Raw genomic sequence first — 1,082,320 nt, 5'->3', positions numbered from 1 at the left:
CAGGAAGCTGCCCACTGATGAGCCATGGAGCTGAAGGAAAAAGAAACAGCTTCCCTCCAGTGAGCCCTGGAAACTGAGAAGAAAAAAGAAAAGAGAAGCAGCTGCCCAAAAACAAGCCATGGAGCTGAATGAAAAAGAAAAAACAGCCCTCCAACAAGCCTGAGAAGCTGAAATAGAAACAGCTGCCCGCCTGGGAGCCATGGAGCTGAAAGAGCAAGAGGCCCAAGAAAAGGAGAAGGAGCAGAAATAAAATCTGGATTTGATGGGCAAAAACATGGACAGATCCCAGAGTCACCAGCCTCTCCCTCAATTTAAGGAACCCTCAGCTGAGACAAGTTTGTGTTCTTCGAGTGCTTACTCATATCGATTCCAATTAGGTGTGCTTGCACTGCGTGCACGTTTGGAAGATTTTTACCCTAGCAACACTCGGTGGGTCGGCTGGATCACCCCTAGAGTGGCGCCACCATGGCGCCGGATATATATCCCTGTCGACCCAACGGCCCTTCAGTTCCTTCTTACCGCCCGTGTTGGTCGTTGGAACAGTGGAGCGCGGCTTAGCTGATCTCCACTTCCCTAGCTACTCGTAGTTCTCTTACTAATTCTTGTGTATATAGTTATCATTTCTATAGTAGTAGTTAGTTTTACTCGTTCTATAATATAGTTAGTATTCATCATTGAGAGGGGTTTGGGGATTAGCCCCTTCCCTGCACCCGGTACCGAGGCCCATGCCCGGTTCACCGGGCTTCAAACCAAGCTCAGCCTGCTGCAAGCCGATGCCAACGGGAGATCCCCACGACTCCTGTCTTAAGTGCCTCGGGAAATCCTATCTCTCTGGTAAGTGCTGAATCTGTAAGGCCTTCAAGCCCTGGACGAAGAAGGAGCGAGACTTTCATCTCAAACAGCTCCTGATGGAGGCAGCTCTTACTCCTCCGCCCTCAGCACCGCGTGCCGGACAGTCCGCATCAGGCAGAAGCATCTCTTCGGCACCGGATCGCACTGGTACCGCTAAGGCCCCTCGGCACCGACCGTCACCGGCACAGATGTCTGCTCAGCACCATTCCCTCTCCCCGCGGGTTAAAAAACATAAGACTCCTGCTGCTTCCGTGCTGCCTGCACCACAGTTGGAGCACCCGCCTAAGTCGGACGGCCCGGCACCGACGCCTGCCGCGGCACGGCCAGCTTCGGCACCGTCGATTCCGGTCCCGCAAGGACCATCAAGTCCGGTGCCTAAAGGCTTCTCAATGCACGCCGTGGTTGAGCTCACTATTCTCTCTACACCGGAGGCCTTTTCCACAGCGAGGGAGCTGATCGCGCTGACGGAGTCTGCGCCACCTCAACCGCCGGCACGGTGCGGGTTATAGAATCGATCGGCAAGCCTGCCCTGCTGAGACCATCCTCTGTTGGCACCACTGAGAGGCACCAATCACAATCGCAGTCCCACCGGCGCTCCTGGTCCTGAACAGCTCGCTGTCCTGGCACCACTCGCCATCTCAGTAGCGGTCGCACTCGCGGCACTGTTCAACGTCCCGTTCGCCAGCCTGGTACTCCCGGCACCGATCTATCTCCTGGCACCGTTCCCAGCACTGCACCTCTCGCAGCCGCTCTAGACGTTGAGCTTCGAGATCCCGGTCGACCTCTCGGCACCGCTCCAGTCGCAGGTCCCGGTCTCATTCCCGGTGCCGGTATGGTGCCCGGTACCGCTCTCTGGTACCGCACAGAGAGAGAGCATCTAGAGATGGAGACCCTTCCCAGGGCTTTTCAGCTCCTCCATGACCGTCTCAACACACAGTGCTTCCTATGCACAGGACCGTGACTCAGATGTGCCCAGCCGAGTCTTCCCGTATCTCGACGATTGGGCTCATTCGAGGGGCCTCCAAGACCCAAGTCACATCCTTGATGATGCCCACATGATGGGTATTTGAGCGACTAGGCCTGATGATCAACACAGAGAAATCCACTCTGGTTCCCACACAAAGAGTAGAATTCATTGGGGCCATTCTGGACTGCAATCTCGCCAGGGCCTGCTTACCACAACCTCGGTTTCAGGCGATGGTATCAATCATACAAGGCCTACAAAACTTTCCGACAATTTTGGCTTGCACTTGTCTCAGCCTCCTGGGTCACATGGCTGCCTGTACGTTCGTGACCAAACACTCCAGACTACGTCTCCGTCCCCTTCAAACTTGGCTCTCTTCGGTTTACCACCCAGGCAGAGACAGTATAGACACGATCCTCGTGATCCCCCCGAGCATCCTAGGCTCTCTGGACGCCCTCCCTGGTCTGTGCGGAGATGCCATTTCATCCGCCTCAGCCCTCAATGACCCTGACAACGGATGCATCATCTCTCGGCTGGGGTGCCCACCTCGAACATCTCCACACTCAAGGCCTTTGGTCAACTCAGGAACTGGCCTTGCACATCAATGTCTGGGAACTGAGAGCAGTCCGCCTGGCATGCCAGGCGTTTCAAGGGCAGTTACAAGGCCGTTGTGTTGTCTGTGAACACCGAGACACAACGGCCATGTTCTACATAAACAAGCAGGGAGGAATGCTGTACCCAAGACAGGCTCTTTCAAAATTTTCCAAGAAGGCCTCGGTGTCATCCCCTGCCTTGTAGGTGGGAAATTTCCTGTGCTGTGGAGCAATAATTGGCGCCGGGTTGTTAGGGTTGGCTGGCACATGCAGCCCAGCTTTCGCCAAGTCCAGTTCATGTTTTCTCTGTTTTTCCTTCTCTTCATTTTCTTTTTGTTGTTTTTCCATTTCTCGGCGGTGGGCCAACTCTTCTTCTTCTTGTTTCCTTCGGTGGGCGAACTCTTCTTCTTCTAGTTTTCTTTTGTGTGCTGCCTGTTTGATTTGTTCTTCTCTTTCTTTCATCTCCATCTCTTTTTGTTTTATTTCCAGTTGTCGCCTGTGTTCAGCTTCTCTGAATTGTTCTTCGGCCTCAATTTTTGCCTTAGAAGTCATGGTTCTTGTTTTCTTGGGTTGGGGTGCCCTCCGGTGTTTATCTTCTGCACTGCAGGCTCTGTTGCCTCCTGAAGTCTGCCTAGCAACAGTGCCTTTAGCTAATCTTCAATGTTAAGTAAACCTGAAAAACCACTTTATTTGCATGCATATAGTGCTGGAACTTGCCTCCTAATGGGAGGGCTATTGCATGACAAAAGACCCTTAACAGTCTGGTAATGGCTTCTTGCTTAACATGCAAGCCACAAACTGCCAGAGAGAGCAGAAAAAAAAATTCTCTCTGGTTCCCTTTTAAAACCAACTGTTTCTCTCTGCTAAAAAGCCCTTAGCAGAGAAAAGAAAAATATAATATTCCTACTGGCTTCTGGATTCTGTCTATATCCCACCTGCTGCCACTCATATCATAACCTTAGTCCCAGATTTGGACCTTAGCGTCCAAAATATGGGGGTTAGCATGAAAACCTCCAAGCTTAGTTACCAGCTTGGACCTGGTACTTGCTGCCACCACCCAAAAAATTAGAGTGTTTTGGGGCACTCTGGTCCCCCTGAAAAACCTTCCCTGGGGACCCCAAGACCCAAATCCCTTGAGTTTCACAACAAAGGGAAATAATCCTTTTTCCCTTCTCCCCTCCAGGTGCTCCTGGAGAGATACACAGACACAAGCTCTGTGAAACTACACAGAGTGACTCCCCCTCTCTGTTTCCAGTCCTGGAAACAAAAAGTACTTTCCTATTCCCCCAGAGGGAATGCAAAATCAGGCTAGCAAATCCAACACACAGATCTCCCCGATTTCTTCCTCCCACCAATTCCCTGGTGAGTACAGACTCAATTTCCCTGAAGTAAAGAAAAACTCCAACAGGTCTTAAAAGAAAGCTTTATATAAAAAGAAAGAAAAATACATACCAATGGTCTCTCTGTATTAAGATGATACAATACAGGGTCAATTGCTTAAAAGAATATTGAATAAACAGCCTTATTCAAAAAGAATACAAATCAAAGCACTCCAGCACTTATATTCATGCAAATACCAAAGAAAAGAAACCATATAACTTACTATCTGATCTCTTTGTCCTTACACTTAGAAACAGAAGACTAGAAAGTAGAAACTACTTCTCCAAAGCTCAGAGAAAGCAGGCAGACAGACAAAAGACTCAGACACACTTCCCTCCACCCAGAGTTGAAAAAAATCCGGTTTTCTGATTGGTCCTCTGGTCAGGTGCTTCAGGTGAAAGAGACATTAACCCTTAGCTATCTGTTTATGACAGGAACACGTTCCTCCTCCCTTTTTCAGGAAGCTATTCAACTCTGGGACTTCTGCATAGCCCACTTGATAGACCTGGTAGCGTCTTTTCTCCCAGGGGTTCGGAACACTCTGGCGGATCGACTCAGCAGATCCTTCCTGTCTCACGAGTGGTCGATTGGTCCAGAAGTTATCCATTCTGTTTTCCGGAAGTGGGGCTTTCCCCGCATAGACCTCTTCGCCTGCCGCAAGAACAGGAAATGCCAGACATTCTGCTCCTTCCAGGGTCTCTCCCAGGGCTCAATATCAGATGCATTTCTGATACCGTGGACAGGCCATCTGCTTTATGCCTTCCCATCATTCCCGCTAGTTCACAAGGTCCTGCTCAAGCTCCGCAGAGATAGAGCCCACCTCATCATGATCTCTCCAGCCTGGCCGAGGCAACGCTGGTACACCATGTTGCTCGACCTCTCGATAGCCAACCCAATCCCTCTACCTCTTTGCCCGGACCTGATAACTCAAGACCACGGCAGACTTCACCACCCAGACCTGCAGTCTCTTCACCTCACAGCATGGTTACTGCATGGTTAAGCCAGTCTGAGTTACGTTGCTCTATCTCGGTGCAACAAGTGCTACTGGGTAGTAGGAAACTTTCCACTAAGTTAACATATCTGGCCAAGTGGAAGCACTTCTCCTGCTGGTGTGACCAATGTAATGTTATTCCCACCGAGGTTCGGTCCCTACCATCTTGGACTACCTCTGATCTCTCAAACAGCATGGCCTAGCGGTATCTTCATTGAAGGTGCACTTGGCGGCCATCTCTGCCTTCCACTCAGGGGGAAACGGCTGCTCGGTGTTCTCTCACCCCTTGGTTTCGAGATTCCTCAAGAGCTTGGAGCGATTATACCCACAAGTACGTCGCCCCGCCCCAACTTGGGACTTCAACCTAGTTCTAGCCAAACTTATGACTGCTCCCTTCGAGCCGCTAGCAACCTCTTGCTGCTATACCTGTCCTGGAAGACAGCCTTCCTCGTAGCCATTACATCAGCAAGACAAGTTTCCGAGCTTCGGGCTCTCACGGTGGACCCCTCGTATACAGTGTTTCATAAGGACAAGGTACAGTTGCGACCACATCCAGCCTTCCTCTCTAAAGTGGTATCGGCCTTTCATATCAACCAGGATATCTTCCTTCCAGTCTTCTTCCCGAAGCCAACTCATCACGCCGGGCGCAGCAACTGCATTCCCTAGACATCCGTAGGGCGCTCGCATTTTGTATCAAGAGAACAAAGCCCTTCCGTAAATCACCACAACTCTTCGTCACGGTGGGAAACTGGATGAAGGACCTACCTGTCTCCTCCCAGAGGATTTCATCTTGGGTGACATCGTGCATCCACACCTGCTATGACTTGGCTCATGTCTCAGTGAGCCACCTTACCGCCCATTCTACCAGGGCCCAGGCTTCATCTGCCACTTCCCTGGCTCATGTACCCATCCAGGAAATATGTCGTGCAGCTACCTGTTCACACCTTTGCGTCACATTACGTATTGGTTCAACAGTCCAGAGATGATGCGGCATTTGGATCAGCAGTTCTACATTCTGTGACATCTCACTCCGACCCCACCGCCTAAGTAAGCCTTAGGAGTCACCTAATTGGAATCGATATGAGCAAGAACTCGAAGAAGAAAAGACGGTTACTCACCTTTGTAACTTCGAGACATGTTGCTCATATCCATTCCAAACCCGCCCTCCTTCCCCTCTGTCGGAGTAGCCAGCAAGAAGGAACTGAAGGGCCATTGGGTCGGCAGGGGTATATATCCGGCACCACTCTAGAGGGCGACCCAGCCGACCCACCGAGTGTTGCTAGAGTAAAAATCTTCCGACGAACGTGGATGCGGTGCACACACACCTAATTGGAATGGATATGAGCAACACATCTCGAAGAACAACAGTTACAAAGGTGAGTAACCATCTTTTCTGCATACAAGGAATCGGACTGCATTGAAGAATACCTTACCACTTTTGAAAAGCATTGTAAAGCACCCAAGGTTGCAGGGCATGAGTAACACAGCTACTTATTCGGCTGGATACGTCACAATGGTGTTCTGTAAAAGGACAATTATCAGTGAATTTTGTATTGATGAAAGGTGTTAACCCAAAAATGAAGTCCTCTGTAACTAACCGAACAGGTACAACCCACAGTTGAAGTGTGAGTTTCCCCACATTGCCTTGCTGAGGTGGCTCAATGCCAACTTGGAAGGGTTTATCTTTATGGATGGAGCGGGGGATATTTCAGTTGTTGTTTTTTATTTTTTTGTTTTTTTTTTTATTTAATTTATCTGATCTGAAAGTCTGGCTAGCTGTAAGCCAGTCATGGAAATGGTATTGCTTGAAGACTATCAACTGTTTCACCACTGTGATAGGTTCAGCTGTACCAACTAACTGGAAATGTATGAGACACAATTGATGGTCACTGGACAACAGTTTGAAAACCAATGGCTTTGTATCTCTCTGGATGTGCCACTAAAGAAGGGCAGCCATCAAGGCAGGAACAGGTGCCACTGTTCATCAGCAAAGGGCCTAAGAAGATTCTTGGTGGATGCAGCTGTGTATTTCATTTAGCTGTGCGCACATCCATCGCACGGGAGCCAGAGAATTTTGCCTAGCAGTACCTGTACAGGGTTGGCACTTGCATCTCATGGCCATAGTCCCTCCCCTTACTATATGAGGTGGTGCCACCCTGACCCCTCCCTCAGTTCCTTCTTACCACCTGTTGGTGGAGTCTGAGCTCTGGGTGGTCTTAACCGCACAACCTCTCGCTATTTTAGTCTCTTTGTAGTTGTATATAGTTAGTAGTACCTTAGTGTTATATTAGTGTTAGTTGTATTTAATTAAGCATTCCTCTGTGGTGCCCTCACTGGGGTTTAAATATCGTCCATCATGTGGAAGCAATCCCCAACGATGCCCATACATGGTGCATGCTGTGCTTGGGCAAGGCCCATGTGAAGGAGCGATGTTCAATTTGTTGATCATTCATGAAACAAAGTCATGGCTAGGGACCTTTGCCTAAAGTAGCACCTATTCAAACAGACCATGCAGCCTGCTTCTGCACTGAGGCCACCTTTGTCTCTGTCTGTAGTCTTAACCTTCACAACAGTTTGCATGTTCCTGAGGCTCTTGGGCCACATGTCCACTTGCACACAGGTGGTTCATTTGCAAAGTTGCGCCTTTGTCTTCTTCAAATATAGTTCAGGACTGTTTAACATCCAACCCTCACACTCTGGACAGGTTGGTCTGCCTCCCTCCGTTGATCCTGGACTCCTTGAAATGGTGGAAGGTTCAGAGGACTGTATGTTGAGGCGTGCCCTTTGCATCAGCACTTACCAATCAGGATTGTTGTCATCAATACCTCCCTGGTAGGTTAGGGAGCACGTCTGGAGTCTCTGAATGTTCCCAGCATGTGACTGGAGCAGGATAAAAGGGAAGGTCCTTTCATGGATTGAGAACTGGTTAAAAGATAGGGAACAGAGGGTAGGAATAAATGGTAAATTCTCAGAGTGGAGAGGGGTAATTAGTGGTGGTCCCCAAGGGCCAGTCCGCAGACCAATCCTATTCAACTTACTCATAAATGATCTGGAGAAAGGGGTAAACAGTGAAGTGGCAAAGTTTGCAGATGATACTAAACTGCTCAAGATATTTAAGACCAAAGCAGACTGTGACGAACTTCAAAAAGATCTCACAAAACTAAGTGATTGGGCAACAAAATGGTAAATGATATTTAATTTGGATAAATGTAAAGTAGTGCACAATGGAAAAAATAACCCCAACTATGCATACAATATGATGGGGGCTAATGTAGCTACAACAAGTCAGGAAAAAGATCTTGGCATCATTGTGGATAGTTCTCGGAAGATGTCCACGCAGTGTGCAGAGGCGGTCAAAAAAGCAAACAGGATGTTAGGAATCATTAAAAAGGGAATAGAGAATAAGACTGAATATATTATTGCCCTATATAAATCGATGGTATGCCCACATCTCAAATACTACATACAGATGTGGTCTCATCATCTCAAAGATATAATGGCACTAAAAAAGGTTCAGAAAAGGGCAACTAAAATGATTAGGGGTTTGGAACGGCTCTCAGGAGAGATTAAAGAGGCTAGGACTCTTCAGCTTGAAAAAGAGGAGACTAAGGGGGGATATGATAGAGGTATATAAAATCATGAGTGATGTGAATAAAGAAAAGTTGTTCCCATAATGCAAGAACTAGGGGTCACCAAATGAAATTAATAGGCAGCAGGTTTAAAACAAATACAAGGAATTTCTTCATGCAGTGCACAGTCAATCTGTGGAACTCCTTACCTGAGGAGGTTGTGAAGGATAGGACTATAACAGTGTTTAAAAGAGAAATGGATAAATTCATGGTGGTTAAGTCCATTAATGTATATTAGCCAGGATGGGTAAGGAATGGTGTCCCTAGCCTCTGTCAGAGGATGGAGATGGATGGCAGAAGAGAGATCACTTGATCATTGCCTGTTAGGTCCACTCCCTCTGGGGCACCTGGCATTGGCCACTGTCAGTAGACAGGATACTGGGCTAGCTGGACCTTTGGTCTGACCCGGTACGGCCGTTCTTATGTTAAGTGCAACTGTATATCACTGACTTGGAGTTTCAGGCCATCTACAATGCCTGTCTCACTTTGCTAGACCTCATCAAGGGTTCGGTAGTTCACATACTTACATCATGGTGGTATTGATGGTGGTATGGGAACAGGCAAGGGAGAGCACACTTCAGCGCTCTGACAAGAGGTGATCAGGTTGTGGCAGTTCTGCATCAACAAGAGTATCACTCTGATAGCCAATCACTTGTCTTGGGTCCAGAATCATCTTGTGGACAATCTCAGGAATTTTGCCCTGGACCAAAAGTGGTCTCTGAAGCTCAGTGTTCTGAGAGTCAACTTTGCAGCGTGGGGCATCCTGACAATTGACCTGTTTGCTACAAGGGGCAATAGGAAATGCCATCTGTTCTGCTTTCAAGAGGGCCCTAGTCCAGGTTCCCTGACTGACTCCTTCCACGTCAGCTGGCAGTTGGTTCCCTGTGTGATTTTCTTCCAATCCTGATCATTCCACAGGTCATCTTGATCAAGCTGAAAGCAGATCAGGCCAAGCTCATCCTCGTTGCCCTGGCATGGCCATGGCAGTGCTGGTTTTCCAACCTTCTTGCACTAACGATTCAGCCTCTCGTATCCTTTCCTCTCCATCCTGACCTGCTTACTCAGAATCATGGTCAAACTTTATATCCTACACTCAGCTCTGTGCATCTCACAGCATGGCTGCTCTGTGGTTGAATGAGGAAGAAGAGTGATGTTCAGCAGCTGTTTGACCGGTACTACTCAGTAGGATAAAACTCTCCCTCAGGGTGGTCTATTAGGCAAAGTGGAAGTGTTTTTCAATATAATCATTGACCCGTGGAGTTCAGATGATGCTGGCTGGTATCCAAGATCTCTTGAAGTATTTGCTGCGTCTTCAGTCATCAGGCCTTACACTTAGCTCATTGAGGGTGCATCTAGCAGCGATCTGAGTCTTTCATCCACCCATTCATGGATCATCACTATTTTCCAATGCCCTGGTGACACTGACCTTAATGCTTGTCTAAGTGGCTTTCCTGGGACCTATTCGAGCCTCTGGCACCCTGCCTCTTTCCTCTCGTGTCAAACTGCATTCCTCATGAGGAGAGCGAGTGTTGCAGGTTTTGATGACAGAACCTCCTTTCTCCAAAGACAAAGTGACGTTGCATCGGCACCTGAACTGTGTTGAAAGTGGTTTCTCAGTTTCATTTAAACAAGGCAGCATATTTGCCTGTGAATCCTTCCCCCCCCACCACGCCGCATTCATCTCCAGAGAAGCAGCGTCCTCACATGCTGGATATTAGATAATGTCTGGCCTTTTATCTGGATGGGACTAAACTCTTTCAGGCTTCGCCTTGTTTGTTTGTATCATGTGCAGGTTATATGAAGGAACAAGCAATCTTCTCATAAATGATCTCTAAGTGGATCACTTCCTGTTTCAAGACGGCATACAAAACAGGAACTGGCCAGTGGGAGTGCGAAGCCGGTGCTTGGGGTAGGGGCAGCGCATGGAGCCCCATGGCCCACCGCCTAGGAGCCAGACCTGCTGCAGGCTGCTTCTAGGGCACAGCACGATGTCAGCACAGGTGGCGACTAGCCTGCCTTAACCGGGCAGCAGCGCTGACAGGACTTTTTAACGGTCCAGTTGGTGGTACTGGAGAGAGCCGCTGCAACCCAGTGCCTTACATTCTGTGACCCAGCACTCGGTCGTGACCTGCAGTTTGAAAATCACTAGTCGAAGGCACTGCTGAACATCAGTAGTCAGTCTCCTTTACTCTGTGCTGGGAGATGTGTGAAAAAACACTTTGGCTTGGGAACAAGCTGGCAAAATATCGGAGTGGAGGGAAACTGGCTTTTGAAAAGCAGTGTAAAACAGAATGTTGATGAAACTACAAGTGGCAGAGGGATAATTATGCATCATGGTTGTGGCTTTATTCTGAAACTCGACTGTTGCAACTTAGATGCATCAGAGAGCATTAGCAGCAAAGAATTTATAATTTATTTAGTTATTTATTTATTTGTATTACATAGGAACTCTAGCCATGAACCAGTACCCCATTGTACTAGGTGCTCTACAAACACAGAACAAAAAAGACTGTTCTGACCCAAACAGCTTACAGTCTTGTCAGCAGTTCTTGAATGATTTAGTTAAGTTTCAAATTAACATAGTTAATACAATCCACAAACTAACAAAATTGTCTGAATTGTAATGTTTTTAAAATTGTCCATTTTATGAGGTGCTAGAAGACCACTTAAGTGCTAAGAGAGATTTCTGTCATATCGTTTGTACCTTCCACTGCTTTTAACTAACAATTCTGGCCCAGTTAGACATGAGTATCTAAAGAGGCCATAGCATGTTTATATAACATGGTTATAGACCAGGTTTGGGATGGAAAAGTGATCTTGCGCAGTGATTCTCATACCATTTTCATTCCGCTTTTCATGGAAAACTTTAAAAATGAAACATTTTCAGAACAGAAAAATTGTGAAGGGGTATGGGTCCGTAATATCTCTCATACAAAGTGGGCCTCTGGATGAAGATTTATAGATTCCATAGCCAAAAGAGATCATCTAGTTTGACCTATATAACAAGCCTTAGAACATCCCCAAAATAATTCCTAGAGCATATCTTTTAGAAACATCCAATCTTGATTTTAAAATGGTCAGTAATGGAGACTCCACTATGACCGTTGGTAAATTATTCCAATGGTTAATTACTCTTCATTAAAATTTTACGCCTTATTTCTGGTCTGAATTTGTCTAACTTCACCTTCCAGCCGTTGGATTGTGTTGTACCTTTCTCTTCTAGATTGAAGAGACCACTATTAAATATTTATTTGATGAAGAAAACTGTTCTGCCCTACATTTCTATCTAGTCTAAAATAGGGACAAAGCTATGATCTTTCTTGTAGCTCCCTACTGGGCATGGCAGTTTTGGGTGACAAACTTGTTCCAGATGTCTGTTCAGTTTCTGATCCAGCTCCCAGACTGCCCCAACCTGATTTTCGCAGCACGACAGCCAAATGCTTCATCCAGACCCAAAGTCAAGTCACTGTATCTGAGGATGAGGCTGTTGTTAGCTTCCCTACAAGAAATCCAGGCAGGAAAACATCAGTCAGTAAACTATATTCTTCTTGTTCTTGGTATGGGCAGCCCAGCATAGTCTTGACTCTGATACCAAAGAATTTTGAGTACTTATTGCATTTGAAGCAGGCTGTCCTTTCACTCAGCTCAGTATAGATCCATTTTGTGACAATTTCAATTTGCCATCAGCCTGGGCAGTTCTGTTTGGTCTTTCTCATCCATCAGTATCAAAGTTTCACAGGAACTATTAGATATTTACCTGCTGTGATGGCGGAGAACCTACTCCTGCCTCGGACCTCAATTTACTATTCCTGATGCTGGTGGAGCCCCCATTTGAATCTGACAGTTCTTTACCCTACCTCATTCTGAAAACTATTTTTCTATTGGTTATTATTTTGGTCAGAAGCGTAAATGAGCTTCAGACTCTTTTATGGCTGAACTCATATATATGACATTCCATAGTGACAAGGTTTTTCTAAGACTTCCATCCAAATTTAATTCCTAACATGGGTCTCAGAATTTCATCTAAACCAGTCATTCAGCCTGTCTGTCTTCTTCCCGAAGCCACACTCGGCACTGGGAGAAAAGACATTAAATACACTAGATGTATCTAAGACTTTATTTTATTACATTGACAGGACTAAGCCATTCAGACTGTTGCTCATATAACATCTGTATCCCATATTGTAAAGTAATAAGTGAGATGCAGGCAGCAACTTACAAGTATTCAATAAAGTCTAAACACTAAGAACATTTCTATAATTTTAATACCTATTTTAATATTAACACTACGTATGTCTACACTACACAGTTTTGTTGACAAAAGTCAGGTTTCATCAACAAAACAGTTGAGGTACACACACAAAAGTGCTTCTCCTGCTGATTTAACTCTCCTGCTACACCAACAGAATAAAACCACCTCAATGAGCGGCATAGAGGTTTTTGTGAAAAAGAGCTACACAGTATCAGTGTAGACACTGTGTTTGCTTATGGTGCCCTAAGTGGCCTCAAGGAGGTGTTCCACAATGCCCATCATGACCACTCTGGTAAGCAGTTTCTTCTCTGCTGCCCTGCCACCAGGTACACAGGCATCCATCGCTCCCCCTTTAAAGCCTCAAGAATTTTTGCAATTCCATTTCCTGTTTGCTTGATGTGGACAGCTCACATCGTATTTTCCAAGCTGACTATGGTGGCTTTCTGCAGCAAATAGGCTTCCTTGTGGAGTATACCAGAGTTGCTGGATCTGTTCAGTCTGTGGGGAGAGGAGACTGTGCAGTCGCAGCTTTGAGCTATAGGATGGTTCAGATGGCTGAGAAGGGCACAATAGGGACATGCAGCAGTGCCGTGCTAAGATCAAGGAGCTGAGGCAGGTGTACCAGAAGGCAAAGGAGGCCAACTGTCACTCTGATGTGGCGCAGAAAACATGCAACTTCTAAAAGGAGCTGCACACCACTCTCAGTGGTGACCCCACCTCTGCTGCCAAAAGCCCTGTGGATACTTTGATGGGGACTGGAGGCAGTGCCTAGGAAGTCAACTCTGAGGGTTAAGTGGTGGACAAGGAAGTTGAGTTGGAGGAGGATGTGGGACAGGCGCCAGGCTTGTCTGGTGGTGTGGTGAGCCAGGACCTCTTTTATCTCTGGAGGGGTCTAGCCAGTCCCAGCAGTCTGGCTCTAGTATGTCTGAAGCGAGAGTGGAGATCTGGTAAGTATCTTTTTCTTTTTCCTGACAGTTACATAAGGTAGAGGCATCCTTTATTTTGTTACATGGTGCACGTGGGAGAAGGGATCAAAATTAACAACACTAGATACTGTTTGCATCTGCTTCATGCTCCCCTGTGGTGGAGAGGGATAGCTCAGTGGTTTGAGCATTGGCCTGCTAAACCCAGGGTTGTGAGTTCAGTCCTTGAGGGGGCGATTTGGGGATTGGTCCTGCTTTGAGCAGGGGATTGGACTAGATGATCTCTTGAGGTCCTTTCCAACCCTAATGATTCTATTCTATGATTCTAGGGGGGGCTCTGCAGAAAAGTTTTTGTTAATACACACTCAGATCTCCCAGGAATCCTCCATAGAGAACACTAGGAAACTTCCCTGCAGATGCTGTGCAATTCTCTGCCGAAGGTTCCTTGGCAGAGCTGCTTTGTTTCTTCTCCCATTACACGACACTTTGTGGCACCAATCGGCAGTTACTTCTGGAGGCACCAAAGTAACACACAGGCGAACATCAAACATCTTCAGTTACGCTCAGTAGTGCGATTTCAGTTTCAGTGCCAGTATTCAGAATAGTATCCCTAGGCGCTTGTACTGATCCCCTTCTGGAAACCCAGACCCTTTGTCCCATCTTGCACAAACACCACCCTTCCCCTCCCCCACCCCCACCCCCTATCCCTGGGCCGAACTCACCATGTTTAGTGCTCTGGCCATGCAGCATGTTTCCCAAGGGAAAGTGAGAAAGAGGTGTATGTAATTTTATGATTCAAGACTGTGCGTGCACCCACAATACTAACTTTGTGTATTGTTTCTTTTGCTTCTGGATGTGCCCTGGAGGGCCAGCTCGTACACGGAGATAGAAACTTGTGGGTTTTCAGGCCAATCTCAGTGTGTTTCAGTGGGACAAGCATGTGGCATTCACACACCAACAGTACGCTGCTCACCTCATTCTCCCAAAATGCCAAGACCTTAGAGTTGCTGCAGGAAAGATATAAAAATCCTGCATCTGCTGGCATATTAAGCGTCTGGGAAGCTATTCACAGAAGCCCCTACTGACACTGAGGAAAAGTAGGTTTCCCTTTCTCTGTAGAGGCCTCCGTCAGTAGAGAGATGCTACTGGGTTGGTTCCCACATAATTCCTTGCCTTATTATGGGGGGAACTTTCATTACTACTTATTATTCTGCTATATCACTTAAAACTCTGCTTATTTCATCCACTGCTGCTGTGTTTTCTCTGCTTTCCATTAGTGACAACTGAGGAGAGACGTTGTAATATTTCTTTTCTGATAATTTTCTGTTGCACGGCTTTTCTCCTCATTCAACCCCCCCAATAGTCTGGTAAATGACTAGAACACAAATTGAAATTTTATCTAAAGGAAAACAATTATATGTCTAAGGCTCAAGGTTAACTGATACATTATATCAAGTTATCTTAACACTAATAATCAGTTGCTGCAGTATTTCTACAGCTGTGGAAGAAATTTGGTGGTGGCCTAAGCTGCAGAGTGAGGGTTAGTCCTGGAGCCTCCAACAACAACATTAGGTTGCCTCTGAATTTCACAGAGGGGGCAATTAACCCATTATTAGTGAATGAAGAGAGAGCCTTCTAACAAAAAAATTATCAGGTAAGACATTTATCAGTAATGGACCCTAAGGCCCAACCCCCTTCTTTCTCTCTCACACACCTAATGCTGCTATGGATTTAGTTACTCGGTGGTGGACAGAAGATGTTAAAACTCTTCTGTTAGATCCCTGCATGATTGTGACATTTAGGACCTTCTGTGCTTATGGTTAAGAGGGGAACAATCTTTGGCCCTTTCAGAATGTACTCTAAGGAACAATCTGACAATGGCATGAAGTCATCTGAATAGTCTAACAAGTCTTTTCCATATCCGTTTATTTTTATAATCCCATTCAAAGGAGACTAAACTGAAACGAAACACTCTCAGTGAGGTAGTCTGTCTTGTCCCGAAATTCTTCAGTTGTCTTCAAGTAGAATCTGTCTGAGACTGCTCTACAATGGAAAGGAAAATGCTAGGTCAGAAAGCCCATAGAGGGTGTGCTAACTAGCTGCAGGGAGCCAGTCCCAGTGCCTAAACTTCCATAAACAATTCTGCTAGTGCACCTCCTCCCAATCCAACAACCTCCCCATATTGTACTATTCCTGGGCACCCTGAATGGAAACTGCCAGTTGTTAGGTAAATTGGTAACCCAGAAAAGCATCCACTAGGTCAGAATTTCCCCAGCTCTGGTCTGTGCATGCTGGTTGCACACAGCGGCGGCTCCAGGCATGCTGCCGAATCTGCAGGACCGGGGACCTCCCACAGGCAAGCTGCCAAAGCAGCCTGCCTGCTGTGCTTGGGGCAGCAAAAAAGCTAGAGCCACCCCTGGTTGCACAGAACTGGTTTCTCCTTATTTCTCGTTGTTAAATTATGTTAAACATGACGAAACATACATTGAAACTTCCCAAGTGTCACTTTTCCACTTAAGCAACTGCTGCCACTGCTCCAGGGGATATTCTGTGATTACAAGTGAGCGTGAAGTTGTGAATTGGAGCATGTGTATCTACCAACTAAAATATTATTCATGTGATGAAAGTTTGAAAATCCCTGTGCTAGACAACAATAAATGGAGAACAACAATTTCATTTGTGCCTAAAATCAGATTTAAAATTAGATTTCCAAAACCAAAAAGAATTAATCCCCTAGATTTTTGGGGGGGGAGGCGGGGGGGAGGGAGGGAACAGGAGTTGTCTTATAGGGCTGAGCCAGCAGACTTGCTGTACAAAGAGCTGTTTCAAGCTTGTAAAAAGATTAAAATACTGTAATAAAAGATTGCTGTAGACACTGGACAGCAAGATATGGGGAATCTCCTGTCAATGCTGCACTAGCAGCTCTTTTCACACTAGTTAATTTAAAATAAATTTTCTTCATTGCTAAGACTCTTAGTTGTGAACAAGAAAGTCATATTTACAAGCAAGTTTCTTAATGACACTCCTAGGCAGAGAGAAATAGAAAACCTACTTTCATTACCATCAATTTAGCTGTCCTGTATTGTAATCTTGTACATTCTGCTATTCCCATCACTCAGGGCCTTACACTTCAGACAACACATGAATGGTGTAGCTTTGTTGATGCTTATAGCTGTTGCCAGGGGACAGTTTGAGAGAGGTGAATTATGCTGCGTACAGTCAGCATAAAGGAACATTTGAAAATGCTTGGACTTAGAAATTTTCTTCTTCTGTAGTGTGTCTGTCTGTCACACAACTACAGCATGATGGTGGTGGGTGCTTTAGAAATGTGTGCAGTAATAATAAATACAGGCAATAATTATGGCCTCTATTTTTAATGGCTTGTATTCTCTTAGCTGCTTAAGGACATTGTTCTGGTGTGTTTTGGTGCTCTGGTAACTAAGTTTTTTGTTTAGAGGCTGAAGTTCAGCATTTGTAATGGAGAGAAATGAGCTCTTTGCCAAATCTTGACAAAAAGATTTAGAAATGAATGTTACAAACCACTAGAAAAATCACATAATACGAACATGCACACTATTTTCCTTACTGATCTAAGCGGAGAGTGCTGTTATCCATACAAATACTCATGCTGAGACCTAGCTCTGATCACATTCAGATAAACATTTATTTCACTGCCTTTTGGACAGCAGCAGCACCAGATCCTGTCTGGTTTGGACAGGGACAAGAACTTAATTCTTGATAGGTGGGTAGGTGTTGGAGAAGCCAACTGTTGCTTTGGTGAGACAGGATGGGGAAAGTGGGCCGATTATACTATGGTAAGGGAGACAATGAACAGGGAGTAAATATAGGAAAGCAGTGTGTGTATGGGTGAGGGCTGGGTCAAAAATGTGGGACAGATTCTGTAGCAGGGAGAAGATAAGGGGGGAAAAATCACATTGGACCAAGGACTCCGAAGGCAGGGGGAGCCTCCGTGTTCCCCAGAATACCTTTATGCACTGAGGATGGGATTTTCAGAAGCACTCAGGATTGACCTAATTTTTGCTCCCATTGAAGTCAATAGGAATTTTATCCTTGACTTTAATAGGAGCAGAGTTAAGCCAAAACTGAGTGCTCTGAAGGACCCCACCCTGAAAATCATGGCTCTGCTCCAGGATAGGAGGTAGAAGTTGGAAAGCAACAAACTTTCCTAGTCATGGGCCCAAAAAACTCATCCCAAAAAACTTTCTAGCCTTCATTTTTTAATTTTTTCATTTAGACTCTTTAGGCAGGCATCTTTCTTCTTAAGTAGTTTTAGAACACCTCATTCACTTTTGGGTACTAGAGTAATATATATATATTTTTTTAAAGTGTGTGTGTGAGTGGGGAGAAACAGTGGAAGAAAAGAATGGAAGCTCATGTTACAAAAATAAAAGGTATCACACTTTCAAAGTGCATCCATTTTTCAAAGCTTATATTTTAATTTGGTTTTTTATCTGAAATGTGCACTCCCCGCAGGTTTTTATCTTGAATTCAGCATAGCTATTTGGTTATTTGACATTTTCTTTTACCGATGCTGTACCTTTCTGCATCCACTAGAAAGCATGCTGTGCTTTCCTGTATCCACTAGATGGAACTCATCTCCTTACACAGAGAAGTGAAATCATGGGGTGAAATCCTGGGCCCATTGAACTCCCATTTATGGGAGTTTTGCTACTGATTTTACTGAAGCCAAGATTTCACCCACAGCATCTTCTGCTGTGAGGGGCCAAATACTGAATGCAATGGGAGCTGAGGTGCTCAGCACCTTTCAGGAGCAGGCTTTTATTCCCTTGGGGCCTTTAGATCAGCACACACTGATTTTATAATTTGTGATTTATAATGACTTTCTCCACAGCTCCTTTCAATTATCCCACATTCCTAATGCCCAAATCCTATGTTGAGAGACTGCTCTAGTTTAGGACTCTGTGAGAACAGACGAAAGTGCACTCAAGTCATGACAGGTAAGGATATGTTTACACTTTCAGATGAGGATCTCACACCACTTCACAAACCGGATAATTATCCCCATTTTATAGATGGGGAAGTTACAGCTTAAAGAGATTTCAATGACTTGCCCCAAAGTCACATAGCCAGTCAGTAGCAGAACTGAAAATAGAATCCAAGGTTCCAGACTCCTAGCCCTATGCTTTAGCCAGTTAGATCTTCTTGATCACTGGTCCCCTGCTCTAGCCACTAGAGAACAATCACAAATAAGTGGAGGAACAGACCAGTCAATAGTATGGAAGATCACAGGGTACAAGTTCAATTGTAACAGTCAACCCCTCTAAAACTTGTAGAAAAATTGTTAACCATTACTATTCTGCCTTTTTCTCCATTCTTTCTCAGGGTTAGCATCATAGGTCCCTGAGACACTTAGTAAGGCACACTGATGGGTGTGTGGCCCGCTGTTTTATGACTTCTTTGTTTATTGTTCAGATACCGCTGTTCACTTTTCTCAGGAAAGCTAGAGAGGAAGATATACAGGGATGTAGGCAAGTGACAATTCATGTAGACCAAGTCTGCCAAGCACCCAAAAGTTTAGGGGTGGTTGTAAAATTTGAACCACTGCTAAATTACAAATGTGTCTCTACTAACCAACCCCTTAGATAGGAATAGCCCTGAATTGTGCAGACATCCAAATGCAGATCTGAACTCTGAGGCATGAGCCTATCTTGATTTGCAATAAGATACTACACTTCTTACAGTGGGGAATGGTAGATAAATATGTTTTCCAGGTGGACTGATTTAATGAAGTAGACAGAGCACAGGTTGTTCAAACAGGAAGTGATTTTCCACTTAGTTTACCTAGTCTTTAAATGACAGATGAGTGACTGTGATCAATCCCATGTTGTCTCAGCAACTCTCTCCAACTTGGAGAGAATGTTTTCTTTCCTCCTGTCGTAGGGGGCCTAATCTTTTTCCCACTGATGTCAAGGAGATTTTTGCCATTGACTTTTACAAGAAACAGGCCCCTGGGGATCAAGGATCTACTTATCTACCTATAATTATGAGCCACTACAACCCAACTTAAATGATATGAACAAGACACTACAATTAACAGTGACTTCTATCACTTAGCAGTAGATGTTTTACAAACTGTACAGCTATATTGTTCAAACCAGCTGATATTTTCCTTGGACAAAGTGGGAAAAGTGAAGAAAATAATTTAAATGGTATCTTTATTGAGGTATTCTGTCCTATTTGCTTACCTCTGCTAATGTGCTTGACCCCTCTAAAATACCCAAAAATAAAAACAGTCTCTGACCTAGAGAGCTTAGTGTCTAAACAATAAAAAGATAGGCTGTACTAGAAAAGCCAGTGATGGAGAGGCTGATAAAGAGGTTAAATAAAATACTACATATGTGAAAAACAAATGTAGTAATCTCTATCTAGATGCTAAAATTTTGCATACAATGGTTTCATTTCAACTCTTGAGAACCAATGAGTGGAACAGATTTTATTGTAACTATCAAAATGCCTACTAGCAATTTGTTGAATTTGATAGGACCATCATGCAGCATGTTAAATTATCTGCATTTTTTTATAGCTCAAATAAGTTAAATTCTGTCTGAAAGAATATAAATTCCCAATTCCTTTTTCCAAGACTATATTTTGGCATCCATATCCCAATATACAAAATATTTACTACTGTCAAATGCTGCAAGTGTTGTTAAAGAATACAACTAGCAGAGTGTAACCAGAATTAACCACCTGATTTTGTATGTATTTAAAAAATAGACATGCTGTAATTTATGCTTCTCACTTGTCTGACTGTGCATCAAGATTTCTCCTTTTCTCTCTTCTGTTTCTTGCTTCGTTCAGTATCTTTGACACAAAGTAATACATTTTAAAACACCACTGGGTTTCCTTTGTTCTAGCCCACTTAAACACATCTCAGTAGCTTTGAGAGTCTTCATTTTGCTCCTTCAAAAGATATCCATTAATTTAACAATATGTTGCACTTATATTGCCTTCCACCTAAAGCACTTTATAAATGCTAATTAACTGCACAATTTTTTTGTCAGTAAGGAGTAGCAGCCCTAGTTAAGGTCTGATCCAAAGCCCCCTGGAGGCGATTAGTCTTTTCACTGACTTCAATGGGCTTTGGATCAGACTCACACGTGGAGAAATTAAAGCACAGAGAAATTAAGTAACTTTACTAAGGTTACCCAAAAAGTCTGCAGCAGCCTTTTGAACCTAGAGCTCTAGCGTCCCCTTTCAGTGTCTTAACTGCATGACTGTCTTGCCTCCCTTTCAACCTCTGTTACAATAGAAGAGAGGTTCATGCAATAGTGTACACTAATTTTGGGGACCATATAGAGAAACCACAATCCACCATTGAGTGTTTTTCTATGCCATTGCATTTTGGGGCAGAGAGGGACCTAATTTTATTTTTGTGGTTTATTTTTTTTCCCAAGGAATTTTATGTGAGTGGATGAATAAGAGTTATGGTCATTTACATGAGGACAAATAGAAGTGATGATCTCTATGATGATTGAGTTGTAGCTAATTTGGGTACTACTGAAAACAACACAAGAAGTCCCCACCCTACCTGTTGTATTTAGCAGTGCTGCTTGGAAACCTATCTTCAGAAATAACTAGTTTTGGAGGGCTGCAGAGGTTGAATGGCTCAGTTACTCATTCTAGGTGTCTTTCAGCCAATCGTGTATAGATCAACACGCACTGGCTTCAGCAACCTGCTGCTCTTCCTCTCAGACCGGACATGGTACAGACTTGGCAGCTGAGCTGATGAAAGAAGGGGAGGAGGGATGTATGCAGCTATCAGAGTTTAGAAGGAGAACTAACCCCGTGCATGGCTCATATAAATACCACAGCCTCCCCACTGCCATCCTTTGGCTAAGGGATGAGGGAAAGTCAGAGACAATAAGCAGAGCCCTCCGAAAACGAGAGAACGTGGAACTGAACGAAAGGGATCACTGAATCTAGTCATCCGCTCCCATTGAAGTTCAAAATTAGTAGAGCTCCGAGGTTAAACGGAAGGATTTGGGGTACTGTGTCTAAACGGTCACTTACCCAACCGCCTTCCCTCGGTTTTGGGAAGCCCTGGGCATGAGTTCATGTTTAAACACAAGCGGGCTAGTACTGGGGTCATGCTAGCAATGGCTATTAGCATAGACGAAAACATCCTGCAGGTCAAAGGAGGTTTCTCTCTCCATTCCTCCCCTCGCCCCCCTTCATTGTCTTTTAGTTTTACGCGTTTCTAGATCCGCCCTGTTCAATACTCGGAAAACAAGAATTGGTTTTCAATTCCGATCTCTGGGCACTGACTGATGCCTCTGCCTTCGGCACGGGTACTGCTCCCACACGCTGAGTTAAGGGAGCGTGGTGGGTTAGTGACACACTGGGAGCCATCTGCAGGCAGGTTCCCCCGCGGGCATCATCACCCCCCTCCCCAGGAGCAGCCCGGATTCTTCCCCCGGGCGCGCAGACGAGCCAGGCCACCACGCGCCACCCGTCCGCGTCCCAGCTAGCGCCAGCATGCACCTCCCCACCGCGCCGCAGTGACCAGCCTGCCGCCTCTCGCCCCACCACCTCAGCCGCCCCTCCTAGGGTTCGTTCAGCTCCAAAGTAACAGCAAGCTTAACTGACACCAAAAAAGAGCCAGCGGCAACTCCCATTGGTCAGGTTCAGTCCATTCTCCAGCCTCCCATTTGCAGCCGGCGATGCCTGTCAAAGCTCCTCCTTACCGTCCCCTCCCACCCCCTGTCTAATTGCGGGTGCGGGGACTTTCCTAGTTGCCACAGGTAGTCGTGAAGCGAGGGGCGCTGCATCGCTCGCTCTGCTACAAGGGGCTGCGCGTTGCCTGGCCTCTCTGGAGCGCAGGGGAGTTTCTAGGCCGTGCTCTTTTATTATTAATGCACCCAGCTTCCCCGCACGCCCCTTCCTCGCGCTGACAATGCTGCGGCGAGGCGCGTGATTCCTTTGACTCCCCCGAGCGCACGCTTCAGAACCCGCTGCTGCCGCGCCGACTAACCTGCCGCCGTGGAGTTGTGCGGAGTGGGAGCGTCTCGCCGGGACACCGCAGCCCGCTGGGGGAGTGACTAGCGAGCCCTTGCCAGGAGCGGGGGCGGAGGGACCGGCCTGCAGCCGAGGGGCTCTGATCCCTGGCGGGGCAGCCTGGCGAGCGGACTCGCAGCCAGAGGGGGCGGCCCCGCGCACCGCGTGCCCTCAGGGGAAGCGGGGATGGACCTCGCATTGTTCCTCTGCTAAGCAACTCCTGCGGGGCGCTGGCGCCGCGGAACATGGGCTCCTCGCCTTTGTCTCCCGAGTGAGCGAGCCCTTCGCACGCCGCCTTTGTGAGCCGAGCCCCGCGAACATGGATGTGACCATTTCCGAGCTCATGGAGCTCTTCCTGCAGAGCCCTTTGGTGACCTGGGTAAGTGGCGCCCCATTGTTACGGGTTCTGGGACGTGTGTTGGGGAGGGGCTGTCCGCTCCCCCGCGCCCCGGGGAGCACCTGGCCGCGTGCCCCGAGGGGCTGGGGACAGGTTGGCTTCCCGCTGCGCACACACCCCCAACGCTGCTTTTTGATTCTTAAAAACAACTTCATGCAGAGATCTCTTGGCCAGGCTGAATTATCCCCACCTTGGCGGCTGGCAGGGGAACAGGTTTATGGGTCCTGGTTATTTTAAATAATATCAGCTGTCTATTCCAGTTACAAAGTAGCTCTATTTTTCAACTTTAAATAAAGCTGCTGCAAATGTGTCTGCGACCAGTCCTGGGGTCTGCTAGCGATCTGCCTGCAAAACAAAAAGAAACTTTCCTCTCTGAGAGCTAGCGGGTTGTTAGGTGCTGCTCACAATAGGTCCATAGAAGAAAAGTGATTTTGACCTAGGAGGGTGGGGGGACCATCTTGAAAAGAGGAATTGAGTTATGCTGTTGCTACTTACCTGCTGTTCGGAGGCTTGAATGCTAGGCCCAAAGCAAAAGTACCTTCCAGGATATGATTGTCACATGAACTATAGATAAGTGTTGTGAGATCAGTAATTGGGATGAATCTTTTCCGAAATCTGAAAAAGAACTGTGTGACTCTGAAATGGGGAGTGTTAAACCCCACCTTTTGGAATGGAGAATGGGAATGGAGCCTGGATGGTGTAAATCTTGCCCTGGTACAATTAGAGCAAGGAGCTTTCTTTCTATGAATTTGACATCCACCACTGGTTGGGAATCTGTCTCAATCTTTTAATTTAAATGTGAACAATGTTGTCAAATAGGCCTGGGCACCCTCATCCAAAAATATTGGTCCCTGTTGGTGATCAGAGTCACTGAATAAGAACCACTGTCCTTTGCTTTTATGACACAGGTACACAGTTCTTGCTGGAGGAAGAAAAAAATGTGTAAGCAGCGAGAACAAGGTTGTGAAGAAGCTTGAGTCAAATTCATAGATTCCAAGGCCGGAAGGGACCCTTGTGATCATCTAGTCTGACCTCCTGTGTAACATAGGCCAGAGATTGTCTCCAGAATAATTTCTAGAGCAGATCTTTTAGAAAAACATCCAATCTTGATTTAAATTCAATGCTGGTGTAAACAAGTCTAGCACTGTTGAAATCAACGGTTTTACAGCAGGGCTGCTTCCCTCCCCTTATGTCAGAAAGCCTATTTGCAGATGAGTCTTTTATGTTTAGAAGATGTGCAGGGATTGTTTGGCTACTCAGTTTTAATTGCTTTGGCAGGAGTGGGGATGGAGGTGGTTTCTAGTGAGACTTGGGATGAGTGCAATTTTAAGTTGTTCTGTAAGAAAATTGTGATGGATTATTAAAATATCTGCTGTGTTTTCTGACAGGTGAAGACGTTTGGCCCGTTAGGGAATGAAAATGAAGACAAATTGACTATGTATATGGATCTGGTAGATGGTGTGTTTCTGAACAAAATCATGTTGCAAATGTAAGTAATCTTTTAAGGGATAATGAAAACTGCTTAGTGTTACATGATCCAACCTTAAATTACTGTAATTGAGTTGACTTGTATTTAAATATATACTGGAAATCAATACTTTTGAATAGACAGGTCAGTTTCCTGACATGCAGATTGCCTTATTATTGGTGAATGAATTGTGTCTTCCCATTGAAGGTGAAGTGTGTGTTACTGTTGTTTGACATGCATTAAAGCATTTCAGTCTTCTCTATAATTGATAGTGAGTTGGTTGGAAAACAGGTGCATGGCGAGAAGAAAATCTTTTGCAATATTTTCCCCTAGGTTGAGAGGGGGATTGGTGTTTTGTTTTTTTTGTTTGTTTTTTGTTTTTTTAATTTCCTGAATTTGAAATTGACCACACAGAAAAGTTGACTCAGGTTTAAAAATGGACTTAAAAATGCCCTGATCCATTCGTTAATTGTTTGTGTATCCCCCTGTGATGGCACATTTCATCATCTCTGGAGAAATGAAAAAGCCTTATCACGTGAAACTTTACTGTAGTTAGTGTGTCACACTTGCGTAGAAGGGCTGAAGTATCGATGTTCAAATATAAAGTTTCACTGTGCTCATGTAGTTCAGTAAAATACTTTTTCATTTGGGTGACGTGTTTGTCACGGACCACTGCAGATAGAACTAAGACATTTATAAATAGTTTAATCTGAAATAGAAAACAGTTACCTTAATCTAGCTGGTTTTTTTTTTTTCTTACATTTAAGTAAGCTCTTAGTAAAAAGTTTCTACGTTAATCTAGTTTTGACCACATCCTTTCCTGTCACTGAATTTATCATATACAGATTCTGCTTCATATGGATTTGCATTTGGCTTTAAACATAATGGACATATTTAAGATGAAGAATTTATGTGGAAAAGTTTTTTTGATTTAACTGTTAAAGGTGGAATTTTCAAAAGCACTTAATAAGGGTCTAATTCTGCTCCCATTGAATGAAGTTTATTGACATTTTACCATAGATTTCAATGTATTCAGATCTAGGCCAACCCTGAACACTCTTGAAAAGCCTGCTGTAGATGATTAACTTGTCACTGGGAGTTTACTGTGCAAGTATTTTCTGAAAAGTGACTTTGTAAAGATGGTATCTTGAGTCTGGCTTCTTACCCCCAAGATATCGAGTCCAGTACCCTGTCTCTGATGGTGGCCAGCTCCACGTGCAATCTGCAAAGTGAAACTGAATTCTTTCTGGTTTGTGCATTACCAGCAATAAAGATTCTGTAAATGGAATTTAGCTAACAATTAACACAAGCCAAGGTCAATTCCAGAGCACTCCGTCTGAGGTGTATTGTTTCTGCAGTGTTAACTGAAGTGATTTAAAAAAAAAAATGTGTGGGGAGGGTGGGGATAAGATTTTACATGACCTATGACTCTGGTTACAGAAAGGCCATGTTTCCTAGTCATTTTTCATGGTAGAACTCCTTTTTAAATAGCATTTCTAAAATCAGGGTTCCAAGCATCAATATTTAGATCCAAATCTAAACTTCCTCAGTGCATAGAAGTGGAAGGGGTTTTACATCATGTCCATCTTTCCTTAAAATACTTCTCCATGCCAGACAAAGTTACAGCTGTAGTGAGGCTGCTATGGAATTAACTAACTAGAATTAATTAATGTATGGACACTGTTGGGAGAAAAAAAATTTTAGAAGACCTCGTACATCCAAAGAGAGAGTACCTAACAAAAATGGTGCTATCTTGGTGTCTGTTTACAACAAAGAAATATGAGCAACTGAGTTTTTCTTTTAATGATAGAACTGTAGAAGATCACTGTGTCTCATAATAATGAATCCAAAAGTGCTTTGCTGACTAAAATTATATGTGCATATATATATATATAGAGAGAGAGAGAGAGAGAGTGTTTACATCACCTCATCAACCATTGAAATGCCACCACCTCTAGAGAGGAACATAACTGTTCTACAGTGTACAAAAATTTAACAGTGTTTTGGAGCAAGAAGTGAACAATAAAATCCAATTGAAATTGCAGTTGGGGAAGGAATCAGGTTAACTGTAATTATGCTATTGGAGTTTGGTCAGGATACCATACTCTGGCGAAAAATGCCATGGGATCTTCAATGACCAAAAGCATTCAAGAGCTTAGTCTTACATCTCGCCCAAAAGACAACTCTGCCAGCAGCACCATGGAAAATGCAGGGGGGCGGGAAGCACTAACACAGGAGTAGTGGAGTAAGAAACTCCCATTAGATTAAACACAAGCAGACAGGGCTTTACTTTTTCCTTTTTTTCAGATGGCTTTGGCAGTGCTTCTGGTGGTGTCTTGGGATCAAAGAAACCAAAACTTTTCTATTGAGAGCCCAAGATTATTTAACTAAGGAACCAGCACTACAGTATTTATGTACACCCAACCCAGCAAGGTGCTGAAGAGAGCTACTGTCCATGACCTTCACTCTTTGTTAGCCAATCTTTAGAATGTGCAATGCAATTACTGCTTGCCTGTAAATCAGGAGAGTCTTTCTAAATGTGTTTCTGCCCCACAAAGTTTTCAGAATAGAAAAACAAATGTGTCTCAGAAATGCTCGCTCAGCAGTTCCTCAGGTTCCATGTAAGGTTGACTTTAAATGCTTGTGTCTTACTGAAACTGTGCTTGTCAGGGTCCTTGATAAATCAGATAGTATATTATGTGCCATATTAAAATAATGTTGGCGCTCTGAAGGTGGAGTGTAGTAAAGAGCTCTTAGACAACTATCTGACCAATCAGGTGTTCTCTTCTTGTCAGTCCTACTTGAAATTGTTTCGCCTGAGGAATATCCTGTTGACAGAGTTGTTTGAACACACATAACACAGGCATATGACTTCACACCTAAATGACAGTTTGAGTTTTAGGTTTGGATTTTTTTATGGTCTCATGTGATTGAAACCCTTATTGTTTAGCTGCAGCAAAACAGATGTCTCTAAATGGGAATCAGTGAAGCTGGTATTTGTATTACCTCCCCTCCCCCCACCCCTGACCAAAACTTTGTTTTGAGTTGCGGGGGCTGGTGCTGTAGGTGTTTTGTTGTTAAAATACTTTATTTCTGTCCTGCTGTCAAGTGAGGTTTAATGTCCGATCATTGCTGAAAGGAATCCAGTGGCTCTATTAAGTGGCATGGTTAAACTTGGTGAGCTTTGCTTGCTGGCAAAACATAGGGCTTTGACTGTGTGCGGTGCTGAGCAGGCTTCATTCACACAAGCAGACCAATGATTTCTAAATACGGTAGGCTGGATTAGGCCCTACACACCATCTGGCATGCTGGTGTGGGTGCAGAAGGGCCGTGCTCCAGCCAGAACCCCCAGGAGGCATTTTGCATGGCTTAGTCAGATCAGCATGGCAACTGCACCACCCTCAGAGGGAGGTGCAGTGCAGGCTGCCATTCTTTTTGCCTGTCCAGGTCTGCTGGCTGTGCGAAATGGGGGAGGGAGAGTGAGGGCTGGCAAGTGGCCTGCTGCCACCCTGTCCTTTTTAGACAGCTAGAGTTCAGAGAGACTCAGAAATGAGCTGAGCCTCAGGCACGCTAAACTTTGCAAGGAGGGACAATAGGCCTCCTTACACACTCATGCAGGTGATAGTTACATATTGAGTCAGACTGTGGCCAACATCCAATGTTAATGTCTCTGCATTTTTAGATACTGCTAAACAGGATAAATCTTTTTGTTGTTGATGGTTTCTTCCTTCTGTATTCTGACACAGTTGACTCTGACCTAAGCATGGATATGGCACAGTTGCATATCTGTACATAATATCCCTTATGAGCAAATGATACAATATTTTTTAGTGGGGCACTAAAATAATACAGGTATCCATAGTGAAATTATGATAGTACTAGAACGTCTGGATTTCTTGTGGGTGCATTTGTATCAAATTAATACACTGTTCTACAGCACGTTTCAAAGTTTTTCAGACTCTGCTGCATACAGTTTTGTGTCACTCCTGGTATGAAAGTGACACAAATCTGACTGTCTTGAGCACAGTGATTACATTGGGGCAGGAATATCTGTTAGTGTAAGCAAATATTTACTGCTTAAACCCCTAGCTTTTTATGATGGAGTGTTTTTATTGGGAAATGGTGGATGTATATACACAAGGAGCCCTAAATATTTGTGTATTGGCTTATTAAACAATAAGTTACACTCCTAGACTGGAACATATCTGACTGGAATAAAGTGACAAAATAACTGACAGGAATAAATCTGACAAAACCAACATTTTTTTTGCAACTCCTAAATGAAAATATCTGTGAACTTTGCTTGGAATTGTCATGGTTTATAATAACAACCTGTCTTCTGTGATCTCAGTATATGTGATAGGAGTAACCAATACAATAATGGATGCAGCAAGCCACCTTGTATACATGAGGGTTACATTATTTGGAAGCATATTTTGTGTAGTATTTTTAAATCATATTTGAATATTTATTTTACAGGCAATTTAGGACCCAGCTCTACTCTCATTGGCTTTTAGTCTGTTAGATACGAAAGAAGAGGAAGCTGATATTCAGGTGGCAATTAGACTAAACAAAGTCCCCTTCTGTTGTTTGTTTTCCATTAGTGAATTACTTCCAGGAACAAAGTGCAGGCAAAATAATACAGGACATTGGGACTGTAGGATAGTTCTTCCCAAACCAACTTTTATCTCTGACAAAATCAGCCCAGAGGTAATAGAATACTAATAACCCTTTGTACCTTTGATTATCTATGATATTTGATAATTCGCTGGCCCTGTTTGAGGGCTTCCCACTGACTTGTAATGGTTTATCTGATGGCTAGCTCTCTGAGCTCTTCTCAAGCACAGTTACCCAGTATTAGCAGCGCAAAGCATTTGACTATCAAGACCCACCCGCGTCCTCCAAAAAAAAAAAAATTCGGATTTTTTTTAATTAATAATTTTGCGGTCCTTTTATTTGCCTTCTGTTGTTTTTTAAACTTCTGGGTTACACTCAACTCATGGTTTTTCTCTGCAGTCATGAGGGCTAAAAACATACCTTCTCTTTAGCAATGAAAGTTGAGATTCTCATGTACTCATATGGAGCAGGGGCTTTAAGGAAAATGTTGAATAGCGAGGTACTCATGAGATTTAGTTCTGGGGTCTCAAACTCATTCATAGTGGGGAGCATATTTTAATATGAAGATTCTTTTGAGCTGTCGCCTCCACTTGCATAATATCCCTTTTAGTTTTCTGTGTAATCCAAGTATGATATATTTCTAGTTTCTTTTAATACAATTCAATAATGTCTAACTCTTAGAGATCTTTTCATTGAGAGCTCTCAAAAGGCTTTACAAAGGGAGGTCAATATCATTATCCCCATTTTACAAATGGAGAAACTGAGACCAGTGAGTTGCCCAAAGTTGCCTAACAGGCCAGTGGCTGAGCTGAGAGTGCTTAGAATTTAGAAGCTGGAAACAAGGAGGAGAGCCAGTATCAGTCCATAGGCCATGGTTTGAGACTCTTTGTCTCAGTTTAATTAAAGGAAAAAGATATTCCTGTAAATTTGAAGCTTGCTTCTTATTGCACAGCTTACCCAGTGTCTCTTGATTTTGTTGAACCCTGTTCCCACTCCTTGACTTTGCTCCCCCTATTCTTTGCTATTACAGAGTGAGTTGTACCCTTTCTTGTGTTGTTTTGAGTAGCTTCCTCTCTCTTTCTCTACACTGAGTTCTGTTCTTTTGCTTCTCCCCTAGATTACTGGTATCTTCTTCTCTGTCACTCTGTGTTTTTGTCTTCATTTATCTTCTCCTTTCCCCAAACATCCTTCCTCTCACTTCCCAGACTCACATCTTCCAACATACCCACCTGTCCTGCATGTGCCCATATGCAACCACACATTCACAGGCTGATTTCTGGTTCCCCCAGTTAAAGAGAAGTGGGGAGATGCCACTCTGCTGAAGATACAGGCATGTCCCCTGGATCACAACGGTCCTGTCTTTCTAATGTCTAAAAGGAGCGGCTGCCCCCTGTGTTGCTGTGATTCCACAGTTGCTCCCTTCCCTTACCAGCCAGGCAGCCACTCCACCCCCTTCTCTGCTCCCCTACATCACTTAGCGCATTCATGCTTGCCCCATCCCTACTAGCCTGGGTCAAGTGGATTTTTAAATCCTGGTGAGTGAGATAGAGATAGCAGCAATCCAATCTGTTCCCTTTGCATTATGCTGCCCACTCACACTAGATAGAAAATCAAATATAGAAAACATATTGTAAACACTTATTTAAAAATATTATAATGAAGTATCAGTTTTTCTTGCAGAAAAGCTGAATGCCTGGAACACCTGGGATTCGTAGATGGGTTCTCATCCAAGTACTAACTGGGCCAAGATGCCTTTAAGTTACAGAATTGTGTAATACCAAGCAAACCAGGACCCGTAAAATAATCTGCTTTTCAGAAACCAGCCATTGTCTCAACGAGCAACTTGCCATGACTCCCATAACTTACTGATCTCCTGTTGCACATGTGCATCTCCAGTATCAGTATCTGAATTTGTTATACAGTGAGCATTAACATTTCATAAAGTGCTTCTGTGGTGACAAGTTGAAAAGCATTTCTGTTTCAGGGAAAGGAGCTGCTTACCTCACCTCATGCATAAGATCCTATGCTGCTTAGGAAGTTTATGAAGTTGCTGTATACATGGTCTCACTTATCCCAGTCTGTCCTATTGGGCAAAAAATTGTACATGATTGTGGTCTGTATACTGACTAGCAGCTGTGAGCTTTCAGGGCATTGCAGTGCCCCTTTCTGACATTAAACAAACTTTCCTACTTATGCAATTTCTTCAAACATCTGTAACGTAATGTTCAGACTATAGTTTATTTTCAAAAAGGCACTTGGCTTCCATCTCAGGTGGAGATGATGGAACCGCTTAAATAACACCATTTACTCCTGTCTGGCTCCACAGGCAGATCAACAAGCCTCGTGGTCAATGATATTAAAGGCTGCTCTGGGCAAACTCATTATTGTCATTAAAAGTCATAGTGGCAGTTGAGGAAGTTTTTTTTTCCTCACGCCCTGATCCTGCAAACACTTATGGATGTGAATAATCCCAATGATTTCAGTGGGGCTACTTGTTTGTGTAAAATTAAGTGGCTGTATGGGTGTGTGTTTTGCAATTTCTGGGCAGTAAAGGGGGTGTGATTTTTTTTCCCCAAAGATGTCTAAATGATTTAGGAGCAAAAGTCTCATTAAAAGTCAATCGACTTTGTGCTCCTGAGTCACTTAGGTGCTTTTGAAAATCTCACGCTGGGCCTAAAACTGCCCTATCTAGGAATATTCAAAAGAAACACCAGTTCTATGCCATGGCCAGTTATGTGCCTTCAGTGGGTTGGGTGTGTTTTCTTCTCATGGGTTTTTTTATTAATCAAACTTTTAAAGTCAGCATATTTTCCAGCCCCATCATCATTCCTAGTATGTTCCAGTGATAGATTTGTGAGATAAGCAACTATCAAAAATATTTCCTTTTGTTAAAGTATGGCAGCAGGTGCCAAATGGAACAACCAAAGACAACATCTCTTCTTTCTGGATCTAGACTTTGGGCTAATGGGCTGTAGTATTGGACAGCAACACCGCTATTTAGTGCATGAATGGATTGGTTCATGTGGAACCTGGAGGACTTTGGACTACCCCTTCTGTTTGGTCAACTTCTCTTTACTGTTTGTTCGCTTCTCTGTGTATTGTAATGACTTTAATCACAAACCTAAGTATCCAGCATCCATCAGAATCGGACTCTCTTCTAGTATTCTTTAAAGCATTCCCCATACAGGCAGCCCTACCAAGGACCTGGAGAGACCAAACCCAGGTTCCCCTTTCAAATCTTGCACATGTCTTGTGCTGTTGCACTGCTGGCTGATCTGTCTCACTAGTTACTTGTATAACCCCATCACCATAGTATTTGAGCACCGGTTTCAGTAACAATGGCAAGTTAATCTCATGGCTGCAAACTACAACAAAAATGAGACGGTTCAAGTAAAGGTGATAGTATGGCATTTGTGTTGAAGTCCTATGTTTTTCTTGTGCGTTAAAACTGCAGTCAGTGTGCCAAATATTACTGCTTCTGTAAGAGTGGATGAAGAGGAGTCTTGCCCATTTAGGCCAGTGGCAAATTTACCACTTTGTACCTCAGTGCATTTAAAATCACCAACTGCACATGCGTATAGGTATCAAGTCTAATAGTAAAGCAGGACTTTGGCCATCTCTTGAGTGGGAGAGACACTCTGTGATGTCTACACATATCACCCACGTTCAGTGCAAAGATGAATTGACGTGGTTATGCTTAAAAACACACACATACTCTTAACTGCTTACAGTACTTGTGTAAACTTTGACAAACAGTCACACCGTATGTCAGTTCCCCTTTAATTCACCTGTCAACACCAAAATTCAGTGTTTCCTCTGGAAGAGTTGTTAATGACTAGATTAACTGCCAAAGCAGAGTCCTGGATGCAGATGCCAGTGTTGGTTAGGTGTCAACTGATAACACTCTGAACTAGGGGATTGACTGATCACAAGTTTTTCAGATACCTTTTAAGGTACATTGATGTGTTTAACTTCCATACAGATTCTCTTAATCATTTGGGGCTTTTCTTTACCTGAGAAACAGTCATTTCAGCTCACCCTTGAGATTCAATTGTAGTCACTTCCTTTAAAACGAAGAAAACTTCTAGCCTCCTAATCTTCCCCCCCAAATCCCGATTAGTTGCTCTCTTGCACGTGCATGCACCTTTATATATATCTTCCAATAGTTCCTAGAAGCATGGGCGGCAAGTTGTATGGGCCTCTGGTGCCTGGGCTCCAGCAATATTCAGGCCCAGGGGGCCCAGCTCTACCAATGTTAGGGGCCGGGTCTCTCTCCCCAGCCACGCCTGCTGCCCCCACACTCCTCTCCCAAGTGTCCCCCAACCCTGCTTGCTGCCCCCACACACCTCCTCAGGCCCCGGAGCGTCCCTGCCTCTCCCCTACAACTCCACACTGACTCTGCTCTGCTGGCTTCCAGCATCAACTGCCACCACAGGGTCCTAGTTCCCCCACCCACTAGTAGCAGGGCAGGCTACTCTTCTGCCTTGGACCCTTCCCTTTTCCGGCGGGACCTATCACCAGCACAGGGCAAGGGGCAGCCCTATCTCCCACCCTCAGTGAGGCTACAGTGAGGGGCAGCAGCAGGGGAGGAGGTGCACATGTGATGGCAGCCTCCTCCTGGCACCCACCACAGGGGAGGCAAGGGGGCTTCCTGGACCTGAGGGGGTCCCTAGAAGCACGTGCAGTGACACTGGTGCAAGGTGAGTGCGCTGCTGTGGGGGGGGCTCCCCCAGAGCTCACTGCTGCCGGCGAGAAGAGGGCTGGGGGAGTCTTCCTCTCTGGCCCCAGCACCGGGGCAGCCTTCCTACACCCCAAACACATCCCCAGCCCTGCCCCACCCCAGAGCCCACACCCCCAGCCAGAGCCCTCACCCCCGCACATCCAACCCTCTGCCCTAGCCCTGAGCCTTTCCAACTCCCCCCCAGAGTCTGCATCCTGCACCCTAATACCCAACCCAGGGCCTGCACTCCAGACCTCCCCTGCCACCCAAACTCCCTCCCAGAGCCCAACCTCTCACCCCTTCTGCACCCAAATTCCCTCCCAGAGCCTGCACCCTGCCTGTACCCCAATCCCCTGCCCCAGCCTGGGCCTGCACCCCAGACCTCCTCCCGCTACCCAAACTTCCTCCGAGAGCCTTAGGCAGATGTGGGGGGAGAGTATGGCGGGGGGCAGGTTCTAGGCACCACCAAAATTTCTACAAACCTGCCACCCTTGCCTGGAAGCCCCAGTCAGGATCTGGGCCCCAGTGTGCTAGACACTGAACACTCTTAAAATATAAGACAGGGCTTAAATTTAATTAGGCAAGACAGAAAATGGCCTGTGTCTGAATGAGATTTCCTTGCAACAGGGACTGTCTAACTATATGTATGCTGCATACCCCTTGCTCTGGGAGTGCATAGTGGTTGTAGGATGCTGTTGCTTAGAAGTGAGGGAGTCTCTTGAATCGCCACATAGGGTCACCTAAAATGTGTTATGCAGAGTGGTATGTGGAGGAGTTCCAAACTCTCTTCCTCGCTTTCATTGCGTGGCTGCAAAGGGAAAATTAAGTTGTTAGTGTATTGTACTGTAAGTTTGTATTAATTGTACTGAAATATTCAAATGTTTAAGAGTCCTCCTTGTACTGCATTATTGTAGTGTGACAGGATAGAGCTGATGCATGCCCAGTCTTTAACATTGGGTTTTCCCTTTTTTTCTTCTAGAGATCCACGGCCGACAAACCAACGTGTCAACAAGCACGTCGATAATGATGTCAACCTCCGAATCCAAAACCTGACCATCTTAGTCAGAAACATCAAGATTTATTATCAGGTGTGCCTTCTGCTCTTACTGGTGTCTGCCAAGAGTTGTGGTCTTTCCGCTAGCACAGGAATTAGTAATCTGTTAAAGAAAACTGCCACAGGAAATGAAGAGGAAATTGTGTTCATGTAAAAGCATTTTCAGCCATCATTGCCAGCACTTTGAAATACAGATAGAGCTAACTTTTCTAGCCTTCATGGCCCATCAGCAGATTTTAAAAAGGAAGGAAAAAACTGAGTTTGAAGGATATGATAGCACTTTGATTAGCTGTGTCGATATTCAAGTCTTCTGCAGGATCTATGAAATAGGACTAATGTCTGAGGATTTAAAACGAGTAGCATTCCTTTCACCCCTAGAGACATCTTGAAATGCCAAGGAGTATTAAAATGTTCCTGTACATACATATTGTGTTTAAATAAGTCTCATGAAAGACTGACCACATCAACTCCCATTCCCAGGTTCTTCTCATCCACTTGCATCTCTTCTAGCCATATGCTGTACACTAGAGGCAGCTGGGTGGAGTGTTGCATCTCTTGAGAGTGTGGGAGAATAATGGTACTTCATTAACTTTAATTACAGTTCTGTGGCTTGATGCCACTAAAGTAGAGAGAGACCCCAAAATATTACTGCCACCAATTGCTATCTGTGCTACAGAGCTTGCTAAAGAAAGTCTGAGAGGGATTCATGCAGAAGAAAGTAAAATAGAACCGATGACTTTTAAATGCAAGTTGTGGCAGCATGTCAGGAGAATAGATTGTGTAGCTTTTTGATCTGAGGTGGTATGCTGGCATTTTATATATTTTTGAAGACAACAAACATATGGCTCAATCATTTAGCATTGTAGGTATTGCTGGAATGGGTCGTCATTCACTTAAAAAAAATAACTTTAATTGTCCCGTTGAGTTCTCTACCCGAGCAGGGAAATCCCATTTCCTCAATCTTTCAACATAACAGGATGAGATTTCCTTGTCTGTTTGTTATTGCTTACTCAGCACCATAGATCTGTATGAAGTTTTACAGACATCAGAAGACAGAGACAGACAAGGTGGATGAGGTACATTTATTTTTTTTATTTTTTTTCCCCCCCGTTTTATTGGACCAACTTTTGTTGGTGAGACAGACAAGCTTCTGAACCACCCAGATTCTTCTTCAACTTGTCTGTCTCACCAGCAGAAGTTGATCTTATAAAAGATATTACCTCACTCACCTTGTCTCTCTAATATCCCGGGACCGACATTTCTACAACTATGCTACATACAACATCAGATGACACAGTCCTTTCTCCACAAAGTTTGCAATCCAAGAGCCTGATCCTTCGTTCGCTGAGAACCCTAAGCATTTAGTCTCACTCATGGAAGTTCAGCACCTTGCAGCAGATGATCAGGCCCTTTGTTAGACAATGTATGAACAGGGGCTAGAGTATGAGAGAAAATAAATGTGATTCAAAAGTACGGGACCTGGCTTGTTTAGTGTCTTGTTGGTTCTGCGCTGTTGGGTTTTTTTAATATAATCTAATCCTGCCAGGCACTACAGTAATACCTTATAACACACTTTCTTATTATTTGTAACAGGGAGCAAGAGCTGTGGCTGGAGATGGGAGGCATAATAATAAGACTCTCTGGCCATATTCCAGAAAAATCATTCTAGACCATTACTTTGTCAGGCTAGTGCATCTCTCTGCCTCAGGAATGCATACCCTGCATGTAAATAGTATGATAGCAAAAATTAATTAGCTTGTTCTTGAAAATGTTAAATAGCAAATCTAACAAAAATTAAATTTTTGTATCTATACACTACATGTAAGGAGCTCATTTCTCCTTTTATCACATCAAGATTTTTAGGGCCAATCCAAGGCCTCTTGTTAATCTAAGAGAGATTCCCTTTTAAATGACGCTGCATAACCTTCAATTTCAAATAGCCTAGAAGGAGTTAAAGGCTGTCTGTGCAGCAACCCGCGCAGTTCTATATATGATTGATATGCAACGTCGCATTTCTACTAATGGTTGTTGTATTTTGGGGGATTTCTTGTGTGTGAGAAGCCCAGCTAGTGTATATCATTTGAATTAAATGATGGTTGGTTGTTACAAAGTATACCCAAGGCATCTAGAATGGATATTTCAGGATGTGCTAGAGAATTTTGCCATCTAAAACTTTTCATAGTAATTATTGTGAAACCTCTCCTCCTTTGAACCTTTTTGTTGTTTTTTTAAGTAGCCTGAAATTAGTTGTGTTTGTATAGTTGAGTAATCTAAGTCAATAGCTTGAGATGAGACTAGTGTGTTACTGACAGAAAACATCTAATCAGTTTCAGTGGCAGTCTGGAAGTGGGAGGGAAGGTTCCCGACAAACAAAAGAAGCACAAATTGCTGCTTCCTCAAGGGAAGCACAGGCTTAAAAAACAGCATGTTGGCCTTGGGGAATTCCCTTCACTTTCACCAAATGGATTCAAATCTCATTTACAGCTAATTCCTTGTGTTTGGTGGGGGGAGTGTATATGGAGGGAAGTGAGGGTGATTATTCTTTTGTGTATTATTAAACAAAGGGTCAAAGTGGGTGTGTCAAAACAAAAGCCTTTCCCCCCACCCAAAGACAAGGAAGAACAGAAACATAAGTTCATGGTCCCCTAGTCCCTGTGTTTTGTGGAATAAGATATCAGTAGCTACAAAAATCAAACTACTTTAAGATATCACTCAAAGGCTGGATAGTTTTTTGAGTCCATATAAATGTCTAACATAACTGTGCTCAGTATATTTGATCTCCTTGTTAAAACAAAATTTATTTCAGTATTTGGTGATATTCTTCTAAAAGTAGAGGTGGGAGTAAACCAGAACCCTGGACGCAAATGGCTCCCCACGATGTTAGGACATTCCAGATCTGGATCGGAACTTTGAAGCACTCTCTCTCTAACAGGTCTGAATGTAAACCCTGTATCTGAAGAGAGCTGGGTATCTGGGAAATTTGGATCTAGATCTGACCTTTGTAGCTTGGACTTATCTCTTTTTAAAATTTGCTTCATTGGGCATAAATGGGATGAGCAAGTGCACTAAAGAAACACGTTTTTACACTGGAATCAGAACAGTTTAGGTGGCTCTCATGTTCACCTGGTGTTTCAATCGCTGTTTTTGTTAACTCTGTCAAAAGCAATTAATCTATGAATTCAGTGAATTTATGCCAGCACTTACAGCAGCACAAAACCTTGATCACTTAGGACTGTAAAAAAACAACCACCAGTGCTTTATGTCATGATTGTTGCAGTAAAATGGGGAGAAACATTGACAACTTTTAAGATGAGAGAATTTTGAGCTGGCTAGTTCCAATTTTTTATTTTAATGGGAGTGTATAAAAAAGGGTTAGTCCTGGTGGCAAGCAAAGTCTCTACATTTCCCAGTGAGTATCCGCACTTTTACAGGCTCTGTAATCATGGCCTGTGAGAACTTCAGCTCCTGAAACGAAGCAAATTAGTCACTTTGTTGTGGGATTTCTTGAGCAGAAATCTGTTAAAGAGGATCTGCCACTAATTCCATTTAATGAACATTGTGCCACTGGCTAACAGCAAAAATGCTGGTAATTAATTTTTTGAACTTTTGTGACATTTTGGGAAGGCTTTTCTGAGGGAGAATGTGAAATGTCATTGTCAGCTCTGTGTGTGTGTGTGTGTGTGTGTGTGTGTGTACGTACATGTGTGTTGGAGGGTGCTTTTGCACTTTCTAGCTAGTGCTTTGATCAAGCTGACGGTTCAGAGCATTGGCAGCTTTCCACTGCCCTTGTTGATGTACGTAATTGTATGTCTTTAATGAACTGAAAATCAAAAAGGAATCCTAGAAAAAGTGGAAACATGGATGAAGTGCTTAGGAGGTGTACAAAAGAAGAACACAAGCATGTAGGGACAAAACCAGAAAGGCTAAGACACAAAGTGAGTTAAACCTTGTAATGCACATAAAAGGCAGTAAAAACGAGTTCTTTAAATACATTAGGAACAAGTGAAAGACAAAGGAAAGTGTTGGCCCACTACTTAGAGGAGAAGTTGATCTAATAACTGAGGACATCAGGAAGGCTGAAGTGTTTAATGCCCATTTTGCTTCAGTCTTCACTAAAAAGGTTAAAGTTAGCAGATACTCAACACAATTAATATGAGCAACAAGCGGGAAGGAAAATAGGGTAAGAACAGGTTAAAGAACATTTAGATAAGTTAGATGTATTCAAGTTGGCAGGACCTGATGAAATTCATATTAGGGTACTTAAGGAACTAGCTGAAGCAATCTCAGAACCATTAGTGATTATTTTTGAGAACACATGGAAGACAGGTGAGCTCCCAGAGGACTGGAGAAGGACAAACGCAATACCTATCTTTAAAAAGGGAAGAGATGTGGGGAATTGTAGACTGGTCGGCATAACTTTGATTCCTAGAAAAATACTGGAACAAATTTATTAAACAGTTTGTAAACAAGTAGAGGATAAAAGGGTTAAGATGCAGTCAGCATGGGTTTATCAAGAATAAATCATGTCAAACCTGCCTAACTTCCTTCTTTGACAGGGTTACTGGGGAAGCAGTATGGGATATATCTTGACTTTAAAAATGGATACTGTCCCATGTGATGGTCTCATAATTAAACCAGGGAAATGTGATCTGAAATTACTATAAGGTGGGTGCACATCTGGCTGAAAGACCAAGAGTAGTTATCAGTGGTTCACTGCCCAACTGGATGGTGTTTTTTAGTGGGGTCCCTCGGATCAGTCCTGGGTCTGGTACTATTCAATATTTTCATTAATGATTTGGATAATGGAGTGAAGAGTGTGCTTATAAAATTTGTAGATGACATCAAGTTGAGGGGTAAGTTGTAGCTAGGACAATGGCAGGAGAACTTGGGGAAAATCCTGAGTGTAGACACACCCTATTCTATTCTGTTTGGTTCTTATACTGAATTCATCCCCATAGCACCCTTTACCACACTGTAGGTAATGCTTTATTTAGCCTATAGTGCTCGCATTAAACCATTGTCAACACCAGTGCAACTGCATTCTTTACCAACAGTGGGTACAGAATGTGCTTGTGTGGACTAGGCTTTGGAGCGGTTATTTGCAACAAGCCTGGGCTGGGGCAGACTGGCAGGGTAGCCTGGGGAAGCTTGAAGTGTCATGCTTCCTCCATTCTGTGCTTCGGCCTCTGGATCTGACACCTTTTATGGGCAATGAACTTCATTTTAATTATAGTTTGAAAAAACTAGAAGGAACAAAAAGATCTGTTTCCATATCTGCTAGATTAACTTTCAGGCATGCCAATATTCACTCAAATGGCACATACTGCATCACAAAAACCCCTACAGTTTACATAAAAGCTTGTGGTTGTGGGAAGAAAAGAATTAACATTATCATCACTTGGCTAGTGTCTGTGTGGTTTTGAGGCATATCTTTCATTTGAAGAATGCAGATTGGGAGTGCCAGTGGAAGAAGCACTGTATGTGGTCACCGCTACATTTTATTGCCTGTAGTTCCCATAGTTGTGACCACTTAGTCCTTGGATAATTGCTTGACATTTCTAAATGGCTGGAAATAGTTTTGCATTTAAAAAAGAATTGCTGCTGAGACACAATTCTGAAACCAGTTATACTCTCAAAATGGCTCATGTGCAACTTCCACAAGTAACTCAGACCTTAGAAGTTCCATTAATAATGGTGGGAGGAGTAAATATGAAGTCATTTACTGAATGTGCAGAAAGAACATTATATATATCGTATTGCTGCAAATCCAAGTTCTGGTTTTGGTTCATAGCTTGTGCCCAATAGCTGTGTTGCCAGCTGTAAACAAGTTTTTATATACAGTGTGCCCCTTTGTTGAATTTACATCTCTCTTCTAATAGTAAGAAGACCCCCAGAGGTCTCTGATTTGTTGCTTAATTAATAGGCCTCTATAGATAAACTTTATTTCTTAGTACTACTACATATCTATATCTCAAGCTCTCTCTCAGTTCAGGAACTCAGGGGAGGAACTTTTTTCTTGAGTTTTAAAATCCAGGCTTGTAAACCACAATATTTGTCTCTTCTCAAGACCACAGTTTTAACAAATAATAGTCCCTTATAAATTCACCCAAACTAATTTGCTGACTATACGCTATGGGTTTGTCAGTTTCCTCTCCAAGGTGTATGCAACTGAGAGCACAATTTGTTTGTAATATATATTTAAGTGCCTGAATCAGTCTCACATGTAATTAATTTTGAACATTAATGTGCCTCTCAAAGATAACAGATTTTAAACTGTGATAACTTGTAGCAGGATATGAGCAAGGTAAGGTATAGAAGCTGAGATTCTTAGTTCCATAAACCTTGTTGCGTATACTGGGATAATTTAGTATCAAGTACTTGTACTTTTTACAAAGGGGTAATTTGGTCAAGTGGATTGGTGGGTAGGAGATGTTGGTTTTAGTCCTAGCTCTGGTGGTCACTTTGGGCAAGACCTTTCTGTTTTCTGTGCCTCCATTTCAGCTCCTACCCTTTGTCTATCTTTATTGAGATTGAACGTCCATGGGGCACTAACTGTCTTATTGTGTGTTTTAGGCAGTGCCAAGCACAGCAGGACCCCAATCTCAGTTGAGGCCTCTTGACACTACTGTGATGCAAATAAAATTTGTGGTCAGGTTTTCCATTATGGAATCACGGAATGTAGGGCTAGAAGGGACCTCAAGAGGTCATTGAGTCCACCCCCTACGCTGAGGCAGGACCAAGTAAACCTAGACCACCCCTCATGGGTATTTGTCCAACCTGTTCTTTAAACCTCCAGTGACAGGGATTCTACAACCTCCCTTGAAGTCTACTCCAGTGTTTAACTATCCTAAGAGTTAAAGTTTTTCCTGATATCTAACCTAAATTTCCCTTGCTGCAGATTAAGTCCATTACTACTTGTCCTACCTTCGCTGGAAATGGAGAACAATTGATCACCGTCTTCTTTATAACATAAACAGTACTACCACCGAGCCAGTTATTCCCTGTTCTGTAGTTATGCATTTAATTTTTTTTCCTTCCTGAGTGTAGTATTTTGCACTTTATTGAATTTCCTGTTGTTGAATTCAGAACAATTCTCCGATTTGTCAAGGTCGTTTTGAATTCTAATCCTATCTTCCAGAGTGCTTACGACCCCCCACCCTCCAGCTTGTTGTCATCTGCAAATTTTATAAGCATATTCTCCACTCCATTATCCAAGTCATTAATGAAAATGTTGAATAGTTCTGGATCCAGGACTGACCCCTGAGGGACTCACTAGTTACACCATCCCAGTTAGATAGCAATCCATTTATAACTATTCTTGGAGTACAGTCTTTCAACCAATTGGGCACCCACCTTATAGTAATTTCATCTAGACAATGTTTTCCTAGTTTGTTTGAGACTGTCACAAAGGATGGTATCCCTTTCTAAAGTCAAGATTTAGCCTGTCTTCTGCTTCCCATGTAGGCCAGTAACCCCATCAGAGAAGGAAATTAGGTTGGTTTGGCATGATTTGTTCTTGACAAACCCATGCTGGCTGTACTTTAACCCTTTTATCCTCTACTTACTTACAAACTGATTGTTTAATAATTTGTTCCAGTATCTTTCCAGTTATCAAAGTTAGGCCAATCAGTCTATAATTCCCCAGGTCTCCTTTGTTTGCCTTTCTCCAACCTCTGGGAGCTCGCCCATCTTCTGTGCGTTCTTGATAATCGCTAATGGTTCTGAGATTATGTCAGCTAGCTCTTTATGTACCTTAATATGAATTTCATCAGGCCCCACTGACTTGAATGCATCTAACTTATCTAAATATTCTTTAACCAGTGCACTAGCTACAGTATGAAATACGAAGTAGACAGTATGTTAAATGGATACTAAGAAGCCATTCATATACTGCAGTCAGGTGTGCCATGTAAGTGAATTCTTTGTTCTGGCATAGATTTCTTGAGTGAGCAGGCAATTACTTAATCTTCCAGTGCCTCAGTTCCCCATCAGTGAAATGGGGAACTAATGGTACTGCCCTACCTCACAAGTGTGTTTGTAGAGATAAGTATACTAAAGATTGTGAGATGGTCAGATAGTCCAATAATGGGGGCCATAGAAGTACCTTTTATAGGTAGGTCCCTAGACAGGTTACTCATCTGTACAAGAGAGAGGATCTGATACTGTGTAGTGAGATTTATGCCATCTATAACTCTGGTGGAAATAGACAAATTAGCCATTTGTCCCAGAGTGTGATGGCTAATTTGGAAAGATATCAATATTTTGGGAGCTACTATTTCAGATGGTACAGGGATCCCACCACATGTCATTGAGAACTCTGCTGTTAGTTTACTAGCTGTGATTCTAGGATGCATTGTAGCTGATATATTGGATTATGTCTGAAAGCTTAATACAGCACTGAGCTTTGAGAGGCACATTTTTCCCCCTTGAGGCTCTGCATATATTTTAATCCTGAATGAAATGGTAACCTCAAACAGATGGTAGGGAAAATAGCCCAGCTTTTAAACTTCTTTATGCCCCGTAATTTCCTGGAGCTGGAATATAGGAAGGACAGAATAGGCTGGCATGTGCCTGGGTTAGTTATGTCCTTGTTTTGGTAATAAGCTAGGAAGATGTGAATTCATTGTACAGACAAATGGGGAAACAAAGCTGAGATAGCAAGGGACTTCGTGTGTGCTCCTATAATATAAATACTAAAGGATGACAATGAAGATGACTCTGAATTTAGGCTCATAGCTTGAATGGAATGTACTTGGAGGAGACAAGCTGTGCTGCTGTCATCAGCTGCCTCTTTTGTTCCGATCCAAAGTTTCAGTGGGTTTGTTGTTCTAGCCTGTGGCAGCAGTTGGTTAAGGTTGCCACATGAGAAGTAGCATCAAAGGGGCATTATTCTGAAAGCACAGGTGGGGAGGTGGGATGATCATGGTGGGCTCCAGCACCCACTGGACCTGAGGGTCAAAAATCAGTATTGTACAGCTTGAAATATCTCTCTAGCTTTTATTAAGCACTTCTTGATTTAACCCACGACATTTTATCATCAACGGGGGCTGGGTGGGGCGGGCTAGACAGCTTAAAAAAAAGAGTTAATGTTTAATTTAGGTCTGTACTAATTTGAATTTTCCTGGTGTAAATCTTCTGTTTAAGAATTTAATTTATTCTAGTGTTAACCTAGTAAACTTTTGCACTACAACTTGCAAGAGTAAAACCCCAGGGCATTTTGCTACCTTCCACTACCATATCTATTGTGAGTTTTTTATTAGTTTTAAGGCATATATCACTGTATCTAGACAATCTCATCAGACTCAACATGCTTTTGACTCCATTCTGCTATCTAGATGTAGGCAAAATTCCCATTTACATCAGTTGGAGTATTGTTTAGGTAGATACTGCAGCCCTAGGTTCCCTATAGCCTGAGGAATCTACAGTTTCAGATATATTGGAAAATATTCTGTCTGCTCTGTGCAGTGTATAGTAGTAAAGGGATTTATTTTCGCTAAATTAATCGTTTATACAGGCAGTCCTCAACTTTACGATGTTTGACTTACCACGAATGGCACTTACGACGTTTCTGAATTGACACCCTGATTCAACTTACAACAGTTGGTTTCAACTTTACGACATTCGATCCCACAATGGAGTGGATTGCGGTTCTGAATTACGACATTTTGACTTACGAAGCAATTTTCAGGAACCAATTGTGTCAGAAGTCCAAGGACTGCCTGTAATGTCTGTTGCATAGCTATAATATTTGCAGCTCTAAAGGCCTGCTTTGGTCAGTTGTATTTCTGTAATGGGTTCCATTTAATTTAGCCTTTTGCATACAGATATTTTAAAGTGAAGTTTACATGAATTCCATAAATATATGGTAAATTAAAAAAAAATCTTCCAATTGCACAGCAGTTCCCTAAACAAAGGATTTCTGCTTTTTCTTGGCAGGTCACAAATGGAAATGATATTTCTTTAATTATATTCACATTCTATCAATGAATAATTTTATATTATGATCTCAGAAAACATAATCTGTATATATCGGCATATGTAAATGGTGTATATGACACCATATTAGATCCATTCTGTTTTAGGTGCTGGTTTCCCTATAAATCTAGATTAATCTCCTGTACAGAAGTGGTATATAAAGAGGGGAATTAAAACCTTAATCCTGCAATGTCATATGCACCCCATTGACTTTAATGGGGCACTGCATGAGCAAAGGGTTCTGCCTGTGTCTGTGAGTGTGCAGGATTGGGGCCTATGACTTCAGCTGGATCAGCACTTAATCTTAAAAGTAGCAGTTACTTGGCTGTCATTTTAACATAGGCTCCCCCACTCCCCAAAAAACAAAACAAGGAATTGGACCTGCAAACCATACCTCCAGGGTGTTTTTTAATTTTGGAAAAAAGCTTGGGCGATTTTGTTTAACTCGTAGGCATTCCAAAAAAGGAAGTTACTGTTTTTAGATTTGCTTTTGATACTATCATGTGTCTCATGCAGTTCATTGTTGTAACGGGCCGACAGTGTTTGCTTGAAACACCCAGTCCTCCTGGCAGGTGTAGATCCTGCTGGGGAAATGGGTCAGTGGGGTTTGCTGAATCGTGTGGCTGATTACCGCACTTGGATATAAAGGAATTGGGAGTGACTCTCTAGAGAGCAGATGTAGAGTGTGGGCTGAGCAGACCTGGTGTAGGAATGGAGCAGGTCGGGGAGAACGCTTGAGCTAAACTTCGTTGTTTTGTTAATAAAGGCAAGCCTTAGGAACAATGTGAAATTTTGACACTACAGAGCATGGACTTTGTGTCAGAATTGGTTGTGAAGGGCACCTGTTCACAAGTGTGTATTTTAACTGAAATTTTGTCATCCATTAATCCCTAATACGCAATAATGCTTCTGGGTTCATGGATTTGTTTTTTAATGGGGAAGACTTTTAAAGACACCTCTTACTTAAAAAAAACAAAAACAAAAAAAAAACCTAACTAACAGCTGTGCTAGCACAATGTCTGTTTCTTGTCTCTGAGATAATTTGAATGTGTGCACTGATGGTTACGCTGTCTAAACCACACAGCATGTAGCAATCTAGATAAATCTAGCAGCTAAAGAGTTAAGCTTTTAAATTCTATCAGGCCCTAATCTGGCCAATAAAAGTCCCTAAATAAGAATCTGTTCAACAGACTGAAATCACCCCTGTGGAGCTGTCACTGTCTGTCTGTTTAATAATTAGCATTATTAAAAGTCCCTAGATACTTACGTAATCTTGGGTTTTAGTATTTCTAAAGACTTAGAGGCCATTAATTCTGCTATTCCTTTTAAAAATCAAGTCCACCCCTTATCAAGTAAGATATCATGCACACTGCATCTAAATACCTCTCTCCATTAAAAATTGAGCTGTTGGAATTATTGAATATCTTTAAAACCTTTTAACTAATAAGCTTAGTCCTTCTCTCAGGAAAATGGATCCAATTTGTTGGATTTAGTCACCTCATGTTAAATGGCTAATTTAAAATATTTGCCAAATCTGTTTGCTTTGAAGTTTAAAAGCAAGAGAAAAAGTAAATGTCATTTTTTTCCATGGCATCTTAAATACATTTTTTTTTCAAAAGCTGGCCCAATAGACTAATGCATAAAAGATCCACCAATGTGGCCTTTGGAATGGAGTCGAATGTCCAAATGGTGTTTGCGAAGAGACCTACTTCTGTGAACCCCTTTGATGCACAGTGAGTTAGAGGAAGGAGAAGGTCTTATTGGGGTTAATGCCTAGTTTATTTGGAACAGCTGTGTTGCAGTAAGACTAAATGGCTGTAGTCCCATGAGAACGATAAGAATTACCACTAGAAAACAGTGGTGGGTAAAACTTCTCTTGCAAATGTTCAATCCAAAATTGTCAGTTTATGAATTATAATAGACCTTTTTTAGGATACTTGTTCAAGATTGATTCTGTAGAACATTAGCTACCATACTTTAACGCAGAGTAACATGGAATTCAATTTTTAAACTACCTTTTAAATTTACTAATTGCATGTTTTGCTTTAAAGTGAGATTATGATCCAAAAAATGAGCCTCCACACTTGCTCCTTGTGTGTATTTCAAGTCATACCAGCTTATTTTAGTGACAGAAGTATCATTCTGGGATTTTCTTTACTGGTGATCATCCCTGCTAGCCCTCCTGAGGCAAAGCAGCTAAGGCAGAGGAGGTGGGTTATTTTCTGGCTCACAGATCCTCAACAGAATTCTTAATTAAATTTCAGTTATAGCATCTTTGTTACTGGTAGTGACACTGAAAGCAAACAGCTTGACTTCCTGGTCCCAAGCTGAGTCCTGGTCTACACTACGAGTTAGGTCGAATTTAGCAGCGTTAGATCTATTTAACCCTGCACTTGTCCACACAGTGAAGCCATTTTTGTCAATTTAAAGGGCTCTTAAAATCGATTTCTGTACTCCTCCCCGACAAGGGGATTTGTGCTGAAATTAACCCTGCTGGGTCGAATTTGGGGTAGTGTGGGCACAATTTAATTGTATTGGCATCCAGAAGCTATCCCAGAGTGCTCCATTGTGACCGCTCTGGACAGCACTCTCAAGTCAGATGCACTGGCCAGGTAGACAGGAAAATCCCCCAAACTTTTGAATTTCATTTCCTGTTTGGCCAGCGTAGCGAGCTGATCAGCACAGGTGACCATGGAATCCTAGAATCACAAAAGAGCTCCAGCATGGACCGAACGGGAGGTACTGCATCTGATCATTATATAGGGAAATGAATCCGTGCTAGCTGAACTCCGTTCCAAAAGACAAAATGCTGGAATATTTGAAAAAAACCCAAGAGCATGAAGGACAGAGGTTATAACAGGGACCCGCAGCAGTGCCACATGAAGCCTACCAAAGAACCAGAGGCAAAAGGCCGCTCTGGGTCAGAGCCCCAGACATACCACTTTTATGATGAGCTGCATGCCATTCTAGGGGGTGCTTGTACAATTACCCCACCCCAAGCTTCCCTCCTTCCTCACCCTTCCCGGGCTACTTTGGCGGTTACTCCCTCATTTGTGTGACGAATTAATAAAGAATGCATGAATTTGAAACAGTGACTTTATTGCCTCTGCAAGCGGAAATCAAAGGGGAGAGGGGAGGGCGGCTGAGTTACAGGGAAGTAGAGTGAACCAAGGGGGTGAGTTTTCATCAAGGAGAAACAAACACAACTTTCACACCGTAGTCTGGCCAGTCATGAAACTGATTTTCAAAGCTTCTCTGATGCATAGTGCACCCTGCTGTGCTCTTCTGGGAGAGCAGCCTGAGGCAGAAGCCTCCGGCTGGCATGATATTCCAGGCAGGACTGAATCTCCATTAGACGAAACTTAAAGAAGAAAATGACCTGGAGTCATTCCCATTTTTGTCCAGGCGCCCCCGACCTCACTGAGGTCGGCCAGGAGCACCCACAGGACAATGACAGCAGCTAGCAGTTGTATTGTACCATCTGCCGTCCGCAAGGCAAGGCAAGGGGATGCTGCTGTGTAGCACTGCAGTACCGCATCTGCCAGCACCACCCAGGAGACATACAGTGACAGTGAGCTGAGCGGGCTCCATGCTTGCCGTGATATGTTGTCTGCATGGGTAACCCAGGAAAAAAGGCGAGAAACTATTTTTTGCCATTGTTTTCACGGGGGGGGGGGGGCGCTGACGACATGTACCCAGAACCACCCGCAACAATGTTTTTGCCCCATCAGGCATTGGGAGCTCAACTGAGAATTCCAGTGGGCAGCGGAGACTGCGGGAACTGTGGGATAACTACCACAGTGCAACGCTCCGAAAGTCGACGCTAGCCTCAGTACTGTGGACGCACATCGCCAACTTAATGTGCTTAGTGGGGACACGCACAATCGACTGAATCAAATCGATTTCTGAAAAAATCTACTTCTATTAAATCGACCTAATTTTGTAGTGTAGACATACCCTTAGTCTGCGGGGGTGATAATGAGAAGGTTTTATTAATATGGGCATGTTTTGTATGAGTAATTAAGAAACCATAAATGTGAGTTCTCTTAATAGTCATTTTTCAGAGCAGAACCATAGTGTACCTTAAAAAAAATAAGTTACCCTCTCATACAATTCATGTCTTCAAGTTGCTTGTTGGCTTTTGCCCCTTAAAAAAGAATGCATGTATTTTTTTAGGTTTTCATGAATGTGAAAAGCCCAGGGTGCAGCCAGCCTTTTGCCTTCAGTGTCATGATTTGTGGGTTTTGTCTTCAGCGTCATGATTTGTATTTATCTGAGTAGCACGTTGATATTTCTTTATGGTTTTATGTGCAGAAGGCATAAGCTGATACACAGTAACAAAAGCTGCCAGTTTTGTGAGAGTTGCTTACGTTTCAGTGCCTGAACACTTAATCTTGCCCTCCAATTCCAGTCCTACGGAGAAAATAAATCCAGTTTGTTCCTTTTCATTCTCTAACTTAGAGCCTGATCATGAGTGCTGCTGAACACCTTCAGTTCCTCAGCTGGCTTCAGGTGAGATGCTGAGCAGCTCCCATGACTGGGCCCTAGAACAGTTTTGTTTGATACACGTTTGTGTATGGTTAAAACAAAGCTGGATGCCAGGTCACGGTTTGCTTTGGCTCTTCTCCCTGACACCCTGTTGCAATCTTAAACACTTTTCAAGGTACTGGTCATAGCTTATTAAAACATTCTTTCAGTGTTTACAGCAACCAGTTGGATACCTGAAACCATCCTTATCAATTGTTTTCATCTTTGTGCACAAGTGGGTTTCTCAGATTTGCTCAAGTATGTTAGGTTGATAATGCATCTCTGCCCGTCTTACCAAAGAAAGAGCTTTTTTAGTCAGTCAGTGCTGTTGCCTATTTCTACAGTGATCTTAATACCGCTTTTCTATTTTCCAATGTCCAGAATTAAGGTCAAACCTATTTCTTCAGTCATTTCAGCAAGACTAGATAGAAGTACCCTTAAAGGGATCCTAGGTCATACTTTAATTCTGCAGCCATCTAGTTATGAAACATGAAGGAATAGTTACATGACTAGTGATTCTATTCTCCTGGGTCTCTGGTGATTATCTCCAATACCAAATTCAACAAAAGCAGAAGGATGAATCTAGTCAGTATTCATGGTGGAAGCCTCATATATTGGACTAACCTAATCCGTGTCCTAGTATATATAGCAAGATAACGTAACCATACATAATTGCCATCCTCAGTTTATTTATAGTTGGCTATCCGCTTTGCAGAATGATATGCAAATAGGCAAGGATCTGACTGCCCTGGTTTTGATAACTTGTAAAATATGATGCTTATCCAATAAATGTCATGTAATCTAGCATTTGGGGTGTTTATGTATTAAGTAATTAGAGAAAGTCTTTAAGTTGGTGACAGCCAGGTTACGCAGCTAAACAAAAAGCATATTTAAAATGAACTGCTGCGTTTTGCTACTCCGTGTACCTGAGCATTAGCATAAAAACAGGAGTCGTAGCACACCACTTGCCTGAATTATGCTACTTTACAGATGCACATAGAAAGTGACTGAGAATATGGAATGCTCACCACACTTGTGGGTTTTAAAGGCTTACGTAATATAAACAAATCCATATGCAAGATCTGTTTTCTAGTTTGAACTGTATGATTTTATTTTTTTTTAAGCAGAGGCAAATATAACCTATGAAAGCAAACATGACGGGATTACAGGTCTCCTTGCTTCCCTGTTTGTTTTCTCCTCCCAGGGCTGCCAAAGCTGCTGTGTGGCTGACTATCACAATAGTCTTTTTTTTTTTATGGTAGTAGCAACAGTTGTTTTTCTTTCACTATGGTCACAGGTGTCAATTCCATGCCTGTACAGTGCAAACAAATGGCAAAAAGGAGAACTGTGTAATATTAGAGACAGCTAAAACTTATAAGTAGTTTTCTCATCCAATTCATGATTGCTGGTTATACTGTCAGCAAATTAATATCTATGGGTATTAGAAAATGTACAAGAATGTAAAGGTCAGAAAATGCTGAAATTACAGTAAAATCAAGAAATGCTTTATAACCAGATGTTCACTTCAAACACTGCAAGAAAATAATTCAGAAGTATGTGATGTTTCAGACTTCAGTATAACTGACTTTTGAAAAATACATAAATATTAATATATTAGTACTTTAGTGAAAATACTTCAAGGTAACTTTTTTTATAGTAGGCTAGTTTTATGTTACTGTGTTCCTCCATCCCCACTTATTTAAGACTTTAGTTCCCAAACTGGTCCAGCAGAGAGCTAGTTTGTCCCATGGTGCTAACGACTCCTCCCCGATTCTAGCTGCTAAATTAATTAAAACGCAGCTAAAATATATTTAATACTTTCCTATTGCACTTCCTTGAAGACAACCATTGTAGTTGATACAAGCGTGTTACATGGTTACAAATAGGAGGGGTCTGTGTAATAGTTAGGGCCCCACCAAATTCACGGCTGTGGAAGAACACGTCACACACTGAAATCTGGTTGTCTCCCATGAAATCTGATCTTGTGTGCTTTTACCCTATACTATACAGATTTCACAGGGGAGACCAGCCTTTCTCAAATTGGGGGTCCTGACCCAAAAGGGAGTTGCACGGGGGGATTCACAATGTTATTTTAGGGAAGGAGTATATTGCCACTAATAGTTCTGCGTTGCTGGCTGGCCAGAAAGCAACAGATGCTGACTGAGGGCCCAGCTCTGTAGGCAGCAGCACAGAAGGGTGGCAATACCGTACCAGGCCATCCTTATTTCTGCGCTGCTGCTGGTGGCAGCTCTGCCTTCAGAGCTGGGCTCCCAGCCAGCAGCCACTGCTCTCCAGCTGCCCAGCTCTGAAAGCAGCACCGTCGCTATTAGCAGCACAGAAGTAAGGGTAACAGTACTGCAAACATCCCTAGAAAAAACCTTGTGACCCCCTGTCAATAACCTAGTCCCAGATTTGGACCTTAGCGTCCAAAATATGGGGGTTAGCATGAAAACCTCCAAGCTTAGTTACCAGCTTGGACCTGGTACTGCTGCCACCACCCAAAAAATTAGTGTTTTGGGGCACTCTGGTCCCCACAAAAACCGTCCCTGGGGACCCCAAGACCCAAATCCCTTGAGTCTCACAACAAAGGGAAATAATCCTTTTCCCTTCCCCCCTCTCCAGGTGCTCCTGGAGAGATACACAGAAGCAACCTCCGTGAATCTAAGCAGAGGGAGTCCACCCTCTCTAATTCCAGTCCTGGAACAAAAAGCACTTCCCTCTTCACCCAGAGGGAATGCAAAGTCAGGCTAGTAAATCTAACACACCCAGATTTCCCCCCTGACTTCTTCCTCCCACCAATTCCCTGGTGAGTACAGACTCAATTCCCTGGAGTTTCCCCACTAAAGAAAAACTCCAACAGGTCTTAAAAGAAAGAAAAATACATACAAATGGTCTCTCTGTATTAAGGTGACAAATACAGGGTCAATTGCTTAAAAGAAATATGAATAAACAGCCTTATTCAAAAAGAATACAAATCAAAGCACTCCAGCAACTATAGACATGTAAATACAAAAGAAAAAAAACCATATAACTCACTATTTGATCTCTTTGTATTTACAACTGGGAAACAGAAGATTAGAAAAGCAGGAAATAGAAAAATCCTTCTCTAGCTGAGAGAGATTCAGGCAGAAGACAAAGAACCCAGACACAAACTTCCCTCCACCCAGAGTTGAAAAAAATCCTGTTTCCTGATTGGTCCTCTGGTCAGGTGCTTCAGGTTACTTTTTTTTCAGGTGAAAGAGACATTAACCCTTAGCTATCTGTTTATGACACCCCCTCTCCCCCAACTCCTTTTTGGGTCAGGACCTCTACATTTACAACACCATGACATTTCAGATTTGTGTAGCTGAAATAATATTTGATTTTTAAAATCATATGTCCATGAAACTGACCAAAATGGACTGTGAATTTTGTAGGAATCTAGTAATAGTGCTTGGGAGGAAGGAAGACCCCAAGCTGTTTTCTATTATAATTCATATTGGAGGAAAGGTTAGACAACCTCTGTTTTTTAGAAGACCACCTTGAACTAAATGCAAGGCACACATCGGTGAGGCTAGAAATTCTTTTAGTAATCTAGTTCCTGCCACTGTCTGAGTGGTCAGAAGGTCCTGGATTCCAGGAGGTAGATTACTTCTTTATTGGGAGAGAGATGAGTTGAGATAGATACAGGATGCTATGTCTAATTGATTTACAACATGCAATCTGCTGAACAGAGATGAAATGACAAAAGCAAATTTAGGATGTAGTATACCACTTCCAGAACTCTAGAAACTTTATTCAGACCCTCAGCCGGCTGGATGGCTTTAGTCTTTGTTGCCTACACGTTGTGCCAGCACTTTTGTTAATGCACAGTGGGTGTAAAATGCTATGATGGTGATCTGGTACTGTTTTAGACTCACTCTGCTGGTGTGAGTGACTGCACAAGTTGCAGGGGCACACAGAATCACACCCCAGGTGCATTAACCCTCATCAGATACAATAAACCCTTCTTTGAGCATGTTCGCAGGCAGTTATTCAAACCTAAAGACCAAAGCATTGTGGTGTTGGGTATGTTGTTCCCCGTCCTTGTCTCTTGCTGTTTTACAACACAAAAGGAAGCTCACGTGAACTGAACAGTCTTTTCTTTTAAATCTAGTGACTCAAATAATTGCTGGTAATTGTCCCTTCCAGTGTAAAGTCTTCCCCTCCCCCCGAGTATTAAACTGAGTTCTTGGATGAGGAGGGTGTCTCTAGTCATGGTCAACCATCCTTGCACATCATCTACTCCCCATCTCAGATAAAACACATTTGCAGATTTTAGCATCTTGACATGTTCATCCATCATGGCCAACAAACAACTTGCCATTTATTCTGTTTACACAAAGGAGGGTTCAGAACACAGTGAGGCCCAGCTGAAATTACAGTGCAGTGCTTTTCACTGACTGCTCTGATAAGCTTATTAAATAGATGCTGTCAGCCTGTTTAGCATTAAAATATGGCTAGTCTTAAATATGGGGGACTAGAGTGGAGATTGTACCCTGCATTCTAAATATGTAGGACTAGAGAGAATTTCACGCACATACTGCTGGCAGTATTTGGCTCTTAAACATTTTTTAAAAATCCACCCACCAATTTTATTACTATGAGGTTTTTGGAGTCTAGTGCTTTGGATTCTAATGATTCCATGCTTCTCCCCACCCCAACATGTGGTAGGAGGAAGGCCCATCTCCCTGAGACACGCCGCTGTAGTATCAGAGAGAAATTAGGAATAGAATAAACTGGTTTCTTGGCATTCAGACACTGATGTTAGTGCTAATGCACAAACCTATAAAAGCAGCCATGCTGGCAAAATTAATATAGTACTAAATACACAGCATAAAATATTCACCCTGGTAGAGGGCCAAACCTGTGTTTTTGCTTTCAGAAAAGCATCTTCTATAGGATCATAAACAGATGACGTTTCTCTGTTTAATCTCATTGAAGGGCCAAGTACTAAAGGATAGATTTTTAACTGCTGCTGTTTGCCTCTTTTTTTTAAGGACAACCCATTCATTTTTCTTGGTTTGATTTGGAGCAAGTCTCTTCAGGTTCTCTTCCCAGAATGTATGATGTATGCCCTCAAGGGGGAAAGCAGTTAACAGTTATGAGATGTACTGTAGTTAGCTTACAAATAAACCTGCTGAAGCAATAGCCTGCTGGGTACTTGTGAAGTCATTCCCCCTCCCCTCCTCCGAAGCAGGGATTTAGAATGCTAGCTTAGGGTTTTGCAGAAGAGAGAGAAAGAGAGCTTGCTCGTGATTAACAAGAGAATCCCTCCTATATCAGAGCAAAAAGCAGAATTAATTTTGTTGCATGAAGGGTAACGTAAGGGGGCATGAAAAAATTTAAACATCAGTTTATGGAAGGGATGGTATGATGGGATAGCCTAATTTTGGCAATTGATCTTTGATTATCAGCAGATAAGTATGCCCAGTGGTCGGTGATGGGATGTTGGATGGGATGGGATCTGAGTTACTGCAGAGAATTCTTTTTGAGTGCTGGCTGGTGAGTCTTGCCCACATGCTCAGGATTTAGCTGATCGCCATATTTGGGGTCGGGAAGGAATTTTCCTCCGGGGCAGATTGGCAGAGGCCCTGGAGGTTTTTCACCTTCCTCTACAGTGTGGGGCATGGGTCACTTGCTGGTGGATTCTCTGCAGCTTGAGGTCTTCAAACCACAATTTGAAGACTTCAATAACTCAGACATAGGTTAGGCGTTTGTTATAGAAGTGGATGGGTAGGGTTCTGTGGCCTGCTTTGTGCAGTGGGTCGGACTAGATGATCACATTGGTCCCTTCTGACCCTAGAATCTATGAGTCACGGTTTAAATGGCTACCACAACCCTGAAGATGATAACATTTTGTGCTGAGCCAGGGCAGTTTTTAGCTTTGGCTACATGTAGTTTATCAGACTGTAGAGCTAGTGCAATAAAGTCCCATTTCCTGACTAAGTTAACTGTTTAAAACTCAGACTTCTTCCCTGCTGCACCACCCTGCCAAAGCAGCCTGACCTGCTAAACCCCCCAAATAACAGTTTTCTCATAATTCATTGCTCCTAATTTTCCCCTAATTTATGGGATACCAGCATTGGTGACCTGATTCTCTCTGGGCCCTCTAATGTCCTGTGGTATAAGGATCTCTGCCACTGCAGAGTTGTGTCTATGACACTTGGCCACAGGCTTTATGCCCAATAGATCCAGGAGGAGCTTGTGACCAGCTTTTACCCAAGTAGGAGGACACCGTGAATCTACATGGCTAGCCCTCCAGACCATGCAACTCCGAGAATCCATAGGCAGAATTTATTTCCAAACCATTTCTTAGCACATCCTTCAGTCAGCCTGTGTTCATAAACTAATTAATTTTTTTAAAATAAATTAGGTTTTATAAAGCACTTGCATGGAATGTCTTTAAGCACAGAATCCATGAACATTAGTACCTGTGAAGCTCACAGGGTCTTGGGTATTATACTTGTGTGTTCTCCCCATTATAGTCACGAATTATCCTTATTTTACAGGAGGAGTATCTCAGGCACAGAGAGGTTAAATGACTTGCATGAAATGTCACAGCTGGTCCGTGGCACAGCTGGAAACAAGCCAGGAGTCCTAATTCTGTCACCTGCTCTAACCACTGGTGTTCATTCCCTGAGCTTATTGAATTCATGTAAAGAGTAGCATGAGTTTTTGAACCCAAGGCAACTATACAGAATATAGAACGTTTTAGAGTATACAGTAATTGCAAACATAGCTGGGGGAGGGGGAAATATAGCTCTGATAAATAAATGGTTAGGAATTTAAAGTTCATATTGCTTGGTGGTTAAACATATTTTTTGCTAAAAAAATTCCTGTATAAAATAAGAACAACTCAAATATGTAGTTCCATATAACAAAGCCCTTTTTTCAGTCTATAACAAGGAGTGGTGTCAATTAGCCAGAGAAACCAAGGCTATATTGTATGTATTCATGAAGCAGGAGGCCCTCATTAAATATGTATTGTTAGTCACCACCTGCTATTTGTTTCATGTGATTCATTCTTTAATGTGGTGATGTGTTTTTTTCCCCATCATTATTCTTTTCTGAAGTACATTATTCAGTGCTTTGAACCATATGGGCTGAAATACATTCAGATTTCTGGTCTAGCCATCCCCAGGGAAAAGACTTCCAATGCCCCATCTTTATGATCAACTGGAAAAGCTGGTTGATGTTTTTTCATCCTGATTTGGTGGCCCTTGCATAATAACTAGAGCGCTAAATGTGTGACCCCAGCCAAGAGCAAGCAAGATGATCAAGCTGCATTTCTGAGTAGGTAGCAACTGCCTTATGGATAAAAAGAGGCTCCCCCAGGTTCCGTACAAGAACTGAATTTAGGCTTTATTCTTTGGGGTAGGGACCATATCTTTCCTAATCTTCTGTGAAGCACCTACACGAACAATAATAGTAGGACTGTGGCTACTAAACATACATATGGGGCTTGAGCGTCATCTTGCATCAGCTTTACACTGGTGAAACTCCACTGATTTCAGTGGAGTTGTTCCTGATTCCAACCAATACAAGTGCCATCTCTGATCTCTTAAATATTAAAAAAAAACCCAGTTCACATAACATACGTATAGAGCTGTACTCTCAAAAGGGTGAGTGTGCGTGTATCTATCTATAAACCCTTTTGTTTTATTGAGGAACAGGGAGAGGTAGCAAAATATCCTGATCTTGTCTTGGTTTCAAATCCTATCTTACATCACAAATGGACAAACTTAATTTCCTCCTGCTCCCTGTTATGCAAATCATAAAACTGCCACACAATTGGATGAAATGAGCATTCTGCTCTAGTGAGGCCTGGGGTTTGAAATACCAGGAATGCTGCAGCTCAGGGCGGAGTTGTATTGGCAGAGCTGTTTGAAAAAGCTTGCACAGCTCCTGTCTGCATTAGTTTTGGGTAAGATTAAAATGGCTGTTCTCTCTGTTTCATGGTGTCGCATTCAATCGTAATTCACAATGAATTGTTAATCTGCTGATCTGGAACACTAGCAGTACATTCTTACCTTCTGCGTCATTTGTACATGTATATATGTTAATGCTAGAGATCGACATGAGTCATCAAGTTTGGATCAAGGAGCAAGCTTCCTCATTATTTGTGGATATTGGGGATTCCTGTCTAATTAATACTTTATGTAGCCCCATTTGTTAGAGGATTTCAATATGCTCTACAAACATTCCTATGCACCCCGTAAGATAAGTGGCTATTATCATATTACGATTATCAGGTGCAGAAACTGAGCACCTAGATCACAAATTTCAACTTTAAATTTCTAACCTTCAACATCCATATTTAGATATGTCAATACGTGGCTGGACTTTTCAGAGGCACCAAACCTATGCCGCTTCCTTGAGTTCAAAGAGAGTGGTAGGACTTGGTCATATGTGAAAGTCAGGCTACTTCTGTGAAGGTACCTTGTCATCCAGATCTACATTCAGATCCCTACATAGAAACGGTCTGATTTTTTTCAGACATATGGAATATCTACTACTCCCTTTGAAGTTAATGGGAGCAGTGTGTGCTCAGTTCTGAAAAATCAGGTCGCTTATTTAGGCACTTAACTATAGATGGCTAACTTTAAGCATGCAATTTTGAAAATGTCGGCCCTCATACCTAACACACTTTAATTGTAGATTTTAAGAGTGCAAGACATATTTGTTTCCTTGCAGCACTTGGTTTGGTAAGCAACTGAGCTAATTCCCACCGCTCTCCAGTTTCAGATCAGCCATTCCCCAGAGTCAACTAATTCACGGTATTCTCAGCAAAGAACAGGTTTGACAAAGTAACCTGACACCTTAGTATAAATATATTTAAACAATGATTCAGGGAAGTTTTAATAAGTGATATGAAAAGCTGTTTGTAAACCAGAACAAAACTCTCCTCTCCCCTAACTCCACCACTTACCCTCAACTCTTTGAAGCTCATAATAAACACAGTGTTGCTCTAGTTACCCATGTGCTTTGTGTGCCACAAGAACGAAAGATGACACATTCCCCTTGCTGATTAAGTATTAACTGAACTACTTGCTCGGGCTGTGCTTTTCTGACTTGATTTGAAAGCCCTCTAAACAGTTGCAGTAGGAGAGACAAACTCTTGCCATTAGCTACAGTGTTGACTCAACACGGTATAGGAGAGGCAAGCCCGCCAAGAGCAATTCCAAGCCCTAGGGCAGGACAGTCAATGGGCCCTCTTCTGGCACAGCTGGGGCTTCCACGTGCCTGCCCAGCTGCCCTCGCTGCCGGCACCACCTCACGCACACCTAGGAGTCGTGCGGTCTGTCGCTACTGCGACCGTGTTAGCAGCTGGGAGTCCTGGGCCCTTTTAAATTGCCCAGGCCCCCGGGCAATTTCCTTTCCCCCTCCCCCCTGCCCCAGCAGGCCTGAGGAGAGGGTACTAGGTACAGAACCATTATAGCCTTTGCATCAATTGTTAGCAATTATGACAGAAATTTAAACTCGATTGTAATCAAGATATTTGTGAATATTACACTAGTATTTGTTAAACTTTTAAAAGAGATTTGAGCCCAAAATGCTCCAACTCCAGTGCCTAAAGGTAAGCCCTTATGTCTATATTTAGGTACCTAAATAAGTGACCTGCATTTCAAAGGCACTGAGGATCTGCAGTTCCCATTGAAGCTGTCGGTTGTTTAGCACTCCTGAAGATCAAGTCACTTGTTTAGGCACCTGAATATGGATTTTGCGGTTTAACTTTAGGCACCAAGGTTAGTAAATGTTGGCCTTATTTCCCTACAGCCTTTGCTACTTGTAAATCAGCATTTAAAACCCTCCTAGAGTGAGAGCATGGGAGGCACTATTATCCCTTCAGCGTTCTGAGGCTTGATTCTTTCCTTGCCTGAAGCATTCTTTCTGGGGATTTAACATTTAGTCCCCTTTCATATCCTCCCTCCCTCAGCTTCTAGCTAGCTGGGAGGTCAGCCCCATCGCAGCAGCACTCCTGTTTCATGATCTGGCTGAGAGAGAGTACAGATAATTTGATATACATCTTCTTGTGTTTCTTCCTTCGTTCCAAGTCTGACTGTTACTTTCACAGTAATCCTGATCTCCAGCAGCACAGGTAAAGGGTGTGGTGTGAGAAACACATTGCCTTAAAGCATCGTAGTCTTGCCAACCACCAGCACCTCTGCAAATGTTAACACACTAGGAAATGTCATTCTGAGTGTCACTCTCTCCCAGCTGTTAAATCCAAAGAAACCACGGATCGAGAAGCATAACTGAGAAATGGAAATTAGTAACACGGGAGCGCTTTCTGTAGCATGTGTGGTAAGTCCCAGCCTCTCTGTTTTCCTGACTTGTAGCAAGAATAACACCTTCCTTCTGGTTGACTGTCTCCTCAGTCTATGGGCTACCTTTGAGGAAAATGCTGTATTGCCAGTCCCACGTGTTCAAAAATCATAAGCCAGACCCCTCAATCATGAGATTTTAAATAATAATGCATTTACGGTTCTTTTTATTTGCCTTCCAGTTTTTGAACCTGTAGAGCAGTGGTGGTCAACCTGTGGTCAGCAGGCTGCATGCAGTCCATCAGGGTAATCTGATTGCGGGCCACGAGACATTTTGGTGATGTTGACCGTACGCAGGCACAGCCCCCTGCAGGTCCCGGTGGTTTGCCATTCCTGGACGATGGGAGGTTGGGGGGGGGGAGGGACCGTGCCTGTGGATGGTCAACGTCACCAAAATGTCTCATGGCCTGCAATCAGGTTACCCTGATGGGCCGCAGGTTGCCCACCACTGATGTTCGAGGGTCACATTTTTCAAGTTTTTTTCTCTTCAACCACGAGAGCTAGAATCTTAACCTTTCTTTCTGTCTGTCTGTCTCATGAAAGTAGAGGTTTGTCACATAATTACCCGACTCCAGGAGCTGGGACTTTACCAGATATCACAAGACTCGAGATTACAATGGTGAGAGCTAGCAATACTGAAAATACAATGCTTGGAAGCCTTAACACTGGAATAGCGGGTATTAGGTCCTTAATCTTTTGTGAATGTTAATAAATTACATAGTGACACAGCTTACCTTTGTCTCTGTGACAGATGGTGGAAGAAAGGAGTCCTAGAATGCAGCTGCACCCTCTAAATTTTTCTTGGGGTTTAATGGATATTCCCAGGATATTATGCGTATTAAACATGTCAGGACTACAGCAGGTATTAGAGAAGGCAAGTCAAAAAGGGGAGAGGAAATCCCTTTTAAAAATGTATGTAAATTATTTAATGGCTTTCCACCCTAGATCCACAAGGATGACACTTAATAAGTAGCTAAGTCATGCTCTAGTTCTGCTTTAAAAGAAAACCCTCAACTCAGGGACTCCGGGGAGAGCCTGGGAGTGGGAGGGTGGGGAGGAAGAGAAGGAGAGGTTAAAGCTCTGTTGAGTTAATTAATGTTAACAGTTACTAGTTATCTGTAAGATCCACAGTAGATTACACAGATTGTATTAAGCAGGGCTAATCAGTAGTTTCAGATCTTTAAAGGGACATTGCTATGGTTGGCAAGTCTGAAACAGTGTTCCTTAAAACTGTATGGACATTCTGTGTGTACGTGTACACACATGGGTGGGTTACAGTCAATAAATCAGCCTTTCCTAACAGCTACCACACAGAGACATCTTGGATATGCATTATTTTGTAGTCTAAGTATAAGCAAAAATGGGGGCAGCTGTTAAAATCATATTTCCTAATGACTGTATTTGTATTTAAAGAAATTGTTCTGCAATTTTTACAACAATAGTAGTACCGTTCTGTATTTAAAATAGGAGATAATATTACAGTACCACAATCACCATGGGGTGGCAAATTCTTTAATTTTTAATGGCATAATTTATGGGATGTGTGTGAAATGGAATATGCGAAGCTCACATGGCAGCATTCAGGTTTTATCATAAGGGTGAGATGGGTGCATTGTTCATGAGTAGCAAAGCCACAGGTGAACTATGCAGATCATCTCATGCCACACCACAGCAAAATATGTTCTGTACATGCCACATATGTTAAAAACATCTGAGAGTTTGAGAGTTTTTAAATAGCATTTGGACTATTTATTTTTATTTAATCCCTGAGCTTGTGAAGCCAGGTGCCTTAATAACTATGTTGCTAATGACTGTAGAGTTTATTTTATTTTGTGCATAAAAATGGGACATTAAGTGCTGTGTGTTTCACTGAAAAGCTGGTAATCTGTCCCTCCCATCAATATTATAACTATATATTATAGCCATGTGATTTCAGACATTAAAATTACCAAATATATTTATATGTATAGAAGATTTCAGTGCTCCAAGAATGAATCTTGCCCATCCTGGGCCTCAAGCAGGTGTAGTAATTGAAAGGGGAATCCACATTTAGAGGAGAAGGAGGAAATATTTCACTGGTAAGTTAATATGGGGGAAAAGAGAACTCAGGCACGTTAGATTAGGTGCTAGGGAAATTAATTAATAGACAAAGGGAAGATTAAGGTTAGAGGTGCTTGATAAGTACAGAACTATGAGATAAGTGAACTTATCACATAGCCATATGTAACAGATAGGCAACGTATATTTATACAAACACACACTACATATCACCTTTCTTGAAAAATTCTTAGCTCCACAAACTTACTCGTTTGCCAGGCCCGCTGATGGGGTGGGGACGGGACAAATGGGGCAATTGCCCAGGGGCCCGGGGACCTCTAGCCACCACCGCTGGCAGCAGCGCCGTGGTGCTAGAGGCAGGCTTTCTACCCGCCCTCACTCCACACCGCTCCTGGAAGCATCCGGCAGGTCCCTGCAGCCCCTGGGGAGGGGGTTTCCGTGTGTTGCCCCTGCCCCAAGCACCGACTCCGCAGCTCCCATTGGCTGGGAACTGCGGCCAATAGGAGCTGTGGGGGCAGTGCCCACAGGCAGTGATGCGCGGAGACCCCCTGGGCCCCCTGCCTAGGAGCTGCTGCCAGAGGGGTGTGCTGGTCACTTTCAGGAGCCCCCTGAGGTAAGCGCCAACCCCTTGGGCCCCTCCTGGACCCCAACCCCCTGCCCCAGCCTAGAGCCCACATCCAAACTCTCTCCCAGAGCCTGCACCCCACACCCCCTGCCCCAGCCTGTTGAAAGTGAGTGAGAATGGGGGCGAGTGAGCGATGGAGGGGCGGGGCGGGGGCATGGTCTCAGGGAAGGGGCGGGGCAGAGGGTGGGGCAAGGGTCTTTGGGTTTGCGCAATTAAACAGTTGGCAACCCAACCAGGTGGGCATGTGGAAGCCCTGGCTGTGCCAGAAGAGCGTGCCTAGCAGTGCAGCCGGCAGCTCATTGGCCACCAGCAGCGCCAGTGCAGCATCACCCAAGTGTCAGGCGGGCACGGGGGGCCCATTGACTGTTCTACCCTGGAGCCCAGAATTCCTGTCAGCAGGCCTGTTGTTTACTCTGTGATTATTTGTTCTGAGTGATACTAGGACTAAATGAAAAATAGTCTTTCCCAGTGATGGTTTAAGTGTAAGGTGTTTTGGCACTACTGGTATTGGGTGCATTGGAAATACTTCCATGGAAAGTGGTTCTTGAAGAGTGCTGCATGAGAGCTAATGATGATTATTTATTAAGTGATACAAATTCCAACTTATTTGCTCACCAGCACATTTCAGGGTGCTGCTGAGTTTCACTTCAGCCACACACATGCATGTTACAAACATTGCTAACACATGGGGCTGAGCTGAAAGATAATGTAACTGTTAAAGCCAGTGCAGTGCCTCCTGTTCACATCAAGTCAGAATTAGACTTCGGCTTTCAGTATCTGCAATGACTTGTTTTTGCTATTGCAATACAAAATTTCTAACCCTTGCAAAAGCTACTAGTCTGGTGTCAGGTTATACTCCGACATTGAATCTGAACTGTAATCTGCTAATGATTTAGCTTCTTACCCCTCCCCTTAGTAAACCAGGTGGAGATGGACAGGATGCAGTGCCATTAACAATGAGGCAAAGGGCACCATTTCCATTGGGAAGTATTAGCTTTGTCACCATTGCATAAACAAAGCTTCCAGAGAATGTCCCTGCTCATTCCACATTTTTCTTGGCCAGTTCCTGCATTCTTCATGTGCTGCACCCCTTAAGGAGCTGAAAGGGTTAAAGTAATGCAAAGCTGAGTCCTTCCTTAGCTCTCCAATAACCCTCTATCTTCCATTTGGACTTTGATGTAGTCACAGAACAAGTCAGTCTGTTCCATTAAGAGAGCAGTTGCTTTTTCTGACCAATAAAAGCTGCTTCCGTTGTCTATCTTGCTCTTGATTTTTTTTAAGCTTGGCTAGTTTTGTTGTGCTTTATGTTTATCATATAATAAAGCTAGGGCAGAGAATTAAAGAAGAGATAGTAAAAGCAGAGATCTCCATGCAGAGGCGGAAGCTGAGGCACTTCTCTGGTGCCGTTGGTTTCCTTCTGACTCTGCTTGCATTTAGTAGCTGCTGGGCGCTATTCACTGTGGAAATACTCCCTTTTTGTCATGGTGACTTCAAGCTGACAGTTAACAAAGTGAACAGATGTCAGTGAAAGGTCTCATTGGAATGAAAGGGGGGAGGCTTCTCTTTCAAGTGCCTTGATGGCAGCAAGTTGCAAAAAAACAGATTTTGTTCTGCTGGTGATATGATACAGTCGTCTCCGGGCCACACATGACCGTGGTTTGAAGAAACAAATCTGTGGCAGCAATCTACTTGATTAGTAGCTGAGTGTCAGTTGCAAATGCCTGTCTTCATCTTCACATGGCATTGCTCTGCTAAGGAGAACTGCTCCCTCCTCCAAAGGATGCATAGTGGTCAAGCCATCAGAAAGTATTAGCAAACTAAGGCCATGTCTACACTAGGAGCCCTTTCCTGAAATAGCTGTATCAGCGTGCTATATCAGCAGTGCTGTGCGGATGCAACTTATACTGGAAAAATGGCGCTTTTCCCGGCACGCGTATTCCAGACCTCCTTGAGCGAAAGAAGCCATGCCAGTAAAGTGCAAAACTGAATTTACACTAGGGGCTTCTGCCAGTTCTGCTTTGTCAATCAGAGATCACAACTCGTCACACCTCACCCTGACGAACATAGTTATCCTGGCAGAAATCTATAATGTAGATAGGATGACCGGATGTCCTGATTTTATAGGGACAGTCTTGATATTTGGGGCTTTTTCTTATATAGACTCCTATTACCTGCCCCCATGGCCACCTCCTGTCCCGATTTTTCACACTTGCTACCTGGTCACCCTAAGTGTAGATGTGACCTAAGGGGAAAAATCCAAAACGTGCAGCAGGGGGAGGGGGAGGTTTTGAGAGTGTGGAACCTTTTTCAGAAGTTTAGCTCCCTTTTGTGCCCCACACCCTTTTTTGTTAGGGCTACTGAACAGTTTCTGTCACTTGATCAAGTATTAAAATTGCAGCATGGCCTGGAGATCAGACTGGCATTGGTGTGAGGAGTTCTAAGATCTCTTCTCAGCTCTGTCGCAGGCTTCCCGTGTAACCTTGGGCAAATAACTTACTGCTTTTGTGCTTCATCTGCTCCAGCTGTACAAAGCCCTTGAATTCTGTGCAAATTACCAGCCTGTGACAATGCACTCCCCTACTAGCTTTTGCCAAGGTGAGGGACAGAGAGCACTCCTGTAGAGCAGTGCTTAGACGAATCACATGATCTTTGCCTCAAGATTCCTTATCAGCCACCTCAAGAAAAAAATTGTGCACACAGTTGTGGAATAGGATAAATCTTCTGGCTAATGACCTGCCGGTGGATGATTGTCAAGGTTTCCAAAAACTGATAAACTTGATAGGCACTGACTCTCGTAGTAGATCCTGGCAGTAATACTGTATGCAACTAATCCAAAGCACAAAGGGACACGCTAATCAACAGGCCCCAAAGTTAATCTACATTTTAAAAACAAGGCTCCATTTTGTCAGGTCATCATTCCCCTATTAAAACTTTCCAACAGCCTTCCTATGTTAGATGACAGCCAAACAGAACCAAGTAAAATCTTTCCTTCAAATACCTATTTTAAAGATTTTACACCATTTAATAAATACGCAGAAGCAGCAGTTCCCCTGTCACTGAAAGCCTAGAGAAATGGTGCTGAGTTGCTGCAGAGAAGCCTGGAAGCAAACTAATCTCATCTGTTTGGGTATCTTTTTTACACAGCCAAGGCAATTAGCAGTAAAAACATTTCATTTGCTCCCACCCCCAACTCACTCCCTGCACCTACCTGCTCCCTTTGTCTCCTTCTGACCCTCTTGGTTTCACACCTTCTTTCAATTTGGCTCTCTGAGCTCGGATCAGCTTCTGAATTCTCACGCACAGTGACCCTTCTTTCTTCCTTCCAGCCTCTTTAAAGCTTGTTTCATCTACAAATCCTACACTGATCTCTGTACTTTCTCATGGCTACACTGTTGTCCCATGTGTAGTATTGTCTGAGTAAAAAGATAAGGTCCTCTCCTCTTGGACTTTGTCTCTCTGCGCTTATGTGTAATGGTAGGTTCATTTTGCAATAATATATTAATAAAATAGGCTGCATGAACACAAAAAAATTTATACTCTAATGCAAACTGATGCCAGTTTTAAGCTCTACATATGTTTCAGAAATTAAGCATGTTTAAATTTATTTTTACCAGTTTCTATTTATTTTTGGGGAGAGGAAAGTAAGATGATCACCAATAGATTTTTATTCATTTTTATAGTTGTGATGGATAATATTGGTTTATTTCTGTTTTTATCTATTTAAATTTTAACAGTTATGGGGAAGGAACGCAGACTAATGACAGCATATGTTGAGATTCAAAAAGTTAAAACCCCTGCACCAGCTCTGCTATTGCCGGCATTACAGCATGTTTTATTTATATTAAGGTGGGAATCTAATAAGCATTTTTCTTTCTTTGCCTATCTGTTTAATTATTATCAATAGCAATATGCTTTCATCAGTTTTTGTGTATACAGTGAAATCAATGTTTACCAACAATTACCAACAAAAATCTAATCCTTCCAAACCTACCAATATAGACCAGTTGCTCACTTATTTCTAGAGCCCTGCAAATCTGCGTATATCCATGGACCATGTTTGCAGATCATGGCTTGGATGCAGATACAAATTTTGTGTCCATGCAGGGTTCAACTTATTTCTTTGGTGTTCCTAGACATCCCTCACAACCGTTTTAATCCAGGAGCTGATGGTTTTACCACTGGCAGAATTTATTGCAGATCTCCACCTTACATTAACCATAGGTTGGATCACTACATACCTTATTATTGATCTGAAGAACTCTGAGCTATACTTTAGACGTCACTTTGAAACCATTTATTTATCTGATTTATTCCATACATACAGTAAATCAGCAGTAACTATCTTATGTCCATATATCTACTGCTGCTTAGTTTATAGGTACCTGCTTATAATGTTTTGCATTTCCCTAATGCCATCCAGCCAAAGATCACAAAGCAATATACAAACATTAATGAATAGTCTCATGATTCTTGTATGGTAAATGAGTGTTAGCCTGGTACACTGAGGCCAGTAAATGATGCCTCTTTATAAAACATAACAACTTAGCAGCTGTATATCCAAGCAACCCTGAAGTCATTTTATGTACTTAAGACCACACTTCACATTGAGAAATGCGTACTCCACGAGTAGCCCCATTGAAATCAGTAGGGCTACTTGCTGAGTAAAAGCAGCAAAGAATCCTGTGGCACCTTATAGACTAACAGATGTTTTGGAGCATGAGTTTTCATGGGTGAATACCCACTTCGTCAGATGCACGAAACCCACGAAAGCTCATGCTCCAAAACGTCTGTTAGTCTATAAGGTGCCACAGGATTCTTAGCTGCTTTTACAGATCCAGACAAACACGGCTACCCCTCTGATACTTGCTGAGTAAGATACTACTCATTATGAGGAAGAGTGGCAGACTATAGCCCCTAGTCTCTTTTGGGGCTTAACTGGCAGACTTTCAATCTGAAACTAACACAGGGAAGTACCACACTTGCAATGACCGGTCTGTGTGGTCCTGGCTGAGTTTTGTACATTCTGTTTGGAGTCATTCGTGAAGCCTGATTCAGACAGCTGTTCTGAACTTGATATCTGCTAAGATTTTCATTTCTTACTGAAACATTAGTTGTGACAAGCCAGTCATTTCTAAAATCCCCCAAGGACCATCACTGCCCCCATCTCCAATATCCGGCTACGTTCCTGTTTTTGTCTGTCTTGCTCTCAGTTTAACATTTCAGGAGTTCAATCTTCTTTGAAAGCTGAAGTTGATATCTCAGTGTCTCTCTGGAGAAACTTGGAAATGGCTCCAGCCTGTGGCTGGCTTTGCTTCCTCCTGGTATTAGCCCTTGGATCAGCAGCTTGTGTTACAATATTTTCCCCAGTGCATGTGGTTCTTTTCAAAGCACAGCAAGAGTGAAATACAGTAGCTGGGTCAGAGTTTGGTAAAGGGGCTGTGTTTGAAGGGGGGCACTTTACACCTTTGGATATAGCTGTATTACTTTGTCTCATATTCTTTGTTCTAATTCTTTCCTACCTGTCAGATCTGTGTACTTCCCCACTCTCTAGTACAGTTTGTACAACATCCTCCTCTTCAGACCTTACCTAATGGCTGTCACCCGTATGGTCTAAAAGGACAGGATGGATTCCTCTTTGAAGCCCATGAATGATACTCTTAACTTGACACAGTAATAATTGGTGAGCAGCCTGAGACACTCCCTCTTCCTCACACCACCCAGGGGCTGAACCTTCTGCTTCCAAAGCAATCCCAGGCCTGGTGAGCATGAAACAAGACTCAAATCCAGATGTTTCATTTGCAGTGCAGAGCTCTAACACTAGGCTATTAGACCAGCCCCACCACTCAATACATGGTTGTCTCTTAGGCTGATCGTTTTGGCATGTCTTCATGACATTTAAGATGCCATCTTACAAATTGATCACTTCATGTTACCAAGTCCAGTGGCAGAATTTAACATCAAATGGTGTTCCATGCCATGAAGTGTCTGTTAGTAGCAATGGCTTCTCTCTGAACAGAGTTAGAAAACTATCACCTATTTAAGATCTATAATAAAAGCAGTTTTTGCAAGCACTTATAAGGGTGAGTGGTTTTTTGATAGGGAAGTAAAATGTTATTGTTACATTTGTCATTAACACTCGTCTCATTAACAAGCAGCCTGATATAATTTGTTGCTGCGCTAGTAAATGTTCATGGCAATTTTGCAAGGCTGCTGTAAGTAGGTAACAAATTTCAACCTAAAAATTTAAATATACTTAATGATTCAGTGTTAGAATTTGATGTACAATGTCAAGGCATGCACGTGCACACACACTGCTTAAACTGTGAATGATTTTTGTTTAAATGGGTATTTACTGCTGAGTTATACTGAATTTTAAACCACTTTAATTTTATTTCTTTTCAGCATGTGTTGGGTTAAACCATTATGGGCCCTTGAGACCACCACAGATTAACTGGATGTATGTTGAACAGATGGATTGCATTTTAGCTGGTTACATCTGTAATTTTAAGTCACAGCCCTTTAACACAACATGGTTTGTTATTCCCTGCTACTGCAAAAACCACTCCTGGACAATTTGGAGGTGGAATTAAATAGAAGTCTAGAGTAATTTGTGTGGATACTGTTATAAGCATGTGAAGTCACTTGCACGGGCTTTGAAGGGAGTTGAGCATAAATCAATAAGCTTTTTATTTTCTATGAGTGGTTAAATTAGTAAAACGTGCTGCTGGCAATAAAACCTGGAGGACACAGACCTCAACATTTGGATTTTCCCTTTCAGGGTCAAATCAATAGTGCCACTAGGACCCAATTGCAGTGCTGCATATTGCATGAAAATAAGTGATTGACATTTCTGAGTCAGGGAGGCGAGGGAATAAAGTTTGTATCATACTGAATTACTATATGGAAGTAATGTTAAAATGTGCCCCCTTTATTTTGTGAATCCTTGTTTTACACTGTTCGGCATGGCAGTTTTTGTATTTTGTTTGATAAAATAGCTTTTTCTGTGCTTATTACTTTGTGGTATGTAAATCGCAGGGAGTCGCTTTTTACATGGAATGAATTCAAATTTTAAGGAATGGAACAAACATCTTAAAATGCAATACATTGTGCCATATTTTAATAATATTTCAGTAGCCACTTATATATGCCAAGAAGTGCATCTTAATCAGAACTTCTGTTATATGACTTGCACATTATGAAATCATTGATCAGACCCCCCTGCCTTTCCTCATGTCCTCTTCAAGACCCACTTCTGCTGCAGTTTCTGCAAGACATCATCCTGTCAGCGGTGGTTTCGTTGTGTGCCTGACAGGAATAGCCAATGTGTTTATTTTAAAAATAATAATACTAAATTTGGTACCTTCAGGAATAATCTAGTTATGCAGTATCTCTCTTTATAACCAGAGGATCTTATTTTCAGTTTTTACCTCTTCTGTCCTCCTGGGTTGCCAAGTGTCCAGTTTTCGATCAGAACATGCAGTTGAAAAGGGAGCTTGGCGGCTCCAATCAGCACCACTGAGTGGGCCATTAAAAGTTCAGTTGGTGCAGGGCTGGCAGGCTCCCTACCTGGCTCCATGTGGCTCCCTGGAAGTGGCAGCGTCCCTTGGCTCCTAAGTGGAGGGACGGTCAGGGGGCTCCACAGGCTGCCCCCACCCCAAGTGCCGGCTCCGCAGCTCCCATTGGCTGGGAACTGCGGCTAATGGAAGTTACGGGGGTGGCACTTGCAGGTGCATGCAACAGGCAGAGCCCCCTAGTTGCCCCTTTGCCTAGGAGCCAAGGGACATGTCATGTCGCTACTTCCGGGAGACACCTTAGTGAGATAAATGCCGCCTGGAGCCCAGGCCCCCTCCTGCACCCAAACTCCTGGACCCCACATCCTAAACCCCCTCCCACACCCCAGTTCCTTGCCCCAGTTAGGAATCCCCTCCCACACTCTGAACCCCTTGGCCCTAGCCCAGAGCCCCGTCTTGCACCCCGAACCCCACATCTCCAGCCCCACCCCAGAGTCCACACTCCCAGTCAGAGCCATCACCCCTTCCCACACCCCAACCCCCTGCCCAAGCATGGGGAAAATGAGTGGGGGGAGGTGGAGGAGAGTGAGTGACAGAGGGAGGGGGGATGGAGTGAGCAAGGGGTGGGGGCCTCAGAGAAGGGGTGGGGCAGGGGCTGGGCCTCGGGTCAGTGGCGGGACAAGGGTATTCGGTTTTGTGCGATTAGAAAGTTGGCAACCCTGCTGTCCTCCCTTGCCTCCTGTTTGTCACATTTTCTTATTGCACTTGGTCTGTAGATGATAAGCTAACCAGGGCAAAGGTTATTTTGTAATGTGTTAGTACAGCATGTAGCATGTTAGGATCCGCTTCTGACTGGGACCTCTGTGCTCCCGTAGTACACATAACAATCATAACACTGATCATTAGTGATGGTACCTGACCAGTAATGTGTCGCTAGATTGGTGGAAGATGGCTTTATGGAAATTCTCTTTTTATAGTGCCAGTTGTCTATAGAATAACCCTCTGTATGCTGCCGTGACCCTATTAAACTTTTTAATAGAACATTGCTCATGCTGCACCTATGTTGGGTTTATTTTTCTCTCCTTTGGCTGCTACTGTAGTTACCTGCATCCCACATATGCTTTGTATAGTTACGATGAGATATGATTCCTTCGCTCTGCCCTCCTGCTGAAATTCCAGCCTATGATTGTCAGGGCTGATTATTCTCAGCAGATGAAGCCACAGCTATTTTATTGGCTTTTAGTTTCCACTTGATGGGGTTTTGGAATTGTGCTTTCTAAGTTGCTGGTTTTCAAAAATTGCCCTTGAAACACTTCTAATCCTATTGTCCATCAAATAATAAATAAAATTGTTGCAGAAGTAAGCAAAGTTCTTAATCAAATAGTTTGTCGTGTATATATAATGTGTTACCTGGGGAGCAAGTACCTCCTAGTTGTACAAGAACTGTGCTCAGGTATGTTCAAATTGTAAGTTGTGTATGTAGAGATTTTTGATAGATCTGTTTGTATTTAATTACACTGAAATTTCCCAGCAACAACTTGTTTTGTCTTGTCTAACCTTTAAAGGGGCACTGTCACATTGGTTTACAACATTGTACGTTTAATGTATTTACTTGTGTAACTAGTAACCCCCGGGCTCATTAAAACTGAAATATTTTTTAAAATCTTATTTTACTTGTCAGTTTTTAACCTTTATCCCAGTTGGGGCACTGAACATCAAATTTCCTTCCTGGTTTTTGTTTCTGCAGTCTGCAAGCAACAGATTATGTTATTGCTTTAAAAATAACTGTTTTCACTGATGTATAAAAACAAAACTGAAAACATTTAAATTTATCTTAGATTTAATATAATTAAATTAGTTTTGAAGAAAAGCCTATTTTTCTGTACGTTCTCTAGCAAATTAGAAATTGCTCTGAACCAAAAATACCTTGAATCCAATCACCTCTTTGACTTGGGGCCTTTCTCTAGTCAGTGCAATTTGAATTCCATGTGTACCCCTGGATTCTATGAGAGCCAGGTATAATGAGTGAAGCCGTCAGTTGCTATCATGATCCAGAACTGCCAACACTTAGCCTACGTCCACACTACAGCTTTAAATCAATATTAGTAAAATCGATTTTATAAAATAGGTTTTATAAAATCGATTTTACGCGTCCACACTAGGGCACATTACTTCGGTGGTGTGCGTCCATGGTCCCAGGGTACCATCGATTTCCGGAGTGGTGCACTCTGGGTAGCTCAGTAAGAGAATAGGACCAATAACTTCGATATCCGTCCACACTAACCCTAAATCGATTTAGTAATATCGATTTTAGGGTTACTCCTTTCGTTTAGCTGGAGTACAGAAATCGATTTTAAGACCCCTTAAAATCGATTTTAAGTGCCTTGTAGTGTGGACGGTTACAGCGTTAAATCGATTTAATGCTGTTTAAATCGATTTAACGCTGTAGTGTGGACCTGGCCTTACTGTTGTGGGAGCTGAGCTTCAACTGCCCTAGGGTGTGGTGCTTACTACAGTGAGTAGTCCCCCTCCAGGTGATATTTCCAGAATCAGGCTCATAGTTTTATTTTTCTGGTACACATATTAAGGTCATATGTATAGGGGGGTGAAACTATGATCATAATGTATAATTAAGAACTCAAAGAAACTCATGACAAGCCTTAATATTTCTGTTAGCCCCATCCACTCTATGGGGCCTGAGTTTATGTAGAAATTTAGACTAGCCGCTCTGGGTCAGTAGTGATGTCTTTGTGGTGAAGATAAAGCAGGTGATGATATTTCTCATGGTAATTATGAATAAGCAGGAAAGAGCCATTTGGCTTTCAATCATCTGGGCAATTAGCATTTTCTAGTTAAATAGTATTCTTAAGTGGACTTACCTGGCTTAGGCATTGAATTACAATGACCAAGAGACTGCAAATTTTAGATAATTTATGTAGTGCCTACATGTGTTTTTAGGATTCAGGGGAAGGTTAATTTAAATCTACAGGAGAAGCTAATGGTGAATGTAAGTTAACACTGTACTGTGATGTAGGGAGAAGTTTCTGTGTAAATCATGTAGTAGCCTTTGAAAAACCGTATACGTGGACAGTACAACTGGACTGAGGAGGTAGTGTTTGGATCCTGATTAGGCCAGGATTCTGGTTTGAGGCTGAATCAGGGCTGAGATTCAGTTTAGGGTTTGAATTTCCATGTCACCTAAATCTTTCAGGTTGTTCTTGTGAGTTTTCAGCTGCCCCGTAGCCTTAAAATGAGCCTCTTAAGGTTTTAGATCCTACTTGCAACAGAAGTCTTCTTTCCCACCCCCAATTCAGAAACACATCTTTGGGGTTCTGGGGTTGGCCCATCTCTGGTTAAGTGGGCGTTTTAAGTTCTGTTTCCCAGACCAGACAAGCAGAAAACCCCAAAGCCCAACTTTGGAACTGGTAAACAAAAAAACAGTTCTTCTCAGGACTTTATTTCAGTTCACTTAAAAGACAAAAATTCATCCACAGTTTGATTGGTTCAGACACTCATCAGAGGGGTATGCTATTATAAAGCAAAGGATTATACAAGCAAACAAAAGAAAGTTTGTTTTTATTTCCCCAAGAGAGACTCATTGACACAACCTGCATCCTTCCAGGTCTCTCTCAGCTGTGGAAAGGCCATTTTTACATACTTCCTAGCATGCTTTGTTTAGAGTGAGGGTCACAAAGTCATGGGCTTTGTTATAAACTTCTGAGCTGCTTCCCTGAAACCACTTGCTCCTCACTCTGGAGTTACTATGGCTGCCACGAGAAACTACGTTTTCCAGCAACCTTGCTTTCCTAATACAGAGAGATGCCAGTTAGGAACCAGTCTGAATCAGCTTTCGACATCACTGCAGAGGGGACAGAAGTCTAGCCTACCCTCCAACCCTGAGCTCCGTGGAGCCATCGGTGCACAAGCTGTTAGAAACTGCAGACTGATTGAACCGTTTCTCGCACTGCTGATTCACAGGTATTTTTAAGAGCCTAACCTGGAATAGGGTTGTGCTGCCCAGGAATGTTCCCTTCTAAACTTCAGAGGATCTATCTAACTAACCTGTTGCTGAATAAAAAATATTAACATATGACCATGCAGACTAAGAATGGGAAATGCTTTTACATCCCACCTGCCTACAAAGACAGACGAGCAAATATCCTGAGAGTAATCTTGGGTTAGTAAAAAAAAGAAAACTAGAGTTTTCCGCAACTCCTCAGGAATAAATTAGAGCACTTATCAGCCAAAGAGAATGAAGTAAAGGGGGACCTCATGACTCAGACTCCTAGTAATGCCATATTGCCGGCTATTGCGAGTCTTGTGCTATTTTCTGTTTATCTTAAATACCCAGCTGCTGCAATCAAAGAACTGCGGGAGAATCTCAACTTTCATTTTTTACAAGTAAGTTTTTCATTCCAGTTGTTGCAGAGAAGAGCTTAAAACGTGACGTGAAAGCACGCTGAAGGCTCAGAAACCAGAAGGCAAATAACAAGAAACCAACAAAATGTATTATTTTAGAAACATCTCATGATTCTTAATCCACTCTTATGATTTGTGGGTGCTTTACCAATTAATAGAAATAGGCTCGAGCTGCAGTTTAGATCTGAAGCTAAACATCCTTAAAGTTTGGGGTGTTTCACTGGGGGGAATAGGGCTTGGTTCTGCTAGCTATAGGACAGACTTGTTCTTTGAAGTTCAATATGGCACCTGCCAATTACATAAAAGGGTCCTAGATTTCAGAAAATACATCCAGCCTTCTGATATTCTGATCTTGGGAGAGGCTGGTTTCCGATATCACCTCGTTTGCACTGAAAACTGAGTAATGAGCTGTTTGAATTGGATCCCATAAGTGTGACTTCCTGTATCAAAATTATTTTTTTAATGGAAATTTCATTACGAAGTAACATGGAAAACCGTAATCTCTGTGAAATGATTTATGACTTGCAGTTAATGGTCACTTGGTTTGTTAATGGCCTCAGGTGTAAAGCTGACAGCATTACCATTAATTGTTCTAATAGCTTATAGTTAAGGGAAATTGGTACCATATGTTGTTGCTGTTGCCTTTATTGTTTTAATCAAGGGTTAGTTTGGCTGTTAAAATCATTAACTGGATCTCTCCTAGGAGAAAGGAGGATTTATTGTATACCAGCCCTCCCTGGTGCTCTGAAGAATGCCAGCCTTCCTGGACAGTGTAATTTCTTTATTCTGCTGTTCTTTTTAGTGCCTCTCCTCTCACATTGGCTACTATACACAGTGTAATGTCTTGGAGGGAGGGGAGGTGGAGGAGACTTGCAGATTCTTTCAAACTCCTCTGCTTCAAAAGCCATATCCAGCTCCAAGCATTTAACAAGTATTACAACTTCCTTGTTGTCTGAGGCTTTGTCTACACTTGCGATGACATGTACACGCGGCACTGGAAAGCAGGCTGCGTCCACACTGAGATGTATAGCTACATGTGGACGTGAATGGCTCTGATAGTGGGTAGGCAGCAGGACATTACCCTGCTAAAAACAGCAGTGTAGATGTAGGAGACACTGCTTGGGCGCATAGAGAACTGTGTAGGGAATATACTCTGAAGTTATAGCATGTCTGTACTCACCTAAGCAGTGCATCACCATCTACACTGCTATGCATATCCATGCTACGGCAATGTCTGTGCACTACACGCTGCCATAATTGTAGACATAGCCTAATACAAGTGCTTACTACACCTTTAGAAATAAGTTGCACTGTATTTACCATTTGCTTATTGTTAACTAAGTTCCAGTTGTAGGGCCAGATTTCGTTTTCGTGTTCTCCTGTTCATTTACTCATGTTGTAATACAGTTGGGCTTGTAACACTGAAAATAGAATTTGACCCACAGAATCTTTTTAGTACTGGTGATTCACAAGCCGTAAAGAACACAACTCCGTTGTTGGAGCCCAGGTTGAATCTGAAGGGCTTTCATTGGGGAAGGGGGGGGGGATCTGTCTTGTAGTTGATTTGCAAATCACTGGGACAGTAAACATTTCAGCTCATTTTTAGAGTCACATGTGAGTGCCCTCAAAGCTCAAAATTGCTCCATATTTATAAATCCTGATGTCTTCAAAACCCTCATCTAATAGAAATGTTTGTAATTTTTACAATTCCAATAGAAAACAGCTGCCTTTAAACAAACATTTTCCTTCGGTGTATGCAACTCAAATAATGCAGCATTGAGCATCTGAAAGTAAAACTGGCTGGATGGATTTTCGTTGTCCAAGCTGAGAGGAAATGCCAAAACTAAACAAATAAAAGAAATATTGATGCACATGCAGGATTTTAAGAATTCTATGATCTTGTTAGCGGGAGGCGGTGTGGCCTAATGGATAAAGTATTGGACTGGGACTCTGGTTCTATTCCCAGCTCTGTAATTGGCCAGTTGTGTGACTCAAGTAAATAATTTCACTTCTGTGCCTCAGTTTCCCCATCTGATACCAACCTCCTCAGATCTACTGATGAAAAGCTCCATATAAGAGCCTTACTATTTACTATATAAGAGTATTGCCATTATTAATATCTAAGATAATTCTAATAGCACAGGTAAAGATACTGCTCTTTAGGTCAGAGAGAAGTAGGTACAATCTCTTGCATCAGATGGAATCTTTTATTCTAAATTAGAAAATCGTGGTTTGATGTGATGTTCATAGTTTGGGCCCATTTCTTATACTAGTAACAATTAAACAAAGATTCTTGCATGCCACCTCACAGAGAATAAACTCACATCACTAGAAGGGAAGCTAGTTGTTTAAATACTGGGTGATGTAATCAAATAATAATTTGCAGAAGGAGTGTGTGGGAATGCTAACTACATAAAATTTAGCCCCAGTGCCTTTTGTCTGTGTTAGCTAAATAGCAAGAGATCTGATGATTAGACACAGACAACAAGAATTCTTTATGCATTCCTGCCTCAGTGCCGCTCCATGTGCTGGATGATTGAAAAAAAAATTTTCCTTTGCCAAGGAAATCAGTAGTAAGAGACAAGTTCATTAACTGAATTGTCAGAATTTGCATCTGGCAAAGGAGACAATGCATTGTGGAACTGATTAGCAGAGTATCATATTCCGGCCATGTGCTGTGAAATCTCATGTGTTTCGCACCTGTTGGCAACAAGTGGCAGCAAACTTTTGTTTAGCATGTCTTGAAAATACGTGTACTGTACAGCATTTGGATAATGACTCAGCAAACAGTCAGTCCAAGTCACAAATCTTGATGCAATGTAGTGCTTGGTTAAATTCGTGTTTCCTAACATCACCAAAGGTATCAGCTGTGGTATTAACACATTTCTTCTTTATGCAAACTAACCATTGCTTTAAACATGTGTTGTTTATTTAAATTGAGAGCAGAGAAAAGATGAAACGTATTGCACCCAAAATGGTTTTTAAAATCCCTTCCAATTCCTCCCTAGACACTGCTAGATCAGTGAATGATTTCCTTACCTATTCAGATTCAGTTTTCCTTTTGTGATGGTTCTCAAAGTGCAGAAATAACAATCCAGTAGTTTAAGGGGGGAGTGTGTTTGGATGAATTGGTGACACTTTGTAGAAGTGTATGTGTGTGTGGAGAGAGAGAGACACACACACTGTGTGCTTTATTTATAGTTTTTGCTATGGCTCTGGTTCTCATAATATCTGAGACACTAATGAATATATCTTCACAGCATCCTCTGAGGTAGAATGGGAAATGGAGACAGGCAGGTTAAGGCACTTACCAAAGGTCAGCGGGAGATGGGTAGAGAATCTGGATCTCCTGAGTCCCAGTCCAGTGCATGAAACACAAGACCATCTTTTTATTCGGGGGAGGGGAAAGAGAGAGAAATAATGATGTCATCCCAAATGAGTGCTAGTTACCTTCATGCCAGGTTGCAAAATATTCATGAATCACATGATTCTGCAATTTATCCCATGAATGTCATCTCTGTGGTGTACTTACCAGGCTTCTTTGACCACTGCACCTGTCCTCTGGCTGCCGATCCATCTCCTCAGGACCCATTCTGGGACTTCAAGGCCCTGCTCAGCTTCAAATAGCTGTCAGTTTTTGAAAAATGGAACCTGCCAAAATAATGTGACCTCCTGTTCTCCATCTATTGTGGGGATTTCCCCACACACCTCAAAATTAAAATGACACTTGTCCAAGACCTATGATGGGAAAACTTAGTATTTAGGCAGGGTGTCAGCTCTCCTGTACCAAAGAATCACAGCTTTTCAATCCAATTTCTCACAACAGTGCAGGAGACCATGTTAATAGCTTTCTTTCCTCGCCCCTCCCCCCCAATCCATCCTTAAAATGTCCAGACCCATGAAATAATTTGATGAATTATTTGAATTAACCAGGCATACCAGAGTGGCTTACATGGCTTTGGTCAACGTGCTGCAGCTGTAAATCCAGAAAAATGGCAGCAACTATGGGTTGAGTGCTATACGAACAAAGGTCTTGTCAGGAGGAAAGGTGTGATTGATGGCTATGCCCAGGCATCACTTTGCATTCATTTTTATTTGTATCGTGAGACCCTTAAGTCCTACATTAATCATCATTATAAGAGACCACTGGTGTATATCAGTTGTAGAGTCTGTAGCCATCTTCAAAGAGTGATTTATGTCTCATGTGAGCCTTCACCTTGTGACCTCTTTAACTGCCAGCATGCCGAAGCCTTGCAAATCAATAGAGCTGGGTATTTTGCATGATTCAATTGATCTGGATTCTTGACTGACTCTTGTTTACAATTGTCCATTTCATTTAGGAGGTCCTCCAGCAGCTGATCGTAATGCATTTACCAAACGTTTTAACGATTGGCAAAGATCCTCTTTCCGGTGAGTAATTTTGAGTAGTTTTTTCCTTCGAGTTGTACACAACATTGTTCCATAATTTTTTTTTCTTTTGATATTGTACACGCAGTTTCCCATACTAGGACTAATCTAGGGGATGGGGAGAAGAGAGGTTAATGGTAATTGGGACAAATTACAACATGGTTTTACTAAAGGTAGATCGTGCCAAACCAAGCTGATCTCCTTCTTTGAGAAGGTGACAGATTATTTAGACAAAGGAAATGCAGTAGACCTAATTTACCTCGATTTTAGTAAGGCATTTGACACGGTTCCACATGGGGAATTATTAGTTAAATTGGAAAAGATGGGGATCAATATGAAAATTGAAAGGTGGATAAGGAACTGGTTAAAGGGGAGACTACAACGGGTAGTGCTGAAGGGTGAACTGTCAGGCTGGAAGGAGGTTACTAGTGGAGTTCCTCAAGGATCGGTTTTGGGACCAATCTTATTTAACGTTTTTATTACTGACCGTGGCACAAAAAGCGGGAGTGTGCTAATAAAGTTTGCGGATGACACAAAGCTGGGGGGTATTGCTAACACAGAGAAGAACCGGGATATCATACAGGAAGATCTAGATGACCTTGTAAACTGGAGTAATAGTAATAGGATGCAATTTAATAGTGAAAAGTGCAAGGTCATGCACTTAGGGATTAATAATAAGAATTTTAGATATACATTGGGGACGCATCAGTTGGAAGCAACAGAGGAGGAGAAGGACCTTGGAGTATTGGTTGATCACAGGATGACTATGAGTCGCCAATGTGATATGGCCGTTAAAAAAGCTAATGCGGTTTTAGGATGCATCAGGCGAGGTATTTCCAGCAAAGATAAGGAGGTGTTAGTACCGTTATATAAGGCTCTGGTGACACCTCACCTGGAATACTGTGTGCAGTTCTGGTCTCCCATGTTTAAGAAGGATGAATTCAAACTGGAACAGGCTCACAGACGGGCTACTAGGATGATCCGAGGAATGGAAAACGTGTCATATGAAAGGAGACTCAAAGAGCTTGGCTTGTTTAGTCTAGCCAAAAGAAGGCTGAGGGGGGATATGCTTGCTCTTTATAAATATATCAGAGGGATTAATATTAGGGAGGGAGAGGAATTATTTAAGCTTAGTACCAATGTAGACACAAGAACAAATGGGTATAAACTGGACACTAGGAAGTTTAGACTTGAAATTAGACGAAGGTTTCTAACCATTAGAGTGAAGTTCTGGAACAGCCTTCCAAGGGGAGTAGTGGGGGCAAAAGACATATCTGGCTTTAAGACTAAGCTTCATAAGTTTATGGAAGGGATAGTATGATGGGATAGCTTAATTTTGGCAATTGATCTTTGATTATCAGCGGATAAGTAGGCCATGTGGGCGGTGATGGGATGTTGGACGGGATGGGATCTGAGTTACTGCAGAGAATTCTTTCCTGCTGGCTGATGAGTCTTGCCCACATGCTCAGGGTTTAGCTGATCGCCATATTTGGGGTCGGGAAGGAATTTTCCTCCGGGGCAGATTGGCAGAGGCCCTGGAGGTTTTTCATCTTCTCCTGCAGCGTGGGGCATGGGTCACTTGCTGGTGGATTCTCTGCAGCTTGAGGTCTTCAGACCACAATTTGAGGACTTCAATAACTCGGACATAGGTTAGGGGTTTGTTATAGAAGTGGATGGGTAGGGTTCTGTGGCCTGCTTTGTGCAGGAGGTCAGACTAGATGATCACATTGGTCCCTTCTGACCTTAAAGTCTATGAGTCTATGAGAGAAAAAGCTAATTCTTTCTATCTCAGGTACTTATGTGGCCCCTATTATCATAGTATATGAGTGCCTCGCAATTTTTTGTGTATGTATTTATCCAGACATTACCCTGTGAGATGAAGAAGGCTTATTACTTCTATTTCATAGATGGGAACTGAGATGCAGAGAGCCCTGTGTTATCTTGGGAAAGTCACTTGAAGTCTGTGGCAGAGCACAGAATTAACCCTGTCTCTTGAGTCCTATACTAGCACTCTAGCCACTGGCTCATCCTTCTTCTTGTGGAAGATTGGCTCTGGACCCACTCCCCATGTGCTCCCATAGCTGGTAGAAGAGCAGCGAGGGTTTTCTTGGAAGCTACCTTCCTTGGGTCTCTGCTCCAGTGCAGTCTGTGATGTAGGCTGACATGGGAATGTCTCTTGTCCTGCTGTGTTCCTGTCCTCTGCTCCTGCAGCACTCAGCTCAGTCGTGAGAGCACACATGGACGTGGCCCCATAAAGCCAGCTGTGGATGCTTGCACCAAGAGCAATGCTGTCTGAGTAGCCATTTGCTAAGTGGTGGCATGTGCTGTGATGAAAGGACTGCCACCAAGAAAGTGGGGGAAGAGGCAAAAATACACAAGACAACATGGAGAAAGGGAGACAATGAAAAGGAGGAGTATAGGGAACACGGAAAGGAGAGAATAGATGGGGGTGGGGGAACGGGACAACAGATGCTTAGCAATCATGCCAGGTGTTTTGGTAAGGGACACCAGGGCGGACACCCTGCCCTGCCACTCCATCGCATGGAGAATACCACCAAAAATAAGTTGGGAACCATTGAGCTAATATTTGACTTTCCCAGTTCATTGCTGGGGTTTAGCCAGAATATTGAAAATGATCTTTCCCAGCCTGCATGTCTCTAAAATTATGGGTTTGTTGTTAGGTTTTGACTTTATGCCAAATGCCTATTTCCTTCCCTCCTTGCAAAAGCCAAGGAAGAAATACCAGTTTTACCATAGAAGGAAAATTGGATAGCCAGCGTTGAGTGAGAGCCATGTGGTGTAACAAACATCTCACCAGAATAATAAGCCTCAGCATGAGGTTTCTTTTTGCTGTGCTTAGCAGCAGTGTTGGGGTGTTTTGTTTTATTTTTAGTCTGAAAATAAATCTACCCTCCAGTTCATGGACCACTACAGTTTGTACTCCTGGCACCTTTGCAGTTACGATTGCCACTTGCTCAGCATGCCCACAAAAAGGAGTGTAAGGTCTGCAAGCCCAGCCCCCTCACCCCCCTTACAGGCTACCTGAATGGCCAATCCCAGTACAATGGGGAGAATAGGCATGGGAGTGTGCCGTCTGCACAGAGAACAGGTGAGGGCAGAGCCTTGACTCCATCCATCCAATGCACCTGGCAGCAGAGTTGTCCAGGAGCAAAGGGGGAGTTAATCTGCTGCTGGCCAAGAGTAGGCTCGAATTACTTCTTCCTTCCCTTCAAAAGTGAGTTGTGAGTCAGAGGATTGTCCTTGGTCTGTCCCTGGGGCAGCTTAGCTACCCAACACCCCTCGCCCAGGGCAGATTATGAAGTTGCTGTCTACCTTTAATATATTGCCAGTATAGTCTGTGTGTTACATACTACAAAAACCTCCTCAAGTACTTCTGTTCTCTGGGCCACTGTTCTTCTGGAAGTAGATGTAGCTGTGTTGCTTTCTACCTTCAGAGTTCACCAGTCCTCATCCTTCTCCCCTCTCCTCCTGTCTCGTAACATCTCTCCCAGAGCAACTTTGAAATTCATCTTAGGAAAAGGCTGGCTGGCCTGTCGTCCTGGCCTGATGTGAGCATCAATTAACAAAAAGCTACCACAGTAGGTTTTCAAATCCCTTCACAGTGGAAGCTGCATTCAAAACATCCTAGAATGCGAACCTGATGGATATTTGCATTTAGATATCACTTAATATTAAACAGTCCTGCCACTGTGTTTGGTGAGGAGATCATTGCTGTGGGAGTCCGGTTCGTGTAAAACTCTCTTCCCCCACCTGAAATCAGTCTCAGTCCTTCTTTCCCCACATTTAACAAGCACTTGAAATCTTTCTTGGAGAAAAGTCTTGCTTTAAAATGGCCACTGTTGGCCCATGTTCATTACTTTCCAAACTTCTGTTACAACCACTCACTTGCTTAATCCCCTTGAAGTTTTTTAGAAGGTGGATTTCAATTAATTGTTACGCAAGTACAGGGACACTGTAAGTATTATTGCTAATATTATACGGGAGTGTACACTGCAGTAGAGGTTTGGTAATGCAGAAGTGGAACAACTTGAAGGCTGAAAGCGATGGGACTGATGGGAAAATTTGAAGTTATTATTTAATATTTATATTATCATAGCACGTAGGAGCCCTAGTCATGGACAGGACCCCACTGTGGTAGGTGCTGTACAGGAACACTGACCTTTAAATGTAAGACAAGAGCTAACAAATGGATACAGACAGGTATTCAAGGGGAGTACAAGGAAACAATGGTTTCAGCACACCAGTGGCCTAGCTGCTGTTAAGCTTTTTGGAGGCATCACAGCAAAGAAGTTTTATGGAGAGGAATTTGAAGGTGGATTATGAGGTAGTTTTGCAGATGTTTACAGGGAACTTTTCGCAACCATGAGTGGCAGCTTGGGAGAAAGCATGAAGGTGCTTGTTTGAAAATTTAACGAGTGGCCGATGGAGGCTCATATCATGGGCCAGTCAGAAGTGGCAGTCAACACTTTGGTAGTGAATGAGAGATTATAGGTAGGGTGGAGCTAGGCCTTTGACAGTGAAGACAATAAGTATGTTTGATACAATAAAGAGGGAGCCAGTGAAGGGATGCAAAGAGAAGGGTAGCATGGTCAAAGTGACATGGTACAAGAATTATCTTTGCAGCAGCATTCCGAATGGATATGAGTGAGGCAAGATTGCATTTGTCAAGGTCAGAGAGTAGGCTGTTGCAGTAATCAAGATGTAATATGATGAGAGACAAGTGCTTCAGCAGTGTGGAATGATAGGAAGGGTCATATCTTAGAGGTGTTGTGCAGAAATAATTTCAAAGATTTAGACATAGCCTAGAGAGAAGTCTGATTTGGAGGAAAATGAAACAAGGAGAGAATCAGTAACCATATCGGTGGAAGAAAATGGGAAGAGAGAGACGCAAGGAAAAGAGGGCTGAGAGCAGATAAGAAATCAGCCACACTGCTGCACTGGAAATCATAGAAGTGATAGGACAGTGTGACAGGTAATAGTTGGAAAGGGGGAACTCTGCAAGGAGAGATTAAAGAGAGAGAGCAGAGCTTGATGAAGACCAAGCTGAGTCCTTTTCATGAGTGGAAGAGTTGAACCAGGGCTCCATGTGCGATAAAGAAGTGAGGATGAGGAAACGTGAAGCTAAGGGGTCAGAGGAGTTACCAACGTAGAAGTAGTAGTTACTGAGGATGAGTGTGGGAGACTGTCAGAAGAGGAAGAGAGAGACGAGTTGAAATCAGAGAGGAAGGCTGATGTTTGGGGGAGTTGAGTGGATGGTAAACAGGATCAACATGGAAGGGGAGAGGAGAGAAGAGTCAGCTTCAGTGCTGTTCAAAAGAGGAGATAGAGTGGGAAGGGGGAGAAGGGAGGAGTTAGAAGTGACAGGAATGGAAGAGGAGAAGTCCAACACCCCCAGCAGGGCCTGATCCAGGGCAGGGAGTGTGAAATGAAGGAGGGGCCTCCATAAGAGAGTACAGCTGCTAAGGCTATGTCAGATGAAGGAATCCTGGTCTCTGTGAGACCCAAGAGCTGAAGGAAGCAAGATGTGAAGAGGTCATGGATGGATGTGATTATTTTTAGAGATGGAATGGGTATTCCAGAGACAGCAAGGGGAAAGAGGAGGATAGCTGTGGGGTTAAGAATGATGGCATAAGAGGGTGGGGATGGGTGTGGGAGATGGAGAGGAGGGGGATGGAGGGAGGACCCAGACTGGGGTAAATGTCACCAGAGGTGAGGAGGAGGAGGCAGAAGAGAGTGTAGATGTGGGATCTGGGTTTGTACTGATGGGAGCAGGGGGAAATCAGGAGTTAACTAACATGGATAAAGGGTCTGTATGCTTTCCTGGAAAAGGGAGAGGTTGAGACAGCCATATTAGTTGGGGAAATAAATCAGGTCCCATATTTAGATTCCTGAAATTTTGCTTAATTTAAAATGAGTAAATAAATAAAGGGATGATTTGTTTTGCTCAAACTGTGAAAGGTTTCTGAGTCCCTTCTGCCTTCATAGAGTCATTAATTCAAAGCCAAAAGGGACAGTCACTCTTGTATTGAACCCAACTTGTGTTTGCCTAAAACATACCTTCCAGAATTGCCTGTTTGACCATTCAAATTGTGAATTTTCCTTTGTCTTTGGTAAGATGTAGACCAAAGTGGTGTTATATGTGTTCAAATAGGGATCTTGGTAGTAAGCGAGGATACTTATATCCCTTAAATACTCATCCATGTATATATGTGAGTGTTTCAGGCCACTGGGACTGCTATATTGCTCATAGAAGTACAGTCACACCTCCTGGACTTAACACTTCAGAAAATGGCATTACAGTTTTCAGTGGGACAGTGCTTATGCAATGGCACATGCCCACCGGGTTTAGAAGATGTAACCCTTCCCCATGCCCTCTGAATATTTTTCCAGTCCATGCTAATTTCATCTGGTTCAATTCAGTTTAAGATAAGGATAAATATTTAAAAAATAAAAGCCTCTGAGCAAGCTGAATTGTTTCATTTAATAGTTAGTTCCTGAAAAGTAAGGAACTGAAAAAAATCTGTGAGTTCATGGCAGTGGAAAACTTCTGAGACACATTAGACAGTTCTGCTGGGAGATACAGGATTGGTTCTCTCTTTACTGCTTTGTACAATATACAATTGTTAAAGCATTGTATTCACACGTTGCCATCTTCTTCCCTTTGGAATATTTTTCCCCTCAGTGGTAATTCTCACTGTACAAACTCATCATTTCATTACCACTCCACATATCCCATGGCACATATGGGGGAGCTGTAATGAACATAATACACCATGGCTGTCTTTCGTAATTTCCTCTTTGCAGCATGTCTTACCCCACCCCCCACCCGATACACACAGAGTGAACTGCTAATGTATGATGATCCTGAACTTCTGAAACTGACTTTGTTTCTTTTTCTTGGTTGCCCGGCAACCTTCACTTAGACCCAAACACACACAGTACTGATTCTTCAGAAACTGATGGAAACAAACATTTTGAAATATGCACTTTTTTTTTTTTAAACTGAGTCTTTCAGGGTTTTTAGCTTCACTTCCTCCAAAAGATTAAAAAAGTGACTTAATTTACTAGACCTACAGCTCATTTCCGTCTTCTGGAAACACTTTGCAGGTTCAGTACGTTTTTCAAATTAAAGGCTGTTAAGTCCTTGCACTAGAGTGAGCCAAAAGTCCCTGCTAATAAATGTCGATAGAAAATGTTTTTCATTATAATCATAAAGGATTTAGTCTCCCACTGGTATATTTTTTTTCTTGCCTGATTTCCTTCCTTATTTTGTTTCATAACTGTCCAAGGAGACAAAGGCTTGTAAAATATGTTGTACAGTTTTTCCCTGTTAATAACAAAGCTCTGTCTCTAAAATGTTAACTATAGAGTTCAGGCTTATATAATTTGGGACTCTGTTCTGACTGGAAGAAATGAGTGCCGATGTGTTTCCCACGTTTCACCTGCTCCACCGTCTGCTGGATGTTAACCCCCGCCACACAAACACATTACAGTTCCCTGTTTTCTGCTGAGGAAATTTAATACACAGTAGGAATGTGAATAAATAAAATGTATCAACTCAGAATCTACCATTTCTTATGCACTCTCTCTTTCTCATCTCTCTCTCCGGCTTCCTCTCCACCTCCCCTCATTTATCTCTCTTATTTTCTCTTTACTTTTATCCTCCTTTTTGTTGTTGTCTCCTAATCTCCTTCCCCACCTTGCCCCCCATTCCTCCAATCCTGCCATCTGTTTCTCACCCTCTCTCTCCTGAGAGACCATGGAGGTGTTCTGGGCCCACAGCACAGAGAGAAAAATCCCAGAGAACAGGATTTTTTCCTAAAAACCCAAAGGCCTTTTCCCACTGTTGAGAGCAGATGGCCTTCCTGCAAATCCTCAGGTCACTGGCTGCCTCACTGGCTCAGAGACCTCGCATAGGAACAGCTGCCCTGGAATTTTCAGCAAGGTGGAAAATGCTGTTGTGTTGAATTTAAAGCCCTTCTCTTTGGTTACTGGTTCAAGTCCACTCTAGGTCCACCGTTGGTTGACCCACGCGATAAGTGTGTACATCTCAGTTCAGTTCCTTGTAGACATCGCAATGTGGCTCTCTTCTTGGCAATCTCAGCAGAGATCCCACGGGCTGGATTGAGCTGGGCACTATCTTCTCAACACATAAGACAGCGTTGAAACACTTTGGTGAAGCAGCCTAGGGACGCTTGCCTATGACTGCTCATGCTGTGCCTTTCCTATGGATGTAGGACTTCAATCTCCAGTTTTATCAGCATGGTGCCTTATGGCTTCACCACTTCATTATGATAATGCAAATCAATCCTTTAGAAAGCGCTGCAGGAGTGTGTGCTGTGGAGGAAGCATTATTAAATTGGGGATAAAGAATAGTTGTTTTTGTTCAATGTATATTGTATCCCAAATGTACATGATTCTGTACATAAGTCCCAGGTCTGTCACTGTGTTGTTTTAATCCCAAGTGTACACAATACTGTACTGTTTTAGTTCCAGCCAGTGACTTGCTCTGTAATCTGATATAAGCCACTTAACTTTTCTGTGCCTCAGTTTCCCCATTGAATTGAACTAAATATGGCTCTTAAAACTTTAACACATTATCTTTAAAACATGTTTGCAGCCTATGGAGTAAAACTATTAATATATCTCATGACCTTCAGAGTGTGTCTAGTGAGCCATAGAAACCAGCTTTCATTAGATGTGCATTACATACCCTCAAGCATTAAAAATGTTAATCAAAAAACTCTGCTTTGGAACACTTCAGACAGCAAAGGGTTATGTGAGTACTAGCTATTAAGCTGGAGTCTTCCTTTTGATTTCTCATTCCTTCCCCTAAACTCTGGCTTTGCCTTCACTACCAAAAAAACCAAACAAAAAAGTCATTTGTTTACTGCGAGATAATTTGAAGTGCTTTAGCTATTCTGCTGTAAAATCCTATTGGAGACAAGGCACTTTTAGTTTTCACTAGGAGGGAAATGAAGCAAGGTCTAGCACTGACCTCACCTAGCTACCCCACAGCAAAAACTAAAAGTACCTCACCACCCTCAGATCTTACAGCAGGATTTCTATATTGCTTTAGTTAGCCCATTGTCAAACAAATAAACAAATTGTTTTGCAGTGAAGACTTAGCCAGACTGGATTAAGTAACATCTACACCTTTTGGGTTAATTGGTTATACGCTTACTAGCAGGTCCGACTCCAGGCACTAGCCGAGCAAGTTCGTGCTTGGGGCGGCAGATTCCAAGGGGCGGCATTCTGACCGCCCTTTTTTTTTCTTTTTCTTTTTGGTTTGCTGCTCCGGCTGCCCTGTAGGGGTCGGCAGCACGGAGAAGGGGAGCGACCTGCAGCAAACTCGGCAGGGGAGCCCACGTCCTTCCCTCCCAGACAACTGGAGCTGCACAGAGCCCTCCCGGCAGGTGGCGCGGTGGGAGGGGCCGTGTGGCGAGTGCCCCGCTGAAGCCCGGGCTGCCCCCCTTCTCTCTCTGCCCCCCCTCCCGCTCCCTCCCCAACTCCCCCGCTAGACCGGGCACGCACTCCGCTGCACATCTGCAGCACAGGGAGTCCCCCTGCACCCTGGCTCCGACCGCCCTGCAGGGTTTTTGTTTTTTTTTCCCCTCTGCTTTGCCGCTCCAGCCACCCCGCAGGTGTTTTCTCTGTGTGTGTGTGCGCTTTGCCGCTCTGGCCGCCCTGCAGGTGTTGCATGTGTGTGCTTTGCCGCTCTGGCCGTCCCACAGGTGTTTTTTTGTTGGTTTTTTTTTTGCTTCGCAGTTCCACCTCCCCCCCGCCCACGCATACACAGGGGTTTATTTGTTTGTTTGCTTGGGGTGGCAAAAAAACCAGAGTTGGCCCTGCTTACTGGCCAAAATCAATCACATTATTTTTGGAAAACTTTGTTTCATTGAGGGTAATTACAGGTACCATCACAGCATTCCTAGTTAATTATTTGCCTCAATTACCATACCAATAGGCATACTGATAAATGTTAAACACAGATTTTTGATGAAGTATTGTACGTGAGCTAATACTGTAAGCTGTAGTAAGGCCTGCAGGTAGTTAAGTATGTATTTGATGTTACTCTATAGTGATTAGAGTGCAATGATCATAATTATTATCTCGATAGTTATCACTTATTGTCATCGAACCACTAACAGTATTCATGGCATTCCCCAGTCCTGTCTTCAGAGCAGTGCAATAGACAAAGTATTTTAATGGTGCCCTCTTTTCATAGGGATATAGCGATAACTTCCTAATGCAGGTAAGCACTTAGTCACACTCCTTCGACATACTTGAGAGTGTTTCATATGTAGATATGGTGGCAATGGCCAATTATTGTCGTAGGAGGCACCTGATTAATAGTGGAAGTAAGACTGGCCTGGTCTACACTACACGTTTAAACCGAATTTAGCAGCGTTAAACCGATTTAACCCTGCACCCATCCACACAACGAGGCCCTTTATATCAGTATAAAGGGATCTTTAAACTGATTTCTGTACTCCTCCCCGACGAGAAGAGTAGCTTTGAAATCGGTATTGCCATGTCGGATTAGGGTTAGTGTGGCCGAAAATCAACAGTATTGGCCTCCAGGCGGTATCCCACAGTGCACCATTGTGACCACTCTGGAAAGCAATCTGAACTCGGATGCACTGGCCAGTTAGACAGGAAAAGCCCCGCAAACTTTTGAATTTCATTTCCTGTTTGCCCAGTGTGGAGCTCTGATCAGCATGGGTGGCGATGCAGTCCCAAATTCAAAAAGAGCTCCGGCATGGATCGTACGGGAAATACTGGATCTGATAACTGTATCGGGAGACAAATCTGTTCTATCAGAGCTCCGTTACAGAAGACGAAATGACAAAGCATTTGAAAAAATCTCCAGGCTATGATAGACAAAGGCCACAGCACAGTGCTGTGTGACAAGCGTAACGGAAAGCCAAAGAATCAAATGGACGCTCATGGAGGGAGGGAAGGGGTACTGAGAATTCCAGCTATCCCACAGTCCCCACAGTCTCCAAAAAGCATTTGCATTCTTGGCTGAGCTCCCAATGCCTGAAGGGTCAAAAACATTTTCCCGGGTGTTTCAGGGTATATGTCGTCAATTTACACCCTTCCCCCTCCGAAAGAAAATGGGAAAAAAACGTTTCTCACCTTTTTTCAGCGTCACTCCTATGTCTACTGCATGCTGCTGGTAGACGGAGTGCTGCAGCGCTGAACACCAGCATCCCCTTCCCGGTGGCAGACGGTACATTATGACTGCTATCTAGCAGCAGCAGCAGCCCATGAGTGCTCCTAGCTGGCCTTGGTGAGGTCGGCTGGGGGCGCCTGCGTAAAAATGGGAATGACTCCTGGTCATTCCCGGCAGATGGTACAGAATGGCTGGTAACCGTCTTCATCATAGCAACTAGAGGCTGAGCTCCATCAGCCTCCCCCCTCCCCCCGCCGCATGTCTAAAGAAAAGATTCTGTACTGCCTGGACTATCATAGCAGCGGGAGGCTGGGCTCCTCTCCCCCGCCACCCTTTAATGTCCTGCCTGGACTATCATAGCAGCTGGAGGCTTCTTCCCCCTCATTTTATCTCACTAAAAAGTCAGTGTTTCTTATTCCTGCATTCTTTATTATTTCATCACACAAATGGGGGGACACCACCACGGAGCCCAGGAGGGTTGGGGGAGGAGGGAAGCAATGGGTGGGGTTGTTGCAGGGGTACCCCCTAGAATGGCATGCAGCTCATCATTTCTGTGGGATCTCCGGGGCTCTGACACGGAGAGGGTGTGCTCTCTGGTTCTCTAGAACACTTGTCCCATATTCTAGGCAGGACTGACTCTATTTTTAGACAAAACATAAAGAAGGGAATGACCCGAGGAGTCATTCCCATTGTTGTCCATGCGCCCCCGGCCGATCTCAGCGAGGCCAACCAGGAGCACCCATGACAGCAGCAGACGGCACAGAACGACTGATAACCATCATCTCATCGCCAATTTACAATGGCATGGCAGATGGTGCAATAGGAATGGTAACCGTCTCTGTTACCTTGCAAAGGCAAATGAATGCTGCTGTGTAGCACTGCAGTACCGTGTTTGTCAGCAGCATCCAGTAAACATACGGTGACAGTGACAAAAGGCAAAACGGCTCCATGATTGCCATGCTATGGCGTCTGCCAGGGCAATCCGGGGAAAAAGGGCGTGAAATGATTGTCTGCCATTGCTTTCACGGAGGAAGGAATGACTGACGACATTTACCCAGAATCACTCGCGACACTGTTTTTGCATTGGGATCTCAACCTAGAATTCCAATGGGTGGGGGAGACTGTGGGAACTATGGGATAGCTACGAGATAGCTACCCACAGTTCAATGCTCCGTAAATCGATGCTAGCCTCGGTACATGGACGCACACCACCGAATTAATGTGCTTAGTGTGGCCGCGTGCACTCGATTTTATACAATCTGTTTTACAAAACCAGTTTAAGTAAAATTGGGATAATCCTGTAGCGTAGACATACTCCGTGTTGAGTGTCTTCCATTTATATCATGCACAAGCGTGCAGAGAGATGAATATAGTTTTCAGTGAATAAAGCATGAGTCACACCTGCTCTATCTAGGCTTCACTGTGGATAGAACTCTCACATATCATGACCATTGTACAAAGTCAGCAACTAAGATCAAAACGCACACAACCTGCTCGGAAAACTGGCCGGAATGACATGGAGTGCCAACATCCAAATGTTACACACTTCAGTCTTGGCGCTGTGTTATTCAGCAGCAGAGTACTGCACTCCAGTATGGGTTCGCTCATCTCACACAAGGATGATTGACATAGAACTTCATTCCAACGTGCGTATTATTTCAGGCATACTTAAATCTACTCCTCTACCACGATTACTGGTTCTTTGCAATATTGCTCCACCCAGTGTTCGCAGAGGGGAAAACGCAGCAAAGCTCGTGATGAAATTGTGTGATATACCACATCTACTGTTAATTAAAGATTTGTTTAATCCACCACATGGTCGTCTGCCCTCACGGCGCTCGTTGTGGATAAGTTTACCAGGTGAGAGATTTACAGTAGAGGACATAGGGCAAGCTTCATGGTTCGCAGAGAAAGTGACAAATCATTATCTTATCTTGGACACCACACAATTTAAACCTGGGTTTGATTTATTATGATGGCAATGGAGCCTTCTCAACCAGTTTCATATCAGACATGGAATTTGTGCTGCCGCAGAATTTCGGTGGCATTTTAAAGACAGTACACTATGTCAGTGTGGACAGCCACAAATCATCACACACTTGGTTGAGGACTGCAAAATTACTCAGCTTCCTGGAGATTTTCATGCCTTGAACATTGTTGATAAGAATGCTGTGGTTTGACTTGACCTGATTGCATATGCCAAATAAATAATGCAGAAGCAAACAAGATTTCTAATTTAGATCCGTGTTCTGCTCTTCCTGGAATGTAAACTGTTCATTTCAAAATTGTCTTAGGATTGTCCTGTTAGATGTGTGAGATGCCTGGGCAATATCTGTAAAACTGCAGGAATATTTCAATGACACATTTTTTTTTCGTCAGAAAATACCGATATGCCAAAGCCATGTCCATTTTGATTAAAGTTTTGTCAGGAAGGTTTCTCAGGCCCAGGATGGGAATTTCTGGTCAGAGAGAATGACCCCAGAAGAACCCCAGTGACTAGGCCACTCACTTGGGATCTGGGAGACCAAGGTTCAAGTCCCTGCTCAGAGTCTGGTCTGAAACTGATGTGGAATGATGCCAGAACCTCCATTTTTTAAATTAAATTAAATTAAATTTTCTGGCCAGTGCTAAATATCTGCTTAGGGCAATAGTGACTGACTGGACCAAATAGTTATCAGACACTGGCTTCAAAATGTGTGGGGCCCCATTCCTGTAGAAGGAGTATTTTGTAAGCACAGGAAGAAAGCTTACTTTACACCCATGCAGGATCAGCTGATTCACCTGAGACAGCACTTGCTATATAGTAAGTTTCAGCTGCATTTGGTAGGAGGATGGAGAAAGGTATTGGAGGTTTTTTTTTTGTAAATAGTGTTTAAAAGGTTCATCAACTTTAAAAACACGTCTCTGAATTGTTTATGTTCCTGTTGTTAAAACACCTAATAACAAATCTTCCTATATAGTCAGTCAGTTTTACATAGGGTCTTTCATGGTGTAACAGGAGACACAGAAAAAAATTTAATTAGGAAAATTTGATTGTAATGCCAGAAGAATGGGCAAGCGTACGTAGAAGCAGAAATATTGTCTGAAACTACTTCTAACTCTGTTCATTTTTGGTACTGACTACATTTCACGTTGACTGTATCTCTCAGAATAATGTAGCATTATTTTATTTGTGCGAAACTGTGGATTCTATGTGTACACAAAAATTCAATTCTACAAAAGAGAGTGAGCCATGAATACTGTAACACTGTGTGTTTATGTAGGAAGGATGTTAACTCTTTTTGAAAAATAGGTTTCAAATAGCCTTAAGGGAAATAAAAATATACCTGTAATATAGCCTGGGATCTGGCAGGGTTTACAACTGTAGGTTTTCTTAGAAGACTAGAGCTCTACTAATGGAGCCCTACTGATAAATCAGCTCTTATACATATCAGGCACTGCGAATTTGTGTGAAGCACTCTTGAAAAACTATTTATGTCTTTTAAAATTGATACTTATAAAATTGTTGCTTTTTTCTTTAAGTAGACAAAGCATTCTGTCCTCAGGTTGTCCTGGAAAATTTAGCTAACAAAAATGGTTTATTTAGACGCTTCAGGGCACTTTTGTTAAAAGAAAATAGGGAGAAAAAAAAGCAAAATAATTCTTTTTTTAAGAGTAACTTTGGTTGGTCTATATTGCAAGAGTCTCAGGTTGAAACTCCACCCCTTTGCTAATTTAGGTCAGTGTGCCTTCTTTGTTAATCTGAAATGCTGGGTTAGCATAATTGATTAAACAATTTCATTCCAGTTCTCTACTGTCAGTCCTGCAGATGCATGTAACTTACAGCACAGCACAGCCTTACAAGGGCATGGTGGTGTGTTAATACAGTTACACACACAAACTTCTCAGTGAGCAGAGGGAATTTCCTTCCTCTGCCTGTATATAGATATGAACAATCGAACACCCAAGTAGAGAGGTGCAGAATGTGAAAGTGTTTATCTCACTATTATACAGTGTGTGAAGAGTGCATACATTTACAGATGGGTAAGGGAGAGAAAACTATGCATTGCCCATTTTTTTGGCATGGTGTGTATGATGTCAGGCGTTTCCTGGATGTTGAATTTTGAATCTAACTTGCCTCCAGTTTTTTACCAGCTGGAGATGCAATTTCAGTTATGCCTCAACCTTTTGTTCTTCTAATTTCTTCATCCTTTATTTTACTATTATATAACTTTCTTTACTTCCCAATGAGGAGGTAATAGCCATATTTTAATTTTGCTGAGACAAGATCTGAACTTGGCAATAAGCCAGAGCAAATTCCCTTCCATAGCACTCTTTTTCTTCACCTAAGAATGAGAATGATACTTGCTGGGTTCTTGGTCACAGCAAGATTCCCTGCAATAGCATCCTGCTTATGCCCCTTCTCCCCACCAGATCCACGAGCATGTGGTGGCTGAATATTCTCCATTCTACACAGCCCATTTTTTTTCTCTTAGCACATGGAGCATTCACTTCAAAGTGTGTACACTTGGTTGCAAAACAGAGACAATGCTCCTTGCTGAATCATACCACTCTGATGGACAATGAATTTAAGTACGCACTAGTAGTCTTCAGCATTCTGATTTTAACTCTGGGGGAAGCTGTGTGGTGATTACTTTTAAAATGTGTAATGTGGGGTGTCAGAGGGGTTTCCTTTTAAAAACAATCCCTCCCCCACTCCTGCTTTGTATTTTTACTTCATCAGAATTAAGGGATCAAGCATGGTGCCTGTACAGGCAAATGCATAAGTGCTTTGATGGATCTGTTAATTGAATCTATAACAACCATTTTGCTACATTGAAATCATGTTAAACAGATCTAGATGTGTGTGTATATATGCAGGCACTCAGTTAAATCAAAGGGTATTACTCCAGTCCGACAGGGCTTTGCTGTACGTTTTGAGATAATCACTTTATGCAAGTATTTTTCATGACTCGTGTTGTGCATGTGGACTGATTTGCCTCTTTTCTTTCAATGTAGGTAAAAGTATGGATGAAATTAAGAAGATGCTGTTGTTGGTGTTGGGCTGTGCTGTACAGGTGAACATGCCTTATGGAATTACAAAATATTTTAATATGTCATTTGAATCTGATTTTGGTGCTGGAACTGGAAGTGCCAATCAATGATCCAGTCCCATTATGCTAAGTGCTGTACTGCCCCAGACAGTTTGTGGTCTAGAATTGTAAGACACAATAGATGGATGAAACAGAAAAACCAGGGGAAAGGAGATGGGAGAAAAATTAGCACATTTTGCATAATAAGCTATAGCCTCAACTTGCCACCTGCCTTGCCACTGTTTGAACCAGCGCTTTGATACATGCTGTCACAATTAGGCAATCCAAATCATTGGCACACAGTAATTCCTGCAGGAGAGAATGGGAGTGTGAACAATCTCCTTAGTCTAAGGATTGTTGTGGGAGAGAGGGAATTGGTTTGTTTTTGTTCTGGGGTTGGTGTTTTTTGTTGTTATAATATACAGGAATGTAGTGGAGTACATTAGTGCAAAGAGAATAGATAAGCCAACATCTAACCACTGTCTTCTAACGCATACTACTCAGCCGCACCCTTTTTTTTTTTAATATGTGTAGCTAGAAAGTCCTAAATAGGAACTCTGTATGATCACGTGAGGGTTTTTATGCTGTGTTGTTAAACCAAGTGGACAGCCGATACATATGGTAAATTCCCCTGAAATACATGACAGTTAACCAAATAAAGGAATCAGTGTCCTGCAAACCAAAGCTCTGTGTTTGGAATTCCACTGTAAACTGTTGTAACAGACAATAGGAATGTTGTGGGCCAGTCTTTGCTTATAATTGACCTTGTTTGTGTGTCTGTCTAATGTTCTTGTCATGCCTTAGGACACTCTCCCTGCCCAGCTATGTCAAGTCAATTATGTCAGAGCAGTGCTCTCTTCATGTGACTGTTCGGAACTTTATACTTACTAACACATGTTAACACAAAGAATAAAAGACCTGATTCGGCAAGGGGCTGAATAGTCTCAATTCCTGTTTAAAGACCTGAAGTGAATGGTTGTACTCAGAATTGGGCCAAATTCGGCACTGTGTATCATGGAATCAACAGAAAACGGACTGTGGAAATGTTCAACTTCTCTGTTACTTCTGTCTAGAGATTCTGCCAACTTGGAGTCCCAAATTTTCAGACTCTCATTGTGTGGAGTATTTTTTTGTTTTCTAAGATTTACAAAACTAATTTGATAAAAATAGAGTTGTGAAGCTATGGAGTTAAAATGTCGTTTATTTTTCATTAAATATTTTACATACAAAGCAAACATTTAATTAGTGCCCAAGAACCAAAAAATGAAGCTGAAATGAGCAGAAGCAAAAGCAAAACCAACTGATCTGTTGTCATTGCCCAAGATGAGCAAAATGCAAAAAGTAAACAAATGGTTTAAATGATGTAAAGTAAAGTTAGGGCCAGATCCTCAGCTGCTATATGTTGGTGTAGCTCCTTTGAGATCAGTGGAGCTTTGCTGATTTACGCCAGCTATGGATCCAATCCTTGATTTTTAGCTTGGGTGGGGGGAGGTTGGATTTTGTTTGGGTTTCTTTCTTACATTTAACTTAGCCTTAAGTTTAAAAATTTTGGCAGGACTCAGTCACCCTTACTCAGACCGCATGTTCATTGACTCGTCAGTTAGTTCAGTGACCTCAAGGAGCATTGGAATAGTGCAATAAAGCGCTAGTTACTCAGTGTGAGTAAGCGTGACAGAGTCTGGCCCTTGGTGTTGCAAGTGTCCTTTTAGCTGTGCAGAGATGTTCAAAAAAAATAACACCATGGTAGAGTTTTGATCCATAGCTGTTTTCAAGTGACATGTGTATTTATTTCCTGTTTGTTTACAGTGTGAAAGAAAGGAAGAGTTTATCGAAAGAATAAAACAACTGGATATTGAGACCCAGGCTGCAATTGTTTCACACATTCAGGAGGTAGGGTTCTCAGCACTTGAAGCTTGCTTTCTTTTTTTCTTCTCCTGATGGTTCAGTGGTATTGTTTACTTTGCTGTGTAGTAGCACAGGTTAACCTTTCATAGTGGCACTAGTGTGTTTGACACAAAGAAAGATATATTCCATGAATGTATGGATATATCTATTTTGGGGCTTGCATGTATGATTCCCAGCTTGCATAGACATACTCACGTTAAAACTAGTAGTATAACCCAGTTAGTCTGGGTAGCAGCTTGGGCTACCTGCCAAATATGTGCCCACCCGGATGCACTAGGTACATACTTGGGTGGCTAGCCCGAGCCACATTCCCTTGCTACTCCAGCTATGCTGCTGTTTTTAGCATGCTAGTTTGTGTAGTGCTAGCACAGGTATGTCTACATGAGCTGGGAATCACTGCTTCTCTCTAAGTATAATCAAATTAAAAGGTAAAATTACTAGGTGGTTAGGAAATTAACTGGGCTAACTACTTCTCAAAGAATGCCAGTGATAAATGTCAGAACTGCCAAACGTCAGCTCAGACGGAAAGTAGTTTTATAAAGATACACAGAAAGAGTTTCAGGTAAAATTTTCAGAAGTGCTTTAGTGATTTAGTCTTATTTTCAAAAGTCACTTAGGAGCTTAAGTCCCATTAGAAGGCAGTGAGACTCCCAAGTGCCTGTGGCACTTTTGAAATTGGGACTTGAGCACCTAAATCACATAAGTGCTTTTGAAAATATTATCGATGGTCCAAAATTTGATATCAGTCTTTTAAAAATGGTATAATTTGGTGACATATGTCGCCTGGATTCTAAATGCTTCGTTAAAAGAAAAAGATTTTTTGCTCAAACAACAACTATCATCCCACCTTCTGGGAGTTCAGGTGAAGCCTTCTGTAAATGCCCTCTACTGGACAGGCCTCAAGTACAAAATGCACGTTCTCTCAGGATGTGCTGGCTTCATCTGATGCAGAAGCGAAAAACCAACTAACTTAGGGGGGTTAGGGAACACATACTGTTAGAAGATGTTGACAATAACCTTTTAATATATTTTAGAACCTGCTTTCTAAAAGCAGATGCTACAGACTAGCAATTTCATTTAAAGACTAAGGAATGTAAAGAATATGGTTCTGGTAAAAGCAGAAACATGCATAGCTCTAAATGTGGACATAGGAACTTGAAAAGAACCTTTCCAGTCCAGTGCACTTTTCAGCAACATCATTTGGGGAAAAAAAAGCAATTTTTAGAGAATTATAGTTTAAAAAAAATTTTTTTTCTCCATACCAGATTAGATCACTGCCACATCTGATCTGTTAAGTCAGATACTCCCTGTGGCAGTGATCAAATACCAGAGCGTCAGGGGATGCACAAACCTTGTCACTCCCACAATAATCCATCTAGCTAATTGTGCAATATAGGGCCAATACCTTCCTGACTCTTGCAGAGACTAGCTCACTCGCATGAAGATTGAGAGTTGAGTACAGTACTCTTAGTGTTCTTGAGCACAAAATTATCCAGCCACTTTTTCTAAATCTAGCTATCTCGTGAAAACTAGAAGCTTTGTTACATGATGTTGCAGTTGAACTGAGCATTTCTGCACCATTTCCTGGCTATATTTGCTGAAAAGTGACATTTATGATTAGGTTTGCCCACTCATTAATTCTTGAAAATTGGTGACAATTGGAAGAGGAACTGTACTGATTCCAACAGCTGAGTTATATAAGTAGCAAACTTGAAAGAAAATCCTTGCACAGAATGAATCAATTCAACAAGCAACATTTGAAAATTAAAAAAACAAAAACTGTATTTTGTTCTTGTTTGCAGGTGACTCAGAACCAGGAGAATGTGTTTGACTTGCAGTGGCTAGAGCTGCCAGATATGGCCCCAGAAGAACTGGAGTCTCTCTCAAGGAATATGGTTTTCCATCTCAAGAGGCTTATTGATGAGAGAGACGAGTGCACAGAAGTATGAATGAGATGTCTGTTTCTCATACAGTTCATTTGAGGGATCAGACACAGGCTCTGCTTTTCTATTGTCTTTTGCTTCTGTACTGATAGCCTCTATGTTTCATTTAAGGTTCAGTGTCTTGTCACTCTATTAAATCTCTGAAAATTCTAGCATTCGTTAGAGTGATGTTTAATCATGCCTTGCTGCTATCATAAATTGTATACTCGAGCTACAGAGAATTGATCTGTGAAGGAGAAGTGTGTGCAGGAAACACAATATGCTTTCTTTTGTGAATTTGCCATAAAGTTTTTGTCTCTTATTCTCTTCTCTGAGTGGATACTTTTCTGTCCGTCCCACAATATCTGCCATTGTTGGTTCAAGAGCCTTCTCTCTAGCTTATGCCACCAGTGACATCTTTTCTCGTTATCTGTGACTCATCAGTTAAACTTATTTCAGATCTCTGCTAGAAACTTCTCTTCTCCCGACTGAGATCTCTTAACTTCCTCCTCCTCCTACTGTTATTGATTTGACTCTGATTGTATTCGTTAAACCTGTAAATTGCTGCAGTTTTTATAAAAACTCAAAGCAAAATAAAGTCCTTATCTAAAACACTAGGAAGTAATGTATTCCCGTGGTCAGCAAAGGACTGGGAATCAAAATTGTGTTCTGTTCCCAACTCTGTCGCTGATTTGAGTGTGTGACATTAGGTACATCACCTGAACCTTCTGTGCTTGAGTTTCCACATCTGTCAGGTAGGCTAATAATTACCCACCTTTGCAAAGTACTTTGAGATGCTTGAGTGAAAGGAGCTATAAGTGCAATGTATTGTTATTTCTTGTTAATGCCACTGGCCTCTCTCTTTTTCCAGCTGATTGTGGATCTCACTCAAGAGAGAGATTATCTGCAGTCTCAGCAACCACCAAGTCCTCTGAAAACATCTAGTCCAGACTCTTCACCAAACCTAGCCAGTCGTCTCTCCAGTGAGGACAAGCAGCACCTGTCTGTTGAGCTGGCAGACACACGAGCAAAACTGAGAAGGGTCCGACAGGAATTGTAAGTCACTAAACGCCTGGGCTGCTGAAGAAATGCTCTCTATTTCAGGTTCTTTGCTAACAGTGTCAAGTAAACGTGTATTAAGCCTGAGTTTGCAGCATCGGGTTGCCCATTGGCTTCAACTTGACTTGTCTTGGAGTTCTGCGTGCAGACTTGCTCTAGATTTGGGTCTTGTATGTTGGGGGTAGGCGGTTGCTCAAGGAAAGGATGCTCGCAATGTAGCTGGCTTCGCCTTCTCCCATCTCCCCTCTTTCTTGTCACCAATCTCAAACATCCATTAGTTTGTCTTTCCCTTCCCTCTTTTCTTGCCTTCCCACATCCCTCACACTTTCTTCCCCTTTTCCTTCTTTCCCTGCCCACCTCTATGCCATCCGTACGTTTTCAAAGATTGTTGATTCCAGTTGGTATTTCCCCTTCCCCACATGCATACATATTACCCTTGCTTGTTGGCAGTGATTGTTGGGAAGAACTGATTACAAATGGCTGTTAGCTGTGGCAGTAGGAATGGCAGGTGAAATGATGATTTAAAAAAGAGAGAGAGTCCCAAATTTCCTGTGTCTCAGGGCCCCACACGAAAACATCTGCAGCTATTGGTAACTTTGAAACTGGAGCAGCACCAAGAAAATCTAGACGGTCTTGTGTTCAGATATTCCTGGTTGACTCCTGTGACTAATACCCCCTGCATCTTGCCATGATGTTAATGCCATAAGTATTGTTCCAGGAACCCTTGTTATAGTTTCTTATTAAGTTTTCCCTAATCATTTTCAGGGAAGAAAAATCTGAGCAACTTGTGGACACTAAACATGAAGCAGAACAGCTTGTACAAGAGCTGCAGAAAATAAAACAGGAGGTAAGTGGAGCTTCTTCAGTTGTAACACTGCCGTGACACACAACACTTTAAAAATTGCTTTCAATAGTAAGATAAAAATTCTTCTCATGAAATTTGAATGGTGGAACCAAGTTACTGCAGCATGTTGGTCTGATTGTAACAGAGTAATGCAGTGACATACTGGTGAGAGCAGGTCTCATCTGCTCAGTTCACTGGCTTGTCCAATAACGCCTGGAGCATATACAGTGCTGATCATTGAAAACTGAAGAATCCCTGTAGGCTGAGTTACCACTCAATCCTGCAATGAGTTTGATGGCTAATTGAAGGCTTCCCCACACTTGCACCTTGGGGTCACTCCTGGCTTTCCATTCACTTCCTCTCATTTGGACTTGGGGGCAGGGAAAGGGGTATGTCATGAGTTTTTACCAGCATGGGGGGGGTTAATTTTATTTTTTTCCATTTGTCTGTCCGTTTTTCCAGAACATCCACCTGGCAACTGATGCACGCTCTGCCCGAGCATACAGAGATGAACTGGATTCACTGAGAGAGAGAGCAAACAGAGTCGAGAGACTCGAGATGGAACTGGTCCGGTGTAAAGAGAAACTGCATGATGTGGATTTCTACAAGGCTCGTATGGAGGCAAGTGAAGATCAGGAAAAAAATCTGCTGTGCAGGGCCCATTTTCCCCACTACTGCTTACGAGTTCATGCTTCATTTGTAATCACTCTAGCAGCACATTAAAGCAAACTGAAGTTCCAGAAAATACCTGATGGATGGGATTTTTGAAAGCACTCAGCAATGGCCTAGCTCTGCTCCCCCATTGGAGTCAACGGTAAAGCTCTCAACAGTGAGAGATGGGCTAGGCCAGTGCTGAAAAGCCCCCTCGTTATAGATCTATTGGGTCTCCATTATGTGGCTGACTGTAACAGCTCTGTTCTTTGACACTACGGGTCAAGCTGTCTTTGTGCCAGAGTTGATTCTTTGGCCAAAATTTTCCATTTGTGAGTACCCTGTGCTAATAATCTAAATAAGTGGCCTGATTTTTTCAGAGGTTCTTAGCATCTGCGGCTCCAATTGAAGTGGCTAGAAATTTTTAAGTATAGTTTCGGATGGCAAACTTTAGGAATTGAAATCTGCAAATGTTGGCCTTAGTAAATAACAGAGAAACTGCTCTGAAGTGGAGTGTTTGTACCTATAAGTTTATGCTATTAGTAATACCAATATCTTCTGCTTAGCCACTTAGGCCACTGCTCATCCTATTTCAAGTATCAGAGGGGTAGCCATGTTAGTCTGGATCTGTAAAAGCAGCAAAGAATCCTGTGGCACCTTATAGACTAACAGACGTTTTGGAGCATGAGCTTTCGTGGGTGAATACCCACTTCCTCAGATGCATGTAGTGGAAATTTCAAGGGGCAGGTATATATATGCTAGCAAGCAAGCTAGAGATAACGAGGTCAGTTCAATCAGGGAGGATGAGGCCCTGTTCTAGCAGTTGAGGTGTGAAAACCAAGAGAGGAGAAACTGGTTCTGTAGTTGGCGAGCCATTCACAGTCTTTGTTCAATCCTGAGCTGATGGTGTCAAATTTGCAGATGAACTGAAGCTCAGCAGTTTCTCTTTGAAGTCTGGTCCTGAAGTTTTTTTGCTGCAGGATGGCCACCTTAAGGTCTGCTATAGTGTGGCCAGGGAGGTTGAAGTGCTCTCCTACAGGTTTTTGTATATTGCCATTCCTAATGTCTGATTTGTGTCCATTTATCCTTTTCCGTAGAGACTGTCCAGTTTGGCCGATGTACATAGCAGAGGGGCATTGCTGGCATATGATGGCGTATATTACATTGGTAGATCTGCAGGTGAATGAACCAGTGATGGTTCATTCACCTGCACCTTTCACTCTCTTTCTAGGCCTCTTGGCTAATCTCATCTTTAACTCTTGAGATCCCCTACATTTCCCTGATACAGAGGGATACCTGCCACCCCATTTCATCTGACCCACAGTACAAGCACCTAATTCTACCCTTCTTGAGTTTTTCTATGGCTCATTCTTACTAATTCTTTTCCATCTAAAACTAATAGAGAGGGAGAGCTGAGGATTCTATGCTAGCAACATGGATGGACCTGTTTCTGGTAATGTGGGAAGATAGCAGTGACCTGTGGCAGGAAGGGTTTCCTCAGTACCAGGGCTGTCCTTAAGGGGGTGCGGGGTCTGGAGCAGAAGTGATGAATCCGTCACTTCCGGGACTGACCACACCAGCCAATTGGTCTGGCCCACGGGGCCCCCCAAAGCACGGGGCCTGGAACAGTCACCCCAATTCACAGTACCCAAGGGACGGCTCTGCTCAGTGAATTTGCATTAGCCCTGCTTGCTTCTGTTAGGGTTCATGCTGAAGAAAATTGATAGACTCAACGTGTGACTAAGATTGTGGGAAACAGCTGTCAACAAATTCTTCACTGAATCTACTGTATATGGGCTCCAGAACTGAATCAGACTAATACTGAAGTCCTCTACCTTGCAGCATCCAATTCACTTGTGTATTTTACTGTGTATGAAACCTTTATGGTAAGCAAAAACAGACAAAATTCTTCTGCTTGTCCTATGGATAAATATTTGGATAGCCAAAGCAATCATGCCACTAGCAATAAAGAGAATGCTTTGGGCTGGTTGAGTAATTCTTTGCCTTTCCAATGGAAGAATGTGGCACTTCAGCCAGTCAGATGCAATCAAAAGCCCGTCTGAGATTGATTCTGGAGGCTGAATCTTAGAATCATGTAATCCCAGTTCTGCTTACATTGAAGCCAGAGGAAATTTTGCAATTGACTTCAAGATTGGGCCCAAACTGTAAGTAGATGAAGCTCCTGGCTCTGAGATAATGGAGTGTCAGTGTCACTACAACATATGCCCATAACACTGCCTGCTGAAAACATGGTCTTTATGGTTTGCAAACCTCACCTTGTAAATACATTTTTCTCTTTGCCAACCTAGGGGGCCAGCTGTCCGCTGCATCTTATGAATAGGTCTACTAAGCCTGCTGAGTATCAAATGTATAAACTGCAAACAGAGGCAGGCTCCTCTCTGCTGGCAATTTCCAGTTTACTGGAATCTCTTACTGTAAGTCGTGTCTCTCTCCTACTCCTTCAAGCTGGCAAGTCAGTTTTGCATTAACCCTATCATGCACTCTAGATAGCAGAGCCATGTCTTGACATTTTCCCTTCAGCTCTGTGCTGCTGTACTTTAGTCTGCTGCCCAAAGCATTCAGAAGAGTTGGTTCTGGTAGCATGGGAGAGGCTAGTGCTTCCTCTTATCTTCATCTGAGACAAGAGGGCAGCCATTCTATTGTACTGCACTTGAGTTCTCAGAACTGTGGCTTGCCCCGGAGCCAGTGATACCCTCAAACTAACCACTTCTGTTTCCTATGTACTAAGTTAGCTTGATCCATAATGTAAAATTTACAGAGCTCTCCTTCATGTCTTTTCTTCCATCCCTTATGCAGTCTCCCACCTCTATCTCTTCTGTGTTGAGTGTCGAGGTTCTGCATCATAGGTGAGATTCTGTGCTGCATCTCTAAGGGTACGTCTACACTACGGGATTATTCTGATTTTACAGAAACTGGTTTTTTAAAACAGATTGTATAAAGTCGAGTGCACGCGGCCACAGTAAGCACATTAATTCGGCGGTGTGCGTCCATGTACTGACCCTAGTGTTAATTTCCGGAGCGTTGCACTGTGGGTAGCTATCCCATAGTTCCTGCAGTCTCCTCAGTCCCTTGGAATTCTGGGTTGAGATCCCAGTGCCTGATGGGGCAAAAAACATTGTTGCGGGTGGTTCTGGGTACAGCCTCACCCCTCCCTCCGTGAAAGCAGCGGACAACCGTTTCACGCCTTTTTTCCTGGGTGAACTGTGCAAACGCCATAGCACAGCAAGCATGGACCCTGCTCAGATCAAGACTGCAATCGTGGACGTTGTAAACACCTCGCGCATTCTCGTGCAGTCTATGCTGAACCAGGACCTGCAAAACCAGGTGAGGAGGAGGCAGCTATGGCAGCGCGGTGACGAGAGTGATGAGGACATGGACACAGAATTCTCTCAAACCGCTGGCCCCTACGCTTTGGAGATCCTGCTGGTAATGGGGCAGGTTCTAGCCATTGAACGTCGATTTTGGGCCCGGGAAACAAGCACAGACTGGTGGGACCGCATAGTGTTTCAGGTGTCGGACGATTCCCACTGGCTGCGAAACTTTCACATGCATAAGGGCACTTTCATGGAACTTTGTGACTTGCTTTCCCCTGCCCTGAAACGCCATAATACCAAGATGAGAGCAGCCCTCACAGTTGAGAAGCAAGTGGCAATAACCCTCTGGAAACTTGCAACGCCAGACAACTACCGGTCAGTCGAGAATCAATTTGGAGTGGGCAAATCTACTGTGGGGGCTGCTGTGATGCAAGTAGCCAAAGCAATCATTAAGCTGCTGCTACGAAAGATTGTGACTCTGGGAAATGTGCAGGTCATAGTGGATGGCTTTGCTGCAATGAGATTCCCTAACTGTGGTGGGGCGATAGATGGAACCCATATACCTATCTTGGCACCGGAGCACCAGGGCACCCAGTACATAAACCGCAAGGGGTACTTTTCAATGGTGTTGCAAGCACTGGTGGATCACAAGGGACGTTTCACCAACATCCATGTGGGATGGCCAGGAAGGGTTCATGACGCTCGCGTCTTCAGGAACACTGCTCTGTTTAAACGGCTCCAGCACGGGAATTACTTCCCAGACCAGAAACTAACAGTTGGGGATGTTGAAATGCCTGTAGTTATCCTGGGTGACCCAGCCTACCCCTTGATGCCATGGCTCATGAAGCCATACACAGGCAGCCTGGACAGTAGTCAGGAGTTGTTCAACCAGAGGCTGAGCAAGTGCAGAATGGTGGTAGAATGTGCATTTGGCTGTTAAAAGGCACGCTGGCGCACATTACTGACTCGCTCAGACCTCAGCCAAATCAATGTCCCAATTGTTATTGCTGCTTGCTGTGTGCTCCACAATCTGTGTGAGAGTAAGGGGGAGACCTTTATGGCAGGGTGGGAGGCTGATTATGCGCAGCCAGACAAAAGGGCTATTAGAAGAGCACACCAGGAAGCGGTGCGCATTAGAGAAGCTTTGAAAACGAGTTTCATCACGGGACAGGTTACGGTCTGACTGCTGTGTTTGTTTCCCCTTGATGAACGCCCCCCCCCCCTTGATTGACTCATTTCCTGTAAGCAACACACCTTCCTGCTTCGATTACAGCTTGCTTTCTAAGGAAATAAAGTCACTATCATTTAAAAATCATGTATTCTTTATTAAAAAGTCATTATAAAAAGAGGGAGAGAACTGACAAGGTATCCCGGGTGTTGTTTGGAAGGAGGATAGGAGGGAAGGAAAAGACCACTAAAAAAATTTCAAAGTAATGACAGCCTTTTGGTTGGGCTGTCCACAGGGGTGGAGTGGGCGGATGCACGAAGCCTTCCCCCACACGTTCTTACACATCTGGGTGAGGTGGATATGGAACATGGTGAGGGTGGTTGCACAGTGGCTGCAGTGGAACTCTGTCATCCTGCTGCTGTTCCTGAAGGTCCACCAGACGTCAGAGGATGTCAGTTTGATCACACAGCAGCCCCAGCGTTGCATCCTGCCACCGCTGATCTTCCTGCCTGCACCACTGATCTTCCTGGCACCACCTCTCATCTCGAGCGTCCCTTCTGTCCTCACTTTGGTCCCTCCTGTCCTCACATTCACTGGCATCTTTCCTGTAATTTGATACCACATCCTTCCACTCATTCAGATGAGCTCTTTCATTGCGGGTCACTTCCATGATTTCCGAGAACATTTCATCTTGCGTCTTTTTTTTCCGCTGCCTTATCTGAGATAGCCTTTGGGATGGAGTAGGGAGGCTTGAAAAATTTGCAGCTGCATGAGGGAGGGGAAAAAGGGAGAGAAGTATTTTAAAAGATACATTTTACGGAACAATGGTTATACTCTTTCACGGTGAACAACACTATTCATCTTACATAGCCCATGTGATTTCAGTACAACGTCGCATTTTGCATCTTAATATTGAGTGCCTGCGGCTCTGGTGTTAGAGATCTCACAGACACAGGTCCTGGCAGCAGAATTCAGCTTGCATGCGTCCATGGTAAGCCATTGTCTTTTGGCTTCTGCAGCCTTCATATACATAGTGCCCTCCTTTCCCAAATACCAAGCAAATCCTGTTCAGTGCTGCTTCTTTCCTGTTAACATGCAGCAGCAGAAACCACTCCCCCCCATCCAATTCTCTGGAGCGCTTTACCCCTCCCCCCCACCGCGTGGCTGGTATCATGGAAGATCACTGCTAGCCAAACGTGAAAAAGCTCAGCGCCAATCCCCACCCCCTGCCCCTGCTTGGCTACCTGCAAGGAAGGATTTCATTTAAGCAACAGGCAAATAGCCCAGTAGGAATGGCCATCTCCCCTTAATTAAATTCCTGAATTTCAACTAGGTTACCATGAACAATATCACTCTCCTGAGTATAACACAGCGAGATAAAGAATGGATGTTGCTTGAATGCCAGCAATCACCGGGACCATACGGAGCTAGGCTTTGTCATGCAATGATACCCGATTACTTGCTACATGCATGGCGTTGTCAAGTGTCCTACCATGGAGGACGGAATAAGGCTGCCCTGCCCAGAAACCTTCTGCAAAGGCTTTTGGAGTACTTCCAGGAGCACTTCATGGAGATGTCCCTGGAGGATTTCCGCTCTATCCCCAGACATGTTAACAGACTTTTCCAATAACTATACTGGCCGTGAATGCATCCAAAGTCCTCAGGGCAAATTAATCATTTAAAACGCTTGCTTTTAAACCATGTTTTATATTTACAAAGGTACACTCACCAGAGGTCACTTCCATGGCTTCATTGTCTGGGCCAGTGGCTTGGGAGGGCTGGGAGAGTAATTCTGTCTGGGTGAGAAAAAGCTCCTGGCTGTTGGGGAGAACGGAGTGCTGTGTGCTGTCTGCAAGCTCATCCTCCTCTTCCTCCTCCTCATCTTCCCCTTCCACAGAATCCTCAGGCATGACTGAGATTACCACCCTCACCTCAGAATCCACTGACAGGGGTGGGGTAGTGGTGGCGGACCCCCCTAGAATTGCATGCAGCTCAGCGTAGAAGCGGCATGTTTTCGGCCATGCCCCGGACCTTCCATTTGCTTCTTTGGTTTTTGGGTGGGCTTGTCTGAGCTCCTTAACTTTCACACGGCACTGTACTGAGTCCCTGGTGTGGCCTCTCTGCATCATGACCTTGGAAATTTTTTCAAATGTTTTTTCATTTCGTCTTTTGGAACGGAGTTCTGTTAGCACAGAATCCTCTCCCCATATAGCAATCAGATCCAGTACCACCCGTGCGGTCCATGCTGGAGCTCTTTTTCGATTCTCAGGAGACTGCATTGTTACCTGTGCTGATGAGCTCTGCATGGTCACCTGTGCTGGTGAGCGCTCCACGCTGGCCAAACAGGAAATGAAATTCAAAAGTTCCCGGGGCTTTTCATGTCTACCTGGCCAGTGCATCCGAGTTCAGATGGCTTTCCAGAGCAGTCACAATGGTGCACTGTGGGATACCGCCCGGAGGCCAATACTGTTGATTTGCGACCACACTAACCCTCATCCGACATGGCAATACCGATTTCAGCACTACTCCTCTCGTAAAGATCTCGTTGTGTGGATGGGTGCAGGGTTAAATCGGTTTAACGCTGCTTGTGTAGACTAGGCCTAAGAGCTGCAATCTGGAGGCATGGGGATGGAGCAAAGGTCATTTTACATCTTCTTGGCACCTTTCTAACTCTGTTTGCTCTAGGGGGTCAGTGTGTCCTCTGGCATAAGTTAGGAACTGCTTCAGCTGCCTTTGGGCTGCTCCACAATGTAAAATTGCCAGTATTTTGCATTCCAGCCACTCCTTGTCCTAAATACCCCAGCACATCCCACGATGTGGAAGGGCAGCATAAGTCTGTCTCCTCTGACCTTGTGCTGCCCCTGCTGGCTGCATTCAGGAAATTCCCCAGGGGGGATTCTGGCCCTTTTATGTTGCTGTACCAATGTAAAGAGGCTTCAGTGAAGCCAGAATCTGACAATATATATGTCCTTCAGCCAATGTTATCCCTCAGTTTCCCTTCCATTCCCCCTGCCCCCCGCCTCAAGCAACTGTCCTTCAAAGTGATGTGTAATGAATAGGACTTAATTCACAGCTGTGCCTACTCACATTCCTCTCACCCCGTTGAAAAATAGCTGGATTTACAGTTTCCTCAGAACCACTCCCAGTGTCGAAGCAGGGGTCTAGTTCTAGTCTCTCACTTGACAGTGAGAGATTCCACTAGGCTATAAAGCTGATCCAACTCCCCTGATACTTATTGGTAGCTTCCTAAGTTCAGAGGGTCTGAGACTATGAAACAAATTTCACATAGATGGGGCCATTTTAACTGCATACACTTCAGTGAAGAAACATATGATGGGCACTTAACAAGCCTCTAGTTCTGGTACTTGAAGTACAGCCATGAAAACATGCCCCTATTGAATGTCATCTCCAGGCAGTGGTCATGAAAGTGCCATATGGAGGGCAGACCATGTGAGGCAGTTTACAAGAGGTAAGAGAAGAGAAATTGGAGTAAGACTTTAAATAGCTCCTTAAACCACAGGCTAAAAGTCCCTAATGGCAGGAGGGAGATTAGAGAAGCTGCCTTAGAACAAGTGCAAAAGGAGCAAGCCTCATTGCAGGCAAGCGAGACTTGACATGTCTGAGCAGGTGACTGTTTTCCTTCCACGTCTTTCATGACAAGAAGAAATTAGCAAACACTGTTTTAATTTGATTATAGCTCTAAGAAAACACAATACAAATGCAGTCTATGGACCAGGGCACCCTGGGGGGAGGAGGGGGGCAAGTGGGGCAATTTGCCCCAGGCCCCGGGCCCTGCAGGGGCCCCCACAAGACTATGGTGTTCTATAATATTGCAACTTTTTTTTATGAAAGGGGCCCCCGAATTGCTTTGCCCAGGGCCCCCCGAATCCTCTGGGCAGCCCTGCTATGGACTTGCCTGCTGTGGTGGCTTAATGAGGTCATAGCTATCAATGTGCAGGGGCAGGCCTAACGCAGTGCTTCCTCTGAGGAGTTGGTTCCCTCCAATGTAAAAACCCTGCTGCAGCATTCCTCTCCATTGAGTCTAGTGCTGCTCCAGGAGATCAGATTCTTTTTGGAGACCAGAGAGTCTTACTTGCATTTTTTCCTCCCCCAACTGCAATAAGTTTCCCCACAGGATAATGGGAAGAAATTCCTGTGAACATTTAAAAAAAAAAAGGCATTTCTTTTACATTTTCATTTAGTTTGATGGATGCAAAATGCAATTATTCCAGGGCATTTGTTAACATTTTTGCAGCTCAGCAGGAGCAACTTCCATAGCATCAGGTGTGTGTGTGGGAGAGAGAACACGAACGAACTCTCCAGTTTCAATTGAATAGTAAACACTCTGGCCCCAATCCTGCAAATACTTATGCCAAGGTTTAATTTTAAGTGGTCTACTCATAGATGCAAGTGTTTGCAGGATCAGGGCCTGTGCTGTTAAGGCTGCAGACCAAATTCTGTGGTTTAATTCAGTGAGAGATTTATGAAGGCAAGATCAGAAATTGTTGGATATTTTATAGTCAGTTTTAAGGTAAATTTCCTCTAATTGATTTTGGAATCTCTTATAAGTAAATGTATTATAAATCGTAAAAGACCATAGATAACTATTCTGTGCTGTTGATTTAAAAGTGTCCCACGGCTATAAAACCATTTTGAGAGTTTTATTAATTTAAAAGGAAAAAATATCTTCATTCCCACGAAGAATACACCCAACCATTCTGCTTATCTAATACAAAAATGATTTATAGCCAAACCAATTCTCAGGTCAGTTGTGCTACTCTAGGGTTATCTGTGGTGACATTAGTTATAATATGCTGTGCTAAGAACAATTCTACCTTCCAGGCTCTGAGATATAACTTTATAAAGCTATCCTGGAGTAATTACTTAAATTAAGTTTGCACTATAAAGATGACCTCAGAAAATGGGTGCAAGTAAATAATGTTGGCCCAACTTTAACAGGCTTCTGCAAAAGGTTCTTAATTGAAGATTTCATCAGAAACCTTCTGATCTGACAGGTCTTCCTCCCCCTTGCCCCTCAGGCACATGCATGGTGTGTACCTCCCATTTCTCAGATATTATGGTTCCCAACAATGTGTGATTTGCAAACAGAGATCAAATATGTGTATACCTTACTTGGCACGCAGTTAGACTCTTCATGAGACACTTAAATAATCAGTTCCTGCTTGGTAAGCAGTTTCAGAGATAGTTCTGAGGTGATGTTTATAAGGTGAAACACCATCTTACTTCTCACGGTTGTGGTCCAGACTCAGCAGGACAGTTTGTTAAATATATTCTGATTGACCCGTTGTTTCAGTATGAGTATTTTTGGTACTCGTTTTACACCCAGCGTGCTGCCTGTTTTTAACTCCACTCGTTCTCATCTGTTTTGGTATCAGACAGTCTAAGATATCCATCCTCTCTGGTCAAACCTGGCCCAAAATTTAGGTCTTAAAATATCAGAGTTTCAACATTTTCTCTTTATTCATTTACTCACAGACGTCTCTATTGCAGCCACCATCATAGTATCTCCTGTGAGCACAAAGTGCAATCATCCCTATTTTACAGATGGGGAACTGAGGCACACATCGATTAAGGGACGTCTCTAGGTCTAGGATATCACTGGAACTCTGTACCAGAGCCGGGAAACGGAATCCAGAGTTCCCGAGTCCCAGTCCAGCCTTAACCACAAGAACATCCTTTCTCTTTTTATAAAACCTAAAACTAATAGAAATGTTTTTCCATGGATTCTTACCACTAGTGGAATTGTTCTAAAAACATATTAATCTAAAGTTTTGCAGCAGCTTTGCACTAATCAGTTTCAGTGTGATGGGGACTTAAAAGCCATTCCACACAATAGGTGATGGACGTGTTGGTTCTAAGCAGTAGCAACAATAACCACGGATTTTTCTTTTCTATGGGCCAGGAGATTTTTTTTTCCTGCCAAAGTTTATTTCCAAGAAATTGCAGCACATCTCCACCCCACAGCACTCTCTATTTCTAAGGAGGGTAGCTGATGGCTAGAGTTTTGCATACTGCGGGAAAGTCCTATAGGAATGGCAAGAAATTCCTGAAGATTAGTTGGTCAACTGCTGACTCTTCCCACTGGCTTTAGGATAAATTAGGGTTAAATTGAAAGCCTTTATAGGCTTTCTCTTTAAGTCAGCATTAATAGACTGGTTATGGTTAAGGGTTATGTATATATTAGGTTGGTATGCATATTAGAGCATGAACACCATTTCATAACAGTCTCTGCAAACTATGTTCTGAAATGGGACAGTCAGACCTGGGAGTGAGTCTTACTGAGCTGCTGTGAGACTTTTGAGGCCACTGATTGTATCCTTCCAAAAATGGGAAGGCAGCTGTTGTCCAACGGATCACCACAACTTACTCATTCCTGATAATCTTTCAGTAGTCCATGTGTTTTGAAGGTTGGTTGTCCGAGAGAGCAGACTTATTCACTGATATCAGCAGAGGCTTTACAATTTGAAGGCTATAGTCCAGCAATAAACTGTCAACCCATAATTATTTCTCCATGGATGTGTGCATGTTCCATTTTTTCTGTATGTTGGAGGAAAAAATAAACTAATAAAAATCTTTTTAGCGGAAGAAGGTAAATTGCTGGGGGGAGGGGGGTTGTGCCCACTCCACCCTCGGTTCCCCTGTGTAACATCCTGCTCTTCCTCATCTTTCAAATGCCCATCACTTTCCTGAGTGAGAGAATTGTAGGCCTTACATGTATGTTTCTGATATCAAAAGCTTTTAAAGATAAAAGTAAGCAGTCTTTTTTTTTAACCTGAAATCAGACAATTTAAAGCTGTTCTGACATGGTCAAGAATGTCAACCAGATTTTATGCTGCGAACATGCATTATTTCTGGAGATAAGGTATATGAATACATGATGCTGCAATTTTTGCTTTGTTGTGGTTCAAACAACAAGGAGAGCACCATACAATTCACCAGACTTGTTCCTGGAGCTGTGCTAGAACTGCTGTAGCTGCAGAACCAGGTTGGTTTGTGTTCCACAAGACACAAACCAAAAATGCTGCTGGTCTAGAGGAAAAACAGAACTGTTCATACAGGTAATGTGTCAGGTGTTTAAGAGGTCATTGCAAACCAGTGCATTAAGTGAAATAAAGCCATGTACATGAGAGAGGGAAAGAGAATTCTTTTCTGATGTTATTGAAAGGACTTTTTCATGTAAATGTTCCCATAACCTCTAAAGGTCTAGGTCTGTTTGTTTAAATTTTGCACTCTCTGTCTTCCAAGTGCTTCACCAGCATTGATACTGGAACATTTTACAGTATATATCTTTGTCTTCATGGGTTCTTCATATGTAAAATTGTCATTTTAGAGGTAATGATTAAAAAGTGCTATTCATAGTTAAATATCCAGTATTTCAGTGCCCTTGTTCTAGGTGTGCTATATATCCTTTTTTTTCAAACTATAGTATATTAAAGTTGTCTGATGTTTGAAATGTAAAATTCTGAAACTAGGAGATTAACTTCATATGCTGTTTTTCTTTTTGCTTTATAGGAATTAAGAGAAGACAACATCATATTAATTGAAACAAAGGCTATGCTAGAAGAACAGTTAACAGTAGCAAGAACTCGTGGTGATAAATTGCATGAACTGGAGAAGGAAAACTTGCAATTGAAATCCAAACTTCATGATGTAGAGCTGGTACACACTCTTTATTTAACTATGACTTTTTTAAAAAATCATATTTCTAAACTAGATTGCATACTCTTTTTACATAATCTGTTGGAGTTGGTCAAATTCCATTTACAAAGTTTTCAAAATATCTCAGGCCATGTGATCTTTGTGTCAGTGCAGTGCATCGTGCATGCTTAAAATAGCATGACACTCAACTTACAATAAAAATATATTTATATTTTGTATTAAATATATAAAAAAAGTCTGCTTGGGAGAAGCAAACGGTTGGACAGATTTCAGGTTACATGAGCGTATATCACCAAGTTTCAAATACTGAACCTATGTACATGGATGTTAGAGGGTTTAGAACGTATTAGTTTAAAAAAAAGAAATCTCTTACACATGGGGAATGAAAATCTGCTGCAATGAACAACTGTTCTTGCTGAAAATAAAATATATAGTTATTGCAGCAGGTCTATCAGGCATTGACCATTGCAGAAAAAAAAATGTTCTCAATATTTAATACTACATAAATCAGAGAAAAGGGGCTTATTCATCTGAACACAAATGAGAGACTTAAGACCTGGCAGTTTATCACTCACAACTAAAAGGCTAATAAATTACATTGGACATTTATTATTGCATTAAACATAAGAAATGTTACTTCATGTGCCGTAATTTTAGTTACTAGTGTTCCTCATTCGTATGGGTTCGTTGTTCTGAATTCTTGCAAAGTGTGGTCATTTATTAACCTGAAAAAGATTTTGCTGGAATGGAGGTATTGGTCAGATCCACTAGTGTTATGCTAAATGCCCAGCTAAGAACACTGTAAATTAAGAAACGAATGATACCCAAGATTTTCAAAATTGGCTCATAATTTTGGGTGCCTCAAATTTTGGGTGCCCATCTTGAGATACCTTGAAGAGGCATGACATGCAGAGGGCTGGCACGCCTTTCAGGTGTCTCGAGTTGAGCAACCAAAAACGTATTTCTCCAAATCACTAACCTAGCTGATGCTTTTCATGTTGGGTGTGTTTTGCCTGTCTTAGTCTATTATGTCTTAGTGTATTATGTGACAGATAGAGATGGTTGTTCTCATTTCAATGCAAACAGCATGCATGTAAATATTATTTGGAGTGATGCAAGTGTTTATAAGGAGAAAGGAGTGAGGCGTGTGTGTGTGTGAGAGAGAGACAAAGAGAGAGAGAGAGGAGCATGCCTGCGCCTATATGCTATACCAGTACATTGACTGGGAACAGCTATTCATCACTCTCTAAAGTCTATCCCATTCAATACCAACTCACTTTAATGGACATTTTTCTATGCATATAAGCCTATTTTTCATCTGTTGATTAGAATAATTCCCATTTTGTCAATCAGCAGTAAAAAAACTGACTTCCATTGGGAAACATTGAACAATGTCTCATTGAGCCCATGAATATTTGGTGCATTTTGCATGTGAAAGGCAAGAATTAAGTCAAGAAGTTAATGTAAATTAGAAATTACTGATTTCCTACCCTAATCGCACTTAGTTCCAGTTACAGCATGTGGTATCACCTGGTATGGTAGTTTTTTGAAGTACATTATATTAATTTATTTTCCCTTTATTCACACAGTTTCTTTGTTAAAAAGCTGTGTGAAACTGACAATGATGTGACATGACGATTGCACTTCTTGGCATTTCAAGAAATGAAGAAAAAATACCTTTGATTCTGTGATGCTTATCTTCAGCTTTAGGAAGAGCAGAGAGCTTATTTTGAGCCCCGATAGTATAAAAAAGTTATGTCAAGTTAGTAGTGAAATTATGCAGGCTTGATTGTATTAAACATGTCTTGAATCGTCCATTTGATATTTCAGGTAAATAGAGATGGATCAAAACCCTGGATCTTTGTTTCATTTGAGATCTGGCCCATCCAGAGGGTGGCTTTAATCTTGGATCTGTGAGGTGTCTCTCTTAAAGAATAAATGGACACAGATCAGACGTCAAGAATTATAACATTCAAAAACCAGGCTGGAGAACACTTCGGTCTCCCTGGCCACTCAATTACAGACCTAAAATTCGCAGTATTACAACAAAAAAGCTTCAAAAACAGACTCTAACGAGAGACTGCTGAATTGGAATTAATTTGCAAATTGGACACCATTAAATTAGGCTTGAATAAAGATAGGGAGTAGATGGGCCATTACACAAAGTAAAACTATTTTCCCCATGCTTGTTTCCCCCCCACACACACACACACAGTTCCTTACATCTCCTTGTCAGTTGCTGGAAATGGGGCATTTTCATTACCACTACAAACAGTTCTTTTTCTCTTCTGCTGGTAATAGCTCACCTTAACTCATCACTCTCATTAGAGTGTGTATGGTAACACCCATTGTTTCATGTTCTCTGTGTGTGTGTGTGTATATATATCTTCCTACTGTATTTTCCACTTCATGCATCCGATGAAGTGGGCTGTTGTCCACGAAAGCTTATGCTCAAATAAATTTGTTAGTCTCTAAGGTGCCACAAGTACTCCGGTTCTTTTTGCAAATACAGACTAACACGGCTGCTACTCTGAAACCTCTCTTAATATTGTATGTTGTATAGAGGGGTCAATTCAATTCTTGATGCATTCATCACTCCTAGTAACGATAACTGTGCAAGCCTGATCAGGCTCCCTAGTTAATAAGCTCAGCATGACGTTCCATTTGCATGCTCTTTCCACAGGACCGGGACACAGACAAGAAGCGAATTGAAGAGCTGCTGGAAGAGAATATGGTACTGGAAATTGCGCAAAAACAGAGCATGAATGAGTCTGCACACTTGGGCTGGGAACTAGAACAGCTGTCAAAGAGCACGGACCTCGCAGATAGTAAGTAGCAGTCATGAGGCGACTCTTAATTATTATTGTGCTTGCACAAGGTTTCCTTGTAAAAGAAGAGGGGAACAAGTTACTGCATTGGGCCGGAGCAAAATCTCAAACTCCAAGCTCAATAGTTCACATGGCGAAATAAATTTCCGTATTTAACCACTTGACACAGTAAAGCTTCTAACAACACCACAGCTTCCAGCTTCTTTCCTTACATTATGTAACTATTAACAATGACTTCTTTATATTTAAACCTCCCTTGAGAAAGTGCCCAAAAATAAACAAACACCCTCGTATACTGCACAGTAATGTTCCAAGCACAAGGTATTTTTAACTAAATAGTGTCTGGGAGGAGTCGATGACCCTTCTCTACTCCCAGCTGATCTTTAAGTCCCAGGTAAAACCCTATGCTGTGAGATAACTATTTTTAATAGAAGGTGAAAAATGAGTGGGAGGGAGGGAAATAACTGGCTGGATATTTTTTAAGTGGGTGATTCACTTTCAGTAATTATATGCAAGACATAAAAAAAAAAATCAGTGCCCTGTATCATAGGCTTGATATTTGGTTTCTTTCATATGATTAATTCAGTTTATAATACTAGGATACAAAATCATATTTTTAAAGAATCGTGGGATATATAACAGGATGTTACTGAGAAGTTTTCAGTATCAGAACTTTACTGAGCACTTACCTAATCCCTCAAAGACTCATGCAAATACTTAGCTTTACACATGATGAGCAGGTTCGTTGATATCAGTGGGGCAAATCACGTCGTGTAAACCTTAGCACGTACACATGTCTTGGTAAAATCAGGGTCTTGTAAAGTGACTGTGTGTAAAAATGCACTACCACCTTGCTCCTCCGATTGGCTTGCTGTGTGTATTCTGACCTAAGTCTACTAACAGTAGTGACTAATTAGTTCTTATTACTTTGTTAGCCCTGCAGAGCAAGCTCAGCAAAGTTCAGAGAGGGTGAACTGTATTCTGATTCTTCTTGGGCAGCAAAAATACGGTTTCATCAACGTTGAAACATTTTGGGAAAACAGTGCAATTTTTCTATGACAAATTTGAGACAATGCAAAAATTTCTGCCTTGTTTCAAATTGCAATTTTTGTTTCATTTCTGGTTTTTCCCCTCCTTTGTTTGCTTTTTCCTGTATTTCTTTTTTGCTGCTTAATACATTAGAATGAATGATGTCTCGGTTCTTTCCCATTTTACATTTTTGTTTTTTGTTTGTCCATTTTTTAACCTTTCAAAACTTCCTCGACTTCAGAAAAGTTATCAAGGGGGAATAATAATTAATGATAAACTTTGTAACTCGATCAGTCTGTAACTCTTCAAAAGTTGTAGCTATTCAAAACTTCACCAGAGTAGCAAAAGAAAAGTGGAGGGGAGTCAATGACAGCATTTACTTTATTGCACTCGGTAGCAAAAGGAAAAAAGGGCGGGGGGGGGGAGACAAAATTTTGAAAATCTGAATAAAAAATCATTAAAATTTTGGGAAAAAACCAAAAAGTAATTTCATTTTTTTGAACTCTGTGAAACGAAAGCAACTTAAAAATTTCAAAATCTTTCACAAAATGTTTTCCTATTTTTCAGCCAGCTCCATTTATGAAGTTCCAATTAGTTACACTTTATCCCACTGAGGACAGCTGAATTGTGCAGATGTAACTGAGAGCACAGTTTGGTCTCCAGAACTTTTATTTTAGCTGTGGTGGTGATCAGGAAAGAACCCAGCTTGACTGTTGGATCTCAGGTTGAGTTTGGAAGGATGACACGTAGGAAACCTCCCCCCTCACCCCCCTTTTTTTTTTTTTTTACTTGTAAACTGCGCACTGTTGATACAGAAATCAATGGGTAACAATAAGCATGGAAACCAATAAAGCCACTTTTAAAGTCTTTATTTCAGAATAGAATTGAAATTGAACCATGCTGATGGTATTAGTGTTAAACGTCGATGCAACCAAAACTCACCAGCATATTGCTCATAAAGATCATGGATGTTGTAAACCATTCAACCTCCTAGGAGTTTCTGCCAGTTGTAAATGCTATTTAAGGGGCTGTAGCAGCACTAAATTTTGTCTTTCTTCTGGCAAGGATGAATATTTTCTAATACTAGAACACAGAGTTAATGTCACTTGCATGTTAAACATATGATTTTTATGTAGAGAGTAGATCTGTGACATTTGAAACAGGAATAGATTTTTAGTTACTCCAGTGCTGAGTTACTAAAATCAAGCACTGTGGAAAAGGTAAATGTGCAGTGGAGATGCTGGTATTGGGAAATGTCACATGAAATGTGATAAAACTTGTGAACTCTAAACACCTGGAGTGAAATCCTGGCTTTGTTGAAGTCAATGGCAAAACTCATACTCATAAAGAATTCTCTGTGATTGATGCTTAGTGCATGTGTATCCAGCCTTAAAATACACACACTGCTTCAGTGTGTGCCTGTTAAAGCAGTTGGGTAACCCAGAGCACTGGCACCCATTCACATGAGCAATTTCAGTGGTTAATATACAAGTTTTAATTGGCCATGTGCTGAAGCTGCAACTTCATGGTATAAATGATTGAAAATGGCGTTTTTCCTAGTGTCAGATATTGATTTTTTAAGAATTTCTATCTCAGCAAAAGTGTGTCACACCAAACGTTTCTAGTTGACCATTCAACTTAGTAACTAACCCGACTCTTAGATATGAGACTATAAAGATAAGCAGCTTTTGCTATATCATGTCTTTGGACACTTTCCTGTTCATGAAGGGGTGTAACTATTATTTATGGAAGTATGCTCCAATTTTTTAATGTAGGTGTTTTTACTTAGGGACCACTCTATCACCTAAGATCAGCTGAAGAGCTAGGGGTCTGGCCCTAATTATCTATGTTTTGTGATCCTAGAAATGATAACATGTTTATGAATGTGTATTAACTCCTGCATTCTGATTCTTATGTTTCAACAGCTAGAAAGTCCTTTGTGTTTGAGCTAAACGAGTGTGCATCGAGTCGCATTCTGAAGCTAGAAAAGGACAATCAGAGCCTGCAAAACACTATACAGGAGCTCAGAGATCTCTCTCTGACCACGGAAGAGAGCAGCCTAAAGTTTGTAGAGCTGGAAAAGGAGAATCAACAACTTAGCAAGAAGGTAAGTCTCACTAAGTTCATGCTGGCCTAGCTATCTGGGAGCTGATTCTGCTGTTTCTAACGGTGTGCTGGAACTAGACCTGTTACACTCTGCAGCTTACAGCATTCCTGAGTGATGCTTGATGGCAGTACTGTCAACTCTGGAGAGTTCATGCATGTTCTGCATGCGGTTCTCAACTCATTTTTTTTAGTGCTTGCCTAGATAATTATAGTCATCCTCTTCCTTGTATATGCACTTCACGGAGCTATTCTGCCACTGGCAGATTGTGCTCTTGTCTCACTTCCTGTTCCTGTCAGGGCCGGCTCCAGGCCACAGCGCGGCAAGCACATGCTTGGGGCAGCACGCCGCGGGGGGCTCTCTGCCGGTTGCTGGGAAGGCGGCAGACGGCTCCAGTGAACCTGCCGCAGGCATGGCTGCGGACGGTCCGCTGGTCTCGCGGCTCCAGTGGACCTCCCGCAGACACGCCTGCGGCAGCTCCATCAGAGCCGCGGGACCAGTGGACCGTCCGCAGAAACGCCTGTGGGAGGTCCACCGGAGCCGCGGGTCCGGCTAGCGGCAGAGCGCCCCCCGTGGCGTGCCGCCGTGCTTGGGGCGGCGAAATTGCTAGAGCCGGCCCTGGTTCCTGTGACAAGTATTTCCTCAGCTTGTTCTGTTACAGGGGAAAAAACAATGGGCTGCACTCATCCTTTGTGTAATTCCTTGTAAATCAGTGAAGTTACATGAATGGTGAGTTCGGACCAGTATATTTTTAAAGAAACGTCCTCTGCTATTCATGGTCCTTGACTGATTTTTCTGCCTTGTCTCCTTTTCTGGCTATCACAGCATTCTGCTGCATCTCCCCTTCCCACAAAGCCATGTGTTCTTTTCATTCCTGGTAATGAATGCGCTGCTCATCACATTTTTTGCTACACTCCCTTATCGACGGTTAGTACTTCTAGCTCATGTGCCAGCCCAGCTCTGCCTTTGGAAAGGAGTGTTCCATTCTGCCCCAGCCACCTGCTTTGGTTTTGTCTGGCTACAGCATGCATTCTGATGTCCAATTAACTGAACCCACTGCCAGTGGGGAAATAAGATGCTTATTAGTTTGATGCATCTGAAGAATTCCCATGTAAGGGACTTAGTTCTCCTCACCCCTCTGCATAACACTATGCGTGTTATGGGGCCTACTCCTGCCTTTTTCTTTGCTGCTGTAACTAATGTCTTTTGTGGTACTGATACAAGCTTATACAACACTTTGGCCCTGAAACATATTGGGCTTCTCTCTTTGCTCAGCTTCCCGTTAAAGATGTGCTGGACCATTAGGATGCCCTAAATGAGAGCGCCCATTTGCTGTTTTGTAGATCGTAGTCTAGATGTAGATTGACTGATTATAATTAGCACAGTACCTGCCTCTATGCCACTGAGAGGGGGTTGGCATCCCCTTACTACAGGGAGCACTTTGGATGCTTTTGCCAAGGTGAGAGAACAAAATCCACTTCTCTGAGTCCCTATCTGGGCAAGAGAGAGAGTCTGCAAAAATTCATCTCTCCCTATTCCCACTCCACTCCCTCACGGCCCCTTTGTGATAGTGATTCAAACTAGGTTCTCTAATTAAAACACTCAGAACTTGAGATATGAGGGTATAAAGTGCCAAACAAATGTCTCTGGTGCCCAGCAACTTAAGTCATTTGAACAGCTGCAGTTGACTTTGACTTACCACATACATATTTCTTTGATACCTCAAGTTGTGGCACTATATCAGTACCAGCACTTGTGGGCCCAGCATTAGTCTAATTTGCTCCTGTTTTGGCAGTCGGAGAGTGTTACCAAGCCTGGGTTACCTAAAGGTTTGATCCCCACCCTTAAATGAATAGGATTACCCAATAATAGAGAGTGCCAGTGCAGGGGCAGGGCAGAATGTGTGGGCATGAGACTGAGCAAAAATGCCAGTGGGTTTAAAGTGTTGTGATCAAGAACAGCTGAGATTCATGAAACAGAACTAAAATATTTTGCTAATGATGCATCACTTTCGGAACAGGGAGGTAGATTGTGGTGGGAGCTAACCTAGTCTGCGAGTGTTGAGTGAATATCACAGTCTGATCATATTGCTGGTGACTGTGTCACCTATTCAAGGAGATTTGAGAAGAAGTTACTGCACAGTCATTTGCCTATGTCAGTGGTACATGGTCTGTTGATACTAAGAGATATAAGGCTTGTGAAGTATCTTACATTGGTTTATTGGGTGTTTTTTTAACAAAATGTGTCTTCCTCACACATGCTGTGTGGAGACCTATAATGCTGAGATTCCTGATGCTGACAAAACTGCATGTCCAAGAATGATCAATGGATTTTTGTAGAGTGGGAAGGTTTTTTTGTTTTTAATGCAGCAGCAAAGCAAATATGAATGGTGAGGGAGACTCAGAACTTCTACACAAGTGGCCTGTGTGTCAGATACAGGGAATGTAGAAAAGGGGTGATGATAGAGGAGGATTTAATGGAGGAAGAGGTAATTTAAAAAACAACGGTAAACCAAACCATAGTTCCCTCAGATTTGCTCGATAGTTAATGCAAGCAGGAAGAAAAGGACACTGTAATGTTGAGTGTGAGGATTACTAAAGACAATAGGACAAAATATTGATGTAACTGGAGAGATCAAAGAACTAGCAACCACATTTTTAGAAGTGTTCTCTAATTTCATGTGCCTCCATTTTGGGTGTCATGCAGAACACTTGTTCAAATGCAAGTCAAGGTGGGTTTGAGCAAAAATAACTACATGTGATGGTGTCTGCTGCTCATCCACATTGCTCTTTGGGAACCTTGAGGTATCAGGTGTGAAATCCTGGCCTCATTGAAAACAATGAGAGTTTTACCATTGACTTAAATAGGGCCAGAGTTTCACCTCTAGTCCCTGACTAACTTTCAGATTTCTGAAAATTCTGATCTAAATTTGTATAGTTGGTTAAACAGTGGTTGGCAGCTTTCAGAAGGGAAGGGTTAGTTTGCTTAGTCTTGTTGGTTTGACATAACCCTTCAGGAACAGATAGCATCCTGGCCATCTATTTAATCTCTACTTTTCAAAATGCCCTGGAATAAAACAGTCATGGTTCAATTTGTTGTCTGATGTATTTTGTGGTGCTTTCTCCGTGCAGATTGAGAAGTTGCAAAATCAGATTGAAAAAGAGAAACAAAGCAACCAAGACTTGGAGACTTTAAGCGAGGAGCTGATAAAAGAGAAACAACAGCTACAGGGTGTCATGGAAACTGTAAAAGCTGACAAAGACAGACAGGTGCTGATTTCACACATGTGATCCAAAAGCTTATGCTCAGTAGTGGTCATATCACCATGGCCATTTAGAGGGTCTCAATGGCTCGGGACTTGGTAATAACCTGCAGAGTCTATTGCATGCAGAACACTTGTTCAAATACAAGTCAAGGTGGCTTTGAGCAAAAATAACTACATGTGATGGTGTCTGCTGCTCATCCCATTGCTCTTTGGGAACCTTCAGGTTGTTTGTAACATTGGTTCTTCCCTGCCCTTCAAAAAGCCTTGACTAGACAGATTAGGATGTACAATTCAAATCCCATATTGCTGAAGAAGATTGGATTGATACCAGCTATTTGTCATAGTAGTTTTCTTAGACTTCCTTGATCTAAGTAAAAAAATGCTGAGAAAGCTACAACACTCATAAGACTGATATTTTAAATACCCTGCAGCCTTTACTGCTGTGATGCAATTCAAGTACAATATCACTATTACAAGCTGTCATTCATACTTAGTAATTTAATAATGGGGATAGACGTGCAGGTCATTGGAGAATGGTGTGCTTGCTTTTAAATATATTAAATTGATTTGTATGACAAGTCTGAGGTGAGGTTAAATAATAGAAGTAAACCTTACATTGATATGTAGTGCCTTTTATCCCGAAGCATTCTTAAGTGCTTTACAGATTTATACTCCAGGAAAACTCCACCTCTGAAATACAGCTGTGGTGAAGCACAGCTGCTGTGTAAAAGCACAAAGGAATTCTTCATGACATGATAGGAAGTGGACGCTTCACATTTAGGACATGAAGTGAAGAAAACTAGGGTAAGCAGAAAGTAGGGTAGAGATGGCCTTTACTCAGGCCTAACGCCATTTGATTTCAGTAGGTGTTCTGCCTGAGTAAGAACTAGGTAAAAATCTGACTAAGGATTTGAGTATTTGGTCCAACGTAACTACCTCAGCTGGAATCTGGCCAAGAAATCGTGATGAACTCTCTTCCCTTACAAAGAATATTTTTTTAATGAACTCTTTAACAACTACTAGTGTTTAGCACATTAATTTTACATCTTATAAGAAAAAGGGCACTTGTGCTTTCAGTTTTCACAGAGATGAGTGGAGAATATGAACCTGAAAAGAGAGGGAACAGTGCCGCTGAGCACTGTGCTAGGACATTGGTTCAATCTGACTCAGAGACAGGAGTGGCTGCTCATAAATCATCAAGTCCAAGCTGTTCCATGGAGATCTCCCATCCATGGACTGACTCTGCCTAGACCTGCTTAGTTCAAGATTTGAAAAGAATAAAGCACAATGTTTAACTCACTAGTACCTTGAGATACCTCATGTATGGTATTAAAAGGGCTAGATAAAACCAAATTTTCTTCAAGAAGCCTCTTCCTTAGTTTGGATTGGTGAGGAGGGTTTGAATCAAGGATGACAGTGGCTAATGGTTGAAGAATTTGTGTTGTGTTAAAGGGGCATTGTTTTGTTAATACAGAGTTCTGACAGCTTCGAGGGTAAATTGCCAGACGGTACATTGCTCTAAAAAAACATACTCACTAGGAACACCTCAGGTACTGTCTACTCTACTATAGATAACTCTCTCCTTGTTTTATTTTTAATGTAGATTAATGACCTCAAACAAGAGAGTGACCACCTCAACCAAGTGGTTTTGTCCCTGAGACAGAGGGCTCAGGTTAGTAGCGAGGCCAGAGTAAAAGACATTGAAAAAGAGAACAAGATGCTCCATGAAACAGTTATAGAAACTAGTAGCAAACTCAGCAAGCTGGAGTTTGAGAAGAAACAATTGCATAAAGATTTTGAACAGGTTAAAGAAAAGGTAGAACGAGTGGAGGAAATGGAGAAAGAGCTCCATCGGCTAGAGAGGGAGAATGAACAGCTCACAAAGAAGGCAGCAGCCATGACAATTGTAACAGAAAAAGTTGAGGTTCTAGAGCAGGAAAATGGGAATCTGGAAGTGGAGAACAGGAAGTTGAGAAAGTCCCTGGATACCTTACAGAATGTTTCCATCCGTCTAGAGGACCTGCAGAGGGACAACAAGCAACTGGATGAAGAGAACCTGGAGCTCAGGAGGGTGGTAGAGACCATGAGATTCACCAGCACAAAAATGGCACAGATAGAGGAAGAAAATAAAGAGCTGGAGAAGGAGAAAGAGGAGCTAAGAAAAAATGTGGAGATGTTAAAAATACTGGGAAAGAAGTCGGAAAGGCTGGAGCTGAGCTATCAGAGTGTGAACTCTGAGAATCAGAGGCTTCAGCAGATCCTGGAGAACAGCAGCAAAAAAAACCAAGAGCTAGAAAAAGAGCTTCAGGGAATGGAAAGTGAAAATCAGGTCCTCCAGAGAAAACTCGAAGAGCTGAAGATTTCCAGCAAACGGCTGGAGAGGTTAGAAAAGGAGAACAAAGTGCTGGAGCAAGAAGTGTCCCAACTGGAGAAAGACAAAAAGATGCTGGAAAAGGAAACAAAAAGGCTTTGGCAGCAGATGGAGTTGAAAGATGCTATTTTGGATGATAACACAGTAAAGCTGGCGGCTGTGGAGAAGGAAAACAGAACACTTGAAAAAGAAATGGCTCGATTCAGAGATTCGTCTAATAAGATGAAAGAATTTGAAAAAGACAATAAAGACCTTATAAAGCAAGTTACCATTGATAAAAGAACACTAGCTACATTGAGAGAGGTAATCAAAATAATAATATTGCCTTCATCATGTGTATTTTATTTATTTAATTTATGGTATGTGGTGTAGACAGTGGTCCATTCAATGCCAGTTTGATCCAGACCATGAATTAGGGAGACCGAGAGACCCTGTGTTGTGACTCTAGGCATCACAGGTTGTGCTGCCCGAGGAAGAGGAATCCTAGAACTGCAGAGTTTGTCTTGTGTCCATAACTCTATAATCAGGCTTAGCTTTGCATTCACTATGCTGGAGTCCTGACCCTTTTCTGCTGTGGCACAAGGCAACACTACTTATTGTGCCTCATGTATTATACAGTAGTGGCTCTTTAAAAGCATACCTGTTGCACAAGGTTAATAAGCACCTGTTCCTGCAATTGTATCCATATGGCTGGAGCCTTCAGCCCAGGCAGAGCCCTGTTAAAACTAGTGGGGTTTGAATGGACACATTCAGATGTGGTTGCAGGATTGGTGTCCAAGGAAGTATTTCTAGTATTCAAAGAATTTTCTGTAGAAAGTATAAGGATATGTAAGGGAATATTGTAGATATTGAGATAACTTAGTTAAATGACCAAGTTTTTAAGGGATGCCACAGCATAAGCACAGAGCATATAATTATTATTATGTTGAAAGTTGGTTTTCTTTTAAAAGTCTTCAAGCCACCCATGTCTAGTTTATAAATTAGGCTAATGTTTTTCAGAATTACTTTAAACAAGATAAAGTGAAAAGCTGAGTGCTGTTATTATCTATACTTCTGCTTAGTCTTCTGTGGTCTAAACAAATGATTTCATATGTACAAATGGAGCTAAATTTCTTTGGGGAGATAACATTTGAATTTTTTAATTAAAAAAATCACACATTTGTTAATTCAATCTAGCTGCTGTTCAACATCCACTTTCTTTAGTTTCAGAAAATGTTTCTTGGGGAAAAGGTTGTAATCAGTTGTCTGCCCCTCTCCTCCCAAGGATGGTTTAAGAAAGGATCTCGGTGAGGAAGTAGTCTTAGTGCTTGTCTACAATTACAGCATCTTAGCACAGGGATAGGCAACTTACGGCACGTGTGCCAAAGGCGGCACGCAATCTGATTTTCAGTGGCACTCACACTGCCCAGGTCCTCGCCACCGGTCCGGGGGGTTCTGCATTTTAATTTAATTTTAAATGAAGCTTCTTAAACATTTTAAAAACCTTATTTACCTTACATACAACAATAGTTTAGTTATATATTATAGACTTATAGAAAGAGATCTTCTAAAAACGTTAAAATGTATTACTGGCACGCGAAACCTTAAATCAGAGTGACTAAATGAAGACTCAGCATTCTGAAAGGTTGCTGACCCCTGCCTTAGCACTTAGTGAAGACGCTACCTACGCCAACAGGAGAGCTTCTCCCATAGGCATAGGCACTCCACCTTCCCGAGAGGCGGTAGCTATCTCCACAGGAGATGCCCTCCCATCAACATAGCACTGTTTGCACTGGGAGTTAGGTCTATATAACTGTCACTTGGGGTGTGGATTTTCCATACCCCTAGGCAACATAGTTATATAGACATATGTTGGTAGTGGAGACCAAGCCTTCACATAAAGCCCTGAGATAGATTTAAGTTCAGGAATTTTGCCCAATATTTTACCCTATCTTAAATCCTTACATCAACTGACAGTGTCCTCTGGTTTTTAAATTTAAATTTTAAAACTACATAGATATAAAAGAAAATTTATGGCAGTCATATTGTCAGTAGGAAGAACATGCATAAACAGTTAAAGGAATCTGCACCTTCAATGTCAAAATAGGCTTTCACACCCATAATCTATATCCTATTGGAATATAATCATCTCAGAGGTCATGCAGAACCATTTAAGTAGCTCTGGGTCCTGTGTGCAAGCTTAAATTTGACACGTGTTATTTATAATACTGTTTTTCCAATAGCTTATTTGAATTACTGAAATACTGGGTGAAATCCTGGCTCCATGGAAGTCAATGACAAAACTCCATTGACTTCAGTGAGACCAGGATTTCACCCGTTGTTTAATGGGGGATGTATAATATGCCTAAATTTTCAAAAGCGTTCTGGGTGCTTAGGAAACTCAGGACCCTTTAAAGGTGTCTGCAGTTGGGCACCCAAAATCATTTGTTGCTTTTGGACATGGAGTCTGACAATGAAACCAAGAAGATTACCTTACGTGTCAGTATTTCCTTTTACATACACAGAGCTCATCTACACAGGGAAATTTACTTGCATAATTATATTGGTATAATTATGCCACTATATTTATACTAGTATAACTCCCTGGGTGGACACTTGTTTATTCTGGCATAATTAATATTGCTTTGAAAGCAACATAGCCTAAACCAGAAAAAGGCACTTGAATAAGAGAATAAGAGTGTCCGCACTGGGAGTTATACTGCTATAATTATACTGGTAAATTTCTACGTGTGGACTAGCCCTAGGTTTAGGAAATACCTTCAATACTGTAAATGCAGAGGTTAGTAAACTGAAAATCTTATTTAATTTTCACAGGAAATTGGCAAATTGAAGTCCCACCACTGTATAGGTATTTGGTTTTCATTAGTTAATTTTTGTGCTATTCAGAAGATTTTTTAAAAAATTACTTTTACATGTAATTCTAAAACTTTTTTTGTCTTCTTCTTTTGGTTGGATTCAGAAGACTGTTAGCTCCCTCTGCTGGCCTAATATCAATTCACTAACAAACCTGTGCTAATGAAAGCATAAAGAATTAAAAACAAATTAGGAAAGGCCAAAATCTGAAGGAAAAATCCTTCTATTTTATTTGAGAAAACTACAAATAGAGAATGAAAATAGATTGCTGTTTAAAAACAAAGCAGCTGATTCTCCTCTCACAGTGATGTACAGTGCAGCTGCTCGTAATTTACACCGGTCTGAGAGAAGAAACAGGCCCCAAAAAACAATGAGTGAGATCCTGACCCCATTGAAATCAATGGGAAAACTCCCTTTGACTTTAATGGGGCCAAGATTTCACCCAATGCCCTTATCATACCTCAGGGTTTTTAAAATCACTGGTACTGTGTAATTATCGCTGTCTTCTGTATGATGGTTAATGATGTTAGTGTTGTTACAGGATTTGGTCCTTGAAAAGTTAAAGAGCCAACAGTTGTCTAGTGAAATGGACAAACTCAGCCAAGAGCTGGAGAAGATTGGATTGAACAAAGAGCTGCTGCTGCAGGATGATAATGGCAATGACAAGTGAGGAAACTGAGTTCCTTTAACAGTGTAACTCCATAACTCCTTAAACCTGCTAACCACATCCTTTTGCTTTTTTCATTTTCACATTTTGTACCCCTCCCACTTCCACCCACTCCCATTGAAATCATGGTTTCATGTCCTAGACAAGAGAGACTACATGAAACCATTTGTCTTAGATTTTGTTTTCTAACAATAGCAAAGCCACTATAACAAGTATTAATGGAAATCATGCAGGCTGGCTACCACAGATGGGTGTTCTGTATCTACTTGAAGGAGAAGTGAATTCTAGTTCAATGTCCTGTACTGGTGACATTAACTTTGTAAAATCATTACATGTCTTCATACTGCAGTACATTTGGATTACAGCTGTTTTGTGTCCCCCTATAAAGGTATGCCATGGACATCCCTGATGGGCAAGTCCTATAGAATTTAACAAAAAAGATCTTCTTTCTATAGGCTTTTTTGAACTGTCCTATAGAATTTAATGGATGATTATATCCTTAATGCAGAATTTTGTTGGGTTGGGTTTCCCCCCAAACTATAGAAATCCACAGCAGGGATATAATTTTCTATTAAATTCTACAGTGTGCTTAGGAAAAAAATTAGAAGTGTTATTCTATATTGAATTCTGTAGTTTTTGTTTCTTCCATAGAACTGAATTGATTTTATCCCATTAAAATCTGTTGGACTTTCCCATAAGTAATTTTTTTCCTCCTTAGTAATCTTTCAATTTACTTTTGTCCAAATGCAAAAATATAGAGTAGTGATGGAAACCAGGTGTATATGAGAGTAAATACATGTAATTATGAGATATGTGATGTGGGAGAGAAATGTCTGCAAGCTAGATGGGTGCATGTTTTCCAGTGACAAATGTTGGAATGTTATTCTCATTGTCTTTCAGCAAATATAAGATTCTGGAAAGCAAAACTGACTCTGCATTAAAGACAACACTAGCCATTAAAGAAGAAAAGATTGTATTGTTAGAAGCTCAAGTGGAAGAGTCTCTTAACTTGAATCAGCAGTTGCAGAATGAGCTAAATACGGTAAGAGGAAACTCCATTTTAAGGTGTTAGGTTTAGCTATTCTGTAGGTTGGTACGGCACATGCATTTTTACTCCAGAGGAACAGATAGCCAAAAAAAACCCTACTTGACTTAAATGCCTTCTTCTATCATATCCTAGCCAATAATAATAATAATACCGGCATTATTGGGTTTTTGGAGTCCGGGATGAGGTTTTCAAGAGTGCTCAGGTTTTGGCTTAGTCCTGTTTCCTTTAGAAGTCATGGAGTTTTACCACCATCTGTTGTCTCTTGTCTTATGTTTAGATTGTAAGCTCTTTGGGGCAGATACCACCTTTTTGTTCTGTGTTTGTTCAGCACGTAGCTCAGTGGGTTCCTAGTCATGACTAGGGGCTCTTAGGTGCTACAGTAATACAAGTAAAAATAATAATCCTCAATGAGAGCAGAGTTCTGCCAATGTTGAATGCTTTTAAAAATCCCCACACCGGGTATCACGTTTATATTATTTTTATTTATTAGGAGGCGGGGAGTTCAAGTGGAGAGGCACCTGACTGGGAGTGAGGGATGTGCATTCTTTTCCTGATTTATAATTTCACCTCTGTGTCTCACTTTCCCTAGCCATAAAATGTGAATAATGATTCTACACCTCCCCATCTTTTATAAACTATCTTGAAATCATGAGAAAAAATTCTGCATAAGACCTAATTATTATTATTGTTTTATTTATTTGAGTGTGCTGCAATTACTTTCCAAAAAGCCAGTTTTACAAGCATATTTCTTGTCTACTTCACAGATAAAGAAGGACTTTGAAGTTCTTAAGCAAAGTCAAGAAGATGGGCAATGTATGAAGAACTCATTAAAATCTCCTGCAGAAAAACTCGTTTCCAACCACCAGATGAAAGAGAAATGGGAAACAGGACACCGAGAAACAACAATGGAGCTGTTGAAAGTGAAAGACAGGGCTATAGAGCTGGAAAGGAATGTAAGTCTTCTCCTTCAGGATGCGGGTATAAGGCATTTGGGGATGTTTGTGTCATTTTTTAAAGTAGGAAGGAACCCCGAGTTCTGTGTATTCAGAGAGGATCAATGGTCAGAGTGCTAGCCTGGGACTCAGGGGTTTGATTCCCTGCTCCACCACAGGCTTCTGGGGGACCTTTGGGAAGTCCATGCCTCAGTTCCCCATTTGCGAAATGGGGCTGATAGCCTCACAGGGGTGTTATGTGGATAAATACATTAAAGATTGTCAAGAGCTCAGATACTATGGTAATGGATCATACAAGTACTACAGCATGGAATAATTTTATCATTGCAGGGGAAATTTACCCATGTGCAGTGAACCAACACCAGGCCTATGTACCACGTAAACCCTCACCATAGGGACTATGTGGGACTTGCGTGACACATGGGTCTTGTGCTGGCCTCTGTCCAGGGATGAATCTTGCACCATAACATCTATCCGACCTTTGATTTAATGCTGTGAAGTATTTGCTACTAAAACTTCATGGCTTAAGGGGTATCAGAAGTTTGTTCTCACCTTTGATAGGGCTCTAAATAATCAGAACAGCTGTTTAATTTTTTTCTTCCCCAACACTTCCATTCTATTTCTCTGTTAGAATGCAGCTCTCCATGCTGAGAAGCAGCTGCTGAAAGAACAGCTGAAGCATTTGGAAATGCAGAATGTCTCTTTCAACAACCAGATCCTGACACTACAGAAGCAAAATAGCTTCCTTCAGGAGCACAACACTGCTCTGCAGACCCAAACAGCCAAGCTCCAGGTCAGAAGAACCAAATGCCAATGTCTCAGGAAACTTTGAATTTGATTTTAGTTGTGTAGAGAGGATGGAAGCTGAGAAGGAAGATTTCAGTGTTGACAATAATCAGATGGTGCTGAAGCAAGGGAATTGAGATTCAGATCTGAATTTCCTTCAAATTAAAAAGGGTTTGGATCCAAAATTTCAGCCTTGGCTCATCACTATTAAGAAATTGCTATTTATAGTACTTGGGAAGAAGTAATTACAGTATATACTCGTTCATAAGCCGAATATTTTTGGTAAAAAGATGACGCATCAAAGAGCCAGGGTTCGCTTATAAACGGATCTACACCAACATTAGAAGATTTTAAACTCTATGGAATCATTGAATTGAATATCTAATACAGGGACTGGCAACCTTTGACACGCAGCCCACCAGGGTAAGCACCCTGATGAGATGGGCCAGTTTGTTTACCTGCCACGTCCGCAGGTTCTTCCAATCGCAGCTCACGCTGGCCGTGGTTCGCCACTCCAGGCCAATGGGGGCGACAGGAAGTGGCGGCCAGCAAATCCCTCGGCCTGCACCACTTCCTGCCGCCCCATTGGCCTGAAGCGGCAAACCGCGGCCAGTGGGAGCCGCGATTGGCTGAACCTGCGGATGCAGCAGGTAAACAAACTGGCCCGGCCCACCAGGGTGCTTACCCTGGCGAGCCACGTGCCAAAGATTGCCGATCCCTGATCTAATACATTGTAGTTTTGTTTACCTGGAGCGTCTGCAGGCTCCTCAGCTCCCTGTGGCCGCAGTTCACCATTCCCAGCCAACGGGAACTTCCCACAGTTCCCATTGGCTGGGAACGATGAAGCGCGGCCACAGGGAACTGAGGGGCTCCACGCCTGCAGACGCTCTAAGTAAACAAAACGTCCCGACCCGCCAGCGGCTTACCCTGATGGGCCAGAAGCCAAAGTTTTCCAACCCCTGAAATCTAGGGTCGGCTTATTAAAGGGTCATACACTTTTTGCTATTTTTACCTATCCATTTTTGGGGGTCAGCTTATAAACAAACAGGCTAATGAACGAGTATATACGGTCGTTATCCAGATTTACTATTCCAGCTAGCCTGTTATATATATATTCCTTCTTTGTGTTAGTTCTTTTTTTCTTTTCCTATTGTGTCCCAGAAAGAACTTTCCCTGGGGAAGTGAGAATGAGGTGGCATATCCAAATCAATGTATTTCAGCTTTCAGTCATTTGATTTCTTGATGAAAAATAAGAATTTTCCATGAAAACCAGAAACCTTTGAAGAACGATTTCATTTAATTGAAAACCCAATTTTCTATCAAAGCAGTTGCAATGGAAACTTCCTTAACTAGCCCTACTCTGCCCTCTACTTCAACTTTACTTTCTTCCACCTTTTCAACACCACTTTAGATTCACTTAGACATACTCATAACCACATGGTCACCACAAACCCAATGCACCAGGTAACTACCAAAAGTGATCTGAATTGAAATATAGATTTCATACTGGCCCCCTGCACAGTGGAGAATTTCACCCCCACTTGCGTTAGATGAAATTAACAAGCTTCCATTCAGTTGTATACAAACATGGAGCAATTTCAGTTCTTGTAGACTCTTGTCAGTTATACATGGGACCCAAATGTTCCAGGTTACTTACCTTTCACAAATCTAGTCTTAATATTGCTGTACCAGCTTTGAGATTATCTTGTTACAGGACAAACATTGGTCTCACGTATGTCATGACTTCTTATCCTGTACATTACCAGTAATACTAAAAAGTTGCTCAAGTGTCCTTTCCAAATTTCTTCATGTTCTCAGTAACTGTATAAGCATCTTTTGTGTATGTTTACCTACGTCTGAGTGTATACTGCATAGCATGTCCTTGGTGTGTACCAACATTTGTATATAAATATAATTACTTTTTATTTGAGAAACTTTAGGTAGAAAATTCAACCCTGAGCTCCCAGAGCACTTCACTGATGGCCCAGAATACTTTACTCCAAAACCAGCAGACAGCTAAGGAAAATGAGAATGAAAATCTACTGAAACAGAAAGATCAGCTAAAAGCTGAATACGAGTCACTGCTGCAGGACCACGAACACTTTGCCTCACTGCATGAGCGACAGTCCACAGAATATGAAATGCTAATAAAGCAGCACAGCTACCTGAAAACATTGCACAAAAATCTGGAACTGGAGCACAAAGCTCTTGGGGAAAGGTATGAATTTTTAAAATGCATTACAATGTGCTGAATAGTCACTAATAAGGGAATTACAGTTCAGCAATACCCAAGGCAATTGCATATCTAGTGTGTGCTAAGTACTCATATTGCAGATTTCTATTTTCCTTTTTGTTCTCTGAGAGTATACATAACTAGCATTTCATTAGAGTAAGTCATTGCTTCTGGAGGCCTTCCTTCCTATTCTTACTTTCATCAAGGGGTTAAGATTGGAAACATAATCGCCTGCAAAGGAGTAGGTGTTGCAAGAGGGTAAATTTGGGAATTACCAAGCAGGTACCTTTCAATGAAATGTAGGATCCTAAGTGCTTAGACACTTAGGATCCTTGATCATTTAGGCACTTTTGAAAATTTTACCCTTAATGCCTTTAAAATGTAGACCCTTAAAAGATTTCCCTGGTCCTGTTTTGTGATGGTAGAGTCACAGGGTAAAACCTCTAAATCAGCTAATTAAATAGCAAAGTGAGAATGATGCGTATCTTGAGAACTGTGAAACAATATGAATCACTGAGAATTGTATGGAGGAAAGATACGGATTATTGTGATAAAAGAGGTTGTCTTAGAGCAGTGGTTTTCAACCTGTGGCCCGCAGACCCCTAGGGGTCTGCAGACTAATACCTAATATTTCCAAAGGAATCCACACCTCCATTTGAAATTTTTTTAGGGATCCATATATGAAAATAGGTTGAAAACCACTGTCATAGAAGCTATGTCTGCCCTGCAGTTAAACACCTGTGGCTGGCCCCTGTCAGGAGGTCACAGAACTCATGCTGTGGGACTGTAATTGCAGAGTAAACATTCAGGCTCAAGCTGGAGCCTGGGCTCTGAGATCCTCCCACCCCACAGGATCCTATAGCCTGTACCCTGTCTCTAGCCCAGACGTGTACACAGCAGTGAAACAGCCCCATGACCAGTGAGCCCGAGTCAGCTGGCATGGGCCAGCCGCAGGTTTTTCTTTGCTGTGTAGACATACCCTCAGAGGCCCTGTTGGGATAGATGTAAATTATGTTTTTTATATATTTTGTTTTGCTTCTACTTTTCACCATCTATGCCATCTTGGTGCTTCAGTTTGCACAATGAAATTAGACTGATCTGTTTCACTTTTAGTTGAGTCGTTTTCACTTTCTGGTGATCGTGTATTGATCTAATGCTCAAGAATGTGTTTTTCCCACTCCCTGCTCTAAAGAAAAAACACCAAAGAATTTTAATTTTAATGTTTTGATTATTTTCCCAACATATCTGTATTCACATTTAATTATTATATAAAAGCTGAACTGGAGGCTCAGATTAAGTTGACACTGTCCTAGGACGTGGATTAATAGAAACTTTTCTTTCCTAAACTTGAAGGATCTGGCCACACAGTGTGCAGCAGGATTTGATAGGGTACAGAAATAAACGTGCTGTGATGAAAATATCCATTAGAGGTGTATGACAGGACAGCTGCCTGACTGTCAGCTAAATGAGCTATAAATGATCACACAGGCACCATCCCTGCTTGCTGTGTCTTTCACAGACTGATTAATGGTTCCCACTGATGTGAGCCTTGCCTTAGCTTAAATGGTTGCAGCCTGAGGAGTCAGTAGTTTGCTGAAAAATACGTTGTCACTGATAAGCGCTCTGATCATCATTGCCTATGCCAGTGATAACGTTTCAAACTCTCTTGCCCCAACTATTGCTGGGACGTAACTACCAGTGAAAAATGCTGGCATGGAAACAGAAGGTGACCTTTTGTGTACTCAGAACAGATTGATTTAGGCAGTTTTAAGAGTACGATGCGCTTCTCCATAATCTCATCTCATCTCAGGTCAAGTTAGGAAGATATTAGTCAAGGTGATTTGTGTAAGGCCAGCCTGTATCTTTGTTCAGCTGTCAGAAAAAAATATGCATGTTACATTTTTTTTAATCTGTGTACAACATGGGGCACAACTGCGTGAGAGCAGTCCAGGGAGGAAGTTAGCAAAATAGCAGGCAGCAAAGTCATCTGTTTTCTTCTGCTACTCAGGAGATATTTAACTGATGACAGGAAATTTCTCACTTTCACCTTCAACTAGGATGCACCACCCAGGAAGTGCACCCAAAATTTGTAAGTGCTCCTCAGCATGACCAGTAGGCATGAAGTAATTGTCTACTCTATAATGTGTCTGAACAAGGTTTTTTTGTTCCAGGCTACAAGACAATAATTTTTTTCTCAAATGATGATCATGAATATAGATCCTAGTCCCACCACATAGATTGTATCTAAGCAGGGGTGAAAGTAACTTACAGGACTTACCGGTACTTCTGGAGTCCTGAGGGGGCCGTGGCCTCATCCTGAAAAGGCATGGCCTCTCAAGATTTAAAGGCCCTGGAGCACTAGCTGTGGCTCGGAGACCCAGAGCCTTTGAATCAACCAGGGGCTCCCAGCTGAAGAGGTGGCTGGGAGCCCTCAGGAGAAAATTAAAGGGCCCGTGGCTCCAGCGGCTGGGAGGAACCCGGAGCTTTTCGGAGCTGGAGCAGGGATTTAAAGGGCCCAGAGCTCCTGCCGCTGAGGGAAGCCCTGAGCCCTTTAAATCCTGGCCCCAGCCCAGCCACCAGAGCCGTGGCTGGGATTCAAAGTGCTCTGGGCTGCCCGCAGCTGCGGGGAGCTCTGAGCCCTTTCAATCCCCGCCGTGGAAGCCGGTGCGGTCCAGCATGGCGTACTGGCTCTTGCCAGTATGCCGTACCGAATCGGACTTACTTTCACCTCTGTATCTAAGTTCAGTGAAATAGTCTGCCAAAGCTTAACCATACACAGAAGCTGTGGGTTTGACTTGGCAGGGAAAGGAGTAGTTGACGTGTTACAGGGCGTCTATTAAAAACAACATTTTCTTTATGCTGTCGTGTGTTTGGCTAGCTTGTGCTGAGAGGAACTGGCTCCATCTTCTGCATTTTTGGAGTACTTTGGATACTACTTATTACTAAGGAATCATAATAACTAGCCACCACTGCTAGAGATTACACAGTTCTGTATGGCTTGCTGTGTAGAAACCTGTAGTCCATCACAGATATTGAAATAACTCTTCTCACTGGAGAAAATAGGTCCTGCCAGGCAAGGTTACATGCTGCAGGGACTTGCATTATCAACTTAACAATGCTGGTTGGTAATCCTGCTTGTGGGCTGTTTCTACATATGTTTCTCATCATGGCTGTGCATTTTAAAAATGTTCTCAGTCACAAATATCCACTCATAGTATCGGTACAAACACAGCAGCAGCAAGTGGAAGCCAAGTAATGTTATCAGAACAGGAGTGTAGAGGAATACGGCCATTCAAGTCCTTGATCAGTGTAGGCTGAATCAGTACTGGGATGCACTTGGTCTGCACCTAGAGTGAAATCTTCCCACCGTTGGACTGTCACCAGTGCTACACCAATGGTGGGGATACTAATGAAGACTAGCCATTGACTGATTTACCTCTTGATTATCTAACCCTGCTCAGAGTTGGACACGTGGTGTAAAGCTGCTGGTAGCAAATCTATACTAGTGTCAGTCAAGCTGCAGAAGCACGAGGGCAGTGATAAGAGAGTTTCTGAAAGGCTCCATACAGACAAGGCCTCGATGACCTCTGTCAGGATATTGACACAGAGCTGGTTTGGTCAAACTCTGGGATTGACATGGGCTGTCTTTCAAAAATAATGCTTGAAGCCGGACATGAAAGTCTCAACTAGAGCCAAGATCCAAAGGCAAAGGATGAGGTATAAAGAAAGGGGGTTGTAAAAAAATTTTTTTTTTAAAAAATCCATAAATGTTTTCACAGAAGAGAAAATAATTATAGAATCATAGGGTTAGAAGAGACTGCAATGGTCATCTAATCTAACCCCTAATACCTCAGGTTTACGTGAGAAACTATCCCCCACATTCAGGATCTTCCATTCACCATGTGGACGCTGAACACTCAGTATTTAAAATGTCCTGTAGCTGAAATAAACAAGGTTAATTCAACTCCATTACTGCCCCCGGTGATGAATAGTAAAGAGCAACTTTTTGTCTGGCAGACAGGTACTCCTCTGTGAGGCAGCTCACTGGGCTGGAATTTGGAACAGGCTGTAATGTGACCCCTGAGGGAGAGGGATGAGCCTGAAAGAGAAATAACTTGGCCAGAGTCAATACATTTGGTGCTGCTCTCTTTCATTTGTTTTGTTTTTACTGTTTGCTGTGGCTGCAAAGTAACTATCCTTGGTCTGCTTTCATCTCTCTTGAAATGAGAATTGCCAATGCCTGGTTGGATGAATGCAGTAGAAGTCTATTTGTTCGCTGTACTTTTTTAATGTAAAAGCAGCAAAGAATCCTGTGGCACCTTGTAGACTAACAGACGTTTTGGAACATGAGCTTTCGTGAGTGAATACCCAATTCGTCGGATACATGCTCTAAAACGTCTGTTAGTCTATAAGGTGCCACAGGATTCTTTGCTGCTTTTACAGATCCAGACTAACATGGCTACTCCTCTGATACTTTTTAATGTACTCCTCTATCCTCTGTTTGGCTACTTTTTTGACACTTCTTATAACAGAGTTCTTCCGTGAATCACAACAGATATACCTGCCCCAGCAAGAGCATGCTTTGGGAGTGAAAATCTGCTGTCCCACCTCCAGCAATGGTTGCATACCATTGTCACACAAAGCTGTGCTAAGTCAAGACACTGGTCATTTCCACTTCACTGAGCCAGATTCCTATATAGTCTACCCCAGTTTATGCAAACGTAAACCTTGACAGAGGATCCCAGTTGCAGAAAATCAACCTGAGAACAACTTATTACAGTGCAAAGTGGCCATAACCTACCTTATATCAGGGTGGCAGTATGGGACTAGTGTTATCTGAGAAATGGGCAGCCATGGCTTGGAAGGAGCACTCAACCCCCTCATCCATGCCTGTCTCCTTTAGACATTAGGGAAATTGTTCCACCATGCCAGCAGGGTCAGGAGAGGTGTCACTGTAAAGCTAGGTATACTCAGCACAGAGGAGACACCACTGTGCTTTCTCACTCCCTTTCCCACCGCCCTTGATGAACAAATCAGGAGGTGAAATAGAATGCTGCAGAGTGGAGGCCTCAGGGCAAATAAACCCCTGTGCTACCCTCTGGGATTTCTCATTAGCAAACGAGCAGAACCATTTGAGCAACCACTACAAAAGGCTACAACACTTCAACAATACTCCATTGGCACTCGCGTGTCATGATCACATTGTCTGCCTCCTATATCTAATATTTGAGGGTGGATATAAGTAGTTAATTTCACTCCTTTCTTGTTTTTGTCTGCCTCTTTATGCTCTGCTTTGGGACCTGCCCCTAGTAATTGATTCTGAATGGTGTGTTGGAGTAAATGGTGCAGCACTATCTGGGAACCCTTCCTTTAGGTTTCCTTCACCCCAGAGAAATCCTTGCTTTGTACCAGTTGATTAGGATGTACACAGTGATCACAGTTCTTACAACTTGCATTTCAATTCAGTCAAAAATATAATTGTGCAGCCTCCCTGTAGGCTTATAGACTAGCCTGCATTCACTCACTCACTATAGATTTCTTTTGAACTCAACTAAAAAAATATATATTGAAGAAGTCTTGTTTTCTGATGATGCATTTTTATCTACTGAGAAATCTTGTGCTAAAGGAATAACATTTTGTAGGCAAAGCCCAGAAGATGCTTATTCGTCTCTTGTAGGTACAACAGTTTAGTAAAACACAAGGCAGAACTGGAAGAATTGGAAATTGTTCTAAAAACCGAGAGAGAGGTTCTGCAGCAAGAAAGGAGAACAAATACAATAACCACTGGAGAAAATCAAAAGATGAGAGAAGAACTGGACAGGTATGGCTGCTTGGAACTATGTTTTGCATATAGTAGTAAAAATTCAATCCTATGCAATATAGACTTGCTCTAATCCACTGTTGTGGTAACATAAGGTTCCTGGAAGCCTTCATCAGTGTGTCTAGTCATAACAGAATTTCTGTTCCCTAACAGCTCTGTTTTGTTAATCTGCTCATGTTTGCTTAATCGCTGGTAGATAATCAGCTTTCTAATAATTGTAAATGGGCAGTTAGTCAGTGATTCAGATGTAGTCTGTTGCTGTGACTTGGACTCATTCCAGATAGCCTGGGGCTATGGTTTTTGTTTGCATGTGTATCTGTTTTATAAAGGGTCTACTGACCAAATTCTGTGCTGACTTCTGGCCATTGCAATCTCATGAAAATCCATGGGATTGCATGGGGCATAAATCAATGTGGAATTTGCCCCATGATGGGGAACAGGAGGAACATGCCTTCCAATTGTTGAGGATTCACTAGAAGGTGCTTTGTATTCAGTGTCAGCTGAAATTGCTACCCAAATACCCAATACTGTCTCCCTTACCTTTGTAACTATATTATTTCTGATTTGTTCAAGATGTGCTCTGGTGCCAGGAGTTAAAGCTCTGATGTTCCTTATTTTAAGTTGTAATAACCTGTCCAGACTAGCAACACTGTCAAGGCTAAAGTACAAGAACTAAACATGGTTTAAAAGTGGACTCAGTGGTTTGTATACTTACTGGGCACATTTTAAACAATGCTGGAACCAACTGAGCAAGGTTAGACAAGACAGTGGTAAAAATGTTTCAGGCTGGTAGCACTACAGTTGTTGCTACAACCAGTGAACCTGCAATGTTCAGGCAGGTTCATGGGGAAATTTTAAGAAGTAGCTTGGTGTAAGCAAGACCTGAGGCTTTATGTCTACATCATAATTTGAACCATGTTTAAAAATCAAACGTTCTTTGAGTTTGCTGAAGATATAACCTTATGCTGTTTTCATGGAATGCAGGTTATTGCACTACTGCTGTGCAAGCCAGGGTTCTCTGAGCTTGCTCTTTTCAACCATGGGTCATTTTCCTATGTGGACAGGGCTTGGGAACAGTGTCCCAAAATTGCAGAGGGTTTGCGGAGAAGTAGGTTTGTTTGCTTTATTTGTCCACAGAGTCAGAATTCATTTTTGGCATCCAGGAATAGTAGATATTTTTAGCATTACTAGTGACTTAAAAAACAAACAACAAGTTGTCTAATTTACTGAAGTATTGCAATGTCTATGACATACAGTGCACAATAACACTTACATTTCATGCATCAAGAAAATAAATTCCAATAGATAGTTTTTACTTGTGCCCAGTGGGGCTGTTTTTACATCAGAATGCTTTTAGATGTATTTTTATCGTGGAAACTTGTCCTATCCTAAATGGTTAAGTACCAAGGAAGAGTAGTAAGCATTATGCTCTGTATTCTTTTCCTTTCAATTATTTTGTAGAGATGGAACATTTTGTAACACTGTCAGTGCTGTAGCAAACATATAAGATACAATCAAGTAAAGATAGATTTAAAAATTGGCCTTGACAAATTCAGTTTAGATTTGACAACCGTGGCTCAGCATACTGGTATTGGGGCTTTCAGTTGTTGATTATTATTTGTAAGCTTCCTGATTTCTTCATTTTCAGGGTAAATTTCTTGCATAGCCAGCTAAAGGCAGAGTATGAGGGACTGCATGCACACACTAAGGAGCTGAAAACCTCATTGAATAATTCTCAGCTGGAGCTGAACCGCTGGCAGGCTCGTTATGATGAACTGAAGGAGCAGCACCAGTCCATGGATATCTCCCTGACCAAGCTTGATAACCACTGTGAGGTGAGCATCTAGCAGCTGGACATTTTCCCAGCCTTTCCAAAGGGCTCATCTCCCTCTATGTTAAAAGGTCGTCTGTGCCCCGGTCCTTTGGAAATTGTTGACCTTGAGCTCTAAGCAACAGAAGAAAATCACCTTCGGTTAAGTTTTCAGTTGAAATGGAAGCCGGACTTTCAGCTTAGCTGCCTCTCTTGCTGCGTATTTGCGTTATTACTTGCGAGGCAGGCACATCAAAGAGGTGATGTGCTGTCCGTAGGGAAGATGATTTGGTTACTCAACTCTTAGTATCAGGAAATTTGTGTTGTAGATGTTGCTCCTTGGGGAGTATGTGTGGTGTGGGCTGGGACAAGGCAGGAGAAAAAGGCTTTCAGAGGGAGTTAAACCCAGAGGCAGGAATTATTTGGAAGGTGAGGAATCATCTGACCTCCTGTACCAGCTACCCCTCTACCACCTTCCTGTGCTGCTTGCCCTTGCAATTGAGGACTGTGGCTTGAGGACTAGTGTTTTGTCCTTAACCTGATAACTGTATTGAATTCTTCCACATGATTGAAACAATGACAACCAGCATGAAGGAACAGATAAGACCAAGAGTATTTGCCTGTGGTAAAAGTTGTACATGGTTTATTTACCAAAATGTGAGGGAGAGGGAGAAATCCAGTTACCCCTTGGCCTTTTTGGATTTGAATGAGTTCTAAACCTACTGGCTAAAGATCCACTTCTGTTGAGTTGAATTTCCTACACATCTTTTTAGGGCACAGTCCTGAGCACCCTCAGCTCCCCTTGCTTAAGTGGGAGTTGAGGGTGTCCAGTGATGCTCAAGAGATACTCAGTACACTGCGGTGCTGGACTTTTGGGTAGCAGGAGGGCAATATTAGCAAGACACAGCTGGAGAGAGGGAAGTACAGGATATTGGGAAGCAGGATGATCTTGTAGGTAAGGCACTGAACTGAGATTTGGGACACTGGGTTCAGTTCCTGCTGTGGTATACAGTCCCTGTGTGACCTTGGCCATGTCACTTAATCTCTGTGCTTCGGTTCCCCATCTATAAAATGGGGATACACCACTCCCCTACTCCAAAGAGGACTTGTGAGGACAAATTACCACAAGATATGGGCTCAATTCAGGAATCATTGAAGGAAATTCTTTGCCCTGTGTTATGCAGGTCAGATTAAGTGATTATAATGGGCCCTTCTGGCCTTAAAAATCTCTGACTCTGTACCCAGGTAATTCTGTACTTGTGCTAGTGTATTATATTGCATTCAGAGTGAAGTCAAGTGCAAAAGGAAAATTCACCTCTTATTCTGTTGACTAGCTGCTTACCCGTCTGAAGGGAAATCTGGAAGAAGAGAACCATCATCTCCTGAGCCAGATTCAGATGCTGAGTCAGCAGAACCAAATGCTACTGGAGCAAAACATGGAGAACAAGGAACAGTACCATGAAGAGCAGAAGCAATACATGTAAGAGACTAGAAATACTGACCTTTGACAACTAGAAGTAAGCTGGTAGGCAAGAAAAAGAAATGGTGAGTGTAGAAAATGGAAAACGTTGCATATCAGAAGCAGAAAGACCAAATGAACTGATGGGCCCACTGGATTCCCCAGGTAAGTAAAGGACCATTTAAGGAGAATAAAGACTTTGCAGAGAAGCTATATCTTTCCATGCCTCTACCACAGAGGATTCTGAGGAGATACCTACCCTAGACCAGGGATAGTCAATAGTTGGGCCGCAGGCCAACTCCGGACAAGCAAACGCTTTTGAATGGACCGTAAAATCTTTTTATTTACATATTATTGTTATTACAGTGTGAAAAATGTTTCTGTGGAGTACGGACCTTGACTATACCTTGTCTGAGAAATTTGGACTTTGACAAAAAATAATTGACTACCCCTGCCCTAGACCAACTCTTTTCAAGTAATAAAGATGAGGCACTCTGAGATGTTGAGGGTAGAAAACAGGAGGTGCTGAAACCAGACGATAAAAGAGCAGCATCCAAGAGCTCTGAAGGAACTTAAGAATGAAGCGGCTGACCTGCTAACAAAAACCTGCAGTCTCTCATTAAAATAAGTACAGTACTGGAGGAGTGGCAGATAGCAGGTGTTCCAGGCACTAAACATGGGATGCCACCGATATTTAAGATCATTTTAGTGATTTTTGTTACCATAAATATTCAACACAATATTCTTTTAAAGGACACAGAGTCTCTAAGGGTCCAAGTTCTTCATCCGCTTTCACAATCTCATTTTTAAATAGGCTGATTCACTGAAGTATGGCACTGTTTCCTTCTTTTTTACATCTACAGACAATCTAATCTTCACACGGATATGTGGGCTCTCCCTGTACTACAGTGAGGATGAACAAAATACATGCTTGTTCCTATCTAGGGTAGATCCTTGGATTTACAGACCCAGGAGCTAGGAGTGATCTTGGGAATAACTGATTGAGTTTTACTTCAGTACCAGGAAAAACTATTGAAACTGTGTTTGTAAATGAAACACCTGGACGAACATATGGCAGAGACAAACCAGCCCCACTTCTGAAAAGAAAAATTGTGCCTGTAGATTTGCTAGCATGTCAATTAAATGGTAGCTAAAAGAACTGGGAGAAATAATTTTGCATTGTAGCATGACTCTCTGGAAACATTGGCGTTGTTCAAAATATAAGGCATTTTGGTTTCCTACTTCCTATCTTCTCTTTATTGAGACCATAACTGGTGAGCCTTCTATCTATGACAGCTGTATCAAACTGACGTGTCAGTAAGGTTAAGGTGTGTTTGCTTTTTGTTTTCCCAGATTGTTAATGAATAAGATCGCTAGGGTTAAATTACTTCTGCTGCTTGAATGCACTGGATAAGAAGGCTTTTTGATCTGTAAAGATCTAAGCTGTAGGATGACCTCTTTCTTCTCCTGGTGATTGTTGGCCTTGCCCTTCCATTTTGTAACTGTTGTGAGATCCAAGCAAATCCTTCAAGATCTACCTTTTTTATTTTTTTATTTTCACAGTGATAAATTAAATACATTAAGGAGACACAAAGAAAAACTGGAAGAGAAGATAATGGATCAGTACAAGTTTTATGATCCTGCTCCAAAAAAGTAAGTTCCCTTCCATTTCAGTGCCACTATTGCAATACAGAATTGAGAACAAAAGGGGCTCTTCATAGCCGGAGAGGACCAAAACCCTGTGACTCCCTGTCAGGAGATGTGACAAAGAGGGCAACTGGTATGTCTGGTCATCACTACGCTCTCCTCTCACCCCAGAAGCCTCTTGCTTTAATTGGAATTCTCCTTGATGAGAGCCTGTTTGTTGTCCCCCACACACTCCCATTGAACAGCCACACAAAAGTTAACTCACTCAAGCGGCAATCCTGCTTTAGCATGTGCTAACATAGACCCCTGTGCACGTGCGAAGTCCCAGTAACTTCATATCGGGATCTGAGTCACTATAAGCTTCTACAGGGAGCCATTTTGCCCTGAGGAGTACCACCTTCTTCCTCCTCCTCCAGGAGTGAGTTTCAAGCAGCAGAACTCATCACAGGGAGGGAGCCGGGGGGCAGGGACAGAACAATGCCTCCATTGATGTTTTAATGCTTTCCTGAATCAGGCCCTGCGTTGCTGTTTATTAAGTAAAATCTCAGATTCTTCTGTTTAAAAGACCAATCCCTAAACCTGCTTCCTGGTAGTAGAGGAGAGAGAGAGAGAAATTATCGTATTTTAGTAATGGGAGAGGCAGAGGTATTACAGTGATGAGGGCCATATAAGATCCTGGTATCCAAAGGATGCTGAATTGCTGCTCAGGTTGGGGTTGTTTAATCTGTTTGTGAAAGCCTCACAATATAATCTGTCAGCTTTTGTTTCAAATGCTGTGCTCATATTCGAGCTGGGGTGTCTGATCTGAGGAGCAGCTAGGCAATGAATGGCCACTAATCTGGGCTGTCAAACTAGTGGGATGGTTTAATCAACAAAGCCACCTCTGTCTGTCTTTGGAACTGCATCTTCCTGTTGACACTAAATTGGCATCACAGAGAATGTGACCCAGATAATGATTAAGCAGCAGTGCTGCTCCCAGAGCTGCTCTTTCAGTGGGGGATAAGCAATCCAAAAAGAGGAATAGGCCTTTAAAAAAATCATTTAAACAACAAAGCCATGTGAACCCCAACATAAATGTCTGACACATCCAGTGCAAAGGAGAATCCATACTAATGGTTAGAAGCCTTGATTTCACAACTTTACAGGCTGTTCATGTAGCAGGACCTCCCACCTTATTAAAATGTTTCATGTGGGTCCTCGTGTATGGTTTTGCTTCTAACAATAGGACAGTCCCCTTATTCAGATCACTAGCTCTGGAGAAATATTTCTCTAGACTGATGCTGACCTTGAAGGAGGAGAACCAGCCATTTTCATTTTGTGAAATCATTCCCCAGCCATGTGTTTAATGATAAGATCTCCGCATCTCACGTTCTGAGGATCCTGCACCATGCCTTCGTTTAAAAGTGCAGGAGAGGGGAAGCTGTGGCACAGTTCTAGATTTCAAGGGAAAAAATTTCAAGTATTTTATGATCTTCCGTTATCAAAATGTGCCTCTAACAGGAAAAACCACTGGATTGGAGCCAGAGCTTTAGTCAAACTGATCAAGCCAAAGAAAGAGGCTGCAAAGGAGCGATTGATATCATCGGTGGAGAGTCCTCCGTGGCATTCTGAATCCACAGAGACAGCATCCTCGCCATCTGCTTCCCAGATATTCAAGCATCAGCAGGAGAGTCTGGATAACACCTCTCTGGGGTCAAACTCTATGGAAGAGAAAGTGAGCCACAATGGAGCTTCAAACAAAGGTATATGTCTGACTTAGAGAGGTAGTTAATGAAACAAAAGTCACACACTAGGCATTTTATTTGTTGGGAAGGTTTAATAGGCATGATTCTTATGTAATATATTATGTCACCATGTGTTATGCACTTTTAATATTAAACCAGTATTTATATTTATTAGTTTTCCTTATCTGTGACTTGTTTTTCAGCTTCACATTTTCCTGCATATGTGGCATGTTAGTTAATAAGATGATGGGCAAAATTTAGTTAGCTTGCAAAACGAAAATAAAGTCCATCTATGAAACTATGCAATTCACTAGCCTTTTCTGTTGTTAAAGTTATTGATGTGGTATTGTCTGTCACCAGCAGAGGGCACTGTCAGAAAATAAATGCAAGAAGAATAAAATCATGTTAATTTCTAATAAATGCCTATTATTTGTGGAGACAATGGAGTGTTTCCATTTGTAGTCAATTTAAGAGTTTCCTAATGCAAAGTTGTAACAAGTGATTTCTGTGATGTTGCAAGAATGTGATATAAAAGGTATATAATTTTGTGCATGTATATGTAGTGTAGTGTGTTGGTTTTGTGTACAGTTGGGAGAATTATTTTCTACAATAATTGGATGTTCTCAATAATGCAGAATTTTAATGGAACCCCCACAAAATTAATGAATTATTAACTTTGAAAGAAAAAAAAAAACCTCCAGCCTTCACTGCTGCTACTGAGATTGCTCAGATCTGCCTCCCTTTAACTTTTTGTCCTCTAAGAATATTTTTCAAGGAACAACTTTAATGGTCTCAACATCTTACACTCATGGTTTCATGCTGGGTGTGAGGGAAGAATGGAGGGCTCCATTATTAGAAATGGCAGTTTAGAGAAGTCTTTAATTGTTTTCATTCCTCTTCTCTTCCCCCTACCCCCATTCTGCATGGTCTGTGATCAATATACAATGAAAAGGCATATTTAAAATCATCTGTATCTTAGCACTGTGTAATTCCAGAAAATGTGAAATGCAATCTGTGTGCATTCAAAGCTCCTGCTGACCTAAGGGAAAGTTTGAGATGAGCAAGAAATGTAGAGTCAGGCCCCTTCAGAGTGCCAGGGACTCCATGAAGTCCTCTAATCACTGTTACTACTTATTTTACATGGAAGGTGCTCAGATCCTGCAGTGGTGGACGTCTGTATAAAACCCTAAGTAATCTGTATACGGTACCACTAAGTAATGTTTCGATGTACATGAATTATATCAAGTATGTATATATAGTATGTTATAATACATTTTATATCACGGATGACATTATTGGCAGTTTTAGGTAGAGGTTGCTCATGTGCACTGTATTAACTAATCATGAATCTGATTCCCTAAACGTTATTCAGGGTTAGTTTAGTCTTTTTCATGTTTCACTGGATTGTGTTGTCACTTAGCTGTTTTAAGACATTTTAGTTATATTTCTATTTTTTGTTCACTATTTTTCTTCTTCTTCTTTTTCGAATTCCTGGGTGATAACAATTTAGCTGCTCAACGCAAAAAGATTCCCTTTTTGAGAAGCAAAAGCAAGGACAAAGAAAAGTCTCCTAAGTCTCCATCGAATCATCAGTCTCTCACTAATCGTCTGCGGTTCTGGTCTTCTTCCGACATCCCATCTTCTCCTAATGAACCTCTTTCTTTCTCGGAAATGGGAGATTTCTAACACCTTGTCTTTATTTTCATACATTTCTCAAGTTTATAACAAAAAACCCACATGCTTAAATGAACACACACATTGCTACAAACACTCAGCATGTCCTTAAAATAAACTAAATACAAGCACAGATTAGTGAATGTGGACTTAATGTTTTCAGTAGAAGATGAATCATTATTGCACACTATGGATCATTTCTTCAGTGCAGTACACTCTTAGGGGACCTCATGACATGCAGTATGCTTATGTATACTGGCTGTGGTGCACATTATAAGTAAGTGAAGTTGCTGTGCGCTTCATTGTCTTCTTGCAATCACAGACTTGCATCATGTCCAGTTGAAATGTGGAAATTGCTTTTGCTATGCTTCCTACAATGTATTATCACTACTAAAGTACGCAGCACGCTCAAATCTTGGAGATTTTTCCAGTGCTCTGTGCAGCTAAATTTAAGATGGCAACTTATTACAATTTCTCTGTGCTTCCAGGCAGTCTAAATCTGGAAATATAGTGGCACTCATTAGCAGTGCTACTCTCCAATTGTCTCAACATTTGAATTCTAAACAGCCATTTTTAGAAGGTTTATAAGTTGGAGGGTAAGATCTGAGCCTCTGAGAATTTGACTTTTGAGAATGTTTTTATGTCAGAAAAGGTGATTTGATCTCTTTTAGTTTCCCAAACTCCTTACCATCTAATAGTCATTGCTGTTTGGTAGCTTGTGAAACAAACTCATGGTCACAATCCACTTCCATATCACAGTTGGTGCCCTTGTGGTCATCCTCAGCAGAGAGGCCAAACTCCCCTTTCTCTCCTAGAGGTGATTCCTCCATATCAGAGCTGAGCACACTGGCATAGCAACATAGAGAAGTCTGCACTGTCACTACCTTTCTTTGTATTAATAGAGAGTCTCCAGGGCTATTAATTCAGCATCTTTGAAAGGCACTAAATTAATTTTTCAAAGGCAATTTGAAATATTGACTTGCATGGCAAGTTTTAGCCCATAACAATTTTTATGGCTGTGCTATAAGCGTATAAAATGTGGGAGAGAGTGAAAATGGTGCAGGCCCCATGCTGTAGTAGCACAGACAGACTACCTCTGCTATACAAGACATTTTTTGAGAGAGAAACTTTCAGAAACAGCATAACCCATTAGTACCCCGGTCCACCTTCTCTAATACATTTTTATTGCTGCCCTGTGCCTTTGAACTAACTGGTTTTGTTTTGTGCCTGCCAGCTGTTTATTTTGAAGGCCTTGCTCTGCTTTGTTTTCAGTATCTAATTACCTTTAATTAACCTCATTTTAGAAAAATGTAGGAAACCAGAATCTTGCTTCTCATCAAGGCTGTTTTCTAAAATGAAGGCTTTACATTTCACTCTATTTTATTTGAGCCTTGAAATGTGTATCAGTTGTGTTAATTTGGGGGTTTTAATACATTTCACCTCATCACTGGAAAAAAGCCTTTCTGTCCATCTAGGTGTGTTTAGTATTTTAGCAGGCAGTATTTGTTGTTATCCAAAAATCCTGTTTAAGAAATCAGTGCATTGAAGGAGGAGAGTTTAAACCCTCTGGAGAGTCTGAGCTCTTACCACAGCAGAATTCTGTATGGACAGAGATTATATCTTCTCGTGAATCCTGTTAGGTGATTTTAAAGTCAGGAATCTTTGTTTTGAATATGGCTTTGACTTGTCAATATATCAAAGCTTTATTCCCTTTTATTACTGAAGCAAGTGCTTATAAAATGTACCTTAAGGCATTTCATATCCCACTTATTTTTTCTGTTTCCATGTCTTTGCTCTCATGTCTATCCTCTTCCTTTCACAATACATGTTGCATGTATAAAAACAACCTTCCTACTGACACTAAATTAGCCCTTGTCACTCCTAACCTCCCTAGTGTGCAGACATATGATTGCAAAACTGGTTACAGAAATCTCTTCCCCAAGAGTGAACTGGTTCTTGAAAAGCTTGCAAAACTGGCGCCTCTGTTGTGCATTTTTGTGTGTGCCTGCTTATTGCGTCTCTGTGAAAGTGGATAGATACATGTTTGATTGTGTTGTCCTCTGTTGCCTCCTTTATTTACCTCTTTCTCCCCTACTCAGCATTAACGGATCTAAAACAAAACCGAATTTCCCAACGTGGAGGCAGCAAGGATAATGTTGAAAATTCAGCAGACTCTGCTACTAAGCACTGCATGGAGCTGGGTTTCCGAACTTACTCTACCTCAGCCATCCATGTGACCGCTTCAAGTTCTACTCCCACTTCCAGGCACCAAAGCAAACCCAAAGGTGTGTTGTGTAAGCTTGTATTTAGTGTATCTACAGCTAGTCCAACTCCCAGTACTTGGAGCCCCCACTTCACTGTAATATGACCCCCCATCATAACAGATACTGCAAGGTACATAATAGGCTTTCTGCAATTACAGAAGCTCAGCACATGCTATAACTAGAGCCTGCAAATCCATGAATATCCGCTTCATATCTGTGAATAGCCGCATCCCTGGATGCAGATATCCACGGACCATTTTTGTGGATAGTGGATCGTATGCGGATACAATTGTGCAGCGCTCTACTCCCTGGCGGCACCTGCCCCGCAGTATCCAAATTGGCCAGCCCGAGGGGCGGAGTGCGCTTGGGGCAAGCTGCCAGTGGCTGGGATTGGTTGGCAGTCCAGAGTCAGGGCGCTCTAGCACCTGCTTGCAACACCGCTTCCTGTCCAGCAGCTCAGGTCCCTCGGGCAGTACTAGCATCTCCACCATGACTCATCATGACAGCACTGGCTGTGCTCCTGGCCCGCTGGCTCCTGGGCAGCAGGGCCTGCTCCTGGCCACAGGGATTGGAGCAGGCAAGGCCCCAGCTCCTCACCCCTTCTCCCCACTGTGATGCAACATGGACTGCTGCTGCCATCACTTGGAAGCCCCCAGGAACAGCAAGCAATGTGATGCCCCTTCCCCCCAGCCCCCTCAGCATCCCTTCTCCTCAAGACCCCGGCCCTGCCCTGCCCCTTACCCCCAGTCCCCGTCCTTGTGCCGCTTCCACCCTGCAAGACCCCACCCCCTGCTCACTCATCTCCGCTCCCTCTCCCACCCTCCCCATCGCTAGCCCTTGCAAGACGGCTTGCTGCTGCGAGTGCAAATGCGGATACACATAGAAGATGGCTAGTGAATCATGGGTTGGATGCACGTTGATTCTGGTGGATGAGGATTGGATGCGGATCCACATTTTTGTATCCACACAGGGCTCTAGCTGTAACACAGTGGTCCCCTTGATAAGTTATAGGTAGGGCCCTACCAAATTCACAGCCATGGAAAATGCATTACGGACCATGAAATCTGGTCTTTTGTGTGCTTTTACCCTATACCAGGGGTAGGCAACCTATGGCACGCGTGCCGATTTTCAGTGGCACTCACACTGCCCGGGTCCTGGCCACTGGTCCAGGGTGCTCTGCATTTTAATTTAATTTTAAATGAAGCTTCTTAAACATTTTGAAAACTTTATTTACTTTACATACAACAATAGTTTAGTTCTATATTATAGACTTATAGAAAGAGACCTTCTAAAAACATTAAAATGTATTACTGGCATGCGAAACCTTAAATTCGAGTGAATAAATGAAGACTCAGCACACCACTTCTGAAAGGTTGCCGACCACTGCCCTGTACTATACAGATTCCACAGGAGAGACCAGCATTTCTCAAACTGGGGGTCCTCACCCAAAAGAGAATTGCAGGGTGATTACAAGATTATTTTAGGGGGGATCATGGTATTGCCACCCGTAAATTCTGGGCTGCCTTCAGAGGTGGACAGCCAGAGAGTGGCAACTGTTGGCCGAGTGCCCAGCTCTGAAGGCAGTGCCCTGCCAGCAGCAGTGCAGAAGTAATATCATACCATGCCACCCTTACTTCTGCACTGCTGCTGGTGGCCGTGCTGCCTTCAGAACTGGGGTCCTGGCCAGCAGCTGCCGCTCTCCAGCTGCCCAGCCTCTGAAGGCAGCACCACTGCCAGCTGCAGCACAGAAATAAGGGTAGCAGAAGCGCAACCCCCCAACAATAATCTTACAAACGCCCTCCCACACTCCTTTTTTGGTCAGGATCCCTACAGTTACAACACCATGAAATAACTGAAATCATGGAATCCTATGACTGAGAAATTGACCAAAACGGACTGTGAATTTGGTAGGGCCCTAGTTACAGGGCTTCTTTAGACTAGCAAAGCTACCATGTGGGAGGTTGCGTTACAATGCACTAGTCCTTCCCTCCAGCTCAGCTTGACTGTGGGCCCATTGATTCAAAATGGTAGCCAAAGAGATGGATACTTCTCCATGTAACCTTTATAACGTCACTCAACAGGCTCTACTACTTATACTGTAATGGTCTATTTGAGGCAAATCTGTAGGATTGACCTTCCTAAACTTAATGTTACCTACTAAATTTTATATTCTTTCCAGGATATAATTCAGAGGATAATCTTTGTGACCAATCCCCTGAGGTAGAGTTTTCAAGAAACAGACAAAATGGTAAGTTTATAGAATGTAAGATTACACTAACCCCGGATATTGGGGCCTGCTTCATAATGTCTAAACAAACCCTCATAGGCCATTATAGTTAAACTTGGATTATAAAATGATCTGAAATTATTTATTATTAATTTCTTGGGGATTTTGGATCCAAATGTTTTATTTTTATTTTAAGATTTTTAAAAAAAATTCATTATTTCCCAGTGAAACTGTGAAAAAAAAAAAAAAGAAGAAGAAGAAATTCCTAATCAAGACAAACAGATCTGCTTCAGCAGCAGCATGTTCAGTGTATGCAGTACAGGTGCATGCACTGATTTTTCAGATCAGTATTTACATATAAGAGGAAGGGAAGGAATCAGCCGGAGTAGATTTCTTCCGGAGTGGTAGCAGCAGCACTGCATAATAAGTGCCTTTCTGGAGGACTTTGAATTTGCAAGCTGGGACAGTCAGCACTAAAAATTCACTAGCTCACCTCTAAAAAGAACTTGAAAATAGAGGAGAAGTTTTAAATAAAACTGCATGTTTCATAGTTGGACCAATAAAAACTACCTTAGTATATCAAACATAACATCACATTAGCCCTTTTCATCATAAAAAATTCTCTTTCTGGCAAACCTAATTACTGTAGAAGCAAACTGAAGAATACATTTCTCTGCACAAAATGATAGTAAGAAAATGAGATGTTCTTAAACACCTGACAAAGGAAGAGCAGGGTTGATTTGTGTTGTGTCCAGGCTTTCTCACTTGATGTACATCACATTCTGGTAAAATTTTCAAAAGTGCCAAAGTCATATTTTCAAAAGTCAAATCCTAAGTCTCACTGAAAGTCAATGGAACTTAGGCTCTTAAGTCACATAGGCACTTTTGAAAATGTTACGTTTTGTCCAGACCTTGTTATGTGCTCATGAACTTAATATTCCTCTTTCTTTACAGTTTCCAAGCTAAATAGTTTAGAGAGCAGTCGAAATGCATCCAGCAGTAGTTCACCTCTCAACTTGAAAGGTAAGATATTTTCAGAGCTGAGATGCTTTCTGACGAACAGGAAATGAAATTGAATTGCATGCAAAGCATTTTCTTTTCTTTCCAGTTGGGCTTGAACAAACAACATGGTTTTGTAACCTGAGTAGGGGCCTGGCTACCACAGAGACTTGAAACAGTGTTAGCAAAAATGATTTTTTTAAAGCATGATCATGACTAACGGGGCATGAGTTCTAGGACAGAGAGAGAGACCGATTCTTCTGCCATATCAAAGGTATCATTTTGAGGTATTCTGATGGATGAAAGTCCAGACTTAAACTCTGTCTGTATATACAAGCAGTTCTCCAACATTCTCACTCTGTGTACAACTTTGTAAGATAAACATGCTTTTTGGGCCCCACAATACAAGAAGGATGTGAAAAGATTGGAAAGAGTCCAGCGGAGGGTAACAAAAATGATTAGGGGGCTGGAGCACATGATTTAGGAGGCAAGGCTGAGGGAACTGGGGTTATTTAGTCTGCAGAAGAGAAGAATGAGGGGGGGATTTGATAGCTGCTTTCAACTACCTGAAAGGGGTTCCAAAGAGGATGGATCTAGACTATTCTCAGTGGTACCAGATGACTGAACAAGGAGTAATGGTCTCAAGTTGCAGTTGGGGAGGTCTAAGTTGGATATTAGGAAAAACTTTTTCACTAGGAGGGTGGTGAAGCACTGGAATGGGTTACCTGGGGAGGTGGTGGCATCTCCTTCCTTAATGGTTTTTAAGATCGTGCTTGACAAAGCCCTGGCTGGGATGATTTTGTTGGGGATCGGTCCTGCTTTGAGCAGGGGGTTGGACTAGATGACCTCCTGAAGTCTCTTCCAACTCTGATATTCTATGATTCCATGCTGTCTAGATGCTAGAGTTCTGTCTATTAACAAGGATAAACCTATTAGGCTAAACCTGGTGAAACCACTTTGTGCTGCCTCACTGGCAAATTCTGGCTCTCAAGTTGGCACAATGCCAGGGCTAGGAGGCTCTTTTAGTGCCACAGAGCTGACACGGAGGCTCAATTGTTATCCCTGTTGCTAGCAAAGAGTGTGGCCATAGGAAGAGATGTGGCCAGGATGCTACCACCCTGTACTAACCCCCTGGCAGCTGTTTCAGCTCCTTAGGACCGTTAGCAACCAGCATAATTTAGAGGAGCTTCAAGGCTGCTGTACCTTGTACTTGAAGACTGGCCCTGTACACAACAGCCCCGAGATCAAGGTAGTGAACAGCTGACTTTTGTTGTGTGCTGTTATGGCTCAGAATCTGGCTCATGAAGTAGAACTTCTTACTCCTGTTCTGTGGACAAGTACCTCGGCTCATGTAACTGGATTCCTTTTTGAAGCTCTGGAATATGTACTGTTCCTGGTATTCTGAAGCTCTGATTTCATATGGGTTTGGGGAGGAGGAAATAGTGATTGTAAAGTCCAATTTTAGTTGATATATTCAGCATGGAAAAGGAACTGAATCATACATACCTACCTCAGTAGGGAGTTGACATTTTGCTAAAATAGAGGAAAATAAGTGTTTTTAATGTTACTTTTTTCCCTCCTCAGGTTCTTCAGATCGTATCTACGGCAGAGCTGAGAGCCTCAGCAGTGAAGATATGGTGCCAAGTAGAGACACACCTGCCTTGCCCAGAGACGGCTACATCTGTCATTCCACTTCTGCCATCTTAAGCTCTAACAACAGACAAGACCCCTCCCTTCACAGGAACGGCTCGACTTATGACATACCTCAGAGGAGTAACCCAACCCAATCCCATGCTGGCAGGCAGCGATCTGCTTCTCCTGGCAGTGACATGGTGACTTTGGAAGAGTTTCTGGAAGAGAGCAACAAGTTATCCCCACCAAGTGTACGTAAAATAATACTCTAGCTATCTCAGGTGACATGAAAATATTCCAAGCTGATCTGACGGGGAGGGGACAAATAAGAAATACAGTGAGATCGTCACTAATGACTGTGAGATTCATTAAAGTGGAAAGGTGGGTGAGGTAATATCTTTTGTTGGACCAACTTCTGGGTCAGAGATGCCTTCAAGCTACACAAAGCTCATTGTGAGCTATGAATTTTTCAAATCAGTATTTAAGGGAACAACCCCCGCAAAAAAACTCAGGATAATACATCACAAATATTCACCCACGAAAGCTCATGCTCTAAAAACGTCTGTTAGTCTATAAGGTGCCACAGGATTCTCTGCTGCTTTTACAGATCCAGACTAACACAGCTACCCCTCTGAAACTTGAAACAAATATCCTGTTAGTTTATTTTTATATTTGTAGCTAGAGTTAGTGAAATAATTCATTAAGTGTTATTTGTTGGAATATTGGTATTTTTTTCATCCGGTAATTCTTTGTGATTAAACTTTCCCATTATTCCACCAGCTCTAAGTTTAGGTGAGTTTTAATTATTTGTGAACTAGTAACTGTACTGTGCAGTATTCTGCAGAATTAAATTTTAATCATCTGAGCCTTTGATACAATTCTCAGCTGCTAAATCTCTGCCGAAAACTAAAGCTTGATGACCATCATTAATTATTATGAATTATAAAGTGTGCATCTTCAAAAAGGTCTGCTCTATTGAAAAAAATCTCATGATCCAGTTTTTTCAGGAGGATTTTATTAAGGATTTGAGGGAGGGAAGTCTCTGTTCCCCTGGATTGTGTTATCTGTTTCTGTGAACCATGTGGTACTGTTGTGCTGTTGGAGAAATCAATGCTACAATATTTCACTGTGCAGTTAAAGGTGTTTTGTAGGAAATAATATGCATTTGTTTGTAAATGTCTTGTATCACTGAGTGATGATGCATACCAGTCACATGAAATGTCGCAGTACAAAACATGTTGATGTCTTCAGACCAAATTCACTGCTGGCATAAGTGAGTGAAAGTTAATGGTACATCAACAGCCCAGTAGCATCACTGATGTCATCGGAGTCCCACCCTCTTATGACATCAGCGAATTTTGGTCCTCAATGTTTAAGACAAACCTTTTAAAATGTATTGTAGTCCCTTGTTCTGAGTCCCTAGGGGTAAATTAGTTGAATGCAAAACGCTTGTTGTCTGTGACCATGTGATCATGTCTCCATTTTCATTCTTTCTGTCATCCTTGTTCCTTTTCAGCAGCGACGCAGCTTAAATGAGACCGAAATTATCTCATTGCACCAATTTCTGTTAGAAGCTGACGCACTGTATCCCTCTTGCCATTTCCCATCTCATTCCCTCCATCAGGAACCTTCGTGTTCAGTCGAACCAGTCCTCAGTCATTCGTGTTGTGACAGTCTGAGGCACAGAACTGGCAGTGGGAGTAGGAGAGCAACTTCGCTGTCTATCCCCAGGGTATCCATCGATATCACTATGCAGTTAACAGCTCCCCCCTGACTCCAGCCTGCAAGCACGTTCATGCCTATGAAAGCTTGTTTTAATGTTTCATCGTTACTTTAGTTTAGTTAGTTTAAAAACTAAAGTAGCCAAATTACTCATATTAATGATCTCTAAAGTATTTCTAGTGTTGAGCATGAGCCCCTGTTTGCTGGGAGGATTGTAATGGCACAATATGGTGACCCTCTAAGTTTAATATGCACAACAGAGATTTAGACTAACAAAAAAAAATACCCCAGGCTCTTAGCATTTGATTGAACCTGGAATGCTTCTGACACAGTAAGGAATTATCATGAGCTGCCGTTTTATAACTATTACTATTTACTATGAGCAAAATGGGTTTTGCTACTGGAAGTAACCTTCTCTGTAAACTCTAGTGAAATGAAAAGATATATTAAACCATGACGTACTTCCCCAGAGAAGAGTAAAGAAATGAAGTACAGATGCTCCCTGACTTACACAAGCATTCTGTTCCGGAACCCCTTGCATATCTCAAATTTTGTGTAAGTTGGCAATGTATCTCCAGCCATTACGCAAAAAAAACCCTCCTGTTTCTAGCTTACAGAACTTTTTCCGTAAGTGCGGATTTGTGTAAGTCTGGTCTTGCGTAACCCGGGGAGCCTCTGTACGTCAGATTGTTTCAGCACATTCTTTTTATAACTAACATGTCCATTAACTATTCACAGCATGCCTTGTACTAATACCTCAACAGCAGTTGATAGTGTCATCCGTATGTTTTGCATGAGTCCATTTCCATTAAGCATTTATTGTATATTTTCTTTTGTGGCCAGGTTAATTATTTGCCTTCAGAATATTGCACATTAATTTCTGGATGCTCAGTCATTCATCTATTGTACATACAGCATTTAACACACGCAGTATGTTGGCCTTGGTTCAAAAAACCCCAAGCCCAATGAAATTGCCCTATAGTAGGCTGCTAGCACATCTCCACTTAGAGTAATCTTCTCTTGTTTCACTAATATTGAACAAGGTGTTGTCCAGAACAGCCTGCGTTCTAGAAACGACAAACACTCAATCACTGATGTGCACTAAATTGGACGATACTAAGTGAAGCAAAAGAGCTGCAGCCCAGGGTGCTATCAAGATGAATTTCTTTAACTGGTGACAATTAAACTGGCAAATAAGGCTGTCACAATCTAATTTTAATCATCGTGTAACTCATTGATCCACGTTTAGATACTCTTTCCCCCAGTGCTCTCAGCTATAGGCATGAAATAAGTGGTTTTATGTAAGATGTTGAGGGTCCCTCAGAAGTTGACACTGACGCACCAATTAGTGCGTAAAGCACTTTGAAGGTGAGGCATGTTGTACGTAGTGCCAAGTGCTCTCTCTCATACAGTTACTTTGTGTTGATCCCTGGGTTGCTTGATGTGTGGAATTATGTTGTGACATCCTTGAGAGGAAAAGTGCTCGCTGAACACATTTTTCTTATAACACTGTTGCCATTAATGTGCCATGTATGTATTTTCTCCCCGTAGGACACTTCCAGTAGCAGAGATGACTTGCTGAGTGATTATTTTAGAAAAGCAAATGAACCCCCTCCTGTTGGGAACCAGCTGGGTCAGCCAAGTAGAAAGGAGACAGCTAAGATGCCTACCAGCTATGTGTCACCAACCATAAAAATGACCATCGCCAGTGAAGAGGGGAGAGTGGCTAAACCTGGACACTATGTCAAACCTAACCTTAGGCCAGCTGAATCTGAGGCATTGGCCACAGGATCTCTTAAACTTCCTCCCACACCACCACATCAACCGCTCAGTGGGCTGAGGCCGATGGCACAACCGCAGCAGACCAGTACGATGAGCCAGAGGAATGCCTCACTGAGCAGAGCCTTTAGTTTGGCCTCTGCAGACCTCCTGAGAGCCACAGGTCCAGAGACATACAGACAGGAGAGCCCTCAGAAGCTAGGTGCAGATGTTAATACGGGCAAAGACTCTGGCAGTCAGACCTTGCGGCTCTCTGTGCCCCCAGGCTCTCACACTACCATACGAGACAGACCACAGTCCGCAAAGGCAGTGTGCACTTTGCAAGCTGTCGATTCCCGTTGTCGGCAGCTTGATGTGAGACGTCTTTCTCTGGCACCTCCAAAGGAGGAGAGGCCTCTTTCGTTTCATCAGTCTTCTGCCTCTGCCGGTGCCAACAGTTTACAGCAGCCTGAACAAGTGAGTGCAGTGCCTGGGCAGCACTATTCACCCACACAATACACACCGGCTAAAGTCAAATCCAAGCCAGCCGCACGCTCCGGGGAAGTGGCCACCGTGACTCCTGTCAGAGCTGCCTCTAGTAACAGTGAGGGCGATTTTACCCAAGGGCAAAGTCGGAGTGATGCCCTCATTACCAAGTGCCAGAGTAGGTCACCAGAAGGCCACGCTGGTGTAGGGGGAATAGAGGAATCCAACAGAGGGGGCAGCTCCAGGAGCACTCCTGGTTCTCCAGATCCCCAAGGGGACCAGCAGACTGTCTGGTATGAGTATGGATGTGTGTAATCTGTTGATTCTCTTGGTAACGTGTTTTAAGCTGGTGACATTTGGGTGGAATTTTCTAGTGGCATTTGTCTAAACACTGTGGCAGGTCTTAAAAGGCATTACCTGCATCTAATTTTCTAGTTTGTCTAAATGCCTTCCAGCCATTGGTTTTTAATGGAACAAAGGACATTTTCACGGTTAAAATGCAGAACTGAACAGCCGAACCAGGGCCTTTCCTTTCACACTATAGTGCCTAAAACAAAGTGGACCCCTTACAGACTCCCACAAAAGACTCTGGGCTAATTTTCAGAAGTGTTGAGCACCCACAAATCCAGCTGAAGACAAGGAGATCTGTGAGGGCTCACCACTCTCTGACAATTGGTCACTGCCTCTCCCTATCTTCATACTGCCCTCTCCCATGCTCCCCCAGATTCTGCATTAAAGAAACATTCATGGGTCAAATTTAACTGTGCTGAATTCAGCCCTCAGTTTGAAAAATGACTTAAGTTGCAGAAAAGATCATGTAAAAGCCAAACTCCTCCCTGGGGAAAAGAACCAGACGCTTGCAGCAGCTTAAAGAAAAGCTGAAGGGCAAAAGTGTATAGCTTTGCAATGGGTGTAAGTAAAAGCAATTATGTTTGTGACAGCTGTGTTTTATAAACAGGAGGAGTAGAATTAAAGGGTCCCATATTAACTTTTCACATTGGGAACTGTTTGAACCCAAAGAGGTCAGTGTATTTGCCTCGCTCCTCCACTACACGCACAATTCAGCGGATCCTTGATTCTGAAAGCCAAGTGATGCTGCCTTTTGACACTTGCTTTATCTTTTATACAAACACTGGAACTGATACAGCCTGTTCAGGGAGATGCCTGATTTCAATGGCATTGCAAAGATGGCATCCCATATACAAAGGTGACTTGGACACATGTAAATGAAAAGTTAAATCATTGTATAGGATTGCTGTGTAAACTGTATTAATAAATGTGCTATCACTTCTTCTTGCATCCCCATGTGCGTGATTGCCCATGTCCTAAGTAATATACAGGAATCTCTCTCATAGGATGAAGTCTTTGTTTCTGTCTTAAAGAACTTGTTCAGTGTAGAAACCAAAATAATGTTATATACATGAGAAAGAACTCTACTTTAAAAAATCTATTTATGTTCAAATAAAATTTCTCATGTGTCTGTCAAGTTTCATCAGCTGCTTATGTATATATGATGAAACATGTATCTTCAATTCTATTCATGTTTGTAAAGGTGTTTCCTTGTGATAGACTAAATCCCTAAAAAATTTTAAGGTTTTCCTTACACGGGCTCCGATTTAATATAGCAAAAGACATATGTAAACAATTTAAAACTGATATCTGGTCAGCTAGGAATGTTTTTGTTATAGTATGTAGCAATCACATTCTGAAAACTACAGGATTGTTTATAATAAAAGATTTTAAAAAAACAGATGCGATATATTTTTTCCTTTAGAAAATCCCAGATTCACAGAGATGGGGCTAGATCTGAGTCTAGGACATGTGTGTAAATTTATTTTAATACTGAAAAGTATTCACAAACAATATAGTTGCACTTCTCTGTACAATATTTCAATATTAGCTTTATCATAAATTGATATTGTTTAGATTGTAATCTCCTTAATGAGGGCTTCAGGGCAACAAATTGTGAATTAAATGACAGGCATGTCTTTGTAGGAGCAGGCACTTAGATTTAAGCATTTATGAGCAGAGATCATTTTAAAGAACACCAAGCACATTGCTGATATTTAACAAGTATGAATTTACATAACACTTTTCATGCATCAATCTCAAAGCATTTTACAAACGTGGATAAAAGTTATCTCCAAACTCAGGAACTGTAGTAAAGTGACTTGCAACATTCCCTATTATTTCAATCTAGAACCCCCAAAAGGCCTATGTCTTTATCTATTGCATTCTCCTCTCTTAAAAATCCTTCATCAAGGAGTTTGCTTGAATATATTCACTGACCTCCAGATTAAACTGCTAAAGAGTTAGAACCCTATCTGGGAGGTTACAGGCTTTGATTTGATGGAGACACATGAGATTCATCACAACCTTGAGCTCTTCAACTTGAAAAACAATGTTTCTAATTATTTATTAAACTGGCATGCGAGGTGTTTTTAATTATCCTCTGAATCCCTATTTGTCTTATTTAAACTTTTATTGCCTCTATCTCATATCTAAGTGCATCACATAACTTGAAAAAACACAAATTGTAACAGTGAATATATCTTAAAATGGTCTTAAAAACCAAAGTCACTGTGAGCCTAACATCCTGTGCTGTAGCACTCAAACTGTCAAGAGAATTAACATTAAAGAGTGAATAGGCAAAGGTGAGCACTCTGTTATAGGGACATTATACTGCAGTCTGTTTAATGTATATACATCATTATCATTTGACCTTTAATAGACTTGGTGGCTATAAAATCTTTCCTACGGAGTATATCAGTCCACTAATTTTCTATTCAGCGTGAGCAGTTGGATGATGTCCCTCCCTCTGAAAAGGCCTCTGAGACAGGGAATCCCCTGCCTCAATGCAATAGAACTCCCTCAGGAAGCAGTGTAATCCCCAACACTTGAGAAATTTAAAAATAGGCTACATAAGCTGATTTCCTAATACAAACTAATGGAAAAAGCACTGTGAAGAACAGTCTAGTGCTGACAGGGACGTGACCCAGGTGATTTAATAGATCTATTCTGGCTTGAATTTCCACAATACCACTATCTTCCTTATAGCTTTCATTCTATGTTCTGTGAAGTGGGTGGGTGTAAAATGGGATGTGAAGTTTAGAAAGATTTGCTTTTATTTTGCTTTTTTACCTCAAAAATTCAAAGTAAATATATAGCCCTCCTCCCACACACACCCACACCCCTTAAATAGCAGACTGCGAGAGGGCAATAGTCAAGGCTGTCCCCCCTCCCCCATGGTGATCACGTTTTGCAATAAGGGCCAGATTTTCCAAAGAAGTGCTGTTCATAGTTTGGCACCCAAATAAGTGGACAGATTTTTCCAAAGAGATCAGCCCCTTGACTGCTGAGCTCTGGAGAATCTGTCCATAAGTGCAACTAGATTTATACTCAAGGCTCGTGCCTGTGGAAATATGCTCACTATGCAATGTGCTCAGACGCAGAAATGGAGGAGGCTGTTAAATATAAGTGAGTAACTTTGATTTAAAAAATCACTACCACCCAAGTGACCTGGTTAATCTCTTGAATTTAAAAAGCAGCTCGTATGTACAGTACTTCTTGATAAACCCCTTTTGTTCATTGATGCTGTCTCATCTAGTGTGGCCTGGTTAGGAAATGTAAATCCCTGCTCCTCTAAGGAGCAACCTTGTGACAGGAGTGTTTGCTCTATTGGATATTCTGCCCTTGCGCCCTGAAGTTTGAAGTTGTCTTTCAAATATACAGACTGTTTATTCTGAGTTTAACTGGGACTAAAGTGTAGGAAATTGAAAAAGCAGAGTACCAAATGTAAATTAGTTTTTTTCCATAATAAAGGAGCGCAGAGTAGGAGTTTTTTTTTAAAATGGCTAAGGCATGTATGTTTAGATTATTGACAGACGCACACCACATAGCTGGAAATTATTTCTGATCAGCCAGATGGTTTGTGGGTGGGTGAGTTGGTTGGTTTGTTTTTTAAGTTTGGTTTAAGGTAAGTAATTTTAAACCAGGAAAATCTCTGAAACATACAGAGGGAATTTCCAATTAGTCATGGAATGATTTACAATCTATGAATTAGCTGAAGGTAAGGAGTGTATGGGAAAGAGGAGAAAATAGGACAATAATTATTATTTCTAGGGAAGGCCGTGAGAATTTTTAGCAGGATATTTCAGCTTGAGAACCAAATGAAAAACACTAAGGCATCTCCAGAGACTATTGAATTGAAAGCAGGAAAAAGATTTTTGCAATAAATAAGTAGAAAAAATGTTTGTAATGCACTGAAGCAAACTGTGCTGTTCCTAAATTAGGTTTAGTTTACCAATCTGCAGGGCATTTGGAAGGTTATGGGACTCACAAGATTGTCTTCCTGTATCTTTAAATATATTTTACAAACATTTCTCAAATTCCTCGTGAACCTGTGAAAAAAGCTGTAAGTGCTTGTGAATGATTAGAAATATTTTTTTTCTTTAGTTATCTGAACATTTGAATTTTTGTGTGTGGGCATTGTGGATTTAAGTAATGCCATTTAATTTGCAAAATTGGATGCTGAGGAGTGGAAAAACATTAAACCTTCGAGGATCAGGGAACACACATTGATATGGGAGGCTCTTGGAGATTTTAGGGGGTTTTAGCCTGACTGCAGGGCTTTGAAGCAAGAAGCTGTCTCATGGTAATACAAAATTAAATGGAGAAAAGCAAGCAGTATGCACCAAGTAAGCCTTGGATCAGCACAGTTTGTAAAGCTGTGATTGGGCCAGAGGCAAATATGATGCATAAGGTGGGTAACTTAAACTACCTTCTACTCAGATTCTTCTTCAGTCTGTTCACACTCACTTTGCCCATGTGTCAGGAAGTCTAAAGTGGGGGTAATTCATACCCTGAAGAGCTTGTATAACATGGTGTATATTAAAGAATCCAGCTGTTTAGGGTGTAAATTACACTCAGAATCCTTTACACCTGCAGAGAATAGATCTAGGGGAACCTGAATGTAAAGTGGTGTAAATTAGCATAAAGGGAGATCTAACTCTGACACCATTTTATAAACCATTTCTGAATTTGATCTATTGGCTGCACAGGTGCCTTTATAAATTTTGAGTAATCAATGATACATTGATAAGTTACATAACTTGTGTTTTTGCTTAATATTTCTTTGTGCAGGGTGAATAGTTGTTGTTTTAAAAGAACTGTGTAGTGGGGAAGAATCAGTTTCTAGTGTCAGTGTGCTCACTAAAATCACTTTCTCAAACTACTGCATAGCACATGCCTGTGTGTCATCAATATAGTTGCTCAGCTTAGAATAGAAACAAGAAGTTCTTCGGGTCCTTTGTTTATAGGTCTGCCTCAGATACAACTTCTGAATTAGGCCTTTGCATGGAGAATTATGTGTTTAAAAAAACTTCACTGTAATATTTCAGTAAATTTGTCTAATTTTGGTATGCAGCCTTCTTACCACTCCAGTTAACACACAAATTATCAGTGACACTGTAATTTCATCCCTATAATGGACAAGTTACTAGAAACTGACTGCACTGCTCTTCTCAAGGTTTTGATTACTTCTACCCTAGATTTCATCCTCTCCAGCCCATTGAAACAGCCTGAGAAAGGTCGCTAATGAGCTATTCCTAGCTAAATCCTGGGAGCACTTCTGCATGATTACTCTTCTTGATCTAGTGCTGCCTTCCACAGCACTGCTCCACGTGCTCACCTCTCTTGGCCTTATCAAATCACTGCTCTTCCAGCTCCCATCTTATCTTGCACAATTCTGATTAGCTCTAGCCTGTTGGCATCTGCCAGGGTTCCATTCCCAGCTTCTGGCTCCTCCTCTTCAATCTCAGCAACCTCATTTACTCCCAAGGGTTTCAACTACCACTTGTGTGGGGTGATTCCATATGTACCTTCCATCCCTAAATTCACCCACTCTGTTGTGTCCTACATCTCCAGCTGCCTTTCATACATCTCCCAAGGGATGTCCTGCCACCTCAGTCTGCTCATTTTTTCCTTCTTCAGCACCTACCTTCTCAGTCACCATTGAGAACTCCACTCTCCTTTTTTTGTCTCCCAGGCCCATCCCCACAGTGTTATCTTTGACTCGTCTCTGTCCTTCAATCTTCCCTGATAGCTAGTCTCTATTCAAATCCTGTTCCCTATTCATCATTTCATATCAACAGTCTGCCCTTTCATCATTACCCTACTGCTAAAAGCCTTCACTACACCTTAAACATTTCTTCTCTTTACTGTCACCTCTCTGGCCTCCCACCTCTTAGACCTGCAGTTGCCTTTTTCTGTCACACCATCTTCACTGGCCCCTTTGGTGGCATCCTCTTTCTCACAACATCAAATTCAAGCTTCACATCCTCTCCTACAAGGCAATGCTGATACACAGTCTTGTCCCTACCTATGTATCTGCTCTCTCTCAATTCCCTCTGTTGCTCCTTAGCACTTCCCCGTACAGTCACCTTGCTGCTTCCTAAGTCATCTTTCCCCACTCACAATCTGGCTTTCTGTCATGCTACCCTAACAAATAGAACAATCTTCCCTTTTTCTCATCCACCAAGAGCCCTCTTCTCCACATCTTGCCTTAAAACCCATTGCTACCAGCAATTCTTCCTGACAGCTCAACATAAATAATCCCCATGCCCTCCTTTAGCTCAGCTGTATTACCTTGTTTTGGCTCCTTTTCATGATGTTGGCTAGTTGAGACTGTAAACTCTTTAGGTCAGGTAATGTGTCACTGTATAGATGTGTTAATAATGTCCAAAGAAAGTATGTTGTTCAATCTAATTTCAAAACTTGTTTTCTATTTGTTACAGAGATTTACATCTTTTCTGTATTTCTGTATTAAAATTCCTAATACACATAGCAAGATTTGAATGGTGCCAGACTAAATAGCTATTTTTGGACAAGAAGCTTTGCAGTATTTTAGGTTTGTTGTATAGAAAACCCTGTTGGCTAAACCTTTTGGAAGAATTAATTGGTAGTATAAAATAACAATAGAAGTATATACACAATTAAAAGAGGACGTAACACTCTGTATATATTAGCCATGCCCATTCTACCACTTTGAATTTACGTTGTTTAAATAGATCAACTTTCCACTTTATTTCCATTGTTTTATAAGCTCAAAAGAACATTTCCTTCCTTGCTGATTTTGGGAACTACTGAATTCCTCCTGGAGCCCCAGTGAACAGGAGTCTGTTTCCTGGTTTATATAACAAATATATCAACAATTGCAGAAGTTAACAAGACTTTGTCAGATCATATTTGGCCCCACGTTTAAGTTTTGTTAGTAGAATAAATAGAAATGTTCCCACAGTATGTTGCATTCTAATGGATTTAATTGTTTATGCTAATGCAGTGTTTGCCATGTAAAAATTTCAGCCTTGGTGTGCTGGAGCCTCTGAAAGTCAAAGTTGACTAGAAACCCAACCGTAACCAAGAGTAAAATTGACTAGTTGTCCATCTTTCATTAGCCAAGCTGATAGCAATACAGTAAAATAGCTGGTTTAATGGTTACAAGCGAATTATATTTTGGAAACTCTAAAGAGATGAGGTGATGTGGTATAAGGGATTTTTCAGCATGAGTTTGTGATGAACAGGTTATTCACCAGAAACAAAATCATGAATGAATTATGCAGATCATTCCAAATTAATGCCAGTGAACACATTTATGTCACACCACACTATCATGTATTCTGCGTATGCCATGACCATTACAGAAAAACTATTTGTTAATTTTTTTATTATTATTTTTCAAACTATTATCCCTGGTGGTCATGATAAGAAGCGAAATTGTGGCCCCACTGAGAGTTTTTCCATTGGCTTCAATGGAGCCAGGATTTTACCCCAGGTGCTTTATCATGTTTCCCAAAGTACATACTCTTGTTCTTGGATTATAGTAAATTGAAACAGCCAATTTTCATTCTCTATATCATTTTTATGGCTCTATCATTTAACATCTTATTCCTCTCATCACTGATTTTTTTTCTATTGCATTTAACTTTATTAATATCCTGTCAATTTCTTTTTACAATACTGTCATAGCCACATGCTTCAATGAGCACCATTTACAGGCTGTTACAGCAGTCAGCTGGTTTGAGAGTTATTTCTCAGGGGTATGTTTTTTAAAAGTGGAAGATATTTGTCCCCACATTCTCAGAAGACTCACATGTCTGAAAGGATTTTACTCAACTTTTCATAACAAAATTTCCCCTTAGCCAGAGCTCGAGCAGAGATGAGTGTGTGCTGAAGGTACATTGTGTTGAAATTTTGGAGTAGATCCTCAGCTGGTGTAAATTGTCAAGGAGCTATGCTATTTTACAGCCATTGTAAAAGCTGCTCCTTTTGGTTATGTCCTGGATCATAAGTTAGTCATTGCGTGACTGGTCATCTGAGCCACTGGGCTGTTTGTTCTCTGATTTGGATGATTGAAACATAAACTGTAGGAAAAATGTAGATAAACACTTGTGGAGATATCCTTTGTGGAAAAGGAGAATGTCACCACATGAATAAGAATAATTAAAAAAACCCAAATCTCTCTCGCAAAAAAATTTTATGGAAAAAATTAATAGGTTCATGAATAGCATCCAAATTGTGTTTGCAACTTCCATTCAAATTTTGGATGTATTCTCCCACATCAAGTCTAAATTAATTGACAATGTCCCAGTAATTAGTAACTGGCATTAACAGTATCAGTTTAGCCCTGTTCCTTTTTAAGCACAACATTTTTTGGTTATGCCAAATGCCTACCAGAAGTTACCCTACCGAATGGGGCTAATTAATCATCACAAAAGTAAAACAGTCTCCCAGTGCAAAATGGAAAGAATGATTGTCACATGCACAGAATAGTTATTTCAGTTTTGAATAATTCATCAGAGAGAAAAGACTATAAGTACTTTCATTATATTTTCTTTTTAAGTGAGTCCCAACGTGCAATGAGGTGGGGAGGAGGGAGAGGGTATGTGCGTGTGTGTTAATGGCAGTAGAGTTTGTTCTAGACACTTGTGAATTAACTGTGCTCCTGAAAGGAATCGCCCTATATTTCAGCCAATCCTCTGTTTACACAATTCCCAAACTCTCCAGAATCCCCCATAGCTGAGCTGTGTGTTATACAGCAACTACATTCACATGTTTTGTTTTCTTCTTTTAAAAGCTTGTCGGGATATTTGCCAACAGACACAGTCAGAGGCAAGTTACTCTCAAGCTGTACAGCTTCCGCCTCAATGAACTGGACTGAGAAGAGTTGTATTTAATAGATGGACAGAACAAAAACCAACCACAACTATGCTGGGTTTGCTGGGTTTTATTGTGGTCTGTTTCTTTTTTTTCTTTTTTGGGGGGGGAGGGGAGAGGAGTCAAGAGGTGGAGATACAATTCCATCCAAGATGCCTGCTTTAGAGAATGAAGCATAAAAATAATTCCATTACAGTGGATTCTAATGGAGAATGATGTGTCCAGAGTCCAAGAGTCTGATTTCCAGAGACACTGATCAGCTCCTGTTGACTTCAGGTAGAGCTTCAGTGTTCAGCGCTCTGGAAATCAGGGGTTTAATCATCAGACTTGGGGGTGTGGAAAAGAGATTCTGTTCACCAATATTATTTTTGATCGTCTCTCTATTTTCAGTGGCAATTGGGATAATGCATCAGTGTTAACATGTCTCACTAACGGCTTACGTCTAGCATGCAGCTAATATGAATGTTTCCCTTTGCACCCTGGCGGCTGCTAAAGGTGGAGTGCCTGCCTTTTGATCTAGTGTCATTACCAGGGGATTGTGAGCAAGGTGGATTTTTCTCCAAACAGGAATTAATGAAACATAATTACCCCAAAACCATGCCTAGCGGCTCTTTATTTGAGAGTAATACCTCCCAGCCTTTGATAATATCCTGGAAGCAAATGCTATGGGTTTTTCTTTATATATATTTGAAGTAACAAATCCAACAAGAGAGGCATCATATGCTAACAACATGGGAAGATTTTGATTAAAAGGTGACGGAACTAGACAATTTTCATTTTGCTTCCTGAAAGATTTTTGTGATGGGGTTTACCTGGCCCTTTGTGGCCCCTCATTGGAGGCCCGGTGATCCTATTACACCTTGCCCCAGGAAAAGAACAGTGGAGGTGAGTTGCCCAGGGAGGACACATGGAAGCAGTTAATCAGAGCCCAGCAGGCTCAGATAAAAAGAGCTGCAGGGGCTTAGCAGCTCAGTTCCTGGCTGGGACCAGAAGGGTGAGGCAGGGGGCTCCTCTCTGGCCAAAGGAGCTTGACTGGCTGCACTTACTGGACGAAAGAGAGAGAGGACCTGAGAACTGTAACCGTACTGTAATGGGTGAAGACAAAGGGACCAGGTAGGAAGAGCCCAGGGAAAACAGCAGCAACTTATTAAAGGAGGCCATATGCAGCTGCTGTGGATAGGGTCCCTGGATTGGGACCCAGTGACATGTGCAGTTCTAGTTTCCTCCACCACCCACTGGTGAATCGGCCTAGTCTGTGAGAAGGAGACAAAGCTCCCTTAGAAGTCTAAGCAGAGGGCTGAATGTACAGGGCCCAGAGATGGAGCTGAAGACTCTGATGAGGGCAGACACTTAAGTGAACTCTTTATCACCCTGGAAGGAGTCCATTTGAATGTGTGACTTGGCTGGAGGGCTAAACCACTGAAGACCCACCTAGCAAGACTGGTGACCTATAGGGGTTGCCAGGAGCAGGGAAAAGATTGCAGTACCACGCCCAGCTGCAACGAGGCACCTCAAGTGCCCCCCATCACAACCTTATTTTTGGCTCTTGGCCCAAATCCATTAAATATTTTCTTTTAATTAAAAATGCAGGTAGTGTGCTTAATACTGATAAATTTGACATAGATCTTCTATAATAGTTTAAGTCTGCCAAAAATATCTGGGCTCTGAAACCTTTTGGGATATAGCAACATTCTCAAAAGCTCACACCTTCTCTTTTAATGGATGGATCCTATCTGCACCATGCTCCAAATTGGCATGGATTTTTATTTATTTATTTGATAGTGTGTGTGTCTACACCTGTGTTGTGCAGTGTTTAATATACAATGTGCAGTTTCTAATGTGCATCTCTCTGTCCTAGAGGAGAACAGATGGTCTTGTGGATAAGGCACTGGATTGCAACTCAGGTTCAGTTTCCAGTTCTGCTACAGACTTCCTATATGACCTTAGACAAATGATTTAATGCTGATACTGCCTCTCCAGCCCTTTTGTAAATTGTAAACTCTTCAAGGCAGGGACTGTCATGACTGGAGCTTTGGCAGTTAGTCCTAGTGGTCATAGCAATGACAGTCAAAAGCTAGGAACAGTGCCGAAGGTCAGAGCTGGAGTCTGAGAGCGAGCCGTCAGGCAGGTCCATTACTACGGCTGGCAGGGGAGTCCATCACCTTGCATGGACGCTTTCTGAAACAACTCCTGGGCTCAAACAGAGTGCCTGGCCCAATCAGCAGCCATGAGGGCAGTTATCACTCTGGCCTTCTGAGGGGAACTTCCTGTGGTGCTCATCTCCTCAAGGTCTATGTGATAAGGCATATGACCTCATCACAGCTGTGGGGTAGAAGCGTGGAAGCGTTAAGCAACCCACAGACCCAGGTTCCGGTCCCTGCAAAATCTCACATGGACTGTCTTTCATTATGTTTATATAAATAATGTTTCTGTATCTAGCACAGTCGTTCCCAAACTTTAACAACCTTGTGAACCCCTTTCACCATAATGTCAAGTCTCGTGAACCTCCTCCTAAAAATGAATATTGGCAGGGATTTTCTCTTTTACCTGAGTATAAATTATAAAAGCAGTGATCTTGGAAATATAAAATTTGTTTTTATGGCATGCTTATAACACACTATTATTAATTATTATTTATCATTATACTATTTTTATTACATTATAAAAACTGCAACAGTCTTCCAAAATCTCACTTTTGTAGCTTGTATCACTTTGAATAAGCCTGTTATAAGACAAGGCTCCTATGTTTCATCAAGAAGTATCAGATGTGAAACAGCATAAAGGTATCTAAGAAGCCAACTCAAAGAGTTCCTCTTATACAAGCATTCAGGTCTTGAGCAGTTCAGGTAAACAATACACGTTACAACAAAGCTTAAACTTGTTCTTCATAACAATTTTAAAAACAATTATAGCTGCCTATTTAATTGTAAAAACAGCAAAATATATCCACCTCCCTTTCCATTTCCTGTAAGGAGTCTTGAAGTTTAAATCTCCTCAGTGTGATAGAGATGCTTGCTTTGATCTGCTTAGTTCTTGGAAGTCCAGGGGCTCCGAGCTGCTGGTCCCATGCACCTGGAGTCCCTAGGAATAGCTCTGTCTGCCATTAGGGAATTTTTTTTCCTGAGAAGCCCCTGTAACATTTCGTGAACCCCCAGTTTGGGAACCACTGACCTAGCATGATGAGGCCCTGATCTCATATGAGGCCTCTAGGAGGCACTGCCATACAAAAAAACTCTGTATGCTTAGTGTGTGTCATGTAGGTGCACATTGTGTATCCAGACATACTACACACAGCGATATCTAGGCTGTGTGTTTGGTTCCTGTGTATAGGATTTGTGCATATATGCTAGACTTGCTTATGTCTGTGACCACCGATGTGTTTGTGTAGGTTTGAACAGTTGTGCATATTGTACAGTGTATATTGTATGGCTGTGTGGTTATTTTCTAGTTGTGATTTGTACACTTCAGTATGTGGTTTTGGTTTCGTGTCCTCTGAGCGAGTGAGGCAGGAGGGAACTGATAGTCTCACTCCTCTGCAGTGGTACCAGCAAGAGCAGCAGGAACTGAAGCACAATCTCCTCCCCCATCCTCCTCCAGACTCTCTCACTCACTGCCTTGCTCACAGTGGGGTGAAGGTCAGCTAAGCCAGCCAGCCGGAGTCAGGAGCTGGGAAGACAGAAGATCTGTGCTGCCACACCTCAGTGAATTTCCTTATATCTCAGCGCTCCCCAGGGATCTTCTGCTTTCAAGTGAGTCTCTGTTTTATTCTATTTTTTTTTAACACACATGAAGTTTTTCAGCATTGATCTGGACTGTTCAGGGTCAGAGACCTGGTGGACAGGCAATGGGGCATCAGTTTATGCTGAAGTCTTAAAAGCAGAAACAAAACAAAGAATCCAGGAACTTGAGCAAAGAAATGTGCATAAAAAAGCACAACTTTAAAATAACTTCCTTGATCTCCAAAGAGCCAGTTCCCCGTAGTGTAAGTGCTTTGGACAGCGATTCTTTGGCAGAACATAGATGAGTTCTGTTTAGATAAGGGGAACCTTAAATGTTGAAGATACAGTGGTGAAATGGAACGATTAGAATGGACTGGAAATGATTTCATGTTTGCAGATGGACTGGCACAGAGACAGGTAGACTGACTTTTTTTTAAGGCACTTCCAAAGCATGTCAATATGAAGGTACCAATGTAAGCAAGTTTGAACTGATTAACAAGTGATTTGTCGAGGGCAATCCAGAGGGAAACTGCCAAACCAAGCACCTGGCTATATATGTATTCTGTGTACTGCGGTAGGGTTTACCTGTGTAAATGATCACTCAGAAGGACCCAATCTAAATATTTTCCTCATCTGTAAACAATTTTTCTCCCTATTATTTACGGTGACCCTTGGGAAACTTGACATTGGAAGGCTTTGTACTGAAATTCTTCCACCAGAAAACATGCTGGTTTGCTACTGAACAGCATAAAGTTTCGTTGTTGTAGGTGCTTGTGCTGTTGAGAATTTCCTCAGATTTCTGACACTTCTTTTGAACAAATCACTGAGGGATTGGTTTTGTGGGGGCTGTAAATGCATATATCAAATTAAGAAGAAAATATTCAGCACTTACTCAGCAATTTCTATGTACAGCTATTAACTAGTAATCTAAAAAAAAAAGACTTTTCAACTGGGAGAAATGGCCAGACACCAGCTCACAACATAGTGTAATTCTAAGAATTTCACGACCATCTTAATTATGTATTCATAAGCGATCTCAGTGTCTTTTACCACATTTCACTAAAAATGTCCTTCCCAGCCTACTAGACCGCTTTCCTCGCCTCATTCAGATGTCTCCTTCAGGCCAATTTCTACCACAACACCCGCAAGAAGTGAGTCAGACACTTATTTATATAAAATGTATTGCTTGCTGTACACACACCTTTGCTGCACATGTAATTTTAATTTGTAACCAGCCCTTCCTTCGCCCCCATCTTCCTGATTGTGCTGTTGTCCCGCTCATTGTGTCACTGCCTGTAACTAATTTGTAAACTCTTCATGGAAGGCGGGGGATGAGAGTGGGAGGTGTCATGTCATCTTTTCTGTACTGTAAGGCATCTAACTGCTGTCAAATAGTAAATAAAGTGATATAGTATGAAGTATATTCCCTACGTTTCAGTCATTGCTTGAGAGTCTTTCCAGGGCCTGTGAATCATGTTGTGATGCAATGATGGAACATTCTTCACTGGAGTCTGACTGTGAGTTGACTGCATGTGGTGGTGAAGCATGGTGTTGGGACACAATAATATTATAACATGGTATTGCAGTGTTAAACATCCGTTTCAGGTGAAAAGAGAAGTGGTAGCCTGGCTATTTTAATGTAAACTGGTGCCTATGCTAGTGTTAGACCCTGCAGGACTAAAACCTGGGACCACAGAGGTTCTGGGCCATCAGTGCCTCTACATTGCCATTGGGAGCTCAGGCTGGGGTTCCACCGGAGGACCTCATGAAGCTAGACATTCAGGAAGTACTACCCAGTGGGGCCTGAGTGGTGTCCTCCCTGCAGCCCACTGATTAACTCATGCTGGTGTATATACCAAGAAGCCAGCATGGAGAGCTGTCTGAGCAACAATGCAGACCACCTGCTTGCTTCTGCTCCAGACCTTGCCTTACTGTGAACCCCAGATTCTAGCTCCTGCCCCTGATTTGTCCCTGACTCCACTACTTGCTTCCTGTCTGTCACCTGATGCATGACCCTGACTTCCTGGCATCCTGACCCAGGTAGATCCCAACTCCACTACACATCCCTTGACCACAACTTGGTAACTGACCAGTGCACACCAGCTGCCCATGGCTTGGCCCTCACCAGGGGTGGCTCCAGGCACCAGCATGCCAAGCATGTGCCTGGGGCGGCAAGCCATGGGGGGCACTCTGCCGGTTGCCACGAGGGCGACAGCAGGTTACCTTCGGCAGCATGTCTGCGGAGGGTCTGCTGGTCCCGCAGCTTCGGCAGACCTTCTGCAGGGGAGCCACCAAATCCATGGGACCAGGGACCTCCCGCAGGCAAGCCGCCGAAGGAAGGCTGCCTGCCGTGCTGGGGTGGCAAAATACCTAGAGCCGCCCCTGGCCCTAACAGATGGGGGCTGTATTGACCCCACCTTATAACTGGCTGTAAGAGCATTAAAGCCTTTTCTCTGAGCAGAGAAGCTAGCCCAGTTGACTGACAAAATTACCAGGAATCCTAGTTGTGGGGGGGGGGATGGTGCTCAGCTCAGTAAGGGGTGAATCTGTCCATCTGTTGGGAGTACATGAAGTAGAGTGGGCCAAGAGAGTAACGTACTTCCTACATTTGGGATGTGGGAATTGCTTATCCTTGTATAAGGAAAGACTCAAAGGCCTTTCACCTTTTTACTCATTGACTTCAAGCTACAAAAATCTTTTAAAAAATTATATTAATTTGGACCAGCCATTTGAACTAGGGTTGCAAACTTTCTAATCACAGAAAACAACATCCTTGCCTCAACCCCTTCCCCAATTCCCCACCCCTGCTCACTCCATCACCCTCCTCTTGTCTCCCTCTTTTTCCCCCACCCTCACTTGCTGATTTTCATTGGGCTGGGGCAGGGGGTTCAGGTATGGGAGGAGGTGAGGGCTCCAGCTGGGGAGTGCAGGATCTGGGGTGCAGCCAAGGATGAGGGATTTGTGTGTGGGAGGGGGCTCCAGGCTGGGGCAGAGTGTTGGGGTGAAGGCTTCAGGAGGGAGTTTGGGTGTGGGCTGGGGCTCAGGGTTGGGGCATAGGAGTAGGGTGTAGGAGGAGGGGTGGGCTCTGGGTGGCACTTACCTCAGGTGGCTCCCGGGAAGTGGTGTCACATCTCTTCAGCTCCTAGGCGGAGGGGCAGCCATGGAGGCTCTGCACACTGACCCTGCCTGCAGGCACTGTCCTCGCAGGTCCTATTGGCTGTGGTTCCTGGCCAATAGGAGCAGCGGAGCAGGCGCTCAGGGCAGGGGCAGCACGTGGAGCCCCCATGGCTGCCTCTGAGTCTGAGGGATATGCTGGGAGCTGTGCAGATCCAGGCAGGGAGCATGTCTTAGCCCCGCTGCACTGCTGACCAGACTTTTAGCAGCCCTGTCAATGATGCTGACCAGAGCCGCCAGGGTCTCTTTTCAACCAGGTGTTCCGGTTGAAAACCAGACAGCTGGCAACCCTAATTTGAACCCATAATCGTCAGTTGTTTCTTCAATTTCTGACCTTAGCTTATCTGACTTCTGTTGGCACCCTTCAGCACGGACAACCAGGACACACTGTGCTGTGGAGAGAAGGATTCTCTCATCACCAGTCACAAGCAATTTCTCTAGGTCACAGCTGAGGTGCATTCAAAGGGCAGGTGTATTGTGGGAAAGCTTCACTGACAGTGACTGCTGCTGGACCTGTGGCATGGCTGCTGGACCTGAAGAATTTCAGTCCTGGAACCTGTCAACTCAACATTTTACACATTTTTATTACCTTTTTTAAATGGAGAACTATTTAGACACAGAACTTTGGGCATAGCAGGAGTCCACCTAATTAGTCTGATTATCTTACAATTATCTTTATGTTTTCTCCAAGAAGTTTGCTTTTTTCTATAAAGCTCCCTTTGAGTGGTTATTACTGCAGCTTGTTTTCTCAGCCGAATCATTTGCAGAGCGTCTGTCAGACAGTCTGATGAGAATTGACCTTTGGGTTTGAAAAGATGCAGAGCAGCTGCACTGACTAAAGCAAAACTGGGCAGTCACCTACAAGTAATAGTATCGGTAATTAGCAGCTAAGAATCTGCTCTGTAGTTCATGCTCTTGGGGAGTGTGTCAAGCAAGGCTCGCTCCATCGTAATTTCCCATCAGAAGCTATGTTCTTGAGCTTTGTGAGTTAACATTTTGGCACTTCATCAGAAATCTGTAGATAATCTGCCTGAAGAACAAGACACAGTAATATTCTTTTACAAATTCTGTTCCTATCTTATTCCTGCAAGTAGGGGGAGTCTGATAAGAAGTTTACCTTGATGCATGCAGAATGTTCCCGCAGCCTGTCATGGCTAATGACATAATGTCCTCGGGAGTAGTGGCTGAGCCACTCAGGGACAGCAAATTTGTCCGTAAACTGGTTTGGATTGGAGGTTGAATCTGATATTGGTATGTGGAGAGCGCTAACCATACTAAGGGCTGGAAGAATGTCAGATCTGATCTAGTCTGTAAGTAACCGAGGATGCACTGTACTGTGCTTCTGTTACAGTCCCACCATGACAAATGCACTCATGACATTCTCCAACTCATCAGTTGCCACATATAGCTGTTGCTGCTGAGATAATTCCAATCTATTAATTTTAAACATCACTATTGTAGTTGCCTATCTACAAACCTTCGTGTTCCCTTGTTCTGGAGCTTGTTTATTGCTGGTTGAGCTCTAAAGTAGTGCTAATCTAGTTTTAAAGGTGTGGTTTTAGCTATCAGGAGAGAAGAAGAGAAGAAGCTGAAATGGGAGTGTTACAAAAATAAAAAATATTCTAACAGATGCATAGACTTTAAGGCCAGAAGGGGGACCATCGTGATCATCTAGTCTGACCTTCTGCATATTGCAGGTCACAGAACCTCACCCATCCACTCCTGTAGTAGGCCCGTAATTTCTGGCTGAGTTAATGAAGTCCTCAAATTTTAGATTCTCTGTAGTGTGAAGTCTTTAAATCATCTGCTACAATCACAGACTGTATTATGTAGCAAAAATGGACAACACCAGAAGGAGGGAAATATAAACATAATCATAGAGATGCAATTTATCAAGATTTTTGGCTTTGGTTTGGGATTTTTTGGCACAAGATTTTAAGATCTATAGTACTGTTTTAACCACATTAGTAACAAATAGAATTAGAATATGTTATTTCAGGGAAATAATTGGGAAGCGTTCCCATCATCCTTATGTCATGGAAAGAACCCATCTAGCAGAACTCACTCTGCCTGTGCAGGATAGTGATTTAGCTTCTATGCACATACCTAATTTGGGGATTTAACTGCTTTATGCTTCTGCGTGTCACAATCAGACATAACTATGGTATTACAAGGAAAGTTGCTTAAATTGACCCTTTATGACTATAGATGGGCCCAGACCAGAATCCCTCATCTGAATGCCCCAAAATAATGGGAGTTGGAATTCACACTGGTCTCCACATTTTACAGCTGGACCCTTATCCCAGTACATGAGCCACACCAAAACTCATGACCTGAACATCTCAAAACTTCTGAACACTGGGATCTTAAATCTTTTAATCCAAATATTCCACCTAATTAAAATAGAATTCAACTGTAAAGACTATTTGTGAACTCGTTGCTCTGATAATTCAAGGGACGTGCTTTTTGAATGCTGATTTAATGTCATGGTTCTTTAACTTGATGCTTGATTTATGGATTGAATTTCTTGCCTCTGAATGAATCGCAATATTGCTTGCTGGTTGGCTGATCCTAAGATAACTGGTTGAGGACTGGTTATACCTGACAGAGTACCTAACAGAGTTATTCTCCTTTTGACTCCCACTAACGTTACGTGTGCACACAGAATCACAGAGAGTGCAACATTTTGAATGACAATGACCTACAAATCCAGATCAGATTTATTTTTTATATTTTGGTATAAAGAAGTATTGGCATCAACCAGGAGCAAAGTATGAGCAGCAGATACAGCAGGAGCTGCCCAAGTGAGGCACACAGAAACCAAATGGCTGCAGATTGCATCTATCTTTGTATGTGATACAGAGAACTGACCCACAGCGACTATAGGTCTCATTCTACAGGGGCGGCAAGCTGTATGGGCCCGTGATGCCTGGGCTCCAGCAAATTCAGGGCCTGGGGGGGCCGGCTCCACCAATGTTTGGGGCCAAGCCCCTCCTCAGGCTCCACCTGCTGCCCCTGCATGCCTCCCCTGAGTGTCCCCCGGCCCTGCATGCCGCCTCCCTGTGCCTCCCCCAAGCATCCCTGCCTGCTCTGGGCAGCAGGCAGCTGCCCCCTGCAGCTCTGTGCTGCGCTCTGTTGCCAGCCACGGCTGGCTACAAGGGAGCGGCACTGGGGACAGGCTGAGGCAACTGCTGTGCCTGCAGAGGAAGGAGGTGCATGGCAGCCTCCCCCGGCAGGTGACTCCGAGTGGGGGGGGCTTATCTTGGTTGAACTGCCTGAGCAGAAGCCTGGGGGAGCTTGGGTGAATTTCAGGCTGGGGAAGGCCTCCCCCTCCCCTAGAGCTCGCTGCTGCTGGTGGGGAGAAGGCCAAGGGGAGTCCTCTCTGGCCCCCATCCCAGCACTGGGGCAGTCTGCCTACTGCACCCCAAACTCCTCATCCACGGCCCAGTCCCATACCCCGCACACCCTCTCGCACTGCAACCCTCTGTCCCAACCCAGAGCCCACACCCAAGCTCCCTCCTAGACCTTGCACCCCAAGCCTCCTCCCATACCCCATCTCACACCGCAACCCTCTGTCCCAGCCCAGAGCCCACAGCCAGCACCCCAATCCCCCTCCCCCACCCCAACCCCCTGTCCTAGCCTAGAGCCTGCACCCAGAACCCAAACCCCCTCTGAGCTCGCACCCAGCACCCAAACCCCCTCCTGCACCCAGCACCCCAAGCCCCTTCCCGCACTCCAACCCCCTGTCCCAGCCCAGAGCCTGCACCCAGCACCCAAGTGCCCTCCCAGAGCCCACACCCAAACTCCCTTACAGATCCTGCACCACGACCCCTTCCTGCACCCAATCCCCTCCCAGAGCCCGCACCCAGCACCCAAACCCCCTCCTGCACCCCTGTCTGCAGCCCAACTCCCTGTCCCAGCCCAGAGCCTGCACCCAGCACCCAAACTCTCTCCCAGAGCCTGCACCCCAAACCCCTCCTGCACCCAAACTACCTCCTAGAGCCCACACCCCCTCCTGCACCCTAAACCTCTGTCCTAGACAGACCCTGCACCCAGCACCCAAACTCCCTCCCAGAGCGCACACACCGTCCTGCATCCCAACCGCCTGCACGAGCCCAGAGCCTGCACCCAAACTCCATCACAGAGCCCACACCCTTCCCACACCCAAACTTCCTCCCAGAACCTGCACCCCAAACTCCCTCCCAGAGCCTTAGGTGTGTGTGTGGGGGGGACTTGGACCCATTCTGGGCACCACCAAAAATTATACAAACCTGCTGCCCCTGTCATCCTATAGTCTTTCCTCTTAACTTGAGTGGCCAGGCTACTTGGATTCAAAGAGAGCATTTCATGCTGGGCTCTGCACTTTCCACAATCCTCATTTCTGTATTAAATGTGAAGGTGATGGTGGGGTGTATGTTAGCCACCCCAGAAGTATATAAATTCACACTCAATGTACACTGTGCATACACACAGTCTATACAATAGTCCCATAAACTTACTGTGAATTAGCCTTTTGGAAGAAATTAAAAACACACTGTTGTTCATAATAAACAAAGTTTCGAGTATTTAAATAAGCAATATTAAGAGCTAAGATTAATGATGCAAATAAAACATAAGGCTACATTTGATGATAATCTTAGAATTATAAAATAATCCAACTCTCAGAGAGACAATAATAACACTTAACGATGAAGACGAACTCTTAAATAGACCACTTAGGGAACTCTTCAGAAAGGTATTTGTCATTTGAACTCCAGTGTTGACACTCCCATGGAAACCAACCAATACAAAGGTCTCTGGATGAGTTACTCCGTACTCCATGATGAGACAGCACTGTGTGAAGCCACCTTTGTGTGCTGATGCTAGAGGATCAACTTATAATGTTTTAATTAGGAGCCAATGCAAGGAGTATCAAAACAAAACAAAACATAGTAATTCAGTGTAAGCCAGAAACACAAAAGGTGCAAAAGAATGAGTAATTTTTTTAAATGTCTGAGGTGTGCTATCTGAGGCCCTCTAATTCAGCAGACCACTTTCCTGTGATGAACTGTGCCTTGTGAATTAAAATAAATGCAGTGATGTGAGGTAGTGTAAGCTGCCAGGGCATGGGCAACCTACCTAGCAGGTGGAGCAGGACATGGCCTGGTGATTTTGGAGGCAGTTCAGGTAATGACAAGTGTAGATCCAGAGATCAGGCACCAGTCCAAGGCAAAGCACTGGTCTCCAAGCAGAAGGTCAGAACCAGAGTCAGAAGCCAAAGCCTAAGCCAACAAGTAAACTGGAGTCATAGTCAGAGATGTAGCCAAGATGGAGAGCCAGCAGTCAGAAACCAGAATGAAGCAGGAAATAAGGCTTAGAGCAAGGATTGTAAACAGGCTGGAGCAGGACACAGAAGTTAGAGCAGGGTAAGTGCATCTGTGGGCATGATACACACTGACTAGCTGCTGTAAGGTCAAAGTTGCAGACTGAGCAGGGCAGCCAGCAATCAAGGAGATCAATTGTTTGGAAGGAGCTCATTGGGCCCAGCTGAGCTTACTAGGTTACCTAGTGACCAGGCTGGGACTGTGCCACTGACAGGTAAGGCCTGCAATATTTTGATATGTACCACTAGGCAGCGCTATTCCAAGTTCATTTTCTTATTGTGTGAACAAATGTTCTGTCTTAGGAAGCATGCTGTGTTGACTTTGGTTGTGGTAATGCAAGGTTCTGTGTAGAGTCAGTAGCCCATGGAGAGGGAGCTGTGTAAGCTTCGGGAGAGTTGCCTAGGGTGACCAGATGTCCCGATTTTATAGGGACAGTCCTGATATTTGGGGCTTTCTCTTATATAGGTGCCTATTACCCCGCATTCCCTGTCCCGATTTTTCACACTTGCTGTCTGGGCACCCTATCTGTGCCCTGGTCTATTTTTAGTCAATTCCTGAGCAGAGTTTCTTTCTGGAAACTAGGGAATTACTGTTGGGCTGAGATCCCTGAAAGTAGAGTGTTGCATGCTGTTTCAACCCTATCGCCCATTCCAGAGCTGGTGTATATGTGTAAATAAAGCAAGCTGCACTTAGAATATACCCAGACTCTATATCATTGATTTCCCCTTCACTGGAAGGCTGATCTACAAGGCCCAAACAGCTGCTTAGCAGGAGAACAGTGCTGGTATCTGACTGGGACAGAAGAAGGGACTACAATAATTCCCACTTTACAGCTGGGGAAAACCCCAGAGAGATTAGGTGATTTGCCCAGGGCTATAGAGAATATTCTATGTCAGAGTCAATTTAGAACACAGGCATTCCTGGTCCCCAATCTTGCCTACAGCACACCTTTACCAACACCATGTATATGGGCATGTGGAACACTTGTCCCTTAGCTGGGATGTTCTATGTCTCACTGTGTTCTACATGGCTTGTGACTGGTAATGCAAAAACAGACTCAGAATTTCTGATATTGTCATTTTAAATGGGGATTTTAGGCATTGTTTGATGATGGCAGGATAAGCGCATATTTGCCTGGCTTTCCGTTCATAGAGCATGGTGATTTGGTTTCCAGGGATTTTGTTCTTTTGAGGGGTGGAGGTGTTGGGATCTGGATTTTGGAGGTTAATAAGTATAATACCAGCTATAGGCTTGATCCCAAATCCCTAATTCATAGAGGTAGTTCTGCTCACATCAATCAGATGAATCACATGGGTGAGAACTAGTCAGGTGATGATATGAAGGCTCACACCCCTCTTTGTTCGATGCCAGACTGGTGGAGAACAAAGGCTTGCCCTGAATATTTATGTGATTTTGGGTACGTCTACACTACAGGATAATTTTTATTAACTTAAACCGGTTTTATTAAACAGATATTATAAAGTCGATTGCACGCGTCCAAACTAGGCACATTAATTCGGCAGTGTGCGTCCTGGTCCGAGGCTAGCATCGATTTCCGGAGCGTTGCACTGTGGGTAGCTATCACTATAACTATCCAGCCAATAACTTCGATTTGCGGCCACACTAACCCTAACTCGATATGTTAATATCGATTTTAGCGTTACTCCTCTCGGGGAGGAGTACAGAAATCGATTTTAAGAGCCCTTTAAATCAATTTTAAGTGCATTGTAGTGTGGACGGGTACAGCGTTAAATCGATTTAATGCTGTTAAAATCGGTTTAACAGCGTAGCATGGACCAGACCTTTAAGAGCAGCAAGCAGAAGAGACTGACGTGGGTTGTCTTTCACAAGGCTCTGGGCCAAACTCTTACGGAAATAAACACAAATTTAAAAAATAATTTTAAAAAGGTGTGTGAACTTTGCTGGGCCAGAAATAGGGAATTCCAGGAGGAACCTCTAGGCTCCTTTTCACACTGTCCCTGTGGTTAGCACTAGCATGAGGAACTCTCAACACCTTTGCAGTGCAAGTTGTTCAGTCCTCGCTACACAGTAAAAAGCAAAGCAGTGGTGTCACAGGATCGCTGGCCACAGTTAATGCCCCTGTTTCAGAACTGGTGCTCCCACTTTAGCCAATTGAGAGGGGGGGAAATATGGGGGAGGGGTGCTATAAAAGATCCATGAGGGACTTAATGAGAGTGAGGAGACTGGAGGAGAAGGTCTTTGGGGGAAAGCTGCAGATAGCTCTCTGCAGGCTCTCTCTGGAAAGAGGGAGGAATTACCATGAAGCCAGTGGATGGGACTTCCTGAGTCAGAGCTAGTGCCAGGAGGCTGGAAAGGGCTGAGGGCTAGGAAATCAGCTGCGGGAAGAACTTGCTTATCTTTCCTGAGCCAAATATCCTCAGCCATAGAAGGAAGGCGAGAGCTGAAGGTTTATAGCAATGGAGATGCCTGCTGGCTCTTGGTGATAGAGAGCTGAAGCCAGAGGGCTGGAGAGGGCTAAAAGCTGGGAAATGATGGAGGTTGTGAGCCTTCTGATATCTCCAGGCAAGAGCTAAAATGAAATCTGAGACTGAAACAGATTGAAGAAACTTGCTAGTTAGAGGGGCTATGGTGAGGCATGCTGAAAGGTACTGGAGAACTGGGGCATTGTGAGGGATGTCAGAACCATATGGATTATCGTTATGGGTCTTGGCTTACGATATATGTAAATAGGGCTTTCTTCTGTCATAAATAAACTCTACAAGGGCTATTTATACTCAGAAAGCCTGTTTGAACTACTGCTGGGGAGTGCAAAGGAAGGAGACTGAGGCAGGTGTGTCCGTCATGCCAAAGCCTGCCACAAGAGGGTGCTCCTGAGTAGTGACAATGGATAAAACTATGATGATCCTTCACACATGGGCTGAACTGTATTTATCTTCCTGCCCATCTTATTTACATGTGCTAGGACCCCTTATTGCTCATAAACAAGCTAGCCTAGATAGAGCTATTATAAGGTGGGTGCTGAACTGGTTGGAAAATCATTCCCAGAGAATAGTTATCAGTGGTTCATAGTCAAGCTGGAAGGGCATAATGAGTGGGGTCCTGCAGGAATCAGTTCTGGGTCCAGTTCTGTTCAAAATTAATGATTTAGATAATGGCATAGAGAGTACACTTATAAAGTTTGCAGATGATTCCAAGCTGGAACGAGTTGTAGGTGCTCTGGAAGATTAAAATTCAAAATGATCTGGAGAAATAGTCTGAAGTAAATAGAATGAAATTCAATGAGGACAAATGCAAAGTACTCTATTTAGGAAGGCAGAGTCAGCTGCACACATACAAAATGGGAAATGACTGCTTAGGAAGGAGTACTATGAATAGGGATCTGGGGATTATAATGGATCACAAGCTAAATATGAGTCAACAGTGTAACACTGTTGCAAAGAGAAGTGAACATAATTCTGGGATGTAATAGCAGGAGTGTTGTAAGCAAGACATTCTATTCTGCATTGATAAGGCCTCAGTTAGACTATTGTGTCCAGTTCTGGGTGCCACGTTTCAGGAAAGATTTGGACAAATTGGAGAAAGTCCAGAGGAGAGCAACAAAAATGATTAAATGTCTAGAAAACATGACCTATGAGGGAAGATTGAAAAAATTGGGTTTGTTTAGTCTGGAGAAGAGCAGACCAAGGTGGGACATAAGAGCAGACCAAGGTGGGATATGATTACAGTTTTCAAGTATGTAAAAGGCTGTCACAAGGAGGAGAGTAAAAAATTGTTCTTGTTAATCTCAGGATAGGACAAGAAGCAATGGGCTTAAATTGCAGCAAGGAAGTTTTAAGTTAGACGTTAGAAAAATTTCCTGTCAGGGTAATAAAGAACTGGAACAAATTGTCTAGGGAGGTTGTGGAGTCTCTGTCATTGTCTAACTTGTTCTTAAAAACCTCCAAACACTTGTCAGGAATTTTCTAGTTATTATTTAGTCTTGCCTTCAGTCCAAGAGACTGGACTAGATGATGTATTTAGGTTCCTTCCAGTCCTATACTTCTACGATTCTATTATATTGCTACCCGTGGGAAACCAGACAGCACTAGAACAAAACTTAGAATGACAAGGAATTATTTTTTATGTATTTTCTAATGTAATACATGCTGCCTGCTTTGTTCATATTTGGAATCAATATGTCAAGTGCTTTAACCCATGATGGGAGGGAAAATTGTCAAGTTCCCAGTCAAGCAAATGTTTGACCGAAACTATGAGCCTAGAGCAACATACGGAAAGCCAGCAAATTCAACTTCTGGTGGAGAAATAGAGGTGCCAACTCCACCGCTAGGGATTCTCAAACAAATAGCTCCTGGGCTTCATGGGATTGGTGGTGAAATAGATAATATTTTATTATCCTGTCACTGATTCCAGTCTGGTTAAGGTTTGAGTGAATGAAAGTGATGGGTAGACTCTGTGAAAGAAGTGGTGCTGCTCTGATGCTCCTCCCCAATCATTGTCATCCTCAATGGCATTTTCAGCAGTGAGGCCAAGGTATAACTGGCACCAGAAACAGAAATTATTAGGAATACCAATGGGGAAACTGGACTTTATTGCTGCCCTCCATACTGTACCTATGCTATGGATAAATAGAGAATATTAGTTTCCAGTGCTTATTAATCAAACAAATGAACAACATACCAGCAGTATTCTAGAGAGGGCATTGGATGGTACTAGGTGATGTGGTACTGAAAGATATCAAAGAGGACAGTATGATTAGGTGTTGGATAATAGTGGATTTGATGGAATAGGATGGGCATGTACGTTCTTGAGTGGATAGGCCTGGGACTGGATCAGATAGGATGGTAATATGTAGTTGTGACAGTTCTCAGGGCACCCACTGCTGCCAACAAGAGGGAGTCTTCCTTGTGGTAGCTGAGTGTTGGCTTCCTGACATTGTCAGTCTTTCAGCCATTCAATCACTTTCCTCTGGGTTATGCCAGGCCTAACATCACCTTGCAGGTTAACAGTAGATGCACCCAGTCCCTGAGTCCCTTTCAATCGTTCCCCTGTGATATCTATTCCCTGACACTAGCTACTCATAGGTTTCAGAGTGGTAGCCATGTTAGTCTGTATCAGCAAAAACAACGAGGAGTACTTGTGGCACCTTAGAGACTAACAAATTTATTTGGGCATAAGCTTTTGTGGGCTAAAACCCTTAGCCCATGAAAGCTTATGCCCAAATAAATTCGTTAGTCTCTAAGGTGCCGTAAGTACTCCTCATTGTTTTAGCTACTCAGAGAAATTTCAGATCCCCTGCGCCCAAAGGTGCAGTGTACCACAGAGCACAAGTTTTGCCTCACTCCACAGCTCATGTAAACCACACAGCACTTGTGAGCACTTCTGATAAAACAAAAGTAAGTTTATTGAAGAAAAAATAATGATTTAACTAAAAATCAGAGACTGATGGAAACAAGTGGCTACAATGCAAAACAAAATCATAAAACATAAACCTGGGTCTACATTTGTGAATGGTTACCTTTCCTATCTCATAAAGTAGATTTCCCTTCCTCCTCACCCCAAAGTTCAGTCTGTTGCAGAACTGGCTGGTTTCCCAAGAACCAAGATCCAAACGTTCATGAAAGCGGCCCCACTGCACAAGGGGTTTCCTCAGTGAATGGATAGACAGTGCTTCTCCCTCTGTGTTATACTGAAAACAGCCCTTTGTTTCTATTCATAGGGTGAACCTCTGTCTTGTTGTAAAGCTTTTTTTTGTTTTTTTAACCTTTGGGGTTTTGATTGTTTACAGTTGCCTCTGATGGTTTCCTGTTCAAAGTCTTAGTATTGTACAAACAATGTTAAACAACTGAGCCTTGCAGTGCATCATTGGCCAAAAAGGGCAAGGTTACAACTCCACCTTGCCTGAATGGGACATCATCAAGACACAAAATCTCTTGGTAACTAATTTCTACTCCAAGTCCATAAAGCATACTTTCAATATAAATACCTTATTCCTTAAATATTACACATACATACATCTCTCAATGTTATGAATCTCGACAAATTACAAGTTTTCGGTAGATACCTTGCATAAGAACATAACATAAGAACATAAGAACGGCTGTACCGGGTCAGACCAAAGGTCCATCTAGCCCAGTATCTGTCTACCGACAGTGGCCAATGCCAGGTGCCCCAGAGGGAGTGAAGCTAACAGGCAATGATCAAGCGATCTCTCTCCTGCCATCCATCTCCATCCTCTGATGAACAGAGGCTAGGGACACCATTCCTTACCCTTCCTGGCTAATAGCCATTTATGGACTTAGCCACCATGAATTTATCCAGTTCTCTTTTAAACGCTGTTATAGTCCCCACCTTCACAACCTCCTCAGGTAAGGAGTTCCACAAGTTGACTGTGCGCTGTGTGAAGAAGAACTTCCTTTTATTTGTTTTAAACCTGCTGCCTATTCATTTCATTTGGTGACCCCTAGTTCTTGTATTATGGGACTAAGTAAATAACTTTTCCTTATCCACTTTCTCCACATCACTCATGATTTTATATACCTCTATCATATCCCCCCTTAGTCTCCTCTTTTCCAAGCTGAAGAGACCTAGCCTCTTTAATCTTTCCTCGTATGGGACCCTCTCCAAACCCCTAATCATTTTAGTTGCCCTTTTCTGAACCTTTTCTAGTGCCAGTGTATCTTTTTTGAGGTGAGGAGACCACATCTGTACACAGTATTCGAGATGTGGGCGTACCGTGGATTTATATAAGGGCAATAATATATTCTCAGTCTTATTCTCTATCCCATTTTTAATGATTCCTAACATCCTGTTTGCTTTTTTGACCGCCTCTGCGCACTGCGTGAACATCTTCAGAGAACTATCCACGATGACTCCAAGATCTTTTTCCTGACTCGTTGTAGCTAAATTAGCCCCCATCATATTATATGCATAGTTGGGGTTATTTTTTCCAATGTGCATTACTTTACATTTGTCCACATTAAATTTTATTTGTCATTTTGTTGCCCATTCACTTAGTTCTGTGAGATCTTTTTGAAGTTCTTCACAGTCTGCTTTGGTCTTAACTATCTTGAGTAGTTTAGTATCATCTGCAAACTTTGCCACCTCACTGTTTACCCCTTTCTCCAGATCATTTATGAATAAATTGAATAGGATTGGTCCTAGGACTGACCCTTGGGGAACACCACTAGTTACCCCTCTCCATTCTGAGAATTTACCATTAATTCCTACCCTTTGTTCCCTGTCTTTTAACCAGTTCTCAATCCATGAAAGGACCTTCCCTTTTATCCCATGACAGCTTAATTTACATAAGAGCCTTTGGTGAGGGACCTTGTCAAAGGCATTCTGGAAATCTAAGTACACTATGTCCACTGGATCCCCCTTGTCCACATGTTTGTTGACCCCTTCAAAGAACTCTAATAGATTAGTAAGACACGATTTCCCTTTACAGAAACTATGTTGACTATTGCTCAACAGTTTATGCTTTTCTATGCATCTGACAATTTTATTCTTAACTATTGTTTCGACTAATTTGCCCGGTACCGATATGAGACTTACCGATCTGTAATTGCCGGGATCACCTCTAGAGCCCTTTTTAAATATTGGCGTTACATTAGCTAACTTCCAGTCATTGGGTACCGAAGCCGATTTAAAGGACAGGTTACAAACCTTAGTTAATAGTTTCACAACTTCATATTTGAGTTCTTTCAGAACTCTTGGGTGAATGCCATCTGGTCCCGGTGACTTGTTAATGTTGAGTTTATCAATTAATTTCAAAACCTCCTCTAGTGACACTTCAATCTGTGACAGTTCCTCAGATTTGTCACCTACAAAAGCCAGTTCAGGTTTGGGAATCTCCCTAACATCCTCAGCCATGAAGACTGAAGCAAAGAATCCATTTAGTTTCTCCACAATGACTTTATCATCTTTAAGCGCACCTTTTGTATTTTGATCATCAAGGGGCCCCACTGGTTGTTTAGCAGGCTTCCTGCTTCTGATGTACTTAAAAAACATTTTGTTATTACCTTTGGAGTTTTTGGCTAGCCGTTCTTCAAACTCCTCTTTGGCTTTTCTTATTACACTCTTGCGCTTAAGCTGGCAGTGTTTGTGCTCCTTTCTATTTGCCTCACTAGGATTTGACTTCCACTTTTTAAAGGAAGTCTTTTTCTCTCTCACTGCTTCTTTTACATATTACTCTTTATGAGTAAAGATCCTGTAAGACCTGTGTTTGGCATAGTGAGTTTGTCAGGTCTGAGGTGAGAGTTGTTTGCAAAGAACAGGGGACCCTTTGCGAAGGAGTTTCTGTGTCACAGTAGTATAATATTAGACTAAATTGTCTGTATTATTGGATAGGATGGGATGAAAGTCTATTGGATGGGATTCATTACCAAAAGAGAAATGAAGAAATGTTATGTCAGTTAATGTATTGCAGTATTCTAGAGTATTCACTTAAAGCACATCAGTAACTACAGTGGTGTAAACCATTTCCGTGGAATATTATAGCACTTTTTTCCATGTAGAAAACATGTCCAATCCAGCACAGTTAATAAACACTAAATTCCCTCTGAGAAAAAAAGGAAATTTCCTGTTAAAAACTGATATCCAAATCTATTTAACAGGTACTTGCCAACATATTTATGGTCATTAGTCCTGAATTTACAAAAAGTACAACACAGGTGACATCTGAAACTATCAATTTCAGTAATTAAATACTTAAAGACACAGACCTGTTTCAGACATTTGAAGGATTTAATTGAGAAAGTTTTTGCCACTTGTTGACTTCCTAACAGGAAATCAAGAGAGCGATGAGTGAAGAAGTTTAGCCAATGCAATGAGTAATTGTGTGTCTGTGTTCCAGGAAAATTGTACGTAGAATAATTCATCAATTGTTTATATGGGGTTTTAAAAAATATTGCTGGCTTCCTTTTTTACAATAGATTTTTATAAATGAAGCCAAGTAGGGATGACAAAAGTCAAGGAACGTATAATTTACAGAATAATTCAATGGTTCCCTCCCACTGAAAAAAATACGAGTCATTATTATTGTGTATAGGAATACAAGTCAGAGGGGCCCATTTACAAGTTAATAAAACAGACTAACATTGAGTGGGTAGGGATAGCTCTGGGGTTTGAGCATTGGCCTACTAAACCCAGGGTTGTGAGTTCAATCCCTGAGGGGGCCATTAAGGGAACTGGGGTAAAAATCTGGGGATTGGTCCTGCTTGGAGCAGGGGGGGGTTGGACTAGATGACCTCCTGAGGTCCCTTCCAACCCTAATAGTCTATGATTCTAAAATTCTATGATTCTAACTGATGACCATATGCGGGGCTGGGAAGGAATTTCCTCCCAGGTCAGATTGGCAGGTACCATGAGGGATTTTGCTTTCCTCCGCTGCATGGGATGGGGGTTGCTTGCCAGGATCATCTGGGTATATCTCATTTAATCAGTTCCCTGCCACTGCGGGGCCTGCTGGCACTTGTGTGCCTCATTCTGTCCTATTCTCTGCCTGTGGTCCACAGTAGCATAGTCTTCTGAGGGTTGTAATACTTTGGTCTAATTTCAGTTGCTGGGTGAAGTGTGCAGGTATTGAGTGGTGTTGGTGGCCTGTGATATGTGCAGGAGGTCAGACTAGATGATCTTGTTATGCTTAAATAAAGCACACGAGATCTTTTATAGAGGAGAAGGCAACACCGCATTTATTGAGAATACAGCAGTTAGCATATGCTTTTCAGTCTCACACACACACACACACACACACACACACACACACACACACACCATGCACACAGTCCCACCAGTCGATGTTTATAGTTACCATTCCAGAATCTGGATCGATCTAGTGGCCAGCCAGATTGGTCCTAGAGGGGCTCTGTCAGTCACGATCCGATGCTCCTGGAGTTGTGGCAAAACAAACTTAAAATCCGATGGTAAAGCACCCTGTTCTTATAGTCTTTTTTTTTTTCTCTCTTGAAGTCTATGGATTTTGCTGTGTCAGTTTATGACCGGTTACTCATTAATTGGTGTTATCTTTTGATGTAAACATTCCAAAACACCTCCGAGAGGGTCATCCTGTCCCGGATTTGATTTAATCAATTGTCTTTAGGGGTGCCAGCCTCCACTTCATAGTCATCAATCTGCCCTTCCTCACTTATGGATGCACGTTGATGGTTCTCTGGTGTCAATAAGTCTCGATAAGCGTCTTCGCTCCTCCTTTCTTGACCATCTGGTTAACTTTGGCCTTCATATCTTATCTTTTCCTGATGCATGCATTCCTCATTCACACAAACAGTCTTTTACAGAGACCTGTGAGAATACAAACAGCAGTATTTCATATCAAGCCAAAAAAATTGTAAATTAAACCTTGCTAAGTTTTATAACCAAAACAATTCACACTGAGGCCCAGGCCTTCAACGTTCCTTTAATCTACTTAACACAGACACAATACAGAATCCTATCTCTTACTAACTAAACCTTAAAACAAAGAACTAAAAAGGGCCCAATTGGTAATGCATATGGGAAACAGAATCCCATAGTTCCAGGGGGTCATTCCTTTCTGCTATTCAGAAAGGGTGGCTGGAAGATGAAATCGAATCATACCTTAATTCTCATAGTGCAATTATAATATCCTGCTCCTACAATCTGGTGGTCCCTTTTCACCTTAAACTTGGAAGTGAACTTCATGTCTTTTATCAAAACAATGGGCTGAACCAAAGTCCCAAATATAAACAACCTCAAGCATTGGGGAAGTTTTGATCTAAAACGTGCACCTTGGCCCATCTCCTGCTATAAAAGACAATGATTCAAGTCTGTCTTCATTGTGTGACAGGGGTAGAGGTAGAGGCAGATTAGACATCAAGAGATCCAGTGCCACAGAGTCAGCCCATTGTGTGCACAAAGGTACATCCTACTACTGAAGCTGTTCATGGAAATAAGTGTCTTGTGTGTGAGAAGGGCTGACTGCAAATTTCATACGTGCCTAAGGAAGGCTCTTTGGAATAGGGCCCTCTGGCCCTGCTACTGAAGATGTGGGCGAGAGTGTAGAGGGATTTCCTGTAATGCGTCATTCAAACCAAAGGACCCACCCTAGCTACACATTATTACTCAGTTTGAGTTTGCTAAGGCTTTTATGTTGTTTCCTAGACCATCGCCAGCAGACTGTACTTGGTGCAGACATGATGTTGCATAGTTTTGTATGGGTTTTTTTTACAGTTTAACTGCCTTGGGAAGGCACTACTTTTTTGGCTGCAGTTAGGATACGGAGAGATTGGTGAGGAAAGAACCTCCAGCAGATGTGAGAGTGAGTAGTGAATGTTTGTCTTTGTGTTGTGTTTAAACCAGGAACACGAGGAGTGATTGGAGCATCTTCAGATGTTGAGGAGAGTCTACTTCTGTCTTTCCCACCTTTGGAAAATTGGGCTCTAAGATGAGTCTATTAAAAGGAGACATAGTGCAATAGGGTGAGTAGAGATGGGAAAGGAAACCATCAGATGACCAGTGTGATAAGTAATTTGCCTGGATTGTGGCCACAGAGTAGCAGGGAGATGCTGCCACTGTTACAGATCATAGCAGCTGTGTCATTTTTCAGAGCTACTATTTTGTTTTTTAAAGCTATCTTAAGAAAAATGTGCTTGTCTGTTCCCATCCCTAATTGGTGTTGGTAGTAGACCAGTGACTATCTTCTGGTTAGTCATTGGGTTTAGTTGCACCACAAGCAGTTTTTACAGAGCAACTTATTCATTTCTCTCGTTTTTTAAAATTTCTTCAGCTGTCTGGGTTGGCTCAGATTCTCTTTGCCTTAACCTCTTATTGCTGTTCCCTTCAATTCCAGCTTTTCTGGTACATTTTACAGGGAAGTTATTTGTCAGTTTCATAACACCAGAGGAAGGAAGAGGGGAAATGGTGGATTTAAACAACATTTATATCGCCTCGATCCTTGAGTCATCGGCACTGGCCTTGGGGCTACTCTACTTTACGCTGGCTGCCAAGCACTGATAAATTAATTGCTGGAAACCAGTCTGTTTCATCCACGTTTTAGTACAGTTAAGGTAGTTATTGAATTTACAAATATTTCATAAAGTCTAAACACATTATCAGTTGCCGCATGTATTAATCTTGTAATATCTTTATCACATGCTATACGGTAATATTTAAGTTTTTGCTTTATAACTGTGAACCAGTGCTTAATCTGTAATTAAAGAGGTGCTGGAATTGAAGCAATTATTTTATTTTCATAACTAACATGGCAAGCTCAGAGGTGCTGGGTCTATGAATTGCCAAGCCTAGAAATGCCGGGATTCAGCCCTGAGACAAATTAAGCACTGCTGTGAACCCAGTCAGGAAGGATCATCTTCTGACCATTAAGAAGGCCTATCAAAACTAAATGGGCCATTGTGGGACATCACAATACGTAGACTTTAATTGCCCCCTTCACACCTATTAAGAGGCTACATGAAAAAGGGCCCGTCCTCTCAGCTTGAATTCTGGAAGAAAGAAATAAAAATAGCTGTGAAGAAATTTTTTTTCATCTCTTTTGTTGTTTAGATTCCCAGGGCGGGAGCTATGAAACAGAAGCAGAGATCCCTAGGGTCACCTCTAAAAGACATTCAGAGTGGACAGATTATTACAACTCTGTCATCTTTTGGGAACCATAGACTGTAACTTGTAAATTGTGTGTATTTGTTTGCTTGCTTTAACCTTATAATAACTCTCTCATTTCTTTTCTTAGTTAATAAATCCTTAGACAGTTTACTATAGGATTGGCTACAAGCATTATTTTTGGTGTGAAATCTGAGGTACAAATTGACCTGAGGTATGTGACTGGTCTCTTGTGACTGGAAGCAACCTGGGTGGCAAAATAGACTGGAATGCCCAAAGGGGCTGTCTGTAACTCCATGGTAAGATTGTTATAGTGCTTTAGGAGTTCACACTTGTTACCAGATCAGTGAAATCTAATTATAGACCGTACAACCAGTTTGGGGTCTCTGCCCTGCTTCTTGACAGTCTGCCCTAAGGTTGGCACTCATGGTCATCAGCCACTCCAGCCAGCATGACAGAAGTATTGGAGGAATCCTCCAGGCTCACTGCTACCTCACACAAGTAGACCAGTGCATAACAGTACCGTGCAGCCAAGAAGCTGGACTTCTGAGATTTTCCCCATATTTGAACCATGTGTTAAGTGATAAAGAGATCAAAACCTTAAAAGGAGCTCAAGTATATATTTTAACTGTAACAGGACAAAGAGTTTTATAGAAGCCAATTTCCTCTCCTTCCCCACTCAGATAACACACTCCAGCACTTCTGGGAGGCAGTGCACTTCATACAGTAGCAGGAAACCTTGTTGTCATCACGTGCAAGTTTAAATTGGATTAGAACAATATTGTTTCAAGAAAACTTTTGCTGTGGCCTTCACACTGCACTCCATTTTGAATTCTGGCAAAGGCTTACAGAAAACAAACCCAACTAACTTGAGGATTTCTCATATGTATGGGATTTGGTTTTCATACAAAGTAGTACTGATATTATAATAATAATATTTTGAGTTCCTTGAAGGAAAAGAACCATTTGCAAAGCACTTTACAAATATAGATTGCATCTGATTTTTGTCTCAGTGCAACCTAAATTCACCGTGGAGTTATTAATTGTTATCCAGTTTAAGACTTTGGTAGTACATTTCCACACTTTTTGTTCTATGGGAGAAGATTTATGGCCATAATGAAGAGCAAACTTCAAATCAAACCATTGATACTTGTGACTTGTTCCCTTCAAAGAGCCTTTCTTCTGCCACACTTGATTAATGCTAAAATAATTATGACACTGTCCACAGTGGAGGTGCACAGTTTTGTATGAGAACGACAAGCAGGAGACTAAACTCTCCACACTTCACTGGATTCTGCTTGTCTAACACCCAACTAGCTTCCGTCAATGAAATCAGTGGTATGAGAAAGGTAAACAGGATTCGGCCTACTGTCTCATGTTCCTGATTACTGAGTGGAATAGTGTGAAGGTGTTCCAGCCTGCTCACGGGGAGATCCAGGGTCCTCTTTCACCTCAGAGGTGATTCAAACCTTGTTGAATCTGTTACGTTACCTAAAGTTGCAGTCTTCAATGATCATCATTTAAATGAAAGTTGCATGAAAGATTATTTTACTTCCTGACAGTTATCCTTTAAAACATAAAATCAGCGATATAACTGCTTAAAAGTGAAAACCCAAGATTAGGCAAATAATTCAGGATGTGCTGTCCTAACGGTAAAATGTTATTATTGTGATTAAGGAAAATGGGACTGAGATTTCTAACCACCCATGTGAAATATGCACAAGAAGCCCTGTTTCTGTACTGAGCGTCACAGCCTCACACCCGCTGCAGTGCGTCCTAGTGATTCTCAGAGAAAGACTTACTCCTGACCCGTACTCCTGCACCACAATGTTGTTTAGGGGAGAAGTGTAAAAATAGCATCCCAAAATGTGTGTTCTTGCTGCCTTCCTGGTATGCAAGTCATCCAAACAAGCACTCAGACCGATTAGTTAGAATTTAAGGCCCAGTCTTGCAATCTTTAGTCACATAACTGAACCTTACTCAAGTAATTTGTTCCATTGGTTTTGGTCTTGTCTCCTGGGGAAAGCTATGTAATGACTGGATGCCTTTATTAAGCACTCAAGATGTCCTTCCCTTCACATAGGATGTAAGGGCTCACATTGAACATATCTAAGATCCCTAAGAAAGTCTCAAGCAAGACCAGGCCTGATATTCCTGATGGGAAGGGCAGGGAAGCAAAAAAAAAACCACAAGCACAATCTTTCAAAGACATGTTTATGCTTAACTTCACTGTGACTTCAGTGGGACTACTCCACAGTGAGTAAAGTGAAACATGCATGAATCTTTGCAGGACAAGGTTAATGTTTTTAGTCTGGGGGGAAAACCACTTCCAACCATCTTCATCACATATAGAAGTAACATTTTTAAAACTTCTTTTTAGGTCCCTGTTAAAGGACTGTAGCCCATTAGCTCCTTGAAAAAGACTACAATTCCTTTTATAAAAAGCATTAAAAAAATTCTACAATAACATTCTCAAACACTGCAGCACACAATACAACTACTGCAGTGTTTGGGGCAATTGCTGTAGGAAAGGATAGTTTTTGTTATTGTTTGTTGCATTACATTGGGAGGGTTCGTACAACCTGACACTGCACAGAGATGAAAGGAAACAAACAAAAATACAACTAGGTTGAAATCAAACAGGGACAGGAAACATGCAGAAGCTGTAAAGATAATTTCTACTCTCCTTTAGAATGCTGGCATTTTTTTGAACAGCCTAATATTAATTTGAGCTTTAAGAAATATACACCGTATAAAAAGGGTTATCTTCACAAGAGTAAGCAGGCCTTCACCCCTGAACATCTACACTGAAGCCTTTACGTTTGCTATGATTGAACACATCTGTGAACAATCATGTTAGATGACCAAATGCTGACCATGATTTAGTAGTTGGTGGAGATCAGGATTTAATCAGTTAGCTGCCTGATGCTGAGCACAATTTATTGTGGTCTGTACTGACTGCTAAACTGTAGTCAGCTCTTCACAAACATGTTCAAACACTGTAAAATTGTGTCGTGTAGACAAAGCTTGTATGGTTAGAGCTCTGGATTATAAAAGGGTTCCTTAGCTGAACATATTTATACCCATGTACAGTGGAGATGTACAAAGTGAAACTTGCAGCAGACTGGGTTTTTTGGGGGGGATCCATTGTAAGTAAGCAGATCTGCAACAGAATATCTTGCAGGGCAGAGACAAATGGATATGTTGTTGTTAGAGATTTATACAGGATTCTGGAAATCTTTCCTGGCAAGATTCTTTTGACAGGGAAAAGTAGCTTTGCAACTGTGTCTGTGCAGGAGAGACTGCTTGAAAAGTGCAATTTCCTTGCAGGAATTGCTGAGCCAGTACATTTTGTTCAGGAAATTAAATTGCCATAGCTGCAATGCCCTATAAGAAAGTCTGAATAGGACTCTATTCACTACTCTGCCTTGGGAAGCATGTTATCCTGAGCAACTAACTTAATATCTCTGTGCCTCATCTGTAAAATGGAGATATTTCCTTATCTGATAGCATGGTTGCGAGGCTAAACCGATGAATGTTTGTAAAGTGAAATGCTTTGGTGGAAGGTGCTATATTCATGTATTTACAATTCCAAAATTTCTGAGGCAGGTCTTGTGTTAGAGAACTTGAGAGAGCTCAGGGCTAGGACAATTCAGTTTATTGAAAATGATACTATTTTTCAGTGATATTCCTCATAAGAACTGTGACAGTCAGCAGTGACCCCCGAACAGCTAGTAGCCTTATAATAGTTGGCAACTATTAGAGAAAATTAGATACCTCACGGACACAGTAGCCTGAACTTTTGAACTGTCTTCCCTTATCGGTCTCAAGGCAGTTGAAGCTGGTCCTAAGCCGGTTTTTGCTGAGCAAATTGCAGAAGTGCAGGGTTTGCTAACCACCAATCAAATGCTAACATGACCAAAGCCTGAGTGTAAGTGTGTATAAAAAAAATCTTGGTTTTTGTATGAAGTAGAGTCTTTGTACCAAGGTACAAAACTCTCCTTTCTTCTGCAGAATAAAGCAACCTTTCCTTATCCCTGGCTGTCATTGGCTCTCAGCTAGGCAGACCCGACATTTCGGTAACAGTTTCTGGCGACCCAGATGGGACCCTCCTAGCTCGGACATCGGACTCTGGATGGTTGTGGCAAACTAGGAGTGGCGCCACCGGGGTGCTTAGCCCCTCTTCCTCACTTCACCGTGGCCCCTGGGGTTCGTGCTCCGATAAGGTGAGCCCTAACAGGATAAGGAAACACTTCCCGGGTTCTGGTTATATTCTGGTTACTGTATTTCTGTCATACCTTTGGGTGTTAAGTGTGTGGGTGGAACTGAGCTTCTTGTTCGTAATTCCTCAGGGTGGAAGCCATAGCGTGTTAGGAAGCCCTGAGGTCGTATTAAGATCCTTCTGTTCTGATCCCTATAGCAATCAGTGTAAGCAGAGATTGCTGGTTTGGATTTTTTGGATTAGACCATTATTCCCTCCTTCTTTCTGTTTAATTCTCTATTTGAGTGCCAGAAAAGAGGATGGGTGGGTCTCAGCGGAACCCCTCTAAGGATAGCCCTTTGAATTACATGTTAAATAAATAGCCTTTACCCGGTGTTCAGAAAGGAATGTCAAAGAGGCACTTATTGCAGCTTTGTACCCAGGATTGGCCAGCCCTGGGTACCGACTGGCCAGAGTTTTGGTCTTTTGACATTCCGACTTACTTAACTCCTCTGCACCTGGTGCTGGAAAACCAGGCACCGGGACAAATGAATTATTGGTTCTTGCGCGACGATGAAGCTCATCGTCGCTTAAAGAAAATATAGATTCAAGCCCCTCTATACCCAAAACCTTCTGCCCTTAAAGAGGCCGATTTTGGGGAAGAAAATCCCCCCATATACTGTCCTCGACCTCGGCCACCGGTAGCAGCAGCACTACCAAGTGGGACGGGCTTGATACCTTCCTCTGCAGCCATGAGTTCAGAGATAGCAGCCCTACCACAGAAACCTCCGCCCGGGAAAATTAAGAACACTACAGCTTGAGTAGACGAACCGGCTACTGGCGGGATGACGAGTAGTGGGTCAGAGTCTTTTAGCCTCTTGGGTAGTCCATCCCACACTAGATTGGGGTCAGTTTATGGGAAGAAACCCATGGGCAATTTAATTCAAACACTCCTCCAGGTCATCCCAGTTCCAACGACAGAAGGGAATGTTGTGGACCATCATGTTCATGTTCCATTTACCACAGCGGACCTTATGAATTGGCAAACCACTAAGCCTCGCCTCAGGGACTACCTGGATGTCGTCCATAGGCGATTCCATACTATTTTCCAGACTCGTAATCCCAATTGGCAAGATGTGGGCCAACTTTTGGATTGCTTGTTATGCACAGAGGAGAAGGAGTGGGTCCTTCGGGGTGCCTGGGCTGCCACGGAAGTCGGCGGCCATTCCCGTGACCTTATAACCCTTGCTAATCAGGCCCAATGGAACCTGAATGATCCGGCCCACCAGGCGAATTTAAAGAGATTCCAGGACTGCATTTTAATAGGTATCAAACAGGGAGGCAAAAAAACTCTGAATTGGTCAAAAGTTCATAATACTGTGCAAGGAAAAGAGGAGCACCCTTCCGATTTTTATAAAAGACTTTGTAAAGCATTTTGTACCTATACTAACCTAGACCCCAAGACAGCGGACGCACAGTCCACAGTCCGGCTTATCTTTATTTCTCAGTCAGCCCCGGACATCAAAAAGCGTTTACAGCAACTTGAGGAGGCTGAAGGGAAATCCCTGGAGGAACTGGTAAACGTTGCCACCCATGTATATAACACAAAAAAAAAGGTACAAAAAACAAAGCAGGTAAAAATGCTGGCGGCTCTTGTAAATGCTGAAAATAAAAAACAAGAAGGGAGGAGGGGACCCCCCAAAAAGCAACTTAAAATGGAAAGGGGGGGCCCCAGGACACGCCAAAAATATATGTGACTATTGTAAGCAGCTTGGTCATTGGAAGAGGGAGTGCCAATACTGACCCACTGGGCGGCAGCCCCGCCACCTAGACCCACCGCAACACCAGATGACTGTGGGAAAAACAGACGTTAACGACAGTAAGAAATGACGGCGATCAGGGGGTTCTTCTGTCACCTATTCAAATGATTTTACCACTTATGTTTGTTCCTCTAATGACCCCCAGGTCCGTCTAACTTTGTGAGGAACCGTTTATTCTTGTCTTCTGGACTCTGGGTCTGCCCTCTCCACTGTTACTGTCAAGCCAAAGAAGGGAAACCTCATAAATAAAAATATTCTGGCGGTCCATACCCTGATTGGGGTGACGGGCATGAGTGAGTGAGTGTGAATGGGTATAGGCAAAAAGCCATTTGACTGTTCTGTGTTGCAGGAGGCTACTGGGAAAATTTCTGGTGTCTCCGCCTCCCATGCCTTTTTGCTAGCTCCGAATTCCCCAGTTAACCTCCTGGGCAGAGACCTGTTGTGTAAATTGCATGCTCAAATCTTTTTTTCACATAACAGGATCGTCCTCCGGTTACCTCAAAACCAACTTCCCCAGCTGTGTGCTGTTCTGACCCAGGCTTCAGAGGACTCGATCCTGCCTGCGGACCCGATCCTACTCTAGCAACTCAAACAGAAGGTATGCAGCCCAATTTCAGTCCTTACCCGCTAATATACCTGCTCACCAAATCCAGCCAGGGGATTGGGTCTATGTAAAAAAGTAAAAAATTAAGCCTCTCCAACCCTGGTGGGCTGGCCCTTTTCAAGTCCTACTTACCTCCCACACTGCAATTCGAGTAAAAAAAACAAAATACCTAAATCCACCACACCGAAATCAAGCTAGCCCCTAGACCGGAGCCAAAAGCAAACAACATCAGACTTCAAGGAAGCACTGCCAGCTCTTCCCACCGCGACCCGGAAGAGCCAGAAGCAGACAATACCTGAAAAACTAAACCTCTTGAGAAACTAAAGCTTTTGTTCCGACGAACAAAATCCTAAGACTTTGTGACTGTGGGTTCTCAAATGGTGCTGCGGTGGCTATTATTTCTAAGCTTGCCCCTTGTACAAGGTAACCTGCACCCAGCGGCTAAACCTCTTCAGCGACTAGCCACGTTAGAACACTTGTCTGACTGTTGGTTGTGTCACCAAACTCATTCTGAGAAAAGAATAGGACTGTGGGTTGTACCTTTAAACCTCTCTAAAACTCTCTTCCTACAAGTGGTGCGGAAAACTAAATGGTGGTTAAAAAAAAATAGCAGTCCAATAAGTATAAAAAAAAGTCTAAGGTTTGGCATCATAGTTGGGAGGCTCAAGGGGTCCCTCTCTTCGATATCCTTGGGTTTGGGTATAAGCTGGCCCTATGTTTTAAGGCTGTCGATGGGACCAGGAAGGAACTGGGTTACATCCCCTTAGAAGCCTGCGATCAAATCCTTAGGTTTAGTGTTAAAAATGAAACCTTTTACCCCGTAAAAATTGGTGTAGACATCCAAAGACCTCCCTGCCAGTTTCAAAAGGCCTATATTGCAAAATTAACAGGCAAATGTTATAAAAAAAAAGTGGTTTCCTTCATTCCTTCCCTTGGGTCCCATAAATAAAACCCATGCATATTATATGAACATCTCCTCTAGCATTTTATCACCTCACTCATCCCTTGTAAAAATTTCTGAATGCCAGGCGGTGCTAGTAAGCTTTACATCACACTTGTTTGCTGTTACATACTGTGGAGGTATCTTAAACAACACCCACGCCATGGGACATTTGAATGCATCCTATTGGCGGTGCCAGGGCCGGGTATTTGGCAACTCCAAACATCGAGATGTTAGGGTAAATTGGCGCCACTGAGTAGCAGAAAGTGCCCTCACCCTTTATTTACAAAGCCCTGGTCTGTATTTTATTTGTGGCCATAATGCTTATAAAGCTCTCCCGCCAGGTTGGCATGGCCGGTGTGGTGTGGCCAGAGTATTACCAAACATTCAAGTAAACACCACACTGAACTCACGCCAAATCCTCAACCTGGGGACTTATTCTCACAAGCTCGTCACACCCTTGAAAGGGGCTCGGGTTAAACGTGCCAAAAACCCCCTAGTAATCATGCAAACGGGATTTCATTCCTTTATACGTGGACTTATTCCTGGACTATAAATAGCAAAGCTGAAAAAGGCAGTGGTAAACATTTCTGCAAAACTTAAAAAAGCAGCTAATGCCTCCTTAAATGCTTTCCAAAAGTTACAAAAAATCAATAACATAACAAAAGTAACACTGCAAAATAGGTGTGTGCTAAATGCCATAAATGCTAAAGTAGAGCGGGGCTTGTGCTCGCATTGGGAAAAAATGCTGTTTTTATATTAATCGCTCTGGTTTAATTAAAAAAAATTTGCAGGCCATCAAAAATGCAGCTGTTGTTTTCCACACTGTATCTCTTAATCATACCTTTAATTTTAAAAACCTCCTCCCAGACCTTGGGTCACAGTTTACTGGCCTTTTCCGTAAAATTGTTCTATAAATTATTTTCTTTCTTTTCTTTCTATGTGTTGTTTAAGTAATGTTGCAATGTGCAAAATGTTTGTACAGTGCTGTTACTAAGGGCTCTACTGTCTGTAGGAAAACACAATATCTCTCCCTCCAGCTTCATCGCAAATTGCGTATTGGGCATGACAATTTGGATTATCAGGCCCGAAGGGGGGATTGTGACAGTCGGCAGCGACCCCCGAACAGCTAGTAGCCTTATAATAGCTGGCAACCATTAAAAAAAATTAAACACCTCACGGACACAGTAGCCTGAACTTTTGAACTGTCTTCCCTTATCAGTCTTAAGGCAGTTAAAGCTAGTCCTAAGCCGGTTTTTGCTGAGCAAATTGCAGAAGTGCAGGGTTTGCTAATCACCAATCAAATGCTAACACGACTGAAGCCAGTGTGTATAAAAAAATCTTGGTTTTTGTATGAAGTAGAGTCTTTGTACCAAGGTACAAAACTCTCCTTTCTTCTGCAGAATAAAGCAACCTTTCCTTATCCTTGTCTGGCTGTCACTGGCTCTCAGCTAGGCGGACCCGACATTTCGGTAACAGAACTTTCATATGTTTTACTTCCAGGTTGCTAGGATCCTAAGGCAGACAGCCACTTCAGGAGGAAGAGAGTGCGGAAGAAATGAGTAACTTATGAAATGGGATGAAATTAAAATTTACATCTCCCTCTTTGGGACCCTGATGAGAGATGTATGGTCACTGCTAGAAGATGCAGGATTTCACACAGAATGCGACTGGGAATAGTTCTACTAACTGCACCATTAATCACAGCATACACCAGACTTTATCCCCCACTATATACATACTTGTATTTGGAGTAGGTCTCCCAGCTAACTGCCTCTCGCTGTACTATGGATACCTACAGATCAGGGCCAAAAATGAACTGGGGATCTATCTGTGCAATTTGACTATAGCAGACCTGTTCTACATCTTCTCTTTGCCTTTCTGGCTCCAGTACGTTTTGCAGCATGACAACTGGACCTATGACGCAAATCTGTGCAAAATCTGTGGCATACTCCTGTATGAAAACATCTACATCAGTGTGGGCTTCCTCTGCTGCATCTCCATTGACCGCTATCTAGCAGTGGTACATCCTTTTCGTTTCTATCAGTTTCGGACAATAAAGGCTGCTGTGGTAGTGAGCATCATAATCTGGGGCAAGGAAATTCTGATGAGCTGGTTTGTCTTTAAGCATGCTGATATTAGTATGGATGCAGAGAGTCATATAATATGCTTTGAACATTATCCCATCAAAGATTGGGAGCACAACATCAATTACTACCGCTTCTTTGGTGGCTTCCTTTTCCCCTTCTTCCTACTGCTCTTTTCTTACTGTGGCATTTTACAAGTTGTCCGCAAGAGCCATGGTACGCAAAAGAAGACAAAAATCCAAATTAAACGTCTAGTTTCAAGCACAGTTATAATTTTCTTGGTTTGCTTTGGACCATACCACATCCTGTTGGTAATTCGCAGCTTGTTTGAGAACAGCTGCATGTTTGCAGAGAAAATCTTTAACATTTACCACTTTTCTCTCTTGTTGACTAGTTTTAACTGTGTTGCTGACCCAGTATTGTACTGCTTTTCCAGTGAGAGCACCTACCAGAATTTTGTCAAAATGAGAGACTCTGGTTTAACATGCCTAAGATGTTTAAGGACTAAAACCCAGGTATCCTACCAGCTGAAAACTCTAGAAACCCTCAGAAAAAGCAACAGTGTACCAGCAGTTGAAGAGCCAGAGTTATTAAACAAACTACATACTGTCAATGAAATGAAAGACTCCTCCATGGTCAGTATAGACAGACTCTAGCACCCATTAGAAAGGCAGACTGATCTAAAGTTTCCAGGTCTAAGTTTGGGCTTCAGTCTTTGGTTTATAAATGTATTGCAACTGCTTTACATTCTAAAGCAGTTGCAATACATGGGGGGAGAGATAGCTCAGTGGTTTGAGCATTGGCTTGCTAAACACAGGGTTGTGAGCTCAACCATTGAGGGAGCCATTTGGGGATTTAGTTGGGGATTGGTCCTGCAGTGAGCAGGGGGTTGGACTAGATGACCTCCTGAGGTCCCTTCCAACCCTGATAGTCTATGATTCTAAAGAGCTTAATAATTCATCACTATTATAAGCAGAGCTGAATTGATACTCTTTCCACAGGGGGAATTCCTTAGTTCCCTTGAGTAACCTGGGCCTTGACATAGGGCAGGGAAAATATACACCAGGTCAGTTTAGCTCAGGTCACATGTATATATTACTGATTCAGTATAGCGCTAGTCATGGGGAAGCTGCTTTTCTGATGACTGGACTGGCTGAAATAAGATGTTAGTGGTGTGAATTTTCCATAATGGTCTTTAATTGCTGATTGTTTGTCCATGTATTGACTTTATGAGAAAGCTGTCAAACTCTGTGATCACCTTGCTGAAAAGGTGGAAGATGGAACAAAGTATGTAAAATGAAGTGATAAACATTTCCCAAAAGAACATTTTCTGTCTGTGTGTATGTTTTCTGTAACTTTGTACCAATCATCCTCAAGCCATGCAACAACCAGTGAGCAGTGAATGCAAAGACACAGCCAGACTAAAAAAGCAAAGGAATCAGCCAACAAAATCATGAGGGATATATTTGAAGAGAATTCACAATGAAGCTGTTTTCCATAACGGATAGTTAAGTTAATGTCTGTTGGGTCTTGAGCCACTGCTCTTTGGGCTTGATCCAGTGCCACTGATTCCCACTGACTTCAGTGGACACTTGATCTGAAACTTAGTGGGCAATTGATTTATTCCATGGACTTCAAAGGAAGCATTAGTTTGGGGGCACAGATAGAGTTGACACCACATGCCAGTGCACTGATTCACAGTATTTGAGGACACACATTCATTTAAATCCATACTCCACTAACCAGTTTAAAATTTGGATTGTTGTGTTTTTCCATGTTTCTGTGTTTTGTGCAGCACAGAGCATAAAGGCACTTAAATTATAATAAATTTTAGGGCAGATAGTGTGTTGAACAGGATGAGTTTAACTTCTATGTCCCCCAACAGATTTTTTTTTAATTCTCTAGTTTGATCTGTTATAAAGGGAACCACTTTTCCTGGAATGCAGTATCAAAATGCATTGTATGTAAAGTGATCCATAATGGCCTTTGGTTTACACAGAGGGAACAGAAAAAATATAGGGAGGTACTATTATAAAACAAAATGTATTGGCAATAAAAGAATGGAGAGTCGCATATGTTTATGCTCCCACCTCGCTTCCTACCCACATCTTCTTTCTTATACATCTTTGCTTTGCTAATCAATACTGCCTCACCTTTACTTCATCTCCTTTTTGAAGTCTAATTTTTGTGCCTTCTTGCCTTCTGCCCTTCACACCCTAAAACCCCACCTGCACTGCTGCTCCTGGCATCCACTTTCTGCTTTCAAAGCTCTCCTTAAAACACACTAATTCTGTGCAGTGCAACCCACAGACAGACAATAACACACAGCAATGTAAATACTCAATATATTTAAAGGCAGATCTTTTGCATCTTGAGTCTGATTTGTGTTGTCTGTATGCTTAACAAATAATACGTACCGAACACTGCACTGAAAATCACTGTGAAAGTATACACTAGAAATAATTAGGGAATATGTTTAAGAAATAATGCATTGATTATATTTTCCTCCTATATTGATTTGTTCTGTGATTGGAGAAACTATCTTTTGGCTTTGGCCCACAGAGGCCATTTGTGAGACTTCAGATCATTCTCTCTTCCCTCCTTGTGCCAAAAGAAATCATATCCCCACTCCCAAAAGAGGATTAGGTCCGTTTACATTATCACTCAGCTTGTTTAGTTCATTTAAGTTTCATTATGCTGAGAGCTCCCACAATGCTGGGTTGATTTCCTTATGCATGCACTTTTCTCCTGATCATTGTTATTTAACGTTTCTTCCTTCCAAACCTTTCCCATTCCATTCTGCCCTCCAGGTCACATGGCAGCAGTTCCAAATTACACTAAAGCAAATCTAGAATGTTGTTGGGAACGCAGCCTGCACAAACACATCTTTAACTATTCATCCTCCCTGATCTAAAATGGTGTTAGGCACACACTAGTTTTGGATTGAGAAGATTGAAGGCATTTGTTGCCTTGTTTATATTAAGTCGTTTATAGTCTTCCATGTCAATTAAAATATGGAGCTGGAATGAAGAGTATGGCATCTTACATGCAACTGTCATCTACTAGAATTAGGCTAATCTGAGTTGGTACATGCGTGGGGCAAAATTTCGTTGTCGGTGTAAAAGCAGATTGAAACCTGTGCAACTGAGTCAGAATTTGGCCCTTAAAATTTTAAAATTTCTTCTGTCCTACAGAAAGGGAAGTGTTTGTGGTTTTCTTTTTCTAAACATGAACTCAGTGTTACTTAATTAAATTCATCCTGCCAGACAGGTGCAATTTTAATGTCATGACTATACCAGTAGTTTAATTATCACAGATTTTCACTATGATGACCTTTTACTCTGCATATAACATGATATGCCACATTGCAGTTGTCAGGAAAATGCTATACATCGCCACCAGATTAAAGTCTCATTAATGAAAAAAAGCTGGGATTTTTATTGTCATTTAGAGAAAAACAACAAAGTGTTAAACTTAGTATTTCCCAGTAATAGCTATCTGACATATCCCCGTATTTGGACGGAAGATGGGAGCGGATAAAGACTTACTGATTCAAACATTCTTGACTAAATTTAGTGTTGTAAAATACATTTGTTACAGCTGCTAATTGGTGGTTATGGAGTTAAGTAAATGCAGTCTTACTGGAGTGCTTTCATCCGCACACTGGACTGTGTGTGGATGCAGATGTGAGAGAGAGACACACACACAAACCAGGCCTCTCTTTCACCAAAGGGAAATTTCTGCACAATGTCAGTTTCATTATTTCCCCATGCTTTACATAGGAGTCATGCAATGCTACTATTATTTCACTAATTCTGGTAAAGCTTCCCTTGTCTATTCACGATCAAAAGAATACACAGTCAGAGGGGCTGCAGGAACGGAAAATTGCTGAGGGTCTCGGCAGACCACTTGATCTTTCCAAATGTTGTTTGTACCATTAGCTAACTATTGTAAAGCACTTTGGATAAAAGCACTGTATTTAAAAAAACCCTTAATAATAATTAATGTTTTTGGGTTCTACACATAAAGGCACACAATTCATATTTTAATATCAGTAGTCTTACCTTTCTAATGCGATGGATGTGCCCTCTCTCACTTGCCAGGGCAGTGGGACGGGGGCGGGGAGGATGGGCTCTGCCCCTCCACAGAAGCCACAGAGCTGAGGCTGGGAAGGAGGGCCATCGCTCCCTGCCAGCCACAGCCCTGGAGTTGAGGAAAGTTGCCTCTTTCTCTGGCCGCCGCAGCCCTGCATGTCCCAAATTCACTCCGCCCCCTCTTCTCACCCCACTGCCCCCTCCCACATACCCCTTATTCCCCCCAAGGCCACCACCTCACCTTACACGTGTGTCTTCTCCAGGGTCCAGGCACCTAATTAGTGAAGCCTCGCCTACACAGCTCCACTAATTAGATGAGTGGCCCGCCATTCTTTTGTGCACGGCTGCCCAGGCACGCACCTTAGAGGGAACTATCCGTGGACGACCTGAATGGAGCTCATACACTACTGGTGGTGCGCAGACCACAGTTTGAGAACTTCTGGTATAGATGCTACATTTAGGACTTTCACTGCCATAAAGCCTCTTTTTTTTTTTTTTTTTAACCTGCACCTTTATTGGAGCTGCTTTCCGTACTGTCTTTTAAAAACCAAGTTGCTACAAGCACTACTTCCTGTTGCAGCTATGTGGCTTAGGAAAACAGGAACAAGCAATGGTTATAATACTTCTGCATTTAATGGCAAGAGACACTTGATTTTTTTCATGAAACACGGGTCACCTTTTACTATATAAGGCCATAGATTGTCTGAGTGAGTCATTATAACTAAGAGTTTTATGCTTATCAAACAGGAAAGATGGGCTTGTGGTGAAGGCAGGAGCCTGGGACTCTTGAGAGCTGCATTCAGGTCTGTGTCAGACTCTTTGTGTGATCTTGATGAAATAATTTAATCTCTCCATCTCTCATGCCTTCATCTGCCAAATGGGGCTAATGAAAGCTCCCTATTTCGCAGCAATATTAGAAGGATAATCATTAATGATTGTGAGGTGCTCAGACACTAGTGATGGAGGCCATATAAGTACCTACAAGCCTTTTCTGGTCTTCCATACCTTGTTGTTAGATTGGAGGTGGAGAGATACTCTAATAGAAACTTTAGAGTTTAGAAATGGTTAGGGAAAAGGCATCATGGTATCTGCTCCAGAAGTTTTACAATCATAACTGAGGGTATATTGTAGAAGGGCAGTCCATCCACTTCCATTTCGAGACTAGCAGTTACTCCACTACGGACTCCATGCTGTATAAGTGTCTTCAGCAACTTTTCTTCCTAAAACAAGGTATAATTAATATATTACTAATGTAACTAATAAGGCAAAGAATATTCCTCAAAATCTTTCAATTAAACATTAGAAGACTGTGACCACATCTGCCTAAGAATTTATTTTGGCTAGCAGTATCAAAAACATTACCACTCTCAGGGGGCCAAAGGGTACTTTTAGTAGCAGGAAATGCAAGTGCTAAGGAATTAACAAAAGGCAGTATTCATAGATATCCTTTAATTACTGTGCAATGTTAATGGTACCAAGCCAAAAACATATTAGGGTCTATTCAGAAATCTGAATCCACTGCACTGAGATTCTGGCTAGCTTCATGTCAGTAAATTTAAAAAAGTGAAACCAAATACATATTCACACAAAGCATCTTAAAGACTATCTGATTCCCCCAGAAAATAATGGCTTAAAGCAGCCTGGACGTGACATGTTCTTTTAGGGCTAATCCTAACTGACTGCTTTTACTGGCTAGGGCTGGCAGTGTGTGTGTATGTGTGTGTGGGGTGTCCTCCCATAAGTAGCATAAATTCACCTGTGGAAGGGCTTCTGCCATCCTTTGGGTTTCTCATCACTAACTTATTTCCTGATATATACAACAGTCAGAAACAGACAGATTTTAAAGAAAAGAAACAGGGGAAAAGAGAAAAGATGGGGAGAAAGAGAAATAGAAAATACTGGTGTCAAGTATCAGAGGGGTAGCCGTGTTAGTCTGGATCTGTAAAAGCAGCAAAGAATCCTCTGGCACCTTATAGACTAACAGACGTTTTGGAGCATGAGGTTTCGTAGGTGAATACTCACTTCGTCAGATGCATGTCTGACGAAGTGGGTATTCACCCACGAAAGCTCATGCTCCAAAACGTCTGTTAGTCTATAAGATGCCACAGGATTCTTTGCTGCTTTTACAGAAAATACTGGGATAGTCTGTGCAATCTATATTCAACTTTGCACAATGATCAGCACCCTTAGCTTCTACTGATTTCAGTGAGAATTGAGAGTGCTTAGCACCACACCTGATTGGATCCTAATACAATGAGAGAAGAAACAGGAAGGAAAGAAAAGAAACATTTTTAGTACTTGTAGTTCGCTTGATACAAGAATTCATAAACCAAAAATGTCAAGTATTCCCATTCATGCAATGTACACTATTTGTACAGAAATGTTTCAAACCCTACTGATTACAATAGTTTTACTACACTGTTTGGCTATATGAATGAAGTATACTGTAGCATTATTATACATATGTATAATGTACTTTTGTGTGTGATTACATTTGACATTTTTTTGGAAGCACTGGAATAGTCTCCCAAAGCCAGTTAACAATCGAAAATTTGTTAGCTGGTACTCTGTTTTTCTAACTGTACCCCATAATGATTGCTATCTTTCTTAAATTTCCTGATTCATGTGATATATTTCACAGCCAAAGCAGTCTTAAATAAGTCACAGCTTTTACAGGAAAGAACCAGAAAACACCTAGGTACATTATGTCAAACTGTGCACAGCAACCAGTTAGTTAACTTCTTACAGAAAGCATCTGGCTTCATCTTTTGCATATGTGCCAGTTTTCATAACACAGTGACATGATTCTGATCATAACTGTGCTTTAACATCTAAATATATCAAGTGCAGAATCCAGCTGTAAATTTACGTATGAGCCCTTTCCCCATGCAAAAATTGTCACTGAATACAAAATGATGTAAACTAAATTTCTCCTCTTGACTCATGAGGGAGAAACAAAGTAGATGAATTTATTCTCATCTTGTAGCTATAATTCTTTTACCTTTAGCAAGTACATTTTACTTGCTAAAGATCTCTGGCCTGACTACACTGAAAAAGCTTCTCCTGTTTAATACGATGAGATTGTCTCTGCTAAATTATATTCCACTGTCAGATATGTTACTCTTTGTGTCTGTAATGGGCAAACGCAATGTGTAACACCTTTCCTTAGCTGTGGAGTTCTTTGCAATTCACTCTCAAATCAATGTTTACAAAAGTACTTTAAACTGAGTGCAAAAATTAGGGCAGCAAGAAATCAAAATTCAATAGACGAAATAGCAAGTAATACAGTAGAAATACACTAATTTGCATTAGTAATGGGGAAAACCCATTTGTGAATTTAACAAGTGAATAAATAATAGTAAAACAAGGATAGTACATCTTTATTTGCTGCTCATTTATGCAGACAACTATAGTTCAGCTTGAATTTGTGATAGTACATAATGTGTGAGTGAATGATGTGTAGTATATTTTGTAATACTAATAATGAAATTTTAGCCATACAGCAACTCCCAAAAGAAATGGTTCTTTGAGATGCAGATCTACTGGAAGAAGAAACTTACTCTAGCGGTGGTTCTTCAAGATGTGATAAAGACGTGTATTCCACTTAGATGCATGAGTGGAGCTGGAGATTTTGCCTGACAGTACCTATAGAGGGGTGGCACCTCATGGCTGTGGCCCCTCCCCTGGCTATATGAGACAGCACTGCCCTGCTGAGTTCCTTCGTTCTGAATGCCCCTGAGAGAAGACTCCAAGCACAGGAGACGGAGGGTAGCCTGTGGAATACACATCTGCATAACATCTTGAAGAACCACAGTTACAGCAAGTAACTGTTTCTTCTTCCTCTTCTTCTTCAAGTAGATGTAGAAGTGTATTCCCCTTAGGTGATTCACAAGCAGTACGCTGTCCAGGAGAGGCGTGTTAAGGGTCTAGCGAAAGAGGGATCACAGGACTGTCCTTCTAAAGCTTGCATCCACTTTGGAAGATGCGATAATAGCATAATGGTCTGTAAACATGTGTATGAATGACCATGTGGCAAATATAAAATATGGAAAAGTCACCGAGGAACACTATCATCATTGCTTGCACTCTCATCAAATGAGATCATATCAACTGAGGAGGTACAGTTCAAGCTATCTTGATGCTATCCATCTAGAGATGGTCTGTGAAGAGACTGCTTGCCCCTTTGTGCGGTCTGTATACGCCATGAACAGGTGAGGCAAAGCACGAAACATTTCAGTCCTGTCCAGGTAAAAGGCTAGACATTGTTTGACATCCAAACTATGGAGGTACTCTTACTCCAGGGATGAATGCAGTTTAGGAAAAAATACAGGTAAATATACTGCCTGGTTCAAATGAAACTGAGACCTTGGGTGTGGTCATAAAGTTACCTTGTCTTTGAAGAACTGTGTGTAAGGAGGCCCACCCATCAGGGCCTGCAACTCTCACACCCTCCTTGTAGATGTAATGGCTACGAGGAATGTGGTTTTCTGAGACAAAAGGGGCAGTGGACAGAAAACAAGGGGTTCGAGTAGAATATCCATTAGAGCTGCCAGAACCATATTTAGGTCCCACAAGGGGACTGGCTCATAGACCAGAGCATTAAATGGAGAAGCCCTTTTTAGAAATCTTGTCATCAAGGCCTTGGAAAAGATTGAGTTTCTGTGAACATGAAAGACTGCTGCTAGATGCACTCTTAGTCAACTGACTGCAAGGCCCAGTTTCTGTAGATGTAGTACAGGGGCGGACAAACTTTTTGGCCTGAGGACCACATCGAGTTTCCAAAATTGCATGGAGGGCTGGTTAGCGGAGGCTGTGCCTCCACAAATAGCCAGGCATGGCCTGGCCCTGCTCTCTATTCTACCTCTCCTACTTCTCATCCCCTGACAGCCTCCCCGAGGACTCTTGCCCCATCCACCCCCACCCCCCGTTCCCTGTCTCCTGACAGCCCCTGGAACCCCTGCCCCTGACTGCCCCCACAATCCAACCCCTCCTCTCATTCCTGACTGCCTCCGCCCTGGGGACCTGTGTCCTATCCAACCGCCCCTTCTCCCTGTCCCCTGACCGCCCCCCACTGCCGAATCCAACCCCCCGTCTCCTTCCTGACTGCCCCCTGAGGACTCTTGCCCCCATTCAACCCCCCTGTTCCCTGCCCTCTGACTGCGCAAACCCTATCCACACCCCCACCCCCTGACCACTACCCCGAACTCCCCTGCCCTCTATCCAACCCTCCACCCCAGCTTCTTGCCCCCTTATCGCTCTGCCTGGAGTGCTGGTGGCGGGCGGCACTACAGCTGTGCTGTCCAGAGCACCAGGAAAGGCAGCTGCGCCGCCAGGCTGCAGCCAGCCATACTACGCCACTGCACAGCACAGAGCACCTGGTCAGGCCATGGTTTTGCAGCTGCGCAGCCCCAGGAGCTCGCAGCTCCGCCACCCAGAGCATTGTGCCAGTGGTGGCACGAGCTGAGGCGGGGGGGGGGGAACAGCAGGGGAGGGGCTGTGGGTGATCCACCCAGGGCAGGAGCTCAGGGGCTGGGCAGGAGGGTCCCGCGGACCGGATGTGGCCCGCAGGCCGTAGTTTGCCTGTCTCTGATATAGTAGGTACTCCAAGGTGTCTTGGATAGAAGATTACACAGGTTGTATCCCACATGAAAGACCTCTTCCACTTTGCTAAGTAAGCCATCCTAGTAGATGACTTCCTTCTAATGAGTAGGACTTGTTGGACACTGAGCACTGCTCTTTCTCTTCATTAAACCATGCAGCAGCCTCACTGTAAGGTATAGGAAGGTAGGTGCAGGATGGAGACTGATGCCATGGTTCTGAGTGAGCAGGCTGCAATGGGGAAGAAGTGGTATAGGAGGCTGAACCAATGGTACAAGACGGTCCAAGAACCAGTACTGCCTCAGCCATGATGGAGAAATGAGGATGAGCTTGTCCTGATCCACCTTGAGCTTGAGGATGCCCTGAGGAATGATCAGGATAGGGGAGAACATATACAGAAGAATCGACTGCCAGCTACAGTGGAAGACATCAGAGAGGGAGCTCGGGTTGAGACACCTCCACCAAGAGCTCAATAGGTGACACTTCCTGTTTTTGCTCATCATAAACAGGTTGACCATGGGAATGCCCCATGTTGCAAGGATGACCCAGAGGACCCTCACCTTCAAGGACCACTTGTGACTCAGGTAGAAAACCCCACTTAGATGGTCCATGAGATAATTCTGCATGCCAGGCAAGTGGACAGCTATCAGAGTGATGTCCTTTTAAATGCAGAATTGCCCAGGTAGATCATCTCTAGGCACAGTAACCTAGAGTGTGCTGCCCCTTGTTTGTTCACACAGTACAATGTGGTGGTATTGTTAGTGAGTATGTGAACCATGCATTGTGGATTGCCGAAAGTTCCAGTATGCTGCTATGGAGTGAGGCTTCCTGTTCCAACCACAGACACTGTACTCTCAGTGAGTCCAGATGTGCTCCCCAACCCTGAAGGGAAGCATTGTAATTACTGATTTATTTGGAGAGAGTCGACCGAAGGGGATGCCCTGCCATACGTTGTGTGGGCATGCCCATCACTGTAAGGAGTACAGGACTAGTGGAGAAAAGGTGAACCAAACTGTCCAGAGAATGCAGGGCAGGTAGACCATCTACCACATGTGAATGGGGTGAAAGTACAGCCTCGCAAATTTGACTACATGTGTACAAGTGGATATGTGGCCCAACAGGCTCAGACGCACCTGGACTGTTGTGGATGGCTGAGAATGTAGACTAAGGCAAGCTGTTCAACTGCATGGACGTGATCAGTCAGCAGGAACACACTTAACATCGTAGAACCTAACAGGGCCCCAATGAACTCGATTTTTGATGGGAGCGAAGGTTGACTTTATGTTGTTTAAAATGAGACCCAGACGGTTGAGCAAACACAACATGGTGTTGATGTAAGCAACAATTTCCTCTCTGGAGCTGCTTCTTAGTAGCCAGTCGTCAAAGTACAGGAAGATGTGGATTCCCTTCCTTCTGAGATATGCCATAACCATGGCCATGCATCTGGTGAAAACTCAGGGGACAGAAGAGGGGCCAAATGGGAAACCCATATACTAAAAGTAGAGTTCTCTTACAATGAAATTGAGAAACTTCCTGTGGCTTGGTAGAATCACCATATGAAAGTAGGTCCAGAGCAGCAAACCAGTCGCAGGGAGGCTAGTCAATAGAGTAAACATTTGGAACCTCATGTATTTGATAAACTTGTTGAGACCACAAAGATTGAGGACGGGCCTTATTCCACTCTTGGCTTTGGGTGTCAGGAAGTACTAGCAGTAGAAGTCTGGTGTTCTGGAAGAACTTCCTCCAGGCTCCACCACTCCCAAAGCTAGCTGAGAGTGGACCTGCTCAATGAGCAGTGTCTCACGAGAATGGTCCCTGAAAAGGGTTGGAGATGGAAGAGGAGGTGTAGAGAGCAACTGGATGGCATAATCGATCTGACAGTGTCTAGGACCCAGCTGTCGGAAGTAATTGATCCTCAAACATTATTAACATGGTCCAGCCTGTCCCCAAAAGAGTAGGGGGAAGAAGGCGGCATAGCAATTACTGGAACAGTGCTCTGGACCAAGGAGTCAAAATGAGCACATAGAGGGTACAGGGGGAAGACACATGGACTGGCCAAACCCCAAACTTGATTGTTTCCTCTTGTGGGAATGATCCCTTTTTATTGGGTAGTCCTGCTGTTTTGGGGGGAAGAAATGCACAAAGGAATGATGCAGACAGTACTACTGCTGCTGAGCACCATAGTGGTGCGTCTGTGTCAACAATGTGTACCTCCACAAGAACCTCAAGATAGCCCTGGAGTCCTTAAAGGAGCACTAGTGTGTCATTGATCTTTTCTGAGAACAAGGTCCATCCCTCAAAAGGCAAGTCCTCGATGGCTTGGTGGACATCATGCACAATTCCAGAGTTTTGCAGTCAGTAAGCCCTCCTCACAGTGATTACAGAATCCATCACCCTGGCCAAAGTGTCTACAACTTCAAGAGCAGACTGCAGGGATGTCTTGGTCACCAAGCAGCCTTCCATGACAAACACCCAAAACTCCTCACACAAGGTCTCAGGCCCACAAATTTGTACATAGCTGTCCAATTAAGGAAATTACATTTGGACACCAAGACTTGTTGATTGATGATCCACATCTGTAGGGACAAGGACGTGTAGACTTTCCAGCCCAGAAGGGCCAACAGCTTGGAGTCTCCGTCGTTAGCGGTGGACTTTCTGTGCTGTCGAGCTGTGTCACTCACCACCATTACAACCAGGGAATTCAGAGCTGAATGGGAATAGAACTCCTCAAATCCCTGCATAGGAGCAAAAAAGCACTTTTCCATGCACTTAGCCAGTGGCAATACCAAGGTGCGCTCCAGAGGGCTTTTGCTGGTTCAAGGAATGCATCATTGATTGGGAGGGCAACTCTCCTGAGACAGGTGGCTGCAGAATGTCCACCAATTTGTGGGTGTTCTCATGTAGGAACTCTGCCTGAATGTCAAGGGACATGGATACAGTGTAAAAGGTCTCAGTATGCCTTAAAGTCCTCCAGTATGGAAGGGGAGGATGAATCGGACAAGAGGAGATGAGGATGATGTTCTTGATTGAGTCAAAGCCGGATCTTGCTCCCTGGATAACTTACTCAGATGGGAGGACTCCGGAGGCTCTACAAGGAGACCCGCTGATACCTGGGCTTGCAGCTGATCTGCAACCATCACTGTTGATTTGGTGAATGATCTCGCCATTGAATCTAATGAGGAGTGGGATCTCTGCAAGCGAGGGACATCCCACTGAGTCCAAGGAGGCCACTGACATGAGTAGGACATCACTGGCCAGTAGGCACCAAGTCAGGGACCTCTGTCCTGACCACAGAGTGCATGCCAATCCTGAGAGCCATAACAGTCCATTAGCAGCCCACAGTGCTCATTGAGTGATGTGGAGCAGGAGGAGGATGACCCTGACTTGGATGCAGAAGAGTTCTGGGATCTTGGTGACGGGGTGGAGCAACAGCAGAGGAAGAGAGTAGGTGATCTGATTCATCCATCGCGTAGAATGAGGCAGGAAGTGGTGCCTCAGATGAGAGCACATGCCTGTGCCAAAGGCTGTGTCGGTCCTCATGCGAATACTGGTACCAGAGTGCCCATGTGTATAGATGTCGAGAGTGCCTTATTATCTTAACTCGGCACTTGGCCAGAGCACTAAAAGCAACTGTATTTGAGAGGTAACTGCCAGCAGAAAACACAAACAGTCTGGAATTTCTTGCTCAGTTTATATCTTTTTACACTAATGGAGTAAGGTGTGCTCAAGAAATTTGCTGCAGTGTTTAACTGTTCCAAGGTTTACAGTTAGAGCCATCATAGCCTCTTGACAGAGAATTTGTAATTTTCTCTCTCTCTACAGAGCTGTTTCCATTAGTTTTATCTGAATGAATGTTAGCATTGAACCTTCAAGGGTCCTTCCCATTATCAGATCATTATCGAGACTGCTAGCTGTAGAACTTGGTAATACAAATGCAAGACAGGATTTGCTCTGTGAGATACTGTGTTTAATTACAATACCTCTCAAAAATAACTAAAAAGTGCATGCACTGTTCTGAGAAACTTTTTTGTAATACCTGATGATTTAAGCACATGATGTGAAGAAACAGTCCTGAATATCCTGTTTTTGTTGTATTTGCCTAACCTGCAATATTAATTTAGTTTTTCTAGTGTTAAATAACAAACCTGTCACCGTGATTAGCATGAGATATTTTGATGGAATTCTAAGTGGAACCTATTGTTAGCTCAGTAGAAATACCACTGTGATGAATACAGGATGGATGGATAGACAGAAGTTGCCTAGGGCTTTGCTTATAGATCACACAAACAGTATTAGCAGCAAAGAATCCTGTGGCACCTTATAGACTAACAGACGTTTTGGAGCATGAGCTTTCGTGGGTGAATACCCACTTCCTCAGATGCATGCACCCACAAAAGCTCATGCTCCAAAACGTCTGTTAGTCTATAAGGTGCCACAGGATTCTTTGCTGCTTTTACAGATCCAGACTAACACGGCTACCCCTCTGATACTTGACAAACAGTATTGACTGTTTCCAAGCCCTTATGATGGTCATTCTGCCAATGAACATTTAGAAATCCAGACTGGTGTGTTATTGACACAGTATACCAGACCCTGCTCTCTTAATGATGCTCCTTTCTATCAAAGAAAAAGTATAACTATGACTCTTATCTGCCATTTTAATTCATTCTCATTTTGAAAACCTCCACATAATTACAGATTTACACCTAGTTCTGAGTTGTATTGGTGAAATATGTTTGAAACTTCAGAACTTCAATTATCTCTCCCTTCTTTAATTTAAAAATATCTGAAACAGTGGACATAAAATCTGGTAAATAAAGTTCATTCCTGGGCTTCAACCTGTGATAATCAATTTCAGCCAAGAACACTTTTACAGTTGGCTCCCTCAAATGGAAACCTTTATAGATTTCCAATTATAATCTTACAGTCAGGCATCAAATCAGTTTCTGCCAACATAAACATAATAAGGAGGGAAGAAAGGTTATAATTCAAGACAGAGAGTAGTGGTACTGTAAGTTGAAAAAACAATAAAACCCTGTTAGGGGATTGGAGAACCCCTTCCCTCCCAAAATGCACCTTTACATGCTCCTGTGTCCTGGGGATGTGACACCTTTGCCCTTGTTTTAATGTTTATCTTCTTACCACCTGTTTCATATTTTCTAGCAGTAAGGGGAGCCACGGTTGGGCATGTCTGGACATGCTAATTATGTGACATGTGACTATCACAAGATACATGAGTAACTTAGAATCTATACCGGGTGTTAAGAGCTTCTCTTTGTGGTATTATGGTGACAGACTTTGAACAGCCCACAACCAGTGTGCCTTGCTGGATCACCCAGCAGGGAGGGCGATTGTTTAATTTATTTGCTATAATATAGCCTAGGATCACGTAATCTATTGTAGTTTTCAACAAATGGTTAAAATCCACTTGGTCTCTCTCAAACTTGACTGAACTGCTTTAGGGGAAAGGCAGCTTGTAACATCCTAGAATTGTTTATATTGAACCTTCAAATTGTTTATACAATTATAATTTATACAATTATTTATAATTGTTTATACTGATTCTGTCGAAATACTCAAACTCCGCCCCCCCAGCAGCAGATGTATTCAGAGGACAAAGTCTACATATTTTTGAATATTTTTAAAATGATTTTCATGCCGGTGAAAGGAGTCTGTCAGCCACTCAGAGTGAAATCTCTTTTTTATCCAAGGAACAGGTACAATACAGATACTTTCAGTATACAAGATTTCTCATGTTGCTCCATTAATTTGTCTCAACCCCATTCTGGATGGCACATTTATAAGAATAACAAGGAGGTTCAGTTTTCCATTCTCACATAATCAGTGCACCCTTTCCTGAGAAAGTTGGTTGTGGTATGTGCTCTTGTCCACTGGGAATTGGACTGAGAGCCCAAACTCATTTCCTGTAGCCCATTAAATAGCCATGTGATAGCAGTGGTTTTGAACCAGTGACTAATAGCTGAAGGTGTCAACATCCCATTAGCAATCCTCTAACCTATCCACAGAGAATACCTTAGTAATGGATGGAAGTGCCGATGCCCAGTTTGCCTTCTTGGACAATCTGGGGAACCCGATAGCTTTCCTCAGATAGTGATCATGTATTTCACAGGTGTTGAGGATATACAGAGCACAAGCAACAGCATAGCCTCCCCAGTTAGAGACCCCTGCAAGAGAAAGTCATCATGAAACTGGACAGTAAAAATTAAATGTAAAAAGTTTTTAAAAAATTGTGAGTGAACCTAATCCACATAAGTCTCTAAGGGTGGGGAGAGAGGTAGGAATGTCCTAATAATATTCATTTGGAACAATAAGGTTTTTTTAATGAAATGTTTTAAGATAACACAAACATTTCACACAGTACATTGTACACACCCTACCAGTTTACTAAATTCTGAAAAGTTACTGTACTACTCAATCTAAAGCTATGCTTTGAAATTAACTATGTTGAAAAACTCAGCTGTAAGGGCTAAAGACTGGAGATGTCTCTAGCCTTCCACATTACTTTGATAGGTTAGTTGCCAGCGACAAAGTTAGCCACAATCAGAAACCAATTTATGGACCTGTGGTGGAATACACAATTTGATGGGGTTTATTAGCAAGATTTTCCTAGTGCCTGTTTTGGATTGAAATAGTCTATAAGAACAGGCATGTGCTGTTTCATTAACTGTTCCACAGAGATATTCTATTTTTAATATGCCTTACAGCTGTTTATTTTTATCCTTGCAGAAACATTTTACCAGGAAACATCTCATGGGGAATTCTACAGCATCAACAATTTTCCTGCAGTTATATCAGATGCATCATATAGCTTATTGACATGCCTCTGAAATCAGTCCTTCGAAGTACATATTCATATTTGGAGTGATACTTATTATCTAACAATAAATGAGAGAGCCAGGAATAGAATTCAAGATACAAATCTTGTCATTCACGTTCACATTCGGGTATCTTCTGTAATATAAAATTCCTAACTTTGCTATATGCTGTATTTGTGTGTCTAATTTAGAGTTGAGCAAAGTTTTTTAGCTGTTTGTGTGAACTTTTATTTCAGATCCAATAAGGGCAGGTTTGCAGCTACTAGTTTAGTTTGGGGGTTTGTGGTTCAAACAAGTGCAAAAACTCAAAAGGAAAATGGTCCAAACCAGAATTTCACTTGGCTTTGCCAAAGCCATAGATTCTGTGTGGCTTTGACTGAATCAAGTCTTGCCACCTTTTGCAAACTTAAGATGAGCTGAGTTACCAGCTTTTCCAAAACCAGGTGAGATTTGCATGGTGTCAGATTTTATAATGAAAGTTTTATAAAGTTCATCGCTTATTCCTTTTGTTTACAAAGAGCATAGGCCACGTAAAGAGTTCAGCCATTTTATGGGAAGAGCAGCTGTGATGAAAACAGCAAATGACTGTGGACTGCTGATGAAGTCTATAATTCTTCCCCCCAGCTACTTCCCATTTCTGTACCATTGGTGTTGGAAATCTAGCCTCCCTACTCCCTTCTATTAAAGTGACCTTCCATTATCATACATACATGGGCACCCATTGCACTGAGCTATAGCACAATATAGATCATACAATTTGTAAATCTGTCATTGCTGAATCTGTGTCCTTCACTATTAACTTCTCTCAAGTCTGTTTCTTGTTGGCCAAGTCAATAGGGTAGGAAAAGGTTCTAAACATGAAGTTGTATTTATGTTTTGTTACATGCAAAATTTAGAATGTACAGAAGCCCTGTAGACTTTATTTGATAGAGTTCGCATCACCTCATATGGAGTATATTGCAATTGATTTTATCCTGGTATGGTACACCCCCAAGGCACTAACAAATACATGAAAACTTATATGAATACAAAGTTCATTTAATTCCTGCATAGAAGATGGCTGTACAGTTCTCCTTGAGAGTCAAATGATTTTAATAGTTATTTAGGGTGGGAATTTTCATAAATACTCAGTGTTGGTCTAGTTCTGCTCCCATTGAAGTAATGCTGACTTTAATGAGAGCAGAGCTATGCCAATACTGAGCACTGACTTCAATGGGAGCAGACATAGGCTGAATGCTTTTGAACACAACACCTTTAATTGCTTAGTACAGTTTCTACATGAAATTAACAGCAGTCTAAAAGTTAAAAAGGCTTCAAAGTAACTCACAAACAGGATTCTAGAATCAAGTGATGATCTTTGATCTTTTATTTTGCAGGAACTCATTATGAAAAGTTCAATCCTGTGGCATGCTGAGCATTCTCCATTTTCAGTTATACCTGGGGAAGATGTGGATGATCAACACCTCATAGGACTGGGCACAAAACAGAGAAAGCTCACCGTACCTGAATGCTCAGTAGGTCATTTAGAGAAAGTGACAAACCAAAATTAATCTGCAACACATGTGCTTTGTTCTCAATATTTTAAAACTTACCGGCTACAATAGCGAAATCAGCTTCGATGTCACAAGCTATAACATCTCCATTTTTTATGTGCTTCCTTACAGCTTCTTTTACTTTTCCATTCCAAGTTCATTTCCTCCATCCCCAATGCCTTCATTAAAAAATAAAAAAGATACCATGAGTATCCAAACCACCTTACAAATACAAACCCATTTATAAGCTATCCAGTGCCTTTCACAAGGGTCTGTGTATAACAGGTTAGCTTTCTTGAACTGTTTCAAAAGTGTCACAAAACTGGAGACCACAAAAACAATAGGTGAAAACATTGTAGAGAGGGGGTGTGGTCTCCCTCCCTGACGGATGGGGAGAGAGTTGCGACCGTCCCCTGGTGGGCAGAGCCGAGACACCCGTGACTGCCCCGTTGGAAGCAGAGGGGTGGGACAGGAATCGGAAATAAAAAAGGCCCTCCAGCTCAGCTGGGGGAGAGCTGCCAGAGGAGTAGGACATCTCCCTCCCTGCCCACTCCTTCCCCCGCTGCTGAAGTTTGGACCCGATGGAGGCAGCTACAGTGCCAGAAACCCAGAGGGAATGCTGGAGCTGCCAAGAACTGGGAACATCGAGGTGTTGGTGGGGCTGCCATTAGCTATTTACTAGTAACTAGAAATTATGCTCTGTAAGCAACAGCTACAAGAAGGTGACATTATCCAATGTTCTTGAACAGCTCTGACACTGTGTTTAGGAAAGAAAGGTAGTAATCTTACACTTCATGGAAGGACTTAGACAAATGTAATATATTTTTGTATATACATGGAAAATATTGTGAAATATTTAAAGCAAAAGAGGTAAACTTTGTCTTGTTGCTAGTTTTGAGAAAACAAAACAAGTAACAATTTTTGCACAAATATATGCAAATAGTATGTGATGCCTTCGGAAGTAGCAGGAGTTCTTGCCCTAGAATTTAGGACTGTTTCCTACAGCATTTAATCCCCTTGTGCCATGGAGTAGAGGGAGCCCTAATTATACTCTCACTACTCTAATTTTCCCCACCAGTTTTCCTCTTAGAAAAATAGACCTAGTCTTTTAAAAAATGGTCACTGATTTGGAGTGTCTGTTTTTGGGTGCCCAACTTGAAACACTTTGTATCTGACTTTCAGATGTGCTGAGCATCTATAGTACCATTAAAGTCAGTGGGAGCTGTAGGGACCAATAAATGTCTGAATAATTGTTGGCTGTCCTAGGTGTCTTAAGTTGGACACCCAAAAATTGAGGACCTTCTGAAAAATTTGGCTGATAGCCAGAGATCTGGAGAGCAAGATATCAGATAAAGCATTAAATTGCATTAATACTGGTGAATTCACAAAATTAAGTGGATAAATAATTAGTTAAACAACTGCAAACAAAGAGTAGATATTAACGGAATTATGTCATCTTGGAAGAAAGTCTCAAGTGGGGTTTCAAAGGGATACGATCTGGGTCTGGTGTTATTTAACATCTTTATTTATGACCTGGATGTACGAATAGAGAGCCTACTGATCAAATCTGCAGATGACACAAAGCTAGAGGGAGTTGCCAACACTCTGGAAGATAGAGCTAAAATTCAAAGGGATCTTGATAAATGAGAGAACTGGGCTATAAACAACAAAAGGAAATTCAACAAATACAAATGTAAGGTTCTACACTTAGGGAAGGAAAACCAAATGCACAAATACAGAATGAGGAAACACTGGCTTGGCAGCAGCACTACTGAGAATGATCTGGGAGTTGTGGTGGATCACAACCTCAACACGGAGTCAACAATATGATGCTGTTGCAAAAAAAGCAAATGTAATTTTGGGTTGCATTAACAAAGGCATAGTATGCAGGTCATGGGAGGTGATAGTACTCTTTTACTTAGCTGGTTAGGCCTCAGCTGGAGTACTGTGTCCAGTTTTGGTCATCAATGTATAGAAAGGATGTAGAAAAACTGGAAAGGATCCAGAGCTGAGCAGCAGAGATGATCAAAAGGATGGAATGCAAGGCATATGAGCAAAGGCTGAAGGAAGTAGGTATGTTTAGTTTGGAAGAGAGGAGATTAAAGGGGGACATGATAGCAGTCTTCAACTACTTGAAAGGCTGCCATTAGAAAGATGGAGAAAAGTTGTTCTCTTTTGCCCCAGAGGGCAGGACAAGAGGCAATGAGTTTAAACTACAGTATAGTTGATTTAGATTAAATCTCAGGAAAAATTTCCTAACTGTAAGAACAGTAGAGCAATGGAACAAACTGCCTAGGGAGGTTGTGGAAGCTCCTTTATTAGAGGTTTTCAAAAGGAGGTTGGCTAGCCATCTGTCTTGGATGGTTTAGACACAACGAATTCTGCATCTTGGCACGGGGTTAGACTAGATGATCCTTGTGGTCCCTTTTAACCCTATGGTTTTATGATTCTAAGAGGAAGCCAAGACTGGTGAGGGCAGACCTTCTTCTATGGCTGTTGCTCTGGCTCTAGGACCTCTTCTTGATTCTCAGAGCCAGGCCCGGTACTGTACTCTGGAGCCAGAGCTGCCCAGACCATAGTTTCTGCCCTCATGGATGAGGGTACTGAGTATAGACAGTGAGAACAAAAACTGGAAGCTGGAGGAAAACTCCAAGGGTTCCAAAACAGCCACTGATATGGGGTTGGACCCCATTGACCTGGCCACAGTCCCATGGCAGTTCCCATTAAGGAGTCACAATGGTAGGCTGAAAGAGAGGATCTGGGAGGAGACTGGTAGGTCCTGCTTCAGAGTTGTGAGACTTAAGATCCCACTTATGAGTCCAACGACAAAGATTCCCCTTCCTCCGACCATGAAGAGGCTGATCCAATTACTGCCAGAGACCGATGACGAGAACCTGGTGACAGGCGGAGCATTGCCATCATATCAGGCTTCCCCTTAAGACAGTGCAGGAAGCAGGCAACTGAAGTACCAGAGGTTGAACTGCTGGTATGGGGATAGCACAATATTGCCAAGGAATCCAATCCCTGTAGTGATGGAGACATCAGCACTGAGAGGCAGAGCAGATATTTTTTGCTGCCGCAAATACTTACAAGGTAGTCAGCACCGAGATGGTATCTTATTGTAGTGTTGAAGAAGATGCCAGTGCCACTTCTAACACCGGACTTGATGGTGCTCTTGTGGTGTCAGAGCCAATTGTGCTGATTTAGGCACCAATCTGGAGGAGGAGTGCTTAGGTTTCAGGTGCGCTCTGCTCAACTCCTTCTCACTCCTCTTCCCAGAGTTAGAGGGTGGATCCCTTCCCCTGGCTGAGGCATCTCTGGAAGTCTTATATTTCTTCCTTTGCATGGGCAAGGGCACCAGGGTGCCAACTCCATGGGTGCTCTGGGGCTCAAGCACCCACCGAAAAGAATAGGGGATGCTTAGTACCCGCATTACCAGATTTATCTTTTGTGGGCTCTACCCCATGCTCTGCCTGCGCTCCTCCCCAAAGCCTCATCTCCGCTCAGCCTTTTCTGCCAAGGCCCTGCCCACCTCTCACATGGGGGAAGAGGGCAGAGAGGAGCAGCCACTAACAAAAATAAAAGTCAGCACCTGTCGAGACACGTGCCAGGAATTCACTAGAGCTGGAGGTGGGATTCCCACTGAAGTTGCAGACTCAGACCAGACTGGCTCTGATGGTGGCCTTAGCATTACCTCAATCAGCATGACTTTCAGCCTACCCTCCCTAGCCTTCTTCGTTCTAGGCTTGAACTCCATGCAAATTTGACACTGGTCTTTTACGTGTGTTTCACCCAAGCACTTCAGGAAGTTACTATGCTGGTTGCTCACTGTCATAGGCCTCTAGCAAGAAGCACACGGCTTGAAGCCTGGTGACTGGGTCCACCCAATGGGTATTGCTGAGGAAAAAAGTTTTTGCCGACCGTGCACAGACAGCAAGACTGGAATGCACACGAGCAATCACTTGAAGAATTCCAAGTTCAGATTTTGTGAAACAAAATATAATGTTCATGTTTACAGAACAGTTGAGAGTGCCAAATTCCTCTTTGCAATGCATCATTTTTGCATTTGAAATGTGTCTGGATTCTAATGCCTATCACATTCTACAACAGTAAGATTCCTGTACTCACAATTTATTCTTTAATAACTGAATTAATCACTGAAACGTGATACAGGTGGAATTTTTATTAAAATGTAGTTCACAGATTTCAAGTGCGTATATGTGTTTAATTTCTCTGCTAGTGACTTCAAAGCTATTCCTCAGCAGGAATTTGCTATTTAGCTCCCAACTAACAGCTACATTTTCAGAGTTGAACAGGCCTGAGCCCTGAAGTGTGACAGGGAGTTTAGTGGCTAAGTCTCATGCAGAGCTTTGAAAAGTAACAATAAATTGGTGAGTAGGTAATACTTGGGTCTTTTTAGCTTTCTTGCCAGTACATTTACTATGCTTTTTATCTCACACCTTTTGCTCCTGTAGCCTATTCAAGTTTATGGCAGTGAATGGACGCATACCACTGGAATATGATAGTGCATTCTGTTTTATTGATTTACTAAATAAGTTATTTAAAGCTTCGCTCTTTTTGTTGATACTTGATTTCAGCTGTGGACCCACTGGATAGTTATTCACATGATCTGGAGCTTAACCTTACTATCATATCAAGATACTTTGGTGATTGTTGCCCAGTAAGTACCTAAACTAGATACATTAATGACTCTTGTATCCAGGATTCCAGGATTAAGGCACATATTTTTAAAAAAATTCCTAAAATTTGCTCTTGGCCTTTCATAATAGTACATATTTTCTACAATAGTGCAGATATCAATGCCTTGGATTTTTCCATGTCACTCTTATTTTGCCTTTCTGGGACATTTGTTTCTGTACGTGTGTTTAGTTAGTGGCTGTGTTGTTTTGGATATATCCTATTGGGCACTACAGTAATCCACCATTGGGAAGGGAAGGATTTCACATCTCCCACTTAAAGCTTTTTCTTTTACTGATGGTTTTCTACCTTCCCCAACTCTTCTACATGACATCTTAGTACTTTAATAACTTCTGGTGAGTCCGGTCTTTAGAAAGTAGTTCTGAGCAGTAGATTTCTGATTTTTGTCCTGACTTTATAAATGAGCTTTGCTGTCTAATGTACTGTCTGAAGTCACGATAACTAAAATCCTGTCAAACTTCAGCCCTTAGTGCTAGACAACACTTGAACAAAAGGGGCAACAGGTGTGGCTATTTTTTTCTCTGCCAGATCTCGCAATAATATTCCATTAACTGATGCTAAAGACAGCATATGAAAGTGTCAAAAACAAGAGGCTGAGAAGATTAGTATGGTCTTTTTGGAACATCTTTTAATGTTCTATTCCAATGCTTTTGTTCTATATTCACTGAGCCCAGCAGTTGTTCATGCATTCTTACTTTGCCTAAGTCTGCTCCTGAGGGTCCACTCCAGCTCTACAACTTATGGTATTAGTATTCAAAGAAGCTGCAGATATTGTTTATGATTTGGCTGTGGACAAAGTTTCCAGGTCAGATGGCTATTTTACACAGTGGAATTTAAGACAACGTATTTGGATGTTGGTTTTTTTATCAAAAGCCTGACACAGTCAACCATGGCAAGTGCAGACAGCAAACACTCCAATTCGAGCAGTCTGTTGTGCTAAGAGTTCTGTAAGATTGACAACTTCTTCTTTTTCTTATACCTTTCTGTTCTACATAGTCCTGTCAAAGTGATCATTTTTCTCTCATGGGTGCTATAACATACTTGTTTCTAACCAAGCACTGTATGTTTAATCAATATAGCTTCAGTTTTCCTTGAATTTTTCCCTTCCTCAGAGTCAACCTCACCAAAACTCATTATTACTACCATCAGTTGTGACAGTGGCCAAAGGCCCCAATCAGGATTGGTGCCCCATTGTACTAGGTGTTGTACAAACAGTTAGAAAGACCTGGTCCCTGCCCAAAGCACTTTCAATCTACCAGTAATTAAAACTCAAGACACAGGAAGTGAATGTGACAAGCAGTAGTAGTAGTAGTGGAGGAGGAGGAGGAGAGTAACAGGAATAAGTTTAAATACTTTTTAAAAAGATGCCCAATTAGTTTTTTGGTACACTGTGGCAAAGTACCTGCTTCTCCTCTGTTGGCTCAGCCCCTTGCCACCTTGGATCCACAGGCTTGGGCAAAGCAAAAGCCCTTCCCAGTAGCACAGGGTCTGGCCAATCCCTTCTCAGCCAGTCCCCTGCTCAGTTTTTCTCTCCTTCTTTCTGGGGAGAGTGCAATCTGCCTTGCAGGAAGAGTTACAGAGTCCTGCTGCACCTACTTGCTGGCAGCTACTCTACTTCTCTCCTCCCACCTGCTTCCCTGTCAGGGAGGGTTTAAACAGGTCCCCAGCAATTGGGGCCAGCTGAAGCTAATTAGTTCCCTGGTAACCCCTGTTCCAGCTGAGCCTTGTTTCTCCATGGATATCTCCGCTCAATGGATAGGGAGAGGCCTTTTAACCCCTCTGGGACTAATTACTATCCCTCTCCTGGTAGCTAATTGTCCTGAGTTTCCCACACACACAACATCCATTTATACTACCTCACAGGAGATCTTGTCAGATACTGAGCACCTTCAACTTCCATTGACATCAATATCTGATCCAGATTCTAGAACAGTAATACAGAACAGCTCCTAGTTATTAAAATACAAACCTATATTAGAGGTAAATATAGCTGGAATGCTTGGTAATAGTGACCATAATATAATTAAATATAACACCACAGCAGCCCAACACTAGCATTTAATTTCAGAAAGGGGGATTACACAAAAATGAGGAAGTTAGTTAAACAAATTAAAAGGTACAGCGCCAAAAGTGAAATCCCTGCAAGCTATATGGAAACTTTTTAAAGACACCATAATAGAGGCTCAACTTAAATGTATACCCAATATTAAAAGAACATAGTAAGAGAACCAAAAAAGTGCCACCATGGCTAAACAACAAAGTAAAAGAAGCAGTGAGAGGCAAAAAGACATCCTTTAAAAAGTGGAAGTTTAATCCTAATGAGGAAAATAGAAAGAAGCATAAACTCTGGCAAATTAAATGTAAAAATACAATTAGGAAGGCCAAAAATTGGACGTGTTGGATGACAAAGGTCGATGAGGCCATGTGGCCCAGTAATTGCAAGCAAGTCCTGGCTGTTACCTGGGGACTGTTCAGTGATGTGGCAATCAGATTCGTTAGAGTTAGAAAGCATTGCCTTGGTAAAGATGCTGATGCCTTGGGTGTACTGAGGTGAGATTCCTGATGAATTCCAGGTCATTGTGTGTTTATTTGGAGACCTAATTGTGTAAAGAGATCTACTGTTTGTTGGATAGCCTCTATTGCAGCTGGTCGATTCGCTGCTTTCAAAAACCAGTCGTCCAGATATGGAAATATCATGATTCCTCTCTGGCGGAGGTGTGCAACAACTATCACGAGTAACTATGAGAAGACTAGGGAGCAATGAAGAGACCAAAGGGCAGGACCTTGTATTGGAAGTACTCTGGTTCGAGGGTGACTTGGAGAAATCTCCGATGTGATGGGTGAATCGTTATGTGGAAGTATGCATCCTGGAGGTCCAGGGCCAAGAGCCAGTCCCCTCTTTCTAAAGCTGCAATAATGGTGGTCAGGATCACCATCTTGAAGTGTTGGTTTCTGACAAATTTGTTGAGCCATCAGAGATGGAGAATGGACCTCCATCCTCCTGTTTTTTTATGTGAGGAAGTAGTTTGAGTAGAAACCCGTCCCTCTGTATTTTGTTGGTAATGGTTCTACTGCTCCTAGATGGATGAGGTGGGTTACCTCCTGACGCAGTAGATCTTTGTTAGAGGAGTCCCTGAAGAGGGACGGAGAGGGAGGGGAGTTGGAAGTAAAATGGATAGAGTATCCAACTTCAATTATCTCCAGCACCCATCCATCTGTACTGATGGACTGGCAGACTGGGTAGTAGGGAGTTAAATGGTCTCCGAATGGTTGGGAAATGGTAGGAGTTCTCAGTGCTGAAAGATGTGGGGGGTCTCAGGTCCTCAACCAATATCTCAAACTCACTGCCTGGCAGATGGTTGATGAGACATGGTAGATTGATTTGACAGTTGTCTCCTTGGGGGCTGTTGTTTCTGGGCTTGTGGCTCCAGTTGCCTGTGTATCTGTGCATATGATGTGAATGTTGTAATACGTTCCTTGTCTTCTCTTTGTCCTAGGAGTATAGATACCCACGGACTTCAGAGTCACCTGAGAGTCCTTGAGGGTGTGCAGAGACTTATCTGTTTTGGCTGCGAAGAGTATGGGCCCTTGGAAGGGCAGGTATTTCACTGTTGCTTGCACTTCTTTGGGGAAGCCAGAGAGATGCAACCAGGATGCCCTTCTTATTATGACTGCAGTGGCTGTGGATTGTGCAGCTGTATCTGCAGAATCTAGGGCAGCTTGCAGTTATGCCCTGGAGATCAGTTGGCTCTTGGAAATGAGTGCACCAAATTGCTCTTTTTATTCCCTGGGGAGAAATTCAACATAATCTGATAAGTTTCCCACAATTTGTGTGGTCATATTTTGCTAATAACACCTCGTAATTAGCAATTCTAAGATGAAACGTCAGTGAGGAACAAGCTTTTTGGCCAAAGAGGTCGAGCCTCTTCCAGTCTTTGCCATACGGTATGTTTTTGGGGTATGATTGTCTGTCTGCCCCTTTCAGTAACAGCATCCAGTACCAGGGAGTTTGGTGGGAGATGTGAAAAAATAAACTCTGTTCCCTTTGCAGGGACATAATATTTCCTTTCGGACCTCTTGCAGGTTGGAGTGATTGTTGCAGGCGTCTGCCAGATGTGTCTGACAGGTTCCATGATTGCATCATTCATGGGTACAGTGATTTTAGATTATGCTGTTTGCAGGATGTCAATGAGTTTATGTCATGTCTCCTGCACTTTCTCCGGTGAGATGTCAAGGGAATCTGCAACTCTTCTATAGAGATCCTGGAAATGTCTAAAGTCATCCCCCACATTGGGAGGAAGGAGCATGACGGTGTCATATGGGGACAATGAAGAAAAATGGGTTGTTGGTTTGACATCCTGGTCAGAGATTTCTTCCTGTTCCACCGTCATATCTTCAAGGGGCTCCGATGGTCCTGGTACCGACGGTCCCAGGCGAGTGCCATGTACCCTTCCAATGTGGTTAGGAGGTTTGAGGTGGTATGGGGGATATGCCATTCATGGGGTCCAATACTGCCACTGTGGATGCCATTGCAGGTGGGCCTGATAATGGAAGGAAGGGCATAGGTGGCATTCATGGGTGACTGTATCACTGCTATTCTTTGGCCCCGTATAGTATTCCTTGAGTGGCGGGGCCTGTTTGATCGTTTTGTGGGCGAGGGAAGAGCTTTGCAAGGGTATGACTTTCCCCTGTTCTCATCCTTGTCAAAAATGGCGGAGCAGATGGCAGTGGAGTAGTGGGGCAGCTCTCGGTACCGACAGTGCTCAGCGCCAAGAATGGGAGAGTCGGGTGTCAAGGACACCATGATGTCTCTGGGAAGGAAGAACTGTTGTGGTGCCGACAGCCTCGGTGCCGTTGATGTGGTAATGGTGGGTATCAGCTGCTGTGGAGCTGTTGTCTCTATTGGTGCACCTGTTAATTATACTATGCTGACAGTAGGTGGCAGCATAGGCTGCAGCTGTTCTGATGGGCTATCTCAGCTATGGAGCCTGTCAGTGCTGTCAGTATCAACAAGATCCCTTGGTTCGGGCAATGTCGTTTCTTGGTTGGTTCCCGAGCCGGGGGCGGGCGGGGAGACAGCGTATGCTTCTTAGCCACCATTTTAGCTTGGTGGTCTGTCACATGAGTCACAGACAAAGAAGAGACCCTGTGAGAGGCTGTAGTTGGTGAACTGCGTTCTGGGGGGTCCATGCTTCTGGTTCAGATGTCAGCTGGAGAGACTTCTCCATGAGCAGCAGTTTAAGCTGCAAGTCTCTGGCTTTCCTGGTCGGGGCTGTCAATTTGTGACAGTGAGGGTACTTTTGAGGCATGTGTGCTTTGCCTAAGCAGTGAACATACTGAGCAGGCCCGTTCAACACTGGGATTGATAGCCTACAGGTGAGGCAGTGTTTAAAGCCCAGAGAACCAGGCATGTCCCCGAGGGGAAAGTTTCGTCCTCCTCCAAGGGGGGAGGCGTGAGTAACGGTTCAACTAAAACTTATTTGTAGTTGGCATACAAATAAGGTGGTTTTTTTTTTAAATAAACAGGGACTAGAAAATGAAAGGAGTTAACTATCTCTAACAAAACTAGAACTAACTAAGGTATGCTACGCTAACTAAGCTCTTTGAGGCACTGCTGAATGCTCTGATTTGTAGCCACGGACAGTAGAGAAGGAACTGAGGGGGGGTTGGTTGCACAGTGGCAGTTAACTGCCTGAGGCAGCACAAGATGGGGACTGCGCATGTGCAATCTAACCAGGCACTACTACCACAAATCTCCAATTACAAGGGCAGGGGCACTCAACACCTTAAGTGGAGCACCCATAGGGACATCACTTTAAGAAGAAATATAATTATGATATATTTTGTACAAAGTATGCCTTGTGAGGTATCATTCTAAAAGTATTAATTTGTTAAACATTAATACTTTGTTGGATTGTATCTGTTATCATTGTACGTGAAGTTATGAAGTTCTGCTAAGCATGTGTTACTTGAAAGATGTTGTGAAGTTGGAAACACCCACAACTAGCCTTTCACGTACAACAATGAAGAAGTTGAACAGGCTAATGACCCATCAACAAAGACAATGGACCATGGAAAAGGCTTGTCCTCACCTGGGAACCCTTCATTCAGCCTGTGGATAGCTGCTATGACTCAATGAGGCATGCAAGGGCACGTGACCAGACCACATGATATTGAAATCCATTTTGGTACCTGTATTTTTCCACAAAGGAGGCTGGGAAATTGGCTTAGAACAAATTTGTTCCCACCCTATGGAGAAACTATAAATATGGGGAGTGACATCATTTCAGGGCCTCACTCCCCACACAAGAGAACACTTGAGGAACAAAGACTGAACCGGGGGAAGTGCTGGTCCCAGGCTAAAGGAATTTCTAGCCTGTGAATGGAAGCTTGATGAACTGCTTGTACTATCTAACAGGGTGAGACACTGTTTGATTAAAATCCTGTGTAATATGTTAGGCTTAGATTGCATTCTCGTTTATTTGCTAGGTAATCTGCTTTGATTTGTTTGCTATCACTTATAATCACTTAAAATCTATCTTTCTGCAGTTAATAAACTTATTTTATGTTTTATCTTAACCAGTTTATTTTTGAGTGAAGTGTTTGAGAAAATCTCAACTCAGTTAACAAAGGTGTTGTACATATTCCTCTCCACAACAAAGGACGGGTGTACTGGGTAATAAATTCATACAGGTTAGGTTTTGACCAGGGAAGGACAGTAGAGATCTGGAGTCCTAGGGCGGGGACCTGGGGGTATTCTGGCTGTAGCCTCTCTATTTTTGGTTCATGCAGTGGCTGGCCAGAGCCTATATGTAACTGCAGCTGGGTGTGTCCCAGCCTGTGTGAATGCTGGTGGGAGTGTAGGACTGGGAGTGGCCTGAAGCTTGTCACAGCAGCACAGTGTGAGAAGGAACCCAGGCTGGGGAGTCAGAGAACTCAGTGGTACCCCAGTTCTATGTTGCACCCTGAGGGGGGTTCGTCACAGTTTTGTCCTTAATCATTGGGAGAAAATGGGAACACCCATTGCGAACTGCCCATAGCTCCAATAGATTTATGTAAAGGAGAGATTCTGCTGAGGACCAGTGGCCTTGGAAAGCGTAGGTGTTCAAGTGTTCTCCCCAACCTAATAGGGAGGTGTCCGTGGTTATTACCATCACTGGAGAGTGTTGGACTAAGGAACCCCTGAGCAAACATTGGTTGGTCGTGTCCACCAATGTAAGAAGACCTTTACCTTTTTTGGCATGGTGAGGCATTTGTGCATATTGTATCTGTTTGGGATGTAGACAGTAGAAAGCCAGGCCTGCAGGCAGCACATGAGTAGCCTTATGTGTTTGATGACAAATGTTGTTGCTGATATTTGACCCAGTAATTGTAGGCAAGTCTGGGCCAAGATCTGGGGGCTGTTCACTGCTGTGAAGATGAGATTTCATAAGGCTGTGAAATGTTGCTGAGGCAGGGAGGCTGTAGCTTCCAGGGAATTGAGGTAGGCTCTGATGAATACCAGTTTTTGTACAGGTATCAGTGTTGATTTTTGTATGTTTATTTGTAGTCCCAGATGTCTAAAGAGCCCTACCATGTTTTGTGTAGCCTCTATTGTCTCTGGTTGGGTTGGCGCTATCAGTTAGCAATTGCAGAGATAAGGAAAAATTATAATTCCTTATCTTCTGAGATGAGCCACGACCACCACAAGGACTTTTGAGAAAACCCATGGGGACGTGGATAGTCTGAAGGGCAGGACTGTTCTGTTCTGAGGGCAAATCTGAGAAACTTCCTGTGTGAGGGTGTCATAAACAGATAGCTAAGGGTTAATGTCTCTTTTACCTGAAAAAAAAAAGTAACCTGAAGCACCTGACCAGAGGACCAATCAGGAAACAGGATTTTTTCAACTCTGGGTGGAGGGAAGTTTGTGTGTGAGTCCTTTGTTCTTGGTCTTCTGCCTGTATGCTCTCTCGGCTATGAGGGGATTTCTATTTCTTGCTTTCTAATCTTCTGTTTCCCAGTTGTAAGTACAAAGGATCAGCTAGTGATTTATATGGTTTTTTTTGTATTTACATGTCTATAGTTGCTGGAGTGCTTTGAATTGTATTCTTTTTGAATAAGGCTGTTTATTCAATATTCTTTTAAGCAATTGACCCTGTATTTGTCACCTTAATACAGAGAGACCATTTTTATGTATTTTTCTTTCTTTTTATATAAAGCTTTCTTTTAAGACCTGTTGGAGTTTTTTCTTTAGTGGAGAACTCCAGGGAATTGAGTCTGCAGCTCACCAGGGAATTGGTGGGAGGAAGAAGTCAGGGGGAAATCTGTGTGTGTTAGATTTACTAGCCTGACTTTGCATTCCCTCTGGGTGAAGAGGGAAGTGCTTGTGTTTCCAGGACTGGAAATAGAGAGGGTGGACTCCCTCTGTTTAGATTCATGGAGTTTGCTTCTGTGTATCTCTCCAGGAACACCTGGAAGGGGGAAGGGAAAAGGTTTATTTCCCTTTGTTGTGAGACTCAAGGGATTTGGGTCTTGGGGTCCCCAGGGAAGGTTTTTGTGGGAACAAAGAGGACTGTGGGGGTTATAGACCAGTCAGCCTAACTAAGATATCTGGACAGATATTGGAACAAATATTTAACATCAATCTGTGACCATTTCGAGGATAATAAGATTACAAGGAATCGGCAACAAGGATTTGTCAAGAAGAAATCATGCCAGATCAACATGATTTCCTTCTCTGATAGGGTTACTGGCTTAGTAACCAGGAGGAGACTGTAGACTTGACATAGCTTGATTTTAGTAAGCCTTTAGATAGAGTCCCACATTCTCATAAGCAACCTAGGGAAATTAGGTCTCTAAATGAAATTACTATAAAGTGGGTGCAAAACTGGTTGGAAGACCATACTCAGTGAGTAGTTACCAATGGTTCGCTGGCAAAATGGGAGGTCATATCTAGTGTGATCTTGCAGAGGTCAGTCCTATTTTTGTTAGTGGCTCAGATACGTGAGTACAGAGTATGCTTATCACATTTGTGGATGACACCAGGCAGGGAGAGGATACCAGCACTTGAGAGGACAGGATTAGAACTGAAAACAACTTTGACAAATTGGAGAATGTATCTGAAATCAGCAAGATGAAATTCAATAAAGACAAGTCAAAGTACTACTTAGGAAGAAAGAAATCAAATTAATAACTCAAAATGGGGAGTAACTGTTAGGCAGTAGTACTAATTAACAAAAGAGGGCTATAGTGTATCATAAACTGAAGATAAGCCAACAATATCATGCAACTGTGAAAAAGGCTAATATCGTTCTAGGGTGTATTACCAGGAGTACTGTACGTGAAACACAGGAGGTAATTGTCCTCCTCTACTCCAGAGGACTGTGTCCAGTCTTGGGTGCCACACTTTAAAAAAAAAAGATGTAGACAAACTGGAGAGAACGGAGAGGAGAGCAACAAAAATGATAAAAGATTTAGAAAACCTGACTTATGAGGAAAGGTTAAAATAACTGGGCATGTTTAATCTTGAGAAAACAAGAGTGGGGGGAGGGGCTGATAACACTTGTCAAATATCTTAAGGGCTATTACACAGAGGACTGTGATCAACTGTTCTCCATGTCCTCTTAAGGTAGGACAAGAAGTAATTGGCATAAACTGCCATAAGAGAGATTTAGGTTAGATAGGAGAAACTTTCTATCTATAAGGATAGCTAAGCAATACAATAGGCTTCCAAGGAAGTGTGTGGAATATCCCTTATTGGAAGTTTTTAAGAACAAGTTAGACAAGCAGCTGTCAGGGATGATCCACGTATATTGGTTCTGCCTCAGTGCAAGAGGCTGGACTGGAACTCTAGAGGTTCCTTCCAGCCCTACATTTCTCTGATTATATAAACCTTTCTAAGGATGTTTTTCTGCTAGCTGGTCCTTTCCATTTGGCAGAGACAAACAGTGGCAGTCCTGAAGTATTTTGGAAGCTGGCTGCTGCTTTATCCTCCCTTCCTTTTCTATGTTTTGCCTTTCTCTTATCATTGAGGAGATGCCACAGCCTCACACTTACCTGTTGTTGTGACTCCAGGGATGTTATATGCAGCTAGAAACAGTTCATATATGGGATCCACTAGATGCTTAATATTGACTTTCCTTGCATTGTAATAATTGCCATCAGCAGCCATCCCTGCACGTTCTATTGCTATCAGGTGATCAAATCTAGTCAGAGATAAGGTGATAAATTAGTTAATGGGGGGACTTGTGAAACTTACATCTTACATTTTCCTGTCAGTTGCTTTTCCTGCCACACGCTTCGCTTCTGTTTCCTTAGCTACAAGTTATACTCATTTTGCAAAGCCTCTGAATGCCAGATTGGACCATTTGCTGTACATCTATTTTCCCACCTACTTATATCTAACAGATAATTTATAGCACAGTTTAGCTCAGTCTTGAATTTGGGCCTTTACATTTTGTTTTCAATATTTGGTTTGTTTTCTTGGTAGCTTTAATGCAGCCCCTTCACACTGCCAGCAACAAATGGAGAGAGAGGTGAAATCTTTCTCTTCTGAGTGGAGCACTGGGTGAATCACTTTAGAGCCCAGATCCTCAGAGATATTTAGGTACCTAACTCCTATTGATATCAATGGGAGTTTGGCACCTATATACCTTTGAGGATCTGGGCCTTAGTCTCTCTGTGCCTCAGTTAAAAAGTAGGTAGCACCTCACATAAGGATACTGGTTTTAAAACATTAAAGTTTGCAACGCAGTTTAAGATCCTCAGAGGGATCCTCAAAATGCAGTTTACTGTTCATAATTTCCTATTTAAAGTACTGTACTGCTTGTAAGTTATCCATTTATTTGGTTTCTTTTATTTAATATTTTTGACAAATTTGGTGCTTGTAAATGTGGATGGGAAGCATGCAGGTAGGATCTGTTTTAGGCAGCCCATGTTTAGGATTCTCCCCCTTCCCCCTCCAAGCCCTGCCAATACACCTCAAGCGTAATGTGCAACATCCTACTATTCCAGTTCTACTGAATAGAGGCTACCAATTGTGCCAAGTTACTAAGTGGTTTTATGATATGGACTAATACACACTGTGACTGTAGTTGTACTTGTGCAATTGAATTTCCAACATGAAAAAATATTCAGTTTAGCCTCCTAGGATTATGGGATCTACTGAGGTACAAATCAGCTGTAGCTGAATTATGTTCAATTATAAAAGCATCCTCTTGAGTTTAGCGTATGAGAAATGAAAACAGGGTGTTACTGAAATTACAATTTTTATTAACTCATGGAAAGAAATAGAAATTGAATGAACTGAAGATGCATATATTTAGATAAGCTGTTATTAAAGAGAATTGGCTGCTAACTGAATATGGCTGTATATGCTCTAGACTTTACACACCTATACAAAGAGAAAGTTCAAGGAAAAATACCCAGTAATTCCATTATAAGGAAAGGTAAGTTGTTGGCCAGATATTCAATGTATGTACATATTAGTGCAAACTCCAGTGCATGTATACAAACCCTCAACATATGCACGTTCAAATTGGGGTTTTGGGGCAGATCAGAGTTTGCACTTGCATAGTTTCAATGAGTTTTCAGAACTACATCCACTCTTCAAAAATTCTGGCTGGGGTGTCTAAAGACAATGAGGATCTTTTTCAGACTATTAAAAACAGATAGGAGGATTTTGGATACTAGAATAAAATGGATTATCAAAGATCTGAGTGTGGATGAAAGTGGACTACCATCTTGGACTCCAGGATTCTATTCCTGACTCTGCCACTGGACTTTGTGTAGTCTTTGGAAAGACATTTAATCTCTCTGTGGCGTACTTTTACCATTGATAAGATGGGGATAATGATGGGGATAATGATGTACAGTATTTCACAGGTGTAGTGTAAGTTAATGAATGTTTGTAGAGGTCTGTAAAATTTTCATCTGAAAGGTGCCATATAAATGCAAAGTAATGTACTTCCTTCCCCACTTCCTGTGGGGAATTGGGAATGCAGAGGTCTCAGAATAATGTGGAATCCTGTATCTATAGCAGAGTGGAGCGCTTGTCTCAGAATTTTCTTCCTTTAATTTCAGACCTTCCACTGCTAATTTAATATTTACTTAATATATATTTTATAAAAACACAGTCATTTAAAAAGAGAAACAAAACAATTTGATTGGCAGATACTTCATACTTCAAAGGTTTGCTTGCAATCATTATATCTTCTGTGAACAGAGCTGTTCCTTTTACTGTGACTTTGCATAGTCTCCTTGCTACTCATTTTCAGTAACTTAGAACACATACCTGGGTCTTTCAAGATTCCCATTCTCACACAAAAACATCAAAGCTGACTCTGCAGCATCTCCTTGATAACTCAATAGAGGCACTGGTGTCTTCAGTACCCCTAGAGCAAACAAAAATACAAAATGGTTTCCATAGGTCATTTTTTGTGTGCTTAGCTTGGATTTTAAAAGAACAGAACAGTTAGAACTGTAAGGTGATTCTAGCAAACATACGATTGTGTAAGACAATATTACCCAATTGGAAATACTGGACGAGTTGCCCATCTTTAGCTTTTGCATAATTCAGAGCTACAAGCAAGAGTCTAGAGATGTTATTTGGACTGACAAAAATGAGAAGACGTGCAGGGATGAAGACACTAAAAATAAGCTCTCTTCTCAACTCCTTCTTTTTGATGATACACTAAATTTCAAAATACAATGGTAATAGGAAGAAAGATTCTAGATGGATTTCAAAAGATGAGACTAGATGCTCAGTTGGTATAACTCAGTGTAGTTCCAATGAAGTCAATGAAGCTATGCTGATTTAGCCAGGTGCGGATCTGGCCCTTAGAGATTGCACTGAAATAGAACTTGAACCAGATTAGCAAATTAAAACTGAAAAGCTAACTGTCTTTGTTGCCTAACTGCATGTTTTACCTTGCTGAACAGCATCCTCAATAATCTTTTTATTCAAACCCATGGCTCTCTGGTCTGTTACTATAACAACATCTTTCTCCAAGCTCTGCAACATGACTGCCATAGCAATGGCTCCTGGAGGTCCATCATTCTCTTCAGGTGGCTCATGGTTGAAGTGAGTAGGAAATCCAGTGGTTATCAGCACTGATTGGGCATGTGAAAGGGAGAGGCAAGTCTTTAGCACTAATCCTGGCAGCACAAATGTTTCAGGCCCCGGTCTCCTAAAAATCAAAAATAATTGTTTAAAAAGACGGTGCTAGATTTTTAGCATATTAATACCTCCAAGAGGCTCTGTCAGGACCAATCCCTGTCCATCACTGTTGGAGTTCCTGGCAGGGCCAACAAGAAGAGCAGCCAGGCTCTATCACTATTGATCCAGAGATAGTGACAGACCAGGGGAACGGAGACCATCAGCAAAGCACATCATCTCCCACTAGGTAAGTGCAGGGAGAGTCTCTTGAATGAACTTATAGAAGGTTGTGAAGACTATTGTCCATTCTGTAGCTCTACTGGGATCACTACCCATGTGTGTGCTTGTGAAGAATGTCATAAAGTGGTCATAATGGGGTAAATGAGTAACCCAAAATATTAGGGGATGAAGCCATGCTCTATCCCTGCCTACATCATGTTTGTCACTGGGAGTTCCATACCCTCCCAAAACTAAATTTGTTTGAGATGCATTTGAATAAAACAGCAGGTTTCCACTCTGTAATCCTGGGAGTAGAGTGTTATTTTTGTTGTTCCCAGTGGTCCCTTTACAAAAAGGAGAGGTTGGGAAGCCTCCCTCAGCCTGGACTGAACTGTGGATCATTAATTTGGAAATGAGGCTGAAGTGCAGAATTCAGATCTGAATTCAGATGTCTGAAACCCCAAACAGATGAAGGCTTCATTTCAATTTTTTATAGAGAAGAAGTCAATGGGGTATTGGTTCCGCTCATTGTAAATAATGAGCGAGTGGATAAATTCAGAACCAGATCCACTCTCATATTCAAAATCACTGCTAAATTCAGAAGTGTTGGGGGCAGGAGTTTTGGTAAGTGATGTGAGTGAAATGAGAAGAAAATAAGAGATGTGGGAAGGGAATGCAGAAGATAAACCTAGAAAACATGACAAAAAAGACTCTGGGGCAGAGATTTTGTTCATTGATCCTCCCATTTGGGAGCCACTTTTCTCTTTTAAATAATTCAAGTGTCTTGGCCCAAAGTTGTTCTGTAAAGAACAAAATCAGATTCAGAGAAGATCCAGACCCCAGTTATTTTATGCAAGCAAGCTCAAGCACATTCCTGTGTGCATGTCCAAATGCACAGATAAACATTTAAACTCAAGCTCATGCACATGCTCACATGTATACATAGGAAAACTGCACCAGGACAGGGAGAGGCAATCGATCTGTAAGTGGGCATTTCACACTGTGGCTAGGGACTGTCTCTGAAATGGGAAAGGGAAGATATCATTCAAACTTGTCCAAACCTGTTAGCTCTAGCCTGTTTCTTCATCATAGATTCTTGAATAATGGCCAAACCAGTAATTCTTTCTGAACTGGTTGAGGGATGAGGCTTGAGGGAGAGCGTAAAATTAACAGGCTGTGATTCCAGTGTAAGAAACTCAATTCCCTGGAATAAATTGGAATACCAGGTCTAGCCCACCAGGGATCAACCTGGCTATGGCCTTTAGACCATACTGCATGATGAACATTAAACAATAATAATAATAATATAGTCAGATTGAGCCCCATGTGGCTTAGAGCTATCTAGGAGGAAGGAGTGGGACTGGATCTGAGTGTGTCAGTGAAAATGCCATGATTTCTTTGGTCAGAAGCTCTTCAGAGCAGTTGGATGCAGTGGCTTGCCCTGCTCTGCCTAGTGCTCCTGCCAGGGAGCAGGGCAAGCCCCTGTGCCCTGACTCTGCTCCTCGGCAGGAGCACCAGGTGGGCAGGGGAAGCCCCTGTACCCCAACCCTGCTGCCCTGCAGGAGTGCTGAGTGAGTGGAATGGACAAGCGCCCGCGCCCTGACCCTGCTCCCCGGCAGGAGTGCTGGGTGGGGGAGTGAGGCAGGGCAAGCCCCCATGACCCAAACCCATTTTCCCACCAGGAATGTGGGGTGTGTGTGATTGTAGGAAGAAGGGATGGGGAGGGGCCCCCACTTGCTCTGGCCCAGGGCCACACAAATGCTTAATTCGCCTCTGGTTGGATGTCACAATGCAGATGACCTCATCTATCCAGTAGGTTGTGTTGGGACCAATCCCTGTTCTGCACTGTCAGTCTAGCTGAAGGAGAGGAGCAGCCAATAACCTTTTCCATAGCCCTAGAACTACTACAAATTGGAGGATTGGGCCAAAAGAAATCTGATGAGGTTTAACAAGGACAAGTGCAGAGTCCTGCAGTTAGGATGGAAGAATCCCATGCATCGCTACAGGCTGGGGACCGACTGGCTAAGCACCAGTTCTGCAGAAAATGACCTGGGGATTACAGTGGGCGAGAAGCTGGATATGAGTCAGCAGTGTGCTCTCGTTGCCAAAAAGGCCAACGGCATATTGGGCTGTATTAGTAGGAGCAATGCCAGCAGATTGAGGGAAGTGATTATTCTCCTCTATCCGATACTGGTGAGGCCACACCTGGAGTATTGTGTCCAGTTTTGGTCCCCCTCACTACAGAAGGGATGTGGACAAATTGGAGAGAGTCCAGTGAAGGGCAACGAAAATAATTAGAGGGCTGGGGCACATGAATTACAAGGAGAGGCTGAGGGAACTGGGGTTAGTTAATCTGCAGAAGAGAAGAGTGAGGGGGGATTTGATAGCAACCTTCAACTACCTGAAGAGGGGTTTCAAAGAGGATGGAGCTAGGCTGTTCTCAGTGGTGGCAGATGACAGAACAAGAAGCAATGGTCTCAAATTGCAGTGGGGCAGGTCTAGACTGGATATTAGGAAACACTATTTCACTAGGTGGTGGTGAAGCACTGGAATGGGTTACGTAGGGAGGTGATGGAATCTCTATCCTTAGAGGTTTTTAAGGTCTGGGTTGACAAAGCCTTGGCTGGGAGGATTTAGTTGGTGTTGGTCATGCTTTGAGCACGGGATTGGACTAGATGACCTCCTGAGGTCTCTTCCAACCCTAAATGTCTATGATTCTATGTGTGGTCCCTATCTGTATTCCACACATGGGTTTTCATGCATGCCACACGCTTGAGTCTGGACATTCTTCCAAGCACTGTCCGTTGGCCCACTCATACACCATAGGTCTCCTCATGCTCTCGACAAAGGGATAAGAAACAGTGCAGTCTGATGCCTCTCCACTTTCTCTTCTTACTGCAATCAAACAGGATCCGAAGTACAGGGAATGGAGGGCAGGTAGTGGAATCAGAGGGCACCACAAATCTTGAAGAACTTCCAGTTTCAGTAAGTAACCTCTATTTCTTCTTCAAGTGATGGTTCCTATGTGTATTCCATAATTGAGTGATTGACAAGCACTGTTGGAAGACAGGATACTGGGCTAGATGGACCATTGGTCTGACCCAGTATGGCTGTTCTTATGTTCAGTGCTCAGGCTGGAGATGGGTGTGAGGAAGCCAGTAGCAGAGATGCTTGCAGTACTGCAGATCCCACGACTGCATCCACAGCTGACTCATGAACCAAAGTGTAGTTTGTTGCAAACGTATGGATAGAACTTCAGGTGGCTGCCTTGCAAATATCTTGTAGCAGGACGTCATGTAGGGATGCCATTGGGGCAGCCTGTGCTCTTCTGAAATGACCTGTGAATCCTCAGGGAAGGGATTTTTGCTACCCTGTAGCACTATAGGATGCATCCCAGAACACACTTAGAAATCCTCTGGGAGGATATGGCTTGACCACGTGAACTTTCTGCTAGAGCAGTAAAAAGTCTCAATGATTTTCTAATGGGTTTGGTTCTTTGCAGGCAGAGTGGAAAGGCACTCTGGACATCGAGGGAGTGAAGTTCTTTGTCTTCAGCAGAAGCAAATGGTTTTAGGAAAGATGCAGGTAAATGAATCCTTTAGTTAATATGGAATTCAGAAACAACCTGGAGGAGAAACTTAGGGTATAGGGAAAGGGAAACCTTGTCTTTGTGAATACTTGTATAAGACAGTCTGTCATGATGACTCCAAGCTCACTGACCCTCCTGGCTGAAATGGTAGCCACTAAAAATGCCATCTTTATGGACAGGTGGATCATGACACCAGAGTTTGAAGGATAGACTGGTGAGAGTTGACAGGGTGAGATTAAGGTCCCATTGAGGTGCAGGTTTGATCACTGGTGGGAAGGTCCTGACAAGGCCTTTCATAAACCATACTGTAGTTGGATGAGTGAACACGGAATGTCAGTTTACTGGAGGGAGGAAGGCATTAATCACCGCAAGGCAGACTTGCAATGAACTAATAGAGAGGCCTGAGGTCTTCAAGGACAGGAGATCATGTAGAATGTTTGGAATATTTGTAGTGGTTGCAGAATATTGGTGGAGTTGTGCCCAGCTGAAAAGTGCCATTTGGCCAGGCAGCAATTTCTATTTGAATCCTTCTCCTTTGGGTAAGGATAGCCTGAACAGGAGCAGAGCATGAGCATGCTATGTACCTGCGGATCCAGGCTGAACTCATCCTCCTTGTACACCGATGGTTCCAGTTGCCAGGAGGGAGAGAAGCGGTACGATTCTTGAGAAGTGCCTGGACACCTGAGATAAGAATCCCATGGATCCCAATAAGGTCAGAAGGAGAGTCTATTGGTTGCAGAAGACCCAAAGTAAATCAGTACCTGTGGTCCGTGGGGAGGTTGTACCCCGAGGAACAGAGAGTCTGACTCTTTGAATGTCTGTGAGAGAGCGACTCTCTTCATGGAGATATTGGAGTGGTTAGCACATCCGACTTACCTGAGTCCAAAAACTGCTACATCATTATGGGAGCACTCCTGCCAGAGGGTTGGAGGTGAGATGGCTCCAGGGACACCGACGTAGGCTCCTCCTATGGTGTAACAATATCCCTCAAGAGAGCTGGGCTGGAGAGAAGTGGAGACTGTGGATAAGCGAGGAATATATTCTCTGATGTTATGTAAGTTTCTAAATGCCCAAGTGTCCGAGGTTTTCTGGCGGTCAGATCCAGTGGACCTGATGTGTCTATGGAAACATCAGTTCTTGGACAAATGAGGCAGTACTGATGGTGGGTCCGGACCAGTGCTCGTAGACAGAACTGGTGAAGGTTGGTTCTTATGCTTCAGTACCAGGGTGATCAACAGAATCAGCGTATCTTTCTTTTCGTGTGTTTGCTCTCCAATCTGGGACTTTTTAGAGGAATCAGTTCCTTAGGTTCTGTGTGCAAAGTCTCACCCAACCTGAAGAGGCTTGGGGAGGAAGCACATCTCTTATGGACAGTCCTCAATGGGGATTTGTCCTTCCATGAGAATAACCTCTACCCTTATGGTAAGCCTTAGAAGAAGGGTTTTGGGGCTTAGGTACTGGATGCTCTGCTCCTAGGCATGTGCTTGGAGGGGGGCTGCTTGTTATTTGAGGCTGATGTATGGGCTGGGGATCTCCCTGGCCCAGGTCAGAAAGGGGCCTCATAGCCTTTTTCATCAGGTGTTTTCTCAAGCAAAGCTCACAGGCTTCTTAGGTTCTGGGTGGGAATGAGAGACAAATACTGGACTTTGCAGAGATATGCACCTCACCCAGACAGTAGTGATGTTCGTCACTGATGGAGAAGGAGTGAGGGCAAGAGATGCAATTCTTGAAACCCAGGAGTCAGGGCATAGTCCCAGACACAGGGAAGGATTCCCCAACCAGGGGAAAAAAACCCACACTATACTAACTGAATGTTAATTAATTAGTAAGCTAAGAAAAATAAACTATTTACAAATGTCTTTACACATGGTACAAAGAGTTGAAGGATGAGAAGTCATAGGATTCTAACTCAGGTCATGCAGTGACAAGAAAGGACTGGAGAGGTGTTGACCTGCACTGTCTTATATGCTCAGTCAGGAAGATGAGGAGACCTACAGCATGTGCAGGCCAGCAGACACTGCTTGGAAGAATTTCTGGACTTGGGAGCATGGTATACATGTGTATCCCCATGTGGAATGCACATAGGTACATCACTTGAAGAGTAAACTCTGTTTTCTCCTTAATGTGCTTGTAACACCTGCAGCTAACCATTAAAACAATGGACGGATACATTCTTCCATTGCTTCAACAGATGAGTGTTCAGCTAGTTTTGACTTGAGTTCTGGTTTATTTGTTTTAATGGCTTCTCAAATGGAAAATGAGTCCAATCCTGGATTTGCAAATGTGGTTGCATGTCTTGCAAGTGTAGTTATTGGAGGGAGACCTTGAGGCACTGGACTTATGACATGCTCTCTTCTCCTGCAGAGACCTCACACATCACTCTTAAAAAGTAGACATGGCTGCATGACACAGACCTCTCCATCTGGGTCTCTCCAGTGCAACGAGTTCCCAGGTTTTAATGTCCGTCTTGCATGCACTGAGACCGGCCTTCAAAGAGTCTTTATAACTGAGGATAGGTCAACCCTTAGAGTTGTTTCCTGTGCTCAGCTGACTGTAAAGCACCACTTTTTGCATACAGGAAACCTCGATATAGACTGCATGTCCGACCCAACAAAGTTGAGCCCTGATGAGCTCTCAATACCAGGGACTTGGCAACTCTCAAGCACTTCCGTGTTGGGGATCCTATCCTGCCACTTAACACTGAAGGTTTAAGCTCTTCAGCTTTTTGATGTGGTATAAGAGCATTCATGTCTCACAGCTGTAGAAGAATAAGGTGAGTACAATAGTGCAGAGGATTTTTATCTTAGTTCTGAGGCAGACTTCATGCTCCCTTCAGGGCCCATGGGTGAGGCTGCCAAATGCCAAGCTGCCTTTGCCAGGCACTGAGTGATCTCATCATTCAACATGGTGTTCCTGGAAAGTATGCTATGCAGGTCGCAGAATTTTCTGACCTAGTTGAGGGGTGCGTTGTCAATTGTGATAATAGGATCATGGTGCTGGCGATACTGGTGGTCTGCTGCTGGCTGTCTTTTTTCAGGCTGATTGTGAAACTGAAGCACTTCGAGGCATAGGCAAAGTGGTCCACAATAAGCTGGATGTCCTCAAGCATGTGTGCAATGAAGACACAGTCATATTAAAACAATGACTATAATAAAATCTCATGTTTCTTGACTTCAGTTGGTCAACTGTAGGGGTCTGAAAGGAATTTATTCCCCTTCAATATACAATTCACCAAATCCATTCTGGATTTTTTTTGCCTTCCTCTGAAGCACCAGGAATTGACCACAGCTGGCGGCAGAACACCGGGTAAAATGGAACAATGTTCTAAAGTGGTACCTTGAATCCTTTGTTCTTAGATGCTTAGCTGTTGAATCTTGCTCATGTGCTCAGGGTCAAAATGATTGCCAGATTTGGGGAAGAAGAAGGCAACTAAAATTGCTGCAGGCTGTGCAAATTGCAGGCTGTTGTTTCAGAGACTCAAAGGGAGTTTGAAGGAGACTGTGGGACTATCACTTGTTTCCCAGACTTTAAAGAGCTTGCTTTCATGCTCTACAGAGGGTTTGGACACCATTCTACAGAGACTGAGAGGGGTAAAATTTCCCAGAAAAGAACCCTAGAGGAGTGTATGTATGTCTGTGTACATAATTATATTTTGCACTGAGACCTGCAAAAGTTATAAGTACTAAAACTTGGGGGGAAAACCCTTAAAAGAGTCGTTGTTGACATTGTTCACAGTTACTTCAAGAGTTGTAGGTAAACTGTTATGCATTCATAGATGGCTAGATATTTAGTTCATAAATTTTCCTTTAGAGATTGTGTCATTCTCCCTCTATCTGTTCAAACCCTGAAAAAAATAAACTTTGGTCCGTACTACAGCAGAAAGGTAAGCTGAAGTACTGAACAGGAAAGAAATACAATGTCTGATCTTAGTATGTTGCCTTCCCCAAACTTGTTATACATAAACATTTAATCTAAGTAAGATATTATTCCATTCAGAAGAAGTCAGTGTTTAAAAGTACATAGACAAATAAAATCCACAGCACACTTTATATATGAAGGAGTGAAATGGTACTGCAAAGTTGTTAAAAAAGTAGCCCTCGTCGACATCATCTCACATAGGGAATTATCCTTGAGCTGATGCCAGTATGTTTAAGAGCTCTGCAGTTCATGTACTAGCAATTGCTACTAGTATTCATTTATCTATAGATCCCTACCAAATTCACGGCCATGAAAAATGCATCATGGACCGTGAAATCCGGTCTCCCCCATGAAATCTGGCCATTGTAGAGGGGGTCATGGTATTGCCACCCTTACTTCTGCATTACTGCTAGCGGAGGCACTGCCTTCAGAACTGGGCAGCTGGAGAGCAGTGGCTGGGAGCCCAACTCTGGAGGCAGCACTGCCACCAGCAGCAGTACAAAAGCAAGAATGGCATGATATAGTATTGCCACCCTTACTTCTGTGCTACTGCCTTCAGAGTTGGATGCTGGAGAGTGGCAGCTGCTGTCTGGACACCCAGCTGTGAAGGCTGCAATGCTATCAGCAGCAGTGCAGAAGTAAGGGTGCCAGTACCGTGACCCCTCTACAAAGCCTTGCCAACCCTGCACCCCAACCCTTTTTTAGATTGGGACTCCCACGGTTATACCACCATGAAATTTCATTAAACCCTATGACCGTGAAATTTACCAAAAGGGACCATGAATTTGGTACGACCCAGTGCTTAATTTGTGCCAGGGCTTGCCAGGACTGAGCCCTGTCTCCTCTAAGCTTGCCACACCAGTTATGAAAGTAAATAATTGCTTGAGCCCTGGCACCTAATTGCTTGAGCCTCAGCACTTCTTTCATTACAAGTAGGGCCCTATTTATATACAGTAACTAGATTTCTTCCTGGTGAGAACTAGCTTGTGGGTCTCCAGTCACCTTGCAGCAGTCAGGTGCATCTGCCTAGGGTTTTCAGTGATGGTCAGAGTACATGATGTTAGCGTGAAAATGAGTGTAAGGCAAACCCTCAGCTGGACCAGGGCTGCTCACTCAGCTACGACTCACCCCTCCAGCAGAGCCTGCAGTGACTCATCTCTCAGGCATGCTGCAACAGCCTATCCAAGGTGACCCCCAGGCACAGATATTTCACACTCCTCACCACAGCCACAACTTGATCTGTGCAACAGCACCATTTGGCTAGGAATCTTCCTGCTGCTTCATGGTGTTACAGATTCCCTAGGCTTCCAGCCTGCCCTTGATCCTATCCCTGTTTCTGCTCCAGCCTTGCCTAAGCCTTGTTCTAGCCCACTTCAGCTGCTCCAGCCTTGGTCCTGACCAGCTCCAGCCCTGCACCCAGCTCCTGATCCCCAGACTCTTGGACTGACTCCAGCCCAGTTTCAACTTCATCCTCTTTCCAAATTCTGACTATGATCCTGAGTTGGCACATCTCTGGACTCTGACCCTGGTTCTTACCCACGGCTTGTCCCTGGACCTCAGTTTCAGTGCTGCCCTCGGCCTGGTCCCAACTCTACCTCAAGCTTCAACCCTTGATATCTGTTCTTGGACACTGCTTTAACCACCAGGCATGACTATCTAGAACTCAGAGTCTGAAAATGAGACCAGGAATGGGAACTGAATTGATGCCTGCCTTTATCCAGTGCAGACCAGTACCTTAGACTGGCCCAAAGTAGTCCATTTGGTAAGGTGGAAGGAGAGAAGTAACAATGTTCAATCAGAATAATCTAACATTGGAATTCTTTGTAATGTTTGGAATTAGCTTTCAATTTTTACTATTTAAGGTCAACTGCGCAATATCTAAATGAACGGAATGGATCATACTGATTTAGTATGACAAATCTTGTGTTTCCAGAATTATTAATTCTTCAATAACTCAAGAAAAAAATGTTTTTTTACCTGGATCTACTCCGATTAGGCTTTCTAGCTCTCTTATCTTTTGCACAGCTGTTTCTGATGCAATGCTATAATGCAAAGGATTTTGACAAATGCAGTGGACCTTGGGGATTTCTTTAGAGTTATGAACTGGAGCATCTTCATTCTTCAGATCAGTAATAAACATGCACCCAGGAGAATGTGTAAAAGCCAGCGGAGACTCTACAATAGATGGAAAAACTTAAACTCAATGAACTAATACAATATACTAATAACAAATAAAAATATTATTGATAAAGCACCAGAACGATAAGAAAAATAGAAAAGTTGCATCCTAAAACATATACATGTTCCCTACCCCAAAGAGCTTACAATATAAGATGACAAGTGACACGTGAAGGGAGCTAATCAAATATATACATAAGTAACATTGTAAGTTTGTTTGTGTATGTGTATATAGACACACACAAACATATCTGAAGGAAAGAATGGTGGGCTTATGGATCAGTTGAACGCATTTTCACTTAAGAAAAAGACTATATGAAAACCCATTTAGATGATCGGGCTTATATTTTCAGAAGTGTCCCCATTTTTGTTACCCAACTTGAATGATTTGGAACCTGATTTTGGAGGCACTGAGCACTTGTAGCTCCTAATGGAGTTAATCTGAAAATCAGATCTTAGATGTCTCAAGTTGGGCACCCTAAATCAGTGATAGTTTTGACAATTCAGGTACAAGTGACTTGCCTACAGTCATACAATGAGTCAGTGGTACAGCTGGGATTAAAAATATAATCAGTCACCCACTTCTGTAGTCCAAACACTAAACAACATTGCCTTTCTTCAGTATCTGTGAATTTGCTATATAGTAAATGTGTGTGAGAGGCAGCCTACCCACTGCAAGCACTACTCCAGTCCATGTAACGAAACTAACTTTGCAGAAGCACTAAAAAAATACAGTGGGCCTCATTCTCCATTGCTTTTGCTTTGTGTAATCATTTAGACCCAATGTAAAACACTGCCACTTTGATTTGCAAGCATTTCACATCCACTGTGCCCTCACTTTGCATTAAATATAAATGACTGCATAAGGTGCAGTGTAGAGCTGTGTGGAGAATGGAAATGCTGCTTCATAAAGAATCCTGAAGCTTGTTTTTGTTGTGATTTGGAACAAACCCCCAAATTTTTGAAATTATCTGTGAAAGAAAATTCAGGAAAAAAATTTTTTTGGATCAAAAAAAAATTTTTTTTTTTAAGAAAATCAAAATGTTTTGTTTCAGTTGACTTTATTTTATATTGTAAAATATAATTAGGCTTGGCAAAATTAGATTTTTAAAATAATTTTGACATGTAATATTGATGTTTATTTTTCAGCATATTGTTATTGAATTACATTTTTATAGCAGTGTAAAATTATGGTTTTAAAGAACAGTAAAAGCTGTGTTATCTGGCCCTGTACCAACCAGAGAGCTCTATAAACTGGCATTTCTAATCTTCATAGAAAGTCTGCTTTATAGTCTCGGTTGGTGCGAGGCTGGCAGGCTCCCTATGTGGCTTCCTGGAAGTGGCGACATGTTCCTGCTGCTCCTAGGCGGAGGAAAGGCCACGAGGGATTCAGAGTGCAGGAGGGGGGTGCAGGGCTGGGGCATGGCAGGGGGGGTGAGGGCCACAGGCTCTCAGAGTGAGTTTGGGTGTGCGGGGGGATTGGGGCATGGGCTCTGGGAGGGAGATTGGGTGTGGGAGGGGATGGGGGGTGCTGGATCCGGGCAGGGTGCTCACCTTGGAAGCAAGCAGCGACCAGTCCCTGTGGCCCTTAGATGGAAGCACAGCTAGGTGGCTCTGCGCATGCTGCCCCCGCCCCAGCGCTGGCCTGCAGATCCCATTGGCTGGTTACTTATCATCTTATACAGTAACTGGAGTTTAAGTTGTTTTATCCATGTGGGTGCTCCATTTGAGGATGTGCGTGAGCTTGTGCACTCTCGATCAGAGATTCTTCTGCTAGTATATCCCACCTGTATTGTATGCTGCCTTATGCTCTGGTAAGAGGGCATATAGATAGAAGCAGATCCACACCTCTCCTGCTCCTTCTCAACCTCAGAGCATAGTAAAAGTCCAAAGCAAAGGGGAAAGGAAGGTGAACAGTGGAGCACCCATACAGACAAAACATCTCAAAGAATTCCAGTTACTGTACAAGTTAAGTAACCTCTCCTTCTCTGAGTGTTGTCCATTTGGGTTGCTCAAGAGGAGACTTCCAAGCAGAATCTTAATGTGGACGAGGATGCTGAGGAGATGGATCCAGTACAGAGTGCAGACCAGCTTCACCAAGTATCATGTCCACTTTGGTGGCATGGAATAAGGGATAATGCTGCGAAAAATATGTGAATGCAGGACCAGGTGGTGGCCTTGCAAATGTCCTTGAGGCATACTTTCCTAAGGAGGGCACTGGAACTAGATTGAGCCTGCATGAAGCGAGTAGTGACTCTAGGAGGGTGGGTACAAACAGGGCTGGCTCCCCGTTTTCTCCTGCCCCGAGTGGCCAAAAAAAAAAAAAAAAGCAGCGGCAGCGCAATCGTGCCGCTCCACTCTTCGGCGGCAATTCGGTGGCAGGTCCTTCACTCCAAGAGGGACTGAGGGACCCGCCTCCGAATTGCCGCCGAAGACCCGGATGTGCCACCCCTTGGTATTGCTTCTTTAGCTGGTGCCTTGAGTCGGCCATGGGTCTCATAGCATGCCAAAATGCTTCCTGATACCTACTCACACAGTCTCTGAGAGGAGATTGAGTGACCCATCATCCTCTCTGCAAAGCAAACTAAGAGCCTGGGAAAAACCCTGAAGGGCTTAGTTATGCCTGCGTGAAGTTAAAATATGTTGATATGTAGTGACAACTTTTGAGGAGTCCATTTGCCTTGGGCTTTAGGATTTTGCAGTTGACCACTGGAGGCTATATGGGAGGCAACCGTGGTGATGATGCGTGTGGGAGATGGACATGAGAAGGGGGTTCCCATACAGACTTTTAAAGGGTCCTTCCAGCAATTGAAGGAGTCGAGTACCATCTGAGGGCCTGACACTTCCCTGGGAGTGTAGGTTGTCTTGGGCCTGCTGAGCATGTAGGCTGTCTTGAGCCAGGCTTGAAGACACAAGGAGCTCAGCCTTGCATGAGGGATTACAGACATTCAGACTGCTTTGTGTCCCAGAAGCTGAAGACAAGTTCTCCCTGTGGTTCATGGGCTCTGCTGTAAGAATGAAGATCATGTTGGACCTCTTGGCAAGCCTGTCCACAGGTAGGTATGTTTTGCCTGTCTCTGAGTCTATGCAGTGCATGGGTGTCAGGGTTCATATGTTGAGGTGAAGGCTTTGGGGGTGGAACAGAGCTAGGGCCTTCTTGGTGGCCAACTGGACTTCCAGGAAAGTATGGTCCTTGAGAAGCCAGTTATCCTGATATGCAACAATGACTATTCCTAACTATTGAAGGTGGGCTTCGAAGCCGGAGAGAAGCCATGGCCCGGCACCTGCTGAGGACAGAAAACACCAGCGCCCGCAGCCTGCAGCCCCGGAGAAGCTGGAGAGAAGCCGCAGCCCCGCATCTGCCAGGGACAGAGAACACCGGCACCTGCAGCCCCAGAGTACTCTGTCCCCAGCAGGTGCGGGGCCCTGGCTTCTCTCCCCTGCTGGGTATTAGGCAGGCCCCGCGCCTGCCAGGGACCGAAAACACCGGCGCCCGCAGCCTGCAGCCCCAGAGTTCTCTGTCCCCAGCAGGCGCGGGGCCACAGCTTCTCTCCAGCTTAAGCTGCGGCCCTGTGCCTGCGGGGACCGAGAACACCGGCGCCCGCAGCCTGTAGCCCTGGAGAAGCCGGAGAGAAGCAGCAGCCACACGCCTGCCAAGGACAGAGAATACTGGTGCCTGCAGCCTGCGGGCCCCAGAGTTCTCTGTCCCCGGCAGGCGCAGTGCCACGGCTTCTCTCCCCTGCTGGCCACTAGGCGGGCACACATAAATGCCCCGGCGGGCTCCATGACACTTGCAGGCACCATGTTGGGGACCACTGAGCTACGCTATTCACATAGCAGAAGTTGCATATCTTAGATCGACCCTGCGCAGTAGTGTAGACAAGCCCCAATACAGGAGAGGCAGCTGGAATGCCTATCACAGAAGAGAGAAAGACCTGTGTCAGGATTGGAAGGGCTTGAATCCTGGGATCTTGGGCATACCCTGCCAGGAAAGCTGCCAGTCAAGAAGGCCAGAGAGAAAAGGGGGCTCTCAAAGAAAGAAGGAACAGATGGGGGAACCCACCTTCAAAGAACATCTGTGCTATAAAATGTAAATTAACAACAGCAAAAACAAAACAAATATCAATAACTAAAAATTAATTATAAAACAAAAATAAAGAGTAAAAGGGTAGAAGAATAACTATGTCAACTAGATAGCTGATACCACAGAACTCCATCTCAAGCTGCAGGCAGTTAAGAATGAACTGGAGTAGCATGGGTCCACTCCTCCCTACATGTTTGCATACTGGAGCACAACGAGGTGTACAGTGCAGGTGCAGCCGTGAAGGCACTACTAGCCAAAAGGTCTCCGAGAGTGCATGGGCATGTGCACAACCTCATGTGGAGCACCCGTAGGGAAAATAACTCAATGAACTGTTCCAACAGAAAATGAGCACATCTAAGATTTTCCAACCTGCTTTGGTTCAGGGCAATGAAGATCAGACCCACTAACCACATCCTGCCAATAAGAACTCTCTCAGTGTACAGTGAGCAACATAAAAATGAAACCACGGTTATCTCAAACATAAAAAGTCCATCATACTGCAGTTGCTGACTGCTTCCACCCCTGTTACTCCACAGGCCCAAAACACTGGAACATCCTGAAGGTGAGGCTGAACTGGATCTCCATAGTCTGCGCTGGAAGGTTTTGGATTCCTAATAGGCCTATGATTGACAAACAGTAAAACAACATTAAATTCCAGCAAAGCAGTAGTGGTATAAAGCTGAGCTCACCCAGTGACACTGTTAAAATTGCAGCATGGAAAGCAGTAATGGCAAGGGCCACCTATGACTCTAATGGCCTCTTAGGTTCCCCTAGCATGCGTGTATGTGTTCTCGATTCCTGTCCTAATCTTACACGCCTTACATTTTTTTTGTATATTAGTAAAACACGGATGATGACATTTTATTACATATTATATCTGGCTATATCTGAGACAAATGAAAACCTGCTGAGCACTCTCTGAATTTTACAGTTCCAAGGAAATGTTCTTACAATATCTGATCTGTTCACTCAAGATATTTCCATAAGAATAGTGATGGGTTATTCCTATTTGCCCATGCAGGCATGTTCCTATCCAGTGCTTTGTCCAATTCATCTTCATTAACTAAAGATATGGGCCTTCACTACTTCCCTTTGGCAGTTATTCCACAGCCTATTAGATCTCACTATCAAACTTTTCCTATTCTTCAGCCTAAATCCTTTGCTTGATTTAATTCAATTATTTCTAGTTATACTGTCCTGGATCATCCTAAACAACTGCTTTCTCTCCTTTGTGTTTATATTCTTCAGACACTTGCAGCTGGTTTTCTTATCCCACCCCCACCCACCTGCCTTAGACTTCGAGTGAGCCACATGTGATTATTTAAAACACTCCTCAGAGATCAACAAAAATAGCCTCTTAATAATTTTTGTTGCTCTTCTCTGAACTCACTCCAATTTGTAGTTTGCCTTCTAGAAGTTAAATACCCAGACCGGTATGCATTATTCTAGGTGCAGGGTCACTAGTGCCATATAGACTTTCCTCCATGCTCTGTGATTTGATATAGCCAATAACTTCACTGTTTTTTTTATTACTGTCATATCATAATAAAAGGTCATTTCTAATATGTTTTCCACTGTTGCCCTTTGATATTTTGCTTTCCAAACATAATCTTCCTATTGAATAGATGTATTCCATTTTCCCCTACATGAATGAGCTTACATTTTTCTATGCTGAACTTCATTTTGCTTCTTCCTGCCTATATTTCTAAACTCTCCAATTCAGTTGTATTATTTTCTCTGTCCTCACAGTTGTTTTTAACACATCTTAGTTCAATATCATTTTAAAATGCAATGTGATGTTTACTTTCAAGTTCATTAATGAAGATGCTAGATAATACAAGACTTACAACTGATCCCGTCTTGAAATTGACATCTCCCAATACTGCCATTTATTGTTACCCTTTCCAATGATGGGACAGTGCACATATTCAAGCCAAATCACATATATTTTTCAGATAAGATTTAATCAAATACTTTACTAAATCCAAATAGACTACAATGAGGAGTCCTTGTGGCACCTTAGAGACTAACAAATTTATTTGGGCATAAGCTTTCACGGGATATAACCCACTTCATCAGATGTATGGAGTGGAAAATACAGTAAGCAGGCCATTTCAATTAGGGTGCATGTGTCTCATTGGCCTCATCAGCACCGAGCCCCCACTTGGTAAGGCAACTCCCATCTTTTCATGTGCTGTATATTTATACCTGCTTACTGTATTTTCCACTCTATGCATCTGATGAAGTGGGTTATATCTCACGAAATCTTATGCCCAAATAAATTTGTTAATCTCTAAGGTGCCACAAGGACTCCTCATTGTTTTTACTGATACAGACTAACATGGTTACCACTCTGAAACCTGTCACCAAATAGACTACATTACTTCTTTCCCTGTTGCACACATCCATCTTTTTATCCAACACATTTTCTCTGTTCAGTCACATCAAACTTCATCTCCAGCTAAACTAAACTGTAAACAAATCAGTACCTATGTACCTATAAAAAGGTTTAGATTTTTATGTAGCCACTTGAAATTTAGGCTGAAGTTTATTGTCCCCCATACTTTTTGTCAATTTTTCCCCTTAGCTTTATGGCCAGTGTAATACACTCCTAGAGTGAAATGTATGGAAAGTACACTGACCAGGGTTACCAATGTGAACTGGTGCTCCATGTGAGTCTTTCAATGGATAAGTAGCTTCCACAATTGCTTCTAACTTGTCTTCAGGAATTGGTCTCATTGTGACCACTAAATTGCAGCAAAAACTAGAAACTCTGCAGCAAGGCAAATCTGTCTGACAAAATTTAAAAAATAACCAAGGCATTAGCAGGAATTGAAAAACTATCAAGGCTTATTTTCAGTTCTGAAATGATTATGCACCCTTGAATTTACAAGGGGCACATTTTAACACACATTTTTAAAGAATTTTGAGTAATATTGTAACTAGTATCCAATGAAAATAATCCATTTCCTATAACAATCAATAGTGAATAAATCAGCCATTCTACCCTTTAGCTCTTGTAATTAAGATGTTTTACAGTGAATATCTTCTGCACCATTAATTATATTTTAAGAGCTAAATCCTCAATTTGGCATATGCAGCACAAATCTTGGTAAACCCAGATATATTATGGACCCCAGGTGTGTAGCCTAGCTGTTGGTTTTCTCTCCTTTTGGGGGTGGGGGGAGGGTAAAAAGCATAAAGAAACAGATCTATTGGCCACAACCCTCCATGCATGCTAAAATGCAGAGAAACTGAATATAGCAGAGTTTGCAAAGATCCTACAGATCCTTATCGCAGTACACCACAAAACTGGCAATCTTCCATTTCCATTGCAGAAATACTCAAGTTCCATTGGGCCGGGGCCTTTCCTGCCCATGGAAGAGGAGCCACAGATTGGTCCTAAGAAATTTTAATGTTGAGTCATTTCCACTTAGAAACACAAATCTAGGTTATAAAGATAAAACGTCATTCAAAGTTAATTTGTCATTTGAGATACGGTAAGCAAACCAACAAATAATAGTGTCTGCACATGAAATGTTTAATAAAAGGTATTAGATTTCAATTAAAGTGTAGAGAAATAATAGTTAAGGATCGTTCATAGGTCTACTTTCAAAAGGTAGCATTTATTTTATCTTGCTATTGCCATTATTGCAATAAATAATGATATTTTTAAATTCTAGAATGTAATAAACATAATTAAGACAAATTCTTCTTTGTAAACAACTTCACATATTTTCTCCAACCTGAAGACTAACATAGGCTCTCACTGTGAGAGTGATTTTTTTCTTCTCATTGAGACCAAGAAAACAGAAACAAACATGTTGAATGATAACCCAAGGTGAAAGAAAAATCCATTGCATAGTACAGTCAACCTTTTAACTAAACAGCAAATCCATGTGGAGATACTAAAAGTGGTTTAATAATAGCCAATATTGTGTGTATTGGAGATGGTCTGCAGTACAGGTTTCAGTGTACAAAAATGTGCTGATGTAACCCAATCTGAACCTCGATGTAATTTAACAATTATTGTGTTCTTACCTTGCACATGCTTACGTTGCATTTCTGCTCAACGTTCCTTAGAGGAACACCAACCTTGTGGGCTGCCTTTTCAAATAAGACCCTGCAGCCTAAGTAAAAAGTCACCATGTCTTTAAGCTGATCAAAATAATCCTTTAGACTTGTCAAAGTGCCAGTACAAGCTCCATACTCATATATCCTGTATTGCAGGCAATCAGTTCTAATGAAATACAGAAACAGCTATACTGTCACAATTATCACAATTTTTTTAAGCAAAATGAATTAGAAGAATTCAAGAAATGTTGGCTAAATTGACATTCATGAAGTGTTAAAGCTCAGGATTTTTCCAGTTCTGTCCATTTCTTTTTCTTCTTGGTGATAGTGTAACCAACACAAAAAAACTGGTTAATCTACCTTGCTGTAACTGTTCACCTTTAATATGGGTTGTACATGTCTGTTCCATTGTGGGTGTGAGTGCACCCTGTGCACAGATGTTAGAGATTTTTTCCCCCTGAGTGGCACCAGTTGGTGTGGCTTGACCAGAGCCAGCTCTGGCTTTTTTGCCGCCCCAAGCAAAAAAACCCAAAAAACAAAAAAACCACCTGTGGCATGCCTGGAGCAGCAAAGCAGGAAAAAAACAAAAACCTGCATGGCGGCCGGAGCCAGGGTGCAGGGGGACTCCCTGCACTGCAGACGTGCCTCGGCTAACGGGGGGGTGGGGGGGGAGGGAGGGTGAGGAAGTGGGGAGAGAGAGAGAGAAGGGGGGAGGCCAGGGCTTCAGCAGGGCACTCACCATGTGGCCCTGACCACCGCACTGCCTGCCAGGAGGGCTCTGTGCTGCTCCGGGCAGGAAAGGAAGCAGGCTGCCCTGTCAGGCTTGCTACAGACCTGGCATCAGCCTAGGCAGACGGAGCGCACAGCCCGCTCCTGGCAAGGCACTCCCCTCCTCCATGCCCCTGCCCCCAACAGGGCAGCTGGATCGGCAAACAAAACAAAACAAAACAAAAACGGCTGTGCTGTCCTAGGATTGGGCGGAATGCCGGCCTGTAGAATCTGCCGCCCCAAGCACGAGCTTGCTCAGCTGGTGCCTGGAGCCGACCATGGGCTTGAGAGCCCTCTGTCGCCATGCAACACTGCGTGCTGGTATAAGAGAGCAGAGCTGCCACTGACCCGCCATAGTTCCTTTGTACCAGACAAACTCCAATAGAGAGGGGATAGTGGGAGGGTTGTGGAATGGACATATGGAACACATCTTGAGGAATAACAATTAAAGAAAGGAAGGTAACTGGTTTTTATTCTTTGAGTGATTGCACATGTCCATGCCTCTGTAGGTGACTCAAAAGCAAACATGCAAGGAGGTGGATTTGGAGTCTACCTGAACAGTGATTTTAAGATAGCCTGTGCAAAACTGGCATTGTCTCTGGACCAGTGGTTCTCAACCTATTTACCATTGTGGGCCACATATGCAGCTCTCTCTATGTGTTATGTGGGCCGAATCCTCACAATATATATACTACCTCTATGGTCCTGAGGATGTCACACGGGCAACAGCCGTGGGTTTGAGAACAACTGCTCTTGACTGACAGAAATGGCATAATGAGATGCAAAACTGTGGACTGATGACCAAGTGGCTGCTTTACAAATGTCTATAATTGACACTTGCATTAAGAAAGCTGCAGAAACTGCCTGCGCACTAGTAGAATGCACCCAGTTCCCTAGTTGGTGGGATTATATTAACCAGTTGGTAGCATAAATGAATGCATGAAGAGATCCAGGAGGAGATTCTCTGACTGGAAACTGGTTGGCCCATAGTTCTGTCTGCAACTGCTACAAACAACTTCATAAAGGATCTAAAAGATTTAGTTTGTGTCAGATAGAAAGCTAAAGCCCTTCTTCTCACATACAAGAGTGAAGCTTTTCTTCATCCATATGTGCATTGTGTTTCAGATAGAACGTGGACAAATAGATTGCTTGATTAATATGAAAATTAGAGACTACTTTTGTGAGAAATTTTGGGTGAGGGTGAAGATAAACTTTATCCTTATGGAAAACTGTATGGGCGGCTCTGACATCAGAGTTTTCAACTCACCCACCCTTCCGACTGAGGTAACTGCCACCAGAAATGCTATCTTCATGGAAAGGTGAAGGAGGGAGAAAGTTGCAGGGGGCTCAAAGTGTGGTCCCATCAATTTTGCTAGGACTAAGTTCAAAAGATCCCAAGATGGGATGGGGTCTCATATGTGTGGGTGTAATCTGACCAAGCCCTCTAAGAATCAGGTGATGATGGGGTTAGAGAAAAGGGATCTATTATCCACCAAGACATGGAAGGCTGAAATAGATGCCAGATATACCCTTTTTAATTTTTTCTTTTTAATAATGGAGATACCTTATCTCCTAGAACTGGAAGGGACCCTGAAAGGTCATTGAGTCCAGCCCCCTGCCTTCACTAGCAGGACCTAGTACTGATTTTGCCCCAGATCCCTAAGTGGCCCCCTCAAGGATTAAACTCATAACCCTGGGTTTAGTAGGCTAATGCTCAAACCACTGAGCTAGCCCTGTCATAAACAGATAGCTAAGGGTTAATGTCTCTTTCACCTGAAAAAAAAGTAATCTGAAGCACCTGACCAGAAGACCAATCAGGAAACAGGATTTTTTTCAACTCTGGGTGGAGGGAAGTTTGTGTCTGGGTTCTTTGTCTTCTGCCTGAATCTCTCTCAGCTAGAGAAGGATTTTTCTATTTCCTGCTTTCTGATCTTCTGTTTCCCAGTTGTAAGTACCAAAGATCAGATAGGGGATTTTTATGTTCTTTTGTATTTACATGTCTATAGTTGCTGGAGTGCTTTGAATTGTATTCTTTTTGAATAAGGCTGTTTATTCATATTTCTTTTAAGCAATTGACCCTGTATTTGTCACCTTAATACAGAGAGACCATTTGTATGTATTTTTCTTTCTTTTTATATAAAGCTTTCTTTTAAGACCTGTTGGAGTTTTTCATAAGTGAGGAACTTCAGGGAAATTGAGTCTGTACTCACCAGGGAATTGGTGGGAGGAAGAAGTCAGAGGGAAATCTATGTGTGTTAGATTTACTAGCCTGACTTTGCATTCCCTCTGGGTGAAGAGAGAAGTGCTTTTTGTTCCAGGACTGGAATTAGAGAGGGTGGACTCCCTCTGCTTAGATTCACGGAGGTTGCTTCTGTGTAGCTCTCCAGGAGCACCTGGAGGGGGGAAGGGAAAAAGGATTATTTCCCTTTGTTGTGAGACTCAAGGGATTTGGGTCTTGGGGTCCCCAGGGAAGGTTTTTGTGGGGACCAGAGTGCCCCAAAACACTCTAATTTTTTGGGTGGTGGCAGCAGTACCAGGTCCAAGCTGGTAACTAAGCTTGGAGGTTTTCATGCTAACCCCCATATTTTGGACGCTAAGGTCCAAATTTGGGACTAGGTTACTGACAAGCCCTCCCCCCAGATCCCTCATAGAACTAATTGCAATACTTTGTTTTAAATCTAGAAGATAGTCCAGCATGAGGTTCAGGGGCCCGTCTCTGGAAATACACCTTTCCTATAAGATCAAAAGGAGAAGTGCTGCCATTTAGCCAGTAAATGTTCCTAGTTGAGGGTTTTCTGCTACTCTGAAGCACTTTCTGCATGTTCCTTGACCAGGACTTTTCAAAAGTTGTCAGCCATAAAGCATCCGTGCTGTCAGATGGAAAGTCTGGATGTTGGGATGGAGTAGGTGCCTATGGTCCTGGGAAATGATGTTTGGATCCAACAGGAGAGACAGAGGAGGCTTCACTGACAAGGATAGTAGGATTGAGTACCCAGTGTTGAGGAGGCTATGCTGGTGCTATGAGGATGAGGTGAGCATGGTCTTGTTTCTCTTTGAAGATGACTCTGGGAAGTAAAGGAATCAGAAGGAAAGCATATACAATGGATTCCTTCCAGGACAGGAGAAAAGCATCTGTCAGTGAGCCTGGGCTGAGCCTCCTCAGGAACAGAACTGGTGGCATTTTCTGTTGGTTCTTATTGCAAACAGGTCCACTTGGTGAGTCTCCCAGAGTTGGAAGATGGACCTGGCCATATCTGGACATAGTGATCACTAATGATGATCAGAGAAGGATCTGCTCAGCTGATTCGCTAACATGTTCTGTTTCCCTGGAAAGTAGACAGCTCTGAGATAAACTGAGGCTATACAGAAGTACAAAGGCAAATTGCCTCCTGGCACTGTTGGTTTGATCATGTTCCTCCTTGTCTGTTTATCTAAGGCATGGGCACCAAATTGTCTGTCAGAATTAATATTTTTTCCTCACTACATAGGAGAGGAAGGCCAAGCAGGCTAGACGTATAATTCTTAACTCTCTAACATTTATGAGAGTCTCTAGATCTTGGGATGACCAAAGACCTTGAATCTGCAGGAACCTCATATGAGCTCTTCAGACCACTGAAGACACATCTGTGACCAGACTGAGGACTGATAGCAGGGGAAGAAAGGGAATCCTCAGGCAAACTTTCAGAGGGTCCATCTATTAATCCAGAGATGACAAACTAAAGTAGAGACTTGAACCACTAGCCATGCCTGCAGCTTTCTGAGATGTAGCCTGGTGTGTCAAACTACACAGGTACATACTACCACGTGGCCTGGAAAACTGAGGCAGTTATGTTCTGTTACGACAAGGTATGTTCTCAGTTGCAGTACTAGGTCTTGTAAAGTTGTAAACTTGTGAAGTTTTGAACCTGGCTTGTGATAGAAAGGCCTTGGCCTTTGTGGAGTCTAAGACTGCCCCGATGAACTCTATTGTCTATACTGAGTTCAGGGTTGATTTGTCTCAAGTTAGTAGGAGCACAGTGCAAAGAATGTGGACAGGACAGTGTATATAGTGGGCAGGACTTGAGCCTTGGACCGACCTTTGATCAACCAGTCATCCAGATACAGGGACAAATAGGGGCACCCGATGTTCATAGATGAGCTGCTGCAACTGCCACGCACTTTATGAACACCCAAGGAGCAGCTGACAGCCCCAATGTAAGTACCGTGAACTGACAATTGCAATCATTCGCCACAAATCTGAGAAGCTTCTGATGGTCATGGCATATTGCAATATGGAAGCAAGCATCCTTTAAGTCAAGGGCAGATTACCAGTCCCGCTGTTCCAGGGAAGGAATAATGGAAGCTAGTGTCATGATAGAGAATTTCATTTTCTTCAGGAATTTGTTCAACCCTCCTAGATCTAAAATAGGCCTGAGTCCCCCCATTTCTCCTGGGGGATGATGAAGTAGCAGAAATAGACGCCCTTCCTCATGAGGTACAATGGGACTTCCTCTATGGCCTCTGCCTGAAGAAAACATTAGACTTCCTATTGAAGGGCAATTTTGAGAGAGTGGTCTCTGAAGAGGGATTGGGAAGGGGCCATGCTTAAGCACTAAAACTGTCTAAGTATAACTAACAAAATACTAATTTACAACAGTATCTATATGCAGAAAAGAGTGAGGGAAGCACTTGTTACTTTAAGTCTGGATCACTCTGAAAACCGTCACTGGCGGTAAGAAGAAACTGAACAGGTCAAGGAAGACTGCGCTCTCTTATACCAGCATGTAGTGGCACCTGGCAACAGAGGGCACTTGAGCCACGCTACTGGGTACCACTGAGGGAAAAAAAAATCTCTGACATCTGTGCATAGGGCATGTGCACAACCATAGTGGAATGTGGAATCACTTGAAGAAGAACAGTAAAAGCCTCCTTGTCCTACACAACTGCATATTAAGCCAGAAACCCCGTGCACACATTTAAGCCATCTACACATTTTATTCTTGCTAGGCAAATGCCCCTGAGACTGATCTCCTTCTCACGAGCATTACAAAATTATGTTCTTCAGAGTTCTGACTTTTGCTCTGACTGATTGCTCCAGAAGTCAGTCTCCTAACCACCTCTGAGCAATGTAGAGCAACCATGTCAGTGGTGCTATTGGATAAACCAGAAATGGGGAAAAATACTGTAGGCTACCTCTTAAGTCTACTATTAAGAGATCTTTGCAACTAAACATAACTTCATTTTTTGGATCACTGAAACAATTGAAATGTTCATAACAAGGATTGCAAAGGGGTGTTTTGTCAAAAACAAGGGCGAAATTCTATGCCACTGCATCATTCCATTTACTTCAGTTGCAAAGGTATAACAGAAAGCAAGTTGGGCTCGCTGTGCATAAAGCTATGGATGGTCTGCACTCTGGAAAATGTTATCTTCCAGTAATGTCCAGTATCAATATCAGACCTGTGTGACAGCTGGAAAGACTTCCACACTTACTTGATATCAGAATTGCTGCTTAGAGAAGGACATTTCCATTCACCTGGTTTACTTCTGTACAGCAGCGGGAGAGGTCCATCATTTGCATGGCAAAACTTTTCAAAGTCATCAGCAAGGGATTTGTGCAAAATCACAACATTTGCCTGTTTATAGCCTTAAAGTATTAAAGGGAACAATTATCAGCAACTCGTTTAATTGTTAATATATGTGACAGTAATATTTCTGTATGGATCTTATCTAGAGAAGAGATTCTTGTCCCTTGAAAAACAGAATTTTTAAATATACTACAGACTACAATAGTTAAATAAAATTTCAATGTTTTTGGAAAGACTGTTTATAAAATCTCTTCATAGTCAATGTCTACTGCAATCATTTTAGTAGTGAAAGTACTTGGCATTCACCGGTTTGAGGGGGTTGCTTTTCTCTAATAAGCTATTTTATGGGGAAACCAGAAGCCTACAATGACTTTGATTAAATAAAAGCAGCAAAGAATCCTATGGCACCTTATAGACTAACAGACGTTTTGGAGCATGAGCTTTCGTGGGTGAATACCCACTTCTTCAGATGCATGTGGTGGAAATTTCCAGGGGCAGGTATATATATGCTAGCAAGCAAGCTAGAGATAACGAGGTCAGTTCAATCAGGGAGGATGAGGCCCTGTTCTAGCAGTTGAGGTGTGAAAACCAAGAGAGGAGAAACTGGTTCTGTAGTTGGCAAGCCATTCATAGTCTTTATTCAATCCTGAGCTGATGGTGTCAAATTTGCAGATGAACTGAAGCTCAGCAGTTTCTCTTTGAAGTCTGGTCCTGAAGTTTTTTTGCTGCAGGATGGCCACCTTGAGGTCTGCAATAGTGTGGCCAGGGAGGTTGAAGTGCTCTCCTACAGGTTTTTGTATATTGCCATTCCTAATGTCTGATTTGTGTCCATTTATCCTTTTCCGTAGAGACTGTCCAGTTTGGCCAATGTACATAGCAGAGGGGCATTGCTGGCATATGATGGCGTATATTACATTGGTGGATGTGCAGGTAAATGAACCAGTGATGGTGTGGCTGATCTGGTTAGGTCCTGTGATGGTGTCGCTGGTGTAGATATGTGGGCAGAGTTGGCATCGAGGTTTGTTGCATGGATTGGTTCCTGAGCTAGAGTTATTATGGTGCGGTGTGCAGTTACTGGTGAGAATATGTTTCAGGTTGGCAGGTTGTCTGTGGGCAAGGACTGGCCTGCCACCCAAGGCCTGTGAAAGTGTGGGATCATTGTCCAGGATGGGTTGTAGATCCTTGATGATGCGTTGGAGGGGTTTTAGCTGGGGGCTGTATGTGATGGCCAGTGGAGTCCTGTTGGTTTCTTTCTTGGGTTTGTCTTGCAGTAGGAGGCTTCTGGGTACACGTCTGGCTCTGTTGATCTGTTTCCTTATTTCCTCGTGCGGGTATTGTAATTTTGAGAATGCTTGGTGGAGATTTTGTAGATGTTGGTCTCTGTCTGAGGGGTTAGAGCAGATGTGGTTGTACCTCAGTGCTTGGCTGTAGACAATGGATCGTGTGATGTGTCCGGGATGGAAGCTGGAGGCATGAAGGTAGGCATAGCGGTCGGTAGGTTTTCGATATAGGGTGGTGTTAATGTGACCATCACTTATTTGCACCGTGGTGTCAAGAAAGTGGACCTCCCGTGTAGATTGTTCCAGGCTGAGGTTGATGGAGGGGTGGAAGCTGTTGAAATAGTGGTGGAATTTTTCCAGAGTCTCCTTCCCATGGGTCCAGATGATGAAGATGTCATCAATGTAGCGTAGGTAGAGAAGGGGCGTGAGTGGACGAGAGCTGAGGAAGCGTTGTTCCAGGTCGGCCATAAAGATATTGGCGTATTGTGGGGCCATCCTAGCCACCATGGATGTAGAGGCTCTCTACACAAACATCCCACACACAGATGGAATACAAGCTGTCAGGGACACTATCCCTGATGATGCCACAGCACAACTGGCTGCTGAGCTCTGTGCCTTTATACTTACACACAACTATTTCAAATTTGATGACAATATATATTTCCAGATCAGTGGCATTGCTATGGGCACCCGCATGGCCCCACAATATGCCAATATCTTTATGGCCGACCTGGAACAACGCTTCCTCAGCTCTCGTCCACTCACGCCCCAGACATTAGGAATGGCAATATACAAAAACCTGTAGGAGAGCACTTCAACCTCTCTGGCCACACTATTGCAGACCTCAAGGTGGCCATCCTGCAGCAAAAAAACTTCAGGACCAGACTCAAAGAGAAACTGCTGAGCTTCAGTTCATCTGCAAATTTGACACCATCAGCTCAGGATTGAATAAAGACTGTGAATGGCTTGCCAACTACAGAACCAGTTTCTCTTCTCTTGGTTTTCACACCTCAACTGCTAGAACAGGGCCTCATCCTCCCTGATTGAACTGACCTCGTTATCTCTAGCTTGCTTGCTAGCATATATATACCTGCCCCTGGAAATTTCCACCACATGCATCTGAAGAAGTGGGTATTCACCCACGAAAGCTCATGCTCCAAAACGTCTGTTAGTCTATAAGGTGCCACAGGATTCTTTGCTGCTTTTACAGATCCAGACTAACACGCCTACCCCTCTGATATTTGATTAAATAGTCTGGCAAATTGATATGTTATAGAATAGATTATTTTATTTGATGTAAATATTGGCATGGAAATAAAAAGAGTACAATACTTTGTGCATACATCATTTTATTTTTCTTGTGTTAATGCAAAACTGCAACTCAAAACAAGTCTAATAAGTAAAGATCTTTCATTACACAGCCCATTTTTCAATGACATTTGAAACTTAGCCTTGGAAATGTACTTTGGGTTGCAATTTAGCACACAGGGTTTTCTCCTAGGAATGAAATTTTGTCTGTTAGGTTAGATTCAAGTCATTTCAACTATTTCTAAAACATAGGAGAGAAAATAATAAAATTGTTACAGATTCAGACACGTCTGCAATCGACTCAGAACCAGCTTTAATTTAAAATATGTCATTTTTGCAACCTGCTATTCTGTAATAGGCCTCTAGCATCTTTGAGATTTTTCAAAATGAGAACAAATGAAAAAAGCAGATATTCATCTTTAAGCAGCAACTACTAAAATCTACTAAACTACTATGTGATGCTCATTGACTACAACAGGGATGAAGTCAAAGGAGCTGGTCTGGTCTACAGTGTAAAATACACAGATTAATAGTCCCTAAAGCCCACATTTTAAAAGGTATTTAGGTGTTGCTGTACTCCAGGGGTCAGCAAACTTCGGCACGCAGCCCATCAGGGTAATCTGCTGGCAGGCCACGAGACAGTTTGTTTACGGCGACCATCCACAGGCATGACTCCTCACAGCTCCCAGTGGCCACAGTTTGCTGTTCCCGGCCAATGGGAGCTGCAGGAAGTGTACTAAGTGCTGCAACATCTAACTGATTAAAGGAGCCTGTGAAGGGATTGATTCACCACTAGTATCTCCTTGTGGCCAGCCAGGCCTGGTATAGCAGCTCTTTCCCCATCAGATATCTTCTGTGGTGGTCTGCCTCTTCCTGTGACTTGGCCCCAGGTCATTTTAAAGTCTCCCTCCCTTCCCCCTTCCAGGATAGTCAACAAACAGAAACAAGGGGAATTAACGCAAATGAATCATCCCAAAATTGGGTTAAGGCTCTCTTCCTTCAGAGGGCGCTTGTTATGCTGTGGCCCTAAATTGAGCTCACAAGTAATAGAAGGGAATGGCTATATCTCAAGATGAGTCAACATCTGACACTCCCTTCCTTCATGGAGGGTCCATCAGGCAGTGGTCATCTGGGGAGTTCCCGCCGTTAGTCAGCCCTTTCTACAGGAGCGGAGGACTGAAGCTCTGCTTTCCTTCCTGATCTGTCATCAGCTGAGATATACTTTTCCCTCTTAAGCTACTTACTCCAATCTTGACACCTCTCACAGATACAAGGGAGAACAGCTACCCTGAGCCCACATGAGCTTATTAACCCTGTGTTGCCCCATTATTGAGTCTAAATCTCAGTTTTAAAAAGTGACTTAGGCACTTCAGAGCTTAAATTCCATTGACAATCAATAGGCTCCTAAATCAGTCAGGCATTGCAATGTTGAACACAGCAATGCCTAAATACCTTTCAAAATCTGGGACCAACAGTGCCATTAGTACAGGTGATCTCTGACCTGAGGGTACACCCTTTCCAGGCCTTTGAGAAATCGGACAACCATCTTGTGGGAGAGGACTGATCAGTTGTCCACCTTGGGATAGAAGGCAGAAATGGCCATTAGGTGGACCTTGACTGATGAGAGGGCTAGGCCGTGTTGTTCCAGGAGCAGCAGGTACCCCAAGATAAGCTGTATAGATGAATGTAAAGACGAGATCTGTCATTGGGAGCACCAGATGGAGAATCGCTTCCATTTTACAAGGTAGGTGATTCAGGTGCAGGGCTTCCTATTATTCAGTAGGACCTCATGGACCTGCTCAGAGCATGCCTGCTCCTTCTGGTTCAACCAGGGAGCTTACAGGCTGTCAGATAGAGACAGACGAGATTTCGATGTAGCAGCTGACCATGGTCCTGGGAGATCAAGTCCGGGTGCAATGGAAGCTGAATTGGCACCTCCACAGACATGCTGAGGAAAGTGGTGAACCAATGCTGTCTGGGCCATGCCGGGTTTATGAGAATGACTCAAGCTTGCTCTTGCTTGATTTTCACCAGAACCTGTGAATCAATGGAATAGGAGGAAAGGCACAGAACAGGTGATTCATCCATTGCAACAGGAACGCGTCTGTCAGGGAGCCTGGGCTACGGCCTCGCAGAGAGCAGAACTGATTACATTTCCTGTTGATGTGGGTGGCAAACAGGTCTATAAATGGAAAACTCCACCATTGGAAGATGTTGACGGCATCGCAAACTGGCTGGTGCATTGTCTGCTCTGAGGTTGCTCCTCTGTAGGTGTCCAAGGAGCTTGCTGTGGCACCGGAGTTGCTGACACTTGATATTGTGATGCCAGGGGAGATGAGTGGTCCAGTGCGGATCTCGCTCTCTCTCTGTCTCCTTTGGTTTCAGCACCAGAGACCTGGACTTCTCTTGGTGCTTGTGGTGCTTCTACTTAGGGACCAGGGAGGGCAATCAGTGCCAAGACTCCTCGGTCGATGGATGAGTGTTTTGCACAGAAACTAAGGTGCTTGGTGCTGAGTTTGAGCGCGGTTCCAAAGCCTGTCTTAAGGCTGCTTCCATGAGGAGGACCTTCAGTCGAGCCTAAGGTGACCAGATCACCCAGGTCAAATATCGGGACACGGGGGGGCGGGGCGGGGGCAGAGGGGAAAAAAATGGCAGAAGAGCAAAAAAAAAAAAATCCCCCACCCTCGATTCCTCCTCTCTCTTCAAGCGCTGGAAGGAGGCCTGGGAGACTCACGGGAGCGCGGGGCCGCGGTGAGTGTGAGTCTGGCCTGGCCCCAAGCAGGCAGAACTCAGGCAGGGCGGTACCTGGAGGGAGAGTAGGGGGTGGCCTGCGGGGCCAGGTGGCGGCTGTTCTCCCCACCTGGGCAGCAGGACTCGGGAGCACCCGCTGCTGCAGCTCCCACTGCCACGGGGGGAGGAAACGGCCGCTCGCCAAGCTTGGCAGCTGCGGCTCTGGCACCCATGAACCCCCCAAGCCCAGGCCTGCTGCGGGGATCAGGGTAGTAATGCCTATTAAAGGCTCACGTCCTTCCTACAAGTGTTCAAACACATTTGGAGGGTGTGGCTATAAAAGGGGGCATGTTGCCAGGTGCCCTCTCAGTTCCTTCCACTGCTAGGGCAGAATATAACAGTATTACTTAATTAGGACTACAACAGAAGAGGGGAAAGTGGGCAGGGAGTGTGAATATGTTAAGTCCATCTTTGTCATAAACAGAGTGTTAAGGGTCAATGTCTCTTATACCTGTAAAGAGTTACAAGCAGGAAATTGGACACCTGACCAGAAGACCAAGCAGAAGACAAGATACTTTTAAATTCAGGTGGAGGGAAATTTGGGTGTGAGTTCTTTGTTCTTCTCTCGGAGGGTCTGAGAGAGACGTAAATTCGGGTGGAGGGAAATTTGGGTGTGAGTTCTTTGTTCTTCTCTCGGAGGGTCTGAGAGAGACCAGACATTACTACAGGCTCTCTAAGTTTCTTTTCATATAGTAAGTAAAACAGGTGGTTTAGGCTTTTTAATTGTTTTATTCTATTTGCATTTGTGGATCTGGCTGGTTAACTTTTATATGTGTAGTTGCTGGGAATATTTTGATTTGTATTGGTACTGGTGGGAAAGTCTCTTTCTGGTGTCTATAAGCTATAGCACCCTGTAATAGTTACATCTTGAAGTTACAGAGATAATTCTTTACTTTTTCCTTTCTTTTATTAAAAGATTTCTTTTTAGAGAACCTGATTGATTGTTTTTTCTCTGTTTCCCTTGTTTTATTCCAGGGGATTGGGATAACTCACCAGGACAGGTGGGGAGACGGGAGGGGGAGAGATAAAATCTCTCTCTGTTTTCCTTGAATCTGTTTGCCTCTTTGGGGAAGGGAAGGGAGATGCTTCTCTGTATGGTGATTTAAGAGGTTAGATCAGTATCTCAGGATAGCCCAGGGAGGGAAGTTCTGAGAGGGGGAAGGTGAGGGAATGGTTTATTTCTCCTTGTTCTAAGAACCCAAGGGATCTGAGTTCTTGGGGTCCCCAGGGAAGGTTGGGGAGGTCAGAGTGCCCCAAAACACTATATTTTTGGGTGGTGGCAGCCTATCAGATCTAAGCTGGTAATTAAGCTTAGGGAAATTCATGCTAGTATCTCATTCCTGGACTCTAAGGTTCAGATTTGAGAAAGAATGCTATGACAATCTTGAAGAACTCTGGTCACACGTAAGTAACCTTCATTTCTTCTTTGAGTGTCCTCTGCATATTTCCATTCTTGGGATAGCTTGGCAAGCAGTTATTTCAAGAATGGATAGAGGGTTGCAGAGTCCTAATTAACAAGGTGTAGTGAGGTGGCCTGGCTCCCAGCCGCCCCAGAGAGGGATAAGCCCCTCCGGATGCAAAAGTGGGCGGAGCCACTGGAGGCTGCGCCCACCCCCCAGAGGTCAAGGACCAGGATAGGAAGTATAAAAGCCCAACCCCAGGGCTCAGAAGCTGGCTGGAGAGGCTGGATGCTGGTGCCCTAGCTCCCGCTGGGGAGACTCCTGCCACCTGTGACCGTCCTGAAGACTGGCTATACCCATGGAGGCCGGACGCCGATCAGACACCTGAGAAGCCAGCAAGCCTACCAGTGAGAAGGGACCCAGATGAGCTGCCCAGCTTGCCGCTCGCTGAGTACCCTGAAAAGCCCATGGTGCTTGATGCCATGGATGACGCCGACCAGATGCAGGTACTGCTAGAGGGGGAGGTTGGAAGTAGCCCGGAGGCAGCTGACTCTTGTCTGGCTGTGGCACACCCAGAGCTGATGTCAGCCTGTTGCGGCCAGAATCCCCACTGACACAGCAGCAGATCACCTGCCACTGTCAGGGCCTCAAGCTGGGACGCAGTGGAGTAGGCAGCCTGCGTCCCCCCTGCCACCCTATTCACGGGTGGCAGTCTCCCCCTCACCCCGATGCTCAGGACCAGGAGCCTGGGTTTTGCTGCCCCGCCCTGACCCAGGGCCTGGGCTTACTATTTAACTCTGTGCTCAGCCCCTGCCTGAGGGTCTGAGCCCTGAACTGTTTGTTTGCTGCCCTGCCCTGACCGAGGGCCTGGGCTTGTTATTGAACTATTTGCTCAGCCCGTTTGAGGTCCTGAGCTCCCGACCAGGCACTTGCAGCCTGCCCTTATCCAGGGCCGGGCCAGTCACGAAACTATTTGCTCAGCCCCTGCCTGAGGGCCTGAGCCCTTGACTGTTTCCTGCCCCACCAAGCTAACCCCCTCTGACTCACCGGACTTGTGTAATGAGGTGGCCTTGCTCCCAGCCACCCCAGAGGGGCGACCCCAACAGCATGCGCCTGCACAAGGATCGAAGTACTGCTCTGCTAAATGGAGCATTAGGTCTGGCTGTCAAATCTAACACATCATGTTTAGTGAAAATGTGAACTGAATCCCAAGTGGCAGCTTTGCAACATTTTAATAAGGGGAACATGCCTAGCACATGTTGCAGATGTAGCAACCGCTCTTGTAAAGTGAGTCCTAATACCAGCAGAAGGAGAGAAGGAAGAAATGTTATAAGACTCATCTAGACATTGACTAATCCATCTAGTCTAGGACTGGGCAGAAATAGCTTGACCCTTACAGTGTCCAGCATGGGAAATAAACAATTTTGGAGACACACTAAAAGCCTTGGTCCTGCCCAGATAATATGATAAAACACTCCTTGTAGCTAAATAATGCAATCTGGATTCAACTTTATGTGCATGGGGTCTAGGCATGAAAACTGATAAATCAATATACTGAATAACATGAAAATCTGAACATATTTTAGGAAAAAATCTGAGGTGAGGTCTAAGAACCACAAAGTCTTTTTGAAAAACAATATAAGGAGGAAGATATTGCATTGCACATAATGCATTGCTGACCTTTTGTCCGTGGCAACTTGAATCACTAAGTTGTGCACTTGTGGAAGGAATGATTTGAGAGCTAGGCACGGTTCAAACATATTTATGTGTAAATTTGAGTCCTGGTGATTCCAAATGCCTCAAATAAATTATTGAGACATGGTACACAATCCATTTTGAAAAGTATCTGATGCAACTATTACAGTAGAAGATGGGAGTTCAACAAAACTCCTTTGAGAAGAACATTTTCTGGTCTCAGCCACCACATTAGAGATATTTGGATATTTCGTGGAAGAGTGACTACCTTGAACATACTGTCCATAATGGTATTGAAATTCCTTGATTCCCAGTATTGAAGTGCCTTCATTCTGAGCCTGGTGTATGGTGTCATATATATTATTGAAGCTACGAGGCCTAATAAAGTCAAGTATATCATTTTTTGAGAGCGCTCCTGAAGCAATCTCTGAGTACTGGAGTGCAACTGCATGATTGGAATGTTAAAATCAGTGGTTATAACCTATTTAGGAAGGATCCAGTGAGCAAAAGTGGAGAGAGAGTGGCACTCTGCATCAAAAATGGCATAACCTGTTTCCAAGTCACTGATAACTCAGACAAAAATGATCATGAATGCTTGTGGATCAATGTCCTAACAGACTAAGGACAAGATAGGTACAAATAAGGTATTAGCTGATGTCTGCAACAGGCCACAAAATCACACAAGGGAACAGGATGACCAGCTCCTTATGCACCTATCTATAATATGTGTGTGTGTGGTGGGAAGCTACATGATCATGGGGAAATTCAGATTGAATGACAGATGCTGGAGGTCTCATGTTGCCACTAATAAAACATCCTTGACTGTCTAAATATTATAGGTGACAATTTTCTAACTCAAAACATTTTCCACCCAACATGAGGAAATTCTATATTAGACCTCATCTTGACATAAAGAGGAATTGACCACAGACCTATAAATTAATGATAGCTTATGTTCAAGTGATCATGACTAGATCACATTTATAATGTGCAAACAGAATAAAGTCCAGACCAGTAATTAATATACACTTGGTGCTTTAAAAGAGCCAATTCCATTGACATTACAGGGAGCTTCTGGGTGCTCTGCAGTTTTAAAAATGAAGCCATTTAAGTGAGTTAAGATTAGGGTGACCATAGCATGACCAGATGTCCCGATTTTATAGGGACAGTCCCGATTTTTGGGTCTTCTTCTTATATAGGCTTCTATTACCCCACCCCCCACCCCCATTCCGATTTTTCGCATTTGCTGTCTGGTCACCCTAGTTAAGATGGATTTGGGAGCCTAACTTGAGACACCTAGAATTTAAAAAAGAACCCAAGTGAAATAGATACAAATGTCCAGTTGACTTTCCGTTGGACTTCTGTATCTATTTCACTTATATGCTTTTGAAAAATCCTGGCCATTTACTATCTAGGAATGGGACATATGTGTCTACCTACAGCTGTTGTGTTCACTTACCCTCAGCCATTCCAGAAGTATTACTTATATTGAGTTTGTTGAATTGAATTAGACTTCTGACTGCAAGAGGAAGAAGAGATCTCAAGCCTCCTGTAAAAACCATCTCTTCATCCTTGAACAGAAGAATGCTACAATTACTATATTATAAACTTAAAAATACAGCAAATGTATTTTACTATTGCTTTAAAATCTAATGTGTCAGTTTCAAGGTTTGTGTTTCTTCTTAATGTTCTGCTATGTTTCCTCTCTATTTGCAATTCTCTGTCTCAAAACAAAATACAAATCACAAACTCAAAGGGTTGATTCACTGATGGTTAGTGACTAAGCACAGGCTGAATCTCCTAATGAATTAGCTACTGAGGTTTAGTTTATCAGTCTGGCTGCAATGTAAAATCTAGTTAGCTATAGGGAGTCAATATATAGATTTTATTCATTTTGGTAAGTGTTTAACTTCTGAAGTTTTTGGTTCTCAAAACCTTTTTGAGACTCACAAATGCACAGCTAGATTAGTCCATCAGATTCTGATGTGTAGAACTGATTTACTAACTGAAAATGCCTTTGTAGATTAGAAATTTAACTCTTTGATAATCAAAGAATATATTTTCTGAATATAACTGTAACCTTAATACTTCCCATTCATATAGTACGATGGATACTCTTGGGTCAAGTTTTCTGTTGGGGAAATTTAGGCACAGGAATGTTTAAGTGACTCATCCAAGGTCACGCAGTGAGAGTATGTCTAGACTGGGAAATATGTCTGAAGTCACACGTTACCTAACCCTGACCTATCCCTGACCTTTTGTAGATGCAGGTTAACACCTTTTATCTTGATTTAGTTAATCAGAGTCTACCCTAACTTCCCCACTCAACCTCAACCTGCTAAGCAGACATAAAAGTTGTTAATTTGAATCTATATTAGGAAAACATTTAAGTATAGGTCAGGATAAGGTAATGTGTAAGCTAGCCTGACTTAATTTTGGACATTTGTCTTAATCCAGACAAACCCCAGAGCAGCAATGTTCACACTGCTATTTTTAGCATGCTAGCTTGAACCCTGCTAGTGAGAGTCTGTGTACCCAGGCTTGAAGGCTCACTCCCAGCTGCAGTGTAGATGTACCCAAAGAGAGAGGAAATTAGAAGCCAAGTCTCTTGGTTTCCAGCTCTCTGCTCTAACAACTAACCTATGCCACCTCAGGACTATGCTCAATTCTTTGTTAGTAAGAAAACACCCTCCAAGTAGTCAAATTACTTTACCATTGAAGTTATTTTTAATTCTGGAGAAGCCAGTATTGTTGATGTAATTCCTAAAGAAGCAATAATGGTTTTAAACATAGAAAATTCAGTGCTGTTCTTTTAAAAGTTCATGAGTTAACGTTCAACATGTTGTTATGGGTTTCTAGAAAATGGTAACATCTGTTAAAAATCTACAGTGTTTTGTGTTATTACCATGACAATGCAAGATTCCAGTCCTAAGAGGTCATACACGAACCACTTTACTTTAATAATTTATATTTCTGAGCAACTTTATTATTAATTAACTTGCACTAAGATAGCAGATGGGTTTTGATTGTGAAATTCTGATCTGATCTTCAGTCCAAATTTCAAAACCCCTCCCAAAGTTTGAGGCATTCTGAAGTGGGGTTTTGATTTGGTCCACTGTGAAATTCAAATCAAGTTTCTGTACCTCCAGAACTTTTCATATGTTTATAATAGGTTGGCAGTCCAAAGGAGGAAGGTCTGGATTTTTTTTCTTGTCTTTTAGGGATTCAGACAAACAAGAAATAACTCTGTCACATCTCCTTTGCAGTTTATTCTGTCTTCTCTGATTTTATATATCTGACTGTGAACTGAATGGAAGGACATCCCTCCATATGTATCTTTGTATAGCACTGTATCTTTGTATCTTTGTATAGCACTAAGCACATTGTCAAAAGGAACCCTCCCCAGCCTGATGAAAATGACCGAGTGAGGGCAGGAGGAGAGCAACAGAGGGCAGGGGGATGGAGTGAGTGGGCTGGGGCCTCAGAGAAGGGGTGGGGCAAAGGTGTTCTGTTTTGTGCAATTAGAAAATTGGAAACCTCAACTTGGGATTCACAGACATGAACTTAGGCACTCAAGTTAGGCCAGTCCTTTTTCAAGAAAAACTGAGGAGGTGGTGGTGATGTGACTTACATTTTTCCCATAATGTGGAAAACCCAGGTTCAGATCCCAACTATGCCTAATATGAAGCAAGGACTTAAACCCAAGTCTTCCCTTTCCCAGGTGAGTGCCCTAATCACTCAGCTCTGGGTGGATCAATATCTTCTGTTGAAGCTGTTCCACTTTGTATAAAATATTTAAATAGGCATTGGAGTAAGGGACTTGAACTCCTTCTAGATGTGTGCCCTAAATACTGGGCTATAGAGTCAATCTCTTGCTGGACCAGACAATAGGTAGGGGAACCCTATGTAGGAATATAAACTCACATTAGATTTGTGTGAACTATGGTTTTAAATTGAGTTTGGATATTGGCATGAGCAATAGGCCAAAGCATATGACCAAAAAGAATGAGGTGATCAGAAAGAAGAGTTGTGTTAAACTTGAAATGAGCTTTTGAAATACCAGTGTTATTTAAGGTTTGGATTGAAGTAATAGCTGTTAATAGGGTTCCAGGTGCAGTAAATTGATTATATAAGAAACTGCTTCTTCTGGCCTTAGTTAAGGTCACACAACTGGCAATGATGTCTTTTGTTTGTTAAAGGGTAAAAAGAGTAAACTCTTAAAAGAGTTCATTGCTAATACCTGCCTGACCAAGTTGGAACCAACTTCTTATGGGTCCCAACACCTCTGGGTCTAGCCCTTTTATAATATCTAGATCAAATGCTTATAAATGTATTACTATTTTGGATGTAGTAAATTGCTTAGTTAGGCTCTTTAGATATGTTTAGAGCAATTTGTATAAATACCATCTGGCCTCTGATCTTAATAAAAGAATTTACAGTTGAGATATACCTATCTCATAGAATTGGAAGGGACCCTGAAAGGTCATTGAGTCCTGCTTTCACTAGTGGGATCAAGTACTGATTTTGACCCAGATCCCCCTAAGTGGCCCCCTCAAGGGCTGAGCTCACAACCCTGGGTTTAGCGGGCCATTGTTCAAACCACTGAGCTATCCCCTACCACCCTGTGTGTAAGATCTTGCATAAATAATAATTCCAACTCCCACTGGGGCTAAAGTGTGTTAGGCATTCAGCTGCTTGGTGGTGCCAGGTCTGAGGAGGCTATGCATGTCTACAAGCAGAAATCTAGGTGCTACGGGGACTTTACCAGTGAAAACTTAAGTGCTTAGGAAATGTAGGTTAGGCAACAGTGAGCAGGGATTTTGAGAATCTAAATTAGGTCTTAAGTGCCTGAGGTCCTCCTTCTGAATCCAACCCCAATTGGATTCACAAAAGCACCTAAGCAGGTTAGGTGCCTAATTCCCATTAAAATATAAACAATCCTATGTATGAGATTGGGAGTGTTTTTAGCAGACAGGGTTCTTGATATTAGGAAGTAATGGGAGAGTATTCTTATCTGAAGGAAGATTGACTAGTGACCTTCTTGTTATAAGAAAGACAAGAAGGAGGTCAGAGGAATTTAATCAGATGAAAAGAAACATGTATGTGTATAGGCCTCTGGGGCTTGGTGCAGGGTTTAAATTTAAATCACTAGTCAAGATGACTCAATTTAATAATGGATTTCTACATAAAAGTGCATTTTTGTGGGTTGTAATAACCTTAATACATATTCTTCACAACTCATAGATGTAAGTCTCATTTTTAGAAGGTACATATTATACATTTGTAAATTGATTTATTTTGAAAACTTTTCAGATTAGTTTTACAGCTATATCAGAAAATGAATGATTGTTTGGTTATTTCATTTACCAAAGGTAATTGAAGCAGATATTTATGAAGTCATTGGGAGGTGAACTATCCCCAATTCAACAGATGAATCATTAATATTTGGAAGATTTTCTTACCAAGCTGTATTAGGAGGAGAACATCACCAGACAGGCATTTAAATTGTTTTATTTAACTAAAACAACAACGTTATGTATTCTGGATTTTTTTCTTCAACAGCAAATATATAATATTTTAACAAAACAAGCATATGAATTTTTGAACTTAAACATTCAAGTTTTTTAAAATTAGGTTTGTTTTTCTTAAAGTTGTTTTTAACTAAAATAGTTAAATGAAATATTCAAAAAAAACTAAATTGACTATGTCAGCCAGGTCAACATGAGAAACTTAAAATATTGGCTTCTGAAGCTAACTCAGTTGTCTTCACCTTCATTTTCCTGTTTTGTTCATAATCTGGAAAAGAAAAACAAGCTTTCCTGCTTTTTCAGGTCTCAAACGATTTCTCAATTTGGGACAAATTAGTCCAAAGGAAGAAAATATTTTTTCTACTCCAGCAGAAGAAGCTACTTCTGTTAAAAGTGAGATTATCACTTCAACAATCTCTGAATCCAAGTGCCTAAGTGGCTTCCACCAGTTCACTAGTGTGACTTTCTTTAAAACATCTCAGCAAACATATATTTCTTGAATGGTTTACCCTTAGTGCCGACGTTTATTATAGTTGGCATTATGGAGGGATGATTGCTGGATGTCCATATCATAGCCAACTCCTCTTCTTCAGCAGTTAAGGTTTGACTCTGGCACTGAGTACTGAGAATATTTACAAGAAAATGAGCTGGAGATAGTGCTTGTCCCATTCATTTTTTAATGCTTGTAATTTAACTCTGTCATTGCATATTTCTCTTTTTAAGATCTAAGTTCCTTCCAAATTTCAACAGCATTAGCAAAAAACCCACTATTTCCCGGCATTTTGTTCCAGCCTACAGAAATAGGCTTCAGGGTACTCAGCATGTGTTCAACATTTCTCTTAAGCCCAATGCTGAGAACTTTGGTGGTGACAGTACCATCTATTTTTTCACAATTTTGTTCACAAACTGTCATCAGATTTAATGCTCAAAACAGTCCACTACTGAGTTCCATCACATGTCTTGTGGGAGAATTAGCTTGGTTCCTCCCACTTTTTTCAAAGCAGCTGCTGCAAAATGGTTGTTACGGAAGTATTTTGCAATTTCAACAGCATTAGCCTTTATTTCTGGAACACTGAAGTCTTTGGCTAGGAGGTGCATCAAATGAGCACTACAACCATATATTATTAGCTTGGGACTCTCTTCTAAATAATTTCTTCTCATCTTGGATACATTTGCAGCATTGTCTGTGACCAAGCTGCATACTAGACATTTAATTTTTTCTTCACTTTGTTATAGCTTTTACTGCTACTTGTAAGTATTCTTCTGTGTGTGCATTTCCTGATGTATCAATTGTTTCTGTAAGTAAGACATTGCCTTCTTCTGTTGTCACATAAGCACATACAACAAGATCATTGTGGACACTGCTCCACCTATCAAGACCCAGGTTATCAATTTTAACCTCTAGACCTTTTGCACACTGCTCAATTTCTCTTTCCGACACTTTATCCAGCAATTTGCCTGCGACATCTGCTCTATTGGGTGGACTGTATCCTGGTCTCAATGACTGAATCATGTTAATGAAGCGTGGGTTCTCAATCATACGGAAAGGAGAGTTTGTTGCATAAACAAACCGGGCACTTTTTTCATCAATTACCTCTTTTTGTAATCAGGTTCTTATCACAAATTTATCTATGGTTGTTTCTGGATGATGGAGATTTTTTGTTCTTTTTGCTACAGGTGATATACTGTGGCTAAGTGACATATATGTGACCGAAACACTATCATTGGCAGATAACTCTGAAACTATAGAAAATCATGGTGATCTTGAAGGTGGATAGTCTTCAGAATCCTGTATGTTGAGGACGGATTCTCCTAAACAAAATAAGTCAATGCAGTTATATAATAATTATTACCATACTGCTCATTTAATATTACTCATTGCATTCACTGACACTCAGTACTACTTTAAAAAGTGAAATTGTAAACAGAAGATCTTCCTATTTCAGCTATTTATTTTTATCAGAACTGCATCTAAAACGATACTACCACAGAGTAATAACTATGTTTTTTGCTCAAACGTGAGAATTCAAGAATAATCCAGAAGGAAGATAGGCAGTCCTTAAGAAAGAAGTATGAAATAAAAAAAGATTACCAACCTGAATATCCTGCATGTTCAGACAGGTTCCTTTCATCATCTTCAATGCAGCTTCCTCCTCAGAAGGAACACTTCTCATGATGTTGTTTCATTCGGGCAATCAGGACTTGCATTTCTTTCTTGCACTCTTTGCATTTTGCACACGTGCCTGTCTTACTCACAGGTAGAGGAACTTCATTAAAATATTCCCAGACTGGGTCTCTTTTACGGCCTGCTGCCATTATAGGTTTTTCCTTCTAGTGAGAGAATGGGATGGTAGATCTTAAATCAATGCAGGCTACCCTCAGAAAGCCCTCAAGACTTCTGGAATATGCTTCTCAAACAATTTCCCTTTTGTTTCTACTGCCTGTACCTTCCTTCTCACACTTATCTCCAGATTTCTCCTTGTCCAGATCTAATCCGCCTCCAACAATCTTCTATTCATTGAACTTTCTGAAATTTGCACTTTTTGAGAGTGGTAAAGGATTGACTCTGTGTACACAAATTTACAGAGGGACAATAGAGTTGAGGTCTGATGTTTCTTACCTCTATATATTTATTTAAAACCATTTTTGCTGTTAAGGAGCATGTTATCTCTGGAGACACAAATCCACAGTTCGAGAACTGCAAAACTAAGCATCTCTGATGGTATCTTCTAGACTGAGCACTGAGTCCCATTGGATAGATAGAAAGATTAACCTAAATAAGCCCCTGGAACCCCATAAAATTGGGTCCCTAATCCATGAACTATGGGAACTCATTTAGAAAACTTTTCTTAAACATTACATGAATATATTGTCTTATACTATAGAATTAGAATTTATAATCCCTATTTCATGATGAGATATCTTTGAGCTATAATGTATCTTAATTAAAACTATCTTTAGATAGGTTTTTCCTCAAAGAGCATTTTATCAAAAAAATCCGATTTAAATTAAAAAAAATTCTGATTATATTTATTTAAAAAATAAATCATTGATTTTTATCCACTCTGGCTTGATGTGATTCTCAGGTCATCTGACTGGGAAATAGGAAGGGGAGGGTTTGTCGAAAGAAAGATACAACTTTTTTTATTATAAACCATTTTAAAAGTTCATAGTGACTAATGGCTTTCAAACTCAGTTCATACTATGTGTGGGGTGGTCAAATACTAATGTCTGGGTTTCAGTATAAAACCTGTAGAAATATACTCTTGCTGTTTATTTGGTTTTGCTTTCTAAATGTAGAACAGTAACACAGAACTTTGTTTTATAAGGTGAGTTTTGAACCTAGAAAATCCCTCAAACTACAGTCATAATGCACTATCATCAAACTCCAGATGGACCCAAAAAAGCAGCTGGGAACTCGTGAAGAGCAAGGCATTAGTTCTCTGTTAAAAATACATCTAGGTTCACTCAGGCAGATGTCAGAAAGTTTAGGTGTTTCTCTTCAAAGTTTTAGAAATATTTAAGCAAACATGTACCTTTTCCTCTCTAAGGACTAGAATGGACGCATGACGAGTTTCCTGAAGTTTGCTCACTAAACATAAAAATTGTTAGATTGGCAGGATGTATATAAAGAGATTAGCCTCTCTTTCTCTGTCCCTCTTCCAGCCAAATATAGTACTAGCTTTTTCAGGTATCAGGAAGATCAAATTAACTATAAGTATTTTGATGAAGCCAACTTCACTCTGGAAAATATTGTACAAAATGTTGCATTCACTCTGAAGAAGTAAACTGTACTATACCCAGTATTTCATTTTGGACTCTAGGAAAAATATTTCATATTCAGTGGCAGAGTGAGCTGTTCTCAGTTACAATGGAATTACTCCAGAATTATATTAGTATAACAGATCACAATTTTGCCCTAAATGAACAGCTTCTTATATTTCAAGATATAATATATACCATATGGAATAGATTAAAAATTTGACCTAAAGTATGATTTATATGTTTTTCTAATCTTATCTAGTATTCAAGGGGACATAAATCAGTATGCTGAAAAAATATGAATAGGGTTGTCTAGGGAGTAGTTTGTGTGCATATTTAAAATTAAACAGTGACTAGTTGAAAATACTAACAAGAAAATGCACTTACAGTTTATATACACTGTGCAAGAAGGACACGTCTGAAATGGTTTCCTTAAAAAAAGAGAGAAATTGGTGTACTTCAGTGCTTCATGTCCTGTTTCTAGTTGACATGCATTCCCAACAGAAACACCACCACAACTGGGGTTCCCACTGGCAGTCTCAGTAAGAAAGTCAAGCATGGATATGAAGACCATCCTATCCCTCCACTAGGGGAGAGATAGCTCAGTGGTTTGAGCATTGGCCTGTTAAACCTAGGGTTGTGAGTTCAATCATTGATAGGGATATGGGGCAAAAATCAGTACTTTGTCCTGCCTAGTGAAGGCAGGGGGAGTTGGACTTGACTCAAAGACCCTTCCCTTCCAGTTCCAGGAGATATGTATATCTCCATTTAACAAAAAAAAAAAAAAAACTCTTGCTCTTAGAGTTTGGGCCCTGCAGGTTTTCATCAAGGCATATTAATGAGAAGCTCTTTGAGGGCAGAGACCATCTTTCTGTTCTGTCTCTGTACACTAGAGAAGGGCAGGCCACATCCTGCCTGGCCTGGGAGGCTATCCCTAGCTCCTCCCCTGCAGCCTCAGCTTGCTTGCTTTGCCACTGGTGCAATGCTTTGGGCTGCAGAGCCTGGCCTGACCTGGTCTTCTGTGCTGCATGGTGGTAGTGGTGGTGTGGCCTGGCTGTAGCGCTGCCAGCCACTGGTGCTCCAGACAGTGTGGTTAGGGGGCAGGGAGAATAGGGTGGTGGTCAGGCAGCAGCAGGGGTGTGGATAGGGGTCAGGGTGGGAACAGGGGGTTGAATAGGGGTGGGGGTAGGGGTACCAGGGGGCAGTCAGGAAGGAGTGGGGGGTTGGATGGGGCAGTCAGGGGACAGGGAGAAGGGGTGGTTGGATGGGGCAGAGATTCTGGGGCAGCCATCAGGAATGACAGGAGGGGTTGGATGGGGTGGTGGGGGTCAGGGGCTGTCAGGGAATAGGGGGGGTTGGATGGGGCAGGAGTCCTGTGGGGACAGATAGGAGGTGGGGGCCATGCCACAACCCCCTTCCCTAACTGACCCTCCATACAATTTACAAAACCGGATGCAGCCCTCAGGCCAAAAAGTTTGCCCACCCCTGCTGCACAGTGTCTAGCACAATGGGGTCCTTGTCCATAACAGGGGCTCCTATGTGCTAATAATACAAATAGTGTGAAGAAACCGGTTAACTGTACTGTACACCTGTTCTGTGACTGAAGCCACAAGCATATGCTTTTACTGAACTGAGGACAACCTCCAATATGCAATTACATGTTTTATGTGATCATGTTAAAGTATCTCTCTATTCCTGATTATAACTGTGATGGACATGCAAAAGAAGACAAAGGCACTCTGGCTGGAAATAATGTTTCTCTCCCTTTCTAAGAAGGAAGCTGTTAAGATTGCTCTTGGGGAACTGTTCAGATAGACACAGGCACCTTGGTGTGTGTGTGTGTGTGTATATATATATATATATATATACACACACAGTGACAGACCCAGACCGATGGGGTACAGGAGTCTAGTAGAGGACAAATATACTGGTCACTGGATGAGTAGTTTTCTGTTCCCTGAGTGACCAGAGCAGGGGCTGCACTAGAGTAATCAGGAACCTGCTAGTACCAATTCAGGCAGACAAGCTGATCAGAACACCTGCAGCTAATCAAGGCACCTGGGTTTAAAAAGGAGCTCACTCCAGTCAGGGAGTGTGTGTGGGGAGGGATTGAGAAGGTGTGCTGCTGGAGGACTATGGAGTACAAGCATTATCAGACACCAGGAGGAAGATCCTGTGGGGAGGATAAAGAAGGTGTTTGGCGGAGGCCATGAGGAAGTAGCCTAGGGAGTTGTAGCTGTCGTGCAGCTGTTACAGGAGGTACTATAGACAGCTGCAATCCACAGGGCCCAGGGCCCTGTATGTTAGAGCTGCCTGGCCAATGTTAAGGAGTACTAAGCCTATGGGTAAGATAGACATCCATAGACATTTCTCTGCAAGCTTTAGTCCTACTGTTAAGATTAAACCATATTTTGGTTTAAGAAGGCTATCTTGTCACTATATTCCACCACAGGAAAAATAAAGGATGCATGAAAGGGTGTACTCAGAGACCAAAGAGGGGTCAAATGCAGCTAGCCCTGTAACCAAGACAATAAATTTCTTCAGTCTTTAAAGACCATCTCTGCTCATCTAAAAATTTGTAGCCTGACTTACAGAAAATGCTGATGCACCCTTCACCATTCACTGACCTCTGAAAATCAGGCCATTAGCATTTACAAGTTCCATAACTCAAGTTCATGTGAAGATCACTTCGAGCTGGCTCTTGCATTAAGCCTAAACTTTTTTTAAAAAAGGTAAACCATATTGGATGCTTTAAAATCTTCACATATTGCTTAGCTGTGGGGCTGCTATTTAGAGCATGATACAAAGCAATTGTTAGAGGTCTTATTCCTTCACCTGCTTACTTCCCTGGTCCTTCTTGCATGAACAGAGAGCAACAATACCTGAAGTCTAAAGGTGCAAACAATTTTTTGTTTATTGGGGTGAACTTCCAGCAAGCAATGATTCCAATTTCCTTCCTTAGTGTTCCCCTTCCCAGCTCGGACAGCACAGAGCCTTGCCTGTGTCCCTGTTCCCATTCTCCCCCTTAGCAAAACATGATTCCAATTCCCTCCCATCCCCCTCTTACCTCCTGATTACGGACTATATAGTAAAACTTGAGTTCTGCTTAGCTATACCTTAACCAATCATTTTACTGAAATGTAACTAACCAATCCTAACATATTGTAACATGATTATCTAACCAATTATATCTCACCACCTTAATTGGTTTATACCCAACAAAATTAATTATACAGCAGACAGAAACAATCACAAAACCAGACAAGGAATTATACAGACAAACAATAGGGAAGTGGAGACTACAATGAAAGAACAACAAAGAAATGAGGATTTCACACCCCTGCTATTGATAAGTGAGTTCTTGCCAGACAGGATGCTATCAAACTAAGTTTTCTTTAAATCTTCTAGGCTCTTCCCTTTCTCTGGAGGTGATAGGCATAATCAGGGCAAGACTGTATTCCTAACAGACAAATAGCACCTTATTTCGATGTGACCATACACTTCCCAGCTTATGGATGCCTCTGCTGCTTAGCCAGAGGCCTTAGCCTAAGAACAGGGCCTCAGAGTGTCACAGTAAGAGAAGGCCCTTACACCAGCAGATGGTGATTTTGATTCTTTCTTTTATACCTCTATAATTAGCTAAGTGATAAGAATACACCTAAATTCTTAAAGTATAGGCCTTTGCAGACAGGTCTGAATATCATATCCTAACAGCCATGATAGCAAACAAAGGCTTTTCATTTACTTCAGAGAGTTGGAACAGCTTCTCAACCAGGTGTCTTTAGTTGTATAGCCAGTTTTTTATAAGAGAGGCTAACCAATTGAAATCTGAATTTTGGCATGTAAGTGATGTAGCTAGTAACCTGACCCATAAGGAACAATTAACTTTCTGTGGAAAGGGAAAAGATATTACAGAATTAACTTCTGAAGGTTCTGTATAGTCCCAACCCCAATGGCAGAATTTTCTTCTTCATTCCATGCTGGTGGCTCTCTTACATCCTAAAGGATTACTTTCCCCCGCCCCATCTTCTATCACCATTCCTTCCTCTGACCCACAATGCAGCCATCCATTTAATGACTAGATGAAACATTGAAGATTGTTAGTGTTGCTGCTCAGATGGATTAAGAGGCCACATAGGTGATTAACAAATGTGTTTGCCCCATTCCTGTCCATGCAGAGATTGAATGCTTCCCCTCCACAGCAATCCTACACTCTACTGGCCAAGAGGATCAGAATCTTATTCAAATGTAATGTAAATATGAAGAAATATTTAAATAGTAAACTAATTTTAGGAACATAAAAACTGCCATACTAGATCAGACCAGAAATTTGTTCTCTGCAATATTGTTCTCTTCCTTCATTTTCTTTTAGCTCTTTGGGAGTTTAGCAGATGCAACAATTCCCCCACAGGTATCTCACTTTTGACATAATTAAGATCTTTGTCTGTCTCCCCACCCCCCCCCCGATTATTTGTTCTTCAAAACCTCCCCTTAGTTCTGTTTTCATCTTACAATTTATTACCACTTCTGTTGGCTTCACTATCATTGGATTTCCATTTTCTGAAGGATCTTGGTTTGTCTAGAATAACCTCTTGAACTCTACCATTTAATTAATTTTCTTTCTGATCTTTTTGCTCTCTTTTTTGTTTAGGGATATATGTGCCACCTGTGACTCTTAAGATGTGCTTAAGTGCCTCTCTGCTGAGTCAAAGGATTTTAATTTCCTCATTTTTTACTTTAGGATCACATTGACTAGCTTCCTCTTTTTTGGAAATCCCCTTTTCGGAGTTCAATGTCAAAATTGTGGCAGTTATAGGTATGATTCCTCTGAAAAGGGTGTTGAATTTAATTATGTTCACTGTTGCTCAGTAGCTCAACAGCAGTTACATTATGAACCCATTGCTGTCTATTTCTAAGCTGAGAATCGCTTCGCCTCAGGTACTCTAGAACTACTTGTTCCAAGACACAATTGTCTGTTATTGAGAAATTCCTTCTATAAACCTTGACTGGTAATAACATTTGAGTAAGTTATATGTGGATAGTTGAAATCATCCATTATTGCTTCTTTATGAGAATGAGTTGCCTCTCTGCTCTCCTTTAATATTGTTCACTTATAGTGACTACTTAGCCTGGGAGGCTGGTAGTATAACACTAGTAAAATATTTGTACTTTTATCACTTGGGATTAATAACTATACAGATTTTAAAAAGCTGTATTTTAAGATTTTGTCTTAAGGGAGAAGCAATGTGTAAAAAGGACAACAACAGTAAGACTAACGTAAGGTTGGGGTGTGAAGATATAACCCATAGTCAATAACAAATCTTTTATTACTTAGGTCATTTCTTGAAAAGATTAGTTTATTTCCTGACAGAGTCCTACCATTTCTGTTAGAATTATTCAGGTTTGGATTAATGTCTTAGTAGTAACCTCTGCTTTCACAGTATTACACTAAGTGGTTTTAGCAAGAAGAGAACTGTTGAGTGATAGGTCAGATCAGCAAAAAAAAAAATGCTTTAAACAGCAAATTTACATACCCAGTCTGCTTTTGTGACAATCATAATGCAGTTTGGCTACAGACTCAAGAAATATGCACGTACAAAGACTAGATAAGAATGGGAAAATGAATAGTATTAGGGAACTATTGTATAGTATTCACACCAACACACACAACTTCATTTATATGGAGCTAAGGTTGCAGGTTTTTGAGTCTGTTGTGTTGGAAATGTCACCTTAACTCTTAAAATCATGTTGTGGGAAACCAGGAAATTATCTTTTTCTTGCAGCAGTAATGTTTGCATCCGGAGTAAGGGGCCCTTAGCAATATTTTCTGGTCTTTCATCTTTTGAGCTTTGGGAATTAAATGCATGTTCTGGAAGAACACAATGAACAAGGCAATATAGAATTTGTGCAACTTTAAATTTTCATTAGTGTGGAGGTCTGTGTGGTGTGTGTCTGTTACAGCTATCCCCCTATTCCATTTTGTTTCTTACAGCTGTCCCCATACTCCATTTTGTTTTTGTTCTCCTCCTGTGTCTGCCCTTCCCTGGCTGTTAAGTTGTTTACCAGGGCCACTGCCCTTCTCAAAGGGAGGGCCCCTTAAGTTGTTTAACAAGAGCCATTGCCCTTCTCAAAGGGATGGCCACTTGTGCTGCGTGCTAAATGGGACCACTGCCCTGTTCAAAGGGGTTAGTCCTGTTATCACCTCGTTGAACCTGGGCTCGGTGTAGGGCAGGCAATGTCCAGAGCTGCAAGACCTATTGTGTTTTTAAGATCCTGGGCATGAGTCATAGGCCTCATGTGCTTTTGAGTCACCTATTGCACAGGACTCTGCCCAGACATGTTTCTGTGCTTAACCTGCAGTTTTTCCCTGTGACAGAGGGAGCCTATCAGGATTACTGGTGGGAAACTGCCTGAGTTTGCCTTTAAAAACAGACATTTTTGAAACAAACATCGGAAAGGTTCCTGCATTGCTGCCTGGTCTGATCAGCCAGGGGTTCTGGGGGGTCCTTTCTCCGCTCTCGTTTTATTTTTGAGCGTACCCCCGTTTTTTAAAACCCCCCCCCCAGAACGAATTGCTACCTGAGAGATCTCCTGTTTATTGAGACTGTACTGAGCCCTCCTTGCTTCTTCTGATGTTGCTGCTGCTTCTGCCTTTGCTGCTGCCTTGGGGACTGGTAAGAATCCCTCTGTGAAACTTTCCCTACTTTTATTTTATTATTTTAGCTGCTGGCTCTGTTTCCCCAGCACACAGACTCAAGCTAAACCTTGGTCTGTGTCTTAAAACCTCTCTTAAACTCCGCGGCGCTTTGCCGCTAAAAATAAGTTTGTGCCGCTGCTAAGCTCTGCTCCTGTGGGCTTTGCCTCAGGGCTCTCTGCTTTCAGCTGTATCCACTGCTGTAGCCACCTTTCCTTGGCTTCCTTGGGGGCTGCCTTGGGAACTGTATCCTGGGCACATACCACTCTGCCCTCTGTGACTTCCCCATAGCATAAGGTGCACCATAGGTTTTGTTTTTTTAGTTTAATAAGTCATAGTTTGTTAAGATTGTAGAGCTTGTAAGTTCACCTGCCTTGTTATAGTTTACTGTTTTGTTGCTCCGTATAGTTGCTTGTTATAGTTTTGCTTAGAATTGTGATATTTGTTGTTTTGCCTAGTCATTGGTTAAGATAGATAAGGTTTTTGCTGCTTAAATTCATCTTCCCGCTGTCCCGATCTCTCCCTGAACTTTCCCATGTCTGTTTTTCCCCCGCTCCAATCTCCCCCTCTGTGTGCTTCTCCATGTCTCCCTGTTATAACCCTTTGCTGCTTTTCCCCCGCATCTGCACTCTCTTCGAACTTCCCAACTCCTTGCTGCTTCCCCCCCCGCGTCTGCATCACCCTCCGAACTTCCCAAACCCCTTGCTGCTTCTCCCCCTGCATAACTTCCCAAACCCTTTGCCACTTTTTTTCCTTTGTTTTTGGTGTCCGCTTGTTGCTTAAACCTCTCTCTAGCCCTTCTTTACACTTCTCCACTGCCCCTCCCCTACCAAAGATCACCATCACACTGCTCCATTGTCCTTACTCGGCAGGGCTTCAGAGTCTCTTGCTGCTTCCAGCCACACTCTCCTCTCATCAGTTGCCACTAATCATTCACTCCCCTCCCCCCTCCTGTTCCTTGACCCAGAAGTCATTAATTTTCTTTTATAAATTACATTGCATAATTTCACTTATCACCCATATTGTATTATTGCACTGTGATTCACATTTTACTTGTAATTGTAACACTCCATTGGTTGCTTCCATTTTTCTGATATTCTTTGTATTTGCATTGATATCATTGTGTTACATTGTGTATAAGGCCACTAACCACTTAATACATTCTATCTAAGATTGTTGACCATTTTATATAGAAGCTACCATTCTATTTTGCATTTCTTTTGATACGCTTATTGACTGTACTATATCCCATTGTGCTGAACCCCACTTACTGTACCCCACTGTTAGAACTCCCTACACTGTTCAATAAGAACCCCCCCCATCATTGTCTATTGTAAACACCCTATACACCCCATCCCATCGTATTTCATTGTTAAATTCCCACCACTTCCTTTTTCCTTTAACAAATAAATTAATTGACACCCCACCTGTGTGGTAATCGCTCCCCAAGATCCCATATACCTGCAGGCAGGGACAGTGTGTTTCTGCCCCACTTCCCACCCCGCTTGAAGTAAACTTCTGCATTAGGAGCAAGGGGAGCCCTGGAACCCTCTTCCACCTTGCCCCCCTCAGGAACCTCAGGAGTTGTGCAGCTGTGAGCTGTCTGAGGTGTGCAGCTGCAGCTTTCTCTCTGATGTGTACCAGGTCTGGCAGGACTCTGTACGTAATGTTAATATTCCATGTGCTGACAGCAGCCTAGCATACCTCCCCTTAAAACCAAACATAGTTTAACAACTCTTTAATATCTGGGGTCTGGAACTGGTTCTTGGGATGGACGCTAGAAGTCCCGTGATAAGTTTCATGTGGATACTGCCCACAGTATTTTTTCCTACCACTGTGCAAACAAAACAAAGTAAAATAAAAATTCTAATGCCAGGTAATTATTGGGTGGGAAGGGGAGAATTTTATAGCTTCATAACCCATTTTACCCAGATTTGCAGCACACACTCAACACCAAGCCTTGCACTGCCATACCAATGTTCAGGATGATATAGCTATACATGTGACTATTAGAACAGGTTGAAAATTGTTTTAAGAAATCCTATTGCCACCCCATATTGTTGCATAGAAAAAGGCTATTTTTTTACCAAACCCACATTTCTTCTTTTGCAACATTGTTCTATTCGTTTGCATATGTGACCATGCCACATCTCATAGGAAATATTGTAGCCAGTTGGATTATTCCACTGACTAAATTAATGCAAGAGCATAGCTTCCATAGCAAAGGCTGGCTTTTCCTTTTCAATCCATAAAAGAGACCTCTTAAGGGTTATTCTGTTCACCCTACAGAGGTGGATTCCCTTCCTCTCTCCACCATCCATCCTTCCTGATTCTCAAAGGTAGGGTTGATTTCATGCATTAAGAGATAGCAGAGCAGCCTTGATTATAGCTATCTTTGGCTTGGAGGTGAGATTCTAGCTCAGGGGTCTCAAACTCAATTTACCTTAGGGCCAGTGCCAGTACTCAAATCCTCCCAGTGGGCCAATAATGTCACTGTAAAGAAAATGTTATAATTTTTAATTTTGAATTTCTTAGAAATAATAAAACTGTCATACAACTTTATACAATTCTTTGCCTGCCAGAGTGTTTTTAGTGTTTGCCAGACCTGTCAATTTGTTGATGTTTGGCCTCAATGACTGAGCAGCTGAAACCTTCAGGACTGCAGCAAGATGTGCATCAGATAGTTGTGTTCGGTATTTTGACTTGTTTATATTCATTGTGGGGAAAAAAGTAATGCTGCTTCATGGCTGACTCTGCCCAGTGACTCATGATGATATCTCTGTCCCTCTCCCCCAACCAATGGGAGCTGCGGGGGGCAGCGCCGCGCTGCAGGCTGTATGCGTCATTCCTCCACGGGCCGCAGTGGGGAGGTTTTGGGCTGCAGATGGCCTGTGGGCCGGGACTTTGAGACCCCTGTTCTAGCTCTAAACCTCCTGCTTTGTTAGTGTAGGGAAGTCTTTATTTCTAAAATAACTGAGCTGTTAGGCCACTTTTTCCAGGGTGTGATTGCTGCTTCCACTAATTGATCACACTGAATACTCACCTTATATAAAAATGTTTGTGTGAGAACTGTTGTAGACTGCCCCTGAATCTGTTACTTTTTAATCTAAACTCTCTGGGGCAGGGACTGTCTCTTGCTATATGCATGTACAACATCAGTCACAATAGGGTGCTGACCTTAGTTTGGGCCTCTACAGTTACTGCAATACAAATATGTAACTATATACAAAACAAAAAAATAACCCCCTACACTAGAGCAATATTAAGGTTGCAAAGTCAAGCATTCAAAAATTAGGAAATGTCAGAATTAAGGTTGCCTAAATAGCCTTAATCCAGTCCCCTTATGCATATGTATTATGATTAAGGTTGCATGTCTATCATGGAGGTCACAGAAGTCCATGAATTCCGTGACCTTCTGTGACTTCTGCAGTGGCCGGTGAATCTAGCTCAGGTGTTGTCTGAGCTGGGCAGCCCCTCAGCCAGCGGAGGCAGCAGTCTGGGTGTGTGGGTGGAGGCTCACGGCTAGGGCACAGCATGCGGGTGCGGAGTGGCACTTACCTGGGGGGTCCCTGGCTCACACTGGCATGTCCCTGCAGCTCCTAGGCGGAAGGGCCAGGGGGCTCCACATGGTGATGATTTCTATGATGATGCATCATTTCTACGAACCATGTGACTGCAAGCACTGCTCCATAGTTCCCATTGGCTGCAGTTCCTGGCTAATGGTGCTTGCAGTGGGAGCTGCATGTGGACATGCTGGTCAGAGCTGAGTGTAGGGAGCCTGCCAGCCCTCTCCTGCAGCAGGGGTCCCGGACCATGCCCCACCCCCACAAAGCACCAGCAGTGGTCCCAGGATGCATGCCACCGCCTGTCCCTCTCCCTCCATCCTGGGCTGTGCGCAGCTGCCTGCTCTCTACCCACCCACCCAGTGCCAGCAGGGGTCCTGGGCTGTGCACCGCCACCCACCTCCCCTCCCCCCAGCACCAGCAGGGGTCCCAGGTCACCACTCCTAAGACCCATGATGCCTGGGACCATCCCCCTAGAGCACCCCTGGCCCAAGTTTTAGTTAAGGGTGTATAGTAAAAGTCATGAGCCATGAATTTTTGTTTACAGCCTGTGATCTGTCCATGACTTTTGCTGAAAATACCCATGTCTAAAACTTAGCCTTAATTATTGATATGGTCTTTAATTGTACAATCAAATAACTTCCTTTTTTCTAGAGAACTCTTGTCTCATTCTCTGAAATGGCTGAACCACTTTAGCTGATACTTTTTGCAAACTTTAACTGTTCAGACTCAATTTTTTTTGAAATCTCTAAACATCTGAAAACACGATCTTGTAACTGAAAGTATTTTGCACCCATCACTGTAAGACAGGAGTAGGCAACCTATAGCACGGGTGCCGAAGTCAGCATGCGGGCTGATTTTCAGTGGCACTCACACTGCCCGGGTCCTGGCCACCAGTCTGGGGGCTCTGCATTTTAATTTAATTTTAAATGAAGCTTCTTAAACATACAACAATTGTTTAGTTATATATTATAGACTTATAGAAAGAGACCTTCTGAAAATGTTAAAATGTATTACTGGCACGCCAAACCTTACATTAGAGTGAATAAATGAAGACTTGGCACACCACTTCTGAAAGGTTGCCGACCCCTGCTATAAGAGGTGCCACTAGTTCTGACTATAATTTTGCCAGTGTAGGAACAGAGGGGAGGTGGCTTGCACCTTTTTTCTTTGGGGCTGCCAGGGACCAGTTTAGCCCACATGCAGGCTAGACCAGCCATCACATTGCCTTTCTTGTGCTCCTTTTACAAGGGCCAAATAGGCCATTGCAGGGCAAAATACAACCTGGTTGCAGTTATGCCACCACAATGCCTCCTGCAGCTGGGATTGCTGCAGAAGCACTACAGAGCAAGCAGTATTCACTGGTAGTGAAAAGGGGCCTACTAAAGTTACAGACTCAGAATTATAGATGGCTTCAATTTTAATGTAAAATATTTTCTAAGAAGATTAAAAAATATAGCTCTCTATACTGAATGTATGTATATAACAGATTTGCTGATACAAAACTCACTGTCTCTGCATCAGAAACTTCCTTGGTATTTTCCAAGCTGTTCATGCAAAGCCCTCTAATATTAAGGCACACCAACTTGAAAATGACATCTTTGTCAGAAAATTATATACTTTAAGATTTCGTGAAAGACAATCTCGTTTTTCAGTTTATAAACTGTGTATCTGACAGGACTTTGTATACTGTTTCACTCTTTCCAGTGTATAGCCAAATAAGGCACTCATACAATAGGTTGTTCTGTGTAGACAGACTCCTGCATCCACATGGAAACCCTCTGACATTACTGGGGCTCCATGTGGGTGTGCCAGGATGCATCCAAGCAGAATAACTTTCAGGATTGGAGGCCTGAGTTGCTCTCTCTCCCTTGCTGGAAAAACCCTTATAAATATCCCCAGAGGAGCACAGTAACCCTTCTGAATATTTTTCAGAAATTAAAAAAAAATCAAATGAGCGCATGCTATTTAAATAGCACTCCATTAGAAAACAGATTTAACTTGAACATTTTTTTTTAAAGTGACAGTCGCTGCCTGTGTGTATTCATGTAAACTGTAAAGCAGCAAAATGTAGAATAAGAGATGGAATACCAGAAGCAAGTTTATTTCATTGGAGTCTATCAGAACTGGGCTCTCTGCCTAAATTGAACAGAACTGTCAAATGTGATTAGTGCCACTGAAAGTAACAATGCAAATTAGCATTTTATTATACATTCAATCTCTAACAGAGAAAGCGTGAACATGAGCCAGCAGCAGTCTGCAGGAAGAAACCAGGGGAGACTATATACAAGATTCAGAAGAAGGAAAGAAGTAACTTTATACCTGGTTTTAACAGACAGGAAAGGAAAAGCAGGTAAGCAAGAGATATAATAATAATGGATAAGGGAAACCAGAAGATAGGAGTAAGGACAGCAAAAGGACTATGCCCAATCCAGCTAGGAAATGGATGAAGTCAAGAAGAAAACTCATATTTGTAAACTAACATGAGGGGCCTTGGCACCAAAATGGAGGAATTAGACCCACCAATGCAGGTTGTTAAAGGGATAACAGAAATATGGCAGAATAGCAGTCATGACTGGAATACAGGTATTAATGGGTACATACTGTTCAGGAGAGAAAGAAGTAAAGATACTGGGATAGCATTGTAAAGAAACGAGAAGAGATAACAAATAAAACAGAATCCATTTGGGCCAAAATCACTTTGGGGAAGGATTGTAAAAAGAGGTTCTATTGTGCTAGTGTTAGGGATTTGATATAGACCTCCAGGGTCAGTTTTGGACATGAATAGAAATCTCTTAATATTATTAGAGAGAGAACTTATGCAAATTGTCATTATGGGAGACTTTCTTCTCCAAGCTATAGCTTGGAAGTTAATCTCTACTAATAATGGTAAGGTCCAGTGAGGCACTAGACAACAGGTTTCTTCACCAAATAATCACTGAACAATTAGACGTGATGCTATATTAGACTTGGTATGGGTAAACAGTGATGAGACTATAGAAGAAAGCCTTGGACTAAGTGATCATGAGGTAATCCAGTTAAAGTTAAATGGAAAGAGACTCTAAAACAGGTTAGAAATAGGTATTCAATTTCAAAATGGCAGAATTTGGGAAACTAAGGGAACTAGTTAGTGAAGTCAAATGGATGGAAGAGCTCAAGGACTTAAATTTGTAGGAGGTTTGGAATTTCTTTAAGTCAGAGGAGCAAAAATTTATCTGGAAGTTGCATGCCAAATAAGGTGAAAAAACTTACAGGGAAAGGCTCCAGCTCTAACTTGCTGAATAACCACCTCAAAAAGGACATTAAGAGTAAAAAGAGAGTATACAAGGAACAGAAAAAAGGGACGCATCAGCAAAGAAAGCTACAGCTTGGAAGTCAAAGTATAGACATAAAGTGAGAATTGCCAAAAGTCAAGCTCAGTTTTGCTCAAACACAGTGCTCCAACTGCACAATCAGTACTCAATAAATAATTATTATAGTTAGGTCCACAATCTTGTCAAACTCTGATTAGGGAAATGAAGTAAAAAATGAGCAGACCTGTTATTCTAACCAGTAGATGGCATAGTAATACTCATACACAACAGCAAATCTTTCAAATGGAACAGCAAGGACATAAACAAAGGACAACAAACAGCGTGACTGAAAACAAATGTTGCAATACATAACTGTAAATCTAATGCAGCTGTACCTTATCACTAAGGCTGCATGTGTGTCATGGAAACCACAGATTCCGTGATTTTCTGTGACTTCTGCAGCAGCTGGTGTGGCTGGCTCAGCAGTTTGGGTGTGGGAGAGGGCTCGGGGTTGGGGCAGGGGATTGGAGTATTGGGCAGCACTTACCGGGGCTCCCACTGGCATGTCCCTGTAGCTCCTAGGTGGAGGGGCCAGTGGGCTCCGCACACTGCCTGCAACCGCCACCCCCCCTCAGCTCCCATTGGCTGCAGTTCTGGCCACTGGGAGCTATGGAGCTGGTGCTTGTGGTGGGAGCAGCATGCGGAGCCCCCTGGCCACCCCTCCCCCTAGGAGCTGCAGAGACATGCAGGTTGGAGCCAGGTAGGGAGCCTGCCAGCCCCACTGTCTGTCCCCCTCCCCCCAGGACCAGCAGGGGTCCCAGGGCTGTGCGCTGCCACCGTGCCCCCCAGCACCAGCAGGGGTCCCAGGCCACATGCCCCTGCCACTGGGACCTCTCCCCTGCAGCGCACTTCTGGCCCAAGTTTTAGTTAGGGGTATATAGTAAAAGTCATGGACAGGTCACAGGCTGTGAATTTTTGTTTACTGCCTGTGACCTTGTCATAACTTTCCTACTCAGATCTGAACCTTAGAGTTCAGAACATGAGAAGCTAGCATGAAACCTCCAAACTTAATTACCAGCTTGGATCTGATATCGCTGCCACCAGCCAGAAAATTCCAGTGTCTGGCTCACTCTGGTCTCCCCAAAAACCTTCCCTGGAGGACCCCAAGACTCAGATGCCCTCAGTCTCACCACAAAGGAAAATAACCCACTTCCATTCCCCCTCTTTACCTCCTCCCAGATTTCCCCGCCCTGGGTACTCTAGGATACTCCCTGCTTCAAGTCCTTGAAACACAAGTACCGAGAGATCAAATCTCTCTCTCCCCTCACCCAGAGAGTATGCAAAGTCAGGCTTAGTAAATCTAACACAAAGAGATTTTCCCCCTCCCATTGTTCCTTAGCCTTAACCAGTGAAAAAACTCAAACAGGTCTTAAAAAGAAAACTTTATATAAAAAGAAAGAAAAAGACACAAAAATGGTCTCTGTATAAAGGTGACAATATACAGGGTCAATTGCTTAAAAGAAAAAATGAATAAACAGCCTTATCCAAGAAGAATACAATTTAAAACATTCCAGCAACTACACACATGTAAATACAAAAAAACAATATAAACCTATTGTCTTACTATCCTTGTACTTACAACTTGGAAACAGAAGATTAGAAAGCCTGGAGATAGAGAGATCACTCTCAGAGCCAAGAGGGCCACCGAACCAAGACAAAGAACACTCACCCAAAAACTTCCCTCCCGCGACATTTGAAAAATCTTGTTTTCTGATTGGTTCTCTGGTCAGGTGTTTGGTTCCCTTTGTTAACCCTTTACAGGTAAAAGAACATTAACCCTTAGCTATCTGTTTATGACAGACCTGCCCATGACTTTTACTTAAAATACTTCTGACTAAAACTTAGCCTTACTTATCACTAACAGAATTATCTCTGGGTCAGAGGGAAACATAGGAATCTGCCTAACAAGTGCCATATTATTTCCACAGTGTAAAAGCTGTGGAGACCTAAGTGAGGGTGAAGGCCTAATGCTTCTAAACACATAACTCTTGTTTTCTTAGGAAACTGATTTTTGGTTAATTTTTATTAATATATCTCCCAGCCCACTTCATATGAAAATAAACCAAATTACATAACTCAAATACCTATTCATGAATTGATGTATTTCTATAATAGGTTCTCCTTTCCTCACACCACAAAATATTCAGTGTGTAATAACAGCACATAACACTCCCCATCACATTTAACAATTATCTGGTAACAATCTAACATAGTGTAAATAAGCAATCTTATTGTTAGTTTGGCCTTTCACCTATTGCAAAGGCTGTTTATCTTCAAGTAAACACAATCTTGGTCTTCCATATTACCCTGTCTCTTATTGCTCCCCAGAAAATAATCTAATGCTCTTTTGCATTTGCTGCAATTCTAAGGAAAGAAAACTTTGCTCTGACATCATGCAGCCCGAGTCTCTTCCTGTTTCCTCCTTCTACTTTGTTACATGCAAACAGGAACCACTAAGCCACACATGTATTTAAAGACATATACACACACTTTCCAAAACTATATCCATCACTATTCCCTTACCTCTCTGTCCGCTTTAACAGGGATATTCTAACAGCCTGTCCAATTAAAGCCTGCACTGACAATTTGCCAGGAGACTGAGCGCTGCACCTAATCTGTATGCAACTAAAAAGACTGAAGATACCATTGTGTTTAATATTAGGTGCATCTCACTGATACTACAGATCATAATACCATAGGCAACAAGAATGCCTGATTCAGCAGAAACGCCTCATGTTTTGAGCCCAAGTGTTTAAAAAAAAAAAAGTTAGACCCCAAAGTATCATGACTGGCTTAAAAATTGAGTTTTTTAAAATCATTTTTGGGTTCTCTTGATTTGCCTTTTAGTTTTCAAGACTTTAAGGTACATATGCTTCACATTTTCAAGCTTTTCTTCATAACCATGAGGACAAGAAACTATTTAAAAAAAATAAAGCTGACATCTTGATTCTTGTGGCATGATCTTTAAGAAAAGCACCACATTGTGTGAGACTCTCAGTAAAACCAGAAGAGGTGCCAACACTGTCTTAGTGCAAAGGCTGATTGTATTGAAACTGGATCTTAACCTGTTGCCAACATAAGACTGGGCCAGATGACTTTTTCTTGTGTCCCTGAGCCTGGAACCCAGGGCTGGCTTTAGGCCGATTCGCCCCATTTCCAGGAAACGGGCCCCACGCCCAAGAGGCCCCTGTGTCTTAGGCACCTTATTTATTTATTTATTTATTTATTTATTATACTTACCCTGGGTCCCTGGCTGCAATCTGCTCCGGGGTCTTCCATGGTCCTGCTCCCTTGACCAAAGCGCAGCTGGGAGCGCAGCAAGCCCCGTGGCCCCGGCTGGAGCTCCAGTCCGAGCGCGGCGCTCCAGGCCCTTTAAATAGCCTCCAGAGCCCTGGGGTAGTTAGGGGCTCCAAGGGGTATTTAAACAGCCAGGGCTCCAGCTGCTTCTGCCACCTCGGTCCTTTTAAATAGCCGCCGGAGCCCCGCCACCCCCATGCATTCCCCAGGGCTCCCACGGCTATTTAAAAGGTCCAGGGCGGGGTAGAAGCTGGGGAGCCCCGGGGCCTTTAAATAGCCCCCAAAGCCCTGGGATAGCAGGGAGCTTGGGGGCTATTTAAAGGGCTGGGGCTCCAGCTGCCTCTGCTGCACCCCCTGTCCTGCCCACACCAGCCCCGCTCCCTCTGCCTGCAGCCAGCTCTGCACCCCATGCCCACAGCCAGCCCGTCAAACTCCCTGCCCTGTCTCCAGTCAACCCCTGCCACACACCCCTGCGGCCCTGCCCAAAGCCAGCCAGCCCCACACACACTGCTGCCTGCACCAGCCCTGCACACCCTGCTGTCTCCAGCCAAACCCTGCTGCACCCCTCTGCCTGAAGCCAGCCAGTCTCACACTCCTCTGTCTCTACCCTGCCAACCCCTGCTGCATCCCCCTGCGGCCCTGCCTGAAGCCAGCCCGCCCCACACACCCACTATCTCCAGCCAGCCCCGCACCCCTTGCCCTGCCTGCAGCCAGACCCTACCTCCAGTCAGCCCCTGCCCTGCCTCCAACCGGCCCCATGTCCACTGCTGCCCTGCAGTTCCAGGGCAGTAACTCTGCACACATGCTTCAATGAGGGGGGCAGGGAGCAGCTGGGACCCACACATGTGCACACACCCAGGGAGTGGCAGGGACCCACACATATGAAACGGCAGTCATTAATAACCAATCAACAGCATATATGATGCAATGTACATAATATATAATTTTATTATTTATATAGTTATGGAAAGTAAATAATACATGAAAGGCTTTTTTTTCCATTTTTTTTTTAAGTCATCCCTGCCAGGGCCCCACCGAAAATGTTCAAATTGGGCCCCGCATTTCCTAAAGCTGGCCCTGCTGGTACCATACAGGAGTGCCTACTCTAGCTGCATCCTAGAAGCTGCATTCCCCAATCCTATGTACATCTCCGCTATTTTCAGTGGAAGGAGCAGCATCTGCTTCAGCTGACCTGCCAAAGATCTGGGAGAAGCAGTTTCAATTCATATGCTGTTTGGATTGGCTTATCTCCTGACTTCTGTGCTCTTCAGGAAAGACAAATGAGGTGAAGTGGAATATGTGCCACTTCTAAGCATACGTGCAATGTGCATTTGCTACCACAGCGGTTGGATCATTAGCTTCCCCAGCCTGGGCTGGGCACAGATGGGGAGCCGGACATGAATGCTGATCCATGCCTCCCATATGTGCCACTACTGTTGTCTCCAGTCACCATACTGCTCATGTGGCAAACTGTATACTGGGAGCTTGATGGCTCTTTGCCACAGTATATGCACCTAAATAAATAGATATGGGCTGTGCAGAGAGGATGCATTGCATGCTGAGGGACTTGGCTTTGCTATGGATTGTGTTATCAGGATCAAGATAGAGCACTGGGTTGTGCTGCATCGCTGGACTGGAGCTAGGATATCTAACACCTAACGTTGTTGCAGGATGTGTCGCTGGGACTGATACAGTACATTGCATATTGGAACTTCCCTTTTGCTGCAGGTCATGCTGCTGGGACTGAGTGGTCTCCTTAAAATTCACCTCTGCTGGAGAGCCTACAAAACACTTGCTTTTGAAAGGCTGGTCAGCTGGTGGGCTGTGACCACTGTTTATTACACTTACCGTTATCCTTAACTGTTACCAGGTGTTTCTCCAACCTCCTCGTTGCACCCAGCTTTTGGCTCTCGTTATGTAGATATTAAGGTCGCTGGGACATTGGGACGGGGCCCACCGTTTTGTTGCAGATGCACAGAAGTTACCTGGAGGGGTCCTCACTCCCTGAGGGGTAATGCTACTGAGTAGCTAGCGCACGGTGCTGTGCTCCTGGCACCCACTTCAATCCTTCCGTCTCGTTCTGTCTCTCTGAGCCGGGAACTTCTTCCCACTCAGCAACAAGGGGCGGGGCGACCCCTTCCCTTCTTTCTCCCGCTTCCCACATTAGGGGGTTGGCGGACCCGATGGCGCCAAGACCCATCTGCGCTTTTCGGGGATAGGCGAGTAAGGGACGCCTGGGGGGGTAACATCTTCTTCCCTTCCCCCGCTACCGCGCCCCTCTTTTTCCCAGAATTATGTGAGGTGCGAGCCGGAGGGAACACTCCTCCCTCTCTCAGTCTAGAATGACTAGCAGTCCCAAAGAGCCAGTCAGCGTCGTCCCTTCATCTCCTGGCGACCTAGCACCCGCCCACTTCAGGAGGCGGGAGGGAATGTTTACAAATAAAACGGCGGGTGGGCGGGGGAAAAGGCAGAAGGGAAGGGGGCGGAGCAAGCGATTAGCGCAACCTGTGAACCAATAGGGCAGTGCGCCACTCGGTGGCTAGGGGGTGCGGATCGAATGTCTAACGCTCTCTGACCAACCGTCTCCCGATGTGAGGGCGCGCGCGCCAATGAGCTCTCAGCTCTCCACCGTTCCTCTTTGAGGTCTGGAGAAATGAGGGGCGGGGGGATAGTGAGTAGAGTCTCCTCTTCCTCGTATAGCCTTCCCCCCCACCCCCCATCCCGCCGCCGTGGCTGGGTCCCCATCCCACTGCTGTTGGGTAGGGAGGGGAGCCGGAGCGAGGGGGGAGCTGCAGGGACTGGATCTTGGGGAGGCGGAATTTTAATGTTGTTTTCTTTTTGTTTAATGTTATGGCTTTTAACCCGCAAATACGTCTGTGAACAATAAAATCCTGCCAAACACGGTGACCCCACACGCACACCCCAGGCGGGAGGCAGAGGGGCGGGGGATGGCGAGCCTGTGAGAAAATGGAGGGACCCTCCGGCTCTGCAGAGGAAGGGGAGCTGCCCCTCCTCACTGTCAAGCACGAGCTGAAGAACGGTGAGTGACCGCACAGCGCCCCGGGGCGGAGAGGGGCTGACGGCCAGGCGGGAGTGCGGGTGCCTTGTAAGGGCCGAGGTGGGCGGGGGTGAGCCGTGGATGAGGCCGGTGGAAGCGGAGTGAGGAGAGGGCACGGGTGTCAGAGAACGGTTACGAGGGCAACGCGAGGTTGGGATGGGGGTCGTGGCGTGCGGGGGGTAGCAGGGCTGGGGACGTTAGCGTGGGGCAGAGTGAGCTGGGGTAAATGGAGCGGTAGGGTAGGGCCATCGATGGAGAGAAATGGGGACATCGGGCGAGAGGTGCGATGGGGGAGACGGAGGCTGAGCGGAGAAGGGAGTATGGAGGGCAGAGACACCGAGAAGACAGGTGGAAAGGGGAGCGCGGGGTGGCGACTCCAAGAAGAGGCCAGACTGGAGAGAAGCGCTGACCATGGACGGTGAGCGGGGAAGAGAAGGGAGATTCGAGGGAGCTGTGGTGCTTGGGAAAGAACTGGCAAAAGAGAAGGCGAAACGGCCTGGCATGGGGAGGTGAAACAGGGAAAGGGGCCTTTTAAAAAAATATGTATATATATTAGTATTGAGTTTTGGTGATCTATAATTTTCCCTAACGTGTAGTGTCTGAAGGGCATAAATGGCTGGAGACTGCCTGTTGCCTACCATAAATTCACCATATCTTCCCATGTGTGGACTTGAGTTCTAGTTCTCGTATGTGTATTTTAAAAGGTGTTTTTTAAGAAGCAATGGTCCAAAACATTGCAGCTTACTATAGTATTCACCAGTTTCCCTTCCGCCCACTCAAAATTCCATGCTTTCTTTTTCTAAAAAATCATTGAGTGTCCTTAGCTGTGGCAAGTACAGCTTTTTTTGGTGTGCTGTTAGATGTTCTGACTTTTCTGCCTTGGTCTTCAAACCTCCTCATAATTAGGTAGCTGTTTGAAAACGCTGCGTGGAAATATTTGCACAAACAAAACATACTGTATAATGTTAAAAAACAGTAGGAATGCTGTTGTAAGTTGTAGTTTTATGGATGATTTTGGTATCTTGTTTTTGACGTGGTCTTCAAGTAACTTGAATGCTACAGGAAGTTTTGGGCTTATTTTAAGTTTACAAAATGCACACAAGGACATAGACAAAATGCATGCACGATATTTTAAAACAATCCATGTCCTGTGACCTATGCCAACCAGAAAAACAACAGCCCTCTCTCCTTTCCCCTTCAGCCCCAAAATAACGTAAAATTAGCTGCACCACAAAACAGTAACATGGTACTTCTGTTAAGAAAAAGGGAGAGAGAGATCTTAGCCTACAAGACAAAGTGTAACAGATTCAGTCTTTAGACCACTTGTGAAAGCAAATTCAATAGTTAAGGACACACCACTGAGAGAGTGCAGATTCCCAGCCCCAGACATTCAGATCTACGGACTGTGTACAAAAGTTCCCCAGTTGACCTTAACTGTCACTGCAGCACAGAGAGAGAATTTTTTACAGCTAGATCCATACCACCTTATATAGGGGTTGCAGTTTTATTCTATCTTTTTTTTTTTTTTTTTTTTTAAGAGTGTAGATACAGAACAAATTCACCTTCAATTTTGAGATAGGGTGGTGTGTGAGGTCGTGTGGTAAGCGTAAACACAATACTACTTTATTTTATAGTTTTCAGACTGCTTTACAACACTGAAAAATAAGACTGTATCTGATCAACACAGTTGTACAAAGATGGTATAGGGAATAAAGAAATGTTTTGAAATGTGAGAGTGTGTTTTGAAATGTGAGAGTGTGGTTTCTTTAGCATCACCCTTGATTTTGGTCAACCCTTACTTTAAATTCTTTCTAGCCCTGAAAAGCCCACATATATATTTTTAACAGAAGGCTTTTATATAAACTTCTTTTTAGTGTCTTCAGTATAATGGAATTCAGTTGCGTGCTGCTTTTTCCGCGTGTGTATATATTTTTGAGTTTTACTCCCTACCAAGTATCCAGAGTTTTACTTCCTTTCATATGCTTTCTGGAAGGATTCAGGCTACTTTTGGAAATATTTGGAGTGCATGGGTGGGGGAAGAACTACATCTTATCTGCCTGGATTTAAGTGTCAACAATGTAATCACTATTCAGGGCACAGATTCAAAGACCCTACCTCTGAATTTACAATCTAGGTGAGGCATGGAAAGAGGAGACACATTGGAAGAACTAAAGAAGGGAATTGCGCTGATTTTTCTGTTTAAAAAAATGTTAATCCCTTGATCTTACTACTCCTTTTTGTGGATGGCTTTCTTGGGTGTCTTTGTTCCTTGTCACCCCTCCCAGTTATTTTTTTGAGTTTGCTGTCTGTGTGGTTCGCTGAATGACTTCCCAACTATACATTGAAAGTATCAGTAAGCAGAGGAAAAAGAGAGGGCAGTCTCAACAGCATTTTTTAAAAATCATATTATGATTACTAAAATAGGAGTTGCTTTGAGAAGGGCGTGATTTCTTATTTACACATTTTGGAAGATGCTGCTTGGATCTTTGTAAGGGTGTTTTGGTAATTGTGTTTCTATTGTCAAAAGCACTGTACCACATTCAGCGAACAGAGTGTTGTATTTAAATTGAGCAAGATACTGGCGGACATATGCTCATACTTGAGTTTATTTTTTCTGTTATCATAAGAACCTCAGATGGGATTGCTCTAAAAAATAGACACTGTTTACAGTATATGCTTGTTTACCTAATTTGTCAGATAAGAAAATGGTGAAATTACTGTTCAGGTTGAGAGTACATATCAGTAATTTAGAGTGAAGTACATTATGGGGGCTGTTATAGTTATTTCTCTAAAAATAAATTAAGGAAATACACTATTAAGGTGTATAAACAGTGTTTAATCTATCTTGTAGTAACCCCTTACAGTGCTCATATGATTATTGACTATACCTTAACATGTTCACATTTTCTTTCAAGTTTAACCATAACTCTGAATTTATAATACTTGTTTATGGGATAATTACAAGGACCTTAAAAGAATGGCTCAGGTGTGGGAATCTCCCTCATATCCGCTGCAGTGAAGACAGATGCAAATAATTCATATTGCTTCTCCTCAATGGCCTTTATCTTCCTTGAGTGCTCCTTTAACACCTCAATTATCCAGTGGTCCCACTTATTATGTGGCAGGCTTCCTGCTTCTTATGTCCTTAAAATTATTTTTGCTGTTAGTTTTTGAGTCTTTTAATAGTTGCTCTTCAAATTCTTTTTTGACCTGCCTAATTATACTTTTACACTTGACTTGCCAAAGTTTATGCTCCTTTCTATACTCCTCAGTAGGATATGACTTCCAGTTTTTAAAGGATGTCTTTTTGCCTGTAACCGCTTCTTTTACTTTATTATTTAGTCATGGTGGCACTGTTTTTGGTCCTGTGACTGCTTTTTTAATTTGGGGTGTACAATCAATTTGAACCTCTAGTACAGTGTTTTTAAAGAGCATCCAGGCACCTTTCAGGCATTTCACTTTTGTGACTATATCTTTTAATTTTTGTTTAACTAGCTTCCTCATTTTTGTGTGGTTCCCCTTTTTTGGAGGCCTTCTTTGGTGTTCCTCTCCATAGGATGTTAAATTTAATAATATTATTGTAGCTATTACCTAGCAGTTCAGATATATTCACCTCATAGAGAAGACCCGGTTTTCCACTTCGGGCTAAATCAAGAGTTGCCTCTCCCCTTATGTATTTCAGGACTGGCTGCTCTAAGGAGCAGTCATGTTAGGGTGTATAGAAACTTTATCTCTGCATCTTGTCCTGAGGTGACAAGTACCCAGTCTATGTGGGGATAGTTGAAATCTCCCATTATTACTGAGGTTTGTGTTTTTTAGTTTCTAATCTCAGAGCATTTCACAGTCACCATCAACATCCTGGTTAGGTGGTGGGTAGTATGGCCATATTCACTGGTATGATATGGTAGCTTTGTTCTGCCCTGGAGCAGCACTAAGCAGTCAGAACATACTAATTGGTTGGGCTAGTTTTACAACTGCTTTGAATCACCAAAACAATCATAGTATACACCTCAGATTTCCCTTCATCCTGTGCTTCATGTTCCCCTCAGTAGTTCCCTCCCATCTCTTGAATAGGTCTGCCACAGCTGGTAGAGCAGTAGACTGGGATTCTGCAAGGAGTGTTTTAAATCAGTTTTCCTAAATGCTTTGTTTCTTTTGGCAAATAATGTTATCATTTTTTTAAAAAAGAAGTTGTTTTTTAATCACTTTAAACACCCACGGTCACAAGCTCCTGATGGAAAAGAATAGAGGTGCCAAAGCCGGGCGTATTGGGTTAACACCATTGAGAAACAGAGTGCTGCAGCTTAGAGATCTGGTCTAAGAGTGGTTAGACTGCAGGGCTCCACCCAGACAGAGGGTACGTCTACACTATGGGATTATTCCGATTTTACATAAACCAGTTTTGTAAAACAGATTGTATAAAGTCAAGTGCATGCGGCCACACTAGGCACATTAATTCGGTGGTGTGCGTCTATGGTCCAAGGCTAGCATCGATTTCTGGAGCGTTGCACTGTGGGTAGATATCCCGTAGCTATCCCATAGTTCCCGCAGTCTCCCCCGCTGATTGGAATTCTGGGTTGAGACCCCAATGCATGATGGTGCAATGTCGTGGGTGATTCTGGGTAAAAGTCGTCACTCATTCCTTCCTCCGTGAAAACAGCACCGTTTCGCGCCCTTTTTGCCTGGGTGAACTGTGCAGATGCCATAACATGGCAAGCATGGACCCTGTTCAGATCAATACTGCAATTGTGGACGTTGTAAACACCTTGCGCATTCTCGTGCAGTCTATGCTGAACCGGGACCTGCAAAGCCAGGCGAGGAGGAGGCGGCGGCTACGGCAGCACAGCGACAAGAATGAGGAGGACATGGACACGGAATTCTCTCAAACCGTGGGCCCCTGCGCTTTGGAGATCCTGCTGGTAATGGGGCAGGTTCTAGCCATTGAATGCTGATTTTGGGCCCGGGAAACAAGCACAGCCTGGTGGGACCGCATAGTTTTGCATATGTGGGACGATTCCCAGTGGCTGCGAAACTTTTGCATGCGTAAGAGCACTTTCATGGAACTTTGTGACTTGCTTTGCCTTGCCTTGAAATGCCAGAATACCAAGATGAGAGCAGCCCTCACAGTTGAGAAGCGAGTGGCAATAGCCCTCTGGAAGCTTGCAACCCCAGACAGTTACCGGTCAGTTGGCAATCAATTTGGAGTGGGCAAATCTACTATGGGGACTGCTGTGTTGCAAGTAGCCAAAGCAATCATTAAGCTGTTGCTGCGAAAGGTTGTGACTCTGGGAAACGTGCAGGTCATAGTGGATGGCTTTGCTGCAATGGGATTCCCTAACTGTGGGGGGGCGATAGGGATATAGGTTCCATCTGTCTTGGCACCGGAGCACCAGGGCACCCAGTACGTAAACCGCAAGGGGTACTTTTCCATGGTGCTGCAAGCACTGGTGGATCACAAGGGACGTTTCACCAACATCCACGTGGGATGGCCAGGAAGGGTTCATGACGCTCACGTCTTCAGGAACACCACTGTGTTTCAACGGCTGCGGCACGGGAATTACTTCCCAGACCAGAAACTAACAGTTGGGGATGTTGAAATGCCTGTAGTTATCCTGGGTGACCCAGCCTACCCCTTGATGCCATGACTCATGAAGCCATACACAGGCAGCCTGGACAGTGGTCAGGAGCTGTTCAACTACAAAGCCTTCCCCCACGCGTTCTTACACATCTAAGTGAGGAAGATATGGAACATTGTGAGTGGTGAGGGTGGTTATACAGAGGCTGCAGCGGCACTCTGTGACCCTGCTGCTGTTCCTGAAACTCCACCAGAAGTTGGAGGATATCAGTTTGATCACGCAGCAGCCCCAGCGTTGCATCCCGCCACCGCACGTCTTCCTGCCGCCACCTCTCATCTTGAGCGTCCCTCCTATCCTCACGTTGGTCCCTCCTGTCCTCATGTTCACTGGCATCTTTCCTGTAACTTGATACCAGGTCCTTCCACTCATTCAGATGAGCTCGTTCATTGCGGGTCACTTCCATGATTTCCGAGAACATTTCATCTTGCATATTCTTTTTCCTCTGCCTTATCTGAGATAGCCTTCGGGATGGAGTAGGGAGACTTGAAGAATGTGCAGCTGCATGAGGGAGGGGAAAAAAGGGAGAGAAGTATTTAAAAAGATACATTTTACAGAGCAATGGTTATACTCTTTCACAGTGAACAACACTCTTCACCTTACATAGCACATGTGATTTCACTACAAGATCGCATTTTGCATCTTAATGGTGAGTGCCTGCGGCTCTGGTGTTACAGATCTCACAGACGCAGGCCTGGGCATCAGAATTCAGCTTGCATGGTGCCATGGTAAGCCATTGTCTTTCGGCTTCTGCAGCCTTCATATACACAGTGCCCTCCTTTCCCAAATACCAAGCAAATCCCGTTCAGTGCTGCTTCTTTCCTATTAACATGCAGCAGCAGAAACCACCCCCCGCCTCCAATTCTGTGGGATGATCGCTTTACGCCTTCCCCCACCGCATGGCTGGTATCATGGAAGATCACTGCTAATCACCGCCCTCTTCCCCCACCCCCCCAACCACCGTGTGGCTGGTAGCAGGGAAGATCCTTGATAGCCAAATGCGAAAAAGCTCAGCGCTCTTCCCCTCCCTCTGCTTGGCTACATGCAAGGAAGGATTTCTTTTAAGCAACAGGCAAACAGCCCAGTGGGAATGGCCATCTCTGTCCCCTTACTTAAATTCCTGAATTTCAACCAGGTTACCATGAACGATATCACTCTCCTGAGGATAACACAGCGAGATAAAGAATGGATGTTTCTTGAATGCCAGCAATCACCGGGACCATACGCAGCTATACTTTGTCATGCAATGATACCCGATTACTTGCTACATACATGCATGGCGTGGTCAAGTGTCCTACCATGGTTGACGGAATAAGGCTGCCTTGCCCAGAAACCTTCTGCAAAGGCTTTTGGAGTACCTCCAGGAGCGCTTCATGGAGATGTCCCTGGAGGATTTCCGCTCCATCCCCAGACATGTTAACAAACTTTTCCAATAAGTGTACAGGCCGCGAATGCATCCCAAGTCCTCATGGCAAATCAATCATTAAAAAACGCTTGCTTTTAAACCATGTTTTATATTTACAAAGGTACACTCACCAGAGGTCGCTTCCATGGCTTCACTGTGTGGGCTAGTGGCTTGGAGGGCTGTGAGGGTAATTCCATCTGGGTGAGAAAAAGCTCCTGGCTGTTGGGGCTAACGGAGTGCTGTGTGCTCTCTGCAAGCTCGTCCTCCTCTTCCTCCTCCTCATCTTCCCCGTCCACAGAATCCTCAGCCATGGCTGAGATTACCACCCCCACCTTGGAATCCACAGACAGGGGTGGGGTAGTGGTGGCGGACCCACGTAAAATTGCATGCAGCTCAGCGTAGAAGTGGCATGTTTTCGGCCCTGACCCGGACCTTCCGTTTGTTTCTTTGGTTTTCTGGTAGGCTTGTCTGAGCTCCTTAACTTTCACTCTGCACTGCACTGAGTCCCTGGTGTGGCCTTTCTCCATCATAGCCTTGGAAATTTTTTCAAATATTTTTTCATTTCTTCTTTTGGAACAGGGTTCTGTTAGCACAGAATCCTCTCCCCAGATAGCGATCAGATCCAATGCCTCCCATGTGGTCCATGTTGGAGCTCTTTTTCAATTCTCAGGAGACTGCATTGTTACCTGTGCTGATGAGCTCTGTGTGATCACCTGTGCTAGTGAGCTCTCCACGCTGGTCAAACAGGAAATGAAATTCAAAAGTTTGCTGGGCTTTTCCTGTCTACCCTGGCCAGTGAATCAGAGTTGAGATTGCTGTCCAGAGTGGTCAGAATGGTGCACTGTGGGATACCGCCCGGAGGCCAATACAGTCGATTTGCGGCCACACTAACCCTAATCTGATATGGTAATACCGATTTTAGCGCTACTCCTCTCGTCGGGGAGGAGTACAGAAACCGGTTTAAAGAGCCCTTTATATCAATATAAAGGACCTTGTTGTGTGGACGGGTACAGCGTTAAATCGGTTTAACGCTGCTAAAATCGGTTTAAACGCGTAGTGTAGACCAAGCCAGAGGTGGAGGAAGCCAGGCCTATCATTGTGAGAGATGCCCTTGAGAGTGACAAAAGAGGTCTAATTTGCAGCTTACCCTTTAACTCTGCCAATCTTAAATTAAAAAAAAAAAATATGTTCAAATGAAGCCTACTCGGAAGATATTACAAAAGTTTAGAGGTATTGAATTAAAAAAAAAAAGTGTTGTCCAGAATGCCTCAATCCCCGCTTAAGCCTTTCATTTCCATCCCACACCGATATTGGGTCAGCCTTTGGGCTAAGGAATGCTAGATATGGATCTCTTCAGGACCGGTTAGTATAACTTGAATTGGCTGAAAAAGTTGTGAAAGAACTTAGTATTCCCTGCCATCTTTCTGTCATGCTTATAACTACTTGTAATAGAGTTTTGAGTCCTCAGCTTCTGAACCCTTAGTGCAGTGCACTGCCTTCTCTTCTGGAGACTATAAGTGTTTTAAAGGAGATCAAACTTTGAACTTGAACTAGTTAGCAGTGTCTCTTTCAACAATGTTTTGTAGTCACAGTGATTCTCATGAACTAATGCTGAAATGAAGACTTTCAATTTGAATGAGAAATAGAAAGGGAAAAGGTTGATAAAAATTCATTCTCAAAATAAAATGAAAAGTAGAGATGACAGTAGAATTGAAAAAAAAAATTAGATTAGTGCCTTAGAAGGAATAAAGCATTGCTATACTTTTCATATCTAATTAAACCATAATGACTAGCAAACATCCAAATGCAGAAAATCTTTATCATAGGGTTTGCAGGTTTTTTTACAGTTCTAAAATAGATACAATTTTATAGCTCAACCCAGCATGGCTTGCAAATTTGAGAAATGTAGGTAAAGGTACCATACTGTTGACTTGTTCGTAATGTGCTTATTTGCCGTATCAACCCAGGATTGGCTTCAAAACTACATAGTAGTTATGTTTGAGTGCCTTCTGGGAGTTACAGAATGCCTTCATTTCCCACTGAAGTTAATAGGAGTTGAGGGTGCTCAGCACCTCACAAGGGGCTAGATTTGATCACCTCACCGTATGGACTGGAGAGTATAGTGTGTCCTGATTTACACCCCTCCTTGCTCCATCCGAGAGCTGTAAACTGTCTGTGGCACAGTCCCCAGACCTTCAGGAGGGAGCTCGGTAGGGTTGGGAACCATGTAGGGAATGGGGGAAAGAGTAGTAAATGGGTAGGTCAGGTGTGGGAAATGGAAAGCCCATGAATAGTTGGTACAGGGTTGGGGATGCGCATTTTTCTACCACTCTCAAACTGGTCTTGCAGCGAGTACTTGGGGAAATGCTGAGGTAGCTCCTGAGTAGACCCATGTTGCTAGCTTGGGTGGCCTTTTCCCTTTGTGGATGCTGAAAGATTTGCAAGGTTTAGGTCTAGTTTCACAGCCTATCTTTCCCTTCCAAAATGGAATGATTTGGAAGAAACTCAAGTAAGGAGATTCTTCTGGTATTTCTTCTGTAGCCTGTTCCCGCAGCCAAGATAAGACCCTTGAACATGTTGAAGGATTTCAGTGGTCTCCTATAAATCATCTCTTCTTAAATATTTAATTACCTATCTGGAAAAATTGTGTACAAGTAGTATTTAATTAGCGGGAAGGACAAGTGCTTTGGTTGACTTCAGCTTCCCATTTCTTAAAAGACAGACAGAAAATACCATGTCCCAGCACAAGGCTTTGTGCAATTCTTTATGCACTCAGTGCCTGTTTCCCTGGTTGTTACTGCAGCAAATGAGAGGTCCAAGTAGATCCCAATAAAGTCTGCTACTAAGGAGAAGGGCTTTAAATGACTAGATCTGTTTGCCAGAAAAGCCTTTTCCATAGTGAGCCTCCAAATGAGGATATCCATCTGTGAGGCATTGCTTGCAAAATATTCTTTTGTTAATTGGGACTCTGTCTTAGAATTCTCATCCAAACTGCCAGAAGACTATAGAGACCAGTTTGACATTTTGTCTCAAAAGGTCATCTCGTCAAAAAAGACACCCCTTCAGGCAGTCACTGATAAAGTGGATACAACTTCTTGCTTGGTGGCAAATGCCATAGTAATGTGACAGTCTGTGGCTGCAGTCCTCAAGCATTTATTAAGAATTTACAGACCATGTTTGAGGATGCCTTTGAAGGACTTAAGCTGTTCCTTTCCCTCCCTCCCCCCCGCAAAGTCTCCCCCTCCACAAGAAACAAAACCCTAATGGGTGAGGTCTCTTAAAGATTCCACAGCCATACTCTGCTCTTTAGGAACATATGTGCTACCTCCTAAATGGCATCAGTATAAACTTCAGCCAGCCTAGACAGTCTTTGTACTAGCACTAACAAGATGACATGTCTAGGAGGAAAGGGAAACCCTTCAAATACAGGCAGTCTGCATCAACAACTGGAGCTTCTGCCCACCAAGGTTCAGCTTCTACCAAGCAAACCATTAACAATCAAGGTGAGAGCGCTGTACCATGTTTATCATCTGTTCTGGAACCTTGACTAGCTTTTGGAAGTTTGGTATTCCTTTTTCTTTGTATCTGGAAAGCAATAGCAATGGACCAGTGGCTTCTCAAAGCATTGAGGACAGGATATTCTATCCAATTCCTTTCACACCTTTTCCCAGTCTCTCTTTATAGGCGCCCTCCCATGAGACTGTGTAGCTTTCACAAATGCAGTTTGTTAGATCGAGGAGCGGTATGGGAAGTTCCTCCACAACAAAGGCAAAATCTTTTCTATTCTCGTTACTTCCTCATCCCCGGGAAAAAAAGACGGTATGTGATTCATCTTGGACTTAAGAAAGCGGAATGCCTTCATAAAGAAGGTGAAGCTTGGGATGAATCCTTTTGCTCCGTTATCCCTGCTTTGAACCATGGAGATTGGTATATTGCCCTCAATTTGTAGGATGCATATTTCCATGTGGTGATCTGTCCAAGCCCCAGGAAGCATTTAAAATTCATGATAAACAATACTCATTTATCAGTACATTGTGTTTCCATTCAATCTCTCATCTTCCCCCAGAGTGTTCACAAAATGTATGGCAGTGATGGTGGGCTGTCTCAGAAAGACAGGCATACAGTTTCCCCCTATCTAGATGACTTGCTTCTCTGGGACCTGGACTTCTGACCTGCATCTCAGAACTTGTAGCAGATCCAGTCTCTGTTCAACAGTCTAGGTCTAAAAAGTTCTTGTCCAAAGGATCCAGTCAGTTGGAGTGGTTCTCAACTCCAGTTCCATGATGGTACGACTAACTTGAGACCACCTTCTGCCCATTAAATACATACCTGAGGATCTGAAGAATGATCCCAGGACCACAATGAGGTCTTGTCTTTGCCTTCTGAGGCACATAGTATTATGCATGTGTGTGTCAGCATGCCAGACTTCACCTCATGAATGTAGACCTGGCTTAGCTCAGTTTACAAACCAACCAACCATCATCTGATCATGCTGATTTATGTGAATGCTGTCATCCCCTGATTAGTGAATGGAGCTAGACAATGGATGTTCCATTCTCCTCTCCACAGCCATCTCTGACTTTGGTTATAGATATATCCGTGATTGTCTGGGGTGCCCACTTGAGGCACTTTCAGTCTCTAGCCCTTTGATTGTCAGAGGAGTCATCTCTCCACATAAACATACTGGAGTTAAACGCACATTCACTGGGTTTAAATCTTCCTGAAGTCCATCAAACTATGTCAGGAGGGGGTCCAATTGTGGAATTTCTGTATGTGCAACAAAATCACCCTGAAAACTTTTCATCTCCCTGGAGCAAAGAGTACATTAGTGGACTGGTTAAGCAGGAATTTCGCATTCCAGCCTGAATGGTGTCAGAAGGACACTGTAAGGTGCTGACTTGTCGCATACCTCTGAAGAACCCAGAGTCACACCCAGAGCCTCTTTCCAGGCAGGCTTATTTTTTAAACATAAGCAAAACTCAAAAACAATTACTCAGCTTATCCTGGACTACAGGTTTCAGGGGATTTCCCACTTTTCATTTCTCAGTACTGGTATGTGGATCTTCAAGAGCTGTTCGTCCAGCCACCAATAACTCTCCTGTACCAGAAGGTCTCCTGACACAGAACCAGGAACAATTCTTTGATCACAGTCCTCACATTCCGCATCTAACAGCATGGCTCATCAGTGGCTGAACCCGATTGAAAGAGCTTATTCTGAACTTTCTTATAGCATCTTGATATCCAGCAGAAAGGAGTCTACAAGATGCACTTTCCTTGCCATGCAGAAGAGGTTTTCAGTTTGTGCATTATCCTATTAATCATCTCTTAGTACAATTCACATTCAAGATATTCTATGATGCTTATTGCAGCTCAAACAATCAAATCTTTTGATTTGTACAGTTAAATACACTTCACTGTTATATCTGCCATACGTCCACCTACCGAGGCTCTTCAGTGTTCTCTTACACTACAACCTGCAGTTTTCTTAAAGCTCTTATCAGAACTTTATTTACTTATTAAGAGCCAAATTCCTCCTTGAGATCTGAATGTTGTCCTTTATTGTTTGACAGATCCTCCCTTTGAGTTAATGGCTGCATGTTCTTTGCCTACATGTTGTATAAGACTGTCTTCTTGATGGCGATCACTTCTGTTAAAAGTGTATTAGAGCTTCAAGCTTTAATGATCGACCCACTCTACACCATTTTTACAAGGCCAGTGTATCTTTAAGACCTCCCCCTAAGTTTATGTCCAAAGCTTTTAGGATTTTCATTTGAATCAAACAGTGCATCTGTGTTTATTTTTCCCCAGAACTCATTCTTACAAAGATGAGCAGAAACTTCATGCCCTACATGGTAGAAGGGCTTAGTCTTTTTACATTTGTAGAATTAAGTTTTAGATCTTGACCCAAACGCTTTATAGCATTTGCAAAGGACTTAAATAACAGTCACTTCAGCTCAACAAATGTCAACCTGGATTATTGCATGTATTTGGATTTTCTATTAAATGGTCAGTTTAGGCCCTTCGACTATAACACCACCACATTCAACCAGAGCACAAGTGAGTACCTGAGTCAGAAATATGCAGAGCAGCTGAATGGTTTTCAGTGCATACTGTCATTCAGGCATTTTGGGCTGACGCAGACTGAGACTGGAGGACAGATCTTCCAATGTTTTGCTAGACTCTGAAGCCCTACTGTCATCAGTGAATTCCTTGGAAATCACCTGTAATGGGATGGATATGTGCACGAGCATTCCAAAGAGAAAAAAATTACTTGTGTATCTTTAGAATAACTCTTTCCCCACTCTGGCACTTTGAGGCAGAAGGTGGGGCCCTGCAAGGATTCTAGAAGTTAATACTGGCCATTCCAGCCTGGTATTAAACTCCCAAGGTCACAGCTTCTGTCTGACGTTGGATGGGTAGATGCTGCCATCACCCAAATGCAAAATCCGTTGGACCCCAGGAAGGCGCACTTGGGAATTCCTTCCTGTGGGGTACCCTCAAGCCCTTTCACCATTCCTCCTCTCCCCCAGGGAAGAGCTGAGAAAGGAAAGCAAAGAAATCAGGTGTTGCCACCAGCTTACTATAAAAAACATGTGCACAAACCTCTTAAAGACACACAAACCTAAATCCTGTTCTTAAAAAAAGTAAATTTTATTAAAATCTATAAGAAAGAAAATACATCTGAAAACTCATACTATTGCTAGATTTTTTTTTTAAAAGAGCAATTCCAAAAATTAAGCACCCAAAATAGTTTTCTGGGGATTCAGCTTAAAGGGTACAAGCAACAAAAGCATCTGAGGTTGGCACAGAGGAGTCCACAAGTCAAAATAAACCTAATCGCATCTTCCTACATGTTTTCTGGTTTACTTACGTATCTGGGTTAAAATGAGGCGTTTTAGATATGATCTGATGATTTCCATACCTGACAAAAAGCTTTTTACAGCATAGTCTCAGCCCTGTCTCTGCTCTGTCCTCTCTCTCCAGAGAACAATAACAACAGACAAAGGGAAAGTTTTTTTTACCTATTTTAAAAAGTTCTAGCCCTCCCATTGGCTTTTTTGGTCAGGTGCCCACTCCTTTCCTTTTATCTATGGACTTGCTAACCCTTTACAGGTAAAGCAAGTAGAGAACTGCCACCAAGAGGGATTCTATAACTAATTAATTAGCCAGCTGGATGTCCACAAAAGGGAACTACCTCCCCCTTCATTTATCACATGCCCCCCAAATCACAGATGGTGCTGGCCAGCCTGGTTTAGGTTGGATCCAAACCGGCTGGGATTTCTTCCTGGAGGTTTAGGAAACAGAGTTAATAAGATACATGCACCTCTAATTTTGCTACTAATTACATGAAGAACTAAACAGTATTTTTCACATTTCAAGTGACTTAGAATACAGGGACATTTTCACCTGTCTGATTCTGGGAAATCTTCCCGGATTCTTCAAGATGTATTGTGTACATATACATTCTACACCCTCAGTTACCATCTTACTTTCTCTGGTGCAAAGAAACAGAGAGAAATGGGGCAACTGTGCTCTTGATGCCCTTGGCACGAGGATGTGCAGGCCACATTCTTTGCTATATCAGTACTGCTATCAAGTCTCCAACCTAAGTGCACTGGGTGGGCAGACACTTATAGTGAAAGTGTACTTGCACAACAAATCTCAAATAACAACAGTTACTGTACAAGTAAGTAATCATTTTTTATGCTTCACCAAGGCTGAATAATTTTCTCCTTCATAAAATTTTGAAAAGAATTGGCCTTTCAAAATAGCTGCCATATCCAATTTTTTTTTGCAATGCGATTGAGACCACTGCTTCCACTCACCTGCTTCTCGCATTGCTTTGCTCTTATTACTGTAATCATGGGGGGAGGGAGGAGGACTATGTTCTTTGGGGGCCAAAAAATAATGGTTGCCATTTTGAAACTAAACTGAGGGCAGTCTGTATCCTCCTTGCCATTGATAACAGTGGGAGAGGGCAGCCACTTTTGAAATGCACAGTTCTTTGAGTTTTTTCAAAGGAGACTATTTTGAGCCAGTTTCTGAAGCAGAAACTTCCAGTTATGAAAATTGTTGTTAAAAATGATCTGTGTTACTTATTATTTCTTTTAAAAAAATTTATCCATTGCACACAAGCTCTGTTTAACAGGAGTGAGTGAAACTAAAGGATGCGTACAAGAGAATGTAGAGTATCAGAACTAAGGAAAAAATGAGGTGTGCCCTCTGGTTGCTTTGCACTTTCTTAACTACGCAGAGAAGTTGTGAACAGCTTAACTGGCCATTAAACTGTGGCTGTATGGCACTTCTCCACAACAGCGTAAAGCAACCTGAGTGTACTTGCTGAATCTAGCCTAAAAGTTAAAATAAATATTGTTAAGGTTGATAGTACATATCTTAGAATCATTACAAGCATCACATTTTAATAGTCTCTTCAGGTTTCTTTTTAGTGTTGGCTTATGATTTTTTTTTTAATTAAAAAAAACCTAAGGAAATTACTAGGAAAAAAAACCCTGAAGATGTAATTATGGTTGAGGGAACAAGTCAGTAATTTAGGGTAAAAAAAAAACAGCTGGAATGTTGTAATCATCTCAGAAACAAGCATTATAAAATCAGGAAGTTTGGAGTTAAGGCTACATTTAAAATATAGCTAAACGTGTTAAGATGTGGAAATGCATATTTATGGCACAGCCTTGTGATGACACTTGTGATGACTCTATGAAAGGATGAGCGTTTCACTTAATCTGGGACTGCAGACATGTTAAAAGACCTTAACCGTATGGTTTTTGCCTAGGATCTGGGTTCAGTTCCCAGCTCTGCCACAGGCTTCCTGTGCGATCACGGGCTGGTCATTGGTCCAAGACCTGCTGAAGTTTATGAGAAAACTCTCCTTGACTGCAAAGGTTCAAAACCTTAATCTCTCTGTGCCTCTATAACTTCATCTGTAAAAATGGGACAATAATCCTTTGTTCCCCTCATCTATATTATATTGTAAACTCTTCTGGGCATAGGCATGTCCTGTTGTAGGTATGTAGACAGTCTTGATAGAATTCAATTATTTTTATAATTTTGATGGATAATATTAGTGTTTTATTTTTTAGCTTTCTCTATTTTTAATCTATTTAAATTTTCACAGTTATGGGAAATTAAGGGGGATGGCTTCAGTTTAATGACTGAGATTTAAAAAGTTAGATTTATAACCGCTCAAACACTTATTGTCAACATCACATGTCAAAATATACAAAGCAGATAATGCTTAAATCAAAGTAATTTCTCAAGCAGCATTTTTCTTTCTTTGCTAATTCATAAATTTCAGTTATTATCAATGGAAATATTCTTTTGTTGGTTTGTGTGTATGGTTTAATTGACATTTATCAACGTTTACAGATAAAAATCTAATCCTTCCAAGCCTACGTAAAAGGCATCTAGTATAATGGTGCCCTAATCTGTATTGGATCCTCTAGGCCAGGGATCAGCAACCTTTGGCACACGGCCCGCCAGGGTAAGCACCTTGGTGGGCCGGGCCTGTTTGTTTACCTGCCACGTCTGCAGATTCAGATGATCAAGTTCCCCTGCAGTTCACTGCTCCAGGCTAATGGGGGCTGCGGGAAGCAGCGTGGGCTGAGGGATATGCCAAACATTGCCGATCCCTGCTCTAGGCAGTACTGTAATACAAATAATGTCAGAATATTTCTTGAAGAGTCTTTCACTCTAATTCTGCCTCAGATGATATTTTTATTTGAATTATATGCTAATTCTTTCAAGAGGAATGCCTAGCTTTGCTCTACATGCTTGAAACATTTAAAAAAAGACTCCAGTAAGGCTCTTCTGCTAATAATGAACATATATAAATAACCTAGCACCTGAAAACACATTATATTCTTAGGTCTCCCTCTAAAGTCCTCCCAGTATCTTAAATCCATCTATGGGGAGGTGATCAGATAAGTAGGTCACAGACTGTTTAGAACTATGTAGCTCAAAACTGTCCCCTTAATTTCTGCGTGGTATATAATAGCGAACCAGAGCAGATCCAATAGCACTGTTATGTTCTACAAAGATATAACCTGTGGCTTTTCTTTTCTTTAAGGAAAGATGATGACTACTGTGCCAGCTTCAGTTTCTGCATAGATTTAAGATCTAGCGTCATGTGGAACATATTGTGGTAGTGTAATCTGGAGGTGATAAAGACATGGGTAGCAGTTGCAAGGTTATGATCTTAACCTTCTGGCTGTATGTAGATGTCAAAAAGTTGTCTGGCTGTAGCTGTTTCCACTGTCCTAGTGGTTCACCCAGATATCTAGATTTTGCACTTGCCATACAAACACATGATTGGTGAACCCTCTGAAAGGGGATAATTATTATAGGGTATGTCTACACTATGGGATTATTCCAATTTTACATAAACCAGTTTTGTAAAACAGATTGTATAAAGTCAAGTGCACGCGACCACACTAAGCACATTAAGTTGGCGGTGTGCGTCCATGTACCGAGGCTAGCGTCGATTTCCGGAGCGTTGCACTGTGGGTAGCTATCCCGTAGCTATCCCATAGTTCCCACAGTCTCCCCTGCCCCTTGGAATTCTGGTTTGAGATCCCAGTGCCTGATGGGGCAAAAAACATTGTCGCGGGTGTTTCTGGGTACAACCCCACCGCTCCCTCCGTGAAAGCAGCAGACAACCGTTTCACGCCTTTTTTCCTGGGTGAACTGTGCAGACGACATAGCACAGCAAGCGTGGACCCTGCTGAGCTCAAGACCGCAATCGTGGACGTTGTAAACACCTCACGCATTCTGGTGCAGTCTATGCTGACCCAGGACCTGCAAAGCCAGGCGAGGAGAAGGTGGCTACGGCAGAGTGGTGACGAGAGTGATGAGGACATGGACACAGAATTCTCTCAAACTGCAGGCCCCTGCGCTTTGGAGATTCTGCTGGTAATGGGGCAGGTTCTAGCCATTGAACGCCGATTTTGGGCCCGGGAATCAAGCACAGACTGGTGGGACTGCATAGTTTTGCTGGTTTGAGACGATTCCCAGTGGCTGCGAAACTTTTGCATGCGTAAGGGCACTTTCATGGAACTTTGTGACTTGCTTTGCCCTGCCCTGAAACGCCAGAATACCAAGATGAGAGCAGCCCTCACAGTTGAGAAGCGAGTGGCAATAGCTCTCTGGAAGCTTGCAACCCCAGACAGTTACTGGTCAGTTGGGAATCAATTTGGAGTGGGCAAATCTACTGTGGGGGCTGCTGTGATGCAAGAAGCCAAAGCAATCATTAAGCTGCTGCTAAGAAAGGTTGTGACTCTGGGAAACGTGCAGGTCATAGTGGATGGCTTTGCTGCAATGGGATTCCCTAACTGTGGAGGGAGAAATAGATGGAATCCATATCCCTATCTTGGCACCGGAGCACCAGGGCACCCAGTACGTAAACCGCAAGGGGTACTTTTCCATGGTGCTGCAAGCACTGGTGGATCACAAGGGACGTTTCACCAACATCCACGTGGGATGGCCAGGAAGGGTTCATGACGCTCGCATCTTCAGGAACACTACTGTGTTTCAACGGCTGCGGCACGGGAATTACTTCCCAGACCAGAAACTAACAGTTGGGGATGTTGAAATGCCTGTAGTTATCCTGGGTGACCCAGCCTACCCCTTGATGCCATGACTCATGAAGCCATATACAGGCAGCCTGGACAGTAGTCAGGAGCTGTTCAACTACAGGCTGAGCAAGTGCAGAATGGTGATAGAATGTGCATTTGGCCGTTTAAAGACGCGCTGGCGCACATTACTGACTCACTCAGATCTCAGCGAAACCAATGTCCCCATTGTTATTTCTGCTTGCTGTTTGCTCCACAATCTCTGTGAGAGTAAGGAGGAGACCTTAATGGCGGGGTGGGAGGCTGATGCAAATCAGCTGGCCGCTGATTACACGCAGCCAGACACCAGGGCGATTAGAAGAGCACACCAGGAAGCGGTGCGCATCAGAGAAGCTTTGAAAATTGAGTTTCATCACTGGCCAGGGTACGGTGTGACTGTTGTGTTTGTTTCCCTTTGATGAACGCTCCCCCTTGATTTACTCATTCCCTGTAAGCAGCCTACCCTCCCCCTTCGATTACAGCTTGCTTAAGGAAGTAAAGTCACTATCGTTTAAAAATCATGTATTCTTTATTATAAAAAGAGGGAGAGAACTGACAAGGTATCCCGGGTGTGGTTCGAGAGGAGAATAGGAGGGAAGGAAAAGGCCACTAAAAATATTTCAAAGTAATGACAGCCTTTTGATTGGGCTGTCCACGGGGGTGGAGTGAGCAGGTGCACAAAGCCTTCCCCTACGCGTTCTTACACATCTGGGTGAGGAAGATATGGAACATTGTGAGTGATGAGGGTGGTTACACAGGGGCTGCAGCGGCACTCTGTGACCCTGCTGCTGTTCCTGAAGCTCCACCAGACGTCGGAGGATATCAGTTTGATCACGCAGCAGCCCCAGCGTTGCATCCCGCCACCGCATATCTTCCTGCCTACACCTCTGATCTTCCTGCTGCCACCTCTCATGTTGAGCGTCCCTCCTGTCCTCATGTTCACTGGCATCTTTCCTGTAATTTGATACAACGTCCTTCCACTCTTTCAGATGAGCTCTTTCATTGCGGGTTACTTCCATGATTTCCGAGAACATTTCATCTCGCATCTTTTTTTTTTTCCTCCGCCTTATCTGAGATAGCCTTCGGGATGGAGTAGGGAGACTTGAAAAATTTGCAGCTGCATGAGGGAGGTAAAAAAGGGAGAGAAGTATTTAAAAAGATACATTTTACAAAACAATGGTTATACTCTTTCACAGTGAACAACACTCTTCACCTTACATAGCACATGTGATTTCACTACAAGGTCGCATTTTGCCTCTTAATATTGAGTGCCAGCGGCTCTGGTGTTACAGATCTCACAGACGCAGGTCCGGGCAGCAGAATTCAGCTTGCATGGCGCCATGGTAAGCCATTGTCTTTCGGCTTCTGCAGCCTTCATATACACAGTGCCCTCCTTTCCCAAATACCAAGCAAATCCCGTTCAGTGCTGCTTCTTTCCTATTAACATGCAGCAGCAGAAACCACCCCCCGCCTCCAATTCTGTGGGATGATCGCTTTACGCCTTCCCCCACCGCATGGCTGGTATCATGGAAGATCACTGCTAATCACCCCCCTTCCCTCCCCCCACCGCGTGGCTGGTAGCAGGGAAGATCCCTGCTAGCCAAATGCGAAAAAGCTCAGCGCCATTCCCCCCCTCCCCTTCCCCCGCTTGACTAGTTGCAAGGAAGGATTTCTTTTAACCAACAGCCCAGTAGGAATGGCCAACTCTGTCCCCTTACTTAAATTCCTGAATTTCAACCAGGTTACCATGAATGATATCACTCTCCTGAGGATAACAGAGCGAGGTAAAGAACGGATGTTGCTTGAATGTCAGCAATCACTGGGACCATACGCAGCTAGGCTTTGTCATGCAATGATACCTGATTACTTGCTACATGCATGGTGTGGTCAAGTGTCCTACCATGGTGGATGGAATAAGGCTGCCTTGCCCAGAAACCTTCTGCAAAGGCTTTTGGAGTACCTCCAGGAGCACTTCATGTAGATGTCCCTGGAGGATTTCCGCTCCATCCCCAGACATGTTAACAAACTTTTCCAATAAGTGTACAGGCCGCGAATGCATCCCAAGTCCTCATGGCAAATCAATCATTAAAAAACGCTTGCTTTTAAACCATGTTTTATATTTACAAAGGTACACTCACCAGAGGTCGCTTCCATGGCTTTACTGTCTGGGCTAGTGGCTTGGGAGGGCTGTGAGGGTAATTCCATCTGGGTGAGAAAAAGCTTCTATCTGTTGGGGAGAACGGAGTGCTGTTTGCTCTCTGCAAGCTCGTCCTCCTCTTCCTCCTCCTCATCTTCCCCGTCCACAGAATCCTCAGCCATGGCTGAGATTACCACCCCCACCTCGGAATCCACAGACAGGGGTGTGGTAGTGGTGGTGGACCCCCGTAGAATTGCATGCAGCTCAGCGTAGAAGCGGCATGTTTTCGGCCCTGCCCCGGACCTTCCGTTTGCTTCTTTGGTTTTCTGGTAAGCTTGTCTGAGCTCCTTAACTTTCACTCTGCACTGCACTGAGTCTCTGGTGTGGCCTTTCTCCATCATAGCCTTGGAAATTGTTTCAAATATTTTTTCATTTCGTCTTTTGGAACGGGGTTCTGTTAGCACAGAATCCTCTCCCCATATAGCGATCAGATTCAGTACTGTCCATGCTGGAGCTCTTTTTTGATTCTCAGGAGACTGCATTGTTACCTGTGCTGGTGAGCTCTGCATGGTCACCTGTTCTGTTGAGCTCTCCACGCTGGCCAAATAGGATATGAAATTCAAAAGTTCGCGGGGCTTTTCCTGTCTACCTGGCCACTGCATCCGAGTTCAGATTGCTGTCCAAAGCGGTCACAGTGGTGCACTGTGGGACACCGCCCGGAGGCCAATACCGGCCATTTGTGGCCACACTAACCCTAATCCGATATGATTTCAGCGCTACTCCTCTCGTCGGGGAGGAGTACAGAAGCCGGTTTAAAGAGCCCTTTATATCGATATAAAGGGCCTCGTGTGGACGGGTGCAGCGTTAAATCAGTTTAACTCTGCTAAAATCGGTACAAACAAGTAGTGTAGGCCAGGCCGTAGTAATGAAACTGAGTTATTTTGTTGTCGTCTTCCTCAAGACACTGAGATTCATCTAATCTAAGTAGATTTATCTCTGACAGTTCTGATAGTCTTTTACTGCATGAAAGATCATATAGGAATCTTAGTCATGCATATTAGTGCATGTGAATTCCATTAAGTAATAGCAGGTCATGCAAATACTTGACAGTAAAAACAGAAGTTGGGCTTCATAAGTATCCCTCCCAAAAGCTTTATTTCATTAGTCTGTGCCCTAAGATTCTATAGCTCCTTTGTATTCAAGCTAGTTTGGTAACACTTTTTTGTTTTCTTTGTCTCTTTATCTTTCATTTGTCTAATTCTTTCTGCTTCATTGTTTGGAATCCAGATACATTTGATATGCCATGGCACTTGAGAGAGACTTCAGTTAAAAAAAAAGAAAAGAAAGATTGGCAAGATTCCAGTCTGTTTAGATTGAGTTGCAACTTTCACTTCTTGCTGAGGATAAGGAACAGAAAGAAACTGTGTTACTGCTCAAGTGGAAGCAGAATCAGGTGAAGAATATCTTTCCTTGGAGACATAAGTATCTCACTTGAGAGGTAGTACGTTTTGATTCATGTTAAAAAACGTTATGGCTATAATTCCTGAATTTCAAAAATTAATTTAGGAACATCTGTGTGTCGTGTGCTGTTATCCTTCTACCGCTTTCTTCATAAGTACAACTGGTTGTTCTAATCTGCTGCTAATTTTGTTATCCTAAACAGGCTGTCCTGTGACTCTTCAGAGTTACATATTTCATTAGGTTTGGGTTTTTTAAATTTTGGTTCTTCCTCAAGAGCTTTTGTCTATCTCCATGTCTTGGGTATGGTGCCCCAGCCACTGAGCTGTGGAACTGCCTTGAAAATTGGAAAGTGCATTAGCGGTCTGGTGTGAGGGTAACACAGTTGTCCTACCTTATAAGGGGGTGCATCCCTGACTGCCTCAGTTCCTTTGCCATTGTCGCAAAAAGCTAACAAAACTCACTTTTCATGTCCTCTGGATATTCCTAGTATTCTAATTCTTTTCTTGTACATAGTTTAATTAGTTCAGTGAAGCGTTAGCATAGTTTTTTAAGTGGCTACTTGCCTTAGGTAGCCCCTACGGTCATATTGGTCCCTGAGTCCTTTAAGAAGTGTGTTCCTTACTCAGTGATGATTCCAGAAAACACCTGTGTTAGATATCTCATATGCCTGGGAGAGACCTACTTTCTGTCCCAGTGTGTGATGTGTCATGCTTCTACTTCCAGGACAGCTGTAAAAAAACATTCTGAGGCTTTGGATGTACGTGGCTTCTTGGTGCCTATAGATGGCTTCTTCAGCTATTCCTTTGGGAGTAGCAAGGCCAGCCTCTGTGTCAAGATCTTCCAATAAAGAGCTATGACGCACCTCATCATCCTAGCTTCAGCACCACCCTCCATATTATGCCCAAGGTCTGTGTTTCCAAGACCACATTCTGGGGTGGAATTTGCTGTCCCTGGCATTCTGGATATTTGACTGTCTACTATCTTTTCACCACCAATATGGAAGAGCATTTAATAGGATATACCCAGTACCTACTAAGGATTACAGTACCTACTAAGGATTATCAGTTTTTACTCCAGTGCTTTCTGAAAAATTTTGTGATGGTATCTGCAATACAGAAAATTTGTAGAGGTGGTAAGACATCTCAGTCTGCACCCTCAGATGCGGAAAGCCATAAATTGGATACTTTTGTCAGAAAGACATCCCCGGTTCTTGGGTTTTCATGTAGCCGCTGACTGTTTGTCACACTGCAAATAAAACTGATCAGCTTTATGGGAGAGACTTAAGGAGATCAGCACTCAACAAGTCTCTTCTCTCAGCCAAGGCTAACCAGAAATTGTTCTCTCCTGGATCTCATCCTATCAGTTGGGTAACAAGGAGCTATTTACCCACATGAAGTGCTTTGAATACCCCTCTGGTCCTGGGGCTGCTGCTACTGGCAGTGGGGGCTGGCAAGAGTGTAAGCTCTCCTGCTCCTGGGCACGAAGCAGCCAACACAGCCAGGGATGAGCTGGGAGGGGGAAGGAGAGGGGTGCTGCTGGTCTACCTCCTCAGGGACAGCCCTGCAGCAACTTCTCAGACCACAGCTAAGGGCGTCTAGTTCCTCCAGTGAGAGTGAAAGCAGCAGTTCTTTTTCTTGTTTGCACTCCACTGTGATGCGAAACTCAGAGGGATGGGCAGGTGCCCCCGCCCTGAATGGGGAATTGCTCAGCTGCAACTCCCAGTATGAAACTAACATTATGAGGAACTGAGTTCTCAGAAGCTGTTCTTAAATTCCAGATGCTAGCACTTCTCCACTAATCCTGCACTCTCCCATGGCTTTAGCCCTCTGCACCTCCCTCCTCATGCCCACTAGTGTCTTACCGCCAGTGGCTACACATAGCTCAGTCATGCAGCCTGCCTGCAGCTGCGGTTCTCTTGCAGTGGAGAACGCGGATTCCATGTTATTTCGATTCTGTAATTCCGTCTGTTTTTGTTAATGTGGATTTCATAGGGCGCTATGAAATATGAGAATTTGAAAGTAGAAGGAAGCTAGGGTGAAAGTGATCATGAAATCATAGAGTTTGCAATTCTGAGGAAGGGTAGAAGGGAGTACAGCAAAATAGAGACAATGGATTTCAGGAAGGCGGATTTTGGTAAGCTCAGAGAGCAGATAGGTAAGGTCCCATGGGAATCAAGACTGAGAGGAAAAACAACTGAGGAGAGTTGGCAGTTTTTCAAAGGGACGCTATTAAGGGCCCAAAAGCAAGCTATTCCGATGGTTAGGAAAGATAGAAAATGTGGCAAAAGACCACCTTGGCTTAACCATGAGATCTTGCGTGACCTACAAAATAAAAAGGCATCATATAAAAAATGGAAACTAGGTCAGATTACAAAGGATGAATATAGGCAAATAACAGGAATGCAGAGGCAAGATTAGAAAGGCAAAGGCACAAAATGAGCTCACTAGCTATGGGAATAAAGGGAAACAAGAAAACTTTTTTTTTATCAATACATTAGAAGCAAGAGGACGACCAAGGACAGGGTAGGCCCACTGCTCAGTGAGGAGGGGGAAACAGTAACGGGAGACTTGGAAATGGCAGAAATGCTTAATGACTTCTTTGTTTCGGTCTTCACTGAGAAGTCTGAAGGAATGTCCAATATAGTGAATGCTTACGGGAAGAGGATAGGTTTAGAAGATAAACTAAAAAAAGAGCAAGTAAAAAATCACTTAGAAAAGTTAGATGCCTGCAAGTCACCAGGGCCTGATGAAATGCATCCTAGAATACTCAAGGAGTTAACAGAGGAGGTATCTGAGCCTCTAGCTGTTATCTTTGGGAAATCATGGGAGACGGGGCAGATTCCAGAAGACTGGAAAAGGGCAAATATAGTGCCCATCTATTAAAAGGGAAATAAAAACAACCCAGGAAACTACAGACCAGTTAGTTTAATTTCTGTGCCAGGGAAGATAATGGAGCAAGTAATTAAAGAAATCATCTGCAAACACTTGGAAGGTGGTAAGGTGATAGGGAATAGCCAGCATGGATTTCTAAAGAACAAATCGTGTCAAACTAATCTGATAGCATTCTTTGATAGGATAACGAGCCTTGTGGATAAGGGAGAAGCGGTGGATGTGATATACCTAGACTTTAGTAAGGCATTTGATACGGTCTCGCATGATATCCTTATAGATAAACTAGGAAAGTACAATTTAGATGGGGCTACTATAAGGTGGGTGCATAACTGGCTGGATAACCGTACTCAGAGAGTAGTTATTAATGACTCCCAATCCTGCTGGAAACGTATAACAAGTGGGGTTCCGCAGGGGTCTGTTTTGGGACCAGCTCTGTTCAATATCTTCATCAACGATTTAGATGTTGGCATAGAAAGTACGCTTATTAAGTTTGCAGACGATACCAAACTGGGAGCGATTGCAACTGCTTTGGAGGACAGGGTCAAAATTCAAAATGATCTGGACAAATTGGAGAAATGGTCTGAGGTAAACAGGATGAAGTTCAATAAAGACAAATGCAAAGTGCTCCACTTAGGAAGGAACAATCAGTTTCACACATATAGAATGGGAAGAGGCTGTCTAGGAAGGAGTATGGCAGAAAGAGATCTAGGGGTCATAGTGGACCACAAGCTAAATATGAGTCAACAGTGTGATACTGTTGCAAAAAAAGCAAAACGTGATTCTGGGATGCATTAACAGGTGTGTTGTAAACAAGACACGAGAAGTCATTCTTCCGCTTTACTCTGCGCTGGTTAGGCCTCAACTGGAGTATTGTGTCCAGTTCTGGGCACCGCATTTCAAGAAAGATGTGGAGAAATTGGAGAGGGTCCAGAGAAGAGCAACAAGAATGATTAAAGGTCTTGAGAACATGACCTATGAAGGAAGGCTGAAGGAATTGGGTTTGTTTAGTTTGGAGAAGAGAAGACTGAGAGGGGACATGATAGCAGTTTTCAGGTATCTAAAAGGGTGTCATCAGGAGGAGGGAGAAAACTTGTTCACCTTAGCCTCCAATGATAGAACAAGAAGCAATGGGCTTAAACTGCAGCAAGGGAGATTTAGGTTGGACATTAGGAAAAAGTTCCTAACTGTCAGGGTAGTTAAACACTGGAATAGATTGCCTAGGGAAGTTGTGGAATCTTCATCTCTGGAGATATTTAAGAGTAGGTTAGATAAATGGCTATTAGGGATGGTCTAGACAGTATTTGGTCCTGCCATGAGGGCAGGGGACTGGACTTGATGACCTCTCGAAGTCCCTTCCAGTCCTAGAGTCTATGAGTCTATGCCACAGCCCAGATTGGGGACATCAGTGGCGATTGCAATAGTGAGGCAGAGAGGAACAAATGGTACTCCTTTGTATTTGTTCTCCTACAAACGGTGTTGCTGGTGTAATCAGGGAGTTATGGTTATGTAACTGTGGCCATTGAGCGTGGTGAGATGCTACCCTGTGTCGTAAGGATCTCCTTTGGATACAAACAAAAGGCGGGATTTGGGTTGATGAGGCCATCAGGTCTTAGAGTTTTAAGAAAAGCTGCATAGTTTGTCCTGGTTTGTATCATTAGAGTTCTCAGAAAGCATCACCTGAGAGAAAAGACCTGGCTTGACGACTGCCTGGGTCTGCTCTGATGAAGAAAATGATTCTCTGTGTAGGTGCAGCGAGGAACTCTCCTAGTTAATTAGCAGTCCCAGAGATTTCAGGAGGGTGCACATGTAGTGAATCACAACAGAGAAATCCTTTCTGAGAACTGTTCATATGAGTATCCTGTAGTTGAATAATCTGTTGAGATTTCTGTGGGCTAGAATGGTTTTAAAACAGTTGCTCTTCTTGGGGATTAGGAAGCAACGTGACCTAGAACTCCTTTCTCTGGTTTTCTTATGGAACTTCTTCTATGGCTCCCTTTTTAAAAGAGAGAATCTAGTTCCTCTAATACAGTGGTTCTCAAACTGGGGTTTGGCACCCCTCAGAGGGTTGCGAGGTTATTACATGGGGGTCGAGAACTGTCAGCCTCCACCCCAAATCCCGCTTTTTCTCCAGCATTTATAATTGTGTTAAATATATAAAAGTGTTTTTAATCTGTAAGGGGTGTCGCACTCAAAGGCTTGCTATGTGAAAGAGGTCACCCGTACGAAAGTTTGAGAACCACTTCTCTAATAGGATGCTCATGAGATGAGTCCCTGAAGCATGAGGGAGGAAAGCGAGGTGGCTTGGTGGAGAATTGGATGGAATAACTGTCCCGGATGGTTTCCAGTATCCTGCTATGGGAAGTAATTCTGCACCAAGAGACATGAGTGTGCAGTAATCCACCATCCTGTCAAAACTGTTGCTTGGAGGCCAAAGCTTTTGGCTGAAATGCACAACAGAGAATTCTGTTTCTGTATAGAGATCTCTTACTGGACACAGGCTTAGCTGAGGAAAAAGTGGTCCCATCTCTAAGGCTGCATCTTTTGTTGTAGACTCGAGAGACACTGTCTCTGGAAGTGGAATGTTAGATTAAAAGGGTTTTGTTCTGGTAGAGGATGTGGACTGAATAAGTCTTAAGGGTCAAATTCACCTTTTTGAGGTTTTGATATTATCCAAAGTCTGATCAGTCTTGACATTAAAAAGATCTATGCTTTCAAAAGGAAGGTCTTTGTTCTGTAGTGTTCTGAGGATTTTAACCATGAGTATTTTCTTAGGTCTATATCTGTGGCTGTAGCTCTCATGCTAGCGTCTGAGGCATCATAATGTCTTTTGTTCATAGATTCCATGCCCAGAAGGGATTGTTTAGTCTGACCTCCTGTATAACACAGGCCATAGAACCTTTCCAAAATAATTCCTGTAGTATATCATTTAGAAAAACATCCAGTCTGGCAGTTTTTAAAATCAAGTGATGGAGAATTCACTGTGACCAATTCTTCCAGTGGCTAATTGCTCACTGTTAACAATTTATACTTTATTTCCAGTCTGAATTTGTCTGGCTTCAGCTTCCAACCACTAGATCGTGTTATACCTTTCTCTGCTAGATTGAAGAGCCTGTTATTAAATATTTGTTCCCCAGGTAAGTACTTGTAAACTGTAATCAAGTCAATCCTTTAATCTCTGTTAAGATAGATTGAACGCCTTAAGTCTATTTATCACTATAAGGCTGGTTTTCTAATCATTTGATTTTTGTGGGTCTTCTCTGAACCCTCTCCAATTTATCAACATCCTTTTTGAACTGTGGGCACGAGAACTGGACACAGTATTCCAACAGTAGTGACACCAGTAAAAAATATAGAGGTAAAATAACTTCTCTGCTCCTACTCAAGATTGCCCTGTTTATTCATCTGAGGATTGCATTAACTCTTTTTGCCACAGTGTCACAGTGGGAGCTCATGTTCTGCTGAATGTCCACCATGACACCCAAATCTTTTTCAGAGTCACTGCTTCCTAGGGTAGAGTTCGCAATCTTGTAAGTATGGCCTATGTTCTTTGTTCCTAGGTGTATACATTTACATTTATCTGTATTAAATGCATGATGTTTGCTTGCACCCAGTTTAACAAGAGATCCAGATTGCTCTGAACATAAGAATGTCAATACTAGGTCAGACCAATAGTCCATCCAACCTGGTATCTTGTCTTCGGACAGTGGCCAATGCCAAGTGCTTCAGAGGGAATGAACAGAACAGATAATCATCAAGTGATCCATCCTGGTGCCCATTCCCAGCTTCTGGCAAACAGAGACTAGGGACACTTCTGAGGTTTTGTATCCCTGCCCATTCTGGCTAATAGTCATTAATGGACCTATCCTCCACGAATTTATCTAGGTTTTTATTTTTTTAAACCCTATTATGGTCTTGGCCTTCACAACATCCTCTGGCAAAGAGTTCCACAGGCTGACTGTGCATTGTGTGTCAAGAAATACGCCGTTTGTTTGTTAATCTTGATGCCTATGAATTTCACTTGGTGACCTCTAGTTCTTGTGTTATGTTACTTTCTCCATACCAGTCATGATTTTATAGACATCATTTCATATCCCCCATTAGTTACCTCTTTTTTCCAAGATGAGCAGTCCCAGTCTTTTTAATCTCTCCTCATATGGAAGCTGTTCCATACCCCTAATCATTTTTGTTGCCCTTTCCTGTATCGTTTCCAATTCCAATTTATCTTCTTTGAGATGTGTCATGCAGTATTCAAGATGTGGGCATACCATAGATTTATATGATATTTTCTGTCTTATTATCTATTCCTTTCATAATGATTGTTAGCTTTCTTGACTGCCACTGCACATTAAATGGGTGTTTTCAGAGAACTATCCCCAATGACTCCGAGAGCTCTTTCTTGAGCGGTAATAACTAATTTAGACTTCAACATTTTATATGTAGAGTTGGGACCTGTCTTCTCTAGTTACCAAACCAGTTTTTGTCAGCTTGTAGTCCATAGAGCTAACTTAAAGTTATTTTATGCAGCGGTTATGCAAGAAACTTATGAGCATACATCCTTAAGATATTAGCTGAAGTAGTTAGCATAAGGTTTTGAGGCCTGTGAGCTGTTGCATAAGTGTTATTGGGGAAACTGGGAATACTACATTTATTTGGGTTGGAACATTTGTGTTTTTACTAATTATGCTAATAAAAGTATTTGAAGAGTTCTTTTGCCCTGAATGTGAGTGTTGTGACTGTGCATGTTGGAGTTCCCATCTGCGTATTGAATTTACTTCTGTTGTGCCTAATTCTGGGACTGTAACCCTTTAAACCTCAGAAATTTTACTAAGTGGCTAATTGGTAATTCTTAATAATAAGTATCCACTCAACAAATCAGGCAACAATCTGCAAACTTTATCATTTACAATTTTGTTTTCTTCTGGTCATTGATTAAAAGTGTTAACTACCATAGGGCCAGGTACTGATCTCTATGGCATCCCAGTGGAAGCAGACCTGTTCAGTGATGATTCCCCATTTACAATTACATTTTGAGACCCATCAGTTAGCCAGGTTTTAATCCACTTAATATGTGGCATGTGTGACAGGTTGGATTACAGAACCCCCCTTGGGAGCTGCCAACTGATGTGCCAAGACTACTTCTGGCCCTGCTTTCTCTGCCAGCTTGGGACCTCACCACCCTGTCTTGCTGAGCCAGACACGCCTGTCTGCTTCAACACAGACCCAGGGTCCGTGGCCTGGTCTACACTACGCGTTTAAATTGATTTTAGCAACGTTAAACCGATTTAACAGTGCACCCGTCCACACTACGAGGCCCTTTATATTGATATAAAGGGCTCTTTAAATCGGTTTCTGTACTCCTCCCCAATGAGAGGAGTAGTGCTAAAATCGGTATTACCATATCGGATTAGGGTTAGTGTGGCCGCAAATCGACGGTTTTGGCCTCCGGGCGATATCCCACAGTGCACCACTGTGACTGCTCTGGACAGCAATCTGAACTCGGATGCAGTGGCCAGGTAGACAGGAAAAGCCCTGCGAACTTTTGAATTACATTTCCTGTTTGCCCAGCGTGGAGCTCTGATCAGCACGGGTGGCGATGCATTCCCAAATCCAAAGAGAGCTCCAGCATGGACCGTACGAGAGATACTGGATCTGATCTCTGTATGGGGAGACAAATCTGTTCTATCAGAGCTCCATTACAGAAGACGAAATGCCAAAGCGTTTGAAAAAAATCTCCAGGCTATGATACAGAGTCCGCAGCACAGTGCTTTGTGACAAGCGTAACGGAAAGCCAAAGAATCAAATGGACGCTCATGGAGGGAGGGGGTACCGAGGACTCCAGCTATCCCACAGTCCACAGCAGTCTCCGAAAAATATTTGCATTCTTGGCTGAGCTCCCAGTGCCTGTAGATTCAAACACTTGTCCGGCGTGGTTCAGGAAATAGCTCGTCAATTTACTCCCTCCCCCCACCACATGAAAGAAATCGTTTCTTGACTTTTTTCAATGTCACCCTATGTCTACTGAATGCTGGTGGTAGATGTGATGCTGCAGCAGTGAAGAGCAGTATCCGCTCTTCTCCCCTCCTCGGTGGCAGACGGTACAATATGACTGCTATCTGTCGTCACCATCAGCCCGTGAGTGCTCCTGGCTGGCCTCAGGTGAGGCTGGCCGGGGGCGCCTGGGTAAAAATAGGAAAGATTCCTGGTCATTCTCAGAAGATGGTACAGAACGGCTGGTAACCGACCTTATCATAGCAACTGAGGGCTGAGCTCCATCAGCCCCCTCCCTTTCATGTATAAAGAAAAGATTCTGTACTGCCTGGACTATCATAGCAGTGAGATGCTGGGCTCTTCTCCCCCGCACTGCTTAATGTCCTGCCTGGACTGTCATAGCAGCGACAGGCTGCCTCCCCCTCATTTAATCTCACTAACAAGTCAGTGTTTCTTACTGCTGCATTCTTTATTACTTCATGACACAAATGGGGGGGGGGACACTGCCACCGTAGCCCAGGAAGGTTGGGGGAGGAGGGAAGCAATGAGTGGGGCTGTTGCAGGGGCACCCCCCTAGAATGCCATGTAGCTCATCATTTCTGTGGGATCTGACACGGAACAGCTGTGCTCTCTGATACACTGGTTCTCTAGTACACTTGCCACATATTCTAGGCAGGACTAACTCTATTTTTAGAAACCATAAAGGAGGGATTGACTTGGGGAGTCATTCCCATTTTTGCCTTTGCGCCCCCGGCCGACCTCAGCCAGGGTCACCCATGATAGCAGCAGACAGTACAGAACGACAGATAACCGTCATCTTTTGGCAATTTACAATGGCAGCAGACGGTACAGAACAACTGATAACCTTTTCTGCTATCATGCAACAGCAAACGAATGCTGCTGTGTAGTGCTGCAGTAACGCCTCTGTCAGCAGCATCCAGTACACATACGGTGACAGTAAAAAAAAAAAAAAAAAAAAAAAGCTGAACGGGCTCCATGGTTGCCGTGCTATGGCGTCTGCCGGGGCAATCCAGGGAAAAAGGGCATGAAATGATTGTCTGCCGTTGTTTTCCCGGAGGAAGGAATGACTGACGACATTTACCCAGAACCACCCGCGACAATGATTTTTGCCCCATCAGGCACTGGGATCTCAACCCAGAATTCCAAGGGGCGGGGGAGACTTCGGGAGCTATGGGATAGCTATGGAATAGCTACCCACAGTGCAACGCTCCGGAAATCGACGCTAGCCTCGGAGCATGGACGCACACCGCCGAATTAATGTGCTTAGTGTACACTCGACTTTATACAATCTGTTTTACAAAACCGGTTTATGTAAAATTGGACTAATCCCGTAGTGTAGACGTACCCTGAATTACTTGCCCCAAAGCTGCAGACTTAACTGAAAGCAGCTTACAGAAGTGTTCTTGTCTTTAACATTTAGATGCCCAAATTCCAATGGGGTCTAAAACACAAATAAATTCCTTTTACCCTGTATAAAGCTTTATACAGGGTAAACTCATAAATTATTGGCCCTCTATAACACTGATAGAGAGGTATACTCAGCTGTTTGTGCTCCCCCCTCCCCCCTCCCAGTATTGATACATACTCTGGGTTAAATAATAAGTCAAAAGTGATTTTATTAAATACAGAAAGTACGATTCAAGTGGTTCCAAGTAGTAACAGACAGAACAGAGTGAATTACCAAGTGAAATAAAATAAAACACGCAAATCTAAGCACAATACAGTAATACAATTGAGTACAGATAAAATCTCACCCTGAGAGATGTTTCAATAAGTTTCACAGACTGGACGCCTTCCTTGTTTGGGCACAGTTTTTTCCCCTGGTACAGGCCTTGTTCCAGCTCAGGTGGTAGCTAGGGGATTCCTCGTGATGGCTGCTTTCTCTTGTTTTCTTCAACCCATTTACATCTGACTTCTAACCAGGAAAGATCTGAAGAAAGAGATTTAAAATCACACCAATCTTATTTCTAGAAAAACTGTTTTAGTTATAACACTGCTAAGAAATGTAGTAGTTTTAAATCTCCTCTCCAAGGTCTGTATTATTTAACTTGTGTTTATAGTGCCTAGCTTTACAAGGTAGAAGGATTCAAGAACACTTGCAGTACAGTTTTTAACAACCTTCCTAAAACATTTCTAATTTTTGTTCTGTAATATGTGGCATATTCAGAATGCATGATGATGTAATATGGAGTGAAGGTTTTATTAGCATCTATTTAGGATGAACTGCATGATTCACTTGTAGCTTTGCCACTCATGAGTAATGTGGGCATTCCAATACTCTATCCTTGCTTTGGCAAGCTCTCTGTGGTATTTTTTTTCTTATCTGTACATAGTTATTTGTAGTCAGTTTTAGCTAGTTTTAGTTAAGTTCTGTAATTTTGTGTGTTAATGGAGTTTTTGTCTGTTCTCTGGTGCCAAGGCATGCCTCAGTCACTGGACTTTAAGCTCTCCGCCTCTTGCAACAAAGCTATGCACCTGGGCAGCCCGCATTCAAGCTGCCTGAAGTGCCTGGAAGAAGCTCAGACTGGGGACTGTTGTCAGCAGTTTTTCTGTAGAGTAGTAGTTTTTAGGATTTTAAGGATTTGGGTATGCCTTTTTGCCGATCTCTCATCCCCCTTCCCCCAGCACCCATGCCTGGGTTCAAGATCTGCTCCTCTTGGCCTTGTTCATTCTCTGTCAGCAACGAGCATCAACACTGCCTTTAGTGCTTGAGGGGAGCCCATGTTGCATGCAAGTGCAGTATCTGCCTCCTTTTCCCAAGCTATACCTGGGAAGGGTCTCCACCCCAAGAAGCACCTCCATGGACATTGCCATGGGGCCACAGTCAGATCCAGACTGAAAAACACCCCCAGTTTGGGCCTGTGCATTCGGGGAGCACACCACCTACTGTGAAGCCCCAGTCCGGTTCCACTGGTACTAGTGCTACAGACCCCATGCTGGGGCCTAAATCGTGAGGCAAGGAAGCATGTGCATAAGCATGATAGTAAATCTTCCTCAAGGCCCAAGAAGAACGTACCCTTCATGAGCTCCATCCATTGAGAAGCAGCGCATTCCAAGGTGCTCACACACACAGCAAGAAGTCGCACAGGACCTACTAGTCCCTGTCACTGAGCCGTGTACCCCCTCCGGATTGACACCACCAAAATCAAGGGACTTTTTGGTTCTGAGACAGTCCTCTGCTCCGGTTCCGGCTCTGGTTCCAACTTTGGAACATGTACTGCTGATGCTGTGGAGGCTTGAGTTGGCTCCCGGGCCTCATAAACACTTTGCTCTGGAAAAGATGAGATCTCCACATCTCCTGGTGCACTCGGCTCCTAAAAGAGGCTGCTCTCCTACCTTGGACTTATCTCTTTCAGGTCATGTTCCTGATCATTTCTCTGTGGCTTACATGGTTCTGCCAGCACTGCTGTTCAAGCAGGGCTCTGACTTCTCAGCATAGGAGGACTCGGATGGAATGCAAAGTCCACCCCCTCATACCATTGGCACGACTTCCCAAAGATACTGCCAGTTCAGTGGCAATACCTTCTCTTTCTCGGCACAGGAGTTGTTAGTACCTAGCTCCGTGGGGCCCTCCAGAACACCTGCTGTTTTGGCCATACTGGGAGTCTTGGGCACAATGTCCACCTTTTCAACCTTCCTGATCCACCCAAGAGGAGTCTCCCATCACACCACTCCGCCTTTCATCAAGTAGATGTTCAAAACCAAGACTGGAGGATGCACCGAATAGCCTGTCTCTGATACTTCTCCCAGAACCAAAGTGTTTCCCCTCATAGTTTCTGTATGCAGCAGTGTCGTCTACTCCTTCCTCCCCTCTGGATGACTAGCACAAGTTTCTGGAACTGGTGGTCAAGAGTAGCTGATGCCCTCCACTGGAGAAAGTACAGGACAGCCTACATCAGTTACTTGATATCTTCCATTCATCGGTACTGGCCAGGGTGGTGCTACCAATGAGCAGTGCCATTTTCCAGCTGTCCCAAACTGTCTGTCATGCTCAGGCCACTTGCGTTCCCACCTCAAAGGGGGTGGACAAGAAGTATTGGCAAAGGGGATTGAGTTTCTGTTTTCTCACCCTCCACTGAATTCTCTGGTTATACAAGCAGCAACAGAACTGGCCAGGCAACAACATCCACATTTTGCTCCAGCAGACAAGGATAAGAGACTGGACTTCCTACGTAGTAAGGTCTCTTTTTTTGGCCAGCCTTCAGTTTTGGATCTCCAATTATCTGGCGTTATTAGCTAAATATGACTCTCTAAATTACAACCAGTTAGCAGACATTACAGACAAGCTTCCTCAGCAGGATTGTGCCAGCTTCCAGACTGTCTTAGAGGAGGGCAAGCTGGGCAGCAGGACAATGCTTCAGGCTGCTGTGGATTCAGCAGACACATCTTTATGCACTGTGGCCACCGGCATCATCTTGCAGAGGAAATCCTGGTTGTACTCTTCTGGTTCCCCAAGGGAGGTGCAGAATACCATTGAAGATCTCCCTTTCAGTGAATCTCACCTTTTCAGCTAGAACCCCGACAAGTCCCTACACTCCCTCAACGACTCCAGAGCCGCCCTGTGATCACTGGGTATCTGTACACCTGCACCCAAGCGCAAGTTCTACTGCCTGCCTCCTGCACAACAGTTCAGAGTTCCTCAGTTCTTTCATCAGCAATCATAGGAGCCTCCTCGTAAGCATCAGAAGACCAGTGGTCCTGTCCACCTGGTCAGTCTGTACAGTCTTTGATACCACACACTGAGTCTTTGCATAAGTGATTTAATTCTGAGTGTATTTAGAGAACCATCAGCTACCTTGTATCGGGGGTAGCCGTGTTAGTCTGGATCTGTAAAAGCAGCAAGGAGTCCTGTGGCACCTTATAGACTAACAGACATTTTGGAGCATGAGCTTTCGTGGGTGAATACCCACTTCGTCAGATGCATCAGCTACCTTGGATCCTACCATACTTATGACTCACCTCTTCTTTGGGGGACGCCTAGCACTCTTTCTGCCAGCTTGGAGTGTGATAATAAAGAACAGGTGGGTCTTGGATGTCACTCGACATGGCTATATGATTGAGCTCACGATGCTGCCTCATCCACATGTCTCATCCCAATCCTGCCTCTGAGACCACTCTCATGACGATATTCTTGCCCTAAAGGTGGACTCCCTACTGCAAAAGGGAGAAATAGAGGCTGTTCCTATGGCCTTGCAAGACACAGGGTTCTAGTCCATATATTTCCTGGTACTCAAGAAGAAGGGAGGATGGAGACCAATCTTACATCTCTGTTGTCTCAACCGCTTCATAAGTAAACCAAAGTTCTTCTTCGATTGCTTGCTCATATTGATTCCAGTTAGGTGTGCGCGTGCCGTGTGCACATTCGTCGGAAGATTTTTACCCTAACAACACTCCATGGATCAGCTGAGGGGCCCCCTGGAGGGGCGCCGCTATGGCGCCAGATATATATCCCTGCCGACCTATCGCCCCCTCAGTTCCTTCTTACCACCTGTGACGGTCGTTGGAACTGTGGAGTGCAGCATAGCTGATCTCCACCTCCCTGGCTTTCCTCGTGTTTTCTCTATAGATAGTTGTAGATAGTTCAATAGTTTTACAGTTATAGTTAGTTATTAGTGTTTTGTATATAGATGGTGTATATAGTATTTGGAGGGATCGGGGATCATCCCCCCTTCCTTCACCCTGGTACCGGGGCCCATGCCCGAGTCACTGGGTTTCAAACCGTGTGTCTCAAGCCGATGCCAGTAGGAGATCCCCATGACTCCTGTCTGAAGTGCCTCGGGAAATCCCATCTACCTGATAAGTGCCACATTTGCAAGGCTTTTAAGCCTAGAACGAAGAAGGAGCGGGACTTTCATTTGAAACAACTCCTAATGGAGGCGGCACTTAGCCCGGCGCCCTCAGTACCGAGCACGGAGCAGACTCCAGTTCGAAGCGCTCCTTTGGCACCGGAACAATCCGGCACCGCTGAAGAACCTCAGCACCGATACCATCATGGCACCGTTCGCTGTCTCCGCGGCCTAGGAAGGAGCACAAACCACCTGCTGCTTCGGCACCGCCCGTGCCGCCATGGAGCAACAGCCCAGATTGGATCGTCCTACCAAGGCATCTGCCGCGGCTACACAGGCTTCGGCACCGTTGATTCCGGCTCCACAAGGGCCATCAAGTCTGGTGCTCCAAAGCTCCCTGGTGTGCACCGTGGTTGAGCTTGGTCTCCCGTCCACTCCGGAGACCTTCTCCACCACCCGTGACCTGATCGTGCTGACGGAACCTGGACCACCTCAGCCCCCGGCACCGCCGGTGCGGGCAATTCAGTTGATAGGCAAGCTTGTCTTGATGAGGCCTGCCTCCATGGGAGTGACTGATAAACATCAGTCCCGCCGACGGTCCCGATCCCACCGATGGTCCCGGCGCCGCTCGCAGTCCCGCACCGCTCTGAATCACGGCACTGGTCGTACTCGCAGCACCGCTCTACCTCCCATACGCCCGCCCGGTACGGTCGGTACCGATCCAGGTCCCGGCACCGATCCTAGCACTGGTCTCTCAGAGCCGATCTTGACGCTGCAGATCATCGTCGAGATCCAGGTCGGTCTCCTGGCACCTCTATAGTCGTCGATCCCGGTCTCGATCGCAGTACCGCCCAAGATCCCGGCACTTGTCTCCTGCTCCAACCCACAACTTAACAGTTCGGGACGGCGCAACTTCTCAGAGATGCTCGGCCCCCCCTTGGCCTTCGAGGCACAATTTGTCATCGTCTCAGGCGGGGAGCGGCTACTATGTCCAAAGTCGTGACACAGAGGGCGCTAGTCAGACCTATGTTGAGAGTCAAGATCCGGATCAGGCACCACCACAATGGTCCTTCTGGACACCTTGGGCATACCATCAAGCCTAAGGTGCCCCTTCAGGTGCCTTCCGGTCAGCCCATTCTGACCATCGCATGCCTGAGGCCACCATGAGCTGTCCTCCTCCTATGGACACAGATGACACTGTTGTCCCACCAACTGACACTCAGGCCCTGGCTGTACCTGACCCCAAACACCAGGACCCACCACAACAGGAGCTTCCTCAGGATCCCCTGGTTCCTGTTCTTTCCTCCTCACCAGATGAGGCAGTGACAGGTACATCCTTCTCTGGTCCTCTGCCAATAGATCTGCGAGCTCACCAAGATCTCCTGCATAGGGTGGTGCAGAATATGAACCTCCAGGTGGAGGAGGTTCCAGAAATAGAGGACCTGGTGGTTGACATTTTGTCGGCAGATACACCTACCAGGGTCACCCTGCTATTTATCAGGACCATTCAGGCAAATGCGGATACGATCTGGCAGTCCCCAGCATCTATTCCTACCACGGCCAGAGGGGCGGAGAGGAAATATATGGGCTATAAGTATCTGTATGTACACCCTCACCCTTGGTCGTACATTCAGTTAATGAGAGAGAGCGGCATGGCCAGCAAGCTCTTACCCCCAAGTCCAAGGAAGCCAGGCGCCTGGACTTATTCGGTCGTAAGATCTACTCAGCGAGGGGCCTTCAACTTAGGGTAGCTAATCAATAAGCTCTCCTAAGCTGCTATTATAATAACACGTGGACCTCCATGGGGAATTTTAAAGAACTTGTTCACCAAGAGTGCCAACAGGAGTTTGTGGCCTTAGTAGAAGAAGGCAGAAAGGTGGCAAGGACTTCCCTTCAGGCGTCGTTGGATGCAGCGGACTCTGCGGCCAGAACTCTAGCCTCGGGAGTGGCCATGCGACGCATCTCCTGTCTTCAGGTGTCCGGCCTTCCGCCTGAGCTTCAGCAAACGATTCAAGACTTGCCCGTCGAAGGCCAGGCTTATTCTCGGTCAGAACTGATCCCAGGCTCCAAAGCCTAAAAGATAACCGAGTGATCATGTGCTCGCTGGGGATGCACACCCCAGTAACCCAGCGCAGACCCTTCCGACCCTTCAGTGCACCTATCCTAACCCTCGGCCACGGCAGGGTTCACTGGAAGACGTGGCTGGGGTAACCGTAGGAGGCAATCTGGTCCCCAAGGGGGTCAGAATCAGGGCCCCCCAAAACCACCGGCGGGGCCCAAACAAAACTTTGAAAGATGCGCTTGAGGACGGAACACCTCAAACCCGGATCCTTCTCCACCCTTCCACAACCGCCTTTCCTATTTCCTCCCTGTGTGGTCCCGCCTGACCTCAGATCATTGGGTTCTGCGCATGGTGGAATTGGGATACCAACTTCAGTTTGTTTCGCCCTCCCTTCCCCCCCCACGAGCAATTCCTCGTACAGGAGGTACAGACGCTCCTGGATATAGGAGCAATAGAAGAGGTCCCGAAGGACCTGAGGGGCAAGGGGTTTTACTCCCGCTACTTCCTAATTCCCAAGGCAAAGGGGGGTCTAAGGCCCATCCTGGACCTGCATGGACTCAACAAATTCATGGTAAAGTTGAAGTTCCGCATGGTATCCCTGGGAACCATTATCCCTTCCCTGGATCCGGGAGACTAGTATGCCGCCCTCGATATGAAGGATGCGTACTTCCACATTGTCTGTGCAGTGGGTAAATTGCTATACCTTCGCTTTGTGATCAATTAGCAGCACTTTCAATTTATGGTTCTTCCATTCGACCTCTCCACGGCCCCAAGAGTATTTACAAAATGTATGGCTGTCGTTGCGGCCTCACTCCATCGACGTCGCATACAAGTCTTCCCGTACCTCGACGATTGGCTCATTCGAGGCTCCTCCGAGACGCAAGTGCGACATCATGTGCATCTCGTCGGAGAACTGTTCAGGCAACTCAGCCTTATGCTCAACATCGAAAAGTCCACTCTGGTACCCGCACAGAGGATAGACTTTATGGAAGCAATCTTGGACTCCAGTCTCTCCAGGGCTTGCTTACCACAGCCCTGCTTTCAGGCAACAGTAGCCATAATTCAAGGCCTCCACAACTTTCCGACCTCGTCGGTTCGCACATGTCTTGGTCTCTTAGGTCACAAGGCCGCCTGCACTTTCGTGACCAGTCATACCAGACTATGCCTCCGCCCACTTCAGACCTGGCTTTCCTTGGTGTACCAGCCGGGCTGCGACAGCTTGGACACGATTCTCACTGTACCCAAGGACGTCTTAGCCTCCTTGACTTGGTGGCTGAACCCCTCCCTGGTCTGTGCAGGGATGCCTTTCCATGCCCCACAACCTTTGATGGCCCTGACCACAGATGCGTCATCGCTAGGTTGGGGTGTCCACCTTGTGGGACTCCGTACGCAAGGCCTCTGGTCCGCACAGGAAGTGACCTTGCACATCAATGTGAGGGAACTGAGGGCAGTACGTCTTGTGTGTCAAGTGTTTCGCGAACATCTCCAAGGCCGTTGTTGTGTTATACTATTCACAGACAACACAACGGCCATGTTTTACATCAACAAGCAACGCTCCTCCCTCCTTTGTCAGGAAGCCATAGACCTCTGGGAGTTTTGTATAGCCCATTCGACCGATATGGTGGCGTCCTTTCTCCCAGGAGTCCAGAACACCCTGGCAGATCACCTCAGCAGATCCTTCCTAGCTCATGAGTGGTCGATTCGTCCGGATGTCATCCATTCTATTTTCCAGAAGTGAAGATTTCCCCACATAGACCTCTTCACCTCTGGCAAGAATCAGAAGTGCCACGTGTTCTGCTCTTTCCATTGGTGCTCCCCGGGCTCCCTCTTGGACGCATTCCTGATAACTTGGAAAGACCATCTGCTCTACGCCTTTCCTCCCTTCCCACTGGTCCACAGGGTCCTGCTCAAGCTGCGCAGAGACAAGGCCCACTTAATCCTGATTGCTCCAGCGTGGCCAAGGCAGCACTGGTACACCATGTTGCTCAACCTGTCGGTGACCGACCCAATTCTCCTACCACTCTGGCCGGATCTCATAACTCAAGAACACGGCAGGCTACACCACCCATACCTGCAGTCCCTCCATCTCACAGCATGGATGCTGCATGGTTAAATCAATCCGAGCTGCATTGTTCTGCCTTGGTACAACAGGTGCTCCTGGGCAGCAGGAAACCTTCCACTAGGTCCACGTACCTGGCCAAGTGGAAGCATTTTTCTTGCTGGTGTGCCCAGAAAGATACTGCCCCCCATGCAGGCACCAGTCCCTACCATCCTGGAGTATCTCTGGTCCCTGAAGCAGCACGGCCTAACGGTCTTGTCCATCAAGGTACACCTGGCAGCCATCTCAGCCTTCCATCCAGGGGAGAACAGACATTCAGTCTTTTCTAACCCTATGGTTACCAGATTCCTTAAGGGCCTGGAGCGCTTGTACCCACAGGTCCGTCGTCCGACCCCTACGTGGGATCTGAATCTAGTTCTAACTAGGCTCATGGGTGCTCCCTTTGAGCTGATGGCCACCTGCTTGCTGCTGTACCTTTCCTGGAAGACAGCCTTCCTCGTCGCTATTACATTGGCGAGGCGAGTGTCGGAACTTCGGACCCTCACAGCGAACCTCCCGTATACAGTATTCCATAAGGATAAGGTACAGCTGCGACCACACCCCGCCTTCCTCCCTAAGGTGGTGTCTGCCTTTCACGTCAACCAGGACGTCTTCCTCCTAGTCTTCTTCCTGAAACCGCACTCCTCACATAGGGAGCAACAGCTGGCATTCCCTGGATATTCGTAGGGCTCTTTCCTTTTACGTCGAGAGAACAAAGCCCTTTAGAAAGACACCTCAACTCTTCGTAGCGGTGGCGGACTGGATGAATGGCCTACCGGCCTCCTCGCAGCAAATTTCATCTTGGGTGACGTCTTGCATCCGTGCCTGTTATGACTTGGCTCACGTTTCAACTAGCCATCTCACTGCCCATTCTACTCGGGCTCAAGCTTCATCTGCCGTCTTCCTGGCCCATATACCCATCCAGGAGATCTGTAGGTCAGCGACTTGGTCATCCGTGCACACCTTCGCTTTGTACTATGTGTTAGTGCAGCAGTCCAGAGATGATGCAGCATTTGGTTCAGAGGTACTTCAGTCCGCGATATCTCACTCCGACCCCACCGCCTAGGTAAGGCTTGAGAGTCACCTAATTGGAATTGATATGAGCAAGCACTCGAAGAAGAAAAGATAGTTACTCATCTTTGTAACTGTTGTTCTTCGAGATGTGTTGCTCATATCCATTCCAAACCTGTCCTCCTTCTCCTCTGTTGGAGTAGCCGGCAAGAAGGAACTGAGGAGACGATGGGTCTGCAGGAGTATATATCCGGCGCCACTCCAGGGGTCCCCTCAGCCGACCCACCGAGTGTTGCTAGGGTAAAAATCTTCCGATGAACATGCACGCGGTGCGCACACACCTAATTGGAATGGATATGAGCAACACATCTTGAAGAACAACAGTTACAAAGGTGAGTAACCGTCTTTTTTGTATGGTCAGCCTGGCAGCCATTATGTCCTCACTAGAAAAAAGGCATGTGGTTAATGACTTTCAATATGCAAGACGCTTATTTCCATGTAGACATTCACCCTACCCATAGGCAGTTCTTGAGATTCACTGTAGGCCCTCAACACTTCCAATACAAGATTCTACCATTGGGACTCACCACCGCTCTGTGGTTTTTCACTAAATATTTTTCTTTAGTGGCGGTCCATCTCCGGCATCAAGGAATCCTCATATTCCCTTAGCTTGATGACTGGCTGCTAGCAGTGCAATCCAGACAAGAAGCTCGAGCCTCAACCGCCCTGCTGCTCCTACTCCTTTCCTCTCTGGGGTTAAGCATAAACATCAAAAAATTGGTATTAGCTCCTACAATCCTAAGAGTTCATGGAGGCATGAATTAATGTAATCTCTGTGTGTGCCTATCTACCAGAGGACAGGTTCCAGATCCTGCAAGAACTGATTGCCATGGTGACTTCCAGTCATTCTGTTCCAGCCGGAACCAGCCTTTCCCTTCTTGGCCACATGACAGCATACACGTGCATCACTACCTTTGCTCATATCGCTTCTGCTATCTGCAGCTGTGGCTATAGAGAATCTATTCTCTTATGCACCATTCTGTGGACCTCTTCTTGACCATTCCCCTTGAGGTTCTCTCCTACCTTCTATGGTAGACAGACCCAGTTCAGGTTTACACTGGGATACCCTTTCTTCCATCCTCCCCATGCATGATGATCATCACAGATGCATCTCTCAACTGATGGCGTGCTGACATAGGCGAGCACGTGACATAGGGAACTTGGACTTCTCAGGAATCCAGGATGCACATCAACGTCCAAGAACTTAGGACGGTAAGAAAAGCATGTCATGCATTTCTCCCATCCATTCTCTCCCGTGATGGTCTCATCATGTCAGACAACACCACCACTGTTTATTACATAAACAAACAAGGGGGCACGAGGTCATCAGCATTTTGTGCAGAAGCGGTTCGTCTCTGAGACTAGTGCATCGCACAGAAGATACTGTTGTTGGCAGCCTATCTTCTGGGGAATCAGAATGTGATTGCAGACTCTCTCAGCAGGAAATTCATGGCTGATCACGAATGGGAGCTATGTGACTCTGTGATTGTTGACATTTTTGACCTCTGGGGACTCTGACCAGAGACCTTTTTGCCTCCTGCACCAACAGCAAATGCATCCAGTACTGCTTCATGGTGTGGGGGTGGGGGCGGCTCGGCACCCTTTCCCAAGGTGATGCCCTGGTCTTCCACTGACCGGACCAGATCAGTTTTTTCTTTCCTCCTCTACTGTTCCTGCCATGGTCCTCACAAGATGAGACGGGAAAGAGCTATGGTCATCCTGATCACCCTATTCTGGCCTCGCTAAATCTGGTTTCCTCTCCTTCTCTGTATGTTGGCGCATCCCCTTGCTTCCGTTGCCGGTTTCTCCAGAGCTGCTCACACAACACAGTGGCAGAATCAGACGTCCCAATCTGTGGAAACATCACCTAAGAGTTTGATTTTTTGGATGGGCATCTTCAGTAGAGCAGGAATGTTCATCAGCTGTGCAAGACATCATCTCAAGTAGCAGCAAAGAGTTCATGAGGCAGTCCTATAGGGGCAAGTAGAAACTTTTCATCTCCTGGTCCCAGCAGAAGGATCTTCCCCCTGAAGCTGTGGGTATTCCTCTTTTTGTGGACTATTTCCTATCCCTGAAGGCGTCAGAACTTGCTCTTAACTCCATCGAGGTGCACGTGGCAGGTATTAGTGCTTTCCACCCCCTTGTGAAGGGACACTATGTCTTTATGCACTCCTTGACTACAAGGTTTTGGAGAGGCCTCTTACAGACTTGTTCTCCCATTTAATCCATAGCTTCCCAGTGGGATCTTAGCCTCATCCTCATGGCGCTGATGAAATTGCCCTTTGAACTGCTAGCCTCCTGTGTCTTCTCTCCATGAAGATCACCTTCCTGGTAGCTATTATCTTCACAAGGAAGGTAGGCGAATTGGGGGCTATAATGGTGGATCCCCCCCCCCCTTTACCATGTTCCATAAGGACAAAGTTTCCCTGCGCTTGCACCCCAAGTTTTTGCCGAAGGTTGTTTCCCATTTTTCGTCTCAACCAACCCAACCACTTGCATGCGTTCTTTCCGAAAGAGCATACATTAGTGGAAGAATGACACTCTCACTCCCTCGGTGTCCATAGGGCCCTGGGCTCCTACCTGCAGAGGACAAGATCCTTCAGAAAGTCCCCTAGGTTGTTTATCACTGTAGCAGAAAGAATTTATGGGCAAGCAATCTCCACTTAGAAAATTTCCAAGTGGATTTTGGGGTGCATTATGCTCTCTTGTTGACTATTGGGACTGTCTCTGCCCTTTGGAGTATGAACACAAGCATTGACTTTGGCTGCACTTCACGACATACTGCTTACAGACATATGTTGGGCAGCCACCTGGAGATCTTTACATACTTTCTCTTCCCATTATGCCTTGGTGCGAGACTCTGCAACAGGTGTCTTTTTCAGAGCAGCTGTTTTCTGTTCCCATCATTCTTCCTCTCACCCTCCTCTTAACTAAGTACTCCTTGTCAATTGCCTTCAGTGGAATACAATAGGGAGCATCACTCGAAGAAGAGAAGGTTACTTACCTGTAACTGGAGGTTCTTCGAGAGATGTGTGGGCCCTATCTGTACTCCACTTCTCCTTCCCCTGGGGACTACTTGGATTGTGGTGGAGAAGGAACTGAAGGCACAGTCTGTCCGCCCTGCCCTTTTTCACCTGGGACAAAAGCGTGAGGTGAAGCAAAGGTGCATATGTGGATGAATGCACACTACTGCTTTCAAAATCTCCAGCTCTGGACACATGATGTATGCATATAACCCTCAATGATATACAGATAGGGTCCACACATCTCAAAGAACCTCCAGTTACAGGTAAGTGACCTCTTCTTCCCTTCACCTTGCTCCCACATACCATATCCATATAGGTTGCAATCCTTGTCATACTGGTTTCCTTGGAACTTGCAGACTGCTTAGAAGTTCTTATCAGCTGAGTAAGTTAACTCCATATCCTATCAAGGCGCAGTCTACTATAGCTCAAGCAGCCTCCTTTTGGCTTTTTAAGAGGCATCTCTATATTTGAAATCTGAAGAGCTGCTTCTTGGAGCTCCATACATGTTTACAAGCTATTATTCTCTAGTGTCAGCCTCTAGATCTGATACGCAGTTTTGCAGGGAAGTTTTACAGTACTTATTTAAATAGGACTCCTAGCACCAAGCACCTTAGAGAGAGAGAGAACAGGTAGTTGCCTTCAGTGGGATCTATGTGGATAAATACTTGAAGAAAAATTGTTACTTTACCTTATAGTAACTGTGGTTCTTCAAGATGTTTTGTCCACACTGATCCTATGATCTACCCCCCTTCTCTGCTAATCTGAAGTCCTTTTAGCCTTGGGGATTCTGTGTTGGTGAAGGAACTGAATAGCAGTTAGGACTGCCCTGCCCTTTGTGCCCTTAAGGGAAGGGCTTAAGGACATTCAGGGCCCCAATGTATACTGCTAGTCAAAAAGAATCCAGTCTCAGGTGCATGCACATACAGAGTGGTATCCATGTGGATAAAACATTTTGAAGATCCAAAGTCACTGTAAGGTAAATAACCATTTTTATTAGTTTTGGAAGGGGCTACATGTATTTACAGAAATTGATAGCTTTGTAACGTAGTAACTTATAAAATTCTTGGTAGTGCATCCAGTTAGAATGTATTCAAATTATATATCTGATACTCTTGCCATTTGAATGCACCTGTTTAATGAGTCTTCAAAAGACTTTTAATGTTATTTCTTCTAAAATGCCACTGGAAAACATATTGAATACAGAGTCCCAGATCCTGCAAATGTTCCCTCTGGATGGATCTCTTGTACCCATATGGAACAAGTTGCAGCATCAGGGCAAGAATTAGTGCAAAAATGCTTTCGCCTTTAGAGCACTTAAAATTTTTAGAATAATCAATAAGGCCCTGATAATGCAAACACTTATGTATTTGCTTGAGAAGATATTTCTCAGATGTAACTTATGGTGGACCACTTTGTACAAGAAATCCTGTTACAGACTGATCTTCTTTGGGTACTTAGTTCTCAAAACGTTTTGTTTTGTGTATGACCTGGAAGATCCCTGTGGACAACTGGTAGCCGAAAGACAATAGCTTGAGAGTTACTACCCTGGACTAATTTGATTTTATTTTAAATGTACAAAAATGTGGGTTTTTTTTTTTAAAAGTTTCAAATTGAAATGGTACAGTGTTCTTTTAGGGTTCCTTTTTTCCTCTTCTATCCATTAAAATGTTCTCAAAGTGCAGAAACGTGTCAGAATATCTGATATATCAATGCGTTACATCTCTGAAGATTTTGAGATGGAAATTTTTTTCTTTTTTCTCAGCAAATTTGACAGGCCATGCAGAGAAGGTGGGCATTGAAAACTTCGAACTTTTGAAAGTTCTTGGAACAGGAGGTAAGACTTTTCTTCTAAAGTGACCTTTGGAAGTAATGTTCCTTAGTGCAGTTCTGTTTCCTAGCTCAGTTTTTGGAAGAAATTATCTAGGGAGTAATTGGAACAAATTATTTAGAGGGATTTGTCTTATAAAATAAGGCAAAGAGAACCTGGGATATGTAAAGAACAAATATGCACAATTATATCATATCAATTTTTTTCACATAAAAGAAGCATCCTTTTGAAAAGATGGTCAAATAGAACAGCATTGACCGGTGACTCACATGACAATATAACAAAACATTTAAAATCTGGTACTAAGTTTTTAAGCCATACGCTTGAAGTTTTCATTAAATTCTTCAGACCTCTACAGTTGATGAAGATCATTGTTTGTGGAAAAACAGAAACGTCTGCCTCTTCATCAACTGGAGTCTTCATTCTTTTTAACTACACTTTTTCACAGAAGTATCATTGGTGGCTTTGTCTGTTTTGTCATGCAAGCAGAATAGCACTACTTTTTAAGAAGATAAGTGAAAGCACTAAGTATTGGATTTTGGATTTTATTATGGTAGGGAGAGCTTTGTGTGTGTGCGTGCATGCACTTTTTAAAGAACACTTAGAGCTAGAGAAAGATGGTGGGTTGATATTTCAGGAGACAAGATTCTCTCTCTGTACGTAGAAAATGTACAGTAAGAGTAACAGCAGTATATGCTTCCTCTCACTGTTTTTGCCACTGTTCTTCAGCACTAACTTGGAGGAACAAGGGTTGCAGTGGTAAGAAGGGATTTCATGTCTGTGGCTGTTCAGTGATTGTGCTCTGTGGGATTGCCAGAGAATTCCAATTGTGAGAATAGATTTTAATGTGGTGGGCACTTAACTGCTGAGATCACTGAGTTCTCAGTTTAACTGAGATCACCAATTCCTTTTATATAAGCCGTCAAATAATCCAGAGTAGGAGAGTGAGGACTCATGGTGACTATCAAATTTGAACTAATTAGCAAGAGATGCAATATGGAATTTTGCTATCAGGCAAGAGCAGTTGCCAGATTGCTTATTCTCCTCAGAGAAATCAAAATGTCTTACATCCATGTTTATGTCAAAATCAGAGGAGGAAGTGTAAATGGTAGAAAAATAAATTGGGGCAATGCCTTGTGCAGAAGTAGGGAAAGATCTTATGATGCTCCCTGCCCACATGGCGCGGGAAAACACCTCGCATACCAAGCATCTCAGAGCAGGTGGAAGAACGTTCTCCAGAGAAGATTAACGATCCTGGTATCCATGAGAAACATGGACAAATGCCAGAGGATACCGTTCCACATTCCACTTATCTTGCTATGGAGTTTCTGTAGCTAGATTTTCAAAGTTTCTAGGAAAAAAGAGGGGGGGAAATCCATTGAGATCTAAGCAGGTACTAGCTGACTTCTTTTCCAGTGAAGAAGGAGCCTTAGGAGGCTGTGATGCACAAATTTTATATTTTAAGGTAGATGGAATTAGTGTGATCATCTAGTGTCTGACCTGAATAAAACAGGTCATAGGACTTCCCTGAATTATTTCCTGTTTGAACTAAGGCATATCTTTTAGAAAAGTATCCAACCTTCATTTTAAAGTTGCCAGTGATGGAGAATCCTCCATAATCCTTGGTAATTTGTTCCAATGGATAATCACCCTCATTCTTAAAAATTTGTCCCTGATTCCTAGTCTGAACTTTTCTAGCTTTGAAGTCCAAATGTTGTATCTTGTTACATGTTTGCCTGCTAGATTGAAGAGCCCTTTCTTGTCACATTTCTTTTCCCATGTAGGTACTTAAAAACTGTGATGAAGTCACAGTTAACCTTCCCTTTGTTAAACTAAGCAGATTGAGCTCCTTATGTCTATTCCTGTAAGGGAGGGGTTCCCAAACTTTTTCTCCTGACGCTCACCTGTGCAGTTACAATAGGCATTATGGCCTGCTATTAACACTTCTTGAGGAAAAATATTAATTTTGTTACATATGTATAAACTAACACTAAATAAACAATGTACATGTTTACTTTTCATTTTAATGTAAATTATTGTAATAATAGAAAGCCTTAGCAATATGCAGTCAAAGAAATGCTTCAAGATGTGTGAAATCAAGCAGTTTTAGTAAAACTACACATTAAAAAAAATGTCCAAAATGTGTTCAAACAGGGAAAACAGAATTTGTTTAAAACTGAACATAAGCAACGCAACAAAATTGTTAAGAAAAAGTTATTTGATTTTAAAACAAAATAATTGTCCAACTTTGAACACTATATTGTTTTCAGTTTGTGTAAAATCTGAATTTCTGTGCTGGGGAAGTAAAGACCCAATTCTATTTTCTACTAATTAGAAAAGAGTCAAATACTTTGTATTTTTAGTTATAACAACTTACAGTCCAGGAGTCGTCTTAGTGGGATGGATTTGCCTGCTTCTCCTTGCACTGGTTTTCAGGCTGGTAACATCTGTTAGTGAGGCTCAACCTGATCTCATTTTCAATTTTCAGCCTTTCAGCCAGCTTAGGGTGCAGGCAGGAGGTAATTAGGAGCTTTATCCCTGGAGGAGTGTAACTCAGGGTGCATGAAGAGGTGGTGGCTACAGGCTGTGTTAAGGCAGGATGGTAGCTCAAAGTGCAGGCAGGGGCTGTGTCTGAAGAGGTGCTGGTGCTATGGGGCCCGGCCTTGCACTCAATCCCTCATTAGCACAGTGGGGGCAGCTCTGCTCCTTGTGGCTCTGTGAGTCCTGTGCTGTCCTGCACATTCACTGTGGCTGTGGACACTGAGGACTACAGTTACTTGAGCCTGGTGGGTGCGGCATCCATTATTCAGCCCACACGGGGAAGCTGATCTGGATGTGCAGAGCATTTAGTGTTGCTGTGCTCCCCCTCAGGGAGCTTGGGGCTGGAGGGCGAGTGTTGATGCCAGGTGCTCTGTGCGTCCAAGTCAGTTTCCCCATGAGGACTGTGCTTTGAGGCGTCAGAAGCTGTTCTCCCACCCTCCCCTTACCCAACTCAAGTGGGGAAACTGATCTGGATGCACAGAGCAGCTGGTATTGCTACTTGCCCCCACCCCCAAAATGCCACCCACGATGGCAGACCACACGGAACTGTGCACAGCCTACCTTGGGGCCTCGGCCCACAGTTTGGGAACCGTTGCTTATAAGGCATGCTTTCTCATCCTGTAATCTTTCTCATGGCTCCTTTCTGAACCTTCTTCAATATACCAACATCCTTCTTGAATTGTGGTCACGAGAACTGGGCATAATATTCCAGTAGCTGTCAGTCCAGTGAAAAATACAGAGGTAATATCACCTCCCTACTGCTACTCAAATTTCCCCTGTTTATGCATCCAAGGATCACATTGGTCCTTTTTGCCACAGTGTCATGCTAGCCACCAGAACTTCAGAATCATTGCTTCACAGGATAGAGTCCTCCACTCTGTAAATATGGGCTACGTTCGTTGTTCTTAAATGTATGGCTGTTACATTAGGCAATAGTAAACTGCTCCGTATCAATGACCTGTCCTCCTCATTATTTGACTCCCTCAGTCTTTTGTTATATGCGAACTTTATCAATTATGATTTTAAATTTTTTTTCCCAGGACACTGGTAAAAGTGTTAAATTGTGTTGGGCCGAGAATGAATCCCTGCAAAGGCACCACTAGAAATATGCCCACTTGATGATGATTCCCTGTTTACAGTTATAGTTTGAGACCCTTCAGTTGACCAGTTTGTACGCCATTTAACGAGTGCCATGCTGATTTTGTATCTTAATCAAATGTTGTACAACACCAATTTAAATGCCTTATAAAAGTGTAAGCATATTATATCAACACGACTATCTTTATCAACCAAACTTGCAACATAATACAAACATTATTGTTATTTTGACTAGATCTGTTTTCCGTAAACCCATTTTGATTGGCATATTATATTACTCTCCTTTAATTTTTTATTAATCAAGTCCTATATCAGCCACTCCGTTATTTTGCCTGGGATCAGTGTCGTGCTGACAGGACTTTAAGTACCTGGGTCATCTCATTTATTCTTTTTAAATATTGGCACAACATAACATCTTCCAGTTCTCTGAACTGCCCTGGTATTGCAACAGATTTTGGAAATCAACATCAACGGTTGAGTGTGCTCATTAGACAGCTCTTTTAAAACTCTTGGATGCAAGTTATCCAGTCCTGTCAGTTTAAAAATATCTCTCTTTAGTAGCTGCTGTTTAACATTTTCATGAGTTACCATTAGAATGGAAAGTATTTCCATCATCATCATCATCATCAATTCACTTTTTCCCAAGTACAGACCAGAATTACTTATTAAACATTTCTGCCCTTTCTCCATTATTACACAGTTCTACCATTTCCATCTAGTAATAGACTAATACTGTTGTTAGAATTCTTTTTGTTCCCAATGTAGTTAACAAAAGTTCCTTCTTATTGTCCTTAACTCTGCTGGCCATAGATTTCTTTTTGTCTTTTTGCATCTCTTATCAATTTTCTACAATTCCTAGCTTTTCATTTATATTCATGACTGTCAACTTCCATTGTCTTCCACATGTTATGTTTTTTTATAGTTACTTTCACTTCCCCTCTAAACCAGACTGCTTTTTGCTTTTTAAAAAACAGCATGGCCTTCTTTCTTGATTGTGGATTAAAAGTCCCCAATTATCATTCACATTTTTTCTGTTTACAGTCTTCCTCCCAACTGATTTGGCTTAGAATTGTTTTCAGCTTTGTGAAATTGCTGCTTTTAAAGCACCAAGTGTTTGTTACTGGTTTGGACTTTGATCAAGTCATAATTACATGTACCTATTCTACCACTAATTTTTAGTTCTTCAAGGGAATGTGCATGTCCGTTGCACTTCGAGGTATGTGTATTGTTGCCTGATTTTAGGAAGATAATATTAATTTGATAGTATTGATTATAGGCTCGCCAATTAATCTGATCAGAAAATAATAAAGTTCTTGTCGCAGAATCAGGCTATACAGAGTTTGCAAGGATCCTTGGGGTGTATGACAGGACACTCACACTGAGACAAATGTAGCCTTTAAGACTTTTATTGCGATAAATGGAATAATAATCAAATAGTAATCAAATGGTAAAATAGTTACAAATGCAATAATATTGTTCTAGAGATACATGTGATGATATAAACTATAAAGCTTTTGATTAATATACTCACACCCTTCCTTGATAACATGGTGGTAAGAGACAAAGGACCAGCCTCGCCTCTGGCATGCCAAGAGAGTTCAGGTCCAGGTTACTCAATTCTTGAGTGGGAGTGTAGAGCTTAGGAGAAGCTTAAGAGCTATCAAAGCTAATTTAGTATTTTATTTTACTTAACTAACTAACTGACTTAAAATGTAGAATTCAGAACTAACAGACTAATAAACAAAGAAGCCTGAAAACTTGAAATTTGAAGCTTAGAAACCCTGAAGCTTAGAAACTTAGAAGCTTCCTTGGCATGGTGGTCACCTCTCTAATAGAGCTAGAGTACTCGAGCCCTCCTTCTATGTCCAAACTTAGTTTCCTCCTCCACAAAATGTTAGGGTACACTTACTCCATAGGCTGACATATACATACAAATTAATGACATTAGATCATTCTCGGATTTATTTCTGTCCTACCCGGTTCTTTCGGTTCTTTCCATGTGGTACATTTACAGAGGCTATGAACTTAGGAACCCCCTTGTGTTAGTCTTATGCTTTAGCTCATCATCACCTATCTAGATGAAAGGTCCCAAACATATGTGTACTAACTTTGCCTTAGCTCAACATACAGGTATGACCTGTAGTAGGGATGTACATAACATGTAAAAACAATAACCGTGTAATGGATAAAATTTCTGTCGGTTACACAGTTAAATATTTGACCGGGGAATTAAGAGTGTGGGGGGTGCTGCACCACTCCCACCTTTTAGGGGGGATCCCTGCTGCCAGCCCTGCCCCCTCAACCCCATTCAGGCAAAAGCACTTTTCTGACACAGATTTCTTAGTTTCTCCTCATTGATTCAGTACAATCCAGTCCTCAGATTTCGGCCAAACGTTGTCTCCAGCTCCTGAGGCACAAGGCTGTGGACACATCAGTTCTTGCTCACGCCAGACTACGCATGAGGTGCCTCCCAAGCATGGTGTGGTTTGATTTATAGGCTGCACAGACACAACATAAGCAAAGTACTATCAGTGTTCACCAGGATCAAGCAATCCTTGGCAGGGTGGATATGATTTAAATCAAATTGATTTTAAATCATGATTTAAATCACTAGTCAGGAAGACTCGATGTAGTCTTGGATTTCTACATAAAAGTGCGTTTTTCTTGGTTGTTATAACCTTAATACATATTCTTCACAATTCAGAGTTAGATGTAGGTTTCATTTTTAGAAGGTACACGCTCTACATTTTTAAAGTGATTTATTTTGAAAACTTTTCAGATTAGTTTTACAGCTATATCAGAAAATGAATGATTGGTTATTTCATGTACTAAAGGTAATTGAAATAGATAGTTCACCTCCCAATGACTTCATAAATATCTCCAATTCAGAAGGTTAATGATTAATATTTGGACGATTTTCTTGCCATGTTGTATTAGGAGGAGAACATCACCAGACAGTCATTTAAATTGTTTTATTTAACTAAAACAACGTTATGTATTCTGGATTTTTTTCTTCAACAGCAAATATATAATATTTGAACAACACAAGCATATGAATTTTTGAATTTAGTTAAACATTCAAGTCTCTTAAAATCAGGTTTGTTTTTGTTAAAATTGTTTTTAACAGAAATAGTTAAATGAAATATATTTAAAAAAAAAACCCAAAATTAAATCGACTGTGTCAGCCAGGTCAGCTTAAGATATTGGCTTCTGAAGTTAACTCAGTCGTCCTCACCTTCATTTTCCTGTTTGTTCATAATCTGGAAAAGAAAAACAAGCTTTCTTGCTTTTTCAGTTTCCAAACCATTTCTCAATTTGGAACGAATTAGTCCAAAGGAAGAAAATAGTCTTTCTACACCGGCAGAAGGAGCTACTGCAGTTAAAAGTGAGACTATCACTTCAACAGTCTCTGAATCCAAGTACTTAAGAGACTTCCACCAGTTCACTGGTGTGATTTTCTTTAAAACATCGTCAGCAAACATATATTTCTTGAATGGTTCACCCTTAGCTCTGAAGTTTATTATAGTTGGCATTATTGAGGGATGATTGCTGGATGTCCATGTCATAGCCAACTCTTCTTCTTCAGCAGTTAAGGTGTGACCCTGGTACCGAGTATTGAGAATATTTGCAAGAAAATGAGCTGAAGACAGTGCTTGTCCCATTTGTTTTTTTTTAATGCTTGTAATTTAACTCTGTCATTGCATATTTCTCTTTTTAAGATCTAAGTTCCTTCCAAATTTCAGCGGCATTAGCAAAAAACCCGCTCTTTTTCTGCATTTTGTTCCAGGCTACAGAAATAGGCTTCAGGGTACTCAGCATGTGTTCAACATTTCTCTTAAGCCCAATGTTGAGAACTTTGGCTGTGACAGGGCCATCTATTTTTCCACAATTTTGTTCACAAACTATCATCTGATTAGACCAATTCTTGATACAGTGCTCAAAACAGTCCGAGTTCCATCGCATGTCTTGTGGGAGAGTTAGCTTGGTTCCTCCTACTTTTTTTCAAGCAGCTGCTGAGTGGTTGTTACGGAAGTGTTTTGCAATTTCAACAACATTAGCCTTTATTCTGGAACACTGAAGTCTTTGGCTCGGAGGTGCATCAAATGAGCACTGCAACCGTATGTTATTTGCTTGGGACTCTCTTCTCATCCTGGATACATTTGCAGCATTGTCTGTGACCAAGCTGCAGTCTAGACATTTGAATTTTTTTTTTTCAGTTTGTTATAGCTTTTATTGCTACTTCTTGTAAGTATTCTGCTGTGTGTGCATTTCCTGATATATCAGTTGTTCCACCCATCAAGGCACACGTTAACAATTTTACCCTCTAGACCATGGGTGGGCAAAATTTTTGGCCCAAGGGCCATATGGGGATTGTGAATCCGTATGGAAGGCCAGGTAGGGAAGGCTGTGCCTCCCCAAACAGCTTGGCCCCCACCTGCTATCCACCTCCTATCCGCCCCCTCCCACTCCTACCCCCTGACTGCCCCCCTCAGAACACCCCACCCATCCAACCCCCCCACTCCTTGTCCCCTGATTTCCCCAACCCCTATCCACACCTTGCCCCCTGACAGGGCCCCCGGTACTCCCACGCCTATCCAACCCCCCCCCCCCTCCGTTCCCCATCCCCTGACTGCCTCCTGCCATTACCACCGCTCCAGCCAACTGCCCCCTGCTCACTGTCCCCTGACTGCCCCCCGGAATCCCCTGCCCCTTATCCAACCCCCCCCGCTTCCCACCCCCTTAATATGCCACTCAGAGCAGCAAGAGCTTGCAGCCTGGCCCGAGCCAGCCACGCCGCTGTGCTGCCCGAGAGGAGCAGCCGGGCCTAAGCATGGGCGGAACAGCGAGCTGAGGCTGTGGGGGAGAGGGACAACAGGGGAGGGGCCAGGGGCTAGCTTCCCCAGCTGGGAGCTCAAGGGCTGGGCAGGACAGTCCTGCAGGCCAGATGTGGCCCATGGGCTGTAGTTTGCCCCCCTCCGCTTCAGAGCTTTTGCACACTGCTCAATTTCTCTTTCATACACTTTATCCAGCAATTTGCCTGTGACATCTGCTTTGTTGGTTGGACTGTACCCTGGTCTTAATGACTGAACCATGTTAATGAAGTGTGGGTTTTCAATCATACTGAAAAGAGAGTTCGTTGCGTAAACAAACCGGGCCAGTTTTTCATCAATTATCTGTTTGTAATCTGTTGGTTCTTATCACAAACTTATCTATGGTCATTTCTGGATGATGGAGATTTTTTTTTTTTTTTTTGCTACAGGTGATATACTGTGGCTAAGTGACATACATGATGTGACCAAAACACTGTCATTGGCAGATAACTCTGAAACTATAGAAAATGATGGTGATCTTGAGGGAAGACTGAAAAAGTTAGGTTGATTTAGCCTGGAGAAGAGAAGATGAGAGGAGACATAACAGTTTTCAAGTACATAAAAGGTTGTTACAAGTAGGAAGGAGAAAAAAATGTTCTCTTTGCTTCTTGTCCTAACCTCAGACGATAATCAACTTAAATTGCAGCAAGAGCAGTTTAGGTTGGACAGTAGGTGCAGATATTTCATGATAATCCATGTGTGTTTGTGCTTCTCTTACGTTGGTCGATCCCAAGCCAAATATTTCTGCCTCAGAAATAATTCCGTTAAGATCCGTATTGAGATTTACACAATAGACTCTAAGGACAGAATTTGGATCTTGATCATGAAATTGAACTTCAGAAAATATAGCTAAAATGTATTTCTGTATAATGAAAATAAGTTGGAGTAAAATCAGAAATTATTGAGTGGCGAGACTCTTAAACGGTGAGCTTCATCTTTGTCAGGAAAGGAATTATAGGTCTACAGGCCTGATTCAAGGTAGTAGTTCCAATGGATTTTAGGAACCTGTGGAGGTAGAGAAAGGATTCTAATTTTAGTCAGTCTGGTTTACATCAGGAATAACTTCATTGATTTAAATGGTGTTACTCTGGATTTACACTGCTGTAACTCATATCAGAATTCGGCCCAGTGTCTTCAATCTTATGTCTGCCTCTGTCTGGTTACTAAAGAATCAGGTTTATTCGTCAGTGAATCTTTATATTGATGTTAGTTTAACATGACATAAGTGCCATTTGGAAACCATTTCTAAAATTTATATTTACTTATCAGCTAACTTTTTTATAAGATACATTCATAACCATAATTGCTCCTATTCCTATTTTTACTGCAAGCGTTAGTTTTTAGGAAATGCATTAACATATCTTGTAATAAGGCGTGCTTCAGTTAAGTAGATTATAAAATATATAGGTTTTCAATCTTAACTTTCAATTTGAAATAACTTTTTATTAGTCTGTTTACAATGAATGTGGAGTATTAAATTAATTTCTATTTAATAGTTAGGATGCACTTTTGAAAAGGGTCTAATGTAGTTATGTTTCCTACTCTCACTGAAAATCAATAAGAGTTGGGAGCCTGACTCTTTTTGGACCTTTAGAAAATCTCATTCTTTATTCACACCTCACTTCTCAAAGCTCTGTTATTCTTATGTCTAAGGAGACTTTGATGGAACACTTTAACTGTGCATGACATTGATGGATTCTATATTGAGAAGACTATTCAGAAATTAACAGGCAGGAAGTCAATATGCCTCTGGCCTGGGAAGCAGGTCATATGTGTTTTTATTTATTACAAATACTTTCTTTATTGCCTCTTTAGTATCTTAAACAGCAGAGAGAGAGACCATATTGAAAAAAACATTTGTAATATTGAAAACACTGGTAAAATACATTACACATAAAATGGTGTTAAAATAAAATTGCTAGGGTTGCTAAGTCAAGCACTTAAGCTTTAGGAAATGCCAAAATTACGGTTGCCTGTGCAAACTTAATTCATCTCCATTGTGTGTATGCATTATGATGAAGTCTTTAATTTCCTGATCACATACTATTTTTTTTTCCACAGTACCGCTGCATCATTCAGTGCACAGGCCTATTTGTTCCCCTGGTTAGTGATTGATTCCCTTCCATCCATTACACCAGAAGGGCTGCCTTCTCTTCACATGGGAAGAGATAGAAAAAAACAGGGGAAGCACCTAAATTTAGGTGACCTAAATTCCCTGAAAGAGTCCAGGGAGATAGTGGACGCTGCCTACAGGTACTCTGCCTGGAGACGTGAATGGATGAGCGTTCAAAAATGAGCCCCACAGGTCACAAGGACCCTCTCTTCCCCATTTAACCCCCTTGCCTTGATTGATATTTGACTAGCACCAGAAAGAGGTTGATGAGGAGGTCTCATGACTTTGTGGGGTAGTGAAGGGAGAATGTATAAATGAAAAGATGCAGGGAAAACTGCATCCAGAGCCTCAACAAAAATTTCTGATGAGGAGGAAAAAGGGCTGCAGTCTGGTATACTGCAAATATGCATGTGCCAGGGTGTGTCTCTTACCATAGGAAAAACAAGGGTTGAGGCATCCAAAAACTGTCAGTGATACCTCTGTGCTCATGGCTCCATGAAAGAGCTGCCATCTTATAACTCTGGCGTGCCATGGACCCAAGGTGAAATACTGGCTGGCCCACTGGCGTTCCTTGCCCTCCCTGAAGTGTGAAAATATCCATGCTCCTGAGCGTCATTGTCAAGGTTCCTTCCCCATTCTGAATTTCAGGGTACAGATGTGGGGACCTGCATGGACACTTCTAAGCTTAATTATTAGCTTAGATCTGATATGCTGCCACCATCCAGAATTCCAGTGTCTGGAGCACTCTCTGTCCCCCCAAAACTTTCCCCTCCCTGGGTTGCCTTGAGGGACTTCACCAATTCCCTGGTGAACACAGATCCAAATCCCTTGGGTCTTAAAACAAGGAGAAATTAACCATCCCCCCACCAATCCCTAGTGAGTCCAGGTCCAATCCCCTTGGATCTTAAAACAAGGAAACATCAATCAGGTTCTTAAACAGAAAGCTTTTAATTAAAGAAAGAAAAGTAAAAATCATCTCTGTAAAATCAGGATGGAAAATACTTTACAGGGTACTCAGATTCATATAGCCCAGAGAAACCCCCTCTAGCCTTTAGGTTCAAAGTTACAGCAAATAGAGGTAAAATCCTCTCAGCAAAAAAGGAACATTTATAAGTTGAGAAAACAAAAATAAGACTAACACGCCTTGCCTGGCTATTACTTAGAAATTTGAAACATGAGAGACTGATTCTGAAAGATTTGGAGAGCCTGGATTGACGTCTGGTCCGTCTTAGTCCCAAGAGCGAACAACCCCCAAACAAAGAGCACAAACAAAAGACTTCCCTCTGGCAAGATTTGAAAGTATCTTGTCCCCCTATTGATACTCTGGTCAGGTGTCAGCCAGGTTTACTGAGCTTCTTAACCCTTTACAGGTAAAAGAGACATTAACCCTTAACTGTCTGTTTATGACAGTCATAGTTGATCGTGGTGTAGAGACAGGTAGGTTTACAGAAGAATGCTTCCATTGATATGGCTACTATTACTGAATGAGGTGGTGTTCCTACAATGATGGAAAAATCCCTTTTGTCACTCTAGGCTGCATCTAGACTGTTTAGTTATGCCAATATAGCTATGGTGCTGTAGCTATGCCATTAGAGTCCCCGTAGTGTGGACGTGGCCAAAACCAAATTTTTCAGAGGTGGTCACTAACTGTGTACAGCTCATTTTCTGCATACCTGTACCCTGTGGTTTTATTTACAGAAGTGCTGAGCTCACAGGATTCATAGTAATAAATGAGGCAGGGTCCTGTGGAAAAAAACAGCATGTGATCTTATAATTAAAGTTTGTATTATAATGCATATGCAGCCTTAATTCTGGTATTTCCTAAGTTGGAATCCTTGACTTTGCAATAGTAACAATGTTTTTTTAACATAGGTTTTGTGTGGGTATGTAATTTTCTAGGTTTTTAAAAAAGCAAACTGAACAAATACATTCTGTCGTGTGTCATCCAATTGATACTTTCCTGCTTCATCAGTTGTGTTGGAACCTTTAGGTCCACGACACAGACCTCTGTCACCTGAGATAAATAGAGTAACTGAAGGCAATAGCACTAGAGAGGGATGAGACCGACTTGCCAGTGAGCAAGACGGATAAAAAATCTATTTAAAAATACCAGATTTTTATATTTACATTAAATACACTTTCTTTCTTAAAAAATCTATTTAAATTTGAAATTATGACCTAAATTTAATATAATCTATTACAATTATTTAAATAATATTCTGATAATATTTGCTACCAAAGTTTTAGAGAGTTAAGCCACTGAACCTGGTGCAAGTCCCTAGCTGAGCACCTGGAGCCTGAGTTTGTGGAAGTGCTAAACCCACTTTTGACAACGGCAGCCTCTTGTGCAGGGGCAGAGTGAATTAGTCAAACTGAAATAAAGAAAATATTCAAAGTTGAGAAATCACTTGGGAGTTGAAAAAACAGGAAAGTTTGTTTTGCCCTACCAATCTATGAATAAAAAGAATAAATAATAAGATGGGTGAACTAGAGTGCCTTGTGATAAAGGAGGATATTGATATAATAGGCATCACAAAAACCTGGTCGACTGAGAGCAATCAATGGGACACAATCATTCTGGGGTACAAAATATATCAGAAGGACAGAACAGGTCGTGCTGTGGGGGTGGGGGGGAGTGGCACTATATGTGAAAGAAAATGTAGATTCAAATGAAGTAAAAATCTTAAGCAAATCCACATGTTCCATAGAATCTCTATGGATAGAAATTTCATGCGCTAATAAAAATATAACATTAGGGATCTATTATCGACCACCTGACCAGGACAGTAATAGTGATGATGAAATGCTAAGGGAAATGAGAGAGGCTATCAAAATTAAGAACCCAATAGTAGTGGGGGATTTCAATTATCCCCATATTGACTGGGAACATTTCACTTCAGGACGAAATGCAGAGATAACATTTCTCGATACTTAAATGACTGCTTCATGGAGCAGCTGGTACGGGAACCCACAAGGGGAGAGGCAACTCTAGATTTAATCCTGAATGGAGGGCATGAGCTGGTCCAAGAGGTAACTATAGCAGGACCGCTTGGAAATAATGACCATAATACAATAGCATTCAACATCCCTGTGGGGGGAAGAACATCTCAACAGCCCAACACTGTGGCATTTAATTTCAAAAGGAGTAACTATGCAAAAATGAGGCGGTTAGTTAAACAGAAGTTAAAAGGTACAGTGACTAAAGTGAAATCCCTGCAAGCTGCATGGGCGCTTTTTAAAGACACCATAATGGAGGCCTAACTTCAATGTATAGCCCAAATTAAGAAAAACAGTAAAAGAACTAAAAAAGAGCCACCGTGGCTTAACCACCATGTAAAAGAAGCAGTGAGAGATAAAAACTTCCTTTAAAAAGTGGAAGTCAAATCCTAGTGAGACCAATAGAAAGGAGCATAAACCCTGCCAAATTAAGTGCAAGAGTATAATAAGAAAAGCCAAAGAGGAGTTTGAAGAATGGCTAGCCAAAAACTCCAAAGGTAATAAAATGTTTTTTAAGTACGTCAGAAGCAGGAAGGCTGCTACACAGCCAGTGGGGACTCCTTGATGATCGAGATACAAAAGGAGCACTTAAAGATGATAAAGTCATTGCGGAGAAACTAAATGTATTCTTTGCTTCAGTCTTCACGGCTGAGGATGTTAGGGAGATTTCCAAACCTGAGCCGGCTTTTGTAGGTGACAAATCCGAGGAACTGTCACATATTGAAGTGTTACTAGAAGAGGTTTTGGAATTAATTGATAAACTCAACATTAACAAGTCACCGGGACCAGATGGCATTCACCCAAGAGTTCTAAAGGAACTCAAATGTGAAGTTGCGGAACTATTAACTAAGATTTGTAACCTGTCCTTTAAATTGGCTTCGGTACCCAATGACTGGAAGTTATCTTATGTAACACCAATATTTAAAAAGGGCTCTAGAGGTAATCCCAGCAATTACAGACCGGTAAGTCTAGCGTCGTTACCGGGCACATTAGTTGAAACAATAGTAAAGAATAAAATTGTCAGACACATAGAAAAACATAAACTGTTGAGCAATAGTCAACATGGTTTCTGTAAAGGGAAATCGTGTCTTACTAATCTATTAGAGTTCTTTGAAGGAGTCAACAAACATGTGGACAAGGGGGATCCAGTGGACATAGTATACGTAGATTTCCAGAAAGCCTTTGACAAGGTCCCTCACCAAAGGCTGGTACGTAAATTAAGCTGTCATGAGATAAAAGTGTAGGTCCTTTCATGGATTGCGAACTGGTTAAAAGACAGGGAACAAAGGGTAGGAATTAATGGTAAATTCTCTGAATGGAGAGGGGTAACTAGTGGTGTCCCCCAAAGGTCAGTCCTAGGACCAATCCTATTCAATTTATTCATAAATGATCTGGTGAAAGGGGTAAACAGTGAGGTGGCAAAGTTTGCAGACGATATTAAACTGCTCAAGATAGTTAAGACCAAAGCCAGACTGTGAAGAACTTCAAAAAGATCTCACAAAACTTAAGTGATTGAGCAACAAAATGGCAAATGAAATTTCCTGTGGATAAATGTAAAATAATGCACATTGGAAGAAATAACCCCAACTATACATACAATATGATGGAGGCTAATTTAGCTACAACGAATAAGGAGAAAGATCTTGGCGTCATCGTGGACAGTTCTCTTAAGATGTCCACGCAGTGTGCAGAGGCGGTCAAAAAAGCAAACAGGATGTTAGGAATCATTAAAAAGGGGATAGAGAATAAGACTGAGATTATATTATTGCCCTTCTATAAATCCATGGTACACCCACATCTCGAATACTGTGTACAGATGTGGTCTCCTCACCTCAAAAAAGATATACTGGCACTAGAAAAGGTTCAGAAAAGGGCAACTAAAATGATTAGGGGTTTGGAGAGGGTCCCATATGACAAAAGATTAAAGAGGCTAGGACTCTTCAGCTTGGGAAAGAGGAGACTAAGGGGGGATATGATAGAGGTATATAAAATCATGAGTGATGTAGAGAAAGTGGATAAGGAAAAGTTATTTACTTATTCCCATAATACGAGAACTAGGGGTCACCAAATAAAATTAATAGGCAGCAGATTTAAAACAAATAAAAAGAAGTTCTTCTTCACGCAGTGCACAGTCAACTTGTGGAACCCCTTACCTGAGGAGGTTGTGAAGGTTAGGACTATAACAGTGTTTAAAAGAGAACTGGATAAATTCATGGTGGTTCAGTCCGTAAATGGCTGTTAGCCAGGATGGTTAAGGAATGGTGTCCTTAGCCTCTGTTTGTCAGAGGATGGAGATAGATGGCAGGAGAGAGATCACTTGATCATTGCCTGTTAGCTTCACTCCCTCTGGGGCACCTGGCATTGGCCACTGTCGGTAGATAGATACTAGGCTAGATTGACCTTTGGTCTGACAAGGTACCGCCGTTCTTATGTTCATGTTCTTAAGAAGCATGAGAGAATGAGATCTAGTAGCTCTAAAATCTTGAAGGACATGGTGACCCAAAGCAATCAATTCAGTTCACTAACTATAGATCACACTTCCTTTGTTTAATAAATCAGTTTTAAATGCCAAACATGTTTTGATAAATTTATTTTTATTCCCCTTATGTATCCAGCGCATTCCAAGTAATTTTATTTAATTAATGAAAACATTTAAAATGTTTCTGTGCATTTTTAATGAATTCTAGTTTCTGTCCAGATGTAGCTTGACACAAATCACAAGCAAAAAACCCTTAGTCATCTAATACATGTCATTCACAGGTTTCTAACATAATGAAAAAGAGTAAAAGTTAAGAATCTGTATAACTATATGTTGAGCTATATACATTAAATGTATATAGATACAACATATCCTCTTGGTTAGCAAAAAGTACCAAAATTAGTGTAATGGATATAGTCTGTTGGAAATCAACATATTCAAATGTTGGTTGGCAATGAGAAACAACTTTTCCTTAGTAAAATAACTAAAAAACACAAATGCAAAACAAAATTAAAATCCATTTAGATGAAAATTGGAATTCAACTAAAATTGCACAAAAACATCATTTCAAATACGTTTTTCAGTAGTTACATAAAAATAACTGTTCCAAGAAAAGGCTGACAGACTCTTTTACTGTAGGAAGAACAATGTATTTATTCCCTAGCTGCATTCTCTGAAAAAACTGAAACATTTTGACTGAAATGTTCAGAAATATCTAGCCTGAGACAGGCACCTGACTTGGAAAATTTCGTCCCAAATGGTTAAAGTTTGGTATAGTTAGTAGCCAATGAAAACAAATGTTGTTATATGACGTGTGGGGCAGCCTTCCTAGTTTGTGTTACCCAGCCCCACCAGGAGAGAGGGGGTTTGACTATTCTCTCTGATATACTTGTTTTCTGCTGGTATAATTCCATTGATTTAAAAGGAATTATGTAAGAGAAGGCAGAATCTTGCTCAAAGCATTTTTGCATTTATACAGTTAATGTAGAAATGAAGAAATCTGTTAAAGTGCTTTGCAAGAAACAGCACTGAAAACTGTGTGCTTTTTTAAAAACATATTTTTGTAGAACATATATGACTATATGATCAGTTTAATCTCTTGCTATTTCTCTTTGATTAATTGTACATCTCAATTTCCCTTCTTCCTTTTTTTTTCTTTTTAAGCTTATGGAAAAGTATTTCTAGTGAGGAAAATAAGTGGCCATGATAATGGAAAGCTGTATGCTATGAAAGTATTGAAAAAAGCAACAATAATTCAAAAAGCCAAGACAGCAGAACACACAAGGACGGAACGACAAGTACTGGAACATATTAGGCAATCACCATTTTTGGTCACATTGCACTATGCTTTCCAGACAGACACAAGACTTCATCTCATTTTAGGTAAGTGGTTGTCATGATTGAAGTTGATTATTAATTTTTATTTGTTTCCCATTATTTAATATTCTGTATTCTCCCGACCCCCTTTGTTGAATTCACTAGTATGGCCTGATATGACGTCTGAACACACTTACCAGATTGGGTCCCAAAAGTGACTTAAGTAGAGGAATGCCTATCTTACCCTGGTTTGTGCATTGCAGTGGGACTTAGTCTGCATGCACACAGACAGAAACATGGGTGCCGAGGGAACGTTTACCACATTCAGGCACCAAATGAGTTTAGGTGCCTATAAGGTTTGGCCACAGCTAAATAGGGTTTTGTGAATCTCACAGGGCCCTGATTCTGGGATTTAGGTGCCTAAAAAGGCAGTTAGGCACCTAAAGCTTTTGTGAAGCTAGCACTTGTTTGTTGTGTTTCAGTGTCAGTACTCTGCTCATATATGGTTTTTGTTTGTGTGTTTTTATCAGTGAGTCCCTTGTGTCATAATTCTGTATGGCTATGAGAAAGCTGAGGAGATGGACAAATAATGGAAATACATTTTCTTGAACGTTTAGGGAATTTTCACTTCTTGATTTGACCATGATTGAATTTCATCTGTTTGCTGTTCTGAAAAATTTCAAGCAAACTGTTTTTGCTTCCCTGAATATTTGGGAAGGAACTCTTATTTATGTGAATATGGTATAATCATATGAATGAACATATTCACTTTGGAAATGTTCCTCACATCCTCACTCCCAAACATGCAAAGAGAGTACATCATATTTGAGTACTGTCTTTGCATATTTGGAATTAGAAAATTGTCTTTTTCAGAGCCAGCACAAAAAAAGAGGTCTTTCAGATCCAGACCTAAGACAAAACAGCCTGCTCCCTCCTTTTGAACACAAAATCTCAGACCTGATGTGAGGATTGAGAATCATGAGAGAAAAAGTGAGGATCTGTTCCTTCTTTTATGAACAATTGCAGGCTTATTATGTCGGACAAGTGGGCCATAGAAATTATTTAAAAAAAAAAAAGGCTATGCCATTCATTTTGAAAACTTACCTCCTTTCAGTTCCCTCTGTTCTTCCTTTTTTCAGGGGACATACAAGGCTGTTATACTTTCAGAAACACAGAAACTGCTCCTGATAGGGGCTCTGGAGGAGGTACCCAAACATCTGTAGAGTTGGAAATTTTATCCAGGGTATTTCTTGGCACAGAAAAAAGATGAAGGTTTTTGTACCATTCTAGATTTAAGAAAATTGACCAGATAAATTGTCTTTGTATGTGAATCGTAAGCACCCATAATTCTTCTTTGAGTGAATTGCTCATGTGTATTCCTAATAGGTGTGCGTGCTTGCCACGTGCACTGCTGCTGGAAGTTTATCCCCTAGCAGTACCCGTAGGGGAGCGCACCTAGTGACCGCTAGAGTGGCGCGTCCATGGCGAGGTATAAGGGGCGCTGCGCGCTCCCCCATCCTCAGTTCCTTCTTGCCACCAGTGTAGGTGCTTCGGCACTGCTCTGCACCAGCTTTGCTGCAGCTCTCCTCCAGAACTCTTGTTCATTCAGTGTACTAGTACCTGTAGTTAAGTAGTTTGATTAGTTTAGTTTAGTGAGCCTGGGCCAAGGTATGCCCTGTGCCCCAGTTTTTAAGTCATGTGACACTTGTAGGCAGCCGATGCCAGTGAGTGAGCTGCACACGGATTGTTTATGCTGTTTGGGTGAAACCCATCTCAACGATTGCTGCAAGATTTGAAAGTTGTTAAAGCGTCAGACCAAGAGAGGAGACATTCGTCTCGAGGCCTTCCTGATGGAGTCAGTGTTGACCTCGCTCCGGCACACTGCTCTGAGTCAGCACTGGGTACCACGGTGTCTGTGCACTGCGACCCTCCAGTGCCATCTACCAGTCGGCACTGCTCCCCATCCGCGGTGCACACCAAGAAGGCTAAGAAGAGGCCTTCTCCGCTGCGGCACTGAAGCAAGATTGGGGGAGAGACTAGACCCATGTTGTGCAGTCTCTGGTCCCCATTGGCCTCTAGGCCTCTGACTCAGGTTGAGTGGAATAGCCCGGCCCATTCGGAGCAGGCTTCCCCAGATGTCCAGATGCTCTCCATGCCAGAGGCCCTGCAAGCAGCCCAGGACGTTATGTCCATGCCAGTACCAGGGGCACTGCCAATGTTGGCTCCACGGTCCAGAAGCAAGCTGCCGTTGGGATCCACAGTTGCCCCCGACTCGGTACTGGTCACGGTCTAGGGAATGTTCCTGACGCCATTTGCTGCTCAGTGACCGTCCCACGTGTAGTCTTCGTGGGTCACTGTGGCCCCCCGCCAGGTTGTCTGGCTGGGTTCCGACTGACAGAGACTCCAAGCACTGCTCTGCCTCGAGGAGTGGCCACAGAAGAGACTGACGCAGATGCTGCCAAAGGTCCTTGTCTCTGAGGGGCTATTGTAGCCAGTTGCTACACGAATGTTGACGCCGTTCCCGTTTGTCGTCTCGCTCCAAGACCCTGCCACGGCACCACTCCTGCAGCCCTGGGTGTTGATCACCGCCATCATGGATCCACCCACCAGAGCTGATCGTGGAGCAGCTGCTACTGGCGGTACCGTTCCTCTACATTGGGATCACGGTCTCGTGGTCGGCACCGCTCCCAGCACCGCCGCTTCTACTGGTCCAGGGACAGCAGCAGATTGTATGTCAGCCTGGCCTCCCTTCATAGTCGTCAATCGATGGGACAGGCCAGTCAGGGCGAACAGCCTGCTCTGTCGGTGCCGCAGCAGGTGCGGTGGCACAGGCCCTGTGGCTGGCACAGTGGTACCAGTGGGCACCGTGGCCAGAGCCTTGGAACAACCGTTGGCCTCCCTCTCTCAGCCTCCGAGGAAGGAGTCAGTGGGATGTGCATCTTCGGGGCCATGCCTGGAGAATGACCAAGTGATGGATCCTCCGGTGCCAGTGGACTTGCAAAGTATTGTCCCCGTCTCCTCAACCTCCCCTGATGTGGCAATTACGGCCCTCTGTCCTGCAGGAGGACTCTAATGCCCACCAGGAACTATTGAAAAGGGTGGCATCAAACCTCAACCTTCAGGCAGAGGAGGTGGAGGAGCCCTCAGACTCCCTCTTTAACATCCTGTCTGCCTCGGTACCGGGCAGGGCGGTCTTGTCACTCCACGAAGGAGTGGCAAAAATTTCAAATGCCTTATGGCAAACCCCGGTCTCCTTGCCCGCCATCTCAAAGAGAGTGGAATGCAAGTATTTTGTGCCCGCCAAGGGACATGAGTACCTGTACACCCACCCTGCCCCTAACTCCCTGGTGGTCAAGTCGGTCAACCACAGGGAGCGGCAGGGCCAACGAGCCCCTACTCCGAAAAATAAAGACTTAGGGAGGCTGAATTCATTTGGGAGAAAAATGTATTCATCCTTGAGCTTCCAGTTACGAGTGGCAAACCATCAGGCTCTCCTGGGCCGGTATGAGTTCAATCTGTGGGACTCTCTGTCCAAATTCGAGGACTTCCTCCAGGAGCGTGACAGGAAGGAGTTCAGAGCTTTGGTGGAGGAGGGTACAGTGGCTGTCAAGGCAACCCTGCAGACAGCATTGAATGTGGTGGACACGACTGCGCAGTTCATGGCCTCCGCGGTATCCATGAGAAGAGCATTGTGGCTCCTGCTGTCAGGGCTGTTCAGTGAGGCGCAGAACTCCTTGCAGGACCTCCCGTTTGACGGCAAAGCTGTTTGCAGAACAGATGGACATAAAACTGCATGGCCTGAAAGACTCCCACACTACGCTTAAGACTCTTGGTCTCTATGTTCCGGCTCTGGCTAGACCTAAGTTTAAGCTGCAGCAGGCTCCCACCCAGGCCACCTACTCTAAATACGAGCCCCCTTATAAAAAGTTGTGGGACTATAAGAAATGCCCGCAGAGGCAGTCTCGGTCTGCCCCCCAGCCTGGGTCCTCCAAGGGCAAACAGTCAGGGAAATGACAGTTTTGACAGGATGCCTGGGGGTGACCTACCAGTTCATATCAAGGATACACCCACAATAAAGCTTACCTTCTCCAACCAGTTGTGTGCTTTTTCCTGGAGTGGTCACGGCTGACCTCGGAACGATGGGTCCTCAGCAACATCTCCCAGGGCTACACCCTCCAGTTTACCTCTACCCTGCCAATCACCCTCCGCCCCTGTCCTTCCTGAGGCACCCCTCTCACCTGAGGAGAAGGTGGTGTGGCTCCTGGGCCTAGGAGTGGTGGAAGTGGTGCCAGTGGAGTTCAAATGCAAGGGGTACCACTCCTGCTATTTCCTTATCCCGAAGGCCAAAGGGGAGCTCAGGCCCATCCTGGACCTGCAAGGCCTGAACCAGTACATGGTGAAGCTCAAGTTCTGCATGGTTTCCCTGACCTCCATCATTCCCTCCCCGGATCATGGAGACTGGTACACCGCCCTTGATCTGCAGGACACGTACTTCCACATCCACATATTCGAGGGGCACAGGCGTTTCCTCCATTTCACGGTTGGACAGGAACACTACCAATTTACGGTCCTCCCATTTGGCCTGTCCGCTGCTCCCAGGATATTTACAAAGTGTATGTCTGTGGTGGCACCTATCTCAGGTGTCATGGGGTCCAGATCTTCCTCTATCTGGACGACTGGCTGGTCAAGGACAGCTCCCGGTTGTAGGTGTGGCATCATGTGGCGCTCCTGTCCACATGCGCCACTCTGGGCCTGTTGGTGAATGACACCATGTCCACATTAGTCCCGGTACAGTGCATAGAGTTTATCGGTGCAGTCCTGGATGCCACGTTGGCCAGAGCATCCCTCCCACTGGACAGGTTCAAGACCCTGAAAGGGCTCATTGACACAGTCACAAGATTTCCAGTGACAACAGCCAGAACGTGTCTCCAGCTGTTGGGTCACATGTTGGCGTTAATTTCATATATGGTTCGCCACACCAGACTCAGGATGATAACTTCAGATGCACCACACAATGGATGAGGAGTGCATTTGGGTCATTTTACAATTCAGGGCCACTGGGCTTCTCAGGAAAAGAGCTTCCTTTTAAATGCACTGAAGTTAAGAGTCATGCGTTTGATCTTTCCTTCCTCAAGCAATGAACAATACAGTCACTATATGTTATATCAACAAGCAAAGGGGTGTTGACTGTTCGCAGTTTTGTGCTGAAGCAGTCATTATGGGACTCGTGCATTCGTCATGTCTGTTGAGCTGCCCTGCCTTTAGCAGGGGAGAGCAATGTGCTTGCAGAATGTCTCGGCAGGGACAGTTCTTAGATGCATAAAAAGAGTACTAACCTATTATTTAAATAAATGATTTCCTAAAATGTAGTTTTAAGTTGATTTCTTATGCTAAGAATCATATGGTCATAGTATGTTTGCTCACATATTTCCAGATAGGTTAAACAGTGTATCATTGAAAGTTACAAGTTAATGACAGTTTGTGTGCATTCTGTTGTAAGTTCTCATTCTGCTAGAGCAGTAGCAACATCTTTTGCTTGCTTTACACTAGGTCTGTCAAGCGATTAAAAAAATCGCGATTAATCGCTCAATTAAAAAAAATTAATCACGATTAATTGTGCGATTAATCACATTGTTAAACAATAATAGAATACCATTAATTTAAATATTTTTGGATGTTTTCTACATTTTCAAATATATTGAGTAATTAGAATACAGAATACAAAGTGTACAGTGCTCACTTTATATTTTTATTACAAATATTTGCACTGTAAAAAACCAAAAGAAACAGTATTTTCAATTCACCTAATACAAGAAGTATAGTGTAATCTCTTTATCATGAAAGTTGAACTTACAAAGGTACAATTATGTACAAAAAATAACTGCATTCAAAAATATAACACTGTAAAACTTTAGAGTCTAGAAGTCCACTCAGTCCTATTTCTTGATCAGACAGTCGCTCAGACAAACAAGTTTGTTTACATTTGCAGGAGATAAATGCTGCCTGCTTCTTGTTCGCAATGACACCTGAAAGTGAGACTAGTTGTTCTCATGGCATTGTTGTAGCTGGTGTGGCAAGATATTTACGTACCAGATGCACTAAAGATTCATATATCCCTTCATGCTTCAACCACCATTCCAGAGGACATGTGTCCATGCCGATGATGGGTTCTGCTCAATAACAATCCAAAGCCGTGCAGAGCAACTCATGTTCATTTTCATCATCTCAGTCAGATGCCACCAGCAGATTTTCTTTTTTTGGTAGTTCGGGTTCTGTAGTGTTTGATCCAGTAGCATTCTCAGAGCACACCTAAACCCATGAGGAGGTGATGGTTCCTCAGGGAGCCTTACACCTGTGGAGAACTCTGCTACTACACCTTTCCCTTCCCTTCCCTTCCTAGTTTTGGAACACTTCCTGCCCAAAATATCATCTTCCATGCCTGGGCAGTGCAAAAGGGAGGGGAGGGGTGATGACACATGAGGTAACAGTTCCTTTGATACTTCCTGCCAGCAGAGAGTTCTCCTGCATAGGGGGAATACTTCACTGGCTGTTTCCAGACTCTTTAAGCCCACTTTGTGCTACATAATTTTGCATTGCTTATGTTGTACAAAGTTAACTGAAGATTCTGCTTCCTTGCTGTTCATCTCTCTTTTATAAGTGTGCACAAATGTAATGTTTGTAGGTCTTATTCCTTTTCTAAGCATCTTGGTAAATAAATGAAAGACTGACTCTTTAAAAAGAAAATTCTTTGCAATTTGCCTTTCATACTTTTGAGATAAATGGGTTTTTGCTGTTACTGAGCTGCTGTGTGAAAAGTCTATCTAAGGGAAACTTTAATTTTGGGCCTTGGATTTGAAATTTTATAAAGATTCTCATATTCCTTCCTCAAGGGATTTCATGTGCTCTGTGTGTGTGTGTGTGTGTGTGTGTGTGTGTGTGTGTGTGTGTGTGTGTGTGTGTATATGTATAAAAAGCTGTATACATATGTAAAATATTATTAAAATACAACAAGCATCTAGTTCAGAACTTTTTCTCAAGAAATGGTAATATGTCAAAATTAATTTTTAAAAACTTTCAAAAGAAAGTGAAATTACTAGATTTTCTGTTTTAATTTATAGATTATATAAATGGAGGAGAACTTTTTACTCACCTTTCTCAAAGAGAGAGATTTACGGAAAATGAGGTGCAGATATACATTGGAGAAATTGTACTGGCTCTTGAACACCTGCACAAGGTAAGACAGTTTATTCCATCAATATTTTCTTGTGAGTTATATCTTGATGATTATATACAAAATAAAAAGGACTTAATTTTTTTGTTTAGAAATATAGCTTATGATTATATACACCAATTTTAAATATTTAATGAATTATAAATGTCCCTTTATTAGGTATTCATCTGTAGTATCTGTGCACAGATTAAGACTAGAATCTACACTTCGCCTCTGGAGTCAGTATTTGTTATTTTGCCAATTGGTTGTTACTTTCTGAATATCTCCATTTCCAAAAGTATCTTCTTTTCACACATGAAATGTCATTGTGACTCTTATTTTCTTTCAGCATAAAGAACAGAGATGTCTGCAGTCAGTTTTTATAACTGTGTCCTCATTAAAATTACAGTTAACATTTTCAAAGCTGAGGCATAAAATTAGACACCTAATTTTCTATTTAGACACCAAAGAGGCATAATTTACAAAGATATCCCATTGAATTTACTGGGATTTGAGAGTCATAGACTTTACGGCCAGAAGAGACCGGCAGATTGTTTAATCTGACCTTGTGTATATCACAGGACACCAACACTACTCAGCACCCGCACACTAAATCCAACAACTGAAATTAGTCTAAAGTATTACAGCCCACAGAAGACTAGACTGTTATGTGCCACAGGCAGAGAATAAAATGGAGAAAGGTGCACCAGTGCTTTAGGGCTCCGGAATGTCAGAGAAATGGTTAAGCAAGATATATCCAGATCATCCTGGCAAATAACCTGCACCCACATCCTGAAGAGGAAGGTGGGGAGAAAAAAAAACCAAGATCACTATCCATATGATCTGGGGGGAAAGTCCTTCCTCAACCTATATGTGACAATCAGTGAGACCCTGAACATAAGAGCAAGAACCAGCCAGCCACACACCTGAGAGAGAGAATGTTTGGTGTCACCACAGAGCCCTGTACCTCCCTATCTAATGTTCCATCTTCAGCTGTGTCCATCCTGATATTTCAGAAGAAGGAGATGATAAAAAAAAAACAACCACCAAAAACCATTGTGAGGGAGAGAAATCCCTTCCTGATCTCTCCAGGTGTCTGGCTGAAACACTGAAGCATAAGCTTTTAAGAACATATGGCATAAACCATAAGTGAGACCCAGGGCTGCTGAGCCCTGCCTCCTACCCATCGTAAGCTACCCCCTCATACAATCACACTCATAAATTTGTTTAGTTGTCTTAAAGTTAATTTAAGTTGTTCACCCCATGACTCCTATTGGTAAGCTATTCCAGAAACTCGCCCCTCTGATGGTTGGAAGCCTTCTAATTTCCCATCCTGAATTTGTTCATGACCAGTTTATATCCATTTGCTCTTGTGCCAACATTGTCCTTGAGCTTAAATAGTTTTTCACCCTCCCTTGTATTTACCATCTAATGTATTATAAAGAGCTGTCATATCCCCTCTCAGCCTTCTTTTTGATAAACTAAACAAGCCAAACTCTTCAATCTCCTATCAAAAGATAGGAGTACGTGTGGCACCTTAGAGACTAACAAATTTGTTCGTTTTTAAGGTGCCACAAGTACTCCTGTTCTTTTTGCGGATACAGACTAACACAGCTGCTACTCTGAAACCTATCAAAAGATAGGCCCTCCATTCCTTAGGTCATCTTAGCAGCTCTTCTCTGCACCTGTTTTGGTTTAAATTAATCTTTCTTGAACACGGGTGACCAGAACTGTACACAGTATTCCAAATGAGGTCTTACCAGTACCTTGTATGATGGCATTAATTCTTCTCTATCTCTACTAGAAATGCCTTGCGTGAAGCATACTAAGATCGCCTTTGCCTTTTTCACAGCTGCATTTCACAGCTGAACTATGAAGTGGCTCATAGTTATATTGTGACTGACACTCGTAGTTAGGTCTCATTTGTCACTTCAAGCTGATGAGGTGCCAGCAGAAATTCTTATTAGATCCTAAGCACAACAATTTTTCACTTTCTACTATTAAGTTTTATCCCATTTCTGCCACTCCAGTCTTCAAGAACATCCAGATCCCCGTGTATAATATTTCTGTTCTCCTCTGTATTGACAATGCCTCCCAACTTTGTATCATCAGCAAATTTCATTAGCACACTTCTACTTTTTGTGCCAAAGTCATGACTAAGATTGGTCTCAAGACTGATATTTGAGGAATTCCACAAGTAACCTCCTTTCAGTCTGGTAATTCATCTTTCAGGATAATCTGTTGCTTTCTCCCCTTTAGCCAGTTCCTTATCCACCTTACAATTCTTGTACTGATCCCCATTTTCCCTAATTTAGCTAATAATTTCCCATGTGATACCACATTAAATGATGTGTTGAAGTCCAGGTGTATTAGATCTACTGCATTTCCATTATCTAAAAAAATCAGTTATTTTTCTCAGAGTAGTAAATTGGGTTAGTTTGGCATGATCTATGTTTGGTAAACCCATGAGGTGTTATATTCCCTTTACCATTTATTTCTGTTAATTTAATTATTCTTTTCTTTACAATTTGTTTTAAAGCCTGACATACTCCTAAGGTTAATTTAACAGGTCTGTAATTGTCCAAATCACTTTTAAAAGAAATATAAGTATAACATTAACTATTCTTCAGTCAATATGGTACTCCCCGCAAATAGATAGATTTATGAAAAATCTTTGCTACTAGATTAGCAATCCCATGTGCCAGTTCTGTGTGTTCTGGGATGGAAATTATCCAGTCCCTTCTATTTGAGCGCATTAAGCTCTTCAAGGGTTTTTTTTTTTTTTTCCATCTCAGATGTGGTAATTTCCATCAGCCTTAATACCTTCATGCACATGTTTCATATGATCATCCTTATTGAAAACCAAGACAAAATATTCATTGTGGGGACTCAGCACTTCTAAAAATCAGGCCACTTTCATTTAGATTCTAAATATAAATTTAGGAGCCTCTGAATGAGCTTCCCCTTCAGCTCCTGGAAACCATGGCTGATCAGCCCTCTTTGTGAACTAAGCATCATGCTTAATTCCAGCAAGTACCTCAGCCAGGTGTCTTTATTGCTGTTTATGCTGCAAATACATCACAACATATAGCCACAGTGATGTAGAACCCCTTTCCTGCTCTTTGGCCCTAGCCTTTTATATGGCTGGCTTTCTTCTGAGAGCTATTAAGCTGGTGAGCTAATTACCTTCATAAGGCTCCCTACAGGTGCAAGTTGAATTTTCTTCTCTTCCCACCCAAACTACCTAAGTCCTTCCTACTCTTAATTACACCTGGTGACCTGGGTGTTCTAAGTGACCAGTTAGCTTACAGCTACTAACAGGACCCTGTCACAGAGCCTAGCTCTAGACAGCTAAGTTTGAAAATTTTGATATTAGTGAACAATATATATGTTCATGGTCTTCAGTAAAACAGCCCACCTGCTCTTCCCAGCAGAGAGGCTATAATGAAAATGTTTGCACTTTCAGCTCCTTATCTTGGCTATGTGGTAGAGAAGAGGCTAAGACTGTAGCTTTTTTGGACATGTAGAGTTTAGAGTCAGAGAGCTTGAGGCCAGAAGGGACCTCGAGATCATCTAGTCTGCCCTCCTGTACATCACAGTCTATCACCACCCAACAACTGAAATTAGATCACAGTGTTACAACCTAGAGAAGACTAGACTATTATGTGCCACAGGCAGAGGCTAGGAGAGACTGAGGTGCACCAGTGTTTTAGGCCCCTGCAATGGTTCATGCTCGTTGTGGACAGTCGGAAGTAATGGCCATTTTGAAACAAGGGATCTTTGCTAATGGTAACTTGTAGCTTCACACCCATTGAGAACAGTAAGAGATGGCAGCCATTTTGAGATGGAAGGTCTTCATGGAATTCTCTGTAAAAGAACATTAATTTTCAGCCTCCACTGAAGGAAAAAAATAAATAGCACTATTAATCCTAAACGCTTACTTTCAAAAATCTCTTCTTTGCACTGGATCACTGAACTTTTGTGAACTTTTCACAAGGGGGAAATGCTGGGGTGCTATGGAAGGGAATTTGTGGCACAGGATAGACAAAGGAAACTGGTGTGTGTAAGTAAAAGCAGGGGAATGTGGAGGTTAGGAGATGGTGGGGCGTGGGAGCTGGCCAATACACTCTGGATGCTTTGTGTTGCTCTTCAATGGATGAAGCACCCAGTGCATATTGGTCAATCTAAAAGCCAAAATCATTAGATTGCATGGTAATGTTTTCTCTACCTTTCTTGTTAGTGACCATGTACTAAAATTTTAATTGCAAAAATAAAAAAGGAAATTCCCAGGCTAAAAACTTAAACTGAAGCAAAGAGTGCATGGCAGTAATTTTAAGGGTAAAAACAAAAAGAATGCTGTAATGATCCCCAAAATAACTATTACAAATCAAGGAAATTCAGAGCTAAATTTTAAATTTAAAAGAAATCTAGAAGTGTTAAGCTATGGTAATGCACAGTTAAGCATCCAAATAATCATTACTCTGCCCTGTAATGATACCATGAACAAAACAAATAAATAAAATCTCTCTTAAAAATCAGTTTATTATAATCTGGGACTGCAACCCCTATTATGGTTTTATCATATTTGTATGTTATAATGTCACTACAGGGTGGAGCTTAGGTTTGAGTTCCATAACTGTGTATTTCCATACCTTAACATACTTGGATTCGTTTTAAATTTGACCATAACTCTGAATTTTACTGGGTTTGTGGTGATTATTTTTGGTATAATTAAAACATTTTTGTAACATATTTTACCCTTAAATTACTGATACATTTAGTGAAAGTTGAGAGAATTTAACATAGTTTTGGGATTTTTAATCACTTTTGCTAGATTCAGGTTTAGAAACATTTTTTTAACATATCTGTTAGTATTTCCAAATCAATGTTATATTACTGTTTTTATGTTTATTTGCAGTTGGGGATTATATATCGAGATATAAAACTTGAGAATATTCTACTTGATTCTAATGGCCACGTTGTGCTGACAGACTTTGGTCTGAGTAAGGAGTTTCTTACAGATGAAGTGAGTATTTGAATATTCAGTGATTGTGGACACAATCCAGAAAGAATTTGGTTAGAAGAAAGTAATTGTTTTCTATCCTATTGCTTTATTAAGGGGAACAGCGGAAACAATCTTAAGCAAATAACATTCCCAAAAAATTAGGCTTATATTTAACTATATTAAAATCAGAAATTTATCAGAAGCAAGACAGAATATACATTTTTAAATAAAATATAGTTTAATAATTTGGCATTATACTGATTAATTTACATCTCATGGAAGCACTGAACAAGAGGTTTTTTTAAAATTTATTTCAGAAGTTTCCTTTTTCTCGGCTCTCTGAGCTAAGAGGTGAAAACATTACCTAAAAGTTGTATCTGTTCTTGATTTCCTTGTATAGCACTTGTCTTGAACTCCAAATCTGAATCTACAAATGTAAACCTGACTTGTGATATATCTGCTTATTTAAACACACTTCTTTGAAGGACCTATCATGATCTCTCCAAAAAATTCTAGAACCTTGAAGGATAAGGGGTGAACAGTGTTGCTCGGCCTAATCACATGTGCTTTCATAATTATCAAGACACAGCATTACCTTGTTGCCCACAAAAGTAAGTGGCTATTAACAAAGAATGGTACAGTGACCTGAGAAAACAGCTCAGATTGAACATACCCAACACAAATACCTTGTGTGTAGTATAAAATGAAAACAATTTGCTCCCAAGAAGAGAGGGGGTTGTTTTTTGCACACTGTGTATTATGGAAGGAGATATTTTTTTTAAAAAGGTCAGTATAGCTTCATGAATATGGGAGCCAGAGGGTGTGATATAACATCAAGTTTAGCCAAATTGCAAAGACCTTTATAAAAATATATCATTGTATTTACCTACACATTTTATCATGTTATTTAGAGCATTAGTAATGCACCTGGCAGAGATCATATAAATCGTATATTGGAGAATGTCCTGTAGCATCTAATTGGTTATACTCGATTTTAAGTCTAGATGACATTTTTGTTTTAAATACCAAAGATTGTTTCATGTGCTTATGTTAAATCTGCCCCACAAATCCATAATATTGTAGTTCTTGCCTAGGAGGTAGTGAATAGTCTCAAGGGTTCTGGGTTAATTCTCTGTATGATGGAAGGTTATTTGTCTATGCAGTTCTGAATTGTTTGGATGATAGCTGTGGGTCACCAGCTGTTAGTTATATATAGCCCTTATTCACTGTAATCATTTAATACCAATATATGTGTCTTTTTTAGAATGAGAGAGCATATTCCTTTTGTGGAACTATAGAATACATGGCTCCAGATATTGTCAGAGGAGGAGACACCGGACATGACAAGGTGTGTTTCATCTCAGCTTTCTTTTGTCACTGCCTATTTACATTCCTGATTAAAATGAATCCTACTATGTAGTTTTTTATGTGATTATTTGCCTGCCCTCCAAAAATTCCTCACCTCATTTCACAGCTCAAGCTTTCTCAACTAAGGCCCAGAAAGAAGTGAGAATCAAACATGTTGAAAGTTTCTGGGTGAAGATAAAAGGAGGAAAAGGTGGGGAGGCAGTAGGATGTCTACTGTAGGCCACCAAATGAGGAGGAGGAGACGACATTTTTAGAACAAATAACAGAAGCAGCCAAAACACGAACCATGGTAGTAATGGGGGACTTTAACTTCCCAGATACTTGTTGGAAAAATAATTCAGGAAAAAATAATTCAGGAAAACAGACTGTCAACAAGTTCTTGGAATGTATTTGGGGCAACTTTTTATTTCAGAAGGTGGAGGAGGTAACAAGAGGAGCAGATATTTTAGATTTGATTCTGATTAATAGAGAGGAAGTAGTTGTTGTGAATCTGAAAGCAAAAGGCAACTTCAGTGAAGATGACAAAATGATAGAATTTATTATTCTAAGGAAAAGGAATGAGAGCAGCAGAATAAGGACAATGGACTTCACAAAAGCAGACTTTGACAAACTTAAAGAACTGTTATGTATGATACCTTTGAAAAGAGAGTATAAGGCAAATGGAAGTACTACAGGAGAGCTGGCAGTTTCTCTGAGACAATTTTAAAAGCAAAACAGCAAACTATATCCTGAGGCAGAAGAAAAATGGGAAGACTAATGAGAGGCCAATATGATTGTATCAGGAGTTCTTTAATAACGTGAAACTCAAAAAGGAATTGTACAAAATGGAAACAAGCACAAAATTGCTAAGGATGAGTGTGAAAGAATAGCACAAACAAGCAGGAACAAAATCAGAAAGACTAAGGCCTGGTCTACATGGGGGTGGGGGAGGAATTGATCTAAGTTACGCAACTTCAGCTATGTGAATAGCGTAGCTGAAGTCGACGTACTTAGATCTACTTACCGTGGTGTCTTTACTGCTGTAAGTCGACGGCTGATGCTTTCCCATCAACTCCATCTAGACTAGACACGATGGATCGAACCCTGCTGGATCAATCACTGCCTGTCGATCCAGCGGATAATGTAGATAAGCCCTAAGGCACCAAATGAAGTATACCTAACGAAAGACAAAAGGCAGTAAGAAGAGATTCTATAAATACATTGGGGCAAGAGAAAGATAAAGGAAAGTGTAGGTCCATTACTTACTAGGAAAGAAAAGCTTATAACAGATGACACAAAGAAGACACTGTTTAATGCCTATTTTGCTTCAGTTTCACTAAAACAATTTCACTAGATGCTTCACCCAATATTAACAACAAGGAAGAAGGAACACAGGACAGAATAGGGAATTAACAGAGTAAAGAATATTGAGGTAAATTAAATATTGTATTCAAGTTGACAGGGCCTGATGAAATTCATCCTAGAGTACTTAAGGAGCTAGCTAAAGCAATCGTTTTCAAGAACTCATGGAGGATGGGGAAGGTCCCAAAGGATTAGAGAAGGGGGAACATGATACCTGTCTTCAAAAAGGGGAACAAAGAGGACCCGGGAAGTTATAGACTAATCAGCCTAACGTAATAATAATAGGCAACATGGATTTTGCAAGAATAAATCATGCCAAACCAATTAATTTCCTTCTTTGACAGGGTAACTGGCCTAGTGGATAGTGGGGAAGCAGTAGACTTTAATAAGGTTTTTGACACAGTCCCACATGACATTCTCATAAGCAAACTAGGAAAATGTAGTCTACCATAAGGTGGATGCAGGACTGTTTTGAAAAAGTGTACTCAGAGTAGTTCTCACTAGTGATTCTTTGAGTGAAAGTCCCTATGTGTATTCCACAGGTGGGTTTGCATTGGCTGCATGTGCCCAAGTCAAGAAATTCTTCAAAGGAGTGTCCGTTGACCTGCACATGTGTGATAGATCCCCTCATGCTTCAGACCCAGGGTGTAAAAGGCAGTGTGGGTCAATGCCAATCTAGTTACTTCTTACCACCATATGGCCTGAGTTGCAATAGTGTCCTGTTTCACTCTGTGTATAAACTGTAACACGCAATATTTGTAAATAGTTTTTCTATATTTGTTTAAGAAGTTTGTTGTTATAGTATAGAATCATTTCTCAATCCACTCTCTGGTCTAAGACTATGCCCAGAGTCCCGAGCTTCAAGAATTGTGTCTTGTGCACTTCTTCTGCATCAGTGACAAGTATCAACGGTGCTTCTACTGTATGAGTGAAGCACATATCTCTGCACAGAGCAGTATCTGTAGATCCTTTTCCACCTAGAACTCGAGAGGCCCAGGAGCTCCAACTTAGCATCCTCTATCAGGAACTTTGTGTGAGGTCCTGCTCTGATCTGGGCCTGGAAGACCCCCCTGTACATTGGCCTCCACCAACCAGCAGTGCCTCTCCAAAATACGCCTTAGAGCAGAGTCATCAATCCCAAAGCCAAAGGACTCTTTTTCCAGGCCGCCTCTTGAGAGTAGAGAGCACTCTCAGGGTGCAAGGACAGAGGATGGTCCATAAGAAATGCATTCTGTTCCTGAGCTGGTCCAGTTCGGGTGACACACTGTGTTTGGAACCATGGAATCAGCTCCATTAAGACCCCTAGGAGGAGGGCAAGACATGCAAAAAGAAGGATCAGTCAGTTCCGACTGTGACTGTGGTACCAAAATGGAAGAACAGATGCTCACCAGTTCCATATACATGTGAGAGTCTGGACTCGTTGGTATCACCTTGTTCATCTAAAGACTGTTCAGCTGCAACAGATGAGCCAAGTTCTTCAGGCATATCTGCTGAAACTCCCTGGGCAGTACAGACTTATGTAACACCAGAGGATATTTTCCTCCCCTGCCTACAGTCTCCACTCCTTTCTGGCCCTGATCTTGTGAGGGATGTCCTGGTTCTGGAGGAAGAATCTTTACTAATGTCTCAGAATTCAGCAGTTCCATCTTCAACTATCGGGCAGGAGTGTTCCAGTACCAATGGCATTGCTGCTACCAACAGAACAGTCCTCAGAATTGGAAGAGGAGATAGCTGCATCAGTATTTCCACAGAAGGACAGGAGACCCAACAGACAGTTGAGAGGCTATACCAGGGGTCGGCAACCTTTCAGAAGTGGTGTGCCGAGTCTTCATTTATTCACTCTAATTTAAGGTTTTGCATGCCAGTAATACATTTTAATGTCTTTAGAAGGTCTCTTTCTATAAGTATGTAATAATATATAACTAAACTATTGTTGTATGTAAAGCAAATAAGGTTTTTAAAATGTTTAAGAAGCTTCATTTAAAATTAAATTAAAATGCAGAACCCCTCAGACTGGTGGCCAGGACCCGGGCAGCATGAGTGCCTCTGAAAATCAGCTCATATGCTGCCTTTGGCACGCGTGCCATAGATTGCCTATCCCTGGGCTATAATTATCATCCCTCCTGGTATGACCCCCTTCGCTCCCAGCACCACTGGTACCAATTCCTTGAGGAGCCATTGTGACTGATGGATCCCTCCTTCTGACCTTATTGGGGACCACAGGATTCCTATGGCAGGAGTCTGGACCCCTCTCATGAGTTGTACCACTTCTCCCCTTCTTGCCGGCCAGTTTCATTGGTGTATGAGGAGGAGGAGCCAGAACCAGTTCTGCTGATTTGATATGAGCTTTGTGATAGAACACTGAGCAACAACAGTTGAGCCAGCACTCTGGTCACTGCAGCTTCAGTTAAGCACTGCAGAAGAGACTTTATTAAGAACTGTGTCTAACTGATGGGTGGAGACGAACTGGAAGGCTAATTAAGCTATTAGGCGGAGGATATAAAAAGGCACAGGGCGGAAGTGGTGGGGAAGAGCAGACAGGAGCTGAGGGCTCCCTAAAACTGGAGGAGTTAAGATTGTATAGTGTACAAGGGTGGTGGGAACCAACATTGTAAATAAGCTGCACTGGCTGTTTTACTAGCATAAAGGTCTCTGTGCTGTTTTTTGACTTGAGCAGAGGCCCTGCCACAGGCTGCTGCTTGATCATCTCTGGACAATGCTGTCACTTAGTCATTGCCTTGTCCACCAGATGACAGTCAGTACTAGGAGTTGTTACATAGGGTTGCATACGATCTACAGATCCCAGTAAATTAGTTCAGGATCCCCAGTACTGGTGCCCGGACATTTTGCAACCAAAGGGACTGAGTAAAGTGGCCTTTCCAATTAACGAGGCTATACTAGAGCCAGCCAGAATGGTATGGCACACACCAGCATCTTGTGTCCCTACACCAAAAAAGGCTGAGCAAGAGGGCAGGGGGGGAGCTCAGAGGTTTGAGCGTTGGCCTGCTAAACCCAGGGTTGTGAGTTCAATCCTTGAGGGGGCCACCTAGGGATCTGGGGCAAAAATCAGTACTTGGTCCTGCTAGTGAAGGCAGGGGACTGGACTCGATGACCTTTCAGGGTCCCTTCCAGTTCTAGGAGATAGGTGTATCTCCAATAAAATAAAATGTGATTTTGTTTCTCCCAAAGAAACTGACTTTTTGTTTTCTCATGCTGCCCCCAACTCATTGATGGTACAGGCAGCTCTGGAACGAGTTAAGTCGCATTACCAGAAATCCATCCTGGCAGTCAGAGACTGGACTTCCTGGGAAGGAAGGTGTTCTCCACAGATCTGCCATTTCATATGGCTTAACTACCAAGCATTGTTAGTGAAATATGATTTTAACAGCTATGCCAGGCTTGCAGACCTTAAAGATAAACTCCCCACAGAGGACAGAACCCAGTTCCAGTCCCTTCTAGGTGAAGTAAAGTTAGTAGCAAAGCCCGCCAGGCTGCAGTAGCTACCGCAGACATGATGTCCAGGACTTTGGCCATGGAACTTGCTATGGTGAAGGACTTGTGGCTACAGTTGTCAGGATTTCTTAGGGAGGTCCAGAACACCTTGCAGGACCTTCCCTTCAGTGAGTCCAGCTTTTTTAATGAAGAGACATATAAATCCCTGTACTCTCTAAAGGACTCAAGATCTACTCTTTGGTCCCTGGGGATTTACACTTCAGTCCCCAAGAGGAAACAGCGTAGACATTCCTTTAGAGCAAAACCTTCTCTGCATGCTCTGTATTACCGGTGTCTACCTGAGTCTGTACGCAGATGTCAATTTCTCACCTCTCTCTGCTGCCACAGCTTCCACTCTCTGTCAACCGCAGGCCAAGGGCCACTTTTGACATACAGCTCGAGACCCGCATGCCACATAGATGCCAGCCACTTCTCCTGTCACCTTTGGCAGTTCTCATTCTGTTTGCCTACAGCTGGAACAAGATCACTATAGACAGTTGGGTCCTGGAGATTATCAGGGCTATTCCATCAAGTTTCTCTCCGTCCCTCATCACAAACCTCCTTCCCAATCACTCTTCAGGGACCACTCTCACCTCTGCTGTTGTGAACTCCTAGGGTATACGTAGCTTTATTGTGATATGGTTTCTGATACACCAGTTCCAAAGTCTGATTGCTTTATCAAGAGAATATTATGGGGGGCAATAGAACGCATCCTGCCTCAGTACCAAGGGAAGGGTTTTTTTCTCACCATATTTCCTAATCCCCCAAAAATATGCAGGATGGAGACCCATCCTGGACTTTCGGCAGCTTTATCAACATCTTTATCCAAAAGCTGAAATTTAGGATGATTAGCCTGGCATCTATAATTCCCTCCCTTCAGAAAGGGATGTAGTTTCTGGCTCTCAAAATGGATGATACATATTTCCACATGGACATTTACCCATCTGTAAGCGAGACTCGCCGGGGCTCGACCCGCCCGGATGAGGAGGGGAGCCCCACCGGCCTTGACTTGTCGTCTGCGGGTCTCAGTTCTCGGAACTGTCGCCCACCGCACGGGTAGTCAGTCCCTGTGGATAGGAGCGGGCAGTGGCACAGTCAATGGGGGCCCGGACCTTGGTTCGGGCGGGCACCAACACACAGTTAATTAGGAGCTCAGGCCGCCTGCTGCAAGGCTGAGCAATAATATGCAGTCAGTTATCCCAGCTCCGGCCCTTTGGTTCAGGACGGGCTGGCAGGAGTGCGAGTTGCTCGGGCCCTTTGGGGCAGGGCAGAGCAGTGGCAAAGTCAGAGGGGACCCAGCCCTTGGTTCGGGCGGGGCACCAAACACAGTTATAAGAGCTCTGGCCCTTTGGAGCAGAGCAGAGCAGTGGCAAACACACAGTAGGCCTAATGGCCTCCTCAGGCCAGGGGGAGGGGGATGCTGCCACCCAGCTACCGGTGGCAGGGGGAATGCAGGCCCACCCACTCCACTGCGTTCCAGCCCGGGGCCCTAGTAGTGGTGTTCATCGCTGCAGGTAGTCAGTGGGGATCCTGATCGCAACACATTGCCATGGGTATCGGGAGGTCTGCAGCCTGACTCGGGTCAGCTGCCCCCGGGCTACTTCCAGTATCCCCGTCTGAGCCTACCTGGTTCGTGGGATCAGCTTCAGGGACGTCCCATCACATCGGCTCCTCACGACCAGGGCTGGGCAGCAGGTCCGGCAGCTCTTCTGGGAAGTCTGGCCAGGCCTGTTCCGGGGGATCCTCGGGGCCGCAACAAGGGCGGGGCGGCTCCGGCCACTCCTCGTCGTAGCGGGCGCGGGGCAGCTCCGGCAGCTCCTCATCGTAGCGGGCGCGGGGCAGCTCCTCGTCGTAGCGGGGAGGTTCTGGCCAGTCCGGACACTGGCCTGCGGCCTCAGCAGCTTCCCAGTCAGGAGCTCCTGCGGACTGGTCTGCTCCTGACAGTGGCTGGGCTCCAACTGAGGGCTGAGGGCCGGCTTTTATTCTTCCGGGTCGCCACTTGACCCTCTGAAGGCGGGACTTCTGCTTTGAGGCCCCACCCCTATGGATGATTGACGGGGCTCGACCCTCCCGGATGAGGAGGGGAGCCAGACCACCTCGTTACACCCCCCTCCCACCCCCAAGTCCAGCTCCCGCTTGTCGGGGCTGGACGGTTCCATCTCCTCGAGGCGGGATAGGAAGTCTGCGTCGGCATGATCCTTGCCAACCTGATGCTGGATGGTGAATGCATAGGGCTGCAAGGCCAAATACCAGCGCATAATGCGGGCGTTATTGTCCTTCATATGCATGAGCCATTGAAGCGGGGCGTGGTCTGTGATGAGAGTGAAAGGGGCCCCCAGGAGGAAGAACCGAAGGGCCTCGCAGGCCCACTTTACTGCGAGGGCCTCCTTTTCCACCACGGCATAGTTCCGCTCTCGTGGGAACAGTTTTTGGCTCTGGTACAGTACGGGGTGGTCTCCTCCGTCCCCTTCCTGAGACAAGACCGCTCCTAGGCCGACATCAGATGCATCCATCTGGAGGATAAATGGTTTGTCAAAATCTGGACTATACAAGTCGGGTTCCTGGCACAAGCAGCTTCGGAGCATTTTAAAGGCTGCCTCACACTCGGGGGTCCACTGTACCTGTCGCGGGCTATTCTTAGTCAGCAGCCCGGTCAAGGGGGCGGCAATGGACGCAAATTGCGGGATAAACCGCCGGTAATACCCCACGAGTCCCAGGAAGCGTCGTACCTATCGTTTGGTTGTCGGGGGGGGGCATTCTGCAAGGGCTTGGACTTTCCCCACGAGGGGTTTGACTTGCCCCTGCCCGATGGTATAGCCGAGGTAGGTGGTCTCCTGCCAGGCTATCCGGCATTTCTTGGGGTTCGCTGTCAACCCCGCCTCCCGCAGGGTTCTGAGGACCGCCGCGACCTGGTTTAGATGATCCTCCCAGCGGCGGCTGTAGACCACGACGTCATCTAGGTATGCGGCCGCGTACTCTTGATGCGGCTGCAAGAGGTGGTCCATGAGCCGCTGAATGGTCGCGGGGGCCCCATGGAGGCCGAAGGGCATCCGTGTGAATTGATAGAGCCCCGACTGGGTGGCAAAGGCAGTCTTCTCCTTGGAGGTCTCCTCGAGCGGGATTTGCCAGTAGCCCTTGCTAAGGTCCAGCATGGTGATGAATTGGGCCTCCCCAAGGCAGCCCAGCAGCTCGTCGACCCGGGGCATCGGGTAGGCATCGAAGCGCGATATGGCGTTGACCTTCCGGAAGTCTATGCAGAACCGACGGGAGCCATCTGGCTTGGGCACCAAGACCACCGGACTGCGCCACTCGCTCCGAGACGGCTCGACGACCCACAGGGCCAACATGGCCTGGACCTCCTCCTCGACGTCCTGCCGCATTCGATATGGTACCGGCCGGGCGGTTTCTCGGATAACCTTCCCGGGCTCGGTTTGGATCGTGTGGCAGGTTAACGACGTATAGCCCGGTAGCGCCGTGAAGGTTTGCCGGAACGCCCGCAGGAGGCACTGTGCCTGTTTACGTTGCTTGTCCATCAGGGAACACCCCAACGGGGGCTCCGTCAGGTCCCTCGTTTGGACCACCTCCGGGCCTAGCTCCAAGTCTGGCGGGCATGGGTCGATCAAGAGGCCCTCCCGGTCACGCCATGGCTTCAGCAGGTTGACATGGTATATCTGTTTCTTCTTCCGGCAGCCCGGTTGGTAAATCTCATAATTAACGGGGCCCACCTTCCGAGTTACCTCATAGGGGCCCTGCCAACGGGCCAATAATTTCGACTCCTTGGAGGGTAGGAGCAGCAGAACCCAGTCTCCAGGGGCAAACTTTCGTACCTGCGCTTCTTGATTATAACTCCGCTCCTGTCTCTCTTGGGCTACCTTTAGGTTTTCCCGTGCCAGGGTCCCCGTCTGAGTAAGCTGTTCCCGCAGCCGGAGGACGTACTGGAGGAGGCCCTGGGTTGGGGAGGCCGACTGCTCCCACCTCTCCTTCATTAAATCCAGGAGGCCCCATGGCCTCCGCCTGTACAAGAGTTCGAACGGGGAAAACTTGGTCGACGCCTGGGGAACTTCCCGGATGGCTAGTAGCAGGAGTGGTAGGAGTTGGTCCCAGTGGCGTAGCTCGTCCAGTGGGAACTGTTTTAGTATGTCCTTAAGGGTCCGATTGAACGGTTCCACCAACCCATCCGTCTGGGGGTGATAGACGGAGGTGTGTAGTTGTTTCACCCTCAGGAGTTGGCAGACCTGTTTCAGTAACCGGGAGGTGAAGTTAGTACCCTGGTCGGTCAGGATTTCATTAGGCAATCCTACGCGGGAAAATACCTTCACCAGCTCGCCGGCAATGGTCCGGGCCGTGATGCTCCTCAGGGGAATAGCCTCCGGGAACCGGGAGGCATAGTCGACCAGTACCAGGATATACTGAAAACCAGCTGCACTCCGGGTCAGTGGGCCTACCAGGTCCATGGCAACGCGTTTGAACGGCATTTCGACCAATGGCATGGGGACCAAGGGGGCCTTGGACACTCGAGGCGGGGTGGCCAACTGACACCCTGTGATGTTATTGATATAAACAGGGACCATATAGAACATGGGTTGCAACCAAGGTCCTGTAGTGGCGCCAAATCCTAGGTAAAGGGGGTCATATAAGGTGTCTAAGACCAGGTTACAGATTACTGGTTATGATTATGCTGTCTGTATGTCCGTATCATTTTGGTAGTTGAAGTTATGAATATTGGCTGTATGCTGTCTGTATTTCAAACTTGTGTTGTGTTACTGGGAAAGATCCCAGACAGGTTGGTGTCAGCTCTGTTTAGCCTGCTTGATGGCCCATTGACCATCACCTACACAATTGTCCCATCGAGAGAAGGCCGTTACGCCCTGTGACTCAGCAGGGTGTGCAGAAACTGGCCCATGTGACTGCAAACTTCATTTTGCTGTAACTTTCCGCAGCAGAAACAAAGAAGTGTTCTTACACCTGGAAAAGCCTATATAAGGCGGAGGCCTCATCTCCATTTGGTCTTTAATCCTGCTTCTTACCTCTGGAGGGACTTTGCTACAAGCAGAAGCTCTGCACAAAGGACTGAATGACCCATCCCAGCGGGGGATGTTCTCCAGAGACTTGATTTGAACCTGCAGTTTACTCCATCACTGCTACAAGCCTGAACTAAGAACTTTGCCATTACTGTATGGAATTGATTCCATTTAACCAATTCTAGCTCTCATCTCTATCTTTTTCCCTTTATGAATAAACCTTTAGATTTTAGATTCTAAAGGATTGGCAACAGCGTGATTTGTGGGTAAGATCTAATGTGTATATTGACCTGGGTCTAGGGCTTGGTCCTTTGGGATCGAGAGAACCTTTTTCTTTTACTGGGGTGTTGGTTTTCATAACCATTCATCCCCAGGACGTGTGGCACTGGTGGTGATACTGGGAGACTGGAGTGTCTAAGGAAATTGCTTGTGGGACTTGTGGTTAGCCAGTGGGGTGAAACCAAAGTCCTTTTTGTCTAGCTGGTTTGGTTTGCCTTAGAGGTGGAAAAACCCCAGCCTAGGGCTGTGACTGCCCTGTTTGAGCAATTGGTCCTGAATTGGCACTCTCAGTTTTATCCCGCCAGAACCACTTCGTCACACACCCCGGGCAGGAATTACAGTACTACTTTACGTCCCCATCGAGCCCTGGCCAGTAGATCCGCGTCCGGATTCGGGCCAGGGTCTTCTCGTGCCCCAGGTGTCCTGCGGCCGGCACGTCGTGGGCCAGGCTCATCACGGCGTGTTGGTGGCAGCAGGGCACGAGAAGTTGCATCCGGGGCTCCCGTGTGCGGGGGTCCCGCTCGACCCGATAAAGTCTGTCGCGCCGGAGCTCAAAATGTGGCCACTGCGTGGCATGGTGAGGGTCGATAGCGGATCCATTGACTGCCGCCAGTTGCTCGTAGGCCCGGCTGAGTGTGGGGTCGGCCCGTTGGTCCTGACAGAAGTCTATGTCAAAGCGAGGTCTGGTGTGGGGGGGGGGTTCTTCCCCCTGGCCTTTGGTCTCCGCGTTTCCTGCCCCAACCTCCTCGGCGTCCCCTTCTGTCTCCACCGGGGGCTCCTGGGGCTCGGCCTCAAAGGCCGGTATGGACCGGAGGAGCCCCTCAAAGGTGAGCCAGTCGCGTCCCAGGATCACGGGGTAGGCTAGTCGGGGGGCCAAGCCGACTACCAACGACTGTGTGAGGCCATTGACCGTCAGACGAGCCCGGGCACTCGGGTAGGGTCGGACATCCCCGTGGATGTACTGCAAACGGATGGGCCCCAAACCGGGGTCGACCGGTGGTCCCAGAGACCAGTGGACCAGCGTTTGCCCACAGCCCGTGTCCACTAGGGCCGTTGTGGCACGGTCCCCTATGGCGACCGGGACTGTGTGTTTGGGGAGTTGGGGCCGTCGGGCTCGGCCTTCCCCTGCACAGACCTGCCCAAAATCACACTCCATCTTGGGACAGTCCTGTTGTAAGTGACCGGCCTTCCCACATCTGAAGCAGGGTCCAATTTCCGGGTGTCCGCCCCAGGGGCCGGCGTCTCGAGGGCTTCGGGGAGGGCTTCAGCGGGGCCCCGACAGACCCGCGGGGGAGGCCAGCGGGCCCGAGTGCGGGGCAGGATCCGGGCGTGGGGCTCGGAAGGCCGTTGCGGGGTCTGGCCCGGATGAGGCGGATGCCCTCGTCTCTCCACGGAGTTGGCCGGGCACCAGGGTGGGTGGCCGAACAGCGGACCCCATAGAAGCCTCCGCTGCCAGGAAGTCCTCCATCAGGGAGACCGCCGCCCGTAGCGTGGCTGTCCGGTGGTGGAGTACCCAAGCCCTTCCCCAGGCAGGTAGAATTTGCACAAATTGTTCTAAGACCACCTGCACGGTCACCTCCTTCGCCGTACGGGTCTCAGGTTGGAGCCAGCGGCGGCAGGCCTCCTTCAAGCCTTGGGCAATCAGCCGGGGCCAGGCGCCTGTTGGGTAGGTCTGGCCCCGAAACCGTTGCCTGAAGGTCTCGGGGCTGACATCCAAGGCGTCCAGGACTGCCGCCTTCACCCGATCGTAGTCCTTGGCCTCTTCTGTTGCCAGCCCACGATAGGCAAGCTGGGCTGGTCCGGTTATAGACTCATAGACTCTAGGACTGGAAGGGACCTCGAGAGGTCATCGAGTCCAGTCCCCTGCCCTCATGGCAGGACCAAATACTGTTTAGACCATCCCTAATAGACATTTATCTAACCTACTCTTAAATATCTCCAGAGATGGAGATTCCGCAACTTCCCTAGGCAATCTATTCCAGTGTTTAACTACCCTGACAGTTAGGAACTTTTTCCTAATGTCCAACCTAAATCTCCCTTGCTGCAGTTTAAGCCCATTGCTTCTTGTTCTATCATTGGAGGCTAAGGTGAACAAGTTTTCTCCCTCCTCCTGATGACACCCTTTTAGACACCTGAAGACTGCTATCATGTCCCCTCTCAGTCTTCTCTTTTCCAAACTAAACAAACCCAATTCCTTCAGCCTTCCTTCATAGGTCATGTTCTCAAGACATTCTTAATCATTCTTGTTGCTCTTCTCTGGACCCTCTCAAATTTCTCCACATCTTTCTTGAACTGCGGTGCCCATAACTGGACACAATACTCCAGTTGAGGCCTAACCAGCAGAAGAATGACTTCTCGTGTCTTGTTTACAACACACCTGTTAATGCATCCCAGAATCACGTTTGCTTTTTTTGCAACAGTATCACACTGTTGACTCATATTAAGCTTGTGGTCTACTATGACCCCTAGATCTCTTTCTGCCATACTCCTTCCTAGACAGTCTCTTCCCATTCTGTATGTGTGAAACTGATTGTTCCTTCCTAAATGCAAAGTGCTCCACTTATCTTTATTGAACTTCATCCTGTTTACCTCAGACCATTTCTCCAATTTGTCCAGATCATTTTGAATTTTGACCCTGTCCTCCAAAGCAGTTGCAATCGCTCCCAGTTTGGTATCGTCTGCAAACTTAATAAGCGTACTTTCTATGCCAACATCTAAATCGTTGATGAAGATATTGAACAGAGCTGGTCCCAAAACAGACCCCTGCGGAACCCCACTTGTTATACGTTTCCAGCAGGATTGGGAGCCATTAATAACTACTCTCTGAGTACGGTTATCCAGCCAGTTATGCACCCACCTTATAGTAGCCCCATCTAAATTGTACTTTCCTAGTTTATCTATAAGGATATCATGCGAGACCGTATCAAATGTCTTACTAAAGTCTACGTATATCACATCCACCGCTTCTCCCTTGTCCACAAGGCTCGTTATCCTATCAAAGAATGCTATCAGATTAGTTTGACACGATTTGTTCTTTACAAATCCATGCTGGCTATTCCCTATCACCTTACCACCTTCCAAGTGTTTGCAGATGATTTCTTTAATTACCTGCCCCATTATCTTCCCTGGCACAGAAGTTAAACTAACTGGTCTGTAGTTTCCTGGGTTGTTTTTATAGAAGGGCACTATATTTGCCCCCTTCCAGTTTTCTGGAATCTCCCCCGTCTCCCATGATTTCCCAAAGATAATAGCTAGAGGCTCAGATACCTCCTCTGTTAACTCCTTGAGTATTCTAGGATGCATTTCATCAGGCCCTGGTGACTTGCAGGCATCTAACTTTTCTAAGTGATTTTTTACTTGCTTTTTTTTTATTTTATCTTCTAAACCTACCGTCTTCCCGTAAGCATTCACTATATTAGACATTCCTTCAGACTTCTCAGTGAAGACCGAAACAAAGAAGTCATTAAGCATCTCTGCCATTTCCAAGTCTCCCGTTACTGTTTCCCCCTCCTCACTGAGCAGTGGACCTACCCTGTCCTTGGTCTTCCTCTTGCTTCTAATGTATTGATAAAAAGTCTTCTTGTTTCCCTTTATTCCCATAGCTAGTTTGAGCTCATTTTGTGCCTTTGCCTTTCTAATCTTGCCACTCCATTCCTGTGTTATTTGCCTATATTCGTCCTTTGTAATCTGACCTAGTTTCCATTTTTTATATGACGCCTTTTTATTTTGTAGGTCATGCAAGATCTCGTGGTTAAGCCAAGGTGATCTTTTGCCACATTTTCTATCTTTCCTAACCATCAGAATAGCTTGCTTTTGGGCCCTTAATAGCGTCCCTTTGAAAAACTGTCAACTCTCCTCAGTTGTTTTTCCCCTTAGTCTTGATTCCCATGGGACCTTACCTAGCAGCTCTCTGAGCTTACCAAAATCTGCCTTCCTGAAATCCATTGTCTCTATTTTGCTGTACTCCCTTCTACCCTTCCTTAGAATTGCAAACTCTATGATTTCATGATTAGGTACGGGGCCAAAAGAGTGGCCCATTGGTCCCTGGCCTACCCTGCGACAAGGGTCACGTGCTCGAACGTTACCAAGAAGGCCTCCGGGTCATCCCCCAGGCCCATCTTGATCAGGCGCAGGGAAACCGGCGGGCGGAAGCCCCCGGCGTCTTCTCCCGTGGCTCCATCGACGGGGCGGGATGCAGGCCCCAGGAGCAGCTGCAGCTGGCCTCCCAGTTGCTGTATCAGCTGCTGCTGGTGCTCCAGCTGAGCACCATGCTGCTGCTGTTGCTGCTGGAGGTGCGTGGCGTCTCGATGTGGCTGCTGTTCGAGATGGGCGGCCTGCAGCTGTTGCTGCTGCAGGAGTTGCGCCGCCTGCTGGCGCTCCTGGTTCTCCGCCAGCAGATGGAACAGCCGTTCGACATCCATGTCTCTGGCTACGGAGGGTTGGTCGCGCTACCGTCCTCCTACCAGCCCCTTCTCACAGGGGCTCGGGTTCAAGCAGGTCCCTGGTCAGGTGCCAGTTGTAAGCGAGACTCGCCGGGGCTCGACCCGCCCGGATGAGGAGGGGAGCCACACCGGCTTCGACTTGTCGTCTGCAGGTCTCGGTTCTCGGAACTGTCGCCCACCACGCGGGTAGTCGGTCCCTGTGGATAGGAGCGGGCAGTGGCACAGTCAACGGGGGCCCGGCCCTTGGTTCAGGCGGGCACCAACACACAGTTAATTAGGAGCTCAGGCCGCCTGCTGCAAGGCTGAGCAATAATATACAGTCAGTTATCCCAGCTCCGGCCCTTTGGTTCAGGGCGGGCTGGCAGGAGTGCGGGTTGCTCGGGCCCTTTGGGACAGGGCCGAGCAGTGGCCCAGTCAGAGGGGGCCCAGCCCTTGGTTCGGGCGGGGCACCAAACACAATTATAACAGCTCTGGCCCTTTGGAGCAGGGCAGAGCAGTGGCAAAGTCAGAGGGGGCCCAGCCCTTGGTTCGGGCGGGGCACCAAACACAGTTATAACAGCTCTGGCCTTTTGGAGCAGGGCTGAGCAGTGGCAAACATACAGTAGGCCTAATGGCCTCCTCAGGCCAGGGGGAGGGGGATGCTGCCACCCGGCTACGGGTGGCAGTGGGAACGCAGGCCCATCCACTCCACTGCGTTCCAGCCCGGGGCCCTAGTAGCGGTGATCAGTGGGGATCCTGACCGCAACACACTGCCATTGGTATCGGGAGGTCTGCAGCCTGACTCGGGTTGGCTGCCCCCGGGCTACTTCCAGTATCCCCGTCTGAGCCTACCTGGTTCGTGGGATCAGCTTCAGGGACGTCCCACCACATCGGCTCCTCACGGCCAGGGCTGGGCGGCAGGTCCGGCAGCTCTTCTGGGAAGTCTGGCCAGGCCTGTTCCGGGGGATCCTCGGGGCCGCAACAAGGGCGGGGCGGCTCCGGCCACTCCTCGTCGTAGCGGGCGCGGGGCAGCTCCGGCAGCGCCTCGTCATAGCGGGGAGGTTCTGGCCAGTCCGGACACTGGCCTGCGGCCTCAGCAGCTTCCCAGTCAGGAGCTCCCGCAGACTGGTCTGCTCCTGACGGTGGCTGGGCTCCAACTGAGGGCTGAGGGCCGGCTTTTATTCTTCCGGGTCGCCACTTGACCCTCTGAAGGCGGGACTTCTGCTTTGAGGCCCCACCCCTATGGATGATTGACGGGGCTCGACCCTCCCAGATGAGGAGGGAAGCCACACCGCCTCGTTACACCATCCCACAAGAAGTCCTTGCGTTTTATGGTATGACAGGAATGTTTCCAGTTTTGGGTACTCTCCTTTGGACCCACTACAGCACCCAGGGTATTCATGAAGGTTTTCTCTGTGGTACCAGCCCAGATCAGATGCTAGGGCTATACTCTTGTTTCCATACATGGACGACTGGCTCCTGGTAGCCTAGACTCATCAGGAAATCATGTCAGCAATAGGATCTCTTGCACAGCTTCTTGCTACCTTAGGCATTTGTATAAACAAAGAAAATTCCATTTTGTTATCCACGAGGACAACAAACTTTATAGGAGCACGGTTGGACGCCGTTTCTGTGAGAGCATTTCTCTCTCAAGTCAGATTTCATGTGATGAGCAACCTGATTTCCTGCATCACCCATAAACCGTGAACTATGGTACACCCATCTCTCTTGCGTCACGTGCCCTACATGTCTCTGTTCACCAGACTCCATATATGCTGTCTGCAAGCCTGGTTCCACTCAACTTACTGGCCAAACAGGGACCATATTGACTCCACGGTGACTGTTCCCACCAGAGTTCTTGACTCCTCACTTGGTGGTCAAACTCAAGTCATAGTGTGGATTTCTTTCAACCCTCCCGCACTAAGAGCCACCATTTTTGAGAGACACCTCCCTTACAGGGTGAGGTCCTCATGTGGACTACCACACTGCTCAGGGTACCTGGACCTCACAAGAGACTAGGCTGCAGGTAAATTATTGGAACTGAGGGCGGTTCACCTTGCATGCAAGTATCAGAAGGGTAGCCGTGTTAGTCTGGATCTGTAAAAGCAGCAAAGAATCCTGTGGCACCTTGTAGGCTGAGTCGTTTTGGAGCATGAGCTTTCGTGAGTGAATACCCACTTCATCAGATGCATGCACGGCCTTCTTTCCTCTCATAAGCTCACTCCATGTACAGATAATGTTGGACATTATCCTCACGGTGGTGTATGTAAGCAAAGAAGGAAGAGCGAGATCTCATCCCCTCTGCCTAGAAGCAGTCAGACTTTGGGACTGGTGTATCAGAAGCCACATCGTGGTATAAGCCGTGTACATCCTGGGATTTCACAACTCCCTGGCAGGCAAACTAAGTAGAAGTTTCTCTGCAGACCACGAATGGGAGAGCCACAGCAGTCCTAAGATATTTACACAATTATGGGACCTCTTTGTGTCCCAGACGAACAGAAAACTTCCCCTTTTATATTGTTCTAAGGGGGACATATATCACTATTCTGAAGGTGATGCTTTCCTGGACAGACAGCCTCAGATACTGCCTTTCTTCCTATCCACCTGCTACCTCAAATTGGAGGGAAGATCCATCACCACAGAGCCACCATCCTCCTCCTAGCACCCTGCTGATCCAGATAGTTCTGATTCACAGAACTTCCACTGATGTCCATATTTCCACCTATCAGGATCCGCCTATTTCCAGATCTCCTAACTCAGGATTGAGGTTGGGAAATCAAGTACCCAAACCCGGGCTCACAACGTCTCTCAACTATTTTCTGTGTGATCCTTATTAGAATGTACATATCAAGTTACTACCCAGAATGTGTCAATGATGTGAAGACAGATTTTAGAGTGCTAAGTTAAAATGTATATAGAAACTTTAATCTTAGGAAAACACTTACTAGTTTTTGCAAGCCATTATTCTAGCTTATTTTATAGAAATGAGATGTTCCCTAAAATTTTGTTACTATTAATTGTTTTTGAAAATCAAGTCACACTATTGCAAGCATCTCTTTTTCTTTTTTGAAGAAAGCCTCCTCTGCATAGAAAGATGTTTGCTTATATCAAGAGACATGAACCACCAAGACAGTCAGCTTCCACCTTTCCCCATTATGATCACTGGACTCTCCATGAATATCAGGAAGCCTAATTTCTTCAGTTTAACTTGGAAGGATCACAGCCATAACACCATCTTTCCGTTTCCTGGCCCTTATGACCTGTCATACTTCCCTCTTCTAGGATTTTATACAACCACTGCTGTTGATCAGCTACCCTCACCAAATAGTCCTGTAGGTATACCTTGGCCTCTCACAGTCTCTGCTGATTTTCCAGTATCTGTCCCTTTGTGGCATGGACCTGCTTCTGGTGCTTATCAGGTCCCCTCTGGAAGCAGCAACTCTGGCATCCACCCTGGTAGAGGATGACTTCTTTCAGCAAAATAAAAAGCCTGTACTGTTGACATCTCTATTTTTACTTTCTCATAGAGGTCCTTTCTCGGCTATGGCCCCTCACCCTCCCCTTTGTCGAGATTTGTCTGCCTTAGTTTCTCTCTAACCCCTCATCTCAGGGTACTCGTCATGCACAGTCTATCACTGACGCCTTATACCAGAGGTATCATCATGCCTACATTCTCCAACATGCTGTCATAGTGTCCTATACTGATTTCTTGGTGATGCTCCCTTCTGGAGATTCTGGGGATAGCTCTGCCTTGTTCAGTGCTCCCTTTTTTCTCTTCTGCCATTGCAGCTCTCCTCCATCTCAGAGTCACAGTACAACTGCTTTGTGACTCAGCCCTCCGGCCAGATCACACCATGGTAAGTCCCTCTGCAGCAGCAACATGAGGTAGTCCTCATACCCACTGCCCTGACTATGTCATTCCCACAGTGACTCAGGCAGTCTTCCCATTCACTACCCTAGCAATACCATTTTGCAGTGGATGGCAGGGGTATCCAGACCCGCCCCCAACTCTGGCTGTTTCAGTGCGGGGCATACAACCCATCACAATGACCTGTGAGGAAAGGTTGAAAAAAAATGAGTTTGATTAGTTTGGAGAAGAAAAGACTGAGGGGGGACATTATAGTCTTCATGTAAAAGGTTTTTTTAAAGAGGAGGGTGATAAATTGTTCTCCATAGCCACTAAGGACAGGACAAGAAGCAATGGGTTTACATTACAGCAAGGGAGATTTAGGTTAGACATTAGGAAAAACTTACTAACTGTAAGAGTAGTTAAGCACTGGAACAAATTACTTAAGAAGGTTGTGAAATCTTCATCATTAGAGGTTATTAAGAACAAGTGAGACAAAGACCTGTTGGGATGGTCTCGATAACATTTAGTTCTGCCTCAGTGTAGGGGATTGGAGCAGATGACCTATGATTTAGTATTTTCTCATAAATCCAACTAGGGAAATGTGCATATATGTTTTTTATTTTTATATATGTATATAAAATACAGTTAAACATTTTCTACGCTATCTCAACTTAATTATTCTAATATCTTAATTCTGTAATTTCACCATACCCTGCCTTTGTGTGTTAAACTGCAACATAGTTCTCTTTTGTTAGCTATTTCCTAGGATTTTGTTTTATTTTTATATGCTTTTTGAAGTACCATGTATATAATTTTTATTTTATAGGCTGTTGATTGGTGGAGTCTTGGTGTTCTTATGTATGAGTTATTAACTGGAGCATCACCTTTTACAGTTGATGGAGAGAAAAATTCCCAGGCTGAGATTTCTAGGTAAGTTATGAAACAATAACGTGTGTGTGTTTTCTCATAGAAAATTATTACAGTGCCACACTGTAAATTATTTTGATGACTTTTATCCTGATTTAGGAAAAAAATGCAACGTATTCTGTTTCAGTTCAGTTAAATTAGAGATGTTAGATTAAACACCTACCAAATCCTTATTATCAGAAATTCAGCATTTCTCACTGAGCCGTCAGGAAGCAGACTGGTTTCGTTAACTTCTGCAGGTAGACCATCAACAAGAATCTGCCTAGTATTTATAATATTTAATTGTAATAGCACCTGCAGCATGGTAGATGGTTTCCAAGCACAGATGAAGATGTATTCATTGCACCTAAATGCATACAACCTTGCTCCAAACAGAAAGAGGCAATGGATGGTCTGTGGCAAGGGTGTAATCTCCACCTGTACAACCTCCACTCCACATTTGAAATGCCATGGTAGAGATCTTTGAGCTAATTCAGAAGTCCTCATGTGCATAGACATTGAAGCTTTTGAGAACAATCAGTTGTAGCATTTTTAGTGCTGCTGCAAAGAGGAGCTCCATCAGCACAAATAGAAACTTTGTGTTGCAGCAATATCATCTTTACACAAGTGCTAGCTTCATATTAAAGCTTTCCAAAATACTCATGCAAAATGAGGTGTAATTGTAGAATGGAAGACTATCTACATTTGAAACCATATGCAAACAGAACAGCTGCCTGTCATATCTTGCGTCATCCAGTGATGAACTGCATACTTTGCAGAGGGATAGCTTTGCCAACATATGAGCCCTTTAAGGTCATCCAAGTGGATCATATATGCGGAATTGGGGATCTCGTTCTTAGTTTACATCATGGGTGTTAGGTACTTTATTAACTAACATACAACACAAATCAAAGAACATGGTCTCTTTCTGCCAACATGATGCACTTCTGAGAGGAGACAGTGAAAACAGTGTATACAGAACTGAACATCTCCTTTCAGATTGTTTAATATACAGTTTTTTCTTGTCTTATAAACCCTTACTCAAGAGATTTAAGAGGCCAGTCATCCTGAACTAAACCTTTGCGTGAGCACCCAGCATTATCTGTATTGTTACATCGGAGTGGTACCTAGGTATCGAAATCTAAATCTCTGAGCAGGCTGTAGAGGCAATTTGAAGAAAATAGGCCCGTTCCCAGATAAGATACCCCAAATGCATCCATACCCAAATGGATACTTCCCATTTCTAATTTGTTTCTTGACTTTGTGGGTCTTACATCCCACAAGTTAAAAGTCCTCATTAAACTTTGCTCAAAGAAGAGAGTATCTGGTTCCCATTGATCTTGCTCCCAATGGACAACGACAACTACAGTCCTCGCTCCCAGACACCAATGCTATAATAATTGTTAGAGTATACATAAGTGAGACAAAGAGGATCTTTGATGCTATAAATTCAGGAAATACATGTGTGTCTTTTCTGTTGATTCACGTTGTCTTCAAGAGCCTAGAAACTCCATGAGGCTTATCTTGAGTTTTTTAAAAAGAAACTTAGAACTCTTTCTTTTTGCAGTCTGTAGTGGAGTGGGCACTGCTATAACTAGCAATTTGTATGTGTTGCCACTAGAGATGTGTACGTATTAATTATATTGATTACTTAAGAATCCACAGGTATTACCTTAAGGGTTGACAGGTTCTTGTCCAAGATCAGACCCAGTATTATACAAATTATTATATAGTTAGGAACCCTGATGTGCAAAATTGCAACACTCACACTGTGGGAACTCTTCTATATTTAAAAATAGAATTTATTAATACATTTAGCACAGTCATAAACACCCCAACTCAGTAAGATAGAGATTCTACAGAATGCACATTTGCACATCCATATGCTCACACCATCCCTTGTAGAACAATCTGAAATGTTAGCCATCATCTTCCTCATCACCATCACTGTCGCCATCATCACCAGTGGCCATTCCAAGGACTACATCTCCTTCTTCTACTGCCCATAGACTGTGATGCAACTTTTATAATATGAAATATTAGTGACACTATATTTGATGCATATTCAGTAGGGGTATTTCCCTTTATCCTTATTTTTATGTCCTTACCTTACTAATTCTATAGGTTAGTATATCAGTGATCTCAACTTACTATCATATACATCAATTCATTACCATTGCCCTTTTGTGGTTAGGTATCTGCAGATGTAGCTTATATACCTGTTATATATGACAATTCATTGCCATGACACTTGTGGTTGGATCACGTACCTGTAGTCAGAACTTTCCTTTAAATACCCTGTTGTTAGCACCCCAACACAATAACTCCTCACTTAACGTCGTCCCGGTTAACATTGTTCTGTTGCTGGTCTATAAGAGAACATGCTCTTTTAAAGTTGCGCAATGCTCCATTATAATGTTGTTTGGCAGCCACCTGCTTTGTCCACCGCTTGCAGGAAGAGCAGCTTGTTGGAGCTAGCTGGTGGGGGCTTGGAACCAAGGTGGACTGGCAGCCCCCATCAGCTCCCCTAAGTTCCCTGTGAGGCATCTGCTCAGCGGGCTGTCAAGTAGCAGGCAGTTCAAGTGTCCCTCCCACCACTGCCGTGTGCTGCTCCTGCCCTCTACCTTGGAGCTGCTCCCGGGAGCCTCCTGCTTGCTGTGCAGGGGGTGTGGGGGGAAGAGAGGTGCTGATGTCAGGGTGTCCCTCTGCTCCTGTATCCCATCTCCACAGAGCAGGGTGTGGGACACCAGGAGGTTCAGGACGGAGGGAGCTTGCTGGCAGCGGCTGCTGTCTCAACTTGCCGATATACTTAAAAAGACAGTGTACTTAGAGTGGTGTCAACGTACTTAAAGGGGCAATGCGTCACACACACACACACACACACACACACACACACACACACACACACACACACACACACACACACACACACACACACACACACACACACAGTCTCTCTCTCTCTCTCTCTCTCTCTCTTTCTTTCTCTCTTTGAAAAGTGGAGGGAGTGGTTCACTCCAGTGAGATAATCATCACATTCAGTTTCCGCAGGGAATGTTTGCAGCCAGTGCTATGTATCTATTGTGTCTCCTCCCTTCATTCGTGCTGCCTTGTAGAGTGTGAGCTTGCATTAATAACAATGTATTAATCCTTGAGGGCTCAACTGAGTGCTAGTTCATCATTTAGCAGTAAGGCATTCCCTAGGAAATATCCCATCCTCTTCCACTCTCTGACTTCACCACCTCAACCAAGCTTTCACAATCATCATTGCTGTGTACAGTATGAAATTATTTATTTAAAACTTAGACAGTGTGTATATATAATGTCTTTTGTCTGGCAAAAAAAATTTCCCTGGAACCTAATCCCCCCGTTTACATTAATTCTTATGGGGAAATTGGATTCACTTAACACTTTCACTTAAAGTAGCATTTTTCAGGAACATAATGTACTTGTATCAGATACTGGCAGTGTATCTGTACAAAGTTTATCTGTTCCAAGTACATAGGCCTCAAGCCTTATGCCAACTTGCTGAAGATAAATGTCTTACAGGATACAGGCCTTTAGGTTCCTTGTATTGCTGCTGAATGTAATGCAGAGTAGAATATAATAAAGGCAAGCTAGCTCACTGGGCTACAGACTTGATTAAAGTGTTGGCCTAGATGATGGCAGGCAACATTGTGACTCATTTTCTACAGCTAAAACCATGAACAGGTGACTTAGAATCTAAGCTGCATCTTATTAACTTCTCCTGTTATGAAAAGAATAACGGTTTTGGGAATATCCTGGGCTAGACTTTGAAAAACATTGGTCCAAAGACTTTGCTTCTTTCAGACTTACCCAAAAACTCAGGACCATCTCAACTAAGTACTTTAAGGACTGACTGTCCTTTGGCAAGTCCACAGGTGGATTTTTTTCAGGTTCTTATTTTCCAGTTGCCCCAAGATCAACTTCAGAAATAATAAATCTCACAGACCTGTTAACCAACCCACATAGGCTATGCAGACCTCAAAGACCTGCTGCTGAGCCAGTTCCTCTTCTCTCTATCTATACTGACTAAAAGTTGAACTGCAGGTAACTTTCAGTCAACTGCAAACAGTGAATAGATTAAATAGTTATCGCTGGCATAGACGTGAATTGGCAGAAGCATAATTCTTCTTTGAGTAATGATCCATATGTGGATTCCAAACACGGGTGCGCATGCACGCCATGTGCCGGAGCCGAAACTTCATAATATTATCCCTTGACCGGCACATGCATCATGCGTTGGCCATGTGGCACGTCTGAGGTTTTAAGAGGCTGCTTTGATTGACAACTAGGAGTACTGCGTTTGCCTTTTACTGGACATAGTTGTCCATTGGTTCATAGTAGTTAGCTAGGTTCTCCCTTGGACTTTATTCCTCTACTGGGGAGTTCTCCTCCTCCCTGGCACCGGGACTATGCCCCTCAGGCCAGCTTCAAGAACTGTTCCTCGTGCTCTCACTCCTTTTCGGTGAGCAACGAACACGCTTATTGCCTTTACCACCTGGGTGATGCTCACATAGTTTTCCACTGCTCCATCTGCTTCTTGTTTCCACTGTGGACCCAAGCAGCTCGAGAATTTTGCCTATATAATTTTCTAATGGAGGAGGCAATGCGACCACGTGCACAACCTGATCCTGCTCTGACACAACCATTGGAGCAGCATCCATCACCAGCAGTGAGCACCTCACTGGATCCCTCACGTGCATTGCCTGCAGCACCGCCACACCCACCAGAGCCCCGCTGCAGGCACAAGAAGCATAGGCACAAGGGCGGCTTTCTGACAGGACTGTCTCGAAATGCAGCATTACCTCCCCAAGATGTGATAGGTTGGGTGAGAAGTTGCACATCGTGATGGAAGCTCCAGTTCCAAAGAGTGTGTGTATGGAGCACTGTTCTAAATGCTATTGCTCACTGCCAGCTCCATCTTCCATTCTGGCCCCAGAAACTCCTACTTCACTCCCAGCACCACCAACTCCCCCGGGACCCTCATGTTAATTGCACTGAGTCCCGCACACTCCGGGCCATTTATCACCCTTGACACCATCAGCAGAACTCATGTTGCTGTTTGTGGACACTTTGCCATGCGCTGGACCTCTGTCCGGCCCCAGACTCCCGTTTCCAGCCAATGAACCTCTTGTCCTCCACCATTCTCCACCAGCTCCGGTGGTGGACGAGCCACTTCTGCTCTTTCTCAATCCTCCCGCACCATGTCTGGCACCATTGGTCCCACCAGCGCTGACGCCTCCTTCTCTCTTCGGAGTTGACCTGGTTTTTCGACCTGGACACGGCCCTTTCCCTGGCCCGCTCCTACAGTCCAGACCCTTGACATTGGTCTTAGCCTCTGGACTACGGTCCTGCATCTGACCCATGTTTCCGTTACCTATGGGTGCTGTGGATGCATGGCGATCCCTAATCCTGACCTCACTGGCCCTCGTGGGCCCCCTAACACCATCACGGTATGTATTGCCTGCACTGCTCATCTCCTTGCCTACTGCAACCTTCGAACCCCTGGATGCTCCCACACCGTTGGCCCCAGCCCCACCATCAGAGCCACTGGTCCCTACAGGTGCTTCGTTGTCACTGGATGATGCCCTTATTCCACCTTCCCTCTCACCACCAGAGGACCACGCACAGTACCAGTCCCTGCTCCATCACATGGCTGCTGCTCTCAGTCTCCTGCTGGAGAATATTCAAGACTCCCCGCCAGGATCACTTCCTGGACATCTTTCAGCCTCCCGGATCCTCTTGTACGGCCTTACCAATACATGACACCATCTTACAACCAGCCCAAATGGTTTGGCACACACCAGCATCCTGCGTCCCAACACCAAAGAGTGCAGAACTCGGCTGCTTTGTCCCCTCTAAAGGCACTGACTTCCTTTTTACCCACTCACTACTCAACTCTCCGATTGTCCATGCCGCCACCGAATGTGCCAGTCAGCAGCACTTCAAATCTAGCCCCCTGACCATGCTGCCAAAAAACTAGATTTCCAGGCTGCAAAGTTTATTCTCAGCAGGGTTACAGTTCTGCAATGCCAGCTACCAGGCTGTTCTTGCTGAATACGATTTCCTGTCCTATTCCAAACTGGCAGACTTTCAGGACTCTCTTCCAGCAGACAGGCAGCAAGAGATCCAACACCTGTTAGACGAGGGCAAACTGGTAGCCAAAATGGCCCTCCAGGCTGTGGTTGATGCTATGAACACTGCATCTTGCTCCTCGGCATCCAGCGTGGTACTGTGCCTCAACTCTTGGGTCCAGTCTAGAGGTCCAGACAACCCTTGTGGACCTCCCCTGTGAGGTGACAAAATGGACGAGTCCCTTCACTCTCTTAAGGACTCCTGAGTAACCCTTCGTTTCCTGGACATTTATATTCTACCCCCCAACACACCAGCAACAACACCCATCCTTCCGCCCTTGCCCATGGGTCACTTATCAGCCATACCCCCAGTGGCTACTTGATCCACCTCATCACCACCCTGACTCCCAATGGTCTCGCCATTCTTTTTCTGCCGCCTCCTCCACCTCTCACTGACTGTCTAAACAACCCTTTTGACTCTTCCCTAGTGATCCATGAACCCTCCTTGTGCCTTCCAGCCACACCACAAATAATCTTCAGGGGCCGTCTTGCCTTCCTTGCCCACAACTGTGGCAGGATCCCTTCTGATTGTTGGGTGCTGGACATCATCCACCAGGGCTACATTGTCGAATTCCTTCCCTTTCCCTTCTCACCATCCACCTGGTGGCCGCCCTCCAGACCCTTCCCAAGACTCTGTTCTCCACTATGAAGGCACTGCCCTCCTCCAAAAGGGTACTCCTTCCCGTCGGTGATCCTGGTCTCCAGTGCCTCAGAGCTGGGGTGCGGAGCCCATCTGGGCAATCTCAGCATGCAAGGTTGTTGGTAGCGAGATGATCTCTCCCTCCATGTAAACGTCTGAGAGCTCAGAGTGGTTTGCTTTGCCTGCCAGGGTTCCCTGCTCATCTGAGGAGCAGGGTGGTAAAGATACTGATGGACAACAACAATGTGATGTTTTACATCAACAAACAAGGCGGAGCCTTGTCATCAGCCCTTTGCCAAGGAGCTCCCCGGGGGGTTGGGGGTGGAGTACTTCTCTGTGTAGTGTGCCATTCATCTTGTGACTTCACACCTCTCCAGGGCCAAGAATGTGTTGGCAGATCACCTCAGCAAGACTTTGTCTTGCAGCAAGTGGTCACTCTGTCTGGAGGTGGTCAGCGTGATCTTCTGGAGGTGGGGAACTCCCCAGATGGACTGTCTGCATCTGGTTTTGCTACAAAGGCGTGAAAGTGCCACTGCCGGTGATCGTAACTGCCCATTCAACCAAGGCGCAAGCCTCATTGGCAACCTTCCTGGCCCAGGTGCCGATTCAAGAGATCTGCAGGGCCGCTACCTGGTTGGCCATCCACATGTTTACGTCCCACTGTGCAATCACCCAGGACACCCAGAACAGTGCTGGCTTCTGTAGAGCAGTGTTGCAAGCTGCACGCCTGTGAACTGTGATCCTACCTCTAGGGTTACTGCTCGTAAGTCACCTAGAATGGAATTGATATGAGCAAGCACTTGAAGAAGAAAAAATGGTTACCTACCTTTTGTAACTGTTGCTCTTCGAGGTATTTTGCCCATGTCCATTCCATTACCTTCTCTCCTACACCTCTGTTGGAGTTGCTGGCAAGAAGGAACTGAGAGGATGTAGGGCCGGCAGCGCCTCATATACCAGTGCATGAGCATAGCACTCCAGAGGGCACCACAACCGACCCGACAAATACCACTAAGGCAAAAAATTCTGACAGCTGTGCACACGGGCACACACTCACTTAGAATGGAATGGACATGAGCAACACATCTCGAAGAACAAGTTACAAAAAATAGGTAACTATTTTTTTTTGTGCAGTAGTCCTTTCATGGAAAAATTTGAGCCTATAATTGTCATTCCCCAGACATCCTCTTTTGTTTTAAAAACAACTTTAATCATTGTTATTACTTTGGCCAGATGAGTTTTTGATTTGAAAGATGTCTTCACCAGTAATTTGTTCAGGTAGTCCAGCTGAGGAGTTTTATTGCATTCATTGGCTTTCATATTTCTTCCCAAGCTAATTACTCAGAAGGTCATATTGTCCAAGTTAGTATATTGCACAGAGAACAAATGCAATAAGCTCACATACAAGAATACTGTATGTGACAAGAGTGGCAAGAAACTGTACATTTCTTATTGTAGAACTATCCAATATATACACAGCAGTTGTCTTTTGTTTTAATACCATAATGAAATGTTATTAAGTAATTAACATTTTTTCTACAGGAGAATATTAAAAAGTGAACCTCCGTATCCCCAAGAAATGAGTGCTTTAGCTAAAGATGTAATTCAGCGTCTTTTGATGAAAGATCCCAAGAAAAGGCTGGGCTGTGGTCCAGGTGGTGCTGATGAAATCAGACAACATCCCTTCTTTCAGGTGAAAGAAATAAAATTCTTCATAAATTATTCTTCTCTCCCTTCACCTCCTTTGGAAATCTGAATCAAACCAGTTCCCATTTTTCTATTATGAGCCCTGATTTAGCAATATAGCGTAGCAAGTACATAACTTTAACTGTATGAATAGTTGCATTGCACATGCTGAAGTGCGTAATTGAATCAATACCTATACATTTACTTCAGTTTTTTAAATCTTATTGTTAAATAAAACAAAGGGACACAGCTTGCAGTGTTGTAAAATAATCAAATTTCTTTGCTCCTAATATCTTAAATTATTAAAAATGAAAGACTGTTTAAAATCATTTTACTTTTCACTATTTATGCTGTCTGTTTTCTACATCTTCCTTAGCTTGGATAATCAAAATGGAAACTGGATTAATACATTGTGTATATAGTCAGTTTCAGATTTCAGTGCATTTGTGTTTGGGTTCCAAATACTGAAATAGAATGTTCTTGTGTAAAAACAGCTATACAACTCTTTCCATTGGCATTAAAAAAAAACCAAAAACTTGGAAACGTTCCTTTTAGTCTTAAGCATAATCAAGAATTTTATTTTTAGAAAATTTCAATTTTAAACCAAATTTGAATGTCAGTTATTCCTTTAAAATTAACTATTCTTTTAAAATAAGGGTAAATTTTAGTGCTGAGGAAAATCAGGGACTAATGGCATAAGTTAGTTTGGGAAAATATTATTTAAATTTTCCTTGAAAGCTCTATCTTGACTTTCAAATATCCAATATTAGTCACTTAAAACATTCAGTTCCTTCTTATTCCTTTGAATTTCCTATTTAAATACTGACAAAGAGTCCTGTCGCACCTTATAGACTAACAGACGTATTGGAGCATAAGCTTTCATGGGTGAATACCGACTTCGTCAGACATCAGTTGCGTCTGACGAAGTGGGTATTCACCCACGAAAGCTTATGCTCCAATACATCTGTTAGTCTATAAGGTGCCACAGGACTCTGTCGTTTTTTACAGATCCAGACTAACCTCTCTGATGTTTAAATACTGTACAGAATAAATAAGCACTGACAAATAATTTTATGAAATCAACTTCTGTTTTTCATTCTTTGGTGTTCGTGTCTGAAGATACATTTTTCTGCAGTGAGTGTTGCATATTCCATTACACAAGTATTGAATGGAGCAGGAATTAACAGAGCAATTTTCTGTTAACAGCTGCGATCATGTCCTCTAGTTCTGACAATATATTTGCATACAAGAATCCTCAGGTATGAATCTGTCACAGAACGTGGTGTAAAGGTTAGTTGTTAAGTGTTTCCATAGGCAAGAAAAGACACAACATTGGTTGTTTTGTTTCTGATCTAACTTATAAAATTGTGACTATTGTCTAATTTTTTTTATTAGAAATGGAGAGAGAGATTTTAAAAAATTCTATGGCTTGTTTTCACTCATGTTCTAGGAAACAGTTTGTGCCTAAACAGTAGGTATGTTCTTTTAAGGAAATTAAGTATAAGTTTGAGCAACTCTTTTCTTCTTCAAGCGATTGTACACAGATTCCATTCTTGGTATGCATATGTTTCATGCACACAAGTTCCCATTCTTTTTTAATAGGAGTGTCCTTTAGGGCTGTGCCTGTGTCCTGAGAGCTGTGAGACCACCAGGAGAGCATAAGGGATGGATTAGCCTTAGCGACCTCAATCCCTTCTTGCCACCCATGGCTGTGAGACTAAAACCTATGGTGTCCATGTCTCTTCAACTTGCAAGAAATGTATTAGTTATGGTTGTTCTACTTCCTATTGAGCAGTTGTCAGTGCATCCATTCTTCTTTTTTTTTAAAAATGAATTTAGATAGAACTTCCCTGTAGAAACATTGATAGGGTTTCTGTCCCCTCCCCCTCAGTACAGGGTTAAACTCCCATCCCCACTGAGGCCAAAATGACCAAAGACTGACATCCAGGAATCAAGATCTGCCCCTCCTATGACACAGCAGTGCCCATCAGCTATGCTCATGCAAACTGCCCTCCATACTTAGTTGAGAGGCAACTGCCTGAATGCTGTTTGGCGTACAAGACTTTTTCATATTGCACCGTGAAAGCTAGATATGGCCGAAGAAGATACATCTCCTTGAGACCGTGATGCAAATGTTGTCATACCTAGGCAATCCTGCTGTGAGACCACATCCTCCTGGCCAGTCTCAGTTCTCCAATGCCCCGTGAGCATTGCTGGACCTAGGCAAACCTGCTGACAGACCACATCCTCCTGGCCAGTCTTACTCCTCCAGTGCCCCTGTGAGTCTCAATGTCACACTGAGCTTGAAGGACACTTACAAATCTTGCTTTTCAGCAGCTTCAGCTTTGACACAGTATGGGCAACAAGGAGCTCCATGCTAGAGACCAGGGAAGGTGCTGATCTCCCTCCTCATCTAAGAGGAAGAAGTCCTCTTATTAGGTTTCAACTCATCAGAGCCTTAAGAGTGAACCTTGCCTAAATGTGAAGGCAAAAACTGCACAAATGGTCGCTTCCCAGAATAAGCATTGCATTTTCCCCAGTATCGTTCAAACAGCTGACCCTGCACTGGCACTGCACACCAGTACTAGACAACCTGTCACCAAGGAAACTGATGCCAAACTTGTTAATACCAAGTAGGCCCATTGACATTGGGGGGAATTGGGGGGCAAAAGAGGCAATTGCCCAGGGACCCAGGTGATTTAAAAGAACCCAGGGGGCCCTGGCTGCTACCGCGAGACCTGGGCCCTTTTAAATTGCTTATGAGGGACTTAGGGCTCCTAGGTGCACACATGTGTGCCTGCTCCGAGTCCTGCAGGCCAGTGCGATTGGCCAGCGCGAGCAGTCCCGGAAGTGACAGATTCATCACTTTCACCCCAGGCCTCGCTCCCCCAGGGATGGCCCTGACCCTAGGGCCCGGAATTTCTGTTGGCAGGCCTAATACCAAGCATCACAATGCTGAAGAAATCATCAGCAGAGTGTTCTTTACCAGCACACTTGGGCTTATTAGCACTGATGTAATTCTTAGTACCGACAAACTTAGTGGCGAGACTAGTAGCAGGGTCCCTGATCTTAGACAGACTCACAGAGGCCAGGTTCATCTCACAGTCTGTCAAAACCAGCCATAGACCTAACCAGACAGGACTCTCTTGGAGGGCTATTCCTCATCCATTGAAGAAGACTTTGCCTTTTCATCTTTCTGAGGTGATTTCAGCAGACCATCCTTACCAGAATACAACCAACTCCTCCAAAGATGGCCCAATGGTACATGGACAGTCAGTCCAGGGAGGAGTCCATAAGAGGCAATCACATGTCACCAGGCTCCTCTAGAGAACCACCAAACTGGTGTCCATCCACGTGCCTACTTCTTCATCAGTACCCCACCAACCCAGGACCGACTGGGCCACTTGGGCGTAAACCTCTGCATCAGGAAAATGGCCACCTCACCTATCTCTAAACCAAAGTCGGCCTTGCTCAAACTACTGCTGCAGTTGGCACCAATGTCTCAACAACCCTTAGTAGAAGAGGAAAAAGTGCTCAGTGGGGATGACCACCAGCAGCCACTGGCTATCCCTCCTCCTTATCCCCAGACAAAGCGACTGATCTACTATCCATACACACACTGAACAAGTTGAATGTTTCACAGGATTTGCTGAGGAGGCTAGTGGATACTCTCAATATTTTGCTCGAGATCATGTAAGAGAAGCAGCACAAACTATTAAACATTCTTCTGCCCTCTCAATTGGTAGAATGGCCCTACTGATGAATGAGCTTAAGTTATATGGTACACACTTGCATCAATGCCCACTGCCTCCAAATGGTCAGGTTCTGGTGAAGAGATTAAGGGTATGTCTACACTATGGGATTATTCCGATTTTACATAAACTGGTTTTGTAAAACAGATTGTATAAAGTCGAGTGCATGCGGCTACACTAAGCACATTAATTCGGTGGTATGCGTCCATGGTCCGAAGCTAGCATCGATTTCTGGAGCGTTGCGCTGTGGGTAGCTATCCCGTAGCTTTCCCATAGTTCCCGCAGTCTCCCCCATCCATTGGAATTCTGAGTTGAGACCCCAATGCATGATGGTGCAAAAACAGTGTCGCGGGTGATTCTGGGTAAATGTTGTCACTCATTCCTTCCTCCAGGAAAACAACAGCAGACAATTATTTTGCGCCCTTTTTCCCTGGATTGCCCTGGCAGATGCCATAGCACAGCAACCATGGAGCCCGTTCAGCTTTTTTTTACTGTCACCGTATGTCTACTGGATGTTGCTAACAGATGCGATACTGCAGTGCTACACAGCAGCATTCATTTGCCTTTGCAAGGTAGCAGAGATGGTTACCAGTTGTTCTGAACTGTCTGCTGTGCCATTGTAAATTGGCGATGAGATGACGGTTATCAGTCATTCTGTACCGTCTGCTGCTGTCATGGGTGCCCCTGCTTGAGGTTGGCTGGGGGCGCAAAGACAAAAATGAGGATGACTCCCCGAGTCAATCCCTCCTTTATGGTATCTAAAAATAGTCAGTCCCGCCTAGAATATGGTGCAAGTGTACTAGAGAACCAATGTACCAGAGAACCAGAGAGCACAGCCACTCCATGTCAGATCCCGCAGAAATGATGAGCTACATCCCATTCTAGGGGGTGCCCCTGCAACAACCCCACCCGTTGCTTCCCTGCTCCCCCAACCCTCCTGGGCTACCGTTGCAGTGTCCCCCCCATTTGTGTGATGAAGTAATAAAGAATGCAGAAACAAGAAACACTGACTTGTTAGTGAGATAAAATGAGGGGGAGGCAGCCTCCAGCTGCTATGATAGTCCGACATTAAATGGTGCGGGGGAGAGGAGCCCAGCATCCCATTGCTATGATAGTCCAGGCAGTACAGAATCTTTTCTTTACACATGAAAGGGAGGGGGCTGATGGAGCTCAGCCCCCAGTTCCTGTGATGAGGACGGTTACCAGCCGTTCTGTGCCATCTACTGGGAATGACCGGGAGTCATTCCTATTTTTACCCAGGCACCCTCGGCTGACCTTACCTGAGGCCAGCCAGGAGCACTCACGGGCTGATGGTGACGACGGATAGCAGTCATATTGTACCATCTGCCACCGAGGAGGGGAGAAGAGCGGATACTGCTCTTCACTACTGCAGCATCGCATCTACCACCAGCATTCAGTAGACATAGGGTGACATTGAAAAATATCAAGAAACTATTTCTTTCCCTTTTCGTTCACGGGGGGGGAAGGGGGTAAATTAACGAGCTATACTCTGAACCACCCCGGACAATGTGTTTGACCCTGCGGGCATTGGGAGCTCAGCCAAGAATGCAAATACTTTTCGGAGACTGCTGTGGACTGTGGGATAGCTGGAGTCCTCAGTATCCCCTCCCTCCCTCCATTTGATTCTTTGGCTTTCCGTTACGCTTGTCATGCAGCACTGGGCTGTGGACTCTGTATCATAGCCTGGAGGTTTTTTTCAAACGCTTTGGCATTTCGTCTTCTGTAACAGAGCTCTGATAGAACAGATTTGTCTCCCCATACAGCAGTCAGATCCAGTCTCTCCCGCATGGTCCATGCTGGAGCTCTTTTTGGATTTGGGACTGCATCGCCACCCGTGCTGATCAGAGCTCCACGCTGGGCAAACAGGAAATGAAATTCAAAAGTTCGCGGGGCTTTTCCTGTCTACCTGGCCACTGCATCCGAGTTCAGATTGCTGTCCAGAGCAGTCACAGTGATGCACTGTGGGATACCGCCCGGAGGCCAATACCGTCGATTTGCGGCCACACTAACCCTAATCAAATATGGTAATACCGATTTCAGCGCTACTCCTCTCATCGGGGAGGAGTACAGAAACCGGTTTAAAGAGCCCTTTATATCGATATAAAGGGCCTCGTTGTGTGGACGGGTGCGGTGTTAAATTGGTTTAACGCTGCTAAAATCGGTTTAAAGGCGTAGTGTAGACCAGGCCTTAGAGTATGTCTTTCCAGCACCGCATCCTGGATTCCTGCAAGCTGCATGGGAGGCCATAATGACAAACTAGGGTCTCCCCCACCCTGAGAAAGGAATCGAAAGAAGCTGGACCTTGTGGGACAGAAGGTGTACTGCTCTGAGAATCTTCATCTCAGAGTTACTAGCTATCAGGTGCTCACAGCAAAGTATGACTTTTTTTTGCCACGAGCAGGCTCCCCAGTGGATATTAAGAGGAACTAAGATCCAACATAACAAAAGGACAATTCTCCAGACAGCCTTGGATGTGTCAGAAACTGCCACTAGAATGGTTCTGGCAATGAAGTGGTTCCCCCTAGCTGCAGCATCCCTTGCGAGGTCCAAATGACCAGAGAGGACTTGCCATTTCCAGGAAATGACCTCTTCAACAGCAGCATGGAAGAAGCTCTGTGCCCTTCTAACAAATTGGAGAGCAACCTCCATTCACTGGGGCTGTATGTTCCAGCTCCTAAGCGTAAGGAGCACCACAGCAGCCTCAGTCTTCATTCAGATACAGGCCCCAGCAGCAGTTCCAACAACATCCCTCAGAACCACTGAGGAAGCTCCAACATTTCCATCAATGGCATTTTTCAACTACCTCCTTGATAACCTTGCAGCAGGAGCCAGTGCCCCGCAAACGGTTTTGATGGGACAATCGAGAGCTCAGCTGGATCATCTTTGAATCCATCCCCTACTTTTCTGTTAGGCAGCTGCCTCTGTTATTTCAAAGAAGCTTGGTCTGGGATTACTGTGGACCAGTGGCTCCTTGAGATCATAAACAAGGAGTATCCCATCTAATTTCAAACTGTTCCAACCTCCTCTCCTCCCTCCCAGTCCGTCTTCAGGGACCCAGCTCATGAGTCACAAATACAAGAAGGAATCAACTTCCTATTGCATTTGAGAGCAGTAGAGGTGGTTTATTATGCTGTCTGGAGTGGCTCATGAGCATGACTACCAACCTCAGGGCAGAATGCAAAGAAGCAGGGCACAAGCCCTAACCAGTTTGAATTCTAAACTTAGATTTCACCAACCAGGTATCAAGTGTGAATTCCTCAAGCACTATAACAGCCTTAATATGGAGTCACAGACAGTCCCTTTGGGTACTCCAGTCTGTGTTACCACCCTGGCAAGCTTGCCTTTGTAATAGATAGTTCCTTACACCAAAGATCACAGCAATATTCAGATTACTCTCACTGCCAGAAGACCAGTCACTTACCCCCGATCAATTATACCTTAGATCTTTTACCTAAGACAATGCTTGTAGCCAGTCCTATAGTAAATTAACTACAGATGTATTATTTACAAGATTAAAGGTAAATATATACACACAAATGAGTTACAGTCTTAAGTTCCAAAAGGTAATAGAGACTTTGATAATAATCAAGCTCTATATGTCCTTTAGGGCTAACCCAGGCCAAGCACTAGGGAATTCTTACTTAAGCTTAGAAATCTTTGCCCTTCAGAGTTCAAGCAGCATTGACATAACAATTTCTTCTTGACAAGGAATTTTAATTCCCTCAGAGTTCAAGCTGATGGGATGAGTGCTTGTGAACATCTCTTCTTCTTGGGTGTGGGGAAAGCAATCAACAAAATATTTTGTCCACTGATGTTCCACAATGATGTCTGTGGTCCTTCTTTTGTTGGGCAGGAGATGACACTGTGACGTTATTGACATGAACTGTGACCATATAGATCATTGTGGCAACCAAGGTCTTATAGTTGCACCAAATCTTGTACAAAGGAGGTCAAGTAAGGGTGGGTGAGGGATAGCTCAGTGGTTTGAGCATTGGCCTGCTAAACCCAGGGTTGTCAGTTCAGTCCTTGAGGGGACCACTTAGGGATCTGGGGCAAAAATCAGTACTTGGTCCTGCTAGTGAAGGCAAGGGGCTGGACTCAATGACCTTTCCAGTTCTAGGAGATAGATTTATATATCTATGGAAAGGCTGTAATTTTCTGGTGAAGGTTATGCTATCTATATGTGTGTATCATTTTTGTATTTGAAGTTATAAATATTGGCTATGTATTTGTATCTCAATGTATTTGATTCTAAGTAGCATCAGTGAAGCATTTGGTCAGCTTCTTGAGAAAGGACTATTCTCAGTAAGTGCCCAGTCAAGAAACACTTAACTGACAGTTATCTTTGGGAGATGCCAATCCACATCTGAGCTTTCCTGGGAACGTTTAAACTAACAAGTAAACAATGGCATCGGCCTGCAAAAAGCTGAATCATATATGGACATGTGACTTGCCCAGGTGGCTACAAATCCCATCTTGTTGCTGTGACGTTGCACAGAAGAACAAAGGGGTTTCTCTGAGGATGAGATTTACCTATATTCAGTTTCGTATTGTATTAGGCTCAGACTTGCATGTTTTGTTTTATTTTGCTTGGTAACTTACTTTCTTCTGTCTGTCATTACTTGGAACCACTTAAATACTACTTTTTATATTTAATAAAATCACTTTTGCCTATTAATTAACCCAGAGTAAGCAATTAATACCTGGAGGACCAAACAGCTGTGCATATCTCTCTATCAGTGTTATAGAGGGCAGACAATTTATGAGTTTACCCTGTATAAGCTTTATACAGAGTAAAATGGATTCATTTGGGGTTTAGGCTCCGAGAAAGACTCAATCCTGGGTCCTGGGAAAGTCCCTGTTAACTGAGAAACCCTTGGGCTAAGTGAATGTTAGTTTCTGTGCACTGCAGGGGGGCATGGCCCAACCTCTTGGTCTGTGCTGTAGCTGACTGGAGTGTCTAACTGAGCAAGACAGGAGTGGAGGGAAGCCTTCTTTGGCAGTGGGGTTGGCTCTCAGTGATATCCCAGCACATCTAGTGACAGTCTTGAGGGAGTTTCTGTGACTGAACCCGTCACAGATACCTCTTGTGGAGAACTAGTATTTCACACTTGGTAATGCATCTCTCTTTACTGGGGAGGTTTAGAGTTTCAGAGCAAACGTTTGATACTACTTTTATAACATGGGCTGTTGGATTAGTGCATGCAGCAACTCACAAGCATTTCATAAAGTCTAAACACTAAACACATTTTTATAAATCTAATACCTATTTTAACAAGACTAACGCACAGGGTGAGCCAGACTGGTTTCCAGCTATATCATATCAGGGGGTAACATCTGAAGAAGTGAGGTTTTTTACCCATGAAAGTTTATGCCCAAATAAATCTGTTAGTCTTTAAGGTGCCACCGGACTCCTTGTTGTTTTTGCAGCTATATAGTGTCAGTGTACAGTTGAGCCCTAGGGGCCTTGGCATGAGCTGGTACCTGGTCTGCCAGTGTCACACCTCTAGGATTCAGAGGGAAGGCTTCTACTCCCACTATTACTTGATCACAATGAAGAGATGTGGGTGGAGACCCATTCTAGACCTTCGACATCTCAGTGCCTTCATTTGTCATTTCAAGTTCAGGATGGTCACCTAGTCTCTATCATCCCCTCACTGGATCCCATGGACTTGTTCATGGCTCTTCGACTGCATGATGCCTTCTTCCACAGCTCAATACTCCTAGCACACAGAAAATTTCTACAGTTATCAGTAGGGACACCCAGGATGGATTGATTTAAATCCAGATTGATTTAAATCACTAAGTAGAAAGCCTTGATTTAAATAACCTATTTTAATCAAATTTTTCATTTATTCTTTTTATTTCCTAAAGAAAGGTGCATTCTAATTAGTTGATATGGCCATTAAAATACATTGATTTACAACTAAATAGAACCTTTACACTAGGTTTGATGCATCTTTTTTCTGTCTAGGAAAGTACACTATAATGATATACAGTTATTTAAGGAATTGTATAGCTTAATATTTTCAGATTCTTATTAATTGTACATTTTAATATATTAGAAAATTGTGAATGATATATTGCTTATTGAATTAACTTTTTGCTTATGATTTGTGTCAAACTGCATTAGGATGGTAAGTGGAATTTAATTAAACACAAAACAGGACAGAATTTTTTTCATTAAACAAAACAATCTTAAATATTTGATAAGAGATGTTTATGTATCCAAAATTTATTTCACATTTGCAACTAAATGATTTATTAAACAGGGATTAACTGTAGTCAATAAATTAAACTGATTATTCAGGTCACCCTGAAAATATCTTCAAATATGCCTAGGTGAAAGTGACAGGAGCGGTAAGTTCCTAGTTTCACCTAAGTCTCTTGAAAATGAGAAAATTACTTAGGCTGACCTGATGGGTCATATTTTTATAAAGCTTGACCTCAAAAATAAGAATAGGGGGAAAATACCTTTCTTTTTATAGAAAAGCAATCTTTAACTCAAACACTTTGATAGAGGGCTGTGCGTTCAGCAGATTTATTTTTTTTATTTAAATGTTTTAAGAAATTTTAACTTTTGGCCTTAACATATGTTCTTATACATTCAGATTTCATTTTAAACAGGTTTATTTTTAAAAAGAAAAAAAAGTAGCTTAAATAACAAAATAAAAAGTAAGATTTAAATTTTAAAACATCTTTTTTTTTCTTCCAAAAAACCATATTTTTTTAATCCACCCTGGAGGCATCTCACTATCTGTACAGTAGTCCTACCTTTTGGTCTTTTCACTATCTCAAGGATATTACCAAGTTCCTCACGGTAGTGGCAGCACACCTAAGAAGACAAGGAGTCCAGGTTTATCTGTACGTAGACAAATGGCTGATATGAAGCTCTTCTCCATAGCAAGTCAAAGTGTCTAGTCAAGACCTCAAACCTCTTCATCTGTGTGGACCTGAAGGTCGGCAAAGACAAATCCACACTGACTCCAGCATAAAGCATCGAATTTCATAGGAGCAATGTTAGATACTAAATTGTTGAAGGCATACATTCTGCAACAGATTCTAATGACAGACACCATATGGCAGCTTCATGTGCAAACACTATTACAACCAATGAAAACTATCCATAGCTGCTTAGGCACATGTCAGTGTGTATGTACATGTCACAGCATGCCAGATTTCACCTTTGTTCGCTCCAGAAGTGGTTGAAATAAGTGTACACAAGAGATAGCATAACAAGATGATCTCCCTTCCCAAGAAAAACCTGGTATTAGACTGGTAGATGCAACTGGAGGATTATGGAGGATAGGTCTATCAATGGCTATAACCAAGATGGTCTGGGATGCAACCCTGCGTTCTAGGTGTCCCTAAATCCCAACAGCTGGAAGCTGAGACTGGATTACAGGGAAGGATCACTTAATGATTATCCTGTTCTGTTCGTTCCCTCTGAATCACCTGTAACTGTCAGAAGACAGAATACTGGGCTAGATGGACCATTGGTCTGCCCCAGTATGGACTATCCTTATGTTCTTATGGGGTATGAATTTGTGACTCTAGCCTGCCACAGACTAACTGTCCATATGGGCCCTGCTGATGCATATTAATAGTTAATGTACTTAGTTTAGCCCTGTTTCAAAGAGGTGCATTAAGACTCATACTGTATTAGTACAGCACTACTTAGACAGAAGTGCCAAAAATTGTCAGAAAAATTACTTCTAAAATTCTCATTTCTTTCCTTAATTTGGAGAGGGATGTTGCAGGGTATTCCTTATGCTTCTGCTGCTTCTTCCTTACCCCAAAGGCTTGTAGTATGCAGATACATACTTTCAGCTGAGGTCTGAGCACAGCTCCTTTTAATGTCTGTTAATGCTGCGCCTTGGTTGAATGGACTGTTACTCAAGAACCTCACATAAAATTCCCTGTCTTGGGGATCCAGACTTACAGAGCTCCTATCCCCTGCAAAACAGCTTGTTTTGTTGCCACTGTTTGTTTGTTTATTAATTTAATGTGTTATTTAATTTGTATTATAGTATCACCTAGTAGCCCCAACTGTCCACTTCCAGGGTGCAGCATTGTGTCAGAATAGGTAGGGACTAGCTTGTCTTAGAGGGGCAGCACCGCCAACGGGACTTTAATGGCCCATTTGGCAGTGCTGACCAGAGCCACAACAATCCAGTGCCTTATATTCCACAACCCAGAATTTGAAAACCACTGATCTAGGGTGAGGTTTGCTAAGTCACTTGTAAGGGTCTTGGTATTTGTGATGTTGCACAAATGAAAGCAAATCCTGTGTTGCTGAGTCCCTCATGGAGATCACAGTGTCATAACTCTCCATAAGACATGGAGCTCAACAAGTGTGGTGAAGAAGAGCAGTGGTTAGGAAGTTTTGTCAGAAATTATTTTGACCAGGAGAGAAGGGGGGAAACAGATCATGTATAAAACACAAATTATACATCCAGTAATGTTTAATCATTAATTCAAAGCAGAATGTTGTGAATGAACTAAAGTTGTTGCTATTTATTGGCTATTCACTGAAATGATTATGGTGAGTCTCATTATAGATTTTGGTGGGTAATCATCCACAGAACCACCTTTTCAGAAGGCACAAGTTACCCTGGTGTAATCTTTGACTATTATTTCCTTTTCTGCTGCATTTGCACCCACATATCTAGTATCTTGTAAAAGTGTATTGATTGTCTTTTTCATATACCTCAAATCTGCTCTTTTTTCACTATTCTCACCGTTAAAGTCTTTATCTATATGCTGCTCATCTCCAGTGTTAGTTACTATGCGTTTCTGTTGCCTGGTCTCTTATCCTCCCCAATCTGTCCAAACTGAAACTTTGAAAGTCATTGTCCTACTATCATTGCTTTGCACATATTATAGGAACATAGTAAATTATGTGTGGTTTCATTCTATAGCATTCCTTATCTGTGTATTTTATTATCTTTATTATTTATTGTGAACAAATCCTGTTCAGAATATAGTGTGAGTGCGCAAAGTTGATTTTTTTTTTCTGTTTCACAGCTTCTATCCTCATTCATTACTAATGGGCTATTTCCCTCCCTCTCTGGAATTTGGAGGCAGTCCATGGTTGTTGCTGGAGCCTCTATGACTAACTCCATCCTGCAGCGCATCAAGCCACCAGATTTTCTGCATCCAGCAGTAGAACAAGTTGGCGGTTCTGCTTTTCACAATCATTTTTGTTTTCAAACCTTTCGTTTTATTCATTTTCATGCAGTTGCAATTTATAATCATTCTCCTCATCATTTGAATTGGGTAAATAGCAACATCGTAGTTTCAACCATCTCGATCTGCAGCTGCAGTAGCTCCCTGCTGGACTCCTCTACCCTCACTCAGGCATAGTAGAGCTCTCCTGCAAATACCTAGCTTAAATATAAGCAGTGTTCCCTAAGTGAGGCAGCATTTACAGGGTCTACAGAGAGTGAATTATGCCTTATCTGTTCCTACCTAGCTGGGGCTCAGAAAAACACAACTAGGTCTGGTCCCCATCCTCCCACAAGGAACCAGGACTCCAATGCAGAAGAGCTCAATTGGAATTCCTGAGCTTTTGTGGAGAGAGTCTAAGGATGAGAAGGAAACTATCCAGCCAGATCTGGGGGGATAAGTCCTGCAACAGACCTGGACTGGCAAGGGAAAACCCCTGAAAGGATCCAAAGTCCTCCCCCTGCTGCCTCCTCACTGTCACAAGATACTGAAGTGGGTCTCTAGTTTCCTGTGGAAAGAAACATGGCTTATACACAACTCCCGTTCCTTCCACTATGAATCAGGGAATTCTCATGATACGTTGGGGGGGTGGGTGGAGGTGGGGGGTTGAGTCTTGCAAGTCCCAGAGACTCTGAATCCTAAAAAGGCAAAAGCAAGCATGTCCTTCAAAAAGTAGTGATTACTATTGTTAAAGAACAAGTGTGGTGAAAATCAGGGGTTAAACTTCTTGTCCTGTGCCTTTTCCCCCACAAGGGAGTGTTTGCTGTAGCTTTTCTCCCACACGGGGGCTCTCATAGTTGGCAGCAGGTATCAAGCAGAGTGCCCCAGGAGTCGGTCCTGGGGCCAGTTCTGTTCAACATCTTTGTTAATGATCCGGTTGATAGGATGGATTGCATCCTCAGTAAGTTCGTGGATGACAAGTTTGACTTACCTAGCTGTCCTCAGGGCGGCAAATCGCCACAGCTTCCCCGTTGAATCCGCTTACTCTTCCTGCCGAGGTGGAGTACGGGTGTTGATTCAGGGATTGATTTATCTCATCTAAATGAGACATGATCAATTGATCCCTGATAGATTGATTACTACCCTGATCTGGCGAGTCGTTTACAAGTGGCCTATTATGCCACATCTGGAGTATTGTGTCCAGTTTTGGTCCCCCCAGTACAGAAAGGATGTAACAAATTTGAGAGAGTCCAGTGGAGGGCAACAAAATTATTAGGGAGCTAGAGCACATGACTTATGAGGAGAGGCTGAGGGAACTGGGATTATTCAGTTAGAATGAGGGGAGATTTAATAGCAGCCTTCTGCTACCTGAAGGGGGGTTCCAAAGAGGATAGATCTAGTGTGTTCTCAATGGTGGCAGATGACAAAATAAGAAGCAATGGTCTCAAGTTGGGAGGAGGTCTGGGTTGGATATTAGGAAAAACTATTTCACTAGGAGTGTGGTGAAGCATTGGAATGGGTTATCTAGGGAGGTGGTAGAATCTTCATCCTTGGAGATTTTTAAGGCCTGGCTTGACAAAGCCCTGGCTGGGATGATTTGGTTGGTCCTGCTTTGAGTAGGGGGTTGGACTAGATGACCTCCTGAGGCCTCTTCCAACCCTAATCTTCTTTGAATCATAGTTAGGGCCCTACCAAATTCATGGCCATGAAAAATGCATCATGGACTGTGAAACCTGACCTCCCTCCTCCTGTGAAATCTGGTCTTTTGTGTGCCTTTACCCTACACTATACGGATTTCAGAGGGAGACCAGCATTTCTCAGATTGGGAATCCTGACCCAAAAGGGAGTTGCAGTGGGGGTATTGCCATCCTTCTGCGCTGTCTTCAGAGCTGGATGGGTGGAGAGCGGCAGCTGTTGGCCAAACGCCCAGCTCTGAAGGCAACTCCCAGCCAGGAGCAGTGCAGAAGTAAGGGTGGCAATACCATACCATGCCAGCAGCAGTGAAAAAGTAAGGGTAGCAGTACACAGCGCCCCCTACAATAACCTTGTAACCTCTTCTCTCCCCCCCAAACTCATTTTTGGGTCAGGACCCTTACACTTACAACATTGTGAAATCTCAGATGTAAATACCTGAAATCATGAAATTTATGATTTTTAAATTCCTATGACCATGACATTGACAAAAATGGAGTGTGACTTTGGTAGGGCCCTACTCATAGTGCTCTGTATCATGCACATGGCCCTTCCCCATCCTTTCCCCATCCCAGCATGTGTGGGCCTCCAGAAAAAGCCTGTGTCCTTCTGTGCAGCTCTGCCTCAGGCTGCAGCCTAATGGGTTTGGGAACCCTCCCCCTGCCAGGGAAAGGAGCTCAGGTTTCAGGCAACAGCAGGATGGGAATTGGGCCTTCTGATCATCAGCCATAAATCCTTGCTCTACTAGGGAAAGGAGTTCATAGTTTAAAAAGTTGACAAGGGTCTCTGTGTCCCTCCAGCCCCGCTCTACAGCCAGGGTCCACATTAAAACCCTAAGAGCACTTCAGGCATTCTGTGACCAGAACATGAGGATTCCACTCACTATGATACTGCACCATTGTGGGATTGCAGAGGGGTAAGTGAGAAATCCCTTTCCATGTTCAAAATGATCCTGATTTACCAAGCAAAGCCCTGAGTGGTGGTAGGTTGCTCCTACAATATTTATTTGGGTGCTAAGCAGCCTGCTGGAGCAGACAGGCAGCATTTGAGGCTTTTGGGGGCAATTTAGTGAGCCACTTCTACAATCAAGCTGTGTACACCAGTATCCCGCCGAAGTTGTGTGGGCCCCGTGCCAGGATGAATAATAGACTGCCTCCCCCTGTACACAGCCAAGGGAAAAAGTACTATACATGCAACATGAGGGAAAAAAGCCCAAACAAAATACAGGACCTTTTCCGGACAGAATGTCAGTCAGTGGCTTGAAAGGAACTAATTAATATTAGTGAACTATCTTCCATTTCAAGCATTATTAGATATATGGTTTCCTATTGATGCCTTCTTTGAGGGCATCATGAGATTCAAAAGAGCACATCTGATTAAATCAAATGTTAAAACGAAATTTGTATATAAAAACAAATTTTGTAAATATGGGGAGCCTAAAAGTGGTACAGCAGAAGTTCCCCCAGTGAAAGACAGAGTCAAATCTTCAGAAGGGGAATTCCTTCCAAAAGGCCCTAGACCATAAGAGTGATGATTCACTGCACAACAATTTCTAAGCCTCACTATAGCCATTCAGACCAAAGGTCTTTCATATATTTAGTGAGGAAATTCTGTTTTTTGAAAAACAAGTGACTCATTGTCTAGGAGTGTGAACCTTGCTGGGACCCAGGTTCTGTCTTGGTCAAACCCTTGATGTGATTTGTGACAAAGAAGGAATTCTAACTTGTTGGTTATAAGGAAGTGATGTTATTCCCATGAATGGCCATGATGCATCCTAAATGAATACCTTGTACATCTGGACTTAGACGTAAGGAGCTTTTTGGGGAAACATTAGAGAGATTAGTCGCTGAGATTATAGAGAGTCCTCAACTCTTGCAGTCAAAGCTATCGTAGCCATTCATTGGTTGTTGCCAACACCAAGGGTATCCTAGAAGGGCCTGTTCCCTGGCAGAGGGGGGGAAAGCTGGAGCAGAAGCTTCAAAGGGAAGCCAGATTAATTTTCCTCTAAACCAAAAAAATCCTCAGCATGCCAGATAAAAAGAACCTTTGTGTCTGGAACCTCACAATTCCTGTGCAAGAGTCTTCCTTCTGATCCTCTCTCTACACAGAGTCTTAAGTGTCTGGTGATAGTCACAGCAAGGCAAAGGTCTCATGTTACACTCTATACTCATGCATAAACAACATGCAAGCCCAAGTCAGCTATCTTGGACCAGCCTTGGGTTTATAATAGCAGTGTAGACATATCGCCAGAGGTGAAAACAGAGCTGGTTCTAGCTGTAATTGTAACAAAAATATAAAGATTTGCAAAGAACCAAAACTTTATTGCATCAGTCATTTCCTGAAGGTTCATCCAAAGGCTAGGATTGCTAGTGCCATACATCAACTTCATCCCCTGAGTGGGTTTCTCAAAATGCGCCTACTGAAATTCCTTCTGGGGACATAGAACCATGCACTTGATGCAATGCAAAATTAGGTATCATTTTCAGGTCCAAATTATCCTTTGTGGGCAGGTAAGTACAAACAACATGCTGAAAGCCAACCCTAATTTCATTGTAGACCCTTGCATACTCACTATGGAAGCAAGTATACCTGGAAGACAAATTTCTAAAATCTCATAATACACATCCTTTACGTTCATTACAACATCTTTATCAGTGTGTCTTAAAAACCAACAAACGTGGCAATATAGGATAGAACCAGTGGTCTGTTGAATCCAGTATCCAGTGATTGATAGCTGAATCAGCTGAAGATGCAAGATACCACATAGTGGGCAATTATGGTACTTGCAGAGGAAGCATCCCATCTCATTAGAGGTTGGCTTATGATTAAATGTTTGTATACCTTCCAAAACCACGGAATAACCAGAGGTCTGTGCCAATAGAAAAATGTCCTGGGCCAAAAAGAATCTATCTTTGAAGACAATTCACATAAAGGACACGGAAAAGGGAGAGTTATGGTGGTCTTCCTAGTGCTCCACTGACCCAGAAAGCACTTTAAACTTTCCAGATAGCCAAAGACTTCATGTTTTTCATGCAGAAAACACAAGACTTTTTTTGTAGCAGTGACTCCATTCATATTGCTCACAGTTAGCAGAATGAGCGTTGGAAGACAAGTGTAGATCACCATGAATTGTCCATTAACTTCTGATAGTTTGGTGTCTATACAGAACTCAGCCAGGATATTTCATCATTAATCTGGTCAAATTTATGTTTCTGGTGTTAGGGGAAATGGCAGGCTCTTTGGGGCAGTGCTCAGCACTACGTGGCCCTGATTTCTAGATGCTATTGTAATACAAATAATAAACACAACGTTCTGGTGATCTCAGTTACGCTAGTGTTTCTCCAGGAGGTTTGGTTGGAATCCAACAATCAAGCATCGTAAATGTGTGGTTACCAGCCATAGTGGTATTTTGTAGACAGGCACATCAGATTCTCTTTTTGAGTATCTGGTGCCCAGTTTAATCACAATGACAAATTAAAGAAGCCTGAGGCTGGCCTTTCTTGTTGCCATTACCTCTGAAAAGCAAGTTTTGAAATTAGTCCCCATATATGTACAAGAACCCCACTGCTTTTGTCATTAGGAAAAAGGTTATTCTTATAACTTGAGATACCTTTCTATTTAAAGTAAGTTCATCTTTTCACAATTCTGGGGAAATAGTTCTATCATTTTGTTCTAACCCTTGGAAGATTGTGGCATAAATGGGTATTCCACAGCTCTAAAGATATAGCTCAAGGATATGGCGTACATATGTCAATTGTATCCTGTCCATTTCATTCTTTCCAAAATGCCAAGGCCTTACATCCTCAAGGTTGCTGCAGGCAAGATATAAAATCCATGCAGTAATTGGTGTATTAGGCATTTGGTAAACTATTCACAGAAGCCCCTAGAGGAAGGCTGAAGAAGATTTGCAGAGTAAATTTTCATTTCTCTTCAGAGATGTCTTTTAATAGGAAGGTGCTACTTAGTTGGTTCCCACGTAACTCCTTAGTTTAATCTGGAGGCATGTCCATTCTTGCCTGTTGTTTAATTATTATAGTATATCTGCCCTCCTGAGCGCTAGCCCCTACACTTCTGAAATTTACTGATCACTGCTTCCTATAAGTAATGGATGAGGAGAAAAGCTGTGCAATAGAATGAGAAATTTCTTACTTAATTTTCTTTCTGTTAGCAGCTTCTCTCTGAATTCAACCCACCCTGGTAGTCTGGTAAATGTCCAGAGTATAAATTGAAATTTTCTCTAAAGGGAGACTTAGACATATATTGTATTGAGGCCAATTTAATGCATTATATCATGTTTTCTTAGTGCTAATAATGGGTTTCTGGACTGTTTCTGCAGCTGTGGAAGAAGCGTTCTGGTGGCCTGAGCTGAAGGGTGGAGCTTAATTTTGGGCCTTCTAGCAACAACATCGGACCATCTCCAAATTCCACAGGGGTGGGGGGTGGGGCATTAGTCCATTAGTAATGAATTCAGAGAGAAGCTGCTAACAGAAAATTATCAGGTAAGAAATTTCCGTTTCAATGTGTCATAACTGAGTGAAATCAGAACCATTTTCACTGGAAGACTCAGGTGCCTTTTCTCATTGTGCAGTATTTCCTTGCCATATTTCAATTTGCCATTTTTTGTATTAGGCTATAGATTTGTTCAAAACAATGATGCGAGAATTATTTTTATAACCGATGGATGTTTACTTTTTTCAAATATTGTGTGGACAGATCCCTGCTCTAAGTGAAGTATTCATTCTCAGCACACAATCAGACTTTTTTTTTTTTTGAGAGCAGTGTCCATATGACTATGCACAAATGCTGCTTATTTTTCTGCCTCCAATTTGAGGAATATATAAGGGGATGTAGCCTCAACAGATGTTCCTGACTTCTATAGGCAGTGAACAGGGGCTGTTTCAATTTGGAAATATTAATCTCTCCTTTTAATATGTCTGTCTTGTTAAATTTACATTTTGATTCAAAATTCATTTGTTATTTCTGGTTCAGAAAATAAACTGGGACGATTTAGCTGCCAAAAAAATACCAGCTCCGTTTAAACCAGTAATCCGGGATGAGTTGGATGTTAGTAATTTTGCAGAGGAGTTTACGGAAATGGATCCCACATACTCTCCTGCAGCCACACCACAGACTTCAGAGAAAATATTTCAGGTAGTTATAGACTATTACAACTCTCTTAAAATATATATTTCCCACATGTATGGCCAGATTTTGTCCTTGCCATGTGTGTTTGTGATTGCCATTGAAGTTATTGGGAGTTAAATACAGAATCAATGATCAGGATTGGATCATTAATGTAGTTTTAACATATAAATTATGCTATGTTACACCTTTTATAGAAATCTTTCTTGAGAATAGAAATTGTGACTTATTAGCAAAATTGATTGTTTAATAAACAGCCACTTATTTATTATTATATAATACATGTTTCTCACTTAACCACTGGGTTAGATTTGATTAGTATTCTTTTTGGGCCCAGTTCTACCCCTATGAAGTCAATGTCAAATCTCTTGTTGATTTCAGTGGGACAGGATCAGGTCTATTATATAAGAAAATATCTTTCCTACCAGATTCTTTTAACCAAATACAGAAGCAAATTAATGTATTTGATAATAGGAATGCTGGTTTTGTCTGATTATTCATATGTACAAATTAGGGCTGTCGATTAATAGCAGTTAATTCATGTGATTAGCTAAAAAAAAAGAATCACGAATAATCGCAGGTTTAATCGAGAATACCAATTGAAATGCATTAAATATTTTGGATGTTTTTCTGCATTTTCATATATATCTTGTATTCTGTGTTGTAATTGAAATAAAAGTATATATTTTGATTACAAATATTTGCACTGTAAAAATGATAAAAAGAAGAAATAGTATTTTTCAATTCATCTCAGACAAGTACTGTAGTGCAATCTCTTTGTCCTGAAAGTGCAACTTACAAATGGAATTTTTTTTGTTACATAACTGGACTCAAAAACAAAACAATGTAAGCTTCAGAGCCTACAAGTCCATTCAGCCCTACTTTTTCAGCCAGTCTCTACGAATTTGTTTACATTTACAGGAGATAATGCTGTCCTCCTCTTATTTATTATGTCATCAGAAAGTGAGAACAGATATTTGATTGGCCCTTGTGTAGCCAGCGTGGCAAGGTATTTATGTGCCAGATATGCTAACCATTCGTATGCCCCTTCATGCTTCAGCCACCATTCCAGAGGACATGCTTCCGTACTGATGATGCTCATTAAAAAAAGAATGAGTTAATTAAATTTCTGACTCCACTCCTTGGGGAGAATTGTACGTCCCCTGCTCTGGTTTCATGTTATGGCAGTCTTGGATGATGACCCAGTACATGTTGTTCGTTTTAAGAACGCTTTCACTGCAGATTTGACAAAATGCAAAGAAGGTACCAATGTGAGATTTGTAAAGATAGTTACAGCACTCCACCCAAGATTTAAGAATCTGAAGTGCCTTCCAAATCTGAGAGGGACAAAGTGTAGAGTATGCTTTCAGAAGTCTTAGAAGAGCAACACTCTGATGCGAAAACTATAGAACCCGAACCACCAAAAAAGAAAATCAATCTTCTGCTGCTGGCATCTGACTCATGATTAAAATGAACATGCGTCGGTTTGTACTGCTTTGAATGGTTTTTGAGCAGAACCCATCATCAGCATGGATGCATGTCCTCTGGAATAGTGGTTGAAGCATGAAGGGACATGTGAATCTTTAGCGCATCTGGCATGTAAATATCTTACAACGCCGGCTACAACAGTGCCATGAGAATGCCTATTCTCACTTTCAGGTGACATTGTAAACAAGAAGCGGGCAGCATTATCTCCTGTAAATGTAAACAAACTTGTTTGTCTGAGCGATTGGCTGAACAAGAAGTAGGACTGAGTGGACTTGCAAGCTCTAAAATTTTACATTGTTCTATTTTTGAATGCAGTTTTTTGTACATAATTCTATATTTGTATGTTCAACTTTCATGATAGAGATTGCACTACAGTACTTGTATTAGGTGAATTGAAAAATACTATTTCTTTTGTCTTTTTATAGTACAACTACTTGTAATAAAAATAAATTTAAAGTGAACACTGTACACTTTGTTTTCTGTGTTGAAATTGAAATCGATATATTTGAAAATGTAGAAAACATCAAAAAAGTTAAACAGTATTTGATTATTGTTTAAGTATGATTAATCACACAATTAATCTTTTTAACAGTGCAAATAATCACAATCATTTTTTTAAATTTCTTGATAGCCCTAGTACAAATTAGTCTTAATGATAATTGCTTTTGCCTTTCTGGGGATCTCCCATTTCCTCGGGGGAGGGGAAGAGACTACGGAGAAAGGGGATGTCAGCTATCTTCAAGACACTGTACCTCTACCTCAGGCCATATGCCTCTGTGGATGCAGTAAGGAGAAGGTCGAGGTATAATCTTGCAGATTTTTGTCCCTCTGGCCCTGGGCCTATAGATGTTTCCACAGAAATGGCAATCCACCAATACGCTGTCCACACAGGTGAAAAATACATTCAAAAATTTCTTATTGTGCTTCCTGCAGTTGGAATTTTTTCTGTATGTAATGATTTGGGCTCTTACAATATTTCAAGATGGGAATAATTTTCAGGATGACCTAAAATATGTTTTTAAAAATTCAATAAGATTTAGATGCATTTGAAAATTTTATCAGATACCCTGTAAACTCTTTTTGGTCACATATTGCATTTATATCTTTGAATTTACTTTAAGTTGTGTTCTTTAAACTATGTGTCTATTAGGAACATAAATTAATGCCATTTTCGACATGTAGTCCACTGGGGAAATTGAAAAAAAAATAGGTTATATTTGAATGGTTTGTGTGGTATTAAATAAATTTCAATTTTTGTAGACTTTAATATCTGTTTTCTAAAAGATTACCGTCACTTATTTTCCAAATACACAAAATAAAATTACTTAAGAAAAACAAGCACTTTAAATATGTACTGTGGGGAAATTAGACTTTTAAAAATCATAAATAGTTAGGTCACTCTTACACTTGTAGTCTTGGAATATACTATTATTTACAGGGAATTAACCTTTCCTGCTAATGAAAGTATCCATACTGTTTTATTTTAAGTGATTTTATTTGCTTAGTCACTTAGAGAAATCCAACTTATTTGGGTACACATCTATCAAAAATACATCAACATTATAATATTTCCGTGTGCTACAAATCACGTTCAAGATATTTACCTTAAATTTTAAATATTTTTTTGAATTTCGTGTGTGTGTGTGTGTGTATATATATATATTTATATATATAACATATTATCTGAAGATAATTACGCTAACAATGCAGCACACCATTTTTGTTTGGCCATTTAAGCAATTTTTAGGCATACGCCCCGTCATAATGTAAACTTATTTGATACCTTAACTATAGGTGTTTTGAGAAGCTAGCCAGTTTGAAGTATGAACCTTTGTCACCAGTGAAAAAGAACTGAATCTGTGAGTCAGATTTTTCTGAGCCTTTTTTGTACACAATCTCTTATTTTTATTTTTTAAAGAAAGAAGATTTTATAACCTCTTTTGGGAAGCCATTTTTCTGTTAATTTAAAATGAAGTTGCATCTTTACCTTGACTATAATGACATTTACTCATTTTTCAGTTGATTACTTTTTAATGTCTGCATTATGATATGTTATATAGACAACCTCAAGGCTTTATATTTATCTTCTGTCTTTGTTCTGTAGGGATATTCTTTTGTTGCTCCTTCTATCTTGTTTAAACGCAATGCAGCCACAGTAGATCCTGTTCAATTTCATACGGGATTTGAAAGACCTGGAGTTACAACTATTGCCAGAAGTGCTATGACGAAGGTAATGATAATCTCTAAATAAACATAACCCGTGATAATTTGAAGATGCTTATGATTTATGAGGTAATAATCTTATTCCAGGCTAAATAAATTCTGAACCCAGAGGCTGAAGTACTAATTAGTTGTTGAGAAGTAATTTACAGTAATTATGCAGTTATCTGCTCTTTGTCTGCTAATGGATCTTCTGCCAGGTAGAACGTTCAGTTTACATACCATATAGTTAAGAAATAACTTGAGTCCAGCCTTGAAAAACTGTTGTTAAAAATCACAACAGAGGCACCACCTTACCAGCAGAACAGCAATGAAAATATTAACAGTGCTTTTACTCAACTGTCAGAATGGTACTCTCCCTAGGTAAGTATACGTTTTCAAAGCTGCTGAGGTTATTAACTCACATCTCTCTTTCTATGATACATTCACCTATAATTTCATATATAGATACAGCTAGAAATAGATTCTGTATGATAACTGTCGTTGTGGTATCTCCAAATAACCACACAGTTAGTGAATCAATATCTGTAAATCATCCCTGGCACTGTCTGAATATTTTTGTAGCTAAAGCTATTCTGATAGTAAATTTATTTCAGAATTTTTGTTTAAAGTATCTTAAATGTGTGTACTCTCTGCACCATTAGAGAAGTTTATGTATATAATTGCACATTATTATTCTCAGACTCAATTTATACTATGTTGTTTACCAAAATGAGATCTCTTTTAAAACTGTATTTTTGGATCTTTAAACACAGATGAATAATTATCACCAAAATTTGTTATGTGTCTTTGATTACCAAAAGTATTTCACAGAACTAAATACTGTCAGTTTTATGACAGGACTCTCCATTTTATCATCACTATGAACTGGATCTGAAAGAGAAACCACTGGGAGAAGGAAGTTTTTCCATCTGTCGAAAGTGTTTACACAAGAAAACTAGCCAAGAATATGCAGTAAAAATAATTAGCAAAAGGTATAAATATTTACTAAGACAATAAAAACTTTTTTTTTGCTCAGTATCACCAATGAACTCGAATAATTTTCACTGAATTTTGCATGTGAAAAAAAAATGTTGGTTTAAAACATCAGTTTTCTTTTGAGAATTCAGAAGTCTTCATACGGTAATATGAATTTTTTTAATTGGAAGATTGTGAAGTTTGGGGCTAATTGTGCCTCTTGCAGAATGGGATAAAGAGGAAAGAAACCGCCGTAATACTTTTCTTCTGCAGATTTGTTCCTAGTTGTTTTGTGCCCCCATTACATTCCTCTCCCAGCAGAATAGTTTGTTGGGTCCTCTCACAGAGTCTCTGGATCCACTTGGGATCTTTAGACGGTCAGGGCCATCCGAATGGCAGTCCTTGGTAGCTTCCCCTGCACCCCAGCCAGTTTCCAGGTAGCATAAAGCCAGTAGCTGATCTGGGGATCCCCAGCATGGATTCAGAGACAAGTGCAAAGTTAATAGAATCTCAGGCTGTATTAACATTCTGTGAGAAGCTCAACTGGGCCAATGAGGGATGATGTGTATCCCTTTCCTGACTCACTGTGGGGCCCAGGACAAGGAAAACACTGCTGTGCAGGCAGCTGTCCTACTTTCTGTGATCGTCTGATTCCAGAATGCCAGTGGCAGATGAATTAGAATGAATAGAATTCTAATTTTTTTTTCAATATGTTGTTACCTTCCTTTCCTCAGCGTCACTGAAACAATTGTGCTTATCCGTTTGTAGACTGCTGGCAAAGAAGGAAAGGGTTGGGGAAGTGTGAATATTTAGTAACCAAATAGATAGATGATGACCACTTTGGGATCATGACTCCTCCAAGTCTAGGATATTTGGCTGTACCTCTTTCTGCAAATATTGGAGGCAGTTCAAACTTGTCCTTGAGGCTCTGGGATTTGACTACACCCCTTATGCCTTTATGCCAGATTCTCTGTATTGGTTGGTGCAAACTGAGCGTGAGTTCAGTGCTCCTTATCCATTAATTTACTAGCTTTTAAAGTTGACTCTGGTGATAGTGAGCAACATCTTTTTCTCTACTCTTTCCTTTCCCTTACAGGACCAAATTTTCAGGGGCTTTGTCCCTAGATAGGATCACATAACAAGTTCCTTCTTGTTATTTCTCCCCCTAGCCCCCGCCCCCCAAGTATGCCAGTGCAGGCTGGAGCAAGCTGAAGGTAAGAGTTGGTCCACCTGCAAAGATTACTGCCAGCTTTTTATGGAGCTCAGAAACTGGAGAGCTTTTTGGGACTTCTGTTTCTCCCATCACCACTTATGCGCACCACAACCCCCAACCACTCCCTCAGTCGAGACTCCCCTGAAATATGGGTCAGTCCTTTTCAGCTCTTGGGATTCAGCAAACTGCATTCCCCTCACAGGCTCATTATTCTTCAAGGGTAAGTCTAAAACTCCTGAACTTCTTGATTCAGTCTCCTATAAAGGGAAAAGCTCCAGGGTCCTATATTAAGTCGACATGTGAATAATTGAGTCACATAGTAAAGACTTTGGCATCTTTTCAGATTTTCTTCCTAAAATGAAGATCTAGGTTCCCTTAGGGATGTTCTCCCTATGCTTCTTCTAGTTACATTTCAGATGATGAGGTGCACCATCATACCCACTCTATCCCCCATCCCTCCCAAAAAGTCAGACCTTTTAATCCATCCCTCAGCTCCCGTTAGGGAGCGGGGTCGGGGGCTTGTTGTGCTTCAGCCAGGGAGTGGGGTCAGAGGCTCTTCCTGCTCTGCGTGGCTCCTGGGATGACCCCCCTCCGGCTCCTATGTAGTATGTGGAGGTGTGACCAGGTGGCTCTGCATGCTGCCCCGTCCACAGGCGCCGCCCCCTCTGCTCCCACTGGCCACAGTTCCCAGCCAGTGGGAGCTGCGGGGGTGGTGCCTGCAGACAGGGCAACATGCAGAACTGACTAGATGTACCTCTGCGTAGGAGCCAGAGGGGAGGACATGCTTCTGGGAGCTGCTTGAGGTAAGCACTGCCCAGAGCCTGCACCCTGATTTCCCCACTCCTGCCCCTGCGCCCCAATTCCTTGACCCAGCCCTGATCCCCCTCCCATCCTCTGAACTCCTCAATCCCAGCCCAGAGCCGCTTCTGGTACCCCAAACTCCTCATCCACGGCGCCACCCCAGAGCCAGCACCCCCAGCCAGAGCCCTCACACACCCTCGTACCCCAGCCCTCTGTCCCACCCTGCTGCACCCCAAACTCTTAATCCCAGTCCCACCCCAATGCCCGCAGCCCCAGCTGGAGCTCTCACCCCCACACACCCCAACTCTCTGCCCCAGCCCGGAGCCCCCTCCCACACCCTGAACTCCTCATTTCTGGTCCCACCCCAGAGCCCTCACTCCCTTTCTGCATGCTTACCCCGAATTTCATGAGCATTCATGCCCTGCCATACAATTTCCATACCCCGATGTGGCCCTCAGGCCAAAAAGTTTGTTTGCCCCTGCACTAGCACCTCTCCATAAAAAGGAGAAGTTTTGCCTTTAGTTCATAATAAACTGTAAAACCAGAGAAATGAAAGGTTCTTTCCCCCAGGCATGTATGCAACTAAGGGCAGGTCCAGACTAGAGCTTTAAATCGATTTTAAGAGCTCTAAATCGATTTAAAGCTGTAACCGTCCACACTACAGAGTGCATAAAATCGATTTTAAGGGTCCCTAAAATCGATTTTGGAACTCCATCTAAACGAGAGGAGTAACCCCAAAATCGATTTCTTAAAATCGATTTTATGATAGTGTGGACGGACACCGAAGTTAATGGCCTCCGGGACGTATCCCACAGTGCTCTAGTGGCCGCTCTACACAGGTAAAGGTACTCTTCTGCTGGCCAGGTAAACAGGAAAAGCCCCGGGAACTTTGAAATTCCATTTCCTGCTTGCACAGCGTGGTTTGCTCTCGCGTTCCCCCGACCACCCAGCAAACCGCAGGGAAGGAGACCTGCTTGTTCGGGGAACGCAGAGCAAACCGGGGAAGGAGACCAGCTTCGCCGCGGTTTGCTCTCGCGTTCCCCGAACCACCCAGCAAACCGCAGGGAAGGAGACCTGCTTGTTCGGGGAACGCAGAGCAAACCGGGGAAGGAGACCAGCTTCGCCGCGGTTTGCTCTCGCGTTCCCCGAACCACCCAGCAAACCGCAGGGAAGGAGACCTGCTTGTTCGGGGAACGCAGAGCAAACCGGGGAAGGAGACCAGCTTCGCCGCGGTTTGCTCTCGCGTTCCCCGAACCACCCTGCAAACAGCAGGGAAGGAGACCTGCTTGCTCGGGGTTCGGGGAACGCAGAGCAAACCGGGGAAGGAGACCAGCTTCGCTGCGGTTTGCTCTCGCGTTCCCCGAACCACCCAGCAAACCGCAGGGAAGGAGACCTGCTTGTTCGGGGAACGCAGAGCAAACCGGGGAAGGAGACCAGCTTCGCCGCGGTTTGCTCTCGCGTTCCCCGAACCACCCAGCAAACCGCAGGGAAGGAGACCTGCTTGTTCGGGGAACGCAGAGCAAACCGGGGAAGGAGACCAGCTTCGCCGCGGTTTGCTCTCGCGTTCCCCGGACCACCCAGCAAACTGCAGGGAAGGAGACCTGCTTGTTCGGGGAACGCAGAGCAAACCGGGGAAGGAGACCAGCTTCGCCGCGGTTTGCTCTCGCATTCCCCGAACCACCCTGCAAACGGCAGGGAAGGAGACCTTGCTCGGGGTTCGTGGAACGCGAAAGCAAACCGGGGAAGGAGACCAGCTTCGCCGCGGTTTGCTCTCGCGTTCCCCGAACCACCCAGCAAACCGCAGGGAAGGAGACCTGCTTGTTCGGGGAACGCGAGAGCAAACCGGGGAAGGAGACCAGCTTCGCCGCGGTTTGCTCTCGCGTTCCCCGGACCCCCCTGTAAACCGCAGGGAAGGAGACCTGCTTGTTCGGGGAACGCGAGAGCAAACCGGGGAAGGAGACCAGCTTCGCCGCGGTTTGCTCTCGCGTTCCCCGAACCACCCAGTGCGAACTGACTGTGTGCCGTTTACAGGAAGGGGGGGGGGTGAAGCTGTACCCAGAACCACCCAGGACGGGGACTTTGATCCCATCATGCACTGGGCTAGTAACCCATAATTCCAAAGGGCAGGGACCCGTGCAGGAACTGTGGGATAGGTACCCAGAGTGCAACGCTCAAGCAAAAGATGGACGCCAGGGAAAATGGACGCTCAACATCGATGTAAGTACCTCTAGTGTGGATGCACAAAATCGATTTTATAAAACCTGCTTTATAAAATCGATTTTAAGCACATCGATTTTAGGCTGTAGTCTGGACGTGGGCTTAGGGAAAGAAAGTGGTAGCTAAAGGGAAAGGATGAGCAGGTTAAAGCCAGTAGCAATTATCTCCCAGTCAGAACTAAAACAGAATTTGCTATTCCCTCCAACCTCCTCAGAAGAAATCGTTAGGATGGAATGGAAAACGCCTGACAAAAGGGAAAAGTCTCATTAGATAAGCCCAGGCTCTTAGAATCTATTTTTTTTCTTTTTATGCTTCCTGAAATTGATGTAGAAGTGGCATTCCTGGCAGTGGACATGGTCATTCCTGCTGAGGGTGATTTCTTCCCAAACAACGCCACTCACAAGAAGATAGAAACCACCCTTAGAAGGTGGCTTTTATCGCTTCACTGACTTTGTTAGAGCTGAAATCACAGACAGTCATGTACTTTGTTATTGTAAAGGCTTAAAAAGCCTTGAGCCTCAGAATCATGATGAATTCAATTCAGCACTAAAGAAAATATCTCTAGTTACTGCATTCATGATGGACAGATCCATACGCTAGATAAAGCAGGCAGCAAAAGTTGTGGCAGAATACTCAGAGGTCAGGTGCCAACTCTGGTTTAAACCCTACAGTAGATAAGTAAATCATCTATGACATACAATTTGAAAGGATTTTTATTCAGGGAGAAGATTGGTAAGGTGGTAGTTGCACACACATCAGTCCAGGCATTTACTCTCCACTCTGGTTAAGTCTGAGAAGGACTACAAGTGCTGATACAAAGGCAGACGCTCTTTTCTCTCCTACCCATAGCAAACGTACCAGAAAAGTGACTCCAATTGCTGGCTAAAATCTGGACCTGAAACACTAGATGAAAGCTCAGATCAGGAAAGTGGTTCAATCCCTGCCTTTAGCCCAAATAGCCAGTATGTCAACAACTGGCTCACCTCCATCCAATTGTTCTTTAAATGTATTATAAATCCAGGTATGAAGCACAGAGGGGGTTATCTGGGTTACTTCTTGCGACCTTCCCAATTCCTTATCACACTATTGTCTACCTAAGAGTCTAAGATAGGTGCAAAGGGAGCCAGAGTCTTCGTATTGCTGGAAAGGTTCAACAAAATCCAGACACTGATCTCTGAGGTGTCATGAAGCTGCATGTCATTGATCCATCTTTACTGTGACTCCTAAGTCTTCTCGTCTCATGCCTAGAGATTCCTCTAATGACAAGACAATATAAGACAACGTAAGGGATTCTTCTTAAGAGCCTGGAATCACTTTCAACATCAAATGAAAAGTAAAATGAAAAGACCATCCAAAGTGGTTCAGTTTGTCACTTTTGGTTACAGGACCATCCAAAGTGGTTCAGTTTGTCACTTTTGGTTACAGGAAATCCACATGATAATAGGGTCTTTCCTCCACAATTCATATCTCAAAATCCTGGCCATAAGTGACACCCTTTCATTTTGAGCACAACATGGGAACTGCAATATATAGGGGACATGTTCAAGGTCAAAAAGGATGCAACTGGTGATCCATCAGCTCCTTTATAAATCAGTACAGACCTGACCTTCCCTCTGCAGAAGCAACCTTTGGCGTGAATGTTCTTCAAGCAGTTGCCCCAAGATAGATTAACATTAATTTTGAGGAAAGAAGGAACACTGTTTTATCTTCTCTCCATCCCTACAAAATTTTTTTTTCATGCTGCTAGCTATGTCCCACATGTCTTGGATTCAGGGAGATGTCGATATAGAATGAAAAAAATTGTTACCTGATGATTCTTCTTCAAGAATGGGTGCTCCATTTCAGGTATCAGTGTGTTCAACCATGTCAGTGTGATCAACCACTGTTCATCAGAGATTTTCAGTAGCAATGTCCGTCTGGGATGCGTGTGTGCAGTAGTCGTCTCACAGTGCTGTTGGTACCTCATCTAGCACGCACACAGTCCACCCCCCTGTTCCTTCTCAATCGTCCCTGGCCTGAGGTAGAACTCCATGGTGATATGCCAGCGTCTCTCTCAAACCTAGAGAAATATAATTAGAAATAGTTTTAGCTTTTTCCTAGTATAGTTAGTTTAGTTTGTTTTAATCAGTTCAATTTTTTTTCTTTTTATTTTCCTCAGAGTGGGGAACACTTAACCTGATTCAAAATGCCTGGTTCCCAGGCTTTAAGAGATATGAGTCTTGCCACGAAACTACGCCCATCTCAGACAGCCATTCTCTCTGTGTTGACTGTCTCAGTGATTTGCACATTCCCCAGAAGTGCACTCACTGCAGCAATTTGAAAGCGAGGGCCAGGCATGATCGAGACCACCATCTAAAACTTATTCTGATGGGAAATTTCTCCAACTGGCCTCCAATCCAGGGTAACAGACTCCTTCCACAGGGGACTCCCCGGGCACATCCACTTCAACCAAGGACAACACTCAGTCCTCTAAAAGATCAAGGAAAAGAGACATGATCTCTCTGCAAAGGGAGCTGCATAAACAGAAACCGTCTTTTGCCAGATCGCTGTCCTCGGTGCCTGTCAACCCCTGGGTAAGCACCTTGAGGCACGGGGAACGTCCGGCACCATCCGCACTGGGACCTCTGCTGAGCCCCATCAGAAGGACAAGGAGTCGAGGCACAGATCTAAGACTGCCTCCTCCTCTATGGCGCTGACCACACAGATGAGAGACATAGTGCCAAGACCCTCACTAGTGGTTATGCCTCCACCACCAGCTCCAACAACCCTATCGGTACCAACGGACAGTGCAAAGACAGCACGGTCCACATCAAGTAAGTCGAGCTACAAGTCATCAGCACGGTCCATGGTACCTCCTAAAATAGCAACATGGGTACTGATGGCACTGAAACCAACACCACCACAGAAATTCCTGCAACAAAAAGACTTCATGGTCTTTTCAATACCGCAGTCCCCACTCTTCGGCACTGATGGCTTCCCTGAGCATACTGCATCAGACCAAGCAGTATCGCCTACCACCCCACTATTCTCAAGCAAAGATGATGACCACCAGAAAGAGAGGATGTCTTCTCCTCACACCATTCTTCACCTACAGAATACAGACCACCTTGGGAACCGATGAAATCAAAGGCCTCTTGCATGCAACCACGGTACACATAAACATGGATGTGCCCACCTGTGCACTTCTCCAAGCAATGGTCATCTTGGGATCCATGGGCAGCGTACAGGACTCGTTACAACAGACCCTCAACTCCACCCAGAGGTGAAATCAGATCACCATCCTCCATAATGAAGATCTTGGAAGCCCAGGAGGAAACGCAGGATGAGAGGGAAGAGGGCACCAAACAGGACATAACATCACCTGCGCATAACTCTTGTTCATCACCAGAGGAAGGATTAATGCCCCTACCTCCCACCACAGCAGATGAGTTCAGACAGTTCCAAAAACTGTTCAAAAGGGTAGCTCAGAGTCAGGAGATCCCAGTGTGTGAGACACTCATCACAAACTCCTCCATAGGACAGAGTTGACTTCTAAAATAGCGTTGTCATAAATGACACCATCGTGTAACTGGCAGAGACAGTCCGGCAAACACCAGCTACTGTCCCACTAGCATGCAAGAAGGTGGACAGGAAGTACTACATGCCCGCCAAGGGTATGAACTTCCTTTTTTCCTGCCCACAACCCAACTCCTTAGTAGCAGAGGCCGCAAATCATTGTGGCAAACAACCACAGTACAGGTCCACTCCACAGGACAAGGAATACAAGAGATTCGACCTCTTCAGTCAGAGGGTCTATTCCTCGGTGACACTACAATTCCGAGTGACAAATTACAGTGTGCTCCTAGCCAAGTATGACCACGATAATTATGGCAAGCTGAATGAATTTATTAATGACCTCCCAGAGGAGAGGCTTGCAAAATTCAAGGCCATACTAACTGAGGGACAGCTGGTTGCCAGAACGGCACTACAAGCATCCCTGGACATAGCAGTCACCGCAGTGAGAATAGCAGCGACAGCCATAGTAATGCACAGAGCATCATGGCTGCAATCTTGGGGGATTCCAAAAGATCTCCAAGTGAAAGTGGAGTATCTCCCATTTGACAGAGAAAAGCTTTTTTTTCTACCAAGGTCCTCCACTTGATGAAAGATTTCTGAATGACTCTCCATACTCTTGGTATATACACCTGCCACAAAATGGAGACGTTACCAGCAATACCAACGAAACAGACATCTCATTCCAACGTCAGCAACAACAAGAATATGAACCACAAAGTCAACATCCACTACCAATACAGAGTCCTACCTTTCGGCCTTTCCCTTGTGGTAGTAGTGGCACACTTCCTCAAACAAGGGATAATGGTTTTCCCATATCTAAACTGTTTACTAACAGAGCCTACCTGGTTAGAAGCAATAGACAACATTCAGAGGACTATCACTCTCTTCTGGAAGGTAGAGTTACAAATAAACAAAAAGCAACCCTAGTTCCTATACAGCAATTGGACTTCATCAGGGCTCGCCTCGACTGTAGAGGCCAGGGCATCATTACCGATGGACAGATTCATAACTCTGACCAATCTTATCTAGGTAGTCACGACTAGCCCACAAACATCAGCATGAGACTGCCTACAACTTTTAGGTCACATGGTGGCCATGATCTTTGTGGTAAGACATGCAAGACTACACATGTGCTGCCTACAAAGCTGGCTGAGTTCAGTGTACATATCAAGCAAACACAACCTGAACAGAAGCCTAACACTGCCATCAAAAGTACTGGAATCTCTACAGTCGTGGACAAGACTGGAGAATGTGTGCACTAAGATGCCCTTTCATCAGGATCCACCATCAGTAATAATCACAACAGATGCCTCGATAGGCTGGGACACCCACCTGAACTAGCATATAATCCAAGGGAGGTAGTCATCTACCAAGAGCCAACTACACATCAACCTAATAGAATTACGCACTGTGTACAATGCCTTTCTTCACTTCCTTCCACTGATAAATTACAAAACAGTATGCGTGATGACCGACAACATTGCCTGCATGTTCTATATAAATTGACAAGGAGGAGCCCACTCTCACTCACTATGCATCGAGACCATGAGGCTGTGGAACTAGTGCATAAATCACAATATAAATGTCACAGTCTCCTACCTCCCTGGGTGCCAGAACATGACAGTGGACACACTGAGCAGACAGTTTTCTCAGGACCAGGAATGGTAAATGAACAGCAAAGTCCTACTAGCCATATTTCAGTGATGGGGCTTCCCTCCCATCAATGTATTCGCAAAATCACAAATGCCCAATCTTTTTCTCGAGAGCAGGAATGGGACCCCAATTACTGGGGGATGCCTTTCTAATCACCTGGGACAAATCACTCTTTATGCATTCCCCCCGATACCACTGCTCTTGCAGGTAATACACAGGATGCATGTTGACAAAGCCAAGGTCATACTGATAGCCCTGACGTGGGCCAGACAGAACTGGTACCCTTACCTAATGCGCATGAACTCTCTCACTTTGGATGGACGTGCTGTCACTTATAGTTGAGTATAGTGCTATTATTTAAATCAATATTATTTTATCCAAAATGGATTTAATGTTTCCATACAGCTTTGGAAGTACTTCTCTGGCATGAGGGTGGAACAGGTAGTGCCAATGTTTCAAGCCTAATGGGCAAGTCTGAATTGCTTATGGTATTTGTAAAATAACACGGTTTTTATTCTTAGCATGCCAAGACATGACTGAATCATGAATGTGTTTTGTTTTATTTATTTACCCCCACTCTGCAGGACTCACTTGTTTGGTTGGTTCAGTTTGCTTGTTTGAAGGTGCTGACTTCTAATTGTGTATATCAAAAGGGCAACTGTTTTAATATTCCAAAATCTGGATTAGGAAGAATTTAAAAAAATAAATGTAACAATTTTGACTTGAAATTTGCTTTGTTAATCTTGGTAATTTTCCAGAATGGAAGCCAACACCCAGAGGGAAATAACAGCTTTGAAACTCTGTGAAGGACACCCCAATGTAGTGAAATTGCATGAAGTTTATCATGATCAGGTATTTTGAAGAAACTATAATAAGCATTTTCCAAACACATTTTGTTGTGCATAGCATTAACTCTTGTGATAAAGCTTACTGACACTCTGTATAGGCAGCTTTTTCCAACTAATTGAGTCTTGTCAACCTAGAAAAAATATAGCAAAAGCATTAAAACCAAAGGAGATTACATTTTTATTTATATACAACAAAAATGTATTTGTTGGAACTCAGGTATACTTACCTTCCTTCAGAGGTATTGTGAAGTTTAAATGATATTTGTAACACGCTTGGAAATCCTTGAATTAATGGTGCTACATAAGTACCAAAGATTCTTTCATAATTTTGTTTGATTTCAAATGAGGCAACCCAAATTATTTAATAAATTACCAGATTTAAAAGCAGTTCCTTTTAAAAAAAAATAGACTAGAATATGCTTGAGTTTTATTTAGTTATAGAAACCTCAGTTATCTGCTGTATCCTAGCATAGCTCAAATGTAATGGACACTGGTGGCCTCTGGGAAACCAGAGCAGCTGGGGGCCTACTCTGTCTTCCTCTGTTGGTGTAAACTCCCCAGCACAAGATCAGGTGTAATGAAGCCAAGCTCCTCTCCACCCCTGACATGCCCCCAGCCCCTTCCCAAAATGTTCCCTATGCCCTTATGAAAGGGTCTAAGGGAACAGCTGGTAGGCATATGCAGCACAAAAATGCGCTTAGCAAACTGAAGAATCTTAACCTACAATCTTTAAGGATGGAGGAGATTTACATTTTCACTATTTATACTTTATGTACTAGAACATGTTCAGAATGTATTATCAATATACTTTTTTGAGTCCTTAAGCAGAAGAATCTGTTTAAATTAGCTCTTCGTGGCAAGGTGCTATCTTTATTTTCTTCTTTTGAGCACAATCAATACTTAATAAACAAGATATAACAATAAATGTACTCTCAGATTACTGTGAATCTGATTAGCCTACCTCCAACCAGCCACTCATCCTGCTTTTCATCCTTCTGCAACATGTATATAGTCACCAACTCAAGGCTTCCGCAGATTAGAGCTGGTCAATTTTTTCCAAATTTTGAAATTCAAAAAAAAAATTACCATTTTTTTCTGAAATTTTTTCCTTATTTTTTACTAGCTCTACTACAAATCTAATCAGGGTCTCCATTGGGAATCCTACTCCAACTGGACCTGCCAATGTTTGTCAGGCCATGACTAAAGGATTTTGGCAAATCCTGGGACATTGCTATTGAGAGAATATTTTTTATCCTCTTTCCCTGCCCCTTCCACTGTGTTCAAGGATGGGGGAGAGAATTGCAGAAAAAGTAACCTGACAAGCCGTGTTTTTAGCTTAACTAATGAGATATAGTCTCTGTTCCAAAAAATGCCCACCCATCTTCACAATTCTGCTCCTCCTAATACTGCCCTCCACCATGGTTAGGGGACAGACAAAAGCTGATATCTCTGTTCCCCTCACATTTTTTCATACTTGTGTCACCTGCCCCAGATTATATCCTTAGAAATTTTTGTTGGGAGATAGGACTGTGTAATGAGGTTTACAAATCCCAAACTGAGCATCAGCAGAAGGGAGAGGAGAATCTTCCCTGCTTAAAGGCTATCAGGCTGATCACACCGCTGAGGGGGGAGGGAGAACTCAGTGATTTGAGCATTGGCCTGCTAAACCCAGGATTGTGAGTTCAGTCCTTGAGGGGGCCACTTAGGGATCTGGGGCAAAATCAGTACTTGGTCCTGGTAGTGAAGGCAGGGGGCTGGACTTGATGACCCTTCAGGGTCCCTTTCAGTTCTAGGGGATGCGTATATCTCCATTATTAAATTAAATTAAAAAACACCCCTTCGTAGCTACCAGAACTGCCAGTCTTGGACACATGCAGCCACAGTTGTGACCAATGCAGTAAATAAGACCAGCTATGAAAGAAGGAGAAGAGAGAGGGAAAGGGAGGCAAAAAGGCTTGGGATAGCAGAGAGCAACAGCCCATGCCATGCTGCTTCTGAGAAACTGACAAAGAGACAAAAGGAGACTGCAAGCCTTGGAGTTTAAGGGCTGATAGACTCAATTTAAGTTAAGAATTCATGGACTGGTCTAATTGTAGATGAAGAGAACCAGTTAAGACAAACCTAGGATCCCTAGACAGACTGAATCAAGAGCAGTTGACACAGTGACAATGGCCATCTCAGATACTCATACCCATTGTTTTTCAAGGCTGGCTGGCTAACCAGCCCCATCTTACTTAAGGCAACTACTGAGTTCTCAATTCCAAGGGACCAAAATCTTTGTGAGGAAGGGCTGGTGAGGTCACAGCCCATCTGACAAAGTGAAGAAAGTCTGGGCTATAATTCTCCCCCTTTTTATAGAAGCAAAGCCTATATAACAGTGTCCACAATGAGTGGGATTTCCCTGTGCTGGGGAGTTCCTATGTAAAGGTTCTCAACTGCGGAAACACCACCTACCCTTTATTTCTACAGTCTCTGGGCAGGATTCCGTTAGCACAGGGAAACCCTGATCCAAAACACCCTGCTGGCTTCCTGTCTGTGAGTCTTCTGCCCTTCTGCTACCCATAACAACCTCATGCCCTACATTACTTTTCCCACTGCTCTCCATAGCCTGTCTGTTTTTCCTAGATCCCCAGACCTGACTGCTGTCTTGTTGATTTTCCATAACTCATCCCACAGCCCCACCAGTCTCATATTTCCAGCTGTCTCCCACAAATCTTATGTCTCTCCATCCAGTATTCTTTATGCCTCCCTGTCCTGGTCTCCTTCCACCAGCCCTCTTCAGTCTCTTTGTACTCTTCCTCTACTCACAAGCCATGCTGTCTTTTCCTCCTCCCATTATGATCATCTGCCTTCAAAATGGCCGCATCCTCAAAACTCTTTAATGCTACCTCTTCCCCAGTACCACACTAACCCGCTGCTAACAGTTAACAGGTTTTTAAAAAACAAGGAAATTCCCACAAAAAATACTGTTGTTTCTCCCAATCACAAACGAACATATGACATTTACTCCAAATTCAGACTTTGTAACAGTACAAAAGAAAGACTTCTCAAAATTAGTTTTTAGGAGTTAATCTCGTTGAAGTTGTAATAAAGTTTGTGTATTTGAGCATAATTCCATATATTACAGATGGTTGTATGTTGGAAGAAAAAAGGAGTTTGTTGTGAAGTTGTGGAGTCTTGGGTGCATTGGTGATGAGGCATGTAAATTATGATTGGTCTTTATGTTAATGTTTGCCTTAAGTGGTGACTTCCTTGATATTAAAAAAAAATTTTGTCTTAAAGGAAATACACTGGCACAACCTTCACTTTTAGTAACAAAGTTTACTGTTGGGAATATTAAATATATATTGTGGTTCTAGTAATGGTACAGAGGCAGCATGTATCCTTCTGTGTGGGAGATGGGATATGAAGCAGTTGAGGATAATTAAAGACTTGGAAGTAAACTTTCAGGAGGCTGTGCAAGGAATTAGCAACTTTTTCTGCTATTAACTTGAACTCTGTGATTAATTCTTCATGCATAATGATAAAAATGTACTCTTATGTGGAAGCAGGCAATGTTCACCACTCTTTGAGCTAGATCCTACCCACTAATGTATATAAGTGAATCCCATAGATGTCACTGGTAGCCATGAGCACCAGACATCTCTAAGAGTAGAATTTGGTTCTTCATATTTTTGTACTCATAAAACAGCATTATAAATAGAAGCTTTACTCATCTTGACCTCTGGAAAGAGAGATCCTACTGCAGTATAGCATGTAGCTGGTGGAAGGAAAATGTGTTGTGATGCAGAACAAAGAACCAGACAAAAGAACTGATGAGAAAAAAGTGATGTTATGCTTTGCAGTTTAAAAGGCTATATTTTTCCACCGTTTTCTGTCTTAAATGATACAGGTTTTTTTTCCCCTAAATACAGTTGTGTAGTATTTTTAATAATAAACAGTAAAAAGTTAAGACTTAATTATTAATACTTAAATTCCACAAAGTGTTGGTATATAATCTAATTTTTCTAAGGTCTCAGATTAAACTGTTGTTTTGTTTTCTAGCTTCACACATTTCTAGTAATGGAACTGCTGAAGGGAGGAGAATTGCTTGAACGCATTCAGAAAAAGAAACATTTCAGTGAGACAGAAGCCAGTTATATCATGCGCAAACTTGTTTCAGCTGTGAGCCACATGCATGATGTAGGAGTCGTCCATAGAGATCTGAAACCTGAGGTATAGTGTGCTATGATTGTATATATTATTGTTCTAATACCTTACTTACACATTCTTTAACAAAGCAGTGTATCCCTTCATTAAAGTGCATGGTTACTTTAATGGAAAAAATACTGTAATTCGTGTGTTTTTCATGCTTTTTTGTTATTAGGAAATGAAAGTTTCACACATCTACCATCTAATTTTATTTTATTCCATTATGTTATGCGATCAATAGTAAAAACAATAAAATACTCAACTCAGATAAGTAATTTATAAACTTTGTTTATAAAATAAAAAATTCAGTCTTACTCCACCATGTAGTAATATGATGAGAAAAAAAAATCTATCAAAATTCAATTTTGTCTACTCAGAGACTAACATTCTATTCTATTCTGATCATAAATGTATGATTGTTGCATAGCATAGCGACAAAGTGGCATTAAGGTTGTTTCAGTGCCTTTACTGTGCATTTTCATGCCTCCTTTTACTTCACTGTGAATTCCTGGGTTTGAAGTGGTTGTTTTTGATGGAATTACAGTGTCCTTGTACTGTTTTTACTCTCAATCTCACTCTAGTTTAATACAGTTTTCACCTGAGAAATAAGGTAGGTGAGGAGGTAGTGGGTCTGTTAGTTAAAAAAGAGAGGGTTGTGGGGATCAGCAGTAGTCAGAACTAAAATGGCTGCCTGAAGCCAGAGCTCTGAGGGGATAAGAAAGTAATCTGCTTCCATCAACCTACTAAAGCTACTAAACTCCACCAAAAAACAAAGCACTGCATTGCAGATGATGGAGTCTCAAAAACAAAAAATAATTAAAAATACAGTGTGGAGAGGCCCCTGACAGAAATGTGAAGGCTGAAGAAAATCAGTCTCCAAGGCAGACATTTGGGAGTTGATCTCCAAGGCCATGAGAAATGATCTGATGACTGATTCTAGCAGTAAAGAAGGAAGTAACTGATTTGAAAGGTTGAGTCACTGTCTGTACTGGAGATTGGCCTAAAGGAAGCTAGTGACAGACAGACAGCCATTGCTGCAGAGCTGCATAACACTGCTGGAACACAGAAAGAAGCAGCTTAAATTGGATGATACAGAAAACAGAGTGTGAAGGAATAACATCAGAATTAAGTGACTGCCTGAAAATGCTGAAGCAAGAAATACAATCCGGTGTGTAAAAATTTTAATCGTAGATTTGTTAAATCTCAGTTCTTCAGAAGATGAGAGAATGCATATGGTGCTGTTCCCCACACTTGGAGCTTATAATAGATCCAGAGATTTGATTGTGAAATTTCATCAGTCTCAGCAGAAAGATTTAACTATGGAAAGAGCCAGAAAACATTCAGAGTTTGTACCTAAAGATGACAAGCTGTAATTTTTGCATGACCACTCTGTCCTAACTTTAAAAAAGAGACGAGACTTGGGGGAAGTTTCAGCAGCACTCGAGGGCAGATATGTTACTGATGGGGATTCTCATTTAAATTCTCATTCAGCTTTCAAAATCAGTTTTACCCAGTAAGATACTTTGCACAAGGAAAAACTACAGTCCACTCACTTCAGATAGAAATCAAAATCTCAGAAAGGTAAGAGGATACTCTGGAGGTGGAAACTAAGTATAAAATGCTGGAAATATCTTGACAGATGGTCAAATCCAAGAACATTAGGATAGGAAAAGAAAAAGACTCTAGAGAATGTTCTGTCAATGGCAAAAAATGAAGCTGTACAAGAGGACTCAGATCCATGAATAGTTCCCAAAAGATTACCCTGAAAGAACTTCTTGAGAGTCATTAAGAATGAACAGTTAAAAATAACTATGTTAATGTTATAAAGAAAATAGTATGAAGTTTGTTTTAATTGGGATGATTATAACTCTGTATTTTAGAGCGTAGAGCATATATAGGACAATAAGATGAGTGGCCCAGGGGTGGGGAGATTGGAGAAAATAGAAAGGGGTTGTTGAGGAGCACTTAGAGGTTCTGTGTAGATCCTCCCCATGTGACTCAAATAATCAGATGGCAATCTATCCCTAAGGTCTCATATGTGGAGAATGTAACTCTGTTGGTTACAAGAGAAACAGTTCATGGGGAAAGTACATGTGTTTAGGGTTCCAGAAAGCACAGTTGTTTGGGGGCTGAATTATATGCGATTCTGGTATTTTATTTTTAAAATAAGGGGAATAATGCAGGAGAGGGGGGGGAATCAGGGATGGGAGGGAGATTTAATACAAGACATAGCTATGGAAATTTACAAACCGAAATCATGCCATATTCAGACGCACAGTTCTGAATACAACATAATTTGCAACAAGAGACATTGGCCACTCAAGGGTTCATGCGATCAAACAGCTAAATAATCAGTTTCAAGTTTTTCAATAAGCTAAATAGTTATTCTCAATGGCTTTTCCTTTTAAAATAACACCTTTGAATTTTAAGGGGCTAAATAATGTTGTTAAGGAGGGAAAAAAGCCCTGGCTGAATTTTTTCAAAACCTCATTCTCAGATTACACTGCTCTACAGCCAAAATGCTTCTGAAATAAATGTAGTCCAACTTTACTAATTCTGGGTCACTGAGAACGAAAATGATGCTTAAAATTGTTGATTGGTTCTAGTTTTCAAGATATGCTATTGGGTCAATATATACGACCCGTGACTTGGGAATGGCGGAGGATAAGTGAGTTATAAAGGGAAGGGATCTCAATTTAAACCAGAAATGACTAAAATACATCTTTGACTGGATCTATGAATAAATCTATGACTGGGTTTGGACAGTACTTGCTTTTTAGGCAAAACAATGAATGATGCAATCTGAAGCTGGTATTGCGTCATACATGATATGAATTGCATCCTGTTATTCCTAGAAGTCGTGGATGATGCAATCATAAGCGAAATCACTCTGCTGAACAAATTGTCCTAGATCAGCTCTAGAAATCACACAGTGTCGTGCTCTCTTATTTGTCAGTGTTTGATTTTGCAAAGGGACACATTTCTGTTTAGCCAAAGTGAGCAGAGATGCCTTGTACTTGTGTGAACAGTGCAGATAACTTCTGCTATGTTTGTGGTGAAATGTCTTTTGCATCACAAAAGCACAGTCTAACCACTATGGTTAAGAAAGCCTATCACCTTTATTTTGGCTGCAAAATTGGAGATCAGGACAAGAGGTGGGCCCCACACATATGCTGCAACGCTTGTGCAACAAATCTTCGCCAGTGGTTGAACAGGAAAAGGAAATCTATGCCTTTTGCAGTGCCAATGATTTGGAGAGAGCCCACAGATCATACCAGCAATTGTTACTTCTGCGTGGTGCCTCCAGTTGGGAAAGGTGTGTCAAAGAAGAAAAAGGTGGACTGTGCATTATCCAAACATTCCATCAGCTATACGCCCAGTACCCCACGGAGAAGGACTGCCGGTTGTTGATGCACCAGAATCATTCTCACTTGAGTCAGATGAGGAAGAGGAAGAGGATGAAACTTCTGGTCCTGAACCATCAATGTCACAGGACCCACATTTTCTCCCATCCTCCTCCTCTGAACCACACCTCATAACACAAGGTGAACTGAATGACCTTGTCAGGGATTTGGAACTACCCAAGAGTAAGGCAGAGCTGTTGGGCTCCAGACTACAGCAGTGGAATCTCCTGGCAGGCTATCAGGGCAAATGGAGCCCATCAATGCTTGCAGACTATTGCTGGACAGTGACAAGAGATGCTCCATTTAATGAATACAAGAGACAAGCCAAGAAGCGCCGAGTAGACACTGAATAGAACTAAACTATGTACATAATAGTTTTTTGCCTTTTGCTTCATAATAAATTTTATTTATAGAATCCTTTTGCTGATTTTTAAAGTGTTACATAAACAGGACAGGTGAAATATTATCATGTAAAGCAACCATAAACACATGAAAAGACCTAGGTTTACAATTTATGATTAAAACTCTACTACCTACACAATATACATAGACATAAAATGTAAAAACTTAAATATCTTAGAAACCGTAGCCAATCAGTTGTTTTAATTGTCATATTTGAATTCACCACATCAAAATATATAATAAATATCACATTTTATCTCTGAAGCAGACGACTTCTTAAAAATTGTAGACCAGTGTTGTTTTACTTCAAGAAACTCATTTTCAGGAGTGGCATATTCTGGGCATGAAAGATGGTTGGTTTCAGTGAAATTTTTTGTTTCAGCCAAAGAAAAGAGGAATGGCCATAATATTTGCTAAACATGTAATATTTTAGATTGAAGATCCAGTTAAGGATATGGAGGGATGGTTTGTCTTATTGACAGGTACAGTTATTAGATTATTAGTAACAGTGGGCTGAGGATATGTTCCCAATCACAAGGGAAAAAAAAAAGACTTTAAAATACTGCAACACTTTGGGGAAGGGAAATTATACTTGGAGGAGACTTCAGTTGCACACCAGATTGGACAGATCAGATAAAGAAGATGAAGTGTGTAGGGAAGCAAGTGCAGCATTTACTTCTCTGTGCCAAAACTTCAGTCTCTCAGTTTGCTGGAGAGAAATGCATTTAGGGGATGAGATTACACATTTTATTCACACCCTCATCATTTACATGCTAGAATAGATTTCATGTTAATCTCGAAATCCTTAATGAAGTGAACAAGACCTCTTGTACAGAAGAAGAGGAACAATGGATTCTTCTTTGAGCTATTGCACATGTCCATTCCACTGTAGGTGTGTGTGTGCCTTATGCACAGATATCAGAGATATTTTTTCCCCTCGGTGCTACTCATCACAGCAGCTTGAATGTCCCCTTTTGCTGCACCATGGTGCTGGTGCTAGTGTAAGAGGGTGCTGGCGTAAGAGGGTGGAGCTGATCCCCCCAGTTCCTTCTTGCCACCAGTGATGGTTTTCAAAGTGATCTTGTACTTGTTTACTCAAGTGCATCCCTCATTCATTTTAAATAGTTGCAGTTAATTATTGTTTCTTATTAGATAGATAGTTTCTCAAGTTAGTTAGTGTTACATTTCTGTTTTTGGTGTCATTTGGTACTGTTTCTTTTCTTTTGGTACCAGGCTTGGTACCACAATGATGCCCTGCTCCTCAGTGTTTAAGTCCTGCAGGACATGTTCAAAGCCTGTGCTGGTCAGTGATCCTCATCCATCCTGCCTGAAGTGTTTGGGTGAGGCCCACATTAGTGACAAATACCACATTTGCAGGTGCTTCAATCCTTGCTTGAAACGGTGAGACTTATGTGCTTGATTATGGAAGCAACATTTTGACCCCCCAGTCAAGTCACTGCATGAGGAGAGCGCCCCAAGTACATCTCTATGGTTATGGAGTGCTCCACCAGATTTTTTTTGGCTTCTCCATCCTGATCCCTGGTATCGAAGAAGAGACCCAGGCCTCCCTCGGTCTCAGCAACTTGTTCATCAACCTTGGTACCCAGGCAAGATAGAGGCAAGGACTCTACTAAACATGTGGCAGAGAGAGATACCTCAGAAGCCTCACCTCCTGAGAGGTATTCGCTGCCTCCAAAGCTCGTGCCAGGTTCAGTGAGGTTGTCCTGAGACACATTTCAGGAGCCAACAGTTGATGGAACTCCCATCTCCCCCAGAGGCGCATGCAGCCACAGGAGACTTGGTTAGTGCCTCATTACAGGTTTCACCAGCATTGGAAACTGTCTAACTGGTTCTTGCTCCTGCAACTCATCCCTCACCACACCAAGAATCCTCAAGTACCACTACTTACACCTCCTCTCAAACCAGTCTTATCAAGAAGGAAACCTCTCATGATTTCACTGCTACCACCCTCCAAAGGTTCAAGATAACTCTCTCCGGTACCATCTGCATCAGCACCTCAATTATGGGAAGCCTCTGATTTGGAAGTGCAGTCCTTTGTATCCTGGACAGGACACAGCACTGTGGTAGGAATTTTGGGCATTTATCATGGATGGCTGCTTGATTGCCAAGACATTGCTACAATCTGTGCTAGACATTGCAGACACTCTGGCCAGAGAAATGGCCTCGACAGTGACCATGAGAAGGGCATCTTGGCGGTAGAGTTTGGGCACTGCTCCCGATGTGCAGCAGACCACAGAGTACTCCAGGGGGAATTCTATGCCAAAAATTAAAAAATTCTGTGTACAATATTTAAAAATTCTGTGAAATTTTGCTTATTTTATTTGTCGAAAATAAAATATGATCACGCCAGTTTCTATTGTTTTGGTAATTTATTTCAAAATCCCTGTCAGCAACGATGTCTGTAACAATACAGACAACAAAAAAATATTCAGGAAATGTTTTTTTGATAAACAGATTCCTTATTCGGCATATTAATACAGAACTTTACATAATAATTCATTTAAAATACAGAAACCTATTTCCCGCACTCTTGAGAAAGAATGCAAAGGCTTGAGGAGTCAGAGTAATGGAGGAGCTGAGGAGAAGGGAAGTAGTTGCTGGGCAGGAGTCTAGGTGTGAACCTGGACGATTGTTGGTTGTGGGTGGAAGAAGTAATATGGAACAGTTTTTCTTTTGAGAGGGAGGGATTATTAGGGAGCCTCCCCCATGCACACACTAGACCCCTAGCCTCTCCCATTCAGTCAGGCATATCTGCCACTGTTCTCATGTGTCCCTGCACACCCACTCTCATTTAGCCCCCACCCCAGTCTGTCCTCCCAACTAGCCCTTCTGAACGCCAGTCCATGAGCCAGCATCCCCGTGTTCCCTACTTTGTCCCCCACATGATGTGTCTCCTCACTTGGCTCTGCAGGAAGAGTGTTGTGAGGAACATAGCCTATCTACATCCCTCTTTGGGGCTGGCTGAGCCAGCTGCCCTCTGTTCTGGTGCCACAGCAGCTCCTGGTGGGTGAAAGGCATAATTGATGCACCTCTCTGGCAGAATGAATTTTCTGCAGAGAGAAAAAATTGCGGGTAACACGAATTATGCGCATGTACAGTGGAACAGAATTCTTCCAGAACTAAGAGAGGACTTGGCCTTTGATGGTCAGCTACTTTTTTCTGACACAACAGATGAAACTCTGCACTCCTTCAAGGATACTAGGGCTACCCTTTGTTCCTTGGGGGTGTATACACTGGCAGTGCAGAGGCATTCTCTCGACGGACAACAGCAGCAGCAACAATACCGGCCACAACACCCGTTTGGGCTGTCTGTCCCTCCCCCAAGAGAGCAGGACTACCCTAGCAATGGTCATAGGTCCCAAATGTGGAGGCATTCTGGTCTTGGATTTGGCCAGTCCATTCTCCCTCCTCTGGTGCCCCCAAGTGCTCATTTTGACTCGTTGGTCCAAAGCAGTGATCCAGTCATGACTTCTATTGGCCCTTCTACAGAACTTCGGGGACAGGATAGGCCATTTTCTCAGTGTTTGAGACGCAGTTACTACAGGCAGCTGAGGCCTAAGCAATGTCAGTTTAGGTTATCCAGTTGCTCTCCACACCATCTGTACCTGTCCCTCTTCAGGGCCCCTCTCGTGAGATACTGCTCCTCAAGCAGGTCTGGTTTTTTTAGGTTTTGGTAACAATGAAGGAGATTCCTTCGGAACACTGGGGTCAAAGTTTTATTCCCAATATTTTCTGGTTTCCAAATCCAAATGTTTGTTTATTGCCCTTGAGCTGTCCATGACTTTTACTAAAAATAACCATGACAAAGTCTTAGCTTTACCGATGTATTATATGAATAGGCAATGGGGAGCACACTCCAAGTGCTCTGCCAAGAGACTATTAGGCTGTGGAAGTTCTGCATTGAGGAAGGGGTCACTCCAATAGCTGGACACTTGCCCAGAGTCCAGAATCATCTCACAAATCATCACAGTGGGAATTTTTCCCCAGATCACAAGTGGTCCCTGGAGCCCAGTGTTCTGCAAGTCATCTTCGTCGCTTGGGGCATCCCGACGATCTTCCTGTTCACTACCACAGAATAGGAAACATAGACAATAGGAAACATAGACTTCTTCGAGTGCTGTCCCTGTGAGTGGTCCATTCTAGGGGACGGTGTGTCCCAGTTGGCCATAAGGTACTGTCTACCATTGTCACTCACAAAACTCCAAAATCCCACCAACCATAGTGGGTACTGTTCACATTCACCTAGAGTGGTGGACCCACAGGGACAGCACTCGAAGAAGAGAAAGTTACTCACCTTGCAATAACTGAGGTTCTTCGAGATCTGTGTCCCTGTGGGTGCTCCACTCCCCACCCACCTCCCCTCTACTTTGGAGTACTAGTATGATTTCTCCACGGTAGAGACGGAACTGACGAGGGTGCGGGACACATGCTCTCAGGAAGATTCCAGTGAAATGGGAGATATCAACTGAGCGCGTGCGTCCCAACGAGGCACTGCTACCGAAGATCTCCGATCAACGGTGCCGGGACGCACGGTCACCTAAAGTGGAGCACCCACTGGGACACACATTTTGAAGAACCTCAGTTACTTCAAGGTGAGTAACTTTCTCTTTTCTGCTCTCTAATGGGCATCAGTCCAGTTTCCAACACCTTCCACCTCAGTTGACAGTCAGCTCCCCTTTCTGCTTTCCCTCAGATCTCGATCATTTCACTGGGTGAGACAGTGTTGGTTTTCTAAGCTTGCAGTGTCGTTTTAGCCTCCCATATCCTTTCCTCTCCATCCCAACCTGGTCACACTTTGAATCCTGGTTTCAGCTCCCTGCATCTTATGGTGTGGTTGTTCCATAGTTGAATGAGGAGGAAGAGCAATGTTTGGTGGCTGTTCGACAGGTCCTGCTTAGTACTAGAAAACCCCCTCCACCAGGATGGCCTATTCAGCAAAGTGGAAGTGTTTTTCAATGTGGTAATTGGCCCGTGGAGTTCAGCCAATGCTGGGTAGTATCCAAGACATCTTGGAGTATTTACTGCATCTTCAGTCATTGGTGTTATACTTAGCTCATTGACAGTGTATCTAGTGCTAACAGTCTTTCATCCACCCATTCATGGAAGATCGGTGTTTTTCAACGATGGCGAGATTCTTAAAAGAAGTCCTTTGTCTCCATTCAATGGTCTGGGAACCGGTTTCCTTGTGGGACCTTAACACAGTCTTAGTTCTGATGGGACTTATGTACAAACATCTAGCATCCTGTCCCTTTCCTCTCTTGTGTCAAAAAACTGTATTCCTTGTGGCAATAACATCTGCAAGGAGAGTGTGAGAGCTGCAGGCTTTGATAGCAGAGCCTCCTTACATGCAATTATCCCAAGACAAAGTGACATTGTGGCTGCACCTGAAATTTGTATCTAAAGTGGTCTCTGTTTCATTTAAACCCGGCAGTTTCATTTTCCTGTGTTTTTGTCCTAAGCTGCTTATCTCTGGAGGAGCAGCATCTTCACACACTAGACCTCAAACTGTGTCTGGCTTTTTACCTGGACAGGACTAAATTATTTTGGGCTTCACCTTGTCTGTTGTGTTGTAAGCAAACTGTATGAAGGGACAGGCAACCTCCTCACTGACTATCTGTAAGTGGACAACTTTCTGCATCAAGACTGCATACAAAACCGCTTTGCCTACACCCCCTCTATTGTAGCAAGTTCATTCTATGAGAGCACAAACTATGTCAATAGTGTTTGTCCGTGATATCTCAATATTTTTGCAGGGCTGCCATGTGGTCATCAATATGTATTTTTATGAACCATTATGCCATTACGGCAGCATCCAGATCAGATGCAAACTTTGGGAAGGTGGTTTTGCAGTCATTGTTTAAATAGAATCCGAGCCACACCCCCAGGTATAGCTAGTGAGTCATCCAAGTGGAATACTATGCTGCATCTACTCGAAGAAGAAGAAACAGTTACTTAATCTAACTGTGGTTCTTGGAGATGTGATGCAGATGTGTATTCCACAACCCACCCTCTGACCCATCCGCATCAGAAACTAGTCTCTGGGCATTCACTGCAAAGGAACTGAGTGGGGTGCAGGTAGCGCTGCCTCATATAGACATGGGAGGGGGAATAGCCATGAGGTGCAAGCGCTGCCCCTCTACAGGTACTTCTAGGCAAATTTCTCCAGCTCCAGTGAACAGGGGTACGCACACCTAAATGGAATACATACTTGCATCACATTTCAAAGAATCACAGTTACAGTAAGTGACCATTTCTTTTCTACTAATAAAAGGTAATAGTAATATGATATGGATTAGTATCAAGTGGCTAGTGGTTACTGTCACATCTACCTATTAACTGTATTTGATTTAAAAATGAAAAATAATGAATCAGCTGCAAACTAATACAATAAAGACTCATTCTGAACCTTGATGCCTTTCTGATCATGCAACCACACCTTCCTTTCAAAACAGTTCTTCTGCAGTGGTTAAACAAACAAAAACCCAACCAACAACTCTACTTTGCAAAACAAGAGACTCTACTGTACAGCCTTCTCCTTGTGAGTAGCGGATGAGAGGACAAACAAAACATGACAGAGGTATAGACATATTGCTTAATGCACTATTGGAAGGTGTTCAGCTACTGTAGTGATAATGATGGCATAAAAACCTGAATAGAACAGAATTTCTCCAGTAGGACTGACCCTCAAGGGATGGTTATAATATATGACCTAAGTGCAGATGATATAGCTGTTATCTCAGAAGATTCCCAGCCACTTTCTGTCTGGAATTTAATATTCTCTCCCACTTACAACTGAGGCAACTGTTACTCTTTTTGCAGAATACTTTGTGTTATGGTTGCCTAGCATACAGTTGTTTATAACTGTTTCAAAGTTAAAGGCTAAAGAAGGCTGTGCGATAATGGTACTAAGGTGCTTTTGAAAATCTCACCCAAAAACCTAAGTGACTTTAGAGCAAAAGGATTTGTGCAAGTCCCCAGGAGATTTGCTTTTGAAAATCCTACCCTTTGCTTTTAGGTACTGTCTGTGAATTAGTGAACATAATAAATCATTGGGGATGTGTCATGAAATTTTAACAAGATAAGAAAATATATTGCCAAAATGCTTAATGTAGAACTTAGATTGCTGGTTCTCTGTCCATCAGAGAAAAAGTAGCATTTGAGGTAGGTTTTTATAAATACGGAACCATCTGGAACTGAGTCCCCCCATTTACTCTTGTTACCATCTTAATTTAAAGACTGGTTCAGATGTTTGGTTTGTAAGGGAGTACTTCATTCTCTTAATAAACTGGTCACATTCTTCAACTCATCTCAATAGTGCTAATCTGTCAGAACGGAAATCTGAGAAGTTGAAGTAATAAAGGGTTACTTGTTAGTGAACAGTTTGCAGAATTTACTGCCTCCACAGTCAGACTAGCCCTTCTTCTCTTTTTCCTGCTTGTTTTTAAAGTTACTATTTTAAGGCAGTCGGGAACTGAGGGTGGGATGCAGTTTTCTACATATAGATGTGGTCAGTGAACCTTTCTGTAAAACCATGAGACCCCATTTAGGCTCTAACTACTCTTTTAACAGTACCGGTCAGGGTTGCTTGGTGTGACTATGTAGATTTAGTGAAATACTGATAGATAAATTTTTTTTACATGGCAGTTACATATGTCATTAAAGTAGAAGAGGGAGTTCTTAATTATGCAGCACCCCTCCCTATCCATGCTACTATGCTATAGGCTTGAGATGTTTTGTTCTGCAAGGGACAGGAATCTATTGGATAGTAGCAAAATTTAGGGAAATCACTGTAGTAATGGAATAAGAAGAGGATGTGCATCTGCCCTTCTTGCCCTATAATCCTGATGTGCAGCCCCTTATCATGCTTGCCCTGGGCTCCTCCCCCCACAGCTGTGCTAGTGCTTCTCAGTACTGACCTGCACCCCTGTCAAGACTCCTTCTCACCCACAACTCTGTAAGACAAAGATGAAGGAAAGTGTATATCCATTACTTCATGGAGAAGGGGAGGGTAAGTAACAGGTAATGCAGAGAAGGCTGAAGTATTTATTGCCTTTTTTGCATCAGTCTTCACTAAAAAGTCTAATTGTGATGAGATGCTTAACACAATTAATATTAACAACAAGGGGGAAGGATCTCAGGCCAAAACAGGAAAGAACAGGCTAAATAATATTTAGATAAATTAGATGGATTTAATTCAGCCTATGAAAAACTAGAGTACCTATCCCGTGCTACCCCCGGTCCTTTCTTTTGTAAACTGAACAGTCCCAGTCCTTTTAATCTCTCCTCATATGGAAGTTGTTCAGTATCCCTAATCTTTTCTGTTGCCCTTCTCTGTACTTTTTCCAATTCTAACACACTTTTTTTTAGAAGGGGCAACCAGAACTGCACGCAATATTCCAGGTGTGGGACTACTGTGGATTTATATAGTGGTATGATGATATTGTTGGTTTTACAGGGAATCTTCAGACTTACGACACAATTTGTTCCTCAGAATTGCGTTGTAAGTTGAAATGTAGTCGAAAACACTTTTCCCATAGGAATCAGTGATATGAAGGGGGGATTGGTTCCTGAACCAAGGTTTGATACACTATTTTCACCACAATAACCCAGATTTTTGTACTAAATGAATTATAGACAGTTGCAACATCAATGTATTTTGTAAACAGCATTCAGATAAACATATAAACTCACATATGTTGCTCAGAATGCCGGCAACACAGGCTCATAAAGCCAGGGAGAACGGCACACGTGCTGAGCCTTAGCTAATCACTGTTCAAGCTTTCTGATTGGCTCACGGCCCCGGGCTCAGCCAATCAAAAACAAGTGGCAACCCTACCTGGCAACAAGCTACCTTGCCATCTCGAAGCCAATCAGAAGCGACCTCTTCCAGCTCTATACCAGTATAACACCACCAGGAAGTGATTTCAAGCAAACTTTATGCAAATCGAGTATCATAAGGACGAAACAAGCATCATGGGGAGGCATGAGACGTAAGTCGGGCGTCATAAGTCCAAGGACTCCCTGTATTAACTATGCCTTTCCAAATGGTTCCTAACATTCTGTTAGCTTTTTTGACTGCCACTGCAAATTGAGTAGACATTTTCAGAGAACTAGCTAAAATGACTCAAAATTCTCTTTCTTGTGTGGTAAGAGCTAATTTAGACCCTATCATTTTGTATGTATAGTTGGGATGATGTTTTCCAGTGTGCACTACTTTGCATTTATTATGAATATTGAATTTAATCTGCCATTTTGTTGTACAGTCATCCAGTTTTATGAGATCCTTTTGTAACTCTTTACAGTCTGCTTTGGACTTAACTATCCTTGAGTAATTTTGTGCCATCTGAAATTTTGCCACCTGAATGTTTACCCCTTTTTCCAGATCACTTATGAATATGTTGAATAGCACTGGTCCCCATACAGGTCCTTAGGGGGCCTCTCTATAATCTAAAAACTGACCATTTCTCCCTACCCTTTGTTTCCTGTCTTTAACTAGTTACTGATCCATGAGAGGACCTTCCCTCTTATCCCCTGGCTGCTTACTTTGCATAAGAGCCTGTGGTGAGGGATCTTGTCAAAGGCTTTTTGGAAGTCCAAGTTTACCATATCCACTGAATTACCCTTGTTCACATGCTTGTTGACCCCCTCAAAGAATGCTAATAGATTGGTGAGGCATGATTTCCCTTTACAAAACCCGTGTTGACTCTTCCCCAACATACTGAGTTCATCTGTTTGTCTGATAATTCTGTTCTTTACTATAGTGTCAACCAATTTGCCTGGTACTTAAGTTAGGCTTACCGGCCTGTAATTGCCAGGATTGCTTCTGGAGACTTTTTAAAAAATAAGCATTTGCATTAGCTATCCTCCACTCACTTGATAGAGGCTGATTTAAGCGATATGTTACATAACCTAAAAAAAATAGTGTGACAGGACCCAGTGTGTCAAGTTGGGGTGCCCACGTCGACCCAGTGCGAAGTTTGTACACCCCATCACACAGTCATTCGGATTCCCAGTTAAGCGAGTGATTCCAGTCAAGTAGGTCCTGGCCCCCTGCCAGGATCACTTAGACGAATAGTCCATGGGTTCCTGGGCAGGCAAAACAAACAAGCAGTCTGAAGCCCTGCAGCCTCCTGGCTGGGGCAGGCAATAGGACTTGGGTAATTAGCCCCCTGGCCAGGGCAAAACATCATTCAGTCTATGGCCCTTGGATGGGGAAAAAAAACAGTCTATAAGCCTTACTTCCCTCTGGGCTGGGACATAGAGCAGGCAGCAGCCTCCTCGGCAGGCGGTGGCTTGGCTTCCCTGGCAGTCTTCGCCATCAGTGAGACTCCTGGAGCATAGTCTGGGTGTTTGGGCTCTACCACCAAGACTATCGCAGGAATCAGCAGTGTACGTCCTTTCCCCTCTGTTATCCACTCCAACTGACCTGGGCTGCCTCCTTTTACCCAGCTTCTCCATCTGGAGCATGCGCAGCAGGGGAAAGGGGACGTGGTTGCCTGGGCCCACAATGATAGGTCTGCCCCCGGGGGCCCAGTGCAAGGTTGGTACATCCCGTCACAGGTGACTCAAGTGTGGGAATCTTCCTCACATCCTCTGCAGTGATGAGCAATGCAAAGAATTCATTTAGCTTTTCGGCAACTGCCTTGTCTTTGTCTTGATCATCCAGTGGTCCTGCTAATTGTTTGGCAGGCTTCCTGCTTCTGATGTATTACATTTTTTTTTTCTGCTCCATTAGCTATTTTTAAGGACCCATCGAGGACAAGTGAAGTTCCATAGGAATGGAAAAGGACAAACATCGTATCCAGCTTTAAAAAAGGGAGAAAAGGAAGGACCTGGAGAATAATAGGCAAGCTAGCCTAACTTCAGTACCTGGAAAGATACTGAAACAAATTATTAAACAATAAATTTAATAACAATAATAGAGGATAATAAGGTGATAAGCAGTAGCCAGTATGGATTTGTCAAGAACAAGTTATCCCAAACCAATCTTATATCCTTCTTTGACAGGGTAACCAGCCTAATAAATAGAAACAGTAGATGTGATATAGCTTTACTTTAGTAAGGCTTTTGACACAGTTCCATGTGATATTCTCATAAGCAAACTAGGGAAATATGGTCTACGTGCAATTACTATAAAGTGCTTATATAACTAGTTGAAAGACTACTCAAAAAGTAGTTATCAGTGGTTCACTGTCAAACTGGGAGGATGTACCAAGTAGTATCCTCCAAGGATCTGTTCTGGGTCTGATAGTATTCAATATTTTCATTAATAACTTGAATGATGGAATGGAAAGTATCCTTACAAAATTTGCATACCAAGCTGGGAAGGGGTTGCAAGGAAAGATTGAAAGAACTATGCATGTTTAGTGTAGAGAGGAAAAGGTTGAAGGGGGACCTGGTAAGTCTTCAAATAAGTAAATGGTTGTTATGAAGAGGACATTATTCAATTGTTTTTCATGTCCTCTGAGGATAAGACAAGAAGTAATTGTCTTAGTTTGCAATATGGGAGTTTTAAGTTGGTTATCTCTAAGTATAAGAATAATTAAGCAGTGGAACAGGGATTTTTCCCTGATGTCTTTAGCTTCCCTTATCAATTTTCTACACTTCATAGTTGGTAATTTATAATGTTCACAATCTACATCATATTTTTTTTCCATTTGTTGTATAGTGTGTGCTTGTTTCTAATTTCTGTCTTGACTTCCCTCTTAACTAGGATGGGCTTTTAACCCAGTTATCCTCTTCTGTGACTGAGGAATTGTGGCTTTTGGGCTGTCTTGTAAACTCTTCTTAAACAATTTCAATGTTAATTCATATTTTGCTCTCTAAATTCTTCCTTCCCATCAGTTCTGCTCATAATTCTAATTTTCTTCATCTCTGGAAAATTAGTTTCCAAGTATATCTGTTACTTGGCTGGGATTATCCTCTGTTTGTCCATAATTAATGTAATGAAGTCTTGGTCACTGGTTCATTGACAAACACAACTTCCAGTCCAGTGATCAATTCATGATAATGAGGGTCCACAATAGTTATCTTAGGTGTTTCGTCTTTTGTTTCAGAATATTATCACCTATGATAGAAACTCTGATGGTGTTTTACTACTGGCTACATGAGACCTGCAGCATATATTTCACATAACACAATTTTTCCTAACACAAATTGCAGACAGGTGCTTTAAGGAGCAACTTATCCTTTTGTCTAAACTGATTCAGTCATCTGTAACAGGCTGCTGTCAGTGTCCCCCTTGAGCTTTATTAGTTAGCAAATTGATCCAGGTGCATTCAAGATTCTGCTGTTCTGAACTATCAATAATTCTAAAACAGATAATGGTTTGCTTAATGTAGAGTGCCAGTCCCCATCTCCTTTTACTCACTATATCTCTCCTAAATAGATTGTAACCAGTGATGTTAACATTCCAGTAAAGGGAAGCATCCACCCAGAGGTCGGTAATACCAGTTGTGTCAAATTTCTTCTCACTAGTGAGAATTTCCAGTTCCTTCTACTTATTACCCAGACTCCTAACACCATTGTATAAGAAATTTAAAAAATTATTTTCTTTACGTTCTTTGCTACTTAGGTTCAATATATTCCTAGCACTTGGAGTCTGAGTTTGTAATGCTTTCAACCCTTTAACATTATTCCCTTGTGTTATATTTTTATATATATGAACCAAAGATGAGGCTAGGAATATGTTTGTGCGTGCGCACTCATGTGCACTGAGTGAAAATGCGTTATTTACTTAAATACGATGATTTTCATTCCTGAGGAAAAAGAATAAACTATGCATTAAAATTGAACAAGAAAAAATTCAAATGTACTTGGAAATATGCAGAGTATTTTGGGAGGGAAATGAAAAGATGCAGTAAAGGAGGAAGAAAAATTATTTAGGCTTAATACGTTTACATTCTTTGAGCATGCTATAAAAGTTTCGTTAATTACAAACTAAAAAAAAGTATATTTTTAAAGTAAAGAAATAGCTCTGGGTCAGAGGGAATGAAGAAGTGTTTTAAGAAGATGAAGTAGCCAAATGGAAATTTGATTCTAGCCATCATATGTGAGGGAAGACTCAAAATGAAGGCATTATTAGTAGAGTTTTGTGGGCAGACAAAGAAAGTAGATAAATTTGAGGTGTCAGAAACAGGTCATTTGAGCTCTATCAGATTTTCTTATCATTATCAGCACACCAGCTTGCTTTCTCCTCAAATTCTCACCAGGAACTTTTCTAAAAACTAAATCAAATTATTTCTGTAGCCTGTCAGAACTGTATTACCCATGTTGGTTGAATCTTAATGGTTTATAACCCATCTTTAATGTTGGAATCCAGTGATTATATGAATATTCCTTAAATTAGGGAAACTGGCACAGGAAAATACACATTCTTTCTCTCTCTGAATTTTCTCAGGTTTGGTTTTCCAAGTCTTTGTATTGGTAGCAAGAGACAGCTTTAAAGCTCAATCCTGCAAGATGCAGAGCACTCTGACTCATATGGCAGTCTAGGTTACTTAGCACATTACAGAATAGAGCTTTAAATGATTTAAAAGACTGATGCACATTTGGTTAGTGCACTTAAATTGGAATAAACCAATTTAATTCTTTTAAAGTAGTTAGTGTTAAATAATATTCTTCAGTTACAATAAGTACTCGTCCTGTAAAAATGAGGTTGCTAAGAAGTGTAATATTTGTACTAATTCAGTGTTTAAACATTTTCCATTTCCCTTTCTAAACATGCTAGTTTGTAATTTTTCTGTTTGTTAGTGATATAGAATTCGATCTGATATGCTTGGCCCTGTATCTTGGAAAAATCATCTCCTAAGCATGAGCATACTTAGCAGCTGATTTTACAAGTTGCATAGTGGTAAATGCATGCTTATCTCCAATCAGAGCTGATTTATAAATTTAACATTATTTAACTTCTCTTTCTAATTGAGCAGTATGAGGAAATATGATATATTCACAAATAAGAGAAAAGCATATTGGTTTACATATTTGTTCTTTGAGACTAAATTCTTTTTTAAATTGTTGGTTCGAATCAGTTTCATGTACGTTTTAAAACTGCATCCATTAAATTATCTTTAACTTAGTTATCTTTGCATTTGCTTTTCAGAATTTATTGTTCACAGATGAAAGTGATAATTCAGAAATAAAAATAATTGATTTTGGATTTGCTCGGTTAAAACCACCTGATAATCAGCCTCTTAAGACTCCATGTTTTACTCTTCATTATGCTGCTCCAGAGCTCTTGAATCACAATGGTTATGATGAATCCTGTGATCTCTGGAGTTTGGGGGTTATTTTGGTGAGTGTTCGGTTGTGTGTCTTATTTATTTTAATCATTCTATAACACAAGCAAAATTGATTCCTTGTTAAAACTAATGTCTGGAGAGGGCTTGACATTGTTCCAGATAAGCTAGAATTGGAGTGGAATGAGGATATCTTTTTCCTGCACATATAGTGGCAGCTGGGATGTGTATTGTAGGCATTTAAGAAGGTAGAGCTAGAGCCATCTTTCAGTTTTTTTCTGAGCAATTTGATTAAATTAATTTTTCTTGGAATGTTCACCTGTTAAAACAGCTTGGATGTGTGAAGGAAATAATAAGTCGATTATGAGACCTCTATAAATTTATATTATGATCTTAAAACGGCTCCGGTTCAGATAAAGATCCAACCTACGTTCTGTTTTACGGAAAAATTTATTTTGAAAAATAAGTAAATGGTATAGGCTTTCCCACTGCATAAAATCTGTATGTTTTCAACATTCCTGAGACTTGTTAGCCATTTTGCTTACAAGGTCTCTAAATAAAGACCTGTTGTGCTTTAGACCATGTACACCTTAAAGAGAAAATATAACTCTTGTTAAAGTACTATTTATAGGAATATATATACTGCTGCTAACTCTGCAAGTAACAATATCTGAATATTGAGTGAGTTAGGTTAATGTGTAATCAGTACTGTTGTAGTAAGGTTGGTAATAAATATATGGTATTAATTAGTGCTACTTTTGTTCTCCTGGTAGTATACAATGCTGTCAGGACAGGTACCCTTCCAGTCTCAAGACAAAGGTTTAACATGCATCAGTGGACTGGAAATTATGAAGAAAATTAAAAAAGGAGAATTCTCCTTTGAAAGAGAAGCCTGGAAGAATGTATCTCAAGAAGCCAAAGATTTGATACAAGGTAGGAATCCATAGATATTTCATATTTTTCTTTTAGCTGCAGTGACCAGAGTAAAGTACCATACTGTATACTTTTATGTTCTTCAGTTTTTGGTGTTTATTAATTTAAGTTTATAAGGAAACCAAAGTAGTGTTTTTGTTACAAGCAGTAATTATCAGCTCATCCAGAATAAATGTCTGTAATTTTTTAGGGATGTCAGTTATTGAACACGTGATTTATTATTGTTGATTTTTGAATATTTTATAACAAGTTCTTAGTTCATTACTCTGTTAAAAAGTGTTTTGTACAACCCTGTGTCAACATGGTATGAGTTATATCTAAAGTGATATATAATCATGACTCATCAAATGATTCAAGTTTTATGTTTTCAAATGATTACTTTATCCACAGTATTAAAAAGATAAATAATAGCTCCTGGATTAAGGATATATTTAATATATATAATATATTTCTGTTAGGACTTCTTACAGTGGATCCAAATAAAAGAATTAAAATGTCCAGCTTGAGATACAGTGAATGGCTTCAAGATGGGAGCCAGCTGTCATCCAATCCTCTAATGACTCCTGATAACTTAGGCTCTTCAGGAGCTGCTGTACATACATATGTCAAAGCAACCTTTCATGTAAGCTTGAAAACTCTTGTATTTTAATTATAAATATTAAACATTTGCTACATTATATCAGCCTAGAATTTGGATTTACATGAATTTGTTTATTTAAAAATGTATTTACATTTAGAGTTCTATGATAGGTGTATAGGAAGTTACAGAAATATAAAGCCTATAAAATATGTTGACTTATATCAGTGGCCAAAAACCTACATGAGAGAATATAATGAAACATGTCAAAATGGGAAGTTGAGAGAGGAATATAGATTTTGACAGCATATTTATATCACTGTGGAAAGTGATGATGGTGAAACACCTACCATAAATATAAAGTTTAGAGAAGGTCCTTAAACAAAGCTTTCTAAGATATGTGTAACGTTCTGGTTACACTTAGCACTTGCTTGACTTTCAGTTTAATTGCCGTTCTTGTGATTAGAAAGAAAGTAAACTACTGCTACAAAAATTTGAGGTAAAGCATTTAAAATATATTACGATTTTGAATGCTCTGTGGAAATACCTTAATTGTCTTAATGGACATTTTTGGATACCAACATTAATTCACTAAAAATGTTTGTTATACAAATGCAGGCAAAGAGGAAAATGTAAGATTGATTTTTTCAAAACTTTATATATGAAGAATGATCTCAAAACATAATATGTTAAATAGCAGTTTATGCTCAAAACACATTGCATTTTATGGCTTCATTGCAAACAGGGACTGTGTTGTCCAAGAAGAAGAAGTGGGGTAAATAGTTTTCCTTTATTTAGCAATTGCAGAGATCTAAGTTTTGAAAAAAAATATGAAATATTTAAAACTAAAATTTTTAATTTAAGTAAATATAAAATACTAAAATGTAATCTTGACTATATTTATGGCTTAGTAAAATAATTAAAAAACATGGAATATGTGGGGAGAAGGTTGCCAATTAGTGATTGTGTGTGTTTATATAGGTTTAAAGTAGGGCCATCGATTAATTGCAGTTAACTCGTGATTAACTCAAAAAAATTAATCACGATTAAAAAAATTAATCGTGATTAATTGCCATTTTAATTGCATTGTTAAATGACTACCACTTGAAATTTATTAAATATTTTTGATGTTTTTCTACATTTTCAAATATATTGATTTCAAATACAATACCGAATACAAAGTGTTCACTCCTCACTTTATATTACTATTTTTGATTACAAATATTTGCACTGTAAAAATGATAAACATAAGAAATAGTATTTTTCAATTCACCTCATACAAGTACTGTAGTGCAATCTCTTTATTGTGAAAGTGCAACTTATAAATGTAGATTTTTTTTTGTTACATAAGATCACTCAAAACCAAAACAATACAAAACTTCAGCACCTACAAGTTCAGACAATCCTACTTCTCATTCAGGCAATTGCAAAGATAAACAAGTTTGTTTACATTTATGGGAGATAATGCTGCCCACTTCTTATTTACAATGTCACCAGAAAGTGAGAACAGGCGTTCACATGGCACTGCTGTAGCCAGCATTGCAAGGTATATACGTGCCAGATATGCTAAACATCTGTATGCCTTTTCATGCTTCGGCCACCATTCCAGAGGACACGCGTCCATTCTGATGAAGCTCATTAAAAAAATAATGCATTAAATTAAATTTGTGACTGAACTCCTTGAGGGAGAATTGTATGTCTCCAGTTCTATTTTACCTGCCTTCTGCCATATATTTCATGTTACAGTTGTCTTGGATGATGACTCAGCACATGTTGTTCATTTTAAGAACACTTTCACTGAAGATTTGACAAAACGCAAAGAAGATACCAATGTGAGATTTCTAAAGATAGCTACAGCACTCAACCCCAGATTTAAGACTCTCAAGGGACTTCCAAAATCTGAGAGGGACAAGGTGTAGAGCATGCTTTCAGAAGTCTTAAAAGAGCAACACTTTGATGCGAAAACTGTAGAACACGAACCACCAAAAAAGAAAATTAGCCTTCTGCTGGTTGCATCTTACTCGGATGGTGAAAATGAAAATGCGTTGGTCTGCACTGCTTTGGATTGTTATCGAGCACAACCCGTCGTCAGCATGTCCTCTGGAATAGTGGTTGAAGCATGAAGGGACATGTGAATCTTCAGCGCATCTGGCATGTATATATCCTGCAACGCCAGCTACAACAGTGCCATGAAAACACCTGTTCTCACTTTCAGGTGACATTTTGAACAAGACGTGGGCAGCATTATCTTCTGCAAATGTAAACAAACTTGTTTGAGCAATTGACTGAACAAGAAATAGGACTGAGTGGACTTACAGGCGCTAAAGTTTTATATTTTATTTTTGAATGCAGTTTTTTTTGTATATAATTCTACATTTGTAAGTTCAACTTTCCTGATAAAGAGATTACACTACAGTACTTGTATTAGGTGAATTGAAAAATGCTATTTCTTTTGTTTTTTACAGTGCAAATATTTGTAACAAAAATAAATATAAAGTTAGAATTGCACACTTTGTATTCTGTTGTAATTGAAATCAATGTATTGAAAAATGTAGAAAACATCCAAAAATATTTAAATAAATGGTATTCTATTATTAACAGTGCGATTACTTGTGGGAGTAATATTTTTAATCGCTTTACAGCGCTAGTTTAAAGGCTTGTAAAATTGTCATAAACTGCATGAAGAATGTATAGACATGACTCTTGAGAAATAATAAAACATAGAACTCATACCTTATTATACGTGTTCTAACATTTCTTAAACCTTTTATAAATGCATAAATTGCCTTTTTATTTTGAAACAGGCATTTAACAAGTACAAAAGGGAAGGATTTTGCCTCCAGAATGTTGACAAGGCACCTCTTGCTAAAAGAAGGAAGATGAAAAAGACAAGTACAAGCACAGAGACACGTAGCAGTTCCAGTGAAAGTTCACATTCTTCCTCCTCTCATTCTCATGGTAAAACTACACCAACAAAAACCCTGCAGCCAACAAATCCTGCAGAGAGCAATAACCCAGAAACCATATTCCAGTTCTCTGATTGAAAAGCAGAGAAATATCCTCTCTTGAACAATTAAGAGGTGATAAGTCTGGTAGTACTTGTCCCTCCTTGGAACAGAGGGATTACAGGGATATGTTCATTGCTTTGAACAACTTGTTTCAGTTCTGCCTTTTTAGCTTTTTGTTTCAAGACATTTGGTTTTAGTCTTAGTTCAGAATCATTGGATGTGGTATAATATTGTGAATACAACCAACATTGAACTCTCTTAGGGCTGGATTGGTATGCAGTCTAGTCCTGAGTAAGGGGTAATCACATTGTTGTTTTGTCCCTGGAAGAAGAGTGTTACTGAGAGGCATAATCTCCTTTCAGTTTCCCCACTGTTCCAGGGAGGGAATATGCTGTAAAAGTCAATGTGTACTCCCTGAAATGCTGTGTAACTAGGCATGTTGTGTGGAGCAGAGTCAAGAGTCCTCCTGCCCATCTGCATAAGGAGGGTCATAGCAGCTCTGGTTCCCTCCGCACACAAGTAATGGCAGTACAGTGCACTAAAGCAAGAGGCCATCTTACATCACTTCTAACCAGGGCCGGCGCTTCCATTTAGGCGACCTAGGCGGTTGCCTAGGGCATCAGGATTTGGGAGGGCGGCATTTTGCCGACCTTGGCAGCAATTCGGTGGCGGGAGGTCCTTCCGCGCTCTGGGTCAGCGGTGGCAATTCTGCGACGGGTCCTTCACTCGCTCTGGGACCCGCTGCCGAAGTTCCCTGAAGACCAAGAGCGCGGAAGGACACCCCCCCCCCCGCCGCAGAATTGCTGCCAATGACCGGGAGCACGGAAGGACCCCCGCCTAGGGCGCCAAAAACCCTGGTGCCGCTCCTGCTTCTAACTCCCTTGTGTTGGTGCATAGGATGGGCTGGAACCTGGACCTTATTTTGGAATTTAAGAACAGAGATGAACATAAAAGGAGTACCATTATGCTGTTTTACAAATTTATTCCTTAAATTTGGTTTTACGCTACTCAGAATATAACAGTCTTATATTATCTAGATCAGGGGTAGGCAACCTATGGCACAGGTGCCGAAGGCGGCATGCGAGCTGATTTTCAGTGGCACTCACACTGCCCAGGTCCTGACCACCAGTCCAGGGTGCTCTGCATTTTAATTTAATTTTAAATGAAGCTTCTTAAACATTTTTAAAACCTTATTTACTTTACATACAACAATAGTTTAGTTATATATTATAGAAAGAGACCTTCTAAAAATGTTAAAATGTATTACTGGCACGCAGAACCTTAAGTTAGAGTGAATAAATGAAAACTCATCACAGCACTTCTGAAAGGTTGCCGACCCCTGATCTAGATGCAAAAGGAATCTATGGCTAGCAAGATGAGGTGACTTTGCACTGTAATGCTATTGTTTATTTATATTTCTAGAAAATATAATTTTTTAAAAAACTTTTCAAGCTCCAAAACTCATTTGAAGAAAAGAAGTTGAAATTTAGTACTGAACATTTTTTTAAAAATGGTCATGTGTTCAAATATCTATTTCAAGGAACAGCTATAATGTATTGTGTTTATCTTTTATATTTATATGATAACTTGAAGATACCAAGATGAATCTTTTTTTTAAAAGATGCAGAAACTCCAAATTCCATTTTTGTTATCATGGGGTCCATATTGAATGCATGCCAACCGATGTTTTTAATTTTTGCATTGCACAAACATGGCAGTTAGCTCAATACTGATTGTAAAATATTCAAATATATTTTTCTTATTTGTGCTTTATAAAACATCTGAATGATTTTGATGTTTTCTCATGGAGTGTATTTGGGATCCCACAAGGTGTTGCATGCCGCTCTGAGATGCTGAGTGTCCTTAAGTCTCACTGATTTCAGTGGGAGTTGTGGGCTCTTAGCATCTTTGGAGGAGTGCTCAGCACCTGGCAGGAATGAAACTCTGTATCTTTGCCATTATTTTTTTTATTCCTTATATTACATTTCCTTCCTCACATCTTGCTTCTATCTTGTACATAATAAATAACTAGACTTGGGCATGTTGTATAGTGTAGTTGTAAAGCACATATGCACTGGGAAAACTAAAGGGAAATTAAACTAAACACTGTGTTTCACAACTGTACGCTGTTGTACTACAGTGAGGTATTTCCTGCTGTGGTAGTATATTATGTACATAACCTGTTTGGAATCATAAATATGTGACTTTTACTGAAACATTTCCATTGATATACTTTTAAATTGAATAGCATATTTTGTAAACTTATGCAGAGCACTTCTACTCCTCACCTTCTGAATGACTATGGACAACTAACTATTAAGTGTTAAATAAGACCCCAATTCTGTAAACAGTTACACATGTGAGTCATGCCATTAAAGTCAATGAGACTACTGGTGTAAAGTACATGTGTAATTGTTAGCATGACTGGAACCTAGTTGACTAACAGATTTTATTAACAGCTTGCTGCATTTTGAAGTAAACTTAATCCAAACCCTATGCAAAAAGATATAGGAATTGTTTGTCAATTGTTTTATTTATTTAATTACATCAGATAACAGTGCTGAGAAATCTTATGCTGCCATGTTTACAAGGACTGTGTTTGACAAAACCAAGAGGTTTTGAGACCCAACATTTGTTCTGTGTTGCTTTAATATTATTAATGACAGCATTCTGAGGATTTGAGAATTACTGATGTGAATTACTTAATTTACTACTTTTTTTGACGTGAGTGTCAGTAGTAATTGCAGCATTAATTTTACGTTGATGTGAATATTGAGACATTTGCAATGTTTATGTAGAATTAGTATATTTAATCTTAAAAATCAGTATATATGCTGGTAACACAAACAATTTAAAGTGGCTGGTGTTAAAATATTTTAGACTAAATATATAATATTCAGATTTGCTTTTTGAATACTCTCTTGGGAGTAATCTCAGTAATAAATACAACTCATTTGTAAACAAATACATTCCCTCTCCCCAGTAAACCTACAGTAAATACAAAGAAACCATAGCAACAATTAATATTTATTATGCAAACAGCACTAACAAATTGCAGTGCTGATTGTTTGTAATGTTCCGTAAACCTCACTTTGAGATATTTTTGCTGTACAGTTTTTCAATTACTTTTTAAACAAAACCAAAAAGGTTTTTAAATGGAAAAAAATTGGAATTAAATGACCCTGCTGAATTTAACTTTTTAAAATTAAGGGGATAATAAAATGTGTTCCCTTGCTTTGGAAACTTGAAGAAATAACTTTTTATGGACTTTTTGGACAATTGCTAAAATTGACTAAAAGAGTGATCATTTCATTCTGAGGAAAGTGCAGTTGTATTTTCATTGTTTTATCGCACAGGCATTTATGAAATACTTCATTATGCCATTTTTAGACTATATTGGGACTCTGGAATTATTACAGCTCACTGTAATGGGTACACATCTCTTGCATAAAAGACATTTTCTTTTATGTAAGGATATTTGGATGCAAAGTCTGCTTTTCTTTTGTGCTATACTGGTATAGTGTTTTGCCTATCACCTATTTAATTTTTAATATGAGGACGAACGGTACTCAGTCACATATATATATCATGGACCTGATTCTTCATTGCCCTGTGCCTGTGCAGTCATTTATGCCTGTGCAATGTGGGTGTAAAATTTTGCCACACCATAATGTTAGGACTAGATTCTCATTTAAGCTAAGACTACTTTACACCACTCTATTAGTGTAAAAGGGCACTAAGTAGATGTAAATTACATTTATAGTTAGTTTAAGGTACTTTTAAACCACTGCACAAGGTGGAATCAAGCCCCATATTTCTAATTGTATGTATACTTCTAGATTTCTCTCTAATTAACACAAAATACTAAATTCAGCCACATTTATTAAGAGGAAATATGGGATATGTTACTGACAGATTCTAATTTAATTTGAATTTATATCTCTCCATTCTTTCCAGATTATTTGGTGCAGTCAACAGTACTAGGAAGAGTAGTAGATTAGTTTCTTGAAAACCCAGTTCTTTAACAGTATAGCTCTAAGTAACTATTTACTTTTATTTATATTAATGTATTTTTAAAAAAAATCAAAATATTTAGTTGTACAAAAACTATTTATTTGTTCTGAGAACTTACCGTTTTTAAAAATACAAACGGTAACAATTTAGGGTAGATATGAAAAAAGGGAAAGGCTTGGAGCAGGAAAAGCACAAAATCAGAGTTTTACTTGACTTTCTAATTAAATTCCTCCTTTCTCACACAAAGCGCAATCTGTCTTTAATTTAGAGGATTGTTACTTCATAGAAGGTCAGACAAAGTACTCAGTACACTTATCTCACGTACAGTATTATAAAAGAAGATTTTACTACAGTGGATAATTGTTACTGTTCTTCAGAAGAGCATAAAAATACAGTATACCATCAAGATGGCTGACATTTCCCATCTTCCAGATTAACATTACTGATGCACCTGTTTTCGCTGCCCTTCTAAACAAAATTTTATACCAGCACAGCCACATTCCCTTGCTGCTTCTTCCAGAATATACTTAAAGGAATAGATTCACACAACTGTCATGTATGTGTTTTATCAGTATTCTAAAGAATTGTTACTATATAAATATCATTCTCAATTTTTAACAAGTGTGTATATATTTTATTTTTTAATAGTTATTTGGTCTTCAATTATAATTTTTTGTTGTAGTATTATGCCTTAAGCATCATACCTAGGGCACTACCAAATTCATGGTCCATTTTGGTCAATTCCACGGTCATAGGATTTTAAAAACCATAAATTTCATTATTTCAGCTATTTAAATCTAAAATTTCACAGTGTTGTAATAGTAGGGGTCTTGACCCAAAAAGGAATTGAGGAGAGTCACAAGGTTATTGTAGGGGGAATTGCGGTAGTGCTACTCTTACTTCTAAGCTGCCTCTGGCAGCGACGCTGCCTTCAGAGCTGTGCAGCTGGAGAGTGGTGGCTGCTGGCCAGTGTCATAGCTCTGAAGGCAGCGTCACTGCCAGCAGCAGCGCAGAAGTAAGGATGGCAAAGTACAATATTGCCACCCTTATTTCTGCACTGCTGCCTGCAGAACCAGACCTTCAGTCAGCAGCCACCACTCTCTGGCCCCCCAGCTCTGAAGGCAGCAGCACAGAAGTAAGGATGGCATGGTATGGTATTGCCACCCTTACTTCTGCACTGCTGCTGGCGGGGCACTGCCTTCAGAGCTGGGCATCTGGTCAAAAGCTGCTGCTCTCCGGCTGCCCAGCTCTGAAGGCAGCACAGAAGTAAGGGTGGCAGTTCCTCCACCCAACTAGAATAACCTTGCAACCCCCCTGCAACTCCTTTTTGGGTCAGGACCCCCAATTTGAGAAACGCTGGGCTCCTCCATTAAATCTATATATTATAAGGTAAAAGCACACAAAAGACCAGATTTCACGGGCTGTGAATTTGATAGGGCCCTAATCATACCAGAGGCTTTGGCTCAGTCTTCCTGATCATGGCCCATATCTTTTCTTTGAATGCCCCCTGCACCCCAATACAGGTAACACACACCCCTCACTGTGTTTTACTGTGACCACCACTGTATTTCCTTTCTTCCTTCTGAGGAATCCTAATGTTTGAATCTCCTAGGTAGTGGAAACTGGAAATAGTAGGGCTGCTACTGTTCCAGAGACCAAAGTGCCTTGATCTTTCAGTCTTTGTCAACCTGTAAAAAATATCTTCAGTTTACTCCCGAGACATCAGTCTCTTGTAAGTTGGTAAAAATGACAACTGTAGAGCTCCAAGCCAGCTTTCCCCTACCACCTTCCATTTTTATAAGTCACTTATTTGTCTGTTGAGTTAAGAGTTCTGAATTGTTATTTAGCAACAAAAACTTAGGAGTGAGCCGATGCATCCTACGCTCCAGATGGGTGCACAAAACTAAGGGTCTACATTGCATAGACTGATGTGGGCAGTCTGATGTATTTACTGACTGTATATACTTGCATCCAAAAATAGTAAGAAAAAAATAAGAAAAGTGAAATGATTATTGAAGAAAAAAGTTAACAAGGTATAGCTTGAGAATATATATAAGCTACCAGTTGTTTTCCAGAGCTGTTCACTGAGCGAACTACAATAATTGATGGATGGAAGGTATGGGTCTCCTCTCCTTGTGCTTTGAGATAAACATTTTTCCTTCTTCTGTTCTATCTGGAAATTTATATAGCATTCATCAGTGTAGCATATGAGTGACTAGTATATTTGTTCAGGAAGGTTGTGAAATTGCATGACACAAGAATGAGAAAGCTTATTTTTATGTTAGCACTTTTTTTTAAAGTAGAAATTGGAATTTTTGAGTATTGAACAAGAGTTAACTATTTTCTGTTTTTTAAAAATTCTTTACAAACTACTAAAAATAAAGAAATATCTATGGTGACAGTGAAGTCCATTTTAGAAATCTATGCTTAAAAACTGCTTAAGAGTAAACAAAATACGCAACCTTGTCCTGACTTTTATACCATTAGTTTTAGGAAATATGATTCAAAGTAAAATGCATTATAGATAAGTTTTATATTTTAACCAAATATACTGTAAAGTCAGATACGTATTTTTGTTTTGGGGGTTTATTGAGGCCTGCTATATTAGACCTTATTCTTTTTTATAGCACCTCTACAGATATGCTTATTTTAGTTGTTTGTATAATTCTTCTTAAAAAAAAAAAAGTGTGTGTGTGATGTGTAACATTTAGTCATGTAGTTTGCTAAATTCATGATATAATATAGTTCTTAACTTCAGCGTCCTTTTTCAAAGGGTATTGCAAATGCTGTAGATATGTACACTTTACATGTAATATAGAGTAAAGCTGATAAAAATTGGATAAAAATATATAATTCTACACCCCTATCCTGGAAACATGTTTATGAGTAACTTGTGTATCTGCAAGTGTGAGGCTAGTTGAAAAATCAAGAGGAAAAAATACATGCTCTTTGCTATTCCAAGAAAGTAATGTTACCTTTTAAATAATACTATAATTAAGGCTAAGATTTTGTCATGGATATTTTTTGTAAAAGTCACGGACAGGTCATGGGCAATAAAGAAAAAATCACGGGAGCCCATGACTTGTCTTTGACTTTTACTAAAAATATCCATGATTAAATGGGAAGGGGCTGGGCAGCTGCGGGGTACCTGAAGTCCAGGGTCTCCACTGCCCTTGGGGGCTCAGAGCTTCAGGGATCCCCCTACTCTCCCATGGCAGCTGGTGGCTGTGTGGGTCCCTCTGCCCTCCTGCAGCAGCTGGAGTCTGTGGGGTTCCCTGTGCCCCCCAAAGTGATGGGGAGCTGTGGGGGTCTGTCTGCCCCACCATGGGGTGCTGCAGGGATTCCCCTCCCCTGCCACCATGGCGGGGCTCTGGGGGGGTCCCCTGCATCCCCTGTGGTGGCTGGGGAGCTGCCAGGGTCCCCTGCCTATCCGTGGTGGCCAGGGAGCTGCAGGGGTCCACCTGCCTTCCCCCCGCGGTGGCCAGAAGCAGCAGGGTACGCCCACTGCTCATGGTGGCTCGGGGCTTAGGGGCCTGCTGCCTCAGACAGTGAGGGGGTAACTCACAGCTCCCTGCCACTGTGGAAGTTGGCAGGATCCTGTAGTTCCCAGCCACCAGGGATGAAGTCACAGAGGTCTTTGGAAGTCACGGATTCTGTGACTTCCGTAATCTCTGTGACAAAATTGTAGCCTTAACTATAATACACACACAAAACTTGTTTGAACCATATATTCCAAAGTTCTTTACAAAAATAGATAATATTAAGTAAGGCTGGTTGGAAAACAAAAACATTTCCTGCAAGAAATTTTAAGCAAAAAATCTTTGTTCAAAATTGCAGTAAAATTATTTTTTAGTTTTTGCACATGTAGTTTTGAACAGATTAAAAATGAAAATTTTCATTTTGTTTTGACTTAAATTTTTATTTCATTTTTTAAATGAAGCAACTTTTTAATTGAAAATGAAAATTTGTGTCAGTGTCAATTTGAATTAAAATATTTTGTTTCTGGTTTTTAAACCAAAATAAAATTATAATTTAAGTCTAAATTAAATGTAAAATTTACTTTATTTTCAAAATGTCCATTTGAAATAATTCTCATTTTGAAATTTTCTACAGGGAAACTGATAATATTAATCAGAATTGGCATGTTCCATATTTTTCTCTAGAATTTCCCACACAAATTTTAAGCAACTCTAGAATTAGGCCCATTTTATAAAGGGGAACTGAAGCAAAGGAAGGCTGTGATTTGCCAAAGGCAACATGGTGGCAGAGACAGAAATAGAACCAGAATTTATGCCTCCTGAGTCTCTCCCTGTTAGTAGTCTCTTCACTGGTAAAAGTCACCTTTGTTTAAAATGCAGACGATCCCAGGTTACACAAACCTGACTTACGCAAATCCGCACTTACGGAAAAAGTTCTGTAAGCTAGAAATAGGAGGGTTGTTTTTTGTTTGGTTTTTTTGTGTGTGTAATAGTCGGGTATATGTGTCCAACTTATGCAAAATTCGAGTTACGCAAGGTGTTCCGGAGTGGAACGCTTGCGTAAGTCGGGGAGCGTCTGTATTGACATTAAGAACGAAAGAGAGCAATTGACATAAAAATTAACCAGACTAAAAGTATCAATTAAGTGTTAGAAAAGCTAATATGTGTTAGTTGCCCTAATTCAACTAGGAAAATAAATTAAATTAGTGGCTTAGTTTAGAAAGATTTTGGAATCTGATGTTTATTTGGAAGTAAAGTGGAGTTTAAAAATGAGCAAAGATAGAGAGGGTAAATACTATGGATTTTTTTTATAAAGTTAAGAGCCAAGCCTGTTAATAGCTGCACCCACAAAATTCTTATTGAAATCCCTTGACTTCTTCTTTAAATTTGTCTGAGATAAAGATGGAAAAACAGCTTTTCTTCCCCCTATCTCCCGCAAAGGCAAAGGAACCACTAAAAAAAAAATCACAGATTAAAGTGCAGACTGGATGCAAAGGTACAATGTATTATACTACTTAATAGAAAGTCATCTTTAATTTTTGGCAACACATTTGGGGCGTTTAGAATATTCTAAGCTTCGGTTCTCCCTAAAATATTTACTCTCATAAATACTCATTTTTGCTGGATTCTTGACCAATTGTTAATTATGTAATTAGTTCTCTTAATAGCAAGATGTTTGGATGTTTAATGAAGGGAAGAGGAGAAAATATAAGAATTTTGATTGTGACCTTGTCTATATTAGAAAGGGTTTGCGAATGTAGCTGCATTTCATAACCACAAAATAGTTCTTTTTGTCAGCATAGCTTATATCAGTTCCCCGAATGAAATAAGCTCTCTACAATAGCAAATGGTCTTTTTTTGTTTATATAACTGAGACTACATTTGGACTCTTGCCAGCATAGCTGTGTCAGTTAGGGGTTGGTTTTTTTCACATTGCTAACTAGCATAGTTATGCCAGCAAAACTTTTAAGTACAAACCAGGCCTTAGAATTAAGGAACAGGAACAAGAAGAGAAGAGGGAGAAAGGGTGGAGCACAGAATTAATGCTAAAGGCAGCAGAGGGTAAAGAAATCTCAGGGTTGATGTTTGTATTGTTTAAAGTTGTGCCTAAGGGATAGAGAGATGACTGGAGGATAAAGAAAACTATTATTTTGTTGAGAGCAGCTTGCCAGTCCTGTTTAAACAAAAATGACAAATCATTTCCCATTTTTTGTGAATGTAATGCAAGGGGAAAGAGCTACATGGACAACCAAGGTTAAGTTACAGAACAGATACAGAATGTACTGCTGTTCAGTACAAATGTCTGCTCGCTGACTGGCGGGGGAGCGGCGGCTGTCAATCCCACGCCACGAGGACGTGAGGTAAGTGATTCTAAGTCGATCTAAGATACACCAACTTCAGCAACGCTATTCTTGTAGCTGAAGTTGCGTATCTTAGATCGATACCCCTCCCTCCCCCAGTGTAGACCAGGCCCAAGTCTACTGTTGAAGCACCAGAGTAACCAGTGTAGATTTATACAACATCTTGTCAGTCATTTTGTTGTGAGAATAACATATATATCTAAGTTGCATGTTATTCATATGTTATTCTCACAGCAGAATGACTGACCAAGTATTATTATTTTATCAATTACAATTGGGTAATAACACAGTAAAAGCATCCTGATTTTGTTGTTTGTTAAATCACACACATAGGGTATGTCTGTACTGCCCATGTTACAGCGCGGCCATGGCAGTGCTATGACATGGGCAGGGTAGTCATGCTTTATCCCTGGAGGAGAGCTGTCCCGGCGATTAAAAACCCCCCACCACGAATGGGACATGATCGTTTTCTCGCCAGCAGTGTGGCTCTTGGCGATAAAGTGCTGTCTGTACTCGTGTTTTTCAGCACTAAAACTTTTGTCGCTCGGGTGTGTTTTTTCACACCCCTGAATGACTAAAGTTTTAGCACTGAAAGTGGCAGTGTGGACACAGCCTAGTATCATGTGTTGCAAAGAGCTACAGAAGACACTTTAAAGACACGTTGCGGCTCATGAGCCTCAGGATGAGTATCACTGTTCTAGATGTATAAATGTGCATTTGGTTATATTAAAATGTATTTAGTTTGAATGGGTCTAAATTATCCAGTGATCCATATCGCTCTGTATGAGTGCCCTGTCCTCCTCTTTATTTACCATTCCACACATCTTTGTGTCATCTGGAGATTTTATCAGTAGTGATTTTATATTTCCAGTTCATTGATGAAAATGTTGAATAGTGTCAGGCCTTGTATTGATGCCTGTGGAACTGCACTGAAAACAGATGCATTCAGTGAGGATTCCCCATTGACAACTACTTTTTGAGATCTGTTAATTAGCCTGTTCTTAGTCCATTTAACATGTTGTTTGTTGTATAGTTCTGTTTTTTAATAAGAATGCAGTATTAAGTCAAATGCCTTACAAAAGTCTAAGTATACAACATCTATGCATCAGAGGTGTAGCTGTGTTAGTTTGGATCTGTAAAAGCGGCAAAGAGTCCTGTGGCACCTTATGGACTAACAGACGTATTGGTACATGAGCTTTCGTGGGTGAATACCCACTTCGTCAGATGCATGTCAACATCTATGCAGTTATCTTTGTCAACCAACCTTGTAATCTCACCAAAAAATAAATTGGGCTAGTTTGAGAACTGTTTTCTATAAAGGCATGTTGACTGGTATTAATTATATTCCTATCCTTTAGTTCTTTATCAGTTGAATTAGTTTTTACTTAATTTTGCACAGAACTGATGTCAGGCTAACCTGCCTATAGTTACTCAGGTCATCCTGCTTGCTCTTTTTGAATATTGGCACAACTATAGCACTGTTTCTGTCTTCTGGAATTTCGTTGGTATTCTAAGATTTATTACAAATTAACATCAGCGAGCCAGAGATTTCCTTGTAGGAGTCTTGGGTTGCAAGTTATTGAGGCCTGCTGATTTAAAAATATTTATTCATAGTAGATGTTCTCTAACATCCTCCTCAGTTACCAATGTAATGGGAACTTACTTGATCAGTAGGTATGATACAAGTACATCATCCTGCTTCTTTCCAATTACAGAACAGAAATACTCACGGAACATTTTTGCATTTGTGCATCGTTATTAACAATGTTACTAACTCTGTCTAGTAAAGGGCCATTACCATTGCTAGGATTTCTTTTCTTCGTAATATATTTAAAAACTTAGAACTTAATATTACTGTTCACCTTGCAGTTGGGAACTTGGATTATGCAAATTATTAAAGGCAGGGACTCTCTGTATTTTGTCTTGTGCATTGCCAAGCACATTATCAATGCTCAAGAAGTAATAAAACTAATTATTATGGAGGTAGTCCTCTTAATTTTAAATATCTAGGTCATATAAAAGTGCTCTGCCACTTTGTTGCATATGGTTTTATTTTCTATGTGTGACAATATTAGTCTGTGTAATACAGGTTATTTTTCTAAAACAATAAAAATTCCCTCTTTCTGCATATTTTTATTAACAAAACCATTGAAAGAATTTCTGGGGGCTGTTAGATTAAATGAGATAAAAAATTAACAGGATGGCTTTCCAAGTTAGAACCAATGGTCTGTGTCAGTGGTGTCCAACCTGAGGGCTTCAGAGCACTAAATTGTGGCTTTCAAGGGTAATTGTGTAAAGAAGAAATATTATATTGATTATGAATTGAAAATATATTTACTGAGCCATGCTCTGCAATTTTTAAACCGAACTGCTTGAATCAGCCATGTTGCTATGGGGAGGCAATATGGAGCATCCTTCCCCAACTGCCTCATTATTTCTTCCGCAGCCCCATGAGCAGTTTCTGGCATGAACCAGGAGCGTTCTTGCTGTTCTTCCCCTGTTGCAGCTGCTCAGCAGCATCCCCAGTGGCAGTCTGTTTTATTGCAGGGGAGAGAAAAGACTGACTAGTTTCTCCACTGCCTGCTTCCTTGCCAGGCTGTGGGAGGCCCAGAGGCTTAGGTGGCTCTGCCTGAACCTAGGAAAATAAAGTATTGATTGTAATCCCTTGAAAGAGGTTGGACATCAACCTTATCCCTTGCTAGTGTTGACCTTGACGTGCTAACACGTGAAAACTATAAACTGCCTTGTGTTCATCGCATGTTACCTCATGTTATTTACCACACATTAGCTTATGTGGTAAGAAAATGGTTTGATGCTTCTGAATACAATTTTTTGGTAAGTTCATCTTTTTTCTTAAAAGGGTACAGTCATGTTTAAAACCTCTTTTATACTTTCATTTTAGAAGCTGAAAATAAAATATCTTTCTCTAGCAGTTCTGACCTTTTCCATTTAGAAAACTGCTTTTGCTTGTTCTTTGATGTTGAAATTAATGGCTCTTTTTATCTTGTTCTTTGATAGTGCAGCAACACGATTGATGATGTGACTATAGCTCTGGAATAGTATTTAACTGCTCTATAGAGCTAGCAGTGTCTGCAGAGATAGCAGAATCTGAAACATTTTTTATTGGCCCATTAGTAATAATGGCTATTTGGGTTTTTCTAAATGTCTTGAAGGTGTATTTTATATTTTTATATATATAATATGTATTTAGAATCTCCAGGGCATTTCCCACCATATTATGACAAGCTTAAGATACTGTAGGACAAATATTCTGCCTAAACTATGGAATGTTGACTTTTAATGTATGCTTTTTATTAACTGGTCATTGTTGTAGCCTAACCATTAGTACAGTCTTGTTCCCATTTGGTATGGTTGGCTATGAAAAGGATTTCAATATGATTGTCTTTTGTGTCTGCTACTCCAGTTTCAGAAAAATGACATGAGTACAGCGGGTAAGGTCCCACTTGAAATAGAATATTAAAGAATATATGCTATAGTTGAGATTTTACTGGATTATTGGGCAGTCGTTAAAGAGCTAATCATATTTTTCATTCTTTGGGACCTATTTCTAATGAGTTTTTCTTTGTCAACATCTGAGCTGTGCTTCCTACTTACATGAGCTATAACTAGCTGTTAAAAGAAGTGCACATTTTTTAAACATCAGAGAATTGGTATGGGGAAGGTAAGTCATGCAGCAGAACTGCAGTAGCGTAGGTAGAGGGGGAGTGGGGCAGCGGCCGCTCTCCCACTGAGCACAAGTGGCCCCTTTTAAATTTCTTGGCACCTTTTTAATTTTTACTTATCCAGCGGTGCTCCGGGTCCCCGGTGGCGCTCCGGGTCTTCGGCAGCACTTCAGCGGCAGGACCTTCGCTAGCTCCGGGTGTCTTCGGTGGCACTGAATGACCCGCTGCCGAAATGCTGCTGAAGACCCATGGAGCGAGTGAAGGTCCCGCTGCCGAGGTGCTGTCGAAGACCCAGAGTGCCGCCCCATCAGTAAAAGCACTGCTGGGTGAGTAAAAGCGCTGCAGTGGATGGTGCCTTTTTTTGAGATTGCTCCCCCTGTTCCCTCCACCTGGCTACGCCACTGAGCAGAAGTATTGGGTGAGCTAGAACCTACAGATTGAGGATTCTATTGTGAGCAGGTTTTTTACATTTTGAAGAGGAGGAAAGATTTTTATGTAAATGTTAATTGTTCAAATTCAAGAAAATCTTTATCTCCTTTTGCAAGGACTTCAGTTGCTTAGCCCATGTACTCAATATATGATGAGGTCTGTTACTAGTGTGTGACTTGTATTTCATTTGTATGTTATCTCTCTAGATCTGTGAAGATTTTTTTTTTAAAGAACATAAGATATTCTGGGAAATGAATAAAAGTTATCTGACCATCAAAGTTCACTTTCTTTTATATTCTAACCTCACAGGATGCCATTTTTAAAAAATATTTTAGTGATTATCAAAGGGGATTTAGATATTTTTAGGTAGCATTACAAAATTTAATATATTATAATAGCTTTTACTGAAATAATATCTTTGTGTAATATTATACAGTTTATATGCAAAGATTTAGTTAATGATAGTAAACAATACCTTGTTCAGCTTGTTTAATTCTAGCTGGGCTAGAACTTAAAAGTGTTAACTTATTGTGTAATGTGGAACTTTGGTTCCTTTGGAATTATTAAGACAGAAAAATGTCAGTGTGTTTTCCTTCTGTTGCTGTATATATGCTAAGCAATGTTAATTTCTCTTAAATGCTTTATTACGGTGCTGGTTAGCACTGCCATTCATTAAAGATGAAATATACAAATCAAGGGGGTTTATACTATGGATTATTTATTGAGAATTGTAAGAAATCATCAGATACTTGTCTAAAAGTTGTAAAGACGTATATTCTTTTCCAAGTCTTGAAGTTTGTTTTTCCTGTATTAGGCAAGGACTGAATGAGTTGTATCAACTTGACAGCAACAACAGAGTTGAACATTGATTGTGTAGGAACGTGCTATCTTGCTATTTGGATTTCTTTGAAGTGTTTTGTGTGTGAATTTAACTTTAAAAAAGCAGTAAGGGCTTACATTTACCTAATTGTGTGTATGTTCACAGATGTGTTTGTTTTACCTTTAAAAATAAACTTGTCTAAGTGCAAAATCTTGAATTCGAAAGTACGTCATTACAGTTCATTTCACTTCTGGTTTATTTGAACTGTGCTCATCATAATGATCTTCAAGGGTCTGGCTCTTTTAATATAATATGCACATTGCCAAAGTCTTGATTTTATAGTACTGCTAACTCTCACTATGATCTAAATTTCCTTTAAACTGTATTTTGACTCTAAAAAACCTGACTGTAAAAATGGTGTTGTGGCATCATGTTTGTCTGTCAGTAATTTCTATATCAGCTTTACTTAGTTTAGAGGAAAGATACTGCTTCAGTAGGAGTTGAGGGTGCCCAGAACATCACTGGATCACACGTCAACATTCAGTACCATGCTTACTAGAAAAATTAGTCTGACTTCAGTGAGACTTTTGCCTGCATGTAATGAGTGTGGGATTGGTGCCTGCACAGTAAAGGAGCTATTCAGCACTTCAGATGTTCTAGCTGGCCACAAAAAGAGCTTTTAAAATGATAGTCAAAAATTACGTACAATGTGGTAGATATTAGCAGAAATTTGACATAGAGTGGAAGGTAAGGAACTGGTTAGGGGCAGGATTTGTGCTGGAGTTGACGTACCTTAGGTTGAGTTACCGCAGGGTCTACACCACGGGAGGGCAACAGGAGAAACTCTTCCGTTGACTTACCTCCGACGAGAAGAGTAAGGTAAGAGTACAGGGGTCAACTGGAGAACAATCTCGTGTCGATTTGACGGGTCTTCACTAGACTCACTAAATCAACTGCTGGTGGATCGATCTCAGAGTGTCGATCCCAGCTGTAGTGTTGAGCCTGAGCCACAGAAGAGTTAAATAACTTGCCCAAGGCCACACAATGCCTCATTGACAGAACAAGGATTAAAATTCTGGAGTGCCTGGCTTCAGGTCCTGTGCTCAGTGCATTATAATTAGATCATGCTTTGTCTCATTATAAACTCCCAGCTGTATTGCTGATTTATTGCTGATGGGCCTTAGTTCTATTGTGGGGGGAGGAAGATGGCAGAGTGGGAGAAGAAAGGGGTTTCTGGCACATTCAGTACTTGGTTTTTCTGCTAAGACTAAATGGAGGTTACTGTTGACAGTGATGGTGATGTTTTTGTGTTATGGATGCATTTATGTGGAATTGGACTGAGACCACTGATTCACTTTGCATTGGCCACAGAGAGACCTAAGATATTGTATTGGGGCTCAAAAGATCTGGTGTGATTTCCAGCTCTTCCACAGACTTCCTGTGTCATCTCTGGAAAATCGCTTTAGATCAAATCACTTTAGATCAACTTTTCAGATGTATCAACTATGTTTAGATAACTCCATTTATGGGTTCACAGACCTTGTTCTCATTTTTAGAAGGCTGAGCACTTATAACTGACTTAATTAAGGGCTAGAAGTATTCTGCACCTCTGAAAATGAGGTCAGGATGTCCAAGTTGAGCCTCCTACAAAGGGAGTCACCTGACAGTCAGAGGCCATTTTTTAAAACTTAGCTGTCAATCTGTGTGTTAGAACTGGGCAAAATGTTTTGGACAAATTATTCCTGCCCCCTAATAGTAGTTTCAGGTTGAGAAACTATTCTCAAAATTGTCAAATAATTTTGACTGAATTGAATTTTGTTTTTAATGTTTTGACATGTAAACAACCCCCTCTTGACATTTAGTTTCAAAGTATAATCTTGTTTTAATTTATTTGAAGAACCAAAAAAAGTAAATACCTTGTTCTGACTTTAGGCTAAGGGCTAGGAAAGATTTGAAGTCCTGCCCACTCCTATTTCAGACCCCTCCAACAATTTACATAATTCCAAGACTCATTCCTCTAATTCATAAATTATTGGTCGCCTTTCTTATTAGCCCGTCTTCCCCAAGTAAGCCATAATTTCAAGACCAGCCCCATTTCCACTTGATCATCTGAGGCATTCCTCCCCCGTCCTCTCAGTCAGTTCACTTTGGTGGTTCGCCTCCCTTCCCCAGCCCTCAGTTCTTAGACCTCTTCCCTCCTCCTCCTCCGTGCTCGGGGCTGCCTGCTAAGCAAATCCCCGGCCCGATGGCTCCTCTGCAACGTTGCCCCGCGCCCCAACTCGTCTCTCCACGGCTGCTGCCCTGTACCTAAGGGCGCGCTCCGCCTTCCGGGGCCTCCTGCACCGTTGCGGTAACGAGAGGCAAAGCAGGAGCAGAGCCGGTTTGTGTGGGGGAGACACTTCAGCCTGGGCAACAAGCGCCTTCGGCACGTTCGGCGGGGAGGCTCGTTACTGCTGCTTGCACGGGGAAGAAGGGGGCACTAAGGACAGGGGCGGGCTCCCACACTCGGGGGGCGGGGCCCAGCAAAGGGTCGGGTTGCCTCTGCGGTGGGCGGCAGGAAGAGGCGTTAGCCGCGGCGCTGGCCGGGCTGGCGGGTGAGGGGGCTGTGGTGCAAGGACACGTTTCGAGCTTGCCCCTCAGTGGCCGCCCGGCCGCCATTTCCCTGGCCCGAGGGCCGCCGGGGCGGGCTGTAACGCTCTCTGCCCACCCCCCGCTTTCACCTCCCCGCAGCCCGCTGAGAGCTGAGTGCCCCCTCCCCCGCCTTCCTCCCCTGCAGTCCCGCGGCGGCCCGCCAGAGGGCGCTGCTCCTGGCGTTCGGCGCCCTGCGCTCGGGCCGCGCAGCCCTCAAGTTCCCCATCCCTCACTGCCGCTGCCGGCGCCGCCGCCCCTCGGGGACTCCGGCCATGGCCACGAAGAAGGCGGGCTCGCGGCTGGAGACGGAGATCGAGCGGTGCCGCTCCGAGTGCCAATGGGAGCGGATCCCCGAGCTCGTCAAGCAGCTGTCGGCCAAGCTCATCGCCAACGGTGCGGGGCCGCGCTGGGCCGAGGGGTCGGCATGGGACGGACTGAACGGGCGGGAGGAGAGGACGGGAAGCTGGTGGGCACCGGCGCGGCCTCGCCTGGGGGTGTGGCGGCTGGGGCCGGCAGGTGCAGCGGGAGGGGAACCGCTCTGGGGGCAGAGGGAATGAATGAGGGAAGGGGTCGGCGGTGCTTCGCTCGCGCGCTGTCGTGAGGTGGGGGGTCTCGCGCGCGCTCGCTGCCCTGGGTAGGGCGGGGGTCCTGCATTCGTTGACGCTGTTGTTTTCACGGGTGCTTGAGCCTTGGTTCCCGAAGAGAGATTGTTGCGCGTGCGTTTATAGCGCTAGAGCCGTGTAGATGTACAAGGAGCAGCACCCAGCCGCTGCAAGGATGCGTGTCTTCTATATGCTTGTGACTGTAGAGCCATGGAGGAATGGGGTTGGAATCATCCCAGCCAGGGCTTTGTCTAGCTGGGCCTTAAAAACCTGTAAGGATGGAGATTCCATCATATCCCTAGGTAACCCATTCCAGTGCTTCACTGCCCTCCTAGTGAAATAGTGTTTCCTAGTATCCAACCTTCCCCATTGCAATTTAAGGCCATTGGTTCTTGTTCTGTCATCTGCCACCACTGAGAACAGCCTAACTCCATCCTCTTTGAACCCCCGTTCAAATAGTTGAAGGCTGCTATCCGATCCCTCTCCCACCGCCCACTCTTATCCCTTGGGTGGAAGATGAGTTGTGGCCTCAGAGGAAGAAATGAAGTCTGTAGCTGTAATGAGGAGATTAGAATGGTGGGTAGAGGACTCAGTTTATGTTTATAAGGTGTAACTGACTTTTCGAGCAGATACTTCTCTGTGTATAAATTAGGCAAATACACTTTGTAGTGGGAGCACTTTGCCCAAAGTGGAGTTCACTTGTGCTGGAAATATTACAGGCTATCTTACATTTTGAACTGTTGGTGAGACCCATTATATTGAATCATGAATGTTGTATTTTAAGCTGGTGTTGCATCTTGTGGGATATGCAGGTTGATAATGTACATGGCATTATTAAAACACTTCAGTTTATAATTTCATGCAATAATTAGACAAGTTTGGGTTATTGGTAGAAATACAGTATTTTTAATTAACTTTTGTTAAAAATCAGCACTGATAAATGTAATATAGTATCTTGTATAAACTATCACTCTAATAAATGTGTTGGAGTTAAATGGTTACAAAATACAATTTAAAAATTAGAGATGAGAACTTAAGCGATGAAGGGAGAAATAATGTACATCTGATATGAAAATAGCCCATGAGAGATCAAGACCTAGGAAAGCTGTTTCAGTTTTCAAGAGATGTAGAGAGCAGGTTCCTGCACCAACAAAGACAAGATGTCTGTGTTTTAAAACAGGTGTGCATGTAGTGAACTTGGAGGGGATAGACAAATATGGTCTGTATGGTAGACTGGAACTGTTTTGTGGAGAACTTGATGAACAGTGATGTGGAACTTGGGGTAGCTATAGGGAAGGTAGTTAAAATAGCAAAGGTGAGCAGTGATAAAGGCATGGTTCTGAGGATTTCAGTTGCTCACATAGAGGGGAAAAAAAACCAACAACCTTTTTCCATCATCTGTAGGTGAACACTTTTTGCAAAACAATCACTCCATATCTAACCTCTCAGTCCTCATCCTTTAAGGAAAACTAAACAAAACCTTCAAAAAGATGAGCCTGGGAACTTAAATTCATAACTATGCTGGTCACTAAAAAGGATAGACTTCACAGACACTCTGGCTTTGTGGTCCATTAAGACAACTTGTAACACACCCAGCTACCCACTGACCCTCCATTGTCATGACTGAAGAAGTGTTAACTGTCCACTGCATTTTAAGTCCTACAATATGTGTGAACCCCTTATGCTTAATGGTCTGTCCCACACCACCTTGTATTTAGTCTGAATGTTCTTATTTCCCTCTTCAGACTTGAAAAAGAGTTCTGTAAGGGTCCACCAACAGAAGTTGGCCCAGTCAAAGATATTATCTCACTTCCCCCTTGTGTGTGTGTGTCATCCTGGGACCATCATGGCTACAACGACACTGCAGACAACAAATGTCTTGGGCAGTGTTGCAGAAGTGATGATAGGCAGCTTTGCACACCACAGGAAATATGGGAAGAGGGAGAAATTTCAGGATCAGGGATGACAGAAATACACATGGTGAAAGCACTCTGATTCAGAGGGAGAGAGAGAAGAAAGATGGAGTTGGATGTTGATTGTTGTTTCTCTTGTTCAAGAGAAGCAATTCATTTTGAAGATATTTAAGTGCATGAACCTGATACTAAGCCATAAATTGACGAGTTACAGGATAAACACAGGTGGAAAGTGGAGGAGTCATTAAAGGTGTTAGGTCAGTGGCTCTCAAACTTTTGTACTGGTGATGACTTTCACACAGCAAGCCTCTGAGTGTGACCCCCCCCCCTTATAAAGTAAAAACACTTTTTTATAGATTTAACACCATTATAAATACTGGATGCAAAGCGGGGGTTGGGGTGCAGGCTGACAGCTAGTGACCCCCCCCCCCATATAATAACCTCGTTATGACCTCCAGTTTGAGAAACCCCTGTGTTAGGTGATGGTGATGTTCTGTTGAGTATCTTTGCAATAAAAGCAAGTGTTAAAGATACAGTAAAAAGAAAGGATGGTGGGGAAAATAAAGCTTACAGGTGAACCTTATGGGACTCCATAGAGAAGGAATCATCATTAGGTATACAGAGAAAAGTTCAGTAGGAACCTTCACAGGAGAGAAGGTAACTTGTACATGCTGCTGGGCTTTGATTGAAGATACAAACACTTTTGGGACCTGGGTTTAGTAAACCCAGAATATAGGAGCTTTCTCTTAAGGGAGCCCTCCTGTTTTGTTAATTGCCCAGTCTTTAATAATGTTGTAAATGTATAGTCTATGTGCAGCTGTAACTCTGTTTTAATTAAGCTCTTGTTTTGGAATTTCTTTTGTTGCTTTAAACAACTTTTATGTGTGAAAAATTGATGTAGATAGTAGTTTGCTACTTTTTTATCTAGATTATATTTATATAAAACCATAGATGTGGGTGAGCGAGATGATTATAGGAGATGTGTTAGAGGACAAAGAATCGGTTCCCATCCCTATTGGCGTGGTGGAATCGATGGACACAGAGAAACCTGCAGGGCAAATTACTAGAAGTAGGGCGAAATAGTTCAGGCTAATACAGTACCTTTAGAAGCGAAGTTGGAGATTAAATCTCAGGAGCCATAGGAAGAGTGAAAAGAGGAAGTTAGCAGTGCAGAAGCTACTAGTAGTCTGCAGATAGGAAAAGGAAGACCCAGGATGGCATCACAGAAGGTGGAATTAAGTGTCATCATAGAGGAGGCAACTAGTGATGTAAAGAATAAAATGAGCAAAGGGGAAGGAGATATCCTCTCCTCTGTGTGCGCCCTTGATATTAAAGAGGAACTGTAATTGTTCAGGGACTAAAAAATGCGGTGTCACAAGTGACACAAGTAGCTAGTGCCTGGGATGTAGTAATCTCTAGGTTACAACAGAGAGCGATATAACAACCAATGAATGCAGTTCCTACTCCTCCACCCAATGTTACATTGGCACCGTATAAATCAGAAGACTCAGCCCCTTTGCCCAAAATGCCATAAAGTGTTCACTCAATCATCAACATTGCCCAGGTCCCTAGAATTTTGTGGACCCTCGACACGCCTTGGTATATGCTGGTATCACCTGGTGTACTGGTAAAACACCCTGTTGCACCAGATCTTAATGGACTGAAAAATGTCCGGCGTCAGTGTGGAAATGCTTTAAGTGTAAGACGTAAAGCATTTATGGAAAGTTACCCTGCTCATCCAGGATTATTTCGAGAGAGAAGTTCTAATAGCTCTAATAAGAAAAATGTAAATTTGGGTAGAAGAAGTCAAAACATAAAAATTATAAATTCAAGCTCAAACAAAAGCCCAGATCCCAATCTGAAAAGAGAATCCTCAGATTCTAATTCTAATTGCCTGTACCAGTTGTTACAAATATTAAGACCCTAGATCTGGTAGCTAAGCAAGTAGGAATGATGACGGATTCTTCGGTTGCAATGCATGCACAATGTGTACAAGAAACAGCAAAAGTGTTTGGCTTACCAAGGAAAGACTGGGTTAAAATCTTACAACTCACAGTGAATTGAGCATTATACAGTACTTTGCCACCTGAATTTAGGGTAGGAAAGAGATCTTTTAAAGACACAGTGGCCCTATTAAAACATAATCAGCATCTGGGGCAAGCTGGAGTGGCCATCCTTTCTAACCTAAAGCAGAAACTTAGTAAGTCCCCACGTCAATTTCACCTGCGGTTAAGTGCAGCATGGCACAGTCACATAAAAGAGAAAACAAATGAGCCATCATACGTTAGTTTGTTGATCAATAACTCTCTTCCCCATTTGCAGGAAAAGGTTAACATGCATATAAATAATAGAACTTCTTTAAAGGAGGCATTAGCCTTACTGGCCAAGGCATATTCTCAGGGAGGCCCTAAAATAGCTCGCTGTGAAGCCCCTGTTGCAATACTTCAGGAACCATGAGCTAATCCCACTGTAAGGATTAAGGGGCCCCCAGGGTTAGGCTGCAGTGTTCCTAAATTCCCTAGGTACCAGTGTTGGCAGAATGACCTTAACCCACATCATTATACTGGCCCTTCAAATGGGCGTGCCGCTTGACAGAGTTATGTGTTTGTACTCCATGTAGTGGCCCGGGATTGTGTTCCTTTCTTTTCAGATGTCGCCCAAAACAATTCACGCCTGCAGAGATCCAAGTCACCACCTCCCCACAGAAATGAGGACTCAGTTGTAATAAGCTTTAAGACACTGCAGCAAATGGTTGAGGCTCAGTAATGGAATATCTGGGAACTCCGAGCACGTGTGAATGAGCTAATAATGGAAGGCCAAGGCCCAGCACCCTCAAACCGTCCAGTGCTCGCCGTTGGCCCATTTCCTTCTCTCTGGTGGACAGCCTCTCCTCCTCCAGAGTTGGCTGTCTCTGAAGAGATAGAAGGAAAACCCATAGATTATTTGTCTGCATGCTCAACAGTTACTCAGTATAATGCCATCCAGCCCCAAGCGTAGTCATAGCCCCTTTAGGCTGGGATGCAAGCAGGAAACCCACAGTATCTGCAGTGATAGGGGGCCTCCACAGGAATTTTATTATAAATACTGGGGCAGCAATTAGGATTATACATGTCAAGGATCCTAGATCCTCTTCTCTGTTATCAGGGCATACAAAAACACTTTCAGCTTTTGCAAGCAATCAAGTTACCACCACACTTTCTAAACCTATTAAAGTACAGATAGGTCACCTAAGAAAGGTTCATACCTTTGCGTTAATGAACTTAGGAAACCCGGGAAATTGCCTATTAGGAACTAATTTCCTATACAAACAGGAATGTGTTCTTAATTTGGTTAACCAATTGTTGTGTCTTACTGTATAACAGGCAAAGGATAACTCACCAGTTATCATACCTGAGTATGGCATGGTGTCTCCAGTGGGGAACTCTGAACTTGAGGGAATAATTTGAACAAAATAGTAACTAATCATGCAGACCAACCTGAGTTACAGGCTTTACTTGGCAAGTATGTGGATGCCTTTGCTAAATGCAAACATAATTGTGGATATATGGCAGTCACTATTGTTGCGGAAGAAGGGGAGATATCAGCCCCAAAACAATATCCTTACCCAAACTATCCAAACCCATTCATAGGAAAGACTATCAAGTCTTTACTGACACAGGGAGTACTACGTAAATGTACTTCCACTGCCAGTTCCTCTATTTGACCTGTAAAAAACTCAAATGGTTCTTGACATCTCGCAATTAATTACAAATGCCTGAATCAGGTCACACCCACTTGTGCCTCTACAGTGGCCAAGATGCCAGATCTAATCAAGTCCTTTAATCCAGAGGCTGTATGGTTTACTGTCCTTAACATCAGTAACAGCTTTTGGACATTACCATTGGCCTGCATTTCACAGCACTGTTTTGCATTTAGTTTCCAGGGGGGTCCAATATTCCTGGACACGTTTAACCCAGGGGTATACAAATTCTCCAGCTTTATTCAATGCGCAAATAAGGTGGGTACTGTTGCAATTTTCTAAACCAACTGTTCTGTTTCAATACGTAAATAACCTTTGTTTGGCAGCATGGACCAAAAAGGAGCATTTGAAAAGCTCCTGTAGATCTTAAAGCAGGGCTAAAATGCAGTCCGGCCAAGGCACAGCTAATGGCCAACCGTGTCTCTTTCTTAGGCCTCACCCTGACAAAATGGAGTAGAACCCCAGCACAACAAAAAGTGAATGTAATCCAAACATTGCCTTTACCAAAGGATCCAGCGGCTTTAAAATCCTTTTAACTGGGTACCACAGGTTTTAACTGGGTACCACAGGGATTTCATTCCCAATTTTGTTTCCATTGCAGGTCCCTTGTATCAACTGTCTTAAAAAAAACATGTTCAGTGGAAATGGACTGAGCAACACATGGAAGCAGTATCCCAGCTAAAACAGGCCATTGTCAAGGCCCTGGTGTTGATCACTCTATATCCTAAGATACCCTATCATCTGAGCTAACAGTGAGTGTTAATGTGTTAGCGGCTGTGGCTTCACAAAAAAAAGAACATGGAAAAATCAAACCTGTGGTCTATACCTCATGTTTAATGTCATCCATTAAACTTAAGTATGACAATTGTAAAAAGTACGTATTGGCCACCAGTTGTGTCATACAACACTTTTCTTTTCTGATTGGCTTCAGTTCGATCATATGACACTCATCGCATACTCCCCTTCAGTTCTTACCGTCTAATAGGGTAAAAGATGGGCAAGTCTCAAATGCTCGCCTAGCCCACTGGGCATTGCTGCTGCAAGAAAAAAATATTGCAGTAAAACCTGTTAGAACACCATCTTTGTTACCAACTTCCCTACGGTACCAAGGGAAGCCGCATGTATATCCCAATCTTAAATCAATTAAAACTAAGGGGGGAGGGGAAAAAAAAGCTTTTCCAACCATTTAATCCAGGAAACAGATTCCGTTAAAGGTATCTTTTCTTTGCTAACAGTTCTAGTTATTACCATCAAGGCAACCTTATATCAGATTTGGAAGCTGTGCAGTTCCTCCTGAGAAAAAAGAAGAACCTTGGAAGAAGGCATAGTCATGCATTCCACATTTGGCTCAATATGCTAAATTAGCAGCGGTGGCTTGTGTGTTGGAATATTTGTGCAGTTCTCCAGCACCACCACATACCAAAGTATCTATCTGTTTTCAGACTCCACATGGGTATGCAGTTCTCTCACAAAGTTTCTGCCACGTTGGGAAACAAATGTGTTCACATCTTCTGATGGCTCACCTGTCAGGTATGCATCGCTGGTTAAATACATCCACTAGTTCGAAGGAACAATCATTGTTCTAGGGTGTCCAATTAAAGTAAATAAAAATAAAAGCTCACTAAAAATTAGAACCCTATGCTACAAAAAATGGAAAAAAAATGGAAAGACTAATAAATTAACCCCCAAAAAAGCCCAGTCAGGAAAATTCTAAAAAAAAAATAAAATCAGAAATATTCTGTTACTACCACTAGTCCCAAATGCCCTATTGCTGCTACTGAAGTTGTTTAGGCTAACATACCGGATTTAAAAAAATGCAAAAATCAAATATAAACATAGTGAAAGTAATCCAAAACAAAAGAAAAAGAGTCACTAACAGTAAATCCTTTGTACAAAAAAATATAAGCAGCATTTTCAGGTAGTAAATGAAGTTCTCATGTGTACAGGAGGTCCTTTTCCCTATATTGGTAGTTCCAGCTCACTTATGGAGGAAAATAATGTACATGGTTCATGACACTCCTGCAGAAGAACACCAGGTAGTGCAGAAAACTGTCCAGTGTCTTGCATCTGTGGAATGGTGGCCACTTCTTAAAATGAACGTGCAACAATATTGTAATAACTATCTGGCATGTACCCAGCCAATCCAACTCCATCCAAAAGAAATGCGCCATTAAAATCTCAGGTGTATGAAGTTCCTTGGATGGCTTTGCAGATTGACTTTATACGTCCTTTTTTCAAGGACTCAAAGAGGTAACCAGTACCTGTTAGTAGTTATCAGTCCTTTTTCAAAGTAGGTAGAGGCATTTCCTCTTAAGGCCAATACTGTAAAAGCCACCACCAAGATCCTAGTAGAGGAAGTCTTCTCTCAGTGTGGGATCCCTGTAAAAGTAAAATCAAATCAGGAATCACATTTCACTGGACAGTTCTTTAGGGACGGCCTTAAATTAATGGAAGTCCCACAAAAAATACACGTCCCATACAGACCACAGTCATTTGAGACGGTGAAACAAACCAATCAAACTATAAAAGTAATGTTAAGAAAGCTGGTTAATGCCAATGGGCATAACTGGGACACACTCATGCCTCTAATGCCTTTAATGACATTGAGAGCGACACTGGCTGCATCTACTAATAAGATACCCTTTGAAGTAATAACAGGCCAAACGATGCAATTACCAAAACATTTAATTTGGCACATTAGTGGCACTCAATTAAAAAAAATAAAAATGAATACCTACCTGCAGAATCTGCAGGAACGTTTAAATCAGGTCCACTTGCCAATGCTGGTATCTAGGGAGTTTAGGGAGCTGCTAAATTGGGAAAATCCAGACAAAAGGCAAAGGCCTACTTTAACAAAAAACAAAGAGAGAATACTTGGAAGGTTAAGGACCAAGTAATGCTGTTATCATTTAAAGCACCAAAGCATGGGCTGTGTAACCGATGAATCGGACCCTTCTGAGTCATCAATAAACTCAGTTCAGCAGTATATAAAATTAAGATAACAAAAGGCAAGTGTAATAGAAATAAATTCTACCATGCTAATCAGTTAAAGTTGTATCAGTCATTCAGGTTGCAAAAGCAACTTCCTCTTCAGAACTTAAGTGAACAACATCCAACAAAATCACAACAGCTAAAGTCCAGCAAACTGTAACCATAAAATGAACATTAATATTTCTAATGTACTACACCCTTATTATTGCTCTAAGGGTAAAACTAAGTCAAAATCACAAATTTGAAACTGAACTGTTACAACCTCGTAAAACCAGACCACACGGTTGTGCTTAATTGACTGAGCATGTAAAACAAAACATACCAACGCCAAAGAAAGGACTATTATACTCAACCTAAAACTTATCCACAGTCCTATCCACCAGGTTAAGGAAATTAAAGGGAAAGATGCCACCTTTAAATATCAGGTGGTTAAAGTAATCTTGTTGCCATCCAGTGGCTGGAAAAAAATTTGGCCCTTAAATAGTAACTCAAAGGAGGAAGGATGTAAAACCTATACCTCCTCACCAACAAATTCAACTTCTCTAAAACACGAAATGTCTTATAAAACCTAAAAAAACAAAGCCATTTGTAATAATCTGATAACAGGGGAGCGCGGAAGTTTAACCTTACATAAACTTAAATATACGAATAAAAAACAATATAAAGTGCTCATTATAGCTACTTTTCAAACCAAATCAAAAAGCAAAAAATATGTACTAAATGTAAAATTTATACATAAGGTTTGAAATCCAATTATTAACTATAATTATAACAATCCAATATTAAATAATATAACTTGTCCAATGAATAACTCAGAACCTGCTAGTGGTCTCACCACAACGCCAATAATAGGGAAAGTAATTAATCAGGTTTGGTTTATGCGTACTCCTGTAGTGTTAAATTTGTCTAATTAGTATCTAGAAAAATTTAGCTATTGTCAGCATACCAAAGTGGCTTCCTTTTTCTCAGTACATCTTGTGGATAGGATTGCAGTGTATTAACAGCAAGTGAAGAATATTGTTCTGTTGGGGATGGGTAATAAAATTCATAAACCATATACCTTGAGAAGAAAGCATAGCTTAAAACTTTTTGAAAGTTTAGGATCCCTCACAGAACTATTTGGTTCAGAAGTGTCAATTTGAAACCATGCGAATATGTAAAAAATTCACAAACATATAAATTATGTGTTACAAAAGGAAGCCAACCAAGTAGTCAATTCAGTGTTACAGGAAATAAAGGGATTGCCACAGAAAAAGCAATTTACTGTTTATAACATGCATGACATAGCCCAACTATTTAATAAGACCCAAAGTAAACTTAATCAGCTAATTGCTTTAAACAATAATCAGCACAGGAATCAAATTTAAAAAAAAAATGCTCAGCATATTGCAGATGCGTTGTAAATGTAACACTGGTCTACAATTTTTGAGAAGTCGTCTGCTTCAGAGATAAAATGTGATATTTATTATGTATTTTGATGTGAATTCACATGACAATTAAAACAACTGGCTACTGTTTCTAAGATATTTAAGTTTTTACATTTTATGTCTATGTAGATTGTGTAGGTAGTAGAGTTTTAATCATAAATTGTAAACCTAGGTCTTTTCATGTGTTTATGGTTGCTTTACATGATAATATTTCACCTGTCCTGTTTATGTAACACTTTAAAAATCAGCAAAAGGATTCTATAAATAAAATTTATTATGAAGCAAAAGGCAAAAAACTATTATGTACATAGTTTAGTCCTATTCAGTGTCTACTCGGCTCTTCTTGGCTTGTCTCTTGTATTCATTAAATGGAGCATCTCTTGTCACAGTCCAGCAATAGTCTGCAAGCATTGATGGGTTCCATTTGCCCTGATAGCCTGCCAGGAGATTCCACTGCTGTAGTCTGGAGCCCAACAGCTCTGCCTTACTCTTGAGTAGTTCCAAATCCCTGACAAGGTCATTCAGTTCACCTTCTGTTATGAGGTGTGGTTCAGAGGAGGAGAATGGGAGAAAAGTGAGTCCTGTGACATTGATGGTTCAGGACCAGAAGTTTCATCCTCTTCCTCCTCCTCCTCATCTGACTCAAGTGAGAATGATTCTGGTGCATCAGGAACCGGCAGTCCTTCTCCGTGGGGTACTGGGCGTATAGCTGATGGAATGTTTGGATAATGCACAGTCCACTTTTTCTTCTTTGACACACCTTTCCCAACTGGAGGCACCACGCAGAAGTAACAATTGCTGATATGATCTGTTGTCTCTCTCCAAATCATTGGCACTGCAAAAGGCATAGATTTCCTTTTCCTGTTCAGCCACTGGCGAAGATTAGTTGCACAAGTGTTGCAGCATATGTGTGGGACCTACCTCTTGTCCTGATCTCCAATTTTGCAGCCAAAATAAAGGTGATAGGCTTTCTTAACCATAGTGGTTATACTGCGCTTTTGTGATGCAAAAGTCACTTCACACAAACATAGCAGAAGTTATCTGCACTGTTCACACAAGTACAAGGCATCTCTGCTCACTTTGGCTAAACAGAAATGTGTCCCTTTGCAAAATCAAACACTGACAAATAAGAGAGCATGACACTGTGTGATTTCTAGAGCTGATCTAGGGCAATTTTTTCAGCAGAGTGATGTAAGCTTCGTTATGATTGCATCATCCACGACTTCTAGGAATAACAGGATGCAATTCATATCATGTATGATGCAATACCAGCTTCAGATTGCATCATTCATTGTTTTGCCTAAAAAGCAAGTACTGTCCAAACCCAGTCATAGATTTATTCATAAATCCAGTCAAAGATGTATTTTAGTCATTTCTGGTTTAAATTGAGATCCCTTCCCTTTATAACTCACTTATCCTCCGCCATTCCCAAGTCAAGGTCGTATATACTGACCCAATAGCATATCTTGAAAACTAGAGCCAATCAACAATTTTAAGCATCATTTTCGTTCTCAGTGACCCAGAATTAGTAAAGTTGGACTACATTTATTTTAGAAGCATTTTGGCTGTAGAGCAGTGTAATCACTAATACATTACAATCCTTAATATTGTAAAAGGTTCCTAACCTAATTAAAAATAAGTAACTGTTAAGTTGATACTGTCCCAAATGTTTTCAAAGGCCGAAAAAAAACCCAATCCAAATGTTTGAATTCATGCCAGCATTTATCAGAGGGTGTTATTAAAAAAAATGAAATATGACACCTCAGCCCTACCGAAACAGTTGTTCTCTTTCTAAAAATTGTATAATGGCATGATCCTTGTATGTCTCATTCACAGTCTCATTAAACCCAAACAAGAATGTGTACAGGGAATTGATAGCTGGCCATTCTACAGGTCACTTAAAAGGCGACATCTATAGGGAATGCATTAATGCACCTCCCTTGGTGGTCTATCACACTCCAACTCAGACCTGAAAAGTCTGAGCAAATGGCCTGTTGCTCTAAAAAAGGGCCTCAGTATATCTGTGGGTGTAATGTGTTTAAACAGACACTGTTTTGTGTGAACTGCAGGGAAAAAATTACAAAATTCATCATTGTCATGCTTGGTAAGGCTGACCAAGTGAAAAACTCCAATGAAAAGGGTCACCTATGTTGTAAATAGCCAGTTTTGCGTGGTTACCAGTCAAAAAACATACCAATATGGTCCCTTAGAGTGTCCTTTACACAGCCAAATTTTTGTTTTACTCCAAAGCAACCCACTTTAATAGGGAATCAAGCTATTTCCCCTGTTCCCACTTTCAAAAACATTACCATTATCCAGTCCGACTCAGCCTATCAGGATTTAACTATCGAAAGTACACCCACCTTTCTTGTCTATGTACCCCCAGGTAGAGTTCCAGTGAAAGTCATTATTGGCTCGTAAAACCCCCTCACCTCATACAAATTACTAACGATATGGACAAAGCCAAACAAACTATTACCTAGTTAATAAATAAGGGTAATAAGCCTGCAGCAACTGCTGGGAGAAATTTTGAATGAAAAGAATGGGTTATTATCCAAGGAATTGCAATTGAAATTTATTTCCTTGTTTTAGGATGCCTGTAGTATAAATCCAACAGGCCCAAGCAGAAACCTAAACCAGCACCAAACGTTAAGAAAAATAAATATGTATACATGGTGCCCACTCCAAAAAGTGCCAGGGTCCAAAATACCATCTTTATAATACCCTTCCTCCACCCTAACCGAGGGAAAATAGTGTTAACACTATCTCCACAGATACTTAACCACCTACATCTGTAGCTATGTGACGGGGTTCATTGTTGCAAACCATCCCCTCAAAGAGGGGCATGTCGCCTGTAGAATTAACCTGCTTGCTTGCATATATATATCTTTTCATATAGTTCAAGTATTTGGTTTATTTTTATAAATTTATATTAAAGTAAGTTTGGCTGTAATGCAAGCAACCTACACACCATATCCTGTATGTTAAGCTAAGGCAAAGTTAGTGCATCTGTTTCTGAAACCTTTCACCCAAATAGCAAAATCAACACCCATACATATGTCTGAGACCTTTCACCTAAATAAATAAATAATGATAGAATGGCATAGTGGGTTTCCAAGTCTGTACCCTCAAACTTAACAGGTACACCACAAGGAAAGAATCAAAATAACCAGGAAAACAAAAATAACATGTGTTTATAAGCTAATGTCATTAATATATATGTATATGTCATCAATATCTACAAGCATACTAGCCTATGGAGTAAGTGTTCCCCAACACTTTTGTGGGTAAAAAATGAGGTATGGGCATAGAAGAGAAAATTTCAGGCACCTGTGCCCTATTAAAAAAAAATAAAATAAAAAAAAAAAAAGTAACCCACCTTGCTAGGGGAAGCCTGTACTTATTTTTCTTAAACTTTCTAAGCTTGGTTTCCCTAAGCTTTTGTTCTTAGTTTTGTTTATTAGGTTTTAAGTTTAAGTTACTAAACTCTAAGTTAACTTCAATAGCTCTTAGCTCTAGCTTCTTCTAAGCTTTGCTGCTCTCACTCAAGAATTAAGGAACCTAAATGACCAAAGGCGAGGCTGGTTCTGTCTCTCTCACCACCAGGTTATCAAGAGAGGGTGTAAGTATATTAATCAATGCTTTGTAGCATATAATACCATATGTATCTTTTAAATAGCAGTAATACAATTGTAACTTTGTAACTCTAATTATTTTACCATTTAATTACTACTTCATTTATCTTAATAAAAAGTCTTTAAGTCTATATCTGTCTCAGTGTAAGCTTCCTCTCATACCCCCAAGGGTCCTTTGTAAATTCTGTAGAGCCTGATTCGGGACAAGAACTTTGATCTTCTGAGCAAACAGATTGGCAAGCCTAAACCTCATACTATCCAAATTGATATTATTTGCCTCCTAAATCAAGCAACATAAAGGACAGGGTCTCTATCCCATAGAGCAGTGGTCCCAAACCTTTTTCGTCTGGTGGGCGCCAGATGATGAGCCACGTAGGACCATGGCGACGGACGAGCATCTGCCGAAATTCCGCCGACAAGCAGCAACATCAGTAGGCGTCACTGCTGAAATTCTGCCGACAAGCTGCATCATCCAGAGGTGTTGCCGCTGAAATACCACCGAAAACCGGTGGCATTTCAGCGGCAACACCTCTGTATGACGCAGCTTGTCAGCGGCATTTCAGCAGATGCTTGTCCGCCGTCCAGTACGCGGACACACTTAGACGCCCCAGCAGGCGCCATGGCGTCCGTGGGCACCCTGTTGGGGACCCCTGCCATAGAGCTTACCACCTAAATTAATCAAGAACAGAGAGAGATGACTGATTGTGGGGGCGAAGCAGTGTGTGCAAGTGAGAGACAGTGGCAAATGCTTTGAGGAAAGAACTGCTCTTGAGAGAGTCTCGTTTTCTGTGATGAGCAAATGGATTAGCATGTTTTGTTCAGATTTGTTTATTTAATATTTAGTAGTGAACTCTGATTTTAAGGCTGGCTTTGCACATCTAAAACCTTCATAGAATTGGGGATTTGTAAAAAATGATTTTTGAACACTAGCTCAAATATGAACTACTGATAATAAAGAGATTTGAGTTCAAACTAGCACTTACCAGCATTTAATTTCTGTGTTTGGGAGATTGCATTTGTAAGGCTTCATAGAGAAATTGGACAGAAGAGAGACGATTTACTTGCCGTAGAATGGGAAGGAAACCATAGTTACAATTTGGAGCACAGAGTGTGTCTCAAGGCTCCGGCCCTTAGTATTATCTTTGAGTACAAGAGGTCATATGGGTGTAAGAAGATCTTTGTGTATAATGTAAGATCATTATGTGTCAGTACAGTCTGATTTAGACTTCTCTCCGAGACCCACAGATGATGGGTAGTGGAAAGAGGTGGCTGAGGTTTTACCAGGCCTTTTCTCTCGCCTCTCAAAGTCCTCACTTCATCAAGATTCCTCATGTTTTGACTCCATCTTGTACCAGAGTTTATGAACTTTGCAATGTTATCTGTTTCATTTTTCACAGAGAATCATCACACCAGTACATGCAACCTTGTGGAATTCTCAAAGGTTAACAGAAACTGTACTAAATAACTTACAAGCCAAGTGTCACAAATACTCAAAGGCACCAGTCATCGAAATGCTGTGGTTGTGAGTGTGTCTAAATTAAATAGAACAAAAATAATAAAACAAATTGGGAATTACTGGCCACGTCTTTGTATTCAAAAAAAGAAAGTTACCAAAATAAATATGCATGGTTTTGTAAAATTAAATACCTTTTGATTTCTCTAGCTGTGATATCTCAATTGCACTTTGGCTAACTGAAAAGAATATCTTCTCTGTCAGATAAATATATGAATATTTTCAGTACCATTAGTCTAGTTTTGGCTAACTAGAGAATGAACAGGGAGGTATGAGTCAAAATTTTTCTTGTGACAGAAAGCTGGCAAGATTCTTACCTGTGAAGATAAGTTCTGTTTGTACATAATATCCAGAGCCTTGAAACGTAGTGTGTTTAGATGCTAAATATTATTAAATGTTAAGAGTGAGATCATGCTTTTCTTCTGTACCACCTTGAAGTGGAAAAAAGTTGAATTTTCTTTTATTTTGAGCCAGTCTGAGTTGGCTGGCATTCTTAATTATTATTTGCAAATTGCCAGGAAACGTGCTCATAGCTTACAGAACTAGCGTGAAGCCTGTGTGGGCAAAAGTTAGTTTAAAAATAGGCTTCTACCCTCAGCAGCATGTATAAAAGTGACCTGTCAATGGCTGCAGAAGGATCTAGTTTGAAAGTTGGAATTAGAGGTTAGGATCTTCTCACTGCTAGTATTCTATTGGGACCTATAGATTTTGGATACTGTAGTAGCAACTACCAATGGCTGGAACACTGTTGATTAACAATTTCATGTAGCCTAAACTTGTCTCTGAAGTTATCTTTTTGATTGGAGAGTTGTTTTTAATGGTGACAGTCAACAGTGGTAAAAATTGTCAGACCCTCCAAAATTGTGAGATTTGTCTTTAAAATCATGATTTTTAAAATATTTTTTGGGTCCTTTTGATTTTACTTCTGTGAGTTTTGAGCCTCTAATATTCACACTTTCAAGCTTTTATCTGCAATTATGGGGGCTAGACATTTTTTTAAAAAGCTGAGATTCTCACGTCAGATGACTCCTGGAACTGGGGCTCTAACAAAAACACTGAATATCGTGATAGTCAAGGCCACTGGTAAGTTGCAAATTCATGATGTTATGTAGTGATGAAACAGGTGGTAGCTCAAAATAAATTGTTACAATGGAACTTTATATCATGATTGTAGTTGCTCGAAAAAATCAGACCACACTTCCTCCAAACAGCAGTTTTTACAATTCTTTTTTATTGTTAATATCTTGGAAGCATAAGATCCATATAGTGTCAGTTTGGGAATACAACTGAGTGGATGAAGTGGGTACAGCTCATGGATTTCCCTTCATTTGCAGACCTGCTTCCTGCCCCATGTCACTGCTACCAAGAATGTGATCCTCCTGAATTGCACTGGGATCTGTGGGTCTTGCTGAAAAACCAAAAAATGCCAAAGAGGCAACCCTCTGTAGTTCAGATGAGAGGAAATGACATGTTATCTATCCATTTTCTAGACACCTTAGTTGATGTGAAATGTCCACTATATACGAAAGAGAGAACACCTTCCACTGACCCCTCTCTAATGAAGTTGCATCCACATGCCACAGATGCAAAGTAAACATTTTGACACATTGGAGCGCAAAAGAAACATTGCTTGCAGTTCTGAAGTTTGCCATTGCAAATATACAAAACATTTAACACTTTTTAATTTTCTATTCTATTTCTGTTAAGTGTCTTGCCTCCTCTTCCTTTCCTCATTTTGGTTTTTATCTGTCTGCCTTATTTCTTAGTTTGTGTGTGTTTGGGTTTTTTGGGCTCCTTTCCCTCGCTGTCACCGCCACCTCCTCCTAATACTTTGTTTCATGTTAATCCTACTTTTCCTTATGTTTACCTTGCTTCATGTAGGAGCAGAGCAGTAAATTTGAAGAGAACAGGATATTTGTCATTTTCACTGTGTTGCTTCCATTGCACCTGGAGATTAGTAGTAAGTAAGGCTCTTGATTAATCGCAGTTAACTCATGCGATTTTAAAAAGTCGTGATTAAAAATTAATAGTGATTAATCACTGTTTTTATTGCATTGTTAAACAATAGACTGCCAATGGAAATTTATTAAATATTTTGGATGTTTCTACATTTTCATATTTATCATATTCTGTGCTGTAATTGAAATCAGTGTATTTGAAAATGTAGACAACATCCAAAATATATAAATAAATGGTATTCTGTTATTTAACAGTGTGATTATCGTGATTCAATTTTTTAATCGCTTAACAGCCCTAGTAGGAAGGAAGAACTGATCTTGTCAATTTCAGTTTGTTTTGCTCCCACGTGGAGTAAAAGCCAAGAGTGTCTGGGATTAGGGACTTCTTGTGTGTCATGCGCTGCCTACTCTGTTATAAACTGATTCTTTATTAGCTTTCCACACAAATGAGGTGCAAATCTTTTTTACTTATTTTGACTTTGTTTTGAAACATAACTGATATAATAAGATATGAAACAGAATTGCTGTTCACAATAAATATCTTCTGCCTAAGAGAGATGATGGTGGTACTATTCTGATTATGGCATCTTGATTTTAATAACTGGAGGGGACTATTGTGAGTTGTGACAAGATATCTGTGCTTCCAAACAAACTGTGGAAGTAGTGGATGACTTCATCTATCTAGGAACTAAACTGTTATCTAACTGGAGCAGCCAGTCAGACTCCTAAGGAGAAATGGTTTAGCAGCCTTATACATGAAGGACTTACATAAATGAGATCTGAAGTCAAAAGAGGTGAAACTATATACAAAAGTGTGGATTTATCAGACCAATTCTTGCAGTCCTCTTATATGGATCTGAAATATGTACATTGCCTAAACAAGCTATCAGGAGGCTGGAGGCATTTCATGTGCATTGCCAGTAGCAACTATTGGGTATAAGATGGATTGACTTTATCAGAAGTAGGGATGCATTGTTGAAAACTGGCCTCGAGATAACTGAAACTCTCATTGGCTAACACCAGCTGGCCCTTTTTCGTCATGTTGCCTGCTTCTGAAACAGTCCCAGCATATCAATCTTTGAAGATGGAACTAAAGGCCAGGAGATGAACCTGGCTGTAATAAACTTGTGGAGCAATTACATACCTGAAATAAAGATGTACAGTGTGATCATGGCTGCTCAGTGCTAGGGACCTCTGCTGTGTAAGCATGTTGTTGAGGAGGAGGATATTGTGGAGACCTTGTTTCTGAAGATTTCCCACTGTTGCATTTGCAGAAACTAGTCTCCCAACAAATATTCAATTTGTTTGTTACATTATGTGTTTTCCTCTTATAGACAGAAGTTTTAATGCCACATACAGTCGTTTGCCCCACATTTGCCTTTATAAAACCTCATTTTCAGTTGCTTGTAAACTTTAAACTTTACTTTAAACATTCAGGCTGAAACTTTCCATGCTTGGTGTCTGTCACAGATTGATTTTAATTTTTGATTTTTGTAACGTTTCTGCAAAAATGGTTCAGATGTTTCTGAGATTAAGATTAGGCAAAATACATTGTGGTGTTCATGTTTTAAAAAATTTCTGCCAACCTGTTCTTAGAAAAGTTGTACTGCCCCCAAGCTTTGGAGCAGGGACTTGAAATTTGGCAGAGGGTTGCCTCTCTGTCAAGGATGTGCCTTTTGGTATTCCCATGAAAAAGTACCCAAATTTGACCAAACTGTAAACCTTTGAAAAATCTTAATTTGCACCTGCTCAGTAGAGATTTGCTAGAATTTGGCAGCTAAATTCTCTGAAGACTGTGCATGCTGAGAATGCTCCAACCTGAAATTCAAGGAAATTGATTTTAAAAACACCTACATTAAAAGAACATTAAGGTTGACTGTTCAGTCTTACTTCAGCCTTCTTGTGTATTTGCGTTGTATTTGCAAATCATGATCGTATACTATGTTTCCCCACAGGACCCCTTCTTTATTCCATGCACAGGATGAACTGCTGGGGGATGAAATCATAAATTTTTAAGGCCAAAAGGAACAGTTGAATGATCTAATTCTGTGTAATTTCACTGGGTTACCCTTCTGTTGAGCCCAGTAACTTGTGTTTGACTAGAGAGACTTTAAAGACAGAAGGGACCATCATGATCATTTAGTCTGACCTTCTGCACATCACAGGCCACAGAACCTCATCCACTCACTCCTGTAAGAGGCCCATGATCTCTAGCTGTATTGATTTAAAGACTTCAAGAGCCCCCAGGATCTCTGCCAACCTGACCTGGAGGGAATAACATTCCGATTCCAAGTATGGTGACCTTCTAAAAAGGCATCCAGACTTAACTTGAAGACATCAAGAGATGGAGAATCCATCACTTCTCTCAGTAGTTTCTTCCAGTTGTTGGTTATCTTCACTTAAAAGTTTTTGCTTGTTTGTAATTTTGGATTTGTCTAGATTTAAATTCTAGCCATTGGTTCTTGTTATGCCTTTCTCAGCTCTAGGAGCTGCTCTTTTCTTCCCGTGAAGGTAGAGGTACACTGTAATCAAGTAATCTGTTGATCTTTTTCTGATTGCACTCTTTGTTTCCCACTGTAGGGTATTTTTTCCACCACTCCAATCATTTTTGTGGCTCTTCTCTGAATCTTCTCCAGTTTTTTAACATCCTTTATAAAATTTGGACAGCCGAACTGGATACAGTGTTCCACTATCAGTCTCACCAAAGCTGTATACAGGGAGAAAATCACCTCCCTCCTTTTCCTCCCCATTTATAGATCCAAGGATTGCATTAGCCTTTGTTGCCACAGCATGATAGTGGGAGCTTATGTTGAGTAGCTTGTCCACTGTGACCCTTAAATCCTTTTCAGAGTTGATGTTTGCCAGGATACAGTCTGCCTCCCCCAATTCTCCCCACGCACTTACTGTAGCTGTGGCCCACATTGTTAATTCCTAGATGACCATGCATATATGAAGCAAACTCACAGCCAAACCAGGGCTGCTCCCTCAGGTGCCGTGGTGAGTCAGCACTCAACAGAGCCCGCAGTGAGTCAGCCCTCAGGCATGCGGCAGCAACCTATCACTGAGCAGATCCTGGATCAGATGACCCCAGACTCAAGTATTTCCACAACCTCACCAGAGTCTGAGCAACAGAGCTATCTGGCCAGGAATCTTCCTGCTGCCTTGCAATGTGCATCAGACTCCAGCGACTCCCAACCTGCTCCTGCCCCAGCCTCGCCTGAGCCCCGTCCTTGCCCCCTGCACTAGCCTCACTCCAGCGTCATCACTGACCCACTCCAGCCTTTCCTCTGCCTCCTCTTCCCCCGTGACAGATCCCTGGGGTACAACCTGGAACAATGGGACCACTGTGCCCCCTTATCTCTTCAGCCTGAGACTATCTCTCACAATGCTTTGTTAGTGACAAGCAGCAAAGCTCTCCAGGTGCTGTGATCACTCAGTCAACAACATGCAGGGAGTCCTATGGCACCTTATAGACTAACAAACATATTGGAGCGTGCCCTTTTGTGGATGCATCTGACGAAGTGGGTATTCACCCATTAAGGCTCATGCTCCAATATGTCTGTTAGTCTATAAGGTGCCACAGAACTCTTTGCCGCTTTTACAGATCTAGACTAACACGGCTACCCCTCTGATACTTGCCAACATGCAGGGACACACCCAGCTAAGTTGCATGAATGCTCTCTAAGCCAGTGGTTCTCAAACTTTAGCAATGACCCCTGTTTTGATTTAAAAAAAATTTCAGAGACCCTCAAATCCCCCTTCTCAGCCCCAGGCCCAGTCCCTGCTCCATCCCTGCCCTACCTCTCCCCCCCAATCCCCTCCCCCCCACTCACTCCATCCACCCTCTCTCCATTGCTTGCTCTCCCCCACCTTCACTTTCACCAGGCTGGAGCAGGAGCTTGGGGTGCAGGGTGTGGGCTTTGGGAGGGAGTTGGGATGCGGGCTCTGGGCTGGGGCAGGCTGTTGGGGTGCATGATGGGGAGAGGGGTGCAGACTCCTTCCAGGTGGCGCTTACCTCAGGTGGCTCCCAAAAGTGACTGGCACATCTCTCTGGCAGTGGCTGCTAGGTTTGGGGAAGAGGGGTCGGGGTGTCAATGCGCTGCCCCTGCCCGCAGGCACTACCCCTGCAGGTCCCATTGTTCACAGTCCCTGGCTAATGGGAGCTGCAGAGTTGGCTCTGGGAGCGCGGGTAGCGCATGGAGACCCCTTGCCCCCCAATTCCCCAGGGACATGCCAGCTGCTTCCGGGAGCGGCAGGGGGCCGGGGAAGGCAGGGAGCCTGTCTTAGCCCAAAATCTCCCTGTTTGGCTTCAGTACCCTATGGGAAATGGAGGAGGAGGAGTTGATCAGCAGGGTCCATGGACCCCCGAAGTACCTTGGGGACCACCAGGGGTCCATGGACCCTAGTTTGAGAAACATTGCTCTAGGCAATTCATGAACCATACACAGGAGAACACCTGCAAATCCCCCTAGCTTTGCACCCCAGAAATGTACCACTTTATTCTACTCAAGACCCTGTTGAATAGGGTGGATTTGATTTAAATCCAAGTGATTTAAATCAGTAATCAGGAAGACTCAATTTAATCATGGATTTCTACATAAAAATGCATTCTTCTTCGAGTGCTTGTTCATGTCGATTCCAATCACATGTGTGCACGTCTGGAGCATCCGTCAGGTCGGTCTGGGTGCCCCCTGGAGTCATGCCCCTATGACACCTAATATATTGCCCTGCCGACCCGCCACCCCTTCGGTTCCTTCTTACTGCCAGTGATGGTGGATGGAACTTCCCTTGGCTCTTGCACAGCAAGTTCTCTTCATTATTCTGTGTATATAGTTTATCTGTTTGTAATACCAGTTAAAAGTTTAGTATAGTGTAGTAATTGGGCATGTCACCCCAACTCCAGCGTCAGTGCTGTGGCATGCTGCGGTCCCTGGGGTTTAAGAACTGCGTGGCTTGCGCTTAGCGCATGCGTAAGAGTGACCCGCACTCATCATGTCTTAGGTGCCTGTGATTGACCTGTCCTCCTCATTATTTACCTCTCCACCAGCGTTTGTGTCATCTGCAAATTTTATTAGCAGTAATTTTGTTTACTTCCAGATAATTGATAAAAAATAGCCTACCCCCTCACAGGGTCCCTGAGCTTCAGCTCCAGCTTGAGCCCCAAAGGTGTACATCAGAATTTTATAGCCTCGTAGCCTGAGCCCTTCATATGGGTCAGCCATGGGTGTTTAATTGCAGTATAGCCATACCCTCCGTAATCTTTCCTCTGAAAGGCAGGTGACAGAATCCTGGGGGTCAGTGAACATGTTTGAAGTGCAGTTTTATTGTAAGCTTGTGTCCAATTCTGTTACCTATTTTTCAGATTGATATTGGAACGGTTATTTGAATGAAATTTGAAATGAGGATGTATCCATGGGGGTGGAATATGACCTATAACGTTAGATACAGATCTCTTCTTTTTGTATCCCAAGTATTTTGTGAGTAGTGTCTTTCATTAGATTCAAAGTGTTTGCACTCATCTAGTCCGTTACAGTTTAAGCCATGTTTGAAGAAAAATAGAAAATACATAATTAGCTGCCTATAGCAAAGTAAAAAGGTACCATTTCATATCAAGTATTTTAAAAATATGCTTTCATTCTAGAGTTCTGGTACCTTTGAAAATGGTGCCTTATTGTATTGTAAATTTTATACATTTCAGTATATGTTCACTGTTATATCAGCACTTGGAGCAGGCCTATTGGTATTGATGCAAATTACTTTGTTGGAATGCCTATGGTATGAATCATTATCTGTAAAATATTTATTGGATCAATGATACAAGGTTACTTTCTTCCACTTGGTGTTGTTATATGGCTTGTCCTCTTTTTCAGCATTGAATCATCCCTTATGCCATTGTTTTCTATTCTTTCCTTCTGAGCAGACTGTTATAGTTAAATGATTTTGTTGCAGTGTCGCTTAAGTTGCTTCAAAATGTGAAGTGCTAGTGAAGTTAATCTTTCCTGAAAGAGGCAAGTGTCAGCACTACGTAATGTTTGGGAGCATATTGGTCTGCCATATCTTTATTTCTTCAGATAGTGTACAATAAAAATTTACCTGTAAAGTATTAGAATCTGCTTCAGACTTTGTAACTGATGTCCTAATTTTTAGAGTCTACCCTTAAAAAGCTGTAATGACCTTTTTGATTACAAATTGCAGCTATTAAAGTCACAGTTTAAAATATCTTGATAATTGCAGAAAAACATGCCACTGGGAAAGATTTCCTTGCTTTGTAAACACAAGGAGTACTTTGTAAGCATTATTTAGTCTTGTGAATTTCATAAAAATGCTCAGTCCTTATGAGTGATGAAGCAAATACTAAAAACCTCCTTAACCTGCTGTTTTCCTGCAGCAGTTAACAATGGGTTCCTTGTCTTTTACTAAATCAAAAGATCTTCTTTGCTATGAGACCCTTTCATTCGTGGTTTATTTAAGAGTTGAAACATTTAATTCAGGGTTATCAAATTCAGTGCATAAGGTGATTAGTTTGGTTGTAAGAGATTCAGTGAGTACATTGTATTGAAAGTCCTGTCTGGACTATTTTTCAAAATATGTAAGTGGAAAATATTGGCATTTATTTCACAACTCTAGTTAGACTAACAAGCCAAACTAAACCTAAACTAACTCTAGTGTCACTGACACTATGGGTATGTCTACACTGAAATTAGGTCGAATTTATAGAAGTTGGTCTTTTAGAAATTGTTTTTATACGGTTGATTGTGTGTGTCCCCACACAAAATGCTCTAAGTGCATCAAGTCGGCGGACTGCGTCCACAGTACCAAGGCTAGCATCAACTTCTGGAGCATTGCACTGTGGGTAGCTAGCCCACAATCTATGCTGCCCATTGGAATTCTGGGTTGAGATTCCAATGCCTGATGGGGCAAAAACAGCGTCGCGGGTGGTTCTGGGTACATGTTGTCAGGCCTCCCTCCTACCCACCCTCCGTGAAAGCAATGGCAGACAATCGTTTTGCACCTCTTTTCCTGGGTTACCTGAGCAGACGCCATACCATGGCAAGCATGGAGCCCGCTCAGCTCACTGTCACCATACGTCTCCTGGGTGCTGGCAGACGTGGCACTGCATTGCTACACAGCGGCAGCTCATTGCCTTTTGGCAGCAGATGGTGCATTATAATTGGTAGCCATCGTCGTCGTATTCCTGGGTGCTCTTTTAGTCAACTTCGGTGAGGTCGGTAAGGGGCACCTGGGCAGACATGGCAGTGACTCAGCCAGGTCATTCCCATCTTCTGCCGAGCACCCAGGAGATGACGATGCCTAGCAATCATACTGCACCACCTGCTGCCAGCCTCAGAGGTAAAAGATAGGTGGATCAAAACAAGAAATTGACCCAATTTGTTTTGTGAAATCAATGGCCTCCTAAACCCAGGGTTTTGAGTTCAATCCTTGAGGGGGCCATTCTGTGTGACAGTCGTTTGTGTTTCTCCTTGATGCAAAGCCACCCTTTTTGTTGATTTTAATTCCCTGTAAGCCGTGTTGTCAGTTGCCCCAGCAAATCAAAAATATAACAGTGAAGCCAACAACTGCTTCTCTTAGGTCCCCTCCCCTTCAAGATATGTTCCTCACATGCTGGCCAAACAAGAAATGAAATTCAGAAGTTTGTGGGCCTTTTCCTGTACCTGGCCAGTGCGTCTGAGTTGAGAGCGCTGCCCAGAGCGGTCACAATGGAGCACTCTGGGATAGCTCCTGGAGGCCAATACTGTCAAATTGCGTCCACACTATTTCAAATTCAACCTGGCAAGGCCAATTTCAGTGCTGATCCCTCGTCGGAGGTGGAGTAAAGAAATCGATTTAAAGAGCCCTTTAAGTCGAAAAAAAGGGCTTCATTGTGTGGACAGGTCCAGGCTTCAATTGAAGTAACGCTGCTAAATTCGACCTAAAGTCATAGCGTAGACCAGTCCTATGAAATAAAACACTTCTTCTGAGTACTTTGGGCTCATTGTTCTAGGAGTAAAATAATCAAATGTCAGTTTGCCTTTTGACAAAGGCATGTATAGGTTTCAACACAGGAATAGTTCTAACTCAAGCCATTTCCACATATTGCTGATGCCCAGAACAGTGACGCTTGCCTGCTAGTATATATAATTCAATACATTGGTGAATATTCAGGACAGGAGTTGATAAGAGCTGGCAACTCAGCACTGACTTATTTTAGAGAGGCTGGGTGCTCTACAAATCAGTAAGAGGAAGCTTTTTATCTTTGTATTATTTGGATACATACTGAGCAAAATTACTATTTTTTCTCTTTTGAAATGGGAAATGTACACCATTGATATGTGGATTGAAAGATTGTCCAGAGTTGTTGCTGCTTCTGTCAGGCCAAATGAAATGGTATCTGGCATCCTTTTGTCCTTTAGACATCTGCCTGTCACATTTAAGATCAGGATATGATACAGAAACAGCATTACTCACTCTGACTTCATAATTTCAGTGTACACAGGTCAGATGCGCTAATCCAGCTAGATCTTTTAGCAGTCTTAATAATGTCAAACATAAGGTGCTGATGATGTGTTTGTGAGACCTGACACAGTGGAAGGAAACTGCTTAGAATGGTATCAGAATCGCAAAGCCCAGTCTTATTACCTGTTTTGTTTAACGTGTAGGTGAAGGCACTTGGGAAGCTGATAAGGGTTACAGTTTTCTCAGCCTCCTGAGTTTCATAGCTTTGTCACCTTTTTATCAGACCAATATTGAGCCATTGTCTTGCTTTTTCCAAGGTCTGGAAAAATGGGAAACTGAATGACAGTTTTCCAAGATGAAAGTGCTAGTGTTGGCTGCTGGTTGACTTCCATATAAAATTCAAGTAGCTGGTCACCATCTGTAATGCCTTAATTGACCAGGAAATCCTGAGGGACATCTCCATCTCTGAGCTGCCACATAATCTGTATTCAGGTAGCAATCTTAATCTAGCTATTGCAAGTATGATGTTTGTGAGATGGGGTAGGGCTTTCTTGGTAGCACGTGCTTGCCTCTGGAATTTACTACTACCAGAAATTCATCAAATGCTGAGTTTATCCATATTCGGAAAGCCCTGAGAGCTGCACCTCTTGTCAATGGTTTTTGATTTAAAAAACCAAAAGGTCATAGAGTACTAGATCCCAATTAATGGGAAATAGATTAGCCTTAATCTCTGTGACTATAATGCTATAGTGTTCCTATAATGCTTTGATAAGTATTTAAATGATACATTGAAAAATCAAATAATAAACACCACTTTTATAACACTGAGTTAAATCTGGGTCAGTGGCCCTTAATGTGTCTAGTTCTGCATTTAAAGTCCAGACCTAAAAATAATTACCTCTCCTGCTATATGCTTCCATTGTAATCTGTGTGAAATATCAGCTGGATAGAATGGCTACTACTGTTGTGAAGACTTTCCCTTTGACGCTGTTTTTTCTCTTTATAGATGACATGGCAGAACTTCTCCTTGGGGAGTCCAAACTAGAACAGTTTTTGAAGGAAAATCCTTTTAAACAGGGCACTAGTCCGCGGGGTCCTCGGCCAAAGCTGACCGAAGTCAGGAAACATCTCACTGCAGCACTTGACAGAGGAAACCTAAAGGTATTCACATAAGTCTGGAGGAGGGGTTAGAAAATTAAGGATATAGTTGGAAGTTAATTGGGAAGAAAAGCTTTGAGATCTTCTGAGAGCTCAAATAATTCTCTGGTTACAGTGTTCTTGTTAAGCAATTTTATTGCTTCCAGAATATCTTCAGTATTTTGGGATTTGATCCCTTTAATTTGCTTAAGGAATTTTGTTCAGACCATTTTTTCATTCTAATATTGAAAGATAACATTTAAAAGAGAGCTGTTCACTCCAGGGATGTTTAAAAATTCAAAAGAATTTTCAAGTTGTCTTGTGAACAGCTTATTTACACAGTGACATGATACTTGACACAAATAATGCATTTCAAGGAATAACAACACTTTGCATTCCCATAGTATCTTGCATTTGGTTATGTCAAAGTGCGTCACAAACATTACTGAAATAGTCTCACAGCACTCCTACCCCAATAAAGATCCCCTTCTATTAAGAAAACAAAATCAATGTAAATATTCAGCACTGTAGTGAAACTGCAAATTTGTTCCATGTTTTGAGGATAACCATACAAGACATTTTTATCCTCGATTCTACTTGGAGCCCATTCTGGCCCACCTTTAGATATTCATCATCAAACTATGCTTGGTGTTGGATGTGAAATATATATGTTCTCCCCTTCAAGGCACTTCACAATGCTCTCATAGACTCATAGACTCTAGGACTGGAAGGGACCTCGAGAGGTCATCGAGTCCAGTCCCCTGCCATCATGGCAGGACCAAATACTGTCTAGACCATCCCTGATAGACATTTATCTAACCTACTCTTAAATATCTCCAGAGATGGAGATTCCACAACTTCCCTAGGCAATCTATTCCAGTGTTTAACTACCCTGACAGTTAGGAACTTTTTCCTAATGTCCAACCTAAATCTCCCTTGCTGCAGTTTAAGCCCATTGCTTCTTGTTCTATCATTGGAGGCTAAGGTGAACAAGTTTTCTCCCTCCTCCTGATGACACCCTTTTAGATACCTGAAAACTGCTATCATGTCCCCTCTCAGTCTTCTCTTTTCCAAACTAAACAAACCCAATTCCTTCAGCCTTCCTTCATAGGTCATGTTCTCAAGACCTTTAATCATTCTTGTTGCTCTTCTCTGGACCCTCTCCAATTTCTCCACATCTTTCTTGAAATGCGGTGCCCAGAACTGGACACAATACTCCAGTTGAGGCCTAACCAGCGCAGAGTAAAGCGGAAGAATGACTTCTCGTGTCTTGTTTACAACACACCTGTTAATGCATCCCAGAATCACGTTTGCTTTTTTTGCAACAGTATCACACTGTTGACTCATATTAAGCTTGTGGTCCACTACGACCCCTAGATCTCTTTCTGCCATACTCCTTCCTAGACAGTCTCTTCCCATTCTGTATGTGTGAAACTGATTGTTCCTTCCTAAGTGGAGCACTTTGCATTTATCTTTATTGAACTTCATCCTGTTTACCTCAGACCATTTCTCCAACTTGTCCAGATCATTTTGAATTTTGACCCTGTCCTCCAAAGCAGTTGCAATCCCTCCCAGTTTGGTATCGTCCGCAAACTTAATAAGCGTACTTTCTATGCCAACATCTAAATCGTTGATGAAGATATTGAACAGAACTGGTCCCAAAACAGAACCCTGCGGAACCCCACTTGTTATACCTTTCCAGCAGGATTGGGAGCCATTAACAACTACTCTCTGAGTACGGTTATCCAGCCAGTTATGCACCCACCTTATAGTAGCCCCATCTAAATTGTACTTTCCTAGCTTATCTATAAGAATATCATGCGAGACTGTATCAAATGCCTTACTGAAGTCTAGATATATCACATCCACCGCTTCTCCCTTATCCACAAGGCTCGTTATCCTATCAAAGAACGTTATCAGATTAGTTTGACACGATTTGTTCTTTACAAATCCATGCTGGCTATTCCCTATCACCTTACCACCTTCCAAGTGTTTGCAGATGATTTCTTTGATTACCTGCTCCATTATCTTCCCTGGCACAGAAGTTAAACTAACTGGTCTGTAGTTTCCTGGGTTGTTTTTATTTCCCTTTTTATAGATGGGCACTATATTTGCCCCCTTCCAGTCTTCTGGAATCTCCCCCGTCTCCCATGATTTCCCAAAGATAATAGCTAGAGGCTCAGATACCTCTTCTATTAACTCCTTGAGTATTCTAGGATGCATTTCATCAGGCCCTGGTGACTTGCAGGCATCTAACTTTTCTAAGTGATATTTAACTTGCTCTTTCCTTATTTTCTCTTCTAAATCTACCCTCTTCCCGTAAGGATTCACTATACTAGACATTCCTTCAGACTTCTCAGTGAAGACCGAAACAAAGAAGTCATTAAGCATCTCTGCCATTTCCAAGTCTCCCGTTACTGTTTACTCCTCCTCATTGAGCAGTGGGCCTACCCTGTCCTTAGTCTTCCTCTTGCTTCTAATGTATTGATAAAAAGTCTTCTTGTTTCCCTTTATTCCCATAGCTAGTTTGAGTTCATTTTGTGCCTTTGCTTTTCTAATCTTGCCTCTGCATTCCTGTGTTGTTTGCCTATATTCATCCTTCGTGATCTGACCTAGTTTCCATTTTTTATATGACGCCTTTTTATTTTGTAGGTCACGCAAGATCTCAAGGGTAAGCCAAGGTGGTCTTTTGCCACATTTTCTATCTTTCCTAACCATCGGAATAGCTTGCTTTTGGGCCCTTAATAGCGTCCCTTTGAAAAACTGCCAACTTTCCTCAGTTGTTTTTCCGCTCAGTCTTAATTCCCATGGGACCTTGCCTATCAGCTCTCTGAGCTTACCAAAATCCGCCTTCCTGAAATCCATTGTCTCTATTCTGCTGTACTCCCTTCTACCCTTCCTTAGAATTGCAAACTCTATGATTTCATGATCACTTTCACCCAAGCTTCCTTCTACTTTCAAATTCTCAACAAGTTCCTCCCTATTTGTTAAAATCAAGTCTAGAACAGCTTCCCCCCTAGTAGCTTTTTCAACTTTCTGAAACAAAAAGTTGTCTGCAATGCAGTCCAGGAACTTATTGGATAGTCTGTGCCCCGCGGTGTTATTGTCCCAACATATATCTGGATAGTTGAAGTCCCCCATCACCACCAAATCTTGGGCTTTGGATGATTTTGTTAGTTGTTTGAAAAAAGCCTCATCCACCTCTTCCGCCTGATTAGGTGGCCTGTAGTAGACTCCCAGCACGACATCACCTGTGTTTTTTACCCCTTTTAGCCTAACCCAGAGACTCTCCACCCTTCCGTCTCCTATGTCCATCTCCACCTCAGTCCAAGTGTGTACATTTTTAATATATAAGGCAACACCTCCTCCCTTTTTCCCCTGTCTATCCTTCCTGAGCAAACTATACCCATCCACACCAACATTCCAGTCGTGTGTATTATCCCACCAAGTTTCAGTAATGCCAATAATGTCATAGTTGTATTTATTTATTAGCACTTCCAGTTCTTCCTGCTTATTACCCATACTTCTTGCATTTGTATAAAGGCATCTAAGATACTGGTTTGATTTTGCCTCCCAGCTTTGCCCTGACCCTCCTTCCTCTCTGCCATTATAGCCCGTGCTCCCTCCTGTTTCCAACCCATCTCCCAGGTCTTGTTCCCCACTTACCTGTGGGCTTTGCTCACCTGTCCCCGTCGAACCTAGTTTAAAGCCCTCCTTACCAGGTTAGCCAGTCTGTGCGCAAATAAGGCCTTTCCCCTCTTCGAAAGGTGAACGCCATCTGTTCCTAGCAGTCCTTCCTCAAGTAGCATCCCGTGGTCAAGGAAGCCAAAGCCCTCCTGGTGACACCATCTTCGCAGCCAGGCATTCACCTCCACGATGCATCTGTCTCTGCCCGGACCCCTACCTTCAACAGGAAGAATCGAAGAGAATACCACCTGCGCTCCAAACTCCTTAACCCGTACTCCCAGAGCCCTGTAGTCACTCTTGATCTGCTCAGCGTCACACCTCGCAGTATCATTTGTGCCCACATGGATGAGTAGCATGGGATAGTAGTCAGAAGGCCGGATAATCCTCGACAAAGCCTCTGTAACATCTCGGATACGGGCCCCTGGCAGGCAGCATACCTCCCGGGATGAACGGTCAGGGCGACAGATGGGTGTCTCCGTCCCCCTCAGCAGAGAGTCTCCAACCACCACTACCCTACGTTTCTTATCAGTGGTGGCAGCAGACCTCCCAACCTTAGGGGTACGAGGCTTCACCCCCTTAACTGTTGGGGGTGATTTCTTCTCTCCTGTATCTTTTACCACAACAGGAGGGTTTGCAGCAGCGGTGGAGCACTGCCCGCTGCTAGTAGTAATCAGCTGGCTGTGTCCACCCTGAGCCTCCTCCTCCACTGATGTGTCAGGTACACCCTGAGGCATCTCCTCTTCCACTGGAGTGTCAGTAGTCCTGTCAACTGGGACAGCACCATCAGCTATCTCCACATGGATACTGTCCAGGAATTGCTCATGGACATGGATGTTCCTCAGCCTGGCCACCTCCTCCTGTAGCTCTCCCACCTGTTGCCTGAGAGATTCCACCAGTAGGCACCTTTCACATTGGATGCCACCCCCAGCCTGGATATCAGTAAGTGGAAATTGCAAATTACAGTCTTTGCAAGCCCACACCAGAATCTGGGTAAAAGCATCCATGCTTTGGTGCTCTGTCTGGCTACAGGCGCAGGTGGAGGAGACAGAAGCAGTGCTGGCACAGGTGTTGCGGGTCCTCCTCACCATTGTAAGCCTCCCTCTGTCAAACTCTCAAATTCCCGTCTACAGCTCTCTGTCCACTCCTCTTTGCTGTAAACAGAAAGGTTTTTGATGTGGCTCAGGTTATGAGTTCAGGGGACCAATGGGTCACAGATGAGACCGACAAGGGACGCCCCCTCCCTTCCTACTCCCCTTTCAAACTCCCTTGCAAAACTCCCTGTTAGCAGCTCCTGGTCGCTTGTGCGCAGCTTTATAAAGCCCTGGCCTGAGTGAATGCCCCGCCCACTGGTTAAGGCTCAGCCAATTACCAGAGGCTTCTAGCTTTCAAACCTTCCTAGTAGCTCCACCTCCAACTGCCAGCTACAGCACACAGTCCTTCAAACAAACAAACCACACAGACTGACAAACACAAGCTCAGCACACAGCAAGTAACCCCCAAACACACAAACCCAAACACTGCAGACAGTCACTTACCCCACAGATGCTGTATGTGCTCCTCCTTCACCTGGAGAACTCCCTTGCAAAACTCCCTGTTAGCAGCTCCTGGTCGCTTGTGCGCAGCTTTATAAAGCCCTGGCCTGAGTGAATGCCCCGCCCACTGGTTAAGGCTCAGCCAATTACCAGAGGCTTCTAGCTTTCAAACCTTCCTAGTAGCTCCACCTCCAACTGCCAGCTACAGCACACAGTCCTTCAAACAAACAAACCACACAGACTGACAAACACAAGCTCAGCACACAGCAAGTAACCCCCAAACACACACACAAACCCAAACACTGCAGACAGTCACTTATCCCACAGATGCTGTATGTGCTCCTCCTTCACCTGGAGAACTCCCTTGCAAAACTCCCTGTTAGCAGCTCCTGTTCGCTCCATACTTATCTGCTACTGCATATTACTATGTCTCCCTCTTCCCCTTTGCCCCACCAGTGATGCTATTTCAGCACTCTATTTGTCATCTTCCACAGCCATCTTTGAGATTTCTTCCATGCCCTCCTTAAACTGATCTGTGAGGGTACTGACCTCTCTTCATGCGATTTCTTTTTCAAGACCCTTCTCTCCACTTACAAGAAATCAACCAAATTAAAATGACTAGGCTGAGGAGCAGTTGGGGAAAGCCAGTGCATAATTACTAAACTTAAAATAACAGTGATGAATTTATAATTCATCATCGCCTACTCCTACCTTCATGTATTGGTTGTCATATTAAACTTTCTGGGTGGCAAGGGTGTGTCATCTTAAAAGTTTGTACACCACCTGGCGCGCTAAAATCCTAATACAGATTCAAGGATGCTTACATAATGCAGATATGAAATAATATATATTTCCAAGTGTAAAAATGACTGGTAGGAATAAAATCACTGTTCTGTAGCTTGGTGAGGGACTCTGTTTTTTTCTGTAGTAGCCTCCCAAATATTATCTGAAAATTTAACTACAGAATAAAAATAATAAACTGTAATCCGGGAATGAAATATCTGCTGGAAAGGCTTCCAGAATATTGTGGAAATTACTAGGGTGCAGATTAAAAAAATGACAAAAAGTTAAGTATTTTGCCTCAGAAGATATAGTTTAACTTATTCCTCTTTTTTCTAGCCAGAATTCTTACAAGAAGCCAACTTAATTATGGCCAAGTTAAACTATGTGGAAGGTGATTACAAAGAAGCTCTTAACACTTATGCCAGGGTTGAAGTTGATGACTTGCATCTTGTTGCTGTGCCTCCTTACAGGCTGAGGATGATTGCTGAAGCATATTCTACCAAAGGTAAGATTGCTCATATCTATTTATTAATTGTGGTTGATTCTTTCAAATAAAATATTTCTACTTTTATTATTTTTGACTGAAGGAAAATTTGTTCATACTATATCAGTTGACACTGAGTTTAGATACCAAAGTGATGGGTGCCTTAGAAATATCTGAAAGAAACGTTCATCCCTTTAGATTAATTTAAATATGTGCTAAATTGGTAGGACTGTTATTTCTGTCAACATTTCTGTTCTAGTCCTTCCCCCTCCATCCACCCATCCAAAACACATTTGTTAAGTGTTTACATCTTAACTGTTAAACCCCTTTCTGGCAAATGTATTAGTAGTTTTTCAGCACAGATTCAAATGTTAAAATTGCACCCTCAGCCTAAATGTTATGTTTGTCTGAAATTTTTATTTCTTGTAGTTAAAACGTAGCACCTGCTATTACTATAATTAAAAGGCATTAGAGAAAAGAATTTGTCTTTATTTCCCCCTCAGTTTACTTAGTGCATTTGACAACTTTTTGTGTATAGTTAGTTTCACTGTTTCCTTTGTGGAGTCAGTTGCTTTTATTTGCTTAGATCTTTCACACACAGCCTGCCTCCCTTAGATCAGTAATCAAGCTGGCTTTTTATCAACACTTGGCCAGGCGGTTCCATAATAATAATAGTAGTAATCATAGTAATTATTAAATAAAATAACTGGTATGAATGGGAGGGTTTTCTTCTGTGGGATTTTATTTTGGGTGTGTACTGATGTGGATTTTTTTTTTACAAATGTATCCAAAAATTCAAATGATTTATCTTAATTTTCCTATCTGAGTGGTATCATTATCAGTGAAAGTTGTAATGCTTGTGTTGTGTCTAAGGATGGCAGTGCCACTTCAATTTAGAGGCGTCTTTTATGAGCTACGTACACACAGCCTGTAGCTGTGTTAATGTTTTGAGAATGCGGCAGTTTTGGCATAGTTTATGGAATTCACTATGTCTGGATGTTTTTGCTTGACTGGTGTATTAAACCTGGGTTTTGGAATGCATTTAACATTTCTTGCTATGGCTCAATGAGTGCACAGTATCGTAAGTTATGTTTGCTGTCTTTCAAGAGATGGCTCAGTTGCATTTGCTGACAACTGATCAAAGAATTTTTCTAACGTTAGTCTCGGAAAAGGCTGACTGTTTTCCACCAGCTCAGTTCCCTGCTGAGTGCTGACGAGTATCAGGTGTACTGTAGACAAAGGTGCAGGAAATAGCAGCCTTGCTTCCTAGAAGAGAGAAAAATATACTTCCTAAATCATTGCAATATTTAGATTAAAGGAAGTGATAGGAAATTGAGGATATTCTTAATGTACTTTTTAAAAGAAATCTAGAAACATACGTTAGATACTCAGCAAATCAAAAATATAACTGTGAAGCCATTAACTGCTTCTCTTGGCTCCCCTCCCTTTTCTGCAGCCCAGCATCTCCCACAATTCTAGATGCCTGGGCTGCTCTCCTCCTCTCTCTCTCTGCAGCTCACAGAGGCAGATGACCTTTTTGGAGCCACAGGGTCTGGCCACCTCCCCTCTGCTCCTGCTTGCTGTCAGTTTTCTCTGCCTCTGAAGCAGCGAATAGTGGCAGTTTCTTTTACTCCTGTCCTTACTCTTTCCATTTTAACTTTTCTTCCCAGTTTTTTGGCAGTGCTTCTCCAGGTATACAGTTTCATCACCAGTGCCAAGAAAAGTTCTCTAGTTTCATCCAGGAATTTATTTTCATGCTTCAGAGCTGTAGGAAGCCTACCATAGCGCTATGCTTCCAACTGCTAAGATTCCTGGTGTCATGCTTAGGGATCATTCCATGGGCACAATCACACATCAGAAGTCTTCAGGCCATCATACAAAACGTGTGGGACCACTCCCTGGAACACATGAAAGATCAAGTATGGGTTCCAGTATAGGTTTTCAACTCTTTGCAGTGGTCATCAGCCCATGATAATGTCTGTAAAGCCTTGCTTATCTGCTTCCAGATCCTTTAGTTCTTGAAAGCAGGTCTGGGGAGCTCACTTGCAAAATCTCTGGAGCAAGAAGGAACAGGCTCGCAGCATAAATCTCCTCCTATAGCTGAGATTTGGTCAAGTTAGCTCCATGAAGGTTCCAGCCCACCCTGAGGGGAAACCACATCCTGATTAAATCAAACAATACAACTGTGATTGCATATTTAAACAGCTAAGGGGGAACAAGGAGTTGGGCACTACACGCAGAAGCAGTGGAAATAGTGAGGTGGGTGGGACCATTCCTCCTTTCTCTCAAAGTGATCCACATCAAAGGGGACATGAACCAAAAGGCAGACTGGCGCAGCAGGCTCAGGGTCAACCATTCTGAGTGGTACCTGAATCAGGAGTTTTTCTATCTCATTGTTCAGGTGCTTGGCCTCCCTTCAACCAACCCGTTTGTGAATCATATGAACACAGAGGCCAAAATACTTCACAAGGGAGGCAGATCCCAGATCCCTGGGGGGACAGTTGCCTTATTGCAGTTGGCTGCAGGGCCTACATGTTCTTCTTCAAGTGCATGCATATGTCTATTCCAGTTTAGGTGTATGTGTGCCCTGAGCACATCTGCAGTGTCCTATGATACCCACTCAAGACCATTGTACCTTGCAGTTTGTGGTCCTGTTGCTCCCCCCAAAACCTTTGTGGCTGCAAGGTATCTTCTAACCCTGCTGGTACCAAGCTCCCCAGAGGGTCAGGGCTCGGTGCTGCCAGTGCCCTCAAGCAATAGGAAATCAATGCCAGCACCTCATCCAGCACTGTGTCAGCTGTCCAAGGGGAAATCATCTCTGACAGTCTGAAGGTCCTCTAGGTGGCCTTCAGTGGCACCCAGTGGCACGGCATCCTCTGGTCTCCACAGTGCACTTCTTCCTCCTCATCAAACTCAGACACAAAAGTGTACTCACTCTGCCAAAGCAGCCGACCCTGCTGCTCTCCATGCTATTCCTACTCCATTACAGCACTGAGTTCATCGGGACCTCTGGGTGCCTGGCCACTGTACCTACCCAGCATGCAGTGTCCCTTTTGGAACCCTTGGGGGTTTCCCCAACCTCAAGGGACATTTTTGAGATGCTCTTATTTGGTCCTTTCGGACACTAGAGCACCCCCGGTACTGCACAGGGATACCCCGGAACCAGTTTCCTGTAACGAACAAGGCACTGAACTCCAAGAAGCCCTGTAGGCTCCTGCGGACACTGAGATACCAATTGAGGCTCCCCATCAGGCTTTAGCTGCCTCCTCATCCTTGCTGAATAAGACCACAGTGGCACCCGGGGTATCTCCACCTCCAGATGACCATAAGGCATATCGGGACCTACTAAAATGGGTAGCCTCAAATCTAGGGGTCCAAGCAGAAGTGGTTAAGGAGGTGACACATGGCCTCCTAGATATTCTGTCACCAGCGGAGTCCAGAGTGGTCCTGGTGCTGCACGATGCCATCATGGACCCTATTAAAGCCCTCTAGCATACCCTTGCCTCACTTCCACTGATGGTGAAATGCTCAGAGCATAAATACTTTGTTCCAGCCCAGGTACAAGTTCCTCCTTACACACACCTCCCGCCCTTCGGATCATGGGTGGTTGCGGTGGCCAATGAGGGAGCCCTCCAGGGACAGCCAAGCTCTATGCCCAAGTCAAAGGACCTTTAAAAGCTAAACCTCTTTGGGTGCAACACTTACTCTTCAGTGGGCCTGCAACTTTGTATAGCCACCCAGCAGGCCCTGCTGGAGTGCTACAACTTCAACATTTGGCAATTCTTAATTAAATGCAAGGATCTTCTTCCCCAGGACTCCAGAAAGGAGTTTTCAACCCTAACTGAGGAAGGGAAAACTGTATCTCGGGCCTCCTTGTAAGCAACCCTGGATGCCACTGTCTCTGCGGCTGGATCAATGGTGACTGCGGTGACGATGTATAGGAGTTCCTGGTTGCAATCCTCAGAGCTCCCTCAAGAGGTATAACAGACCATCCAGGACCTCCCATTTGAGGGATCTTCTTAGAGCAGATGGATCTTAGGCTGCATGACCTCCGAGACTCCTAAGTGACTTTGAAATTCCTGGGGCTCTGCATACCGGCAGGGGCAAAGAAGCAATACAGTCTGCAGCAGCCAAGCCATTACTTTTTTCAGACAACCAGGCAGGACCAACAGACGTGAAGGAACAGAAGTTTAGGCACAGGCCCCCTTCCCAGTCATCCTCAACAGGCCCTGCGCAGTCTGATGCCAGGCATCCCGGATTGTCAAAGCATTCATTTTGACAAGATAATTGAGGTTGATATATCAGTCCCTTCTACATTGGATCCAGCTACCCACTTGTTTTCCAATCACCTTTCCTATTTCTTGGATGCCTGGATCCAGATTACTTCAGACCGATGGGTCCTCAACACCATAGAACTGGGTTACGCCTTCCAATTCCTGTCCATTCCACCTTGTCCCACCCTCCCTCCCTCCGTCCCTCTTCAGGGACACTTCTCACAGGCTCCTGTTGGAACAAGAAGTCCAATCGCTCCTTCGGGTGAGAGATGTGGAGCAAGTGCCCTTCCATTTGAGAGGAAGGAGGTTCTAGTCCCACTACTTCCTGATCCTGAAAATCAAGAGGGGTGTGTGTGTGTGTGTGTGTGATCTCAGACCCATTTTAGACCTGCACAGTCTCAACTAATATCTCAAGAACCTGAAGTTCTGCATGTTCTCCTTGGCCTCCATCATCCCTTTGCTGGATCCCAGGAATTGGTATGCCACTCTCAATCTAAAGGACGCTTACTTCCACATTTTGATCTTCCTGGTCACAGACATTTCCTAAGGTTTGTAATGAACCAAAGTCACTAATAGTTCATGGTGCTCCTGTTTGGCTTGTCGGCTGCCACACAGGTTTTCACAAAATGTATGTCGGTAGTAGCAGCCTGACTAAGGAAAAGGGGCATCCACGTATTTCCATACCTCGATGACTGGCTGATAAAGGTCTGGTCCAGAGCTTGAGTTGAGGCTGACGTCTGTCTCATTCAATCAACCTTCAATGCATTGGGCCTTCTGTTAAATTTTCAGAAGTCCACCCTGATCCCAGTCCAGAAGATAGAGTTCATAGTGTCAGTACTTGACTTGGTGCAAGTGAGAGCTCTGCTTCCAAATGACTGGTTCCTTGCTATTGCATCCCTGATAACAATCTCTCTGAAGTCATCCGATCTCGACCACATGAAAGTGCCTGAGCCTCCTGGGCTACGTGGTATCATGCACACGTAGTGCAACATGCAAGGCTACAACTCAGACCTCCGCAAACCTGGCTAGCCATGGTCTACTCTCCCTCTCTCCATCACCTGGACTCAGTTCTCATGGTACTGGCCCATGTCCTAGACTCACTGCAATGGTGGCTGGACAGCCACATGGTATGTGTGGGAGTACCGTTTTCAAGATCTCACTTGTCCGTGTCCCGGGTATGCAACGCATCAGCCCTCGGTTGGAGAGCCCACTTAGGACCTATCCAAACCCAAGGCCTTTGAATCCAAGAGCTCTCCTTGCACATCAGGTCAGAGAACTCAGGTCTAGCATGCCGAGCGTTTTTACTTCACTTGGCAAATCTATTTCAGTCCTCACAGACAATACGACGGCTACGTTCTACATAAACAGTCAGGACAGTGCGCATTCTTCCCCCCATTCCAGGAAGCAATCCTACATTTGTTTACTGCTTCCTACTTCCCAGTCAACCAGAATTGTGGGAGATTCTGGGCTGCAGAACAGAAAATTCGTACTGATAATTGTCTTTCTTCTAGCAGCATCTCTAACAGTTCTACCCACTTGATGACTCATGAGTCTAGGGTCAGGTATTAAGTGGAATCATTATCAGATGGTGGTCTTCCTGATCTAATATACATATTTTTTCATTATCTCTGGAATATTTGTTAATGATGTTATGCAAGTTTTACAGCTTGGGAATAGCTCATCAGACAGCAAGCAGGAGCAGAAGAGGTGTGGCCGGACCACTAAAATGCTGATCCACCTCTGTGAGCTGCAGAGAGACAGGAAAGCAGCCCAGATGTCCAGCATTATGGGAGATGCTAACAGAAAGGAAATTATCAGTAAGAAATTTTCCATTCTTATAATGGTGGAGGAAATGGCCCAGAAGCCTTTATGAAGACTGTTCTTGCCCTGAGAGTTAGTAGAGTCTCCCTTCATCTAAAAAGATGTGCATGGAGATCTGTGGTCCCTAACCTTAGAAGAAAAGCTTTAGTTGATTGGTCTGTCAGATTGGTTGATGCCTGCTGGCTTTTGTGGGTTTATTAGAATGTGTGTTTCTGGTTGAACTGGAGGTTCAAGGATAATAGGAATGTAGGTTGGGGCAAGGATATTAAATACATTATTTTCTTAGTGCTTAGTAGGATAGTGATATCAGCTACAGAAAAGCCTAAGGAAATGATTAATGGCCATTTGGTGTTTGAATTAGAATTAAAATAGGACAAAAGAACTTGGAGCTGAGTTGTGCAGTTAGAATTTGATGTGTGATGGTTGAAAACTTGGTTGTATGGGGAAATGCAGTGGAAGCTTAGTGTTTCTGAGGGAGAATAGACTGATATTTGTGATGGAGCTTAAATAGCCAAGTTAATAATGGAAGAAATTCTGTTTTTCATATTTGCTTATGGAGCACCCAAAGTGTTCCTGGTGCTCTGTAGAACACCAAGGAAGACAATCCTTGCCCCAAGGAACCTAGGGTCTAAGCAATATGAAATATACCATAATGCGTCACTGTAAAATAAGACTTTACATTCCTTAAAAGAAAATGGAAGCTCCTGCATGAGTTTTCATAGAGCAGTTGTCTGAATGCAGTCTCTGCCAAGTTGGTTGTTATCAAAACACAGTGCAAAAGTTCATTAAAGAGTATTTAAATACAATAGCCTGTAGCAGAAAATCTTAGCATGCTCTCTCTCTCTCTCTCTCTCTCTCTCTCTCTCTCTCTCTCTCTCAAACTTGAAGATTCAGTGTCTTCACACCCCCACAATGCTCAATTTAGAATAATTCTGTCATCAAACTAGAGAACAAAATCATCTGCGGGCTGCATTGCATTTGCAAAGAATCTGAAAATCATTGTTATATAATGAAGGGATCTTCATTCCTTTTAACCCTCCAGTAAAAGTGCAGCTTAGATCATGGTACTGCTTTTATCTCTAGCTGAGGAGATACATGACTGTAAGAGGACTCAAATGAAAGACCATGCCTGTGTAGTATGGGATTTATTGATAGTAAATAAGTTAAGGTTAAAAGAAACATCTGTTCCATTTTATTATGTATGGGCTCTTATACTGCACTCATCACCGTAGTATCTGAGCACCTTCTAGTAGTGCATTAAACAACGTGACTAATATTTCTCGCATTTTTTTCTCTCATTCTCTCTCCAGGGGGAGAAATGTGTGCCGAGGAGTGTTTTGTTTTGGAATTAAAAAAATATATATAATACATATGTATTTTCCTCTAAGTTTGCTAGAGAAGGCATGGTCAAAGAAATACTACTTGAACTTACAGCAGAAGGTGAAGTTTGTGATGATCCTTAGTTCTTGTTGCGAGTTCATTCCACAGTCTTGGGTTGGTGCCCAAGGAAGCTTTGTCTCCTGCACGGATGAGTTTTACCCTGGGACAGAGAGTTCCATTGTGCCAGGGGAGTGAAATTGTCAATCAGTCTTTATCAAATGTAAGATTACTACTGTATATTACTGTTTTGTCTTGAATCTGTATTTTTTTACCCATGTATGAAAATATGGACAAAAATTAACAAGTAAACCTTGACCTTGACATAATACTTCCATTTCTAAAGCATCCTTCATAGGAGGTTCTCGGAGTGCCTTAGAGTCATAAGTGAAATTCTTCTTCGAGTGCTTGCTCATATCCATTCCAATTAGGTGTGCACGCGCCATGTGCACATTTGTCGGAAGATTTTTACCCTAGCAAAACCTGGCGGGTTGGCAGGGCGCCCTCTGGTGTGGCGCCGCTATGGCACTGGATATATACCCCTGCCGACCTGTCCGCTCCTCAGTTCCTTCTTACCGCCCGTGTTGGTCGTTGGAACAGTGGAGCGCGGCTTAGCTGATCTCCACTTTCCTAGCTATTCACCGTTCTAGTACTTATTGTATATATAGTTGTATAGATATAGTTGTAGTTTATACTTTTATTAACTTTTATTAACGTAGTTAGTGTATATACTTAGAGGGTTGGGAATTAGCCCCTTCCCCTCTCCCGGTGCCCAGGCCCATGCCTGGTTCACCGGGCTTCAAACCGTGCTCTGCTTGCCGTCGGCCGATGCCAATGGGAGACCCCCACGACTCCTGCCTAAAGTGCCTGGGGGAATCCCATCTCACAGATAAGTGCCGGATTTGTAAATCGTTTAAGCCGTGGACAAAAAAGGAGCGAGACTTTCGCCTTAAGCAGCTCCTAATGGAGGCGGCCCTCACTCCTCCAGCCTCAGCACCGAGTGCCGCACAGTCCGCGCCGGGGAGAAGTGCCTCGTCGGCACCGGAGACCGCCGGCACCGCCAAGACGCCCCGGCACCAGCCGGCACCGGCACAGAAGACAGCCCGGCACCGCTCCCTCTCCCCGCGTGCCGAGAAGGCCAAGGCTCCTGTGGCTCCAATACCCGCACCGCAGTCAGAGCATCAGCCAAGACCGAGTCGTCCGGCATCAACAACTGCCACGGCACCGGCTATCCTGGCACCGTTGATTCCGGCCATGCAAGAGCTGTCGAGTCCGGTGCGTTACAGCTCCCCGGCACATGCCGTGGTAGAGCTTCTCGTTCCCACCACGCCAGAGACCTTTTCAGTGGCGAGGGAACTCATTGCTGTAACGGAGCCCACCCTCCCTCAACCCCTGGCACCGCCGGTGCGGGTTGTTGCGTCAGCGGGGAAGCCGGCCCTGGTCAGGCCACCTTCCATCGACGCTGCAGGCAGGCACCACTCGAGGTCGAGGTCTCGCCAGCGTTCCCAATCTCGCCACCGGTCCCGGTCGTGCAGTCCCGGTATCGGTCCCCTTCTCGGTACCGGTCGTACTCGCGGCACTGCTCAAGATCCCGCTCCCCGGACCGGTACTCCAGATGGTGGTCCAGCTCCCAGCACCGTTCTCTCCGCAACCGCTCTCACCACCAAGCTTCACGATCCCTGTTGACCTCCCGGCACTGCGCTGGTCGCAGGTCCCAGTCAACCTCTCAGCACCGAAACGACTCCCGGTACCGCTCTCCGGCACGGCACGATGTACGGTACCCTGCGCATGGGGCCCCTCCTCATGTGCACTCTGCTCCGCCATGGCCATCATGGCACCCATCTGAGTCTTCGCACGCTGACAGCGCCATGTATGGGGACACAGACCCACAGAGCCGTCTCCTTCAGGAGGCTCAGGGCACGGAACAAGCACCTCAGTGGTCCTTCTGGACGCCTTGGGCATATCATCAGGCCCAAGGCGAGCCTACAATATCATCTCGTTCCGCCTCGTCGGAACACCGAGCACCAGAGGCCACTCTTAGCCACCCTCCTCCAGCGGGTACAGACGACTTGGCTCTGGCACCGGACCCTCAGGTGGTCCCGGACCCTGAAGTTCCTCAAGAACAGGAGTCACTGCATGATCCAGTCGTGCCAGGCCTGTCTTCCTCCTCATCACCAGACGAGGCAGTGGCTGGTACCACCTCATCGGGCCCGCCCCCGATTGACCTCCGAGCCGACCAGGACCTTCTAAGGCGAGTCGCCTTAAATATCAACCTCCAGGTGGAGGAGGTCCCGGAGGTGGAAGACCCGGTCATAGACATTGTCGGCAGATGCGCCAACTCGCGTGGCTTTGCCATTCATATGGTCCATCCAAGCCAAAGCAGACACCATTTGGCAATTTCCGGCGTCTATCCCTCCTATGGCCAGAGGCGTGGAGAGGAAGTACATGGTACCCTCTAAAGGGTACGAGTATTTATATACCCATCCTCCGCCATGCTCTCTGGTCGTTCAATCTGTGAATGAGAGACAGCGCCATGGCCAACAAGCTCCTACCTCAAAATCACGGGAGGCTAGAAGGATGGATCTATTGGGGCGTAACGTCTACTCCGCCAGAGGCCTCCAACTGCGAGTGGCCAACCAACAGGCCCTACTCAGCAGATACATTTATAACACCTGGCAGTCGGTGGGTAAATTCGTTGAACTACTCCCACAGGACTCCCACCCAGAATTCCAAGCCCTTCTGGAGGAGGGGAAGAAAGTGGCACGGACTTCCCTGCAGGCCTCGCTTGACGCTGCTGATTCGGTGGCCAGAACTGTGGCCTCGGGCATTACAGTGAGGAGAATATCGTGGTTGCAGGTCTCGAGTCTACCCCCCGAACTGCAACACACTATTCAGGACCTTCCATTTGATGGACAGGGCCTTTTTTCTCAGAAAACGGACCCTAGACTCCAGAGTCTCAAAGACAATCGAGTCATAATGCGTTCCCTCGGGATGCATACTCTGCAAACCCAAATACGGTCCTTCCGTACCCAACCTCAGCGCCCTTATCCCCCGCCCAGGCCATGACAAGACTTTAACAGGAGGCGTGGTCTCGGGAACCGCAGGAGACAATCAGGTTCCCAAGGGGGCCAGAATAATGCTCCCGCCAAACCATCAGCGGGACCAAAATCAAACTTCTGAAGGTGCGCCCGAGAGCAGAGCACCAGTCCTTTCCCAGGATCCTCTTCAGTTCTCCAACTGCCTTTCCTCCTTCCTCCCTGCGTGGGCCCAGTTAACCTCAGACCGTTGGGTCCTACGCACGGTGGAATTTGGATACCGCCTTCAATTTGTTTCTTCCCCTCCCTCCCACCTACGCTCCCCGTCCCTCTTCAGGGACCCCTCTCACGAGCAATTCCTCTGGCAGGAGGTTCGCACACTCCTCTCAATTGGAGCTATAGAGGAGGTGCCGGAGGAGTTCAGGGGCAAGAGATTTTACTCCCAATATTTCCTAATTCCCAAGGCAAAAGGAGGTCTCCGTCCCATTCTAGACCTGCACGGTCTCAACGTCTTTCTGAAGAAGTTGAAGTTCCGCATGGTGTCATTGGGGACCATCATCCCATCCTTGGATGCCGGAGACTGGTACGCTGCTCTCGACATGAAGGATGCATACTTTCACATCTCAATTTACCCTCCGCACAGACGGTACTTACGGTTTATGGTGCACCACCAGCATTTTCAATTTGCGGTCCTTCCGTTTGGCCTCTCCATCACCCCGCGCGTATTTACAAAGTGCATGGCAGTAGTGGCCTCCTTTCTCCGTTGTCGGCGCATAAGCATCTTTCCTTACCTAGATGACTGGCTGGTTCACGGGACATCCGAGGCCCAAGTCGCCAGGGATATGGCCGCCATCACGAGCCTATTCAAGCGGTTGGGCCTCATGATCAATCTAGAGAAGTCCACTCTAGTGCTCACCCAAAGAATAGAATTCATTGAGGCCATTCTAGACTCCAAGCTCACAACAGCCTCCCTTCCGTTACCCCGGTTTTGGACGCTAGTCTCGGCCATAGAAAGCCTTCAAACTTTCCCAACGACCTCGGCCCGTACCTGCCTCAGCCTTCTCAGTCACATGGCTGCTTGCATTTTTGTAACCAAGCACACCAAACTATGCCTGCGTCCCCTCCAAGCTTGGCTTGCCTCAGTTTACTGCCCAGGCAGGGACTCCATAGACATGGTCGTGACCGTTCCTCAAACCGTCTTAGGCTCCCTCAACTGGTGGCTAATGCCTTCCCTGGTGTTTGCAGGGATGCCGTTCCAACCGAGACAACCCTCAGTGTTGCTAACAACGGACGCCTCGTCTCTTGGCTGGGGGGCACATCTAGGTCTTCGCCACATGCAAGGCCTCTGGTCAGCTCAAGAGCTGTCCTTGCACATAAACGTCCGGGAGCTGAGAGCAGTCTGCCTCGCCTGCCAGACGTTCCAACAACATCTACAGGGCCGTTGTGTTCTAGTGCTTACGGACAACACAACAGCAATGTACTACATCAACAAGCAGGGCGGGACTCGATCCTCCCCCCTTAGTCAGGAGGCGATCCAACTGTGGGAATTTTGTATAGCCCACTCTATAGACCTTGTAGCGTCCTTCCTCCCAGGAGTCCGGAATACTCTGGCAGACCATCTCAGCAGATCCTTTCTCGCTCACGAGTGGTCGCTTCGCTCGGACATTGTTCACTCCATCTTCCAGAAGTGGGGCTTTCCCCACATAGACCTGTTCACTTCCCGCAACAATAGGAAGTGTCAGAGGTTCTGCTCCTTCCAGGGTCTCATCCCGGGCTCAATATCGGACGCCTTCCTAATCTCTTGGGGGAACCACCTGCTTTATGTCTTTCCACCCTTCCTGATGGTGCACAGGGTTCTCGTAAAGCTTTGCAGGGACAGGGCTTGACTGATTTTGATAGCCCCTGTTTGGCCCCGGCAACACTGGTACACCACGTTACTAGACCACTCGATAGCCGACCCCGATCCCCCTGCCCCTCCATCAGGACCTGATAACGCAGGACCGCAGCAGGCTTCTCCACCCAGACCTGCAATCCCTCCACTTGACGGCGTGGCTCCTGCATGGTTAACCCGATCGGAATTGCACTGCTCTGCCCCAGTACAAGAGATACTCCTGGGTAGCAGGAAACCCTCTACCCGGTCTACTTACATAGCCAAGTGGAAACGATTCTCTTGCTGGTGTCTCACGTGGGATGTTGCACCTACGGAGGTTTCCATCCCCACTATTTTGGATTACCTCTGGCATCTCAAACAACAGGGCCTCGCAATCTCATCCTTGCGAGTACACTTAGCAGCTATCTCTACTTTCCACCCTGGTGAAGGCGTTCACTCCGTCTTCTCCCACCCTATGGTTTCGAGATTCCTCAAAGGCCTGGAGCGTCTATTTCCTCTTGTGCGACGCCCCGCCCCTTCCTGGGACCTCAATTTAGTTCTAACGAAACTTACATCCCTCCCATTCGAGCCATTGGCAACCTGCTCGCTCTTATATTTGTCATGGAAGACTGCCTTCCTGGTAGCCATTACATCGGCTAGGAGAGTCTCTGAGCTTCAGGCTCTGATAGTGGACCCACCATATACGGTGTTCCACAAGGACAAGGTCCAGCTACACCCACATCCAGCATTCCTCCCTAAAGTAGTCTCGGCCTTTCATTTCAACCAGGACATTTTCCTCCCGGTCTTCTTCCCCAAACCGCGTGCATCACATATGGAGCAGAAGTTACATTCACTTGATGTCCGTAGGGCACTCGCCTTCTATATTGACCGTACGAGGCCCGTCCGCAAAACGCCCCAACTTTTTGTTGCAGTGGCGGACAGGATGAAAGGCCAGGCCATCTCTACCCAGAGGATTTCGTCCTGGATAACAGCGTGCATTCGGGCGTGCTACGATCTAGCTCACGCCTCTCTGGGTCGCATTACCGCACATTCGACCAGGGCTCAGGCCTCATCGGCCACCCTCTTAGCTCGAGTACCTATTCAGGAGATATGCCAAGCAGCTACATGGTCTTCAGTACACACCTTTACCTTCCATTATGCCCTGGTCCAACAATCCAGAGACGATGCAGCCTTCGGCTTAGCAGTCTTGCATTCTGCAGTTTCTCACTCTAGCCCCACCGCCTAGGTAAGGCTTGGGATTCACCTAACTGGAATGGATATGAGCAGGCACTCGAAGAAGAAAAGACGGTTACTCACCTTTGTAACTGTTGTTCTTCAAGATGTGTTGCTCATATCCATTCCATAACCTGCCCTCCTTCCCCACTGTCGGAGTAGCCGGCAAGAAGGAACTGAGGAGCGGATGGGTCGGCAGGGGTATATATCCGGTGCCATAGCGGTGCCACACCAGGGGACGCCCTGCCGACCCACCGGGTGTTGCTAGGGTAAAAATCTTCCGACGAACATGCACGCGGCGCGCACACACCTAATTGGAATGGATATGAGCCACACATCTCGAAGAACAACAGTTACAAAGGTGAGTAACCGTCTTTTAGCCTCACAACAGTAATGTGTGATAAATATTAACAACCCAATTTCACAGAGGGGGAAACTGGGCAATAGAGAGATTAAGTGACTTGTCTAAAGTGATGCTGGAAGTCTGAAGCAAAGCTGTGACTTGGCCATAGGTCTCCAGACTCCTGGTTATGTGCTCTGAACCACAAAATCAATCTTTTTTTCCTCTATGTAGAATCTTAATTGCACTAATATAAGCAAGTCTGTTTTAAATGAAGGCTTGAAATCAATTCAATAAAAGTGCTATTTGGATTATGCTGGACCCTCAGATGAATGAAAAAGTTTGAATAACACCTAACTTCCGTAATTAAATTGAAAATATTTCAAGTATCTGCAGAAAGTTTTAGTTAGTAAATGTCAAAGACAGAAAATCTGTTCATTACCAGTTTTGGTAACTACCGAGCAGCCAGTCTCTGGAGCTCCTTCATGTTAGTGGGTGGTGCCACTGTAAAGAGTGAGCTGTCGCAGCGAATGTGGAAACCCAAGGAGTAGCAATATTTGTGGCAGAGGTTTCTGTTACCTGGAGAAGCCATGGTATTTGCTGGTAGCTATTCGTCTCCATTTTAGGTCATGTGAAAGAGGGTTTAAAAGTTATTTATTCACTCCTTTACACAACATCATCTGGTGCCAGGAGTATAGTATTGCAAGCAAGGCAGCCCTGGTGCCATGGAAGACTGCCAAAAAATCTGTTACTTTAATCTACAGCTGGTTTGTTTTGGGTGTTGGGTGTTGGTGGCCCCTATTTCCTCTTGGCCAGAGAAAGTAAGGTGGAAAATGATTTAATATAAAAATACTAAGAACACACACACCTACCAAAAAGAGAGGAGAGAAGTCAAGGGATTGTAAAGCTGGTCTCCAGCTTCAGCAGGTCAGAGCAAGACTCAGTTTCTGGTTAGACCTCAGCTCAGAAGTTTGAGCCAGAGTGACTTTTTGCTCTTTTTGCAGGATTGGCTGCTTTATGACTTACTACTGGAACTTTTAAATGCAGATAAATGTACTTTTTAATGAGGCCTTAAACAAAAATTTCACTTTTGATATCTACAGTGGTATCTTTTGATGTCTTCTGCCTTTTTTCTCTTCACGGTTTCCATAGGTTTACAGAACATATCTTCCCCATTTCAAAAGGAGTGTGACTGCCATTTTTAAATGTGATGGTAGTGCATTTCTCTACCACACTTTACTTTTCTGTCCTTTTATCTTATGTTGTGCTGTTGCTTGCAGCCTGTGTTCCCTTTCCAGTCTCACTTATGGGTCATGACAAGACCAGGATGGGACCAGCAAGGGATTTTAGAGCCTGTAAAAATATTGAGTTAGTCATGAATGTTGTTGCTGTTATCCTGGAAAAATATAACATTGCTAACAGAATTCCACTTCAGATTAGAGCTGGTTGGAAAAATTCCAAAGAAATTTGTCAAAATTGAAATGGCTTGCAAAATGGTTTGAGTTTTCTGAAGCTTCAACAGAGCCCAGGCAGGATTCTGTTGGAAACCTGGCTGGTTTCCTGCCATCTCATCTGTTTGACGCCTTGCAGCCTGCGAGGCAGACTGCCTTGAAGTCAGGGATCCTAGGGCTTTCTGGGTTTATGGCTCTGGGACATTCCCTTTTTGTGGGGACTTTTGAAACGTTTGGTTTTCATTCCAAATCGGAACGAAACCAAATTTCAACATATCAGAATCATCTGCAAAATAGAATAATGTTTCTTTGCCCAGCTCTGCTTCAAATGTTGTTGGCGTGTGCATCACATATGCCAGAAACAGGGTGGATTTGATTTAATCATGGATTTCAGGAAGACTCAATTTAATCATGGATTTCTACACAAAAGTGCATTCTTGTTGGTTGTTGAAACTTGAATACATATTCTTCACAACTCAGAGACAGATGTAGGTTTCATTTTTAGAAGGTACACGCTATACATTTTTAAAGAGATTTATTTTGAAAACTTTTCAGATTAGTTTTACAGCTATATCAGAAAATCAATGATTGTTTGGTTATTTCATGTACCAAAGGTAATTGAAGCAGATATTTATGAAGTCATTGGGAACTGAACTATCTCCAATTCAACAGGTTAATCATTAATATTTGGAGGATTTTCTTGCCATGCTGTGTTAGGAGGAGAACATCACCAGACAGACATTTACATAGTTTTATTGAACTATTTCTCACATCTATATAATTATTGATTTTAAAACATTTTTGCTGTTAAACAAGCATGTTATCTCTGGAGACACAAATCCACAATTTGAGAACTCCAAAACTAAGCATCTCTGATGATATCTTCTAGACTGAGCACTGAGTCCTATTGGATGGATAGAAAGAGTAACCTAAATAATCTATACAGAAGCCCCTGCAGCCCCATAAAATTGGGTCCCTAATCCATGATCTATTAGAACTCATTTACAAAACTTTTCTTAGATGTTACATGAATATATTGTGTCATACTATAGAATTAGAATTTATAATCCCTATTCCATGATGAGATATCTTTGAGCTATAATGTATCTTAATTAATATTATCTTTTGGTAGGTTTTTTCCTTAAAAAGCATGTTATAAAAAAATCTGATTTAAACAAAAATCCAATCTTTTAAAATTTTTTTTAAAATCATTGATTTTTATCCACCCTGGCCAGAAATTTTGGTGTTCAAATGATTTAGGGAAGAAACATGCCTAGAGCTCCCTGAATTTTTGTATTCGGATGAGTAACTTTTTAATTTCTGTAAGAATTGAATTGTAAGAATCAGTGTTAAATTGGCACTTTTGTACTAGGTATTTTTATGAGGTTATTTAGAGTTATAGCTAAACAGTGAAAGCCTCTTTAATACCAGGTCATAGTTGCCATTACTAGCATTAATTTGCCATAGCAGTTAGTTTTTCTATTTTGTACTTCAAACTTTGGCAGTTCTGAGATGTTGTTGTGACACTGGGCATATTTATAGATCATACAGACTCCTACTTTATTCCTCCTTGTTTTACAGTGTTCATCTGTTCTATGCTTTCATTTGAGTGATGACTAGTAGTTACAGTAGTGATATATAGTAGTTAAAGCATTAGCAAACCACAGTTTTGATGATAAATGTAGGATTGTTTTGATTAAATGAATGAGTTGAGTATCAAGAAAGAGTTATTTGAGATGTTTTTTAAAATTCAGAAACAGATATGAACTTTGCCAACTTTTGTTAGGAGAAATTTTATATTATTCTTAATTGGAATAAGAAATGGGACCCTCATACTCCTCTCCTTGATAAACTGCTTCCGAGACTCACTTCTTGAAGATCTCAAACTTTAATTTCAAAATACTTTAAATACTGTTTATCATTTTAAAATTTGTTTTCCATTCAGTCCCTTTCATAGGTTTAAAATTACATTTATTTAAATACTGTTTTTTGTCATTTAGCAAACTATATATATCTGTTTTAAAACGTGCAATTTTATGTGGACTACCCGTCAACACAACTTGTACTTTCTTGATGTAGTTGCAATCATCAGTTACATTATCTCAGCTCTAGGAAAAACCTGTGTTTGATTAGTTTGTGCTCCCTCTGCTGGTTGGTCTTGAAAGTAGAAGTATTACACAGGGTCACTCATAAATACAATAGTGGCATATTTGCAGACAAAGGTGGATTTAAAATCAAATTGTACTTGGGAACAGTTGTGGTGGGTTCGTTGTGTCTTCAAAATTGCATTTGATGCTTAGCCATCAGGATGATAGGCATCTTTTAACAAAACCTTAACTTGTTGTTTACCATCCTGGAGACATGCCAGTCTAGTTCAGAAAGGACATGAGCAGAAAAGGGTGAGGGACAGTGAGGGGTGGGGACCTTCATGGCCCTGTATCTAATCTATTGTGGCAAACGTTTTGCTTTAAATATAGCAGTAGGTAGATCCTTGAAAATTGCCTTCTCATCCTGCAGCGAAGCAGTGCCCAATACAGCTAGGCACAGGAGCAGCTAATATGTATGCTCTAAAGGGTCAGGAAACAGTTCACCAGCTCAAATTTTGTGTGTGCTCTCACAACATGCAACTCAGCTGTAACAACATGTGTCCCTGGCCATATTACACAAGGGAGCAGAAGTATGTGTCACTGACCATATTATACAAGGGAGCAGAAGCAAGAAAATGCTCAAATTTAATACAAATATGAGAAGAAACAAAATGAGATGGAGGAAAAATGAGAGAAACAAAGTGAGGGAAGGTACCGTACAGAAAAAAAAATAGATCAGTTAACTGTGCCAGGGTATGGCTTGAGGAAATATAGGGAGGGGGCTCCGACCCCCCAGTCTATTGTAAGTAGGGAGGCCAGCAACAGAGATTGAGAACTGCCATCTTTGGCAGACCAGATCAATGTTTTAAGATGGGTTTAATTTTGGATCTTAAGTGTCCATTTAATTTGTTTATATTTAGTTTCTTGAGTAAATCCTTTTAATCAGAAATGTCTAGTATACTGGGGGGAGGAGATGTTGAGGGAACTTGGCACATTTTATAGTGTCTGAAATGAGGTAAATAAACATTATGAATCCATAACAGAGTAATTGAAGACCTTGAGAGGGTTTCATTATATGGTTTGTGCCTGATGTCTGCCCGGTTCTGAACTTCCCTTGTATCTTATTCACTGTAATTGTAAAGGAAATTGAGGTAGACAAGACTGGAAAATTAGGATGGAAAAAAGTGATGCTGTTACCCTACAGTAATTATTTTAGACGGATATATTAAGAGTCTGCTTTAATAAAGGTTGAAGCTGATATTTAGTCTCCAGTAATACAAGTTCTACAGGCTTCAACGATAAATAAATTTAGTGAAAAATAAATAAAAGTTGTAATGTGGACCATTTTGAAAATCTGTTTTCTGTTTTTCCTGGCAAATTTTTGTTTCTTTGTGAAAGAAGTGATGAGATTCTTGCAAGTAGTATATCTTATATCTTAAGTTAAGAGTAACACTTATCTGTAAGATGCTTAAATATCAAAAATTTAGTTAACTGACAAATAATTTTATTGAAACCTTATGTACCATAACTGATTCTGTTTCAGTAGTTCAGAAGACAGAGTAGGAATATGAATTTTTGGTGCTGCCCCTGGCCCTTGAATTAGTGAGTCTCCTGAAAAGGCTTGCAAATGACAATTAGGACGCAAGGTGGGTGAGGTAATATATTTTATTAGATCAACTACTGTTGGTGAGAGGCGCAAGTTTTTCAGCTACACAGAGTTCTTCAGGTCTGGGAAAGGTACTAAGAATGTCACAACTAAATATAAGTTTGAGCAGATAGCACATGTTCTAAGGGACCATTCAAGATGAAGTGGTTCATTAGTACCCCCATATTTATAGGACAAAAAAGGGGGTTAGTGGATTACAGATTGTAGTAAGCCATAATATTAGTTATAATATTGAATAATTATTAGTAGACACTGAATTATGGCTTATTACAACAATCTGTAATGCACTAGCCCCTCTTTTCCTCCTATGACTTACTGGGGCGTTAATTGGCCTCTTAACAGTGAATGGTCCATTAGAATATGTAACTACTTATGTTAAACTGTTCTATCTTAGTACTCTCTTAGTACTTTTTCCCAAACCTGAAGAAAAGCCCTGTGTAACTCAAAAGCTTGTCTCTCTCATTAGCAGCAGTTGGTCCAGTAAAAGATCCTACCTCACCCATCTAGTCTCTCTAATATCCTGGGACCAATATGGCTACAGCAACACTGCATGCAAATGAAAATTGCAGTTTAAAGGTAAATCTCTTCTGCAAAAACTGCAAAAGTCATACGTTTTCATTTTATTAGAGGAGACTATTTTTGTTAACATTACTTATTACATTATAGTAAATGAAAAGACAAATTGTGGCCACCTAACCAGAAGGTTGTGTGTTGTGTTATGGTGGCAAAATACTGTCATGAATGTGAGGGATGTCATATGCAGTGTTGTTGTAGCCATGTTGGTCCCAAGATATTAGAGAGACAAGATGAGTAAGGGTGGATGGTGTTTTATTGGACCAACTGCTGTTAGTGAAAGTGACAAGCTTTTGAGCTATACAGAGCTCTTCTTCAGGTCACTGATCAGGCTTTTGCTGGCTGGAGCCCAGGCTCTAGGATCCTGTGAGGTGGGAGGATTCCAGAGCTTGGGTTGCAGCTGGAACCAGAATGTTTACACCTCAGTTAAACAGCTCCTCAGCCCAAGCAACGTGAGCCCAACTCATCTGGCACGGGCCAGCTGCAGGTGTCTAATTGCATTGTAGACATAACCTCTCTCACCCACAGAAGTTGGTCCGATAAAAGATATTACCTCACCCTCCTTGTCTCTAGATCTGTCATATGTAAGTTAGACCCTTTCATTACACAGATTGCACCCATATTGCTGCAAACTGGTTCATGTCTCACATTGCCTGGTCAAATGTCTCTGTTTATGTTTAGAGGATGTAAGATGAGTAAGGTAAAACTCTTTTGACTGCTGCTGACCCCATATTCAAATTCAATGTTGTATTTGATGAGCTAAGTGATTGGCTATTAATTAGTTCTATTTGCAGAAACAGGCAAATGCTCATTAGGTTCAGTGAAAGTGTCAAGTGAAACAGTTGAGTTACTCCTTTTGCAGTTCCCAAAAGATGCTGCATTTAACTTTAAGCTCGCTGGATTGTAATCAGATCTGTTTGTTCAGCAGCAGTAAGAAAAGCCATGAGTAGCCTGTGGCAGAGGTCATCAAAGTAGATCTTCAGAGAAAAATGTTAAAGGAATATTTATTTACCTATACTTAGTTATCTTAGTTGCTAATAATGTCATAGATGTATAGTTCTCAACCTGTTCCATACCATGATCCTGTGTTACTACAGAAAACAGTTTCAAGATCATCCTCCTATTTAACCATAAAGAGAAGGTGGTTGCAGTTGCCTTGGATCTGTTTACAACCCCCAGGTTGAGTACCTATGTAGTATATTTTTAAAGGTGAAACTATTTTAAAAATCCATTTTTACCGGTAATGAAGCTCCTATTGGTTTTTTTCTTTGGACTTGAAAAAACAATGGAGTTAGTATCACTTTCAGGATCTTAGTAAGTCTGGCTGGAAAACAGGAATTCTGCTTTGTCAAAAAATTTGAGGTTTAGATATTTAGATTTGTTCTGCATTGGGATGAAAGTGAGACCTTTTGAATTTTTTTGTGCAAAAAGAGTGACCTACCCTGAAACAGCCAGTAGTCCAGTGGTTGGGAGAGACCCAAGTTCAAGTCCTTGCTCTGAATCAGGCAGAGCAGGGACTTGAAGCTGACTTTTCCATAACCCAGGTAAGTGTCCAAACCACTGGGCTGTTGGCTATTCTGCTCGCATCCCTCTCCTCAACTTCTATCCTGAGCCTGAGAAACCCTCTTGGCAAAAGTTTTGTCAGAACTCATATGCTTTTGTGAAAAGTTTTGGTTTCAACACAGTGGCGTTTTCCCACCCAAAAAAAAAAAATCTGTGAAAATTTCTCAACCAGCGTTAGTTCTTAGTGTTGCAGGGTTGGCGTATCAAATACTGCATGAAAATATCTAGTTGCTTAAAAACTAATTTCTTTGGGACTTTTGTTAAGTACTGAAACTCTAATTTTTTGGTTGCAAGCTTTATAGAAGATTGATTTTTACAAAAAAAAAATTTTTTTTGACCAAATTCTAATTGACTGTGTAACTGTTGAGCTGCTGGCCTTGTCTACCTAGCCCAGGAGTCAGCTCAGAGTTTGGATCTGGCCCTCTTTCCCGGGGATTCATTTATTGGTGTCACTGACAATCTTCAGCAACACTCCCAAATAAATAGTGCAACATAAATGCAGCAGCTAAACCAGGTCCTTTCCCCAGACGCAGGGGCTTCCTTCCTAGAAGTCTCCCTGTTTCTGGCAGCTCTTCCATTTGCCTGGGAGTCTCCCTGCTCCAGGGCCTGCCACAGGAGCCAACTTGCTTCCTGTAGCTCTCCTTCCTCAGCTAAGCTCTTTCAGCATTCTGAGGAGTCAGGCGCTCATCAGGCAATCACCTGACCCCTTGAAAACCATCAGACCCCAACCAGTTCTTAACAGGGCACTGCTGCAGAACCAGGTTGGCTGACTGTCCCCAAGTCTTGTAGCCCTTAAAAGGACGGACATGCTTGTTTTACAGTACAGTTAAACTAAGTAAACTTTTTTTTATGAGCACAATAGGAGCAGCTGAACATGATTATATTTAAAATAACATAGTATATGTTTGACACAGTCGTTTTATTACAGTTCTTAAAGATGATGTACGAAGGAACAAAAAAAGGGGGGTTGTGCCTTTATTCACAAATTCCAGTGCCAGAAGGGACCTTTATGATCATCTAATCTAGTTTTACCTCCTGTATAACACAGGCCATAGAACCTCCCCAAAATAATTCCTATAGTGTATGTTTTAGAGTGACATCCAATCTTGATTAATAATTGTCAGTAATGGAGACTCTCCCATGGCCCTTGGTAAATTGTTTCACTGGTTAATTACTCTCATTGTTAAAAATGTAAGCCTTATTTTCACTTTGAATTTGTCTAGCTTGATCTTTCAGACTTCGATTGGTGTTATACCTTTCTCTGCTAGATTGATGAGCCCATTATTAAATATTTCTTCCCTGTATAGATACTTATAAACTGTGATAAAGTCACCCCTTAACCTTCTATTAAGCTAAATAGACTCAAAGAGCTCGATTAACAGTTTTCTAATCTGTTAATCGCTCTCTTGGCTCTTCTCTGAACCATTGTTTTTTTTGCTGTGTTACCCTCTCTTGCTAGAAAGGTATTTTATAAATACCAGCAAGGAAACAGGAGTAGTCTTTATTTTTTAGAAGGCATTTTTAAAAAATAGCTAAGACAGAGTATTTGACGGTTGCACTATTAGAAACTGAATTTGTTGAAATAAGTTGTTTTAATAAAATCAGATTGGCAGTATCATTTTAAGTGTAAACACCTTCTGTAGAAGTTCTTGGGTAGCATAAATTCAGTGTAAAACTTTTAATTTTTTTTAACATGTTTGGTAACATATTGGCAGATGGAGATATTTCAGCCTAAATGTAGGTAGAATATTTAGCTTAGTTTTTACAAAAATTACTCTATGGGAACAATTACTATATAAGTCAGCTTGAACATTTGTCAGTATTCCCGTGCATATCTATTGAAAGTTTGTGTGTTGTGCATAGGAACACACTTACAAAGATGCACTTTTATAGTGCACTTAGATGCACTTTTATAGTGCACTTTTATGCACTTTTGGACAAAAAATTCCGAATATTAGAACTGAAAAACTTTTGAGAGATCAGGCATCTTTTTGATGCTTGTTAAATAATTCACCTTTTAAAAAATTGTCACACGTTCATATACTGATGTGTAAAATGGAGTATTTTTCTGTCCATTTCTTTGGGCTTATTAGATGAGTGTATTGCACTAATTCTCAAAGTGTGGTCCATGGAACATTTGATAGCAGTGCGTAGAGTGGACAGGCTGGTCGCGTGGTACTGGCTTTCCTAATTTGCTGCTGCTTCCATGTCTTCCATTACAAAAATTAAAGCCTGGAAAGGCAGCTGCAAACTAAGAGGAGAAACCAGTTTTGCTGACTCTGCTTGTGGCGACTGCTCATTGCAAGAGAAGAGGAAATGGAAGCTGCTGTCAGAAGCTAGAGCTGCCACTCATGTGCAGAGAGGAAGTTCCAGAGGAGAAGAGCAGGAGGTGTCAGGGCAGTATGTTTAGAGGAATAGAACGAAGTTACTGGGCAGTATATCTGGCTACAAAAAAATGGTGGCAGGGAAGCACGTGCAGAGGGAGCAGACGAAGTGGGCTAGGCATCAGAGACTGATAGTGTATAATTTAAAACATGCTAAACTGGCCAAGATTAAAGTATATACCTCCATCTACCCTAGTTATAAAATGTGCATATTGGAAGGCGTTAGCCTAGCAACTTCTAATGGCTTTTTAAATTCTAATATCTAGAAAACCTGTGTTAGCAATAGCTGAAAACTGGTTTTGGTTGAAGGATTTTTATTTTAGCTACTTGGATTGTTTAGCTAACAAACTGCAGTAGAAAGTGAGGGTTGTGTACTGATTAGAGCAGAGGTTCTCAAACGGGGAGTTGGAACCCCTGAGGGGGTCACAGGGTTATTACATAAGTGTTGCGAGTTGTTAGCCTCCACCTCAAACCCTGCTTTGCCTCCAGCATTTATAATGGTGTTAAATATATTAAAAAGTGTTTTTTTAATTTGTAAGGGGGTGGTCGCACTCAGAGGCTTGCTATATGAAAGGATTCACCAGTACAAAAGTTTGAGAACCACTGGATTAGAGTATTTCACTGAGAGATTAGAGTCCTGGACGTGTTCTCTGTCTCTGAACAGACGTACTCTTATAGTCTTGAATAAGTTACTTTATTCAATTTCCTCCTCTATAACCTAAGTGTAATGATACATGCCTCACAAGAGTGTTGGCTTAATACATGTTTGTAAAGCATTTTGAGCTCCTTAACTAAAAGGACATGCAAAGAATAACATTTTATGTATATTCATATTAAGTCAATATATGTGAATAAGCGTATTTTGGTAGGTATGGATATAACGCTCTGGTCTGTGTGTGTTATTAGTCCCCTTTGATGTTTGACCCATAGAGGATGCATGTCTGTTACAGTCTCCAGCTTGGCACGGTAGCTCAATCTGTAGAAACATGAACATTTTGTTGTAGAGGTCTTCAGTTCAATCCCAATGTGCTGACCAAGATGGCAGTTGTCAGATTGGCATTAATAAAATATCAAAAGCTGACTCTTGGCTATAGAGCAATATTTTTCCACGTATGCAGCTTTTTAAAAATGGTATTGATGATGATGGTGTAAGTGAGGCATCTAATTGCACTAAAAAGGACACTATTAGATAGTTGTTCATATAATGTAACAATGCCCATCTCTGGATACTGCAGGATTCAATCACTTCATCTAATCTGAATGATGTGGCTAGTGAATTAATAGAAACCCTATACTCTTATATGATGTAAATAGATGGTGGTAGCATTATTCAGCTCTAAACATGGCCCGAATAATACTTTAAAAGTGAAGCATAGCATTTAGATCTGTTATATCATGAAAATAATTATAATGGGTATTATTTGTCTAGCAAGTGGTATCTGATTATAACAGGCGGTATTCAGTTGCTCTCCCACATGTGGTGAGAGTTAGATATTAAAAAAAGCTTAATAAATCTCTCATGTACCTGGCATTGAGTACCAGATAACTGTTAAAATCCATTGTAGATCTGATATTCTTTGTGGAACAAGGCTTCTGTTTGCCTCTGTCAGTTTTTATATTTCTTAAAAGGAGAGATTCTGCAGTGTGCCTGTGAGGTGCAGGACAGAACTCCTAGCCACGGTGGAGGGAAGGGTTAAGGTGGCTTTAAACTACCTTTTCACCCTTCTCATCCTGCACTGCTCTGCAGGCCCTGTCATAATTTCAACAGTCCAGGGGTATGCCTGGTAGATCAGCCCAGGGAAACTGCCCTGTGGACCATGGCACTGACTAGAATCTCCACACTGAGGTTGCTGCCCTCAATGCCATGCCTTGTGAAAGGATGCTTGAAAAGTTGTTATGGCTGTCTTCCTCTGTTCCTGTGCTAAGGGAATCCTTCCCAGCTAGATCTGGGGTTTTTAGGGTCCCTTTATGTCTATCCTGCCCTCATACCCTATGTCAAGGAGTCAGAGCAGGGCTAAGGATCTTTCCCAAACTGTGCTATGCTACATAAGCTGTTATATTGATTTTCAATATGTTGTTCCTGAAGATGCTTAATTCAGTCCTGTGTATCATTAACAATATATTTCAATACATGGAACTATATAGTGAGACTAATAAAATTATTTAACAAGTTACTTGTTGCTCCACTGTGTGTGTGTATGTGTGTGTTGTTGGTATCTGTCCTTCTAGCACCTACCCATCAATGAACACTACTTTCTGTAGGATGGAATGTCATGATCAGATGTGCTCCAACTTGTTACTGGCTGCACACTATGATTACAGCTTCCAGAGCACATCTGCCCACATTTGTGATTAAAAATCAAAGGGAGAAACGTGTTGAACTATCTTACAACTTCCTAAACTCTCTTCTTCAAAATACTTTGCCACTTTCTTGTAACACATACTCCTGCCTTGCTCAGACATTTAAATCAAGGAACCATTAGCTTGAGCATTTCACCTTACCTTAGCTACTGTGGTGGCTTCTGGGCAGAAGATATATCTGTTGAATAACTTAAACACTGGAAAAAGATGCTTTTGCACTAGGCTGTCATGATACATCATATATTTGCAAAAATACTGCAACTTGCTTCCGCTGAATTAGTTACTGCAGTAGATGCTACAGTATACTTATAAAAGGGTGGTGTGTCCTTGGGTTGGAGAGCCTGGGGCTAATCCAGCCCTCATTACAAGATGAGCCCACCTGAGAGGAAGCAAGAGGTTCATGTATAAAAGGCAGCAGGAAGCTGCAAGGTGTGCAATAGAGAGAAGTAGCTAGGACTGCCAGAAGCACGAGTCCTGGCAATAATCAAAGGGAAGCCCAGAAAACAGGAGGCTATGGAGCTGGAACTGAGGGAAATCATTTGTTTGTTTTGAGACTTTTGAGTTGTTTTTGTGACAAACTGTATTGCCAGCTGGGTAAAGATTCAACTAAAGGATTTTGGTCTGAGAAGGGGACTGGAAACTGAGTTCTTGAAGGGGAAATAGAGGCAGGATGATAGTCATGGTGCTATACCAGATTGTCAGCGGGATCTCTGCACCCTCTGCTACCAAGGAGAGAAATAGTCCTAGAAGGAGCAACCCCAAAAAAGGGGAGATGGAAGAGTTTGTACTCCTATTAGCAAAGCAGCAATAGAAAACTCAGTTTCTCCTCCCGCACCTGTACAGAACCAACAGAAATAGCAGGAAGTACAGTTTGCCTTCCAACAACAGTGGCAGGAGATGCAGTGGCTCTGGCTGGGGATGTGGGCCCTGGGGGGTGGGGCCGGGGATGAGGGATATGGGAGGGGACTCTGGGCTAGGGCAGAGGGGTAGGGTGTTGGGGGTGAGGGCTCTTGCTGGGGGCGCTGGCACTGGGGTGGCGTTGGGGATGAGGGGTTTGAGATGCAGGCTGCAGCAGGGAGAGAGGACTCCCCCTTAACCCACTCTCTCCATGGAAGCCCGGTCCTGGGGGGAAGAGACGTTTCTCCCCAGCTGTGGCATCTCCTAGGCTGAGGCTGAGGGAGGAGGCACCTCTCTTCGGCTGCAGCAGCTCCAGAGCTGGGGCCAGAGGAGGAGGTTCCTCTCCTCAGCCGCGGCAGCTCCAGAGCTGGGGCCGGAGGAGGAGGTTCCTCTCCCTGGCCGCGGCAGCTCTGGGGCCGGGGGAGGAGGTGCCTCTCCCCTCCTGCATGACCTTTGATAGCCTGCTGCATGGCCGCGCAGCTTAGAGGGAACTTAGGTCTGGGGGATGATGTGGAAGGTTCTCTGCACTTTTTAGTGGGTTGCTGGTTGAGGGAGAATCCACCTAGGCTGCTAGACCACCCTTTTTTAATAGCGGCATCCCAAGTGTCTTATAGAGCCGTGAGTGATATCTTGTCAAGCTCATACCCTGATCTAAAAGCAGCCATCTTAGATCAGCTTGGGTTACCAATTGAAGTTGTGGATAGAGCTGTTTCTGCAAGAGGCCCAGCCCCATGCAGTAATCCAGACACTATGGGATGTAACTGGTCAATGGCAGAGCTTGGAAATGAATTTGTTAGTGGGAATAACGGGCTTAATTGTCTTAGAGCAGCTCCTGCATGTTCTGCATAGGGGGACACAATATAGTGGTGGAAATGGTAGAGAATGCAGAGGCCTATTTGGAGGCAGAGGGACTGGAGCACATAGGCATGCTGAGTCTAGCCCAGCATTCCGATATGATATTGACAGAAAGCCAGCACCCAGGATACCCCAAGGGCAGAGAAGTCAACAAAGGAAAGGAGAGGGGCTAACCTTTACCATCATACCATAAAAGAACAGCTACTAATCCCTTATTGTCACGAAGCAGCAAAGTTTCAGAGGGGTGATGATAGAGTTATCAGTGATGTGCTGCTGCTGTAGGCAAGTGGGACACATCCAGAAAAAAACTGCCCCCTCATGGAATGTGACTTTGTGGGCTGCTGTTTTAGTCAGGCAACGTAGTTTGAGGTCCCCTCCAAAAAGGCTATTTCTGCTAAGGGGAGGGACAAGACCTCCAGAGGTTTTTCAGTGTGGGAGAAAAGGGCCTAAGCAGAAGACTTATCCTCATATGGATTGATATGGGGGGCGAGGGGTTAGGGGGAAAGGGACGGGACGACCACAATTTGAGGACAGTAAGGAAGAACAGTTTTCACCAGGACTGGGAATTAGCAACTCAGGCAGTCCAGAGAGGGCCAGCATAGTACACAATTTGCCAGCAGGGATTGGTGAACTCTCCATATTGGGAGGAGGACCACTAGAGGAGGAGGTTCTGACCCACTCTGTAGAGCAGGGAGAAGCTTCAGGCCTCGTATCTGAAATCGTGAAACAAAGGAAGCCGAGGATGGACGAACCTCGGAGCTGCATTTGTTCCAGACAGAAAGGAATCTTGGGGGACAGGTGCTGGTCTGGGATGTAGGGGAAATTCAAGTAGGGTCCAGAATGGAGGAAGTAGGAATGCAGACCTTGTCATAGCACATAGGTGGTAACTGTCGGACTATACCCTTCTAAGAGGTGGTAGGCGCCCAAATGATGACCCGTGGGATAAGAAGGGAAACAGGGTAGCCCAAGCTCCTCCATAGGGTACATGGTAGCAGTTAATTAATAAACACCAGGTAGCCTTTGAGGAGCAAGATCGCCAGCATGTCATGGTTAGTGAACTCAGGATGGTGGAGGGAAATAGAGAGGGGGGGATTTTTTCAGGTTGAGCCTGGCCTGGGGAGTGCAGCCTGGTTCTGAGGGTGGTGGGGTGAGGGTGTGTAACAAGGTGGCTTGCCCTTGTGTGCCTGAGGCTTAACCAGTCCTGGTTACAAGATGACCCCACGTGAGAGGAATCAGGTGAGTCATATAAAAGGCAACAGAGAGTGTGGAGTTGAGAGATGTAGCTGGAGACTGCTGGAAGCATGAGTCCTGGCAGTAAGAAAAGAGAAGCCCAGGAAACCAGAATCTGTGGGGGAGCTGGAACCCAGGGGAATCTTTGTGTTTGTTTTGGGACTTCTGAGTTGTTTTTGTGACAAACTCTGGTGCCATCTTGGTGAAGAGTGAATTTTGGGGTGAGAAGGCAGCTAGAAGCTGAAAGAGTACTTAACGGGGCCATGGTAAATGGGAATAGGTGTGGGTTTTGGTCTCGATGCTATATACTGTTCAAGACCACCGCGCCTTATTCATTTTTGTTCTCCTCCTCCTCTAACGTTGCCAGAGGCTAGCTTAGCATGGGTCCCAAACAGGACTATTGTTTTAACCTAAGTGTCCCTTTTAAAACTGTGTTTTATTTTCAGGTCTTTGTCTAGAGAAGTTGCCAATTTCCTCGTCAACTAGTAACCTCCACATGGACCGTGAACAAGAAATCATTACGTGCTACGAGAAAGCTGGAGATATTGCCCTCCTGTACCTTCAGGAGATAGAAAGGGTAAGATGGGATAATTTGACCAGTTGAAACAACTGATCTTATTTATTACACAACAGCTTGCAGTCATCCTTAGAACAGCAGCACCTATAGTGTTTCCAAATGAAACATTTTGAGGACTGAGAGAGACTAGATTACACGGTTTAGCTTTCATTGATGTGATCAGATAACTTGGTATTTAACCACAACGGAATGTTCCAAGCTCTGTTTTCTCATAGACATGATGATGAAAAAGATACACAGAAAACCTTGTAGTCCATGATCCTACACATGGGTTTATTTGTTTAATTTAAAAAAAACAACAAAAATGAAATAAACCCATGCCTGTAAATATCAGAAGTGAAATCCTGGCTCAATGGAGGTCAATAGCAGACTTTCCATTGACTTTGATGGAGCCAGGATTTCACCACAGTTCATTTCCCTTCCAATCCATAAAGTATACTGGTGGAAAAGAACCTAAAATAGTGTTGCACCTATCAGCAAGATGCATGTCATGCCCGTGAGAACAGCCAGAAGAACATTTGAAGAATATATATTAATTTCATTTTATAGACATAATTCAGGGACAATAAAGACATACCTGTAACTTCTATTTTTCATCAATAATGTAGGACTGAAAAATTTTTCAAGCAAAATGAGGAACAAGTGAAAAAGTGTAAGGTTATTAAGGGCATGTCTACGCTTACAGTGCTGTAGAAGTGCAACTGTACTGATGCAGCTGCACCACTGCAGTGTGTCTGGTGAAGACGCTCCATGCTGATGGGAGAGGACTCTCCTGTCGGTATAATAAAACAGCATCTGCCATTCGTGGAGGTAATGTTGGCGGGAGAAGTTCTCCCACCAACTTAGCATTGTGCACACGAGCACTTATGTCGCTATAACTTATTTCACTCCGGGGCGGTGGTTTATTCACACCCCTGAGCGACATAAGTTATGCCACCATAGGCTGTAGCGTAGTTATGTAATTAGTTAACCAATGATAAATTAAGAGCGAACTGTGTTTCCGGTATATTGCAGGCTGTAGTGTATCAGCACTGATACACTACACTCACAGTGCTGAGATGTAATAAAAAAAAACTTGGGTCATTGCTAAAAATCTGTGATCCCAATATTAAGTTAAATCATAATTTATTTGCAGTAATTGCTGACATTTTCCTAATAAATGTATCTTGATTTGATTTCAATAAATTAGAGTAATTTGTTAAACATTTATAATTCTGTTTAAATAGCAGATTTCTTTTGTAATATAGTTCTACCAGTCCTTGAACTTGAGTGCAGTTATCGCTTTTAGCGAAGGAAAAATTAAACAGCTGGTGGAAATATTAAGAGTTAAAGTAAATTCATGTGTGTTTGACAGCAGAACATTTTGAGTAAATGTAATAGGCTTATATAGATACAGGACTGTTTAATTATAAGTGCATGTTCTTCAAGCATTGCCTGCATGGATCCCACAGTTTGTGATGCACATAGCTGAACCACTCAGTAATAGTGTCCATAATATAAATAAATTTAAAATCCTTGTGTGTGAGGGAATACCAAAGAAACCAACTACAGTAGCGGTAACTTCAGAAAGGGGAACTACACAAAAATGAGGAAGTGAGTTAAATGGAAATTTAAAAGGAACAGTCACAAAAGTAAAATGTTTCCAAGTTGCATGGAAACTTTTTAAAAACGCCTTAGTAGAGGCTCATATTAAATGTATACCCCAAATTAAAAAGCCTATTAAGAGGATCAAAAAAGTGCAACCATAACTAAACAGCAAAGTAAAAGAAGCAGTTAGAGGCCAAAAGGCATCCTTTAAAAATTGGAAGTCAGATCCTATTGAGGAAAATAGAGAGGAGCATAAACTCTGGCAAGTCAAATGTAGAAGTATAATTGGGCAGGCTCAAAGAGAATTTGAAGGGCTAGTAGCAAAAGAATCAAAAACAGACAGCAAAAAAATGTAAGTACACCAGAAGCAGGAAGCCTGCCAAACAGTCAGTGGGTTCACTGAACAGTCAAGGTGCTAAAGGAGCTATTGCAGAGAAGCTAAACAAATTATTTGCATTGGTCTTCACTGCAGAGGATGAGAGGGAGATTCTCACACTTGAGCCATTCTTTTTAGGTGGCAAATCTGAGGAACTGTCCCAGATTTAGGTGTCATTAGAGGAGGGTTTGGAACAAATTGGAAAATTAATCAATAATAAGTTACCAGGACCAGATGGTGTTCACCCAAGAGTTCTGAATGAATTCAAATATGAAATTGCAGAGCTACTAATTGATATGTAACCTATCAGTTAAATAAGCTTCTGTACTGATGTCTGTGAGATATTTAATGTGATGCCAATTTTTAAAAAAGGCTCCAGAACTGATGCTGGCAATTACAGGCCAGTAAACCTAACTTCAGTACCAGGCAAATTGGTTGAAACTATAGTAAAGAACAGAATTATCAGACACATAGATTAATGTGATTTGTTGGGGGAAGAGTCAACATGAGTTGACTAAACTAAGAGTCACTAAACTATTAGAATTCTTTGAGGGGGTCAACAGTCATGTGAACAAGGGTGATATAGTATACTTGGACTTTCAGAAAGCCTTTGACATGGTCTCTCACCAAAGACTCTTATCAAAGTAATCAGTCATGGGATAAGAGGGAAGGTCTGAAGTGTCCCCCAAGAATCTGTACCAGGGTCAATACTGTTCAACATATTCTTAAATGATCTGGCAAAAGTGGTAAACAGTCAAGTGGCAAAGTTTACAGACGATACAAAATTACTCAAGATAGTTAAGTCCAAAGCATATTGCGAAAAGTTCCAAAGGAATCTCACAAAACTGGGTGACTGGGCAACAAAATGGCAGATGAAATTCAGTGTTAATAAATTCAAAGTAATGCGCATTGGAAAACACAATCCCCACTATACATACAAAATGATGGGATCTAACTTAGTTGTTACTACTCAAGAAAGAGAACTTGGAGTTGTGAATAGTTCTCTAAAAATGTCCTCTGAATGTGCAGTGTGCAGTTCTGAGCTACCTGTCTCGGGGGCAGGGGGGGATTGTTTTGGAAAAGGTACAGAGAAGGGCAACAAAAATGATTGCAACAGCTTCCCTCTGACATTATAAAGACTGTGACTTTTCAGCCTGGAAAAGAGACGACTATGCAGGGATATGATAGAGGTCTGTAAAATCATGAATGTCATGGAAAAAGTGAATAAGGAAGAGTTACTCCTTCACATAACAGAAGAACCAGGGGCAATCCAATTAAATTAACAGGCAGCAAGTTTAAAAAAAAACAAAAGGAAGTACTTCTTCACAAAACGCACAGTCAACCTTTGGAACTCATTGCCAGGAGATGTTATGAAGGCCAAAATTATAATGGGGTTCAATAAAGAATTAGATAAGGTCATGGAGGATAAGTCCATCAATGACTGTTAGCCAAGATGGTCAGAGGTTCAACTTCACACTCTGGGTGTCCCTAGCCTATGATTGCCGGAAGCCGGGACTGGACGACAGGGTATGGATCACTTGATAATTACCTCTTCTTTTCATTCCCTCTGAAACATCTGGCATTGGCCACTGTTAGAAGACAGGATACTGGGTAGATGGACCATTGTTCTGACCCAGTATGACCATTCTTATGTTGTTATGAACTTTTGTGCAGAGTTCTCCGTTGGGGCCCTATGCACAACCTGCTTATGTCTTTGTGCTGTCCTACCTAAATGTTTATCTAAGGGTCGCAACCTCAACTGATTGTGAACCAACAGCATGCAATAGATATCAAGCTGGAAATTCTGGGAAGGCAGGGTCCCTGCCTCTCTTGGTTCACTTTTGCAAAAATTTTCTATAGTAAATTGGCCAAATTCCTAATCTCTGTTAGTTTCAAGCTGTGCCCCTCCTCCCCTCCTTCTGAACAACCATGATGTTTTGTTCAGAGTTGCGAATATTTCAGAGTTATGAACAACCTCCATTCCCAATGTGTTCATAACTGAGGTTCTACTGTAAGGTTAAAACGGTATAACTTATGTGTAGACAAGCCTTCAGAGTAACTGAGTGTCACTTTCTACAAAGATTACATAGCTATAGCCTCTCTGATGCTCCGTTTACAGATGAAGAGTGTTGTGGGTGATAGGCCAAAAATGTTACCAATAAAACTGATTTATTGAATTTCACAAGTTCCTGCTGCATTAACAGACGTTTTGTTTCTTCTTCCATTGCTCAAGCAAAACCATCAAGAAATTAGCACTGTACCAGACGTGATGTTACTGTTACCTTCTGTGATGATTTGGTGAATCTCTGTACTGTTCATGAATTCTGATTGATTTGGATTCATTATGCATCAATATTAAACTAGAAACTTCATGTTGATTGTAAGACTGGTTTGACTTTTCTGCTGTATGTTTTTTACCTCTATCTTAGTCTGAAATTCGAGAGATGTTGACAAAGAACTAATAGTGGAGGGTCATTAAACCTCGATGGCCTTTTGTGCAAATGGAGACATCCTATGTCAGTGAGCTGTCTACTGCCCAGAAGAACCTCCCAGATGTGCTGTAACCAGGCAACTGATCATCTGACTGGAGGGAGTTGAGGCTTTCATAGGGATCATGTGACGGGCTGGAAATTATAAAAGAAAGGTTCTCTGATTGGCCATTTTAGAGAGTAGAAAGTTGGTGACTGCAGAGGTCAGAGATCAAGATTCCAAGTTGCTGGGGAGAAGCCATGTGCCAGAGGAAAAGTGAGAAAAGGGATCCTAGACTCCCTTAGAATTTAGTCAGAGTATTCTGCTAAATGTATTCCAAACTGGTAAGGAAAGTAAGGCAAGGAGTAGCCTACAGATATTTTATTGTTTGCCTAGAACTGTATGTCTCTTTTGCTGTCTAAAGTAAAGCATGATGATGTTTAGAAATCCTTTTGCAAAATCTGTGTGCTTCAACTGTCAGATGTCGCTGAGGGAACAACTATAAACCAGAGTGCCTACAAAGTTGGTGTTATGAGAGAGTGTGTGTAAGCCACTGGGATGTCTTGGGGTGTGGGAAGTCAGCACTGGTTCTGGGGGCCTTAGGACAGCTTTACCAGCACATCCCACTTCCAGAAGGGGGAACAGAGGAGCTATGCCCAGAATGTATGCCAGAGAGGCTAAAGAAGAAACATTGCTGGAGCCTGCTCAGTCCAAGGGAATCTTAAGATTACACAGGTCCAGGATTGGGATCAAAACACAGTAGTCTGGTCAGTGTCCAGCCACATGACCGGGTCTGTAACATCTTCGTATATAATCAATAGGACATGAAGGAGGGCATTTAAAGGTGACCTATGAAGCTGAAATGAAAAATTCCAGAATATATATTAACTTGCATTTAAAAATTTTTTTTTCTTTTGTGCTAGACACTAAAGGCATCAGTGAAATACCACTGGTTAGTAAATGGGGACTGGTCACAGGATTTCACATACTGGGAAAGGTGAAAGAAAAAGAAAAGCTTAATCTTTTCTGTGCTGAATGTTTCCTGCAGTCTTGTTGATGAAGAACACAAAGCATGCAAGGTCCTGTGTAAATGTTACATTATTAATTTGGAATTAAAAGTGCCATATACTCTTTACCTAAACGTTTGTTTAATTTGCACCAGGAGTAGCTTCAGCATTTCAAGAGTAAATAGTTGTCTGACCCAGAAAGAGCTCATAGTATTGTAGTGCTATTGTATTACTATAAAATTAATTTATAGTTCTAAAATGTAACTCCCCATATGGTGCCTTTCTTTGTCACATGAAGCTATCCACTGTTTGTCCTCTGTGTGCAATAACTAACAAACCGTACCTTCTTTATGCTGCATAGGCAGTATCAGGATGTAAATTCTCATTATTTGCTTGAGCTGAATTCTGTTATTGACGACTCATCTATCTGGTCATTCCAATTGAAAAGTAATGTAAAATTTTATGTACTAATCAGCACTTTTTCATTTGATGTTTCGGGAGTGCTGAGTCTCTAGAAGTAACACTAGGTCAAGGTTAAAGCTATGTGATTTACATAATATACACTACAAATACACTTCCTAAAACTGGACAGGGACTGCACCAGTTTGTTTAGCAATTGCCTTCTCTTTCTTCCTAATAGAAATTTTGCTTTCTTGTTGACAAACCTTCAGATACAGTTAATTTTGTTTGTTTGCTGCATGGAGAGATGTCCTTTGCGCTTGACAGATGTGAATTGATTGGTTGTTTTGGTCCACTGCTATATTATATGATTTTTATGAAGTTAAAATGTTGCTTGGATTTTCACCCAAGAGACATCTGTACACAACTGAATTTAATCAAACCGCAACCTCAAAATTCATATGGTGAAAAGCACTTTTTCCTTGTTTGTGTAATAAAATGTGTTTGGAAATTTTTTAATCAAAGCTGGCATTTCAGGGCCTCATTAGTGGAAGAGAAAACATGAGCGAGCAGTTTGAAGCACAGGACCGAGAGTTCGGAAATCTGAGTTATATTCCCAGATTTCCTCAGTGACCTGGGGCAAGTCTCTGTGCCACAGTTTCCCAATTTTGAAATATGGGGAAAATCTGGAAGTTATAACCATTGTTTGTTTATTTGTGTAAAGATTTGAGCTTCTGAATTAAAAAATCTTCTCTTCATTTCAACCTACACCTGCCATTCATACCCTCCTCCTTCTCCCTATTCTCCCCTGCCCTGTCCCACTTCCTCCCTTCAGTGTCTCCGCTACCTTACTTTCTTTCTGTTTAGCAAATCCCCCTCCTAAGTAAACCCGCCCAAAGATTTTCTGTCTGTTAGCCTGTTTGTATAATGCTCTGTACCATGCCCCCCTCCCCGTCTCAGTTGGCCCCTACCATAATAAATCTAATGGACAATAATAATCAGATATCTACTTTAATTGCACTCATTTTCTGTAGACATTGTTGCAAGAGGGAAAAAGGCTACATGCTACCATAACAAGTTTTTTCTGCAGAGTCAAAGCAGCAATAATGAATGAAATATTCATATTTTAGTTAAAACATTATAAATTATGAAAATAGGGTTTGCTAGAGACGATGACCCCTTTTTGTAATTGGATTTTTCTCTGAAATGTTTAAATCCATTCTCAGTTGGTAGTGTCTGGACTTTATCACCATTTAATGTCTAACTGTTTTCACCAAGGTTTCCAATAGTCTCAGTCCAGTTCCTAGTGGACATAACTCCATATTGGAAGTGGCATTAACTGTCAGTCTTACAATGTGCCAGATTTTATCAGTGATCAAACTGGAATACCCTTTCCGCTCTAAAAGGTGACTCTTCTTGGTGAAAAATGAGGCATATTGGTGAGGCAGTACGTAAAGAATGTCTCCACAGCTACTGTCATGTGTTCCCTGTTTGGTGAAAAGAACATCTCTTCCCACAGTAGTCTGTCACTTTATAGGAATACTTAACACTTCACTGAAAATTTTAAAAAGAAAAGAGATCTATGAAATTACAACAGCCCCACAAAATGCTAAATAAAATGTATATATTGAGCCTGTTCTTTATAATTAACAAACGTATATTTGACTACTTACTTTTCCTTTTGACAGGTGCACAAACCACAATAGTCCCTAAACTAGGGGGCACATACGTTTTATGAATAAATTAATTGCATAATTCCCATTTACATATTTTAGTTTAGCACTTATCTTCTCTTTTCTTTGATTCCCATCCATCAGCTCAATAGCGATGATCAGACTGAATGAAATCTGACAACTCTTTCTATCTTGTACCAGCTTCACAGCTTTGTTCATCTTTAACCTTTTTGTTCTGTCATTCTTGACTGTGTCTGTCCAACACATCCTCGGTCTTCCTCCATTTCTAGTTGCTTGGAGTCTGGTATGTATCGCCATGTATGGTATCTTTTCCAAGTCCATTCTTGCCATGTGTCCAAACCATTGAAGTTGTCTTCCTTGAATCTTCTGGAACAGCATTATTTCTTGCCCTAACCATTTTCTTATCTCTTCATTTTTAATTTTCTGCAGTCTTGGAACTCTCAGTATTCCTATCAGCCAGTTCATTTCTGCAGTCAAAATCTTACATTCATCAGCTTTCCTCCTACTCCCTCATTCCGACCTACATAGCAGTACTTCCAAGACTGTTGTTTCATATACACTGATTTTTGTTTTTATCTAAATGTCTTGCACCTTTCAGGTATTTCAGAGTTTTCCAAATGCAGTAGCAGCAAGTCTGATTGATTGTTCTTTTTTTGTCTTCACAATTCCCATTCTTTAATACTAGTCCTCCAAGGGTAAACAATTTTTTCCCACTTGTTGTAGTTCTTTGTCTCTGAGTTTGATCGTTACCTCTTTCTTTTGTTTTCCAAGTGCCATAATTTGTCTTCTCCATGCTGATCTTCAATCCAAATTTTCTTCTTTCCTTAACTACCTTTTCAGTTATTCTCGGTAAATACTGCTTAGTCAGTGCAGTGAGGTCAATATAATCTGAGAATCTAAAAGTTATGCACTGTCATACCATGTAACATGACTCCTCCCATTTCATCTGTCTGCTACAGCCATTGCTTACAGCATCAAGTTGAAAAAGTCCGGTGATAGCATTTGTAGCTTTGCTTTAACGAGGCAAAAATGTTAACCTTTTTCTTAATAGCAGTATTAATTTAAACCAGTTTTCTTCAGCAGAATTAAAGAGACACTTAGCAAGGATGAAATAGAAGTATTATTATATTGCTTATATGAATCGCAGAAGTAATATGTCAAAATACCTACAGCATGTGTGTGAAAGGTTTCTTTCGGGCATTGAAGAAATTGTTCAGACCCATTTTGTGTTCAAAAGCACCCAAATGTTTTCTTTTTAAAACCTGAAACTGGTCATGGACTTAGACATCAATGATATCAAGTGCTATTAACATGTTTTAAAGAAAATTGGTTTAGAAATAATTGTTAAGTGTTTGAAGATCTTTGTGCTGCTCACATATAGTTCGGTACATGCTTTAAAAGTTTAGGGCTAAATTAAATACCAAGCTGCAAGTTCCAAGGTATATGTCTCTTTAGTTGCCCATGTTTTAATTTCATGTCCCATGTTGAAATGAAACTGGATTTTTCTCTTGTTTTTTTCCTGTTTATAAATAACAAATAAGAGAGCTCACTATAAAAAGTGTGTTCATGAACATTAATGGTTGAGATTTTAAATGCATAACATTCAGGAAATTAATTTATGGTTTACCAGGGAAGGTGGTGCACTCAATGTCACCTGGAGTCGTTCACACAAGATTAGATATCTTTCAAAAAGACATGGTTTAATCCAGTTTCTAGGGGAAAATCTATGGCCTCTGTATGGAGATGGTCAGACTATATGATTGTACTGGTCCGTTCTGGTCTTAGACCTAGAAAGTCATTACAAAATCACGCTGTAACTGAGCCAGCTCCTGCAAATGAAAGGTCTTGGAGGCCTGATTTGCAGCACCACTAAAGTCATTTGAGTTACATCAGTGCAAGACCAGAGAAAGTGAGATCAGAATCGTGCCCTTTATCCTATTGCCAATCTCCTTAGCAATTATCCTGTTATCAGTCCCATCAGAGACCTAGTTTTTCTTTCTCTCTGAAATATATTTTGATAAGGAACTTGGATTATATGTATTTCCCTTAATCTTTTCTTTGTCTCCCTGTGTTTTCTAAGATAAGAAACTACTTGTTCCTGTAAAATGTGTGTAATGAAGGAACCCTAGAGTGTGTGTTAAATCAGTTTAGTAGCCACAGGAAACCATACTTAAAAATTAGTCTTGTATTAATAATGTGATGGGTGTTTGCCAAATTTAATTTTGTAACTGGTTGCAATGTTCAGTAAAATAGATCACTTTCTCAGAAACCCTCTGAAGTAGCTGAGAAGCTGCTCTTCTATCATCAAGCTACATTATAGGCACTTAGATACAATAATGGTGGACACAGTAAAATGCTTAAGATAGTATTTCACTTGCACACAGTTGTTTTGTAGGATATATCAGTGTTGTCAGCTTGGTGCTGAAACTTGACACAGGTAAGGAAGGCCTTCTTACTAGCTTGTTAATAGATTGGCAGAAGGATGTACTTCTGGCATGTCTAAAGTGAACATTAGAGACACAAGGTGGGTGCATTAATATATTTTATTGGACCAACTTCTGTTGATGAAAGAGAAGCTTTCAAGCTGTACAGACCTCCTGAAGGAGAGCTCTGTGTTGCTCAAAAGCTTCTCTCTTACACCAACACAACTTGGTGCAATAACAGATATTACTTCACCTTGTCTCTCTACTATCCTGGGACCAACACTGTAAACAACAATAGAACATAAAGTGAATGTTCTCAGTTAAAAATTAGTGATATGAGTTAGATGTTGTCAAGTCAGAAGGGCCTGACAAAGTACATGCTAGAATATTTAAGGAACTGGCTGAAGAGTTATCTGAGCCATTTGAGATCATCTTTGAGAACTCATGGAGGACAGCAGTGATCCCAGAAGGCTGGAAAAGAGTAAATATAGTACCTATCTATAAAAAGGAGAATAAGAACAACCCAGGAAATTGTAAACCAGTCACCTTAACTTTGGTACCCAGAAAGCTAATGGAGCAAATAATTAATCAATCAATTTCTAAGGACCTAGGGGATAAGAAGATAAGTAACGGTCAGCATGGATTCTTCAAGTACAAGTCATGTCAAACCAACCTAATACCCTTCTTTGACAGGGTTATAAGCCTTATGGATGGAGGATGCAGTGCATGTGATACAGCTTGACTTTAGTACTGTCTCATGTGACCTTCTCATAAACAAACTAGAGAAATATAGTTTAGATGAACCTACTAAAAGATGGATGCACAGCTGGTTTGAAAAGCATACTCAGAGCAGTTATTAATGGTTCACAGTCAGCCTGGAAGGACAGATCCCACAGGGCCTAGGTTCTAGTCAGTATCTTCATAAATTATTTGGATAATGGCATAGAGAATGCAGTTCCAAAGATTGCAGATGATACCAAGCTGAGAGAGGTTGCAGGTGTTTTGGAGGACAGGATTAGAATTCATCATAATCTTGATAAATTGGAGAAATGGTCTGAAATAAATAGGATGAAATTCAGTAAGGACAAATACAAAGTATTACACTTAAGAAGGAATAATCAGTTACACAAATACAAAATGGGAAATGGCTTGCTAAGAAGGAGTACTGCAGAAGTAGTTCTGGGTGTTTATAGTGGATCCCAAACTTAATATGAGTCATCAATGTAATGCTGTGCAAAACAAAAACAACCAACCAACCAACCCCAACCCTGACTATCATTCTGGGATATATTGGTGGTGGGGCTCAGGCTTTGGCTTCGGCCCTAGGCAGCTGGGCTCAGGTTACAGCCCCGCCCGCGCCCAGTTCCTTCCCCCCAGGGTGGAGGGGCTCAGGTTTTGGGTTCACCTTTCCCCCTCCCCAAGGGGTCATGAAATATTTTTTGTTGTTAGAAGGGGGTCGTGGTGCAATGAAGTTTGAGAAACCCTGGTCTAGATAATACTTAGTCCTGCTTCAGTGTAAGGTTCTGGACTAGATGAGCTATCGAGGTCCCTTCCAGTCCTACATTTTTGTGATTTTCTTCTTAAAAGCCAGCTGACCATGGCTTGGGTAGGTCAGCACCTTTGGAGACAGCTCCTTTGTCACTGATAGTACCAGCATTGGAGATGAACAGCTTATCCCAAAGAGGTAGGAGACTTTGGAAACTCAAATACAAATTCCGTTCCTTGCCCTTCAATTTCTTAGGTCTTTGCTGAATATTGAAATGTTTTGTTTGGAGGTATCACACTTTAGATCTAATGTTGTGGCAACCAATCGTCAATTTAATACCATACCAACAAAAAAAGTTGAAAGGTGAAATTAGGGTTGCAGGCCCATGTCAATGTTGTGAGCATATATTGCCCTTCAAGCTGTTAGAATTAATAACATGTTAGAGATCTAGGAAATTCAGTGTATGATGAACTTGCAAGAAACTTGTATATTTAGAAATGTGGAAATTCATAGTTATGGTGCCCAAATTACTTTACCTCTGCCCCAGTAGTGATCCCACTCTCATCTTCCTTTTTTTGTTCCTTTTATAGCTATGTATGATTATTTACGTACATAGAAAACTCTCAAGTCTGGTTATGCTGGTCATGCCCATCAAATCAGAAAAGCAGCTGTCTCCTCAAGGTTTCTGATGTTTGAAACTCTTCCTTGTAAATCAGCCTGGAAGAGTGCCTCAAAACTCTTCTGTGCTTTCCCTGTGCATCTTTGCTTTGAGCTCCTAGGGAAGGCCACAGTCCTGTCCAGCTTTTCTTCTCTGGCTCCATCTCTCTGCTCTTTCAGCAGCTCCAAACCCAGGCCTCAGTGTAGGAGGATTTCTCTGTGATCAGTGCTGTTACCTCTGGAAGCTGGTGACTGTTACCTCAGGTTGGAGAGGCACTATTCCCAACCCCAAACTGTGGTCAGCACAAACTAAGAAGAGTCTCTCACCCAGGATAGATTTGATTTAAATCAAATTGATTTAAATAACTAGTCAGGAATACTGAATTTAATCATGGATTTCTACATAAAAGTGCATTCTTGTTGGTTGTTATAACCTTAATACATGTTCTTCATAACTCAGAGATAGATGTAGGTTTCATCTTTAGAAGGTACACCCTCTACATTTTTTAAATGATTTATTTTGAAAAATTTTCAGATTAGTTTCACAGCAATATCAGAAAATGAATGATTGGTTATTTCATTTACCAAAGGTAATTGAAGCAGATATTTATGAAGTCACTGGGAGGTCAACTATCTCCAATTCAACAGGTTTATCATTAATATTTGGAGGATTTTCTTGCCATGCTATATTAGGAGGAGAACATAATCAGACAGACATTTAAATTGTTTTATTTAACTAAAACAACGTTATGTATTCTGGATTTTTTTCTTCAACAGCAAATATATCCTATTTTAACAAAACAAGCATATGAAATTTTGAATTTAGTTAAACATTCAAGTCTCTTAAAATCAGGTTTGTTTTTGTTAAAATTGTTTTTAACTGAAATAGTTAAATGAAATATTTAAAAAACAAAATAAAAAATTAAATAGACTGTGTGAAACTTAAAATATTGGCTTCTGCAGCTAACTCAGTCATCTTCACCTTCATTTTCCTGTTTGTTCATAATCTGGAAAAGAAAAACAAGCTTTCCTGTTTTTTCAGGTCCCAAACGATTTCTCAATTTGGAATGAATTAATCCAAAGGAAGAAAATAGTCTTTTTACACCAGCAGAAGAAGCTACTGCCGTTAAGTGAGATTATCACTTCAACAGTCTCTGAATCCAAGTGTTTAAGTGACTTCCACCAGTTCACTGGTGTGACTTTCTTTAAAACATCATCAGCAAACATATATTTCTTGAATGGTTCACTCTTAGCTCTGAAGTTTATTATAGTTGGCATTATGGAGGGATTATTGCTGGACATCCATGTCATAGCCAACTCCTCTTCTTCAGCAGTACCCTGGTACTGAGTATTGAGAATATTTGCAAGAAAATGAGCTGGAGATAGTACTTATCCCATTTGTTTTTTTTAATGCTTGTAATTTAACTCTGTCATTGCATAGTCTCATTCAGTTCCTTCCATTTTTGCTGTTAACAAGCATATTATCTCTGGAGACACAAATCCACAGTTTGAGAACTGCAAAACTAAGCATCTCAGATGGTATCTTCTAGACTGAGTCCCATTGGGTAGGTAGAAAGATTAACCTAAGTAATCTATGCAGAAGCCCCTGGAAGCGCATAAAATTGAGTCCCTAATCCATGAATTATTGGAACTCATTTAGAAAACTTTTCTTAAACATTACATGAATATATTGTCCCATACTATAGAATTAGAATTTATAATCCCTATTCCATGATGAGGTATCTTTGAGCTATAGTGTATCTTAATTAAAACTATCTTTAGATAGTTTTTCTCAAATCCGATTTAAATAAACGATTTTTTAATTTTTTTTAAACCATTGATTTGTATCTACCCTGCTCACACCACGACTGAGCACATTGAAGGCAGTGCCTCCCCTGAGATTCTCTGTGCTAAGGGAGATGAGTGACCAGCTCGTCCACAGACCCTGGAGAAGAATAATTGAGGAAGTCATGGATAAAAGTAGGGCCTCTGGCCATGCAACAAGCAAAGGAGTTCCATCCTGCACCTATGAATTTGCTGGGCTATTGAACCCCACTGCACCAGTCATCCAAAACGTGTATTCCTCTCCTGACCCCATCTTATGAGTAGGGCCCTTCCAAATTCACAGTCCAGTTTGGTCAATTTCATGGTCACAATAATTTAGAAATTGTAAATTTTAGAATTTACATCTGAAATGTCACGGTGTTGTAATTGTACAGGTCCTGACCCGAAAAGGAGTTGTGGAGAGGTCACAAGGCTATTGTGTGTGTTGTGGGGGGGTTGCAGTCTGGCTACCCTTATTTCTGCCCTGCTACTGGCCAAGAGCCCAGCTCTGAAGACAACACCACTGCCAGCTGTAGTACAGAAGTAAGGATGGCATGGAATGGTATGGCCACCCTTACTTCTGCGCTGCTGCCTTCAGAGTTGGGCCCTTGGTCAGCTGCTGCTACTCAGCTCTGAAGGCAGCAGTACAGAAGTAAGGGTGGTATTCAGAGCTGGCAACTGGCCAACAGCAGCTGCTTTCCGGCAACCAGCTCTGAAGACAGTGCAGAAGTGAGGATGGCAATACCGCATCCCCCCTAAAATAACCTTGCAACCCCCCTGCAACTGCCTTTTGGGTCAGGACCCCCAATTTGAGAAATCTGATCTTCCACCATGAAATCTTTTATAGTATAGTGTAAAAGCACACAAAAGACCAGATATCACAGGTGGACAACAGATTTCATGATCCATTACTTATTTTTTTTATGGTCGTAAATTTGGTTAGGCCCTACTTATGAGATCTGGAATGTGTCTACCTGGCAACTTCCACATCCTTTTACCAGACATTACAAAGCACATGTGGGATCCTTATCAGATGCTGCCTTTAGTCTCTGGCTCTCATAGTATGTAGGTCTCTAAGTCTTCACTGCTTTTCCTCCCCTTCTTCTGGTTGGACTGCTTGTGATTTCTCAGCAGTCCTGTTTCCAGACTAGATGAATTTCTGTGAATGACAACAGATCATTGAAACATGCAATCTTTTCATAATAGGAAATCATCTCATCTAGATTCTTCCCCACTTTTGCACATATGTTTATAGTGTTTTATGGTTTAAGATTTTAAACAGCAGTTGTGATGGACTTGCCAAGATGGTATAGGGGGAACAGCAGGAGCTTCCAATACTTCAATCAGTCAGTTACCTCTGTGGTTCTATGGGTGAGATTAACCAAATAGTCCTGTTTATAGGCTAGAGGAATACCTTTTTGTAAGAAGACATATTTACAGTACGTTTTTAGAAGACATATTTACAGTACGTTTTTAAATGACCTATCTTTAAAGCAGTTTTTTATAATGGCTTTAGTCAGTCCATAGACCACATCTTAAATACTTGTGCAGTTAAACTGTTCATCACAGGGTATTGGTGTATAATTCGTTTCATATTGGCACATACATAAAGCCAGTACAACCAGTGGACATAATGGTACTGTCATTGAAATTAATAGTGAATTTGCCAGTGGCTTCAGTGAGAGAGGATTGAGTCCGGTATTTGTATTGTGAGGGATGGTGAGGTTTCTCTTCATCTGACTTTTTTCCTTGTCTGGATGTTGCAAACTGTTCCTGTTGATGAACAATTTTCTACCTTTTTGCAATGTACCAGATCTCATAGATGGCAGGTACATTAGAAAACATTTCCTTTACCCTGAACTTCCTGGTGAAGAGCACTCCCTGAAAATTATTAAATATGAACATGAGGGAAGAGGTAAGTTACCAGTCACATTCACAGTGCACTCTGAGTTAGAATCACAGCTGAAAATATTTTACTTTTAGACCGTTTCTGCTGTTTTATAAGCTCTAGTGTTTAGACTTCAGCATGCCTAATGAATTTATGATTGGATTAGACAAAGGCATTGAGTTTTTGTAGAAAGTTAGCATTCTCTCAGATACACCTTCTATAATGCTGTTAAGTAGAGTTATTGTAATGTAGATGGAAAAACTGTAGTAAATAGGGTTCATTGTGTTGGATAATATAGGGTATTTTCATTCAGATTCTATTAACATTTAAATGTTCATCCAATTTCATTATGATACATGAAATTGTAACCAGAGGACCAGTTAGTCAAACGAATGTTCTTTTGTGGATGTCTATAAAGAACTGTTCTGTTTTAAGAAAAGTCAATTCAGAATGCCAGAGAGAATATCTGCTTGAATGGCAAGTATTTTATGCAGACTGCATTAAAGGAAGACAATAGTTACACCACAAATCTACTTCTAAAAATATTTTAATCTTGCTATAAGTGAAGGAAAAAGGAAACAAACACATTGTTAGCCCCCCTTTCCCAATTACTGTATTTTGCCTATGATATTTTTAAAGCGAGCGCGCATATCAAATTGTCAGTGTTCATTTTCGTATAATGGATTTATTGAAATAGTTTCCTCTAGAATGTCTTTCATTATTGGGTTTTCGTGACTGATAAAATATAGAGTGTATAAATGAAAATCCAAGCCACACAGCAGTTTCAAGGAAGCTTTGGCTAAAAGGGCAATGTCAGCACAAATATTAACGGACTCAAGTGTTGTGTTTCATTCTTTCTGAACCACCTGGGGACACTACTTTTGAGTATCTCACTAATCTCCATGCTTTTTTACATTAGTTTGTAATTCTGTGGACTTGACTCACTTATTTTAACTGAGCTTGGTAGTGCCTATGTATTGGTTTTTGTAATTGGAACTAAACCATTTATGTGTAGGGGTTGATGCCAAGAGGAACTGAGCATTGCCATCTACTATTACTGAAGCATGTTTAACTATATATTTTTATAAGTTTTATACATTATTTTGCTTTGAGTACTCTTTTCATGTATTGCATTGTAAAATGCATTAGAAATTAAATAATACAATTGCAATCAGAATAATAGAAGAAGGAAGAATAAATTAAAAGTCGCAATGAAGGAAGGTATTGAGAAGAGATTTGAAGAGATGGAAAATCAGTGAGACAGATACAGAAATGCTCTCCTAGACAGCAGGAGAATGGAGTGAAGAAGGCTTTGTTAACAACATTGTCGAGCGCCAGCTTTTTTGTTCTACCCCACATGCTCTCAAATAATAAGAATAGAACGTTTCATCTGTATTTCATTTAATTTTATTTTACTTGTGTGTTTTCTTAGGTAATAATTACCAATATACAAAACAGAAGCCCTAAACCAGGGTCTGCAGTCCATGAACAGGAACTGGGATTTTTCCTAGAAACAGGACTTCAAAGAGCGCATGTCTTGTATTTCAAAAATGGGTAAGATTTGAATTTAGTTTTTTTTTGTTCTTGATCATAATGTCAAAAAAGTCAGAAAATGAAGCTAACGAGCATCTCATCTTTACTTTTTATTATTGTAGTAGAGATATTTTGGTTGAAGATGACAATTTTTCTGTCCAGATACTATTTATTTTAAGTTGCATTTAATTTTTTCCTCAAAATATATGTTTAGAATAAAATGAAATAGGGAATATTAAATAGAATGAGTGAAATATTTTCTTACAGCTCTTTATTAACTGTGAAATTTCTGTCTTTTGTGTTGAAACTTTAATAATGCAGATTACAAGAAAAAGAAATTGAAACATTTTGATTTTATAATTTTTTTTCAAATCTCTTCAGTTATCACTTATTTTAACATTATGCTGCAGGATAAATGTGCATGAAGATCAACAGTATGTATATGTATAATCTCCATTGTGTCTACTCTGTAGAACCTTTTAGATTGTGCGTGGGAGATCGTTCATAATTTTGTGAAGTAAAAATTCTACTGAATATAGGTGTACAAATATATCTCAAACATTACAGAAAATAAACAAAGAAATTCATTTTGTTAAGCTCTTGAAAACTTGGCACGCTAGGTTTAAAGTACGCTTCTGGTATTTGTTGTTGAATCCATAGTCATTTTAGACTATGTAGATTGGTTTGCTGGTTTTTGATTTTTCTGAGAAAATACTGTGTGAAATCCTACCCCCTAACTGGCAAAACTCCCATTGACTTCAGTAAGCCCAGAATATCACTTCATTTCATTAATACCTTTCAAATCAAAATAAATAACTAAAATCGGTGGAGTCAGGCAGTGTCTGTAAAGGTGTGAGATTTTGATGTAATTTGAATAGTGAGGGTTGATGAAGATTTTCAAATTTATTATTTTGCCACCTGTCTCTTGATCCCATCTGTTTTTCTGCTGTATCTTTTTTTAACTTGGACTGACCAGAACTGAATACTGAATTGTTAACTTTTAAAATAGTGACCAGTGTTTTACCTTGTGCCCTTTTAATATTTAACTCCAAAATTACTTGAATGTGTATTTTACTTTGCCCCAGCCTTGTCAAGTTTATAAGAATTCAGTCTAAGACCTTTTCACTTAAAAAGGTTTCAGTAGTCATTGTTTTCATGTTAGGGTTATATGAATATCGATGCTAGGCAATTAGGAAAATTGGATGAATGTGCCTGTTTATCTTACAACAAGGCTTTGTTACAGATAAAACTATAGATGACGACAGGTCTCAAATCGAGGTGATGCAGAATTTGCAAAATTCAAGTGTTGCTTTCTTTGTAACATTTGTTTTGTGTTTTGTGTTTTGTCTTTGCGTGTAGGCTTGGGCGAGAGTATGCTGATGTTGTAGTGTAATGGGGTCCTTTGCCTTCTGCTTCTTCATGAAGCAAAGGTAATTACAAAATTGTATGAAATCTTTAAATGTCGGTTGTGTCACTAGATTCTAATCTGGCATTGCTTCTAAGTTAGTTCCAATTAACATGTTATCAGAATTACCTGATGAAGCATATTCACTTAAAAACCTGAATAAATACATATGCATAAGCAGCAAAGAATCCTGTGGCACCTTAAAGACTAACAAACGTTTTAGAACATGAGCTTTCGTGGGAGAATACCCACTTCCTCATGCATCTGAGGAAGTGGGTATTCACCCACGAAAGCTCATGCTCCAAAACGTCTGTTAGTCTATAAGGTGCCACAGGATTCTTTGCTGCTTTTACAGATCCAGACTAACACGGCTACCCTCTGATACTGTACATATGCATAATATTTTTAAGAAATCACTCCAGCTCCAATAAATAATAATAATCCTGTAGCTCTGAAAAATCTATTGCATAAACAGAGAAACTTGTTGCTTGATTCAGTCCTCTGCTCTGGACTGTTTTTTCCTGCATATCTTGGAAACTCACGGTCAGGTTTTCTAATGTGCTGAACGTTACCGAGAATCAGGCTCTCACTTGTTTTTATCTTTATTTATGTATGTGTCAGTCACAAACAGTTGGCAAATATAAAAAGACTTTTACAGCTATTGAAGGAGCTAGACCCTGTCCTCTGATACCTGGTGTGCATTGTTGCTTACTTGGGCAAAACACTCTTATTTAAATTAGACCTATTGATCCAATTAACTGTCTCTTTCCTCAGCTGCTGTACCCAGATTTTCTTTTAAAAAGAAAAGTATACATTCTTGTACAGAAACCAGTGAAGATCTTATAGGCATGCATTTTCTTGTAAGAAAAAAGATAAAGTATTGCAACCTTAGAAGTCTAAATGCTAAGTGCTAGGATTTAGAAAATACATGGAAAAACCATTATCTATCAAAAATTTATGAAACCATATTTCATGAATGATTTTGCAATCTTTATTAAGACAGAAATTCCAAATTAATGTTTTCTTCCCAAAAGGTGTAGAAGAATTGAGTTAGGATGGGCAACCTATATTGACCAATGCAATCCTAGGATGCACCAGGCGAGATAATTCCACTACAGATAGAGAAGTGTAATTACCATTATACCAGGAACTTGTGAGACCTCATCCAGAATGCTATGTGCAGATATTTAAGAAAGATGAATTCAAAGTGGAACAGGCACAGAGAAGGGCTACTACGATGATCAGAGGAATGGAAAACTATGTCTTAGGAGAGGAGACTCAAGGAGCTTGACTTGTTTAGCCTAATCAAAGGAAGGCTGAGGGTCGATATGATTGCTCTCTATACATCAGAGGGATGAATACCAGGAATTGGGCGAAGAGTTATTTAAGTTAAGCATCAGTGTTGACATTGGAACAAATGGCTAGAAACTGGCCACACACAAATTTAGGTTTGAAATTACATGAAGATTTCTAATCATCAGAGGCATGAAGTTCTAGAACAGCCTTCCAAGGGGTGCAGTGGGGGCAAAAAACCTAACTGGCTTCAAAACTGAGCTTAATAATAAGTTTGTGGAGGGGATTCAGAGATTCATAGACTCTCTAGGACTGGAAGGGACCTCGAGAGGTCATCGAGTCCAGTCCCTTGCCCTCATGGCAGGACCAAATACTGTCTAGATCATCCCTGATAGACATTTATCTAACCTACTCTTAAATATCTCCAGAGATGGAGATTCCACAGTCTCCCTAGGCAATTTATTCCAGTGTTTAACTATCCTGACAGTTAGGAACTTTTTCCTAATGTCCAACCTAAATCTCCTTTGCTGCACTTTAAGCCCATTGCTTCTTGTTCTATCATTAGAGGCTAAGGTGAACAAGTTTTCTCCCTCCTCCTGATGACACCCTTTTAGATACCTGAAGACTGCTATCATGTCCCCTCTCAGTCTTCTCTTTTCCAAACTAAATAAACCCAATTCTTCAGCCTTCCTTCATAGGTCATGTTCTCAAGACCTTTAATCATTCTTGTTGCTCTTCTCTGGACCCTCTCCAATTTCTCCACATCTTTCTTGAACTGCGGTGCCCATAACTGGACACAATACTCCAGTTGAGGCCTAACCAGCACAGATTAGAGCGGAAGAATGACTTCTCGTGTCTTGTTTACAACACACCTGTTAATGCATCCCAGAATCACGTTTGCAGTTTTTTTCAACAGTATCACACTGTTGACTCATATTTAGCTTGTGGTCCACTATGACCCCTAGATCTCTTTCTGCCATACTCCTTCCTAGACATTCTCTTCCCATTCTGTATGTGTGAAACTGATTGTTCCTTCCTAAGTAGAGCACTTTGCATTTGTCTTTATTGAACTTCATCCGGTTTACCTCAGACCATTTCTCCAATTTGTCCAGATCATTTTTGAATTTTGACCATGGTATGATGAAATTGCCTACAATGGCATGTGACCCATTAGCAACTGTTGGTAGCAGATATCCCCAATAGCCGGAGAGGGGCATTAGATGAGAAGGGCTCTGAGTTACCTCGGAGAATTCTTTCCCGGGTGTCTGGCTGATAGGTCTTGCTGACATGCTGAGAGACCAACTGATTTGCCATATTTGAGATCAGGAAGGAATTTTCCCCCAGGTCAAATTGGCAGAGACCCTAGGGGGTTTTCATCTTCCTCTTCCTCATGGGGCATGCATGGGTCACTTGCAGGTTTAATCTAGAGTAAATCATGGATTCTCTGTAACTTGAAGTCTTTAAAACATGATTTGAGGACTACTCAGCCAGAAGTTATGGGAGTGGGAGGATGAAGTGGTGTGGTCTGCAGTATGCAGAAGGTCAGACTAGATGGTCACAATGGTCCCTTCTGGTCTTAAAATGTAAGTCTGTGTTTAAATCAGAGACAGTGAGGAGTTTCTACTGTGTGATAAAATGAGAAACAAGGAAGAAAGAAATAGTTCTGATTTTAAACAGAAATGTTGTGGGGGATTTTTAGTATTTACAAAAATACATTTAAAATAACTTTCTGTCTGGCTACACAACTTCCATTTGGTCTCCGGTTGCTCTGTTGTAGTCTCAAATTGGAGAAAAAATGTAGTTCAGAGTCCTTTGCTATGAAGACAACAAAAGCTATGAATGTAGGTACTTTATCTGAAATCTTTAATATTAGTATTTTAATAAAGCAGTTATTTTCAAGTGAAATGCTTTTGGAAAGAAAATGAATACATGAAAAACTTCAGGTTTTAATAGTTGTCTGACCAATGATTTGTTTTACTTTGCATTAATGTTTTGTGAGAAACTTGCTTTCAAAGTCTCATACTGTAATAAATGTTACTTGTGAAAGAGATCCAAAATACATAGAAAAATACTAGCAAGGCGCATGCACACCCCAACAGATGTTTGTGGTTGGACTCCTTCATCATTTGCATACCCCACAAACACAACTGGTGAAACTAGGCTCATCTAATCAGTTAGTAGCATTACCCAGAGTCCAGAGAAAAGTCTTGTTGCACTGTCCAGGAGTATTCCACATGGAAGGTTCAGACTCAATCAAAATCTCTGTCCCAGTTTCCCTGCTTCTTCAGGTAGTGAGTAAATTGTGCCAAGTCTGTATCCAGCACAGTATATGTTTCCTACTATGCTGATGCAACAACACTGATGGCACTGGAGGCTGGGAAGCCAAATTCCATCCAGTCCCCATCCATTCCTGCCCAAGTGATGGAAATAGCTGTCCAGAGCCTCCTGCAGTGTTACGTATGATGCACTCCCTTTTGCCACTGCACAAGCCAGGTAACAATTTGGCCCTTAGTTAGAACTATTGATTATGCTATGTAATGTATAATACAATAATAAAATCAAATTAACATGATCACTAACTAGTTGATTTTGGGAAGACGTTTCTTATTGCCTTATGCCGCAGTTCAGCCAAATGTTTAAATGTATGCTTATTAGGGCTGACAAACGATTTAAAAAATTATTGCGATTTATTGTGTGATTAAATAATAGAATACTATTTATTTAAATATTTTTCAATATTTTCTACATTTTCAAATATATTGATTTCAATTACAAAACAGAATACAAAGTGTACAGTGCTCACTTTATATTTATTGCAAATATTTGCACTGTAAAAAACAAAAAAAATAGTATTTTTCAATTCACCTAATGCAAGTACCGCAGTTCAATCTCTTTATCATGAAAGTTTAACTTACAAATGTAGAATTATGTACCAAAAAACCCTGCATTCAAAAATAAGTGTAAAACTTTAGAACCTACAAGTCCACTCAGTTCTTCTTCTTGTTCAGCCAATCGCTAAGACAAACAAGTTTGTTTACATTTCCAAAAGTAATGCTGCCTGCTTCTTGTTTACAGTGTCACGTGAAAGTGAAAATAGACATCTGCATGGCACTGTTGTAGCCAGAGTCACAAGATATATACATGCCGGTTAGTCTAAAGATTCATATGTCCCTTGATGCTTCATCCGCCATTCCAGAGAACATGTCCATGCTGATAACAGGTTCTGCTTGATAACAATCCAGAGCAGCCTGGACCAATGGATGTTCATTTTCATCATCTGAGTCAGATGTCACCAGCAGAAGACTGATTTTCTTTTTTGGTGGTTCGGGTTCTGTAGTTTCCGCATCAGAGTGTTGCTCCTTTAAGATGTCTGAAAGCATGCTCCACACCTCATCCCTCGCAGATTTTGAAACACGTTTCAGATTCTTAAATCTTGGGTTAAGTGCTGTAGCTATCATTAGAAATTTCACATTGGTATTTTCTTTACATTTTGTCAAATTTGCAGTGAAAATGTTCTTAAAATCAACAACATGCTGGGTCGTCATCCGAGACTGCTATAACATGAAATATATAGCAGAATATGGGTAAAATAGAGCAGGAGACAAACAGTTCTCCCCTAAGGAGTTCAGTCACAAATTTAATTAATGCATTATTATTTTAACGAGCTTCATCAGCATGGAAGCATGTCCTCTGGAATGATGACTGAAGCATGAAGAGGCTTATGGATCTTTAGCGCATCTGCCACGTAAATATCTTGCAACACCAGCTACCTCAGTGCCCTGTGAATGCCTGTTCTCTCTTTCAGGTGCATTGTAATTAAGAAGTGGGCAGCATTATCTCCTATAAATGTAAACAAACTTGTTTCTCTTAGCAATTGGCTGAACAGAAAGTAGGAATGAGTGGACTTGTAGGCTCTAAAATTTTACACTGTTTTGTTTTTGAGTGAAGTTATGTAACCAAAAATACCAATATTAGTATGTTGCACTTTCATGATAGAGATTGCACTACAGTACTTTTATGAAGTGAATTGAAAAATACTATTTCTTTTGTTTACAAATATTTGCTCTGTAAAAATAATCAAAAATAATACAAAGTGAGCACTGTACACTTTTTATTCTGTATTGTAACTGAAATAGATTATATTTGAAAATGTATAAAAAACATCCAAAAATATTTAATAAATTTCAATTGGTATTCTATTATTTAACAGTGCGATTAATTTTTTTTAGTTTAATCACATGAGTTAGCTGTGATTTGTTGACAGCCCTAATGCTTATGTTCCATTTAAGCATGTTCTTAAGTGTATTCCTGGATTGGGGCATGAATAGTACTTGAAAAGGGTTGGTGCTTAAAAAGTGTTAAATAGTGGATTTTTCTAGTAATCCCCCTGGACTTGCCACTGAGTGAGACCCTACAAGAAAAGATCAGTTCTCTTTGATTTTTGATTTCCTTACATTTCAGGATTAACTTTTGTTTTAATTCTAAGTAGACCAAGCATCAGCGATGGAAGATGGTGTGAATAATTCAAAATCCATGTCCTACAGTTTTATAAAATTCCAGTGATTTCAGTGGAAACTTTTCCTACAGTCTTTACTCTGGTACTTGCTCTGTGCTTTTAATTCCTTTCCTCATCCATGCATTATGGAATCATAGAAATGTAGGTCTTAGCAGGACTTCGAAAGATCATCTAACCCCACTGTTATGCTGGGTGGGGCAGGACCAAGTATACCTAACCATCGCTGGCAGGTGTTTGTCTGACCTGTTCTTAAAAACTTCAAATGATTTCACAAACTCCCTTGGTAACTTGTTCCATTGCTTAATTATCCATATAGTTAGAAGGAACAGGAATACTTGTGGCACCTTAGAGACTAATTCTAAGGTGCCGCAAGTACTCCTGTTCCTCTTTGCGGATACAGACTAACACGGCTGCTACTCTGAAACCTGTCATATAGTTAGAAGTGTTTTTAAATATCTAATCTAAGGGTATGTCTACACTGGCAAGGTTCTGCGCCACAAGTTATACCACTTTTATTAAAACACTGGAATTAAACTGCTGTTGTGTGTCCACACTGTGCTCCTTGTGACGCTGGAGTGCATCCACATTAGCAGCTCTTGCAACGGCAAAGACAGCAGTGCATTGTGGTATCTATCCAACTGTGCAACTGGCCGCAGGGTGCTTTGGGAAGGGATTTTAATGACTCATGGGGCATGCCCAGTGTCACATGATGCAGGTTTCCCAGTCCCATTGTTCCATGGGCATCCTTCTACATTGCCAGCAGCTTTTCAACTGAAGTGTGTGGGTATGGGGTTTGGGGAGAGAGACAGTGTGTTTTGGGTGACAGTGTGTGTCAGCATGCTGTCTTGTAAGTTCAGACAGCAGCAGAAGCAACCAGTCCTTGAGGGGAGGGGGAAACTCTGACATCAACTCCCATCTCCCTCCCTGGACAGCAATCACAGGACGCACGCACACACACCCACCCCTCTCTCTGTGTTCAACAACACGAGCATTCCACATTAATGGTTTGCTTTGTGTCCTGGAGCAGATCAGCAAGCATGCAAGGACTGTCAGAAAGGGTGCTTTGAAAGGGGAGAGGTGCATGTCTCCAGGGCAGCCGAGCTCAAAACAATGAGCAGAGTGGTCACTTGAGGTATTATGGGACCCCGCTCCAGAGACCAATTACAGCGCGGAAAGCAATCAAGTGTTCACACTGGGAATAGAGCGCTGGAGCCTCTGTGCAAATAGCCTTATGACTCTCATCGAGGTGTTTATTTGCAGACCCATAATGGAGCCCCCTCCTGAACCCCTCATTTCTGGTCTCATTCCAGATCCCGTACCCCCTCCTGCACCCCAGCTCCCTGCCTCAGCCAAGAGCCCACTCCCACACACTGAACCCCTCAGCACCATCCCCCGTCCTCCACCCCAAACTCCTCATCCCTGACTGCACCCCAGAGCCTGCACCCATAGCCAAAACCCCACACCCCTACCCCAGCCCAGTGAGAATGCGTGAGTGGGTGGTGGGGCCTCAGACAAGGGGCAGGCAGGGGCTTGGCTTTGGGGCAGGGGGCATGTGATAAATAAAGGGGGGGAGGGTAGCTCCCTTTGATGGACACCCAGCTAACCAGTTAGCTGTAAAATCCCTCTTGGTAGCTGTTCTTTACTTGCTTTACTTGTAAAGGGTTAAAAAGTCCCCCAGGTAAAGAAAAAAAAAAAGCAAGTACCTGAACAAAAAGGCCAATGGGAAGGCTAGAAGTTTTTAAAATGGGAAAAGAAACTTTCCCTTTTTATGTGGTTGCTGTCTCTGGGCTGCAGACACACGGAGCAGCAATGCTATGTAAGGCTTGAACCAGGTATGAAAATTCATCTTCCATACCTAGAAGAAATTATTTGGATAGGGAATGTTTAGTTAGACACAATCAGGTTTATATTTTATTTTGGCTTGTGGATCTCCTCTGTGCCTAAGTCCAGGTGCTTTTGTTTGCTTGTAACCTTTAAGCTGAACCCCCAAGAAAGCTATTTTGGGTGCTTAATTTTTGGAATTGTTCTTTTAAAATCTATCAAAAGCCTAAGTTCCAAATGTATTTTCTTTCTTTTTATTGTTAATAAAATTTACCTTTTTTAAGAACAGGGTTGGATTTTTGGTGTCCTAAGAGGTTTGTGCATAACATAGTGAAAGCATCCTGATTCATTAGTAACTTAGATTGGTTAATAACTAAATCATACAGAGTTTTAATATCATGCGCTACAAAGAGCCGCAAGAGACAGATTATAGAGCCACTTGTGGCTCGTGAGCCTTAGTCTAAGTATCACTGATCTAAACGATATTTCTCTAATTTGCTTATGAGAATGTTGTATGAAACTGTTAAAAACCTTACTAAAATCAAGATATATCATGTCTGCACCTTCCCCCCATCCGGTTGACCATTAACCCTGTCAAAGGAGGAAATGAGATTAGTTAGGCATGATTTGTTCTTGACAAATCTATACTACTTGTTCGAGAAAGGTCCCTGTGGGTGCTCCAATCCAGATGATGATGCGTCCCTATGCCTTTGGTTAGAGAGTTTTGCAGCAGTGTCCATATGGGTCAGGCGCACATGGTGCCTGCCTTGCTTGCTGTTGGTGCTTTATATAGCTCACATGTGACCTGGACGCCTCAGTTCCTTCTCAACTGTCCCCGGCCTGAGACCTCGCTCTGCAGTCCTGTTGAAAGCTTTTGTTTCTACTAGATAAGTTTAGATAAATTAGTGAGTTAGGATAGTTTAGATACATTGTTTCAGTTATTAGAGTTATGTCCCCTACTGGGGGGAGGACAGGAAGTGGGGAAAGATTTTATTTCTCCATCCCTTAGTACAGTTAATGTTAAGTTAGGAAAATGTCTGGTTCACCAGCATTTAAAATATGCACAACATGCAGAGAGGCGATGCCTGTGTCAGATGGACACACTCAATGTGTTCTGTTATGTAGGGGAAGCTCACATTCCTCAGAAATGTGACCACTATAACAAACTGAAAGCTAGGGCACGCATGGATAGAGATCTGAGACTGAAACTCATCTTGATGGAGAAGTCATTAAGACCAGCCTCTGACCTGGGGCAGAAGCCCTCTTCCTGGTACAAGTCACCAGTCTCTTCAAGGTCCTCGAAGACCAGAAAATCTGCAAAAAAAAAAAAAAAAAAAAAAAAAAATGGCCATCCTCTATGCTTCATAAAGAGCAGACCAAGACAAAATAGTCACCAACTAAATTGCTCTCACTTGTGCTGGCTGCACCACGGATCAGTACCTGTGACACTCTAGGCACCTCCTGCACCCTCTGCATGATGGCCACCGCCAGAATCCAGCGCTCCGATGCGATGTCTAACGGCTCTAAGTTGTCCGTCTCCACCACAGTACCGTCGACAGCACTAAAGGAGACAGCACTGACAGCCGCTCCTATTTCTGTGCCACAGCCCAATGCTGCTAGTGCAATGGCGCTGACACAAACTGCACTGGCACTGACTCAGTACACTGCACTCCCAGCGCAATTGGCACTTCACTCTTCAGCACTGAGGCTCTCGGCGCCACGTCACTTTATGCACCAAAGTATCGGTTGGTCTCCTTGACCCCTGAGTCCCCTCTCTTGGGCACTAATGTGTCACCGGGACCAGCGGTACCACAGCAAACAGTTATCTCCAATAGCATCACAGTTCTTGAGTGATGACGACAATGAGGAGGTTGAAGGGGTATTCTCCCCTCACCATTCCTCCTCGATCAGGATGCCTATGGCTACTGGACCACTACGATCACGGTGCAGATATGCACACCACATGCCACCATGGTACGGTCACCCATGGATGGGACTTCCCTTGTCACTAGCCATACTGGAATCCCTGGGGGCTTACAGAAAGCACTGCAGCAGGTGCCCCAGCCCATGTTGGGGAGACACCAGATCCCCACCTCCACCCTCGAAGACCGTAGTCACCAAAACAAGAGATGAATCCATGGCACAGCAGGAAGAGGACACTGCTCCTGACACCTCACCAATAAACAACAATTCATCCTCCTCACAGGTCAAGGCTATTATGCCTCCACCCCAACCACCGCTGATGACTTTACCCACTTTCAAGATTTATTCAGAAGAGTGACCAATGAGCTCAAAATTGCTCTGGAGGAAGTGCCAGAAACTCAGTGTGAGCTAACAGATATCTTACAGACATCTTCCTCCTCAAAGAGAGTATTGCCAATCAATGGCGCTATCATGGAATCTGCCAAGACAGTACGGCAAACTCCAGCTACCATATCTCCAACCTGCAAAAGGGAGACAGAAAATATTACATTCCCTCGAAGGGATTAGAATTTTTATTCACGCACCCACCACCCAACTCGCTGGTAGTGGAAGCAGCCAACCAGAGGGGCAAACAGCACTTTTGGTCCAGACCCTTCTATAAAGATAGTAAGAGGTTGGACCTGTTTGGCTGCAAAATATATTCTTCTTCGACACTTCAGTTCAGCATGATAAATTACCACGGCACTGCTTGCCAAATACGACCACAGAAACTATGGAAAGTTTATGGACTTTATTAATGAGATTCTGGAGGAAGAGACAACAATTTACATCATTGGTCTCCGAAGGACAAATGATTTCATGCATGGCTCTACAGGCCTGACTAGACATTACTGACACCACATCTACTGCTACAGCTGTGGTCATGCGACAAGTTTCTTGATTTAATTCTTCAGTATTCCCACGGAAATACAGAATATAGTCGAAGATCTCCCCTTCGAATGAGAAGAATTGTTTGCAGCCAAAATCAATGAGATACTGCACACTGTGAAGGACTCGCAGGCAACTGTCTAGTCCCTCTGCATTCATACTCCTGCCACAAAAAGGAGACAATACAGGTATCAACCATATCAGAGGAATAAATAGTATACAGACAGCAACACCAGAGGCCTTATGAATAACACCAACAATGACAAAGATCACAGTGGCACCAACCTCCACCACCACCAGCATCTCAACCTCCTTCCTCTAAGCAACAAATTTGAAGGCTTCGCCGAGGATCTGGAAGACCTCTCCCACATTCCAGTGCCTACCCTATCCATCCATCTATTTGGAAACCGTTTGCTCCCAGTCCCATGGACAAATGGGCCCTAGAAGTATCCCTATAGGCTACACCCTTCCTTTACTATCTATACGCCCCCCCATCCCTCTTCAGGGACCCCTCTCATGAACATTTGCTACACCAAGAGGTAGATCATCTACAATTAGGGACAGCGGAAATTGTTCCTGTGCAACATATGGGGAAGGGGTTTTATTTCCACTACTTTTTAATGTAAAAGAAAAATGAGGGATAGTGATCCATCCTTGAGCTCAGGCGACTGAGCCAGTTCATAAGAAAGCAGCTGTTCAAGATGGTCGCCTTAACAACAATAATACCAGCACTGGAGCAGGGGGACTGGCTTTCAGCCCTCAACCTGAGGGATGCTGATTTTTATGTTACAATACACCCTACCTACAGGTGTTTTCTGAGATTTACATTGGACACAGACCACTATCGATACAAGATTTTACCTTTCGGCCTGTGAACAGCCTCTCATGTTTTCTCAAAAATCCTCAGTGGTAATGGCACACGTGAGAGAACAAGGAATAATAATATTCCCTTACCTGGACAACTGTCTCTTGAAGTCACACACTCCATCAGATGCCATTTGCTCTACCCAAACGATTATAGATTGCTTTCAGAGTCTCAGTCTACAAGTAAATGAAAATAAATCAACAACAGAACCAGCTCAACCGTTAGAATTCTTCAGTGCTTACCTCGAGTCGGTGGCAGCGAAAGCATCACTTCCACAAGACAGATTCGACACGATAAAGACATTCATCCACAGTGTGGTACAGCCCATGCATACCTAAAACTTTTGGGCCACATGGCCTCATGCACATTTGTGGTCAAACAGGAGCGCCTGCACATGCGTTGCCTACAAGGAGGGCTAGCAACTGTCTACAGACCAAACAAACAAAGGTTAAACATACGATTAACGATGCCCCTCAAGGTTAAGGAACTACTAACTGGTGGACTTAACCATACAACCTGTGCTCGGGGATCCCATTTACACAAGATCCTCCATCACTTCTGATCACAACAAATGCCGCCCTCATAAAGTGGGGCGCACATGTGCAACATTGCACAATTCCTGGATTATGGTCCACAGCCGAGACAAGACTACACATAAACCTGGTAGACCTTCATTCCGTCTGCAATGCCTACCTCCACTTCCTACCATTCATAAGAGACCAAAACATAAGAGTAATGACCGACAACATCGCTTGCTTGTTTTACATAAACAGGCAAGGAAGAGTCCAATTGCACTTGCTATGTACCTGAGACTATGAGACTCTGAAATTGATGCATCCCAGCAGAATATCCACATCTTGGCTTCCTGCCTATCTGGATGCTAGAACACCACAGCAGATGAACTCAGCAGACATTTTCCCCATGACCATAAATGGGAATTAAACAATGAGATACTGGAATGTATATTCCGAAAATAAGGCCACCCACAAATAGATCTATTCATGACTGCCCGCAACACTAAGTGTCCGAAATTCTGCTCCAGAGCTTGTCTGGGAAGGTGATCAAAGGGGGACGTGTTCCGGACCGCGTGGAACACAGTCCTTCTCTATGCATTCCCCCCAATTCCATTACTACCTAGAATAATACAGAAAATAAGGACTGACAAAGCCAGAGTCATTCTAATAGCCCCCACATGGCCAAGACAAGCGTAGTATCTGCACATACCAAGGATGTCGACATGTGCCCCAATCACTCTTCTGCACCAAACGGACCTGTTAACACAACAAGAGGTTGAAATGCAACATCCGAACATAGAGATGCCACACCTGAAAGCATGGCTCCTCTACAGTTCTCTCATGGCAAACTAAGTTCTGAACAGGTCCAGTGTGTGCTACTCCACAATAGAAAACATACTACACGTAACACCTACCTACAAAAGTGGAAGAGATTTACAGCATGGTGCCCCACTGACGAACCACTGCAACATCTGCACCTCTTTCATTGATATTAGACTACCTACTGGAATTAAAATAATCCAGTCTCTCCATCCATAAAGGTACACTTCGCGGGTATCACTGCCTGGCACTAACAAATTAGCAACACTACAATATTTGCTCACTCAATCACCAAGTGATTCCTCAGGGACATTCAAACCATCTGTCCGGATGTGAGACCACCCACACAACTCTGAGACTTAAACCCTGAGCAAACTGCTCCCTACTATACCTGTCCATGAAAGTGGTGTTCCTAACAGCGATCACATTCACTAGACAAGTGGGAGAAATCAAGGCTCTCATGGCAGATCTTTTTTAAAGATAAAGTCACGTTAAGAACCTACCCTAACTTTCTCCCCAAGGTAAACTCTTCCTTCCACATTAACCAGCCTATATGCCTTCTAGCTTTTTTTCTCAAACCACACGAGAATGGATTTGAAGCTACGATGCGCACCCTAGACATTAGAAGAGCACTAGCTTTCTACTTGGACAGAACCAAGCGATTTAGGGCTTCACCGAAAGTATTTATATTCATCGCAGAACAGTCTTAAAGGTACTGCCATATCCACGCAGAGGCTCTCTAGGTGGATCTCGTAATGCATTCAACCGTGCTATCAATTAAAGGCGCACAACCTCCAGTGCAGACCAAGACGCACTCTGCTAGATCCATATCAGTGTCAATAGCATTTCTAATCAATGTTCCCCTTTATATATGACATATGCAAAGCTGCATCCTGAGCTTCCAAACACACCTTTGCCAAACATGATGCAATAACACAAGGCCCTAAGGAGGATACTTATCATCACTTATTCTACTAACTCTGAAGCCCCTCTCATCCTAAGAGGGCAATGCTCTATAGTAACGTGGAGTGGAGCACTCACAGGGATAGCTCTCGAAGAAGAGACAGTTACTCCCCTTGTGCAGTAACTGAGATTCTTTGAGTTGTGTCCCCCTGCGGGTGCTCCACTACCCACTCTCCTCCCCTCTATTTCAGAGTTTAAAACAGACTGTGGTAGAGAAGGAACTGAGGAGTTCAGGTTGCAGACGCGCACTAGATGAAGTGCCAGTGACGCACGAGGTAGGTACTGCACAAGTGTGACCCATACAGGCACTGCTGTAAAACTCTCCAAGAAAAGGTGCAGGGATGCACCATCACCTGGAGTGGACCACCCACTGGGGGACACATCTTGAAAGAACCTCAGTTACTGCACAAGGTGAGTAACCATCTCTTACTATTACTTATAACCAGGGATTCTAGAAATCTGTTTGACACAGAAAAACATGAAATTTGTGTTTTTGAAGAGAATATTTAGATTTTACATTCTGTGAAAATAAAAACATTTTAACAAACAACTAAATTTTACAAAAAATACCAGTGTCACTTATTCAGTGTGTGCAGCCTCCCATTCTTGTGGTTAATTTATTAATGCATTTAAAATTTACAATGGAACCCCATTTATCTGATCTAATTGGGACTGGGGCAAGACTGGAGAATCAGAAATTTGGATAATCAGGAGAATTGGTAGAGAGCTTTCTATCTGGAGCCCCTGGCCGCTGTCAGCCCAGACAGCTGGTGGTTTGGTTAATACAGAGACGGATAATGGAGGGTTGGATAGTCAGTGTTCTACTGTATATCGATAAAACATTGTGTTCAACTGATACCTATATATATTGTGGCTAGGGAAACTAAAGTTCAGTGTTTCAATTGCTGAAAAATGCGGATTTTTATGTTGTTTTATCATAGAATTTTGGGGATCCCTGCTTATAACCCTGTTATTTTTAGGTGCTTACAAATTGCATACTTAATAATTTGTTCCAGTTATCTTTCTAGATATCAAAGTTAGGATGAGTGGCCTGTAGTTCCCCGGATCCTCTTTGTTCCCCTTTTTAAAGATAGGTAGAATGCTTGCCCTTCTGCAGTTCTTTGTGACCTCACTTGTCTTCCATGAGTCCTCAAAGATAATCACTAATAGTTCTGAGATTGCTTCAGCTAGTTCCTTAAATACCCTGGGTGAATTTTCATCAGGCCTTGCCAACTTGAATACATCTAATTTAATTAAATATTCTTCCCCTATTTTGGCTTGTGTTCCTTCCCCCTTGGTGTTAATATTAATTGTGTTAAGCATCTGGTCACAATTAACCCTTTCAGTGAAAACTGAAGCAAAATAAGTATTAAATGCCTCAGACTTCTTGGTGTTGTCTGTTGTTAGCTCTCTTTCCTTGCTAAGTGGTGGACCCAGTCTTTCTCTTGCCCCTAATGTAATGTATATATTTAGCAACTTCTGGTGTTAAAAACTATGAAAGAGTTAGTGTAAACCAGGCATTGGTGTTTTTGTCACCAAGTCTGTTAGACCAGTGGTTTTCAAACTGTGGGTTGCGACCCAGTACTGGGTCACGGAATGTAAGGCACTGGGTTGCGGCGGCTCTGGTCAGCACTGCCAACTGGGCCGTTAAAAGACCCCTCAACATTGCTGCCTGGCTAAGGCAGTCTAGTTCCTACCTGTTCTGACACTGTGATGTGTCGCAGAAGCGGCCAGCAGCAGTTCCAACTTCTAGGCGGGGGGGGCCACAGAGCTCCACAAACTACCCAAGCACCGGCTCCGCACTCCCATTGGCTGGGAACTGGCCAATGGGAGCTGCTGGATGGTACCTCCGGGTGAGAGCCATGTGAGGCTGTTTGTGCACCTCCGCCTAGGAGCCGGACCTGCTGCTAGCCGCTTCTGGGCCAGGACTGGCAAGAAACCTTAGCATCCCCGCTGCACCGCTGACCGGGAGCCACCTGAGGTAAGCCCGTGCCCCAACCCCTGCCCCAATCCCCTGCTCCAGCCCTGAGCTCCCGCCCAAACCAAGAGCCCCATCCTGCATCTCCAAGCCCTGACCCCCTCCTGCACCTCAACTCCCTGCCCTAGCCTAGAGCCCCCTCCCACACTCTGAACCCTCGTTCCCGGCCCACTCTGCCCTAGCCCTAACCCCTCCCACACCCCAAACCCCTCATCTCCAGCTCCATTGTGTCGTGGGCATCAACAATTTTCTTCAACTGGGTCACCAGAAAAAAGTTTGAAAACCACTGATCTAGACCATCTCTGAACAAGATTAGACAATATGTTGATAAAATCACATGCGCCTATGTTCTGTAGTAAAACTGGCGGAGTTGTATGAGTGCTGTAGCTGTAGAGGGAGAATTTCTGAAAATGCTTGTTTTAAATAGTCCCTTGGAGATACTCTTTTAACATGCCAGACCCGTGAAGAATCCCGCTCTTCTTTAAGGGAAGGCCTCAGTGCCTCGGGCATTGAGCCTCTGGGCGCCAACATTCCTGCTTCTTGCTGTGAGCACTGTCTAGCAAGTGAAGCTGGGACAGATTCCTGTTCAGAGGCTTTGACTCTTGTCAGGACAAATGCACCTCAGCAAGAAAAGATACCAGGCCATCTTTTCAAAACAGAGTAGCGTTTATTAGTTAGCTTCCTGTTCAGAGACTTTCACCCTCATCAGTGACCAATGCACCTCAGCAAGTATTTGCAGTGACACCAGGCAGTCTTTTCAAATCAGAGTAGGGTTTATTAGTCAGCTGGAACACAGCATCAGGAAGTTCTTAGGTTGGCATATAGAGAAGCAAAGGTTAAGACATAGTCCATATGGCTAAAGCCAGGTCTTCACCCAGTCAAGTGCTGAGTTTACATGTTCTGCCTGCTGGAGTTTCCAATCGTTAGGGGTCAGTAGTTCAGTCCTTGGGGTTCCCATTGTCTTTCCCATTCTCCATTGATATGGCTTGGTTTCAGTCAGTCCTTAAGACCCATTCATATCACCCCAGACAGTTATGTGATCCAAACACCTCATGTCTCCTGCTCCTCCTGAGGAGCACCCTTCTGCACCCACTGCATAGCAATCCTTAGTCAAGAAAGTCACTGTCGTTCATATCGTTAATACAAATATAAGAGAAAACTCCCACTTTGTCACAACCCTCTTTAAGTTTAGTTACCTTGCCATTCCATCTATTGGACAGAACATGCTGTTAGACTATCACAGGTTTTTCTCAACCTGTGGGTTATGATCCAAAATTGGGTTGCCAGAATATGTCAAAAGATCACATAGGATGGCGGGGGGGAAATTGGGTCAATCTGTGGGGCTGGGGTGATTGCAGAGTGTGCTGTGCACAGACCCCACAATGGTGGCTCAGCCTACTGGTCTGGACCTTGCAACTTGTGCACTGGGTCACGGCACTACTCAGGTTTGGCCCAGCTTCCCCTCCATCGCAATGAGAATGGGGGCAACCAGGCCAAATTTGAGCGAGTGGCACTGCAACCCCATGTGCCAGGTCTCAATGCCACACACAGATTTGGCCCAGCTGGCTGCCAGGCTGAGCCTGAACAGTGTTCTGACCCCCAGGGTTATTACAGGAGCCAAGCCCAGCCAGCCCTGCAGACCAAGAACCACCACTATTGTACAGACAGAGTACTTATTTGGTACTTAAGTTAATGTGTATTTATCTGGAGTAAGTAATATTTAGTAAGTCAGATGTTTTTTGTACTAAAAGTATTTACTGGGTCGCAGCAGGTCATCAAAGTTTACAAATGTGTCATGAGCCCAGAAAGGACTATGATATGTCTCACTTGTGCATCTACACAGGTCCCAAACCAAGTAGGTCAGTAGATATGATGAGATGAGAAAGCAAAAAATTAATAATGTTACATATAGAATTCAGTGTTAAATGCTTATAAGTTAGCTCACTGTTGAAAGCCTCACATTTCTGATACATGAAACATTGATGTATTTAAACTAACAGTAATTTCCAGTTTGTAGTTTCAAGTTTCGTAAACAACTTTGTCATGGAGGTAACTGTCATGTTATGCTGAAGCTAACCCAGAAAAAAATTCTTGGTTGAAACAAAAAGTATTTTTGTGATGAGTAACAAAAAGTAGTTACAAAATCTGCTATAATATAATCTCTGTAAAATCAGCTTTTTCTGCCTTTTTATTTAAGATTCTGTTCTGATCAGGCAAGTCTTCAGTGAAAAACACAATGTGTCTGAATGTGAGGGGAGTTAACTGTTCATTCAGATAAGATAATCTGTCAAGAACTGTTTGTTTTGGTTGTCTGAGGCTCCCTATGCCATGTTACATATATTGAATTTTGTCTTAAGTTCAGACTTTCAAATGGAATACTAATGTGAAGTTTATATATTTAAAAGGTCATTCACTATAAAACTGTCACTAAACTGTATTTAAAACTGAACGAAGCTTTCCTGTTGAAATTAATTTTAGTAATAATTTTTTGTGATCTTTATAGTTGCATATAGTACAAAACTCTCCAAAAAGGTTGAAGATCAGTGTGTGGTGGCAGCTTTAAAAACAAACAAACAAAAAAAACCAACCCTAACACAATGTTAAGAACCATTAGGAAAAAGATGGATAATAAGACAGAAAATATCATAATGCCATTATATAAGTCCATGGAATGCCAACACTTTGAATATTGTGTGCAGTTCTGATCACCCTATCTTCAAAAAGAAAATTAGAATTAGAAAAGGTAGAGAGAAGGACAACAAAAATGATTAAGGGTGTGAAACAGCTTCCGTACGAGAGTGGGAGAGAGAAAAAAAAGACTGGGATTGTTCAGCTTAGAAAAGAGATAGTGAAGGGGTGACGATAGAGGTCTATAAAATCATGACTGGGGTGGAGAAGGTGAGTAGCTAAATGGGATTTACCCCTTCACAATACAGTGGAGTCGCATCATAGGCGCATTTAACTTACGCGATTTTAACTATACGCACTCGGCAAAACAAAACATAAAAGAGAAAAATAGCAATTTAAATACTGTACCTGTAGTGCAGGCGTTTCTGCCCACCATTCCACTCAGTGAGCATTTGACTATACGCGATTTTCGCCTTACGCGCTGACTTCAGAACCTAACCTCCGCCTCTCCTGTAACACAAGAACGAGCGGGTCACCCATTTAAATTAATAGGCAGCAAGTTTAAAACAAATATAAGGAATTACTTCTTCACACAATGCAGAGTTAACTTGTGGAACTCATTGATAGGGGATGTTGTGAAGGCCAAAACTATAACTGTGTTTCAAAAAGAATTAGATAAGCACATGGAGCAGAAGTCTGTCAATAGCTATTACACAAGATGGTCAGAGATGCCACCCCATCTTCCAGGTGTGTCTAAATCTCTTACTACCAGAAATTGGGACTGGACAACAGGGATGGATCATTCATCATTGCCCTGTTCTGTTCATTCCTCTAAAGCATTTGGCATTGGCTGCTGCCAGAAAACTGGATACTGGGCTAGATGGACAATTGGTCTGACCCAGTATGGCCATTCTCATGGTCAAAATTAATTAGATATTGAACACTCGTGTGTTTACTAGTTTGAAGCTGAAGTTCTGTCTTAACTCATCCTGTCATGAAGACTTCAGGTATATTTTTAGCTTCTGTACAGTATGTAGTCCGTTAACAGTAGCTAATGTAGGCCTTATTCTTATTTTTATCTGCACAAAGTGGGAAGTTTCAGGTCTTGCGTGTCCTGCAGTACAACACAGCAAGGCAAGCTAAAAGCACCGTGGTAGCATTAAGTCAGAGAAAGAACACTATTTAACAAAATTATTGTATTTAATTTTCTTTCACCTATCCAGAAATCAGGGGTCTCTCAGCTTTTGGGACAGTGATTCCAACTGGTTTGAACCCCCGTTACCCTCTGGTGGTTTTTTGGGTATTGTGTTGGACTGTGTTGAGTTAAGTATCTGAGATGCTACAACTGAGGTTGTAGCAGTCTTAGCATGCAATTAACTGAAAAGTCTCTTTAGCTATTACATTAGAGGTAGTTCCTCTAACATTAGTTTAGCTCCAGTTTAATTGGCACGTTTAGATGGTATTAAGTTCATATGTCAACAGAATAAATGTTTTGTTTTATAAATAAAATATTTTGGCTACCTCTATTTCAAAATATCCCAATACTCTGTTTTATATGCTGCTAGCAGAATTAGTTATTTACATTTAAATCTATAGTTCTAGTTGAAGAAAGCACCTGAAATTGGTTAAAATTGGTGGCATTAGCCAGTGTGTAACTGAAAACATTTCAATTCATTCACATCAGAGGTTTTTTAGGGGAAAGTAATTAGCGTGTGGGCTGACTAAATGGTGGTCCAGATTGCCTCACGGTAAGATTAGAAACTGTTGAATTAATAAACCTCCCCAGTCAGAGTTTGTCATGGAAACAGTGCAGTGTGTGTGATGTCAGTGTGTGTGATGTCAGTCATGAGCTGGTAACAAGGGACTGAATTTTGGAGAAACTAAGAGATTAATTAGGAGCCCAGGGCTGCAAAAAGGCAATGTTAAAACATCTTGCTCATCTTACTTTATATAGTAATACCATTCTCCTACAATTTCTGTTAACAAGTTATATCAGAATACATTCCATTTTCTACTTTTTAAAATTAAAACATTTTAAATTCTATTCCAAAGTGTTTGTAAATGTACAAACTGGAGGGAATGCCATAATAGTCAAGGCTTAAACGTAGGAATACATGGGTGTTCTGGATCCAGGAGTTTAAATCCTAAGAGTTAACTCAGTCCATCTTTATTCTAAATTAGATAAAGTAAATCCCACGCAGTTGGCTAACTGTAGGTCTTGTCTTGTCTTCTTGGTCACTGAAGTTAATTTGATATTTTTTTCAGAAGAGTAGGTATTTGTCCAGTCTGCATGGCCAAAATTCTGTCTTCTACCACTGCTGTACAATCACTTGGCTGGTTCCATCTATCCCATGGGACTGCATGTAAGGGATGTGCTGTATTTTCTTAAAATCTGAAGTGACATAAACTGCAAGAAGGAAAGATACAAAGTACTTGCTGAAAAAACCTTGGAAAAAGAATAGGCAGCAGAAACTCTTACAGTGATCTACTGAAAATGAAAGGGAGGCTCTCATTCTTTCCTGTGTGGACTTTATTTTTTTGATAGTGGTTAGCTGTGTAGTTGCGAACATCATTTTCAGAGCTCTTCAGCAGCCATGTATGAGTAATGTGAATTGCATTTTTATCAGGGTGGATTTGATTTAAATTATTAGTCAGGAAGACTTGATTTAATCATGGATTTCTACATAAAAGTGCATTCTTGTTGGTTGTTATAACTTTAATACATATTCTTCACAACTCAGAGATAGCTGTAGATTTCATTTTTAGAATGTACACATTATACATTTGTAAAGGGATTTATTTTGAAAACTTCTCAGATTAGTTTTACAGCTATATCAGAAAATAAATGATTGTTTGTTTGGTTATTTCATGTACCAAAGGTAATTGAAGCAGATATTTATGAAATCATTGTGAGTTGAACGATCTCCAATTCAACAGGTTAATCATTAATATTTGGAGAATTTTCTTGCCATGCTGTATTGGGAGGACATCACCAGACAGACATTTTAAATGTTTTGTTTAACTAAAGCAGCAACGTTATATATTCTGGATTTTTTTTTCTTCAACAGCAAACACATCATATTTAACAAAGCAAGCATATCAATTTTTGAATTTAGTTAAACATTCAAGTTTTTTTTAAATCGGTTTGTTTTTGTTAAAATTGTTTTTAACTAAAATAGTTAAATGAAATATTTAAAAAAACAAAATAAAAAATTAAATAGACTGTGTGAAACTTAAAATATTGGCTTCTGCAGCTAACTCAGTCGTCTTCACCTTCGTTTTTCTGTTTATTCATAATCTGGAAAAGAAAAACAAGCTTTCCAGCTTTTTCAGGTCCCAAACGATTTCTCAATTTGGAATGAATTAATCCAAAGGAAGAAAATAGTCTTTCTACATCAGCAAAAGAAGCTGCTGCTGCTAAGTGAGATTATCACTTCAACAGTCTCTGAATCCAAGTGCTTAAGTGACTTCCACCAGTTCACTGATGTGACTCTCTTTAAAACATCATCAGCAAACGTATCTTTCTTGAATGGGTCACCCTTAGCTCTGAAGTTTATTATAGTTGGCATTATGGTGGGATGATTGCTGGACATCCATGTCATAGCCAACTCCTCTTCTTCAGCAGTACCCTGGTACTGAGTATTGAGAATATTTGCAAGAAAATGAGCTGAAGATAGTGCTTGTCCCATTCGTTTTTTTAATGCTTGTAATTTAACTGTCATTGCATATTTCTCTTTTTAAGATCTCACTCAGTTCCTTCCAAATTTCAACAGTGTCAGCAATAAAACAGCTATTTCCCTGCATTTTGTTCAAGGCTACAGAAATAGGCTTCAGAGTACTCAGCATATGTTAAACATTTCTCTTAAGCCCAATGTTGAGAACTTTGGCTGTAACAGGGCCATCTATTTTTTCACAATTTTGTTCACAAGCTGTCATCAGATTAGGCCAGTTCTTGATATAGTGCTCAAAAAAGTCTACCACTGAGTTCCATCGCACATCTTGTGGGAGAGTTAGCTTAGTTCTTTTCATTTTTTTTTCAGAGCAGCTGCTGCAAAGTGGTTGTTGTGGAAATTGCAAAATATTTCCCTATTAGTGTTTATTTCTGGATCACTGACATGTTTGGCTAGGAGGTGCATCAAATAAGCACTACAACCGGATGTTATTAGCTTGGGACTCTCTTCTAAATAATTTCTTCTCCTCTTGGATACATTTGCAGCATTGTCTGTGACCAAGTTGCGTACTAGACATTTAATTTTTTTTTCACAGTTTGTTATTGGTTTTACTGCTACTTCTTGTAAGTATTCTGCTGTGTGTGCAATTCCTGATGTATCAATTGTTTCTGTAAGGAAGACATTGCCTTCTTCTGTTGTCACACAAGCACATAGAACAAGAACATTGTGGACATTGCTCCACCCATCAATACGCAGGTTAACAATTTTATCCTCTAGATCTTTTGCACACTGCTCAATTTCTCTTTCAAACACTTGATCCAGCAATTTGCCTGTGACATTTGCTCTTTTGGGTGGACTATATCCTGGTCTTAATGACTGAACAATGTTAATGAAATGTGGGTTCTCAATCATACAGAAAGGAAAGTTTGTTGCATAAACAAACTGGACAATTTTTTCGCCAATTACCTCTTTTTGTAATCTGCTGGTTCTTATCACAAACTTATCTATGGTTGTTTTTGGATAATGGAGTTTTTTTTCTTCTTTTTGCTACAGGTGATATACTGTGGCTATGTGACATACATGGTATGACTGAAACACTATCATTGGCAGATAACTCTGAAACTGTAGAGAATGATGGTGATCTTGAAGGTGGATAGTCTTCAGAATCTTGTATGTTCAGGATGGATTCTCCTAAACAAAATAAGTCAATACAGTTATTTAATTATTATTACCATACTGCCCCCTCCCTTCCTTTCCCAACTACATAAACGGGCTTGGGCTCATGGCCCCTTCTTCCCTTCCCTGCGAACTGCTGATTAAGGGAATTTGTGGCTGCAATTACTACAAAGAAATGTATCTTCAAAGTAAAAAGGTCTGTAGAATACGCTTAATGTTTTAAACAGTAAACAGGGGTGGGGATTATTATATTCAGTATATGGGCGTTCATATTACTAAATAAGGGTTTTGGGAGTGTGGTAGTAAATGTAGGTATTTACATATTAACTTAGATAAAAGTGTTATGTGCTTGCTCGACTGTTGGGTTGAGGGGAACAAGTACCGCAATAAAGAAGCCCATCTACTGAATCTGCCTGCTCATTCTCTAACATTCTCTAACTTTATTGACACTTATCCGACGAAGTGGGTATTCACCCACGAAAGCTCATGCTCCAATACGTCTGTTTAGTCTATAAGGTGCCACAGGACTCTTTGCTGCTATTATTAACACTCAGTACTACTTTTAAAGATGAAATTGTAAAAGGAAGATCTGCCTATTTCAGCCATTTATTTTTTATCACAACTGCATCTAAAATGAGTAACAACTATATTTTTTGCTCAAACATGAGAATTCAAGAATAGTCCAGAAGGAAGACAGGCAATCCTTGAGAAAGAAGTATGAAATAAAAAAGTTTACTAACCTGAAGATCCTGCATGTTCAGACATGTTCCTTTCATCATTTTCAGTGCAGCTTCCTCCTGAGAAGGAACACTTCTCATGATGTTATTTCATTTGGGCAACTGGGCCTTGCATTTCTTTGTTGCATGCATGCGTGTCTTATGCACAGGTAGAGGAACTTCATTAGAATATTCCCAAACTGGGTCTCTTTTATGGCCTGCTGGCATCATAGGTTTTCCCTTCTAGTGAGAGAATGGGGTGGTAGATCTCAAATCAATGAAGGCTACACTCAGAAAGACCTCAAGACTTCTGGAATATGCTGCTCAGACAGTTTCACTTTTGTTTCTACTGCCTGTCCCTCCCTTCTCACCTTTATCTCCAGACTTCTCCTTGTCCAGATCTTATTCCACCTCCAACAATCTTCTGTTCGTTGAACTTTTTAAAACTTTTTACTTTTAGAGAGAGGTAAGAGATTGACTCTGTACACAAATTTGCAGAGGGACAACAGGGTTGAGGTCTATTATTTCTCACCTCTATATGTTATTTATTTATTTAAAACCATTTATGCTGTTAACAAGCATGTTATTTCTGGAGACACAAATCCACAGTTTGAGAACTGCAAAACTGAGCATCACTGATGGTATCTTCTGGACCAAGGATTGGCTACCTATGGCACGCGTGCCGATTTTTAATGGCACAACATTTTAATTTGATTTTAAATGAAGCTTCTTAAACATTTTGAAAATCTTGTTTATTTTACAATACAACAATAGTTTAGTTTTATAATATATAGACTTATAGAGAGAGACCTTCTAAAAAACATTAACATATATTACCAGCATGCAAAACCTTAAATTAAAGTGAATAAATGAAAACTCGGCACACCGCTTCTGAAAGGTTGCCGACCCCAGTTCTAGACTGAGCCCAATTGAGTAGGTAGAAAGATTAACCTAAATAATCTATACAGAAGCCCCTGGAAGCCCATAGGATTGAGTCCCTAATCCATGAACTATTGCAACTCATTTAGAAAACTTCTCTTAAACTTTACATGAATATATTGTCTCATACTATAGAAATAGAATTTATAATCCCTATTCCATCGTGAGCTATCTTTGAGCTATAATGTATCTTAATTAAAACTAGATAGGTATTTCCTCAAAAAGCATTTTATCAAAAAAAATCCGATTTAATTTAAAAAATCCAATTTTTTTAAAATCATTAATTTGTATCCACCCTGATTTTTAGCCTTTTTGTGAAGAAGAGGTGGAAACACTAAGTTAATTTTAGGTTTTTAGTTGAGTTTGTGTTGTATTAAATGATTATTTTAATTGTCTACGCTCTAGTAGTTTGTGTATGGTAGACAGATAGGATCTGACATTGTTGGGCTTGTTTCTCCTGGTAACCTTTTTCTATTATGTTTTGATGCTGTTGTTTATTGAGGAGATGGGGGACTTTGAAGATACCTTCCTCTTCCCAAAGTGTATAATGGTTTGTTAGCTGAATCAGGATATGTAGTACTCCACTCATTCATTGTTCCTCCCACCCACCCGTATATATATGGTGGGTGGGGTTTGAACATTTTGTTCCATGTTTAGTGGTGTATTGTCCACATCATAGCCATATTCCTTAAGTTCCTCCTCTGCTGGTTTTGAAATCACATTTTCCTTTGAAATCAGACCACTGGGAAGTGGATACCTGTTTGGATGTACCTGGTGTACAAAGCAGCAATGAAATGATTCCTTTTACTCTGAAGTTTATATAAGATTGTGAATGCATGTTCTTCGCGGGCCTCTGTATGTTCCCATTCTGGGATAGAGTGCCACCTGGAGCCTCGAGGTACAAGGAGGCATTCTTTGCAGGAGTGGATATACAGAGGCACCGCTCAAGGATGTGCAGTTACTGATAAGTACTCTGCCTCTCTGGCATTTGGAGGGCTTACATAGTTAGCTCTTTCTTCTTGGTATAACTGCAACCATATTTCAGGTAATGTGTATGTAGTATGCTTACACTTATCTCTTATTTCCCCTGAAGTATTATACTGCTAGGAGGCAATGTACTTAATGTACATAATTATTTGAAGAATGTTAATGATATAAAGAGGATCTGGTAAACAATTTGAAAAATACTATGAGGCAAGGGGGAAAATGGAGTTTCCTCTTCCATTCTATTTTTTCCATATGATGGCCAGATAGTGTGTATAGGGGTTGCCAATAAAAGGCCAACATATGCTAATAGTTAACCACAGTTATTTTCTATTGTATTAGTTAATATTTCTAGTAAGAGAAAACTATGATATCTTTTGGCAAATATTGACTTTCTAATGTCCAAAGAACAGCTTCAGAATGGAACATGACTGCATTTACTCCAGCATTTGTGTGTGATGGTAATTTTTCCTTTCAAATATTTTTCTAAATCCATTCAGGAGAGTATCAAGCCTGATTCCTGTTCTTTTCCTCCTAGTCACCACAGTTAATGCCGTGTAGCTAACAATTTTCTATATCAAGAAATTCCACTCTTGCTCTTCTAAAGACCTCATCTTCAGTTTATGCTCCCTTGTTCTTGTATGAGCTGAAGTAAATACAATGCTTCCTTCTTTCTCTTTTACAATGAATGTGCTGCTTACCTCAGTGAATTTCCATATGCAGAGGGCAGGGACAAGCAACAACAGAGATCTATTTATATAAATTTCTGACTAAAAGATTGCAGCTTTGTTAAATAACTTAACAAGATAACATCTAAAGCAGTGTTAGTTGTAGTTTTGAAGACTGAGCTTGCACTTTAGGAAAATGAAAACACATGGTTCTCTCCTAATGTCTCCTGCCATTTGCTTTTAAATGTCTGCACATCTTAATTTATATATTTTTCTTTTCTCCTCTTCTCCCCCATCCTTCCAACTAGTCCTTTACTCACCCCTAGGGAGGTGTGCCCATGCCTTGGTACGTGCTAATTTATCATCTTGATAATCATAATATTACATGCTTTGATGAGCAGTAAAATGTTTTAAATGTCAACATTGAGCATGTTTCCATAGTGCACTAATGTGCAGCAGCTGAGGTATAAATTCTAGTGCACACCACCATGTCATGCACTAACTGTCCATGTGGACCCTGCTGGCATGTGCTAGAAGTACCTTGCACTAGATTCTTTGTAGGCAAGCTCACAGTTAACTACCATTATTAGCATCTGAGATAACAGGATAGGACAGTTCACACCACTCAAACTGTTATTTCAGGCTCTCTGCAGGTTTAGGCATATCTTTGTAACATGTTTCCAGGTTTTCTGTGCAACCACAACAGCTGGAGACTTTTTTTTGTGAAAGAGAACAATTGAGCGGGCTCTATTCCCCCCCACAGTGTAGTTGCCAAACTTTGTTCTGCTCCATTTGGGACATTTAATGCAAACTGATTGTGTTTATTTGCAAATAATTTGAATATAACTCTAAACATAAGATAATGATCAACACATCCTTCCACAAGCAGTGGCAAGAGTGGGATGTGGAGCTGAAAAAAACTTAATAGCTCTAGCTAGGCAAGGTACTTGGTGGATGGGGATTCTGAGTGAATAGCTTACAATTAGGAGGGGCATGGGGTTTCTCAGGATGTAGGTGGGTGCTGCAGCTGCTTGGGCATAGGGAACTCCTTGTGGGATAGAAATTGTTATGGGCTCTGAGCATAGATGGGTGTTGGGGCCAGGGGTTTCTGGGGAGCAGAGGGATTCTGGGTGAGTAGGTGGGTGTTGGGAGCTCCTGGAGGTACAGAGAGCTAGGGGAAGTAGGGGCAATGGGTCCTCTGTTAGGAGGATTAGCAGGTGTGTTTATACCTTCCTGTGTGTGGTGCCGTGTGCTTTGGGAAAATATTAATGTAAAGACAGCATGTTCTGGTAGCAGTGGTAATGTCAGCATATAAGGCATTGGGACTGTACAGTGCCAGTCCCCTCATGGGGATAGCCAGCTGCCAGTCTTCTTCAGGCGTGCTCTACAGTCCAGCTTCTATGCATGGTACACTTAGCTGCATTTTCTCCAAAGAATGACTGTTTGTTTTTCTCTTAGAGCGGCAATGTGAATTAGGTAATATCTTTTTTATTGGGTCACTTCTGTTGGTAAGCAAGAGACAAGATTTTGCGCTTACACAGAACTCCTCTTCCATTCTTTTTCCTCTTTTTCTCTTGTCTGTTCCTGTTGTCCCTCTGTACTGTCTCTCTCACTGCAATAAATATTGATCTTTCTAATGATATATTTCAAACTGGCATTTAGTGTGCTGCCAAGTCTACTCATTCATTAATATCTCCTAGCTATTTTTTTGTCCCTGGTCTGAATCTTGTATTTTGTTATGGTATATTCTCTCTTCCTATGTTTTGTCTTTTGCTTTTTAACTTTTCTTCACAGCGAGTTGTAAAACCACTCATTTGCTTATACTGCTAAGCCTGTTGAAATCCTTTTAAATTTTGTCATCCTTCATATTGGCTTGGCCCACCCAGTTTAATGTCCTCAAAATGTTATTCCTTGTATTGCATGGTCCTGCTTCTAGGTTCTTATTAATGTATAATATAAATAAAATCGGTTCTGCACCTGATGCTTTTATTATTCCAATAAATGTCCACCCCCCCCCCCAAGCTTCTTCTACACACAGGCATCTTCAGTTTCAGAATTCTCTTTAAGTAGCTCACCTCATGTATAACATTTACTGAACATGTAGATTAATCTCTGCACAGTACTGTATCATATCATTCCTAAAGTAAGTCATGCCCATGCCTTCCCCTTGCTAACTTATTATTTTCTCAGTAAAACAGTATGAGGCATGTTCAGTGTAATTTCCCTTTTGTGAATCCATGCTGACTCTGCTTGTCTTTCTTAGTGTCCTCTTAATCTGTCCCTGGTCAATGCTGTCTTTAACTAGTTTTCCTAGATTCCTTTCTAAAAGACAAAACTTTCAATCCATTCTGCTTCCTGGAACACTGATTATGTATGTGAATATATGCATGTTGGTAGCAACCCCTTTAGTTAGATTGCCTTACTTTTGTCGAGGCGATCTAACATCTCTATTGTTTGCTGTAGTGTTTGAACTTTGACGGGACACATTTTTAGTAATATACATATCTGTGTAAAAATTGAATCACCATTTGTGGTTACTGGGTCACTCTTGCTGTCTGTCCCTGTGGTTAACTTGTCTAAGACCAGCAATAAATGTTCTCTGGAAGGCCCCTTCTCTGGATCTTGTTCCCTGTGACTGTTCACCAGAGCTAAATTTTGAAAAGTTTGGGTTCAGTACATATTTGGTCAGGCTTTTAAATTAACTAACAGGGTTATTGTTGCAGAAGGGCATAGAGGTATTCTAGAGATTTTTAATTGGTAGTTATTTTTGTTAATTTTTATTATGAGGCATGCATGGGCAGATGGGAATGGAGTTGTTAAAGAAAATAGCTGTAAAACTTCACATTGGTTGTGTGTACTGTGAAAGTGATGAATCATAATCTGAATAATAACTGCACAATTTCTGCAGCATCGTCTCCCAATTAATCCTTGAAAAAGTTATGTTATGTGGTGAAGAAAACCAGTGATTGTGTTCTAAAGTGCCTTACACATTTATGGTGCTTTACAAGTGGGTAGTGGAAAAGTATGCTATCATAAATGCATCTTGAGTAAATGGGGTAAAATGAGCCAATGAACTCAGGAAAAGAGAGGTTATATTGGGTTTAATCAATTCAAAATATTTTTTTAAAATACACTAGGGATGTAAGTTATCTTTTTCTTGTAAATTTTGACTGCTGTAGAGTTTCCTGTTTTATGAATAATATTTTTACTTATCCAGAAAAAAAATACACCTATAGTAGGGCAGCTCTACTCCAGATAAAACTTAGTTAAAATGCAATTGTGGGTATTAAAGGTTGATGTTGATCTGACCAATTATAGTAGAGCCTTCTCAACCAGCAAAGTGTCTGTATAGGGCTTGCTTAGAAAAGGAGAAAGAACGGCTGTTTATAAACTTGTTCTAAACACCCTTGCTATCTTAGTCTTGGATTTCATGTCCTCACTGAGTGCTGGGCATGTATGAGTGTGTGTGGAGCTATGGGGAGGGTGTTGGCAAAGATGAAGTAAACATTCGGAACTGGAAAGAAAATGCTGCTGGAGTAAATTGTTTGACAAGCTAATTTCATTATTTACTTAATTTATTTAGTAATTTTACATTTTATCTCTTTTTAGTAAGGACATTTGAGACACCAAAATCTTAAAGGTTGGCATATTCAGCATTAGGAAGTTTGACAAAGCAATGTAGAAACGTTGCAAAAAAATCTAATCCAAGTCCTGACGTTGTGCTAGAGTGCTGTGTGTTGCAATTCTTTAAACTAGCTGGAGCGTTAAGGAACTTTTAATGCAGTTTAATCTTGCATCATCGAGCTCTCTGGGTCACAGATGCTGTAATGTGATATACATTATTATTTATACAGTAATAGAATTGACTGAGCCAGTCAGCATGTGAGGGTGCTACACCATTACTGATAAAGAGCTATGCACTTTTTTCACAGTTATGCAAGTCCCTGCACTGTCTGTGGCTGGCTGATTTGCATAATCAATATACAGTTATTTCTCAGCTTTATAGTATGTGGATCCCTCTACTCTTATTGGCTGACAGCCATTATCTAGTGTGGGGATTTGTTTGATCACTTTGTAGTTATTTCTCAGTAACTGCACAGTAAATATGCAAATATTTCTCCGGCTACTATAATTCTGGTACTCTGATTGGCTCATATATTCAGAAGTTTTAAGATGCTTGCCTGCAACATAGATGCTGCCTCAATCTCTTCTCTCACTTCACCTAATGCAGAAAACAACCCCTTCCCCACATACACACACACACATACCGCTCCAAAAGAAAACAGGACTTTTAAATTCTTCTCGTAAATCTTATTGTTTGTTTTTCGGTTAAAGTTTCTGAAACCATTTGGTTCCTTTCCCTGCTTGCTCTTGTCCCTTCCCCTCTTCCCATGGCAGCGAGGCTCTGTTCCCAGGACAATTAATATATTTGTATGTGTGTTTATATTTGGGTTTATCCTAGCCATGCCCTCTTAATTAAATTTTGAAACACAATCTAAACAAAATAGATTGTGGGTATTCTGGAGGACAGAGCCTTGCATACCTGTAATGAAGGAAGAAAAGTTGGGAAAGCAAAGATGGAGAGAATGAGGAAGGAGGGACCAAAAGGGGTTAACTTTTATTAAAGCAATTTGTCTTTCATAAATCTTTCATTTTATAGTTTCTGCTGCTTCTATGTAGAATATGAATATTTCATTTAATGTAGGTATAATGGTAACCTGTGGATGTGCCCTAGTAACTTGTTAATAGTAGGTAGGCACTCGGTTATAAGTGTTGAGTGGAATAGAAATACCTTGGTTACCTTGAATGTTGTGTATGACCATAGTTGTAAAATCATATCTATTGGATATGAAAAAGACCTACAATACTGAGTTAATCTAGTCCATACCTGGCCTTTGCAGGATTGTTTCCTACAGTATTATTTTCAAATGCTTTGTCTAGTTTAGTTTTAAATTTAATGCTTTCAGACTCCCACCACTTCTTTAGGGATACTGTTCCTAACATGTGGCTATTAAGGAGTGTTTCCTTATATCCAATCACATTTTTTTTCTTTTCTCAATGATAATAGATTACTCCTCTTTCTGTCTCTTATGACTGCTCAGAACAGTTTCTCTCTCACTCTTTGATGCTTACATTCTTAATACACTTGTAAATATTTCTCATCTCTTCTCTTTTTCCTACCCAAGTGTTGTTTAGCCTAGACACACATTTTTAGTTCTTTTAATAGTTCTTCAAAAGTTACTCTCTGGCCCCTTAATAATTTTCCTTTTCTTCAGTATACATAGAATCTTCATTGTATTGATCTCACCAAGACTGAACTGGTCTTTAGTCTTGTCAAATCTCACGAAGAACATAGAATCATAGAAGTATAGGACCGGAAGAGGCCACAAGAGGTCATTTAGTTCAGTCCCCTACCCTCAAACCAGGACTAAGTAAAAACTAGACCATTCCTGGTAGGTGTTTGTCTAACCTTTTCTTAAAAACCTCCAATGATGGAGATTCCACAACTCCAATACTTAACAACTCTGACAAAAAGTTTTTCCTAATGTCCAATCTAAATCTCCCTTGCTGCAATTTAAGCCCATTGCTCTGTGTTCTATCCTCAGCCATTAAGGAGAACCATTTTTCACTCTCCTCCTTGGAAACATCTTTTATGTACTTGAGAACTGTTATCATGTCCCCTCTCAGCCTCCTCTTCTCCAGACTAAACAAACCCTTTCTCTCATAGGTCATGTTTTTTAGACTTTTAATAATTTTTGTTGCTCTTCTCTGGACTTTCTCCAATTTATCCACATCTTTCCTGAAGTGTGGTGCCCAGAACTGTATACAGTACTCTAGCTGAGGCCTTTTCAGCACAGAGTAGAGTGCAAGAATTACGACTTGTGTCTTGTTTATAACACTCCTGCTAATACATCCCAGAGTGATGGCCTTTTTTTGCAACAGCACTACACTGTTGACTCATAATTAGCTTGTGGGTCACTATGATCCCCAGATCCCTTTCCGCAGTACTCCTTCCTAGGCAGTCATTTCCCATTTTATGCATGCAATTGATTGTTCCTTCCAAAGTGGAGTATTTTGCGTTTGTCCTTATTGAATTTCATCCTGTTTCCTTTAGACCATTTCTCCAGTTTGTCCAGATCATTTTGAATTTGAATCCTATCCTCCAAAACACTTTCAATCCTTCCCAGCTTGTTATCGTCCACAAACTTTGTAAATTTACTCTATGCCTTTATCAGAATCATTTATGAAGATCTTAAACAGAACTGGACCCAGGGCAGATCCATATGGGACCCCACTTGCTATGCTTTTTCAGCTTGACTATGTACATAGATAGCTACAGTGGAACTTCAGAGTTGTGAACATCAGAATTACAAGCTAATCAATCAACCACACACCTCATTTGGAACTGGAAGTATGCAATCAGACAGCCGCAGAGCGCCTCCGCCCCTACCCCCTCCCCCCCCCCCCAAAAAAAAACAAATGCAGTCCAGTCCAGTGTAGAGTAACTTAAAAAAAAATTGACGAGGTAAGGAAACTGTTTCTGAGCTTGTTTCATTTAAATTAAGATGGTTAAAAGCAGTGTTGTTCTTCTGAATTGTAAAGTTTCAAAGCTGTATTAAGTCAATGGTTAGTTGTAATCTTTTGAAAGAACAACAATAATGTTTTGTTCAGAGTTATGAACATTTCAGATTTACAAACAACCTCCTTTCCTGAGGTGTTCATAACTGAGCTTTTACTGTACTCTCTGGGAATGGTTTTATAATGGTTCCCACATTATAGTAGCTCCATCTAGGCTGTATTTCCCTAGTTTGTTTATGAGGGCGTCATGTAAGACAGTATCAGAAGCCTGACTAAAGTCAAGATATACCAGATCTATCGTTTACCCCCATCCACAAAGCTTGTTATGTATGGTAATATTGTGCTCTATTTGGAGACTCCTGCTATACGTAGGTGAAATTGACATGTACATGTAATTCTAAGGATTTGTCATTTTTGTATTTTTTACAGTAGTGCACAGAGTATCTTTTGATTTCTTAATTTTTAATTTTGTTTTGTGAACAGTAGAGGAATACTGCCTGGTGTTTTTAGAAGAACCTAGTACTGATCTGCACACTAACTTGCACTGCCCATGCACAGATTTGAACAAAAATAACTCAATTACTTGCATCTTTTCTTGTCTTGATGCGAATTTTTGTCTTGATCAACCCTCAGGGAGTTAGCTACCAATTCTGAGTTTCAGTGGGAGTCAGGTGCCTAATACCCTTAAGCTCATTTGAAAATACCAGTTCTCAGTCATTCACAAGTACCAGTCCAGATGGAAGAGTTGAGCTTCCTTTACCTTGCAGCTTGAAAACAGAAAATAAAATTTGGAGCTATATTTTAAAAATGAATCATGCACAATTGGAAAGGCCTGAATCTTGTTCCCACGTGTGCATATTGGGGTATGCATACATACACAACCAGAGACAGAACTGACTGACTGTGCGTGCCAATCCCCAAGTTGCCAATTCTTAAATTACTGGAAATCTCGATCTGTTGTGAGTGAATGTTAACAGTTGTGTTACTGCTCTGTATATTGAATGGTTGAATGGAATTTGCTTTTATAATGCATTTCATTCACACAGGATCTCAAAATTCTTTACAGACACTGTACAAATGTTACAATTAACTAGTAAATTGACCTTTGCCACTGCAACTCTACATCAGTAAGGGTGGGGCTATTAAAATTAAGCCACGTCTTTTTGAAGTTGCTGGTGAAAGTATGTACCTGTTAACGGAAAAAATCTCTCCCTTTGAGTACCCAAGCAACTAGTAAAAACTGTTAACAAATATATGAAATGTACTTTACTAAAGGTGAAAACCTAAAACATTGTTGACCATAAGTTTTGTTTCAAATTTTTTCCTCTCAAAGCATTTAGCTGAATTCTCGAGTTATTTATCCCTTTGGACTTTGTAATAGTTTGTGTGGAAGATGCTGTGCAAAGTTAAATTGTGTTGTATTCCTGTGTTTTTGTGCTGTGAAACTATGTTAAATGCTTTATGAAGCAAAGACTAGTTATATATTTTTTCAGTTTTCTTACATAACCTTATAGTGTTTTCCATGAGACAGTAGAATCTGACTATCTCACACTCCATTCTAGTCTTTTCCTAGTGGTTAGCAAAGATGCACTAGCAGGTAATTTAGTGAGGTCTCATGCCACTTCTACAGGATTCTTTTTACAGAATGTACTATAATATTATAACAATATAATAGAATTCATATATAAAGTTTTTATTAATGACATAAATGAACAAAGTTCATTTTGTGTTGTATTATCTGTTTTGTTTTTGTACACACATTTGCTAATTCTCAAAATTAACTAATTAGCAATGGGATTTTCAATTAGTGTGAATTAGCTGAGATTCTGCTGTTTCCATATTTCATTTGTTGTAACAAGTCAGTCTTCCAGAGAGTTATACGTTTTGGATCATTTCTGCTGCTCTGTTGACAGATTCATAGAGAATATTCCATTCTTAGGACTGTTTTCATCTTGATTTTTAGATTAACTAACGTGCCCCCTACAACTACATATCTCCCCCACATGCTCATTTAGAACAGAAGACTGGGAATCAGGACTCCTGCATTCTGTTCCTGGCTCTGCTACTGATTTGGTGTGTGATCTTGGCAAAAATCATTTATGTTCTGTTTTTCAAAAATTCTGAACAGCTGCAGTGCTTCCTGCTAGCATTCTGTGCCTCATTTTCTTCAGATGTAAAATCAGTATAGTGATGCCTATTTCACACAGGTATCTTATGTGTTAATATATGTGAAGAACATTGGGACCCTTGGATGGTCAAAGTACAAAGAGTATTTTTCTTAGAGGAGATGCTTTCTGAACCAAAAACTGTGTAAACCATGATAAATCTTGTTACCTGTTTACCTAAAACCAGGCTCCAGCAATGTCTGAAATTATTAATGCTCATAAATGGATCATTATTTCTCATATCATTGGTATATGGTTTTATCAGATCTTGAGCCACTTTGAGCAGCTGTTCATAGGTATGTATGGATATACTTGATATTAAACTTATTTTCCTTTTGTTAAGTCAATTTTTGCTGGTGAAGAATGTTATATTGGTTACCCTAGAGCAGGGGTCTCATAACAAGTTTTTTGGTGGCCACAGAGTGCAGCCACCAACTCTTGCTGGTGGCTGCTCTGACAATTTTTCCTAAAATACTTAATTGACTTTAGGAAAAACACATAAATATGCACACACACACACGTCCAAATCATTGTAATTTATTTATATAAGGGTGGTGGTTGTTTTTTTGCCAGACTTCAATAATAAAAATACTGTACAGTTGTCTCTATTATTTACTGGACCTAAACAGAATAGAAACACAAATAAGGTGCTTTGCATGTTTTGCTTTTTTGGTTGATTTTTTTTCAGACTTGCTAGCTAGTAAGTCTGCTACTATGAAAATTGATAGTTGTATATTTGTTAATATCACTTTTCACAGCAAACTTACTCAGCCTTGGCAAGCTGGGGGTCAAATTAAGCTCTGGGTGGAGGGGGGGCAGGGATGATGAGGGAACTGGGTGGAGGGACAGAGGAGGCAGTGGGGGTCAGGGTGATGGACGGAGGGGGAGGCGAGCCTGGGGTCCCACTGCACAGCTGGGAGGAGGAGGACGACGCAGTGGGGTCAGGGGCGGTGTAGGGGGGGAGAGCCTGGGGCTAAAGCCTAGTATCCCACTGCACCACTAGGGACTGGAGGAGGCAGTGGGGTCAGGGGCAACATGGGGAGGAGCAGTGAGTCCGGGGCCATAGTCTGAAGCCCGGAGGCTGGGGGATGGAGCCCACTGCTGCGCAGCTAGAGCCTGCTGCCCACCCCAGGGCTGAAGCCCGAGCCCCGCCACCCCAGAAAGATGTAGAACTCACACCGGTTACCTACTCCTACAGTGTGTGGGTCTCCAGAAGAGAGTAGGGACCAGCATCTGCTGGCGGCCCCGGGGGAGAGACCACTGCTTCTCCCCACCCCCAATGTAACCCAGGAGGCTGTGGCCTCAGGAAAAGCCCCTGATGGCCACAGGCAGACATGGTGGCTGCATTTGAAAGAAACTGCCCTAGAGACTGAAATCCTTGATGTACACAGAATGTGTGTGTTTGCTCATCCTTTTCCATACAGAGTCCAGGTAGAACAGATAAGTTTTACAATGTAACCTAAAAGTAAAAAAAAATTCAGGTTCTGATGAAAGCGAGTCCCACAGTTGAAGACCCCTTGCTGAAAAAACAGTCTGACTCCACTCACTGTGCAATTAAAATGCGGACTGCTTTGCACAAAATAAATTTCAGATTTCAATATATCCAAAGAAAATTGTCCTCGTTATCCTGATGGGCTTATATTTGCTATCCCAAATACATTTAAACACTGTAATTTTATGTACCTGTATGTAATATTGCAAAACTTTTGTTGTGATTGTAATAAATGTTTGTGAAACATGTATATGATGTCTTCATCTATAAACAATGTAGGTGATGCATAATTATCTGTTTTTCCTTTAAAGTTCCGTTAAGTGATGTGCACACTGTTATATTAGTTTAAGATTCAATTCCATATCAGATGACCATGGCTCTGAGTTAATGCAAAGCACTTTTTTGATTAAGTTTCAAATCAGATAAGATATTCAATCAGAGCAAATAACAAAATAATTTTAGTATAGTAGTATGTTTGCTAGAGACTGCAGAACTCAGCTGGCTGGGTCTGTAAATGCTGACCCAGTCTTTTACCAGCTCATTTGGAAGTCAAGCTGTTTTGTAATAAATGGATTGTTAATATCAAAAAAAGTCTTAATGTATTGAAAACAGGGAAAATAGTGGAGAGAACTGTCCAGATGATGAGAGAAGAGAAACATTTACAAGTTAGTTGGCATGAGTTCAGAATATTATGTTTCCAGACTGCTTGGGGGAAAAGTTTGGATTAAGAATACTGCTACTCTGCATGTATATAGTGCTTTTCATCTCACGTGTTCACGTCTCTTGTCAAAAATGATTTAAGTATTAAGTGAAAAGTTGAGACACGAAGAAATTAAACGAGTTGTGCAAGGTCACACAGGAATCCATTTGCAGAGTCAAAAATGGAACTCTGATTTCCTGCCTCCCAGTCGTCTGCTCTAACCGTACAGCTTGGTCTCCTATGTCTGTATTCTCTAGAAATATTTTTGTGTATAAAAGGAGTTGGAAAATTTTACTATTTTGTGGGTTAAGCAAAGGAAGAAAAGCTACTGAAATGGATTATTAGTGTTCAAAGATTTGTGTAGTATATCAGTTTTGCTTTTAAATGATTTAAATCAGTTTTCCCTCTCATGTCCCTTCTATTGTACAATATACTTAATTTTCTTATTCTCTCAAGCTAGCTATTATTTTTGCAAAGTTATGTTTTTTAATTTGGTTCTTTGCTGTGACCCACAGTGACAGGGCTACCTGCCAAATGTGATTCTTTTAGCTAATGAATGAAATATTACAGCAGGAAAAATTTTGCTTGTATGGGTTTGACTAACAAGTAAAACAGAAAAACTGTGTATAAAATACTGCTAAGCACTGGATGGGAATACTGTCAAATTCTGTGTGTGTGTGTGTGTACAGGAACTTGACAAGAGGAGTTGGTAGATTTAGAGAGATTCTAAGAGCTGTTGAAACAAGAACTACACAAAATCTGCGAATGGTAAGTTTTACAGACTTACATTGCTTAAAATCTAAATGTTGTATAAATGATAAACATACATTTATTACAGAGGGAAACAAATCAGATTACAGCACAGTAGTCTATTAGTTACTAAAACCTATCCAAATTTGGTTGCAAAATTTGGGGTTAAAATAATAAGTAAAACCAGAAGAGACTGTTTGATCAGCTGTCTTTCTTCCCCTCCCTCTATTCATCTGACTTACCTTCTTTCCTTCTTTATATGGTTGTTGTGTAAAATGAGTTAGGCTTGGAACCGTGATCAGTGTCTAATGAACATAACTGTATTTCAGTTCCCCAGAGACATTGTTTAATTACTCTTAGGGTTCTGTACTGTCTGTTTTTGTTTTTCCAGAATACTGACTTTGACTTCCATTGTCATGTAAATTACCTCTTTCTTCTCTCTCATAAAACTTTTTCAAAAAAGAGAAGCCATCAAGGAGATTCATATCCATATAAAGTAAACATTCACGAAACAAGTGTTAACAAGTATAAATCAAAAGTTTTCAGATAAGAATAAGGGATATGTAACATTCATTACAACACATTTTGTCTTTTGTTGTTCTAAACCATTTCTACGGACGTCCTAAACAAGAGTTCTAGTATAGTCTCTCCAAAACTTTCAAAACACCATTAGAAAATCAGTTGATCAGTTAGCTTTTTTTAATGAGATTCCAAAACCACATTTTTCATAAATGGTGAAATATTAGACATTTAAAGGAGGCCAGTAATATTCCATGTACAGAGTATAAATAGAACAATAAGAAATGGAAGGTAGGTTTCTTACATTACAAGGACCAAAAAATGATGTCACTTAGACACTGACACTTCTGGCTCAGTTGCTAACTATCTGTTGCTGGGAAATGCTGACAACTCTTGTACAGATGCTGAGGTTGTCCCATTTCTATAGCAGTCCACTTTACCACTTCTAAGACTCAGTCAGAATTTTTCAACACTGTCATCCAGGGGTCATATGTAGCTAACACACATATGTATAAAGCATTTAGAAAGGGATTAAGCTGATAGTTTTGGATCTAAGACAGTCTTTTTATTTTAAGCTGGAGAAATATAAATATACAGTACCCAGAACATTTTGGCCAAAAAGTAAACCATTTTTATGTTCTCTGTCTCTTATGAGCTGTTTCACTGATGTTCACTTGAACTTGTTTGGAGGTAGATTTTCATGTTAATATTTTATTTGTGAGTTTCTTTAAAGATCAGAGAGAACAGAATTTTTAACAAATTTTAATAGTTTAGTGATACGTAGGAAGACAAATGAGAATCTGTAGTTTGGGGGGGGTGTTAAACAAATTTATTCTTCAAATGTTTTATTTTCAGTCTACATAGACATTACCAGGGGAAGAAATTAGTCATCTTTTTTGAAGTAAAATATAAACAACATAATGAAAGCTATTGCAAAAAGAGTTCAATAAAGGGCATTTTGTTGAGCTCTTTTAAAATAACAATGGAATTAAAAATTTTTAGTCTACGTATTGTGGTGATGATGCAATTTGAGTTATATTTTTATAGATAGTAAAAACCCACTGAGATTTTGTTTGGGGAAGAATATAGGAAGTAATTTCCTTGCATGGTGATCATAATGTACTATCATATTCCTTCTTTTACTGAAGCTCTGTTATAGTGTTTAGGATTTCTGGAGTGGGGGAGATGGGGATAAACATCTGATTCAAAGCTTTTAGTGTTTGTTGCTAATGCTGCTGTCAAAATTCAAGGGTCATAACAGTATATTCCCTCTCCGTGGACCTTCAAGGGCACTCAGGTTTTCAGGATCCCAGCCATTGCTTCTGGGTGGAGACTCTCTTTCCCTCCTGACCATGGGTTATAAGGCTGCACCACCCCTTGCCTTACACTGTGATATCCCCAGCAAGTCAGTCTGCCTGAAGGCCAGCGCCTAGGCTCTGCTTTCTCTCCAAGGGCTCCGAGCAGTATATTGCCAGCAGTTAGACATTAGCACACTACTCCTTCTCAGCAGAGTGCATTTATTCTTAGGATAAAGCATCACAGAGGAAATACTTAAACAATACAATTGCTTTCACTCTACTAAATGTAGCAGAAACTGCTCATCTTCCACATGGGAAGTCTCATAGACCAATATCTCTTCAGTAAGGGTTGGGTCTCCCTTGGACAGTCTTGTACATTTTCTCACTCAAAATGAAGCCCCCAGTCAGTTTAAACTCAGGGTTTATGTATCCTAAATTCTGTTTTTGTCGCTTGATCTCAGAAAACCCAGCCTGAACTAGTATGAAATCACCCCAGCGGGTAATGCTTAATTGTTCACTATCCCAGAGATAATCTCAGAATTTTTAGTTCTTGTAGGAGCTGTAGTAACTGTCCCCCATAGAGCAGAATAGAATCATATGTAAACCATAAATTTAATACAGTGGTCCCCAAAGAAATTGCATGCGATATCTGTCACAGCTATTGTTTGTATTGTGGCAGCAACGAGAGAGGCTGCAGCCAGGGTTGAGGCTGCATTGTGGCAGGCACCGTTTGAGCTCATAGGGAGACACATTGTCCCATCACAAAGAATTTACAGTCTAAGACCCTGATACTCATACATATGAATAATCAAATGGAGTTTAATGGAATTATTTGCATATATAAAACTAAGTTGTGCATACACATTTGTAGACGAGGCCATAGAGAACAGAAAGAAAAGGGCAATGGTGGTAGCTAATCTGTGTAACCACTTGTTCCTATGTGCACAGCTTGATGGCAAAATTATTGATATCATACAAAGGAACTAAACTTTCAGGTCCTGTGAACCGAAACATGTAATTTTAATAGAAAATCGCATTTTTACTGTGTTTGAATTGATGACGTTAAGGATTCAAATTAAGCCTTTTTGGCAGTAATGACTGTAATGTAGAATAACAGAAAACACACACACCTGAATTTAAGTGATTTTTAGGTATGTAAACATATTTTGATATGTTTCTTCAAATATCTGTCAAACAGTTTTGAAATCTTTTTGTTGCAGTCTTGTACAGAAGCAAACTGGACATTGTGCCTTTCATTCTTGGAGTGCAGGGCATTCTGAGTTCTTCAGGCCAATGGAAACATATGTGGTGGTCACATCATCTTGTTTGTTCATTTTTTGCATGAAGTGAAAAAATAAAGGAAGATGGGAATTCTCTATAATGAATAGATTGAGAATAGAAACCTTTTTGAGCAAAATCATATTGAATATCCCAGTTTTTTGAAGTCTTCCTGTTCAGCATTTCTAGGAGAAAATATTTTTCTGTTTTTCTTTCACAGACAATAGCCAGGCAGCTAGCTGAAATTTTGTTACGAGGTATGTGTGAACAGAGTTATTGGAATCCACTGGAAGATCCTCCTCATCAGTCACCTCTTGATGATCCACTTCGGAAAGGCTCAAATACTAAAAATTACGCACTCAGCAGAAGACCCCGGGTGTACACTGGAGAAAAGTATGGAATGAGTTCATATCACTACTGGTTCTCTAATTATGATTGTTCTATCCATTAAATATCTTATTTATATTATTGATAAGGAAAGAGGCATTTCAAAAATGATAAGGGCACAGTCTTGTCTTATACTGTTGGGGAGAAAGATAGGGGATCCCCTTTCCTGAGAAAGCAGAAGAATAGAACCTTTTCCTAATGCAGCAGAGCCCACTATAGGAAGTGAGCCTGACTACCCAGCTAGCCAACATATCTGTCAGGTCCGGGCCATGGGCAGCGAGTGTGCACTGGTCAGTTACGAAGTTGCGGTCAGGTAATGGGTGGTGAAGTTGGGATTGAGCCGAGTCAGGATACCAGCAAGTCAGGATCAGGCACTGAGTTGCAAGCAGGAGGGAAGTAGTGGTGACAGGGTTGAGTGGGGTCTGGATACCAATGATAGAGGCTCGGGTTCCAGGTTACAGACAGGAAGTGAGTGCCTAAGTCTGAGTTGGAAGTTCACAGTAAGGTGAGGTCTGGAGCAGAAGCATCATTGCTCAGACAGCTCCCTGTGATGGGTTCTTGGTTTATATACCAGGATGGGCCAATCAGTGTACTACAGGAGTGAGGTGCCACTCAAGCCCCACTGGGCAGTACTTCCTGCAGTGTCTAGCTTCACAGGGTCCACCACCAGCAGCCTGGCCTGAGCTCTGATAGCAATACGGAAGTGACAGTGGCCAAGAACCTTCCTGGTTCTAGTCCTGTGGTGCTTACAACATCATTTATCAGAGGAGTGGAGGTTTATGGGTTCAGTTTAACTAGTGCACATGCTGTGGTCAGTAGCACACGTTAGCTGGGGAACATAGGTGATCACAGTGAGCCTGCCAATGTGTCTTCCCCCCTACCTTGAGCTATCTTGTCATGCACCACTCCACTGCTCTTGACATCCATAGTTTGAGCAGCTCCCTTGGGAAAGACAAGATTTCTCTCTGGATGATTTGAAACTACACAATTGCTATTTGCTCCTTTTTAGAAATTTTTTTTTGAAGATATGGAGGCAGGATTGTGTGTTTTTTGTCATTCAAACTGAATAACAAGTAAATCCCTTTAGGTATTAAAGCTGTACAATTTTTGTGCTGTTTCTAGACCTCTATGTTCTGTAGCACTAGAGAAAGCAATGATAGGGAAAGCAATAGGGAGATTCATTATGTCTGTGACAGATTTGAAAAACATTTGTAGCACTTTGCACAGGGAGTGTATTTCCCAAGGCAGCTGCCTCTTAATCCTCTTAAGCCAGCGCTAGCATTTCTCTGCTGTCAGCTCATTGTTGAGTTTGCTTTTCTTCCATTTAGTCAGGCAGGTGGTATGGTATTACATGGCTTTCTGTGCTGATTTGCATTTAGCTTTGATTTCTCCCCACCCCCCAAAACCCCCTACTTTCACTGGTTGAAGCACATGATTTCCACTTCCTCATGTCTCATTCCTTCTGTCCTGATCACAGCTAGTAATGTAATGAATGTGGGTAACTATTTTCTGGAACTTAGTTTTTCTCTTCAAAAGTAACAGTTCTTCAAGTAGCATCCCTGTGGGTGCTCCACTTCACTTCAGGAGTGCACATGCCCCAGGCACCTTTGATTGGAGATTTTAGGTAGCAACTCCAGTTCAGCCTGCTTATGCATTCCAGACCTCCTTGTGCTCTATACTTAGGACATATAGGTCTGCATGGGGGAGCCACCCTCAGTTCCTTCTCAACCACCCTATAGCCTGGCACAAAGCATTTGGTGTACCCCTTTTTAGCAGTACCTAGCCTTCAGCCCCTTGGGTCGTCTAGGTCTAGTTTAGTTTTAATTTAGTTTACTTTAGTTTTTTATTTAGCTTAGTTGTATAATTACTTTATTTATTTTTTGGGGTTCATTTGGTTACATACCCCTTTCCTCTGGCTTCCCTTCTTCAGGGGTTCTCCCTCGGAGATGTTTGGATAATAAGTAAATCCATTTGGGTATTAAAGCAGGGGTCAGCTACTTACCAGCATAGAGACACCTCTCCTGATGCCTTCACCAAGACTGAGGCTCTTAAGGTGAGGCAATCTCATGTTCCCTCTCATTCGATCTGTTATGCACAGCATTAGATACCGCTGCTTCTACTTTTGTGATTCCCCCTCATTGACCATACTGGAACCTGTGGGCTGACTGTAGTTAACAACTTTCTAGAGCTCCCAACTATTCACATGGGGATCATCCTAGAAGACAGTCTCCACCCCATCTCTCCCTCCTCAAGTGGGAATCTTTTGAGGAGCAGGAGGTTACAGCTGATAAGGAGGTAACACCACAAACTAATATCTCCTCACCTTCACCATGTGAGGCTCTGCTGCCCTTCTCACCTTCTTATGCAGATGATTTTAAATAGCTTCAAGAACTTAATAAATGGATTAACAATTCACTCCAAACCCCCCTGGAGGAGGTACAAGATGCTCACCACATGACAACTTTTGGTTGAGCAGCCTTGCTGGTGAACAAGGCTCTGCATGAATCCACCAGACAATCTGTCAAACTCCTGCCATGGTACTGCTTACATGCAGACTAGCTGACAAAGTGTTACATCCCAGCAAAACAATGAGTATTTATTTACACATCTTCTGCCTAATTCTTTGTATGTGGAAGCCATCAACAAGCATGGCAAACAGCACCTTACGATAAGGGCTAAAAATGCTTGGACCTCTTTGCTTGTAAGAGCTACTCCTTCGTGACACTTTTTTATTATTTAGGGGTTATGAATTGCCCAGCTCTGATGGTAAAGTATAATTACAAATATAATGCTTTTATTGAGCATCTCCCTCTCAAACCATGGGAAAAATTTCAGGCAATCACAGTCAGCTCCTAGCAAGGACAAGATGCAGCCAACACTGCAGCCTGCTCTATTTCCACTGCTGTTATCGTGTGTCAAGCATCTTGGCTGCAACTATCAGGATTTCCGAGGGGGATCCAACATACTGTAGAATACCTTCTTTTTGACAGATTTATGCTCTTCGGTGAGTCCACAGATGAATCCTTGCACACTTTGAAGAATTTAAGGGCTATACTCTGGTCTCTTGGGATCTACACATCTGTGAACAAAAGAAAATTGAGTGGATCACAGTTGGTTCAGAGATCTCTCCAGGCCCAACTTCCTGTTTTCCATAAGTCTGCCAAGCCACCCCAAAAGAGACCAAGAAATCAGAAAGAGAGGCCGCCTACCATATCCACTACTACCACCCAGCCCTACTCCTCATTGAAACAGCAATTTTGATGGTTCAATTGAGGGTGCCGAAGTTCCCCTTTATCAGCATCTTCAACTGCATCAGTCTACCCACCCTTTGGAGACGATCTCTTCTGCTTTTGACCTTCATGGGAGCAGATAGTAGCCAACAAATGGATTTTGGAAGGTATAACATTGAATTACTCCAGCCATTTTAGTTCTGTTCCTCCATCCCACCCTCCTTTCCCGTTCCTTCTCAGGGGCCCATCTCACATACAGGAATTGCTGAGACAGGAATTCCTCTCTGTCCTGTGCGCAAGAGCCATAGAATCAGTTCTGATCCAGCACAAAGGGAAGTGATTCTGTTCCAAGTATTTTCTGGTCCCCAAAAGAAATGGAGAATGGAGACCAATTTTACATCTCGGATACTAACCGTCACTTTTACAAAAATGCAAAAATTCAGGATAGTAACTCTTGTAGCTATAATTCCATCTTTAGATTCCAGGGACTGATTTGTGGCACTGAATATTTAGGCCGTTCCTTTTTAATTGCGATACATTCCTCTCAGAACAGGCACCTTCATTTTATGGTTGGCCAGGATGACTTCCAGTATCAAGTGCTCCTCTTCATTCTATTCTTTTCTTCAAGGGTATTCTTGAAAGTCCTTGTAGTGATGGCCACTCACCTAGGTTGAATGGGAATAATCATCTCCCCCCATCTTGATGATTGGCTCCTTAAGGGCTAGTCATACAATGGGATTTTCTTTGCAGTAAAGATAGCTATGTCCGTGTTCCACAAGTAGGGACTACAACTCAATAGTGAAAAGTCCCTTTTGACTTGAGTTCAGCGGAGAGATTTCATATGGGTTTCTTTGCATGCCATCATGTCCAGAACTTAGCTTCCAGCTCACTGGTTTATGGGACTGACGAACCTTATTTCCAAGATTCATAAAAGTCCTTGGATGTCTGCAATAAATCCTCTGTTAGGCCATATTGCAGCTTACACTTTTGTAACACGTGCCAGGTTACATCTTCATTGCTTCCAGGGATAGCTCAGAACAGGCTACATTTTGAACACACACAGTCTTGATAAACTGGTGTCTGGTCCTGTTCAGGAGCTAGACTCACTCAATTGGTGGAAGGACCCATACAAAGTTTATGAAGGAGTTCCCTTTCACTGCTATAACTAGAACTTCAGAAGCATCCCTTGTGGGATGGGGAGCACACCTCAGAGGACACACCAGTCAACACAAATGGTCCTCTCAGGAGTCTCTTCTCCACATCAACTTCCTGGAAATAAGGGAAGTCAGGAATGCCTGTATCCACTTCCTTCACTTAATCAAGGGTCAGTCCACCAAAGTCATGACAGACAATGTAGTCTGTATGTTCTACATAAATCTTCAAGATGGGGGGTAAGATCCCTTCCCCCCCCCATTTGTGCCAAAGCACTAAAGCGATGAAACTGATATATAGTCAATCACATCCTCATCTCAGCCTCTTGCATTCCAGGCACTCAAAACATGATAGCTGATGATTTAAGCAGGCACTGCTCCCAAGATTACAAGTGAGAGCTGAAATTACAGAAATATGGTTGCATACCTAGTTTGCAAACGCAGTTATTTTAATTCTCCATACAAACTAGATTATTAGGTGAATACGCAGTTGGTTAGTTATGCATGTAACTAGTAATTTGTAAATGCAAATGCAATTACCTTGGGTAACTCAGGCATTAATTGTACACACTTTTGCAAACTCAGTTATGTATATTCTTGAAAATTAGGTCTTTAAATGCATCTACCTCAGTTTCCCTATTTTAAAAATGAAGGTGAAACATGCTTCTTGGGGAATTCTGAGGATTGGTTAATATATAAATTGATGATTGTAATGTTCTTTGGAGATTATCAGTGCTGTGTAACTGCAAAATATTGCTACTGATTCCTCTTTGACTTTGGTATGCATGTGCTCCAAAACCAATTTTGAGGTTAGGAAAAGATGCAGGCTGCTTCAGTCAATGCCTTAGAGCAGTTTCCTGTACCAGTGCAATTATTTTCAGCTCTACCTTGATTTTTCACCATTTTTTAAAATTTGTTCAAACTTTGAGACTGCTGGTAAAGTAAGGTCTTTTTATGAATCCTGGGTATCACATTTGAACTGTCTATAATGGCATACAATTCAGTCAGTCAGTTTGGTGCCTTGCATGTCACAATAAACTTGCTTATTAAGCATTAAGAATAGCTTATATTCTAGAAAGGAAATGCCGAAGTAGGAGCTATGTGAAGACAAGGGTAACCATTTCTACAGAATGTGAATTCTGCTAATTTAAATATTTTTCCCTAATATTCTGCATGAGGAAGTTTTAAGAATATATCTTTGACACTGGTTTACTAACTCTCTCAAGTGATAATTCTGACTCCTTAGATTCACGCAATTGTTTCCTAGAAAGCGCCTCTGTTCCCTTCTTCACTGCTAAAACGTATTCATTAGGGGATTAATGTTTTCCATAATTTGTCTCCTTTTTAAGCATTGGGTTGAGAGTTATCTTCTACAGTAGACCATTTGTTGATGGACTCTGACTCAGCTCTACCCTCAAGTTTTGAGCCACAAGTGCAATTTTTTTCACAAATGTCAGACTTATTGACTGGTCTTCACAGTAGGCAACCTATGGCACGGGTGACGAAGGTGGCACGAGAGCTGATTTTCAGTGGCACTCTCACTGCCTGGGTCCTGGCTACTGGTCCGGAGGGCTCTGCATTTTATTTAATTTTAATTGAAGCTTCTTAAACACTTTAAAAATCTAATTTACTTTACATATAACAATAGTTTAATTATATATTATAGACTTATAGAAAGAGACCTTCTAGGAACGTTAACATGTATTACTGGCACGTGAAACCTTAAATTAGAGTGAATGAATGAAGACTTGGCACACCACTTCTGAAAGGTTGCCAACCCCGATACAGACTGTAATTTGAAGTACAGTCAACCTCCAACTGCTTATTCTAGACTTAAGATAGTGTTTTATGCTCTACCTAATATTCAGACATAATTTATTAACTTTACAAGTTAAAAGGATCTAAAGCATAACCAGATCTAAATCTGGTACCAGGCTTTGGTCTTCCAGCTTCTGTCCTAAAAGAGGTCTGCTGTTCCCATGAAGTATTAAGTTCCACACTACATAGATTCAGTATATCATGAAAATGCAATTTGCAACTTATTGTATTGTGAAAATGACTAGACTGTAAGGTCAGGTGGACAATTTAGACTATAAGGGAGTGTAAAAGGTTTTGCTGTGTTCTAGCAATATCAAAAATGAGTAACTTCTAACAAGGTTAGTGTGTGCTAGTATCTTTATATGTCATCTGGTGGCAGAAGACCAATTAAAATAGTCTTATTGCTTGCAATTTATTATCCATGAAGTGAAGTCTGAAATTTAGCTTGTTAAAAGGATATTTTTGTTCAGAAGAGAGGTAATCACACAAACTCTTCCAGAAACTATTAAAACATATATGAAAATTTTTCCTTTTAAGGTGACTGTCCACTTGCAAATAATGTCAGTTATCTGATAGACCCGTGAAAATTTCCTAGCCACAGTATGATAGAGACAAGGTGGATGAGAGAGAGAGAGAGCTTTTATTGGACCAGCTTCTGTTGGAGAGAGAGACAAGCTTTCAAGCCACACAGAGCTCTTCCTCAGGTCTGGGAAGGTACTGCCAATGTCACAGCAAAATGCAAAGTGGGACAGATTGTTTAGCATAAGTAGTGAGCACGTATTATAAGGGACCTTTCAAAGTAGAGTGACCCGTTAACACCTCATCAGTTATAGGACAAAAAGAGGGGTCAGTGGGTTACAGATAGTTTTAATAAGCCATAAATCCACTGTCTCTGTTCAGTCCATGATTTTTAGTGTCTGTTATAATAATGGATTTAAGTTCCCAGGCTTATCTTTCGAAAGTCTTTTGCAGGTTTCCTTTGAGGATGAGGACTGATAGGTCAGATACAATATGATCCCTTTGTGAAAAATGTTCAGTCACAGGTGACAAGGTGTTTTTGTCTCCCACGTGAGTTCATTTGAGAGCATAGTGATTGTCTGGTGTCACCCACATGATTGTTGTTGGGACAGTTAGTGCACTGGATGAGATACACCACATGCTGTAATAGACATGGGTAGAATCCAGGGATCTTGAAAAGTGTGTTGGTAGGGGGAGGGTGTTGATTGTTGTAGCAATGGAGATATGCCTGCAGGTTTTGCATCTGTTGTTTTGGTCTTGCTTTGAGTTGCTGTGTCCTGGTCTGTGGTGAACTTGCTTCTGATAGTGAGCCTGGAGAGATTAGGGAGTTGTTTAAAGGCCAGATCTGGGGATTCAGGAAAGATTTCTTTTAGGGTGGGGTCCCCATTGAGTATGAGTTGTAGTTTGAAGATGCCCACTATGGATTCCAGTGTGATATGGTAGCTGACAACTAGGGGTATGTGGTCAGACAGTTTTATTTCTGTACTGAAGCAAGTTCTCTTGGGATGTGTGGGTGGCCTATTCCATGATGTGATATACTTCTGTGGTGGAGTGTCCTTTTTTGGTGAAGGCAGTTTTGTGCGTGCTAAAGTGTATATCCCAGACTTTCTCCTTAGAGTAATTTCTGTGGTATCTGAGTGCCTGGCAGTAGATAACAGATTTCTTGGTGTGTGATTACTGTATCTCTGAAGGTATGCGTGGTGTTCTCTAGGTTTCTTGTATATAGTTGTCTGTCATGTTCCATTGTTGAAGCATGGTATCCAGGAAGTTGATGCTAGTGTGGGAGTGTTCCAGAGAGAGTTTAATGGAGAGTTGAAGTTGTGGTAGAAATCTATGAGGGAGTCTGGAAATTCTTCCAAACAGTGTTTGTTGGCCTGCATGTGCACAGTAGAGCTCTTTGTGCTCTTGACTGAGAATATATGAGACAGTGCAGGTCAACGCCTCTCCAGTTCCTTTTTACCACCACGTGGCCTGAGTCAGAATCCTGTGTCTTCCTTCAGCTCATTGTACAGTCTGTAAAGACATTTGTAAATAGTTCTATTTCCTAGCTTAATAGTCAATTAAAAGTCATATTATGCTTACTATAGTGTGTTTTCTTCTCCCCTGTTGGGGAACACCACCATGGATCCAGGACTATGCCCAGAGTCCCGGAATCGGAGCAACCAAAACCTAAGTTGGAGGTGCAGACTCGGGGGTGGATTTAGGGATGAGGGGTTTGGGGTGCAGGAAGGTGCCCTGTGCTGGGCTCCCAGCCAATGGGAGCTGCAGAGCCAGTGCTTGGGGCAGGGGCAGCGTGCGGAGCCCCCTGGCTGCCCGTGCTTCTGGGAGCTGTGCTGCTCAAGAGTGGAGCAAGGCAAGCCTCTGACCCCGCTCCCCAGCTGGAGCACTGGCACTGCCTCTTGACTTCACTCCTCTTCCATCAGCAGTGAACGTCAGTGCTACCTCTGATGTCTGGATGAGGTGGATATCTCTGCAAAATGCGGTATCTGTCACTCTTTCCCACCCAGAACTCAAGAAGCTCGGGGGCTTCCCATAGGGAACCACCTAATACAGAAAGCTATGAGGTCCCTGTCTGATCAGGGTCAGGGAGACTCCCCTGCACATTACTAGTGTCCCTCCAGGCATGTGCCTTAGAGTGGAGCAACCAAAACCTAAGTTGCAGGTGCAGACTCGGGGGTGGATTTAGAGATGAGGGTTTGGGGTGCAGGAAGGTGCCCTGTGCTGGGCTCCCAGCCAATGGGAGCTGCAGAGCCAGTGCTTGGTGCAGGGGCAGCGTGCAGAGCCCCCTGGCTGCCCGTGCTTCTGGGAGCCGTGCTGCTCAGAGTGGAGCAAGGCAAGCCTCTGAACCCGCTCCCCAGCTGGAGCACTGGAGCAGGGAAAGCTTCTAACCCCGATCCCCGGCGGGAGCTTGAGGGCCTGATTAAAAGGTCCAATGGGCTGGATGCGGCCCATGGGCCGTAGTTTTCCCACCCCTGTACTAGATGCTCTGGTATATCCGCAGAGACAGAGGAGCCCTGACAGATATTCAAGGAAATCCGAGATGGGCGAGGTAATATCTTTTATTGGACCAACTTTTTTTGGTGAGAGAAACAAGCTTTCAAGCCACACAGAGCTCTTCTTCAGTATCCTGGGACCAACGTGGCTACATGCACACTGCAGACAATCAAGGAGTCATGCTCCTTGTTCCTTAGGGTATTACCGCCCCCATACCCCAAGATTGCTGTATTGATTCCGTTAGAGTCCCCTCCAACCGGTTGGTACCTTTTTCTGGCTTTATTGGGGTCTGTGGGATCCTTATGGCAGGTGCCTGGACACTTCTCAAGAATTGTACTGCTCTTCTCCCTCCTGCCAACTGGGTCTGTCAGGGTACAAGGAGGAAGAGGTTGACCCGAATCCACAGATTCCGACAGGTGTCTCCTCATCATCGTTGTATGAAGTGATCAGTCCTTCCTTGCCATCTCTACTGGATTACCATTGGCAGTACCAGGAACTACTATAGAGAGTTGCCAGTGACCTCCAGATTCCACAAGAGGAGGTCCAGGACCCTCAGCGCTGGCTTCTGGATATCTTACAACCTAAGGGACCAAGTAAGGTGTGTCTTCCAGTTAATAAGGCCGTACTAGAACCAGCCAGAGCAGTATGGCACACTGCAGCATCCTGTGCCCCTATGCCAAAAATTGCTGAGAGGCAATATTTTGTTCCTGACAAAGGAACTGAATTTTTATTCTCTCACCCTGCTCCCCAGCTTACTAATGGTACAGTGCCTACAGAAGAGGCTCGGACATACTATCAAAGGGCTATCCCAGCAGATAAGGGCTTTAAAGGACTGGACCTCCTGGGGAGGAAAGTCTTACCTTCTCTTCCCCATGCTTGCAGTTTTGTGTCATAACTACCAGGTTCTGTTAGCGAAATATGACTCTAACAGCTTCCCACAAAGGACAGAACCCCGTTTCAGTCTCTTTTAGATGAGCGAACGGCCAGTAGCAAAAACAGCTCTCCAGGCCATGGTGGATATGACAGACACAGCTTCCACAAGTCTGGCCACTGGCTTGGTCAAGAGGAGTGACTCTTGTCTGCAATTATCATAACCTAGTCCCAGATTTGGACCTTAGCGTCCAAAATATGGGGGTTAGCAAGAAAACCTCCAAGCTTAGTTACCAGCTTGGACCTGGTAAAGCTGCCACCACCCAAAAAATTAGAGTGTTTTGGGGCACTCTGGTCCCCCCAAAAACCTTCCCTGGGGACCCCAAGACCCAAATCCCTTGAGTCTCACAACAAAGGGAAATAAACCTTTTCCCTTCCCCCCTCCAGGTGTTCCTGGAGAGATACACAGAAGCAAACTCCATGAATCTAAACAGAGGGAGTCCACCCTCTCTAATTCCAGTCCTGGAAACACAAGCACTTCCCTCTTCACCCAGAGGGAATGCAAAGTCAGGCTAGTAAATCTAACACACACAGATTTCCCCCTGACTTCTTCCTCCCACCAATTCCCTGGTGAGCTGCAGACTCAATTCCCTGGAGTTCCCCACTAAAGAAAAACTCCAACAGGTCTTAAAAGAAAGCTTTATATAAAAAGAAAGAAAAATACATAAAAATGGTCTCTCTGTATTAAGGTGACAAATACAGGGTTATTTGCTTAAAAGAATATTGAATAAACAGCCTTATTCAAAAAGAATACAATTCAAAGCCCTCCAGCAACTATATTCATGTAAATACAAAAGAACACATAAATCCCTATCTGATCTTTGGTACTTACAACTGGGAAACAGAAGATTAGAAAGCAGGAAACAGAAATCACTTCTCATAGCTGAGAGAGCAGAAGACCCTAGAACAAAGGACTTACACACAGAAAACCCTCCACCCAGATTTGAAAAAGTCTTGTTTCCTGATTGGTCCTCTGGTCAGGTGTTTCAAATTACTTCTTTCCAGGTGTAAGAGACATTAACCCTTAGCTATCTGTTTATGACAGCAATCATAAGGGTTTCCTCGTGCGGCCCTCCCCTTTGAGTCAAATCTCTTCAATGAAAGAAACAGAGAGTCCTTTTATTCTTTAAAGGACTGGAGATTGACTGTGCATTACTTGGTGATTTATACTCAACCCCCAGGAGGAAACACCAGAGACAATCTTATAGACTAAAATCACCCCCTCCTCATATATCTTATTACCAGTGCCCAGCCAAGCCTCTGTGGAAACAGCGTTCAGAAGCCTTGCTTCATAACGCCCTCCACTGCCACAGCCTTTTCTCACTCTCAGCCACCCACCAACGGCTATTTTTGACATACTAGTCGAGACCTGCCTACCTCCACTGAAGGCACCAACCTCTTCCTCCCATTATTTTTGGGTGCTGTCTCTCACTCTTTGCCCATAACTGGAGGTTAATCATAAAGGTCAGCTGGAGATTATCCATCAGGGATACTCTATGGAGTTCCTCTCCTTCCAGTCCCACTTGGGGGACTACTCTCACAAGGTGTTTTTTCAATGGGAGGCAAAATCCCTCTTACACTGAGAGGCAATAAAATGTGTTCCACCTCAGTATCAAGGGGAGGGAGTTCTACACCTTGTATTTCCTCATTCCCAAAAAAGAGAGAGGGTGTAGACCGATTCTGGACCTTTGGCAACTGAGCATCTTCATTCGAAAGCTGAAATTCCAGATGATTGTCATCAATAATCCATGCTCGTCAGGAAAGGATGTGGTTCATGGCTCCCAACATGAAGGATGTATATTTCCACTTGAACATTCACCCTGTGACGGGTTTGGTCACAGAGATCCCCCTTACCTGATGTGCTTAAATTATCTCTGAGCCCATTTTCCTTGCTAGCTTGGGACTTCAGAATCCTGCCTTGTTGAGCCAGACACACTAGCCAGCTTCAACACAGGCTCAGGGTCTGGGCCATGCCTCCAAGGCTGCAGACTTTAACTAAAACAGCTCAGCAGTTTACCTGTCTCCAGCACCCAGACACACAGCTCCCAATGGGATCCAAACCCCAAATAAATCCATTTTATTCTGTATAAAGCTTATACAGGGTAAATTTGTAAATTGTTTGCCCTGTATATCACTGACAGAGAGAGATGCACAGCTGTTTGCTCCCCCACGTATTAATCACTTACTCTGCATTTATCAATAAACAAAAGTGATTTTATTAAGTATTAAATGTAAGATTTAAGTGGTTTCAAGTAATAACAGCCAGAACAAAGTAAGTCACAAAGCAAAATAAAAATAAAACACACAAGTCTAAGCCTATTACATTAAGAAACTGAACAGGTAATATCTCACCCTCAAAGATGTTCCAATAAGCTTCTTTCACAGACTAGACTCCTTCCTAATCTGGGCCCAATCCTTTCGCCCAGTACAGTCTTTGTTAGATCCAGCAGACATCTTAAGTGTTAGGTTTTCTCATGAGTAGTATCCCCTTTTGTCCTGCGCTTTCCCTCCCCCCCCCCCCCCCCCCCCCGTTTTATAGCTTTGGCACAAGGCGGGAGTCTTTTGTCTCTCTCAGTCCCCACCTCTCCTTCTAAATGGATGAGAACCAGATTTAAGATGGATTTCATTATCAGGTGACATGTCACTGTAAAACCCCTTGTCTGCATTCCTCATGGGCTGGCCCACACATATTCAGGAAGGCTTTCAAGTAAGTAAGGCTATTTACAACTGATTGTTTCTGGAGCATCCTTGATGGTCTCCACTTAATATGTTTACATCAGAGATACACATTTATATTTTATTCTCCTAACTCCAGATATAGAAATAATACATGAAAACAAATAGGATAAACACACTGAGGGTACGTCTATACTACCCACCGGATTGGCGGGTAGTGTTCAGTGTATCGGGGATCAATTTATCGCGTCTCGTCTGGATTCATCACAATAAAACATGAGTCATTCTCAATGCACTCAACTGGTTCACAGAGTTCTGATTCTGGATCTCCTATGAAAGTTAACCAGTTATCCCATTAACATCCAGCATCTTCCAGCTCTGATAATGCAGGAGAATAGTGGTATCAGATATTCCAACCCAGACTCTTTTTGCCTCACATCTTGGCATTTGGATGGGTCTCAGACATAGAGCATGTTTGGAGACTGTTCTGACTGATCTTAAGAGAAGACTCCATCAGAAATTCCATCAAGCTAAATGGTGGCATTTCTCTACCTGGGTGCAACAAGACCAGTTATCTCCAGAGATAGCAGGTATTCCTGCTATTTTAGATAATCTCCTCACTCTCAAGACACTGGGCCTTTCTGTTAGCTGTCTTCAGGTCTACTTAGCAGCAATCAGTGCTCTCCACCCACTGTTCTATTTTTAGTCACCTGATAACCAGATTCCTAAAGTGCCTCACTAGAGCCTTCCCACCAGTAGTGAAGCCAGCACTTCAATGGTATTTCAGTCCTATACTCTGAATACTTACCAGGCCACCCTTTGAAGTGTTGGCCACGTGCTTGGTGTCCACTACTCTGTGAAAGATGCCCTCATCGCCATCACATCAGCCAGGGTGGTGTGTGAGATGGGAGCACTTGTGAATTAGTGAACTGGCCAACACTGCTTTTCATAAAGATAACACATCCCTTCACCTCTATCTGAAATTCAGCCTCAAGACTGTTTCTGAGTTCCACATAAATTTATCTGTTGTATTGATATTCATTCTGAAACCTCCTGCCTCCAGTGAGGACAGGGCATTTCTTTTCTTCAGTGTCCGATGAGCTTTGGGTTCCGCTTGCGAAGAAAGAAGCCATTTAGAAAAATACCTAGATTATTTGTAGTTATAGGAGAGTGAGCATGAGGGACAAGCAATATCTGTTCAGAGAGATTTCTAAGTGGATTTCTGGATGTATCCTCCTTTGCTATCGGTTAGCCCATCTCCCTCCCCTGGATGGAGTGAGAGACCATTCTTTAGGGCACAGGCAATTTCAGTAGCATTTCTCCAAGAAGTATCTATACTGGACACTTGTAATACTTCCACAAAGCATTATACTTTAGTCCAAACCTCTTCTACAGACTCAGTCTTTGGAATAACAATATTGCAAATATCTATACTGCCTGTGTCCTTGTACCCACATGTGTAATACACGTAGGTTCACACATCTCAAAGAACCTACAGTTACAGGTAAGTAACCATCATTTAGTTAAACTGGAGAGGGAATCAATAGATACACATTAACGTTGTGGGTGTAGCTTAAAATATTTGCCTTCAGACTCTAGCATCTCAAAACTCACCTTTTTATTTATTTTTTTATTGTCTAGTTGTTTCATTTAGCACTATGGACTTCTGTGAGTGGAGCCCATTTAGTTTTTCTGTCTGCTTTTTAAAGAAATACTAAAATATTTATAGGTTTGTATATCACCTCTCTGAAGTGTTTCTTTAAAGCAGTAAAGAAGCCAAGTTTCTTAACAGATGCGTTAATTCCATTTCTGGCAGCTTTTGGTAGTGCCAGCAGTCTTAACTATGTGTTGAAACTTCTTTATTACATAAAAAATAGTTAGTCTTGGAAATGATTTTGTACCATTACTTTACTGTCCAAAAAGACATGGAGATCAACTTGCATTGATAATAGCTCATTTATTTAAAAAAAGTAGGGGTAGAGGAGAGGCACTATTCTTGAGATCAAACCTGCTATTTGTCTAAAACGATTTCACGGTTTCATGGTAACTTTCCTGTTAAATTTGAGGCATCTTTAAGAAATAAAAATGTCTAAATCTTAGACAATCCTTAGTTCCCTCTCAGTAATTCAGTATAGTTTAGGCAAATTCCGTAATACCTCTAAGGCAGTGTCTAGTAGTGGTGAGAGAAATTTAGCTCATTAGTAAGAGCTTGATTGTAGAGTAACCACGAGCACTGAGTAAAGAGCAGAATATAGGTGTTCTACTCCAGGAACAGACCAGAGACCAAATTCTGACTGGGTCACAATTTGATGCCTGGTTTCCCTTTGCTTTGAGAGAGTGGGAGGGTCCTAGCTCTGTACCTGGTACAGATTTTACTTTTCTACCCTCACCCCCAACCCCTGCACCAGAGGGGAGTTGTGGCCTCGTAGAATGTGTCTGGATAACTGCTTTCTGCAATCTGTTGCATAGGCTGGCAGGGGCCTTCAGAATTAAGTAATTGGAAATAAACATTTAAAGTGCTTAGGAAGTGATGAGAGCGATGGTCCACAGAAAAGGCAGAAACTGGAGTGGCTTTTGGTTTTAATAGTGAGCTGTACAGTACAGCATCAGTAAGAGAAATCTTAAATATATCTAATGCAGAGATAATGCAAGTGGGGTCCAAACATTGCTAAAATGTAATCAATATCCTATTCTTGTAAGCTGAGGGAAAATCTATTTTAATATGCCCTTGTTGCTATTCATGAATGGTTGCAGTTCATGCACATTTACAAGTAGAATGAGAGGTTTGTTTAATTGTGAATACTGCCTTTTTTTTACAGCTGTCAAAATTACATGGTATTTGGGATATTTGGCCTGTTTGTTTTCAACTCTGATCGGTCTGGTGCTTCTGTTCATTCTGTTTTGCCAACTTATTTTTTTAAAGGCAAATCAAAGTGTTGAAATAAAACTAATCATTGAAACTAAAATTCTAATATGTATAGAGATTTTCATTTTTTCTGAATATTAAAAATATACTAATAATCAGAGGAACATTTGATGTTATGTACACCATTCTGAAGGGTAATATGCTCTACTTGTATTTTAATAAATATGAAAGTTTTTGTTTTTGACAGCATTTTTTGTCCTCAAGAAAACACAGAAGAAGCCCTATTGTTGTTGCTGATTAGTGAATCTATGGTAAGTTAAACAGCTGCTTTAAAAAAAAATTATGTCACTTCTGTCATTTGTCTTTAGAGCACATTTTGTCTCATTTCCTGTTACGAAACTACATGAGCAGTTCCTTCTGGAACTAAAGCTATTGCTACTCTGACAGGGAGCCAGCAGGAAGAGCTGTGAGTGTATTATGATTCTGAGTTCCTCTTTCCTTTTGAGACTAAGTGCATTGTCTCTGAGCTGAACCTGCCCTTCCTTTAGTTTTAGGAAGGAGAGATAGAGTCTGTTCCCAAAACCAGGCCATTCACTTGGCATCACATCAGTGTGGACAGCTGTTACAGCAGCTGCTGCCATTCAGACAAGCAAACTTGAAAATTCAAGTAGTTTTTGTTGTAATCATGAAAACCAAAAATTAGATACATATACCTATTCCAGGGGTGGGCAAACTTTTTGGCCTGAGGGCCACATCGGAGTTGTGCAATTGTATGGAGGGCCAGGTAGGGAAGGCTGTGCCTCCCCAAACAGCCTGGCTCCCGCCCCCTGACTCCCCCCCTTCAGAACCTCCAACCCATCCAACTGCCCTCTGCTCCTTGTCCCCTAACTACCCCCTCCCACGACCCCCTGCCCCTAACTGCCCCCCGGGAGACAGACAGCATGGGGCTACTGAGGGGTCAGATGATGCTCATAAGGCCTAGTGAGGGAGGACAGACTGGAGCAGGAACTGAATGGGAGTGGAGGCACAGGTCCACCTGAGTGGAGGGGGTGCAGAGCTACAGAAGGGAAAGGGTGTGGCTGAGTGAGTGCATGGACACATGGGGAGAGGAGTGTAGGACCACATGGGGCAGGGGGTAGCTAAGTGGGGATACAGTTACGGGGACGGGTTGGGGGTGCATGGACACATGGGGACGGGACAGGGATGTGGGGACACATGGGGATAGGGGGAGTGGGTGTCTGAGTTGGGGTTGAGGGACAGGGGGTGCAAGGACACATGAGGGAGCATGGGCACTGGGGCAGATGTGCCTGACTGAATGCGAGAGGCTAGACATCATCCAAGGTCTGCATGGGGGACATGCCCTAACAATCCCTCCCTACACCCCCAAAAGACCTGATCCATACTTTTCCTACCCATACCCAGCAAGCCTTCAAGTTCATACCCAGACTCCTTCCCAGCAATTACTTCCCTCTCCCTTGGCTCCTCCATTACCCCTGACTCCCCAAGTCTTTGCACTGCTTAGACAGTTCTGTACTGTAGTTTAAATGAATTATTATTCCGAGTTCTGTCTTAATATGCCAAGCAAGGAATCTATTTGTCAAAAAACATTTCCTGAATCTTTTATTGTCTGTATTGTGACAGACATACTTGCTGACAGGTATTTTGAAATAAATGGCCAAAAATAATTTAAACTGGTGTGATTACAGTAAAAGCTGTTTTATCAGACATTTCACCAACCGGAAAGCTCTATAAACCGGCATTTCTGATCTTAATTGAAATGTCAGCGTATAGTCCGGTTGACGTGGGGCTAGCAGGGGGTTGGGGCACAAGAAGGAGTGCGGAGTGCAGGCTCTAGGATGGAGTTTGGGTGTGGGAGGGGGCTTAGAATGCGGGAGGGGGTGTTTGGGGTGTTGGCTGGAGGGGCTGCTCACCTTGGGCAGATCGCCGCAAGCGGCAACCTGTCCCAGCTGCTCCTACACGAGGCATGGCAGACGGTTTTGTGTGCTGCCTCTGTCCGCAGGCGCCACCCCCAGCACTGTCTCTGCAGCTGCCCTTGGCTGGGAACCATGGCCAATGGGAGCTGCGGTGCAGTGCCTGCGGACAGAGGCAGCACACAGAGCCACCTGCCACGCCTCTGCTTACGAAAAGATGGGACAAGTTGATGCTTGCAGGGAGCCGCCCCCAGATCCAGCACCCCTTCCCATGCCCCAGCCCCCTCCCACAGCCAAAATCCCTCCCACAGCCCACATTCCGCACCCCCTCTCACTCCCCAGCACCACTCCCTCTTAGTTAACCATCATTTTTCACTTACTGGCACCCCTCATTCCCTCAACATGCTGGATAAAATAGCTTTTACTGTATGTTGTATTATTATGACAATAAAATAGGCAGAATTTTGCAGAATTGTAAAATATTGTGTACAGCATTTACAATTTTTGGTGCAGAATTCCCCCAGGAGTAATCATTTCACTTTGTGTAATGAATCTGAAACTTTTTCCGTACTTATATTGAATCAAAGGGTGAAATTTTCAAAAGCACTAAGTGCTTTAATGTATTGCAGTAAATTATAAAAATGGGTATTTTGGTCATTTATTTTTAAAACTCATGAAAATATTTTCACTACTTCTATTTAGCTGAAAAAACTTATTGATAATATGATAGCTCATAAATATTGGTATTGCTATCATCATTCTTCCTATTTGAAACAATCCTGATGCAGAACATTTCCAGAAATTGCATAGTCTCCTAAATAGATAATTTCCAGTAGTCAATTTTTTGCCACCTTGAATGTCCCCTCAATCTATCTGAGTCAGAAAGGACACTTTGATGGGTAAAGCTTAAATTGTAATCTTTAAGAAAAAGACAACTCTAGAAAGATATATAACTGTGATTTGTAAGTGCGATTGTCTTATAAAGTTCAGCTTGTCTTTTACATTTAAGAGTAGGAAGTGTCTCTTACTGTTTAACATTATGATAGTTGCACTGACTGCTGCTGCCACAGTACTCTCATTCATAGTGCAGAGAGCCAGCTGCAATATTATGATTGTTGCTGTTATAAGGTGCCCTTGTACTCTGGCTCCCATACAGGTAAAGTACATGCCTACCTTTGCTTTGCTTATCTAAGTAAGATCCTGTAGAGAGGTCAGACTCGTAAGCAGTTCTGAGTCACTGGACCTTTAAAGTAATTACACATATATATATGGAGGTTCTTTTCCTACTTCAAGCAATTTTAAATTTGTTTTTAATACTTAGGGTGGGAGAATTCTCCCTGCTCTCACACTGGTATAGCCTGCCATGGTACCAGCCACAGTGTTTTTGTCACAGCTGACTGCACCTGAGAGGCAGGAAGCAGTCAGTGCCACTAACATGATGTTACCATGATGACATATGCAACCATAAAAGTAAGAGATTTTGAAGCTGACTAAATATTTTTACAGTGGAGAATGTAAATGCCAACTACTTGTTGATCAAAATAAAACAAATTCTTCTACACATATGGGAGTACATTTTCAAAGGAAGATGTGGGCAGCTAAGTTCACAACTAATGGAATATTTGTGCATGTAACTCCCCATGTACCACTTTGAAAATTTACCACTTAATATTTGATTATCCTGATTTTATTGACTTTTTCATCCAGTGTTTTCAGAGCCTAAAACGTTAGCCAGTTAAAATAGCTAAAAAGTACTTCAGATTTTAATGTGTGTGATTTTTCATCTTCCTATAAGGGGGGAATGAAGGCTGTCCATTCTGACATCTAATGTGAATCTATAAACTATATAGAAATTAAACTTAAGTCGAAATGAAAACAAGTTGCTAGAAATAATGTTTAGTTTCTGGCTAGATGAGATTAATAGGTGCATAAATGCAGTTGTCAGCTTGTTCTTCAGTTCCCTAGAAGGTCCTCTGACTGTCATTAATATTTAAACACAACAAAACAAAACAAAAACCTTGGGCTCCTCTCACTTCAGATCTTTAATTTGTTTTACATTATAGTAACCCATAAAAATTCAAGTTTGTAGTCTACAACAATGAAATTTGAACTGAAATTCTAAATTTGAATGTAAAAGCATATAGAATTAGAGCTTTTACTGTAATTAGAGGACATCAGGACAAGACATATTCAAACTGGTGGTTTTGTGATAACAAGATGTGTTGGAGAATAGAAGAGGTTGGTTTTAGAGTAACCTTTTAAAGTTCTAGACAGTGGCATACAAGTGGTCTTCTCGTTAAGTCATAGCACTGGGCATAAGAAGACTTGAATTTTATCTCTGCTCTACAAAAGACTTCCTCTGTTATCCTGGGCAAATTGGTTTAATCTGCCTGTACCTCAGTATGCCTGGTTGTAAAAAGGTATATTGTAATTCATTATTCTTTGTAAAATATTTTGAAATCCATCAGATGAAAGGCACATAAGAAGTGCAGAGTGTTGTCAATATGCACACGTTTCTGTGCAACACTTGAGCCATAGGATTGAAGAGGCTGAGCTTCTTGTATAAGGCCCTTCTTATGGAGTTTACATTGAACTGTGTTGGTGTGGGTTATCTTTGGAAGAGATTGTTTATCCATTCCATAGAAAGGACACTGTCATGACTTTCAGAAGATGAAGTAAGTGGAACAAAAGAAGGATGGAAGACCCCAACAGCCTGTCAGCAGCCTCCAAGTTGTACATTATTTTGATGCAAAAGACAATACAGTAACTCCTCGCTTAATGTTGTAGTTATGTTCCTGAAAAATGTGACTTTAAACAAAACGATGTTAAGCGAATCCAATTTCCCCATAAGAATTAATGTAAATGGGAGGTTAGGTTCCAGAGAAATTTTTGTCACCAGACAAAAGACTATATTTTTATACATACACACACACACACACACACACACACACACACACACACACACACACACACACACACACACACACACACAGTATAAGTGTTTTAAACAAACAATTTAATACTGGTACACAGAGATAATGATTGTGAGGCTTGGCTGAGGTGGTGAAGTCAGAGGGTGGGATATTTCCCAGGGAATGCCTTACTGCTGAATGACGAACTAGCAATTGGCTGAGCCCTCAAGGGTTAACTTGTTGTTAAAGTAGCCTCACACTGTACAAGGCAGCACAAATGGAGGGAGGGAGATAGCATGGCAAACGGAGACACATACTGTGTGTGGCAGAGAGAGATGCTCCTTTAAGTATGCAGGCCCCACTCTAAGTACACTGCCTTTTTAAGTAGATCAGCAAGCTGAAATGGCAGCTACTGCCAGGAAGCTCCCTCCATCCTGAGCCCTATCGTGTCCCCCCCCCCTATGGAAGATGGGGTAAGCGAGATGCAGGAGTAGAGGGGAGGGGAGCACCCTGACATTAGCGCACACACATACCCCTGCACAGAAAGCAGGAGGCTCTGGGGAGCAGCTCCAAGGCAGAGGGCAGGAACATCATGTGGCAGTGAAGGGAGGGACAGCTGAACTGCTGCAATTGATAGCCTGCTGGGCGGCTGCCAAACAGGGAACTTAGGGGAGTGGGGAACTGATGGGGGGCTGCCAGTCCACCCTGGTTCCAAGCCCTTACCAGGTAGCTGCAATGGGCTGCTCTTCCTGCAAGCAGTGGACAAAGCAGGCGACTGCCAGATGACATTATAAGGGAGTATTGCTCAACTTTAAACGAGCATGTTCCCTAATTGATCAGCAACAAAACAGTGTTAACCGGGACGACTTTAAGTGTGAGGAGTTGCTGTAAAGCACTAATTATACCGGAGTCAAACTGCAAAGTATCGCTTCAGCTTAGATAATTTTTAACAAAATTATTTTCCTCTGTTTTATACAGTTAAAACATAACAATAAAAGTAAATCAGTTACAGAAACACTGGATTAGGGTTAATTTGTATATTAAATCCCTCACAAAAAGTAGTGTGAAAAAATGGCATCAAACAGTCTTTTGTTTAAATACAAGTAATCAAATGCAAAATGAGTAGCAGTTGCTATCTTGTTTGGTCACTTGCTTCCAGTGATGATTGATATGTTGAAACATATTAATGACCAGAATCAAAATGTGAGTCAGGTTAGACTGACACCCTAGGTTTCTTCTTGGTGTTGTCTTCCAGGCTAACCGTGATGCTGTACTGAGCAGAATACCAGAGCACAAAAATGATCGCATCATCAGTTTGCAAAGTGCATCTGTGGTCTACGATTTGCTTACAATTGCCTTAGGGAGAAGAGGTCAATATGAAATGCTATCAGAGGTACGTCTTTAATAGTAAATATTTCCAGTGCCATGTCTTCAATTTGTTTCCAGTTGTTAACATATATGAAATGTAGATGACAAAACTGACTATGGTCATCTGAAAACAAAAACTGCCATGAATTTACTACTCTGTTCAGTTATGTTGTAGTAAAAGGGTCTAAACAGTTTCATAAAAAATCTTCTACCATAACAATTGTATTATAAATACATCCTCATTAGTGAGTAGCTAGAAAAGGAATTTATGAAACTATTTCTTTTGAGGTAAGTATTTTATATAATTTCCCCGTTTGGTCTCATAGCATTGGGACTGCTCTAAAATGCTGTTCATAATAATAATAATACTTGGCTTTTACATAGCTGATAATGAGCTTCTCCCTCATTAATTGTCTCTTCACATCTCTGCCATAGAAATTGCATATGATGCCTGAAGAGTTTTATTTAATTATATAATATAAAAATCTGTTTTTTTTAGATATGCCTTTTTACATGTTTAGGGCATTTTAAAGTGTAATCTCCTATTTCTCAAATGCATAATGGCTAATCAGGCTCTTTGCAGAAAAGAAGGTTTTTTCTCCTGCTTAAAGCAATGCTTTGAATTCAGCAAAATGCTATTAGCTGAGATTCATGGTTAGCCGTCTGTATCCACGATGAGCCCTTAGTCACACCTGAATTCTATACATTTCGCTTGACAGGAAAAGCCCATCAAAGATTTGATTAGCTGGTTAGTAATATGCCTCAGAACATTCACTGAAGGATTCTTTACTTAAAATAAAAATTCAATAGTGTTATGTCTGTGAAGCATTTCATAGCAATATCTCCTCATGCTCAACTCTGAAATAGAAGTATTTCCTCCTGTAACCAGCGTTTTTCAGCATCAGGTGGTCTACACACAACTTTTATCAGAATGATAGTAGCCCTTCCATGAAACCAAACAGTATAAAAGCTTAGGTAGGGCTTTCATTTCTCAGCATAATCTTGGATTGTCAAATATTTTAAAATTCTTTCCAGTAAATGACTTTGTTTCCTAAATTGTATATCCACTATGTGGTGTTTACATAGAATTTGTTTGGAGCTTCATTTGCCAAGCATGTACCCCAATGTATTAATGTAGGCTCGTGCACTTTAGAAATTAATGGCCCAAGGTTTGTCCCAATGTCTTCCAGTGCATGTAGGCATGTCAATTATACTGATAAATCATGAAACTTCCTCTGATTTCATGGCTCTTGTGTAGGACTCCTCATATGGTTAAAATTAAGTCTTTGCCAAAATGGGGCCTAACCCTTCATAGGTACAGTCCGCTGCAGTACTATAGGGTTATTTTGTACATCAAGCCACTTTTTAGAAGCCTAACTTTAGTCATTTTGAAAATCTTGGCCAATACATAACGTTTAAAAATACTGATACTCTGGCCATGAAGCAGCTATCCTGTATGTGGAAAAACAACTTCTGTAAAGACATTCTCTATCAGAATAAAATATATGTCAAAATACAATGCCTGTTTTTGATGGAAAGATACAAATGTACTGTTCTGTCAGATGTTCTGTAAGATCTATTCTTCTCTCATATCGACAAAGCATTCAACTAGTTCTTAAATCCCATGCACTATTGTCCAAAATATTCCAGAACATCCGGGCCTTAAGGAGCTGATTTTTTCCAACCACCCGTGGCATTGTGCAGCTTATCTGCCTTCAAATTCTGTGGTCACCAACCAGGAACCTCTAGCTTAATTTTATTATTAATGTAAATATAATAGAATTTGAAAAGTCCTTGATCCATTAGTATTAATATACTTCAGCTTGGTCAAAAAGGAGTTGGTAATTCCCATTTATAATTAATCTATCTAAATATTAGTCCAGCAGAGGAAATTTCCTTCCAGATAGCCTGTCATCCTGTCTTGACCTGACCTTTCCTTTGGCTCCACCCTGGAGCTTTGTATCACCTTTTGTGTTCTGGAAACCAGATGATGATCTATAGGTGCTCCTAAGAGGCAGCCATCTTTTGGAGCCAATAACAGTTTTTGCTCATGCAGAAAGAAATGAAGTGCCTTCAGAAGAGTCAAGGAATAGATCTTTATATATATTTCCTGATTTCTTTAGTTTTTTTTTCCCCTGGCCACAGTAGTAAGGGTTTTATTTACATTTATAAAGATACTTCTGTGTATAACATTTCAAATATTCCCAAAATCATTGAGTGACTGGAACTCTATAATGTGTGCTCTCGGAATTAGCATAGAAATCTTTATTTATGTAGTTACTGTGATGAAGTGTATTTGGTCCTCCATGAATTCGGGGGAGATCTTTCTGGACCAACAGCATCTTTCCCCAGGCAGGTCACTAGAAAACAAACCCAGCTCTATCTAGATTAATAGATTTAAGATCATAACGGATTGTTATGCTTATCTATTGTAGTCATTGGCATACAAAGACCTTAAGATTTTGTACAGTAATTCTTGCATCACACCCATACCATCTGTCTGATCTGTAGCATATCTTTTAGAAAAATATCCAGTCTTGATTTAAAAATGTTAAGTGATGGAGGATCCACCACATCCCTTGTTAAGTTATTCCAATGGTTAATTACCCTCACTGTTAAATTGTGTGCTTTATTTCTAGTCTGAATTTATCTTGCTTCAGTTTCCAGCCATTGGATCTCATTATGCCTTTGTCTGCTAGATTAAAGAGTCCTCTACTGCCAGAAATCTTCTGTAAATTCAGGTACTTACAGACTGTGATAAAGTTACATCTTAACTTTCTTATTGATAAGATAGATAGATTGAGCCTCTTAAACTTTTCACTGCGAGACATGTTTTCTAGACTTCAAATCATTCTTAAAGTTCTTTGAACTCTTTTCCATTTTAAAACATTTTTGAAGTATGAACAGCAGAACTAGACAATAGTATTCCAGTCCTTTCCTCATCAGTGCTGTATACAGAGATAATACCCTCTCCCTACAGTTACCTGATATAGTCTCCTTATATATCCAAGAAATGTTATCCCTCTTAGCCACAGTATTGTACTGAAAGCTCATGTACAGTTGGTTATCCACCATGACCCCTAATCCTTTTCAGAATACAGCCCCACAACTCTAGCCAATACTGAAAGTGTGACACAGATTTTTTGTTCCTAGGTATATGACCTTGCATCTAGCTGTATTAAAATGCATATTGTTCAGAGGAACACGGTTTACCAAGTACTCCAGATCATTCTGTAGTAGTGACCTGTCATTATTATTTACTACTCTACCAATTTTTGTGAACTGCAAAATGTATCAGCAATGCTTTTGTATTTTCTTCCAGATTATTGGTAAAGATGCTGAATAGCATTGGGGCAAAAACAGATCCCTATTGGACCCCATTAGAAATAGCTCCCTTTGTTATTATGATGATTCTCTGTTTATAATTACTTTTTGAGATCTATCAGTTAGCCAGGTCTTAATACAATTAACATGCATTATACTGGTTTTTGTACAGTGTTTGGGTTTTTAATCAGAATGCCGGGTGGTACTAAGTCAAATGTTTTATGAATGTCTCAGAATATTACATCTACAGAGTTGTTTAGACATTATTATGCTTAAAGCAAACTTGTGATCTCTTCAAAAAAGATATTTATCTGACAGAACCTCTTTTTCATAAAAGAGTGCTGATTAGTACAGAGCTACTAACCTTTCATTGTTTTTTCTGATTGCATCCCATATTAGTCCTTCCATGATTTTGCCCAGGATTGATGTCAGGCTACCTGCCCTTTAGTTATCCCGATCATCTTGCTTACCCTTTTAAAAGTACTGGTATTCTCCTTTTTTCTCTTGAACTTTCCTAGATTCCAAGATTTGTTAAAAATCAACATCAGTGGTTCAGAATCCTCCTCAGCTAAATCTTTTAAAACTTACTTTCTCGCGTATGTGTATGGCATCTGCAGAGCAATGTTCTGTAGATGCAGTTGTAGGTCCATAAGCCATCTCAAGGCCTCCTCTGTGTCCTTGTCAGATAAACCATTGTCCATTTCACCTTTGAATCCATATTTGAAGCCCTGCATTATTATGTATTCAGTGGTTTGTTTGTTCTCACTGCAGTCGCATGAAAGGTGAGTCTTTAATTTTCCACTTGTGCATGAAGTAACTGTATGGTTTGTTCAGATGCGGTTCAGTGAGGTGTTGATTGTAAAGTTTCTGTCATAATGCACATGGTCTGATTCAGCTGCCTGTCCACAAGTTGACTATGGCAGCATCTTGTCCAAAACTAGTGTACAGTACAGTGCAACTAAGTATACCAGGGTTAAGGCTGATATTCGTAGCACCAGAGCAGTTGGTGCCCAGCTTGTTCCCACTAACTTTTGGATAATGTTGGCGCAAGCCTTTGCTTTAGAGGCTACTTTCTTGAGGTGGTCATGAAAGATCAGTGAGTGGTCAAGAATAATATCGAGATGTGTTGACTTTGGGTCATAACGCACAGTTTCACCATGAAACTAGACAGTGCCTTCTGCAATTCTATTTTCAAGTGGAAAGTAGAGATTGCCAATTGCTCGGATTTGGTCTCAGCCACCACTTTTGGAAGTACTCCTCCGTGATCTGAAGGTCAGATATAAGGGTTACTTCAAATTCTTTAAAGTTATGGAGCCTGAGTTGTGAGGGCCAAATCATCAGCATGCAGAAATTTATGTGCTATTGTTTCAGGGATATTGCTCTTGTATACATTGTAGAGTATTGGAGCAAGTACAGAGCCTTATGGTAGCCGATTATGGAAAGCACGTGGCTTGCAGGTTTGACTTCCGAGGTATACTCACATCTTTTGGCTGCTAAGCTGGTGTTCAGCAGCTGGGGAATGTGAACATGGGATCACTTTGGCCAGGTTCAGTAGTAGTCCATCCTTTCAGACTACGTCACATGCTGCTGACAGGTGGAAGAAAGCAGTACTGGGTCTTGAGTTTTTGTTGGAATCCAGCCTTGGTGTATGTAGTGAGGCCCAGGACCTGGGCACAGCAACTTCCGTGCAGTTGGAAACCAGCTTGCTCCTTGTGTAGGCTGGTATCTGCAGCGGGCCCTATTTGGTTCCGATTCATACACTTCATCACTTGTAGATGGTTCACAAACAGGAGATTGCCCTATAACTAGAAGGGTCATGTGCAGGTTTTCCAGGCTTTAGGATTTCAATGACTTTAGCTTCTCTCCACGCGGGGCGGATTTCACTGGTCTCTAGGATGCTGGTGACCATCCATTTCCATGTCAGTGGACCCAGGTTGTGTAGGAACTTGAGATAGATGCCATCTTCAGCTGCTGATTTTCCCAGTTTTGTGGCTACATTGGCTGCATCAATCTCCCTATTTGTGAATGGTGCAAACCACTGGGATAATGAAGAGGGTGTGGACCTCATCTGCTTGAGTTGATGCTGAACTGTCTGTGCTATTGTTTGTCCAGTTGCTGTTTTGATGTCCACAACAGTTTAGCAATGATGGCATTATCTTTCACCTGTATCCTAGTGGAATGCAAAGGATTTGTAGCCCCCAGGTGTCTCAACAGATTCCAGTAACATCTACTTATGTGTATGAAATTTAGACCTTCTGCTCATTCGGGCCACTGTTTCCATCTTATTGCATCCAGTGCTGCTAGGAGGGCTTTCTAATTTCTGGGTCTCTACACTCATCATATTTATGGAAGAGCTCTTGGCTCTCTGCAGTCCAGCAGGGAGTATATGGCGACTTGTGTCCCTGGTGGATGTTCTAATCTCCCCCACAAAGAAGGAGCTTAGTAAAATGGTGTGACTGAAAACATCCCCCATATTCACACCCTATACCCTGCTGTAATAATCTTTATACGAAATATGCCTTTTGAGGTATCATTTGAAAACTAGTAAATATGGTGAAATTTATGTAGCAAAATTATATGTAAAGTTATGAAATCCCCCAGTATGATATTAGCACATGCTGAAAACCACACAGCCCTGCCTAAGCAAAAGTTGTTAATTGGGGCTATCTTAAACAAATGAATGTGTGTTTACCCCAATTTACACATAAATAGTAAACAGGATTCATTAGACAACAGGGGCAGATGGCAGCAGACAAAGCAAATTAACAGTTCAACAAACGTGAGGGGAGAGAGCATGAAGTGTCCATCACTTGACTCCATGTCACCTACCTCATTGTTGGAAAACTTTGCTTTGAAGGGTAATCTTCAGAAGAATCCACTTTAAAAGTTCACTGAACTGTAAAAGAGAAAAGCAGGAAACCCCAAATTATCTCTTTCACCTAAGAAGACAAAGACACCAGCGCCTTTGGGCCTCCTGGAGAGACCCTGACCAGGGGGAAGGGTCAGTCACCATCTTGCTGAGAAACACTGGGTGAGAACGTGCATTTTAAACAAAGCTTTGAATCAAAACTTGCTTGATTAAGTTTAGACTTTTAGATGCATGTTCTCACTTCTATTTGTTTGTGACAACTTCTAACTTAATCTCTTATACTTGAATTCACTAAAAATACTATTTTCTTGTGTTAATAGACTTTTTTTAAAAATCTAAAGCAATACAATGCTGAGTTTAAACTGAACTGTTTGGTAACTCCAGTTAAAGTAGCAAACTGTTGAATATTGGCTTCATACAGGATCAACAAACCTTAATATCTGAATTGTCCAGAACAGGGCTGGAGAGTGCAGAACACACATTTTTGGGGAAATTTGGGACTGGGAATTTGTTGGAGTTACTCTGCAAGTAGTAACCAAGTGTGATGGAAGCCGAAGTGTGACTGGTGTGTTACTGACAGGCTGCTGGGTTAAGAGCTGCTGGACCAGGGCTACAGCAATACAGAAGTATTCAGGGTATGAACTTCATGCTGGTAGGCTGTTTCAGTATGACCGCATTGTGGGGTATGCGGTGACACAACCCCTCACTGGTCTGGATTGCACCTCAGAATGTGACAAATGGTCAAAAGTCTTCAGTGTTGGGACAGTGTGGAAGATTGTATTCTCCGCAGTTGTGAAAATGGCTCAGTCAACTCTTTTGAAGCTCCAGCATGGCGCTGGTTTTAAGTAGAGTACTGGAATTCGAATGCTAATATGGGTCAGTACTGATTTGTGCTGGCTGTTCGAGAAGTTATGGACAATCCATGATGCATGTATTGGTGTGCCTGTATCATCTTTAGAGGTGAACCTCAGGCCAGGCTGTACCCTGTCTTTCAGAATGGAAAGTGCCATGCTGTTTTGCATCAGAAAGGAGGAGTATATCATTTACTGATGCCCCTGTGTCAGTTCTTCACCTGTGGTATTGTTTGCTGCCTAGCTCCACTGTGTGTGGTGACAATTAAAGTCCCCCACTAATACAGCAGGGTCCTGTGCAGTTAGCAGAGGTGATTGAGGGAACTTCACACGGGGTGGTTTGTGTACATTAATGATGGTAAAATTGACAAGGCACACAGATTGTAGTTGTTTCTTTGTGCACTTTAGGAAGTAGGACCACATATCCTCCTTCGTGTATATTGGCAGTATTTTGAGTAGTAATTGCTGGCTATTGTATTGAAGCCGTTGTAGCAATAGGCTTTTTCTTCGTTTGTGCAATAGGTTTCCAGGGGGGCGAGGACGTGGATGGTGGTCATCTTCAGCATTTTCTCCTGTTAGTCACACTTGGAGCATAAGAGGCCTTCAACATTCAATTGGCAGACTTTTACCCCAGGTCCAGTCTGCCTAGTAAGTTGGCCCTGAAAAGTCTTATTTTGTTGCTCTTTTGACTGGGAGGTCGACTGTTAACGTTTGGTCTCTGGTTTAATGATGATAGCGATGGTTTCCCACTTAACAAAGTGGACCACATGAAAGTGGTCATTACCACCTTCCATCTTTAAAACTCTTTGTTGCTGAGTTGTCCAGTCCCGCAGGTTTAAAAATGTTGTTCTTTAGTAATTCCTCTTTAATGTCTAGTTAATCTACTCTTTAGTTACTGTTTGAATTTTAAAATTCCTTATTATCCTTCTGCTGACCTTAGATTTCCATTGGTTTTAGCATTTCATAGTTGGTTTTAGCATTTCATGGTTCTGCATTTCATAACTGCTGATGTATAGTCACTGCTATCAACCTCAACTATCTGCTGCAAGAATTTATCCAGGACCAGCAGCACCTAAAGAAGTTGGCTTTTTTGGCTAGCTCCTCTGCTAGTTAACTCAGCAGGAAACCTGTAATCATCTGATACTCACTGGGAAAGCCCTGGGAGGTCAGTGACCAGTCATCCACCCACAGAAGGACTCTAGCGTAGAGAACTGGGAGAATTATTTCTACTACACTTTTAGTTTCTTTTTTTTATTCTGTAACCAAAAGCTTGATATCAAAAGGATTGAAGTTGGAGATCTGAAGTTGGCTAAATGTGACATCCCCCAAGACAAATCCTAAAAAACAAGAATTACCAAGTTGTGGGTCAGCTCTTAACCATACTCTAATGCCTACCCAACATGCTTCCAGTGGCAAAGATACACTGCATAGTTGCAATGAATTTTCTTCTATCTCCAGCTGGTAAGGAAATGCCTTTCAAATAATATATTTATCTCCCTCGCTGTATAATGCAGAACCTTAATTGCAATGCCATGCTTTCCAACAGTCACATAACACATTCACATTTTGCAAATATTTGCACTTGTGAATTTGTTGACACATTTGCACATTCACATTTTGCATATGTGAATGTGCAAATGTGTCAACAAATTCACAAGTGCAGATATTTGCTGATGTCTCTGAACTTGTGTGTGCATATTCCATACTTCTACAATAATTACTATTAAAGGCAATGGCTCTGGAACTTGAGGTAAAGTGGTCCAGGATGGACTTCACAGATATTTTTGTTTGTTTGTTTGTTTTTTGTTCTGTTAGCCTAAAATAAATGAGTCTACAATTTTCTGGGAGTTGTGCTTGGTTGGGTGCGGGGGAGGGAATCAAAAAGTAGGTCAGGAGTCTGTACTGAGTATTGAAATTCCCCCAGAATTGTTTATTTAAAGCAGGGGTGGCCAGCCTGAGCCTGAGAAGGAGCCAGAATTTACCAATGTACATTGCCAAAGAGCCACAGTAATACGTCAGTAGCACTTCTCCATCAACTCCCCCCGCTCCTAGCATCTCCCACCCACCTACAGCCCTGCCAATCAGCACCTCCCTCTCCCTCCCCGTACCTCCCAATCAGCTGTTTTGTGGCATGCAGGAGCCTCTAGGGGAAAGGGGAAGGAGTGAGGGCATGGCAGGCTCAGGGGAGGGGACGGAAAGGGGTGGAGTGGGGGCAGAGCCAGGGGTTGAGCAGCGAGCACCCCCTGGCACATTGGAAAGTTTGCGCCTTTAGCTCCAGTCCCAGAGTCGGTGCCTATACAAGGAGCCACACCACATATTAACTTCTGAAGAGCCGCATGTGGCTCTGGAGCCACAGGTTGGCCACTCCTGATTTAAAGCATTGTACTTTAATAAATAGAGCAAATTACCCTGCTGTTTCCTGCATCATGTGAAAAGACGATAAATTAACAAGAAAAAAATAGGAAACCTAACCTCTGAATTCTATTTTAGCTAGTACAGCTCTCATCTCAATGAATACAACACCTATAAAAACAGTAACATTCAAATTTATTTCATCCTATGATAATGTTACTTTTAAAACTCAAGTCAATACGGTTTTGTGGAAAACACTTCCTAGTGTGTCAATGAGCTACCGAATTTTTTCTTAATGCATTTTGGGCACTACCAAAGTATAATTAGTAATACAGATTAATGTTTAATGGGCCAATTGTAAGCCTTGTTGAAATCTTTATGTAGTAAGGGAGCAAATTTATGGCTACTAGTTGCTGTTTTTGGCTTAACCTCTGGTTGGCGTGAGAATCATGGCTATGAAAAGGAAAGCAATTAATATTATATGCTTGAATCTGTAAATACTAAAGATATTAACATAGTTTATTGACGTTTTACAGTTCTCACAATGCATTATGGAGTCCAACATTATTTTGAAAGAAGAATATTTTTTGCTGATGCTGTGGACTTGGTTTAGGTGCCAATATATTTGAGTTCACACTTCTGTTTTTGTTCAAATCTCACATAGTAAATTCCTTTTTATATATCTAGTGCAGATTATGTTCTTACCACTGTAAAAGATACAAGGACTATCCCTGCCCTGAGGAGCTTACAGTCTAAAACACTTAGCATAGGTAAAATGCAAGTAAGATCCAAAGGAAGTATTGACTTAGAACACTACAAACATGTTAGTTGTTTTACTGTTTTAATAACGTGTTTAAATTGATAAGAACATAAAATGGCCATAATAGGTCAAAGCAACAGTCATTTAGGTCAGTATCCTGTCTTCAAACAGTGGCCAAAACCAGGTACTCAAAGGGAATGAACAGAACAGGGCAATTATTGAATGATCGCCCAGTCATTCACTTCCAGCTTCTCGCAGTCAAAGGCTAGAGACACCCAGAACGTGAGGTTGTGTCCCTCAACAGCTTGGCTAATAGCCATTGAAGGACCTCCATGAACGTATCTAATTCTTTTTTTAATCCAGTTATAGTTTTGGCCTTCACAACATCCCCGAAAACGAGTTCCACAAGTTGACTGAGTGCCATGTGAAGTAGTACTTCTTCTTTGAGTGATTGCTCATATGCATTCCAGTTAGGTGTGTGCGCACCGCGTGCACGTTCATCGGAGAAACTTTTACCCTAGCAACCCAGGCGGGTCGGCTGGGCGCCCCCTGGAGTGGCGCCGCTATGGCGCCTAATATATATCCCAGCCGACCCGGCCACCCTTCAGTTCCTTCTTACCACCCGTGTTAGTCGTTGGAACTGTGGAGCGCGGCTTAGCTGACCTCCACACTCCCTAGCAGCTCATTTTGCTATCGTTGTATATAGTAGTTATAGTTTATTGTTGTACATATATATATATATATATATATATATATATATATATATATATATATATAGTTATTAGTTAGTCAGTTATCTAGTGTTATTAGCGTCGTTATTAGTTGTAGTTTGAGGGGATCGGGGACACTCCCCCCCTTCCCCGCACCGGGAGCCGGAGCTCATGCCCAGCTCATCGGGCTTCAAGCAGTGCTCGGCTTGTCACAAGCCCATGCCAGTTGGAGATCCCCATGACTCCTGCTTGAAGTGCCTCGGGGAGTCGCACTTATTGACCAAGTGCTCAATCTGCAAGTCTTTCAAGCCGAGAACCAAGAAGGAGCGTGACATTAGATTAAGACAGCTCCTTATGGAAGCGGCCCTGACACCTCCGCCCTCGGCACCGAGCACAAGTCAGCCGGTAAGCAAGGGCACCGCCACGGCACCGAGTGCTGCCACCAAGAAGCCAGCACCGAAACCGACTCCGAGCCGCTCGCTCTCCCCGAGGCCGAAGGCCGCGAAGGCGCAGATCATCCCGCCACCAACTGCCTCGCAGTCAGAGCCTGCGCCAAAGACGGATCGCCCGGCACCGATACCTGCCGCGGCACCGTCTAAGCCGGTACCGTTGACTCCGACGCCGCGCGGGCCGTCGAGTCCGGCACCTGGCGGCTCCCCGGTGCACACCGTGGTAGAGCCTGCTTCGCCTTCTACCCTGGAGACGTTTGCCGCAGTGAGGGATTTGCTCGTGATCACCGAGGCACCATTGCCCTTACCCCCGGCACCGCCGGTGCGGGTACTACACTCCATGGGCAAACCGACCCTGACCAGACCAGCTTCGGTCAGCGTAGCAGACCGGCACTGCTCCAGATCGCGGTCCTGCGGACGCTCTGCATCGAGGCGTCGCTCATGCTCTCGACGTCGATCTCGGTCCCGGCACCGCTCAGGCTCCCGGCACCGGTCACCTTGGTACCGCTCAGGCTCCCGGCACCGCTCAGGCTCCCGGCACCGGTCGACGTCCCGAGCGTCAACCCGGTACTCCCGGCACCGCTCCAGCTCACGGCACCATGGTGGGCGCCGCGCCTCCAGGAGCAGATCAAGACAGAGGCACTCGGGATCCTGGTCGACCTCCCGGCACCGAGCCGGTCGCAGGTACCCGGTCTCGCTCTCAACACCATCACCAATACCGACACCGGTCACCACTACCCAGAGGTGTAAGGTCTGTTGGTACCTCGGCACCGACTTTCGCCGCTCCACCTTGGCCATCTAGAGGCACGTCGGCATCCTCCCAGGCGGGTAGCTACTACGAACGGGACCAGGATCCCGAAGTACCGCTGGGAGTGTTCCAGGACCCCCACCCGCAGGACGCGGGTGCCCAACAGTGGGGTTTTTGGACACCCTGGGCATATCATCAGACCCAGGGTGCCCCCATGCCCCAGACACGTTCTACCGCCTCAGATCATCGGGTGCCAGAGGCCACTGTTTCCCGCCCCCCCGTGGTTGAGTCGGACAAACAGCCGCCTCCAGACTCCCCGGGTCAACTCGAGCAGGAACCCGGCCAGGAACAGGAGACCGCACAGGATGCCCTCATCCCCGGAGTATCCTCCTCCTCCTCCTCACCAGATGAGTCAGTGGCTGGGTCTTCAGCGTCAGGACCCCCACCGATAGACCTCAGGGCCCACCAGGACCTCCTCCGTAGAGTGGCCCTTAATATCAACCTACCGGTGGAGGAGGTCCCAGAGGTTGAGGACCCGGTAGTGAGCATCCTCTCGGCCGATGCACCTACCCGGGTAGCCCTCCCATTCATAAAGACTATCCAGTCTACCGCCGATAACCTGTGGCAGTCACCAGCCTCCATCCCACCGACAGCTAAGGGAGTGGAAAGGAAGTACATGGTACCCTCTCGGCGGTATGAGTACCTATATGTCCACCCTCCTCCTTCCTCCCTAGTTGTCCAGTCTGTCAGTGACAGGGAACGACACGGCCAACAGGCTCCGGCCCCTAAGGCCAAGGAAGCTAGGCGAATGGACCTCATGGGGCGCAAGGTGTATTCGGCTGGGGCCTTGCAACTCCGTGTGGCCAACCAACAGGCCCTACTAGGACGTTATAACTATAATATATGGGCGGAGGTGGGTAAGTTCTCCGAACTTCTACCCCGGGACTCACGCCCGGAATTTAATGCGTTCCTGGAGGAGGGTAAGAAGGTGGCCAGGACCTCCCTCCAGGCCTCCCTCGACGTGGCTGACTCAGCAGCCAGAACCCTCGCTTCCGGAATAACCATGAGGCGCATTTCATGGCTTCAAGCCTCCACACTACCTCCGGAACTCCAATATACAGTCCAGGACTTACCCTTTGACGGGAAAGGGATATTCTCGGACAAGACGGACTCCAAATTACAAAACCTGAAGGACAATCGAGTCATCATACGCTCGCTGGGGATGCATACTCCTTCCACCCAGTGTAGACCCTTCAGGCCCCAAGCACGACGCCCATACTTCCCACCCCGTCAGAGGCAGGACCTCAATAGACGGCGTGGCCGGGGGGGCCGCAGACGCCAATCCGGCTCCCAGGGAGGCCAAAGCCAAGGGCCCTCCAAGGCACCACCGGGCTCCCAGTCTGGCTTTTGAAGGTGCGCCCGGGGACGGCATACCAGACGCAAGACAGGATCCTTCCCCTGCCTTCTCCAGCTGCCTCTCCCACTTCCTCCTGGCGTGGTCCCGGTTAACTTCAGACCATTGGGTGCTACGCACAGTGAAGCACGGATACCATCTGCAATTTGCTTCCTCAGCCCCTTCCCGCCCCCCTTCCCTGTCCCTCTTCAGGGACCCCTCTCACGAGCAAACCCTCCTGCAGGAGGTTCGTTCCCTCCTCGCGGCGGGAGCTATAGAGGAAGTACCTCTAGGCGAGAGAGGCAAGGGGTTCTACTCCCGATATTTTCTGATCCCCAAGTCCAAGAGAGGTCTCAGACCCATCCTAGACCTGCGGGGCCTCAACAAATGGATGCTCAAGTTGAAGTTCCGCATGATCTCCCTGGGAACCATTATCCCATCCCTGGATCCTGGAGACTGGTATGCCACCCTCGACATGAAGGACGCATACTTCCATATCGCCATCTTTCCACTGCACAGGAAGTACCTTCGCTTCACGGTCAGACATCAGCACTTCCAGTTCGCAGTCCTACCCTTCGGCCTCTCCATGGCCCCGAGGGTGTTTACCAAGTGCATGGCCGTTGTGGCCGCCCACCTCCGTCGGCAGAAAATTCACATCTTTCCGTACCTCGACGACTGGCTCCTGAAGGGGTCCTCCCAGTCGCAGGTGCGGCGACATGTCGAGGCCGTTACGGACCTCTTCTCCCAGCTAGGCCTGCTTCTCAATGCCGAGAAATCCAGCCTGGTCCCCACACAGAGGTTGGACTTCATAGGCGCGACCCTGGACTCTACTCAAGCCAGAGCTTACTTACCTCAACCCCGCTTCCAGACGATCGTCGTGATCATACGGAACTTGCAGGCCTCCCCAATCACCTCGGCTCGCACCTGCCTCACACTACTAGGGCATATGGCCGCATGCACTTACGTGACGAAGTATGCCAGGCTCCGAATGAGGCCCTTCCAAACGTGGCTTCATTCCGTATTCCGCCCGGGCAGGGACCACCTGGATGTGTTGGTGACGGTCCCCCCTGACCCTCTCCGCTCCCTCGACTGGTGGCTGACCCCATCCCTAGTATGCGCGGGGATGCCGTTCCATCCACAGCAACCGTTGATGACTAACAACCGACGCATCATCCCTGGGGTGGGGGGCCCACCTAGGACACCTGCGCACCCAGGGCCTCTGGTCGTCCCAAGAGCTGTCACTCCACATAAATGTCCGGGAGTTGAGGGCAGTCCGCCTCGCCTGCCAGCCGTTTCAACGACGCCTACACAGCCGTTGTGTTTCCGTACTCACGGACAACACAACAGCCATGTATTATATCAACAAACGGGGGAACCCGTTCGTCTCCCCTATGTCAGGAAGCCATTCGTCTCTGGGACTTCTGCATAGCCCAGTCGATAGATCTGGTGGCATCCTTCCTCCCAGGGGTCAAGAACACACTGGCGGACAGACTCAGCCGATCCTTCCTATGCCACGAATGGTCGATCAGACCGGATGACATCCATTCCATCGTCCAGAGGTGGGGATTTCCCCGCTTAGACCTCTTCGCGACCAAGTCCAACAGGAAGTGCCAGGAGTTTTGCTCCTTTCAGGGTCTCTCTCCCGAGTCGATCACGGACGCATTTCTCCTGCCATGGACCCGCCACCTACTGTATGCCTTCCCTCCGTTCCCTCTGGTGCACAAAGTCCTGTTGAAACTACGCAGGGACAAAGTGCATCTAATCCTGATCACACCTGCGTGGCCCAGACAGCACTGGTTCACCACCTTGCTGGACCTATCTGTGGACCCTCCAATTCCCCTTCCTCTCCACCCAGACCTGATTACGCAGGATCACGGCAGGCTCTGTCACCCGGACCTACGAGCCCTACACCTCACGGCGTGGCTCCTGCATGGCTGAACACGGCGGAGCTCAGCTGCTCCGCACCGGTCCAGCATATCCTCCTTAACAGCAGGAAGCCTTCCACTCGCTCAACATACAGGGCCAAGTGGAAGCGCTTCTCTTGCTGGTGCGCTACTCGGGGTGAACCCTACGCAGGCCCCGATTCCCACGGTCCTAGACTACCTCTGGTACCTTAAGCAGCAGGGCCTGGCGACATCCTCCTTAAAGGTACACTTAGCGGCCATATCCGCCTTTCGACCAGGAGAGGGTGGCCGCTCCATATTCTCCCACCCCTTAGTCGCCAGATTTGTTAAAGGCCTGGAGCATCTCTACCCCCCCGTACGCCGCCCTGCTCCTACCTGGGTCCTTAACTTTGTCCTGAACAGGCTCACGCTCCCGCCATTCGAGCCACTGGCGACTTGCTCGCTCACGTACCTGTCATGGAAGACGGCCTTCTTGGTGGCCATTACATCGGCCAGACGGGTCTCCGAGCTGAGAGCTCTCACAGTGGACCCACCCTACACCGTCTTCCATAAGGACAAAGTGCACCTGCGACCCCACCCGGCGTTCCTCCCTAAGGTTGTTTCTGCCTTCCATACCAACCAGGACATCTTCCTCCCAGTCTTCTTCCCGAAGCCACACTCTTCTCGGAGAGAGCAGCAGCTACACTCCTTAGATGTACGCAGAGCGCTCGCTTTCTACATTGAGCGAACAAAGCCATTCCGGAAGTCCCCTCAGCTGTTTGTGGCGATCGCAGAACAGATGAGGGGTCAACCAATCTCCTCTCAGAGGATTTCCTCCTGGGTGACTGCATGCATTCGCGCATGCTACGACCTAGCTCGTGTCCCCTCTAGCCACCTCACGGCACATTCCACGAGAGCCCAGGCGGCGTCGGCAGCCTTCCTGGCGCACGGGCCTATCCAGGAGATATGCCGTGCAGCGACCTGGGCATCGGTCCACACATTCACCGCACACTATGCGCTAGTCAGACAATCAAGAGATGATGCGGCCTTTGTCGTAGCAGTTTTAAATACCGCCACATCTCACTCCAACCCCACCGCCTAGGTAAGGCTTGGGAATCACCTAACTGGAATGGATATGAGCAATCACTCGAAGAAGAAAAGATGGTTACTCACCTTTGTAACTGTTCTTTGAGATGTGTTGCTCATATCCATTCCAAACCCACCCTCCTTCCCCACTGTCGGAGTAGTCGGCAAGAAGGAACTGAAGGGTGGCCGGGTTGGCTGGGATATATATTGGGTGCCATAACGGCGCCACTCCAAGGGGCACCCAGCCGACTCGCCTGGGTTGCTAGGGTAAAAGTTTCTCCGACGAACGTGCACGCGGCGCGCACACACCTAACTGGAATGGATATGAGCAACACATCTCGAAGAACAACAGTTACAAAGGTGAGTAACCGTCTTTTCTTTTTGTTTGCTTTTAACGTGTTGCCTATTAATATTATTGAGTGACCTCTGGTTTTTGTGTTTTGTGAAGAAGTAAATAATATTTCCTTATTCACTTTCTTTACACCATTCATGATTTTATAGATCTTTATCATATCCCCCCCCTTAGTTGTCTCTTTTCCAAACTAAAAAGTCCTAGTCTTTTTAATCTCTCCTTATACAGAAGTTGTTCTATTCACTTAATCATTTTTGTTGCCCTTCTTTGTACCTTTTTCCAATTCTTATCTCTCTTTTTGAGATGGGCTGACCAGAACTGCATGCAGTATTAAAGATATGGGCATTCCATGGATTTGTATAGTGGCATTATATTTACTGTCTTCTTATCTATACTTTTCCTAATGGCTGTTAACATTGTTAGCTTTTTTGACTGCTGTTTCACATTGAGCAAATGTTTTCAGAGAACTATCCACAATGATGCCAAGATCTGTTTCTTGAGTGGTAGTGGTAGTGGTTAATTTAGATCCCATCATTTTGTATGTATAGTTGGGATGATGTTTTCCAATGTGCTTTACTTTGCATTTATCAACATTGAATTTCATCTGCCATTTTGTTGCCCTGTCACCCAGTTTAGTGAGAGCCATTTGTAAGTCGTCTTAGTCAGCTTTGAACTTATCTTGAGTAATTTTGATTAGTGTTTGTAGGCCAGTTTGGGGCCTTTGATTGTAAATTTCTGGAATTTATTTGTGGGCTTTTTTTGTGTCTTGTATAGTGCTGAGCACATGGATGGCTTAACTAATGGAGAACGACAGAAATTTACATGTTTCAGAGTGGTAGCCATGTTAATCTGTATCAGCAAAAACAACGAGGAATCCTTGTGGCACCTTAGAGACTAACAGATTTATTTGGGCATAAGCTTTCGTGGGCTAAAACCCACTTCATCAGATGCACTCCACTCTATGCATCTGATGAAGTGTGTGTTAGCCCACGAAAGCTTATGCCCAAATAAATTTATAAATCTACATGTATTGGAAGGACCAATTGTGAGGTACTGAATTTTACGAAGTAGCAAATAAGTAAACAAACAAAATTTGGGGGAGTGATGTGCATCTCAATACGGACACTTAGAATTTAGTTTCAATTATTTGTACCGTTTCTTAGTATGCTAATAAATGCACTGCAGTATATTTTGTAAGGCTTAGGAGACCGTAGTACAAAAATTCCTCACTACAGTGTCCTAGTAAATCTTGTTTGAGCGGTGGGGAGAGACAAACAACTTTTTGTGCAAATTAGTCAGTTTTTAATGGGACTTTGCAGAGACTTGTAGTCTTTTTCCACTTCTGGCACAACTAACAGGATTTACTGTATTCCTTTATGTCCATCCCTATACCTGGCCGGTAAAACTTCTTCTGAAGCCGTTTAAATGTCCTTTCTACTCCTAAAGGTCCATTGAATGGACAGTCATGGGCTAAATGTAGTGATGCTGACCTGTGCTTTTTGAGCATTATCAATTCTTTGTAGTGCTCCCTGTGGCCCTTGTTCTTTCCCATTGGGGCTTCCCTAAATATCCTGCCTTCCTCCATTAAAAAAAAAAAAAAACAAACCTCCCCCATCATCTTTTGCAGGGGTATTGCTAATGGTCTCTAGGAAAACCTCTGTGTCCCAATCCCTAACAAGGGCTCCTTGCCTTTGGCTGATTTGGAGGGCTGCTCCAGTAAGAGGAGCTGATACCCACTCCCTGGCAGTGCTTCCCACTCTGCGGTGCAGGCAAAGTGTCTTTCCCTGTTCCTTCTGTCTCTTTCTCCCCTGGGTCAGGCAAAGGGGCTTTTGTGGTATACGCTTTCCCACTGCAGGTTACCACATTAGTAACTTTAGACACAAGAATAATAATTTCCAACCAAAATGTCTGCAGGGATACCATACTAAATTCCCACTTTCAGATCATATTTTGCTCCCCTTCTACTCCAGCTCTATGTGGGCTAAGGGTGCTGTGATTTCAAAATTTCCCAAAGCAAGGAATTGTACATTTTCTTCTGGGAGCATGTTAAGCTCTTTGACCATCTCCCTTTTAACCAGTGAAATCTGCAGACCCTTTCTCTGCCTGGCATACCCTACCATTAACCTTCGCATCTTTGATGGCTATCTTGTCCTCCACAACAGAAGATAAAAATAAACAAAAAGTGTATTTAATGGAAAAATCATAGTCAATGATGAAATAGTAAGGAAAAGCAAATACAAGTTATACAGAAAATAAACATAAACACAAATCTCAGGCTTTATAATTCTCTCCTTATTAAGTTCTCTTTTCTGATACAAGTTACCTATTGCCTCTGAACAGTTTCCCAGTGTGTTCTGTGTCCTAGAGGGGGTGCTTCATGGACAGCATACCCATGCTGGACCTCGGTTTCAGGACAGCCTTCACTTCAAGTTCCTTCCCTTTTAATGGCTTGTAGGTTTTTTGCTTCTGTTTTGGTTTGGTTTTTCCTTTTTCTCAGACTAATTCATGGTTACACAGAGTGGGGGGTTTCTTTTCAGTTTCAGTGTTTTCCCATTAACATTAGTGGTCCACCACTGTCTCTCTGGCTGGACAATGCTCAGTGATTGGAGCTGGTTCATGTAAATACCTGGCCCAGGTGGTGCCCTCTCTGCCTGACTGTTTCACCATACTGCTGTGAGGTGATGCTCTAGTTGCACTATAGTTACGGTTACAATTTTCTGCACCTATATACATTTGTGCATCTATAATCATAACTTTATGCAGATCTGCTAATGACCAATAAATTCAGGAGGTTACAAGCATTCATAAAAGACCTTACATGACATATATTTAATACACAACCAATTCATTCAATTGCTTATTCTTTGGCATTCAGACCTCCCGTTTTCCTCTTGGGGTGTCTGGACCACGATTTTCACATCGTGTCATAGCTAAATTAGTATATGTCATATCCATGCTCAGTAGAACAGAGCTACTTTTGTATATTATCAGCCTGTTTCCTGTTGTCTAGTAATCCTCTCAGAGAAGTAACCATATTTATCATCTCATGATTTGTGAATTCACTGTATATTCTCTTGCTGTGCGATATGAATTTTATATATCTGTCCCTAAATCTACTTGGAACTCTCTTGGTGGTGATAATGACATATTGGGCCTTTTATTAAAAAGCATTCCTCACCTCACTCAACTCGTGGAAGAACTAAGTAGCAAATATTTTCCCAACAGAGGCATGTTGCTCAGTAAGCTTTTGGTTCAGCTCTCTTGATTGCTGCAATTCTTGAAATGGAATTAATTGCTGATTTCAAAGGTAGTGCACTGCATGAGCCAGGGTAGCTGTATTTTGAGATTTACCTGTTTATGTGACTGTGCGTTCCAAATTCTATTTTTATATCTGGAATAAGAAATTTTCTCACAGTTAAACTAATAGGAAGAAAGGAAAGACTTGAACCTGCAAGGTGAGGATGCTTTGGCTCCATTTTGGTGGCTCAGATGCAGAATGACGAGCACCTTGCAGAATCAAGCCCTAGATGCAGGATAGAGTGGGCAAGAACAGATGCAGTGAGATCAATTATATTCATGAAGAGCACAGCATGTTTGAATTTAAATTCATGAACATTATGAAAACTACATAGCAGGGGTCAGCAACCTCTGGCATGCGGCTCGCCAGGGTAAGCACTCTGGCGGGCCGGGCCAGTTTGTTTACTGCTGAGTCAGCAGGTTCGGCGGACCGTGGCTCCCACTGGCCGCAGTCCGCCATCCCAGGCCGTTGGGGGCAGCAGGAATCGCCATGGGCCGAGGAATGTGCTGGCTGAGGCTTCCCGCCTCCCACATTGGCCTGGGGACGGCAAACCGTGGCCAGTGGGAGCCACGGTCCACTGAACCTGCCGACACAGCAGGTAAGTAAACTAGCCCAGCCCACCAGGGTGCTTACCCTGACGAACCACGTGCCAGAGGCTGCCGACCCCTGCTATATAGTGGTTGTAAAACATTTGTTTATTTATTGGCTCCTGTTCAGGAGAAGCGTTTTAAATGCAGAGATGTCAAAATCATAATGTATTTTCCAAATAAAGGGACATGTATGCATACACATCATTATATGTACCACTTTAGAACAGAGTTCTCAATGTCCATGACTAGGCCATGTGTTCATATCTCATGGCAATCCTGAGCACCAGAGAAACTTTCAGTTGAGACTTCACATCTTAAAAGGGGGGAAAAAATGGTCCATATGCAAGTGTTTTCAGTTGCACTGCAGACCAAAACGGAATTGCTTGTCTCCAGGTCAACAGCCTTAAGGACACCTAATAAGATAGGAAATTAAACTTGAAGACAGTTTGATGGAGGTCAAGGAAAACACATCATAGGTGGCAATTGCAAAACAATATATCTGCTATGAAAGCTACCAGAAAACCAGGGCTCACTGAAAATGTGTGGGATCGCAGTAAAACTGGTTAATATCAAAAGCAGCAGTTCATTGGCGCACTCATTGCTAACTGAATTGTGGAATATCCCACTTTACATATGAAAGAATTACAGTATTGTGGGCAAGAACAAGTAGGTAAATCCAAGCTAAAAAGAGAGACTCATCATTTTAATGGTGAATCTTTGAGATACGTTTTATTAGCAAGAAGAGATCATAAGGACAAACTTCTATATCAAGGGAATTAGATCTTTGTTTTTGGATTAGCGCTCCATCGAAATACCTCCCAACATTTCAAGAGGCTAACGTGGCCCAGGTTCTGCCCTGGGTGGTGGTGGGATAGGTGCTTCCCCCAGTTGGTGGGTAGCACTGGGGAGGGGTCAGCTGCTGCCCCAGAAATTGGGTGGCCGTGGGGGGAAGTTGCAGAGTGAACCTGCTTTGCATTCAGCCCACTGCAGCATCTCTAGTCCCTCAGGGCTGGCTGGGGTTGGCTTCTCACTCTGAGCATTGTGACCTGGCCCCTGGGGCTGCTGAGGATTGGGTAGGCATTCCTGATAGGGGTGGCCAGACAAAATTTGAGTGAGCGGTGCTGTGACCCAGTGCACCAGGTTGCAACGCCACCTGCAAATATCTTTTTGTAACAGTGCTGCAAAGGAATTACTGATTGTTTTAAAAAACCCAAAAAACAAAAGAAACCACTTACATTTCACCAATGTCCATATGGTACCATAATTTTTAAGGATAATAATTAATATTTCTGTATTCAGAAGAATTTCCTATAATAAGAAAAATTATAATATGTAAATGTTATTCCGTAAACAGAATGCCTAGTTAACACATTTCTGACCATTTTCATCTATTTCAGCCTCAGTATTGTATCATAGTTCACTTCAGCTCCTGTTATATGGAAACACAATAAATATTGTCTTTGTTTTCTTTCTGTGTTTTCCATAATACTGAAGGCTTATTTGAATACCAGAAATAGTGTTTGAGTTCTTAAAGGTTGGGGGTATTTATTGGACATCTGTCAGTGCAAAACACCTAGTTCGTATAATTGGACTTTGCATTCTAGGAAGATAATTGCTAAACCAGTTTGTTTAATTCAGAAGAGCATCCAATCTTTGGACTGCCTGGAGCTGGCCTCATTTATAAAACCAGAATAATAAGCATAAGAGGAAATGGTTTCTGAATGCCAACAGCAAATATGAAACTTTTGTCACTGATACACAACACTAATTAAAATGTATTAAATCTCCATATACTAATGATCAATCTACCTTATGGCATCCAGTTACTAAAGGGTTTAGCTGATTGCCATATTTGGGGTCGGGAAGGAATTTTCCTCCAGGGCAGATTGGCAGAGGCCCTGGAGGTTTTTCGCCTTCCTCTGCAGCGTGGGGCATGGGTCACTTGCTGGTGGATTCTCTGCAGCTTGAGGTCTTCAAACAACAATTTGAAGACTTCAGTAACTCGGACATAGGTTAGGGGTTTGTTATAGAAGTGGATGGGTAGGGTTCTGTGGCCTGCTTTGTGCAGGAAGTCAGACTAGATGATCACATTGGTCCCTTCTGACCCTAAAGTCTATGAGTCTATGAGTGAGAGGCTCAGCTGAATATTCAGTGTAATAAATGAGTACTCTGATTTCATACCCACTAGTAGTTTGAGTCCAGATGATTTCTATAAATTGAAAATAATACTACCGAATCAATTTTTCATTGTACCAGTGACCAGTTTTGAGGGTGCTAATGCTGCAACAAGTGTTCACTTTGAATGAGAAGATGGGTATGTAGTTTCCTTTGGCACCTGAGTCTTAAATAAGCATCCAGCAGCTGGAAGTCTCAGGTCCCGCATCCAACAGTCACATGGCAGATATGTATCACTCCTCCAGTCAGAACAAAAAGGAACTGCCAACATAGCAATATTTCAACATTCATGGTGTGAGGGAGAGAAATTTTCTCCTTGGCTCTTAAATTTTGTAAATTTCTGTTAGAATGATCCTGTAGGCTCTAACAGCTTCTGTTTGTTTTGTCTTGTTGAGTAGTAGTACTTATTATTGTAGCGCCTAGGACCCCAGCGCTAAATGCTGTACACAAACAACTGAAAGACAGTCCATTTCCCAAAGAGCTTACTATCTTGATATGCAGGTTATTTGAACTAAATTGGTTTTGATTTCATATACTTTAAGTGAGGATGTATATGACAAATCTACAGAAAAGCCTTAGGATTATTTTGATCTTCTTAGGCCATTAAGATAAGCATGTGCATAAATCTTTGAAAGCCCTTAATGAGTATTTTATAAATATATTAATCATTTTTATTTTAAAATTAGTGTTTAGAAAGAGCAATGAAGTTTGCATTTGAAGAGTTCCATCTTTGGTATCAGTTTGCATTGTCCCTAATGGCAGCAGGAAAAGTAAGTCTAATCTTTTCTGTATATAATTCTTCATATTGGTGGCTAGTAGTAATTTTTTTACTAATGTTTTCCATCTTCAAAGAACTTTGAAAACATTAACTAATCCTCACAGAAGCTCTGTGAATAGTGTACCAGTGAATTTGTGGTCAGTGTTGTACAAGGCACAAAAATACAGTTTCTGCCGCAAGAATTTACAATCTAGACAGAACCAATATTAAATATTTGGGGACTTTGCTGCTATACACACTAAACTAAGCAGTAAAGTGAATGCAAGCTGTATTATTTTGTTTATTTTAGATAAGTTAGACGTTACTCTGGAGAAAAATGCAGTAGAGTTTCTGTTGTTAACTGCCAGCGTGATCAATAGAGGTTTGATTTTTAGATACGATTCAAACTGATCTTGGAAGACAATCCAATGACTTCTAAATGTATTTAGTTTGAGACTTATGTTCACACCATTATTTGTCTAATATTCTTGTCCAGGATGCAAAATACCATATACAAGTAAAGATTGAGTTGGAATATGTCAACTCTCATCTTATACTTTTGGATACATTTTTTTCCTCTTACGTATGAATTAATATGGAGAACAAGCCATTTTTGTTATATTATGAATAGTTAATATCTCCTGCTTCCACCAAGCCCAGTCTGACTGTGCACATATCTTTACTATAGAGATAATTTACTGAGAAAATTTTTTTATTTAAAGGAATGTTTTTCTTCTGCCCCAATCCCAGTTTAGTTTAGAGTGGCCTCTAAATTATGCTGGGGACAGAAGCGGAATTAAAAAGGCTTCAGGCTCAAGGAGCCATAAAGGGCTGATCTATACTATACCAGTTCAGAAAGGTCCCTTACATGCGGTTATGCAAACTGGGCATCACTGGAGTACAGCTTGTTCTGGCTATATTCTTCCCATCCCTTCACTAGTCATGCCTAAGTCTCGGTTTTAGTCACAGGTGTTTTTAGTAAAAGTCATGGACAGGTCTCAGGCAGTAAACAAAAATTCACAGCCTGTGACCTGTCCATGACTTGTACTATATACCCCTGCCTAAAACTTGGGGGCTCTGAGGCAGAGGGCAGACTAGGGGTGCTGTGGGTTCTGGGAGCAGCATGGAACCCGGGACCCCCACTGGTATTGGGGAAGATGCCTGGCAGGGCTGGCAGACTGCCTACCCGGCTCTGTGCAGCTCCTAAAGGCAGCCAGCATGTCCCTGCAGCCCCTAGGCAGAGGTGCGGCCATTGGGCTCCATGCACTGCCCCGCCCCAAGCACCCGCTCTACAGCTCCCATTGGGTGGGAACCATGGCCAGTGGGAGCTGCGGGGGCGGTGCGCCTCCACCTAGGAACATATTGCCGCTTTCAGGGAGTTCCCCCAAGATAACCACCGCCCAGAGCCGTCACCTCCTCCTGCACCCCAACCCGCTGCCTCAGCCTTAGTCATGCCCCTATTCTGTGGGAGGGATCAGAAGTGGAATGCTATAGACCAAAGGTGAGCCCTTATCTCCCCTGGTAGGGCAGTTTTCTAGCTCTTCTGCACCACTGGAGTGATATGCAGAGCTGGCATTTACATCCAGCATGATTGACTATACAGTGTATAAAGTCTTATATCTGATCTGTACAGATGCTTATGGCGGATTGTTAAAATAAAAATAAATTAATAGTGGTTCCTTCAGCTAGTACAACAGAAACTAGAAAATGTAGCTTGGGGGTCTTGCAGTAGTGAGATGCTGGACTTGTGCTTTTAGAGTTTTACAGTGAAAAATACATTTTTATACAGTCTGCTCAAGCTGTCAAAGTCCTGAAGGAGTGTATACGTTTGAAACCAGATGATGCTACTATTCCACTTCTTGCCGCAAAGCTATGCATGGGATCTCTTCACTGGGTAAGTTTATATTAGCAGTCAGATCAGCAAGAACTGAGAATTTCAGAATGTGACAAATCCTTGGTTATGGACTTCTAAAATATGGTAAACACACTGACAGCATGCAGTAGAATATTGATTAAAATCCAGCACAGGAATATTTTCTATAGGATTGCAGTTGATCAGTACTGTTTATCAATGTCTTTATATCTCCATGGTTTAAAAATATTCAGGAACAGTTATTGTCATTAAAGTCAACATTTAACTAAAGTTAGCACACCTTGATATCTGGTGGTATAAGCAATTACTAATATGTTTCAGACACTAAGGGGTGGTAACTGTTAAATTCTGACTTTTTAATAAATGACAGCCACTTTAGCACAAAACTTATTCACTTATATAGGAGCAGAATTTTTTGCATACAGTTTTCAGAGAGAGGTAATTGTCCACACAGCACATGGCTTGCTTTAATGGTTATATGGTTCAGAGATTAGTCACTTATTTTAGCTTTAAGAGTAAATAATTGGAGGGAGGAGTTGACAGCATTTCATTTTATTAATTATTCAGACATCCCAAGATCAGAAGATAAAATTTCCTCTTGAAAGAATTTCATAGTAACATTTCTGTTGATGTTAGGTTTTGGAAAATCTCACTTTTTTTTTTTATACAACCTAAATTTGGGACCATATTTAACTTGAAAGTGTTATTTAATAGTAAAATACATTATTAGATCTCTTGAAATAGATATCTCTCTCCAGACATTGATTTAATAAAAAGAATAATTTGGCGTTCATGATGGTTATTGTATGAGTTGCAAGGTGGGCCTGTAGCTTCCAGAGGAAATGTTGGGAGGAAGATGTGCACTTTTTGTAATATTTATGATTATATTTAATTTGTTTTGAATGTATAGTGCCACAGAGGCAAGGCAGTGCTTTATAAATATTGCTTTTGTTTAGTTCAAGTAGAAATGAGAAAATGGTTTAGTAGCAGGGATATGACTTGTTAAGTTGCTGAAAACATAGTATTACTTGATTGCTAATAGTGGTCTGAGTTCTGTAAATTTTCCTGCATAGGTGAATCCTGCATGGAGCAGCTTGCTGTATTGGGCATGTAGGTTTCAGATTCATTTCTAGTAAATTCATGTTGTTTTTTCTTTGTAGTTTGTAGTCTAACTACTTGACAACGCAAAGTGTAGGAGAGGGAGGGATGTATGAATGTGTAGACAGGCCTGGATCTTAGAAGGAGCTCTGCATTAGCAAATGCAAATCAATGTGTGTGCGTGTGATGAAGAGATCTGCCATGCGGAATCAGGGTCTTAGTTTCTGCAGTTATTAGTGGGGTGTCTCACAGAGAAATAAGTCAGCAGGAAAACTAATTTTTTTTATTGGGAAGTGTGACTGTAAGGCAGTAGAGGTTGGCAGGTGGGGTTCAGGGACAGGTACTGGATCTGAAAATAGATTTTAAATCCTTTTTTTGTTTAACAGACTAAATTTCAAGTTCACTTGTATCCTTTCAGTGCTAGTTCCCATTTCACCATAGAAATGGGTGTCTCGGTCTTGTGTAAGAGCTATATTCTTTGTTGTGGAGTTAACAGGAAAACTAAATGTAGGCGGAAAAGGACAGGAGGGTGCTTAAAAGAAATGGTAATGGTTGACATTATTTGTTAAACTGACCTAATGTATATTGGATCCATGATCTGTACACTTCTTTCTAATTTTAGACTCACTATAACAGATTTTGGCTTGCTTTATATTTATGGTTTTGTGTCTGGAGTTTTCAAAAGCAAAAATCTTACAAAGACTTATGTTCATCTTTTGTAATATTTTCAGTTGGAAGAAGCGGAAAGATTTGCCAAGACAGTTGTTGATGTTGGTGACAAAACGTCGGAGTTCAAAGCAAAAGGCTATTTAGCATTGGGACTAACTTACAGCCTGCAAGCCACTGATGGTAAGAAAAGATTACACACATTGGGTATGTCTACACTGCAGCTGGAGTGTGTATCCCAGCATGGGTAAACAGATGTGTTTGCTTTGCTCAAGCTAGCACTCTAAAGATAGCAGTTTAGCAAAATAGCAGAGAAGGCAGCAGCTCAGGCTAGCTGCCCAAGCACAAACCTGCCCAGACACCCTTGCTACGCATTCAGACAGTTGGCCACCTATGCTACTCTGGTTACACTGCTAATTTTAGTGCACTAGCTCGAGCAAAGCTAATGTGTGTGTCTGTCTGCCCATGCTGGGGAGCATGCTCCCACCAGCAGTTTAGACATACCCATAGAGTTAGAAAATACCAGTCATATAATGGAAAAACCTCAGACACACCAGCCTCTAAAAGAAAATGTGTTGTACGTTTTTTGCATCATTTTTGTCATAATAGTCTGTGAAGGTATTAATCTTTGTTCAGTAAGCATGTGCAAGCAAATCTTTGACTCTTAAATATTGCTGATCAAATATATCCTTTTTTAGCATCTTTGCGAGGGATGCAAGAGGTCCTGCAGAGAAAGGCTCTTCTTGCATTTCAGAGGTGAGTGGGTGTTAATCTTTTCATTTCATTCAGCTGTACATAATGAAAAACCTTGTTATATGTGGTTTTAAAAAAAGATATCTATGAAGATTATATAATGAGGATTTTACCTCTGGGAGTCTGGTTTCATGGGTACAGAACATATTTCATTAACATTCACTTCATCAGTTTCTGCCAGGCAAATCTGAACAGATTCCGAAAAATTTCCTCTTATTTCATTATTAGAGATATTTTTGTTGCCATCTACCAGAGACTATTGTTCACCTAACAGCGCTTTAAAGAAATATTCTCTCTTTCTGATGTGTTAAAGAAAAAAAAGGGGGGAGAAATAGAGTCTTAAGGTCACTGTTGAATCAAGTAAAAACATTTTTGTAGTGATTGTCATTGATCAAAGTGTACACCAAGATTTTTGCAATCGTATATGCATACTTTTAGAGTGATATGCGATATAGTTTCTTTGTGCATTTGAGTGAACGGATTTTATCATTGCAAAAGATGCTGGATTGCTAGATCTGGAGAATGAAGTCCTCTGTAGCCACAGAACAGTCACAGCGCAGGCACTGACAGTGCAAATCACGCATGCACATATCCCCAAATCTTGACCCAGGAGCAGAACTGTTTGGAAGAGGAAAGGGGGAGCAAAAAGGTGTCAGTTTGTACATGAATCAAAGATTATAAATATAGAAAGAAGTTTAAATAGTAGAAGTGCCACAGTGTCTACACTTGATTCTTCCTAATGTATATACTCTTGCATAAGCCCACTTGGGTTATATAAAAGTCAAAAGGCTTTTGCAGGTTTTTTTCCTATTAAATACGGGGGTCATTGACTTATATCTGAGTCACTTTCACAAGAATATGTAGGGTTTTGTTTAATGTGGTGGCATTAGATTGGAGAGGAGTAGAGGAAAAATGAACATGTATGATACTGTGATGGTGTGACAGTTGTCATCTTGTCTGACATACTGGAATTGAACTGTGGACGTTCAGAGCAAAAGCATGAACGTCTATGGCTTGAGCTAAAGAGCCATGGCTCCCTATCTGAGGTCTGTAACAACTAATGTCCTACGTGGGTCAGCACAGAGGGGGACCTGTAGCACTCACTTATCAGTGAGTTACAATAGTTGTTGCAGTCTGTAACTGTCTTGAGACTTTTTTAAGTCCTTAGAACACTGAGGATTCATAAATTCCGAGGCCACAAGGGACCAATGTAATCATATAGTCTGACCTCCTGAATAACACAGGCCACAGATCTTCAGAATAATTTGTATGAACTAAAGCATATTTTTTAGGAAAACATCCAATCTTGATCTAAAAATTGCCAGTGAGGAAGATTCCACCACTATCCTTTGTAAACTGTTCCAATGATTAATTACCTCACTGTTGAATATGTATCCCTTATTTGCAGTCTGAATTTGTCTTGCAGCCACTAGGTCTTGTGATATCTTTGTCTGCTAGATTGAAGATCCCATTATCAAATATTTATTGTGCTTTGCACGATGGTCCCTATTATATTCCACAGAGGGTTACGTATGCGCCCAGAGTCGAAGAATTTGAAAGTAGTATCCATTGGCCTGCGTATGCGCCCTGACTCACCTTGGATGGCGGGGCGGGCTGACCGTATCTCCAGTTTCTTCTCACAGATGCATGGTCTGAGTCAGAACCTTCAGTATCCTTTCTGACGCACTTCTAAAAATATAGCAGTATACAGTTTTAGCAATTTTAACTGTAGTTTTATTAGTTTTGTTTCTTTCCTGGTTTTAGTAGTTGCTAGTTTTAACAGTTAATTTAGAGTAGACTTCAGGGATTTTCCCCATTCGAGCACCCCCTGGCACCATGCAAGTACCGGGCTATGCCCAGAACTCCAGGCTTCAAATTCTGCACCTCTTGCCATGATCTATCTCAGTCAGTGACAACCACCAATGCTGCTTCTGCTGCCTAGGAGAATCTCACATCGTGGCTAGATACAGTATTTGCCATGCCTTCCCCAGCTGCAACCAAGAAAGCTGAGGACTTCGTCTCCGGAAGTATCTCAGAGATGACTGAGAGACTGCATTCAGACCATGCTGGAGAACCTGGTGTATATCGACCTGATTCAATGAGGAGTGCGCCTCTCACTGCTTCATCCGACTCCGGTGCCAGCGGAACCACTCCCACAGACCCCATGATGAGGCCTAGTTGGGAGATTAGGAATTATTCCCATAAGCATGGGACTAAGTCTTCCTCCCAGTCCAAGAATCTGGACATTCCGTCCACCAGCTGAGCCCAAGGGGACAGAGCACATTCCAAGTCCCACAAGCATGGGAAGAAGACTCATGAACAGTGGGATACAGTGGTCCCAGGTGACGAACCCTTTCCCATACTGGAAAAGACCTCAGTGCCAGTACTGACAACTGGGAAAGAGAGAGTGTCCCTCACAACACAGAGATTTGGATCCACAGCTACATCCAAGACATTTTCATCTTGCCAGATCCAGAGTCTTCTCCATCAGGACCCTCTACTTCCGGAGAAATCATATTCCCACTATGGGATGTGCCTGTAGTATGGGGGGTCTCATCCTCCTTGCATGTGCTATACACCATTACATTGGCTCCAGCGATACCACCATTCGAACCAGAGTCCGCCTTTTTCTCTTCCAGTGATTCAGAACTGGGAGAAGAACTGCCTCTACCATACAGTTCTTATGCACCATCATGGAGACTAGCATGCTTTTGGGAACAACTACCTTCTTATCCTCCCCAGCACCACTGAGGATCCCTGCAAGCTTTTATTAATCCAGCCTATTGGCCATATTGGGAACCGTAGGCACAGTATCCTCCTTCAGACCCCACCCAATCTGCAAGAAAGTCGCCATCAAGCAGGCCCACAGATCCAACAGCAGAGGGAGAATTTTATACCCTGGTCATAGTGGTTCTGCCAGAACTGACTAGATTCCCATCCTCCAAACCTCCAGATAAGGCTTTGACTACATCATCCTCTTCCCTACCAGATAACTTCAGATGATTCCAATAGCTTTTACGGAGAGTTGCGGAGGAACTTCAAATCCCATTGGAAGAGTTCAAGGCTCCCAGAATAAGCTTCTGGACATTCTTCACATGTCAAGACTGGTGAGAACAGCACTACAAATCAATGAAGCCATACTGGAGTCAGCCAGGACAGTGTGGCACACCTCTGCCACATATATGGGCAGCCCCAAAGGAGCAGAGAGACGCTACTACATCCTGGCCAAAGGATCAGAATTCCTCTTTTCCCACCCAGCTCCTAACTCTTTGGTAGTTCATGCTGCTGGAGAGAGGGCTAAGCACCAACATCCTTGATCTACACCCGCAGACAAGAAAGGGAAGTGGCTAAATCTTTTGGGGAGGAAAGTCTTCTCTTACAATTATCAAGCATTATTGGCCAAGGATGATTTCCTGAATTACACTAGAGAAGAAGAATTTTCTAAGACCCTCCCACAAAAAGATCATGTCAGTTTTCAGGCACCCATCAAGGAATGGAAACTCATAGGCAGAACTGACCTTCAGTCTGCAATAGATGCAGCTGATACGGCTATGGCTATCATGATATGTAAGGAGTACTGGCTTCATGCTTTTGGGTTTTCCTAGGGAGGTCCAGAACACCATTGAGGACCTCCCTTTTGACGAATCCCATCTCTTCAACCAGAAGACAGTGAGTCACTGCATATACTGAAAGACCCCAGGCCTGTCCTTTGCTTGTTGGACACCTGCATTCCTGCCCTGAAATGAAAGTTCCATCATCTAACCAATGGTACAGGTCTTCTCAATTCTATCATCAGAGACCTTATGAACCCCCACATAAATTACAAAAGATTCAGCTGTCTTGCTTCCCTGGGTTCCTCCCCGGCTCCCTCCTCCCCCCAGGTTTCAGCCTCTCAGGCCCAACTGCAAGCCAAGAGGTATTTCTGATGCAAGTCTGAGTGCCACCAACCACTCAGCCTAACACTTTTCCATGCCTAGAGTGCGATAACAATGGACAGATGGGTGCTGAATGTCATCCATCATGGCTGTATGATTGAGTTTGTAACACTACCTCCTCCAAAACCCCCATCCCCCTTTGGGGACCACTCTCACAACAATATCCTTGCCCAAAAGGGAAACTCCTAATTATAATGGGGAACGATAGAATGTGTTCCTCTAGAATATCAAGGAACAGGATTCTACTCAACATAATCCATGAAAAAAGGGGATTGGAGACCGATTCTTGATCTCTGGCATCCCAGTTGCTTCATCTGCAAACTCAAGTTTTGCATGATCACGTTGGCAGCAATAATTCCATCCTTGGAGAATGGCATGTGGCTCACTGCTCTCATTATGAGGGATGCTTACTTTCCACATTGATATTCACCCGCCCACAGACTTTTTCTCAGATTTACAGTCGGCGCCAACCATTTCCAATACAGCGTGCTTCCCTTCGGGATAGCATTATGGTCTACTTGTTTTTCCATACCTCAGCGACTGGCTCCTAGCTACCAGGTCCCAATAGGAAGCCCATGCCTGGACTTTTGTGTTACACATCTCTCTATTAGCATCAACATTGAGAAGTGAATCCTCAACCCCATGCAATCACTGGACTTAATCAGGGATACCATAAACTCAATCATGGCATGAGCATGCCTTCCCACAGACAAGTTTCAGGCAATAAATGTTGTCATAGCTCATATCACAAATAATCCTTCTGTACCAGCCAGGACTTATCTGTCACTTCTTGGCCACATGGCTTCATGCACCTATGTGACCCCCTTCATGAGACTTCACCTCCACTGCCTTCAGGCATAGTCAGTCCTTGTACTCCCCAGTCCATCATTCCGTGGACCTCAGGCTGACAGTCCTGGCCATGGTACTGTCCACCCTGCTATGGTGGACAAACCCACATCACATACATATGGGAGTCCCCTTCCTTCCCTCCTCCCCAGACAGAAATGTCTTCACTGAAGCATCCTTGTTGGGCTGGGGAGCCCATATAGACAACTAAGACACAACGGTCATGGATACCTCAAGAATCCAGGATGCGCATCCATATCCTGGAACTTGGAGCAGTAAGGAAAACATGTGAATACTTTCTTTTGCTCATTCTCTCTGGAATCTCAATCTCTGGCATTGATGTATCATCCATCAGATCATTCTAACTGCAGCCTACCTTCCGGGGACACAGACTGTACTCATGGACTCACTCAGCAGATGCTTTGTGATCAACCATGAGTGGGAACTTCAAGAGACAGTGCTACACAACATCTTCACGCAGTGGGGAACCTCAGCTAGATAACTATTCAATTCTCAGACAAACAGAAAGTGCGCCTCAGCTTCCACTCCCAGGGCAACGTTCTCCTACTTTCCTGGTTGGACCAACTCAACTATGCCTTTTCTCGACTACTGCTCCTGCTTTGCATGCTGCACAAGATCCAACAAGACAAGATGACTGTCTTCTCATCGGCTCCTCTGGCCAAGACAGTTCTGGATCCCCAATCTCCTGCACATGTCATCCGGCCCACCAGTTTCCATCCTGAACTTTCCTGATCCTCTGACCCGGTACAGTGGCAAGATCAAGCATCACAATTCACATATACTCCACCTCAGGGTGTGGTATTTGGATGAGAATCTAGTCTAGAGCAGACATGTGCTTTGGCTGTACAAGACATTCCCTCTAATAGCAGAAAAGATTTCACTAGACAGTGTTATCGGACTAAGTGTTTTTTATCTTGGGCACAGCATAAAGAAGGGGTTTTACCAGAAGCAGCAGGAATTCCCCTCATCCTAGACTACAATTTATCCTTAAAGTCATTGGGTTGTGCCTTCAGTGCTTTTGCGAGTCCACCTGGTGGCAATCAGCCCATTCCTTCCTCCTGTGGAAGACCTCTGTTCTTTTTTGAGTAGTGTCCCTACTGTGGGTGCTCCACTGCAGGTGCACTTGCATCCTTGCATTGCTGATTGGAGAACTTTGGTAGCAGTGTCCATTCGACCTGCACATGTGCTGTGCCCACTTTTGTGTCCCACCACAAGGCTAACCAGCATGCTGGGATGAACCCCTCTCGATGGAGAGGGAGCTGCTAGTAGTCCATTTGTAATCATTATCTTTAGTCTTTATTAGTATTTTTAATAGCTAGTTCATCTCCTTCCTTCTTAGTTGTAGATTGTCTTTATTTTCACTTTTAAAAACAAAACAAAAACCCAAAAACCTTAATGTTCCCCCTTTGTTGGGGAACCCTTTCCGCAGCAGGGTATGCCCAGCTCACTGGGCTTCAAGAAGTGCCTCTCATGTAAAGAGGCCATCCCTGTGGCAGATTAACATTATTGCTGCATATTCTGCCTCAGGGAAGGCCATGTTCCTCAGAAGTGTGGTCTCTGTCAACAGCTTAAACCCAGGTCACGGAAGGATAGGGAGCTGTACAGGGTGCACTTTTCCCACATTAGTCAAGAAGGGGCTAACCCCACACTCTGGACAGAGGAAGCCCTGTCCCCTTGACCCTGCTGGACATGCTCCAACTGGAACACCAGTATAAAAGGAAGCAACTCAACTCAGTCTGGGCTGACTGCCGAGGAGGGATGACGGACCTTGCAGGCTCCAGCCTGGGAGACGTGTGTGGAAGGCCCAGGACACGAAAGCCCAAAGTGCTGAGACACAAGAGGATTCCCACGTACATACTGATGCCCATTGAAGGTTGGAGCTGTTGGGAGCTACACAGGCCAAGGAACCCAGAGACCCTGAAGACACCCAGACCACTGCATCAGGAGACAGGGTAGGAAGTAGCCCAGGGGACACTAGCCATTGTGCTTGGTGTTGTCAGCGTGTTTCGGTCAGATTCCTGCTGACTCTTTGATCAGATCTCTGTACTCGCCACTGCCAGGGCTTTGGGCTGGGATCTGGTGGAGTACAGATGGCCTGGGTCCCCTTACCTCAGCTGCTGCCCACCCCCTGAGCTGGTCACTATGTCTCTCAGCCATGCGGAGGAGGGCAACCATGTTAACTCTGGCTACTGGACCATTCTGCCCTAGGGAAAGGGCAGCCTTGTTGACTTGCTTCATGAGGCCCTACCGCCCCTAGGAAGAGGGCACGCATATTAACTTTGGCCACCAGTCCGCCTAGCCCTGTGAGGAAGGGTGACCAGATAGACTTTGGCCATTAGGCCATACTGACCTGAGGATAAGAATGGTCAAGCGGACTTAACCATGGGGCTACAACACCCTTGCCCTGCCCCAAAGGGGGACAGGGGGTGCACTTGTCCCCATGACAGGAACTGAGACAGAAAATCATACTGATGGAGGCAGCCCTTCAGCCTTCCCCAGATCTGCGCCAAGAATCACCGAGAAGGCACAGATCTTCCCTATGGCCCTCAACATACAGGGACTATGAATCGAAGAAAACAGCCGCGAACGTCTCAGGTAAAGCATCTAAAAGAAAGAGCTGAGAGTCCCCAGAAGGAACCCCGAGCTAGCAGAAGTTCACCAGCATACTTGGTATCATCGGTACTGAAACAGTCCGAGCATCATAAACATAGCTCACGAGGGTCTGGAATGGCAGGTACGATGATATGCCTAAAAACCTGATAGACCCAGGGACCGAGCCAACAATACCAGAGAATAAGGACAGGAGCAGGGAGCACTGTGTTAAGAAGGTGCTGGTGGTACAAGCTTTACGTTCAGCACCATCAACTGTGAGCCACCCAGGACCAGAGCGCTTGGTACAGGTGAAATCTGAGACTCCCTTTGTATTGGCATCAGCAGTGGGTTGGTCTGCACAACAGAAGTTGTAGCACTGAAGAGAACTTAAGTTATCTGATATACCAGAGTCTTCCCTTCTTGGCACTAGGGCTCTGGTACCAAGTCTTCTCCAGTCATGGGAGTCTTCTCTGGCGCCTTGCCATGCACTTTCATTTTCTAGTGGTGACTCAGACAGTGAGCCAGAGGAGGTCATCTCTCACCACTCCTCTCATGCTCCCTATGGTGCCTGTTTATCAAGGGGCTCCTCAGTCATACCCTCAACCTCCTCCAATACTATGGTACAGCCAGCCATTGGCACGATCATGCGGAACTATCCCACCACCCCAATGGCCCTGTTGGGATCCCTGGGTAACATATAGACCTCACACCTCTTGGGCTTCCAGCTTGACTCACCATGAAGTCCCTGAGACATTCTCCCTCAGCCACAGCATCCAGAACTGCCGAGCCCCCGGAGGAGATCTTTGGAGGAACGGGAGGGTGGATCTGAGGAGGAAGTTACACTGAGAACCAACATCTCTTCCTCCTCTTCAGGCAAGGGAGTGATGCCCCCTCCATCTTCCTTGCCCAACAATTTCCGGCTTTTCTAGCATTTGGCTAAGAGAGTAGCAAACACCCTACAGATACCCCTGAAGGAGGTAAAAGATCTTGCACTCTTTCTCATTCTCCAGAATAGTCTTCCCCATCAATGAGTCCTTCTGGGCCTGTTCAAGTTATGGCAAACCCCAGCATTGCTGATACCTACTTACAAATGGTCCAATTAAAAAATATTTACATCCCAGCTAGGAAGACGGAATTCCTTTTTCTCCCCCTCCTCTTAATTATGTTGTCATGGATGCAGGAAATTCCCATGGCCACCATCATCAAATGAGATCCTCTATGATATGGATTGGAAACACCTGGAGCTCTTTGGAAGAAAGTCCTACTCCTCAGCCACATTGTAATTTAGAATTGCCAGTTATCAAACATTAACAGCAAAATGTGACTATTTCAATTGTACAAAGCTCAACACTTTTACTGATCAGCTCCCAGAGTCATACCGTGACCAGTTCTGGGCTATTATCCAGGAGGGACTACTAGTTGTCAAAACAGCACTCCAGTCAGCGCTCATTGCAAATGATAAAGCAGCCCTGTCCATCTCCACTGCAGCCGTTATGCGAAGAGCCTTTTGGCTTCCCTAAGGAAGTGCAGATGACTGTAGAAGACCTTCCCTTCAAAGGCACCAAACTGTTTGCTAAAAAGCCTGACTCATTCTTCTGGACCATTAAAGATTCCAGGGCGACTCTCTGCTCATTAGGGATCTATACTCTTGGACAAAAGAGAAAGTTTAGTCCGCAACCTCAACATAAATACTGTACTTTGGAGTTCCCAACCCAGCGTTTCTACAGGCCTCAGAGAAAGAAATCCAGATTCTCCATACATAAGCCATCAGTTCCAGAGCCTTCCATGTTGCAACCATCTACCTCAAAACATCAGTTTTGATGTGTTGATTAAGGGGTCAACAGACCAATCCCCTCAACTGCTGCAGCTGACCAGCACATCGCATCCCTTTGATTACCAGCTTGCTCCATTCCGCAGCATCTGGGAACACATAACATCAAGACCAATGGGTCCTGGAAATCATCTGCAACGTGTACTCTATTCACTTTGCCCCTTCCCCAAACACCAATCTCTCTTCAGGAACCCTTTTCACAAGAGTTTACTACAACAGGAAATAGATCTCCTCTTCCAGTTAGGAGCTGTAGACCCAGTACCTCAACATCTGCAAGGGGGCAAATGTTTTTAGTCTCATCATTTCCTGGTACCCAAGAAGAAGGGAGATTGGAGACCCATGCTAGACCTCATGGCTCTGAACAAATTTGTCAAAGCTCAGAAATTCAGTATGGTCATACTAGCAGCGATTTCCACATATCTATCCTACCTTCACACAGACTATTTCTCAGATTTACCCTGGGCCAGGACCACTACCAATACAAAGTACTCTCCTTTGGTTTCTCATCAGCTCCAACAGTATTCTCCAAGGTCCTCTCCATAGTGGTGCCTTACCTGTGCTTACAGGAAATCATGATCTACCCCTACCTGGATGATTGTTTCTTCAGAGGCCACTCATTCAACGAGGCCCAGTGGGTTATCAAAACCACAGTAGACTTATTCACAGAACAGATCAACATCCAAAAATCAACCTTCACCCCTGTACAGCACCTAGAGTTCGGCCTGGTTACAGGCCAACGCGCTCTGCCTCAGCACAGGTTCTGCACCTTGGCCACACTCTAAGGGTATGTCTACACTACAGAATTACTCCGATTTTACAGAATTTGATTTTTGGCAACAGATTGTATAAAGTCGAGTGCATGCATCCACACTAAGCACATTAATCGGCAGTGTGCGTCCCTAGTGCCGAGGCTAGCGTCAACTTCCAGAGTGTTGCACTGTGAGTAGCTATCCCATAGTTCCTTCAGTCTCCACTGCCCATTGGAATTCTGGGTTGAGATCCCAATTCTAGATGGCGCAAAAAAACATTGTCGCAGGCGGTCCTGGGTACATGTCGTCAGGCGCCCCTCTTCCTCCCTCCATGAAAGAAACGACAGACAATTGTTTTGCTCCTTTTTTTCCTGGGTTACCTGTGGAGACACCATACCATGGCAAGCATGGAGCTCGCTCAGCTGATCGTCACCCTATGTCTCCTGGGTGCTGGCAGACTTGGGATTGCATTGCTACACAGCAGCAGTTCATTACCTTTTGGCAGCAGACGGTGTATTACGCCTGGTAGTCGTCATACTCCTGGGTGCTCTTTTAGCTGACCTCGCTGAGGTCGGTCAGGGGCACCTAGACACACACATGGGAGTGACTCAGCCAGGTTATTCCCATCTTCTGCCAAGCACCCAGAAGATGATGATGGCCAGCAGTCGTACTGCACCATCTCCTGGTGAGCACCCAGGAGATGACGAAGGCTAGCAGTCGTAATGCAGCATCTTCTGCCAAGCACCCAGGAGATGACGATGCCTAGCAGTCAATCTGCACTGTCTGCTGCCAGCCTAAGATGTAAAAGATAGATAGAGGATCAAAACAAGAAATAGACCGTATTTGTTTTGTATTCATTTGCCTTCCCGCCCCCCCGTGAAATCATCGGCTTGCAAAACCCAGGGTTTTGAGTTCAATCCTTGAGGGGGCCATTCTGTGTGACAGTTGTTTGTTTCTCCTTGAGGCAAAGCCACCCCTTTTGTTGATTTTAATTCCCTGTAAGCCATGTCGTCAGTCACCCCTCCCCAGAGCAATGGCAGACAATCATTTTGCTCCTTTTTTCAGTGCAAACGCCATACCACAGCAAGCATGGAGCCTGCTCATCTCAACGCAGCAGTCATGAACATTGTAAACACCTCACGCATTATCATACAGTTTATGCAGAACCTGAAAAATCAGGCGAGGGGGAGGTGACAGCAGCACGGTGACAAGAGTGATGAGGACATGGACACAAAATTATCTCAAAGCGCGGGCCCCGGTGCTTTGGAGATCATGGTGTTAATGGGGCAGGTTCATGCCATGGAACGCTGATTCTGGGCCCAGGAAACAAGCACAGACTGGTGGGACCACATAGTGTTGCAGGTGTGGGACAATTCCCAGTGGCTGCGAAACTTTCGCATGCGTAAGGGCACTTTCATGGAACTTTGTGACTTGCTTTCCCCTGCCCTGAAGCACCAGAATACCAAAATGAGAGCAGCCCTCACAGTTCACAAGCGAGTGGCAATAGCCCTGTGGAAGCTTGCAACGCCAGACAGCTACCGATCAGTCAGGAATCAATTTGGAGTGGGCAGATCTACTGTGGGGGCTGCTGTGATGCAAGTAGCCAAAGCAATCACTGAGCTGCTGCTACCAAAGGTAGTGACTCTGGGAAATGTGCAGATCATAGTAGATGGCTTTCCTGCAATGGGATTCCCTAACTGTGGTAGGGTGATAGATGGAACCCATCTCCCTATCTTGCCACCGGACCACCAGGGCAGCCTGTACATAAACTGCAAGGGGTACTTTTCAATGGTGCTGCAAGCAATGGTGGATCACAAGGGACATTTCACCAACATCAATGTGGGATGGCTGGGAAGGGTTCACGACGCTCGCGTCTTCAGGAACGCTAGTCTGTTTAAACAGCTGCAGCAAGGGATTTGCTTCCTAGACCAGAAAATAACCATTGGGAATGTTGACATGCCTATAGTTATCTTTGGGGACCCAGCCTACCCTTTAATGCCATGTCTCATGAAGCCATACACTGGCAGCCTGGACAGCAGTCAGGAGCTGTTCAACTGTAGTCTGAGCAAGTGCAGAATGGTGGTAGAATGTGCATTTGGATTTTTAAAAGGTTACTAGTGCACTTTATTGGCTCGCTCAAACCTCAGCAAAACCAATATTCCCATTGTTATTGCTGCTTGCTGTGTGCTCCACAATCTCTATGAGAGTAAAGGGGAGACGTTTATGGCGGGGTGGGAGGTTGAGGCAAATTACCTGGCCACTGATTACGCGCAGCTGGACACCGGGGCGATTAGAAGAGAACACCAGGAAGCACTGCGCATCAGAGCAGCTTTGAAAACCAGTTTCATGACTGGCCAGGCTACGATGTGACATTTCTGTTTGTTTCTCTTTGATGAAAACCCGCCCCCTTGATTGACTCATTCCCTGTAAGCCACCCACCCTCCCCCCTTCGATCACAGCTTGCTTGCAAAGGAAATAAAGTCTCTATTGTTTAAAAAAATGTATTCTTTATTAATTGATTATAAAAATAGGGAGATAACTGACAAGGTAGCCCGGGTGGAGTGTGGGAGTAGGGAAGGAAAAGGCCACTTCAAAACTTGTTGAATGCAAGCCTTCTGTTGCTTGGGCTGTCCACTGGGCTGGAGTGGTTGGGTGCCCGGAGCCTCCCCTCCCCACCATGTTCTTGGGCATCTGCGTGAGGAGGCTGTGGAACTTGGGGATGGGGGAGGGCGCTTAAACAGGAGCTGCGGCAGCGCTCTGTGATCCGCTGCCGTTCCTGACGCTCCACCAGACGCCGGAGCATGTCCATTTGATCCCACAGTAGCCCCAGCATTGCATCTTGCCTCCTCTGATCTTCCTGCCATCACCTCTCATCTCAGTTGTCCCTCCTGTCCTCACGTTCATCTCTCCTGTCCTCATGGTCATTGGCCGCTTTCCTGTACTGTGATACTGTGTCCTTCCACTCATTCAGATGAGCTCTTTCATTGCAGGTCAACTACATGATCTAAGAGAACATTTCATCATGCGTGTGGTTTTTTTCGCCACCTTATCTGAGAGAGCCCTCGGGACGGAGGAGAAAGGCTTGAAAAATTTGCAGCTACAGGAGGGAAAAAAGGGTGAACAACACTATTCACATTACATAGCACATGTGATTTCAGTACAAGGTCGCATTTTGCATCTTTTATATTGAGTGCGTGCAGCTTTGGTGTTAGAGATCACAGATGCAGGGCCGGGCAACAGAATTCAGCTTGCAGGCGGCCATGTTAAGCCATAGTCTTTTGGCTTCTGCAGCCTTCATAAAAGCAGCTGTTACCATGCAGCAGCAGAAGCCAAAGTAACCCCCCACCCCCAGTCCAATTCTCTGGGATCATCACTTTACCCCTTCCCCCACTGCGTGGCTGGTTCTCTACAGAAACCTTCTGCAAAGGCTGTACCTCCAGGAGAGCTCCATGGAGATGTCCCTGGAGGATTCTGCTCCATCCCCAGACACATTAACAGACTTTTCCATTAGCTGTACTGGCCGTGAATGCATCCCAAGTCCTCAGGGCAAATTAATCATTAAAAAACGCTTGCTTTTAAACCATGTATTATATATACAAAGGTACACTCACCAGAGGTCCCTTCTACGACTTCATGGCCTGGGATACCGCCTTGGGAGGGTTGGAAGAGTATTTCAGTCACAGTGAGAAAAAGATCCTGGCTGTTGGGGAGAACGCTGTGCTGTGTGCTCTCCTGAAGGTTGTCCTCGTCGTCGTCCTCATCTTCCCTGTCAGCAAAATCCTCAGGCATGGCTGAGAGTACCCCCTCCTCGGAATCCATGGTCAGGGGCGGGGTAGTGATGGCGGCCCCCCCTAGAATTGCATGCAGCTCAGCGTAGAAGTGGCATGTCTGCGGCTCTGCCCCGGAGTGTCCGTTTGATTCTTTGATTTTCTCGTACACTTGTCTGAGCTCCTTAACTTCCACGCGGCACTATATTGAGTCCCTGTTGTGGCCTCTCTCCGTAATGCCCTTGGAGATTTTTTCAAATGTTTTGGCATTTGGTCTTTTGGAACGTAGTTCTGATAGCATGGAATTGTCTCCCCATTCAGTGATCAGATCCAGTACCTCCTGTATGGTCCATGCTGGAGCTCTTTTTCAGTTCTTGGACTGCATAGTTACCTGTGCTGATGAGCTCAACTGGCCAAACAGGAAATGAGATTCAAAAGTTTGCGGGGCTTTTCCTGTACACCTGGCCAGTGCATCTGAGTTGAAAGTGCTGTCCAGAGTGGTCACAAAGGTGCACTGTGAGATAGCTCCTGGAGGCCAGTACCATTGAATTGTGTCCACGCTAACCCTAATTCGAACCGGCGATATTGATTTCATCACTAATCCCCTCGTCAGGGAGGAGTACAGTAATTGATTTTAAGAGTCCTTTATGTCGAAATAAGTGGCTTCGTTGTGTGGATGGGTGCAGAGTTAATTCGATTTAACGCTGCTAAATTCAACATAAACACGTAGTGTAGTCCAGGCCATAGAGACACTACAAAACTGCCCTCAAATATCAGCAAGACACTGCTGCCAAATCCTGGGGGATATGGCGGCAGGCACAGCAGTGATACCTCATGCTAGACTTCATATACAGTGCCTCCAGATATGGTTCAACAGAGACAGATTAGACAGATCTCTGTCACTATGAACCAAGGTCAAAAACTCCCTTGACTGGTGGAAAAGTCCAGCCAGTGTTTGCAAGGGGATTCTCTTTCTGCAAACTTCCCTGTCATTACTTCTCACCACCTACACATTCCTCGTAGGATGGGGTGCAAATATAAACAACTTTACAACACAAGGCAAATGGTCATCCATGGAAATATCCCTTCACATCAACCTCTTCGGGGCGATCAGGAATGCCTGGGTCCATTTCCTCCCACTGCTCGAGGGAACACAAGTGTCTTAACAGACAAAATACCATGTATATACTACATAAATTGGCAGGGAGGAGCCAGGTCCCTCTTCCTTTGCGCAGAACCACTAAAGTTGTGGAACTGGTGCATTTCCCACAACATCACATTATCAATGACCTACCTTCCTGGAGTACAAAACTTGATAGAGGACAGTCTCAGTCACAAATTCCCACATGACCACAAGTAAGAGATAAACCCAGCAGTGCTTCATGACCTACTCAGGCCATGGGAGACATCAACCACAGACCTGTTCGTCACTTACCTGAACAAGAAGGTCACACTAGATGATCATAATGGTCCCTTTTAACCTTAAAGTCTATGAGTCTATAAGAAATGTCCATGCTGCTGCTCCAGGCTATAGATAGGGCAACACTCCTTGGGCAACGTTTTCTATGCCTTTCCCCTGTTCCCCTACTGTCAAAAGTCCAGTTAAAGATAAAAAGAGAGAGAGCAAATGTCATACTGATTGCTCCCACATGGCTGAGACAGACTTGGTACTCTTACATGAAACAACTGGCGACATGCCTGCTGAGAAGATACAGGAAGTGTTAATTGCACAGTAGAAAATCCACTCCACTATTGCCCTGCAAAAGTGGTCCAGGTTTCAGGTTTGGTGTAATTCCCAACAAATCTCCCTGACATCCACTACTCTCCCAATGGCCCAAAACTATGTACTGACTCTTTTTAAAAAAATAAATAAATAAATAAAAAATCTGGGCTTTCACTCAAAGTTCACCCAGAAGTTATAGTGACGTTCCATCAACAAGAAGAGGGATAGTGCTCTCACATCCAACCACAAAATGATTCTTTGCTGGAATATTAAACTTTTTTTCCAAACCCAGACATCTAGTCCCAACATGGGACCTAAACCTCATGCTAAAAAACCCAGCTAGACCTCCCTTTGAACCCATGACCACTTGTTCGGTCATATACCTGTCGATGAAGACAACCTTCCTGGTGGCAATCACCTCAATAAGAGAGATCTAAGGGCTCAGTGATATTGGCCCAGAGACTCTCCAGATGGGTCTCGAACTGTATTAAACAATGCTGTCAGGTTCACAATAGAACACTTCCATTCAGTATTCAAACTCACTCCACGAGGTTGGTTTCCTCCTCTGTTGCCTTCCTCAACAATGTCCCTATCTGTGAAATCTGTAGAGTGGAAACCTGTGCATACCTTTGCAGCTCATTATGTGATTACCAGAAACTCCATTTCCAGTTCCATCTTCAGACACGCGGTCACTCTGCCCTAATTCTCTCACTCAGGCATATGGTGTGCATGCGTAACCCTCAGTGGAATACAGATAGGGGACCACACCTCTCAAAGAACCTTAAGTTACAGGTAAGTAACCTCCTTTTCCCCATACAGGTGCTTACAGACTGTGATCCAGTCACCTAGTAACCTTCTCTTTTGTAAGCTAAATAGATTGAGCTCCTTCAGTCTTTTTTGAGTACATCATTTCTCCTGTCACCCATTCTCAATGTGCACTTTCCACTTCCTGGTCACTCCCTGGGTTCCACAACGATTCCTGCCATCTCCGCAAAGTTCTAAAACTTGACGACCTCCATTTCATAGAATCATAGAAGATTAGGGTTGAAGAGACCCTAGTACGTCATCTAGTCCAACCCCTTGTTCAAAACAGGACCATCTACCAACTATCACCACCTAACTTGCCTCCACATCCCCTTGCCTTGCTCTGCTGTCAGCCTGACTCCATTTACTCAAATGCTGGTAGCTTGTATGTCATTTCATCCCTGGCTTGAATTCCTAACATGACTTGCCTGCCTCTGGTTGCCTTCCAAAAGCCAGTGACAGAGTGAGACTCTTGACTGAAGTCAGTCCTTCCCTGCCCACTACGTAGCTGCAACTATCTCTTCCTCATCTTCCAGCTTGCCATGGAGATCCAAAAGCCCTTAGGAAGCAAGTCTCTGCTAGTGATCTGTATGGTAACTTGCCATTTCCCCCAGGATTAAAGTGTACAGCATGCACCAAACCTTGGTGGCTCCCTTGGTCTGTATTTTACTGCAGTTGTAAATTAATAAAATGTGGGCTTCCTAATGGAAATGCTATGTGCCTTGATAAAGTAGAGACTGTACCCTTTGTCCGATTTTTGTTATTCTTACAGTATTTTGTCCTAGAAAAGGAGGTACTGTAAATGTTTGGGCTGAAACCCTGTGAAAAATACTGATTACTATATGGAGGGGTTACTAGAATTCTTTCTCTGCAATAACATATGAATTCAGACTTTATGAGAAGATATTTTTCCCCACACAACCATTATCATTCATTTTCTGTTTTTATTACTCCTAGGACCTTTGCAGCTTCTTTTCTTACAGCAGCTAACAAGATTCCTGATGGCTTCTTAACTATACTGTTTCTAAGACTTGTTAGCAGACAGTAACATCAGCTGATATCTGAAAACATATCTGGTGCCTGTTCAGTGAGCTTTTACAGATGCCCTTTAGCTGTAGAGTGTGGATGGAATTTTAATTTTTTAGTGATTTGAAGCTTTGAAATTTTTGTCCTAAATAGAGGCATATAAACATAGGGTGCCTTGGAAAATGGTGATTACATCTTTTCCTTTCTTAAAAGCTATGTATTTTGTATTTCTATATTACCAGTTCGTACTTGAAAACATACACTGTGGTGTTCTGTGCTTAGCAGTCTGAATGCACAGTTTCAATTTACTTAAAATCAAAATTACACTGGTCTACAATTTTTGAAAAGTCGTCTGCTTCAGAGATAAAATGTGCTATTTATTATGTATTTTGATGTGGTGAATTCAAATATGACAATTAAAACAACTGATTGGCTATTGTTTTTAAGTTATTTAAGTTTTTACATTTTATGTCTATGTAGATTGTGTAGATAGTAGAGTTTTAATCATAAATTGTAAACCTAGGTCTTTTCATGTGTTTATGGTTGCTTTACATGATAATATTTCACCTGTCCTGTTTATGTAACACTTTAAAAATCAGCAAAAGGGTTCTATAAATAAGATTATGAAACGAAAGGCAAAAAACTATTATGTACATAGTTTAGTCCTATTCAGTGTCTACTCGGCGCTTCTTGGCTTGTCTCTTGTATTCATTAAATGGAGCATCTCTTGTCACTGTCCAGCAATAGTCTGCAAGCATTGATGGGCTCCATTTGCCCTGATAGCCTGCCAGGAGATTCCATTGCTGTAGTCTGGAGCCCAACAGCTCTGTCTTACTCTTGGGTAGTTCCAAATCCCTGACAAGGTCATTCAGTTCACCTTGTGTTATGAGGTGTGGTTCAGAGGAGGAGGATGGGAGAAAATGTGGGTCCTGTGACATTGATGGTTCAGGACCAGAAGTTTCATCCTCTTCCTCTTCCTCATCTGACTCAAGTGAGAGTGATTCTGGTGCATCAGGAACCGGCAGTCCTTCTCCGTGGGGTACTAGGCATATAGCTGATGGAATGTTTGGATAATGCACAATCCACTTTTTCTTCTTTGACACACCTTTCCCAACTGGAGGCACCATGCAGAAGTAACAATTGCTGGTATGATCTGTTGGCTCTCTCCAAATCATTGGCACTGCAAAAGGCATAGATTTCCTTTTCCTGTTCAACCACTGGCGAAGATTTGTTGCACAAGCATTGCAGCAGGTGTGTGGGGCCCACCTCTTGTCCTGATCTCCAATTTTGCAGCCAAAATAAATATGATAGGCTTTCTTAACCATAGTGATTAGACTGCGCTTTTGTGATGCAAAAGTCACTTCACCACAAACATAGCAGAAGTTATCTGCACTGTTCACACAAGCACGAGGCATCTCTGCTCACTTTGGCTAAACAGAAATGTGTCCCTTTGCAAAATCAAACACTGACAAATAAGAGAGCACGACACTGTATGATTTCTAGAGCTGATCTAGGGCAATTTGTTCAGCAGAGTGATGTAAGCTTCGTTATGATTGCATCATCCATGACTTCTAGGAATAACATGATGCAATTCATATCATGTATGACGCAATACCAGCTTCAGATTGCATCATTCATTGTTTTGCCTAAAAAGCAAGTACTATCCAAACCCAGTCATAGATTTATTCATAGATCCAGTCAAAGATGTATTTTAGTCATTTCTGGTTTAAATTGAGATCCGTTCCCTTTATAACTCACTTATCCTCCGCCATTCCCAAGTTAAGGGTCGTATATACTGACCCAATAGCATATCTTGAAAACTAGAGCCAATCAACAATTTTAAGCATCATTTTCGTTCTCAGTGACCCAGAGTTAGTAAAATTGGGCTACATTTATTTCAGAAGCATTTTGGCTGTAGAGCAGTGTTATATCTCCATTCTGTCAACTGGTACTTCTTATCATTAATTTGTACCAAAGTTTTTAATTGAAGTATCTTTGGAGTTGTTAGTGAAACATGTGGGATAGGATTTCAAAATGACAGTAAACAGTTAAAGTAGACTTTAAAAAAACTCTTCCAGTATTGCGACCAGGACATGGTAACACTGCAGATGTGACTGGCTCAAACATACGTGTTTAAAATAGATTGACCATTTACAGTGGTTGGAGTTGCTGGACATTATCAGCATTATAATTTGCTTCAAAGAGGAGGAAAACAGTAATTTTAGAAAGTTTGGTATTGACTTGTAGCGTGAAGCGTCACTTAGAGCTGACAGTCATCAGCATCTAACCCTGCTGGAAATGTGTGTGTCTGTGGTTAATAACATTGCTAGCTCAGTTGTTTTTACGACTGAGGAGGGCAACTCCATTTTTAAATTGTCACTTCTAGGAGTGCTTATTTGCACTTTTTCCAGAGTGTCTTTGCTCTTTACTCCATCCCACTTCTTGAAAATAAATTTGGTCTTCGGGAATGGTAGAAGCTGAAATACTTGGTTCACCAACAATACAGGTTATTAGGGCAGCAACTGTGCAGGCTTCACCATATTGCTATGTCAGATTCTTACCCCTAACCTTTCAAGAAGGAGAGTAGTTACATATAAAGTGACCTTTGCCTCTGCCGAGGTTCAAGGAGGCCAGTCGTGATGCTGGTTGTGGCATTTTAGATTCCTGTCCACATCCTATTGTACCACGAGTTCTTTTCACAGGAGTCATGTTTGTGCAAACAGTACTTGTTTAGATGATTTCTGAAGTGTTTGCTGTGGAACAGATATAATCATTTCACATAAGTCACAGAACAGCTGGCAGATGGGAACAGTTTTAAGTCATGAACTCATACACTTTAGGGTCAGAAGGGACCAATATGATCATATAGTCTGACCTCCTGCACAAAGCAGGCCACAGAATCCTACCCATCCACTTCTATAACAAACCCCTAACCTATGTCTGAGTTATTGAAGTCTTCAAATTGTGGTTTGAAGACCTCAAGCTGCAGAGATTCTACCAGCAAGTGACCCATACCCCACGCTGCAGAGGAAGGCGAAAAACCTCCAGGGTCTCTGCCAATCTGCCCCGGAGGAAAATTCTTTCCCGACCCCAAATATTGCGATCAGCTAAACCCTGAGCATATGGGCAAGACTCACCAGCCAGCACTCAGGAAAGAATTCTCTACAGTAACCCAGATCCCATCCCATCACAGACCACTGGGCATACTTACATAAGTCACTGCTAGCTGGAGCTGAATTTTTGAACCAGTAACCTACAAACATAGGCATACTTTGACTTCTGTGTTTGAGGGGCAGCTTTTGGTTAATCAGGCTAACAGGGCCGTGTATAGTGAAGACAAATTCCTTGCCTGCCCAAGGCTTGCAATTTGGGGGCAGAGACAACCTGTACCTGCTGATATTGGGGGTACACAGTTTAAAGGTTGGGGGGTCATGGACTGCCCCACCCCATACATTGCCTTTGAGTGCAAGAACCTTCTAGCCCCACTTCACTGGGCCTGCCAATCCTACCAGCTCCTGGGGGCCTCGGGCTGCAGGAACAGGGAATATGTGCCTCTGGGCTGGGGCTGACCCTAGCCTAGTGGGGAAGGAGGTGAAAAAATGCACAGAAACTCCCCTCCCCAACTCGTGTGCCCTCACGGACACCTCAGTGGGAGGAGGTGCATGGGCACTGTCCCTGACTCAGGCTAAGCACAGGGAACCTGCTCCCAGTGCCTTCCCTAGCGACCCTACGCCCAGCCCGGGGCAGCTGTGCTCTCCACCATGCAGGCTGCTACTGCCTCCCCAGCCAGACTCTTTCTGGCAGTCGCCACGTTGCACAGAGGCAGTGACTGAGAGCAGCCACCCTCACCCAGCAGAAGAAGCGGCGCCGTACTACCCCCTCTCCTTCCCAGCCAGGCCTGGCTGCTGGGGAGAGGGCCCAAGCAAGCAAGAAACATGCTGAGGGGGAGGCATAGTGTGAGAAGGACAGACCTCTCCTCTTCCCATTTCCCACAGGCCCTGCAGGGGCTGCTCAGCGCTCTCAGAAATCAAGGGGGGCAGTGGCACATGACCCTCTGTGCCTCCCCCCATGTGTTGACTTTGTTGGGGTGGGGTGATTCCTCCCTTTCTCCTCAAACGACGCCTACACCTACAAGTGAAGATTTCTGTAGCTCATTACTTATTCAGTGAGCCATTCCTTCTATGTGGGTTTTGTATTTTTGTTTTCTACTTAAAATCTGGGTGAAATGAGAAATGTCCCCTGACCCTGTTAATGGTCTCCATCTCTGATATGTAACTCTGAGTAGTGTGCATCTGATAGTAAATTTGAAGCCCTCTCCAATTCCTCTCTTTACTAGAATTTCATTTTGCAGCGACTCGGGTGTGTTATGGGAAGCCGCCAAGCCACTGGAACTGTCTTTCTGCACATTCAGGATGACTGCTCTGATCAAGGCATATGTAGAAGGTTCCCTTCATGCTCATAAGGGATAGCAATGTTTTTTCTCTGAAAAAAGAATTCTGACTAGATTTTCTTGGCATCTTTATTTTATGTCCTACTTGTAATATAATATCCGTTAGAGAACACAATCAATTTGAAATCTAGTCTGTTTTAAAAGCAAAGGTTAGAAATTGTGTTAGGTTCTACCCCTAATGCCTTAGTTTTCACCAGACAGTATTTGTGTTTTTACAACTACTTATTTTTAACATCCTTTTTCTCTTTTGTTGCTATGTTTAAAAAAATAAAAATCCCAAACACACAAACTGCAGTGGAAACTGACTCTACAGGAGAAGGAGAAAAATGGTCTATACACAAAATTCTGTCAAATGCACAAAGTAAAAAACGGGAAATAATTGAGAGAAAAATGTTTTTTTCTCTGATTTCTTTGTTATAGTAACTGTCGTGTTACTTATGATAAATATAGATAAAAATGTTTCAAACAGAAGAGTGATATTTTCATTAACTGTGTGTCTAATCCTAAAGTGGTGGTATTATTGGGCCCCCTACTTTCTTTTTTGTGTGCTGCAGTATTGTTTGTTTTTAAAAGAAACATTGCTCTCTGTTTCTTCTCTCCTTTTAAATATGAGGTCTTATCCTGCCCTATGTTATGGCGGGAAAGAGATAGCTAGAAAGTTTCTGCATAGCAGTGAAGCAGGATACCCTCCTACTGAGTGCCTGTAGTTGGACAGGCTGACTCATCTGCCTGGTCCCCAGGCAGGTACAGAATACTGGGTTGTTGAGAGCGTGATCAGATTTCTGGATTCTGCAACACTCACTGGAGGGTGTGCAACAGTAAGATTCACTCCACTGTACATTCCCTTTCCTTGAGGTCTAGCCTTCAGCATAATCCTGCCCTGCATCAGTGGGATGGCTTGGGCGCCTGTCATGAAGCTGGTATCGTTCTTCTCATTGTCACTTTAAAGCACATCGAATTTTTAATGTAAAATAAGTTCCCCATTGTTAATTGTGAGAAATTGAGTTCTTAGTGCAAATAACTCTTCCATAGGTGTCTCTGGCATGGACCTGGGATTAGACATAATTAATGAGAGTTCTTAGTTTTCACTTCATTCACTTCTAAGATTGCACTGAAGGTACATAGTCTGCTTGCACTAAAAGGACTCTGTGCAAAACCAAAAGGTGTTTCTGTTTAACCCAGGGTTGTTATGAGCAATGACTTTATAACCAATCCAGTGTGGGAGGGACAGAAGACTGGCATGTCCTCCTATGTCAAAATATGAGCCAATGACAAGTCAAAAAGAGATCTGAATGTATAGTAGTTAACATGTCTTAATAGACTAAACTGTGTTTCAATTTTTTTCAGGGCCCACAGTTTGTCTCCAACAGATCATCTCGCAGCATTTTACCTGGCACTGCAGCTTGCCATATCTAGACAGGTTAGTTCTACTTGTCAAATATATTAAAACTCCACATCGTGATATGAAGATAGAAATTCTGACCTGTGTAAATGGGCACAGCAGTGGTAAACAGCAAACAAAAGAATTCATATGTTTTCATAGCCTAGTGCAAGCTGTGCTCACCAATGTATAATATACCATTAAGGAGCATCAGCCATTTTTAACAATGGAAAATGTTATTATCCTAAGGATCCAATTACTCTTTCTGTGTGCACTCATTATAAATTCTGATCATCTGTTACATTACTTATATCTGTCCTCGGAGTATTGAATTCTGTACCTAGACATGCTTAATTCCACTTCCTCATTTAATGAATAGATGGTTTCTGCTCTTTCAGGGCCGGCTTCAGCTTTTTTGCCACCCCAAGTGGTGAAGCCAAAAAGAAAAAGATAAAGCCGTGATCGGTGGCACTTCGGCAGCAGCTCTACCGCGATGCTTCATTATTTGGCAGCGGGTCCTTCGCTTCAAGAGGGACTGAGGGACCAGCTGCCAAATTGCCGCCGAAGACCCAGACCCCTTCCCATTAGCCGCCCCAAGCACCTGCTTCCTTCGCTGGTGCCTGGAGCCGGCCCTGTGCTCTTTTTAAAGACACCATAATAGAGGCCCAACTTCAATGTATATCCCAAATTAAGAAACACAGTAAAAGAACTAAAAAAAGAGCCACCATGGCTTAACAACCATGTAAAAGAAGCAGTGAGAGATAAAGACTTCCTTTAAAAAGTGGAAATCAAATCCTAGTGAGGCAAATAGAAAGGAGCACAAACACTGCCAACTTAAGTGCAAGAGTGTAATAAGAAAAGTCAAAGAGGAGTTTGAAGAACGGCTAGCCAAAAACTCCAAAGGTAATAACAAAATGTTTTTAAGTACATCAGAAGCAGGAAGCCTGCTAAACAACCAGTGGGGCCCCTTGACGATCGAAATACAAAAGGAATGCTTAAAGATGATAAAGTCATTGCGGAGAAACTAAATGGATTCTTTGCTTCAGTCTTCACGGCTGAGGATATTAGGGAGATTCCCAAACCTGAGCCGGCTTTTGTAGGTGACAAATCTGAGGAACTGTCACAGATTGAAGTGTCACTAGAGGAGGTTTTGGAATTAATTGATAAACTCAACATTAACAAGTCACTGGGACCAGATGGCATTCACCCAAGAGTTCTGAAAGAACTCAAATGTGAAGTTGCGGAACTATTAACTAAGGTTTGTAACCTGTCCTTTTAAATTGGCTTCGGTACTCAATGACTGGAAGTTATCTAATGTAATGCCAATATTTAAAAAGGGCTCTAGAGGTGATCCCGGCAATTACAGACCAGTAAGTCTAACGTCGGTACCGGGCAAATTAGTCAAAACAATAGTTAAGAATAAAATTTTCAGACACATAGAAACACACAAACTGTTGAGCAATAGTCAACATGGTTTCTGTAAAGGGAAATCATGTCTTACTAATCTATTAGAGTTCTTTGAAGGGGTCAACAAATGTGGACAAGGGGGATCCAGTGGACATAGTGTACTTAGATTTCCAGAAAGCCTTTGACAAGGTCCCTCACCAAAGGTTCTAACATAAATTAAGCTGTCATGGGACAAAAGGGAAGGTCCTTTGATGGACTGAGAACTGGTTAAAAGACAGGGAGCAAAAATTAATGGTAAATTCTCAGAATGGAGAGGGGTAACTAGTGGTATTCCCCAAGGGTCAGTCCTAGGACCAATCCTATTCAATTTATTCATAAATGATCTGGAGAAAGGGGTAAACAGTGAGGTGGCAAAGTTTGCAGATGATACTAAACTATTCAAGATAGTTAAGACCAAAGCAGATTGTGAAGAACTTCAAAAAGATCTCACAAACCTAAATGATTGGGCAACAAAATGGCAAATGGAATTTAATGTGGATAAATGCAAAGTAATGCACATTGGAAAAAATAACCCCAACTATATATACAATACGATAGGGGCTAATTTAGCTACAACGAGTCAGGAAAAAGATCTTGGCGTCATCGTGGATAGTTCTCTGAAGATGTTCACGCAGTGCTCTGAGGCGGTCAAAAAAGCAAACAGGATGTTAGGAATCATTAAAAAGGGGATAGAGAATAAGACTGAGAATATATTATTGCCCTTATATAAATCCATGGTACACCCACATCTCGAATACTGTGTACAGATGTGGTCTCCTCACCTCAAAAAAGATATTCTAGCACTAGAAAAGGTTCAGAAAAGGGCAACTAAAATGATTGGGGGTTGGAGAGGGTCCCATACGAGGAATGATTAAAGAGGCTAGGCCTCTTCAGCTTGGAAAAGAGGAGACTGAGGGGGGATATGATAGAGTTATATAAAATCACGAGTGATGTGGAGATAGTGGATAAGGAAAAGTTATTTACTTATTCCCATAATACAAGAACTAGGGGTCACCAAATGAAATTAATAGGTAGCAGATTTAAAACAAAAGGAAGTTCTTCTTCACACAGCGCACAGTCAACTTGTGGAACTCCTTACCTGAGGAGGTTGTGAAGGCTGGGACTATAACAATGTTTAAAAGGGAACTGGATAAATTCATGGTGGCTAAGCCCATAAATGGCTGTTAGCCAGGAAGAGTAAAGAATGGTGTCCCTAGCCTCTGTTCATCAGAGGATGGAGATGGATGGTAGGAGAGAGATCACTTGATCATTGCCTGTTAGCTTCACTCCCTCTGGGGTACCTGGCATTGGCCACTGTCAGTAGACAGATACTGGGCTAGATGGACCTTTTGTCTGACCCGATACGGCCGTTCCTATGTTCCCTACAGGCCCTGTACTGTGGCTAACATCAATACAGGGAGCATTTCCCTCAGAGTCTGTCAGTGTTGCCCTTTAATCCAGTGTTCTGCCACAGCATACCCAGCCCTAAGGGTCAGAAGTAGGAGACTAGGAATCAAATTCTTGTGGTGCCTCATAGCCATGTAAAAGCACATGTTCTCTGAATACTTGTGGATGGTTTGCTTGTTGTAAACAGTACTACAAATATTTGTTTCAAAAGAAAAGGAAAATCTTATAAATCTGCAGAAAGAGGTGAGAGTTAAGTTGTATACTTAAAACACAACCTGAATCATGTCCTTGTACAGCTGTTACATTTAAAGGAGCTAGAATTGTATCTTGCATTGCATTAATCTGGGTAATATATAGCTGCTTTCTATATGTCATTGTAGGCTTTTTCCTGTGTCAGGTTTATTTTAGGAGCTAGATTGGAGCAGAGTAGTTTACATACTCTAGGTGACTACTTTTCATTGCTAATGAACAGCAAAAATATCACATTGGAGAAGAATGGACTGTCTTATGATATCACAGGTTTCTGTAGCAAGTTATTGTAAGCCTGGCTCTTACACCCCAGAAATGTAGTAGGGAGAGACTAGAATCAGGTGGAAAAGAAACTCCAACAAATAGTGCTGGATAAATATGGAAAAAATAAAAGCAAAGAATTGCTTGATGTTGGACATTGGAGGCTTGGATCAGGAAGATAAAGGACTTAAAGATCCAGATCCACAAATTAGGAAAGGAAAAAATAGGCTGGAGAAGAAAAGAAGATACACAAGGTACATGCTGTGCAATCCAATGAGGCGTTTCTGGAGAAAAATAAAAGCTGTGAGGAACTGAGGGAGCAACACAACTAGCTTGTAGAACAAGTAGCAAATTTGCAGGATGAGTTGTGGAGATACCAGCATAATGAGAGGCAGGACCCAGGAGCATTTTCCTTAGTTTTCACTGTAGCCATGGGATATATCTGTGCATCAGGGCCTGTGCAAGTAGCTACTGCTCTCCTGCTTTTGACACTGCTAAAACAAGGTACCCGCAGGCTGAGTTGAATAATATATCCAGAGGATTTGGGCTTGCCCTGATCCCCCTGCCCCAATTATAGTTCAAGTACAAAGGGAAGGGAACAACGGTGGAAAGATTGTTACTGAAAAGAATAGTCTTGAAAAAGATGAACCACTTAAATAAGCAGGATTGAGATAAGTTATGGCAGAGATCTTTGAGGCATTTATGGTTGCAGGTTATAGGTCATACTATTGATGACTCAAATTTAGGGGCACAGTTGGCATGAGTACTATATAATTTAAGATCAACTCAAGCGGAAACATTGGATGTGAAGCTTCTCCTGGAGGAAGATCCACGTGAGCTAGCAGATCGCCTCCTTTGGAAGTGGAATTTCTGAGAGTATAATGTGCATAAGGAGAGCAAGCGCATATTGAAGTGGCATGTGTTCCCCAGAATGCAAGAAATTTCTTGCAGTTCAACCCTGATCCCAGTCATTTGGACAGTTTCTTAGCCAGACCTGAGTGCTGGTTGGGGTTAAATAAATCCGCAGTGTCAGTAGCTGAAGCTAACTTTTCCAAGTGGAATCTAGCCCCAAGGGCAAGGGATTCTGGGTGAGGGACAAGGAGATAGGAACATGGAAGACTATGGGTGCCATTTTGGCAGCTTGAAAAAGAGAAGCAGCAACTGGAGGAGGAAGTAAAAATATTGAAAGCTCTGCAGGGGTGTCCACCTGCTGAGAGAGCTCATCCAGTGAACTCCCGATAGGGTTTCCGGACTTCTGCACCTCAGCTGTTCTTCATACTTCCCCTTTCACAGGATGGCCCATGGTAAAAACCACTATATCGGAATTGGGAAAAAACATGTTACTAAATAGCCATGGAACAAAAGATTAGGGACAGTACTGTACAGGCAGTGGAAATACATTGGTGGGCTGCACCAGACGAGGTGAGCTTGTACCCCCTGGGTTGTACTTTGAGCCTGATATTAATGGTAGTTCAAATTATTACCATTATTGTTGTCCTGAGAATGTGTTGCTGGGTAATAAGCTTCAAAAAGCACACAAAAAAAATCCCAAAGTGTAATGAAAATACAACAAATGCTTTAAAATATTGAAAAAATATTTTAAAAACCTGAAAGGCAGTGAAATGTCAGTCTGGCTTGACATGAGTAATTAAACATGGGGGAGGCCTCATTTCTTGGAAGACAGGTTTAGGGAAGTAAATAGATGAGCAGGCGAAAACAGTTGTGTAACTAAATTAGGAAAATGGCTCAGTCAGCTATGAGACAGAATGTCTGAACTAGCTAAGGTACGGGGAGGGAATGCCTAGGGAACCATTTGCAAAGAACAAGATAACAATGGACAAGATATGCTGAAAATGTAAAGGTGAGGTAAAGAGTAGGTTGAACATGGCCAGTGCGTAGACAGAGCTTGCTGTATGAGAATTGGTTCCTACCAAGTATTTGGTAATCCCAAAATTTGTAATGCAATGTATAGTAAATGCAATGAGATGTGTAGATGTATATAAAAGGAGAGGGGTTTCTGTGTAACTTTGGATCTGTGATGTACCCTGCATCCATACTCTATGTTTGGGTCTAATCAGCTCAGCGTAGCTTTGCTGCATGCCAAATAAAGATACCTGATTGATGAAGTCTCGAGTTGAACTGAGTTCCTGGGAAGCTGAGTGGAAAGAGATCTTGGAGGGAATCCCAACTGTTATGAGTTTGCCAGGATTTCCTTTTTATTTCAGAAGCACATTGCTTTATGAAATGCAATTTCACATTGTACATTCATTTCAACACTTGAAGCATTTGTTTAAACAAAAGCATATATAACTTTGGTGATTATGGGGAGTTATAAAGAAGAAAGATTACTCTGAAATCTGTGTGCTTATTCAGATATACTTGAGCTGAAGTTAAAATAAAATATCTTTTGAGCATCATTAAAAAGATTTTTAATGTTGTAAATGGGAGAAAAGGAATGAATTAGATGCAATGGTCTGGTATTGACTGCTATGCATAAATTTAAACACATTTTATCTCATTTCAGAGGTTGATTTATTACTTTGGAGCTTTTAATGTTCACTGTAAAATGTCAAGTCTGCTTGTATATTTCTGGTTAGTATTTTATGTGAGCCTATGCAGCTTTGCATAATTTCTACAAGTCTTACATGCACTTTGAATGTTTATATACATGCAGTGAAATTATAGCAAGTGGTATTTCTAATAATAACTCTTCTCAGCGTTTTTTTACTCAGATACCAGAAGCTTTAGGTTATGTTCGTCAGGCTCTTCAACTTCAAGGAGATGATGCCAACTCTTTGCATCTCCTTGCACTCTTGCTGTCAGCCCAGAAACACTATCATGATGCTTTGAATATAATTGACATGGCCTTGAGTGAATATCCAGAAAACTTCATGTGAGTACTTTCAGTGCATCTATTTCTATATACCCTATTTCACAACTCCTGAATTTTGTTGGATAGTAGTAGGCTCCCTATCTCATTAATGGTAAGAGAGGTTATTTTTGAAGATTGCCATCTTTTTTATTTTAGCTTTATTTTTTTTCTCCAATGCATTGTAATTGTTTTCAATACTATTACTGTTTCTTAGCATTTTAGGCTTTTTTAAATTTGAAAAAAGGTTTCAAACAGCTGCCCTTTTTTTTGTTGTTATTCCATATACTGGTTATTTGTTTTAAAAATTTCCCACTTAGCATGTTTTACAGTATTCTCCTGGGTTGTGTATTTTTATGTAGCAACCTAAAAAAGCTTATATGATACTTTAACAGAAAAAAAAAAGTAGTTTCATAATGTCATCCTGTAAGGATAAAAATGCACTAATGTGTTTATTGTATAAAAGTTGCTATGCTACTTTGTCTGTGTTTAATGGCCAGTCATCAGGAATCAACAAGTGCATAATTAAACAACTGAAGTGGAAGCAGCACAAATTTAGTGGAAGGTTCTTTTATCATATTAAAAACAATTCATTTTTTGTTGTGCATACTCATATTTTGCTAGGGACACACACAGGCACCACAGTTTCCTTTGTTGTTGGATTTCATAATTCTGTAAAGATGCATTTAAATTCAGTATAAAATTAGTATATATTTCAGTGGAACCCCACAATATGGTCAAAAGTTTCAGCGTGAAATCCTAACACTACTGAAGTCAATGGCAAAACTCCCTTTGACTTCAGTAAGACCAGCTATGTTTTATTCTGATAAAGAAGTTTCAGTGTCAGCTACTCCAGGTTATGATCCACAGCATTTTAAACATCCCAAACTAAGTTGCTGACAATTCAACATTATTTCAAACATTTTAAAAATGTATTAGTCTTTATCAGATGCCCATTTAACAGATATGATAGTAATAGAATTTTCAGTTTAAAATATAAACTATTTTTAAACTAATATATAACTTTGTGGCAATAAAAAAAAATCTATCAGTGTTTTGAACCAGTCAGAGAGAACAGACTTACCTCAATTAGAAACTGTTTCCTAATAATATAAAACCACTGTCACCAAGATTTCTAACAACCTTTTCATGGCTAAATCACAGGGTCTGTATTTCATCCTCATGGATCTTATCACTACTTTTGACCCTCCTTTTTGAAATCTGACCCTCTGAAGCTTTTGAATTTGTGCCTGCTGCTTCTGAGACTGCCCCATAGTTGTTTCTTTGGGTGAGCCCCTTCTCTGTGAAATCTGCTCCTCTCCTGGTTTCAGCTTCCATCTTTATGCTGGTGACTTTCATATATACTACTCAACGCCTGATCTGTCTGCTTCTGTCTAATCTCACATCTCAGTCTTGCTCTCTGATGACTACTCTGGAATGACTCACTGTCCACTTAAACTTAACAATGCCAAAGCTGAATTCCTCTTCTTCCCTCCAAACTCCTTCATTCTCATTTGCTGTTGACAGTTCTGCTATCCTCCCTGTCATTCCATCACCCCATAAATTAGAGGATCATCTTTGACTCATCCTTCTCTTACCCTGAACATCCAGGCTGTTTCCAAATTTTGCCCCTTATCCCTGCATGAGTCATCCAAACCCTCATTCTCTCCCATCTTGATTACTGACCTCCCTTATATCCAGGTCACCTCCCACTCCATGTTAAAACCATACAAAGCACAGTTAGTAAGATCACCTTCATCGCTCTGACCAGGTACCACATCAACCTCACCTCTCCCTGAATCTCTCCAGTTGCTCCCACTGTTGAACTGCATCACTTCAGGTCTTTGTGCACTTGACTTCAAAGGCCCTTCACAGCAATATGCCACCCTACTTGTGCAATATTATCACCTACTGCATCATCTCTTGCCTCCTCTGTTTCACAATTTCAGCATCATCTATCCATTTCTCAGATTCTTACACAAACATATCTGTGCCTCCCCCAATTCTCTTCAAGAACCAAAAATTTTGAAAGATATTAAACATCATACATCAGGTCTTGAGACAGTCTTTAACTACTGAGTGAGGCGGTTGTTTGCATCTTCCTCTGAAGTGTCTTGCTATTGTCAGAGATAGGGTACTGAACTAGGTGAACGAGGATATGATCCAGTATCAAAGGGGTAGCTGTGTTAGTCTAGATCTGTAAAAGCAGCAGAGTGTCCTGTGGCACCTTATAGGCTAACAGACGTATTGGAGCATGAGCTTTTGTGGGTGAATACCCACTTCGTCAGATGCATGTGATCCAGTATGGCAATTCCTTTATTCCTATATGTCCGTTTCAGTATAAGTCTGTGGGTTTTTCAAATTGAGAAAAGAAAAAGATAAACATTGTTTACATTGAATCTTGAGCCTAAACCTAGCTCCACACTAATTCCAATGCACTAAAAAATAAGGGGCAATCTTTTATTCTTAATTTAGGACAAGATTGTGGTTTTAAGTCACTGGCCAGATTATTCGGTACAGGTCCCTTGGTGGAAAACCTAGTTGGACAGATCTTATTGGGCTAGAATTCCTGAAGAGTCTTTCGGAGAGGGGAGAAAGGAAGTGAGTGCAGACATCAGAGTGGGAAATCTGCCAGCCTCTGAAAAAGAATGAATGTGAAATTACTCTCCCTGTGCTGGTACAGTTGTACCCCTCTTAGTTCCCTTTTTGGGTGGATAATCTGCTTGGTAGCATACCCCATTAGGTCATGGCTGGTCCCTGCAGAGAGTTCAAGGGATGATGAAGATTCCTTATTCTCTGTCTGCTCTCTTGGACAACTACAATGTGGCCCACAATTTAAACTTGGTATTGAATTCTCCATATCATTATATTATTTTCTACAGGGATTTATCAGCAAAGCCTCAGTTATATGATCAGGTCTTATTACTATATCTTTGACATGTAAAACATCATGTACAAATACACCTCTACCTCGATATAATGCTGTCCTTGGGAGCCAAAAAATCTTACCACATTGTAGGTGAAACCGTGTTATATTGAACTTGTTTTGATCCACCAGAGTGCGCAGCCCCGCCACCCCGGAGCACTGCTTTCCAGCGTTATATCCAAATTTGTATTATATCGGGTGGTGTTATATCGAGGTAGCAGTGTATTTGACAGTTTTTTTATTCTACAAAAGTGCTTTGGATGTAAGCTGACTCTATTTTCCCCTCTCTGCAACTGCTGACAGATGACACAACCCCATTCCCTCTCCCCCACCACCTGTGAGGAGAGATCCCTATAACACACCTCAAAAGTTGCTAATTTTCAGTATGCTCAAACATTCCTTGATTCATTCTATTTTCTTTAGTATTTAATTGGATTTTTGATACATTTCAATTGTTTTTTATTTTTTCTCTGGGGACACAGGCCAGGATATCCAGTACCTTGTTCTGAATCTTAGTAAATTAAATAGTATGGGGCTTCTGAGTCTCCTCATTGCTGCATATCAGAGACTCCCCTATCAAAGTATAATTTAAAACTTTTTTGCATGTGTGATAAATGAAGTGTGTGGGGTGGGCGGGGAGGTAGCTCCTTTTGATGGACACCTAGCCAGCCAGTTAGCTGTAAAATCCCTCTTGGTAGCTATTCTCTGCATGCTTTACCTGTGAAGGGTTAAAAGTCCCCCAGGTAAAGAAAAGGAAGTGGGAACCTGACCAAAAGAGCCAATGGGAAGGTAGAACTTTTTAAAATTGGGAAAGAAACTTTCCCTTTGTTGTTCTCTCTGGGTTGCAGGGACATGGAGCAGCAATGCTGTAAGCAGCTTGAAGCCAGGTATGATTATAGATTATCAATTCATACCTCAAACCTACTTATCTGAAGCCTCAGATATGGAGGTAAAATTAGGGAATGTCTGAAAAGATGCGATTAGGTTTATTTCTGTTTATTTTTTAAGGCTTGTGGACTCCTCTGTACTAACTCCAGGTGCTTTGTTTGCTTGTCAACTTTAAACTAACCCCCAAGAAAGCTATCTTGGGTGCTTAATTTTTGGAATTGCTCTTTTAAAATCTAGCAAAAGCCTAAGTTCCAGATGTATTTTCTTCCTTTTTGTTTTTAATAAAATTTACTTTTTTTAAGAACAGGATTGGATTTTTGGTGTCCTATGAGGTTTGTGCGTGTTGCTAAATTAGCTGGTAGCTTTAGTTTTTTTCTCAGCGCTTCCCGGATTGGGGGAGGTGTGTAGGGGTGTGGGGGGGGGGGGCTTGAGGGTACCCCACAGAGAGGAATTCCCAAGTGCTCCTTCCTGGGTTCAGAGGGGTTTTGGCATTTGGGTGATGGCAACGTTTACCAAGCCAAGGTCACAGAAAAGCTGTAACCTTGGGAGTTTAATACAAGACTAGAGTAGCAACTATTAATTTTTAAAATCCTTGCGAGCCCCCACCTTCTGTACTCAAAGTGACAGAGTGGGGATTCAGCCTTGACAGCATGGATATAGAAGTTGCTTTACAGCTTATTGAAGATAATCCTCTTTGTGGAAAAACTAAATTTAAAAACCAAATACATAGTGTATGTGAATTATGCCATTTATTATTTAATTTACATTGTGCATAACTGAATACCACTACATGCTACACTGTGCACCTTCCTGCCATTCTTACGGGGCTTTTGTTTTGTTTTTGTTTTTTTTCCAGTCAAGTGGCTTTAATTTCAAGTTTGCATGTGATACCTTCATAAAATACAAGGGAAAGCTGTAAACTGGTAATGGAAGCTGTGCCGATAAAACAGTTCTTCCTGGTCCTTCTCTCTTTTTGCTGAGAGATGCATTTTGCCTAACTGCTGGTTTTCAACATTTTAATCCTTTAAAATTTGGTACCTTTCCAAGATTGATTCTCGCGCTGGCACCGCTCATGTCAGAAATATGCTATTGATATATCCTCCAAATCTGCATCTTGGGCTTATAGGGACCCTGGTTTATTGCTCTAATAGGTAGCCAAGAAAAACTGCTGAACAAACACAGCCATTCATATACACTTTTTGCAGTGTGACCCCTTTGTTAAGAAATAGAGAGCTTGCTACAAGCCCAAGAACCATCCTAAGCAAAGGAAGTCATGGGAGAGAGTGAATACCACATTCTAGTGTTGCCTGCAAGTCATAGCATCTTCTCCACATGGAGAGTTGACATCTCATTCTTTGCAACATAGGGAGGAAAAAATAAGATGAAGTAATAAATCCACCAGACAGAGGAAATACATGCTGCTTAGATCATTTTTCGAGGACGAATTTAAAAGCTGTATGCTTGGCATACCAACATTGCTGCAAGGTATTTTGCTGAAAACAACCATATTCATATGTAACACCTTTCACATCTAGAGTTACCTAAAATTTTGAATCTATTACCACACCACTGCATAATCTAAAGAAAAGGCTTCTACTCCACCCTTTTTCTTCACAAGTATCAGAATCCAAACTTACACAAAGGGACATAACCTCATCCTATCCCAGCACTCTTAGGCTTTGTCTACACTGGCAAGTGAAAGAGAACATTTTTGTCATTTAGAGGTGTTTAAAAAAAACACCCTCCCGAAAGACAAAAGCTTTGTCGACAACAAGCACTGGTGCGAAGAGCACTTTGTCGGCTGGAGCACTCTCTTGCCAACAATGCTAACGCCACTCGTTGGAGGTGGAAGTTTTTTGTCTGCGGGAGAGCTCTCTCCTACCGACAAACAGCTGCTACACTGCATGCCTTTTAGCAGCACGGCTGTAGCAGCACAGCCGTGTTGCTGAAAGTTGCATAGTGTAGACATAGCCTTAGATTGCTTACTCTTCAAACTCAATCAGCCTACAAACGCAAAGATACAGACTAGAAAATGTCCTCTTGTTATTTCTGCAAAGTTCAGCTGTAGGACTTGTCTGCCAAACTATGGCCACAGAGAGATTCATAGACTCTAGGACTGGAAGGGACCTCGAGATGTCATCGAGTCCAGTCCCCTGCCCTCATGGCAGGACCAAATACTGTCTAGACCATCCCTGATGGACATTTATTAGAAAAATAGAGGTTTGTTTAACAGGTACCCATTTTATATGTTTGGATGCATGTTCAAGAAAATTACCTGTGGTGACTTTTATGTTGTGTCAAGAGTTTCAAATGAAGTGAATTACCTTAAGCACATTTTAAACACACCTGTATTCCCTTTTTCTGCCCCACTCCCATGTTCATTTACTGTGAAGCTGTTTCTATGATTAATACTGCTTTTTTGTGAGACTTCCATTGATGATGCAAGACTCGTGAAAATATTGAGGGGAAAGAACATAGAAAACTACTTGTGCAAATCTTTGTCAAGGCCCCTGCTATGTTCCCCAGGCAAGTTTCCAATGGCTGTCCTGGCAGGTAATGCACATACAGGATCCCACAGTCAATAATTTTTTTGACACTACAGAAAACTTTTCAGCCTAATTTGAGTTCTGCTTGTGACTAAAATATCAAAGTAAATTTGCCGCAGTGCTAGTGTTGGTGAGGAGAGAGAGAACTACACGTATTAGGTGCTAGAATGTTGATGATGAGTGTGGTATAAATGACTAAGTAGACAAGACGTTTTTCCCCCTCTGGAAAGAGGATAGAGTAAATAAGTTATGAAAATGTTGCCTTGATATTTGATTGCAAATAACTGTTTTATCCTTCAATTGTCTGTGTTCCACCCGTTTGCTTAGGACAGATTTTTGTAAATTTTCATTATGAACTTCGTATTGTTTCGTTCTTACAAGAAACTGTTTCCCCTCTGCCTATCAGTTGATAAGAATTCTAGTTAATACTGTGAAAAAGAGTAGATTTTGGTCAAATCAGGTTCACTATCTTGTGCAAAGCATGTACCTGTATAATACACTGTATTTTAGTCACAAAGAGAGAGAGATTAGTGACAGTCCTTTACTTAAAATCTCAATTTTTACAATTCCCAAACTTCCTGTCTTTTATTGTCTCATGAGGTACGTGTTTCTATATGGTCTCTACTATTTATAGTATAAAATCTTTAAATACCTTTTCATTTATTCTACCTCATGCTTAGCAATCAAATTATCACTTAGCAGGATGGATTCATGTTTCATAATTAAATATTTATATGGTCGCTTTTTCACCTTAGTATTTTTTTTAACTTATGGTATTATGTTACCAAATCAATAGGTCTAGTATGTTACCTGAGATCATCATGATTTAATGAATAAGTAATAAACAATAACTGCTAATATGCTGCAAATTAGTGATGACTCCAAGAGATGACAGCTGACAGGCTTTTTAAAGTAGCAGGCATAAGGAACAGCAGAAGGGATATTTGAGGAATGCAATAATCTTATTTTAATGTTAAGCTGTAAGCTCAAAAAAGGAAAGACATATGGTAACAGGTCTAAAAGCAACTGAAGACTAAGCTCACTGTTTAAACATTTACATTTGTTGAAGTGTGGTAGAAAACTTTTTTGTTACAAGAATATTTCATAAAATTTTAAGCAAATGTGTTATCTTAATTGAGAACTCTAAAATTCTTCCTGGCCTATGGGAATTTTTTCTGAGCTACACTATTTCAGGAGTCAGCAGTGGAATATGGAGCCCTTTATTTTTCCCCAGGTCAATAATGGCTGCAAGTCATATTCATTTGATGACTGTCCATTATCCTAAGTGAAATGAGTTGTTGTTCGAGTGCTTGTTCATGTCAATTCCATTCAGGTGCGTGTGTGCACTCACAGTAGCGGGAAGATTTTTCCCCGAGCAGCATCGCTGGGGTTGGCTCGAGCCCCCTTGAGTGATGCCTTAGTGGCACTCAATAAAGGGCCTTGCCAATCCACCACCCCCTCAGTTACTTCTTACCGCCAGTGACAGCAGCTGGATCTTACCCTTGCTCTTGCTTCAGCATGCAGCTTAGCAGTACTTTTGGTTTTTGCTGTAGATAGATAGTTCTAGTTGGTTAGTATAGCATAGTTAGTTCACTTACAAGTTTCAGTTACGGGGGGTTCCCTCCCCCACACCTTATTTGTCACTGGGGCAGGCAGTGATCCCCGGACTTCAAGATTGGGGGAGGGATAGCTCAGTGGTTTGAGCATTGGCCTGCTAAACCCAGGGTTGTGAATTCAATCCTTGAGGGGGCCATTTAGGGAACTGGGGTAAAAATCTGTCTGGAGATTGGTCCTGCTTTGAGCAGGGAGTTGGACTAGATGATCTCCTGAGGTGCCTTCCAACCCTGATATTCTATAATTCTATGATTTGCGAGGACTGCGCAAAACACATGCCTAAAAGTGACTCCCACACCTCCTGTTTATAGTATCTGGGGTAGGGTCACCAAAAAGACTGCTGCACGATCTGTCAGGAATTCTGACCGAGAACACTTAAAGAGCTCATGGAGCTCCTCATGGAGACAGCTCTCCGATCTCAGTCAGACCTAGGTGCCGGGGTTCCCGCTCCCAGTTTCTTTTTCAGTGCTCTGGTGCCATCTTTGAAACATCTAGTGTCCAAAAAAGACTGCCAGGGAGGCTCGGCACCACCATGGAGCCTCTCAGGCACTCCAGCCTTCACTCCAGCCCTCACGGCCACGAGTGGTCCCTTCACCCGGACGTCGTGAATTCAGTCTTCCAGAGGTGGAGATTTCACCAGATAGAGCTCTTCACTACACAACAAAACAGGAAGTGCCAGCAGTTCTGCTCCTTCTAAAATCATCCCAGGCTCCAGCGCGGACGCGTTCCTTCTCCCATGGGGAGATTGTCTCCTATATGCCTTTGCCCATACCGCTCATTCCCAAGATACTCCTCAAGATCCAGAGGGAACAAGCTCAGGTCATCTTGATAGCTCCAGCCTGACCCCACCAGCACTGGTACACATATCTCCTAGACATGTCTGTGGAAGCTCCTCCAGTCTCCCTGCCGCTCTTCCCAGACCTTCTGATACAAGATCACAGTTGTCTCCAACATCCAAACCTCAGGTTGCTGCACCTCATGGGGTGGAAGCTCCGTAGTTGAACCTGGTGAAGCTTTCCTATTCAGACCAGGTTAGACAAGTCCTCCTTGGCAGCAGGAAACCGTCTATGAGAGCTTCCTACCTTGCCAAGTGGAAGAGATTTTCAGTCTGGTCGGCACAGCACCATTCATTCCCGATGCTTGCCTCAATACCGCTTATTCTGGACTATCTCCTCCATTGAAGCAGCAAGGACTTTCAGTGTCATCAGTGAGGGTTCACTTGGACACCATCTTAGCCTTCCACCAGGGCGCGGAGGCTCGCTCTGTGGTCAGCCGATTTCTAAAAGATCTCGACAGGCTACACCCTTACGTCCGGCAGCCTGCCTCGGCTTGGGACCTCAACCTGGTCCTTTGTAGACTCATGGGACTGCCCTTTGAACCCTTGACATTGTGCTCCCTGTTCTACCTCTCTTCCAAGTCATGTTCCTGGTAGCGATAACCTTGGCCACGAAGGTGTCTGAACTTAAGGCCCTAACATCAAAGTCCCCTTACACCGTGTTCTATAAGGACAAGGTTCAGCTCAGTCCTCATCCTGCTTTCTGCCGAAGGTTGTGTCGCAGTTTCACATCAACCAGGACATCTTTCTTCTGGTATTCTTCCCTAAGCCGCATTCCAGCGGCAGGGAGCAGAGACTTCACTCACTGAATGTCCATAGAGTGCTAGTCTTTTACATCAAGAGAACAAAGCCATTCAGAAAATCAGTCCAGTTATTTGTGGCAGTGGTGGACAGAATGAAAGGTCTGCCTGTGTCGTTGCAATGCATTTCGTCATGGATCATATCCTGCATTCCTGAATACTACAGCCTGGTGGGGATTCCTGCACCTCCAATCACTGCACACTCCACTACGGTGCAGGCTTCATCAACAGCGTTCCTGGCTCAGATTCCCACTCAGGAAATCTGCAGAGCAGCAGTGTGGTCCTACATTCATACTTTCACCACACACTATGCTGTTATCCAGCAGGCCAGAGATGATACGGCCTTCGGATGAACGGTGCTCCAATCTCTCTGGAGTTCTGGGGTGGTAGGGGCAACATGCAGCTCCCACTGCGAGCCAGGGGACCCACCAGTTCCCAGCAGCTGCTGCGGGTGGCAGGGGTCCACAACTCCAAGCCATGGATGGCCAGAGACCCTGGAGCTCCAAGCCCCAGTGGGTGGTGGGCCTCGAGATCCCCATTTTGTCATGGATATTTTTAGCAAAAGTCACAGACAGGTCATGGACTTCCACATGACCTGTCTGTGACTTTTACTAAAAATATCCATGACAAAATCTTAGCCTGACTCATACATCTTGGAGGAAGTATAAATATAAATATAGATGTATCCACCTAGATCAGTTGTTCACAACTCCCTTGGATGTATAAATAGGGGAGTAATGAGTAGAAAGATGATTTTTACCTCTGTATATGATATTCATGGGATGGATCCTGGAATACTGCTTGCCATTCTGGTGACCACTTTTAAAAAGGGTGTTGAAAAATTTAGAGTGTGCAGAAAAGAGCCCCTCAAAATTATTCAAGGGCTAGAGAAAATGTCTTAGCCCTGGTCTACACTGGGGGGTGGATCAATCTATTATTTTATCGAAAAGAAGACAGGTGATTGATTAGTGTATAACTACTTTCATAGGTAGAAAATGCCAGGTATTAAAGGGTTTTTTTTTTAATCTACTGGAGAAAGGCAAAATGAGACCCAGTGACTAGAAGTTGTAGCCACACAAATTCAAATTAGAAATTAGGCACAAATTTTAATAGTGAGGTTGATTTAACCGTTTGAACAAACTACTAAGGGAGGTGGTGGATCTTCCATCTCTTGATGTCTTCATATCAAGACTGGATGACTTTCAGAAAATATTTTAGTCAAATGTGAGTTATTTGGCTCAATATGGGGTAACTGATTTAAATGTAATGGCCTGTGATACACAGGAGATGAGACTTGATCTAATGGTTTCTTCTGGTCTTAACTCTGTGACTCTATCCAATACTCAGTTTGGCAGGTGTCATTTTAATGTTCAAAGTGGCATGTTCACAGCTTCATATTAGTCAGCTCTGATACTTCAGTATATTAGACTGGTGTTCATCAAAAACAAAAGATGATAGATACACCAACATTAAATTATACTGAGATGGAATATATTTAATTTAGTGTACATGTCACCTGATTTTAAAATTATTTAAGTTGCATCAATACTATCAAGCAAGTTTTGGCTTTAGGTTGCTCTAATTTACGACAACTGACTATGTTCCCTAAGTGATCGTGCACCAGCTGTGAATTGGCAGAGTCAAGCTTTGATCTCCCTGCACTAACATGGTGCTGTCTGCCCTTGGCAAGACTCCCTAAGCTGGGATGGGGAAGTCAGTATGAGAGTTTTGTCCGCTGCTTTTATGACATGAGTATTCCTGCTGGGGAAATTTTCAACAGCAAAGCTGCAACCAGAGTCTGGCCCTTTGCTCCTTCCAGGCAGGGCAAAGGAGACAGAACTAGAGCAGTTGTTGCTCCGTCTAACATATTTAGAAAAGAAGGTATTTTTTTTCTAACTCCTGTTTAATGGTGGTGGTGAAAAGAATTATTAAATATGGTTACTGTCCATTGTGAGAGGTGAATAGGCTTGGAAACTGAACTCCTCCTTACAAGTGGACACATCAGAACAATAGTCTGACCTGGCATAATACAGGCCAAAAAAACTCACCCAGCAATCTCTGCATCAAGCCCATCACTTCTCGTTGTGCTATTGCATAACTTTAAGGAAGATACCCAGTTTTGAATTTAAAGTGATACAAAATCTACCACATCTCTAGGTAAATTGTTCTGAATGATAAATTTCTGTTACTTTGAAAAACATGAACTTATTTTTCATCTGAATTTGTCTAGCTTCAGCTTCTGACCATTGGATTTTGTTATGCCTTTCTGCTAGAATAAAGACAGTATCAGAAATCTTCTCTAAGTAGTACGTAGACCAGGGGTCCCCAACGCGGTGCCTGCAGGCGCCATGGCGTCTAAGTGTGCTCGCGTACTGGCTGGCGGAGGAGCGTCCGCCGAAATGCTGTCGACAAGCTGTGTCATCCAGAGGTGTCACCACCGATTTTCGGTGGTATTTCAGCAATGACGCCTCTGGATGACGCTGCTTGTCGGCGGCATTTCGGCAGCGACGCCTATTGACGTTGCCCCTTGGCGGAATTTCAGCGGATGGTCGTCCGCCGCCACGGTCCTCTGTGGCTTGTCGTCTGGCGGGTGCCATAAGGTTCGGGACCACTGACGTAGACCTTGATCAAGTCACCTCTTAACCTTCACTTTGATAAACTAAACGTATTGAGCTTCTTTAGTCTCACTCTAAAGCTTGTATTCCAGACTTTGAATCATTCTTATAGCTCTTTCCTGAATACCTCCAATTTTTCAACATCCCGTTCATAAACGTGAACACCGAGACTGGACATTTAATGATTTCACTAATGCCATAGACAGAGGTAATACCAACTCTTAAACTCATGTTTGATGTTCATCAGCTTATATATCTGAGCTAGACTTGTGTTTGCTTAGCTAGATGTAGCATTGCACTTGGGAACTCATGTTAATTGTTATCTGCCATGATTCCAAGTCCTTTTCAATGTTACTGCCTTCCAGGGTATAATCCCCTATCTTGTAAGTGAGACCTACATTCTTTTTTTTCCTGGGTAGGATCTTGCATTTGGTTGTATTAAAATGAACATTCTTCAAATGCACCCACCTCACGAAGTGATCCAGGTTCCAGTGTAACTCACTTGTCCCCAGTATTATTTACCAGTTCACCAATTTTGATATTAGCTGGAGATTTTACTAGTAATGATTTTATATTTTCTTCCAGAACATTGAAAATGTATAATAGCACTGAGCAAAGAACAGATCCCTGTGGGACCTTACTCAGAACACCTGTAATGGATGGCAATTCTCCATTACAATTACTTTTTGAGGTCTATCAGTCATTTTTACCTCACTTAATGTGGGCTAGATTGATTTTTGTTTAATGTTAATTTTAATCTAATTAAGAGATATGACTTACAGAAGTTTTAAGTATATTATGTCAAGAGTATTACACTTTATCAGCCAATCCTGGAATCTCATACAAAAATCGTATCATGTTTGTCTGACAGGGCATATTTTCCATGAAAAATATTGATTGGTATTAATTATGCTACCATCCTTTAATTCTTTACGGATTCCGTCTCATATTAACCTTTTCATGATTTTGCCTCCAATCACTGTCAGGCTAACAAGCCTATAGCTTCCCAGGTCATCCCATTTACCCCTCTCAAATATTAGCCCAACATTAGTTTTTAACAAGTTATCTGGCATTTTCCCAGTTGCTTCAAGATTTCTGGCACTTTCCAAATTGCCACTTACTTGTGGGACTAAAATGGAACATCTTTTGCAGTAGATTATGCAGCTCATTATACTGTGATAATTTGTCTCCATTCTGAAGTGCTTTGATCAGTAATGAAATAGTTAACAATGATGACATTTAAGTTATTCTTGTAAATGTAAACTACCATAAACATTAACACAATAGCTGACAACTCTCAAAACTATTGATTCAAACTCTCTGCAAACTCAGGCAGACATTATTGTGTTGGTTAATGTCTCACTTATGGGGCTAATATCAGATGTTGGGCATTTCATACCTTTAGCTGTTTTGGGGCAGAATTTCACAGTTCTCCCACTCTACCCCAGACATTCTATCTGTGTCAACCACTTATTACCAAACAGGCCCAGCTAAATTTTGGCACCTGCGTGATTTTCTCTTTAGGAATATGAGACCAATGATATAGTGACCTGCAGTCATCTTAAAACAAATAGGTTTATTAACCTCTAGAGCAAAACTTTAGAGAAAATGAGTTTTAAAAAACCCAAACACATATTTAATCTCATCTAATCTTATGATTCATTACAAGCCAAGTTAAATGGGCTTCCTTCTTGAGTTAATGGAATAGAACAGACCCAGCTTGCATCTTTTTAGGAAGCTGAGGAACTCTTGGGGCCCAACCAGCAAGTCAACCCTAGTTGGTTTCCTCCCCTCTCAGAACCAGCCTTTTCTCAAAGCCCCAACCTGCTTGTGTGTGTCTGAGTCCTATTGCCATATTGCTTTCTCATAGACTTTGTTACAGGACCTAGGTGTGAAGTCTTTTTCTTTTTTCCCCCATTTGCCCAGTCCAGCCCTGTCATAAACAGATAGCTAAGGGTTAAGGTTCTTTTACCTGTAAAGGGTTAACACAGGGAACCTGAAACACCTGACCAGAGGACCAATCAGGAAACAAGACTTTTTCAAATCTGGGTGGAGGGAAGTTTTGGGTGTGAGTTCTTTGTTCTTTGTCTTGGGTCTGACCCTCTCGGCTCTGAAAGTGATTTTTCTATCTCCTGGCTTTCTAATCTTCTGTTTCCAAGTTGTAAGTACAAAGATAGTAAGACAATAGGTTTATATTGTTTTCTTTTGTATTTACATGTGTGTAGTTGCTGGAGTGTTTTGAATTGTATTCTTTTTGGATATTCATTTTTTTCCTTTAAGCAATTGACCCTGTATATTGTCAACTTGATACAGAGACTATATATTATGTCCTTTTTCACTCTTTTTATATAAAGCTTTCTTTTTAAGACCTGTTGGAGTTTTTCTTTAGTGGGGACTCTGGGGAATTGAGTCTGCAGCTCACCAGGGAATTGGTGGGAGGAAGAAGTCAGGGGGAAAATCTCTTTGTGTTAGATTTACTAAGCCTGACTTTGCATACCCTCTGGGTGCGGGGGGGGAGAGAGATTAGCTCTCTCAGTACTTGTGTTTCCAGGACTGGAAGCAGGGAATCTCCTAGGGTCGTCCAGGGAGGGGAGCCTGGGAGGAAGTAACCAGGAAACAAGGGGAGGGGGTTATTTCCCTTTGTTGTAGGACTCAAGGCATCTGAGTCTGGGGGTCCCCCAGGGAAGGTTTTGGGGAGACCACAGTGAGCTAGGCACTGTATAATTTCTAGCTGGTGGCAGCTTTACCAGGTCCAAGCTGGTAACTAAGCTTGGAAGTTTTCATGCTAACACCCATATTTTGGACGCTAAGGTCCAGATCTGGGAAGAAATGTTATGACAAGCCCACCTAAGAGAATGTCCCTGAGGTGATTGCTCCATTGTTTGGCAGTTAGGTCCATTTAGTCTTAAAGGCTTGCGGTCATTGGTCTTGTGACTGTGGAGGATGGTGCTGAAACTGTTTGCTGCCCTTTAATATTCCAGCACTCCATCTCAGACACCCAGTACATAAATTATATGTTGGGGTTCAGATCAATATTCATCTCAGTTACATTCAGTTCATGTTTTGCAGTTTTTCTTCACAACCATGATGGCAAGAGATTTACTTTATAATAACCATTTTAAAAAAATGAGATTTTGGAGACCGAGGTGGAAAGCCTCATCCCTCCCACTAAACAATAAGTATGAGGTCACCTACCCAGTGCAATGTGACCCAACTCAAGATTTGGTTTGTAGAGTCTTTGTTAATTTTTTTTTTCATAAACTCAAGTTTTATAAGGCACCCTATTCACTTCTGTACTGTTTAAATAATTATAAAGTCTGCAAGTGATGGTTTAAAAATAATAATGCTATAGCGCGGTTAGGATTACTTTTTTTTAAATTTGCACTTTTACCATTTAACATACTGGTACTTCATTTTTAAAGGATACCTATTAAATTGCATTGTCACTGCCAAACAAATCTGAATAAGAACAGTCAATTTATTGTGTGAGGGAATGCAAACTAAAAATATGATGGAACATGTGTTTCTCTAATGCAGTAAATATTCTTAGAACAGTATCTACACATTCTTGAGGGATATTTTTTATTCTTTTTAGAAAGGGATCCTCTCCCAGCCTCTGTGGACCCAAAGAATCCCTTTTTGTTTCTTCCCAGCTGATGCCATCCTCAAGGCCACCCCAATGATGTTCTTAGTTCTAGTTGGAGTGATGGATTGAGATTCTTTTCTAAACTCATATATATGATGCTGTTACTTCAACTCTAAGATTCTCTAAAGAATAATACAGGACACTCCCAGCCTTTGAGTAACAGACTTGACATGGAAATAAATCCCAGATCCCTTGCATTTGTTGGGAGCTCTTACGCACTAACTACACAACCAGCATATCATCCTATAAAATGGGCTTTAAAAGGAACATATTCTGAGTAAATGAAATGTTTGTGGTCTATTTATCTGTTTTTAAATTCAGTCTAGATACCGTTTCCAAGCATTCTACTTAATCTCAGCATTCACAAAGTTGTTGTTTTGTGCATCAGTATAAGTTTTCTTATTCAATACCGTTAATTAATATACTTTTCCTACAACCATATGGAAGTTGGAGAGAATTATTGCCTTACTTTTGTTCTTTCCTAATCTTTTCCAGTTTAATACTATCATGTATTCATCAGAAAAATGCTTTGCAAAGCATATTAAAGGTTAGCTAGATTAGAAATACAAACTGTTGCATTATTCAAAGAGACTATCTGGAATTCTGTAATAGTCTCATTTTTCAATTGTGTAGAATGTAATACAAGAAAAGTCAGTTTCTTTGGGGTACAAAATTACTTTTTTCATCACACAGTGCAGACAGGTACCTTTTCTTGAAATAGCTTTTAAATGCTAGTTTCTTTGAATGTGCATCGTTCTTTGTCACTTGCCAAGAATAGTTGGCTTAACCCTGTGGCAACGCAACGTGGCATTTCTTATGTTCTTCATGACCTGAATATGGTAAGTACCATACAGAATGAAAATCAAGGAGTTATGAAACTGGAGGGCTCCGAGTACCATAGTAACGAGTGATAAATACCTAGTAGATAGGATGGAAGAAGAATGTGAGCACATTGGATTGTAGCATTTCAAGAGAGACAAGCAGCAGCTTAGTGACTTGAGTCACTGTTAGCCAAATTCAGTCCTGTTTTATGCTGGCTTTATGGTGGAAAGTTTGCTTTGGAGAGGCTATGGTAGCTGGAGCTTTCCCTCTGGTAGCTCAATTGGTGGGATGGGTCTGGCAGGCCAAGGAGGAGGAGGCATGATTAAGGCTGCAATATTGCTGTGTACTGAATCCTTCTCTCCTGCAGCCTCTCATCCCAGTACAGCCAGTTGGTGTGTAAGTCCTGCAGCAAACTGACTGCCCCCTTCCTTTTTCTCCTGACTGCTTCCTATCAAGCTCTCATGCTTCATGAATATTCAGATGTTTGTGTTGTTCCAGTCATGTTATTTGAAGGCAGCTAAGTTCTATCCTTATAGATAGAAAGCTTTTCTCGATATCTGACTTAAATCTCTCTTGCTGAAAACCATGCTGATCATTTCTTGTCCTGCCCTTTGTTGACATGGAGAACAGTTGATCACTGTCCTCTTTACAATAACTTTTTATGTATTTGAAGACTGTTATCATGTGCTTCCCCTAGTCATTTCTTCTCTAGACTACGTGTGCCCAGAATGACATTTACCTTTTTCTCAGTACCTCATCCAGTATTGCCAACCCATACAATTTTTTTTTTTGTAAGTGACAAGATTTCAGAGGATACTAGAGCTCAGCACAGCTCTACTCCCTTCTTCCCCTCACTCTTCCTGTGATAAAGATGAACAGGACAGTGCCTCTGTTTGTCCCCCCATCCCCTTGCAGCTCCTGGCCTGGGAAGGGTATGGAGAGATTAAGAGTTCCTGGAGGAGCCCCCACCAGCCTGGGAAGCGGGAGATGGGACCCTATTGCGGCCTCACAGGTCTGGGTGAGGGGGTACAAAACTGGAGTAAAAGCAGATGTGAGGCTGGGGATGGGGGTTGAATTGGTGGGTTGTGGAACTGATGTGAGCACAGTCAGGCAGGATTAATTGCTGGGCAGGGGCAGGCAGATGTGGGGGGGAGAGCTCCAGCAGCAAGGGCCAAAATCACCTTACCCAGTAAATGTGGAAGAATGGTCAAAGCTAATTCCCTCCCTCCCCTACACACACTGGACACGGGCAGGAGGGTTCAAATATCAAAAGACAGACCAAAACCACAACATAATCTTAAAAAAAAAAAAAAAAAAAAAAAAAAAAAAAAAACACCCCATGATTTTTGGGCCAATCTCATGACTCTTGGGGTCTAACCTGATAATTGTTAATTTCTTGAGGGATCTGGCACATGACTTTTAATCTCTTGAGGTTGGCAACACTGAGCATTAAACTGTTGACTCATGCTTAATTTGTGATGCACTATACCTCCCCACACACCCTGGATCTTTTTCTGTAGTACTGCTACTTAGGCAGTTATTTGCCATTTTGTATTTGTGCATTTGATTTTTGCTTCATAAGTATAGGACTTGACACTTGTCTTCCTTGAATTTATTTAATTGATTTCAAAGCAGTTCTCCAATTTATGAATCATTCTGCCATGGTGATTTCTAAGGTGGGAAGGAATGTCCCTGTGAGATTTACATCCAGGATTTGCAGGGCTGAATCCTGAATGTCCTGTCCATAATTATAAGCAGTGCAACATCTTTAGCTCCTGGGCTTTCCCCAATTCAGGAAAACCCTATGGAATTTTGTTTTCACAAAAAGTGAGAATTGTCATTAAACTGCCCACAGACTGAGTGAGATTTCTCTGATCCAAGTGCCACCAACTATCCCAAATTGTTAGATTTGTTTTTTTGTATTTTTGGTGCCAACTTTGCAAGTGAACCTCTTAGCCCCACCTTTGTGTCTTATTTTCAGAACAAAAGATTCTCTCCATTCAGACAGCTCTCTAGTTGTTCTAACCTTATGTCTGAGCTTTTCCATATTCATTTTATTGTCTGGAGGTATCAAACTAAATCCAGCTTGCTATCTGCCTTTAAAGAAACTGTTCATATATTTTATTTCCTTTTTGGTTTAATCTATATGTAGAGGAGTGGACTCACTCCTGCGGCACCTCCTGCTGGTGACTCCTGGGAATTAGCTCATTCCAGCTCTGGAGCGCCCTCTGCAGGCCGGTGATCCGCCTGTCCTGGTCCCTGTGTCCCTCCCTAGACATGGTGCCTTTTTACCTGGGGTGCTGCCTCCTAGCAGTAATCCCCTGAGTCTTAGGGTCTCCCCTTCCCAGGGAACCCCCACCCACTATTCCCACCTCGCCTCAGTATAAAGCTACTGCCAGTCATCGTCTAGCCCCCACACCCTGGGGCAGACTGCAGTATCAGCCACTCATCACTGGCAAGGTTGGGTTTGGACCTGCAGCCTTTGCCTACTCCTGGGCTGTCCTCTGCAACCCAGCTGGAGCTCCCCAGCTAGTCTGCCTTTCCCCAGCCCTGCTCCACTCAGGTACTTTGTCTATAGCTCCCTGCAGCCAGGCCCTTCTCCCTCTACAAACAGAGAGAGACTGTTGCTTCTGGCTTCCCTGGCCTTCTTATAAGGCCCTGTTGCTCAGTTTAGGGCATGGCCCCAGCTGCAGCCACTTCCCCCAATCAGCCAGAGTTTTACCTTGCCCATCCCCAGCCCTCTGCAGGGCTTTTCCAACCCCTTCCAGGCTGGAGCAGGTGCTTGCCCCGCTACACTAGATCAAATATAAATTAACAGATTACTATCCATGATGGTATGTCTTTGCCTTTCAATACATTTCAATATAGTTTTGTGCGCTAATCATTTAAAAGGGAAAAAATTGCACAAAACAGAGGACAAAGCAGTAAAAAGCAGCACAAGATGAGACCAGGAAATTCATAGATAACATCACCAAAGAAGCTGATGCTGAAAGAGATGTTAGTAAAATACTTTATCAAAACTCAGCAGGGTTCTAAGTGGCATGTTTAGACCAGCCAAGAGTATGTTAAGAACAAACAAGGAAAAATCTGAACAACAGAAATAGAACGAAGAGTGTGATAGGCAGAATACTGTCAAGAGATAATCAGTGTTGCCATGATTTTGTCATTAGTCTCATGATAATTATTGTTTTCCTGAAAGCCCCAGCTTCTGGAGTCAAGTGGATATGTGATTATTTCAGCCTTCATTCTTAAAGAGAAAGTAAGTTTCTAGCTCTCATGATTGTGGAGAAAGTTTCCTAAAGTGTGATCCTAGTGCACCCTAAGGGCTCAAAAAGCAGAAGGCAAATAAAAGAACACCAAATCTATTATTTTTACATGAAGCCAAATCTCATTATTTTTGGTGAGCCTGACTCTTGATTTTTAAACATTTGGGGCTGACAATACTGCTAAATGGACCAACCCAACAAAAAGCCTTTGACAGAGAAGTTAACACCCAAAGACAGTGTTGTAACATCTCACATTACAAACAAAGATATGAGACTCAATAAAAAAGTTATCAGAGGGGCAGCTGTGTTAGTCTGGCTCTGTAAAAGCAGCAAAGAGTCCTGTGGCACCTTATAGACTTACAGACGTTTTGTGGGTATTCACCCACGAAAGCTCATGCTCCAAAACATCTGTTAGTCTATAAGGTGCCACAGGACTCTTTGCTGCTAATAAAAAAGTTAAAACTTGGAAAACTACCGGTGAAAACCAAGTCACCAACAAAGCTTGTGAAAGCTGGCATGTGTTAAGAATGAAGCTAAAGAGTCTGCTTTGACTGGGGAGTGGGAGGAACAGTAATTCTGACTGAAAGAACCCTCTCTGCTGAACTGTACTTAGAGAGGGAATATTTACGGCGCTTAACATAGAAGGTATGCACAAGAGAGGTCCTGGTTGGGCAGTACAGATAGTGGAGCATTGTTTGTGTCCCACGTAGGAAGGATTCAGATTTAATATATTAAATCCTATTAGATTTGAGTGCCCTGCTTGTGTCACTAGTCTTTTTTTCCTAGTGCTCTTCAGTACTTGGATTTTTGTGTAGCAGGTTCTGCACTTATTTCAATAACATTCCTGATCAACTTCTTGGACTATGACACATTTACTCTCTGATTCATACACACTACAATATTTTTTGGACCCAGTGAATTTGTGAGTAAGAACTTTTGAAACCTACGATAAGTTTTTCTGTTGTAACCATTTAAAAAAAAAATCAAATACAATCCACCCACTAGAGGACTTGATTTTTGTTTTGATGCGGTTTCTCAGGCTTGTTTCTCATTTATATCATTATTATAATTCTCAACATTTTCCCAGTATGACTTCACTTTGCAGTAGTTTCAGGCTATTAAATCTCTTTTGTTCCATTGTTTTTGGCTCTTTTCTAATCAGTAGATACTTCTTCTTTTTCTTTTTTGTACTGTAGTTTACTGCATCTTAACATACTTTAGCAGGTGAATGGGTATCTGTGACATCTGTTATAGTTTTTCTGCTAAACTAATTTAGGCAGGAGCTTAGAGCAAAAGAAGTTTTGGAATAATTTTCAATTAACAAATACAGCCCGCTTGCTTATTTCACTTACGTTGGTTTAGTTGGCCATCCCAGTAAGAAATTACAAGGGAGTTCCGTTGTTTTTTCATGCCTTGAAGTGACTATTGTGCCCTCCTTTTAATTGATGATTGCTTTACAAAGGGTGGTGAAGATTTCATTTTCTGTTTCTTTACAATTTAGCCCAAGATTCTTTTTCAAATTTCATGGACATTTTACTGTTTTGTGTGTGCTATATTCTGAAATCAGGTTTTCTTTCCCATTTGCTTCCATTGTCATTACTTCTTGCCTACCTTGCAGGTGTTACTGCTACTCTTTGTTTTCAAGTCTGCACACTAAATCCTCCATTGTTCTCTGCATGTGACTTCCTTTAATTCAGCCCACACCTTTTCAACACCGTATTCTGAGTCAAGTGTTTGAAAGCTGTTATTTAATGTTAATTAGAAGTTCTTTGTCAGTTTGGTGTGTTGCATATGACTTCTCTTAAGCTGTGTGCTCTGAACTTGTTTTTTCTATACCGTTTAAGCCATGCAAAATCTAGATATCCACCAGTATTGTCCTATCTTGATTCTAGAGAGATTTTTTCGGTCTGGTGCTGTAGAGAGATAGCAAACGATGTTGTTTTTAATGCACAGATTACAACTATGAAAGCAGACAGATAAAATATAGTCCAAGCAAAAGTTCTTAGTATTTGAATCTTCCATCAATACGTTAAATCACATTCACTTTTATTAGTGCGTGTGTGTTAGTCTCTAAGGTGCCACAAATACTCCTCATTCTTTTTTGCTGATACAGACTAACACAGCTACCACTCTGATAACTGATAATGTTACTGAAATTTGACAGAGAGATGATCATGCATTGATTACACAATTGTTCTGAATATTTTGAACTTCTATCTGAGGATCTCAAAGCACTTCACTGAATTTATTGTTCTAATGCCCCTGAAAGCTATTATAGAAGTACTGTCCCCATTTTATATATCATGGAATTGAGTCAGTCACTGCAAATATAACTGATAGGGTGCCATGTTCTAACATAACATCTGAAAAATGCAACTGAAAGGACATCTTGACATATTGTGCAAAGGAGCAGTTAAAAATAGTCACTTTAATTCTTTTCTATAGTAATTAATTATGATAGTAACATCATTTGCATCTATTCTTGCTTTCCCTATATGAGCCATAGTGCAAGATGCCATTTTGAACTCTGTTAGGAAACGTCTTAAATTCAAATCAAACCTGAGTTTGACCTTCTCTTGATGACAACATAATGCAGAGTGAAGGTAGATTTTCCTTGTCATGCTCTCTTCCCTTTATCCTTTGTAGTCCAATAGTGTCATTTCCAATATGGCCATTTCCAGTTTTCCATTGTAGTTAACAAAGAAAACTTTCAAGTGCTGATCATTGTTAAAAGTAGTTGTTATGTATGGCACTGTGCAATTTTCCTCTTTGCCAGAGTGATTCACAGTTAAGCTTTTAAAATTCTTTCACTTATTGTCTACCAGGGTACTTACCTACTACCTTGCTCTCCACCCCCACCCCCCGTACACAAAAGTAGTAGTTACAGTCCCAACTAAGAAATGCTGCTGTCTCCTCAGACGCAGTGTGCTTTTTTCACTCTTCTTTGGGTTTTACTTAACATCATTATATCTAGTTCTGTTCTGACTAATGTAATGTCTGACTTAAACCTCTGTAGGTGAATGTGCCTGTTTGGGTGCTCATACCCCACACAATAAAAGACCATGGTTTTCATCAGGATAGTGTATTGAAACACAAAGTAATATGAAAATATTCAATTCTGACTACACTGAGTTTCATTGTAATTGCCCTGTGAAAATATCAAGTTTACAGTGTTGCTGTAGCCATGTTGGTCCCAGGATATTAGACAGACACGGAGGGTGAGGAAATATCTTTTATTGAACCCAGAAGACCTCTGTGTAGCTTGAGAGCTTCTCTCTTTCACCAGCTGAAGTTGGTCCAGAAAAGATATTACCTCACTCATCTTGTGTCTCCATCAAATTTACAGTATATCACTGATGTTATTGGTTCCCAAGATTGGTTTGACAATAATGATGTATCATAGAAATTGTATTCTGTGGTCAGATATTTCAGCCTTGGGTTTTCAGACATAAAAAAGAACACTAAACTTCCATCAAGAATAAAAAACAATTCATGAAGTCAAACGTACAGTGGTATATAAGATAAATATTTTGTACACCACAGTTCTCAAGGGTTGTTATACATGGGCTCTATGTTAAATGTAGTCAATGACATCTTGGATCTAGGAGCTGATTTTGACACTGGAATAGAGCCCATATTGAGAATTACAAGAAAAAAAAATATAGACTCCCCTTTGAACATACAATTTAATTGAAGAATGCCCCCTAGTTCAGACCAAGATATCTACATAAATGCAAAATTTCATGAAAATCAGATTTAATGTACTGTGTGTTTATGCTTCCACAACAAAAAATGAGTTGTATGTTACCATATGTTACTTTACAAATAAGGCTCCCGTTAGAATGATTTCTGTGTATGTGATGTGTACGGTAAGGAAAAATACCTAAAGAATGCAATTCCAGGCCATGGTGCTATAAAATCAATATTTTAGATTCTCCTCCAGTTTGGTACTCTGTAGATAGTATTGGGAACTTTTGTATTCTAATTTTTTTTTCCAAATCATTGCAAGGATCTCTCAAATGAGATTAAGAGTTTTTGCTTCAGTGTGACTCAAAAAAAAAAATTCCCCTTCTCCATTAGATTGCTGTTTTCAAAAGCCAAACTGGAATCCCTGTGCAGAGGCCCAGATGAGGCACTCCTTACCTGCAAACATATGCTACAGATTTGGAAGTCCTGTTACAATCTCACTAACCCTAGGTAAGATGCTAAAGAAATCTTGGATTTTGTTTCCTGATGAGTTTCAGTGTACAGAAGAATTCCAATTTAATTACAATTCATAAATATTTTTTCTTGGGTTTATTGCTAAGATGGTTCTTGGGATATATCTGGTCTCTATTTACAAAGGGTATTTTTAAATGCATTGCTCTACAATTTTGAGACAGAAGTGGGTGGTTAATTATAAGAAGTTTTATGATAATGAAAGCTGGAAAGGCCTGTCTTAATTTTTATTTCTGCTTTCATAATATAAATTAGAGATGGGTGGGACTCATTGATTTCTGTTTTTCAAAGGGAAAAAGAGTTAAAGTCTGATATGTTTAATGTACAATCAGATATTTACATGCCAAATGCGCTAATGGTTCATATGTCCCATCATGCTTCAACCGCCATTCCAGAGGACATGCTTCCATGCCGATGATGGGTTCTGCTCAATAACAATCCAAAGCAGTGCGGACCGACGCATATTCATTTTCATCCTTTGAATCAGCAGAAGATTGATTTTCTTTTTTGGTGGTGGTTTGGGTTCTGTAGTTTCCATATTGGAGTGTTGCTCTTTTTAGACTTATTAAAGCATGTTCCACACCTCATCCCTCTCAGATTTTGGAAGGTGCTTCAGATTCTTAAACCTTGGGTTGAGTGATGTAGTAGCTGTATTTAAAAATCTCACATTGGTACCTTCTTTGAGTTTTGTCAGATCTGCAGTGAAAATGTTCTTAAAATGAACGACATGTGCTGGGTCATCATCCGAGATTGCTATAACATGAAATATATGGCAGAATGCGAGTAAAACAGAGCAGGAGATGTACAGTTCTCCCCCAAGGAGTTCAGTTACAAATTTAATTAACACACTTTTTTTTAACAAGTGTCATCAGCATGGAAGGCTGTCCTCTGGAATGGTGGCCAAAGCATGAAGGGGCGTACGAATGTTTAGCATTCTAGCACATAAATACCTTGTAGTGCCAACTACAAAGTTCCATGCAAATGCCTGATCTCACGTTCAGGTGACATTGTAAATAAGAAGCTGGCAGCATTATGCCCTGTAAATGTAAACAAACTTGTTTGTCTTAGCCATTGGCTGAACAAGAAGTAGGACTGAGTGGACTTGTTGGCTCTAAAGTTTTACATTGTTTGTTTTTTGAGTGCAGTTATTTAACCACAAAAAAATCAACATTTGTAACTTACACTCTGACAATAAAGAGATTGCACTACAGTACTACTTTGAGGTGAATTGAAAAATACTGTTTCTTTTGTTTATCATTTTTACTGTGCAAATATTTGTAATAAAAAATAATGTAGAGTGAGCAGTGTACACTTCGTATTCTGTGTTGTAATTGAAATCAATATATTTGAAAATGTAGAAAAATATCCAAACATGTTTAATACATTTCAATTTGTATTCTATTGTTTGAGTGCAATTAAAAGTGCAATTAATCATAATTAGTTTTGAGTTAACTGCAATTAATCGACAGCCCTAATTATTCCTAAAATATAAGAGCCAATATCATCCATTATCTGGGGGGGAGGAGAGGCGTGCTAGAAATTGTGCACAAGCTACTCCAGTGGGAATATTTTAGAGAGCAGGAATGATTTTGGAGAGGCGAATGCAAGCACATAAGACAGCTATTTCTGGATCCTTGATTCTGAGCTTTGGTCTCTAGTGGGCCTGGCCACAAGTTAGAGAAGCTATGGAGGTGTTCTAATTTACACCACTTAAGACTCAGCATAGCAGAGGGATGCCCTTCCTAGGACACCCCCTAACCGAGGGCATTTGGTGTAAGGAATTAACTCTGCCAAATTAACTGCACTTGACCAGTTATGTCCAAGTCTCTGCCCCTTGACATTGCTTTAGTGGTGCAAAGGGCCAGACCCTAACCGAGCAGATGGTACTTCAGATTAATTTACCTTTGTAATGAGAATATAAGCAATTTTACCACAAGGGAGATAGGGGGTTCATCTTGAACTGTGGCCTCCATTGTAGTACCTTTTATACCTGAAAATGTATTGCTTCCAAATACCTGTCTAATCCCTTGTTTGTACTAGCTATATGTGTTGTAGCTTTAGGTGTAGTTTATAGAAAAATAGTACGGTATAAGGAATATTTCTATTTCATCTAAATTCCTGTAGTGTGTGACAATTTAAAAAGCATTTGCAGGGGTGGCCTGTTGCTGAGCGAGGAGTTCATGCAGGAGAGTAGTACTATATTTTTGTTTTTCTTCCATTAAAAAGAAAAAATCCATTTAGAAGACTTGTTGAGTTTTCATGAGAACCATCTGTTTAGAGCCCAATCCACTTTAATCTTCAGCCATGCAGTTTTTAAAAGCCTATCCCCCATTCACAAATTTGGTTACTCATTGCTTGAATATAAAGTCCTCTTTTTGTAATGTCACAATCTACTGCACAGTATTTAGTTATGATGTCACAAAGAGAGTATTTTTATTGAAGGTCAGAATAAGCAGTAGGAGCAGATGAACTCTTTAAAAGCATCTATTATTTTCATGAAACTATTCCTCGTTTAAAAATAAAGTTGTTGAGAAAGAGATGTGGAAATAGGCTGTGTGTGTGTATGTGTGTATATTTTTGTTTTTCAGATTTTTATAAATATTTACAAGCCCAAATATTCTGTTCAGATTGTTACACCAGTATGAAAAGGGGCTAGAAATAGATTAGAATAGGACTATTTGGCAAGGGTCCAGATACTGTTAGTAGGTTTGTCATTTGAAAAATATTTCTAATATTCCCATTTTATATATGGCAAAAAGAGTTCCTTATCCAAATTCCCAGAATGCTCTGCTGAGCAGAATGGTTTCAATTTACTTATAAGCTTAATTGCAGCATCATACCTGTGCACGTAACATTGTAAGCATATCTTTATACCTTCCTACAATATGCAGTTATTCTTCTGTGCAGCACAGATGTCTAACCATGCTTTGTCATTGCTTTCCTGATGTGCTCAGTGCTATCTAGCCTAAAAATACTTCGGTTAAGTAACAACTCCTCCAGATAACAGCAGGAATTCTGACCTGCCCTGAATGATAAAAGCTTAGTATTCTCATTACATTGGGTTTGATATCAGTTCTGAATAATAATAGTTGCCAACTCTCTTGATCTTTCCACCTCTCCTTAAGAAGCTGGGAACCTCTGTCTCCGTATTTGACACTAACCTAGATTTTGAGGCTGCTGATTTTGATAGAAAAGCTCTAACAATTCAGTTAGAAAAAATCTTTATAGATTACAATCAAGATCAAACTGGATCTCAGGGAAGGGTGAGAGGTTATGAATAAATGCTGTGATACGGGAGACTTAATTTTGCGAATCACGTCACATTGGCACTGTTGTAGTTGTGATGGTATCACACACCTCCCTTACGTAGCATCTGATGTGGGATACCTCTCCAATACAGTACTGACAGGTTGTGGTGATGTGACATACCTACCCTAATGTAGCATACTGCATTTTCAAACCAATAGTAGTTGAACATGGAGCAGTGTTATAATTAGAAGAGGGTTTCCTTTCTAATTTGTGCTGCTGAATGAAAGTTCCCTGTCCTGACTAGCTCGACTTGCAATGGCACATATCTCTGGTTGCAATCAGATCACCTTTTCTAGGAGAAGGTTGGACTCAGTGTCCTCATTAATCTGTTACCTGTGAAAACAACTGAACTGAATACATGATATAAAAGTGCTAATATTACTCTTTCCCATGGCTTTGATCTTGTAAAACACAAGAAAACAATCTGCTCTTTGTTGAAAGTCATTTCCAGTGTACAAGTAAATGTTTGCTCACTAATTGGCTATAAATCCCTAGAATTCTGCTACTCTTTAATTCCCTTATTGTAAGATATAAGGCTTGTAGAATTAAGGTGTAATACATGCATCAAATGCAATGCATCTGTAGTCCGGTTGCTAAAGTATATTGAAAATTAAAATAGGTTCTTTCTCTTCTTTTTCTATATTTTTCTCATTATAATTACAGTATAATGTATTTCCCTCCTTAAACCAACTCAGCCTAATTAAGGGAATACAGTGTACATGTGTATAACTTTCATTCAATTTCTGTATATTAAATTGGAAAGAGGTAGGCTACATCCCAGATTAGGAGCAGCATAGGACATTGTCACATACAGGTTTATTTTGGAATAAATACAAAATGTGAATTAACTATGAGAGGAAACCAGATAACCACCCAGAATGTCAGTGCAGTAGTTAAAAGGTAATTTACGTTAAATGTTCTGTTCAACGATATTTAGCGTGACATTGTTCCTGGGTTGAAGAAGTAATTAATATAGCTGTTACCAAAAAATATGTGCCAACTGATGTAATAACTATAGCTAAGGTGTCTGTATCCTAGAAAATTCTCTTCTGTTTCCTGTAGATTGCTATAATAGCATCTCTTTGCAGGGAAATTGCAGTCTAGCAATAACATTAGTGTCATTAGCAAGATCTTATTGATAACATTTTAGCAACATCTGCATAAAGAAAGGAAATAGTATCTTTCACTCTGTTTTTAACATATGAAACTATAATAAGTTTAGTAGCCGAATTGAAAGAAAAGGGCAAAAATACATTTGAATTCAAAAGTAGGAGGCCATTTTAAAATTGGCCCAAATTCTGATCTCTCTTAGACCCCATTTTATACTGGTGAATTAAATGGAGTTACTCTGAATTGTCACTGTTGCGAGGGGAGAATTAGGCAAGAGCATATACCATATTAAATGGGGCTATTACAATTTAGGGTTCCACTGAAAAAATGCCTTTTAAAAGGGAGAATTAACTGTGGAAAAATGCCAGATTAACAGCCGTAGAAACAAAAAATATCTGTTTATCCACAGAATGTTTAAGGAACAGACAGTATCAGTACAAGCTTCCCCTCACGGTCCTGCTAATGTGCCTCACCACCAACCTGGAGAGACAATTTAGGGGTGAGAGGAAATTCATTCTCCATTCCCATTAAGTCCTGGGCCTTCTGCTAAAATTGCCAGTCAGGTGTTGTATGGTTGGTTTATTTGTGATGTGAACTAACAAATGGACTAATAGACCAATTTTTTTTCCGCATAGGTAGGGCCCTACCAAATTCACAGCCATTAAAAACGTGTCATGGACCATGAAATCTTTTCTTCAGATTTCATTGGGGAAACCAGCATTTCTCAAATTAGGGGTGGGTCCTGACCCAAAAGAGAGTTGAGGGGGTCCACAAGGTTATTTTGGGGTGTAGAAGCATTTCTACCCTTACTTCTGCATTGCCTTCAGAGCTGAGTGGCCAGAGAGTGGTGGCTGTTGGCTGAGCATCCAGCTTTGAAGGCAGTGCCCCACCGGCAGCAGCAGCACAGAAGTAAGGGTGGCAATACCATACCATACCACCCTTACTTCTGCGCAGCTGCCTTCAGAGCTGGGCGGCCGGAGAGTGGAGCTGGTAACTGAGGGCCCAGCTCTGCAGGCAGGAGCGGAGAAGTAAGGGTGGCAATACCATACCAGTCCATCCTTACTTCTGTGCTGCTGGCGGCAACTCTGCCTTTAGAGTTGGGCTCCCGGCCAACAGCCATTGCTCTCCAGCTTCCCAGCGCAGAAGTAAGGGTGGCAGTGCTGCAACACCCTCCCCCCAACAATAACCTTCTGCCCCCCACACACACAAACTCCTTTTTGGGTCAGGACCCCTACAATTACAACACCATGAAATTTCAGATTTAAATAGCTGAAATCATGAAATTTGTGATTTTTAAAATCCTATGACTGTGAAATGGACTGTGAATTTGGTAGGGCCCCACACATAGGCTGCCAAATCAGCCAGCTAGGTGGCATTGACTTTGTTACTGCCAAACTAGACTAGTCTCAGATGTAGTGAACAGAGGTGAAAGATTCTTACAGTAATTCATTACCAGTCTCCTGTACCATCTGTATTTATACAAAGGTTGTTGCCCTAAATTTAACTAAGCATAAAACTGAATTGGTTCATCTGCAAAACATCCTCTTTTCTTCTGGTCCCTGCTTAAAACTCAGCTCTTGGGGCCTTTCTTTTACTCTTTAATAATCTCCACAACTCCTCTTGAACTTTAACTCTTTGTCCTACATTTTGTTTTGGTTTGGATGTGTTTAGATTCTGTTCTTTAGCACTGTCATCATCATATTAATTGCCATGTAAATTTACTGTATTGTGCACTAGTTTAATAACTTGAGTCTGAGCATGTACTTGACTTGTAAAGCTATTACATTATATGACTCACTTGAAATGTTTGTATCTTTTGTGCCCATGTTGATTGATTTTTATTATGGAACAAAAATTGTTAAAATAAGTATGGATTAAATTTTTAGTTACCTTTTATTTAGTGTAGTTGTTCAACTGAATACTTGGCCATGTTTAATACTAAACTTTGATTGTTGCTCTCCACATTTTTTTGCAACAACATGTGAGGTGGTACAGTATAAAAATTGTATCTCAACAATCAGTGTTTGATTTTATATTTTAAATGACTTGTACTTCAAATATTGTGTTACAGTGATTCTGGACGTGGGAGCAGTCTGTTAGACAGAGCCATTGCTGACAGACGACAGCTCAATACGATTACCTTACCTGACTTCAGTGACCCTGAAACAGGTGAGAATTAACATCTTGAACAATAAAGTGGCAAAGATAATGTGTGGCTCAGTATCATCGGTCAGATCTTACAAGATAAAAAGACCAAAGCAGTCAGTGTAAGATGTGATTATTTTTGCATTATATATATTCATTGTTGTAAAGTGAAAAATAGAAAATAAATTGCAGTATCAAATTTGTTTGAGGAGATGCTTGCAATATATAAACTTTACTTTTTATTAATTAATTATTTTTTGTTTTTAAAAGTGCCCATTTCCCAGGCGTGTCAGTATATTTGTATTAATAAAATATATATAAACATTTTAGGAAGTATTACTATACTTATTGTTAAATATTTCATAATGACATGCTGATCTATTCTATTCAAGCTAGGGTCTGATACTTTACACATTTCCTTGGTATCAGAGCATTTCTGAGTACATTTTTTCTTGGTATTATTTAATAAGCAAATTAGGGATACAAAGAGAACTCTCTCTCATCCCTTCAGAAACGTTAAGATTTATTTTAGCAATTTTTTGGCTCTGTATATTTGAAAACAAATTTCATTTTGGTGGCGGGTTCACAATAGAGGCTTATAGCTTTTGACTTTAAGAGAAATAAATATTTTACAAGTCAGATAATGAACTTCTCACTAAACAGTGCAAAATAAAATGCTGCACAGATGCAGTAGGTTAGCTTTACGATGTCATTACATGTTAGTATATATTTATAAACTGTAATTTGTCTATTATCTTATATTCACCAATCATAACTTAAATAAATACACCTAAAAGACTGTGTAAACCAAAAACTCAGAGCCAAAATGAGTGAATAAATATACAGTTTTAAGAGAAACTCTCAGAAGGGGAAACAATTGACATATGGTGATTTTAGTTTCACTAACTTTGCATGAAAGGACGCCATATTAAGCTTATCCTAATCTAGAGCCTATTGGATCACAAGTACTAAGAGATTTTCCTTAGCTGTTTGTTTCCTTGCTTTTGTGGTTTTATGTCAAAACTATAACATATTTTTTGAATTGTCTTTGAGACATGAAATTTTGTTTACTTGGGCTTCAATATAAAATGCTTTTGGAAAGATTTCCCAGCCTGAGGTGCCTTTATGGCATCTTGACAGCTGTAAATTAGAACTCATCAACCTGTGAATAGTTGAAATATAATGTAACAGAATTATTCAATAGTAAAAAATTGTATTTGCTTGCTTTATTTCTGAAACCATGAAGTTGGACCAGATGTGCGCACTCACATGCACAAAGAGGTGCATTTTTACCATTATTATAGGTATTCTGTTATAAATGCCTTATTTCTGAGAATTATAAAGGCTTGATGCAGTGTGTACTATACCATATAGGAAGAAGTCTGTTAGTTGTACAGTGGGATTATTTTGCTTTCACATTCTTATGTGCACTTGCAATTTAAAAAAGCATTTTAATTAAAAATATGAAATTTGGCTTGTGATCATTCCATATTCTGGGCTGTCTCACTGCTTTTGTTTAATCAAGGAAATATAAGAAATGAGGTATGAAATTTTAAAATCTAGCTGCTTATGCATGCAAAAAAAATTTGTTTTTCAAGTGGGTGCCAAGATTCTTTACAGAGCCTTGGGACACCCTGCTTTTACCTCTGGAGTTACTCAGACCATGAACAGTAATCGCTGCCTTTATAGACTGAATTATCTTCATAGCCCTTCATCACTCACCATTAATCAGCCAGATGAGGTGCTGTTAAATAGAGATATGCCTGGATCAAAACTTGTAATCTAAAACCACATGAACTTTTTGGGAAGTTTGCATCCAGGTGTGACCTTTATTACTGGGGCTTGTCACAAACATGGAAATGTAAGGGCTGGAAGGGACCTCACAGAGACAGGACCAGGTTTACCAAAAGCATCCCTGACAGATGTTTGTCTAACCTGTTCTTTAAACTATCTTCAGCGAAAACCAGAAAAGAGGATCTCAACAAACTTGATCTTTTTGGAAGTTCAGATTTGTATTATTCTGAATCTGAACTGTCTGTACTTGGGCAGGGAGGAGCTCGGGGTTAGTAGAAAGAGAGGAAAGTTTGTAGTAGAAAAAAGTCTGCAGGGAGAATGGTAGAAGCTCTGCAGTCAGTCCAGTGTGTGGAAAATCCCTCAGATGTATTCACTTACTGACCAAGAGAGGTTGAAAGGTGAAGCCCAAGGAGGGCAGAAGGGGGTTTGTTTATACTTTTATTCTAGGATTTATTGGGGGATTCCAGGGGAGAGCCCTGGAGGTCCTAGCCTTGCGAGAAGGGTGAACTTAAGCTGTAGGAGAGGTCTGCTTACAGGGTTGGTAGGAAGAAGTCCAGGGAGGTGACAGTAAGTAGTTTGAGGGATTGAAATTTGACTGCCTGTCTTAGGGTCCCTAGACTGGAACCCTGGGCATGGGTTCCTCTATTAACCCCACTGGTAAGGTGATAGAAAACTTGTGAGAAGGGGGATTGATGACTGGGAGTTCGAATAAAGGACGTATGAACCACTGGACCCAGGACCAAGGGTGACAGATTGAACAGAGGGATTGGAAACTTCTTGTTAGTTGAACTTTTTGTTACCACAGAAGGGGCCGGAGGTTCACTGGTGAGTTCATAACTCTGGTGTTCATAACGCTGAGGTTCTATTGTACTTGTTTTATTATGTGATGATAAAGCTCTTAGCTCACTTATTTTTGGACTAACATAATAGGAAATAAAATTAGTAGCTGGTTTTAAACCACGTTGTCTAGAACTTTGTTTTTCCTCAAATAAAATGAGTTTAGAGCATATTAAAGAAAATTTGCTTTCCAAATTAATTGATTTTGATTAAATCTAGTTTTCTGGTTTTCTTGTACATAAAGATCCTTGTCTTTGAATATCATACAAGATAATGGACTTTGTAAAGTTGTTTAAAGAAAAATGAATACTTGTTTGCTGCAGAAACCATCTTCATATTATGAATAGTGGAATAAATGCTGTGCATTATATCATTTTCTTTTTGGAATCCATTAAAACCTGTTCTTGGATCTTTTTTCTTTTATCAATTTTTTTTTCATTTTTTTAGCTACCAATACTTCCGCCTCATCTCTCTCAAGAACAGAATCTCCTCTTCATCTGTTTATATCTTCTCAACCTTCTCACCCTCATCCCAAATCTGATACCTTTGCATGGCCCCATGCAGCCTATCCATACTGCAGCCATGTTCCTGGGCCCCACACACCTCCTCTCTGTAAACTGATTATCTCTTCCTGATAGGCATGTTAATTTGCTCTTTGTTTGGTTTTCTGATAATCTCCATAACTGATAAACAGTGTTTCCATTGAAACGATTTTAAACTTCAAAACATTAGGTGCAACTGGAGCCTGTCTGGTCAGATGCTCTTAGTTAACTAGTGTGGGGGAAATATTAAATAGACAAACATTACTGGTGTATGAGGAGATTTTAATAGGTAATATTGGAGTGCGTAAAGCTTTACAGTTTTGACTAGATTAGTATCTCAAACTCCTGGATGTGGCACAATGTAATAGACAGGAGGAGAAAGGGATTATCAATCAATGTTGTTTTAGAGTACCTGTTATGTGTTGCAATAAAGCATATCTGGTGTTGAACCTGGAATAGTCAGTTCAGTTACTGGTACCCTTTGTCTCATAGGAATATAACTATCTACGAGGTTTGCCTTTCTCATCCATAATTTGTAATAATTTATTTTGCGTTGTTGGATCCTTCATTAACAACTATAATAACTATAATTTATAACAACTATCTTTTCCTGAAATCTTGCACCAAGGAGGCAAAATGCATCAAATAATTTGTATTTATTTTGTTTGTTTTGCATATTGCAAAGGCCTATTGATCTGTCTTACTGAACTATAATCAGTTGAGTTCTGCTACTGTAAACCCATTGTAAGCCTGATTCTCCTCTCACTTAAAAACTCTACAAAATTATCAAAATAAATCTGGTGGTGCTACCAAAATAAATCTGGTATTGGTGTTGTAACCTCTTGTTTAAAATAACTTTCCAAACATTTTTCTCAGTTTATATTTGCTTACTACTAATATTCCTGACCCTCACTGTTAGCCTTAGGTATAGTACTATTTGGTTTCACTGCTAAATCACAATAATCCAGTGTTCTGAAGTTCAGTTTTGGTATTGGTCGGTGACCACCCTCCTTGATATTTTAAATGTTCAAATCTATGGAAGCATGAATGTTTCTTTAAACTTCAGGGTACTTAGATACAAAGGCTTAAGAAGTTGAGGGCTGTGTTCCATTTTGTAGCACTTCAATACCTGATTAATTAGGAAAGTGTTGTAGGTTTTGCATTGTGCTTCCACAGGGCATACTGCTATAAAGTGGTACATCTCATGCAGCGTTAGATTGTTCGTTTGTTCTTTGTGGAGCAATGAGTCACCAGCAGTTCTCATTCTCCATAATGAGAAAATGCAAAAGTGCAAACACAGACTAAGTGGTGTAAAGTCTGAGTTTTCCATTTCCAATAAAAGCTACAGTATTGATAAGGAAAAGAGCTTTTTAGGTTGCATGATGATGTGAGGGAAATTTACGTGATGATGTGTAGGTCATAAAAGCAGAATGTCAGATTCTTATCTAAAGTGTAAATAATTGGTGAGATTCAAAGCATTGGGTATTTTTCCCCTCTATGCTATATGAATAAAAATTTAGTCCAGATCCTTGTAGCTTCTTGGTATAAATTTCAGGGCTGAAGGTTGTGGGCTGCTTATTTTATTCAACTCTACATCTTCCTGTAATAGAAACAAAACACACATCACAAATGTTTAGTTCACCATCCTGTACTGGTGAAAACCAAAATGATTTCAGAAGTTGTAACACACCCTCTTTTTCAAAACCTTTATTGAAAGCTGAAAACAATAAACCTGATTTTCAGTTTGAAGATTATCAGAAGTCTTTTTGTTTTCTTGGAGTATTTAGTTTTTATATTTCGTCTTTTTTTAATTAAGATTTTAATTTGTGATTTGATCTGTTGTTCAAAGGTAATCCACCAGATGCTTACTTTCATGGTTTTTACTCCCTTTTTTCAGTTTGTAAGTAGTATTCAGTATACAGGTCTACTTTTAATTTCTAAATGACTTAAAAATCACGAATTTCTTCACCACAAAATGTAAATATTGTTTATCAATAGTGGAAGTTTGTTACAATGTGTAAAGTGCAGCTGATGCTGTTTACCCATTCAGTCACTCTGAGGGCTGTAATCTTACAAAATCTGAATGCACTCAACCAACACGTGAATTTAATTATTAAGGAGGCAGTATTCATTTCTGGAGGGCTGCAAATAGAAGGTATTTCAAGAAGGTCTTATATAGAATAATGGTCAGTCACCGATAATTTTTATTATTAAAATTCTTAAGCCACCACTGTTAGTAAGCATTACAGTGGTCTAATATGTAATGTTGCTACTGTTAATTTGATTTCTAGTGCAATTCACAGTGGGCCATTGCTTTCTTTTCTGAGAGGTGTTCCACTACCTGAAATAGTGATTGTCAGAGGAGAGCTAAAAACCTCAATAAAGAGAATAAAATAAAGAGCATAGTTCAGTAAATATCCGTTTAAAGTTAGACAAATTATCCAAGATACAAAACATATTTTTTGCAATCTTGAGATTGCTACCATCAGATATATTTTAATATTATTTTATGCTTAGCCTATAGAAAATTGTGGCATAAGTAGTGGAAGATACTTTTTTTAACTAAGGGGTAGGGGGGAAGGAGAATTTGGAAGAGCTGTACATATTTCGCTGCAAATATGGTGTCTGTTCAGTGCAGATAGACCTGTGAAGATCTGAAGAAGAGCTCTCTCTAAGCCTGAAAGCTTGTCTCTCTCACCAACAGAAGTTGGTCCATTAGAAGATATTACCTCACCCACCTTGTCTCATTGCAGATAGTGTTATTCAGGGAACTAAAGGAGAGGGTATGCTAAATCTTATTGCCCAGATTTGGCTTTCTTGAAATGTTCTTCTGCCCAAACTGATAATTAACATTGCAACTTCTGTGTGAGGAAAAGTGTCTCGCGTGCTTTGTGAATATTCAGTAGGAAGAATATAAATTTCAATTGAAACATCTGCTTTATGTAGCCCTGCAGAAGGTACTGTCTTTTTACACAAAATGTGTTTGCTTGCATTAGCACACAATCCAGTGCATGTTACACCATTAGTATTTTGAAATGCTTTAATGCCTGCTTTTTGTGCATGTGAAACTGGAAGTGTTCTTCATCCTGCCTGAGTGTTTCTGTTGAATTCAGATTTCTCTTGCTTTGAATAAGACGTTGTTCCATTACATTTGATTTATAAAGCAACTTTCCTCTTCTGCGATGAGAGCAAGAATATATGACAGACTTTCATTAAATCAAGTATTTAATGTTGAAATTTATTTAGAAATTACCAAGAAAATTACTAGGAAAGACATGGATTTTATCATAATTTTCTTTTAGATAGTGATGCTTATGAACATCTAGGCTTCAGGACAAGATGGAATTTTAGATAATCTAAAAGAAGATTTTAGAGGTAATCTGTAAATTTAGGGCATTGCTGTATTTGCTGAAATCGGGCAATAAGCAAGTCTTTGAGATGTAAAGGACTTCTCAGAGCAAATGCCAGTAAAAATGCTGACGGTTCAGTAATCATCTGGTCACAATGTCAGGTTTCCTTGGTAATTTGTTCACATTATGACAGATAAAGTCTCCTATTGAATTAAAAGCGTATTGATTAAAACGTTCAAACAAGCAAAGGCTGATTGTAAACTAATAAAATGTTGGTTTAATGACAAAAATTCTCTCTTCATAAATCCCGAATAGCGATTGCAAAAGGTAACTTGGAAGTAAAGCAAAATATTTCTCAACAAAAATGTGCCATGAAATAAGAAGTTAGACAGCAAATCTCACAGATCATTTTACCATGTGTGAGATAATTGCTATTTCCAGATGTTATTCAGGTGGTAACTAAATATGTGAGTTCTTGAACTTTCAAAAACTTCCAGCCATTGAGACAATTTTAGTATCAAAGATAAACCCTAGTAAAAGTAAAATCAAACAAGCCAAAGGTGATAACAGAGAGCCATTATGCTGATGTATTATGACTAGTTTTCTTTCCCAGACCTCTCATGCCTTTTTCAGACATTTGAGTTCAAAAGAACCTTCAGTTTCTGTTTTAAGGGAACAAAATCCTTCTTCAGTTCTTCACAATGTTCATGCTTAAATCCTGATTTTAGCAGTTGTCCAACAGGTTCTCTGTATGGGTTATGTTTTCTGATGAAGAGATAATGGAGTGTTTTTACAGCATATTCAGCTGAGACACAAGTTGGCCTCTACAATGAATTCTGATGGGGTAGGTAGGGATTAAAGAATACAGAAATATATATATAATTTTTATTTTTTTTTTCCCCCTGGTCGAAGCAATGAGAGTAAAACTGCCATAGCACCTTTTGGGGATGGAAGGGGGATAAAAATTGAGTGAAATGCAGCAACAAAACCTTGCTGGAGAGAGCTAAGCAACTGGCAAAGGAATGTGATTGGCTGAGGGTCTATAACCATACAAATAAAACTAGGAGAGATCTGTGTGATGCTGGGGAAAGAGCAGAGTGAGTGTGCGGTAGAGTGGAACGGGAAGCCAAAATGTAGGCATTTATCACCATAGCAAGTGTGAGATGTAGGGCAAGAAATCTGGATTTTAAATAAGAAAACTTCTGAAGAAACTAGAAGGAAGGCAGAGTGAACTTTGGGCACTCAAAACTCTGCTTTTAAGAGAACTGCTCCCAGTTGTCCACAGAAGAGCTGTTAAGAAACTGTGTACCATGCATTTCCGCTGGAAGAGCCATGAGTGAGCGAAATGCTAATGAATTGTGGTGATACCAGAGAAGCATGAAATATTGTGGGGTTAGATTTCTGGGGATGAGAGTGACACATGGTCAGGATGCTTGATTTGATGACTGAAAAGACTATGTGACTATAAAAAGGCATAGCCCAGGCATGATGAAGCTCCAGTGGTAGTGTTGTCTAAAGACCCACAAAATACAGGGACTGCCAGAGGCTGCATTAGAGGCTATCCCTCTCTCAAAACTGGGTGACTGGGCAACAAAATGGCAAATTAAATTCAGTGTTAACATATGTTAAGTACAAAGTAATACACACTGGAAAACATAATCCCAAATATCTGTACAAATTGGTGGGTTCTGAATAAGCTATTACCACTCAAAAAAGAACTCTTGAAGTCATCATGGATAATTTTCTGAAAACATCTGCTCAGTGTGCTGCGGCAGTCAAAAAATCTAACAAAATGGTAGACACCATTAACAAAGGGATAGATAATAAGACAGGAAATATCATTATGTCACTATATAAATCCCTGGTACTTGCACACCTTGAAAACTATGTGCAGTTCTGGTGCCCCATCTCAAAATTAGAATTGGAAAACATACAGATACATGCAACAGAAAGATTAGGGGTATAGAACAGCTTAGGGCATAACTGGATTCAAAAAAAAATTAGATAAATTTGTGGAGGATAAGTCTGTTGATGGCTGTTAGGATGGTCAGGGTTTCCTAAATGCTCTAGATGTCCTAAATGTCTGACTACTAGAAGCTTGGACTGGACAACAGGGATGGATCAATTGGTAAATTACCCTGTTCTTTTCATTCCCTTTGAAGCATCTGGCATTGGCTTCTGTTGGCAGATAGGATACTGGGCTAGATGGATCACTGGTCTTGAACCCTCATGGCCATTTTTATGTTCTTAAATAAGCTGTTATAACTTTGGTATAGTTGCTTATTATCCTATAGAACTATCCTCTGCTCGAATAAGTTTTACCACCAGGTTACTGTTACACTGTATGTGGATTTATGCACTTACAGAATTACTATTGTAAACTGTTTACATTCTATTGTTTTTCTGACTTTAGACCTAGATACTAGGGATGTGCAATCTGAATAATATATATGCTAAATGGAACAAATTTTGGCCTATTTAGAAGGTACCAAAACATTTGTTTGCATACTGGAAAATTTTTATTCCTGTTAAGATTACATGGTTCCCACTGTACAACCAGCCTCCTGCTAGGGGTCTCCTCCTCTCTGCTGAAGCTTTGTATTATTACAAGTGAAGGGTTGGATAATGGTCTTCGACTTTCTCATTTCCTCAGCTTTTCTTCGTATCAAGGAGCCATCCCTTTCCTAACAGTTCTTCAAGAGACCTGGGGTTGATTCTCCTTCTTAACCATTTACAACAGACCATGTCAGCACTGGGAGTAGGAAAGGCTTCTACTCTGTTACTGAGCCACTGCACCGATCGCATCAGACATCCTATATGCTTTTTAACTAAGAAAATTCTCTGAGCCCCTTACTGCTGGGAGAGAGCATGAGTCTCTGCTGTTGATTGTGGAGATTGTCATCTTTAAAACTGGATCCTGAAATGAATGGAATCACTGCTTTTATAGCCTTGACAGGACTTTTCAAACATAGTGACAAATTTCTCTCTCCAGTGCAAATAATAAAATACACACATCAGCATTTCCCAAATTGATTGGGAAGCTGACACCATCATAGTCTGGGGGAGGGGACAGTAGACAAGAGAAACATTGGGATAAATTATGCAATATGTATCTGCATTCACGACCTCCTCCACTGTAAGTGTACTCTGATGTTACTACATCAAACTGCAGCAGTTTACTGAAAGCCATCCATATTGTGTCTCTTCTCTTGTGAAGCCTGTAATGTCAACAGTCATGTGACCAGCTCACATTTACTGTTCGCAGTTTTAGGCAAGCAATCACTAAGCTTATGTCTTTGACTTCTGTGGTAATCCGTTTAACATCTTCCTGTAAAGCATCTGCTGCTGGTAATTATGAGAGGCAGGATACTGGACTAGGTGAACCTTTGGTCTGATCCAGTCTGACATTTCCTGTGTTCCTGTTTTCCTAGCTCTGTAAGCAGTGTAAAATTTCTTCTTCTTTAATCAAGCCCAGTGAGCCTCAAATACAATTTGAAATTACAGAACAAATTTACAGTGGATTTGTAAGTATTTAAAATCACAGTGAGAACTATAACTTAAAATGTTTATGGTCTGGATAGAAAAATATCAGTGCTAAAGATTCTCTGCTGACAGTTAAATATGTAATACATATATTTAATTTATCATGAGGGTAGCATATATACTGAATTGGTGGAAAACCTGTTTCATTTTTCATTTACTGGAAAAGAGATACTATTTCAGACTGAATTTTAATATCACTCAGAAAAGCTTTATTTTGAGAGACTAATCCATTCCATTCAGCATTTTCAAGATATTCTTCCTGCAAGGAATTATTAGGCTGCTAAACATTTTCTTCAACATTGTTGATTAGCTAAAGTTTACATCCTATGCAATTTAATCGTGTATCCATTGTGCTCAGCCTATATATTTTAGTTCTGTCTTTCTTTTTTGCAATCTATTATTAGCCTTTAAATAGACATCTAATTGCACTCTGTGAAAAGACATTGCAATTACTAACATCAAAGTGCATGCAGCAGCAGAAAGGTTACAGCATATAGTGCCATCACAAACCTTCTTTGAATCATTTATAATCATAAATGAAATGCTGAGTTAAATCTTCAGCGTTCACAGTGGCTACTCAGTTTGGCATCAAACATTGCTGCTAGTAAAATCATAACATATTAGTGTACATTCACTCACATTTGTGCATTTTACATCAGAAAAAAACTGACAGCAAACATCCAGAAGTTAAGACCCAAGTTAGCTTTTTTGGTGAAGCCTGTGTTATGGAAAGGATTAAGGTGTAGTATTTAACCCAGCCTTTGTGAACATTTTTTGTCTTCCTTTTTTCCCCTCCCATCTCTACACACTGATGTAATTTTTTTTTGTTACTTCTACAGGTTCAGTCCATGCAACGTCAATAGCAGCCTCCAGAGTGGAGCAGGCACTATCTGAGGTTGCTTCATCTTTGCAGAGCAGTGCTCCTAAGCAAGGTCCTCTGCATCCTTGGATGACTCTGGCTCAAATCTGGCTTCATGCAGGTACTGGAAAACAGAAACAACTTTTTTTTTCCTATTCACTAACCTATGAAGCAACCAGGAATCTGTATTCATTTCATTCAGCAGGTCAGACTCTATTATAATTTGTCAACTGAAATTGGAGCTTTTAAGGACACTTTTTCAAAGTGTGGCATTTTGTTGAATTTCAAGAAAGAACACTATGTTTTATAAATTAAACAGTGGTCAATAAGGATGGCATTTAGTTTTTAATTTAATAACCTTGTCACAGTGTTGTTGCATTTTCTAACTACAATTTAGACTGCATTAAGTCATGGATTTCTAAAATTTCTTATTTGGCAAATTTGTCCTTGAGAATTAAGGGAGGGTTGCTGTGTTTTTGTGGAACTTTTTAACTAAACGTCAATCACCATAAGAATGTTTAATAGTCTTGGGGTCCTAATAATAAAAATAATGCATATCATAGTTTGAACTTAACCATAGAAATATAGTTTTAATGTGAGTTGCTTCTATCACTCTGCATAAAGGGGCACAATAATTAAAGATGATCTTCCAAAATATATTCATTGGATGTGTAGGTTAAAAAAAGGGGAGACTGCTTTTTAAAAAAAAAAAAAAAGGGGGGGAGGGAGGGGGATGGATAGGTGTCTGCTGTTTTCCATGTGCAAAAATTCAGATACTTCTAATATATGCAAGTGCTTCTGTTACAAAGGGAGGCAGGACAGTATTTATTAAAGCTACTGGCAGACACACCATAATCATTGTGGGCTAGATCTGAAAGGGACGTGTTCAAAGTAGTGCTGTGAACATGGTATTTAGTATTTCAATAAAGTAAAAAAGTTGCACATTTGTTTATGCTCCTTTCAAGAAGTTTGAATGGAGGTAGATGGAGTCCTGTGGCAAAGCGAGCAATAGATTGGGCCCAAAACTTGAACTAGGCCTCTGAGCTGACAGTGTGAAGTGTTTGCTGGTGCTGGCTAGTTGGTTATGAACTTTTTATGCTTAAATTACTGAACTTCTGTTTTTTAAAAAGGGGAAAATTTGGATCCTGGTATTGAGGCAAGCAAAGGAATGAAACACTTAAATAGAAAGCACTTGATTCATACGTAAGATAGGGCAGCAGTTTTATAGTAGGATTGCTAAATGGTGGATCAGAACTTTGCAGACTAATAGAGCGGTACCACTGTCCCCTTTGTAGGTGTTATGGTGTCTGAAGCTTCTTGAGAAGCTAATAGCATGGAACATAGATGCCTTATTTCCCCTGGAGAGGAGCAGGCATTTACAGAAATGTCAGATATTACAACTACAGCTTGAAGAAAAAACATTAGCGCTGTATAAAAACTTGACAACAATGTCACTGGAGTAAACCAGTATCATTTTGCTTTTGTGACACCCATCCAGTGTAAAAGTGATAGTGGGCTTCTGGTGTCTCCATTTCTTGGTTTGCCTGTTGGGATGTGTGGTAGCATTTTCCTAACTGGTGAATGATCTGGAATGGAGTTTGTGCCCAAGAGTGGCTTGAAGCTTTGCACCAAACTCTAAGTCAAAGAGTGTCACTGATGGCAGTGGATGGTAATAGTGCATTGCATAATGGTTTATGTGAAAACAGTGTTCTAATCATTCTTTTAAAAATATTCAATTTGAAAAGTAGTTCTTCGGGTGCTTGCTCATGTCCATTCCCATGTAGGTGTGTGTGCACAGACACCAGAAGGCTTTTCCCTCAGTGGTATCTGTTGGGTCGGTTCTGGGGCCCCCTGGAGTCACACCCTCATGGCTTTGTATATAGGGGCCTGCCACCCCCTCAATTCCTTCTTTCCGCCTGTGACAGTCGCTGGAACTGCTCATTCTTGCTTTGCAAGTACTCTCCCCAGTGGACTTGTATATTTTCCTGTAAATAGTTCTAAAAATTTTAGTAATTAGTGTTTGCAGAAGTTACTAGTTGCTAGTATAGAGTAGGACCCCGCTTATCAGGGTTCTCTCCTGCCCAGCACCAGGGAATGCCTCAGTTTCTGGGGTTTAAGCCATTCAAGGCTCACCACAAGCCTATGCCTATCAGGGATCCCCACTCAGTTTGCCTCAAGTGTTTGGGCGAATCCCAACTGCGTGATCGTTTACAGGATTTGTAGAGGTTTCAAGCCCCAGACCCAAAAAGAAAGTACCAGAGTGTGATGTTGCACTCTATATGATTTTATGAAAATATGCTAGTGAGAGTGAATATAATGTAACTGGAATATGCCAATCTCTTGTAAGATATCATTACAAAGCTTATAATCTACTGAGTGTGTTCATCCTATTTGTATGAATGTATCACTCTTGTATCTGAAACTAGAAATATGAAATATAATTCTGAGGGCCTATTGTAATTATGAAAAGTATGGGCCATTAATGGTGATTTGGAATCTTGATGGCTTCCATTAACCAGGACAATTGTCTGTAGATGGCTCTGTTTTACTTGGAAGTTTTCCTATATATGTGTGTGCTGGCAAGTGGGTAATGAAGTCTCACAGTGACATGTGATCATGTCACCTGAACTGGAATCCATCTTTAACCTGGTGCTTTTCCATTTAGAAAGGGGGTGAGGGGGAGACCCAGAGAGGGACAAAGGATTCCCACCTTATGCATAAGATATATAAGTGAGTGGAACAGAACAAAGGCAGCCATCATGAGAAATCCCCTAGCTACCACCTGAGCTGGAAAAAGGGCTGGACCAGGGGAAAGGGTTGTGCCCAGACTAGGAAGGCATCCAGACTGTGAAAGAAACTCATTGAAACATCTCTGAGGGTGAGATTTTATTTGTATTCAGTTTTATTACTGTGATAGGCTTAGACTTGTGTGTTTTCTTTTATTTTGCTTGGTAATTCACTTTGTTCTGTCTGTCACTACTTGGAACCACTTAAATCCTACTTTCTGTATTTAATAAAATCACTTTTTACTTATTAAATAACCCAGAGTATGTATTAGTACCGTGGGGGGGGGGGGGGCAAACAGCTGTGCATATCTCTCTATCAGTGTTATAAAGGGCGAACAATTTATGAGTTTATCCTGTATAAGCTTTATACAAGGTAAAACAGATTTATTTGGGGGTTGGACCCCAATGGGAGTTGGACATCTAAGTGTTAGACAGGAACACTTCTTAAGTTGCTTTCACTTAAGTCTGCAGCTTTGGGGCACATGGTTCAGACCCTGGGTCTGTGTTGGAGCAGACTGGCATGTCTGGCTCAACGAGACAGGGTGCTGGAGTCCCAAGCTGGCAGGGGTAGAAGTAGTCTTAGCACATTAGTTGGCAGCCCCAAGGGGTTTCTGTGATCCAACGCATCACAGAGAGATTCAAGTTCCTCCTGATGGAAGCGGCTCTTCATCCCTCAAAGCCAAGTCACCATGACGCAGCACCAAGCACCTCTGCCTCTGTGAGGAGTACACTTGCTTCTGTGAGGGACCAGCACTGCAGCCCAACCTCTCTGGCACCAAGGAGAGATTCCTTGCTGGTGTCACATGACTCCCGGCACCACCACAGGTTGCTGGTACAAAGGAGGTCAGCACAGGAGAGCACGTGGCACCACTTCCGTTCACCAGTACCGCATAAGAAGCAGCACAAAACCAGGCAGGGGACATTCACTCCCCTACCCCAAAGCCCACCTGTCATGGTATAAACCCTCACTCTGAACCTTAGTGTCCAAAAGATGGGGTACCAGCATGAATTCCTCTAAGCTCAATTACCAGCGTAGTATTTGTAGCGCTGCCACCAACCAGGAATTCCAGTGCCTGGTACACTCTGGTCCCCCCATAACCTTGCCCGGGGACCCCCAAGACCCAGTCCCTCTGGATCTTAACACAAGGAAAGTAAACCCTTTCCCTCACTGTTGCCTCTCCCAGGCTTCCCCTCCCTGGGTTACCCTGGAAGATTACTGTGATTCAAACTCCTTGAATCTTAAAACAGAGAGGAAAATTTACCTTCCCCCCTCCTTCTCTCTTCCCCCTCCCAGACTGTCCCTGAGAGAGAAAGTAATCCTAACACAGAGAGAGAATTAACCTTTCTCTCTCCCTTCCCTCCTTTCTCCCCACCAATTCCCTGGTGGATCCAGACCCAGTTCCCTGGGGTCTCACCAGAATAAAAAAACAATCAGGTTCTTAAACAAGAAAAGCTTTTAATTAAAGAAAGAAAAAAACAGTAAAAATTATCTTTGTAAATTTAAGATGGAATAGGTACAGGGTCTTTCAGCTATAGACACTGGGAATACCCTCCCAGCCTCAGTATACAAGTACAAATTAAAATCCTTTCAGCAAAATACAAATTTGAACTCCCTCCAGCCAAATACACGTTTGAACTCCTCCCAGCCAAATACACATTTGCAAATAAAGAAAACAACCATAAGCCTAACTCGCTTTATGTACCTAGTACTCACTATTCTGAACTTATAAGAGCCTGTATTGGAGAGATTAGAGAGAAACCTGGTTGTACATCTGGTCCCTCTGAGCCCCCAGAGTGAACAACAACCAAAAACTAACAGCGCACACAAAAAACTTCCCTCCCTCAAGATTTGAAAGTATCCTGTCCCCTGATTGGTTCTCTGGTCAGGTGACAGCCAGGCTCACTGAACTTAACCCTTTACAGGCAAAAGAGAGATGAAGTACTTCTGTTCTATTAACCCTTGACTATCTGTTTGACACCACCAGTCAGAAGGACTCTGGCAGAGTGAGAACCACACAAGGGTCAATGACTGCTGCTGTGGCACTGTTGACTCTGACCCCAGGGAGGGAGCCGTTGAGTCCAATGCCATTGGACTCTCTCTAAAGGGAGAGCCATAGGAGTGTGGGACTGGCGCTCCCATCTATGCCAGACATATTCCAGGTGGCACAGGATATGATGTCCCTCCCAGTGCCACTGTTGCCAATTAGATGTGAGCCAGCACCGGAGGCAAAGCCAGCTATGGTACCGAGGCTCTGGGTGCCATTGAAAGGAAAGCCAGCAATGATGCAGCAGCATTGGTTGCCTCCATCCCAGCACCACTTGTCAGCATCACACCCCCATGGTCTTCTGGGGAGTGAATCCTCAGAGCAGGAGTCGGCACCACTCGGACCGTCGGTCCTGGATGGAGGACATGAGCCAGGGGTTGTCTCCTGCGGTCTGGCCAGCACAGTGGCAGATGCCTGTAAATGGCCCTTTGGGACTTTGTGGAGTGCTTTCCATCAGTCCCAAGGACCCCAGTCAAGGATGTCATACTTGATGACATCAGAAACTAGAGCCCTGTTGCCGCCGCCTCCTCCTCTAGTAGTGCAGGGGCAGGACCAAAATACTGAGCCTGGTACCTCACATCAGGGACCAGCACCATAGGACCTGTCAGGAGTGGATGGCCAAGAGCAATGTACTGGTTCTGGAATCCTCTTCCTCCTCTCCAGATGAGGCAGTTAGAAGTCATAGATCATTAGGGTTGGAAGGGACCTCAGGAGATCATCTAGTCCAACCCACTGCTCAAAGCAAGACCAATCCCCAAATGGCCCCCTCAAGGATTGAACTCACAACCCTGGGTTTAGCAAGCCAACGCTCACAGGTATCTTGGTGGCACCAATACAGGATGACCACAGGACTCACCACGAATTGTTGAGATGGATAGCACAGAACCTGTGGGTCCAGGTGAAGAAAATTTCTGAGCTCTCCCATGCCCTAGTGGACATTTTGGCACCTTTGGGCCCTTCTCAGGTGGTCCTGCCACTGAATTCTGCCATCTTAGAACATGTCAAGACGCTCTGGCAGATTCCAGACTCTTACAGCCTACGACAAAAAGTGTGCAACACAAGAACTTTGTTCTCCCAAAAGGATTTTAGTACCTATATGCCCTGGTCCCTGGGTCTCTGGTTTTCTCAGCAACAAACAAGTGCAAATGGCAGGGGCAGCAGGGGCTTACCCTTAAAGCTAAGGATGCCAAGAAGCTGGACCTCTTTGATTGACAGACAGCTATGCCACAGGAGGCCTCCAGCTTTGCGTTGCTAACCAGCAAGTGCTCCTTAGCAGATGCAACTTTAACTCCTGGGGTGCAATGATGAAGTTTAAATTGGTCAAAAAAGGCAGGGCAGTAGCAAAGGCATCCCTGCAAGTGTCTCTGGATGTGGCTGACTTCACCACACAGACCATGGCCTTGGCCATGGTGATGAGGAGGTGCTCTTGGCTTGAAGAAGCCACAACCACTATCTCGGTTCTACCAGTCACAGCCAAGGCAGGACTATAGTAGAAAGCGGTGTAGGGGCTACAAGAAGGGAGGCCCCCTACTCAACCCTTATCAACCCATGGATTGGGTTTGGCCAGGCAAGCATTCGGCTCCAAGCAGGCCTGTTAGGGAATGTCTGAGGATGGCATACCAGTTCTTTGCCAGGATCCAACCTTCCCTACTTTTGTGGACTGGCTATCCCACTTGTATTGGGCATGGGCCCATATTATATCAAACTGCTGGATGCTACGCATGATAAGACTCTGAGGCCTGGTCCACACTACGCTGTTAAACCGATTTTAACAGCATTAAATCGATTTAACGCTGCACCCGTCCACACTATACTGCTCTTTATATCGATTTAAAGGGCTCTTTAAATCGATTTCTGTACTCCTACAAAACGAGAGGAGTAACGCTAAAATCGATATTACTATATTGATTTAGGGTTAATGTGGACGCAAATCGACGTTATAGCCTCATTATTTTACAGTAGCTACCCACAGTGCACTGCTCCAGAAATCGACGCTAGCCTCGGGCCTAGTGTAGACGCGCACAATCGACTTTATAATATCTGTTTTATAAAATCGGTTTAAGCTAATTCAAATTTATCCTGTAGTGTAGACGTACCCGTAGAGATACACTCTGGAATTTAGTTCTTCCTCTCCTTCTCAACCTGCCTCTCCATCCCTCTTAAGGGACCCTTCTCAGGAGCAACTTCTACTCCAGGAAGTGCAAATGCTTCTGCAACTGGGAGCGGTAAAGGAGGTTCCTATGGGGGAGGGGGTTCTACTCCACTATTTCCTGATCCCCAAGGCCAAAGACAGTTTCAGACCCATCCTGGACCTGCGAAACCTCAGTTAGTTCATGGAGAAACTGAAGTTCCTCATGGTCTCCTGGGCCTCCATTATCCCCTCCTTGGTATGCTGCCCTCGACGTGAAAGATGCATACTTAAACATTTCAATCCTCCAAGACCACAGGAGATTCCTCCAGTTCGTTGTGGATCAACTTCACCATCAGTTCACACTACTACCATTTGGCCTGTCAGCACTCCTGTCTTCACAAAATACATGGCAATAGTCGCGGCCTTCCTGAGAAAGCAGAGAGTACAGGTGTGCCCCTATCAGGGTTCAGTTCAAAGCCCAGGTGTAGGTGCATATCCAGCTAATACTGTCAGCCTTCCAGAGGTTGGGCCTGTGACCACAGAGAAATCAATTCTTGTTCCTGGCCAAAGAACAGAATTCATTGGGGCAATCCTCAATTCAGTCCAGGCCAAAGCCTTCCTGCTGGAATTCAGAGTCCCGGCATTAGGGTCAATCATTCAGAGCCTCAGAAAGCAACCTACCATCACATCACAAATCTGCCTGAAAATTCTGAGCCATGTGGCGTCCTGCACGTATATTGTGAAGTTCGCAAGGTTACAACTCAAACCACTCCAGGCCTCGCTAGCATCCGCATACTGTCCAGGATTGCCTGGACATGGTGATCACGCTTCCCTTTCCTGTGGTCAGCTCCCTCTTGTGATGGTTGTACCCTGGGCCTGTCTGCTTGTCAAGCATTCCAGTTTCATTTGGATGGCAAGTGTGTGTCAGTGCTTACAGACAACATGACAACAAGGTCCTGTATAAACAGATAGGGTGAAGCGCATTCCTCGCCTATGCCAGGAAGCCCTCCCCCTGTGGGAGTTCTGCATAACCTGCTCCCTCCATCTGGAGGCTTCCTACCTTCCAGGGACTCAGTACATAGACTCATAGACTCATAGACTCTAGGACTGGAAGGGACCTCGAGAGGTCATCGAGTCCAGTCCCCTGCCCTCATGGCAGGACCAAATACTGTCTAGACCATCCCTGATAGACATTTATCTAACCTACTCTTAAATATCTCCAGAGATGGAGATTCCACAACTTCCCTAGGCAATCTATTCCAGTGTTTAACTACCCTGACAGTTAGGAACTTTTTCCTAATGTCCAACCTAAATCTCCCTTGCTGCAGTTTAAGCCCATTGCTTCTTGTTCTATCATTGGAGGCTAAGGTGAACAAGTTTTCTCCCTCCTCCTGATGACACCCTTTTAGATACCTGAAAACTGCTATCATGTCCCCTCTCAGTCTTCTCTTTTCCAAACTAAACAAACCCAATTCCTTCAGCCTTCCTTCATAGGTCATGTTCTCAAGACCTTTAATCATTCTTGTTGCTCTTCTCTGGACCCTCTCCAATTTCTCCACATCTTTCTTGAAATGCGGTGCCCAGAACTGGACACAATACTCCAGTTGGGGCCTAACCAGCGCAGAGTAAAGCGGAAGAATGACTTCTCGTGTCTTGTTTACAACACACCTGTTAATGCATCCCAGAATCACGTTTGCTTTTTTTGCAACAGTATCACACTGTTGACTCATATTAAGCTTGTGGTCCACTATGACCCCTAGATCTCTTTCTGCCATACTCCTTCCTAGACAGTCTCCTCCCATTCTGTATGTGTGAAACTGATTGTTCCTTCCTAAGTGGAGCACTTTGCATTTATCTTTATTGAACTTCATCCTGTTTACCTCAGACCATTTCTCCAACTTGTCCAGATCATTTTGAATTTTGACCCTGTCCTCCAAAGCAGTTGCAATCCCTCCCAGTTTGGTATCATCTGCAAACTTAATAAGCGTACTTTCTATGCCAACATCTAAATCGTTGATGAAGATATTGAACAGAACCGGTCCCAAAACAGAACCCTGCGGAACCCCACTTGTTATACCTTTCCAGCAGGATTGGGAGCCATTAACAACTACTCTCTGAGTACGGTTATCCAGCCAGTTATGCACCCACCTTATAGTAGCCCCATCTAAATTGTACTTTCCTAGCTTATCTATAAGAATATCATGCGAGACTGTATCAAATGCCTTACTGAAGTCTAGATATATCACATCCACCGCTTCTCCCTTATCCACAAGGCTCGTTATCCTATCAAAGAATGTTATCAGATTAGTTTGACATGATTTGTTCTTTACAAATCCATGCTGGCTATTCCCGATCACCTTACCACCTTCCAAGTGTTTGCAGATGATTTCTTTGATTACCTGCTCCATTATCTTCCCTGGCACAGAAGTTAAACTAACTGGTCTGTAGTTTCCTGGGTTGTTTTTATTTCCCTTTTTATAGATGGGCACTATATTTGCCCCCTTCCAGTCTTCTGGAATCTCCCCCGTCTCCCATGATTTCCCAAAGATAATAGCTAGAGGCTCAGATACCTCTTCTATTAACTCCTTCAGTATTCTAGGATGCATTTCATCAGGCCCTGGTGACTTGCAGGCATCTAACTTTTCTAAGTGATTTTTTACTTGCTCTTTGCTTATTTTCTCTTCTAAATCAACCCTCTTCCCGTAAGCATTCACTATACTAGACATTCCTTCAGACTTCTCAGTGAAGACCGAAACAAAGAAGTCATTAAGCATCTCTGCCATTTCCAAGTCTCCCGTTACTGTTACCCCCTCCTCATTGAGCAGTGGGCCTACCCTGTCCTTAGTCTTCCTCTTGCTTCGAATGTATTGATAAAAAGTCTTCTTGTTTCCCTTTATTCCCATAGCTAGTTTGAGTTCATTTTGTGCTTTTGCTTTTCTAATCTTGCCTCTGCATTCCTGTGTTATTTGCCTATATTCATCCTTCGTGATCTGCCCTAGTTTCCATTTTTTATATGACGCCTTTTTATTTTGTAGGTCACGCAAGATCTCAAGGGTAAGCCAAGGTGGTCTTTTGCCACATTTTCTATCTTTCCTAACCATTGGAATAACTTGCTTTTGGGCCCTTAACTTGCTTTTGGGCCCTTAATGTTGCAGATCGTCTCAGGAGATCGTTCTCCAATCACGAGTGGTCTTTTCGCTCAGCTGGCATCAAGGACATTTTCCAGAGGTGAGGGACTCCCCAGATAGACCAGTTGGCGAGAAAATACAACAAGAAGTGCCTGCAGTTCTCCTCCTTTCAGAATCACAGCCTGGGCTTGCTGGCGGACACATTCCTTCTCCCATGGAAAGACCATGTTTTCTATGAGTTCCTGCCTGTTCCACTCATTCACAAGATCCTAACGGTCTAAAGGGACAGAGTTAGGCTGATCCTGATAGTACCAGCCTGGCAACATCAGCATTGGTTCACCACCCTCCTAAACCTGTCGGTGGAAACACCAATCCCCCTGCCTAGGTTTTCAAATCTAATCTCTCAGGATCACAGTCGCCTCCAGCATCTGAACGTCAAGTTCCTTCATCTCACGGTCTGTAAGCTCCATGGCTGAACCCCTCAGAGCTCACGTGTTTTAGCCTGGTTCAGGAGGTCTTGTTAGGAAGCAGAAAACTATCCACCAGGGCTACGTATTTGGTAAAATGATTCTCTATCTGGTTAGGGCAGAAAGGATTCTTGTCCTGTCAGGCAACAAAATCGTGTATTCAGTACTATTTGCTTCACCTAAAGCTTCAAGGATTGTCAGTAATGCAGTTCCAGGCCTTCTCTTGACAACTCGGAGTCCTTAGGCTCGGGGGTGGAGGGGGGAGCAAACTGTGAACCGCGGTCCAGATCCGGCCTGTCAGGCCTTTGGATCTGGCCCACAGGATTGCCACTCCCATGGCACTGCGGGCCCTGTGCCACTCCTGGAAGTGGTCAGCACCATGTCCCTGGGGGCTGGGGGGGGGGCAGAGGGCTCCTAGCCCCCTGCCACACCCCTCCTGCACTTCAACCCCCTGCCCTGAGACCCCTGCTGCACCCCTCCTGCAGTCCAACCCCCTGCCCCAGCCCTACATTCATGGCCCTGCATGCAATTTCTCCACCCAGTTGTTTGACTTAAGCGAACAGTAGGCAATCATCAAGACTCTGAAGTAGACCTATTTCCCAAGCATCACTGGTAATTAACTACACAGATCAACATAATGCAATTGCATATTTTCCACCATTTGCAGGTGATTTGTTCATTTTAGAGAGAGATCAATACAGTGATATCACTATATTTACAGTTCATTTAAACCTTAAGATGTACTTTTGGTCTCTGAATTCACAGAATACAGCATAGAGAGGAACCATTTGGTTACACTGTTAACCTCTAACTATACAAAACCACAAACATTATCTATAAATATGTGCCTAAAGGTTATATTTGGGTCATTTATCCTGCAGGACGCTTATCAGTATACTAGCTTAAATATTTGTCATTCATACACTGTAGTCTATTTTAACAATACCTTTAGTAACAGTTGGTCATACAGTAAAAAGTAACCATATATCAAAGGTCTCTAAGACACCATGTCATTTAGCAAACATCACTAACTTGTTCGTTGGTAGGAGTTTAGCATAACTTTTTCAATTTGTTGGAGTTCTTTGCCATTAAGAAGTAATCATGTTTATTTTTAGTATTGCTGTGTTTCTTTGTATATTAAATAGCCTTGTCTTGCATTGACCATTGTATTGTGCAGAAGTAATTAGGTAGCAATGCTGCCAAGTAGTAATTATTTCAGAAAAACAAAAGAATAAGAGCAAAAGATGTGCTAGCGATTAGTATGGTACTTTATTTGTTTGAAGTTCCTTAGAATTCCTATTAATTCTGACAGTTCAATAAGAGGTGACTTTTCCTCCAGAGAATCACACAGAGATTTAGAATTGGAATGTGCCTGTAGGGATAGTCTAGTCACTTCCCTTACATCATAGCATCACTTGTTTAAATATTCATAAGCCATGCTAAGCAGGCGAGTGTCTGTTACCTTTGAATATTTCCAGTGCTGATAATTTTCACAGCCTTCCTTGGAACTTGTTTTATTTTTCAACTCATAGTTTATTTTTCTGCGTATTCATCCTTAATTTTCAGTGTTGTAGCTTAAACCCATTACTCCTTATTCAGTCCTCAATGCCTAATGAGAACCAGTGACTGGTCCGCAATGTGTGGATGCAAACCATGTCCTCCCTGCTGTGGGGAACCCTTTGCTTATTCCCATTAGTGGGAGTAGTGAAGAAGCAAGTGAAGTTGGCTTGGCTTCTCTCTCCTCAGTGGCCAAGAGGAATTCATTCCTGTACAGGCCATATCCTCCTGTTCCCCTCCTTCAGATACCCTGGTGATCAGATCTCCATGTCTGCCAGTTCCCTGCCTCCTGACTACAGTTACACCTCTACCCCATATAATGCGACCTGATATAACACAAGTTCGGATATAACACGGTAAAGCAGCGGTCCGACTCAGCGGGGCTGCACACTTCTGCGGAGCAAAGCAAGTTTGATATAACATGGTTTCACCTATAACGTGGTAACATTTTTTTGGCTCCCAAGAACAGTGTTATATCGGGGTAGAGGTGTACTAGAAAGAGCGGAATTGGGGAAAGAGAAGAGACAACTAGGAAGGCCAGAGCACCCAGTAGGAAGAGAGAAGGAAAAGACAGAGCCACTCCAGTTGTGTGGGTGTGGAAGTGAAAGAGCACCTTACAACGTAGATGAAGGAGAGAGAAGAGAGAGCAGAGCTCTTGCAAAGTATTGCTCTCCTCTGAGCCCTTTTCAATTCATCTCTTTTATAAAGGTTACTTAACTCACCACGTAAGGCTGGTATTTTGTGTAATGTTTCAGGGTATTGTACATTATTTTTCTCAAGCAGCTAAGTTACCTTTCCAACTGTGACATATAGTAACAAATAGATTTAGTTCTGCATCTTGAGAAAGGAGCATTTCCTGTACATTGACTGTCAGAAAACAGGTTTGGTCAGAGAACCATGGTGAAAGGCCAAAGAGTGGCAGGTTTTTTCAAGATACCTTGAAAGGGTTATTTATATTATCCATCTGTAACAATAGACTGCTGTAAAACCTATTTTAAACTTAATGTATGGCACACATTCTCTAAATAAAAGCAAAGATCACCGTGTGGGGAATCACTTTCTTCTGATGAGGAGGCTACCACTGCCACTGTTTTGAAAACTGCTTTTTAACAGCCATTGTACAGTAGTGTTGCATTATCTATCTTACCCTAGTGGAAGTAAAATAGCTGTCTTAATTACATTAACTTCTGCATTCATATGATATAAAAATGTACAGCTTTTCCTCTGGTTGTCAGAAGCTGGGAGTGGATGACAGGAGATGGATCAGTTGGTGATTTGCCAATTCTTTTCATTCCCTCTGAAGCACCTGGCATTGGTCACTGTCAGAAGACAGGATGTTGGCGTAGATGGACCATTGGTCTGATTCAGTATGGCTGTTCTTATGTTAAATCATAGAAACACAGCACAGCAAAAATATGTGAAAGCATTTATAACTAACTCAGCCTTCTAATGACTGTAATATAGATAGAGACAGCTCTTGAGAGTATGGAATTTGTTGTTCTCTAATTTCCATGAGTTCAGGAAAGACAGCTTTACTCACCAGTGGTAGAACCATGAGTGAGTTACTGGGTTCAGTCTAAATAAATAGCTGCCCTATATGTTGGTATCTCTTCTTCACTTTCTCTCCCTTCTTTCTATTTGCAGTTGTCACAGGTTTGTCTCCCCATGGCCACCACCTCACATCTTCAGTGTTCACTGTTATCAGGCAACCTCAAACTTTGAATACCTTTCCAAGGTTACACTGCAGAGGTGGAAACTCACTGATTTATCTTGAATGTTAATCAGAAGAACTCTTTATCTGATAATGCTGCTGCTCAAACACTTCTTAGTGTGTCCCAATTAAGGAAACAGAAAGTACAGTACCGGTCTTTAATTAACACGCTGTGCTATTATTCTTTTGAAAAATACATGAAGACTGAACTCCCTTATAATTTCCTCTATTTCATTAATATAGGATTTGTTCACGTTAATTACAAAGCCACAAAATGCATTAAAGGAAGTGTGAAAATACAAGTAAATACAGAAAGTATATTGGATTCGTTCATACTGCCAATAAGTTTTATTATAAGAAGATCATATGATAGCAATCTTAGCAAAACTTAAACGTCCATCTTGGACAGGTAGTCAAGAACTTGGAGGCATTCTCTCCAAGGTGGAGCAAGAGGAGAGTCTGCAAGTCAAAGCCACCATTTTGTTTTTGAGCTCATGCATCTTCAAACTGTAGTTCCCCATTTCTTCTCTGAGAAACTCCTACCAAGTGAGGTGACTTATCTGTCAAACTTTTATGAATGGCTTGTTTAAACTTCAGTATCAGAGGGTAGCCGTGTTAGTCTGGATCTGTAAAAGCACCAAAGAATCCTGTGGCACCTTATAGACTAACAGACGTTTTGGAGCATGAGCTTTCGTGGGTGAATACCCACTTCGTCAGTGCATCTGACGAAGTGGGTATTCACCCACGAAAGCTCATGCTCCAAAACGTCTGTTAGTCTATAAGGTGCCACGGGATTCTTTGCTGATTTGTTTAAACTTGCCTCACTGATTTTAGCATAGTAGTGTTTTTCTTCTTACAAATGATTTCCATCTTAGCTGGATTAAAAAACAGCTTCTCTTCTTTTCCTCCTGCGGTGCAAAGATGTTTTCACTCCTTTATTTGTAGATGTCAGACTGAATCAGCTCATAATGGATTGAGGTTCTTGGGTGATTATTAGATCAGTGGTTTGCCTTGAATAAAGTATTCTGTTCAGCAGCCAACAAAGAGTTCATCCTTCACATACATTCTTAAATATAGATTTTGAATCTCATCTGGAATTTAAAATATTAAAAACATATGCAGAACACAACATGTGTATACTCTCAAAGTGGTACATCAGTCTGTCTTTTTTTTATGTTCCCTTAATTCTATTAATGGCTTATTAGTTCCAGGAATACTTACTAGTTAATGGTGTCAAGCTTCTCCATATAAAACCATGCTGTCTCCCACCATTGCTTTACTATCTGTTAGTTCAAAAGAAAACCATTTCCAAAAGCTACACTGGCTTGCCCCTATCATTCAGGACCCATTGCTAGCATGGTTCTGACTTGACTCCAGGCAGTGAGTACCAGAAATTGAACTGTGTGAGTTTTTAAGCTAGGACTTATCTACACTGCCCTGCAGTTCAGACTATGGGGATCTGAATAGCAGTGTGCACCAAAGAACTGTACTGTAAATTCCATTGTGGCTGTCGCAGGCATGAACTAGAAGGTTCCTAGTTCACATTACTGTAGTCTTGTTTGAAGAGGACCACTTTAATGTGAACTAGGAATCTTTTAATTCATGCCCACAGCATCCGTACTGAGGAGATACAGCATAGCCCTTTAGCATGCACTGCTGTTCACACCCTCTAGTCCGAAATCCCATGTAGACATACCCTTAGCCTCTGCATGCTTATCTTTCAGTCTAGAATTGTGGTAGCAGCTAAAAATTACTTTTAAGTAAGTAGTTAATTTCTGCATGCTACTTGCTAATAATTACGACTTTCACTTAGCACCTTTCACAGTCTAAACTAGCAGCTATTCTTAGAATATGCACCATCAGATGTTTCTGGTTTCTTCCAACCTTGCATTAGGACTTTTAAAGTCATGGAGCAAATATTCCATGAAAGCGTCTGGTTCCTTCTACAGTGTTGTATAGTATGTGACTTTTTTTTCCCAGTCACTAACAGTGTAAATCAGCCTTTCTTAAATGCAGCCACTGTGGCCACATACGGTCACTAGTGATTTTTCTTGCAGCCATGGCAGCCTCCTGGGCCGTGATGGCAGAGGAGGGCAAAGCAGTAGCCCCTCCCCCTCCCTGTTGCTCCTGGATGTGCCACTTTAGTGTTGGTGGCTGAAGCTGCCAACAGGGGATGGTGCCCCACTTCGCCTCTCCAGACAGGTGGGGCACAGTGCTGTAGGAGCAAGGTGAGTTCCCTCAACCTTCCCAGGGACAGTGGGGCTTGGGCTTCAGTCTCTGTCTGTGGGCTCCTCCTGTGGGTGTTCAGGCTCCAACCCACAGCTCTGGTCACAGGGCTCCAGGCTCCAACTCCAGCAGTCTCTGATCCCTGGCTCCAGGCTGCGGATGTAAGGCTCTGACCCCCAGCTCCCATCACGGGTCTCACACCCAACCCACCCTGTCACCCCCGCTGCTTCCCCACTCCCCCATCTACAGCTTAATTTGTCCTGGGACTTACTGTGAAAAGTGATATTAACAAACACACAAGTATCACTTTTCACTACTTCCCAGCTAGCTAGTAAGTCTGCTGCTGTGAAAAGTCATATCTGTATGTTTGTTAATATAATTTTTCACAGCAGACTTATTAGCTAGCTGAGAGGCTGTGAAAATGATATTAAGGAACATACAAATATCACTTTTTTCACAGCAGCAGACTTACTAGCTGGGAAGGTTTTCTATTTGGGGTGGGTTTTTTGATGGGAGATGGCAACCAAAAAAAGCAAAAGAAAGAACAACAAAAAAGACAGGAAAATGCAAAGCACCTTAATTGTGTATCTATTCTGTTCGCATCCAATGAAGAGTAGAGACAACTGTACATTAGTTATATTACTGAGTCTGCAAAAAAAAGTACGTAAATAAATTACAATGATTTGATTATTTGTTTTTCCTAAAGTTAATTAAGTATTTTAGGAAAAATTGTCAGAGCAGTCACCAGCAGGAGTTGATGGCCCCACTCTGAGGCCACCAAAAAATTTGTTGTGAGAACCCTTGATATAATGATGTATCTCCTTCTTCAAGTGCTTGTCCTTACGTGTGTTCCACTGTGCATATTTTCTGTGCACCCAGAGTCTGAGAATTCTTGCAAGCAGTGTCGATTGGTCTTCTCGTACCGATTCCCACCTTGGCATATGCCTCAGGGCCATCAGTACCCCATGCTGTGGGGACCCCATACCTTGGGGACCCCCACAACTCCCTCCTGAACCAACATACTGATCATACTGGAGAACATGGGACCTGTGCCAGATATACAGAGCCTGTGCATTTTGCCAGGGAATCAGTCCACCATTCCCCACTAAGGGAACAGTCAGAGCCTCCTCCTGACCTCATGAAAGAAAAAAATATGAAACGGTACTGACAAAATTATCTTCTTCGTGTTCCCATGAAGCAGTCACCCCAGCCCATATAGACAACTATATGGCACAGAGCACTTGGACGCTCTGAGAAACAAGGATACATATCAACTTTCTGAAACTGTGGGAGTCCAAGAAGCTTACAAGGTTTTTATACAGGTCATCCAGTCTCACTATGTGTTCATAATGTCAGACAACATGACAACCATCTTTTGCATCACAGGGGGATGAGAGAGATCAGTCCCCCTCTACGCAGAAATGGTCACCCTGTGGAATTGGTGTATCAGGAATTGAATTACCCTGTTGCAGTATATCTGTCAGGAACTCAGAATGTGTTGGCGGACACCCTCAGCAGGCATTGTGCTATCGATCATGAGTGAACATTGTACGATTCAGTAGCAAACAGCTCAGTGGGGACCCCCTGCTGAGATCTGTTCATCTCCAAAATAAACAATATAAGCAACATGTACTGCTCTAGAGGAGCTCTAGGACTACACTCTCAGCTAATGTACGCCATCACTGCTCAGACCATCTGAGCTATGCCTTTCCTCCCTGACGGAAAATTCATCAGGACAGGGTGTGAGTCCCAGATACTTTTGGTTCCCAGATCTCCCATGACTCTCATCTCCTCCTCTGATCACCTCTAATCCTCTCCTCATCTCTTGACCCAAGAGAAAGGGAAGATCAAGTGTCCCAACCCCAAAGCACTTCATCTCATGGCTTGGTATTTGGTTAGGCATCAACATTAGAAGATTCCTGCTCTGAAGCTTTACATAACATCAGAAAGAATTCCACTAGGAAATGCTAATCCAGCCAAGTGGAAGTATTTTTCCATTGGAGCACAGCCAAAGCATGCATCTCCTGAGTCAGTGATAGTCCCCTCATTTTGGTCTACAACTTTCACTCTAAACAGCTGGGCGTTCACTCAGTTCTACACAGTCACCTGGCAGCAGTGCTATCAGTGCCATGCACTATCGGATGATTACTGAATTTTCACTCTTCCATTGGTTACCAGATTCTTAAAGAGCCCACCTATAACTTTCCCACCAGTAAGGAAACCTGCCCTTCACTGGGACTCAAATCTTGTACTTTTGGCACTCTTTAACCTTCCCTTTGAACCATTAGCTACATGTTCCATGTCTCAGTTATCAATGAGATTACATTCCTTGTGACCATTACGTCAGCCAGAAGCATGGATGAGCTAGGAACAGTAATGGCGGATCCATCCTACACTGTATTCTATAAGGACAGTCTCTTTCGTCCAAAATTCACTCCCTAAGTAGTTTTGGAGTTTCACATGAACAGTCGATCCACTTAGCAGTGTTTTTTCTGAAACGGCATGCATTTGGAGAAGAGAAGAGACTTCACTCCCTCAGTGGACAACATGCTTTCGCCATCTGCCTGGAAAGGACAAAACCAAGTAGAAAATTGCCAAATTGTTTCTCACTATAGCAGAATGAGACTGAGCTCAAGCTGTATTTTCCCAGAAGATTTGTAAGTGGATCTTGGGCTGAATCCTGCTCAGGCCTTGGCTACACTTGGAGGTCTGCAGCGCTTGCAGTTACTGCTGTCTTCATACGGCTGTGCAGGGAAAGCGCTGGAGTGTGGCCACACTGACAGCTACCAGCGCTGCAGTGTGGCCACATTTGCAGCATTTGCAGCGCTGTTGGGAGTGGTGCATTATGGGCAGCTATCTCACAGAGCACCTCGTCCCATTTTGACGCCGTGGGTTGTGGGAAGGGGACAGAACGGTGCAGGTCATTCTTCTTCCTTTCCCAACGCCCCGTGATGCATCGCTTTGCATCCCAGCAGTCCCTGTTTTTCCGTCCACATTTGGCACCATTGTGACTCTCCCAGCGGTTTCTGTGCAGTGCGATTTCTTTGGGAAATGGAGCCCGAACTGCTGAGGACTTTGCTAGCGAGTGTCGCCAGCACATCACGTTTGGCAGTTGAGCTATTCCTTAAGCTCCAAAGTGATGAGGAGTCCGACGATGATTGCGAGTCGCGTGACGCATATGACACGACATTGCTTGTGGCTTTCATAGAAATTCTCAGCACCGTGGAATGCTGCTTTTGGGCTCGGGAAACAAGCACTGAGTGGTGGGATCACATCGTCATGGAAGTCTGGGATGACAAGCAGTGGCTGCAGAACTTTCGGATGAGAAAAGCCACTTTCGTGGGACTGTGTGCTGAGCTCGCCCCCACCCTGCGGCGCAAGGACACGAGATTGAGAGCTGCCCTGCCGGTGGAGAAGCAGGTGGCTATTGCAGTCTGGAAGCTGGCAACTCTAGACAGCTACAGATCGGTTGGGAACCGGTTTGGAATGGGAAAGTCGACCGTTGGAGTCATTTTGATGCAAGTTTGCAGGGCCATTAATCGCATCCTGCTAAGAAGAACTGTGACTCTGGGGAACATGCAGGACATTGTGGATGGCTTTGCACAAATGGGTTTCCCTAACTGTGGAGGGGCAATAGATGGGACGCATATTCCTATTCTAGCACCACCCCACCTAGCATCTGAGTACATTAATCGGAAGGGGTATTTCTCTATGGTTCTCCAGGCACTTGTGGATCACCTTGGGCATTTCATTGACATTAACACAGGCTGGCCTGGAAAGGTGCATGATGCACGCATCTTTCAGAACACTGGCCTGTTCAGGAAGCTGCAGGCAGGGACTTTTTTCCCAGACCGAAAGATCACAGTAAGGGACCTTGAAATGCCCATTGTGATCCTTGGAGACCCCGCTTACCCATTAATGCCTTGGCTCATGAAACCATATACAGGGAAGCTTGACAGGAGCAAGGACCGGTTCAACTACAGGCTGAGCCAGTGCTGAATGACTGTGGAGTGTGCTTTTGGCCGTTTAAAAGGGTGCTGGCGATCTCTGTATGGGAAGCTAGACTTGGGGGAAAGCAGCATCCCTGCAGTTATATCCTCCATAATATTTGTGAAGGGAAGGGTGAAACATTCAGTCAGGCATGGACCTCTGAAGTTCAATGCCTGGAGGCTGAATTTGCACAGCCAGAGAGCAGGGCTACTAGAGAGACCCAGCACAGGGCTTCAAGGATCAGGGATGCCTTGAGTGAGGAATTTGAGGCTGAAAACCAACAATAATGCCTTGCACGGGAGTGAAGTGCAGTGGTTACAATATTAGTAGGAATCTGTTTTTCCTAAGCTGATTTGCAGTGCCTGTTTCTTTCCTGGGCTACGGTATCTTTGACTTTCTGCAATAATAAAGACTGTTTTCAAAGCCAAGAATTCATTTATTGAAAAGAAAGTAACTTTATTGACAGACACACAACATTTTGGGAACCTAAAAGGGCAGGGGGGTGTGGTGGGGAACTGTACTGTCACAGGTTTGAATATGTCCTGTCTGGAGTGCTGTGCAATGACTGCTGCACTTCAGGATGAAAATACTGCATGGTAAGGGGGGTTGAGTGCAGAGGGTAAGGGTCGTAGTTCTCAGGGCTGGTTGGTGAACGTACAGATGTTGGAGGCAGCTGGTGGAGGTAAGAATCTGGATGCTGGGGAAGAGGGTTTGGAGCTGACATTGGGGCACAAGGGAAAGAGCTTTGGGACGAGACGGGGGGCGGTGCGGTAGTGCTCTGCCTGCATGGCTACGAGCGCCTGGATAGAGTCCTCTTGGCGCGCCAGGATGCTTATCAGCTGCTTTGTGCTTTTCTTCCTGGCCGCTGCGTTTCTCTGGCGGATCCTGCTTTCCCTTTCCCTCCAGTCCTGCAGTTTTTTATTCACTCTGGCAGAGTGATCCATAATTGTTTGCAGCAGGTCGTCTTTGCTTTTTCGCGGCTTCTTCCACAGGTTTTGGAGTCTTTGAGCTGCTGTTAGCACGGGCAGCTGAGAACTCAATTTCGCTTGTGGAAGGAAAAAAAGGCAACAGCTAACAGAGGCAGCATTGTTTATATCTCAGACAGTTATTCCCACACAGTGAAGGAGTTTACAGTCTTCACTTTAGCATAATTTTCCCATACCAAATAGAGCGCACATAACCCACAGGAGCCCTGAAATGGTGAGTAAGGGGGACTGATTGCTTCAGGGCTGTGCTGGGGTTTCTGTGCATTGGGGAAAGCAAACAGCTGCAGGGGGCACCTACACTGAACACTCTCCCAACATTTCCCACAGGAGTTAATCCTGGAAGATATCTCGCTGCTGCGGGTCACCTGGGAAGAGCGGCAGGGTCTTCTACAGCAATGCGGATTCTGCCCTGGCCCCTATGCAGCTTGCCTGTGTGCAGCAATGGTCCCCCAAACCCTCGCGGCACAGTGGCGCGGACGCGTTAGCCTGACTGGGACAAGGACCACAGTGGCTCTCCCTATAAACTTGCGCAAGCGAATTGCCCACGCTCTGGCTGAAACTTTTGAAGAGATTACCGAGGCCGATTACCGCGACGTGATACACCACATCAATGGGCTATTCCACATCTAGGCATGCATGCATGCAGCCCTAACCCTCCCTCCTCTCCCGAAACGTTTCCATCCTGAAAATAAAAGCCGCTTACCAGGAACCCGCTCCTCTGCTTGTCCTTCACCAAGTACCTGCTGCTGCGACTGGCTGCCTTCCTCCTGGCTTGAGAAGAGCTCCTGGCAGCATGCCTCCTGGGACTCTGGGGTGTCTCCCCCCACCCCAGTACCCTCACTCTCGGTTTCCTCCTCCCCCCACTCCTCCTTCGCTTCCACCTCCCCCCTCCCGCTCTGAAGTGTCCATCGTGGTCCTCGGATTGGTGGTGGGGTCACCCCCAAGTATCGCATCCAGCTCTTTGTAAAAACGGCAGGTCGTGGGGGCAGCACCAGAGCGGCAGTTTCCCTCACGGGCTTTGCAATAGGCACTCTGCAGGTCCTTCATTTTAATCCTGCACTGCACTGTGTCCCGGTCATGGCCCCTTTCCAGCATGACCCTTGATATCTGCCCATAGGTATCGTAATTCCTATGGCTTGAGCGCAGCTGTGACTGCACAGCTTCCTCCCACCAAACACTGATGAGGTCCAGCAACTTGCTATTGCTCCATGCTGGGGCTCGTTTGGCGTGTGGAGGCATGGTCACCTGGAAAGCTTCACTGATTGCACTCCACACCTGGCTGAGCAAACAGGAAGGGGATTTTTAAAATTCCCGGGGCATTTAAAGGGCGGGTCACCTGAGGCCAGGGCAGTAGAGTTTGAACTGATGAGCAGAGTGGCTGAGCAGGCATTCTGGGATACCTCTGAATACCTCTGGAGGCCAATAACAGCGCTTTTGGTGGCCACACTGGCGGAGCAGCGCTGCATCACCAGCGCTGCAGTCATTATTCCCCAGGCAGAGGAGGAGTACAGCCAGCGCTGTATTCAGGGAGATACAGCGCTGTATGTGCCTTGCAAATGTGGACGGTGAGTAAGCTGCAGTGCTGTAAAGCCACCACCAGCGCTGCAACTCTCCAGTGTAGCCAAGGCCTCAGTTACCAGTTGTTGCATCTTCTTTCTCCTAATGGAGTGAAGGCTCATTTTACAAAGCACAAGCAACCTAAATGACATCACTTTACTTGGCATTTGCAGAACAGCTATGTGGAGCTCTGTCCATACATTCATGAGACATTATGCACTAGCACAGAATTCCTTCAATGACTCATCCTTTGGGGGCAGCAATTCTACAAATGGCTCTGCTGTCTGCATCCTTGCTCCCTTCTCCTGTTTGCCGGTCACCCACAGTGGAATACACATAGGAACCAGCACTCAAAGAAGAAGAGGTTTCTTACCTTTTAGTAATTGCAGGTTCTTTGAGATGTGTGGCCCTTATCTGTATTCCACTATCTGCCTTCCTTCTCCTCTTCTTCAGATCTTTACTGGAGTCATAGTAGAGAGGGAACTCGAGAGGCAGTTTGGTCTGCTCTGCCCTTTATGACTTCAGTTGAAATCACAAGGAGGGCAAGGCCACATGCATGGACCAACAGATATTGCTTGCAAGAATTCTCTGACTTCTGGAGCACATGCACACACCAAGAGTGGAATTACAGATAGGGACCGCACATCTCGAAGAAGCTCCAGTTACTATAAGGTAAATAACGTCCTCTTACTGTCTGCTTATCACCAGTTTGTAAGTGTGCATTATTAAAAAAGAGTCAATTCTTGTAACACTGAAAAAAGATAGAATTAAACTGAGAGAGCTTAAATTTCTGGTAGTGAAAATAATTTAGTATAAATAACCTTCGTTTTGCTCACACTAAAAAACTTTTTTCTCTTGAGCTAACATTGATCACATAATTATTAAATGGCATTATGAAGAGTGAAGGACCCAAACCAGTACCCTCCTCCTTTAAAATATTTGTTTTTAAAATAAGCCTAGCTGGAGTTTTATCTTTATACTATATTCACAGCACTGAAATTAGGGCTACAAACTCTTTTCAGTTCCTACCAACAGCTGGTGATGGGTGAACCTCAAAAACGGTTATCTAAACCACCAGAAGTTTGGACATCTATTTAACATTTTGAGGTCTTCTCTTTTTTCTCTGCATCACCTACTCCATATCTTCTCCTTGTCCCCCAGCTTTTCCATCCCTTCTCTCATACTGTTCTGTTCAAAGACTCTTCTGCTCTTAGTTCCCTCCCCACTAAAGCCTCTGTCTTCCCGACAAATAATACAGACTTTCAGTCATTTCCATCTTGTCTTAAATTTGACCCAGTGATCTGCAGTAGACTGGTGATACATGATGTTCTTCAAGTGATTGCTCATGTGTGTTCCACAATAGGTGTGTGTGCTCGCCACATGCACCGATGCCAGAAGTTTTTCCCCTAGCAGTACCCGTAGGGGAGCGCCCCAGCCACCCCTGGAGTGCACGCTTCCCCCACCCTCAGTTTCTTCTTGCCACCAGTGAAGTTGCTTCAGAATTGCTCTGCTCCAGCTTTGCTGTAGCTCGTCCCCAAAACTGCTTGTTCATTCAGTGTATGGTACCTGTAGTTAGTTAATTGTTTAGTTTAGTTAGAGTGCCCAGGCCGGGGCGTGCCCCACACCCCAGGTTTTATGTCGTGCACAACTTGTCTGTGATCTGTGCCACTGAGTGATCCGCACTCGGACTGTCTGCGCTGTTTGGGGAAAACCCATCTCAGCGATTGCTGCAAGATTTGTAAGTCATTTAAGCCTTGGACCAAGAGAGGAAGCTCAAAGCTATTCTGATGGAGTTGGAGCTGATCCCGGCTCCAGCGTGCTGCTCCGAGTCGGCACCAGGCACTGCTGTGTTGGTGCATGGCGACCCTTTGGCACCATCGACCAGTCGGCACCGGTCTCCATCCACGGGGCACGCCAAGAAGGCTAGAAAGAGGCCTCCTTCACTGCGGCACCGGAGTAAACCCGGGACAGAGGCCCGACCCATGTCGGGCAGACCTCGATCCCCATCAGCCTCTAGGCCTCCGACTTAAGTTGAGCGGAGTAGCCTGGCCCATTCAGAGCAGGCCTCCCCGGATGCCCTCCACGCTGGAGGCCCTATAAGCGGCCCGGGATGTTATGTCCATGCCAGTACTAGGAGCACCACCGATGTTGGCCCCGCGCTCCAGAGACAAGTTTCCACTGAGATCTCCGCAGTCACCCCCAGCTTGGTACCAGTCTCAGTTGAGAGAACATTCCTGACGCCGTTCGCTGCCCAGCAACCATTCAGGGCAAAGTCCACATGGATTGCCCTCGACGCCCACCAAACTGTCTGGTTGGGCTCCATCTGACCGAGACTCTCAGCAGCGCTCCACCTCAAGGAGCGAACACCAATGGGACCAAGGCAGACGTCGCCAAAGGTCTTCGTCTCGGAGGGATTATTGCAGCTGGTCACGGCACGGATGTTGACATCATTCGCCGTCCCACTCCAGGATCCTGCCACAGCACTGCCTCCGCAGCCCTGGGCGTCGATCACCAGTGTCTCACCATTGCAGGTCCGTCCGTCCAAGCCAATCGTGGAGCAGCTGTTACCGACGGTACCAGTCCTCCACGTCAGGATCGCGGTCCGGTGGTAGGCATCACTTCCAGCACCACTGCTTCTCCTGGTCCGGGGACAGCCGCAGGTCGTATGTCAGCCCAGCCTCCCTTTGTAGTCATCCATTGATTGGCCAGGTCAGCCAGGCCGAACAACCGGCTCTGCTGGCGCCAAAGCAGGTGTAGTGGTACCAGGTCCTGTGGCTAGCTCAGTGGTACCAGTGGGCACCATGTCCACTGACGTAGCCCCCAGTGGGGCTCGCTCAGTGGCCGGAGCCTCAGAAGGATCATCAGCCTCCCTCTCCAGACCTCAGAGGAAGGAGGAGGAGGAGATGGAGGAGCCCTCAGACTCCTTGTTTAATGTTCTGTCCTCCTCATCACCAGGCAGGGTAGCTTTACCTCTCCATGAAGCGGTGGCAAAAATTTCAAATGCCCTGTGGCAAACACCAGCATCATTGGCCCCCTTCTCTAAGAGAAGAAGAAAAGACAGTTACCTTTTCTGTAACTGGTGTTCTTCGAGATGTATTGCTCATGTCTATTCCACATCCAGCCCACCTTCCCCTCTGTCGGAGATGTTTGGCAAGAAGGAACTGAGGGTGGGGGGAGCATGCAGTGCCCCTTATACTGTGCCATGGAGGCACCACTCCAGGGGTCGCTGGGGCACTCTCCTACGGGTACTACTAGGGGAAAAACTTCCGGCACCGGTGTACGTGGCGAGCACGCACACCTGTTGTGGAATAGACATGAGCAACACATCTCGAAGAACACCACTTACGGAAAAGGTAATCGTCTTTTATTCCTAAAAGATGAAGAAATGGTATTAATCAGAGAACATGTGTGAGAAATGTTCATGTAAATTACCAGATCAGGCAAAAGATTAAATTCTGAACCTTAAATGAATGTTCACCCATCTCCTTCCCTGAACTCTCTGATTAATTACTTTCATCAGTTTCCGTCAGACTTTCATGACTCCTGTCCTCTGTTAGTTCTCCTACCATTCTGGTTGTTTTTCAGTGTGCCTTTAGATTGTGTGGGCTCTTACACTGTGTTTATTGTCTACCTTTGTTAGATGCCTAGAAGCTATGGTTGTGATTGCTGTAAGTGGATAGACAGAGTAATGAGTACAAGAACTAATAAATTACAGGTGTTCAACCAACTGAAGACTTACATTCTCCTTTTCTTTAAGTTGAATGACTGAAGTAATATTAATTATTGTTTGTTTGATATAATTTTTTATCCCCTAAAAAGTGCCTTAAAATTTGTGGTACATCTCATCAACTTGAATTTTTTTAAGGCTCCCTCCGAAGATCATTAAACTCCCTGAAAAGACTCCAGTTTACTTCAGTAGACATTGGACTGAGCTCTTAATGTCCCTATCCTTCTAAATGGGGTTGATGTATTACTCCAAATAATGTAGCGTGAACACTGGCTTGAAGAGAAGAGATGTATCTGTAGTGCTTTGACTTTTTAAACACACATTAGTTGCTATTTGTTATAAATTGTGCTATGGTAGCATCCATCGGTCCCAATCATTATTTGTGGCCCAGTTGTGCTATGCAAACATACAAGATAACAGTCCCTTGCTCATCCATCATTTTTAACCCTCCCTCCTCCCAGTCAAAGCACAGACTTTGAGCTAATTGATCAACATAATGATAATATTTAAGACTGAGGGAATGCCTGAAACAAAACACTTTTTTTCTAGCCATTAATTAATTACTTATTGAGCAACTTTTAGCTAGCCAACCCAACCTAAAGACAGTTCATTCTCAGGCCAGCCAGTTATTTATATCAGTTATGATATATTTTAAATTAATTGTTGCCAATATAATTATACAGTTTTTAATGTTCACATAAAATTATTGAGTTAAATAACTTATTTCTCAAATCTCACAGGCAGTTTCTCAGCAAATCAGAATGCTGAATAGACCTGTCATTCAATTATGTTACATTACCAAGAACCTTCTTTTTCTTACCAAATGTGTTTTTAAGAAGAAAAGGCTTAAATACACAGGATAATTTGGATCAGGTTGCCACATACAGTGGTTGGGAACATGAGCAGATGCCACTTCCCTCAGTTTGTGACTTGTAAAATCATATCAGTAACAAGCAGAAACTTTTCAGTCAGCTCAGTAATTGGTGCCTTCCAGTCTGACACCTGAAACATGGGGACTCAGTGGTTTTCTTTAATTGTGTCAGCATATATGCTGATAAGTTTTTTAGAATTTCCAGTGTTTATTAAAAGTACCTGTTATTAAGGTTACTTTGTAGTACTAAAACATTTCTGTTAAAAAGCTCCCAGCTGTCTGGAACAGCCATTGTAAAAAATTAAAGTATACATGTTACAGATAGAAAAGTTGCTTATTTTCTAAAAGATTCATTTGGGGAACGGTTTATGTGGCCACTTCTTGTAGCTTCAGTTATTACCCTTCTTGAGTGAAATAACCTTATTCACTTGGCAGGAAATGAAAAAAACCTCAAGAAAATGTAACCGTTCTTGCAATATTTTGGCATATTATGATTAACTAGAGAAAAATACATTAATGTATTTACTCGTTTTTTCTTTTTTTCCTCCTACAGCTGAAGTCTATGTAGGAATTGGGAAGCCTGCTGAAGCCACAGCATGTATCCAGGAAGCAGCTAACCTCTTTCCAATGTCACATAACGTCCTCTACATGAGAGGTCAAGTGGCTGAACTTCGAGGAAATATTGATGAAGCCAAACGCTGGTATGAAGAGGCCTTATCTATCAGTCCTACCCATGTAAAAAGTATGCAGAGACTGGTAAGTCTTGAGTCCAAATGGATACACACTTTAGCTTCAAGTTGGGCTACTCTGTTTGGGGGCCTTATTGCATTGATATTATGGTGCCCCAATTTTGGGGTGTTTATAACTCATTTAAATTTATATTTGACCTAAATTAATTAGTTTCATGGCTGAGGTGCAGTTTAAAAAAAAAAATCAGTTGCTTTTAAGTTGGAGTCAAACAAAGGGTACTGTTTTTTGCCATTTTTATGTGAATTTTGCACTCACACTAACAAAAATGGCTTAGTTTTGCAGATTTAATCACAATATGAATGATCTGTTTTGAGAAGAATGAATAGCTGAGCTTGACTATGTCCGAATAGAGGCTACTGTGTATAGTCTAGATCTCATCTCCTTTTTTGTAAATCCACTGTGTTCCATCACATATATAAAATTCCCAATGATTTAAATGGGACCCATATTATTATGTTCAATGAGGAATGTACATGATGAAAGATACTTTTAAAGTCATTAGAATATCAAGCTTTAGCATAAATTTTCAATTAAAGAATAATATACAAATTCTAGACAAAAGGCAGAAGTTCTGTTATCTTTAAAAGATCAGTTATTAAAAGAGTGGAGCTGAAATGATTCCATTCACACTGTCAAGTGTAGAAGGTGATTTCTATTCTTTTGCCTAAAAATAGATTAGTGGATATGACTAAAATTGCCAAAGTCCGTGAGAGTGAAATTCATGTAGGTACAGAGGACCAGTGCAAGGTTCTGCACCACTGTGAGGTTGCATGGGTGGAGTAGCCATATGTAAGTCTCTGCCCTTCTGTGTCGTTTGGGAGGTGAGGCAGTATCTGGATGTGTTAATATGAATGAGTTTTTGGGAAAAGGATAGAAGAGTCACTGTTTCAATCTATAGGCTGGAATAGCAACTCTGAAACCTGTTTCCAGGATAAGAATTTAATTCTGTCCAGTTAAGCAAAAAGGAGGGTGAATTCCATTGTAAGGGGAAAAGTGTTACCTCATAAAATACAGAAATAATTTTTGGTTTTTTGTTTTTTTAAACTATCTGAAAATTGGTTCATCTTTACCCTACCTGGTGCGTTTGAATTATATCGCTCCCTTGCGATGGTTGACAGTGTCAATATGAACTAAAACATTACAGGAAAACACCGCCTGCTTTATTTTATGTGCTTGTGATATCAGCTTGTGATGCTTCCTAAAAACACGTGCATTGCACCTTTAGCATAGTTTTTAAAAAGATTATATTTGAAAGTTTCTTTATTTTGAGCGTTTGTATCTAAGTGGTTTGAGATGTTTTAGAGTGCTGACTGGAGAACAGTCCACTGCATTTCAGTGAATTTGCCAGCCCCTTAAGTGTTTTTTCTTTTTAAAATATGTTTGTAAAAATCTTGTCTATTACTTTGGATCTCTTGTCTTGTTTAAATCAAATCTGAACTGTGTTCTTCATGGGGTCAATATAGAGACCAAAATTTGTGATGTATGCTTGTGAATTTTGGGGGGGGGGGGGGAAGTATGTCAATAATACTTTAAGCATAAGGTTGTCTGTATAACTTCAAAGAACCAGGAGGCTACATGACACAGAATGATTCATAGATTCCAAGGCCAGAAGAGATTACTGTGATCATCTAGTCCAGTGTTTCTCAAACTTTTGTATTGGTTACCCCTTTCACACACCAAACCTATGAGTGCACCCCCCCTTATAAATCAAAAACACTTTTTTTGTATTTAACACTGTTTTAAATGCTGGAGGGAAAGCAGGCTTTGGGGGTGGAGGCTGACAGCTCGTGAGCCCCCAATGTAATAACCTTGTGACCCCCTGAGGGGTCACAACCCCCAGTTTGAGAACCCCTGATCTAGTCTGACATCCTGTATAATAAAGCAGGGCCGCCCAGAGGATTCAAGGGGCCTGGGGTAAAGCGGGGGAACTGTGGCGCTTGTACTCACCTGGCAGCTGTCCAGGTCTTCAGCAGCATTTCGGCAGCGGGGGCCCCTTCAGTCACTCTGTGTCTTCAGCAGCACTGAAGGGCCCCCCACTGTGGAAATGCCGCCGAAGACCCAGACCTCTTCCGGGGCAGGGCTCATGGGGCATTTCGGCGGCGGGGGCCCTTCAGTTGCATTGTGTCTTCAGCAGTACTGAAGGGCCCACCCACCGCCGAAATGCTGCCAAACACCTGGACCGCTGCTGTAATGTGTGCCATATTAATTTTATATCTTTCTAGTTTTTTAATCAAACCGTCATGCAGTATGCAGTCGGATGCCTTAAGAAGTCATCTATGTTATCACTGATGTCGGCAAAACATGTCACTCAGCGGTGTGAAAAAAAAAACACACACCTTGAGCGACATAAATTTCACTGGCATAAGCAGTCATGTGCGCAGCGCTATGTTGGCAGGAGAGCTTCTCCCGCCGACATAGCTACCACTGCTCATTGAGGTGCTTTAATTTTGTCGATGGGAGAGCTCTCTCCTGTTGGCATGGAGCAGCTACATGAGCGATCTTACGGTGGCAGTGGCGTAGCTGCATCACTGCAGCTGTGCCACTGTAAGTTTGCTAGTGTAGACATGGCCTTAGTATGTTATATTAATATCAGTAATACTAACTAGATCAAATTTATGCTTTATCAACCAAACTTGTAATCTCATTTAAAAAAGAAAACACTTCAAGTTAGTTTGACAGAATCTATTTTTCATAAACCAAAGTTGATTGGCATTAATTATATTACCATCTTTTATTCATTACTAATTGATTCTTGAATGAGCCGTTCCATTATCTTGCCCAGAATCAATGTCCGACTGCCAGGCCTATAACCACCTTGGTCATCCCATTTATCCTTTTTTAAAATTGGCACAACATTACCTTTCTTCAGGTCTTCTGGAACTTCCCCGATGTTGGAAGACTTATTGAAAATCAACATCAATGGTTCAGCAAGTTCCTCAGCCAGCTCTTTTAAAACTCTTGAATGCAAGCTGTCTGCTTGTTTAAAAATGTCTAACTTTAGTCGATGCTGTTTAACATCCTTCCGAGATACTAGTGGAATGGAAAGAGTGGTATTATATATGACTACATCATCTTTCTTTCCCAAATACAGACAAGAAATATTTATTGGACATTTGGCCTTTTCTGCATTATTATTTATAATTCTGCCATTTCCACTTAGTAATGGACTAATGCCATTGTTAGAATTCTTTTTGTTCCTAATATATTTTTAAAATTCCTTATTGTCCTTACCTCTGCTCGCCTTAGATTTCCCCTTGTGTCCCTTTGCTTCGTTTATCAATTTTCTGCAGTTCAAGGCTTCCAATTTATGTTCATTACTCAATTTCTCCAGTCTTCCATTTGTTATGTAGTAATTTTTACTTTTTATAGTTTCCTTCATTCACCCTTTAAACCAGGTCAGTTTTTTAACCAATACAGCCGCCTTTCTCTGTTGTAGGATTATGGCTTTTTTGGGCATCTTCAACAATTTCAAATTATCCTTCATAGTTTCTGATAAAATTCTTCCTCCCAGTTGATCTGGCTCTTAATTGTTTTCAGTTTTGTGAAACTGATCCTATTAAAGCACCAAGTATATATATCCCTGGTCTGGCTTTATTCTGTTTGCACGTTATAAATGTAGTGAAGTCATGATCATTTGTACTTAAGTTACCATTAATTTTTAGCTCTGTGATCTCAAGATGAGATCTAATATAAAATTCCCATCATGTTGGATGCAACACTTTCTGAGTTAGGAAATTTGTCATCTATAACATTGAGAAATTTCAAGAAGTTTTAGTACTGGCAACATGAGACCTCCAGCATGTGTCACTCAAATTGAAGTCTCCTATGATCACAAGACTTTTTTCCTGCACATTATAGATAGGTGCATAAGGAGCTGGTCATCCTGTTCCCTAGTGTGACTTCATAGTCTTTAGCAGATATCAACTGTTACCCCATCTTTTGCTTTATCTGTTAGGACATTGATCCATAAGCATTCAGGATCATTTTCGTTGAAGTAATCAGTGACTTGAAAACCGGTAATGCCACTTTTTAAATAGTGTCATTCCTCCTCCTGTTTTGCCTGCTCAGTCCTTCCTAAATATGTTATAACCATTGATTTTAACATTCCAATCATGGGAGTCATCCTATCAGGTTTCATTAATACCAACTAGATCAAATTTATGCTTGTAAATGACAGATTCAAATTTATCTTGTTTGTTACCTAGGCTCCTAGCATTGATACATAAGCAAGTCAAGAATTTTGTCATGTCCTTCAGTTCCTTGATTAATTTTGTTCTCAACATCTCAGTTTTGTGCTAATTGAATGCTTGTATCTTTCATCTTTTTACCCTCCTCTTTTTTTATTAGTTTAATGTTCTCCTGACTATTCTAGTCAGCCTGTTCTGGAGAAGATTGATCCCTCTTTTAATGAGGTGAAGGTCATCCAAAATACGTAGAACCCCTTTCCTCGTAAAAGGTGGATCAATGTTTCCCAAAACCAAAATCCTCAATCCTATACCACTTATCTAGCTAGCGGTTCACTTCCAGAGTCTTCTGCCTTGTTTTGTTCATGGGACAAGAAGGGTCTCAGAGATGATCACTTGGATATTCTTCTTCCTCGGCATATTTCTGAGTTCCTTGAAGTCATCTACTGTCGGCGTGATGTCCTGCAATACAGTGTCATTAATGCCGATATGAAACACCACAAATTGAGGCCTTTCTAATTTTGGAGTGATGTCTCATGTCTTAGCTCCGGGAAGGCAGTATCCTGTTGTTCATCTGTCCCTTTCAGACTGTTCTTTTGAGTCTTCTGAGTATCAAATCCCCAATGATATATTTGTTGTTGATTTCAAAGAGAGAGTATTTTTAGGGGGAAAATTGTGGTGATTTCTCCTGTGTGCATAGTCACAACTCAACATTTTTCTCCTTTTTTTGTCTATTAGTTGCACGTGTGCTAGAGAGATGTTTAGGCCCAACATAGCAATGACATAGCAGTGACAGCACTGTGCAGACATCGACATCCCTGCAGGAGCAGTTGGTATTTCTAACTTGTGATTACTGTGCTTAGATTTTGGATCTGCCTTGCAATTTTAGGAATTGTAATTCTATGAAAGGATATGTCTCAGGCCTGTTGATTTTTTTTAATCTTTAATTCTGATTTTTTAAAATTTGCCTTTCTTATTTAATTTGACTTTCTAGTGACTTCTACAAAGCAGTAGTAAAATGCTCTGCTATTTTGAATATATCAGTTACAGAATACAGTAATAGAGCTTAGGTTGGTTAAATAACAGTTGCATTTTTTGCATAGAATGTCCAACATATATTCAGAGCATGTTAAGCTTACATTCTAAAGAGGATGGCAAAATGTATATTAAGGTAAATCAAACATAGCAATTTCATTGCTTTACATTGAAAACAATCACTCGCATAAGAAATCAAAGTTACATAAAAATGCAGGGATGGATAGATAGATAGATATAAAAAACACATACTGAATCACAAATTGTAGGGTTTGTTGATGGCTCTGAGAGTTCCCTTGCCCTCCTGCCTACCCACTCACTACTCTGTCCGCCCCCCCATCCCAAAAAAGAGAGAATTCCTTGAAATGGCTATTAACAAAAATAATATGGAGGGTCATACTGAATACTAAAAACAGGAATCCATTCAAGTCTCTGAGTAATGCCGGTTTGCATCAATATTTTGTCTGACACTGCACCTAATCATAATACAATTTCAAAGAAGTATATTAAGATTTAAACTGATGTTAATGAGTTCCTGAGGCTGACAATTTATAGATCTGGTTTTCCTTGTAATATTTTGTCTAGGTGGACAGAGTAGAACTGCCAAATAAAGTGAGCAAAATATCTGCACAAATGGTATACTTTATATTGCTTGTTATGGCAGCATTTTGCATTTTCTCATCCGTCTGTTTAATCAGCTTATATCGATAAATAAGCAATAACAATTGTGTTTTAAGCAAAAATGACTGGATCCAGTTACTCTGCTCTTCAGTAGAAGCTGTGTTTTTCAACAAGAGTATATAGGAGACTACTGCTGTGAAGTGCTGAATACCATCCAGATCCTGTTGAAGATGCTGAGTACTTCACAGGACTGGACCTATGGTACCATATTACCTTTTTCTCACAGTAAGTTTGGTTTTAGGTAGTCTCACTAGAATTCTTTTGTCATTATAGATGTTACTATTTTACAAGTATGGCTATATTTTCATCCAGATCCAGCCTTTTTTCTGTCTCTGGCTAAAGGTGGCATCACATTATCCAGCCACAGGATATGACCTATAGTCTGTCCCCAGTAGGGTTGCCAACTTTCTAATTGCACAAACACCCTTGTCCCTCCCATTCATTGCAAATTTTATTTGTCTAAATAACACAATATAATCATGCTATTTTCAGTTATTTTGGTAATTCATTTCAAAATAGCTGTCAGCAAGCATGTCACACAACAAAAAAGATTCAGGAAATGTTTTTTGACAAATAGATTCCTTACTGGACGTTTTAATACAGAACTTTAAGTAATCATTCATTTAAACTACAATACAGAAACGCATTTTCCGCACCCCTCAGAAGCAATACAAAGGCTTAGTGAGGTCAGGGGTAATGGAGGAGCTGAGGGAGAGGGAAGTAATTGCTGGAAGGAGCCTCGGAGTGAACCTGGAGGGTTGTTGGGTGTGGGTGGGAGAAGTAGGGAACAGTTTTTTGGGGGTGGGAGGGATTGTTGGGGAGCCTCCCCCATGCAGACCCTGGCTGACCCCTAGCCTCTCCTTTTAAGAAAGGTGCACATGCTCATATCCCTGCACTCCCACTCAGCCACTCCCTACCGCCAATCCTCATGTGGCCCTGCACCCCAACTCCCATTCAGCCCTTGGCTCAATGCTGTCACCCCACTAGCTCCTGTGCCCCTGCCCCAGTCTGTCCCTCACCACTAGCCCTTCTGAATCCCAGTCTGTGACCCCCAACAGCCCTGCTGTCTGTCCCCTCCCCCCCCCCCATCCTTCCTGTGCCTCGTCACCTGGCCCAATGAGCAGGGCTCTGTGAGGAATGAAGACTCTTCTCCATCTCCGCGGCTGGCTGCTCCGGCCTGTGATGTGGCTGCCCTCTGTTCTGGTGCCACAGCAGCCCCTGGTGGGCAAAAGGTGTAATTGCAGCACCTACCTGGCAGAATGTATTTTGGGGGGGAAGGGGTATCTGCAGGAGGACATGAATTCTGCATGTATGCAGTAGCACAGAATTCCCCCAGAAGTAGCATTTGCAAATGCTGGCTGGAGAAGGGGGTGAAAGAATTATAGGTGGGTAAAATGTAGGCAGAATTGTCTTTTTATATGTGACTACAGCATTATTTGCTCTTCTTTTGTTTGAGTTTAAAGAAATTAAATATACTGCCACACTGCCAATGAAAATAGGTTCTGTTCATTACTAGTTAATTATCTTTGCTTTCTTTTGTGTCTAGAGACTTCACTGTTAGTTTTTAGAGTCTCTCTTTTTCGGAGTAGAATGTATTTTATTTCATTAGACTAAATTGATAGATACAGCACATAAAAATAATTCTTCACAAATTATTAGAAGAAAGATGAAGTAAAATATACTTTTTAAAATTTGCACTGTGTAATTGTCAGAGCTAAAGATGCCCTGAACCCAACCTATGTCCGAACACCTCTGAAATTTTGGGGAGCTCATATTATGATCAGAATGTTTCTGTTGGTCCCTTTCTCCATCATGGGTCAAACCAGTGCTCTGGAGTTGAATACTCCAAAAGTTTGGAGAAATTTGGACCCAGATCCAAATTCGACAGAAGTTTATGTCAGGTACAAATTAGAGATTATATTTTCATATTGCAGCACAAAAAAATAAAATGATAGGTTGTTTTAATACTGTTCTTAGTGTGATTCTTCTTTAAAAAAAAAATTAGTTCATTTAGCATCAACAGTGTAAACGTGAAGCCCAGGAAGGTATGAAGGCAGGGTTCTAGACTTAAGTAGCTGACAATCATGGGTAATTCAGCAATCTATATTGAATTTTTTGAGGTGGGGGAGAATGTCAAGATTTTCAAACATCTTGTGCAGTACTAGAATTTATAGGCCTCTTGTAATGTGTATGTTTGAAAGAGGGACTTGGTGGTTTGGCATTCTGGGTTCCAGGAATAGAGACTTGTATGGAAGAAAGCTCACAGCTAACAAAAGAAGGACACATGAACAGTGTATCAGGTAGTTTGGGTGTAGTGGAAACCAGGTTTTTTAAGGTCTTGGACAATAAGGGCGAAGAGTTTGAAGCAGAAAGACAATGGGCGAGAAGACTCCAACCACTGGATCCTGTTGTTTCTTTTTCTGCTAGACCAAAAAGCCATCTGCTTCAGAAATCTCTTCCCCATGTGCTTACTTATACAATGTGATCAAATTGCTTCTTAAGCTTCTTTTGGATAAACTAAATAGATTGAGCTTCTTGAGCCTGTCAATGTAAGACATGTTTTACAGACCTTGAATCGTTCTGGTAGCCTGTTTTTAACTCCTTAGAAAAGTTTCATGCTTCTTTCTGAACTGTGTGGATGCTAGAACACAGTATTCCAGTAATGGTCGCACTAATGCTGTAACAGATATAATACCACTTCCTTACGCCTACTTGATATTTCCCTTCTTATGCATCCAAGGATCGTGTTCTCCCTCTTAGCATTAATTGTAAATAACCAGCTTAACATGAGTTCCCAGTACAATACTCTATCTACGTCTTTTTCAGTGTTACTGCTTTCCAGGATCCAGTCCCCCATCTTATGTGTGACCTACATTCTCTGTTCCTAGATTTGACCTTGTATTTGGCAATGTTAAAATAAGCCTCTCTTGCCAAGCATTCCAGCTCTGTCTGTAAAAAAGTGACATGTCCCTATTGTTAGTTACCATTCCACTAATGTTTGTGTGATCAGCAAATGTAACTAGTAATGACTTTATCAATAATCTGGAAGAAAATAAAGATATTTAATAGCAGTTAGCCGAGAACAGACCCTGGCTGGACCTCACTAGAAACACTCCCATTGGATACTGAATCCCCATTTACAGTTACTTTTAAGATATTAGTTAAGCAGTTTTTAATCTACTTAATATGGACTCGATTGGTTTTCACATTTCAAGGCCTAAGTAGTAAAGTATCCAAGATGTGAACTACATGGAAATTGATAAACAGCGTAGGGACATCACACCATGCACCAACAGTGCTTAAAGACAAGTGCAAGTTGTATGTCAATATCTGTACATCTAAAATTATTTAAATAACTTGAAATATTGAGCCAAAATGAGCAGTGACATTTTAAGTTAAACCTCTGTACTAATCCTGAGTCTTAAACATGATTCTCACTTAGCTTAAGTGTTACATACATTTGTTATGTGTTTGTCAGCTGGCTGTTTTTGCTTAAAATAGTTTCCTTTAGATAATTTCCTCCATTCTCCCCTCTCTTAACCATCACCTGCAGGTTTCTGCATCGCTGCTGCTTTCCTGTTTTTGTAGCTCTGCCTCCCTTGAGAAAGGAGAAACAAGCTTTTTATATTTCACAGTCGGAGCAGCACCACAGAAAAGTAGCTGTTACTTTTCTGACTCATTTGGGAAGTAGGTCATCATCCAGTGATGGCTGGAAGTGGACAGAGCTCTTCACATCACTGTCCAGAAAATAAAACCTATACATTCTCTCTAGGACCTGATAAGTTTATAGCCAAAAAACAGCTTTTATTTGAGATAATTTGACCACCCTGCATAAATCAGTATATTGTAATAATGCACTTTTACAGCACTTTTCATCCAAAAACATTTTGCAAACATTAATTAATCCTTATTAACACCCACTAGTTCAGGGGTGCCAACCTGAGCCTGAGAAGGAGCCAGAATTTACCAGTGTACATTGCCAAGGAGCCATGATAATACATCAACAGCCCCCCATCAGCTCCCCCTCTGCTCCCAGCACCTCCCACCCACCATCAGCCCCACCAATCAGCACCTCCCTTTCCCTCCCCATCAGCAGTTTTGTGGCATGCAGGAGGCTCTGGGGGGAGGGGAGGAGCCAGGGCACGGCAGGCTCAGGGGAGGGGGCGAGAAGGGCTTGTGGCTGAGCCAGGGGTTGAGCAGTGAGCACCCCCTGGCATGTTGGAAAGTTGGTGCCTGTAGCTCCAGCCCCGGAGTCAGTGCCTGTGCAAGGAACCACATATTAACTTCTGAAGAGCCACAGGTAGCTCTGGAGCCACAGGTTCATAGAATATCAGGGTTGGAAGGGACCTCGGGAGGTCATCTAGTCCAACCCCCTGCTCAAAGCAGGACCAATCCACAACTAAATCATCCCAGCCAGGGCTTTGTCAAGCCTGAACTTAAAAACTATAAGGAAGGAGATTCCACCACCTCCTTAGGTAACCCATTGCAGTGCTTCACCACCCTCCTAGTGAAAAAGTTTTTCCTAATAACCAACCTAAACCTCCCCCACTGCAACTTGAGACCATTACTCCTTGTTCTGTCATCTGCTACCACTGAGAACAGTCTAGATTCATCCTCTTTGGAATCCACTTTCAGGTAGTAGAAAGCAGCTATCAAATCCCCCCTCGTTCTTCTCCTCTGCAGACTAAACAATTCCAGTTCCCTCAGCCTCTTCTCATAAGTCATGTGCTCCAGCCTACTAATCATATTTGTTGCTCTCCGCTGGACTCTTTCCAATTTTTCCACATCCTCTTTGTAGTGTGGGGCCCAAAACTGGACACAGTATTCCAGATGAGGCCTCACCAATGCAGAATAGAGGGGAATGATCACGTCCCTCAATCTAATGGCAATGCCCCTACTTATACAGCCCAAAATGCTGTTAGCCTAGTTGGCAACAAGGGCACACTGTTGACCCATATTCAGCTTCTCATCCACTGTAACCCCTAGGTCCTTTTCTGCAGAACTGATGTCTAGCCATTCAGTCCCTAGTCTGTAGCAGTGCATGGGATTCTTCCATCCCAAGTGCAGGACTCTGCACTTGTCCTTGTTGAACCTCCTCAGATTTCTTTTGGCCCAGTCCTCTAATTTGTCTTGGTCCCTCTGTATCCTATCTCTACCATCCAGTGTATGTACCATTCCTCCCAGCTTAGTGTCATTTGCAGACTTGCTGAAAGTGCAGTCCACACCATCCTCCAGATCATTAATGAAGATATTGAACAAAACCAGCCCCAGGACCGACCCTTGGGGCACTCAACTTGATACCAGCTGCCAACTAAACATGGAGCCATTGATCACTACCTGCTGAGCCTGACGATTTAGCCAGCTTTCTATCCACCTTATAGTTCATTTATCCAGCCCATACTTCTTTAACTTGCTGACAAGAATACTGTGGGAGACCATATCAAAAGCTTTGCTAAAGTCAAGGAATAACACATCCATTGCTTTCCCCTCATCCACAGAGCCAGGTTGTCCACCTCTGCTCTAGTTAATCCTTCTAACAGTCCAGTTTCAGAGATGGGGAAACTGAAAGAGAGAGAGGGTGAAGTGACTAGCCCAAGATCACTTGCTTAAGGAACTTACTTTAAAAAATAGTTTTCAAAAGGGTGTTGTTTTTTCCACTGGAACAAATATGTTAAAGATGCCTATAATTATAGCTAAGCTTAGCTACTGTAACTAAATAAGCCAAATCTTTTAAGATTTCTGTAAATTAATTTCATGCCCTTTATCACTGGATTCTAGATGTAGTGTTGTTTGTTTGTTTCCCACTACATTAACTATTATTATTTCAAAACCAAAAAATTTTAGGCTGGAGATAAGGTTGAGGGTATTGTGATGGGTTCCCCTCCAGGATGCCACCTAGAACTGGGATATCACTGAGCCCCCCGACCCACCAGCCTGGGCTCTCTCTCACTGTGGGGCTGTGATAAGTCGCCACGCTCTCCAAGCTTTCTCTTTCACCAGCATACACACAGGTAGAGACATACCCAGCTTCAGAACTTACAGGCTGCTGTGATCCGCTCTGCATGAGGAGGCTACAGCTGAGGAACTGCCCAGCTACTCAAGAGCACACCCCTCTCTGGAGTGTAAACCCAAAATTATACCGTCTTGTGCGCCACAGAGAGCTGTACAGCATAAGCTCGATGTGGAGAGAGAATATACAACAGCTTTTTGCCCCAAGTTGTAACTCCCACACTGGTTTGTGATAAAGCAAATTTATTAACTACAAAAGATAGATTTTAAGTGATTGTAAGGGATAGCAAACAGATCAAAGCAGGTTACCTAGCAAATAAACAAAAATGCAATCTAAGCTTAATATACTAAAGAGATTGGAAATGAGTAGCAAATTCTCACCCTAAATTATGATTTAAGCCAGCTGCAGGCTCTTAAGGGGCAAGCTGCATTGCTTGCAGCTTAAAACCTCACGTATTCCTTTCACAAGCTAGAAATCTCTATAGCCTGGGTCCAGCACTTCCCACTCGTTCAGTCCTTGTTTCCAAGAGTCTCCTTTAGGCAGGGAATCAGTGAAGAGCCATGATCATGTCACTCCCCTGCCTTAAATAGTTTTTGCATAGGGCAGGAACATGGCTGTCCTTAGGATTTATGGCGCCTTACGCAGTATTATTCAACTGGTGCTCCTATGCCCAACGGCAGGCCAGGCTCGCAACCTTGGGGGGGATGAGGCAGCAAAGATACCAAGCTGCCCAGCCCACCTCGCGGTGGCGGAGAGTCACAGTATCCCTGCAGAGAGCCCTTACCAGCTCCCTCACACAGAATGTGCGGCACCGGCGCATTCGGCTCTGTAAATATGGCCCCTGCCTTTGGACACTGCAGCGCACACTGAGTATGCAGGAGCCGACCTGCTGTTACCTGCTGTCATGGGTGGTGGGTGATGCTGCCTCTTGTGAGGTTAGCTCCCCAGCCCACCTCTTCTACCTGTGGCCCCACCTATACTCCACCCCATTCTGCCCAGGCCCCGCCCCTCTCCACTGTCTCTCTCCTCCTCCTCCTCCCTGCATACCCCCTTCCAGCCAAATCCCTGAACCAAAATGAAGCAAATGACATTAGAAAGAAATTGAAGAAAAGTTTTGGTTTTTTTCAAAAGATAATGGAGCATGTTTTCCACTGCATGCCAGAAGGTGAAGACTGGGCATGCAGAAGGTACCTAATAAAAAGCACTAAATTTAGGAATAAAAAATGTCAGTCACAGGTATTTTAATATACCCTGACGTTTGTCATAGATTTATTTGCAAAAACTTTGTATTAAGGGTAAGTCAGCTGTCCTGCTGAATACAACATTAAATATTATGGAATACATGATGCAGCTCTTCTGTTTTACATTTTCATAATCAGTATTTCTGAGCTGATTTTATATTTTAAATGTACTCTTAAACCTTCATAAAGTAATCATTCCAGATTGCTACATATTTAACTCATTGAAACAAAGACATTATTTTAAATTAATCAGTCACAGAGGTTTAGCGTGTTCATAAGTGTTCATTGCTTTTAGGAAAAGGGAACACTAATTTACTTTGTGTGATCTCCATAACAACAGACATATTTATGAAATTTCACCAACTTTAAAAAATATGTTTCCAAAGATTTTAGGCATAATAAAGGATTTTATATCTTACTGAGGTACTGATTTTGCTGGTGGGTTTTCTTAAAACTAGTTCATCAAATAGTCAGAAGTAAAGAAAAGGAAACTCATTTGTCCAGCTATCTGGAAGGAAAGTAGTGTTGTCCCGTTAAGAGCTAGCCTCTCTCCAACAGAGGGTGTGAAGGAAGAAAGAGATGGACAGGAACATTTTGGAAACAAGTTTTTTGTACTATAATAATTAAAATTAAAATGTGTATTTTAGATGACTGGTCTTTTGAAGGATTTATTTGAAAAAACTATGTCTGGAGATCCAAGCATTTAAAGATGAAGATGAATACGCAGATTGTGGATCTATGCAAGGATTTTTCAGAGATGTGATTTTATAATCTTCAGTAGTCTTCTAATGAAATATTTATAAAGTAAATTTTAAACTAAGGTCCTGTAGACTAACATGTTCTGAGTAAATATTACAGTAATGCACAACTGTTTTTGTTAGCAAATTCAGAAACTGAGAATATATACCTGGGGTTTGGCAAATGCCTGTTAAATGGCTTCATTACCACTTGAATGGCTCTTTAACAGTTTCAATGTTGTGCTGATAGGTCTGGCAGGCTGGAAGGCTTTTTCACTTTTAAGTTACTAGATCCCCTCCGGAGTAAGAGTCACCAGGCTGCAGCAGGTAGCTGTGGGAGCCTGCAAGAAGGGTCAGAACAGAGACAGGAAGAGACGGGAGGGTGGACACTTAAGACCCAGGGATGCTCCAAATTTTCTGGTGCCCTACGCAGCCGCATAGGCAGTGTATGCCTAAGGACAGCCCTGTGCAGGAACTCTTTGTCTACAAGCTTGGTTCCCACGCCTTTAAACAAGATGGAGTCCAGTACCAGGTGACTTGGTCACATAAGCCCATAGTGTCATAGCAACCATGAGGTCCTGATCATGAAAACTCTTATTGATGCTATAAAGGGTTTTCAGAGTCAGGTCCCTGCTTTGTAAGAGATGTTATTATGAGATCAATGGACCTTTCCCAAGCATATTATTACTAGTTCCTGCAGCATACACTGTAATAGTAACCAGAGAAGTAATATCTCTGGCATGTCTACAAGATTCACTTGGCCCCTTCTCTTCTGAGTCCGCAAGCCTGCAGTGTGTTGATGAAAAAAAGAATGGGAAAATAATAGTAATTTGTTTTATTAGATTTCTCACTAAAAGATTGCTTCTGTTTTAAATAAGTTGACCTTTGGAACTTTGATTGCTGCAGGAAAAAGGAGAGAAAGCAAAATACACTTTAAATTAAATGGTTTTTTTCTCAGGAGCATTATTTTAGCCACTCAGAGGTCTAAATGCTTTAAATAATGATGTTATTATCCTAAAAATAAAAAAAGACAGTGGAATTCTGCTGTTCGAATCAGTTTGAGCAGGCTCCCTCCACCTTTGGGTCATTCTGTCTTGAAGATAACTGTGGATCTCATCCATGGCCTGTTGAAGTCAGTGGGCTTTGGATCAGGCACTATGAGTGCAACCCTTAAACTGTGATTTTCCCAAATGAGATACATGCTTAGAAACAAATTCTTCATTTTGAAAGGATAGCAGAAGTTCTATCATGCATTTTAAATCAAGACAGGTTATTTGAATTATAAGCATGTCTCCCACAAACTTAAATTCTTCACTTGTTGCCACATGTCACTCAAAAGCTGACATTCTTTGCTGCCTTGGAGATCTTGAAAAATAATAATTCCCATTTGAGCCTTACAACTGAAAATCTCCACTGATCAGTGTAATAAAATCAAAGGGTATAGATGCCAGCATCCATAGACATTGCTTTTTGGAAACTAAGATTTTGTCCATATGGCTGAATGATCAATAAAGTCAATTCTGCTATTGGTTGGTTTAAAAATAGACTCTTTTTTCTTTGTTAGTGCTATAAGATTGCTATCCAAGTTTTGGAAATAACATATTAAAGGTAGTAAAGGGAAGATTCACCTCATTACTACAGGCTTTCACCAGGATCTTTAAAAATAGTATTTTAATGTCGGGTCCTGTTGGTGTACATATCTACTGTGTAACTTACATTCGAGAATGGTCACTGTCAGGAGTTTCACACTTTATTGGATAGTAAAACTTAATTGCTACTTTGGGAATAAAAAGTTACTTCAGGAATTTATTGTTGCTAGTTTTGTGTAACCACATGCAAACCATATGAGACTGTCAGTGAAAGGTTAGCAACTCAGCATTGTCAATTCACACTTTCTCTATGTTAAACTTAAGTTAGAACTGGATGTGAGATTTGTTTTACTGTCTGTGCTGGAATATAGTGAAATGTAATTCTGTCAGCCAGTTAGTGTGCTGGGATGCTATATGGTTGTGATCAGTATACTACATTCCCTTAAACTTGGGCCGTCTGGGGTCTGATTTATATGATTATGGTTATTTGTCAACCATATACAATACAAATCCGTGCACTCAGTTTGACTAATAACCGTCCCCAGTTAGATTACAAGAATCTACTGTGTGCTGCATACTGTTAACTTGCTGAGAAATACTATAATTCTTCATGATGCCATTGCACAAATTGCTCTTATTTCTGAACAGATCTTAATTATAAGAATTCTTCCACCCTGATTGGCTGCTTCTCTCAGAACTGCTTATTCATCAGCGCACAATAAAACTGACCATCTCAGCTGTTAAAGAACAAGAACTGAACCAAAACTACCAACTCACTTTGTGGACAGCTAATAGCCATCAAATAGTGTCTTTTCAGTCAGTGTGAGCCTGGTCCGGATTTGGACCACTGATCTAGAAATGAAAGGCCGTTTGTTACGTTCCTATGCAGCATCCAGTCACCACCAGTTATCTTTAAAAATAATCTTGAAATATATACAAGACCTCTGGATCACTGCAGTGTAGCCTATTTTAGTACTTATTTTACTGTTTGCTCTTTAATACTTCAGGATTGTTTAATAATTTTTATACTCCAGTGATGATCAGGACCCCATTGTGCTGAACCCTATAAATACACATCTGAAGATAAGGTACCTGCCTAAAAGAATTTACAATCTCAGAAGACAATTGACATGCAAACAGTTGTGGGAAAGGGGTAGAATGATATATAAAACTTTGTATGTTTGTATTTAAAAAAACTTGTTACAAATAAAGTCGTGCCAACTAGCCCGTCTGCAACACAGCCTAGCCTTCATTAACTGAATGATCTCTTACAGGCATTGAAGAATGCTAAAGTTAGTGACAGGCTTTGTTGTGAGGGTAGTTATTAACAAAAGGCCTTTTCAGTAAGAATGTTATCTGGTTGATTTGGGTATCTCTTAAATACCTCAGCTTTAATGATGTGTTGAGAGCACCATTGGGATGCAGATATGAAACAACCCAGAAATGTGCCAGATTTATTCCCCAGTATTTTTCATTAATGCTCTGGATTAACTCCTTCACATCTACAGCCTATTCGTGTGATGGGGCTTGGCGATTGTGCAGGCAGAAGTGTCGGTGGTCAGTGTTTGAGAACATTAATTGGAAACTCTGCAAGGCGAATATTTCAGTTTTCTGGGCCCTGGCTCCCTCCCAGCGTTTCACTGTAGGAAATAGAGCCCTGTCACAGCCCTAGTTGAGCTCCCCTTGCTAGGCACTCACGAGGCTACTGTGTTTGGATCCCAATACTAGATCCATGTATTTTTAAACTTACCCGTGTGCACTGCCTTTGGCTCTGAGTTTCTAGGCGCCCTCTCTTTAGTCTCGTCCCCTGAGGGCTCACACTGTGGTCCAACTGTCTGAACTCTGAGGGTAGTGCCTACTCCCCCAGAATCCCCAGGTGATTAAGCACACTTTCCCAGAGATCTAACCTTGTGGACACACTGGTTTACATAAAAGCAGCAAAGAATCCTGTGGCACCTTATAGACTAACAGACTTTTTGGAGCATGAGCTTTCGTGGGTCCAAAACGTCATGCTGATCATGCTCCAAAATGTCTGTTAGTCTATAAGGTGCCACAGGATTCTTCGCTGCTTTTACAGATCCAGACTAACACGGCTACCCCTCTGATACTGGTTTACATGTCACCTCTTCAGGGACACATGATTGTAGAAGCAAACAGACACAGGCTTTGCAAAAGTTTCTAGCATAATTACTCTTTACTATAGACAGCACAAGAGATATGCAGATGTAGGCAAAATAAGAAACACTGACATGCTTTTATCTGCTTCAGTTTCTTTAGCACTCATGAACATTCTTTTTGGATTTCGATCAGTGTCCTTTCAGAGTGTCCATGATCCCCCTCCCCCGCAGTTTATAGTTTGAGTTACAGAGTCTCTCACTCTCCTTCTTGCAACCAGCTTCCTTCAGCTTGCTCTAATCCAGTAGTCAAAAAGGTCTCCTCTGCCACAAAAGCATGCTCCTTTCTCCTGCCCCAACCTTTCTGCCTGTCTGAAGGACCCAGTCTCAGCCCTTGCCTACACTGCCACTTTACAGCGCTGCAGCTTTCTCGCTCAGGGGTATGAAAAAACACCCCCCTGAGTGCTGCAAGTTTCAGTGCTGTAACGTGGCAGTGTAGACAGTGCTACAGTGATGGTAGCCACGCCCCTCATGGAGATAGGTTTTTTTAATAGCACTGGGAGAGTTCTCTCGCTGGTGCCACGACTACACAGCCACGTTAAAGCACTGCCGTTGCTAATGAAGACATGCCCTCTGTGTTTTTAAAGGGCTGCGTCGATACTTCGTCTCTTTGTTCCCTCTCCTGGGGAAATTCCATTTCTTCTAACCACCTACGGTACAGAAAAGTTGAAGAAAACTGGTTCTATCTAGGATACAGTGCCCATTTGTTTTGCTTGGGCAAGTTCTGTTCAGTTGCTGATAGTCTTTAATGATCAACCTATTCATAATTGGACATACAGATGCCACTCCCCTGTCTCGTTAGGACAAGAAGTATCAGGGTGTGCAAGAACATAGTTCAGATAAGCATCTGGGCTTAACCAGACATACAGTTCATTGTCTCAAACAATGAATAACAATTCATGAGTTGTACATAGATTCCCCAAATCCTCACAAGCCCTTAATGAGCCATGTATTGCATTCTTAGGTGAAAGTGTAGCCCAATATTATAGAAAGAACAGAACATATTTGTGGCTTTTCGAATATATAGCAGGTCCTTAACATGGAAGATTTTCTCTCTTTTGATATCATTAACCCAGAGAGAGTGCAAATGCTGACAGGTTATTAGAAGTGCCTGATCACAGGATGGTGGTGTGGTTATTATATGCGTGGGTGTGTGTGGGTGTATTTGTTTGGTTTATCTTTTATAGCCTTTGCCTATGTGTTTGTGTATATATTAGATGTTTTAAATTTGCTCAGAAAAGAGGAGAATTCAAACTATCCATGCTTAGGAAGCACAGAGGTATTATAGGAAGTGAAGTGCTCATAAAATAATCATCTTGGGACAGTTAAAGGTGCATTTAAAGTCTCCATGTATGTCTGATCCTCCAAGGTGGTGATTATCTCAGAGCTTTGTATTAGTGTAACAAGTATACAAATCATTGTCATTTGGGACATACTGATATCCAGAGCATTCTTCCTTCCATGACTGTTGCTGGGTAAGATTTACCACTGAAAGAGAAACACACACACACACACACACACACACACACACACACACACACACACACACCTGTTAAATAAATTTTACCAAAGGAAAAAGTACTAACAAGTGAGACGACATTATAACAATGAAAATGTCAGTTGATCATAAACCTACTGCATCAGGACATAACTGAGGGGTTTTTGTGTCTTCTAATTGTTGATGTGTATTGTTAATATTTGATTTAAAACATCACTTGTTCTTGTTTAAACAAAGAATGAAATTCAGATGGTGATAGAAGGTCTGGGATAATCTTTGAGAGCATGCTCTGCATCCTAGCATTTGACGGGAGAGTTTAGTGTACCCATTTTTGTGTTGACACTCTTGCTTTCCTTTGCACATATCTCAAAGATGCAACTTTACCTTTTGCTCTCTGTAATCCTTTTGATAGTAGATGAGAATTGCTTTGCAAAACATTTTTTAAATTAGGCCAGTCTTCTGTGCAGTGCACTGGACTAATTGCGATTATTTTGCTCCCTGGGTGTGTTTTCTGCTCATTGAATTTATTACAGCATTACTTCATAGCTGGAGCTGAGAACTTGCACAGCAATCAAAGCTGTGTAGCACCTGGCATGCATGGCCATCTTGCCTATATATACTCTCCAAGGCCCTTTTGCTTGTAGGCAACATCTGGCACCTAATCCATTTGTAATTGTATTTCAGTATAATTAATAAAAATTACTCTTATTTTAAAACGAAGGGTTGGGATTGTTTCGACTAAATAATGGATACCAAAACAGTGCTACTGAGAGCAGCGATCCTCAAATGGCTTTAAAAACAGGCTGAAATCGGGGGGAAGATGGTTGGGTAAGAAAAGTACTCTGAGATTCTCTGAGTCTGAACTCATGAACTAGCAGCAAAAAATATTTGTTGACAAGAAGTAACACACCGTATTGTCTTTTCTGTCAGCTGGAGAACTCTTACTGGTGAAATATAAATATAATTGTTTATCATGGTCAATCTGAATGGAACAAAGCATATTTGTATTTTTCAAACTTATAATGTAGCATTACTAATGCTACTGAGGAAGATGCAGCTCCCCACACTGCACCTGGCTCAGCTGCTACTCTTGGCTGGGCTGGGGAGGACGGGATTTCCTCTCCCCCTGCATGGCATCCAGAGCTGGGTCAGACCTCCTTGATTTCTCCCACAGCTGCAGGAAGCTCTGCAAACTCCCTCCTCCTCTGCTATCCCTTCCTGTACCCATCACTCCTCAGCTGCAGGGAGAGGGATCCCTGTACAGGGAGCTGCTCTCCCATCCACCTGACCCCAGGCATCCAGATCCCCTCATGGCCTCCCACACTCAGAAACCCCCTGATGAGCCCCACTCCCCTTGCACCTGGACCCCCCCCCGAGGAGCCACCCGCACCCCCCCCCCCACCAAACCCCACTCAGCCACACCTGGATCCCTACCCCCTGAGCCCCACTCCCCCAGCATCTGGACAATCCCCTGAGCCCTCCACACCCAAACTCCCCTGCTGAGCTCTATCCTCCCCCCATCCAGACCCCCCCCTGCAGCTGAGACCCAACCACCTTCACCTGGACCCACCTGTAGAGTCCCATTACCGTTGCACCCAGAACCTCCTAACAAGCCCCTGTGCATCCAGATCCCTCCCCCCCCCGCACTTGGTTCCCCCACTGAGCAGCCAGCACCCAGATTGCCCCACATAGAACCCTCTCAACCCGCACCTGAATCCCACCACCCCCTAAACCCCTCCACACTTGGAGCCTGCCTGCCCACACCTGGTGCACCTGATGTGGAGGGGAAGGGCCCTGGGGTGTTTCTGTGGCAGACCCAGTCAATGCACTGTGTTACGGTTGGGTGCAGCCTCACCACTTAGTCTGTGTCTGGGGAGCTGTACGTGCTGGAGCATCCACATTTATTTGACAAAATTTGCAGAATTTTAAAATAGTATGTGAAGATTTTTTAATATTTTGGTGCAGAATGCCCCCAGGAATAGTTAATTGAAGATAAAATTAATACTCAGTCTCAAAAAGCTTTTTGATTCATGCAGTCACCAATACCTCCCAGCATAATGCTGTTATACTCTGCAGTTGTATTATTATGAAAGTCTCACATACAATTCTATAGTTAAGTCTGAGTTGAGCTTTGCACTTAAAGCAGGGGTTCAACCTCTTTATGTCTGAAGAATTGAGCATACTCTCCCCAAAATTACAACATTTACTCTTTGAGTAAGGACTGAGTTGTCTGAAATTTTATAAGTAAATTGGCTAATTCATTTGAGTTAAAATTAATTAATGGGACCATTAACAAGTTTAGCACCATTTTTGGTTTCAGATCATTTTTTGTTCCCAAATGATCTTAATAATGCAAATACTTTAAGCTTCCCTTATCGTTAAAGCTTAATGATGTGTGACATAGGCTACTGCTGAAAATGAAATGTAAGACCTAGTGGTCATTTTCCTCATTATTGATCATAAATGAAGGATTCTCTGTTGGCAGGGACTGACAAATAATAATTTTCTGCAGCAAGTAATATGTAAAATTATCCTCTTTCAAAATAGCTGCCATCTCTCATTATTCTCAATAGGACTGTAGTCATAAATGAATAAGGGTGCAGTTCAGTTATATCACATGAAAGCGGACAGATAAAAAGTGACAAATGTTTTAAGAGTTTGTATACAAATGCTAGAAGTATAAATAATAAGATGGGTGAACTCTAGTGCCTGTCATTGAAGATGCTGAAATAGAATGATAACACTGTAATACCACGATACAAAATATATAGGAATGAAAGAATGAGTGATGCTGGTGGGGAAGTGGCACTATAGTTGAAACAAACTTAGAGTCAAGTATGGAAAAAATCTTGAATGAATCAAACTGTACCATAGAATTTCTATGGATAGAAATTCCATGCCTGAAAAATAAGAGGAGGAATATACTACTGACCACCTGACCAGTATGGTGAAGGTGATCATGAAATGCCCAGGGAGATTAGAAAGGCTATAAAATAGAAAACGCAATAATAATGGGGGATTTCAACTATCCCTATGTTGGCTGGATACATGTCACTTCAGGAGGGATGTAGAGAGAGAATTTCTAGACACCATTAATGAATGCTTCTTTGAGCAGTTAGTCTTAGAACACAAGGGATTTAGGTCTAAGTGGAGCACAGGGTCTGGTCCTAGAGGTAATTATAGCTGAACCGCTCAGTAATGGTGACCATAATATAATTGCATTTAACATCCTTGTCATGGGTGGGAGGAAATACCAAAGAACACCACCACAGTAACATTAAACTTCAGAAAGAGGAACTACACAAAAATGAGGAAGCTACTTAAACAGAAATTAAAAGGAATAGTCGCAAGAATGAGATGCCTGCAAACTGCATGGAAACTTTTTAAAAAACACCATAACAGAGGCTCAAATTAAATGTATACCCTAAATTTAAAAAACATAGAACCAAAAAAATGCCACCATGGCTAAACAGAGTGAAAGAAGTGGTTAGAGCTAAAAAGGCATCCTTTAATATTTTGAAGTCAAATCCTAATGAGGAAAATTAAAAGGAGCATAAACATTGGCAAGTCAAGTGTAAAAGTATAATTAGGCAGACCAAAAAAGAATTTGAAGAGAGACTAGCAGAAGACATAAAAAACTAACAGCCAAAAAAAAATGTTAATTACATGAGAAGCAGGAAGCCTGCCAAACAATCATATGGCTACTGGATGATTGAGGTGCTAAAGGAGCACCCAAGGAAGATTAGGCTATTGCAGACAAGCTAAATGAATATTTTGTGTCATTCTTCACTGCAGAGGACGTGAGGAGATTCCCACACCTAAGGCTTCTTTTTAAGTGACCAATCAGAGGAATTGTCCCAGAGTAAGGTTTCAGTACAGGAGGTTTTAGAGCAAATGGACAAATTAAACAATAATAAGTCACCAGGACCAGATGGTATTCACCCAAGAGTTCTGAAGGAACTCAAATATGAAATTGTGAACTATCACTTAAATCAGCTTCTGTACCGATGACTCGAGAATAACTAATGTAATGCCAATATTTTTAAAGGCTCCAGAGGTGCTCCTGGCAATTATCGGCCCGTAAGTCTAACTTCCAGGAAAAGTACCCGGAAAATTGGGTTGAACTATATTAAAGAAGAGCATTATCAGACACATAGATGAACACAATATATTGGGGAAGAGTCAACACAGTTTTTGTAAAGGAAAATCATGCCTCATCGATCTATTGGAATTCTTTGAGGGTGTCAATAAACGTGGATAAGGGTGACCCAGTAGATACAGTGTACTTGGACTTTCAGAAAACCTTTGATAAGGTCCCTCACGAAAGGCTCTTAGCAAAGTGAGCAGTCTTGGGGTAAGAGGGACAGTCCTCTCATGGATCAGTAACTGGTTAAAAGATAGGAAACAAAGGGTAGAAAGAAATGGTCCGTTTTCAGAATGGAAAGAGGTAAGTAGCAGTGTCCCCAGGGATCTGCACTGGGATCAGTGCTGTTCAACATATTCATAAATGATCTGGAAAAAGGGGTAAACAATCAGGTGCCAAAGTTTGCAGATGATGATAAATAATTATTCAGGATAGTTAAATCCAAAGCAGACTCCAACTATACATACAAAATGATGAGGTCTAAATTAGTTGTTACCACTCAAGAAAGAGATCTTGGAGTCGTCATGGATAGTTCTCTGAAAACATCCACTCAATGTGCAGTAGTACTCAAAACAGCTAACAGAATGTTAGGAACCATTAGAACAGCGATAGATAATAAAACAGTAAATACAATGCCACTATATAAATCCATGGTATGCCCATACCTTGAATACTGCATGCATTTATGGTCACCCCATCTCAAAAAGAAACATTAGAAATGAAAGAGATGTAGAGAAGGGCAACAAAAATTATTAAGGGTATGGAATAGTTTCTATATGAGGAGATGTTAAAAAGACTGAGACCGTTCATCTTGGAAAAGAGACAACTAAGACAATATGATAGAGATCTATAAAATCATGAATGGTGTGGAGAAAGGGGATGAGGAAGTGTCATTTACCCTTTCACATAGCACAAGAACCAGAGATCACCCAATTAAATTAATATGCAACATGTTTAAAACAAACATTAGAAGTATTTCTTCACACAATGCACAGTCAGCCCGTGGAACTCGTTGCTGTGGGATGTTGTGAAGTCTAAAAGTATAACTGGATTCTAAAAAGAATTAGATAAGTTCATGGAGGATAGGTCCATCAATGACTATTAGCCAAGATGGTCAGGGATGCAACCCCATGCACTGGTTGTCCCTAAACCTCTGACTGCCAGATGCTGGGACAGAAGAACAGAGGATGGATCACTTGATGATCGTCCTGTTCTATTCGTTCCCTTTGAAGCATCTGGTATAGGCCACTGTTGAAAGACAGGATACTGGGCTAGGTGGACCATTAGTCCTACCCAGTATGGCCGTTCTTGTATCTTGCACAGATTAGCCATGTTGAGAAGCCCTATTGCCTGTCCTCAATGGAGCTGAGGCTAATAGCGGCTCTTAAAACTAGCTGTTGAATTTATTCTGGAAACAATTGAAAGTGGATGCCGTTTGAAAAAGGGAAACTGTGGCTTCATTCACATTGAGAACAATAGGCTGTGGCAGCAGTTTAGGAAGAATGCAGTTTTATATGTAATTTTCTGTAATAAAATATTACTCATCAGTCTCTGCTGACAGATAAACTTTTACTTATGAAAATTAGTAGCAGAAAGACGATTAATCCTGGATATTTCTTTTCAAAAGCTACCCATTTTACCAGGCCTGTTCAATAAAGAAAGTAAGATGAGGAAACTAGGGGTGTATATTGTGGAGAGGGGAAACTGTGATGTGTATATGTAAATCTTGAGTCAGGGCAGACAAAGGACTGTGGCAGGGGGTGTACTATAGGAAGTAGGGAGGTGCAAGAGGCCAGGAAAATTAAGAGCACAGGAGGAATGGGCAATCTTGAGTATATACTCAAGTTACTTTTTGCTGCTACAGTAATGCAAACTATCTTTACACCCATTTTAACTAGCCAGAATGTCTGGCTGCTTTGTGCTGCTCCAGAGTAGCATAAGGTATCCAGAGCATACCAGTGAATGCATCCATCCAAGTTAAAATAAAAAATGATTCAAGGAAGATATCTTCAAATAAATTGGAGATATCACCTTGTAACTTTCTCTTTGGTTTCTCATTTACTGTTCATGTATGAAAACTTTAATTAAAAAAACAAACACACAATGAGGGGAAAGAAAAGAAAATTCTAACATATCTTTAAAATCAGTTTTATTGTAATTTGGGACCAACAAACATTAAAAAGCTTTAACTGTAGTCATACGATTGTTGCACAGTGTTACAACAAGATAGAATTAAAATTGTTTAGATGCCCTAAATGTGATTTTTCATCCATTAACTTGTTTGGATTTCCTCAAAATGTAACCTTAATTCTGAATTTCCTGTGCTTATAATACTTACTTTCTGGATAACTGCAACATCCTTGTAATGTATTTTAACCAAAGTTACTAGTATGTATTCTCAGCCTTAACTCAGCTTTAATGTTGCTTTTATCTGGGAATTAACACAGCTATGTAAAGCATTTTAGAATACAGTTTTTATGAAACATGCTGTACCAGGACCACCCAGAGGATTCAGGGGGCCTGGGGTCTTTGGCGGCAGGGGTCCCAGGGAGGAAGGACCCCCCACCGTAGGTCTTTGGGGCACTTCGGCGGCGGGTCCTGGAGCGGAAGGACCCCCCCACTTCGAAATTGCCACCGAAGGCCTGGAGTGGAAGAAGCACCAGGGTCCAGGGCCCTGCGAGAGTTTTCTGGGACCCCTGGAGCAAGTGAAGGACCCCACTCCAGGGGCCCCGAAACACTCTCATGGGGGTCCCCGGGGGGCCCAGGGCCTGGAGCAAATTGCCCCACTTGCCCCTCCACCCCGGGCGGGCCTTCTGGTGACCCCTTTCACATAGCAAGCCTTTGACTGTGGCTCCCCTTGTAAATTAAAAATAAATTTTAATATATTTAACACCATTATAAATGCTGGAGGCAAACCAGAGTTTGGGGTGGAGGCTGACAGCTTGCAACCCCCCCATATAATAACCTTGCAACCCCCTGAGGGGTCCCAACCCCCAGTTTGAGAACCCCTGGCATAGTCTCTGTAAATTAAGAAAAAAACTGTAGTACTTTGCACTCTTACAGTGACATTCTACCCCAGAACCTCAGTACACTTGACAAATGCAATCCTGCCCTGCTTGTATCAATTCAGAATGCTGCTGCAAAGATCATTTTCCTATCCAGCTGTTTTGAGCATGTCATCCCTCTCTTTGAATCTCTCCACAGGTTCCTCCTTTTCTTTCAGATAAAAAATAGGCTACTTGTATTCACTTTTGAGGCCCTTCACGACCTATTTCCCCCCCCCACACACACACACACACCCCTATCAGCTTCCAATCATTATTAAGAGGACTTCCCTTGCCTCCAATTGGCACATGATGCCAGCCTCTATCACCCACTACTTAATTTTCAAACAAGCACCTTTCCAGGCTGTCCCTCACGCTTGGGGGTGAGGGAGTTCCCCATAAACATCCACAAAGCTAACTGATTATCCACCTTCAAATCCTTCCTTAAAACTCAACTTTTCCATTATGCCTATAAAAACTTAGGTGGTTAGGCTGCAGATGTGCTCGTACCACTGCCTGTCGTGCTAACCAATATTGTCTCATTGTTTCCTTGCGTTCCACCATCTGTATGTATCAGTCTCTGGTCTTATAATTGGATTGTAAGCTCTTTAAGGCAAGGACCATCTTTTTGTTCTGTGTATGTATAGCACATACTACAGTGGGGTCCTGGTCCAGGGCTGGGGTCCTAGGTGCTATGATAATACAAATAACGATAATTAGCTTCAACCCTGCCTTGGACTTAAGGATAAGAAAGAGAGGATATTTTAGTGGTCATGCTTTCTCTGCTAAGATTGCCAAAAAGGGTAGCAAGTAATTTTTATGAAGGTGCTAATCATGACCCTGTGGCTAAGGCTGAGTTGAGTTTTTCACTTTAGGTAATATGTTTACAGATATCTCCAGAAATTTAAAAAGCAGCATAGATTACAAAATGTGCAGCTTTTTCTCCAGCCCTAAGCTTAGTATGTGTGTGTGTGTGTGTGTGTGTGTGTGTGTGTGTGTGTGTATATATACAAAAACACTAACATCAGGCCTTTTATTACAAATTTCAGAGATGATGTTTATAATAAAAATATTGCCCTTTTCTTTCTAGTGCTGCAGTACTTCGGGGAACTTGTCTTTCAGAAAATAGTTTAGACTTTACAATTCAAAGTCCTGAAGTTGCCTTTTGAAAAACAGTTTTGCTTCGTTGTTAGGAACTGGCTTAGAAAGGTAAAGGGTTGAAGGAAAAAGATGTATTAGCAAAGAGTTGGAATGCCAAATGCAAGTTTTCATATCCAAGAGCCACATTTGTTCACATAAAGCATTTGACCTGGAAGAGAGTCTGCTTATATAGAATCATGTACTGCTCATCGAATATTACAACTGAGCAGAGCAGTCCATTAGTGAGCCACCTACTTGGCATTGACATGAAAACAAATGCACTGTTACAAATGTGTTGAAAGCTTAGGCTAAGCACTGTGTAACCTCTGTTTCATTGTTAATGAATGCTGCCCAAAGCATTTTTATGAAATAGCATAATTTAGGTGAAGCCTATTAGGATGTCCATATCACGTGCATGGTTTTTATTTTTTAAAATACTCTAAATGTAACTAATTAATAGAGCAAGAGTCCCGGGGAAAGATGGGGCGGGTCTTGCCCCAAAAGCCAACTTTCAAAAGAACAATTCTTTACGCTGCTTGTATGGCAAGACCTGAAAATTCACAGAGATTCTCTCCCAGGTTCTAATCCGCTAATGATTCTTTAACATTTCTATAATATTGCATCTTTAATTAAAAAATACCTTCAGTTAGTGCCAACCTATCTGGTAGGAAAGATCTGTTGCAGTACGATGTGCCTAGCAAAATATCACAACTTCCATTGATAGGTTTAATGTATGAGATAGAAATAGTCCTATTAACTTTTTTATTTCAGTCCTATTAAGAATTTTCTAAAAAAAAATTATCCATACAATAAATAGATACTGTAATTACTTGCACTGTACTAGTCAAATTAGCTGGCAAAGGGGAGTCTATGTATGTACACTTGTTACACCAAATAAACTAATGTAACTAGTGTGGATCAGGGACATGGTCTTTTCAGTAAGGAAATGTATAAATGAGAGGAGAAGAAAATAGTGCACATCCAGTATCTCTTCTGCATAAGGCCCACAACATGAAAATAACTTGAAAGATCAAAGCGTTGACTGCAATTTCAATTAAGTGGCCTCCCAGCTATGAACTACAGAAAGGGAAGCCTGATGCTGCCTTAGCTTCTGAATCCTTACCGATAGAGCAGCTTGCCTCCATTTCATTTTTTTTAAATAAAAGTGGCTTTAAATGGAGCTGAATTCAAATGCATGGATTCTCTGGTAAAAGCTTGTAAAAGAAAACATATTTTATTGTTTTCTGAACATGGAGCAGAGAACAAAAGTCACAATTTAAAAACAGGTGTTTTCACATCGCTAAAAAACATTTCAAAAGAAGAATCAATAAATCCTTAGTATTTGCAGATCACTTTCAACCCCACATCCTGTTTTTGTGGTCTTTGCTACAGTCCACCAGTGTAGTTTACATTGTTTCCCTTGTTTTAAGCCTCTTTTAAAAGTTACAATCCAATGTATGACCATTTTGGAGACGACATAGCTGCTGTGACATCTCAACATGTAATGCTTTGAGGTCATCAGTATGGTGCACAGACAGCTCTCCAGGCCTGCCAGAAGGCTTTGACAGGCAATGTTATGAATACAGCCCTTGATAGTGTCTCAGTTTTAATGTGGCTCCTGGCCAAAAGTTGGTAAGTACCACTGCCAAAAATTAAGCTGTTCTTAGTGTGGTGCTCAAAACAGTATGAAATGCTGTTAGGTTTATTAAAGTGGTTGATGCTCCAAATTTGACCTTTAAAATTATGATCTGATGGGGTAAATCTATTTGAACTAAGTCTGTATTTTAAAATACGCAGTAAGACCTTGATCCTGCACTACTAAAGTAAATGAAAACTTTGTCATTGACTTCATTAGGTGAAGGAAGAAGCCCTAAATCATACTGAAAAATTACCACAAGTTATTTTGTGGGTCCTATAAAAACTATGTTGGTACTCTCTTCTAACTGTAAGTGTAGTAGTTTGAAGGGACACTCAATTTAAAATCTTTATTATGCCTTTGTTTGAACATTTTTTTACATGCTTGTGACAGGATTCCCTCTCCACTCATGGCACCACCTGCTGGTTGCTCTGGGGATTATCTCCGTCTTGTGCTGCAGCCTCCGCAGTGGTCTGTCCACCCATCTTCTCTCTGTATGGGGCCTCTCTCAGTGCTGCCTCTTCCAGTCCATGCCATGGCCCTCTGGCCAGGTCACTCACTCCCTCCCATTCCGGGGAAATCACAGTCTTTCCAGACCAGCTGTCCGGCTAGTGTCTCCAGTGCCCTGAACCACTACCCAGTGTCTAGTAGAGGAACCCATGCCCACCCTCTACGCTGGGTTCCAGCCCAGGGACCCTATAACGTTCAGCCTAGGCCAGTATTCCCTTTGATCTTGCTGCTGTTTCCCTGGGCTTTTTCCTACCTAACTGGCTCTGCCCTTCTCTGGGTTTGCCAGGTTCACCAGCTTCTCCACTCCCTCCTCTCAGATCGCCTGTGCTGCCTGTCTTCCTGCAGCCTCAGACACTCCTCCCCCTTTCCAGGGAGTGACTCCCCTTCCTAAGAAGCTGTCCCTCTCTCTAGCCAGACACCTGGTTTTCTATAGACCCCACCTGTTTCTCTCCTGGTGAGCCTGTTCCTCATCAATTAACTCCCTGGCCATAGGTGTGGGAACTAGAGGTGCAGGGGGTTCTGAAGCACCCCCAAGTTTTGCATGGGGTCCCAGCTGCTGGCCCTGCACCTGGGGCTCTGCATCTCCCCCAGCTATGGCCCCAGCCTTAGCCCCCTCACCCATGTTCACATCATCATTCTCCCCCCATCGCGGCCCCAGCTCTAGGGGCAGTGAAGGGCACAAACAGGCATAAGGGGGAGCACAGGTGCAGCACCCCCACTCTAAAAACTGTTCCAGCACCACTGTCCCTGGTCTGCAGCCAAATTTGTAGCTTGGGCCCATCTGGCCCCTCCCAGTTCTTGCTGGACCAGTGTGTGCTGTTCACTCCATCATAACTATTAACACAGGTAACATTTAAGATCACTGTAAGCAAAGGATGGACAAAAAAATTCTCTTTACATTGTATATTTGACAACACTTGGTGTATAATGAGTTTAACGGTTTCCCCTCAGTCAGCCATTTTCATCTGACAATTGTAGAATGCAGTTATGGGGGAATGAAAAACATTTTTAAAGTGGGAAAATATTATTGTGAATCTACCAAAAGTGGCAGATATTATACCTAAAAATACTTTTTAAGTTTTTTTAATGGACTAAATTTCAGTAGTGTCTTTAGAACTGCCAACATTATACTCAGTATTTTTTCTAACAAATCAGTCATTAACTAAATTAAAAAGGAAAATTGGTATAGTAGGGGAGTATGTTATTGGTAGTGTGGAGTAGAGCTTGCATTGTAGCTAACTCTGAACAGTATTTGTTTTGTAGATAGAGGATTTCAGCCTCCAGGGCTGTCAATAGGCATCATTCACCAGGATTGATTGATTTTCATCATGATTTAAATCAGCAAGTAGGAAACTTTAATTTAGATCATCATAAAATTGATTTTCAGCTGTACTTTTTAGTTATTTTCCTAAAAAAAAGTTGATTCTTATTAGTTGGTAACCATGAAAAATACCGATTTGCAACTAAATATAGCCTTTACACTAAATTTGGTGCTTTTTGCTAACCAGGAGGATATACTACCTCTGAACACATTTATTTAAGCAATTATATGGCTTTATTAAATTTTTCAGATGCCTAATTTATGTTAAAAAGTGATAAATGATGCAGTTCTTATTTACTAGATTAATTTTTTACTTGAGGTTTGTATAGAGCTTTATTCATATAAACAGCATTTTAACTTTTTGTTAAATAAAACTACCTTAAATATAATGGATATATTAAAAAAGTTTATCAAAATATGTTTTGTATTTAAAACTGATAGATTTATTAAACAAAATATCTTTAGTTAGTAAATTGAACTGGTTATTTGTGGTCACTATGTCCTTGAAGATTTTGGAGCTAATAGATCTCATCCTCTCACACCTAGTTTTTATTCATAGATTGGAAGAGGAAAACAAATTCTCCAGGTTTTCAACTTGCATTTGGTTTCTTAACTTTCAATGAACTAGGCATTGAATTCAACTAATTGAATAAATTGAAATGAAGAATATATTCTCTCTGCACCTGCAGAAGAAAGTACTGCCTTCAGAACTGTTTTAACACTTCAGCAAATTCTGGTTCCAAGTACTTAACCAGACTTTCACCAGTTCTGTGGTTTGACTTCCTTTAAATTAAATACTGAAAATAATATTATGCAGTACATGTTTGCTGCCTACAATTTAAATAATTGTGACAGCCTTTAATAAGTTTAGGGCAACACAGACTGTCAATTTTAATCTTTTTAAAATAAACCCATTTTAAATTTTAAAAATCCAATTTAAATGAAAAAAACTGTTTCATTTTTAATTCATTTTTATCTATCCTGTCTTTTGCCAGTACTTATTTTCACAAAAAAATTAAACAAAATGGTGACTAGTAAAAGAACATAAATAAAATGACTTGGCAGAATGTTTTTAAAAAGGAGACACTTTCCCATGATGTTTCTAGCTAAAGATTTTCTAACTAGTTGGATTTGTTGGAAAGTACTAGTGAAATAAATGGCTGCTTAAACAGGCTGTTTATGTTCATTTGTGTCTTACTGTATAAATTGCATAGTCTGGACAGGGCTGAAGGTCTCCATGGCAGTAGGAAAAGGTGATGTGAAGTGGAGCAGGGAGGAAACTATCCAAATCTCAGAAAAACACATTGACAGTTAAAGCAGCAAAGAATCCTGTGGCACCTTATAGACTAACAGACGTTTTGGAGCATGAGCTTTCGTGGGTGAATACCTACTTCGTCAGATGCATGGACATGTATCTGACGAAGTAGGTATTCACCCACGAAAGCTCATGCTCCAAAACGTCTGTTAGTCTATAAGATGCCACAGGATTCTTTGCTGCTTTTACAGATCCAGACTAACGTGGCTACCCCTCTGATACATTGACAGTTGATGGACAGAAAATGTACTTGACTCACCCACCACTCAAATGATGTTGTCATTGTTAGAATTCCCATTTTCCTGAATCCGCACTGTTGTTACTGGTTCAGTCCTCCAAAATGAAGGCTTTCAAGGCTGAATTTCAGCTCAGAGGCTAGATGAGTACCAACTAATAGCCCAGTTTGGTGAGTGTGATAGAATCATAGGTGTATATATGGTAGTGCATTGTGTGTCATCTTTCTATCCTCCCCACCAACTCTGCTCTAGCGAGCTGGAAAAGTGATTAAAAGGGACATGATTCTGCCTCTCACCTTGGAAGCTGGATTTGTATCCCTTTCAGTCAGTCAGTCAGCAATAAGCCAAAAGGAAGGGGTACAGGGATGACATACTTTCAGCTCACATTAGCTTTCTCTCAGGATCTCAGCCCATGTGGCTGGTTAGTTTCGGTGAGTTTTCACTCAGTGTAGGAACTGGGATTTTAATAGGGGTAAGGGGCTCATTCTGGCCCATTTAATGGTTTAAAGTGGGGTATCAATCAGTATAGTGTTTGAAAATCAAAGTTTGTCATTTTTAAGGAAGCTTTGTCACAGTTTGAGACTTTAGTGTGGCATTGGATATTATTGGATGATGCTTTTTTGCTTTATCTTCAGTTAAAGCAGAAATGTTTAATGTTGGCTAGTTTTACATATAAAAATGACCCTCATGAATAGTTACTCACAGAGTCACAGGATGATACTTGTGAAACAGGGTGGCAAATTGTTTTACTCTTTATTTCAAATATATTGAATGATTGCTTTCAAACCAGTAAGGAAGTATAGTACATACTGTAGTATATTTACCTTCCCTCTGTCTGATCAGTACCACAGTGAATGAGTTTGCTGTTTACTCTCTGAGTCCTGCTGGAAATATGCCTCCTTCCGCCAGCTGATTTGTTTAGGATTAAATTTTTCATTTATGCTCTTACCTATTCTTTGTCAATAGCTATTCATGTTAGGTTTTTGCTCACTTTCCAATTGCCTAGTCCTGTTTTCTTTATATTGTGGTTGAAGATAAATTTTAAAAAAACTTCAGAAACTCAGCCAATTTCAAGACCATTAATTTCTGCTTATTTCTTGTTCATTAATAGATTTGCTTACTCTCTATACTAGCTTTTCCATAATGCATGTGTTAAAAGCCCGTCTGTAACTCCTTTGGATACAATTGGCTACTTCTCCTCTGTAGTTGTCCTTATCCTTCCCTACCAACTGTAACTGTCTGTGTATCCTTGTTAGGTTTCTTCCCCCTTTTTAATTTCCAGACAAGCTTTTGCTATCCTCAGATCTTTGAGCAGTCCTCCATGAAGCTGTAAGCAGCTTTTTGTTCATTACATTCTTCTTTTAGAGGGAAATTTTAATGCTTCACCTTTAATTAGATTGTCTTTTTAGGATCCCCTGACCCCTGCTTCTGTATTTAAACATATAGGTGATCTGATTCCAGCAGCCCAATTCTGATTAGCTTGGTTTTTTTCGACAATATGGAGAGTCTATCTAAATGTTGGATATCCAAAATAGGGGTGAGATGAGAATCGTCATTATATATCTCTCTGGGACTGCACCGAGGGGGATCGGAAGGGGTGATACGTCCAGTTCACAGTATTGTGCTCCTCTAGCCAGAATGTGCAGAATGCTCTTTCTGAGTCAGGGATCCACAGCTGGGGAGTGTGGTGGGCTGGGAGAGGAGTACACAACTGCTTTCCCTCTCCCCATGGAAAAGCTAGTGAAAATGAAATACAGGTTGTGGCTGCATTAAGTATTCTGTGGTTCCCATCCATGCTGAGAATCCCCTCCCTCCAGAGATGGATCAGCAGGAAGCTGTGCCGTCAGGGAGCAAGAGGAGGGCTGATGAGGTCCTTGGGCTCCTCTGGTTTACTTAGGAATCTATGGGTTCTGGAGAGAAAGGGAGGACAATAACCCATAAGGAACGATCTCCCATATGGAGTTTTATGGAGACCTTTCTCCCTCCCATGTGTATTTCAGAGGGAAGTGTTGATCCAGGCCTGGGTGGAGGGTGGGGGAGGGGATAATCAGAATGTCTGTTTTATTTGAGGATTATTGTATTTGATATGAAGCACTTGGATTCTCTTTTCCTAAACTAAAAGAAGCACAGGCATTGTTCCAATGACTGACAGATCTGTGTGTTAAATACTAATTTACCTTTCTCTCTATTATCAAGAAGAATCCAGTTTCTTTCCCAGAGATTCTTAAGATAGCTAAAATGCCAAGGACTGAGTTCACTGGTATTTTGTTGAAATCTTAATTTAATCTAATATATACTGTTTTATTCTAACAGCAAAATTGTTCCAAAGATGCTAACCGTAAGGCTGAATGTTATTACGTATGTAGATATTTAGATTTATATAACAATCTCTGTGACTGAGAGCCAAAAAAATGGGAAAAAAATGTGAAGAGTATGCTTAATAATTTCTGCATTTAGATTTCCTATTTTTGTTCCTTTGCCAGTAAAAGAGCCAGGCTTCCTCTTTGCATAATATATTGTAGCTCTGAATTTAAATGTTTACTAAACTTTTGTCAGAATTTTTGATGGCAACACACATACATAAATGAAAATATGTTTCTGAAAAATATGGTTGTATTTTAAACAATACCTTCTTTATTTTTTCAGTTATGTTTCCAAAGAACTCCAGACAGATAAATAGTGACTAGCATGTTCTTTGACATAGATAACCTGAGTACCAAGTGTCCACCAGGATGGCCTTTACAATGTGCCGGCCTGATCTGTTATGTGTGGATTTTCTTTGCAGGAAGGTGCTTGGCTCTTTGTAGGATTGGAACCGACAGTTATATGTTGTTAAATGCACTGCCACAGACAATGTGTAATTTTCACATACCCTTTGGCACAGCACTTTAGAACATAATGGCCATATCTGTAACTTTGTTACTGTCCATACTGCATGCTGATTTGTTCATTGGAACATTTAGTCATTCACGTGATCAGTTTTCTAATCATTATCTCCAAAAATCATGCCCTTGTATTTTCTTATTGTTTTATATAAAAGCTTTTATTGAAACTACATAAAGCAGTTTAATTTCATGTTATTGTAACTTTAGCTCCTTGAATTCACTGCCCATTTATAGCTGTCCTCTACATCAGATATGTACTTAACAGCCTCTGTTTTTTATTAGTAATTCCGGTAGGTGGTGATTATATGACATGTTTTGCATTATTTTGTACTAGATTTTAATATCATAAAAAGATTAATTAATGTCTTCAAATCTCGTGAGTTTGTTTTTTAAAAAACACCACCTCTTAGGCTGATTTGTATGTGTAAAACCCTTAACCTTGATATGCCCTGAGGACAGCCACCCTGGCCGCTGCTGGGGTGGCCCGGGGACCCCCCAAGCAACAGCCAGAGCAGTTGGCCCCAGGGACTACCTGAGCGGTGGTCTGGGGGCAGCCAGAACAGCAGCCAATGGGGCTGGCCCCAGAGGCTCCCCAGAGCAGCAGCACCCCAGAGGCCCCCAGAGCAATGGCCCCGCAAGGCCTCCCAGCTAAGATTTAGTCAGGGGTATTTATAGTAAAGGTCATGAACAGGTCATTGGCTGTGAATTTTTGTTTATTGCCAGTGGCCTGTCCATGACTTTTACTAAAAATTCCCATGACTAAATTGTAGCCTTACTTAAAAAACCTAGTTAGCATCACTGATATCCCTATCTTCCTTCTACATTTTACGCTTTTCATGCTTTTCTGTCACACTGTCGGCACTCCATTTTGTGGGAAGCTGCATAACAATCTTGTGTTATATGTATAACCTTTGTAAATGTAACTTTAAAGGGATGAGCTACAGGAAAAACTTCTGGTCATTTAGATAATGCAAACTGAACAGGGGCAAAAAATCAGCCCAATTATGCAAAGTACACAGGAGGTAGCTTGGTCTACCCACTTTAGCATAAGCCTAGGAGCCAGAAACTCCTCAATTCCAGTCCTGGCTGTGATAATGACTCATTGTGTGTCCTCAGGCAAATCACTTCACTTCTCTGTTTCTCCATGTATAAAAAGAAGAAGAAAATAATAATTATTCACTTTCCTAACAAGTGTAATGTGAGGATTATTTAATATTTACAAAGCACTTGGAAGGTGCACAGCAGTATGTAAGTGCTAAGTGTATTACTATCAGTACACAGCTTTTGGAATATTTTTTGACATTCCCTTCATAAGGTAGACTCTGGGGAGGCCTAACTTAAACAGCAGGGTCCCTAAACTGTTTCACACCTTCCTTTCACAGCAGCTATGCTTATAATTTTTCACAGTTTTTTCTTGGACTGTATCAATTTTTTTATGACTAATGCTAGGAAATTCATATTCTTAATTTAGTGTCTGTCCATAAGTAGGAATATTGTTTGAAGGCAGGCACGCTTTTCAAAAACAGGGACCTTAGAATTAGGCTTCTAAGTCCATAGCTGTAATCTGTGTTTTCCTGCTGAGGGTCATTCTTTTCTAGTGGTGCCACTGCTCACTCTAAGGCAGGGGTGGGCAAACTTTTTGGCCCAAGGGCCACATCAGGGTTGAACAACTGTACAGAGGGTCAGGTAGGGAAGGCTGTGCCTCACCAAACAGCCTGGCCCCTGGCCCCTATGCACCCCCTCCCACTTCTCACCCCCGACTGCTCCTCTGAGAACCCCCAACCCATCCAACCCCCCTTGCTCCTTGTCCCCTGACCGCCCCCTTCTAGGACCCCCGCCTCTAACCACACCCCAGGACCCCACACCCTATCCAACTCCCCCTGCTCCCTGTCCCCTGACTGCTCCCCAGGACCCCATCCCCTATCCAGCCCCCCCCGGCTCCCTGTCCCCTGACTACCCCGACCCCTATCCACACCCCCACCCCCTGACAGTCCCCCCAGACTCCCACACCTATCCAACCCACCCTGCTCCCCATCCCATGACCACACCCTACCAGAACCTCCGCCCCATCCAATCACTCCCTGTCCCTTGACTGCCCCCCAGGACCTCCTGCCCCTTATCCAACCCCCTCCACTTTCCACCCCCTCACCATGCCACTCAGAGCGGCAGGAGCTTGCAGCCCTACCGGCCGGCCGGAGGCAGCCATGCCACCGTGCTGCCCAGCAGGAGCGGCGGGCCAGAGCTCTTGCAGCGCGGCGAGGTGAGGTCAGGCTGCGGGGGAGGGGAAACAGCAAAGGAGGAGCCAGGTGCTATAGCCTTCCCTGCCTGATACTCAAGGGCTGGGCAGGATGGTCCAGCAGGCCATAGTTTGCCCACCTCTGCTCTGAGGCTAATTACTTAGATGCTTAAACATGGATTCAGAATTCTAACTTTTTATGGGTCCTGTTTTTTAGAATCTTGGCCTGACTTCTTCTGTGTTCCTCTATCTTTGCTCTTCACCAATAACATCACTAGATTCAGTTTTTCTTCTTCAGTATGTAGAGCATTTTTCTGTCATTAGTTCTGTGGTTTGGGATATTGAAATATGTTTTGCATTTTGACTAGGGCTGCGATTAAAAAAATTATTCGCACTGTTAAAAAAGAGTGCCATTTATTTAACTATTTTTGGATGTTTTCGACATTTTCAAATGTATTGATTTCAGTTACAACACAGAATACAAAGTGTACAGTGCTCACTTTATATTTATTTTTATTACAAATATTTGCACTGTAAAAAATCAAAAGAAAGTGTTTTTCAGTTCACCTAATACAAGTACTGTAGTGCAATCTCTTTGTCGTGAAGGTGCAACTTACAAATGTAGAGGTTTTTTGTTACATAATTGCATTCAAAAACAAAACAATATAAAACTTCAGAGCCTGCAGGTCCATTCAGTCCTACTTCTCGTTCAGCCAATCACTTAGACAAACAATTTTGTTTACATTTACAGGAGATAATGCTACCCTCTTCTTATTTACAGTGTCACCAGAAAGTGAGAACAGGCATTTGCATGGCACTTTTGTAGCCGGCGTTGCAAGATATTTACGTGCCAGATGCACTACAGATTTATATGTCCCTTCATGCTTTAACCACCATTCCAGGGGACATCAGCGTCCATACTGGTAACCGTTTCAGCTCGATAATAGTCCATAGCAGTGTGGACCGACGCATGTTCATTTCCATTATCTGAGTCTGATGCCACCAGCAGAAGGTTGATTTTCTTTTTTGGTGGGTTCGCTTCTGTAGTTTCCGCATTGGAGTGTTGCTCTTTTAAGACTTCTGACTGCATGCTCCACACTTCATCCCTCTCAGATTTTGGATGGCACATCATATTCTGAAACCTTGGGTTGAGTGCTGTAGCTATCTTTAGAAATCTCACATTGGTACCTTCTTTGCGTTTTGTCAAATCTGCAGTGAAAGTGTTCTTAAAATGAACAACATATGCTGGGTCATCATCCAAGACTGCTATAACACGAAATATATGGCAGAAATATATGTCAGAAACAGAACAGGGGACATACAATTCTCCCCCAAGGAGTTCAGTCACAAATGTAATTAATGCAGGGATGAGGGCTGTGGGTTGTGGCTGAAGATGAGGGGTTTGGAGTGTGGGAGGGGCTCAAAGTGAGAGTAGGGGTGAGGGCTCTGTCTGGGGCTGGGAATGGGAGGTTTGGGGTGTGGGAGGGGCTCAGGGTAAGAGTAGGAGTGCGGAGGGTGAGGGCTCTGTCTGGGACTGGAGATGAGGTGTTTGGGGTGCTGGAGGGACTTAGGGCTCGGGCAGAGGGTCAGGTTGCGGGGGGATGAGGGCTCTGTCTGGGACTGGGGATAAGGTGTTGGGGTGCTGGAGGGGCTCAAGGCTCAGGCAGAGGGTTGATGGTGCAGTGGGGGGTGAAAGCTCTAACTGGGGGTGTGGGCTTTGAGGTGGGGCAGGGCTGGGGATGAGTTTGGGGTGCAGGCAGGCTGCTCCAGGACAGGGGCCAGAGAGGAGGACTCCCCCCAGCCTTTTTCCTGCCAGCAGCAGCAAGCTCTGGGGTAGGAGCCCCCATTTCCTGCTCCTCCCCAGCAGCACACGCACCCCCACCACTGTCACTGCATGTGCTCCTAGGGCCCCTCTCAGGTCCAGGAATCTCCCTCACCTCCCCCATCGTGGGTGCCCGGGGAGATGCTCCGTGCACTTCCTCCCCTGCTGTTGCCCCTGACTGTAGCCTCACTGGGAGTGAGAGATGGGGCTGCCTCCTTGCCCAGCATGGGGTAGGAGCGGTGACTGAGGGCGGGGGGGGGGGCCTGTGCTGGTGGAGGGTCCCATTGGAAAATAAAAGGGTTTGAGGGAGAAGGGCAGGCTCAGAGTCAGTTTGCCCTGGCAGTTGATATGGGGGACATTAGGACCCTGCAACAGCAGTTGCTGCAGGGAGGCAGCATGGAGCTGCAGGAGAGGGACAGGAACTCTCTGTTCCTGAGGCCAGGAAGGCAGGGGTTTGGGGAGCAAGTTGGGGCCAGGGGACACTTGGAGGAGGCATGTGGGGGCGGCAGGCAGGGCCGGGGGGGAGATTACCCAGGTTATATGTATGTCCGCGCCAGTGGCTTTTTTTTTCTCCTCCGCTTTCTGCGCCACTCGGCTTTGTGCACCCGAGGCACTTCCCTTGTTACGGCACTGGCCTGCACAGCCTCTTCTCCCCACAGACCTCCTGTGCACTCCAGGCAGGAGTGCATTTGGACCATGTAGCCAGCATGTTCAGGTGAGCAGTTGCCAGGGGAGCTTTCCCCACCAAGTGGACTGAAAATGAACATTCAAAGATTTGCACTGCTTTAACAAGGGAGGGGCTTGTTGTTATATACCAGGCTGCTGGGAAGCAGAGTTGAAAACGGTGACCAGAGCGATCACAATGGGGCATTATGGGACACCTGAAGGCATGTAAGTTGACGTAAGCAACAAGTGTCTACGCTGCCATTGCATCGACCTAAGTATGTCAACTTAAGTACTATGCCGTTCACAGAGATGGAGTTATGAAGTTGACATAGCAAGCAAGTTACATTGGCAAGAGGAACATTGTAGTGTAGACGCATTATTAGGTCAATGTAAACTGCCTTACATCGACCAAACTTTGTAGTGTAGACCAGGCCTGAGACTATAAACAAGGCAGTATGCTTGCATGTAAAAATACAGTTAAATAGACCCAGGCAGAGTTAAAGTAATACTACCAGTCTTGGAGAAGAATAACAGTACAGAGGGGTGAACATTTGAGTGGTATAAACCACATAAGAGAGTTCATCCTATGCAGAGGCAACACTGTCCACAGTATGTTTTATTCCTGTGTGTGTTTGAAGGTTGTCTTGAATGAGCAGATTCCTCCTTTTCTAATTCATGCTTTGATTCACTTAGGAGATTGACGTGGCTTTTATTTTGGGAAAAAACAAATCACATTGTCTGTGCTGCTTCCTCATGGGAGAAAACCGAGAGAAGATTAAGAGGATATGTATTAGGTAGTTCATCCCCCAAACTTAGGTTTTGTCCTCACATGAGCAGCTCTGAGGTTCTAGTGAATTCTACCCACATAGCTGCAGTGCTAGTATCCAGAGGGAAGTGGAATACCTCCCCACAGTGATACCGCTTGTACCTTTTGCAGCTGTAATGGGTATTGCTGTGATTATAGATATGGCACTCGCCGTACCGTTTCCAGACATGGTTATAAAATTGTCATTTGTAAAATAACTTGCCTTTTCATTTCATCAGTAAGGGGCTTTGTTTGAGTACACTCATTATAGTCAGATTAATTCGTAATGCCAGTATGTTCTATTGAAGCTAGTCTAGTAGTGTTCATATCAGCTGTAAATGTAAATTATGATACAATGTCACAAAATAGCAAAGTGGAAAAAAAGCCCAAAATAGCTTCAGTTCTGGTAAAAGCCATCCATCAGCTGTTTTTAAAAAAAAAAATCACTTTCCATATTTTTTCTATTAACAACTGCAACCAAGAATTAAACAAAAAGCAAGGACATTCTTGTTAGAATGGGTCAGTCATTTTTAGGGGGTTTATAAACATACGGAGATGCACTAACAACCACTTGTGTTCATTATTGCATACTGGCAATATAAAGTTCAGTAAGTAACTACACCAAAGTTGTTCTTTTAAAAATATGTTGCCATGCAGGAGGATGTTTTTCCTAGCAACAAGTGTTTTGCAGCAGGGGAAACAAGTTGGTATGTTTGGGGGCGGGGAAGAAATAACATGCTAGGATCAGGAGCTTACACAGAATACACAGCTGAATTTCTCAACGTGCTAGTGATTGAATAATGAAGGCAAGAGAGGCAGGAATGGACATGCAAGGCAAACAATTGTTTAAAATAGATGATGAACAAATAAAATGTTGATTGCAGGCATTGTTTTGTTCATAGTCTGCTTCCGTAGGTGAGTGATCACATACACTATTACAATATAAGGTGCCACAAGGACTACTGTTCGTTTTGTGGATACAGACTAACACGACTGCTACTCTGAAACCATACAGTATTACAATATAATGGACGATATTTTCTTCATAATAGTCTCAGGATAAAGTTGCTAAAAAAGTTAAGGAGGAATTTCCATGTGTGAATAGTGAAGAACATGTTTTATTTTAAGGTTATTTTTATTATCAAAAGCGAGAGAAATTAGTAGACAAAAGCTCTACAGTTGGGAACACATGATTTATATTCCAGTGGATCCTTTTTCTCTTTGTTAAAACAGATACTGTGTTTTGAAACACTTTAATCATATACTGAAGGCTGATGTCACCCTTTTATTTAGTATGCACCTATAATTCAAAATCACTGAAGGACGCTTTCTGGAGAAACACTGTATTTTTACAAGCAGCAAAGAATCCTGTGGCACCTTATAGACTAACAGACGTTTTGGAGCATGAGCTTTCGTGGGTGAATACTCACTTCGTCGGAAGTGTGTATTCACCATCGAAAGCTCATTCTCCAAAACGTCTGTTAGTCTATAAAGTGCCACAGGCTTTTTTGCTGCTTTTACAGATCCAGACTAACACGGCTACCCCTCTGATACTATATTTTTACATTTAAATACTAATGACCAACCAAGTTGCCATTAAATTTAAAAAAAAATTAGGATCACAGTATTTCAAATCCACTCTAAATAAGCACACAGAAATGTAACAGATTTGATAAGTATGAGTCCTTTATTTGATAATAGTTTGAATCTAAAAATCAAAAAAGAGTCCTAAAATTGGAAACTAGGTCAGATTACAAAGAATGAATATAAACAACTAACACAAGTATGTAGGGACAAAATTAGAAAGGTCAAGGCATAAAACGAGATCCAACTAGCTAGAGACATAAAGGGTAACAAGAAAACATTCTACAAGTACATTAGAAGCTAGAGGAAGACTGAGGACAGAGTAGGCCCATTACTCAATAAGGAGGGAAAAATAACAGAAAATGTGGAAATGATAAAGGTGCTTAATGACTTCTTTGTTTTGGTTTTCACCAAGAAGGTTGGTGGTGATAGGACGTCTAACATAATGAATATCAGTGAAAATGAGGTAGGATCAGAAGAGGCTAAAATAGGGAAAAAGAACAAGTTAAAAATTACTTAGACAAATTAGATGTCTTCAAGTCACCGGGGCCTGATGAAATACATTTTAGAATACTCAAAGAGCTGACTGAGATGATATCTGAGCCATTAGCGATTATCTTTGAAAAGTCATGGAAGACTGGAGAGATTCCAAAAACTGGAAAAAGGCAGATATAGTGCCAATCTATAAAAAGGGAAATAAGGACAACCTGGGGAATTACAGACCAGTTAGCTTAACTTCTGTACCCGGAAAGATAATGGAGCAAATAATTAAGCAATCAATTTGCAAATATCTAGAAGATAATAAGGTGTTAAGTGACAGCATGGATTTGTCAAAAACAAATTGTGTCAGACCAACCTGATAGCTTTTTTTTGTCAGGGTAACGAACCTTGTGGATGGGGGGAAGCAGTAGACATGGTATATCTTGACTTTAGTGAGCTTTTGATACTGTCTCACATGATTTTCTTGTAAACAAACTGGGGAAATGCAACCTATATGGAGCTACTATAATAAGATGGGTGCAAAACTGCTTGGAAAACCATGTATAATAATGCCTGCATCTGTAATTTTCACTCCATGCATCCGAAGAAGGGGATTTTTTACCAACAAAAGCTTATGTCCAAATAAATCTGTTAGTCTTTAAGGTGCCACTGGGCTCCTTGTCGTTCCCAGAGAGTAGTTATCAGTATTTCACAGTCATGCTGGAAGGACGTAACGAGTGGGGTCCCTCAGGGATCAGTTCTGGGTCCGGTTCTGTTCAGTATCTTCATCAATGGTTTAGATAATGGCATAGAGTGTAAACTTGTAAAGTTTGTGGACGATACCAAGCTGGGAGGGTTTGCAATTTCTTTAAAGGATAGGATTAAAATTCAAAATGATCTGGACAAACTGGAAAAATGGTCTGAAGTAAACTGGATGAAATTCAATAAGGACAAATGCAAAGTACTCCACTTAGGAAGGAACAGTCAGTTGCACACAGACAAAATGGGAAATGGCTGCCTAGGAAGGAGTACTGTGGAAAGGGATCTGGGAGTCATAGTGGACCACAAGCTAAATATGTGTAACGCTGTTGCAGAAAAACCTATCATCATTCTGGAATGTATTAGCAGGAGTGTTGTAAGGAAAACTGGAGAAGTAATTCTTCCGCTCTACTCCGCACTGTCTGGGCCTCAGCTGGAGTATTGTGTCCAGTTCTGGGTGCCACATTTCAGGAAGGATGTGGACAAATTGGAGAAAGTACAGAGAAGAGCAACAAAAAATGATTAAAGGTCTACAAAACATGACTTATGAGGGAAGATTGAAAAAATTGGGTTTGTTTAGACTGGAAAAGAGAAGACTGAGGGGGGACATGATAACAGTTTTCAAGTACGTAAAAGGTTGTTACAAGGAGGAGGGCAAAAAATTGTTTTTCTTAATCTCTGAGGATAGGATGAGAAGCAGTGGGCTTAAATTGCAGCAAGGGCAGTTTAGGTTGGACATTAGGAAAAACTTCCTGTCAGAATGGTTAAGCACTGGAATACATTGCCTAGGGAGGTTGTGGAATCTCCATTGTTGGAGATTTTTAAGAGCAAGTTAGATCAGGGGTTCTCGAACTGGGGGTTGGGACCCCTCAGGGGGTCACGAGGTTATTACATGAGAGGTCGCAAGCTGTCAGCCTCCACCCCAAACCCTGCTTTGCCTCCAAGCATTTATGATGGTGTTAAATATGTTTAAAAGTGTTTTTAATTTATTAGGGGGAGTCACACTCAGAGGCTTGTGAAAGGGGTCACCAGTACAGAAGTTTGAGAACCAATGGGTTAGATAAACACCTGTCAGGGATGCTCTTCCCCCCTCCCCCGCAGGGGACTGGACTAGATGACCTCTCACAGGCCCTTCCAGTACTATGATTCTGTACATTTAAATATATTTGAATGCAACATAATTACATTACTGAGCAAATATACCTTAAATGAGTGGCTCTCAAACTTATTTGATTGGGCCCCGTTCTTTGTGTCTGAAGTCATTTATGCCGCCCACCCCACACGCACAAATAAATATATCGCCACCCAGCTCTAAAGGCAGTGCCAAGCCAGCAGCAGCACAAAAGTAAGGGAGGCGAAGTGAAAAGTGATACCTCACTTCCAATATATCACTTCTCACAGCAGACTTAGTGCCCCATTGCCACCCTTATTTATGCACTGCTGCTGCCACGCCACAGTTGACAGCCAGAGCCCTGCTGCCACCAGGTGAGGGATTGGGCAAGGAAAGGAAGGAGAACCTGAGCCCGGCCTGCGTCTTGGTTAGGGAATGGGGAAGGGGGGAGGCAGAGCCCGGCCTGCCACCTGTGAGGGATTGGGGGGTGGAAGAAGAGCCCAAGCTCGGATGGCCAGGCTCCACCTGTCAGCCCCAGTATGGCGGGGCTCCAGTTGTCCCTATTATCCCTGCCTCCTGGATATGTACGGCCGCCAGCCACACCGGGCTGACAGCCAGAGCTCTTTTAAAAGAAAAAAAGCCGGACCTCGCATCTCCCTTTGGAGGCCCAACCCATAATTTGAGAACCACTGGCTTGCATGATCTAAAAGGAACCAGACCAATTTAATAAATTTAACTTAATTTTTCAAGACAAAAATTTACTAATTTGGATTGTATTATAGATGGGTGAGTAAAAGATATGGACATTTTGAGAGCCACCATGTTGTATGGAAAATAACACTACAGAATAATCTAAGTCCAATTTCTTGTTTGATTACAGGTTATTTTTACAGAATCCTTAATTTCCAAACTGATATGCATTTGAGTTTTTAATCTCATTTGCACAACACATCTGATTATAATAATTACAAGCAGATTAAGTGTTCCGTGTGCACTTGTTTCCAAAGGAAAGAGCTACTAAATTATTTTCTGTAGAATTGCATATTTCCTTTAAAGAAACAGGCAAACATATTTCATTACAAATACATCTTCTAAAAGGGAAATACAACGTACACGGATGAGAGGGAATATATGGAAATACTTTACTAATTTTATTTTAAACTTCAGTTCGCGTGCTTGTAGTAAAACGCATGGAACAAAAGCAAAATCCTTACTATAACCATCATGTGATTTAAAAACATGCATGTTTCTGTCCCAGCACATGAGAAAATCTCAGATTCTGGGAGGGGGTGTTTCATGTTACATTTTTCGTACATCATAGAAAATCTTATGTTTCTAGATATGTGCAGTCAGCATTTCTGTTTTATGATTATAATACAGTACTGAAAAATTTGTTGTAAACCTTCAAGTTTGATAGGTTTATTTGAAAATAACAGCCACATCAATAAGAGATGCAAATTAGATTGAAAAAGCAATACACTTTTAGAGGTAAAAGAACTTTTTTGATGATACAATTGTTGTGCATATGGATTTGCTGTGCAGGTTTTGCATATTAAGTGATGTTCTATAACTATATAGTCAGATGATTCTTAGTTTTCATGTTTTTGAGTGAAGTTTTTTGTAGTGTGTTACTGCACACAAGTATAGATACTTAAGTCTTTTTTAGATGGTAATTTGCAAGGAAAACAACTAAAAGAACATTAGAGAACCAAGCAGCTAGAAAGGAGAGAAAAAAAATCCTACTGGCTTTTGGTTCCTAGATATCCCAACGCTGCTCACCATGTCAAGGTTTTTTCCCCACTTTGAACTTTAGGGTTCAAGAAGTGGGGACCTGCATGATCACTTTTAAGCTTAATTACTAGCTTAAGTTTGGTACGCTGCCACCAGCCAGAAGTCTGTGTCTGGCACACTTCTGTTCCCCTAAAACCTTCCCTGGGGAACCCAAGACCCAAACCCCTTGTGTCTTAAAACAAGGAGAATTTAACCATCCCCCTCCTTTTCCCCCCACCAATCCCTGGTGAGTTTAGACTCAATCCCTTAGATTCTAAAACAAGGAAAAATCAATCAGGTTCTTAAAAAGAAAGCTTTTAATTAAAGAAAGAAAAGGTAAAAATTATCTCTGTGAAATCAGGATGGAAAATGCTTTACAGGGTACTCAGATTCATATAGACTAGAGGGACTCCCCTCTGCAGCCTGAGATTCAAAGTTACAGCAAACAGAGATAAAAATCCTTCCAGCAAAAAGACACATTTACCAGTTGAGAAAACAAACATAAGACTAATCCGCCTTGCCTGCTATTACTTACTATTTGGAAACATGAAAGACTGATTCAGAAAGATTGGAGAACCTGGAATGATGTCCCGTCCTCTCAGTCCCGAGAGCGAACAACGAACCAAAGAAAAAGCACAAACAAAGACTTCCCTCCACCAAGATTTGAAAGTATCTTGTCCCCTATTGGTCCTCTGGTCAGGTGTCAGCCAGGTTCACTGAGCTTCTTAACCCTTTACAGGTAAGAGACATTAACCCTTAACTATCTGTTTATGACAATGTCCATTCCAATTAGGTGTGCGCCCACCATATGCATGGCAGCTGGAAGGTTTTTCCCCTAGCAGTATCCATCGGGTCACTCCAGGCGCCCCCTAGGTTGCGCCTTCGTGGCACTGGATATAGGCCTCTGCCAACCTGCCACCTCCTCAGTTCCTTCTTACCAGCTGTGCCGACAGATGGGTAGGAGGGTGGGTATTGGAATGGACATGAACAACACATCTCGAAGAACAGTTATGAGATAGTAAGTAACCATTTTTTCTTCTTCAAGTGCTTGTTCATGTTGATTCCAATTAGGTGATTACCAAGCCCAAGTTTTGGAGACAGTGTTGGAGCTCAAAGGCTTGCTGATTGTAGCACCGCTCTGATGAAGGCTGCATCATCTGTGGCCTGTTGTGTAATAGTGTAATGCGAGGTAAAAGTATATATTCATGACGATGTTGCAGCTCTGCAGATCTCCTGCGTCGAAACGTGGGCCAGGAATGCCACTGATGATGCCTACGCCCTTGTGTGATGCACTCGATATAGAAGGCAAGTGCCCTTCTAATGTCTGCCTAATGCCCAATGAATGCAGTTTCTGCTCCCTGCTGCTTGCGTGTGGCTTGGGGTAGAAAACTGGAAGGAAGATATCCTGGTTCACGTGGAACTGGGAGATAACCTTAGGGAGAAAAGCAGGATGCGGCCTGAGCTGGACATTAACCTGAAAGAACATCGTGTAAGGAGGCTCAGATGTTAGGGCCTTTAGCTCAGATACCCTCCTGGCCAATGTTATTGCTACCAGGAATGCCACCTTGTATGAGAAGTACAGCAACAAACCTTTAGCCAATAGTTTGAAGGGTGTCCTCATTAGTCTGGAAAAGGACCAAGCTAAGGTCCCAGGCTGAGACCGGCTGTCGTACCTGAGGGTATAACATGTTGAGACCATTTAGGAAACCACTAACCACAGGCAAAGACTAACTTGGCAAAGACCCGCCGGCACTCTGTACCTGGATAGAAGGCCGAGATAACAGCCAGATGGGCCTTTATTGACAACAGGGAAAGCCCTTGCTGTTTGAGATGGAGGAGATAGTCCAATATTACAGGTATCAACAAATATGTTGGAGACGAGAGGAATTGGGAGGACCAAATTGTGATTCTTTTGCATTTGGCCAGGTAGATAGCCCTAGTGGAGGGTTTCCTACTGCACAGGAGGACTTAGAATCATAGAATATCAGGGTTGGAAGGGACCTCAGGAGGTCATCTAGTCCAACTCCCTGCTCAAAGCAGGACCAATCCTGAGACAGATTTTTAGCCCAGTTCCCTAAATGGCCCCCTCAAGGATTTAGCGCACAACCCTGGGTTTACCAGGCCAATGCTCAGACCACTGAGCTATCCCTCCACTGACCGGACTTCCCTGACCGGACCCGAACAGGCGAGCTCCATTGGGGTTAGCCATGGAGCTTCCGTGCCATGAGGTGAAGCAACTCAAGATTAGGGTGCTGGAGACAGCCGTGGTCCTGAGTTATCAGGTCTGGAAAGAGCAGTAAGGCTATTGGGTTGTTCATGGACATTTCCAGAAGGGATGTGTACCCGTGCTGGCAGGGCCAGGCTAGAGCTATCAATATCGCTGAGGCCTCCTCCCTTCAAACCTTGAGGAGCACCTTGAGAATGAGAGGTATGGGATGGAACGCATACAGAAGGGATCCCTTCCAGGGAAGGAGGAACACATCTGCAATGGAACCCTGGCTATGATACAGGAAGCAGTAGAAATGCAGGCATCCCTGTTGTGCCGCGTGGTGAACAAGTCTATCTGGGGAAATCCCCACTTTTGGAAGATGTTATTAACGACATCCGGGCATAGGGACCATTTGTGGCTCTGAAAGGACCTGCTGAGATAGTCCACCAACTTGTTCTGTATTCCAGGAAGGGACGATGCCTCCAGGTCTATTGAGTGAGCTATGCAGAAGTCCCACAGACTGAGGGATTCCTGGCACAGGGGAGGGGAGCATACATACCCCTGTCTGTTTATATAAAACATCGCTGTTGTATTGGCTGTCATAACTTATACACATTTGCCCTCGAGGTGAACTTGGAATGCCTGGCATACAAGAAAGATCACTCTCAGCTCTCTGACATTGATGTGGAGTGAGTGCTCTGCTTGGGACCAGAGGCCTTGAGTTCTGAGGTCTCCGAGGTGCACTCCCCATCCCAACGCTGATGCGTCCATCACCAGCAAGAGGGAAGGCCGTGGTCTGGCAAAGGGGACACCTGCACAGACCTCCTGAGGGTTGAGCCACCATAAGGGGGACTCAAGAACCAGATGAGGAAAAGTGACAACCTCGTCTAGACAGTCTCGAACCAGCCGATACACTGAAGTTAACACGCCTGAAGAGGCCGGAGCCTTAATCTGGCGTGCTGCACCACTGAGGTACAAGCAGCCATGTGTCCCACAAGTTTTAGGCAATTCCTTGCTGTGGTAATAGGGAACTGCATAAGGCTTCATATTAAGTCACAGAGGAACCAGAAACGCGACTCTGGGAGGTACGTCGTCGCCTGCATAGAGTTCAGCATTGCCCCTGTAAACTCTATTCTTTGAATGGCGCCTGGGATTGACTTCTGTACATTCAGTAGAAGGCCCAGGGTCATCAAAAGTAGCTCTTACAAAGGTCACTGTCTTGGAGCAGCCCTTGATTAGCCAGTCATCAAGGTATGGAGACACCTGCACCTGGCTCTTGTGCAGGAAAGGAGGTATAACTGCCATGCACTTGGTAAATACTCAAGGAGCCGCTGACAGGCCAAATGGAAGGATTGTGAACTGATAATGACTGCAGTTCACCACAAACCTGAGGTACCTTCTGTGGGATGGCTTGACTGAAATGTGAAAGTAAGCGTCCTTCAAATTGAGGGCAGCATACTAGTCTCGTGGATCCCAGGAAGAGATAATAGAGGTCAAAGAGACCATGCAGAACTTCAGTTTCTTCATGAACTTGTTGGGCTCTTGCAGGTCTAGCATGAGCCTGAGGCCACCTTTGGCTTTTGGTATTAGGAAATACCAGGAATAGAACCCCTAGCCCTTCAGTTCCTGAGGAACCTCTTCCTCTGTCCTCAGCTTTAGGCACGAGTGCATCTCCTGTGTGAGGAGTTGCTCATGAGAGGATCCCTGAAGAGGCACGGGGAAGGGTGGGTGGGCAGAGAACTGAAGGGAGTATTCCCTTTCTACCATGAGGAGTACCCAGCAATCCAATGTAGTGTTTTGAAGATGGTAAACATGAGGCGGGGGCTGCAGCTTAAAATGTTTGTTGATTAGCCGGAGTGTGGAAGCCAAGGGACTTGAGGGTGGCCCTCAAGAACTTAAGGCTATGAGGCTATGAATTGGTCTTTTCTGAAAAGAGGGACAGACCCTCAAAGGGGAGATCTTGGATTGTCTGCTGGACCTCATATGGGAGCCCTGAAATTTGTAGCTAGGAGTTACTCCTCAGGACTGTCGTGGAGGCCATGGTGCAGGTGGCCGCATCTGCTACATCAAGGGCTGCCTGCAGCGATGCTTGGGCAATGAGCTTGCCCTCCTCTACCAAGGAGGAAAACTCTGCCCAGGAGTCCTCTGGCAACAACTCCGTGAACTTGGCCATCACTCCACAGAAGTTGTAATTACACCTGCTGGGGATGGCCTAGTGGTTGGCTATACGGAGTTGGAGTACATTTTCCTCACAAAGAGGTCCAGCTTTTTTGCCTCCCGATTTTTTTGGTAGCCCTGGCACTCCTCCTCATACACTGCAGCTACCACCATGGAGTCCGGCAGGGAATGGTTATACAGATGTTCATACCTCTTCAAGGGAACAAAGTATTTTCATTCATTCCTCTTTGCCATTAGTAGCAAAGAGGCTGGGGTCTGAGTTTTGGTGGTATCACAAATAGTTTTGATGAGTGGCAGAGCAGTACAGGAGGGTGGGTGACTCATGAGAGGGACACAAGGGGGAGCACCAGCTAAAGTGGGGCACATGACCTCACCACGTGACTCCACCCAGCCCAGGCCCCATGCTCTCCCCATCCCCTTCCCATCCCATCCCATATTACCCAGGGGCGGGGAGCACTCTGTCCTCCCACTGCACCGGACACCGACAGCTTCTCCAGCGTGGCTGTACTGTACTGGATCCCAGGAAGAGATAATAGAGGACAGCTTCTCCAGCGTGGCTGTACTGTACTGGATCCCAGGAAGAGATAATAGAGGACAGTGCTGGGAGTGGTACCGGTACAGCTGCGCCAGAGGAGCTGCCAGCATGGGACGCTGGATCCTGGGAGCAGCATCCCACACTCAGCACTGAACTGAACCACAGCAGCGAAAGGAGCAGTCCCACGCCTGCAGCTCCTTCAGCACGGCTGTACCGACCCCAGGAGACACAGCTGCGTGGAAGGGCTGGGGGCAGGGCTGGAGACAGTACAGCCGCGCTGGAGGAGCTGCTGGCCATGGGGCCACCGGTGGCCCCATGTCCTGCTCCTTTCACCACTGTGGTTCCCCACTGAATGTGCCCCTCCCCCCTCCAGGGAGGGACCCAAGGGGGCAAGTATGTCCACCATGGGGTCTGATGTTTCCACAACTTCCTTTGCCTGGATTGCCAGGTTCTGTGCCACCTTTCTAAGCAGCTGTTGAAGCACTCTGCTGTTTTTCAAGGCAGCGGCTGTCGATGTTCCTGCCACCACCTTGTCAGGCAAGGATGAGGACAACGCTCTAGCTAGGAGCAGGTCCTGTTCCCTGCCTTCGGCACCAAGGGGATCTTGTTGAGCTCGGAGATCCGTCACCAGTGCCAGCACGGTTGGTGCTGAGAGCGTCGATGCTGGCGCGGTTGGTGTCTATGTAGGAAATGCTCGATCCTGCTGATATGTCGCTGGTACATATGAAGCTGCGACCACCAATGCCAGCTTTGAATAGGACCTTAGACTCTGTCCCTGGCCCCGGTGGAAAGCCAAGGGTGTCCAGAATGGCCCCTGGGTAGGAGTTTGCCAGTGACCTGGCTATGGTCGCGGGTAGAGTTTCCATCTGTGCCTATTGGACCTAGATTTCCTGCTTCTCCTAGAGCGGTATGATTCTGACTCTGAGGACTCTGTATAGGAGGACCACGGAGGAGCGGTGGAGATTGGTGCTGGGAATTGGGGACCAGTGTGGCTCCCCTATGTTGGCACTGGTGTAAGGTGCTGGTGAATGGTGCTGAGGGGATGGCGACTGGCACTGCATCATTGCTGGCTTGCCTCTGGATGGCACTGGGGATCTCGCAGGGGCCTCTGTGACCAGTGCAGGAGACCTATCCACCTTGGTGGGGAGGATGGTGCTGTAAGGACAATGAGGTCTCCTGCTCCCTCCAAACACCTCCAGTGTGGATGGCAACTGCAGGTCATTGCTCTCCCGGATCAGGGAGTGTTGTGGGCCTGGACTTAACTGGTCCCATGTGGGGGCAGGAATCGACAAGGCCTTAGTCGGTGGGGCCAAACTGCCATTGTCCGACGTGCATCCCATGGCTGTGGGCTCCTTCTGTGGCGGTCTGGACATAGGGGAGCAGCCCCTTTCGAGTCTCCTTTTCATCTGGGGCACCAGGGAATGGGAATGGTGCCGCCCACTGGGATGCATGGAGCTCCTATGCGAGGAGCCATGATGGTGCCAAAAGTATCTGGTGGAGTCTTTCCGTGGCGCCAACTCATGTGTCACTGGTACTGGCGACTGCGCATCAAAGATGAGGTGCTCAATGCCAGCTCTGCTGATCCAGGGTCCAAGTGTGTATGAGGATCTTGAGACACGGGTCCCTGTCCTTTTGCGTGGTCCAACGGAATCCCCTGCAGATGTTGCAGCATTCTTTTTGGTGGCTTTCCCCCAAACGCTTCAGACAAGAAATGTGTGAGTCCGTCTTGGCATAAGCTTGCCACATGCCAAGGAGGGTTTAAAGCCAAGCTTGCCCCATTACTGGGAAGAAAGGGAGTGGGGGGGGAACCCCCAAATGAAACACAAAGAAGACTATTCTAACTACTACTAACTACTATATGATCTAAATATATACATGAGTTGAAGGTTCAAACTGCTAAGAGAGATGCTTGCCGAAGCAAGAGACATGAGCATTCCAGCTAACCATCATAGGCGGTAGAAGGAACTGAGGGGATGGTGGGTCAGCAGGGCCCTATATCCAGCACATGAAGGCATGTTCCAGAGATCACCTGGACCAACCCAACGGATACTGCTAGGGGAAAAACCTTCTGGCTGCTGTGCACGCAGCGCACGCACACATAATTAGAATTGACATGAACAAGCACTCGAAGAAGAGCTGGCATTCACAGCTTCTGTCCTGACTGCTGGGCTCTTGAATTCCTCCATTAGTTTCTTCTTCTCCTCCTAGTTTCAGTTTATTTTTTCATCTGTTCTTTGTCTCTGTTCTTCTCCATTCCTCTCCCAGAGTTTTACAGGCCACAAGGAAAGCGTAGATTCTCCATTTAGCACCAAGTAGACACAGAGGAAACTAAAATGGCTCTCCCCTTGAGAATGGCTCCTGTTCCAGATAGGATAAGACAACTCAGTCAGTGGTCAAATCTCCAGGTCTCCTAAGCAGAGACCATTCAGAGAAATATAAGTCTCAGTGCACCAAGGTTCCATCACTGAAAAGGAGAGTATTTCTCTGAAGTGTTGCCAATTGTAGTGATTTCATTCCTTGTCTTGCAGTGTTGAATATTTTTCTTAAAACCACAGCTCTGGAGACAAGTGACTGTGATGATTTCAGCTTTCATTGTTTAAAAATAAGCTTCTTGCCCTTGGGTTTGCAGAGAAAAGCTTGAAGACATGGACACTAAGAGCTCAAAATCTAGAAAACAAACAAAAAAAAAAACCAAAAGCTATTTTCTTTTTACTTTCTTGACTTATTAGTCAATATCATGGGGTTTTGTTTTTTGGAGTTTTTTGTAACAACGGGATTTGACATTACTGTCTAAGTCCATCTCAGGAAATGAGGATGAGTGGGAACAGTATTTGTCAAGGGGGCAGGTCACAGCAGCCTTCAGTCCAGCAGAAGCTCCAAAGCCAAGATGATTCTCCCTGAATTGTTTACATGGTGTAGGGCCATAGTAAGAGAGAAAACAGATATATTTCCCCCTACCAAGTCCAAGGAAGTGGCCTCCCCAGAAGCAAGCATAGTGCAAATCTTTGAATCAGTTCTTTCTCTGTAGATCTGGAAAGAACAGGACTGTCACTGGAAAATATTAATAGGTGTGCTAGACCCCTTCCAAAACCAAGAGAAGAGATTACCCTTGCCCCTAGGATCTTCCAACCTAGTATTAGTCATGATACAGTAATGAGTAACAAGTGGGAGGGAAAATGTGAGATAACAAATAAGATTATGTGATTACTCAACAAGGTCTAGCACGTGGCAAGTTTAAGGATGTTTTGTTATTACATTCAGTCTAAATAGATGTCTTAATTATCAGCATTTGAGTAGGCCTGGAGACAATAGTGGATCATAGGGAGGGGCTTGAATTATTATTGTATATTTGTCGGGCAGTAGTACCTAGAGCCCAAATAAAGAATTGGGGCCCTATTGTGCTAAGCATTGTACAGACATATAATGAAATACCATCCGTGCGCTGATGGATTTGAGAGAAAACTCAAAAACAGTGTTATGTGCATATGGGACAGTGTAGAATAAATCATGAAGATGATTATGAAGGAAGCAGACAAACAGAATATTGTGTCCTGATTTCATTGGCAGAGCAGTGGGCAGAAATGATTTGATAAGAGAGGTTGTACTCCTTGATATAATCAGAATATAGGGAGACATGTATCTGTTTAGTATTCAGATTAGTATTCCATGATTTTGGCAAGGCCCATGTTCAAATAGGGTACAGTTCTGAACTTTCCCAGGCTTAGGATGTAGTGACCTGGGGATTCAGTGCTTTAAAAGAACTGAGTCAAGTTAACATTGAGAATGGTCAAAATATTCCAAAACCCAACACTAGCAAACTCTGGAGATTGTAAAATCCTCAGACTATGTTGTGCTGTAATTTGCTCATAGCTAAATTAAGAGACCAGTAGGCAGGTGGTAGAGCAGAAGAATCCAGCATGTAGTCCTGGGAACCTCAGAGGCAAGAAGGAAATCCTGAAACACTGGAGATTGACTGATCACCCAATTATTATTAAAATGGTATAAAAAAAATCCAAGTGAAGTATAATTGGTTTGAGATACCCCTGCAAAAATTGGATATTCCCAGTAAACTCTGGCATCTGGTTTCCCTTTTAGATGGGTTTATGACGAGTCAGAAGACTGACAATGAGATATGAGGCCATTTATCTGTGGATCATGGGTTTCAGTTCAGCCTAAGTCTGTCATGACCAAATGTTATAGCAGTCTTTTCTGATGCCCTATATGAAATGAGTCTGTAATCTCAGTCTGCTGGGTTCCAGTGAACAGGATTCATCATCATAAAAATAATCACCTGAACCTTTGTTGGCAGTCACAGCAGAGAGGCCAGTGAGTGAATGGGCGCTGTAAGGTGGTGCCCTCCAGGGCTAACGTGCCTTAGTGGGCTTGGTGTGAAGATTTACCCTTGCTACTGCCCATGTCATAGCTGTTCTGTGGATAAACAATTAACTTCTGTCTCCAGTGTTCTCAATGCAGTATCCTTCACCAGCATGAAATACCCTAACATCTCAAGTAAAACATGGCTACCAAACAATTGCTGTCAGTACTTAACTGCAGTAGCAGATAATCAGAAAAAAATGTGCTCTTTCCATAGAAAGTAATTGCAGATTTGATGTAATTTGTTTTAATCTGTACCCCTATCAATCAGGCTAATACCTCTACAAGACCACATTGCTTCCTTTGGTCTTGAAGAGTAGAGTTTGTTTGGTTTTTTTAACAAGTTGGAAAATGGGATCTGGCATGTTGAAAATAGATTAGATAGATAGATAGATAGATAGATACACACACACACACACGTATCATTTTTCATGTACAAAGTACTAGCATTTTTAACTAGGACAGAATATACACAGCTTCCAGAAGGAAGATTTCTGTAAATGAATTTGGAAGAGAAGCTTACATCTGCAAATCAAGTACCTTTTATTCATTCACTTTGATGGCAATAAATTATAATTTGAGAATGCTACACTAAACCAGCTTAGTGCAGAGAACATCCATAGATTCCTTCCTGCCTCACTTTTTCTGAATTAATTTGATGGTCTAATTTTCAAATATCGCTCAAACCACTGATCACCATCCCTGGGAGTACTTACTCACTTGACAACTCAAAAAATGAAACTCCGGTACATCTGTGACAGCAGATCCATTAGACTTAGAAATTAGCTCTCATTGCATTTCTGCATTAAACCCATTGCTGAAATTACTTCATTTGCTTTCTTCTTCATGAATTTGTTCTCTCAACAGTCAAGCATTCAAAAGTTGTATTATATAGTGCAGTTAATAGTCTGCTTACAAAAGAGTTTAATGTAGTTGGCAGAGGAGAGAGTAATTCAAACTCCAGGAATTTACAATGGATAGTTAAACAATTACACAGAATCTCTACACTCTTAATTTACTTTTATGCCCACTTGGTGCTCATGAAGGTGTGGGGACTAATTGTTTACAGACAGCTTATACAGCTCTTCCAGTTCTCTTCAGTGTGAATTTAAGAACACCCTATTTCATTCCTGCACCTCTACTCAGCAATAACTCTTCACCATGCTACTGAGATTTTATGAAATAGACCAATATCACTCCACCACACTCATTTTCACTTACAGTCAAAAGCAGAATTTGAACCCAGGTTTATAAAGTAGAGATGGTGAAATGCATTAATCCACTCGAACTATCTAGCCATTTTCACTTCTTTCAGTGCTTCTAGGTATAATTTGGGTCTGGTAAAAGTCCTGTTAAAAGAGTCTTGTTCATGTTACTACTGCTAGTGTTCAGTACTTAATATTGGTGTTCTCAGCCACTTTGCGTTTTCTTTATTTTATTGCAGGCTCTGATACTTCACCAATTAGGACGCTATAGTTTGGCTGAGAAGATTCTCAGAGATGCTGTCCAGGTGAATTCTACAGCCCATGAGGTTTGGAATGGTCTTGGGGAGGTTCTGCAAGCTCAGGGCAATGACGATGCAGCAACAGAGTGCTTCCTGACGGCGTTAGAGCTTGAAGCCAGCAGCCCAATCGTCCCTTTTACCATCATTCCACGAATTCTCTGAGATAATATCTTGATTACTGAGTTCATCATGTTTCAAGTTCTGGATCTGAGGGTGAGGAAACACAACATACAGGTCTCTGATAACACAGCATGGTTTCAGAGGTAACAGAAAACCCCACAAAATTTGTTAACTATTGTGGGAAACCTGACAAAGCATTGAAGTGATACAATATTTTAATGTTAGTGAGGCAAAAATGACTAACCAAAAACAAATCTCTCATAGATCACCTACATTTTTTCCCCATGGTAGTTATGAAGCCTGATTATATTGTTCTAATAGATAATGTGCCATATTTCATTAGATGACATCTGAGTGTTATGTAAAAATTATAATGGAATCCACCATCAAGTGTAGAATTATATATTTGAATTAAAATTCAGTGGCAGAGCAGACTATTTTTAACAAGCCTGTCGTGAAAACTGTTCTCTCTCCTCCTCCGTCTCAACCCCTCTTGGCCTAAAGTCAAACTGTGAATTTTCTGTTTTCCATCTCTATACTAGTCCAGGCCAGAAAATCAACTGAAGAGTTCTTGGTTTTGGTTGTTAAAAACTGTGATGTGTGGCTAATTGTTATCTTTACTTAGAACAAAGGCTGAGTATAAGAATATTTATATTTTACCAATGTATGCCTGCTACAAAAAAAGAAAATATTTGTTATTTAAGTGTAACTTTTTTATGTGAATTCAGAGTTTATTTATCGATGGAAATATGTAAAAAGAAGCTTCAAATGGAATATTTACTGACATTCCTTATACATTACTCACACTTGGAAGATTATGTTAATAATAAAAAGATTTTTAAATGGCCCCCGTGGCTGTCCTCTGTTTGAAAGCGCAATGAAAGGAAGTGGAACTGGTAACTTGTGAGTGCAGCTGATTAATGTTGGGCCTGTGGGAGGCCATCTGGCCTTGAGAAGATCACCTTTAGCACTGCTTATGTCCAATGAGGTCAAGAGAAAGAGGCACATCGGATATCTTTGCCTAGTCTTCTAGTCTTGTAAAATATCCCCCCCCCCTTTCCTTCCCCCCAGAGGATAGAAAAATCTCCACCAAAACCCATGGTAAATGCACACATGGAGTTAATTTGGACCAATATAAAAATTTTAAAATCAACCCAGTTATACAAGACACTTTTGAAAACAAAGGAAGCAGAGAGCTCATTGATCTGTCTGCCATATCTGACTGTCTTCCTGCCTTAACAGAAATATTCATTCGATAATACTTTGCTACATTGATTGATATATTAGAAAAGTATATAAATTGATATCTGCCATCAGTACCCAGATTTTCTACCTTGTCTCTTTTTGGAGGACCTTAGACTTCATAACCCTGCCATATGTTCACACAGTGAGTTCTCAGCCCTGTTCTGAAGTTTCCTTTACCTGTACACCTTTACAGTATTTGGAAAGTATATCTTAAATGTTTCTCCTCAGCTTTCACCATCCTTTGCACCTATTTCACAAAGATCTCACAGTCATCGATTGTCTGGTGGCATGTTCCTAACATGGCAGTGGCAGCAGTTGTGCCAGGTTGTTAGTGGACAGAAGTGTTTGCCAGAGCTTCGGAGGGGAGTGGATAAGAATCATCTACAGTTCCTGCACAGAAAAGAGCCAGTCCTAACAGATTCATCCACCTCTTCCTCCTAATATGAGGCAGATGTTGAATGTGGGAAATTTTCCAGAGTCCTCATTAAGCAAGGTGACCAATGGTTCTTGCACAAAGCATGCTTCCTTCAGTCTGTCACTCACCTTCAAGAAGTGATTTTAAAGTGTTCAGCATGTGCATAAGATAGTGGATGACTCTGGCAAATACTTTCTCTAGAGCAGACAGAGGACCTCGACTGACACTTCTGTCTCTTTCATTCTAGTGTTTTCTAAAAGTAGGAGACCCAAGCTAGCCCCATGCTCAGTGGTGCAGTGATTTTTTTTTTCTTTCTATCTCATGTGTCCGATAAGATTGAGGCAGCTTTCAAATTTTACCTGTTACAGTTTAATCCTTAGAACACGCATCCTCTGTAAAGTGCACTGTTATACTGGGTAGCTCCCAATTTGTAAACCCAGGCATAACCCTCCCAACCCCAGTCAACACAGAAACATCACATTACTCCTTCCCTTTTCTAACCCCCCCCCATTTGCTTTCGTCTCTTGACAAAACACGGTCCTGTTTTCTCTTCCTTGACTGCTATCCTAGGCAATGTCTTAATCATCCCTCCATGTTCTCATCCCGCTGCTGAAGCCTCCCACTAGCTACAGCTCACAATGTACACTCTGTGACTTCTTTCAGCCCCTAAAACATGTTTGATCTCAACAGTTATATGATCCCATGTCTAATAACTAAAAGGAAATGCAGAAATTAAGACTTATGTGTGATTTTGTCCATGGTAAACCTTAGTTTTGCCGTCCCTCTTCAGTTTCTTAAAATACCCACTAATTGCTGGGAAGGATGTTGGGAGTGAACTTGGAGGGTTGTTAGGCGTAAATTATGGAACAGGTTTTTTGGAGACGGAGGGACTGTTAAGTTGGGGAGCCTCCCCCAATTAGATCCTGGATGATCCCTAGCCTCTCCCAATCAGTCAGGCACATCTGTCCCTGTCCCCAGGTAGCTCTGCACTCCCATCCCATCCCCATGTGCCCCTGCACCCTCACTCACAATCAGCCCTCCCTCCAGTCTGTCCCCCCACTAGCCCTTCTGAACACCATTCTGTCACCTCCCAGAAGGCCCATGTGCTCCCCTTTCTCTGTCCCCCATATCTTGTGCCTCTTTACCTGGCCCAGCAGGCAGGCACTGAGAGGAATGCAGCCTCTTTCTCCCTAGCAGCTGCTGATTGATACAGCTGGTAAGCGGTGACCCATCTGCTCTGTTCTGGTGCCACAGCAGCCCCTGATGGGCAAAGGGTACAACTGCAGCATCTCTCCCACAGAATGGTTCTGTGGGGAAAAAAAAATCTGCAGGGCACATGACTAGCACAGTGGTGCAGAATTTTCGCAGGAGTAACTTCGTGTACAGCGGAGTGTGTAACAGGGTTTCATGTTCTTTTCTTGGAATCAGTTTCATTATTTTTTCCACAAGACTTTACCTCCTACAAATTGCCTGGTCAAAACAAGAAAACTCAACTACATGCTTTAAAAAATGGAGTATGTATGCAAGGTCAAATTTAGGAGTTTTCAGACCAAAGTAGGAGTCCCTCATAGCACATTAATTAAATGGCAGAACTTGTTTAAACATCACTTAATTTACCTTTACCATCTATCTTATATCAGCAGTTGTTAGAAAAAGGTATATGCACCCAGTCTAAGTAACAAGTCCTAGTGAAAGATACATGGTCTGCTCTCTTTGAAACAGGCTGAGTGACCTACTGAGATCCCAGCCTCTAGTAGTACCTGGACTCTGAGACTGTAGTTTCTTTGGGTACGTCTTCACTACCGGCTGTATCGGCGGGTAGCAATTGATTTCTCGGGGATCGATATATCGCGTCTCATCTAGACGCGATATATCGATCCCCGAACGAGCTCCTGTCGACTCCAGAACTCCACCAATGCGAACGGCAGTAGCGGAGTTGACAGGGGGAACCGTGGACGTCAATCCCGCGCCGTGAGGATGGTAGGTAACTCGATCTAAGATACTTCGACTTCAGCTACGCTATTCACGTAGCCGAAGTTGCGTATCTTAGATCAATTTCCCCCCCCCTAGTGTAGACCAGCCCTTATATTCTATAGCTTGGCCCACATGAAATGTGGAGCACCTCTTTGTAAACTGCTATAAAGTCTTCTGATCTTCAGCCAGGAATGAAACTTCCATCACTTTAAAAATGTGTATTTCCTTCACCTTAGACTGTAGCCCAGCAGAATTCAATCAGGACAAAAACTGATTGCAGACTTTCTTTTTCAGCCAGAGCTTTTCTTTGTCCTTCTCAAAACTAATTGCATCTGGTGCTACTAAGCATATGCAAAACTAGTGGTAGTTACAGTCACTGTGCATAAAATGACTGAACTTCAGGGCTTCAATAGGCAATATTTTGCCATTGAAGTTAATGGGGCAAGTTCATCACTCTAACTAGTGAATTAAGAGGACTTACACGAGGAATTAATTCAGCCCATATGTGTCTTGCCTGGATGAGGATAGCAGGATTCAGAGAGAAGCAGAACCAACCCAATTGTATCTTCCATATTTTTCAGCATCTTGATATTATACAACCTGAACAGACAGACATGCAAAAATGTTATTTTGGAAAATTTTTCTGAAGGTTCTGTTCTACTCTGTAAAGTGACAATATTAAACTGACAAGGTGGGTGATGTAAAGTTAAAATGGTATCTTGGCATTGTAAATTTATTTTGTCTCACTAATTGCCTATCAAAATTTGCTCAGTTTTCAATTAAAATGACACTTTTCCCTGACCAGCAACCCTCATACTCAGCCTGGGCTGTTGCCTTCTCTCTCGTCACCACCAGTGATAAAGGTCCTGTAGTCCAAATTATGTCTTCAATACCACCTGTGAAACCCCACTGCATCCAGGTTATGTTCTGTTAGCACTGCTCCAGTTAATTGGAGGCTTAGAGTATTTTATACATAGATTTGTATTGTCAGTGGCATCTAGGAGCCACAGATACAGATAATTCACCTTACATGATCTTTATTACTGGTGAGTGAGAGAATTAAAATAGCCAACTTGACTCTGAGCCCAGTTTGAGTTTTCAGGATGAGATGGGTAAAAAATATTTTTATTTGTAAACTGAGTTCCTGTCGAGAGCTGATCAAAAAAATCCATCTAAACTTTTCATCTGAATTTGCCAATTTGTCAAAATCTTGGAAATCTTTTCTGAAACCTGCTTGGGTTTCTAGGGCTTTCAGGCTCTCTGTTAGCTTGCAAGGCACACTCCCTGGAAATCCTGACTCCCAGACATGCAGCTCTTTCACAACCTTGCTTTCAGGGTCCCTGGCTCCAGGGCAGCCCACTGGGCTGGCTGCCTCTGAATCGGGGCTCCCAGGGTTTCTAGCATCCCCAGATCACATTCCGTCGCATGATGAATTTCAAAACTTTGGGGTTTTGTTCAAAATCTGAATGAAACAAAAATTTGAAATCACAGATTTCTCTGCAAAAGATTCTCATTCTCCTCCCAGCTCTATTCATATCATACAAGAGCCAAACTCTGACCCCTACAATGCCATTTTTACAGTCATTCAAACAGCAACTGAAGTCAGTACTTTTTCTGAATGTAGTTCACAAGACAGGAATGCAACAAAGAACATAGCTCCTCAGCTGATGAAGGAGTGCTAACAGCATCCTGGCCAATTGGGAAGCTAGAAGCAATCACCTTCTAAGTGCATTATTTCATGGAACAGTAGACATAAAAATCTATTTAAGATAGGAAAGGGTTAATATGCTTGAAATGTGGTGATAGTTTATTTTGATCACGTTTGTGTTTTTTGAAATAAGGTGCATTCAGAACAGACAGTTTCAATCAAATCACTTGAAATGGGCATTACTGTACCACACTTCATCCAAAGATAGATTAAACTTCACAAGACTGCTCCTAGCCAGGTACAGATCATTGATGTCATTTTACAGATGGATAAAGCCATGAGATCTTAAGTCTGTAGTGGCAAGTTGAACATAGTCTTGACTCCCACTCATCTCTTCAAATACAGCCTCCACATAAATTCACATTCTTCATATGAAATCATCACCATGATGGAAGGTCTCTGGAACAATTGTTAGCCACAACAGCAGCTAGTGATAACTGATGGTGAGATACCAGTGTGAGGGAAGACACAATTAGAAGTAATCGTAAGAGCCCGTATCAGTGGTTCTCTTACTGTTTCCCATGCCAGGACCTACCACTTCCCATGTAGCCAGCATTTACACTTGATCTCTTCCCCTTCAGCAGTATGGAAGACCAACAGGGCTGAGAATCCATAGCTTCTCAAACACCACCCTTTAAATATATGGGTCCCAAATAACATTCCAGTCTGTTCTATAGAGGTTCTTACCCCACATGTATAAACTGTAGTATCTGAGGGCTACATTCACAAAAGAATTTATGTGCCTAAACCCCAGAATCAGGTCCCACTAGGATTCACACACCCCCTGCTCATCGCTACTGAACCACCTAGTCTTACTGAGCACCTACATATTTGCCATAAACATTCCCCCGGCACATGCGCACTGAAGTTGCAGGCCAGGCACCTGGCGGCCTGCTCCCCAGAGCAAGACACAAGTCAGTGTACAATATGCATTCCTCTGCCTAACTCACCTGCAGGGCCCAATCCCACCCTAGGTTTAGGGTTCCTATGGGTAGGGCACTTGGAACTAGGGTTAGGGTTCCTAGGGGTAGGGCTTCCCGCCCTAGGGTTAGAGTTCCTAAGGGTAGGGTACTAGGTGCTCAGGTTAGCGCTCCTAATGGTAGGGCACTTGGAACTAGGGCTAGGGCTCCTATGGGTAGGGCACCCCCCCCCAGGGTGAGGGTTCCTATGGGTAGGGCACTTGGAGCTATGGGTAGTTCATCTCGTCCTAGGGTTAGGGTTCCTAAGGGTAGGGCACTTGGAGCTAGGGTTAAGATTCCTAAGGGTAGGGCACTTGGAATTAGGGTTAGGATTCCTATGGGTAGGGCTTCCCATCCTAGCATTAGTGTTCCTATGTTTAGGGCACTTGGAGCTTGGGTTAGGGTTCGTATGGGTAGGCCTTCCCGCCCTAGGGTCAGGGTTCCGATGGGTAGGGCACTTGGAGCTAGGGTTAAGGTTTCTAAGGATAGGGCACTTTGAGCTAGGGTTAGGGTTCCTATGGGTAGGACTTCCCGCCGAAGGGTTACGGTTCCTAATTTTAGGGCACTTGGTGATAGGGTTAGGGCTCCTATGGGTAGGGTATCCCAACCTAGGGTTAGGGTTCCTAAGGGTAGGGCACCTGGCACTAGAGTTAGGGTTTCTATAGGTAAGGCTTCCCACCTTAGAGTTAGGGTTCCTAAGGGTAGGGCACTTGGAGCTAGGGTTAGTGTTCCTATGGGTAGGGCTTTCCGCCTTATGGTTAGGGCTCCTAGTGGTAGGGCACTTGGAGCTAGCGTTAGGGTTCCTAAGGGTAGGGCTTTTCACCCCAGGGTTAGGGTTCTGAAGGGTAGGGCAGTTGGAACTAGGGTTAGAGTTCCTAAGGTTAGGGCACTTTGAGCTGGGGTTAGCGTTCCTATGGGTAGGGCACTCCGACCTAGGGTTAGGGTTCCTAAGTGTAGGGCATTTGCTGCTAGGATTTGGATTCCTATGGGTATGGCATCCTGCCCTAGGTTTAGGGTTCCTAGGGGAAAGGCACTTGGAGCTAGGGTTAGGCTTCCTATGGGTAGGGCTTCCCACCGTAGGGTTAGGGTTCCAATGGGTAGGGCACTTGGAGCTAGGGTTTGGGTTCCTATGGGTAGGGCACTCCACCGTAGGGTGAGGGTTTCAATAGGTAGGGCTTCCCGCCCTAGGGTTAGGGTTCCTATGAGTAGAGCACTTGGAAGTAGGGTTAGGGTTCCTATGGGTAGGGCATTCCGCCCAGCTTTAAGGTTCCTATGGGTAGGGCACTTGGAACTAGAGTTAGGGTTCCTATGGGTAGGGCACCCCCACATAGAGTTAGGGTTCCTAAAGGTAGGGCACTTGGAGCTGGGGTTAGGCTTCCTATGGGTAGGGCTTCCCACCCTAGGGTTTGTGTTCCTATGGGTAGGGCACCTGGAGCTAGGGTTAGGGTTCCTAGAGGGAGGGTATCCCACCCTAGGGTTAGGGTTCCTAAGGGTAGGGCACTTGGAGCTAGGGTTAAGGTTTCTATGGGTAGGGCTTCCCACCCTAGGGGAACCCTAACTCTAGTTCCACGTGCCCTACTCTTAGGAACCCTAAACCTAGGGCGGGAAGCCCTACACATAGGAATCCTAATCCTAGCTCAAAATGCCCTACCCTTAGGAACTCTAACCCTAGGGCAGAGTGCCCTACCCATAGGAACCCTAACCCTAGCTCCAAGTGGCCTCCTCCTAGGAACCCTACCCCTAGGGCAGGAAGCCTTATCCATAGGAACCCTAACCCTAGTTCCAAGTGCCCTACCCATAGGAACCCTAACCCTAGGGCGGGATGCCCTACTCATAGAAATCCTAATCCTAGCTCCAAATGCCCTACCCTTAAGAACCCTAACCCTAAGGCGGAGTGCCCTACCCATAGGAACCCTAACCATAGCTCAAAGTGCCCTAACCTTAGGAACCCTAACCCTAGTTCCAACTGCCCTACCCTTCAGAACCCTAACCCTGTGGCGAAAATCCCTACCCATAGGAACCCTAAGCCTAGCTCCAAGTGCCCTAAACATAGGAATGCTGATTCTAGGGCGGGAAGCCCTACCCATAGGAGTCCTAATCCTAGCTCCAATTGCCCTATCCATAGGAATCCTAACCCTAGCTCCAAGTGCCCTACCCTTAGGAACGCTAACCCTAGCTCCAAGTGCCCTACCCTTAGGAACCCTAAACGTAGGGCGGGAAGCCCAACCCATAGGAAACCTAACCCTATCTCCAAGTGCCCTACCCTTAGGAATCCTAGCACTAGCTCCAAGTTCCCTACCATTAGGAGCCCTAACCATAAGGCGGAAAGCCCTATCCATAAGAAACCTAACCCTATCTCCAAGAGCTCTATCCTAAGGAATCCTAACCCTAGGGCGGGAAGTCCTACCTATAGGAACACTAACCCTAGCTCCAAGAGCCCTATCCTTAGGAACTGTAACCCTAGCTCCAAGTGCCCTACCCATCGGAACCCTAACCCTAGGGCGGGAAGGCCTACCCATACAAACCCTCACCCTAGCTCCAAGTGCCCTACCCTTAGGAATCCTAACGCTAGCTCCAAGTGCCCTATCCTTAGGAACCCTAACCATAAGGCGGGAAGCCCTACCCATAAGAACCCTAACCCTAGCTCCAAGTGCCCTACCCTTAGGAACCCTAACCCTAGGGTGGGAAGCCCTACCTATAGGAACTCTAACCCTAGCTCCAGTTGCCCTACCCTTAGGAACCCTAACCTGAGGATGTGAAACCTTACCCAATGAAACCCTAACCCTAGTGCCACGTGCCCTACACTTCGGGACCCTAACCCTAAGGCGGGAAATCCTACCCATAGGAACCCTCACCCTAGGGGGGTTGCCCTACCCATAGGAACCATAGCCCTAGTTCCACGTGCCCTACCATTAGGAGCGCTAACCCTAACACTAAGTGCCCTACCCTTAGGAACCCTAACCCCAGGTCTGAAAGCCCTACCCATAGGAACCCTAACCCTAGTTCCAAGTTGTGACGTTATTGGTATAAACTGGAACCATATAGAACATGGTTTGCCACCAAAGTCCTGTAGTGGCACCAAATCTTATGTAAAGGGGGTCATATACGGTGTCTATGACCAGGTTATTGGTTGCTGGTTATGATTATGCTGTCTTTATGTCTGTATCATTTTGTAGTTGAAGTTATAAGTATTGGCTGTATACTGTCTGTATTTCAAATTTGTGCTGCAGTTCTGGGTGACACCCCAGACAAGTTGGTGTTAGCTCTGCTTAGCCTGCTTGATGGCCCATTAAGGACCATCAGCTACACAACTGACCCATTGAGAGGAGGCAGATACGCCTTGTAACTCAGCAGGGTGTGCAGGAACTGGCCCATGTGACTGCAAACTCCATGTGGCTGTAATCTTCCACAGTAAGAACAAAGTGTTCTTACACCTGGAAGAGCCTATATAAGGCTGATGCCTCTTCTCCATCTTGTCTTCAATCCTGGTTCCTACCTCTGGAGGGACTTTGCTACAAGCTGCAGCTCTACACAAGGGACTGATGACCCATCCCAGTGGGGGATGTTCTCCAGAGACTTGATTTGAACCTGCAGTTTACTCCATTACTGCTACAAGCCTGAACTAAGAACTTTCCCATTAATGTATGTAATTATTTCCATTTAACCAATTCTAGCTCTCATTTCTATCTTTTTCCCTTTATGAATAAACCTTTAGATTTTAGATTCTGAAGGACTGGCAACAATGTGATTTGTGAGTAAGATCTGATGTGTATATTGACCTGGGTCTGGGGCTTGGTCCTTTGGGATCGAGAGAACCTTTTTCTTTTACTAGGGTGTTGGTTTTAATAACCATTCATCCCCAGAACGGGTGGCACTGGTGGTGATACTGGGAGACTGGAGTGGCTAAGGAAATTGCTTGTGTGACTTGTGGTTAGCCTGTGGGGTGAAACTCAAATCATATTTGTCTGGTTGGTTTGGTTTGCCTTAGAAGTGGAAAAACCCCAGCCTTGGGCTGTGACTGCCCTGTTTGAGCAATTGATTCTGAATTGGCACTCAGTTGGGTCCGCCAGAACCGCATCGTCACACAAGGGCCCTACCCATAGGAACCCTAAACCAAGGGCGGGATGCCCTACCCAAAGGAACCCTAACTCTAGTTCCAAGTGGCCTACTCTTAGGAACCCTAAACCTAGGGCAGGAAGCCCTACCCATAGGAACCCTAACCCTAACTCCAAGTGCCCTACCAATAGGTACCATAACCCTAGGACAAGATGAACTACCCATAGCTCAAAGTGTCCTGCCCTTAGGACGGACCTCTAACCCTAGGGCGGGAAGACCTACCCATAGGAAACTTAACCCTAGTTCCAAGTACCCTACCCATAGGAACCATAAACGTAGAGCTGGATGCCCTACCCATAGGAACTCTAACCCTAGCTGCAAGTGCCCTATCCATAGAAACAAAAACCCTAGGGTGAGATGCCTCACCCAAAAGAACCGTAAAACTTGCTCCAAGTGCAAAACTCATAGGAACCCAAACCCTAGAACGAGATGCCCTACCCATAGGAACCCTAACCCTACCTCCAAGTGCCCTACCTATAGGAACCCTAACCCTAGGGCAGGAAGCCCTACCCACAGGAACCCTAACCCGAGCTCCAAGTGCCCTACTCTTAGGAACCCTAAACCTACAGCGGGAAAACCTACCCATAGAAACTCTAACCCTAGCTCCAAGTGCCCTAACCATAGGAACTCTAACGCTATCTCCAAGTGCCCTACCCATAGGAACTCTAACCCTAGGTCAGAAAGCACTACCCATAGGAACCCTAACCCTAGCTCAAAGTACCCTACTCTTGGGAACCCTAACCCTAGGGTGGGAAGCCCTACCCATAGGAATCCTAACCCTAGGGCAAGATGCCCTACCCATAGGAGCCCTAAACCTAGCTCCAAGTACCCTCCCCTTAGTAACCCTAACCCTAGGGCGGGAAGCCCTACCCATAGGAACCTTAACCCTAGTTCCAAGTGCCCTCCCCTTAGGAACCCTGACCCAAGGGTGGAAAGCCCCACCTATAGGAACCTGAACCCTAGCTCGAGGTGCCCTACCCAAAGGAACCCTAATCCTAGGGCGATGTGCCCTACCCATAGGAACCTTAACCCTAGCTTAATGTGCCGTACCCATAGTAACCCTTTCCCTAGGGTGGGAAGTCCTACCCATAGGAACCCTAACCCTAGCTCAAAGTGCCCTACCCATAGGAACCCTAACCCTAGTTCTAAGTGCCCTACCCATAGGAATCCTAAACCTAGGGTGGGATGCCCTACCCATAGGAAATCTAACCCTTGCTACAAGTGCAAAATCCATAGGAACCCAAACCCTAGGGTGAGATGCCCTACCCGTAGGAACCGTAAACCATTCTCCAACTGCCCTACCTATAGGAACCCTAACCCTAGGTTGGGATACCCTATCCATAGGAACCCTAACCCTAGCTCCAAGCGCGCTCCCCTTAGTAACCCTAACCCTAGGGTGGGAAGTCCTACCCATAAGAACCCTAACCCTAGCTCCAAGTGACCTACCCATAGGAACCCTAACCCTAGTTCGGAAAGCCCTACCCATAGGAACCTTAACCTTAGCTCCAAGTGCCCTCCCCTTAAAATCCTAAACCTAGTGTGGGAAGTCATAACCATAGGAACCTTATCCCTAGCTCTAAGTGCCCTACCCTTAGAAACCCTAACCGTAGGGCGAGAAGCCCTACCATAGAAACCCTAACCCTAGTTCCAAGTGCCCTACCCATAGGAACCCTAACCCTTGCTACAAGTGCCCTACACTTACGAACCCTAAAGCTAGGGTGGGAAGCCCTCCCCTTAGGAACCCTAGCCCTAGCTCCAAGTGCCTATCCATAGGAACCAAAACTCTAGGGTGAGATGCCCAACCCAAAAGAACCGTAACCCTAGCTCCAAGTGCAAAACCCAGAGGAACCAAATGCTAGGGCGAGATGCCCTACCCGTAGGAACCCTAACCCTAGCTCCAAATGCCCTCCCCTTAGTAACCCTAACACTAGGGCAGGAAGCTCTATCCATTGGATCCCTAACCCCAGCACCAATTGCTCTACCCACAGGAATCCTAAAGCTCGAGCGGAATTCCCTAACTATAGGAACCATAACCCTATCTCCAATGACCTACCCTTAGGAATCCTAACCCTTGGGCGGAGTGCCCTACCGATAGGAACCCTAACCCTGGGGGGGGGGGGTTGCCCTACCCATAGGAACCATAACCCCAGGGCGAGATGCCCCACCCAAAGGAACCCTAACCCTCAGTCCAAGTGCATTACCCATAGGAACCCTAAGCCTAGGGCGAGATGCCCTATCCATAGGAACCCAAACCCTAGCTCCAAGTGCCCTACCCATAGGAGCCCTAACTCTAGTTCCAAGTACCCTACCTTAGGAACCCTAAACCTAGGGTGGAAAGCCCTACCCATACGAACCCTAACTTTTACTCCAAGTACCCTATCCATAGAAACCATCACCCTAGGGTGAGATTCCCTACCCATAGGGCACTTGGAACTAGGGTTAGCGTTTCTATGGTAGGGCTTCTCGCCCTACGGTTAGGGTTTCTAAGGGTAGGGCACTTAGAGCTAGGGATAAGGTTCCTATGGTTATGACTTCCCACACTAGGTTTAGGATTTTAAGGGGAGGGCACTTGGAGCTAAGGTTAAGGTTCCTATGGGTAGGGCTTTCCGACCTAGGTTTAGGGTTCCTATGGGTAGGTCACTTGGAGCTAGGGTTAGGGTTCTTATGGGTAGGACTTCCCACCCTAGGGTTAGGGTTACTAAGGGGAGCGCGCTTGGAGCTAGGGTTAGGGTTCCTATGGATAGGGTATCCCAACCTAGGGTTAGGGTTCCTATAGGTAGGGCAGTTGGAGAATGGATTCCCTATTCCTATGTCCAAATGCCCTACCTTAGGAACCCTACCCTTAGACAGAGTGCCCTTCCAATTGGAACCTTAACCGTAGCGCCCAGTGCCCTACTGCGGGAAGCCCTACCCATAGAAATCCTAACAGTAGTCCTAACAGTATCTCCAAACGCCCTACCCTTAGGAACCCTAACCCTAAATCCAAGTGCCCTACCCTTCTGAACCGTAAACCTAGGGTGGGAAGCCCGACCCATAGGAAACCCATCCCTAGCTCCTAGTGCCCTACTCTTAGTAACCCTAACCCTAGCTTCAAGTGCCCTACCCTTAGGAACCCTAACCATAAGGTGGGAACCTCTACCCATAGGAACCCTAACCCTAGCTCCAAGTTCCCTACTGTTAGGAACCCTAGCTCTAGGGCGAGACGCCCTACCCATAGGAACCCTAACCCTAGCTCCAAGTGCCCTACCCATAGGAACACTATCCCTAGGGTGGGAAGCCCTATCCGTAGGAATCTTAACCGTAGATCCAATTGCTCTACGCTTAGTAACCACAACCCTAGATCCAAGTGCCCTACACATAGGAACCCTAACCGTAGGGAGGTGTGCTCTACTAATAGGTACCCTAACCCTTGTTCCAACTACCCTACAATTAGGAGCGCTAACCCTAGCACCAATTTCCTATCATTAGGAAACCTAACCCTAGGGCGGAAAGCCCTACCCATAGGAACGCTAACCCTAGCTCCAAGTGCCTTACCCATAGAAACCCTAATCCTAGGGCGGGAAACCCTACCCATAGGAACCCTAACCCTAGCTGCAAGTGCCCTACCCATAGGAACCCTAACCCTAGGGCGAGGTGCCCTACCCATAGGAACCCTAACCCTAGGGTGGGAAGCCCTAACCATAGGAACCCTAACCCTACTTCCAAGTGCCCTATCTATAGGAACCCTAACCCAAGCTCCAAGTGCCCTATCCTTAGAAAACCTAACCCTGGGCTGGGAATCCTTATCCATAGGAACCCTTAGCGTAGCTCCAAGTGACCTACCCTTAGGAACCCTAATCCTGGGTGGGATTCCTACCATAGGAACCCTAACCCTAGCTCCAATTGACCTACCCATAGGAACCCTAATCCTAGCTCCAATTGCCCTACTCTTAGGAACCCTAACCCTAGGGCGGGAATACGTACCCATAGGAACCCGAGCTCTGGCTCCAAGCACCTTTACTATAGGAACCTTAATGCTAGCTGCAAGTGCCGTACCCTTAGGACCCCCAACTCCAGAGTGGGAAACCCTACCCATAAGAACTCAAGCCCTAGCTCCAAGTTCCCTACCCTTAGGACCCATAACCCTAGCTACAAGTGCCCTACCCTGAAGAACCCGACGCCTATGGTGGGAATCCCTACCTATAGGAACCCTAACACTAGCACCAAGTGTCCTGCCCTTAGGAATCCCAACCCTAGAGAGGGGCGCCCTACCCATAGGAACCATAAACCTAGCTCCAAGTGCCCTATGCATAGGAACCCTAACCCTAGGGCCAGGTTCACTACACTTAGGAACCCTAACGCTAGCACCAGGTGCCCTACACTTAGGAACCCTAATCTTAGGGCGGGAAGCCCTAGCTATAGGAGCCCAAACCGTAGCTCCACGTGCTCTACCATTCAGAATACTAACCCTAGGGCGGGACGCCCTACCCATAAGAACCCTGACCCTAGCTTCAAGGGCCCTACCCTTGGAAACCCTAACCCTAGGATGGGAAGCCCTACCACAAGGAATCCTAACTCTAGCTCCAAGTGCCCTACAGATAGGAACGCTAAACCTAGAGTGGGAAGCCCTACTTATAGGTACGCTAATCCTAGCTCCAAGTGTCCTACCTTTAGGAACCCTAAACCTAGGGGTGTAAGCACTACCTATAGGAACCCTTAGCTTAGCTACAAATGCCATACCCTTAGTAACTCTAACCCTAGAGCAGGAAGCCCTACCCATAGGAACCCTAAGCCTGGGTCCAAGTGCCCTACCTATAGGAAACTTAACTCTAGCTGCAAGTTCCCTACCCTTCGGAACCCTAACCCTAGAGCGGGAAGCCCTACCCATAGGAACCCTAACCCTGGGTCCAAGTGCCCTACCATTAGAAACCCTCACTCTAGGGTGGGAACCTCTACCTATAGGAATCCTAATCCAAGCACCATGTGCCCTAGACTTAAGAATCCTATCCCTAATGCGGGGCGCCCTGCCCACAGAAACCCTAACCCTACCTCCAAGTGCTCTACCCATAGGAACAATAACCCTAGCTCCAAGTGCCCTACGCTTACTAACCCTAACCCTATGGCGACAACTTCTACCCACATGAACACTAATCATAGCTCCAAGTGCCCTACACTTAGGAACCCTAACCCTAGCACCAAGTGCCCTATCTATAGGAACCGTAACCCTAGGGTAGGAAGCCCTATCCATAGGAACCCTAACCCTAGCTCCAAGTGCCATACTGATAGGAAACCTATCCCTAGACAGGAAACCCTACCTATAGGATCCCGAACCCTAGGTCCAAGTCCCCTACCCATAGGAATCCTCATCTAGCTCCAAGTCTCTTACACTTATTAAACCTAACGCTAGGGTGGGAAGCCCTACGCGTAGGATCCCTAACCCTAGCTCCAAGAGCTCTACTCTTAGGAAACCTACCCCTAGGGCAGGAATCCCTACCCATAGGAAACCTAACCCTATCTCTAAGTGTACTACCCTTAGGAGCCCTGATCCTAGGGATGGGCGCCCTGCTACATTAACCCTAACCCTAGCTTCAAATGCACTAACCATAGGAACCCTAACCCTAGCTCCAAGTGCCATACTGATAGGAAACCTATCCCTAGACAGGAAACCCTACCTATAGGATCCCGAACCCTAGGTCCAAGTCCCCTACCCATAGGAACCCTCATCTAGCTCCAAGTCTCTTACACTTAGGAAACCTAACGCTAGGGTGGGAAGCCCTACGCGTAGGATCCCTAACCCTAGCTCCAAGAGCTCTACTCTTAGGAAACCTACCCCTAGGGCAGGAATCCCTACCCATAGGAAACCTAACCCTATCTCTAAGTGCACTACCCTTAGGAGCCCTGATCCTAGGGATGGGCGCCCTGCTACATTAACCCTAACCCTAGCTTCAAATGCACTAACCATAGGAACCCTAACCATAGCTCCAAATGCCCTACTCATAGGAAACCTAACCCTAGCTCCAATTGTCCTATCCGTAGGCACCATAACCCTAACTACAATTGCCCTACCCTTAGGAATCCTAACCCTATCATGGGAAAACCTACCCATAGGAACCCAAGCTCTAGCTCCAAGTGGCCTACCAATAGGAACTCAAACCTTAGCTCGAAGTGCCCTACCGTTAGGAACCCTATCCCCAGGGTGGGAAGTCTTACCCTTAGGAACCCTAACCCTAGCTCCAAGTACCCTATCAATCTGCACCCTAAGCCTAGCTTCAAGTGCCCTACCCTTCAGTTCCCTAACCCTAGGGCGGGAAGCCCTACCAATAGCAACCCTAACCCTAGCTCCATGTGCCCTATTCTTAGGAACCCTAACCCTAGGGCGTGAAGCCCTATCCATAAGAACCCTAACTCTAGATCCAAGTGCCCTACCCATAGGAAACCTAATCTTAGCGCCAAGTGTCCTGACTTTAGGAACCCTAACCCTACAGAGGGAAGTGTTTCCCATGGGAACCCTAATCCTAGCTCCAAGTGCCCTACCTATAAGAACCCGAACTCTAACTCTAAGTGCCGTACCCTTAGGAACCCTAACCCTACGGTTCGAAGCCCTACTCATAGAAACCCGAGCCCTAGCTCCAAGTGCGCTACACTTTGGAACCCGAACCCTAGCTGCAAGTGCTCTACCCTTAGGATCCCTAATCCTAGGATGGGAAGACCTACCTATTGGTACCCTAACCCTAGCTCCAAGTGCCCTACCCTTAGGAATCCTAACCTTAAGTCAGGAACCCTAAACATAGGAACGCTAACTCTGGCTCCACTGCCCTACCCATAGGAACCCTAACCGTGGCTACCCATAGGAACTGCAACCCTAAGGCAGGATGCCCTACCCAAAGGAACCCTAACCCTAACTCCAAGTGCCCTACCCTTAGGAACAGTATCCCTAGGGCTCGGCGCTCTACCCATAGGAACCCCAACCGTAGGTCAAAGTTCCCTACACATAGAAACCCTAAGTCTAGCAGCAAAAGCCCTACCCATAGGAACCCTAACCCTCGCTCCAAGTGCTCTGCCCATAGAAATCCAAACTCTAGGGCGGTGCGCCCTAAACATAGCAACCCTAATCCTAGCTGCAAGTACCCTACCCTTAAGAACCCTAACCTAGGGTGGGAAGCCCTACCCAAAGGAACCCTAATCCTAGCTCCAAGTGCCCTACCCTTAGAAACCTGAATCCTAGGGTCGGAAGCCTTCCCACAGGAACCCTAACCCTAGTTCCAACTGCCCTACCCTTAGGAACTCTAAACCTAGGGTGGAAAGCCCTACCCATTGGAACCTTAACCCTAGCTGCAGATGCCCTACTCTTAAGAACCCTAAGGTGGGAAGCCCTACCCAAAGGAACCATAACCCTAACTCCACATGCTCTGCCATTAGAAACCCTAACTCTAGGGCGGGATGCCCTATCAAAATGAACCCTAATCCTAGCTCCAACTACCCTACGCATAGGAACTGTAAACCTAACTCCAAGTACGCTATTCTTAGGAAGTCTAACCCTAGCTCCATGTGCCCTACTCTTAGGAACCCTAACCCTAGGGCAGGAAGCCCTACCCATAGGAACCCTAACCCTAGCTCCATGTGCCCTAGTCTTTGGAACTCTAACCCTAGGGCCAGAAGCCCTACCCATAGGAACCCTAACCCTAGCTCCAAGTGCCCTACCCTTAGGAACCTTAACCCTAGAGTGGGAAGCCCTACCTATAGGAACCATAACCCTAGCTCCAAGTGCCCTACCCTTAGGAACTCTAACCCTAGAGTGGGGCACTCTACCCATAGGAACCCTAACCATAGTTCCAAGTGCCCTACCCTTAGGAAACCTAACCCTAGGGTGGGAAGCCCTACCCAAAGGAACCATAACCCTAACTTCATGTGCTCTACCATTAGAAACCCTAACCCTAGTGTGGGATGCCCTGCCAAAATGAACCCTAACCCTAGCTCCAAGTGCACTCCCCTTAGGAACTGTAACCCTAGGGCGTGGAGCACTACCCATAGGAACTCTAACCCTAGCTCCAAACGCCCTACCCTTGGAAACCTTAACCCTAGCTCGAAGTGCCTTATCCATTTGAATTCTAACCCTAGAGCTCGTTGCTTTCCCCTTAGGAACCTTAACCTAAGGGTGGGAAGCCCTACCCATAGGAAACCTAACCCTAGATATAAGTGCCGTTCTCAAAGGAACTCTAACCCTAGCTCCAAGTGCCCTAAACTTAGGAAACCTAACTCTAGGGCGGTAAGTGTTACCCATAGGAACCGTAACCCTAGCTCCAAGTGCCCTACTTATAGGAACCCTAACCCTAGGGTGGGGTGCCCTCCCCTTAGGAACTCTAACCCTAGGGTGGTAAGCCCTACCTATAGTTACCCTAACCCTGGCTTCAAGTGCTCTACGCATAGAAACCCTAATTGTAGCGTCAAATTCCCTATCCATAGGAACCCTAACTCTATCTCCAAGTGCCCTACCATTAGAAATCCTAATCCTAGGGCCGGAAGCCCTACCCATAGGAACCCTAACCATAGTTCCAAGTGCTCTTCCCTTAAGAACCCCAACCCTAGGGTGGGAAGCCCTATCTATATTAACTCTAACCCTAACTGCAAGTGTCCTACCCTTAGGATCCCTAACCCTAGGTCGGGAATTCCTACCCATAGGAACCCTAACCCTAGTTCCAAGTGCTCTACCCATAGGAACCCTGACCCTAGGTCGGGGTGCTCTATGCATAGGAACCCTAACCATAGCTCCAAGTGCCCTACCCTTCAGAACCCTAACCTGAGCTCAAAGTGCTCTACCCTTAGAAGCCCTAACTCTAGGGTAGGAAGCCCTACCCATAGAAACATTAAGCCTAGCTCCAAGTGCCCTACCCTTAGGAATCCTAATCCAAGGACAGGAACCTCTTCCCAGAGGAATCCTAACCCTAGCTCCAAATGCCCTATCCTTAGGGAGGGGTGTCAGGTTATATGGTCTCAAGGTCCTCGCACACCAGGAATATTCAAGGCTGAAGGTTGTGCTCCACGAATATCTGGAGCTGGGTTTCTCCCCTGGCTCTGCCTGGAGCGGGCCCTCCCCCGCCTCAGAGCTTCTCTGCCTGAAAGAATACAGCCGGTGCCACTCTCCCTTGCTTGTGCTGCTTCTGCCTAAGTCTATAGAGATCAGCCCCGGCAGCCTCTTGGAGCACCGGGAGAGGGGAAGTGGGAGAGAGGAAGCGAAGGGGGAGTCATACATGTGCTTTGGAGCTCTCTCCCCCCACCTCCAGGCACCCACATGAAGTAGACGCCAAGGGGACTTCTGGCCAGGAGATGGACATATGGGGTGGACCTCACTCACGTGAGCAGCTGCTGGGGCGTCGGTGAGGTTTGACCCTGTGATCCACCCGCTTCCCCCCTGCAGTCCCCACTCCTACCCAATGCTGGGCAAGGGACAGCCCCATCCCCAGTGAGACAAGAGTGAGGGGCAGCAGGCTGCAGCAGGGGAGGAAGGAAGCCACATGTGCTGGCAGTTCCCTCTCCCTCCCCCCCCCACCACAGGGGAGATGGAGGAGGGGAGCTTCCTAGACTAAGCAGCTGGGGCTTGGGTGAATTTTGTGACACTCTAGCCCCCCCCCCACCCCAGCCACCACCCTGCAGTCCCCACTCCTGCCCCATGCTGGGCAAGGGGCAGTCCTATCCACCATCCCCAGTGAGGCTATGGTGAGGGGTAGCAGGAGGGGAGGCCACAAGTGATGGCAACCCCCACCCCCCGGTACCCACCATAGGGGAGGTGAGTGGGCTTTCTGGACCTGAGAGAGTTCCTAGGAGCATGTGCAGTGACCATGGTGCAGAGTGAGTGTGTTGCGGGGTGGGGGGGGAGAGGAGAGAAGGGGTCCCTTCCCTGGAGCTTTGTGCTGCCAGTAAGGCAGGGGGGGGAGTCCTCTCTGGCCCTAGCCCTGGGGCAGCCTGTCTGCATCCCAAGTTCCTTATCCCCAGCCCTGCCCCACCCCAGAGCCTGCACCCCCAGTACCCCAACCCTGAGCACCCTCCTGCACTGTCAACCCCTCATCCCCAGCCCCACCCCAGAGCCCTCACTTGGGGGGAAAAACGTGCAACTTAAATTTGGTGGTCAGTTTGGAGTATCATTGTGTTTAGCACAATACTTGATAATTTTACACCCTTTAAAGTATACAGGTGTTACAAAGTGGGAATGTTCGTAATGTTTTCTCTGAATACTATGTGGATGCCTCAGTTTCCCCTATGCATTTCTCAAGGATCTAGATGGTGGGATAAGGGTTTGTGATTGTTGTAGAGCCCTAGAGTGCCAGTGTGATGCCGTCTGCACAGAGAATGGCCGAAACCCTGTCTCCGGGCAACTGATGGCCTGGGTCGCTCTCCTACAAGATGCCAACTGAAGGTGTTGTAGAACAAAGAGATCAGGTGGCCTCCTAATGCCTGGAAAAGAGACAAAGGCCAGAGGAGAGAATGTCAGTGTCTGTGCGGACTTCTGGGAAGCACATGGTGTGGAAGGGGATGCTGGGATGCTTTGGAACTACTCCATACAAAGCCAGTCAGGACTGTGGGGGAGCCTCCTGTCTCTGAGCATACTGTCTCCAGGGCAAGAAGCTTACATCTTCATAGGTCTGACCTCGGAGCATTCGGCATGCCCTTCCACACTGTGCTCTTTCCGCAGCGCGTGTGCCCAGGCAGGTCCTGGGGCAACCACACGTCCCTGAACCCCAACTCTGCAGTCAGACGTGACTCTCAGCCAGCCGGTAAAATAAAAGGTTGATTAAATGACAGGATCACAGTCTAAAACAGAGCTTGTAGGTACAGAAAACAGGACCCCTCAGTCAGGTCCATCTTGGAGGTTGGGGAGCCTAGACCCAAATTCTGGGCCTCTCCCCATTTACCCAGACAGCTCCAGATTGACACTCCGTCCTCTACCCTTTGTGTCTCTTCTGGACAAGGCGGCCACCTTTGTCCCCAACACCTTCAGTTGGCACCTTGCAGGGGAAACTGAGGCACCCACACACTATTCAGAGAAAACATTAAATACATTCCCATTTGTCACAACAGGTGTAACAAAATATAATACCATATATTGAAGCAGGCAAGTGTTGCTTCTGACTTTCCACTTTTAATTGACCATTGTAATATCTGGTGCCGATGCATTGTAGCTTCATTTTATATTGGCTTACAGGGCGGGAGCCGGAGGGGCGGGGGACACCACCATTTTGGGCACCACCTAAAATTATACAAACCTGCCGCCTATGGAGAGGGGGACTTGAATGGAGGAGGGAGGGTTGTCTTCCACATGCCAGGGTGAATACCCTAACCACTGGTTAGCAGCCTGATGCTTTTTCCCTGGCTTTTTGCTAAATCAGTGCCTGCCCCAAGCTTCAGTTTCTTTCCTGCCCTGAGCACCTTCCCATAGTGCATTAAAGCACCATGAGTAGCAGCTGGCATGAGGTTTGTTCTCTCATTCTTTCTCTTGGGGGAGAAGTGTGTAGTAGAATGTCTGTTTGTTTTTCTTTCTTTTAGTACTATACACACATAGCTGTTCCTATGTAGAAAAGGCAAGATCTGAGGAAATGCACCTGCACTTGGAGCAGTAGGTGGTGAGTGTGATGTTACTCCCCATATTCTTTATGGAAATATGCTTATGATATGGCATAAGGGAGATATATTTTATGCAAGATGGGTCTTGTAAGGTATCATCATAAAGGTTATAATTTACTGCATGTGATTATCTGATTTGTATGCATGTCTCATTTCTGTATCTAAAGTTAGCAATACTAATTATGTAACAACTACAACTGTATGTGTATTTGGGAGACACCCATCAGCCCTGATGGGCCATTAGAAAGGAACAATCAGACTTTGAAAGATACTAATCTCTCTCCTTCCTGAGAGGCGTCCTGGGCTGTAGCTGTGACACTACTTGGTTAGTTGGTCCTGTCACTTGGTACTAAACACCATCTTGGACTTCTAGTAATTTTCCACTAAAAGCAGGGGGAGGTTAAGACTAGGAAACAAAAGATTCCTGCCTTATGTAAATCTTATTTCAGGCTAGGCAGTAAGGCAAAAGGACTCTTCTCCATTGCCTTACTGTCAAGAAGAAAGACTGCTTAAAATATCTGAAGAGACAGTGGGAAAGGCAAGGCGGAGTCCAGACTAAGCCAGGCATCTAGTTTAGTCTGGAAAGAGAAATAACTGAACTCTAAGCTACAGAAACTCTGCAACTTTGTCTAAAACAACATTTAGAGTGAGAAATTATTTCTTGAAACCAAGTATCAGGCGGTAGCTGTTAGTCTGTATCCACAAAAACAACATGGAGGCCAGTGGCACCTTCAAGACTAACAGATTTATTTGGGCATAAGCTTTCATGGGTAGAAAACCTCACTTCTTCAGATGCATGCACTCGTGACCTGGCCCCCACCTCCTATCTGCCCCCCCGGGACCCCTGCCCCATCCAACCACCCCTTCTCCCTGTCCCCTGATTGCCCCTGGAACCCCTGCCCCTGACTTCCCTCTGCTTCCCATCCACCCCCGCATCCTTCCTGACTGCCCCCCAGGACCGCTGCCCCCATTCAACCCTGTTTCCTCCCCAACTCCTATCTACATTCCTGCCCCCGACCACCACCCCAAACTCCCCTGCCCTCTATCCACAACCCCCCCCCCCCCGCTTTCTGCCCCCTTACCACGCTGCCTGGAGCACCAGTAGCTGGCAGCACTACAGCCACAGCACATGGCTGGAGCTAGGCCACGCTGCCACTACACAGCACAGAGTGCTGGGCTCTGCAGCTGTGCGGCCCGAGGAGCTCACAGCCCCGCTACCCAGAGCGTTGTGCCGGTGGTGGAGGAGGGACAGCAGGGGGGGGACTGGGGGCTAGCCTCCCAGGCCAGGAGCTCAGGGGCCAGGCAGGACAGTCCCACAGGCTGGATGTGGCCCACAGGCCATAGTTTGCCCACCCCTGTTCTAGTCAGAGGAGAGGGAGAAAGAACACCAAAGACAGTTGGAATTGAAACAGACAGAAATTGATGAACAAAAAGCAGCCCCCTAGAGAGCCTGAGGCTGATAAGAAAAGAGAAGCCCAAAAGCATGGACTGGCTGTAATGAAATGGAAGAGCAGAACCCCACACCAGGGGACTCCACCTTTCCAAAAATCCCCAAATGGGAGTGGTTGTGTCCTCCATACAGCAAGTCCTGGGACATTGCTGAATATTTCATCCCCTTTGAGAGGCTGGGTATGCTCCATGCAATTCCTGAGGATCAACAGATGACCAATTTGGTTGCAAAGTTGACTGGGAGAGTTCTGGACATATTCAATAAGATGCCAGTTGGTGATACTGCCACTTATGGTAAATTTAAGAAATTGGTTTTAAAACAGTGTAAATTGCAGATGTAATCTGAAAGAGTAAAATTTAGAAGCTCTAAGAGAGGGTGGATTAAGTAATGTGGCTCTATGAAATCCCAGTACAGCAGGTGGCATCACAGCAGGGGAGTCCAACCTGTCACAGTGAAATTTGTGATGGGCCTAATGTGCTGGGGGAGTTCAGTCCAGTCTCTGACAGCTCCTGGAGAAATCTCTATCTGCAGCACAGATGAGTTATACCCTTATTGTAGAGGGGACAAAATTGTCACCCACTGGCTTCATCCCAAAGCCCTCCCATTGAGCCCAAACATCAGATCTGTGGTGAGACTTAGAAAGTCGCAAGAGTTCGTGCTTCCCAAACAGCACCTCAATACTGATATGGAATTGGCAAGGGCAAGCAAGCTTGCAACCTTGAGAAGTCCTATCTCCCAAATCCAAGCCTGAGACCATTTCTGTTGCGTTATCATTTATTTACACTAATGGTTGCACACTGAGGGTACAAAGATCTGAAGCATAAGGCAGTGGATAGGAGAAACATCTAGGGAGGCCACTGCCTGAAATAGTGAGTGTAGTGCAATACAGAACAATGCTGTTCAATGATTAACACAGAAGGGCCCCACTGCAGCATTCTTACTTCGTAATATATTCATAAACTGAATATCATCTTCCCACATGCATAGTTCAGTAATAATTTCCTCTTGCTTGATCATCCTACAACACTGTTTTGTGGACCATGAGCCTGAAAGGAAGTCACATTTATAGTGACTTGCATCTGAGTTTCACCCCTAATCGCAAAGAGCTAGTCTTCTGAACTGAGTTTCCAACTGGGTGAACATTTTGTGTGATTTGACTCAGCTGTAGAAGTCTCATGAAATGCCTAAGATGGCCCAGTTAGTTGACAATAGCCTGATGCTCTGGTACACCTCTCCTGCCAACATAGCACTGTCCATGCTGGTGCTTATGTGAGTGTAACATATGTCAATATAAATTGTGTAGACCTAGCCAGCATCTCACAGTTCTCCTGAGAAAAGCCAGGTCAGCCCTATATGCTTAACTCCAGGAGAAGCTTCATGGCTGAGAATCCGGAGCAGAAGAAAGCCCCTCCCTTTGGCCCATGAGTCTCCTAAACCTCAGACCAGTGGGAGTTATAAATTTAAGTCCTGCCCCTTTCCTCTGTATTTCACTTTTAGGCAGCTCCCCACTGTGCCTGCAGCTTCGTGGACTCTAACAGTGGCTCTGCCCTACATTTGAATAGCAGAGGTGATGCTGCCATACAATGTTCCATCCTGTACCTCAAAGGCGGGATTCTCTCCACAGCACTATAGACAATCCCTCTAGCTCCCATGTAGTCCTGGCCCAGTGACTGGTTTAAGGTCCGAAACAGGCACTGTATTGGGCGCAGGAAAATCAGACTTTAAAGTGATGGTGTGTTTATGTCTGAAAAAAAAATCTATTTTGGATCGTGGGTTTGAATTTTTCTCTTTCGGTAGCCCCAGTTAGACCCCTTGGCAGATAGGAGACCGAAAAAAAAAGACAAGTTCTACTAAAGAACCGCTGAACCATTTCTAAAGTAGTTCTGCCGCATTTATATTACTTGTGCCTTTTTCTACACCACCGTTTTCAGGCAGCAGTTTAAATGCACCAGTGCAATCCTCTAGCAGACACATTTTGCCCTACTTTGAAATGTGCATTAACTGCACCAGTATAAATCATGATTATGCTACAGCTTTGTATCAGTGGCTAAAAGCCTGTGTCGCAGTAACTTCCTAGATTTCAGAGTAGCAGCCGTGTTAGTCTGTATCCGCAAAAAGAACAGGAGTACTTGTGGCAGCTTAGAGACTAACACATTTACTTCAGCATGAGCTTTCGTGAGCTCACTTCTTCAGATGCACAGAGTGGAACACACAGACAGGAGATATTTATACATAAAGAGAACATGAAAAGGTGGAAGTATGCATACCAACAGGAAGAGTCTAATCAATTGAGATGAGCTATCATTAGCAGGAGAAAAAAAACTTTTGAAGTGAGAATTAAGATGACCCATAGAAGGTGTGAGGAGAACGTAACATAGGGAAATAGATTTAATTAGTGTAATGACCCAACCATTCCCAGTCTCTGTTTAGGCCTGAGTTAATTGTATCTAATTTGCATATTAATTCGAGTTCAGCAGTCTCTCTTTGGAGTCTGTTTTTGAAGTTTTTTTGTTGCAAAATTGCCACCTTCATGTCTGTCATGGAGTGGTTAGAGAGGTTGAAGTGTTCTCCCACTGGTTTTTGAACGTTATGATTCCTGATGTCAGATTTGTGTCCATTTATTCTTTTGCGTAGAGACTGTCCGGTTTGCCCAATGTACATGGCAGAGGGGCATTGCTGGCACATGATGGCATATATCACGTTGGTAGATGTGCAGGTGAACGAGCCCCTGATGGCGTGGCTGATGTGATTAGGTCCTATGATGGTGTTACTTGAATAGATTTGTGGACAGAGCTGGCATCGGGCTTTGTTGCAAGGATAGGTTCCTGGCTTAGTGTTTATGTTGTATGGTGTGCGGTTGCCGGTGAGTATGTGCTTCAGGTTGGAAGGCTGTCTATAAGCGAGGACTGGCCTGTCTCCCAAGATCTGTGAGAGTGAGGGATCATCTTTAAGGATAGGTTGTAGATCTTTGATGATGCGCTGGAGAGGTTTTAGTTGGGGGCTGTAGGTGATGGCTAGTGGCCTTCTGTTATTTTCTTTGTTGGGCCTGTCCTGTAGTAGGTGGCTTCTGGGTACTCTTCTGGCTCTGTCAATCTGTTTTTTCACTTCTGCAGGTGGGTATTGTAGTTTTAAGAATGCTTGATAGAGATGTTGTAGGTGTTTATCTCTGTCTGATGGTATGGCTACACTTGAAACTTCAAAGCGCTGCTGGGGCAGCGCTTTGAAGTGTGAGTGTGGTCGGAGCGCCAGCGCTGGGAGAGAGCTCTCCCAGCGCTGCACGTAAACCACATCCCTTATGGGTGTAGCTTGCAGTGCTGGGAGCCACGCTCCCAGCGCTGCGGCACTGATTACACTGAGGCTTTACAGCGCCGTATCTTGCAGCTCTGAGGGGAGTGTTTTTTCACACCCCTGAGCGCGAAAGTTGCAGCACTGTAAAGTGCCAGTGTAGCCAAGCCCTGAGGGACTGGAGCAAATACGGTTGTATCTTAGAGCTTGGCTGTAGACAATGAATCGTGTGGTGTGTCCTGGATGGAAGCTGGAGGCATATAGGTAAGCATAGCAGTCAGTGGGTTTCCTGTATAGGGTGGTGGTTATGTGCCCATCGCTTATTAGCGCAAGTACTCCTGTTCTTTTTGTAGTAACTTCCTGGGGTGCTCCAGTAGGATCTGCAGCCTCATTAGGAACAGCACTGTACTGAACACACCATGCAAGACCCTCTATGCCCTAAAGAGCACACAAGCTAAAATAGACACACCAGCCAATTGGTGGGCAAAAGAAAGGATCCTTATCTCCATTTTACAGATGGGAATTGAGGCACAAAGATCTAAAGCATTCAGCTCCCATGGACAAAATGGAAGCAGTGTTAATGCTAGTGCTGAGTTTCTTTTGAAAACGTTATCACACATGACCTGCCCCAGTCACCCAGAAAGGCTATGGTAGAGCTGTGACATATACAGGATACATGATGGTGTGGCTGAAAGGTTTTATTGGCATTTGTTTACAATGACCTGCATTACTGACCAGTGGCTTTACATCTGGGAGTAATACACCCATCCCAAACTTGTGTCCCTAAAACCTTTATGCTGCCCCACCCTGTCATCACTCCCTAGAGCTGCAGAATGGTAACAAGCATCACCTGCATAGCACTAGCCTACTGCTAACATAAGCAGGGACCATGGTCTGATTCTAGCTCTTTTAGTGACTGACTCACATTGTGTGTGCGCCCCATGAAATGGCCACTTGACTCATTAGTTGCTGTTAGCTGAGTGCTTAGGGATGGCCAGGGCTGAGTATGACCTAGATGCTAAACACCTGCTCTTTTAGGTTTCTAGGCTCTGCTCCAAAGGTTGTGCGAGGGCATTAAAAATATTAAAATAGCAAATGTTTTTTTAAATCCATATTTCCATGTCATTCATATTCTGAAAGCATCTTCCTCCTGCTTGTCTTACACCTCTCACACTGCCACATGCTTTCTGGGGGACTTATCCTGGTGACCAGGCCTGTGCTGAGCTCCTCCTTACCTTGGTTATTTAGAGCTCAGCACCTACCCTGTGGCTACTTTAAGTTTCCTGAAGGAAAAAAAAAAAAAAGCTGTTGACTGGTTTAATTTTTTCCAAGTTAAAGCAGATGCTGCTCTCAAAGCCCCTCGGGCTCACTGAGAGGGGAATTCTGTGCCGAGCAGTCCACAGAGTTAAAGCTCTTACAGGGATGTGTGTCCCCATTATCTCTCAGTATTTCATTTGCATCTGTATGCCCCTGGCTCCAATCTGCTCTCTGCACATTGTTACTGCAGCAGCACAAGCAGCGCTATACCTCTCTCCCTAGCCTTTATCTGGCTCTACCCTGCCATTTCCCTGCACCGCTGCTGTAACTACATAAGCCCCAAATCAAGATGATTTTTATAGGCACAGATTTTAAGACACAGATTAAATGGAATTAGTGAAAAATAGCTGCCATATTCCATTCAGAAGCTACAATTTCCACCACACCAGAGAGGTTCATCAGTGCATCTTCAGCCTTTTGAAAGAGGCTGTAGGTTCTGTCTCACTTTTTGCCCTGCTGTACATTTATAGATGCTCCTTTCACATTCTGACACTTAAGAGACATTTCTGGGTGAAAGGCAACTTGGAACTATGCCACAAGCAGTCTCAGTGCTTGTATCTGGCCCTGATTTCATAATTCACTGGGAGAGCTGAACAACATGCTCTGACAGCTTTTGTGTCCCAATTCCTAGAAGAATTCCTCTGGAGAGCCACTCACGCAGACTGAGACATTCAGGCAGAGCAGCAGCCTGCATGGAGGAGGTGGCATAAATAACTTGCTGGAGCAGAGGCAGGGAAATTATATGTTGTGGCGCTATGGTCACGGCTCTAAGGTTAAGATTGCAGCCACATTCCACTATGACCTTTGTTTTAGGCATCTTCATGCTAACATTGGCTACTCCTGAAAATTGCTAGGTTTTCTCTGGAGTTAAAGGTCAGATTTTCTGCAAAGTCTGAAGAAAATGTATTGTGTTACATGGCATATAAAAATTACCCTAAAATAAAATGTTACCAGAGTTTAACAGTACTCTGGGTCTTTTAGCTCAAAAGCAGCTTGTAGGTGCTTTGTAGAGTTTTGAAAACCTCTTCAAACATTCCATAGGGTAAAATCTTCTTGAAGACTAATGAGCAGGGTATACTTGACAAAATGTGGTTACAAGTAAGCACTTTTTATTAGCAATTGCTAGATCTAATTATAATAGTTATAGTGTGAGTGTAAATGCAACATGATAGCAGGCTTTAGAGCTTTGCATGGATGAGCAGAGCTACTGTACTCTACTGACTCACTCTGGTAGCCAGGGCAAATAAATCTCATTCAAATCAATTTGCAAGCGAAAAAGCTAACTAATTCTATTCTGCAGTAGAGGAGCTAGTGAGAGGAACTAGTCATCCTGCAAGGAGTAGTCCTGGAAATAAGTAAGCCCATAAAAGGTCTATAGAGAATTGTTTGTGAAGGTATGTCTAGGCTATGGGATTATTCCAATTTTACAGAAACTGGCTTTTTAAAACAGATTGTATAAAGTCGAGTGCACACGGCCACACTAAGCACATTAATTCGGCTGTGTGCGTCTGTGTAACGAGGCTAGTGTCGATTTCCTGAGTGTTGCACTGTGGGTAGCTATCCCATAGCTATTCCATAGTTCCCACAGCCTCCCCTGCCCATTGGAATTCTGGGCTGAGATCCCAGTGCCTGATGGGGCAAAAAACATTGTCGCGGGTGGTTCTGGGTACAGCCTCACCCCTCCCTCCGTGCAAGTAGCAGACAACCATTTCACGCCTTTTTTCCTAGGTTAACTGTGCAGACGCCATAGCATGGCAAGCATGGAGCCTGCTCAGCTCAAGACAGCAATCATGGATGTTGTAAACACCTCACGCATTCTCGTGCAGTCTATGCTGAACCAGGACCTGCAAAACCAGGTGAGGAGGCGGCGGCTAGGCCAGTGCGGCGACGAGAATGATGAGGACATGGACACAGAATTCTCTCAAACCGCTGGCCCCTGCGCTTTGGAGATTATGCTGGTAATGGGGCAGGTTCTAGCCATTGAATGCCGATTTTGGGCCAGGGAAACAAGCACAGACTGGTGGGACCTCATAGTGTTGCAGGTGTGGGACGATTCCCAGTGGCTGCGAAACTTTCACATGCGTAAGAGCACTTTCATGGAACTTTGTGACTTGCTTTCCCCTGCCCTGAAATGCCAGAATACCAAGATGAGAGCAGCCCTCACAGTTGAGAAGCGAGTGCCGATAGCCCTCTGGAAGCTTGCAACGCCAGACAGCTACCGGTCAGTCTGGAATCAATTTGGAGTGGGCAAATCTACTGTGGGGGCTGCTGTGATGCAAGTAGCCAAAGCAATCATTAAGCTGCTACTACGAAAGATTGTGACTCTGGGAAATGTGCAGGTCATAGTGGATGGCTTTGCTGCAATGGGATTCCCTAACTGTGGTGAGGCGATAGATGGAACCCATATCCCTATCTTGGCACTGGAGCACCAGGGCACCCAGTGCATAAACCGCAAGGGGTACTTTTCCATGGTGCTGCAAGTACTGGTGAATCACAAGGGACGTTTCACCAACATCCACGTGGGATGGCCAGGAAGGGTTCATGACGCTCGCGTCTTCAGGAACACTACTCTGTTTAAACGGCTGCAGCAAGGGAATTACTTCCCAGACCAGAAAATAACAGTTGGGGATGTTGAAATGCCTGTAGTTATCCTGGGGGACCCAGCCTACCCGTTGATGCCATGGCTCATGAAGCCATACACAGGCTGCCTGGTCAGTAGTCAGGAGTTGTTCCACTACAGGCTGAGCAAGTACAGAATGGTGATAGAATGTGCATTTGGCCGTTTAAAGGCGCGCTGGTGCACATTACTGACTCGCTCAGACCTCAGCCAAACCAATGTCCCCTTTGTTATTGATGCTTGCTGTGTGCTCCACAATCTCTGTGAGAGTAAGGGGGAGACCTTTATGGCAGGGTGGGAGACTGAGGCAAATCACCTGTCCGCTGATTACGCGCAGCCAGACACCAGGGCGATTAGAAGAGCACACCAGGAAGCGGTGCGCATCAGAGCAGCTTTGAAAACCAGTTTCATCACGGGCCAGGGTACGGTGTGACTGTTGTGTTTGCTTCTCCTTGACGAACCACCCCCACCCTTGATTGACTCATTCCCTGTAAGCCATCCACCCTCCCCCTTCGATTACTGCTTGATTCCTAAGGAAATAAAGTCACTCTCGTTTAAAAATCATGTATTCTTTATTAATTAATTATAAAAAGAGGGAGAGAACTAACAAGGTAGCCCGGGTGAGGTTTGGGAGGAGGATAGGAGGGAAGGAAAAGGCCACTAAAAAAATTTCAAAATAATGACAGCCTTTTGGTTGGGCTGTCCACTGGGGTGGAATGGGCAGGTGCACTGCAGCCCCTGTATAACTGCCCTCCCCTCTCACCATGTTCCTTAGCCTCCCCCCACACGTTCTTAGTCATCTGGTGGGTGAGGAGGCTAAGGAACATGGTGGGGGGGGGAGGGCAGTTATACAGGGGCTGCAGTGGCACTCTGTGATCATGCTGCTGTTCCTGAAGCTCCACCAGACACTGGAGCATGTCCGTTTGATCACGCAGCAGCCCCAGAATTGCATCCCACCACCGCTGATCTTCCTGCCACCACCTCTGATCTTCCTGCCGCCACCTCTCATCTTGAGCATTTCTCCTCTTCTCACATTCGTCCCTCCTTTCTTCCCGTTGGTCCCTTCTGTCCTCACGGTCACTGGCATCTTTCCTGTACTTTGATACCACGTCCTTCCACTCATTCAGATGAGCTCTTTCATTGCGGGTCACTTTCATGATTTCCGAGAACATTTCGTCTTGAGTCTTTTTTTTCCGCTGCCTTATCTGAGATAGCCTTCGGGATGGAGTAGGGAGGCTTGAAAAATTTGCAGCTGCAGGAGGGAGGTAAAAAAGGGAGAGAAGTATTTAAAAAGATACATTTTACAGAACAATGGTTATACTCTTTCACGGTGAACAACACTATTCACCTTACATAGCACATGTGATCTTACTATAAGGTCGCATTTTGCATCTTAATATTGAGTGCCTGCAGCTTTGGTGTTAGAGATCACAGACACAGGTCTGGGCAGCAGAATTTGGCTTGCATGCGGCCATGGTAAGCCATTGTCTTTCAGCTTCTGCAGCCTTCATATATCCAGCGCCCTCCTTTCCCAAATAGCAAGCAAAGCCCATTGAGTGCTGCTTCTTTCCTGTTAATGTGCAGCACCAGAACCGCCCCCATCCAATTCTCTGGGATGATTGCTTTATCCCTCCCCACACCGCGTGGCTGGTATCATGGAAGATCCCTGCTAGCCACCCTTCCCCCCCCCCCCCCGCGTGACTGGTAGCAGGGAAGATCCCAGCTAGCCAAACGTGAAAAAGCTCAGCGCCAATCACCCCCTCTCCTCCCTCTGCTTGGCTAATGCAGGGAAGGATTTCTTTTAAGCCACAGGCAAACAGCCCAACCATCTCTGTCCCCTTAATTAAATTCCTGTATTTCAACCAGGTTACCATGAACAATATCACTCTCCTGAGCATAACACAGCGAGATAAAGAATGGATGTTGCTTGAATGCCAGCAAACACCAGGACCATATGCAGCTAGGCTTTGTCATGCAATGATACCAGATTACTTGCTACATGCATGGTGTGGTCAAGAGTCCTACCATGGAGGATGGAATAAGGCTGCCCTGCCCAGAAACCTTCTGCAAGGCTTTTGGAGTACCTCCAGGAGAGCTTCATGGAGATGTCTGGGGATGGAGTGGAAATCCTCCAGGGACATATTAACAGACTTTTCCAGTAACTGTATTGGCTGCGAATGCATCCCAAGTCCTCAGGGCAAATTAATCATTAAAAAACACTTGCTTTTAAACCATGCTTTATATTTACAAAGGTACACTCTCCAGAGGTCCCTTCCATGGCTTCATTGTCTGGGATCGTGGCTTGGGAAGGCTGGGAGGGTACTTCTGTCAGGCTGAGGAAAAGCTCCTGGCTGTTGGGGAGAATGGAGTGCTGTGTTCTCTGCAAGCTCGTCCTCCTCTTCCTCCTCCTCATCTTCCCTGTCTGCAGAATCCTCAGGCAAGGCTAAGATTACCCCCACCTCGGAATCCACGGACAGGGGTGGGGTAGTGGTGGTGGACCCCCCTAGAATTGCATGCAGCTCAGCGTAGAAGCGGCATGTTTGCGGCCCTGCCCCGGACCTTCCGTTTGCTTCTTTGGTTTTCTGGTAGGCTTGTCTGAGCTCCTTAACTTTCACACGGCACTGTACTGAGTCCTTGGTGTGGCCTCTCTCCATCATAGCCTTGGAAATTTTTTCAAATGTTTTTTCATTTCGTCTTTTGGAACAGAGTTCTGTTAGCACAGAATCCTCTCCCCATATAGCGATCAGATCCAGTACCTCCCATGCGGTCCATGCTGGAGCTCTTTTTTGATTCTCAGGAGACTGCATTGTTACCTGTGCTGATGAGCTCTGCGTGGTCACCTGTGCTGATCAGCTCTCCAAGCTGGGCAAACAGGAAATGAAATTCAAAAGTTCACAGGGCTTTTCCTGTCTACCTGGCCAGTGCATCCGACTCCAGATTGCTGTCCAGAGCGGTCAAAATGGTGCACTGTGGGATAGCTCCCGGAGGCCAATACCGTCAAATTGCGGCCACACTAACCCTATTCTGAAATGGCAATACAGATTTGAGCGCTACTCCCCTCACCGGGGAAGAGTACAGATATCGCTATTAAGAGCCCTTTATATCAATATAAAGGGCTTCGTTGTGTGGACGGGTACAGGGTTAATTCGGCTTAACGCTGCTAAATTCGGTATAAACCCATAGTGTAGACCAGGCCTGTGTCAGGTCCTGCTTGAAAGATTTATTGCTTTTGTTAACTTTCCAAAGCTTCAGAACAAGTTACTAATGCAGGAAAGGTGGGGATTTTTAGACAAAACCCAATCATGCATTTGGGGAGTGGGGAAGTGGTACTGAGACCATGCCCACTCACAATGAGCATGTTCCCATCTAGTGGCTGGTTACAGCTTGGAGACAGCAGTTAACATATGGGTCCTTCCTATAGCTAACAGACTCTTCTGTAGCTCGAGCAGTAGAGAGCTAGGAGCAGTGATCTTTCCCCATTCTCCAGGCAGATTTAGTTTGTTTAATAATTGTAGGGTTTGCTCATATGTAGCAATGGGTTTATTGTTCAATGGCACCTAGCTTTTTTTCTGCATTAAGAAAATTGGTCAAACTATTTTTGAGTTATACATCATTAAAAATTACCTTGAGTATTCGCAATCACCATAGGAGGAAGTAAGCTCAGAGTGCAAAGCCATCCAGTCAACGACCACAGGTCGAAGGGTATGTAATGCATCCGGACATGCTGCATCTGACAGATAGACACACTCAGTTCCTAGTTTCACAAACACCAGTCACAGAAATGTAGGGCTGGAAGGGATATTGAGAGGTCATCTACTCCATTCCCCTGCCCTGTGGCAGGATCAAGTATTAGTGAACCATCCTTGAGAGATGTTTGTCTAACCTGTTCTTAATCCATTAAGGCAAAATACTATTACCAGATTTGCCCTTTCAAGTGCCATCATGCAACCCTCTGGCCAAACTCTTGGAATCTGGAGATTTGGAACCCCAGTCCCTTCAAGGGACCTGGGACTCAGATATCCCCTATCCTCCTCAATCCCAACCATTAATGGGATCCAAGAATGCCAGCCCATAAAAACAGTCCTACACTTAGGCACATAATGCCACTACCTTTCTCTAAATCCACACCTGAAAAACCAGGAGTGCATCAAATTGCTGTTAATGAATACAAGGTTAGAGGTCAATAAAAGTAGCATTATTCATTATCTGATTCAGGATGAGATCTCTGACCCTGCCTCCCTCGAAGACTTGACCCATCCTCATCACTACCCAGTCCTTTTAACCCAGCTAGCCCCAATAGGTTGTTCAGTACAACGCAAGCCAAGGAGGACCCCGAGCAAGAAAAAGAAGACAAAGGGAAATGGAGACGTAGCCCTGTGACCAATATGCAGAAGATGTCCCCGATCCAAAATCCTCAGAATCCCAGATGGTCTATGAGGGAAAGACTAGAAGGTACGTTAGACTCCTAGAGATGTTCACCTGAAACCCAGCAAACCTCCTAGAACAACTGATAGATCTACTGCTGGAATCCCCCAGCTTCACTGTTCTTAATGACAGTTACAACCACATGGACAATGCCCAAAACACCCACCCTAGCAGCTGATGTTCTGCATGGAACATAGCAACTCTGGGTTCTCAGATACCTGGACTTGATCATCAGACTAGGAGTAGAAATTGGGGACAAATGTTCTGCCACCTCACCCAGGTGAAGATCATGGTCTTCCACGCATCCCAAGAAAAGAGGAGTACAGTGCTGGTTCAGCTTGCCCATGGAAAGCCAGTTATCAGCTAGACAGGTAATATGCTGACAAGCTAGTAGAACAGTGCAACCATCTGATAGCCACAACCACTGATGTGTCATGAAGATCTCTGCAGTACACAAACCAGCTATGGCAGATGAAATGTGTACCTCATTAGTGACACAAACCTCTTCTGAATCCACCCACCACCAACACACACAGAATTTTACAGCACTCCATCATGGCAACAAATGAAGCTCAGAAAGACCTTCTCCACCATCACAGCTGAAGTGGCAGCCAGCAGAGAGATTCCACATGGTGAACCAGTTGATCAAGCCAGACTGCTTCACTGTGGTCAGTGCTTGGGTCTAATGTTTAGATAAAGAGTTCTCAACCTACTACGCAGGAAATATTGACCAAATATGAGATGAACTCACTGTGGCAAAAAACATTAAACCAGCCTGAATGGCAACAGCCAACATGCTGAGTTCAGCCCTATCTCACATGATTAAACTCAAGAAAGCCAGCCTACCTCCTACAAAACAGATCCATGCCTCTCCTAGCCAATGCAAGCCATCCAAGAACAGCTGTGCCCACTGCCAGCAGAACTGAATGCCTGCTTAAGAGAAACAAGCATGCCAATCTTGAAAAACAACCAACTCAATCCTAAAGAGGCCAGATGATGCACTGAACCTCTCCAACTACCACTGTTTCTGCAACCTCCCATTTCTTGAGGTGAGGGAAGGAAAATATGAGAAAGCAGTGACAACCAAACTCCAGCAACATGTGACATCTGCTGACACTTGGGACCCTTTGCAATCAGGCTTTTGCTTTTGACATGGCACAGAAACAGCCCTCATGGTGCTAGCAAATGACCACCTCACGGCAGTGGTTAAAGGCCACGTCTCTGTACTTGTACTACTCAACCTCGCTGCAATTTTTTCACATAGTTAAAACAAGGTATTGCTGACCTGCTTACCTGATATAGCTAAAACAAACAGTGCAGCACCACAATGGCTTCAATCATTCCTCTCCAGCAAGAGTGGGCATGAGCAGCTGCTACTCTTCCCCAAAAGCCTTCACTTGTGGAGTCCCACAGGGATCTAGCTGGGCCTCCCTCCTCTTCATTATCTACAAGAGACTTACCGAGGAGGATGTGAGAAGGTGCTGCTGTGACTTCAGTGTATCAGTAGCCTAAGTACTTCAACAATGCTGATTCCTCCTTATTGAGCTTCCCTTCGAAGGCCATGACTCATCAAAACACTTAGCATGAAAGTGTGCTGATAAATCAGTGCCTGGCTTCAAAACCTTCTCTTGCTACATGGAGATACTTTTACAAGTTTTTGTAGATTCTGCTGAACTAGAAGTTCATATATTCAGATGAGACTTTGCACAGGGATATCTCTCTGCCCTGGAGACATTACCGCTACTCTCAGGTGACAGCAGAGAAACTCAGATATTCTGAGGCCTTCAAATAAGATTCCAATAAGTCCAAAACTTTGTCAGCTTGGAGTGCTTCAAAGAGATTTGCCTTGAAGCAGATGCCTGACTCAAAGTGCAGCTTTGCCTCCTAAAGAGGCTTTCAAAGAAGAAGATCTCAGTGTTCAGGATATCTGTGCAGAGCCATCACATGAACCTACAGTCCACAGTTAATGCAAAACAGCCCTTTCAGGCTATCAAGCTTTAGGTAAATTGTATTGGCAATGTGGTTGTTTTAACATGAGGAGCAATCCAAATCAGCATTTAGTGATTTAATTATTGAGTGATATGATGGCTGAATGGCTTAGGATGTTGGGGCATCAAACTATGGGCTGGTTATTGTCAAATGTTCATATCTTTAAAACCATTAATTTGTTTTTCTTCAAGCTGAGATCCATGTAATAGAGCAGAATTTGGCCCTTTTATGCTGATGCAACAACACTCTAAAGAACACCCGGTCAGCCTGTCATATCCTCTTCTCCAGGGAAAAATTTTTCTCTCAGTCAAAGGCAAAAACATCAAAGCATAACACACAAAAATGATGCAGGCTGTGGGTGCCTAGGCAGATGCACAGTCCTGGGTTCAGAGAACAACCTTCGCCCAGGCTTGCTCTCTCTCCTGTTTCTGGATCAGCTGATTTCATGGCCCCTCCTTGGAGCCTGAATTGCTATTGCCACCTCATTTGCCAGGGATAGTCTAGGGCTTCTGCACCCTGTGACCAACTCCCTATCCTTCTACACACGCCCCTCATGTACACATATCTGTAACTTGGTTATGACTCCAATGCGCATCATTTACATTGTGAAGGTCCCCATTTATGTGAAGCTCCATCTTTCAGAATAAAATCTAAATCCCATATGCTATTTGGATAAACTGAGTTCTCATTATATAGGCCCATCATCACCCCAGAGACATAAATATGCACTGCACCAACAGCCATTTCCCAGAGGCTCTGCCAGCCGTGCTGCCATTGGTAACAATGGAGCTACAGCAGAGAGACTCTTTATCAAAACACAGTTCTCTCACATTTAAGGATTCCTGCTATCCAGTGTTCAGGGGCGTAAGGAGGCAGTCGCTGTTACTGTCAAACAGCAAAAGCCAATAAGGTATTCATTAAATACCAAAGATAATTCAGCACCAATCCTTAATGTGTGGTTTATGGGATCGCATGACTACCTCATGAGCATATGAGCCTGCAGTTAGCTTAAGTCTTTTTAGCATATTCTGCACAGAACAGAAATTGTCTCTGAGCCTTTGGGTTTTGCCCACTGTTGAAAGAGGAACAATCCAAGTATGCTCTGGAGCCTCCTCCACTCTGTACCTTGGCTCAGCATTTTTCACTTTGTTCATACTCTATGCTGCTCAGCATTTGCATTTGGGTCATGCCGAGGTAGCTCAGAACAGGGCCTAGGGAGCAAGAACCTGGATTAATTCCAGACACTGAAAATATAAAGAGAAAAATTCTTGGGGTACAGCAGTGCTTGGCTATCAGATTTGATATGAACTGGCCCCCAGGCTTGGTGGAGAACACTGTTATGCAGAAGGAAACTAGAGCACAGAAAAAGAGGTAAATGAAATACATGTAAACCACACAGTCTCCCTCTCTCACACGCACTCCCATTTCATTGCTATTAGAGGGGCACTCTGTTAGTCCCTTTGATAAGCTGTGCACTTACTGCCATCTCAGCTCTGAGTGGTTTTGTAGAATAAATCAAGCCCTTATGGCTACTACCTTTCAAAACCCACCTTTGATCAATGACAGGGAAGAGGACAAAAGTTTTTTATATCCATGAAGGGACATCTAAATAATTAGCCCTTCTGATTAGTGGAGTGTGAGTCAAGCATTTTGAAAGAGGCTCTGATACCTATATGACAAGCAATGCATTGAGGTTCATTAACAATATCTATTCAGAGTTTCAGGCAGTGGCTGCTAAGTGCCACTGCATTCTCCTGCAGTGGTGTTAAAGGAGGCTCTGAATATGCATGTCAGCCTCTGCAGACAGCTCAGACTCTGATCTAGTGAAATGCATAAGATCTGCCAAAGGAACAAGCCCAGCTGCTGAATAAATTAACACAGAGACACAGGGCATGAGCTTGGAGACTTCAACAAGTCAACAAGATGAATCCTTCTCAGTAACTTACCAAATCAAAAAAGCCAGGCTGTCAACCTACTAATGAGTAGGCTGGGTGCCTGGCCCAGTGCATCAGAATAGGGGATGGGGAGGAAAGCTCTCTTATTCTGCTGTTTCCGTGGTGTTGCGCCCACTGTGCCTATTGACTGGAAGACACGTCTACTGGTGATGGTGGCTTTCGATCCTTCAACAATTTTCAACCAGGTTTTTCAAGCACATTTAAGGAAACATGTAATTCCTCGCAGGTTTGCCCTCTGACTTCTTCTGCAGGATCTACTGCTCTGTCGGGGACTTTGGTCACAGCCCATGACTAAGTAGCTGGCTTCATTGGCTCAGTGGGAACACACACTCCCAGGAGTGCCAGGGAGGATAGGAAACGCACAGTGATTTTTAATCATTATTTGGCTGCAAGTTCCAAAGCCAGGGAAATACTTGTTTACCTGATTAAAAACAAGATGTATTACGTACGCATATTCAGTCAGTAATTAGGACATGAGTATAGCAGACAATACTCTCCTGGCTGAATGCAATGCAAATCCCTTGGCTATGTATATTCTGCATGTCAGTACCTTCAGGACACTGATATCATAACACCTGCCTTCCTCCAACATTCAGTGCCAGAGATGAGTACTTAGGCATCAGCATCAAATCTGGTCAGAGAAGAGAAGGAGCCTGTGTTCACTGTACTGTATGTAGCTGCACTTTATTTAGGGACAAATTCTGATCTCAGTCAGGAATATCTCCACTGATGTCAGTGAAGTTAAACTGGTGTGAGTGAAATCAGAACCAGGTTCTTAGTGTTTTAGCTGTGTTGGGGGCAGACCCAACAACAACACAGTTTTCCATAGGCTGTAAGTAAAGCAAGGGTCCATTTAGTAGTGCAGACTGGACTTTAACTGGAAGGGTAAACTGTGCTGAAGCCTTGGCACTTCCCTTTGCATGGCACGTGTTGCCAAGCTACAATATGGAACAGTGCCTGGAAATAAACTTGTGTGTTGTTACAGAGTGACCTGACCTGGCTGTGGTTCTAGTGTAGATGGGCCCCCAGAGATGAATGCCCTGGGGTGAATGCCAGGTTGGCCTAGGATAGTCCTGCCAAACACCAGGGGAGTTAATACATTCCTTTGTCTTCTGGGATGGTGGGAACAGAATATTCTTTTCTCGGCAATCTACAGAGCATGAGCTCAATTCATTGGACTTCAGTGGATTGACACAAGGGATGAATTTAGCCATAGGGCCATGCTAGAGATATGCTTTGCAGAATCGGTGATCTCTGCCTAAATCTTCTGTTAAGATTAGAGAAGCAGATGATGCAACATTTACTTAAGGGCTTTTTGATACAATAGTCTAAAAATATCCTCACTTACTGGCTTGTTTGGAAACTTCTGCAACCCTGCTGCCTGTCACAAGTCCCAGGAAATGCAGGACATTTGCCTTTTGTTCTGCAATAACTGGTAATCCACTGCTTAATTTAAAGAAGTTAGAAAGTTGCATATACCTAAGGATAAGTTGCAGATGAGCTACAAATAAGAGAAGCCAGATTCTGAATTCAGTTTTTACTTGCTTGTGGATGTTTTTGCTGTATTGAGTGGCTGCACTTCCCGCTAGGTCTGGCACTAGACAGTGGTTTTCTGAGAGACTGGGAAAGAGAGAAACGCAAAGAACAATTCTGCATGGAGCTGCAGAGAGCTGATGGCATTCACTGGGAAGTCTGCCCTCAACTTGGCATTGTTTGTCTCTCTTCATTCCTTCCTCTTTCTCCCAGCACTTAATACTTTCCCAAAAGATATTCCTAAATTGTCTATCTTCCATTTCTGCCCCTGCTATTTCCTGGGGCTGTGGCTCAACTCATCTCTTTTGTAATTAATACTGCATAATATTCTAAAACTATCCTCAGACTCAATAACTTGTGGTTTGTCCTACTCATACGCAATATGAAGTTCAATTAAAAAATAACCTGTGTATCAAAAGGGTCACAGAACTATGACCAAGAAACATTAATGGAGGTTTATAAAGAACAAGTGCAGTAAGTGTCTACAACAATCATGGTCCAAGTAGAAACTTTCTCCCCATGCACATGCTCCTCTTAAGTAGATGTTGTTTCTCTTCCTTTGATTGGGCTCACTGACCCCAGACTGTGTAAAACTGGAGATTCTGGGGGCAGAGAAGGGGAGCTGCCTCTGTATAGAATTAGGAGCTGGTCAGGCAAAGAAGCTGGGCTGGCTCCACTAACAGAACAGAGGTTTGTTTGCAGAAAGCTGAAACCCAGCTGCACAGGGCTGAAGCCTGGGGCTGTGAGCCCCACCACTTCGGGCTCAAGCCAAAGCCTGAGCAACTTTGCTTTGTGGAGCCCTGAGCAATTGCTCTGCTTGTTACTCCCTTACACCGGCCCTGGCTTTTATATGCAGAAAAACAGTTGGGTCATGGAATATTTATTACTTAGTGGGGAAGGGCTCAGAAAGAAAAATGTTGGGAACTCCTGTAGTAGATGCAGTATATAATAAAGAACTAGTTAGTACGTTTCAGAGTAGCAGCCGTGTTAGTCTGTATCCGCAAAAAGAACAAGAGTACTTCTGGCAACTTAGAGACTAACAAATTTATTTGAGCATAAGCTTTCGTGGGCTACAGTCAACTTCATAGAATGGAACATATAGTAAGGAGATATATATACACATACAGAGAACATGAAAAGGTGGGAGTTGCCTTACCTACTCTAAGAGGCTAATTAATTATGATGAGCTATTATCAGCAGAAGAAAAAAAAACTTTTGTAGTGATAATCAATGTACGTTGGCCAAACCAGACAGTCTCTACGCAAAAGAATAAATGGACACAAATCTGACATCATGAATCATAACATTCAAAAACCAGTAGGAGAACACTTCAACTTTTCTGGTCACTCAGCAATAGAATTAAAGGTGGCAATTTTGCAACAGAAAAGCTTCAAAAACAGACTCCAATGAGAAACCACTGAATTTGAATGAATATGCAAACTAGATACCATCAATTTAGGCTTGAATAGACACTGGGATTGGCTGAGCCATTACACAATTTGAATCTATTTCCCCATGTTGAGTATCCTCACACCTTCCTGTCAAACTGTCTGTAATGGGCTATCATGATTATCACTACAAAAGTTTTTTTTCTCCTGTTGGTAATTGCTTATCTTAATTAATTAGCTTCTTAGAGTTGGTATGGCAACTCCCACCTTTTTATGTTCTCTGTATATGTATATCTAGATCTCCATTCTATGCATCCAATGAAGTGGGCTGTAGCCCACAACAGCTTATGTTCCAATAAATTTGTTAGTCTCTAAGGTGCCACAGGTACCCCTGTTCTTTTTAATTAGTATGTGTAGTCTACCACTACCTCCCAGTGGATTGGATCAGAACTGCTCAGTTGTGTATCATAAAATCCTACAATACTAACAATGGAAGATTCTCCTTTGGCAACAAAGCCTGTGCTTTTGGAGCAAGAGGATCTCGATTCTATTCCTGCCATCATGGAGAAGTTTCAGGTGTCATCCATGGGCAACATAATGGTGATTGGCAAAGCTCAAAGCGTGACAAGATCTTGATTTTATTAAAGCATTTTATACAGTGTCATGGTTATTTGGGTTATTTGGAAATGGGCTCAAATATTAGCTCTGTCACATGGGTCGTACATTATTTCACCGAACAGTTAAATAGAAGGGTAGCTATGAGTAAAAGCAATGTATCAAGATGGAAGAGTTGATCATAACAGGTTTGTTTAACATTTTAACCAATCTGGAAGAACAGATTAAGTTGCATGTTATAATTTATTGTTCCTATGGCACCGTAGGTGTGTGCATGACGCTGAACAGACAAATTTTATATGCAGCTCCCTCTCCTCAGAGCAAATCTAAGATTACATTTTCAGAGGATAATTTACAAAATGGAGTAGTGCACACCAGGAGCTGTAATCTCTGTGGGCTGAAGAGGAGAGCCACTGCAATCTGCTCCATTTCATGCCAATTATGGGTAACACTTGGATGGACAGACTTACGGATGCCTCTATTCTATGCCTTTCTGGAGAAATAATAAATCTGTTTATTTCTGCATTTATTGAACTCCGCTACCAGTCACTTTCAGATCGTAGATCGTAGCTGAGAAGGGCTAATGTCTGGCTGGCACAAGACGCCAATAGCAGTGAGATCAAAATGCAAAGAAACATTCTGAGCTCCAAAAAGAACTGGATGTTTGCAAAGTCCAAGCCCACTTTTTCTCTAGTCAATCTGAGCCCAAAGGGAGACTAAACCTTTCCCCAACATTCTTGTTTAATTCAAAAGTAATTTGGTCAAAAACAATATTCTGGAGGAATGCACTGTGCACCGAGTCCTGATTTTATTTTTACTTGAATGGTATATGCGAAAGTAGAAGAAATCATACAATCCATATTCATGCAGCTCTGGACGGAAGAAAGAAAAATTGCTCCCAGTGCCAGACACCCCACAGGAGGAATTGTTCTTGTTACTGATTCCTCTTCATCTCATGGCCCAGCCCGGTTGCCAGAAGTCTGCAGAGCTCAGAGACATTCAACTTCACCAAATTTTGAGGCCCAGAGTGGGACTTCTTGAACTTTAACCCAGCCTCCCCCCATTCTCTTCCATGTCCCTAGGAAGGGCTCCTATGGAGCAGCCATTACCCCAGATGACTGGCACTCACCTGCAAGCCATTCTCCAGGATGGGCTCTTCATGGTCAGATGCGGGGAAGGTGCAAGCTTCTGGCCTTCTCCTCTCACCTGTGTTCTAGCAATGGTCTCTGGGAGCACAGGCTTTTCTTAGCTGGAAGAGAAGAAACAACTCATTATAAGGGGCAGTTTTACACCAATGACCCACTTCCCTTACACATACTGATAATTTCTGTAACAACTCTATTCATATTACTGAACACTATGTACAGTGAACAACAGAGCAATTCATTCCATCCAGAAACAATGGAGAATTTAAATAGAAACACTGCCCAAATTTTCTATTGGTAAGTCTCTCGGGATCTGTCTTCTGAGTCCTACCAGGTAAATTTCCCAAATATAGGGCCTCTCCAAGGTACTCAGGCCACTTGCTTTGGCACCTAAATTTGCTTGCTTACACCCAAATTCACAAACTCCACCCATCCAGTCCTCCTCCTTGCCTTCTCCTTCATAGGTGACCTGGATTAGGCTGGCTTCTCATTTCAGGTGACCAGAGCCTGGACTCATCTTTCTCAAGGTAGCTTTAGTCTGGTCTGTATTCTTATGGTAACAACTGCCCTAGCAGCATGGTCAGCAAGTGAAATCAGCATCAGCCTGCTTTATGGTAGAATTTCTGCTTATTGTCTTACATTTGAGGGACTCTGTCTTCTCCAAGCTCTTAACAAGTTATGGGAGGTAGTTCATGTAACAACAAATCCTTCCCAAACACACTGCACTGCATGACAAGCAAAAAACTACCTGGTTCCAAACATTTTAATCTATTATTAGAAATAATATGTCTTCAATAAACAGCAACCACTGCAATGCTTTGCAAGCTAGAAACATCCTCTTCTTCCCCACAGAGGGCAGTGACTTTTCCTTCCCTGTAGAGGCTCTATATCCTTTATGTAATCCCCTTACATACACCCCGAGCAAGGGTGGCTGGAGCACAGGCTCTCATCTGCCAAATCAAACTGGTAATTTTGAAGTTGGGTTGAGCACTCCCCAATGCAGCTGGTCTAGACAGCACTGAATTTTGTCTGAACCATCCACAGTGCCCTTAATTCATCACCATGGGCCCACACTATTGTCTTGAGAGGAGATTAGGGCTCAATGCCATTTGGAAATACCAGGACTAGTCCCCACAAAACAAAATGCATTACTGCTTAGCTGGGCTTGCAGAAGTGCTGCACTGTGAACAAAAGCACACACTCTTTTCAAGATGATTTGAGGCCTTCAGGATGGGCATTTGGGGCACTATAGTTAGAACATAAGAACATAAGAATGGCCATACCGGGTCAGACCAAAGGTCCATCTAGCCCAGTATCTGTCTACCGACAATGGCCAATGCCAGGTGCCCCAGAGGGAGTGAAGCTAACAGGCAATGATCAAGTGATCTCTCTCCTGCCATCCATCTCCATCCTCTGATGAACAGAGGCTAGGGACACCATTCTTTACCCTTCCTGGCTAATAGCCATTTATGGGCTTAGCCACCATGAATTTATCCAGTTCCCTTTTAAACATTGTTATAGTCCCAGCCTTCACAACCTCCTCAGGTAAGGAGTTCCACAAGTTGACTGTGCACTGTCTGAAGAAGAACTTCCTTTTATTTGTTTTAAACCTGCTACCTATTAATTTCATTTGGTGACCCCTAGTTCTTGTATTATGGGAATAAGTAAATAACTTTTCCTTATCCACTTTCTCTACATCACTCATGATTTTATATACCTCTATCATATCCCCCCTCGGTCTCCTCTTTTCCAAGCTGAAGAGGCCTAGCCTTTTTAATCTCTCCTCATATGGGACCCTCTCCAACCTCCTAATCATTTTAATTGCCCTTTTCTGAACCTTTTCTAGTGCTAGAATATCTTTTTTGAGGTGAGGAGACCACATCTGTACACAGTATTCGAGATGTGGGCGTACCATGTATTTATATAAGGGCAATAATATATTCTCAGTCTTATTCTCTATCCCCCTTTTCATGATTCCTAACATCCTGTTTGCTTTTTTGACCGCCTCTGCGCACTGCGTGCACATCTTCAGAGAACCATCCACGATGACGCCAAGATCTTTTTCCTGACTCGTTGTAGCTAAATTAGCCCCCATCATATTATATGTATAGTTGCGGTTATTTTTTCCAATGTGCATTACTTTACATTTATCCACATTAAATTTCATTTGCCATTTTGTTGCCCAGTCACTTAGGTTTGTGAGATCTTTTTGAAGTTCTTCACAATCTGCTTTGGTCTTAACTATTTTTAGTAGTTTAGTATCATCTGCAAACTTTGCCACCTCACTGTTTACCCCTTTCTCCAGATCATTTATGAATAAATTGAATAGGATTGGTCCTAGGACTGACCTTTGGGGAACACCACTAGTTACCCCTCTCCATTCTGAGAATTTACCATTAATTCCTACCCTTTGTTCCCTCTCTTTTAACCAGTTCTCAATCCATGAAAGGACCTTCCCATTTATCCCATGACAGCTTAATTTATGTAAGAGCCTTTGGTGAGGGACCTTGTCAAAGGCTTTCTGGAAATCCAAGTACACTATGTCCACTGGATCCCCCTTGTCCATGTTTGTTGACCCGTTCAAAGAACTCTAACGGATTAGTAAGACACGATTTCCCTTTACAGAAACCATGTTGATTATTGCTCTACAGTTTATGTTTTTCTATGTGTCTGACAATTTTATTCTTAACTATTGTTTCGACTAATTTGCCAGGTACTGACGTTAGACTTACCATTCTGCAATTGCTGGGATCACCTCTAGAGCCCTTTTTAAATATTGGCGTTACATTAGATAACTTCCAGTCATTGGGTACCGAAGCCAATTTAGAAGGATTGGTTACAAACCTTAGTTAATAGTTCCACAACTTCACATCTGAGTTCTTTCAGAACTCTTGGGTGAATGCCATCTGGTCCCGGTGACTTGTTAATGTTGAGTTTATCAATTAATTCCAAAACCTCCTCTAGTGACACTTCAATCTGTGACAGTTCCTCAGATTTGTCACCTACAAAAGCAGGCTCAGGTTTGGGAATCTCTCTAACATCCTCAGCCGTAAAGACTGAAGCAAAGAATACATTTAGCTTCTCCGCAATGACTTTATCGTCTTTAAGGGCTCCTTTTGTATCTCGATCATCCAGGGGCCCCACTGGTTGTTTAGCAGGCTTCCTGCTTCTGGTGTACTTAAAAAACATTTTGTTATTACCTTTGGAGTTTTTAGCTAGCCGTACTTCAAACTCCTCTTTGGCTTTTCTTATTACACTCTTGCACTTAAGTTGGCAGTGTTTGTGCTCCTTTCTATTTGCCTCACTAGGATTTAACTTCCACTCTTTAAAGGAAGTCTTTTTATCTCTCACTGATTCTTTTACATGATTGTTAAGCCACAGTGGCTCTTTTTTAGTTCTTTTACTGTGTTTCTGAATTTAGGGTATACATTGAAGTTGGGCCTCTATTATGGTGTCTTTAAAAAGCGCCCATGCAACTTGCAGGGATTTCACTTTAGTCACTGTACCTTTTAACTTTTGTTTAACTAGCCCCCTCATTTTTGTACAGTTCCCTCTTTTGAAATTAAATGCCACAGTGTTGGGCTGTTGAGGTGTTCTTCCCCTCACAGGGATGTTGAATGCTATTGTATTATGGTCACTATTTCCAAGCGATCCTGCTATAGTTACCTCTTGGACCAGCTCCCGTGCTCCACTCAGGATCAAATCTAGAGTTGCCTCTCCCCTTGTGGGTTCCTGTACCAGCTGCTCCATGAAGCAGTTATTTAAAGTATCGAGAAATGTTATCTCTTCATTTCGTCCTGAAGTGAAATGTTCCCAGTCAATATGGGGATAATTGAAATCCCCCACTATTATTGGGTTCTTAATTTTGATAGCCTCTCTAATTTCCCTTAGCATTTCATCATCACTATTACTGTCCTGGTCAGGTGGTCGATAATAGATCCCTAATGTTATATTTTTATTAGAGCATGAAATTTCTATCCATAGCGATTCTATGGAACATGTGGATTCGCTTAAGATTTTTACTTCATTTGAATCCTCATTTTCTTTCACATATAGTGCCACTCCTCCCCCTGCACGACCTGTTCTGTCCTTCCGATATATTTTGTACCCTGGACTGACTGTGTCCCATTGATTGCTCTCAGTCCACCAGGTTTCTGTGATGCCTATTATATCAATATCCTCCCTTATCACAAGGCAGTCTAGTTCACCCATCTTATTATTTAGACTTCTAGCCTTTGTGTACAAGCACTATAAAAACTTGTCCCTGTTTATTTGTCTGCCCTTTTCTGATGTGCCAGATTCTTTTTTATGTGACTGTTTATCATCTGATCCGGCCCTTACATTTATCCTCTTCTGTCCTCTGTTCCTGACTATAACCTGGAGATTCCCTATCATCAGACTCTCCTCTAAGAGAAGTCTGTGTCCAATCCACGTGCTCCTCTGCAGCAGTCGGCTTTCCCCCATCTCCTAGTTTAAAAATTGCTCTACAACCTTTTTAATGTTTAGTGCCAGCAGTCTGGTTCCACTTTGGTTTAGGTGGAGCCCATCTCTCCTGTATAGGCTCCCCCCATCCCAAAAGTTTCCCCAGTTCCTAATGAACATAAACCCCTCCTCTCTACTCCATCTTCTCATCCATGCATTGAGACTCTGAAGCTCTGCCTGCCTACCTGGCCCTGCGTGTGGAACTGGGAGCATTTCTGAGAATGCCACCATAGAGGTCCTGGATTTCAGTCTCTTCCCTAGCAGCCTAAATTTGGCTTCCAGGACATCTCTCCTACCCTTCCCTATGTCATTGGTACCTACATGTACCATGACCACCGGCTCCTCCCCAGCTCTACACATAAGTCTGTCTAGATGCCTCAAGAGATCTGCAACCTTTGCACCAGGCAGGCAAGTCACCATACGATTCTCCCGGTCATCACAAACAGCTATCTACGTTTCTAATGATTGAATCTCCCATTACTAACACCTGCCTTTTCCTAGCAACTGGAGTTCCCTCTCCCGGAGAGGTAACCTCAGTGCGAGAGGCAATCCCAGCACCATCTGGAAGGAGGGTCCCAACTATGGGAAGGTTTCCCTCTGCTCCCATTGACTGCTTTGCTTCCCTGGGCCTTTCTTCCTCCTCAACAGCACAGAGGCTGTCTGAGCGGAGGTGGGACAATTCTACAGTGTCCCGGAAAGCCTCATCAACATACCTCTCTGCCTCCCTTAGAGGAATATTTGTATACGTACCTCTATCTGTGACTTTTTTGACAATTCTTTCTCCTAGTGTAGGACTAATTTATTATTGTTTGTTTCTTTATATGCAGAAAATGGGCCTATCCTAGATTCTAGAAATGTATACAACACAAAATGATATTCTCTCCTCCTAACTGTCTTCCATATGCATTTGGAATGTATACAAAATCAAGTTAGCTGTTTCCACTGATTGCTAACATCTAGAGGCAGCAAACCCTGCCCATTTTCCTCTGTGGACTCCACTGGAGACAGAGCATCTGGATATATAAATTACTGAGGAATAACCCACTTTGGAACAAGTACTGCAAGAATCCTCCTGAACCTCCAGCCCAGAACTTGAGCTGACCAAACCCAGGATGATACAGAACAAGTTTGTTTAACTTATTTCACTATTTTTAATTTTGCTCCCAAACCCAAATTCTGAACCTTTTTCTTCATCCTCCCACTAATAAGCAGGCTGTGTTTATAGTCTTTCGCAGGCAATAACAGCCATTCCACCTTGCTAATGCACAAAAAAGTAGTAAGGTACAGGTTTGAGAAGGACTTTGCTTTTCTAGTGTTAATTCTTTCCTAGTTAAAATAAGAATGAACGTGGTCCCTGGCAAACAGCATAGCTGAACAAATCCACTTTGCTAGGATTACATAAGAGAGAGATTTGCTGCACCTAGCTCGCTGATTGAAGCCATGAACTTCACTGGGCACTGGTGCTTCAGTGCAGGGCAAGCTCCAGAATGAAGCACAGGACAAGCTTCTCAAATGTATAATCTATAGAATGATACCTTAAAAAAAAATCAAATCTTTTCAGGGTCATAAATCCCTATCAAGGGACTGTGGCCCAGACTATGAGCTGTGTTTCAGGAGGCATAATCCAGTGGAAAGGGGAGGAAAAGTGGCCTTGTGCTACCTTTGAACCTCTCCAATTCTGGGCTGCTCCAGAGGCTGGTGTGGTCCTTGGCATTCAGGCTGCTCTAGTTTATGGAAGATTCCCACAGTTGCCAATGGGCTGCTCAAAGCCCTGATCCAGCTATCTCAGAGCCCCCTGGGCCTGCCTAGTACCAGGGCTGCAAGAATGAGCAGCACAGGACCATTATACCTACACCAGCAGGGCAACCCCTTTGTGGCAGGGGAATTTCTAAGCAGGGGAAATCTGGCTGTATCATAGCCCTTCTTCGTCACAGGAGTGGTATGATGGAGCTGAGGATTAGGGCCCCCTTTCATTTCTTTAGAGAAGGATTTCTACTGGTTTGAGCATAGGACTGAGATAGAATTACTGGCTTGTATTCCCTGCTCTGCCATCAGCTTCCTATGTAGCCTTTGTCAAGTCACCATTTCTCTGTGCCTCAATTTACTCACCTGCAAAATGAGGATAACCCCTATGAGAAGTCAGTCAGCTATGGAAAGTGCCCACCACAGTGCTATTTGGATGCACTTCACAGGGTTTACATACAGTAGCAAATAAACAAATCCCCAAACCACGGGAGCAAGGACCCAATTCTCTTTGCACCTGACATCAATTCCAAGACATCACTGGGGTTCAATGGGTAGAAAACTGGTGTAAATGAGAGAGAAATAAGCCATCATCTATACATCTCCCCACCCACCACACACACACAGTGAATTTATAATTAGTTTTTATAAAGAGCTTTGAGATCCCTGGAAGAAGTATGATTTATCCAGATATTAGATGCAGAAACCATGAGCACGCAGCTTCAAGGACTGTCTGATACTACAGTACAGTGCCAAAAGTACAGAGGTAACAAAGAGCTGTTTCTGACCTGGGGATTTTCTCATACACACACTATTACTGCATTAAGTCAGCCAGACCGATTACCCCACCAACTTGTACAAAGGCTATCATATACTGCCACCACCATTAAGCATTCTCTTCTTTTATTAATAGGGCAGCTGAACTCTTCCTGCCTCTATTGTGGACTCTCATCTCCAACAGCTGCCTTTCCTGCTCTGGAGCTGCACAATACCACACCCTCTGAGTCAGCAGTAGAGATTGCTACCAAAGTTTCCCACAGCATGTGCTCCTGGCTAGAATCCAGAGAGGCGTGTGTGTGCTGGCTAAAGGGCACAGTCATTTCCTCCTGTCTCATTTGTGACCCACCATTGCCCTCGTGCCTTGCTTTAGTCCTGGAAATGCTTCCTTCCTCAGCACACTGAAAGCGAGGGAACTCAGCATGGCTCAGTGCTGGCTTGTGCAATGCTCACACGGTGTCTCACAATGGAAACATCTACTCAATGGATGAATGAACCATTCCAATTAATGCCATTTCACAAGACTGAGAGGGGACATGATAGCAGTTTTCAGGTATCTAAAATGGTGTCATCAGGAGGAGGGAGAAAACTTGTTCATCTTAGCCTCTAAGGATAGAACAAGAAGCAATGGGCTTAAACTGCAGCAAGGGAGCTTTAGGTTGGACGTTAGGAAAAACTTCCTAACTGTCAGGGTGGTTTAACACTGGCATAAATTGCCTATGGAGGTTGTGGAATCTCCATCTCTGGAGATATTTAAGAGTAGGTTAGATAAATGTCTATCAGGGATAGTCTAGACAGTATTTGGTCCTGCCATGAGGGCAGGGGACTGGACTCAACCTCTCGAGGTCCCTTCCAGTCCTAGAATCTATGAATCTATGAAAAGACATCTTCTCATGGAGCTGGGCCAGGAATTAACCTCTGCTGTGACACCGACTCCTTCTGTGACCTCAGGCAAGTAACATAACCTCTCTGCCTCAGTCTCCTTAACTTCCAAAATGGGATAAATAATATTTTACCCACCATTATGCATCATCGTTATTTATTTGTATTACAGTAGTGCATAGAGGTCTCATTCAAGATCAAGAGCCCATTGTGCTAGTGTAACTGTGTCTCAGGGGGTCACAACTGAGAATGCCAAATTCAGGACAAACTGCTGAGAACTAGGGCAGATACACCCCAAGACTGGTGGCCAATTCCCCATAGGATATATCAAACCAGCAACAAAAGTAAACTTTTATTTCACCACACTGGCTAACAAGAACACAAGGGCAGTTTCCTCAGGCATTCTAGTCCTAATATCATCACCAAAAACACTAGTTTAGACATGAGTGGTTCTTTACAACCAGTCTCATCAAATAAATGGTTTTTCTGATCCGAAAGGACCAGCCACACACCCAGGTCAATATATAACTTAGATCTTACCCAAAAATCATGCTGATGCCAATCCTTGAGTATCTAAATCTAAAGGTTTACTCATAGAAGGAAAGAAGGTTGAGAGTTAAAATTGGTTAAAAAAATCAAATACATACAGTAATTGCAAAGTTCTTGATTCAAGCTTGTAGCAGTGATGGAATAAACTGCTGGCTTAAGTCAAGTCTTCGGCTGCTTCCAAATCATTGGAAGGTCCTCAGTCCATTGGTTAGAATGCTCCCATTAGTATAGTCCAGAGACTGGAGCAGGATGGAGGCAAAATGGAGGGGTTTCCAGGGCCATTTATGTCCTCTGCATGCGGAAAGAAGCCTGTTGTTTCAAACAAAAACCTCAGCACAGCTAGTGGAGAACCACAGGTGACCAGATAGTGTTTGGAGTCACACGGGCAAGTCACATGTTAATGCCCAGTTTCACTCAGTCATTGTAGCTCAGTCCTGTTTCCTAGTAGGCAAGGTTGTATACTCCTCACTTTGGATTTGCACTCACACCAGCTGGTTTTCCAACACACACACAATGCATTGTAGGGGGAGGGATCCACCCTTAGAGTAGCTGGGTCCATAAACTAGAGTACTGCCTTGGATGAAGCAGTTCAATTTTGACACAACAGTCCCAAGCTAAACTCCGTGACACCTGCCAGTGTCACATAAGAGAATAAGTCAGAGTTGCCACCACAAACTTCACAGAGGGTCTTGCTCAGCTGATCAGGCTCACCAGAGAGGCCATTTTGAAAGCACAGCTCATGTACTACAAGATTTTCAAGAGAACTTCAAGGATGATTGGAAGCTGTTTAGTCCCCAAGAGCACTCAGTAACAAAGCCCTGGCAGGGTACAAAGGCCAGTATTGGGACTGCAGCCATTAACACATGAAGTGGAGGAAGGACATCACAAGATAATAGGCTGGATTTAGTGAAGGTTTTTACTCTCAGTGATGGGTAGGAATGCTGGTAGAGGCCCTGGAAGATGAGTGAAAAGTGGAAACATTCAAGGCACATTTATGGCACAGAAATGGGCCACTTCTCATCGTCCTGATTCCCAGGACAGACTTTCTTACATCAGGATAGGTGAGGTTAGGCTAATACTAAATGCTCCTGAATTTCCTTGTCTCAGAATTAGTATTTCTTGAGGCAGCATTTCTTGTCTGACTGATCATGTCTTATACTGGGTTACTTCAGAGGAGGGCAATTCACATTCCCTTCAAATAATGCACCTGACTAATTCTCAGGACTACATCATGAGATGGCGAGAAGCTGGATTTTTTCGGGAACCCAGCCCTGATCAGTTTACATTCTGAAGCTTGAGGATTTTTCACACATCTTTCAAATTTATCCTAGCAAATGCCATTCCTATAAGTGCCTGATCCTGTTTTGAAATCTACTGAACTATTTTGAAATTTACAAAGCTATTGTCTCAACAACAGCCTGCACCAGTGAATTCCACATTTATATTGGCACGTCATAGGAAATGCTCACTCCCTCACAACTGTGCTGGGAAAGAGAAGGGGAAGGAAAGTCTGAACAAATACAAGGTTGACTCAGCATCTCTCAATGGTTCAACTCACTTCTGTATAAAAAGAATCAGAGCTCCCAGGAGAGAGCAAATTAGCAAGCAGTGAGTGTGACATTGTTTGTCTTTCTCCTGACAGATGAGCAAGATTTTCCTTTTTTAAAGTGATAGCTGGCTGTACTTTCTTTTTAATGAGTTCTTGGACTAAAGCCCAATACTGATCAAAGCCACCAGTGGGTGGGGGGAAGGCTACCTTTAAAAAAAATAGAGAAATTGCACTTTTTATTATTGAGGCTAATACCAATAATACTGATTCTTGCATTGCTCCTATCAGCAGACAGCAACCTGCCTGCCAAACTTACCATGGACTGGACACAAACCAAAGAACTGCCCAGAACTTCCCTTTTGTTTGTGCACTCTGAAGAGGAGGAGGAGGGTGGATAATGCAAATGAGCAGAGGGAATGTTTCTGAACAAAGGCATCTTCCTCCTTGGAAAATAAAGTAGTCACTGTGGAAGAAATTACAAGAGGATTTATGAAGGATATTCCATTTCTTGTGCGAAGTAGTGGTCACTAATGACATAATACTAAGATGGAAGAAAGATACAGATTATGATAGCACTAGAGTGCGCACAGGCTTTGCATGAAAGGAAAATGGAATCAAAGTAGAAAGTTGGGAGACAAAGCAGCCCAGAGCCAGAAGAGATCTGAGTGCCAGTGCACAGAACAAAAGCACACAAAACTCCAGGAGCAGATCTAATTGAAAACAGAACTGAGAGCCAGGAGAGATGGGTTCTATTCCCATCTCTAACCTCATTTGCTGGCGACCTTGGGTAATTTAACATCTCTAAGCCTTCCTTTCTCCATCTTTAAAATGGGGATAATGAGAATCACACACCGTTAGTAAAACACTTTGAGATCTACAGATAAAGAGTGCTCTAAGAGTTGTTACTAATGTGACAGACAGGCTAGTACAGACCATAGGCTTTAAAAAGAAAAAAAACCTCCAAAGTTTGTGACCTTCAGGGCTGGATTTTGTAAGCTAGCCAATTTTTCTTCTTAAAATTGGAAGCACTGCTGTAAGTATGGAAAGCTACTAGCTGCACCCATGCACCTACTGGAAAAAGAAGAGTGAAGTGGGAGTAATTAGGAAGGCAGATGTGAGAGTCTTAGCTGGGAAAGCACAGTAAAGACAAACATACAAAATGGCAGTGGCAGCAACAGAGATAGTTGTAAACAGGAGGGAAAGAAAATTCCCTTAAGATCTGCCACTGCTTCTTCTGAGGATGCTGGCCCCTCTGGTACTTGTTGGACCACAGGAGGCGGTATGTGGTGTTCACTGTTAGCATAAAAGTTACAGAAGCCAGTGAACCTGGAACTCTCTGAATAGAAAGATAGCTGAACTGCTAGGGTGAACTGCTGATAGCCCTAGAACTGAGTCTGTGCACAAATGATCTGGGACATGATTCACTGGAGTCAGTGTGATCTGGTAGAATGATTACAGGGTTGGGAGGAATATCTACTACTGATTTTCTGTCAGTCTCCCCACCTGGAAAATGGGGATAACAACGGACACACATGCTCTGTGAGACATTTAGCTAACATTCATGCAGGGCTGTGGAAATATCGGGTGCTACAGAATGCTTAGTATTCTTGTATTGCTTTGCCTTCATGCAAAACTATGTATCTCAATTCTTCAAAGGCTCCTCTGAAACTAGATATATATCAAGTCTAACCTTGTATCCTGAAATGCTACTACGCAGGTACTTCCTCATCCTGCAACTGCAGGAGACGGACAATACTGATCTGATGCAGGGTTTTGTTGCTAGCAAACCCCCAACAGAAAGCAACTGCTCTTCATCCAGTATGCTTTGTATGTGTGATGGGATTCCCAGTATACAATCTGGAACTGTTGGACCACTGTGCCTCCTTAACTCTATAGCCAGGGCTGTCTCTTATAATGCTTTGCTAGTGGCACTTATCACTTAGCCACTGGCATGCAGAGACACACCCAGCTAAGTTGCATGAATGATAGGAAGTGTGCAAGAGACCACCCTGGCTTAACCAGATCTTCAATGGTCTGAAACTCAAAGAAGAGTCCTACAAAAAGTGGAAACTAAGTCAAATTACAAATGATGAATATAAACAAACAATGCAAGTCTGTAGGGACAAAATTAGAAAGGCCAAGGCACAAAATGAGATTAAACTAGCTAGAGACATAAAGGGTAGCGTGCTGATTAGGCCTCAACTGGAGTAGTGTGTCCAGTTGTGGGCACCACATTTCAGGAAAGATGTGGACAAATTGGAGAAAGTCCAGAGAAGAGCAACAAAAACAATTAAAGGTCTAGAAAACATGACATATGAGGGAAGACTGAAAAAACTGGGTTTATTTAGTCTGGAGAAGGGAAGACAGAGGGAACATAACAGTTTTCAGGTACATAAGAGAAGGAGAGAGAAAAATTGTTGTCTTTAACCTCTGAAGAGTGGACAAGAAGCAATGGGTTTAAATTGCAGCAAGGGTGGTTTAGGTTGGACATTAGGAAAAACTTCCTGTCAGGCTGGTTAAGCACTGCAATAAATTGCCCAGGGAGGTTGTGGAATCTTTAAGAGCAGGTTAGACAAACAGCTGTCAGAGATGTTCTAGATGATACTTAGTCCTGCTATTAGTGTGGGGACTGGACTAGATGACCTCTCTTCCAGTCCTATGATTCTACAATATACATATTTTGACAGAACAATGAGTTTCAGCTGATCATGACCTTTCATATGATACCTTACAAGGCATGCTTTGTATGAAACATCACAACCACACAGAAGTGATGAATATGGGAGTTACAGGGTACTGTTTTGAGGTACAGAACATCACAGTATGTTAAATTCTAAGTGCATGTATGAGTGAGCCAATGCAGCCCTCAGCTCCTGGCAAGTTGCTGATATGCAGCCCTTGGTGTCATAAAATATAAATACAGCCATGCTCGTGGTATATTGCAGATCGCAGTTCATGACAGCAGGAATCTGGGGACTGGCAGCATGGATCCTAAAGAAATTGAAAAGATTCCCTGACTTATTTGTTGAATGTGGTGTATGTAGCTATGTAACATACATGGTTTTCCTTTCTGTGAACTGCCATTTGCATTTCTAAGAGCCTGTTGCCAGCTAAAGACAGCTGTCATTTTACGTTCTGTTCCAACGTAAACTTTTGCAGAGAGGGCACATACACACTGTGCTCTCTTATGGAGACTTTAATTTTGTTTTTTGTTTCATTTTCTTCTCTTAATCTAAAATAAAAGCCATTTGAAGTAAAAGTGTATGGCTGCTCCTTGTTTGTAGAAGTGCGCACATATTCAGTGATTCAAAGGGTTTTTTAAAAATGTTTTCTCTCAGGTGCAGAGAGGTGCCTGACATTCAGAATGTACAAGAAACATAATGAGATTCCCAAATAAGACAAAGCACAGTGAAATATTTACAGGAGTGGCCCATCATGTGCTAATGGGCATTCCCCAGAGTTTCCAATTCGCTGAGTTGCTTGGCAATACTGTTTCTGAAAGGGGAAGAGCAAGGGAATGAAGAAAGCCACTAGTAAAGGATATTGAAAGCTCACTATGGAGGAGGGTAATGCCAGAACACTGGCAAGTGGCTAATAAATCTTCATATTTCAGAAAGGACATAAGGAGGCCTCATGGAAGTAGAGCAGTGACCTATATACAAAGGAGGCACAGAACAGGAAGGCCACCCACAAGGTTTTGATGGGTGTGAACAGCAAATAAAGGAATTACTTAGGGTGACACAAGGAATAGATCTATGCAAGGCTACTATCAGGTAACACTCCCCAACTGAAAGAGCTCTTAGCTTTGTCTTCGTTACTTAAAAAGGTGCTTTTACTATTGTACATTTGTTAATCCTAACCCAGAAACAAGGCACCTGCAGTTATTTCTGCAAGGTAGTCAGATGAGGTCAGTACTATATCCTCATCTGGAGTTGACAACACCTAGTTTATCTTGCAGTGAAATGAAAGTGCCTTGTCTCCACTAGAATTTTACAGCTGGATAGCTAATCCATATTAGTTACTGAGCAGTAAAAACACACCCTTTTTGTCAGTAAAGATGAGCCCGTGATATAACCTCCCAAAGAAGTAGTAAAAGCCCCATTACTTTGAAAGTTTTAAACTAGAACAAATCTCTAGAAAAAAATACATAGATGAAATGGGATGGGCCAGTTGACCTAAGAGGTATTATATTATCACCCTCTAACTCTACATGGGTGAGAGGTCCCATGGTCATGTGAGCTCTTATGGTATCCTATTTCCTCCTCGATGGTAGCAGAGCAGAAAGTTTGGAGCACAGTCTTTTTGGCTGGTTAGAAGTTCCTAGTGTACGGTATTCTTATTCCAGTTACAGAATTTAGAAAATCTCAGCACTGAAGATAAGAAAGATTAATCTAACTGCAATCAAAACTAGGAATAAACAAACCATTAAAGTTGAACAACATGGCTACAACCAATGGCCTTAACTGGTTGCATTGTGAAGAAACAACAAGAGGGGCTTTGTTTATTAAACTACTGCATTGTGTGTTTCACTCTTGACTATATGTTCTTGCTTTCGTGAGTTTCCATCCAAACCTGAAGGACTATAACCATTTGTGGAGCTGTTTAATGCAGAGAGCTGTAATCTTAATACAGGACATGTTCACCTCAGACTATCTAATTTTAGTCTCCATTATCCTAATAGATAAACCAATATGAGAAATAGTTTACTAAAAGGAACTTGGAAACAAAGGGCAGAGTGCAAGAGACAGCATTGATAACACACATGGATCTTCTCATCTCTCCATTGCCACGTCAAATGTAGTTCAGGTTAGTAAGAAGCTGGAAGCCATTACTGGCCACTGTGAAATGAGCTTTTAGTTTCAGTCCAGTTCCTTATGGACAGGGGTCCACCTCCCACAAACCCAACTGCTTCAGTTGATACCCTTGCTGGCAGTCTCAAGAAAGAGGCTAAGAACTGACTCAGCATGGAAATTAAATTGTCCCCACTATCCCTATGGTTGGTCCCTTCCAGTTAGAGCCTGTATCTCTTGCTTGTGTTCTTCTGGCTCTGTGGACACAGGGAGGACTTCAGGCTGTCTGCACTGCCCCTTTCAGCAGCCTTACTATAAAAGGCAGGAAAGGAGGAGAAGGAGAAGGAGGAGAATTGATGCCCCTGTATATTTTACAGTAACTGCAAAATCCCAGCAACCCATTCTTCAACAAAGCTGTAGGCTAAATGCTTCTGAAATCTTTCTTTGAAAATGAAGCCAGCTTCTTGCAAGGTATTAATATTAAACTCCCATTTTTCCTCTCTCAGTTTCTGTTCCTAGCAAGACCAATATAATCCACAGCAGTTTGCAAGATTTCCTTTCATTCAGGCTCACAAACTCCCTGCAATCTAGACAGGGCTTCTCAGTTCTGTATTTCACACTGAGGCCTGGTCTACACTACGCGTTTAAACCGATTTTAGCAGCGTTAAACCGATTTAATGGCGCACCCGTCCACACTTTAAGGCCCTTTATATTGATATAAAGGGCTCTTTAAATCGGTTTCTGTACTCCTCCCCAACGAGAGGAGTAGCGCTAAAATCGGTATTATCATATTAGATTAGGGTTAGTGTGGCCGCAAAGCAACGGTATTGGCCTCCGGGCAGTATCCCACAGTTCACCATTGTGACCACTCTGGACAGCAATCTGAACTCGGATGCAGTGGCCAGGTAAACAGGAAAAGCCCCGCTAACTTTTGAATTACATTTCCTGTTTGCCCAGCGTGGAGCTCTGATCAGCACAGGTGGCGATGCAGTCCCAAATCCAAAAAGAGCTGCAGCATGGACCGTACAGGAGATACTGGATCTGATCACTGTATGGGGAGACAAATCTGTTCTATCAGAGCTCCGTTACAGAAGACGAAATGCCAAAGCGTTTGAAAAAAATCTCCAGGCTACACAGTGCTGCGTGACAAGCTTAACAGAGAGCCAAAGAATCAAATGGATGCTCATGGAGGGAGGGGTGGAGGGGGTACTGAGGACTCCAGCTATCCCACAGTCCACAGCAGTCTCCGAAAAGTATTTGCATTCTTGGCTGAGCTCCCAGTGCCTGTAGGTTCAAACACATTGTCCGGCATGGTTCAGGGTATAGCTCATCAATTTACTCCCTCCCCCCACCAAGTGAAAGATAAGGGAAAGAAATTGTTTCTTGACAATTTTCAATGTCACCATATGTCTACTGAACGCTGGTGGTAGACGTGATGCTGCAGCAGTGAAGAGCAGTATCCACTCTTCTCCCCTCCCCGGTGGCAGACGGTACAATATGACTGCTATCCGTCGTCATCATCAGCCCGTGAGTGCTCCTGGCTGGCCTCAGGTGAGGCTGGCCGGGGGCGCCTGGGTAAAAATAGGAATGATTCCTGGTCATTCCCAGTAGATGGTACAGAACGGCTGGTAACCGTCCTCATCATAGCAACTGGGGGCTGAGCTCCATCAGCCCCCTCCCTTTCCTGTGTAAAGAAAAGATTCTGTCCTGCCTGGACTATCATAGCAGCAGCATGCTGGGCTCCTCTACCCCACATCGCTTAATGTTCTGCCTGGACTGTCATAGCAGCGGGAAGCTGCCTCCCCCTCATTTTATCTCATTAACAAGTCACTGTTTCTTATTCCTGCATTCTTTATAACTTCATGACACAAATGGGGGGAACACTGCCACGGTAGCCCAGGAAGGTTGGGGAGCAGGGAAGCAAAGGGTGGGGTTGTTGAAGGGGCACCCCCCCCCCCGGTGAATGGCACGCAGCTCGTCATTTCTGCGGGATCTGACATGGAGCAGCTGTGCTTTCTGATACACTGGTTGTCTAGTACACTTGCCCCATATTCTAGGCAGGACTGACTCTATTTTTAAATACCATAAAGGAGGGATTGACTCGGGGAGTCATTCCCATTTTTGCCTTTGCGCCCCCGGCCGACCTCAGCCAGGGCACCCATGATAGCAGCAGACAGTACAGAAGGACAGATAACCATCATCTTATTGCCAATTTACAATGGCAGCAGATCGTAGAGAACAACTGATAACCGTCTCTGCTATCATGCAACAGCAAACAAATGCTGCTGTGTAGCGCTGCAATAACGCCTCTGTCAGCGGCATCCAGTACACATATGATGACAGTAAAAAAAAAAGTTGAACGGGCTCCATGGTTGCCGTGCTATGGCGTCTGCCAGGGCAATCCAGGGAAAAAGGGTGCGAAATGATTGTCTGCCTTTGTTTTCCCGGAGGAAGGAATGAGTGACGACATTTACCCAGAACCACCTGCAACAATGATTTTTGCCCCGTCAGGCACTAGGATCTCAACCCAGAATTCCAAGGGGCGGGGGAGACTGCGGGAACTATGGGATAGCTACGGAATAGCTATCCACAATGCAACGCTCCGGAAATCGACGCTAGCCTCGGACCATGGACGCACACCGCCAAATTAATGTGCTTAGTGTGGTCGCGTGCACTCGACTTTATGAAATCTGTTTTACAAAACCGGTTTATGTCAAATCGGACTAATCCCATAGTGTAGACGTACCCTGAGACTCTCTGGATTTTCTTCCCCAAAATGAAACTGATTGCATTATAAAACCATTACCTGGGCTGTTGCACTGTTCAAAAGGAAACAGCCCTACAGTGGATGTTTGCTTTTGTAGGGCTGAATGGCTCATAAAGCTGTATAATACATAGTGATGGCATTACAAATCAGTAAATGTCAAGGGCTTGTGGATTAACCACATCTCCATAAAATAGGCTGAGATAAAAAGGCCAGAACCAAGAGGATTCAGATTTGAGATGAGAGGTTTTGAATAAAACTGTTGCAAAATACATTTGGTGAGAGGATACACTACCAGCTCAAATCTTTCCAATCCTCATACAGATTAACAATATCCCTGTGCAGAGAGATCAGCTGCACTCCCAGGTCTGAATCACCATTTCTTCTTAAAAACAAAATCATAATTCACATCTAGAAGCAACCTGAGTTAGGTGACATTTGCCCAGTTCCTTAGATACCTTACTCCCTCTTCCCCAAATTACCCTGTCTGTGACTAACCCAACCAGGAAGAACTATTAAAGTTTTCCAAAAATCCTGGAAATTTCTAAAGTTTAGATCAGACTAAGTTTCCTTGGTTGCATTCCCAGTTCTGTTACTGACCCATTGAGACATCTAGGGCAGTCACATTGCTTCTTTGTGCCAACTGTAAAATGTGAATAAATAGCAGCTACTTTCTTCCTAGGGATGCTATAAGGTTTCATCAATTGTTTGTGGAGGTCTTGGAGCTACTTGCTAGGAAATGTAGAGTATTACTATAAGGCAAAACTTCTGGGGATGATATGAACTTCCTTCCCTTTGGTACCATTTTAGAAATTATTGCCAATGGGGATGGGAATGATGAGCTCCAACACTGCACTTCCCAGCGACTGAATAGGCTGAGGCAGAAAAGATGAATCTGGTAAGATAAATACTATTAGCAACCTACCTAACCTAAGTCTCTGTTACTGGAGAATTTCTTTGAGTCAAAGGTGGTAAACACATTTTGTACCAGAATCCTAGAAGTGTCAGACCTCTCCCACAGTCTGTAATAAAAATGCTCTGAGGTGAATATGACCGTGCAGTGTCCCTGGTACGCTACAGAGAGAGAGAGAGAGAGAGAAAGAAGTGCATCAAAGCAGATATTCAGCACTTCCCATTTTTGTCAGAGGAGGCCATAGCGCTTAGATACCAAACTGAAAGGTGCAAAAGCTTTTCCAAAAAAGGCAGGGATGAAAGTGAGCTGGTACTGGCTGGTACTCTGTACCTGTAAGAACCTGCACCGGCCCATACCCAGCCCACATTAAAACGCTGCTGCAGCAGCACTTTAATATCCCTGCCCCTTTTGCCTCCCGTCGGGGGCCCTGCTGGTAGGGTGCGTACCAACAGGGCCGCCGATGCGGGGGGGAGAGGGGGAGGGACAGCAATGGTAAAGCAAATTAACGTGAGCTCCCAGTGTGATGCTGTGGCAAAAAGGATTAACATGATCCTTAGATGTATAAATAGGGATCTAGTGATGAAACTTTACTTCTATATGTGGCCTTGGTGAAACTGATACTACAGTGCTGGGGAGCAGCCGCTGACTGTGATACATGTAGGTACCAATGACATTGGAAAAGGTAGGAGAGAGGTCCTGGAAACCAAATTTAGGCTGCTAGGTAAGAGATTAAAATCCAGGACCTCCATGGAGGCATTCTCTGAAATACTTCCAATTCCACATATAGGGCCAGTTATATAGGCAGAACTGCAGGGTCTCAAGGCATGGTGTAGAGAGGAGGGTTTTAGGTTTATTAGGAGCAGGGGAACCTTTTGGGAAAGGAGGAGCCTATACAGGAAGGATGGGCTCCCCCTAAATCAAAACAGAATCAGATTGCTGGCATTAAAATTAAAAAGGTCATAGAGGAGTTTTTAAATTGAGGAAGAGCTGACAGGTGTAGAGGAGCACAAATTTGTACGGAGATATCCTTAGGGGAGGATCTATTAAGGGGAATTCTTTATATCCTAGTAAGCAGGAGAGGATAGAAGTAAAAGATACCAGCTTAATGAGAAGAAGTCAAATGAAAGGGTCCCATTCAGTTATATCACATGAAGGCAGACAAAACAAATTTTATATGTGCTTGTATACAAATGTTAGAAGTCTAAATAATAATATAAGTGAACTCGAGTGCCTGGTATTAAATGAGTATATTGATATAATAGGCATAACAGAAACTTGGTGGAATGATAACACTGTAATACTATGATACAAAAATATATAGGAATTGACAGAATAGGTCATGCTGGTGGGGAAGTGGCACTGTATGTGAAAGAAAGTATAGAGTCAAGTATAGTAAAAACCTTAAATGAATCAAATGAATCTTGAGGGATAGAAATTCCATGGTTGAATAATAAGAGTATAGTAACATGAATATACTATGGACCACCTGACTAAGATGGTGACAGTGATCATAAAATGCTCAGGGAGATTAGAAAGTTTGCGGGGAGGGGGAAACCTCAATAATAACAGGGGATTACAACTATCCCCTTATCGACTGGGTATATGTCACCTCAGGACAGGATGCAGAAATAAAATTTCTAGACACAATTAATGACTGCTTCTTGGAGCAGCTAGTCCTGGAACCCACAAGGAGAGAGACAATTCTTGATTTAGTCTTAAGTGGCACACAGGATCTGGTCCAAGAAGTGAATACAGCTGAACAGCTCAGTAATAGCTACCATAATGTAATTAAATTTAACATCTTTCTGTGGGGAGGGGACCAGGGGGTGGCCAAAGAAGTCCATGACAGTAGCATTTAACTTAAAAAAGGGGAACTATGCAAAAATGAGGAAACTAGTTAAATGAAAATTAAAAGGAATAGTCACAAGAATGAAATGCCAGAAAGCTGAATACAAACTTTTTTAAAACACCATATTAGAGGCTCAAATTAAATGTATGCCCCAAATTAAAACAAAACAAACAAAGAAAAAACAGTAAGAGGACCACAAAAAATGCCACCACAGCTAAACTGCAGGGTAAAACAGTGGTTAGAGGCAAAAAGGCATCCTTTAAAAATTGGAAGTAAAATCCTACTGAAGAAGATAGAAAGGAGCATAAACTCTGATGAGTCAAGTATAATTAGGCAGGTCAAAAAAGAATTCAAACAACAAAAAAATAATGAAGTACATAAGAATCAAACAATCAGTGGGGCCAGTGGACCACCAAGGTGCTAAAGGAGCACTCAAGAAAATGCTGCAAAGAAGCTAAATGAATTCTTTGCATCAATCTTCACTGCAGAGAATGTGCGGGAGATTCATACACCTTAGTCATGTTTATTAGGTGACAAATCTGAGGAATGGTCCCAGACTGAGGTCATTAGAGGGGATTCTGAAACAAATTGATAAATTAAACCGTAAAAGTCACCAGAACCAGATGGTATTCACCCAAGAGTTCTGAAAGAACTCAAATATGAAATTGCAGCACTACTAAGTGTGATATGTAACCTATCATTTAAGTCAGCCTCTACACCAGATGACTAGAAGATAGCTCATGTAATGCTGATTTTTTTTTAAAAGGCTCCAGAGGCAATCCTGGCAACTACAGGCCCATAAACCTAACTTCAGTACCAGATAAATAGGTTGAAACTATAGTAAAGAACAGAATTATCAGACATAGATTAACATGATTTGTGGGGGAAGAGTCAAAAAGGCTTTTGTAAATGGAAATAATGCCAATCTATTAGAATTAGTTGGGGAGGGGGGTCAACAAACATGTGGATAAGGGTCATCCAGTAGATAAAGCGTACTAGGACTTTCCAAAAGCTTTTGACAAGGGCCTTCACCAAAAGCTCTTAAGCAAAGCAAGCAGTCATGAGATAAGAGCAAAGGTCCTCTTGGATCAGCAACTGGTTAAAAGATGAGAAACAAAGGGTAGCAACAAATTATTAGCTTTCACAGTGGCAAGAAGTAAACAATGAGGTCCCTGAGGATCTGTACTGGGACCAGTGCTGTTCAACATATTGTGACAGACCCAGACCAGTGAGGTACAGGAGTCTGGTAGAGGACAAATATACTGGTCACTGGATGAGTAGTTTTCTGTTCCCTGAGTGACCAGAGCAGGGGCTGCACTAGAGTAATCAGGAACCTGCTAGAACCAATTAAGGCTGACAAACTGATTAGATCACCTGCAGCCAATCAAGGCAGGCTAATCAAGGCACTTGAGTTTTAAAAGGAGCTCACTCCAGTCATGTGAGTGGGAGCCAGAGGAGAGGAAGTGTGTGTGAGGAGCTAGGAGCAAGAGGTGCAAGGAGAGGGAGAGGGAGAGGGAGAGGGAGAGGGAGAGGGAGAGGGAGAGGGAGAGGGAGAGCTGCTGGAGGACTAAGGAGTACAAATGTTATCAGACACCAGGAGGAAGGTCCTGTGGTGAGGATAAAGAAGGTGTTTGGAGGAGGCCATGGGGAAGTAGCCCAGGGAGTTGTAGCCGTCATGCAGCTGTTACAGGAGGCAGCTGTAATCCACAGGGCCCTCGGCTGGAATCTGGAGTGGAGGGCAGGCCTGGGTTCCCCCTAAACCTCCCAACTCCTGATCAGACACAGGAGGAGTTGACCCAGACTGTGGGAAAGATCATTGACGTGAGCAAATCTGCCAATAAGTGCAGGACCCACCAAGGTAGAGGAGGAACTTTGTCACAATATTCATAGATAATCTGGAAAAAAGGGATAAACAGTGAAGTGTCAAAGTTTGCAGATGATACAGTATTACTCCAGATAGTTAATTCCAAAACTGACTGCGCAGGGCTGGCCTTTGGGCTGGGTGATCCGGGCACCTGCCCAAGGCACCACAGTCAGGGGGTGCTGTGGTGCAGAGGCAAGGGGCTTGGGCTTCCCCTCACTGCCTGCAGGGTGCAGCCTGGTGTGAGGAACACCCGCTTCCCAGCTACTGACTGAGCAAAGGTCCCCTGCTTGCCACCCCACGTAGTTTCCCAGCCCCATCTCCACATTCTACAACTGTGAGCTGGTGGGCTCTTCCCCTCCTCTTCCCAGCCCTGCTGTTCCTCTTTCCATGGGCTGAATGAAAGCCATGCCGCTCAATGGAAGGTGAGTGTGGTGTCTCAGCCAGCCAATGGGAGCTGGAAGTTGCTGGCCTCTTCCAGGTTGAGAGGGGAGGGGAGGGGAGTGACTGGGAACTAATTGGGGAGAGGGATAGCTCAGTGGTTTGAGCATTGGCCTGCTAAACCCAGGCTTGTGAGTTCAATCCTTGAGGGGGCCATTTAGGGATCTGGGGCAAAAATGTGTTGGGGGATTGGCCCTACTTTGAGCAGGGGGTTGGACTAGATGACCTCCTGAGGTCCCTTCCAACCCTGATATTCTATGATTCTAAAACTGCAGGGCAAAGAGACCAGTAAGTCTTAGAGGGTTGTGACCCCATGCCCCCAACTTACAGAGGACCCCTCCCTGTGCCCCAAGCTCCCCAGGGCTCTCCCTGTGCTTCTAGGTCCCAGACCACCCAGCTCCCAGGAGGCCCTGCCCAGCCCTCCCAGGTTCCAGGGGGGCCCTTCCTATGTCCCCAGAGCCCAGCCCCCCCAGCTCCTGAGGGCCCCTTCCCTGTGGCTCTAGCTCCCAGGGGAACCCCTTCCTGTGCTTACAGCACGCCCTCCATGCCCACATAGTTCCCAGGAGGCCCCTCCCTCTGCCTCACAAGTACCAGCCTCCCAGTTCTAAGCCCCACCTTCCATTCTCTCCAGTTCTCAGGGTGTCCCTCAAACCTTCAAGGTGCCCCTCCTGCATGCCACACTGACCCCCCACAGTTCCCATACTCCCCAGCTAGACATACAAAATGATGCAGTCTAAATTAGCTGTTTCTACCTAGGAAAGAGATCTTGGAGTCATTGTGGATAGTTTTCTGAAAACATCCACTCAATGTGCAACATCAATCAAAAAAAGCTAACCGTATTAGCAACCATTAGGAAAGGGACAGATAAGAAGACAGAAAATATCAGAATGCCTCTATATAAATCCATGGTATGCCCACACTTTGAATACTGTGTGCAGTTCTGGTTGCCCCGTTTCAAAAGAGATATATTAGAACTGGAAAAGGTATAGAGAAGGACAACAAAAATGAATAAGGGTATGGAACAGCTTCCATTTGAAGAGAGATTAAAAAGACTGAGACTGTTCTGCTTGGCAAAGAGATGACTAAGGGTACATCTATACTACCTGCCGGATCGGCGGGTAGTGTTCGATGTATGAGGGATTGATTTATCGCGTCTTGTCTGGATGTGATAAATCGATCAGCTAATCGATGCCCGTACTCCACCTCGGCAGGAGGAGTAAGCGGAGTCGATGGGGGAGCCGCGCCAGTCAAACTCGCCACCATGAGGACGGCCAGGTAAGTCGAACTAAAATACTTTGACTTCAGCTACGCGAATAGCTGTAGCATTCACCTCATGAATGGTGTGGAGGAAATGAATAAAAAAAAGTGTTATTTACCCCTTCACATGAGCACAGGCACCAAGGGTCACCTAATGAAATTAATAAGCAACACCTTTAAAAACAAACAAAAGGAAGTACACTTCTTCATACAACACACAGTCAACCTGTGCAACTCATCATCAGGGAATGTTCTGAAGGCCAAAAATATGAGGGGGTTCAAAAAATATTTAGATAAGTTCTTGGAAGATAGCCATTCGTGAACCTATTAGCAAAGGTGGTCAGGGATGCAATCCTATGACTTGGGTGTCCCTAAACCTCTGACTGCCAGAAGCTGGAACTGGACAACAGGGGATGGATCACTCAATATTTGCCCTGTTCTGTTCAGTCCTTTTGAACCATCTGGCATTGACCACTGTTGGAAGTCAGAATTCTCTGCTAGATGGACCATTGATCTGACCCAATATGGCTATTCTTATGTTGTTTACTCTGCTTCCAGCTCTGGCATCCACATTTTAAAAAGAATGCTGAAAAATTAGAGAGATTGCAGAAGAGAACCACACAAATGATTTGAGAGGCTGAAGAGAAGGCCTTGCCAGTGAGAGACTTAAAGAGCTCAATCTGCTAACCTTATCAAAAATAAGATTAGACGGTGACTTGATTATAAGTATAAGTATCCTTATGGGGGGAAAATCATGCCTTAAAAAAGTGTTCTTTAACCTAATGAGAGGAAGATTTAATAAGAACCAATGACTGGAAACAAGCCAGACAAATTCAAATTAGAAATAAGGCATACATTTTTAACAGTGATGGCGATTAACCATTGAAACAAACTACCAAAGAAGAGATGGAGAATCCACCACCTTGATGTCTGAAAATCAAGACTGGATGCCTTTCTGGAAAGTATACTTTAGTCAAACAAGTTATGGGACTCAATATGGATGAAATTCAATGGCTTGTCACACACAGGAGGTCATATTATAAATATTACAAATCTATGAAACTGAGACATATTTAATGCTCATATAGAGCCCCACATCCAAATTACATGAAACTTTATCTACTTTTGCTGGGATTTGAACCCAAGGATCTTCAGAGCCTTTATGTTTTAAAAATCTGAGTTAAGAGTACAAAGTCAATCCTCTAAGGTGCTGAATGCTTCCTCAAAATTGCAGAAGAGCTGCAAATCCCACTGACTTGAATGGGATCTAAGGGCACTTAGCACCTCAAAAGATTGGTTCCTTAAGACAAGAAATATACTGTATGGTGCTTTACAAGGTCATCTCAACAATTTTAATAGGGATTTAGCAAAATATACTTGCTTTGGCTCTTATGATTTAATTGTTTGTTATAATAATATACCATAAAAATCCTAAACCAGCCTCAAGCATGTCTCACCTGGTTTGTCTGGCATTTTCTATTATACACATTAAAAGTGGATATATGTTTGCCCTGTATGAAGGGGAACAGCACAACTGCAGTCAGAGATTAGTTTGAAATGAAAGAGCAGCCAGGAGGATATTTTCCCAGAAAAAGCTATTGAAGTTTTCTTCCATTAGGTTTTTTTTTTTTTTTTTTGAGATCAGGAGAGATGACATTATTGAGCAGCAGTGAAGCATGGAGGGTACAATGAAGCTTTCAGAGAATACTGTTCCTTCAGCTGCATTCACTTGGCCAGGAATAAGTCAGTTTTCATACCCGAAGGGTGGAGTTGTCCCTTCTGCTGCAGCTCTCATTTCAATAATTCCTCCACAATATCTGCACTTATACTGGGTCTTCAAATAGCAAAACAAGGAAACATACTGCAGGCCACGTGAAGCATGCAGCCTACGTGGGGCTGATGAATGTGTCAACACGGAAGATGTAAATGATTACAGAACCCTACTATCAATTACTTGCACTACTCCGGGTAGGAATAGTTGTGCAGAATTTTGGTTCACTAATTAAGAGCTAAATTACATTAAATTACCACTTTAGTGGCTCATAATTACAGTTATTACAACAAACACCAAAAACAAACAAACAAAGGATTGACCTCTTCCAAATGAAAATTGCAGCACATGTCTATCACCAATGCCAGCTCTGAATTTTCAGCACTTGTCTTCATTCTCATTAATTACTTAGAATTAGGATAACAACTCCTCTTTTAATCAGACATTATTAGCCCATTGCTGAATGAAGGCCTTCCCCATTATTCATCTCTTCTTCAATCTTACACTTTCCCATTCAAAATAACTGCTCTGTCAGCTCATTTCTTCATCTGGCTCACAACTGTCCTCTTCTTTGTTTGCAATCCAGAGGCCACCATTCCAAAACCTGCTCTGACCATCTTTCATTACCTGGAATTAGGTTTATGATACATGGCCAAATGTTTAAAAACCTAGGCCTGCCTCAGACCCCTGAAGCATCTGGTAATGGCCACTGTCAGGGCCTGGACAAGATGGACCTTCAATCTGATCCAGTCTGTACTCCTGGGGGAATTCCGCGACACTGCACAATGCAGAATTTTGCAGAAATTGATGTTGTGCGCTCAGAATTTCCTTTCCCCCACAGAAATGGGCTGAAGTGCTGCTGGATGCCACTAGGGGCTGCTGGATTGGGCAGAGCCCAGCTCACACAAAGAAGACACTGCCAGGAGGGGGAGGGAGCTAGAGGGATCCTGGCAGCTGCAGTTCCCAGCACACCATAAAGAAAGGAGGCAGTGGTAGTGTGCAGGAAACTCCACACAAGTGTGGGACCAAGTATCATGTTGTTTCTCCCTCTGGATCCCTGGGCTTGGAGAGGTGCGGGGAGGGTATCTGGGCAAGGGGTAGGGGTGTAGGTAGCTGGGCTGGGTGGCCCCTGTGGCTGGGCTCTGGGTGGGGAGGATTGTGGGTGTCTGGCCCCCCAGCTGGGGCATGGGGGCCGAGAAACTGGAACTGGGTTGTCATAGGTGTTTCTTTAATGCTCTATTCCTGCGGGGAGGGGTCAGACATACATGCTGACAGGTATTTTGAAATAAATTACCAAAATAATTGAAGCTGCATGATTATGTAGTGTTATTTTGACAAAATTTGCAGAATTTTAAAATATTGTGAGCAGAACTTTTATTTTTTTGATGCAGAATTCCCCCAGGCGTAAGTCTGGCAATTCTTATTTTCCAGTGTTCCTAGGCTGTCCTTCTATGACCTTCTTGGAACCATTCTCATCTTCCTTAGAATCCAGAAAAGAGTTAATAAGTCACACTTATAAGTCAGTCAGCAAAAGCCAGGAATCATTTCTATGCAGCTCCCAATACCTGCTAGATGAGTGGGTTATTAAATACCTTGCTATCCTGTTACATGCCCTTTATATTATATATTAGGTATATAATGCACATTTTATTGACAGATTTATTACAGAGAATCATGGAACTGCAGTAGAACTGTATTGTTTCTATTTGCTGAGTCAAGTGTTAGCTACTAATGCGAGTAAAATAACCTCCTATTTAGGTCCTACTACCCAATCACTGATACATGGTGAGAATGAGAGCTGGGTGAATATTAAAAAACAAAACCCAAACAAAAAAAGAACCCACATTAGTGAGTACACTATACATGAATATCACTTTTAATTTTTAAATCAACTTGTTCTCCCTGTTCTCTTGCCCCTTTTGTGTTAGATTTCCAGGAATGCGTATGGAAAAAAAATTTCTAAATCAATATATGAATATTCATGGATCCTAAATTTCCAACACATCTATATGCACAATGGATGTGTTTGCACATTTTGCCATCAGGAAACAAACACTGCCATTTGACTGATCTGTCACAAATAAGCAATATCCCCAGTAAAATATTTGCTGAATAAGCCAATAAACTTGAGGAAACTGATCTGCTTACAGATATTCTGCCAGCAAAGGAAGGGGCGGGGTGGAGAAGCGCTAAATGCATCAAATGAATGGGTGATTATGCTACTGCAGCAAGGGCTGAGTGGATAAAAGTCTTGACAGATAGAATGATTTACTCAGCTCTAATAAATACTACACATTACAGGGTTATTTCATGGATTATCTCTCTTTCTAGAGGATCAAAATATTATTTAAAAACTAGATGTTATGCTGTAACTAACCTTGCACTTGAAATCTCTTTGCTAAGTATAGACTTATAGACTTTAGGGTCAGAAGGGACCAATATGATCATCTAGTCTGACCTCCTGCACAAAGCAGGCCACAGAATCCTACCCATCCACTTCTATAACAAACCCCTAACCTATGTCTGAGTTAATGAAGACTTCAAATTGTGGTTTGAAGACCTCAAGCTGCAGAGAATCCACCAGCAAGTGACCCATGCCCCACGTTGCAGAGGAAGGCGAAAAACCTCCAGGGCATCTGCCAATCTGCCCCGGAGGAAAATTCCTTCCTGATCCCAAATATGGCAATCAGCTAAACCCTCAGGATGTAGGCAAGACTCACCAGCCAGCACTCAGGAAAGAATTCTCTGCAGTAACTCAGATCCCATCCCATCTAACATCCCATCACAGACCACTGGGCATACTTACCTGCTGATAATCAAAGATCAGTTGCCAAAATTAAGCTATCCCATTATACCATCCCTTCCATAAACTTATCAAGCTTAGTCTTAAAGCCAGATATGTCTTTTGCCCCCACTACTCCCCTTGGAAGGCTGTTCCAGAACTTCACTCCTCTAATGATTAGAAACCTTTGTCTAATTTCAAGTCTAAATTTCCTAGTGTCCAGTTTATACCCATTTGTTCTTGTGTCTACATTGGTACTAAGCTTAAATAATTCCTCTTCCTCCCTAATATTAATCCCTCTGATATATTTATAAAGAGCAAGCATATCCCCCCTTAACCTTCTTTTGGTTAGGCTAGACAAGCCAAGCTCTTTGTGTCTCCTTTCATAAGACAGGTTTTCCATTCCTCGGATCATCCTAGTAGCCCATCTCTGAACCTGTTCCAGTTTGAATTCATTCTTCTTAAACATGGGAAACCAGAACTGCACACACGATTCCAGATGAGGTCTCACCAGTGCCTTATATAATGGTACGAACACCTCCTTATCTTTGCTGGAAATACCTCACCTGATGCATCCTACTTTGAGCAAATACCCTACAGATTCTCATTGCCTAATTACAGAGCAAGTAAGTTATTTGTGCCATTTAACAACATTTTAATAATGTAGTAGTTTCAAGTTATATAGCACTTTTTATCTCAAAGTACTTCACAAAAATTGTATGCATACAGGAACAATTTAATTCACCATTGAAACATGACCCACAACAGCTTTAGAACCAGAAATAAAAAATTACTGTGTCCAGCTTAGGCTGTGGAGTGCATGTGGCACATAACACCACAAGTTGAACTTTGACTAACACCAAGATTCAGATACCATGATGGGGGACACAGTAGATAGGGGTCAGGTAGACAGAATGCCAAATGCTTTATTCATATAAAAAACAACATGGGGCCAATAAATGGAATGTCAGTTTTATAGCTTGTCAAAATGAGAACATCCAGCAGGGCTCTGCCCCTTAATACAATGTTGAATTGATTCAATACTAAGAGAGAGAAAAGCAGTATCATCAACACCATTTCCCACAGCATCTGACTTTTCTTCTGAAGTCTCATTTCACTACTGACCTAACCTGCTCTTGCTTAACTTGAAAGATCTGTCAAGATCAGAGCCAGAGGTGCAATTGCTGCAAACTATTTTGATCTATTATTAATGTTAGAGGGGGACATACTTTGCAATCACATTCTTCAGGCCTAAGTGTCTGCAATATTCTATTTGTTTGTAGAATTATCTATCTCACTTACAATAAATGGAGAGTGATCTGTAACCGGATGAAAGATAAATTGACAGGCCACTTATGGCAAATGGATAAATGGAACAGATTGGTAAGAAAAGGTAGTCTGCCCTGTTTAACATCTATAGACTCAGCATCTGAAAGAAATAATCTGAGTTGCACATTTCATCATCCTCACACAATCCCAGATGGAATATGTTAAAAAATACATCCCTACAGAATAGAGATGTTTTGACCTTTTATATGGTAGGCAAAAATGTAGCCTTGTAAATAAGAGTCCAAGCCAATATTACACCCTGTTGGCACATCATAAGGTAAGCATAAGGGATAGCTCAGTGGTTTGAGCATTGGTCTGCTAAATCCAGGGTTGTGAGCTCAATCCTTGAGGGGGCCATTTGGTGATTGGTCCTGCTTTAAGCAGGTGGTTGATCTAGATGAAGTCCCTTCCAACTCTAATATTCTATGATTCTCCTTATGCATATGCACAGTGGTGAGCTGGAGCCAGATCTATAAGGGTTTTATTTAACAAAAGCTCCAGCACTCTGCCCCAGTCCCAGCTCACTTCCCCCTCCTCCCCTAAATGCTCCGCCCCCCTTCTCCTCCCCAACCCCTGCTTCCTGCGAATCAGATGTTCACAGGAAGCCTGACACAAGCAGCAGGCAGGCAGGTAAGCTGGGGGAGGGGAGGTGCGGCCAGATCAGCGGTTCCCTCCAGCCCAGCTCCTGGTCCTGGCTGAGCGGTTCCTTCCAGCCTGGCACCCCCGGTCCCGGCCCCAGCCGAGTGCCCCTGACTTCAGCCCCATGGCTCCATCCGGCCCGGCTCCTGGTCCCGGCCGAGTGCCCCAGCCCCGTCTTGTCCCGGCCCCAGCCGAGCTCCCCAGGGGGCAGTCAGGGGCAGGGATTCCAGGGGCAGTCAGGGGACAGGGAGAAGGGGTGGTTGGATGGGGCAGGAGTCCCAGGGGGGCATCAGGAATGAGAGGAGGGGTTGGGTGGGGCAGCAAGGGGCAATCAGTAGACAGGGAAGAGGGGTGGATGGGGCAGGGGTCCTGGGGGGCATCAAGGAATGTGGGGGGTTGGATGGGGCAGGAGTCCCAGGGATGGCCATGACCTCCTCATGGGGTGAGGAGGAGGGAACCTGTTAATATTTTGGCAGCTCATCACTGCATATGCAGTATTTTCCAGTTTGCCCTTATTTTAAAAGGTAATGCTTTGCTGGTTTGTGTCTGGCATGCAGAACTATGTCCCTCACAATAGCTATTCAATGCCATTTCCCACTCAGAAAAAAGTAATGCATTTTAAGAGATGCGTCACCCTCCTTTATTCCTGTAATAAAAGATTTTAATCAAAGCTCACCTCTTATTTCATCACAAATGAAAGATGACCCGGTCATAACCCACTTAGTCTCCACCAACCCATCACTTTGTTAATTGGTTTCCTATACTCCAGTTCTGTCATCATTGCCTTTTATATCAAGCAAGGGTCAGAGTTACCATGTCATTCGACACCATCTTGCTACATAGCCTGTTCTAAACATGAATCGTGTTCATCCTTCACCAGTCCATCTGTTTATATTTCGGGTCATAGTCAGGTTATTCTAATGTGTTGTATTGCATATCTTGTTCCAGATTGGAATCCCAGGAAAATTATTGTCACCTCATAGTGCTATTTACAGAGCTCATAGTCTCAAGCCTTTCTAATTCATTGCCTGTAATTAGTGGAATGTGCTGGGACAGAAAAATCCAGAAGAAATCCCTTCTTTGTACACTTAGTTGCTATGTGTACTGACGTATTTGCTCAGTAAACAGGAGGTACCTGGAGCTACCAAACTCTGCTATGGCAACTCACCTTCCAGGACGCATTCTTTTCTTCCTATATTCAATCTTTACTTAGTCCTTCAATAGGCTTCTATAGATATTTATATTGACATAAATACTTGTGCCACAGATTTTGTGTAGCATTCTAATATGTTTCAACTGCTCAAATCTTCAGAGGTCATGATTTTCCAGTGTTTTAGTGTCAAGTGACTGTTGTCTAATACAGAAGCATGACCCATCCTTAATCTCAAGAACACAAGTGGAGTGCCTTTACTTATGTATTAAAGAAAATGCCTTTGGTAGTTAGTTCTGCAAGTCAAGAAAACAAGTTATTACAACCGCCTTCAGCCAGGTTTCATAGTTCTCATGGGTATGATGGCTCTAGAGACTGGTAATAGGAAACCAGTTCTTTCTCTTATAGCTCACCAGTGCAAAAAAGTACCTCAGGTCAGTTCCGAGTCATGACCAGAACTTCCTCCCAGCTCACCACTGATCAGGGGGCTGTGTGAAGCCAACTAAGGATTTGACAGAGACTGACAAGTGCCCAAAGTACCAAGCTGGCATCACCACCAGGCAGCTTCACTAAGAAGCCAAGGCATAAATTTCTACAGTTCTCTAGAGGTAGTTTTGTAGGGCAGGGTTGAGGCACAGCAGCAAGTGGGAGAAAGGGAAGCTTCCAGTGCTATTCCCTTTCCAGACTTACTCTGTGGATAAAGAATTTTAGTCTCTGAGACTGTCATTCAGTGCTTTTTGACAGAACAACAGTGGCTTTCCAATATCATTTTTTCCTCATCCCAGCCTCCATTAAATCTAAGCCAGAATGTGTTTTAGGATAGTTGAACACCCTTCAATTGATCAGGAGGACAAAGGATTTATTCAGATGTCATAGGACTTCCATGGAAATGATGTAGGATAGAGACATTTCATTTTCAGATAGAGTTATTTTGGGGGGTGTAGAAAAGTGAGATTCCTTTCCGCTTTGCTTTTAGTAGCACACTTTAGTGCAGCAAACATTTCATTATGTTACCCCACCCGCAGAACCAAGTTTTGTATTTTTTTTCCAGCAAGCTGGACAAAAAAAACAGAGAGCGAGAAAAGGGTAAGGCCATGTCTACACTTCAAAATTATGTCAACCCAACTTGTGTCAGCATACAGCCACCGTATTTATTAAATCACTTGTGTACATGCGCATGTGCACACACTTTGTTCCTTGTGACCGCGGTACATGTCCTCACCAGGAGCTCTTGTATCGATTGTATTGTCAGTGAGAGGTAGTGTGGGAAAACTCCAGAAAGCAAGTAACAGCGGACATAGTATTTGTACTGACACTGCATCAACCTAATTGCCTTGACCACGACTCTATGTTGCTCACAGAGGTGATGTTACTAAACTGGCATAGAGAGGCATTTACATCAGCAGGAGCCAAATTTAAGTAAAGATGCCTCCACAGTTTATGTCAATCTAATGCTATAGTATAGACCAGACCTTAATAAGTAAAGGAATTTTGGGAATATCCATTGACTAATTAGTGTGGATGTGGCCTCAATCTTACAACACACATAGAAGGTAAAAGGGCAGGGTAAGTATTTGGAAGCAATGTGCTGACAATTTGTCTGAGCTCGGATAGATGAAATTCACTTTGGCTGCATTCAAACACTTGGTGATAATCTGCATGGCGAAGATGTCTGACAGCACTCGCAGTGGGCCAAATCATCTTTGTATAAAAGGTGCGCGTGGCTTAAGGCCTTCTCATTGTAGGACTGTTTTCAATGGCTGCTTAAGTATGGTTGAAGCTTCTTGTTATAGTCTATTGTGGAAGGCACCAAACTGAATTTATTTCAGTTGCTAGGATTCTGTTATAGGGGAGCTGCATTTTCTTTATATGTAATTCAGAATTAGTCAGTTTGTAAATTCACCTGCCATTCTTAGAATTCAGACCAGCCCAGGAACAGTCTGAAGAGCTAGGCCTTCACACAGGTTCTTCTCAACATGCATGAAATCCTCACCATAGAGCTGCAAAGGAGAACTTTCCCACCCAAAAAGAAATGGTGAATGAATTATAAGTCATTTACTGAGTATTCAGGGAGGATCTGAAAAGACCTGCTGCTTCTTCACTGCAGTCCAGCTCCTTCTATAGCTAAATAAGCAGAGATGTATTATAATAAATGCACAATTTCATTCTGAAGTGTTTTATCAAGGAAAATACAAAGCACAAAGTTTAGCATCAGGCACTACTGATATACAGCCACCTCTGGAGTGACAGCAGATGTCTAACAGAGGGCAGCAATAATGTACAACAGTTTAGGATAGGAAATGAAAGAGGAGGTTTTATTCAAGTTGACATTGCAAAGGCATGGGGTAGTTATGCAACAAAATAAAGCTACACCTCAAACTGGAATTTGGGCTGGAGCCCAAAGTTAATAATCCTACTCTTGCAAAAAACCACTGTGAGATCCTTAATAGCTATAAGCAGTCAGGACCTGGAAGTTTTTTGTTGTTGTTTGGTTTTTTAATATGACATCTCACAGATAGGGGTGTTATACTGCTGATGCTTCCTAATACCATCCTGGGGTACAGGCTCAAAAGGAAGAGTGCAACTTATTAAATCAGCAGCACCTCTTCCAGTAACACCCAAGTCCTGATTCTCTACTTCCTTGCATCTCATATTGTCATTTATACCTATACAAAGTGGGTGAAAAATGCTGCCATTCTCATTTGGTGACATTTTACACCCACCTTGCACAAGGGTAAGTGATGACACAAGGTCAAGGTTGTGGACAATCAGATGCCTAGTTCCTTGGACATCTCCCATGAAGGTGTTGATAGGTACAGATAGCATGGCTTGTGAATTACTTACTGTGATGGCTCTCAGGCACCCAGGATTGTGAATCACCGTGTTATCTCCTTTCACTGGAAGCAGGGAGTTTTGCCTATGGTGGCTGAATGTTAAGGAGCTAACACCCCCAGCCTGTCAGCCACTCAAGCACTCTCCTCTGGACTAGGCCAGTCCTTTCTTCGCTTTGCAGGTTAATAATAGGTGCACACCAGTCACAGAGTACCTTTGAATTATTCCTCTGTGATGTCCAACCCCTGACATTGGTTCTTCACAGAAATTCCAGATCCCCTGCTCCCAAAGGAGTTGCATACTCCTTTTTACTAGCATTATCTAAAAATCACCGCTCCTATAAACCATGCAGCACTAATAATACGATAAAAGTGTAGGTTTATTTTAGAAAGAAAGAGTGAACTAGAAATAAAGGCGAGTGGTGGAAACAAAATGGTTACAATACCAATTTTAAAAAAATCACCACAACACACTAACCTGGGTCTACACATATTAATAGTTATCTTTCCTATCTAATGAAGTAGGTTTCCCTCACAACATTCAGTCTACTGCAGAGCTGGCTGGTTTTACAGGAACCAGGATACAATTTTTCCCCATGAGAATACCCTTGCTCCCCAAGATATCTCCTCAGAAAAAAGATGCAGAGGGTCTCCCTCCCTCCTCTCATATACCGAGTCATAGAATATCAGGGTTGGAAGGGACCTCAGGAGATCATCTAGTCCAACCCCCTGCTCAGAGCAGAACAAATCCCCAACTAAATCATGCTAGCCAGGGCTTTGTCAAGCCAGACCTTAAAAAAACTCTAAGGAAGGAGCCAATTCCAGTGCTTCACCATCCTCCTAATGAAAAGAAGTTTTTCCTAATATCCAACCTAAACCTCCCCCACTGCAACCGAGACCATTACTCCTTGTTCTGTCATCTGCTACCACTGAAAACAGCCTAGATCCATCCTCTTTGGAACCCCTTTCAGGTAGTTGAAAGCAGCTATCAAATCCCCTCTGTCATTCTTCTCTTCTGCAGACTAAATAATCTCAGTTTGCTCAGCCTCTCCTCATAAGTCGTGTCCCACCCCCCTAATCATTTTTGTTGCCCTCCACTGGACTCTTTCCAATTTTTCCACATCCTTATACTGTGGGGCCCAAAACTACAACAATGCCGAATAGAGGGGCATCATCACATCCCTTGATCTGCTGGCAGTGCTCCTACTTATACAGCCCAAAATGCCATTAGCCTTCTTGGCAACAAGGGCACGCTGTTGACTCCTATTCAGCTTCTTGTCCACTGTAACCCCTAGGTCCTTTTCTGCAGAACTGCTGCCCAGTCATTCGGTCCCTAGTCTGTAGCAGTGCATGGGATTTTTATGTCCTAAGTGCTGGACTCTGCACTTGTCCTTGCTGAACCTCATCAGATTTCTTTTGGCACAATCCTCTAATTTGTTTGGGTCCCTCTGTATCCTGTCCCTACCCTCCAGTGTATCTACCTCCCCATCTAACTCCCCCTCCACCCCAGTTTAGTATCATCTGCAAATCAGTCTGTTTTTATTTACAGAGAGGGCAAAACCACTATCTGTTGTAATGTTCCTTTCTTACCTCCAGGCAGAGGCTGTGCTAGCCCATTGGTGGCCCTAAACAGGAATATTTGTCCCTCTCCCACACATCACAAACTAAAAAAGCAAAATCATAGAATAAGGTCAGAAGGGACCGTTATGATCATCTAAGTCTGACCTGCTGCACAATGCAGGCCACAGAATCTCACCCACCCACTCCTGTATCAAACTTGTGTCTGAGACATTGAAGTCCTCATATCATGGTTTAAAGACTTCAAGGTGCAGAGAATCTTCAAGCAAGTGACCCGTGCCCCACGCTGCAGAGGAAGGCAAAAAAAACCCAGGGGGAAAAACCCCTGGAGGAATTCCTTCCCAACCCCAAATATGGCGATTGGCTAAACCCTGAGCATGTGAGCAAGACTCAGAGAAAGAATTCTCTGCAGTAACTCAGATCCCACCCCATCTAACATCCCATCACAAGCCATTGGGCATATTTACTGCTAGTAGTCAAAGATTAAATAATTGCCAAAATTAGGCTAACCCATTATACCATACCCTCCATAAACTTATCAAGCTTATTCTTGAAGCCAGATATGTCTTTCCCCCACCCCTACTCCCTTTGGAAGGCTGTTCCAGAACTTCTCTCCTCTGATGATTAGAAACTTTCATCTAATTTCAAGTCTAAACTTCTTGATAGCCAGTTTATATCCATTTGTTCTTGTGTTCACATTGGTACTGAGCTTAAATAATTCCTTTCCCTCCCTGATTTTTATTCCTGTGACATATTTATAGAGAGCAGTCATATCTCTCCTCAGCCTTCTTTTGGTTAGGCTAAACAAGCCAAGCTCTTTGAGTCTCCTTTCATATGACAGGTTTTCCATTTCTCAGATCATCCTAGTAGCCCTTCTCTGAACCTGTTCCAGTTTGAATTCATCCTTCTTAAACATAGGATACCAAAACTGCACACAGTATTCCAGATGAGGTCTCACCAGTGCTTTGTATAATGGTATTAACACCTCCTTATCTCTACTGGAAATACCTCGCCTGATGCATCCCAAGACTGCATTAGCTTTTTTCACAGCCATATCACATTGGCGGCTCATAGTCATCCTGTGATCAACCAATACTCTGAGCTTCTTCTCCTCCTCTGTTACTACAACTGATGCCTCCCCAGCTTATAACAATAGTTTTTGTTATTAATCCCTCCATGCATGATGTTGCACTTTTCACTATTAAATTTCATCCTATTACTATTACTCCAGTTTACAAGGTCATCCAGATCTTCCTGTGTGATATCCCGGTCCTTCTCTGTATTGGCAATAACTCCCAGCTTTGTGTCATCCTCAAACTTTATTAGCACATTCCCACTTTTTGTGCCAAGGTCAGTAATAAAAAGATTAAATAAGATTGATCCCAAACCCGATCCCTGAGGAACTCCACTAGTAACCTCCTTCCAGCCTGACAATTCACCTTTCAGTACAACCTGTTGTAGTCTCCCCTTTCACCAGTTCCTTATCCACCTTTCAGTTTTCATATTGATCCTTGTCTTTTCCAATTTAGCCAATAATTCCCCATGTGGAACCGTATCAAATGCCTTACTGAAATTGAGGTAAATTAGATCCACTGCATTTCCTTTGTCTAAAAAATCTGTTACCTTCTCAAAGAAGATCAGGTTGGTTTGGCATGATCTACTTTTTGGAAAACCATGTTGTATTTTGTCCCAATTACCATTGGCCTCAATGTCCTTGACTACTTTTTCCTTCAATTTTTTTTCCAAGGCCTTGCATACTACAGATGTCAAACTGAAAGGCCTGTAGTTGCCTGGATCACGTTTTTTCCCTTTCTTAAAGATAGGAACTATGTTAGCAATTCTCCAGTCATGCGGTACAATCCCCGAGTTTACAGATTCATTAAAAATTCTTGCCAATGAGCTTGCAATTTCATGTGCCAGTTCCTTTAATATTCTTGGATGAAGATTATCTGGGCCCCCTGATTTTGTCCCATTAAGCTGTTCGAGTTCGCCTTCTACCTTGGATGGGGTAATATCTACCTCCATATCCTCATTCCTATTGTCATCCTACCATTATCCCTAATCTCCTCATTAAAGACTGAGGCAAAGTATTTATTTAGATATTGGGCCATGCCTATATTATCCTTAACCTCCACTCCATCTTCAGTTTTTAGCGGTCCCACTTCTTCTTTCTTTGTTTTCTTCTTATTTATATGGCTGTAGAACCTTTTACTATTGGTTTTAATTCCCTTTACAAGGTCCAACTCTACATGGCTTTGGCCTTTCTAACTTTCCTTGCTGATCATTCCCATCTTCCATTCCTTGTAGGCTTTCTGCTTTTTTTTTCCTTTCTAAAATTACATCATAGATTCATAGACTAAGGACAGAAGGGACCATTATGATTATCTAGTCTGACCTCCTGCACAATGCAGGCCACAAAATCTCACCCACCTACTCCTGTAACAAACCCCTAACCTATGTCTAAGTTACTGAAGTCCTCAAATTATGGTTTGAAGACCTCAAGCTGCAGAGAATCCTCCAGCAAGTGACCCGTGCCCCATGCTTCAGAGGAAGGCGAAAAACCTCCAGGGTCTCTGCCTCACCTCTCTGAGATGCTTGCTCATCCAGGTTGGTCTACAACTCCTGCCTATGAATTTTTTCCCCTTTCTTGGGATGCAGCTTCTGATAGTTTCTGCAAACTTTGATTTGAAGTAATTCCAGGCTTTTTCCACCTTTAGATCCCCAAATTCTTCAGTCCAATCCAGTTTCCTAACTAATTTCCTTAATTCTTTAAAGTTAGCCCTTTTGAAATCAAAAACCCTAGTCCCAGATCTATTTTTGTTTATCCTTCCACTTAGTTTATACGTTGGCCACCCTGCGCTGCTCAAGGCCATAAGCAATTGCTTAGCCTGCTTACGCCTAGCGCCAGCACAGCCTCCAGGTGGTTTCAATTGTTTGCACTTGTCTTTGATGGTTTTCCATTGATGCTCCATCCCAAGAGTACATCTGAACAACTGAGCTTTGAATTACATCGCCAGCTAACCAGGGTGGATTGGCAACTCCCTCATGCTTGAATGGGCCATCACTGAGACATCTTGTCCCCTGTTGACTAACTTTTACTTCAAGTCCATAAAGCATACTTTCAATATAAATACAGGATTCCTTAAATATTACCCATAAATACATCTCACAATGATTATGAATCTTGACAAGTTACAAGCTTTCATGTTACTCTTTATGGATAAATACCCTGCAAGACATACGTTTAGTCTAGAGAGTTTGTCAGGTCTGAGATGACAATTGTTTGGCAAAGGTTCCACTGTTCTTTGCAAAGAACCTCTGTGTCACACTTACTACAGGGAAAATTTTGCCCCCTCCTCCGTAGCTATGGGCTGCAAATGAAGCAGAACTAGAGTAGCCTTCTGATGCATGAGGGCTAGGGGAGGTGGCAGGACTGGGACTAAATCTTTCAACACTGAAGTAAATGGGAGTTTTGAAATTGACTTCAGTAGACGCAGGATCAGATCCCAGCAGAGTTCATGCTATGGGCCCATTCTTGGTACACCATGGAGCCCTGTTTCATGGGGGTTCCCTGTACAGATCCACTGGCATTGTGCTTTATGAAGTGGACCTAGGTGGCAAAGAAGGATTCTTAACCCATGCTGATCCCTACCAACCTGGTTCATTGAGGGTTAGATGGCCTTAGCAGAAGATTTAGCACCAAGTTTCTAATTATTTAAGGTCTCTCCCATGTTCTTTTCCCATTCCATAAGTCTTTCTTCTTCCTCCATTCTCTGTGGTTCTGTGTCTACCTGTTGGATTGCTGAGAACTAGTTCCAGAAATGCAGCAGTCCTAAAACATTAGTCACCATTCTATAAGTGTCACAAGGGTTCTCAAGCCAATACTTTTAAGACAAAGAAAACTGTCAGTCAACATGCTCTATAATGTCTGTGATATAACAGACTGTGAATGGCTGATCAGGTGGTTCCAGAGACTGTGAATGCTGATCAGGTGGTTCCAGAGACTGCGAATGGCTTGCCAACTACAAAACCAGTTTCTTCTCCCTTGGTTTTCACACTTCAACTGCTAGAACAGGGCCTCATCCTCCCTGACTGAACTAACCTCATTATCTCTAGCTTGCTTGCTTATATGTACCTGCCCCTGGAAATTTCCACTACATGCATCTGACGAAGTGGGTATTCACCCACGAAAGCTCATGCTCCTAAATGTGTTAGTCTATAAGGTGCCACAGGATTCTTTGCTGCTTTTACAGATCCAGACTAACACGGCTACCCCTCTGATACATGCTCTATAATAATTCTCTCGGTTCCAGCAAGCCAACGGATTAAATTAGACATTCCATTCCCACTTCTTATACCACCTTAGCTTTGTCAGGCTGGTGTGAGGATCTCTTTCCTAGGAGTGTCCCAAAATTAAGCGCCTCATGTATCTGCTACTACGGTCAGTAAATCAATTCAACTTCCATTAAGAAATGCTTTTCATCTAATTCCGATAGAACCATGTATATTTATACTATTTTACAGAGAAGTAAGAGACAATGGGGCTGATTCTGATCTCACTGACATTGGTGTAAATCAGAAGTAACTCCATTGAAGTCAATTGAGCTGACATGTAAAGCTAGTGATAAGGAGATCAAAATCAGGCCTACTATCCTTGCTTCGAAGAGCTTTAACTTGAGACATGATGTCAGAAACATAGACAAAGTATAAGGAAATAAGGTTTAGGTACTTGTGTGCTATGGTGTTGGGGGCTACATAAGTACCTAACAAGAACAGGGGAAAAGGACAAGAGCGATAACAACATAATGCAGCTGCTGGAGATGCTGATGCACATGTCATGTGAGTTAAGGATGAAATCCTGGCCCCATTGACTACAATGGAGCTTTGTAATTGACTTCAATGGGGCCAGGATTTCATCTAATTTTTTACATACTTCTAAACACTAATTCATTAGGAAAAAGCTATGTTTGAATTTGTGCAACAGTGATGACTACTTAATGCCTAGAAAATGGATTAGCATTTCTATAGAATCATTCTGCTGACAGCTGGGCAGGGGGAGGGCGAGAATAACCTACAAAACTCTTAAGTCTAGAAACATTTCCAGGACAGTCACTTAATTTATGCCATTTATTCCATCTTTACTCATTTCCCAGTCTCTCTCTCGCTATTCCAGCCAATCTCTCATCCATACAAGGAAGCGTAAACAATCAGCTCAAGTCTAAATTAAAAATTAATTCTGGTTTACAGGTATCACCAGTTCCAGAGATATTCCATTTCCTACACGTACAATAAGTAATGCTGCTAAAATTGGGAATATCTCTCGCATCTGAATGAACCACTGAATTAAAAGTTTATATAATCTATCATTCATGATTATGAATGTTGGTAATATAATCTGTTATACTTGCTAAAATATGAATGACCATAATGATTTTTTGTAACTGATCTATTTTATTCATGCAAAAACAAATTTTTATATTGACAATCTATGTTCTGCCTCTTCCCCAGCCAAAAATACTGACCAGGACTTCTACTCAGTAAGGCCAACAAAGCAAAACAAAAATAGTACAGCCATCTGGAGATAAGAGGAACAAAAAAAAAAAAAAAAAAGGACTGGAAACATTTAAAAAACCTGAACTATAGCAATTTTTTGTCCATCTTACCAAACTTCCCACTCTCTCTACCTTGGAAGGAGATGCAGTGTGCAAAATCTCTGGAAGATAAGTTTGTTTTTGGAAAAATTGGGCAGTGAGGATGTTTTGAAAAAAAATCGCACTAGCTTCAACTTTAAAACTATGGAGTGACTGCTACCTCTCCCTTATAATGAGAGAGGCAAGGTAGTATCTTCTGTTGGACCAGCTTCTGTTGGTGGGTCAGAGAGAGAGAGAGAGAGAGACAGACAGACAGACATGCTCTGGGGGCAGGGAGGGGGCACAGTTGGGATGGGGACTTCAGGGAAGGGGTTGGAATGGAGGCAGGGAAGGGTAGGAAGAGGTGGGGCAGGGCTGAGGCCTCATGAAAGGGCTGTAGTGGGGGCAGAGCTGGGGGCAGCAAGGGGCTGTGTCTCAGTGATGTGGCCCTCGGGCCAATGAACTAGTCTTTATGTGGCCCTCATGGTCATTTGAGTTTGAGACCCCTGCTTTAGAGCTACACTGAGCTCTTCTTTAGGTCTCCCTTATAGCAACATGTGTGGAGAAGTAGCAGAAGCTACTTATAAAAGTGTGGGGGCCCCACTGGCACCCAAACCTTGACGCTGTCCCCCTCACCCCGGAGGCCCTGCTACCAGCTTGCTCTTCTCCACCCCCTCCCCCTGTCACTCACCCTTATAGCCAGTAAAAAGTGATGGGGCCTCTCCCCACCCCATTCCAGCACCTCTTGTGAGATATTTCTCCAAGTAAGCTGTGCAACCCCTAGAAGACAGTGCTTCTAGCATGCCTCTGCTCTGACCTAGAGAAGCACTAGCAGAGGCAATGCCAAGTTCTATATGAAATATGTGATTTCAGTCTAGTGTTGCAAGTCTATGAGCACTAGATTCTCTTCAAAAGGTAAGCTGTGAGATACTGTGTATGTAATATGATGTAGTGGCTGCCACAGACCAGTGTCATGAATTAATGACTGAGCACATGCATAGGCAGTAGTTACCAGAGCCTGGGGCAACTCTAAATCATAGCCAAGCACTTGAAAGAACTCTTATCCTGGTGTGACGCATAGCCAGAAAGGGTTAAGCAGCTTGCATACTAGTTGACTCAGGGTTTGGCTACACTTACAGCTGTACAGCACTGGGAGTTAAAGCTGTCTTCGTACAGCTGTGTAGGGAAAGCGCTGCAGGGTGGCCACACTGACAGCTACCAGCGCTGCAGTATGGCCACATTTGCAGCGGTGTTGGGAGTGGTGCATTATGGGTGGTGCACTATCCCAGCGTTCAAGTGGCTGCAATGTGCTTTTCAAAAGAGAGGGGTGGGGTGGAGTGTGACAGGGAGCGTGGGGGAGACAGAGAGAGTGGATTTTTGGAGCTGACACTGTCAGCACCCTGCCTTGCAAGTTCTAAGGACTTGAAGATACACAGCACCAACCTTCAATCATTTTAAAAGTTTCAGCCCCTTCCCCCACCCTTCTCTTATTCACTAAATGCAAATAGCCTTCAGACCAGATAAGCAGCTGCTCCAAAACGGACCCCTCCCTGCCCCCCGTCCGGGCTGCTTCTCTCCTCAAGCAAATACTAGCTGTGGACATTCCAAAGGAATCCCCCTGCCTTCCTCTGCTTGAGCAAACAATAGCTGTGTTTGTTTTTTAGATAAGCAGCTCTGGGAGCCCTGAGTTCACAACAAAACAAAGAAAGGCATCACAACAAAACAAAGAGTGTTATCTTTACTTAAAAAGCATTATGGGAAGGTTCTGGAGGTCAGTTACAGCATAGTAAGATTAATTGCTGTTTACACTGGCACCCCAGCGCTGCAAGAGCAGCGCTATAGTCATTATTCCCCAGGTCGAGGTGGAGTACAGCCAGCGCTGTAGCCAGGGACATATAGCACTGTATGTGCCTTGCCAGTGCGGACGGGGAGTAAGTTACAGCGCTGGAAAGCCACCACTAGCGCTGTAACTCTCCAGTGTAGCCAAGCCCTCAGAGTCAACCTTTAGTGACATGTTAGATAAGCTAGAACTTTGAAATGCAAACCTGTATCAGTAGAAATTAAAGGTGATACTAATTGTATGTGTTTACTTATATCTTGTTTCAGAGAGGTACAAATTATCTTATGTAATGATTAACAGTGTAATCAAACAGTCCCTGTCTATGCTGTATTCTGTTCAGAGATCAAAAGGACATCTTAAACATTTAAATGAACTGTAAATAGGATATCACTGTATTCACCTCTCTTTGAAATGTAGAGCAAATCATCTGCAAATGGTGGAAAAACAGGCAATTGCCTTATGTTAATCTGTGGAGATAATTACCCGTGATACTTAGGAAAAGGGTCCACTTCAAAGTCCCCATGAGTGACTATTGTTGCCGAAGGACTTCGAACTGTCACAAAAGGGCCTGAAACTGTATAAAAGACCTTTAGGTCCCAATTCTTTTTTATCTCAGATCTGCTTGAGGTTTCATGCAGGAGAGTCGAAGCCATAAGGACTGAGATCCCAGTCCTGACTGGACCACCCTAGAACATAAACATAAGAATAGTCCATCCAGCCCAGTATCCGGTCTACCGACAGCGACCAACGCCATGTGTCCCAGAGGGAGTGAACCTAACAGGTAATGATCAAGTGATTTCTCTCCTGCCATCTCCATCCTCTGACAAACAGAGGTTACGGACACCATTCCTTACCCAGCCTGGCTAATAGCCATTAATAGACTTAACCATCAAGAATTTATCCAGTTCTCTTTTAAACGCTGTTATAGTCCCAGCCTTCACAACCTCCTAGGCAAGGAGTTCCACAAGTTGACTGTGCGCTGTGTGAAGAACTTCCTTTTATTTGTTTTAAACCTGCTGCCTATTAATTTCATTTGGTGGCCTCTAGTTCTTGTATTATGGGAATAAATAAATAACTTTTCCTTATCTACTTTCTCCATATCACTCATAATTTTATATACCTCTATCATATCCCCACTTAGTCTCCTCTTTTCCAAGCTGAAAAGTCCTAGCCTCTTTAATCTCTCCTCATATGGGACCAGTTCCAAACCCCTCATCATTTTAGTTGCCCTTTTCTGAACCTTTTCTAGTTCCAGTATATATTTTTGAGATGAGAAGACCACATCTGTACGCAGTTTTCAAGATGTTGGCATACCATCGATTTATAAGGGCAATAATATATTCTCCGTCTTATTCTCTATCCCCTTTTTAATGATTCCTAACATCCTGTTTGCTTTTTTGACTGCCTCTGCATACTGCATGGACGTCTTTAGAGAACTATCCACGATGACTCCAAGATCTTTTTCCTGATTCATTGTAGCTAAATTAGCCCCCATCATATTGTATGTATAGTTGGGGTTATTTTTTCCCAATGTGCATTACTTTACATTTATCCACATTAAATTTCACATTTTGTTGTCCAATCACTTAGGTTTGTGAGATCTTTTTGAAGTTCTTCACAATCTACTTTGGACTGAACTATCTTGAACAGTTTAGTATCATCTGCAAACTTTGCCACCTCAATTTTTACCTCTTTCTCCAGATCATTTATGAATAAATTGAATAGGATTGGTCCTAAGACTGACCCTTGGGGAACACCACTAGTTACCCCTCTCCATTCTGAGAATTTACCATTTATTCCTACCCTTTGTTCCCTGTCTTTTAACCAGTTCGCAGTCCATGAAAGGACCTTCCCTTTTATCCCATGACAACTTAATTTACAGAAGAGCCTTGGGTGAGGAACCTTGTCAAAGGCTTTCTGGAAATCTAAGTATACTATGTCCACTGGATTCCCTTTGTCCACGTTTGTTGACCCCTTCAAAGAACTCCAATAGATTAGTAGGACACGATTTCCCTTTACAGAAACCATGTTGACTTTTGCCCAACAATTTATGTTCTTCTATGTGTCTGACAATTTTATTCTTTACTATTGTTTCAACTAATTTGCCCAGTACTGACGTTTGACTTACCAGTCTGTAATTGCCAGGATCACCTCTAGACCCCTTTTAAATATTGATGTTCCATTAGCTATCTTCCAGTCATTGGGTACAGAAGCTGATTTAAAGGACAAGTTACATGCAGCTTCTGTATAGACTCCACCACATCCCAAAAGTTTGCCCAGGTCCTAATGAATCTAATCCCCTCCTCTCTACACCATCATTTCATCCAAGCATTGAGACTCTGAAGCTCTGCTTGCCTACCTGGCCCTGCACATGGAACTGGGAGCATTTCTGAGAATGCCACCATAGAGGTCCTGGATTTCAATCTCTTCCCTAGCAGCCTATATCTGGCCTCCAGGATGTCTCTCCTACTCTTCCCTATGTCACTGGTACCTACATGTACCACAACCACCGGCTCCTCCCCAGCACTACACATAAGTCTATCCAGATGCCTCGAGAGATCCACAACCTTCGCACCAGGCAGGTAAGTCAACATATGGTTCTCCTGGTCATCACAAACCCAGCTATCTATGTTTCTAATGATCGAATCTCCGATTACTAACACTTGCCTTTTCCTAGTGACTAGAGTTCCCTTCCCAGGAGAGGTACCCTCAGTGCGAGAGGATACCCTAACACCATCTGGAAGGAGGGTCCCAACTATGGGAAGGTTTCCCTCTGCTCCCGTTGACTGCTCTGCTTCCCTGGATCTTTCATCCTCCTCAACATCCCAGAAAGACTCATCAACATACCACTCTGCCTCCCTTTGCTCCTCCAGTTCCACCATCTTGGCCTCCAAAGCCTGTATGTGGTTTCTGAGGGCCAGGAGCTCCTTGCACTGAATGCACACATACACCACCCACCCACAGGGCAGGTAATCATACATGCTGCACTCAGCGCAATAAACTAGATAGCCCTCACTCTGCTGTGCGGTTTCTGCCTGCATTGTCTCCTGCAGCTACCTAGTTAATGAAAGGGTTTTGTTTAATTCAAGAAGTTTTGAATGTAGTTTAGTTTACAGGTTTTAAAGAACAGCAAGTGAACCTTGCTCCCTTCCCAACTCCGTTGCTAAACTCCCTGTTAGCAACCCCTGTTCACAAAGCTCCCTGGTCGCTTGTGCACTGCTTTATAAAGCCCTGGCCTTCTTGATAGCCCCGCCCACTGACTAAGGCACAGCCAATTAACAGAGGCTTCTAGCTTTCAAACCTTACTTTGAAGCTCACAGCTTCCAGCTGCCAGCCTTCAAACAACCAATCAACCAACCAGACAAACAAGCACACAGCAAGTAACCCCCAAACACGAACACACACTACAGACAGCCACTTACCCCAAGGGTGCTGTATTTGCTCCTCCTTCACCTGGAGAACTCCCTTGCGAAACTCCCTGTTAGCAGCGTCTGTTCACAAAGCTGGGTCACTATTATGGTCACTATTTCCAAGTGGTCCTGTTATAGTTACCTCTTGGACCAGATCCTGCGCTCCACTCAGGACTAAATTGAGAATTGCCTCTCCTCTTGTGGGTTCCTGTACCAGTTGCTCCAAGCAGCAGTCATTGGACTATAACCCATGGACTAATTCTGAAAGGACTCTTTGCAACTACAAAAGCTGACCATCTCTGCTATGAATCTGAATCTTGAGAATTGTACTCATGTCTGTATGCATATTGATCTTTTAACCAATACTCACTCATAGACTCATAGGTCAGAAGGGACCAATATGATCATCTAGTCTGACCTCCTGCACAAGGCAGGCCACAGAACCCCACCCATCCAATTTTATAACAACCCCTAACCCGGGACTGAATTATTGAAATCCTCAAAATTGGTTTGAAGACCTCAAGCTGCAGAGAATCCACCAGCAAGCGACCCGTGCACCACGCTGCAGGGGAAGGCGAAAAACCTCCAGGGCCCCTGCCAATCCGCCCTGGAGGAAAATTCCTTCCCGACCCCAAATATGGCTATCAGCTAAACCCTGAGCATGTGGGCAAGACTCACCAGCCAGCACCCAAAAAGGAATTCTCTGCAGTAACTCAGTCCCCATCCCATCCAACATCTCCCCGCAGACCACTGAGCAGACCTTTCTTTATAAATTTTAGTTTAGTTAATAACAATTGGCTGTAAGCATGTATTCAGGTAAGATCTGGAATATTCATTAACCTGGGAGGCAATGTGTCTGATCCTTTGGGATTGGTAGAATTTTTTTATACGATGAATAAGATTTTCAGTAATCCTCATCATATTTGATTTGGGTGTCTGGATGGAGGCTTAAAGGTGGGTTACTTTAAGGGGGTTGTGTTGTTGGCTTCTGGGTAACGAGTGAGGTATTATAGAAGGTGTTTTGTGCTGACTTCGTAAATCTAAGTATTGGAATATTCCCAGCTTTGGGGATTGCTTGCCTCATTCTTTGCAGTTGACCATAATTGAGTGATCTCAGTTGGCTCCCCAGTCACACCTGGATTTCTTTAATTATGCTAAGAGCAGTTTCCAGAGTGTGATCTGCAGAACACTTGCTGGTGGTCTTGGAAAGCTGGCTAGTCACATGATGCTACCTCTTCCACTTGTATCCTTCTGTTTGTGTCCAGGTTCTAGCTGAGGAGAAGAGCTTAGAACCCTCTAAACATTTGGAAACAGAAGGAGTAGCCAACATAGCATAGATCACTGCTACGTAAAAGTGGAAAAGGAAACAGAAGTCACCCTCAAGGACCAGAGCCACCACAAGGACAGCAGGGATGCACAGAGGAGAAGAGAACAGGGCAGTTTTATCAGGGGATGGTGGAGCTAACAAAACGAGGTTGTTAGGTACCATGCACTGGAGAGAAGTGAGTGGAGAAGAAAGAGAGGATACAGCATCAAGAGAAAGGTGGGGAGAATAGAGGGGATGGGGAGATATTAACAGCTAAAGGAGACAAGGGGATTAACTTTTTCAAAAAGAACAAAGCATTAAAGACTGCTAAAAATCCAAGAAATGCTTTCCTCATATTACTGCTGCACGTGAGCAACTGCTTTAGTATTCATAGTGATGTCATGTGAATGGTAGAGAAACTGGGCTGCACAGGCTGGGAGCAGAAGAGAGGTATTTAGGTGACACTCTCAATTAAGATGCAGTACACTTTCTGAAAATGACTGAGGAACCCTGTGCTGGGATAAATCTCTATTTGCTGACATAGCTGCCCTTCCGAGCTCTTTGGAGTCAGAGATGTTTGCCATTTGTGCATGGGTGAAACTTCATTTGCTGAATGGTGGTGATACAAGCTGCTCATTTTCATACAGATTCTACACTATAATAGGGAGGATCTGTTTTATGCACATGGTTCAAAGCAGAACCTACAATCACCATATCTGTATAAGAGAGATTACATTTTAATCTGTCCCACATATATTCCAATTTTTTTTAAGCTACTGACAACTTGCCTAGTTCTAGGAATCTCTCTGGCATTCAAAAGGGTTCAGCGTCAATATCTGAAACCTCAGTCAAGTGCGGTAGGGTAATCACACTCTGAAAACACAGTTTTGCACATGTCGTGTGAAATTATAGAATGCAGAGTTTGAGGGTGCTCAAATCTGTTCCAAAGTGACTACACTGCTTATAAATTGAGGATCATTTACCAACTGCTTATGCTATTGTACATTATTTGCATGTTGGAAAGAAGATATTCTGAACACCACAGATGCTGAATTTTATGCTATACATAGGTGCAGTGATTATCTTTTTCAGAATAATTTACTGTCTTAAAATGTACTTGAGAGATGAGTGGTTTCTATCTACTCTTTTACTTGTCACTCAAGAAAAATACCAACTTGAAGATTTCCAAACTGTTTGTTCCCCCGCCCTCCAAAGACACAATTATTGTGTGTTGTGTTTAATGGGATGGAGACTAATTATATGTGAGCAAACAGAAATAACCTGTCACATAATTCTCTTTACCATTATCAAAGATGACAGAGCATCACAAAATATTAATGAACTCTTACGACAGTTTGATGGTGGATGAATGTGCCCAAGATGGCTCACAGTGACAAACTATACTGTTTACTCATGTATAGAATTAGAAGTGGAACAGTGATCGAGATGTGTAGGTGAAGAGAGATTGTTTTGCAATGAGTAGGCCTCCCCCCGCCAAAAAATGTCAGTGGGGTTTCTTTTAGTTTAAAAAGGAACAGTCAGCACAGCATACTCAAGATTATTTGCCCCTCTCGAACCACAAAACCTCAGATTATTAAGAGTGAATAGATTTTTTTCCCACAGCTGCCTATAATGATTGATGCCCTATGAATGCCTAAAATCAACTGATTCTAACATTTAATTTACTGAGTGCTTTTTTATTGTAAATTCCTCAGGACAGGGACTGTCTTTGTATGTTTTAGAACAGTGCACAGTCAGCACTTAGATTAACAAATAATCTTTGCCATTTATGGTGCTGCCTATTTACCTTTTTTGTGTTTCCATTAGCTTAGAAAAAATTATATGTGTCAGTTTCCTTTCTTTACTCTCATTTGCTACTACACTGCCATTGTTCAGATTCCCAGTTCTGCCATTGTTCAAAATCCTTCCCGCCCTGCAAACAAACAAACCAAAAAAAACCCCACCCCTGGTTTTAATTTTTTTTCCTCTCTAGAAGGAAGCGGAAGCTATGTAGGGCATTTGATAATAGCATGTGCAGAGTACCTCTGGCTCCTGTTGTCATCCTCAACTGCTCAGCTCGGGGGGGAACCAGTAAGATGAGATGCAGTGCCACCAGCAGATTTGGCCTTGTGGCCACGCTATACATATGTCCCTATGTGACACACTCTTGCCTATGGCACCTGCAGCCACAGTGCTGGCCAGGGAGCAGCAGCAATGAAACACATTCTTAAAATGGGAAAAAGCAGTCTAATCTAGGTTGGATTACTCATGCTGCACATAGTGTTACTCCTGATGGCCACTTGTAAACTTTGATTTCAGCTGAAGTTGGAAACTTCAGCATAATACAGCTGCCCCTCTATCTACTTAGCAGTACTTCTTGTCTGGGTCATATTACACTGGCACTTAACTAACTGCACTGGCTTCCAGTTCATTGCCAGGCAAAATTTGAAGTGATCTTTGATTTACCAAAACCTTTATGGTTTGGTTCCTGTGCTGACATTAGTGGAAGTTTTATTTGCCTGAAGAGTACATCATTTGGGCCCCGTATGCGTAGGGTTTGTAATTTAAAACTTCCTATTATTTAGAATGTTTCCACTCCCATCTTCCCCCAAAGTAAAATATTTACATTTTTAAATTATCAAGGTGGATGTGGAAATTCAGTAAAGAAAAAGACAGAATGAGCTTATGAAGGAGTTTAAGCTATGTGCACTTCAATATAAAATGGAAATTAAAATCCTGCAGGGAATTGTGCCTATTAATTCATGTATAATTTGTCAGTTACATCAACGTATTAACTACATGAGCCTCAAGAGTCCAGAGGCTGTCCTAGCTATTGTTTTAATTCAGTGAGAAACTGAGGCAGGCGATAAAACGTCAGTACATTTCACTTTCAGAAAGTGAAATCAAGTCTTGAGAAAAAGGGAGCCAAAAAAAAAAAAAAGTAAAAATCAGCCCCTGAAAAATGTAAAAGGGAGCCCAGGAATGCATCTAGAGGCAGAATCTGGGCCTGACAGAGCAGAGTGAGTAATTCCAGTACTGCCAACCCAAAATTTCAAAAGTCATGGATCAGTCAACAAAATTTGAAGTGTTTTTTTGGTCTGTCTTGATTTTTGACCTCTCCCCACCCATTCCCAGTGACTATTGCACAAATACTGTTACTACCTCTCCCAAATTTAGTGATTTTAGCCCCTGCTGACTGCCTGATGGTACAAAACTTCCAGCTTCTTCCCAGCCACCAAAATTCTAATAATACCTACATACATACTGTGATCCCCTCCCCCTCACTCCAAATTTGCCCATTCCTCAGCTCACCAATCTCTTCCACCTACCCAGCTCCTGCATCTGCCTGGCCCCCAGGCTTGCCTAGCCCTCCCACTACAACCTGGTTCTGCTCTGTTCTTGCTGCTCCAGGGGTTCTTCATCCCACTCCCAGGTTGGGGATGCCTGGTGGTGAAAGGAGGCCGAGGGGATGAGCAGAGAGAAGACTGATCCATTGTTCGCAGAAAGGGAGGGTGGAAGGGAACAGAACTGCCCTGAGCAGCTGGACTCTTACCACTCCACTCTCATAAAAATGAGATCAGCTGTTCCCTCCTGCATTATCACCTCCCCAAGAACTCCTCTGGCTTCTGGGGGGCAGGGAGGGGAAAGTGGACTAACCCTTGAAGCAGCCCCAACTGGCTGCTCTTCCCCAGGAGGTGGGGAATGGGAAAGGCAGTCAGTCAATCACACCCCCCAAACAGACCACACTATAAACTTGAATCAAGCAGGCACACAACCACAAACAAACTATTGGGTTGCCAGGTGTCTGGGCATACTGGTTGAAAAGGGCCCCTGGCAGCTCTGCTCAGCACTGCCAACTGGGCCACTAAGAGTCCCATTGGTGGTGCTGCAGGTCTGGGCAGGCTATTCCCTACCTGTGCTGGCACCTGGCTGCACCGTGAAAGCGGCCAGCAGGTCTGGCTCCTATGTGGGGGGGGGTCACTGGGTTCCATGCGCAGTCCCCACCCCGAGCACTGGCTCCGCACACCCATTGGCCAGGACCTGGGGCAGGGGCAGTGCCTGCAGACAAGAGCAGTGCACAGAGCCTCCTGCCCTTCCCTCCACCCCACGTAAGAGCTGGACCTGCTGGTCGCTTCCAGAGCGCAGCGCAGTGCCAGGACAGCCAGGGAACCTGCGTTAGCCCTGCTGCACTGCTAACCGAGGTAAGCCTGTGCCCCAGCCCCTTGCCCCCACAAACCCAGAGCCCCCGCCTGCACTCCAAATCCTTCATCCCCAGCCCTACCCCAGAACCCATACCCCCATACCTCTCCCACACCAACCCCCACCTCAACCAAGCACCATCCCACACTCCAAGTCCCTCAGCCCCACCCTGCAGCCCCCTCCTGCACCTCAACCCCTCATCCCCAACTCCACCCCCGAGCCTGCACCCTCAGCCAGAGCCCTCACTCCCTTCTACACCCCAACCCCCTCCCCAGTGCAGTGAAAATGAATGAGGGTGTGGGAGAGCGATCCACCGGGGGGGAACCTAGTGAGTGGGGGCAGGGCCTCAGGGAAAGGATGAGGCTAGGGTGTTCAGTTTTGTGAGATTAGAAAGTTGGCAACCCTAGCAAACTATCAGACAACAAACTCACCCCCAGGGTCATGTAGTAACTCCTGCCTCACCTGGGAGAACTCCTGTGTTTGCTGCTCCTGTTCCTTAGCTCGAGTCACTAGCAAGTCACATGCCATTGTTTCTACTCCCAGATTCGATGAACACTCACGGGCTTCCAAGAGAGTGCTTGTACATGCAAATTTAAAACTGGTCTATAATTTCTGTGAACATTTGTGCAGACAGGCTATTTGGTGCCCCTTTTGTGTGTCTGCTTTCCAGGAATTTTACTGACAAACTTTGTGGAAAGTCTATTTCCAATAAGCCCAAACCATTTCGTTAAATTCATTGGGAAGTTTTAGTGAATATTGTTTCAAGCATGCCCTTATTTGTCTCCATTCCAGACCTTGTATTCATCTCACTTGGCACAATCCTGATTTCCTTGTGTACCCAGACCACCAACCTGACTTCAATGGCCATTCGGGGTGCACAAAAAATAATTAAAAAAAAATATATATATAGATATATAGATATGCATGCAGAATTGGACTCATTCTGTGCCATCTCATGTAGCTCTCAGGAGGTGCTGCGGCTCTGAGAGGCAGTTTTGCAGTCTTCAGTGCTTTCCTGTGAAGAGCATTTCCAGAATAGAACATGCACATTTATTTTTAAATATCATAATTTAACTGATATCAGAGGGGTAGCCGTGTTAGTCTGGATCTGTAAAAGCAGCAAAGAGTCCTGTGGCACCTTATAGACTAACAGACGTTTTGGAGCATGAGCTTTCACGGGTGAATATGCATCTGACGAAGTGGGTATTCACCCACGAAAGCTCATGCTCCAAAACATCTGTTAGTCTATAAGGTGCCACATGACTCTTTGCTAATTTAACTGATGGGGGTGTTGCTTCCTTGGAAGACACTATTAGATTTGGTTTGGTGTGTGTGTGTTACACACACAAAATTATAAGAATATGCATTGTGGAAGGAGTTATCTAGTATCCATAGGACCAGGCTCATCAGCCATATACCACTTCAGGAAGTTCAGGTGGGCTAGTCATCTCTTGGATGGGTGAAAGCAAAGGACACTTATGATCCTATTCTTCCTTCATGCACACATGAAAGCCAAATCTGACACCACATACGGAAAAATCAAAGGGACTGACTAGTGCTACTCAAATCTGTGGAACAAACAACGAATAACTAAAGTGATCATAGGGCATATGACATGTATTTTAATAATGGCCTAAATATGAATTTACACATTTGCATGTTGTTTCACACACTTTAATTATAAGTCACTTTGAGTAACAATTTTTTTTAAATTCAATAATGTGGTAACCAACTAAGTCCCACAAAAATGAGGGGGCTACTCAGAACCAAGGCCAATACTGCAGATAACTGTCCTGACTAGCACATAATCTCTCACATTTTTCTAAGACCCCACAACATCCAAGCAGCACAGTGGGGTGGATTAAGGATGGGGTGGGGGGGTGGGGAAGGGTAGGCGGAAGGGGAAAAAAAAAAGTCAGCTTTAAGAGATTTTCCATAAATTTCCTACCATCATGCCACACACTGTGTTAAAAAAAAAGTCCAAATTTCATCTTCGATAATTCCATGATACCTGTCTAATTTCTTCCTCCAATTGAGAACTATCTGAGGGATGGCTGCACTTCAATAAAACCACACACACACACACACCCCACTTCAGGGGTGCATTGTGAGGGTTAATGTTTGTAAAGAATTTGTAATCCTCAGATGAAAGTTGCTATTTTAACTGTTTTTATATTACATTTTTAAATGCCTTAAGGCCGGTCTAGTTTAGGTGTCGTTTCTCATAATAAATTACTACACTGGCCTGTTCTCCATTCCTCACTCATGTATATTGACATAAGAACATAAGTCACATTCTGAAAGTGACTGGAGAACCCTGTGCTGGGATAAATCTCTATTTGCTGTTACAGCTGCCCTTCCATGTTTGTTCTGAGCTCTTTGGACTTAGAGATGTTTGCCATTTGTGCATGAGTGAAACTTCATTTGCTGAATGGTGGTGATGCAAACTGCTCACTTTCATACAGATTCTATATTATAATAGGGAGGACCTGTTATATGCACATGTTCAAAGCAGAACCAGCAGTCACTAAGTCTGTATAAGAGAATGGCCATACTGGGTCTCACCTAGCTCAGTATCCCATCTTCTGAAAAAGTGACCAGTGCCAGGGCTGGCCTTACCATGAGGCAAATTGAGGCAGCCACCTCAGGTGCCAGACTATGGTGCATATGTATTCTCTCTGCTGTAGATGCACAGAGATTGTAGAGTGCTGCGCTGGAGGAAGGAGGGCACAAGAGACATAACAAGCAGGCAGGAGAAAAGGTGAGAGGGAATAACAAAGCAGCAGCAGCTGCAGGGAGAGAGAGGAGGAGGAGCCTCCTATGTGCCTCTCTAGCACCCCCAGGAGCCTGGTCTGATTAACACCAGCTTCTCAGGGAGCTTCCTGTTTCGTGCTGCTTCTCTGAACCCACTTGAGGAGAACAGGCAGTCAACTGAAATAGTAGTAGGAGCCAGTTAGGCCCTTAAGACACTGATATCTTTCCTCACTCAGGCCCTGCTACCAGCCTGCTTATTTGTCCCCTTCAACTGAGTGTTGAGAGCCATTATAGCTGGCACAGAACAGCAGTTATGAGTGAAAGAAAAGAACACCCGTCTGGGGCAGCATTCAGAAAAAGAAAGCAAGCAAAGGAAGCTTTCCTATCTAAGTAGGAAGGAGCTCTCCTCAGATGCATAGACACAAATGTTCAGTGAGACATCCTCAATGGAGCTGGAAGGGAGTAGTGAGGAGATGCCTGATCTTCAAGTTAGCCATAGTGCAGGTGACCTGGCCTCTACTGCAGCATCCATATCTCCATCTCAAATGGATGTAACCATGCACATTCCTGAAGAAAAAAAAAGTGTAGATCAGAGAAGTGTGGTGAAGGCACAAGAAACAGCTGCTGCTGAGTTTAGTTCCTTAAGTCTAGACGATCCAGAACTGTGGACCCACTTGAGCAGTAGCCTGAGGGACTTCTTTGTACTGCATAGACCACAGCAAGTGAAAAACTTCATGTTCCCCAAAGATAATGAAAATAGAAGTTTCCATCCAACACATTACTGGTGTGAAAACACTCATTAATGATCTGGAGGATGGCGGGGACTGCACCCTCAGCAAGTTTGCAAATGACACTAATCCGGGAGGAATGGTAGATACGCTGGAGGATAGGGATAGAATACAGAAAGACCTAGACAAATTAGAGGATTGGGCCAAAATAAATCTGATGAGGTTCAACAAGGACAAGTGCAGAGTCCTGCACTTAGGATGGAAGAATCCCATGCGCTGCTACAGACTAGGGACCGAATGACTAGGCAGCAGTTCTGCAGACAAAGCAAAGTCATACTTACAGTCTTACCAGACAGATGAAGGATTTCAAAACATTCTGAAGAGTACACAGAAGTTGGCAGAGGAACTTCGCATTGAAGCTATATTCCCACCCATTCAAGAATACAGGAATCACTGAAGACGACGACATTTCGATTACGAGGCAAGGGATAACCCCATAAGAGACCCCAAACAACAATTCAAAGTTGAATTCTTTAACCAGGTGCTAGATTGTGCAATACAGTCAGCTGAAGAATGTTTCATGCAGCTCAAGGAACACAGCAGTATATTTGGGATGTTCCAAAACTCCTCACTATACCTAAAGACCTACACCAGCAATGCAGGGCACTAGGTACAGTGTTGACACATGAAGACATGCGTGATATTGATGCAAGTGATTTAGGTGATGAACTGAAAGCCCTTTCCAAGATACATTTCAGCAGGATCAACTCCAAAGGCTGTTCTGGAATATATGTGCACAAATAAGACTACCATCATCTTTCCCAATGCTTTTGTTGCTCTGCACATACTTCTAACACTTCCTGTAACAGTTGCCAGTGAAGAACGCAGCTTCTCCAAGCTGAAGTTAATAAAAACACATCTATGCCCCACAAAGACGCAGGAGAGGCTGATCAGCCTTGCAACCATCTCAATAGAGCATGAGCTGGCCCAGACTGTGGACCTTCAGGAAGCAGTTCAAATCTCTGCAACCAAGAAGGCACGGAAACCACCACTTTGAATAATCAAACAGATAAAAATGCCAGTGTTTACTATGCAGACAAGAAAAGTTAACTTTCAAACGCCTGAACAGCAAATGTAAGCATTACTTAAAATTCTTGAACAAGGCATTTCAAGTTGTTAGTTCTCCTTTATTGGGGTAGGTAGCAGAGGAGTACCATGAGAGGAGTAGAAGAGGAAGAAGGTAAAATTGAGACCTTTCAAAATTTTGGCCCAAGCGAGGGGGTATGGGGGTGTCATTTGAGCTCCCCGCCTCAGGTGCCAAAATGTTGTGAGCCATCTCTGCCAGATGCCCCAGAAGGAATGAACAGAAGAGGTAATCATCAAGTGATCCATCCCCTGACGCCCATTCCCAGTTTCTGGCAAACAGAGGCTACGGACCACCATCCTGGCTAACAGGTCCATCAATGGCTATCCTCCATGAATTTATCTAGTTTGTTTTTGAACCCTGTTATAGTCTTGACCCTCATAACATCCTCTGACAAAGAGTTCCACAGGATGACTGTGCGTTGGGTAAAGAAATACTTCCTTTTGTTTGTTTTAAACCTGCTGCCTATTAATTTCATTTGGTGACTTTATAGCAATGTAATTTCTTTGACTTCAGAATTACTCCTGATTTACACTGGTATAAGTCACAGGAGAATCAGGTCCACAGTTTGTACCCTGAAGTAAGAACGAAGTGAGCTTGATTGGAATCCCTCCAAACAGACACTGAGTCAGGAAGTTCTTTGTGGCAATCTAAATGGTTTGAAATAATGCCAAGACTCAAAACCTTCTGCACAGTAGGAAAGAAAAGTATTCCTGTATTGCAGATAAGGCTGACAAAATATACCTGATTCACACCCTATTGTAATGATCTTTGTACAAAGTAAGCCTTGTAAGGGTTACTCATGAGCATTAGAGTATTTGGGGAGGGGGTTAATTGCATTTTTTTAAACAAAAAGTCAGCAAAAAGATAGCTAAATAGAATTAGTTCAGACTTATAGCCTGCCTACCTATCTTAGGTACTTACATGATCCATTCCCATGGTAGGTGATCACCTCACAATCTTTAGTGTTTTTATCCTCACAGCACCCCTGTTGGGGACAATATTACTCCTCTCTTTTACAGATGAGGAGCTGAGACCCAGAGGGACCAAGTGACCTGCCCATGATCACATAGAAAAGTCTGTGGTGGAGCAGGGAATTGAACCATGGTGCCCTAAATCCCAGGACTGCACCTTAAACATTAGGCTAGCCTGCCACCTACTTTGACAGGGCCCTTTTAAATTTCTCTCTTGATTTCTGGGTTTCAGATCAAACCTTTAATATACTTCCTCTAAGAGGCAGTTAATTGACTTCTTAACAACACATACATACATGTTTATAGTGAGTGTGCTCAGACTGAAGCCAAGTTACGCCCACACACGTTAGCCTCCTCTTTTCAGATGCTGCCGCCAAGAAAATAACTTGATACCTAGTCCATTCTCCTATCACCATAACAACCACTGGTGAAAAGCATGATTTCCTAGAACAGAGATTAAAGATTGTTTAAGAAACCACAACCTGATCACAGGTTACCAAGTGCCAAAAGTCCACACTAAGTAGCCATTTGCATCTAAGGAGCACACAGTCTCCCATGAATTGCTTATCTGCAATTCCAAAGACAACTCTATAAAAAGCTTCCATTACTAAAGCCAGGAGTAAAATAAAACTAGCTTTTCCTCACAATAGTTGCACTCTGTGGTGGATGGAACTAGTCTAGAGCTCAGCTGACTAGCCCACCTCACCACAACTATTGAATGAAGGTTGATGAGGCTGAAGGTGTCACCACTCTGCTGAAGTGGGTGTAAGAAGGTTTTGAGCTTCAATGCCTACTACCATCACTGTGGAGTGAGGTGCCTTCATACTGCTTTGGTAACTACACAGCATTCACATCAACATGAATCAAACCCCACGATGAGTGAGGAGAATAATTTAGTTTTGTCTTTTGTGTTTAACGCGAGTCCCCGTATCCTGTCTAAAGGTTGAACAAGATAGCAATTCCTCTAGTGTTCTTCTATATCCCCTTCTCATCCTACCTACTTCCAGTTCTTACCTCCTTCAGGCTTTCGCAGCCAACAATATTTAGCTAGCATATTTTAATTTTTACACACAGGGCTTAAATTCTCATATGCTATTTCCTAGAGACTCCCCCAGCACCCCATCTGGCTGTTCCAGGATTGCAGGTTTACTCTTGAGAGCTCCAGCTGGTTACACGTGTCCTCTCAAGTTATTTTTATTTCCTTCTTGTAAGTTCTGCATAATCTCACCACAGCAGAGAAACTTTAAAACTTCATGTTATATCTGGCTTTTCCAGCATGTACACAACTCCAAGGAGTTGTTAAATAGCAAAAGAAAATATCCACAAATATTGGTCCTGATTCTCCACTGCATCACTGCAGTTCCTTGTCTCCAGTGATTTCTGGAATCACACAGCAGGGAATTAAATTTAAAAAAAACACATTAATATTTATACTGGAGGCCTCTTCAGAAAACAAAGGGACATACAGCTGTGGTTTTCAATAGCTCAAAGGCATTGCAGTATCACAGTAACCTTAAAGCCGTTACATTTTTTTAGGATAGCTAGTGCAACCTTTCTGCCAGGTGGAGTCAACAGCAACAAGGGCCGGGTTTCATATTTAGGGGTTCCTCCTAACACTACAACACAGAACCAGCTCAAGCCCCCACCCAATAATCTGGGAAAGTTTACCATCACCGCTGGGTGCCTCTAAGAGAGAATACTTATACACTGACACAGTGCTTGCAAGTGGCTAACAAAAGAGAACTTTCATTAAAAGGGAACGGGAACCAAGCATTAGTTTGGGAAAACAGCCTGTCATAAACAGATAGTTAAGGGTTAATGCCTCTTCTACCTGTAAAGGGTTAAGAAGCTCAGTGAACCTGGCTGACACCTGACCAAAGGACCAATAAGGGTACAAGATACTTTCAAATCTTGGTGGAGGGAAGTCTTTGTTTGTGCTTTTTGTTTTGAGTGTTGTTCGCTCTTGGGACTAAGAGGGACCAAACGTCCATCCAGGCTCTCCAAATCTTTCTGAATCAGTCTCTCATGTTTCAAAATTGTATGTAATAGCCAGGCAAGGCAGATTAGTCTTATTTTTGTTTTCTCAACCTGTAAATGTCATTTTTTTTTGCCGAGAGGATTTTACCTCTGCTTGCTGTAACTTTGAACCTAAGGCTAGAGGGGTTCCTCTGGGCTATACGAATTTGATTACTCTGTAAAGTATTTTCCATCCTCATTTTACAGAGATGAGATGATTTTTACCTTTATTCTTTAATTAAAAGCTTTCTTTAAGAACCTGATTGATTTTTCCTTGTTTTAAGATCCAAGAGGGTTAGATCTGTGTTCACCAGGGAATTGGTGAAGTCTTTCAAGGCCACCTAGGGATGGGAGAGTTGGGGGGGGGGGGCAGGAAGTGCTCCAGATACTAAAATTTCTGTATGGTGGCAGAGTTACCAGATCTAAGCTAGTAAATAAGCTTAGAAGTGTCCATGCAGGTCCCCACATTTGTACCCTAAAGTTCAGAGTGGGGAAGGAACCTTGACACAGCCACATTCAAAAACATGTGATCAGAGGTCAACCTGACCCCACAATGCACTGAGCAGTGTCTTTTGCCTCAGTTTCCCACCCCATATTCATCCAATGAACCAATGTCCCTTTAGCACATCACTCGCATCTCTCTCCACTGCACTCCACTCACAGTTGGCTGTCCTTGGTCAGGCAAAGACCCAGAGTTCAGAGGTGCATTTGTGTGGGTTCACTTCCTACCACAGAAGGGTGGAGCACTGAACAGTGCCTCAGTTGCTGCCGCTGCACCTGACATCACAGTTACCGTCATTCACTCTGGCACCATCACTCACTCTGGTGCTGTGGCTACCCGTCATGCTCTGCAATGTCACATTCTCAGGTTCTACTACTGAACCCAGCAAATATGGTCTTTGACCCCCTACTCAACACTAGATGTCAGAGGAGAGCTCATTCAGACCCTAGTTACACTAGAGAAATAAGGGAATTAAGTCAGGCCCTTAAACCTATACTTAGATTAAATAACTGATTGAGGTGCTGAGCCCTCAAGTCCTGGTATTGTCAAACCCAAGTATTCAAAAATCATGAATCGGTCTCCTGCCCCCCAAACAAAGAGAGAGTTTGGCTTAAAATATGAGATTTTAAAAATAAATTTGGGGTTCTGTCTCCCACTGATTTCAGTGGTTTGGACTGCTTAGCACCACTGATATACCAAACTACTTATTTATATGCATAAATATTGCCCAAGAGTCAAGATTTTCAAAAGTGACTACTGCTGAGAGACTTTACAGGGACCTGATTTTTAGAAGGGTGTTCAGCACCCATCTTCTGGAAATCATACTCTTTTAAGACTCCTGCCTCAAGATGGTCAGCCAAAAGTCATTAGTCACTCTTGTAAGTCTTGCCTTCAGGCACCAAAGTTTTCCCAAAATTTCAGCCTTACTGTTGTTACAAGAGAACTGGCCTTGACATCTGCCTTTAACCAAAGAGTCAGGGGACACCTGGCCTCAAAGAATGTGTCTACATTGCACTTAAAAACCCGTAGCTGGCCTGTGTCAGCTTACTCAGGCTTGCAGGGCTCAGGCTAAGGTACTGTTTAACTGCAGTGTAGGCATTAGGGCTAGGACTGGAACTCAGGCTCTGGGACCCAACAAGTGGGGAGGGTCCTAGAGCTCAGACCCCAGCTCGAGCCCAAATGTCTACACCACAATTAAACAGTCCCTTAGCCTGAGCCCCACGAGCACCAGTCAGTGGGGCCAGCAACAGGGGTTTAATTACAGCACAGTCAGATCCATTGAACCCCTAAATAGTCTCTGGCTTTGCATTCTTACGTCTATTTTTCTGTTGTACCTCCAAATACTTTGATTAACTTTTTTTTCGTATACTCTGGTTTTTTTGTTTTATCTTGAATTTCTTATGTGGAAAGGCTCTCATTTATAGCTAGTTTTGAATCATTTCCTGTGTTTAGTTAGGCTTAATGTCTTTGCTACACAGCAGAGTTCAGGAGAGGCAAAGTCCCAATCTTCTATTGTAGAAGACTCACCCTTGAATGACTAGATGTTGCGGGTTCTCCTACTCCACAAAATATGCTATGTAAAAAGCAAACAAGATACAAGAAGCCAGGAGTCATTAACAGCAGTATTTTGATGAGACACTAGTGCGGTAAGCGTCAAATTTATATAGGACTCAAGAAATGCTGAGATTAAAGAGAAAAGTCGATTAAAGTAGAAAAGAAAGGGCTGAATTACTAGTGTAACCTGTCCGACAGAAATAAAAATAATTTCTAACTTCTGCATTTTTCAATCTACCACTATATAAAAGCAGCCAAACCTCAGGGCTTGGCTACACTCGAAACTCCAAAGCACTGCCACAGGAGCGCTCCTGTGGCAGCACTTTGGAGTTTCGAGTGTGTTCGCAGCACCAGCGCTGGGAGAGAGCTCTCCCAGTGCTGCAGGTACTCCACCTCCCCATGGGGATTAGCTCCCAGCACTGGAAGCCGCGCTCCCAGTTCTGGGGCACTGTTTACACTGGTGCTTTGCAGCACTGTAACTTGCCGCACTCAGGAGTGTGTTTTTTTCACACCCCTGAGCGAGAAAGTTGCAGCGCTGTAAAGCGCCAGTGTAGCCAAGGCGTCAATTTCCTCAATAAGAGATGCCCATGTTTCCTTATGTTCCCCCAGTCCTATTCCCCTTCTCCCTGTCATTGTAAGAGAACAAAGAACTAAAATAAAATGCTCTAAGGCAACCAGAAAGTAAGGTAATAAAGTTGCTGCCCACTTTTCAGGCAGATGATTAATTATGAAGTTATTCCATCCATTTCTGTCAATCACTGAGACTGTACTCAGAGCCAATGGAACTGTTAGTGAAACTCATGGATTTTTAAGGCCTGAGGGGACCATTATGATCATCTAATCTGACCATCTGTACAACACAACCCACAGAATTTCACCTAGTAATTCTTGAATCTAGCCCAATCTGGCTGAACAAGGGAATATTTAAAAACATATCCAATATGGATTAAAAAACTAAAAATGATGGAGCATTTACCACATCCCTTTGTAATCTGTTCTATTTGCTAATCACACACTTAAAAAAAATGGAGAGTCTTCTTTCCAGTTTGAATTTTGTAGACTGGAATTTCCAGCCACTTGTTGAGGGTCTTATGTTTTTGCTGAATTAAAGAGTCCTCAGTGATCAGATATTTTCTTCTCTCTGCAGGTAATTTTGGTCAAATCACCTCTTAATCTTCTCTTAAGCTAAAGAGATGGAGCTCCTTTAGTTTCTTATTGTAAAGTGTGTTTTCCAGATCAGCCATTCTTGTGGGTCTTCCCTGAACCCTCTCCAGTTTCACAACACTGCTGGGGCCCCTACTATTACACCAGAACGAGACACAGTGTAATAGTAGGGGCCCCAGCAGTGTTGTGCACAGGGGTAACATCACTTCCCTATTCATCCTCAATATTCTACTGTTTATACAAGAATTAGAATAGAGTTTTTGTCACAGGATTGCATTAGGAGCTCCTTTTCAGAGTCACCACTTTCCAGGATACAGTGCTCCATACTGTAAGTATGGGCCTACATTCAAGATCAAAGGCACAAGTTGCCACATGAGACATGTTAGACTGAGAGTCATGTCACCTTGGGGAGTTTAGAAAGTAACTCATGAAAGTCCTGTTTTCTTCCCAGTAACAACCTATGTCTGATTTTAGCTGATTATTTTTGTGCTTAACAGGCCACTTTTTTCTTGAAGCTTGTGGGAGGATTTATATCTAGAATAAAAAGATATTCAGAAATTCAATTACTTCCAATCCTCTAGCCTGCAACAGTGGGAGGCCCCCTCAAGCAGATTTTCTTTATTAGGCACCAAGCTTTCATCACACTGGCAAGTGATATTTCATTGTGGCCTTTCAGAGGATACAATAGAAAGAATCTTTTCTCATCAGAGGGTATGAAATGTTGTAATTGTGAAGATTCAGAGCAAAAGAAAAAAGGCTAATGTTGTGTACCAGCAGTCTGGAGGTCAAATCTTACTAATGAAACTAATGGCTGTTTCTATTCTTAACAAGACCCTACTTCTACAATTGACTACTGATGGCTGTGCATCAGCATTAGGGCTAACCACATTGACTGTGTCACCCATTCTGAATGCCTTCCCCTGAACATGGGAACAGTATGGGCTGTAGTCACACCATCACTGTATTCCAGTGGTCTGTGGCCAGCATAACAGTCTCCAGAGGATAGCTGGATTTCCAATAAGGCCCTGCTGCTTTGAATTATGACAAAAGGTCCACAGCTGCCTGGGGACTGAGCAAACAGAAGTGATTTTTAAATCCACTTTTTCCTACTCTCCTCCTCAGCTGCGCATAGCTCTGATGATGAGGATCTGATTCAAAGAGAGAGGAAGACACTCCAGCTGTGGGGAAAGACTCAATTCTTCCATAAAAACCGCACTACTTTCAGCCACTAGAGGAAAATACAGAGAGTGTCTTCTGACTAAATTATTCAGAACTGGAAGGAGACCAGAATTTAATGTGCAAATAGCAAGGGAAACCTAGTACTAGGGTTTACCTTGAACGGATGGCCTGGAAACTAGAAGACTGAATGTGGCCTATGCACCCTCACAATTCTAGGCTGCTGAGGGTGGGCAGTGTGACCACTGGAGTGACCTGGTCAGCCCTGGGTGACTTAAACTATGGTAGTTCTACAGGAGGCAGCACTGCCTGCAATCCCTACAGATATGGGACACACACCCATGGCATAGCTCACATTGAGTCACACCAGCTGAGAATCTGTCCACATGTGTGACAAGTAGATACTAATGCTAAGCCCAGGTCGAGCACAGATAAGGCTTATCAAGCTCTCCAACTTCTATATCACTGTACAGTAGCATAAGCACTGCAATGATAGCGTCCACAACTGCAATTGTCTTTGTTATGTGTCTGTACAGTTCCTGGCTCAGTACGACCCACCAGGTGCTACCATAATAATTGCATACATTATCATTCCAGTCACTCAAGTTGGAGGTAATGGTTTCAAAGAATATCTTCAGACATCTGATGAAGTGGGTTCTAGCACACAAAAGCTTATGCCCAAATAAATTTGTTAGTCTCTAAGGTGCCACAAGGACTCCTCGTTTTTTTTTTCCAGACACATTGTGTCTTGGGAACAATCCCAAAAAGGTCATATTTATCTATGGCCCTGTATAAACAAGCACTGCAGCCAAGCTTCCTCCACTTCAAAACTGGGAGTCACCATTTCCTCCCAGTTGAAGAAATCTTTCTTAGTACTGTTTTTGTCAGGCACAAATCATTTACTAAGTCGAACACAACATTCTTTCCACTGACTTTGACTGAGTTAATCCAATGCACTTTTTCAACCTTTGAAGGAGGATTTTCTTCTTACTGCCTACAATAGGCAACTAAAAAGCCTGAGATTTTCCTATAGACAAACCTCTCCATGCATACCCTCACCTTCAGTTCTTCTTTCCCTTTGGGGGAACACTAACATGAAAAAAATATTTGAAACAAGTCAGGAAAATAATCCACATTCTAATTTAAATGAACACAGGCAACAATGAGGCAAGTAAATGGCTTTCTCTGGGGGCCTGCCAGGACAGGACTTAACTCAGTTCTGCTTCCGCACAGTTTCATGGAACTGCTATAAATCCCGAGATATGTAAGTTGGATCACAAAGGCTTGAGTTCAGACAGACAGGTATATTTTTATTTCTTACCCTACTGTTTGCTTTTTTAGTCCAGCTTCTGGATTGCAGCTTCCTTTCTAGCATCTCCCCAGCTTTCAGCACCTAATGATTAAAGTGGCTCAGCTGCAAACACCTTAGTATTATTCCACACACCCAAATGCACCCTCTTTCACGAACCCCTACTTCTCAGCGGAATGGGCTTCTCTATGTCCCTTAAGTATAAATGATAGGGTCTGTTAGTCAAGATCCTCAAAGATATTTAGGTGCCTAACTTCCATTAAAAATCAATGGGAGTTAGGCACCTAAATGAGGATCTATGCTACTGTCCCTTTTGTCCCAAGCAATTAGTCATTACTCAGGGGCCCTAGAGATTGCTTCTGTTAGAAGCAGAAAATGATTAAGCAAATCAGGGTATTTCTTTGCTGCAAACCTGTTTATTTACAAAACATGTACACAAAGTCCTGTTTACCTGAACAGAATAGGAATAAACAAGAGGATTTTGTTCAAGGAAACTGTCTCCCAGGCTTCTTCTAGCTAGTTATTTACCAAAAAAGAGGGTCTCCCTCTTGGTTTCCTTCTAGGTCCACACAACAAGTGCTTCTCTGGCTTTCTGCCCACTTTCTGGCTGCTTTTGTAACTCCAAATAGGGAGATCTCTCTTTAAGAGACCTGGAAAGAGGGGGTTAGAAGTGAATTATGTCTGAGCCATTGTTCCTAGGCAGATTTAGTACACCACATCCAGAAGCTTCTGGAATTGGGTGTGGTAGTTTTGGGTCTACTCCAGTAGGTTCCCTGTTGCTGGGGTGTCAGACTCCATGAGGGCAAGCAGTCAGGGCAGGTTCTTTACAAAAGACCACATGTCCTGGGTGAGTTAGGAGAAGCTGAGTCCAGGAGCAGGCTGTTTTCCCTAACCCTGAAACATTTTGTAGTAGATATGTAGTAGTTTGATTTTTATATTTGGGGTGGCAGGGCCCAACAAGGCTCAGGCCAGCTCTGCACGGCAGGACCCGGGGAGGGAGTGCCATTGTATCACCTCAACCCCCTGACTCACCTCAGCAGGCCACCCAGTCCAGTGGGGGTAGTGCAGTGCACAGCTGAAAACTATAACCCAAAGGGAAGGGCTCACCTCAAAAACTTTGAAAACTGCTCAGGGTGTAGGCAGGGGTAGCTAGGAGCTGTGTGGAGGCAGAGGTGTAGTTTGAGGAGACAGGTACCTGGGGCTGTGCACAGGCAGGAGGGTAGCTCGGTACAGAGAGAAGAGTGTTCTGGAGGGTCTCCCCAGTCACTGCTCCCTGAGGGCTCTGCCTGTCCGAGTTGGGTCTCCCTGCCCAGGTGGTTCTTACCAGCTGTACAAGCATTCAAGGAAGGCTGGGTGGAGGCTGAGAAGCAACTACGTCCCAGGCACCAGCAGCAGATAGAGGAATACCATATCCATCTGGTCCATGGAACCATCCAGAATAGCAGCTACCCTGTACTTCTGGGCTCTGGCTAGCTGTCTTCCAGCCTCCGACCTGGCCAGCGGTGGGGCCTCAAGAGGGAGGGGGTGGAACTGCCACCAAAGCTGTCCTATTCTGATTATGGTGCTGCAGTTTGGGACACTAATGTCCCCAGTGGCCTATCCCTCCCCCACCCCTCAAATCCACCAATGAGTGTTGTGACAAAGTTCCTCCTCTACCTTGGTGGGTCCTGTACTTATTGGCAGATTTGTGCACCTCTGTGATCTTCCTCATAGTCTGGATCAACTCCTCCTGTGTCTGATCAGAAGTTGGGAGGTTTGGGGGGAACCCAGGCCCACCCTCTACTCTGCATTCCAGCCCAGGGTCCTGTGGATTGCAGCTGTCTATAGTGCCTCTTGTAACAGCTGCATGACAGCTACAACTCCCTGGGCTACTTCCCCATGGCCTCCTCCAAACACCTTCTTTATCCTCACCACAGGACCTTCCTCCTGGTGTCTGATAACACTTGTACTCCTTAGACCTCCAGCAGCACAGCACAGCCACAGCCTCAGTTCCTTGTGCCTCTTACTCCCAACTCCTCACATGCACTTTCTCTCCTCTGGCTGCTCCTCACCGGACTGGAGTGAGCTCCTTTTTAAACCCAGGTGCCCTGATTAGCCTGCCTTGATTGGCTGCAGGTGATCTAATCAGCCTGTCTGCCTTAATTGGTTCTAGCAGGTTCCTGATTACTCTAGTGCAGCCCCTGCTCTGGTCACTCAGGGAACAGAAACCTGCTTCTTCAGGGGCCAGTAGATCTCCCTTCTATTCCTCTGCTGTAGAGGGAAGGAGGGAGAGGGCTGCTGCTGCTCTTCCTGCTGCGTCCTTGGCTGGGCCAGACACCGCCACTTCCATCCCTGCCTCCCCCCTACTCTGCTACCCTCTAGTTGGCTGGCTGCTGATCCCCTCGCCCCCCTCAACTGCTGCTGTTGCTCCACCTACAGCCCCGGGGGGTTGGGGGAGGAAGGCTGCTGGCCTGCTTCCCAGAGAAGAAGGGGAGTGAGGGGCCATAGTTTTGTTGCTGACGACACCATCTGAGCAGGGTCCCTCCTGCCTGGACACCAGACCACCATCACCTGGAGCTGCTGGGACTACTGTGGCTGTTGCTGGGGAGGTGTTGGAGCCCTGAGGAGAAGAGGACCACCAGCTGCTGGAAGACCACGTTAGGCCTGCTATGGAGGGGGCTTTACTGGACTGAGTCTTTTTCGAATTGTGCTCTTGTGGTGGGGGTTTGGACTGTGTCTGTTGGGACACTGGGGGCGTGGCGTGGAGCCTGCCCCCTGTCCGTCCGTGTTCCCCTTCACTCCCACCACCATTGTTGCTCCCTTCACCATCCCCGCTGGCTGTTTTCCTTCTGCTTCGGACTCCTGTCTCTGGGACTGAGCTGCTCGCCTGGCTCACCATGCCCGCCTCCATCATTTGGGCCTGCAGCAGCAGCAGCCGCCAAGCATTGACTTTTGCACAAGTGCCCATGGGCGCACCACCTCCCTTTGCCCCCTGGACTGACCCCCTTTCCTTTGCCACATTTGTCTGCCCCACATGTTTCCCTCGGCGGCCCTGATAGTCCTGCCTCAGCCCTGCAGCTATCCCCGTGGTCCCTCCATCCAATTCCCAGCTCGCCCTTACCCCCCCCGCCACCCTGTGATCCCCTACCCCTAATTGGTCCCTTCCCTCGTGTGCCCATGCCCCCTCCCATGCGCTTGTGCCCTTCCCCCATTTGAGTTTGCCCTTGTCCACTGCACTCCCCTATGCCGTTGGCCCCCCATATCCCCTAGTGCAACTGGAGGAGCCAGAATCCCCTCTGAATCAGTGACCTGACACCCTCCTGCCCCTAGGTCCTTAGTTGCTCCCCACGCCCCTTTAGCCTTCCCTTTTTGGCACCCTCCTCCCCTGCCTGCAGCCTAGCAGGGAGGGGTGGTCGCCTCCTTTCCCTCCCCTCCCCTCGCTGTTTGTCCCCCTTCCCGCTCTCATTATGGCGGGGGACGTGGCAGGGAAGACCCCTCGCAATGCTCCCACTGCCCCTCCTCCACCTATCCCTGCGTCCATTCCCCAGGCCTCTCCCTCGACCGCCGCTGCTGATCCACCTACCACCGCCCCTGCTGGGGCACCGGTGGCGTCGAGTACCGGGGAGACCTTCGCTGCTGCCACGTCCCTCGCCCCTTCCGATTCAGGGGGAGCCCCCCCAGACTGGTGGGAAAGGTCGGGGTTGGAAAAAAGGTAAAGGCCCCTCTAAAGGCCAGGCCCTCCATGGCAGAGACTGCCCCCGCTGCCGCAGCCCCGCTATCGGCCATGGCACCCCTCCCCGCTGCTCCCTCCACCAGCTCTGCGGGTGGCCCTCCCCCGGCCCCCAAGGCATACCCCCAGGTGGCAGCGGCCTCCCCACCTGCCACTGCTCCTCTGACTGCCGCTTCCGCTACCATCGATAGTGGCCGGGCCCCTTCCCCACCTTGACCAGGAAGCACAGCATCCATTGCCTCCAGGTGCCCGCCTCGCCCCACGTGCGGGTGTTGGAGAGGGTGGTGGGGCCCACGGCCATCGTGGTGGCCTCCAAAATGTATGGGAGGGTAGTCTTCTTCCTGGCATCGGAAGCCGCTGCCCAGGAGGTGGTAGAGATGAGCCTGGCGGTGGGGGGCGTGTTCATCCCCCTGGAGCCGTTGGAAGACCTGGGGATCCGCTTGGTCCTGACCTCCGTCCCTCCCTTCCTGCCCAATGCCGCCTTGCTGCCCGCCCTTTCTGCCCTGGGGCACCCTATCTCCATCATCAGCCCTCTCCTGTTGGGATGCAAGGACCCCGCCCTCCGTCACGTCCTCTCGTTCTGCCGGCAAGTGCAGCTTCAACTGCCGCAGGTGGCATGTGGCGGAGAGGCGCTCGAGGAGTCCTTTCTGGTCCCCTACCAGGGAGCCCACTACCGGGTGCATTACTCGATGGGGGAGGCCCGGTGCTCCCTCTGCTGGGCGATGGGGCACGTCCGGAGGGACTGCCCCTTGGCCCGGCACGGAGGAGTGTCCGGGACCCCTGAGCTCCGGCAAGGCGCCGGCCCTGTCATCGCCAATGACCCTGGCCGCCTGGCACCCGAAGCTGCCCCTCCTTCTCGGTCCACCACTATGGAGAAGGGTGCGGCGGAGATACTGCCGGGCGTGGGAGAGGGCTCACCCCAGGGAGACTCCTCCCTCGTTCCTGCTACCCCACCATTGCCTCCCCGAGTTCCTGAGCCATCGCCCTTGCCCTCCGACTCGACCCCTGTTTGCCAGCCCCCAGATGATGTCATGGAGGGCTGGTCCTTAGTGCAGGGGAAGCAGGGCAAGCAGAAGGCTCAAATCCTGTTACATCCTTCGGCTTTGGAGACCCCCCGGAAGAGCAGGAAGGGGGGCACCGAAGATGAGCCTTCCGCCTTGCCCCTTGACGACTCCTGTTGTGTGGTACCGGCTGGAGACGCCGTGGCAGCACCGGAAGGTGACACCACCTCTCCTCCGGGGTCCCTTCCTGTGGTAGCCCCTGAGGGAGCCCCTCTCACCCCCTTTCCATCTGAGGCCCCTGCAAGCACCGAAGTGGGCGTCGCCTCAGGTGCTGGCGAGGAGGGCCCTGGGGTGGCAGACGGTGATCTCCTTTCCATCTACTAGGAGATCGAGGCCCTAGGTCTGACCCCGGTCATGCAGGGGGAGGACGACCCTCTGCCAGCGGTCCTCGATCTGGGCGACCTCACCCTCGTCTCCCTGTCCCCGTGTTCCCTTCCCCTGACCGTTGCTTCTGCTCCCGCCTCTGAGGGTCCCCTGGAATCTTCCATCAGCCCGGCTGCAGGTGGCATCCTGCTGACAGCCGCCAAGCTCATTGAGGCAACGGCCAATGCCCCGCTGCTGGGACCTGGTTCCCAGGGGGTGTCCCTCTTGGGTGTGGAGCACCCAACCTCCTTCCCGGGCAGGGACCCCGTTGACGACCATCCATCTCCTGATGCCAGGGCTACTGCCCAAACCCTAGTGGCTGAGCCTGATATCGTTGGGGGTCTCCTTCCCACTCCCCAGATCTCTGAGCCTAACCAGGAGGGGCCACCTTCCCGTGGCCCAACTATTGAGGCTCAGGATCCTACTTCTGCCCCCCTTCCTGGTTCCCTTCCTGGTCCCCGCCCTACTCCTGTCCCCTGCCTTATTCCTGATGCCAGCCCTGTCCTTGTCCCCTCCACCTCCCGTGCTGCCAGTGCTGCCCCTGGGGATACCCCCCAGGGAGCAGCTTTAGTTGTTTTTCCCCATCCCGACCCATCGGGGGCTGCTGTTTTCCTTACGCCGCCCCCTGTTGAACCGGGGAGTGGGGCAGGTTGTGTGGCGTCAGCCCATCGGACGACACGGCGGGGGTCTGCCCCCTGCCTGCCCGCCTCGGTGGGCCACGGGGCTGTGACGGGGGCCCCACTGGGGGACAGTCGTAGATCAGTGACCCCGCTCCCCCATGCGCTGAAGGAAGAGCTGTGGGAGTTCCTTGAGGACGGACGTGGCTCCTGTAACAAAGTCCAGCTTGCGCTCCAGCGGTAGGGGGATTTCCATCAGGTCCTCCGGGCCACAAGGGCCCTCATGGGGGAGGGTAAGAGGACCAGGAGGCAGGCTGCTGTGGTCTACCAGTGAGTCCGCCTCTTCCGCAACTCTTTACTCATCTACGGGGTAGGTCACGGATTGCTGCACGGCCCGACAGAGGCCGTGGGCGTGTCTGCTGGCGAGAATCCCCCCCCAGCCCTCCTCATGGCACCAATCATCTTTGCCACATTAAACAGCCGGGGCTGTAGGATGGGTCTCCGCAGGAGCCAGGTGCTCTCCTTCCTTGGGGAAGGAGGCGGTACTCTGTGGTTTTCCTGCAGGAGACCCATATGGATCCAGCCGCTGAAGCTAGCTGGCGGCTGGAGTGGAGGGACAGGGTCTACCTTAGCCACCTCTCAGTCCACACGGCTGGAGTGGCAACCCTGTTCTCCCTCGACTTACGGCCCGAGGTGCTGGGGGTCGCCAAGGCTGTGCCGGGCCATCTGCTGCACCTCTGGGTCCATATGGAAGGGCTTGTGGTTAATCTTGTCAATATTAACGCCCCGACATCGGGCCCGGAGAGGTTGCGTTTTTATCAGCAATCTTCCACCTTCCTCGAATCCCTGGATCCTTGTGAGTGCCTGGTCCTGGGTGGGGACTTTAACACCACCCTCGAGGAACAAGACTGTTCGGGGACCAAGCAGTGCCCAGCCGCAGCGGACGTCCTCCAGGAGATTGTCGATTGCCACTCCCTGGTGGACGTCTGGCGTGACCACCACCTGGACGACGTCTCGACGTTCACCTTCATCTGAGTGGAGGCCCATCGGTCGCGCCACTCCTGGTTGGACCGTATGTACCTGTGGCGTTTCCACCTTTCACGGGCCCACTCCTCCAGGGTTTGGCTGGCCCCCTTTTCAGATCACCACTTTGCCACCGTGACAGCCTCTCTCTGCGCGGAGAGGCCAGGGCCAGCCTATTGACACTTTAATAATAGTTTGCTGGAGGATGCGGGCTTCGTGGCATCCTTCCGGGAGTTCTGGCTGGCCTGGTGAGGGCAGAGGTGCGCCTTTCCCTCTGCGCAGCGGTGGTTGGACCTGGGGAAGGTGCGCGCCTGGCTCTTCTGCCATGATTACACCCGGGGCACCAGCCAACAGAGGGATGCGGCGATAGGGCAGTTGGAATGGGAGGTCTTGGAGCTGGAGAGGCATCTGGCTGCCAGCCCCAAGGATCCATCCCTCTGTGGAGCATGCCGGGAGAAGCGGGAGGAGCTCCAGGCCCTCAAAGACCATCGGGCCCTCAAAGACCATCGGGCCCGAGGTGCCTTTGTTCGATCCCGTATCCACCTCCTTCGGGAGATGGATCGCAGCTCCCGCTTCTTCTATGCCCTGGAGAAAAGGAGGGGGGCCAAGAAGCATGTCACCTGCCTCCTGGTGGAGGACGGCATCCCCCTCATGGATCCAGTGGAGATGTGCGAGAGGACCAGGACCTTCTATGCGACTCTTTTCTCCCCGGATACGACTGATCCTATCGCTTGCAGAGTGCTCTGGGACGGACTCCCGACGGTCAACACAGGTGACCGGGACTGGCTAGAGCTGCCTCTCACTCTGGCCAAGTTCTCGGAAGCCCTCTGTCGCATGCCCACCAATAAATCTCTGGGCATGGACAGGCTGACCGTGGAGTTCTACCATGTGTTCTGGGACGCTCTCGGCCCTGACCTGGTCACCGTCTGGGCCGAGTCTTTGCAGGGCGGGGTCCTCCCTGTCTCGTGCAGGCGAGCCGTGCTCGCCTTATTGTCGAAGAGGGGGGACCTTCGCAACTTACAGAATTGGCGTCCCCTCTTGCTCCTCAGCACAGACTACAAAATCGTTGCGAAGGCCATCTCGATGCGGCTAGGGTCCATGCTGGCAGACGTGATCCACCCAGACCAGACCTACACCATCCCGGGCTGCACGATCTTTGATAACCTGTATCTAGTCCGGGACCTTCTGGAATTAGGGCGTAGGGATGGTCTGTCATTCGCCCTCTTGTCCCTGGATCAGGAGGTGTTCAACAGGGTGGACCACGGGTATCTCCTGAGCACTCTGCGAGCGTTCAGCTTCGGACCCCAGTTTGTGGGTTTTCTCCAGGTGCTGTACGCTTCTGCGGAGTGTCTGGCCAGGCTCAACTGGACTCTGACCAAGCCGGTCAGCTTCGGGCGAGGAATGCAGCAGGGGTGTCCCCTCTTGGATCAGCGGTACGCTTTGGCGACCAAGCCCTTCCTCTGTCTCCTCCGTCGGAGGCTGACAGGGTTAGTGCTCTGAGAGCCGGACCTGCGGCTGGTCCTGTCGCCGTATGCCAACGATGTGCTCCTTGTGGTTCAGGACCCGGGCGACTTGGTTCGGGTGGAGGCTTGCCAGGCCTCTACTTGGCAGCCTCCTTCGCCCCGGTCAACTGGGTCAAGAGCTCTGGCCTGGTGGTCGGGGACGGGTGGCAGGCGAGCTCCCTCCCACCTGCACTTCAGGCCATCCAGTGGAGTGCAGGTCCGCTGCTCTATCTTGGCGTTTACCTTTCTGCTACACATCCATCTCCGCCAGAGAACTGGCACGGTTTAGAGGGCAGGGTGACGGAGTGGCTTTAGAAACGGATGGGACTACTCCAGTGCCTCTCCCTTCGGGGGAGGGCGCTGGTGCTCAATCAGCTAGTCCTGTCCATGCTTTGGTACCGGCTCAACACCCTGGTCCCGGCCCCGGGTTTCCTGTCCAACCTCCGGATGACGATTGTGGAGTTCTTTTGGCCAGGGATGCACTGGGTCTCTGCAGGGGTCCTCCATCTGCCCCAGGAAGAGGGGCAGGGCCTGAAGTGCCTACACACTCAGGTCCATGTCTTCCGCCTCCAGGCCCTGCAGAGGCTCCTGTATGGTGCAGGTAGTCTGGCGTGGAGCGTATTGGCACACACCTTCCTCCGCCGCTTCCTAGGGCTCTGATACAACCGGCAGCTCTTTTACCTCCATCCGAGAGGTCTTCCGCGAGACATCTCCGGGCTGCTGGTCTTCTACCAAGACCTCCTCCAGACCTGGAAGCTCTTTTCAATGACCAGGTCCGTGGCAGCCACCGTGGGGGTCGATCTCCTTGCAGAGCCCCTGCTACACAACCCCCAGCTTCGTGTGCAGGTGGTGGAGTCCCCCGCCGTGTGCCAGAGGCTGGTCTTGGTGAGAGGCACCAGGTCGGAGACCTCCTGGACTATGACCGGGGAGACTGGCTAGATCCCCTGATGCTCGCTCAGTGCATGGGGCTCTCCAGACCTCGTACTCCCCGGCGCGTACTTCAGGAGGTGAAGGCTACTTTGGCCCAAGCAATGGGCAGTAATCTCGACCAGGTCCTGCGAGAGGGCACGCCCCGCCCACCCACCACCCCAGGCTCTGTGGACCTTTTTATTGGGCCCTCGACCCGTGGGCCCAATCGGCCCCCTCACCCTTTCACTGCGAGCCGGCTGCACGATCTGCAGCCGGTTCTGTTCCAGGCCGCGCCAAGGAAACATCTGTACACGCTCATGCTCCACACTCTCCACTACCTCACCCTCGCGTCCCACCCCAATACCAAATGGCAGGACCTTCTGCCACCTCTCAAGGATGAGAGGCCCCGGTGGGTGAGCTTATACTCTGCTGTGGTCCTGAGGCCTGCCGGGGATGTCAGTTGGCTGCTCCTTCATGGGGCTGTGAGCATGGGCGTGTACTTGGCGCCGTTTACCTTTGTCCCCAATACCTGCCCTTTTTGTGGCATGAAAGAGACCCTGGCGCACATTTATTTAGAGTGTGCCAGATTGCAGCCCCTGTTCCAGCTCCTCTTGAATCTTATGTTGCATTTTTGGTTGCACTTTTCCCCTCACCTGTTTATCTACGCACTCCCCGTCCGTGGACCCACCAAGTCGTGGGATCTCCTTCTCAACCTCCTCTTGGCCCTGGCCAAACGAGCCATCTACAAAACCAGGGAGAGGAGGTTGGCCGATGGGATTTCCTGCGACTGTGGGGCCTATTTCTGCTCCTCCGTCCGTTCACGCATCCGGGCAGAGTTCCTCTGGGCAGTGTCCGCTGGCTCCTTGATGCCTTTGAGGAGCAGTGGGCGTTGTCCGGGTTCTCTGCTCGGTGTCCCCATCAGGTTCCCTTCGTTTAGCCCTGTGACCTCACTCCCGATCCTGTTTTTTCATTAGTTGTCCCACGGAATTAGTTGGTGTCACAGACCTGTGGATCCTCCCCTTAGGCTAGGGAGTGGTCCTTTGGAAGTGGGCAGGCTTTGCCTGCCCACCTCCTGGATACCAATAGGACCAACCTCCTGTACCACACTGGCCTGGGTCTGTCACAGTAGGTTAGTGATATTAGTAACCTTCCAACAGGAAGCATGGGCAATGTTAATTATAGACAGAGGAAATTGGGAGTGAAAATAATTTATTTTAATTGTACACTTTGAATGTTTAATTTTCAGCCAAACTGTTCAGTTAAATTGTCTCAACTAGTATGATTCACCAACTTTTCTTTAATGTAGTAATGGGGAAAGAGTCATTTCTATTTTGCTATTCTTAGTTTTGCATTATCTTGTAACTTTTTTTTTTAATTCTATATACTTAACTGAGTGGTTGGTTAATCAGTTAGTTGTCTGGCTAACAGTGATTTCAGTGGAGAAAGAGTAAGAGTCTGCATGTATGGATTCCAACAAACAAGTGGAGGGAAGATGTTGCTTGTAACTCAGCAGACTATATAGATTTGGTGATCAGAGACTACTGAGACTCAGGTGAACTCAACCTAAGCTTTTGGGAACTCTGAGTTTCTTCTCACTGTGGGGACTGACCTGTTTATACTTAATTTGTTTTCTTTATGTATAACTGAAGATAATATATGTGGATTATAAAATAGCCATGCTATGTTGTAAACGTTATTTTTCTTTATCTTAAGATTTTATTAAGTTGTTAAATTAATTTCTAATGTTATTTTTGGGACTTGACTGTGGGGAAGCTGACTCTATGCAATCGTTGTTGAAAATCTTTAGACACTGAATTCTGGGTCTTCAGCAGGTTTTCTATGGGAATTGAGTTTAAGCACTGGAGAAGGGCAATGAAGTGACCTCTAGCCCATCCGAAGATTAAACTCTCTCTTGGCTTTCTACTTTGACATACACAGCCATAGCCCCTGTTTTCCAACTGGTTCTGAGGGAAATTCCTTTTATTTTCTCTGTTAGTCGTTGTTCAGGTCTTTCATGTACCTAGTGCTTTGGGTGATAGCTTCTATTGTTTTAGCTATCTTACTCCATAAAAGAGCTTACTTACTACTTTTAGTTAAACAGAAGGAAGCTTGTCTTGTATGCTCATCAAACTTCAGTAAAGTTTGTAACTGCCCAGACATCCAAGACATGCTGACTGGCAGCTACCAATACCCTTCAGCATAACAGCTTCAATCTGGCAACCCTTATTTACAAAAGCATTCCAACTGGGCCGCATTCTTTTTCTATATAGTCAATGGGAGTTGTGCTATTGACTTCAGTGAGAGTGGAGGAACGAGCTGATATGCTTCAATGAGATTCATAACAATTTTTAAATACAGTTTTTCATCTGAAGATATAAAAGCACTTTAAATATAAGAGCAAATACAATCATCATCATGGTACTGAAGAACAGAGAGGTAGAGAGTCAGATTTTTAAATATCTATAGGTGCCTAAAGATCCACTAGGAACCTAGTGGAATTATTCAAAAGCACCTAAACAGATTAGGCAGCTAGGAGGTAGGCCTTGGTTTTAGTTGTAGAAATTTCATTGAAAGCATTTAAAATTCAAAATTCTAGCTGTCTTGACTGTACTTACACACAGGTCATGTGGTATGCTTCTGTGGCCTATTCGGATGAGCGTAACTTTTAGAATAAGGTTTCTGGTGCAATACTAGCAATCACAAACTGGGAGTGTGCTTTTTGTGAATATTGTTATATGTTTAAAATGGGCTACTTTTATGAACATTCCTGCCAGTGAATGTGCTTACTTGAATAGTCATGGAAGATGAACAAAATAAAAAAAGGGGTATGAGTAGAATTTCAAAGAATTCATTAAAAAAAAAGAAAGTATGACTATTCTTGGGGAATTTTTCTTAACTGAATTCACCCATTTCTAGTGTCAATTTGATTAACTAGATATAGAAAAACACTACCCCCCCCCCCCATAACAGTTTTGTTGTGTCAGGGAACCATACCTAATCACTGCAGGGAGAGCTTAAGTAACCCTGCATTAATCAAAACTGAAACCTCAATTCTATATCAAAGGTGACATTCCATCCACCTTGGCCCCATATGAAGTTTTGAAGGCACCCAGGGGCCAAAGGAGAGTTCCCTTTTCCCATGTACAGAGTAGGACCATAGTAACCCTTGATAACCTTGTTATATGTGGGAGGCAGGAAGATGCATGTCAGGAGCAGAGATGACTCTGCCATGCATAATGCTATGGTGATTCTGAGCTGCTCTGGACTATAGAAAAGCACATAGGCATCCCAGAAGAGTATGCTCTAATTTAGAGCATCCCAGAACTTCTCCTTTATGCTGTGGGCAGGAGTGCCGCCAGCTTTTTTGGCGCCCTAGGTGGCGGAAGGTCCCGCCCCCAAAATACCGCCGATGACCGGGGAAGCTGAAGATCCAGCCGCCACGGTCACCACCACCCAAATGTTAGTGCCCTAGGCAACCGCCTAGGTTGTCTAATGGATTGCGCTGGCCCTGGCTCTGGCTGTGGGCTGTTTTGGCACGTGGTGCAGCCAAGAATCTGTGGGCACAAAGGTGCCTTAAAGCCTCCTCGCTTCTGGAGGCACAGGACAGTCTCAGATCAGTACTTTTTTTTCTTCTGGGACTAGTTACTCTCAACACTCCTTAAAAGAACTAAGCAGAATCACAGGACATTAGAGAAGACCCCTGAGGATTCAAGCACCAAGTCAGGAGAGACAGAGCTTTCTGGTCTTCTCATTTTGTCAAACTCAAAACAATCTTTTTGTAGCTTGAAATAGCCGTGCAGTGCTCGAGAGTTTGTTAGGTCTCTACTGAGATTATGACTCATCACTTATTTTATTATTCCTAATTTAAAAAAAAAGACAAATCTCAACATCTATGAGCTCTATTAAAGAGAGAGGGGGGAATAAAGGGAGGAAAGTGTATATTTGTACCGTAAACAATATTTTATATTAGCATTTCTCTCTCCTCCTTCATATGTCCTTTATCTCTTTATACCTCATTCCTGCAAACATTTACATAGGTGAGTAATTTAGTGCAGGTGAATAATCCCTTTGAATTCAACAGGACTACGCAGGTAAAGTTCCATGTGTTAAGTGTTTGCAGGATTGGGACCTTAGATTATAAACTCTTCAGGACAAGGACTAGGAGTACTTGTGAGACTAACAAATTTATTTGGGCATAAGCTTTCATGGGCTAAAACCCACTTCATCAGAAGCATGCAATGGAAAATACAGTAGGAAGATGTGTACAACACACAACATGGAAAAAATGGGTGTTGCCATACCATCTGATTAAGTGGGTATTAGCCCACGAAAGCTTATGCCCAGATAAATTTGTTTGTCTCTAAGGTCTCACAAGTACTCCTGTTCTTTTTGCTGACACAGACTAACACAGCTACCACCCTGAAACCTGTCACCAGGGCAAGGACTGTGTGTTTGTAGGACACATCATACAATGGGACCCTGATCTTGATTTGGGGAGAGGGGTCCTCTGGGTGCTACTGTAGCATCAACAATAAATACCAAAAAGGTGTTTTAACATCTCCAGAAAAGATTTTTTGTATGATAACAAAATTCCAGTATTAAACAAACACAAAATAATAAAATGAAATAAGGCACCAAACGAGCGACTTCAGTTGTGACTTTAGCTACATCATGTGGGCTTTGTACCTTGGTTTCCTCACCTTTAAAGTGATATTTCCCTAGCCCACTGGCAGGTTGTGTGGCTATGACCTTCACTGACTGAAGCATGTTGAGCTCCTGAGCGGAGGTGCTAGAAGGGCCAAAGTGTAATTGTGTTGCTCACAGTTCCTGCCTTACTGCCTAGGGGCATTACCCAGAAAGACTAGGAGAGAAAGTGATGCAGGAACAAGACTTGGAATTGGAAGATATGGCTTCTGTTTCCAGCTCTGCCGCTGACTGGCTGGAAGACTCTGGGCAATTCAGTAAAGATCTCAGATGGATGTCAATGGGAGTCTTCCTACTGAAGTTGATGGGCATTGAATCAGACCCTAACTCACTGTGCCTCAGTTTCCCCATACCTAAAATGGACCTAAGCATCAAGAAAGGTGTTGATGAATTGGAGAAGGTTCAGGAAAGAGCAATGAGAATGATTAAAGAATTAGAAAACATGGCTTATATTGTTAAATTAAAAAGAATTAGCTCTGAATCAAACAAAGAGAAGGCTAAGGCGTAGCTTAATTACAGTCTAAGTATCTATATGGTGAACAAATATTTCATAATGGGCTCTTCAGTCTAGCAGAGAGAGATATAACATGATCCAATGCCTGGATGCTGAAGCTAGACAAATTCAGACTGGATATAAGGTGTACTTGTTTAAACAATAAGAATAATTAACCGCTGGAACAATTTACCAAGAGTGGTGGTGGATTCTCTATCACTGACAATTTTTAAATCAAGATTGGATGGTTTTTCTAAAAAATGTACTTCGGGAATTATTTGGGGGAAGGTCTCTGGCCTGTGTTACACAGGAAGTCAGACTAGTTTATCATAATGGTCCATTCTGGCCTTGGAATCTATGAATACTCACCTCACAGAGAGATTTTGAGGTTTAATTAATTCTAAAAACTTTGAAATCCCCGGATGGAATGTGCTATATTATTGCTAGTGCCAGAGATACAGACTTGAACTGAAATTACACAGAGAGGGGGAAAAAAGAATTAGATACTGATATGGATAATACCAGAACCACAGTTACATCAGAAAGGGTTAAAATATTTAAAAGGACTATAAACCCTCATGTCTAGTGTATAAGCCAAGTGCTAACTAATTGGGGTTAGCGTAAGAAGCTTTTGCTATGGGCAGGTTATTTCATAATGGTCCATTACAGAGTTTCTTGCAGCTTCCTCTGAAGCATCTAGCTGGATAACTGCTCGTACTGGGCATGGTAAATCCTATGTCCCTAAGGCTTTATACACAGAAAAGAAAGGGACCTCACCTAATCTCTCTTTTTTTGTCTGTGTTACACATTACAAAGGCTAGTGTCACAGAGCTTCCTGGAGTTGAGAACTGTGTTTTTACACTAGCACACTGTAAAACTGATTACCACTTACACCAAGGGTCAGGCATCTTTGCAACACAGCCTGCCAGGGCAGGCCTGCTGGTGGGCCAGGCCAGTTTGTTTACCTGCCGCATCCGCAGGTTCGGCTGATCGCAGCTCCCACTGGCCAATGGGGGCTGTAGGAAGTGGCGTGGGTTGAGGGATGTGCTGGCTGCCACTTCCCGCAGCCCCCATTGGCCTGGAACGGCAAACCGCGGCCAGTGGGAGCTGCAATCAGAAACATCAGAAAATCTTTGCTTTCAGCTCTCCATCTAGCCCCTAGGCTGGGACCATGGCCCAAACCAAACCTCAGATCTAAATATTGCTCAGTATTGGAGAAATCTTCAGCATAAGTCCACCTCTAACTATATGTATGTGGTTCTTACCGCTTCCAGTTTCTCAGATTGAGATACTTGGCCTGTACTTCAGGGTCACTATCAAGAGGTCAACTCCAACCTCCGATCAGTTCATAATGTCAACCTCCATTGCACACTTGTTAAATTTTCAAACCCACTCCATTGTGGTGCTCCTTACTTTGGGGACACACTCCTCATAAACATCCCCAAAGTTACCTCATTATCCTCCTTCAAACTCTCCTTTGCCATGATGCCAACAAAAAAACCAACTTTAACAGTAAGGCCACTGGTGTGCCAAGACCAGAACTTGTACTCCAGTATCTGTCTGTACCCATCTGTTGTCTATTGTTTTCTACCTAGATTGCAAATTCTCTGGGGCAGGGACCATATTTTTATTGTGTGATTATGCATCACCTAGCACAGGGGAGTCCTGATCCAGAAGTAGGACTCCTGGGGTTATGGTAATATTACTACTATTACAACTAATAATAATAGTAAAGGCTGTCATGTCAACAAGAGTATGTCCTGGACGTTCAGACAGCTATTGCACTGGATGCCTTGGAGTGAGATCCCTGCAAATATTCTCAGATCTCACAGCAATGAAGGCCATATAAGATGATAGTCTCCTTTTTGGGTGCAGTGTCTACTAGCATTGCTGATGTTCCTGAACAACTTGGGAAAATGGACTAAAGTGCACAATTTTATTGAACCATGGAAGAAAGAAGAGGGGAGAGGATTTTTTTCTTAGCTGAAAAAATGTATAAATTTAAACTGAAACGGCTGAAGAACTTGAGCAAAGATTTTCAAAAGTAAAGTGATTTGGGGTGCTTCAGTTTTTGGGCACTGAACTTGAAACACCTGAAAGCGGCCTGATTTTTGAGGGTGAGTGCTCAACTCTTTCTGAAAATCTGGCCCCTTTAAGGTGACTCAGGCTGGGCACCCAAAAACTTGAGACACCCATAATGACTACTGAAAATGGTGGATCAATGCTGGATCAATAAATAACCAAAAGTCAATGTGACAAGGTGAGAAAGCACACACACAGACATGTAGAAAGATTTGACAGCCACACCGAAAGCCTCTGGTTCCAAATCAGAAGATGCCTCTTGCAAAGCTCACAGAGCCAGTACCAAAAGTGCAACTTGGTAAGACAGAATCAGCCTGGCTGGCCTATCCTATGTGTCCTAAGCTTGGATGCCTCTTTGAGAAGGCTGCAGATTTCAACTTGCTGAGAGACTCAGTTCAACTGACATGTCCAGCTTCTCCACCTATGAAACTTATTCATAGCCATAGACGCTCATACAAATCACTTGTCAGTTTTGCTCAGTGGGAGAAGGACCAGACTCATAGTTTTTATTGACCAAGACCCCATAGTCTGATAATGCTACCTGTAGGTGGCTCATATAGTGCACATGGATGTTTCATTAAAACTCTGTTGATCAGTTCATAATCTGCTTCAATATTTGTCTAACTCACACTTCACACACCTAATCTGATCTATCTATTCTTTATCAATAAAGCATATCTAAGGTACTTGTTCAACCATCATTACTGTAATAACTGAGCACCTCACAATCTTTAACATATTCATCCTCACAACACCTGTGTGAGGTAGGGCAGTGCTTTTATCCTCATTTTACAGATGGGGAACTGAGGCACAGAGAGACTGAATATCACACAGGAAGTCTGTGGTGGAGCAGGGAATTGAAGGCTGACATCCCAACCTCCAGTTAGTTGTCTAACCATTGGACCATCCTTCCAAAGAAGCAGATGCTCTAAGCTGTACATTACACGAATGAAAAACCAAAATAGATTGGGCAGGGATGGTGTCCCTAGCATTTGTTTGCCAGAAGCTGGGAATGGGCAACGGGGGATGGATCACTTGATGATTACCTGTTCTGTTCATTCCCTCTGGGACACCTGACATTGGCCACTGTTGGAAGACAGGATAGTTGGCTAGATAGACCTTTAGCCTGACCCGTATGGCCATTCTTATGTTCAAATACCCATTAATGGTGCCAGCCAATGAAACAGGCAAAGAGCCAAAAGAGGGTCAGAGGCAAATCTACTGTATGCAACCACTACAAATATCTATTTTAGGAAAAATAGAGTTGTCAAAGTGAAAAAATAACCCCCTAGACTAGTGGTTCTCAGAGCCACTAGTTGAGGGAAAGCCCCTGGCGGTTTGGGCCAATTTGTTAACCTGCCGCGTCTGTGGGTTCAGCCGATCGTGGCTCCCATTGGCCACAGTTTGCTGCTCCAGGCCAATGGGGGCTGCAGGAAGCAGCACGGGCCAAGGGATGAGGGGCGGACTGGCTTTGAGAACCATTGCCCTAGACAATTACCTAAATGTTACTTATAGTACTAGTACAATTTCTTGAAGGCCAAACCCTTCTCTTTCCATTTCCATTTCCAATGTAATCTTATAGCTTCATAGTGCAGTACTTAGCATTCTATAAAGGATATACAGAGAAAACAAAGAACGATAATTTCCTTATTTACTCTTGAAGGCCTAGGGAGCTAAAGAAAGAGGCTGCAATGTCCAAAGACCAGTGAGGGACTCAGGTTAAATTGAGTTTGGTAACCTCAGGTTGGGCCATACAGTAACCTATGTATTGCAAAGTCTTTCCCTGAATCTCTCTATACTGGAACACAAGGGTGATCACTGATAAGTAGGGGCTCCTTGAGAATCAGCCAGCATGGCTTCTAATCTCCTAATGATTTCCCAAAGGCCAGTGTGGGGGTTAATTAATGTAGGCTTTGGGGGACTAGATAGATGAGGAAATTGGTAACAGAGTGTGAACCTTTTTGCCTTTAGCTCCTTAGTTGAAATGTGGCACGTCAGTGATGATGGAGAGTGATCATGTAACAGGTGTTCAGAGGTCTATGTGAAATGTGTTGGCAGTCTCACTTCAGTTCTTGGAGATTAGGTTTCTACATTACAAAAGGACCCTTCACAATTGGTACTACTTATTGTCCTTTGATGGTGTTCTTTGCAGGGAAGCCAACTGAATGGATCCCAGAGAATGAACAAACTGAGACACACAAGCAGGGTGTGTTAGGGAGCTTGTGCCACCAGAAACAAGCTCAATATATGACATTGGTTTAACAATACAACATATGATGAAAGCATGCTTGTGGTGTTGAGCATGGGGTAGCCCTGTGCCAAACATTCATTGCAGCTTTTGATTGTCCAAAAATATAATGATGCCCAAATTTAAAAAGAATAAAAGTAGGAGGAGCTATCACATAGCAGTGAAGGCTGTGCACAGTAGGACGAAATACTGTTGAGAGATTCACCTTTAGATTGCTGCTCTGTTTTCTCTGATTTCCATCTGTAGACTGTCAGTATTTGCTCATATCCCTCTTCCCCCTTCACCATGGTGATGTTCTTCAAGCACTTTGCTTATTCATCCTCCATTGTGTGTCTCAGCTTCCACTCTCCCCCCTCTCATTAGGATACAAGTAACTGCCATTATGTTTGATTGCAGGAACTTTTACCCTATAAGGTGTGGGGAAATTAGGCCTTTTGAGTCGCTACTCTGAAAGTGGAGGGGAGTTCATAGGAACACTGTATTTTCAGTATCTCACCTGAAGTACCGATGCCCTGGTTTTGGGAAGCTTAGAGTTTCTGCAACTGCTTCATGCTCAATAGAACTGGAGGTGAAGCCTGAACTCCTTTCTTGGTCATATCTCATCCTAAACCAAGACAGAAGAATAAGAAGAACAATAAAAATGTAAAATCTTTGGAGCAGGGGCTGTGTCTTCTTGTGTGTCTGAAGGGTATTAGCACATTATAGTAGTTACTGGAATACAAATCATTAATAATAAATATATAATTTTAAAAAATTAAGAATAGTGAAGGCCCTGTGATCCATTCAAAACCGAAACTCATTTAGTTGTGTCTTTACTGTGTTGGCAAATCCCACCAATACAAGCTCTCAGCAGCTGAGAGACTGACTGGATTGTTTGGCTTCAAACCAAACTTCAGCAGAACAACTTACTTTTCAGAGTCAAAGGGACCTTTTTTATTTTATTTTGACTGAGAAGGAAATAAAAAAGTAGTAATGCAATATAGTAGTTAGCACAAAAGCATGGGAGTCAGTTCCTGGATTTTCTTCTCCGGCCTGCCATTCATTGTGTGATGTGACTTTGGGCAAGTCACTTACGCTACCTGTGATTTAGTTTCCTCACTGGTAGAATAATCCTTACCTGCCTGACTCATTTGGTCTGTGCCCTTGGATAAATCATTTAATCCTTCTGTACTTCAGCTCTCCTGGAAAATAGTTATAATACTACTTATCTATCTCACAAGGGTGTTTTGAAGACTGATTTATTAATACGTGTAAAGATCCTCAGACAGAAGATGTTGTGGATGGGCAAATTATTGGTAATATTACCACTGATTCAAATCAGATCTTGATCCCAACATGTGGCTTGAAGGTGATGACTTAGTACAGGGGACTCCTTTACATGCTCTTTTTTGAATTTTTGTAACAACTTATATTTACGATATGTGTTGCCTTTCACCCAAAGAATCTCAATGTATTTTGCTGACTTAAGCTGATGTGCAGTACCATGCCACTGTATGTTTGGATCACCATCCTCCAGCGACATGCATGACTATGGTGAAATGTTTGGCAGCTTTTTATCAGTGAGCAGCACATTACAGAGTAATTTAGGACAGGAACTGAAGAATGCTATAGCCAACTGATACTTCAGGTGGAATTTTCATAGACAGATAGTAATCACATTGGACTTTGATCAGCACACTGAGGATAACACCTCATCTCTCCTCTTTCAATAACTGTTATGGGACATTTAATGTCCACAAATGGTCATTATGAGAACCTCAGCTGTGTGTCTCATCAGCTGTAACTCTTTACCACTGCCCCAGTATTCCCTTTACCCCTTGGATATTTCATGTTCTTCCTAAAATCTTCTGTCAGATCCTTGCTCGGCTAAGGCTCAGGCTTGAAAAGTGCTGAGCACTCTGGCCCCCCTCCAGCAAAGCACATTCTCAGCTTTGAGCAAGTGAGTAATCCCACTGATTCAATTCAAAGTAAACAGACTATTATTACATTCTTTCAGTTGACATCAGGACTACTTATACGGTACTTAAAGTCAAGCATATGCTTCAATGCTTTGCTGGATTAGGGCAAAGTGCTCAGCATCTGGCAGGACTGGGTGGGCCCCTGTTCACCTTCTTTGTTGTACACTACTCCTCTGCTGCTCACAGTCCCTAAGAAGTTGTTCTGTTTACTTTTTGATTCTGCCTCTTGATTCCATGTTTCTTCTAGTACTGTCAATGCAAGATTTCCTGTCTTTCTTCATAATCCAAGGTTTATCTTGGCCAAAGTCATGTCACCTTGAGAATAAGGTCCAGATGGTACATCCTAATGTTGCAGGATCTTGCTGTGTTTGGAAATCCTAGTTTGTTATTGTGGCATTTCTAATATACACCTCTACCTCGATATAACGCTGTCCTTGGGAGCCAAAAAAATCTTACTCGCGTTATAGGTGAAACCGCCTTATATCAAATTTGCTTTGATCCACCAGAGTGCACAGCCCTGCCCCCACCCCCCCACACCCGGAGCACTGCTTTACTGCATTATATCCGAATTTGTGATATATCGGGTCACATTATATCGAGGAAGAGGTGTATTAGAAAGTGCCACAATTATATACACATACACACACACACACGCCGACCATAAAACCTAATAATTGGGTAGGTCCTTCTCAACATATTTCTTTCTACTTGTCAGCTAGAAAGGATAAAATATGACAGGTTTTTTATTTGACTCATAATAGGCTTTGAATGGCTTGTTATGTAAATTAGATTCTGTTAAGCTCAGCTTTAAAGTAATGAAAACTAAATGACTATTTAAAAGAGAAAGGTAACTTAAAATGCTTGTGTAAAATTCCATTCACTGAATGAAACAAAGAGATCAGTCTAACATAGAGGGTATATTATTCAGACGGGGGGACAGAAAGAGTGAAATATTAAAAGCTCTCTTTTTTTTTTTTTTTTGGTAAAACTTTGGGTATAACAGAAAAAAGCTTCCTTTAAAAAAAAAAATCCCCAGATCACCCACTCTGCAGCCATAATCAATTATGCTAACAGTTTTGGAATTGCCTTGGAATCTGTCATATGGCTGTGTTACTAATAGGTTGTTGATACTGCCTTGTTCTGCAAATCCTTTATGAGCCCTCTACACAAGCCATCCCAGTGGATGTAGGTGTTGGACAGCATTGCAAAGCTGCACACAGTATTATCTATATCCCCCTGGCACACAGGTCTCTCTGTTTCATTACATTGTTTCTTTTTCTCTATCTAATCTGCCATTTGGGAGATGCCTACACTAGTTGTTGTTGGTTTTTTTTGGAGAGGTTCCCAAAAGTTTCCCAACATTGCTACCATATGTTTGGTTCCAGTAGTGGTAGCTACAGGGGGAGCTCTAGTACAGACAAGGCTCAGGCAGCTGACACCATTTTAAACACCAGAGGTGAAAGCCTGGCCTCATTCAAGTCAATGGAAATCTATCATTGACTTCAATGCAGCCATAATTTCACTCCAGGTTGTTTAGACCTGATCAGAACAAGCGTATGTGATGTGGCACTTAAAATCGTGAACAGGTAACAGCAACAGTAGGAAACTTGAGGTCAAAAATATTATTTAGACAAAGCCCTAGTCTCATACTTTTGCAGCCCAGGTATGGATTCTGGAATTCACAAGTCCAGAATCCAATCCTGTAAAATAAATCACTGTGTGGCACTGAGCAAGTCACCTAATCTCCAGTCCATGTCACTGAAGTTTCTCTTCTGCAGAATGGGAATACCAATATTTGGGTGCACTGGGGGTGCTGTGAGAGCTAAGACGTTATGGGCTCATTAATTATTATTATGTGCTTCCTTGAGTCAATCCTTTAATTAATAGCATGTTATCTAGTTTCAAGTGCTGTTGCAGGCACAGAAATGAGAAACCCCTGGATTTCAGTATGCGCAGACAGCAGATGTGCACAGAGCTAGTATCTGAATAGAATGCAGGGAACACAGAAAATTGCATTGTTATCCGCAGCAAGATGGATTTTCATTTTACCAGTTAATGAGAAATCATGCTGTAAAGCTAAATTTCATATACCAGAGGCTTTCAGATCCTTTTCCTTTTAGACTTATGGTGCTAGTAACGTCTGAGTGTTTGATTCTGTACGTGATATAATGACCATGAACCCAGGATAAAAGCTCAAAAAGAAGCCACAGCTCATAGGAAACTTGGAGCACCTTTATGAGTCCGATCTTAGTTTTCATATTTTTGTATTGAATGATCAAAACCGTTAAGTGAAAAAATGTAAAGATATAAAACATATGCAAGGATCTGCTCCTCAGTTTTCACCTTTGCTAACATGCCATGTACTGAATCTCTGGATTATAAGAGCCCAGTGAAGTTGAGGCTTAGTGGGCTTTGGCTTATGCCCTACATGAGGTATTTTACACCTTTAACAAGAGCCACTGTAAATTAAAATCAGAAAATATGCATGGTCCTATCAGATTAAAATCTGTGGCTTTTTCAGAGACAAAGTCTCAACCATAATTTAATGGAGATGCTGAATTCCAGTCATCTTCCTTTGTTTGCTTTTTGCTCCTCACTGAGTATTTCATGTGGCCTAAAATATATGAAGTCAAATGCTGTCAGTTACATACTACTGCAAATTCTTAGTAGCTTCATTGAAGTCATTTAAAATATATAAAGCCTGGGGCCTGATTTTTCCTCTCACTTATACCAATGTAATTGAACTGCTGTTAGGGTAATGCCTCCTGACTTGCAACAGTGTAAGAGAGCAGAATTTGGCTCAGTACTGTTCATAAACATGGAGCCTTGATTATCAAGAGTAACTCCATTTTATTCAGTTGGTGTACACTAGTATAAGTGACAACAGAATCAGGACCCCTAGACTTTATCATTTGTCATGTGACAAAAGAGGACTATTTACATAATGTATTATTAATATATTAGAACATGAATATATTATGAATATATTAAGCAGGAATGCAAATTTAATATTGTGATACACTAAAGAGGAAAACTGCTAATGTAATAACATAATATTATTACAAATAATCCAGCTCCTGGAAAATGATAGCGAGATTCCTTTCCTTTTCTGAAGCTGAAAGCTCTTTACAGCCCTCTGCCAGATGCACTAATAAAATGAGTGAATATCCAGAAGTAGGTCATCTTTGTAAATATCTAAGAATACTGTGTTTCTGTGGTTACTTTAGATCTCCCACCATCTCTCTCTATCAAACAGAGGCACAGTCTGATTCTGACATCACACTGCTTTTACACCAGTTTAATTCCATTGACCTAAAAAAGGTTACTCCTGATTTACAGTGATGTAACTGTATATGATCATATGATCAGAATATGGCCCATACCATACTGTACATCCGTGGCTGGAATTAAGCCTTGTGTTGCCCACACAAACATAGAAGTGAACTCCAGAGTATCAGAAAGCTTGTTATGTTATGCCTTATTCATCAAACTCTCAGTCCCCTGCCATGCTGTATTAGCACCTCCTCTCAGTGACTGACAGGAGACGCTTCCAGTGCTGCCACTGAAGCACAGCAAGGGTCCAGCAGGAGCCTACGTGCCGTGTTTGATGTGCATGCAGGGAAGGAAAAGGTAACCCCCTACTGCCCCCAGGCCACCACCGCAAGAGAATTTGATAAATTAGGTGCATTACTTCAGTGTCTCTTCACCCTTGCTGCCCTATATTCAAACATGCTGTTTCTGCCTGAGTCTGCTTCTGCACACATCGCGATGATGTGAAATAGACTCAAAGATGTGGCTGATGATACAATATGTGGAGACTGAATTAGTGCTGTCCCTTAGGAAAATAGTAACAAGAGAGAAGGTAAGCAGTTCTGCTGCAGTCCTGCTCATTTCAGTTATGTTGTGAGGCAAGAGGCCAAATGCCTTCAACCCCCTGAGAAATGTTCAGCGATCCCAGAGAACCACTTTTAAGGCATGATTTGAAGTCCGTGAAGTCAATGGAATGGGCTTTGAATTAGTCTCTTACTCAAATATGTTTCTTTTTCCTTTCTTTCGTCTGTTGATACATGAATGTATAGCTGGTGAAAGCTGCTGGGTTGACAGCTAGGCAGCTATGGTTCATATTCAGTTGTGATGTAAAGGGTGGAGATGTACATCACACCCGAGCCCTGTGGTTTGGGAATATTTTCCCATATTCACTGTTGCCAACAACATTCCTGCCAATCAGCTCACTTGCTAGAATATTCACTAAAAGCAAACACAGCAAAAAGGGGGCATCAGACAGTCAGGGCAAATTCATTTCTAAAGTCCAGTGAATATTTCCCAACTCTGAGTCAGATCCCCAGCAAGTGTAAGTCAGCGAAGTCTGTCAGTCCATTTTTTGGCAGGGTCCTGTGTGTAAATTACACCCAGTTAGCACAGCCGCTGATTGCCAGATGTAAACAATTTTCCACTTACTTAAATTAACGCCTATTTTCTGGGTAATTTACATCAAATACATAACTCATGCCACTATTAACATTTCTGATGGTTTTGGACCAAAACCATCCAGGGGAGACAGACCCACTTTAGACTGAATTTGAGCCTAGGGATCAAATGTTTTGTTTTTAATTATCATCATTTAATATTTGCATAGCAGAAGCTCTCAGAAGCCCCAGACAAAATCTGGACTCCATTGTGCTCAATGCTGTGCACACACATATAATGGTACAGTCCCTGCTCTGATGAGTTCCCTCTAACGTAAGTCAAGTCTGTATAACAAACTATAAGGGGAAGCAGATGTGAGAAGGATGAGAGTATCATCAGTAAGAAAACATGATTACATCAGCTACTCATAGAGTTTAAGGCCAGCAGGACCCATCAGTCTGAATTCTAGATTTCACTACATTTCACTCACTTGTGTTCTGCTACAGCATCTCTTCCACAAAGGCATTCTGTCTTGATCTGGTGACATCAAGAGATGGAAAATCTACCACCTACCGTGGTAGTCCCAAATTAATGGTTAATAACCCTAACTGTTAAAAATGTGTGCCTTATTTCTAATTTGAATTTGTCTGGCTTCAGACATTGGTTCTTGTTTTGCCTTACTCCACTAGAGTAAAGATCCTTTTAGCACCCAATATTTTCTAGTTCTTTTTTGAACCCTGTTATGGTCTTGGCCTTCACAACATCCTTGCCAGACAGGGTTCAAAAAAGAACTAGATAAATTCATGGAGCATAGGCTATTAGTCAGGATAGGCAGGAATGGTGTCTCTAGCCTCCATTTGCCAGAAGCTGGGAGTGAGTGACAGGGGATGGATCACTTGATGATTACCTGTTCTGTTCATTCCCTCTGGGGCACCTGACACTGGTCACTGTCAGAAGACAGGATACTGGACTAGATAGACCTTTGGTCCGACCCAGTAGGGCCATTCTTATGTACTCCGCTAAAGAGCCTTTTAGCACCCAGTATTTTCTCCCCAGGAAGGTATTTATACACTGTGACTGAGTTATTTCTCAATCTTCTTTTTAATAATGTAAACTGATTGAGCTCTTTAAGCATTTCACTTCAAGACATTTTCTCCAGCCCTCAAATAATTTTTGGGGCTCTTTTCTGCACCGTCTCCAATTTTTCCACATTCTTTTTAATATGTGGACATCAGAACGGACACAGTATTCCAGTATTGGGCTCACCAATGCTGTATTCAGAAGTTAAAAATCACCTCCCTACTCCTACCCATTACTCCCGTTTATACATCCAACAATCCCACTTGCCCTTTTACTATATCATCACACTGGAAGCTTATGTTAAGTTGCTTGTCATCCCTTTCAGAGTCACTGCTTTGGAGGGTATAGTCCCCCATTCTCTAAGTATGGCCTGCATTCCTTGTTTCTAGAAGTATACATTTGCATTTGGCTGTATTGAAAAGTATTTTGTTTGAATGGTCCCATTTTCCCACACAATCGAGATCACTCTGTATCATTGCTCTGTCATCATCATTTCCCACTCTGCCAATCTTTGCAGCTGCTGCAAATCTTATCAGCAGTGATTTTATGTTTATTTCCAGATCATTGATGAAAACATTGAATAATGTCAGGCCTAGTACCAGTCCTTGAGGAAATCCACTAAAAATACTCCCCTTCAGTAATGATGATTCCCCAATAACAACTACTTTTTGAGATCTGTCAGTTAGCCTGTTCTTAATCAATTTAATGTGTGCTCTATTGATATTGTACAGTACTAATTTTTTTTTAATCTTGTGGTACTAAAACTTTTGTCTGGCATTTGACAAAGTATATCACATCTACACAGTTACCGTCATTAACCAAACTTGTAGTCTCATCAAAGGATGAAATCAGATTTGTTTGACAAGATCGGTTTTCCATAAAACCATGTTGACTCACATTAATTATATCCCTATCCTTTCTTTCATTATTAATTGAATTCCATGTCAACTTTTACATTATTTTGCTCAGGATTAATGCCAGGGTAACCAGCCTTTAGTTACCCAAGTCATCCCACTTGCCTTTTTTTTTTTAATATTGCAAACATGAGCACTCCTCAGTCTTCTGGAATTTCTCCAGTAGATCAAGATTTATTTAAAATTGAGCCAAAGATCACCTCAGCTATCTCTTTTTAGGACTTTTGGGTGCAGGTTATCCAAGCCTGCTGATTTAAAAATGTTAGCTAGATGTGTGCACAAACTTGACAGCTCTAAATCACACAAGTCAAGGATCAAGATTAATTTGTTTTATGTATCCACATGTACGGTATAAAGATGCAATTATATATCTAATGTGACAAAGTTCCTTCTCTACCTTGGTGGGTCCTGCGCTTATTGGCGGATTTGCTCACCTCAGTGATCTTCCCCTCTTGTGGAACCCACAGTCTGGGTCAGCTCCTCCTGTGTCTGATCAGGAGTTGGGAGGTTTGGGGGGAACCCAGGCCCGTCCTCTACTCCAGGTTCCAGCCCAGAGCCCTGTGGATCACAGCTGTCTATAGTGCCTCCTGTAACAGCTGCATGACAACTACAACTCCCTGGGCTACTTCCCCATGGCCTCCTCCAAACACCTTCTTTATCCTCACCACAGGACCTTCCTCCTGGTGTCTGATAATGCTTGTCCTCCTCAATCCTCCAGCAGTACACTCTCTCACTCTCAGCTCCTTGGCCTCTTGCTCCCAGCTCCTCACACGGGCTCCTTCTCCTCAGGCTCCTCCCTGCCTGACTGGAGTGAGCTCCTTTTTAAACCCAGGTGCCCTGATTAGCCTGCCTTGATTGGCTGCAGGTGTTCTAATTAAAGTAGCTATCTCCACTGCCTTCTAGAAATATCTTAATTGGCCCCAGGTGCCTTGATTAATCTGCAGCAACTGCCAGGGTCCTAGGGATTTGTTTAGCCTGGGGCTAACATACCGTTTCTCAGTACTTTACTGTAGCCATCCGGCCTTGTCCCATCACACTAACCATTCACAGGACAGACTGTCTCGCCTTCCCCATTCTCCCCCACCAGTACACTTCAACCCAGGCCCGAAGGGACCATCATTAGGAGTGAGACTGCAGTTCAGTTTGCATTTGTATAGATTGATAAGGGAGGCTGACGAAATAATTGTAACAGAGATGGAATGAATTAGTCAATGACAAAGCAGTGAAGACATAAGCAGTACCAGTCTTACATAATGTGATCAGCAGTGTGAGAAGTGGCCACTCCCTCAACACTCACCCCTTTCACCTTCTTTATTACAAAAAAAAGACTTATTTTTGGCCCTCAGTTGCCAAAGGGACAGCCGCCTGACTGCATGTGCAAAGGACCAGCTCTAGGTTGTGCCGCCACACTGTTGCATTGTCACTGGGCACTGAGCTGGGTTGTCACTCTCAGGGGCGGCTCTAGACATTCCGCCGCCCCAAGCATGGCGGCATGCCGCAGGGGGCGCTCTGCCAGTCGCCAGTCCCGCAGCTCCGGTGGACCTCCCGCAAGCGTGCTTGTGGAGGGTCCACCGGAGCCGCGGGACCAGCGGACCATCCGCAGACATGCCATCAAAGGCAGCCTGCACCCCGCCCTCCCGGCGACAGGCAGACCGCCCCCCGCGGCATGCCGTCCAAAGCACGCGCTTGGCGTGATGGGGCCTGGAGCCCACCCTGGTCACTGTTAAAAATGGTTTCCTGATCTTCGATTTGTGACAGCTTTTTCTTTTCCTTCTCACACTTCTCATCATGGCTGAGAAATATAATTTGGGTTTCACTAAAAGGCCACAGGGTCTTTCTTCTCTTGTTAATTAGTTATAACCCTTGCCTAGTATCGATGTTTATGTCTCTTTAGATGGCTGCTATCTGCTAACCAGCATTCTGAAAGATTACAAAAGGGCCATGAAAACAAGAGCCAGGGGGCAGGCGGATGGATTGATGAGAGATGCCTCTGTTACAAGGAGCAAGCACAGAAAGCTTGGATTAGGGTGAACAGCTGGTACGGATTCAATAATCAACTGCTCTGAAAGAAAAGCCTATTTTTTCTCATCCCATGGCATTAGAGAACAGGATACCAGAGCTGCCAACCTTACAATTGAAATCTGCCCACACAGAATAGCAAATTCCCCTTGGCTCACATTTAAATGCTCCTGGCTCATTATTATTCTATACAGCCTTGAATACATACATGTGGTCTGTATATTACTCTCTGCAAACAGAGCACTGCACTGCCTCTCTCAGCATGTCTCTGCCTTCATTTCAACACTATGGGGAAGTGCGAAGGGGGACAGGAAGGAAATAGGCTTATCAAGTTTACAGATGCTGATGAGAATGTTGGTTTGATTCTTGCTGTTGGGTTAGTACTAAGTTCCACACAGGCAGCAGGTTTGGACATTTAACAGGCTTACAGGTCTTTCTCTGGGACAGCCCAGCCAGCCCCTTGCAAAACACAAGCCCCAGAGCCAAGCCATCCTGCACCAGTAAGCCACCACAAGGATTCAGTGAATAGTGATGCATTTGTTAGCCTGTGAGAAAGCCCAACAGTATATGGGGATATCGGTAAACAAAGAGGAACACCAGAGGTGGGTGCATAAGCCTTTGTGTAAGAAGTTCAGGGGTTAAAGGCTGTTTATTCTTTAAGGAAGTTTGATGGTGGTGAACACTGCTGACTTGTCTGCCCTCAAGACTTTCTGTATCGACATAGCAGCAGCAACAGTTCAGGCTTTTCTCCCCTTCCTCCCACCCTGATGACGTCACTCATTGTTGACCTAGAGGGATTAACTCTAGGAGGTTAAGGGGAGTTCAGTCTCTTTGCTCACACAGTAACTGAACGCTTTTTTGAGGCTGCCAGCCATGGGGGCAGGTATAATGAGATGCTGAGAACAGCCTCAGTAGGATATGACTGTGATCAATAGCGCACCAGGCAGCTTTTGGAGAATAACAACTTTCAGTCACTTCTTCCAAATTTGAATCAGAAGGGAAGGCTCTGCAACTCACTCCCCATGCCCAGAGCCAGCCAGCCAGCCCCCTAGCTTTTTGCTGGTTTAAAAATGTGGGCAATGTAAATAGTTATGTCATATTCATGCTTATTGGTCTCGTGGTTCGGAAGGGTGTCACTCACCATCACTGCATTTGGGACAGCAGGACTACAGTGAGCTCCAAGGGAATGGAGGAGAGGGTACCCTGCTCTTCATGCAGGACTGCATTAAAATCCACCCAGGACAGTCCTTTCCAGACTCTATGCAGAAGACAAAGGAAGATATTAATGCAGATGACTGTTATATAAATACATGTTTTATCAAGGCCATTTTTAGCGCTTGTGGGGGTGTGAAGAACGGCTCCAAGCTGCATATCTATTTCATAGGATTTGGCTGAATTTGAGGCAAAAGGACACAGTTTTAAGGTAAACTATCAAGACATATTTTATTTAAACCCAGACACTTCTGAAATGGGCTGCACATGATACAGGAAACAGTCCCCTAGTCACCCACTCTCTCTCTTAGTAGAGCTTGCTTGGTAGTAAAGCTTTGTAATAGTGCTTGCTTAACTGCTTAGAGCAGCTAGGCAAAGTTGATGAAAAATTTTCCATAACACTTCACACAAAAATACTTGCCATATGTCTTTGGGGGACTGCTCAGAGACTTCACTTTTCTGCCACATTCAGATCAACTGGAATTTCATGCTGAAAACACACACAAGTTCAAATTCAATCTGAAAGATTATTTAGACTTGGAATGGGTTCATTTTCAACAGGGGAGGCAATGTGAAAAATAGATAAAACATGGGTATGTTTTCAGCAAAATGGACTTGAGACTAAGACTTTTTTTTTTTTGCTTTTCATTAAATTCTGAATAGCTTTAGTGTCCCTTCCATTTTTGGGGTAGTGCCATTACCTAAGATCAATATGGCTCCCTCATGACCACTGAAAGATACAGTCCCACCAATGAAGAAGAAAATGAGTTCATTACATCCTCCAAATATGCTGCAACTGTTTCCATGATTATTGCAGCACTAACCCAGAACCAAGGGCAATGTCTCACATTATACTCATCTTTAAAAACACTGAAGCCCTGATACTGGTCCATGGATGAGCTGAGCTTGGTGCAGTCAGGGTGTGGGGAGGAGGTGGAGGGGGAAGGACAGGGCAAAAGGATGCACACGCTACCTCTGCACCTCCTGGATTTTTATTGTGGCCACGGTAATGACTCTGTCTGCAAGGTTCCATATGAAGATATCCAACAGCCCAGAACAGTGCATAGAACTACCCCTTCCATCCCCAGCAGGCTTCTACACTGGGCTGCAAACAGGGAGTGGCATAGTATCATTCTGTAAGCCCCAAGCCACCAAGGAATCCCTCTTATGACAGAGTATTCCCCAGAGGCGAGATCCACTGATGTTATGGCTCCCATATACCAGCAGAGCCAGCATATGGAGGCCACAGTGAAAGCCAGAATCAGGGTCACAGTTCTGCATGTTCATCTTGTTGCCGGTTTTCGACTAGCTAGTCAAAGTTTGGGGCTCTGTGGGTGTTCCAGTTGGGTGTAGAAATTGGAGGTAGTCAAGTATTTCTTTGATGCAATTGTGTTTATTTAGAAAGAATGTACAAAGGTCCTGTATTTCTGAACACAAAAGGAAAGTAATACCAGGAAACAGCTTCTTTTGCTCCCAGCACCAAAAGCACTCCTCTCAGCCGGCAACCAGGACCCCTAAACCTCTTCCCAGGTTCTTCCAGGGTCACCCACACACTTCCAGCTGTTCCTTCAGGCTCGCTCTTTCACTCAGTCTGTTCTTGTCTCACATCAGTTTCTGTATGATCTCTCTTCCCTCATACATACCGCTACCCAAAATAATGCTCAGCCAAAAGCTCCTGAGAGGATTCACATACACCGTGTGTCTTAGGTGGGATTTATGCTTAGTTATGTTAATTGAAGGGTGAATTCACACCTACCAATCTCAAAGGGGTTTTCTCCCAGCTCATCACAATATCCTTCTCTTGCAATTACCCTCTCCTAACTCTGATGCATGGCAGCTAGTACTGTGGTGACTGCTGTGTCCCTAGTCACAGCGCTCCTTAAATAAGGACCTTAAGAGTGAATATTAAGGCACATACCTAGGTTTGCCAGAATTCAATTTTTTAATATATAAATTTCATTGGAAAATATTGATGTTTATATTTAAGCATTTTTAAAAATGTGTATCTTTAAATGTTCACAGTTGTGCAATATCATTGGCTTTAAGTATTCTTTTTATTTTTATCAATTTAAATTTTCACAGTTGTGGGAAATTATGGTGGCTCAAACAGTATGGGGTGGGAGTCAGAAAATAATTTTTTAATGAAAGTACTGGTAATTAAGGAAGTGTTATTTACTCCTTCTCATAACATAAGGACTAGGGGTCACCAAATGAAATTAATAGGCAACAGGTTTAAAACAAACAAAAGGAAGTAGTTTTTCACACAACACACAGTCAACCCGTGGAACTTCTTGCCAGAGGATATTGTGAAGGTCAAGACTATAACAGGATTCAAAAAAGAACTAGATAAGTTCATGGAGGATAGGTCCATTAGTGGCTATTAGCCAGGACAAGGATAGTGTCCCTAGCCCAGGGGCAAACTACAGCCCGCAGGCCAGATCCAGCCCATGAGCCATTTTAAGCTGGCCCGCGAGCCGCACTATGCGGCTCGGCCTCACTCCGGCCAAGGCACAGAGTTGGGGCCGCACCATGCGGCTCCCAGAAGCCGCGGCATGGTCCTGCTCCAGCTCCTACACACTCCAATGGGAGCTGCAGGGGCAGTGCGCAGAGCCAGAGTGTAGGAACTGGAGACATGCTGCTGCTTCCAGGAGCTGCTTGAGGTAAGCGCTGCTCAGATCCTGCACCCCCAAGCCTCTTCCCATGCCCCAGCCCTGATCCTCCTCCCGCTCTCCAAACCCCTCAATCCCAACCCGGAGCACCCTCCTGCACCCCAAACCTCTCATCCCTGGCCCCACCCCAGAGTCCACACCCCCTCTCACACCCCACCCCCAATTTTGTGAGCATTCATGCCTGCCATACAATTTTATCCCGGATGTGGCCCTCAGGCCAAAAAGTTTGCTGACCCCTGCCCTAGCCTCTGTTTGCCAGAAGCTGGGAGTGGATGACAGGGAATGGATCACTTGATGATTACCTGTTCTATTCATTCCCTCTGGGGTACCTGGCATTGGCCACTGTCAGAAGACAGGATACTGGGCTAGATTGACCTTTGGTCTGACCCAATATGGCCGTTCTTTATATTCTTTATAACAGTAGATGTTGAGATTCAAAGAGATAAAGTTTTGTATCCATTAAAACACAAATTGTCAACATCATAAGTCAACCTTTTAGCTTTAAATCAAACTCTAAATTCTCAAGTAGCATTTTTCTTAATTTAAATTTACAGATGGTTAAAGCATCAAAGGAAATATTTTTTGTCTGTTTGTGTGTGTACATGTAGTGGTCCCTCGGTCTCAGGCTTGGCAGGAGGCCACTCTGACTTGCTGCATCAGGCAACAAACAACAGTCAATTAGCAGTCGAGGGCTCTGCCTCTCACGCCCCCTAAAGGGGCGGGGCAGAGCAAGGATCAGTCTTTAGCCCAGGCTAGAGCAGACACCAATCACAGTCTGGGTTCTGACCCCCCGGGTGGGGCAGAGCAATAAGCTGTCTTTAGTGTAGGTACTTTGCTAGGGCAGATAGCAAACACAGTTTGGGGCTCAAGGGCTTACAGTGAATGGCCAATCCCCAGCTGTGGAGTTGGTGGCGAAGGGGAAGGGATAGGGGGACCTGGGTCCATCCTACTCTACTGGGTCCCAGCCCAGGGCCCTGTTAGTGGCGGGTAGTCCCACCATGAGGTCGGTGGGGAAGCCGAACTGTACTGCCTTGCTTCTTGGCAGTACAACCTAACCAAAGTCTGGTTCCCCTGGGCTACTTGCTACTGCCCTCCATCGATGTGGCTCCATATTCAGTTGGCCCTCAGCTGCTTTGGGGTAGACGGCCAATGGTAGTCCCGATAACTCCTCTCTGCTCTAGATCTCCTCCGGTGGCAGGGCAAGGTGTCGCTCGGTGCCTAGTGCAGAGTCCTGCCAAGGGCTTGAGATGTCTGCCTCCTTCCCTGGCTTTGCCCCAACTGAGCTGTAGGGCTCTTTTTTTATATGTCCTGTCTGCTCCTGCACTTATGGCATGGGAGGTAGGGCTGGTTTGGGTCTGCCCACCAGGCAGAGTGTAGTGGTCCCTTGCTCTCAGGCTTGGTGGGAGGCCACTCTGCCTCACTACAGTACAGCAGAATCAATGTTTATCGACATTTAGCAATAAAAATCTATCCCTTCCAAGCCTACATATATCTATAAGCTTCACTGATCATGTCTGCACTGTACAAATATCCACACAGCACTCATCAAAATGTCCCCAGACACACTAGGCTCAATGTAAAACTGGGAAGGATCCTACAGGGAATACCCCTTCTTTGGTTGCAAAGTCATAGACAAAAAAAAATTGGTTGGGATTTTCCCCAGGATATTACAGTGACAGTCTGAAGAACTTTTTCCTCTCAGAGAGTAGGGAAGCATCTTTTAGGGATTGTGTACTCCTCACAGGAAGTCATCCTCCAGAAGAGGCTTTCACAGGATTAATTTCTGATGTGTTTTTTTCTCATCCTAAAAACGGATCTGATCATTCTGAAGGTAAAAGATGAAAAAACAGATCAGACAGGCACTTCCTTGATAAGTTATGTGATCTTGGCAATCTGGCTGACAATTTCAGAACATTGTCTGCAGCCTGTGTTTCCTGGACCTCTTCAACAGATATCTCAATTTACTTGGAATCACATCACACAGAATTACAGGGCACATGGCACATTCCAGCTAACAGACTGGTAGCTGCAAAGTTTACAGAGGTGCAGTTGCGTGGATGGAGGGGAAGCAAGGATATCATTTAAAAATCAGCCTCATCATAAAACTTGCACTTACATAGCAGTCTTGATCCAGAGTGCTTTACAAAGATGGGTAAATATCATTATCCTCATTTTATAAATTAGGGACTAAATTTTCAAAACAAAAACCCCCCAACCCTATTTTTTTTTAATTCCTTAACTTTTGGATGCATAGAATTTCTGAAAATCAGGCAAAGCTGTCTCAATTTGAGCACCCAAAATTGAGCCATCCAAAATCAGCGGGCACTTTTGAAAGTAGGCTTAAGAGACTTGCCCAAGATCACCCAGCAAGGTAGTGGCCAAACTGAGAAGAGAAGCCAAGAATCCTGCCTGTTCACATGCCCAGCTTCCCTGGTGAAGGAGTATGCTCTTTGGTGAGATAACTGTAAGCACAGCTAGGAACTTATCACCTCCCTATGCACACACTCCTCCACCCACCCAACATTCTCATAGCTACCATCTCTTCACATGGTCTGGTTTGTGGAGGATGCAACCCCTAATTGAAATGTGATGTGATTCTAATGAGTGAGATGTTGAAATAATTGCTCAGTACTGAGCAGATGGGGGTGAGGGGGAGAAGCTGTAAATAAAACGTATCCTAATGATCAAGATTGTTATGAGGGGCTCTGCATGTCTTATTTCACTGAAGGCCCTGTAGAGCCTAGGCCCTGACCTGATATTAATTTTTATAACACCCAGAGATTTGAGGGGTTAAGGAGAGCTCTGATACTAACTAAGGGATGACCCTCCTTGGCATAGGTGGAGAACAAAAAAGTCTCTGAAACTCAAGTTTTGCTGGTGCTGACAGGTCAGTGCCTCTAGAAGCCTTCTTTTGGCAGCAGGGGATGGAAAGTAAAGATATTTGGCACGTGTCTCCTGCAGGAGAGAGTGGGGAGCAAGAGCAACAGGAAAAGCAATTAGTCATAATCATTCATTCATAATGAAGGAAAATCAAAGGAAGCCAAGGAAAGTGTTGGACGCCCCTTTTAAAACTGGTTTGGAGGAAGCAATGGAGGATTCACCCTGCAAGGACCTATCCTGCACTGACTGTGGGGAGGGGTGGATGGACAAGATGACACACTGCTGTAAACCTTTTCTGTCTCTGAGTTCCATTATCCCATTTAGGGTTTCTAGAATCTTTCACTTTTTTCTCCTCACAGCATCTATCATTTGGACTTCTATAGTATAAATCTAATAACAATAACAAGACTTTTTTTTAGGGTCTGTCAGTTGAGACTTTCTAGGTACTTAGTAAAACTCAAGCCCACAAAACCAGACATAGCACCATACATGTTAAAACTTAATACAAGTTGCAAGCAATAAAATCCACACTGCATAGCACCATGCCAAGAAGCCACAGTGCTTTGTGTTACATGACACGAGTTTCAAAAATTAAAAGGTTTTCATCCCTTTTTATGGAAGAGGAAGGTGAAATGTAGTTCAGTGCTGAGAAGCAGGAACTGATCAGCAGTGAAATAGCGTGGACACTGAAATCACGATCTTGAGTTCCAATCCCTGCCCTGACACACAGGGGCACCAAAGAGGATGCAGCTTAGTCCTGCAATCTTTGAGCAGTCACCTGAACTCTCTGCCCCCGTTACCCAGCTGTAAAATGTGGATAAGTAATACTTATCTCACAGAGACACTGTGAGCCTTTATTAATTAAGGTCCATAAAGCACTTTGAAGATGGAAAATGCTAGGTAGATTTAATGCAAATCAAATGACAGCAGGTCATGCCAGGGACCTATTGATAGCAGAAGCAAAAATACCACCATACCACTTCTGTTTCTTTCATGCCTTTGGGACCCACCTAAGAGGGCCAGACGGTAGCATATCAGAGACCCATAGTGGCAAACTAACATGATTAATGCTCTTTTAAAATGAAAATCAAATTATATTGCTTTTATCCACACGAAGTACATTGGATTTATAGGGAAAAGTGGATACAGGGTAAATCTTAGTGATTTAGCCTCCAAAGAGGAGGAAACCAGCATTGAGCCAGCCTGAAGATGGAATCACTTGTCCTTCAAAGAGTATAATTGACCATCTTGGGTTACAAAGCACCAAGAAAGCAGAGGTGCAGAGTAGCTGCACCCACCCTGCAGAGCAATGAAAGATTTTTAAGGGACCTATAAAGGTCTAAAGGGCCCATGAAAAGACACAGAAGGGGAGGGGGGAGGTAAGACAGAACTTCATAACAAATATAAGGCAGGCAGAATTGCCATCATGGTCCTCACCTCACCCTGTAATCCTTACCCAGAGAGAGAGAGATTTTTATTAAGTTAATTTAGCTCTTTTTCAACAGGCCAACAGGCCATATTTTCCTAGTGTAAGTCTATTGCCTTTAATGGTTACATTTGTCCCAATATCTGCCTTTTCTTAGCAACACCGTACAATGAATGACATTATCAGGACACTGACAAGGCATTTGTTTAATCATTTTCAACATTTTTTCTACTATGTTATGTAACATAATTAAGAATCATAGAAGATTAGGGTTGGAAAAGACCTCAAGAGGTCATCTAGTCCAACCCCCTGCTCAAAGCAGGACCAACCCACAAAATCATCCCAGCCAGGGCTTTGTCAAGACAGGCCTTAAAAACCTCTAAGGATGGAGATTCCACTACTTCCCTAGGTAACGTATTCCAGTGCTTCACCACCCTCCTAGTGAAACAGAGTTTCCTAATATCCAACCTAAACCTCCCCCACTGCAACTTGAGACTATTGCTTCTTGTTCTGTCATCTGCTACCACTGAGAAAAGCCTAGCTGCATCCTCTTTGGAACCCCCGCTTCAGGTTGTTGAAGGCTATCAAATCCCCCCTCACTAGTCTCTTCTTCAGACTAAATAAGCCCAGTTCACTCAGCCTCTCCTTGTAAGCCATGTGTCCCAACCCCCTAATCATTTTCGTGGCCCTCCATCGGACTCTATCCCATTTGTCCACATCCTTTCTGTAGTGGGGGGTCCAAAACTGGATGCAATACTCCAGATGTGGCCTCACTGGTGCCAAATAGAGGGGAATAATCACTTACCTACATCTGCTGGCATGCTCTTACTAATGCGGCTCAATATGCTGTTAGCCTTCTTGGCAACAAGGGCACACTGTTGACTCATGTCCAGCTTCTCGTCCACTGTAATCCCCAGGTCCTTTTCTGCAGAACTGCTGCTTAGCCAGTCGGTCCCCAGCCTGTAGCAGTGCATGGGATTCTTCCATCTTAAGTGCAGGACTCTGAACTTGTCCTTGTTGAACCTCCTCAGATTTCTTTTGGCCCAATCCTCCAATTTGTCTAGGTCACTCTGGACCCTATCCCTATCCTCCAGCGTATGTACCACTCCTCCCAGTTTAGTGTCATCTGCGAACTTGCTGAGGGTGCAATTAATCCCCTTGGAAGCATTCAAATTTAATGTAGTTTATTTGCACAAGTTTCTTTTTTTCCATCATCTCTCTCTCTGTTGGATTGTTATTCTAGTCCTGCTCACATATACTGTGTTGGTCTATTAGTGTTGTACATGAGTTCCAGACTATACATACATACACTGGTTTGTCAGAATAGGATCCATTGCACAGCTATCCTTTGAGAAACAGACCTTCTTCAGGCCTTTATTCTATAGCATGAGAAATCAATATCCTAATTTTAAACTGCCCTTTGACAGGGACAGAAGTGAGTAAGTGTTCAGATGGATATTGACTCAGACCATCCTGTTTATCATACACAGATGTTTTGAAGGTTCTTTTACTATAGGTGTTAATATTATATATGCTAATAAAAATCAATAACACTGTTTTAAAACATCATTGAAATGGCATGTGGCTTTAATAGCGCACAGTGAATGAGTTTATTGAAATGCTCCACATCTGATGAAGTGATACTTCAAGCTCATTTCTATGTTCCAATGTAATATATCGTGTAACACAGGCATAACCAATCATGCTAACTGCTGTGCAAATGTGAGTTGTGTTTTCCCATCTTCCAATCCTGCAGTGCTCAGAGGAAAGACATAAGGAAAAGCATGTTAGGTCACCTATCACTAATCTATTTACAGATTTGAATTGTATAGCTGTGAGTGTTTGCTGAGGATAAAACACACCTATAGACACAATGGGACAAATTCACCCCTAATGATTCAGCCATGGATCTTCAGTGGGATGAATGTGTTTGTGTTTACAAGTTCTTGATTCTACACCTTGGATCAGTTTCAGTCTGCAGTAGCAAAGCCTCACCATGATTTCCTGGCAACCACAGCAAATATTAAATGCACATGAGCAGGCAGGCTGTTAATCTGTGAAATAGGGAAGAGACAACAAACCCAGACTGAATCTGAACCAGTGTGTACATTCATTGAGTGAAATCCATCCCTGAGTATAGGTCCTTCTTTTTAGACAGAGTTTAACTGACTTATGTTATTCAACATGTAAGCATGTGCTTAAAGTTATGCAATTGCTTTAGTACCTTCTTGAATTGGACACTAAAATCTTAAAAACACTTCTTTCCAAAACTAAATGGAAATATTGTCATTTAGCCCTAGGGAAGTCAGACCAGACATTAACGCAAAGCAAAATATAAATACCTTTAAAAATTCAATAGTACACTCAAATTCATAAATATTTCTTTCATTTTTGAGACCAATCTAAAGAACTGAAGACAATTTCAATCATTTGGTATTACAGAACTAAATGAATCAATATCTGAAGCAATTTCCTCATGATCTTTATTATCAGATTCACCAGTTTTAGATAGTATCAGAGGGGTAGCCGTGTTAGTCTGGATCTGTAAAAGCAGCAAAGAATCCTGTGGCGTCCTAGACTAACAGACGTTTTGGAGCATGAGCTATCGTGGGTGACATGCATCTGACGAAGTGGGTATTCACCCACGAAAGCTCATGCTCCAAAACGTCTGTTAGTATATAGAGTGCCACAGGATTCTTTGGTGCTTTTACCAGTTTTAGAGTGAGTTGCCAAAAACATTGTTATCATCAACATCAGGAAGTTTTTTTATTTATAAGATGTAATTTTGCTGGAAAAGAAACACAACCAGTTAAACCCAGAAGAAAGAAATTCAAGCTAAAAATGAAGCAAATGCTCCCCACCCAGCCCCAGACTAAGTAACTTTGGCCATATCAGGAAAAATATCAAATTTTACAACTTTCTGTAAAATTTTACTATTTTCCTACCATAGAACATCTATTTCTCAATGTTCACTGAAGCGTCAAAAGAAATAATAATTGCAAAGACAAACCAACAGCCACCCAGACAGGACAGAGATCGGTACACTACAAGAACTGGATTAAAATACTTCAGAAGAGAAATAGTTCTTATTGGCGACTCAAAGGGGCTTCAATAAAATTGAAAGGCAGAAAATTCAAAACTGATAAAAGGTCATTTTTTCACACAATATTTAATTAGACTGTGGAACTGATTGCCACAGTATATTATTGAAGTATATTATTGAAGAATTTAGCAAGATTTAAAGAAGGATTGGACATTTATAAGATAATAAGATTTCAGAAAAAGGGAGTTTTAGAAGGGATATAAAACTTCATACATAAGGGTTTAAAATCTTCTCTAGCTATTGTGGTTTAGGAGGAGACTCCTCTGGATGGCAGATTATTCCACATCTGTTCATGGTGCTATTTCTTGTACCCTCCTCTGGAATATCTGGTGCTGACCCATCATGCTGCACTAGATGGATCACATGTGTCTGATTCTGCATGGAAGTTTTTATGTTCTTATGTATTGACAACATCTCTGACCCCTTGACAAAGAGGGGTAGCAGTGGAGTTAAGAACATCCAAAGAATTTCAAAAGTCAGTTACTGTTTATTATTTCTTCTACAGTAGTACCAAGAAGCCCCACCTGAGATGAGGGATTCCTTGTGTTTGGTGCTTTTCTAAATATATTACTTGCCTGTCCTTGCCCCAAAGAATTTACAGTCTCTAAATAGACAAAGTAAGTTTCATTATCCCCATTTTATACATGGAGAACTAAGGCAAACAGATATTAACTGACTGCTCAAAGTCATATATGGTGTCTGTAGCAAGGCAGGAACTGATCCCAGGTTTCCTTAGGGTGACCAGGAAAACCTGGTCGAAAAGGGATCCTGGTTGCTCTGGTCAGCACTGCTCACTGGGCTGTTAACTGTCCAGTTGGAGGCGCCACACAGTGGGACTGGCAGGCTCCCTGCTAGCCTCTGCGCCGCGCAACTCCCAGAAGCAGCGGCATGTCCCTCCTCTGGTTCCTACGTGTAGGGGAAGTCAGGGGGCTCTGCATGCTGCCACCCCAAGTGCTGCCCCCACAGCTCCCATTGGATGGGGACAGCGCCTGCAGATGGGGCAGAGCGCAGAGCTGCCTGGCTGAACCTCTGCGTAGGAGTCGGAGGAGGGACATGCCGCTGCTTCCAGAAGCTGCTTGAGGTAAGTGCTGCCCAGAGTCTGCACTCCTGACCACCTCCCGGGCCCCAACCCGTAGCCTCAGTCCTGATTCCCACCCCATCCTCTGCACCCCTCAGCCCCAGCCCCCAGACTCCTCCTACATCCCAAATCCCTCATCCCCAGCCCCACCACAAAGCCTGTACCCCCATCCGAAGCCCTCACCCTCTCCTGCACCCCAGCCCGCTGAGCTAGGCTGGTGAAAATGAGCAAGTACGTGAGGGTGGGGAGAGCGAGTGAGAGGGAGGGAGGATGGTGTGAGTGGGGGTGGGGCCTCAGAGAAGGGGCAGGGCACAGACAGGGTCTTGGAAGAGGGGCAGGGCAGGGGCTGGGCCAAGGCTTTGTGCGAGTAGAAAGTTGGCAACCCTAATTTTCCTGAGCCCTACTCCATTGCACAAGTTCATCTTTCCTCACTTAAAGGAGACATTAAATGAAAGTGGTCTCCTTGTGCCTAAAAAGCATACCACTGGGCAAGCACAAAAAATAAAAACAAAGAAGAAATCTATTAACCTGCAGGATGTATAATACTGCACAGGTAAAGTGACAAAGATATCCTCATGGTGGGCCTTTATTTCTCTAAAACGACAGCCCAGTATGGAACATACAGGAAAGTATTGCCAACTCTATAATCAAAAACAAAACAATAAATACTGCACAGTAAATTCTGCACCCACATAGTTTGAAAAATAGAAATACACCTCTGTCTTGATAGAACGCTGTCCTCGGGAGCCAAAAAATCTTACCGTGTTACAGGTGAAACCGCATTATATCGAACTTGATTTGATCCGCTGGAGCGCAGCAGCCCCGGCCCCTGAGAGTGCTGCTTTACCGTGCTATATCCCAATTGGTGTTATATTGGGTGGCGTTATAATGGGGTAGAGGTGTATGTCATAATATAGATACAAAAGTGGGGCAGACAGCCAGACACTCACGCTGATGCCTTTTGGAGAATGGGCAATAGAGTAGTTGGACATTGGAGTTTTGTGACAGCTCCTCAGGAACAGACCCCTAACTCCAGCAAAGCTGCCTAAGGTGAAGAGCCATGAGCTCTTGCCAAGCAGAGGTTCCTATCCAGGCAGCAGAAGACCGGTGGCAAGAGCGCACTTTATTTAAATCAGCTCAATTCACTTATCAACTTTTCACAGATATTTGGTGATTTGTCCGAAACACTGTCCTGTCAATTATTTCATCTACGACAGTATTTCTATGGGCAGCAGGTGAAGCTTCCCCTGGGGGAGACTAGCTACCTGTCCTGTCTCTTCTGCCCTCGGCCCTGCCCCCACTCCACCCCTGCCCCACACCAGACCCCACCCTGACTGAGCCCCCTCCTGGCTCGGTTCCCCCCTGCTGCTCACCTCCTCACCCCCACGCCAGATCTTCTCCCACCCACCTGTGGTGGCTCAACTCCTCACTCCTCACCCTCTGCCACTTGCCTCCTTATCTCCCCTGCTTGGCTCACCACATCCCTCCTCACTCCCCCACTGGGTGTGAGACCTCAACTTGCTGCTCGCCTCCTGCCCCCCACACCTGCCGCTCACCTCCTCATTCCCCTGCCAGAGCCCCCCACCTGCCATGAGACCCCCACCTGCCCGCTTCCTCACTCCTCACCAGACCACCTGCCCACAGCGAGACCCCTGCCCACCTGCTGCTCACCTCATCCCCATGCCTGCCCGCCACTCACCTCCTCACTCCCCTGCCAGATCCCCTCACCCCCAGCAAGACCCTCGCCAGACCACTGCACACCTCCTCACTCCCTCACCAGATCCCCATCCACCCACCCACTGGTGGCTCACCCTCCTCACCCCTGCCAGACACTCCCACCTGCTGCTAGCTTGCTGCATCCCTCCTCATTCCCCCACCCCACAGGGAAGTGGGGGTTAGGAGGGATGCGACGAGCAGTAGGTATCTTTAGAGAGGCTGGGAGGTGGCACCAGCAGGTAGTGAGGGCCTGGGGAAGGGGCAGAGCAGGGAGGAGAAGAAGTGGGGCCACCACGGCCCAGGTATCTGGCGGCAGAGTGGCGGCAGCTGCACCAGCCGCCAGGTTTATTATACCTGCTACCTATGAAGTATCTAATCTATACAGAGTCTTTAGCCAGCAACTTCAACCGTTACAAATTGTTCTACAGTTCACTAGCACCTTGCAATACATTAGAGAATGAGATTCTATAGCATGCAAACATTGGGTTAGCTTTTTGTGGAGGTTCATCAGATCTGTTGTAATATGCTTTCAGCTATTATTTCCTCTTCATCCGACATGTCTACACAAATAATAGTATTCATATCTCTGCCTTTCATTCCAACCCTAATTACAGAGAACAGCATTTTACCGCCTCAATTTTGAATTTTAGGATGCCCTTGAAAAGGAGCTCTGTCTACTGCTTGAACTTCTTCCACTTCTAAGGAAGTGTCATGTTATCCCAATTCATTTTAGGCAGTTTATTTCTAGGACGTTCCATGCTGGACAATTTGTTCTTTCTCTTAGGCTATTTCTGCACTTACAGGGTTTCTGATTCATATGATGTTTTGGCATCATGTAAAACTTTGTTCACATGGGTATATCCTGTAGGCAGCAACAACACCTCCGAATTATTTTAATCAGACAGAGATTCCAGAAAGGAACACACTATTATCAATATGCTCAGATTTTAGAAAGAACTGGATAAGAGCTGACAATAAGCATTTCTCCAAGATCTAACTCCTACACATTCAGATTAATGGAACAAATAACACCATTATGATGGAAGGTGTAAATGGGTACCATCAAGCAGGTCTTTGATAAGTAAATAATCACAAACCTGGCTAAAGTGAATGGGTGTCTAACCACCTTTTTTTCGAGCTCAATGGAAGGAACAATTAAGCCCCTTTATACAGCGAGATAACTGAAACAACAGAACCATTACCCAAGGCAATTGGCCATATGGCAAGGCCTGACCAGAGGCTAAGCCATGTGTGATGAGAAGTTCCCTGATGGTAAATGCTGCGGCTAGGGAATTGTTTGATAAGCTGACACTGAGAGAATCAGTCATGAATGTGGTCCTGAGAGGACCCAGAGAGACAGAGCTTCGTGGGCATAGAATACACTGGAAAAGTAGGCTTGGGGATCTCTGAGCAAGGAAATTGCCTGCTGTTGTTTGTTTCTACTGCATTCTGGGAAACAGAACATTGTCAATACACAGGACCTCACCAAAGAATACACTTGACTAGTATCATCCATTTCTCCTACCAATGGAAACAAACCTGCAAGACCTCAAATGCTAGCTAACTGTCCAGTAAAAGGGGCATCAATACTATCTTGTTAGAGTGCCATCTAGTAACTTCCAGTAACGTTACAGGCACTTCTTCATCCAGCAATTGTTTAGCTCAGGGGTAGGCAACCTATGGCACGCATGCCAAAGGCAGCAAGCGAGCCGATTTTCAGAGGCGCTCACACTGCCTGGGTCCTGGCCAAGAGTCCGGGGGGCTCTGCATTTTAATTTAATTTTAAATGAAGCTTCTTAAACATTTTAAAAACCTTATTTACTTTACATACAACAATAGTTTAGTTATATATTATAGACATAGAAAGAGACTTTCTAAAAACATTACAATGTATTACTGGCACACGAAACCTTAAATCAGAGTGAAGAAATGAAGATTTGGCACACCACTTCCGAAAGGTTGCTGACCTCTGGTTCAGTTTAATGTCTGATGGTCAAACATCGTACCAAAGTGGAATACTGAATTGCCTTTTGGTCTCATGGGACTGGCAGAGTGTTCTATACAATACAGTGGCTAAGGCAATAAGGGAAGCCTAGACCACAGTATTCAGTGCTGAATGGAAGTGGTGGATCAACAGATATACAGTCCTGAAGAGTGAGTGAGACATTTTAATCTGCACAAATACAAATGTTTGAGACCTCTCTTCAAGCTTCTATTTTGCACTTTCAGTTTCAATGAACATTGGTTTATATTTTTAACAATGGGAAATCCAGGACAACTCCTTTCTAGGGTGAGACACTGAAGCATTTTTTAAATTCTCCCCTTCCCTCAGCTGTTTATATATGTCTAATGGCCAGACCTCAGCACTGGGAACAAGGAGCCAAACTCAGGCCTAGTATAATTAGATGCCACTCTAGTTGATTTACATCTTATTGATTGAGCAACTCTGTGACAAGATCAACTAACTTTTTACAGAACAGCATGTTGTGAAAATTAACAGTTGTTACACAAGAAATGAAATACAGTCACTGCAGGCTGGCACCAGCACAGATCAAGAAGCTGGTGCCAATAACCAACACACTCCTTTCCCATAGCCCATACCACATATTACATAATAACAGTTCATGTTTTTATTAGATGATAAAATACCTAACTCCTTGCTAGCCAATTTATATTTTGAAACTAAACCTATTTCTTGGATTTGATATGACCTTGCGGTTTCTTTTTCTACCGCTGCAAATGCAGCTTTTCATTTGACAGTCTCACTTGCTCTGACAGTGCTATCAGTATGGTTCAGAAAATCTGACAGACTCTACTGTATACATTTTAACCTTGGGACTGTCATGCTGAGTATGTAAGGGCCTGATTCTCAGAAGTGATGAATTCTCACAACTCCCATCAATGGCAATGTGAGCTGCAAGTGCTCAGCACTTCTCAATTTAGCACACGTATTGTTTTTCACCCAGAGGTGCTGCCTGGTCAGTTCCACATTTGCCTATTAAACAAAACACGTGTCTAGGGTTAGGTTCCTTAGTGCTCATCCAGTGCCAATTGGACCATCTTTCCCAACACAATTATAATTAACAATTCTTTGCATTTCCATCTGAAGATCTCAAAGCACTTCATAGAGATAAATGAATTGAGCCTCACAACATTCTGGTTTACAATAGGGGGAGCTAATCTCCCTGCAGTTTAGTGACTTCCTGAAGGGCTAGAGCAAGTCAGTGTCATAGCTGAGAACAGAACCCAGGCATCCTGTCTTCTGTACCTGTGCCTTATCCACACAACCATCTCAGCTCTGGTGTATGAGTAAGAATTCAGTACAGATAACTTCGTAAAAATATTTTGGTATCCTCCTTGCTTTGCTAAATCAAGGCTGGGGACTGTAGTAGCAACAGCAGTGGCAAAAACACAGATTTACCAGCCTGCCAATGGGGTAGAAAAAGGGGAGGAGGGAAAAAAAGGGAAGAGGAACATAGGAGGTGGAAAAGGAAGTCAATACTGAATCAAAGGAGAAGGTACACTATAAGAAGAAAAGGAAGGTGGCCAGGGGTGGCTCTAGACATTTTGCTGCCCCAAGCACAGCGGCATGCCACGGCGGGCGCTCTGCCAGTCACCAGGAGGCAGAAGGCAGTCCGGTGGACCTCCCACAGGCTTTGGTGGAGCCACGGGACCAGCGGACCCTCCGCAGCACTCCTGCAGGAGGTCCACCAGAGCCGCCTGCCGCCCTCCCGGCAACTGGCAGAGCGCCTCCAGCGGCATGATGCCCCAAACAGGCACTTGGCATGCTGGGGACTGGAGCCGCCCCTGGAGGTGGCATGGAAGAGAGACAGAAGACTATTATTAATATTTTGTATGAAGGCAGTGTCCAGAGGCCCCAGTAAGAACTGCATAAACATATACTAGAAACTGTCCAAGAAGGCTTGCAATTTTATTTAAGCCCAGACTCAACAAGTAGTGTAACAAATACACCAAGGAAATGGTGTAGACAGCATGGAGGTAACATGGAGATAGTCACATATTCCTGTGTTTCCAAATCAATTTAAGCAAGTGTTTAACTTTAAGTACAAGCAGTCCCACTTTTCAGGTAGTTACAATTAGGAACATGCTTATATTATGCACAATCTTACTGAAACAGGGCCTATGTGCACAATTAGATGATACTGTTGTAAATTAAAAGATATAGATTTTAGAATAGTAATAAAAGAAACCAGGGAAGAGCAGAATAGAAGAGATGGAAAGGGGCAGGGAGAGAAAAAAAGAAGTCTTAGAATATTTTTTTCATTTAGGGCCTCATCCTGCAAGGTGCTGAGCTCTGTGTGTAAGATACTGAGCACCTTCCACTCCTAAGTCAATGGCCCTGATTCAAAGCTGCATCTCTTGAACGAAGCAGAACAGGGTGGGAGACCAGGGTGCTCCAACTTACCTCCAGATTACAGTGATCCCAGAGAGACACCAGCAGCCCTGGACAGCCAGAGCACAATGTGCTCTGCCCCATACCCTTTCCTGTCCCTAGCACACTCCTACACTAGAGGTTTTGTGGCAGGGGATGGACGTATAGATCTATCACTTGGGAATTCCCAAGGGGAAGATCCAGCTGCTTTCTGGCTCCATTATGCTACAGGAGCAATGTAAAATGGCCAGAACACAGCCTAGAATTCTCCACTCAATCTGATTCCCCATTGCATTGCACTATGAAGCATCATTTTCACGTGTGCGAAATGGATATAAAATTCTACCAAATCAGAAAGACATTTTTCTGCCTAATGCTCAAATCCCATAACTGGCACCATATCTGCACACAGGGGCTTAAGGCTGGGACTGGTGAGAAGGAAGATTTCCCTCTAGGCTAAGTGATGGCAGGACCATTCTATGGCCACCTCTGCAGCTCTCAGGCCATTGCTTTCATGTGTTGAAAGACCCACTCTTCAAAAAGATCAGAGGATTTTTTTTCAGTCTGACATCATTGACTCAACCATTTTCATGGCTCACCACCACTAATGCATCTAAAGCACAAACTCCAGGAAACTTCTCCCCCTGCCTATACAGCAGTACTGCACTTGTTCTACTGTGTTCTTGCCACTCTATGCCCATGATAGAATATACTCTTTAATTATCTTTCTCTGGAATTGTAGAACTGGAAGGGACTTCGAGAGGTCATCTAGTCCAGTCCCCTGCACTCATGGCAAGACTAAGTATTATCTAGCTTCAGGACTAAGCCTTCTCCTAAACAATCATTTAGAGCAGTGGTTCTCAACCTTTCCAGACTACCATAGGCCTTTCAGGAGTCCAATTTGTTTTGCATACCCCCAAGTTTCACCTCCTTTAAAAACTACTTGCTCACAAAAATCAGACATAAAAATACAAATATTTAACAGCACACTAGTACAGGAAAAATTGCTTACGTTCTCATTTTTACTATATAATTATAAAATAAATCTGTTAGAACATAAATATTATACTTACATGTATATAGAGCAGTATAAACAAGCACTTGTCTGTATGAAATTTAGTTTGTGCTGACTTTGCTAGTGCTTTATATGTAGCCTGTTATAAAACTAGGCAAATATCTAGATGAGTTGAATACCCCCTGGAAGACCTTTGAGTACCCCCAAGGATACATATATCGCTGATTGAGAATCACTGATTTAGAGGATATGATTACAGAATAAATAGGGATTACTTCAGGTGCAGTCTTAGGAAGTGCTACACATGTGAAAACTACCTAGCATTTAAATTGGAGACCCATAGCACTCTGGATGAGTACACCATGGTCTAGACAGTATTTGGTCCTGCCATGAGGGCAGGGGCTGGACTCGATGACCTCTCGAGGTCCCTTCCAGTCCTAGAATCTATGAACCATAGCTCTGATGGCTGGATTATCTGATGTGGTAACACTTTGTGGGGCTTGTGACAAGTGGGCCTACAAATTTACATGAATTGCAAACTCAACTGTAAAATATATATAAAAGTTCGTAAAATGTTACAATTACCTATAATAACAAATGCTGATGGAAAAGGTACAAAAGGGAAACAGAATAACAGACTTAGTCTAAACAAAAACATCAAGCTGATATGATTCAAGAACTATATTGAAATTATGCTTGTTAAAACCAGGAGATATGGAGGCAGAAGTTAATCATCTAAAATTGATATGTTGGATATTAGGCCTAATTGGTGGACTATATGGGATGGGCTATTCCATCCATCAGTCCTTTTTTAGGTCCTCAGAAGAAAAAGATTTTGTGGAGAAAATGAAGAAACAAAAACAAAAAGAAGAACAGACAGAGGCTACTGGAGCAAGCATCACCATCATGGCTGCCAGCCCCAACATTTCCTGGAATCCAAGGCCTTCCTCATCCTGATCCTGAGAAGTGTCCTGACCAGAATGGTCCAGTGACAGAGAGACTCAGATGACACCACCACCACCTCTGCCAACTCCAGATGAATCCCAAACACCACCTGGGATGACAGTTACTAGTATCTTTGATTCCATCTAAGAGACAGTGAAACAACAGGGCTTTTCTTTCTATGACTGGACTTTAACAGCAGCAGCAGCAACAATATCTGCACTTAGCTAACTTCTTCTCTTTTCTCCAAAAGGACAGTTATTACCATCTTTGTTTTTTCCTTTTCTGTACTTTTAATAAAAGGTTAAAAGGATTTTAATGGTGTGTTTGCCAAGGTGCTAAGCAGTCTGAGGTCTCTGTATACCAAGCCCCAGACCTTGTTTAACACTGTTTAATGTTTGTCAGGGACTGGGCTACATTAACACCTTTACTTTTAAATTAACACAACAGACCAGCTTGCCAAATGCATATATTATATAGATTAAATGAGTTCTCAACAAAGTAGAGGAAAAGCCATGTTACATTTCTGTGATATTCTTACTCATACGTTCTCTCAACAGAGCTGTGCTACATTCCTCAATAACCTTCAGACTATTATTCCGAATTAAAGAGTTGGGTAGTAGTCCCCTGCCGTCAGGGGCTCTGTACAAGATAGCTGTGACTTAGGTAATGCATCCTGAGGCAGAAGTCTATGATGGTGTCAAAGTCAGTTACCTCATAGGAGATGGGAAAGCTGCCCAATATTCTTGTCCTGCTAAATGATGTTATACGCCCATTCTATGCACGGCTTTTGTGGAGATAAAGGGCATTTTACCCATGTCAATATGTGTGTGTGTGTGTATGCACTGCTAATCAGCATACTGCTGTGAGATCTCTTCTCCATTCCCCTCCTCCCCAAGACTCAAAAAAAAAAAAAGTCTCAGCAAGTGGGTCATGTGTACATAGGGATTTCTGTGGTGAATCAGAAGAACAATGCATAAATTCTCCAGTGCATAGTAGGCTCAAATGTCTCCTCTTATGCACACATAATGGACGCTTTACCAGTGGAGAAGCTAAAATGGATGAATGGTAAAGATAATGCTGGTAGAAAGAACAAGATCCTCCTTTTGCTTCTGGTTTTGCAAAAGAACTTTGTGCAGTAATGCCTCTCCACTCTCATGTGTATATTTTCATGATGTGTCTGTCCATAAATATCCTGGCTATCATCAATACAGAGCCCTTGGTATTATTATTCAGACAAACTCACAATGATCAGACAATATGGCATCCATGAGTAGGGAGTAATACACCAAGTGTTATGTTAAATGAAGATTACCATGGAGAATGCTGGGGTGAAAGCTCTGCTGCTAACTTGATAACAGGATGCAGAGGATTTTCTGCTACAATACTATAACAAGGCTATCTGATGAGCTGTAACTAAGGTTTTGTCAGTGTTTTCTCTATAAACCATTTCAGAGGTTTCAGAATTAGGGTGGAAAAAATTTACTCAGTGCAAAAAATGTTTATACCAGGTCACACATCAGAAGGAAATAAAAAGTTCTATGACATTTTACAGAGATGAAACCAATAGAGCACTATAAAAATTACTCTAAAAACCTACAGTGCTAGATTTTCAGCAAATGTAAATTGGTGTCGCTCTCCATTGAAGTCAACGGGGCTAGGCCAGATTACACCAGCTCAGAATCTGGTCCTTGAACTTAAACACAGATTTATTTCTTTTCTATAGTTTTTTTTTAAAACTATCCTATGTTATTCTACAGCAGGAATCACATTTTCTGTTAAATTCTAGTTTCAAAAAGTCTCTGGAAAGGTGATCATTTCCTAGGAAATGCAATTGGATTTTTCACAAGAATTTTAAGTGGTAATAAGAGAATGTAACTGTCTCCCTACTTTATCTTGCAACATCCTCAGCAACCTCTCCCAGATGTTGTGGGACTTCAGACACACACAGTCCTACAGCTTGGAAAAACAAGATTTTTGAAGCATCATTTTATAGGCCATTCATGAGTCCCCAGTGTATATTTTGTCTGAGTGGGGAAAAATGAAGTCTTTGTCTCCTGACCATTCATTTCCAATACTTTATATCAGGATTCATTCCAGGTTCTTGGATTCTCAGACACCTCTTGAACCTTGCATAAAAGGTATTTTTCTAGTCAGGAAATTAAGTGGATGATCTAGGAGATTAGTAGCAGGATACAGTGTCTTTCACCTCAGGGACACCACAAGCTCAAGTCTGGCCTAGGTTTGTAGTGATGGAAAGTCATTACTGTGTGATAACTATGGTGGCTCACATGAAGTGGATTGATGGTCTCTGACTGGTTCCTTGAAGATGGGTATCTATACTGTAATTGCCACTTATGGAAGCAGTCACAGTAGAGAGGTCAAGGACCGCACAGGCATGGAAGCTCAAATAGTCCCTTACTCATGGCAGGTGGTCCCTTCAGAAGAGGGTAAGGCAGTGTGGGGAAGCTGGCAGGACTGTCAGTTTAGTACCTTTGGTAAGCACCAAGCACACTTGAAGAAAAGAAAATGTAAAGCAAGCCCTTCATTTAAATAGTGTTACATTTGTGACAAAAATCAGGAAATATCAATATAGGGCTGCTCTGCCCATCATCTCATGGTTATGCTTTCTGTTTTGCACTCTGATGAGGGGCAAGGATAGAAAATCTGCCTCAACTCTGAATTTCCTGGCTTTTGTCAGTTTTCAAACAGAGGTTTTTGTGTATAACAGATTAATGTCTACAAAGCCCTTTCTAATGCCTTTTTAGGTTGTTAGGATACACAGCTCTGTAGCCACCACAGAGATATCTCTGGCTAGGGGCTTAGATAAACCCTGACTTGTTTTGATTAGGTGAACTTTATTATAGAAGAGAAGGCAGCTTGCTTGACATCATGAAAATGTGACCTGCTACAAAAGGGGAGATACAAAGATTGTTGTTCACAATCACATTCAGAGGATATGCTAAGAATAAATTTCCAGCCCATCAAATTACTTCCACCCAGAAAAATCCACACCTTGTAATTAGGGTTTGACGTGGTCTCTTGAGACTTGGATCTATTCCTGCTAACATGTCTGCAGAACACTATCCTGTGGTGAAAAATCATTAGTAGGCTAGCTTTAATTTCATGTGTCAAAGATAATCCAGCAATGGTGAGTGTGCTCTAGTGAGCAGAGCATGGAATTGAGAATAAGGGTTCCTAGATTCTTCTCTCAGCTCTACTGCTGAATTACTGAGTGACCATGAAAAAGTTCTTAATGTCTGAGTCCCTCACTATAAATGGTCTGTAAAATGGGGATACTTACCTATCCTGCAAAACAGGAAAGTACTATTATAGGCTTAAGGCTAGTAACTAATTCACATTGCTTGGGGACCCTCAGATAAAAGGTGCAATGGAAATGCAAATTGTTCTTTGAATCAAATCAAACCATTTTTCTTTTTTAATATCCTGTTCTATATTTTTCCAATGATAAAATATTTAGTGGACATATTTTAATGTTATTATTATATTATGACAATTCCTACAGGCACTAACCTAGATCGGGACCCTATTGTGCTAGGCACTACACATACCAATAGTAAGAGATAATCACTGCCCCAAATAATTTTCTGGATGTAAAAAGGACTCTCCTCAAATCTGAAACCACATCAGTGAAAAATAAAATCTTCAGAGGTAACATCTCCAACTCATAAACAGAGCCATCCTGTCCCACAAACCTATCTCAGGCTACGTCTACACTACAGCAAAAAATCGAAATAACTAAAACCGGTTTTATAAAACCGATATTATAAAATTGATTTTATGTGTCCACACTAGGGCACATTAATTCGGTGGTGTGCGTCCATGGTCCGAGGCTAGCGTCGATTTCTGGAGCGGTGCACTGTGGGTAGCTATTGTAAAATGATGAGGCCAATAACTTCGATTTCCGTCCACACTAACCCTAAATCAATATAGTAATATCGATTTTAGCGTTACTCCTCTCGTTGGGGAGGAGTACAGAAATCGATTTTAAGAGCCCTTAAAATCGATTTAAAGTGTGTTGTAGTGTGGACGGGTACAGCGTTAAATCGATTTAACGCTATTTAAATGGATTTAACTATGTAGTGTGGACCAGGCCTCAGGCAAAGGTCTGAAGGCACTGATTGGCTTTTAGAACACATTGTAAAATCTAAAATTCTTCCTCTACAGACCAAGGGAGGAAGCAAATTCCAGAGTTACTGAGAACCTTGTGCTTCAGGAATTCAAAACAAAGAGTGCATCAGCTAGAGAGAGGTTTTCTCTCAAATACCTACAGTCCAAATCTTTAGGACTTACTTATCAATGACAACAACCTGTGTTGCAACTGTAACTGAATAGAGAGCTGTACATGTGGACTTTCAAGTGCTGGTATAATATGCTCCCATGTGCCATGCATATTGCAAGTAATATTCAGACACAGCCCTGGGTAAATCACATTTCAATAATCCAGTCTAGAGGACACAAGTCATGGAGCACTATGGTTCCTGGTCTGCAGGGGCGGCTCCAGGCCCCAGTACGCCAAGCGCGTGCTTGGGGTGGCAAGCCACGGGGGGTGCTCTGCCGGTCGCCACAAGGGTGACAGGCAGGCCGCCTTTGGTGACTTGCCTGTGGAGGGTCTGCTGTTCCCGTGGCTTCGGAGGACCTCCCACAGTCAAGCAGCTGAAGGCAGCCTGCCTGCCGTGCTTGGGGTGGCAAAATGCCTAGAGCTGCCCCTGCTGGTCTGAGAGACATGATTGCAATTGTTTTTCCATCTGTGCTTCACACAAAAGCACTTTTGGCTACCAAAGCCACTGAGGGCTCTAGGAGCAAATTGGTTTTGAAAAGTACTCCTGAACTACTAACCTATATTTAGAAGGGTAGGCAAAACCAGTCAGTAATGTAAGGCACCATCCCCATTGTACACTCCAGTTGCTTCCTCTGGCCAGCCATCATTCTTTCTCTGGATTTAGTCTTAGTTATCTTGCTCTCTTATTCTGGCACTCGGAAACAGAAAGCCTGCACAGTCTGGGTCCAATGGAGAGAAGATGTCGAACTGCATGTCATCCATATACCGTGACACTGAAGCCAAAACCTTCTCTCTCTCCCTCTCAGTGGCCTCAATGACACACTGAACAGATGAAGTAACAGAACAGATTCCTCTGGAACCCTACAAGAGAGAGACCTTGGGGCAGTTGAGCTATTACCCAATACATGTCTCTGGGATATCTCTCTGAGAGGAAAGAATGGAAACATTCATGGATGATCTTGTCTAGCTTTGTCAGGTTTCGCTGTCAAGACAACAAAACCATATGGCCAATGCTATCAAAGGCTGCTGACAGAGCTAAAACAACCTACATGGACAACTGCCATTTCTTTAATTCTAGGAGATCATCAACCAGCAAAACCAACACACAGCTTCTATACCATGCCCATGTGTGAAACTGGACTGACAAGGATCCAGGAAACCTGAGCCCTGCAGATATTGCCCGAGATGCTTCCCAACCACTGTCTCAATTACCTTATCCAAAAACGCAGACAAAAGATAGGTCAGTAGTTAGTGAGCTCACCAACATCACCTAAGGACCATTTCTTGAGCATGGCCCTCATAACTACTGATTTGAGGTGTGCTAGTACTATTCCTTGCCTAGGAGAGGCATCATAAATTTCCATCAATAATCTCCCTGCTAATTTTTAAGAGCCCCAGCATGTATATAACTCAGCAAATAAATGGCCAAAGCTCAACTCGAATCAATACAGTGTTTGCCCATTCTAGACGTGGCTCTCTTCCCATGGATGCAGTCAAATCCATTCAAATCAGAGTGACCTTATCTAATATAAAGTCTCTTCTGTGTGTCTGTTGTTATTACTGCCATTAGGTTGGACTTTTTAATGAGAATAATGTTCCATGGGCCAGAGTATTCAGTGATCTACTGTTCTCATCTACCATGGGCTGCTTCCAGTTTACCACATCCCAAAACAGGTCAAAATTAAGACCATTTTTTGCTTGATCTGGCTCACCCCAAACAACCACTTACATTCAATGCCAGTACTTTGCTGAACAGGGTCCTCTGATAATATTAAGGGTATATCTACATGCAATAAAAGACTGGCCTGGGTTGAATGACTCAAGCTTGCTAGGCTCAGGATGAGGGGCTAAAAATGGCAGTGTAGGTGTTCGGGCTCGGGCCCAGGCTCTGAGACTCCATGAACGTCTACACTGCAGTTTTTCAGCCTCACAGTCCAAGCCTGGAGAGCCCAAGTCTGCTGACCTGGGCCAGCTACAGCCATGTCACAGGTCTGTTGTTGCAGTGTAGATGTACCCCAAGAGAGTCTGCTGATAGCAGTACATGAATCTAATGCTACTTATCTGCAGGATTAGGTGTCAGTGTATGTAAGTATATTAGATCTTGTTTTCAAAAGGTATCAGAAGGTATCCCTTGGGCTCTATGCACTATAGGCCATGCCTTGAGATAAGTTAACATTTTGTCTCCAAGAGGTGTGGTTCACCCTCGTCTAAGTTACAGAGCTTACAGTATTACGCAGTTCACTCACCTCTCTTTATCTTCTAATAAAAATGCAAGATCCAATTTCTCTCTCCTCTCCCCCACTGCATTCCTCCCACAATGTTTTAAATTCTAACTATATTCTGAAAAATGATGCTACGTGAATGTCACCTTGGGGTTCCAGCACTGATTTCCCTCATTGATTTACAAAGAAAATTTGCTATATTCACAAGTCATTTGAAGTTGTAGATGCTCAACAGCTCTGAAAATCAGGCCCAATGGTCATGTTTCCAGTCATAATCACACTTTAAATTCTATGCTGTAATACTTCAAACCTGAGCTGTAACACTCTTGGTACTGAGTCCTGGTGGCTCCTCTGTTTCAATGAGGGTTTAACAGTTTGGGCTGCTCCGGCTGCTCCATGGATGCTCGGATACTGGGGTGGAAGCTTCTGCTCCACAGGAAAACAAAATGAATTTATTTCCAGACAAACTCAGTTTTTTTGCTGAAAAGAAACCTCATTTCCTTTCTTTATACACAGTGTACCATACTGCTTTCAATGAATTACACTGCTAATTCCCAAACCACCTCACCCAGAGCCATCTTCATCTGGAGTTCCCAGAATCAATTGCTATCCAATGTGTAATTGAGGTCTGCTATGTGGATGAAAATCTGTTAACAATGCAGACTATAAATGGATGGATGGATGGATAACTTCAAATATGTGCATCAAACGATAAGATTGCACATGAATCTTTTTTGCAGTAACTATGAGCTATGTACTCCGCTATTAGACATAAACTGAGTAAGGAAAGGAAAGCAGTATTGTATCACTAATGAAAATATAGGGTGAAGAGACCTACTCCATCATTGTCCTGTCTTGAAAATTAAGCAGCAACTTTAATAGTACTTTACATTTTATTCCTCACATATGAAAGAAACCCTGAACTGACTGCCTACAAAGAGTAAACTAAATATGGTCATGATTAAAATTAGGTTTCCAAATATACATTTAATGCGGAGGATACAAAAAAATGCTTAATGCCTGTTAGGTAAACACCAGTTTCCTTGCACAAAAACTGCTTCCTGAAGGTTAACAGCTCTACTGTAGTTACAGACAGGTTTCAGCACAGATTTGTTATTTGGTATTAATCCTCAATAAATATTTCAAATAATCAATTAGTTTTTGTATTGGCAAAGAACACTCCTCAAGTGTAATTCCATAAGTAGAGTTATTGTGGGAAACTGGACTGAATTTGTCACCTACAATTCACTCTGTGAAAATGACTCAATTCTGCCCAAGCCCTTATATAAGAAACATGCAAGTCAGCCAAAGAGACTTTAATTCTCAGATTGTAAACTCTTAGGTTCAGGGCCTGTGTCCACCTCTGTAAACCATTGCACAGCATATGGCATAATGGGACCCTGATCGGGGTCTCTGGTCACTGATTTAGTGTAAGTAAATAATAATAATAAATACAATTAAGCTTACCCCAGCTAGTACCTCACAGGAAATTAACCTTTAGTTTCATGGAATAACTCTGGATAAACATACATTAAGCAACACAGAACACATTAGAGACCAATGTATTCAGTGCCAGACAGCCAGACATTTAAGAGTTAATTAGAAAGACACACACACACACACGCATGTTTAGCTTCCAACCCCCTTAGAATCTGTTATTCCAAGTATCCGTGACACTGCAGACACAGACTGAGTGAAAGGACCCAAGCTCCTACCTGTGATTACCTACCCCCATCATTTTATGCCAGTAAACTCTGCAATGCAGCAGTAAGTGCTCTGCACTTTGATAAGCATTTCCTTGTCTCGCTAGGTCTGTGCCAGTGAACGTGTACAGGCAGCAGTGAGTTTTAATAAGCAAACTCCGCAGTAGACTGCAGAGCAAGCTGATTAACAGTTTGGATGTTGCTGGGAAGTGTGCAGTAACATCTTTCTTCCCATCCTCTCCATGCAGCCCTTAAATCTGATGGATCAAAGCTTTGACCAGCATCAGGTGGTTAAAACAGAGTTCATTAACTCATGTGGCTTTCTGTCTGCTTGCTGTAGAAAGGCTACGGGGCTGCTTACAATGATCACATACTAAATGTGTTTACTAGAGTTCAAACAGCTTGTCTCCCTCATGCCAATACCGCCCTTTAAAATGATATTAATTAAGCAAGCAGCTTTAATATAACAGGCAAATGACATGGTAAGCAGTGATTACAGTGGCAAGCAAGGACATCCTTTCCCAGAGACTCAGAGGGAAGGGGGGCAAGAGCAAGACCTTATCTTACCCACATGGCTTATTTTGTGTTTTTGAATCATCCCCTCCTGTGTCTTTTGTTCTTCCATAGGTTAAAATATTGACCCCACGCCTTAGGCAAAGTTCTTAAAAGGGGGAATTTGAGTAGGAGAGGGTGAGCAGTTTCCCTTCCCCCATGCATAATAAAATAATTTGGGTAAAGAGTATATTTCAGAAATAAATTCTACAATACTAGAGAAGACACCAACAATGCAGCACCATGCAAGGGACCATCTGGAGAGGGCAACCACTGGGCAGTAACAAGCAAATCAGTAGGTGCAAAGGGCATGAAGGAGGAATGCACCGTAACAGAGCTGTGGAAATCTTTCCAGGTTTGGTATGAAATGGATGGGTGCATCTTGGATAATTGCATCACAGTCCAAAAAGATGTAGGTTTGAAACATAGCATTTCCATGGTTGAATACTACAGGCAGGATTTGAATTTGACATGTCTGCATAGAGACCTGGTGGTCAAATACCACAGTGATGAGCACATAAGTGGTTCCCATGGTTTCACTGCTTGGCCATAACTGGATGTAGGAATAATGAGGACAGGTTGGAAAACACCCTGAGTCATGGGATCTTTCCCAGTAGCACAGTTTGGATATGTCCTGTAAAAAAGAACAGCATGCAATGACATGGTAATCCCAGACACAAAACATTTTACACACAGCTCTGCTGAAAATTCTGTGATGTGAAACAAAACCACGCCAATGGCGAGTCAGTTGGTAGAGAGGACATTAAGAAGACAGCATCAGGCATATGAAAACAGCTAAAGTCCTAGCATGAAGGAACACCCATCAAATACAGAAGGATCAAAAAGAGAAACTAGCCAGTTGTAAACAGTTTATCAGAATGAGATGGCAACTAGATTTCTTAATTACCCTTACTCCCAATCCCACCCTCCCACTTAAAGTACTTGCTTTTTTCCTTTTTGGTATTGTTCCTGCCTGCCACCCACCGAAAAAATTTCACCTATTTCACTTATTTGTCTTTCTGGCCATCTCTCATTATATCTTACATGCCCATTACCAAGATATCTGGGCCAAACATTCATTTTACAGATGTGGAAACTGAGACTCAGAATGGTGAAGTGACTCAGCTCAAGAGTCACAGTAACTCAATGTGAGAGCCAGTTTTCAGAATGCAGGCTCCCTGGCTTTTAAAAGTAACCCTGTTCCACTAAACCACACTGCCACCCACTGCAGATTGAGTGACCCCTCCCTCCAGATTGATCTGCTTATCCTTAGTTCCCTCTGGCATTATATTTCTTGCTCCATGCACCAGAGCACCTGAACCTCTGTTTTTTCCACTGTATCTCTACGCAAAAAGGCACTGATACAGGTCTGAAGTCTTGGAGTGCTTTTATTGTGATCAGCAAAAACAAAGCTTTCTAGGTATTAATAGTTCAGCCTAAGCTGAAAAGCAGTAAAAACAAATGCAACTGACCAAAAGGAAAAGGCAAATTTGAGAATGATCTCTTATCTACAGGTTTTTTGAACCATCATATAGACCGTAAATAGAGAATAATATTCCTGCTATAGAATTTGATATAGTGGTTCAGACATCCATGGAAAGGAGATCATTCTCTATTGAATGCTATAGGTTTTCTATTGCTTTCATTCCTACTAAATATGGTGAAAGGATAAGGAAACAGGCAAATTCAATTGATTTGTTTGGGCCTGTATGTAGGTTGTAGAATATAGGCCAGAGGATACCATTAATCATTATTACTTCTTTCTCCTGATTCTCAGTAGCCCTGTATTTATTTATTTTATTCATACGCTTCTCTACGGTGTTCATCACTGTAGTATCAGGTGAAGAGTTTATAGGTGCTTGCCTGGATTTTGCGGAGGTGAGGTTGGCTTGCCTGCTTATTTGTCTTCACTATACATGGAGCAGACTGTGTTCAGAGGCAAGCAAAGTGAGTCTTTATGTTCATATATCTTATTGAATGAAAAAGCAGGTTCAGATGAAACAATGTTATTTATTATATCCTAGATACAAAGTCTATAAGAGGAAGAAGAGGGCAGCCAAACTGACCAATGTGAACAGAAGCCCTTTTGCCACATAGCTGCTCTAGGAAGAAGTGTCACATAAAGCCCCAGATATGCAGAGATATGATTGCAAAGAAATTCATCACCACATTCAGACAGACCATTTGCCAAGCAGAACTCCTTGGAATTGTCTCCTGAATCAGTCACATGTTCTCTCTTTCTCTCTGTTACATAAAAGCAGAGCATTCACCCTGGAAACCCAGAGGCAGAACTGGATGTCTGTGTGTGCTGCAGACAATGGCCATTACAACAGAGCATGTCCCACAGGATTTTCTAATGATAAATGTAAGTCTGACTTTACATGTGGCAATGTCGGGGCCAAATCTCTGAGCTAACAATCTCGTAAGACAGGCTGGCTAAACTGTCACTCCAGTGTCTTGATCCTGACAACCTGACCAGTGTTCTGTTTTCAAGCTGATGGTATGGAGAGGAAAAACTTGGTCCATAGACTAACAAACTATTCTTTTCAACTATAGGCAGGGAATGGGATCTAGTGGTTAGAGTCAGGATTCCTGGCTACTACTCCTGGCTTGGCCAAAAGTTCCCTGTCTGACCTTGGGCAAGTAATTTAGGGCTCAGACACAGCTGCACACTGCAGGCAAGATGGAAAACTACCTCCTTAGCAGGAGCTCCTGGAAACACTTGCCTGACTCAAGTATGATGCTCCTCAGATCTCATGCAAAGTTAAGTGGAGCCCCATTCTTTCCAGGAGTGCAGTGTTCCCTCCCTATGTTGGGGTTAGCTTTGCAGGTCAGTGTGTGGGAGGGGGTGGGATAGGATGCCTGTCCCTGTCCTTTCCTGTCCCTTTGGGGAAGCTTAGATAGTACAGTGGTGGGCAGATGGGCTAGAACTGCCATGAACACTGTGAGCCAAGTAGAATGTTTGGGCTCTGGGAGGTCAAGGACTCAGTATCCAGCCCCTGAACAGCACCACAAGGAAAGGAAAAAGGTTTCTTGGCCTTTACCCCACCTCTGTGTCCACTCAGGCAAGGCTGTGAACAATCAGCCTTTAATCTCGCTGTGCCTTTGTTTATCCAGCCATAAGATATGGAGAACAATAATTCTTACTTCACAAAGAGATTATGAGGGTTCATTTGTTAATATTTTAAAATAGTGTGAATGGAAGGCACCATCAAAGGACAATATTTTAATTAATTACTATTATAATAAATATGTGGAGGAGGAAAAAGATTGTTGTGTGGAGCACAGCAAGACCTTGATAAGTTATATGGCTCTCTAGATCTGCTTTGTTTCTTTACCGTGAATGAAGGCTGTTGCCATCATACCCCATCCCCATTTTTTTTAAGCAGCCTGGACTTGTGAAATTGCAGAACAGAACGACATTCTGAATAACACTCACCTTTCTACTGTTGGGTTGGGACATGTAATTTTTCTGCCTGGGTTTATTTTTCTCCCTCTTTTTCAACATCTATATTATTTTCAGCCTAAGGGCTGATGAGTATTCAGTCTGTTTCAGACCGAGGTTGTCATGTGCAATCTGTTCTCTGACTTTTGTACAGGATAATTGCATAGGGGAGTTTGCAGTGGGGGAGGGAGTATAATCTAATGGATAGGGCACCGGACTGTGAGTCAGGAGACCTATGCTTTATTCACAGCTTTCACACTGACCTGCTATGTGACCTTGGGCAGGTCACTTCCCCTTTCTGGGGCTCTATTTTGCCTCCCACCCTGTGTCTTGTCTATTTAGATTGCAAGCTGTTTGGGGCAGGGACTGTCCCTTACTATGTATATTTGTATATTGTAATTCCTGGAGGTTCCAACCTTGTCTTGGTTGGAACCTCTAGGCATTACTGTAATACAATTAAATGATACTAATTATAGAATTGTAGGATTGAAAGGGACCTCAATAGGTCATCTAGTCCAGTCCCCTGAACTGAGGGAGGACTGTGTATTATCTAGACCATTCCTGAAATGTGTTTGTTTCTACTAACCTGTTCTTAAAAACCTCCAATGACAGCAATTCCACAACCTCCCTAGGTAATTTGTTCCAGTGCTTAATTACCTAATGTCTAACCTAAAACTCCCTTGCTGCAATTTAAGCCACTGCTTCTTGTCCTGTCCTTGGTGCTTAAGGAGAACAATTTATCAACCTCCTCTTTATATCAACCTTTTACATACTTTAAGATTGTTATCAAGTTCCCCCTTAGTCTTCTCTTGTCCAGACTAAACAAATGCATTTTTTTCAATCTTTCCTCGCAGGTTGTGTTTTCTAGATCTTTAATCATTTTTATTGCTCTCCTCTGGACTTTCAACAATTTGTCCACATCTTTCCTGAAATATGGTGCCCAGTTGAGGCCTTATCAGTGCTGAGTATAGTGCAAGAATTACTTCTCATGTCTTGCTTACAACACTCCTGCTAATACATCACAGAATGATGTTTGCTTTTTTGAGACAGTATTATATTGTTGGCTCATAATTAAGGCTACGTTTATTTCATGGAGGTCATGGAAGTCGGAATCGGTGACTTCCAGAGACCTCTGTGACATTCTCTGCTTCAGCCCCAGGGGCTGCACGAGTCTGGAGCTGACAGCCAATGGGGCCCTGGCAGGGTTCCAATGACAGGCGATAGCAGCAACAAGTGATGGGGCCCCCTGCAAAACTCCAGCAACAGGTGACAGACTCCTGAGGGATCCCTCCTCCGGGTTCCAGTAATGGGTGACAGCCTTGCATGAAGGGAAGAGGGACGCCTCGGGCGAGAGGCTGGAGGTGTCTTGTTTTCTCTTTGGGAAATATGGTCACCCCACAGCTCCCAGCACACCTTGTTGGTGGGGGAAACCATGGAGCCGCAGCAGGACAAGTCACAGACAGGTTACGGTTGCCGTGATTTTTTGTTAATTGCCCATGACCTGTCCATGACTTTTACTAAAAATAACCATCACAAAATCTTAGCCTTACTCATAATTAGTTTGTGATCCTCTGTAACCCCCAGACCCTCATTTCCTATTTTGTATTTGTGCAATTAATAACCCAATGGTGCATAATTTATAGGATGTTTTGCTTTCTGTATGGGAGTTCTTCCACAGGCTTCACTGGGCTTTGGATCAGTCCCCAACTGCACCGTTCAGATCATTCTTCTACTTTTAGTCTGCTTTTCAGCCCTCCTGGTTATCTATAGCTTACAGGCACAAAGATGTGGTTGGCTAGTGTAACCACAGTATTGCAATCTTTTCCTCTCCTGAACCACTTCCCAGCCCCATTTTGGTACTGACTATTGATGTTGCTCCAATTCTAAATTAATCCAATTAGTTGAGATTAGAAACCCATCTCAAGCATCACCTCCATTCTGTGTGTGCCTTGGATGCTGTCTGGTAATTAATGGTGCACTTGCGGTGTTATTAATTAGCTCCCTTAACTTCACCATCCAAATTATCAAAGAGAAAATTGACTTGAAGTTTCTGGGCTCCTTTGCCAGGCTCCCTGTCTGCAGTAATGAGCAGCTGCACCTTCCTTGTGGAGCAGATTAATGATTTTGTACTTTGGTTCTAACAGAGGTAGGCATTTTGGGATGTTTTGTTGGCTGTTCCCCTCTTTTCTTACCTTGACAGACTTTGTGAAAGGCACTGACAAGGCATTCACCAGCTTCTTTCATAAGCTCTGATAGAACCAGCTGTATTTCACAGTGTGAACTTTTCTTTCCTTCTCTTTGCCCCTTTGATGTTCTGCTCTTTGCTTGCACCCACAACGGTTTTTTTATGTGTGCATATTATTGTTTCATTCTTGGAGAACTCTGGAAGATGTCTGTGTACCTCATAATATGACCTGACACAATAGCCTTCCCAGATGCTCCAGATATTTTTCTGTTTCATTAACATGTTTCTCACTACTGTCCAGGGCATAAGGACATAGTCAGGACAGTGACCAGTTCCAGCTATAGTAATGAGCTTTTTTTTATGAGTGTCTTGATGGGGTAGGCTTGGAAGCATTAGATTTTTATTAGTAAATGCTGATTTCAGCATACACTGATTTCAGCAAACTGACAAAAATACTTCCATCAATAGTAATTGAAAGTTCCGATAGGCAAAGTAAGATAAATGCTGCTTGAGAACTTATTAAAGTTTGATTTAACAATATTTGTTTTGTATATTTTGACATGGGTATTGATCATTTGTGTTTTAATATTTATAAAGCTTTAACTTATTGAATCTCAGTGTCTACTATGATTAAATAATTATTGTCTCCCCACTCTAATTTTCTACCACTGTGAAATAGATTAAAAATTGAAAACAATGTTTAAAACCCAAAATTTAGACAAAATTTCAATAGATAAAAATAGGAACAAACTCTTCAAATAAACTGATATCCTTCAAAATTATTTTTTAAATTGATTTCTGCCAAACCTACTTGTATATATCTCCTCTTGGTGCATCAGTTCAGCCTGCTGGTAGTGGATATGTTTGTCTCCTATCGTTACCCACATCTCTTGATTTCCACTTAAACCAGTTTCATAGAGGTATAGATCTGTCAGTCATCAAAATCAAGAGCCCACTGGAATAATACATAACACTAATATAGCATTTTTCACCTTCACAGAAATTTTCAAAAATGAATTAATCAATTTTTACAACTCCTCAGTACACTACATAATTAAATATCACTAAACCTATTATACAGATTGGGAAACTGAGGCACAGAATAGTTGAGAGACTTGCCTAAGGTCACTGAAGGAATCACTGTCAGAAGTGGACTTAGTTCATGGTTCCTAGCACTGGCTTTCGGTGTGGCACACTGTCCACTTAACTCCTGTATATCTTTATGAGAGATGTACAGAAGGATCTCTGTGCACAGTGCTGAAAGTTTACCTCTACATGATGTACCTAGATTATATTTTTAAACTTAATGGATAGTTCATTTTCTACTTTCGATGTTGCATTGCTAGCACCAGAACCAAAAAGTTAACCTCCACCCTGGCCTTATCAGTGATGCTTTACCACTTTTTCCCACTGGAAGTGGAATTTGGTCACTAGAAGTCAAAGGCCAAGTAAGTGATGAACTGATGACACCCAATTTTCAGATGTACCCAGGCTGTAAACATGGAAATATCTTTGTGCTGAAAATGAATCCTCATGCACACAATATCCCCACTTCCCCACACAATGCTATTAAAAGATTTCCCAGTGCTCTTGAGCCTGCTATTCTCTGGTCCTGAGTTTTTGTCTACTGCCTTCTATTAAGATTTCTCCACAATTCTTTTGCATAATTCTATCATTGAATATACACAGTACTTCTTGGTGTCAATCCAATATTGACCAAATTTTCTTGTTGTAATGACCAGATCACATTTGTTCCTTAGATACTATCTTACTCTGGAGTTCAGATGATCCTTTCCAAAACCTGGTCACGAGAAGCTTCTGTGCTGTAGGATCCTCTGCTTTGTTCTTTAGGAATAAGCCAGGAGTGGGAATAAATTTATGGAGTTGTACTGTATTGTATTGAATTCAGTCTGCTTTGAATGTGATGGTGAATTTGAAAGTTTAGTTAAGGTCAGTAACGAATACAGAACATAGGCAGATGAGAAATGGACACATTAAGTGAAGAATTTAACCTCCCTGTGCCTTCTGTAGAACATTTTATAATCTTTCCTTTTCATATTTTTAACTTTCAGCTCTTTTTGGAACCAGTTCCAGTTTCAAAATCTAATACACCTGCAAGTGCAGATTTTTTAGCACAACTCTGTTGCACTTGGCTTCAGAAGCAAAAAGGATCCCACATGAGTACTTCCTGAATACTCCCAAAAGGTAGAAAAAACCCAGCCCAGCATAGACAACAGATAAGACTGCAGGTGCATCTAACATTGCTACAAGAGTAGAAATAGCATTTGCACTGCTCTATCAACATTGTTTCACCTCAACAGATGTGACCCCCATATTTTCATTTCAACAAACGGCAACACTCTTGAAACTGGCAGAGAATTTTGAAAAATGCTCCACCACAAAGACCTATAATTTGCTAGAAACAAACAATGGCTAACATACAATATTGCTTTCCCCCATTCCCTTTGTTAGCCTATGTGCTACAGTTTGTGTCACTTAAACTCACTGAAAAGCAGGAACTCTGTTTTAATTTCAAAGTCAAGAAGGACAGCAAGGAATATGAGAAGGACCCAAAGCTTTCAGAAAATCCTAAATGAAGTATGTAACCTTTCCCCATTTCAACTCTCATTTCTTTTTATTATTTTTTCTGCTTCCTAACAAACCTGTGGAATAGATTGATGCCATTGGATCACTGCCCAGCATCTTTTCTTTCTAGCTTCATCCCTCACCACCACGCAGTCTGGAACAGGAAAACAATGTGGGTGGCAGGAGGGCAGTTTCCATCACTCCATTAAAACTGTAATTAAAAAAAAACAACAACCCAAAACGTCTTTTGGAAGCTCTCATTATATCTATTAATATTTTGCCTCTCACCATTCTTTAATGGCATTCAACTTTTTTTTCTGTTCAGATACATGTAGTTTTGATTTAATACATTAAACCTATCCTTATCTCCTACATGTGTTGTTGCTAGCCAGGCAGTGGCTGAGTGATATATATCCACATCAATGGTGTTTTAATGAAGAATCATTCTAATATATCAGAGAGAGAGTGCTCTCATGATAGATTAGTGCCATACATCACCATGGTGAGGCATTTCTTATTATATATTGCCCAAACAATGTCACTGGAAAGGAAGGAGATGCCTAGAAGACCTGGTAGGTTTTAATTTATTACATTTGTAACCCTTCTGCCCTTCTGAGTTGGCAGCAACAAGGGCCTGGTTCAGTATCTAGGGGTTCCGTTTCAATAACGCAATGCAAAATTGGCTCAAGCACCCACCCAGTGACCTGGGACAATTACATAGCACCCCCTGGGTGCCTCTAAGAGGCAATACTTCCCCTCTCGCAAGCACAGAGTCTGAGTGTAGCAAAATCCTTTTAATAAAGGAGGGAAACAATGTGACATTACGTTGGGGAAACACCACAAGCAGGATTCATAACACAAGCCATGAGCAAAAGACCCACCCCTCAAGTAAGTTTAGCAGTATTCTTTTCCCCTCAGGGTCTTAAGTCCAACAACCCAAAAGATCACTCCAATTCCCAAAAGTCTAACACCCCAAAAGTCTCTTGAGTGCAGCAACCCAAAAATCACCCAAAAGTCCAATAACCCAAAATTCTCTGTCCCTGGTCATTGCAGCCCCAGAGTTCAAAAGTTTATCTGCAGAGTTTTACCTCCCCCAGCCTGGGTGTAAATGGTGGGGGGAAGGGACACGCAGGGTGTTAAGGGGCACCTGACATGGTCCGAAGCCAATTGCCCCGCCTCTCTGTAGGGCTCTGCTGCAGCCTTCATCTCAAGACGCTTCACTCTGCCAGCCGTCCCGTGAGCCACTCCAGCCATCCTACGAACTGCTCCACTCCGCTCCGCTCCACTCGCTGTCCTATAGCCCACTCCAACCATCCCACAAACTGTTGCACTCTGCCAGCCACTTAGCAATATATCTTCAGGCTCCCCCCCACTAGTTAACACAGCACTCAGTGATCTCAGCTCTTTAGTGATTTCAGCTGATAGTAGAAGAGCTCCAGTGCTGGTGCACCAATGGCCCAAAACAAATTCAGCACAGCAGGCTGTAACTAGAGTCTTAATGGAATCAAAACTAGCTCTGCTATTCAACAGTTGAGAGGGGAGGTAATGCAATTGGTGTTTCAGGCCCTCAAGGAAGGAGGGACATCCCATCAGGCACAAAAACCTGTCCCAACCAACCACTCCCTCACTCTTTCCATTCACTGGGAATTGGAACCCATGTCCCTTGTCTAGCAAGTGCTACTTAGTTGATGGTGAATCCCTCTGTCATAAAACAGTTCCACTGGCCTTGATTCACATAATCAGGGTAACGACCCTTTATTCTTCCTGCCCCAGTAACAGAGGAACTGGGGATTCCACAGCAGCCAAAGTGACCATTTGGGCGGCTGTGGGCTCATGCTAGGTGGGGTGGGTGTGCCTATGCAAACAAGACCAGCCCCTGAAGTTCTTTTTCACAACTCGCCACAATTCACTATCAGATGTCAGGGTAGAGCTCATCCTGACTCTGCTTACACATTTAAAAAATGCTTTAAAATATCCAACACAATAATACCTGCCTAAGTTTGAAGTGGAACACACAACATTAACAGATAGGTCTGAAGTGAATCTTTGCAATGCAACCCAGTAAGTCAAAGGCCAGCCCATGGACTCCTACTACGCAGCCCACATCTCTCTTTCTCTTAAAAGACAGAAATACAAGCAAATATTGTGGCTGGCAACTTTAGTTTTGATTTAAAAATGTGCATCTCACATTATGCAGGGTACAATCTGGACTGTTGAACAGCTGTGCCCCTCAGTTCTCCAACCTAAGGTACCTTTTATGCTACTTTGCTCAGAGCAACCACTCCTGGCCTGCTCCCATTCAGCCTTCAGCTTGTAAATTACTCCCAGTTATGTTTCAAGAGTGCTTCAGCCAGGTTACCACCCTTGAATTACACTATAGAGCGACACCAGCAGACTCCCAGTCCCAGACTTTCCCCCAGAAATGTTCCTCTTGAACTCTTCATCATGAGGGAGGGCGGGGGAGGAAGGGGAGAGAAATTTAACCAAAGTCTCCCACATCCCAGCTAAGTTCTGTAACCACTGGGGTAAAAGTAAAGGGAGGTTGCCTCCCACCCTGGCTGTTTTATGTGGAGTTAAATGAGGTGAGTGAGGTAATATCTTTTATTGGATCAACTTCTGTGGGTGAAAGAAACAAGCTTTCAAGCTCCACAGAGCTCTTTTTCAGGTCCATGGAGTTAGGCAGTGTCTCAGCACACCCCCAGACTGGGCCCACAAGCAAAATGAGCATTCCTCTGCCTTTCATCCCTGGCTATAAGGACAGCAGTGAGCTTTAGGTGTGAGATAGGTACCCAGATGCCTGCCTAAGGCAGTAGTGCACATGCTCAGAGGCAGAAACTTAGGCACCTAGGGAACTTTTACAGCAAAAATTTAGGAGACAAGTGAGTTTAGGAGCCTACGGGGCTAGAAGGCAGCCAAGCAAGAGTTTTGATATTACAGCAGTGCCTAAAACTGGGACACAGGTGCCGAAATATGGGCTTTAGGTGCCTATATGGCTTTGCGGATCTCTCCCATAGTCCGTAAAGGCCCCAAACATGCGAATGCTTAAGCAGGTTTAACTTTGCATACCTGAATAGTCCCATTGACTTCACTGGGAATCCATATGTGTACATTTAAGCAAGATTGGGGCCTACCTGCATATTTCAGTGACTTCTACAAAGAAAGTGCTTAAGAATGTTTGGTGGTGATTGTTGATATTGGTGGTCATTTTTAATATCTCCAATGCTCTCCGCCCTGCTATGCTTCCCAGTGTCCCCCCAAAGTACAATGCTGTGACTCCTCCATCCTATATATTATTGTATATAATCAGTTGCAAACTCTACCTGTTGAGTTTGGAGCAATATTTATTTGGAAAATAAAGATTAATTAGAAAAACTAATGAGTTTAATAAAGACCTTAACTGAACCACATATGGTGGAAACTCCCCCTCCAGCAGGGGTTCTCAACTGTTTTCTTTCTGAGGCCCCTCCAACATGCTATAAAAACTCCACATCCCACCTGTACCACAACAACTGTTTTTCTCCATATAAAAGATATAGCTGCCATTAAGGGATAGGAAGCAAGGCAATTGCCCGGGGCTTGAGCCACAAGGGGCACGGTGAAACTTGTTCAGGTTGTTCAAGATTCAGCTTCAGCCCTGGATGCTGGAGCTCAGGGCCCTGGGCTGCAGTCCTGCATGGTGAGGCTTCAGCTTTCTGCCCCGGGACCTAACGAGTCTAGCACCAGACATGCTTGGCGGACCCCCTGAAACTATCTTGCGGCCCCCCAAGGGGCCCCCAACCCCGACTTGAGAACCACTGCCCTACAAAACACTCCAGAAGGCTATCAAGTGACAATGAAAACAGACACAGCCCACGCTTTCCCAGCCGCATTGGGGACCCATGTCTCCATCCACACAGATGCAGTTGCAGAATTGGGGCCTAAAATAAGGCAACATCAATTTAGAAGCATCACATCAGCTGATCAAACTCTCATTGGCATAGGCACCAACTCTGCAGTGCTCTGGGGCTGGAGCACCCATGAGGAAAAATTAGTAAGTGCTCTGCACCCACTGTCAGCCAAGCTCCCTTCACCCCCCACCACATCTCCTCCTCCTCCCCTGAGTGTGCCATGTCCCTGCTCCTCCACCTACCTCCCAGCATTTCCCATCTGGCTGCTACCAAACAGCACACTCCGGGGCGGAGGGGAGTAGGAACGTGGTACATTCGGGGAGGAGGCGGGGTCAGGGTGGGGATTTGAGGAAGGAGTTGGAATATTGGTGGGGACCAGGCAGAGTTGGAGTGGGGACTTTGGGGGAGGGGTTGGAATGGGAGCAGCGAAGAGTTGGGAAGGGGTGAGACTTCATGGAAGGGCTGGAGTGGGGGAAGGACTGGGGCCAGAGATGGGTTCGAGCACCCACATGAAAGAGGTGAAGTCGGCGCCTGTGCACACTGGCTAATCATAACCTAAGAGCATAATATGCAACTTCTGAAAATGGCCTTTACCATATTAACCCTTTTGTGGTGATCACATTCCCCAGAACACCCCAAATGGACAAGGGGCAACAGGAAGAAAGAGAAAATAACTTCAACAGTCTACAGATTAAAACCGGTGGTATGTAAGGCATTTGTTCCCTTCATAAAATACTATGTAACATGAGATGTGCCATGCTTAGGGGTCTGCTTATCCTCTCCTAAATATGCACGTGGAATTCCCACTAACATCAATGGGAACACCAGGTGTGTATCAAAGGAAGAACAGATCTCATCGTACCAAAACTACACTGACTCCCTGTTCAGCATTAATATCCAGTTATATAATTCATGTGACTCTAATGTATCAACAAACACTAAGAATACACTGTATTCCAGGCAGAAAATATCAGGCTTTAATTACATGAAGTAAACATCTCATTAAATGTCTGTTTTTATAGATTCTAATGAATGCCATTGCTGAAGCAGCATGACAAAAAATGACAATGAATAAGCTAAAATGGAGAGTATATTTTTAAAAAATGTTGAGCAGATTATAAAATAAACCTGTATATCTTGCCTATCATCTAACAAAACAAAATAAGTAAACCTACTTTATGCTAATATCGGAAGTATGTAAGCAAAATAATTGCTGATCAAATGAAATTATTAGCCCATAGGTATCTTCTCAGCTTTCCAAAAACTTCTACCTGCTGATTACAATGCACGATTTGAGGAGATTAGGTTGTTTATTTTGGGATATTTCATACCATGACAGCAGCAACTCTCAACTGCAATGGCAGGAAGGATTTTGAGCACCAAAGATTTCACCCATTATGCTTTAATTTCTCCGTTGCTCACTCGTTTCAGACAGACAAGCAAGAGTTTTAGCCCAGCCCCTCCCACAGGCTACACAGAGAGATTTGCATGGCTTGCAGGATGCACTCTTCCTCTACATTTAAAAGCTGAGAGTGTATAAAATGAAGATGGCCTATGGCAATTAGGGTGACCAGCTGTATAGAGACAGTTCTGATATTTGGGGCTTTTTCTTATATAGGCTACTATTACTCTCCACCTCCTGTCTCGATTTTTCACACTTGCTGTCTGGTCACCCTAATGGCAATAGGTGGAACTTCTCCCTTATGCAACAGATAGTCATCACTCCCCAGGGCCCCCTCACATCATGCTCAGACACAATTGCTACACCTCACTCATCTCCTTGCCCCAATTTCTGTTCTATTTCTCTCATTTCCTTCCCTTGTTTTTCTTTTCACTTTTTATTCTTGCTTTTTCTCTCCCTTATCTTTCTTCCCCTTTGACCCTTCTGAATTTTATGGCTCTTCTCCCCTTCCCTTTCTCATTGCCCCCCCCCCACCCAGTTCTTTTCTCTTTCACTCAGTTCTCTCACTCTTCCCATCTCCAGTGCTCTCCACTCTGCAATGTCTCCCAGTGTCACCCCATACTACAGTGCTGACCTATAGCCTTATTGCCCTCTGCTGTACTCTCTCCCTCCCCCTTTTGTATCTTCATACAGTGCTGTACCCCTGTTCTGTCTCCTGCTGTATCTCCCCTGCCCCTCCCAGCTCGGAACCTCTGTGCCCCTCTCACTTGATCCTCCAGCCTCAGGAGTCCCCCTCACCCCCTCACAAACACTCATACCTGGTGCTGGGCCTGGAGGAGCAGGAGCTGGAGACAGCCTGGAGGGGCAGCAGGGCAAAACTGAATTAGTCCCACAGAGACCTACAGTCCCAGCTGTGGCCTGAAGCCCATGTGTGACAAGAGATCCTGGGCAAGTGCCAGGAGTTCCCGAGTGGCCACCAGGTATACTCCAGACATTAGAGCATCCAGTGGCTGTAGATGCTCCAGCCCACCATCGAAGCCCTAATGGCTACAAGTGGTATAGGACCCCGCATTACAGCAAGCAGACTAGACACTGCCAGTCTATTGTATGTAGCACAGTGCTCTTTGCCACAAAACCAGAAAGCTCTGTGAAGTCAGACAGTAGTGATTGTATCCGGAATGACAAGCTTGTTCAATGGGCTATTTATTGTCTTCTTTTGCATCTGCCATGAACTTTCCCTCCTTTACACTTCTAGATTGTACTGAGTGACTTTGGCCTTCTGCACATTTGTTTTGAGATCACGTTTGTTACTGGTCTCTGCACTAGTTATTACTTCAAGCACTTTAAGATTTTATCTGTGAGTCTGAGCTGACTCGGGAGCTTTCCTTATATCAATGCCCTCTTCCAGGCAACTGCACTTGAGTCTCCTCTCACCAACACATATGCAACTCCACTGACATCCGTGGAGCATCTCCTGATTTATACAGATGCAAGAGAGATCAGAATAAGGTCCTATGTCGCATGTGGCGTGTGCATGGGAGGGAGAGAAGCATCAATAGGCTAAATCCAATTCCCTCTGAAGTCAATGGCAGAACTCTCATTCACTTTACTGGGATGAGGATTTGGCCCAATGACTGTCCAGAGTATTTTTGACTATTCAGAACTACAATTTTATCTCCATGAAGAATTGAAGTGCATCTCACATGCATGAGATTGGGGTAGATGCTTGTTCCCTGGGGCAGATGTTTTCAGACATGGCTGTTCTGTGATTTACATTGTTCAAAATGACTGTGGCTACCACTTCACAAATAGCTTATGTGGTAAAAGACTGATCTCTTAGGGGACTTCTGAAGTCAGATAGAAACAAAAGTCTTATTTTTATTTGGTATAATTTTTTATACCACACTCGTTGCCATAATATCTGAGCACCTTGTAGTAGTCCATTAAGCAATGTGATTACACATCTGTCACATGTTGTTTGGTCTCTCATCCTCTCTACACTGGGAGAACCACGTACAGTGGAGTGTCTTGTTTTGGTAGGGTGCATTTTTTATTATTATTTATTTATATATATGGAGTGTGGTGGTCACCCTGCTCCTGCCCTGAAGGGCATAAAACAACTCTAGGAGAGGGCTGCAGCATGGAAAAATTGGTCTGATTGGAAAAGCAGCCACAGCTGGGTCCATGCCCCAATCAGGCCACGGCTGGCCCTATAAGAGTGCTGAGGGCCGGAGGCTGAAAAGAACTCTCTCTAGCCTTTTGAGAGAGGAGGACCTGGCTGCCTGGTTGCTGAGGAGGGTACGCAGGGTGGAGCAGTGCTGGGGCAGGGCAGAGGGAGCTGGAGAGCTCCAGCCTAGCAAAGACCCAGGCTGCAGGCCAAGTTAAGGCCCACAAAAGGGTACTAGGGCTGCAGAGTGGCAGCCCAGAAATAGGCAGAGGCAGCTGGTCCAACTCCCTTTCCCGATGATGAGTGGTTTATAGACCGCAGTCCACCCCAGAGAGCAGGGGCTAGATGATAACAGGCAGTAGCCACTGAGGCAAGTTGTGGATAGAGGTTTAGGGGTCTCCCTGGGTGGGGAGACCCAGAGTGTGGGGTACTGTGGTGGGCAGAACCCTTGGCCAAAGGGCACCAGGGTCTGAGAGAGACACGGGGGCCAGCATCAGGCAAGCTGCCAGCCTGCAGAGGGTGCTTCAGAGCTGGTGAAGAGCTAATTCCCTGGACAACTAGCAGGAGGCGCTGTGCCAGTGAGTCGTTGACCTGCCACAATATATAATATACCTGTTGCTATGTGTTTATATTAGAGAAGGCAAGGACAAAGAAATACACTTTGCAATTGGAGTGGAAAGTGGTGAGGTTTGCATAGGTCCTTTCTTCCAGGAGCGGTTCATTATACAGTCTAGGACATCCCCTCTCCCCCCACCAGAGAAAGTTCTGTCTCCTGCACAGATGAGCTTTATTCTTATTGTTGAGAGTTCCATTGTGCCAGAGGAGAGGAGCTGTTGACCACGGTCTTTGTCCCAGGCCTTTAGGAAATCTTTTAGATCTCCGGACCATGGAGCACTTTGAAGATAAAGACCAAGATCTTAAACCTGATCTGAAATTCTATGGGAAGCCAGTGTAGAGAGCAGTTTGATATGTGCGTGGTAGCCTGTGTTGCTGAGGAGACATGCTGCAGCATTCTGAACTAAGTGGATTTTTTCAAGGCTGAATGCTTCGTGCCCAAGTATATTGCATTGCTGTAATCTAGCCGAGAGATGACAAGGCATGAATAACTGAGGCCAGGTCTTCTTAGGCCAGGATGGGACAGAGTTTCCTAGCCAACAGGGGCGGCTCTAGGCATTTTGCCGCCCCAAGCACGGCAGGCAGGCTGCCTTCGGCGGCTTGCCTGCAGGAGGTCCCCGGTCCCGCGAACTCAGCTGCAGCCTGTGGGAGATCCGCCAAAGCCGCAGGACCAGTGGACCCTCTGCAGGCAAGCCACCAAAGGCAGCCTGCCTGCTGCCCTTGCAGCGACTGGCAGAGTGCCTCCCGCAGCTTGCCGCCCCAAGCACGCGCTTGGCGTGCTGGTGCCTGGAGCTGCCCCTGCTAGCCAAGCAGAGATGGTAGAAAGCACTACTTGCAGATGCTGCTATGTGAGAGTTTAGCATCAGTGAGGAATCCAAGAGCACTTCTAGAATAGGAACTGTGTGTGTGAATCAGTTGTGACCAATAGTTGGTATGTATATTCAGCACATGGACAGTTGTTGCAAGCTCTTCAAAATACTTTCCTCTTCCTACCAGCATTACCTCTGTCTTGTTAGAGTTAAACTTCAGCCAGCCATTCTTCATCCAAGAGCTAATCTCATCCAAGCACTGAGCCATCTTGGTGGTAATGGTGTGGTCATGTGTGTTGAAGGAGAAGTAGAGCTGTGTGTCATCTGCATATTGCTGGCACTTGAATCCATGTCATCCAACCAGTTTGCCTAGTGGTTGTATGTAGATATTGAAAAGACCTGGAGAGACGATTAATCCTTGTGGAACTCTTCATGTGATGGTTCTAGTGGTGGAGGTGCAGTTTCCCATCATTATTCTTTAGGGCAATCCCTTCAGGTAGGACTCAAACCATATTAGCTCTTACTCTGGACCTCTGCCACCTCCCTCAGGTGAGACAACAGAATCTTGTGTCAACAGTGTTGAATGCTGCAGAGAAGTCCAGGAAGCTGAGCAAGGATGTCTGTCTTCTATCCACTGACAGGAGATCAGGTATCAGAGGGGTAGCCGTGTTAGTCTGGATCTGTAAAAGCAGCAAAGAGTCCTGTGGAACCTTATAGACTAACAGACATTTTGGAGCATGAGCTTTCGTGGGTGAATACCCACTTCGTCAGATGCATGACGAAGTGGGTATTCACCCACGAAAGCTCATGCTCCAAAATGTCTGTTAGTCTATAAGGTGCCACAAGACTCTTTGCTGCTCTGACAGGAGATCATCCATCAGTGCCACTTGAGATGGTTTGGCTGAGGAGATTGCAGTAAGGCATGTAGAAACAGCATTGTTACCTGTGCAACTCACTGTCACAGAGAGTTAGAGTCAAGTATTGTAGTGGGATCTGAAGCACAGCTGGATAATTTTATGGCCATTAATAACACTGACAGTTATGCAGTCTATAATGAGGGTATCTATTCTTACGCTTCAGTCAAAAACCAATCCACAGATAGATGAGGAAGGAACCCCTTCTTCCTCCCATGCTAAGTATTGCCTTCCTCTGAAGCATCAGGTAAAAGGCCCTGTTGGAGACAGGATGGCCAGCTTGGTACACTGAAGTTCTGATCTTCTCTGGCAAATCCTATAGTCCTATGAGAAAAGATAAATTATGGTTCAGAATGCTCTAATCCAGAAAGTTACCAGGGCTGCCTCATTCATTTCTTATTTCTTTCTCTATCTGACTCCATTAAACTGGTTTTACCTTTCTGTAGCTGGCACATGTGCCTGACGATTTGGTCTTTCACATTTTAAATATTTATTCAGTGCTTAATTTAAACCTCTGAGACTAATTCTGGAGTCTTGGCTTACCACTCAACTGAATACATTGAATCCTTTCTAGCTGCATTCAGTGTATCCTGAACAAATTGGTTCCACATACTGATAGGGTACAATAGGGTAGCCTATTATGTTTTGGGGTGTTTTTTAAGTAGTGCAAGGTATTAAACTCTCTTTTAAATTATAGATGGTATCCATAGCGACCCTGAAGCTTCCTACATTGTAGGCTTGAATTGCCTGAAGAAGTGGCACTTAGAATTACATTCGGAACAATGCTAATTAGCAAATGCTGCATTTTAAACAAGCTTTGCAGAGAGGTTTTTGTCTGACAGGAGCGGTAACCATCAACTGACTGACCAAACAGACAAAGCTGAAGTAGAGACAAGATGGTATTTAATTATTCATTGGACATTTTGCAGCATTAGCTACAAATGGCACTATTCCCTTTCTGAGAATCATCCAGCCAAGCGTGAGCTCTTAGAAATCCAGAATAATAAACAGTCAGACAAAATCAGCAAAATGAAATTGGCTTCCCAAATAACAGATTTGGCTGAGGTGAGGAGAGGTAAGGCAGAAACAAACCTCTGCAGCCATTTAACTGGAAACCTCAATGCACACCTGGAACGTGAATAATTCCTTCTGGGCCCAATCCTGAGCCTGCAAGCAAAGCCCCAGTAAAATGGCCTTCACCAAGAAAACTGTGAAGGGGTTGAGGAGTGGGGGGCAAAATCCTCACTGATAACCTAGAATTAGGCTGAGACAGCAGCGTAGCCAGGCTGAGTCCAGTTATTTCTGGGGATGGAGAGGATTAGTAGATGCAGCCTTCTGCTCCCTGCCATTTGAGATCTGCAGTGGAAGTGGCTCAACTGACCAATGTCCCTACATGCCCCATCTCTTCCTCCTCTGCCATGAACTGTGGAGACCTGCAGTGGATAGTTCCTCTGTGGTGCATGTGGCAGGAGGAGGGCAAAGAGTCACCTGAGCAGAATCTTGATTCATTTGTCCCCCTGCACAACAACCCTGTAGTTTTTATTCTGCTTTGGCTATGCCTTGGCACATAAGTCACTTCCAGAGTTGGCTCAAAGGTAAGAATAAAATAATTATTTTGATCACTACTGCTAATTAGAAAATTTATGTTATATTAAAATGTTTATCTTAAATGTATTAAAAACAAAATTAAAAAATTAAACTAGAAGCTGCTAAGTTGACAGTGGGATGATGTGAAGTAAGGCTAAAAAGCTCAGGTTTCTTATTAGGAAGCAAAGAGAACTGGAAAGGTTCAAAGCAAAAGGGGTTTTATGTCAATGTGAGAAGGATCAGGCCTTATTTTATTAAGCTCCATGCTCCTCATAATTTCTGTATAGCCATTTATGGTAACCTGTGTCATGTTCATGCTTGTGTATTGGTATCAGGAGTTCTAATCTCTGCAGTTGTGTTTGTGGTTATCTTGTGGTAAGACAAGACTTGGAGTTGACTGCCAGGTTCTTTTCCTGGCTCCACCACAGTCTAGCTGTGTAACTTTGGATGACTGTATGCCAAGATTTGCCTAGTGTTCAAGGACACCCAGCCTCTTTGTATCTCAGTTCTCCCTCTCTAAAACTGGGATAATAGTTGTGCATTTTTTAACCCAATGCAGTAACTGATCACATTCCCTAAATTATGTTAACAATTTCAAGGGTTTATTCTTTTTTGTTTTGTTTTTTTTAGATAATCTCCAAATTCTTACAAAGATTTTGCAGGTCTACACCTTCATTACTGAATAAATCTGTCACTTTTCTAGTCCATCAGAGATAGAGAAAGTGTCCTTCATAGGCTCAGAAATAGTTTAGGATGGGAGGTACAAATCACTGTACCGGTAAATTGCACCCTGCTGCACACAACATATTTTTGGAAGTTTCCCAGAACGAAACTGACACCTACAAGTTCAATTCCAGTTCTTTGAATGGTGTTATCTAGCACCTTCTTTTTGTGTGAAGATCCCCACAAAGCAAACACAAAAGCAAAATGGCAGAAATTCAGAATATTTGTATGTTCACTGACTCTTGATGACAGGGCTGCCGGAACAATTTTTATAGTGGGGGTGCTGATGAAAACCATGTATTTGTGTTTGTTATTGCAACTTCAAGTACGGCTGGAACCCTTAGACCCTCAACATGGGGGTCTGGTGATGGGTTGGTTATATGTTTGTTTTGGAGCCAATATACTGCTACTGTGTTTTCCAAATTATAAGCCAAATGAATACAGATGTAGTCTGTTAAATGCATGCACATCCATGGTGGTGCAGGAATATTAAATACAATAATAATAATCTATCTACACAGAGGACAAAATTTTGTTTAATCTAGCTGTCTAAGTGGTTCCCAGTCTGTGGTCTGTTATTTCCTAATATTGCTTTTCCATATAAACAATTGCTGTAGTTAGTACATGGAAACTAAATGAACTCATATAGGAGGGACATGGTCCACAAGACTCTGTATAGTTGTGATCCCTGGATCCTTCCTGTAGGATTTCAGAGTGGGAAGAGCTAATCTGGGGTTAAATCACTTTGTTTCCATATGAACGGCACAAAAGTGAGATAAATGTTTGTTAAATTGTTTTATTCATTTTAAACCAAATGTGTTTTTCTGTTACCTAGGAATAAATTACCACTTTCTTCAAATTCAATATCTAAAGAACATACTTCTGGAGCTGACCTAACTATTTGATCTTTGGCTGCACATTGAACCTCTTGACAAGCATTTTTGAGCTGTTTAGCCTAAATCCATTAATAATCTAAACCCAAACAGTGCCTGCTGGCTTGCAAAGAATAGATTTTAGTTATGAAGTAGGAACAGGAATAACGAGGTGGCAGTTAGAAAAGGAAATTTGGACTGAAACTAGTACTGGGTTTATAATGTCGCCAATGGCGCTGGGCCACACTGGGAAGGGGCGCATTATGGACCCATCTAACTCACCCACATGGCTGCATCTGGCCCCTCCCCAGGGAAGTCCAGCACTTGCTATGCGAGCAGCTCCCAGATGCCAGGTTCTGCTTACATCCCAGGAGCCAGCCTCTGTCATGCAGACTGGGCAGGGCTGCTGGCCGCAATGCCAGTGGGTGCATCTGGGTTGGGCAGGCTCTCAGGAGACACGTCCCAGGGGTCTGCCCAGCGCAGCTCTGGCTCAGAGCGATCTCTGCTGCCTAACACCTGTGCCCCAACCCCAGGGGTGAAAGTAACTTACAGGACTTACCGGTACTGCCGGAGTCCTGAGGTGGCGAGGCCTCATCTGGAAGAAGCAGGGCCTCTCAAGATTTAAAGGCCCTGGAGCACCAGCTGTGGCTGGGAGACCCAGGGCCTTTAAATCAGCCAGGGACTCCCAGCTGAAGAGGTGGCTGGGAGCCCCCCGGGGCTCAAGGACAAATTAAAGGGCCTGAGGCTCCAGCCGCCGGGGGGAACCCCGAGCTTTGCGGGGCTGGGGCAGGGATTTAAAGGGCCCAGAGCTCCTGCCACTGGGGGAGCCCCAAGCCCTTTAAATCCTGGCCCCAGCCCAGCCGCCAGAGCCGTGTCCGGGATTCAAAGGGTCTGGGCTGCCCGCAGCTGTGGGGAGATCTGAGCCCTTTAAATCTCAGCCGCGGCCGGGATTTAAAGGGATCTGGGCTGCCAGCAGCCGCTGGGAGCTCTAAGCCCTTTAAATCCCAGCCCCAGCCCGGCCACCGGAGCCGCAGCTGAGATTTAAAGGGCTCTGGGCTGCCCGCAGCCGCAGGCAGCCCAGAGCCCTTTTAATCACCGCCGTGGAAGCCGGTGCAGTCCAGCACGGCGTACTAGCTCTTGCCGGTACGCCGGACCGGACCGGACTGGCTTACTTTCACCTCTGCCCCACCCCCACTTCCCTGAGACTGAGGCACCTGGGACTGGTGCAGAGGTTTAGCCAGTCTTGGCCAAGTGTGGGAGGGCAGTGCGGAGAACTCAGCCAGGTCCTGCCAAGCAAATTGTTCCTGAGGGAACACGGCCAGGCCCTGCTCCAGCCTGGCTGATCACACTGCTCCCAAGGGGCTGGAGCGATCCCTGGGCATAGTGGATCCAGGGGGTGCTGTGTTTAGAGGTCTGGGGCGGGTGTCTCTGGGCAGGGGCGTTGGGCATAAGGGGTTTGGGGGGGCACTGGGCGGGGGTGGCGGGGTAACACAGCGCATGACATGAGGCCAGCTCCGAGAGGAAGGGTCATGCTGGCAGTGCAGGGCTAGGCAGACCAGTGTGCATCTGGTGGCTGCTGTTTTTTTCACAGTGGGCTGGGTGGAGCAGGACTGTCCCCTTCATGCCATATCCCATTGCGCCCTGCCAGCCCCTCACGCCAGGGACTGACACCCACCCCATACCTCCCTCCACACCATGTCCCATTTCTTCCATGGGGCCCACAAATATATTTGGGGCCGGGCCCACAAAACATTAAGCCAGCCCTGACTGAAACATTTCCTAACTGGCATTTCCCAACCTATCAATCTAAGGGACCTATCATGGGAGGTTATTCCACACTACACTGCACCAAGAACTGTTGTGTTTGTGGTGATAATACTCAGGAGTCTGCTGTAGAGCTAGTTTTCTATTAAGAACTAAATTCAACTACCCTAGCAATTGAACAGGCCACTTTAGACAAGTTCTTCAACTTCTGCATTTCTTGATTTTTTTTTGATGGCTTTACCCATGCAGACTTAACATTTCAGTACCACAAGGTTTTTGCATTTAATTTCCTAGTTTTTTAAAAGGAAGTAAAAAAAATAATTATGGCAGCATAGTGACTTACTCCACTATGAAGCAGGCTATCCAGTTACAAATTAAGCATGTTATCATTAGAACAAGCTATCACTGACTGATCAGTGATCCTGAGGGCAAGACAGTTACCTAGCAACTACAGAGAGCTCATTACCCTTTTGTGAGTGTCACATCCCTCTTGACACTAGAGAATATAGCATAAGGAACAATTCTGTATGGTCAGGGGCATGGACTAGTTTACCTAACACCCCACTTTCATCGTTAGATTCTACAATTATATGAACATTTTGTTTAAATTTCAGAAAAGCTACACACTTCAGTTTCATGAAACAAAGTATGATGACCAAACAGCTATTAAGGCAGCTTCTGAGAGGTAAAGGGAGCTATGATGAATCATAATACTGTATGTTTGCAGAGGGAGAGAGATCATCTTTTCTTCGGCCTGCGGGAAGAGAGCTGGTTAATATGGTCCCAAGCCCCAGGACCTGTTATAATCTGAAGTATTCATAGCTTTTTGCAACTGTCTCAAATTTCATCAAATGTTTTCATGAAATGTGTTATATTTACTGCACAATGGGCAGACATGTTAGTATGTAAGTTTCTTTTAAGCTTTTTAATTTTAATTAATTCTGTTCAAACAAAAATAAATTCAAAGTAAATGTTACTTTTACAGAGACTGGTTACAATAAAACCAAGAGGAGGGACTACCAGGATAGAAATCTCCCCCTAGAAGCCCCCCACATTATTCTCTTCTCTCCACAGATTAGACTACAGGACATCCCCCTACGAACCCTGCGGACCCCTGAAGATGTGTAGAAATCCCAGGGGATGTATGGGAGGTCCCTGCTGCAGCTTTGGCCCTTTTCAGCCCCCATTGGAATAACAGTAATAGGGCCTCTACTGGACATGGCTGCCTTAGGTGTAGCAGCTAGTGTTGCCAACTTTCTAACTGCATAAAACAGAAAACACCCTTGCCTCGTCCCCTGCCCCACCCCTTCCCTGAAGCTCCACTCATTCCATCTTCCTTCCCTCTGTTACTCACTCTCCTTTACCCTCACTTACTCTCACTGGGCTGGGATAGTGGGTGATGCAGGAAGGGGTGAGGGCTCTGGCTGGGGATGCAGGCTCTGGGATGGGGCCAGAAATGAGGGGTTCAAGGTGAGGAGGGGGGTTCCAGGCTGAGGCTGCTGCTGGGGGTGCGGGCTCTGGGTTGGGGTGCAGGAGTGGGCTAGGACTGGATCAGGGGGTTGGGGTGTGGGACAGAGTGCAGGCTCCAGCTGGGGGTGTGGACTCTGGGGTGAGGCCGGGGATGAGGGGTTTGGGATGCAGGACGGGATGTGGGCTCCAGGAGGGGTTTGGATGCAGGAGGGGCCTCTGGGCTGGGACAGGGGGCTAGGGTACAGGAGGGGGCGTGGGCTCCAGGAGGGGGCTCAGGGCTGGGGCAGGGAGTTGGAGTAGGGGAAGGTGTTCAGGATATGGGCTCCAGCGGGGTTGTGCTTACCTCAGGCAGCTCCCAGACGGCTGCGCAGAAGGGCTAAGGCAGACTCCCTGCTTGCCAAGGCTCCACGTGGCTCCCAGAAGCGGCCACCATGTCAGGCTCCTAGGCGCTGTGGTGGTCAGGTGGCTCTTCACGGTGCACGCTGCCCATGCCTGCAAGCACTGCCCCCACAGCACCCACTGGCTGCTGTTCCCAGCCAATGAGAGCTGCGGAGCTGACATTCAGGGTGGGGGCAGCGCATGGAGCCTCCCTGGCTGCCCCTTTACCTAGGAGCTGGACATGGTGGCCTCTTCTAGGAGCTGTGCAGAGCCAAGGCAAGCAAGGAGCCTGCTTTAGCCCCGCTGCACCACCAACTGGACTTTTAACAGCCCAGTCAGTGGTGTTGACGGGAGCCGCCAGGCTCCCTCTTTGACCAGGTGTTCTGGTCAAAAACTGGATGCCTGGTAACCCTAGTAGCAGCCTGTATGGAACTTGGAGGGAGGCGCACAGGTTGCGAAAGGGAAGAGTTTGGAGGAAGCACCAGGAAGCCACTCTGTGTGCATCTGGCTAGGAGGCCAGCTGCAGTTGCACCACCTCTGTAAACAGTTATCTTAATGAAGAGCCAGAGGCATGGAATCCTTTCATGTTATTACTCAACATGCAATACATGAAATATTAGGGACCGCCCCTTAAAGGGACTACTCAACATGAAGGGGGCTCAACAGAAAAGGTGATACAGCTCAAAGTTGTACACCCTATCTACACGGGGACGGTGGAAGTTGGGGAATATGTATTCCCCTATCTTCCCCAACCTTTCTACTCCCCCTGTGCAGACTCCAAAGCCATTCGAGAGACCTCCAAGGGGGCTGGGAGCAGTAGACAGTGCTGCGGAGATAACTGACTTCCCTCTCCCATCCCAGGTGAAAAACTAGAGGCCCACTCAGAGGGATCTCTCTGTGTAGTGGGGGTGCACAATGCTACTCTGCCATGGTTATCATGCTGGAATTGTGAATCCTTCACAAAACACTGCAAGTCCACCAAAATGAATATATATATATATACAGAGTACTTGCAATTATTTTGCAACATTTTGTTCAAAATGTCTAACAAATGATAAATCCATGATACAAAAATGAAAAGTAACTTAGCAATATTTAATATCCACACACAAATAATTAAATGCTTGCCTATTTTATCATCTAGCATTTATAGGTAAATTCACCAGTAATCAATATAAATAATAAATATGCTGTATAATTAACTGCCCTATGTATATCTTACAGGATCCATTCTTACAATTAACTAGAAAATACTTAGGCATGTAACTTTAAGCACAAGTGGTCCTATTGAAAGCAGCTTAGTTAGGCATGTGCTTAAGTACTTTCTTGAATTGAGGACAAATTGCATGATTTTGTTCATACTGAGGTCAATGAGAGTTTTATTATTGTTTTCTGTGGGAGCAGGATCTGTTCTAAAACACTGACTTTCCTCTTGTTTGAATCACATCCCTATATAGCAACAAATGTGATAGTTCATTTCTAGCACTTTTCTTAAAATTGATAGCTCACACTAAACACTGAAGAAAAAAACTCATGGGTGAAGAAGAAAAAGAGTCCAGAAAAAAGCAAATTAATATATTTTTTTCAAATTGAAAATAAGGATGAATTACATGTTCATCAGTTTAGTTGGAGTAATTCTTCAATATTTTATTCCAAACAAATAATCCTTTTAACCCGTTATCGAAGGCATCATGTATTTGCTCCAAGTCTCTATATGGATTTTTAGAGCTCGATTGCAGTTTTTATGTCTGGATTTCAAATGAACACATAAATCATTTAAAATAAACAAAAAAAGACTCTGTGAAACCTAGTGAGATTAGTTTGCTGTCCCACTATACCATCATCAACATATGGTTACCAGAATACTGAGCTTGATTCTTCAGTTGTTTGTCCTCCTGACTCAGAATTGAGTGTAAATGAGCTAAAGGAGAACAGTAACTAGGTCTTATGCAGGAACATAAAGAGCAATAGAAAAAAGGAGAGTTCTCAGAAACAGGGAAGAGAAGCAGACGGGGACAAATCTGCTCTCTACAGGGGCTTAATCCTGCAAGATGCTCAGCTCTGAAACTCCCACCGACTTCAGTGGAAATCACTCAGTACCTTGCAAGATAGAGCCCTAGCAGCCCAGTCCTGCTAAGGGGTGAGCACCCACATCTCCTACTGAAATAATTGACCCTAAACTTGATGCAACTCCATTCATTTTAAATGAGAGCAGAATAGGGCCCAAAGTAAACCCAAACCTGCACCTACTGAAGTCAATATCAAAACCCTTGTCCACTTCAATAGATTTGGGATCAAATCATGGAAGGGTTAGATGCCATCCAAGAGATCCTCACCTACAAAAGTTGCTGGCATCAGGAAATTTACCAGCCCATATACAGAGCTTTGTGAAAGGGCACAATCGGAGCCTTCACTGATTTTACATCCACACTTATAATGCCCATCTTCCACTGCTTTCCTTATTTTATTTAACCAGTTTCTAATAGCAATGAGATGCTGCCAATGTACTAGAGTTGGGGCATGCTGAGGCACCATTATTTGTGACTATTGCACTCCCCTTCCTTCTGTACCTCAGCTTACCTTTTTGCTGAAGCACAGGCTGGAATTCTGTCTTTTCAGAAAGCATTACACAGAGTTAAACTTCAGGGCTAGTGTATGTGAAACTCTGAGAAATAGATGTTAATAGTTTCCTGTGAATTTCAGACAGAGAGTACAACACAGTTTCATAGTAAAACAAACATTTGATGAACACCAAAAACATAATAGTGTAAAACACTGTAAATCAAGGGTCTCCAATGCGGTGCCCGTGGGTGCCATGGCACCCACGGGAGCATCTAAATGTGCCCATATCCTGGCTGGGAGTTGAGCATCCGCCGAAATGCCACCAAATTTCTGTGGTGTTTTGGCGGCGACGCCTCTCGATGATGATGCTTGTTGGTGCAAATGGTGTTATCGAGAGGCATCGCCACCAAAACGCCGCAGAAATTTGGCGGCATTTCGGCGGATGCTCCACTGCCGCCACGGTCCTTTGTCTGGCACCCCTCAGATGAAAAAGTTGGGGACCACTGCTGTTAATAGCATTTGGAACACTATGAATAACTTTTAAACAAACGCTATTAGATAGTAATTCTACTAGTGTTCCTTATTCAAACTTCCCCTCTTTGTTGCTGTTACATATAAGCAAATCTAAGGCTTCAACATAACATTGTATACTTCTGTGCTTTAGCACACACATATATACATATTCCCCTCTGATCTTCTTTCAGAGACGATTTCTCAGTTTTTGTAGAGTGAACAAAATATGTAATGTATGTCATGTGGACTCCTGGGGAAAATGGCAGCATCTCAGTTATTTTAAACACTTCAGAACCTGGTCAGCAAACAAACAGTCTAGAGATCTCCATAGCTATCAGCTTTCCAGCCCTTGGGCAAACAGCTGACTGGTCCTCATTTGCTGGTGAGGCAGAAATCTGAAGCCTGTATTCAAAGTGGTACAAGTACTTGGATCAGCATGTAAAATACCCATTCCCTGGATCTCAATAAGGCTTTCACTCTCAATGGCATTATCTTCTCCCCATAAATTTAGCTAAATCAGACAAGAATTTACAAACCCTCACCTCACTCATATCTGCCCACTTTCTCTTTGAGACAGAATCCCAGTGTCAAACAGTTAGCTAATAGCTAAATGTAAATTCCATAGGCCATATAGCCTCTAGAGATGACAATTGCTCCCCTCCCAGTTCTTCCTCTCTAGTTCCACAGATTAAACCATGGTAGACCAAACATTATCCTAATAGATAGCTTGCATAGTAAGTAAAGCTGGAATAGCACTCACCTGTTTCCAAAGCAGTAGAGGTATTAGGACACAGCCATCAAAGTGGACACATGGATCAGCCACTGAGTCCACAGGGTTGCTTTAACACTTATAGCTTCCTCCCCACTCAGTGCTTAATTTGTAATGAAAGAAGTGAAGGGCCTCAAGCAATTTTTTTCATTCAGCAAGCCCAGAGATGCCAGGGCTATGGACTGCCAAGCCTAGAGATGCCAGGGCTCAGCTCTGGCAAGTCCTGGCACAAATTAAGCACTGCCTCCCCCTTGCATTCTGGTTGGTTCAGATCTTGGAGGGTAACTGGGGATGACTGCCAGGTGGATTGCCCACAATGAAAAACTTCCTGTACTGCTTCAGAAACAGCTACTGAGCATGTTTAGAAATAGCCACAACCAGGGACGGCTCCAGGCACCAGCGCAGCAAGCAGGTGCTTGGGGCGGCCAACAGACAGGGGCTGCACGTCCGGCTCTTCAGCAGCAATTCGGAGGCAGGTCCCTCAGTCCTTCTCAGAGGGAAGGACCTGCCGCCGAATTGCCGCCGAAGAATGAAGCAGCAGTGGTAGAGCTGCCGCTGAAGTGCTGCCGATAGCAGCTTTTTAATTCCCCCCCCCCTCGCTTAGGGCAGCAAAAACGCTGGAGCTGGTCCTGGCCACAACACACCCTATTTCTAGATATTTCTGGGCCCTTCTAGCTGAGTTGCCCTGCCTTGCTCTCTTATGTTTGCAGAGACATGGAGTATTCTAACTAAAATTGTTGTCTTCTCTTCCTTTCTTTGGGCCAAACAAAGTCAAATGCTGCAGTATAGAGCATGTGGGTTACACAGAAACAATGTTATGGGGAGATTATGACACCAGTGGGTTTGATAAATGCACTTGTCTTTGACCTTTTGTCTTCTAATACTACCCAAAATAGGCAATGTGCAGCCTGCAGCACTGAGCTACATAATCATAGCACATTGCATAGAAAAATTATTAGAGACACTAGAGGAATGAGAAAAAACATGGAGTTTGTTATCAGAAAGTAAAAGGCGACCCAAAGGAGGGCAAGCAAAAATTGCAACTCTAATGAAGAGTTTCAACAGAAATCACATATAAGCAATAAGCACCCTGGTCTTTTCAAGTGCCACCTATTGCACTATACGTGGTTGAATAAAGACCCCTACATTATTTCATCAAGACTTTGCTAAAACAACAGAAGGAAATTTTGGCCTCAGTTAAATTTGTGCGATTGTACTGAAGTCAATAGGATGGCAAAGTGTAAGTCAAAAAGTTACATTTTTGTAATATTAAATATATATTGATATTCTGTACTAATACATGTACTGTACTAATGGATCATTTTATTCTCTTTGCACAACTCTTTTTCTTTCAATATAATACAATATACTGTAATAGAACTACATGGAAAAATATAAATAAACTTTAGAAATACGACACAGTAAAAGTCATTAAAAATCAAGATTATACAAAAGCAATGCTTACTCAACCATTTTGCACATCGTGGGCCAGATTGTCAAAAGTGCTCAATACCCACAATCAGGGCTCAGCTCCCGCTCAGGCATCTAAATAAAGTGACCAGATTTTTCAAAAGTGTTCCATACCCAGAAGTCCTCTTGTTCTTCATGGTTTCAATCAAAGGTACTAAATGCTAAACTCTTGAAAATATGGCCCTCTGTGTGCTTTATGATATATATCTTACAATATAGATGATAATACGTTAACCAAAGAGGAATACAACCAAAGAGGAATACATTCAACCAAAGAGGAATACAAAAATGCAACTTGTATGAAATGCAGCAGAGTCAAAGGGGCTGTTAGAAACTTCCCTTTTACATTGTCTGACATTTTGTTGCTTCAGCTGTGCAACCTGAAGGTTGCAGTAATGCAGTTTGCATTTAATTTCTTAGGTTTTTAAAAGAAAGTAAAAAAAAAATCATTTTGGAGCATAAAGAGATGATGTTCAAGCTTGCCAGAAATATTCACCTTTTGGCAGAGATCAAGGAGAGAATATATTTGCTCCAAAATTGGATTATTTTAGGAAATTAGAAGCATATGAGAAAAAGAGAGAACCATTTTTCCAACTTTAATTATAGTGGATGCTAGCAGGATCCTGCTATGATAATATATATATACATAATATATTTCCCTCCTCTTTCTTAGTGAATTGTACAGCAGTTCTCAAACTGTAGGTCCGGGACCCCACAGTGGGTCACGACCCTGTTGTAATGGGGTTGTCAGGGCTGGCATTAGACTTGCTGGGGTCTGGAGCTGAAGCTGAAGCCCGAGCCCCACTGCCTAGGGCTGAAGCTGAAGCCCAAGGGTTTCAGCCCTGGGTGAAAGGGCTCATGCTTTGGCTTCAGCTCTGGGTGGCGGGGCTCAGGCTTTGACTTCAGCCCTAGGCAGTGGGGTTTACGTTACAGGCCCCCTTGCCCCGGGCTGAAGCCCTTAAGCTTTGCTCCCTCCCCTCCCCCTGGGCAACAGGCTTGGGCTTCAGTCCCCCTTCCTGGGGTCATGTAGTAATTTTTTTTGTCAGAAGGGGGTCGCGGTGGAATTAAGTTTGAGAAACCTTGGGATAGACAGATAGAGGGTGCATGAATGAGCTTGTGAAAAATTCTAGATAAACACCCTCAAGACTGAAATCATCTACTTACATAACAGGTACAGCTGGGTGGTGTCAATGCAAGGTTTCCTTAAATTCACCTGGCAATGTGTCTGAAACCCTAATCTTCTATGGGTGAGGAGCTAATTCAGTTTCCATAGTCCCCCAAATCCTCCACTTCTCTACTAATGTCTTCCAATGTGAGTGTGACATGGACACTTGGAAACTGAACTAAACTTGTTTCAGTTGAAACATCAAATAGCCAGCGTACGGTAATTACTTCCAGTCCTTGCTGGCTGAGCTGTTTGGGTTTGAGCTGTCAGACTAGAGGCAAAAAGTCTCTATAGACCATTATTAATCCCCTGACTCATCCAGTTCGCTCACTAAGTATGGCAATTTGAGCACCAGCACTTGATCTCATTGGTCCAGTAGATGATTATTAAAGCTTTGATCAGCTACCTACCAAAAAATGAAAAAAGAGCAGAAGCTGAGATCATAGTTTGGACACATGGAAATAATGTGGTAATATTGTTTATATACAAACAAGGAGCTTCAAATAATAAAATCTCTGCAAACCATTCAGAGGATTTTACTGAAACAAAACAAGGGGACTGCACAAGATGTCCAGATTTCATCCAACTTGATAGAAAGCATCCCTATTACTTGGTTTGCCAGGGGCATAATGAACAGATCAGCAACAGGATCTGCTGTTTTGTTTATAATAGCTAAAAAAAATTAAGCAGTCCATAGCAACATTCATGTAAAAAAACATGGTAATGGTTTTCAGATGGGGACTGGATGGCTCAAGGGCACAGATTATGGGTAGGGAAGTCTTTCATCTCTAAATTTACCACAACATTCATATTGAAATCTGTTTTTTAAAACATTACTGTGACCTTCAATGCATTTTAAGCCAGTGATAAGTGCCATTAAAGGCATTCATTCATACTGATCTAATGAAGAATAAAAGGGACAATGTATATTTCATGTTATAAAGCACTAGAGAGGGGTCCAAACTGTAAACTTCCTCTCTCTGTCTGGATCTCTAATGCCCCACTATTTTTTTTTTATTGGGGATTGGATCTGGGGTTTCAGTCCGTTATAAAGATAGTGGCAAAATTTAGATCCTGATCTGGAACTTTCCAAAAGTTCTTGGATTTAAGTGTTTTGTTCAGATTCATCTCTACAGCACAGTCCATTTGTAGGAAGTTCTCATGCATGTGTTTATATCTAACATACAGTGATAGATGCTGTTGGCCTAAGAATAGTTCTCTCCATTCTTATCTGCCTGTTAATATGCAAATATCCTGTTGAATTTCCCCACAGTGTGCCCTTAGGGTGGTTTGTGGAAGAGAGCTGCAAGCACGTGGTTTACTGTCAGGTCCTGGCAGACCTCGGTTAGGCTCTAATGGGCTTAGTTATTAGCTGTTCTGTTTTCATAGGCACTGGAGGGTTGTTTGGTTGTGCAGGAAGGAAATGGTTCTATGGCTGACCCCTCTATGAACAAACACAGAAAGGGTACAACTTACAGGATGGTTGGCTCATTAAAAAATATGAACAACTCTTTTTCCAGTGTGATGGTTTGAAACAACCACAGTAGCTTCCTGCACTCTGGTTCTTACTAGGCTAATTTTCAGACTTGGAAGCTTGAAGTTAGATACCTGTCACTGATAGTTGCAGCTGGTCAGGAACTTTTTGATTAAATGGTTTTTCATTGGAAAATGCCAATATGATAAAAACTGGAAAATTTCACAGGAAGGGGTCAGAAACTTTCTCAAGTCTAGGATGGAATTTGTGGTCAAAATGAACAAGCATACTAGAATACTAGCCAATAGCCTTGTGGTCAAGATACTCACCTCTGCTAGGGGAGACCCAGCTTCAAATCCCTATTGTACTCGATTCAGAGGTGGCAGTTCAACACAGGTCTCCCACATCCCAGCTGAGTGTCTTAAACACCAAGCTATTTGCTATTCTTAAGGCACTATCTTGTTTTTCATGAACATTTTCAAAAAATTTCACTCAATGCAGCCCTTCTGAAAAATCAGGCCAATTATTTAGCTGCCTGAGTTACGGATTAGGAGACTAATTGATGCAAATTGTGATGCTAGTTTTGTGATGTGGAAACTAGCAAGTGAACTGAGACCATTAACTCATGCACAATGGTGCTAAAAATAATATTTTATGTAGGCTGCCAAACACCCACTTGTTGATGATAATTTTTGGTAACTACTAATGGGTCAGATTTGAATCAGTGATCTAGAGGTGATAGACTATGTATCCTATCTGTGTATCTATGTACCCTTATTTCAGCCAGTTTAAGTTATTTAAAGTAAGGCAATTACTTTGGGATCTTTTTCAGTGCTCCATTACACTAGTTTTTATTCTGTTGCCACTTCATTAATTTCAGTAGAGTGACCTTCGTGTCAAACAGTTGTAATGAAGTGGAGAATCAGGCGCCCACAGACTATAATGAGGATCTAGAAAACACCTTGTTATACTCTGAAATATTGGAAATGTCATAGTTACATTTCATGGGTCTGATCCTGCAATCTTCAATCACCCAAATACTCCTTACTAAAGCCTGTAGACCCATTGACTTCAGTTTCAGACAGGGGTCTCATGAGCTCTCACAGAAAATGCTAGGGTTCTATTGGAACTAGAATTAGTGATTTACCAGGTGAACCATGTCCTTCAGAACCAATATCTGCACTTGGTGCAGTGGGCCAAAATGCAATTGGCAATACCATCTTTAAGATGGGACATACCATCAAGCTGCTGCTTCTGCTTCTGCTTTACTTACTACTTTGGATCTCCTCTCAAACATTCCTCCCCATCACTCACTCTTCTCTCTGCAGGGATTCTTTTGGAGCAGGCTCTGAAACAACCTCTCCCTTTCTCAACCTCCAGCACAGATCTCCTGTGTGAGCATATTTGCTTATTCTACCCACCAAGACCCCCTCTTTTATTCTTCACTAAGAATCTATCAACCCAGTTTTCCTGCCCATTGATTTCTATTAACACCTTTTTCCTTTTAAATATTTTTCTTTTTTTAAAGAAAAAGAAAGCTATAATGAAAAATTAAATGAAACCACAAAACCCCATTAGGGTAACACTTAGTCTGACCTAGATCTACGGAATCAAAGAAAATTCAGAGCTAATGATGAATCTGCTTAGTTCAGCTACCCCAGTCATGTTTAAGCATCACAACTCAAGGGGCCCCAGTCCGTAAGTGTTTTTCTGCAGCAACAGAACAAAATTATTGTTGGTTTATTAGCAGAGGCCCCTGAGCTAGTTTTCCTAAATAGTGTTGGAGTTTTAACATTTAGAAATGTAGACTCTGGAGAAAATTTGCCCCATGGTTATAAAAACTTTAAAATAGGTCAAGATCTAGACTGAAATATTTGTGTCCTATTAACTGGAAGTGACGTCAACCTGATTTATCACAAAACCTGAATGGACTGAGAATTTGCGAAGATGAAAGCGAGAATTTTACCATCAGTTTATTGGTCCTTTAACAATGATGTTAACAACTGAAACCAAGGTTCTCCCCAAAGTTTATAGGGAAGGATGGTCTTAATGTTAGTCCCCAAAGTAGGAGATATTTGGAATTAAAATAAAAAAATCCTCCAACTATTATTTTGGGATAGCTTGCAAAATATATACAAAAACTAGCAGTTAATAGTGCGCAAATAGCAATAACCCTCCAAAAATGTTTCAGGCCCCTCATATTTTTTTCCTCTTTCCCACACACCCAAATCCAGCCAGAGGATCTCTTCCCATCATCAGTGTGTTATTTGTTTTTATTAGATTAGATTCCACTTCGGTCAGGAACTTATGATGTCTGTAAACTGCCAGCAGCACCTATGTTATTATATAAATAGATTCTATTCTAATAAAATCACAGGAAATAAAGTTATGTACAAGACCTCAATATTGCTTTAGTAATTAAGAACGTACAAATTGATTACCCCAGTACTTAACCCTTAGAATGCTGCCATTAGCTGACTGGTAGTTGGAAGAAACTTTCTGAAGATGGATATTTTGTACCCCATGAACAAAGGGTACAATTCTTCCATGTCTTAGTATAACTAGAAGCAGCACCTAACATGATTCCATTATTTCACAATGAGCAAGAGAATGTACTGTGTAAAACCCATCAACAGCCAGCTGATAAGTACTTATTACTAGATTTTATGTTCATGTTTCTTCATATTCACCAATGGCAGTTTTCTCAATATGTCTCAGCTTTTGCTACATCAGTTCACAACAGTTAATTCCCTCTAGAAAATATCTGTCTCTTATACATGCTGCATCTAATACATGATTTTAAGAACAGTCTATTAGCACAATCCACTAGTCCGGCACAGAGTAGCATGATGATGTAATACTTCTGATGCAATCAGAATTTATTCAGCCTTTTTGAAGACATTGTTTTTATAACTGTGAGTTTTGTAAATGTAGACTATGTAGCTATAAAGTCTTCTTCTGTTCTTCTGTAGTGAAGTAATTGGTCTTCTAATCCAAAATTGTCTATCAACATAGTGAATCTCAGTTTCTTGCCATCTGCAGACAAGACTGATTGAAGCTTATAAAGCATCACTTTGGGTGATGCTGCTCCATTTGGCTGTTAAAAGCTGCAAATATAACAAATTATTCTTGGACTTGTACACTTTGACCGGTTTGAATCTTTGAAGTAGCTCTCCTTTCTCTTGAGTCTGCTTCACCAGTCTTATCTTCTCCTCCAGCAGATTTTGTTGAATAATGGGAACAGCATGGGAAGAATTCTGAACACACAGAGATGTCTCTCGTGTAAATGACTTTTCAGATGTATACTTTTAGCACAGTTTTTCTTCAGGCTTTCACAGCCATCTTATAATCTGGGACAGAGTCTTTCTGTCAACAGAGACTCTTCTTTAAAAATAGTGTAATCCTTTTCTTCAGCATCTCCTCCAAAACACTTTGCTATAGTGAAATGAATTCTGCCACAGCAGAATTAGATGAACATCTAGTTTTCCTTAATTGCTCCTTACGTGTTGTGTTCATTGGCTGTTTCCTTGATCTAGCGCTCCAGAGAGCTGGTGTCCCACAGTCCTTTGGAGTCCTCTGCATTTATGTCAATTTGTCTAACAAAGGTGTTCCCCATCTTGAGAATGATAAGCTAATTTACTTGGAATCCTCAGGTGCTGCCTGGTCACTATATAAATAATAATATTGTAAAACTTTAAGCCATGATAAAGTATTTATATGTATAAAAGTGTAGATTGCCAGGGTGATAGAATAAATGACCGCTAGGTCCATTTCCAGTTTCTGTGTTTCACAGAATCATAGAATTGTAGGACTGTAAGGAACCTCAATAGGTCTTCTAGTCTAGTGTCCTGCACTCATGACAGGACTAAGTATTATCTAAACCAACCCTGACAGCTGTTTGTCTAACTTGCTCTTAAAAATCTCCAGTAAAAGAAATTCCACAACCTCCGTAGGCAATTCATTCCAGTGCTTAACCACCCTGACAAGCTTATGTCCAAGCTAAACAGTCCTTGCTGCAATTTAAGCTCATCGCTTCTTGTTCTACCCTCAGACGCTAAAGAGAACAATTTTTCTCTCTCCTTCTTATAACACACTTTTATGTACTTGAAAACTGTTATCATTCCCCCTCCTCAGTATTTTCTCTTCTCCAGACTAAACAAACCCAATTTTTCAATCTTCCCTCATAAGTCATGTTTTCTAGACTTTTAATTATTTTTGTTGCTGTTCTCTGGACTTTCTCCAATTTGTCCATATCTTTCCTGAAATGTGGTGCACAGAACTGGACAAAACACTCCAGGTGAGGCATAATGAGCAGAATTACTTCTTGTGTCTTGCTTACAACATTCCTGCTAATAAATCCCAGAATTATGTTTTCTTTTTTCTTTTTGCAAGTTGTTACATTGTTGACTAATATTTAGCTTGTGATCCAATGTAACACCCAGATCTCTTTCCTTCATTTCCCATTTTGTATGTGTGCAACTTATTGTTCTTTCCTAGGTGGAGCACTTTGCATTTGTCCTTATTTAATTTCACCCTATTTACTTCAGACCATTTTTCCAGTTTGTCCAGATCATTTTAAACCTATTCTCCAAAGTGCTTGCAACCCTTCCGATCTTGGTATCATCCTCAAACTTTATAAGTGTATTCTCTATGCCATTATCTAAATTATTGATGAAGATATTGAACAGAACCAGAACCAGAACTGATCCCTTTGATATACCCTTCCAGCTTAACTGTGAACCACTGATAACTACTCTATTTTATGAGATAGGGAAGATTTAATGGGTGGGAACACAAGGGAATAAAGATTGAGCCAAAACTAAAATAGTTCCCAGGACGGTATTATTGGACATGCTGCCTCTCAACTGAGATGTAAAACTGACTTTCTGACCATTCATTACAAATTCAATGGCACATTTTGCCAAAGTAGTGTTGTTAGCACTTGTGTCCTGACTAAAATCCGGTTTAGGTAACTAACACTCTACCTACTTGTATGTCTCTGCAGATTCAACTGTATAACTGTACATGGCTGCCCCCATCTTGTTCCAAACTGTTATGTAGCAGTGATGTATGACATCAGGGCTCCAGCCTGCTACCCTTAATTCATCTGTCTTCAATGGGAACAACGTGACGGCAAGAGTGGGCCCTTAAAAAGCTACCACATTCCAACATTGAAGTGGTTGCATTTTAGTAGTTGGTGAACGTCTATAATATGTGGCTGTGGTTATATATAGAGAGAGAAAGAGAAAGAGAGAAAGACTGATCTGGCTCTCAAGAAATTTAATTGTAATCCTCTTATTGACCTCGAGTAGAGCAGGACTTTATCATGCAATTTCTACACTGACATAAATAGCAGCAAATAGTGAGATAAAAGCACTATTTCATATGTAGGAAGAGGCAGTCTTCCATAAATGTAGATTTGTTCTAATTATCACTAGACTGGTCAGTAACACTGAAAAATAAGTAACTACAACAAGAATAAGGTATTTTTAACATTCTCTAGCCAACAAAAATGTTAGCATTATTTTTGAAATACTATATTGCTATTCCTCTTTCCTTTCAGGGAAATGGTAATTTTCATTTGTCTCTTCCATAGTACTTCAATATTATGGTGATGAGCGTTGTAGTGATTATAGGAGAGGTGGGTAGCACCGCCTATTTTTAAGGTTGCCAACACTTCCCATTATAAAACCCTCCTCTCAGTTGCTTATAACTTTGCCAGGTATAATTGTTTGGGCTGAAATTTTCCATGCTGGGAGTCTGTCTCAGGCTTAAATATTTTGGAAAATTTCAGCCAAAACAGTTCAGCTTTTTCTGAGAATAAGGACAAATAAATTGTGTTGCCCATGTTAACAATTTTGGTGATCTTTTCTTTGAGAAGCTCTGGTGTCCCCATTCTTTGGAGCAGGGACTTGAAATTTGGCAGAGGGAGGCCTTTGTGTTGAGGATGTGCCTTTTGCCCCCCCATGAAAAACTGCCCAAATAGGACCAAATTATAAGCCTTTGGGAAATCATAGTTAACACATGTTTAATAGTGAATTCTTAGCTACTCTAATTAAGGAATCTAACTTCCCTGAAGAGTCCACCTGCCCTGGGCATACTCTAGCCCTGAGATAGGCAGGACTTTCCCTGCAAATGAACCTTGGGCTTCTGCAGGCTGATCCATGTCCATGCACTGGAAGTGAGACCAGGGAGACTCTCCTGTGCTCTCAGTGATCCCCCTGCTAAGCTCAGGCAATTCTGGGGAAGGAAGTTGCCTGATCTGAATGCAGAGGGGACAAGAGCCAGATATGTAGGCAGAAGGATGGGAGGGGGTAATAGATCGGAACAAGGAGCCTGGGAAGAAGCAGAAACTTGCTGGTCAAGAAAACTAGAATTGAGGCTGGAAGCCAGAGGCAGAAGACTAGAACAGGGAGTGGTGGGGTAAAGGGAGGGGAGAAGACTGTGATTTGCTATGCAATGGACTCGGACTGGGAGCCAGGGATGACCACAAGGCAGGAGGAAAAGAGAGCCAATCAATGGCAAGGAAGACTGAGATCACATGAGAAACCCAGGGAAAGGACAGAAGACTGAGACCGGCTGGGAAAGGAGACTGGGACTGAGAATACATAGAACAGGGAGAAGGTGATGAGGGGGAAGAGGAAACAGATCTGAAGGAGCCAGTGTGCAGGGGAAGAACCAGGACTGGTTAGGCAAAGAGACTGGAACAAGAAGCCAGAGAGCCAGGGACATTGTGATTGGATGATGAGCATATGGAGATAGGTTGGGACCGAGAGCCAATGGGTACAAGTTATGTAGGGGGTGTGGAAACTGGAGGTCTGGGTCAGAGTGAGAGACAGATTGGATAAGGAGATGTTGGGGGTTGGGGAACTGGGAGGGCAATGAGACTGGGACTGGGATTGGGAAACTGGGACTGTGATGGGGAGTCCAAAAGGGTAAGATTAGGACTTACTGGGCAATGAGGCAGAAAGTGGGATGGAAAGCCTGAGGTATGGAGACTGGTGCTGGGATGAGGAGCCCGTGTGAGGAAGAGACAGAACAAGGGCAGATTGTAGGGGACAGAGTAGAAGAGAGTCACACTTTAGGGGAATGGTCAAAAGAGTTTGTGCCAGCTAGAGCACATTCACCTCCAGAGCCTGGAATGGAACTCCAGATTTCCAAATCTCAGTATTCTCTGCTGTCAGCAAATAACAAAGAAACACACTGGCAAACTGTCCCATCTCCCCCAGTGATGCTACTACTGCTGCTATCAGTTACGCCATTAGCTCAGGTAGAAGAGGTCTGTGTGCTGAATGTAAAGGTTCCAACCTTGCTGGTGTCCCATGTGGTGTTATTATGATGCCACATGAGGGAAATGTGATCATGTAATTAAAGAGTAACCTACATACATGTCAGAATTGCTGGACAACCAGCTGAGACAGGAGCAGATGCAGGCTGGAACAGGTGTTGGCTCGCATGAAAACAGGCACAGGAGCAAGGGTGGCTAGAGCTGGAGAAGAAGCAAGGGGTGGAAAAGGAGCATGGTCACTCTGTTGAAACTACTGATAATGGGAGTACTCCCAGCCAGCTAGTGATACTGAGCAGATAAGAGAGAGTACTTCCCCCACGAGCCTATATACCTGCCTTGGGATCACCGGGGTGGGTCCTTGTCTCTGGATTGGCTGAACTCTGGTTGAATGGCATGGGGCCTGTCAATAGACCTGAAGGAAATTGCTTCTGCTGACTCATCACACTCTCTGACTCAGGGATGAATCGTCAGGTTTAGGCTCACAGGTAACTCAGAGATGACTCATCACAATGCCAAGGGGGCCAAATTAAGGTTGCACAGGCAACCTTAATTCTGGCATTTCCTAACTTTAAAGCTTCACTTTTCAATCTTAATGATGTTCTTTTAATGTATGCTTTTTATATATGTGTGTACAGTAAATCAAAAGATGATGCCCTAAATTGGGGGCAAAAAGGCAGAGTCTTTCACTAGAAACTCATTTGTTTGGAAAATATTATGCATAATAGCTTATTTTCACATGTTAACTATGCTTCTGTAAAACATCTTACTTGGCAATGGAAGAGATAAATTAACTCCGTCAGTAAATCAACAAAAGTTATTTTCTTTCAATACAACTATTCTTATGCTGCTGGATGGCTATCACCGTGTGATTATGAGTTTAATTAATCATAAAGACACCTGGAGTTTGTGTGTAGGCATTTCTGATGTACTTAAATCTATTAAACAAATACAGTTATTAAAAGAAACCTATCTAAGTTAAAGTCTGAATGCTTGGGGAGATTTATATTTTATTATACTATGCTGCACTCACATACACACAGCAACAACAAAACCTGGCAGTAGTTCAATACAAACCCATCTGAAATCACTGCTGTGTTTGCCATCTACCAGAAAGAAAAGCTCAGCAAGGATAGAGCACCTGTTTGACAAGTTTTAGCCTGCAGCAGGCTGACAGCTAAGACAGTTTTCATAAATGTGTCTGTGTGTACGTACATGTATATATGTATATAAAGCTGGGTGGGAGAAGGGTATATTTTAATGAAAATGTGACAAACTGAATGACAGCACTGCTGCTAGAGAAAGTCACTCCCCAGCAAGCTCCCATTCAAAATCTGTAGCTTTGTTTACAACAAAATGCTTAAGAAATGAGACAGTCTCGTGCTGAAATCTCTCTCCTCCTTCCCCATACACATTCACTATACAAATGTAACAATTCTTTAATGAGTTAGTATGTACTGCATAAGTCTCTGTAAAACAATTAAGTATGGAAGGATGGGGTATCAAAAGCAGCATTTTTGTGGCTAGCTGAATTGAGTTAATATGTTCCTTTTTGAATGTTTGTTTTTTAAACGGCTGCTGGGTGTATTTTTCTAATTAAGTGTTATGGCAACTACAAAACTTGTATAGGAAAGAGTTCTGTGGGGAAATTTTTTTTATTCATTTCAAAAGTGAAATCCAAAAACTTCGTGATATCCTGAACCAAGGATTTTCAGAATATCTACCTTATTGCCTGGAAAAGTTGTGCAGTCAGTAACTCCTTTAGTAGCTCAGCAAATGCTGGTTTATGAGGCAATTCACATTAAAGTGGGATGAAGTGACTTTCTAGAGATGTATAAAAGATTTCCCAGCTACATTGCTGAACTGTTTATATGAAAAAAGCATAACAGAATAGCAAGACCAAGGCAGCAGCAGCTGTTGCTAACCACAGCCAGCATCAGGAAACCACACCTACCCCACAGGATGCTAGGAGAAAGGGACTAAAATCCTCTCTGCTATCCCTGTCTATCCATTGTGTGTTATCTGGCCCTGTCTACACCAAGAGATGCTGGGAGAGATGTTTTAAAACTCTTTTCTGCCATTATGATGCAGCACCATCCATCTTCATCCAGTCCAAAGGACCCTGAGAGAGGTTTAAAAGCTGTTTGTGACCATATTCTTCACCCCTTTAAGCAAGTGTTTTTGCTCTTCCTGAATACTGTCTTTATTACTTGTTACTATTAATTGACTCTTTTCCCCTTTGAACTTTATAGAATGTTGAAGCTAAAAAATTTAGACGTGTACCTCCACTCTGAAAAGTAAAAATCTAGAAGTGTTTTAAAAGGTTCCCTGTTTATTATTTCCCAATGACTTCTGGGTCAACTTTGCTCAATTTACAAAAACAACTATGGTTTTCCTAACTGTCTGCCCTGCAAGCTCCACCTGGAATCTGAAAATCACCTATGTTCATTTTCTTGATCTCTACATATTCCCAGCAATAAAGATTCCACAAACAGAACTTATTCCCTGAACCTGTAAGAATTACTGTGTGGACTGATCCTTGGGGCTACATATAGATAGGTGCTGGAACAATGTTTATAGTGGGTGTGCGGAAAGCCATTGAACCAAACTGTAAACCCTGTAAATGATAGAAATTACTTCAAAACAAGGGGTGCTACTGCACCCCCAGTAGACTCATAGACTCATAGACTCTAGGACTGGAAGGGACCTCGAGAGGTCATCGAGTCCAGTCCCCTGCCCTCATGGCGGGACCAAATACTGTCTAGACCATCCCTAATAGACATTTATCTAACCTACTCTTAAATATCTCCAGAGATGGAGATTCCACAACTTCCCTAGGCAATCTATCTAATACTCCTACTTCCAGTACGTATATATAGATCCAATGACTTCACTAGGTGAAAACTTACGCAGTTCTCCTTGAAGAATCAGTCCCCAAAGGGGCTTGGGTATTAGAAAATTCCTGGAATAACTTTGTGCTCAACAAAGCCTGTTAAGTGCCTTGTCTCCCTGTACAATGCATAAGATGAGATAGTGCCTAAGAAAGCAATTCACAAAAGCCAGTGTGCTACACGGGGATCTGCCTAAACTAGCTAATGGGAGATATTGATGAGAGTGGTGGGTCCTAAACCACACACCCCTTAGGAAGTTCTGCACCTTAAGTCCAGACTGCAGGGAGATGCCTTTCTCTATTATTGTTCCACACCCAGGGACATCTGTCTTGGAGTCAGGTGGCCTTGGCACCTAAGTCATTTATTATGGAAAATGCCTCACCTACCTCACTCCACACAGGACTGTGATGTCCACCTTCTTTTTGCCCAGTGGTTAGAGTGCTTATCTGGGATGTGGGAGAACCAGGTTCAATTCCCACCTCAGCCTGCGGGTGAGAAAAGATTTGAAGAGGGATCTCCCCACCCCTTTCAAGAGGGCACTCTAACCACTGACTTATGGGCTAATCTAACAGGGGACCTACCTCAATGTCTCCAGTTGAAGTTATTCAAATGTCAATACATACTTGTCATTAGGCAAGTAAAAGAGTGAGTAACTGCACCTGCCTAGAAAATTGAAAGCCCCAAGGTCCGTACCCAGCTCCAATAACTCTTTACTTATGCAAAGTGGAATAGCTTTAACAGGAGACACTGAGGCAATCCCACATCAGACTATCCAATAGTTCAGAAATTATAGCAGTCTCCTGAGAGATGGGAGACACCTGTTCAAATTCTCTCTCCCCCTGGGGTGGGGAGCAATTGAACCCAGATTCTCCCACAACCAGGCAAGTGTTCTAACCACTGGGCTAAAAGTTATAAGGTGGTCCACTCACTGCTGGGACGCCTCCTTCTGGCTGTTCTGGAGATCAGCTCATTCCAGGTCCAACACCTCCTTCTGCTTCTTGCTTAATCTTAAATACAAATTTTCCTGTATTTATCTTAAACCACTCAGACTTGCAGGGGCAAAAAATGGCTTTATGTATTGAGAAGAATTTTCTTTTGTAGGCCTGGTCTACACTAGAAAATTAGGTCCATTTAACTCCATTCCTCAAGGGTGTGAAAAATCCAGGTGGTGTTAAGACAACTTAAATCCCTGTGTAGATAGTTTTGTTACCTAGACAACAATTTTGTTTTCTTACTGCCAGAGGCCTAATTTGTGGCCTATTACATTGTCGGACCCTAAATAACAGTTTGGACTTTGCTCACTATTTTTAAAACCATAAGCAGAGGCATGTGACTCCTTAGTGGGGACTCTGTTTTAATTTTGTAGATTTTAATTGCATAGCAAAATCTAATTTTACAGGATTTTTTTTAAAGCAGGTTTGGCTCAACCGTAGCATTAAAAATTTATTTTGGCTCATAAAAGTTAAATATTAGGCTCAGCATCTTGTACATTTTGAGTTATGCTTAAAACTATTTAAGAAATAAATATTTGGAGTTAAATGTCCAACTTCCCAATTTAAAAAGATTAAGTACCCACAGCCTTAACACATAGCTAACAGAATGTTGGGAATCATTAGGAAAGAGATAGATAAGACAGAAAATATCATTACCTCTATATGAATCCAAGGTATGCCCATATCTTGATGGGGCACAGATCTGGTCACCCCATCTCAAAAAAGATATTTTGGAATTGGAAGAGGTACAGAAGCAGGGCAACAAAAAATGGTTAGGGGTATGGAACAGCTTCCATATGAGGAGAGATTAATGAGACTGGGACTTTTCAGCTTGGAAAAGAGATGACTAAGGGGAGATATAATAAAGGTCCATAAAATCATGACTGATGTGGAGAAAGTAAATAAGAACATAAGAACGGCCGTACCGGGTCAGACCCAAGGTCCATCTAGCCCAGTATCTCTCTACCGACAGTGGCCAATGTCAGGTGCCCCAGAGGGAGAGAACCTAACAGGCAATGATCAAGTGATCTCTCTCCTGCCATCCATCTCCATCCTCTGACAAACAGAGGCTAGGGACACCACTCCTTACCCAGCCTGGCTAATAGCCATTTATGGACTTAATCACCATGAATGTATCCAGTTCTCTTTTAAACGCTGTTATAGTCCTACATTCACAACCTCCTCAGGTAAGGAGTTCCATGAGTTGACTGTGCGCTGCGTGAAGAACTTCCTTGTATTTGTTTTAAACCTGCTGCCTATTAATTTCATTTGCTGGCCCCTAGTTCTTGTATTATGGGAATAAGTAAATAACTTTTCCTTATCCACTTTCTCTACATCATTCATGATTTTATATACCTCTATCATATCCCCCTCTTAGTCTCCTCTTTTCCAAGCTGAAGAGGCCTAGCCTCTTTAATCTTTCCTCATATGGGACCCTCTCCAAACCCCTAATCATTTTAATTGCCCTTTTCTGAACCTTTTCTAGTGCCAGTATATCTTTTTTGAGATGAGGAGACCACATCTGTACACAGTATTTGAGATGTGGGCATACCATGGATTGATATAAGGGCAATAATATGTTCTCAGTCTTATTCTCTATCCCCTTTTTAATGATTCCTAACATCCTGTTTGCTTTTTTGACCGTCTCTGCACACTGCGTGGACATCTTCAGAGAACTATCCACGATGACTCCAAGATCTTTTTCCTGATTAGTTGTAGCTAAATTAGCCCCCGTCATATTGTATGTATAGTTGGGGTTATTTTTTCCAGTGTGCATTACTTTACATTTATCCACATTAAATTTCATTTGCCATTTTGTTGCCCAATCACTTAGTTCTGTGAGATCTTTTTGAAGTTCTTCACAGTCTGCTTTGGTCTTAACTATCTTGAGCAGCTTAGTATCATCTGCAAACTTTGCCAACTCACTGTTTACCCCTTTCTCCAGATCATTTATGAATAAATTGAATAGGATTGGTCCTAGGACTGACCCTTGGGGAACACCACTAGTTACCCCTCTCCATTCTGAGAATTTACCATTAATTCCTACCCTTTGTTCCCTCTCTTTTAACCAGTTCTCAATCCATGAAAGGACCTTCCCTTTTATCCCATGACAGCTTAATTTACATAAGAGCCTTTGGTGAGGGACCTTGTCAAAGGCTTTCTGGAAATCTAAGTATACTATGTCCACTGGATCCCCCTTGTCCACGTTTGTTGACCCCTTCAAAGAACTCTAATAGATTAGTAAGACACGATTTCCCTTTACAGAAACCATGTTGACTATTGCTCAACAGTTTATGTTTTTCTATGTGTCTGACAATTTTATTCTTAACTATTGTTTCGACTAATTTGCCCGATACTGATGTTAGACTTATCGGTCTGCAATTGCCGGGATCACCTCTAGAGCCCTTTATAAATATTGGCGTTATATTAGCTAACTTCCAGTCATTGGGTACTGAAGACGATTTAAAGGACAGGTTAAAAATCTTAGTTAATAGTTCCACAACTTCACATTTGAGTTCTTTCAGAACTCTTGGGTGAATGCTATCTGGTCCCGGTGACTTGTTAATGTTGAGTTTATCAATTAATTCCAAAACCTCCTCTAGTGACACTTCGATCTGTGACAGTTCCTCAGATTTGTCACCTACAAAAGCGGGCTCAGGTTTGGGAATCTCTCTAACATCCTCAGCCGTGAAGACTGAAGCAAAGAATCCATTTAGTTTCTCCACAATGACTTTATCATCTTTAAGCGCTCCTTTCGTATCTCGATCATCAAGGGGCCCCACTGGTTGTTTAGCAGGCTTCCTGCTTCTGATGTACTTAAAAAACATTTTATTACCACCTTTGGAGTTTTTGGCTAGCCGTTCTTCAAACTCCTCTTTGGCTTTTCTTATTGTACTCTTGCATTTAATTTGGCAGTGTTTATGCTCCTTTCTATTTGCCTCACTAGGATTTGACTTCCACTTTTTAAAGGAAGTCTTTTTATCTCTCACTGTTTCTTTTACATGGTTGTTAAGCCATGGTGGCTCTTTTTTAGTTCTTTTACTGTGTTTCTTAATTTGGGCTATACATTGAAGTTAGGCCTCTATTATGGTGTCTTTAAAAAGGGCCCATGCAGCTTGCAGGGATTTCACTTTAGTCACTGTACCTTTTAACTTCTGTTTAACTAGCCCCCTCATTTTTGCATAGTTCCCCCTTTTGAAATTAAATTCCACAGTGTTGAGATGTTCTTCCCACCACAGGGATGTTGAATGCTATTGTATTATGGTCACTATTTCCAAGCAATCCTGCTATAGTTACCTCTTGGACCAGCTCCTGTGCTCCACTCAGGATTAAATCTAGAGTTGCCTCTCCCCTTGTGGGTTCCCGTACCAGCTGCTCCATGAAGCAGTCATTTAAAGTATCGAGAAATGTTATCTCTTCATTTTGTCCTGAAGTGAAATGTTCCCAGTCAATATGGGGATAATTGAAATCCCCCACTATTATTGGGTTCTTAATTTTGATAGCCTCTCTAATTTCCCTTAGCATTTCATCATCACTATTACTGTCCTGGTCAGGTGGTCGATAATAGATCCTTAATGTCATATTTTCATTAGAGCATGAAATTTCTATCCATAGAGATTCTATGGAACATATAGATTCACTTAAGATTTTTACTTCATTTGAATCTACATTTTCTTTCACATATAGTGCCACTCCTCCCCCTGCATGACCAGTTCTGTCCTTCCGATATATTTTGTACCCCGGAATGATTGTGTTCCATTGATTGCTCTCAGTCCATCAGGTTTCTGTGAAGCCTAAAATATCGATAACCTCCTTTATCACAAGGCACTCTAGTTCACCCATCTTATTATTTAGACTTCTAGCCTTTGTGTACAAGCACTATAAAAACTTGTCCTTGTTTATTTGTCTGCCTGTTTCTGATGTGCCAGATTCTTTTTTATGTGACTGTTTATCATCTGATCTGGCCCTTACATTATCCTCTTCCATCCTCTGCTCCTGACTATAACCTGGAGATTCTCTATCATTAGACGCTCCCCGAAGAGAAGTCTGTGTCCGATCCACATGCTCCTCTGCAGCAGTCGGCTTTCCCCCCATCTCCTAGTTTAAAAACTGCTCTACAATCCTTTTAATGTTTACTGCCAGTAGTCTGGTTCCACTTTGGTTTAAGTGGAGCCTATCTCTTCTGTATAGGCTCCCCCTATCCCAAAAGTTTCCCCAGTTCCTAACGAATTTAAACTCCTCCTCTCTACACCATTGTCTCATCCACGCATCGAGACTCTGAAGCTCTGCCTGCCTACCTGACCCTGTGCGTGGAACTGGGAGCATTTCTGAGAATGCCACCATAGCGGTCCTGGATTTGTCTCTTCCCTAGAAGCCTAAATTTGGCTTCCAGGACATCTCTCCTACCCTTCCCTGTCATTGATACCTACATGTACCACAACCACTAGCTCCTCCCCAGCACTATACATAAGTCTGTCTAGATGCCTAGAGAGATCCGCAACCTTCACACCAGGCAGGCGAATCACCATACGATTCTCCCGGTCCTCACAAACCCAGCTATCTACGTTTCTAATGATCGAATCTCCCATTTCTAACACCTGCCTTTTCCTAGCAACTGGAGTCGCTAGGAATAAGGAAGTGTTATTTACTCCTTCTGATAACACAAGAAGGAAGGGTCACCAAATAAAATTAATAGGCAGCAGGTTTAAAACAAAAGTATTTCTTCACACAATGCACTATCAACCTGTGGAACTCCTTGCCTGATAATCTTGTGAAGGCCAAGACTGTAATAGGGTTCAAAAAGGAATAGGTAAGTTCATGGAGAATAGGTCCATCAATGGCTATTACCCAGGATGGACAGGATTGGTGTCCCTACTCTCTGTTTGCCAGAAGCTGGGAATAGGTGATATGGGGTGGATCACTTGATTATCTGTTCTGCTTCAGAGGGAATAACATCTGGCATTGGTCACTGTTGGAAGACAGGATACTGGGCTAGATGGACCTTAGGTGTGATCCAGTAAGGCTGCATAAATGGTGTAAAAATGCAACACTTGGCAGGAAGTACTGTAAGGAACAACAAAGCAAATGGATCCTGTGACTAATGACCATCAAAAGGGCCTCTGTTTTTTCTCCACAGCCTTTCATAGTTAAAGCAACAATTAGAGATGGTTTAATGATGGACTATTTATACAAAAAAAAAATAATAATCAGGCAGTAAGTTTGGCCACCTCACTTTATGCCAGCTTTGAAAAGAGAACAGGTGAGATGTGTTTCTCCAAAGTTTCCTACCATATAGGACAGCAATGCTAAAATCCAGCTTGCTGTAGAAAATTTATTCCAAGTTGATGTGGCATTGAAGCCTGTCACTCCCAGCCCAGGCAGACACATTTGCACTAACCAGGCTCAAGCTAGCATACTAAAAATAAGCATAAGTGTTGCAGCTCCAGCAAAGATTCAGGCTAGCACCTGAGCTCAGACCTAGCAGGGGTCAGCTGACCTTGACAGCCCAAGTTACTGCCTAAGCTGCAATATGCACACTTCTATTTTTAGTGTGCTAGCAGGGCTCCAGCTAGCACAAGTCTGTCTACCCATGGTTGGAGGCTTATGCCCAGCTGCAGTGTACACATGCTGCTGCACTCAAACAAGATACAGGACATGTCAGCATTGCCAAACTTGTTTCTAATCAAGTTAAATACTACTCAGAGCTAAAGTCTCTTTACTAGCAAGCATTTAAGTTAACTCACCTAATGTGAGTAACAGTAGAGCAGAAGAGATGCATTCTTTCATAAAGTACCCCAACCACTCCAAGTTAGTGGTTGGGAGATACTACACAAGTTCTCAGCCCACAGGGGCTTTACACATTGTAAGTGATTGGTACTCTGAAACAGCCACCTGGTTCTACATTTCTGGACAGGCTGTATTAACTCAATATAGGGGAAAACTAAAGCTACACTGACATACTAACCCATGTCTCTCCCAGGAATGGCTTTGCCACCCTACTATGCCTTGAATTTGTAGTTAACATTTACGAGTCCAGCTCTGTACGTGAGAAAACACAAAGTTACAATTAAGGATCCAAGGCCTCCATATCCCCCCTTAACACGAAAGTCATCCAAAGTGGAGATAGTCATATTAAAAGCATTCTTTGAGCTCAGACAAAAAGCTTGGTACTGTGCAGATATTGCTGCTCTACAGTTGTGCACAACAGAGTTGAGGAATAGAGAACGGCACTTTGCAGAACTGAAATGACTAAGAACTGTTGCTGCATGCAGAGCAGGGGTAGTGCCAACTTGTTTTTGACATGTGAAATTGATGTGGCAATATCTGAGAAGTCAGCAGTTCCAGCTTCCAAAAAAAGATCGTACTAGTTCCTTTGGCCCCACTTTGCTTACTGGAGTGCACTCAAGTTTTCTTTTGCCCTTTCCCCTCTGTGGAGCTTAAGTCTTGAATTCCTCCCTATCCACCCAGTTTTGTTTTGGAATTGAGTGTCATACAGCCTAGACTCCATGAAGCTGTCCAAGCTTTCAAACAGATTTCAATAAGTTATATATAAGATGACAGCTGCATGTCATTCCTATTGCTAGCACTTAGGCTGACAGCACTCCATTTTAGTGAAAAAAAGCGTTGTGACTACACTGATAGTCGTAGAGTCAGCATTACACTAGTTTGACACCAACTAAATTAACATTGTCATGATATGAAAGGCAAGCACAAGTTCATTTATTTATAGCAAAGGTCTTGGGTTACAAAAGGTCAGTCCTTGCCATCTTGAAGAAGAGATATGGGATAAGTTATTGCATACATGTGTATTATAATTTAGCAGCAAGTCATTCATAAAAACCATTTCCTTCCTACTGCTTTTTTGGTTTAGTATCTCAAATTTATATACAAGTCAGCTTTACAAAGCATTTACCACCACCTTTAAGTTAATGGTCTTTTATTGGAAAAAAAAAAAACTAGCATTTACAACTTGGAATGGACAAACTGTAATAGCTTGAACAGCGATGTTGATAGTTGTGCTGAAGTCCACAGGCTACTCTGCCAGCTCCAAGTCATGGTACAGAAGGTTTTAAAAATAGGAGAGAGTCCAAAGATGCTCCCTTGGTGAAGGTTTCTTTTAAAAATTTTGTGAACGGTAACAGCCTGACACCCGTTTCACTATAGTGCAATGCAGACAACGTTAAACCAGTATTATAACAGACATGCCACCCATAGTTAAGATCATCTTTTGTGGAGCACAATGCTACATACAGGAGAACCATTCAACCTTTAGGGCATCTTCCTCTAAATTTTGCATCCTTTGACCATTTCTGCTGCATACCATCCTGAGGTATTAACTAATTTTGAAGTAAACCAGCTATGACAATTTACACTACAAATTGAATTAGAATCCACAATTGGACAAAACTGAATTTTTTAGGTTTTTTTTTTTTAAATTAAATACAAATGTTTGACTGTGCTCAATTGTCAAGCTGCATGCATGAAAAACTGGCCAGCCCAAACAGTGTAATAGTTATTAGCAAATGGAACTTTTGAGGAATTCACTAAGTGCTTCCTTTTTTTTTTTTTTTTTTATTTTTAAAAGGTAGTACAGTTACTTATATTGTAAAACTGATGTTTAACTTGATCTTTTGGGGACAGGACCACCAACCATTACATGCAGTTTGTGGACAGAAGGTACTTTGACATTCAGTTTTGCTATACAGAAACAGAATGAATAAATGAACATTTTTTGCAAGAGGTAAGTAAAAGATTCAATTTGATTCTTCTAGAGGGGGGAAAAAGGTGAAAGGAGGTCCTCATTTTGCAGTCATCATCTGTACGAATTCTGAAAATAAAAAAACCACCATGACTTTGTATCTTCAAAGTAATTTTAACTTCACAAGGAAGTCTCTTAACTGCACTTGGCATAAACCTTCAGTGTATCTAAAAATCTAAACAGAGTGCTCTGATCAAGTGTTTTCACTCAATAATATAGACAGTTTAGTGAATTGTTAGAGTAATTCAAACTCCAAAATTACCAAGTTTATATAACACCCAGCAAGCTTTACTTAAGTTTATAAGTGATTTCACAAAGAGAACAAGAGCATCTTTTTCTACCTTCATAGTTCACTTGTCCATCTCCATCAATATCTGCTTCTCTGATCATTTCATCTACTTCTTCATCTGTTAGCTTTTCTCCTAAGTTTGTCATAACATGACGTAGTTCTGCTGCACTGATATAACCATTGCCATCCTGTGAGGAAGATAGTTGCATAGGGTTGAAAATGACAATTTAGAAGCCTGGAACATAAGCCTAGCTGAGATTGTTCTATATTAAACTAAGGTCTCCAGTAATTGGCTTTGAAATTATTCTCCCAGGTGCCTGAGGCATCAGTGACCTAGTACCCAGCCTGGAGGCCTGGTGCACTGTACATCTTATCCAACCACAGAGAATGTAATAGCCATGCCTTCTAAAGCACAGAGGATGGAGGCATTACATGAGGACTGCATGTTCCAGAACAAAAGTGAAGTCTGCTATACTTATTTGGACCAGGTAAGTAGCCTTACCTGATTAGGTCTTTGTATGCCTCAATACACGTCTTTGACTCTTTCACCCAGGTAAGCACACATCTACATTTGAATCATATTACTAGTTTGGAGTTGTGGTTCTTAGAATTTCTGAATATTTCCAGACACTTTCTGAAAGTCTCCAGTACCCTGGAGAACAGAATGGTAATTTATCTTTCAATTTGGGTTTCTTTAATTTCAGTATGTCAGCCCAGTGTGTTCAATAACTTAATTCCTCCTGCCAACAGAAGGAATTAAGTTAAGAGCAGCAAGTTGACCTCTTGCAGCATCACATCCTCAACCAACTGCTGGTTTGCCTAGAGAGGCTTCGTGGGCAGTAAGATCTAGAGTACACAAAGCACGTTGAGAAATGATCCCAACTCTACCCACAAGCCACAGTACAGAACTTAGAATGGCAGAAGTGGACTTGAAGCCAGCCTTCTCCAGTGTCCCCGTTACTTGCGCTAGTGGAGAAAAACTGTTCTAGATCTAGGTTTGGGTAATAACCTAGTTTAATAGCTATGGTCACTTTAAGGCTGTGCTGTTAAGTCTAGTGATGTGAGGACATGTGTAAGATGTTAAAATAGTTATCTTACACAATCAAAGGGGGGAAAAACTGTCAAGTAGAAGGAAGAGGATGTTCTTGTGCTCATGTCTTTCCTTTGAGAAAAATGGAGAGGTTCTGCTTCTGATAACAAGCTTTCCATAATCAGCTTCAAACCCAACAACCTGAACACATAGGCTATTAAGCTTCACCTCCTCATACATATTACAAGTTGAACAGGTGATCTCAACTTTATGAAAAGTCTTCATACAGGTGTGCAAAGCCCTCTGCACCTGTGTTCAGGTACTTTGCTTATGTCATGAGGCTGGGGGAAGTGGAGACACCTTTGATACTGAAACAGGAACAAGTCTAATCACTCCAATTTCCTGAGAGAAGGCCTACCAGGGATTCTGGCAAAAAGAGTCTGACACCCCCCCACCCTTCATCCTGGGGGAGCAGTTTCAGCAAGCCTACTCTATAATATCAAAAATAAGTTTTCCTCCTGCTGCTGGTAGAAGGGCTTATACCCACCTTCCAGGCAAGCGCAGGGCAATTCTGGGAGAAAGATGCTCATCATTAAAAACTGTTCAAAAAGTCTGTCTGTAGCTTTGGATTCTAGCAGTACCTTGTCAAAGACTCGGAATGCCTCACGGATTTCTTCCTCGCTGTCAGTGTCCTTCATTTTTCTGGCCATCATGGTCAAAAACTCAGGGAAATCGATAGTACCATTGCCTTAAAAACACAGAAATTGATCTGTACTTTAGGAGTCCCATCATTTCCTTGATACCAAAGCTAGCTTTAGAGTTAGGAAGGGACAAGTCTCATATGACTGATCAAGTATTTAAAAGCTACCTTCCACTTTTATACTAAAACCATAGAGGCTTCCAAGAATTTTGTAAGTTGTCACCCTTAAGTCAGTCTCTTCCCCTAAATTGTTAATATAGCATTTTTTGCTCTAGAATGCTCAAGCAACCACTAAAAATATGGCTGTAATAAGGACTATTGAATGGACTGCTACTTCCTCTCCAGACCTACACCCCAGAATTCATCAGTCACCATCCTAGGTAATTAAGAGTCTGCTCCTACTGTGCCATGTTAGATGAGGATTGTGTTAGTGAGACTTAGTCTGATACTTTGAGTTGCAGATAGCGTATGCATTTATATTCACTTTGAAGACCAAGAGGTGAATAAGAGTGACAATTGAGCTAAAATCCTAATCTGCTGGGGTAGATTTCAGCTGGATCTCCAGAAGGAAAAAAAGATTCTAGAGTGGATGTTTAGCAGCAATCAATACAAAGACTTTAAACAACGTGATCACACAATTAAAGTATTATAATATTTGCTTACTTATAGTTAGAAGCAAGCTTACAATCAATCTGCTGGAAACTGTGGACCTTAGAGACCTGATTTTGAGAAGTGAAGAGCATCTGGGTAAGCTGCAATTTTTCAGCACCTCTCAAAAATCCAGACCTACATGGCCTAATAAGTATTCCTCTGCTACTGCAGAGTCATCACCCCACCCCATCTTTTCCTGTATTACGATATCTTTTCCCATTGACAGGAAATCCCTAACACCTCAGAATACTAGGGAATGCTATCAATTAAAGGCAATTGAGAAGGTGTGTAGTAAAGAGCAAACAGCCTATCTGAAGTCCAGTAGAGGCTACATCTTGTTTTTGGGGCTATATTTTGACCATGTCCATTTACTGTTAAAAGTGCCTTAATGTGACCAGAGACATGCCTTATGATGCTGGCAAAACAGGTGCCAACTCATGCAAAGTCCCCATGCCTCATTGGAATATTGACAAATGGCTAGATGAGATCAGTCTGGTTCACGTGTGTCAGTATTATGAAAATAGGCATTAGAGTTAAACAAAAAGCAAATGTTTCTAATGCATGCAGCAATTTAAAAGCATTCAATGAAGTCTAATCTCTCTTAAAACATCTGTATCCCATATTATAAGGCAATATTTGAGCATTTGCATCGTGAGCATCTAACTGAACAAGTCACCAGACAGGAGAGAAACATTAACTACTGTGAAATGTGAAAGTGTTTATCATGCCCGACAAGCAAGGACCATTGATATATTTGACACCAGATGAACTACTGTAGAAGAGGACAAGCGACTTTGTTGACTGCTCACTTGCACAACTTTTGTTGATCATGAGGAGCTGCAGGGAGAATTTTTTCCATCAGAGAAGTTTGCAGCTCAAAGCACAAGAGGAAAGGGAATAAAAATCCCTAACAAGGTGGAACTGTATCTCTATGTTGTTTGGACTCTGAGGGACAAGGATTACTAAGCATAAGCAAAAGATCCCCAGGGTTTAGCCTGGGTTAGCTCTCAAGGACGTATGGAGCTTGCTTATTACAGCTTTTTATTTTTTGAAACAAAATTGGAACTCATTTGAGTGTGCATGCATGCCTTAACTTTGTAAACAACTAATTTCCTTATTAATAAGTCTTTAGGATAGTTTATTATAGGATTTGCTACAAGCACTGTCTTTGGTGTGAGATCTAAGGTGCAACTGACCTGAGGTAAATGACTGGTCATCTGGGAATGGGAGTAACCTGAATATTGCTGTGATCTTTGGTGTAAAGAACCATCTATCACAAAGGTAAGCTTACCTGGGTGGCCAGATAGATCGAAGTACTCAAGGCGACTATCTGTGACTACATGTTAAGGCTGTTCTAATGCCTGAGAAGTTTACACTTGATAACGGGTTGGTGAAATCTACATATAGAACTCACAACCAATTTGGGGTTTGTGCCCCATTTCCTCAGTCTGCCCCAATGTTGGTACCCAGAGTCTTGTGTCAAGCCATCCTACTGTGGCACATCTATTAGATCAAGGTTTGCACTCATGTTTTATTAGCCTTGTTGCTGTTTTAACAGTTTCCAATCTAGTTTTTTTAGTGTTCAGTAATTCCTTTAGAGGGCCAATAGTGTGTACACAGCTATATTGATTTTGAAGCTTACTTTTAAGTCACAGAAGAAAAAGTTACCTATTTTCAATTCTTGGAAGATTCTTAATGGTTGGCACAATCTATCAATTAATTTGATTGCCACCCCAAAGAGAGATAAAAGCTTGGAATTTACTTTAAAGAAGTGTCCAATGTAGGGGGTTATAGCACATCATCCTACTACAAATAATAGCACAAATAAAAAGCATAGCATATGCTCACTATATTGGAGCCCTGAGATTCAGACTCATTCAATTTTCAGGCTAGATTTCATGACACTTAGTAGAAGAATCAGACAAGTCACTAATAATTACACTCCAATAGTATTGCCTCAGCAACCAAAAATGGAAGGCGGTTCCTGAACACTTGCGCACTAAGCAATTTGCAAGTAATTGTATCCTGCACTTCACAAGTAGTTTTGGTTTTGATTTTGAGTCTCTTCACAAAGGTCAAATAGTCACTTCCTCTTTCAATACACTTTATACTCTTATCAGAGGCACTAAGAATTTGCTAATATACTGTTAATACCATTGTAGTTAAAATTTTCCTCCCATGACAGAGCCAGTATGAAGCACTTTCCCTTTGCATATCCATGAATCTGAAGCAAGCTTTGAACACAGTTCTGGTGTTACCCTTTCTGGCATCCATTTACCCAAGTCAATCTCTAAAAGAAGGCTCCCCCCCTTTCGTGAGATAACTTCCTATCTCCAGGCTTTATTTTTAATTCCTAACCCAGTTTAAGAGAAGAAAGAAAAAAGTCAGTTTTTACTACATGGCCAATACAATGGATTAAAATATATAAAATAAATTAAGATTAGGTTAACCACTGAGACGAGTATGGGATGGGTAGCTGAACAGATATGGGAAAGCTACTTGGTACTCTAGCTAACTGTAGTTTGCAGCAATTCAGGAGGTGAGAAAAAAAAAACACCAAGAAATGCGGAAGGAAACTGAACCCTGGATAGAAGCCGTGGGCAGGACACAGATGCAGAAGCCCTTATCAGTATTATATTTTGACTCTGACTATCCCATATTTATATATCTACTGGTATAGTTAATGGTAACAACTATGTTCAAATTAAGTTTAATATGAAATCAAATGGTTGCTTTATGTAGAGAACAGTTAAAAAATCCAAACCCTACACTGCTTTTGACCAAATTTTAATGGATTACTATCAAAGGAAAGAGCGGGACTTGAGAGGCTGTATTACCCAGCTGAAATCCAAGCTTGTTGGGTGTGCACACTCACCATGAATAAAACACTGCCAACTGCATCTTCCCCACACTTACCATCGGCATCTACCTCGTTGATCATATCCTGTAATTCTGCTTCTGTTGGGTTTTGACCCAATGACCTCATGACAGTCCCAAGCTCTTTTGTTGTGATGGTGCCATCACCATCTTTGTCAAACAGAGAGAAAGCTTCCTTGAACTCTGAAGACAGAAACAGCCCCATTATTAAATACTATGACCACTACCAAACAGTACCAAAATAATACTTTTAGTGACAGAAGATTGATCCCAAAGTCCATGCCATAGGTTTTAAAAATGCACTTTGTCTGCACTCTGTACTAGAAGACTAGTGTTGTATTTTCTGAAAAATGTATTAAAAAAAGTCTAAAAGTATCACATGTGCAAGCCACTGCCCTCTAACCACACTCCCTAGCCTGTACGTTACATCAGGCTGTGAGAGTTTTGGATAAGCACATGCTACCTTGTTTACGAGTTACCCATTTGGGTCAAGTTCATTTCTCATCAACAGCACTTATTTGTGGGGGGAGTGAGTAATGAAGAACCCAGTGTTTCAAAGTTTGTGGACAATACTCTGAGCAAAGATTAGAGAAACAAGGGAATTAGCCAGACATCCCTGACAGAGAACCTTTTCATTCATCAGTTATTTTTGAATTACTAACATAATAGTGAGCAACCAATAAATTAGATAGGCTCCCAAAAGTTTAGACCAGGGATAGGCAACCTATGGCACGTGTGCCAAAGGTAGCACGCGAGCTGATTTTCAGTGGCACTCACACTGCCTGGGTCCTGGCCACTGATCGGGGGGGCGGGGGCTCTGCATTTTAATTTAATTTTAAATGAAGCTTCTTAAACATTTTAAAAACCTTATTTACTTTACATACAACAATAGTTTAGTTATATATTACAGACTTATAGAAAGAAACCTTCTAAAAAGGTTAAAATGTATTACTGGCAAGCAAAACCTTAAATCAGAGTGAATAAATGAAGACTCAGCACGCCACTTCTGAAAGGTTGCAAACCCCTGGTTTAGACCGAATGCTTTACCCTCTTAACCATTTCCTCTAATTTAGAAAGGCAGTGTTAGATTAGAGATGATTTAAGAGGAAAAAAAAAAGTGTTTCCTTACATATGTTGCCAACACAAGAGAGAATACAAAGTTTTAAAGATTTGGCTTGTGAAAGCAAATGGTGGCAAGTAAAGTGGGGGGCACATGGTTCAGTTTCACTTTCAATCTCAGGAAAGAGTCTACTGTTGCAATGTTTGGACTCCAAACTTTGGAAGTGATTATTTAGCTCTGTTTTGAATTAACTGGATTTTAAATATTTCTATATGATTTGTTTTTAAAAGTCACACCAGACCTAGGTGCTGGGCCTTAATTATCCAAAGAAGCATTCCTTCAGCTTCTTTAAAACACAAAATTTCTCAAGAGGGAAGAGCAATTATGTGCCAGAACTTTTAGAGACTTAACAAGCAATATAGGCAATCTTCATTGACTGATATTCAAGCTCAGGAGAGAATATCCAGCAGTGTTTTAGAGATATTTTCCAATATTCAAAGGAGATGTTGGCTCTCCTTTGGCTCACCAATTCTCCCTTTTCTTTAGGCTCACTAGTTTCCTTTGGCTCACCAATTTTCTTAATTGGGATACTTACCAGCAATCTGTTCTTCAGTCAGCTGATCAGCCTACATGAAGAGTAGAAAGTTATTTTAGAAAACTGTTTTTCTATAGCTCTGTCAAGCCATGAGATGCAATACAAACTTTGTAAGGAAGTTTACATTTATACAGCACCTTTCAACCCCAGAAATCCAAGAGTACTCAATACACAGAAGAATGATTTCACCCACCAATAGGGTGCAGCAACATCTAAGACTCAGTGGAATAGCTAATGCTGCAAAGAGACACTACACATTCTAGGACTAGTTAAGAATTCCATAACCAGATCAAGTTTATGGAGAAATTCAATACAGCCAAGTTTAAGGCACAAAGCAGATATCCCCTAGTGATTCAACATGACCAAAATGTTTCCTGGAGATAATCCATCACAATACTGATCTAGCACAGTTTTTTAGCTTGTGATAGAATAGTACCATGATTGCAAGATCTGGACTTCCGCCATGTTCTTAGAATTACATGCTTTTCTGTCAGCATCTCATTTGTTATGCCATTTAGCTAAAGTAACAGCTCCATTAGGTAGCAATGTCACCATGCAATGAAAAGGTCTTCATTAAGCTACAATTTGTTAGGTTCATGCCATTTACAATAATTAAATACCGTGTTGTGAGACCACCAATACATCTGAAATCAGCAGGTAACTGCATTTGCGTTTTGTTGGGCCCACAATGGAACCAAACACATTCCTTTAACACAAGACATTTTATCCTTCACTTTTTTGGGGGGAGAGGAGTGTGTGTGGGCGGGGGGTTCAAAAAAAACAAAACAAAAACAAAACACACTTTGAAGCTTTCTCCAGCCCATAGGTTCAGAGAACAATGTATAACAGGTTTCAAAAAGGAATAGATAAATTCATGGAGAATGGGTCCATCAATGGCTATAAGCCAGGATGGACAGGGATGGTGTCCCTAGCCTCTGTTTGTCAGAAGCTGGGAATGAGCGACCGGGGATGGATCACATGGTGATTACCTGTTCTGCTCATTCCCACCTGGCATTGGCCATTGCTGGAAGACAGGATACTGGGCTAGATGGACCTTTGGTCTGAAGCAGTATGGCCGTTCTTATGTTCTGTGTAGACTTGTATTATCTTCCTTTAGGGGAAAGGAAAAACTCCACTTAATTGGTTTCAGTATTTTTAGAGGATGGTGTGGTACCAGATCAATCATATTTGGTTTCCTAGCACCCTGTGCTTTTAACTCTATTATTTTAATAAAATCATTTTTACACCAAATTCAGAAATAAAACTATAACATTTAACTGATCAGTTGGGAAGGATACCAAGATGTTCCTAATCTCTCCTGGGAAAACAGCAATAATTTTAAGTCAGGAGCAGTTAGCTACAGTAAAGTAGCTATTTCTATGAAGAAATTGTATCAAATGCTAGTGTGAAATGAGCTGTATATTTGTTACATGCTTTGTTGGTCTCTGGACGATCGGGTTGAAAGGTTGTTGCGTGTATTAAACATATGCACACACACCCGAAAGCACTTCCATCTGTAGACAGACTACTTTTAGGGATATTTTATAAAAGGATAGTGATTGAAGAAATTATTTCTACTGAATTATTTAATTGGAGCCTCATACGGACTAAGCTGTAGTTTGTGTGTGTGTTTAAGAATATTAAAACAAAACTGTAAAGGGTTTGTGGGCCAGGGCCCACTCTGTATTACTCTCACTAAAGAGATTCTCTTTTAAGTGAAACGGAAAAAGTCATTGCTCTGATATGTCATGCTATGCTCTGCAGAACAGGAAATAGAGCCACACCTCAATAGAGAGAAACTCAGATCCACAGCACCAGTTTGAAGCCCCTCCAATTTGAAACTGACAATATTCTGGTCTTCAAGCAGCATTTATGTTTACTTTTAAAAGCTGACCTTGCACAGCATCCAGTTCACCCTCCTAAGCAACAGGCACAAACACTGTCTGATCACCCTAGCTACCAGGGCAAAGGTACCTAACACCAGAAAAATCACTCAACCCAGCCAAGTCATAAAATCCTGTTCCAGTGACCTCAGCCTTCCCCCAACAGGAAGGGAGAAATGAAGGGGGTGTGGTGGGGAACACCCAGCATGGCCAGCAATCACATTTGGCAATCTGCACCCCAGCTTTCACAGCTCCTATGGGAAGCCAAAGCTGAAGGGAGGGGAGAATCTCTCAACCCAGTGTCATTAAGAGTACAGAGTTGCAGTCCAGCGCAGACTGAACAGAGACAGACCCCACAGCCTAGTCTATGCACAAGTGATGCACTTTTAAAGTGAACATGGACAGCGCAGATGTTAGAAATCCAGGTCTGTTAAAGAAAACCCAAGTAAGGCGAGCACCTCTTCTCCTAGAGCGCAACAGGCACCTCTGCACATCAAGCCAAGCGATCAGCAGCCACCAACTGCTGCAGTGCTCCCCCCTCCCCAAGCAGAACAGGGTCGGCTCCAGGCCCCAGCGAGCCAAGCCCGTGCTTGGGGCGGCACACCGCGGGGAGCGCTCTGCCGGTTGCCGGGAGGGCGGCAGGCGGCTCCAGTGGACCTCCCGCAGCCGCCTGCGGGAGGTCCACCGGGGCCGCAGGACCGGCCAGCGGCAGAGCGCCCCCCGCGGCGTGCCGCCGTGCTTGGGGCAGCGAAATGGCTAGAGCCGGCCCTGAAGCAGAAGCAGCTGCTGCTCTCGCTATTGTCCAATATCCCCTCTTTGTCCTTTGGTTAGGAGCGTGATTCAGCTGCGGAATCTCTCTGCCAGCTCCAGACGCCTGTCCATCCTCTTCAGCTCCCAGTTCCCCCTTCCCAGTTCATTGAGGGAGCCAAGCAGCTACTCCTCAGGAGCCACCCGGTCCCATGCGCATCCAGAGTCCTGTCTCCAGTGAGGAAGCCAGACCCCTTCCGGAAAGATAAAGGCTCCAGTGTTGTAGCTGCTGCTCTCCTCCCACTAACCCCAGGCAGAAACTGGAAAGTTTCTAATGGAAACGGCGCACACTGCGGCCCCGTCTCACCCTCTTGGGGCTGGCGAGGAAGAGGAGGAGACATGATGTAATGCAGCCTGCGAAGGATTTTGGCGTTACTGCGTTTAAGGATTGGGGGGTAAGAGCGCAGCAGCCGCAGAGTCCTGGCCTCCCCTACCCCAGCCACCTTGCGCAGTGCAGCTGGTGCTGAAATTGGGATTGTTATCTTCATCCCTAGTGCCCCCCGCGGGAACCCTACTCCCAGCCCGAACGGGGAGAGGAGCAGGGAGCCTCGGGGGTGCCATCGCCCACCCCAGCCATGGAGGGATGGGGGGGGGCCAAGCCCCGCTAGCTCCTGCTGTCCCCCACCCCTTCCCATCCATGGGCACTGGGCAGAGCCCTAGAGCAGCCGCTGTACCCGGCGGCACAGGGCGCCCCGCACCTCCTGCCCTAGTGGCGGCTCAGCCATTCCTCTCCCTCCGGACCGCAGCGCAGAGTCACTGCCCGCTCCGGGCTCAGGGGCAGCATCCCAGCCAGCCCGCCCAGCGGGACCGGCCACAGCCCTTGGCAAGGGGCGGGAGCGGGCACTGCCAGCAGCCACGAGAGCGACAGCTTCCTAGCCAGCCCCCAGCTCACCGCCGCGCCGCGGGAGAGGAGCCCTCCCACCCCAGCGAGCAGCCCGGGCGCGGAGAGCCAGTGGCAGCAGGTCCCATCGCTGCGCGATGCAAGGGACAGCAGCCATGCGGCGCAGGGAAACAGCAGGGGCGGGGAGGCGGGTGTGCGGGCTTCTGCCCGGCTGCCCAGTTGCCCAGTCTCGCCTCACATGGGCGGGGTGGGAGGGAGAAGATCGGCAGCCCCCGCCGCTCACTCACCCCGTTGGTAGGGCCCGGGAGGAGGAACAGGGGCTGCAGCCGCTGAGCCAGCTTAACTCCCACCCGATTCCCCACCGCGGGTGGGCAAGCAGAGGAAGACGGGCTCCAAACCAAACGCCACGCGGTTTCCCCAGTCCCTCCCAACGGCAAGGCAGCTCAGCAGCAGCTCGTCTCAAGCCAGCCATCTCCACTGCGATGGCAAATCCAGATGCGTCCGAGCCTCCCGGCCAGGCCAGCTCCAAAGTCAGCCCCACCAGTCGGTGCACGCCGGCTACCTACCATTGCGTGGGGGTGGTTGGGTTGGGTTAGGTTGCTGCTGGTGCTGCTACACGGGCTGCTCAAGCAAAGGAGCAGGAGCTGCAGCGGCTGCTACCTCCTCCGAGCGGCTCCCCCCTAACAAATGCTGTAGGTGTGAGCTTGCACCTCCCTGCTATATATGTAGGGCTGTATCCCTCCGCCGGAGCAGCGTCTCTCTCTCCTCCCAGCCTCTGCCTGTGTGAGAGTGACTGCAGCAGGGAGCCCTGCCCCCATCCTCAGCCCCTCCCCGTCCGGCTCACTCCCCTCTGCCAGCCAGGCTGGCAAGCGGGGCAGGCTTTCCCTCTCCCCAGCAGGCGCCGTGCAGGGACAGCAGTGCACGCTGCCTGCCAGGGGTGCAGCACACACTTACCAGTGGTTAGGGATGGATTGCCCTGATTTAACTCAGATATAGAATTAGCTTTCACCAGGATGGGCACCGGGCATCTGAGGACCCTGGGGGATGGCAGGTGCCTTGCTACCCAAACCCTCAATCAGAAGCTCCACAATGGAAGCAGCGGTAAGAGCCACATACTTGACATATTATACAGGTAGCAGCAAAGAATGAATGGTCAGGAAGGTGAAAGTGTTTTCACAATCCTGAGAAGACTGTGAAGTCCCTATTTGATGCTCATAGGGGCTCATATGACAGCCATTCAACCCTTTCTTTGTGCCATACTGTAAATTAGCGCTCTGCTGTTTTATTAATCCCTGTTTCCAATCTCACCAGTCTCCACTGCAATAGTTTAGTGGAGAGGAGGAGGGGCAGGGAGCACACACTTGCCAAAGCCTAGATTTTAGCCATTTCCATCTATTCACCTGTGCTCTACTGAGTCAAAGTGTGGCAGGTAGGGAAAGAGCTGCAAAATTGTGTCACCTTTGAAATAGCATAAAGTGGTATATAAGGGGAAAAATGATTTCCCCCTTGAGACCATACTTCAAGATCCTCCTTCACAGGCTTTACCCCCTCTCCTTCTCTCCAAAACTAACACGTGGAGAGGATTATAGGATTTAAATAAAACAAGAAACAAACAGCATTACCGCTGTCTGTCACTACTCTCCTCCCCTCTGTCCAATGTTTAGGAAAAGGGAACTTGGGAGAGGGCTGACTGTCCAGACAGGAATTTACATTTCTCAAGCAAACTTTTTAGGAATATTTGATGAAAAGGGGTTGGCTGTACCTGGAGTTTGAAGTGGAAGGTAAAGCCGAGGTGCAGGGAGTGGGCATGTCTATGATTGCCTCTTTTCAAAACAGAGTAATCAGATGTCCCAGTTTTATAGGAATAGTCCCAATATTTCTTACATAGGTCCTTATTACCCCTTACCCTGTGTCCTGATTTTTCACACTTGCTATCTGGTTACCCTATTTCAAAACAAAATTTTTTTTTGTCAAGAACCCAACTAGATCACAATAAAGTCCTGACTTAGAATGGGATTGTCTACTAATGATTTAGCACTAGGATCCCTGCCCCACAAAGGTCCAACGTACTACAGACAAGAGGCATCACCATTCTGTCATGTCCTGATTCCAAAGTGTATGGCTTCTCTGCACTAGCCCTACATCTATTTTTTGTGGTTTGTTTCCTAATGTGGTATAATGCATATTTTATATGCATTCACACTATGTATTCTGCACCTCTATGGAGTCTTAAGAGTAGATAGAGATCGATCTAAATTAGGATGTTACCCTCTGGATTTGAACTCATTCTCATAGTTCAAGATTTTATATCTGAGGTTTGGGCCCATCTTTTAAAAGGAGACTGTCAGATACTTTCAATAAGTGTCTCAATTCTGATTTGTTTGTAATATCTTCCAAAAACCTTAAAATACAATTTTTCCCTATTGATTTTTGCTTTCCTTTTTGAAAAACCTCATTTACTTCTAATGTTTTAAATAAAGGCAAAAACAGGCTAGATAACAAAAATATGTTGTTAAACAACTATTAATGTGTTAGTTTCTATGGAATGGAACAGTAGATTTGCACACACAACCTTTAGATATTTACGAGCTTGAAGACTTTCCCCAACAGATTCAACAGTAGCTATTTAATATGTCACATTTTGGTCCCAAAACTTTAGTAACATTCCTGTAAGGTGCAGTATATGAAATAGTGTCAAAAGTCATTTGCAACTAAAGATTCCACAAATAGTGGGTGGTTTCACTTAAGCGGCAGAATATATTTTTACTACTAATCACTAAAGTTTTATTTCTTGCAGAGGAAAAACATGAACACTAGTCTTTTGCTTACAAATCTAGAGCAACAATTTTAAGCTATTAGTTCCTTATTCTTCCTATAATACATAGCAGAATCTTCAATTGGCCTGGGCTGCTGGAAAACATTTTGCTTGAATAAGTGAGTCTTGGATATATATGAGTCTTGTAGGATGTCTGAAAGAAGAATGTTAATGTACAAATACTGTCCTTACTCAGGTAAAGTTCTTGTTTATTGGATCAAGAATCATATTCAAATATTGAATTAAGGGATTTGCATGATTATCCTCTGATATCAAATATTAAGTCCAATCCTGCAGTTTTTGGCAAAAATTTTGAAATGTGGGAGCTTGAAATTAATCAGCTGCAGGATATGCTTAAGATCTCTGAAAGTCCGGCTATGTGTGTATTTGCCTAAATATAAATGTAGATGCCTAACTTTAGTCCCATATCTGAAAGTTTCCTTTTATGTGCACGTATGTTCTCCATTGACGTAAAAACTTAGTTTCATTAAAAGTGATGGGAGTGAGGTGTACATATAGATCAGGAAACGTGTGTGGAATATATGGAATTAGACAAAATGAAAATAATCTCAAAGAATATTAATATTATAATGTTTAGTACTTCTGTGAAGAAATTCAGAAATGTGATAGTAAAATACTACTAAAAGAAATACTCACCTGCCAAAGATTAAATAAAAAGACTTGGAGAGGAAGGATTATTGTATATTTATGCATAATTCATTTAACAATTTTACTTTTTAAAGTCTTTACCTTGTTCATGGCTGCTTATACTAAATATGTATGTTATATATACCAGTTTATAATAAAATAGTATTTTAAAAATAAAGTTCCATTTGTGTATTTTAATACAGGTGTTTCATTTTACTTTAGGATAGAATAGCTTCAATTTTGATCATCAAGAGTCAGTTCTGATCTGTAATAATTTCCGCAAAATTGCATGATTCTGTATTTGAAAATCTTGCAAGGTTAATGCCTCAAAATAATGTTCTTACTAAATGGAAATACATATTTCCTAAATTACTATGTTATTTCATCCTGGCAATGATAAATGTAAACAAAGCAGAATATTAATATTTTGTTACTTTGACATTATTATCATTTTCCATGCTATATTATGTGTTATATTTTTGGAGTGGCAAATGACACTTATTTAGTGTAGGAAAAACTACTCTAAGCCCTAACATCTGTCTAGTCCGTGCAAATTTGCTTTTACTCAATTGTACAGCTAGTGTACAACTAAGTCTTGAACCTGTATTCCTTGTGCATCTAAAACTTACTCTGAGAGTTTCGGCATGCAAGGAATGCAGGATTATTCCCTAGTTTGACTAACATACAAGAAGGTCAAATGACTTGCCCAAGATCTTGCATATAAACTGATCCAACTCCAATGGAAGCCAAAGGGAGTCTTTCCATTGCCTGCAATGGGAGCTGGATTGAGTCAGTAAGTCAGGCAATGTTTGTGCTAGAACTATAGAACTTAGTACCCCACGGCTATTAGTTTTTTTTGCTCTGGACAGTAAGGTAGGCTATGACTGTTATAATGAATAAACTATTTATGACTGGGCAATGTTTGCTGTTTTAATTATTTTAATTTTAATTTATTTTTAATTTAATTAATGTTTAATTTATTACTACATGATTTAATTGTCTAATACTTTTGCTGATTAAAAAGGTTTAATTTATAATATTAGTAAACTATTACTGTAGCTATACTAGTCATTGTAACAGACAATTCTGAATCTATACTATTTTCTATAATATTATTTAAAATTGACTTACTATAACTGTAAGACTACAATTTTAGATCTGCTCCTGTGAAGACTGGCATGCCTACTTTCTCAGGGACTGGGCCAAGACTGTGAGTATGTCTAAACTACCCGCCAGATTGGCGGGTAGTGATCAATCTATCGGGGATCAATTTATCATGTCTACACTACACACGATAAATCAATCTCTGAATGCTCTCCCATCGACTGCTGAGCTCCAGCTCAACAGAGGCGGAAGCAAAGTCGATGGGGGGAGCGGCCGTTGATCCTGCACCTCAAGGACGTGAAGTAAGTAATTCTAAGTCGATCTAAGATACGTTGACTTCAGCTATGCTATTCTCGTAGCTGGAGTTGCGTATCTTAGAGCAATTCCCCCCCAGTGTAGCCCAGGCCTGTGGAATGGACTCCCACAGGAACTAAGGACCATCACAAACCTCAGCACCTTCCGCTCTAAGTGCAAGGCTCTTTTCTTTGATGTTGCCTTTTCTGACATAAGCATCTAGCAAAACGTAGTAAATATTATTTTTAAAAATCCAAACCAAAACATTCCACTGCACACCATCTCCCCAGGGGAAGTAGTGTGAGGGAACAAATATGTGACAGATGTTAGTCATGTTGCTTAATTCACTACTGAAAGGCACTCAGATACTATGACAATGTGCATGGCATAAGAACCTATATAGAATAGAACTTTAACCATATGAATTGTCCTACTGAAGTCAATGGAATTACTTACATACTCAAAGATAACCATGTGCATTAATGTTTGTGGGATGTAATGTAATGTAATGTAATGTAATGTAAATTCACTAATATCAATTAAGTTGCACTTTTGCACACTAGGTTTGAATTTGTTCAAGAGAAAACCCTTCAGCATCCTTTAAAGTCAACTGGAGATGCATGGACATATCTGATAGCATAGCTGGGATCACTACATTCTTAATATTGAATACAGCTCAGAGTTTCAAAGCTAAGAGATCTAGGCACCCAATTCCCATTAAAGTTAAGGAAAAGATTTAAAAAAAATTAAACCTAACACACTCATATCTCTGATTATTTCCCTATATACTCACACTGTTGCATAGGAAAAAGTATGTGCAATTATAGATCTTCACAAGGAAATAACAGCACAAAGTTTTGTAAATAGAAACTGATGAAGATTGTTATTATGCAGTATTTAGTCCCATAAGCCATTCTAAAGTGAGTGCATATGTGTAAAACTGATTAGTCAATTGCTTGAAACTGTATTATTTTTTAATTTAAATTATTGTATGTTTGTGTGTATTGCTGTGTAAATTGACCTCACTGAGGACTAACTACTTAGAAAGTTTCATCTTGTAAATCTCAGGCATTTTTGATTTACTGTTTATGCTAATAACACTGAAAGGCCCTAATCCAAAGATATGCATGGGGCAGTTATGGAAATATTCACATACACACAGCTAAGTACATGTATACGTTTTCACAGGTTTAGGGTTACAGTCTTTTTTAACAGAAATATTTTTTCTACTCTTCTACAGTTAAATTGAGTGAACAGATTTTGCTCTAACTTGAAAAAAAGCCCTAACTTTATGTCTGAAAATTCCCAGAAGCATGGAAAACAAGAGCTTATAATGCAAGAGTCAGCCTTCACAACCATCAAAAACTAATTAATGCTACAAACATGTGAATCTGCTATTGAATCATATTTCTTTAAATACTGATTTACATTTTTCTTCTTGATGGTGAGACTGGATACCAAATAGTATTAATTATAATTTAGAAACCAAACAGAGAAAGGCAGAATTTGTATCTTGTTATTAACTATGTATCTTACATTTCCATAAGGTAAGACTGTTAAACACGCTTGGTATTTCAGAGGGCAGGCTACTTTACTGTTAGCTTAAATTCATTCAAATCAGATTCCCTGAGAACCATTATAAGTAATAAACCTGTCAAAGAAAATTAAGTGTTTTATCACAGACACTTTAAAAATATTTTACATAAAAAGATGCATAAGACAGCATTCACTCCAACTATTGAAAATTTTAGTTTTTAACTTTTGTAGCTATGAACCACACAAAATTATAGCATATGGATACCATATAAACAACCAAAAAAAGATTGTCAAATTATGTTTTGAGGATAGTTTTGTGTCATCTCCTCTCTCAAGAACACATCAGAAACTTTAGTAAGCCCACAAACTGGTTTATTTTGTACTTTCAAATTTCTGTGCTGTAACCAATTTATAAAAGCTGAACCATTGTAGCTGTTGGCAAGACATTTTAAACAGTTTGTAATTTAAAATAACCTAGTACATAATGACAAATAAATAATTTCAGAATATAAAGTTCCAAAAACAAGTTGCAGAGCAAGAGTAATTAGTTCTACTCCGTTATTTCTTACTCATTTCTGTTTCCATTAATCAACACTGAAATAAGAAAAAAACTTCAAAGTTAACTGAGAGTATTTTTTTTTAAACCGTGGAAATCCTTAAAAGTTTTTTTTTAGCATTTTTTTGCAACCCATTTCTCACACAAGTGATCCTTATTCATCTGAGTATTCCTATCTGGCCAAATTGGGAAATATAGATCTAGCTGAATTTAATGATAAGTTCTGCTGAAAAAATAGATGCAATAGCTCTCACTGATTTTAGTGGGGATAATGGCAGGCGTTAAGTAATAGTACATGAGGGAAAGGCCCCAATATCATAAAAACATAAATGAAAAAGCCTTTTCATATTGTGCTTGTTTGTGATGCTTTGATACCAATTCAGAACTAAATTAATAGGAATGACATGGAGGTGAACAACCCAGGCATCAGAAATCCACAGATATTGATCTCAGTGGCCAGACCTGTTGCTCTCCTCAACTTGTGTCCCAATTCTATAGTAACTCTGAGTTCTATTCTTTTCTGAAAAGTAGAGAGGAAAGGCTAACATAACATAGAAGCTAAGAAACATAAGAGAACATCTAACAACATGGCATATACATTTCAGTGAATACCAGTTTTAAATTAGAAGTGTAATCTCTAGGGCAGCAAATCCTCAGCTAGTGTGAATTGTCACAGCTTCCTTCATTGAAATCAATAGAGCTATGACAATTCACACCAGCTGAGGATCTGTCCCTCTCTCTCTAACAAATAAGGTGTTTCTGTCACAATTTGCACAAAACCACATCAATAGTTCCTGGGATACAAAACCATGAGGCAAATGCTCTAATCTGCCATACTGTTGTACAGGCCTGAGATGAACTACATTATATGTGTGTGTTCTAAATTAGTGGTGCTGGAAGTTAAATTCTTTTATCTAGACTAGTGGTTTCAAAACTTTTTTTCTAGCAACCCAGTTGAAGAAAATTGTTGATGCCTGTGACCCAACTGAGCTGGGGATGAAGAGTTTGGGTGTGGCAGGGGGTTGGGGTGAGGGCTGTGGGGTGGGGCCAGGAATGAAGGGTTTAGGGTGTGGAGGGGGCTCTGGGCTGGGGCAGGGGGTTGGGGTGGAGGAGGGCACTCAGGGCAGAGGATTGGGGTGCAGGGTTGGAGCATAGGCTTACCTCAGGCAACTCCCAATCAGCAGCACAGCAGGGGTGCTAAGGCTTCCTGCCCCAGAAGCAGCCAGCAGCAGGTCCAGCTCTCATTGGCTGAAAACCAGCCAATGGGAGTGTGGAGCTGGTGCTTGGGTCAAGGGCAGTGGGCGGAACCCCATGGTCCCCCCACACCTAGGAACTGGACCTGCTGCTTCCAGGGCACAGCCGCCTGTCAGAACAGGTAGCGACTAGCCTGCCTTAGCCTGGCAGCATCGCTAACAGGACTTTTAACGGCTTGGTCAGTAGTGCTGACCAGAGCCGCCGCAACCCAGTGCCTTACATTCTGTGACCCAGTACTCGGTCACAAGCGGCAGTTTAAAAACCACTGTTCTAGACAACTGACCTCTAGACAACTAGCTCACTTATTCTGTTGTACTAAGTGCATGAAGAAAGTTATGTAATCATACCACTTCTCTGGACAGCCATTTTATGGTATCTGACCCCACAAAAAGTTACAAGGAAGCAGGAAAGTCTCCAGGGCTGCACACTGACCAAACCCTAAATTTTCTAACAACCTGCCACAGAAACATCTAACTCTATTATCAGATTGGAAAACTGTCAAAAAATACCCAGATCTCCCTCAGTTTCACCAGCCTGTCTCTCCCCTGCCTATCTGAGATGGCAGCATCTAGCAATCATAGCACTTTAATCTTCTGAGACTTGAGGCTCTTTAATAGAAAGGACTACGCTGGATATGACAGAAACCTCTGAAGCCTCCTAAAATCTAGTTTTAAACTCCCTATTTAAATAGTTCCTTTGTCCACCTCAGAATCCAGTAGCTGGTTTTCTAATTGCTTGGAACCAAAAGTACCCATCCTTAAGAACTGTAGTGTTTGTACACTGTCTAGTCTCCTATAATAACTGTGACCCTCAGGACGTTCAGTCCTTCCCATACTTGAGGACCTCAGATCACTGCTGCAGCTCCAGAGATTGCATACAGAAAGAGAAACCCCTGTCCTTTCTGGGAACAGCAAAAAGAGAGCTAGCCCAGTTTGGCTGATTTTCCCAAATTCTTTGGGTGTTGCTGTCAATAGCTATTGTATCTCCATCTAAATTTCTATCTTGCTATCCTTATTCTGAGACTGACAAAGTCTCAGCCTCTGTGGACTGAGGAAATGCCTAAAATTAAACTATGATCCAGGCATCTCACACACTGGCAAACAGTGTGACCATTCCCTCCATAAGGCTATTTTCTTGTTATTTCTGTTGTGGCAGAAGTGGGAAATATGCTTAGGAGGCACTTATTTTCAGTAAATTTATGCTAGTTTCTGGACTTGAGGTTAGCAGTGATGGTATTCCAGGGTGCAAGCATAACAGGTGCAATTGCATTTAATTTATTTAATTATGCATTGCATCAAGACTGGGATTTGTATGCATTAGAGATAAATCTGATTAGTTTAGGTTGGTTAGTCTTCCGATTTAGTCTTGTGTTTGCCTGAGATAAATGTTCCAGTTAGGGAGAGTCAGGTCACACTCTTTTCTTCACTGCTCTGGGCCTATCCTTGGGTCAGAACTCAGTACTTAGATTATTTCACTTTGGCATCCACTCTGCTTTTCCTCTCTTGCCTTCTCTGTAAGCTATTTTAGATGCAGTTAGGTCACCAATCTCCTTAATGGAAACACAAGTTAACAAAAATTCAACACTGAATGAGCAAAAATGCAAAGGACTTGAAATGCTCTTTTGTTTTTATCATGGGGTTAGGCCTTTTAAACATGGATAGTTTCCCTCTCCTCTTTTTCTTCAGTTTGTCTCTTCTTGTGCTCTCTCATCTTCAGATACATAGTAATGCAGATATACAAGCTTTAGCTAAAAGTGGGGTTTTGCACTACGCTCTCTAAAGGGTTCATTATGATAACCTAGTCTGACCTCCTGCATAACACAGGCTGTAGAACTTTATCATGGGGGTCTCACATCAATCCCATAATTTCTGCTGGAGCTAAATAATATATTTTAGAAATACAACCAAACTGGGCATGACTTGGGCTTCTGCTGATCCTTCTCTTAAGTTGCTCAAGAAACTAAGACCCAGCACTGACTGAATGCCTTATTACCTAGTATTATATATACTTCCCACCATCCCCAAAGGAGGCACAGTTAACATTAGAAATGCTCTGGACAACCAACAGCCCCAAATTTTGTTACAAACAAATGGAATTGTATGACTGGGCAGTACTAGAGATGGAACTTCTCTAACATCCTTTTAAACTCTGCTTGGATCAAAATTTTCTGGGGGAAATTTCAGATTCGTTTGTCTCCACAGTGAGGCACCCATTCCTTTATAGTAGCAACCTGAGCTGAGCTCAAGCACATTTTTCCTTCTTACCCAAAATTGCATTTAAGCCTGGCAAAGCTTCTATATGAAATTAAAAGGGAACCATCTTTTGTAAGGAGACAGAAACTCGGTGTCTAGTCGGCAAATAGAGGCTTGAAACTGTTGGAAGTGGATTTACATGGGGCTGTGGGTAGGGGATGAGTTGACATCAGAAGGGTTTCTGTTTTTGCAAGGGGGTTTCTTTATGGCTGTTGTTGGAGTGGCAGAAAAGAGCTGTATACAGAGACGCTGCCCCCAAGCACTGAAACATGCTCGCTCGGTGCGGGCTGATCATTGCCTGGAGCTGTTTTAAATGCAGTCAACTCCACAGCTCCCACAGAGCCGAGGGGAAGGAAGCAAATGCACGCTCAGGTGCAATGATCTGAAAGCCAGCCCTGACAACGAGCCTGGCACCAGGAAGAAGAGATCCACTCGCACATGAATTACTTGAAACCAGGGATTATATCCTCCGGCGGAGGGTTACTACCCTCTCGAGCTCTGTCACAACGCATAACGTAACTGAAAGCTGCTGATGCGTCTGAGGGGAGCATTTTGTCAAGGGCTCTCCGATTGGCCGAAGGGACCCTGCAATGGTTTGTCGGGAAGAGCTGAGCCTCTTGATTGGTTGCGTTGCACCTGCAATGCGTCAAGTAAGATGCTCGAAAGTGAGTGTGCTGGGGCTTGGCTTGCCTGTGAATGGTCGCCGCGGAGCGGCGGGAGTGTGGCGGTCTTCGCACGCGGGAGCTGGCTGCAGAGCGGCGCGCGCGGGGAGCCGAGGCTCGGTGGGCGCTTTTGTAGGGAGGATGGGCGTGCAAATCCAGCAAGCAGCAGCAGTAGCCTGCGTTGGAGCACTGCTGCTGCGGCCTCCTGGTCTGATACTTGCAGCGGTGGTAGGCACTGGGCTCGTGTGGCCGGAGGGAGCTTTTCGCCTTCCAGACCTAGTCCTCCTCCCCACCCCCGTTTAGAAAACAAAAAACTCAGCTTCTGAATTAGAAAGCAGTCAAAAGACAGGAAAGCCTCTCTTCTAAGCGTGCCCTTGCCCAGACACACACAACTCCAAGAGCTGTACACCGGGCTTTAAAATCTCTCTTAATCCCCTAATGCTGTGGGTCCAACAAGCATTTGCTGGAGTAGTTTTCAGACCGTGGCAATGGCAATGGGAAGTTAGGGGAGGATCTTACACTGAAGTCAAAAAATGTACAGTCTTGTGACTATCCTATTGGAACACTTGGCAAAAATCTTCATCGCAAGGAGAAGCTTTTGCAAAATTAAATCCAAATTGAAACTGCAAACAAATGAGAACTTGCTATATGGCCATTTAAGACACCCAACAGCATCCAAAAATCTCAAACTTGTTGGCTTTGGCTAGAAAGTATAGCTGTATGTTGCATAATAAGCTATAAAATGAGGCTGACAACCTGTGACAGTTTGAGGTTAAAAAATGTTTAATAAAGATGAGCTTTTTATAATTGTAGTCTAATAAAAATGTCTATTTGAAACACACATGCTGCAAAAATATTCTTTATTATTAGAGGAAGATGCTTTAAAAGCTGCCTTAAATTTAATCCAAAATGATGGGAGTTTCTTCAAATAAGCAACAATTTGTTGGCATGTCTGCAAAAAGCTAGCTACAGGAAAGAATCTAAACATGGGAGTAATTTACAGAGGCTTATTTTACTGAAAGACTTAAGTAATTTTTGTTGTTTGAGGCTCTTTTATTGCCCTTTCAGAATCCTGTTGTGGTAAGGTGAGTCAGCAACAAGTCTGTGAACAACAAGGTAGGAAGTTATATTTTAAATGAGGCTTCACCACTAATACATTATTAAAAGCATGTTTGCATATGAAAAATCCTGCTGCGTCAGTTGGAACATTGAATAGGAACATGGGTCCTGACCGCCCAGTTCCTTGACTTTGTGGGAGTTTTGCCTAAGTACAGAATGCAAGGCTTATTGTGTTCTACTGTAAGCATTTTAAGGTTAAATAATTTGGAATTTTTTTATTCCTTTTGCTCACTGTGAAATAAGAGTGTATTGTTTATTTTTAAATTGTCCTGGTTGCCTTTTCACAGCTTTGCTGGTACAAACAGTTTTGACTGTATTTTTTCCCCCAGAAGAATTGTCTCTAATATTTTGCAAGAATCGAAGCACATGGTAACTCCCAGCCAAGCGGAACAAATAGAATGAAACCTTTATTGGAAAATGATATGCCTGTGTAATTATAATTATAACATTTATGGGTGAAGCAAGGTTTGGTAAAATAAAACATAAAAGCAAGATTATGAGCTCATTCCTTTTCTCACTTGGCCTTTTGGAATATGACAGCATCGCTTGGCAATATCACATCTGAAAAACTTGGGTCAAAAACGAAGGAATTTAAGGGTATAAAATAATAGGGAAACTTGTTTCTAAGTGATGCCTTTCTTCAAGAACAACTGTGTACTAGTAATGATTTGTGTAGTAGAAATTATTCATTTTCATAAAAATGTAATTATGCTGAATTCAATACAATGACCAAAGTATATGAGTGTCAGACTGAATATGAAAAGGTATTTATAAAAAACACTTTATTGAGGAAATAAGCATGTACATTTTAGGGGTTAAAATTAATTATTTGTTGTTGCAGTCTCTTGAATACATCTGTATACATTTTACAAAACAAATAGGAATAAAAAATTTGTTTTGAAAGGAAAACACTAATGCTCTGAAGATGAAAAAAATGATGGATGTTTTGTGATAATATATGTGAAGCAAGAGTTAATTTACTTGGTTATTGAAGATGAGTAAGTACAAATAATTGTAAATTATTCCTTTATTAAAAATAGGTCACTGATTTAGTTAAATTAATCCGTAACTGAGTTATATAATTAACACTGGTGGTTTTATCAAATAATAATATACTCTGTGATTCTGCTCCAAAAGCATTAGTAACCGTAGAAAACACCATCGATAGTAATTAATGGACTCTTATTTGCATGTTTCTATATTTCCAAATGTGTCATCGTAAAAATATTCTGATTTGAAGGAAAGTTTTTCCTAAGTAAGGTGATATTATTAGCCACTGCATATAACATGTAGCATCAGTTTTAAAGCAACCAATGTATATTCACTGTAATGGTTATCGCACTAAAAACTAATATATACAGGTCTGCCATCTTCTGGACCATGAAAGGTACTACCAAAACACAGGGTACAGCATTATTTTATTAGGATCAGGAGAATACTTTATTAATAGCTTTCACCCTTTTAGATGTGTTCTTTCCACTGGAAGATGCCCCAGCATTTTGACCAATTATTTGTATCTGCTTTTTCATAGTGATTATACATATCTATATATAATAACGATGGTGCTTTTGCAAACCCCCCCCCCCCACACACACTCAGTACATAAGAACATTATTAAAGTTGAAGACAAGCACTCAAAAGTTAGGAAATTCTAGAATTAAGAGTGCCTGTGCAACCTTAATTTGGTCCTCTTGTGCATGTGTGTTATGAGAGAGTTTTTAATTACATGCTTACAGACAATTTTTTTCCCACAAGATCTCTGTCTCATTCATTGTACAGGATGGAGCAGTTATTGTAATGAGCAGTTATTCCATGTTTTCTTCTCTCCTTATTGTTCAATGTGTGGGCCTATGCCTTATTTACTGCACTCTATTCAAACCCTGTTCTGAAGACAGAATTATTAATTTTCTCATTGGCTTTTCTATGGTGCTCATCTTCAGTAGACAGAGTGCTTTACAAACATTAATTAATTTATTTTCATGACACCCCTGTGAGGTGAGTGGGGATATTATTCCCATTTTACAGATAGGGAACCAAGTTACAGATAGATGAAAGTAAAAAGTTTCCACTAATTTTGGTTGATCAACTTGAGACACCTAGAACCTGATTTTTTCAGAGTACTTAGCATTATGTAGCACCTTCTGTGTTCAAAGCACAGCTTTCATTGATGTCAGTTGCAGCTGTGAGTGCTCAGAACATCTGCAAATCAGACCCCAGGGTATCCTGTTAGCACTCAGAAAATTAGGAACACACAATGACCACTTGTGGAAAAAATGTGGTTTATGTGACTTGAGTAGCATCATAGAGGAATTCTAACCCAGATTTTAAATCTACCATGTAGGCACCTCTGACATTTAAAATGTCATAGCTCAGGTACAGCTTAACCTCTCGAGGCACCTAACTTTCCTCTGGTCAGCATTTTCAAAGCAACCTAAGCACTCCTGCCACCCCACTGCTAAAGAACTACACAGAGCCCTCGCTTAAACTGGAGGCCCCAAAGCAGGATTCTCAAATGAGGCAAGGGAATGTCTGTCTCATCAATGGGGCCTGATCCCATAGACATGCTCTGAGGGAGGTGCCTACCTCTGGCTCAACAGCCAGGTGCACCAGGTTATGCAGATAGACATCTAAGCCCCTTTCCTCATGTAGGCCTAGTCTGTCATGAGTAATTGGACATGGGTGAGGCCTTATATTTTGGTAAACGGAATTAGAGAGGTAAATGGATCAGCAGGCTGGAAACAAAAGTCTGTATTAGTTAAGATAAGAAAGAACACCCAGGAAACTATTAATAATGGACACGATAACTGGAGTGCAAGATGAGGCAAAGAGTAAGTCATGCATGGACAGAGTATGCTGTGCACAGGTTGGTTTTTACAAAGTGACCAAGCCAATCCAAAAATGTGTGATGCTATGTATAGTAAATGCAATGTAATGTGTAAATGTATATAAAGAAAGTGTTTTCATGCTGTGAAGCTCTAGCATGTCTCTACTGAGCATGTGCAAACCCCTATATCCCTGCTGAGAAAGTTCATTGGAACAGAGAGCAAACTCCTAGCCAAATGACAGGACCCCTATGAGGTCCTTTGGAGGTTAGGTTTGGTCAATCATGAGGTTTACTGTCTGGACCAGTGATGACCAAAGCAGATCTACCCTGTAAACTGCTTAAGCCTTGAAGGTCTCAGGAAAACCTCTTCATCCATACAGAAGAAGGAGATGAGGATTTAAGACCCCAGTTCACAGAACCAACTGAGGTAGGGATTAAGGGGGTCCTGCTCGGGGATGGGTTCACTGGTCAGAGAGAACAATTAGAGACCTGGTGCAGGTGTACCAGGACATAGTTTTCCCATTTCCAGGATGAATCTCTGTAGTGCCCTACTGAGCCATATAAAACCCAGGACCCAACCCAGTCAAAAATCAGTATCCCATCCCAGAGGCGTTGAAGTCCCAGTTAGTACAAGAGGTCCAGGAGATTAACTAGGTGTGACTGAGGAACTGAGAAGTCCCTGGTGTAGTCTGTATCAGAGGGGTAGCCATGTTAGTCTGGATCTGTAAAAGCAGCAGAGAGTCCTGTGGCAGCTTATAGACTAACAGGTGTTTTGGAGCATGAGCTTTCGTGGGTGAATACCCACTTTGTCGGTATAGTCTGGTACTCCTTGTCCCTAAACTGGATGGGACTGTTTGATTCTGCATAGACTTCCACCAAATCACTGTGAACTTTGACTTCATTGCCTAGCCAGAATCTGGAGTTAATGTTCTGTTTAATTGGCTCAGCCAGACTTGATACATCTCTACGTTAGACTTAACTAATGGCAATAGGCAGATCCTGCTTTCCCCCAGTTCCCATGCTGAGACAACATTCTCAAACCCTGTAGGCATTTTTCAATTTGTTAATATGCCATTCGGTTTACACATCAGCCTGGTCACCTTTCAAAGACTCTTGGACCAGGTGTTGTGGCCCTATCAACCCTGAGCAACAGCCTACTTGGATGATGTGTTAGTCTACAGTATGGACTTAGCCACAGTTCTGCAGACCCTATGGGAGGCCGATTTAACCACAAACTGAAAGAAATGCACATTAGGGAAGTGGCAGACCACTGGTGGGGAACAGTAAAGTGGAACTCTTGATTAATAAAGTGGAAGCCATAGCCAACACTCCCATTTTGAAATCAAAAAAGCAAGTTTGGACATTTCTTGGTCTGGTGGGGTCAGGGCTGTCCTTAGGATTTATGGGGCCCTATGCAGTATTATTAAACTAGTGCCCCTACGCTGGTACATTTGACTTTGTGAATATGGCCCCTGCCTTTTGCCTCGTAAGGCGTGTGCTGAGGGTGCGGAAGTCAATCCGCTCTTACCTGCTGTCCCGGTCATAGGCGCAGACTTCGTGGGTGGGTATTCTGGGGCTGGAGCACCCACGGGGAAAATTTAGTGGGTGCAGAACACCCACTGGTGCCAAGGTCATCCCTCCCGCATCCCCTTCCCCCTGCACCTCTCGTGCGCCAGGGACCCTGTACTTACCAACTCCTCCCCCTACCTCCCAGCACTTCTGGAGTGCCGTGAACAGCTGATTCACAGTGTTCAAGCTCTAGGAGGGAAGGAGAGGAGCAGGGACAGGGTGTGCTCAGGGGAGGAGGTGGGGAAGAAGTGGGGTGGGGCTGGAGTGGGGTGGGAAGAGGCAGGGCAGGGGTTTGGGGGAAGGGGTGGAGTGGGGGTGGGGCCTGGAGTGGAGGGGGGAGTTGAGTACCCCCCAGAAAGATGAGAAGTGGGCACCTTTGGTCCTAGTGGTGCCCCAAATTTTTGGATGCCCTATGCAGCTGCATATGCTGTGTATACCTAAGGATGGCCATGGGTGGGGTTTTATAGAATATTTGTGTCCAAGTTTGACTATTGACTCCCCTTACTGATCTCATTAAAAAAGCAGCTCTTTGCCAGGTCATTTGATCTCCCCAGTGTGATCAGGCATTCCTAGAAACTAAAAAGATTCTCTAATAGACCAGTACTGTGTAGCCCTGATTTTTCACAAGAATTTATTTTACACATGGATGCCTCACAGCACTGGGAGCAGTTTTGTCCTAGGTGCTCCACAGTCAGGAACATCTTATCCTGTATATAGGAATAGGATACTCCTGGACTGTGAAACCCAATATCTGGTCCTCAATAAAGAGTGTGTAGCAATGCACTGGGCAGGGAAAGCCCTGCACTCTTATTTGTTTGGGACTCCCTTTTTTCTTATCACCAACTAGCAGCGCTTCAACAGCGCTAGACAATGAAAGATTCACATGCCTGGGTTACCCATTCGTACCTCACCTCACAGCCCTTTTGGTTTTGTATAGAGCATTGGGTTACCAAAACCCACCAGAATGCAAACTTTCTGTCCAGGATGAATGAAGTCATGCAGGGAGTGCCTTGACAGTCCTACTCAAAGCTTACAATCAAATGCTTGAGGGATTACTGCTTAACTCAGTTCATTTCACCTGCAGTGCTCACTTCTGTTTACTGTTGATTTTAGATATAAATAGGGCTGCCAAGCAATTAAATTAATTGTGATTAATCACAATGTTAATAATAGAATACCATTTATTTTAAATATTTTTGGATGTTTTCTACATTTTAAATACATTGATACATTGATTTCAATTATAACAGAATACAAAGAGTACAGTGCTCACTTTATATTTATTTTATATTACAAATATTCACACTAAAAAAAAATAGTATTTTTCAATTCACCTAATACAAGTACTGTAGTGCAATGTCTTTATTGTGAAAGTTGAACTTACAAATGTAGAATTATGTACAAAAATATAGCTGCATTCAAAAATCAAACAATGTAAAACTTCAGAGCCTACAAGTCCATTCAGTCCTATTTCTTGTTCAGCCAATCCCTCAGACAAACAAGTTTGTTTACATTTGAAGGAGATAATGCTGCCCGCTTCTTGTTTACAATGTCACCAGAAAGTGAGAACAGGTGTTCTTATGGCACTTTTGTAGCCGGGGTCACAAGATATTTACATGCCAGATGCACTAAAGATTCATATGTCACTTCATGCTTCAACCACCATTCCAGAGGACATGTGTCCATGCTGATGACAGGTTCTGCTCAATAACAATCCAAAACAATGCAGACTGATATGTGTTCATTTTCATCATCTGAGTCAGATGCAACCAGCAGAATGTTGATTTTCTTTTTTGGTGGTTTGGGTTCTATAGTTTCCGCATCAGAGTGTTGCTCTTTTAAGACTTCTGAAAGCATGCGCCACACCTCGTCCCTCTCAGATTTTGGACGGCACTTCAGATTCCTAAACCTTGAGTCGAGAATCAGACTGTGCTAAGAGCTCTGAGCAGCCAAGAAAGTTGTCATTATTAAGATTGCCAAAGGTTTCATTAGACCCTCTCAGTGCCAGACCTCGTGTTGTCAGAAATGTTATTGTTGCTACAACTCGCTTCAACACTTCTGTCTAGTAATTTCTTTCTTTAATATAGCCATCTACTATATGTTTATCAAGGGTTTGAGTTTTTGATAAACGCATTACATAAGTGATGAAAGGTTGTTGGTGCTCAGTAGAACTTTCATGTTTATGAGGTCTGCCAATGTGATCCCATGAATCAAATCCTCTCTTAGCTAATGCAGGTGTGCTGTTCGGATAAAACAATTTGCACACAAAACAGAAGACACAACCAGTTGATGGTGAGTATATGAGCCAGCGCCTTTCAATAATTTTACCATTTGGGGACACTTGGTTGAAGGCTGTATCACAGAGTTTCCTAAAATAATAAACATCTTACTATTAATGCATTCTCTCCAACATTTGTGATGAATACAGGCATATTTGTGGTGCATTAAGAGAGTAAGGGGATCATAGTATAGTAGCAAGCAGCCTAGAATGAAATATTTTACATTTAGATAGATACAACAAAAACCTGTTTATTTCAATTGTCTCACAAATTAATAGTTAATTCAACTCCTGCTGGAAAGAGTTGATCTCGTAAAATGACTCAAGTAATGTATTTTTTTTAAAAAGCATAAGAAATTTATAATTACCTTGTTCTGCCCGTATGTTGTCTTAATGTCATTGCATATTTTCCATCACCAACACGATTTTGGCAGAAATTGGGGCCCATGTCTATGTAGCACTGTTGGGTGAAAGCATCAACAGTCCAGAGGACAGCATCAGAGGAGGGTAATTGTACTGATGTGTTTTGCAGCAGCTGTTCTTTATTTGGTGAAAGGATTTAATCAGAAGAAAGAGCCTGTTCTTCAGAGCCATGATCAATGTTGGCTGGACCCACTGCTATACTAGTTTAATTAATTACACACTCATCATCATTACTAGTAGTATTAGTGTAATCAGCGGGAGTCTCTGTATGATTATTAATGAAGTAACTGCTTATACGACACTTTTGCATTCTTATCTTCAATTTCTGCTTTATGCCTCTGTTTTTGAGCACCACTTAAATGTTTTTTCATCATTATTTTCTTTATCACTTGGATTTGTTCATTATCCTATGTTTATAGAATCCTGCTCTGCAGATTACAGTGCATACATATACCACTGACACCATGTGGCTTTCCGTAAATGACTGCAGGGGAGGAAAATAAAATGAAAGGGTTGAGTGGGCAGAGGGCTCAGGGCTGCAGATCAGGAATGAGGGGCACTGGCAGCGTGTGGGGAGGAGTCCAGGGCTTGGCCTGTAGGAGGCTGCCCAGGTTGATCCCCAGAGCGAGGCAGGGGCCAGGGGCAAGCACACAGCGGGGCATGGGGGGAGGATTAGTCCCTGCTGACTGGATCAAGGCAGGGGCTGGGAGCAAAAGCACAGCGGGGCGGGAACTTGGGTTGGTCCCTTGAGCAAGGGAGGGGCTGGGGGTAAACTGCAAATGCAGCAGGGCTGGGGAGGGGATAAACAGGATTCCCCCCCACACCCTTGCCCACATAGAGCAGGTACCTACCTTCTCCTTGATTCTAGCCCAGTCTCTTCATCTCTGTCTGCACTGAGCGTCTCCTCCTCCAGCAGCAGCAGTAAAGGTTCTCTTCCCACCTTCTGGGGTGGGTGTTGGGAGTGGGAGGAGCAGAGGCTAATGTGGTTACTCCTATAACTGGACTTTTAGTTTCCAGTCAGCACTGCTAACCGGACACTCGGTCCCGTTTTCTACTGGAGTTTCCAGTCTAAAACTGGATACCTGGCAACAGGAGTGCCAGAAAAGCCTGAGCGGGGGAGGGGCAAGCAATCATTTTTAAAAGTGGGAGGGCTAAGCATTAAGTGAGTCGGGGAGAGAGTGGGAAGCAAGTGAGGGTGGGTGGGCTAGGCAGTGGAGAGGGGCTAGTGGGCAGGGCCATGTTTGCTGTACTGCCCAGGTAAGGTTGGAGACTGTGGGGATCAGCTGACACAGTATCCCCAGCCCAGGTGATGTGACAGCATAGTGATTCCTGTTCCCAGCACATTGCACCTGGGGAGACCTTCAAAATTGGTGTTCCCCCACACCACACCTGACCCACCAACATCATGGAAGCAAGTCGCTGGGTTTGAGGAAGCTTGGGCACACTGCAGCTCGGCCCTCCCCCTTCTCTGCTGCAGAGCAAGCTGAGCAGCAGGCAGGGACTCAGTCCGCTCTGCTCCACTCCAGGCAACTAGTTGACAGTCTGTGGCTTTGGGCTTCCCGACCCCAGGGGAGCCCAAAGCGACAGACCATCAGTCGTCGGCAACCTGGAGGAGTGGCAGGGCAGTGGTTGAGGGCACAGGCACCAACTTTCCTTGCCTTGCGCCCCCTCCCACCCTGCCCTTACTCTGCCCCCTATCTGCCCCTATTGGACCCCTCCTCAATTCCACACCCCGGCCCTGCCCCTTCCCTGAGTGTACCGCGTTCCTCCTCCTCCCCACTCCCTCCCAGCGCTTGCCATGCAAAACAGCTGTTTCACGGCACAAGCGCTGGGAGGGAGGGGGAGAAGCAGGACGTGGCGGCGTGCTCAGGGGAGGAGGCAGAGCAGAGGCAGAGGTGAGCTGGGGTGAGGGGGCGGGTCAGGGAGCACCCATGGAGTCGGTGCCTATGGTTGAGGGCTCCTGTCTGCCCTCCCCTCCCATCACTGGCTGGCTGCTTGCCAGTGACTGAGGAAGGTGTGCGTGTGGAGATGAGAGGAGCCCTCAGCCAAGGAGCAAGTGGGTGGGGGTGAGGTAGGGAGGAGAAGCCCAGGGTCTAGGTAGTCAGGGAAGGGCTGGAAAGCAGAGCCAGCACTGCAGCTGCTGGGCTGCAGCAGAAGTGGAGTGCCAGGCCCAGTGAGGCCCCTGCTGTGCATGGGCCTGATGCCATGGCACCTTTGACGCCATTATAAACTCGGTACTGGGACAGCCACATGTTTTCAGCAGCTCCTTCAGGCTGTCTGTGTCACTCTCTCTTCCTCTGTGTTCTGCCTTCCCTATCAAACACACTCCTACCCAAAACAATCCTCAGCAAAAGCTCCTGGGCAGGTTCACATACCCCTTTTTGTCTTAGCTGGGGGCTTATCCTTACAGTTATGTTAACTGAAGGATGCATTCACACCTATTAATCTCAATGAAGTTTTAACTCAACTCAGGTTTCATCCAGCTCATAGCAATATAGTGTATATGAGAATTTTATGACAGTGAAGGTGGACATTTTAATGAATTATTCAAGACTCAAAACAATTAATGTAAAAAAAAATTAAATAATTTGTATCAGTGAATACGCTATGTTAAACATTGAACAGAAAAAAAATGACCATATATAATGCTGTACAAAGTTACAACCCATTAAAAACCTAAAAAACAACGTGTTGTGTACAACCAAATTTGTGCTTTCAGGGTCACAAATTTGTGTATAGCCAACTAGGCTGTGGGAAGTCAGGACTATTGGTGGAAGTAAGAGTTCAGCCTACCACTTAGAGCTGGGCCCAAGGTGGGGAGAGTTCAGGAAATATGCAGAGGGTCAGTATTGGAGGGACAGAATCCAAATGTCAGAGGCCAGGGGATAACTGGAGTCAAGATCCAGAGGCAGAGCTGGGAATCAGTACAGGAGAGACAAGCTGATTGCCAGAACCATAGGGTCAACCAGAGTTGTATGCTAGAGGCAGACCCAGGAATGGAAGCCAGAAGTCTGATGAAGGGGAGCAGGGGCTGGAGTAGAGCAGGAACAGTGATAGAAAAGGCCTAAAAATCAACAGGCCCAGGCCTGTATCTTCCTCTCTTTCCCTGGCTTTAGCCCAAAGAGGGGCCTAGGGATTTGAATAACAAGCAAAACCTGGGAATCCAGGACAAGACATGTATCTAGTCTCATTTAACCATGTCAGCTATTTACTAATTAGTCCGCTTGGCACAAAAGTTTATGCAGCTGTTTTCCCATGTATCCTCAAAGATATGTAATACCAAAGGTCAAGATATGTACCTTATACTCCCTTCAAAATGATAAATGTATCCGCAACAGATGTATCTTGTATCCCCTTCCCCAAAATAATCATGTATTCTGTGTGACCTGTTATCTATAGGTCAGTATAATGACGTTTACTAAAGTTGTTTGTTACTGATTATAAAAGGGACTCATGTCCCCCATGTAAGGTGTGCTCTTCTCTGGCATTAGTCGAGAAGAAACACCCGCTCAGCTGAACGAAAATAAAGGTGTGGTACCCGTCTTCTTGTTCTCCGTGCCTCCTTGGTGTAATTAGGTAAGCTCCAGGGGGAAACGGGCCCTGTTTGGCCAACAACTGGCGACTCCGCCGGGACTTCTCTCCCTGTAGAGGGCGCTGACCGGCGACCGAGGGCGATTCCGAGGAGTGGCCACCTCGAGCCACTGATTCGCTCGGGCCTCGGGTCGTTGTAATCGGTCGGGACGGCTGCGTCCTCTCTAAAGAGAACTCCTAACGACACGGAGACAAGACGGTGCCAGAAGGGGAAGGTCCAACAGCCGGACGCGGCCACTCCGGGTGGTAAGTGCGTTTTACCTCTTGGGTTTAAAGGATATAACGCCCCCGCAGTGTGATTGGACCTCATAGGTAACCCCGGTGTGGGAAGATATTGTGGTTGCTTGAAGGTTATGCTAAGCAAGCCAGGTAATTAATGAATAATACCACTAATTTCACGAGCCCGTGGGCTGTATTGGATAATTACTGGGATATAGAACAGCCTCAGGGCTTGCTTCTGTTTTTGGGGGGAGTCTTGCTTTTCTTCATATTGATGTTGTATTGGAGGCCAAAATTGTGATAACCAGGTCTAGGACTTAAACCGACTCCAGCCGCCCTGAGACTCCTGCGAGGGGAAACCCTGTGACCAGGATATCTTAATCGCAAGGGGGGTCGGTCGAACCCGTGACCAGGTTTAATTACACACAAGCATAATGGGGTCCGGACAAAGCATTTATGCTGGGACGCCCTTAGAATGTATGCTAAATAATTGGAAGGCGTTTAGACGTCAGGCTGATTATGGAATGCCATTATGTAAGGATGATTTGATAAAATTCTGTACTGTGGAATGGCCCTGAAGGGGGAGAGTGGGAAAGGGGGGGGCAACACGAAGGGACGAACAGGATTACAGGAGAAGGGAAGAGGCCCCCGTTTGGGACGAAATCAGTGTGCTATCTGTAAGGAAGAGGGACACTGGAAGAATGAATGCCCCCAGCGACATAACAGACGGGAGGGAAGCAGGAATAGGACCCCGCCTGTGCCCGTTTCTATAACGAGGCACACGATGAGTCGGCTGTATAGGGAGGCCGAGGGACCCAGCGGCCCCTCCTAGCGGCGCAACCCGCTGGCCTGGATCCCACGGTGATAATTGAGGTAGGGGGCCGCCCAGTTGAAGCCCTGATCGATACAGGAGCTGCCCTTAGCTTGCTTCCCCTAGCTGAGGCTCCCCGGGGGAGAGCTCAAGGGTGTGCTGTAGTCCAAGGGATAGAAGGACAAAGTATAAAATTGGAAAAATCTCTACCTCTTCTAGTAAAAGTAGGAGACTGCCATATATCCCACCAATTCGTTTGCAGCCCCTCCTGCCCCATTGCGCTGCTAGGACGAGATCTACTTACTAAACTGCAAGCAGAAATCTCGTTCAACAATAATGGGACTCTGGAGGTTAGGCTCCCTAAACACCAAATTTCTAACTATCAAATGGCCCTGTTAAATGTTAAAAATCCTTCCCCAGCACAGCCAGAGAGTGAAAAGAACCAAATGCCAGGGGTTAATCCTGAGGTCTGGGCTGAGGAGGGAGGTTTTGCTCGGGCTCGAAATGCTTTGCCAGTACACATTTCCCTTAAGGAGGGAAGCCGTCCAGTCCGAATTCGACAATACCCCCTTAAGTTAACCATTCGGATCGGACTGAAGCCTTTGATTCAAAAGTTTTTGCAGTGTGGGTGGTTAAGGGAAGGCACTTCTCCATATAATACTCCAATAATGGGAGTGCCTAAGCCTAACGGACAATATCGATTAGTCCAGGACCTGAGGCAGGTTAATAAGTTGATAGAAGCCCCCTATCCAGTTGTCCCAAACCCCCATACTATTTTAAGCCAAGTCCCCAAGAGCCACGGGTGGTTCTCTGTAATAGATTTAAAAGATGCTTTCTTTTCCATACCTCTTGATCAGGAGTCTCAGAAACTGTTTGCCTTTGAATGGGAAGATCCAGATACCCATTACAAGGCTCAGTATCTTTGGACTGTTGTCCCCCAGGGACTGACTTGTGCCCCCGAGATTTTTGGCAGCCAACTAAAAAGAGACCTGGCTCCGTTCCTAGCTGCACATTTCTCATGTAACATAGTTCAGTACTGTGATGATTTACTCCTAAGTACTGAAACAGAGACTGCTTGTAAGGAATGTACAATAGAGCTCCTCAATTTTCTTGGAGCTCAGGGATATAAGGTTTCTAGAGAGAAAGCCCAATTGGTCAAACAACAGGTTACTTTTCTCGGATATCAGCTTCGTCAGGGACGTCGTAGCTTGGGTAAAGACAGAATCCAGGCGATACTTGAAAGCCCTCAACCCCGAAATCCCAGAGAGCTAAGGGCTTTCTTGGGACTGACCGGTTTTTGCCGGCTTTGAATCCCTGACTACGGCGGAAAGGCTAAACCACTATATGAGTCCCTCACTAAAGAGGGTCTGCTTAACTGGGAGTGGACTAAAGAAAAAGAAAAAGCATTTCAAGAGCTTAAAGAAGCCTTGGTTCAGCCTCCCGCACTGGCTCTCCCGGATCCCCGGAAGCCGTTCACTCTATACGTTCATGAGAGAAGGGGGGTGGCGTCCGGGGTTCTGTGCCAGAGGTCGGGACCGGCCTGGCAACCTGTGGGTTATTACTCCAAGGTATTGGACCCCGTCGCTAAGGGCTGGCCAGCTTGTCTCCGAGCTGTAGCTGCGACCGCTCTCCTTGTACAGGAGGCTGAAAAACTAACCCTGGGTGGGGATACTGAGGTTGTGGTACCCCATGGAATACCTCAGATATTGGGAACAGGAGCCGGGGAAAAACATTTAAACCCCAGCAGGCATACCAGATATGAGATAGGACTTTTGTTAGCTCCTAACCTAACTTTTAAAACAGTTAGTTCCCTCAATCCAGCTACTTTACTACCAAAGCCCCAAGTCCCTTATGGGGCTAGTCCCACCCATGATTGTATTGAAGTTTTACAACAAGAAACTAAACCTCGCTCTGATCTTTCAGATATACCCTGGCCCAACCCCGATGTTGAAATGTATGTAGATGGATCTAGTTATGTAGAGGACGGGAAGCGATTTACAGGAGCAGCCGTCATAGTTAAGGAGGGAGAAGTGTATAAGTTTCAGCTAAGCCCCAACCTATCTGCCCAGGCGGCGGAACTGGTGGCTCTTATTGAGGCGCTCCGAAGGGGAATTGGAAAGACTATTAATATATATACTGACAGTCGTTATGCATACATGGTGGTGCATGCCCATGGAACCTTATGGAAAGAAAGGGGTTTCATTACAGCCTCAGGCCAAAGAATAGCCCATGGGGCTCTTATTAAGACACTGCTTGAGGCCCTGATGCTTCCTCTCCGGGTCGCGGTAGTACACGTGCGTGCACATGGGAGGGCCCCCGAAACTGAACAGCGAAAATATAATCGATTCGCTGATCAAGCTGCAAAAGAAGCCGCACGAGGAGGGGCCATATGGCTCCTCTGGGTCCAGGATACAGAACCCAAAACCCCTGCTCCTCATTATACAGCGGAGGAAGTGTCCCACGCCCAGGCTGCAGGGGCCCAATTAACTCCCACTGGGTGGTGGAAGTTGCCAGGAGGGGAGATTTTTGTACCTAGACCAGTACTTCAGGAGATTCTCCTATCCCTACATAAGGAGGGACATTTGGGATCAGGAGCTATGGTTGATTTAATCACCCGATCTACTCGGGGATTAGGTGCGCATATGGAAGCCCAAAGAATTGTCAATAACTGTTCTGTTTGTCAGCGAACAAACCAAAAGGGGTGCGGACCGCCTGCCCCAATGGGAGGTCGGCCTTGGGCTGCCTACCCTTTTCAGAGATGGCAGGTGGACTTTGCTGAAGTCCCCCCTTGTAGGGGTTATAAGTACTTGCTTGTCTTTGTTGATCAATTAACTGGCTGGGTGGAGTGCTACCCTACACGACATTGTCAGGCACGAGCCGTTACCAAAGCTTTGTTACATGAAATACTGCCCCGCTTCCACCTCCCGGAGGTGATTGAGTCAGACCGAGGAAGTCATTTTATTTCCCAAGTGGTTCAGCAGGTGTCACGAGCCCTTGGGATCCAATGGAAATTGCACACGCCCTGGAGACCACAAAGTTCGGGCCAAGTGGAGAGAATGAATAGAACTCTTAAGGACACTCTCACAAAACTGTGCATAGAGTCTGGGCTAAAGTGGCCTGACGCCTTACCACTTGCCCTTACTCGCATTCGGAGGGCCCCACGTAAGGGTCTAAAACTTTCACCCTTCGAGCTGGTCTTTGGGTTCCCTCCCCGAGTACTCATCCCGGGATACCGAGAGGATATAAACTGGGAAGTGGGGAATGACTCTTTATGGAAACAGGTTTCTGCGCTGCAATCTGTTTTGTTACAGTTACATCGCTACGCGGCGCCTTTCCAGACCCTTCCCTTGGAACAACCGGTGCATTCTTTCCAGATCGGTGATCAGGTCCTTGTCAAAAAGTGGAAGCGTGATCCACTCACACCGCGGTGGGACGGTCCGTATACTGTATCGCTCATCAGCCAGGCCGCTGTTAAGGTCCTTGGGAGCGACAAGTGGACGCATCATTCCCGAGTAAAGCGGTTCCTGAGCCCTGATTCAGAGAACAGCCAAGCTGAAGAGGACATCAGCCCTCTGTCCCCTCCGGCTCCGGAAGCCCGGAGAGACACAGGCGAAGACTCTACCTGGGAGTACCAAGGATTGGAAGGACTAAAAGGACTGTTTAAAAGACAGAAACAATGAAACCATTCTTTGTATTTCTGGTCTGTATGTTTACTTATGCATATAATTGGGAAAATAGGTTTCTGCAACTAGGGGAACTAATAGCAGATTCTTTTAACCTTACTAATTGCTGGGTATGTGGCGGTCCAGGAGAATTAAATGAGTGGCCCTGGGTAGCTCAGCCGGTACAGCCTAAGTGGTGGCTAAGTAGTTTGAGCATAGTACATAAGGGAACGGGAAGGTGGACTGAAAACCAGGGCCCCTGGCGACTCTATTCTGCTGGAATCGGTGTCTTTTGCCTTAATCGAACAAGGCATGGGGGAAGATATATGGGGGAAAGCAAATGTGAATGGACCCTATCACTGGGTTTTGATTGCTGGGATCCCCACTGTCGCCCATATGACTGTTTAAAGTACCAAGGACGATGGAACCTTACCCATGTAAAGCTAACTAACAATAGCTGGGTAAAGTGTTCCTACTGGAATCACAGAGGTGATGGCTGTAAAGCAGTAGGATTAGATGGGTACTTCGATGCCCTCTTCCTAAGCTGCCAGCGAGACAACACCACTGACAAAAATCATGTGGTGCGGTGGTACCAATGGGCATGGCAACACCTTAATGGAACCCGAGTTACCCATTTTCGACAATTTTGGGCTAGTACCAATAACCCGAGATTTGGTTGTAACTGTGTATGGAAGGCAGGAGCTGGAGCATGGAAATGCAACTATTGTAACCCAAATGTAGACAACTTCCTAGGGGGACCTATAGAATCAGGCAACGCTCTCTATTACGAAGAGCCGGGCCCCGCTGATTCCCCTGAGACCTGGGATGGTCCCTTTGCTAACGGAACTTGGGCATTAAAAGGTCATTATTGGATCTGTGGCTCTTATGCTTATCGCAGATTGCCTCCAAACTGGTCGGGAATATGCTACATAGGATACATTAGGCCTTTGTTCTTTCTCTTACCTCAAGCCCAGGGAAACAAATTGGGAGTTAAGGTTTATGATGATATTGTACAAACCTGAAGGAACTGAGGCGCAAAGCCCATAAGCTCTTAAAATGTTTTTAAGGGGGGGGAAACTTGATAGAAAAGGCCTAAAAATCAACAGGCCCAGGCCTGTATCTTCCTCTCTTTCCCTGGCTTTAGCCCAAAGAGGGGCCTAGGGATTTGAATAACAAGCAAAACCTGGGAATCCAGGACAAGACATGTATCTAGTCTCATTTAACCATGTCAGCTATTTACTAATTAGTCCGCTTGGCACAAAAGTTTATGCAGCTGTTTTCCCATGTATCCTCAAAGATATGTAATACCAAAGGTCAAGATATGTACCTTATACTCCCTTCAAAATGATAAATGTATCCGCAACAGATGTATCTTGTATCCCCTTCCCCAAAATAATCATGTATTCTGTGTGACCTGTTATCTATAGGTCAGTATAATGACGTTTACTAAAGTTGTTTGTTACTGATTATAAAAGGGACTCATGTCCCCCATGTAAGGTGTGCTCTTCTCTGGCATTAGTCGAGAAGAAACACCCGCTCAGCTGAACGAAAATAAAGGTGTGGTACCCGTCTTCTTGTTCTCCGTGCCTCCTTGGTGTAATTAGGTAAGCTCCAGGGGGAAACGGGCCCTGTTTGGCCAACAACAGGAAGCAGGCTGAAGCAAGGCTGGAACAAGCAGGAGCAGGGACTGAAACACAGGCAAGCACATCTGTTGGTGTGGGTGTGTTACATATTGATCAGTCACTGATCTGCTGTTGGAGCCAGTCAGGGCTTTGGCCACTGTCAGTTCCAAGGCAATGCAGCTCGATTCACTGGTTGCCTAGCAGCGCAGTTAGTCAGGGAGCAGGCCAGCAGCTGGTCCTAACTATCTGGTTCGTAGCAACGTGGGTTGATGGAAAAACATTCTCTGCATCTTGTGGTATGGGATGGCAGTGGAAGAGCTGTTCCTTGCAGGTGAGACAGTTAAGGAGATCTCTCAGTGTCCACTGTTCTCTTTGTTGCCTTGTGGTACATAGGCTGTGGAGAAAAGGACCCATTCTGGACAATGTTGCAGTAAAGAGTGTGTCTCAGAATGCAGAGGCATCAGATATAGCAGGGCGCAGGGTATGTGTAGGTGGTGATGAAGTCCTTGACCACAGTAATTGTAAACTCTGCAATAACAAAAGAGATAAAAGTGACCTGACCTTTAGGATAGTGCTAATTGCTTTTGAAAATTCTACTCCCAATTTTTCTGTTTCCTGGGCTCTCTTGCAGAGTATTACTTTACAGTGTAAATGTCTTTCTTGAAACTGACTATGAGGTATCAGCTATGTCTTTTTGGTCATTAATCACACTTCCACTTCTCCTTCCATGGTTTCCTCTGTCACATTTCACTTCTGCTTTTTCTTCTCTCCCCTTAGTTCTAGTTTATTTGATTCTGTATAGCATGGGATTTTCATGTATTTCTGAGTCCTGGTTCTGCATGTATGTACAGACATCTTACTAAAACAACAAGAAAAACCTCCAAACAAAACTCCAAATACTCACAAGTGAGGCACACAGAATTGCCCTTCCCAGGAAGAAGAGACTCTGCTTGCTGAGTCATTTCCAAACACGATAGAAAGGAATGAGAGCCAGCTGCTGCAAGGGAGATCCCAACACTGGCTACCAAGAGTCAGCAGATATCCCAGGGAAGAAAGTGGGACTTCAAGCAGCCAAGACCATCAGAGGACTGTACCCCTACTGGGCTGAAGAGAACAAACTGAGTTGTCAGGGGACTGTTCTTGCTGAAATAATTATATAGTGTAAAAACAATACTCAACAGCTATTATTTTAACTCTAAGTCTCTCCACCCCCTCCAATAAAAAAAGTTGTCTTTGCCCTTGGCAATAGTTGAAGTTCACTGAACATATCGTGCTGATCATCTGAAAATTGCTTGTCTGCAGGCTAGTCTGTACTGCTAACCCTATTAATTTACATTCTGGAACAGTTATTTATGGGTAACAGTAAAAAGTAATTACTACTAGCAGCCAAAAAATAATTGATCATAGCATCTAAATGAACAGGATGATTTCTAGCCTGATTTTAAGCAATTTAGGCTAGGAAATGTCTCTTTATCACGTTTGTATTGTGGCTAGCATAATGGGGCCATTATCCATGATTGAGGCCACTCAAATGCTACTATAAACTAAATAGAAATTTGTCCTACAATCCATTGTTTCTGACAAGTTTGCTAACAAATCTGGGCTATTAACTCAGATTCAGGCGATAGAGTTTTCTTCCAGTTTTAATTGGAGAAGGTGCAAAAACACACAGCTTCAAAATTTGTCCACTTGTAGGCTGCATTGGTAACTTTTCAGGAGCCACACTTAGGTCCGAATACTGCTCCCAGAGAGTGAATGGGAGAACTCCGCTGCATAATATGGAATGGAATGCATTTTTAATGTAGAGGTGTAACCCAAGGAGATGACTGGCTGGAACCTGCAGTGCTCCATCCTGATCAGGATGGCCCTTAGCTCAAATCGAAGACAGAAGGTTCCAGATTGGAGGTATTAAATGTATTAAAGATGATGGTGACAGGAGGCAGCATTATAGGAGTATGTGGCCAATGGGTTACACTTTGGCCAAACCTGAGATGGGGGAAAACCAACATTTGTAACTGTCAGGAGGTTCAGCTGCAGTCATTTATCACATTCAGTATAGGATGGTCAACTATGATTATTCTTTACAGATCAATAGGATTGTTCTGCATGTAACTGTGAACACATACTTTCATTTCTCAGCTGTGCCACTAATCAATTATTAAACTGCTACCTATTAAGCTTTTCTCTGACAGTTATATTTCCATTTTCTGTTATATGAATTTATTTTAAAAAATTGTTGATGTCTACTTTGGAATAACATGTTTATTCAAATGTAAATGAACAGTTAAAATTATAAAGAAAAAGGCTCCATACTTAATATAGGCTATATTAAAAATGGCAAATGGAAATTAATATACGAAGTCAGGCTCTTTACCAAAGTGAAACAGTTGAAATAAACTTTGTTAGATGCACTAATGGGTATTTTTCAAAATTTAAGTTACACTGTTTCACTTTTATAGAGAAATGCTTGAACAAAAAAAAGCTAAGACATACAAATTAGTTCAGGAGATTTTTATCTTTTCCTAACCCTTTCACCTTTTTCATGGGTTACTGCATTTTTTTTATTTAGCCTCACAGTTACTCTGACAAAGAGAACTAAGTGATACATAAATTAGTCTGTTCTCCATGACTCAGGTCTTTATCTAGTGGCTTTTGATTAAGAATAAACAATATGTTTGGGGCACTGAGGACTTATTGGGTACTGTTTCTTTTCTTTCAGTAAAGTAAAATTTCTCACTCTGCTTAAAGGAAGGAGACTCCGCATTAAATAGAAGTTGTTTTTTTTCTCCCCGGGTTAGTTACTTAATCTGAGAACTAACACCCTAATCACAGGCTCAGTCCTGTAAAATTCTGGACACTCTTCAAACCTATGGGATTTTAGAACATTTAGCATGTTTCAGGAGGTGCTCATAACCTCATAGGAAGAAGGTCCATCAGATATCAAAGGTTAATTTGTCATCATTATTTGCTGTTTCAGAAAACAAACTACTAAGTGAGTTAAAATCACTACTTGTGGTTCAAAGCAAGAGATTCTATGAAAAATAGAGATAAAATTTGACAGCCTCTACTTTTTGAATGAAAACTTGTTTAGTCAAAAGCAACAATGGCTTATTTGCTTGTTTCCTTTTTTTCTGTTCTTTATTTCATTTTTAAAACAATGGAAGAAAGTTTGTTTCTCAAGCTATGGGAACAAAGGACACTTGAATTCTATTCCCTACTCTGCTACCAACCTAGGACTTGGTTCTGGTCCCACTGGAGACAGTGGCAAAACCTCATTGACTTCAATAGGAACAGAATGGGGAATTTTCTGTATGACCTTCAGCATAACCAGAGCCTGTGTGTTATTTTTCCAATCTATAAAATGGATAAGCAAATATGGACTTCTAATCAAGCAAATTTCAAGATTTATTCTGAATAGTAAATATTGCCTTTAAGTCGAAATCTTGATGCTCAGCAAAACAAGAAATCAATATAAGTATTGTAACTTTTATAATGTAAGTATTTTCATATTAAATATATAGAAATCTATCCATTAGCACCATACATGACAAAAAGTAGCAGATTTCCCTTTGAAACTAATATTCTAAAGGAGTTGTACAGCCCAGGTGTTCAAGATGCACTCACATTGACATTGCTACAGGCCTAATTATTATTGACCTCTGAGGAAATAAACTAGAAAAACATACGCTCTATAGTCAACCAAAAATGATCTATTATCTTTCTCATAGATAACAATAATGCTTACCTACCTTACTGAGGTGCTGTGAATCTTAATAATCTAATATTTGTAAAGTATTTTGAGTTTTTTGATGGAAGAACCTGCACAAGTGAAAAATGTAATAATTATATTATTAATAAACCCAAGGCCTAAAAATACTGGTTTGGCACCCAAAGGCATGTAGCCTACAAACCAAATCCGATATGGAGAATACAGGCAAACTGATAATTATTATGAATGCATACAGAGGGCTTCAAAACCGCTTAACTGGACTGTAGGCTCCTCGCCCAGCAGGATGTATTGTGTGGAAGCAGGCAATCCCAGGTTGATATCTCACAAGTGACCAAACAACCAAAGAAAACCAGAGATCATTATTGACAAAAGAGCAAAATGGACTCGTGCAAACTTAGAAATGATGTGATAGTGGATTTTAGAAAAAAAGGAGGAGAGAGGCTGGAGGAAACAAATGCTTCAACAATGGAAGGAGGTTTATTGATTGAGATCGTGCAGAGTTGGAGAGACATTGAGCACCAACCAGTATTACCAAGTATGAAATCTATAGACCAGCAAAGACTGGATGATATCAAGCAAACATTGATTGAAGCACTCAAGGAAACTGTAAGACTAATAGAACATTGACCGGCTGAATGATATAATCTATGCTACAACAATAAATCATTGGTTTAACATCAAGCCATTTGAGCGTAAACTGACCTCTGAGAGTAGAGTTATTGTGTTTATAATTTGAAATAAATCTGAGGGTCATCCTGTCCCAAAACCACTGATTAAGATTTAGTAATGGTCCGTCACAGTGGTGGTACAATTTCGGTAGGTGAGAGCTTGGGGTGGGAATGTTACACCATTACAAAAGGTTATTTAATGGTAGACAAGATAATGCAATTGATTGTCAAAAACCAAAAACATAACAGGGATTTTATTTCAACTGGAACTGGATTCTGCCTACATACAATAACATTAAATATATGAAGAACATATATAATAAAAAATAACAATTTGAATAAACACACTATTATTTACTACTAAATGTACTTAACTACATATAATCCTCTAAATAAAAAAAATTGCTATATTTATCTCTGTATGCACTAGCTATTATCTTAAAGGTTATAATTATTATATTATTTATTTTTTAGTTCAAGTTCCCCAAATATCTTACTGGATATTGTCTAATGCCTAAGTCAGTCTTTGAGCCTTAAGCACCTCTAGTGACATCCTGAAGAGATGGACTTGACTCCAGTGATGCTTGCTTGTGGGGATGCACATTAGGCCAGACACACTGGATCTGAAGGACCTTTGGTTCTCCTGGTCTGGATCTCTGGGATAACATGAATCAATGATAGAAGATAACGGATCCAATGCTCAGGAACATACAGGAACAGATGATCAGGAACATGTCATCATTCATGGATTGATTTGACCAGCCAGTTTTAAACTGACGTGACTGTCATCTGCACGTCTGGTTGTCCTGCTCTCCACTTACTCTTTTTGCTTCTTTTAGCTTTGGTTTCCCTCTGTCTTCTGGCTCACAGGCACCTGCTTCCTCGGGGCCCATGGGATACTCAACCCCTTGCTCCGCCCCAGGCCCCACTCCCATCAGAACCCTTCCCCCAAACCCTCACCCCAGCCCTGCTCCTCTCGCCCCGCTTTGCCCCGCCCCGCCTCTTTCTGCCCAGTTCCGCCCCCTCCCCCAAGTGTGCCCTGCCCCAGCTCCTTCCCCCTGCCCCCAGTGCCTCCTGCACGCCAGGAGACAGCTGATCACAGCAGATGGAAGGTGCTGGGAGGGTGGGGGAGATGCTGATTGCTGGGGCCGCTGGCAGATAGGAAGAACTGTGGGATTGAGGGGGAGCTGGCTGCTAAGCACCCACTAATTTTTTTCTGTGTGTGCTCCAGCCCTGGACCACCCACAGAGACAGCACCTCTGCTCTGGCTGCCCTCTCCCATCACCCTGTTTCTCTCCATTTACTCACAGACTTTCTGTTTCTGTCAGTCTCTCCCCTGCCTGCCTCTGCCTCTCAGCTGTTGTCTACCTTCACTCCCTCCCCCAGAGAAAGTGGAAGGTGGTGGCCCCTCCTCCATGGGAGGGTGGCAGGGCGGCTCCAGGCCCCAGCATGCCAAGCGTGTGCCTGGGGTGGCAAGCCACGGGGGGTGCTCTGCCAGTCGCTGTGAGGGCGGCAGGCAGGCTGCCTTCGGCGGCGTGCCTGCGGAGGGTCCACTGGTCCCGCGGCTTCGGCAGACCGCCCGCAGGCTGCCGCCGAATTCGCAGGACCGGGAACCTCCCACAGGCAAGCCACCGAAGGCAGCCTGCCTGCCATGCTTGGGGCAGCAAAATACCTAAAGCTGTCCCTGGGGGGGGGGGCTACCTCCTCTCCATAGGTCATTGACAGTGAGTTCACTCTGAACGCACCGTAAATTATGTAACCCCATACAGGGTCAAGCCCCTTGACCATATTTACATGAGGATGAGTACCACTGGAATACTCCCTATATTATAGAACCTCAGTGGAAATGAAGGTTAAACCAGAAGATTATGTTTTGACATCAAGATATCAGACTATTGGATGAATTTAAGAAAAATCTTTTTAAGAGAAAACAGAAGCGAACAACCCTGAAGATGAAATATCAGACGAATGAAATAGATGTGAGAGTCATGAAGGAACAACGTAAATAGAAGCTGATCTCACTGAGTCATAGGCTTGAAAAGATATTCAGCACAAAGCTGTCAGTATCCAGAGAACAGATTTGTCAGGAGAGATCCTAAGACAGGGGTGGACAAACTTTTTGGCCTGAGGGCCACATCTGGGTGGGGAAATTACATGCAGGGCCATGACTGTAGGGCTGGGGCAAGGATTTGGGGTGCAGGAGGGGTGTGAGGTGCAGGAGGGAGTTCAGGACAGGGGGTTGGGGTGCAGGAGGGGGTGCGAGAGGGGCTCAGGGCAGGGGGTTGCAGGGCAGGGAGGGGTGCAGAGTGTGGGAGAGGTCTCAAGGCAGAGGGTTTGAGTGCAGGCTGCAGGAGGGGGCACAGGGCAGGGGATTGGGGTGCAGGAGGGGTGCAGCAGAGGGCTTGGGGCAGGAGGCTGGGGTTTGGGGTGCAGGAAGGGTTTGGGGTGCAGGAGGGGTTCGGGTGTGGGCTCTGGCTGGTGCTGCTTACCTTGAGCGGCTCTAGGGTGGCAGTAGTGCGCAGTTGGCCTAAGGCTGGCTCCCTGCCTCCCCTGGCCCTGCGCTGCTCCCAGAAGCAGATGGCACCACGTCCCTGTGGCCCCTGGGGGAGGGGAGAGCAGAGGGCTCCGCGCGCTGCTCTCGCCTGCGGGTATCTTCCCTGAAGCTCCAATTGGCAGCAGTTCCCCATTCCTGGCCAAAGGGAGCTGCGGGGGGGTGGTGCCTGCAGGCAAGGGCAGCGCATAGAGCCATCTGCCTCCCCCCCTGCCCCCAAAGGCCACAGGGATGTGATGCCGGCTGCTTCTGGGAGCAGCGTGGGGCCAGGGCAGGGAGGGAGCCTGCCTTAGCCCCGCTGTGCCATGGGGCTGGCAATCCTGCTGGCCAAATCTGGCCTGCGGGCCGTAGCTTGCCCACCCCTGCCGTAAGAGATTCATTGATCAGATTGATGTTAAAAACAGAATAGGAAAAAATAGAGAGCCAATAAATAATGTGGAAGAGTTTCAGCACTACTGGATGGAAACCTGGTCTGATGATGTAAAACATAAT

General features: G+C 43.0%; 8 protein-coding genes, 3 long non-coding RNA genes and 1 pseudogene across 34 annotated transcripts; 6 read left to right on the top strand and 6 right to left on the bottom strand.

The window, feature by feature from the left end:
• Nucleotides 1-15,308: 15,308 nt before the first annotated feature.
• LOC127051280 (uncharacterized) lies at nucleotides 15,309-22,669 on the bottom strand. The gene is made up of 3 exons (XR_007774463.1): nucleotides 22,598-22,669; nucleotides 21,155-21,348; nucleotides 15,309-15,627 (listed from the first exon to the last, which is right to left on the bottom strand). It is a non-coding gene; the product is annotated as an uncharacterized LOC127051280 (long non-coding RNA).
• CCDC88C (coiled-coil domain containing 88C) lies at nucleotides 22,345-160,682 on the top strand. 2 transcript variants are annotated; one of them, XM_050953169.1, is made up of 31 exons: nucleotides 22,345-22,999; nucleotides 24,406-24,506; nucleotides 34,802-34,910; nucleotides 78,678-78,747; nucleotides 94,943-95,001; nucleotides 96,823-96,906; nucleotides 98,724-98,864; nucleotides 99,715-99,899; nucleotides 100,668-100,749; nucleotides 101,209-101,367; nucleotides 113,434-113,580; nucleotides 116,264-116,408; nucleotides 119,363-119,544; nucleotides 122,673-122,810; nucleotides 124,410-125,480; nucleotides 128,572-128,696; nucleotides 129,598-129,739; nucleotides 130,510-130,698; nucleotides 131,330-131,491; nucleotides 133,425-133,702; nucleotides 139,395-139,538; nucleotides 141,187-141,373; nucleotides 142,683-142,828; nucleotides 144,371-144,460; nucleotides 145,955-146,196; nucleotides 149,952-150,137; nucleotides 152,296-152,364; nucleotides 153,298-153,366; nucleotides 154,927-155,225; nucleotides 156,491-156,706; nucleotides 158,248-160,682. In XM_050953169.1, the coding sequence occupies exons 1-31, from the start codon at nucleotides 22,940-22,942 to the stop codon at nucleotides 159,253-159,255; spliced, it is 6,285 nt and encodes a 2,094-aa protein (XP_050809126.1). In that variant the 5' UTR covers nucleotides 22,345-22,939; the 3' UTR covers nucleotides 159,256-160,682. The 2 variants fall into 2 exon arrangements, with proteins under 2 accessions (XP_050809126.1, XP_050809127.1); XM_050953170.1 differs by lacking the exon at nucleotides 156,491-156,706.
• On the bottom strand, nucleotides 106,087-108,260 carry LOC127051256 (uncharacterized). Its single transcript, XM_050953344.1, has 2 exons — nucleotides 107,630-108,260; nucleotides 106,087-106,665 (listed from the first exon to the last, which is right to left on the bottom strand). The coding sequence occupies exons 1-2, from the start codon at nucleotides 108,204-108,206 to the stop codon at nucleotides 106,343-106,345; spliced, it is 900 nt and encodes a 299-aa protein (XP_050809301.1). The 5' UTR covers nucleotides 108,207-108,260; the 3' UTR covers nucleotides 106,087-106,342.
• A 7,469-nt stretch (nucleotides 160,683-168,151) lies between the features above and the next one.
• On the top strand, nucleotides 168,152-203,958 carry LOC127051252 (uncharacterized). Of its 10 annotated transcripts, none has more exons than XM_050953338.1 (6): nucleotides 168,152-168,231; nucleotides 171,693-171,902; nucleotides 197,045-197,208; nucleotides 198,692-198,760; nucleotides 199,484-199,601; nucleotides 202,051-202,197. In XM_050953338.1, the coding sequence occupies exons 1-6, from the start codon at nucleotides 168,177-168,179 to the stop codon at nucleotides 202,056-202,058; spliced, it is 624 nt and encodes a 207-aa protein (XP_050809295.1). In that variant the 5' UTR covers nucleotides 168,152-168,176; the 3' UTR covers nucleotides 202,059-202,197. The 10 variants fall into 10 exon arrangements, 1 of the variants encoding a protein (XP_050809295.1); XR_007774446.1 differs by lacking the exon at nucleotides 168,152-168,231 and adding an exon at nucleotides 203,583-203,958 and having other exon boundaries at nucleotides 171,740-171,902; nucleotides 197,041-197,208; nucleotides 202,051-203,391; XR_007774443.1 differs by lacking the exons at nucleotides 168,152-168,231; nucleotides 198,692-198,760 and adding an exon at nucleotides 203,583-203,958 and having other exon boundaries at nucleotides 171,740-171,902; nucleotides 202,051-203,391.
• Nucleotides 203,959-207,807: 3,849 nt separating this feature from the next.
• DGLUCY (D-glutamate cyclase) lies at nucleotides 207,808-272,989 on the bottom strand. The gene is given in 15 exon segments (XM_050953273.1): nucleotides 207,808-207,948; nucleotides 218,360-218,511; nucleotides 220,755-220,844; nucleotides 220,847-220,873; nucleotides 235,449-235,597; nucleotides 237,685-237,784; nucleotides 238,320-238,544; nucleotides 238,547-238,579; nucleotides 248,252-248,449; nucleotides 253,035-253,136; nucleotides 253,139-253,156; nucleotides 255,179-255,329; nucleotides 256,578-256,776; nucleotides 262,851-263,004; nucleotides 272,878-272,989. Coding segments are annotated over 15 exon segments (1,842 nt in total). The 5' UTR covers nucleotides 272,981-272,989.
• A 27,146-nt stretch (nucleotides 272,990-300,135) lies between these two features.
• On the top strand, nucleotides 300,136-969,929 carry RPS6KA5 (ribosomal protein S6 kinase A5). Of its 7 annotated transcripts, none has more exons than XM_050953246.1 (19): nucleotides 300,136-300,258; nucleotides 300,542-300,655; nucleotides 347,639-347,710; nucleotides 364,968-365,186; nucleotides 372,239-372,354; nucleotides 377,249-377,356; nucleotides 378,600-378,683; nucleotides 397,934-398,037; nucleotides 406,351-406,501; nucleotides 426,117-426,278; nucleotides 429,862-429,987; nucleotides 430,818-430,951; nucleotides 441,132-441,225; nucleotides 445,266-445,436; nucleotides 461,628-461,678; nucleotides 463,341-463,532; nucleotides 464,250-464,409; nucleotides 464,868-465,031; nucleotides 467,791-470,035. In XM_050953246.1, exons 2-19 carry the CDS (start codon nucleotides 300,583-300,585, stop codon nucleotides 468,028-468,030), a joined length of 2,421 nt encoding a protein of 806 aa, XP_050809203.1. In that variant the 5' UTR covers nucleotides 300,136-300,258; nucleotides 300,542-300,582; the 3' UTR covers nucleotides 468,031-470,035. The 7 variants fall into 7 exon arrangements, 6 of the variants coding, with proteins under 6 accessions (XP_050809203.1, XP_050809204.1, XP_050809202.1 ...); XM_050953247.1 differs by lacking the exon at nucleotides 300,136-300,258 and adding an exon at nucleotides 300,352-300,374; XR_007774432.1 differs by lacking the exon at nucleotides 300,136-300,258 and adding an exon at nucleotides 969,847-969,929 and having other exon boundaries at nucleotides 300,384-300,655; nucleotides 467,791-469,122.
• TTC7B (tetratricopeptide repeat domain 7B) lies at nucleotides 485,632-816,386 on the top strand. 8 transcript variants are annotated; one of them, XM_050953237.1, is made up of 21 exons: nucleotides 485,717-485,803; nucleotides 492,266-492,416; nucleotides 512,649-512,803; nucleotides 519,118-519,286; nucleotides 548,729-548,859; nucleotides 566,102-566,223; nucleotides 605,635-605,713; nucleotides 609,011-609,183; nucleotides 625,108-625,171; nucleotides 630,959-631,096; nucleotides 654,598-654,681; nucleotides 656,458-656,562; nucleotides 658,371-658,488; nucleotides 659,004-659,061; nucleotides 682,150-682,222; nucleotides 688,279-688,439; nucleotides 712,454-712,570; nucleotides 719,082-719,179; nucleotides 730,061-730,201; nucleotides 757,816-758,018; nucleotides 815,366-816,386. In XM_050953237.1, exons 3-21 carry the CDS (start codon nucleotides 512,654-512,656, stop codon nucleotides 815,585-815,587), a joined length of 2,406 nt encoding a protein of 801 aa, XP_050809194.1. In that variant the 5' UTR covers nucleotides 485,717-485,803; nucleotides 492,266-492,416; nucleotides 512,649-512,653; the 3' UTR covers nucleotides 815,588-816,386. The 8 variants fall into 8 exon arrangements, with proteins under 8 accessions (XP_050809197.1, XP_050809196.1, XP_050809198.1 ...); XM_050953240.1 differs by lacking the exons at nucleotides 492,266-492,416; nucleotides 815,366-816,386 and adding an exon at nucleotides 793,154-793,233 and having other exon boundaries at nucleotides 485,632-485,803; XM_050953239.1 differs by lacking the exons at nucleotides 492,266-492,416; nucleotides 815,366-816,386 and adding an exon at nucleotides 790,603-790,678 and having other exon boundaries at nucleotides 485,632-485,803.
• Nucleotides 555,811-557,375, bottom strand: LOC127051281 (uncharacterized). The gene is made up of 2 exons (XR_007774464.1): nucleotides 556,371-557,375; nucleotides 555,811-556,251 (listed from the first exon to the last, which is right to left on the bottom strand). It is a non-coding gene; the product is annotated as an uncharacterized LOC127051281 (long non-coding RNA).
• LOC127052409 (uncharacterized) lies at nucleotides 670,104-849,967 on the top strand. Its single transcript, XM_050956006.1, has 3 exons — nucleotides 670,104-670,394; nucleotides 845,652-846,320; nucleotides 849,875-849,967. The coding sequence occupies exons 2-3, from the start codon at nucleotides 845,688-845,690 to the stop codon at nucleotides 849,965-849,967; spliced, it is 726 nt and encodes a 241-aa protein (XP_050811963.1). The 5' UTR covers nucleotides 670,104-670,394; nucleotides 845,652-845,687.
• Nucleotides 969,930-1,009,103: 39,174 nt separating the features above from the next.
• LOC127051264 (swi5-dependent recombination DNA repair protein 1 homolog) overlaps nucleotides 1,009,104-1,082,320 on the bottom strand; it is a 365,584-nt pseudogene continuing 292,367 nt past the window's right edge.
• CALM1 (calmodulin 1) lies at nucleotides 1,033,847-1,046,382 on the bottom strand. The gene is made up of 6 exons (XM_050953361.1): nucleotides 1,046,207-1,046,382; nucleotides 1,042,110-1,042,140; nucleotides 1,040,494-1,040,637; nucleotides 1,036,868-1,036,974; nucleotides 1,035,249-1,035,384; nucleotides 1,033,847-1,034,976 (listed from the first exon to the last, which is right to left on the bottom strand). Exons 1-6 carry the CDS (start codon nucleotides 1,046,207-1,046,209, stop codon nucleotides 1,034,948-1,034,950), a joined length of 450 nt encoding a protein of 149 aa, XP_050809318.1. The 5' UTR covers nucleotides 1,046,210-1,046,382; the 3' UTR covers nucleotides 1,033,847-1,034,947.
• Nucleotides 1,057,829-1,058,374, top strand: LOC127051282 (uncharacterized). The gene is made up of 2 exons (XR_007774465.1): nucleotides 1,057,829-1,057,877; nucleotides 1,058,210-1,058,374. It is a non-coding gene; the product is annotated as an uncharacterized LOC127051282 (long non-coding RNA).

Source organism: Gopherus flavomarginatus, chromosome 5 (assembly GCF_025201925.1).
Source record: "Gopherus flavomarginatus isolate rGopFla2 chromosome 5, rGopFla2.mat.asm, whole genome shotgun sequence".
Taxonomy (NCBI): Eukaryota; Metazoa; Chordata; order Testudines; family Testudinidae; genus Gopherus; species Gopherus flavomarginatus.
The sequence above is the reverse complement of the archived record's forward strand: the minus strand, read 5'-3'. Positions and strand labels throughout refer to the sequence as shown.

Excerpts from the sequence above, each read along its gene's own strand:
- CCDC88C (XM_050953169.1), top strand. The coding sequence starts at position 22,940 with ATGGATGTGACCATTTCCGAGCTCATGGAGCTCTTCCTGCAGAGCCCT. Across the intron at positions 100,750-101,208 it reads TGCAGAAAATAAAACAGGAG|AACATCCACCTGGCAACTGA; the intron begins GTAAGTGGAGCT and ends CCGTTTTTCCAG. Across the intron at positions 142,829-144,370 it reads GAAGAGCAGAAGCAATACAT|TGATAAATTAAATACATTAA; the intron begins GTAAGAGACTAG and ends TTATTTTCACAG.
- LOC127051256 (XM_050953344.1), bottom strand. The coding sequence starts at position 108,206 with ATGCAGAGCTCATCAGCACAGGTAACAATGCAGTCTCCTGAGAATCGA. Across the intron at positions 106,666-107,629 it reads AGCCATGGAAGTGACCTCTG|CTGCAAATTTTTCAAGCCTC; the intron begins GTGAGTGTACCT and ends TCCCTCATGCAG.
- LOC127051252 (XM_050953338.1), top strand. The coding sequence starts at position 168,177 with ATGGACAGAACAAAAACCAACCACAACTATGCTGGGTTTGCTGGGTTT. Across the intron at positions 171,903-197,044 it reads CAGGGATCTTCTGCTTTCAA|GCAGACCCGACATTTCGGTA; the intron begins GTGAGTCTCTGT and ends GCTCTCAGCTAG. Across the intron at positions 198,761-199,483 it reads GGAAATCCCTGGAGGAACTG|GATCGTCCTCCGGTTACCTC; the intron begins GTAAACGTTGCC and ends TTCACATAACAG.
- RPS6KA5 (XM_050953246.1), top strand. The coding sequence starts at position 300,583 with ATGGAGGGACCCTCCGGCTCTGCAGAGGAAGGGGAGCTGCCCCTCCTC. Across the intron at positions 429,988-430,817 it reads CCAGAAGTGCTATGACGAAG|GACTCTCCATTTTATCATCA; the intron begins GTAATGATAATC and ends GTTTTATGACAG. Across the intron at positions 445,437-461,627 it reads ATAGAGATCTGAAACCTGAG|ATTGTAACCAGTGATGTTAA; the intron begins GTATAGTGTGCT and ends TCTCCTAAATAG.
- LOC127052409 (XM_050956006.1), top strand. The coding sequence starts at position 845,688 with ATGCGTAAGAGCACTTTCATGGAACTTTGTGACTTGCTTTCCCCTGCC. Across the intron at positions 846,321-849,874 it reads AGCCATACACAGGCTGCCTG|GAGGAAGTAAGCTCAGAGTG; the intron begins GTCAGTAGTCAG and ends CAATCACCATAG.
- CALM1 (XM_050953361.1), bottom strand. Across the intron at positions 1,035,385-1,036,867 it reads CATTCCGAGTCTTTGACAAG|GATGGCAATGGTTATATCAG; the intron begins GTACTGCTAGAA and ends TCTTCCTCACAG. Across the intron at positions 1,034,977-1,035,248 it reads TGGACAAGTGAACTATGAAG|AATTCGTACAGATGATGACT; the intron begins GTAGAAAAAGAT and ends TTTTATTTTCAG.
- TTC7B (XM_050953234.1), top strand. The coding sequence starts at position 485,683 with ATGGCCACGAAGAAGGCGGGCTCGCGGCTGGAGACGGAGATCGAGCGG. Across the intron at positions 548,860-566,101 it reads ACCTTCAGGAGATAGAAAGG|GTAATAATTACCAATATACA; the intron begins GTAAGATGGGAT and ends GTGTTTTCTTAG. Across the intron at positions 656,563-658,370 it reads GCATGGGATCTCTTCACTGG|TTGGAAGAAGCGGAAAGATT; the intron begins GTAAGTTTATAT and ends TAATATTTTCAG.